This window comes from Mustela lutreola, chromosome 6 (genome assembly GCF_030435805.1).
Source record: "Mustela lutreola isolate mMusLut2 chromosome 6, mMusLut2.pri, whole genome shotgun sequence".
Lineage (NCBI taxonomy): Eukaryota > Metazoa > Chordata > Mammalia > Carnivora > Mustelidae > Mustela > Mustela lutreola.
In genome coordinates this window covers 144,237,780-145,391,212 of record NC_081295.1, presented here as the reverse complement: position 1 = coordinate 145,391,212, position 1,153,433 = coordinate 144,237,780, and the positions used below count along the sequence as shown (strand labels likewise).

Genomic DNA, 1,153,433 nt, shown 5'->3' with positions numbered 1-1,153,433 from the left:
TGATCCCAGGGTCCTGGGATCGAGCCCCACATCAGGCTCTCTGCTCAGCATGGAGCCTGCTTCCCCCTCTCTCTCTCTCTGCCTGCCTCTCTGCCTACTTGTGATCGCTGTCTGTCAAATAAATAAATAAATCTTAAAAAAAAATTTTGAATTTGATCATGTTGTTCTCAGACTTCAAATCCTTCCATGGCGCCATATCAATTTCTTCATTTGGCAAACAAGGCTTTCTTGAGCCTGCCTCTGCCTATCTCTCTAGTACTGCTTCACTTTAGATCCCAACATAGATCCTACGGCCCAGTCCTAACCAGCTCTTCAGGATTCTTTGAATCATCTGTGTGGTCTCCTTACCTCCAGGCCTTTGCACACATGTCCTCTACCTACAATATATTTCCAACGTCGTTCATGTTCTAGAATCTTTGTCATCTTTCAAAATACAGCACCAGAGTCACCTCCTCTGGGCAGCCCTTCTTGATTGCCCAGTCTGACCAAATAACCCCCCCCATAATTCCCCCACAACATCACGTGCCTATCCTTATGGACAGAATATTGTTGGACACGTATGTGTTCCTCTACCACTAAAGATGGTGACCGTGCCAATATTATTCAACTGTGTAGTCCCAGTAGCATTACAGCTGCTTGAGAGATGTCAGTGAAAAGGAACAGAGCCCCTTTCCTTCTTCCAGCAACTTGGCTGAAAGCAAAACCCTTATGCATGTACTATGTCCTGAGACTCTAGTTTCCCTAGGTCCTTGGGGTATAGAAATGACCACCTCTGTTCTCCAAATTATTCCAGATCTTTGTGACAGATGACATAGGTTGTATCAACACCCATTCCCTACTTTTGCCTCATTCTCATGCTCTATTCTTCCTACTGAGGCATAGGAAGTAAATACTTGACTTTTCAGCCTTTAAACCAGGTTTGGCCATGCGGGTCAACCCCAACCAAGGAGAAATGAGCAGTAAGCCCCGAGAAGGGCATCAATTTATGAAATAAAAGAGAAATTGTTACAATGGGAAAGTCTTTGGCCCCTTCTCTTTTCTCTTATTTTCCAGCCTGGGATGTGGTTGTGAGGCCTATTGATGCTGCAGCTATCTTGTGACCATGAATCCAACAAGCCTGAGAATGAAAACCCTACACTGAGCTAGGCAGAGCAGGAGGACAAAAAGAGTCTGGGACTTTCATGACATTGCTGAGCACCGAGTCAGTCCCAAACTGACCATCTCTAGATTGTGTTCTTTAAGTTAGAGAGACCCCTAATTGTTTGAGCTGCTGTAGGCCAAGCTATCTGTTATTTGCAATCAAAAAGATTTCTAGGGACGCCTGGGTGGCTCAGTTGGTTAAGCAGCTGCTTTCGGCTCAGGTCATGATCCCGGCGTCCTGGGATCGAGTCCCACATCGGGCTCCTTGCTCCGCGGGGAGCCTGCTTCTCCCTCTGACTCTGCCTGCCACTCTGTCTGCCTGTGCTCACTCTCGCTCTCTCTCTCTGACTAAATAAATAAAATCTTAAAAAAAAAAAAAATTTTTTTAATAAAAAAAAAAAGATTTCTAAAAGACACACTACACTATGGAAGTATACATTTCTTACCAACTCAGATTCCTTGGATTTATATATATAATGGCCAAAATAGGTACTATTTATTGAGCACATATTACACACCAAGAATGGTAGTAGGTTTTGACCATTTATTACCTCACTTTCATCCACTCCTAGGAGCTAGATGGTATCATTGCAACAGAATCCTCTTTAAGAATGGGATAATTCGGGGCGCCCGGGTGGCTCAGTGGGTTAAAGCCTCTGCCTTCAGCTCAGGTCATGATCCCAGGGTGCTGGGATCGAGCCCCGCATGGGGCTCTCTGCTCGGCCGGGAGCCTGCTTCTTTCTCTCTCTCTCTGCCTGCTTCTGATCTCTCTCTGTCAAATAAATAAATAAAATCTTTAAAAATAAATAAATAAATAAATAAATAAATAAAATCTTTTTAAAAAAAAGGGGGGGGGCCGCCGGGGTGTCTCAGTAGGTTAAGCCGCTGCCTTCGGCTCAGGTCATGATCTCAGGGTCCTGGGATCGAGTCCCACATCGGGCTCTCTGCTCAGCAAGGAGCCTACTTCCCTTCCTCTCTCTCTGCCTGCCTCTCCGTCTACTTGTGATCTCTGTCAAATAAATAAATAAAATCTTAAAAAAAGAAAAATGGGATAATTCAGTATGAGAGAGGGGAAGAAATTCACCTCTAGGCACTCAGTCAGTAACAGTCAGAGCAGGCACCCAGGGTCTTAATCCCCTTGCTATTCTGCAAATAACTCCAGTATCACATTTCACTGGGGTGGGGGGGGGGGTGTAGACAACATTCCAGGCTTACAGCTTTTCTGATACCTGAGAATCATCGATACAACAGAGCTTGGCTCATAATGTGCGTATGCCACCTGGCCACAAACAAAACAAGTGTAACCTAGGGAAACGGTGTCCTTGTAAAAAGCTCAAGGAAATTTGAGCAGTTTATCCTTTCAGAAACCAACAAATGGAACCTCTTTGGCTTTGAAATGCAAGGGAACCTGGGCAGTCTGGATGGAAGATATTTTGACAGATTATTCTGCATGGTAAAGTCTCAAGAAATTTTGGAGTTGTCAGCTGGTGCGGAGGAGGGAATTGGACCCTGGAAAAAAGAAGGCAGAGAGGAAGGGACTATAGTGGGGGCAGAGAGAAGTTCCCTCTAGTGGAAGGGCAGGAAAACTTATAGGGAGAGCAAAGAGGAGCCCACAGTCTGACCTTGCTTTCTACTTACATTGTAATTATCCTCTGAAGCTTCGGGAACATCTGCTACTCCAATAGCCTTACTTTAGCACTGTTTTGGAGAAAGAGGGAAGGGGCATAGTTTCAGAAATCCACACATAGAGACCAAGAACAAAATGAACACTGTTCCCAGCAATACATATCGCTTTCTTATTAATAATCATAGATAGTGTACAAAATACAATGTACAGGTTTCTCCCGCCATCCAAAAGTACAGCGCTCCTATGAAGACTTTCATAAGCCAGAATCGCATATAACAGTGAAGCAAATAGCACTAATTCACATGGAAAAGGTTTTGAGTCGTCCCAGATCCAAAAAATGACTTCTTGGGCTTTTCTGGGACTTTAGACACATCTTGTTAATGGATGCACAAAATAAACCCAGGTAAAGCCCAGATGCTCACAGACGTAGCTGAAAGCTTTGGCAGCTTGATGCTAAGATGCTGGGCGTTATCTGGAGTCAGGAACTTGGTGGGGCCTCTCTGGCTACTTGGAATGCATGCTACCTCTTGAACAGTTCCCTGCAAAACAGACGCTGAATTGATGTAGCTTTTTTTTTTTTTTAAACTTTTCCTGTAAAAGCAAAAATCCTCCTCAGATTTCTTACGGTCAGTGAATACAGGTATTTCTTACGGTCAGTGAACACAGGTACTAACGTAGGTCTTCCGTAAATGCAAAAAGGTGTTAAAGCGTTTTTTAAAAATGGGGGGACAGGGGCACCTGGGTGGTTCAGTGGGTTAAGCCTCTGCCTTCAGCTCAGGTCATGATCTCAGGGTCTTGAGATCAAGCCCCGCATAGGGCTCTCTGTTCAGCAGGGAGCCTGCTTCCCCCTCTCTCTCTGCCTGCCTCTCTTCCTGCTTGTGATCTCTTTCTCTCTGCCAAATAAATAAATAAAATCTTCTAAAAAATAAAAATAAAAATAGGTGATACTTGTAATAATAAATACTATCATATTATTAATATAGTAATTATACATAATACTATAGGTCGTGGTATATAAAGTATTATATATAATATATATTATATTAGTAATAAATGTGGAACAGATTGAGATTGTACAATACATGCAGTGTTATTTGCTTGCTTTTTCACTTTCGAAGGAGTTGGATGCCCGAACTGAGTTCATCTTTTTCTGCACCTTCAAAAAATCAATATGGTTTTCATCACACAGCACACAGCATTATCAATTTTTTGGTGCCCCACAGTTAAATAAATTTTGTCTATTCCCAATCCTGGGTTATCTACAGCTCTTCTGTCACTGAAGATTTGGGGGTTTTCTCCCCCCTCCAAAGGTGTTTTACTCTTTTTCCTTCCCACTCAGTGTTTTCAACCTGATTCATTTCTCACCTTTACCGTTGCCTCTCTGGTCTCCCTGAGTCCAACCTCCTCCATTTCAATCCACCCTGAGTGTTGATGCCAGACTAATCTCCCAAAAATGCCTTTTCCCAGCTATTGGGGGAAGGCAGGTTAAACGGGGGGTGGAACTATGACCCTCTCTCTAATGGAAACACACTGCAGGGAAATCTGTCCTTCCAATGGAAATACAATTACTCCTTCATCACCGCCTCCTCCCCACCCAATCCATCATGGGGAAGCAAAGTCTGTTGATAGATCTGTCAATCAATAAAAAGATACTAGCCCAGTCTTCTAAGAAAGGCTACAGGCAATCTCAGCTGAGCTCTCCCGCGTCAGTGCCAGGACTTTAGCCTACAGAAGAGTAGAGCATGAGAACTAAACCCTCCAGGTATGGTTCAGAGGGTAAGATGAACAGGGTTCACGTAAAAATGAGAAAATAATTTTTGAGGAGAGATCACCTGCATCCGAGTAAATTAAAGTAAATTAAAGCCACCTACATAAAAACATGAAAATATGAAATATGAAAATATTTTTTTAAGGGCAAGAAAGAAACAAGATTAGAAAGAAGGATATAGAGGGCGCCTGGGTGGCTCAGCTGGTTAAGAAGCATCTTCTTCAGCTCAGGTCATGAGCCCAGGGTCCTGGGATTGAGTCCGCGTGGGGCTTCCTGCTCAGCCGGGAGTCTGCTTCTCCCTCTCCCCTGCTCATTCTCTCTCTCTCAAATAAATAAATTAAATCCTTAAAAAAAGGAAAAGAAAAGAAAAAGAAAGAAAGAAAGATATAGAACCTAGTGTCAAAGAAAATATAACTCAAAGAAGTAAGGGTAGTGTTCTGTAATGGTTTCTCAATAAAGCAACTCAATAAAAACAAAGAGTTTTATAAAATAAGAACTCAAAGACAAGATGAGCTAAATGTAATGATATGAAAAAAGACACTTTTCCTTTTCAACTAAATGAATTAAAGACAGAAAGAATACCATAACTAATAAATTCAGTTTCTTATATATACCCTTACACAGAAGCAGAAGAGATGCTGACCCCTGATTTTAGAGGACAGATGATATCTCAAAGATCCAAGAAAACAAAATCAATAAATGCATGCTGCTCAGGAGTGTAAGAAGGGTTTGAGCTGAAGTCTTTAGGAAAAATAAAGGACCAACTAACTTGTCTAGTACTTAGTGTCAGATATGATGCATCCCTGAGACTCTTGCCTAAAGCAATGTTGTTTGCCGGTAAAGTCAAGCATCCTTTCATCTTGCTCTCTGCATCCAATTTTTTGGTTCAGAAACACTAAAAAATTAGAGCATTATTCACAATTATGGCACATGGTATCAGGGAACATTTTGTAGTATTAAACAAACCAGGGGCGCCTGGGTGGCTCAGAGGGTTAAGCCTCTGCCTTTGGCTCAGGTCACGATCTCAGGGTCCTGGGATCGAACCCCACGTCAGGCTCTCTGCTCAGCAGGGACCCTGCTTTCCCCCACCTCTCACTCTGAATGCCTCTCTGCCTCCGGATGATTTCTGTCAAATAAATAAATAAAATCTTAAAAAAATATATTACATCGTATTCTTAAATGTGTTCCTATGAAGATTCAAGACATGGAAACATGGTGTTATTTTTTTTTTTAAAGATCTTATTTATTTGTCAAAGAGAGTGTGCACAAGCACGGAGAGGAAGAAGTATGCCCCCCGCTGAGCAAGGAGCCCAATGTGGGGCTCAATCCCAACACCCTGGGACCATGACCTGAGCCGAAGACAGACGCTTAATGACTGAGCCACACAGATATCCTCATGGTGTTAATTCTTAACATTGGTAATCCTGTGGCTATTAAACACTAAAACTGAGAAAAGTTTATCAATATAAAAATATTTACTTTGATCATGTTAAACATTTTTTTAAAGATTTTATTTATGTATTTGCCAGAGAGTGCACAAGCAGGGAGAGCTGCAGGCTGAGGGAGAAGCAGGCTACCCACTGAGCAAAGAGTCTGTTAGGGTCTGTTATCAAAGGAGTGAAACTGATACAAACCGAAGGTCAAGCAAAGCTTTATTTCCCTCCAGCATCAAGAATCGAACCAACCAGCTGGGGCCACCTCTTACAGAGAGCGACCCCTTCCAGCCTCACAGACTAGCTTTTATAGAGCAAAGGCCGTGTGGTTGGGCCTGGCCACACACAGGTGGCCAATGAGATTGTAACACAGAGAGAAAGTTGCAGAGTCATGCTAGGTCACACACGGGTGGCCAATTGAATTACAATTCACCCTATAGTAGCTATTCGAACTAGCCTATCACCTTGGTCGGAATTGGTACCCAAAAGGTGCCCCAAAAGCACCAAAAAGGCAGGGCCCACTTTCTTTGGTAGTTAGGGAGACAGTATGTGCACTTTACTGATTGGATGTCTCCACCTGGCCTGACTCATCCTTGTATTCTGGGCTCTGTTATCAGGGACTGGTCAACCATATTTTACTGGTTTCCCAGACTTGCTTTTAAGTAAGTTCCCCTGGGGGTGGGGGCGGGGTCAGTTTAAGTTTTACTGCATAAACAACAAAATCACTGTTTAACCGAGATGGAATTGCTCTGGCTAAATACGCCCTTACAAGCCAAATGTGGAACTTGATTGCAGTGGGGAGGGGTTCGTGACCTGAGCTGACCCTGGGGTCATGACCTAAGCTGAAGGCGGCCGCTTAACCAACTGAGCCACCCAGACATCCTGATTGTGTTACATATTAAAATGCCAACTTTAATTTTTATTTCTGTTCATTGTAATTATATCGTCTTTCAGTAGGGAAACTTCAGTTTTGGAGAAAACTATAAAGACCATTGAAACAATTTATTTTGCAACTCCTTTTCCATTTACTTTAGATTTTCTATGTAAACTATTAAGTTTTCTTTAATTTGAGTACACTTGATTTTTTAATCCTTTAGATCTTTCCTGTCCTAATGATGTAATTTAAGGTATAGGTGAGGTTTGGTGGGGTGAGGTCTGGAGGCCTCAAACAAGAAAGAATTCTGGAGACGTCTTTGGTGCAAAATGGTGGCTCTATTAATAGACAGAGACAGGACCCTTAGGCAGAAAGAGTAGCAGAGTGGCTGGGAGAGGGGGGAGGGGTGGCTGATTATATACTTGGGAGTTGGGGGTAGGGAAAAAGGGAGGTTTTCAAAAGAATTTTCTTTTTTTTTTTTTTAAGATTTTATTTATTTATTTGACAGACAGAGATCACAATCAGGCAGAGAAACAGGAAGGGAAGCAGGCTCCCCGCTGAGCAGAGAGCCCCTTGTGGAGGCTCCATCCCAGGACCCTGGAATCATGACCTGAGCTGAAGGCAGAGGCTTTAACCCACTGAGCCACCCAGGTGCCCCTCAAAAGAACTTCCATACGCTGAAGAGGACCTACAAGATACTGGAGGCCTTGCCATTGTCAAGGCTGTGTTTCTCTCTAGTAAGGCATTAACATTAAGTAAGTTGGCACTTCCAGGAGGAATGTTACACATATCCCACCCAGGAGGTGGGGGAGGGGAAGTTGCCAGGTGTTCTCATCACTAAGTAAACAAATCATGTGAAAATCTTCATTATTACAACATACCTAGTGATTTTGCTGAAATGAAGGAAAGAAATCGTTTAGAGTAGATAAAAAGGTATTAACTAGGAAAGTGTTTATTTTAGCATTCGTCTACATGCTGCTGGCCCAGGAACAGAACACCCATATGTGGCCAGTGACAATGACATTCATCATCTTCATTGATTTGGCAAATTACGGTCATGTAGAAACAACATAAAACCATGAAAACCATTGCTTATCCACATATTTTTTAATTTGTCAATAAGAAAGTGTATTTGTCAAGCGTGAGAGAGGAAACTCTGTTTTCCCCTTCTCCAGCTTAAGGTCATTGGTTGGGGTCCGTAAATTAGACTGATAAAAGATTTACAAGAAAAAAACAAGCAAAAGTTTACTAACTGTTATGTCCCAATAGTGGGTCCGGGATTAAAGGAGCGAGACTGATACAAAGCGAAGGTCAAGCAAAGCTTTATTTCCCGCCAAGCATCAAGAATCTAACCGAATTTCCGGGGCCACACCTCTTCCAAGAGAGGGCAACCCTTCTCTTTTTCACAGACTAGCTTTTAAGGGCAAAGGCCATGCGGTCGGGCCTGGCCACGCACAGGTGGCCAATGAGATTGTAACACACACAGGAAACTCCACAGTGATGCTAGGTGACCAATTGAGGTACAATTTACCCTAGTAGACATTTGAACCAGCCTATTACACCTTGATTGGGATTGGCACCCAAAAGGCTCCCAAAGGGCGGGGCCCACACTCCTTGGTAACCAGGGAGACAGTATGCATCCCCCCACTGATTGGATGTCTCCACCTGGCCTGACCCACCTTTGTATCTGGGCTTTGTGACCTGTAAATCCCCTGGGGGAAGGGGAGCAGGGACAGTTTCTAAATAGGTCCTTACATTAACTGTACAGTGGTCAGAGATGAGTAAGTAGGCGTGGGTTAGAATTTGGGCTTACACAGCATTTTAACAAAGAACTCTTATTTTGTAGGGAAGTAGCAAGACAAAGGATGAGGACTTCCGAGCTTCCTGGGTCAGCAAATTGTAGGAAAGCGAAATCTATGGAGAAGTAATGATAGCTAAGGGCTAGTTGTAGAAAAGGTTTATAATGTAGTCCTCTGATTCAATCTCTGGGCTGATCTAGAGTTCCCTCTGATGATTCATTTCTGTCCTTCCTGGTAGTGAAAAGAGAGGGGACACCATTACAGATCTTTGTCCTGCTTTTAGAAAATAGGGGGAAAGCAGAGAACTTTCCTTGTATTGACTTCCTCCTAGTTGCTTTCAGTTCAAAACAATCCTTGTGTCAAAGTGGCATATTTGGGGATGGCATTTTCTGCTCCCCTCCACGATAAAGGAGGTTGGACCATATTGTATTTAATGGTCTCTTGGCTTGATTGATAATGTCTAAATATTTGGGTATATAGGTAATGGCTCCTTCATTTGTTCTCTTGCTCTGATCCTTACAGATGTAGAGAGCACAGAGTAAGGAACAGAATTGGTATAGCAAAAAATAAAATTATTCTCGGAGAAGCAGACTTCAGGTGATCGAAGTAAATGCAGGAGAACAAAAAGCAATCATAGCCCTTCCAAAGAATAGAACAAATGTGGAAAATGAAAGTGATCCTGAAAGACCCCTTCCCTGGAAAGCCCCCTCCCTTAGTAGACAAATAGAATAACTAAAACCGCTTGTTTGCTTTTCTATAAACCGCTGGCCTTTAGATATAAGACTAGGTTATTAATTGTGTGATTAATTGCTTATTAATTGCTCTTTTGCCTTTCTGTAACCGCTTGGCTTATAGAAATAATAGAGACGCCATGATGGCATTCCTCCCTTCCCCCTTCTTGTTCCCCTCTCCCGCCTCTCTCTGCGCGCGCGGGTCCCCAGAGCCAATCATCAGACTCCAGGTATGCCTTTTTCAAAAGTTCAAACTATCCACCAATCAGTTGCGCCCCACCCAAAACTTGTTTGTACCTTCCTATAAAAGACCCTGCTTCACTCCCGGTCGGTGTGCTCGATTAGCTGGAGCTGCCGACCACCCGCCGGTACTTGCGTAACAATAAAGAACCTCTTGCTGATTGCATCCAGTGGCAGTGTTGGATTCTTGGGTAAGGGGATCCGCGGGTCTTTCAATCCAACATATGATAGTCAACCCTGAAATAGAAACTCAGCCAAGAGTGGTTATGTTTTAACCCTTCCTTGAATCCTCTAAGTTGCCATCACAGTCTTCAGTGACAACTGTACTGTCACATACCTTTCTTTCTTCTTTTAGATTTTATTTTATTTTTTAAATTTTTAAAGTCATCTCCACACCCAACGTGGGGCTTGAACTTGCGACCCCGAGATGAAGAGTCCCATGCTCTACCAATTGAGCCAGCCAGGTTCCCCTATTGATGTAGTTGTTGAGTGTTTTTTGGTGATGTTGGTGTGTTGGTGGGGTCGCAAGCCAACAACCAAGAAAGAATTCTTGCTATGTCTTTGGTGCAAAATGGTGGTCTAATTAAAGCACCAGGACAGGACCCATGGACAGAAAGAGCTGCTGCCTCCAAGGGATTGTGAGGAGCAACTGAAGATATACTTTGGGGGAAGGAAAGATTAGGGAAGTTTCAAAAGGATTTTCATGTGCTAAAAGACACTCAGGAAACCTGAGGTTTAGCTATTGTCAACAAAAGGCTGTTCTTCATTCCAGCAAGGCATTAACATTAAGACTGTTGGCAGCTTTCTGGAGGAACTGTATACTCTGCTCACCTCTGGTGTTTGTCAATGGGCTGCAGGTTATAAGGGCATTTAATTTTTATCTACATTTCCTTCTGCCTTTGTTTCCCACATCACTGTCACATACCTTTCTTACTTTACCTTATGCATAAGTTTCTTATTTCTCCTCCCTTTTAACTTACTGTTTCTCACCCAATAAGACTGTGAGATGGGCTAATGTATTTACTATCATACAAAAGAAGGGTAAATGGGCACAGAATGAGTGTCCAAAGGCCTTTGTGTGGCATAAAGAGCTCAGGGTTGATAACTCAGAGCCATTCTTCACTTTCAGTTTCAGGGTTATGTTCTTAAACTCTGAAATTGTCAAAAAGATGGCCTCCCTAAAAGTGAAGAGGAAGGAAATAGCAAGGAGAACTCTCTATGAAGTTCATCTCAGCCCACATTAGAAGGTACATTCATTGGGATTTTTACCTCATAGGGAAGCACTAAGAAGAATCCCCTCTTTCCTTATCCCTCCAACCTATTTACATCCTTCAAACAGAAATGAGTTTCCTATAAACTGTGTAGTTAGTGTAAGGACTAATTTAGAAACTGTCCCTGCTCCCTTTCCCCCAGGGGATTTACAGGTAACAAAGCCCAGATACAAAGGTGGGTCAGGCCAGGTGGAGACATCCAATCAGTGGGGGGATGCATACTGTCTCCCTGGTTACCAAGGAGTATGGGCCCCGCCCTTTGGGAGCCTTTTGGGTGCCAATCCCAATCAAGGTGTAATAGGCTGGTTCAAATGTCTACTAGGGTAAATTGTAACTCAATTGGTTACCTAGCATCACTGTGGAGTTTCCTGTATGTGTTACAATCTCATTGGCCACCTGTGCATGGCCAGACCTGATCGCATGGCCTTTGCCCTTAAAAGCTAGTCTGTGAAACCGAGAAGGGTTGCCCTCTCTTGTAAGAGGTGTGGCCCCGGAAATTCGGTTAGATTCTTGATGCTTGGCGGGAAATAAAGCTTTGCTTGACCTTTTCTTTGTATCAGTTTCTCTCCTTTAATCACGGACCCATTATTCGGGCATAACAGTTAGGTCATTGTTTCTTTTTTCTTTACTTTTTAATTCATCAAATAATCTGTTTTTCTTTCTTTCTTTCTTTCTTTCTTTCTCTTTTTAAGATTTATTTGTTTGACAAAAATGCAGCGAGAGAGAGAACACAAGCAGAGGGTGTAGGAAAGGGAGAAGCAGGCTTCCTGCTGAGCAGGGAGCCCAGTTTGGGGCTCGATCCCAGGACCCTGGGACCATGATCTGAGCCAGAGGCTAAGGCTCAATGACTGAGCCACCCAGGCACTCCAATCTCTGTCTTTCAATTGGTGTGCTTAGACCACAGTTGGCAGACAATGGCCCCTTGGCCAAGTCCAGCCTACCACCGTTTTGGGAGAAGAAGAATATGCCACAGACATTGTGATGAGGGAGCAGGGGAATGATGAGGGAGCAGGAGGCTGGCTGAGGACAAAGCAAAAGCTGGCGCCTTGCACCCCCTCTTCACCCTTTCCCCTCCATAAGTGTAGCATCCCTCAGGCAGCCCTGACTGCCATGAACAATAAGCAAATAGTTAACTTGCAGAGCTCACAATCCTGCTAGACAAGAGTCTCCCTTGGCTTACAAATGTCCTAAATCTCACTAACAAAGACGATTGATAGCAGGATTGTGACACCCCACCAAAAAGTCTCCCAAAGATCTTAATGTTAATGGCTGGTCTAAAGACAACATTGATCCAGCAGCAAGGGCAAGGCCTCCGGCAGGCCTGGAACATCCTGGCACCTTGCAGGCCCTCTTTAGCATATGAAAACTCCACTGACACCTCCCTTCCCCTCACCTTCCCCCAACAGCAGGGTACAGAACCTGCCATCCCTCACAACCCGGGGCAGCAGCTCTTCCTGCCCACGGGTCCTGTCCCGTGCTTTAATAAACCACCATTTTGCACCAAAGATGTCTCAAGAATTCTTTCTTGGTCATCGGCTCCGGACCTCAGCCCACCAAACCTCACCTAGGTTCTAGAACTTCATCAATTGTATATGGCCCATAAAGTCAAGAATATTTACTATCTGGCCTTTATAAAACTTTGTTGACCCCTGGTTTATATCATTTACATTTAATGTAATTATTGCTATGTTTGGATTTAGATCTTACTATTTCATTATTTGCTTTTAGCTGATTCCATTTTTTTTTAATTTTCTACTTCCCTTTTCCTTTCTCTTTTTGAGTTATTTGAACATATTTTATTATTATATTTTATTTATTGTGTATTTTAACTCTATTTATGTGAATAGTGTGTTTATGGGTTGCTCTAGGCATTACAATGTCCATATTAACTTTTCTAAGTCTACTTGGAATCAGTATTTAGCCCTTGCAGCGTAATGCAGAAAACTTACCACCATATAAATCTCTTTATTCTTGCCCCTTTATTTTGTACTTATGTTATACATTATCTCCACGGATACTGAAAACTCCATCAGACATTGGAGGTTTTCTTTCCCTTTTTTTTTTTTTTTTTTTTTTTTTTTTTGCTTTCAACCATTAAGCATGTTTTAAAGAAGAAAAAGAAGAATAGTGCATTACATTTACCTAGGTATTTACTATTTTTATTGCTCTTCCTTCATTCCTAATGTTCCAAGCTTCCTTTTGGTATCATTTCCCTTCCACCTAGTGAATTTCTTTTAGCAATTTTTTTTTAAGATTTTTTTTTTAAAGATTTTATTTATTTGTTTGAGAGAGAGAATGAGAGAGAGAAAGCATGTGAGGAGGGAGGATCCGAGGGAGAGGCAGACTCCTGGCTGAGCAGGGAGCCCTGGAGACTCCAGGATCATGATCTGAGCTGAAGGCAGTTGCTTAAGCACCCGAGCCACCCAGGAACCCCTCCTTTAGCAATTCGTTTAGAACAAGTCTGCTAGCAAAAATATCATCTGAGAACATTTTTTTGACACTTTTATTCTAACTTCATTCCTGATGGAATTTTTGTTGGAGATAAGATTCTGGGTTGACAGTAAAGGCTAGAAGGATGCCACAGGGGAACAAATCCTATGAACTGAACATCAGTTAGATGGTACTTTGAATTTTTGTCTTCAATGATCTGCTTGCTACTATTCAGTTTTCAGAGTCCCCAAATACCTGCTCTATGCTTTCCGTCCAGATTTTATAGCTGTGTTGAGTTGAAGAGACCGGATGGGGTGTGCATTCTCCATCTTACCTGGAATCTGATTCCTCTCCTGCCCTTTACTACTCTTCCATTATGGAGAAGAGTTAATCTGATTAGTATAAGCTGATCTCTCCTGGTCTATGTTTACTTGTAAAAAGGGTCATTCTTTATGTTAAAAGTCATACTCCGCAAGTTCCAGTTCCTTTGTTCTGTCTTTGACTTGCTTGCAACAAGACAATGAGCCCTGGATCTTTCTGTCATCACCGGCTAACTATATAGAGGGCAGGCCCAGGGGCTCTTCCAGAGACAGCTCTGGCCATCATTCCTTTCTTCTCTGCTGGTACGGCAGAGTATGAGAGGCCCACCTAGAGTTCTCACTGTTATGCCCCAATAATGAGTCCGTGATTAAAGGAGCGAGACTGATACAAAGCGAAGGTCAAGCAAAGCTTTATTTCACGCCAAGCATCAAGAATCTAACCGAACTTTCGGGGCCACACCTCTTACAAGAGAGGGCAACCCTTCTCTGTTTCACAGACTAGCTTTTAAGGGCAAAGGCCATGCGGTCGGGTCTGGCCACGCACAGGTGGCCAATGAGATTGTAACACACACAGGAAACTCCAGTGAAGCTAGGTAACCAATTGAGTTACAATTTACCCTAGTAGACATTTGAACCAGCCTATTACACCTTGATTGGGATTGGCGCCAAAAGGGCTCCCAAAGGGCGGGGCCCATACTCCTTGGTAACCAGGGAGACAGTATGCATCCCCCCACTGATCAGATGCCTCCACCTGGCCTGACCCACCTTTGTATCTGGGCTTTGTTACCTGTAAATCCCCTGGGGGAAAGGGAGCAGGGACAGTTTCTAAATAGGTCCTTACACATAGTTGTAGTGTCTCAGAGGGTCTGCTCTGTGAACCCATCTCTGCTCATGGAAGGTCCCCAAGTCTAGATGTGGGGGGGGGAGTAGAAGGGCCCCACTTTGGCTCCAGGTCAAAGTGTATTCTCCAATTCAACTTTGCCAGAACCTCCTGAACCTTGGAGGTTGTTCGGCCCCTGCCTTAAGTCTTAAAATGTTGATACTTCTTTTTTAACTTGGCCATTGGATCTCTGCATTTAGCCTCTCCATTCATTAGATTCCCGTGCTTAGAATAAGAGACACAAAGCCTACTGGTTTAAACAAAAGCCGTTTGTTGGTTTCTAATAAAAAGGTCAATTTCAGGTTAAGCTAGAACCAAGACATTGCTCTTCATCCTTCAGGTCTGTTTTCTTCATAATGCCTTCAGTCTCAGGCCACATGGTAACCCCAAGAGCTCAAGGTTCAAAACATCCTACACCTACCTAGGTATCAGCACAAAATAAGCCCTTCTCCTTCCCAGTAACTCCTAAAAAACTCCTAGTCTCAAAGCTCATTGATTCTCATTGGGTAACATGCCCTTGCCTGTGGCCTGGAGAAAAGTTGGCCAACCCAAAGCACAGGGACTAAGAGCAGGGACAAGGGGCTCCCCATGGAAAACTGGGGTGCTGAGACAAAAAAAAAAAAAAAAAGAGGAGATGCTTTGGAAAGTGAGTAACATGTATTACACATTTTATCCAGCGGAAAGTCTTATTGAACCTATAATTGGTACTGACACTTACTAGTGCCTGCATGGCAGGCATTGTGCTAAGGACTTGCTGCATTTCATTACTGACAATGACAGTTTTTAAAACAACATGAAAAGGTACTCTACATCATTACTCATCAAGGAAATGTATGTTAAAACCACAGTGAGATACAATTCCATTAGGAGAGAATATATCATAATGTGGCTAGGAGATGGAATGATAGAAATTCAGCTATTGCTGGTGAGAGTATAAAGGGGTATGATTACTTTGGAAAACAACTTGACTGTTTCTGTAGCGTTAACCTACACTTGGGGCACTTGGCTATCTCAGCTAGGAAAGCCTGTAACTTTTGATCTCGGGGTCATGAGTTTAAGCCCCATGTAGAGTGTAGAGATTACTTAAATAAATAAAATTTAAAAAAAAATTTAAACTACACTTAACATATGAATCAGCAGTTTGACACTTAGATCCTTTCCCAAGAGGATGACAAAGATTTTGTCATTAACCAAATGTTGTTCAGGTTCTACAGAACTCCTTTCCTTTTTTCTTTCTTCCTTTCTTTCTTTTTAAGATTTTATTTATTTGACAGAGAGAGAGAGAGATCACAAGTAGGCAGAGAGAGGGGGAACTAGGCTTCCCGTTAAGCAGAGAGCCCAATGAGGGGCTCCATCCCAGGACCCTGAGATCATGACCTGAGCTGAAGGCAGAGGCTTAACCCACTGGAGCCACCCAGGCGCCCCTACAGAATTCCTTTCAAACTAAGCCTGACTTTTGGACTTCCCTGTTCCTTTCTGCATGGTCCAATTTTTAGCAAAATTCCCCATAAAAGAATTTAACCAGGATCCCCCATCCTTCATATCTGATCACCCTGATCTGCCTTCAGTAAGAATCCTGGAGGTTGGTCTAGCCAGAATCCAGCCAGAATCTTAGTCCTGATGTTTTCTCATAGTAATTCCCCATCCACTGACCCCCACATCATGCTCTGTGGCTATAAATTCCCACCTGTCTCCCCTGTACTTGAAGTTGAGCCCAATCTCTCCCTCCATCACTACAAAATTCCATGGCACTGCTCCCAAAACCTGTGAAGATCGTCCTCTACCCTTGAACAAAGTCAAGGCACTTTAATTTAATGCACTTACTGTGCGTTAACAAGTGTTATTGAATATTTATTTCTTTAATTAGAGATAAATAACATATGTCCACACAAAGACTTATACAAGAATGTTCATAATAGCCTTATTCATAATACCCAAAAAAACTAGAAACAAACTACATGCCATCGATTTATGAACGTAAAAGGCTGTTGATACATGATGAGGGAGCAGGAGGCTGGCTGAGAACGGAGCAGGGGCTGGCACCTTGCACCCCCTCTCCACCCACTCCCCTTGGTAATATGTGTGACATTTCACAGGCACCCCTGACTGCCCTAAAAGAAGAGCAAATGGTTATCTTGCAGAGATCACAGTCCTGCAAGGCAGGAGTCTCTCTTGGTTTACAAATGTCCTTGAGATTTACAACAAAGAAGTTGCCTTATCAATAGCCCAATTTCCAAAGATACATAACTCAGTTCCTCAAGCCCTAACATCACCCTCCCCTCCATAAAAAAACCGAAGGAGATGGAGGTAGAAGGAAAAGTAAATAAAGTTAAATTTCTTTTAAAGACCTAAATCTCACTAACAAGGACGTTTGATAGCAGGAATGTAACATTCCACCAGGAGACTCCCAATTGTCTTTATGTTAGTGCCTCATTAGAGGGAAAGTGGCCTTGGCTTGATAGTAACCAGGCCTTCCATTCTGGGACTTCATCAATACATATTGCTAAATTGCTTTCCCTAACAGTTCTACAAAAGTGTAACTCCTACTTTTAATGAGAATGTCTGCTTAAACCTTAATATTTCTAGTTGTTTGTATCTTGATAGCAGCTTAAACATCTCTTTCACCTCTCCCATAGCCTTATGTACTCTCCTCTGTCTAAGCAGCAGTTTGTAGCTCTTAAGGCTCAGAACATGTTTTTCTTCCATCACATATGTGGACAAATAGAAGTTTATCAGAAAACTCCCGGAGGACAAGAACAGCCTCACTTTTCTTCTATCTCCAAGCCTGCAGCCCAGTGCATATTTCATTCATTCACTCCGTGAACATTTACTGAGTTCACATAATGGAACAGTACCTGAGACTGTGCATCACACATTCAAAACGCTTCCTGAACTGAACACCACTAGTTTCAGATCTACGCCAGGAGGTCTCAGTTAACATTCATACCCCATGTTTTAAATTCCCCAGATTGAGACTTTATCCTTTCTTGATGTGCTAATCCGGAAACAAAAGCTCTGAAGTTTAGCCTTTTAATGTTTTGACTATGTAAACGACTCTCCTTTGCCCCTGCTAATTCCTTAGCATGCACCCCAGCGCCAAGTTTTGGGGAACTTCAAATGAGGATGGTAAAATCTAAGCAGCCTGGCGGTGCAGGGACTTTCCTGGGGACTCTGAAGGGCGCCCGTGGCAGCAAACCGTGGCAGCCAGGAAGGCATCACAGATCAGGGAGCCCCCGCAGCCTCCACCCCACCGAGTGGGTCCCAAGCTCGCGCAGGACCCGCGCTCGCTTCGCTCTCGGGGCCTAGGATGGAGCCCCGCCCGCCTGGCCCCGCCCCGGCCCCGCCCCTCCTGGCCCCGCCCCGGCGCGCGCCCGGACCCCGCCCGCCCGACAGGAAAGGGCGGGCCCGGCGCCACACTCCACGCAGCTCCGGCTGTGGACTCGAGCCCGCGCGGCGCGCGAGCGGGATGAGCGCGCGCCCGGGCCTGTGACCGCCGTGGGGATGGACTGCGGCTTCGTCGCGGGCGGGAGACCGAAGCGCCCGGCGGGCCGCCGGCGGCTTGTCCTCTTCCTGCCTTCAGGCCGCTGCGGAAGCCCGGGCGGCCGCGGCGTCCCGGTGCGCCACTGCCTGTCCGCGCTGTCCGTGGGTCTGGGGGCGCTGAAGCCTCGCGCCCCGGCGGCCCCCCGCGGCGCGTCACGTGCCTCCCCGCTGCTCCTCCTCCTGCTCGTGCCCTCCCCGCGCCTGGCCACGGTCGCCCCGCGCCGGCCCCTCGCGGACCGGGAGCGCTCGCGCCCAGGGCCCTCTGTCCCCGCGGCTGGCCGCGGCGGCGCGGGAAGGTGCCTGCCGGGCCTCACCCCGGGCGTCGCCTGGGCCGCCGGCGCCCTCCACCTGTGCCGCGGCCGAGTGGCCGCCCTCACTTCGTCCAGGAGAGGTGAGGGCCGCGCGGCCGGGGCAGCAGGGGGAATCTTCTCGCCGGGCCGGGGGCGGGACCAGCTTTGGCTTTGACCTTCCGGGCAGGACGGGACGGGGAGGCTCGGCGACCCAGAGGTCGGATGAGCCGAGGTCGCCGCGCTTCTCCGGGCGTGGGACGAAGGTCTGTCTGCCCCCGCCCCGGTGACCCGGAGTCCGGGGCACAAGGTGTGTTGGCTGCGGTTGGCGGGGATGCCGGGAGGGCCGTGCGCGCTGGGCGGGGAGCTGGTGCTCGCCGGCGGGTGGAGCCGCCGGATGGGCGCCGGTGACGCGTCCCTCGTGTCACCACTCGGGTGCGGGCGACTGCGGGAGATTCTGCGAGATTAAGGAGCGAAGCTGTGGGGACTGCAGTTTCACTTCCGACTGTCGGGGATTTATTAACTCACTGACACTAGTTGCCTGTTCTGCGCTTGGCTGGCGCTTTTCTGGGTACTTGGGAAAAATCAGAAAAGTCTGGGACCTTCACTCTAGTACCGGAGATGATGTAGATAGAAAGCTATAATTTATGTGTACGCATATAATTTACATATGATCGCGTACGGAAGTGGAAAGTACCGTGGGGGGGGGGGATGGAGGTGGTGAGGCTTAGGAAGTGAGGTGGGCCTCCAGCAGTGAGCTTAAATGGGGTTATCAGAATAGTTTATATGGAGAAGGTGGCATTTGGTTAAATACTTGAGAGAGCTGAGAGCAGTCACAGCCTTGCATAGAGATGAGGAAGTCTGAAACAGGCTCATTTTACTAAATAGCAAATTGTTGATGAAAATACCATTTGGGATAATCTTTACTAGCAAAGGGCTAAAAATACCACTTTGGGTGGTCTGTCCTATCAATCCATAGCCATCAGTAACCATACTGATGGCTCCCTCCTTTCTCTTTTTCTTAAGAGAAAAGCCCAGTAAATGTGGACTGTTGTGTTTTTTTGTTTGTTTTTTTAAAGAAATTGTACCCTCGTGGTTTGTTTTTGTGTTTTTTTTTTTGTTTTTTAAGATTTTACTTGTTTATTTGACAGAGAGATCACAAGTAGGGACAGAGGCAGGCAGAGAGAGAGGAGGATGCAGAATCCCTGCTGAGCGGAGAGCCTGATTCAGGGCTCGATCCCAGGACCCTGAGATCATGACCTGAGCCAAAGGCAGAGGCTTAACCCACTGAGCCACCCAGGCACCCTGTTGACAGTTTCTAAAGTATAAAAATATCCACATCTGGGGAAAGACTGGAAGGACAAAAAAGTGAAGGAAGGAAGCTTTACAAACAAAGTGTGGGGAATGAGTGGTGAACTCTGTCAGTGTTACGCAGTAATTAGGAGTTAGAGATGACTTTGATCTTTATTTCAGTACTTCTGTCTTTTGTTGCTCTTCTTTTTTTTTTTATAAGCTCTGACTTTTGATGTATTTTTATCCCCTCATTCAAGACTGTGGGGCAAAAGGGAAGAGTTCTCATGAGTTTTCTGATTTGGTCAGGAAGGTGGTACTTACTGAATTAGGCTCAGAGGATCTCCTTTCTTCAGAGAGTGAGGATAGATAAATAAATACGGGACAAGACACAGTTAAGGAACCACTCAGCCAACTGAGTTTTGTTTCTTTGCGTTCAGCCTAGTGATTTGTTCGGTGCCGCAGTTCTCAGTAGGGCTACTGAGACTTAAGGATGTTGTGAGTAGTAAGTTTGTACTTGGTTTCCTCCTCTGTTCAGGCCTAACTCCGGGCTGCTTTTGTGTGTGTTTTAATAAATCCCTTTGATATTCTGAAGGTCCCTCCAAGGGAGAATTACGCATTGCACTTTAAACTCCATTTACTTGCTTCCTGGTTATTAGTGGGAATTCATAGTTCTTGGGCCTCACTTTGTTGTCACAATAAAGGAGGAAAAATGAGTCTGAGGTATTCTAAATGCCAAGAGTATTGCTCCTCCTCAGGCTTCGCCCTTTGACAGAAGGCAAGATGGCATTCAGCTTCCATCAGTGGGGGTTGGCCTGCCAAGTGAGAAGGGGCCAGACCTTTTCAACACTTTTCAGATGACAGTACATAGTTTGTTGAAGTAAGCTTACAGTTGAAATGAATTCCAGTTGTTGTTTTATTTTATTTTATTTTATTTTATTTTTATTTGACAGAGAGATCGAGCACAAGTAGGCAGAGCAGGAGGGAGGAGAAGCAGGCTCTCCACTGAACAGGGAGCCCCATGGAGGGCTCCATCCCAGGACCCTGGGATCATGACCTGAGCCGAACCAACTGAGCCACCCAGGTGCCCCTAATTCCAGTTTGTTTGGTTTTTTTTTTTTAAAGATTTTATTTATTTATTTGACAGAGAAAGATCACAAGTAGACAGAGAGAGAGAGAGAGAGGGAAGCAGGCTCCCCGCTGAGCAGAGAGCCCGATGCGGGGCTCGATCCCAGGACCCTGAGATCATGACCTGAGCCGAAGGCAGCGGCTTAACCCACTGAGCCACCCAGGTGCCCCTAATTCCAGTTGTTTTGAACAAGAAAAAAATCTGCAGCGTCTAAATTGGAATTAGCTCTTGCTTAGAAAGTAGTCATGATAGTCGGGGCGCCTGGGTGGCTCAGTGGGTTAAGCCTCTGCCTTCGGCTCAGGTCATGATCCCAGGGTCCTGGGATTGAGCCCCGCATTGGGCTCTCTGCTGGGCAGGGAGCCGGCTTCCTGCCTCTCTGCCTACTTGTGATCTCTGTCTGTCAAATAAATAAATTCTTTAAAAAAAAAAAAAAAAAAAGAAAGTAGTCATGATAGTTTATTTTGGGGATGTGTGTGTGTGAGAGAGAGAGAGAGGGAGATGTTTTAAGTCACACAGATGATTAATTTGGTCCTAGAAAAATCCCATCACTCTTCACTAGCCAGTTCTAGACTCAAATTGTTTACAAGCTTCCTGACCCATGGGACAGTTGAGCACAGTTTTAAATATGGGTGGCTTAGCCTCTAGAGGGCCCCTTGAGAGATCAGTTCGTTCATTCATTCATCACTGCTGTTTTTCAAGCTCGGTCTGTTCTGTCATCAGGCAGACATTGGGGGTCTCTTCTCCTGGAGGCCAGTTTTGTCTCAGACTGGGGTTAATGAAAAAAAAAAAAAAAAAAAAAAAGGAGGGACGAATGAAAAAAGAGGGACCAGATTTAACTGAGTTAATTATATGTACAAAGAGAAGGTCATAGGTAAGGAGGTGAAAGGGGTTGATTGCAAATTTTCTTTCTAGACAGTCTCATGATCCAGATTGAGAGGTCTCTTACACAATTATTTCTGGCCTGCACTTGGCCAGGCCTTCTGCTATATGCTACTAATGTGAAAATGACTAAGACTGGCTGCTCTTGGGATATTTGGACCTAGTAGATGATACAGATGTGGAAACAGTGTGGTGAGTGCTGTGATAGAGGTGTGCGGGCTGGGCAGAGAACACAAGGAGCAATCCAGGCTGCCCTCTGACCTGGGTGGAACTAGCAGCTGGAACCACACAGTGTAGCATAATTCCCTCCCCAGAGCATAATGTTTACTTAGCAGATTGTAAAATTAAATGAAGAGGGGTTGAAATGATGCTAAAATTTGCCAGTTGAAAAAGGGGGTCAAGCCAGACATCAGGATAGAGTACCAAGATATACAAGTACAGGACACAGAATAATTTAGGTGTCAAGAAAGAAAGATGAAAGGGTAGGTGTAGGCTAAATTAGGACAGGCTTTGTATTTGTGTGCCTTGCCAAGGACCTGATACTGTAGGCTAGTGTTTCCCTGAATGTAAGGACCTTTTTTTTTTTTAAGATTTTATGTATTTATTTGATGGAGAGAGACACAGCAAGAGAGGGAACACAAGCAGGGGAAATGGGAGTGCTCTAGGCTTCTAGACAAACATCTGATCTGTAGGGTTCTGTCCATGTCATGTTTTTGCTTACATGCAATTTCCTTTAGAGCGTTTAGAGGTGGAGGATTGACAGTAGGAGCTGATTCGTTGAAGTAGCTTTCCAGTCACTTAGGGGATTTACCTCAGACTTCTAAACTTCAAGTTAGTAGTGACTGTTTAGTAGTCACTATTACTTCTTTTACCACTCTTCTACGAACTTGGCATCATAGAAAAGTAAACACAGACATGTAGTAAAATTTTCATTTAGCTATGTTTATTACATTTAAATGAAAGTTTTTAAATTTTATATTGCTCATCTCTCTTTTTTTTTTTCTTCTGCAGTCAAAATGTCTTTTATAGTATGATTGTAAGAATAAGGAGCTATTGTGTTTAATTGTCCTTCCTGGATAGAATTTCTAGTTGGCACTGCAATTGATACATATTTTTTAAACTATTTTTATGGTTCATGAAGTACAAAAGCCAGAGAACCATTACCATGCTACCGTCTTCAGATGAGCACCTTGAAACAAGCTTACAAGAGGAGTTGGATCTGTGGCTAAATGCACAGAAATTCATAAGAAAGGTGAACATACAAATTATTAGAACGCATCCCTCTAAAGATAGGTTTTTAGGTTTTTGTAGAGGCATCACAAAGATAACTATTGACCAATACCTCTTATGAACAAAGATAAAAATCCTCAACAAAATACTCAGCAAATCAAATCCAGCTATATGTTAAAAAGGATTATACATCATGACTGAAGGGGATTCTATCCCAGGAACAACAGGTTCATTTAACATCTGAAAACCAATTCCTGTACGCACCATATTTAAAAAAATAGAAGAAGAAAAAAAAAAACATGTGATAATCTCAGAAGACAAAGAAAAGCAATTTGGCAAAATTAAGCACCCTTTATGATAAAAAATACTTGACAAGTTAGGAATGGAAGGAGCTTCCTCATTAATAAAGGGAATCTGTGAAACACCCATAGCTGACATCATACTTAATAGTGAAGGATGAAAGTTTTCCCTCCAAAGGTCAGGAGCAAGGATGTCTGCCATCACCAGCCATGCAACATTGTATTAGAAGTTCTAACCAGTGCAAGACAATGAAAAGGAGGAAATAAAACTATCATTGTTCACAGATGACATGACCCTGTAAGAAAAATCTAAGGAATTCACTAAAAAACTACTAATTAGCAAGCTGAAGAAGATTGCAGGATATGAGATCAACATAAAAAATATAATTAAAAAAAATCAGTTGCATTACTCTACACTAGAATGAATAATCTAAAAAACAATTACCTTTATAGTAGCATCAAAAAAGAATAAAGTACTTAGGGACAAATTTAACAAAAAACACACAAAACTTATAGGATTGACCCTTGAACAGCACAGGGCTTAGGAGTGCCAACTCCTACACAGTTGGAAATCTGTGTATAACTTCTGACTTCCCCCAAATTTAACTACTAATAGCTTACTGTTGGCCAGAAGCTTTACCATAACAGACAGTCAATTAACACATTTTATATATCACATGTGTTCTTAGAATAGTGAAAGCTAGAGAAAAGAAAATTTTAAGAAAATCATAAAGAAGAGGAAATAGAGTATGGGAAAAAAAAAATCCGTGTATAAGTGGACCCATGTGGTCTAAACCAGTGTTCCAAGGGTCAGCTGTAGTGTGAAATCTGCATAACACCATTAAAGAAATTAAAGAGCTAAAGAAGTGGAAAAACATCCTATGTTCATGAATTAGAAGACTTTGTACTCCACCAAATTGATCTACAGACTTATAAAAAAGGAAATTGATAAGCTGATGCTAAAGTACATATGGAAATGCAAGGGAGTCAGAATAGCCCTTGCAATCTTGAAAAAGAACAAAACTCGATATAAAAACTTACCACAGAGCTATAAGTCATCAAGAAAATGTGTCACTGGCATAGGACAGATATAAATCAGTAGCATAGAGTGGAGACCCCAGAGAAGATTTACTGTCAACTGATTTTTGACAAGTTCCAAGATAATGCTAAACAACTGGATTTCCACATGCAGAAGAAGTCGAAGCCTCATCTCACGCCACGTAAAAGTTAACTCAAATGGATCAGAGACCTATATGTAAGTGCTAAAGCTGTGAAATTCTTAGAAAAAAAAAATGGTGTAAATCTTTGTGTTCTGGAATTAGCCAGTAGTTTCTTAGATATGACACCAAAAGCACAAGAACAAAAATAAGTTGGACTTCATTAAAATTAAAAATTAATTATGTTTTGAAAGGCACCATCGAGAAAGTGAAAGCCAGCCCACAGAATGGGAGAGAATATTTGCAAAGTATATATACAGTTAGGAACTTGTATCTAAAATGTATAAAGAAGGGCACCTGGGTGGCTCAGTCAGTTAGGCATCTGCCTTCTGCTCAGGTCATGATCCTGGAGTGGCTCAGCAGTTTATCTGCTGCTCCCTCAGACCCTGCCCCTTCTCGTGCTTTCTCTCTTATGCTCTCTCTCAAATAAATGAATAAAATCTTCAGAAATAAATATATAAAATGTATATATGTCTTTAGATTTTTATTTATTTGAGAGTGAGCACGCGCGCAAGAGAGAGAGCACCAGAAACCACCAACCAGGGGAGAGGCAGAGAAGCCGAGTTCCCTGCTGAGCAGGGAGCCTGACACGGGACTCCATCCCAGGGCTCCAGGATCGTAACCTGAGCCGAAGTCAGACGCTCAACCAACTGAGCCACCCACATGCCCCTAAAATTGTATAAAGAGTTCTTAATGACCGACTGAATCACAGAAAGATAACCCAATTTTTTAAAATGATTTATTTATTAGAGCATGAGCGGGAAGAGCAGAGAGAGGGAGAGAGAATCTCAAACAGACTCTGCACTGAGCTTGGAACCTGATTTGGGGCTCAGCCTCACAGCCCTGAGGTCACTACCTGAGCTGAAACCAAGAGTTGGTTGCTTAACCAACTGCCACCCAAGCACCCCAAAAAATAACCCAATTTTCTGAATGGCCAAAGGGTCTGAATAGATGTTTCTCCAGAGATAGAAAAATGGCCAATAAGCAATGAAAAGATGCTCAACATCATTAGGCATCAAAGAAGTTAAAGTCAAAACTGCTATCCCCATGTTTATTGCGGCATTATTTACAATAGCCAGATTATGGAAGCAGCCCAAGTGTCCACTTAATGGATGGATAAAGAGGTGATGTATATATATATATGTATATATATATATACATATATATATAAAGATAGATATACAGATATAATAAAACTATATATGTAATAGACTATTAGTCAGTGATAGAAAATAATGAAATCTTAACCATTTGCAATGATGTGATAGAGTTGGAAGGTATTACCCTAAGCAAAATAAGTCAGAGAAAGACAAATACCATAAAATTTCACTCATATGTGGGATTTAAGAAACAAATGAACAAAAAAAGAAATGAGAGACAAGCCAAGAAACACTTTTAATTATAGAGAACAAATAAATAAGTAAATACCATAGTTGAAGAGAAATCTAAAAAATAAAATTAAATTGCAGTGGGATACCACTTTATACCCACTAGGATGGTTATAATAAAAAAGACAGACAATAACAAGTGTTGATAATATAGAGAAATTGCAATCCTCAGACACTGCTGTTGGGAATGAAAAATGGTTTAGCCACTTTGGAAAATAATCTGGCATAACCTCATAAGGCTAAACACAGTCACTGTGTGATGCAACAATTCATTTTCTGGGTATATACCCAAGAGAACTGAAAACTTGCTCACACAGAATCGCATACACAGATGTTCCCAACAGCATTGTTCAAAGCAGCCAAGTGGAAACAACTCCATAGGTAAGAAGAAATTGGTATATTCCTAAAACAATGTGATTCAGCAATAAAAAGATAACAAAGTGCACATTAATTATAAGGTAGATGTACCTTGAAAACCTCACCTAAGTGAAAAAACTACACACAATACCACATCCCTTATTCTATTCATATGTGATGCCCAGAGTAGGCAAGTCTGTAAAGATAGTAGGTAAGGGGTTGCCTGGGTTTGAGGGAGTTGGGAGATTGGGGCATGATAGCTAAAAGGTATAGGGTTTCTTTTTGGGATGAAGAAGATGTTCTAGAGGATTGTGCAGAAGGTGGCAGAACTCTTTAGTAAAGATAAAATTGAACACTTGAAATGGGCAAATTGTATGGTATGTGAATTTCATCTCAGTAAAGCCCCAGCCAGGTAGGCTTTTGAGGTATGCCATATTCTTCCATGGCTTTTGTTTACCATCATCATGTTTTGAGCCTAATTGTTCTTCACATTCTAGAGCTAAGCCTCTCGGCTGGGAGCCTGCAGTTGGAGCACAGGAGAGATCTGGAGCACAAAAGGCGAGATTTCACCTCCTGCGGGAACAAGAAGCTCTACTTTGACACCCACGCCTTAGTGTGTCTACTAGAAGAAAATGGTAATCCTTTTGTGGGTTGCTCAGGGCCGGGAGTGCCGTGGAAAAACATTAAATGATAAGTTCTCCTGATCTTAACTAACTTCTCCTATTTCTCTTTGACATTTAAGTCTACAGATGATCTTTTGATCAATCTCTTTTTTTTTTTAAGTTCCTTTTTTTTTTTAATCTTTTTAAAGATCTTATATATTTATCTGACAGGAGAGAGAGAGAGATCACAAGTGGGCAGAGAGACAGGCAAAGAGGGGGGAGCAGGCTCCCCGCTGAGCAGAGAGCCCTATGCGGGACTTGATCCCGGACCCCGAGATAATGACCCGACCTAAAAGGTTCTTTTTTTTTTTTTTTTTTTTTTTTTTTTTTAATTTATTTATTTGACAGACAGAAATCACAAGTAGGCAGAGAGAGAGGAAGGGAAGCAGGCTCCCCACTGAGCAGAGAGCCCGATGTGACGCTCGATCCCAGGACCCTGAGATCACAACCCGAGCAAAAGGCAGAGGCTTTAACCCACTGAGCCACGCAGGCGCCCCAAGGGTTCTTATTTTTTAAGGACATTTTGCTTCCGCTAGACCAGTTGAGACTTATTGTATACATCTTCTCTTTGTCCCTAAGAAATTCTTGTATATGATTTTTCTTTGTCCCTGAGAAGCATATTTTTACAACATCTCTCTGGAGGTAGAGTGTTACAGATAACAAGTTAGACACAAGTTAGCAAAACTCAGGAATGTTTCCTAGGACACTTGCTTGATGCACAAAAGTGGTAGTTTTGTTACTGGGCGTGTTGTGTGCTTTTAAAATTGTTATGAAATTAAAATGTTGCTGAGCAGCCATTGCTAATTTCAACTTGTAGGGTTTTTTTAATAGTTCAACTAATATTTTCTTAATCACTATTAATGCAAAAGATGCTCCAACATATATGACGTTTATTGAAAGTGGATTCAGTGCATAGATAACATTCTCTTTGAATCTTCTAGACAGACCGACTCTAATTCTCTGTATTATGAGTGTTCACGACGCTCTAGATCTTGCCCCAGCTGTACGTGTTCGTATCTGCAGAACTGCTCTCCGGACCTGGGCTTCACTCGCCAGGGCCAAGCAGGTGGCGGGAGCTCTGTGCTCACCTGGGGAGTTAGAAGCTCTGGGTTCAAGCTCCGCCAGGGCCCAGCTGCAAAGCGGGGCAGTTCTCTCCTCCTTCCTTCCCAGTTTCTTTTTTCTTTTTTTTTTTTAGATTCTATTTATTTGAGACAGAGATAAAATGCACGAGCAGGGGAGAAGCAGAGGGAGAAGCAGACTCCCTGCTGAGTGGGGAACCCAGTGCAGGGTCGATCCCGGGACTCCAAGATCACAGACCTTAACTGAAGGCAGACACTTAACTGACTCAGCCACCCAGGTGTCCCGGTCCTTCCTGGTCTCTGTCTCCTCATCTCATTAGCAGTGTGGGCACAGTAAAAATTCCAAAGGGTCCTTTGAGTATTAAAGGAAATACAGTGTACCTGAGTACACTTCAGAAAAACTGTTAAGTACCATATCATAATCTTCATTGCTTTCCTTCTTAAACTTGAAACATTGGGGGTTTTTTGACCAAAAACCTCTTTCGGTTCAGAATTTAGAAAAGTAGAATGGAAAAGAGAGGCATCAGAAATTATGTGGATAAGCAGAAGTCTTCCTGCTTTTTCCTTTTTTCTGTGGATCTAATGTTCTTGCATTCAAAGTAACCCATTGTAAAAAGCCATATTGGAGAGAACGGGGTGTTTCTCTACACACTGGGTTTGATGAGTAAGGGAGCCTCTTAAGTCTTATTAAATGGCAAGATAGCAGCAGTGGGCTCGAGATGGCCACAGATCTTTCTCCCATTAACAGGTGGGGTTTATTTCTCCTCCCCCACCAAAAAAGTCTGTTTATTTACCTTTTTTTTTTTTTTTTTTTTAAAGATTTATTTATTTATTTATTTGACAGACAGAGATCACAAGTAGGCAGAGAGGCAAGCAGAGAGAGAGAGGAGGAAGCAGGCTCCCTGCTGAGCAGAGAGCCCGATGCGGGGCTCGATCCCAGGACCCTGGGATCATGACCTGGGCCGAAGGCAGCGGCTTAACCCACTGAGCCACCCAGGCGCCCCTGTTTATTTACTTTTGATAAATAAAAATTGTTCACCTTAAAGTGTGATGTTTTGATAGATGTCCTTCCTGCTTTTCTTCATTTCAAACCTTGACACATGAATTTTGGGGTATCTCAAGACTGGTGTTATGGGGACCCTGCCAAGATGTAGGGCGCAAGGCCTCTTAGACGAATGATGGATATTTAAGATGCTATAGGGGAGGGCCAGAAGGACCTGTCCAGGAGCACTCCCACCTACCATCCTTACCTTCTCCAGAGCTGCGTCTCCTGCTTCACAAAACTTTCTGCGTGTGTATAATCTCTCTAACACTGATGGTGTCAACATTCTCTCATTCTTACAGAACATTATTGTTTTTTAAAGATTTTATTTGACAGACAGAATCACAAGTAGGCAGAGAGGCAGGTGGAGAGAGAGGAGGATGCAGGCTCCCTGCTCAATTTCAGGACCCTGGGATCATGACCTGAGCCAAAGGCAGGGGCTTTAACCCACTGAAGCTACCCAGGTGCCCCCTACAGAGCATTATTTTGTATCTGGTAACCTGGTAGGTTTTCAGACCTAACTTTTGCTTTTTCTTACCCCTTTCTCCTCCCATAGGTGGTTATAAATTATAAGGCTGTGGAGTATATTAACAGCGTAAGTACTCCGCTGGTCTCTTTTTCTTTTCTTCATAATTGCCAAACCTAACTATGTTTAGCTATGAGCACTTTTTCCAAAAGTTTTAAAAATTATATTTTCATTTTTAAAAAATGTAGGCAGAAAAGAAACAGGAAAAATATTCTGAATCCCAATACCCCAGAGCAAGCCAATGTAACATTTTGGTGGGTAACCTTTTGGATGATTTTTCTAGATGCACATGACCCACATGTTGAAAATCAAAGGAGTTTGAATAAATGAAGGAAATAGGTCTTTGGAGGTCTTTTTGTCTCTTTCAAATCTCTTTGTTTCTTATAGTTGGGGGCTGCGTGGGTGGCTCAGTCCCCTAGGACCCTTGATTTTGGCTCAGGTTAGGATCTCAGTGCTCAGAGCTGGAAATCTTGGCTTCGAGCTCAGCAGGGAGTCTGCTTGAGATTCTCTCTCCACTCTCCTGCCCACCCCCCTTCCCACTTGTGTATGTGAGCAAGCACGTCTGCACTCACACTCAATAAAATTTAAAAAAAAAATTATAATCAGGGCACCTGGGTGGCTTAGTCGATTAAGCCTCTGCCTTCAGCTCGGGTGATGATCCCAGGGTCCTGAGATCGAGCCCCACATCAGGCTGCCTGCTCAGCGGAGCACCTGCTTCTCCCTCTCCCTCTGCCTGTTGCTCTGCCTGCTGGTACTTGCTCTCTCTCTGTGTGTGTCAGATAAACAAAATCTTTAAAAAGAAAATACATAGTCGGGGCACCTGGGTGGCTCAGTGGGTTAAACCTCTGCCTTCAGCTCAGATCATGATCTCAGGATCTTGGGTTCGAGCCCCACGTCGGGCTCTCTGCTCAGCAGGGAGCCTGCTTCCCCCTTTCTCTGCCTGACTCTCTGCCTACTTGTGATCTCTCTGTTAAGTAAGTAAATAAAATATTTAAAAAAAAAATACATAGTCTCAACTTAATCTCATTCAAATTGTATCACTTACAATTTATGCAAACAAATGTGCCTTTAATTACAGGAATCAGTAGATTCTTCTGTAGTTCTTACAGGTGGAAGTATTTAATGAAAAAATTAACTTTCAGCGTCTTGGTTTAAGCCTTTTATTAGAATTGCCAATGTGAAATATAAATTACTATCTAAAGTTATTTTTTTATTTTCAGCTTTTTAAAAATTTTAATATAAATTCAGTTAATTAGCATACAGTGTTTTATTAGCTTCACAGGTAGTACTATCTAAAATTATTAAACACAGTAACACTGCTGAGTTAGATCTTTCAATTCAGCATCTGAGTTTACTGAGTATCAAAGCTATTTTTTTTTTTTTTTCTATCCTGGTCCTCTCTCCACAAGTGACTGAAGAGACTTGTGGAGGAAAAATAAAAAGAACAAATTTTTCCTTTTAACATCAGATGAATTGATAGCTAAATTACTAGTTGTCGGGACGCCTGGGTGGCTCAGTTGGTTGGACGACTGCCTTCGACTCAGGTCATGATCCCGGAGTCCCGGGATCGAGTCCCGCATCGGGCTCCCAGCTCCATGGGGAGTCTGCTTCTCCCTCTGACCTTCTCCTCACTCATGCTCTCTCTCACTGTCTCTCTCTCTCAAATAAATAAATAAAATCTTTAAAAAAAATTACTAGTTGTCTTTATATGGTCAATGATTTGATGGATTTATGCTGGATGTGAAATAATTGAGCTTTCCTACTTAAGTAAATTATTCTTTACTAACGTGTGCACTTTAAAATAGGGAAATCAAGTCCTAGAAAATTTAAGCCACAGGGAAGGAAATAAAGATTACCTAGAATTTTTGTTAAGTTACAAAAGCAGTAAATTGCGTCTCTAATTTTGATCTTGCTTTCCTTTCCTTGACCTCGCATTGTAGGCTTCCTCTATGTCATGAGACAGTCTCAGGAAATAGGATTGTTTGCAGCTAGGTAGGACGGTAGAGGACACCAGCCCAGCCCTTTACCTTTTCATGTAGAAATAGATGTGTCCTGCTTCTAGAGAGACAGACACAGCACAGCCTGCGATTCCAGTCTTCCTGAATTCAAAACATTTTCTCCCCTTCTGTGAAGGGTTTTTTTTTTCTTTTTCTTTTCCCCCAACAAATAGAGTCGCCAGAGTGTTACTGTCTTTGTGTGTTTGCTTAGGCTTCACCACCCAGCAAGCAGAAATCACGGTCTCTGCCTTGGTCAAGATCACGGACGCCAACATGGATATCGTCTACAAGGATATGGTCACCAAGATGCAGCAGGTTAGCTTTGTCGGGGCATGGTAGCAAATTTAAAGTCTGAAGGTTGTTGTTTGTAATACGTATTTTTGGAGAATACTGTATTGAAAAACATATAGTACTTTTTAAGATTTTGTTTATTTATTTGAGAGAGAGAGAGAGAACAGAAGCAGGAGGAGGGGCAGAGGGAGAAGCAGGGCTCTATCCCGAGACCCTGGGACCACGACCCAAGCTGAAGGCAGACACTTAACGAACTGAGCCACCCAGGCTCCCTAAAAAGCATATAGTACTTTTAACCATAGTTGAGAAGGAAATGATCCTAGTGGTATAAAAAGTAGTTTATTCAAGGGGCAACTGCGTGGTTCAGTCTTTTAACCATCCAACTCAATCTCAGCTCGGGTCTTGATCTCAGAGTCGTGAATTCAAGCCCCACATTGGGCTCCACGCTGGTCACGGAGCCTACCTTAAATATTAAGCCTACCTTAAATAAAATACATATACTTGTATTTCTTTTTTCAAAGCTATCTTCTCAACTGTTGTAGAGTCATATTGGAAAACTCAGCTGTGTTGAAAATGGACTCTTCCAGTCCACCGTACCGAACACAGGGAGATGTGGCTGGGATCACAGCAGAGTGTTCTCAGACCGCCACCCTTTGAACTGGCTCACTTGATGGGATACTGGACTTGAGTCTTTATTCTTCTCCTTTCTTCATTCTGGAATAGAGGACGACCATGCTGAACCTCTCTCCTCGTGTCCATATTCTCCTGGTTTCTCACTAAGATGATTCCAGGTGGGAGGCAGACGTCCTAGGCCAGCCTAGGTTACATGTTTCGTTTCTCTTTTTTCCTAGGAGATCACTGTTCAGCAAATAATGTCTCAGATTGCCAATGTGAAAAAGGATATGATTATTTTGGAGAAGAGCGAATTTTCAGCCCTCAGAGCAGAAAATGAGGTAAAACTAAAGAGCTGCTCGTACTAATAAAATGCTCGCTGTTGAGACGTTGAGACATAAATACACAGACAAAAGTGGACAGGTTAGATGTGTTTTCACCAAGTGTCCACCACCAGATCAAAACATGGTATATTCTGGCACCCCAGAAGCCTGCTAACCCCTGCTAGGAAGACCCCTATATCCTGTGTCACCGTTGACTGGTTTTGCCTTTTCCAGAACTTCATCTGGGGGAATCCTGTGGTGTGTCTTAATGGTGGGTTGATCTTGCTCATTGTCTGTAGTGTTAAATAAATGTGCCTCGTTACTCTACTGTGATGTATGCTTGACCCCTGAACAACACGGGTTTCAACCAACCAGCCAACCACTTCACACAGTTTAGTCAGTGTTTTCTCTTCCATATGATTTTCTTTAATACTTGCTTTTCTCTGGCTTTCTTTATTCTGAGAAGATGGTATGTAATACATATAACATTCAAAATACATCATATTATCAGTAAGGCTTCTGGTCGACAATAGGCTATTGAGTTTTCGGGGAGTCAGAAGTTACATATAGAGGTTGGTTTTTTTTTTTTTTTTTTTTTTTTTTTAAGATTTTATTTATTTATTTGACAGAGATCACAAGTAGGCAGAGAGAGAGGGGAAGCAGGTTCCCTGCTGAGCAGAGAGCCCATTGCAGGGCTTGATCCCCGGACCCGAGATCATGATCTAAGCTGAAGGCACAGGCTTAACCCACTGAGCCACCCAGGCACCCCTATATATGGAGATTTTTAACGGGGAGGGGGTGATTAGTGCCCCTTACCCCCTGTGTTGTTCAGGGGCCAACTGCATATTAGAATTGTTTCCAGCTTCTGGTTATCACAAAGTGTTGCTGTAAAATATCCCTTGGTTTGGCGGGGGTGGGGGGTGGGGTTCTTTTGTTGTTTGTTTGTTTAATTCAGTTTGGTTAACATACAGTATATTACAAGTTTCCGGGGTAGAATTTAATGATTCATCACTTACATTTAACACCCAGTGTTCATTCCCTCACGTGCCCTCCTTAATGCCCGTCACCCAGTCACCCCGTCCTCCCTCCCCCCACCAGCAACCCCCAAGTTTGTTCTCACGATTAGGAGTCTCTCATGGTTTGCTTCCCTCTCTGTTGTTACCTTACTGTATTTTTCCTTCACTTCCCATATGTTCATCTGTTTCTTAAATTCCACGTATGAGTGAAATCATCGTATTTCTCTGATTAACCTATTTCACTTAGCATAATACCCTCTAATTCCATCCACGTCGTTGCATATATATCCCTTGGTTTCTTAAGTGTGGCGTTCAGCACTGAAGTGAGTGCTGTGTTTGCATCCTGCCTTTTGTTTTCGGTCCTAGCTAAAGTCTCATAAATGAAGTCCATTTATTAGTGATTCATCTTAGTCTTATGAACGGCCTTCTAGCAAGAGAATCCTTTTGCTAGAAAACAGTAGTTGGATACTCTCACATTTGCCCTTGAAATCAGCTATTTGAAGGCAGGATTTATTAAAAGAAAAATTGAAGAAGGTATAAAGACAGCAGGGCCTCTGGAGGCAAACGTGTATGTTAAAAACAATGTGTTACTGGGGTGGCTCAGTCAGTAAGCCTCTGACTTGATCTTGGCTCAAGTCTTGATCTCGGGGCCATAAGTCATGATCTCGGGGTCCTAAGAAACATGAGCCCCGCGCTGGGCTCCACACTAGGGAGCCTACTTTAAAAAAAATTAAACTGTGTTACTGATTTTATGTATCCTTCAGGATGAAACTGACTTCAAGATAGGCACATGCGAGTTTTTTGTTGTTGTTGTTGTTTTCGATTTTTAATTATTTGTTTGGACAGAGCAAGAGAGAGAGGGAACGCAAGCAGGGGAGTGGGAGAGGGAGAAGTCAATTTCCTGCTGAGCGGGGAGCCCGATGTGGGGGCTGGATCCCAGGACTCTGGGATCATGACCTGAGCCGGAAACAGATGCTTAACGACTGAGCCACCGAGACCCCCAAATAGGCGCATGCATCGTAATACCATTCTGGTATGATAATCGTGTCTGCTCCCAAGACTTTTCAGCTCATGCTTCATTCTGAATGCAGCCAGAACTGTGCACGAAAATATGTTCTAATGTATGTTTATTACCAAGTTTTAGGTATTTTTTTCTAGCCATATCCTTCTAGCCATATCCTTGACTTGTTTTTTTTTTTTTTTTATGTGTTTTTAGAAGATAAACGTGGAGCTACATCGATTAAAACAACAAATAATGGTGAGACCCTCACTTCTCCTTGCATGTTTGTAGGCAGTTACTTAAACATAGTAATAAATACCATGTCAGAAGTTCTTTAGGTGTTCTTAAAAACTTAATCTCATCTTGAGCATTTGTGTAATATGTCTCAAAAGTACACACTGGAAGGTTTAGCTAAGAACACAGTGAATAAGTTGGTGAGGTCTGTAAACAAATTCATTAAGAAAATTGTGTTCTAGGATGAATGGGGTTATCTTTAAATTAAATGTTGAAGTTGCAACATATGGAGTCTTTAGGTTCTGTTAGAACAGACTGGGTTTAGAGAATTACATGTGATTTCAAAATGCTGACTGTGCCAGCTGTTGGGTTTCTTTTTTTTTTTTTTCTTTTTTAAGTAGAAAGGACATGGATGTTAAGGAAGAAAAGGTTGTGATGAGTGTTAGAAAGAGGCTTTATTTAAACCAGAATTTCATATTTTCCTCCTTTGAGTCCTTCTCTGCTTTCCAGAGTTGGCCAGGGAACAGCTTCAGTCATAAATTCCATAAGGAGATTACACTGGGAGTCTCAAGATTAAAAGCTGCAGGAACCCACTCTGGCCTTACGCCTAAGCAGGCGTTATTTGTATAATGACTGGGAAGTCCCAGGCTTCACATCCCAAGAGGGTTTCCATTTCTCACTTTGGATTTCTTTCTCTCTTTGTTTGCCCTCCTGCCAGGATGAAGTGGTCAAAGTCCGAACAGATACCAAGTTAGACTTCAATCTAGAAAAGAGCAGAGTGAAGGAATTGGTATGTTTCTTTATTCAAAACAGAGTGTGAATTCATCGCTTTGTAGGATGGAATGCTCGGTCTGGTCTGAGTATATAGACAGTTCACCTGTGCATCGTTGATAGACACGGTTTTCTCTTTAATTATATTCTAGCTTAGAGCTTAAGTTTGATACTTTGAAAAATAAAATGAAAATCTTGGGAGGCGCCTGGCTCCCAATCTTGGGTCAGTCGGTAGAACATGTATGACTGTTGATCTTGAGGTAATGAGTTCAAGCCCTGCATTGTGTAGACATTTCTTAAAAGTAAAACCTTATTAAAAAATGAAACTCTTGGTCAAATCAAGTTTGAATCTCATTTTATTTCAGAGAGGGAGAGAGACTAAATTACGTGTGATTTAGATATTACCAAAGAAATCAAACCAAATCTCACCCTATTTCATCTAACTTAAACCTCCACAAGTCCAGATTTTTCTAAAGTTAAGTTGATCACCTGCCTTGAATAAATTAAATTTAATTGTACACTGAAATTCAAGATTAAAAAAATTTCCATATAGTCTTTTTAAAAAATTTTTTTAAAGATTTTATTTATTTGACAGACAGAGATCACAAGTAGGCAGAGAAGCGGCAGGAGGGGACGGGGTGCAGGCTCCCTGCTGAGCAGAGAGCCCAATGTAGGACTTGATCCCAGGACCCTGAAATCATGACCTGAGCGGAAGGCAGAGTTTCAACCCACTGAGCCACCCACGCGCCCCCCATATAGCCTTTTTTAACTTTTAAATAGAGAAATTTTAATGACTTGATTGCATTGTTTCCAAATATAAATTCAAAACAATTTTTTAAGTTATACTAAATTGAAAGTTTTGTTTTGTTTTGTTTTGTTTTTTAAATTATTTAATTTATTTATTTGACAGAGATCACAAGTAGGCAGAGAGAGAGAAGGAGAAGCAGGCTTCCCACGGAGCAGAGAGCCTGATGTGGGGCTCGATCCCAGGACCCTGGGATCACGACCCAAGCCGAAGGCAGAGGCTTTAACCCACTGAGCCACCCAGGTGCCCCTAAATTGAAAGTTTTAATTATGAAAAGTACTTTTGTGCATTTGCTACCAGAAAGATCTCGGAAGAGGTGCCGGAGTGGTTCAGTTGGTTGAGCGTCTCCCTTTGTTTCAGGTCATGTTCCTAGCGTCCTGGGTCCCTCATCAGGCCCTCTGCTCGGTGGGGAGCCTGCTACTCCCTCCCTCTCTGACCTTACCCCTGCTCATGTGTGAACACGTACATGCGTGCTTGCGTGCGCGTGCTCTCTCTCTCTGTCGCTCGCTCTCTCTCTCTCTCTCTCTCTCTCAAATAAATAAATAAATAAATCTATCTTTAAAAAAAGAAAAGGGGGTCTCAGAAATGTAGGCTGTAAGTAAGTAAGTGGAAGGGCACTTGCCCCTGTGTGGTTAACTTGTGGGATTGTGTACAGGACTCAAGAAAGCTGTGCAGATACAGTTCTGCTGCCCTTGGTTTTTCAAAAATAATGCATAAACTACTTTTTTTTTTTCCAAGTTTGCACAGCAACACTTTTCAATTTTTTATTTTACTCAGTTAAAATTGACATAGAAGGCATTATGTTAGTTTCAGGGGAACAACATGATGATCTGCTACTTGCATACACTGCAGGGTGGTCACCACCTTAAGTCTAGTTACCATCTTTCATCACACATAGGTACAAAATTTTTTTCTTGTGATGAGAACTTTTGAGATCTGTTCTCTTAGCAACTTTCAAATAGTGTATTGTTACTCACTGCAGTCTCCATGCATGACATCCTAGGACTTAACTTATTTTACAGCTGTAAGTTTGTATCTTTTTTTTTCTAAAGAGTTTATTTATTTGACAGACAGAGATCAGAAGTAAGCAGAGAGCCAGGCAGAGAGAGAGGGGGAAGCAGGCTCCTTGCTGAGCAGAGAACCCGATGAGGGGCTCGGTCCCAGGACCCTGAGATGGTGACCTGAGCTGAAGGCAGAGGCTTAACTCACTGAGAGCCACACAGGCGCCCCTCTAATAATAATGTTGAGTTGTCTTTTGTGACTTTTAACCCATCTATCTTCTCATTCAGGCTTTATTTGAATTTGATAGCAGTGGTTAGATACCTTCTTTATTCTTAGAATAATGAGAAATGGGCTATGTGAGGCATATTTTCACTAATACAGAACTGGATTCACATGTAGAAACTGGGTATACACAGTTGTTCATTGTCTCCTGGTTTTTCAGTTTGCTTTTAACCAAAATGTACTACAATGATAAGTGAAGCTAATACTGAAATTCAAATAAGTACTTAACTCTGTTTTGGAACCATCTCTGGATTTCAAGAGTTAAGCTGAGCTTTGTTGTACAAAATCATTATTCCCATGTCACCTGTCTTTCTTGTCTCAAAAACCACTTTTCAACAGTAAAGATTAATTCACCTAGCATCACTAAAATATTTAACAGGTGCTAGTGTATGATTAGTCTCTAGAAAAGGAAAAAAATTTTAATTAGGATGAATAATACTTCAGTAGTAAAATACTTAAATTAACATAAAATCTATGACATGAAATATCCAAACTTTCCTTTTGCCTTAGGTGTCAAATGTCTCTGCATAGCACTGTTATTTAGAATTTTAATTTCAAATTCTTCTAAAATACTCTTTTTTTAACCATCTTAACAGATTAGATCTTTTAAATTTAAATTCAGTTAATTAACATATAGTGTATTACTAGTTTTAGTGATTCCTCAGTCTTATTTATATATTACCCAGTGTATATTACATCACGAGCCCTCCTTAATGTCCATCCCCCAGTTACCCCATCCCACACCCCCATCCCCAAGGAGAAACTCATTATTTATTTATTTATTCAGCAGACAGATCACAAGTAGGCAGAGAGGTTGGGGGGGCAGGAATCAGGCTCCCCACTGAGCAGAGAGCCTGATGCTGGGCTCCATGGGGCTCCAGGATCATGACCTGCTGAAAGCAGAGTATTTTTTTTTTTTTTAAGATTTTATTTGTTTGACAGACAGAGATCACAAGTAGGCAGAGGCAGGCGGAGAGAGAGGAGGAAGCAGGCTCCCCACGGAGCAGAGAGCCTGATGCGGGCCTCGATCCCAGGATCCGTGGGATCATTACCTGAGCCGAAGGCAGAGGCTTTAATTCACTGAGCCACCCAGACGCCCGAAGGAGAAACTCTTTTAATTACCTTTGACCTTATGGGTTTTGTACTTAGCAAAAAATCTGAATGCACTTGATTTAGGAAGATGCCCATAGCTAAGAGCTGTGTGCCTGCTGAACATGGGTGAAAGCCCGTGAGTGGATGGGCCTTTCTAACCTAGTTGAGAAGTGGTTCTTGGTCATTCTAAACTGAGAAGACTTGAGTACAGGACAGCAGTGTGTATTCACTGCGCATTGGTAAAGAGGAGTGACAGGACCTTCCCTCTCCTTGTTGAATAAAGTTCTGTTTCAGTTCTATAACTGGTGCTACTTACAGCCAGTTTCAGAGCAGTATGACCTCTAAGCCACTGTGGGGTACAGGGAGATAGAGTCACATAGATGTTAATTTAAAAATCACGGCAGGACCAAGATTGAGGCTTGGCTTTTCTCTAGAGGCGGGTGAATACTGACTGAAAAATCCAGTCCACCCTGCCCTCTTGTGGCATTTCGATGCATAGCTCCTTCCTCTTCTAAAACCCTGAAGTTTAGACTGAGATCAGCATTCTTTGGTCCTGATTGGTACTTGGTTTAGGGTTTAGGGGGTTTTCTCCAACTTCTAAAAAAAATTTTAAAAAAAATTTTTTTTAATTTAAAAATTTCTGAGCAATATTATTTTTTATACCCTAGCACCCTGGTAGTCCAGGGGAACATTTTATAGCTAGAAAGTTTTCTAGATACATGAGCACTGATTTTCTCCCCTATCATAGTGTTTGTTACCTTACTGAAGAATTAAATAACTAATTTTTCATTTGCTCAATTAAATCCTAATACCTACTACTAAGGAGATGTGTCTGATTTTGGTCTCGGTGTCAACAAAATTGCACTAAATTTTTGCATAAATGTCAGTACCCGACCCCCAAAAAGTCAATAGCCAAAGGCAGGATACCACTTTGATTCTGGGGAATGCTGGTGAGTTCCTTCAGTAACACTGGATTGTGACACACCCAAGTGGGTGGTTGTTTGATTTAAATCAACATGTGATGGTTTAATGCTTATCTTGTACCAGTGTATTTATACTGTATCTTTAGGCAATGCCTGTCACATAAAAATATTCCTTGAAACCATTTTTCCCCCAATTTTATAACATTCCTAACTTTGTCTAAGCCTCAGGTAGTGACCAGTTTTGTGATTGTGACAGGTTAGCTCCCAAACTAAATTGTTCCCCACTTTTACAACCCTCTGAAAAGCAGCAGAAAGCACATGACTCAACAGCCATGCAAACTGGTGCCCGGAGAATGCTGTGACAGTAGGGGGAGGGGCCACATGGCATCACAGAGAACAGATGACAGGAGCAGAGAGGTGAAAGGTGACAAAGGGAACCCAGATACTGGAGCAGTGAGTGGCTTAGAAATAAGACACTTCAGGGGCCCAGTCAGTTAAGCATCTGCCTTTCCCTCAGGTCGTGATCCTGGGCTCCTGGGATCGAGCCCCATCATCAGGCTCCCTGCTCCGTGGGGAGTCTGCTTCTCTCTCTGCCTGCCGCTCCCCCTGCTTGTGCGCTGACTCTCTCAAGTAAACAAACAAAATCTTCAAAAAAGAAAAGGAGAAAGGAAAGAAACTTCAAAAAAATATATCTAAAGGAAAGGGGCAAGTAGGCTACTTGATTCCAGATGTGATGTCTAGTGTCCTATATTCTTGGAAGTACTGAGACCAGAATATTTAAGGCAGCAGGAAAGGAGAGAGAGGAATACATCAGAATCTGACCTGTGTTCCGTGTTCATTGGTTTCAGTACTCGTTGAACGAAAGGAAGCTGCTGGAAATGAGGACAGAAATGGTGGCATTGGTAAGAAATGAGACTACTTTTCGTGGTCATTGTTCTCATCTTGGCTTCATCCACGTGTGGTTATTGTCCTTTATAATGATACGTTATGGGGGCAGGTTCTCAAGTTTTGTGTCTTAGGGTGTGTTTGGGGTTTTTTTTTTTCATTGTAGTAAAGTACACATAAAATTACCAACTTAACCATTTTTAGGCGAACAGTTCAGTGGCATTAAGAACATTCACATCCTTATACAACCATCCACAGAGCTCTTTACATCTTATAGCCCTGAAACGACTTGTCACACGCTAACTCGCATTCCCTTTTCCCCAGCCCCTGCCTACCGCCATTCTGCTCTCTGTCCCTATGAACTGACTACTCTAGGAACCTCATATAAGTAGAATCACACAATATTTGTTTTGTGACTGACTGACTTCGCTTAGCATAATGTCCACAAGGTTCATCCATGTCGTAGCCTGTCAGAATTTCCCTCCTTTTTAAAGCTAAATAACATTCCATTTGCGGATAGACCCCAGCTGGATTATCCTGCCAGTGGACACGTTGGCGTCATCTTTTGGCCATTGGGAGTCACGCTGCTGTGGGCGTGGTTGTGCCAGTATCTGTTGGGAGTACCTGTTTTGACTTCTCTGGGGCAGGTACCCAGAAGTGCGGTATCCTAGAATTTTCTTGGCACTTAATAGAATATTTGTTTATGTTCATGAAAGTTTAAATCCCAGTGATTGAAGAATAATAAGGAATGGCGATTTTTTAGATTACTTTTCAAATTTACAACATGCTTTACTTTTTTTCCGCCTTCTGTTACTTGGGACCTCTTAAACGTGCAAGACACTTCCATCAGAGAATAGTAGAGTATTCCTCTGGAATATGTTTCTGCTCATCCAGACTTCTATTTCCTTGTTCATTACCAGACTTGTTAGCCATAAGGAACTACATACAAATGACCCTTGAACAGTAGGGAGGTTAGGGACCCTCCCACGTAGTCAAAAATCTGCATATAACTTTTGACTCCCCAGAAACTTAACTACTAATAGCCCACTGTTGACCGGAAGCCTTCCTGATAACATAAACAGTCAGTTAACACATATTTTTTATGTTATGTGTATTATACACTAAAACAAAGTAAGCTGTTATTAAAATCATAAGAAAGAAAATAAATTTATAGCACCGTACCATATTGAAACAAATCAGGTTTAAGTGGACCCATGCACTTTAAACCATTGTTAAAGGGTCTGGGCACCTGGGTGGCTCAGTGGGCTAAGCCTCTGCCTTCAGCTCAGGTCATGATCTCAGGGTCCTGGGATTGAGCCCCACATTGGGCTCTCTGCTCGGCAGGGAGGCTGCTTCCTCCTCTCTCTCTGCCTGCCTCTCTGCTTACTTGTAATCTCTCTCTGTCAAATAAATAAATAAAATCTTAAAAAAAAAAAAAAAAAAAAAAAAAACATTGTTAAAGGGTCCATTGTACTTACTTGTCCTGGGATATTTAGTGAATTATTTTTGTGCATTAATGAAATGTTACAACCCCTTTATAACATCAGCCAAACTTGCCACCCTTAGAGGATGGTTGTGTATCTAGTTTAACTGTATTGTATTTGGAAAAGAACAGAAATAAGTCTTTGGTATAACCACGCCTCATACTCATAAAATACTTGGTGTTTGAACTTTGAAAGAAGAAAAGTTTAAAATGTGAATAGGAATTGTGTCAAGGCAAATACTTTTAGATTATCTAAGATTGCATTCACTTTTTTTTTTATTTAATTTAATTTTATTTATTTATTTGTCAGAGAGAGAGGAAGCACAAGCAGGGAGAGCAGCAGGTGGAGAGAGGGAGAAGCAGGCTCCCCGCTGAGCAGGGAGCCCAAAGCAGGGCTCGATCCCATGACCCTGAGATCATGACCTGAGCCAAAGGCAGACACTCAACTGACTGACAGGCATCCCTGTGTTCACTTTTGAAAGCATTTTTTGTATACCTCTCACCAAGAGGGAAAAAAATGACGTACCTTTATTGTCTTTGAGTACAGACTGCCTTTTCACTTTAACCTTAATTTGTAGACCAGTGTATCCTTTACAGAAGCTTTTTTTTACATTATCACATTTGGTTGTCCTGTGTGAGGACAGGGCCAGTGGTGTTTGTTTTGGGGTTTTGGTGAGTTTTTTGGCTTTTATTTATTTATTTATTTATTTATTTATTTTTCAAATTAAAGTAAATAGGCCCAGAGACAGTAAAGGCCCTGACCAACGCAACATAACGGAGGATACTGGAACTAAAGCTAAAGCCCAGGTCTCCCTAAGCGTAGGGAGCATAGCCCGTCTTTCCTGTGGGACGGCGGGAGCCGAGTGGACGGCAGGTGTATCCCAGGTGGTTTAATGCTGTGAATCTCTTTGTTTTGAAAGCATGCCCAGCAAGATCGGGCTGTCACCCAGACAGACAGGAAGATAGACACTGAGGTTGCTGGCCTCAAAACCATGCTGGAGTCACACAAGCTCGATAACATTAAATATTTAGCAGGTAAGCTCTTTTTCGTCTGGATAGTTCAAACAAGCGGAAAATACATAAAATTTGGAAAAACTGCGTTTCTTTGATTCTAACACATTTTTTTTTTACCTTTTAATGTCTCTGAAATTAGAAGGCAGGTTTTCTGATAGGTGGAGTATCATACAGTAATTGGTATTTTTTTTTCCTTAGTAGTAAAATAATGTGCTTTACAACCAGTGGAATCTTAAGTTTTATAAGATACTGTCATTGAACTGTCGTTACTTGGGATTTTTTTTAGTGAAATTCAAGACAGTATTTTTTGGATGGAAGGAAAGTCTTTTGAGTTGCGATCTTTCTGCTTCAATCGGGGACACTCCTTGTAAGGAGTTAATTTTGGTTTTGTAATTTTTGAGCCAAAAAAGGGAATGAAAATTCACATGTAAAAACAACCCGGTGATTATTATAATTCACATCTAACATTTTGGATTAATCAATATATTCAAGTTATACTAGCAGTTAGAAGTGGAATTTTGTTGGTGACATTTTAAAGAGTGTGGCCCTCTATAGTACATACACATATCCTTTGTGATCACAGAATTTCTGAGGTTCATTGAAAAGTTTTCGCTGACTCTTGGATACTTTTCTACTTTGAAGACTGTTGCAGAGAGCGGAGTGTTTTAGTGGGCAGGTGTGTCGTCCAATGTGGCACCTCCCATGCGATCTGAGTTTCCTGGGTTGGTTTTTCTGTTTGGTGGATAGGTAGAAAAGCACCTATATGTTTTCTTAATAAAACGTTTTTCTTTTAAGTAACTCTTAACACAACTAATACTATGCTCAATTTTTTTTTTCTTACAGGATCCGTATTTACGTGCCTAACAGTAGCTCTGGGATTTTATCGCCTGTGGATATAATAAACTGTCTATTTAAAGAGATCCCTATTGTTCTGCCTTAAGAACACCAGATTGCTGGGTCTCTTACCCCCCCCATTTCCAGATTTTAACCCTAGTTTTGACTTAATATATATTATTTATTTTATGCAGATTATGGACATACAACCAAGGAATAATGGTTTCTTTTGTCTTTTCTGTTTAGTTGCCTTTGTACCGCTGAGTGGTGGTGGACAAAACACGGAAGACCCCACTCAGCCGGACCAGTGAACTTGGTCTAACCTGTGGGACATGCCAACAGTAAATATTTATATAACCCTACAATTTTTAATCTTCTGTCACATAGAGGATTTGGGGGGCCTCCATTTAAAAGGCACAACGACTTCACTAAGTGCTAAAGGATCACCGAAACTAAACCGAGAGCACCAGACCCTCTGTCCCTCCGACCCAGCCCTTCCCCTCAGCCAGTGCCCACGTTAGGGGGCAGCCCCAGTGGGTTGGTGTGCTAATGATTCACCTGTACTATTCCCCTAAAGCAGTTATTTTTCTCTTAATTTCCATTGTCTTAGTAAGTTGTCATGGTTATTTTTCACATGCCTTTCAGCCAGAAAGTCTTGTTGCCTAATGAAATTTTGTAATCATTACAAATGGGGACTCTGGTTTTGCCTCTCAGAGTGCTAGATTTCTCTCCCACCCTTGCACTGTGTGTGTGTGTGTGTGTGTGCCTGCTGGGGTTCTTACCGAGAAGGACATTCTCCCGTTATTTGAATGACTGGTGTGGGAGAGAATAAGCATTTTAAAAACGAGAATGTGGAGAGCGTGTTTGTGTCTTTCTCTGCATACGCGCACATGCACAGGACCTGGTACAGGGGAGAAACCACATGTGCACTTGTTGATCGATGTTGATCAAATCGGTAGGATAAATCATCCGCTGTCACTGTTGTAACCGCATTAGCAAAAAAGTTACCTTTGTCCTTTGGATGTCTTTCTAAACTTCAGAAAATGTAAGTCGGTGTCTTTTTTTTTTTTTGAAACATATGTTTAGCACAAAGCTGCTGAACTCCAGATGAGCCTGAAAATCGAGTACTTTGGCATCAGTGGTATCAGTTTCAAAATGAATAATTATTTGATTGTTTTAAACTTGATCCAAAATTATCTCAACGGCTTCGTAAAATACTGTAGCCATTGTGCTTCCTCTTTCAGAAAAGGATCCCCAGAAAATACTGCACATTGAGCCAGTTGCCTTAAGTATTACAAATTTAAGTAAATGACATCCCATTAAGACCACATTTGCAACTACTTAATATAACTATTGTTAGTAAGAGCTTGGAGAAAGGGCCTGGAGCACAGACACTCCTCCAAAATCAAAAGAATCCCCAAGAGGAAAAAAGCACTGTATGCAATTATGTTTCAAAGCAAACACTTAACTTGCATAGGTTAGAAACAAGCAAAGTGACCTTACTTCCTGATAAAATATTTGAAAATATCATTCAGTGGGGTGACACTCTTTTATCTAACAAAAGTATTCCAGATGACATTCCTACTGGTTTATACTGGCTGCAGCAGTGACTTAATTTGGGCCTTGGATTTTGGTGTGTAGTTTTCTGCAGTACAGAACAGACTCCCAGTACCTGCAGCGTCGGGAACAATGAACTTGCCTTTTGGTGGCTCAGATTGCATGCATAGATGGAGGTTAGGAAGGTTCGGGACTGTGTTCCCTTTGTTTGGTCAAATGCAATCTGTTTCAAAAGCATATAAACCAGAAATACAAGCATACCCTTCCCACTGCTGGCTGGCCCAGGCTTCTGTGAACACCAGAAGCATGGTGGGACAGCTTTCTGAACTAGCTTGGTTCAGAGGGATTTGGATCCCCTAGGAACTTCGGCCTTAGCCTAATTTCCGAAGGGAGAGGATGCCTGGCACAACTTCCAGGTAACCCAGGCCGTAGCACCTGGGAAACTCACCAGGGCCAGGTAGCACACATGTAACCTGCTACGCCTGTGCTACAAATGCCCAAAGCAGAATGTCAAATGGACAGACTCTGGCTTTCCTTTTCATTCTTGGGGGCGCCTCTGCATTCCTACACTCTGCTCTCCCCTGCCCTTTCCTTGTTTAAAGAGCCTAAACTCCAATTCTCTGTCGTTTCCTGTTCCATTAATAAGCAAAACCTGTCTGTCCATACCATTCTTTACAGGACACAGGATTTTGATTTCTGGGCTGTTCTTATCCCTTAAGCTGCTTTTCTACCTTAATATCTAAGAAAAATAAATCTGAGTGTATTCATTTTTTCCCTTAAGTATGCCAAGTACCTCAGTTGTGAAGTCAAGTTCAAGAAGAAAGGCTTGACTCAAACCAGACATCTTGCTGGAATTTGTCTCGGAACACTCTAAAAATAAAAATCCCGAGCCGGGCTTTTCCCTTTCTAGCTGCACAGAGTGACGTGAGCTTCCCTCCCCGTGTCCCGGCCTCCAGCCGCCTCCTTTGCCGCCTCTGCCTGTTACTTAACCATTCAGCTTGGGTGCACTTCCCCTCCCCCCCCCCCCGCCCCCACCCCCCTCTCCCGCCCTGCTCTGTTGATGGGGTTGGCATCATTTCTGAACAAATAACACATAAATGGTACTACAGAACTCATGTCTAGAAAACTTGGGCTTTACCATATGTTTATCAAATTTGTGGCTTTCCTGACACTAAAGAGAACATGTTAAACAGAAACCACTTATTCTTGATGTACTCTTTGTGTTTGAGAATGTTCAGCCCTTCACTGGAATTTTGTTTTGAAAATATCTGTCCTTCTAGATTTACATTCATGTTCTTCTGATTCTGTTCTTTTGATTATAACCCAAATCAATTTATTAACCATTGTATCACTTAACCAAATAGTCAGTTACATATTGTTATATGAGTGGGTATAATATTTTTATTATGGAAAATATTTAATTGTTTCTATGTAACTACTACACCTTTTATTTGAATTACTCAGTGGATTGGCAAATTGAAAACAACTTCTGCCTGCACTGTATTTTAATGTTACTCCCTCCATTGTATATGACAGCACTGGTGTATTACAAGAAAACCTAATACCCTAAAACAGGGGGGTTGTATAGACGATAACTTTGAAAGTGCTTACTTGATTTGCAAAATAAATTTTTTATTCAAAAGAATTAACATGCTCGTGTAAAATACTTGAGAGGAAGTGCTTTAAGAGAAAAAGATTTTTTTCACTCATCTGTGTACATTGGAATTCACAGAAAACTGTGACTCGAGATAGAACTGGGGGCTTACATAGAGGGGTAAATGAGTTTTAATCACAACTTTTTAGAAGTATCTGCGCGGACTCAGTTTTCGAGTAATCGAAGTCCCGATCAGGCTAGCTGGAGCAAGAAGGAATTTGCCTTTGGCTTATGATTAAAGTTCAAGAAGGGCAAAAGTCAAAATGCAATCAACCTCTCTCTGCACCTCTTACCTCGCCTTTGGGTGGGCAGAATTCTCAGACCAGCTTCCGTTGTGGACAACTGAAACACCTGCACATCCCTGACCACTTAGTGATTGGAGGGTTCGTTCACCTAGACGAAGCCTTGAAGAAAGGATCGGAAGCGAGCAGCCGCAGTGGCAGCCTGCGGACTTGCACAAGGAGGGAGCTCTTCAAGAGTCAACTCCGTGCAGGTGGCCTTCTGTGTAACAACGTCGTCTGCTTCAGAGAAAAGCAAACCCCTTGGGAACGTGGATGAATGAAATAGCCCAGAAATTAATGTTAGGTACCTTTCATTTTCTCCAATCAGAAGTCTACCCAAGTTAGAGAGTCAAATAAACCAGACCTGAGGTGAGCCATAAAGGTCCTGAAAGTCCCCAAATTTTTGCAGACTTTTGCAGACAGATTTGCAGACTCAGCCCTGTATTTATAGAGCAAGTGTGGGATGCAGGGTGTGGGGTGCTGTGCACAGCCTCCCACCTGGTCCTACTTTCACATCTGAGGGTGCGGCAACCTGAAAACCTAATCTTTGCCTGGGGCCTTTGATGGCTTTCAAAATAAGAACACACTTCAAAGAATGACATTTTCTAGAAACAGCTTTCTCTCTGGAACCAAAACCTCCGGCTCTCCACAGCAGAGCTCTGACCACACAGCGTCCTGCTAGTGGCACCTCTACTTTAACTCCGCAGCTTCCGGGCGGGGGTCTGGGATAGCAGGATGCTGGGGAGGGGTCTGGGCACTGGGCATCTGCATCCTTGACGTAAACAGGCAACACCCAGCTTCATTCAGGTCTCTTTTACATGTTGCAAACATGCTCTTGACTGTTACTACTCCTGCACTCTCAGGAACAAGGAGTGGAACATTTTACAAAGTCCCAATTCTTTTTCTCTCAGTTTAAATTAATCCCCACCCTCACCCCCCACTCATCGGTTCATGATTCTGAAGCTTCAGGTCAACTTAATGTTAAAGCCCAGGGAGCTGCGCTCATGGTTTTCCTCAGCACGTCCTTCCCTCACTTACTGTCTCGCACAGGTGCTTGAATTCTTCCTCGGCCACCTCTGACTCCATCCACAACGTGTGTTCTCCCAGGAGGGAAGAAACAGCTGCTGCGTGGCCTCTTGTCCCTTGCATAAAAGTCAGTGTCTTTACCTACTACAGAAGCATTTTTTACTATTTCTCTTGCTTTTGTAGAAGTTTATAGTGCGCATGAGCCTCACATCATCCTGAAAGACGCTGTAACAGGTGGTGTCTCTGGGCTATTCGTGAAAAAGTGTGATGAGATTTTAGGGAGAAAGGATGGAAGCCTGCTCGCTTCCAAAAGATCGAGATACTTGGTGAACCCATGAGAGCACTTGTGAATTCTTTCTTTCTTTCTTTCTTTTTTACATCATAGCTGTTGGATGCTTTCAAATGTAAGTAACAAAACAAATAGCGGCTAATACCAAATGACATTTATTACTTAATTGAGTCTAGAAATAAAGGTGATCCTCAGGGTTGGTTTGGCAGCTCGACATTGCTTTCAAGGACCCAGCTCTTTCCATCTTGCTATTGTTAGCCTCCTCCATGTGTTAGCTTTCAGCTTCAGCCTTGGTATTACCTGGTCACAAAATGGCTGCCACAGCTCCAGGCATCACATCCTCACATGGCAGCGTGCAAAACAAAAAGAAAGTGAGGTGCACAAGGGCTCTTTTCATAGGTCTGTCTCCTTTTAGTCAAGGAGAAAGCTCTATCCCACTCCCACAAAAACCCTGGATGTCTCATAGGCCAGGATGAGGTCACATAGCTACCTACAGCAAGACAGGTTGCAAAAGAGAATGTTTAGGTTTTGCAGCCCTTCTGGTGGGAGCAGGACAAGGAAGAGGGAAGCTGGAAGTCTTTGTTGGGTTGGCATTCAACAGTGTCGGTTACAGTGTTTGTGTGATTAACACAGGCTGTGCACTAGGGAGAAGGATGTAATTAAGTCACCACCCTTTCGTGGCTAGAAATGCTTTAGGATGTCCTTTCCCTTTATTTCCAAGAACCTGTGGCTAATTTTATTTTACTCTATGCCACAGAATATTTTTACTGGTTCTCTGACCAAATTTTAATTCCTATTTTTTTTTTAATTCTAAAACGAATGATTGGGATTTGTTCCAAATAACTTGCATATTTGAGGAAAAATAAATCTGTTAATGAACAAATTCACATACATGCTTATTTCTCAAAACTCCTCCCCAATCTGCAGGGCAATATACCCTCAGTTTTGCTGAATTATTTTGGCCAAAGCACAGCATAACCCAGATAACCACTCCCCTTCCATTCAACAGCGCTGTACCCCCGTATCCTGATGTTTATTTTTGCCTCGGTTTGCCTTTGGCTGCACGGCAGAAGCATGCGTTTCCCCCAACTGTCCTATCTGTTCTTGACCTCTGTTCCCAGCTTCTTGGTTCCTTCTTTTCCAACTATTTCCTATAAGAATAACTCAGAACATACATACTAGATCTGAAATTCACATGGTTGAGGGACAGTAAAAAAGTGAGTCTACAAAAAAAAAAGTGAGTTTACATCTGGTAGAAGTCAGGTTTGGGGAGGAACGGCTGTGGCACAGTTGGTGACCATCAGGCTTGCGAAGGGGGCAGCGGAACTTACTGAACATCATGTTCTTTGTGGGATCCTGCAGATTCCTAGAGAAGCCAATTCCTTCATGCAACCTAGGACAGGTGCACCTGCAAAAAGTCTGCTTAAGATGTGTGAATGCAGTTAAACCAGAAGGCCAGTGCTCAGTGAGAATGAAAAAGCTGTTGAACTGAGCATGGTCAGGTCATTCCGAGTCTTCCCTATTGATACTTATGTGAAAGCCTTTGCTTGGTTATGAACACCGCAAGTGCTGGGAGACAGAACAGCATCCAAGTCCTCCAAGGTTTAGCAAACACTAAGGCAAAAAGTTTAAGGTTTGGAAAAATCTATTAACTTCTGCTTGCCAGTTAATAAAACTGCAATGATTTTGTTTTAGCGGCACAATACCTTGTTTTGGTTGCTAACCACCAGTTTTTATGGGCAGATAATTTCACAACCACTAATGCGATGAGTCAGGAGATCTGGGTTCAGCTCCCAGCCTGGCCACTTGCTGTGCTCTTGGGAAAACCACTGGACCTTGCCAAGCCAATGGTTCCCACATTTCTAAAATAACAGCAACAATAATAATGAGAATGGGAATCATTATGGAGCTTTGGTTTCATGTATTTCAGGCACGGTTCTAAAGTCTTTCCACGCTCACTTACTCTTCATCACATCCCTAGGAAGTAAGCACTGAAATGATCTCTTTACAGAGGGGGAAATCAAGGCAGAGACCAAGTAACGTGCCCCACAGGCACCCAGCTGATACACTCGGTGACTCCAGATTCAAACCCAAGCATTCTGACTCTGAGGAATAGAGACTCTACCCACTGATAGCACTTGGTAAGCATCAAATGAGGTAATTTTTAAAAAAGTGAAATAAATCCATTTGTGCAATTAACTGGAATCACCTGCTCATAATTACCAGTAACGTTGCTTATACCACTACCCAAATAAGTATATTTCCCTTAACTCTACTCCCTCGCAACCTCAGAGTACCAAGACAGATGAAGTTATTGAGAAAGATGCAGTATCCTAGCAAAAAACTAGTCCTGGCGCGCTGGGTGGCTCAGTCGGTTAAGCGTCTGCCTTCAGCTCAAGTCATGATCCCGGGGTCCTGGGATTGAGCCCCATATTGGGCTCCCTGCTCTCCCTCTCCCTCTGCCTCTCTCCCTGCTTGTGCTCTCTCTCTCTCTTTAAATAAATAAGTAAATAAATAAATAACACAATTCTTTAGAAAAGCTGGAGTATAGATTATAGCAGGGATTGGAGGAACACAGATTACCTCAAGGAAATAACCATAAGCTCTCAAGTATTATATTATACCAGCCCTTCATATAAATCCCAGGGCGACTGTGAATGTTCATAATTTTATTTGGGGGTCTTTATATAAAAGAATTAATGTTGACATGAAGGCCACTGTCCAAGCCTTAGATTCATCCAAAGTGTAGACCTTAAATAATTCCTTATTATTTAGTTAGTATCTTTTTTTTTTTTTTTTGGTGATATGATAATTAGGACATTTCATTCTTTTTCTTCTTAAAGATTTTATTTTTTAAAAAAGATTTTATTTATTTATTTGACAGAAAGGGAGATCACAAGTAGGCAGAGAGGCAGGCAGAGAAAGAGGGGGAAGCAGGCTCCCCGCAGAGCAGAGAGCCCGATATGGGGCTCGATCCCAGGACCCTGAGATCATGACCTGAGCTGAAGGCAGAGGCTTAACCCACTGAGCCACCCAGGTGCCCCTAAAGATTTTTTTTTTTTAAGATTTTATTTATTTACTTGACAGAGAGAGCACAAGCAGGCAGAGCAGTAGAGAGAGAAGGAGAAGCAGGCTCCCCACGGAGCAGGGAGCCCAATGTGGGGCTCGATCCCAGGACCCTGGGATCATGACCTGAGCTGATGGCAGTCACTTAACCAACTGAGCCACCCAGGCACCCCCTAAAGATTTTATTTTTAAATAATAATCTTTACACCAAATGCAGGGCTCAAACTCACAACTTGAGATCAAGAGTTGCACACTCCACCAATTAAGCCAGCCGGGGTCCCTCGGATATTTCATTCCTAATAACCAAGTCAACCATCTCTCTGTAGGACTACATGAGAAAAAAAAAAAAAAATCAGCCACTTTTCAAAATTTCCCAGAAAGCTGGGCTACCCAAATCCTGTCTGGGCCCCTGGTAGCATTCACATCTTATCCAAATTCTTTCTTTGCATAAAACCCTTCTTGCCTGCTTTCGGCTTACCATGGAAACCATGTATGTCCTGCTCTTCCCAAGCAAAGTGGGAATTTAGATCTCAGATGGTAGGGAGAAGGGGCACACTTGAAGGGCACCCTCGCTTTTTACCCCAGCTTCTTGTATGTTAAAAAAAAGTATATATGTATAAAATGTGTGTGTACACACACACACACACACACACGCACACACACACAGAGCTTCACCAGAATAAGAAAATCCATAGAGACAGAAAGGGGATTGGTATCTGCCTGGGGCTGAGGGGGTGGAGAGTGAGTGTAGAGGGTATAAGGTTCCTTTTTGGGGTGATGACAATGTTCTAAAAATGGATTATGGTGACGGTTGCCCAACTCTGTGAATATAACACACTTCAAATCAGTAACTTGTACACTGAACTCATTAAAAACTGCTTTTTTAAAAACCTTGTCCATCCTACATCAGTTTTCGGAGGGAGAACCCAAGCCAGGGAATTGTGCAGTTGACTTCCTGGGACACAGAGCGGGTTGCTCACTGGAGGCCCCACCTACTCCGGGAATAAGTGATTCCAGTTTCTTGCACATAGGGTCTTACAGTTTATTAAACATGTTCACATTTTTTACCTCATTTTTGACCTTCGCATCTTTGACCTTGTGACCTTTGACCTTGGCTGCACACCCCAGGACGCCCACCCAGTCTCCCAAGATGATGTTCTGGCTTCCGATAAATCCTAAATTTTTATTTAGTGATTAAGGGTCAGTGATAACTAAATGAAATGACCTAGTGCATCCCTCTGTTTAAAATGTTGAGGAAGGGCGCCTGGGTGGCCCAGTGGGTTTAGCATCTCCCTTTGGATCAGGTCACAGGATCGATTCTCCATCTGGCTCCCAGGTGGGAGGCGGGGGAGGGGGGGGTGCTTCTCGCTCTCTCTTTCAAATACGTAAAATCTTTTAAATAATACAATAAGTAAAATGTTTCATGAGGAGCAGAGCCGGCTCCTGGTCTGCACAAGGAGAGAAACTGAGCTGGTGGGTTTGGAAATGTGTTTCCCCCCACACACAGCCGCCTGGCGGGCGCCCCTCACTCCCGGGGGTGGGGGGTGGGGGGGGCAGGCTCAGCACGGCGCCCAGGGCACTCCCCTTGGGCCCAGGCCACCCATCCTCACCACGGGCCTCTCTTCTGGGGAGTGAGCGGACATGGGGGCCAGAACCGGGCGCTACGACCGGCAGCAGGCGCAGAGGTCAGCCGTCCAGGGGCCCAGACCAGCCGGCCCCACCCGGAAGGGCCTTGCGCCAAGACCTCCGCCTGCCCCCGGGGCCGGGGAAAGGACACTGGGCTGGGTGGCCCTGGGGTCCTGGGCCTGTCCGGGAGTGCAGGGCGAGCAGAGCCGCTGCACGGAAGGCCGGAGCCCGCGGGGAGGCCCACGGGGTCGCTCTCAGCTGGGGCCCCTTGTCTCTGAAAGGGGGCGGCTCAGCCTGGGGACCGGATCGCTCTCCGTCCAGACCCACGGCTCCGGGAACACCCGGCCCCCAGGGCCTGACGCAGGCCTAAGGACTGAAGCTACGAAGAAACTTGCTCCTGCGGTCATTACAGGTAATGGGGGCCCAGGGTCGCCTGGGGGGGGGGGGGGGGCGGAAGCCACCGACTCTCGGTTTCACTCAGGTCATGACCTCAGGGTGGGGAGATCGAGCCCCGCCTCGGGCTCCACACTCATCTGGGAGTCTGCTTAAGATTTTCTCTCTCTGCCCCTCCCCCACTCGTGCTGTCTCTCTGCCCCTCCCCCACTCGTGCTGTCTCTCTGCCCCTCCCCCACTCGTGCTGTGTGTGTCTCTCTCTCAAATAAATAAATATATCTTAAGAAAAAGGCAACATGGCTTAGCAAGAAGGGGAACCTAAGTTTTTTGGTGTTTTTTTTTTTTTTTTTTTTTTTTTTTACCTCTTGCTCATTCTCATTTACCAACAACATGGCCCTGAATCCCCACCAGTCTCCTGAACCCATACCTCCTCCAGGGGGCCGTCTGCATGAACCCCATTCTTCCCTGCGCTCCTCCCTGTTAGCCTCCTGCATCAGGGTCGGGAGCTCGGCCTCCAGAATCAGCCTGCTTCGGTTTGAAATCCCTTGACCTTGGGAAAATGACTTAAGCGCCCAGTGCCTCCGTTTGCTTATCGGTGCAGTGGAGATAATGACAGGACTTAGGCTGGGGCTCCTGACCCGGGTCACAGTAGTTTAGACACAGTGGTACCTAGGAAGGAGGCCATGCCTTGTTGTCTTTGCATCTTATCTTCTCTATCTTCGTTGTTAACTTGTTTTATAGTCGTTTCTAAGCCTGGAGGGACTGTCCCCTCACTGATGTCCTTTCCCAGTGCTCAGTTAAAGCCACGCACTAGCATAGGCTTCAAGAAATGCCTGCTGTTGGGGCGCCTGGGTGGCTCAGTGGGTTAAGCCTCTGCCTTCAGCTCAGGTCATGATCTCCGGGTTCTGAGATCGAGTCCCGCATCGGGCTCTCTGCTTGGCAGGGAGCCTGCTCCCTCCTCTCTCTCTCTCTGCTTGCCTCTCTGCCTACTTGTGATTTCTGTCAAATCAATAAAATCTTTAAAAAAAATAAAAAAAGAAAAAAGAAATGCCTGCTGTTTCCCGGAGCCAGCGGTTTCGAATTAGGAGAACATTTATCAGAACTTTTAACAAAGCTGATCTGCCCATGTTTCAAACTCCGGGTGACAGTTGGAGAAAAGAGTTGTCCCCTTCTTGTTTGTCTTGTTTCTCGTAAGCCTTGTTTGGTGTTTTCCCTGAAAGGGCCCTCTAGCTGCAGCTACCCTGGTACCTTGGGACTGCCCCCAACTGGGCTTCAGATCACAGGTTAAAATTAGGCACCTCACTCTCGTGGTCGGTTCCAGGAGAGGCCGGGGTGTGTCAGAAGTGGATGGAGGAGACCTCCGATGGAGACCACAGTGTAGGGGAATAGAGGCAAGAGCCCCCTGCCCCCCTCAAATGTTAGCATCCCCTGAGTGGGCATAGAGCCTGGGGATCCCCGAGGTTAGAAAAAATCCCCCATCCTTGTCATGGCCTGTGTCTCCTGTGCAAGGTCTGCTGCTGCTACATTTTAGCTGTGTTGACAGCTGGAATCTTCCGGATTGTTCCTTTTGTGATTATAAACTGTCTTTGGAGTAACGGGCTGTGGGTGGATGCCGTTTATAGACCTCCTTGGACCAATCAGCCTGCTCCCCAAAGGAACACTCTCGCCTTACCCTCTGCCGATGTCTTCCCTGCAAAACAACAGAATATGACAATCTGTTTGGGGAGAAAGGAAAGGAAAAAGGACGTCATTCAGTTTAGGGACAGGAAGAAATACCCAAGCAGAGGCCAGACCTGAGTAGAATTCAGCAGGATTCTCTTTTCTGCAACCTCTCTCCTCTCCCTGGACCTGTTCTCCATTCTGTGGTATCCCTTCTTCTGTCAGATGCCCTAACCCATGGAGGTATATATGCACAGAAGCTTCTGATCTCAGGAAGAGGGCAAAGCTCACCCTTTTGGGGCTTCATTATGACAGTGGGCTTTGACAACACAGAGATCCTAGCTTTTCTGCTAGGATCCAACCCTAGCTTTTCTGCTTCCTAGGGGTCTGAGCTATACTGCAAATCAGCTGGCCTCTCCCATGTAAGAGACAGATCATCACGTTCTGTGTGTTTGGAGGTGCCTTTCAGCTGCAAGAAACCAGAAGCCAACTCACAGGGGTCTAAGCAGTAAGGAGATTGACGGACATTCCCTACCCCACCCGCCCTAATTCAAAGTTCAAAGGAATCACAGTCTGCCTGAATCCTGCTGCCAGGGACCCAGGCTCCGTGGGCCTCCCTGCCTTCCATTCTCGAGGGCAGCCGCATCTTAAGGCTGGCTCCTTTCACAGAGTGACTGTCACTGGGATGGACGGACCATGCCCTCGGGCACAGACTCATCACTGACACCAGGGGAATGCCTGGTGCTGCTTGACTGAGGCCTGGGTCCTTAAAGCGGTTACTAGCAAGGTATGGACAGGATTACTGGGGTTGGTATACGGGTGGGAGTTCTTAAACTTGCGCATATGTCGGGATTACCTGAAGGACGCATAAAAACACAAATCACTGGACAGATAACTGGGCCTCGGTGCTTGAATTTCTGATTCTACAGGTCTAGAGAAGAGACTGAGGATTTACCTTTCTTTCTTTCTTTCTTTCTTTCTTTGACAGAGAGAGAGAGAGAGCCAGAGCATAAGCAGGGGGAGTGGCAGCCAGAGGGAGAGGGAGAAGCAGGCTCCCACTTAGCAGGGAGCCTGATTCAGGATTCAATCCCAGAACCCTGAGATCATGACCTGAGCCGAAGGCAGACACTTAACTGACTGAGCCACCCAGACGTCCCAGAATTTGCCTTTTGAATGAGTTCTGAGATAACACTGAAGCCACAGGATCACACTTTGAAAACCACTAGCATAGTCTGATGAGGGGTACGCTAGGAGAACCCAGATTGCACAGTGAAGAAGAGTGAAATGGATGTTGGAGCTTTCACTGTGGTTTTCAGAATCTTGGAGAGTGTCTCAGCAATCTCTGGCTGGATAACAAAGCCTTCCGAAATCTAGTGGTCTAAAGCACCAATTTCTTATGATTTCTAATGTTCTGCGGATTGAGTGGCCTCTTCTGGGCAATTTTCACTGAGGGTCATCAGATTCCGGGTCGGGGCCCAATCGTCTGAAGAGGACGTTGCGACTGCATGGAGCTGGCTTCTTCATTTACGTGTCTGGCACCTGCTGCAGGACGGCGGGACTAGCCGAGGGCCACCGCCAGCATCGCTCTCCACTCAGCCATTCCACATGACTTGCGTGGGCTTTCTCCCAACATGGCAGGTTCAGGGGAATTGGATTTCTCATCTGGCAACTGAGTTTCCCCCTAGAATGCCTTTTCCAAGAAACCAAGGTGGCAGGCTTCTCCCGGGCTAGGCTTGGAGACCTCAGAGTATCCCTTCCGCCCCATGCTGCTGGTTCCGTGTGCGTCCCAGAGCCAGCCCAGGTTCAAGGGAAGGGCGCTGCACCAGGGCGTCTATGTATGTAGAGGCCAGGTCATGGAGGGGTCATCCTGGGGACCAGCCACCACAGGGATTAAAGAAGATCATTCATGTAAAGTCCTGAGTATGAATGTAAGCATCTACCATAAGTAAGCATTCAGGAAATGAGCATTATTGTCATTGCTGATTTTGCTTCTTTCGCCTTCTCCACTGTTGAGGACCTGAAGGCTTTCTCAACTCAGAAAGGATTTTTCAGGCAGGAGCCAGCAGGTGAGGCAGTATTTCCGTGCAACGTGATCATTCTAGTGTCCCGGAAACCAGACATAAAAGTCTCTCTTTCCTTAACCAGGAGTAAGACGTGCTCTCCCAGGTGTATCTGCTATATGATGGAAACGTTCCTTTTCTACTGCTTTCCATATGGTTCCTATTTTAGAGTGTTGGCTTTTGATGAGAAATTTTTACTCAGGTTCCCTGTAGATTGGCTGACTCCGCTAAAAATTAGGACAGCTCTTTTATTATTCTGTATTGGGACTTAGGTAAGAGCCAGTCCTCTGGTGTTCCCCACTCCCGTGTCAATTATGAAAAAGTCTCTAGAACGGCAGCTTCTCATGTTACTCCGTATCGCTCCCATCAGCCACTGCTATCCTGAAGCCAAAGACACCACTTCCCGATTTGAGCGATACTGTGTGTGACCTAGCTTCAGAATGGCCTCCTAGACAGAATGATTTTCCTTGTTTCTGCCAAACATGCACACATGGGTGTGTTTCTTTATACCTGCTGGTGTTTCTTCCTTTCCTTCTGAGTGCGAGCGAGTTGGGTTTTGGTCCAGCTGCATGATGGGGAGAAACTCGAGGAGCTTTCGGCTTCTGCGTGTTGGGGGCAGGGGATGGGCTGGTGTGGTCCAATCCATAAGAATCTGCTGGTTCGGAGGGAAAAGCACAGAGAGCCTGAGGAACTAGAGTGTCTGTCTGTCTGTCGGCCAATGTACCCGAGCAGCCCTGCCAAGCTCTGATGTGTTTAGACTTGAGCTTGAAGGGGAAGGTTGCACAAAGGCAAGTTCCTGGGATTTGTTCTGCCGTCTGAGTAGGCTGGGTGTTCTCACCGGGCTATTTCTGTACAAAAAGCTGTCTGGAACCATCTGAGAATCCACTCACCACTGCGGTTTACTGGAATATACCTACTAGTCATGCTGTTGCATCATTTCCCCTCCATTTTCTGCTGTAGAGGACGACTGTGTATGTGTGTACATGTGTATATCCGTGTAAGTGTGTGTGGTTATGCATGTTCCAAAGTTATGTTGCCATGGAGAGTTATTTGGAAAAGCTATCTTACAAACCACTTCAGCTGAACCTATAAAAACGCATTTCAAAAAATCAAAGCTCCTCTTGTATGCATAGACTCTGTTGGGAAGGACCCACAAAAAAATGGTAACTGGTTTCCTCTGGGGAAGGGACCTGTCAGGGGGACAATCAGTGTGCTGAGGGAGGTTTACTCTTCACTGTGTGCTGTTTACTTTTTTCTTAACATGAGCATATAATAGTTTTTAAAAATGAAAACTGGAGGGGCGCCTGGTGGCTCAGTGGGTTTAGCATCCGACTCTTGATTTTGGCTCCGGTCATGATTCATGTTGTGAGATCGAGCCCCACATCGGGCTCCATGCTGGGCGTGGAACCTGCTGAAGATTCTCTGTCTCCCTACCCTCTTAAAAAAAAAAAAGAAAGAAAAGAAAACTGAGTTTAAGTGCTGCAGCTTCTCTTGGAAAACATTCACTGGACTCCCACATCCCCTTGGCTTCCGCACTCAGCTCCCCAGGAGAAAACTGGGAATCTCTGAGCCATCTTGGGCTGAGTATGAAGAATGAATCTGACCGCCTTCTTGGACGCACACTACGTGTTCTCAAGGACACTCTTCACCTCTAGCCATCGCAGTGGACAAAGTACCGTGTTACTACCGGATTTAGTAGTAACTTTAAACGTATCCCGCCTAGCGATCTCCCAGAGAAAACACAGCAGCTGGACTCGGAAGCTCTGTACCTGGTCACGTAGAAAAATATTAAAACCTTCATGATGTGTCTACACATGTTTCGATTCCCTAACAGATGATGGCTTAGACTTCAGAGAATACGGGGACCTTACTGTGTAGTTTTACATTCTCTTTGCTGAGCTCATGCCCTGCTTCCAAACCAAGAGCACAAATTACAAGTGAACACCCCAACATTTCCTCCTCTGTCTTCACTATACTGGGAGTCCATTAAAATAATGAATGTCTCTCGTTACACAGCCTCTCTTTGACACTGTGTATGCAACGTGAGCTAACTGGATTGTACCAGACAGAGGCTATTCAGTGGAAATCCTTCACCAACTTGAGAGGGAGGAAAATAGAATAAAAAAAAGAAAAACACTGCCCATCACAAAAATAACTCGAGCATTATGCAATCTGCCAACATTGGTCATTCATGTTGAACTTGCTTTCACCGCTCTGTTAAATATACCACACCCTGCCCCCGAAATGATTACTCCCTTCCTTGGGAGTAGCAAAGTAATGGGAACTAGAAAAGCTTCTGTGAAATTGGCAAGGTTTAGTATAAATGTTTCCATTAAATCTGGCAAAAGCGAGGATAGTGTTCATTCTGCGTTAGGGCTACCTGTCTGTTAAAGGCTGCCGTTCAGTGGAGGCAAAGCCAGGCTTCCGTCGGCTTGAGCTAACTGCCCGGACCCGGTGGACCCAGCCGGCCGTGGAACTTTGCCGCTCAGGTTGCTGTTGTATTGTTCCGAGATGTTTGAAATTCTCACAACCCTTCATGTAATGCTAATGTTTTCCCGAGGGAAATACTAGATTTTTGCACACGGAGGCTACCGAGACTCAAAGCTGCCTCTTGAGGACACAGTGCCACTCCGCTGAACACAATAGGCCAGATGTTACCGAGGATCTCAGGATAGTCGGGGAAGTTTGCTGACTGCCCGCAACGTGCCAGACGTCTTCATGTGTCCTCCTGTGCTGATGACAGCCTCTCTGCAAGGCTGACGTCATCAACTGTGCTTTCCAGGGGGTGGGGAGCTAAAGCACAGAGAATTGAGGGGCTAGCACGAGGGCGGCCCCACAGTAAGCGGCAGAGCTGGGATGTGCACCTGGACGCGAACTTTCTTCCCTGCAGCATAGACACTGCCTGTCAGTGGCCTCTCTGATGCTGCTGATGAAAGGGTGGCTCATCATCTGAACAGGGCTTACAGGGAGGTCAACCAGATCGTGGGTGGCACATGGATGAGAGTGGGGTCTTGGATTGCAGGGGGAGGTTCCGATACTCAACAACACAAGGGCACCTGGAGAGTGAGAGGTAGGATTCCTGCTAATCGAATAGCAGATAGAGGGGGACGACACTGGAGGGGCAGGATCCTGCCTCTAGAAAGGCTGGAGAGGAGGTAATAAGGCAGACCCTCCACCAAGTCGTGGAGGATACGATGGGAGCCATGAAAGACATTGAATCATCATCAAAGAGATCAAAGGAGTCAAGGTGGAAAGCCACACGGCAGGACTTTGTCACAGAGGATAGAACAGTGGCCAGTGACCAGCATCAGGTCAGAGCAAGACCAGCAGCATCCTGACTTGGTGCTGAGTCCCGACCCTGTGGCAGGAGCCAGGGAATGAATAACAGTGAACAAAACAGGTGAGGTCCATGCCCTACGAAGCAAGTGTGCAATGGGAGAAATAAACCAGGAAATATTTATCACGTGATCACAAAGACCGTAGAAAACCGTGCAGCCCAATGAGGCTCCACCACACTCATTAAATTGTGTCCAAGCGATGACAGGAGAGGACGTGGTGATGGCGGTGCTGTTTTAGTCAGGAAAGGCCGCTCTCTACGGGATGTTCCGGAGAGATGGGAAGGGAGGGAGAGAGGGAGCTGCGCGAGCATCTGGGAGAAGAGCTCTGGGGGCTCTGGGAGCCTACTGGTGGGTTCCAGAAAGAGCAAAGGGATCAGTTTCCCAGGTCGGGTTCCCCAGGAAGCAGTGTCTGTCTGAGGTGGCGATTGGTGCCTGGGGAGTTCACGGGGGAGTGCGCTTGGGATCAGCTTGTGGAAGGGAAGGGGGAAGGCAGTGAGACCAGGTTCAGGAGGAGCTGTCTCCCGTGTCGGGAGTTCTGGAGATAGAGGACGAACCTCCAGAGCTGTCCCAGAGCTGTGGAGGGCGCTGGCCCCTTGCACCCCGCTTTCATTCATCAATGGCTGCCCTGGGACAGGGGTGGGGTGGGCTGTTGATGGGAGGGGGAGCGGGAGGCCACCCTCCTGCCCTGAGGCCATCCTCAGCGCCCAAGGGCTGTCCATGGGCAGCGCTGCCTCGTGCGTGCCAGCGATGGGTGCAAAGTGAGCGAGTGTTGACCGAAAACCAGCTCAGAGAGGCATCCAGGGACCACGTCATACAGGCCGTGGAACCCACCTAAGGATGGGCTTTCATTTCACACGAGTTGGGGCACCATGGAAGGTCCTAAGAAAGGAATGACCGGCTCTAATTTTTTTTTTTTTAAAGATTTTATTTGTTTATTTGACAGACAGAAATCACAAGTAGACAGAGAGGCAGGCAGAGAGAGAGAGAGGAGGAAGCAGGCTCCCTGCCGAGCAGAGAGCCCGATGCGGGACTCAATCCCAGGACCCTGGGATCAGGACCCGAGCCGAAGGCAGCGGCTTAACCCACTGAGCCACCCAGGCGCCCCATGACAGGCTCTAATTTATGTTTTAACCTGATGGCTCTAGCAACTGAGTGTCACAGACCGTAGCTGAGCAAGAGGGGACATAGGAAGACTGTGTGAACCTGGAGTTCAGAGGAGAGGCCCCAACTGAAACATGACTTTGGCAGCTGTTTTGATGCTTCTAAAGCCACGTGACCACAGATGCCCCTTAGGAAGTGAATGCAGAGAGGAGGAAGAGAAAAAGTCCGAGGACTGAGTTCCGGAATATTTCAGGGGCTGGGGGGTGGGGGAGATGAGGAGGATGCGGCAAAGAGAGACGAGCGAGGCTGCAGGAGACGCATGGGGGAGTGGTGGACCCGAGGCCAAGTGAGGAAAGTGTTCCACAGCGGGGAAGAATCAGCTGGTGAGAGGTCGAGTGAGAGGAGAGGGGGAGGGGTGCCCATCAGGCCTGGCGAGTGACCTGGACAAGAGCGGTGGCAAGGGAGCGGCAGGGTGAGAGCCTGATGGAACTGCATTAAAAGATAATGGGAGAGGAATTGAAGACGATCGGTACAGACAACTTCCTGGAGAGTTCTGCTGGAAAGAGGAGCAGAGCAACGGGGGCATGGCTGGATGCGTTCGGGATCCAGAGCAGACTGGGGGGCCTTCCTTGGGTCTCCCAGGGACAGTCCAGCTCCAGAGTCTGGGCTGGGGGGGGAGTCCGTGGCTGAGCACAGAGGGGCCCGACTGAAGGCTGGAGACGGTAGGATTTCTGGAAGAGGAGGACATGCAAACCCTGATGTGCTGAGTGGAGGGGCGGAGAACAGGACATTCAGACGGGCCTGCCTTTATCCAACGACTGTCCTCCTACCGACGCTGAGAATTTGACTATGGATTGAATTTCTTTTTTTTTTTTTTTTAAAGATTTTATTTATTTATTTGACAGAGAGAGATCACAAGTAGGCAGAGAGGCAGACAGAGAGAGGAGGAAGCAGGCTCCCCACTGAGCAGAGAGCCTGATGCGGGACTCGATCCCAGGACCCTGAGATCATGACCTGAGCCGAAGGCAGCGGCTTAACCCACTGAGCCACCCAGGCGCCCCTGGATTGAATTTCTCTTGAAAACTTGATCTTTTAACTACACGGGGGGAAATTATTTAAAGGAAGACAGTGGTGATTTTTTTTTTTTTAATGTGAAAAATGCTCTCAGAATAGAGCTGTGTTAGGAGAATTTCCATGTATCAGCTTTTCCAAAACATGGGTACCCCCATAACTGCACTTTGGACTCTTGGCTACATCTAGTATGAAACTAAGTATCATTATACAATATTTTCTTCAAAGGCTCTTAAACAAAAACATTGAGGCCATCCCAATCTGACTGTGAGATTTTAGAACAGCCTGTCGTTTTTAAAAGCTTAAAGATGGCGTCGGAAAGTTCTTTTCCAGATGTCCCTGAGGAAGCCTGGCCAAGCCTGGCAATGAGGCAAGAAAACAGGAATATGGGGCCAGAAGGCCAGTTGTCCTCCGGACCCGAGGGAGATAGATACGCATCACGAGCCCCAAGGCTTTAGGGAGGGCTTCGAAAATTAAAGGACCAGCCTCTAACGTGAACAGGACCCTGGATAGCAGCATGGGGGCAGGGGGACAGAAGACATGACCGCCCAAGGATGGTTGCCGAGCACGTGGGCGTAACAGGCTTGGTCCACACGAAGGAGAAGGTGCCCACCCTGTGCTTGGAGCTTCAAGGCTGTTGGGTGTCACTGTGAAACTGACATCTCCAAGATGGAAGTAACATCTCCAAGAAGTGCCGGCCACCCAGGGGCCTTTGACATGTGGTCCCTCTGCTGGGACTACTCAGCCCTCCCCTCTATCCCCAGTGGACTCTTACTCAGCCTTGAGGTCGCATCTCAAACCTGACAGCCTTCCTGACTCCCCTCCCTGAAACCTCGTTTTATTTTTCTGTAGTGCAGATGTGGATTCCCAGCTTCTCGTTCCTTGCTTGGTCTTTGTGCACCTGCCGCCCTCCCTGGTTCCTCTTTCATTCCCTCCGGCTCCGATTTCCTCATTCCCCTTGGCTCAAAGCAAGCCCCTGATGGGCAGTCCACTCACACACTGCCGTCTCCAGTGCTCGTCTCTGGCTCCAGCCGTCACGCGAGGTCAGTCCTCCGTTTCACGGGATAGACTGTTTCAGCTGTGCCGTATCTGTTTGGTCAAAGGTGCCTTCCTGCTTTGCCAGTCACATTCTTTTTCTTTTCTTTTCTTTTCTTTTTTAAAGATTTTATTGACTTATTTGACAGAGAGAGAGAGAGAGATCACAAGTAGGCAGAGAGTCAGGCAGAGAGGGAGGGGGTAGCAGGCTCCCTGCTGAGCAGAGAGCCCGATGTAGGGCTCGATCCCAGGACCCTGAGATCATGACCTGAGCCAAAGGTAGATACTTAATGACTGAGCCACCCAGATGGCATTGCCAGTCACATTTGAAGGAAACCCTTTGGTCTCCTGACAAGAGATATTTCTGCAGATAATATTCCAGATAATCACCAAGAAGCAATTTGATCTGCATCCGAGGTCACTCCTGAGACTTCCCATTGCTGCGTGGACACCTTCCTTCCTTAAGGATTTTGGGAGGACTCCGTGAGGTCCCACATCATTGACGATTTCAAATATTCTACTGAAAGAGAGAAGCGCGAGAACGTGAGGACACCGGTTGTCACCTTCTAGCGCCTTCCATCACCTTCCGAGGCTGTTGCATCGGAGCTGTTTGCTTTCCCTCACTGTAACCAGGACAAGACACAGGCCATGTACCTTAGAGTACCCCATCCAGAAACCAAGCCAAGGCACCCAGCTCCTCTAGGCCTGTGACACTTCTATCACGTTTTCCTTCTTCCAGAGACAGGCGTGGCTTATAAACTTCAGAACCTACATCAAAGACTCACCATGGCTTTGGGTTATGGTTTCCTGAGTCTGCTTCCTGGAATGCCAGGGAGCCATAGAATGTCTTTGCACACCAAGACCCCAAACCACTGCTTATTACCACTTTAGGTACCAAAGTGGCGGCTACCAAGCCAAGCCATCCTTAGCTATGCTTTCAGAGCAGTGCCATCTACAAGTATAAAACCTGGTATTAAGAAGTCCCATCCTTGGGGTGCCTGCGTGGCTCATTAGGTTGAGCGTTTGACTCTTGGTTTCGGCTCACATCATGATCTTGGGGTCGTGAGAGCGAGACCCGCATTGGCCATGCTCAGAAGGGAGTCAACTTGAGATTCTCTCTCTCCCTCTCTCTCTGCACCACCCATCCCTGCATGTGCATAGACACTGTCTCCCTCTCTCTCCCATGTTCTCTCTTTCAAATAAATAAATCTTTTTTAAAAAATATTTTTATTTATTTGACAGAGAGAGACACAACCAGAGAGGGAACACAAGCAGGGGAAGTGGGAGAGGGAGAAGCAGGCCTCCCACTGAGCAAGGAGCCTGATGCGGGGCTTGATCCCAGGACCTTAAGATCATGACCTGAGCCAAAGGCAGACACCTAACCACTGAGCCACCCAGGTGCCCCTAAATAAATAAATCTTGAAGAAGGAGACGAAGAAGGGGTCCTATCCTTGCCTCTGTGGAGGCAAATTAGACAAATTTTAACTTCTGATATTCATATGCATCTGACAAGGGCTTGCTTGTATGCAAATATATTTACAAAAAAAACACACAAACAACTCTTACAAATCAATAATAAGAAGACAAGCATCCCATTTCTTTAATGGGTAAAAAATTTAAACATTTCACAAGAAGAGACCTACAATTGACCAATAAACGCAGGAAAAATGCTCAACATTTTTATTTATCAGAGAAATGCAAACTAAAGCCACAAAAAGATGCCACCACACATCCACTGGAATGGCTAACATGTGAAAAACCGACACCACCAAGTGTTGGTAAGGATGTGGAGTGACAGAACCCTCAGACCCTGAAGGTGAAAACCAAAATGGTACAACCACCATTGTTGGAAAACAGTTTGGCCATTTCTCATAAAGTTACACTAACCATATGACCCAGCAATTCTACTCCTGTTGTTTTTACCCAAGAGCATTGAAAATCTGTGTCTACACAAAGACCTGTACATGAGTGTTCATGGAAGCTTTATTCATAACAGCAAAACAAAATTGAAAATACCCAAAATGACTGTCAGCCAGCGAAGAGATAAACGAATTCTGGTAGATTCATATCTTAGAATGCTTCTCAGCAATAAAAAGGAACAAAGTTCTGGTATACAAGACAGGAGCGAATTTCAGAAACATCACACTCAGTGAGAGAAGCCAAATACCCCAGAGCATATACGATCTGATCCCATTTTTATGAAATTCTAGAAAAGGGGAAAATAACCTATAATGACAGAAACATTCTCAACTTCATACACAATTTAAAAACAAAAAAACAAAAAACAAAGTAAAACCACAATGAGGTGGTTTTTTAATCTCCAGGACTGCAAAAAATATGTGCTTTGAGCAGAACACAAGTCTAGATTAGAGGTCAGAGACAGAGTTTGGGGACTGATTGCAGAGAGCCACAAGGGAACATTTTGTGGTGACAGAAAAGTTCTATATTTTGATGAGAGAGTGACTACCCAAGAGTATGCGTTTGTCAACATCTATCGAAATGAACACTTAAGATGGGGATTTTATTGGGCACAAATTGTACCGCAACCAGGGGAATAGGGAGTTATTGTTGAATGGGTACAGAGTTTCAGTCAGGGATGACAAAAAGTTCAGCCTTTTCATGGTGTGATGGATGTCACTTTTTTTCTTAAAGATTTTATTTATTTATTTGACAGAGAGAGATCACCAGTAGGCAGAGAGGCAGGCAGAGAGAGAGGGAGAAGCAGACTCCCTGCCGAGCAGAGAGCCCGATGTGGGACTCGATCCCAGGACCCTGAGATCATGACCTGAGCCAAAGGCAGAGGCTTAACCCACTGAGCCACCCAAGCGCCCATGGATGTCACTTTTAAATTTTAAATTCCTCATGTAAACTGTTAAGCAACAATGTGAGCGTACATAATGCCAAAGAATGGTACACTTGAAAATGGCTGCAATGTTAATTTTTGTATTGTGTGTATTTTACCACAATGAAAAATTCTACCTCTGGAAGGGAGTCAACTTGAGTCAATTTTTTTTTTTTTTTTTTTTTCCAGAGCAAGTTGGGATCCAATCTCTTTATTGTCAGGGTACCCTCCCTGTGACCCTCCCCTCTCCAACCTATAGAAAAACCCCAAGCCTGGGAGTGTCCTGGGAGGGGAGGTAGAGTGTAGGGAAACCTCTGTGCTCTGCCCTCTGGCCTGGGCAGTGCCAAAAGGGAGGGCACTTGGGAAGGGGAGGCCAATAACTCCACCTGCAGAGGATGTGGCACTGGCTGGGATGTGTGGAGGAGGAGGTGCCTGCTGCCAGCTCTCCTGGGACCCGCTGGGGGTAGTCTCCAGGGGTGGGTGCCCAGCTTTAGGCCTGGTACAGTGCATGCCCTTCTCCTGCCAGTGGCCATCACTCCTGCCAGGCTGCTTACTGCAAGGCCCCATCCTCTGCGTCTGTGTCCTGGCTGTGCTCCAGTTCTTCCTCACTGTGTGTCAGCAGTCCCTCCTCATCGCCGTCGTCTCGAGTCTGTGCTTCTCCCTGGGGCGTGCCTGCCTCAGAAGGGGGGGCTGCCCCTGGGGGGCTTGGGTGGCTCAGTCAGTTGACTCTTGGTTTCAGCTCAGGTTGTGATCTCAGTGTTGTGAGATGGAGCCCTTCGTTAGGTTCTACGCTCAGTGGGGAGTCTGCGTGCCCTCTCCCTCTGCCCTCTGTTCCTCCCCTCCACGATCCCTCACCCCCCCCAAATAAATAAAGAAAACCTTGAACAAAAAATTCTACCTCCCTAACATTAATTTTACAAAAATGGAAGAGGGTATTCCAAATAGAAGTTTGGGAAAGAATGAACTACAATGCCTTGGGAATGAATATATAAATGAAAATGAATGGAAATGAATATACAAAATCTGGAAAAGGTGACGGAGGATGTACGGATGCTAGCTGGCCGTCATGGGCTCCTGGGCCCTCAAAGAGGAGAGACATGGCGGCCATAGGGCAGAGAAAGAGCTGAGATCAAAAGCCAGAGTTGTAGCTCCTGCCCTGTTCACTTGTGTGGCCTGGCCGTGTCACTTTTCCTCTTTGAGGAACACATAAAACGTGTGGGGGCTGGTATGTGGGGGCTGGTCTGGCTTGCATCCAAGGAGGGCCCCGCCGCACGCAGGGTTGACACTGTTTTTATGTCCATCAGGGATTTCCTTCCCTACAGAGTGAGAGAGTCGAGCAAGTGGAGAAGCTAGAGCTTACGTCAGACAGACCTAACGTGTGCTTTAGAGAAGTAAACAGTATTTGCATCCATGATAATAATTATGATTATATAACATTAGATAGTAATTATTATTTCTCTTAAGGAAGTCTTGCCAGTTTTTTCTTTGTTCCAATTAACTTCTGCTAAGCACTCCTGTTTTGTGTCCAGGCCTCTCCCTCCCTATTTCTCTCTCTCTCTCTCTCTCCCTCTGTCTCTCTCCCCATCCCCAACCTCACCCCACCCCCAGGGCCTTCCCTCCCTTTCTGTTTTTTTTTTTCTTTCTTGTGACTCAAAAACCCGCCTATCAACAATCCCCCAAACCTGTTCTACAAAGGTCACAGTGACCTGCTTCCTCATTGCCGATTCCAAAACACTCTTTATTTTTTTTTTTTTTAAGGTTTTGTTTATTCACCTGACAGAGAGAGAGGGAGCACAAGTAGGGGGAGGGGGAGGGGGAGGGGGAGAGGAAGAAGCAGTCTTGCCATTGAGCAAGGAGCCTGATGGGGGGCTCGATCCCCAGACCCTGAGATCACAACCTGAGCCAAAGGTAGATGCTTAACCAACGGAGCCACCCAGATGCCCCAGATTAAGTCTTGATCCTTCCTGAACTCTTGGCCAAACTTGACACCGAGAAGCCCTTGGCTAAGAGAACTGGGGACGCTTCCCTGCGGAGCTGCCACCCGTCTGAGTCCTCTGCTGCCTCCTGGCCTGCGCCAGCCTCCCCCATCCCGCCTCCTCTTTTTTCTTTTTATCCCTTCCAGCACCAGAAACGCAAATGTTTTCTGCAAAGGGCCAGATCGCCAATATTTCAGGTCTAGGGGGCCATGAGGTCCCTGTTGCACATTCTTTTGTTCTTTCTTTCTCTGGCGATGTAATGTATATTACAATGTATGATACATTGTATAAGCCATGCTCACGGTCTCTGTGGTGCCTCCCTCACATTCTTTTGTTCTTTCTTTCTCTGGCGATGTAACGTATATTACAATGTATGATACATTGTATAAGCCATGCTCTCGGTCTCTGTGGTGCCTCCCTCACTCCGTGGGTCGCTCCTGGGCCATTCTGCCCACCACCCCCACTCAACGCCCACCTGTAACCCCACGGCCTAATGGGAAGGTTTCTAAGTTCCACCATCCCAGAAGAGGGGTGTCGAGGATGCCCCGTCTTCCACATTCCAAGGAAACTGGTACATTCACAAGAGCAAACGGGCCAAGTATGGGCCCAGATGATTTACAAAAATAACTGTCGGTGGCTTTTAAGCTTGTTAACATTCTCAACCTCAAACAGGATGAAAGAAAGGCGAAGTAAAACCACAAGGAGATGTGTTTTTTTGATCCTGTACAACAACAATAATGAAAGGGTAATAACGTAAGGTATTGATAATTCAATGGAGAAATAAAGCATCTGTGAAGCTTTTTGTATTGTTAGAATATTTTTATCTTATGCATATAATATTATGACCAAAAAAAAAAAAAAAGCCATAAATGAATGAATGGAGATGGATGACGGATGGATGGATGGATAGGAATAGGAATATCTTATAAACAAAGAGAAAGGAGTACTGGAGATAGAAGGGACCATGGTGATCATCTCCTCCAAAGCCATCATTTGCCGATAAGGAAACTGAGTCCAGAGCAGGTCCGTGACTGCTGAGAGCTCACTGTTGCTGACTGAGCTAGAGCTTGAGCTCGGGCTGCTAATTCTCAGTCCAGCACTGGTCCCTCTAGCTACAACACGGTGCATCACATCTCTTAGATGACCCTTGGATGCAGGACGTTTATTTTTTTTTTTTTTTATTTTTTTTTTTTTTTTAAATTTTTATTTATTTATTTATTTGACAGAGATCACAAGTAGGCAGAGAGGCAGGCAGAGAGAGAGAGGAGGAAGCAGGCTCCCCGCTGAGCAGAGAGCCCGATGCGGGACTCGATCCCAGGACCCTGAGATCATGACCCGAGCCGAAGGCAGCGGCTTAACCCACTGAGCCACCCAGGCGCCCCGGATGCAGGACGTTTAGCTATGTAATTTGAACTTGAGGAAGAAATACAAATATTTGTAAAAATGATCATTTGCTGGGGCGCCTGGGTGACTCAGCCGGTTCTCTTGGTTTTGGCTCAGGTCATGACCCAAGCTCCAAGCTCAGCAGGGGGTCTACTTCAGATGCTCTCTCTCCCTTTCTGTCCCCTCCCCTCCAAGCTGGTGCTCTCTCCCTCTCTTTCCTCCTCTCTCCCCCTCACTCCTTCTGCCTCCCTCTCTGCTTGGGTTCTCTCTCACTCTCTCGCTCTCTCTTAAAGAAATAAATCTTAAAAAAAAAAAAAAAAAAAGATCATTTGCAATGTATTTTCATGAACCAAAGGAAAAAAAAAAAAAAGACCCACTGTTGTATTTTTTAAATTACCAAAGTGTTAAATGCTTTGGTGTCTATTGAATTGATAGAAATTTAAATAATGCAGATGTGTGTTGTAGTGTTGTTTCCACAACAAGCGTTCCACCCCTCCCCCATCACGTCGCAGCCATAAGTGATTTATATGGGATCTACCATACTCCCAGCTCCAGGGGACACTTTGATCAATCTCAGTAGGACTCTTTGCCACAGTGGTTTATTTAGAGTATATAGGCCCAAGCTGATACTTCCCTGCCATTCCTCTGGCCCCCAGAGTTCATTCAGGGTTGGTTCCATCGACACGGAACCTGAAGACTTTTGCTAAGTAACCGAGGACATGAACACATCCCTGCTTCAGGATACAGTGGGGTGCTTATGTGAAGCCTGGAACCGCTGCAACCTTTTTGCCACCCTGAGGGAATCTTGCTTATGAATGCAGCTGACACAGCTGAAAGCAGAGTACAAAGATGGAAAGAATCCAGTTCCTTGAAGACATCGCTCCATTGCCAAATCACACCAAACCCAGCCTGGTCAAACTGTCAAATCACACCAGACCTCTGGGCCTTCCAGTGGTATGAGCAAATGTTCCGCTGTAGTATTTCAGCTGGTTTGGGTTAGGCTTTCCGTCACTTACGAACTCAAGAGACCTAAATGATACCTATTTAAAGAAGTGAACGCCCCCCTATTTCCACATTTAAGGACTTGGTGTGTGTCCTTTTTCTTACATCACTCTGTGGGGGTGGGTTGTTGAAGTGGTATGGGTCCCTTTGTACCTACGCACACACCTAGTTTATTAAAAAAAAAAATCCATTTAACTGCTCATGTCATTTTATAACTTCCTTTTTCCTACTTAACAAAATGACATGAGTAGTTTCCCTGTCGGTATGAATGAAGCTATCTACTGCTGTAGGGCTTCCCAAGGTATGACTGTAACTTATTTATCAAACCATCCTTGTGATTTTATTTTCTTTTATTATTTTTAGATATTTTTTATTTATTCATTTGAGGTAGAGCAAGTGAGAGCACAAATAGGAGGGAGAGGTAGTGGGAGGGAGACAAGCAGACTCCACACTGAGCAGGGAGCCTGACGTGGGGCTGGATCCCAGGACCCTGAGATCATGACCTGAACCGAAGGCAGAGGCTTAACCGACTGAGCCACCCAGGCATCCCCGATCCTTCTGAAGTCCCCCATCCTTCTAATGCTAGAATCTTGGATTTTGTCTATTAAAATAGTACAACCTCGTGCAAGTGTGAGGTATGCTAAAGGGAGTGATGATATACACAGGGTTTGGAATCAGACTTCCGGATTTAAATCCTGGCTCTGCTAATCACTCACCAAGAAAACTCAACTTCTCCAAGCCTTGGTTTCTTGGAAAATGGAGGTGATGATAGGTCATCTTGTGATGCAAATGACGTTGTCCTTGTGATGCACTTGGCGTGGCATCTGGTACACAGGAAGTGCTCTGTGAAGGCTGCCCATTGCTGTGTCACCCGAATGCATCTCCAGAACTGTACTTTCTGGACACAAGCTTATTTACCTTTTATATCATGGTAGATGCTGCCAATTGCCCTCCAGAAATAAACCAAACTATACCCTGGGATCATGCTTTTCACCCCCAGCTTTAGCAAGACTGGATCTTTTCCATTTCTGTCAACCCAGGAGGCAAAAAGTGACTCATTGCTGTTTTAACGTGCATATCTTGGGTCGGTAGCAGACCCTTCCCTTGTTTACCAGCCACTTGTATTACATGAACTGCTTGTGCAATCCCTCTGCCTGCTGCTCTTCCTGCTTGTTCTCTCTCTCTCTCTCTCTCTTCTTCTGACAAATAAATAAATAAAATCTTGTCAGAGAGAGAGCACACAAGTGGGAGAAAGGGACATAGGGAGAAGGAGAAGCAGATTCCCCACTGAGCAGGGAGCCCGATGTGGGGTTTGATCCCAGGACCCTAAAATCATGACCTGAGCTGAAGGCAGCCGCTTAACCGACTGAGCCACCCAGGCGCCCCCTTTCATAAAACATTTAAATACAGGTAGTGATATTGACGAGATTGGTCCATTTAGTATTACGGAATACTTTAAAAAAATGGATCCAATAAATTATGATCTAAGATTCAACAACACCCAAAGAATTACCTTCTAAATGAGACAAATGAGGGACGCCTGGGTGGCTCAGTTGGTTAAGCAGCTGCCTTCGGCTCAGGTCATGATCCCAGCGTCCTGGGATCGAGTCCCACATCGGGCTCTTTGCTCAGCGGGGAGCCTGCTTCTCCCTCTGCCTCTGCCTGCCTCTCTGCCTGTGCTCTCTTTCGCTCGCGTTCTCTCTGACAAATAAATTAAAAAATAAATAAATAAATAAATAAATAAATGAGACAAATGAAAATGGCAGGTGTGGAAGGAGGCCTCCTGAACAAGGATCCGTTCCTTGGATTCTGCCCTGGGATCATGCGGGGGACATGACCTGGGGACTCCCTACACCTTTGAGCTCCACTCTTTCTTCTTTGGCTTTTAGGATCTTGGGGTAAGGGGAGTTTGGGTAAACAGAGGGCAAGGGAAGGCGGAGGTGCATAAGGATTGTTTGAATGTTTCATTTTGATTTTAAAATCTCATACTGGAAAACCCTGGCCTGGAGGTGAAACTTGTATTTGGTTTATAAAGTACTTTGCTTTATATTTAGTTTATAAAGTACTTTGTAATTTGCTCTTGAACACATCCTAGACTCATCTTTTTTTTTTTTTTTTTAAGATTTTATTTGTTTAGAAAGAGTGCACAGAGTATGAGCCGGGGTGGAGGGCAGGGCAGAGGGAGAGAGAGAGAGAGAATCTCAAGCAGCTGAGGCACTGAGGGCAGAGCCTGTCGCGGGGCTCTATCTCATCACTGCGAGACCATGACCTGAGCCGACCCAAGGGCTGGACACTTAACTGACTGAGCCACCCGGGCCCCCCACCTCAGGCTCATCTTGATTCTCTTCTCCACGTGGCCCTGTGCTCTCTGGTCTCTGTAGGGCCTTTGCAGGTGCCTGGCTGGCCTTCCTCCCATGACCACTCTGCCCACTCTTATAGGGTGAATTGTGTCCCTCCGAATTCACGTGCTGAGGTTCTAACTTCAAGTACCACAGAACGGGGCCTTATTTGGAAATAGAGCCTGGCAAATGTAATGAGTTAAATCAGGGGGAGGCCACACTGGGGGGTGGGGGGGCTGGTGGGCCGGGCCCCTACGCCAAGAGGGACTGGTGTCCTTATGGAAAGGGGGACATTTGGACACAGAGCCCCGCAGGGAGGGTGCCGTGGGAAGATAGGAATCAGGTTGCCACAAGCCAAGGAGCCCCAAAGATTGCCTGTTAACCCCAGGGAACTGAAGGAGAAGCCATGGAAAGGGGGGAAAAGCCCAGCTTACAAATCATCTTCAGATGGAATCACTTTTTATAAATAATTTGGATGCAACTGACATATGGCAGGTTTTGAAGACATTCAGTTACATATGTATTTGATCTCATTTCTTTTTCATATTTTGGACATGATGCCTTTTATTTCCCCCCAAGGACTCAAACATTTTCCTAGTTCCTGGGAAACCTGGCCTTAAGCTCCCGCCTGTGGTGACCAGAGAACAGCCTTTGGCATCTGGGGCTTATTTTGCCGCAGAACCTGGCACCTGCTACGTAACGCTCGTCCCGTTGTGTTTTTCTTACGAGGCTATACCTTCCCGGGGGACCAGTCTTGACCTTATCTCTCTTTGTGTCTATGGCTCCCATGTAGCTTGCAGACTCATTTAATAAGCAATGATTTTTTTACAAAGTCCATTTTTTAAAACTTACAAAGTGGGGCAACGCTTAGTGTTTCTATTTTGAAGCTTAGATTGCAAGAAATAGTTAAACATGACACAAGGAAAAACCCAGGACACATTTTCTTTCTTTCTTTTTTTTTTTTTTTTCAGGACACATTTTCTATATTTGAGGATATTTACATACGGAGGCCATGATGACGATGAAACCACATTTCACATCATGAGGACACAACCACGGTCACTTTGTTATTCCTAAGGGATAGGAGCAGAGGCGAACTGTTGGTAAGTAATTTAGGTGGATTTCTATCTCTCTTGACCTCTTTTGGTTTTCCCAGGAGATGCGTCTTGTATTGGGTTCAACTCAAGCGTTTAGAACAGCTGCTAGAGAGAAAATGCCAGGCAGGAGAAGACAATGGACGGTCATCATAATGGCGGGAATGAGTGCCCTCTGGAAGAAAGTAGGCATGCGAGGAAGTAGAAGGCGAAGTGGAAAGAGAGAGTTGTCTCTGGAATAATAGTGATGCTTCTGGTAAGACCGTAAGCAGGCAAGCAAGCAAGGGCTTGCTGGGAGCTCACTGGTGCCCCCAAACAGTGGTGAGTCCTTGCGTGCCTGTCTCCGTCTACCCTCCTGACAGCGATGAAGTTATCATTCTGTTCTGTACTGATGAAAGAGACTGAGGTTTAAATTTTTTTTTAAGATTTTATTTATTTATTTGACAAACAGAGATCACAAGTAGGCAGAGAGGCAGGCAGAGAGAGAGAGGAGGAAGTAGGCTCCCTGCTGAGCAGAAAGCCTGATGCGGGGCTCCATCCCATCACCCTGGGATCACGACCCAAGCTGAAGGCAGAGACTTTCACCCACTGAGCCACCCAGGTGCCCCAGAAACTGAGATTTAAAGGGGGTTCATATGAGGTTAGCATGAAGGTCTTACAGCCGGTGATGGTGGAGCTGGTATTGAGAGATTGCGTGGTCCCAGCACCTAACTCCTCCCAAAGATCCCACCCCTCCAGCAAGTTGTTCCCCTGGGTCTGTCACTTCCTTGTGTGGCCCCGGAAGGCAGACATTCCCTTCCATCTTGTACGATAGGTAGGCTTTCTGACTTTTTTTTTTTTTTAAGATTCTATTTATTTATTTGACAGAGAGAGACACAGCGAGAGAGGGAACACAAGCAGGGGGAGTGGGAGAGGGAGAAGCAGGCTCCCCCCTGAGCAGAGAGCCCAATATGGGGCTTGATCCCTGGACCCTGACCTGAGCCGAAGGAAGAGGCTTTAACTCACTGAGCCACCCAGGCACCCCCCTGTGACTTTTTTCTTAATGGAAGAATATGTTAATTGCGTACCAAATCAGTGATTTTGATTGAGGAAAGCACATCTTAACTCTCCAAGTTGATTTCTCTTGTCATTCATCCCAATATTTATTTGAGAGCAATAATCCCTTGAATCAAGACCTGTTCTGTTAAAAACATCAAACAGTCAAACAATTTCACTTGCTGTGTGGCTTTTACTCATGTTATCCTCTCAGGAACCCTCCAGGTAGAGCAGCAGCCTACAGTCTTGGAGGTGCCCCCTCACTCTGTGCAGCTCTCAGTCTGTACAACCGCATATGGTGACCCTGGCTGTAATCCTTAATATACCCATTTTATGGGTGAAGAAACTGAGGCATGGAGATGTTCAGAGAAACTTTCCTAGTTCAGGGTTTAAGCAAACACACCCTAACTACATAATACTATATTTAAGACTTGATAAGATAAAAACTGTATCAATCAGCCTAGTCGTAAGGGTGGTTATGGAAAGGGGATAGAACTTACATGCCTCGGAAAATGTGTGAGTTTTAGAGTGACTCATAAGACATCAGTTCTAGTGCATTAAATTACATCAGACCAAATAAAGTACTATCAGAATGTCTGTTGGAAGCAGTTCTGGCCCCTTAACGAAGGTTGATGTCTCATTTGCAATCAGAAACCATTAATATACTAAGATCCTCAAAATTAAAAAAAAAAAGCTGGGCTGGCTTTGTTTAGTGGCTTACATATGGCCCTGTCCAAGCTAATGACTAGCTTGACAAATTATTTACTAAACAATTTCTTCAATTTCTCAAAGCCTTCACCAGATTCCAAAGGAATATGTTGCAAGTCAGAATTGAGTTCAATAAGGTTTTACTCTATGGTTGAAGACTGAGTTTGGAAGGTCAGAGGCAGGAGTCTCAAGAGAAAAACATTTATAAACTGACAAAATACAACTTTTTTTAAAAAAAGATTTTATTTGTCAGAGAGAGAGAGAGAGCATAAACGGGGGGAGGGGGTGGCAGGAAGAGGGAGAAGCAGACTCCTGGCTGAGCAGGGAGCCCAACACGGGACTCGATCCTAGGACCCTGGGATCATGACCTGAGCAGAAGGCAGACACTTAACCAACTGAACCACCCAGGCGTTCCTGATGAATAACTCTTAAGCTAATAAGACAGGATGAAACCTAATTTGTGGCCAGGTTTGTTTGTTTGTTGTTTGGTCTAGTTTGTAAAATAAGCTGCTCAGTTAATAAAAACAATAGTCCACGGAATTCCAAGTAAAGTTTACCGATGCATATGTTACCATTTATTATTCTCATGAGACAGACACTAAGTGCTGCCTGATGGTTTGGGCTGCGGTCCCCTCGGCCTCCGAGATGTACAAGACTCCTCCTGGATCTCAGTGCTGTGCAGATCTGATCCAGGAGGTCTGGAGCGGGGCCAGAGAACTCGCATATTTGAGAAGTTCCCAACTGAAGATGATATGGAAGCATCTAGAACTCAGACTCTAGGAGCCAGAGAGTTGGAGCTAGATCAGACTTTTAGCTCTGCGACTTGTTAGATCTGTGTCCTTGGGCAAGGTGCCTCACCTGGCTTGTGGCATAGTTTCCTCATCTGCCAAATGGGGTGAAGACAATTGTATGTACATCATAAGGGGTGTCACAAGAATAAGATGAGCTAGTAAGTGTGAAACAGAGAAAACAAGTAACATTATACTCCACGTATGGTTACAACTTGCCTTTTTTTTTTTTTTACTGGGCATCTTTTTATGTCCACAGAAGAAAATCTACCCCATTTCTTCTAACTGCTGTATGATATTCCACGATTGGATGTATCTGTTCGTATAAGTTTTATTTATCTAGTGATCTTGACAAGCCCCCACATGCGGCTTGAACTCATTACCCCGAGATCAAGAGTCGGATGCTGCACTGGCTGATCCAGCAAGCGGCCCCAGGATATGTATCTTGATTTGTATCATCCCAAGGCATTTTTTTCCCCCCTGTTTTCAAAATCGTGGTAAAATAAACAGAACAAAATTGACCATCTTAACCATTTCTAAATGTGCATTTCCGGGGCATTAGGTATAGTCACGTGATATGCAACCATCACCACCATTCATCTCAAGAACTTTTCCGTTACTTTAAACTGAAATCCTATACCCATGAAGCAACAACTCCCACGTTCTCTGGCCCCTGACAATCTCTCTTGTCCTTTCTGTCTATATGAATTTGCTTACTCTTGGTTCCTCATTTATGTGGAATCATACACTATTTGTCCTTCTGTGTCTCCCATGGGGTTTGAAGGACCAATATCCTGCAGTTTACACCCCTGAAACCTGAAATCTCTGAGCTGGTGGTAGTTGTCCCCCTCCACGGCCTAGGCAGGAATTAGGTCAGAGCTGCTGACCTTCTATGATGTGCAACCTCTGTAGGTTTCTGACTCTGTCATTAACAAAACCCATGGCCACTTTTCTTCTCTGAGCACCTGCCCTGGGCCAGAAATGTGCTGGGGACTGCAGAGTGTTCTATGAAGCGGGAAAAGTGACCCCCATCTTGCAGATACAGAAACTGGATATCAGAGAAGGTCACTGACCTGCCTGCTGGTACTCAGGATTTAGGGACGGAAGTGGATTATAGTTGGGTCTGACTCCATAGTTCAAGCCCTTTCCCACTCCCTACTAGGCTGGCAAATGAGAAAAAGCAATCGGTGGTGGTGCATTTCTACCACAACCTGAATCAGTGCAGCTGGAACTTAAATTAAGCAAACCTGGTAACTGAGGATTCGGAGGTATAGCCGAAACCATTGGGGGTGTTTGCTAATCAAAAGAATTCATCACAAAGCTTCTCATGAGCATAAGCTGCTCGGTTTTCCAGATAGGGAGCTTTTCCAACCCCTGGTGTGTCTGAGAGTTGATTCATACCATCTGCTGTTGCCTGGCCTCCCTTCTGTGGGGTCTCTGCCTGAGCACGAGGGTATGCTGACTTTGAATGTCAAGCGAACCAGGACAAGGAGAATGTCACCAAGCAGATCCTTATGGGGCTAACCCTGTCCTAAACCCCTGCAGTCTTTCCTTTCAGTGTTTCAGAAGGAACGAGAATACTCAGCAGCACCCACTGGGACCCCTGACCCGCAGAACACAGTCAGAATGCTGCCGGATTTCCTCAGATATCCCCTGGCCAGCTAAATGGGCGAGTAGTCTGTGTTGTGTACATGTGGATCCAATTACTTTACAGAACCAGCCTCAAATGTTCTGCTTAAAAACACAAACGTAAAAACCGACATCATTTTCAGTTTGATGGGACAGTCCTCTAAAAATGGCTATCTCTCTCCCATCTAAAAAGAGCATTTCTTGCTCCTCCGAGGTGGCTTTTGTCTCTTGTTTTTGCCAAGAAGAAAGATCACTGTTTACGTTCTGCCTCGCCCTCTCACAGTGCTTTCAGTTCGGGATCCTCTTCACCAGGCTCACATGCTGTTTTGGCAACCCCCGTGCATTCTTCCCTGCTTCCAGCCCTTAAAGGAGCCCCATCCCGTCGCGGGTCCGCGGACCCCAACGGTGGGGGTAGTGCATGTTGGGTTTGCCTGATGTTCTGCTTTGGGACTGTGCTGACCAGCCGGGTCTTAGATCGGGGTGATTAGGGAAGGCTTGAGAATATCACCCCAATAGGAGGCAGGACCCAAAGCCAGTCGGTTGTGTTTAGCATCCGTTGTGAACACCAGCAAGAAAAAAATACCAGTCATCTCCACCAGGACTGGTGGAAGGTGCAGCTGATCAGAAGGTCAAGATTGTCCAGGTCTGATGCTTTTTAGTAACGTGGGTCAAACTAGTTGATATTCTTTGGTGATGACTGATATCTACTTCCTATGCAGTTACTAGGGATTAAAAAAAAAAAAAAAAGATATGTTATTTATTTGAGGAGGGGAGAGAGTAGGAGGAAAGGGAAAGAAAGGGAGAGAATTCTGAGCAGACTCCGTGCTGAGCGTGGAGCCCCATGGGCAGCTTGATCCCACAACCTGGAGATCATGACTTGAACCAAAACCACGAGTCAGATGCTTAACTGACTGAGCCCTCCCAGGCGCCCCGCTAGGGGTTTTATTATAAGACAGACTTCTGGGGCACCTGGGTGGCTCAGTTGGTGGGGCGGCTGCCTTCAGCTCAGGTCATGGTTCTGGAGTCCCAGGGTCGAGTCCCGCATTGGGCTTTCTGCTCAGCAAGGAGTCTGCTTCTCCCTCTGACTGTCCCCCCTCTCATTCTCTCTCTCTCTCAAAAAAATAAATAAAATCCTAAAAAAAAAAAAAAGGACAAACTTCTGATGTTATTACAAATAAGTCTGAAATTCAAATGATATGTAGCCCCATGTGGTGAGTAGCACTGAAGGATGTATGTTAAACAACGTGGCTATGACCTGGTTAGACTCAGTGAGGGTACATGTCACAAGTTGTTCTTACTGCTTCCTCATTGCCACTGAGGATGCCGCCTTTTTTAACCCGGACTCTGTATCAGAAGAACATCTTAATCTTTGCTCTCTCTCTTCACCCCGGTCCGTAAATATAATCGTGCATCACACTCAGCGACGTTCCTCTAAATGAGGGGCTCGTGTTATGTAAAGGTCCAGGAAAACAGGGGCCTAAATAAAGCCATGGCTCCAGCTCTGTATGCACATCACTGGCCACCCATGTGGGGTAGGGGGAATGCAGCACACGTGGCTTCTGGGGCCCGCGTATTCCAGAGAGACTGTGGCTACTGTGTACGCCAAATTATAATTCAGTACATATTTATTGAACCTTCAGTGCTGGGCCTGCTTTCTAGTCAAGAGACTGAACCAAACAAGGGAATAAGAGATGAAATGCATAGTGGTCACTCTTCCGGCGAGGGTCCCATCTGTCTCTTTCCAGCCCCATTTCATATGCCTGTCGAGTGGCTGCTTTCAGTCACCCAGCGAGTGTGTGGTGGACGCAATGAAGTGTTATCTCTAAGGAACTTACTCTCCAGTTCAGGAGAAAAGGTGTGTAAAATAAAATAAATATATTTTAAATTTAAATATATTTTATAATATATAAATATAATATGTATATATAATATGATGAATTTAAATATATTTTATATAATATAATGAATTTAAATATATTTTAAAATATATTTTAGGGGCGCCTGGGTGGCTCAGTGGGTTAGAACCTCTGCCTTCAGCTCTGGTCGTGATCCCAGGGTCCTGGGATCCGGCCCCGCATGGGGCTCTCTGCTCAGCAGGGAGCCTGCTTCCTCCTCTCTCTCTCTGCCTGCCTCTCTGCCTACTTGTGATCTCCGTCTGTCAAATAAATACATAAAATCTTTTAAAAAAATGTATTTTAAATTTAAATATAAAATAAAAGAACTAGCGACCAACACAAGCTCATATAGAATCAAGCACTAGGGTGTGGTGACAAGGGCACGAGTTTGGACTGGAAGGTCATAAGGAGGTAGAAGGTGGCCGGGGTCCAGTTAGAGAGGGTCTTCTGTGGGAGAAGGAACCTTAGGGGCTGGCCCTTGCGTGAAGGCCTGCATGGATGCAGAGGAAAGGAAAGGGAGCAATGCAGACCGGAAAACAGATGCGCTCCCACAAAGCCCAGAGGTAGAAGGAAAGCGCTCTGTGTGTTAGTTTCTCTTCGTCCTTCCTGTATATTTTTTTCCTGCTGCTTCCTCCACTGGAGCTCCTCCCACTCCAGCTCATAGGCTGCAAATTTATAGAAGAACCGCTTGCGTCGGACACCATCTGTTCAGGGAACGTTTTGTACCTCCTCTCCCAACTTTGGAGCGAGGAAAGGATGAACTGTATTGAAGGAGGAAAAGATGGGAGCGTTAAGGAGAAATGTGCGCTTTTCTTTCCCTTCCTCTTCTTCCCAAAGGATGCGGACGTAAGGTGTTAGCTGGGGCCGGACCTCCGTGGTGTGGGGAGGGAGGGTTGGCTGTGTGTGTCAGATCTCAAGGAAGGCGAAGAGGGCCACCACCCAAGGAGAGGCATGACCGACACTGGAGTCAGAGCCCCTGAGGGTGAGGGGGTGTCCCCAAACAGAGCGGCCCCTTGTGTGTGTCAGAGTCTTGAACCTGATGACGGAAGCGTCTACACACGAGGGCAGCGGGATATGGGATATCAGATCCTGAGCAGAGAGGAAAGCATCTGTAATGGAGAAGGAGTGACGGTAGAGACAAGGAATGGATCCCATCAACAAGTATATCAAGTTTTCTCACCCTTGGGTGAGGGAGTCACAAACATGGAAAAGAAGAAAACAAAAATGAACAACGTGGTGTTCTGTTGCGAGCGGATACCATCGTAATGAAGTGTGGTTTGCAAGATCGGAGAGGTAGACAGACTGGATGGATAGATAGCAAAATAAACATAGATGTATTTATGTGTGTATGTGTTATGGCAGACAGACAGACTCGAAGATGGCCTCCTTGCCTCTATTAATCAGTAAGGTGATTGTAGCAGGGAGCTCCTAAGATGGTCTTAGTCATCCATACTTCTGGGCATTCAAGCATTTGTGTAAGTCCCTCCGCTTGAGTGTGGCAGGACCTATGACCGGCTTCTAACCGATACAATACAGCAAAGATAATAGGGTGTGATTTCTGTGATCATGCTCTCTAAGATGGTCATGTCTGTCTTGTTTAGAGACTCTCTCCCTCGCTGGCTTGGATGAAGCACGCTACGACGTTGCCAGTGGTTCTAGGGAGGAGGTCACGGGGCAAAGAACTGAGCGCAGCCTTCCAGCCAACAGCCTGACTGAGAAACGGAGGCTCTTTGCCACCCTATGAGCTTGGAACTGGGTCCTTCCCCAGCTAAGCCTGGAGAGAAGATCAGAAACCCCAAGCACTTTGCGAGACCTTCAAGAAGAGCCAGCTCAGCCATGCCAGGATCTCTGACCTGGGAAACTGTGAGATAGTAAGTGTGTGTTGGGGTAAGTGGTTAAGTTTGTGATATTTGTTACACAGCAGTAGATAACTAGTACACACGTGTAGTATGTACACCTTAGCTGTCACTGAGGAGGACTGAGAGCAACAACACTCCCCCAGATCTGGGCTTCAAATGTCATTTCCAACTAAAAGGAACTGTGGTGGGCTCCTTGATGGCTCCATTGGTTGAGCATCTGCCTTCAGCTTGAGTCATGATCTCAGAGTCCTGGGACTGAGCCCTGTGTTGGGCTCCTTGCCCAGAAGGAAGTCTACTTCTCCCTCTGCCTGCCGCTCTCCTGGCCTGTGCACTCGCTCTCTCTGTCTCACTGTCAAACAAATAAAACCCTTTAAAAAAAAAAATTAAAAATAAATAAATAAAAGGATGTATGGCTTTTTGGAGAAATGACTGATTGCAAACCCGTAGGACAGAAAGTACAAGATGAGTCTGGAACATCTTCTTGGGCAAGAGAGTAAGAAAATGCTCAAGGAAGGATGGGGACGTGTTGGAAGGACATAGGGTTCCCACTAGTCAAATCAAGGGTACTTTGAGCATCAAAATAAATTATAATATTGTGGTTTATGAACCTATTGAATAAAATGGGAAGCCATGTGTTGATAATATATAAATAATGAATTTATGAATGGGAAGTTTGATAAGGGATGAAATATTTAACTCATGTCAAAATACTTCCCCACAAGGGGCATCTGGGTGGCTCAGACGGTTAAGCCTTTGCCTTCAGCTCAGGTCATGATCTCAGGGTCCTGGGATTGAGCCCCTCATCGAGCTCTCTGCTCAGCAGGGAGCCTGCTTCCTCCTCTCTCTCTGCCTGCCTCTCTGCCTACTTGTGATCTCTCTCTGTCAAATAAATAAATAAAATCTTAAAAAAAAAATACTTCCCCACAAAATGTTAATAAATGATAAAGAGGAAAAGAGTAACTAACCGTAGAGCAGAGAAGTCTGGCAGGTACCACCTTGATTAAATGATCAAAGGCAACATCATCGTTAGTGGGAGTCATAGAAATCATGCGATGCCTGACAAAATGCACACGGAGAAGAACACAGAGACATTTGTATGTTATTCTTTTTTTAAATTTTTTTAAAGATTTTACTTATTTATTTGACAGAGAGAGAGATCTCTCTCAGACAGACAGAGGTAGAGAGGCAGGCAGAGAGGTGGGGGAAGCAGGCTCCCCGCTGAGCAGAGAGCCCAATGCAGGGCTCGATCCCAGGACCCTGGGATCATGACCTGAGCCAAAGGCAGAGGCTTTAACCCACTGAGCCACCCAGGCACCCCTGTATGTTATTCTTGCCCAGGGTGCATAACCTGAGTCTTCTCAGGAGGAAGCACCAGACAAATCCGAACTGGGGTTACTATTAAAAAATAACAGGGAATAAATAAAAAGGTGTGAGGGTCAAGAACATCAAAGAGACTGAGGAACTGGCCCATGACTATGGAAACATGACAATTAACTGCGACATGTGGTTCTCATCTGGATCCTTGGGCTGTAAACAATATTATTGGGCCGACGGTCCAAACTTGAATAGGTATGGTGATTAGGTGGTAGTAATGCATTCGTGTTTCTTTCTTTTTTTCCCTTAAAGATTTTATTTACTTATTTATTTGTTTGACAGAGAGAGACTCAGCAAGAGAGGGAACACAAGCAGGGGCAGAAGGAGAGGGAGAAGCAGGTTTCCTGCCAAGCAGGGAGCCCGATGCGGGGCTCGATCCCAGGACCCTGAGATCAGGACCCGAGCTGAAGGCAGATGCTTAACGACTGAGGCACCCAGGCATCCCTGAATTCATGTTTGTTTCCTGATCATGATGGTCCTACTTTGGTTGTGTAGAAGAGTGTATTTGTGGGAGTTTTACACTAAAGTATTAAGATATAATAGGGCATTATGTTGCAGCTTATTATCAAATGGCCCAGTAAAAAAAAAGGAAAAGTTCTTTGTGCTGTATTTCCAACTTTCCTGTAACTCTGTGACTTTTTCTTTTTCTCTTTCTTTTTTATAAAATTTTTTATTTATTTATTTGAGAAAGAGAGAGGGCACAAGCTGGGGGAGAGACGGAGGGAGAAGCAGACGCTCCACTAAGCAGGGAACCCAATGTGGGGACCCCAATATCATGACCTGAGCCAAAGGTAAACGCCTAACCGACTGAGCTACCCAGGCACCCCACTCTGTGCCTTTTTCAAAATAAATAAATAAATAAATAAATAAGAAGAAATTCTAGTCTAGTAATTATCAAGTGTGGTCCTCAGACTAGCAGCAACAAATTTCCACCAGCCAAATCAGGGGTACCTTGTTGGGAATATGACCAGGTTTGTTGGAAATTAACAAATCTATGGATCTATAGATCCATAGATCGATGTCTTGGGTCATTCGGATGCACCCTGTGCCCTGCATCTATGCCTTGGGTCATTCCTGCCGTGTAAGGTTTGAGAACCACTGTGCTAGTCCACTTGTTCCAGACTTCGGAGTCTTGAATGGAATTCCCACCACTGAGCACAGAAACGTTGGGTTTTTTGAATTCCAACCCCCATTTCTATTGGTGATCCATTATAAAATTGACAAAGTGGATGCTAGAAAAAGAAAGTAGAAGAATAGATTTTTAAACCGTTTGATAAAAGATATAAATGACATCGTAAAATACGTGGTCTTTTGCAACTGGCTTCCTTCACTTAGCATACCATTTCCAAGGTCCATCCATTGTAACCTGTGCCCATACCTCATTCCTTTTCGTTCTCCATGGAATGGATATACCATATTTCATTTATCTGTTCATCTGCTGATGGACGGTTGGATGGTTTCTACCTTTGGGCTGTTAGGAATTCTGTTGCTATGAACATCTGTGCACAAGCTTTTATGTGGATGTGTTTTCATTCCTCTTGGGTGTGCATGTAGGAGCAGAATTGCCAGGTCACAGGGTTCCTGTAAGTGTCGCCTTGCGAGGACCCACCCTACTGGTTTTCACAGTGGCTGTCCGGGTTTACGTTCCTACTAGCAGCGTATGAGGGATTCAATTTCTCCACATTCCTGCCAACGCTTGTGATGAGTACGTGTAATCTTTGCAGCATAAGCAAATGCTGAGAAAGATTATTCTGAGAATCAAACCCATGAGGTCCTTCTCCAGACCTGGAATCAAAGATTATCATAACAGCTTGTTTGTGGCATCAAGAAGTATTTAAGGAGTGCCTGCTAAAGGTGGGACCCTCCAAAGGAAGTAGGCTCTTTGAAGGTGTCTCTCCTGGTTGTGGTAAGCATATGGGGCACCTGTGACTCAGATGTCCCTGGCAAGCGGAGCAGTCTATCAGGATCTCTAGATCTGGTTCTACAAGCAGGGCAGCGTGACCGAAATTTCAGGTGCTTCCAACTGGCCATGGTGGACAGAGGCAAATCCTAACAGGCTTTGGCTCCTCGGGGACGCTGGTGGATGGGAGGCAGCAGAGTACATCCAAGACGCCTGTAACTGGACTGAAATTCCAACTAGGAGCTAAGAGCTGCAGTTCAGCCACTCACTGGTGACCCATTAACCTGGTCTGACCCACAGAATGATTTTGTTTTACCCCTATAGAGTTTCAAACATGACAATTTTAATCCCCGTACACACTTTGCCTCTTATAGTTCCCACTTCTCTCTGTTGTTTTATACCTAACCTGGGCCACTGTTTCACAAGATCTGTGTGGCTCCTGGAGGTATCTGAATGTGAGGATGACGCCTTCGTCATATGCTGAAAGTGCGGGCGGTCATTAAGTGAAATGTCATTGCCGCCATCGACAGGCAGATAGTCACCTATCTACACTACATCGTCAACAAGAAGCAGTTATTAGGCAGTAATTGTGCAACGTGCCACATAGAGAACAATAAATAGAGGTGACCTGTGCCTACTAGGACCTTACAGACTAAAATAAACCACACTGACACAGACGGACATTCGTGTGGCCAGCTACAAGGGGACGTACAGACTGGGAAACTAAGCACCATGTGAGGTCAGTGCTGAGCACAGCGGCACAAACTCACAGCTGGGTTGGGCTCCCACTTGTGTCCTGAAAACAGATTTCTTTTCTCTTAAAAAAAAATTATTTTTAAGATCTTAATCATTTACCATTTGAGAGAGAGAAAGGGAGCCCGAGTGGGGTGAGGGGCAGAAGGAGAAGCAGGCTCCTTGCTGAGCAGGGAGTCCCACGCAGCACTCGATCCCAGGACTCCGGGATCATGACCCGAGCAGGGCAGATGCCCAACCGACTGAGCCACCCAGACGTCCCTAAAACCAGATTTCTTTACAAACGGCACGTTTCCCAGATTATTCCTATTAGAACTTGAAAGTGTATGCTGATACTATCTCCCTAATATGATTTGCAAGACTTGTGACTTTCCAACTCTCCAGTAATGCAAACATATTTTTTTCCTCTGCCAGAAAGTTCTCTTATGGCATCGGTATTCATGGAAGTGATCAGCCGTGTGATTAGAAATGCAGTCGGAAGCAGAGCCCACACATCCTGAAAGAGCTATTAGTACCTTGACCAGTTTCTATTACATGCTGGTTCACCCATCTCAGGCTGCTGGGAACATGAGTTGCCGGCAGTTCGCACTGCATCCTTCTCGAGAGGGTTGCCCTTGCCTGTAGGGAGGCTCCCGTCCCAGAGATACTGGGATGTTATGCTTCCCCGGGGAGGGAGGTGGTCCACAGCTGATGAGTGGTTAATACATGTTATAAAAGTCCTGGACTCTTGTCCAAGCTGGGGGACAATGCTGCAGTACCATACACATTTCAGAGCCCCCCACGGGGTCAGGCAGAAGCCAGACTTCAGTGGACACTCGTCTTTTTTTTTAGATTTTATTTATTTTATTTGTCAGAGAGAGAGAGAGAGATTGAGCTCAAGCGGGGGAGTAGCAGGCAGAGAGAGAAGCAGGCTCCCCTCTAAGCAAGGAGCCCGATGGGGGACTTGATCCCAGGATCTGGGATCATGACCTGAGCTGAAGGCGGACGCTTAACCGATTGAGCCACCCAGGTGCTCCTGGACACTTGTCTTTGCCTGGCTTCTTCCCCTGCACTGCCTGCTTCCCTTTTTCGCTTGCAGATGGTGCTTGAGAACACTGTCTCAAAAAAAAAAAAAAAAAAAAAAAAAATCACTTGCATCAGAAACCCCATCTCCACAAACAAAGAAAAAAGAGAGGAACATAAAAACAGACTTTGTATGGGTAAAGAACCAACTGGTGGTTGCCAGAGGGAAGGTGGGTGGGGAAATGGGTGAAATAAAGGGGATGGAGAGTGCACTTATTGCCATGAGCACTGAGTAATGGATGGAAACATTGAGTCACAGTATGCCTGGGTGGCTCAGTGGGTTAAGCCTCTGCCTTCGGCTCAGGTCATGATGTCAGGGTCCTGGGATCGAGGCCCACATCGCCTGCCTGTCTGCCTACTTGTGATCTCTCCTCTCTGTCAAATAAATGAAATCTTTTAAAAAAATGTTGAATCACTATATGGTACACCTAAGCTGGTATCACCCTGTACATTAATTATTTGGGATTAAACATTTTAAAAAATGATAAATAAATAATAATAAAAAGAAACTGCAGGGCAACTGGGTGGCTCAGCTGGTTGGGCGGCTGCCTGCGGCTCAGGCGGTGATCCTGGAGTCCCAGGATTGAGTCCCGCATCAGGCTCCCTGCTCAGTGGGGAGCCTGCTTCTCCCTCTGACCCTCCCCCTCCCATGCTCTCTCTCAAATAAATAAATAAATAAAGGTTCTGCTTCTAGGAAACCTGATAGAAAACAACTGACCTATCCTACAAAGTTATCCTTATGGGGTCAGATTTTTTTTTTTTTTTTAAAGATTTTATTTATTTATTTGACAGAGAGAGATCACAAGTAGGCAGAGAGGCAGGCAGAGAGAGAGAGGGAAGCAGGCTCCCCGCTGAGCAGAGAGCCCGATTCGGGACTTGATCCCAGGACCCCGAGACCATGACCCGAGCCGAAGGCAGCGGCTTAACCCACTGAGCCACCCAGGCGCCCTGTGGTCAGAGGTTTATAGTTGTTAAAGCATGATACGTGTGCCATTAGGCATGTAATGGTTAAGAAGTAACAACTCTGAGCTGTGGTGGTCAAGGGGACCCTCTGATAGTGTCCTTAGGGCCGGTTTATGGCATCTGTACTTCCTGCCCTGTGGAAGAGCCATTTCAACTCATACCCCAATCATAAAATTACTTTTCCATCAAACCGGAGTGCTTATAACCCCTTCCTTTACTGAAATGTAATCAGAACCAAGAGAGAGAGAGAGAGAGAGATAGTGAGACAAAGAGAGAGAGAGAGAGAGATGAGGCTAAGCTATTAAATCACGAAAAGTCGTGAGCCTAGATACGCCTTATTGAGGTAGACCATTAAGATGGTGGCGGACTCTGAATCTTATAGCAAAGTACATTCAAATAAAAAGCAATTCTGGTGAAGGAAATGTGTTAGTCGATCACCCTGGCTCCCACAACACACAGTATACTTATCTTAACAACTTTGTGCAACATTTTGTCCCCAGAACCCAATACATCTGAAGTATATGTATGCATTCCTTACCCAGGCTACGTGACAAAGGACCCCAAATTTGGTGGCTGAAAACAACAAGACAAAACAACAAGACTTTATTCTCTCACATCCCTGGAGGCCAGAAGTCAGAGATCAAGGTGTTGGCAGGGCTGCACCCCTTCTATGTCTGGAAGGGAAGATCCATGCTTTGCCTCTTCCGGCTCCCGGTGGATGTTGGCCGTCCTTGACTTGGCGGCAGGCTCTCCCCCTGCTTCGTCTTCACTTGGCTTCTGGGTGTGTCTCTCCTCATCTGTCTGTCCGAAACGCACCCAACCCCAGCCTGTCTTAGGAGGACATTTGCTCTGGAACTTAGGGCCCACCATGACAATCAGGATCGTCCCATTACAAAATCCTTAATCATAACAGCAAAGACCCTCTTTCCAGTGAGGTCACATCCAGGTTCACAGTTGGCTGTCTTCTGGGATGCTATTTTGGGGTCAGCTACAGCGTGGATGTGTGTGTGTGTACAACGGCGCCAAGATAAAGAGGGAGGTGCTGAAGAATCCAGCCCACTAGCTTCGACATTGAACACCCACGGTCTTGACTTTTTAGAAGCAACCCAGAAGATTCTTGACATAGTTCACGTTTGTAATTTTGCGAAGCACAGACTGCCTCACGTGTGTGATGAGGTTAGTGCACTACAAGGAAATATACACTTGGTCATGCAATAAACACCCAGCAGCCTCATGTTTAGTGCAACATTGTTGTTCTCTAACCATGTAGATGATTTTCATTGTACTTAACTGGATTTTATAGGGCAGCATGCTACGCGATGGTGGGATTTGGAGTTTAAGGATTTAGAAAGGCCTTTGGTCTCTGAAGAATGCTGATGACCTACGGGACAAAGCACATATGAGGGACTGAGATGGTTGGTGATGGCAGGGGACAGGCCAGTAATTCCCAGCAAATGCTCCTCCTTCAAATAATTGATATCTATTTATAAGTTAAATATTTGTAAGATAGATTGCAGCTGAAGCAGAAAACTACTAAAGAAGTCTTTGAAACAGTTTATGTTGATTTTTAAAATATAGATTTTTTAAAAAAGATTTTATTTATTTGAGAGAGAGAGAGCAAGAGAGAATACGGAGAGGGAGGGACAGAGGGAGAGGGAGATGCAGGCTCCCAGCTGAGCAGAGAGCCTGCCACAGGACTCAATCTCAGCACCCTGGGATCATGACCTGACCTGAAGGCAGAGGCTTAACTGACTGCGCCATCCATGCACCCCTATAATACAGATGTTCTGACATCTTTGAAACATCATGATTTTAAAAATCTTCACATAGTGCTTGGATTATTTTTCCTTGCATATTCCTAAAGGCCCTTAAGGAAAACAAACAAAAATGTTTAAAAAATTAATTACTGAGTGGGGCACCTGGGTGGCTCAGTGGGTTAAGCCGCTGCCTTCGGCTCAGGTCATGATCTCAGGGTCCTGGGGTCGAGTCCCGCATCGGGCTCTCTGCTCAGCAGGGAGCCTGCTTCCCCTCTCTCTCTCTGTCTGCCTCTCCGTCTACTTGTGATTTCTCTCTATCAAATAAATAAAATCTTTAAAAAAAAAAAAAAAAAAAAAAAAAAAAAAAAAAAAAAAAAAAAAATTAATTACTGAGCATAAGATGATTTATAGCCATGATGAAGGAAATAGTGAATTGTAAAATAAGTTGCTTCACTAAATTACTTTTTTTCTTATGTTTACTTAGGTTGCAAATTACACTTTGCAACTTCTTTGAGGTCCATCATGATAAAAAAAAATACATGTAATTATGTCCATGTGGTAACCTGGGTGCAAAGAAATTCAGATTGAAGAATTAATTTGTTTTACTTATAACAATGGGTTGGGCTGGAGAATTAAGTTTCCTGGGATATTAGAACAATAGCCATGTTGCTTTTTGTCTTTATTATAGCACTTTTCATCCTCGATCTGAGTAACTGGTTGTGTAAGAGCAATATTCTTTTCCACAAAACTATAAACTCCTTTAAGGCAAGGAGCTTAAGACTCCCCCCACCCCTTTTCTAGAAATGTCCACATGCACTGTGTATTGCATATAATAGATACCCATAAATGATGGCTGATATGCAGCCCACTTCTTATGGAAGTAGGAGGCAAGTAATGTGCCCTCAGTGATGTCTGGCACTTTGGGGAACTATTCATCATTATCTGTTAAGGACCCATTTATTTTTTTCCTCTTCTGTTTTTTTCTATTTTTGTCTTTTATTTTTCTTCGACTTATCTCTTCCCTCCTAACTATTTGCCATAGACTGAATATTTGTATCCCCTCCCCCTCCAAAACCATATGTTGAAATCTAATCCCCACTGTGATGGTATGTGGAGGTGGGGCATTTGGGCAGTAATTAGGTCAGGAGGGTGGAGCCCCCGTGAATGGGATTAGTGCCCTTATAAAAAAGATCCCAGAGAGCTCCTTCACCCCTCCTGCCATGTGAGGACACAGTGAGCAGATGGCCATCTGTGAACCAGGAAGAGGGCCACCCCCAGATGCTGACTGTGCTGGTGCTTTGATCTTGGACTTCCTAGTCTCCAGTACTATGATAAATAGACATTGGTTGTTTATAGGTCACCCAGTGTTTGGTATTTTACTATAGCAGCCCAAATGGACAAAAAACAGCACACCTTTGGCCACTGGGATGGTTCAGAAATCGCTTAACTAATAGATGTTTCCTAGGCTCGTAGGAGGCATTGCCTGGAACTTGGGGAAGTTCTGGGGAAGACTTCCCATTTCATGAATCCATCGAGAACCTGATCACACCTCCCCAGTAGCACTAAGGGAGACAGTGCAGAGGAGGTGAGTTTCAGAGCTTCGGGGGAAGTTAGGCTCCCTGCTGTTACTCCATTTTGTATGTACTTTTCATGGCACTGAGGAAACAAAGAGGGACCTCGAGATCCATACGGAAGAAAAAATACGACTTTTGACAGATGAAAGAGGAGTTACAGTAGACTAGAAAAAGCAGAAGGAAAAAGTAAGAGGAAAATCAGATTGATGGTAGATTAACTTGTTAGCTCGGGTTCTTTAAGCCAGAATTGCAGTTTTTGTTCAAATTCTTCTAGAACTGATTAATAAAACATGGAGTTTCCTCTAAATTTAATAACTTCTGGGTTCACGTTTATTTTATGAATGAACACTGAATTATAGCTCCTTTTATTCACACATGAATATGAAATAATGCATTTGTATTATTTCATGTGATTATGCAGATCCTTTTCACCCTGAACCCAAAGCCCCAAGAATCCTATCTCTGGGTTTGTGGTCATAGTCAGCAAGATAGACCTCCCTGGCCAGGTTAGATAGGATGCAAAATCTCATTAGATTTTGTTAACCTAGCCTTGGACTCTGAAGTCTCTGTGCATGCTCTAGTATCATCCCCTCCCCTTGAATGTGGGCTGGACCTAGTGACCTAGAGTGACTAGCTTAGTAGATTTCCCTTTGAACAAACAGATGAGGGTAAAAATGATGGCACTTCTTTGATGAGGCTACAAAAGACTGACTTTTGTCCTGCTGGTACTGCTGTCTTGGCTGACACACTTTGATGACACAAGCTGTTTTTGTTGGAGGCGCCCATGGGCCAAGGGACTGAGGGCCACGTCTGGCCAATAGCCAGCAAGGAACAGAGGCCCTGAGTCCAATGGCCTCAAGGAACGGAATCCTGTCAATAACCAGAGGAGTGAGCTTGCAAGTAGATCCTTTCCGCATTGAAAAGTCTTGGAATGAGGGCAGCCCAGTTGACAGCTTGGGGGGGTGTCTAATGCAGAGGGCTCTCTTAAGTTGGGCCAGATTCCTGCCCCTCAGAAACTATGTGATATGTTGTTATTTTAAGCTACTAAGTTTGGGGGTAGATAACTAATATAGACCCTAAAGCCATACTCCAGATCTTGGATACTTGCCATTACACTTAACAGCATACTCAGAAAGGCTACTGTCATGGATATTTACTGAACCTGGCTGGCTCGAGTCTGACCCTCTTTCCTAGTACTGGGATATCCTCAACGATGAGCATCAGTGGCCTTTTTCCACTAGGGCAGTGTGTTCTAACCTTTTTCATGTCATGCCATGCATAGAAAATGGATATGATGTGTAAAGTACTCTGTGAATGCAGGAGGCTGCTCACTGCCAGAAAAGATCAGCTCTGCAGGCTCTAGGCCCTCCAGGCCTACCCTGAGCTGAGGGTATCACTCTCAGAACCTCTATAACCCACCCATAGGAGAAGCTGGGAATCTCTGCTCACAGTAGCCCCTGGCACCGTCACGCAACCGAGGCTTCACCAACTTTGAAAATAGAGCAAGTGATGAAAAGATTGGGAGTCACAAGGATGAGAAGCTAGGTGGTAGATGGTGGCTGCTGAGACCAGCGGTGGGGCCCTGGCCAGTACATGTATGCTGCTTGACCCCTTTGGCCTTTGTTTTTAGGCCTGGTTGTCAATTCTGAGAACTACCCAGTATCTTTCCAGTAAGTTTCTTCTGCTTAAGAGAGCCAGGTTTGGCTTCTATTGATTCTTACTGAGAACCTCAGCAGACAGATATCTATCAATATTATAGCAAAGATATATATCAGTATTATAGCGATACATGGGAAAAACTGGAAACAGGTACAAAAAGATTGTGTACAAGTCCAAGGCTAATGGATTTTTACCACAAATGTCTCTATGTACAAGTCTAATATTTTCATAAAAATTTAAAAAAATATTTTCATAATATTTCAAAAAATTTTACTTTTAATGATATATTATGATTACCCATTATAGAAACATATTTGTGGGTTTTTTTTCCCCTTCACATCTTTTTGGTAACAATTTTGGCAGTATGTAATTACTGTAGAGACTTTTCCCATGTAGTGCATCATAATCTCTCTTCTGTGTTTTCAAAACCATATTTTTAAGGAGCCGTATAATACTTATTTCAGACTGGGCCTGTGTAAGAGGCCCAGAGAGAAGAGGTCTGAAATTGGGCCCAATATCCAATGACTAAATCAAGAGAAAGGAGCACTTTTTTCTAATTGGTCAGCCTCCTCCTTTTGGCAGTTCCACTGCGCAGAGGGATGCATTAAAAAAAAAAAAAAAATTCGGGTGCCTGGGTGGCTCAGTGGGTTAAGCCGCTGCCTTTGGCTCAGGTCATGATCTCAGGGTCCTGGGATAGAGCCCCGCATCAGGCTCTCTGCTCAGCAGGGAACCTGCTTCCCTCTCCTCTCTCTGCCTGCCTCTCTGTCTACTTGTGATTTCTGTCAAATAAATAAATAAAATCTTAAAAAAAAAAAAAAAAAGAATGATTTAAAAAAAAAAAATTCAAGCAAATGTGCTAGATATGCTCCTGTATTCCTAATTCTTTTGAGTGGGTTATATGACAATTTCTTCAACCAGGCTCTTCCTGCTGGACATTTTGTTTGCTTGCATATTTCATCTAGTTCTTGTTAGCCTGAGATTCTGCCACATTTTAGATTTATTACTTGGCCTTGGCTTTCCGGTGGGAGTAAGTCAAAAGGCACCAAATACCTTTATGTCTCTTAATAAGTATCACCAAGTACGTGGCTTTCTAAAATGACATTATCTATGTTTCCTGCCAAATTTAGTATGAAAGAGTGGCCATTTCACAGCATCCTCCCCCCAAAGTGAAGGCATTAATTTCTTGAGGTGGCTTATTTGGAGAACAACCAGATACTCCTTTAAAAAGCGTCTAATGGGGGGGGCGCCTGGGTGGCTCAGTGGGTTAGGCCGCTGACTTCGGCTCGGGTCATGATCTCAGGTCCTGGGATCGAGTCCCGCATCGGGCTCTCTGCTCGGCAGGGAGCCTGCTGCTTCCTCCTCTCTCTCTGCCTGCCTCTCTGCCTACTTGTGATCTCTCTCTGTCAAATAAATAAATAAAATCTTTGAAGGAAAAAAAAAAAAAAAGCGTCTAATGGGGGCGCCTGGGTGGCTCAGTTGGTTAAAGCCTTGGCCTTTGGCTCAGGTTATGATCTGGCTCTCTGCTCCGTGCGGAGCCTGCCTTCCCCCACCACCCCCAGCCTCTCTGCCTACTTGTGATCTCTGTCTGTCAAAAAAATAATGAAAAAAATCTTTAAAAAAAAAATAAGCTTCTAACAAAATGTCAGATACTTTCATTCTTTCAACTGCTCCTAGAATATGTAAGGTTTTAAACGGTTTCCAAGCATGTTGACACAGAAAAGTACATCTTCATAAATAAAAACTTGTTGACTGTTTCAAGAAAGTTTGATGAGGCTTGGAGCCCATTAATTCAACCTTGATTAGCTGATATTTAAAAGGAGTTGGCTTACACTTAACTCATTGTTACTGTAATATAAAAGAAAGTTTTAGAACAATTTAAATACAATGACATCATGTAATTTAAAGAGCAGTGGCTTGGAAAAAAAGTCACCAAACAATAGGTTAGCATTATCGGGTATTTTTATTAAAGAACACCAGGGCATCGAGTTGTCTGGGTAATTGAGGGAGAAATTAGACTGAATGACTTTATTAGTTCTGGCCACACATTAGGGGCCTTCAATTAAATCATCATTTACCTAGCCTCTTCAAGACAAAATAAATAATTCTCTATTCAACAAACCATTCATTCCTTGCTTATTTGGCCAATTACCATCACAGTATCTTTGGAAGCAAACAAAATAGCAGAATTTATAGCATGTGGTTTACACGCGTTAAGATCGATTTTGCCAGCTAAGGAAAGGATGACCCAAACAAAGGGAAGTGGTGAAAGCAAAATAGTAATGCTAGGATAGGTCAGAGAGCAACACTTGGCAAATTGTGCCAAATTAGTCGACCAAGCGAAGCACTCTATTGGGAATTGCAAAGTAGGAAGTCCTATTTTTGACTCTGCTGACCTCGGTGAATATTTCCTTGTTTTAAAAATGTGCCTAGGGCGCCTGGGTGGCTCAGTGGGTTAAGCCGCTGCCTTCGGCTCAGGTCGTGATCTCAGGGTCCTGGGATCGAGTCCCACATCGGGCTCTCTGCTCAGCGGGGAGCCTGTTTCCCTCTCTCTCTCTCTCTGCCTGCCTCTCCATCTACTTGTGATTTCTCTCTGTCAAATAAATAAATAAAATCTTTAAAAAAAAAAAAGATTTAAAAATGTGCCTAGTTCTTTGCTACCTAACAAAGAGGTCTGTTATGAAATTAATGAGTCTATAAAATGTTTTGACGTCTCTGGAAGCCCTTTCTTAAATGCACACCACAATCTTGTATTCATACAGTTTATGTTCCTGCTCTTTGAAGATATGCCAGTCTTTATTAGTATTCCTGTGGCACCTTCTACCACACCAAGTTCACTTTAAGTCCTCATAAAATTAATTAATAGAATGACCACTATTTTAAGTGGGAGACTTTGCCTTCAGAAATGGTTTCCTGTCCCCATATGATAAATGTCAGGGTATTAAGTTCGGTGCGAAATAAAGAGAGGGAGGCGGCGAAAGGGAACCTACTCCGGGGCAAGCGCGGCTAAGCGGCGCCCGGGCAGCCCGTGGGCGCTCTCGGGACCGCTCACCTCCGGGTCTGCGTCGGGCCCCCGGAGCCGAGCTGCTCCGTCCGTCCCGGGCGCCCGCGGGCCGGGCTCGCGGCGGCCCCAGCCGGGCTCGATTACTTTCGCCTGGGCGAGAAGCAGCACCGCCGCTCCAGCGGGAACCCTACGGCGGCGGGGAAGGAGGAGGTGGGGCGACGACAACAAAAAGAAGTAAAGTAGGAGGAGATTCTCCCGGGAGGGCCCGGGCGGGCGGCCGGAGGCGGGGGCTGGGGGGGGGCAGCGGCGGGCTCGCCGGAGGAGGCGGGGACAGGCGGAGGGACCCCGCGCCGGCAGCCTCACGCCCCGCCCCGGAGGAGCGCTCCGCCGCTCCGGCCGCGCGCCTCGCCGCCCTCCCCGCCGCCGCGGCCCGCGCGCCGGGACCCCCGCGGACCCGCCCCCCGCCGCCCGCGCTGCCCCCGCCCCTCGCGCCTCCGTCCCGCCCCCTCGCCCAGCGCCGCCCGCGCGCAGCGTCTCGCGCCGGCCCGGCCCGCCCGCCGGGAAACAGCCGCGAGAGCAGCGGCCGCCGCGGCCGCCACCGCGCCTTCTGCGCCCGCGCTCCCGCCTCGCCCCCGCCCTCGGCGCCTCGTCCCGGGCCCGCGCCCGCACCCCGGCCAACGTTCTCTCGGGGCCTCTCCCGGCCCGCCGCCCGCTTCCCCCTGTCTCCGAGCCCCCCAACCGTCGCGCTCTCCCTCGGCGCGCGGCCCGCCGCCTGCTTCCGGGGCGGGCGGACTGGGCGCCTGGTGCCGGCGGCCGCAGCGACAGCGCCCCCGGGAAGCAGAGGAGGAAGGAGAGAAGAGGTGGAGGTGGCCGCAGGCTGAGTCGCGGCCGGGATGTCCGGGCAGCAGCCGCCGCCGCCGCCGCCGCCGCAACAACAACAGCAGCAGCAGCAGCAGCTGCCGCCGCCACCGCCGGCGGCCGTGGCCCCCGTCTCCGGAATCGTCCTGCCGGCGCCCCCGGCCGTCAGCGCCGGCTCCTCTCCGGCCGGCTCGCCCGGCGGCGGCGCGGGCGGCGGCGGCGGCTTGGGGGCCGCGGCGGCCGCCCTGCTCCTCCACCCGCCGCCGCCGCCGCCGCCCCCCGCCACCGCGGCCCCGCCGCCGCCGCCCCCGCCACCCCCGCCGCCCGCCTCGGCGGCCGCCCCCGCCACCGCGCCCCCAGCGCCCCCGGGCCTCGCCGCAGGCCCCGGCCCGGCCGGAGGCGGCCCGGCCGCAACCCTGGCGGCGGGCAGCAGCGCCGCGGCCCCCTTCCCGCACGGGGACTCGGCCCTGAACGAGCAGGAGAAGGAGCTGCAGCGGCGGCTGAAGCGCCTCTACCCGGCCGTGGACGAGCAGGAGACGCCGCTGCCGCGGTCCTGGAGCCCGAAGGACAAGTTCAGCTACATCGGCCTCTCTCAGAACAACCTGCGGGTGCACTACAAAGGTACTGGGCGTGTGTCGTGCGGTGGGAGTGGGGCCACTGACCCGACGTGTCCCGCCGCCGCCGACTCTCGACCCGCCCCCGACCCCCTCCCGCCCGGGGCCCCGTGCCCTCCGAGGTGACTCGCCGCCCGTTCCGCTGCTGCGAGGGTGGGACCGGGGTCGCGGGGACAGGGGCCAGGTTCTTGGGGAAGGCAGGTGAGTAGAATGCCCCTAGGTGTAATGGAGTTGGTAATCCTAGGCCAGGAGGAGGACACCTTGAGGGAATCCAGGATGACAGGACATAACTCGCTTTCTGATTTCCCCTGAAGATAAATCTTTGGGCTCGGATAGAGGAATCTATGGACCTGGAGTTGGGTTACATTGTTCTCCAGGTGGCGGTGGGTCAGGCGTTCTCTTCTTCCGTAGGGGGAACAGAGGCACGATTCTGAGGTATGATTTCTAATTAAGGGAGAGCAGGGATATATAGGGGGAGGGGTAATCAGTGGAGGATTTTGTCCAAAATCAGGCCAGAGATTGTCTGGGGGGACAAAAGGACAAGGGCCCCAAGTTTGGCATCAGTGTTTCTTACTCAGAGCAACTGGGAGGAGAACAGGTGAACCTCAGAAGTACGTGTTTTTTTTAGGGGAGCAGAAACCTACCACTGCTGATTGGAAATGCCCTGTATTTACGTGCTGGTGTTATATGAAGTCTGATTGGAAACGGGTCTCTTAAAATGTTGCAGAGCATTTTAAAGAAAATTGGCTTATGTTTTACACCTGCAGTTAAAAACAAAAACAAAAAGCAGCCTTAGGCTTGTGTTGGTCTCACCTACCTCTCCCCTGTTAAAACAAAGCTTTAAACAGATGAGTTTTATATAAAATTATAAATTTCTTTGAGAATTTTTGAAATGTAGCCCCAAATAATAGCATGTGTCAAGTTTACTTGTCTGGGAGAAAACAAAATCAGTCTGATATATCAGTCTGTCTGGAACCACATCCAGTTTTTAGGCCCCAAACCTGAAGCAGGAGCTTTTACATTCAAAGCAGCCTCCTTTTGATTGGCTACAAAGGAAGGGTCTTAATCAGATCCTAGTGACAGGGACTTAGAGGATGTAAACAGTTCTTGTGGTTAAATTCTTAAAGCATGCAAGACTAAAATATGAGAAGAACCTTGATAAATAAGTGCTATTTAATTAGAAAGGCGAATGGCGACAGAATCTACCAAATGATTTGGCTGGAAAGAATCACGCACAAAAATAGGCCTTGTGGAATATTCCTGCTTTTTAGCCATAGATCCAGAGGAGTACTTTCAGTTTTAAATATTTTGTTTCTTAATCTAAATGGTCTAAAATGACCTTTGTTTTCTCTTAAGTTAGGACATTTTGTTAAGACTCTGTGGAGGCTGTTATTTGATTTTGTGTTCCAATTTGTGTGAACAGTGCTGTGCTATGAAGTGTTTACTTCTTATCTAGCTACCGGAAGGCTTTTTGTTAGACTTGACGAAACTTTATCTTAAAATTTACGGTCGATGGTTAATAATAAGCTTATAAAATCAGAGGCAAAAGGTATGGAAATTTTTTGAACAAAGAATTCTAGCTTTGCTGAGTCCTGCAGTCATCTGTGATTTTAGGCGTGTTACAGGACGGGGCCTCAGTTTCTTCCTCTGAGACAAGAGAGAGTTGAGCTGGATGGTAAGGAAATTTCCAGCTCTGAATTTTCGTGAGATCTCGGTTTTGTGAGGAGTTTTTTTTTTTTTTTTTTCTTAGCACTGTAACATGCCTTGATTAGTTTCATTAACTCCTTTTACATAAAATTATGATTTGGATGAGAGAAAAGTTCATGATTATGAGGAATTGGTTGGAGTTTGGAATATTTATGACGCTGCTGCCTCCCATTATTTTTCCTGTTGGCCTCTTTATTACTTTTTGTTGTGTAATACTAAGATTCACTTTCTGGAAATTTCACTGCTTTATAAACATGAAGCATTACTTCTGGAAGAACAGATTTTGTTATCTTTTTTCTTTTCTCTCCCTTTCTTCTATCTACCCTTTGTCTCTCCCTTCCCCCTTGTCACAAACACTGTTCTCCCCCCCCCCCCCTTCTACTGTCTCTTCCTCCTGTCTTGTTATTTTAATGTGTGTGGGTTTTTTTTTTTTTTTTTTTTTTTTTTTTTCCTGTTGTCGTTCTGTGTGCCTTCTGAGTGGACCACACCAAAGTACTGGGCAACTCTGTCCCAGTAATAGGGGAAGGGAGGAAAGGGGAAGTGTCATAGGTAGTGGAGAATAAAACTTTGAAGTCATAAAATAAGAGTGAATTTTAACATTTCATAGTGCCACTTTGATTTTTGCCTCAGCATTTTCAGACATTTTTAACATTAAAACTACTGTTCATAAAATGTTTTTGCATGTTACAGAGTTTGAAAAGATTAATAATTATTTTCCATAATGGTAAGGATTGTTCTTACCTTTGAAATAGAAGTCTCTTGGTTTCTTTTGCTCTGAACATGCTTGGTTTTTAAAGATGTTATTCTTCTAAGTTGGAATTGCTGTTTTGGGAAGCCATATGGTTCCTTAAATGATTCGAAGGGATTAATGTTAAACAATGCCAGACATGCAGTCAAAGTTGATTGGATTGCAGAGGAAGAGCAGGGTGTGTATACGCTATGTTAAAATTTTTAAGACGACCTTTTGCTTAGCAGTCACACACCAACTGTTGAAATACTCAGGCATAGCCCCCCCCTTTTTTTTTTTTGAAAAATGTCAGCTTCGAATAAGTACAAATGCGACAAGTTTAGACTTAGTTATAATGAGGACTTTATTCCAACTTAAAGCATTTTAATATATATGACCATGGATTCAATTAGTCCTAAATGTTTCAGTTACAGATTGCATTTTTCTATTTGTGAAGTTATCACATTTGGATACTTTACAAAGCTTTTTAATATACACAAACGTGTTAGCGGATTTGGACAAGATGGTGGAATTCTCATTTGAGATGTGAGAAAGTGGGAGCACCTGAGGGTTAGATTTTTCCCAGTCACAAGTAAGCCAGGGTTGGAAACTAATTTTCACCAACTCTAAATTTAGTGCTCTTCCCTACCATAGAGTATTGCCTATCTCATTTTGTATTGAGTTTTAATTTTTGGTAATGGAGAAGTCCAGGTGCCTTGATTCTACTGATTTAGGGCAGCTTACAGGAAACAAACAGAGAAGTGAAAGTTGGAAATGATAGGTAGCCATGAACTAGTGAATTGCACTTTTAATTGAAGCATTATTAATGGCATCTAACCAGATAGCTGGCATTTCTTGTGCTCCCCACTCCCATCCCTTCCAGTATCACCAGTCGTCAGGCCTTTGATACTTCTTGAATCACTTACTGACTTTTTCGCACTTCTTAAGGTTAAACAAATATCTTGATATTTGCTTGCCTACCAACACAAACGTTTTTTAGGAATTATGGGGAACGATATAAAAAGGTTCCTTAAAATCAAGGAATTGAAAAACCAAACCGAACTTTTCCCTGCGATCTCTGCCAGTATTATGGGAAATTTATCTCCAAAAATGGTAGTTGGTAGTTGCAAGAATTACGTAAATCTAATAATCACATTTATGGAAAAGTAGTGATGGTAATTCATGGAGCTGTTGCTGTAGGGCAAGTAGTCTGCTGGACAGTTTGTGTACATGCCTTGCTCTCCATGTATTTATTCCACAAGCTTTTAGTGAATGTTTACTTTGTGCCAGGTTCTGGCCATGCAAAGGTGATAAGATACTATCTTTGAATTCAGAGAGTTCAAAGTAGGTAAAACACACAAGCGTAGTGAGGGAAGAGTTCTCTGGAAGACAGGAGGAGCATCGACCCCTGGCTGATGCTGGAAGTGATGAAGTTGGTGAGTCAGGGCCAGCTTTTGGGAGAGCTGAGGCCAGCGTTGGGCCCGCAAGATGAGGAGGATGTAGGAGAGGAGGGGGGGCTAGGCATTATATGTGAAAATGCATAACTAAAAGCTTAAGAGGCGAGAACTACTGTATATGTTTGGATCTATAAGCAGTTTTGGAGTGTTGGAATTTAAGAGTGTGTGACAAGTAGCAGCTGGGAAAAGATTGAGAGAGGCCTTCGGAATGTTTCATCGAGCTTAGATCTTATTCTGTAGGACAGGAGGAATCATCAAAGCATTTTAAATAGGAAGTGACTGGTTCATATTTTCATTTTTGTCATATTATACAACTAATTGGAAGATGGATTTAAGGAGTACAAGGCTGAAACTAGCAAACTCATTGAGAAGTCTCTGTAGGAAATGAGGACCTGAACCCGGTCAGTGGTGGGGTGGAGCAGAGTAGACGTATTTGTGATGTTTTCAAGTGACACTGATAGGAGTTGATGGAGTGGTGGAGAGAGAAACCAAGGGTGACATTTGGGTTTCCAGCTCTGTGAATTTCTTGCAGTGAACCGTGAATCAAAGAATAATTGCAAGGAAGTATTACAGTGTATTTGGAGATGTGTAGGAATGGGAATCTCAGCCATATGACCTGACTTCACAGAAACCAGAAGAACCTGGAGAAGCCTTCCAGAAGGAACAGGAACAGATCTTTCGGAGTTAGGTGGCCCCAAGTGTTGCAGCGGCTGGAGTTCATGACTTTTCACTTGATTCTAGTGCTGAAGTGACTCCGCTGTAGTTTCTGGTTGTTTAATTCTCTTCTCCCTCCTGACTGGTTTATCCTTTTCCTTCCTATTCCAGATTCCTGAGGGACTTAACAGATGGGATAAGCTAATTGCCATCATTCTTAGTTGGGCAGAGCTTTTCATTACATGCTGTGGTGTTGGACTGGTGGCCTTGGTGTCGGCTGTTAACCTGTGTTGGATCGGCTTTGGGGTTGTTAAGGGTAGTTATGAAATACAGAGTGCCCTCCTGGCACAAGGAGAGTCTGGGCCCTGCTTCTTCCGGTAGGGGTAGCCTGTGAGGCCGTTTCTTGTAGGAAGGGTGGGCACATACCATAATTGCCCTGCGTGTGGGGAGGGGTCTAGGTCACGACTGATTTGGGAGTTACCTCTAGTTGGTGGCTGAAACTCAAGGAGAGGGTATGAGAGAGAGAGAGAAGGTAACGTGAGAAGAGCCGTGGGCCACAGATGGAGCCCTGAGCTGAGCGAGGCCAGCATTAAAAGACTGGGGAGAGTCCAAGAAGCACTCGTTAAGAGGTACCTGGACAGCAGAAGAGTGTGGTGTCACAGAAGCTGAGCAGAGTATCAGAAATGAGGAAGTGACCTTTAGTGTCAAATGCAACAGATCGGTTTAGTGAGCTGAGCAGAGAAATTTTTCCACTGGATTTGGAAATTAGAGCATTGTGACCTTAGAAGAGCAGTCTGAATTTAGTGATGGGGCAAAGATCAGAGTCAGTAGTGGAGATCGGGCAGAGGGGATAGCGAATACAGATTAGTCTTGAGAAATAGAGGCGGAGGGAGACCTCACGAGGATGAAGGTTAAGGCAGGATTGTTGTTGTTGTTGGTTTAAATGGGTGATAGTGGAATTAGGTTGTGCCTGGTGATTACTTTCGAGTGTCAGCAAAGACGATGAAGATCCACAGAATCAAAATTATCCATAAAAACCCCTTTGGAAAGTACTGTGTTAGAAACTGTTGTATCATTTCTAAGTAAGTCTCGTTTTAGCTCAGCGGTGTGGGTGAAACTGAAGTGACATTAAGTTGGATGAGAGTGTCGTGTTAGTCTGATGCGCAGAGTCCCAGTGAATGTGAACAGAATGTAACATAGCTTCTGGCAAATAAAATTAATAGTAATAGTACTTGCTTTTGTTACCTTAACGTTCCAAAAAAAAACAAAGGTTAATTATGCTCACTACGAAGCCCAGTGCATTATTGACTGTGGTTTATAGCACCAAGGCATGTAGGATTTTGTGGAAAGTGGCTATTTTGGGGACACTGCCGGTACAGATTGAGAGATGGAGGGGAAGGAAAGTGAAGAAGGGAAGGGTGAAGAAAAGCTTAGGAGGCCGACAGTGCTGGCTGGAGGGGGGGAGCCGTTCTGGAGCACGGGGCAGTCCTGAAGAAGAGCGGAGGACACGTGACTGCTCTGGAGCTGGGGAAGAGGTGAAGATGCCTGTGGACACTGACCGCTTTGTAATAGGAGAGTGAGGAGTGGACCAGGGCCGTAGACAGCAGCAGAGTCCCGTTATGTGATAAAGTCGGTGTGGCCGTGTGCTCACTTATCCGAGTTCTGGGCTGAAGCTTCGCGTGAGTGATGAGAACGTGTAGCCCTCCCTGGAGGGGAATGGGGCAGTAGCCAACGAGGGGTTTCTCAGTGTGCGGTTGACAGCACTGGCAGAGCCCAGCCGAGAACAGTGCTTCGTAGTGGTGGCTGTTGCAAGACTTGGATTTTGTTTGGGAGAGGGCAGCCGCCCCGGCCAAGAGTAGGGAAGGCGGAGTCTACTATTGCTCTAAGGCTGTGGTTTTGCTGCCTGCCTGTGGTGGGAGGGTAGGCATGTGAGAGAAGTATCAAGGATATTTGAGAGCTTTTAAGTGATCACCGTGGACCCTCTACTGGAAGAGGAAAACGGGAAGAGGGGAAAAAGCGTTCAGGGAATGGGAGTTCTCTTGACGTTCAAGAGGAAGTGTGGAAGCGAAGTGTTTAGAAAGGGGAGGGGATAGGGAGTTGTGTCCTAGAGGAATATACAGGCATTTCAGCCCCAGTGCCAAAAACGTGTTCCCGGGAAAACGAACTCCTACATGTTCCACAGAATTGGGCGCCCAAAGTAATGGGTCTTACGGGAAAAATCGGGTTCAGTTTGCACTGGCATTTGTGGCCAGCATCCCAGGCTGCTGATCCTTTAGAGCCTTAAGCCCTGGCCTTGGGCTTCCTTCTTAGAGATGTAAGTGCTTGACAGCTGTTTAATCAGAAATAAATATCTGATTCAGGGTTTAGCCCTTTTCGGCCCACAACCCCCCCCCCCCCTTTCAGACAAAGAGGAAAGGCGTACAGACTTCAGCTGTTAGAATGGCTAAAGCCTGACGAAAACCTGACAAGGCCCGTTGCTGGCGCATGGCCGGTGGGAGCTCGAGGTGATGCGGCTGCTCTGGAAGGTGGTTCGGCAGTTTTTGACAAAGCTAAACATACTTTTACCAGCAGCTGAGCTCCTACCGGGCTGATGTGAAAACTTAGGCCCACAGGAAAACCCACATGTGGATGTCCATAGCGACTTCTCTCATAATTACCCCAAATAAGCAGCAGCCTCAGGTCCTTGAGTAGGTGAATGGAGGAGCTGTGATATATCCATACAATGGAGTATTATTCAGCAATATAAGGAAATGAGCTGTCTGTCCCTGCAAAGACATCTGTGGATCTCCAGGGCATATATTGCTAAGTGAAAGAAGACAGTCTGAAAAGATTATATACTGTATCATTTCAGTTACCTGATATTCTGGAAAAGGCAAAACGATAGAGATAGTAAAAAAGAGTGGTTGTCAGGGGCTTAGGGGAGGGATAGGCAGTGCACAGGGGATTTTTAGGGCAGTGAAAGTATTTTGTATGATGCTCTGCTAGTGGATACATCACACCATGTATTTATTTAAGATTTTATTTATTTATTTGACATAGAGATCATAAGTAGGCAGAGAGGCAGGCAGAGAGGAAAGGAAGCAGACTCTCCACTGAGCAGAGAGCCCGATGCGGGGCTCGGTCCCAGAACCCTGGGATCATGACCTGAGCTGAAGGCAGAGGCTTTAACCCACTGAGGCACCCAGGTGCCCCATCACACCATATATTTAAAACCCACAGAAGTTTTCAGCCATATAGAGTGAACTTTAATGTATGTAAATTAAAAAAATCATTTGGGGGGCAAATCCCAGGATAAAATGCAGAATGTGATAAAACTGTCTGTATTTCAAATATAAGAAACAGCATCAGAGAAGAGGGGGAAGAGTGCTGACACAGGTAACTTTGGAAATCAGTAGTCTATAAAACTAAAAGTAAGAGAAACCAAACTTACTGATAAAGTTGTATCCCATGGGGATATGAATTAACAATTCAGATGCTGTTACTATACATGTATACTGGAATCAAACAATTAAATGGATGGTGGGTGGTGGGAGCTAAGTTTCTTATCACTGGGGTGGAATTTTATAGGTAAGCAGAGAGAGAATGTTAGAATGATCGGTGTGGTAATAAAGTTGGAGACCTTAGTGGGAACCTCATGTCTGGTCTAATACAAACATGGACGGTTACGTGTAGAAATGTAGACACACACACGCAGGGGTTTAGTATACATACATATATTTCTTGCTCTTATCAATGAGAAAGCCCAGAAGCAGTGACACCCCAGTAACAAGGAGCATGCTTAGTAGCCAGATGCTGGAGAAATGGATGATTGCAGAAATGGCCGATTCTAGGACTGGGGCAGGAAGCATGCACGATGAGCCTCCAGGGTCTTCTGGGGCCTGAAAGTAGCAAACAAAGAAAAACCATAATACAGGTATGTCAGAGGAGCCAAATGAGAAATTTCCCTGTGGCTAATTAGAGCAGCAAAGTAAAGTAGTATTGAGTTCTAACACAAAGTAGAAAGTAAATATGCAAGAGACGGTCCATGCTGATAAAAACAAAGAGGAGATATCTTAGTACTTTTTGATCAGTATTGGGCTTGAATTTTCCCCAGATGGCTTAATACAGTGGCAGGTGTAGCAGTTCCTGAAGGCACTGAACTTTGGACACTAGGAATGCACTTGTGGAAGTGCCCCAGGTTTTTGACTTAGGGTTTTTTGTATGTTGCTAGGTTTTTCCCTTCACTTCGTTGGTGTACCGGGAAAAGCTGTGTTAGGAACTAAATGACTTCTTTATTATGCTGACGTCATTCCTGTATTTATCAAGTACATGTGAGTTAATTTGTATTCAAGAAATGCTTTTTGTAGCAGAACAGATTTCATTAGAATTTACTCTTTCAGAGGTGGAGTAGTTTCAGGTGATGTCAGGGTCCAGAGTGTGGCTTCAGGAAGGAATGATTAGACTAGGAAGTCAGTGGGAGTAAAGAGGCCCAGGAATTGAAATGTGAGCAGTAAGATAATCACAAATAATTGGGAAGTGTGGTAATGTTGTATGGGACAGATACGTGTTGCTGTGAGGTCATATATAAAGGAGGCTGAACAAGTCAGAGAGGTTAGAGCAAGAGTCAGTGAGGAAGAAAGACGTGAGCTAAGAGCAAATGGATGAGCAGGACATAACCAGGTAAGGAGGAAGGGTATAGCACTTTCCAGTTTGGTGTGGGGAAGAGTTGGGGCAAAGAACAGGGTCAGGCCAGTGTGGCAGGTTCAGGAAGGTGGTGGAAAGTACTGACGACCTGATCAGCAGGGTTTTCCTTGGCTGAATGGGAGACTGTTAAGGAATTTTAGTTGTATGGGGGAATAGAGGTACAAGGAAGACTGAGTTAGATTTCCAGAAAGGCAACTGGAACTGCATATTGGAGAGTGGAGGCGGGGGTTGGAGGTGAGCTTCATTCAAACCCGTTCCTTCCATTTACAAGGAATCGACAGGTTGTGAAATGAAAGAGGGGGTCTTGCTGGTCTTCGAGCTTTGAAGCAATAAATGTATTTTCTTTTTGAACTACATAGAAAATACTTAACATTGAAGACTTCGTAGTTTTAACAGTTTATACTTTGGTAGTGTGAGGTTGTTTTCTGGTTGTCACAGAATTCAAGGTGATAAGCTTCCTGCTGATGAACATTATTAGAAATAGGCCCTTCACTCTGACATTACTAGTCTTACCCAAGAGTATGAATGCTTTTAATCTGACATCTCAGGTTTTTCCTAGGTCTTTACATTTAAATTTAATTTAAAAATGAAACAAATCTTTTAACCTTTATGACATTTTTCCAGTGTCTAAGTAGAGCATAGTGAGTATAATAGAACCTTGAAGATTAAGGATTATGTAGTTGTTGATAGTAATTTTTGCATGAGGGGAAAGTGTAGGGCAGTTTAATTCATGTATGGATTTAATGCATGATTTACTAATTCAGGGCAAGTTATATAACATCTGTAAGAGTTTTTTCTCTTTAAAATGAGGTTAATTTAAAAAAATAAAATGACGTTAAAACCCATTTCACAGATGCTGAATGAGAAAAATCTATACAAAAGCACTTAATTCTTCGAGAGAGAGTTTACCCTCAAATACTAATTTTCTTCTTCTCTTTTCCCATACAAGTAGCAAGAATAGGAGATAGGAAAACAAGTGAAGTGATCCCAGAATGCTCATTGTAACTGGGTCCTTCCTGTGGGTTCAGTTGCTCTGGATTGGACTTCTTGCATTAAAATCTCAGCACAAATCCTGGTTTGGAATTCTCACACAACATTATGACCTTGGGCGAGTCTCTTCATCTTCCCTTAATAATAAGTAGTACCTATTTCTGAAGTTGTTTTGAGTGCTAAACAGGTGAACAAATATAGTACTCTTGGAGCGGTGCCTTTCACATAGCATAAATATATGGTAACTGTTATCATCATCATCATCATCATTGTTAAGAATACCTTAGGACTACTTTATCCCTAAAAGTTTTGGTCACTTCCCTTCCAGAAAAACCAAAACCAAAATAAAAGCTAGTTGATTTAGGATTCCAGGGTTAATCAGGGTTTTCTTTATATATTTTTTTAACTGTCTAAAATTTTTAAATGAATTTAGTTTGCCCGACCATTTCCCAAGCAACTCAATTATTTGAACACATATTTTCTAAACTTTGTTTTTTTAAAGATGTTATTTATTTATTTGACAGAGCACAAGCAGGGGGAGCAGTGGGCAGAGGGAGAGGGAAAGGGAGAAGCAGGCTCTTTGCTGAGCAGGGAGCCCGATGCAGGGCTTCATCCCAGGACTCTGGGATTTTGACTTGAGCCATCCAGGAGCCCCACATATTTACAGTTTAGATGTCTGTTTTTAAGAAGGGACCTGTGTCAAATTTTGCAGATATATGCTATTTTTTTTTTCTTCTGCTTAGCTCAGTGTAAATCGGTTACCTCCATATGTTAAAAGCAATTTGGGGGGGGGGGGCATCTGTATATTCCTACTCTTGTTTTTAATCTTCCTAACCAACTTTATCACCTCTCAGTGGTCACCAGGCTGAGAACTTTTGCCCATAACCTATATACTTAAGACATCTGGGGACACAGGTTTTCATGGTAATAAAAGGGAGAGGCTGAGTTCATTCAGTTTCTTTTGGGCCATGTCAAAATGTGCTTATTTGCATTGCAAACGTAAGCAGCTGTTTAATGATGTAATATGGTGAAGTTGTATGGGAAAGGAGGGCATCTCGTTGGCGTGTGATGGTTATTGTAGAGCTAAGATGCAATTTTTGATTTAAAAGAAGGTATTTAGTTTTAAAACAATCGTGGTAAATTTGAGAAGGGGAATTTTTCTGCCCATGAAGGTAATGTTATAGTATGACTAAAGGACTAATGACTTAAGTTTGTATTGGGCGAAGCAGATTTAACTGGAACAATGGATAATAGAGTATTTTTTGTCATGGAATCATTTTGGGGATTGTGCAGACTTGTCTTACTCTGAGTGCTTTCTGACATGCTACTTCAACTTTTTTTCTTCTGCTGTGGTTTTAGGCATGTATTTTCTGTTGCTTACTTGATTTTTGTTCATATGCTAGCTTTCAGGCGAATTTGTGTCTTGGGTGAGGGACAGGGGAGGTGATTGTGAGTGAAGGAAATCCTTCAGGATCAGAATTTGAAGAATAGCTATTTTAAAAAGTTTAAAAGTCATTGTCTGGGCGCCTGGGTGGCTCAGTGGGTTAAGCCGCTGCCTTCGGCTCAGGTCATAATCTCAGGGTCCTGGGATCGAGTTCCGCATCGGGCTCTCTGCTCAGCAGGGAGCCTGCTTCCTACTCTCTCTCTCTCTGCCTGCCTCTCTGCCTACTTGTGATGTCTCTCTGTCAAATAAATAAATTTTTAAAAAATCTTAAAAAAAAAAAAAAAGCCAGGGGCACCTGGGTGGCTCAGTGGGTTAAGCCTCTGCCTTCGGCTCAGGTCATGATCTCAGGGTCCTGGGATGGAGTCCCGCATCGGGCTCTCTGCTCAGCAGGGAGCCTGCTTCCTCCTCTCTCTCTGCCTGCCTCTCTGCCTACTTGTGATATCTCTCTGTCAAATAAATAAATTTTTAAAAAATCTTAAAAAAAAAAAAAAGCCATTGTCTGACAGATTCCCTAAAGATTTCAGCAGCGGTAGGATGATGCATTCCTTTCTTTAAAAGGAGAGAAAGAATATACAGCTAGAGATTAGATATATTTCTTAGTAGGCTGTAACTGACCGAAGAAATTTGTTGAATCAGCCTTTGTGTAGAACTGATAAAAGTATGTCCAAGAACAGACTTAAGTTCTTTTTTTTTTTTTAAGATTTAAAAAAAATTATTTAAGAGAGAGCATGAGTGGGGTCCTGGGGGTGGGACTGAGGGAGAGGGACAAACAGACCAGCCTCCCCGCTGAGCAGGGAGCCTGATGCAGGGGCTCAGTCTCAGGACCCGCGATCATGACCTGAGCTGAAGGCTGTTGCTTAACCAAACTGAGCCACCCAAACTTGAGAATTCTTAAAGTAAGAAAGCTGCTTTGCCAATTTAGTTAATTATATGAAATTTCACTTAAAGATATACCCATGATATAGATGCTTCTGGTTTAAAAAATAGCCCATTTGGGGTGCCTGGGTGGCTCAGTGGGTTAAAGCCCTCTCCCTTCGGCTCAGGTCATGATCCCAGGGTCCTGGGATCAGACCCCGCATTGGGCTCTCTGCTCAGCAGGGACCCTGCTTCCCTTCCTCTCTCTCTCTGCCTGCCTCTCTTCCCACTTGTGATCTCTGTCTGTCAAATAAATAAATAAAATCTTTTTTTAAAAAAGCCATTTGACAAAAGAATGTTGCTTGGAAATAATGTGAATTATAAGCATATTTGGATCTAATAAAATTAAGATCACACTTTCATCATGTTCTTCAAATGCATCCTTTTCCTCTTAAAAATATAGTCTACCCTGAAATACTAGTTTGGTAGGCTCAATGTGTTCTGATTCTGAAAGTGTGTTCATCTAGTAATAGTGTCAAGAGTCCCATGACTAACCCTGGGCTACTTTGCATATTGCATTGTAATGACACATGTTTCATTGAGTCTTTATATGTACTGATAGGAGCAGAAATGTCTAGATACCATTCTAAAAACTGTATTTCTTCCTGAATTGTTTTAGATTTTCATTGAATATCTCATTTGATTTTTTTTTCCTCTTTCCTGTTTCCTATGCAGGTCATGGCAAAACCCCAAAAGACGCAGCGTCTGTTCGCGCCACGCACCCAATTCCAGCAGCCTGTGGGATTTATTATTTTGAAGTAAAAATTGTTAGTAAGGGAAGAGATGGGTAAGTATACATTTTGGTGGGATAAATTGTTTGCTGTTCTTGGATAGTTATTTTTGTCTTGATTTATAATATTTATGCTATAATTGGAAAATGGGAGTCTCGGAGATGTTGGTAAAGTAGGATCTAAATGTCACAATGCAGCAGGTTGGATACAGTCCTGCTTTAATACTAGTTGAAGCTAATACTTGAGTTGGTGAAATAACCAAGTTTTTTGGTCTGCTTGTCATTAAATTGGAGCACTGGAATTAAACAACAGAGGCAGTGACTCATTTTCCATGCCTTGTCTTACACTGCCCTTTTCCGAATTCTGCTGAGAACTTAAATCTTCTCAGAGCTAGTTAACCAAGACCAAAAGGTGATTCATAGGTATTTCACAGAGGGTGGCACTTAGACTCTTGCGTTTAGATCAGGGAAGTATGTTTGTATGCTCTCAGCTGGAGGGGATTCCCAGGGATTAGGATATGGTGTAAATTCCAGGTGAGAACTCCATGTAGATTCTGGAACCAACTTATCTAGCATCGCTTTTCAACTTGGGATCAGTGTATAGTATGTGAGTGTACATCAGAATCGCTTACGGGACTATTAACAAAGATAGTAATGTGGGCCTTACCCTAAAAGTTCCTAAATCACTATTTTCAGAAGCAGAGCTTGGGTAAGATAGGCATTCTTGAGTAAGCTTCACTAGGAATTTTGGTGCATATTTCTGATTAAGAATTGATTACCTGGGGCGCCTGGGTGGCTCAGTGGGTTAAGCCGCTGCCTTCGGCTCAGGTCATGATCCCAGAGTCCTGGGATCGAGTTCTGCATTGGGCTCTCTGCTCAGCAGGGAGCCTGCTTCCCCTCTCTCTCTCTGCCTGCCTCTCTGCCTGCTTGTGATTTCTCTCTCTGTCAAATAAATAAATAAATAAATAATCTTTTAAAAAAAAGAATTGATTACCTAGAATCACTAACTCTATCCTATGGTATTTCCTGGTAACCTCATTGTGGTGTCAGAGGTCCTTTAAAGCATCCATAGAGTCATTAGTTCAGCTCCCAAGATAAACTTACTGGGTGAGTTGGCCCGGTTGAATTAAGAGTTATTAAGTTGACCTGGATTTGAAGTGAATCATTTAACCTGTTAGTGCGTCTTCTGTGTTTAACTGAAAAAATAAGTATGTTTAGTAGATGATTCCTCTACTTTATTTGCTGAATATTTTCATCCTCAACAGTATGGAAAGTAGAAAGTGCAGCCTTGGAATTCATTGATGACTTTTTATTGAACTGCCTCAGTTGTCCCAGGGTGATCAAGCCAAAGCTAAAATCAGAGAAGTCAAGGATAAAGTGGTGGAGAGACCCTAGATTGAAATAGGCACACGATTCTAACCATTTTTAACTCGACTGCTGCCGGTATACTCAGCCAATTCTTCTTATACTTAAAATTATACTGTCAGCCTTATTCTTGCTGATGTTGCTCCTGATTATTCCCAGGGTTCTCTTCACCTTTTCGTTCCACATGTTTGTCTTTGCATGATCTTGACCTTACCTTTTCATGGCTTCAAACAGCCTGATGAGTGTCAAATCTAAAACTCCCATCTCGGGTTTTTCCCTTGAGCTCTAGACGGATCTGTCTAACCCGATGTTAACATTTGCAGTCCCACAGGTATTGCAGTGTCGCTTGTTTTAAGTCTTTTTCTCAGCACCAGCTTGCTTAGTGGTTTCACTGTTGCTAGAAACTTGACAACTTCCTACCTCTTACTTTGTCCATCTCTATGGCCTCCGCCTCAGATTTGCTAATTAATCCCCTAAATTACCTAGGTTCTTTGGTCTCCCAGTTGCTCCCTGTTATGCTCTTACTTCACTCTGCAATTCTTATCATCCTTCTTTCAAACACAACTGACTTGTGTCTGTCCCTATCTTGAGATCATTTGGTACTCCTGTTGCTTTGAGGGTAAAATCCGAAACTTCTTAGCAGGGTCTTGCATGATGTGACTAACTCCTTTGTAACTTTTCAGTCTCATCTCTTCGTTGCCAAAATCTCTCATTCCTCTTTTTTCTCCCCATTTTTTTTTTTTAAATTTTATTTATTTGACAGAGATCACAAGTAGGCAGAGAGGCAGGCAGAGAGAGAGGGGGAAGCAGGCTCCCCGCTGAGCAGAGAGCCCGATGTGGGGCTCAATCCCAGGACCCTGGGATCATGACCTGAGCCGAAGGCAGAGGCTTAACCCACTGAGACACCCAGGTGCCCCTCTCCCCATTTTTAAAATTAACTGATTTTTACATAGAGTAAAATGTATCATTTTTAGTGTGCAGATCTGTGGGTTTTGACAGATGTGCATATTCATGTAACTACCACAGTCAGTATACAGTTGGTCTTTGAAGGATGCAGGTTTGATCTGCACAGATCTACTTTATATGCGGACTTTTTTTTTATAACTACAGCACAGCCCTGGAAATATATTTTCTCTTCCTTGAGATTTTCTTAATAACATTTCCTTTTCTCTGCTTTATTATAAGAATGCAGCATATAATACAACGTACAAAATACGCCTTAACTGTTTACAGTCTGGTAGGGCTTCCAGTCACCATCAGGCTATTAAATAGTTAAGTTTTGGGGACAGCACAAGTTATATAGGATTTTCAGCTTGTGTGGTGGCAGGGGTGGGGGGTGGGTGATCCGTGTCCCAGCACCACCGGTTGTTCGAGGATCAGTGATCAAACAGTTCCATCGCCCTCCGCAATTCCTCTCTACCCCTTTGTAGACGATTCTTCCGCATCTCTCAGTGATGACCATGGATTGGTCTTCTGTCTCTATAGTTTTGCTGTTTCTAGAATGATGTATAAATGGAATGATAGTATGCAGCCTTCTAATTTTGGCATCTTAGTGTAATACATTTGAGATTCATCGCTGTTGTTGCATATATCGGTAGATCAGTCCTTTTTATTGCTGATTGTATTGGCTGAGCCAACCACAGTGTGCTTACCCGCTCTTCCGTTGACGGACATCTGGGTGGTTTCCAGTTTTTGGCAATTAGGAATATAGCCACTATAAACATTTATGTACAGGTTTTTGTGTAAACTTGAGTTTTCATTTCAGTTGGATAAATATCTGGGAGTGGGATTGCTGGATCATGTGTTAAGTGCATTTTTAACTTCACGAGAAACTGCCAACTTGTTTTGCAGAGCGACTGTACTAGTTTGCATTCCCACCAGCCTCGTGTGAAAAAGTTCCTGTTGCTTTGCATCCTCTGTAGCGCTAGGTGTTGTCAGGCTTTTTAAAAAAAAATTTACCTCTCATTATAGGTATCTTAGTGGTTTCTTAACTGTGGTTTTAATTTACATTTCCTTAATGACGAATGATGTTAAAGAATCTTTAATTTTTATCTGCCCCCCCCCCTTTAACAAACACAGTAATACCTTTATTTTGAATTATTTTTAAAGATTTTATTTACTTATTTGAGAGAGGGCATCAGCTGGGGTGGGGTGGGGGTGGTGCACAGAGCGGGATGGGGAAGCAGGCTCCCTGCTCAGCAGAGAGCCTGATGCAGGGTTCGATCCCAGGATCCTGAGATCATGACCTGAGCAGAAGGCAGAGGCCTAACGGACTGAGCCACCCAGGCACTCCTTTACTTTGGTTTTAAATTAATCATTTGTCAACAGCTGCGGAAGTGGCTTAAGAAGTGACCTACAGATATTAAATATACTGAATTGACAGCTGAATTGAACGCAATATTTTGTAGGGCACTTCTCATTTTGTCACTTACTCAGGTTAAATTCAAGGTCCTTATACTTCATCTTCTTCAAGAGCGGTAGAACCTCTAACTGGGGCATCCAGTTAATCTCCATTTCCACTTGGATGCCTGCTTAGACTTGAAGAAATAAGCCCCAGAAAATAGAAAGTAGGATGCTAAACAGAGTTGAATCAACATCAGATCACCCCAAAGACAGAGGCGGAACAAACTTTTTGGGTTAGAGCATACTCCCAAGGACCTGTTTCTAGTCAGAATCGGCTGTCAGTGGGGGGGGGGGGGTGCATTCGGTAGAGTGCGTGCAGCACTGTCAGCTCCTGGTTTACTTCTCTGTACAGGTGGGCTCGGTTTCTAGTTTTCTCCGCGGGCGCTTTCCTTCCTTCTTACATTCACCTTCCCCTGTCCCTTTGCCATTTGCCCCCTTAACGAATTAGCCCTAGTTTAGTTTAAAGATATCTTCTCGGTGGCACTTGTCCTCCCCCAAATAGGATTATGCCTTTCATATGCCTCCTTCACACGTTGGCCAGACTGTAATTATAATATCTGTGTGTTTCAGTTGTTTGCCTCCTGGTGGTCTAAACTGCAAGTGTAAGGGACTATTTTATGTTTCTGCCACTCCAGTACTGAGTTTATAGCTAGCATTCATACAAGTGAATAAATGAATGAGAAACTGTACTTTCCTCCTATGTATTCTTGGAGAAAACTGTTGTATCTTTGGGCAGATCTTATTTATCCTTCTCGTATACTTTTTGACTAAGTTCTAGGTCTAACCCCATGCTTTTGAAAGGGGAGCACGATTCATTTATGGAAGAAAAGCAAGTCATATTGCTAATTTGGGGCGAGTGACCCCTTTTTGGAGATTTATTTAACTGTATCAAGAGAACTAAAACTTCCTGCCTAAAATCCCACCTTCTTTGTAAAGAATGGACCAGAAAGAGGAGCTTTTAGTCGCAGTGAGAAGTGCTCATCTGAGAGTTTAATTATACTTAAGATTTAATTTTCTTCTAACCGGCGTGTTTGGGGCATCTTGGTGGCTCAGTTGTTAAGCATCTGATTTCAGCTTAGGTCATGATCCCAGGACCTTGGGAAGGAGCCTGCTGCTCCCTTTCCCACTCGCCCTGCTTGTGTTCCCTCTTTCACTGGGTCTTTCTCTGTCAAATAAATAAATAAAATCTTTAAAATAAAAAACAGGAACACAAAAAACAGTGTGTTTATCCAGGATTAGAGCAGGCAAGTAAATATTTAGGTCCAAGAACTTGATTTAAGATGAATCGGTCAATGCAGCAAATTTCTTCGTGACATAGTAGGAGTTGATACCTCTTAATTTATCTGTGATGTGTGTTATTTCTGGGTCTGCGTTGGAAAATTAGGACTATGACTATGATAGTTGTTACTTCTATCTTATTGCCTAAGAAATAAGGCTTGAAGGAAGTTTCTTTTAGTGAGTGAAAGAAATAATATATTTTGGGTTTTGCCTTGGATTTTCATTTAAATGAAACACATTTTTATGTGTTCAGGAAAATAAGCTTATTTATTGGGACACAGGAGCCCAAGTTTTATAATCAATTTAAAAATAAATTTCTAATGCATTCCATTACAAAAGGTTAAATCATCAATCACCTTGTCTGCATAACTTTTTTTTAGGAGACATATTTAAAGGCTATATATTTGTGTATTCTTTGTTAATGATTGTTGACCATCAAGATGAATTTCTAAAAGCAGTCTTTGTCTCATGAATCTACTTACAGTGCAGGAATTTTGTTCAAGTTTTGAATTATACATAGTAATATAGGCAGTGAAGATACAGTTAATTTTAAATGTAAGAGGCAATAAATTTTTTATTTGAATATTTTTAGAGTTATAATTTATTATGAGTATGCTACTTTTAGCTTTTCAAGTAAAATGTTGATGCCGCTCTGCCCCTGGTTCAGGAGGGACCAGCAAGAAATCCAGTCTCTGTGTTCGCTCCTAAATTCTTCTGCTGACAATAAAGTACACTCTTCAGAGTGTTCCTTCTGTGCTTGCTGACTTTCTGGATTATTTGGTGGGGGAGTGGAAGAGAAATAAAGGCCTCTCTTCCCGTTTAGTTTTAAAAGGCTATAAAAGGTCTTTCCTTCTGGTTTCAATGGAAGGTAAGCAGCAGATGGAAACAACAGTGAACAGAGGAATGGAAGAAATGAACAAAGGCATCAAGTAAGCGATGTATTTATTAACAGCAAATACATATTGAACACGTATGATGTGTCAGGCATTGTCAGCAGCTGAGATAAATATGAAATTATTTTATCCACCTGTTCCTTATCCATGCTTCTTAGTAGAGGACCTGCCACTTAGTCGAAACTCAGAAACTGCATCAAGTGAACTAAATGTGGGTCATTGCCCGCAAGGAGTGTCAAGAAGCAGACTTAAATCACTCTCAGTTAAGACTTAACACTTTAAGAAGTTTGGGTGTAGTACCAAAAGACAACTTATTTGCGAAGAAGCAGAAGGGATTTTTGGTCTGTTCTGTTCACAAGTGTATTCTCAGTGTACAGAGCAATGCTGGGCAAAAATCGGTGCTGGAGGAATCTGTTGACTGAGTGGAGGTAGGTAGGGATAATGTGTTTTCTTCTCTCTCGCCCCCAGCCCTGCGCCTTGTACGGAGTGCGTGTTAGGGGTTTGGTATCGATGCAGTGATTTGAATACCTCTTTTACCCGCCTTTTGAAACGGGAACCAAAGATGATGGGAACTGTTTGTGGTGGTGAGCAAAGTGTTATTTAACTGAGTACCCAGCGAATATGGGAAAAGGGACCTAGAACTTTATCACCATTGTGTTTCTCAAATTATCCTTGTGTTGGTTATCTTCAGTGCAGTTAATCTCAAATCATCCTTACCCTGGCCCCTACTTCCATCAGTTATCTTGTACCCAGCAAATGCACATGGATTTTAAGAACCTTTTTTGTAGTTAGGAAGTAATGCATTCTTAACGCCAAAGGAGGAGTCAGACAAAACCTGTGAAGCAGAAAAAAGCACAACTATTTGAAAAAGGATCTGCAGTCCTACCACCCATGATGGTTTGTGGTGTGTTCTCCAGGACGTTCTTCTCTCTAGTCAAACAAATTTTAACATTACTTTAAGAAAAAAAATAGTCTTAAGATGTATTTGAATAATAAAATAATATTCTCACATGTGCCACTACCTATACTTTACCTTAGGATGAATTTGATGAAATATTCAGAGAGAAAATCTCATTAATAATGTCATAAAAATACCCATAATCTTTCAATACAACTGTAAGACTGTATAGCTTTGTCATAATAAGTATGTTTCTTGAAGTCCTTCATTTTACTTTTTCAGAACCAGAAACCCAGTTTGTAACCAGTCTGTGTTTATCTCAGATACACGGACTGCTTGCTGTTTGCTCACTGCTGGAATCATTTAGGCCAAATCGAGCATTTCAGAATAAGGAGAGATGGTCTTTAGGTCTTAGACCTTTTGACTCTTTGTCAGTCATCTGGCAATTTGCATAGGTTTTTCAAGAGGAGTAGTTGAAATGTTTACAATGATTATAGAGAAGTAATTGTTCTTGGATAAAAGCACAGGCTGCTAAAAAGTTGAGCTTCTTCCTAGTGTTTCTCTTATTGTGATTTAGACAGTACAGATTCTTTTTTTCTCTCTCTCTCTTTTTTAAGATTTATTAATTTGGGGGTGCCTGGGTGGCTCAGTGGGTTAAAGCCTCTGCCTTCGGCTCAGGTCATGATCCCAGGGTCCAGGGATCAAGCCCCGTATCGGGCTCTCTGCTTGGCAGGAAGCCTGTCTCCCCCCAACCCCCTACTTGTGATCTCTGTCAAATAAGTAAATAAAATCTTTTTTTTTTTTAAACATTTTATTTGTTTATTTGACAGAGATCACAAGTAGACAGAGAGGCAAGCAGAGAGAGAGAGAGGGAAGCAGGCTCCCTGCTGAGCAGAGAGCCCGATGCGGGGCTCCATCCCAGGACCCTGAGATCATGACCTGAGCCAAAGGCAGCGGCTTAGCCCACTGAGCCACCCAGGCGCCCAAAGTAAATAAAATCTTTAAAAAAAAAAAAAGATTTATTTATTTGAGTGAGAGAGTAGGGGGAGGGGCAGAGGGAGACAGAGAGAACCCTCAGGCCGACTCCTGGCTGAGCGTGGAGCCTCACACAGAGCTGGATCCCAGGACACTGAGCTCATGACCTGAGCCTAAGGCAGCAGTTGGCTGCCCAGCCAGCCGAGCCCTCCCCCCGCCCCGCCCCGCCAGGTGCCCCGACCATGCAGATTCTAAGCAGTTTTCCTTCTCAGACATACAGAAGAGTTAACATGGTCAATAGCCATATGCCCCAACATTTAGATTTTAGAGTCAGAATTTTGCTGTGTTGGCTTTATTACAAACAGGTCTGTCTATCAACCCATCTTCTTTTTAAATGCATTTCAAGGGAATTTGCAGAATTTTCAAATCAGTTTTACTTGAATTCTCTGGTTTTACCCTTGTATCTTTTTTTTTTTTTAATCTGAAGATTATTGTTCCTAATGTTACTGACATAATTTTTCATTTGTTTTGTAGTGGAACATAACTATATCTAAGTTTAAATACTGATATTGTTACTAAAAAGAGTGTTGATTATTATATGATTTCTTTATAGGGTTGGTTTTTTTTTTTTTTGGTCTTTAGAATATATCCTGTTAGGGATAGATACTCAAAAACTGAGCTTTCAAGTCCCTTAAAGTAATTCTTTTGTGTTTCTACAACTAACTTGACATGCTAGTTTCATTTATTTAAATTTCTTCGGCTTTTAGGGGTTCCTTTTTTTTTTCCTTCTCTCTTTTTTCTTTCTGTTTTCTGTAATTATGTAAAACATTTAAACGTTTGCATTGGTCCAAAATTAAAGCCATACCAGGAGGTACTTCACAGAAGTTTTATTTTCTCCTGGTTGTCTTCCCCATTCCTGCAGGTAATTAATTTTTTTTTATTAGTTCTTGGTTTATCTTTCCATTATTTCTTTTGAAAATACATTTGACCCTTGAATAGTATGGGAAACTAGGGCTAAAATCCTCTGTGCAGCTCAAAATCTATGTATCATTTGGGGCTTTTTGTTTTATTTTTTGCCTGATGGAAAGTTGTTTATTGCCTGGAATGTGCTGTTATGTTTGTAAGTTTGGAGTTGGCTGATCTTTTTTCCGATACATAGTTGACACACGGTGTGTGACTCTGTAGCTTGAGGCGAGCTCACTGTCAGTTTGGCTCTCGTCTGTCACCATACGACACTGCTGCAGCATTACTGCCTGTATTCCCTGTTCTGTGTCTTTCATCCCTGTGATGACTTCAGTCCATAACTGGAAGCCTGTGCCTCCCACTCCCCTTCATTCATCTTGCCTGTCTCTCTACCCCTCTGCCCTCTGGCACCTATCAGGTATCTGTATTTATGGGTCTATTTCTACTTGGTTGTTTGTTCATTTATTTGTTTTGTTTTGTTCAGATTCTGTGTATAGATGAAATGGTATTTGTCTTTGGCTTATTTAACTTAGTGTTATGCCTTCTAGGTTAATCCATGACACAAGTGGCAAGATCTGAGTTTTTCTTTTCTTCCCCCTCTTTTTTTTAATGGCAGAGTAATATTCATGTGTATATCCATTGTGTATGTGTGTGTATCACATTTTTATCCGCTCATCTGTTGATGGACACTTAGGTTGCTTCCATATCTTGGTCGTTGTAAATAATGCTGCAGTTAACATACGGATGGATGCATCTTTTCAAGTTAGTGGTTTTTGTTTGGTAAATTATCCATTACTGCGATTATTGGATCATATGGTAATTCTCTCTTTGATTTTTTTTTCTTTTTTTTGAGGGACCTCCATACTGTTTTCCACAGTGACTGCACAAGTTTGCATTCCCACCAGCAGTGCACGAGGGTTCCTTTTCCTCTGCATCCTTGCCAGTACCTGTTATTTCTTACCTTTTTCATTTCAGCCATTAGACAGGTATAAGGTGATAATCTCTTTGTGGTTTTGGCTTGCATTTCCCTGAGGATTAGTGATGTTGAGCATCTTTTCATGTTTCTCTTGGCCATCTGTATGTCCTCTTTGGAAAAAATGTCTTTTCAGGTCCTCTGCTCAGTTTGAATTGGATTATTATTTTGCCCCCCTGTGTTGAGTTGTATAAGTTCCTTATATATTTATTTTTCATATTAACCACCTATCAGATATCTCATTTGCAGATAATTTCTAAGACTCAGTAGGTTGCCCTTTTGTTGATGGTTTTTAATTTATTTATATTTTTTACTATGCAAAGGCTTTATTTATTTTAGTATAGTCCCAGTAAATTTGCTTTTGTTTCCCTTGTCTCAGGAGACCTGTCTAGAAAAATGTTGCTAAGGCCAATATCAGAGATTTCTGTGTATGTTTTCTTTTTTAAAGATTTTTTTTTTAAAATTTATTTATCAGAGAGAGAGAGGGGGAGAGAGCGAGCACAGACAGACAGAATGGCAGACAGAGGCAGAGGGAGAAGCAGGCTCCCTGCTGAGCAAGGAGTCCGATGTGGGACTCGATCCCAGAACGCTGGGATGTGGTTTCTGGTTTTGCATTTAGGTCTTTAATCCATTTTGAGTTTATTTTTGTGTATGATACTAGAAAGTGGTCCACTTTCATTCTTTTGTGTGTAGCTGTCCAGTTTCCCAGCATCATTTATTGAAGAGACCGTCTTTCCCATTGTACATTCTTGCCTCCTTTGTCTTAGATTTAATTGTCCATAGAAGTGTAGGTTTATTTCTGAACCTTGTATTGTGTTTCACTGATCTGCATGTTTATTTTTGTGCCACATACTGTTTCAATTACTCTTTTATACTATATTTTGTCATCTGGGATTATGATACCTCCAGCTTTGTTCTTCTTTCTCAAGATTGCTTTGAGAACATTCAGGGTCTTTTGTGGTTCCATACACATTTGAGTACTGTTCTCCTGTGAACAATGCTATTGGTGTTTTGATAGGGATTGCATTGAATCTGTAGATTGCTTTGGGTTGTATGGACATTTTAACAGTATTAATTTTTCCAGTCCAAGAGCATGAGATAGTTTTCTATTTCTGTCATCTTCTGTTTCTTTCATCAGTGTTTTATAGTTTTTCAAGAGTATAGGTCTTTGACTTGGTTAATTTATTCCTAGGTATTTTATTTTATGACGCAGTTATTATTGGAGTTCTTATTGTTCTTTGTTACTTTGTTATTAGTGTATAGGAACAAGCAATTTCTCCATGTTAATTTTGTATCCTTCCAACTTTACTGAGTTTATTCTAATAGTTCTTGGTGGAATTTTTAGGGTTTTCTATGTATAATATAGTATAGTATCTGCTATCTGCGTATAGTGACAGTATAACTTCTTTCTTAACAGTCTGAATGCCTTTTTTTTTTTCCTTGTCTGATTGCTTTGAGTAGGACTTCTGGGACTGTGTTGAATGAAAAAGTGGCTGGGGTGGCCATTCTTTCTTATCCTGATCTTAGAGGAAAAGATCACAGTTTTCACGTTAATTATGATGTTAGTTCTGAGGGTTTTTTGGGTTTTTTTTTTTTTTTAGTTGTTATTATTGTTTAAGATTTTATTTATTTATTTGAGATAGAGTGAGAGAGAGAGCATAAGCAAGGAGGAGGGGCAGAGGGAGAAGTAGCCAGTGTGGGGCTTGATCCCAGGACTGGGAGATCATGACCTGAGCTGAAGGCAGACAGATGCTCAACCTATTTAGCGATCTGGGCACCCCAATTGTAGGCTTTTCATATATGGTCTTTATGTGCTGAGGTATGTTCCCCCTAAACCCACTTCGTTGAGAGTTTTTATCATAAATGAATGTTGAATTAGGTCAGGTGCTTTTTGTGCTTCTATTGAGATGATTATATGATTTGTATCCTTTCCCTTGCTAATATGGTCTGTCATACTGATTGATTTGTGTACAATGAGACATTTTTTTTTTAAGATTTTATTTATTTATTTGACAGAGAGAGATCACAAGTAGGCAGAGAGGCAGGCAGAGAGAGAGGAGGAAGCAGGCTCCCTGCCGAGCAGAGAGCCCGATGTGGGACTCGATCCCAGGACCCTGAGATCATGACCTGAGCCGAAGGCAGCGGCTTAACCCACTGAGCCACCCAGGCCCCCCGAGACATTTTTTTTCTAAAGATTTTATTTATTTATCAGAGAGAGAGAGGGAGAGAGCGAGCACAGGCAGACAGAATGGCAGTCAGAGGCAGAGGCAGAAGCAGGCTCCCTGCTGAGCAAGGAGCCCGATGTGGGACTCGATCCCAGGACCCTGGGATCATGACCTGAGACGAAGGCAGCTGCTTAACCAACTGAGCCACCCAGGGGTCCCCAATGAGACATATTTGTTGCCTACCTAGAAATAAATCCCACTTGATCATGGTGAATGATCCTTTAATGTACTGTTGAATGTGATTTGCTAATATTTTGTTGAGGAAATTTGCATCTATGTTCAGCAGGGATATTGGCCTGTAGTTCTCTTTTTTTGTAGTGTCTTTGTCTGGTTTGGGTATCAGGGTATTGGCCTTATAGAATGTTTGGAAGCTTTCTTTCCTCTTCTATTTTTTGGAATAGTTTGAGGAAAGTAGGCATTAACTCTTCTTTAAATGTTTTGTAAAATTCACCTATGAATCCATCTGGTCTTGGACTTTTGTTTGTTGAAGGTTTTTTGATTACTGATTCAGTAATCAGTTTGTTACCAGTAATCAGTCTGTTCAGAGTTTCTGTTTCTTCCTGATTCAGTTTTTGGAAGATTGTATGTTTCTAGGAATTTACCCATTTTTTTCTAGGTTTTCCAGTTTGTTGGTATATTCTTTTTTGCAGTATGTTTTTTAACCCACTGAGCCACCCAGGCGCCCCAAAGATTTTATTTATTTGACAGAGATCACAAGTAGGCAGAGAGGCAGACAGAGAAAGAGAGGGAAGCAGGCTCCCTGCTAAGCAGAGAGCCCGATGTGTGGGGCTCGATCCCAGGACCCTGACATCATGTCCTGAGCCAAAGGCAGAGGTTCAACCTACTGAGCCACCCAGGCGCCCCTGCAGTATGTTTTTTTAAAAGAATTTATTTATTTAGAAAGAGTGCATGGACAAGTGTGTGGGGAGGGGCAGAGGGCGAGGAAGAGAGAGAATCTTAAGCAGACTCCATGCCAAGTGTTGATCCCAGTGCAGGACTCTATCCCAGGACCTTTAACTAAAATCAGCAGTCAGATGTGTAACCAATTAAGCCCCCGCCTCCCCTGCAGTAGTCTTTTATAATCCTTTATAGTTCTGTGGTGGTGTTACTTCCCTTTCGTTTCTGATTATTTGATTCCTCCCTCTTTTTCTTGATGAAGTTGCCTAGAGGTTTATCAGTTTTTCTTTTCAGAGAATCAGTTCTTGCTTTCTTTAATCTTTTCTTTCTTTCTTTCTTTTTTGTCTCTTTTTTATTTATTTCTGCTCTTCTGATCTTTCTTGTTTACTTTCTTTTACTAACTTTGGGCTTTGTTCTTTTTCTAGTTCCTTTGGGTGTAAGATTAGGTTTATTTGAGAGTCTTTTGGTTTCTTAAGGTAGGCCAATATCACCGTAAATTTCCCGCTTCGAGTTGCTTTTGCGATCTTCCAGAGATCTTTGGTCTTTTATGTTTCCATTTTCATTTCATGTGTCTCCTTGTACTTTTGGTTTCTTCTTTGATTTCTTCATTGACCTATTGATTGTTTAAGCGTCCATGTGTTCGTGTAGTTTTCGTTGCTGTTTCTTCTTCTTTTTTTTTTGTTTAAGATTTTACTTACTCATTTGAGAGAGAGTGAGATTTAGAGTATAAAAGGGGGAGAGGCAGAGGGAGAAGCAGACTCCCTGCTGGATGTGGAGCTTGATCCCAAGACCTGGAGGTCATGACCTGAGCCGAGGGCAGAGACTCAACCATCTGAGCCACAGGTGATTTGATTGCTGGTTTCATACTGCTGAGGTCAGAAAAGTTGCTTGATATGGTTTCAGTATTTTTAAATTTATTGAGACTCTTTTGTGACCTACCATGTGATCCTTCCTGGAGAATATCCCATGTGCACTTGAGAAGAATGTGTATTCTGGTTTTTTTTTTTGGATGGAATATTTTGTATATTTCTAAGCCCATCTGGTCATTGTGTCATTCACACTGATTTTCTGTCTGGATGATCTATCTATTGGTGAAAGTGGGGTGTTAAAGTCCCCTCCTGTTGTTTTACTGTCCATCTTTCCCTTTATATCTGCTAACATTTGCTGTGTATTTAGGTGTTCCAGTGTCGAATGCATAGATATGTACATTTCTTATATCCTCTTGTTGAGTCGATCTTTTTATTATGTAGTAGTACCTCTTTGTCTCTTGTTGCAGTCTTTGTTTTAAAGTCTTTTATGTCTGTTAGTATTGCTACCCATGCTTCTCTGTGTATAACTTTTTTTTTTTTTTAAGATTTTATTTATTTATTTGACACAGTGAGAGAGATCACAAGCAGACAGAGAGCCAGGCAGAGAGAGAGGGGAAGCAGGCTCCTTGCTGACAGAGAGCCTGATATGGGGCTTGATCCCAGAACCCTGGGATCACCACCTGAGCCAAAGGCAGAGGCCGGACCCACTGAGCCACCCAGGCGCCCCTTGATTCCTCAGAAACTTAACTACTAATAGCATACTGTTGATCAGATTTGTTACCGATAACATAAACAGTTGAGTAACAGGTATTTTCTATCTGTGTTATATGTTGCATTCATACAATAAAGTAAGCTAGAGAAAGGGAAATGTTAAGAAATTCATAAGGAAGAGAAAATACTTATAGTACTGTATTATAAAAAAATCCATGTCTATGTGGACCCATGTAGTTCAGACCCATGTTACTCAAGGTCAACTGTATAGCCAAATATGCTTTAGAAAACTGAACAGATAGCACAAATAAATGATGACAGTAGTTGCTTCTAGATAGGGGAAGTGGTTAGCTAGAGATAGGAGTGAAAGGAAACTTGAAACATTTTTGTTACTTTTGAATTTTTTTTTTTTTTTTTTAAATAATGTGGTCTATCTTCATTGCTCTCCTTTGGGGGAAAGGGTAGTGTAGTTTTACATTTAGAAAGTTACTTTTATACTAACACAGTCTGCTCCTTTTAAGGTGATCTCTTGTGAGCAGTAATGAAGTTAGCAAGCAACCGCTTCATTTCCCCTCTCTCTCCCCTAGTATCTTCAGGCCCAGGGGGAGGGGCATTTAAAAATTTCTTACTGATACACCTGCAGTAAAAATCTCCTTTTTGGAAAGGGAATATACAGTTCTGTGAGTTTTGACAAATGCTTAGAGACAAAGCTTAAGTCAAGAACAGAACTATTGCCTCACCTCCCCAATTTCCCTCTTACTGCGTGCGCCCTTTATAATCAGATCCTCCTCTCACCCCTACCTAACTTCTGGCAACCACTGATGTGTTTTCTATTCCTGTAGTTTTTTTCTTTTTTTTTTTTTTTCTCCATTTGAAACCAGAATGCCATCTAAATGTAACCCTTTGAGTAAGGCTTTCTTTTTGGTCAGCGGTCAGCGTGGTGCATTTGAGACTCATGTGGGGGGCCAGTGTATCAATAGTTCATTCTTTTTTTGGTAAACTCTCCCCCATTTTGTTATTCTATTATAGCTACATGTTGTTTAAAAAAAAAAAAAAGCACATAGTATTCTCATACACAACTCTGTTACCTTATCATTGAGTGTCAGTTACAAATGTAGTACGTTTAATAACACTCTGTACCAGGCCTTAGGCCAGAGATACTCTTTAACTAGAGGACTCAGGAAGAGCTCATGGGAACAATATTGAAGTCCTTTCTGGTTCAGAACTGTTTGTGACTAATACATCCATTTTATTTGAAAGTTTGACTGGGTATAAAATCCCTGGTGTATATTTTTTTGAGCTCCATAGACTTCGATGTGAATTATCATTGTCTTATGCGATCTTTTTTTTCCTCATAAGAAAATTGGTTTTGGAGCACTTGGGTGTCTTAGTTTAAGCATCTGACTCTTGCTCTCAGCTCAGGTTGTGAGTTCAAGCCCCATCTTGGGCTCCATGCTGGGTATGGAGCCTACTTGGGTTAAAAAAAAAAATTGGTCTTTCATGTGGGTGGTCAAAAGATTTTTCGTTAAAGAGCTGCTTCTGAATGTATCTTGGTGTTAACTTTTATGTATGTCCTTAAATTATAATTTCAGGTCTTCTTTTATTTCAGAAAGTTTTATCATATAATTTTCCGTATTTTTTCTATTCCATTACATAGGTTTTTGGGGGAGGGGACTCTAATTATAAGCATATGCTGGGTCTTCTTTGCCTAACTTCTATATCATTTGTTCATAAAACCTTTTATTTTCCTTCTTTGTTTACTTAGAAAATTTTCTCTGTTCTGTTCCATCTTTTTCTGTGGGGACTATTCAATGTTCTATTTAGTTTGTCTTCACTTCTGATACAATCTTTTCTTTAAGTTCTTACATAATGCAAATAAAAACACTATTACCTTACTTATTTGTATTATGAAATGAAGACTTCGTATTAAAAAGTCTTAAAGAGGGGTGCCTGAGTGGCTCAGTTGGTTAAGCGTCTGCCTTTGGCTCAGGTCATGATTCCAGGGTCCTGGGATCAAGCCCCTAATTGGGTTCCCTGCTCAGAGGGGAGCCTGCTTCTCCCTTTGCCCCTGCCCCTCCACTTGTGCTCTCTCACTTTCTCTTTCTCAAGTAAATAAAATCTTTAAAAAGTCTTAAAGATCCAATGCAAATTTTAAGTTCTAACACTTGTGGAGAGAAAGGTTATTGCTGAAAAATCAAACAATAAAATATACCACAATCTTGTATGGTTTTGTAGGTTCACCTCACTTGGTATGATGGATAGTACCTGTAAAGTTTATAAAATTGAAAGGTGAAGGAATTTTTTTCTTTTTTTAAAAAATTTTATGTTTATGCAATCTCCACACTCAACATGGGGCTTGAACTCAGAACCCCAAGATCAAAAGTCACATGTTCTGCCATCTGAGCCAGCCAGGCATCCCAGAAGTGTGAAGCAATTTCATGTTGACTTATTTGCATGATTTGGAATTGCCGGTATTTATTGTTCATCAATTTTATGGGGACATGTTGAAAAGTAAGAATTTCGAGTATGGAATTGATTTTGGGTTTTTTGTTGTTGTTTTTTTAAGAATTGATTTTGTTAGCCAGGTATTTCACTTTATTAGTAGAGTCATAGTTTAGTGCCCATGAGGTAAAAGGATTTCTTTCATACATAAAGTGTGATAAATTATTTTCCTTTATGTTTAACACTATAACAGGCTACTTTAAAAAGTCAGGAAATCAAGTTATGTTGATTTGTTGTTGTAGTTAACTACAGATGCAGTTTCTTTGACAAAGGATTGTTGAAGGACTTTCAAGCTAGTATTCTGGTTTCGTGGGTCTTCACGTTGTGTTGTCTTAATTATTACTTAAAAGGCAGGATAACTAGGTACCTAAAGGCTGTCTTCATAACCATAGCCACTCCTTAATTTAAGGTACATATTTTTAAGGTATTTATTTTTATTTTTTAAGATTTTATTTATTTATTTGAGAGCACTCACAAGCGTGGGAGGCCGGGTGGTGGTGGGGGGTAAGCAGACTCCCCGCTGGGCAGGGATCCCAATGTGGGGCTCAAAAACAGGATCCTGGGATCATGAGCTGAGCTGAACAGTCACTTGACCAACTAAGCCACTCAGGCACCCTGGTACTAATATTTTTATAGCTCTTTTAGAGGTAATGGGAGAAATATGCATCTCAAAGGTTGATGTATATTATTGTGGACTTTTCAGAGGCAAGTAGTAGATAGAGCCTGTTTGGTTTTCCAGGATTTTTCTGCTTTAGGAGAAATGGGGGTGGATTGTAGAGAAAGAAAGGTGCAGTGTAGAGAACAAGAGGTAGCTGCTTTGCTGTCAGTGGGGGATTAGAGTTGGAACAAAATTTTGCATCATGGAGAAGAAATCTAAATGCTTTAGGTTTGAATAGTAGTATTGTGGATAATTATTTCCATTTTCCTTTACTTGTCAATTTCTTACCTTAATTCTGTTAGTCATCTAGTGATTATTACTTAATTTGTAATATTTTAGATACACATATTCTCAAATTACTTTTGTGTGGTAATAGTGGCTATTCTGAGAATGTACGTGTTGGATATGGTATGGTAAAGTTGTTACAGCTGCAGGAGGAAGCAAGAACAAGGCTTGGAAGGATGTTTATTATGCTCACAGGTCTCAGAGAGGGAGGTCCCACATGCTGTAAAGGGTCCCAGGGAATTACTAAGTTTGGGTCAGGTGACAGAAGATAGGCATTAAGGGCTTTAGGTCAGAGCCTTTATTGGGGTTCCCAAGGGAAGGGCAAAGCAGGGCGAGACTGAACAGTTTAGGAGAAGCTAGTTTGAAGGAATTGGGCGGGCTTTGGGCTATTGTGGTGGTCTCTGGTTTTCTGGTCCCTGACCCTGGGAGGGTTTAGGTCAGGGGAAGTACTGATGTGATAGTGTGTGTGAAAGTGAGATAAGAAGCCAGCTGGGCCGCAGACTCCGGATTGGCTGGTGTGTGTGAGAGATGAATGGAAGCTTTTTAAGATGTTCAGGACTTATAAAATACAAACAGTAAAAAGCGTGACTAGTTTAATGGTCAAGTGAAATTTCCTATGTTTCTTATTTCATAATAACTAAAGTGTTCATAATGTTTAAGAACCTTAGCTCTCCAGACAGTTGTTTTTGTTTTTAAAGATTTTATTTATTTATTTGACAGAGACCACAAGTAGGCAGGGAGGCAGGCAGAGAGAGAGAGAGGTGGAAGCAGGTTCCCTCTTGAGCAGAGCCCAGTGTGGGACTCGATCCTAGGACCCTGGGACCATGACCTGAGCTGAAAGCAGAGGTTTGAACCCACTGAGTCACCCAGGCGCCCCCTGACAATTGTTTTTTGTTTGCTTTTTTGGTTGACTTCTTAACTGACTTGGTTAATGATTGTTTTTGAACCCTGAAATATGCATCTTTTAAAAACCTGACTGGAAATACTTTGACAGGAACATCTGCAACTTTTGATGAAATGCTTTTGGTTTTATTTTGTAGCACTACTATATGAATCACCAATTGGGTGTATATCTGCAGTTTACTTTTAATGATTGGAAGTAGTTATGTTTTTTCTTTCACATAAAGAAGAAGTGGATATATGTTCATATCTTTTACACAGACTGAAGATTGGTAGCTTGTGGGGCACCTGGGTGGTCAGTCGGTTAAGCATCTGCCTCCGGCTCAAGTCATGATCCCGGGGTCCTGGGCTCTAGCCTTGCATCGGGCTCCCTGCCCAGAGGGGAGTCTGCTTCTCTCTCTCCCTCTGTAGCTCCCCCTGCTTGTGTGATCTCTCTCTCTCTCAAATAAATAAAAGCTTTAAAAAAAGAAAGATTGGTAGCTTGTGGGTTGCAGATAAGTGTTTTAAGTTTCTATATATAGAAATAGACATATGTACACCAGTGTATCTTGAAGCAGTAATTCTCTTTTGGTGCTCTTAATTTAAGAGTCTTATTATATTCATTATGCAATCTGACAGAAATAAGACACATTTCACTTCAGAAGGTATTAACTTAATTTTCTAGTCTTGTAAGTAAAAAAGATCCCTTTGTACCTAGAATAATGAGAAGAAACTACTCAGAATTTGAAATTTTAAAATTAGGCATCAAATAAGGAATTTGATTGGTTACCATTATAACCACTAGGTGAATGCTTACTAACAGCTAACATTTAGTGTAATATAAAATTGTCTATATTTCTGAAATTCTTGAGCACTTTTGTTAAATCACATTGATAAAATTGCTTCTCAGTTTCAAATAAGGCATTGGTTAAATTAATTATTGTAATTAAGTGTAAATCTTAAGATTAAATTAAGAACTAATAACGCTATTCCCCCCCCCCTTTTTTTTTAAGATTTTATTTATTTATTTGACAGAGGTCACAAGTCGGCAGAGAGGCAGGTGAGAGAGAGGGAGATGGGGAAGCAGGCTCCCTGCTGAGCAGAGAGCCTGATGCAGGGCTCTATCCCGGGGATCCCTGAGATCATGACCTGAGCCGAAGGCAGAGGCTTAACCCACTGAGCCACCCAGGCGCCCCTTTTTCAAAAGATTTTATTTTTTTATTTGACAGAGGCTAATAACTCTAATCCTATATGACACAAATGTATAGTTCACCAGTCTTTTTGAAGCTGCCAAAAGTTGAATTGTTTCACTCAAAAGGACCATATTTGCTCTTTTGAAAAACATTGTCACTTTACGTTTCTAAGAAATGAACACAGTTTCCTGACATGCTTTCTCCTCTATTATTTACATATTATTTATTACATTGCTTTATAGCAGCATTGGTAATAAGCACCGAGATGTGTTTTGTTTGAGGCATTGGGGTTTCTAATAGGGCCCTCCTGCGTGTGCTGACTTCTCTGCCCGGGGCCACCCCTTCCTCCTCTAGCTGCAGTGTTTGCAGGGTGCAGGGCCTGGGTGGGGCCTTCTGGGGATGGAGATGCAACAGTGCTCACCATTTTAATGTATGCATATAAGGTGATTTATTACTTTCCTTTATTGTTACACATATAGGTTAGCCTTGGTTTTTAAATAATATAAACAGCCCTGCATTTTAATTAATGTAAACTTACCTTTTTGGTTGGTTGGTTGTTTGTATAGTTCTGTGAGTTTTGGCAAAGGCAGAGTCCTGCAGCCACTACCACGATCATGATATAAAACAATTTCTTCTTTTTTTTTTTTTTTAAGATTTTTTTTATTCGTTTGACAGAGATCACCAGTAGGCAGAGAGGCAGGCAGAGTGAGGAGGAAGCAGGCTCCCTGCCAAGGAGAGAGCCCGATGCGGGGCTCGGTCCCAGGACCCCAAGACCATGACCTGAGTCCAAGGCAGAGGCTTAACCCACTGAGCCACCCAAGCGCCCGATATAAAACAATTTCTTCACTTCCCATACTTCCCTAAAAGGGAATGACCATTAATTAATCTTCTCTTCACTGGTGACTCCTGAGAGCCACCAAACCGTTCTCCTCCCTTTAGTTTGCTTTTTAAGAAATGGCATGTGAATGGAATTGTATCATATGTAATCTTTGAGACTGACTGACTTCTTTCTTTTGGCACAGTACATTTGATGCTAATCCACACTGATGCTTGTACCAATAGTGTGTTGCTTTTTATTACAACCGAGGTAGTATCCCGTGGTCAGGCTGTGCAGTGCTTTATTTATCCCTTCCCCAGTTGAAGGACTTTGTGTTGTTGATATGTCCATTATGAGTGCTGCTGCCGTAAGTATTTGCAAACAGGATTTTGTGTGAACTTTTTTTCCCTCTGCTTTTAAGCAGACTATATATTAAAGATAATTCTTTATTATGTATGTTGAAATATTTCTCTTGATTTATTTGCCTGTTATATTTATTTATGGTGTTTTCTCCCCTAAATAGTAGACTTTGGTTTTTAGGACAATTTTAGATTTACAGAAAAATTTTCGCACTCGCCCAGTTTCTCCTATTATCATCTTGCATTAATGTACATTTGTTAAAATTAATAAACCAGTATTGATGTTATTATTAACCCAGGTTCTCACATCAGGGTTTACTCTCTGTATGGTGCCACTCATGCATAATGTCATGTATCCACCATTGCAGTGTGGATACTGTTCTGCAGTACAGAATAGTTTTGCTGCCCTAAAAATCCCCTCTAGTTCAGTCTGTTCATCCTTTCCCCTTCTGTCCACCCGTCTCCACACTCCTGGCAACTACTGATCTTTTTTCTGTCTCCATAATTTTACCTTTTCTCGAGGGTTATAATTGGAATCATACAGTATGTAGCCTTTTCAAACTGACCTCTTTGCGTTTAGCAATATGCATTTAAGATTCTTCCATGTCTTTTCATGGCTTGATAGATTTCTCTTTGTATCAGTGCATAACAGTTTGTTGTATGGATGCAGTATGGTTTTTATCCATGCACCTATCCAGGGACTTCTTGGGTACTGCCAGTTTTTAACAGTCTGGACAAAGCTGTCATACACATTCATGTGCAAGTTTTGTCTGGACAGAAGGCTTCAGCTCATTTGGGTAAATACCTAGGGGGATGATTGCTGGAGCAGAAGGTGGCCTGGGTGAATGGTTTTGTGAGCTTGAGAAGAATGTGTATTCTGTTACTCAAACAGAATAGAATTGAACTGTTCTATAAATGTCAATGAAACCCAGTTGATTGATGGTGCTCTTGAGTTTGACTGCGTCCTTACTTATTTTCTGCTTGCTGTGCCTGCCAGTTAATAATACAAATTCGTTGATGTCTCCAGTTACAATAGTGGGTTTAGCTGTTTTTCCTTGCAATTCCATCAGTTTCTGCCTCACAGCTTTTCACACTTTGTTGTAAGGTGCACAGACATTTAGGGTTATTATGTCTTCTTAGAGAATTGTATCATTATGAAATGCTTCTCTTTGATTCTGGTAATTTTCCTTGTTAAATTTGCTTTGAAAAAATAGCTAGTTCTGCTTTCTTTTGATTAGTATTAATTAGCATGGCATACCTCTCTCTAACCCTTTACCTTTAATCTGTCGGTGTCTTTATATTTCAAGTGAGCTTCTTGTAGGTGACATATACTTGGGCTTTGTTTTCTTATCCAGTCTGTCAGTTTTCTTTTAATTGGTAAATTAGACCTTTCACATTGAAAGTGACTCTTGTTGTAGTTGGGTTAATGTCAGCATTACTTGCAGTTGCTTTCTGTTCATCACATTTGTTCCTTGTTGCTTTATTATTATGAATTTAAATCTGTTTTCTTCTCTGGTTTTAATTGAACATTTTTTATGATTGTACCTTCTCTCCTGTTTTAAGATACCAATTATGCTTCTTTTTAAAATTTTATTGGAAGTTGCCCTAGAGTTTGCAGTAGACATTTTTAATGAATACAAGTCCATTTTCAAATGACACTTGACCATTTCACAGGTAGTGCAGGTGCTTTGTAACAGATTATAATTGATTCTTCCCTTCCTTCTCATGTACTGTTACTCTCATTTCACTTATCCATAAACTGCAGATACCTAATTCATTGTTATTGTTATTATTTTCAACAGTTAAGATCAGTTCAGAATAAGACGAATGAAAGATCTTATTTTATCTTCATTTATTCCTTGTCTTTTTCATTATGTAGATCTGAGTTTCTTTTCTTTCTTTCTTTTTTTTTTTTAAAGACATTTATTTATTTGACAGAGATCACAAGTGGGCAAAGAGGCAGGCAGAGAGAGAGGGAAGAAGCAGTCTCCCTGCTGAGCAGAGAGCACGACGCAGGGCTTGATCCCGTGGGATCATGACCTGAGCCGAAGGCAGAGGCTTTAACCCTCTGAGCCACCCAGGCACCCCTAGATCTGAGTTTCTTATCTATGCTTTTTCCTTCTCTCTAAAGAGCTTCCAGTATTTCTTGCAAGGCAAGTCTGTTGGCAGTTCTTCAGTTTTTGTTTGCCTGATAAAGTCTTTAATTTTTGAAGGATAATTTCCCTGGTTATTGAATTCTAGATAGTTTTTTCTTTCGACACTCAGTTCACTCCAGTGTCATCTTGTTTGCATGGTTTCTGGGAGGAAGTCTGATGTGATTCTTAATTAACCCTTTTCCTTAAAGGTGAGTTCTTGTTTCATTTTGTCCTTTAGTTTATTTTAAGAATTTCTTTTTGACTTTCTGAAATTTGAATACAAGCCTAGGTGTTGATGTTATGGAATTTATCCATTTAGTGTTCTCTGAGCTTTCTGAAATTTTGGTTTCACGCCTGTTGCTAATGTTGGAAAAATTTCCCAACCAGGATTACTTAAAATACCCAAGTTTCTTTCTTCTTCTTTTGGTATGCCCATCATGTGTATGTTATACCTTTCATAGTTGTCCTGCAGTTCTTACGTGTTCTCTGCTGATTTTTTTCTTTCCTGTTTTTCTCTTGGCAGTTCAGTCTGGGAGGTTTTTATTAACATATCTTCAGGCTCACTGATTGCTTCGTGTTTAGTCTAATGATGAAATCATCAAAAGCATTTTCGTGGTAGTATTTTTAACTTCCAGCGTTAAAATTAACTGTTTTTCATAGCTTAGTATATTAATAACAGTTACCTTAAATTCTTAGTTTGATGATTCCAAAATCTCTATCTTATCTGAGTTTGTGATGCTTGCTTTGTTTCTTCAGAATGTATTTGTCTTGCTTTTTAGCATTCAATGTAATTTTTTTGTTGAAAATTTTATGTGCTTTATTGGGTGATAGGAACTTACATAAATAGATCTTTAGTGTGAAGAATCTGGCTAGGAGTCAAGTTGTGTTTAATGTTTGTTTGGTGTGTGTATTGTGTGATGGTGTCAGAGGCTTCATTTTTCTCAGGTTTCCTTGTTTTTGTTTCCACTATTTGGGGTTTCCCTAGAAACTCCTTAAATAGAGTCTGTGTCTTGCACCTCTCTAAGTTGTAATTTACTATTTTTATACTATTATACTAGAACTTTGCTGATGTGGTGATAAGGTACCAGGGAAAGGAAGTGTTCTGTAATTTTTTAAAAAAGATTTTATTTATTTATTTGACAGACAGCAAGAGAGGGAACACAAGCAGAGGGAGTGGGTGAGGGAGAAGCAGGCTTCCCGCAGAGCAGGGAGACCCATACGGGGCTTGATCCCAGGACCCTGGGACCATCACCCGAGCCGAAGGCAGACGCTTAATGACTGAGCCACCCAGGCGCCCCGGGTTCTGTAATTATATAATTAAATTTCAGTTGTTACAGTGAATTAGAGTCCCTTCCTTTACTATGAATTTAGAAGAATTTTAATCTTCTCTCCCTCTTTAATCATGAAGGCGAAGGGGAACTGGACTTGTCTGGATGCTCTTTTACTAATTCAAAAAAGGTTCTGATAAAAGTAGTTTCCCTTGAAGGTAGGTCTTTGTTAAGGGGGACGCATTGTGGTTTGCCTCGGAGGCTCCATGGGTTGTCTCCAATTCTTGATTCCAGCTCAGGTGAGGAACTTAGAGTTGTGAGATTGAGCCCTGGGTCTGGCTGGGCATGTAGCTGCTTGGGATTGTCTCCCTCAGCTCCTCCCTCTCCGCTCCCATCTCTCTCAAAAAAAATAAAAATAAAAATAAAAATAAAAATAAATAATAAAATAAACCAAACCAATGAAAGGACACATTGCTCTGGCCATATCTCAGAATGGTTACTTTTCCTCTTCTCATGCCCCAAACTGGAAGAAATCTTTTCCTCCTGGATGATAATCTGGCAGAGCCACTGAAGGTGAAAACCCATAAATATGTGGCCGTCTTGGTTAAGACTGGGCCTTTGGGATTTTAAAGCTTCAAGCTAGATTATACTCTGTCTTCAGGAATTCATCGTTACTTTTTATAAAGTATTCGTAACACTTTCTTCAGAGGCTCCTCCTGATCATGGTAAACTCTGTAGCTTTTTTATTTCTTCAGCTTCTTTTTTCTTGTGGGGAAGACAGATTCCAAGCTCTTTATGTACTGGAGCTGAAAACAAAAGACCTCTTGTTTATGCTTTAATGACAGTTTTATCGAGACATAATTTAAAATCATAAACATTTATCCTTAAAAGCATACAATTAGGTAGTTTTTAGTATGTTCACAGACTTATGCAACCCTCACCACTGTTTAATTTTAGAATTGATATTATCACCTGAAAAAGAAATCCCATACCCATTAGCAGTCACTTCTCCCAATCCAAGACAACCACTTACCTGTTTTGTTTCTGTGGATTTGCCTACACTGGGCATTTTATGTAGGTAGAGCCTTAGGGCAGGTATCCTTTGTTTTGTTTTCAGCTTATCCCCCCTTCCCCAAAGATCTGTCCATTTATGTTAGAAAGAGAGAGGGAGGAGGTAGGGAAGACTATAGACAGGGAGAGGGAGAGAAGCAAACTCTCCTGAGAACAACTCCACGACCCTGAGATCAGAGATTAGGACAGGACTGGAGCCAAAACCAAGAGCCAGACGCTCAACTGACTGAGCCACCCAGGCACTCTGTGGCTTATTTATTGTAACAGTGTTTTCAGAGTTCATTCCTGCTGTAGCATATATCAGTATTCCATTCCTTTTTGTTCCCAAATAATACTCCCTTGTAAGGATATACCACATTTCGTTTATCCACTCATCAGTAGGTAGAAATATATTTTTAGCTATTATGAATGATGTTGTTACGAACATTTGTGTAACTTTCTTTCTGTGGATATGTTTTCGTTTCTCCTGGATAGATGGCAGGTGTTGAATTGGTAGGTCATAGAGAAACTGTGATTACCATTTCAAGGAACTGCCAGACAGTTTTCCAAAGTGACTGCACTGTTTTTTATTGTCACCAACTGTGAAAATTCTAAATGCTCATTCTTGTCAGCACATGTATTCTTGATTCTAGGCATCTAAGGGTGTGTGAAGTGAGATCTCTTAGTGGTTTTGATTTGCATTTCCCTAATGACTAATTTCATGTACTTATTGGCTATTTGTATATTTTCTTTGGAGAAATGTCTATTCAGGTCCTTTGCCCGATTTTGGTTGGATTTTCTTTAATTGCGGAAGTTCTAAGAGTTGTTTATGTATTCTGATAGAAATCCCTAACAGCTATATGATTTGCATGTATTTTCTCCTGTTTCACATTCTTCGACCATATTCTTCAACACACAAAAGTTCTATAATTTTATGAAGTTTGGTTTATCTTGTTGTTGTTACTTGTGTTTTTGGTGTAATATCTAGGAAACTATTGCCTAATCCGAGGTTATGAAGATTTGCTCTGGTGTTTCTAAGAGTTTATATTTTTAGCTCTTCCCCTTAGTTTTCTAAACCATTTTGAGTTAATTTTTATATATGGTGTTGAGGCATTGTTTTGCTTTCATTCTTTTGCATAGATATATCTGGTCCCAGCGTCAGTTGAAGAGACTTTTCTTCCATTAAATTGTCTTGTTTCTCGGGGCGCCTGGGTCGCTCAGTGGATTAAAGCCTCTGCCTTCAGCTCAGGTCATGATCCCAGGGTCCTGGGATCGAGCCCCGCATCGGACTCTCTACTCAGCAGGGAGCCTGCTTCCTCCTCTCTCTCTCTCTGCCTGCCTCTCTGCCTACTTGTGATCTCTGTCAAATAAATAAAATCTTAAAAAAAAAAAATGTCTTGTTTCTCTTGTCCAACTCAATTGACCATAAACCTTAGGGTTAATTTCTAAACTCTTAATTCTGTTGCATTAATATATATGTTTGTTCTAAAGCCAGTAATAATATACTCTCTTAATTATTTTCATTTTAGTGAGTTTTAACATTGTGAAGTGTGAGTCCACCAAGTTTTTTCTTTTTCCTGGGCCCCCTGCTTTTCCATATGAATTTCCAAATCAGTTTGTTAATTTCTGCAAGAAAGCAAGCTAGAATTTTGGTAGGAATTGCCTTGTATCTCTAGAGTAATTAAGGTAGCATTACCATTTTAACCACATTAACAGTATTCTTCCCGTCCATGAACATGGTTATCTTTCCATTTATTTAGGTGTTCTTTAATTTCTTTCAACAGTGTTTTGTAGGTTTTAGTGTTCAAGTCTTGCACTTTTTTGTTGTTTATTTCTAGATATTTTATTCTTCTTAATTCTGTTGTAAATGGAATTGTTTTCTTAAATTCATTTTCCCGTTGTTGCTAAAGAGTAGAAATAAAACTGATTTTTTAAAGATTTTAAAAATTTATTTAGACTGCATACATGAGCATGGGGGAGAGGGAAAGGGAGAAGCCCAAGCAGAGTCCTTGCTGAGAGTGGAGGCCAAGTAGGGCTTGATCACACTATCCTGAGGCCATGACCTGAGCTGAAATCAAGAGTCAGACACCCAACCGAGCCACCCAGGTGCCCCAAAACTGATTTTTGCATATTGAACTTGGTATCCTGCAATCTTGCTGAACTTGTATATTAGTTTTTTGGTAGGGCTTCTTTAGGATTTTTTATATACAAAGTTGCGTCATATGTGAATAGAGGATGTTTACTCTTATCTTTACAATATGGATGCGTTTGCTTTTTCTTGCCTTATTGCCCAAGCTAGAACCTCCAGTCCTCTTTTGAATAGAAATGGTAGAAGTCCTCTTTTCTTGTTTAAGGGGGAAGTAATTAATCTTTTACCATTAAGTATGATGATGTTAGCTATGGGTTTTTTTAAATAGATGTATTTTACCAGCTTTTTATAAAGAAGAGATGATGGATTTTGTCTTGATTCTGTTTCTTTGTCAATGATCATGTTGCTTTTATTTTTCATTCTCAGTGTGGTGGTTTACATTGAGTATGTTTCTAAGTCAACTGTATTTCTAGGATAAATTTCCCCTTGGTCATGATGTGTAATCCTTTTTGTGTGTTGCCAGATTTGGTTTGCTAGTTGAAGATTTGAGCACATATATTCATAAAGGATCGTTTCTATTGTTTTCTTGTGGTGTGTTTGTCTGATTTTGACAGCAGGGTAACACTGGCTGTGTGTAGAATTAGTTAGAAAGTGTTCCTAATTTGTGGGAAAGAGTCTAAAGATTGGTGATAATTTCTCTTTGTGTTTGGTAGAATTCAAGAATGAAGCCATCTGATTTTTGCATATATTGAACTTGGTATCCTGCAGTCTTGCTGAACTTGTATATTAGTTTTTTAGTAGGGCTTCCTTAGGATTTTTTATATACAAAATTGTGTTGTATGTGAATAGAGGATATTTTCTCCTATCTTTACAATGTGGATGCATTTGCTTTTTATATAATATAAAAATATTTTATATTTTTATTCTTTTTATGAGTATAGCTTTTCTTCATGGGAAGTTTTAAGATTGCTATTCATTTTTGGTAGTTTATGACTTAAGAATTTGTCTATTTTAAGTAGGTTATATAATATGTTGCTATATAGTTCATGGGATTTTCTTACAATTCTTTTTATTCCCTTAAAATCTTTTTTTTTTTTTTTACTTTGGTAGTAATTACCATTTTTAAGTTTTTTATTTGATTAATTTGAATCTTTTTTTCCTCTTAGTAGAACCGAGTTTTGGATTCATTGATTCTTTTGCTTTTCTGGTCTCTATTTCATTGATTTCTGCTCTGATCTTTATTATTTCCTTCCTATTGCTGCTCTGGGTTTATTAGAGTTTTGTGGTTTTAAAAAAAAAAAAATTCATTGTCTAGTTTCTCAAAGTAGAAAGTTGGATTATTAGAGATCCCTCTGCTTCTTTTTTTTTTTTCTAAGTTGTATTTTTAAGTAATCTCTATACTCCGTATGGGGCTTGAACTCAACAACCCCAAGATCAAGAATCACATACTTTACTGACTGAGCCAGCCGGGTGCCCTGAGATACTTCTTTTTTAAATATAGGCAATTACAGCTATAAATTTCCTTCTAAATACTACTTTAGACTCATCCCATAAGTTTTGATGTGTTATGTTTTCATTCTCATTCATTTCTAAGTATTTTCTAATTTCCCTTGTGATTTCTTTGTATTTGTTTTCTAGGAGAGTGTTGTTTAGCTTCCACATATTTGTACATTGAAATTTTTCTTGTTTGTAGTTTCTGATTTAATTCCCTTGTGGTTGGAGAATATGCTGTGTATAATTTCAATTATTTTAAATTTATTGAGGCTGTTTTATGGCCTAATAGATCTTGGAGATTGTTTTGTGTGCTCTTGAGAAGCGTGTCTCCACAGTGGTTGGCAGAGAGTTCTACAGATGTCTGTTAGTTCTGGTTGGTTTACAGTTGTGTTCAGTTTTGTGTTTCTTTGTTGATCTTTTTGGTTGTTCCATCCATCATTCAAAGTGAGTTATTGAAGTTGTCAGCTATTGTGAATTGTGTATTTTAATTCTTTGAGTTTTTGCTTTAAATAGGACTCTGTTGTTAGATTTGTATTTGTGTGTAATTTTTACTCTGTCTTGGTGTATTGACCCTTTTATCATGATAATATATATTCTTTTGTTTTCAGTAACAACTTTTGTCTTAATGTTTGTTTGGTATTAGTATAGTTATCTAGTCTCTCATTTGATTACTATTTTAGTTTCTTTTTTACTTTCTTCCGCTTGTGTGTCAGACCTAAAGTGTTCCCTGTAGAGTACATATCTCTGGATCTTTTTTCAGGAAGGAAAGGACTCTTCAGTGGATCTCTGCCTTTGGATTGGATAATTTTATCCATTTGCATTTATTATCATTACTGATAACATAGGACTTGAGTCTGCCATTTTGGTATTTATTATTACATGTGTTATATCTTATTGTTTCTCTGCTCTTGTTCCTGTCTTTTGTGTGAATTAGATGTTTTCTAGTGTACCTTTTAGTTTCACTGTAGTTTCTTCTCTATAGTTCTTGAGTTCTCGCTCTCTTTTTTAAATAAAGATTTATTTATTTATTTAAGAGAGAGTGAGCTAACAGGGAGAGGGGCAGAGGAAGAGAAAATATCCTGAGCAGACTCCCTGCTGAGTGTAGAGCCCAATGCAGGGCTCCATCCCAATACCCTGAGATCAGGACCTTGAGCCACAACCAAGAGTCAGATACTTAACTGATGGAGCCACCCAGGTGCCCCTTGAATTATTTTCTTAGTGGTTGCTCTGGAGGATTACTCATAGTATCTTAATAGGAAAATATAATTTGGATTGATACAAACTTAATTCCAATAGTATGTTGATTTTTTAAAAAGATTTTATTTATTTATTTAAGAGACAGAGATCACAAGTAGGCAGAGAGGCAGGCAGAGAGAGAGAGGAAGGGAAGCAGGCTCCCTACTGAGCGGAGGTCCTGATGCAGGGCTCGATCCCAGGACCCTGAGACCATGACCTGAGCCGAAGGCAGAGGCTTAACCCACTGAGCCACCCAGGCACTCCTAGTATGTTAAATTTTGCAATATAGTGTATCTGTTTTCTGCTTTCTTCTTTTTGCTATTATTGTCATGAAATTATATACGTATACAATTTAAACCCAAATGTTATAATTACTACTTTGATTTTTTTTCTACTTTGTTTTTTAGATAGAATTAGAAACAAGTCATTTATATTCTTTTATGTTTATCTATGTGAGTTATCTCTCTTGATGTTCTTGCTTTGTGTGGATTTGATTTACTACCTAGTTTCCTTTCTTTTCCACTTTATTATTTCTTAATATGCTGGTTTGTTAGAAACTTTTAGTTGGGAACATCTTAGCTTCTCCATTTTTGAAGTATAAATTTGCTCCATATAGAATTCTTGCTTTACAGGCTTTTCTTTCAGCGTCACAGTATGTCATCTCACTGCCCGCTGGCTTCCATGGTTTCTGATGAGAAGTCTATTATGTATCTAACTGAGTAAAATAGCGTTAACTATATAAAGTGATAATGGTGACATTCCTCTGGAGTGCGCAACATGTAAAGAAATAAAACGTGAGATGTCTGCGTGGCTCAGTCTAAGCTTAAGTGTCTGCCTTCAGCTCGGGTCGTGGTCCCAGGGTCTTGGGATTGAGTTCTGCGTTGGGCTCCTTGCTCAGCAGTGAGTCTGATTTTCCCTCTGCAAGCAGATCCTCCTCCTTGTGTTCTCTTTCTCTGACAAATAAATCTTAAGAAATAAAACATGACAACAGTAGCAAAATGTGGGAAGAGGTAAACAGGCTTTAAAAAGCTTTGTGTTACATTGTCATCATGTGATAAATATACTAATTCAACCAAAGATATGTCAGAGGTGTACTTTTTAACACTTACATGGTGTTCATTAATACAGTACCAAAATGTATAGCAAAACGTTAATAAGGATTAAATGTAGAAAAATACAAAGAACATAGGAAAGGATGAATGGAGAGAACAGATGGGAAACTAACAAGCTCTAGTGGATTTAAACCTGTGTATAGTAGGAGTTAAACTAGTCTTCTTAGTCTCTTTTATTTGATATTTGGTACAACCATAATTTTAAAAGTGGTAGTAAATGTAAAATTTGAAAATATCTGTATTGATATATTGATCTGAAAATTTTTTATGTCTGTTTCCTTTGCTAAACACAGAGTACCACAGTAATACATTTTTTGTTCATGCGCTTTAAAGTCTTGCCACTCCCTCACTGCTGTTGAATTTGAGCTTGTTTTTATATGCCCTGCAACACCTCAGACATGTACCAACTATGCTGGTTCACTGCGTGTTCCGAGCCACACCCGTCCACATCTGCTGGGACAGATTTACGTGTCGAGTAACTTTCCTTCCACCACTTCACAATAACCCACAAGCTACAGTGCTGTGTCACCTACTTCCCCAAGTAAACTTCAGATCTTTTTCAGTGTAAAGTGCCATATTTACTGTGGTGTTTATGTATCTTAAATAATTTAGTGTGTGTAAAATAGTTTTTTATTGAATTGGGGGTTTTTAAAGTTGGGTTCTTCCCTTTTTTTAAATGTGTTACTGATGGAGTTTAGGAATGCTGTGCTTGTAACCCCATTTTTTTCTGATAAGCCCTGTGGTTTTTACTGCATGATTTCGTATAGTGTAGTCATTTTAAGGACCTTAAATATGATAATAAAGCATGAGTTCCCCTTCCCCCAGCTTTGGTTTAATAGAGATTTCATTTTCACTGTCTTCTGGGCTTTATTATATTCTTATGAGAAATGCACAAGTGTTCAGCTCAGTGTTCCTATGACAGTAAAATGTCTTTTTTTTCTGGCTGTTTTCAGTGTTCTTTTGTTTTGTTTTATTATTTTTTTAAAGTTTTCAGCAGTTTGGCTGTGATTTGTGCCTAGGTGTGCTTTTCTTGGTATTGAATGTGTGAGGTTTGCATGCTTCTTAAATTTAGAGATCTTTTTCTTTTCCGAAATCTGGAAAATTGTTCTCTGAATTTTTGACCCACTCTCTTTTTCTCCTTGTGGGACTGTGGTTACATGTTTGATAGACCCTTTTTTTTTTTTTTTAAGATTTTATTTATTTATTTGACAGAGATCACAAGTAGGCAGAAGAGAGAGGAGGAAGCAGGCTCCCTGCTGAGCAGAGAGCCCGATGCAGGGCTCGATCCCAGGACTCCAGGATCATGACCTGAGCCAAAGGCAGAGGCTTTAACCCACTGAGCCACCCAGGCGCCCCTTGATAGACCTTTTGATGCTGCCTCAGCCGGCTCTCTTTTTTAGCCTTAATATTTTTTCTCTCTGTTCTTCAGAATCTGCTCTGATTTCATCATTACTTACTCATTCTGCCATTTCCAGTGTGCCATTAAGTACATAAGTAAATGCTTATTTCAGATATTTTTCAGCTCTAGAATTTTGGTTTTTTTAAAATTCTTTTTCTTTGTTGAAATTGCTATCATTTCATTCAGTACAAGCACATTTGTCTTTACGTCCTTGAGCATTGTAACAACAGCTGCTTCAAAATTCTTTATATTTTAATTTCAAACACTTCATCATCTCAGAGGCATTCTCTTTTGTTTCTGTTCTCTTGAATGGGGGTGATATTTTCCTGTGTCTTTTTATGTAAAGTACCATTAATTGTATTCTAGCATATTATATATGGGTTACCGATTTTAAAAGCAATAGTATTTTTAGAGAATTTGGCTCTTTTTAAGTATGTATTTCATGCTTTATGTGCTGATTATTGTTTCTTTGACCCATGTATTTCTTCTCATTTTTTTCACTTATCTTTCTACTAAAGCATATCCCCAAATAGTTCTTTTGTGAGGTTCTGCGGAAAGTAAGCCGTTAGCTTTTTAGTGTCTTAAAATACCTTATTTTGCCCTCATTTTCAGTGATACTTTATCTGAGCATTCAGTTCTAAGCTGGCAGTTCTTTATCCTTAGTGCTTTTGTGCCATTGTTTATTGTCATAAATGGTCCTTTTTTGGGGGAGATAATTTGCCTTTTCTCTTCGTAAGCCTTTAGGATTATGTGTTATCGATATTCTACAGTGTGCCCACGTGAGAGTTTATCTTCTAAGCTTTTAGTAGTTTCTGTGGTTTTTTATGTATATAATCATGGCAACTAAAAATAAAGATGATTTTATATCTTTTAATATTAATACTGGTTATTTGTTTTCATTATATTATTAAATTATCAGAAACCTTCAAAATACTATTTAACAGTTGTAGTAGACAATTCCATGTCCTGATTTTAATGGAGATGGCTTCAGTGTTTACTGTTGAATACTTGCTATATTAGATTTGGTAAAAGTGTGTCGTATTTTAGTTTGCTTTTATTTTGGTTGAGTTTTTGTTAAAAATGGTAGCTGAAGGGCGCCTGGGTGGCTCAGTCTGTTTAGCGGCTGCCTTCAGCTTAGGTCATGATCCTGGAGTTCTAGGCTCTATGCCCATGTCAAGGTCCTTGCTCGGGGGGAGTCTGCTTCTCCCTCTCCCTCTGCTCTTCTATCCCTGCTTCTCCCCCTGCTCATGCTCACGCTCTGTGTGTGTCTCAAATAAGTAAAATCTTTAAAAATAAATAAATAAATAACGGTAGCAAAATTTATCAAGTGCCATTTTAAGTCTTGATGCAATCATAGTTAGCCTTTTCACAAACTGGATTCACCTTATTTTATTTAGTCGGTGGCTTTTCTTTTTCTTTTTGCATCAGTACTTACAAGTGTATTGTTTTATATTCTTCCCACTTTTCAGCTATCTTTATCAGGTTTTATTTATATTTTATAAGCTTCTAAAATGAATCACATAGTTCAATAACTTTTCCTTTTATATTTCTTTTTTTGGAGATAATTTTGTTCTTTTAGTTTGATAAATTAAAACAAAGAATCTTATCTTTAATTTGATTTTGTCATTTTGCCAAATTCTAAGAAAACCGGTACGTGGATACTATACAGTACAAACTTTTTTTTTCTTTTTTAAAGATTTTATTTATTTATTTGACAGACAGAGATCACAAGTAGGCAGAGAGGCAGGCAGAGAGAGAGGAGGAAGCAGGCTCCCCGCTGAGCAGAGAGCCCAACGTGGGACTTGATCCCAGAACCCAGGGATCATGACCTGAGCTGAAGGCAGAGACTTTAACCCACTGAGCCACCCAGGCGCCCCTACATTACATACTTTTAAATGTAATTTTATTAAATATCTCACATGTTTTTTATGTGAATTTGACATTTTTTACAAATATGTATCCGTGTCCCTTTTTTTGTGGTCTTGATTATTACTGTGTCTTTTTGGAAATATAATAGTTTCCTAAATATTGTTTCTTTTTTCTTCCACAAGTCCCTCTACGCTTTTTATTAGAAATTTTAATCCTGAATACTTAAGTGTGGATACGTTGAAAGGCTTTTATAGTTGTTAGTAGAGTATATAATTATTACTAGTACTTTGGGTGTATTTAAGAATGAGTATTATAGGAATTTACTGTGAATCTGAGTTTTATTGTTGCTTAATATTGCCTTTTTTGCTGTTTAAGGAATTGTAAAATTTTTTTGTAGCTGCCCTTTGAGTTTCAACTTGGGAAATAACCTGCTTTTGTTCCTCTCTCTGCCCCCCCCCCCCCTTCTTTTTTTTAACAGTTACATGGGAATTGGTCTTTCTGCTCAAGGTGTGAACATGAATAGACTACCAGGTACTTGTAATTGAATTATGATACTGTCTTATGGCTATATCTTTCTGTCTAAATATTTGAAGTAATAATTGAAATAGTTAAGTACATTGATTTTCTGTGTTTTTAATCTCCTCTATGTTATGAGTTTGAAGGGGAAGTCAGGTGGTATTTAAAAATTTAAATTTTATGCTATTTAGCAAAACATGTATCTATCATGCATTTTTTTGTTTTATGTTTTTGCTTGTTTTGGTATTTTAACTTCTATTACATAGTCATATCAATGACTTTAAATATTTTAATGTGATTAATTCTCTTTGTTCTCCAGTACATTCCTGGCTTTTAACTTGTTTTCATTTGTTCAATATTCTGGAAATGGAGGCTCATAGTCCAAGTGAGCTAAGGAAGGTGTCAGCTGAGATGGCAGAACTGTTTCCCAAAGCCATCAATCAGATGAAAGTGATTCTTGGATTATATTTTCTGTTATTTTTACTAATGTTAAAAATTAATTTGGGAGGAAACTTTGAAAATAGAAAAATCTTCTATTTTATATTAAACTCTGTGTGTGTGTAAATGAAAGCAAAATTCCTTTGGTTTATTAGCAAAGGAAATATGCATGGAAAATGTGTCTTGCCTTTTTTTTTAATGGTAAGAGTCTTGTTTAATACCTGTTTTAGTCTTCTGTGTGGCAGATTTATTTTCCTTAGTGTTGCAAACAGTATTTTAATGTAGAAATCATGTGGTGTAATTATTAGGAATTTAAATGTACAATTGAGAGTTTTACTTTTGTGCTATCATCTATTGTACTATTCTTGCTTTTCTTTTCATAATCTTAGTGAATAGCTCTAGTACAGAGGAACCTTACTTTTCATTGTAAATATACTGGAACTTTCTCTTTAGGCTGGGATAAACATTCATATGGTTATCATGGGGATGATGGACATTCATTTTGTTCTTCTGGAACGGGACAACCTTATGGACCAACTTTTACGACTGGTGATGTCATTGGCTGTTGTGTTAACCTTATCAACAATACCTGCTTCTACACCAAGAATGGACATAGTTTAGGTACTAAGATAATGTATTGCATGTAAAGTAATCAAATACTGTGATTATTGTACTTATAGCATAGTAGTCACACTTGTGTAGTCCTCAATTGTAAGTACATGCCTCTGGATGTTATTTCTTTGTTCTTTCCAGGTGGAAGTTGAGGAAATGGTAAAAATTTACATTCTCTGAACGCCACGTTGTATCACATATATGGGAGTAACTATGAAAATATTCCTTAGTTCCCATATTTATTCTGGTAATAGAAATGCTAAGTCTTTTCTGCTTTGAGTAAGACACTAATCACTTCATAGTATGACTGAATTCTCTAAGTAACAGGTACTAAGAAGAAAAGGCTGTCAGTTTTTAGTGTAGTATGGGGTAATCATGAAGGAAAGTCTTGATACTATCAACCAAAGGAAAGGCATTTGACCCACTAAAGGGCAGGCCTGCCCTTTAGTGATGACTAAAGGGTGATGACTACAAGTTCTGCAGAAAGGAGCAGAATTAAAACCATAACAACAAAACTTCCAAGGATAAAAGACAGACGGTAAATAAAAAAATAAATTAATGAAAACATAAAGAGGCATAGCCATCCCAAGACTAGTAGAAAATCAGGCTTTTTGGTTGTGTATGCACCCATAGTGTTTCAAATTGAGAACTGTGTGTGGTGGTTATATTCCCTTAGAAGTTTTTTTGGTTTTGTTTTTATACAGAAACTATGAAGGATAGCAAGACTGATGCTTTAAAAGTAAAATGGTTTCACATTACTAGAGAAGTGCTTGATTCAAAGCAAACTACTTCTGATGAAGTAAAGCAAAAGGAAGCAAAAACTAGCCTCGGAAGGCAGAAATTTCATTGTGCTCATAAATTGTATTTAAAAATACAATACATATAATAGATATTCTTTAATATAACACAAAAACTGTTGTGTCTTTCATTTCAGAGTAGAAAATTCTAAATTTCTGGCTGCATTGGTAATAGCTGTCATATTCCTGATATAAAATTAGTGTCTTCACTTTTATATGCAGCTTAAGTCTTTTCATTCTGAATATTAATACGGATTTTGAAGTCCTGTCTTATCAACAGAAAGGTTGTCCCAAGTCCACACAGGAGTGTTGCTTCGGGACACCAGGAGATGTGTGGATTTGTGATTTGATTGCTATGGCTGGCCCCTTTCCAGATGATGTATCCTCTAGTTGATTCTGTGTTACTGTCCTGGCTCTGACTCTTCACAGCATTTAACCCAAGGTGGTCTTAGTTGCCTTGCTTGCTTAAGGTATTTGATCTTAAATTAAACTGCAGAAATCTGCTTTTAGGTATGACCTTTGATTCCAAAATGCAAAAGAAGGCATATTTTTAAACCAAAAATTAGTCTTTTTACTGTTTTTTAAAACTTTATTCCAGAGAAGGAATTTTGTTTTGGGAAATAGAAAGATCATAGGTGATGTGATTTTATTTGATTCTTGTTAGATTTTTCACAAACATTAATATTGAGATTTTCTCTTGAATAAGAAATCTATTTAAAATGTGAGATACTTCTTAAGAAAAGGGTACTTCATGAGAAAATCACGTTCTAATTTTAAGTAAATTTTTGAGACATTTGTCAGTATTCATTTATAAATTTCATGTTTATTAAGAGCCGTTAATATGAGTTCTTTAGTTGCCTGGGTTTGTCTCCGGGCTTAGGCCATGTGACCTTATGCAGATTAATATTTCTGTGCCTCAGTTTGTAAGTAGGACCACTGTAATACCTGCCTTTCTTTGGTTGGTAAAGTAGACTGAAATGATGCATGCAAAGTTCTTAGGTGACTGCCTGGCACATAGTGAGTATTCATTCCGTGTTGTTAGCCAGTCTGGGCTAGATGCTGGGGATGCAGTGGTAAAAAGTCACTCCTTTAGAACAGAGGTCAGCCCGCCACAGCTCATGATCCAGATTGGTCTCCTGTCTGTGCTTTAAGTCAAGTTTCTTGGGAACAGAGCCGCCCCCCATTCCTTTGTGCGATGTATACAGTGCTTTTCTGTCCAGTGGCAGGACTGAGTGCTTGTGACGGAGACCGTAGAGCCTGGAGAGTGAAAGATTTACTCTCTGGGTCTTCATGGAAGTATGCTTCCCTCTGGTCCAGTTTCTAGCATCTAGAAGATAAAAATATTATTTACATACTGTTGTACTTCCCAGAGTGGGTCATTTCTACCCAAAAGCTGATACATCTTTAGTTTCTTTTTCATGAAGGTGTTAAAAATATATATTTACTGATCATAGAAATAGAACTGGAAAGGTTTTTATTTGAGAAAATAGTTAAAGGAGAGACAGTTCAGTATCTAGGTTAATTTAATTAGAAGTTTTTTTACTTTGTTTTATTGAAAATCATCAATTGAAGATCACTTTTTGAAAAGCCTTTTGACATATCAGAAAATTATAAATATAAAAAATTGTCTTCCAGGTAAAATTTAAATCTGACTTACTAAAGTAGCATCTTTTTGTGGTCTGAATGTGTACAGGTTGTGGTAGCCATTTCAAAAATATTAATCTCTGGAATTGAGTTGGGTTTTTCATTAGAATTTATGGTAAAGACTGAGGATTTCAGTAATTATTCAGTAATTATTAACAAAAAGGAATTTTGGCTAAAACTGTAAAAGTAGACCATCTTTGCTATAGGAGATATCTTTGAGGAAAATAACTTCTTAGGCTGCTAAATTATGATTAAGATACTAAGATACAGTTGGTAATATTTTATTAAAATACTCTATGTTGTTTCCTGTATCCTTTTTAGTTTTCTGAGAATTTTAGAATAAATTTTCATATTTGGCCTATGGTCACTTTGCTTTCTATTTATTAATGAAGCTAAAAGTAATCTGTTTATGGGAAGCTTAGGTGACCACGAGTTTTGCTTTCCTTTTGACAAGCCAACATGAATTTACTAGTTTTTAAAAGTCATAAAGGTGGGACTTGACTACAAACCCCTGTTTTTACACATTTATTAAAAACCATATAATAGAGAGGCTTAGTCAGTTTGTCTTTTAATTTTGTTACTTTATTTTTTTTTAAATATTTTTAAAGGTTTATTTATTTATTTATTTGACAGAGATCACAAGTAGGCAGAGAGGCAGGCAGAGAGAGAGAGGGGGAGGCAGTCTCCCCGCCGAGCAGAGAGTCTGATGCGGGACTCGATCCCAGGACCCCGGGATCATGACCTGAGCTGAAAGCAGAGGCCTTAACCCACTGAGCCACCCAGGCACCCCAGTTTTGTTACTTTAATAGAGTCAAATAGTTGTGTTTTCTGATGGTGTACAGCACAATAACAGAGCCATAGAATTTCACGTCGGAAGAGGCCTTACAAGATGATTCAGTGGAAATGCCCTCAGTGTTTAGATGGTGGTCCACATAGGAAAGGTAGTGGTGTTGATGTGGGGTTTTTTTAGGTTTTTATTTTATTTTATTTTATTTTATTTTATTTATTTGACAGAGATCACAAGTAGGCAGAGAGGCAGGCAGAGAGAGAGAGAGAGAGAGAGAGAGAGAGGGAAGCAGGCTCCCCGCTGAGCAGAGAGCCCGATGCGGGACTCGATCCCAGGACCCTGAGATCATGACCCGAGCCGAAGGCAGCGGCTTAACCCACTGAGCCACCCAGGTGCCCCAAGGTTTTTTTTAGGTTTAATGTGTGTTTAGACTGGAAGAATTGAGAGTAAGTGACTATCTCCTGTTTTTCTAGAGCTCAGTCTTTTTAAGCATATGAATGAGATCCTACAGAAATACTTGGTGTATTTATTATTTTATTTTCAGTGAAGTAATGTATTTAAATATTAGAAGAGAGATTATTAAATCATCAGTTTGGGATGCCAGTAGACTCACTCCTCTGACTTGTATCTGAACATGACTGTGGTGAAATTACTGTCAGAGGACATTCATGAGAAATTCTCAGCTGTATAACCCTTGATCCCTTGAATGAGGAATTGAGTTTTTTCGCAGAATAGTCAAGTTATTTAAGAATGTACTCTCATGCGGAAAAACTTCTTTTTAAGAAACAAAAGTACTGTATTTTGCATCGTTCAGTTTTTTTCCCTTGGTAACAAGAATTCCCTTTCCCCCAGAATTACTTAAAAGCTAAATGTAGGTGAGGAAGATTGAGTGGTAAGGCTCAATAAAGCAGCGTGGGTTTTGGTCAAAAATCAAATGTGACTGTTTTGCAACCGGTTTTCTTATAAGGTTCTTGACATAGCTTAGAAGATCTGTCTGAAACCAAAGTCCTGGAGGCAGGCGCAGTACTCCAGAAATAACACTGCGGTGTGACTAGCAAGGATGTTGATCTTGAAGGGAGATAGAACATTCTCTCTCAGACCTCTGTTGGTGTTACTGAGAAAAACACTGGTCTCACTATTTAATTCTAGGTTTTGAATTTTTTCCTTTCCTTCCTTTGCCATTCCTTCCCTTGTTTTCAGTTTAAATTCAGCTTGTCACTATCGTCTGCCTTTGAAAAACCGTGTCTAATGCCACTTTTTTGGTTTTTGTTTTGTTTATGTTTTAGGTATTGCTTTCACCGACCTACCGGTAAGACATACTTTCTTTTAAAAGCTGTTTTGTATTTTTAATTAAAAGAAGCGTAAAGAAACTGGTATTAAACGTGTTTGGAATTCTGTCTCACTGATATTTATCAAGTTTATATGCGATGCATAGACCAGAGATCCTTTTCCCGGGCGCCAGGTGCCCTGGCACAAGGGAACTGTGTAACTAAACAAATAAATCAGAATTGGTTACTTAAAATACACCTTGTACTGTCACTGTCACTGCGTTCAGTTGAAATGTGTTTCTTTGGTATCGCTGAACAGTTCAGCAAGTGACTGTGCCACGGATGCTGTGACCGTGCTCCAGACCAGGTGAAGGGCTCCGTCCTCTTGACGTATTCAGTCTGGGGACTAGGAGTAAACAGGACGTTAAGGACAAATAAACTATGACATTGTAAAGCGTGGTAGGTACCTTTTAAAGAAAGAGCAAGAGAGTGGGGGAGTACCAAAGACAGAACGTGGACTATACGGTTCACTCGTCTCTGCCAAGGTGTGCAAGGGGGCACTGGAGCAGAGGCCCGGAACAGAGTGAGGGAGTCAGCAGAATAGGTAGATGGAGCAAGAATGGCCCAGGCAGAGAAGCAGGTAGAGGAGCTGACTAAGTCAGGGCTCCACAGAGGGGACGAAGACAAGAGTGCGCTAGGTGAGTCCAGGATCGAGGTGGGGCAGGGTGAGCGAGCTCATGGACACCTGGAGGGCCACTGCAAGTACTTGGGCATTTACTCCGCCCTAAATGCAGACACTGCAGTCTCCATTCCCATGGCGTAGCTTCAGTTTTAAAGGGTCGCTGACAGCTCTTTGAAAAGTAGACTGGGACAGGGATTTAGGGCAGAAGCAGGCAGACCTGGGAAGAGGCTTTTGCAGAAATTCAGGCAGCAGGTGATGGTGACTCACATCGTTAGAGATTTGAGGGCTTTGACTGTGGATACCTTATTTACCCAGGCGAAGACTGCCCATCGTAACACACATCATATGTAACACTGATGGGGAAGGACCTAACAAACTAGGATAGGATGCTTTGTTATCACTTAAAATTGTTATTTTGTATTCACTGAATGATCTCTTAGGGTATTTAAATATAGATTTTTTTAAAAAAATTTATTTATTTATTTGACAGAGAGAGAGAGAGAGAGGTCACAAGTAGGCAGAGAGGCAGGCTCCCCGCCGAGCAGAGAGCCCAGATGCGGAGCTCAATCCCAAGACTCTGAGATCATGACCAGAGCTGAAGGCAGACCCTTAACTCACTGAGCCACCCAGGCACCCTTAAATACAGGTTTTTAATGTATAGATTTTAATCAGTATCACTTGTTAAACACCTGAAAATAATGAATTAAGGAATATAGATTGGCTAAGGTATTCCCCAAACTTCATATTTAGAATCCAGTCTTTTAAACCACTTTTTTAGAGTTGATGTCTGTGGTTTTCTACTTGATGCTGACATCTGTGCCATCAAGAACATTTCCTGAGAGCTCTCCGTTATGTCTCTTGCATTTTCTCCCAAGCTTCCGATTGCATTGTGCAGGCTCTGATGCTGTCCATTTTCAGTATTACCAGAAGGCACTACAACAACCAGGACTCTGGTATTTCTTTCTTAGTTCGTCTGTGCATATCTTGTTGACTAAAATGTCTCTGAGGTAGCAGTTATCCAGCTGTTCCACCAGGAAAAAAAATGAGTGAAGTTCCAGAATTTTCGGAGAGCCACACCTGTGCATGCAGGAACAGCTGCCTGTGTACAGATGTAAGGTGCCACTGTTTATAAACACTTTTCAGTTTCCGAGATGTTTTGAGAAGGGTGACAGAAGAATCAGAGGCAGAGGATAGTCATCCTATCTATAAGTTACTAATGTTCCTGAAGAAAATTCTAGGGGGAGAAAAAACAGAAGAAATAGAAGTTATAATAGAGAACAATTTTGCTAAGCCAAGGAAAATTCGGAGTCTAAAATCAACATGCTCACTAGGAAGTATTATTTGATAAGCAGTATGGGAACCAGTGTTTATCTTTTTGAAAAAGTTTGTAATCTTAGGATTTTGTCTTATATTTATGCCAAAGTAAGTTTCAGGTAAATTAAAGAGTTAAATTTAAAAATAAAAATAAGTATGTTTGGAAAATACCCCAACTGAGAGCCAAGAGGATTTTCTGAATGAATTGGATGTGAAAAATACGAGAGAAAATAGGACCTTGAGATTCTTGGCCTGGAGGATGGAAAGAATGGTGATGCTGCTTACTGATGCAGAGAGGGCTGTATATAGGCAGAGCAGGTTTAAGGTTGGGGGGTGGATCTGGAGATCAGTTTTGGATAAGTTTTTAGGTTTTTTTTTTTTTTTTTTTTAAAGATTTTATGTATTTATTTGACAGAGATCATAAGTAGGCAGAGAGGTAGGCAAAGAGAGGAGTAGGAGGCAGGCTCCCTGCTGAGCAGAGAACCTGATGCGGGGCTCGATCCCAGGACCCTGAGACCATGACCTGAGCCGAAGGCAGAGGCTTTAACCCACTGAGCCACCCAGGTGCCCCTGGTTTTGGATAAGTTAAATGGAGTTCCCAAGTATACAGTTGGCCATGTAAGCCTATAATTCAAGAGAGTGATCTGGGCTGGAGACAGAATTTGGGGAATCCTTGGCATTTCTGTTTAATGTATGAGACCAGGTGACATCCACAGGGAAGTGTGTGTAGGCAGAGAAGAGGGGCATGCATGTTTGGGAAAAGAGAAGGAACCAGCAAAGGGAGATTGAGAAGGAGCCTACGGTGAGGTCGGAGGAAGACTTAGAAGGGGGTGTGTCCTCAAAGTCAAGTGAAGAAAGCCTCTCTAGAAGCAAGGTGAAATCACCTGTGTGAGATGTTCCTGTGATACCACGTGTAGGCTAAGAACTGAGAATTAATTACGGATTTAGCAGAGAGGAGGATGCTGGTGACCTTGACACAGAGTTTCAGCAGACTGAGTGATGGAGGAATCCTCATGGAAAGAGTTTACTAGCGAATAGGAGGAGGGAAATCACCAAGTAGGGACAGGTTTGTGGAGGATTTCGACTGAATAGGGAAGAAGCAAGTGGCATGTGGTGGCTGGTGGCAGATGTGGAGGCAAATGAAGATTTTTTTATTTACCAGGATGTTTATTTGCCGATGAGAATGATTCCAGTAGCAAGCAGATGAGTTAATATAAAGGGAGGAGAAATAACGCAGTCCTCACACCACTTACTGGACGCACGGGGCTGCAGTCACGTGCTTAGGAAGGGGGGACTGCGGGTGTGGCCAGTTGGAGGTGCGGGTGGGGTGTGTGTGGCTCAGATCTCTCCAGGGGCTGCGGGGCGGGCGACATTCGGTTCTCTTTGCAGTTGGCAGAAGGGCTCACCTGGGTGGGTGTTTGGTGTTTTGTTTTTTTACCCCTTTTGTGGCCTTAAGCAAGTAAAACCAACCTGTTGGAGCAAGCAGTTGTTCGATGAGCTTCTGTTCCTCACTTGTGCAAGTGGTGATAATTTGGAAAAGGCTAAGTGGGTTGTAGACATGTTGACTATTTTTGTGTTTTCTTCTGATTATTTTTGTCCCATTTGAGAGTCACTAGTCCTGTTTTTTGCCTTGTCTATAATTAATCAGTGAGGATACTCAGCTTTGTAGCACCAGTGGGTAAAGCTCCCACGTGCAGCACAGCATTCTGCTACTTAAAAAGGAAAAAAAAGCTAGTCTTTCCCTTAAGTGTCCCACCAAAGAAGTGTCTGTATGTTCTGTACCTGTGATGCCTCACTAGCGGGTCGTAGCATTACATCCTGGCAGGGTATTTACAGAACAAAAGTTGATCTAGATGGTTGCACTCATCATGGAACCTACAGTGTTTACACGCCTTTGAAAACCTGGTATCTTTTTCACAATGATCTTTCTTCACCAGTTCGGGAAGTGTCCCTCTGTAAACTCACTCATTTTGGGATTAGGTCAATTCCTTTTGTTACAGAAGCTGCTCTCATCTAAAATGATGCTGCATTCCAGATCTTGCTGCAGATTTGAAATCTACTTTCCATAGATACATTATTTGCTTTCATTTTCACTAGAAAACATCTTCAAAACAGAACAAAACTATACTATTGAGGATATGATTTTGTGTATCTTTAGCTTTTGAATATTTTTAGGATCTGTATTTTTCATAGGTTAATAGAAATTAGGAGATCTTTTTAAATTCTCTTCATAGAGGCTTAAGTTATTCTCATTTTTGTGTAATTCTACACAAGAAGGGGTGATTTTTTTTTTCTTTAATTTATAAAGTTTCCTGGAAAACATTATTTTACATAAATCCACAGCCTGGATTCATGCTATATCATAGAAGAACCTTGAAAGCATTATGCTGAGATGAAAGAAGGCAGTCACAAAAGACCACATATTCTATAATTCCGTTGATATGAAATGTACAGAATAGGCTGATCTGTATTGTCAGAAAGTGGTTGTCGGGGGTTATGGGATGGTGGGCAGGAGCGGACTGCTAGGTGCGTGGTTACTTTTTGGAATGATGGAAATGTTGTAAAATTAAATTGTGATGATTGCACATCTCGGTGATTATTCTGGTTGGTTTTTTTTTTTTTTTTAAAGATTTTATTTATTTATTTACTTGTCAGAGAGAGAGAGAGAGAGTGCAAGCGCACAAGCGGGCAGAGTGGCAGGCAGAGGTGGAGAGAGAAGCAGGCTCCCTGCCAAGCAAGGAGCCTGATGCAGGACTCGATCCCAGTCCTGGGATCATGACCTGAGCCGAAGGCAGCGACTTAACCGACTGAGCCACTCAGGCGTCCCTATTTGTTCTGTTTTTAGAAATCTATAGTCTAGCAAGTGAAAAAGTCTTTTACATTATTTTTTAAATGTGTGGTCCAGCCAGTTAGGAGGTAATTCCTTTCTCTCTAGTTCTTCAGGTTTAAAGTTGAGTAAGTAGTATAAAAATACACTTACTTTTCATTGACCCCAGCTAGCTTTACCACGCCCAGTTTCTTATTGAGTTTTCCTGATTCCAGAAGTTATATATAGTGTTAAGTATTGAAATACTGATAATAAATGTTTATAAATGCAGAAATGTACAAAAGAGAAGTTTCTCATAATCCCAGCCTGTTTAGATGGCTCTGTTGACTTGAGTGTAGATCTTTCCAGGTCTGTTTTTAAACTTGTATTAACCAGTCTGTCTATTATTTAAATGTTTACAGAAAAGGTAGAGTCATAGTTTATGTAGTCTCTAGCTTGCTTTCTTCATTTAGTAATATATAGGACATCTTTCTCTGTCAGTATACAGATTTTTTACTCTTATTTTTTATAGTATCTTATTGTATGATGCACTACCGCAACTTCTGAGATGCACATCGTTCCTATTTTGACATGAAATGGGGGTGCATCTTAGGCCCTCTGGCCTGTCAGATTTAGTAGGCAGTGTGTTTTCTTCAACGTAAAATGATGGTATATCTTATTAGAGTCTGAGTTTCAGTGAGTTTGGTGGGTAATACCACCTGTGAGTGGACATTCTTTTTAATATTTTGCTATAAAAATAATGCTGCAGTTGGTATATCTTTGCACATTGTTTTTCTGTTGGATTTCATTCTTACACATGAAATTGTTTTGTCAGTTTTAATAGACTTGGCCAAATTTCTTTCTTGAAATATTATCAGTTTACATTTCTGTGTATAGTGGCTGAGAGGGCTTATTGTCTCAACCTTCAGTCAACATTGGGTATTTTCAGTCTTTTAAATCTTAATCTAATGTGCAAAAAACCACTCTTCTTGTTTTGATTTGTATTTTAGGAAATTGAATGAGGTTAAGTGTCTCTTCATATTTTCATTGTCATTTTATATTTCTTCTGCAAATTGCCTGTATACCCATCACCACTTAAAAAAAATTTTGAGTTGGCTTGTTAATCTTTGTCCAATTGTGAAAATATTGTTTGCACTGAGAATGTTGATCTTTTCTCATATGTGCAACAGGGTTTTTGCTATAAAGTCCGTTTGTCTTGACATTTATGGCATGTTTTGTCACAGGAACGTTTTACACTTTTTTAATGGCACAATTTTATCACTGTTCCTGAATGTCGATTATCTTTTATAGTGTTATGATTATGTTCTTGAATTTGTTGGGAAAATTTAGATTAGCAAACAAAACATCTTTTTTAAAGATTTTATTTATTAGGGAGAGAGAGAGCACAGAGAGGGAGGAAGAGGCTTGCTGCTGAGCAGAGTACGAACAGAGGGCTCCATCCCAGGATCCTGAGAGATCAGAGCCGAAGGCAGACACTTAGCTGACGGAGCCACCCAGGCGCCCCAGGCAAACAAAATATTTCTAAAGCATCTTTGGGCAATGCTGAATATCAGAATTATAAATTCTGCTTAACAAACAGGATTGCCTTGCATTTGGTGTTCTCTTTATTAAGAAGCTTTGACCTTCTATACTTTTGTTTTAAAGTATGTCTTAATTTTGTAATGGAGTTTAATGGAAAGAATACTGTGCTAGAAATGGTGAGGCTTACATTAATTGCTTTATGTCTGTCATGAAGAAGTTGTGTGGTTTTTGGCGCCTGGGTGGCTCAGTTGGTTAGGCTCGGGTTTTGATCCTAGCGTCCGGGAATCGAGCCCCACATCTGGCTCCTTGCTCCAGGGGAGGCCTGCTTCTCTCTCTCCCACTTCCCCTGCCTGTATTCCCTCTCTCACTGTCTCTCCTTGCCAAACAGATGGATAAAATCTTTTAAAAAAAAAAAAAAAAGAAGAAGAAGAAGAAGAAGGTAAAAAAAGGTTGTGTGCTTTTGGATAAATCCCTCCCACTCTTTAGGTCTGTTTTCTCGGTGGTGGAATGAGAAAGTCTCACGCTTGTTTCCAGCTCAAATTGTAAGAACTTGCTAGTTTTGTTGATTAAGAATCAGTACATCTGCATACACTGCATTACCATTTCTTTCCCAAATCCACTGTGGATTCTGTGGTTCTGTTTCTCAGTATTTTGACACAGTATTCCTTTTGTTTCTGATTCTGGTGGCTTGAGTGATCAGTTGTTTCTAAATACATCTCAGCTTTTTGCTGTGAATTCTGAGCATCTTACAGTTATATCCAAATTATCCCCTCTCAGTCTCTACCTGATTTTGTACTGAAAATATTTGTAAGAACCATTATAGCAAAGAAATAAGGTGTAAATACAGTGAGTGGTGTTTGAAGTAGGATTTGGAGTTTGTAGGAAGGAAAACTAAACTTAGATCTGGTGTCCGATAAATCTGTGTTCCAGTCTAGACCCAGGGCAAGTTCATGACCCCCAGTCCTCAATTTCTTTATCTCTATAATGCAAACAGTGATTATTTCCCAGGATTATGTTGATGCTTAAGCCCTGCTGTTCAGTAGACATTCAGTAGCTCATGCCCACTTTATGTATAACAAATAGTAATAGAGCCAAAAGACTTTGTGTATTTTTTGTGTACTTGAAGCTGTTAAACTTGATTGTCTAGCCTCAAAATCTTGGAGTATATCTGGATGCATTCCTCTGTGAAACTGAATATTTAAATTCTTTTCAACTCCAAAAATATGTGCATTTGAGTCATTTGTTTTTATAAGGAGAACCCCCACTCTCAGTGGCACTGTGTTTTGCTTAGAATTACATTCTACCACTGCCTCTTCCTAATGGTGTGCCAGATGTACAGAGGAATGGAGTTAGGAAACTTAAAAGTAGTGTGTGCCCAGTTAGGATTGTACTTCTGGGGTATCTGGTCCTCACATGCCATTTCTAGACATGCATCATACATATATATAGAAAGATAGGTCTGAGTTATGTGTTTAGATTTTAATCTTTGTAACTATTATATGACCTGTTCTGAAGAGCAAGGTTTGTGTTTTTGTTCATTATAGGTAGGTGTAATACCACACAGCCTCTGAATAAACAAAATAAGTGGCTTAGGTTGTTTCATATTTTTTCTTGATAATCACAGCATAGGAAGTGCTGTTTTTCATCCAGCCTGTAATCTATTTTTAGATTACAGAATATTTTAGATTCTGTAAAAATTGGAATTTTTAGATTACAGAATTACCAAATACAAATGACCACTTGTATTTGGATGATTTCCTTTTAATTGTATTTAGATCATTTTTCTTTCTCTATTGGTTTTGACTGCAGTTTTAAATTACTCTAGAAGTAAATTGTATTCTGTTATTTTAAAAATAGCATTCGTGAAAGAATGAATATGTCTTTAATATAAAAAGGATAGATAGATGCCAGTGGAATGTGTTGTCTTACAGCCAAATTTATATCCTACCGTGGGGCTCCAAACACCAGGAGAAGTCGTCGATGCCAATTTTGGGCAGCATCCTTTCGTGTTTGACATAGAAGACTACATGCGAGAGTGGAGAACCAAAATACAGGCACAGATAGACCGGTTTCCTATTGGAGATCGGGAAGGCGAATGGCAAACCATGATACAAAAGTAAGTGAAGAAATTTGAATGGATGTTATTATTCTAAAATATATTTCTTATAAAACATTCTTTCAGCATAAAAGAATATGTACTGAAGCTTTTTAATCTAATTTATATCCTAATAATCTTAGTGTATCATTGATTATACGTAGATCTCTGGAAAAAGTAATTTACTCTTCTTAAAAATTATTTTTTGTATATCCTAATAATTTAAATATATTGATTATCTTTTAATCGCTATGAAAAGCAGTTCACGCTACTTAAACAATTAAAAAATCATTTTATATTTGGTGGCACACATACAAAATTATATTTTAGTCTGACATACGAATTTAGTGGAGGAAATAAAGTGACACTAGATCGCTTAGGTTGATTGATTTGCTATCCTTAGTAATTGGAGTTAATGCTTTCCATAGGTCAGTTGATTCTCTTGAAATAGTGCCGATGCAAAAGATAAATTCAGGAAGATAATTTTAGATTGTGTAATTCAGGAGCTGTGGGCTTTTGGGTATGAACTTGGCTGTGTTCAGCTGTAGTTCTGATATGGATGAGGATAAAGAAATACACAGTAAGAATAAGCATCAAAATAATGGTGTAGTTAATGTATTGGAATACAGACTTGGTATGAACATTTTGTATTTCAAGATTTGACTCATTTTTTTTTTCCAGTGAATCGTTTACTCTTTTAGAAGTAATATCAACTATTTTTGCTTATTAGGATCCCTGTCCCGTTTTTGCTGAATCCGTTTATTATTTTTCATGTAGATTCAGGGAGGTTATAGTTGGGCCCTATTCTAAATCGGAAAATCTGACCAGAAGCCTCCAATTGAAGGAGTTTTAAAAAATCTTACTAATTATTTTTAATGTAATTTACTTTTACGTGTTATTATTAGACATTTAAGAGGCAGCAAAAGAAATAAGATCAAAGAGTTAGGAATATGGAGTGAGGATTCCTAAAAGTAGGATAAATACTTCACAGATTCCATAATAACAGTGGTACAGAATCAGTTGGGTAGCAGCAGAGCAAACAGTGGGTGTCCATAAAGGTATACCATAAAATGAACAACCTTTATCTCAACCCATTCCTTATGAAAAAGTAGAATTTCATTGGATTGGAAGTCAGGAAAATATAAGTCCTGTGATAGTCAACTTTATAAACTATACCTTTGCCAGAAGGCTGGAGATGACTCCTGGCTGTCCGTAGCACTAATTGGTAACTCTTAATAAAGCTTGAAATAGTACAGACTTAAAAAGTAAGTAAGTACCAGTAACTGTAAGTAGTCATTTCCACTGCTGTTGTCTCACCCAAGAAAAGAGCAGAGACTTCCAGAGAGCGGTAGTCTGACTGTTCGTCTTAAATATCTGTGTAATTGCTTTGAACAGTTGTACATTTAAAGACATAACAAAAGTTTTTGTCTGTGTCTTTTGGAGGCGATAATGATTGGAAGATACGATGATGATTCTGAAAACATGCTTCTTCCCAGGAGCGATTATCTGGTAGTGCACAACCTGTGCACTGGTATTTTTTGCCTGCACAGTTGACAGGAGAGCAAAGTCCGGCTGACAGTCATTTTAAAAGTTATTACCATGAGTTAGAGCTCGGATAAGTTGCTCTCCCAGGGTCACATCCCTTTCGTGCTTTAAAAATGGTCACTGCTGAGCATCACAGCAGGGCAGTAGTAGAAGAAACATCATTTCTCTTCATTCTGTAGCCAGAGTCCAGTGCCTTCTCCCATCCCCACCCCATTCTTTATAAAATTGACTCTCACCATGTCCTCCTAGGAAGTCCATTTTTAAAAAGCTCTTCCCTACCCTTTTAAACCTAATTTGACCAGTTAGATGAAATAAAATGAAAAATCTGTTTCTTGGAGATTTCCCCCTCTGCCCTCTCTCCTGAATCACTGCTTCCTGCCACTTTCTGATAGGTCCTCAGTCATGCCAGAGGGAGGCAGGTTTAGGAGTTGAATATTTGGGTTAATATTGTTGAGTCATACTGTTTCTCACCTTTTGTAGTTAGATATCAAGGTGTTTTGACCACTTGATGACATTTTATAAAACTGTTCTCTGGAAGCGTGGCGCTTCCATGGGAGTCATACTTTCATGTCCAGTGACGTACAGTAATCTCTCACGGACCGTGATACTGATTGAGATGAGAAGGGTAGTTTCTCGTTGATTAGTATTATCACCCGCATAGGCCTCGTTCTGAAAGATCGTCTCTCGTGTTCACGTTACTATTTCTTGTGTTCACGGCTGGTAGATCCCATCTCATGTGACCGATGAGTAAAGAAAGTAGTTGAACTCCATGACACGCAGAGTTCATCTGCTACTTAAAAATCGTCGTATTTTATAAAATGCCAGCACTTCACTGGGATAGGTCGTACAATAAAGATGAAATAGAAATTATGGTTAGTAGGATTGAATATGAGGCTGGGAAGTCACAGGAAGGCAGCCAGGGATCAGGGGCCGCCAAGAATCAAGAGTCTGCCCGTGACTCTCCTCCAGTGATAGTCATTCTTCCGGAGAGTGCTGGTAGCCTGGCGTTGGCAGTTCTCTTTGTGGACATACTACATGACCAGAACAATATGATTTTTTTTTTTTTAATTTTATAGTTGAGGTTCCTAAAGCCTTATTTTAAAGGGAATAGGTTTGTTTTGTAACAGCAGAGTAGATCTTGTTTTATATAAATTGTAGTATGAAGCCTGTATTGTCTTGACTAAAAGATGTGTGTTTCTTCTTTTTATTTTAAGAATGGTTTCATCTTATTTAGTCCACCATGGGTACTGTGCCACAGCAGAGGCCTTTGCCAGATCTACAGACCAGACCGTTCTAGAAGAATTAGCTTCCATTAAGAATAGACAAAGTAAGGACCCTGTGGTGCATGGATAATACTTGTTTTCAGATTATAGGTTTGGTTATATTGACTTTTAGAAATTTTATTTTTTAAGTTAAAAAATTTCAAATATACTAACTTAAAATTGATGCCTCTGAAATTTATTTTCATTGACATTTTTGAAGATCACCTTACAAAAAACTCACATAAGACTGTGTTAGCATTCTGGATATGGAAAGATACAATTTTGGAGAAAGTTGTATAAGAAATGTTTACCAATCTAGGAGATAAATAGTTGACACTTTTTTTTTTTTTAGTTGGTAAAGTAGTGCCATGACTAGATATTAGTGCAGATAATATTTGAAAGAAATGTAAATCTTTGCATTATTCCAGTTGTTGTCTAAGGATAGCATTGATCTTAAGTTTTTTCCTGCTTCAGTCCCCGGGCCTGTGGCCAGAGCCAGGGCCCGTGCTGGCGGGGGCGAGTCCAGTCCGCATGTGGCTCTGCCGCAGTTTTTTGCCCTCTCGCTGTGGGTGTTAGTCCATCGGGCCGAGTGTGGCCTGGTGAGAGGACAGGCATCAAAACACAGCGGGATGGGTGAAGTCAGGATGCTTGCGACTTGCTTTAGCACTGATTCCATTGTGTGGTCACTAATCGTATGCTTGCCTGCGGTCTCACTATGTAACCGAGCTCTGACAAACGGGAGATGATCGTGTACTCTTTCTGTGTACTCATCATCTGATTTGGCAAATCATCCAACACCCAGGGAGCCCTCAGTGAATGTCGAATTCAGATTTTACTCAAAGGCTAGCATTCTCATAGTACTGGGGGCAGAATGTTACATATTTGATAAGACATTTTGAATATTTTCTCTAATGTTTGCTATGGTCTTTAAAAAAAAACACTTTCTTGAGGTATGATTGACATATTAAAAGCTGTACATATTTTTAGTGTGTGTAACTTGATGAGATTGGGAAAAGTATTCTAAGGCTGGCACCACCTTGTAGGCTGTAAACACAGTATCTAGTACCTCAGTACGTCTTAACAGGTATTTTTCCTGTATTACTTGTATATTAGTTTGTGATTTTTAAAAATAGTTTATGAAATACCTAATATTTCTAGTTTTTTAATATGTCCAAAATCTCTCGTTGATTGCCCAATAGAAACTATGATTTTAGAAAAAGAAATGGAAGTTAATTGCAATAATTTATTTAAAGTATTTTTTTACCTTTCTTTTTTGACGGCCCTCTTAAGTTTATGTTACTACTCCTAAAAAATTGATCTCTTGCTTTCTTTCTCTAACTAGGAATTCAGAAATTGGTGTTAGCAGGAAGAATGGGAGAAGCCATTGAAACAACACAACAGTTATACCCAAGTTTACTTGAAAGAAATCCTAATCTCCTTTTCACATTAAAGTGAGTTTTTAATAAAAAGCTACTACATTATGTGTGTGTGTGTGTTATATATAATCAGAATTATTTTCATGTTTTAACAGTTTTAATCTTTGTTTCACCTTGTTTCAGGTATTAATATAATTTTGTAATATAGCGCATTTAAGTAATAGATGATTTTTAAAAAACCCTGTGTTGGGTTTATAAGCAGATGACATCTTTTACTCTGGTTGCTCTTCTGTTACGCTGGCTATATGTTCAAAAGTGTTAAAGTCTTCTTTAGAAGATGGATTATCTGTTTCTCTTCCCACAAAGTTATTGTAAGTCTGTGTAATTTTGGAAAATTGTGGTAAAATATACATAACATAAATTTGCCAGTTTTACACGGCAGTTCTGTAGCATTAAGTACAGTCACACTGTTCCGCAGTCCTCACCAGCCATCCGTCTCCAGAACTTTTGTCGTCATCCCAAACGGAGACACGGACTTCCTATTTCACCCTGCCCACAGCTCCTAGCAACCACCATTTTACTTTCTCTCTCTATGAAATTGAATTTGACTACCCTGATACCTCATCTAAGTGAAATCACAACATATTTATTCTTTGTTACTGGCTTGTTCCTCTTAGCAAAATGTCCTCAGAATTCATCCATATGTAGCATATGTCAGAATTGCGTACATTCCGAAGGCTGACTGATAGACGTTTGGGTTGCTTCCACTCTGGTGGTCGTGAATCGTGCTGCCATGTACCGGGTGTACAGATACCTGTTGGAGTGCCTGTTTCCAGTTCTTCGGGGTGTATACCCAGAAATGGAATTGTTGAACTGTATGATAAATCTGTATTTAATTTTTTGAGGACATTAATCCTTAGAATTCAATAGCCCCGCACCATTTTACAGCCTCACCAACAGCCTAAAAGAGTTCCAGTTTTTCCACATCCTTGTCAACACCTTATATTCTGCCTTTTTTATTTTTTTTAAATAACAGCCATCGTAATGTGGCTTTTTTTGTTGTTCTTTCTGAATCTTTATTATTTTGAAATTTAGGTGTCATTAAGCTTAATATTTCCTGTCTTCTAAGTATCAGAAACCCTTTGTAAGCCAAATGTTAGAATTATTTTGCTTTAGAGTAAAATTTTAAGTGTGGTCCATTTTGGTGAAGAAGTTGCAAAAGGACCTAGGAATGAGGAACAGTGGGGAGCAGTGCTCTGTGTCATATGTCCAGGAAAGCACATCCTGTTCTTAAGTACTATTTGACTTGCTATCGGGTGCAAATATTATTTGATCAAGTTTTTTTTAACTTCAGAAATGAAGCCCATATTGATTTTATTATACTACAGAGAGATTGTCATTTTCTCGGTAACTCTTGAATAAAGGAGATACAATGTCTTTTGCTTTACACTCTGATTTTTCTGGAAAATTTCAGATTTAAGCAGTACAGTATATGAAACCACAGGTAATATTTTTAGTATACAATGGAAAGGCTGTACTTAGTGATAAATACAGTTTTTTAAAATATTTCGTCTCAGAAATCTGTTGTACTAAATAAACTGTTTGAAAATAAAGTCAGTTTATCTTTTGTTTTTTTTTTTAGAGTGCGTCAGTTTATAGAAATGGTGAATGGTACAGATAGCGAAGTACGGTGTCTGGGGGGCCGAAGTCCGAAATCTCAAGACAGTTACCCCGTTAGTCCTCGACCTTTCAGTAGTCCAAGCATGAGCCCCAGCCACGGGATGAACATCCACAACTTAGCATCAGGCAAAGGAAGTACTGCGCATTTTTCTGGTGAGACTCAGTGTTACGACAGAACTTAACAAGTTTTTACCCTTCTTTGTGCTTTTGAACCAAAATTTAAAATGTTTAAAAATCTGGGTGTTTGCACCTAGCCGTTTTGCACGCAGGCATACTTGATCTCACCATGTTCTGGAAGACAAATGGTGAGTGGATCAGATGGATGTTTTTAGCACCAGGAAGGTAACGTGAAGAAGGGGTGGCTCTCAGGCTGGGTTTCGAGCAGATCTTCATAACATAGGCCAGCATCTGAGTTGTCTTTGGAGATGAAGTCATAGACGTTCAGTGAAGCTAAAAGGTCACCATGCGTTCCTGATGAAGTAGAAACGTGGGAAGGGGGTGCCGCGGTGGTGGTAGCTGTAGTCCGCCCGTCACCCCGCCTCGCTCGGCTGCCTGCTTTCTCATCCGCTCCCTGCCAGCAGGGCGAGGGTCTGCTCTGCCCCGTTCTTTTCCTCCTGGCCCTTTACGGGCTCCCTGGTCTTCTGTCTTCAGGCTTTGGTGTTTTCTTAATGACAGTTCTCTCCTTTTTTGTCATATATGACATCACTTCTCTAGGTTTGTTTCGGTTTTTCTTAGTCGTCTTTCTTTGCTTGTGTCTCTCATTCCCGTTCTTCCCAAGGGATTCTCCTGTCTCTGTGTGTTCCGCTTTCTGAAAAGAATCATTTCTTTTCCTTTCATAGAGTAATAACCCCTTTGCTTTTCCTCCATTGGCACATAGCTTTCTCCGTTAGTGCCTCTCATTTTATTGACCTCACTGTATCCTTCGTCTCCGTCTGTCTCAAAGCCCATACATTGTCTCAGATGTGGAGAACGTCTTAGCTTCGGGGTATTTATATATTAGATGGGCGTGATGAGAACCCTGCCCTCCTGGGGGGTTGTGGGGATTAAATAAGATCCATAGATAAGCCTTCAGTGAATGTTAAGGAAGATAGTAATTACAGCCCACAGTTAATATCCTCGGGTCCTTTCAGAGAAGTTGTTTGTTTACTGTTTAAGTAATGCATCGACTCTCCTACATTGTGAAAGTTTTAAGTGCAAGACCAGAATATGGGTACATTGTTTACAACTTAATTTAGTGTGTGTTTCTGTGTTCATGCATCTTTTTCTTTGTTTCCAGGTTTTGAAAGTTGTAGTAATGGTGTAATATCAAATAAAGCACATCAGTCATATTGCCATAGTAAACACCAGTCATCCAATTTGAATGTACCAGAACTAAACAGTATAAACATGTCCCGATCACAGCAAGTTAATAACTTCACCAGGTACGTGATCTCCCTAGCTTTTGCATTACTATAAGCAACCTGCTTGTAAGTGTCATCATTTTTAATAATTTAGAAAAATTGAATTATATGGTCCATAATAGGGCCTGGGAGTTCCCAAGCCCCAGAGAATACAAGGGCGGGCAGTAAGTTCCCCAGAGCTCTTCACCCCCCGTGTGTGCGCGCGGCCTCCTTCCTTTGGTCCTTGCTCTGACTCTGTGTTCCCTCCTCCGCCTGCTGGGACTGTAAGAATCCCCTCTGGGCTCTGCCTTCTTCTGGTTTTCCTGATGGCACTGGCCTCTACAGATGGTCACATAGATGCTGTTCTTATATTTCCCAGTGAAGTCACAGTGGTCTGTTTACTCTCCAGAAGTAACATTGACAACTATTTTTTTCTCTGTGTGGGGTGTTTTTTTTTTTTTTTTTTTGGTGTAAATGTATAGAATGTTTCCTGGGTTCCAAATAACTTTGTGAAGAATCTTTTCTGAAAGCCTGTGTTTAGAGAGCTTGCTTATAGCAGCAGATGGACCTTAAGTCATTTAGTAATAAACATCCAGCATGAGTGTGGTATTGAGGAGCTGTTGGGTGTCAAACGTTCTGCTAGGCGTGGTCTCTGACTTCCCAGAGCTTTGAGAGAAGGGATGTCTGTTTGACTCTGCTAAAATCCTGCATCCGCTCAGTTGCATCCGTCCAGATACCTGGACCTGAAGGTTCATGGAATGTTACCGTTTGGATACGAGTATATGAGAGCAAGCTCTTACGAGGTCAGCCTGCCCGGATCATCCAGCATCTGAATTCACTTTGGTTCAGGACTAGCAGAATGATAAAAATAATACAGATTAAAAAAAATCACGGGTAGATTTTATCATTCTGTTGTTGGTTTGGTCTCATTACCTGAATTGATTGGTCGCAGTGCTTGCGGGGGGGAAATATTCATCAGTGCAAAACTTTCTCACATGGAATCTTAATGGAAAGATGATTCTGGAGAGAGGCGTAGGTATAAAAACCTGTATTTGTGATTTGGGAGAGTAATCAGAATACCCACATTCTCTCTCGACTTACCGAAGGGATCGTGTTGGGTGGTGGGGCTGCAGGGGGGTGTCCGCAGAAGTGGTGTGGGTAGAGTGGTGGAAAAAACGGCCATCTCGGGCAGAGGAGATTAGGGTAGCCTTTCACAGGAGCAATGACGTACTAGAAAACAGAAGATTAGAAGACTGGGTTGTAATCAAAATTATGCATGGAAATGGAGGAAGTTAAGACTTTTCCTTTAGGTCTTACCGTCCTATATAGCACGTCTGTCCTGTATTGTTGGTAGAAGGGTCTGTCCTTGTCTGGGGGCAGGACTGCGGGCAGTTCATGGGTTAGTCTCTTAAATACTCTTCATGGCAGGAAGTTGCTAAAGACACCTGTTACCACCTGAGTTCAGGGCAGCATGCTCACTGGAAGGGTTTGGTGACACAGAGGAAAGGAAGCTTTTAATCTACTTTGAACTACTGGGGCACCTGGGTGGCTCAGTGGGTTAAAGCCTCTGCCTTAGGCGCAGGTCGTGATCTCAGGGTCCTGGGATCGAGCCCCGCATTGGTCTCTCTGCTCAGCGGGAGCCTGCTTCCTCCTCTCTCTCTGCCTGCCTCTCTGCCTACTTGTGATCTCTGTCTGTCAAATAAATAAAATCTTTAAAAAAAAAAATTTTAACTGCTTTAAACTACTAAACAGTTACATTTATAGGTGGTAAAGTCGTCCTTACAGTGGGATTGCAAAGTAGGCGAAGATGGTATTAACTGTTAAAACCATTTTACAGATGTAGAGCTGAACACCAGAAGTGCAAATGACTTCTGTGGGGGTCAGTTTCAATAATCAGGGGCTAGTAAGTTGCAGAACTGTGACTACTTCCCAGGATTTCTGACTCCCAGACTTGTGCTTTTTGCATTATACTGCACTCTACCCTCTGCCCATCTGAAACGCTGCTCCCTACCCCCCCTCCCCTACGTCTGATCCAGCAGGCTATAAAACTTAGTCCCTTTATTACTCTTGAAGGATGATTTCCTCGATTATGTCCCCACTCAGTGTTGCGTCACTCCTTGTAATTAACTTTCACCATCTGAGTGCTGATCCTCTGTTCACCCCGGGAGGGCAGAGACTGCTTCTCCCGAACACAAAGCACGCTCTAAAGCTCTTCTTAAATGGGTTTCAAATGAAGGAATCCCTCCCAAATACTACATTGTTTTGTCAAAAGAGGAAAAAAAAGTTTAGTATATTTATTAAGATGGCTAAAAACTATGATCTTAAGAATTTCCATTAAATTAAACATTATTCTCTCTAAAATTTGATTTGTCCTACCCATTCTCAAAGTTCATCAGGATAGAGTAAACCAGGGCGCCTGGCTGGCTCAGTCAGTTGAGCATCCGACTCCTGATCTCGGCTCGGTCTGAGCCCGCTTTGAGCTTCGTGTTGGGCAAGGAGCCTACTTTAAAAAAAAAAAAAAAAAAAGTAAACAAGTGTTTCTGACTGATGGAGGAATCCTGGGCCCATTGCCCCGTTCTCCCTAGATCGGTGTCTTTTCCCCTGACATGTGTTGCTGATAGAAGCCGCACTCTCACGCGCACATACTTCACCTCGCATGCTGTCCCCGAGGTGTTGCCTGTGGTTGTGTCTGGTGGCCTCATGCGCCGAGCGCTTTTTGCTCATCTGCATTCGGTGTTGCTTTTTTCTCCCACAAACGAATATACGTTGCTTTTTAAATGAGAAAAGTACAGTTTAATGTATTTGCTGTATTTTCAACAAGTGTGTCCTTCTGGAGTGTGGAATCCTTATGTAGATTTTCATTGGAGAAATCTTTGAGAATAGGTGTTTGTCGTGCTTAGAGTGCAGGGGTGGGTCGAGGTGGGTGGGGGGACGCGGCGGCGGCGTCAGCGTGTCCACATGCGGGGACTGGCACCGCGCTGTTGTCAGGAAAGGAGACGCAAGTGAAAGGAGCAACCTGCGTATCCAAAGTGGCATTTTTAAAATTAAGGTTTGGCAGATTCTTAAGAAAGAAAGAAAGCCCATGGGAGGAAAATCATGTTGGGTGCCGACAAGGTCTGAGAGGACCAGACAGAGCGCTTTTCCAAGTCATCGTTTACTTCTGTGGGAGGCTGTTTCTGAGCCGCGAGGACACATGCTAGAAAGTGACTATTAAGGAAGAAATCGTCTTAGGAGAGAGGATTATGAGGGCAGCAAAGAGGTGAAGCAGCACCCGGGAATAGTTTGAGAATGAAGTCGCCTCCCCCCTGCCCCCCCATTTTCCCTGAGTGCTGGAAACGCACGCAGCAGGGTCAGGGTGGGGGATCTTGGGGCAAGGGCTCATCAGCGAGCAAAAAATGAAGTGCAGAACTGAGTCGGTAAGATTGCGGGAAGTATGTGAAAAAGTTTGTCCATACTGCTAGAAAGTCAGAAAACCCCTACATTTTAGAACATACCCTTTTCCCCTTCCCCATCCAGAAGTACAAATTTGTTAAGGGCAAGCTACATACTGGCTTTGAAGACGTTCAAGATTGAACTAAACACCTTTTTTTACAGATTGCTATCGCCTTGTATTATGAAGTCAGTATATAAGCAGGCTGTATGTAGTGAGTAGTAATTTATTTTAAACTAAGCTACAAGTATGCGATTTCTAAAATTAGGTTTGTTTTTTTCATTTCCAGTAATGATGTAGACATGGAAACAGAGCACTACTCCAATGGGGTTGGAGAGACTTCATCCAATGGTTTCCTAAACGGTAGCTCTAAACATGACCACGAAATGGAAGATTGTGACACCGAAATGGGTCTGCAGTGATATTTCTTACATTTTTAATAAAAAATGATGACTACAAGGTTATGTTTTTACTTGTATTGATTCCCAGCTGATGAGCATAAATCAGATTTTAAGATGTATGTGCCATTGGATTTGACAATCGTACATATAGTACATATTACCCAAAGCGTCCCTTGGACGTGGGCTGCTCGAGGAGCAGAGGCGCTTCTCAGTTTTCCAAGCGGGATGGTTTCCCTGACTTCAGTGCTGCTGTTAATGCAGCCGCACTCTTGATAGTGTTTACTGTTCTGTAGCATGTTTGGGGCTGGAGGTGTGAACAGGTTTTATACTTACTTCAGTGTAACCAGTAAAGGCCAGATCGGTAGAAATGATTTTATAAATTCTAATCAGACAATTTCTTATGTGGATTTAATGTGAATGTACGTGCCTTATGCATAGTTCGGTGCCGGGCACATGGTAGGTTCTTACGTGTGACCGACCCTTCTCCTCCCTACTGCCCAAAAATGATGTGACTGAAAGCACATTAGCATATATAGTTCTGTTTTGTTAATACCTTGTGTAAGTAAATCGTGCCACAAAGTTAAACCATTGGCAAACTCTCCTATCAGTTGGAGAATGAAATTTTGTTGGGAGCCTCAACATTATTATTTGTCTGAATTGCATGGCAACATTAGATTTCTGACTGTTTTGATGTCAAAAGGTCTGTATTGAGGATTGTTGTTGAGGATTATGTGTTCAACAAAGAATTCATTTTCTCAGGCAAGGGGTTTAATTTAAAAGGCAGCCTCGTTTTCCTGTGTCAGATACCAACGGCTTCAACATCCAGAGAGTAATTTAAGCACAGTGATTTAAGAACAGGGGCTCTAGAGCTAGAGGACCTGGATTCAAATTCTGCAACTGCCACTTACTAGCTGTGTAACCTTGGACAGGTTACTTAAGAGTTCAGTGCCTCAGTTTCTTCATCTGTAAAATGGGTACAGTAATAACAACAACGCCTGCAGGTCATTGTGAAGATGAAATAAGACAATCTGTGAAAAGCTAATAAGCACAAAGTAAGTGCTCAGTAAATGTTAATCATAGTCATCGTTAGTCATCCATACAGTTACATTATTGATCAGTGGTTGGTGTCCACCAAGATAAATATATATACCATACAATTATTTTGTAAAAGTATGTGATTAACCCTTTCGATAACATGGTGTCTTCTGTGTTTCTTTGGAGTCATTCAGCTTTTAGCCAAGAGGCACCCTATCATTCCATCTCTGTTTGGTCAGAGTAGCCTGAGAGGCAGTTTCTGACTTTGTTCCTTTCTTCTTAATGCTGCTTAATGTCGTGTTAGAGATTTGTGCTTAACTTCTCATAAACCTTTCCCTGATACCCTAGGTGCCCACCACACAGGAAGGTTGTCACCTGACTTTCAGCTGCGTGCTGGGTTTTGGAGCCTAGATTCTTGAGACTTAGAGGAAGTAGACCTTTTAAAAAGCTGCAGCGTTTCACACTGAATTAAAATAAAGCCACATGTTTAGATAAACTATTAGGTAGTAGTTCCTAAATGAAATGTACAGACTGTTATAAGCAATTTATGTTCATTTCTTCATTGTATTCCATTTATTAAGGTAGTAAAATACTCGTTTGTTTCGCTTACAGAAGTTGATTCGAGTCAGTTAAGACGCCAGTTGTGTGGAGGAAGTCAGGCCGCCATAGAGAGGATGATTCACTTCGGAAGAGAGCTGCAGGCCATGAGCGAACAGCTGAGGAGAGAGTGTGGCAAGAACACAGCGAATAAAAAAATGTTGAAGGTAGATTTGTTTTTCCTTGAAAAATTAGAAACGTGTCAAAGGAATTCAGTTGTCATTTTGTGAAACACTGAGTCATGGTAGGAATTCCATTCGGACTTCCAGTAACTAATGCGGATTACATCCCCGCTTGCCACCCGTGCGCACTGTTTACCCTCTCTGGACTTACTTGTCTGGTTCTGTTTTCTTGGCTATAAAATTGGCAGAGTTGGTAGAGGTGTGGGTTTGCTGGGAAAGATATAAACTTGAGATTATTTTTATTTCTGCAAACACCACGCAGGGCTGCAGCGCCTTGAATGTCTCCTGCAGGGTGTCCGTTCTGATGGCGATTGCTGCGGCCTTGGGTCATCTTTCAAAACAGGGGGCGGCGGGGGGGCGGTGTTGAGATACACTTTCAGAACTCTTCTGGATTGATGTGTGTGATGGGTGGATGGCAAGATGGATAAAATGTCAGCACTTTAGGATGTCAGCCAGTTTTACAGATCGGTTGCAGATGGATGAGTTTTCCCCTGCCTTAAGTCAGCATTGCAGTCCGTTGTAGGGATGTTAAGATTCTTTAGAAGACTTCTTTTTTTTTTTTTTTAACTCTTAAAGTCCCAATAGCCCTTTGAATCTGTGGAACATTAACCTAACCATTGTGATTTTTTTCTTTTTCTTTCTTTCTTTGGTAATCCTGCATTAGCAATAGGTTGGGCTCAGAGTTGATTCCTTGTAAATAGTTTCTCTGGAATGTTCTGTAAGAACTCCAAAGGACAAAGGGGAGATGCGAGCGGTGGCCCTGATCCCATGCCTGGGTTTGGTGGGAAAGAGCAAGGCCAGAGCCACCCTTGCCTGCCCCAGACTGAGACTTAGCGCGCCAGCCAGCACTGCCTGGTAGCACCACGCCTGGCATGAGGGCAGCAGACAGGCAACGGCCTCTTGTGCTGTGGCCTCGGTGTGGCACCTGCTGTATAGACGGAGCATACCTGCTTAGCCTCAGAGCGAATAAGGAGCCCCTTACCTACAGCACCAGTGGCCCAGGCGGGAGGGGCGGTGGCTTCCCTGCACATGCGCCCGACAGCCCACCTGTTGTTTCCAGTGGGGGGGCGGGGTGGCCTTAGCCAGAAACGGGGGTTAAATTGTGGTTTTTATGCTAAGTAAAAGAAAATCAGTGGAATATGTAATTTAAACAATTTTTTATTTAAAATGTTCAAAACAGGGCACCTGGGTGGCTCAGTTGGTTGAGCAACCCCCTTTGGCTCAGGTCATGGTCCCGGAGTCCGGGGATCGAGTCCCGCATCAGGCTCCCAGCTCCACGGGGAGTCTGCTTCTCCCTCTGACCTTCTCGCCTCTCATGCTCCCTCTCACTGTCTCTCAAATAAATAAATAAAAATATTAAAAAAATAAAAAAATAAAAATAAAATGTTCAAATCATTTTTTGATTTGGGACTGCAAACTGGTGCAGCTACTGTGGGAGACAGTTTGGAGGGGTCCCCAAAAAGGAAAATACAACTACCATATAATTCAGTTATTCCACTGCTGAGTATTTACCCAAAAACTGTGAAAACAGTAATTCAGGAAGATACATGCACCCCTGTGTTTACTGTAGTGGCATTTACAATCGCCACCTTATGGAAGCAGCCCAGGTGTCCCTTGGTAGACCAGTGAATAAAGATGTGCTCTGTGTGTGTATATATATTTGTGTTATTTATATATATACACACAGTGGAATGTTACTCAGTCTTAAAAAAGAATGAAATTCTGCCATTTGTGACAACATGGATGGACTTAGAGGGTATAATGCTGAGTGAAGTCAGTCACAGAACTCCTATGTGGAATTCAAGAACTGAAACAAACGAACAAAGAAAAGATAAAAGGGCTGTTCACTACAGAGAACAGAGGGGAGGTGGGGAGAGGGGAGGTGGGGCGGGAAACAGGGATGGGGGCGGAGAGCGCACTTAACGTGATGAGGACTGAGAACACATAGGGTTGTTCAAGCTTGTGTTAACGTACACCTGAAACTAATGTGACTCTAATTATACTGGAGTTTAAAGAACACAAAATAAATAAAAATCAGACATCCATGTATTAGGGAAATGGCTGTCCACATTTGCCCTCTGAGATGAAGAATTCCTTGAGGCCAGAGTAGGTCTTCGTTCCTCGCCCTTTAACTGTATCTAATGCAGGTGGCACCTAGCTATTTAATGATGATTATTCAAAAGAGTTTTGTTCCTGTGAGTGATATTTATTTTTATCATACTAGTAATTTTAACTGTAATCTGTCTATTGACAATCATAAATCCATTGGATATTTTTATGAAAAATAACTTTCAAAAACTAAGGCCAGTGGCAGTGCTTTATATTTGTACGCGTCTCTTGAAACGCTGGGTATGTTGGAGGGTAAGCTGCGTTCTCCCCCTCCCGGTATGTCCGCGCCGGGAGCCTCTGGAAACCCTCCACCGTGTGGGTGCGGGAGTGTGAGAGCAAGACGAGACCAGGTATCTTCGTTTCCTTATGAAAGCAGTTCGGAACTTACAAGACATCCTGAAAGGGTCCCCAACGGGACCCCGGTGTCTCTGGAGGGTCCTGGGAGCGCTCTTGTTGGAGGGGAGACTTGGGGATACGAAATGTTTTTAGGATTTCATACACTTTTTTTAACACTAGGTCATCTGACGGTTTTTTTGTTCAAACTTCATGCTAAAGGCATACGACGAGGGACTGGGATTTCTGTGGTGTCTTTGGAAAATGCAGGCTTTCACTTTATCAGCTGACTGACTTGGGTTCCAGTGTGCCCAGAGCTCCCAAAATGGCATCAGTGGCCTCTTCTCAAAGAGAGTCCTTGATTATATGTTGGATTATGTGAAGATGTAATTCATCTTCTTCATCTAAAGAATGTGGATGGCTTTGATTTTGCACTTCTGACTTCGAGGCAGATGCCAGCTGCTTCAAGAGACTTCCTCAATATCCTGCGCGCTATCCTTCCCCTCCCGCAGCTCCCCTTGATGCACAGGGGTTTAAGCTCACTGATCCAGCTTGGAAGCCCCAGGAGAGCAGCTAGAGGATTCGAGGACAACACGCAAAGTTTCTTTACCGCGGTTCAGAAGGTTTAGAAATTTCTCTTTTTCCTTTTCCTTTCATTTTTCACTTCAGGGCACGCTTGATCGTAGTGGGTGTTTTTAATCTTTCATTGTGTGTGGATCTGCGTAGATATCTGAATCACGTGCATAGAGCAAGATTTGTTTAAATGCAGAGGTAAGAGTCCCCGAATGCTTTCCCGGGAGGCCCCTCGCGTTCCACTGGGCCTGAGCCCTGGCGGAGCGGGCCTGGTGCGCACTGAACCCGGGGCAGGAGCGCCCCTGCCCAGGCTCCCCCGCTTTCTCACCTGCCGACGCCTGCCCGCCCGAGGCTTCCCAGACCGCCCCCTGCATGGGTTCCGCCACCCTTGAGGGAACCGCGGCAGGGCCGCCAGGCATGGCAGCGGGGCCGAGGCCAGCAGGATCCAGCAGCCCCGGCTGGCAACCGAAGCAAAAATAGAACAATTTGGACTCACCCTGTTTAGAAACTGCTACAGATTTTAAGCCAACTGTAAGTACAGTTTGAGAATCCTACCTAACTGGTGTCACACTGGCCTCCAAAATTCTTCCCACAGAGACCTGTTCTTCTGAAATAAAAAGTAACCCCTCATCTCATGATAGTTCAAAGATACTTTCAGTTTGTGCCTTAAATCCCGTGTGCGTGTATTTTACCTAGTGATTGTAGTTGTGCTGTTTGGTATTGTTTCTGTTTACAGCCCTAAACGCTTATTTCCAGTTTCTGTGCCTTCAGTTATTTTAAGTGGCCGGGTACTGCTCTTCAGTGCTGCCAGGTTGGTTCCTGTAAGCTCTGCTCTGTTAGACTTTTTGCTTTTATTCCAGCGCTGTAGTGAATGCCTTTATACATGTGTCTTTGTTTCTTCCCTAAAATTGTAACGCTGGAAGAAAGTCCTAGAAATAGAATGATTGGGTCAAAGGATAGGATTATTGTGGCTTTGCTGTGTATTGCTGTATTGCTTTCCAGAAACCTCTCCCGGCTTACCAGCGGTAGAAAAGGAAAGTGCCAGAGGCACTACTGGATTCTTCTACTTTAGTGGGTTCCACATCAGACCTTAACATCACTCATTTGCATTTCTTTGGTCACCAAAACTTCACCCTCAGTTGTTTTACTGCAGGATTTAAAACATTAATGTTGCTACCCTGACTTCATTCCCTTTGTAAAGAAAGATAAAATAGATATTCAGGGAACCTGGTGGTGTAAACCTTTTTTTTTTTTCTCCTTTTAAGGTTTTTTTTTTCTTTCTTACAGCTTCGCCTGACTTCCAAGCTTTGTTCTTTAGTGTTGCTGCGTGATATTTCTCAAGTTCAGTTTTATCCATGTCAATCCTTGATTTAAAACTCCCATTGCCATGGGGCGCCTGGGTGGCTCAGTGGGTTAAGCCTCTGTCTTCAGCTCAGATTATGATCTCAGGATCTTGGGATCGAGCCGTGCATCGGGCTCTCTGCTCAGTGGGAGCTTGCTTCCCCCTCTCTCTGCCTGTCTCATGCCTACCTGTGATCTCTGTCAAATAAATAAATAGAATCCTTAAAAAAAAACAGAAAACTCCACTGCCATATTGGAAAAAGATTCAAGCTTTTTAAGTGTGACTTAGAGGCATTTTGGGCTCGAACCCCTTACCTGTGTGGTTCCATCCAGGCCTGCCTTTCTCTCAGCCTGTTTCCATGGAGCTCGGGGCTCTTTCTGGGATTAGGTCACGTGACACAACATACTCTGTTAATAAATTAAGCAGCGCACCGCACGTTGTTTATTTACGTGCCTGACTTTCCTCTAAGACCGTGGGGGTTCTCGAAGCAGTGGCGGCCCTCCCTGGTGATTGCCCGCTAGGGCCCAAGTGTCTGGCAGCTTTGTGCAATACTGTTTTCCACTGTACTGAAAATATTAGAGCAAAATTTTGGACTTTTTTTGTCCTAGTATTTAGAGCGGCAATTTAAAGAAACCACATCTTCCTAAGTGACTTCTGCACCAGCTGTGTGCTCTCAAACTCTCTGGGCCTCGGTTTGCTTCTAAGTTGGGCACAACAGTATTCCCGTCCTGAGGTTATTGTGAAGATAAAATGAGTCCGTCCATGTTCGGGCTTACAGACTGACTGCACCCAGTGTTAGTGCCTGACACAGGATCGCCATCTTCTTCCACGAGGTTTTGTTTTAAATACTAAGGAAGGTGTGAACACAAGCATGGTCTGGGTTTGAGATTAGGGAGTGCACCATTTCTTTCTGGTAGCATGTCTGGGTCTGTAGCCCCAACGGGGTAGTCTCGTGCTTAAAGGTTTTCATATACTAGTGGTTCCTAGGCAACTCCTCAGTGTACTTGAAAAATGGATCCGTAGTATGGGGATGGTCCCCCATTGGGTGGTTGTGGGGTAAATTAAGTCTTGAGCGAAGATCAGTCCTTTAGGAATAATGGGATTGATCAGAGTTGGCTTTCCAGGTAGGACATGGTAGGACATGAATCTCCTGGTCAGTAAGCCCAGAGGGAGGGAGCTGGGACCCGGAACCGAGCAGCTCCGTGGGGCGCACCGGAAGCAGCAGCTCATGTGATTGGCGGGTGGGAAGCTGCTTCCCTGGACCCCGCGTGCACCCGTGGCTGCAGGGACCGCAGAATAGGGTAATACATTTTTGTCTTCAGCGACCTTTCAAGCTGTCTGGCACGAGGGAGAGATGCGTCAGTGTCAGACCGTGGGCGAGCCGCACATGTGCCCTGCCTGGTGGCCTCAGGGGGACAGCTAGAGCCATGCGGGCGGTTCTCTAGCTCCGCAGCGTGGAGGCCAGCCCCAGCCTTTCCCCGCCTGAGCGCCAGGGAGCTCCGTAGAGGAACGTCAGTGCGGCGGTACCTGGGAACACTTTGCTTGAGCAATTTCAGCCTTCCGTGTCCGAAACCAGCATTTTGGAAGTGTTGTTACCGAATTCACTGATGGATGGTTTCCACAGCACTTTTCCACGTACGCCTTCTGAAGGAGGGTGTCCTGTTACGTGTCTCTCTAGGTCTGTCCTGGTGCTCCAGATGAGGGCACTGACTGGTGGCAAAATAACACGATGTCTGGGTGGCTCAGTCTGTTAAGTGCCTGCCTTTGGCTCTGGTCGCGACTTCAGGGTCCTGCGATGGAGCCCCAAGTCCGGTTCCCTGCTCAGCGGGGAGTCTGCTTGTCCTTCTGACTCACCCACTCCCCTTGCTCGCTCAAGTAAAATCTTAAAAGAAAAAACATCACATGTTGAAAGGTTAGAATGAACTGACATTGCTAACTTCATTGAGCTGTTCATCCTCACGACCTTCTCAGGCAGGACCTCCTCTGTAGAGATGAGGAAATGGACACTTAGGCCTTTGCCCGCCAGAGGCCACACAGCAGCTGATAATGCAGCTTGAACTTGAAAGCAGTGTTTGAAACCACAGTCCTATGCATCTCCCATAGAAAGAAGACAAAGAGGGATTGAAAAGACTGTGTCACTTCTTCTTTGGGAACGGTGGCCTGAGGATAGTTGGAACTACTGAATGTTCGGGAAGGGGAGCCAGTTTAATTTTTTTGATTCCTGAGTGAGAAAATGATATCCAGTGAGTTGTGGCGAGTGCCCACATCTGTTTAAAAAAATACACAGGGAGGCCCTATCCTTTTAACGTCAAATTTGTATCAGTGGTAATAAATTATAGAGCATCTGCATGTTTTTGTCTTCCTCTTTAATTAGCACATTCCAGAAGAATTCGTTTTAATTCTACTGTTCCGCATGTGTTGTAGGGATGGGGGAAGATTAATGAGAATGGCTGTTTACAGTAAAGAAAAATGAAAACAGCTTAGGCTTTGTTGCATAATCTAGTTGTTAAAAAACATACAGCCTAAGCATAGGAGTAGGTGGGTTGTGACAGTAGTCTAGGGCCATGAAGCTGTGTGTTTTACTTGTCTCTCAACTTCGTAGTTGTGGGAGACCATGGTAGTTTCAGTGAATTAAAAACCAAACTCTGTTTTCAACAGGATGCATTCAGTTTACTCGCTTACTCAGACCCTTGGAACAGCCCAGTTGGAAATCAGCTTGACCCAATTCAGAGAGAACCCGTGTGCTCAGCTCTTAACAGTGCAATATTAGGTGAGTAAAACCACAGCTTCAACGAGACTCTCTGAATATTGGAGGTGGTATTTGTGCTGGGATTTCTGTTTCGGTAGTCTTGAGGGGAAGTGCTTTCTACATTTTTAAGAGAATTATTTTGGAATACAGAAACCTTCCCCTCCGCTGTCTGAATTCCAGATGAAGTGCATTCAGATGGACTAAACAGTACTTTGGGGTACACCTGGGGAAGTCGGGAAGTTTTTGTGCGCAGGTTGCAAAAGCATTTTGGACTGAGGCTGCCGGGGGCACATTGGGCAGCAGAAGCCCCTGGCGTAGCACGATGTTTGTACTAAAGTTGAGCGTATTCGGTGGGTGCCCTTACCGAGCACAAAGGGTGGGCAGGGAAGAGCAGCAGCGTCAGGAGCGAGGCTTGGCTGAGGTGAGCCCGAGTGACAGGCCACGAGTTGCCGTTGCTGTGAGCCGCTTGCTGCCGAGGATCGTGACGGCGTTGGTGTACTGAATAGTTGCACTAGGTGTGCGAACTCGGCGACATACTGTGCGTTTACATACAAATTCTACAGGGTTGTTTAGGTGAAACTATCTTCTAATTTCTGGATACTTGTTTTTTTGTTTTTTTTATTTTTATTTTTTATAAACACATTTTTATCCCCAGGGGTACAGGTCTGTGAATCGCCAGATTTACACACTTCACAGCACTCACCAAAGCACATACCCTCCCTAATTTCTGGATACTTCTTTTCAAATGTAATTTGTAAGAGTGATTTTTCACTTGACTTTAGAATCTAGTTCCTCTGCTAAATGAGACTCCATCTACAAGTGTTTTTTTACAGCTTGGCCCTGTCAAATGTGGAGGCTTAAACATGTTTCAGACTGTTTTTTAGGTGCAGGAAAGCAGTGCCGCAAAGAGTAGCTTCGAGAACATTTTAGACAGGGAGACAGGTAGAGGGACAGGGCTCTTGGCCACAATGTAAAGGAAGCAAGTAGTCATAGTTGAGCCTTAATCCATTATTTGCTCTTACAGAAGTTAATTACAGTTGACCCTTGAAGAATGGGGGGGTTGGGGTACCAACCCTGCTGCACAGTCAAAAATTTGCATGTAACTTTTGACTCCCCCAAAACCTAACTACCGAGAGGCTGCTGCTGGCTGGAAGCCTTACCAGGAACAGGAGCGCTTGGTTAACACGTATCTTGTATGTTACGTGCCTCCTGTACTGGGTTCTTGCAGTTAAACTAGAGAAGAGACGGGGAAACCGTAAGGGGAGAAACACTGCTGGACCCAGAGAAATGCTACATGGCCGTGCACCTGTGCAGTACACACCCCTGCTTCTCAGGGTCAACTGTTAATTTGTTGCGTGTTAAGGTATCATAGTGGGGTGTTTGGAGTAAGAACAGTTACTAAAAAAAAGTAAGTCATCTTTTGTGCTGTTTCCTTACATTTAGAACTTGTATATAATAAATACTGTGAATTTTCTTTGATTAATGTGTTGTGCTTTTGGTTACATGAAATTCATTTAGCTCTGTTGGTAGAAATAGAATTTAATAGCAATCGTGGGATTATAGGGCAGATTATGGTTTACTGTAATTGTCTTTTTGAAATTACTACATGGTAAGTAATCATGAAGGCTTAATTTCAGCTACATGTATAGGTAAACTCAGACTTGGAAAGAATTTCCTTTTGTTTTTATTTTTATTTTTTCCTCCAGATTTTTATTTCCGTTCAAGTTAGTTAACATACAGTGTGTCGCTGGTTTCAGGAGTAGAAGTCAGTGATACATCGCTTACATACAACATCCAGTGCTCGTCACAAGTGCTCCCTTTAATGCCCATCCCCCCGCTAGCCCACCGTCCACCCACCTCCGCCTCCATCAACCCTGTTTGTTCCGTCTTTACGGGTCTTAGGGTTCGCTTCTCTTTTTTCCCCCCTTCCCCTGTGTTCATGCTATGTTTCTTAAACTCCACATGTGAGTGAAATCGTATGGTACTTGTCCTTGACTGACTTCCCGAAGCATAGTACGCTCTAGCTCCAGACCACAGCGTTGCAAATGGCAAGATTTCATTGTTTTTTTTTTTCTTTTTTTTTTGCAGCCAAGTAATAGTCCATTGTATATATATGCCACATCTTCTAGAAAGAATTATTGGAGTAACCAGTTTTTCGCAAGAGGTTTTTTTTGTATCTTGGGTTCTTTAAGGGAATTCAGTTATTCAATATTAAATTTAGGACCACTGTGCAAGATAATACGTATTTTTATATACTGTGCTACACATTATGTAGTATGGGTTTAGCTATAAATTGTACTTAAATTTATATTGATAGAATTCCTACAGAATGACAAGATTAGCAGATTGCTATAGGTCAGTGTACAGATTTATAAATACGCTCATTTATGTAGTTTCATCTCTAGTGCTTAAAGTTGTTAGATTAATTGCATGTAATTCCAGTAAGTTCTATATCCCAAAAAAAAGCCCCTTAAAAATGCTTATTAACCAGGGCACCTGGGTGGCTCAGTGGGTTAAAGCCTCTGCCTTTGGCCCAGGTTATGATCCCAGGGTCCTGGGATCGAGCCCCGCATCGGGCTCTCTGCTCAGCAGGGAGCCTGCTTCCTCCTCTCTCTCTGCCTGCCTCTCTGTCTACCTGTGATCTCTGTCAACTAAATAAATAAAAATCTTTAAAAAAAAATGCTTATTAACCACATGCCCCTGCCCCTCACCAAAGTAGAACTAGAGTACCTCTGGATGCTTACCTTTGAGCAACGTTACTTCCCTATACAAGAGAAAGTTTGGAGAAAATGTTTCCTTTTCAGTTTTTATTCTGTTACACTGATTTTATATAAAAAACTGTTCTCAATTCACAGAACAGTAAAAGTCGGTCCTGCTTGGATTAGACTTGGCAAAAAATGTTTATCATCATCCAAGTTTAGCTAAATAGTGTTGCCAAATAATAGCCAGGACCTTACTAATCCTAACCTACAGACCACTTTTCAAACCATACTTTCTCCCCAGTTTGTGTGCTTTTTCTGCCATATTTTGATTCTTACATTCTTGATCCTGTTTTCTCTTTTATTTTATTATTATTTTTTTAATATTTTATTTATTTATTTGACAGTGAGAGATCACAAGTAGGCAGAGAGGCTGGCAGAGAGAGAGGAAGGGAAGCAGGCTACCTGCTGAGCAGAGAGCCCGATGTGGGGCTTGATCCCAGGACCCTGAGATCATGACCTGAACCGAAGGCAGCGGCTCAACCCACTGAGCCACCCAGGCGCCCCAATCCTGTTTTCTCTTTTAAATCCTGAATTTCCCCCCCCCCCTTTTCAGCTCCATTCCTTCTGAATCTTTTCTTTCTCCCACCACACTGCAGACTTGGAATTCAGAGCTGAATTCAGTCATAGGGAGCCTTACCAGCCAGTATCATGGTTTTTGCCCTTGGTTATCAACTATGCCTACAAACGATTGATTAATAATTTTATTAATTGGGAATCTGTATAAACTTAAATTGTGGACATTTCCACCAAGATCACCAGCTTCTAGCAGGTCTGCCACTTTCCCCAGTATTTTTTTTTTTTTAATCTCTGGTAAAGGACAGATTTTGGTACTTAACTACATCTGTACTGTAGGTGACCATTTTGGGGTATGCATGACCCTGAAAACTAATTTATTGGCAGTTATCTGTCAATTTAACTCCAGGATCAGAGGGTGATTTTGCTTTTGTCATCACTTATGGCCACCGTCACCATCAGGCCCCCTACAAACCCAAGTTAACACTCCCCTGTTAACACTGTGACTTGGAGACAATTAGCCTCAGTTGGGTCCTCTCCCCAGAAGGGGAAGAATCCAGCACTGAAACTTCTACTGAAAACCTGGTGTCTTTTTTTGGTAAGTCGGCTGACTTTAGTGAAGCTGAAGAGAAATACTAAATCTTCCCTACTCCTCACTGTAAGTATCAGGAAAGAAACTACATCTTTCCAATCGTAATTAATATGAAAGTTTTTAAGTACCTAAAGGTTTAAAAGTCTAATTCTGCAAGCATTTCTCTTAACAGATGAATACCTACTACCCGTACTGCCTAGTCAGAGCAGCGTATCCAAGATAGTCCACATTGGCTTAGAAGTTACCCTCGCTAGTCAGGTCACTAAGAGCCGTGTAGACGTTGCTAATTTTTAGAGTAATGCAGTATCTTCCCAACAGAGTTTTTAGAAAAGGTCTTGCTAATTGCTATTTCCATTTTTAATCATTTTTTCCTCAGAAACCCACAATCTGCCAAAGCAACCTCCACTTGCCCTAGCCATGGGACAGGCCACACAGTGTCTAGGACTGATGGCTCGATCAGGAATCGGATCCTGTGCGTTTGCCGCAGTGGAAGACTGCCTGCATTAGCCGTGCATTTCAGGAGCGCACGCGTACTGTGGCATATAGTCAACATGGAAGTAGACCAGCTCTGCTGATTTGAAATTTAGATTTTTTTAATTATGTACTGGGGACAGGTTTTTGTCGCTTTACATTGCTTCCTAGTTTACAGCATGATGCAAATGATTTTCTAACTTGGTGTTAGGAGAAATTATTTTCCATCTTTAACCTCTTAGTTGTCTAAGAGTTAAATATTACTGAATTTCAGACATTCAAATTGATCATCACAAATCCTTTAAAACAATTATCTAAAAGAAACCAAAAAATCCTGCCGCCTTTGTTTGGGGGAGAGGGGGGAAGGAAAACGGAACAAGTTGTGTTTGTGTTAGCATGTGGGTGATGTAAACTTCAAATCGGGAGATGCTCTGACCCCCGCTCCCATATAAGCATTCAATCAGTGTAACTTGCAAAACGCATAAACATCTGACAGTTTGAATTTATAGTGTTGATGGAAGAAATCATTTTTAATGTGTACTGTAAAACTTGAAATACTCAGGAGCTGAGTGAATATGTTTGTTGCTACTTACAATCCCGACCTGTTAGTCCCAGTAGTTTTGTTTTAACATGGTCTTTTTCAACTTTGTTTCCTGTTTAACTACAGACGACTTCTGTTGTAGACTCACAGTTTAACTGTTGTATTATAACAGTATTACATGTCAACAGTGTGGTTATGACCTTTATTTATATAAAAACCAAATATTTAGTCAATTTACCGTGTCTTAATTTAATCTTTGTACACCTTCCATTTTTAAGTGCTTAAATGAGTACTATATTGCAATAAAAATGTAGTGATATAATTAACCAGCCATTAAAAATTTACTATTACAGATACTAGAGTGTCAGTTGAGTCTATATATCAGGTACCTGCATATTCTGATTAATAGGAAATTAGAGCAATTAAAATGAATGGTTTATACTATAAATCTGAGTTCTGCAACCTAAGACTGCCTTCAGAGCATCAGCCTCTGGATTAGTCAAACCTGATACTGGGATGCTGCAGACAACAGGAAATCTGTTTCTGTAAAAACTACAGTGTGGCGCACGTGGCTTGTCCGTAAAGGAACCAAGATAACCGTATCCCTTGGCTGACTATTAATTTTGTATGAACAGACGTTTGAATAATTGTACTTAGATACTGCACTCTCTTAGTGACTTCTTTCCTTTTCTGTATTCTGTGAAACAAATTCTCACCAAAACCCCTGCAAGGCGAAGACATCTGAGAGCTGCAGCTGGGAACCCCCAGCTGTCCCATGTCTCCTCTACCCCCGCCACTCCTGCTGCGCACCCAGCACTGCGGGGAAGACCCACTTTTTCAGTTAAATGCATAAACACTCATAAAAAGGAAAACCATTCCTTTGAAGTTGCTTTTCCTTCCAGTGTAATCCTCAAAAACAAGGCTCCAGAAGGATGAAATGTGCTGGAGGGGCCTCCCCCAAAGATCTAGGATTTTTGCAATGACCTTTCAAAACGATTTATAAATGATTTATTAGATTGTCAGAAAAACTAATTCTCTAAACCACATAACCAAATACTATACATACAAGTACATACAAGTTCTAGTTCTTCAGTTAGCTTTACTTCTTAGAAGTTTTCATCTTCCTGACCATCCACCGTCTTTTAAACCTCTTTGCATTTTGTTTTTTCTGGGTTCCTAAAACAAAATTTTGTGCAGTAAGGATATTAGATATAAAATTCCCAAGAAATAATTCCAAAGTTTAAGATTCTATGAATACTAAAATTATGCTTACTAAATCAGATTGTCTAGATGTATGTACATGCTGATCTATTTTTCCAAAGAAAGCAACTTTAACATACTAATACAGAAGCCATTGTAAGGAAAACACTGATGTTTTGTGCTTGTTTACTGTCTCCTTAAAAAAGAACATTTTTCAATATATAAAAAACCAAGAAGAAAACTGGATCTTACCCCAAGCATTATTCAGAAACTGAGCTGCAGCCTTTTTCACTGGTAACCTCTTATTTTCAAGAGACAGGAACTTATTTACTAGAAAAGATAATTATTTCTCATTTCTTTGTTTAATTTGCAATAAAAAGTGAGAGAAACAGTCTGTGAAGAACTTACTAGTAGTTCTGTTGGTTCCCGGACCATACAAAGAATTCTGTATGAAGGCCTTCGCCGCTTGCTGCCGCGCGTCTCTTAGATCTTGATCTTTGAGCCTTAGAGCCACGTAGCTTTTATTCTGGCTGGTGACCAACAACAAAAGGTCAAAATGAGCAAGTCTGAAAACTACGTGTTTACTTTGAAAATTGAACATTTTTAAGTTATTTCAAAAAGTGAAAAAACCAAAATCCTACTCTTGTATATGCACAGATGATGAAGAAGACGAAATCACAGAACTATTTTATTTTACTAGAAGTGGACTAACAATTATGTCTTAGTAGGCTGATATTCTTATGTCAATAACAGAATTGGTTTTCCCAAAGAGGATCTCATCTGAAACCACTAATTAAAATATTTCTCCACATAAGCCAATACTTTAACTCTCTCTGGTCACCTTTACATTCGAGGTGAAAAGAAAGACGACTCTTACCCAACAGACTGTACTTTTTGTACTTTCTCTTTAGCGTTCTTAGAATCACTGCCTTTTTCATATTCTTCCTTTTTCTTCTGCAAATTAGCTAAAAAAACAAATTGAGTTTTATTTCAAGTTAGTAATTAGGTAAAAGCAAAGCAGAAACCTTTACTGGAGTTCACTGTAAACATCCACTCCTACCAATTTCAGCACAATTCTTTTTAGTAAGACACAGAACAGGTCCAAGCTACACACTCTTAGGGCCACGAACATTTGGCTGCAGATATCTACAGATGCACTTGACACTTATATGAGAAGTTATTTAAGTCAGAACAGTTCATACCTTCTTTCAGCTTTCCTGATGGTTTCTTTATGCTAAGGAAGAATAATGAAAACACGGATTGGTAAGGCTTCACTTCACTTACTTCACTTCACTTACGACTTCACTTACTACACAGTTCTGTCTGGCTTTACAAATAAGAGATCCCCCTTTCATTACCACCCACCTCAGTTTTTACTCAGGATCATTTTTGGAAAGCGGAAGTCCCTCCTGCTGCACTGCTACCAATTCCCAAACCAGCATATACTCGGAGGGACTATCTTCTTAGAATCCAAGTTGTGAAAGCGTATTAGCAAACTTCGACAGAAGCAGACTGCTGTAGTTAGCAGTTAAGGACTTAAGAAAAAAGTGAGTTATGTAACAGTACTCAAACTACGGAGTGAAAGGTGGCAGGACGGCATCCTTTTATTTGGAGAAATCACAAAGGATTAAATCAGCAGTTCAGGCACAAACACAGGGATGGAGACAAGGACTAGCCTCAAGGAGTACTGGTTGGAGAGACTTCAATGTAAGCTGACAAAATACAACAGGGAGATTCCCATGTAGAAGCACTTGCACAGTAGAAGGGCTACACAGAGGAGGAAGTGATGGGGTCAGGGGAGTAGGAGAAGGAAGAGGGGACACTTGAGCCTGGTTTCTAAAGAGGGAAGGGGAACATGCCACCAAATGCATCTGAATATATTACATATTCAGGATCTGAATAACTCTGGAAAAGTTCTTCTAAAAATTTAAGAACCAGTGGCCTAGATAAAAAATACGGGACCGGGGCACCTGGGTGGCTCAGTGGGTTAAGCCTCTGCCTTTGGCTCAGGTCGTGATCTCAGGATCCCGGGATCGAGCCCCACATCAGGCTCTCTGCTCAGCAGGGAGCCTGCTTTGCCCTCTCTCTCTGCCTGCCTCTCTGCCTACTTGTGATCTCTCTCTCTGTCCAATAAATAAATATAATCTTCAAAAATAAATGATCTTAAAAAAAAAAAATACGGGACCAAACTTCTGAAATTAAGGCAGTTAGGAGGGACCCTGGGTGACTGAGTTAAGTGTCTGCCTTTGGTTCAGGTCATGATCCCAGGTTCTAGGATTGAACCCCACATCAGGCACCTAGCTCAGTGGGGAGCCTGCTTCTCCTCTGCATGCCGCTCCCTGCTTATGCTCTTTCTCTGACAAAAATCTTTATTAAAAGGGCACTTGGGTGGCTCAGTTGTTAAGCATCTGCCTTCAGCTCAGGTCATGATCTCAGGATCCTGGGACTGATAAGCCCATCAGGCTCCCTGCTCGGCAGGAAGCCTGTTTCTCCCTCTTCCACTCCCCGCTTGTGTTCCCCCTCTTGCCGTGTCTGTCAAATAAAGTCTTTTAAAAAAAAAAAAAAAGAGGGGCGCCTGGGAGGCGCAGTGGGTTAAAGCCTCTGCCTTCGGCTCAGGTCATGATCCCAGGGTCCTGGGATCAAGCCCCGCATCGGGCTCTCTGCTCAGTAGGGAACCTGCTTGTCCTCTCTCTCTGGCTGCTTCTCTGCCTACTTGTGATCTCTGTCAAATAAATAAAATCTTTAAAAAAAAAAAAAAAAGACATTAAAAAACCTTTATTAGGGACGCCTGGGTGGCTCAGTTGGTTAAGCAGCTGCCTTCGGCTCAGGTCATGATCCCAGCGTCCTGGGATCGAGTCCCACATCGGGCTCCTTGCTCCGCAGGGAGCCTGCTTCTCCCTCTGACTCTGCCTTCCACTCTGTCTGCCTGTGCTTGCTCTCACTCTCTCTCTCTCTCTTACAAATAAATAAAATCTTTAAAAAAAAAAAAAAAAAAACCTTTATTAAATAAAAGCATTTAGGAGAAACAAAGGGGGGCATAAAAAATTACCCAATACTCAGAAGTCTAAGTTTATTAACATGATTTCATGGGACAGATGAGAAAGAGGAAGATAGCATTTGCCTTTAACCACTCAAAAGAGGGCAGAGCTGCTAAATGAAATGAATGAAGCCATAGCAGCCAAGGCAAGTACCGGACAGCATGTTCGGGAGCCTGTGGACAGTGTCTCCTACTCCACTAAATGCTAAGTCCCGAGACATTACTTTATTCACCACCATCTCTCCTGCCCCTAGTATGAGGACAGGAGCACAAGCATTTACTGACTCAACACCCTGGAATCAGTAACTCAGAAGCCAAAGTTAGCTACAGGAATGAACAAAGAAATGAAAATTGACAAAGAATGAACAAAGACTGAAAATTGGGAGTTGATTTCCTCCACCTTTCCCACCAGACTCAAGTATCTGCTATGTAGCCTTTTGTTACTTCTATTACTTGGATTCAAATAAACGTACCGATCCGTAACTCAAAGGTGTCTGTAACAAGATCCATCACTTACTTGGTCGGTCCAGCTGTGGTTAACTTCTCTAGAATGTTATCTGGAAGGAGTTTTCTTTTCTTAGATAAAAACATTAAAAAACTGATCAGCAGGGAGGTGCATGACAGTACGGCCCCACTTGCTTCCGAAGTTTCTGATTTTAAGGACAGTTTACACCGCGACAGAATGAACGAACCGGGCCGGCCCTGCCCCACGATCTCGGAGCGGTGGGACGGCTGCGCGCACGGAGCTCGCCACCCATTCCACATTCTCTGGAAGACCGGGTGAAGCCTGGCTAGGCGGCCCACCGTATGCCACCCCGTAGCTCTACACGGAGCGCAGTTAAGTCCCGTCCACCTCGAGTCCGTTCGGTGCGGCCCGTCTGCCAGACGTCAGAGAGCAAAGCAACCATACCCCTCGGTTTACAAAGCACCTCCTAATTCTCACAGCGACCCAATTTCGGAGAGAGAAACTACCTCCGCGACACTAAATGACGAGGCTGTACTGGCCCAGGAGGTAGGAACCCTCCGACCCTCGAATTCACGACCTCCCCATTCCCGTTCTCAGTCGGACAGCAAAGAGCTCCCGCGCCTTCGTTTCCGCCGTTCTAAGGAGGCGCGTCAGCGACCTTCCCCACCCGCAGGCCCCCCAGCTGGGCGCCGCACACGGGCACTCAACCCCGGCCGCGTGCCTCCCTACCCGCTCACCTTCTGTTCAATGAACAGCTCCTCGCGGCGCTTCCTCTTCTCCTTCAGGAGCGTTTTATCCCTGAAAGAGTGACAAGTTAGTGCGGGGCAGCATGCGCGGGACGGGAAGGGGCGGGTCCCCCGGCCGGCGGCGGGCTCCGAACCTGCGCACCGACTCCCGAACCCGCCGCTCCTCTTCTCGTGCTTCCGCCTGGGCGCTGGCGAAGGTCAGCTCCTCCGGGGCCTCGTCGTCCAACTCGTCGTCCCCTTCCTCGTCTTCTTCCTCCAACGGCTCCGCGGCCGCGCCGCTGCTGGGCTGCCCGAGCAACAGGCCGTGCTCCGCCTCCTCCTCCTCTTCGGAGGGGGGCTGGCCCTCGTCTACCATCGCCGAGGCCGGGATGCGGGACGCGCGCGGCCGGAGCTGTACCATAGCCCGCGCAGCGTCCGACCGTCCGGCTTCTGACCCGGAAGCAAGGCGCAAGCGCAGTGTGACGCAAAGTGCAAGCGACGCGACTTGCGTCGCCCCCTGCAGGTGCGGTTGGGGAGGCGGCCGCGGACGGCGGATGCGCGTGCGCAGAGCCGGGAAGGGCGTGGCCTACGGGACGGACAGTCCAGCAGTTGGGATGTTGTCTTCATTCCTCCGGGAAATTTCTCCTCCCGGGACGCCCCCTGGATTTCTCTCCACTTCATATAAGCGACTAGAACTTTCGCAGTGAGAGCAGGATAGAATGAGGCTTGTTTCTAGGAGGGGAGAGCCATCGTGAGACCTCTGCGGGGAAGCTGACAGCAGGGTTGCCTGGGCCCCCCTCCCCCAGTGCGGCTGCCACGGGCTTTGGCGTCCAGGAGCCCAGGAACGTGTGACCACAAGCCCCGGTGACTCCGCCTAACACCGGGATCCACGTGGTCCTGTTAACTTTAAAAAACAAAACTGCCAGTTGCTTTACCAGCAGCAAAAAAAATGGATGTATTCCGGAACAGCAGAGTTGCCGGGCAAGCAAGCTGTCGGCAAAACCATGAGCAAGTCCCCCAAACTAAGGGCTGCGTGCTCTTTTATAGAGGAGAGGGGGGAGTCGGGAGAGGCTGCCGTAAACAAAAAGTCCATTGGAGTCCGCTGGGGATTCGAAATACAGTGGCTTCTCATTGGTTGGCTGTTGCTGGGGCGAGTGGAAAGTCTTTCGCGGAGGTAATGAAGCCTATTCACCTACCCAGGTCCACCGTCTCTTCCTGTTGGATTTGCAATTAAGGACAAGTGGTAGAGCGTGAGACCTGCCCCTGCCGAACCTCCCAACTCCATTTTAGTAAGATTTCCCTTTATTAACTTTCACATTGGATCCAAGTGATCAGTATTTGTGGATTTGGTTCCGTTCACTCCCTGACCCCCAAAGAAGTGGCATCTCCTTCCAAGGGCAGAATTGTGCTATAGCAACAGGACGTGATGCCTTTCAGTCCCGGCAATGACAGGAACAAGTTGACAGATGCAGGCTTAAGTCAATGGTCAGCACCAAACCTGTGCTTGGCGACCTCAGCCACCATTTCCCAGGCTTCCCCGACCACCTGCCCCTGGAGTGTCCACGCCTCTGTCCATCACCGACACCACTCCCCTAACAGCTTATCGTCTGACTCTGGCATTAGGATGTACACTCTGCGAGAACAGGGTCCCGGCCTGGTGCCCTGCTCTAACCCCAGGACTTTGAACAGTGGCTGGTCCAGCGCAAACCCTAAATCTGGTGAAAAAATGACTTCACCACTGCTTTGTGAAAGCAGCCCTAGCACAGTTTCTATCCCTCCACTCCCCAGATCTCTGATCTCTGGGTTTATCTTCTCCCACTCATTATACAACACGAAATGACTCATCACTGGCTGAACAAACCAAGCTGTTGCACACTTGCTAGGCATTGGTAGATGCTGTTTCCTCTACCGATACTTCTCCATGTTGAACTATTTATACTTCCAAAACTGCCACCCGGGCTGACTTCCTCTTAAAGGCTTTCAAACACCTTAACATTGACTCCATCTCTACTCCACTCATCTCTAATTGCATTCTCCTCTGAATCTTGCACAAATTTCTTTACTGTGGTTACTACTCTGTAAAATAGTTCACGAGACAATTGTCCCAACCATTCTGTGACCTCCTTGAGGGTAAGGTCCATATCTTACTGATCACTTTATTTCTAATGTCTATCATAAGGTAGACATTGACTTAAATGTCACATACATTTTTGTATTTTCAAATTTTTCATCTTCCCTAACAAAATCAAAACATGAACAAAAATGGCAAAACATAAAACCAAACCAAAACAAAAACTGCTGCTGGTACCAAAGGCCCAGGATGAGTGGACAGGAGTTGCAAAAAACAGTTATGAAATATCAGGACCATGGTGAGATGGAAATTACAGAGTAAAAATAAAATCAGACTCACTGAGATAATGTGCCAAATTTCATCTTCCTAACACTAGGAAAATGTATGAATTTAACTTTGAGAAGTCCAACAACAAACCTATTAACAATGAATGATGGTATTTCAGGTAGAAAAACTGCATTATATGAGACCCCCTCTGTGTACATCCTTTGACCCACTCATGTGAAGTGTAAATTGGGCCCTCAGGAGCCCTACGCCTTTTAAGTTTTAAACATCCCTCCTTCCCATGGAAAGAACCTCTGGGATTTATTAAAAGTTATGACTTGTACAGGAAAAACTTTTATATGGGGGCACCTGGGTGGCTCAGTGGGTTAAGCCTCTGCGGCATAACGGGTCATGATCTCAGGGTCCTGGGATCGAGCCCCACATCAGACTCTCTGCTTGACGGGGAGCCTGCTTCCCCCTTTCTCTCTGCCTGCCTCCCTGCCTACTTGTGATCTCTGTCAAATAAATTTTTAAAAATATATTTTTAAAAAAGACGTTTTATGTGACCCTGTCTTGCCCGTTTCTACAAAAGCCAAGGGTGTAGCATTAAATGTAATTTTGTTGTAAGGGGCTGAGGCAATGTGGCCCAAGGGTGTAACCACCCGGGGAGCCGACCTGATCCAAGGGACCTATGCATGTAGGACCTCCCTACATGCATAAGGGCCACTCGTTAGTCAGAGCACACAGCAGGCATTCCAAGGGCCCTAGGTGGTAAGGCTTGAGCAGAGAGCTGTAATCTTATTACCTGACTCCAGGTAATAAGATTGTAATATGAGCACAATTTTTTAAAGTCCATGGGGGAAAAAAAAAACCCCAAAACCTTCAGGATTCACTGTCTGGGAAAGCTTGGTGGGCCTCCACAGGGACTGCTTCTGTGTTTATGATATTAAGAAACAGTCAACCGTCAACTCTCCCTTTCCTCCTCGGCTGCTAAGGAGGCCAGTACTGAATTTTAGGCAGCTGTGTTTGTCCTGGGAGTCCATATATTTGCATCGTTTATTTTTCTCATCCCGATTTTCTATCTTGATGCTACTTTTCTCTTCCTTCCTTGCATGAGTTCATGCGGTGAGCTATCCCACACACTGTGAGGTAAGGCAGCTAAACACAGTAAACGCTGAAAAGGAAAAGCTCCCAACAAAGACATCTCTTGGGGTAAGATCTTTATACAATAAATGACCTACTATAGAGAATAATTTTATTTTCTGCCAAAACTTGGCAAAAATCAGAAATACCAAGGTTTTAGCCCTCTTCTTCTCTCTAGATGGCAACAATTCAAGCAGGATAATTATTATTATTTTTTTAAGATAATCTAATTACAAAAAATTTTCCCTTTCCAGGAGATATCTTATGTTTAAGCCCACGCAAAACAAGACGTATTAACTTGACGGTTTGCTGACTTCTAAGAGTGTTCGCTATTGTTGCTTCTAGGCCCCCATCACTTATCATCAGGTGGGATTCCAGCCGGGGAATTGGAGGGTATTCTGAGATCTTCCAGTATTTAGCTCACCGTCCCACGATTGGTTCTCCTCTTGTCTGTGGCCAGGTACTTAGTACTAGGTACTACAATTTCTTCTTTCCGCAGGGCAACTAAGAAGCATTTTCAGTTTCATGAGGAGCAAGGGCTTCGGGAAGAGTAGTACCACCTGGCCCCTGGAAATGGAACCTGCAACAGGACAGATAAGCAGAGTTAGAAAAATCAATGGACCACTTCAGCAAGTCACATGTTTCTGAGTTACATCCAAAGCAAAATCCCAGTTCTCACAAATACGGTATTATGACCTTCGTTCTCCCTTTTTTCATCTAGTTTCGGATAACTCTAGATGTAGACATTTCCTTCCTGGTTGGTCCCAGTGATCAAGGGAATTTGGGAAAGCAACTGCCTGGAATTTAGGCGCTAAAACAAGAATTTTATTTAAGGGATAGAGGAGACATTCACTGCAAAGTACATTTTGGAATGGTATGGCCAACCTCGTAACTGAAGCGCTAAGTTTTACAAAGTCTATATACTAAGAAAAACAGGATTCTGATGCACTAAGGACACAAGGAAAATACCCACAGGCACCACACAGACCATGAACATCGTAGCTGAGCAAACAGCACACTCAAGCCATCCGTTGGACCTTACGACAACTGCCTTTTAGTCAGAAAGTAGAAACAAGCAAAAAGAGCAAAGAGGATAGAGAAATAAGAAAATTCCATTTCTGCTTCCTTCAAGGGAAAACACAACAGGAAGGAGAAAAAAAAAAAAAAACTCTGAATGCAGGATTTAGAGAATCCTGGAAAAGCAGGATTTTCTAATGTATTCAGAGGAAAACCAGTTGAGCACAGTTAAAAATGAAAAAGCTTATGCTCAAGGTAATTCAATATTCATATTGTTTATTCTTTTTTAAAAGATCTTATTTATGCATTTGAGAGAGAGTGAGAGAGAGCATGAGAGGGGAGAAGGTCAGAGGGAGAAGCAGACTCCCCATGGAGCTGGGAGCCTGATGCGGGACTCGATCCCAGGACTCCGGGATCATGGCCTCAGCCGAAGGCAGACACTGAACAAACCAAACCACCCAGGTGCCCCATATTGTTTATTCTTGACACAACCCAGATCATGAATGCCTGAGCCTCCTCCTGCCACCAGAAAGCTCCCCAGGTGCAGTTACAGCCCCTTGAGGACTTCCCCAAAATTACAGCCAGTCACAGAGAACTTCCCGGGAATTTCCATAGCCTCAACTTGCACATGTTCTCCTTCCTGAGAAAGTGACTTTTGAGTGTTCCCTCCTACATCCATCCTTCTCCTACTTTGCAAGAGCAAGCTGGTTCCCCTCCAACCCCGGAATCTTACCCTGTTGCCTTATCACAGAGTGTGAAAACATGGGCGGGGCCAGATAGAGGGATGTTTGAAATGCTGGTGTAGATCTCGGGCAGCAAATGCTTTCCCGAGATTGGGTGACAAGGCAAGGAAGGGCCAGTCCATTCTTGCTGTTGATAAAACCTTTTGAAAGAGGGTCTGTTGTGATGGGACTGTCAATGAAAAGTTGGCTAAATGTGATACAAAATTCCAGCATGTATTTTCGCATATAACTCTGGAAGAGGTCCAAAATCTGAGTGGCAATGCCATAACAAAATTCCTTTCATTCCCGGGGAGTTATGTGGCTCACATTCTCAGGACCTACATCTATAAAAAGTAAAAGCTAAGAATTACAATTGACATTGGAAAGGTGAAACTTAGCTTGGCCAGGAAAAATCTGACCTGTCCTCCCCCATATTAGGTAGAATAAGAGACACAGATGAAGCCAACTTTAAATAGGAACAAGATTTTTTTTTCGCCCAGGACGATTGCACAAAGTATGAAAACAACTCCCTTCTTTGAGGGACTACCGCTTTTTCACTCACCGACGAATTCTGTACTCTAAAATCCTAAGCTATCCAGAACTGCTGTTAGAAATTACAGAGGTAGGGAATCTGGGTGGCTCAGTTGGTTAAGCAATTGCCTTAGGCTCAAGTCATGATCCTGGAGTCCCCGGATGGAGTGCCGCATCCGGCTCCCTGCCCCGCAGGGAGTCTGCATCTCCCTCTGACCCTCCCCTCTCTCATGCTCTCTCTTGCTCTCGCTCTCTCTCTCTCTCTCTCAAATAAATAAAATATTTTTTAAAAATTACAACAGTAAAGGATAAATGTGCTTGAGGACCCAAGTCACTGCCACCGAGCAACAACCTTGCTTTCTAACCCCGGAACCAAGCTTCGCATAGCGGCGTCTGCGCAGTGTTATCCGTCTACCTTCAATTTGCGGTCTTCAGGGAAACAGGACTCTGTGTCCACACTTCCAGCCAGACTGCACTTGACTCCGGCACAGCGCTGCCGGCTGCTCAGTCTACCCAAAACAGCTTCACTTAAATTTCACTTAAACGCCACCCTCCCCCTCCAAATCCTATAACAACTGCACCTTTTCCTTCATGTGCGGACATGAGCCCCATTCCTCTCTCATTTGCAGAAAGCCAGTAAACCCGATCTGACTACAGGTTAGTTGCTGGTACTTGCAGGTACACTGGGGTAGAACACTGTGAACTCGGTCTCCTTCCAACACTCAGGCAGGGGCATGGGGGCTAACCCGAAAAATTCATGTCCTATGCATTTATGAAGAGATGTATTTCCATTAAGATTTCATTTTTATGGAATTATTAACCAAAATGTATTATTTATTTGTTTGCTGTTTTCAACAGCTATACCACAAATTACTGTTAGCGATCATTCAATCCGGAGGAATTTTTTAATAAAACATTTCTTCAGCTTTCAGGAAACTCAAAACAAATGATTCATACCATATTTTGCTGCAGAAACATAATAGGGAAGTCAAAATTTTGATTTTAAGCATAAAAATGTATTACATGAATATGAATTTCTGGGGTGAAAGCAGAATGGAAATGCAAGTTCAAGGAGGAAAACAGAGAAGGCTGTTAAAAAGGATTTGTATACAGAGTGCCTGGGTGGCTCAGTCGATGCAGCATCTGCCTTCGGCTCAGGTCGGGATCTCACTCAGGGTCCTGGGATCAAGCCCCGCACTGGGCTCCCTGCTCAGCGAGGTCTGCTTCTCCCTCTTCCCCTACCCCTACTTGTGTTCACTCTCTCTCTCTGACAAATAAATAAATAAGATCTTTAAAAAATACTAAAAAATAAACTAACGTAGCTGGGAAAGACTACCGGAAAGGCTGCTTCACAAACTTCTTTTCATAAGCTCCTGTTGCACTTTAAAGAAGAAACAAAAAGTAGAAAAGTATCCAAACCAGAGGTCATAATCCAGTGTCCTCCCAGAATCCCAGATGATGAGAGTCACCTGGGCCACTTGTAGAATATACAAACAGTCCTCACCCCCTGGACATTCTGATTCAGGAAGTCTAGACTACTGCCTTGGGACTGGATTTTTTTTTTGGGGGGGGGGGGGCTGCCTGCTTTGTTTTACAAAATAAGGGCTGGGGTGATCTTTCTCTTCAGGGGCATCTGGGGAACACCGGGAGGATTAGAAGCATCATCGATGCACGACAGGTTACCTGCGGAATCACAGAAAAGGCCTTCAGCTCGATCAAAGCAAAACAAAATAAATGAATGGAATTTTGCTACAAATGAACTTTTTAAAAAATAAATAAATATTTTGAAGTATCTTTAAGTATATTTTGTTGAGGCATCTATGTGTCCTTTTAAAATTATTCTGACTTTACATGACTTTCTGATACACAGACCAACCAGGAGCCTGGCTGTACGAGCCAAGAGTAGGGCCCTCGCTACCCACCCTTGACACTTGACAGTGCAGCCAAGCAGGCGGCCCAGCCGGGCATCGGACTTCCTATCAACTGTGTTCAACTATAAATTAAAAGTAAACTCTTGGGCACATCGGTGGCTCAGTTGTTAAGCGTCTGCCTTTGGCTCAGGTCATGATCCCAGGGTCTTGGGATCGAGCCCCACATTGGGCTCCCTGCTTTGCAGGAAGCCTGCCTCTCCCTCTCCCACTCCCTCTGCTTGTGTTCCCTCTCTTGCTGTGTCTGTCTCTGTCAAATAAATAAATAAAATTAAAAAAAAAAAAAAAAAAAAAAACCTCTTGTGGCGCCTGGGTGTCTCAGACGGTTAAGTGTCTGCCTTCAGCTCAGGTCATGATCACAGGGTCCTGCGATGGAGCCCCATGTCGGGCTCCCTGCTCAGCAGCGAGTCTGCTTCTCTCCCCTCCCCCTCCCTATTCATGCTCTGTCTCTCTATAATAAATAAATAAAACTTAAAAAAAAAAAAGTAAACCGTTTAGATTCTTGACGAGCAGATACATGGTCAAAGCAATCTATAAAACCATGTCTAGGAACTTTTTAGGCGTACAAACTCTGCTGATAGTTTGCTTTCTTTGGGGGCGCTTCTCCTGCAGAAACGTGTTACTTCCTGACCTTACTGACCGCCTCTTCTGGGACATGCCCCCTCCCTCCCTCAACTCTGGCCACACTGACCTCCAATGCTCTTTCCCACCTCCCAGGCCTGCTTCGGCTTGGGGGCCTCTGTTCCAGGTGGTCCTGTGTCTGGAACGCTCTTGGGCAGACTATCTCCTTAGCTAACTCCTTCCCCTCCTGCAAGCCTCCTCAGACGTCTCCTCAGTGAGGCCTACCCTGACTTCCCAGCTGAATCCTGCAGCCCGTCCACTCTCCTCCGGCTCCGCCTTTGCTTTTTGCCATAGCCGGCTGCCCCCAGTCTCGGCTGCTCTAGTCTTTGCATGTTTATTATGCTTCCTGCACACTGTTTGCCTCCAGCACCAGAATGTCTTCTTTTTTTTTTTTTTTTTTTAAGATTTTATATATTTATTTGACAGAGAGAGATCACAAGTAGGCAGAGAGGCAGGCAGAGAGAGAGGAAAGGAAGCAGACTCCCTGCTGAGCAGAAAGCCCGATGCGGGACTTGATCCCAGGACCCTGAGATCATGACCTGAGCCGAAGGCAGCGGCTTAACCCACTGAGCGACCCAGGCGCCCCCAGAATGTCTTCTTCACGTGGCAGATTTTTTGGTTTGCTGGTACCTCCTATCCTGAGCACCTAAAACAGTGTACCTAGTACCTAGTACTGAGTACTAAGTACCTAAACCGAGTACCTAGTACCTAGTAGGTACTTAGTAGATATCTGTGGATTTCAACTGAATTCCAAAGTTTAGAGAAATTCAAAGATAAACAACAAGGTGAACACAGGGCACAGGAGGGCCGGGGTGCTTGGAAGGCCCTGTGCACCTTCTCTTGGGTGAGCCCAAATCCCATTTCTGCCTCAGCAAATGCACAGACCCTCATGTGCCAAGGACCCCAGGGTTGAACAACAGTCAAAACCCCTTGACACCCAATCTGAAAATACCTAGTATCTACTCTAACTGTAATGGCTGGTTGAAACTCCCCCGAGACAACGAAGGGGGATGTGGAAAATGACAAAAGCCAAACCAGAACTAATTAACACCTTAAAAATATCAATACATTTCAGTGAGAGGCAAACTCTGTGACTCTGTCTCTAAATTAGAACTGGGGCAAGGAATCTAAACATTTTGAGCAAGGGTCTCGGATGTCCAGTAAGATCCAAGCTTAAAGCATAGGCAGCATCCCTGTTCCCTGTTCAGGTAAAAGGAAATTAGGCTAAAAAGACATATTATCCCAGTTTTTCATTGCTCTCATTAACCTAGTGCAGTTGTTGGCAAACGGCTTTCTATAAAGAGCCACAGAACACATGTGAGGCTTTGCGGGCCCAGCAGAGTATGTTGCAATGACTCAGTTGTGTTGTCACAGGTGCAAAAGCGGCTGTGGACAATACAGGTACACGTGGCTGTAGCTGCGTACTAATAAAACTTTATTTACAAACACAGATGCGGGGTGAATTTGACCTACAGGAAGCAGTTTGCTGACTTAGCATAAAATTCAACCCAAATCTAGCACACAAGATGGAAGAGAAAAATTCTGCCCTTGTTAGGCTGTGTGTTCAAACACTCAATTGCTCTGGGCCTGGTTCCCCATCTGAAAAGTTGAGACGGGTAAGAGGATCACCTCCATCTCTTCTAAATGTCAGCTTTGATGACTCCTAGATAAAAGGACGACTGTCCTCGCTGGTCAGTTACACTCATCGGGGAAAATTCGCAGACTTGGTGGTAAGGACAGCCGCAGCTCCCCCAAGAAGCCAACAAACAGAATGTGGTTCATGTGGTTGGGGCCGGGTCAATGGGTAGCTTGTCAAATTTGATCAAAGTTTCTAACGAGCAAGTAGCTGGTCTGTCTGAAAGGAGACACAGCAGCTTTTCAGGACGTGAAGCTGAACAGTTTTGGCTGAGAAAGAGAAGCGGCTGGGTCAGGTCTGAGGTTTCAGGAGGCCCACCTTACGAAATGATGTCCTTAACTTCCAGGATTCTCTTCTTAACTTGCAGGAAAACTACCAAGTTCAAATTCCTCTGAAGACACACACAATGGACGCCCAGGAGCTGCTGGTCACTCAAGGGCATGAAAGGCGGAGGCCAGCTCTGGACTTGTAGAAGGATTCTGCTCTTATTTTCTTCTTTTTCTCCTACCTGCGTTTTGTTACTTTTCTACCATGATGATTTGTTTTCATTACTTAGTATAGGAGAGTTGGAGAACACAAGAGTAAAAATAAACCACAGGAGAAGGGACTAGGGATGTAGCTCATTCCCTCCTTTAGGAAGATGATGCCATCCCACTCTTGGAGGCTTCTGATGCTCTTTCAAACAGACGAGGGGCTTAAGTTGTCTGGCAATGACATTACTTTTACTTTATTTTTAACATATGCACACTAGTCTAGGTGCCACAGTGCATGTTAGAGGCCTCTAACATGTCTATTTTTCAGGGGATAAGTTAGAAGGGAATTTAATTTTTAATAGGACACCTTTATTGAGATGTCATCCACATATAATCTGTTTAGAACGTATAATTTATTGTTTTTTTTAGTATACTCACAAAATTGTACAACCATCACCACAATCGACTTCAGAACACTTTCATCATCCCAAAAGGAAACCTGTCTCCATGAACGGTTCCTTTCCATTCCTCCGAACCCAACCCTAGACAACCTCTCACCAACTCTGAGTCCCTGTTGATATCTGGATATCTCATATAAATGGAATCATGGGATTTGTGGTCTTGTGTGTCTGGCTTCTTTCACTTAGTATAATGTTTTCAAGGGTCATTCATGTTGTCGCATGGATGAGTACGTCAATCATTTCTGGCTAATACTCCGTGGTATAAATACCACATTTCCTTTATCCACTAATCAGATGAAGGACATTTGTATTGTTCCCACTCTTGGATTATGATGAACAATGCTGCGATGAGAATCACGGGTTCTTATGTTAGCTCTGCATATAACCTTTGGAGGAACTGCCAGACGGTCTTCCAAAGCAGTGGTATCATTGTACCTTTCCACCAGCAACGGATGAGGAGGCCAGTTTCTTCACCAACACTTGCTGGTTTTTTTTTGTTTTTTTTTAATTACAGCCATGCCAGTGGCTGTTAAAGGGTATCTCAGGTGGTTTCAATTTCCATTTCCCTAATTTTAATAATGTTCCGCATATTTTCAATATGCTTATTGACCATGAATATATATTTAGAGAAATGTCTATTCAAATATTTGGCCCATTTCTAAATTGGACGACTTCTCTTTTTGTTATTGAATTGTGAGAGTTCTTTATCTTTTCCGGATGTAAGTCCCATATCAAATATTAGGCTTGCAAATATTTCCTCCCACTGAAGCACAGAGGTTTCTAATGCTGATGGAAAGCCAGGTTGCCCATTTTTCTTATGTTACTTGCACTTTTGATGTCATGTCATGGAGGCTCTGACTAACTCGAAGTCATAAGGACTTACTCCTGTATTTTCTTGGAAGTATTTTATACTTTCAGCTCTTAGATCTAGAGCCATGATCCACTTAGGTTAATTTCTGCATGTGGTATGAAGAAGGAGTCCAGTTTCATTCTTTTGCAGGTGGCAATTCAGCCATTCCAGAACCATTTGTTAAAAGGACTACTCTTTCCCTGAATTGCCTTCAGACCCTATCCAAAAATTGATTGGCCATACACTGAGGGTTTCTTTATTTTTTTAAAGATTTTATTTATTTATTTGACAGACAGAGATCATAAGTAGGCAGAGAGGCAGGCTGAGAGAGAGGAGGAAGCAGGCTCCCTGCTGAGCAGACAGCCCGACATGGGGCTCGATCCCAGGACGCTGGGATCAGGACCTGAGCAGAAGGCAGAGGCTTTAACCCACTGAGCCACCCAGGTGCCCCACACCAAGGGTTTATTTCTGGACTCTAAATCCCGTCTATATGTCTATTCTCACCCCAGCACTATGCTGTCCTGATGACTGTAACTTTGTAGTCACTTTTGTAACTGCGAAGTGTGAGTTCTTCAACTTCATCCTTCTTTTTTTGTTTTGGCTCTTCTGGGCCCCTTGCATTTCCATATGAAGTTTAGGATGACCTTGCCAGTTTTAGCCAAGAAGCCAACTGCACTGTGGGTGGAGACCAGCCGTATCTGTAAATCAATTCGGGGAGTACCGCTCCCTTGATGTTGTCTGGTCCACGGTCCACAGGAGTGTCCTTCCTCGTGTTCAGATCTTCTCATTTATCTCACTGTATCGTTTGCAAAGAATCTGTTTTCCACAGAAGGCAGTCATCTCAAGGGATGTGCTTCTCATTCCTACCACTTACACACAAATGAAGAAGCGGGCCGAGGACACAAACGGTACTGATTAAAAAGACACGGAGGAGATTAGACTCAGCCAGCTCACCCAAAGGGGGTCATCAAGGGCATTTCCAGAGTCTGTGGCATGTTTTTTATCCCCGTGAAGACTCAGAATGCTGGTCCTCATCCTGGCTGCACGGTAGACTCATTTAGGAAGTTCCTGGAAACTGTGATGTCCAGGCTCCACCCGAGGCGAGTTACATCAGAATGTCATACATGGTACCCAGCCATATTTTTAAGTATGCTGAGGTAACAACCACTGCTTTACGTAATGATAACAAGTTTCAGTGAAGACTTACATTTTATTGATAATAATTTTAAACTATAAATTTTATTATAAAAGTATTAAAAAATTATCCATTTAAATTTATAATATTTAAAATAATATTTATACTATTTATCATATTGACATTTCTTTATGAGTTATTTATATTCTACCTTAGAAAGGAAGTAAGCAGACTGATAAAAATATATAAATGAAATTAAACGGGAAGATAAAACAACCAGGGTCCAAAAAGTAAGCAAAATGAAGGGGAGGATAAAATCGAACTCAGAATGAGACGAAAAACGCATAGTCTGAGGGTCTCCACTTTCCACACTAATGGGAGAGACGGGATCAGCACCATGGCACAGCCCCAAATAGCGATCCTGAGGCTATCTGGTAATTTGGCGGGTATTTGGTAATGAGATAAAAGAGGCGCTCACCAGGCCACTGCTTGGCGGCACAGAGGGTGAGGAAGGAGAAAGGTCCACACGGACATCACCCCAGCTGTGCACTGGGTATTCAACTCACCCACACCTAATGCCGCTACCAACTCTTGCTGAAAAATACAAGTGAAATGTTCATTCCAGAAGAACTTTCCAAGTGTGAACAAGAGCCCTAACTAAGGCAAATCCCCTGGAAAAAGACATGGCTGCCTTCGTCTATAGTTACTGATATTTTGTTCTTCCATCAAAGCACCTATAGACCAAATTAGAAAACATAAACTCTGTGTCTTTTTTTTTTTTGAACGAGAACAGTAAGATCTGTTCAGACAACATATCCAAACCAGCTCAGTGCCTTCTGTCTCCCACAGAAGACAGAAGGTATTCCCCGTACCTGAATCTGTTGGTGGCCGGGGTGGTTTCCATGTTGAATTCGGCCACTGGCACTCCCCGGGCAGACACCTGGGGCGCGAACATGGCGGCAGGATAAACCACGGAGGAAGTTCCCACCTACAAAGCAAATGAATGGAAAAGGACGAATGACCACACTCCAGGGGGAAGGAACATTCTTTCAGAAAACCTGACAGAAACTCAGGCCAGTTTGTGGTTACAGATGTGAGGGAAGCTAAGCTGGGTAGGCTCAATGGGGAGCTTCCAAGGGACAGATGGGGAAGTTGGGAGGCATCCTTTCGGCGGATCACTAGAAGAATGTGCTAGAAGAAAAGCAGCACAAATGGAGAGAATGGCAGATGAATGACTCGGTTTTGTTTCTGCTCTAGGAGGTGATGGCAATAATCCATGTTCTTTTTTTTTAACATTAGAAAATGCAAAGAAAAAATACATACATGTCATCCTCCTGCTACCCCAAGATAACCACGGTTCACATTTTAATATAGATTTTTTTCAGGTTTTTCCCTACGAATGCATATTTACAAATGTGCTTTCCAAGAAAGGAAAGATGAGAACATGCTGGACAAACCAGCTTATCTCACGTGACCATCAGTCATGAACGTGGCTGCGACACTGGCATGAGCTCAATGGTACTGGCCAGGTGAATATGCATCCATGAGAAAATCTTTCTGCTTCTAAAGACACGTTCTAGAAATTCTGAAATACGCATACCCTTTGTCCAATTAATTCCACTTCTAGGGAAATGTGTCCTAAGGAAAGGATCTGAAGAACACGCTAAGAAGTTATGTCTACGACAACCCACCCTAGCATTATTCAAAAAATAAAAATGGAAATGGCCTAAATGTCCAAAAACAGAGAACTCGTTAAATATTTATATCAAGCAACAGGACACCATGCAGCGAGTTAAAAGATGATGCAGATTTGTGAACGGACTGACAAGGAATATACGTGTATAAAGTTGTTTCAAAACAGAGCATATAAAAATATTGGTAGATAACTCCTCCCATCTACAAAGGATCCTGGTTCATTTAAATGCAGAAATTATAGGACTAAGTTCTTATTTTAATTCTCTAAGTTACTTTTGAGATGGGAACATATTTTCAGGAAAAAAAAATAAAGTATGATAGAATTTTTTAAAAAACAGAGCATATAATCTGAAGCCATTTTTGAATTTTAAACTATATGTATACATCTGCATACGAAAATATCTAGTCCAGGGGCGGGCAAGGAAAGGGCCGGATAGTAATGTTTTTAGGCTTTGTAAGTCAGAGAGTCTCCATCCCAAAGAGTCGACTCTGCCGTTAGAGTGTGAAGGCAGCAGGAGATGACCCAGAAGAATGGATATGGCTGTGTTCCAATAAAACTTTATTTACAAAAACAAGTGGCGGCCCAGATCTGGCCCACAGGCTGCAGTTTCTCACTTCTGATCTAGAGAAGCAATATACTAAAATGCTAACCGTGGCTATTCCTGGATGGTAGAGTTATTGGGGATTTCGAATTTCCTCTTCACAATTTTGTACTTGTTTGTATTTTCTCAAATTTAATAATGAGCATGTAGTACTTTCAAAATCAGAAGTAATAGCATGCTTTTTATTTGGTGGAAAGAGGCTTCATGAAGCCTAAGACACGGTCTTGCACAGTTGCGCATTTAAGATCTGTAGGGTACCACAAGTTGTGCATTTAAGATCTCTAGGGTACCACAAGACCTCTCAACCCACAAATTCAGAGGGGGAAGGAGGGGAAGGGAACAGAGAAGGAGGGAGGAGGGGGAAGGAGGGAGGGGGGGGGAAGAAATAGCAAACTCCACCCCAGTCCTGGTGTTCCAGAAAATCTCAAAGATCGGGGAAGGGAATGACCTACCACTAGACACAAGTCGCAGAGGGTCAGCTCTCTGTCGACCTCTTCCAGAATGGCAGGATCCAGGTTTTCTCCAAACCACACCACGTGGGGTCGCAGCAGACCCCCGCACCCGGCCTCTTCACACCTGTGAGAACATCAACCTTCACCCAACCCCAACACCTGCCCCTACAGGTCTGCCTAGGTGGGTCACGGGAAGGCTAGGGGCTACTCCAAAACCAGACTGTCCACTCGGGTGGCTCTGACGCTTCTTAGTCTCTGTTCCTCCCCTACCAGACCATGTGAGCTTATCCTGGATAGAAATTACTCATTTTAATGGTCCTCATCAATTTTTATTTTGTCTAGATGCACAGGGCTCATGTGTTGACATATGTGTTTCGACCAACCTTCACATTCCCCTTCTAAACAGTGTTTCAAAAGATTAACAGGCCCAAAATGGAGTCCCTTGTGCTAAGCCCCACGTCAGCAAACCAGAACTTACTACCTAACCTGTAGCTTCAGACTCGCCAGGGAATGTAACCTCTCACCAGTCAGTGTGGAACCACCCGGTCAGCACTAGCGGGGTAAGCCACTGAAACACCCCCGGGTCCCCTGAAGGAGGGTGACCTCATCTGAAACGGTTCCCTCCTTGCTAGAAAAACTTCCTCACCCTGCCTCCTTCGGCCTATAAGAGTCTTCCATTGTGGGGCACCTGGGTGGCTCAGTGGGTTAAGCCTCTGCTTTCAGCTCAGGTCATGATCCCAGGGTCCTGGGATCGAGCCCCGCATCGGGCTCTCTGCTCAGCGGGGAGCCTGCTTCCCCCTCTCTCTCTGCCTGCCTCTCCGCCTACCTGTGATCTTTCTCTCTATCAAATAAATAAAAATAAAATCTTAAAAAAAAAAAAAAGAGTCTTCCATTATGTGTGGCTCCTTTCTGTCTGCGAGATGGGATGCTGCCTGATCCATGAAGCTCGGAGGAAGCGAACTGGTCTCCAACATTGATGCCGTTGGATTTTTTTTTTTTTAAGATGATTTATTTGTCAGAGAGAGAGAGAGGTAGAGAGAGCATACAAGCAGGGAGAGAAGCAGAGGGAAAGGGAGAAGCAGACTCCCTGATGAGCAAGCAGCCCAACACAGGACTCAATCCTAGGACCCTGGGATCATGACCTGAGCCATGACTGAGCCACCCAGATGCCTCCGGATATGGGGTTTGCACAGCAGCTTTCCCTTTCCCAGCTACTTCACCACACACACTGGTGTGGCTGCCTGGGAGGAACCAGGCTCGGACCTGCCTCTAACACCCCAACCACCAGCTGGTCTCATCAATGACCTCCTTTCCTGTTTCCCCAGATTCACCTTTTTCTTGCCCTGACCACAGCCAAGTTCACCAGGGTCCATTGCCAAAACCTTCTCATTTTTCACTGCCTCCTACCTCATCTTATATAAACCTTCTAAAATAATCCCCCCAAACATCCTTTTCATCTTAATAATCTCCCCAGGAACTGCTCAGGGTCCCCCATTGTTTTATATCAAATTTTAGAATTCGGTAATAAAAATCCTGACTAAGAATCATAAAAAGGGTTCTGTAGTTAAATAAGCTGGTAAAATATTAATATATTGTAACCATTTTTTAAGGAGGAACAGTGTACTTCACATATTAAATGCTCTGAGAAGTCCCACAGGAAAGCAAAATTACTCTAACTTTGTTTAATCTGTGGTTTCCATATTTATTAGAGCACATAACATTTTTTTTCAAGTAATGCCTATCAACGTCGCATGAATCTAGTGCTCTATGAAACACTTTAGGAACCACTGTGGTAACATCTGGTTTGGGAAACCTGAGAGAAAAAAGTCTCTCCAGGGTTTATCATAATGTGAAAATCCTGTCTGGTCCTGTCATTTCACCTTCTCAAGACCTTTTTTATTACCTCCTTTCCTCCTGGATTGATAATACTGATGACGACAAGAAGGATGAAGAGAATACGCTTTACACACACCACATATGTATCGGCAGCCTAACAGCTCCAGAAACCTTCCAGACCTCAAATTCTCCCACCACAACACAAAGCAAAAAGAGACCAGAAAGGAGGTCTCCTCACCCTGCTTTGGTTCACCTTTGCCCTTTCACTGTTGGCCTCATAGGTCAGAGCTGGTTTCTGCACTGGCACCTTTAAGATGCACCTCCCAGAGCACCTGGGTGGCTCAGTAGGTTAAGTGTCTGTCTTCAGCTCAGGTCATGATCTCAGGGTCCTGGGATCGAGTCCCACATCAGGCTCTGGGCTCAGCTGGGAGCCTGCCTCTCCCTCTGCCTCTCCCTCTGCCTCTCCCCCTCCCCCTGCGCTCATGTATGCTGACTCTCTCTCAAATAAACAATCTTTAAGAAAAAAATTAAGAGGCACCTCACAAAATGAACTTAGATTTTGATTTCTTTCTTTCTTTCTTTCTTTCTTTCTTTCTTTTTTTTTGCACTCTGGGAAACCAAACATGGATCCATGTTGTTTTACCCACCGGGGAAGTTTCTCCACTGGGATTCTGGCATCTTGAGCTTCCGGGTCTGGAGCACTGAAGCAAACAGTATTAGAAAGGAAACAATGTCATTGGTATAATCAAAGAACAAAGAGATAACATAACCCAATAAATCTGCATATTTTCCCGGCAGCATACAGTTCAAAGCCCATAATTAGTACATGCTGACTTAGAGGTGCCCAATAAGGACAGGCAACAAACAATTAGCTACTGGAGGTTTTACTCAAGAGAAGGAATCTGCATGTGGGGAGGGGGTGAGCCGCGGGGAAGCCAACGGGAGTTTCATGACATACGCTATATATGTCATCGTGATTTGACTCTTCTGCACAGATATGTATTAATAGATTGCTTGTATGATTTATACTGACTTAAAATGGCCAGGTAAAATTTTTCTCAATATTTCAAGTATATTCTTATTTTTTCCCCCTAATTATAATAACAGTACATGTTCATCACAGAATTGTTAGAGAAGTCTAGAGAGTGGTAAAGAAGAAATGAAAATTTCCCATAATCCCACCATTCTTGATAATCACTGTTAATATTTCATTGTATTTTTTACCTGTATACAGATATATCAACATAAACGGTGTGTGTGTGTGTGTATGTGTGTGTGTTGGGATCATATGAGGTAACAGTTAGGCCCTGTGGTTTTTACTTGGCATTGTAAACTTTGAGCAAGGTATTTCTTTTTTTTTTTTTTTTTAAGATTTTTATTTATTTATTTGACAGACAGAGATCACAAGTAGGCAGAGAGAGAAGGGGAAGCAGGCCCCCCGCTGAGCAGAGAGCCCAATGTGGGGCTCGATCCCAGGACCCTGAGATCATGACCTGAGCCGAAGGCAGAGGCTTAACCCACTGAGCCACCCAGGCACCCCAAGCAAGATATTTCTTTTATCAGATGGCTGTACTATGTCTAGTCTTATTTTTCACAAATATCCATGGGAATCCTAGGCTACCGTTGAATTTCCTTACATTTATGTTCAACTGAAAAGAGAAAACAACACACACTCGTCCCCGAGAGCAGTATAATTACCCTTTCCCTGATAAAGCCGCACAAATGGGACTCTTGTAATTCTCAGCCACAACACCACAAGAGGTACAGCGAGTTTTAAATAAGCTACCTGAAAAACACGAATTAAATGAGACCAGAGTTTAGTAAAATCAACAGCAATTGTCTCTGTTGAGGGGATACAAAATAACTGAGTTTTTACGGGTCCACATTAGCAAATGGGTCTGCCCTAGGTTTCGAGGGAAACACAAAGGCAGGTAGCAGTCCTAAGCCAGCTGAGGGTACCTGCCTCCTGGACCATGCAATCCAGAAGGGAGAGACATAAAATCCCTTACTCCATGATGAAGTGGCTCCTGAATGACCTCAATGCGCAGGTGCATTTGAAGTTGTCTTTAGGGCCCTTGAAGCCACAGTGAACCGAAGGGCGTGGTTTACCAAGTACATGGTTGATAAAGGTTCCCTACCTTGGATGTACTTGCGAACTTTTCATTTCGACCTAACAAATTTTGACTTTTCTACAAAAGCAGCTCCGTGAATACATAAATCTACTAGTATATAAGCCAATAATTGTTAAAACCAGTGACCATTTCTTGAGGAGCCGGTAACGTGACCGTAATTCATCAGATGTTCGCCTTGCGTCCAGCGCTGCGCTGAGCCCACCACACACCAGGGTGGACATGTGTCGCTCCATTCCGTCCAGCATTCCCTCCTTGGGGAGCCATCTCTCTTCTTCCCCATGCTGAGCGGAAGGAGCTGTCCATCCCATCCCAAAATACAAGCTTGGGCCCCAGCTCCAGGCTGGCCCCATCATGGTACCTAATCTGGTAATCTCAGGGGCCTGATAGAACAAAGGCAGCCCCGGCTGTTTCAGCTAAAGAACCACTGAAGGACCATGTGAGGAGGACAAAGAGTTCTGGCTGTTGTCCAGAACCCTTCCACCTTCCACGGACACATTTGGGCAAGAGCCAGAGAGGCCCGGGATTGGACTCTGCAGGATGAGTGTCAGCAGCTTTGAAGGGAAGCTGGAGACAAGAGAGGAGCAGCCTTTTTGGGAATGCTGCATCACAGATACCCTGGATGGCACAGAGCAAGGAACACACGGTGTCACCGATGCCTTGGAGTTGTTTGCAAGAGATGCCAACGAGCTGGCTCGTGAGGCACACTTACCCACTTTATTTCACTCGTATTTTGTGGGTTTTTAAATTTTCACTCATATTTTGTGATTTTTTAAAAAGATTTTAGGTATGTATTTTTGCTAAAGAGAGAGGGAGAGAGTGAGCACAAGTATGGGCAGCAGCAGAGGCAAAGGGAGAAGCAGGCTCCCCGCTGAGCAGGGAGCCTGATGTGGGGCTTGGTAATAGAACCCTGGGACCACTGCCAAGCCGAAGACAGAAGCTCAACAGACTGAGCCACCCAGGCGCCCTTTTGTATTTTATATGCACAAGTGTGATATAGTTCCTAAAATAGTGTCTAAGGAGACGTGTCTTGAAAGAAGTTGCTGAGGCCAATGTCAATGAGGTTATTGCCTATGTTCTTATCTGGGATTTTGATGGATTCCTGTCTTACATCGAGGTCTTTCATCCATTTAGAGTTTATCTTTGTGTATGGTGGAAGAGAACAGTCCAGTTTCATTCTTCTGTATATAGCTGTCCAATTTTCCCAGAAAGATAAAGAGCTTCTGCACAGCAAAGAAAATGGTCAACAAAACAAAGAGGCAACCCACTGAATGGGAGAAGATATTTGTAATGACAGTACAGACAAAGGGCGGATATCCAAGATCTATAAAGAACTTCTTAAACTCAACACACAAAAAAACAGATAATCAAGTTAAAAAATGGGCAGAAGACATGAACAGACACTTCTCCAAAGAAGACACACAAAAGGCTAACAGACACATGAAAAAATGTTCATTATCATTAGCCCATCAGGGAGATTCAAATCAAAACCACATTGAGATACCACCTTACACCAGTTAGAATGGGCAAATTAACAAGACAGTAACAACATGTGTTGGAGAGGATGTAGGGAAAGGGATCTCTCTCACACTGTTGGGAATGCAAGTTGGTGCAGCTGCTCTGGAAAACAGTATGGAGGTTCCTCAAAAAATTAAAAATAGAGCTACGTTATGACCCAGCAATTGCACTACTGGGTATTTATCCCAAAGATACAGATGTAGTGAAAAGTGCACATGGGGCCATGTGCACCCCAATGTTCATAGCAGCAATGTCCACAATCGCCAAACTGTGGAAAGAGCCAAGATGCCCTTTGACAGATAAATGGATAAAGAAGATGTGGTCCATATATACAATGGAATATTACTCAGCCATCAGAAAGGATGAATACCCAACTTTTGTATCAACATGGACAGGACTGGAGGAGATTATGCTAAGGGAGATAAGTCAAGCAAAGGGAGAGCCAATTATCATATGGTTTCACTTATTTGTGAAGCATAAGGAATGGCATGGAGGACATTAGGAGAAGGGGAAAATGAAAGAGGAGAAATCAGAATGATAGTCGAACCATGAGAAACTATGGACTCCGGGAAACAAACGGAGAGTTTTAGAGGGGCGGGGAAGGGGGGATGGGCTGGCCAGGTAGTGGGTATTGAGGGTACAGACTGCATGGAGCACTGGGTGCTAGATGCAAACAATGAATCATGGAATACGACATCAAAAACTAATTTGTATGGTAACTAACAGAACAAAATAAAAATAAATAAAATAAAACTGTGTCTAAGTAAGTTTGAACAAACTTCTTCTGTAACTACAAAGTAACAATTCTAAGGGATAATAAAACATCATGGTTTGGGTAGACTATTCTCTTTGTAAGGGTCACATTAAAAATGTGATGTATCTTGGGGCTCCTGGGGGATAGGTCAGGTGGTAGAGCGTCCAATCTCAGTTTAGGTCCTGGTCTCGGGGTTGTGAGTTCGAGTCCCGTCTTGGGCATGATGCATCTTAAAAATGGTGGCATCTTTAGTTTGATGGAAGGCAGGGCTTTCTCTTGTTTCGACCTAAATTAGAAGAGTTCTAACAATCTGAAACCCCCAATGTTCCAACTAATGCACATATTACCTTATTTAATCCTTGAAACAAGTCTAAAACAGGTGTTAACATCCCCACTTGATACATTTGTACCTCGCAAGGGACACCACCTGCCTTCTGCACCTGCACGGAAACAAGCCGCATGGACAGACCCTGTAGAAGAACGTGCCAACAAGGCACCCAGTCAGTGGGTGACCAGCTACTGCTGGGACACAAAAGCGAGACGGGACCCAAGTGAAGGCTGCTTCACCACCATTATCCCAGGCAAAAATGGGTAACTTCACTGCATTGCCACAGAAACCAGCAACATTCCCCATGGGGTCACTGCTTCTGGAAATTCCACAGTTAGAAATGCATTCCTTGGGATGGAAGTTTTGTAGGCTCTTAAATACAAATGCCCTTGGGAAGAAATCTTACATACCCATTTACGCCCTTGTATGAATCAATTTATTAGATTTTTTGGTGAGCCCCAAGCAGGGAGAGAGGATGAAAGAGGACGTGAGGGGAAAGAGGATGTCATCAAGGGCAGAGGAGGGAAGCCAGACAGGGTTAAGACAAACTTGGTGGGCTGGCTGCAGTGAAGGTCTCTGATCTGGCAGCTTCCCTAAGCGCTTACCCGCTGAATGGAAGCCCAGCCTCGGGGAGAGAGCCAACTGGGGACGAAGGGAAGGTAAATGGCTACCCCCCAGGGGATGCCAGCATCGTCCCCAGGCCTCTAGGGCTCCCCAGCCTCCCATTTCCCATAAAGGAGGTTCCCCAGCCTCCCATTTCCCCTCAGCCTTGCTAGGCACCACCGCTGTGTAATACGCACAACAGACGCCTGGGCATCTCATCAAAATGCAGATTCCGGGGGAGCCTGGATGGCTCAGTGGGCTGGCCCTCTGCTTTCGGCTCCAGTCAGGATCTCAGGGTCCTGGGATCGAGTCCGCGTCAAGTTTGCTGCTCATCAGGGAGCCTGCTCCCTACCCCCTACCATTGCCTGCCTCTCTGCCTACTTGTGATCTATCTCTGTCAAATAAATAAATTAAATCTTTTTAAAAAAATGCACATTCTGATTCAGTAGGTCCCTGGAGGGAAATGGCAGGACTTGTAGTTTGAAATCTGGTTCCCCTCCCCGCATGAGGGCTCCTCACCATGGATTTCCAGAAGGTTCTTGGTGCCAGCCCTGCGGTGCAGCTCATCGATGTTCTGAGTGATGACCATGACCCGTCGGCCCTGCTCGCGCAGCCGGGCCTCACATTCAGCAATGGCAAGGTGCCCCGGGTTCGGCTCCTTGCTCAGCATGACCTCCCGCCGGTAGTGGTAGAACTCCCACACCAGGGAAGGGTTTCGTGCAAAGGCCTGCGGGGTGGCCAGGTCCTAGGAGTTGGGGGGAGAGAAGAGGCGGGAGTCAGAGAGAGAAGGCCATGGTGCACTAATGCTCTGGGACACGGAAACAGGCGGCTTCTGGAGGGAACAAGCTGGAACGCGGCTGCCAGAGGCCCACGTGGTGCGACAGATGTGGGACAGGGGCCCAGGGCCAGCCTGAGTCCCAGACCTGGGACTAACGAGGGACCGTGGGGAAACCAGCTTTAACTTCTCCACTTCCAAGGCGGGGATATTGCCACCTGTCCCATTCGCCAGGCAAGGAAGTTATGAGCAGGAAGTCAAGCAATCTGCAGGTAAGTGATTCAGGTTGAAGCTGCTTTTTCATGGAGCCCCACAATATAGGAAGTCGATGCGTTTATCCAGGAAAAAAAGCAAAATGAGAAGTGCCCACTTGAGGTATAATGGTCGTAGTTGACAAACTCAGTTCTTTCTTTTTTTTTTTTTTTAAGATTTTATTTATTTATTTGACAGACAGAGATTACAAGTAGGCAGAGAGGCAGGCAGAGAGAGAGAGAGAGAGAGAGAGGGAAGCAGGCTTCCTGCGGAGCAGGGAGCCCAATGCGGGGCTCGATCCCAGGACCCTGAGATCATGACCCGAGCCGAAGGCAGCAGCCCAAACCACTGAGCCACCCAGGCGCCCCCGAACTCAGTTCTTTCTAATAGTAAGTAGAGCTACACGCATACACACAACAACGCATATAAAAAACAAGATATATATTAACAGAATATATTAAATATATTTTTAAGGATGATTTCTCTTCTAGGAGGGACAAATCTTACCCACAGCAAAAGAGAGGAGTGTCGTTGTTGTCTGGGGCTGCCAGCTGATGATCGGGAAAGGCCACAGGGGAACCTCTGGCAAGATACAGTCTATATCTTGGGGTGCCTGGGTGGCTCAGTCAGTTAAGCATCTGCCAGTGGCTCAGGTTATGATCCTGGTGTCCTGAGATCAATCCCCACATTGGGCTCCCTGCTCAATGGAGATTCTGCTTCTGCCTCTCCCCCTACTTGGGCTGTCTCTCTCTCTCTCTCTCTCTCTCTCTTTCTCTCAAATAAATAAATAAAATCTTTTAAAAAAGAAAAAAAAAAAAAGAAATAGTCTATATCTCGATGGTGGCGGTGGTGGTATTATGCATTTTGTTTGACTATAAAGGTCACCCTTCTATCCGGCAGTAGAGTCAGTCTTCACTTGGGGAGTCAATGGGGAGCAAACGTGTATGTTGTGGATTATCCGCATCTACGTCCTGCCCTCCATGCAGAACGCGAGTGGCCTGAAGCAGTTTTTGGGTGCCACGGGAACGTGTCCACGTGTGTCCTTGGAACACGGTGGTGTCAGACACAGTCTATGGACTTCTTTGCTTCCCCACAAACTCTGAGCTGCTTTGACACCACTGACTGCCTCTCTCTTCTGGAAGCACCCACTGAGCTTCTCTAATTCGGGGCCTGCTCTGTTTGGCCCCGCTCTCGTGGGACCCTGATGGCCTCTGAGCTCCCTCCTCCCCTCCTTCACCTTTAAGGCGGCGATGCCCACCCCTACCTCCATAGGCTGGAGGGCAGCAGAGGCGAGAAAACATCCCACACGTTGCCAGCCTAATGCACTTAATAGGGCAGGAAAGGTTCACTAACCCTTCATTAACAAGAAGCTACCACCTAAATCTGGAATTTATGTACTGAAGTAACTATTTACAGTGGCCTTCGTTCAGCCAACAAAAGTCTAGTGAACACTTCCATGTGCCAGAGTTCTGGGAGCTGGGGACAGAGCAATGGTTAAAACAGACAGAACCTTCCACATTCCAATACTAGGGTTTCTTAGGCCGGGGGTTGGGGGGAAGTAGAGTGCCTAAGGCCAAAAGTACATTCTGGGCCCAGGATGGTGGGTGTTGGCTCCATCTGTTAAAATGGATTGAATGGTACGCTTCAAAGTGGTGAGTTTTGTTGTACGTACAGTTAGCCATTGAACGATGTGGGGCTTAAGGGCACTGATCTCTGTACGGTCAAACATCTTATGTGTACCTTTTGATTCTCCAACTTTACTATGAATAGCCTCCTGTTGACAGAAAGCCTTCCCGAGAACAGAAACAGTCAAAGAGCACGTATTTCGTATGTCATATGTAAAAGATACTATATTCTTACGATAGAGCACACTAGAAAAAATGTCATGAAAATCCTAAGAGAACATACATGGACAGTGCTGTCCAGTAGGGATCGATCCCAAAAGCACAGTGTCCCTTTACAGCAGGAACCATCTGTCAGTGCCTACATCAATATTCTTATACAGGATACAAAACACTGTAGGTGTTATATGTATTACTAACAGAAGACATCAAAAAAAATAAAAGATAAGGTGAAAAAAATTCCTATTTATCTATGTGTGAAAATTCACATGCTGCTAATGAAGAGGTTGGCTTTCTGCTACCTGGCACAGGGGGTAACCTCACTTCAAGGCAGCTCGTCTGTATGCCTGTGAATGGTTACGGTATCTTTACGGCATATTCGGTATTACAGTCATATTTGTCGTGTGGTATTAGAAACCCTGTTACATTTTTTTAAAAACCACCTACCTGTGATGATGGGTTGATACAGTTTCTCCATTTGGGAGAAAGAGAGGTTGACTGCACCATAGTGTAATTCTTTGAACGCAAGGTCATAGAAGAGTAAGAAAAGAGACACATTATTAATTTTATATTAAATATTACTCGCTTTACGCCTATGTGAGGGTAAGCTGGCTGCTTCCGTCCAAGTCTTGCTTGTGACATACACAACGCGTTCTTAGGTGATGCCCATGATGGGGATGACATGCCTTTCTTGCCAGACGGTTGTTAGAGTCTCACGTTTACACACACGCACGCACGACGGACCAGCGTGTCAAGTATATGGCACGATCCGTATTTATGACTCATGAAGTGGACCAGCACGGAGTCTTCAGCCCTGCTGCCTTCATGCTGAGAGGGCTGAGGAGGACGAAGGGCTGGTCTTGCTGTCCCAGGGATAGCAGATGCAGAGGAGGTCGGAGGGGAGGCAGGCACACTGAGCGTAACTTTACAGAAATACACTGAAACTTCGGTCCAGCTTCTTCACCGTCTCCTTTCTCTGAAAATGGTTCTTATGGTACCAAGCCTTCTTCCACCATTTGCCTTAGTGTCGGTGCCTGAGCCCATGTCAGAAAAGAAGTCAGAAATCATCCTAGATTGTTGGGACCCTTCTGCCAGGCCATCTACTGTCCCTTTGACTTCTGCGCAGCTTCCAAGTCCTCCCCGCTCCATCTGGCACTGGTTCAGAAGCTCTCGTCTTCATCAAGTTGTCTTCTGTTCATTCCTCTGCCGTGGTGTCTGCTAGCGCTTGAATTTCTCCAAGACCTAAATCTTTTTTCTTTTTTTAAAGATTTATTTATTCTAGAGAGACAGAGAGGGAGCCTGTGCATGTGCGGGGGAGGAGCAGAGGGACGGAATCTCAAGCGGACCCCCCACTGAGCGTGGAGCCCAATGCGGGGCTCGATCTCATCACCCTGAGATCACCACCTGAGCTGAAACCACGAGTCGGATGCTTCACTGACTCAGCCACCCAGGTGCTCCCAAGACCCCAATCTTAAAGCCCTTAGTCTGTCACCTTTTCTGCCATACCCATGGTCTTTTTCATGGCTTACTTAATTGCCTGTGTTGTAAATTCTGAGAAGTCACGCACAACATCGGGAAGCAGTTTTCTCCTGCAGGAATTTGTTGTTCTGGGCTTTACGGTTTTAGCGGCTTTGTCTCTAACAACAATCGCATCTTTACTGGTGTAATCCTTGCAGACTTTCACGATGTTCTCTCGTCCGGGGTTCCTTCCCCTAGCACTGGCAATCCTTTCCCTAGACCACCCTGTGTCAGGAGCCTTAGCAGTCCTTATGGCCTCCTGACCTACAGGCTGAATTAGAGACGATGTGTTTGAGGGGCAAGTAGACCAGTTTGACGACTCCAATGTTGAACTCCTGGGCTTCTGGGTGGCCAGGGGCGTCGTCCAATTTCTAAGGAATGTTAAAAGGCAGTCTCCTTACTGGCAAGGTACTTCATTGATGGGACCCTCCAGAAACAGGATTCTTGCAGTCCAGGCCTTCTTGTACAACCAAAGGACTAGCAGCTGGTATTTCTCTTTTCCCTTCAAAACTCGGGGGTTATCAGCTTTATAGAGAAGGGCTGCCCTGATCAGAAACCAGAGTGCATTTCTATCAAACCGCAGAATTGGCCTTTCCCTTCCTGCCTTAAATCCCAGCCATCACTTCTGTTTCTTACTAATCAACATCCTTTGTAGCATTTTCTCCCCCAGAATGGGGCACTTGTGTCTGTATTAAAAACCTGTTCAGGCAGACACACTCTCTCTAAAGCGATCTTCTTAATGGTACCTGGGAACTTATCTGCTGCCTCTTGGCTGGTAGAAGCTACTTCTATTAGCTTGGCTTTTTTTTTTTTTTAATCCAAACCTCTTTCTAAGATTATCCAACCATCTTTTGTTGAATTCTCCAGCTTTAGATCCTTTACCTTCTTTCTGCTGTAAGTTTGCTCTTTCTCAAATCACCTTCGAGTCTGTGGGTGTACCTTTCTTATAGCAATCCCCAACCAGCATCAAAGCTGCATTTTCAGGATGAGATAAAAATGCATTTCACAGGGCGCCTGGGTGGCTCAGTGTGTTAGCCTCTGCCTTTGGCTCAGGTCATGATCTCAGGGTCCTGGGACCGAGCCCCGCTCAAATAAATAAAATCTTTAAAAAATATATATGAAAAGTACACAGGAACTTTAAAAAAATGTGTAATCCTGGGTGCCTGTAATCTTGGGTGCCTCAGTTGGTTAAGTGACTGACTTCAGCTCAGGTCATGATCCCAGAGTCCCGGATTGAGTCCTGAGTTGGGCTCCCAGCTCCATGGAGAGTCTGCTTCTCCCTCAGACCTTCTCCTCTCTCATGCTCTCTCTTTCTCTCTATCTCAAATAAATAAATAAAACCTTTAAAAAAAAAGTATAATCCTGATTTACAATATCTATAGAAACGTGATTAACTATGATAACCAAGATTTCTCCGACTCCACTTTAATTACTAGAAGAAATTTCAATTGTTATGTGAATAAATACAAACTATACAGATCTAGAAAGTGAGGAAAGTGGCTGCTTTGCTTACATCTGAGACTTTTTTTTTTTAAGATTTTATTTATTTATTTGACAGAGAGAGATCACAAGTAGGCAGAGAGGCAGGCAGAGAGAAAGGAAGGGAAACAGGCCCCCTGCCGAGCAGAGAGCCCGATGCGGGACTTGATCCCAGGACCCCAAGATCACGACCCGAGTCGAAGGCAGCGGCTCAACCCACTGAGCCACCCAGGCGCCCATGAGACCTTAATCATACACAATTTGTACTGGTGCCAAAGTAACCAAGATGGGAGAGTTGTGGTTAATTTCAGAACTTCGCCCTCCACGACACGCATAGGGCCCCAAGTCAGGCTCTGCCGTGGATTCATTCAGAAGAACCCTGCGGCGTTCCAGGGAAGAACCCTGGAAACATGGCTCACCTGAGCTTGCCATCTTCTCCAGTAGCCCCCGGCTCCTCGGAAAGTCGGGACTCCGCTCTCAGCACTAACGCCAGCCCCTGAAAGGATGACTATGTGCTTTGCTTTTGCAAAAAGCTTCCGAAAATCAGCCATATCTAAAGAGAGAATAAAAGCTTCCGAAAATCAGCCATATCTAAAGAGAGAATAAAATCTTCCTAACTCCCGTGGACATTTATATCCTGTATCAGTTGTTCATATTTTGACATGACCTTCCATGAAATGATACTTTAGGATCTTCAAATAAAAATCACTCCTGTACCAGGGGCACCTGGGTGGTTCAGTTAGTTGAGTGTCCGACTCTTTTCGGCTCAGGTCATGATCTCAGGTTTGAGAGATCAAGACCTGCGTCAGGCTCCACACTGAGTGTGGCGTCGGCTTGAGATTCTCTCTCCCTCCCTCTTCTTGCTCATGTGCTCTCTCTCTCTACAATAAATACATCTATAAAAAAAATAATAAAATAAAATAGATACAAATCTTTAAAAAGATCATTCCTATACCATGAAGATGCCGTCCCTGGGCCTGATGGACGACTGTGTAGCATCTTAAAGAAGCACACGCCATTGGCTTTGACACTCAGCTCCACCTCCTGTCCATCCACCTGTGAGAAGTGATGGACTAGCCCTCTGCTTTTCTGGCTGTTTGATGTGCTCAATAGAGTTTTCCCAAGAACAGGCTGCTACAAAGATTTTTAAAAGCTAATGGATGGGAAAACATCCTCTTCATAACAGTAAAAACAAGGTACTGTGGGGAGGGGCGGGGGGGTTAACCTCATGCCCACTGGACTCCTAAACCTTCCCTTCCTTCCCAAATCCTGTTCCCTTTGGGGATCTTTCTAATTTATGCTTCCTTTGGCATCATTACAATGTCAGAGTGAGAACCCCTCCCCCACGCACAGATGCTCTGCTCCAAACCTAGACATGTAACCTTCCCCTTACAACTCAAGTAAGAGCTGGACCCTTCGATGTGACGTCACCAGAGACTTGGGGTAACAGAAGAGAGTTGAACACAGCGAATACTGTGATGGCAGGTAACAATGGTCGCAGACTGTGGCTTGCTCCCTAGTTCTGCATCTTCAGGCATTGTCCCACTCGCTCTCTGGCCATCAGGGGCAGCAACCACCATTTAGTGAGGGCTCCCTGTGCCGCAGGCTCCGCGCCAAGCACTGTACATGGAGTATAATGTAGAATCTGTCCCTGCAACCAATGTGCTCATCCCAGGTTCAGAATGAGGAGCTAGACTTGGAAATGCCATTGTTCCTCCCGGCGACAAAGAGGGTAGGCCAAGGCATGTGGCTGAGCGACACCCTTCTTTCCCAGGCACTGTGGCTCTGCAGGCCCTCATTCGGGGGCTACGTAAGTGCTATGGCCCCAGCAGGCCAGGCCTAAGAGTACAGAGCTGAGTATAGCTGCCAGGAGAAGAGACTCCCTCTTCTGCCCTCCCCTGGGAGCAGCAAATGCCAAAGTGGTGTTGCCCGTGGCCCTGACACAGACATCCTCTAACCTATGCTAACGCACTGCAGATTTTGGCAAAAATATGAGTGATTCTTCAGCTGATGCAGCAGGTTTTCTGGTCCCCCCACCCCTGGAGACAATGGCGACCAAAGCGAATCCCGAGAATGAATGAGCATCCCGAGAGATGGAGCCCAGGACAGGCAGGATGGAAAACAGGAAAGAGAGCGGGATGGGGGCGGAGGGATGATATGAGCGGGAACGTGACTTCACCTTGTATCCTGAGCTGGTAAGACAGATCCTGTCGCTCTCCCAGGAGAACTCCTCCCTTCTGAGGCCTCATCCTCGTAAGCTCAGAGTCACTTCCATGACTGGCCCATGACTGTGAATCTTAATAAAGGCCCCACCCCTTCTCCCCCTGTCTGGCTGCTGGTGAGAAGCCACAGGAGTAAAAGCAGACTCTGAGAGACAAAGAAGCAGAGGCTCCAGCTCCCTCTCCCACCACATTCTTGAAGCTTCCTGAGATCACGATACCAGCAGCGTAAGTCCTAAAGGACTGAAGGTGGGTGCAGGCACACTACACCCTTGTCCTTGGGCCATAACTGGCCCAACCATGTGGCAGCCATGGCAAAGCTCTGCCCAGGCTTACATCCCCTTTGGAGATAGACCAGTGTGACAAGGGAGGCACACTAAAGCTGTCCCACCAGGAAGAATTCAAAAAAAGAAACCCAATCTGGGTGGATTGGAGTGTGCAGTCTGATCGAATCTCCTGGAAGGACAAGATGCTTAATAAGAAAAGGTACAAGTACTTGACCAGGGACTATGTGTGTGACTCCTGGCTTTAAACCCTACAAATGTCCTCAAGGACTTTGAAATTCACCTATAAAGCTTTCCCTAGCCCTAACCATCTTTTTTTTTTTTTTTTTTTAATCTGAAATTTAAACTCCATCATCCTACTGAGGAATAGGTCCTAGGTCAAAGTGACTTGTATTAGGATCTCACTCTATACAACTTCTAGAAATAAAAAGGTCAGCTCAGGTTTGGTTCTTAGAAAATGGGTTGTAAATATAATAATGTTAAGGTGGTAGAAAATCTTTAAGAAGGGGGTGGGGAGGGGCGCCTGGGTGGCTCAGTGGGTTAAGCCGCTGCCTTCAGCTCAGGTCATGATCTCAGGGTCCTGGGATCGAGTCCCACATCGGGCTCTCTGCTCAGCAGGGAGCCTGCTTCCTTCTCTCTCTCTCTCTCTCTGCCTGCCTCTCAGTGTACTTGTAATTTCTCTCTGTCAAATAAATAAATAAAATCTTTAAAAAAAAAAAAAAAAGAAGGGGGTGGGGAAAAGAAGAAAAGAAAAAAAGGCATTTCCCAACTACTAAGCGAAAACACCCATATGTATTGTAGTTTTAAAGCGAGACGGCCCACTCTGGGTGGAAGTCAGGCACACACTTAGCCTCGAAAAGCCTGCCATGTTCTCCACAGCCAGGAACACCAAGGGATTCGGTTGTTTGCCATCCCTGAGCTTGGGCAAAATGGAAGGAGGAGCTGCTACGTCTTGAGCACAATTGCGGTATTAGAAAAAGTTTTCCAGGGGCGCCTGGGTGGCTCAGTGGGTTAAAGGCTCTGCCTTCGGCTCAAGTCATGATCTCAGGGTCCTAGGATCAAGCCCTGCATCAGGCTCTCTGCTTAGCAGGGAGCCTGCTTCCTCCTCTCTCTCTCTCTCTCTGCCTCTCTGACTACTTGTGATCTCTGTCAAATAAATAAAAAAATTTTTTTTTATTTTTTTAAAAAGAAAAGAAAAAGAAAAAGTTATCCAGAAGTTGAAAAAGAAATTAGCTTGGCCTTTCAATGTCATCCTAAAGCACGTCTCATAGGTCCACAGAAGATCCTTTATTATACAAATCTGTTAGGCTCTGTATTCACTACAGACTAAGGGCCCAGGTAGAGATAGGAATAGTATCCGCACAGTAGAACATGAACTCCATATTATCCTGTAGGACAAACTCCAGCTCTCCCCTCTTGCTGAGAGGGGAGACAAATCCAGGGGCACCTGGGTGGCTCACAGGGTTAAGCGTCTGCCTTCAGCTCAGGTCATGATCTCCAGGTCCTGGGATAGAGCCCTGCTCAGCCAGAAGCCTGCTTTTCCCTCTCCCTCTGCTCTCTCTGTCTCCGTCTCTCAAATGAATAAATAAAATCTTTAAGAAAATAATAATAATAAAAAGACAAATCCCATGTGAGAATCTTGAATGCAAATATTCTGGAAGAAGCAATAAAATGTTTCCAAAGGACTTCAGCTTGACCACAGAGAGATGATCTTAGACCTATCCTGCAAGGGGTTTGCCTGAGGGGAGAACACCGATGTGGCTTTCTCTAAAATCTTGCCCAGGACCCACTCCATTATCCACATTCCCCCTCAAAGTGCAGGAACTCTCAGGTTCTTCACATTCTACCAGAGACTAGGGGTGGCATGCTGAGGAAGACCTACTTGAACTTGGTCGAGCCATTGTTGGGCAAATCCGGGTTCCAGAGGAGGCTTGAGATTTCAGTCCAGAGTACAGCCCATAAAGTAATCGGCGGGGAAGGATCTGAAGAGGTTGCATCAGGTTTCCTTTGTGACACAAATTCCTGAGTTGGGCTCTAGAAAAAAACCACAGAAACAAACAGAATCAGCTTATAGTTGTACATATATATGTAAGGATGCCCTTTACAAAAATCATGAGTAACAGATAGGGATGGTATTCCTCTTTTAAACCAATGGTTTCCCAGGCGCCCTGGGGCAGTGGTTCTCAAACTCTGGTCCCCACACCACCAGCAGCCTTGGTTGGCAGCACCTGAGATGTCTTGTTAGAAATGCAAGGTCAGGGGCTCTACCCCAAACCCACCGAATCAGAAACTTTGCAGCTGGGGCCCACGTCTGTCCCCATTGATTCTGATGAATGCTCAAGTTTGGGAAACACTACCTTACAGGCTGGAGAAGGTGTGAGAGGCGAAAAATCGCTTGAAAAACAAGTTCTTCTACTTCTTAAAAGGTATGAAAAAAGTAAGAAAAAGGTATGTCTTCTCAATTTTTCGCCAAAATACAGTTTCTATGAGAATGTAAATTCTGAAAATGGAGCCAGGCAGAGAAGACATGTCTGTCCTATGACAACAAATAAGATCTAGAAGACATCAAGCCAAAGGAACCTGTGACTTCAAGCACATTTAGTAAATTTGATCCATCCCTGAGGAATTTTGTGAAAGAAAAACAGTCAATATTTGGATCAATGACACCAACAGGGTAATTGGCAGGGCTGACTTCTATCTGGTGGGTAAATTGTTTTGTTTTTTTTTTTTAAATATTTTATTTATTTATTTGACAGAGATCACAAGTAGGCAGAGAGGGAGGCAGAGAGAGAGGAGGAAGCAGGCTCCCCGCTGAGCAGAGAGCCCGATGCGGGGCTCGATCCCAGGACCCTGAGATCATGACCGGAGCCGAAGGCAGAGGCTTAACCCACTGAGACACCCAGGCGCCCCTGGTGGGTAAATTGTTGTAAGAACTCAGAATTAAAGGTCTGTAGATCTAGAAAACAGAAAAATAACACATTTACCAAAAATTTACACAATCATGTCTGTCAAAATCCACAGAACACCACACTTAAAAAAAAGGTTAATTTTCCTGCAGTGAAGTATAAGATTGTTTAAAAATAAAATGGGCAAAAAAAGAAAAAAAAATTTTTTAATGGGCATACGGTTTCAGTTCTGTGAGATGAGAGTTCTGGAGATTGGTTATGCAACAATGTGAATGTACTTAACACTACAGAACTGTCCCCCTAAAAATCACAAATTTTTTGGTTATGTATATTTTACTACAATAAAAAAAAAATGCACAAAGTGATTAAATGTGATTTGCTGGCTAATTCAGTATTTATAAGCAGACAGTTCACTGACTTCAGAAGCCACGGCAGGTATCCGCAGGGTAGAGGATATTGAGAGAAGTTAAAATAAATGTCTGGAAGACGAGGCTGAAAAACCTGTTATGAAAAAAAAAAAATTTTAATGAAAAATAAATAAAGCAAATAAAAATTTTTTTAAAAGCCTGTTAGTGACAAGTCAGGTTCACTCCACAAATCATTCCAATGTGCAGATGTCACATGTTTAAAATTTTAAAATTAAAGACCTTCTCTCTAACCTTGAATTTTTTCACCTTTTTTTTTTTTTTTTAAATGTAAGCTCTACACCAAGCATAAGGCTTGAAAACACAATCCCAAGATCAAGAATTGCATGCTCTACTGAGTGACCCAGCCAGGCATCCCAAGACATTTTCTAGAACCTTGAGTCATTTCCAGAATAAATGTTGAGGGGGGAAAAGCCAGTTGCAAACAGTGTTTTGTAAGAGAAAGGTTAGGAGATAGAAATATATACCATAGTACTTATCTGCATTTGCATTAAAAAGGGGGGGAATTCCCAATTAATTAGTAAAAAGAGTTGAAGGTGGCGTGGGAAATAGGAGGTTAGAGACTTGAGAAGCAGCAGAGATTTTCAGTACATGTGTTTGTACGTTGTTTACAGTGTCCACGTTCTCCAGCTAAGGACCACAAACACACCCGTGGTCGAGCAAGTTGCAAGGACAGAGAACCGCAGTATGAAGATGTGCAGGGTGTCAGAACAGTGACAGAAAGGGTTTATTACAGGATCAGGGCTTGGGTTAGCGAGGTGAGGGAGATTTCCTGGAGGGCAGGCTTCGTTATGGACTGCAAGCCATCAGGAGACAGGATACATTGGTTATCCTAGTGTGTCTTACCTAAAAAGTACAATGAGTGAGGGGCGCCTGGGTGGCTCAGTGGTTTAAGCCTCTGCCTTCAGCTCAGGTCATGATCTCGGGGTCCTGGGATGGAGCCCCACATCGGGCTCTCTGCTCGGCAGGGAGCCTGCTTCCCCCTCTCTCTCTTCCTGCCTCTCTGCCTACTTGTGATCTCTGTCTATCAAATAAATTAAAAAAAAAAAAGTACAATGAGTGAAACAGGGTTTGAGTTGGGTTCGAGAGCAGCAGTTGCTTCTAGCCAGGATAGGAGGATGTTTTGTCATTTTTTGTGGTTTAGAAAATGTTCTTGTTTTTGTCTGGGTTCAGACCTAATTACGGAGTTGTTTTATTTTTACACTGATTCACTGTGGTCATGGGGAAGCCTTGTCTGATGTCGGTGTCCTGTGAACACTATGTTCAACAGAACACCAGGGTCCACAGCATAGTGCCAGGACAGAAAATACGGAAGCAAACCACATGTTCATCGACTTATAAAGGGGTTAAAGAAAACACACACACACACACACACACACACACACACACACACAAAAGAACTGTGATCCATCCATTCGACAAAATACTATTCCACAAACTGCGAATACACACAAAAACATGGGTGAATTTTAAAAGTATTATGCAATAGTAACTTGAAAGAAGAAAAACCTAGCAGACCCTACCTTAACTGAGTGATCAAAATGACCATCACCAGTCATAAGACACACTGACGTCATCTACTTCCTTAGAGGATACAGTGAGAAGGGCAAAATCTCACTTCTCCCCCAAAATGCATTAGTTCTACTAAGAATACGTCAGAGAAACTCCAATTGAGGAAGCATTCTCCAGCAAAATTGGCCAGTACTCTTCAAAAAAAAGTTACCAAGTTTATGAAAAATAAAGACTGGGCACTTGTCCCAGGTTGCAGACTAAAGAGATAAGACAAGGAAATGCACTGTGGTATCTGGATTGGATACAAGACATGAAAAGGGACACTAGTGGGAGAAGTGGCAAAATTTGAATGAAACCTGCAAAATTAGCAAACAGTACCGAGTAGCGAATAGTCAGTAGCGAATAGTCAATGTCAATAGTCGGTGTCAATGTCCTGGTTTAGATCCTTGTTTTCTAGATTGGTAAAATGATAATCTTAGGGGAAACTGGATGAATAGTATATGGGAACTCTGTGTACTCTCTTTGCAACATTTCTGTAAACCAAAAATTATTTCAAAGCAGTAAGAAATAAAGAAAAGCATTATGCTAAGCAAAAGAAGCCAGAATCCAAAACCCACACATATTTAAGAAATATTTATGAAATATTATATAGCAAATATTATATAGCAAAACTATAGGTACAGGAATCACATCCAGAAATCACATCCCTGGCTTTCTGGGCCTAGGAGAGGGGGGAGGCAGGGGGGGCCAGGGAACTTTTTCAGGCAGTGGAAAATTCTGTGTTGTTATTTTGTGGTGTTTTCATGGAACTGTATAAAAAGAAGGGTGAAATTTCATAACACCTAAGCTGTATTTCAGTAAACCTCACTTAAAAACAAGAAGCAAGCATATTGACAAATTTTCATCAATATTTGTCTCTGCTGTAATCAAAAAGACTAGATAAGAAGTTTGGAATTGGGAAAAAGAGAGTAGGTTAGAAAAAAAAAACGTTATAGTTCTGGTTTCCAGAACAACCTTGTGGGACAAGACCCTCTGGCTGCCAGGAGGCTCTCTACAGAGAAGGAACACAGGTCAGAGCCAAAGGGAAGACCAAAAAAGGCCTCTAGCTGACTGGCTGCTGAGGGAGCAGGTGAGCTGACTTGGGGGGCAGCCTGCAGACCATAAAGGCATTGTTGGACCATCACAAAGATCACCTCCATGCCCTTTTGAAAGGATACATGGGGAAAATGGCTTGGTATGATTTTCAACCAGCATGGGCATCACAGGCTTTTGACAAACTTCAATTTATCTGGAAAAACTAATTATTTGAAACACCTTGGTAAGGAACAAGAGAGGTATTATGACAGTTTATTTTTAATTATGGGAAATTTTTAATATATACAAAAGTAGACCGGCATAGTGAACTCTTAGGCTCCCATCACCCAGTTTCAGTAATTATCAAGAAAAGATGCATTTGAGGATCTCAGATCAATCTGAGGCTTTAAGATACTGTCATAGAGGATCATTGTTAAACTTGCACATCTTGATAAAAACTGGGAAAACTCAAGTTCCCAATACTCTCTAACTAGACCAAAACCTTCTTACATACTGCTTGAAATTATTTATGCAATCATTTTTAGCTTAATATATATCTTTAGCTATTTCTCTCAAAGATGAAGATATCTGATTCCATTGCTGCTTTCTAGTACTTAAATTTGGAGACATCAGTTTGTTCCAGAAAATTCTTTTCTTCTTCTGTAGGTTTTCAAATGTTTGCAAACATTCCTACTTCCTGTCAAAGGCTTCTAGATAACTCCTGAATAAACTGCAGTATTTTTTTCAGACAGGAAGGCAGGATTTTAAAAGTCATTAAGAACTTTAAAGAATTTAAGGAATTAAAATCCCATCAACAGAGGCATCAACAAAAAAGCAGCTAGAGATACTGCTCTTTGTCTAAATTTTTCTGCAAAAGGGTCTCAATGATGGGTCTTTTACTGAATTGCTATGAAATGAAGACAAATCTTCATTCTGTGTTGAGCATGAGTATTGAATTAGTTGCTAATTATGAACAGTTGTCAAAAAATTGAGAATACTGGAGTGCCAAGCTGGCTCAGTCAGTAGAGTAGGCAACTCTGGATCTTGGGGTTGAGAGCTTGAGCCCCATGTTGGGTATAGAAATTACTTAATAAAATCGTTAGAAAATTAAAAAAAAAAACTTGAGAACATTAGGGAATTTTTAATTGTATGATTGACCAGATTCGGATATATTATCTGGATAAAATGTTACTGATTTTTCACCTAAGTTTTTCTATTCAAATGTTTTCATTATTGAGTAATAAAATTACTTCCACCCTGACACTGAACTCAAAATAATAAAGCAGGAAAACGTTTTACTTGCTCATGTTTCAATATTTCCAAAAATCACTACTTTCTAGATTCTCTGCCTAGGAAATGCAATTGCCAAGTACTTCTTGGGAAAACAGCTTTAGTTCTCATCTTATGTGAATTATGTCTAATGACACACATGTATTATATAGATGCATGTATCCATATATCCATGGACTATATAACAATTAAAATCCTTTCTAAACATTCATTATTTGTATTTCAAATCTTTTATCATACTAACTTATTATTTGTAGAATCTAAGTTTTTTGCATCTATCAGAATCAGAAAATTTCTGGTCTTACAAAACCATTCTATTTCCTGTTTTATTAGTGAACATTTCACATGATTTTTTTTTTTTTAAAGGATGTGGGAAATGTTTTGCTAAATGTCCCATTAATTTAAAAGATGTTCTGCAAGTCCTTCAGTGAATGTGCAAAGTAGAGATTAAATACTTTCAAAAATGTTTGGGGCACCTGGGTGGCTCAGTTGGTTAAGGGTCTGCCTTTGCCTCAGGTCATGATCTCAGGATCTCAGGGTCTCAGGGAGCCCCACGCAGGGCTCCCTGCTCAGCGGGGAGTCTGGTTCTCCCTCTCCCTCTGTGCTACTAAACAAATGAAACATTTTAAAAATAATAAAATAAATACACAACGTTTACATGTTTTTGAACAGTGCCACCTAAAATGCACTCTCAAGATCAGAAATGCTCAGAACATAAGACTGTTTTCAAGATGTTCCCACAAAGTATTTACTGGAAGCATCTTCTGTGCCAACATTTATTTGCTTTTCTAAGGGGGTCAGGGTGACCAGTGGTTCTACCTTCCACAAGCTTACAACCCTGTTCAAGTGGAAAAGCAAATTCGTCTGGCAGTACATCCACCGCTCTGGGTGAATGACAGTCCCCTGTTAGCCAGACTTTTGAAATCACCTACTGAATTAGGGGGAAAAAAAGGAAAAGATCTGTATGTTCCCTGTGGCACCCTAACAATTTTGAAAAACACAGTAAATGAAATGAAAGGTTGTATCAGGAATTTGAGATTTAAAAAAAAATTTTTTCAGGAAAAACAGTGATTTAAAACAGGAAGTGCAAAAACTTACACAAATAAATACCTTTTGACCTCCCTCTGAGCTAAGTTAGTGCTCTGTGCCCGTCCCCGGCTGCGAACACGGCACAGTCCTCTCTGCCCTCCACCAACTGCTCTCGTCAAGGCTCCCAGAGCCCAAGATCCGCCCTGCCAAACCCAGGGGTCGTCTGGCTCCTCCTCCTCGGCCACGTCCAGCCTCTGACCCCTTTGATAATCTCTCCTGCGAAGGTTTCCTTCTTCTGGTTTCCCAAAACCACGCTTTCCAGGTGTGCCTCCTCCCTCCCTGGGTCTCCCATCCTCGGACTGCATCCGCCCTCCGATGCCCACCAAACGGCCCCCACCTCCCTCGGCCACGCCCGGGCTCCGGAGCTCTGCCCGCACCTTCTCCCCGCAAAGCCTCAGGCACCTTCTCCTTGACCCTGACCTCTCCCTCTGCCAGCTCCCACTCCGGCCAGACTCGTCGGCAAGTCCTGAGGGCTCCCCCCTGTCAACTCCGTCCCTACTCCGACCCCTCCTCCCAAGCCCGCCGCCACCAGCCCGGCCGCCGTCCTCGGCCCCCCGGGCCGCTGCCAGCGCCCACACCGGCTCCCCTCAGACGGGACTCGGCTCCGAGCCCTCCCGCGGCTCCCCCTTCACAGCGGCCTACCAGGCCCACCTGCTCCGGCCGCGTGACTTTGAACCTGGCTTCCTGCCCCCTCCCTCGTCTCTCGGGCGGCAGCAGCCCGCAGGCTATGCTCGGAGAACACCCGGGCTCGGGGCTCCGCACGTGCCGTTGCCCAGCCCGGGGAGACTCGACTAGGGGCGCGGGTAATTCCCGCAGAAGCGGGGTCCGCTCCCCTCCCCCTCGCTCTCCCACCCGTCAAGGACCTCGGAAGGGGGAGCGCGCATGCGCCGGCCGGCCCCGCCTCCGCCCCGCCCCGCCCCGCCCCCTCCCGCAGAGGTCTGGGGGCTTACGGCCCCAGCACACCGGCTGGAGCGGAGGAAGGACGCCGAGTCTCGGGTCCTCGCGGAGACGCACCTGCAAGAGGCGGGACGGCGGCGGCACTGGCGCCGGGGCGGGCCGTGAGGGCGGAGGGGAGGAGCGGGGACGGGACGGGCCGGCACACCTGCCCTGCTGCAGCGGCCCCTGCCGGAGACCCAGCCCCGCGGCGCTCCCTTTCTGTGCCCCAGCGACAGGTCTCTCTTTGCGGGACAGCGGAGGGACAGCGGAGCCGGGCTGGGGACGGTGTCTTGCTGCGTCTTTGTGAGCATCCCCTATATGTCGTGAATGATTACCTGCCCCGCGGCTGGATTGCACACCCTCAGGACACAGCGTTTCAAATGTTGGGGCAGCTCTCCCTAAAACGCTGTTTCTAGGGATGGTTCGTTGGGTTCCCAGGCACCACCACTGCGATCATTACCTGCGTGTCCGAAGGGAACAGTTTGAGGGTCTCTAGGATTCGGTGACCCAGGTGGCTCTACGTGTCTGAATCCCCTTAAAATCTCTCATCTTTCTCAGTTTTGATTCAGGCTTGCCACCTGCGCTTCTTTTCCTGCAGTGGAATTGCTCATGGGTGTGCCCATGATGTGAACGGGAGAAACTGAGAACTTGGGAGCAAAAAAATGTTTCCTTGACATTTGTTTTCCCCGTCTCAAACCTTCCTAGTCTGGCCGGCAATTCATCCCACTTTGGGAACCCCTCTTGTTCCTGTAGGCTGTACCAGCCCCTCAGGGGGTTAGGGAGTCCAAGGATATTGGGGGAGGCCCTCACATCTGGCTGTCTTTCCCTTCACGTGTAGATAGCACGGACATTGTGGCAGACACTTGTAAGAACTTAATGCGCATCAGCCAATTTAAATCTTCCCCACCATTGGATAAAAGAGATACAGTAATCCCCACTTTACAGGTGGGGAATCAGAAGCCCAGGGAGGTCAAGTAACTGTCCAGGGCAGAAAAGCTGTTGACAGAGCTAGGATTTGCACCTAGTGCTTGGGCTCCAGACGCAAAGACCCAGGCTCCCACATCTCCTGCCTGTCATTAAGGTGTTGGTGCATTGCTTTTTGTGCGTGTGAGATTAGTCATTAGGTGTTCATCTTTCCCTTGATGCAGACACTGGGAGTGCGGAGAGTTGGGGAGGCCCAGTGCTCCTCACTACAACCTTCCCAAGTCTGAAGGCCTCGCATGTAGCCCTTTGCCACCACCCACAAGTTCAGCCACCTCTGACACATGGCATTCCATCAGGCGCCCAGAGCCTACATGACCTACAACTCGCCACCACACCACACCACCCTTCCACCCCATCCCTTCTTCCAAGCTTGGAAGAGCTGACTTCCTCTCAAAGCATCAGGCACCCTCTCCATCTTTTAAGCAACTCCAGCTTAATTTCTTGCTGACCTTGTTCTTCCAAAACAAAGACTGTGCCCTCTTGCTGGAATGTTCTTTCCCCATTCCCTCGAGAGCAACTCGTCTCGTCCTTCTGGTCCCAGGTCATTTGTCCGTTTCCTCAAGAAAGCCTTCTCTGACCCCAGCTCTCTTTAGCCCCCCCATCATGTGAGACCCCTTGTTCTTGGTACATGTTCTGACAGCACCACGGCCGCTATCCCAGGGAAGATTCCAAATATATTTCTGCTTATTTGATTACATTTTTGCTCTCCCGCCAGGTTGTAAGCTTCCCTGAAGATGACCTTTTCGTCTCTGTTTGCTCACCAGGGAATTTCCAGTCCCTCACAGTGCCTGACAGTGGATGCCCAGTTTAGTAGTTCATTCAACATATATTACAAGAATAAATGAGCCATCTCTCAGGAAAGCAGCCTAGAATTCAGAGAATAATGGCTTGGCTATCTTTACCAAAATGAAGAAGCAAATTACTTTTTTTTTTCATGTTGCTTCTGAGTCCCTGGCAGCACAGAGCAAACCAAAAATAAACAAGCAAGAACAGTTTATCCGTAACTCACCCTATGATGAGAAAGTCTCCCCCAACCCTGACTTTTCTATCCTCTCAGAGGATATCTCAGAGGATATTCTATCCTCACTTCGCTGGTTATCACACTGCCCGTCGAGGCTGAACTGTCCTCTGTCAGCCTCTGCTACAAATGCAGATGGGGATGGAAACATCCAACCTGGTGTCCTTTATCGACTGACTGATGTTGACATACTTGGGAGAAGGCCAAAGCTTTCCAAAGGCTTTACCCAATACTAAGGGAGAACAGCAAGAAAATAGACAGCAAGGCTACAAAACTAGAAGAGAGACACGCACACACAGTCAAGAAATCCCAGACCCCCTAAATTTTCCATCTCCCAGCTTCCACCTGTTTCCACAATAACCTGCCAAGGTGATATTCAGCCCCACGCCCCCACTCCACCAGCCCCATGCATCCTGGGCCCTTCATGGAGAAAGACAAGAGACAAGGCCCTTTCTGCCCAGGTTCTTCGGGATTCAGTGTGAGGCCGGAGGACTGGTTAGCCCCAAGAATGACCCGCCCCTAAGAGGGACCCAGCACACACAGCATCCAAGGGCTGTGGCTCTCACCGCTGTCAGCTGGTCAGCCCATCTGCACAGAATATGCCGCTTATGATACCGCAACAATGCATGCAACTCCTGCTTAAGAAATAAAATTAAGGGGCGCCTGGGTGGCTCAGTGGGTTAAAGCCTCTGCCTTCACTGAGGTCATGATCCCAGGGTCCTGGGATCAAGCCTCGACGGGGCTCTCTGCTCAGCAGGGAGCCTGCTTCCTCCTCTCTCTCTGTCTGCTTCTCTGCCTACTTGTGATCTCTGTCTGTCAAATAAATGAATAAAATCTTAAAAAAAAAAAAGAAATAAAATTAACACAAATAATGGAGCTGTGAGCTGTGGAAGACAGGAAATGGGGGGTCACGGAGGAGTTTCACTAAAGCAGAGTCCAGAGGATAGAAGGGAGAGACTTAGAACTCAACGTCAACTCCAGGGTCAATTTTAGACCCCCGCAGAAGGATGGCCAATAGGAAAGAATCATCTATTACCCGCCCAACAGGGAAAAGATGTACATTGCATCTTCTACAAGAAATCCACCACCCCTGCAAACCAGCCAATGAGAAACCTTCATTGCCCTGAACTCTCTTGCCTTTGTCCTATGGACTTTCATTCAGAATAATCTTTCCCAGCTTCCTCTTTCTTCTCCATGACACAACATTTTTTCCCCTCTCTTTTGTTGGACTTCCCTGTGGTTCGGCGGCAGCTGACGTGTCCTGAATTGCAATTCTCTGCTTCTATTCCTGAATAAACCCATTTTTGCTGGTAAAATAACTGTTTTGTTTTTAAGGTTAACACATCCAAGAGCCCTGCTCTTTCTTTTCATGTTCAAAGCCTCCATTTAAAAAAATTATTTTTATTCACATATAGTGTATTATTTGCCCCAGGAGTTCATATCTGTGAATCAGGAGGCTTACACACTTCACAGCACTCACCATAGCCCATGCCCTCCCCAAAGTCCATCACCCAGCCACCCTATCCTTACCCCCCCACTCCCCAGCAACCCTCAGTTTGTTTTGTGAAATTAAGAGTCTCTTACGGTTTGTCTCCCTCCTGATCCTATCTTGTTTCATTTTTTCCTTCCCTACTCCCCCACAACCACCCCCCCCCGCCCTGCCTCTCAAATTCCTCATATCAGAGAGATCATATGATAATTGTCTTTCTCTGATTGACTTATTTCGCTAAGCATAATACCCTCTAGTTCCATCCACATCGTTGCAAATCAAAGCCTGCGTTTTTTTGTTTGTGTTTTGTTTTGTGGAGGCAACACCTTTTACCTTTTTAAAGCCATTGGAAGAATGGCAATGTGTCTCAATGGCCCCTCTGAGATCAGGTATCCCAACCCTCCACACTTACTAGTGCTTACTATTGAACAGAGGACTGCTCCCACTTGTTGAGAAGGGGGAGGAGTGGGGAAGGTTGGGAAGGTCCAGGTTCAAGGGCTTCTCTCCCCTTCACCCTGCTCCTTGGTCTCCAGATACTTCAAGGATAAGGATCTAAGTCCCAGCAGTGTCCAGATGCCCATTCATCCTTTGGTGGGAGACCCATAGAGTTTGGGGGGGTTCTTTCAGCCATAGTTCCCCTAATGTAATCAAGTCCCCCTCAATTTCTGCTTGAACCTCTGCTGGCTGAGGCCATCTCTCCCTTGGCAGAAAGTCCACGAAACAGGAGCCTTTCGAAAAAAACCACCAGCCAACTCCCCTTCCCTGGGGCCATATCCAACCCATGAAAAACATGTAAGTCCTTTGCCTACCAAATCCTAGAAATGAAGGCATTCTTACACAACCCTCTTTGTTGTGTCACCTCAAGCCTGTCTAGCCTCACCTTCTCACCTTCGGGCTTTCTCAGGTATGTACCGAATATCGGTCCCAGAGTCTGTCCAGCAACAGGGAACAAAGGTTAATCTCTGGGTGTGTACTGAAGCCCCCTCCTCGGTTGGCTGGAGGTGAGGACCGACCGCACTGTGCTGCCCCCATGATGGTTCCGGAAAGACACCTATATTTTAACAACTATACCCAAAACATGTCTTTCCTTCAGTCCACCTGTGGGCAGGTAAGCGGCTAATGATGGGTAACGGTAACAATAGCTGACATTCCCTGAGCTTTCCCAAGTGCTGGCCTCCGTTTGGAACACTTTGCGTGGATCTTTGAATCTTCACGAAGACACTCTGAGAGGCTGCTTTGATAATCTACCTTTTATAGAGAAGGAACCCAAAGCGGGAAAGGTCAGCTGATCCGCCCGTGGTCACGAGCTAGTAAGGGCAGAGTCAAGATTTGGACCTGGGCATTCTAGCACCTTACCCAGGCTGTTGACCCCGGTGCCCCTGCACACATGCGTGATCTAATACTTCTCTTTAAAAGGTGGGGATGTTTATTAGCTACTTTGTCCCTGACCTTCTGAATCTCAGCCAAAAGCTTGAGACTACCAGAAACCTTGCAATTAGTACCTTGATCCCATGATTAGTGTGTGTGCGTGTGTCTGTGTGCACATGCACATGTGTTTTCTTCTGCTCCCTGCACTGTCTCTGTTTTCCCTGACTTGCTTTTCTTTTCTTTTTTTTTTTAAAGATTTTTTATTTATTTATTTGACAGAGAGAAATCACAAGTAGTCAGAGAGGCAGGCAGAGAGAGAGAGGGAAGCAGGCTCCCCGCTGAGCAGAGAGCCCGATGCGGGACTCGATCCCAGGACCCTGAGATCATGACCTGAGCCGAAAGCAGCGGCTTAACCCACTGAGCCACCCAGGTGCCCCCTGACTTGCTTTTCTGTTTTGGTCCATCTTTCCTGTTGAAGACTTTCCGCAAATATCTGGCGATCCTTGACTACGTGTTCATAAGGAAGACTCCAAAAGTGTGATAGGATACTTGGGGTGTGGGAGGAGGAAGTGTCCACAGTTGGGCCTCATTGTAAGGCCACCGGATGAGGACAGAGCTAGTTCACTTGGGGGCAGAGGGGACAAAAATGTCCATCTCTGAGGCCTTCCCAGTCCTTTAAAGAAGAATTATACAACATCCTGCCAGTGGAGGATACTTCCCTTCCTGCCAGGGTTTTTGTGCTGGGTTGTGTAAGAATGCTTGGGGGGCAGTGGGAGGGGGAGAATTTAATATTTAGAATGTTAAAATTTCTGAATCTTTTCTCTGAATCCTCTCTTGTTTTCTTTCTCTCTCTTTTTTTTCAGGACCTCCATCCTACCCCTTCCCATTCTGCTCATAATCCTCAAGTTCTCCCCCAATCTGGTGCAATTTTTCCAAAGAATAAACCTCTTGCCATGTGCAGGGGATGGTGGGGGTGCGGGGGGAAGGATGGGAAAGAGACCTAAGGGGAGGAGAGAGGAAAGATGTTTAGGGGGACGCTTGGGTGGCTCAGTTGGTTAAGTGGCTGCCTTCGGCTCAGGTCATGATCCCAGCGTCCTGGGATTGAGTCCCACATCGGGCTCCTTGCTCAGCAGGGAGCCTGCTTCTCCCTCTGCCTCTGCCTGCCATTCTGTCTGCCTGTGCTCGCTCTCCCCCGCCTCTGATAAATAAATAAAATCTTTAAAAAAAAAAAAAAAGATGTTTAGGGTAGTTCCTTTTGTAGACTTTCAATCAGTCTCCATGGTTTCAGTCCCAAGACTTAGCCCCACCTTTCTAGCTACCTGGTAACTCAAATTCCTGAGCCTTCCAGGGCCTGTGGCATGAATCAGTAAATCGGCTTCCTTCTGGCTGCAGGCCCTAGGCAGATGTCTGCAGGCAGCTTTCTTGGCTCTGGTCATCCATGGCTCCATCATCTTCCCATTGTCCCCCAAATTTGTTATTATTTCTTATAGTCTTATGTCCTCCCTGTGGATTTTAGAAAAACCTGCCCATTTGTCTTGCAAATATTTTCTCTGTTACTTGTCTCTTCATTTTCTTACAAGCCTCCTTCAAGGAACAGAGGTTTTAAGTTCTGATGAAGTCTGATTTATAAAAAAAAAAAAATACATATATATACTTATATATGACTCATGATCTGATTTTTGTGCCTAAGTCATCTTTGCCTAAACCGAAATCACAAAGATTTTCTCCAGTGTTTTCTTCTATTTTTTTTTAAGATTTTATTTATTTATTTGACAGAGAGAGATCCCAAGTAGGTAGAGAGGCAGCAGAGAGAGAGGAGGAAGCAGGTTCCCCGCTGAGTAGACAGCCCGATGTGGGATTCATGACCTGAGCCAAAGGCAGAGGCTTAACTGACTGAGCCACCCAGGTGTCCCTCCAGTGTTTTCTTCTAGAAGTGGCTTGTTGTATATGGTAACCTCGAGTCAAATGTGGCTGCTAAAATTTTAATTACTAAAATCTAATTAAATAAAATGACCAGTTTCTTAGTCACATTAGTCACATTTCAAGTGCTTATTAGTCACATGTGGCTACTAGCTATTATACTGAATGTTACAGGATAATACAACATTTTCCTCATTATAGAAAGTTCTACTGGAAAATGTTTCTGTAGAAGTTTAGTAGGTTCCCGCTTTGCGTTAAAACTGTGATCCATTTTGATCTCACTCCTGGGAATTTCAAGAGAAATGGAAACATAAATCCACCGAAACACCTCAAGGCTAATGTTTCTAGCAGCTGTACTCTTTATTGCCAAAACCTGGAAACCACCCAAATACCCATCAGCTGTGAATGGATAAACCAATTGCACAGCCTTACAAGGAGGTACTCCACAGCAATGAAAAGGAACAAATGAATGACTTAGGCAACAACAGGGAGGCATTTTGAAAGCATTATGTTAAAAAGGGAGGGCAGGGGCAGCTGGGTGGCTCAGTGGGCTGAGCCGCTGCCTTCGGCTCAGGTCATGATCTCGGGGTCCTGGGGTCGAGTCCCGCATCGGGCTTTACTGCTCAGCGGGGAGCCTGCTTCTCTCTCTCTCTCTCTCTCTCTCTCTGCCTGCCTGCCTCTCGCCTGCTTGTGATCTCTCTCACATTTATTTATAAATAAATAAAATCTTAAAAAAAATTTAGAAGTGGAGAAAAATAAAATTTAAAAAAAAAAAGGGGAGGGCAAACTCAAAAAGGCTATTTACTCTATGGTTCTATTCATATCATACTCTGGAAAAAGAAAACTGCAGGCCTAAACCACTAGATCAGTTGCCAGGGGCTTGGGGTGGAGTAAGAGATTGATTACAAAGACACACAATTCTACAACAAGCACTTACTATCTCCCACTTTCTGTAGGTCAGGGACTTGGCACAAACTTAGTTTTGTGGTTGGGGCTCCACTCTCGCAGCTAAGATGTCAGCTAGGGCTGCTGTCATGTCAAGACTTGCTGGAGATTGTGGCTCTTCATGCTAAGCCTGTAAGCTCCTATATTCTTGACCTACAGAAACTGTGAGACAATAAATGCATTAAGCCACTCACTGAGTTTTGGGTTCATATGTCACACAGAGATAGACAAGTAATACACGTATCAATGGCAGAGAGAAAATGGGAATGCCTGGAGGGATTTGGTAGCAGAGACAGCCTCTCACCTCTGAGCTCAGCGGGGGAATCTCCAAGCGGGGGTGGAGGGGGTGGAGGAGAGATGGGGAGGGTGTGTGGGGGGTGGACAAGGTGTTCAAGTAGACTGGGTTGAAGACAGGTTCCTCTGATGTTTTTGGAAACAGAGAAGGAAAATTAAGCAGAGGATAAGAAGCAAGTAATTGTCACTCTTGGCACTTTCTGTGAGCCCAGTCTTCACCCAGGCCCAGAGTGCTTTGTATTTGCCTCATCTGCTCCATAATGGGTGTGTATGGTAGAAGAGCGCACCAAGAGAGTCATATCTGGCGAACTGGCGGGGAAATGGGAGCTCAAAAGAAGAAAGAGAATAAATATAGAGCCTCCAAGAGTGAATTCATTCTAAGGGAAGAAAAACTCAGGGATGCTGAGCAGAACTTGGCAACAAGACTAAGGTTTGGAAGAGAGCAATGGTTTCAGATAGTGCACAGTGGCCATTTTACAGGAACCTTCCTCAGCCCCTTCCCCTTGACAACACAGGAGCTCTAAAGAGGGATGAGCTTGTGTAAAATTTAAACATTCAGCTCATTAAACTCTGTGATACTTGGGATTAAGGGTCTCTGCTGGAGGCCTCCTTAAGCCCTGTATCTGTCTCTCTGCTCAGAGGGCAGCCTGCTTCTCCCTTTCCCACTCCTTCTGCTTGTGTTCCCTCTCTTGCTGTATGTCTCTCTTTGTCAAATAAAACCTTAAAAAAAAAAAAACTGGCTAGTTTGTTAAAAAAATAACTGGCTAGTATATATATTTTCAAGCTAGTATATTTCTAGTTTATTTTTTATAACTGGCACTTCTAGAAGAAAATAGAGAGAGGGAGAGAGAGAGAACACAAGTAGGCAGAGTGGCAGGCAAAGGGAGAGGGAGAAGCAGGCTCTCCACTGAGCAGGGATCCCAATGCGGGTCTCCATACCAGGATGCTGGGGTTGTGACCTGAGCTGAAGGCAGCTGTTTAATGGACTGAGCCACCCAGGTGCTCCCAATCCTGGCTAGTTTAATTAGAAAAATGATATTATGGGAGCACCTGGGTGGCTCAGTCAGTTATGTGTCCAACTCTTGATGTCAGCTCGAGTCATGATCTCAAGGTTGTGGATTGAGCCCCACATCAGGCTCCACCGGGCTCTGCACTGGGTGTGGAACCTGTTTGGAGTTCTTTCTGTCCCTCTCCCTCTGCTTGTCCTGCTTCCCAGAAACATGCATTCTCTCCCTCTCTAAGAAAGAAAGAGAGAAAGAAAGATAGATAGATAGATTTTATTTAAAAAGATACTAGATAAGAAACTATAACTATAATAATTTGTTAATGAATAACAAGATAAAGAGATGTAAATTGTGATATCAGAAACAAAATATGGGGAGAAAGAAAATGAAAATGTAGAGCTCTAGAACGCATTTGAACAAGTTGTTATTCACTTAAAATGGACTGTTATAAATGTAAGTTGCTTTATGTAAGCCTCTGGCAACCACAAAGCAAAAACCCACAGCAGATACCCAAAAGAAAAATAGAAAGAAATCTAAACATACCACTATAGAAAAGCATCAAGTCACAAAGGAAGAGAGGCAGAGAAGAAAGGAAAAAACCAGCCAGAAAACACTTAACAAAACAGTAATAAGTCCATACAAATCAATAATTACTTTAAATATAAATGGACTAAATTCCCCAATCAAAAGACATTGAGTGTCTGAATGGATTAAAACGAACAAACAAGCAAGACACAACGAACCATATGCTGTGTGTAAGAGATTCATTGCAGCTTTAAGGACATAGAGATATGGAAGGGGAGGGGATAGAAGTAGTGTTCCATGTGAATGGAGGCCAAAAGAAAGCCAGAGCAGCTATATTTATATCAGATAAAATAAACTTTAAGCCAAAGACTGTAATATGAGACAAAGAAGGACATTATATAATGACAGAGGTGTCAATCCAACAAGAGGAGATAACATTTGTAAATATTAAAGCCCCCAATATAGGAGCATCTAACCATATAAAGCAAAGACTAACTCACCTTAAGGGAGAAATAGACAGAAAAACCATAAAAACAGTGGCCTTAATACCCCACTTTCTTCGACCAGATATAAAATCAATAAGGAAGTGCTGGACTTAAATTACAAGTTAGTCCAGAGGGACTTAACAGTCTTATACAGAACATGCCACTCAAAAGCAGCAGAATATACATTCTTCTCAAGTGCACATAGAACGTTCTCCACAAAAGATCTTACAGCAGGCCACAGAAGAACTCTCAATAAATTTAAGAAGACTGAAAACTAACAAGCGTTTATCTTTTGACCACAGTGATATGAAACTAGAAATCAATTATAAGAGGAAAACTGGAAAATTCACAAATATGTGGTGACTAAGCAACATGTTAGTAAACAACCAATGGATCAGAGAAAAATCAAAAAAGAAATTTTAAAAAAATCTTGAGACAAAGGAAAATGGAAACACAACATACCAAAATTTATCAGATGCAGTAAAAGCTGTTCTAAAGGGGGAAGCTCATAGCAATAAAGGCCTATATTGAGAAACAAGAAAGATCTCAAATAAACAACCTAACTTTATACCTAAAGGAACTAGAACAAACTAAGCCCAAAGGTAGTGGAAAGTAGGAAATACCATAGATCAGAGTAAAAATAAATGAAAAAAAAAAAAAAAACACAAACGTTTAGGACCAGATGAATATATTCCCTGGCGAATTCTACCAAGCATTTAAAGAATTAATACCAATCCATGGGGTATCTGAGTGGCTTAATTGGTTACGTGTCTGACTTCAGCTCAGGTCATGATCTCAGGGTCCTGGGATTGGGCCCAACCCTGGGCTCCCTGCTCAACAGAGTCTGCTTGTCCCTCTCTTTCTCCCTCTGCTCCTCCCCATGCTCACGTTCCCTCTGTCTCTCTCTCAAATGAGTAAATAAAATCTTTATTTTAAAGAATTAATACCTATCCTCAAATGCTTCCAATAAATAGAAGAGGATGAAATACCCTCAAATTCATTTTATTTTAATTAAATTTTAAAAAATTTTTTAAAAAATTTTATTTATTTGACAGAGAGAGAGAGATCACAAGTAGTCAGAGAGGCAGGCAGAGAGAAAAAGGAGGAAGAAGGCTCCCCGCTGAGCAGAGAGCCATATGCAGGGCTCCATCCCAGGACCCTGAGACCATGACCTGAGCTGAAGGCAGAAACTTAACCTACTGAGCCACCCAGGTGCCCCTCAAATTCATTTTATGAGGCTGGCATTATGTGGATAGCAAAACCAGACAGGGACATTATAGGAAAAGAAATTACTGGCCAAAATCCTTAATGAACATAAATGCAAAAATCTCAAAAAAAAAAAAAAATTAACACGCTGAATTCAATGACACATTCAAAGGATCACCTACCATGATCAAGTGAGATTTATTCCGAGGATGCAAGGATAATTCAACATGCACAAGTCAACCAATGTGATATATCACATCAACAAAATGAAGTATAAAAATCAGAGGATCATCTCAGTAAATGCAGAAAAAGCATTTGACAAAATTCAGTGTCCATTCATGATAAAACTTTCAATAAAGTGGTATAGAGGGAACATAACATAATATAATAAAGACCATATATGACAAGCCCACTGCTAACCTCATACTCACCATTGAAAAGTCGAAAGCTTTTCTTCTAAGATCAGAAACAAGACAAGAATGCCCACTCATGCCACTTTTATTCAACATAGTACTGGAAATTTTAGCCAGAACAATTAGACAGAAAAATAAAAAGCATCCAAATCAGAACAAATGAAGTAAATCTGTCTCTATCTATAGATAAAATGATATTGTATGCAGAAAATCCTAAAGACACTATTAAAAAAAAAACAGATAAACAAATTCAGTAAAGTTGTAGGATACAAAATCAATACGCAAAAGTCAGCTGCATTTCTATACATTAATAATGAACTAACAGGAAGAGGAATTAAGAAAATGATCCCATTTATAGTTGTCTCAAAAAGGATAAAATACCTAGGAATAAATTTAACCAAGGAGATGAAAAATCTGCACACTGATGAAAGAAATTAAAGAAGACACAAATAAATGGAAAGATAGTTTATGCTCATGAATTGGAAGAACTGATATTATTGAAGCTGTCCATCTACTCAAAGACAAAGCAATCAACAGAAACAATGCAAGTCCTATCAAAATACTAATATTTTTCTCTCAGAAATAGAAAAATTCTAAAATTTGCATGGAACCACAAAAGATCCTAGCTAGCCAAAGGAACCTTGAGAAAGAATAAAGCTGGAGACATTACACTTCCTGGTTTCAAACCATATGACAAAGCTGTAGTAATTGATACAGTATGGTATTGACATAAAGAACAACACAGATCAATGGAAGAGAGTAAACTACTCTGTTAACATTAACTCACACATATGTGATCAATTACATATGACAAAGGAGTCACAAATATAAACGGAGAAAGGACAGTCTTTTCAGTCAACGGTCCTGGGAAAACTGGACAACCACAGACAAAAGAAGGAAACTCAACCCTAATCTTTCACCATGCACACAAGTCAACTCAGAATGGGTTAAAGATTTTGAATGTAAGGCTTGAAATCATAAGACTAAAAGAAAAATCAGGTGGTAAGCTTCTTGACCTTGGTTTTGGCAATGATTTTTTTGGATTTGAAACCAAAAACTAAGGCAACAAAAGCAAAAATAAACAAATGGGACTACATAAAATAAAGAAGCTTTGGTACAGCAAAAGAATCCATTAACAAAATGGAATGAAAACCTATGGAATGAGAAAAAAATTTTCAAATAGTATATGTGATAAGGAATTAACATCTAAAATATATAAAAACTATGATAAATGATTATGACAGATGACAGATGAAAGAAAGCTGTAACATAAAAATATATATGTGTGGTGCCTGGGTGGCTCAGTCAGTTGATCGTCTGACTCTTGGTTTCCGCTCAGGTTGTGAATTCAGGGTCATACGATCGAGCTCCTGGTTGAGCTCTGTGCTCAGCACAGAGTCTGCTTGAGGTTCTCTCTCCCTCTGCCCCTCTTGCTCTCTCTCTCTCTCTCTGTCAAATAAATAAATAAATCTTTTAAAAATGTGTACATGTATATGCACATATATGTATAATATATATACATATATATATATATATATACATATATACATATGTATAAAATATACATATTTTCCCTAGTTCTGTCTACTGAAAGACTGGGAGCAGAAATACCCAGTATCAATTAACATTCTTGTCACAAGAAAAGAACAAGATGATCCTGGGACATCTTGTAGTTTCAGAAAGCAAGAACATGCCTCAGGAATGATGGGGCCATCAGAAGGATGCAGGATTGATAATTATAACTTATTAAATATAACAGGATATCATAAGAATATACATACATGATATGTATATTTAAATATATGCATTTGTTTTATATGTAGTGTGTGCATGTTTTTTTTTTTTTAATTTATTTTATTTGACAGAGAGAGAGATCACAAGTAGGCAGAGAGGCAGGCAGAGACAGAGGGGGAAGCAGGCTCCCTGCTGAGCAGAAAGCCCGATGCGGGGCTCGATCCCAGGACCCCGAGATCATGACCTGAGCCGAAGGCAGCAGCCCAATCCACTGAGCCACCCAGGCGCCCCAGTGTGTGCATGTTTGATACAAAACAGGATATCTAGATAGTTTCCAAATACCATCCCACAAAGTATATTTCTGGCCTGGCATCTACCACCTAATCTTAGGTGGCATCTACCACCCAATCAAGGGATCAAAGAATATCAGAATATCAAATATCAGAATATCAAGGAACAATTAACAGAAATTAAAGGATGCAATCACTTTCAAAATCGATAACCTTAATCTAATCTTGAGGAAACATCAGACACACTAAATTGGAGGATAGTCTACAAAAGAACTGGACTGTTAATTTTGAAAGTGTCAAGGTCATGAAAACTACTGAAAGACTGAGGAACTCTTCCAGACAGAGACTCAAGAAACATGACAGCCAAATACTCCATGTGATTGTGATCTAGGTATGTTTGCTCTACAGTTCACTGTGGGGTCAACTAAATAAACTTGAATGACTCTGAGGATGAGATGGTAGTGATGTATCAAGGTGGATGTCCTGATTTTGACCACTGTGACCTGTGGTTTTGTAGGAGAATGTTCTCGTGTGTAGAAATTGCATACTTAAGTTTAGGGGGTAATATCAACTGCTCTCAAATCATTTAGAAAAAGATTTATTTGTATGGTATTCCCAAATTTTTTTTTTTACAAGTTCGTTATTATTGCAAACTGAAAAATATTTTTTAAAACATAAAAAAAGATATTGGGTAGCAACTCTATTCATAATTCCTCCCTCCAAAACTCAGAAACAACACAAATGCCCATCAAAAGGTAAATGGATAAATTGTGGCCTAGCTATACAATGTATTGCCACTTGGCACAAAGAAGTATACTATTATCTCATGCAAAAACTTGGAGAACTCTCTAAAGCATTATGCAAAGATACAAAAGACTACCTACTGTATGACATCCTAGGAAAAACAGAATTCTAGAGGTGGAGAATAGATCAGCGGTTGCCAGGAGCTAGGTGTGGTGAAGGAATAACTATAGAGGGCATGAGGAAGTCCCCTGAGGTGAAGAAGGCTGTTTGTATCCTGATTTGGGGGGGTGATTAAACAAATCTATATATGTATCAAATTTCCTAGAACTATATATGAAAATAAAGTAAAAATGTGACTAGATTGTGGTCGTGTTTATGTAGCTCTATAAATGTACTAAATCGCATTGAGTTGTTCAACTATAGCATGTGAATTTTATGGTAAGTAAATTGTATCAGGAGAACTAGAGGGTGGGAAGATAAAGGGTTTGTGTATGTTTGGACAGATATAAATACATATGCAAAAGATAAACACTTTTCATATTAAGAAGTTATGAACCACGAAAGGGTATAGCGTATCTCATAGTATCACTGAGACCAGGTCTGGGACCTTCAGGCAGGAGCAGTACTCAAAATCCCACTGTAGAACTTTTGTGGGAAGAACACTTCTGAAGCTGGGACCACATCTGAACTTGAACCACAGATCTAGATGCTGCCAATGCTCCACTCCCTGTTGCCTGAGAAGGTAGGCTCCATTGCCACGGTCACATAGAGTTCTTCTGGTCCTTTCTTCATGTTACCAGTTCTGTTTTCAAAGTCCAGAGTGGCTGCCTCTGTCTGGAGACCTCTTTCCTGAGGTTAGGTCCTGGGGAAAGCAAATATCTTGCATTTTCACCTTCTGGAGTGGAAGGCAAACTCTGCCTCCCAGCAAAACTCCTAAAGTGGGAGAATTCTCCAAATATTGGAAGGGTTCCCAAGAGAATGACAATGTCTCACCCAACAGTAAGCACTGTCTCTTTAAAGTGTTGTCTTAAATTGGCCTCTTTTGGTGTAGAAACACCTCACAGGACAGTAGAGTCCCGACACATTTTTCAAAACACAAAGATGGCTTCCATGGTTGACATCCACTTACCGGTCTATCTCTTCTTCCATATACCCCACCACAGTTTCTAGACAGAGCTTTCCATGCTCCAAACCTGTTAGCATTTTCTGCTAACATGTTTAGTAACACAAGCTTTGCTTTCTACTTTTCATGTCAAAAAAAGTCCAAAGGTTGGGACGCCTGGGTGGCTCAGTTGGTTGGACGACTGCCTTCGGCTCAGGTCATGATCCTGGAGTCCCGGGATCGAGTCCCGCATCGGACTCCCAGCTCCATGGGGAGTCTGCTTCTCTCTCTGACCTTCTCCTCGTTCATGCTCTCTCTCACTGTCTCTCTCTCAAGTAAATAAATAAAATCTTTAAAAAAAAAAAAAAAAGTCCAAAGGCGATGAGGACACCCCAAGTTTTTGAATATAAACACAGCTTTAAATTATGTCAAATTGTTAGACTACAGCCACAGGAAAATAACTAGAGGAAACTAGTTAGGAAACTAGGAAACCAGAGGGTGGGTTCGCAGGTATTCATGAACTTGAGCAAAAACCTTGAGGTGGAAAAGGAATATATATCCTCCTTTGTTTACTTTCACAGAAAACCAAAATGGCGCCTAAGTGGTTCATTTCCACTCTGGTGAACGGCTATCGTGCTTCCCTTATGTTACTCATATATTATTGCAGGAGGGATTTTTATGGATCTTTATAGGTCCTAAGTGGTTTCAAATCATTAATAACTTATTTGTCTTTGAATCTTCAGGTCAATGTTAACATCTTCTGTTTGAAGAGCAGCCACCTGGATGTAGAGGTAAGTGGCTAGCCCAAAGTCAGGGGTGAGGCATTGTCAACCCAGGGATTATATAATTTGATAGAAAAAGAATATTCTAACACCATATCATTCTTTGGAAGAAGGCTGCCCTTGATCAAGGCCACTTTAAAAATCAAAGCAAAGAGAAGAGATTAATTAAGCACTGAGCTGTTCTGTTTCAGAGCCTGGCTTAGGGGAGTACGGGCCAGGAAGGGTCAATAACCTTCCCGCGATGGGACTTCTAAATCAATCCAGCTCATCGCTGTAACCGCAGACACTAAAACTGTCACTTGAGATATTTCTCCCTGTGTTTTTTTCTATTCACACTCGTGTTCTAAAAATGACCTTCTGGGGATTAATGGAAGAGGTGATTTAGAGGTCACTAAAATTGATACTAAACATAAAGAAATTTAGCTTAATGTAGTAGCCATTTCTTAAATGCAATTGGTAGCAAATGTTCTAGTATTCTTTTCTTATTCATAGGGTTGGGTTAAAATATAAAATATAGGTGGCAAAAATATTGTAATATTTTTGCCACCTATATTTTATATTTTTGTAGGACACTCAAGGCAGGAGAGGTTAAAAGCACTAGAAGGAGCCCCAGTGCATTGCCATGCACAATCGATAATGGCCTACCTCTGGGCTTTTTTGTCGGGATAGTCCCTTCTTAGGCTCCTCAGAAAGGCTGGGGGGAAGAAAGAGCTCTGAAAGGGAATTCAATGTCAGTTTCCTTTGCCTTCCAGACAGTGCTATAATTAAGCAATAGTGACTTCATAAGAGGATCTAAGAAAATGAATCATTCTTTAATATGAATAGAAAAGCTTCTGCCTTAATCAACTTCTTTGTTCACTCTTGCATTCTGCTGGTCCTCATGGCACTGGCCAGTTTTCTAAGACCTTCACTGTCAGCTGTTTAGCTCCGAGGCCACACAAAGCATTCTTCTGGAGAAGGCAAGCATACGATTATCTGAGCAAGTGCAGGTAGGAACAGAGACCTGTTATGTGCAGAGAAGCAAAATCCATCAGCTAAACTGCTGAAGGGTCATTTCCCCCAATCGACCATCTTGCTGCTAGCTCAAAAAGAAAAGGAAAGGTTTTGGGGGGGGGGGGGGTTCTGCTACATTCAGTGTCCTGGCCACAAAAAGTAGGCGTGTGCAGGCTTTGGAAAGGACCCTTACTTGCAAGTCTACAGGAGCAAAACCAACCACCCCACCCCTCACTCCCTGGCCCCAGAGGGATTTCCTGGCTGGTTCAATCCGAGGATGGGAGAGATTATGGTCAACTTTAGGAATTTTAGGATGTAGAAGGAAACTTTCACGCAAATCTGATATGCAGGGTGTTATGTACAAAGACGTATATAAACAGAGATGATTACAAAATAGAAACCACAGAACATTAGCAGTAGAAGACAGAGAGTCTCTCTTCTGGGGATTCTATTTAGCATCCAAGGAAGGTGAGGGGGGGCATTAACTCTTTTGCCTCTGACAAAAAGTTAAACTGGAGGTGAAGAGGGAGATGGGATATGGGTTTCTCTCTAGGCCAAATAAGTCAAACAAAACAGATGACAGTTCCTTTTTGATGTAATGGCTTTCGCCTGTGAATGAGGCTTTTGCATTCCATCTGGGCCCTCACATCGTGCGGTTGTCAATTCAATTTTAGTAACAACTAAGGTTGTAAAACCTTGGAAAGAGAACCTTCTAATGACTTAAAATCCGGACTGATGTGGGACACAAAGGCAGAAGGAAACAGATAAAATTAAATGTCCTATAACCTGCACCCCAGTGACGGAGCCTAACAGTCCTCCAGGACGTCCCCACTATCAAATATTAATACCTTGTTAGAAGGAAAAACAACCTCAGCCTGACAATAGCAAGGCCTCCAGGATCCTGTGGGTCTTTTTAGCATATGAACATCCTTTGGGAACTTCCCTAATCTTTCCTTTCTCCAACCCCAAAGTATATAATCAGTTGCCCCTCACTATCCCAGGGCAGCAGCCCCTCCTACCCATAGGTCCTGTGCCCGTTCTTTAATAAGCCCGCATTTTTGCACCAATGATGTTTCAAGGATTCTTTCCTGGCCATCAGCTCCAAGCCCCACCAACACTACTTCAAAAACTGCATCAAAAGCACAGACAATCAAAATAAAAACAAGGGTCACTCGAGGCCCACCCCCCTTCTGGACAGCAGAGCCTTCATTCCAAAGTAATAGCAATTACTCAGCTGTAAGGTGACACAGAAATAGATCTTCTAGCATTATTACTTTTCTTAGTCTGGTGTTTCCTGGGAGTGTTTTAAGGACTGGGGAACATAAGCTGCTCTCAGGAAAAAAAAAATTAAAAAAACAACAACTTAATCATCTTGGGAGTTATATATAATACATATAAAACTATCTGTTGACTTTGATATATCCTCTTGTGTTGATGATAAATCTTTTCACTACCCATGACAGTTTGTTATGGTCGAAACTGGTTAAAATTCAGTTCAAGGTCAGCTTGTAAGCCACGCAGTGATAGTTTGTGCCTAGCACCCCTGGACCTCTGAGCTGAGTTCTCCACCAGCCACTCCTCTCTCCACCACCCTGATGGTTTTATCCCAACTTATATCCATTCCAGGGAGAACACCCTAGTGGAGGCTGTCCACACCCCATCTTGGGGGACAGGGGGCAAACTGGATGCTGATGTGGGAAACAAAAGCAAAAGAAAAGTTATTAAATTTCCTTACTACCTACAGCCCACTGACAAGTCCTTGAAATGAAAGTAAAGGAAAAGAATGGGCAGTACTCACCAAGTTTGCACTGTGGCTCTAAGCCCAGCTGAGACTCTGGGCTCAGAGCCCCATGTTGGGCGCCATATGACACAGGAAAGATGTTAGGGTTCAAAGCCCAGATCCAAGAAAGAATTCTTGAAACATCTTTGGTGCAAAATGGTGGTTTTGTTGCAGAATCTGGACTGGATTCTGGTGGAAGAACCAAGCGATACTCAGAGACCTTGGAGGATTGGAGGTTTATTTAATACTGGTGGGCTCAGAGGAGAGTGGTCTCCAAAGGTCTGAGCCCTGAGCACAGGCAGGGAGGGGCATTTATACCCTTCTACTTCCACATACTTGGTACTTTTAGCACCTGCGGGAAATGCGGTAGGGAAGAATAACTTGGAAGGGCTTTGAGACAGGGACTGGAATTCCCTTGCTGGTTTAGTCAGCCATCTTGGAGCACAGTTTTTTCCTCATCAGTTTTATTAAAGCACAGGGACAGAACCCAGGGGCAGAAATCCCTGCATGGGGTCATGAGGAGTGGCCCATTTTATACTTTCAGGTTGAGGGGGGTTTGGGAGAGCATAAGTCTCTAAGGAATTTTGGAAGCAAGGTTTCCAGGGCCTTGAGGGGCTAGATATTGTTGGGAAAAGGTCGTTTATTATCATCTAATAAAACTTAAGTCATGACAGTCTTCCCATATAGATCAGTGGGCTATATGCTTGGGGAATGATTGCCAAAACTTATGGGGGGGGCGTGGTTTAGAGATCAAGGAAGTTTCCAGAAGAATTTTTCAATTAGCAATAATCGCGCCTCGGATAAACCTCATTGGCTACGATACTGCCACTGCGCAAAGCTCCAGGAGAATTTTTATATGTTAAAGTAGACCTACAGGATCCTGGTGTGTGTGTGTGTGGGGGGGGTGTTTGGGGCGGGGGGCAGGCTAGGATTGCTACTTGCCCTTACCAAAGTGTCAACCCCGAGGCAGCTGAGTCCCTAGAGGAATGTTGCTCTGCCTGTTTCAAGGACTTGTCAGTGGGCTGTAGGTAGTAAGGAAATTTAATAATTTTTCTTCTACCTCTGTTTCTCACATCAGATGCTCCTGCCCTGGGAGAGGGCTGGGGCAGGGGTGACCTGAGGACTTGTCATCTCAACTCGGAGACTACACTTCAAGAGGACCGGGAGTTCCCGGAAGTAACTTAGAACAGAAATGATCTGAGGGCGGAAAAATAGTAAAGAATTGTTAGTTCATTCAACTTTGAGAAAGAAAGCCTGAGAATAGATCTAGTGAGAGATTTTCAATATCAACTTTAATCCAGAACCATTTATCAAGAGCCCACTATGCGCTGGGCGAGTGTTACCCATAAGAAATAATTACCTAGAAAATAATGCCTAGCTGCTCTGTCCCTACCAGAGATCAGAACAAGGGCAGACGGATCTGCGTGGCAGAAGAAGAGTTTCAAATTAGCTGTAATGGAGAATTTTAAACATCCCATAATGAGAGCTGTTAAATACTGGGATTTCTTGCCAGGGGAACGGAGGGCCCCAAAGTGCTCGGAGGGCTGGTTTGCAGCAATCAGTTCTGGCTGGTTTGTAGAGCTGGGGTGGAGTTAGGGCATGTTGTTTTCCTGTGTGTTATTTTGAAACTTACTTTTTATAAATACAACTGAGAAATTTCTCAGAAGCGTCAAACACAGTTTCCTCGGAGAAAAGAGAAGTGAGCATCTGAACTCTGAATGAAAGACGTCAAAATGAAAAACACCAAGACGTTTAAATAAACATTTTCAAATGTTAGAAAGAAGTCATCAAACATTAAAGGAAATAGCAACCTGAGGACAATACTGAGACTCTAACAAATGGCAGAACATTTGCTATCGCATTATTCCTTGAAAGTGGTTAGGATAACATGAAAGCCCCGAAAGATAACTGGATTAAAAGAAATTCGTAAAAGGAGATTTCTATCTGGCTAAGAAATGAATGAGAAAAAAAAAATTGACCTGATTACTTACAAAGCAAAATTAAATTCAAACCACTTACTATAAATTTCTTTTTTTAAAAAAAATCAACAAATTACATTTTCAGTAATACATTTTATTGCTGATGGAGATGAAGCAGCAGAACAAGATTCTTGTCCCACAAAGTCCAAGAATGAATCTTGCAGACAAAGGAGAGTGAGTAAAGCAATAGAGGTTTGTTAAGCAACGATATAGAAAAAGTTTTCAGGGGCACCTGGGTGGCTCAGTGGGTTAAAGCCTCTGCCTTCAGCTCAGGTCATGATCTCGGGGTCCTGGGATCGAGCCCCACATCCTGCTCCCTGCTCAGCAGGGAGCCTGCTCCCTGCTCAGCGGGGAGCCTGCTCCCCGCTCAGCAGGGAGCCTGCTCCCCTCTCCTCCCCATCTGTCTCTCTGTCTACTTGCGATCTCTGTCACATAAATAAATAAAATCTTAAAAAAGAAAAAAAAGTTTTCAGGAGTGAGAGTGATGTAGATTTCAGTGTCGGTGAGGTTTTGTGGGGTGAGGTCTAGAGCCAATGGCCAAGAAAGAATTCTGGAGATGTCTTTGGTGCAAAATGCTGATTTTATTAAAGGACAAGGGAAGGACCCATAGGCAGGAAGTGAGACTGGTAGGGAAAAAGGGAGGTTTTCAGAAGAACTTTCATATGCTAAGGAAGACCTACAAGGTATTGGAGGCCTTGCCATTGACAAGTTAAGGCTGTGTGTTTCCTTCTAGTAAGGCATTAACAGTAAGACAGTTGGGAGATTCCTGAAGAAATGTCATAAGTATCCCACCCAGAAGGGTGTGGGGGTAGAGGGCCTGGGGGGGTTATGGAGGTAGCAAGGTGTCAACTCATGCTTTGTCCCCAGCTAGCCTTCTGCAGCCTCTTTAGAGATACAGAGAAACAGGCCTCTTTGGACATCAGTGATTCTCTACAGGTAAAACTCCTTATAAACATTCCACTTTTTTTTTTTTAAACATTCTACTTTCTTAAAAGAGGGAAAACTCTTAGTTTTCTACCACTGAATATGATGTTACTGTAAGGACCTATTTAGAAACTGTCGCTGCTCCCCTTCCCCCAGGGGATTTACTTGGAGACAAGTCCCAGAAACCAGCTTCTGGTAACAAAGCCCAGATACAAAGGTGGGTCAGGACCAGTGGACATATCAGTGTGTGTGGGGAGGGGATGCATACTGTCTCCCTGGTTACCAAGGAGTGTGGGCCCTGCCCTTAGGGAGCCGTTTTGGCGCCAATCCCAATCAAGGTGTAATAGGCTGGTTTAAATGTCTACTAGGGTAAATTGTAACTCAATAGGTCACCTAGCATCACTGTGGAGTTTCCTGTGTTTGTTACAATCTCATTGCCACCTGTGCGTGGCCAGGCCTGACCGCATGGCCTTTGCCCTTAAAAGCTAGTCTGTAGGGGCGCCTGGGTGGCTTAGTGGGCTAAAGCCTCTGCCTTCGGCTCAGGTCATGGTCCCAGGGTCGTGGGATCGAGCCCCACATCGGGCTCTCTGCTCAGCAGGGAGCCTGCTTCCTCCTCTCTCTCTGCCTGCCTCTCTGCCTAGATTCTTGATGCTTGGCGTGAAATAAAGCTTATGCTTCGCTTTGTATCAGTCTCGCTCCTTTAATCACGGACCCATTATTGGGGCATAACCTATGGGGGGTCTGTCCGGGATTAAACGACGAGAACTGAGCCAGCATCCGAATTTCTGGGAAAAGCCTCGAGGTAAGATCTCACAGATTTTACTCTGTGGGATCCGCCGATCTCCAGGTGCTCTGTGAGATCGATTGGTCTGTCTGGGTGGAGCTCCAAGTATAGCCCACCGGGGTGAAGCCGGACGCGGCCATGCTCCCCAGGGCTGGAGAGGATGCGCGGACGCCCCTTCCCCCCACTGGTAGATCGCCAGGGGGTTCGAGTCCCCCTAGACAGTCACCTAAGCGGTCAGGGGGTTCGAGTCCCCCAGGTGGTCACCCGGGGTTCGAGTCCCCCTGGATGGCCAGAAGATCAAAAAGTCCCCACCGGTGGCAGGATCTGGGTAAGATCTGCTGGGCCTGCGGTTGTCTTTGTCTTGTCTTTTTGTTGTCTGCGGTGCTGTTTGTTGTGTTTGAAGGAATGGGGCAAACAGTAAGGGAACTCTGACTTTCAAATGGCTATAACTGGAGCCAACGGGGGTTGGTCTAACTCGAGACAGACTTTAAGGAATATTCCCAAGCAGCTGCCCAAACAACTTTGTTTCGGGGACATTCCTTGCCCTCTCTGGCCCGACGGAGACTGCCTAGCCCCTCCCCCTTGCTGGCGGGAAAGCATGGTGTGTGCTCCTCTCTTGGAGCTGATGAGCCCTAGAACTGGGAACCCTTTCTCTGCCTTCTGGTGGCACTTTGTTCTGTTCTTCACTGTCAGGAAACAGGAAGAGCGCCCCTGGACCTAACACCCCCACTCTGGATCTTCCCACCTGGGTCTCAGGTAAACATTCGAAGTGGATTGGGCCCAGGTGGAACATAAATCAGTATTTGAACTAAGTTAAGCTTGTTGGGTTAATTAGGAGAAACATGTCTTTTGAGTTAACAGTAGTAAATGTGAAGCTTCAGAGTTTTTACTTAGGGTCAAAAAATCTGTGTTGAAATCTGTTAGCAAAGAGATGACCAAACTGATGGTTGTCTGTCTCAGAGTTTCAATGGGTAATTGTTAAAGTAGCTTTCAAAGTCTTTGCTAACCTGAAACTTCAATCAAATGGGATAAAATGCTAGAGTGCTGGTTGCTGGAACTAGGTTTGTGCTTTTGAAATCTGTTGGTAAACAGGTTTTGTTCTTAACTAATTGATAAATTTGCCATCTAAAGAATTCTGTTGTAACAGTTCACAATTGGTTTATAGTTAATCTTCAGTAGAGGTTAAGGTATTTCTAAGAGTACAAAATTCTGCTAAGTGTAATTAAGACTGATGGAAATAAGGGAAACAACTCTGTAGAAAAGTAGGAAACAGGTAAAAAGGAGAGAAAAAAATATCAGATGCCTGATCCTGTTTGAATAAGAAAGAAAAACAGGCCTGGGGCCACTGTTTGAGCTAGATCCATTCCTACAGAATGGAAGGGGAGACCTGCTGGGGGGAGATGTCCAACCTGTTTGAATCTGGAGTGCCGGACTGTGTGAATGTGTCTGTGTGGCTCCACCGCTTCGGCTACAGAGTCTGAGTGGGCTGCACCCTGAGTCTCACGGGGCATATGGCATATGTCATATGGCATAATGGTCATCGACTCCATGGAGTAGCCTGGTCCGGGGTTTATACGGACAGACCTTAGCTAAGATGCTCCTAAGTTCCCGCGAGGGATGCGAGCAGGACAGCATCCGAAAGATCCCCCTCCCTTTGTCTGCGACTTCATTCATAGTGGGAGGGAAACCCAGAAAACTCCTATCTTAAGGATGCACGCGTAAAAATAAAAAAAGGAAAGACACTGGTATCGAAAAGCTGGTTTTCTCTCTGTTCAAGAGGGCAAAGTTTTCTTTGGTTAATTGAAACGTAAATGGTTTTCTCTTTGCCTGCCCAGAGTGGTAAATGAGATCTCTTTGGCTCATAAGGCTTCCTTGATATGCTAAGTTACTGATAAACTTTGGGTTGCGTTTGGGTAAATGCTGTAATTATTCTAGAGGTTCTATACATTTCCTAAAATTTTAATGTCTTGATAAGGGTCATCACTTGATATTTAACTATATCTGTTCTGAGTTTTTTTTTTCATTTGTAATTGTTTTAGTTCTCTTACAAGATGAACTCCGCCTTAAAGAAAATTCATATGGGAAGACTTTGATATGTTAAAATCTGGGAACTGAAATGAGTAAAGATTTACAGAAGTAAGGGCTTCGTTCAGACTAAACCAGAATTAGTAACATGGGACTAGATAAACTGAAAGGTTGTAATGTTGTGTCTCTTCATGTTTTAGAAACATTACTAGTTCTGTAATGTTTGCTCCTCTAGACTAGGGAAACTTTTTCTTAAGTTACCTGTAACTTATAGAGATGTAAAGGTGTTCATTTGTAAACGAATCAAGGCATTCAACTTTTCTCTCTGTCCAAACCCTCTGAAACCAAAAGGGCTCAATACGTTTTTCCTTGGCAATCAGTCATTTGCATAGGTTCAATAAGAATCTGTTCTTCTTGTAACAGGACAGCATCGGACACTGGTTATTTTACCAAGGCGTTGACTGGAACGTCATATTTGAAAAGACTCAGATATGGCCAGCTTAAAGGAACTAAGGTTGACTTTGTAAAACCTGGAGCTGTAAAGCCCTTTGGAACTGTTGGCCTGATACCTTGCTTACAGAATTCCCAGCAGCCTCACCAGGTGAGTAAAGAATGTCACTCCCTGGTAGGAGCAGCGGCCTCAAGATACCTTGGGCACCTCAGGAGTTCGCCCAAATCTGACAGGTATTGCAGGCCTGTCTGATGGCAAGTACGTGGCTTGGCTTCTGGCCCGGAGAGGCTACTAAAAGTTCAACCTAGAGATTCCTTATAAAAAGTTACAGCAAAGCAGATTCTGAAAGATCTATATGATTACTTACTGTTCTTGCTGAGCTTATGCAAACAATTAGGCCAAGTTTGTTAAAACTGGATTTGTTTTTCAAACGAGTTAGTCCTGATTTGGCTATCTCTGGAAATGGTTATTTTAGAGAGAAAAATTATGTTTTAATAACATGACTTTATGGGTGTTAAATTCTAGATTAGATTGTTATTAAATGTTCGTCTACCTAAGCTAGACAACTTAAGGTAAACTTCAGAGAAGTTGGATGATAACTCGTGTGGGCGATCTTGCCTTTGCCAGTCAGTCAGCCCCAGATATAGGGGAGAAGCTTCAGAAAATTGAGGAATTTGTAAAGAAGAATCTGACTTGAGTTAGTGGGAATAGTAGAAATAGCTGCTGAGGACTATGGGTCTTGCTTGCAGGGGATGAGAGCTCTCTAACAGACTCTGCAGGAAAAAGGTATTGGATGTCAGCAATGAAAACACAGCTTTGTAAGAGTCACACCACTTACTTAGGCTTTGGTCTCCATGAGGGAGTTTCTTGGGCCGTTGGGCTACTGCAGGCTGTGGATACTGCAGTTGGTGGAGATGGCATGACCTCTATGAACTGACTAAGGGAAAACTCACTATGGTAGAGTGGACTAAATTAGATTATAAAGGAGACTGGACTAAGACTAGAAGAAAATTAGTAAGCTAAATACATCAGGGCACTTATTTGGGGACACGCAAGTTTAAAGAGCTTATGGGCAAGCAGTTCTAGGTTTCTAAATTAGGGCATATGGCTCAAGATATGGTGGATAGATGTGTTCAATGCCAGGCGGTAAATGCGGAAAGAACTAGAATGGGAAGAGGGAAAAGAGAAAGCGGTTGCTATAGCAGAAATGACTGCTCAGTCCGTACTCCAGTCACTGCAAGCATTACAGTCTGTCTCAAAAGAGCCCATACAGGGATCTGGACTGCCCACACTGGGACAGAATCAGAGGTGGAGCCACATCCTCGCCAACCCAGGGACTTAGTTTGGATGCGCTGCTGCCAAGCAGGAGGCTTGGAGCCTCGCTGGAAGGGACTGTTTACTGTCATCCTGACCACCCCCATGGCAGGACCTGAATTCATGTGGGTCACGTCAAACGAGCCGAGGATGAGGACGCCCCCCAGAGGTGGATGCCGCAGCCAATCGACCCTGCCAATCATGGACTAAACGTTTACTAAGACTCAAAAAAAAAAAAATGAGTTCATTTCATTCATTGTTGGCCTTGTTGTTAAGATATAGGCAGGAGGTAGGGTGCCTGCATGGCTCAGTTGGTTAAGATATAGGCAGGAGGTATAAGCAATTATGAATAAAAAAGGGGGGGGGCTTAACCTACTGTTTCTGATAAAAGGAGGAGGGGGGCTCTGTATAACCTTAGTAGAGAAATACTGTTTTGGGGTAAATTACACTGGAGTCATTAAAACAGTCTAGCAGCCATTAAAAGGAGGGTATAGAACTAGCTAAAAAGTCAAAGATTTGACTAGTCTCCAAAGAAAAGAGGGGAATGTAAGGACTTATTTAGAAACTGTCCCTGCTCCCCATCCCCCAGGGGATTTACTTGGAGACAAGTCCCAGAAACCAGCTTCTGGTAACAAAGCCCAGATACAAAGGTGGGTCAGGACCAGTGGAGATATCAGTGTGTGTGTGGGGGGGGTGATGCATACTGTCTCCCTGGTTACCAAGGAGTGTGGGCCCCGCCCTTAGGGAGCCTTTTTGGTGCCAATCCCAATCAAGGTGTAATAGGCTGGTTTAAATGTCTACTAGGGTAAATTGTACCTCAATTGGTCACCTAGCATCACTGTGGAGTTTCCTGTGTGTGTTACAATCTCATTGGCCACCTGTGCGTGGCCAGGCCCGACCGCATGGCCTTTGCCCTTAAAAGCTAGCCTGTGAAACAGAGAAGGGTTGCCCTCTTGGAAGAGGTGCGGCCCCGAACATTCGGTTAGATTCTTGATGCTTGGCGCGAAATAAAGCTTATGCTTGACCTTCGCTTTGTATCAGTCTCGCTCCTTTAATCACAGACGCATTCTTGGGACATAACAGTTATCTCTGGGTTTTCATACATGCCCTTTATTAAGTTGAAGTATGTTCCCTCTAAATCTACTTTGTTGGGACATTTTAACATGAATGCATGCTGTATTTTGTCAAATGTTTTTTCTGCCTCTATTGAGCTGATCATATGATATTAAACTTTTCTCATTAATGTGCTGTAGCATGTGGATTGATTCGTAAATATTGAGTGATCTTTGCATCCCTGCAAAGGGATGATCATAATCCCACCTGATCACAGCAAATGATTTTTTAATGTATTGTTGAATTCAGTTTGCTAATATTTTGTTGAGGATTTTTGCACTCATTAGAGATGTTGCCTATAGTTTTTTTTTTTTTAAGATTTTATTTATTTATTTGAGAGAGCAAGAGAAAGCCCAAGTAGGGGGAGTGGTCAAGGAAGAGGGAAGAGCAGACTCCCCCAGAGCACGGAGCCCAACACAGGGCTCAATCCCAGGACCCTGGGATCACGACCTGAGCTGAAGGCAAACCCTTAACTGACTGAGCTACCCAGCTGTCTGTCTAGTTTTCTCTTCTTTTTCATTTATTTATTTATTTATTTATTTATTCATTTATTTATTTGACAGAGAGAGAGAGATCACAAGTAGGCAGAGAGGCAGGCAGAGAGAGAGGAAGGGAAGCAGGCTCCCTGCTGAGCAGAGAGCCCGATGTGGGGCTCCATCCCAGGACCCTGAGATCACGACCTGAGCTGAAGGCAGAGGCTTAATCCACTGAGCCACCCAGGTGCCCCTCTTTTCTTAATGTCTTTAACTGATTTAGCCTTTACTTATTTGAGTCCTCTTTTTTTTTTTTTTTTTTTTGGATGAGTCTAGCTAATTCAATTTTGTTTATCTTTTCAAAGAATGAGTTCCTGGTTTCATTCATCCGTTCTATTGGGTTTGGTTTGTTTTTTGTTTTTGCTTTTTTCAGTCTCTATTCCATTAATTTTTGCTCTAATCTTTATTAAAGATTAAAGATGTCCACTCTCACTTCTTTTATACAACATAACACTAAAAGTTCGAGCTTCAGCAGTCAGACAAGAAAAAGAAATAAAAGGCACCCAAATTAATAAGGAGAAGTTAAACTTTCACTATTTGCAGATGACAGGATCTCATATCTAGAAAACTCTATAGACTCACCAAAATACTACTAGAACTGATAAATAAATTCAGTAAAGTTACAGGATATAAAATTAGTATACAGAAATCTGTTGCATTTCTATATACAAACAATGAAGTAGCAGAAAGAGAGATGAAGAACATAATCCCATTTACAACTGCACCAAAGAAATTTAAATACCTAGGAAGAAACTTAACTAAGGAGATAAAAGATCTATACTCCAAAAACTACAAAATATGGATGAAAGAAATTGAACCTGATACAAATGAATGGAAAGGTATTCTGTAATAATGGATTGAAAGAAACAGTATTGTTAAAATGTCCATGGTACCCAAAGAAATCTACAGATTTAATGCAATCCCTATCAAAATACCAATGTTTTTCACAAAAATAAAACAGATAATCCAAAAATTTTCATGGAACCACAAAAGACCTCAAATAACGAATGCAATCTTGAAAAGGAAGAAAACAACTGGAAATATTACAATCCCAGATTTCAAGATATATTGCAAAACTACAGTAATCCACACAGTGTGGTACTAGAACAAAAACAGACATGTGAATCAACAGAACAGAATGGAGGGTTCAGAAATAAACTCAGGCTTGTATGGTCAATTAGTCTTTGACAAAGGAGAAAAGAATATACAATGGAAAAAAGACAGTGTCTTCCCAACAGGTGTTGGGAAAACTGGACAGATACATGCAAAAGAATGAAACTGGACCACTCTCTAACACCAAACCTAAAAATAAAATCAAATGGATTGAAGATCTAATTGTGAGTCCTAAAACCATAAAATCCCAGAAGAAAACATATGCAGTAATTTCTTTGACATCAGCCATAGAAACATGTTTCTAGATATGTGTCCTCAGACGAGGGAAATAAAAGCAAAATTAAACTGTTGAACTATACCAAAACAAAAAGCTTTGAATAGTGAAGGACACAATCTATGAGGCAACAAGGCAAGGTACCTGGGTGGCTCAGTCAGTTAAGTATCTGCCTTCAGCTCAGGTCATGATCCCAGGTCCTGGGATCAAGTCCTGCATCTGGCTCCCTGCTTAGAGGGGAGTCTGCTTCTCCTCTGCCCCTCCTCTCCACTACTCAGGGTCACGCTCTCCCTCTTTCTCAAAAATAGATAAATAAAATCTTAAAAAACAAACAAAAACCTAAAAGACAGCTTATGGAATAGGAGAAGATATTTGCAAATGATATATCCAATTAGGGGTTAATATCCAAGATATATAAAGAACTTGTACAACTTAGCACCAAAACCCCACAAATAATCCAATTAAAAATTGAAGAGAAGACCTCAATAGACATTTTTCCGAAGAAGACATACAGATGACCAACAGACACATGAAAATATGCTCTATGTCACTAATCACTTGGGAAATCCAAATGAAAACCACAATGCAATATCACTTTACACCTGTCAGACTGGTAATATCAAAAAGAACAGATAAGAGCTGGCGAGAATGTGGAGAAAAAGAAAGGCTTGTGTACTGTTGGTGGGAATGCAAATTGTTGCAGCCACTGTGGAAAACAGTATAGAGGTTCCTCATGAAATTAAAAATAGAAATACCACACGACCCAATAATTTCAATACTAGGTATTTACCCAGAGAAAAGGAGAATATTAATTCAAAAAGATATATATTCACCCCTATGTTTATTGCAGCATTATTTACAATAGCCAAGATATGGAAACAATTCAAGTATCCATCAGTAGAGGGAAAAAGAAGAGACAGGGTGTGTGTGTGTGTGTGTATACATATACACACAATGGAATATTACTCAGCCAGAAAAAATGAAATCTTGCCATTTTGTGACAACATGGATAGGGTATAATGCTAGGTGAAATATGTCATTCAGAGAAAGATGAATACCACATGATTTCACACATATGTGAATTGTAAGAAACAAAACAAATGAGCAAACAAAGGAACAAAAAATCAGATTGTTAAATATGGAGAACAAACTAATGGCCATTGAAGGGGAGGTGGAGGGAATGGGCGAGACAGGTGATGCGGATTAAGGAGGGCACTTGTGATGAGCACTGGTTGTTGTATGGAAGTGTTGAACCACTATGTTGTATACCTGAAACTAATATAACACCATAAATAATTATACTTCAATAATAAACAAAAACAATAAAGGATAACAACATTCCGTTTTCACTTTTGGAAATCTAGTCTTACAAACACCTAAATCCAAAAATAATTTTGCTCAATGATGTTCATTACACTATTCGTAATCATAAAGGAAGGAAGTTGCATATGGCCCACAACCATAAGAAATTGGAAGTCACCCAAATGTTTAATGATAGGTGAGAAATTGTGAGAGAGCAACCCAAAACATCGGACAATTAAAATGTTAGGGTTTTAACATGGAAGAGGTCATGGTCAATATTAAGTGAAAAACGTGGAATACGCCTAGTTCTACCACTTGCTAACTCTGTGGCTAGTAAGAAACTCCATTTCTCATCTTTAAAATGGGAAGTACCATAGGATCTCCCTCATCAGGGTGTTGGATCATTAGGTGGAATTATGCATGCACATTGCAATGTGTCTGGCCAACAGCAATTGTTCAACGAATGACAGCTTTTTGGGACACCTGGGTGGCTTGTTTGGTTGATCTCAGCTCAGGTCTTGATTTCAGGGTCATGAGTTTGAGCCCTGCATGGGGTTCCTACTTGAATAGACAAACAAACAAACAAACAAATAATTAAATTAAAGGTCCCTCCTCTCACTGCCCCGGATGTCTCTACTACCTTTAGGATGCATGATGGGATCAGAGTGTTTTTTTCTTTTTTATAATTCGGTTTGGTTTATAATACTTTCCAAAGATGAGAAAACTAGATTCGGTTACTAAAGTTGAGATGGAAATGGGAAACATTAATCGGCACTAAATTCAGTGACTTCACTGTACCCACAAGTGATGAACGGTCATGGCCAAGGGAGAGGTTGCCAGCCCCCCACCACCCCCACCCCTCACCCACTCAGGTTTATAATCTAGGCCAGGTGAGGCCATCGCTGACCCTCACAGGGACTTTTCCGGGGCTCATGAAGCTGTCCGCATGGCCTCTCTTAGGCTCCACGCACTCCTTCCTCCAGCAAGCCCCAAACTGCAAAGACAGATTTCCCAGAAAAAGCATGTTTTTATATAACCAACAGCCTGATTCATCTTGCTTGACTTAATGAATGCCTGAACGGATTTTTATTTTTAAATTCTCCAAAACACCCCTTAATCTCTACCCCTGAGTCAGCAGTGAATGGTTAAAAAAAAAAAAAAAAAAAGTTTTTAGATTCCATCTTCTAAAAATGAATAAAATAAAGAGAAAACAAAAACAAAAACCCACCAGTAATTGTTTTCCTCAGGGACATCAAGGTGTACAGACTGAGTAGGTAACAGCCCATGTTCGCTCTGTTGGCACACACACCAACGTGTGTGAGACACGGGGTCCGCCAGGAGGAAAGGAAACGGGAGGGGGGCCAGTGGTTGCCGAAGAGGAACGATGACCCCTGAATTCTAATATTCTGGTATTCATTTCAAGGACAACTGTGAATAGGGCTTGGGATAAGTATCCTCAAGTGACCTCCCACAGATTCATACACATCTCGTAACCAGCAAACACTCAGAACCTTCTCCAACCCTTTTGCTTCCTTCCTCCCCTGTTCTCTTGAACACTGATTAACAGCCACGTCATACTATCCCCACCTTCTGCTGCCTGCTCCCCTCCCGTCCCTGGGTCTGCAAAGAAAGAGGCTCTTCATGAAAGCCCAGCTGTCTGCAGCTCACATCCCTCCCCACGCAGCCAGGAAGGTGGAAACCCCAGCCTGAGAGAGCCGGCCAAGTGCCCCCCTCCAGCCCGCACCCCAGCTATCAGGGCTGCCTCTGGAGGCTGGAGCTGAACGTGGACTTAACCAAGAAAGGGCTCGAGGGGCATATGCAGGCGGGTCCTCATGTCCCTGAACCTAACAGAAATGCTGTCTTCTCTTGGCCAGCACTTTCTTGGGTTGCTTATTACGAATAAAAGAAAACAAAGAAGATAGAACATTGGAGTCTTTCACATGACTGCAGAAAATAGATCCTGCTGAGATTTGAAAAATAAATGAATGTGCCCCACACTGGGTACACAATGTCAGGCAAGAGTCTGGAGCTTTCTTCTCTGGACAAGCTGGAAAGAAAATGCTTTGCTCTAGAGCAAGTTTTCTCAACCTTGGCGCTACTGACGTTTTGGACCAGATAATTCTTTGTGGTGGGAAGACTGTCCTTGGGCATTACAGGATGTCTAATAGCATCCCTGGCCTCCACCCACCCCTGGAGTTGTAACAACCATAAATGTCTCTAGGCATTGCCAAATATCCCCCTGGGTACCTCCAAATTACCAGATAAAATATAGGATGCCCAGTTAAATGTGAAGTTCAGATAAATAATGTAACATTTGGAACACACTCATGCTGACAGATTATTCATTGCTTATCAGAAAGTCACATTTAAAAAATATTTTATTTCCTTATTTGAGAGAGACAGAGATAGTGAGAGAGAGCATGAATGGGAAAGAGAGGGAGAAGCAGACTCCCCACGGAGCAGAGAGCCTGATATGGGGCTCCATCCCAGGACCCTGGGATCATGACCTCAGCTGAAGGTAGATGCTCAAATGACTGAGCCACCCAAGCACCCCAGAAAGTCACATTAACTGGGCATCCTGTATATTTATCTGCTAAATGTTGGCAAGCTTATCTGGGGAACAAACTCACTCCCAGCTGAGAACCACTGCCTTAAAGATGTCAGGACCCCGAGGATGGTCTTGAGGCTTGGGGTTGTTGTCAAGGGGATTGATTGCCTGAATGGTCCCAGAGCCTGGGAATGGACTAATCTGACTGCCGACCCCTCCCTCTGACACCCACCCCTAGACACCCTGGCTCTAAGGCAGAGCTCTTATAGAAGGTTTCCTTCCTAGAGGAATAGAATGAGGCTACAGACTGCACCACCCCATACTGGTAATAGGTGTTCTGCAAAGGAAGGGCCAGCTGTATGACCAATGATCCTTGCATGAGGCCTGCCCCACCATCAGCCTCCCCCAGTGGGTTCCTGTTTCCCACCAGCTTTTTTTTTTTTTTTTTTTTTAAACACCTTACCCTTAGATAAAAATGGATCATTAATGATTTTGGAGGAAAACTTCCCATATGATGGAAAGAAACTATAACCTACCCTGATGGTCTCCTTTTCTTTCTTTGACTAGAAACCTGAATTTATTCAAGATAGTAAGTAGCATGCCTGGTTCTAGATGATGAATTATCAGTGGTCCAAGCCAATGATGAGAATCCTGTTCTCTTTGGGGAACCAAATGACCCGGTATAGGGAAGTCTCCTAGGGGTTTCTGGAAAAGTTTTGCTTTGTTGACATGGAATTACCTATTTTATCCTCTTCTTCTTGCTGTGAATGCAGATGTGATGCTTGGAGTTGCAGCAACAATCTTATGGTCATGAGGGAAAGGCCAAAAGAATTGGAGAAATACCCATCCTAACTAATGCCCAGCAACCACTTATCACCATATTTCTTGTTATCTGAGAAAAATAAACCGCTTTTTACTTATTTTCTTGTTGTTGTTTATAGCTGAAGGCATTCCTGATACAGAGACCAAAATCAATAATTCAGGAAAGAGAAAGACAAACAAAAAATTCACGAACCACTCAAATCTATTTCACATTCTTAGAGAAATTGAGTACTAAATAATTATTAATTATTCCTCCCAAAGAAAATATGTTTATTAGTTTCTTATTTATCTTTGCAGTGTTGAAGACAAATATAATAGATACTTGAATGAAGACAAATATAATAGATATTTTTATTCTACTAAGCATAGCATACTGTAGACATCCAATCAAATAATATTCTATATACACTGTTCTTTTCATGTCTTAACAGTATAGCCTAGAGATAGATGCCTTCCCATCAGTAGGGTTCCTCCACATTCCTTTTTATAGATGCATACTATCCCATCAAATAAATGTATCTTCATTTATTGAATTAGTACTTAACTGCTAAATACATGGGTAGTTTATAATCTGTAAATTTTAAAAATTAAGCTACAATCAATAAACTTGTACATGTGTTCTTGCATACTTACATAGTAGGTTGTCTGGGAGCTATTCCCAGGAGAGTGACCACTGTGTCCAAGGGAAAATAGGTCTGTAATTTTGGTAACTATTGCCAGATTTTCCTTAGTAAGGGGTTGTATTGTCGGAGGCAGGCCCCTGGCCAGGGCGGCCTCCGCCATTAAAAGATGGCGCCTGGCTAGTTGCCAGGTTAGGATTGCCTCGTGAGACTAAGCTGAACGCCCAAAGAGGAAGTAAACAGCATTGGTTGCTAGCGAAGTTGTTCGTTTAGGTGCACAGCCTGATTCGCTCCCTCCTGTACCCTGCTCGCTGATTGGTCATGTAAGCATATATAAGTGTGTAGACTTGCGGAAATAAAGAGAGAGAAGATGCATCCGAACCGGGGCTTCTTGTTGTCCTTGCGGGTCGAGGGCGATATTGTATGAATTTGCACCAATAAGATATGGGAGTCCCTGTTTCTTCTGAGCCTTCCCAACAAAGTATGATAATAGCAAATTTTTAGGTTTTTTTTTTTTTTTTTTTTTAATGGGGGGGGATAATCTGTTAGATGAAGAATGGCATCCTGGTACAGTTCCCATTGATATCTTTCTTATTAGACTGAAGTTGTTTCTATTTCCATATGTTTAAGGGTTATTTACAGTTTTTTCTTCCATAAACTCCCTGTCTCCTTTGCCCTTTGTTTTGACTTCTAGAAGCAATATATATATATATATATATATATATATATATATTTATAGATAGATAAGTATCTAGATATCTATCTCTATATATCTGTATATCGATAAATTATCTATGTTTTAGGGAGATTAGCCCTTTGTGGTATAATTTACAAATATTTTCCTACTCTGTCTTTCAATTTTGCATTTGATGTTTTTGCCACTTGGACATTTTTGGTATTGATGTAGTTGACGTTATCAATCTTTTCTGTGATGACTTGTGAATTTTGAATCATAATTAGAAAGGCCTTGTCTGTATCTTGGTTATAAGGGAATTCACCCCTGTTTCCTCTATTAGATATTCATATATTAAACAGGTTAATTCCTTACATGGAGATTTTTTTTTTTTAAGATTTATTTATTTATTTGACACAGAGAGAGAGAGAGATCACAAGCAGGCAGAGAGGCAGGCAGAGAGAGAGAGGGAAGCAGGCTCCCCACTGAGCAGAGAGCCTGACGTGGGGCTCAATCCCAGGACCCTGAGATCATGACCTGAGCTGAAGGCAGAGGCCTAACCCACTGAACCACCCAGGCGCCCCTACATGGAGATCTTTGATTCATTTTGAGTTTATCCTGATGTACGGTATGAAGTATGGATCCAAATCTAGTTTATTCCAAATGGATACCCGGTCACTGCAATATCTTTTACTAAAAAGTTCATCTTTACTCCACTGATTGGAGATGGTACTTCTGTATTTCTGGACTTTCTATTCTGCTCCAAGGATCCCTGTGACTTTTCATGCATAATACCACACCGTTTTCATTACTAAGCCTTTGTTACTGTGTTAATATACGATAGGCCTTTGGTCTCTCTCAATGTACTTCCTCTTAGAATTTTTATGGCCTTTCTTGTTTATTTTCCCATATAAACATCAAAACCAGCTTGCGTACTTTCAGAGAAAATTTTTTGCTATGTTTACTAAAAGAGCATTTGAAAGACCTTAAATATGTTGACTGAAATAAATTTGGTCATGATGTTGGAAAACAGTCAAAGACATCCTCAGGGGAAAAGAAAATAGAAAATGGAAGAGTAAGGAAAAAAATTATCTGAAGGCTCAATTCAGGAGGTCAGATAAAGTAGTAGAAGTCCCACAAAATGAACACAGGGAAAATGGAGGGAAGTAATTAATAAGAAAATCATTTTTAAATGTTTGAGGTGACTCTCCTGACTCAAACGGCCCAGGATATTCCAATGCACTCAGAGGAGAAAGAAGGTTCCAATTAAATAAATGACACTGAGAATGGCAGGGGGCTTCTTGACATCTCCGTAGGATTCTCAAAGAGTCAGAACCACCCAGGATTCCTGAGCAGTGCCCAGAGTTCTGAGGGGTCATTATTTTCCCATTAACTTCTATGCACAGGCAAACCATGAGCTCAGTTCGTGTAGTGAACGATTGGTTCACCCTATTAGTGACATTTTGTGTATTTAAGGACTCAGAAAATTTACATCCTATGCACCTCCAGAGGCTACTGGAGGGTGTGCCTCATCAAAATAAGGAAGTACACACCAAAAAAAGGTGACGGTTGGGGTGATTGGTGGTGACAGCAGGCCACACTGTTCTTGACCTTGGCAGACACTCAAATTGCCTTGGAAAACCAATCAATCAGATGCTTATATCCTTCAACCTCTTCACCGCTCCACCCCCCCCCAATTCTGATTTAATTTTTCTGAGGTAGATCCCAGCAAGTAGTATTTTCTTTAAGATTTTGTTTTTTAGAGAGAGAGCACAAGCAGTGGAAGGGAAGGGGCAGAGAGAGAGGGAGAAGCAGACTCCCCACGGAACAGAGAGCCCGGTGTGGGGCTCGATCCCAGGACCCTGGGATCATGACCTGACCCGCAAAGGCAGATGCTTAACTGACCAAGCCATCCAGGTGCCCCACAAGTAGTATTTTTTTAAGGTTTCCCAGGTGATTCTATTTTGCCACAAAGGGGAGAGACACCAAATTATGAAGAAAAACTTAACGTCATTATGGTTCTAACAAGCATTTGCTGCCTTTCATTGTGGGTTGTTTTGTTTTGTTTTTCCTAGCCAGATTGGCAGGTCAGAACTTTCAACCATAGGCAAGTTCCAGGTGTAGTAGAAAGCATTTGTTTATCAGTTTCTAGCTTTAAATGATTAAGACTCAAAGGGGAAATTGAGTTTTGGAGTTCTTCCATATGCCAGGGGTGGGAGGAAACCAAAAGAAGAAGATGTCATGATCCAGTGGTTGCAAATTCGTAAATTTTGCAAGAAAGTGGGGATGACTTAATGCTCCTCTTTGGAAGGAGGCTTGGACCTAGCGGGGAACACCCCCACCGCCATGCCCATGGTGGTGAAGAGGGCCGTAACTCATGTCTTGCTAGAAGTTGTCTCCCAAAGAAACATAAGTACATTGCTCATGGGTTGTAGGTAATTGGGATTAACTGGTTTTTTCCTGGGGAGGCTGACCCAGAGATTTCCTCTGCCCTCTCCCCCTCCATTCAGCTATGGATCAAGGCATTGGTTTCTGGAACCTAATTCACAGAGAGCCTGGATAACCTCTCTAAAGGCCAGAGTTGGCTTTTTGTTGGTTTGTTTTTATTTTGCCAGTGAATGGGTGTGGGGCCCTGCCCGCTCCAAGCCATGTCTCTGGTGAACACTTTTCCACTCTCTGAAAAGTGGCATAACGGGTGACATTTTGGTTATCCTGGAGGACCACAGTCATTCCAGGCTGGGTCTCCTAGAGGAGCCCTCCAGCCACTCAGGCACGCAGCACCCCTGTGGTTAGAACTGACTAGAATAAATTGGGGGAGACTGTTACTTTCTTTTAAAATTATCCTAAGGAATTTGGACTTTAGACTTTCATTTATAAGGGAAGAAATATTAGATTAATTCCTTTGAACTTGAACTTAAAAATTCTGGAGTTCAACCTCTCTAGATTTTCCTCTTTGAGTTTTAAATCCACAGTGAACACCATGACGGAGGGATGTGTTGTTGGTGTTTTTTATTATCATTATGATGTTAGTTAAGCTCATTCCAGGACCCCTGGTAGGCTACACTGGACAACACAACTGGTGGGATGGGAAATTGCACGGGGGTGGGTTTTTAGCATTTTAGTACTTCAGTTCATTGGGACAGGGATGGATCTGGATTTTGTGAGGCCTGATGCTAATACAGTGTGGGGGACCCTCTTTTTTTTTTTTTTGTAATTTCTTTTGAGAGAGAGAGAGAACAAGCAGGGGGAGGGGTAGAGAGAGAGAGAGAATCTCAAGCAGACTCCATGCTGAGCACAGAGCCTGATGTGGGGGTTTGGTCCCACAATTCTGAGATCACGAACTGAGCCAAAAACCAAGAGTTGGGTGCTCAACTGACTGAGCCACCCAGGCGCCCCGTGGGGGACTCTCTTAAGAAAAAGAACAAAACTATGAATACAAAATTAAATATGAAAGCAAATATTTAGACCAAGTAAAGAAATCACAACAAATTATAATTCTATAAAGCTGATGGGGTGGGGCGGGTGGCTCCTGGGTGGCTCAGTTCGTTAAGCATCTGCCTTCGGCTCATCTGCCCAGGGTGCTGGGATCAAGCTCCAGGTTGGGCTCCCTGCTCAGTGAGGAGTCTGCTTGTTCTTCTTCCTGTGCCCCTCACGCCTGCTTGTGCTCTCTCACTCACACTCTTTTTCTCTCAAATAAACAAATAAAATTAAAAAAAAAATAAAGCTGAGGGGTGCCTGGGTTGGGGCCTCTGCCTTTGGCTCAGGTCATGATCCCAGGGTCCTGGGATTGAGCCCCGCATCGGGCTCTCTGCTCAGCAGGGAGCCTGCTTCCCCCCCTCTCTCTGCCTGCCTCTCTGCCTACTTGTGATCTGTCTGTCAAATAAATAAATAAAATCTTTTTTAAAAAATAAAGCTGATAGGTACTATAAATTTAGAAAGTAACATGACTATTTTTTAAAATAAATTTCTTAACACTCCTCTACTTTTTTTTTTTTTTTTTTTTTTTTTTGCCGCCACCTATTTTTTGGTTACCTCTTCACACACACAAAAAAATGGTTTTATAATATCATTTTATATAAAAAGAACAAGAAGATAAGCCAGTCTTTCTTCTAACATGGTTAATTGGAATTTTCTTCAGTTGCATGTTTTTCCTCAGCAATGAAACCTTACTTGGAGATGTAGAGCTTGATCTTAAATTGTATCCTAAAAGCACTTTCTGATGACTCAGTTTCCCAAAGAGAAAGTCATGAGAGGCTTACTTGTCCCAAAGTCACCAACCTGACGAGTGGCTGTTCCTCCCCTACAGATGAAGGAGCAGGGGTGTGGTGAGACTCCTCAGGAGATAATTCCTCCTCACAGAATAGAAAGGCCGGTGATGACCCCTGTGGGAAAGAAGACCACAGTTGATCAAGAAATCCTACTCTCACCTTCCTTCAAAATCAACCCCTGCTCCTCTATAGCTCTGCCTGGCAATGAGGGCCCACAGTATTGATTTTGTCCTCAGGAAACTTCCCAGGTGGCTCAGAAGCCCAGAGAATAGTTTACCTTGAAGCTAATGACATTTAAGCTCCAGGGCCCGTCAGCTGGGCAGCCCTCCTCAGAGGCTAGCTGTACTCTGTGGAGAAAGCTGCTGGATCTTTATTTGCTTTTTCAGGAACCAACAAAGATCTGGGCCTCCTTTTACTTCAGGCATCTTTCTCGCCCGGGGGTAAGTGGAATTGGCTAGAGAAATAATGCCAAAACAAAAATAATATTCTGCTTCTGATATACAAAACAGGACTATGCAGCAAGATTTCAGTCCTGAGACACAGGCTGGGGTCTTCAGGGGGGTTTTCTCAATTCCCTCATCTACCACCTCCCCCTCACCCCAGGACCAAGCATGTATTTTCCCTGATAAATTTCTGCTGCCCCCATAGCTCCTGAGGCACCGGACCTCGATACTATCGAGAGAGAAAAGAACTTAGACACTGGGAGAAAATATTCACAGATCCTATACCTGATAAGAGATTAATATCCAGAATATGTAAAGATCTCCTACAATACAATAACAAAAAATAAAGGAAAAAAACCAAAATCAAAAACAAATAAAGAAACAAAAAAACTCAAACAGACAAAAAACCTAACCCTTCCACCATAAGGCAACTGAAAAATGGGCAAAGGACTTGAACAGATATTTCTCCAAAGAAAATCGACAAATGGCCAATAAGCACATGAAATGATATCATTAGCCATTAGGGAAACTCAAATAAAAGCTACAGTGAGATACCAATGGACACTCATGAGGATGACTGTCATAAAAAAAAAAATTAAAAAATAGGGGCACCAGCGTGGCCCAGTCAGTTGAGCATTTGACCCTTGTTCTTGACTCAGGCCATGATCTCAGGGTTGTGAGATTGAACCCTGAATCAGGCTCTGAGCTGGTCATGGAGTCTGCTTGAGATTCTCTCTCTTCCTCTTCCTTTGTGCCTCTCCACATTCACACATTTGCTCATGCTCGCTTTCTCTTTAATAAATAAATATTTAAAAAAATAAAAAAAATTGAAAACCATAAGTAACTAATGTTGGGATGGATGAGGAGAAATCGAAATCTTCATACAGTGCTAGTAGGAAGGTCAGATGGTGCCGCTGCTCTGGCAAACAGTTCGGCAGGTCCTCAAAGAGCTACCCACAGAATTACCACATGATCCAGCAATTTCTGCTTCCGGGTATGTACCCCCAAAGAATTGAAAGCAGGGACTCAAACACCAGCATTCATTATAGCATTATTCACAGTAGCAAAAGATGGAAAGAACCCAAGTGTCCCTAAGCAGATGAAGGGAGAAACAATACAGGGGAATATTATTCAGTCATGAAAGGAATGGAATTTTGATACAGGCTGCGACAGTATGGAAACTTGAAAACGTGCTAAGCGAAAGAAGCCAGGCACAAAGGCTAAGTACTATACAGGTCCACCTACAATAGGCAAATTCTTAGAGACCAGTAAGGGCAAGGAATGGGATGTTCTTGTTTAATGGGTATACAGTCTCAAGGAAGATGAAGAAGTTCCAGAGAACAATGATGGTGATGGTTTCACAATACAAATGTACTTAATGCCACAAAACTGAACACTTAAAAGTGGTTAAAATGGGGGGTTCTTGGGTGGCTCAGTCAGTTAAGCGTCTGACTCTCGATTTTGGCTCAGGTCATGATCTCAGGGTGGTGGGATTGAGCCCCATGTGGGGCTGTGGTCAGCACAGAGTTTGCTTGTTTCTCTGTCCCCATAATCTCACTCTCTCTCTCAAATAAATAAAATGTTTTTTTTTTTTTTTAGAAACGTTAAAATGGTAAGTCTTAGGTTTTGTATACTTTACCACAGAAAAGAAAAAAGAGATTCAGGAAGCCACCTAGAAAGAAAATGTCCAATCCTGTTGAATTTTCTTCCATGCCTCTCAGATAGATGTGCTCTCCCTACCCCTCTATGCTCCCCGTCTCGTTCAGCTCCCCATCACATGGACCTGGATTATCGCAATCGCCTCCTCATCTGTCTGCAAGGGTCCTTTACTCATTCCTGTCTCATCTCTGCAAATTAGCCAGAGGGGACCTTCGGAAGTATGAATCGGGTCAGCCTGATTTATATCGTCTACTAAGTACGTGCGCTGGGGACTGTTAGAGAATTTCAAGCAAAGGAGCCCCACAGCCAGATTCACCCTATCAAAAAAAACACTGGCTTCTGCAGAGAGGTCAGATTGGGAAGAAGACAAGAGCAGGGGGTCAGTGCTGTCAGCTGGGGAGCATGTCAGACGCCTCTTGCCTGCCTTCCCCACCACCCCCTCTGGAGTTTCTGATTTGGTGCATGTCCCAGGTGGATTGTACTGGGATGGGGTAGAGAATTTGCATATCTAACATGCTTTCGGGGATGCTTTCGCCCAGGTTGCTTCTGGGTGCCTGGGGTCCCAGGACCACACTCTGGGATCTGCTGGCCTAGAGTGTAGGTCGGGAGAGCAAAGATCTTTTAAATATCTTTTTTTTTTTTTTTAAAGATTTTATTTATTTATTTGTCAGAGAGAGTGAGCACAGGCAGACAGAGTGGCAGGCAGAGGCAGAGGGAGACGCAGGCTCCCTGCCAAGCAAGGAGCCCGATGTGGGACTCGATCCCAGGATGCCAGGACCATGACCTGAGCCGAGGGCAGCTGCTCAACCAACTGAGCCACCCAGGCGTCTCCCGGAGAGCAAAGATCGTTGCGGCAGACTCCACTACTGCCATCGCTGCCCTCTCTCCCTCAAAGAGAACATCTGCCAACCATATCCAACCAAATGCTTTTGTTTTCTTGAATGCTTCATGTTTTCCAGGACTTTGGGCAAATATAGGTCCCTCAACCGGGGACTTCTTTCCTCTTCTCTCCTTCCTCCTAATCACCTTCCTACCTCCACTTTCTGCCTGGTTACCTGTCCTCTGTCCTTCAGGGATCTGGTTGTATGGAGTATGTGTGTGTGTGTCTTTTTTATTTCATTTATTTGAGAGAGAGAGAGGGTGCACGCACAAGCAGGGGGAAGGGCAGAGGGAGAGGGAGAAAGAGAAACTCAAGCAGACTCCATAGTCAGTGCAGAGCCCCACATGGGGCTCGATCTCACGACCCTGAGATCATGACCTGAGCCGAAACCAAGAGTCTGACACTCAACCACCAGGCCAGCATCTGCATCACCTGCATCTGGAAACTTGTTAGAAATGCAAATACCGGGGCGCCTGGGTGGCTCAGTGGGTTAAGCCTCTACCTTTGGCTCAGGTCATGATCTCAGGGTCCTGGGATCAAGCCCCGCATCAGGCTCTCTGCTCAGCAGGGAGCCTGCTTCTTCCTCTCTCTCTCTGCCTGCCTCTCTGCCTACTTGTGATCTCTCTCTGTCAAATAAATAAAATCTTTATAAAAAAAAAAAAAGAAAAAAAAAAGAAATGCAAATACCGGACCCAAACTTAGATGTACTGCATCAGAAACTCTGGGGGTGGGGCTCAGCCCCCGTTTTTTAAGTCCTATTGGTGATGCTGATGTGCACAGAGTTTGAGATTCTCTCAATTTATAAGATCCAGGAAGCATATCTGTCTTGTGACTCTTGTGCCCCTAATACCCAGGAGGGAGGTGGGAGCTGGGGGATTGGTGCTTGTCATGGATTAACAAGAAAGAAATTTTGCTAAATAAATAAATAAATGAAATAATGTGATTTGCTCAAGGTCCCACAGCCAGTAGGGGAGTGTTTGGAGCTAAGTTACATCTTTCTGCCTTGGTTGTCCGGTTTCTGTTGTGAAGTTGGTAGGAATATCCTTCTTAATCCGTCCAACAAACATTTGTTAGGAATTACTATGTACCTAGTATTTTTTCAGTATTTGGCCAAATGTTCTAGCTTTGGTAATAATTGACGGGTTATCAATGGATAGCTCAGGATAATTAAAAGCACCTAAAAGGGGGTACCTGGGGGCACCTGGTGGCTCAGTGGGTTAAAGCCTCTGTCTTCAGCTCAGGTCATGATCCCAGGGTCCTGGGATCGAGTCCCACATCGGGCTCTCTGCTCAGCAGTGAGCCTGCTTCCTCCTCTCTCTCTCTGCCTGCCTCTCTGCCTACTTGTGATCTCTGTCAAATAAATAAAATCTTAAAAAAAAAAAAGGCACTTAAAAGAATTGGGTAAAGTTGGACTTTATGAAACACCAGGGGGAGCCTTATGAAGAAGAAAGTGGCAGACTTGTAGGGCAAACCAACCCAGCATAGGGCATTTAATCTATCTATTTTATTTAAGAATAAATTTGTTCAAAGTTGCCCATTGAATGAATTTCTATAGATAAACCTTTCTTTCCACTGGATGTCATTATCTTGATATTTTCATTACCCCAGCATAATGAAATTACTTTTAAGATGGCATCATACTTTAAAAAACCACAGATTTATGGATAAACAACAGTCCATTTGGGGCCATTGTCATAACCTCAAGAAAAAGTCCTGAAAATTAAATTAGAACAAAATGTTCTAACTTTCTGAAATAATAAAATTCAGTTAATCACCAAACAGATGCATGACAGCTAGGGGTACTTGTATGTTTTGCACCATAGTGTTACGTTCTAAAGGGGCAAAAGTGGAAGGTTAATTAACCACCAAACACAAAAGCACATTGTTCTTCCAGCACTCTGAACGATCGTGAGTTTAAGACTTGCTACTTCAGGGATGCCTGGGTGGCTCAGTTGGTTGGACGACTGCCTTCGGCTCAGGTCATGATCCTGGAGTCCCGAGATCGAGTCCCGCATCGGACTCCCAGCTCCATGGGGAGTCTGCTTCTCTCTCTGACCTTCTCCTCGTTCATGCTCTCTCTCACTATCTCTCTCTCTCTCTCAAGTAAATAAATAAAATCTTTAAAAAAAAAAAAAAAAGACTTGCTACTTCAATGACTATTGGAATATCGGTGCTTTTCTAATCAATCACTGAGAGTATTTAAAGTGTATTCTAAAATATATGGGGCAGAGGAGTGCCTGGGTGGCTCAGTTTGGCTCAGGCCATGATCCAAGGGTCCTGGGATCGAGGCTTGCATCAGGCTCCCTGCTCAGCAGGAAGCCTGCCTCCCCCTCTGCTGCTCCTCCTGCTTGTGTTCCCTCTCTCACTGTGTCTCTCTCTGTCAAATCAATAAATAAAATCTTTAAAAAAAAAACAACAAAATATATTAGGCTCGGTAGCAGGAAGTTCACTCCTGTGAACTTCGTTAGATTATTTTAGGAAGGCAAAGGTTTCCAGGGGAAACTGAGTCATGCAGGAGGCAGAACACAGGGCTCCTGGCCAAGCTCTGCATCTACACGTGGAGTCTCATTATTAAGGAAAAGCCTTCTTCAGTCATCTGACTTTGACTTTACAATACTGCTTTAGTAGAAGTTCACACACTGCTTTGCTTTATCAGGAGTGGATCTAATTCTGGGAAAGTGCCAGTACTTTTTGGGTGTTTAACAAGCAGCAAATGAATGAATTGAGTCAACCATGAGTTTTCCCTTGAATTTCCCAAGACTTCTAACGGAGCTCAGAGGGGAGAACCTGCAGCTGTTTTGTGTGGATTGACTGTCTCAAAAACAAGATAACACCAAAGAAAAGGCGTATTTAAAGCTGTAGAGAGCCAGGGCGCCTGGGTGGCTCACTGGGTTAAAGCCTCTGCCTTCGGCTCAGGTCATGATCTCAGGGTCCTGGGATTGAGCCCAGTGTTGGGCTCTCTGCTCGGCAGGGAGCCTGCTTCCTGCCCCACCCCCGACCCCCCTCTGCCTATTTGTGATCTCTGTCTGTCAGATAAATAAATAAAATCTTTAAAAAAAAAAAAAAAAAGCTGCAGAGAGCCAAAACTTTCAGATTAAAGCCCAGTGCCTCCAGTCACTCTGGAAATACTCCACCATTCAGTAAGAAAAAAGCAAGTATTCTCTAAAAATTTTCAGCTGTAAGATTTTAATTGAAACTGAGACTGAACAGGGGTGCCTGGGTGTCTCCGTCAGTTAAACGTCTGCCTTAATTCAGGTCGTGATCCTGGGGTCCTGGGATCCAGTCCCCCATTACGCTACCTGCTCTGCGCGCAGTCTGCTTCTCCCTCTTCCTCTGCCCCTCCCCCTGCTTGCGTGCACTCTCTCCTTCTCTCTCTCTCAAACAAATGAATAAAATCTTAAAAAAAAAGAAAAACAACTGAGACTGAACAAATGAATGGATGGGTGATTTTAGGCAAGTTACTTAACCCACCCGTGCCTCAGTTTCCCTATTTGGAGAATGGAAGTAGTAATAGTACTTATCTTGCAAGGTTATTTTTAGGCTTACGAGTGTCCAGAGCTTTGCAGAATGTCTCAGTTCCCTCAATACACACCGCCCAACACATGTTTACTACATACATACATTACTTTCCCTTGATGTTCATTTCTACAACTTTTTTGTTTTTTAAAAACTTTATTTATTTGAGGGGCGCCTGGGTGGCTCAGTGGGTTAAAGCCTCTGCCTTTGGCTCAGGTCATGATCCCGGGGTCCTGGGATCGAGCCCCACATCGGGCTCTTGGCTCCACAGAGAGCCTGCTTCCTCCTCTCTCTCCCTGCCTGCCTCTCTTGCCTACTTGTAATCTCTCTGTCAAATAAATAAATAAAATCTTTAAAAAAATTTTTTATTTATTTGAGAACGAGAGATAGCAAGAGATGGAGTACAAGCAGGGGAGAGGGGGAGAAGCGGCCTCCTCACTGAGCAAGGAGCCTGATGCGGGACTTGACCCAGGACCCTGAGATCCCGACCAGCCCCAAGGCAGCTTAACCGACTGAGCCTCCCGGGCGCCCCTCATTTCCATGATTTCTTATCTGCAACTCCCCAAACCCCAGAAGTTCAGAAAACCCTAACTTCGGTGCTACAGCCTGACCTGAGGCGTCTTGACCCCTTCAGTGAAAATATTAACACGTTTGCTGCAGAAATATTAGTTATATACCTTCCCAAAGCTCCCGAAATTCTGAATTCCAAGGCACAGTGGTCCCAGAGTTTTCGAATAAGCCAACGGTGGACCTGTTTCAACACGACGCCCACAACTCAGAGAAGAATGAACCGTTTTTGGATTCACAGACACCTGGCCATCCACCCAACTGCTTAACTTCTCTAAGACCTAGGGGGCGGCGGGCGTGGTGGTTGATAAATCGTTCTTTTACTTCACATGGTGGGAACGTCCTAGAATTCTGCCCCCACCCCCTCTCAGTGTAGCTTTCTCTTCATTTATCCTCACCCACAACCTCCCACTGAGAGATCGCTACATGCCTGCCTTGTTCCGGCCACCGTTTCACTGCAGGCTTAGCTAAGTGTCCCACAGGTGAATGGTAGGGGAGCCCAGTGGGAAGTTCTATGGAATTCCGACGATGGAGAGGCCTGGAATATCACTGGGCTGTGACAAGGCATCAGGATTTTTTTTTTAAAGATTTTATTTATTTATTTGACAGAGAGATCACAAGTAGGCAGAGAGGCAGGCAGAGAGAGAGGAGGAAGCAGGCTCCCTGCCGAGCAGAGAGCCGGATGTGGGGCTCGATCCCAGGACCCTGAGATCATGACCCGAGCTGAAGGCAGAGGCTTAACCCACTGAGCCACCCAGGCGCCCCAAGGCATCAGGATTTTTAAAAGCTTCCCGAGTTCAGATGAAGGAATCGGGTTGATTTGTTAGTGTGTTCCTCTCTGCCTTCCCCTGTACATTCCTCCTCGGAATGCCCAAAGGTAAACACGGCTGACAGTGAGATGGTGCTGGTTTTTTTTTTAATTTAAAAAATTTTGGGGGCGCCTGGGTGGCTCAGTGGGTTAAGCCGCTGCCTTCGGCTCAGGTCATGATCTCAGGGTCCTGGGATCGAGTCCCGCATCGGGCTCTCTGCTCAGCAGGGAGCCTGCTTCCCCCTCTCTCTCTCTGCCTACTTCTCTATCTACTTGTGATTTCTCTCTGTCAAATAAATAAATAAAATCTTTAAAAAAAAAAAAAAAAAAAAAAAAAAAATTTTGGTGGGGGGGGCGCCTAGGTGGCTCAGTGGGTTAAGCCGCTGCCTTCGGCTCAGGTCATGATCTCAGGGTCCTGGGATCGAGTCCCACATCGGGCTCTCTGCTCAGCAGAGAGCCTGCTTCCTCCTCTCTCTCTCTGCCTGCCTCTCTGCCTACTTGTGATCTCTCTCTGTCAAATAAATAAATTTAAAAAAAAAATCTTAAAAAAAATTTTTTTTTTAAAATTTATTTGACAGAGATCACAAGCAGGCAAAGAGGCAGGTAGAGAGAGAGAGGAGGAGGAAGCAGGCTCCCTGCTGAGTAGAGAACCCCACTCAGGGCTCGATCCCAAGCCAAAAGCAGAGGCTTTAACCCACTGAGCCACCCAGGCACCCCAGATGGTACTGGTTTTAATCAACATATAAATTCAGAGGGAAAAAGTGGTTTCACCCTACCCTGTCATGGGTGACTGCAGAACGCAGCAGTGGAAAACGGGGGCATGTGGGGGACTATTCAAGATTGGTTCACTGGTCTGATTTAACATTTTTTTAGTAAAAGATTTTATTTATTTATTTGACGGGGGGGGGGCAGTACACAAGCAGGAGGAGTGGGAAAGCGAGAAGCAGGCTTCAATGAGAAGGGAGCCCAACTCCGGGCTCGATCCCAGGACCCTGAGGTCATGACCTGAGCCGAAGGCAGATGCTTGGACTGAGCCACCCAGGTGCCCCGGTCTGGACTGATTTCATTAAGGAGGCAGTTTTCGGCTAGAGTCTCCATCCAGACCATACAGCAGACTCACCTGTGTACGGCTCCTCTACAGATCAGTTAGGTCAGAATCTCCAGAGAGGGGGCGCAGCATCGGTATTCTTTAAAACCTCTCCAGGGGGTGCCTGGGTGGCTCAGCTGGTTAAGCCTCTGCCTTCAGCTCAAGTCCTGATCCCAGGGTCCTGGGATGGAGCCCCCCATCTGGCTCCCTCTTTGTGATCTCTCTCTCGCTCTCATTTGCTCACTTTCTCTCAAATAAATAAAACCTTAAAAAAAGAAATCTCTCCAGGTGATCCTATATTTGCCATTACCCCAGGCCCACAAACCACCTGGGGGACCCCTGGGAGCTTTAAAAACTATGGATGCCCAGCCCCCCCACCCCCAGCCCTGAAATTTGAATTCATTTGGCCTGGAATATAACTGGCCCTCCGTGTGATGAAGTTTCAGGACTTTTAAGTTTTCCAAATGGTTATCATATGGGATCCAGCCTTTCTCCAAATGTACAGTATCTCTCTCTCCCTAAAAACAGGTTTTCTGGCATTTTTTTGTTACTGGACAGAGAACCAGTTCTGAACTCCGTTTTGGCTGCTCACCAATGGAAAATCAATACTCAGGAGATCGGCAATGGTGGGAAAGGAAAGTTGCCTCCCAGAGAGAGGGAAACTGGCAACCTGGGGAGAAGGTGGACTGGTGTCTCAAAGATCATCTTCCCTCTGGAGGGGGGCCCTGGTGGGGAAAGGGTTAACCGGGAAGGCACGGGAAGAGGGAGTGGGGGAGGCCTGGGAGACCATGCAGTCAGGTGTATGTGGATGTGACTATCAACAGATGTGCTGGCATCACTGGCAGCTGTTTTTTTTTGTTTGTTTTGTTTTGTTTTTTTGGTTTTTTTGTTGTTGTTGTTGTTTTAAAGATTTTTTATTTATTTATCAGAGAGAGAGGGGGGGAGAGAGCGAGCACAGGCAGACAGAATGGCAGGCAGAGGCAGAGGGAGAAGCAGGCTCCCTGCTGAGCAAGGAGTCCGATGTGGGACTCGATCCCAGGACGCTGGGATCATGACCTGAGCCGAAGGCAGCTGCCCAACCAACTGAGCCACCCAGGCGTCCCTGTTTTTTTGTTTTTTTAAGATTTTATTTATTTATGGCAGAGAAATAGCAAGAGAGGGAACACAAGCACAGGAGAGCTGGAGAGGGAGAAGCAGGCTCCCCCTGAGCAGAGAGCCCAATATGGGGCTCGATGCCAGGACGCTGGGATCATGACCTCAGCCGAAGGCAGACACGTAAGGACTGAACCACCCAGGTGCCTCAGGCAGCTGGTTTTGAATGCAGACACACTGTATCTCCTGGGAAGGTCTGGTCTTTCAGTCCTCAAGGCCAGTGGTCTGCATGCAAATCTCTAAGTTCTGCTGCAGATCAAAGCGACTTAAGTCAGCAAAACTTGAAGCAAGTTAACCCTTGAAGGGAGTTGGGGGAAATTGGAAGTGGAGGTGAACCATGAGAGACTATGGACTCTGAAAAACAATCTGAGGGTTTTGAAGGGGGGGGGGGTTGGGGGAGCCAGGTGGTGGGTATTAGAGAGAGAGAGGGCACGGATTGCATGGAGCACTGGGTGTGGTGCAAAAACAATGAATACACTGAAAAGAAAAAAAAAAAAGGTTGAATTACTGTCACATTTTTATTGAGAATTTCAGATACTGTACAAATAATTTTCACTAATGTAATTTAAATGCTTATTTGGCTCTGAGCACCTGGATGCTTCAGTCTGTTAAGCCTCTGACTCTTGGTTTGTGCTCAGGTCATGATTTTAGGGTTGTGGGATTGAGCCCCGTGTCAGGCTCTGTGGGAAGTCTGCTTGAGATTCTCTCTCTCCCTCTGCCCCTCCCCTCGGTTGCGAGCTCTCTCTCTCTCTCTCTAAAAGAAATAAATAAATGCTTAAAAATAAATAAATGCTTATTTGGCTCTTTACAAAACATCCACATTTTTAGGAACAGATTCCAATTTTGAAGAGCCCAAAATAGGTTGGGCATATTTCGGTGAAAATGGGAAGCATAACACATAGCCATTGAATTGATCGCCTGGCTGAAATGTTTCCTGTTGCTAAGAATCACTACAGTCAGATACATTATTACCTCAACACTGAAAAAGAGTGGAAAGAATATGTAGTACTAATGATTGTTACTAAAAATGACCATTAATCATTTTTTTTTAATCTGTGACCAGGGCCCCTGGGTGGCTCAGTCGTTAAGCGTCTGCCTTCATTCAGCTCAGGTCATGATCCCAAGGTCCTGGGATTGAGCCCCGCATCAGGCTCCTTCCTGCTCAGTGGCAAGCCAGCTTCTTCCTCTCCCACTCCCCCTGCTTGCGTTCCCTCTCTCTCTGTGTGTCTCTCTCTCAAATAAATTAAAAAAAAAAAAAATCTGTGACACTGGCATAGTTCACAGGCATAATCTATTTGCACCTCCTGCTATAGGCTTGATAGTTAAGAAATGTGTTCTCTTTTAGCAGCAGCCAAATCGTTTATTAGCGTCCCTGGTTTCCTAGCACTTCGCCCAGTCCCTGGGAGTCTGGAACAGGAGTGACCTCAGCGATGACCAGTGGCTGAGCTCAGGGCTAACAATCCTGCTTCGTCATACATGTCATTATTCGCCGACCTTGCTTTATACCCACGACTGGAAGCCAGAAACACTGAGGATGCTTGCATTCATTGCCTTGGCCTTTGAGGGCTCCCTGTTTCCTATGAGATGCATCCAGACTCCTCATCTGGGCATTCATGGCCTTTCCATGACGGATCGCTACCTCCCGACCAGTCCCTTCTCCCGCCCAGCCCTTACGTGCCAGCAAGGACGAAGAATATCTCATGGGACCTGGGCCGTTGGCATTCTCCAGCTGCCATATTGTGGTACCTTCCACCGGCAAGCTTTAGGAAGCAAAACCCCTCTCCCACCCTGCGCGCACCGTGGTTTAGCTTGTAAGTCCTGAACCACCATATCATCAGTGAAAGACAGTGTCCCTGGACCTGAGCACAGGCGAGCAGCCCAAATACAGGGGAGCGCCATTTACAGTCTCATCCATCCATCCGTCTGTCCGTCTATCCATCCAGCAAACACATCGAGTACCTGTCAGGTACAAGGTACTATTTTAGGTGTGGGCAAATACAGCAAATCTTTTTTGGGGGGTGGGGTGGGGAATGAGTGTGAAAAATGGATAATACCCCAAATAAACAAACAAAAAGGTAATTTTTAGAAAGAGAGAGGAAGACAATAGAACAGAGTGACGGGAAGGGGTTACTTTACGGACAGACGTTTGAGCCGCGGGATCTGAATGATGAGTCAGTCATGCGACGGGCTGGGCCGAGAGAGTTCTGGGGTTGATTCTACAACTTTTATAGAGGGCTTGGCCGAAACACCTACACACGCCTTCCCCCTCCCAGCCAGATCCCTGAGTACGCAGCCGGGGGAACTCTAGGCTAGCAGACCCTCCTCTGCCCACCCGGGGCTCTCGGGAACTAGCTGGCCAGCTCACCACCATCTACTACCCTTCCTCAGGTGAGATGAGGAAATGACGCTGTGGTAACCAGAGACAAGACGCTCCCTTCACTGACCAGCCTTGCCTTGGGTCCTGATGGGTGCAGCACCCTTGGTCAGTAGCCTGAAACCGTGGGCCTCCCCAAGACCCCCTGACCGCATAGATGCTGCTGCTAAGGTTGGACAGTAGGTCCTCACTGCAGGTGCCCAGAGAAGACCAGGAAGCTCACAATCTTGGTTCAGGAACTTACTAGCGTGTGACACCTGATAAATGCCTTCACCTCTTTGAAGGCTGCTTTCCTTGTCAGTTAAATAGAGACAGTGTGTCCGTCTCCTAGGTTGCTGGGAGGGGACATGTGTCAGATGTTTAGGAAAGCACCTGGCATACACTTGGCGTCTGATAAATGTGTTTCTTGTCACTGGCTGAGGGACGGGGAGTCCCTAAGTGTCCAACCCCTAACTTCACAGCCAGCCTGTGTGGGCTGGGCTTCTTCTCAGACCTCTCTCAGTTACTCCTGAGTAGACAAACACCACGGTAGCCTTCATTTAGTGTCCCTTGTCCTCCCCTAAATGCCCCAGATTTGATTGGCTTCTGGACCAATGGAGAACACCCCGCTGTGGTAGGTTTTGGGTAACAGGCAAGGCGTGTTCACCACACAACAGCAATCATTGAAAAAATGGTTGTGAGTGTTTACAGCCAGCTTCTGGAGATAATAAATTATTCCCCCAATAGATGGGAGATTGTGTCAAAATGCCAAATTAGGAACCAGGAGGGATGTCCGTGTGGTCATTTGTTAGGATCAGAAAGTACTCTTTGATAGTCTTGGTTTAGAAGCAATTCCCTTCAGGGGTGCTTGGGTGGCTCAGTCAGTTAAACATTCAACTCTCGATTTCGGCTCAGGTCATGATCTCAGGGTTGGGAGGTCGACCCCTACATCAGGCTCTGCACTCAGCAGAGAGTCTTTCCCTTCTGCTCCTCTCCTGCCTCTGCTTCCCTGTGTTCTCTCTCAAGAAAATAAATTTTACAAAAAGAAGAACATTTGTAGTGTTCTCCTGCCACAGGGAAAGGAAAAGTAGGGGCAGTAGGGTACCTCGGCCAGGGACCATGGTTTAGGGAGACCTGGAACCTCCCTAGAGTCTTTCAAATCACAGACTAGGGGATCACCACATACAGTGTTTAATGTCTCTTGCCCCTGGACGTTCCCATCTTCCCTCCTCACTGCCTTTCCCGGAAGGTCAGGAGTGCGGACAGGTGCTGCCCTTCTAGCCAGAGTGTTCTCTCTCATCTTCTCACAGCCAAGCTTCTCAGAAGCAGCCCCCCTCGATTGTGTGTCTGCCTGCTCACCCCCACTTACTCACGGAGCCCTGACGGTCTGCTTCAGTCCCCACAAAGGGGCTCAAAGATGACCGACATCCTGGCCGCCCCATCCTACGGGGTGGTCTCAGTCCTCTTGAAAAACTGCCAATACCCTGCCACAATGGGGGTCTTGGTGGATCTTAGCCCCGTGCCCAGGGTCTGGTGAGCAAGGCTGAAGTGTGATGTGCTCACCCAGCCCTGTGGATACCTATCGACACCTCTTCTGGGGAAATCAGAGCTAAAGTCCTAGTTCGGGGCGCCTGGGTGGCTCAGTGGGTTAAGCTGCTGCCTTCGGCTCAGGTCATGATCTCAGGGTCCTGGGATCGAGTCCCGCATCGGGCTCTCTGCTCAGATTCTCTCTCTCTCTCTGCCTGCCTCTCTGCCTACTTGTGATCTCTGTCTGTCAAGTAAATAAATAAAATCTTTTAAAAATAAATAAATAAATAAATAAAGTCCTAGTTCCTTTATCATCCAACAAAGTAGACGCATGTTTGCTTCGGGGAGACCTGGTTTGTGTTAACTGAGGTAAACTCTTTAGCTTTCCTAGTACTGGAGAGTTTTGTAGTTATTTATTGGATAGAAACATAATTCAGACTATTAGACAGGCCCATCTAGGAACCCCTAATGGATTGAACTCATTGGTAAAATTGTGTAGTAGAAATATATATGCCCTCTTGGGTGAGAAGTCGTTCTGCCTCTTGTTGATAAGACCTAATTAGCTAGAATTATAGCATAAAACTCCTTTACATCGAAGTTTCCTTTCTCTCTGGTAAACATGATACTGCTCAATGAAGAACCATTGCAAATTTTGAAAAGGAAAGTCATTTAGGAAACAAAGAGTTGGCCTGACACGGGGGTGTGGGCATGGTGCCGAGCTTGGCTTTGGGAGACCTGGTTTTGAAATTAGTTCTCCCCCCAACTTCCTCCCTCTTTTCTCCCAGGCTTTATTTCTATCTGGGACCTGTCTGCCCACGAACTCCAGGCTCCAAAGTCCCCAGATACTACTTTATTTAAAAAAATAAAACACAACTGGGGATGCCTGGATATCTCAGTTGGCTAAACATCTGCCTTCAGCTCAGGTCACGACCCCAAGGTCACGGGATCAAATCCTGCATTGGGTTCCTTGCTTACTGGGGAGCCTGCTTCTCCTTCTGCTTGTGCTCTCTGTCTCTCTCGGTCTCTCTCTCTCTGACAAACAAATACATCTTTAAAAAAACAAACACACACACAGTTGGTATTTGAAAGGTGGTGCAGTGGTAAGCACACAAACCTGAACCCAGAGAGTATGAATTTAGGACTTACTAGTTGGGCCGCGTTGGGGGGAGAGAGGGAGGGGCATATTAATCACAGGTTTCAACCTCTAAGCTCTGAGGAACTGGATGGTCACAGCTTAGGGAGTAGTTCAAGGTTTGTCACTGGATTGCACAATCTTTCCATCTTCCCTTCTGTGCCTCGCCCATCACAGCCCTGTCCGGACAGGGGGTGGGGGGGCGGGCGGGGAACAGCATGACCTTGAGCTCACTCCCCGCTACAGCCCAGCTCCTGCCCTGAAACTCACTTCCTTCCCTACCTAAAGATTTAGCTTTGGTGTGTGGGCTCACAGAGCCGGGACGTCCAGTCTAGCTGAAGGGTGCGTACAGGGATAGAAGCGTAGGGGAAGAAAGCTGTCATAGAAGACTTGGCAAGAGGTCCCTGGGAGGTAGGTCCTAAGGTTAAGTGGCAATTAGCCCTGGGAGGGTTTCCAGGTGGAAGACAAAACAACTAGATTGGGAAGGGTGGTATGACTCGTTCTGCAAACTTCAGAGCCTGAGTCGAAACCTTGATTCTACTGCTTCTTGGTCATATGACCTTGGGAGAGGTAGCAGTCATGGCTCCCTTGACATGGCCCTGTCCTAATATCCATATCCCATGACTGTATTATCTTACATGATGCAAGGGCTTTTGCAGGTGTGATTAAGCTAAGGATCTTGAGACGAAGAAGATTATCCTGAGTTATCCAAGTGAGCCTGACGTCATCACAACGGTCCTTAGGAGAGAAGGCAGGAAATCAAAAAGCAGGAGGAGGAAAGCATGGGTTGAGTGATACGGACAGGTGGCAAGGAACACAGGAGCTTCAAGTAGGTGGGAAAAAGTGGGAGAAATTGGGCGTGTCCCTAGAGTCTCCAGAAGGAAGGTAGCTCTTGCAGATATCTTGATTTTGAAATCTGATTTCGGACTTCTGGCCTCCAGAACTGTAAGAGATGTTTGTGTTGTTGTCAACCACGAAGTTTGCAGTGATGTGGTACAGCAGTGACAGGAAACTAATAATGCAGGGACAAGTTCTCTAATATCTCAGGGCCTGATTGCCTCAGCAGTGGGGCTCTGATAGCATTTCCATCCTAGGGCGACAGTGCCTTGCATCTGCTAAGTACACAAAGTACTCAATTATCACATTGCGCTAAAAAGTTTGTCTTTTTTATTCCATACTAAATAAGGAGCTATAGGAATATTTTAAGAAAAAAGAAGATATGAGTAAGTGTGCATTTTCGGCAGATCCAACGAGGCAAAGTGAAGAATGGGTTCATGGAGTGGGGGAGGGGAGGATGGCAGCCAGAAGATCTAGGAAGACTTAGGAAGCTTCCAGTCAGTGGCAGTGGAATGAGATCGAAGGCAGCCTTTCCTGACCCCTCTGTCTTATTATCACATCTTATTTTTAATGCTTTTTATATATTTTGTCAACACTGTTGACTGCCAACCCCCAGAATTTGTTCCCCTCTTTTTCCTTTTCACAAAACCCTAATTTTGGATCAGATGTCACCCTCCCACATACCCCCTTGGGGCAGAGACTCCATCTTGTTTGGTCCAATGGTAATCCTACGCCCTCCGCGAGTTTGGGGTTCTAGAATGGGCAAGTGACCCAATTCCAGCTTCCAGACATGAGGGGGAGTCTGTGAGGGCTATCCTTTCTCTCCTGGGAGAGCCACAGGAAGAGAAGACACCTTCTTCTCCCTCTGGTCTTGGTCAGCCTGGAATTGCTGCAGCCATCTTGCTTCCAGCGTTGCGATAAGGTAAAACAAGAATGAAGAGCAGAGAGACGGACGGAACTGGCCCTTGATGACCTTCTTGAACAACCGGTCACAAACCCCTGAAGTCTTTCCCACAACTGGAATGAAGTCACTTTCTTTTGCCCAGCAGACCAAAGCAGCCTATCACACAACCAGAGGTGATTTGTTTATATGCTTATTCCTGTCTCACCTGATCAAATGGTAAGCTCCTGGATCACGAGGTCCTTACGCTCTTAATCATTTAGGACCTGAACTTGGCTGGGCACATCATTGGTGCAAAACCCGTGTATTTTATTTAACTTTTCAGCCAGACCTGAAGACAGCTGGGGTACGGAGGGTGAGGGGGAGGAGAGAGCCCCAGCATCCAGGTTGATGGGCAGGCAGTGAAGAGAAAAATGCTGGAGATAGAAGAGCCCAGATATATGACACCATGGGGTATTTTTATGGTGACCTTTTGAGCTCTGTCTCCACTGTGTCCCCAGTTGCTATGAAGGACCCTTTGTAAAAGCAGTGAGTAAGGGAAAGTATTCTAGACACCAAAGATCAAGACTAACCACTTATCATCCTTCCTCGACCTCCTCCCGTACCCCGGTGGACGGTGACCCGCTTCTCCGTGAAGGCGAACCTCATCCTAGCTTACCATTCTAGATCATCGCTCTTCTGAGCTGTTCTCGTCAAACAATGTCAGGATTCTGATCTTCCAGGTGCCATGGGAGATGAAGCTGAGTGATGACCCCACTAGGTGGGAAGGAAGCCTCCTCTCTTCACTATGTACATACAATGCATTTCCATCACTAGCAAGAGATGAATATGAAAACCCCTCTCTCAGTCTCCCCTGTGCTCCTTGCCCACCCGAAGGTTACAGAGCAGTTGTCGCTGGAGCTTTGAGATTCTGGGTCTTCCCAAGGACCCAGCCAAGTGCAGGGAGGGGCCGTGCCCCCTGACCCTCAATCCCCCACCCCCAGTCCCTCCACTGTGGGCATTTTGTTTTCAGGCTTTGGAGGCTGCTTTTTTTTTTTTTTTTTTTAAGATTTTATTTTTTAAGATTTTATTTATTTACTTGACAGACAAAGATCACAAGTAGGCAGAGAGAGAGAGAATGAGAGAGAGAAAAGGAAGCAGGCTCCCCGCTGAGCAGAGAGCCCAATGCGGGGCTTGATCCCAGGACTCTAGGACTATGACCAGAGCCAAAGGCAAAGGCCCTAACCCACTGAGCCACCCAGGCACCACAGGAGGTTGCTTTTTGTTTGGAGGTTCACTTCTACTCCCCACGTTCTCCTGCCCATCAGGAGAAAGCCCTTCCCCCTCTTTGCAGGCCACCGGATGGAGCCCTGAGGGCCACGCCCACCCTTTCCTTCCCACCGGGAGAGATCGTCAGCAGGTACACCTCTGCCTGCAGAGACAACCACCCGCTCTCGCCCTGGGGACTGGGTGAGCACAGCTGCTCTGGAAATTGGTTTGCTCTCTTGCCGCTGCCTTCTTCTCGAATTAGATACTACTACTGATCACTTAAAAAGTGAAAGAAGCCAAGGGTTGGAAGGCAGGCGCCGAGAAGAAAACCCGCTCTGGGGTGTTGCCTCCACAAGTCCCTGATAAAGCTGGGGTAGTCGGGAGAGGTCGTTAGCCGTGTCACCCGGCTGTGCTGGAGGGATCTGCGCGCTGATGGAGACTCGCCCCCGCGCAACCCCTGGGACAAGAAGGGCTTGACCGAGAGGCTCCGGTTGACGTGTGGTCTGCTTAGCACGGTTGCATTTCGGGAGAAAGCACACGTCAGACCACACTGGCTCCGGTAGAGGCAATAGGAGCTCATACTGCAGCCCTCGCTCCATCTGTTGCGTGGGCAGGTCAGGATGACGCGTGTCCCTTACCTGCTGGGTGTTCCCCACTCGCTTCCCTCACCGTTCCATCTACTGCTCTTTCTCCACCTTGACCTTGGCCCGGGAGCTGTCTCTGGACAGCCTCGCCAAAGCCCCTGCCCCAAGGAGGGGTACGTACAGAAGACGGAAGGGTGACCGGGCAGTGCCACCAGGAGCTGCGTCCCCCAGCTCCCCGCGTGCTGTCCCTCTCCTGGCTGCAGCCATCCCTGCGTACCACTTCCCTCCCTTTGTCCTCGATGTCCTAGCAGTTGTCACAACTCTTGGCATTCGTTGTTCCTGGGGGCCTCACCACCCCCTGTTGCTTCCTCTCATTCTGCCCACACTTCTGCGAACACTGTCTTTGTTAAGTTCTTTTCAGTGAAACACTTGGGAGTAGGCACCGTCTGTTCTGTTTTTTTTTTGTTGTTGTTGTTGTTGTTTGTTTTGTTTTAAAGATTTTATTTATTTATTTGACAGAGATCACAAGTAGGCAGAGAGAGAGAGGAGGAAGCAGGCTTCCCGCTGAGCAGAGAGCCCGCTGTGGGGCTCGATCCCAGGACCCTGGGATCATGACCTGAGCTGATGGAAGAGGCTTAACCCACTGAGCCACGCAGGCGCCCTGTGCCTCTGTTTTTCTCATACTGCAAATGGGTACAATGTTAGCATTACCTTCTCTGAGAGGGTGTTCCTGAGGTTTAATGACCTTTAAATGCGTCAGGCACCGAGGAGAGGACATGACACTCAGTATATCTGAACAAATCGTAGCTAGTGTTAGGTTTTACTGGTGAAAGGATTTTACTTGGAAAAGACAAGATTGGAATTCTAGTTCTGCCCCCAAGAAACTGGGTGTCCCTGCAATTATCACTTCGCTTTTCGTGTCTGAAGTTCTACTTAGATTAATAATTATTCATTGTTAATTAATAAGACTTGCTTTGCTTGACAGTTGACAGACTAAAACGTGACCATGGGTGGGAAAGGTCTTCGTGAATTCCACAGCACTGTGTGTGTGTTATGTAGTCTGGACCACTCCGCGGTGGAAGATTCCTTCCCGCCACGTGTGGGTCTTTGCTCTGGTCTACTGTTTACCACGTCCCCAGGCGGGTCCCAAGGACAAATGAGTGTGTCAGTTCCCCATCGGATACTTGTGCAGAACACAGTTTTATCCAGGGAAGGAGAGAGGAAGGTAGAATAGTGGTGATGGAGGAGGCTGTGATGGGTAGGAGGGCTAGAGGCCAATATTTTCTTCAGCTTTCCAGAAGCATGATGCTTCAGAACCCCCAGGCCTGCACTGCTCTGCTGACGGAGGGTGTGCTTGGAAACCTGAGTGACCAGGCAGGGCAAGGTCCAGAGTGGTCATAGAATATTCCGCCATTAGGAGAGAGAGAGAGAGAGAGAGAGAGGCTGGCTGGAATGGAGAGTGCTGAAGAGGGCTACAGAGACCCCGCCTGTTCCCCGAAAAGCGCCCCCCACCGTGGGGCCCTGAGCCCCGGTGCAACCGGATACTTGTGTTTGCCTTTCTTCTAGAGTGGGGCCCCTCTACACCAGCCAACTTTTGGGATGCCCAACAACTAGAACCCCCACCCCCTCCCCAAAGGGGCCCTTCCTCCAGGGGCCTTTCTGTTAAAAAGGCGCAGAGCGATACTTGTTACTTTGTCTCCTGTATCCCCAGAACTCTGGGTGTCCATCATCCTTATACAACATACCCAGTTCTCCTTGCTCTAGGTGATTTTGGAAAATCTCGTGGGGTCAGTGTTGACAGGGCCCAGGAGGCTCCTCCTTGAACTTGCTGACTTCTTAGTGTGGCCTGAGGCCCACGAGGACTCTGCGTGCTTGAAGCTGGCCTCCTTGGCCGGCCGCAGAGGCTACCCCTGGCCAGCAGCCAGAGGCTGTGAGGCTCTCCCAGCGTCTGTCTCCTAAGGGCCGTCGGGCCAGCCTTCGAGTGACCCAAATACATATTTTCTGCGTCTCCAGGCTCTCCTCTCCTCCCCGAGGGCCCTCTTCTTTTTCTGGCAAACATACTCTTCTGTGCCTTTCATTGGCTTGCCTGCCCTGGGGTGATGGGTTGTTTCTGTGCTCCTTCTTGGGTATTTTTAGACGCTGACGGACTGACCTGCTCCCCCTTCCCAGGATGTTTTGTTTTTGTTTTTGTTTTACCCAGTTGGCAGAGACACCTGCAGGCACAGTGGTGTGGTGTCCCGTCCGGCATTGCCTGTGGTCAAGCCCCAGTTAAAAAACACCGTTTTGGATCTGCTGCTCGGGGGCTCCTGGCAGCACAGACATGTTGATGTCGTGCCCCATGGGGTGTCCCGGGTCTCTAGTGAAGCTTGGCTCTCTCCTTGCCCAGCCCATACCTTTCCGAACAGAAAAGGACAGTCAGAGGTCTGGAATGTCAAATCAGGGTACCAGGAGAGCAAGGCTCTCATTATACTGGACAAGATTTCCCAGCAAACAACTCCCCTAAAAACCCGATTTCCATTTTCACTTAGAAACAATTACACCGAGTCCCCATTTTCAAGCCTGTTTGGGCCCCGCCGATGAATTATTCAGGAGACATTGCAGATGGGAGACTCTTCTTTTCTGTCCACTTCAACAGGTTCTCTGACCCAGTTCTGCTTGTGCTGAAAAATGTTAATGTTTTCTTTTTATTTTGCAAATTTCAATATAGAGTATGAGGTTTCTGAAAATACCTATGCTTTACATAATAAAAAGGCTTCAACCTTCAAGAGTGCATTTATTATTAGGTGAGAAAACTTCTGTTCTTTTTTTTTTTTTTTTAAGGTTTTATTTATTTATTTGTTTATTTATTTATTTGACAGACAGATCACAAGTAGGCAGAGAGGCAGGCAGAGAGAGAGGAGGAAGCAGGCTCCCCACTGAGCAGAGAGCCCGATGCGGGGCTCGATCCCAGGACACTGGGATCACAACCTGAGCTGTAGGCAGAGGCTTTAACCCACTGAGCCACCCAGGCACCCCGAAAGCTTCTGTTCTTAAAGAAAAATCAAAGGTCCTAAGTAACAACTTTGGTTCTGGTGGGGCTTTTTCACTGATGACACCACTTAGCTAAAACAGAAATAGGAAGCTGGATGCGAATATTTGCATTTATATACAATTTTAGAAGAAAATATTCTAAGCTTTCCCCAGGCCAAGTATGAGAATTGTAGGAGCAGAGCACTTTGCATTTTAAATCTCAATACGGGGATTTATATGATAATGTGACGGGTTATCTAGACCTTTGAAAAGCAAATCTCAAAGGCTCTTATCAGCTCCTGTTTGAGTTGTAGAAAGCCCTAAAAGACAAGCTCCACCCATTTAAAAAAAAATTTTTTTTTAAGATTTTATTTATTTATTTGACAGAGAGAGATCACAAGTAGACAGAGAGGCAGGCAGAGAGAGAGAGGGAAGCAGGCTCTCTAAGCAGAGAGCCCGATGTGGGACTCAATCCCAGGACCCTGAGATCATGACCTGAGCCGAAGGTAGCGGCTTAACCCACTGAGCCACCCAGGTGCCCTAAAAAAAAAAGATTTTGAAAAATATTTATTTTAAAGAGAAAGTTTATGGGTGGGGGAGGGGCAGAGGGAGAGGCAGACACACACACACACATTCCCCCCCCACCCCGCCCCGCCACTGAGCAGGAAGCCTGATGCAGGGGCCCGATCCCAGGACCCGGGGATCATGACCTGAGCCAAAGTCAGATGTTTAGTCTACTGAGCCACCCAGGCACCCCTCTGCCCAAATTTTTGACAATGTTCTTCCCTCTATGCGATACGATGATCATTTTAATGGCCTCTGTGTTCTTCAGTTATACCTTAATGAGGACTTGCTGGTTGACTAGGAAGAAGGAAGCTACGGATCAGAGCTGGACAGAAGTACTTAAATAATTTCATTATTAAAACATTCGTCTTCCAAGTGTAAAGAGGGTGTGTGAATTCTTCCTGTCGTTATTGGGTTGGAACATGGCAGTCTCATGAATATTTCTTACAAATGATTTAAGATAGAAAATTTCAGGTGATAATGTAATGAAACCCCACTTACCCATTGTTAGGGCCCCCCCCAAAATGGGTATGTGATTAAAGGAGCGAGACTGATATAAAGCGAAGGTCAAGCAAAGTTTTATTCCACGCCAAGCATCAAGAATCAGACCGAACATTCGGGGACGCACCTCTTACAAGAGAAGGCGACCCTTCTCTATTTCACAGGGCAAAGGCCATGCGGTCGGGCCTGGCCACGCACAGGTGGCCAAGGAAATTGTAACACACAGAGAAAGCTGCACAGTGATGCTAGGTGACCAATTGAGTTACAATTTACCCTATAGTAGACATTTGACCTAGCCTATCACACCTTGGTTAGAATTGGTGCCCAAAAGGCTCCCAAAGGGCGGGGCCCATACTCCTTGGTAGCTAGCGAGACAGTATGCAACCCCTGCATTGATCGGATGTCTCCACCTGGCCTGACCCACCCTTGTATCTGGGCTTTGTTACCTGGGGCTGGTTTCCGGGACTTGTTTTTAAGTCAGTCCCCTGGGGGAAGGGAACAGTGACAGTTTAAGAGTTAAACAACAACAAGGTTGTTGTTGTTTAACTCTAATGGAAGCCTCTGGTTAAATAGGTCCTTACACCCATCATTATCAATAATTATCAACACTTGGCCAATCACCTTTCATCACTCTCCCTGTTTACTTTTTGAGTATTTTAAAGCAAATTCCAAATCAGAGAGATGCTCCCGTGCTGGTTAATTTTATGTGTCAATCATCTTGGGCTGCCATAGTAAAACACCACAGGTGGGCTTGAACAACACAAGTCCATTTTTCACAGTTCTGGAGTTTGGACGTCAGAGATCAAGGTGCAAGGTAGGTTTCATTCGGAGCCCTCATCTGTTGGCTTATAGATGGCCACCATTTTGGTATGTGCTCACATGACCTCTTCTTCCTGTCTACCTTATAAGCCACTGATCCTATTAGATCAGGGCCCCACTCTTACAATCTTACTTAACTTTAATTACCTCCTATCTTCAAATGTAGTCGCAGTAGGGGATTTGAGTTTCAACATGTGGATTTGGCAGGGGAACACAATTTAGTCCATAGCATCCATTATGTCTGATATTTGATCAAATATTATTCTGGAATTTTTTGTGAAGGTGGTTTTTGTTGTTGTTGTCTTGTTTTATTTTATTTTGGGGGGGGGGTGATGAGGATAACATTTAAATCTGCAGACTCAGTAAAACAGATTGTGCTCCATAACGTGGGTGGGCCTCATCCAATGAGTTGAAGGCTTTCATAAAACAAAGACTAAGAAAAAGGGAATTCTGCCAGTAGAGAGACTCTGTTGAGATTCAAACTGCAGTTCTTCTTTGGATCTCTAGACTGCCAGCCTACTGTGCAGGTTTTGCAGTCGCCAGCCTTAAAATTCCTAAATTCCTTAAAAGAAATATCTATCCACATCTGTATCTATATTTGGCTCTGTTTCTCTGGAGTATCCTGACTCATACAGCCTGTTAATGCTTCAGTAGGTATCTCTAACAGTAAGGGCCTTAAAAAAAAAACCCCAAAACTCACAATTACACATAACAAAATTAACAATAATTTAGAATATCACCTAACATACAGTTCATGGTCAATTTGCTCCAACTGTCTCAAGATGTCTTTTTAATCACTTATGTGTTTGACTAAGGGTTTAATAAGATCTATACATTGTGCGTGGTGGATGCACAATGGTGGGTGTTTCTTGAGTCTCTCTCCCTCTCTCTTTTGCATTGAAAATGTTTTTTATTGTTATGAAAAATCTTTACATCAGTATAGAGAGAATAGTATAGTAAAGTCCTAAATGCCCATCACCCAGCCCCAACAGTTATGCATACATCCAAGAAATATTATTTATCTATATTCCCTTCCTCATTCCATCCCTGACCCCTACACGTTAGTTTAAAACAATCCCAGGGGCGCCTGGGTGGCTCAGTGGGTTAAAGCCGCTGCCTTCGGCTTAGGTCATGGTCTCAGGGTCCTGGGATTGAGTCCCACATCGGGCTCTCTGCTCAGCAGGGAGCCTGCTTCTTTCTCCCTCTCTCTCTGCCTGCCTCTCCATCTACTTGTGATCTCTCTCTGTCAAATAAATAAATAAAATCTTTTTAAAAAAAAAAAAATAAGGGCGCCTGGGTGGCTCAGTGGGTTAAGCCGCTGCCTTCGGCTCGGGTCATGATCTCAGGGTCCTGGGATCGAGTCCCGCATCGGGCTCTCTGCTCAGCGGGGAGCCTGCTTCCCTCTCTCTCTCTGCCTGCCTCTCCATCTACTTGTGATTTCTCTCTGTCAAATAAATAAATAAATAAAATCTTTTAAAAAAAAAAAAATAAAAAAAATAAAACAATCCCAGACTCTACATAACTTTAAAATTACATACTTCTGTATATAATCTCTAAGAGATAAAGAATCTATTTTAAAAACACCCACAACATCCTTGTCACGTCTACAAAAAAATAACAATAATTCCTTAACTTCATCTAGTATCCAGTAGGCGTTGTTAAAATTTTTCTGTCCCATCAGTGTGTTTTACAGTTGGTCTGCTGCAATCAGGATTCAAGGAAGGAAGTTCTATGCGTGGCTTCTGGTTGGTAGGCGCTGTAGAATGAATTGTGCACCCCCTACCCAGATTCATATGTTGAAGCCCTAGTCCATAGGGTGACTATATTCGGAGATTGGGGAATTAAGTTTAAATGAAGTCATAAAGGTGGGATTCCCCATCCAACTGGGGGATTAAGGATTTATAGGCAGAGTATCTATGTGCATGCACTGAGGAAAGGTATATGAACACACAGCAAAACGGTAGTTACCTGCACACCAGGTGGAGGGGTCTCATCTGAATCCAACCATGTTGGCACCCTGGTCTTGGGCCTCCAGACTCTGGAACTTGGAGAAAAATAGGTTTTCATTGTTTATGCCACTCAGTCTATGGCGTTTTATTATGGCAGCTTGATGACGGACTCAATATATATGTTAAATTTCTTACATTTCCCCTCCTGTGTATGCCATTCATTTGTCAAAGAAATTGGGTCATTTGTCCTACAGCAATCCTTACATTCCAGATTTGACTGATTGTTTTCTCCTGGTGTCGCTTAACATAGTCCTTTTTTTTTTTTTTTTTTTTTAAAGATTTTATTTATTTAGTTGAGAGAGAGAGAGAGTACAAGCAAGGGGAGCAGGAGAGGGAGAAGCAGACTCCCGGCTGAGCAGGGAGCCCCATGTGGGGCTGGATCCCAGGACCCCGAGATCATGACCTGAGCTGAAGGCAGACACCTAACCAACTGAGCCTCCAGGCACCCCAACACATTCCTCTTACCCCCATATTTTATGTGAACAGAGACTAAGAAAAAGACTTAGAGTTAAATCCAGAATCTTGATTAGATTCATGTTCATTTAGCAACAGTTCTTTAATGGTAGTGCAGTGTGTATTCCTGCTGCATCACATCAGGAAAAAATATGATGTCTGGTGTTCAGTGATTTTAAGTTGACTGATGGTTCTAGATATTGTCAGCCTGATATATCCGTAATACAAATCCCCATGAGCCTTTTACCTAATGGCTTTCATACCCATTGATGTCCATGGCCTAGATCCATTAACTCAATAGGGATTTGAGAATGAGGATTGTCTAATTATGTCCTTCCTGCTGCTTTTATTAGCTGTGATCTTCCTACAAAGAAGGTATTTCCCATACCGACAATGACAACGCAGTTACCCTGAAATACAGGTTATTCAGAATAGGCAGGAAAAGATCTGTTCCTTTTATTTAACAGCCTGTCTGGAGCTGGTCTCCTAGCAACCTCCAAAGGAAATCACTAATTTGTTTTAAAATTGTCATTATATGAGCTATGGGGTTTTTCTATATTGGATGTGTTTCAGTCTATTATGAGTATTCTTTGGTGTTCAGATTGACCCAGCTATGGCCAGAGAGAGAGACCCTTCAAGTTAATTTCTGTACCCTTCCACCATGACTGCAAGAGCCTTTGATGGTGACTTTGATTTCGGGCTTAACAACATATTGTAGCCTTATCTCAAACAATTCCTGTGCCAGATCTTGAGTCACTTGTTTCACCAAGAGCCCTGGTTTCTTTTAGTAAAAAGTGGTATTTAGAAACTATATCTGGGGACGCCTGGGTGGCTCAGTTGGTTAAGCAGCTGCCTTAGGCTCAGGTCATGATCCCAGTGTCCTGGGATCGAGTCCCACATCGGGCTCCTTGCTCAGCAGGGAGCCTGCTTCTCCCTCTGCCTCTGTCTACCATTCTGTCTGCCTGTGCTCGCTCTCTCCCCCTCTCTCCCTCTGATAAATAAATAAAATCTTTAAAAAAAAAAATAGAAACTATATCTGGTGCTAAGCTTGTTTATTGCCACTGAACTGTCTGTCTTTGCTTCCTGGTCTGATGAATAATATTGAAGAACTAAAAATGTCTTACATAATGAATGGAACCCTAAACATCCCTTTAATTACTGAGACTTTTAAAGGATTTTTTTTTAATTGAGAGAAAAATGTAATAATTAAGAAAACTGAGTATTAGCAGAAAATAAGTGCCAGCAAAAAAATCAAACTGCCAACGTGGATAGATAAATATTTTATAAAAATGATGACACAGGGGTGCCTGGGTGACTCAGTGAATTAAACCTCTGCCTTGACTCAAGTCATGATATCAGGGTTCTGGGATCGAGCCCCACATCGGGCTCTCTGCTCTGCAGGGAGCCTGCATCCCCCTCTCTCCGCCTGCCTCTCTGCCTACTTGTGATCTCTTTCTCTCTGTCAAATAAATAAATAAAATCTTTTAAAAGAAATGATGACACAAATATATAATTAAATATTATATATTTTGCTAAGTGTTATATTTACTTTTATGTTATTTTATTCTCTCTAATAATGGTGTTTTTATTTTCAATTTAAAACAAAATGTTATTTATATATTATGTAATATAGAACAATATAACATTAATAATACAATTACTCGATTATGTTATTATATAATTATTTAACATTATTATTAAATATTAAAGAGCCATTAAAGACAGCTACATGAGTGAATGACAACCACAAATCAGGTTAGAGTTCTTTGTTAAGCCCTGTGTTCTGATTTGAGGCTCAGAAACTATACAGAAAATGGAGCATCAAACGGTCACAGATGGATTATTTGATCAGTGGGCTTCATTCCAATTCCTGCTAACCCATTAACCTTCTGATCAGGGTCTGCTTTCCTTTGTAGACTACTTTACAGGGAAGAAAGCGCCCTGACCAACAGACATGAATATTTCAATTTCTTAGGCAATGCATTTTTTTATGTCAAAATTATACAGAGGCACTCAGATTTATACATCTGTTTTCCATGACATTGGTCAATGTGAGTCAATCCCCTGACTCGGATTGACCAGATGAACTGGAAAAACTGAATTGCTGGATGTTCTCAGATCAAACTCCGGACTGACACCCCTATAAGATTCCACCTTTAGGAGGGAGGCTTTGCAGTCAAGGGGTTGGGGGGTACGGGATGGTGGGGGCTGGGCGGGGAACCCTTCACCATTGAGAACATTGAACAGAGCATTAGCTTTATTTTCTTTGTTTCTAATCATTTTACCTTTTTAAAAAATGGGGCTCAACTGTATATTTTGTGGCTCTCCGTTCTCACAGAGTCTTTGTCCTGCTGTCTCTTCAGCCCAGCAGCACCCACCTAACCTCAGTGCACACACACAGAGGAACATGATTACTTCTGATTCACTTCTCAGATCTTAGCTCAGTTATCCTCTTCTCAGAGAAACCTTCCGCAGCCCTCACACGAGATGTCCTTCTGTTAGATGCTCTCATGGCACACTGTGTCCCTTTCCTTCTCAGCTCCCCTCACAGCTTGTAATTAAACACTTACTCGTGTGATGACCAGGTCAGGGTTGAGAGACAGGGGCCGCCTCTGCTGTGCTCCCCTTTGCACCCTCCGTGCTGATCACAGGATCTGGCACAGCAGCAGGGCTAATGACCAACATCAGGAATGAAGTGCATGACAGACCCGCCAAGGGACGGTGAACACAGCAGCTGGAAACCCACTCAGCTGAGCCCACGCGATGGGTAAACTCCGCCTTCCTCTCCCAGCAGCTCAGCCCCATCCCCCAAACCTGCACGGAGCTAGAAGTATATTAGCATCCTCTGATCCAGCAGCTGGTCCAGGATAGGCACGTGCTGTCAGTTGGCATCCGGCGGGTTCTGGGGGCGCCCACCCTCACGCATTCCTCCCTTCCCACCATGCTGGCCCCTGGCTTCTGACTGACTCTCCTCCACTTTGCTCCTGAGACAGGGACTCTGCCCTGATGCCTATCCTCCTGCCTATGCCCTGCTCAGCATCCACTCTTCTGCTCCCCCCACCACTCCCGGGGGACCTGCTCCACCAGCCTGGGACTGGGCTTTTAGCTTGTCCCTTCTTTGCTGTGTGACCTTAAACATGCCATATTGGCGTGTGCTGATGAAAATTGAGAGTTTCTAGCATGCTCTGTGGCCACGCTGCCGGGTGCCTAGGAGCAGCTGAGAGGACTCGGAGGGCAGCAGTGTGTTGCAAGGAAACAAGGAGAGCCCGGCAAGTCTAGATCTGGAGAAAGTGTCCCTGAAAAGGTGACATTAGAGGTGAGATTGGAAGGATAAAGGGGAGAGCTGCTTGAAAAGCTATAAAGGAGCCATGAGGACAACAGATTTCTATGGAGCAAATCACCAGATTTCCAGATTTGGCTCATTCCTTTGTGCCATGCAAAAACATGCATTAAGCATCCCTGGCTTTCCATTGGAAGACAACTGAGTTACAGAGATCACATAGATACGTACACCAGTTGTTCTCTCTCTCTTTTTAAAGATTTTATTTATTTATTTGAGAGAGAGCACAAACAGGGGAATGGCAGAAGGAGAGGGAGAAGCAGGCTTCCCGCTGAGCAGGGAGCCCAATGCAGGACTCCATCCCAGGACCCTGAGATCCTGACCTGAGCTGAAGGCAGATGCTTAACAGATGAGCCACCCAGGTGCCCCAGGATCAGTGGCTCTCAACCACAGGTGATTTTTCTCCCCAAGGGAGGAATATCCAGAGACATTGATTGTCACGACTGGGAGAGAGCTGTGTGTTATTGGTGTCTAGTGGGTACCGGTCAAGGATGTTGCTAAGCATCCACTCCTTCCCAGGACAGCCACACAGCTCTCCGTGGTGTTGGGGTTGAGAAGCACGGCCACAGCCAAAGCAGTTAGCCCAAAACACACTACTGAGCCTTAAATACCAAAATGAGGACCACAGAAATTCCTACCCCTTAATACTGGACTTAGTTTTCAAGATTCTTCTTACATCTCTCATCCTGAAGCCATCTCCAGGTGCCCCTTCTCAGTCTTACTGCTAAAGACCATGGACCGCAGAGGCAGACTCCCCAGGGCTCACACCACAGCTGCACAACTGGGGTGCAGCTGGTGTGGTTGGCTGGGTGGCTTTGCGTGAGTGTTCCCGTCCCTCTAGGTTTCTGCTTGCTCATACATGACACATGGGAGACTCTCCCTCCACACAGTGCTGGGGTGGTGAATGTAGATCCCACATAGATCATAGTGCCTGGCACCTAGGTTTATATTCGGGAACTGGTAACAGTTCTTTCTATTCCCACAGTGGTTTTGTTGCTAATTTGGCTAATTTCCCCTGTCCTAGGTGTGTCCCTGTGTCCTATGTACCAGGAATGCCTTGAGGGGCTTGACATATTCCAATTAATTGAATGTTTATAATAACGATTATGGACTGAATGCCTGTATCTTCCCCTAATTCATATGTTGAAGTCCTACCTCCCAATGGAATGGTATCCAGAGGTGGGAGGGGGCCTACTGGAAGGTTATTAGGTTTAGATTAGATCATGAAGGAGGGTGGAGCCCCCTGAAGGGATGAGTGCCCCTCTAAGGGAAGGAAGAGCTCACTGGCCTCTGTGGTTGGACAGAACATACTTTGACGCCTCCTCGGTCAGGCTGCTGTAAATCACTGTTGGGTCTATAGGCGATAGCCAAAAGGAATGCAAGATTAATATGCACTGATTCATCTTTTTATTTTAATTATTTTTTATTTTTTTAATTATTTTTTTAAATATAGTCTTTTTTTTTTTTTAAGATTTTATTTATTTATTTGTCAGAGAGATAGAGAGTACAGGCAGGCGGAGTGGCAGGCAGAGGCAGAGGGAGAAACAGGCTCCCAAGGAGCAAGGAACCCGATGCGGGACCCGATCCCAGGACCCCGAGATCATGACCTGAGCCAAAGGCAGCTGCTTAACGGACTGAGCCACCCAGGCATCCCCTATTTTTTATTTTTTATATATTTATTATTATTTTTTTAAAGTAGTCTCCACACCCAGAATGGAGCCCAACTGGACACTCTCCCAACCGTGAGATCAAGACTGAGCCCCCCAGGGGCTCCTCTTTCAGTAATCTTTTTGAGTGCTTTCTGTTTATCGGGCAATTGCTAAGGACTGGGGATATACAGCCGTGTTTAAACAAGTCTTCAAGTGTTCCTCACATCAAGACAGAGAGCTATGCAAATAGATCCATGATGACGGGGACAGGTGATAAATTCAAAGATGCAGCAGGCTGACAGAGGAGAGAGCTTTAGGACACAGTGGGAGAGGGTGGGTAGGAGACAAAACGTGACTTTGAATCTCAGCTGTGCCATGTAGCAGGATTTTGACTTCAAGCAAACCACTGGACCTCTTGAAGCCTTGGTTTCCTGGTCCGAGAAAAGGGGATAGCACTGACTGGCAACTTTTGCAAAGATTAAATGAAACCCTGTATTTGGAAGAGATTCCCTAAAATGAGAAAGAACCCGGTGAGCAGGTAGCTGGGAGGGCTTCCTGGAGGAGGAAACATGTGTGCTTGTTTGGTTTGGGGTGAGGAGGGAGCATTCCAAGATGTGATAACAGCCCTTGGACACACATGGGGCTCATCAAGGTTTAACTGCTGAAGAGTAAGCCTGGGTTGAATTTCCCTCTTGTCAATGTCTCATGTGGGAACAGCTTATGATCTTTTTAATGTTCTTGGAAACACTTCCCCCTATTTCCAACTACAGTAGTTGGTTTCTATTGAAAATGTTTGTGGGGTGACTGAGTGGCTCAGTCAGTTAAGCATCTGCCTTCAGCTCAGGTCATGATCCAGGGTCCTGAGATCAAGTCCCGCATCAGGTTCCCTGCTCAGTGGGGAGTCTGCTTCTCCCTCTCCCTCCGTGGACCCCCATGCTTGTGCTCTCTCTCTCTCTCTCTCAAATAAATATTTTTTTTTTTAAAGAAAGACAATGTTTGTTAATTTGCTTAAGTTCACGGGAATGACACTGATTTAACAGTGGGGATCCCAGCTTCTCTTTGTATTTTGTTTGTTTATTTTACTAAAAACCCGAGGATGATACCAACTCAGGCTGGCTGACCCCGCTGTGGATTATCTAAACTGAGTGACTGAAATTACTTTTTAGATATTTTGGCAACAAGGAAATCCCAAAATGTATTTTTCCCCAAGTACTTTTTACACTTGTTACCAAGAAAAATATCTGTAGTTTAGCAAGAAATTAATTCTCTGAACCCTTAATTACCTTAAAGTTTAATCATTCAAATAGTGTTTGTAAAAAAGATATTTTGTTCCAAGAAGCCTGGAAGACATTAAAAATCCTACTCACTCAACTTTCCCTTGCCAGAAATAGAAAAAAAGTGTCTGCCAAAATAAATGAAACTTCACAACCACTTTGTAAAACTCTTTGGCATTATTTCTCCAAATTGAGTGTTCCTATAACCTATGACCCAACAATTCATTCCTGGGTATACATTAAGACAGAAATCCACGCAGAAATATGTACTAAAAGACATATACCAGAATGTTTATACCAGCACAATTGCTAGCAATCTCAAATTGTAAGCAAACCCAAATATCCACGAACAGTAGGGTGAATGAAGAAGTCATTGTATAGTCATCACATTGAATATTACGTAGCAATCAAATGAATGAAACATATCAGCCACACGCAAAAGAATGAAACTAGATGACATTCTTATACCATACAGAAAAATAAATTCAAAATGGATTAAAGAACTAAATATGAGAACTAAAACCATAAAATTCCTAGAAGAGAGCAGAGGAAGTAAGATCTCTGTTTGACATTGGCTGTAACAACATTTTTCTAGATAGGTCTCCCGAGGCAAGGGAAACAGAAGCAAAAATAAACTACTGGGACTTCATCAAAATAAAAACTTCTGCACAGCGAAGGAAACAGTCAACAAAACTAAAAGGCAGGGGCGCCTGGGTGGCTCAGTGGGTTAAGCCGCTGCCTTCGGTTCAGGTCATGATCTCAGGGTCCTGGGATCAAGCCCCACATTGGGCTTTCTGCTCGGCAGGTAGCCTGCTTCCCTTCCTCTCTCTCTGCCCGCCTCTCTGCCTACTTGTGATCTCTCACTGTCAAATAAATAAATAAAATATTAAAAAAAAAAACCCCAAACTAAAAGGCAACCTACTGGATGGGAGAAGATATTTGCAAACGACATACCTGATAAAGGATTAGTATCCAAAGTATGTTAAGAACTTATACAAAATCAACACCCAAAAAACAAATAATCCAATTTAAAAATGGGGCAGAAGAAATAGACATTTCTCCAAAGAAGAGATCCAGATGGCCAACAGACAGTTGAAAAGATGCTCCACATCACTCATTATCAGGGAAATGCAAATCAGAACTTGATGAGATATCACCTCACACCTGTCAGGATGGCTAAAATCAACAACACAAGAAATAACAGGTGTCGGTGAGGATGTGGAGAAAAAAGAATGCTCGTGCACTGTTGTTGGGAACGTAAACTGGTGCAGCCACTGTGGAAAGTAGTATGGAGATGCCTCAAGAAATTAAAAATAGAATTAACCTACAATCCAGTAAAATACTACTGAGTATTTACCCCCAAAATACAAAGACATTAATTCAAAGGGATTCACGCACCCCTATGTTTATAGCAGCATTATCTACGATCGCCAAATTATGGGAAGAGCCCAAGTGTCCAATGATAGATGAATGGATAAGGAAGATTTTTACACACATACATACACACACACGCGGGAATATTATTCAGCCATAAAAAAGAATAAAATCTTACAATTTCCAGCAACACGGATGGAACTAGAGTGTATTATGCTAAGAGAAATAAGTCAGAGAAAGACAACTACCATATGATCTCACTCATATGTGGAATTTAAGAAACAAAATAAATGAGCAAAGGGCGGGGGGAAGCAAACCAGCAAACAGATTCTTCACTCTAGAGAACAAACTGATGGCCGCTGGAGGAGAGGGGGTGGGGGATGGGTGACATAGGTGATGGGGATTAAGGAGGGCACGTGTGATGAGACCAAGTGTTGTATAGAATTCTTGAACCACTATATTGTACACCCGAAACTAATACAACCCTATGTTGGCTGTACGGGAAAAAAAAAAAGAAAAGAATGAACTACAACTACACAGAATACCCTGGGTGATTTCCCAAAACATGTCAAATTAAGGAAGTCATACAAAAGAAGAATACATATTATATCATTCCAGTTGTATAAAAATGTTTAAACTAGCAAAACGAGTCTTGTTTAGATGTGGGAGTAGTACACAGTGGGGAGCCGCGAGGGGATAGTGTTGGTGGGGGTTGGAGGGGGCTTCTAGGGTGCCAGAAATGTTCTACTTACTGACTCGGGAAGTGGTCACACAGGTAGAAGTACTCGGTGATAATTCACGAGCCACCTTTGATGCGTGAACATGTTTTTAAAAATCAAGAAATTGCTAATAAGTGCATTCTAAACCTCATGAGTTTTAATACATTTGGGGAGAGCAGACTAAATCTGAAAAAAGCTATTCCTTTCTTCCAAATCTCATCCCCATGACTTCATCTAATGGGAAGGTAGCCTCCGTTATAAAGTACGTAAGTGAGTATTTGAATCATCTGAAGTACCCGGAATGCAATCAGTTTAACAGTTAAGTTTGGAACAAAAGTAGTCAGTTAGTTGGTCTCTTGATTGTAGATTCTTATAGTTGTCTTTACAGATGAAGTGAAGTTTTCTCATAGTGCATTTAAAAATTCACTTCTCTGTTAGTTAAAAAGAAAAAAAGAGGAAGAGTTCACATTTGAATAGCTCAACTCTTCTAGTGCAACATGGATTTTTAAATCTTTTTTTTTTTTTTTTTTAAGATTTTATTTATTTATTTGACAGAGAGAAACCACAGGTAGGTGGAGAGGCAGGCAGAGAGAGAGGAGGAAGCAGGCTCCCCGCTGAGCAGAGAGCCCGATGTGGGACTCGATCCCAGGACGCTGAGATCATGACCTGAGCCGAAGGCAGAGGCTTCACCCACTGAGCCACCCAGGCGCCCCATGGCTTTTTAAATCTTGACACAATCTTGACATGGGATTGGAACACAAACTTCTCCGTAGAAAAAATTTTTTTAAAGATTTTACTTATTTATTTGTCAGAGAGAGAGAGAGAGGGAAAGCACAAGTAGGGGGAGGGAGAAGGAGAAGCAGACACTCCGTTGAACAGGGAGCCCGACACGGGGCTCAATCCTAAGACCCTGGGATCATGACCTGAGCTGAAGGCAGACACTTAACAGACTGAGACACTCAAGGGTTCCTTAGGCAGAGAAAATTTTCAAGTGTACAGATGATAAAAGATTTTGTGTATATTTCAATTTCCTTACTGATGAATGACATGCTCCTACAAGGAGTAACAACTCGTGGAGTTCTTGAAGGATGAAAGCCAATCACCCCCAGCCGCCAACATCAACCCACCAGTCGGAGAGAGGCTCAGGGTTCCCCTTGGTCTTGTCTCATTCTCTCTCTGCCCCTCTGGCTGGCGGAACAGGGCAGCTGTTTGCTGCTCTACTTGGCAGAACATTGGCTAGAGAAGCTGATCCAAGAATCAGAGGTCACAGCAGAGTTTTTCAATTCCTGTCACCCTGCTGCCCACGTGTATATGGTCTCGCTGACTTTGGAAACCTGTTATCCTTATCCTGCCATCCCTGGGGCTACCTACAGCTTCTATTTCCAAACTGTGGCTTTCAAATCGCCATCTCAGATGTTGCTAATAAAAGTCCTACACTCTTGACTGAGAGTTCCACATAAATGCCGTGATTTTCAGCTGGCTGCTTGTTTCCCCCCTAGGGGCTGGACAGATCTTAAGATGCTTCTCTGGTTACTCTAAACTATTCTACAGACACTTTTTATGACATACAATGAAAATATGGCTTCATTGATGTTTCTGTAATGTATTGCAGGAGTAAACCGGTCACCCGCTGGGCCCTCAGCCAAGTGCAATCTTTGGCAAGTTGAAAATGACTCAAAACCAAAGTCATCCACAGAAGGAAGAAATCCTGAGCAGCTAATAAAAAAATGTAACTGGGGCTTCTGCCTTTGGAAATCCTTAAGTAACATGGCTATGCCACCTCTGGGATCTGGGACAAGTTCCTGCCTTTAATCTAGGTGCTCGGCGGTCACTGGTCCACAGATGCAAGCCCTGGTAACTGGTACAGATGCCACCATTGTCCCCTTGCACATCCTGAGACTTCCAGAAATGCAGATCTCATTTCCGAAAAGAACCAGGATTTGGTTGGCATTTCTGGGTGCCTTCAAAGAGTGTTTGAAATTAAAATACATGATTCCCCAAACAAGAGGAGATTCCATTAGTCTGAAGAGAAATGGGAATTTAAGACCACCATACATCTATGTGTATATGTATATATGTGTATGTTTAATCAGCTCAGTATACATCCATCCATTTTTTGAATATATATATACATATTTAAGATTTTTCAGTTTGGTATTGGCACAAACAAAAACTCTATGTTATTAAACAAAGATTTGGGGATTTTATTAGAAATTCCAGGAAGCTAAAGCCTTCTTGGAGATAATGGATAAACCACAGAGAAGATATTGGTCAAGGCAGTCCTAGAGGGCCCATATTTCAGTGCTGACAAGGGCTTGGGGAAGTACAAATTGGTTTTTTATAACTCTGGAAAGGTTAGGGAAGTTAGCTTGGCAGTGTATTTCAGATGCTTTTAAAGTGTAGGGTGAGTTGATATGCTGGATACTCAGGAAGAACTCATGTCTCTGTTCAAGTCCAAAGGCAATAAAATACAGAAGTCCCACTTTGAAGACAGGCAGGAAAGTATTTTCTCTTATTTGAGAGAGAGCCAGCCTTTTTGTTCTACTCAGGCCTTCAACTGATTGGATGAGGCCCACCAGATTAAGGAGAGCAATCTGCTTTACTCAGTCTGCCAGTTCAAATGTTCATCTCAACCAAAAATATCCTCACAGAAACACTCAGAATAATGTTTGACCAAATATCTGGGCACCCTGTGGCCCATTCAAGTTGACCCACAAATTAACTGTCTTCCCAATCTATTTTTTTTAAATCTCTGACTGAGGTTTAAAATCTTTTTTTTTTTTAATTATTTTATTTGACAGAGATCACAAGTAGGCAGAGAGAGAGGAGGAAGCAGACTCCCTGCTGAGCAGAGAGCCCCATGCGGGGCTCAATCCCAGGACCCTGAGATCATGACCTGAGCCGAAGGCAGAGGCTTTAACCCACTGAGTCACTCAGGTGCCCCATCTGACTGAGGTTTAATTTACTTCTGGTTCTAGTATATTATACTATGAGTTCTTCCAATTTCTTCTAAACACACTGAAATCACACATAAAAAGATATCCATAAAAAGATAATTATTTACGTGTGATATAAAATTAGAATAATATTATACTTTTATTTTAATCAACAATATGTTTCTGTAGCATATTCTTTTATTCTGGTGTAGTATTTGGTTTATTTTTTTTTTCAAGTTTTTTATCTTTTTTAAGATTTTATTTATTTATTTAAAAAGATTTTATTTGTTTATTTGTCAGAGAGAGAGGGAGAGAGAGCGAGCACAGGCAGACAGAGAGGCAGGCAGAGGCAGAGGGAGAAGCAGGCTCCCTGCCGAGCAAGGAGCCAGATGTGGGACTCGATCCCAGGACGCTGGGATCATGACCTGAGCCGAAGGCAGCTGCTTAACCAACTGAGCCACCCAGGCATCCCAAGATTTTATTTATTTATTTGACAGAGAGAGATCACAAGTAGGCAGAGAGGCAGGCAGAAGGAAAGGGGGAATCAGGCTCCCCGCTAAGCAGAGAGCCTTATGCAGGTGTCCATCCCCCCGAGATCATGACCTGAGCCGAAGGCAGAAGCTTAACCCACTGAGCCACCCAGGTGCCCCTAAAATATATATTTGGTTTAAATATACCGTTTTTAATATTTCTCCATGCTATTAATGGACACTTGGGCTTTTCAAATAATCTCTACCATAACTGATCCAGCAATAACTATCTAATAACTAACGGTGGGCCTTTTTGTGGAATGGGGCCAGAGATTCTCTCTGGAAACTCTTCAATGGCTAGGAGTGGAATTGTCAGATCATAGTGTATGTACACATTCAGTTCCACTTCCTACTGCCAACCCTCTTTCCACTCTGGCTGTAACAATTTATATCCCAGCAATGTATGAGAATTTCCACTCACCCACATCCTTGATATTTTTAGATTTGTTAATTTCTATCAATGGGAGGGATTAGAAATAGACTCTCACCCTGGTTTAATTTGCATTTCTCTGGTTACTAGTGAGATGGTTAAGGGGTATCTGGGTTACTTATTTTTCTATTGGGCTGCTTGTCTTTGCTCAGTTATTTGATGGGGTTCTTTGAATGTTGCAAATTACCTTCTTCCTTCTTTTTCCTCTCATCTTGGTGGTAGTGTCTTTACCTTTATGGCATGTGTTTGTGTGTATGTGTCTGCTTTAAGAAATCTTTCCTATAGCCATAGACATTGTCCCACATTATCTTCTAGAAAGTTCTAAAATTTTGTGTGTGAAGTGTGAGGATCCAATTTTGTGTCATTTGGGGTATTGTATGTTGGTTACCTATTGCTGCATCACAAATTACTCCAAACTTAGCAGCTTGGAACCACAAACATTTATTATCTCAACAATTTCTGAGTGTCGGCAATCTGGGAGCCTCTCCGCTGGGCGGTTCTGGCTCAGGGTCTCTCCTGAGGCTGTGTCAGATGTTGGTCAGGGGTACAGTCATGTGAAGGCCGTGCTTCCAAGATGACTCACTCACATGGCTGTTGGCAGCATCCGTCTCTCCCCACAGAGGCCTCTCCACAAGGTTGCCCAAGAGTCCTCCTGACGTGGTGGCTTGTTTCCCCCAGAGCCGGTGATCCATTCAAGACAAAGCGTGAGCGAGCAGAGAGCTGTAGTGCCTTTTAGGATGTATTTTCTAAGGTCTCACACACTGTTACTTCCATTTCATTCTATTCATTGGAAGTGAGCCCACTTCTATACATGAAGTCTAGCTCAAACTCAGTGGACGGGAATTACATTCCATATCTTGAGGGGAGAAATGTCAACGAACTTGTGGAAATCCCCCGTCAACATGATGAGTCATTCATTCCCTCCCTACTTACTTTGAAAAGCCCACCCTTTCCTTACTTCTCTATAATGACACTTCTGTCATTTGTCAGGTTCCTCAGAAGCTAATACCTGTTTCTAGCCTCTCTGTTCTGATCTGCTGGTTTACTTATCTGGTCGCGCACAACACTATACTTTACAAATCTTGACATACGGCAGGTCCCTGTAGGACCAGTGAACCACACCTACAATATGGAGACCGTGGAGTCACCACCTCTTAGATCTAGGTTGGCTTAGTGACATGCTTTAAACTTAGGGTCAGGAAGAAGTCACGCTAGGCCAGTTCCTGGTGCAAACCTTGGGCTGTCAGCCTTTATTTTGTGCTCTGGAGAGCTGAGCCATTCTGTAAGCTGTCTAGCAGCCCTCTTGGAGAGACCTACAGGGGGAGACCCAGTGGACAGAGATAAGCTCTGACACTCTCTAGACAAAGAGAGGAGCCTCGCCATCTTTGCAAGCCACCTGAGCTGAGCTGCTGGCTGCAGGTAGGGTCACTTGCGTGACCCTCCGAGGACAACAGACCTGCCCGGCTGAGCCCATCTGAGGCTGCAAAGTCAGAATGATGGTAGCAAGCCACTGAGTTTGGGAGAGGTGTTTTATACATCAGTAGATAACACAGACAGCTCTTTCCCCATTGCTGCTTGTCTTTCTCAAAATTACCTTTTTCGAACTTATAAACTCAATAAGGGAAGAATACTGAGACTTTCTGTTTGTTCCTGTGTTCAGCTTTTCTTTCTCTCTCAACACGGCTTCTTGTATCTTTCCCACCAAGCCCTGACTTTCCTTCGGTTAACTCATTCTTAGAGTCAATAAAATTTCTTTTGTTTTTTTTTTTAAGATTTTATTTATTTATTTGACGAGAGAGATCACAAGTAGGCAGAGAGGCGGGGTGGGGGGTGGGAAGCAGGCTCCCTACTGAGCAGAAAGCCCGATGCTGGGCTCGAACCCAGGACCCTGAGATCATGACCTGAGCTGAAGGCGAAGGCTTAACCCACTGAGCCACCCAGATTCTCCATAGCGTCAATATAATTTCTATTGCTATTGCAAATGAGAATTTTTTCCTACCAAATTTTCTTTTCTTTTTTTTTTTTTTTTTAAGATTTTATTTATTTATTTGACAGAGAGAAATCACAAGTAGATGGAGAGGCAGGCAGAGAGAGAGAGGGAAGCAGGCTCTCTGCTGAGCAGGGAGCCTAATGCGGGACTCGATCCCAGGACCCTGAGATCATGACCTGAGCCGAAGGCAGCGGATTAACCCACTGAGCCACCCAGGCGCCCCCTACCAAATTTTCTAATTGGTCATTGATGGGATAAGGGAATGCTATTTTTTTTTAAGTTGATCTTTTATGAAGCAAACTCTTATTCTTCCTAATAGGTTGCCTGCAGATTCTCTTGGACTTCCAATGAAGACAATTTGCAAAAGATGAGCATTTTCTCTCTTTCTCACTGAGTCTTTTGCCTCTTCTTTTCTTGTCTCTTTTCACTGGCAAGGAGTTCCAGTTCGATATCAAACAGTAGGGCTGAAAATGGGCACTTTGACTTGTACCTTGACTTCAAAGGAATGTGTTTAAAGTTTCATCACTGGGACGCCTGGGTGGCTCATTGGTTGGGCAGCTGCCTTCGGCTCAGGTCATGATCCCAGCACCCTGGGATCGAGTCCCACATCGGGCTCCTTGCTCAGCAGGGAGCCTGCTTCTCCCTCTGCCTCTGCCTGCCTCTCTGTCTGCCTGTGCTCACTCGCTCTCTCTCCCTCTATCTCTGACAAGTAAATAAATAAAATCTTAAAAAAAAATAAAATAAAATAAAATAAAAAAAAATAAAGTTTCATCACTAACTATGATATTACTATAGGGTTTTTTTTTTGGGGGGGGGACATTTCCTCAGGTTAAAGAAGTTGCTATCTTTTGCTAAAAGTTTTATTATTTTTTAAGATGAATGAATGTTGAATTCTATTGCCGACACTTTTCTGTATTTCTTGAGATAATCATGTAGTTTTCTTGCTCTTAACATCTTAATATTTAATAGTGATTTGATACATTTTTCTGATGTCGAGTCATATATTTTTACAGAATAACCTTAATTATGACAATTTTAATATACTGCAAAATTAGATTTGCTTCTTTTTTATTTAGAATTCTATTAAAGTTTTTTTGTCTTTTTAATTTGAGAGAAAGAACTGAAGGAGGGGGAGGAGGGAGCAGACAGACTCTGTGCTGAGTGCAGAGCCCCGATGTGGGGCTTGATCTCATGACCCTGAGATTATGACCTGAGCAGAAATCGAGAGTTGGATGCTTAATCCACTGAGCCACCCAGGCACCCCTAGAATTCTTGCATTCATATTTATAAATTATATTGCTCTATGCTTTTCTTTTTTGCTTTAAAAAATACTTTTCTACCTATAGTAACCTCATAAAATGAACTACATATCTTTTCCCTTTCTTCCACTATGTGGAACTGTTTGACTAAAATAAGAATTACTCGTCCCAGGGCACCTGGGTTGCTCAGTGGGTTAAAGCCTCTGCCTTCAGCTCGGGTCATGATCCCAGGGTCCTGGGACCGAGCCCCACATTGGGCTCTCTGCTCAGCAGGGAGCCTGCTTCTTCCTCTCTCTCTGCCTGCCTCTCTGCCTACTTGTGATCTCTCTCTGTCAAATAAACAAATAAAAATTTAAAAAAAAAAAAAAAAGAATTACTCATCCCTAGAAGGTTTAATTAAACTTGCCTGTCAAGATGCTTGAACTTGTAGCCTTTCTTGGGAAAAGATATTTACTAGCCATTCAATTATTTTCATAGCAGTTGTTATATTCAGTTTTTCTATTTCTTCTTGGATCACTCTGTAATTTATATTTTTCTATAAAGTTGTCCATTTCATGAACATTTTAAAGATTACAGGCAAAAGTTTGTGGTATTTTTGTCCCTCATATTGTTTATTTTGCCTTTTTTTCTCTAATTAGTCTTTCCAGAAATTTGTCTGTTTTATCATTCTTTTAATTAATGATCTTTGGGCCTTATTGATAATTCTGATATTCTTGGTTTTAGATACTATTATTCATGTTTCCTAATAATTTCTCCTTTCTTCTAGATTCTTTTATTTCTCAATCATTCAGTTGAATTGTTAGTTCATTAACTTTCAAATCTTTGTTGTTATCCCAAAATATGCATTTGAGCTTTGTTTTAAAAATTAATTTATAAAGATTTTATTTATTCATTTTGAAAGAGAGAGAGAGAAACAGAGAGCATGGGCAGGGGGAGAGGCAGAGGGAGAGGCACAGGCAGAGGGAGAGGGAGAAGCAGACTCCGCATTGAGCCAGGAGTCCACCATGGGGCTCCATCCCAGGACCTGGAGATCATGACCTGAGTGGAAGGCAGACGTGTAACCACCTGAGCTACCCAGGTGCCCCTGCATTTGAGCTTTAAATTTCCCCCTGAGCACAATTTTAGCTGTGCCTCATACTTTAAAAAATATATATATATATTTATTTTTTTATTTGAGAGAGTGAGACAGAGAGCATGAGCTGGGGCGGGGGGGCAGAGGGAGAGGGAGACACAAAGTTCCCATTGAGCCAGGAGCCCAACATGGGGCTCCATCTCAGGACCCTGAGATCATGACCTGAGCTGAGGACAGCTATTTAACTGACTAAGCCACGCAGGCACCTCTGTCACGTGTTTTTATATGTGTGCTTTTTTCGTGTATCATTTCTAAATATTTTTCATTTTCATGATGGTTTCTTTTTTAATTCTGAGATTATTTGGAATGATATTTTTCACTGTCAGGTGTATATATATGTCAGATGGGAGAATACCCGTCTACTGTTGGTTTCTATTTTCAGTGCATTGTGGTGAAAGATCATGATCTGTATGACATCAGTCCTTTGGAATGTGTAGTGATTTCCTGTGAGGCTGAACAAATGGTCAAGTGTAGAAACCTTCTGGGTGGGCTTATAAAGAATATGTATTCTGTATTCGTTGGGTGAAGGTTCTCTCTAAATGTCTGTTATTATTTCTATGTATGATTATTGTTTTACTAATAAATACATAACTTACTGTTTGGAAAAGAAGAGTAAAAAAGAAACCTCATCTTGTCAGGAAGGGAAGAAGGGTTCCAGAAGCAGAACCTGAGTAGGATCCTGGGAAACCAAACACAACAGCAATTATGTACTCCTGGAAAAACAAACTCCCTTTCTGACCCCCAGACGGGGGAGGGTCTAATGGAATAGTCCTGCCCTCGGAAATGCCAGAACAGGTCAGGACAGTGTAAATGCCAGCTGTGTCACTGCTCTGCACTTGCAGTCATCCTGCAGGTGACACGGGAGTAGCCTCCGCTCAGACAGCAGAGTTATGGCCCCCTGGTTAACTGAGCCCTTCTTGTTTTGAGTATTTCTCCTTTGCTGATGCCTGACAAGGTTCTTTCATCAGGGATATTATCTGATTAGATCAGATTGGATTGAACTAAAGTGAATTGGATATTCATTTAGCTTAGCCCTAGGTTGGTGTTCTACCTAAGGGTGGCTAGACAAGGTCTTGGTTCTGTAACCAGCCTTTCTTTTAGTTCCATGTGAACCCTTGTGAAGCTGGATTTTTCTTTTAGCTAGGTACATTGTCACCAGTATTCAGTGGGGCAGGAATTTGGGGGGGGGGACTTCTCTCTAATTTTCTTAGTTTGGACTCTTGTAGATAAGGCTTTCCTCCTTGGTAGATGGGGAACCCATCTTACCTTCCTCTTCTCTCTCTGATTGTGATTTTGCCCATTTACGAGTGCCACTCCACGGCTTGATGACATCCTTCCAGTCGGGGCACAGCAAGCACTTCCCAATCCCTGTGGAGAGGGGTGGGCCAGAGGGATCTCTCAATCTACTGCCCACAGACAGGTCACCCCAGCTGCACGAGACGTTCCTTATTTTCCCCCGGTGTGCTGTGAAATACTATTCTTCTGTGTACCAAGATATGAGAAAGGTAGGGAAGGTCTTTGAGGGGCTCTAAGCTGAAGATAAATAGGTTTAATTTGTTAGCCATGTTCTCAAGTTTGAGGCTGTACCTGATATTATTTCCCAGCCATTAGCTCCTAGACCTCTGCCCCTGCTCCTAGCCCTTTGTTTAAAACTTGGAGTCATGTCTTGGCTGTGTGTGGAGCGAAAAAGCAAAAGGTGAGTGTGTGTGGCATGGGCGTGGAGGAAGGGGTGACGGGGGAGGACAGCTGAGTCATTGTGGTGGTAGCAATAGCTGGTGAGAGATTCCAAGGGTGAAAAGAATTCCAGGAAAATTGGGGCTATGGCTCCCACGAGGACTGTCTATCCACTGCTTACTACAGAGGATCAAAAATTAATTTTACTGAGGCAAGAAGCATTTCCAGTTCCTTTCTCATACCTTGCGCACCACCTCTCCTCTGCTTCCTCTCCACCCCTCACCAGGTTCGTGTGTGTCACTCCCACAAAACTGTGGTTTTCCTCCATGATTTTGCTTGGCCCACACTCTATCACAAGTACCTGTTTTCTTATCTGATGCACAAAGCTACGAGCACCCTACGGGACACGATGCAGTCTTCTAGCTCTATATTCCCAAGGAGCGATTCAGACCCAGGCAGAGCGGGCACCTGCTGTGCACAAACCCAGTACAGGCTGTACTTCATGTGGCAATGTTCAGACACTGCTCTGAGCTGTGGGGGCTGCTCTACCACCCCACTGCCTTGACCTCTCCCCCAGCTCTCCCAGGCCTGACCATGACCCAGGAATACTGTGTTGATGCTTGATCTAGCAGGGGACTGTCAAGCCCGTGCTTCAGGGATATCTGTGTTTGTTTGGACAGGCTGATGCCTATGCTACACCAGATGTTCAAGAAGTTTACTATCACCCTTGGATGAATGAATGAGTGAATGGCTTTGGTTCCCTTCTATTCTCATTATGATTGACATGTTCTCTCCAGCATCATTCTCCCAGGCCACATTTTGCCCCTGATCACCTCTACCTAAGAACAAGCCCTAGGTCTCTCAGCCCTTTGTGTAGTCCTCCACTGGAACACAGAATTACAGGGCCAAAGCCTATGTCGTGGACTCACTGTCCAGATATGAATAGTTGAAATGATTGATTTGGGGTTCTGTATATTGCCTTAATTAATAAATAGGAGAGACATGTTTAAAACAGAGGATGTATTGTTTTATGTGCCTACTCTTTCAACCAGAAATTGAGGGAGCGGAATAATGTTCTTAATTTGAATTGCAAAGGCCGTGTTATTCTCTCTCCAATAATATTTACTTTATGCCAGACTGTTACGAGGGTTATTCTTCTGGTGTGCTCCTCTGTGTGTGTAAGCAGCGTGTTAATGATCTGAGATGCTAAGTAGTTTTCCTACATCCTTATTGATCTGTCCAGAAAAAGCACCATAGTTTTTTTCTGTTTATTTATAGAGTAATTATATCATCTGCCCCTATGTCTTCACATCTAACTAAGGCAGCAGAACATTTTGTAGCAAGTGTTCTCCCAGAGAGACTGGGGGCAGGAAGAGGACAGGTGCCCTGAGGATTTTCAAATGTCAGGAAGGCAAGTTCTGTATTTGCCACTGGAGCTAGTGATGTCCAAGCCCCTGTGTATTTACTTTAAAACCATTTCCACAGTCTAAGAGCCATGGATTTGGTGATAGTGTCTTAAACAGTGTCTCCAATTCTCTTGGCCTGGTGAGTGACACAGAAACAAACAAACAAACAAACAAACAAACTGTTGCTGTACAATCTAGTTGGGTGACTATTACTTTTGGTATTTCAGAGGACTAGTAAAACAGCTAGATGCATTTGGGTTCCCTCCTTCACTGGGTTCATTGACTCAGAGTGTGAGTTGGGCATGAAAGAAACTTCTGAGCATGTGACCAGAACTAATTGTTCATTTAAACATTTAAATGCCTTTTTTCTTTATTCTAAATGCAAGGGAAGTACAGAAATGTAGGGCAAAATGGTTTTCTTTTCATTTCATAGGGTATTTCTTCCTAAAAATAGAGAGTTGTATGCACAACGAAGGGAACTGTATACTTAAAAATAGTTAAAACAGTACATTTTATGTTAGTATATTTTACACCAATAAAAAAGACAAAAAGACATAGTTGTAATATTATATATGCAACATGGTTTTGGCTTTTATTTTTTATTTATTTTTTTTGAAAGATTTTATTTATTTATCTAACAGAGAGTGAGAGAGCACTAACAGGGGGGACATTGGGGAGAGAGAGGGAGAAGCAGACTCCCCGCCCCAGCAGGGAGCCAGATGCGGGGCTTGATTCCAGGACCCTGGGATCATGACCTGAGCCGAAGGCAGACACGCTTAACCAACTGAGCCACCCAGGTGGCCCTTGGCTTTTTAAACATGACACTATGTCCTGAGCATTTTCCCATGCCTTTATGTGATATTAGAAATTGTTTTACCGCCTACATGATTAACTTATCCTTTCAACAAGGACTTAACTGTGTCTCAGGGAGGTACCAAGTACTGTTTCAGGCTAAAGTAGCCATAAAGGAGACCAATGAGACCCCTGGACCCACCGAGCTTCTACTCCAGCCAGGGGAGACAGGCAGTGGTGGAGAAAGCAAACTCAGGCAGACTGTGGAAGTGCTGCGGCCGCAATGAACCCAGTGGTGTTGGGAAGCAGCCAAGGGGCTTGCAAAGAAGAGCTACCAGCCTACGGTGGGGAAGACGAGACATGCCCCATGAGCCCAAAAACCTGAGGAACAAGCCAGCAGGTGAATGAAAGGCTGAAGGACAGCATTCCCGGCAGAGGGAACAGAAAGTGAGGTGTCTGGAGGCCGGAGAGAACCAGGCAAGACGGAGGAGGAATCAACAGGAGGGGCGGGTGCGACTGACACAGAAGCCGGACCGTCAGCTCGAGGAAGAGCGGTGTCGGTCAAGGGAGGTGCAAGTGAGACAGGGACGAAGGGCAGCAAGCGCCAGGTGACGGACATTACACACCTGGGGCACTTAACTGCTGACTGAGATTGTTCAACCGCTTCTCTTACAGAAAAGAACCAGGATGGGGCCAGGATGCGGCCCCATATGCAAGCCAGACTCAGAACAGAGGGCCTGGGGTTCCAAAAAGCACCACTAAACTGCCTGAGCCTTCTGCTAGTATCGACCAATCAGGACGAGGCCCTCCCAACCAATCAGCACGAGGCTCTCCCAACCAATCAGCACGAGGTCCTCCCAACCAATCAGCACGAGGCCCTCCCAACCAATCAGCATGAGGTATTTTTCCTCCTTTCTCTCATTAACCTATTGGACCTGTGGGATCCTGAACGAGAACTTTCTCTACCGAAGCAGGACTTCCTCTTGGTTGGGCGGGGGCAGTTATCCTAAGAGCTCTGTGTTGGTTCTTTGTCTTCCTTCGGCTCCATCTGTGGCCCCAACAAAGCCTTGCCTCTGCCGATGGTTCCTCCCGGCCTCTTTTCTATCCGTGTTGGGCCCAAGAATCCGATTTCTGTAAACGAGGGACAGAGCTGAGAGTCCCCCAGGCCATTTTGAGGGGTTTGGATTGTATTGAAGGTGCAAGAGGAAAGCAGTGGAGGCGTTTCATCAAATGGCCAATGCTTTTATTTTTATTCATTTCTTTCTTTTTTTTTTACATAATATTTTAATTGAAGTATAGTTGTGTAATTTTTAAAGTTTTGGAAATATATATCTATTATATATAATAGATATAATCTGTAATATATATTATGTAATATCTATTATATATAATAGATATGTTTCCTAAACTTAAAAATTATATATATAATATATAGATATAGATATAGATATAGATATGTAATTGACCTATAATGGCCAGTGCTCTTTAAAGCTCTGAGGGGCGCCTGGGTGGTTGGTTCAGTAGTTTACCCTCCCTCTGCCTTCAGCTCAGGTCATGATCCCAGGGTTCCTGGGATGGAGAGGCATGTAGGGCTCCCTGCCAGCGGGAGGCCTGCTTCCCCCCCCCCCTCTGCCCCTGCTCATGCTCTGTCTCTCAAATAAATAAAATTTTTTAAAAAAATTAAAAAAAAAATAAAGCTCTCTCTGCTTACTTAGGGGTGGGAGGCAGCAAGAGTGTGAGGGTCTACCATGTTAAGAATCTAGGGCAGGAGTCCAGGGGAGAGATGACAGTCACAGAACTGTCCCATGCCCCTGTCCCGAGGAGCACAGTACAGGCTCAGTACTGCTTTTTCTGACCTGGACACAGCTCAAGGGAACCCCTGCTCAGGGAGCCTGTTGACCTTTGCTAGGGGAAGGGGAGAAAGAGGAGAAATGCCAGCATGTGTCTTATCTCCAGAAGGCCAAGGGCTATGCTGTCCCAGGAAAGCAGAGGCTATGTTATCTACCCTAAGTTCAGGGGCTTAGTGGTAACAGACTATGATTTTGGAGCCTGGTGATTTCAGTCAAATGCCTGTCTTTATGACCTACCTCAGGCATGTTAACTTTGTGTGTGTGTGTGTGTGTGTGTGTGTGTAGCAGTTTCCTTCTTTGTCATAAGGGGGATAATTGTACTTAACAGCAAAAGCTGTGAGGAGTGAATACATGCAAAGTTTAGAGCCTCATGTGTAGCAAGCACTCAATAAATGGTAGTGATTATTAAAAACACCCCCTCCCAAAGAGTTGAAGGTAGAACCATTAATGGGTAATTTTTAAAACTCTACTAAGGATAAGTTCAGGAATAAATTTCAGCATTATGCATATTGGAGCTGCTTAGTAGGACTGCTCCAAGATCTTTGACAGTCATTTGGCAAAGTTATATTTCTACCAAAAGTAGAATTTCATTCTACAATGGATTAAGATTTATAGGGATGTTGGGTATTTATGGATACTCTACTAAAAATAATCAAAACTTGTTTCTATATTGTGTGAAAAAGAATAAACAAATTTAACTAGATAGCAGGATTTTCTTATTTTTCATGAAAACAATATAATAGTTTTAAAATTGTGGAAGCAAACCAAATTATTTACAGTGGCTACATAAGGTTGGAGAGATTAAATCTTATTTCTGAAATTTCCATAATATGTATAAGTAACTTGTACAATGAAAATACATAAAATTATCATTAAGCTGAGTTAATATGAGAAGAAAATCCATTTTATCATCATCCTAGGACTGTGAATAAAAATATGAATCCCCACTATTTTTATTTCTAAAAAAAGGTTGAGAATGTTCTTCTTGGAGTCACATGACGATCATCTTAAATGACATTAAAATAGGCCTCAAATCTTCACCCAAATGCAAATGGTAGAGATCGGCAGATAAATTACGGAATGAGGGGAAAGAAATTTTTAGGCTTATTTTTAGAACCGTTTAAAAGGCTAAAATGTCAGATTGTGTCAGGATTCAGTTTCCAGGTTTCAGAGGGTCTCTCACAAAGAACATGAAGAATAAATGCCCCAAAAAGAAAGAAATAAATAAACTTTGTGCAGGTACAAAAAAAAAAAAAAAAAAAAGAAAGAAAGAAAGAAATAATAAACACCAGATATTTGTGAGAGTATCATGTGCAAAAGCACTGGGGTTCAAAGGTCCATGTTATCAGAAGCTCAGGATCCATGCATGCTAAGAGCCATCCTCCTGTGCCCTGGACTGTGAACCAGTAAGACACAAATGTATAGCCAGCCTCTCCACCAACCACAACCTGGTACGTCAACTTTTTCTCACTTCCCACGTCCGATTAGCTACTCGGCCAGGGAGCCATCATCTTGTCATAGCAGAGTGCCTGCATCTTTACTCCCATGCCTGTGCCTTCCTTCACTCTCTGGGTATTGCAGTGGTCCCCTTGCAGGGCTGTGTGGGGTACATCCCCTTGCAATTCCCCTCCATGATGGAGCCTGAGTGCTGATTCTAAAATGCCAATCTGGGGGTGTCTGCCTGGCTTAGTAGGTAGGGCATGCAACTCTTGTGTGTGTGTGTGTGTGAGTTGGGGTTGTGAGTTCAAGCCCCACCTTGGGTGTAGAGACTACTTGAAACAATTTTTTAAAAATCTTTAAAACTGTTCACTGTCTGCTTTACATCTTTTAGTGATTGTCCATCATGTTCTGGCCCCTTCCACACAAATCCTTCTACCTTGAGTTAGCCTATTTTTAGCCTCCCCAATCTAGAAACTTCTCCCCTCTCTAGTCTAGCTAACAACTGCAGCAAGTCTTTCAAAACCTGGGTCTAGTGCTTTCCTCTCTCTGCAAGTCTTTGGAGGCTTCCCATTCTGATTGCAAAGCCTTCCTCTGCTCCCAAATCACCCCCTGGAGGTTCCTACCATGGCATGAACCACACTATATTGCCATTGTCCGTTCATGCCTCCAATCAGCAGGCTACCGGGCATAAGCAAACTGAAAGCAGGTGCCCTGCCTTACTCAGCCTTGGTTCTCCAGGGTCTAAACCATTCTTGCACATAGCACTTGGCACAGTTCTAAGCAGTTTATAAATATTAACTCATACGCTCTTCATAATATCACATGGTTATTAGAAGAACATATAAACATTTGTTCAACAAATGCATATTGAGTGTCTAGCAGGTGCCAGATCCAATTTTAGGCACTGGGGATTCAGAAGTGAACAAGACACACAGACTTCTGATCTCCATGAGTTTATAATCTGTTGAGGCACATGGATGATAAACAGATAAACAGGTATATATTATGTTGTGGGGCAGTGAGAGGAGATATAAAGAAAAATAAATCTAGACAAAGGAATGAAACGTGACAATGATGTCACTGTAGCCAGGATGGTTGGGCAAGGCAATCTGAGGAGGGGATATGGGAGCAGAGATCTGAGTAAAGGGGGGAGAATGAGCCATGTAGATATGTCGGGGTAGAAGGAGTGCATGCAGAGGAAACAGCAAGTGCAAAGGTCCTGAGACACAAACAGGTTTTGAGGCCACTGTGCTGGAATGCAGGCAGTGGGGTGGAGAGCTTTAAGTGAAGAGGTGTCCAAGGCAAGGGGTTAGCTCAGGCAGAGCTTTTCAGGCCATCCTGAGGCTGCTGGGGTTTATTCACTGGTAGGTGTCAAGCCTGGGGGTACACGTTAGGATTTATCTTTTAAAGGTTCTCTCTGTCTGGGACACCTGGGCTGTATTGTTGGTTCAGCATCTAACTCTTGGTTTTGGCTCAGGTCCTAATCTCATGGTTGTGAGATCAAGCCCCATGTTGGGCTCTGCACTCGGTGTGGTGTCTATGTGAGATTCTCTCTGCCTTTCCTGCTAGTGCTTGCTCTCTGTCAAAGAAATATTTTAATATTTTAAAGACTAGAAATTAGATTGTTAGATTTTAACATCTAACATTGTAAAAAAAAAAAAAAAAAAAAAGTTCACCCTGGCTGCTGTGTGGACTGCAGGGGAAGCAGTAAGTGTGACCAGCAAGGAGTGTGACCAGCGCAGAGGTGAATGTTGTGGTCTAGGCGGTGAGGATGGTGACCCCGAGTTCCCACCACGCAGGGAAGCTGTCAGACTCTCGATGCATTTTGCAAGCTGAGCAGACAGGGCCTGCTGATGCCTCCATTATGGAGAGTATGTGAGAGAGGAGCCCTGGATGCCTCCACGGTTTTTGGCCAAATAGTGGGCCGGCAGTGCCATTTGTTGAGATGGGAATGACTGGGGGAAAAATGGTTTAGGGGGTTTGGGGGGAAAGGGGGAAATTAAGCCTTTTCTTTTAGATCTATACATATGAGTTGCTGCCAGGATTTAGTTTTGTCTTCTATGAAATAGGGATGATGTTTGTTTTATGCATTCAATGAGAATCAAATGTCATCATTTTCTTTTGCTATTATACAGATTTATTTTATTTTGTTTTATACACAGTTTACTTAAAAATAAACACAGGTTTATTTTTACTTACATAGAAGCCAAGAGTAGAGTTCCCTTTAAAAGAACACAAACCAGCTACTTCTTCCTGCCTAGATATTACTGCCCTCGTATAATTGGCTCTCCTATCAAGAACCGATGTTGGTAATACACCTTCTCCATATTTATTTAACATTTATCTGGAGCTTACTATGTGCCAGACTCTATGCTAAGGACCTTAGAGAAATAGTCAATACAGTCTTCCAAAAGCCTTTTTTTTTTTTTTTTAAGATTTTATTTATTTATTTGACAGAGAGAAATCACAAGTAGATGGAGAGGCAGTCAGAGAGAGAGAAAGGGAAGCAGGCTCTCCAATGAGCAGAGAGCCCGATGTGGGACTCGATCCCAGGACTCTGAGATCATGACCTGAGCCGAAGGCAGCGGCTTAACCCACTGAGCCACCCAGGCGCCCCCCAAAAGCCTTTGTATATGCCATTATTACCCTGACCTAGCAGATAGAACGGTGGCCCCAAAAGGGGAAGTAATTTGCTTAAGGTCCCATCGCTAGCAAACGACAGAGGACAATGAACTCCAGGTACTCTGGCTCTGGTTCCAATCCCAATGCCAAGTGCCACATCCCCAGCTCCAAATGAGCGGCTGCCATCGCTGACAAGTGGCCTGGCCTCTTGTGCAGGGGGATGGTGCCTCGCATCTGACACCACTGCCTGGACCCTTTGCCCCTGTAGGCGTTCCTGCCTCTGTTCTTAACAAAAACATCTGCTCAAAAGAAGCCTGTCAGTACAGATGGCAATACTCCTTTTGTCTCAGACCTTCCCAGGCCGCTGGCAGCCACTCAGAGCACTCAGTGTCCTCTGTGCTTTTCTTCTAACGCCCGGAGGTCAGCCACCTTCCCCCATTGCAACACACGAGCCTCTTTGGTATACTGCTCTCTCCACGCGCCCGCCCCACTGCCAGTTGTTACAAGCGGTTTTAAATGCTTGCAGATATCACGTTTTCCACTCCCGTGTTGAAGCAGACCGTGTGCCACGGTAAGCTGAGTGAAGACAAGAGAGGAACATGCCCGGACCCCTGACCTCTCAAGAGACTTTGAGCTGGAAGCCAAGTCCCGTACCTTTCAGCTTTGGGTCCCGCATCCCGGCACCAAGCCGGCACAAAGTGGACATTCGGTGAATATTCATTTATTTAGCAAGTGCTTATTGAGGGTTTACTACCTACCCGCCGGTCATGTGCCCAGGCAGGAGCAGAGGGTGGGGGTGGGGATGGAGGCTAGGGAATGGGTGGGGGTTGGTGTAGGGCGGCAAGCGGCGAAAGAAGCCAAAGCCAGAGGTCGAGTGACCTGGCGCAGTTTCTTCTGGCCAGGGCGTCCTCTCCGTCTCAAAACCCAGACATGCACACACGTGCCGCAGCCGCTTGGGGACCCCACACCTAGCGTCTGCTCAGGCGCTGGCCTCGCGGGGAAGGCAGAGCCTATTAAGAAGCCTGGGAGGAAGGCGACCGGCCGGTGCTCCCACTGCGGGAGGGGTGGCACAGGACTGGAGCAAGCTCGCTTGGGAGAGAGAACTCTCCAGCTCACCGCCCAAACTCTGGAGCCATGCCTGGATTCCAAAGTCAGGCCTGCGGCTTACCTATCGTGTGACCTTGTGTAAGTCACTTACCTTTCCCGGGACTCAACTGCATCATCAGGTAAAGGGGTTGCACCAATAACCTTAAGGTTAGTGCAAGGATTAAGAGGGAGGGCCTGGAAAGCGTTCCTACAGTGGTTCTCTGCACGAAGGAAAAGCTCCCTCTCCGCCGCGCACCCCTCGATGCCCGCCCCCCGCCCCCAGACTCCCAGGGGACGAGCCGCCCACTGGCCGCTTCCCAGGGACTGACGACACGCCCAGAAGGGCGCGCCGGGCCCTGATGGATTTATTGGCCTGCTTGGGGCGGGGTTTGGGAAGAGGCGAGGCAGGGAAGGAGGAGGTGAGGGCGAAGAAAGGGAAGCCACGGAGGGACCGCGGGCGCTCGGGGCGGGGCGGAGGGAGGAGCCGGGCTGGGTTCCTGGGCCCCGCGCGGCGCGCACCGGGAGCCCGCGGCGGCGGGGCGGGGGCGGCGCGCGGCGGCCAATGGCGCGCGGCGCTGCGGCGGGGGCGGTGCGGCACCACCCCGGCTGCTGACAGCCAAACTCCCCAACTCCGCCCTCGTCCCCGCGGGATCCCGGAGCCGGAGCCGGCCTGGGGCCGAGGCCGCCCGAGCCGCGCCGTGAGCGAACATGGCAGCAGAATGAGGAGGCTGGCGCCGGGTCGTGGCCGCCCGCGCCGCGCTGCAGCTCGAGATCCGCGCCCGGCGCCCTCCGAGCCGCGTGCTTAGCCGGCCTCCTGGCGGCCGCTGGATTATTTCATTCCGAGCCGAGGGCGGGCGAGAAAGGAGACCCCGCAGCCGCGCGGGTCAGTGCTCGGGCAGGCTGTAGAGGCTCGTGCGTGCGAGTCGCCGGCTGCGGAAACCACGCGGGAGAGAGCGGGTCGCCGGAGCTGCGGAGGCGCCGACGCGGGGATGAGCCGGCCATGGGGCGGCCGCGGCGGGGCTCGCCGAGCCGGCCGGCGCTGCGGCGGGGGTGCCGCCTGAGCCGGGGCTCCGCGGGGCTTCGGGGCCTCGGGCGCCCCGCGGGGGTCCCTGCCGCCGCCCCCGGGAGGGACGAGAGCCCCGCGTGGCGGACACTGCAGCAGACGCCGTACTGAGGCGCCCCGAGCCTGCTCCGCCCGCAGCTCGGTGCGCTCCCGGCACCCGGGCGCCTTGCCCGGGGCACGGGCGGCTGGCGCACCGCGGCGAGCCGGGCGCAGGACTGGCTAGAGGGGTGTGTGTGAGCGCGTTGGATTGGAGATCTGAGCTAAAGTAGGACCCGGCGGACCAGAGCAGCCATGCTTCCCGGGGTGGGCGTGTTCGGCACCAGCCTCACGGCCCGTGTCATCATCCCGCTGCTGAAAGATGAGGGCTTCGCGGTGAAGGCGCTGTGGGGCCGCACGCAAGAGGAAGCGGAGGAGCTGGCCAAGGAGATGAGCGTCCCCTTCTACACCAGCCGCATTGACGAGGTGCTGCTGCATCAGGACGTGGACTTGGTGTGCATCAACCTGCCGCCGCCCCTCACCAGGCAGATCGCTGTCAAAACCCTGGGTGAGCGACCCCCTTCCCTCTCCCCTCCAGCTCCTTCCCTCCCCTGCTGCTTTTCTGCCCTCGCCCCCTCTGCATCCCAGAGGCTTACGAGGCATCTACGCCGGCCCGGGGACCTGAGATGCCACATGCCACTCGGAGCTCCCTCCTTCCTCATCCCCGGCCTTCCCTGCCTCTGCGCTTCTCTCCTCCCTTCTGGCACCACCTGGACGCGCCTTCCCACGTGCGTGGCGCGGAGGCTGGAGGAGGCGTGTGTTCCGGGGCTGGCGACGAGCCGGATCCGCTGCGGAGGACTGGGCAGGAGCCGCGCTCAGGAAGAGAAAACTAAGTCCGCAGCTGTGCCTGTTAGTGCCCCGAGTGTGTGCGTGGGTGCGCGCCTGCGAGAGGCGAGTGCGCGGCCCAGGAACGCCCGAATGAGGGGCCCCACACGTGTGGCGGATATTCCTGGGGGCGGTGGACTACCTGACGGGTAGCAGCTGTGGCGCCCTGCTAGGCCGGTTTGCTTCTTACTGCTCTTAGTTCGGTGTGAGATTAGAATGGGGTGTTCAACCGGGATGATTCCGCCTTCGCCGTAAGCGAGGATGGCGGGAGTGGTTGGATGGGGGTGGGGGACGACTGCCAGGGGGGTCCTGGGTCCGTAACCAACCGGTTTGACAGAACCACCAAGGGGATTGAACTGTCGAGTGTGGCAGCTGGGGAATTGGGGATTGTCTTCCGCGTGGGTTTGAAATGATCGATCTTAAATTTGGGGGGGATGGGCGCACTAGTTGCGGAGGCAGGGATGTTTTGTGTGGGAAAAGGCCCAACGCAGCCAGTTTCACGTGGGAGCATGCTGTAGTCCCTCCTTAATAACCATCAGGAAAGTTCCCAGGCCTGAGGTTGACAAGCAGGTTGGGAATGATTTCACCGCCCCCTCGCCATCCGGTCCCCCCACCAAACCCAAGCGGTCTGAACACTCAGAACTCAGGAGCATCAGCGTCCCTGCCCTGCCCGGAGGAAACAGGAGCGCATAGTTTGTCCACCAGCAGTTTTTGTCCGTTCGTACCTAAGACAGTCTCAGGAATACTGCTCACTTCTTACTCTCCCAGGAAATGGAACACCCACCTTAAAAGCTGGAATTTTTATTGATGAGGAAAGAGACAGAGCTTATGGCACAGGACACGACATTAAAGAAGAGTAATAGGGCACGAGCAGGGACAGTACTCAAGCCAATCAATGGTAATTTATGTCATCTTGGAAGGCATGTCTTATTTTTTTTTTTAAACTGGCATGAATTTAGGGTGGGTGAAATGTACCTATATGTCAATTCTATCTTCAGAGATCTAGGACTGGAAGATAGAACTCTTTCTTCCTAGAAAACCACTTTTTTATCAGGCCATTCTGCTCTTGACTCTGAGCAGGGACTTCTGATAGAATTCCTAAGAGGCTGCCCAAGGCTGTCCGTTTGTTTTCATGTTAATTTCATTAAGTTTCTGACCTTTGTGCCTTATTTTCTTTGGTCTTGAATTGAATGGCATTGGGTTCCGACTTTCTTGTTTGATGTAATCTTATGTATTAGGTTGCTCACCTTTGTGTTTACAGGGGATCTGTGCATTATCAGATAGCTTATAACCATCCAAATAGCATAAATCTGTTAGAACACTTTGTATCCAACAGGTGGGTCCTGAGCTCTGTTTTATAGAGAGCCAATGACTGGTTATATCAGAAAGACCTTGTAACACTGCTTTTCCCCACTGTGGCAGCACAGTCTTGCAGGTCAGCACTGGTAAGGCCTATCTATCTCCAGGAGAGTGACCATTTGGAGAACAAGGATGTTCCTGTTTTCTGACCATCTCTTGGGGGCTCTGGGTTGGAGAGAAGTGGCACAAATAATACATTTCTGGATACTTCTGTTCTTATTTTCAAAAATTCCTATGACTTTTTTTTTTCTTTCCTTGACAAGATTAACATGAGTTACCTCTTGAAAACCAAGCAAGGGTCTTCAGAAATAGACCTAGTTTAATAATCATGACTGAAGATTAGGGTTTTGTTTATATTTTTGTAGTAAGTCTTGGGGCTTTTTTTTTAAAAAATCTGATTCTGCAGGTAATTTGAGATACTTCGTGATTATAGAGAATGCTGGGGGTGGGGGCATTGAATTTAGGTGAGGCTGGGCTTTGTCTCATTCCCCAGTTGTCTTCACTGGAAAATGCCCAGAGGTCCCTCTCTTTCACATTGTATCTGCAAGTTTGCAGCTGGGGCTTCGTCTTGGTGTGCTTGGCTGTCATGGTTAGAGGTCCAACACACACACACACACACACACACACACACACACCAGAGGAAGTGAAACACCCGAACAGTTACAGAGCTGGTTTGGCCGTTGGGGGTTTATAGATGGTGGTGTTTGCCTGGTGTTGAAACAAGCCAGTGTTGACTGGCCCCAGTGAAGTGTCCTAATTTTGGCCAAAGCCTGGCCTTTGAGTTGCTTGCCCAGCGATGGCAAGTGGTCTGCGGCCCTCCATCCACACTCAGGACAGGTCTCTGGTGTGTCAAGGTGAGGGATGGTCTGGGGACCGTGGAGCAATAACACTTGGAGTCAGTAGAAACATAGACATCCTCCTTGAATTTCTAAAAATTCCCTTGAGATCCGTCCTTTGGTGAACTAGGCATTTCTCTGTGGTAGAGACTTTCTGCGTCCTTTCATACAATTTTAACGCATGCCAGGCAATGTGGCAAGTGCCTTGTATAAAACACTCCCCTTCACTGTGAGAATGGGCCCCTAGCATAGACGTTAGCCCCGTTGTACAAATGAGGCAAACTAAAATTCAGAGAGCTGAGCAGCCTTGCTCAGGCACAGACAGCTAGGGATTTGAACCCGCCCTTCTGCCTCTTTTCTTGCTCTTCTATCCCCTAAACTTGCTTCTTGGCCTTAGTTCCTTCTGTCAGATCCAAGTAGCTCGGATGAGATCGTTGGCATTCTCCTCTGTTCCCGTTTACCCCACGCGTGGAATCTGTTCTCTCTTGACTCTGTTCCTTTTTCTCCATCATCGCTTCCTCCGTAGAAGGAACGAGGCCCCTACCCAGGTCTCTGAAGCGAGGTTCCCGCCTGCCCCTCCACACCGCCGCCTGCCTTTGTCTTCCACACCACTGCCAGCCTTTCCTTGAAGAACCGCAGGCTCGATCGTGTCACTGTGCCCCCACTTTCGTCGCTTCTAGGAAGAGTCTCAACTTCTTGGCTTGACTGGCAAGGGCTGGCCTGTGATGAACTTTGCCCAGGCTTCTGTCCTGCTGGCGGTTCTGGAACCCTAACGGGTTTTGGCTAAACCCAGAACTCCTGGTGTGTCCTCAGACGGACCGTATTTGATTATAGGTCCATGCCTCTGTCTGGAACCTTCTGCCTTGTGTTTGTGATGGATGCCTGTCCGTCCTGCAAGACTTGGCCCCAGGGTTGCCTCCTTCCTGAAGTCTCCCCCTTTCCCAGTCTCGCCCCTCACATACCCTGCTGGGCTCGCAGCACCAATAGCTGCCTTTTCTTGAACCTATTTTAGTGCATTTGGGTAAAATTTAAATTTCACTTAGTTATTTGGAATAGGTTCTATATCCACGTGTTACAAATGGTAAATACTATAAAAGTATACAGTGAGGGATAAGTGTCCCCCAGTCCCTGTTCTTCAACTAGAGGCAGTGCCAGGTTGTTCTGTTGTTGTTTTGTTTGCTTTTTTAATGTCAACCTTGGAAGGTTTTGCTAGGTATGTGTTAGCAAATAGGTGTCTGGGCATTTTTTAAAGCGTTTTGACACAGTTGGTAACAGCTCATACACACTGTTATATAGCTTGCTTTTGTCATGCAACAGTATTATCTTGAGAAGAATTTATGTATACGCTCACATACACACCCATATTCATGTAAAAAAAACAGCATAAGGAAGTATCCATGTTATTTTTTTGCTGTAGTATTTCATTATGTGGATAAATCAAAATTGACTTAACCAGTTCCTTATTACTCAGCATTTAGGTTGTTCCCAGTGTTTTGCTTCTACAAATGTGTAATGAATAACCTAGAACCTATTTCCCTTTGCACACATACCAGTGTGCTTGTAGGGTAAATATGTGAGCTGCTGGTCAAAAAGTATGTGCTCATTTCCTTTAACAAAGATGTTGCCCAATGAACTGGCCCCTGAAGTGAGGCTGCTGTTTGTAGGTTTCCTCGTGTGCCTCACTCTGCAAGCCCCTTGATTGCCCCGTGCCTGAAGGCAGCCAGGATGGGCTCACTCACCTTTGTTTCCAGTGCAGCACAGTTCCCAGCCAGCCTTGGGGGTGAGGGGTCAGTCAAATCCCATGTCTGATTTGTTCTCCAGCCCCTAGACTGGGCAGTGAGCCACCTGCTCGCTGCCTCCCTAGGTCCACTCTTGTTCCTTATCCGGTCTAGTCTCTATACAGCAGGTGAGTGGCATACAGACACGTATGTGGTTCTATGTCCTTCCCTGCTCAGAAGCTGTCTGTGGCTTCATGTTCTTGGTAGCGCTGTCGCTGTTAGTGATGACCTCTTTCCGTTTGTTTGCTTGTTCCCTTACTTGCTATTTCTCTCCCCAACTGGAAAGAAATTTCTTTGAAGTAGGGCCTGTGCCTGCTTTGCTCACCAGGGTGGCCTTATCTCCCCTAGACAGTGCCAGGCGCTGAGTCACCCAGTAGGCACACTATAAATATTTGCTAAATGACGAATGAATGCCTTTCCAATGAATGAATGAATGCTTGGGGAAGGCAAAAGATTATCAACAGGATGGGTCCATCAATCAGTAACATTTTGTGATGCCTGCCTAGCCCAGTGCCTCCCAGACATTCACACAGGAGCTCACCCCGTCTGCCCCCTGGGGAGTGAAGGGGGGGAAGGGCTGGGGGGCCTGGGTTGAGGAGATGTTGTCAAAATGCTGATTCCAGGGTGGGACTCAGGGTTTAGAATTTCTCTCTAGCTCCCAGGTGATGTGCCTGCGGTGGCGGCCAGACACAGAGATGTGGTAGCTCTCCGCCTTTGAGAAAACAAGACCAACCCTGCTGTGAATAATTAACCTGGCTGGGGAACTGTGTTAAAATAATTCGTTGACTTTAGTGTGTAATGTGACGATATCTGTCTTCATGTTCCCTGCCCCAGTATTTGGAGACCTTAGCGCAGACTCTGGGGGAAGCCTCTTCATGGGAGGGCAGGCTCCTTTGGGATGCCGTCTTGCCCGGTCACGTTCGGCATCCTCAGCTGAGGACCTGGAGCACCGTGCCCTTTCCTGCCCTCCTGCAGAGTTTCCGTGGTTGCCCCCAGGTGGAGAGAGGCTGCAGGAAAGGGTGGGAACCAGGAGGAAGCAGGGCTGGGCAGGCATGGTGACCACACAGGCAGCAGTAGGGCTGGAGATGATCAGACGTCCTCTTTGGACGTGGTAGTAACCGTTCTGGAATCCCAATTCCCCCTCGACCTCTCTTCTGGATGTATTTCTCTCCTAAGACTTTGTGGAAGAGGGAATTGTGTTTTTCTCTCGGGCTTTCTGCCCCTGAGCACTGAGTGAAATGGTTTTGGTCTGTCAGCTTGGAATAGGGTTGAGGAAGCCCTGGGGCATTATGTAAATGGCAGAGATGACTGTGTACTGTTAGGAAAAGTCAAGCATCACCAATCTCATTTCATCTAATTGAAATTAGGTGCAGTTGAGTGATTATTTTGCTGATGATATCTGGCTTTGAAAATGTATGAGTGAGAAGAAGCTATAGGAAGAGATTGGGCATTTTGATCCTAAAACTGGGGAAGAACAAAAAAAAAAAAGTGGAAGTAGGGGCACCTGGGTGGCCCAGTTGGTTAAGCATCGGCCTTAGGCCCAGGTCTTGATCTCAGGGCTGTGGGATCCAGCCCCACATCGGGCCCGAGCCTGCTTCTCCCTCTGCCTTTGCCTCTCATGCTCATGCTTGCTCTCTTAAAAAAAAAAAAAAAATGGTGGAAGTAAATAGCCTGTTTTAAGGGTTTCACCAAGAAAGAAATACACTGGCAATTAGTTACATATATTGATTGAGGGCGGTCATGGCCCATCACTGTAGACAGCGTCGTGATTGACCGACCTGCTGATGATAGAAAAGGTTGACAGGTCACAACTGTATAATCATCTGCTGAGCCTCAGTCTTCTGATCAATAAAATGGAGCTAAAGATACTATGATACAAGATTGGTATGACAGTTAAAATCAGAGGAGGTGTGTAAAGACTTAGCCACCCTGCCCCCCGCTATCTGTATAAGTTCCATAAATGTCATTCTATTTCCCCTCAGGGTGGTCAATTCTTCAGCCTATTCCAAATGTTACTTTTGAAGATTTGGTTTTTGTATGTATTAGACATGATTCCCTTCTGCCAGATTCAGAAAATACAGTTAAAAGGTTTTAAAAATTTTTTATGTATTTATTAAAAGATTTCTTTCTTTCTTTTTTTCTTTATTTTTTAAAAGATTTTATTTATTTACTTGACAGAGACAGACAGATCACAAGTAGGCAGAGAGGCAGGCAGAGAGAGAGGAGGAAGCAGGCTCCCTGCTGAGCAGAGAGCCCGATATGATACGGGGCTTGATCCCAGGACCCTGAGATCATGACCTGAGCCGAAACCCAGAGTTGGATGCTTAACCCACTGAGCCACCCACATGCCCCTTTTCCAAAAATTTTTATTTTTTAAAGGGAATGCGCCTAAGCCAATCTTCAGATGTGGGGTTTACTTGCTTCCTGGGTCTAGGGTCTGGAAGGCACTGATGGTGTTCCCAGGAGTGCACCGTGTTGCTGTGAGGATGTACCATTACCTGTGGGAATAATGCAGGCCTTCCTCAGAGCTTAGGGGCAGGGACATAGCCGAGGCCTGAGCAGGTGCCTGCAAACGCTGAACTCTGTGTGTGGGCCCCATCCCCCATCCTTCTTTAGACCAGGCCCTGGGTGTGGGACAGAATTCCTAAATACAAATATTAAGGGTTTAGAGACCCCCCGCCCAGCCCCCGCTCCCGGTGGTCCCTGCTCGTGTCTGATGTCTGATGCTTTCTCTCGGCTCAGTCTTCTTGGAGGTTATTTGGTCACGTGGGGGGTTCATCACAAAACACCATGGGGACCCTCTACTGGAGGGAAACGGGGCCGTAGGGCTTAGGAGTGCCCCACTCCTAGAAGGCACTGATGCCAAGGCCACAGACTGGCTTGAAGATTCTGCAAACGCATACCGTTCTTGACTTTGTAGGTTCTCTATATCCTTTCTTCAAATACACGCTTGGCATTTCGCCGCTTGGCATAATGGCCGTGGTAAAACAGTGGAAAGAGCACACGTATGGGACGATAAACTGATGCCTGCCTTGTCGTCATTATTATTACATTGAGGGTGTCCGTGTTGGTAAAATACGGGATGGGAAAGCAGATACACATAACTGGCTTTGTGAGGTGGTTCTATGGTCCAGCCCCTCCTGCCCAGCCTTCGCCCGCCGCCGAGGACCGCGGTGAGGCAGAGACCGGTCGTGTGCGCGTTAGGGTAGCCTCCAAGGTGTCAGGAGTCCAGAGAAAGACGGAGGTCCTGGGAAGAGGAATTTCTACCTTCAGATCGCTTCACACTGGAAACTGCAACATCAACCCTTCCTAGGTCTCCAAGCCTGCTGGCCTTGCCCATCTTGGACTTGCCGGGGCCCCATAATTGTGTGAGCCAATTGCTGAAAAAGAAACCTACCTTGCTCTCACTTGCCCACGCATGGTCTCTCTCCCCCTCCCCTCCCCTCCCCTCCCCCTCCCCCACCCCTCCCCCTCCCCCTCCCCCTCCTTCCCTCTCCTCTTCTGCTCCCCCCTCCCCACCTCCCTCCCTGCCCCTTCTCTCTGTCTCCCCCCCCCAGCCCCCTCTTCCTCCCACCTTCCTCCTTACCTCCTCTTTCTCCCCCTCTTTCTCTCTCTCTCTCCCTCTCCCCACACATCCCCCCACCCCACCCCATTACTGGTTCATTTTCTCTGGAGAACCTTGATGAATCCATGTTTTTTCTGGATCAAGTCCGCCCAGCCAGGCAAGCTGGGAAGTGATGGACCTGACGCGTGGGTCTGGCGTGGAAGCTGCTCCCTTGAGCCCCGCTGGTGCATGTGGGTCCCTCGGAGAGTACTTTTTGAGCATCTTCCTCTAAAGCAGGAAGACCTTGAAGGCAAAACAAATCTTCTGGGTTCAGACTCAACCAAGGGGGGCTGTTGGGGGAAAAAGGCTTTCAAATCTTCATTGCCAAGACCCACATGGACCCTTTAACCTGACCAGTTCTGCATCTGTCAACAGGGCTTTGGGGAAGCCGGCTTCTCAGGTTTAAGCAAGCCGGGACACCTTGGAGTTTAGATTTACCTTGAGAATTCTTAATACCCTGTGGATTATTTAAAAAATTCAGAAAAAATAACTTTCCATTAAAATGATACGATGTGTTTGTAAAATTTCTAATTTCCAACTATAATAGGTTTTATGGTACAGAAAAGCTCTTTTAGCTAGCATAATATCTATAAACTGAAGCCATAGAGTTTTGAAGCCCCAGTTAAGTTGGTGTGTAGCTTTTGCATTGCTTTTTTGCTTTATTAAGATAAATTTGATAGAGCATAAGGTTTCCCCTTTGAGGTTCACTAACTTCTAGTAAATGTATATAGTCTTGTAGAAAGTTTTAGGATACTCCCAACATCCCCAAGAATTTCTTCCTGTCAGTTTGCAACTAGCCCCGATTCCTGTACCAAGCCCCAGGCAACCATGTGTGTGATCTATACCTATCATTTTGCTTTTTCTAGAAATCTCTTATAAATGAAATCCCATAACGTGTAGTCTTTTGTGTCTGGCTTCTTTCACTTAGCATTTTTTTTTAAAGATTTTATTTATTTGACAGTGAGAACACAAGCAGAGGCAACAGTAGGTAGAGAGAGAGTGAGAGGCAGGCTTCCCACTGAGCGAGGAGCCCAAGGCAGGGCTCAATCCCAAGACCCCAAGATCATGACTTGAGCCCAAGGCAGACACTTACCCAACTGAGCCATCCAGATGCCCTTCACTTCACATGTTTTTGATCTTCACCCACATTGCTGCATCTGTCAGAAAGCCACTCCTTTTTTATTGCCAAGTAATATTCTGTTGTATGGACATACCACAGTTTTGTTTATCCGTTCGCCATTTCGCTTGGTGTTTGTATTGTTTCCAGCTTTTAATGTAATGAATAATGCTGCTGTGAACATTTACACCCAAGTCTTTTGTAGACCCAGGCTTTCACTTCTCGAGGAAAGATCTCTAAGAACTGGCCTTTTAACTAACTGCCAAACTGCTTTCTGAAGCAGCTGTACCTGTCCAACTCTTGGTTTCAGCTCAGGTTGTGATCTCAGGGTCAAGATCAGTGCCAAATCTGCTGGAGACTCTTCCTCTCTCTCTGCCCCTCCCCCCGCTCATGCATTCCCTCTCTTTCTGTCTCAAGTAAATGAAAAAAATTGAAGTAGCTGTGCCATTATATATCCCTACCACCTATGTAGGAATATTCTATTATTTTTATTTATTTTTTATTTTTAAAGATTTTCTTTATTTATTTGACAGAGAGAGACACAGTGAGAGATGGAACACAAGCAGGGGGAGTGGGAGAGGGAGAAGCAGGCCTCCCACTGAGCAGGGAGCCCAATATGGGGCTTGATCCCAGAACCCTGGCGAAGGCAGACCCTTAATGACTGAGCCACCCAGGCGTCCCAATGTAGGAATATGACTGAGCCACCCAGGCGCCCCAATGTAGGAATATTCTAATTTCTCTACAGTATCACCAACACTTGGTATCGTCAACCTTTTTAAATTTTTTTTAAAAGATTTTATTTATTTGAGACACACAGAACATGAGTGGGAGGTGGGGGATGGGCAGAGGGAGAGGGAGACTCCCTGCTGAGCAGGGATTCCCAACATGGGACACAGTCCCAGGCCCCTGAGATCATGACCTGAGCTGAAGGCAGATGCTCAACCGACTGAGCCACCCACGTGCCCCATTGTCAGCCTTTTTTGAGTGCAGTCAGTATTATAGTTAGTATGTTGTGCGATCTCATGATTTTGATTTGTGTTTCCCTAATAACTAACGATGTAGAGCACCTTACTGTATGCTTCTTAGCCGGTCATAGGTCTTCCAATTTCTTGAGCAATTTTATATTAGGTTGTCTTCCTATTACTGAGTTGTAAGCATTGGTTTTGTGATTTTTGTTGTGGTGTTAAGTTAGGGGTAGACTGTTGGGTTTTCAAATACTTCCCTTTGTTTTTGATTTTGGAACTAGATGCAGCTGAACAAATTCTCCAGCCCAAGTAAAATCAGCTTTGCCAAATATTCACTGAAATGGTTCATTATGTAGAAAAGCGAGACGGCCATGTGAGCGGATACTGACGCCCGGGACCCCGGCGTTGCTGTGAGCCCCGATGATGCGCTGAATGGTCTTTTGGGGACATTTCCAGTTTGAAGATTATCCGAGGTGGTCCAGGATCCTTTGGTCGCTTATTCTGCCCAGTGTCCAGAGAATGTTTCTCTTCTTCATTTATTTTTATTTAATTAATGTTTTTGAATGCCTGTAGCACTGTTGTTAGCTGTGGTAGCAATACCCCAGATAGTAAGATACGGTCTTTGTTCTTGACACAAAATAAATATATGCAAACACAAAACAACGCAGTGAAGTCCATGATTAAGTACAGAGTGAATTGTGATACTGTGAGGCCAAGAAGGATTTGCTTATGGCAATTGATTAGCCCCAAAATATCAGTATTGGAATCAGGGTCTGTCAAGACCTGGGTAGCTTCCCCACGCCAAGCCACACGGGTACTAAAATGAAGGAGAAAAAAACAGAAAACAATAAAACCCCAGAACAAACCAACCAACAAACCCAACAATAAGACAGAGAATTCCCCTCCCAAAAAGTGTTATATGTGTGAATGGGGGACTTGCACAGAAGTGAGATCTGGCAGGGTCGTCCTGTAATAGGTGGTGAATTATCGCTGTGTTGTCTTCTAGAAGGGCTGGATCTAGAGGCTGGTTAAAAAGTTCACTGCTGAGCCTGTGTTTCACTGAGTGGGGAACTTGAGTTTGAGGTTAGAGATAAAATGCGCGGGGCCTGTGAGGAAAGGCCACACGGGTCCCCAGGGGCCCTGCTCCTCAGGCAGCAGGCCTCCCTGAGGAGGTGGCCTTGCAGATAATGGATCCTGCCTGACAGCAGAGGAAAGAGGAATTTCTGAGGGCCAGATGGTCCAGGAAGACCTTCTGGAGGAGGTGGGGCTTATACTAAATCCAGAAGGGGGGGTTGCGGGGGTCATAGTTACATAATTGTAAAGGAAGATAATAGAAAGTTCTATGATATAAAGTCCTTTCCAAGGCATCACTTGGTTCTGGAGCAACACTTTGAGGAAAATTGTGTATCCTATGACTGACCACTTAGGACAAAGAGTACTTTAAGAATGTCCAAAATTTAGGGGCACCTGGGTAGCTCAGTGGGTTAAAGCCTCTGCCTTCGGCTCAGGTCGTGATCCCAGGGTCCTGGGATTGAGCCCTGCATCAGGCTCTCTGCTCAGCAGGGAGCCTGCATCCTCCTCTCTCTCTGCCTACTTGTGATCTCTGTTTGTCAAATAAATAAATAAAATCTTTAAAAAAAACCTCCAAAATTAAAAAAAAAATTTGTTCTTATCTAGAATTATTATTATTATTATTTTGCCAGCAGATCACCCCCCATGCCATCAGCAGTAAGTTCCACTTAAATCTTTCTCTCCCCTCAGTTCCAAATGGTGACAGTCACAGATGACACAGCTCTGGGGTAGGTGAGGGAAACAGCTTGGAGGATCATTGGAAAGAACCCCCTTGAGAGGAGCACAAATGGCCGCCTTATAGGGTGTGAAAAGAGCTACAAAAATCCATTCAGCGAGAGCACTGTAAAGACAAAAGCTCCCTGTGTGACGGACTCGGGGGACCATGCTGTGGTGGAGAGTGGGGTCAGCTGAGGAGGGGGGAGCCTGCTCCGTTCCTGGTTTTGTGTTTGTGTCCGATGGCAGTGGAAACTTGGAAACTTGCGTCCCCCTGTGATACAGTGGAACCCCTTACGGTACAAGGGTCAGTTCCGGAATGGGGCTGTGATTCATGGCATGAGAAAGGATAAGAGGATCTCCTTGGAGAAGGACACTCAGTGCTTGATGTGTGGAGGCGCTTGTTGTCATCAGGAGGCCAGAGCTGCCGTGCTTGTGAGGCTCCCGCAGGGTAGCTGGCTGTCCGGGGAGATGGTTTTAGGGAAAGGCTGCAGTGGTGGGACGGATGGTTAGCTCTTGTCCTGGCATCCAGGAGTTGGTCACCAGAGCCTTGTGGGGTGATGGCATGAGCTAGACATCTAAAACATCTCCACAGGGGCTCCTGGGTAGCTCAGTCAGTTAAGCATCTGACTCCTGGTTTCAGCTCAGGTCACGATCTCAGGGTCGTCAGATCGAGCCCTGCATGGAGCTCCACGGTCAGCATGGAGTCTGCTTGAGATTCTGTCTCTCTTCCGCTGCCCCTGCACTTGCTCTCTGTCTCTCTCAAATAAATGAAAAAAAAAAAATAAAATCTTAGGAAAGAATAAAACATCGCCATAGGTGACACACCGTATCTTCATTGCTTTATTTCAAAAGGAAAAGGCCCCTGTTGAATTTGGTGTTGCCCTGTAGTAAAGGGACGCTTCCGAATGCTTTTTTTCATCAGTGGCAAAGTTGACCACTTTGAAGAGGCCACCGGGTCACTCTACTTGGGGCTGGGTCCCGGTCTTGCCACATCCTGTGTGGCCATGGACTCTCCACTTAACTCTTCTGAACCTCAGTTTCTTCCTCTGTAAAGCAGAGTTAATCAAAGTACCGGACTCTGATGTTTGTTTAAAGTGAGTGCCCACTAAAATCGAGAATCCTGCTTCTCGCTGTCATTCCTGTGGTGAACTACTCACTGCATTCACTCTTCCCACGACCAGACACTTACTGAGCACCATCTGTATACCAGGCACTGTCTAGTTCTGTACTTTGCGATCGAGTAGCCGCTAGCTATACTCTTGCGTGTGGCTCTTCACATTTACACACACTACAAAGAACTAATATAAGCAATTCATGAAGTTCCTCAGATGCCCTGGCCACATTTCAAGTGCTCAAAGTTCACACATGGCTGGCTGGTGGCTTCCAGGTTGGACAGTGCCTCACAGAACATATCCCTCATGGCAGAAAGTTCTAGGCTGCTAGAATTTTGCAGAAAGTTCTAGCACACGGTGCTGATCTCCAGACTGGGGATTCAGCCATGAACATAGCACTCATTTATGCTTGATCTACACATGGATTCTTCTTCTTCTATTTTTTAAAGATTTTATTTATTTATTTAGAGAGAGAGCACGTGAGCAGGGGATGTGGGCTTGATCCCAGGACCCTGAGATCATGACCCAAGCTAAAACCAAGAGTTGGATGCTTAACCGGCTGATCCACACAAGCGCCCCAGATGTGGATTCTTTTATTTTTTTTTTTTAAGATTTTATTTATTTATTTGACAGACAGAGATCACAAGTAGGCAGAGAGGCAGGCAGAGAGAGAGGAAGGGAAGCAGGCTCCCTGCTGAGCAGAGAGCCCGATGCGGGACTTGATCCCAGGACCCTGAGATCATGACCTGAGCCGAAGGCAGAGGCTTAACCCACTGAGCCAACCAGGCGCCCCCAGATGTGGATTCTTAAGACATCCAAACCTTTGGGTGCATTTCGTTTTCTCCCAGGAACGGGACGATAGTCTACAGTGGATAATGACTCTCATGAGTAATTGGTAGCAGCTTAATATGGTATGGGCATGACCTTCTCGATTTATTAATAAGGACTCTAACAAGGAAGACACATGCTGTCTGTGGAAAGTTTCCTGAGATCCCCATTAGAGGTTGGCAGTGAGGAAGCAGGTAAATGATACCCCTGCCCACCTGGGGGTCATCACAGGTGCTTTGGGCAGCAGATGGCACCGATGAGGCTGGAGTGAGGCCAGAGCAGGAATGCAGCTTTTGGCTTCTGCACACCCTTCCTTAGCCCTCCCAGCGACCTTGGGAGGTTTTCTCTCCTCTAGGCCGGTGAAGAGCTCCAAGCAGAGAGAAGCACAGGAGGGCAGGAGAAAAGGGACTCGCAGCAGGCATTGGAATCCTACAAGAACGTAGAACATTCTTGCAGCGACTTTCTGAGGGCTGGCTTTGGGGAGGAAGCCCGACTTCATGGGAAGGTTGCTTTCCCTTCTACTGTCAAGATACTGGGGGAGATGGGGTTTCTGCCTGGTTGCCTCCTGTCCTTCTCTGCATCCGTGGGGGAAGGTTGAAGGAGTCCTAACCCATGAAGCCTCAACAAATACTTCTGATTTTCTAGTTATTTGGGGGAGGGGGTCCCCCTCCCCCTTCAGGTCCCATTCACTTTGTGAAAGCAATACCCCTTTGTGTGAGCAGTGCTTGGGGGCCCTGGGACGGGGGACTGCGGCGCTCCCAGCTAATCCGAGCTGGTGGGGGGGGCTAGTGTGCCTTGGTGAGGGTGCGGCCCGGTGCATACCCAGTGCGCCTCGGCCGAATGGCGCCTGCCTGAGGTCAAGGGCGAGGTGGGGGTTCGAGGGGATTGTTCCTGAATCTGTCATCGGCAGCCCGTCTCATCTCCCACATGAACATGAATAATCAAAAGTGGGCGGTGGAAAATGAGATTCTTTGCCCTGCTCCGTCTCTTCCCCTTTCCCAACCAAGCTGGGGCCCTCCCGAGGAGGAAAAAGCAGCAGGTACACACATTTAGGGGGAAGAAAAATAATGCCACATGGTTCTGTTTGTCTCAACGTCTGCTCCTTTCAGCACCGCCCACGTGGGACATTTGTTTACTCCAAGCGGTGCTGCTCTCAGAGTCCTGGGGGACAGGGGTAGAGCCCCTGGGGACTTCGCCTGACTTAATATGCACAGCCATTCACATCAGGGCACGGAGGCTGCCTGGCTTTCCCTGAGAGGCCCAGGGCTGCCTCCGAGGTGTTGTGTCTGTGGGACTGAGACGTGGCGGCTTGTGCTTCCCTGACCTGGGGGCCGGGGTAGGGGGGAGGCGCCCTGAGCAACTGACACTGGCTTTGCTCCCTTCCGGACCCTGCAGCCCATTCAGGACGAGGACACTAGCAGGTGTGCTTATTGCTTCCAGGTGCTGGGCAGCCCGTGGGGTCGCATCCGCTTCGTCTTCCGACAGCAGTCCCCTGCTCGGGCGTGGGTTTTCAAACTGGCTCAGCCGTTGTAGTCAGCGTCCATTAATTGGGTGCCTGCAATGTGTAGGGTGGTATTCTGGATGGTGGGCGGGGGGGGGGGGAGAGGTCAGGGATGTGTAAGATAGGGTACCTTCTGTGAAAGAGCGTATAGTCTATCCGGAACTTAACCCACCACTTTTTTCCCCCCTCTGAATTCCAGGAGAGGGACCTATTACCTTTGTTTTTGTTTTTGTTTTTTTAAGCGGGCTCCATGCCCACGGAGCCCAGCGTGGGGTTCGAACTCATGACTCTGAGATCAGGAGTGAGACGCTTGACCCACGGAGCCATCCAGGCGCCCCAGTACCCATCACTTTTGAAATAGGAAGAGGATCCGTCATTGTGTCAAGCCCTCACCGCATACCAGGCCCGGAGTTAGGCACAGTACAGTGTCTTCTCATTCCCGCCTCACAGCCAAACTTCAAGGTGGACATTTAGCACCTTGTCTTACAAGTGAGAGGTGTAACTGCAGAGAGGTTAAATATCACATAGCATTGATTTTTTTTGGTCTTTTTAAAATTATTAACATACAGGGGCGCCTGGGTGGCTCAGGGGGTTAAAGCCTCTGCTTTCGGCTCGGATCATGATCCCAGGGTCCTGGGATCGAGCCCCGCATCGGGCTCTCTGCTCAGCAGGGAGCCTGCTTCCTCCTCTCTCTCTGCCTCTCTGCCTACTTGTGATCTCTGTCTGTCAAGTAAATAAATAAAATCTTAAAAAAAAAATTGTTAACATACAATGTATTATTTGCTTCAGGGGGACAGGTCTGTGAATCGTCAGTCTTACACAATTACAGCACCCACCATAGCACATACCCTCCCCAGTGTCCATCCCCCAGCCAGCCTCTCCTACCCCGCTCACCCCCCCAGCAACCCGCAGAGCACTGATTCTTTTTTTAAAGATTTTTTTGCTTATTCATTTGAGAGAGAGAAAGAGAGCTTGCATGAGGAGGAGAGGGGGAGAGGGAGAAGCAGACTCCCCACTAAGTAGGGAGCCCAACTTGGGGCTCCATCCCAGGAGCCTGGGATCAATCCAGGAGCTGAGTCGAGGACAGACGCTTAGCCAGTGGAGCCACCCAGGTGCCCCCTGCTTATTGTTGATTTTTTTTTAAGATTTTATTTATTTATTTGAGAGGGAGGGAGAGAGAGAGAATGAGAAGAGAGAGCTCAGCAGGGAGTCTGATGTGGGACTCGATCCCGGGACTCCAGGATCATGACCTGAGCCAAAGGCAGTGGCTTAACCCACTGAGCCACCCAGGCGCCCTTATCATTGATTCTAAGGCACCTTTTCTCACACTTTAACAGCCCCGATAGAGATATGTCTTACAGTCGCTGGCCCGTCCTAGTTTAAATTGGCAGAGGCTTTCTCTCGTGGTAGTAAGTACAATCACCGTAGGTCTTTGCAGTGGTGTCCTCGCTCCTGTGACGCGCTGACTTCGTCAGGTCCGCCGGGCTGAGCGGCGGAATCAGAACTGGGTGAAGGTTTGCGAGCACAACAAGCTACAAAGTTTGTGGTGCTTATGCACAAAGGCTGCATGATTGTCACAGACCAGATACGAAATGGGGGACAACATGAGTACATTGGAGTTCCCGTCTGATTTCACAGACCGAGGGCACAACAGCAGGAGGAGCTGTGTGCCGAAAGACGGAGGAAATACTCTGGAACCGTCTCCCCTTCTCTACCGATCATAACTCATTGTTAAAAGAGGCCAATGATAAATGGCTCACTGTTGTCTAGGATAAGATTAAAACCAGACTGCTGTATTTTTCCATTTGTTCCGGTTGCTCTGGGTCAAGGGCAGGGTGTTTACCTGCAGACGTCCACTAGGGATGTGACCAGTGGTCACAGACACAGTGGCCTCTTTACGGTCCTGGAGAATCCCAGTAGGAGACACAGGCTGCCTCCCTCCCCCATGCACTGGCTTCTGGGACGTCCCCAAGCACCGGCCTGGACGTGTTTATTATTGTCACAGTACCCTCCGATCACCACCCCCAAGTATGCAGCAAGGTCTGTGTAATTCCACGGCTGACCTGGATTCAGAGAGCAGCGCCAGGGACCACAGCGGGAGGAACAGCCAATACCACGGCCCGTTCTGCACACCTTGGACTTGATCTGCCCAGCCTCCATGTACTCCCAACAAATCTGGTCCTCTGACGGGCTCTGACAAAGTCCTTTTCCTGAGCAGCTGCAGTGAAAAGCAGAGAGGCAGGAGGGACACTGGCTTGGTGACATTTGGGCACGGTAGGCTCTGTGGAGCAGCAGACTGGGAACACGCCTGGCGGGCAGAGCACCGCGACAGGCCTTGTGGGGACCCAGCTCCTGAGGCCCAAGGGAAGCTGAGACTCAGGGGAATTGAGTGTCTTCTCGATGTTCACACGGCTAATCAAACCTCGGTCTCCAGAGAGGGTTCCTTTTAGCCTATCAGATATTGAGTCATTTGGGGCCCAAGTTTCTCCAACAGTGAGTAGTATGGGAGGTTGACTTCTGGGAAACTTCCCTAAGGAAATAACGCCCAGTAATAACTACGCAGAGACCTGCACGCATAGTAGTGTTCAGTGAAGCCCTATTTGTGTTACTGAAACACTGGAAACAAACCTAGATCCACAGCAGGGAGACAGGGAAGTATAGCAAATACAGCTGATGAAATACTAAACAGACATTGAAATTACGTATGGAAAGACAGCATTATGGGGATTTTTTTATGATATGGATAAAGAAGAAAGATACAGAAATATTTCTATATCGTGATGGTAGCCTGTTGAAAGCACGCACGCACACACACACACACACACACACACACAGAAAATCGAAGTCTGGTAGATAATAAGCCAAAATCCTAATGATGGTTCTCATGGGCTTGTGGGATTATTTTTAAAAATTTTATCTTAATGGAAAAAAAATTAATTTATTTTTTTAAGAAAGAAACAATAGCATGGAGGAAAATCATTTGGTTGAGGTGACTCTCCGGTTCTTACATCCTGCGATCTGGATGAATCTGGGACAGCTGTCCCCAGGCACGTGTAGACATTTGTGGCAGAGAAAAATTAGTGCAGCCTTGGCCAAAGGGGAAAAGCAGTCTTCCAGGAAGGGAAGCGGATACATAAAGGTCGAGCAGCTCTGCTGTTTTGCAGAGGGAGTAACTGGATATGAATTTGGGGAGAAGCCATAGCCTCCTGGTTATAGGGTAATTGATTTGTACTCTGACCGTATACAGCTGAAACCCGAACACGGCTGAACAGGGCTGGTGCGGTCCTATCCTTTCCTTCTGCCTTTTGAACTTGACCCCGGGGTGGGAGGTGACGCTCGTGTTAGCTTCAGGCTTCCTAAAGGACATAGGAGCCATGCCATTGCTACGTTTGTCGTCCCCCATTGCTTTGCGGGAAGTTTTCTTTTTGGCCAAAGCTGTGCTGGGAAGCTGTTTCACAACCCTTAACACTGAGCCTGAGAACAGTCCTCACCTTCTGCGGGAACTTCTTTCTGGACAGTGGTAGGGTGTACCTGAATGACTGTTGGCCTGGGAGTCTGGACAAGTGGTTCTTGTCCCCACAGCATAACTAATTAGCTGTGTGACCTTGGGTGAGTGACCTCACCTCTTAGACTTTTGTTTTCTTTCTTTCTTTTTTTTTTTTTAAAGATTTTTTTATTTACTTACTTGACAGAGATCACAAGTAGGCAGAGAGGCAGGCAGAGAGAGCGGAGGAAGCAGGCTCTCCACGGACCAGAGAGCCCGATGTGGGGCTCGATCCCAGGACCCTGGGATCATGACCCAAGCCGAATGCAGAGGCTTTAACCTACTGAGCCACCCAGGCACCCTGAGACTTTTGTCTTCTTAATTGTAAAATGTAGGCGCTATGCTCGGTTTAGAAGAGTCCCTGCTGGTTCCCAGCTTGTCTGGCTGCTCCGGGAACTCACTGTAGAAGCTTGGCACTCGTGGGCCCAAATTATTTGGTTTGCTTAAATATTTTTAAGCATTTGTTTTATTACTATTGCTGCCAGATTGTTGATTAGCTTGACTTTTTTTAAAAATTTAAATGTTTTTATTTTATTTAACACAGAGATAGAAAAGGCAAGTAGGCAGAGAGGCAGGCAGAGGGAGAGAGAGAGGCTGGCTCTCCACTGAGCAGGGAGCCTGACGCCGGGCTAGATCCCAGGAATCTGGGATCATGACTCAAGCCGAAGGCAGTGGCTCAACCAACTGAGCCATCCAGGTGCCCCGACCATTTTTAATTTTTTTATTTTTTTAAAAGATTTTATTTATTTATTTGACAGACAGAGATCACAAGTAAGCAGAGAGGCAGACAGAGAGAGAGGAGGAAGCAGGCTCCCCACTAAGCAGAGAGCCGGATGCAGGGCTCAACCCCAGGACCCCGAGACCATGACCTGAGCCGAAGGCAGAGGCTTAACCCGCTGAGCCACCCAGGTGCTCCCCCCCCCTTTTTAATCTATTACACAAACATAGCTCTCCTTTGTACCAGGAAGCAGCTTTCCCTTTATCTGCAAGGGAAGAGATGCATTTTGGGGGCCAAGTGGCGTTGACTGGTAGGGTTTAAGGGGAAGGCTGCTTGCCAGCTGCGTGTGTGTGTGTGTGTGTGTGTGTGTGTGTGTCTCCTGCTAATGTCACTGCTGAGAACACATCTGTATGTGTAGCGGCTACCAGCTGCCAAGTTGGTAGTTCTGTGGGGTTCAGTATAATTTCTGGGCACAAATTTATCGCACAGTGTGCGTTGGGGGTTAGCTTTCTCTCTGGTGCCTCATTAAGCAGATTGTGCTCCGTCGCGCTAAGGAAAGATACAGTTTTGCCCAAAAAGAACTACTGCATTGTCAGCAGCTGTAGGGACATTCCTGTCAAAGGGATATTTATTCCTGCCAACTCCACGCCAGAAATTGTCCTGGGGACAGTTTACAGGAGGCCAAAGGGGGACGGGGTGTGTGGGGGGGTGGCTGACAGTAGAGAATGCCACCTTGTCACACTTGAGTAGCTGGTGTCCACGCCGGGATCCCCCCAAGTCGGGCCCCTCTGTGGGTCGTTACCCAGAGAGCATGTGATGGGACTGAACGTGGGGCGACCCTGTTGTCACTGATGAGAAAGCCTCAGAGGACTGAGAGGACCAGGTCAGCATAAAGATACGCAGGGGGAGCCTTGCAGGGAAATGCGTGTTTATTTCCTAACTCAGATTAGGGAATCCACGCCATATGGCAACAAAGCTAAGAAGGCTCGGTAATAGCATCGTCTTGTACCTGTCAAAAGGGTTACGTAAGCAGAGATCAGGGACCGGCGCAACACGAAGGAGCCAGTGGAGGTAGGATGTGTGTCGGCGTGGACATTTTTGGGTCACCCTAGATCGGGGAGTGCGGGTGGCTCCTGTTTCCCAGCACTAATTTTACCCTTGGCTTCATTTTTGACAGTCATAAATGGGAAGAGTTTCGGAGAGCTAACCTAAGCTGAGTGGTTCTTTGAATTCATAGAGAATCCCTTCAGTTCTTCTTTCCAAAGGAGACACTTGGTGTAATGACTGTGTCCTTCGTCAGCTGGCTGTTGGATGATCCAGGTTTCATTTTAAATTTGCCCACAGGGTACATGGATCTTTCTTCTCTTTCGTTAACATTTTCAGGGACACAGGAAACCCTGGTGGGGTCCTGTTCCTGATACTAACTCACTGTGTGGCCTGACCCAGACTCCTGGCTTTGTTGTCTCACTTCCTCTTATACAATGAGGGGTGCGTTTAGGGTGGTTCTCCAGCTTGGCTGCCCATCAGAAACCCCTACCGCTGGGAAGGTTTTAACATCCTGATGCTGCCCGAGGCTGTACCCCAGACCAACTCCATGAGTCTCTGTGGATGGTAACTTTTAATGCTCCTCGCAGTTAAGGAGCTTTGCTTAAAACAATGCTTCTCAAACTTTGACATGATAGGACTCACCCAAGCACCTTGTTCAAATGTAGATTCTGAATTGGTGGGGTGGGGTGGGGGTCTGAGATTCTGCATTTCTAACAGGTTTCTGGGCGATGCAGATGCCACCTTTCATGGACCAAGCTTTGCATAACAAGGTTTGGAATCTAAACATCAACCACAGTCCAAGGCACAATAATCTGCAAAAATGTAGCACGAGCATACTCCTGAGATGAGCATAGCAGAAGCAACAATTACTGTAACAGAGGAAATCAGGGGTGTTACACAGATGAGGCAGTATTTGAGAGAGCCTTGAACAACGACCAGGCTTTCTCTGGATGGAATAGGAGTGTGTGTTAGTCAGAAAAGTTTCTGTTTCTTAGAGAAACAGAACCAGGGAGGGGTGTGTATGTATAAAGAGAGACATTTATTTTAAGAAATTGTTTTATGCAGTGGTGGTTGCTGACAAGTCTGAAGTCTGCAGGGCAGCACAGCAGGCTGGAGATTCAGGGAAGAGTTGACGCTGAGTTCAAGTTCAAAGGCCAGTCTGCTGGCTGAATTCCCTCTTTAAGGGAGAATATTAGTCTTTTTCTATTGAGACCTTCAACTGATTAGACAAGGCTCACCCATATCCTGGAGCATAATCTGCTTTAGTCAGCATCTGCTGATTTAAGTGTTAATCTCACCTAAAAAAAAAAAAAATACTTTAACAGAAATATCCAGAATAATGTTTGACCAAGTAGCTGGGTAGCATGGCCTAGCCAAATTGACACATAAAATTAACAGGAAAAATTGGGTCTGGAGGAAAACCCGTGTGTGATGCTATGGAACAGACACCCTGCCTCACTGCCTTGTGATTTGAGTCATCTGGGAAAGGGGAAGATGCATGGGAGCAAAAGCATTCAAATATCTGTAGACCAGGATCACACTATAGTGAGAGGGTCTGACTTTCTCTGACTTGGACCCGCAGGGGGGAACGCATTTTACATTATGGTCCAGCGGATATATAACTAAATGCATAGATGTAGATAATGCGTGCACGTGTACCAATGAAATTGCATAAAACCAAAAAAGTTTTCTGACGTGGCATAGCCTGTATTTCATTGGCAAATGAAATTTGCCAATTTCACTATGAGATTTTCAACTGTCTTCTATTTTATCGCAAAGAAGGAAAGCTGGCTCTGTCCCACGGAACCGATTTCACGATGCTCGGTGGGTGGATACCTGCAGGGAAGGTGAGAGCCAGGCCCTGGTGGGGTGGAAAGGGCTCGGAGAGCCTCGGGACCTGGAACCTCACTGTCCCGTAGAACTTCCTGAGGGGATGGGAATGTGCCGTACTGCACCGTCCAGCACTGGCCCTGTGTGTCTCTTGAGCACGTGAAACGTGGCTAGGCAAATGAGGAAGTGGATTTTATATTTTATAACGTTTTAATGAAATGAAATGTAAAGCAGCTGCATCTGGCTGGTGGCTCCCTTGGTAGGCAGGACAGACCTGGGGTACCGCTGTGCCTCCACTTCTAACTGGATGGCAGTGAGCCCCTGCCCCACACCCCCAGGCCTCTGATGCCACATCTCTTCCCAAGGAGGAGGCTGGACTCTGGGATTACCACCACCGCTCCACCTTTCTGCAAAGCCAGGCTGACGGCTGACCTGGGGCCTGCAGTTAATTGAGTCCCCTGGGCTGTGTGAGAGATAATGGTGCTCTGCATTTTTAAATGCCCCTTAAGAAACCCTTCCCTTCTTGCCTTACAGTTGCTTAACTGCTCACTCGTGTGACTTGACGGTTTGAAAAGGGAGATGCTCTCTGCTTAATGAAATCTTGTCGCCCATCTTCACAGATGTGCTGAGCTCCTCGGATGGTCTCTGTGACCCGAACACGAGGCGCTTTGCTTTGCCCCCCCCTCTGTCCAGACAGCCGTACCGGCCCGGAGGAATTGGGATGGGAATTGGGGTGCAGAGGTTTCACCATCAGGGGTGGGGTTGTGGGTTATTTTTGTTGTATGTGGATCACAGAGCTAGTGATTATGTTCGAGGAGGACAGTTTGTTTAAATTCTAGGAGTTGGAATTTTCAAAGATCCATAATTTCGCGGACCTCAGGTCCCAGCTGGGAAAATCATGGGACCCGGCAAAGGTTGGGAGAAGAGGTGATTTCTTCCTCCCTTTCTCTCTCTCTCTCTCTCTGACTCTCCAATAACTCCAGTAATAAGCGTCAACCTTGACTGGGGGGTTTGGCAGGGCCTGCCACAGCCCATTTTACTTTTCTCCCAGGGCCTTGGTCCCGACAGGACTGGGGCTGAGCTGGGTGAGAAGCTCGCAGCCCATCGGTTTGTGAGGAGGGCAGAAGTGACTGGGATGTTCTTCCAATTCATTTTGAATCTGATGGGAGGGGTTAAAAGAAGGATAGAAAATTCTAGGAAGGGCCCTAATTTTAGGATATTCAGAAGCCGGGAACAAATTATCAAGCCCCATTGGAATTAGGGGGCCCCAGGCTGCTGGGAGCATTTATCTTGTTTCTTTCTTTCTTTTTAAAAAATTTTTAATAAACATATAATGTATTATTAGCCCCAGGGGTGCAGGTTTGTGAATCGCCAAGTTTACACACTTCATAGCACTCCCCATAGCACATACCCTGCCCAATGTCCGTAACCCCACCCCCCTCTCCCTACCCCCGGCCCCCCTCAGTTTGTTTTGTGTCTTGTTTCTTTCTTGTTTTGTGTGTGTGTGGTTGAGAGCCACAGGGGAAGGAGAAGGATGCCCCGGTTCAGAGGAGATGGGAGACATCTGCCCCCACCCTCCCTGCCAGGTCCAGCCCTGCGCAGACCCTCGCCACTGTGCCCTCTGAACTGCCCTGGGTCTCCTGAGTCAGCTCCCACTGCTGTGTAGACGGGTTGGCTAATGAGCCAGAGCAGCTCCCCCCTCCCCCCGCCCCCGTTGTCTTTCCACTCCTGTCAGCTCAGACCTGCCGCCCTCTGCCTCCACATCGCCCATTTCTCCTTCAGCTGCGTTTCCTTCCAGCTGCATCTGTGAGTGGCGCGCTGTTACTTTCCCCTTCATCAGGACGCCCGGGGCGCTCTCTCTCCCGCACCCCGAATTCCTTCCCTCTGACTTCCAAGAGAAAGAAGGCTCCTTCTCCAGCCCTTCACCTCGCCCCAGAGTCCAATCTGCCCCCACAACACAGGAGCCAGGCTCAGCCTCCACCAAGAAAGCCAGAGGGCAGAGGATTAGCCTTCCCACCCCGTAGAGCGATGCCACCGTGTGCCCCTTACACCATCTGCGCGTGCCAGGGATGATGGCATGACGAGTCACCAACACACCCCTGGGGACACAGCAGGCCACCCTCAGTGTGTCAGCTGAGAGGCAGCACAGCCATTTAATAGCCTTAACGGTTGGCTTGGGGTCTGACTCTGCCGTTCCTCGCTGTGTACCACAGGGCAAGTTACTCAACCTCTCTGTTTTTCTATCTGTAAGTGAAGATAATTCAGTTCCTCCGAGTGTGGTGGTAAGAATTATGTGAGATGTCTGACATACAGCAGGAATTTGTACTTTTAACAAAAGAGGTTGCCTGTGTGGGGGCGGAATCTGACGTAACTTGCCTACCTTGCTGAGTAAATCAAAAGGAGAATGTTGTTGGGAAATCAAAAGGAGATGTTCTGCAAAAACAGAACAAAATTGGGGCACTTGGCTGGCTCAGTTGGTGAAGCGTGTGACTCTTGATATCAGGGTTGTGAGTTCAAGGCACACACTGGGTGTAGAGAGGACTTAAAAAAAAAAAAAAAACAAAAAACCCACCCAAAACCCAGAACCAAACAAAAATGGTCAGAGTCAGAATTTGAACCTGCCGTGTGGCCTCTCGCACTACTACAGGCTGCCTCTCAACTTCAAGCCTGACGACTCAAAATGATATGCAGTGTCCCGGGGTACATGCGACTCATTGCCACTGACGACCTTGTCACCCACAGATATGGGCATCCTTGGGGCCCATCCCCTCGGAAGGTGGAGAATGAAACCTAAGGCAGTTTCTGGTGCTGGCCTGAGGGGTGATCGCTTCCTCTCTCCTTGGAAAACTCTCCTTCGGGTGCCAGGGTCACTGGGATTCCCAAAGTTGGCCTTGGCTATGGAGTCTGTTAGAAGGAGAGCTAGTGGGGGTCCTGTCCTCAGTGAGACCCCAGTCCCTTGGGGACAGGCTGTGGTACTGAGTGAGAAGCTGGACTTGCCTGGGAGGGGAGGGGCCAGGGTGTCGGGCCCGGAGGGGATCCTTATGGAAGCCCTGACATTGGAGCAAAGCCTTAGTGTGGGGGAGGGGGCAGCATGAGCTGACGGGCATGGTGTGTCCAGGGAAGGGGACCTGGGGGAACCTGAGTTAGGCTGGCGTGCGGAGCGACGGTCGGCGACGAAGCTGGGACACAGAACAGCGCTGACCCGCGGAGCAGAGGGCCTCCCAGGCGGCGGGGAGGGACCCCGTGAGCCCTGCGTTTGGAAGACCCATCCATGACAGGGCAGGAGAGCCTAGGGGGTGGTGGGCACCGGAGGCAGGGAGGCCAGCTGAGTGGGAGGGACTCGCCGTGGTCCTGAGCAGGATGGCACTGGAAAAAGCACAGGCAGTGGGACCGTGGACACCACAGATGGGGGGAATGGGAGGTAGAGGGAGGGGGAGGGGTGAGGCTGAAGCAGGGGTAATAATCATTTCTTTGCTCATCAACTTAGAGGTCAGTGGGGCTCGCATAGATGGTTCTCACTCAGGGTCCTTCAGGCGGATGCAGTCTAGTGGTGGATGGGCCTGGGTCTCCTCGAAGGTCCCTCCCACAGCAGTCAGGTAACTGAGCAGAGAAGACAAAGTCCTCCTGCGGGGGGAACAGGTTGGCTCCTCGGCTCCCACCACCTTCTCTCATCTCTCCCCATGAGATTTGAGGGGTAGCTGGACTTTTTCCAGAGTGGCTGGAAGCTCCTAGAGTGACTGTCCTAGAAAGTAGGGGGAACAGCAGACAGAGGGAGAGGGAGAAGCAGGCTTCCCACCGAGCAGGGAGCCTGATGTTAGACTCCATCCCAGGACCCCGGGATCATGATCCGGGCAGACAGCAGATGCCTAACTGACTGAGCCACCCAGGTGTCCCACAAAAGTGGTTTAAAAAGTCTGGTTGGGGAGAACAGGGCCAAGACACTAGGAAACAATCAATTAGACTTGTATCTTAATGATTCTTAATTTCTTTGGGGGTGAGCCAAGATAGGCTTGTGGGATGGGGTAGGCTGGGGGAAAGAGGGAAAATCCCTTTGAACCACTGACCCCCGTCTGAGCCCCGGGAATTGGATCTGGAGCCTCTGCCGTTGCGTGGGTGGAAAACACTTTCTGGTTTCAACCAAGGGCTGTCGTCGAAACAGCCCAAGTGAATGATTTAAGAGCACGGAGAACAGAGCCAGTGAAAGCTCCACATTCATTTTTCTTGCAAGAGGAGGCTGGCAGCTCCTTCCAAGGAACGTAAGTTAGAGTCCAGCTTCAAACTCTGTGACGGGCGTCTTGCGGACTCTGACTCACCTCCGGATGCAGGAATGTGGCACAGATGGTGGCTGACGCTTGGTGGGCTCCCCACCAATAGTTAATAATCAAGAACCTGGCATAGAAGCTTCAAGTACGTGGTCATCCAGCCCCAGCCCTATCATTCCCCGGGTGTAGGATTTGTTCTCTGTACCGGTCCTTCAGAGAGTTTCTGAAGACTCCGAGTAGGGGACGGCTAAGAAATACATTTCTCCTCGGGTTCTCGGCTGGAGGCCGACTTAGGTGTCGTCATGCCCCACACTGAGCACCTGCTGTCCGCAGGGCAGGGTTCTACAGGCTGTCGAACTCTAGAGAGCATTCCTCCATTTTAGGCTCTAGAAAATCACAGCGAGTCCAGGTCACCCCTGCAGTCCCTGGCAGGTGCCCCTTTGCGTTTGGAGGCAGGAGGGAGCGTGTCTGGGAAGGGGAAGCTCCCCCCATGTGGTCCTTTCTACTTTCCATGTTGGGTACTTGGGTCTCTGCCTCTTTGCCTCGAATTTATGATAGAAAGCCCTGTCTTTGATTTTCCCACGTGGGCCACCAAGTCACCTGTGAGTCATGGGAGCAGCGAGGTGTGGGAAGGCTCCCCTGCCCAGGTTCCCCAGAGTGGGGGAGGGGCCTAGCTCAGCACCTCCTGGGTACCATGCGGGGTCTTTGAGGTCCCTTGTGTCTTTTTTTTTTTTTTTTTTTTAAGATTTATTTATTTATTTATTTGACAGAGACAGAGCGACAGAGAGAGAGATCACAAGTAGGCAGAGAGAGGGGGAAGCAGGCTCCCTGCTGAGCAGACAGCCTGATGTGGGGCTCGATCCCAAGGACCCCAGGATCATGACCTGAGCTGAAGGCAGAGGCTTTAACCCACGGAGCCACCCAGGCGCCCCAATTTTTTTTTCTTTTAAAAAGCTAAACCAATCTGTAAGAAGCCTTCGTTCCTCTCGACCCTCTGGAGCTTAGTGACTCCCTTTGCCTGCAGTTCCAGACCTCTCCCGGTCAGGCTGCCATCCTCTGGGGAGAGAAAAGGAGGATTTCCTCTTTAAGGTGACACCTGTCCACCTCTCCGGTATTTCTACCACCAAATTCAGACCCAGAGACAAGAGGGCCGTTCCCTCCCTGTCTGAAACCAGTCTGTGCATTGAGCCAGGGCTTGGCTTCCTTCTCGGGAAACAAAACCCCTGCTGGGCGTCTGGAATTACCAAGGTGATTGAGTGATAGGGACTTCTGAAAGCAGTAACCCTGAGTGTAAAACTCAGTCCAGATAGGGTCAGAAACCTGACCCAGCGTGCACCTCTCGGGGTGTACCTGCTGGCTGCCCAGCGCGTGCTTTCTGCTTAGGCGCCCATGGGTACAGGAGCCTGGGGGTGGCGGGGTGTGTGCACAGAGCCTCCATGTGACAGGCACACGAGCAGAGAGATTTAGATCAGACGGCTTCAGATGACTAAACCCTAAACTCCAGCGGGAGCCACATCATCAGATGGTATAAAATCTCCTCTTGAGGCATTTATAATCTCTTTGAGGTTTTTCATGTTGGGGCGGCCAGAGGTTCTCTGTGAGTGACAGCCAAAGGGTGAAGCCAAGGTCCTGGGGTCTGAAGTCCACCCCCTCAACCCCCGCCACGCACCCGTACCTCCCCGACTCCTACTCTGGCGTCCCAATGGGGCTGCTCCTGTCTCCCACATGCAGCCCACGGAAGGGGTAGGAAGCGCTGGCTTCGGTCCCCGGCCATCAGCACTTGTTTCTGAGTCATGAGCGGCTCCTGGTCCGTAGAGAATGCCAGCAGTGCGTGCCGGCCGCGGAGAGGAGGGAGGTTTCTGCTTTCTGGGTGATGTGTGAGAGCACACGTGCTCTAGGGACTTGTGCGTTGCTCATTCTAAGGACCTCGGGGGCGGCATGGAAATGTGTCTTCTCTTGGTTTCTTTTTGATTGGCTTTAAAAGCCGTAGTCCCCGAAAGGCCAGGAAGCAGGGTTTGGCAATGCGCCAGTGAACAGTACACTCCTTGGGGCCCTGGGTCACTTGCCTGTCGCTCCAGGAAGCGTATGTTACTACTGTGCTCTGTCTGCTCCTTTGCAAAATCATCTGCCAGGACACCTTGGCTTTGCCGGTTCCAGCAGATGTCTTGTATTGGCCGGATGCTTGCCCTCACAAAATACCTCCAGTGGCCTGGCTTCAACAACAGAAATTAATTCCTTAGAGTTCTGGAGTCCAGAAGGCTGAAATCCAGGGGTTGGGACAGTCCCTTCCAGGCCTCTCCCAGAGCTGCTGGGGGCTTTGTCATTCCTTGGCTTGTAGAAGCATCTCTCTGTCTCTGCCTTCACGTGTGTGTGTGTCCCCTCGTGTCTCAATCTCCCCCCTTTATAAGGACACCAGTTCCCCCATTTTAACTTGATCCTCTGCAAATGTCATTGCTAAATAAAGTCACATTCACCAGGACTGCGGGCCAGGACTTCATCTTTTGTGGAGGGCTGGTGGTGAGGGGGAAACGCAATTCAACCCAGAAGATTTGGGCAAAAGGGTTTTTGTATTCACCTTATGTGGGGGGCCCTGGGAGCACAGGTTGTGGGGTTCGCCTGTTTGGAAGCTGCCGCTTACTAGCTGTGTATCTTTTAGGCAAGTTACCAGCCTCGTTCCCATATCAGTAAAATGGGCAAATTAAAAAAAAATGTTGGAGGGATCAAAAGAGTTAATGCATATGAAGTTCTTTAAACACTTGGCATATCGTAGCTCTCAGTAAACAGAAGCTGCTCACTGCTCCACCATTTGACTTGTGTTTTAAGATCTGAGGAAATAGGGCACCTGGGTGGCTCAGTGGGTTAAGCCTCTGCCTTCGGCTCAGGTCATGTTCTCGGCGTCCTGGGATCCCGCATCGGGCTCTCTGCTTGGTGGGGAGCCTGCTTTCTCCTCTCTCTCTCTGCCTGCCTGTCTGCCTACTTGTGATCTCTGCCTGTCAAATAAATAAATAAAATCTTTAAACAAAAAAAGATCTGAGGGGGGCGCCTGGGTGGCTCAGCGGGTTAAAGCCTCTGCCTTCGGCTCAGGTCATGATCTCAGGGTTCTGGAATCGAGTCTCACATTGGGCTCTCTACTCAGCAGGGAGCCTGCTTCCTCCTCTCCCTCTCTGCCTGCCTCTCTGCCTACTTGTGATCTCTCTCTGTCAAATAAATAAATAAAATCTTAAAAAAAAAAACAAAGATCTGAGGACATACTATGTTAAGGATCCTTCGCAGTGACGTACTGAAAGGAATCAGGGTGTTGTCACCTGGATTTCTACATGGGTGCATCCTCCAATGATCCCATAATTGTCCTCTCCAGGGAGTCTGCAAGGATCCATTGAGTTTGGAATGGCAAGAAAAATTTACCTTTGAAACTAGATGTATGCATTTAGCAAACATTTATTCAAGCCTCTCAGTGTGCAGGACACTTGCCTAGGTGCTAAGGTGAATTTATAAACAACTAAGATCATATCTGCAGGTTTTGAAGGAGCTTGCAGCCCGAGTGAGAGACACGTACATCGATGTACATCGATGTAATCATAAGTGGTAGCAGGCATTGTGCCAAGTGCTGCCCCTGGGTTAACCTGTGTCGTCCTCAGAATAATCAGGCAACGTAGACACAGGACCACGATCCGTAAGCCTTAATTGTGAATGCACCAAAACCAAAAGCAAAACAGAACACAAATAAAACCAAAAAGCCCAAACACACAAACCCAAGTGTGAAAATTGAATTTTTTTCCTTGGGTCTTGTGTAAACTCATTTGATCACAGAAGCTAAGCTGGGCTGATGGGAGACAGTTTGTGGTTTGTTTTTCTCCCGCACATCATGTGAATGCTCAACACATTTCTCAGCAGAGAAAAATGCTGGGGGTGATGTGTAGCACCTAGTAAATGCACTGTATTATCTTTCTGAAACCTGGGAGTCCTGACTTGCATCCGGCCCCAGAGAGTTTGGAAAAGGGGTGGTGGGCCTGTGACAAGGAACACTGAGGTCCAGAGGAGCTGAGCAGTTTCAAAGCTTTGAAGCTTGTGATCTCTGCCTGTCAAATAAATAAATAAAATCTTTAAACAAAAAAAGATCTGAGGGGGGCGCCTGGGTGGCTCAGTGGGTTAAAGCCTCTGCCTTCGGCTCAGGTCATGATCTCAGGGTCCTGGAATCGAGCCCCGCATCGGGCTCTCTGCTTAGCAGGGACCCTGCTTCCTCCTCTCTCTCTCTCTGCCTGCCTCTCTGCCTACTTGTGATTTCTGTCTGTCAAATAAATTAAAAAAAAAAAAAAAAAAAAAAAAGCTTCGAAGGGATTTGCATTGGTTTTCAGAATCAGCTTTCTTGGTCCAGGGCCCCCAGCTGAGTCACTGTGTGATTCTGAGCTGGAGGGTCAGCGCGGGAACAGTGCTGAGTGCGGGTAGACCTCTTGCCTGGTCTCTTCCCACTTGGCTCCCACCATCCTCAGCCCTTGTCTCTCTCTCTTTTTATTTTTTTTAAGATTTTATTTATTCGACAAAGAGATCACAAGTAGGCAGAGAGGCAGGCAGAGAGAGAGAGGGGGAAGCAGGCTGCCCACTGAGCAGAGAGCCCGATGCGGGGCTTGATCCCAGGACCCTGAGATCATGACCTGAGCCGAAGGCAGAGGCTTTAACCCACTGAGCCACCCAGGCGCCCCAGCCCTTGTCTCTTTAGGGTCCTTTAATCGGGAACATTCCCACAGGCTTTCTTTGTCCTAAAGGGCGGACCAGCTAACTCTGCAAGCTTGGGGCAGCCAGTCCCACTGGTATGTTTTGGGTCCATTTTGCTCAGAGGTCCTAGAAACTAGCCCCAGGAATAGACAGAAAGGGGGCTGGGGTGGGTGGGTGAGGGATGGTTTGGGTCCAGGTATCTCCTGGAGCTGCAGACAGAGCTGGGGCTCAGCCTCAGGAGGGGTTAGGAGCAGGGGTGCAGGAAATCTGGGCCTCTTTGTTGGACCACTGACCTTGACCTTTTGTCTCCCAGTCCCCATGTTAGAAAACAGCCACAACTGCCCAAACCTGGCTCGGTAACTCCTCAATTGAGGAGAGTAGCTAGACTCATCTAGAATCTCTTCAACTTAATCCACATGCTGGGTCTGCCTCTCTTCTGCCTGTGGGAATGAAGAATTGGTGTGGACTGGAGGTCTGGTTCCAGAAAACACAGCATGCAGGAGCCCTTTCTCCAGTGGTGGATTGGATCCGCATCCCTGGTCTTGCTGACCTCAGCCTAGTATCTGGTACCTCTTTGGAGTGAACATTACCTCGACCTTGGTTCTTACTGCTTGGGTCTGTTGCCTTTTGTTCCCTTTGCAGACTGGCATTCCTGCTGTCCTGGGGTGATGGTGCAACCCATTCGCTTGGGGCCGTGGCAAGCTGCTTGGCCTTTGGCTGCCCCTGTCCCCCAAGCTCCTGGCTTCACATTGGTGGGCCCCTGGGTTCACAATCCCAGTACCATTTTAACAGCTACTTGGAGGGCTTTCCTGGTGACCCGTTATTTATAAAGTTACACTGGACTTGACCCTGCATACTCCATGACCTCTCCATGACCGAGCTGCTGGCCGCTCTTCCCTGACCTCCTCCTGGTCCAGTTGCAGAGCCAGCCTGCTCCCTAGGCTCAGAACTCCATGTTTCTCATCTCTTCCCTCCTCTCCGGTCCGGAGGCCATGGCTGAGGGCCATGGATTAGGGCCAGGTTGGTGTCAGGGACCAGGAGAATCTGGCAGAAGAAAAGGGGCTTTCAAGTCCAGATTTATTCCAGAGAAATCACTTAAACTCCCTCTGGGTCTCTTTCCTCCTCTGTATCCTGGAGGGAATGGACCAGATGTTCTTTCAGGGGTCTTTTGGTTCTGAGAAATTTCTGTGATGTCCGTTAGGGTCTCTAGCAGGAGTTGTCAAGGGTGTATAAAGAGTGAGCGTTCACAGCTGATGAAAAGGATGGCCTCTCTATCAAACCAGCCAGCCGTAAGTGGGAGCCTCTCTTAAGACCAAGGCGTGTCAGGTCACCTTACCGAGCAGCATCCCAGGCAAGGCAGCTACGGTCTGGGATTCACATACCTTGGCCCGAGTCTTGGTTTACTTGTTGCGCAGACCCAAGACTGTTAGCCTGAGAAAGACTGGCTCACGAGGTTGACCCTTGGCTGACGTCTGGGAGCTTGACTGTAAATAGTTCCCTACACTGATATAAAACTTTCCCTAAGTGATAAGCATGGTTCCCTGTGCCCGAACTGTTAGTCCAAACAGTATGGTTGATAGCAAACACTTGCTTTCCTTCTGGAAGCCTGGAATTTGGGTAGAAATTCCGGGCAAAAGGTGGCTGACCAGCCCTCCGGTATGGACCCTAAGCATAAAGTCTCTCCTGGGCTTCCCTGGGGAACGGCATTTCACACCTGCGGTCACTGGTGGCTGCTGGAGGAATTCAGCATATCCCTGTGCGACTCCACCGGGAAAGGAGTCTTGACAACTTGTGCCTGGTTCCCCTAGACTTTGCCCTGGGAGCCTTTTCCCTTTGCTCTTCTGGCTTCCTGTTCTTTGGCTATGATCGATTGTAGCCGTGGGTATGGCTGGCTGTACCCCGAGTCCTGGGAGTCTTCCTCCCAAGCCTGGGCGTGGGCTTGGGGACTCTGGGCACTCATGGACTTTGAAGTGCCCCAGAGCAAGTAAAGATAAACCCCAGAGCCCTGTGCGGTCTCCCGCTGCTGATTCACAGCAGAGACGTTCAGGATTCTGCTGCCTGTTCAAAGAGAAGCTTCGGTGGACTGAGGATGGCGTCCCGAGCGCTAAGGTTCTCACCAGCCCCATGTAGAATCCAGATGTGGTACCCTCTGCAGAGAGACCAGATCCCTTGTGTAAAAAATCAGCAAGGAACTCTGGGCTCAGCCTGATGTTCCAGAAAATGGAGGGAATTTTCTGAAACGGTTTGGCCGGTGTGGCTTCTCTTCTGGGCAAGTCTGGAGACAGGCTCCAGGATTCTTCATCAGAGGAGGTTATAGATTCCCCAGAATCAAGTAGGAAAGCCAGGTCGTCTTATGCAAGTTAGGAGGAGAAAAATGACTGATGGAAGAAAGTCATTTGGGAAGAAATGCAAGGAAGGTCCTAACCTTAACATTTTTAGTCTGTTTCCATGAACTTTCATAAGAAACCACGTACGTTTTCCTGGATGCTTTAGGAAAGCCTTGTGTTTGGAAACAAGTTCTGTCCTGGTGTTTGGAAACAAGTTCTTTCCTGGGGAGGTAGAGTCCTGCACCCTTAGTAGCAAGAACGGTGCGTCTCTAAGTAGTGAAGAGTTTGAGCTCTTGCGTTTGGCTGTCAGATCTTTGACGGACCACGAGAACCCAAATCCTAGGATTTGAAGCTGTGTGCAGCTGTCTTTTCTGCTCGCAACCAGCCTGCGTCACTTGAGTGCCTGCTCTCCAAGAGCAGAAGATCACTCTTCCTGCTCCAGCGTTGAAAATTAGCCCCTGCTTTAGAGAGGCTTGGGCTGTCTCTGGAGTGAGAACATTAAGAAGAGAGCGTCTTAGGAAGGGCTGCTGGAGCTCCACCAAGTTGCCAGGAGCGTGGTGACCCTTGGAGGCCCTTCTGAGCGTCTGCACATTTCATGGCGATTTCGTGGCCTGAGACACGGACTCTAGTTGAACACGGCTGAAGCATGGTTTTCTGTATCCTTGGGTGTGTGGAGACAAAGCATTGAGCTGCTGCCGGTGACGTGCGTGGAGCGTCCAGCTCCCAGGGCTGTGACCCACACCTCTCCGCTGTTTGAGTTCCCGAGTCTGGGGTCCACCTTCCAGCTTAAATCTTTGCTCTTTTGTGATGATGGTCAAATAGTGATCTGTTTAACATCTAGGAGGGCACCTAGGCTCCCCCCGAACATCTCTTAAACATTCCCCTTCAGATTAGGAAATTTTTGCCAATAAACTTTGACACCTGTAACGGATGGGTCTAGAATTCAGGAAGTCACTTCAGCTGTAGGTCCAGGTGGGCCGAGAAGGGTCTGGTGAGGCCAAGGGACACGTGGCTGCGGGCTGGTGGAAAGAGAGGAAGGGGACCCACAGGCATGCTTCCAGCTTCATAAAAGCTGTCTTCACTGTCAGTAGGATGGACTTGTGGGACCGTGGTGACCTCCTTTCTTAGGATGCCTTTCTCCTTGCAGCCCGCCCCCACGCCGTAACTGGCTGCCATCTGCCTATGTGTGTTTGGAAGAGGAGATGAGGCCCATACGTGTGATTCACCGCCCATCTCGGGGACGTGTCTGTGGACACTGCTTGAGAATGTCACTCTGGGATTAGCAGGTGGCCGCAGCAGGCCTGTTGGGACCTGGCAGGCCCCCAACCTCTCTGGGCTCAGCCTTCCCCTCCTGGGGCTGCACACGCAAGCTCTTCCCTGGCTGAGTGGCCTTTCCGGAAGGACGGACCTCCCTTCGGCTGGAACCTCTAGCTGAGAGGTCAGGGCCATCCTGCGATCAAACTAATCACCTTGCTCTTGGCCCCTTGTGGTTCTAACAAATACGGGTCTCTATTTTGATGCTTGGGCGTCATTCTCTGGGTCAGCCCAGGAGCGCTGGTTCTTAGGATTGGATTTTGGAAGTCACAGGTGAATAGCCTCGTGCTGGGGAGTTTCAAGGCAATTTCAAATAAATTGCATTTAATGGTGTAACTGTTTCAAAGCCTGTCCGCTCTTCTGTTACAGTCCCCGGAGCTGCGACTTTGTTAACCTTTAGTTTCTAGCCTCGTTAGGATGGTGGTGCTCTTTTTGTTAGCAACGAGGGCAAGGTGGAAGGTCCAAACTCCCTCTCCCTTTGCTAGTCCTTTCTGGTCCCTGCCAGCATCACCGTCCCCCTTTTGCACTTGAACAGACGGACACTCGCCCTCCTTCCGTCTACTACCGTGTACATTTCTTCTCATCAAGGCTGCCGTGCCTGGCTGGTTCCTTGACACGATGCTCTGTTAAGAGATCAGACCCACACTATGGTGTCCAGCCACAGAGGCTTAGGACGGTGAGGGGTTGGAAGTACATACCGTGCAGCCCAGCGGGACAAGCTACTGGCTTCTTAAAAATGAAACTTGAATTTGAGTACACCTGTGCATGCTCTAAGCTACGTCATTAGGATGTCCCCTTATGGAGTGTGTCTCTAGATGCTGCAGGAGTAAGGAGAATCTAGTACCTTGGAATGCAAGCTTGTCAGCAGGAACGGTGACGGGAGACTCAGCTGACTTTCACTCCCTCTGGTTGGTGGCAGGAATCTTCTCTCCGTGTCAGAACTGTGGCTTGGAGAGGGAAGAAGCCAGGCATGGCCAAAGGACAAGATCTGTTTGCCTCTGGCCCTGGAAAATGTTAAACGGAGAGTTTGTTTTCCTAAAGGGAATCATCTGGCCATCTCCATACAGGAAAAGGTGGGGTTGGATGTTGGTTTCCTTAGATTAAGGGCTGAGAACAAGTGCAAACATTATTACTGTCATTAAATAGATTATGGCCATGGCAGCGTCTAGATTTCGTTGAGATGCACGTTAGGCCCTGAATACTCACATACAAATATGAGACAGGGTGCTTAGCGAGCATCAGGAAACCTGGCCCTTTACCGGAGACAGGAGTAGGAAGCATGTGCGGGCTTCAGGCTTCAAAGCCTGCCAGCCCTCACCTTTACCTGAAAACTAAGGACTTCCCTCCTGCCTCTTCTTCCACATCCCCTTCTGCCAGAGGCTGAACTCTGTTTCTTTGCCAAAACCCTCTACCGTGGGCCTGAGCTGGTCTGTTACCCCATTCCTGACCACAAATGTGCAGTTAAGGGAGTGCTGGTGTTTGTTAAGAATCAAGTTACACTGAGGGGGCCTCACTTACAAATTAGAGGAGCTTGATTTTAACGGTGAAGCTGAGAAGATTAAGAAATTCTTTGCCCAGAGTATGAAATTGAAGAGAAGCCTCCGTTCAAATATTTTCTCCTTTCAGAAAGAAACTTGGACCCCGAGTGGTTTTAGGACGCTTGCCTGAGGTCACAGCTAGTTAGAAACAGAAATGGTGGATGAGATAAGTAAGTCTGGTGGTTTCCATGACACCGTGGACTTGTCCGCTTCTCCATGAACAAGGTGAAGGCATTTGAACACAGATGGGGAGTGTCAGCTCTGGGGTACAGAGGCACCCCTTTCCAGCCCCTGCCCAATGAGCCTACATGGAACACATTTGCCCTCCATCTTACTCTTTGGTGTCAAGGCTGCGTCTCAGCACAGCTCTGTCCTTGCTAGTAGAGAGGGCCAGGGAAGGCGAACTTATGTTAAATGCTTAAGATATCAAGAAATTATATTAGCCTCAGCAGATGTGAGTGGTGGAATTTCTTTGCAGTTCTCTGATTACTCTTGGATTAGTGGACGAAATAATTGTGCCAAACCCTATCCTTTTTATCCCCATGGGTCTGAATACCCAGATGATTGTAGTGGCTCCGTCTCCCCCCCTCAGGGAGGAACAGTAGGGAAGAGGAGAGAGTGGAGGAGGGATGGAGAGCAGGACAGGTGTGCTCCAGGGATGTTGTGGCAAAGCCGAAGTCTGGAAAGACAGCGACAAAAGCACTTCTTTTCTAGTATTAAAGGGTTCTGCACTTTTCAAAATGGGCTGCGGATGTTTGGATCACGCCCCGAGTACTGTTTACGTTGAAAACTGTTCTCTGATTTAATAGGAAACATATCTGGTTTTGATTTCTGAAAACGTTTGTTAGCAAAATTGCTGCCAGGAGACCAAGCCAGTCCTGGAATGGGAAGGACGGCTGCGCTCTTGCTTTTCTAGAAATGAGAGGTGCTGCCCAGGGGCAGGGCCCGAGAGCAGTCGTCTGAAAACGGATTGATGATAGTCCGTCTGGGCACGGTTCACAGAGAACTCACATTAACCCTTAGGTCGAAAGACCTGGAACCTCAGGGGGACCCGGGCACCCTGGGGACTGAAGAACTATTCTAGCTAGGCGTTCCTGTAACAATTTCTAGTGATTGGCAGCTCCTAATGTTCCCAATTCCAGCACGGAGGGCAGTTGAGATGAGCAGTTTCTATCACAGGCTCTGGAATCAGTCAGACCTGGGTCCAAATCCTACCTTCACCATTGACTCGCCTTAGTGCGGTGATGTCCTGCCTTGACTGAACCTTAGAATCATCCAGGCTCTGGACGCCCAGGCTACACCCTAGAGCCAGAATGATGAGAATCTCTGGGGGAGGAGGGCAGGCCCTGGTATTTTGTAAAGGATCCTTCCTCTCCCTCTGTAGCGCGGATAACCATGTTGAGAACAACAGCTCAAGACAGACCGCGGAGACGTTTATTAGTTCAGCACCTGGGTTCCCTTTTCTGTCACGTGGGGATGATACTCTCTAATGTAGATGGTCCCGTGAATATAAAAAGAGGTGATACGTGCCAGGTGCTTGGTCCAGGGCCTGGTGCATAGCAAGGGCTCAATGAAGAACACCCTCCCTCACGAGTTTAGCTTCTGTGCCTGCAGAGAAAATGCCTGAAATGCAGAACTGTGATGTTGTTCATGTCCGTGAAAGAAAGCTCTGGGTAATAGCTTATGCCGTTGAGACAGACAGACAGACTGAGAGCCTCCAACCCAGCAGCTGTCAAGGAGGGCTGGGCCTCAGAGCCCCTTCTGGGTCGGGCCTGTTCGGGGCTGGGTGCCACCATCGTCTGACTTTTTCAGATCTGTGGGCGCACCCAATCCCCCTCACATCCCAGCGACCCACCGTCTTTTATTTCCAACTGTTTCTTCTCTGACCCGCCCGCCCTCTCGCCCCGACATTACGGGAGCTGCTCACAACTCCAGCCTGTTTCAGTGTGTGACCAGAAACCCAAACTCGAGTCAGGTTTGGGCAGTAGATCTCAAATCACATTGGCCTCCTCGTCTGTGATTTCTATGTTCGTCCCCTGATCTAAAATCATACCCACTTGCGGCGTATTAATGGGTGTCTGTGTCGCCACCTTAAATATCTGATAAAAAACGAATACCTTGTGTCTGGGCTAACGATTTTGCTCTCAGGACGTGGCCAGCTGGGACTCCCACCTTAGCACCTGCTCAGACACTGATTTGCTGGTTCGGGGGTGTCTAACGGACACCTGCTTGGGGCCGATGTCCACCGCTGTGCTGGGCTGCGTGTGGCTGAGGGCTCCTTCCTGGAGTGAAATAGAAGTCAGAGCGCAGCACCGAGGCCAGGGACAGCCCGAGTGCATGAACTTCAGACCTTAGGAGGTCGGGTTAGGGGCCCAGGTCAGTACCTGGCCCCTGAGCCTCAGTTTCTTCATTTGTCAAATGGGAGCAGTGGTGTCCATGTGGCTGGGCGGCGGGTGGTAAAGATGGGAAATAACATAAATCATATATATGTTCCGTAACGTAGATTAATAGACGAATGCTATATATAATCTCTGTAAAATGTTATAAAAAATGTTAGAGAATTAATATTAATGTATTACTAGTTGAGACAAGTCATTTGCATTTCCTTAAGATTTATTTATCTGAGAGAGAGAGAGTGTGTGTGTGTGTGCACGTGAGGAAGTGTGTGCTAGTTGGGGGAGGCCCAGAAAGAAGAGAACCCCAAGCAGACTCCCCACTGAGTGCAGAGCTGGCCCCGGGGCTCGATCTCACGACCCTGAGATCATGACCTGAGCCGAAACCAAGAGTTTAAAAATCATGACTTTAAAAATCATGACAGCAGCTCTGCTCGAGACAGCGGCCACCAGCCACATGGCACGATTTCCATTTAAGTTAATTAAAAGAAAATGACAATTCAGTTCTTTGCAGGTGCTCAGTGGGCGCATGTGGCCAGCGGCTCCCATGGGGACAGTGCAGAGAGCACGACGTCATCGCCGCAGAAGGTCGACACTGCGTTCGAGGGCGGGTGGGAAAAGAGCTACAAGTGGCTATAGAGGGGCGCCTGGGTGACTCATTTAGTTGAACATCCGACTCTTGATTTCAGCTCAGGTCATGATCTCAGGGTCCTGGGATTGAACCCTGTGTTGGGCTCTATGCTCCACAGGGAGCCTGCTTGAGATTCTCCCTCCCCCTCTCCCTGTGCCTGTGCTCCCACTCTCTCTGAATGAATGAATGGATGGGTGGATGGATGAATGAATGAATGAATGAATGAATGAATGAATACGGCTTGTAGAGGCGAGAGAGGCCCTTTCCATCTTCCCACATTTGCCATGGTTAGAGGAAGGACATTTTCAAAGATAAATCTTCGGTGAGGCTTGGCATATCACTGTGGGAACTCAGAAATGGAGCAGGGACAAGGGAAAAAGCAGCAGAAATCCAACCTCCTTGCATCTTCTTGGGGTTTTTCCCTCCAGCCATAGAGGCTGGAACTCTTCTTACTTTTTATCACTGCCCTTATTAACACCCAGTGCCTTTGGGTTGGGCTTCCCTTTCCTCTCCTACCTCACTCAGGAGAGCACCTTTTTTTTCTTTGAAACTGATTTTAGGAAGAAAGCAAAAGGCCATCCTGGACATGGACGGACCTGTTCCTTGGCCTCCAGGCATCCAGGGCCACTGAGGTGGGTGCTTGTTGGACCCGCCCGCAGCCCAGCCTCGTGTCTGGCCCCAGACAACAGTTCTGTTGGGATTTTGCACAAACACGCTGCCTTTGACCAAACGTAACCTTAAATGACCCCACTTTGTATTTCTCAGGCTTGCCAAACCTTTTACGGGAGTGAACGGAGAGCCCATCAATAGTTTCCAGATGTATAGATGGAGAAAAGAAAGCCACACAGTGACCGTGGGCCAAGGAGTGCAGCAAGAGTGAAGTTAAAGTCACGCCTACCCTTCACCCCTGCAGTTCTACCTCTGGGGATTCATTTAGCTGTTTTAGCACAAACACTTATTGCAGCATTAGTTATAATATTGAGTAACTGGAAGCATCCTAAGTGTATACGTGGAGGGAAATGGATTGTGTGTATTGTACTCTAGGAACACAGTGTAATTTGCAACCTATAGTGCCATGATTTAGGTAAGTATCTGTGGATATGGAAAGATCTCCAGGATATTAGGTGAAAAATTAAGGGTGTGAAATAGACCTTACAGCATGATCCCATTTAGATTATTTTTATTTTTTATTTATTTTTTTAAAAAACATTTTATTTATTTATTTGAGAGAGAGAGAGAGAGAGAATGAAAGGGGGAGGTTCAGAGGGATAAGCAGACTCCCTGCTGATCAGGGAGCAGAGGATAGAGGGCACTCCTTCCGTAATCCTCATTTTATAACTCCAGAACGCCTTCTTCTAGAGTTCTCTGTCCCTGTGTTTGAGTTTAGTTGCTCAATTTTTCCTTCTTAGCACCCCTTTCCCAGGTAGGTAAATAGAGATCACCATTATGCCTGAGATTTTAGGTCCCCAACCTCTTAGAAGAAGTAGCGGGGGTGGGGGGGGGTCGCGAGTGCAGGTCAGCCTCTGCTTGGATGTGCCCCAGGGAGAAAGCTCTAGAAAGGAGCAGCTCTGAGGTAGCCCCAGGGGTGCAGAGCTGGGGACGTGCCTCTTAGGATGTGTGAGTTTGCATGGTGACCTTCGTGGACACAGGTGGCCTGTTGAAGTGCGTCAGATGCTGGCTGAGCACTTGGCAGATTCTGGAAGCTTCTGGGTCTCCAACCACATTTGTCTTGCTGCTTCTTTCCAATGCTTCTGCCATACATTGGCCTTCAGCCTGCTCTTCTGAGAACCTACTGTGCTTCCCTCTATCCTGTCTTCAGGGAATGCCTTCCTCACTCCATCTGCCTAGCTGATTCCTCCTGGGCTTTTAAGATGTGGCTCAGACATTGCTTCTGGGGGGGGGGGGGGGGGATGTTACCTCCTTCCGTGTCTCCCTCATGCCTGAGCCCAGGGTTGGGCACTGGACTTCTGTGTTTCTGTGATACCCTGCGCCATGTCCATGACTTCCGGGCTCTGCCGGGACCTGGTCCCTCCCAGGTGTCTCCTCGCTTTCTCTTGTATTTAAGAACTTGGAGAGGCTGTTCCAGAAGGTTCTGAAAATGTTTTTCTGAACAAATGGCCTACAGATGACATCGTTAGGCTCTGGAACAGGCGATGCTGTGCAGACGAAAGAACCCATAGAGCCCTGATGGAGGGGCTTGCCGACCCTTGTGGCAGCAGCGTGGGAGGAAAAGCCACGGGCAGCATGGGTACGGGCAGTGGAAACTCACCGAAGAGAGAAAATGTGACGTGAGGTGGGTGGAAGGGGACAGAAAGAGTGGATAACCTGTGGAAAACCCCTATGGGCTTCCCCTACCCCCACCACTGGAAGCCCCCCTGTGGGTCAAGCCAGTGGTCTTCAGCTGGAGGAGACTTCGCCCCCCAGGAACATTTGGCCATGTGTGGAGATAGATGTGGTTGCCCCAGCTGGTGACGTGTTACTTACTTCTAGTGAGTAGAAGCCAGAGATGCTGCTGTGATACCCTATAGGGCATGGGACAGTCAGGCCACCCACAGACAATGATCCCACACAAAGTGTCCCTCATGCTGCTGCTGTTGAAAACCCCCATTAGAAGCAGGCTAGCACGTTGTCCCACACTGATGACATAGACCAGGGCTAGGCGAGCAAAGGGTAAACATTTCTAATTCACTTGCTCATAGGACCAGGGACACTTGACAGGAAGTGTTTTATGACCAGAGATGCTGAGAGGAAGTGGGTTGGGGGCAGATGGCTGCTTAGTTCATCAAGGTCTTCTGCCTTCTGTCAGGACCAGGCTGAGAGGCTGCACCATCAGGGTGTGAGATGGAGAGCTACGCAGGAGGTAGAGGTCGCACGGTCCTATGTGCTGCCCACTCCCGGAACAGCCCCTATGGCTGGGGATGCACACATGGGTTGTTGACGGGTGTGGAACCACAGGAACAGACGACCACGTGGACGGGTGTCCTGACATGGACTGAATGTCATGTCCCCCCCATTCTTACCTTGATGCCCTAACCACCCCCTCCCCCCATTGTGATGGTATCTGGCATTGGGGCTTGAGGGAAATGATTCGGTTTAGGTGCAGGCCTGAGGGTGGTGAAGCCGCCATGATGGGATTAGTGCCTTTCTGGAGAGGAGACCCTAGAGAGATGATCTCTCTCCTCCGTGTGAGGATAGGGGAGCAGGTGGCCGTCTGCAAATCAGGAGGAGGCTCCCCCTCAGGGACTCCCTTCGCTGTTCTCAGACCCCAGCCTCCAGAACTGTGAGCAATGTCCGTTGTTTGCGCCCCCTGGACCATGATATCTCACTGCAGTGCCCTGTGCTGGCCCAGACCAAGGTGGAGGGACCAGGATGGGGACGCTTCCCTGAAGCTTCCCTGTGGCAGAAGTGTCAGAGTTGACCAGAGACAGGAGTCGCACCGTGTCTCCCTCCTCTGTTGTCTTCCTAAGAGTCTTCTCTCCTTGGAACATCCCTTAGCGAGGACGAGGTCCGCTCAGTCGCTGGTTGTGTGGCCCTGGCTGTCTCCTGTCCCTTCACTGATACACGCGGTTGAACCTGTAGTGTCTTGTTTGACATCTGGCCGCTCGGGATGGGTTCAGAAGCCCCCTGGTGTGCAGAGGGACAGGCTGGGGCTGAGTCGCTGACGAGTGAGAAGCCCCTCGAGAGAGTAGAGCGAAGATCTTGCTAAGGAAACATGACTTTCATGTCCGCGTTCACGAAGGTCAAGGGCGGAGAGGGTTTCTTTTTCCATGAAACGGGCCGTTGGAAGCCCGGGCGGCAGCCGTCAATCGTTACCCCAAGCTTTGAGTTTCGAGGTAGGCTCCCTCGGGGGTGCTGTGGAAACTGAACTCATAGTTCATAATATGCCCAGCGTAGTACCAGGTGCAGCGAACATTTACAGAGTGAGTAGTAAGTGATTTAAGAAAAATAAGTGTATGCATTTGAGTTTTGCCCGCACAGATGGTCTAGTTCAGTGTTTCCCAGACTTCTTGAACATGACCCACAGTGAAGAGAGAGCTTCCATGTTGCATTGCAGCCCACTGGTTTCTACTTCTCTGCTGCTGCATGATGGGCTGTCCCAACACTTAGTGGCCTGGAACAATACCAGTCATATTTTGAGCTCTTAAGTCTGTCATCTGGGCAGGGTTGGTCGGAAGAGCTCACTGCTGCTCATCACGCATCATCTGGACGGCTCTAATGAGGGCAGGAGGCTGAAGTCACCAGAAGGCTCCCTCACTCATCTGTCCGGTAGTTGATACTGGCTCTTTGCTGGGACCTCAGCTGGGACTCCTGGCAGAAACAGTGGAGCGCGGCTCAGTCTTCCCGCAGCAGGGTGGCTGGGTTCTGTAAGAGAGCATCCCTGGGGGAGAGCGTGAGTCCTCCAGAAGCCAAGTCACCTTCTAGCACTGATCCTTGGAGGTCCCATGGTGTCTTTCTGCAGTTTTGCTTTCATTGCCGCACTTGCAAAGACCCACCTAAATTCAAGGGCAGGGCCATGGACTAACTGTTCATCAGGAAGTGGCAAGGTTCTGAGAGACTATGTGAGACCAGAAGTCCTGTGATCACATTTGAAAAATACAGTTGGCCAAACAGTATACCCATGGGTCTGTATATATAATGTAGACATGATACATATATATATATATATCATATAATGTATAAATATCTGAACATACAAGACAAGTGTTGTAAGATGGTACCCCCTTATTACATGCAATATGCTCTATTTTCTATTGTATTCTTTAAGAAAGGTGATCTTCACTAATCCAGCCAGCTGATTTCATGACACACTGTGATGTTGTCTGGTTTGGTGCTTCCAGAAAGTCCCAAGCAAAGAGTGTTTCTAGAAATCCTAGTGTCTGAGCTGGGCCCAGAGGCCTGGGGTACCCCCTGACTACGTTTCTAGTGAAGCTTTTTACATCAGTGGTGCTTGAGTGACCACTCAAATTCTTGGCCAGCCAGACCCTTAGCCCTTCCTGCCTGAGGGCACCAAGGAACTCACAGTTTCCAAAAGCGGCTTCCTTTGTGTTAAATAAGCCATTGGCAGTTCTTGAAGGAGCAACAAGTTGGCAGAATGTCTTGGTTGATGACAAGGAACCAAGTCCTGAGGGTGGCCACCCTACCACATTGGGGCCACACAGCCCTTCGACAGCGCCAACACCTGCCACACAGGGGACACGGTCTTCCCTGTGACCCACTGTATCCCTTCCGGGCAGGGAGCTGAGGCCAGCGAGATGCCCCTAGTTTTCTCTCTGTGGTGGAACTAGCCGATTCCCACCTGCCTTGATTTCTCCCGGGAGTGCGTCTTTATAGATGTCTGCCCGAGCTCATGTTGTTAGAGTCCTTGTGTGGCTTTCTAGCGGCCTGGCATCGCACGTTCAGGGACTTTGGTGCTAATTAAGATATTAATTCCCACTATCTTGGGTGGTCAAGAAAATAGATGCCCAACACGGTACTTTTTAACAAGGCTGGAGAGAAAGGCAGGAATTAACACCTCATACAGTCCTTAGCAGACCTTATTATTAGAGCAACTGAAAAAGCAGAGTCCCCTGCTCCTGATGGAAGGTCACGGACAGGAAGCGTGGAGGTGCAGAGAATTCCCATCGCCCTGGGGAGGGGCGTGGGCTGGGGGACTCCCTCGGAGAAAGTTCTTTGTGCGTTAGTTGGGGAAACGCCTGAAACACCTCGTTCTCATGACGTGAATGCTTGAAGCTTTGTTGTTTTTCTTGAGGCCGTCTTTCCTGTGCTGGGTGTATGAGCTGGTGGAAAGAGAAGCTGGCGCAGTCACCCAGGGTACCCGATGCGACGAGGTGACAGGAAAATGAAAACGTCAAGTTTGCGTTTCCATGGCTGGCGGTCGGGCTTTGAGGGGCACCTCCCCCGTCTCTGCTCACACACCCTTCCCCACTTCCTCCCCGGCCCCCAGTTTTCACTCTGCTGGGTGACGGGTTGTCACCCCGGACCGAGCCAGAGCCAGGCTCTCCTTTCGTCAAAAGAGGCGCAGGGACCAGAGCAAGGGCAGTTGAACGTGAGGTGGGAAGCCCAGAAGGGACGCGGACACCGCACGTGGGCTGGCTTTCCTCCTTGTATTTTCTAATGCCAAGAAGAAGAGGGAGGTGGCCTTCAAAGACGGTTGATAGAAAAAAGTAACTAGTGGACTTTTCCACCCATGAGATGCTCGGGGCTCCTGGGCCTGCCTGTCCTTGAACGTTGACTGGGTCGGTGAAGCTCTGCCCAGCTACGAGCCCTTAGAAAAGGGAGCAGTCGGCAGCTTGCTGTCAGGGACTGGTCATTTTTCTCTTTTGGCAGTTTCTTCCCAGGCTCGGGGGCCTCAGGGTTAGGAGGCTCAGTCTGGTGTCCTGGGTCCTGCTCACCATGGAGAGGTGCCCAATGGGGGTCCCCCCCCCCGCCCGCCGGCATCCCGGATATGCACAGACCAAGGAGAGCTCCAGCAATAGCAGACGGTGGCATAAACTCTCCTTTATGGCCAGATGCAACAGTGGCATTTATGAAATGTGGGTGTGACAGCCTTACACGAACTGGGTGTCCCAAAAGCATCAGAGAAGTTTGCTACCGGCCGTACTTTTTAAAAAAAAATCGTGCTTTTAAACTCTTCAGTTTGCTCACGTCTGTGATCTCCCCTGAGCCTCTCACTTTGTCACTTTGGGTTTTTGCACACTTCCTGGACTTTGCTGAAAGGTAAACCCTCCTGCACACACATTCTCCCTACAGAGGCTTGGTCTGTGTACCGGACACGTGGTGTCCTGGGTTCTGGACAGACTCTGCATGATGTTGAAAATGTAACTTCAAGATGATTGAGTCAGACTGGAAGAACTCGGTGTGTTGTGAGCCTCTGTGACCTTGAGTTTGTTCTGTGGGTTCCCACCACACCACATCAGGGCTGTTTCCAACTTCCTGTGTTTTCTGAAAATGCTTTCCCATAGTCTTGCTCATCACAACAACCGCATAAGAAATACTGTCATATTCCTGCCTCGCGGGGGAGAAAACTGAGGCCCAGAGGCATTAAATAACCTGCCCTAAGACACAGGAAATAAGAGAAAGAGCTGAGACTCGAACCCCAACCTTCTGGAACGAGGGCCGAGTTCTCGCCCCAGCGAGCCATTCATTCTCAAAGCTCTCTGTGCTCTGGTCCTTATCTCCCAGTCCCCACGCTGCTCGCCACGAACTGAGTCATCCCTTGCCAGAGGCCTGCCTTGCCAGTCCACCCTGACCTCTGCTTCTGGGCCCCAGGGAAGTCGCTCCTCTGCTCGCCCGTCTTGGCGCCTGCAGAATGCCAGCAGCGAATTCATTCAGCCTCCCAGGGAGCAGAAATCCCACATCTGTGTGTTGTGAGTTCTTGTTGCATGCGAAGAAGCTGAGCTAGTGGTGTGGGGGCTTGTTTATTGCGCTGCTTACTGGGTGACCTTGACCTCCTAACCTGAGCACCCCAGCATCGTCCTCAATGTGGTAAAGTGGGCTTCACTCTATTCGCAGCGGGGGGACACAGGACAGGTGCAGAGGGCAGCCAGCCTAGTGAACAGAGCAGGTGCTCAGGAGATGGACCCGGCCTGTTTCTCAGGAGTGTCCGTCAGCGGTCAAGAGGAATCTGGTCTCAGCGGAGCCCCCTCGAGCGAGGGGGTCTGGTATTTCGGTTGCTTTTTATCTGCCTGGTATACAATGCTGGGCACTTGACATTTATTCTCAAATGTGATGTTCTCCGGGGTTTCATTCTATTATTTTCTTTTGGAAGTGAAACAGACTTTCAGAGGGATCCACCTGGCTGGTTTTCAAGAAAGCTTTGAGCAAGCCAGCTAGCTGTAAAGGGGTGTCAGGGCGCCCTGTGACATGCCACACTTCGTGGGGGCCACGATCATCCCCACATATGTGCCCCATCCCTGGAAAATCTGTATTTTGAACAGCATTAGATGTAGAAGGAATAACCAACTAAAGTAAAGGTGGATTTAAAACATTTCCTTGGAAAGAGAAATTAAAACAAAATAAACAAAAAATTTTAATTTAATTTAATTTAATTTAAACACTTCATTGGGCAAAATCATTGGGCACACACATTCCCAGTCTACTCTGCTAGCTGGCTTTCCAGAATTGTCAAACTAGAGGAAGGCATTCCCCCCAGAGAACCTCCTGCTTTTCATGAAGAGAAAATTCCTGTGCAGAATCCCTGCCCTCTGGTTCCCTGCGGCTTTCAGGAAAGCCTTTTGTTTAAACAAAGGAACCAGCCCACTGGTATCTGGGTGAACACATGCTTCCTACTAAAATGGAAATGATCTGAGTCAAAAGGAACGTGGCTTTCCTCTCTCTTTCTTTCTTCCCCTTCTTCTCATGTACCCGAGACTGCGAGTGACTTGCTCGCAGAGGGTCAAAGTGTAGACACGTAAGCCTCTCTCCTTTTCGAGAAGAAGCGTCTGCACCTGTCCTGCAGAGGCGTTATTGTGAAGGAAGAAATCGTCTTGAAGGGGAAGTGGGCGGAGGAAGGTCGGGGTTTGCCGGGGAGAAAAGGCTCTGGGCAGCAGCATCTCGGGGACACCAGCACCCCGCGGCAGACCTCAGAGTCCTTGCCTGCAGGGTGGGCTGTCTCTCCAGTCTCTTCTGGCCACACCCTTCTGAGACCTGCAGACTTACTCTCTCCTAAGAATCTAGCCTTGCAGGATGCATTCCACTGGGCCTGTTGTACCACCAGGGGTTTTCCCAGCATCACAAACACAAAGCTTCTGGTTCTTTGTGTTGTCACTAGAATGCAAGGATTGAATTGCAGCCTGAATTGGAGGGGGGCGTCATTAGCAGAGAGGGAGGAAGATCATGTGTGTGTGTGTGTGTGTGTGTGTGTATTTGTGCATGGTATGTTTGCATGCTTGTGTGTGTGTGGTTGGCATGTCTGTGGGGGCAAGGAAGTGTGTGTGTGTGTGTGTGTGTGTGCACGCGTGCATGCGCGCGCCTGGACCTGTGCCTAGCGGTGAGAAAGGGGAAGGACCCCAGCGAATCCCTAGTATCCATCCCTTGGATGCATTTCCCCTTTAAGGAACTATAGCTCATAAGTCAAGATTTTGCCCCTTGGTCTTTCCTAGAGGAAGAAACCAGCGGTCTTCTGTCCCCTGCTGTTGCTGTGTCTGTTTGATTGACAGCCCTGGAGGAGGGCTACCCTTGCCCAGCAAATGGTTCTGCGAGCTTCTAGAGACCCTCTTTAGATGGGAGGGTCTTCCAGGCTGATCTGTGAGGCGCCCCTGCCTCCGTGCATCCCAGCCAAGGCCCAAAACAAGAGAGATGCTGGAAATGCTGATCGGGTTATAGGATGATGTTTTTCCCTCTGCCTCTCAAGTTAAAGCGGCAGTTGGGGTAGAGAAGACAGGTCTTGAGGGTGGCACGTGCCTTTTGTGCCCCTGTCAAATACAGGAGTTGGGGTGGTAGAGAAAGATGGGTGGCGCTTTTCCGGACAATAAGGCAGACATACAGTCTGCTGTGGAAAGGTGATTATTCAAGTATTTCTTTCACTCAGATTTTGATATGCATGTGGCCATTCCAATAGGGGAGAAAAACTTAAGAAATCACCCATCATATAGCATACCACACTTTCTTTCGTTACTCACAATAAAAATGTCATCTCTACCCCTTGTTGGACACTCACTGTGTTCCAAGCACTGGGCTAAGAATTTTGCACACGTAACCATTCTTATTTTGAGATATTTAGGCTGTTTCCAGCTTTTTTTCTATTATAAATGTGCTTAGATGACTATCTTAGCATATAACTTTTTGCCTGATTTATGACATCCTGTTTCTAGTGGATTTCTCTAAGCTCAGTGACTGGGTGTGGAATTTTTAAAAAATCACTTGGGAGGCATCTGGGTGGCTCAGTGAGTTAAGCCTCTGCTTTCAGCTCAGGTCATGATCTCAGGGTCCTGGGATGGAGCCCTGCATCGGGCTCTCTGCTCAGTGGGGAGCCTGCTTCCCCTCTCTCTGCCTGCCTCTCTGACTACTTGTGATCCCTGTCTGTCAAATAAGTAATAAATAAAATCTTAAAAAAAGAAAAATCACTTGGAACATGGGCAGTGTCGTCTCAGTGCCGTATTCGACTCCCGCCCGAGGGAGGATCGCGCCTGTGCTTAACTGCCTCCTGAAGGCTCTGGAAAAATGGTCCTCTGATGAAGAAGAGGCATCAGACTTGTACACGCATAGAAGTTTAGAGGGATAAGATGACTACCTAACCGAGTTTATTCTAAAGAATTAGAAAGGGGCGCCTGCGTGGCTCAGTTAAGTGTCTGCCTTCAACTCTGATCATGATCTCAGGGTCGTGGGATCGAGCCCCAAGTCTCTCAGCAGGAAGCCTGCTCTTCCCTCTCCTACTCCCCCTGCTTGTGTTCCCTCTCTTGCTGTGTTTTTCTGTCAAATAAGTAAATAAAATCTTTAAAAAAAAAAAAAAAGAAGAAGAAGAAGAAGCAGCAGAAGGAGAAGAATTAGGAGTACAGGGACACCTGGGTGGCTCAGTTGGTTAAGCCTCTGCCTTCTGCTCAAGTTATGATCTCAGGATCTGGGGATCAAACCCCGAGTCAGGCTCTATGCTCATTTGGGAGCCTGCTTCTCCCTATCCTTCTGCCTCTCCCCACACTTGTGCATGCGCTTGCTTTCAAATAGATAAAATCTTTAAAAAGAGAGAGAGACAGAGACTTAGAAGAAAAGATAGCAGCTCCTTTCCTAGGTCTCCATGAGATGTGACGTTAGCAGGGTAAACTCTGCCTTTATTCCCGTGGAGTTGGGATATTTTCAGGAGCGCCCTGGGGCCAGCTTGGTGCATGAGTTTTTAGCCTTGCTCTTCGTTTCTCTTCCACTGAACTTGCATAGCATTCCACTTTTGAGTTAACTGTCTCTTCGGAAGGAGATGGGAGGGGTTCTTCCTGGGAGAGTCAGGGGTCAGGGCCACCCTTGGGCTCTGAGCTGGAGGAGGTCCTCTCCCTTTGGGGAGGCTGCTGCTGAGCCCTCTTCTTGTTCTTCCTGCCTGGCTCTGTGTGGCATGCCCCGAGGCTTGGCTGTCGCCCTTCACACACAGGGCTATGTGGGGACGCCTGGTTGGCTCAGTTGGTAGAACGTGTGACTGGTGATCACAGATAGTGCGTTTGAACCCCACAATGGGCATAGACCTCACAAACAAAAACAAAAAGAAAAAAAAAAACAGGGCTATGTGGACAAATAGGAGAATATATATTTGGAAATAAGCCTTTGTGTACTGAGAAATCAGGGGGCCCATTGGCCTTGGGTTTTCCAGTGGAAGTCAAGTTTTCTTCTTCTAGACCGGGTTTAAAGGCATGGATGGGTTCAGGTCCGCGCAAGCCAACAAGTATGTGTGGAATGCCTCGTCTGTCTTAGCCGTTGTCACTGGGAACAGGATAGCAAACCGACCGAGTGCTGCCTGCGTGGAGGTTACCCACCTTTCAGTGGGGGAAAGAGAAACACAGAAGGGATGATGGCAGCCCTGTGGAAGGCAGAGGAGGGAGAGGACAGAGATCGATGGGGGCGCTGGCTTCCTGGGGTGGTCAGAGAAGGGCTGTCTGAAGATCTGGCATGTGACCAGAGAATTGAAGGCAGCCAGACAGTAAGAATGTCTGGGGACGTGCCCAGGTGGAAAGTTCCAGGCAGAAGCCACAGTGAACCCAGAAAGGGTGGACATGCATTGCCTTGTTCCCCAATAAGGGGGAGGCCGGTGGGCCAGGAGGGACTGCGTGACGGGGGAGAAGGCAGAGGAGCCGTGGTGTGGGGCTGCGCAGGAGGAGAGGCTGATGGAGGATGGCTCCGTAAGCCACAGTGAGGATTCGGGGTTCTCTGTTCAGCAAGCGCAAAGCCATCGGCGGGTGGCTAGCAGGAGGGTGATGTGATCTGAGGTCCCATTTTAAGAGCCGGGCTCCAGCTCTGGTTTAGCCCATTGGCAGGGGAGAGGCGAGACGATCAGCCGCTACTGACAGATTTCGGGTGAGAGAGGGTGGTGGTAGCTGCGGACATCCAGGCGAGGCCCGACGCCTGTCGGGAGGTCAGGTGTCTTTGCTTTCACTCCATCCCTTGGGAGTAGAGTTCTGGCCAGTAGAGGCAGGGGCAGCTCTCTGGCACCCTTCCCTCCGACGGGGAAAAGGAAGAGCCCTTAAAACAGTCTGTTTCCTTTTTTGGAATCTTGATCTCTAGGTTCCAATCCCAACCATCTCCTTTGGAAAGACACTCACTCACCCCTCGAACTGGCACAACTCTTTCTTTCTACAGGAAATACCCGAGAAGTCCAACATGACAGCCTGGCCTTGAGCAAGCGCCATCTGCTCCTTTTCCTCTGTGCCAAGCCTTCTGCTGGGTGGGGAACTTGAGGGGAAAAAGCCACAAAACCAGGAACCACCTGCTGTCGCTCCCAAGCCACACAGGGTGAGCAGGAAGCACAGAACAGACGATTGTTAGGCTACATTCTGCAGGTCTGTGCCTTCTATGCGCGTTTGACTTCCTTCTGGGGCTTTGTGTTACTGACAATGTTAGCAAAAGGGCCTGAGAAACGTTTCCCAGTGTAACAGGAAGGCTCTTGCTCGGCCAGGGCTTGGGAGACCTTGGTTTTCATTCCGTCTGTGCCAGATGTGTGCGTGCGAGCGTCCATCTGCCCTGGAACGGCTTCTCAAGCTTCACCGTGAGTTCTAGATGGCTCGACTTCTAAGCTGCCTTTCAGCTGTCACATCTCACGCTTCAAAGTAGGAATGGAGTAAGAAATAAAGAGCAGAGACGACCGAGGAAGCCCATCTTTTGGGCTTCGGGAGAGAGATTCCTGCATGTGGCGGCCCCGGCCTGAATTCAGGGCAAGCTTCTCTGCGCCCTCTGCATTCAGTATTTTGAAGATATCCGAGGCTTCCTGACTTGCGTCAAAGACGAGCGAGCTAGAAGAGTGGGATGGGAAAGTAAACTTCTTCCTTGCTCAGAGAATCTCCTGCGACAACTTCGTACCCCGCTGAAGGACCTAGTTGCATCAGCCCTGCGTGAACCAGACTGTGTGTCTTGGTTGAATTTTGCATTTCAGGATGGTCATGGACCATGGATGACACAGTTACCCACCCAAGATCAGGCTCTTCCTCCAGTTCTAGCCTCATTGGGGGGCGGGGAGCGTCCATTCTCCGTTTTGTTACCCTGCAGAGGCTTTGGGGTAAGGTTTTACTGAGTAGGTGAATGGCTGGCTGAAGCCAGGTCTGGGGCTGATGGCCAGGTCCGGTAAGCCTGATGCCTTTCTTCTTACCTACAAGTCAGCACGTTCTTCCAGGTTGGGGGGCAGGATGGGAGACCCAAGGCACCCACCTTCAGAAAGTTCCCTGTTCCCTCTTACTTTGTGTCCGTTTCCTCAAGTGTCTGCTGCCCACTGCGAACTTCATCCTTGTGTTGCTGAAAAAGGTCCACGTTTTCTGGAGCATTCTGGAATGCATTCTTTCTTACTTTCGAGGGTGTGCTCTGCACCAAAGGGTGGAGCAAGCTCTTTCATCAGAAAGGTTTCCCAGCAGGTTCCCAGGACAGGCCTTTGTTACTGTTTCAACAACGATGATGTGGCTGCTGATAGCGTTATGCACAGTGTGGCTAAAAGAACCCATATTCTAGCAATTCTTTCCCCGCTGCATTTTAAAAAAATATTTTATTTATTTATTTGACAGAGAGATCACAAGTAGGCAGAGAGGCAGGCAGAGAGGGTGGGGGGAAGCAGGCTCCCCGCTGAGCAGAGAGCCCGATTCGGGGCTGGATCTCAGGACCCTGAGATCATGACCTGAGCCGAAGGCAGAGGTTTAACCCACTGAGCCACCCAGGTGCCCCTCCCCGCTGCTTTTATGAGACGCTGTCCTCAGGCTCAGGACTTGCTTGCTCTTTGAGCCTGACATCGTTCTGGGCTTCTGTGCGACACACCAAGGGACGCCCCCTCCATGCTAGTATGCCGGCCATCCCCGCGGCACCCCTGCGTCGGTCAACAGCACTGGTACTTGGCATCTTTAGGCTACCTCCCTGCTTTTGCTCTGAGTGGCGCTGACTTGAATCCATGGGACCGTTCAGCAATTGTTAGGTTCTTCTGGATGCTGTTTCTAGACTCAGCCCTTGGAAGTCAGTAAAGGCAGAGTACCCAAGCATGGATTACCAGAGAACTCTGGGGCCCAGAATGACCTCATATATGCGCTCGTTATGGAACTCAGTGTCTCTCCAAGTACAGGAGCATGTAGTAGGTGCTTTATAAGGAAATCGACTTGTTGATTTAATCTTGTTCTTTGGGTGACTGATGATCGTGGCTGGGGGTGACGACGAGGGTGGTGGCACAGTTGGAGAAGCTGGCGGCATTGATGGTGCTGATGTCTTCCTTGGGCCCCATTCATTCTGTCAGCGTGGACTTCTCAAATCTGTCCACTTCTCTTTGTCTCCGCGGCCATCACCCTAGCGCCCGTCGCTGGTAGCCACGCCTGGATAATGCTGGTGAAATTCATGGCGCACAGCCCACCATGTGCAGAAGTGCTTGTGAAAGCATAGATACATCTATATGAGGTACCATTTCTTGATTAACACCATTCTGAGGCTTCCCTTAGGATAAAAATCAAGCTCCCTTCCATGGCCTACCCCCCAGCCCCACTCTCCCACCTTACATGTGACATGGTCCCTTTCATGATGGCGCCCCAAGCCCTACCGACTTCCTTCATTTCTCAGACCCATCAAGCTTCGTTCTACCCCAGGCTCTTTCTGTGTGCTGCTCCTTCTGCCTCTTCTCTCCATGTGGCTAGTTTATTTCTCGTCCTTAAAGTCTAGGCTTAAATGTCACTACAGAGAGGACCTCCCTGCCCACTGTAACCAAAGTGAGCTCCCTCTGTCACAAATTCCCTTTAATTCCTTCATAGAACTCCTACACCCTGACATGATATTTCTTGGTTTGCTTGTTTGTTGGCTGTCTCTCCCGGTAGACCCTAAATTCCACGAGGGCTGAGGACCATGTCTGTCTTCTACCACTGTGTGCCTGGTGCATGGTTGGTGCTAGAAAAACATGGTCAATGTTTGTTGAGTGAATGAATAGGAAACTGGGCACTAATCATTATAGCCGCACAGATAATGGTGCTAATGAGTAGGTAGGCAAATGGCCTTCATGTGCCAAGCTCGAAACTATGTGCTTTGTGTTCTTAATCTCAAGAATTTGGCCATTTCCAGGGCTCCAAGCAGAGAGCCATCTGATGAGGAAGTGAGCCATCCAATAGGTCAGCTTGCCCAGCCGTTGAATCCAGAGCCAGAGGGTCTGTGGAAGTTAAGCCTGGGTTCCCCTTGAATCCAGGACCTGGACAGCCTCACCTGGAGGGAAGAGGAGGGGTGGGACAGCATCCGAGGTTGGCAGCTGCCTGCCCAGGAGCCTCTACGTCCTGGGAACTTGTTATGTCCTGGGAGCTTGAGCAGCCAAGGCCGGGGGGTGGTGGGGGACGTGGGTGACTCGGCGATACCATGTCCATTTTCCCAAGGACGGGGCCCTTCCTCTTGCCCCCATCAGACGGGATGTCGGTGTTGAAGGCACTCAGTGTGTGGAAGGGCAGGGCAAACTGGCTGGCAGAGAGAGGCCGTCCGTGTTGTTCACGGTCAAGCATCTTCTCGAGCTGTCTCCTGAGGAGACCAGTGTTGTTCAAGTTCTGGAACTGGTGAAAGAAGGGGAGGGAACCAGCATTACTGGGACCGGAGAAGAGTTGGTTGTTTGGGTCTAGCTTCTGAGGAATATCTTAAGTGTTCTCACCAGAAAGGCCATCAGTGCTGGGGAATGATCTGAATGTAAGCAGCCCGGGATGAGAGGGAGTCCTGCCAGCAGAGCGCCGCCCCGTTCCTTGCCGCAGGGTGTTCTGGGACATCATCCCTGACGGGCTTTCTCTCCAGTGCAGGCTTCTTGCTCCCTGCTTGGGCTCATCACCCAGCAGGCCATTACTGTGACTGGCCACCCCATGAGCTGGGGTTACACGGCCTTGACTTTGAGTTACAGGCTCTTCTGACAGATGCCATGCTCCCGGGAACCTAGGACCTCTGCTACCCTCACCCAGGAAGATCATGTTTGCATTTCCATTCTGGGGGTGCCTGGGTGGCTCTGTCGGTTCAAGGTCCAGCTCTTGACTTTGGGCTCGGGTCATGATCTCGGGGTCGGGAGATCTGTGTCAGGCTCCATGGTGGGTGTGGAGCCTGCTTGAGATTCTCTGTCTCGCTCTGCCCCTCCCACCCCCCTAAAAATAATGAATTAAAAATGTTAAGAATTTACCTTCTGCTACATAGTGTGTCCTTTGACTCGGACTGAACAGCTTGCTGCGTGCTGCTCATCCCCTTAGAAGTTCAGGCCTGTCATAATAACAGCTGATGTTTGCCAAGCGAATTCCCACGCGCTGTGCTGAAGCGCTTCCCACGACAACTCGATGACGTCAGCACTCTTTGTTGGTGTCCACTGTACAGACAGGGCCATGGAGGCCCAGAGACATCACGTGAGGGTCCTGGGGCTACACACTCAGCAGGTGAGGTGCCCAGAATGGAAGCCTAGCCAAGTGACACTCAGACTTGCTCTCTTAAGCTCTGCACTAAGGCAGCGGGCCCCACCAGTGTCCGCCATGATCATCCCAAGCTACCCAACACATCGCCCTTTCTGTTGAAGACCAACAGCTCAGCTCTTGGACTCTTAAGTCCAGTTTCCTGCAGTTGGTTGGGCGTGTGGTGGGGCTGGCTGCCTCTGGCCCTCTCTGGACCCTTCTAGTGCTCACAGCCCCCATGTCACACCATCTGGTGTTCCATCCAGTGGGACTGTACTGCTATCTCGAGTCATTTCCAAATATACACATCTTTTCTTCCCTGTGGATGGCAGGGTGGTAAGGAAGAAGGCCCATGCTTGGTTTTTCTCCAGTTTCCCCAGAGCAGTTGGCGTGTTCATAGGAGCTTAGAAGTGATGTAATGCCCCTTACTTAGCCTGGCGAGGGGACCGGGCAGCCGCCTCGTAAGTGGCCATCTTCGATGGGTAAAATTTGCTTTAGATCGCAATTAAAGCCCTTACCTGTAGACTCGAGAAACCCAACTTTTGGGAGACTTGTCAGGGACTTGGCCATCTTGTGCATTTTATATTGGCCTCTTTATATGGGGTATTTTTGTGCTGTGTCATTCTTGAGGTGACTGCTGTTCTCAGCAATCTGTTCAAAAGACGGAACCCAGTTGAGCTCAGAGATCGAGCCCTTTGGGGTTTGAACTGCCAGGGTGTTTCTGCTTTGCCGGGGGCTGATTGGCACGCATGCTCATTTGAGAGGGAGCACAGGCTGGCCGACGAGCCAGAGGGTGGTAGCTGGTGTGGCCGTGGAGGGAAGAAGCAATAACAGGGTTCAGAGTGGTGGTGGGCGGGGGGAGGGTGTTTGTTTGGGTTTTTTCCCCTTTTGGCCAAAGAATGCTCAGACATTCTTTTCAGCTTGCCTCACCCTTGGCTTACCTCAAGTGAGGAGAGTAAGGAGCAAAATTACAGCCATCTGGGAGCTCCCTGCCCTTCCGGAGTTCAGTGCCACATGGGTCACCTTGCATTAGAAAGGATTTTATTGGTTATTCTTGGATCAGACCTCTTCTTTTGATTATTCTGTACGAGGAGCGCATACTTACTGCTTATTGCACCTGCTGACTGTGGCTATGTTCACGTCCCTTGGCGACAGGGGAGAGCATGGGGGCCAGTGACAGGCTAAACAACCCCTGAGCAAGTGGGGGACCTAAGCCTCTGGTGCCCGACCCCAGGCAGATTTTTTTTTAAAGACTTTATTTATTTATTTGAGAGAGAGAATGAGAGAGAGCGAGCATGATGGGGGGAAGGTCGGCGGGAGAAGCAGACCCTTGCTGAGCAGGGAGCCCAATGCGGGACTCCATCGTGGGACTCCAGGATCATGACCGGAGATGATGGCAGTGGCTCAACCAACTGAGCCACCCAAGTGCCCTTTCAAGGCAGACTTTGAAAAACCAGTAGGTCACTTCTGTTCCTTCCTCCTGGTACCCGAGTGGGCGTGAAAGGGTCAGGGCACCACAGGCAAAGACTCCACCAAGTTGTGTGACCAGCAACCTTCCCAAAGAGAATGTCACATTAGCGTGGGATGCAGACCCTCCAGGGGGACAGGGAGGCAGAGGCTAACTGCGTGACAGAGCCAAGGGGGTGGGTCTACTTGAGGTTCTGGTACAGCTTCTTTCGCACGTCAGATTTCTCTGGGTTTCTTGCGATGCCACTTGAAGGGCTGAGCGGTGCCAAGCACGCAGTGAGCGTCGCAGTGGTCACAGCAGCCCTGTCCTGGCCCCAGGTGCACACACCATCTGAAGCAGACAGGATCCCACAGAATGTCTCTGCTGAGGGTCTCGTGATGGCCCTGCTCAGAGGAGCCCCTTTTACCCCTTCACTTTACTTGGTGGGCACAACTTCCATCCTTCGAAGGAAGGAGGGGATGGTGCCAGAGCCCACGGAGCACTGAGCTCTGCGTAAGCCCAGAAGGGAAGGCAAGACGAGGCAGCCAGAGAGCAGACATGCCCTCGCTGATTTCTGTAGCCAGAGGCTGATTCTCTTACTGTCCAAGGTTTGGCTCCACTAGTCTAGGACTAACACATGTGAAGAGGGATGGGTGATAAAAATACCTGAAATATTTTATAACCAAAATCACCCATCAGATGTGATCGTGGTTCTGCTTGGATTTGGGTTCATCCTGGGTGGACATCTGCTCTGCTAAGCTAACAGGCAAACTTTGTGTGTGTCCGTCTGTTCCGGCGGTTCTAAGTCCCACACCCTGTAGGGCTTCAAGAATTCACCGTTCTGGAGGCTAGACGTCCAAGATCAAGGTGTCAGCAGGGCTGGTTTTTTCGGAGGCCTCTCTCATTGGCCTGCAGATGGTGATTTTCTCCCTGTGTCCTCACGTGGTCTTCCCTCCGTATCTGCCTGTGTCCTAATCTCTTCTTTTTTTTTTTTTTTAGATTTTTTTATTTATTTGACAGAGAGAGAGAGATAACCAGTAGGCAGAGAGTCAGGCAGGGGTGGGGGGTGGGGTGGGAGGGAAGCAGGCTCCCTGCTGAGCAGAGAGCCCGATGCGGAGCTTGATCCCAGGACCCTGAGATCATGACCTGAGCCGAAGGCAGCAACTTAATCCACTGAGCCACCCAGGTGCCCCTGTCCTAATCTCTTCTTATAAGGATGGCGGTCACCTCCAAGAATTCTTTTACCTTAATTGCCTCTTTAAGGACCTTATCTCTAAATATAGTCACATTCTGAGGTCCTGGGGGTTAGGACCTCAACGTAGGGATTTTCAGGGATACAGTGTAACCCATAACACGGGTTAATGTGGTAAGAGGTCATGCTGGGCCGCATGGGCCTTACTATTTGTTGGAATTTTTCGGGCACTCGGTGTGCACCATCTCCTCAGCAGAGGCTCTAAGGTAGCTTCTAGTATGTTCCTCATCTCCCAGGTGGGGAAAGAGAGGCACAGGGAACTTGGGTACTTTGACTCCAATAGCTAGGAAGGGCCAGAACCAAAACTGAGCTGGGCAGCCTGATTCTGAAGCTCATGCCCTGAGCCTCTCCATGTGGCCTTTAGGGGAAAGTCCTTGTTCACATGTCTCCCTGGAAGTCATGTCACCAGGCAGGTTGGGAAGAAGCCTGATCCCAGCTCACCAAGAGAAGGAAGTCTGGAGGTACCCTTTCATCCCCGTGCCCGGATCCCCTCACAGACTGGGACAGCAGGCCTCCATCTGCGGGCCAGCTGCCTACGTCTCTAGGCGGGAAGGAGAGCCTCTGGGTGACCCTCAGTTGTGTGGCCGAAAGGGAAAGGCCACACGTTACAGCTTCGGGCAGGCGGGCAGCTGGTGTCTGTGGGAGTCCTCCCTGGGTCCTAGTGGGGGCAGGCCCCACAGCCTTCGGCTGGATTCCATCAAGGCTGGAGCCCGCTGTTTTCACAGCTGCCTTCTCTGATCCAAGGTGTGACTTCGTTCGCCTGGAGCCTTCCTTCTGCTGCTCCTTCCCTCCACGGGCTGTGACACCGAGACAGCAGGCTGCAGGATAGGAGGACAGACTTGCTGGCCTGTTTGTAGGGCCCTGGGCTCTTCCTGCCCAGATCTTAAGGCTTTACCGGGCGGTTCGGTTACGTAGGCAGTAGGTCCTGGTTACTTTGAAAGCATTTCCCCACTGTCTCCTGGAAAGTTCAACTGCTTGGCGGTGTCGATAATTATGTGGCCTCAGTTGCCCAAGGCAGAGGGGGAGGGTTGGGGTTTGGGGTGAGGCTTTGGTTCTCAGTGTCAAGGCTGCAGGACACCTTTTCCTCCTACCCTCTTCTTCCTTCTTAGTTTTCGTGGATCCAAACTGCTCAGGCCTCTCTCGGCCTATCCTGGGAGTGGCCCTGACACGAATTCTGAGCCTTCAAACGGGCTTCCCACTTGTCTCCTGTCAGCACATTCGGTGATTAACACCCTTCCTTCCACCTTCCTTGTTGTCTTCTGGAATTACCCAGTGCTAGGTGGATGTCGCATAATCTGTCGAGATCTGGGGGAGCCAGACGCCTTGTGGGAGCCTGGGCCCTGGGCCAGAGTAGCTTGCCCCCTCTTATCTCAACTGAAGGCATCTCTCCAGAATGCAAAGGAAAACATTTTCAAATCACTCAGGGACTGGGGCTTTACTTCCCTCTGTTATCTGCTTTTCTGAAGTCATTTACCTTAGCTGGCCTAGGACACTCACTCTGCCTTCAGAAGAGGGCCCTGCCACAAACCTGAATGATTTCAGAAAGCGAGCAGATTCTGTTCCATTCCCGTTTCTTTTTCTTCTGTGACGTTTAAAGACTGGAATCCTCTTTATGAAAGATGGTGTGTGGTGGTGTGTGGAGGTGTGTGGTGGACTCCAGGTACTGTCCTCTCCACCGCCAGATCTATCCACCGTCCTCGACGCGTGTGTGCACGAAGAAGTAACTAGGTGACTGTCACCGAACTTACCGATCGATGTTTGACAGGGGGTGGGATTTCAAGTTTCATTTTCCATTTGAGATTTTTCTGAGTTTCTTAATAAAGAAAAGAAAGTGAGCATGTATCTTTTCCTGCAAAGAGCAAGAAAGCCATTCCAAAATAAATGAGTATATAAGTAAGCAAATAGATCAGCCCACTTGTTTCCCTTTACAGAGCTGGGGTTTTGTTTGTTTGTTTGTTTGTTTTTAAAGGTTGTATTTATTTATTTGACAGAGAGAGACACAGCAGAGAGACAGAGAGGAAACACAAGCAGGGGGAGTGGGAGAGGGAGAAGCAGGCTTCCTGCTGAGCAGGGAGCCGAATGTGGGGCTCGATCCCAGGACCCTGGGATCATGACCTGAGCCACCCAGGTGCCCCCTACAGAGCTGTTTTAACCAGGTGAGCATGGAGTATCATTGGCCATGAAAACGCAGAGGGGGAGAGGACCCAGAGACTGTGCCAGCATCAGATTATCTCCTGTTTATTAAATCTTTTGTTCACCTGTGGCTGGATTTTATTTCGACCCACTGGCCTACTTTCTTTTAGGTCCTAAGTTGGTTGCCTGAGCTCCTTTCACACGGCCGCTCTATCTTTCATCCCCTCCTGGGTCACCTGGGGAGGTCTTCCCAGGTGAATATAATTTTTATGGGACTAGCAGCCATCGGTAGAAAAAGTACTTTCTCCTCATAATTAAGGCTGTGTTTTTTTTTTGTTTTGTTTTGTTTTTTTTTAAAGCAAAACGTGCCTTTTATCAAACTTCTACTTCAAACCACAAGGAGGAACAAGAGGAAGCTTTTGCCTCACTACCCAAGATAAGGCACTTGCTACATTGTGCAGAAAATTTAATTAGGCAAAGCGAGACAATTGGAAAGGGGTCCTGCCCTAAGCAGGAAAAGAAATTAACCTCCGCCTGCCACAGCCGGGCCCAAGGTCATGTTCAATTGTGTTCTGATCAGGCGGTTATTTCCTGAGCTGGAGAGAGAATGTGTCAGTTCCTAAACACTCTCCACAGGGTGGGAAGAGCGCTACTTTGAAGGGCTCTTGGCCGCTCTCCGTCTGCAGTGGTCTGTAGGGAAGGGCACATTTCTCACATATCTCTGCCAAATCACAGTTTTTCTGGGAGCAAAGCCAAGTGCTCCCATCCTTTGGGAGCTGACCCAAGAAGAGATATTCTGCGAACTTAATGCTCTTTGGTTGGGCAATTGCAGATAGTCGGTTGGATGCATATGAGGAAGGAGGTTACGTTGGGTTAGAGCCACCATCTACGTTAAACAGAGGGTTTGTGTTTGCAGCTCTCTCCTGATGAAATTGAGTGACTCAGGAAAAGCCATCAGACTAAACCCGGTGATGATAGCTTGCTCCTTTGAGCCCCGTTTGCTCTTAATTTTCCCCGAAGTTTGCTACATAAAACTTCATAGCTATGCAGGAGGTATTTATTCAAAACCCAGTCTCTGCTTTGAAGAGGTTTCTATTCTAAGATCAGCCCTTTGAACCTGGCCTTTGGGACAATTTTCTCAGCCATTGTAGCAGAGTGTTTCAAAAGCATTCCAAGGAGACATGACAAAGGGCTTTGTTTTGAGTATGATCTTTATTCCAAGTATCTAAGTCAGTGTGGTCAAGAGGTACTGCTCTGCATCCAGGCATGGGGTAGACAACATATAGAGGGAGGTGAGGACCAAAGAACGTGATGAGAAAGATAAAACTTTGCAAGCCCAAGAAGTTATATAGCATAGTGAGGGGTGTAAGATTCTTTATCAGTAAGAGCCAGAGGCTGACTCTCCAGAAGGAAGGCCAAATAGTGGGTGTATTAGTCAAGGTTATCCAGAAAAACAGATCCAATGAGAGAGAGAGACAGACAGACAGAGACCGGGAGAGATAGATCATATAGTATGGTAGGATTGCACAATCCCTTGTCTGTCTCCCCACTGACCATTGACAAGCTTGCAGCTTACACACAACCATCTCCAGCACCTAGCACAGGTCCTGGAAATCACAGGTACAGCACAGACCCCTGGCTATCCCTCCCCTCCCCGTAATCAGTTCCCACCTTCTTCTCTAGTAACAAAACCCTTAACTTTTAGCTGGACCCATGGTTGCCAGGGATAAAAGAATTGGGTTACACAGTTACAGAGGCTGAGAAGTCCCAAGATCTGCAGGCAGCGCCTTGCAAACCCAGAGGAGCACATGGCATAGTTCAGTCCAAGTTGGAAGGCCTGAGGACCGGGAAAGCCTGGAGTGTAAGTTCTAGTCCAAAGCCAACAGGTTTGAGACCCAAGAAGATCCATTATTTCAGTTCAAGTCCGAAGGCAGTTAAAGTGGAGCTCCCTCTTACTCAGCCTTTTGTGTTTTTTCCCCGCCAGGCCATCAGCTGATTATATAAGGCCCACATTCATCAGGGAGGACAATCTGCTCCACTCAGTCTATCAATTCTGACGTCAGTCTCATCAGAAACACCCTCCCAGATCCACCCAGAATAATGTTTGAGTAAATGTCTGGGTTCTCCCTGGTGCATTCAAGCTGACCCATAAAATAACAATCACCGTGGGATCATTATTTATTTTAGGGGTGTTCTCCTTTGCCCTCCTCAACAAATAAATCCTCAGCATATAATTTCAGATCTGAAATAATGATTTCTTTCTCAAGTGCCAGTCCCTCTGAAAGCGGTCTGGCAGCTCCACGTTATCTAAGAGCCAGGGTCCTCCATCTTGTTTTTCCACGCTCCCTAGGGTGTGGTCCTTGCCCACTTGCCCAGGTGGCCTCCCTCCCTGTGAGGATCCACCCAGGAAGAGGGGAAATGTCGAATGGCACCATGGGAAGTTTTCACATCACACTTCTACTGATACCCTATTGGCCAGAACTTAGTCACAGGGCCACACTTAACTGTAAAGCATACTGGGAAATGTAGTTTTTATTCTTACCAACTGTGTGCCCAGCTAACAACTCATGGTTTTGTTTACTACAACCATTGGGGGGTGGGGAGAGACAGCTAAGGGTCTCTGCTATACTTATGATTTGCCACTAGACCCTGGAAAATAGAGTGATGTTTAAGACGCAGTCCTACCAGTAGTCCGTGGGGAGACAAAGCACTCGTTTCTGCATTGTGTGTTAAATGCTAACATGGGGGTAAACACAGGCAGCCAACCTGAACAGGGCTTTCCAGAAGGCTACCCAGTAACTGAACAGTAAATCATTTTAAAGGATGGCTCTGTAGGCCCAGTGGATGGAGAGCCATGCCCCGAAACCCCAGTTTTTGCTGGACCTATACTTTCCCTTCTTTGGCAGGCAAACTGAATTCGGAAGTTGAGGTTCAGATCGGTGTCCTTAAGGTCAAGTAAGGAGATCCGAAATCTGCCTGGAAGCATGAATTAAAAACAAACAGGATTCCTTCCCTTTCCTGGCATCCCTTCTCAGCCGGTTAGGCTAGGATGAAAGGCTTCCACAGGCCCAGCAGGAACACCAGTGTCCTTTCTGACCTTGTTCATCCTGTATGTGTGGAGCCTTGTGGCCTTCGTGCAACAGCCAATGGGCGTTTCATTTTCCATTAGCTGGAGAGGCATTTTATTTCCACTAGAGATGGGAGCAGACGTGAAAGCAATTAGTGTTAGTGGGTTTACGGTGACATCCCTGGAGCCAACAAAATCCCGGAGCCAGATGTCTGTACTTCACTGGTTCCTTGTTCAAAGAACATTCGTGAGTTATTTCCACCCCTGCCCATCCCACCTCCTGCCAAAAAGGCCCAAAATATCACAGTTGGGAGAACATAATATTCCTTGAATAGCAGAAGCAGAAGGCCTGTTCTTGGGAGATCGGGAAGGCTGCCTCAGAAGTTGGGGAGGGGAACTCAGGAGTGGCAGGAAAAATTCCCACCGGCAACCGCCTGGGGTGGGGACTCTGTGAACTATTGAGGACTGGGGGGGGGGGGAGGGGCAGGACTGGAAGCAGAGGTAAGTATCAGGAATGGTGGTCTGTCAACCCCACTCTCTATTCTTTTTTGTTTGCTGCTTTTCCCCCTGCCCAATCTCACCACCCCCCCATACACATGGAGTACAAAGGATAGAAGGAGAAAAAACAGCACAAGTTGAAGCCCCGAGTATCTTCCCCTCCCCCTCTGCACTGGAATAACGCGGTCTCAGTGTCCCTTGTCTGAAGCTTCCATGTGACCATTGTTACCACCAAGACCACCAAAGCCCCAGAAGCCGCCACTTCAGTACTTTCCAACGTAGCTGTTGTTTTCCTGTAGAAGCCATTGTCCCTTGAAGGTCTCCCGGTGCATGGTTTATCATAGGTTGTCTCTCTCTCCCTGTCCAGTTTGGGAGGCCCTGGCCACACGTAGTTATTGAGCACGCGAAATGTGGCCATTCCAAACTGAGATAAAAGTCTAAAACATGCACCAGACTTCAAAGACTTAGTTGGAAAAAATATAAAATACCTCATGGGGCACCTGCATGGCTCAGTCTGTTAAGGGTCTGCCTTCAGCTTGGGTCTTGGGATCGAGTCCCACGTTGGGCTCCTTGCTCAGCGGGAAGCCTGTTCTCCCTCTCCCTCTGCCTGCTGCTTGCCCTGCTTGTGTTCTCTCTCTAGCAAATAAATAAACTCTTAAAAAAAATAAAATATGTCAAATTTTTATACCAATTATATGTTGATACTATTTTAGATATATTAGGCTAAAAAATCTATTGAAATGTATTATGAAAATGAATTCCGTTTCTTTTTACATTTTTCATATGGCTACTAGAAAATTCAAAATTACACACATGGCTTGCATTTCTTGTTACATTTCTATTGGTGCAAGGATGGTGCAAGGTGTTATCTTTTCAGATATTTCGGAACTTTGTATTTTACATTATTGAAGTTATTAAAAAAGAACTTAAAAAACCTTCCTAAACCTGAAAAGCCTCTAAAAGAAAAAGGGCTCTTTACACCTTTGTAGGAAGAAAGTTGGTTCACCAATAAAGATATTTCCCAGCATTTGAGATAAAGTCAAGAAAGACAGTCACCTTCAGGAACCAGATAAGGAAATGACCAAATGGAATAGGCTCGAGGTTACACAATAGGGAATGGTGGGGCTTGTGGTTCACTGGAGCAAGGTAACCTACGTAAAAACATCTCAGTTCCCAATTTTAAAACACTAGGTGCTCCATAAGCAGTGTCTTCAGGTGGAATTTGGCCCAGAGGACTCCTGCATGCTATTCTTGGGGCCTTAAATACTTGAAAACAAACTGTTTTACACTTCAGAGCCCATGAAAACTACCCCTTGCAAACAATTCAAACCAAGCTTTGTAAATTGGAATTTCTTTAAATCTTGACATGACATTATTTTAAATTTAGTACCCAAGTCCACTTACAGCAGCTTACATGTTCTTTTACTGAGGACATGCCCGCATGAGTTAACTTACATTGAGTTCACATTCTGGGAGCTGTCAGGGGAGCGTCCCCTCCTATAGTCCCTTCTGACAATCCTGTGAGGATGATTGTTTCTTCATTCTCATTGAGGCTCTGGGAAATCTAAACTGTCCACTTGGGCTTAGCAAGAAACTGGCAGAAATGAGGCTTCCAGCCCGTCTATTTCAGATCCTACTGCCAAAATCTTCTAATGCAAGGTCTCGAGATTTTACTCCTGTGTTTTCTTCTAAAAGTTTTCTATTTTTAGTTCTTACATTTAGATCTTTGATCCATTTTTGAGTTAATTTTTGCATATGGTGTAAACCAAAGGTCCAGTTTCTTTCATGGAGATCTCTAATTGTCTTAGTATCACTTGTTGGAAAAACTACTGTTTCCCCGTTGAATGATCTTGGCACCCCAGTGGAAAATCAATTGACCATGCATATGAATATTTATTTCTGGATTTTCAGTTCTTTTTTTTTTTTTTTTAGATTTTATTCATTTATTTGACAGAGAGATCACAAGTCGGCAGAGAGGGAGGAAGAACCAGGCCCCCCACTGAGTAGAGAGCCTGATGTGGGACTTGATCCCAGGACCCTGAGAACCCTGAGATCATAACCTGAGCCAAAGGCAGAGGCTTAACCCACTGAACCACCCAGGTGCCCCTGGATTTCCAGTTCTAAGCTGTTGATCAGTTTGCCCGTCCTCATGCCACCACCGCACTGTCTTGATGGCTGTAACTCTGTAGTAAGTTTGAAATTGAGAATGACAAGCCTTCCAGCTTTGCTCTTTAAGATTGTTTTTACTATTCTGGGTGCCTCACGGTACCATATGAATTTTAGGATCAGCTGGCCAATTTCTATAAAAAAAAAAAAATTAAAAGGCAGCTGGAATTTGGGTGGAAATTATATTGAATCTGTAGATCAACTTGGGCACCAGTGCATCTCAAGAATACGACGGCTTTGGATCCAAGCTAGCATCCAGTGGTCTCTTTCTTTCCTTCTTTCTTTCTCCTTCCTTTTTTCCTCCTTCCTTTCCTTCCTCCCCCTGCTTCCTTTTTTTCCTTTCTCAGTAGCCACCATGCCACTATTGGACCCATCACAATTAACAAAATTCCCTGCTGTCATCTGCTACACAGTTCAGATTCAGATTTCTTTGATCATCTGTAGAAGGCTAGGACAGTGGTCAGCCTTCTCAAGTCCGGGTCCAAACAAGCCTTCCTCTTGTACCTGAAGTTCTGTGGGTCATATCTCCTTTACGTCCTGACAGCCCTCTTTTCCTTTTTTTATGCCTGATGATTCGAATTTATTATTAAGGCACAGTGAGTCTATGACCTCTTATAAAACTGACCTCTGCAGGGCGCCTGGGTGGCTCAGTGGGTTAAGCCGCTGCCTTCGGCTCAGGTCATGATCTCAGGGTCCTGGGATCGAGTCCTGCATGGGGCTCTCTGCTCAGCAGGGAGCCTGCTTCCTCCTCTCTCTCTCTCTCTCTCTCTGCCTGCCTCTCTGCCTACTTGTGATCTCTCTCTCTCTCTGTCAAATAAATAAATAAATAATCTTATAATCTTAAAAAAAAAAAAAAAAAAAAACTGACCTCTGCAGTCAGGCAATCCTCATTCAATGGATTCCTAGTCCATATAAAGAAATTTGAAACCTGAAATTATTTTCTTCAGCGGGAAGGCCCCTGGTCTGCCCAAGTGTGTGTTGGCTCTCCAGGGACCTACTAAGGAGAATCAATCCTTGCTAAAGATAATGGACAGAAGGCCATTGTTGTCTCTCTGCACCCCCAATACTTGAGCATCAATGACTAGTTATTGTGAGGACTGACAGAGAGAGGCTGTCGCTCGTCTCACTCTATTTAATAGGGTGGAGAGCTGGATTCCCCTGGCCCCACAGAAGAGGGGGGCTCCGTTTCCTCAGGGCCTTGGTCTTCTGTCCATTCTTCCAAGATTCCTCCTCTTCCCTTCATTTAAAATATTGATCTGGAAGCGAGATACAAGTCTGCAATTAGGGTCAAAGCAGAGCTTACAAGTAGGGGGGGGGGAACCTTAAGAGTTTTACATGGCATGGGACTAAAAAAATCCCACTTTTGTGGTTTTTTTCCATTGACATCACTGCATTCTGTGTTCTGAAAAAATGCATACTCTTTTTAATCACCATATGCTTGTAGATTATTCCTCATTTATATTGTTCCGGAGGCGGAAGGTGTTTGAAATATTTCCCCACCTAGTATGGCCAAGGCACCACGCTGTCATTACGGAAGCCATCTTGGAGCTGGAGTAAGGTCTTGGCCGTCTAGCGGTGAAGCCTTCAGGCTGCTGGACGGTGGGGAGGCAGAGAGGGGTCCTGGGCAAGGAGGAAGGCTCAGGAATCTCGGGGCAACACCACTTGCCGAGTGATAAACGCAAGGTTAACTTTTTTCTGCCTCCCAAGTGCGGGTTGTGTGCCAGCTTCATATCGACCCAGGCGTGGCTGGGCCTGGCTCCCCGGGAAGGTTTGTGCGGTGTCCTCTCTGCGGCGTGCATCTGTCTGCCAGAAAGTCGCTACTCTCTTCCCTTAGTGGGTCAGAAGGCTGGAGGTCTCTCCTTGAAAAACAAAAATCTGTATTCCCATGGTTTCATAGATTATAATCCCTCCGGGATGAAACTCAGTGTCTTAGGGAGCGTGTGAACAATTGTGTGGGGGATTTCAGGAGAAAGAGAAATGGCACGTGGTCCAACGTGTCCTCGAAGACATTAGACACCTTTCCCTTCCCCCCCGCCCGCCCCCCACCTTCTCCATTCCCCCCCTCGCCTCCCTGTCTCGCCCTCCTCCTTCTGTGTCTCAGTTTTTTTTCTATTTACTTTATTAAGGTATAATTTACATATAATAAAGTACACTCATTTTTAGTGTGTAGTTGGATTTTAACAAATGTATGTGTGTGTCTATATAGATGAAAAAATACATATATGTGTATACGTGTGTGTGTGTGTGTGTGTGTGTGTGTGTAACACCACTCCAATCTCAAAATACAGAATGTTCCTGTTTTTCCAAGAAGTTTCCTGTGTGACCTTCCGGCCCACACTCCCCGCTCTGAGCCCCAGGCCCAGCCCCAGCGCAGGTGTCCACGCATGCGCTTTCTGTCCTGGCGGCTTACTTTCTTCTGTTCTCCTGATTAGTGTAAATAGTGTAAATGGAGTCCTAGAGCATGTGCTCCTTTGCGTATGGTTTCTTTCCCTCAGCACACTATTTTCGAGATTTCTCTGTATTGTTGCGTGTCTGGCAAATTTATTGCTTTTTATGGTTGGCTATAGTCTATTTTCTGGGTCTGTCATAATGTCTTTGTCCACTCAGCTACTAAGGGACACGGAGTGGTCTCCAGTTTGGGGCTACTGAAAAGAAAACTACGGTGTGCCTTCATATTCCGGTCTTCTGTATAGACCCATGTTTTCATTTCTCTCCAGGTACATTTCTAGGAGTGGAATTTCTGGGCTTCGGGGTAGATATATGTTTTACATTACAAAGAATAATGCCTGTTTCCCAAAGTGCTTGTCCGGCTGTCTCTTCTCACTGCCCAGCATCACTGTTCACTGGCTCGTGCTTTATGCTAAGAGAGACAGAGGATGAGTGGAGTAGACTGGTGTTCGTGGCATCTGTGTCAATTGCAAGGCTTCCAAAAACAACCCTGCTTCCCCAAATGCCCCTCTCTGTTTCCTGTCCTGGGGCACAATATGCTTGGTGGCAGCAGCGGGCTGGCCTGAGCCATGACTGGAGGGAAAGGCCCCTCACCGAGGCTCCTGGTCAGCTGAGCCGGTGGCTGAGAGGGGACCCTTCTCCGCAGAGCTTCCTTCTGCCTCTAGGCTTTGGGATCCTGAATTACTTCCTTTCTGGGGGCAGGGAAGCGCCTTTATCAAAACTGGTATGAGCTCTTGTTTCTATTGTACAGGCAAGGAACTGGGCCTGGAGACGTGACTAATGTAATATATATGTTAAAAACATATATGTGTGTAGATCCTGTGTTATATAACATAGAACGTTATATAATGCATAGTATATATTTTAAATACACTATATGCGTTATGTATGAGATACATAATATATGTTACGTAACTAGCATGATACAGCTAGCCGCTGGCCACGCCAGCAGTCAGACACAGTTGGGAAGATTCCAGTGTTGGCACTTTTCCCTAAACATCACTTGTCAGACTTTCTTCTGACATATTTGTTAAGAACAAAGAAAAGGGAACACGCATACTTGAGGAGTCAGAGGAAGTATCTAAGGACGTGGCCTGTCGTCAGAAATTGCTTCTTCTAAAAGTTACTGCAAAATTTGTGCTCACCTCCAACTATGCTTGTGTTCATTTTAATATAAAATATGTTTTATAGGGGCGCCTGGGTGGCTCAGTGGGTTAAAGCCTCTGCCTTCAGCTCAGGTCGTGATCCCAGGGTCCTGGGATGGAGCCCCGCATCGGGCTCTCTGCTCAGCAGGGAGCCTGCTTCCCTTCCTCTCTCTCTGCCTGCCTCTCAACCTACTTGTAATCTCTGCCTATCAAATAAATAAATAAAATCTTTAAGAAAAAATATGTTTTATAGGAACATGTTTGTCCCCTCCCCAAATCATCAAGTCAAGGGACACTGCAGGGAGATGCCCTGTGGGCCATGTGTCATTCTGGACACCACTGTCTTCTCCTAACTCCTATGACTGAGTTGGTATTTGGCCAAATAGATCGCCTGTTCCCCCCACTCTCCCGTTTTGTGCTGGCTTCTGACATGGAAGTAGCTGGAGGCGAATGTTTACCCCACTAGGTGGTCCCAGAGTCCCCAGGTCTCCCTTTAAGTCTGCCTCTGGGTCTCATGATCCCACACTGGCTCCCACCTTTTGGGGATAGGGTGGTGCTTGCCCCCGGGATAATAGAGCGACAGGGGAAGTGAGAAGCTATGCAGTGAACGGGTACATAGGTTCTCACAGCACATGACCGTCCTGAGGCAGAGAGGGAGGAGCCAGAACCCTCACCTCCCTTTCCTTGTAGTCCCACCTCTGTGGGGTCCCAGGAGCCCCAGTCACTGCTGTGAGCTCCCCCAAGTGACCATTGGGTCTGTCCTTGTCCTTCTCTGCACCCTGGTCTCCAACTGGGCCTTCTCTGTGGCTCAGAAGGGGGTGGTCCTCCAGTGAATCTCTGCACCCTGATCGCTGCTTCCAGGAGCCTTTGCATCTCCCTGGGCAGTGAGTATCCCTCCCTTGGACAGGAAGCATGTGTGTGAGATTCCTGAAGCTGCTCTAACAAATTCTCACAGACTTAGTGGCTTCAAGCAACACAGATTTATCCTCTGAGCAGTTCTGGAGGCAGGAAGTCCAAATTCAAGGTGCTGGCAAGGTTGTGTTCCTTCTGGAAGCTTCAGGATAGAATCCACTTACCTTTCTAGCTTCTAGAAGCTTCTAGAAGCCGCTGTGGCTGTACTCCTTGGTGCACACTTTCTCACATCACTCCAGCCTCTTGCTCCCGTGACATATCCTCTTTTACCCATTCTGATTCATTCCTCCTCCTTCTAAGGAAGAAGGCGTCACTTGCGTGATGACATTGATCCTGTCTGGCTAATCCAGGATAATCTCCCCATTTCAAGATCTTTAACTTAATCCCATCTGCAGAGTCCCTTTTGTGATCCTATAAGGGAACATTCATGGATCCTGGGGATTAGGATGTTGACATTCAGCCTGCCACACTAGGGGACACAGAATCTTCGGCACCCGCTCCTAGGAAAGGCCACTTGTCCTGTAGGTCATGGTGCTGCTGGTCCAGCTCTCAGACACTCAGTGTGGCACTTGCTTTGAGAGGTGCATGGGAAAGCAGGTGGGTGCTTGGACCTGAGTTCAAATCCTGATCTAGCGGTTGGCTCTGTGACCCCTCACAGGTTAAGTGTTAAATATATGGGCTTCGCCTTCCTTTTCTGTAAGTTGGATGCAGTAATCTCATTTCGCAGGGAAGATCAAAGGTCAAGCACATAGCACAGTGCCCGGCAAACAGTCGGTACTCAATAAGTGATGCCTATACTCATTTGGAGGATTTCTGGTGCGCTCCATAGAAGTAGGACGATACTGTGTCTCTGTGGAGTTTTCATGTTGGGTGACCTCAAGGGTACTTATACGTACTATGTATGTGTATACTAATGACACATAGATGTGCTTATATGTACTAAGTGATCATATAAATGCTGTTCCCCAGGCTCCCAAACTCTGGAACCTACATCTGCAAGTTTAGAAAAGGTCCTGGGGAAGGGCGTGCTAGGTAGGATTCTTGTACTACCTTCCCTGGGCCTCTCTGAAGCCCAGGCTCCGTGTCTGGCATGTTTCAACCCAAGATCAAGACTTTCCCAGAATAAACGAACCCCAAGCTGAGACTGGACTTGCCCTGGGCCCCCGAGGACCAGGGATAACTATGCAAGCCTAAGTGGGACCTCCCTGGGAAAGGTCCCCAGATCTCCTTGCTCGTGGCTGGGAACTCCCTTGAGTGGGATTGGCGGGTAGCAGTATTATGCCAAGAAGGTTTCTTTTGCAGGGAAGCAAAGGCCGGGGAGCTCGTCAAGCCTCCCCCCATGGTGGCTTCTGGGCGAGTGAGTGCTGGCAGCTGGTCATGTCACAGCAGTCTTGCTTGGGCACTCCTTGGGATCGTCCTGTCCACATGGGAGGGGAGGAAGCCACGGCCCTGAGCGGCCACGTCTCTTGTCCGAGTTTGCAGAGCTGCCAGGGGATGGGTCTGGCGTCTGTCCAGCTTCTAAGCCAAGCATCCCATGACCAGGCAACATCTGCATTTCTGGATAATTCCTGAATCTACTGTATTATAAGGAAAAACTAGATTTCCCTATCAGAGGCAGGGCCGTGATATGGGAGTTTTATCAGGTGATTCATAGGCTCGTTATCGTGTATCCACTGCCACTTGGCAGAGGGCCATGCCCAAGGCCACGCCATCACAGGGCTGGAGATGCCCATTCCTTGTTGAATTTGTCCTGACCTTCCCTTCTGAAACTCAGTGCCCCACTTCCATTCAAAGGGCATTGTGGGGTTATTTTTTCCCTTTTTTTTTCCCCCCCAAAGATTTTATTTATTTATTCATTTGAGAAGGAGGCAGGGGGCATGCACTGGAGCGGGGGAGGGGGAGGGATAAGCAGACTCTGTGCTGAGCACAGAGGCTGACTCAGGGCTCGCTCCCATGACCCTAAAGCATGACCTGAGCTGAAACAGCTGGACACTTAACCGACTGAGCCACCCAGGCGCCCCTGGTTTTTTGTTTTTTTTTTTCCTTTTTGGATAAAAGCTATAATTTTATCTATTTATTTTAGAATTAAGAGTGTAGTCACCTGGCTCAAAGTCCTGAGTCCAAAAGCAGATACACCGAAAAGCGCCCCTTCCATCCTGGGCTGTGAGGCCTCCATCTCCTGTGTGGGGAGAGAAGAACCAATGTTCCTGGTTATCCGTGTTTTCTTTCGGAGATACTTGACAGAAATACAAGCAAATATACTTGTTTTCTTTTTAATATACAAGTGGTAAGTGTACTGTGCACTTGGTTCTGCATCTTTTTCTTTCTAACTTCTCTGTCATGTAGAAGGACTTTATTTTTTATGTGAAACGCAAAACTTAAAGTCACCAGAAAGGTAATATTAAATGACAAAGTAAATCTTTTCAATACAGTCTACATGTTTATTTATTAACAAGCTAGCAAACTCCTGTTAAGTTATTTCTTTAAGAAATTGGAGAAGGGAGGCGCCTGAGTGGCTGAGTCATTAAGTGTCTGCCTTTGGCTCAGGTCATGATCCCAGGGTCCTCAGAGTGAGCCCCACCTCGGGCTCCCTGCTCCGCGGAGAGTCTGCTTCTCCCTCTCCCTCCCTCTCTCTCTCTTCTCTCCCTTTCTGTCTCAAATAAATAAATAGAGTCTTAAAAAAAAAAGAAGGAGAAGGAGAAATTGGGGAAGGAAAATAATGTACTGTTTGCAGAGTCTGAATAAATAAGTAATAGTTCCCCACCAAAAAAAAAAAAAAAAAAAAAGTTGCTTTGAGCAATGTTTATTTTTTATTTTCTATATTTTTTAGGTTTATTTATTTTTAAGATTTTATTTATTTATTTGACAGACAGAGATCACAAGTAGGCAGAGAAGCAGGCAGAGAGAGAGGGGGAAGCAGGCTCCCCGTTGAGCAGAGAGCCCGTGCGGGACTCAATCCCAGGACTCTGGGACCATGACCTGAGCCGAAGGCAGAGGCTTTAACCCACTGAGCCACCCAGGTGCCCCATCCCTTTTATATCCTTAAAAACTACAGTCCTTATGCTTTCAACATTCCCTCCTCTGGATGTTGTTCCTCCCTTGTTGGGTTAATTTCAAGCAACAGTTTGTGGAAGATGGCCATCAGGGTAGGCCATCAGAGGATGCCAAGAAATAGATAGGATATGGTCCTGATTATTCTAAAGGGGCTCACCTCTGGTTAATAAAGCCTGCCGCTCAGCAAGCACTGACTGTGCTGGGTGCCGTGCTAAGTGGCTTTCATGCATTACCTCATTTCGTCATCATAACCACCTTTTTTTTTTTTTAAAAGATTTTACTTATTTTGAAAAAGGATTTTATTATTTGTCAGAGAGAGAACGCGAGCGAGTATGCACAAGCAGGGGAAGCGGCAGGCAGAGGGAGAAGCAGGGAGCCTGAGGCGGGACTCGATCCCAGGACCTTGAGATCATGACCTGAGCCAAAGGCAGACACTTAACTGACAGAACCACACCCAGGCGCCCCCATAACAATCTTTGTAAATACTATCGTTCTCCCTTTCTATATACACCAAAAATAAATGGAAGTTCCGAAAGTCTGGGAGAGCTTGCTCACAGTTACGGAATTCGCAGGTGGTTTGAAGCTCTAATAGCGTATGTGGAAATAGGACCAAATTCCAGATGTTTATATAAAAAGGCTCAGAAAGTATAACTAACTCAGGTAGCAAGTATTCGAGAAGGGGAGCTACCCGAGGCTCAGCATCCTCAGGGACGATATCCCAGGGGAAGTGGGACTGCAGCTGGACCTTGGCTGGGGGGTGTGCACAGTAAAGACTGCAGAGGAAGGAGCCAAGGTCCGAGGTGGGAAGGTGCACGGTGGGGCTGAACCTGCTGGAACTTGAGCACTTCGCAGCGGGGAAGTCGAGAAACCCTTCGAAGAGATCAATCATGACCGTGTGCAACGTCTCAAAGGACGTGCAATGGGCAGTGGCAGATTAAGTCTCTAAACGGGAGAGGGGTGTGTGTGTGCGCGCACACTGTATCAACGTTTGGAAAAGATGAATGGTGCCATAGATGGGAAAGGGTGCTGGACATTTTTAAAGACACACTGTTGACACTGCGGACCTCGAGAAAATGGGTTGCGTAGCCACAGTTGTCAAAAGCTCCTCTATTTGGATTTTACAGTGTGCTGAGGTTGTTTTTTCTGAGCAGTTTTCCATATATATTTCTTCCTTGTCTACTCCTTCAGCCTAAAGGTGTGTGTGCGCTAGAGGGTGGATAGCATGGGCTTCCCCACGTGTTTTGAAATGCTTTCATATCCTCACCTTCCCTGAATTGTGCCTTCTGGAATGGTGGTCCCTCTTCTCTCGAACATGCTTTATCGTAAAAGGGAATGGTCAGATAATTTGGGGACTGTGCCACTCTGTTGATTCCTTGGAGATTCATGTAAGCATTAAAGATTCAAAGAAGTAGTATATTGGAGAAACTTTTTTTTAATGGAGAGGGTGCCGGCGACCTCAGTGTGTGTGTGCGCCTTTGGGACTGTTGCTTCAAATTGCTTTAAGAAAACCATCAAAACACACAGAATCCTATGAGGTGAAGGGGATTATTGGCGCTTCTACTCTCTCCTAGGACTTTGAGGAATGTGTTTGAGGCTGGCAATGGGGGGTGGAACACAGAACAGAAACATTTTAACATTTTTAACAAGCACTTCCCAAACTTTTTGGGGTTGGAGTCCTTCTCAGGTGTATGGCCCAGCACTGAACACCCAGTAGGACTGGAGTTCCTTAGAAACACTTTCAGAAATGCTGCTTTAGCCCCGTCCCCTCCCTTTGGAGATGAGAAAATAGACAGTGGCAGAGTGGGGGCTGGGATGTGGGAACAGAGGTCCACAGAAAGCCTTGACCCCTGTCATCCGATTCATGCCTGTAGATACTGATGACTCAGCCTCTGCTCACTAGAGGTGAATGCTGCCTCTTGGCCTCTTGAAAACCACCAGGGAGAGCAGCAGAACAAGAGGTGTGTGGGGAGAAGAGCTCCATGGCAGGCAAGTGGATGGCAGAGAGGGGATTCTGCTGGGTGAGTGGTGCTTCCGCTGACTCTGGCTGGCGGGGGACCATTTTAAGGACAGTCCCATGAACTCTTTCGAAGCTTCTTTTTTTTTTTTTTAAGATTTTATTTATTAATTTGACAGACAGAGATCACAAGTAGGCCGAGAGGCAGGCAGAGAGAGAGGGAGAAGCAGGCTCCCTGCTGAGCAGAGAGCCCGATGTGGGGCTTGATCCCAGGACCCTGGGATCATGACCTGAGCCGAAGGCAGAGGCTTTAACCCACTGAGCCACCCAGGTGCCCCTCTTTCGAAGTTTCTAGTCATGCTTTTCGGTGCTGGTCTCCCCTGCGGATGATTGTTAGGATTAGAGCCCCGTGGGACCAGGTGCCTGGGTGGGTCCACCTCTGCCTGCCCCGTCTCAAGATACCCACACACAGAAGATTGGCACATGCCAGAGATTAGAATGTCAGCCTCTCCCTGGACCCACAGCTCTGCTCTGGCAGCGGGATGCAGCTGTTGCTAAGAGACCAGTTTATCTCCTGGTCAGCAGACAGAGAAGCAGGCGTGCAACTCCTGCTCTGGAGAGTTCCAGCCCTGAGAAACCAGGTTGGGGGAGGATGGGGCGTGGAAGAGCCACGGGGGCCTGCACTTGAACTCTGCTGCTGCCCTTCGGCTCTGACCCTCTCCTGTGTGTGGAGGGCCCCTTCTTTCTGGGGTGGGGGTCTGTCTTTTGAGACTGGAGGGAATGATGTAGATCCATGACACCATAATAGATTCAGCTTAATAAAATAAATAAAATAATCACCTAATTAATAATTATTAAGTAATTATTAGTAAAATAATAAAGTAAAATAAAACAGAATCCCAACCTCACAGGCAAAGAAGTCTCCTTTTCAGAGGAGTTTGAAGTGGTTTATATGGAAAGTCTATATTTGCATTCAAACCCTTAAATGGCCATTCATGATTTAACTTTGCACCTGAGAGCGCAGAAAATGGTATTTATTTGCCAGGACCCAGCAGGAGCTTTATGCATCTCTGACCCCCAGCAGGTGGGACCTCTGAGCTGGAGTGTAATCACCCCATAATCATTCATACCTCACTGGACCTTTCTGGATATTTAAGGGCTTCTAATGGTCAGGTTCAGTCTTTTATTACTGGTTATGAACTAGTATGTTGAGAGCAAGTCAGGTATGTTGCTGAGGGAAAAATCGAAGTATTGACCAGTACAATGTGGCTCCTACCTTTAAAGATCTTACAGTTATGGGTGAGAGGAGGGAGTTCCTAGAATGTTCTAGAACAAAAGTTCCCCAACATTCTCCATGCACAATATCTTTAGTGCCTCAGCACTTTTTCATGGTGTTCCAAGGACAACAGAAAGACCTAACAATTGAGTAAATCCAATTAATAAGTACTTGTGTTCTAACATGCAGGATACTTGGGAAAAAATTAACACAAACGGGAAAAATGAGAACATTTGTATTTCATTCTTAAATACTCAGAACAAATTGTAATGGTGTATGTGTGCCTGTTGGATACTACACAACTTCTCAAACCTTGGAGTCAAAATACGACCAGTCTCATTTTCTGTCCGACCTGGATTTTTGCCTGGTACTCGTGTTTTCATCACGGCTATTGCCCCAAACCAAGCTGCGTTATTGAAAGGAATGTCGTGCAGTCCAATATTGTAACTGAATTTCCTTGAGCTAGTGGTTCCTGTCATGTCCCGTAGATGCCTACTTTGTGTTCCCTTGAACGGTTAAAGCACACCGCAGTGCCCCTGAGAGTTCCCTGTGGGACCCCCTGCGTGCCTTGGGTGCCGAGGCATTCGGACTGGGAACCGTGGTCCTAAAGCACAGAAACTAGTTGTGAAAAATAACAAGATCACGTAGAGGGAGGAGCACTCCCTCCCATCTCTTTCCCAGGAGGCCTTTAAGAAGTTTTTGTGGTTGAACAAAAGGTTCCATGAAAATCTGTGATTACAACTTGATTCCTTCGGAGTCATGTTTTACTGCCTGTCACATTGCTTTTAGAATTGCAACGTGTTATTCAAAACTGAGCCCCAGATACACAGAGCCAGAATGTGTGGATTCGAATCCCAGCTCTGTCATTCACTAGCCTGTGAATCTGGGTACTGACTCTGCATGGTTTGTGGAAATGGCAGTGAGCTCCCAGGGTCATTGGGAGGAGTGTAACCCCGTTTGGTACGTAGTAACACTTCTGCAAGTAAGAGTTAGTTCTCTTCTTGCTCCTGGGGTGCCGTTAGACTTCAGTGTGAGCATCAGACGCTTTTCTCAGGAGGAGGTGCTGGTGCTGGGAGGGTGGGCGAGGACACAGGTAGAGGTCGGCATCCTACCAAGAGGGAAGGGGCCAAGCCACAGGGAGGCCCTTGGCAAGAGGCTGGCTCTCTGCTCTCAGAGGGGTTGAAAGGCCCAAGAACGGCTTCCCTGGGCACGGACACCCCGTCCCCAGTGTGGCACATAGCACACCAAGCCTGGTCTCTGTCCTCATTCTCTGTATCTGTGGGCATATACCGTTCGGGCATCCACGGGGTCTAAGACATCCGGGCATCTCCCCCCCCCCCCCCCCAATACTTGCCCCAAGTCCTGTGCTCAAGCCAGACTTGTCCCAGCACTGTGCGTCTGCAGACCCCTCTCTGGGGAGCAAAGAGTCCCTTCCATGCTGGGGTGTCCTCGGGATGTATCTAAACCATTACAGCCTTGCTGGGTCTCTTTCCCTTGGGGCTGGAAACTTTAGAGCCTTTCTCACTTATGTGTCTGTATCCCAGCCTTCTCCAAGGCCTCACAGTATTAAGGACAAGAGAAAGGATGACGATTTAGTGCATTTCTTCATCTGTAAAATGGGGCTGCTGCCACCCAACTTCACAAAGCAAGCCAAGGGCTTTCTAGTTTCTCAGGCTTTCCGCTAGTATCACTGGGGCAAACACAGACCTAGGTGTGCCCAGTTTTCTGGGAGTTCCTGCCAACTAGGATTCTTTGCTTAAAAAGAGTCCACATTGTTTGCAAATTGTTGTAAAAAAAAAAAAAAAAAAACAAAAAACTCTAGACTCGCCCCTAGCCAGCGCCTGGGGCCACATGACTGGTCTCCCCTCCCAGTGAGCAGTTTCCAGTTTTCAGCCTCATCAGACCGGGCTTGCTGAAACTGTCCTCAGGTGTGCACAGAGGGTTGGCTTCTGCTCTCGGAATGAAAAACTAAGCGCTGTCCCTTTAAGAGAACAGGCTGTCGGAGGGAAGAAGTTGGTGGTTTCTGGGCTTCTCAGGAAAGCCCTATTCTCTGTGTTCTGTGAGGTGCTGGGTAAACTGCCCTTCCCCCACTCCCCCACCCCCACCCCCCAGCCACATTGTTAGCCCAGATCTGTCAAAGTATCAGCGGCTGCCAAGGGGGGAGGTTTGGCTCTCAGGAGGAAGGGCTTCTCATTCGAAGCCTTCCATCACTACCTGAACTAGTGGGAGCCGCTAATAAGGTGTACAGCTAAATGTCTCAGCCTGCCTTTGCCTTGCATTTTCCCTGCCTTGACTCCCTGTCACCAGCCCATGCAGCCAGCAGTGCCAACAGAAGCCCCTGCCTAGGGTGAGGGAATAAATCAGGATCCCCACCGGTGCCTGTGGGTTCTGCATTTTGTTCTCAATCACATGAGCACCTAGTACCAGCCCAGACAGACCCCAGGTTCCAGACAGAGAGCGATGCTGTAGGTTTGGTTTTCAGGCTTTCTGTTTTGCTACCGCAGGTCAAGCAGTAACTTTCTTCTTGTAATAGGCTCTTCCTTGCGGCAGACTTCCCTATGTCCAACTCTGCCGTGCTGTCAGCGGTCTTTTAAAGCTGCCATTTCTAAGAAGGCTTTCGCACCTTGAATTGGTGGCAGAGCCAGACTGAGAACCCATTTCGATTTCAAGTCTTGGTCCCTGGCCAGCCCCACGCTACCATGCACTGATGTCCCTCCTTCCCAACGCGTTAATTCTTGTAGCTCTAGGGGCTGACAGGAGCAGGTTTTAGTGGGATCCATTGTTGATTTCAGTAGACATTCGAGCACTCTTTATGTGGCCAGACAGTTGCCCATATGTCATTTCATCCTCAAAGCAGTCTTTTGAAAATGTTACTGTTCCAGTTTTATAGATACAGGAACCCAGTTTTCTCGACGTCCAACGGCGTGGGTCACACAACTCCACATGCTGGAGTCAGAACTTTAAAACACATCACCGGACCCTCATTCCACTTCCCTTTCCAATAAATCAGGCTGGATCTCAGGATGCTTTATTAACAGGCACTCAGTGTTTCCTCTGTGCTCAAATCAATCTTTTCAAAGAGGGATCCAGAAAGCTTATTAACCTTGTCCTGGAGAAGCATTTTGATGGCCAACCAGAGAAACTACCTGACTGATTTTAGCAGTATAGAATTTCTTGAAAGGAGATTAGTTCATCACAGAAATGTGAGTCAAGCTGGGGGAAGTGGGCTTGGAAAACAAGAGGACCAAAGGAAGACTTGGCATCTAGAGTTCCCATCTGAGTCACACCGGAGAACCCAGTCAATATCGAGGGACCCTGTTGCTTTCTCGATGGTGCTTGCATCATTGGAATCACGGCCACAGCAGCCCTTGGAAACTGGATATTACCATCCCCACCGCCAGGATGAATTCTCCATTCTCCTTCTTCCTTATGATCCGAACCCAGGCAGCGTCCCTGGTTGGCCAAACCCAGGCGTGTGCCCATGCATTTGCTGCCAAGGCTGCCAGGAAAGCATGCCCCTGGCTTAGCTTCCACGGGAGGGGAGAAGTTCTACCATCCACCAAGACTTGCCATGGTGAAGCATTTCCCAGATAGAGCAAGGAGATTCAGAGGCTAGGTGGCCCCTGAAAGCAACAAGTCCCCACTACCCACCCCGCCCCCAAACACTCCCCTAATTAGAAGTCACCTCTCTGTTTCTAACCATCACCACCTTCCCACCGCTTCCCACATCTTGTCACAGACCTGCTCTAAGAAGCAGAGCTGATGGAGGTGAAAGTGTCCAGGGAAGTGGTTTGTTCGCGATAACCCCAACACATTGTCTAGGAGCCCTAGACCTGGGTGTTGATGCAGGGGGCGGGGGGTTGATCGCTGTTGTCTGTCTACATCAGCAGGAGCCATGACTTAGAACTGAAGACGGTCTCCTGGCTGGTTGTCCCTGTCCGCCCTGGCAGTGGGGTGAGCCCATGGGGAGCTGTAGTGTGGCCCCCACTGTCCTTCTGCTGCCCCTTTGCTTGTTGGAAGTAGATTGTGTGGCAAGTGCCTTTCTGCCCCATTCCTTCTGCCAAGCTGGCGGCTGCCTGTGTGCAGAGGGCGGTGGCCGGTGCAGGGCTTCCTGTGTTCAGCTGTGGGCACCCTGTCCCCACCATGACCTGTTTCCCCAACCTCCCTCCTTCCTGATCGTCGTCTTTGCAGCTGCCCCCAGGCCACTCGCTGCACAGATGTGGAGCAGTTGGACGCTTGGCTCGCCGGGCCAGCCACCCTGGTGGTTCAGCGTGGAGCCTCCAGCTCTTTGCTTCTAGCTCTTACCCTTCAGGCACGGGCCTTGGCCCGCCCCCCCCTCTAGTACCTCCCCACAACCCGTGTGGACTCTGTGCCCGGGTCCAGTGAGGCCCCCTGGTGTGGGACTACTTCTCTCCTTCCACCCATCATGGTTCCTTAGGTGATAAGTGGAAAACTGAGGGCGTTGGGAACACAGAGCTGAATTTGCAGTGGGGACCTGCCATCTGTCTGCGGTCCTGGGCCATCCTAATCTCTCTGAGCCTCCACGACCTATTCTGGACAAACGGAGATAAGGGGCCAGCATGAGGCTTCGAGGGGCCCGCGGGCACCTGGTGGGTCCGTGACAATTTCAGCTCCCCTTCCCTGCCGTGCACTCATTTTGGCCCCCCGGAGACCCCAGCCGCCACCCTGCTGGCCCTGTTCCTATTACGTCTGCCTAGAGGGAGCCCTGAATTGGGGACACAATCTCCGTGGTAACAAGGAGACTAATAATAGGATTTTCAAGCCCAGAGTACCTCACTGAGGCTTTCTTTTTGATGCGGTAAAAGTTACCGGGAAAGAACACAGAAACAAAGGCTGATTTGAAAGGAACGTCAACACATGTCTGAGGAGCTTTAGGTGGTCGCCAGAGGACTTGAGAATTCTCCTGCTGGCAGGACTTTCTTTCCTAGAGCTCACCGATGGAGTGCAGTGGTGGCATTTGTGATGACCTTTGCTCCCCGGTGTCCCTCCTGTAATTAGTTATACGGCCAAAGGGAAATGACCTGGGTAGGCCCTCACGTAATAATAGGAACCCTTTAAAGACACAGCATTCTCGCTAGCTGCTGGCAAAGGAGGAAGTCAGAGACATTCCAGCTGAAGGACCCACTTGTAGATACTACCACTGGCCTGAATGTAGCACTGCACCTCAGGAACACAGGCCCTTCTAGAAGCTGAGCAGCCACAAGGAAACCATCAGAGACTCTTAGGTCCTTAGCTCCAAAGCTCTGAGCTCAGCCAGCAACCCTGTGAACGTGAGGAACACCTTCTTCCCCAGAGTGGCTTTGCGAACCCCTGAGCAGAGACCCAGGGGAGCCCATCGGAATTCTGACCCAGGGCACTGAAGGACAGTGCATGGGTATTGGGTTCGGCTGCTCTGTTCATGGTAGTTTGTTACGGCAGGAATAGAAAACGGACACAGCCTTTCACTGGGGACGGGCGGGGACTGTGGTCGACTGGAGATAGACGTACCATCCAACTTTGGAAGGCACTATTTCTCTCCAGCTGGTTGTTGTCATGCAGTAGGCTCTGGGGGAAAGAAACCCAGTGTTTCTGGATCTTTCTGTTGTTTAAGAGAGGCCAAAAACTTGAGCTGTGTGAAATACCCTAATTCAAAACACAAACACACACACACGTCACTGGCTGAGGGTCTCTGACTATGATGCCTTCACTGGAGATTTTGTCTTGAATGGAGAGTTTCCTCCTTTTTGGTTTGTTTGAGTAGTTGCCCTACAAGGTTTTTTTTTTTTTTTTTTTTTAATATTGTATTTATTTGACACACAGAAAGAGAGAGCATAAGCAAGAGGAGCTGTAGAGAGAGAGGAAAGGTCAGGCTCCCTCCCGACTAGGGAGCCAGACCATCATGGGGCTTGATCCCAGGACCGTGGGTTCTTGACCAGAGCTGAAGACAGACACTTAGCTGACTGAGCCACCCAGGTGCCCCTCGTCTCTTGTCTTGCATTCTGTATGCACAGTGAGGATAGTCTATATTCCTCTGGAAAGCATTGACTCAGAAATCAATAATTTGGTACTGAGGTCTTGGAGAGGACTGTAGAGGGGCTTTGGGAGATCATGTGGGCCTTCCCCCTGCTTTGGGATATGTGATGAAAATTCACACTTACTTTGATATCCTTCTAGGTCCCCCACCATCCTGCTGGATGCGTGGGCAAGGAATGGAATTATAGTGCAATCCAGTCGACTCACCAAGCCCAATCACTTACGGTTTGAGTAGCTCAGTCTCTTCGTGAGGACTCTGGTGACCCAGCTCAGCGTTCTGCCCCGTGCCCTCATCCCCTGCAGGACGTGGCTGTGCCCCTGCATCAGGTGGTATCCTAGGAATTCTGGCTTGTTCGGGTGTGGAAGAGTGGTGCAGGCTTCAGAGGGGCAGTTCCGGGCAGCTCCCCAGAACCATGCGCACTGAGAGGTCATGGGTGTCCTTAGGCTTCTTGGGACCAGCACGGTAGGCCTCCACTGGTGACCCCACAGCCTGGCTCTTTTCCTCTGTCTTCAGGTCCCTGACCACTGCAGCCACTACCACAGCCCCAGGCCTCTGAACTCCCATGGGGGAGGGGGGTCTGTGTGTGTCACCCACAGGCAGGTAAGGGCCACCTCAGGCCCACCTCCCAGGAGGCCTGCCACCAGCCTAGAGGGTGTCTGACTTCTGCCCCCCTCCCTGCTGTCTCCTCTGGGTTAAGAATGGCAGCTTTTCTCTCCTGGGGAATGCCCAGGCTGGAAGGGGCTGGCGAGTGACTTCCCAACACCATGTTCACTCTCAACACGTACAGGCTGAGAGGGACGCAGATGTGTAGGATTGACCAATAAATGAAACGTGTTTCGGGAGCACAGTCCCTGCTCTGAATGTCCCCGCTGTTATGGGCTCAGTGACTAGATGACGGAGTCCACATGGAACAGTCTGAGAGAATCCAACTCCTGGTTGAGATTTCATTGCAAAAGGAGGCTTTAGACAATAGTCCTGAGTGGCGGTGGTTGGGCGGGAGGGACCCATAGAAAGCACTGGTATGATAGAAGCTGGCCTTGAGGGGCCAGTTGGATATAGAAAAGCACTTGGACAGTTAGATCTCAAGTCTCATCCGTATTAGCTGTGCTGATTTCCTTTCTCTGGTCCATTCATCTCTTTCAGAGCCCACCAGTGGTATTAGGGGCCTTGACAGCGGTGGAGGGGTGGGGATGGGAACCGAAGGAGAGTCTCCCTTGACGCATTTCCATGTCAGGTTTGGAATTAGAATGGAAACTTAATTGTGGTGCTCTGGGGCTTTTGGCTGTCATCCAGGAGGCCAGTGGGCACCCTCCCCCCAGCGCCCTGGTGTTTGCACGGTTCTCCCTGGAGCCCTCCTTCAGGTACTGTGTGTTACAGGCGCTGCACACGTGGGCACGGGCGCTTGTTGCCTGGCGGCATTGGGAGAATGCGTTGGGGAGGTGGATGTCACCTCTGGGTATGGCATACAGTTCAGAGAGGAGAACCACCGAGTCAGACTTAGGACAGGAGTGTTCAGAAGGCAGTAGGAGTGTAAAAGGAAAGGCCAGGTTTTCTCTGAGGCCCAGCAGTCGGGGTTCAAATCCCAGCTCTCCCGGTCACTGACTTGCAGAAATGTGGGCAAGCTGTTACCCCTCTTCAAGGCTCAGTTTCCACATCTGCAAGATGGGGACGATATTAGTACCTGCCTCCTGAGGTTGGGTACCCTACAAAAATGGAAGGATGTGGAAAATGCTTAGCCTCTTCTGACATAACTACTCAGTAGCTTGTTGTGGTTAGTATTTGAAAGTATGTCTTTGAGGCACCTGGTGGCTCAGTCAGTTAAGCGACCCTTGGTTTCGGCTCAGGTCATGATCTCAGGGTTGTGAGATCGAGCCCTGGGTCCAGCTCTGCACTCAGTGGGGAGTCTGCCTGAGATTCTCTCCCTCAACCCCTCCCTCCACTCATGCTTTCTCTCTTTCTCTTTCTCTCTCTCAAACCAAAAAAAAAAAAAAAGAGAGAGAGAGAGAGAGAGAGATTTAAAGTATGTCATTGTTATTATAAACAGATCAGATCAGTAGTTTGAGTTGGGAAATTGCTTCCCAATCCTCATGAGGATTGACGATGAGAGGTTTCTCCAAAGGGGCTCTCCTCCCAATTTATATGGAAGAAGGGCCAGAGGGCACAGAGTGGGGTTTAGACAGGTCATCCCTGCTGGTGCTGAAAGAAACATTCTCAGCTTTAAAAAAGCACATGTGTATGGGGGATGGGCGGGAGGTTGGAGAGGGAGACCGTGCCAACCCCTAGGGAATAAAGGGAAGGATGAGCAGGAGCTGAGACAGGGCTGGACTAAATTAGGCAGGTTGCAGGGAGTGAGTGAAACCCACGGGAGAGGGGAAGGAATGGTTACGAGTGGCCCAGTGTGCTCGGGTACTTAGTTCCGCTAAAACCCGACATTTGTCTGTACTCTGCCTTCCTTTTTGCTTTCCCTCTGCTGCATTTCTGCTGGATCTCCCGTTGATCATAAATTCTTTTTTTTTTAAGATTTTATTTATTTATTTTACAGACAGAGATCACAAGTAGGCAGAGAGGCAGGCAGAGGGAGAGGAAGGGAAGCAGGCTCCCTGCGGAGCAGAGAGCCCCATGCAGGGCTCGATCCCAGGACCCTGAGATCATGACTGAGCCTAATGAATCTCTCAGAAAATTAAACATCAGGGTACATACGCACAATTTCCAAATTTAATGGTTTCTCAGATCCTAGGTTCAACACTCTTGTTTTCAACCACTTTCTAAATGGGACCCGAAGCTTCTGAATATTCATTCGGTAAACTCTTTTTTTAAAAAATTTATTTGAGAAAGTGTATGTGTGCAAGTTGGGGGAGGGGGGCTCTGAAGGACAGAGAGAGAAGCAAATTCAGTCCTGAGCAGGGAGCCTGACACGGGGCTTGATTTTACGACCCCATGATCATAGCTTGAGCTGAAATCTAATGTCAGGGGCTTAACTGATCGAATCACCCAGGTGTCCCTCAGGTAAACTCTTACACATACCTCAGAACCTTGCTCAAATGTCACCTCTCCAGCAGTGCTTTCTACCACTCCCAGATCAGTCGGGCAGCCCTTCTTCCTGCTCTCACTGCTTATCCCTCTGTTAGATCCTGTAATCTATAATATACTGTAATCCCTCATTTCTGGTTGGTCTTTTGTACTAGACTGAGAGCTCTATTGGTGTATCTTACTCATTTTTCAGTCCCAGTGCCTAGCACAGAAATGTTGACACAGTGGAGTATATATGAAAATAATGAGTTCCCTGCCTGAATGGCAGAGAAATCTTCTCTACCTTCTGTGAATGACAGGAAAAACTAGGAAGCTATATCTGATGGGACTTCTTGTGGGAATTCTGCCAATCTGCCAGAACAGCTGGGAGCCCGCCGGTAGGACCAGCAGCCATGTGGGCTTTCAGAAGATAAGGAGCTGTCAACACAAGTGGAATAATTGGGAGGAACTGATGGGAAAGTAACATTGGCCTCATAGATTTCCACCATCGATTAGATAAAGGAGTGTGTAATTGGCAATGTGCTGGCAGGGAGGCGGGCTTTGAAGTTTCAGCTGATTATGCTGGGGGATGGCTCTGGTCTCTGGGTGGCCAGGTGGCAGCTGTACCCCAGGTGTCCAGGGGATAACCTACTTGATCAAGGGCAGGAAAGGGCAGCTGTTCTTTGGGACAGCAGACAGCACAGCTCTTTCCCTCAAGGTGTCAGCGGGAAGTCCTTTGTCCCTGTTCCTTCGGGGATCATCTGGAGGGAGTATCAGCCCCTTGCAAAAGCTCTGGTCTCTGGAAAGAGATTCGGGCGCGTACCCAGCCCTAGCTAGGAGACCTTGAGCTTAGGGGATGGGAGGCGCAGGGACCTGAAGGTGACTTAGGGTCTGCCAGTGGGAAACTATGGGCAGCACTGACCCCTCATTACAGAGAACAGAGTCTGTAGGCTGTGGAGGGAGCCAATTTCCCATTTCCCCATGAGAGCTCTCGGGAGGGCAGTAAAGCTCCTTCTGGAATTCTTTCATTTTAAAAGCTTCTGACAAAGAGCAGCCTTGCACGGGGCGCTTTCACCCTCCCGAATTTTCCCATTGATCTCATTTTCTCCCCTGCATCAGCTCCGTGATAGGGGTGAGAAGGTCTTAGTCCCACCATTTTAGAGACAAGGCAGCTCTCACTTGATTTGCTGACTAGGGGTTCTCACTTGAAAAATGAAGTTTGTTCCAGCCCAAAGGTGCTGTAAGGGGCAGGCAACATTCTCCCCTCTTCCCTTCTAAGTTTCTTCGTTGGCGCTAAAAATTAAATGGACGTAAGACAGAGTAACAGGAGAAAAGCAGATTTCTTGCATACGGGAGCCCCTATAGAAACATGAGACCCCCTGGCACACAGGTCGTTGAGGGTTATAGATCATAACCGAGCTAAGGAGAGGGCACAGGGTCTGGGGCTTCGAGGGGGAGGACGAAGCTATTTCACGGGAAGATGAAAGAGGACAAATGTTTGATAAAGCAGTGTTTGCCAGGGCCACGCAGATAAGTCTTTCTGCTATAAAAAGTTATCTCTGGCAATAGCTCTCTCTTCCTGGTACAGCCCCTCTAGCTAAATTCTTTCAGGCAGTTAAGGGGGAGGTAAAATCTCTTCTTGAGTCTGATTGTCTTCAGTCTTGAAATAATCCACATGCCAAAGTGGTACATTCTGGGGGCGGGGGGGGGGGGGCGTATTAGGCTCCTCTCAATCCCCAAAAGACCAGCTTCGACCTTTTGTCTTCATGCAAAAAGAGAGGTGGTCTGTCGTGGAGGCGGGCTGTGAAGACTTTCTCACATGCCAGGCCAGCCCCGATGTGTTCTCTGCCACCCACCCAGAGTCACAGTGCTCTCTGCCTTGATGGATGTGGCAGGATTCCAAGGCATCCATTTCTGGGTGCAGGGGCAGATCCCTCGGGGGAGAGAGCTAAGCACGGGGTGATGCTGTAATGGCTCAGATCACTTCCCGGGGCAGGGGGGGTGGGGAGCAGCGCCAGGGTGACCGCTTCCACTGCAGCCCCAAATGCCCGGCAAGATCCCGCTTTTCCCCTGCACCATCGTGAACACCGTTGGGTCGAACCGAAACCCTCTGGAGCTTGGGAAGCATTTTGGGGCTTGGCAAAACATACAACACTCTTTCTTCCCCAGCCACGTAGCATTCTTTTCTGCTTTTCATTCTCCACGGTCCGTGTATTAAGAGTGAAATTGAAGCTGTCTGTTTCAAGTCCTCAATTATCTTGATCCCCCCAAGGCAGGGTTTTCTTAAGAGGGTTGGGGGCGCCAGAGCTGTGGATCTTTTGCCTTAGAAGGAGGACACCACCGCTTGCCGCAAGAGAGTATCAACTCCTAAGGGAGCATGTTTGGTCTTTGGGTAAAGTCCTCCCAGGAGTGAGAACACACACTGTCTCCTCTCAGGGTCTGCAGAGCGGAGATCAGGGTCCTGCTCTCCCCTCGTGGTTTCCCATTAGCAATCGGTCATGGCTGTTTGGGGGCAGGCAGGGCTCTCCTAGGGTTCTCTCCCTGAGAAACAGAGGCTTTCAGCTCTTGTCGCCCCGAGGTATCTATTTACCTTCCGTAGGGGAGGAGTGCAGGATTTGGTCCCCACTTGTTAATTTCTTTTCAGCACAAGACAGAGAAAGGCTGTTCTCTAAAGAGCCTATTCTAGCCCTTTCCCAGGGGTAGCAAGAAAAGCACTGTGCTAAGACACCTGAAAATCACAAAGACACTGAAGAGCCTGGTATTTTCTGGACAGCCCGACTGAAGCCCAGGCTGGCAGAGGCAATTTGGAAAGCAGGTACTGAACTGCTTTCTTTGGAAGAAATCCCAGCCTATGTTCCGTGGCACCTAACGCACCCGGGATTGTTGGGTGTGTGAACCCTATACCCAGACGATCTAAGTTCCCTTTACACTGCTTGTGGTGTTAGGTGAGGGGATGCTCTGTGCCACACTCATGTACACACACACACACACACACACACACACACACTCTTTCTCTCTCTCTCTCATACTGTGATGACTAGAAGTCTACAACCTGAACTGAATTCCTTTAAGCACAGACTTTCCACTATAAGATGAATAAGGTCTGTGGATCATATATAAACACGGTGTTTACAGCTGATAACATTGTATCATGTAATTGAAATCTGCTAAAAGGGTAGAACCTAAACATTCTCTGACACACAAAAAAAGTAAGAGAGGTTAATTAAACAGAGGGTGGAAATAACTTCACAATGCATAACTACATCAGATAGCCACAGTGTACACCTTAAGTATCTTTCAACTTCAGTGGCACCTGCGTGGCTCAGTGGGTTAAGTGCCCAACTTTTGGTTTCAGCTCAGGTCATGATCTCAGGGTTGTGGGATCGAGCCCCAGGTCAGGCTCTGTGCTCAGTAGGGAGTCTGCTTGAGATTCTCTCTCTCCCGCGGGCCCCTGCCTTCCTAAAATAAATAAGTAAAATCCTTTTTAAAAATAAAGATCTTACAATATGCCAATTATACCTCAGTAAAACTGAAATAAAACAAAAATCAGAAAAAACAAATAAGCAAACAATAAAAAAAAAAAAATAAAAGAATTCTATTTCTTTAGCCTAAGCCCTTTGTTCTTGTCTTGTTAAGGACTTTGGAGCTTCAGGTTCTGGGCATTTTGGTGGGGAGAAGCTGGGAAAGAGGACCTGAGGATGTTGGGGAGCTCCAGAGGGTGCTTAGTAGAAGCCCCACCAAGGGGAAGGGTTAAGGTAAGAGTGTCCAGAACAGAGAGAAAAGTAATTTGCTCCACAAATCAGTGAAGGGTCTGTTAGCTCTGCATTTTGGGTTTCTTTTAAGACTGGAAGTGTTATCTCATTTTTAACAGTTTGTCATAAAGCCTTCAAGAAATTACTGTATGGGGCGCCTGACTCACTTGGTAGAACATGGGACTCTTGATCTGGAGGTTGTGGGTTCGAGCCCCATGTTGGGCACAGAGCCTACTTAAAAAATAAAAATACATACATACATACTTTAAAAAGAAGTTACTGTACAGTTTATGATGGAGAGGCCTGCTCCTTGGAACCTGAGGGAACTGAACCCGGGCTTGGGGTATGGGTATAGTTTTGTGTGTATGTTTGAATTGCATCTTCTGAAGAGAGTCCATAGCTTTGAAGTCCTGAGGAATTGGAACCAGAAGACATAGCAATGTAGCCTGAGCCTCCGAAGCATTCACAACTGAGGGTCAGCGGAGCTCTCACCAGTCTACTGGGGCAGGGGGTGCTGGGACAGGTCCGCTGGCTCTCGCACCTGCCTGCCACTCTAGACCTTGGAGGGCCCTCAGCCATCACGTCGGCACCATCCTTCAAAGGTCTTCATGTCTCCTTCAGGTTTAAGACAGGAAAGCTACGGTGCACCTGGGGTGGCTCTGTCAGTTGAGCATCTGACTTCAACTGGAATCATGAACTTGGGGTCCTGGGATCGAGCCCCCCTTCAGGCTCCCCGCTTGGTGCAGTGTCTGCTTGTCCCTGGCCCTCGGCCCCTCCCTCCAGCTCATGCATGCTCTCTCTCCCTCTCGAATAAATAAATACAGTCTCTAAAAGAAAAAAGAAAAGCGAACATTTTTTCTGACCGTAAAAGGAGAAACTTAGAAAATACAGAAAAGCCTAGTGAAGAAAACACAAATCAGTCATAATCCTACGAATGAATTAACAATTGTAAACATTTTGAGGTGTTCCCTTCCAGATTTTCTCTTCTTTTGTATGTTTAAGAGACAGTACAGATCATAGTATGTCTATGAATAGAGCCCCTTTTCACGGAACATGACATCATAATCCTCTCGCCTACCATCAGAAAGTCTCCATTAGCATCACGTTCAGCGGCTCCACAATTATCCCATTATGCGGCTTCCTTACCATTCTTCTGTCATTGGGCATTTGCATTGTTCCAAGCTTTTTGCTTTAATAAATAATTCAGTGAGAAGCCTCTTCGGGCAGCAAGCTGTGCTTACATTTTAGCTTCTTTCTTTCTGGTAGATTCCTAGAGGTCTCCTTTGTGCTTTGTAGGTATGGCAAGTCGAGACGTTGCTGACACCCCTCTGGGAAGTGTGGCTATTGCTAAAGACTGTGGGCTGTGAGGTGGGGCGAAGCCACGACGTCCACTGGGTACCATGGGCACAGCGGAGGCTTAAGAAATGAGAGCCAGGCTTTGTCTTTGAGGACTTCATCGTGTAGCGTGAAGCCACAACATATTTAAATAGCCTAACGGAAGATAGACTTTATCTCAGGACGTCGGCGGAGCCATGCGTGAGTTTCAGAAGGGGAGAGGCGTTTTTGTGTCTGTTCGTAGTGTATTTTCTGGAGAAGGAGTTTTCCACAGAATTGTTTCATCTATGCTGCTGCAAGAAATTACCCATTTAGTGATTGATGGCTTTGGGTGTGTGGATGGGAAGTCAATTAATTTCCCCTATTTTTTCTTTGGCTATTTTATGGGGTTTTTTTAATGATAGAAAAAAGGCACATGGGTGGCTCAGTCAGCTAAGTCTCAGACTTCAGGCTCAGGTCTGATCTCAGGGTCCTGGGATCGAGCCCTGTGTCAGGCTCCCTGCTCAGCGGGGAATGTGCTTGTCCTTCCCCCGACCCCTGCCACCCACGCTTTTGCTCTCTCTCTCTCTCTCAAATAAAAAAATAAAATAAAAAATTGGGAGTATAATAGAAAAATAAGAAACTTTTACTCATGTGCCACTAAGATGACAGAGTGTACTAAGAAGATGACAGGCAGGGTCCTGGTTTGGGGGTACCTTGAGGTAGGGTATAGGAGAGGCCACAGGCCATACCCAGCAGGTGCGAGGCATACTTTGGCAGCATTAGTCACCTGTCCCTGCAATGACCTACCAATCCGTTTACATGTAAATTTGCTCCTGCCAGCCTAATGCCTTCGGGATCGTGTTATCAGAACACTGTGTTTCGCAAGCTCGTGGCACATTTGGTAACATAAACCAAAGCTTCCTCGTCCCTCTCCCAGAGCCTTAGTCCTCAGCTTGTTGCTAAGAGTTAAAGGAGCTTCTTACTGATCATTCATGGTCACCAGAAAAACCAGCCAGCTCTGCCAACGTGGAAAAGGCAAGGAGATGTGGTCATCGTGTGGCTTCCGGGCCTTTCATTCAGGGCCGGAATTAAATGTGTGTGTGGAAATTGACAACCATCAATCGTATTTATTTTCTACAATCTGTTCTGGCCACGTCTATTGTTTGGCTAGTTCTTCCACCACGGGGGCAGACCGTGGCCTTGTCCACGCACTTCCCCTGGACAGACACCCACAGTTGCAGGACCCCCACAGAACCTGATGTCAGTTTAGCTTGTTGTGAGATTTCCTGGGTTGTCTCAAGTTGAATGCCCACAGTCAGGACAACTGGGATAGGAGTGCGTGTCTCATTGCTCTATCTCCCTGGGTATCTCCCCCATCAGTGGCCGGAGTGGACAGGTCCCCAGTAGAGGGTCCAAGTGCTAAACGTGACTCGACAAGAGAGACCAGCCACAGGCAGGGACACGTGGCCTGACTCAGAAGCTCTCCAAGTATTTCCACCTAGCAACCATTAATCTGACTTACTAACAAAATCTGTGTAATCTGACTTACTAACAAAGTCGGTGTAATTCTATTATTATTAATATTATCATTATTATTAAGTTCCACTTGGCTGTCTCTACAGGTTTGGCTGAGTTGTTTTTCTTCCCTCACTCTTGGCTTCTACAGAATAAATCCCTCTCTCATTGCCTGTCACTCTTCTTTCCTTTGATCCTTTGTTTTCTTCAGGCCCAGAATCACTTAGTCTCCCAAAGGGCTTGAATCTACCTGTAATTTATGCACCCAGTACAGTCATCACATAAGCCTAATTGTTATTTGGCTTCAGCTGCATTGGGCAAAAGCACCAAACCCCACCATGAGCCAGATGGAGGTCTTGGAGGAACCAGCCGCTGCCCACCCCTCAGAAACAGGGGATACCCACTCTTCCCTAAGAGTGTGAAAACAGTAAACAGAAGTATCTCCGACCACAGCCAGTCCTAATCCATAATGCAAAATAAACAAGCAGGATAATACTTAAAATATAATCCTTTGTTTGTGGTTGTAGGGGAGAGAGCTAAAAGCTTAGACCTCGGAGGATATCATTAAGAAATTCTTCCTCGTATTTAACCAGACTGGCCTTGGCTATGACTTACACTTGCCTATTCTGGTTCTATCCAGACAGAGACACTCTTCTCTTCCCTATATATGACATTTCTAATAGTACATTTTTAATACGTTATGTTTCACATATAAAATGAAGCTATAAAACATCTCATATGGAAGATAATTTTTAACAAAACATTTTATATGTAAAAGGATGATTTGTGGGGGTGCCCAGGTGGCTGAGTGGGTTAAAGTCTCTGCCTTCAGCTCGGGTCATGGTCCCAGGGTCTTGAGATCGAGCCCCACATCGGGCTTTCTGCACAGCGGGGAGTCTGCTTCCTCCTCTGCCTGCCTCTCTGACTACTTGTGATCTCTGTCAAATAAATAAATAAAATCTTAAAAAAAAAAAAAGATGATATTGTATACCTCAATAGAACTTACATTTTATATTTAAAATATAAGTAAATATACTCGTGTATGAAATGTTATAGACTTATAGACATGAAACATGAAACGAAGCGTTTTCTGTTATATACTGGCAAACATTTAAAAACCTCTCCAAAATACAGGCCCTTTAAATATATTACAGTGAGTCAGTATTTAGATCCGTGGTTTCATGCTAAAGTCATTCCACTGAAATATGAAGATAATTATGTATAGGTTGTATTATAAATGTAATATAGATGGTGTAACTTTTGCCTAAGTAACCGGTGCCACAAAATAGTCTGGGTCGTAAGGGGGACCCTCGCATCGGGCCTGGTCTAACCCGAGGATTAGCGCCCGTGGGCCGCCGCGCCCCCTCCCGCTGTGCATGCTATGCCCCATCCTGCTGCGCACCCCGCGCCCCCTCCCGCTGCGCACCCCGCGCGCTCACGGCCTGTCTTCTCCCCCCGCCCGCAGGCATCGGCAAGAACGTCATCTGCGACCGCACGGCCACGCCGCTGGACGCCTTCCGCATGATGTCGGCCGCGCACTACTACCCCAAGCTCATGAGCATCATGGGCAACGTGCTGCGCTTCCTGCCGGCCTTCGTGCGCATGAAGCAGCTCATCGAGGAGGGCTACGTGGGCGAGCTGCTGGTGTGCGAGGTGCAGGTGCACAGCGGCAGCCTGCTGGGCAAGAAGTACAACTGGAGCTGCGACGACCTGATGGGCGGCGGCGGCCTGCACTCGGTGGGCACCTACATCATCGACCTGCTCACCTTCCTCACCGGCCAGAAGGCCGTCAAGGTCCACGGGCTGCTCAAGACCTTCGTGAAGCAGACCGACCACATCAAGGGCATCCGCCAGATCACCAGCGACGACTTCTGCACCTTCCAGATGGTGCTGGAGGGTGGCGTGTGCTGCACCGTCACCCTCAACTTCAACGTGCCCGGCGAGTTCAAGCAGGACGTGACCGTGGTGGGCTCAGCCGGGCGCCTGCTGGCGGCGGGCACGGACCTGTACGGGCAGCGCAACAGCGCAGCGGAGCAGGAGCTGCTGCTGCAGGACGCCACGCCCGTCAGCAACTCCCTGCTGCCCGAGAAGGCCTTCAGCGACATCCCGGCGCCCTACCTGCGCGGCACCATCAAGATGATGCAGGCCGTGCGCCAGGCCTTCCAGGACCAGGACGACCGGCGCACGTGGGACGGGCGGCCGCTCACCATGGCCGCCACCTTCGATGACTGCCTGTACGCCCTGTGCGTGGTGGACACCATCAAGCGGTCCAGCCAGACGGGCGAGTGGCAGAACATTGCCATCATGACCGAGGAGCCCGAGCTGAGCCCCGCCTACCTGATCAGCGAGGCCATGCGCCGCAGCCGGATGTCCCTGTACTGTTAGCCCAGGACTGGGGACTTAGGCGGACGCAGGTCTTGGGCGTGGAGCCCGGAGTGGGGGAAGGCAGGCGAGGGGCGCGGGCAGAGGTGGCCTCGAGGAGTGCAGGGCGGGAAGGTGGCGGGGGTCAGTGTGAGTAAGTGGCATTGAGGGGGGTGAGCCCCCAGCCCGGGTGAGGGGTACCGAAGAAGACTGCTGGCGGGCTGAGCCAATAGCGGCCAGGAGTATTCGGGGCGTGGGGTGTGGGGGCTGCTATTCCTGACATCATGCCTGCCGGGCCTTTCATAAAGGGGGAGGAGGCTTAGCAGCTTCCGTTGCCCTTGACTATGAGAAGCAGAGAGGGGGGTGCTTTCCTCCTCAGCTCATCCACTCTTTCACCTTGGCTTCCTTGGCCAGCCACATGCTCCTGCCATCCAGTGGCAAGGTCAGCCCCAGCGCGCTTCCAACCCCACCCCACCCCCCAAGTCCCCATCTGTCTGCAGAAGCCTGTTAGTCTGGGGAGAAGTAGGGGTGCAGCGGGCTAATGAGAACCTTCAAATTCCAGGAAGCCACTTAAAATGTCTGGAGGAAAGAGCACTTGGTAGCAAAGCCAACAGTGATCTTGATTGATTGGTGTTGCTCATAGGAAGCAGAAGGGAGTGTCTTCCTTATTGGTTCATTGCCCTTGGCCTGGCCTGAGATGGGGTAAGGGAGGGCCAGGAACAGCAAGTGAGCCCGAAGGAGAGCACCAGAGCACTCAGGGCCTGGAGACAGAGGAGGCAGAGAATACAATAGCTCTGTGGGTTTGTCAACAATTAGAAAATTGCAAGGAGCCACTTATACCGCCACTTTGGCTGCGGTGGAACTGAGTGTAGGGGGATATGCTACTGAAATGTCCTTCCACCGGGCTCTCTGGCAGGGTCAAAGGCACGGCAGGAGTGGGTTTGACCACAGATTCCCATCCTGGGGCCTCCGGGGTTGCAGTGGGTTCACCCAGCTTTGTGGATTCAAAAGGGAAGACTTCAGTTCCATGCAGATAATAATCTTCTTCCCTGGGTTGGGGGAGTGGGGAAAGTCAAGGCTGTTTGCCTTAGCTTTGACCTTGGCTTTCAAGATGCTGACACATGCAAGTTTTTGAATTGGTATTAAAAAAAGACCAACCAGGCACATAATGCTCAGTGTTTCTAAAACGGGGTTTTAGAGCCCTCAGGGGTGTATCTTCAGGTAGGACTGTGAAGGTTCATGTTGGAAAAAAAAATGTATTCTTCCTTTCCTTGGTCTCTGTTTCTCTCTCATCTTGCTACTCTCTGCTTCCAGAGCTTTTACTGGAAATGGTAGACGGCTTGGAGTGTTCCAAAGGGAACAACTGAAGTTACACAGACATGCACATGCGCACACACACACGTGCACACATGCACCACCACCACCACCACATGTCCCTCAAACCATGCTTAAAAATGTAGACCTTTCTCGAAAGAAACACCGCATTTGGAAATGGGGGATTCATCTTATCTTAATTTTTCATCCCCCGTTGGACACTTGTCAGGCTTGGATGCCAAGACCATTACTTGCAAATCTACGTGGCTTTTGTTTGCAGGTCACAGAAATCCAACAGTTGTCTCTGGCACAGAGCTGAGGTGTAGACATCTCTTCAGCGGGCTGGTGGTAGAACTGGAAAGGAATTTAAGGGGCCGTGAGGGCCCTCCACTCCCACCCCAGGCTCCAAGGAGGCAGAATCTGAAAATGAACAGAGTAGTTCTTTGCCCTCCTCCCAGGGTCTATACACTGTATCACCCAGCTGCCCCTGAGGGCATGTGTTGGTCATTTTCCAGCAGGAGGAGGAAGGCTTGCCTTCCTGGAAAGAGTCACCCTGCTTCCGGGGCGGACTGCAACCTGGCTGGGTTAGTCAGCTGACACTGTCTGGGGTACATGGCGGTCCCTGACATCACGACTTTGTAGCTTTTGCAGCTGTCAGTTCAAAGCTAGAGATTTAGGAGAACAGAGGAGTCCCAGTCAGAGTTTGAGCAGAAGGCCATGTGGTGGACTGTTGGAGTTCAAGTTCTCCTAAATCGCCCTCTGGATAAATTACGTTTATAGACACTGAGTGGAAAGGATTTTTTTTTTTTTTTTTCTATCTAGCTGGAAAGGCTGTGATTAAGGACGAAGGGAGAAGAAACTAGACGACTCTATGGGTCTCATTTTCCTAAGTCGTTTCTAATGTAAGTAGAGCTATTCCAAGGTTTTCCATTTTATGTTTCTGTACTTAACCAAAAGACTCGGGAAGTTTTTTTGTGTGTTGTTTTGTTTTGTTTTCCCAAAGGCTTCTGAGTTCTGTGATAAATATTCAGTGTCTAAAACAAAAAATTCTCATTTGGGGCCAGGGTATATAGAAAGAAAATATATATTCTTTAAAAGAAGCATGAAAAATATTTTAGTAAGTACTCACATTTTATCTACTGAAATGCATGTCGTAGGTAGATGAAGGAAGGAGAGGAAGAAAAGACCGAAGTAGTTCATTTTTAAATAAGAAAATTCTCGGAAATGAATTTATGATCCTTCTTTCGTGCTCCTTTTCGCCCCTGTATTACCACTTGCAAAAGCCTTGATTGGAAGCCACAATGGGAAGCTGAGAAGTCAGGCATTCGCCTAAGCCTCCCTCCTAGCACTCTCGGGACTGGGTACCATCAGGCGGCTGTGACACAACATGGGGCCCCAGCAGCAATCCAGCCCCTTTCTGCTCTGATGATGGTGTTTCAAAGATCCCTTGTAAGGCAGGCACCATTTTAGGGTCTTCACGTTTAGTCCCTGTTGCTTGATTTGTTCCCTTCATCCCACCAGAGATGCCTCTGGTCTTGGAAATATGGGCTGACTCCACTGGCTGCCTGTGCTACTGGTTGAGAGAGGATGGGGGTCAGTGGTCCTTACCTGGTATTCACAAGTGTTTCGAATGCTCTGGGCTTGCTTGGAAAATTTGGATTCTCTTGAGTGTCCTTGAGTCCATGACCACTGTCTGCTTTTGTGTGACTTCTTCTCTCAATGGAGGGGACGGTGCCAGGTGCCACCTATGCTCCCTCCCTGCCTGGCGGCAAACACCTGTGTGTCCGCTGTATCTGAACTCTAGGGACAGTCTTGGCTGACTCTGCTCCAAGACAAGCTTCTCCCAGACTCCTTCTGCATCAGCAGAGAGCCATCCCAAGCTCGTTCTGTGCACCGTTTCTCCATCATCCCCTGTGTGCAGGGTATTTTAGCTAAATCATCTCATCGAATCCCCCCCCCCCCAAACCCCTGTGGTATTGGGTGTTCTCCCCACGATATGCATGAGAAAATCGAGGCTCTTATGGGAAGGGTAGTTTGCCCACAATCACACAAGCATTAAGCAGAAGTGAAGTCCCCTGGATCCAAAACTTTTCTTCTCCAAACCATGCTGCCTCCCTAGAAGAAAGGTTGGTACTTCTCCTGTTCTCGCCAGGCAGCGAGCGCTCCTCTGAACAGGAGGAGGGGCTCCTCCCAGGAGACTCCGTGACTCAGGCTGAAGGTGACCTGCACAGGGCTCCCCCCCACTGACAATGGTCCACATCCCCCCTGGGGAGCAGGATGCCACCTTTGACGTTGTGCCAGAAGGATCCTTAGAGAGCTGCAAATAGAAGCAGTCGATTTTTCTTCCCCTTCGAAAATGGAACTGGCACTTTGCTTCTTTTAAAATCGACTTCCTAAGTTGATTCTGATTGGAGGTGAAGCGGCAAACCGCAGAGTTGGGACCTTTCAGGAGGTCATTGGCCCGCTATTATAGGTGGCCTTGGATTTTGCTCTGGGTGGTCTAATAATAGGAAAATGTCTTCTCAGGGAGTGGGGCTTCTAGAGTTCATTTGTGACTCTGATTTATCTGCCCATTGTATTCATACCTCTACACTCTCCACTCTCTTCCTCTTGTCTCCTAGCCCAGCTGTGGAGTTTGAGCTGGGGCATAGAGTTGATCTCCGATGGCATTGCTTTTCTTCAGAGTGGGGGGTAGATTTAAGCATGCTGGGCAGGAAGGGGACATCCTGGGAAGGAAGCAGGCCTGGTGACATCCAAAGGGACCGCAGAGCCCCGGGTCTTCACATCCTTTATTTTATTAGAGGTTAAGTGATGGCAGAGGTCACACTGCTTCCTAGAGGTAGAACCAGGACTCGAAGCCCCACTTGGAAGTCCCACCCCACCACACACGGCACCCTCAGAGCTCTCCGATGGGGACAGGGAGGCGGAGAGGTACAGGAACCCGTCTGAGGTCCTGTGAGTCGAGATTAGGACTCAGACCTGCAAACAACCATATTCCCTGAGCTACTGTGGCTGAATCCTTTTTTTTTTTTTTTTTTTAAGCAACTCAGTTATGTCTTGAATATACTCAGAAACTAGCTGTTTTAAATTCCCCGTTGTGACTGTCACGTGAACAGTTATCTGTAGTTTGTATTCTATTTGGCAAGGATGTCTTGATGTCCCCTCTTCGGGATTTCCTGAGGCCAGCAATGCTAAGGTAGCCCCCCTGCCCTGCCCACTCCTCTCCGAGATACAGATCCAGCCCTTGGTGGTCGAGGACACGTGCTTCACCTGCTGCCTCCTTCCTTTGGCCACCAAAGCCCCGAAGTTTCCAGAGCATGACAGTGAGGAGCTCATTAAAAAGAATCTATCAGAGCCCCACATTTCAGGTTTCTTTTGGGGACAGGGAGGAGGGCAATGACAGGACAGCTGTGTGTGTCTGCAGTGTGGCATCTGTCCTGACCAGTAGACGGCACACCCACCGGGCCTACCCCAACCTAGGCAGAGAAGCGGGCCAACGGCAGTCCTCTGAGTCTCAGGGAACAACCCTGACCGAGTCAGCCTCCCAGAACCTCCCACAAGAGGAGCGTATGCCTCCTGTGCTGCTGTTTCACTGTCGTATCTGAGTGACCATATCCATTAGCTGTGGAAGGCGGTGGCCGACTGGCCTTTCTCTTCCCCGTGTCCCAGTCCCTATCTGCTGGAGCCCTTGAGAGGGCCACCGAAGTGACTAGCTCTGTTGCACCACTGAAGGGCTGCATTACTGAATAGCCTCAAATCTGTTGTATTCTTTTTTCTTTTGTTTAAACCAGCAGTGAGTAATGACAAGACCGCATCCTTTGCAACAGCTCTACGCAAAGTGCAGCATCCAAAGCTCACCTGGGCTGGTGGGGGCCGGGCCTGCAGAGTTACCCTGGCGTCCGGCTGTCTCTCTCATCCTCTGTCCCCATCTCTGCCGTCCGCTGCAGCTGCCACAAGGGCTAAGTGGTTGAATGAGCCCTATGACTTCTCCTTACAAGCGTCATGACTTACTTGTGATTCTAGTCTAATCCCAGGTTAAGCAACAAAACAAAAGCGAGTGACCTGACCAGCTCCTTTGCTCCGCCCCCTCCTTCAGGCATCCAAACATATCTATACATAGGTAGTATTGTGCCCTGTGCCTTGCCCAGGGGAGGGAGAAGTTTCTAGCGATTGTGGCTTTCTGTTGGCTGCCTGGTGCTTTTACAGTACTTCTACTTCTTTTTTTCTTCTTCTTTTTTTAACCAAAATTACATTTGTTTGGTTGTCATTGTTGAGTATGTATTTATTGTGTTTTACAAACATGAGTATATATATGTATGTATATGTATAAAACCAAACTTATATATAAAAAGTCAAGGCATGTATACTAGATATTTTAAAGAGTTATTTATCAAAGGAAAAAGATGTGTGTTATAAAGTAAAGAGTCTATATTTTATATATAATGTAGATAGCAAAAAAATAGCTTATAAATTATAGAAGGTTTTGGTTTTCTTTTTTTATTATTATTCAAGCAAAAAAAAAGAAAGAAAGAAAAAAAAGGACAATGAATGCAACTGTTTTTAGTGTTTCTAAGGCCAAACCTACTGTGGGACATGACCTTCCCTACTGGGCCCTTGGGCCACACAGTCTGATCTCCAGACCCAGGAGCAGATGCCTGCTGTTACCTCTGCGGTGCTCAGGGGACTGTGCTTAGTTGGCTTCATTCAGCCGGCTGACCCGTGCCACCTTGCACGTGGCCTTTTGCTGCCCTCTCCAATTTGTCTTGGTGGGATAAATAAAGATGTGAAAGTAGCAAATAAAGATGGAAGAGAAGAGACAATTCCAGCTGTTCTCCTGTTTCTTAGACCCAGGGGCTGTAGCTCATGGGTTTGGTACCTGGCTAATCTGTGGGATCCAAAGCAAGAATGTGTCTGGGAATGATGAGACATCTGGTGTGTGTGTGTATGTGTGTGTGTGTGTTGGGGGAGGCATTTCACGTGTCAGCATCCACGAAGCTGAACAGTGGGAATCCACAGTCCTGCAGCTTCACCGAACTTTAGAAGAACCGGACTTCTTTAGAACAATCTGGTTCAAAACCTCACTTTGGAAAAGTGGAAATGGAGGGGAGAGGCCAGCAGATGGGGAGGGGCTGTGTGTGTTCATGTGTATGTGAAATGTTCGTCCAGACAAGATGACAGTACAAACTTGAGAATGGGGGAGCAAATCTTAGAATTCTTTGCTATTTTTATACCTTAACCTAATACCTCCCACCAAGCTCCGAAAGACACTCTAACAAGCTCATCTCATTGTTGACAAGTGCATCTTTGCTAACTTCCTTGTCAGCAGCCTTAAAGGGCCATTGTCTTGGACCGAGCTCAGCCGGATTTCAAATTTGCATGAAGTGAGATTCCTCATGGATGAGCTGGTATTTCCATCCTCTGCTGTCTTTCCATCTCTCTCCACCTAGGTAGTTCTTCTGGTCCATGCTTTCCCATCACTTAGAAACGGTTAAGAATTAGACATTATGGCACAAAGCTACACCCTCGTTATTCACTCCTTCATGACCAGGTCCTGACATTAGTGACTTCAGAATGCAGTCTGTCTATTCAGATGATAAAACAAAGCCCTGAATCTACATGGATTATTACAAGCACACATGCAACACTCACATTTTATGACACTCTAGTCCAGCTAGGAGCTGTTCCAAAGAAGGCAGTAAGGGTGAGTGCTTTGTCAAAGCTACAAGTGCCATCTGCCCAGATAGAAGGGATCCATAGTTGCCATGGGATCTGGTCCTCTGAGCGCTGGAGTGCTCTGACAATGGACCCTGATGGGAGACTGCACTTGGCTTAGCACTTGTGTACGTTTGCAACTCAGGAGCCATTTGTGCCTTCCCAGATTTGAAATCTCGTGGTTTTGTATCTTTCCATTCAAGCCCATTTCTTTTTTTTTTTTTTTTTAAAGATTTTATTTATGTACTTGACAGAGAGAGAAATCACAAGTAGGCAGAGAGGCAGGCAGAGAGAGAGGGGGAAGCAGGCTCCCTGCTGAGCAGAGAGCCCAATGCGGGACTCGATCCCAGGACTCTGGGACCATGACCCGAGCCAAAGGCAGCGGCCCAACCCACTGAGCCACCCAGGCGCCCCTCAAGCCCATTTCTTGTTTTGTAAACCAGGGATTACACTACTTCCTAGGAAATCACAGGATGTGATTAGCCCGGCTTTCAGCATCTCTCCATTGTGCTTTAAAAGAACAGATGCAGGGGCGCCTGGGTGGCTCAGTGGGTTAAAACCTCTGCCTTTGGCTCAGGTCATGATCCCAGGGTCCCGGGATCGAGCCCCGCATCGGGCTCTCTGCTCAGCAGGGAGCCTGCTTCCTCCTCTCTCTCTGCCTGCTTATCTGCCTGCTTGTGATCTCTGTCTGTCAAATAAATAAATAAAATCTTTAAAAAAAAAATAAAAGAACAGATGCAGTCATAATGCAAATCCTTCTGATTGGTTGCTGGTCAGAGGAAGAGAAACCTGTGTGTCCACCTGTGCCCACCCACCTCTACCCGCACCTGCCACCGCCACCACACCGCACATAGATGCATACAACCATCTTCCTGTTTCTCTTCTCTCCTGCTGCTTTTATCTTGTGCATTTTTAGCACACATTGTGACAAGTCTGGGTGGTTCAGTCTGAAAAAATAAAATGATTGCCACAACTGTTACGACAATGAATAACACCTATAGCCAAAGGATGCAGAATTCTGTATTGAAATTGGGAAAAAAATCATTTTGCCTCACTTGCACATAGTAAGCTCCTCCTTTATTAACCCACACCTACCTTAATCTTGCCTAAGCAGAAAAGATCCCTTTGGGGCACCTGGGTGGCTCAGTGGGTTAAGCCTCTGCCTTCAGCTCAGGTCATGATCCCGGGGTCCTGGGCTCAAGCCCCACTTCGGGCTCTCTGTTTGGTGGGGAGCCTGCTTCCCCCTTTCTCTCTGCCAAATAAATAAATAAAATCTTAAAAAAAAAAAAAAAAGAAAAAGAAAAAAAGAAAGAAAAGATTCCTTTGCTTGGATATTCCTAGGCAGTAGGCATGTGCACTTGGCAGCAGTACCTCTACCCCCACCCGGCACTAGAAGGCTGCCTAAGACAACGATGAAAAAGATTCCACTTCAGAGAGTTTGGGCCAACTCACATTCAGATAGACAGCGTTACAGCCGCCTTAGGCCAAAAACTCTACAAAAAAGCTGATACACAATATTCAAAATCCTTTGCCTTGCTCATTCAAGTCCAAGTCCAGGCTTCCTCCGATTCCAATTTTAGCATCTCCCTCTGCTGGCTATATTTCTGAGCGAGTACTTGAACTCTGACAACTTTGTGGCATAGCTTAAGGGGGCCAACCACAGGTCTACAAGGGGCTCACTCCATCCAAGTTGGTTGTTGGGTCTCCTCTAAAACATCATTCAAATTATGGGAACAGCTTCCTCTCCTGCTCGTACACAGGCTCTGATCACCTTGTATCAAGACAAACCCTCTCTCTTTAGCCACACGTAAAAATGAAAGCCTAAATAATTCTTAGGACCCCTTCCTGGGCAGCTCTAGATTGATTCCTTTCTTGGTCAATGGTTAGTACACTGATGGGGCTCGATCCCAGAATTGCAATCTGGTCATAGACGTAGGCATGTCCCCCAAAATGGTCTTTGACCCTTTCATCCTGGCCATCAGGAGGGAGGAACCCTAAAAGGGCCTTGTGTGGCTGCAGCTGGTGCAGAAACCATGTCCACAGCCCACAAGGCACTAGGCAGTCCTCAGTCTTGAACTCCAAGTCGCCAACGCCTTTCTAGAGAGCATGAAGTGGTCTACATTGGAAGCCAGACCAGGGCTGTTGGAGGCTGCCTTCAGGATGAGAAATCACTCCGGACTCCTCAAAGTCCAGGACCAGGAACGCATTACAGCCAATGAGACGACGAGGCTGGGGGAGAGCAAGACCAGAGCCCCCACTGTCCCTTTAAGCCTTCTGAGGCTGCTTGTTTGGGACATGGGAGCGAACAGGGGAGCCTGGAGAGCCTGGAGAGGTCAGTCAGGCACCCTTCAATAGGCAGGCTGAGTCTGGACTGGACATTCAGGTTGCTGCCATGAAATGGAAGAGAGAGCTGTCCTGGAGAGAAGAGCTCTGAATCAGTCTGGCTGATTCACTACATGAATCACTTTGGAAGCAAGTGGGAGGGAAGTGATGGGGAGAGAGAAAAGAGGAGGAGCTGGAAGTGATGTGGGGGGGCAGCCCGGGGAATGGAGGGCCAGAGCAAAGTGGGTTGTTCATGCCCAGGGTAGAAGCAGACAATGAGGGAAAAGAGATGAAAGACCAGAGCTATGCACTTAAGATATAGAAGATCCTGGAGACAAGGAACTGTTACGTGAGGTATCTGAAACATGGTTCCTCTGTGGCTGGCAGGCCTGATCTGTGCTCTGAGAACAGCTTGGATGAGGAGGAGGATAGCAGACGAGAAGCAATGAAGGGGGAGTTCTTACAGGAACCTTAAAAAGTCTGGCTGATTCACTTCTAGGGCTGTTCGGAGCTATCCCACTGTTGGCATTCGCTGGAGAATTTTCAGGACCAACCGCTGTGTAAAAAGAGCACCAGACCCCAAGTGTATCTTGGACCCCACCCTCCTTTCTTGTTGCTCTTCCTATTTGCAACTCCCCCAGACCTGAAGTCTTTAAGGATTCGGACGTCGGCCATTTTACCCTGTCTCCCATTTCCTTCCGGGGCCCCTGGGCCACACCCACCACTTAGGAATCCGCCATTTAACCTCCCCCCCAACCCAAACACAAGTCTCTCACCTCTCCTCAGCTTCCAAGCCCAAGCCCACCAGGCCATCACTATGATCTGAGGTAACCCCCACCCACAATCTCCCTGAAGTTATCTGAGCGTACCCACCGGCCTTATACATACCATACCCGCTGCTCCGCGTCTGGCTCTTTCTCTTAAAAGTATTTTTCACATCTTTCCACCTCAGCATAGAAGACTGATCTCATTCTCTTGAATGGCTTTGTAAACAGTTCTAATTAAAAAAATTTAAAACCAGAGACAGACGGTGGTGATGGTTGTACAGTGGCATGAACGCGCCAAGTGCCACTGAACTATATACTTCATTCAACATGCGTATATTGGTAAATTTTATGTTTTGGCTATTTTGCTAAAATTAAAAAAAAAAAAATTTAAGTTCCCCAGGTAATAGAGCTACAATACCAGCTCCCTCCTTTCTATCCATGATCAGGTCAGCCAGCCTGATATTTTGGGGACACCGGCTCTCACTTACCTCTTGGCCACCATTCAGAGCCCTTGCGTTCTGGAGAAACTAAAAGCAGAATGAGGATCTGAATTTCTTTATGGAAAAAGATGAGATCCTCTCTGGAGGTGCTTGTTAACACAGAATGTTAAGTGTCATGAAAGGGTTTCTCCTAAGCCTGTCAGAAGTCAGCACAGAGCTGGCCTTACCACGGGCAGTCCTCGCACTCCAGAGGACAGAATCCTTTTCAGCTCTGGAATGCCTTTCATCCTCAGTGTTGAAAGCTTTGCAGGAATTAGGCCAGAGCTTGTGAAACAATTCAAGCCCCATCGTTGTCACAAACAACCCCAAAAGTCTGTGCTAAAGGCTCCTTGTACTTTCTTTAACTGGCCTGTGGGTGTCCTTGACCCAGCTAAAGGGCTTGGAAAAAGCCTTTTCACAAGCAATGTGCTCAGATAAGTTAAATCCCCTGAAATTCCACACCAGGTGGTTTAACGCACTTCCACTGATCCACGGACTCTGGAGCAGCTCAGAGCATAGGGCCCAAAAGCTGGTCCACAGTACAGCATCGTGAGACCTTCAACCCTTGCCAGACAGATTCCCCCAGAGCCTCAGCTGGTCTGTGCCACAGGGAGAAGTCAAGGGCAAGTATTGCCTTGGCCACAGACTGATTCAGGGCGCCAACTTAGACCCTTGCCAGAAAGGCCTTAGTGACCTGGCACTGACTCGTACCCCCAATTCTTTTTTTTTTTTTAAAGATTATATTTATTTATTTGACAGACAGAGATCACAAGTAGGCAGAGAGGCAGGCAGAAAGAGGGGGAAGCAGGCTCCTCGCTGAGCAGAGAGCCCGGTGCAGGGCTCGATCCCAGGACCCTGGGATCATGACCTGAGCCGAAGGCAGAGGCTTTAACCCACTGAGCCACCCAGCGCCCCATGGTACCCCAATTCTTATCTCTCTCTGCTAAGGAATCACTTGAAATCTCAGGTTTATTTATTATTTAAAAAAATTTATTTATTTATTTATTTGACAGAGAGAGAGAGCAGGAGCAGGGGTAGGGGCAGACGGAGAAGCAGACTCCCTGCTGAGCTGGGAGCCCAATGTGGGACTCGATCCCAGGACCTTGGGATCATGACCTGAGCTGAAGGCAGATGCTTAACAGACTGACCCACCCAGGTGCCCCCAAATCTCAGGTTTAGAAGTCTCAATATCTCCCACATTTGAGTAGCTTGGCTCTGTGGGTTTGTCCAAATCCAATCAGTAAGGCCCCACACAAGGCGGTGACTGTGTTGGTGATTAGAACTTCCTCACTGACTTGTCACTCCCTAGAGTGTTAAGTTACACCCTGTCACTGGATACCTCAACATTTCGCAGAAGGGATCTCTGGTTTGGTGAGGCATGGCTGTGAAGGTATACATTCATTGGAGATGCTTTCCAATTTTCTCCTTCCTGCCTGGTAATTAATAGCCACTTCTCTGGAATGGCTCATCACATGATGTGGGAAACAAAGACAAAAGAAAATTTGAATTTCCTTACTACCTACAGCCCACTGACAAGTCCTTGAAACAGGCAGAGTGACCTTCTCTAGTGACTCAGCTGCCTCAATGTTAATACTTTGCTAAGGGCAAAAGGCAATCTTAGTCTGACCCTCCCACCCCAGGATCCTGTAAGTCTGCTATAATATATAAAATTCCTTTGGGAACTTCCTCTATCTCTAACCGCCCAAGATACATGTTGGCGATCATCCCTCAAGCAGATGACCCACCAATATATATTGGAAGGGTCTCATGGTTTATTAGATGGTAATAAAGGACCTTTTCCCAACAACAGATAGCCCCCTCAAGATCCTGGAAACCGGGGCGCCTGGGTGGCTCAGTGGTTTAAAGCTTCTGCCTTCGGCTCAGGTCATGATCCCAGAGTCCTGGGATCGAGTCCCACATTGGGCTCCCAGCTCAGCAGGGAGCCTGCTTCCCCCTCTCTCTCTGCCTGCCTCTTTGTCTGTCAAATAAATAAATAAAATCTTTAAAAAAAAAAAAAAAAAGATCCTGGAAACCTTGTTCCCAAAATTCCTTAGAGACACACGGTCTCCGGAACCCCCTCCCAACTTGAAAGTATATAATGGGCCACTCCTCATGACCCTAATGCTGCTCTTTTTGCCCATGGGTCCTGTCCCTGTGCTTTCATAAAATCACCTTTTTGCACCAAAGACATCTCAAGAATTCTTTCTCGGAGGTGGGTTCCGAGCGCCTAAGGTCTTTCTGACATCATGAGGTAGCCCTCTCCCCCTGCATCACCTACGTGGACCATGCATTGGAGAATGCTACCCCATTGCCCCCTCTACTGGAGTATGACGGACTCACCACCATTCCTTCCAAGGTGGACTAGCCTAGCCCAGGCACAGCTCATCTGGAAGACGCAGAATCTGGGCAGCAGCAGAGACTGGTGGTCACTTTCAGAGACCGATGGAGCTGCCACAGCTTTTGTGTTTTCATTTCACCGCTGCCTTTCCTCTGACAGCAGCGTGTTCTCAGCCCTCATTCTGTGACTTAAGTCCTGGCCATTACCCTATAAGGTGAAGTCAAGGAGTCTGGACAAGCCCCACGGAGGTCAAAGGGAGCCCAGATCTCCTGGCATGCTGCTTTGCTTGCTCTGGGTTGCTGGCTTGCCACCAGGCCTGGTAATAGACCATTAGTAATGTAGCCTTTTTAGAGCTGTTTGCTGAAAATCAACAATAAGTTTCAAGAGACTTTACTTGCAGCTAAGAAAAGAAATACGATCAACTTTCAATTCCCTTTTTATATTCTGGGTGGCTAGCTGGCAACTTTTTCGGGCTCGGAGGACACCTAAGAAACAGCATGAGGACAATAGGAGCTATGGGCTCTGTAATCCTTTTTACCCCGATTCTGAATCAGAACTACCCTGTTGCCCAGCTGTGCACCCCAGGTCCTCTCCAGGGGGTACGACAGACGGCCAGGCGTGGGATAGGCAAGCTGAGTTAGAAAAATCCTCTCTAGATCAGTGTTGCCTGAGTGGCGATCTTCGCTCCGCAGAAATGCAAATTCTCATTCCCACCCCACACGCATGGGGAACACTGGAGGCTGTGCCCGGCGAGCCCTCCAGGTGAGTGTGAGTGCGGGCTTGGCTCCCGGCGAGGCTCCGTCTTCCATCTGTCTCCCATGAAGAGTCAGGGTTCTAGAACAGCCTCACCTGGGAGTTTTCAGAAACTAAGTAGGTCCTGGCTCCACCCCTGAGACTCCGATGGGTCTCATCTGCCAAGGGGCGCAATCACAGCTCTTCTTGTGAAGAGCTAACAGACCCCCAAGGTTGAAGAACCACTTGGCAGACTTTGCAGCCTGGTGAGTAACTCTGTTTCTTCCCCACCGCCTCTTCCCGGCACAGAAGGGAAACATTGTTTGTAATGCATCAGCCTGCGAGACAACAGGATATAAGACAGAACCCTGCCAAAGGGGGGAGCTTGGACTCCTAACTCAGCCCCCGACCCCGCCCCCCGCCTTATTGGCTACGAGGCTTCGGGAAAATGAATTCCTCTGATGTCCTTTGCTTCAACTGCCTCACTCCAAATCAGAAGCGCGATAATAATTCCTTCCTTTTCTCAAGTCAGAGAGCCAGCTGATAGTCTCCTAAAGTCTTTTCTAGCAGAAAAATAAATCTCAGATTCTAAGGGCCTTTTAAATGTCAGAACTGGTCTTGGGCTTAGAATTGCCAAGATTGACTTGACTCTAGGATGCAACTCTCTCTCTTTCTCCATGCAACACTGTGTTTTTCCAGTGTTGACAAATATGAGTGGAGCCCAAAAGAGATGTGAGGAAAGGCCCCTCCCACAGCCAGTGAGCGGCGCAGCTGCCAAAACCCCAGCCCTCTGTCGGCTTGAATTGCGGAGACTCAGTGCAGCTGGCTGTAAAGGAGAGCCTTGGTTGTTTATTGGGTGTTCTGATCTAGACAGGTGTCTTTTATTTCCTTTTGCGTTTTCTCTCCTTGCTGCTGCTGAGACTACTGCTCTGGGGGCCAGGTCTGCAGTCTCATCATGCCACCTAGAAATTCTCAGGGACACAGGCAGACATTCAACCTGTGCAGATCCGCGCATGAATGCTTGGACTGCCCACTGCCATTACCTCTGAAGGGGTTTTTGCGCGCTGTTCAAGTGTTGGGCTGGTTCTTTGAGTCATCTTGTTTTCAACTGAGAGGGTGTTTTAATTTCTATTCTTTTTTTTTTTTTTTAATAGATTTTATTTATTTATTTATTTGACAGAGATCACAAGTAGGCAGAGAAGCAGGCTCCCCGCTGAGCAAAGAGCCGGATGCGGGGCTCGATCCCAGGACTCTGGGATCATGACCTGAGCCAAAGGCAGAGGCTTAACCCACTGAGCCACCCACGTGCCCGTTAACTTCTATTCTTAAACCCTGATGAGACAGAGTAGTCTCCAAGACCGCTTCCTCGACCTTTTGGTTTTATAATATGTGCGTCATGAGACAGCTTTTCAGGGTTACTTAGGCAACAAGCTCATTGTACAATTCCACTGTGAATAGAACCTGCCTTCCGGTGAAATAAACTGGTCCAGCTGGTATGATTGGAGGGTCCTGGGACGGCTTGAGGCTCGGATTTCTCTCTTCTGTCCTATTGTTTATACCTGAAACATCGCCCTACTGGTTCCTGACATACCCGCACGAAAGTACAAATACCGCACAAGAAAGCAGTTTATTGATTTTGCCGGAACGATACTTGAGGGATCAGATCCTTTTCAATATGGCACCCATTTAAAAAGGAGCGGGTTTAGGGAGGGCATGGTTGGGCATAGGGCATAGGTGGGCATGGTCGCTTTGTCCACCCGCACTCCTTTTTTTACAAGGTTTTGAGGGCTCTTGCCTCGCACTGATTAGCCCATGTGGGATGGACTGAGGGAAGGGGCAGGTGGGTCCTGCCTGGCGGCTTGATGGGTGGCTGGGGGACTCCAGACGGGGCCAAAACACCAGCTGGCGGCGCACTCGGGGCTGCTAGGGCAGAAGCAGGACGTGGATGGAAGTGGGTGTGGCACATGGAGGCGTGGCACCGCTGGGAGGCGTGGCACAGCAGGAAGGTGTGGCACCGCAGGCTGTGCATAGGTGCGGAGGGTAACTCTCTTTATAGTGATTAGCTAGAAAAGATGAATCTAGAAGGAAGCAGAGGTAGGAGGGCAAGAGCTTTGTCCATGGAGTTGGCAGAAAAGGTAGAGCTCTGTTCAGCCAGGGAAGCATGACAAGTGTGACAGTGCTTTCATTTACTCCTACAACCATCCTCGCCATTGTTAGTTAACCCTCTTACATATCCCACATTCATAAGCCACCTTGCCAAGGGTGATGCAGATAGCAAGTGATAGACATAGTAGCCAAATCAACATCGGTATAGACAGCAGATTACGCTGTGAAATTCCAGTGATGTGGATGCTTTCCTACCTCTAACTTAAACCTTCACTCATCCAATCAGTATTAAGAATCTTCTATTGATCTGGCACTGAGGAGAAGGGCCCCACACAGAGCTCCATGCAACATTTGAGAGCCCACACCCAAGAGAAAGGGTCCCGGTGATCTAAAGCAAAGAGGGCTCTTTGCAATCTACAGCTGGCAAAATGTGGCTCTGTATTGTTTTATAAAAATAATCAGATCCCCAGGCGTCTGGATCAGCATCTGCCTTTGGCTCAGGTAATGCTCTCAGGGTCTTGGGATCCAGTCCCATGTGTGGGGCTAGCTGCTCACTGGGGACCCTGCTTCTCCCTCTCTCTCTGCAGCTCCCCCTACTTGTGCTTTTTCTCTCTGTCAAATAAATAAAATCTTAAAAAAATAAATAAATCAGATCCTTCTGGCTTCCCATTGGACTGTCTTGATAAACCAATAGAACATTAATTTGACCCCAGGTCTGCAATGCAATTTATTTTATAAAAAATATAGCATTAAAGTGTACCAGCATGTCGATTTCTAGAAATGTCCTAAATCCTAAGTTAGCTTTCCTTTCTGGCTACCTATCACCCACCTGTTTAAAATTAGACCGTTAATTCTTCATATTGTGTTGAAATCCTACGCCAACCCCATGAAATCCTATTCCAATCCCAATCACGTACTCCCTTCTCCTTATGTCACACATACTGTCTTGGATCCTGCAGACAGAAATGAACCTCCAAACACCTGTGCTGCATGCCGGCCAGATTTCACTCTTGTTCCAGCTGATGCCAGTTACAGAGGCCCACCCACAGTATGATCCCCCTCCACCCCCCGCAAAGAAACAGAACTTAGTAAACGTCTGTGGGATGAGGGAGAAAGGGTAAACTTCCCTTGAGTAAGCTGTCTCTGGGCTCCGGAAATGGTTTTAGGGTCCTCCTGGGAACCACACATCTGGAGAATCCAATCCCGGAGAGTGTGAGGTTATAGAGGAGGGGTGTGTTGAGAAAAATCCTTCGAAGAGACCAGAGTCGAGTTGCCTCTGGTTTGAAATTTAGGGAAACTGTGTCAAGGTTAAGAGCTGAGAGATCAGATGGCATTTCAGGCATTTTGGGGGTGGGGTGATGGCAAAATGGCTGGGATTAGCGTGGAATATGAGAGTAAAGGCTTCACGGAGATGGAGAGGAGTAGGTTCACAATAACCTAACAGGATTCCGAGGCTGTGGGGGTGGGGGGTGGATCTGGCTAAGCCTATTTCTCGCATCTGACAAAGCTCCAATCCCCTCTCTGCAGCTGTACTTTCTTACAGATGTGAAGCTGGCACCTTTATGTATGTTCACATCTCTGTCCAAATTTTTTTAAATTTATTTTAATTTGTTTTTTTTCAAAGGTTTTATTTATTTACTTGACAGAGATCACAAGTAGGCAGAGAGGCAGTCAGAGAGAGGAGGAAGCAGAGAGCCCGATGCGCGGCTGGATCCTTGGACCCTGGGATCATGACCCGAGCCCAAGGCAGAGGCTTTAACCCACCGAGCCACCCAGGTGCCCCTAAATAGTTTTTTTTTTGTTGTTTTTTAAGATGTATTTATTTTAGCGATTTATTTATCTTTCCGAAGAACAGAGATAGAGTGAGAGAATCTCAAGTATACTCCATGCTGAGCAAGAAGTCTGACTCAGAGCTTGATCTCAAGACCCCGAGATCATGACTTGAGCTGAGATCAAGAATCTACAGCTTGACTGACTGAGTCACCCAGCAACCCCCCCCCCCCACCATTGGTTTTATGGCATTCAAAGCAGCGGTCTTGAGGGTGTATTTTTCTGGAAGACTGTATTCTTTTGAATATAAGTTTTGCTGCACCCAACAGAGTCTAAAAAACAGAGGCTTAGGCAAGATAAGGGTCTTTTTCTCTCTAGTAACAGCAAAAGCTGGAGTGGCGGGTGTTCTCTGCTAAGTTGTTAGCGTCCTGGCTTCTTTATCTGGTGGTTCCCTCTTTCCTAGGAAGTTGCTTTTGTCTGGATGGTTCTAGATGGGTCATTCCAGCCAGCGGGGAAAAAGGAAATAAGGGAACATGTCCCTTCTCTTTGAGGACATGACCCAAAATTTCGCACTTAGCATCCCTGTCACCTCCTTCGGCCGGGGACTTAGTCTCATGGCCACACCCACCTGCAGGCAAGGTTGAGAAATCCAGTCTTGTTTCTGACGGCCTGTGACGTTCCTGCCGGAGGCTTCTCCATGCTGACCCACATAGAACTACCTTCCAGTTCTCAGCCGCCGCCACACTTTTGATTTCGGTCACTTCCTAAAGACCCAGCTTCAACTGTCCTACATAGAAACAGACATATCCTCTTTTCCTTAATCCAATTAAGAGAATTTTAAGAAGGAGAGTAGGGGAAAAGGAATATTAAAAATATCGACTAATATTATATAGTGCTCACAATTCATTTATATGCGGCAGCTACTGTTCCAAATCCTCTATTTAGTTTAACTCATTTGATCCTCACAATGGCCTTATAGGTTTAAGTACAATTATTATCAAGATCGCTCTTTATAGGTAAAACAGAAATTAAGTTGCTTGTCTGGGGTCGTCGTGCGGGTTGTCCAGAATGAGGTGTCTCTGGCATATACATGTAGGGAAGATGTTAAAACATCAAATTTAAGGAAGCTAAACCCAGGGTTAGTATAATCCCTTGCTTGAATTTCTGCAACAGCTCTTAACAGATACCCTGTTTCTACCCATATGCCCCTTTGAAGTCTATTCTCAGAGTAGCAGCAGATGTGTGTGTGGTTTTCTTTTCTTTTTGAGATTTCATTTATTTATTTGAGAAAGAGAGGGAGAGTGCCCGCGTGCGTGCGCGCGCATGTGCGTGCGTGTGAGTACATGTGGGGGAGGGGCAGAGGGAGACGTAGACTCCCCGCTGAGCAGGGAGCCGGATCCTGGGGCTTGATCCTGGGACTCCGGGATCATAACCTGAGCCAAAGGCTGACACTTAACAGACTCAGCCACCCAGGTGTCCCTGTTTGTTGTCGTTTTTAATAAAATATGAGTCAGATCTTATCACTCCTCGGCTGACACCCACTTCACTCAAAGACCCGACTTCTCAATCCCCAGCATGATCAAAACACCTCCCCATTCACCTTTCTGACTATTGCTGGTCCTGCTCTGCCCCGCTCTCCCAGGGCAGATGCAGTCTCCTCTGACCCTTCCTACCACCTCGTGTATGCATTAAAGCATCCCTTATCTCTATGATTTTCTGGATTCTTCTGTGTCCCTTTCAGCAGACGGTAAGCTCCTTGAGGGTAGGGACATGTGTTCCCATTGCCTGGTGGGTAGTGGTGAATCAAAGTGTTTGCTAAAGAGAATGAACGCTTGCAACACCCCCGGGCCCATCTAGCTCTTGTTTCAAATCCCACTCTCTGGATAGGTCTGATAAACTCATACATACCAGATACAAATGATCAATATGGTTGCATGTATTGATCCTTCCAGGGCTCCTGGCTTTCTAATAGGCAGAATCTTAAGTTAAAAAATGACATTTAAACACAGAGCAGGAAGCACCTGGCTAGCTCAGTCCAAGGAACGAGTGACTCTTGATCTGGAGGTCGTGAGTTTGTGACCCATGTTGGGTGTAGCCGTCATTTAAAAGTTAAAAGAGCAAAAAATCTGAAAAAAGTGCAGAGCAGCAGCAGGGGACGAAAGATTGCGGGCAGGGAATGAGGGGACTGGGAAACACTTTCCAGCAAATCACATTACATGGATGTATGTCTGCTCTGTGTGTGCTGCTAAGCCGGTACTCCTGAATCAGGGCACTGCTAAGCATTTCCTCTTTATTTGCTCAGAGAAGGAAAACAATTGCACCAAACCTAGAATGGCTCTTTATGATTTTTTTTCCTCCTTTACCCTCACAAACTCCACTCCTATTTTTAAATTTTACTTATGGTTTGGCAAGTTCTTTTTTGTTTGTTTGATTTTTGTTTTTCTTTGAGAAATGTCACTTGTAAACCTTTCTCTTCTGCATTCTTAAATTGCAATTTTTTGATGCCAAAGCTGCAGGGAGGCCAAGGGCTCATCTCTCAACTGAAAATCAGGTTTTTTTTTTAAGGTAAGTGACTGGGAATGAATCGAGGCGGAAGCCTGGCTGGTTACATGGCTCTCAGAATCCTTTGCTAGATCAAACGTACGTGCACTACCTAGGAACATGTTTTTAAGCAATTATTCCATATTCCATCTCTTTGTTCATAATGTGCTTTTCCTGTGCTCATTGCAGTGATTTGGCTGAGACGGGAAAAGGATCCTGCTCCTGAAGCTTTATCAAGACGTTTCCTTCCTCTTTCTCTCTGTCTTCATTTTTCTCTTCCCCTACAACTTTCTCCCCTTCTCTCTATTTTAATCCTGGCCATCAGTGGAGTAATGGGGGTTTTAGAGGAGTAGCACCTACATGTTGTAATAACTGTGCTGGCTGCTCATTTCCCCTGTAAAAGGAATCCATCTAAAACCCTCTAGACTCTTCTGTCTGTGTTATAAACTCGACTGCAGTGCTTTCAAGCAATCTTGTGGTGAAGAACCAGCTTTTTAAAATTTTTATATTTTGAGAGGGTGGGGAGGAACCAAGGGAGCAGAAGAGAGAGAATCTCAAGCAGATTCCACGCCTCGTGTGGAGCTTAATGCAGGGCTCAGTCTCACAACCCTGAGATCATGACCTGAGCCGAAATCACGAGTCAGATGTTTCACCAATGACTGAGCCCCCCAGGAGCCCCAGAACCAGCTTCCCAAAAATGAAAATTCCAATCTGTTGTGGACTTAACTTTTCTCAAATATAATAAATATGAATTACTAGAAAAATGAAATAAAAGACATATAAAATACGAGCCTCCGATTTTTATTATTAGATTCAATAGGCATAAAGTTATTGTCAGGTACCTACAAGAGTGTCTAAATGGTTGCTCTGAATTTCTGTGCTTTCCTTGCTGCAGATCCATAATAGTTCACCGACGACCAATAGTCAGGAGACCACATTTTAAGGGGCTGTTCCCACAAACCAAAATATCTTGTTTCTGCTTTAGAGTGTCTTGATTTAAAAGAAAATTTAAAAAACCTACAAGTTACCCATCTTACACCAAATGTAAACTAACCAAATCTCTCTATGCACGCACACACACACACACACACACACACACACACACACACACACACCCTAATAACAATAACTCTTCCTGGAGAGGTAAGACATGTAAAGTTTAAATATGTAGACTCTGGAACCGGGTCTCAATCATCTACAAGTTGTATCCACTTGAACTCATTTCCTGTAAAACGTAGATGATAATAATAATACCAACTTCTTCAGGTTGTTAAGATAATTAAATGGCATCATATACACATAGCTCTTAAAATAGTAGGCATTCAATAAATTTAGCTGTTACTCTTTTCTCTGCCTTGCTCAGCATTTCCATCTGCAAGACGACGGATCTGCGGTTTACCCGGCAAGCGGCAAGCAGGGGTCAGTCCTCTCTTCCCCAGCCTCTGGAAACATCTGCTATTGAGGAAGGCTGAATCCCAAGTCCTCCCAGCGCCTTGTGAGAAATATCCCAACCACCTACACTTGCTGCCCTCTGCTGCTGCTGTTGAGAATTACACCAAACAGTGTCTGGGGCGGGAAGCCGGGACAAAAATCTAACCCCACGTGGAGGGAATTACCATAGGTACTTTGATTGACTATCCATGAATTCATTTTTTAGAAAATGTATTTATTTAACAGACCGAGATCACAAGTAGGCAGAGAGGCAGGCAGAGAGAGAGGAAGGGAAGCAGGCTCCCTACTGAGCAGAGAGCCCTATGCTGGGCTCGATCCCGGACCCTCCGATCAAGACCTGAGCTGAAGGCAGAGGCTTCAACCCACTGAGCCACCCAGGCACCCCCATGAATTCATTTTAAAGTGCCTGTAACATCCTAGTTTGGTATTGTTTCGTGGGTGTACCGTCTATAACAGCATCTGGACATTGTCATTGAATGCTGATCTTGGTCACCTCCCGGTTAGCTAGTTTGTGATGGAACATGGCCAGTTTTCAAACCTGCTCCTTGCTAACTTTGTCATGTTGGGCGTTCAGGCCACCATATCCCAGATTCCTATTTGAGTTCCAAGTTAGCTATGACTTCTCATACCCTCTCAGCTGTCCAAACTCCTCTCTCCCTCCCTCTGCGATGGCCTTTAGTGCCTACTGAGGGACCCTCCTGCCTCCAGGTGTCTCCCCATCACAGGTCTTTGAGATCCACTGTTCTAAGGCTTCCTTCCCTCTGATCTGAGTTACCGCTCCCCAGAGGGTTCTTGGTCCAGGTTCCTTCAGCTCTCCACATCTGACCTTCCTTCTCTACAGCCTTAACACTCATGACACCCCCACAGCGGCCACAGGCTGATTCCCATTCTCCAAATAGACCTCATCATTTCCTTTGTGGTTCAGTGAGTGCAGTATCTCCTGTCAAATATGTTCTTCTACAAAGTCTTTACTCCTCATCTCAAATGCTGTTCCTTCCACAGTGTCTTCTCTTTCCATTCTAGGAAACCCCACTACAACTTCTATGGCATTTCTCATGTACTGCTCAGGTTTCTTTCTTTCTTTCTTTTTTTTTAAAGATTTTATTTATTTATTTATTTGACAGACAGAGATCACAAGTAGGCAGAAAGGCAGGCTGAGAGAGAGGAGGAAGCAGGCTCCCTGCTGAGCAGAGAGCCCGATGCGGGGCTCAATCCCAGGACCCTGGGATCATGACCTGAGCCGAAGGCAGAGGCTTTAACCCACTGAGCCACCCAGGCGCCCCATCAGGTTTCTTTTTTTAAGTGGGTTGTTACTTGCGTAAATTTCTTCTTATTTTTTTCCCCTGACAAAATGTTTTGTTGAAATGTGTGGAATTAATAAAGAAAACTAATTTTAATTAGTTTTAATTTTATCATTGGGTTAGGCCACTGCCTTCAGCTCCGGTCATGGTCTCGGAGTCCTGGGATGGAGTCCTGCGTTGGGCTCTCTGCTCGGCAGGGGGCCTGCTTCCTTTCCTCTCTCTCTGCCTGCCTCTCTGCCTACTTGTGATCTCTCTCTGCCAAATAAATAAATAAAATCTTTACAAAAAAGAACCAAAAACAAATAAAAAATGATAATGGAACCCTGCTTTTTTTAGCTTATTCTTTTTTTTTTTTTAGTATAAGCTCCACCCCCAGTGTGGAGTCCAGTGTGGGGCTTGAACTCACGACCCTGTGATCAAGACCTGAGCTGAGAGCAAGAGTCAGATGCTTAAGACTGAGCCACCCAGGTGCCCCTGACCCTCTTTTTAATCAGGATGCGGCATAACAAGGACAGATGCTTCTCTCACTTGAAACAATAACAAAAAACTGGACAAAGTATATGAAGCAGTAGTTTTCAAGATCTTGGATATCAGGCAACGATGGACAGTGATTCCACAAAAGGGGGTAAGCAAATGAGGAATGATCTATGATATTATGCCAGCTTACTGCCTCCAGAGAGTGTCTAAGCTGTGCTACAGTGAGGGGGAGGCCAGTTAGAGCCCGGTGGACTCCTTGATTTGAGGATACAGGGTTGGGAGACTGGGGAAAGCAGGGTGGCCAGAGGTTACAGGACAGAGTACTGGAGAGGAAAGAACTGCAGACGCAAGCTCCAGAGATCTACTCAGGGTCCCCTTTAAGTTTCCAGGAGAGTGCTGATCGTTGCAGGTATGAAACGGGACAACCTGAGGTCAGGGAAAGAATCATCCAAAAGGATCAGAGAGAACAGTATATGCTGGGTTGGGGAAATTAGTGCCTTTTCCTACCAAACAGATTGGGAAACTGCATAACCCATGGAGCATTAGGTAGGGTACTCAGAAGTAGGAAATAATTAGTCCCAGAATAACCGTGCCTCCGGATCCACCTAGCAAATCCTGAAAGCAAAACCCAAAAGCGTCAAACTGTTTCAAAATAACGGAAATGCATTCTAGAACAAAGCTCAGGAATAATTAGGGGATACAATTATATTCAGCACCCCAAAAATTGAAAGTCTGGCATCCGTAGACAGGTTCCCAGGCATACAAAGAAGGAAGAAAACCTGACCCATTATGAGAATAAGAAATTGACCAACTGAAACTGACCCGGAACTCACAGAGTCTTTCTCCTACATGTGCCCCACTTAATCTCCACTGTCTGGGAAATTTCTTCACTTATTTTACATTTTTTTTCCTAGTTTCACTGAAAATGATGTTTTCGTTTTAACCTTGCTGACTTTCCATGCCGTCTTGACATGAGAAGGGTCAAAGATTTATGCAAAATATCAGACAGGGCCAAAGCCAAATAATTATAAAGTGGTTAATGGATTCATTATTTGTTAAATGACTCCTTAAGCACGAGGTAACCCAGAGATGTAACCATAGGGATAGTATTGAAGCCTGTAATCACATCTACATAATACATATACTCCTAGTTTTGACAGGTTAACTAATGTGGCATCCAGTAGGACACATCTGTGTATCGTTACTCTTCATAAAAATGGGTCATGAAGACACCAGTAGGGTTAAATGATGCAGGTATAAAATAAGGTTTTATGAGGAAAAACTTACTAGTAGAAAGTAGGCAAGTGCATGGGATCCCTCAAATCTAATTACCCCAGAGCTCAGGCCAGGCATAGAGGGTCTCTATATTGTGGTCAACTTTCCAATCAAGAGGGGCCCCTCTCCCCTTAACTTTTTATGCATCTATTACAATTGTGGGCCAGAGTGGGGAGAAGTCTAGAGCTGCTATGATTGGTCAGAAAAGGGGAGTCTCCAGATTCCCACAGCTGGTATCTGCCTACTTGATTGAGCCAACTCAGGTCCGAGGGAGACACTTCTTTGCCAAATGATGGATACGAAGGAGAAAATGAACTTCCGGAAACATCTAGATTCGTTTCTCTTCAGATGTTTTAAAGTTGTGATCTGACACCTCCATTACCTGAATGTATATAGTTACCAATCATGCTGTAATGGATTTTTATTATATTAATTTTAATTGCTACTCCAAATGAAGACAGTTGTCTCAGAGCTGTAACCTCACTGGGTCTGCATCTCTTTATTACTTGAAAAAAGAGGGGAAGGGGCTGAGGTCAGTGATATTTGGTAACTACTCTCCCGCCAAAAGTGAATTCTTAAAATATGAAAGCTGTGACGGCATTCCTATACATATTCTTCTGTCTTCATACCCTGAAATCCAGCTCTGGCCACCCCATTTAATGGGACTGGCTGACTTTGAATCCCTTTCAACCTTGAGAACCATGGACTCCTATACTATTATTGCCATAATTTAGTAAGAACAGTTAACCACCAGAGGGCAGTCAGGTTACAAGACAGTAAGGAGTGAAACCTGCCGCAAAGGGGCAGCAAGGTGTATGTGTTCAAAATGAAGAGCACCGGGGACTTTTAAAATTCATATTTCAGAGGCATCTGGATGGCTCATTTGGTTAAGCATCTGCTTTTGGCTCAGGTCATGATCCCGGGGTCCTGGGATTGAGCCCCATGTCGGTCGGGCTCCCTGCTCAGTGGGAGCCAGCTTCTCCCTTGCCTCACGACTTGTGTTCTCTCTCACTATCTGTCTTTCTCTGTCTCTCCCAAATAAATAAATCTTAAAAAAATAAAATTTGTATTTCAATTAAATTCCATGAAAATTTTATTGCCTGCTAACCCCTTCCTCTTAGGGGTTCCGATGGACGCTTCATTATACAGGCATGATTGATTAAATCGTTGGCCATTGAGGACTGATTACACCTCCAGCCTCTCTAACCTTCCTGGAGGTCAGAGGTCAGGGCAGACCAAAGCTCCAACCCTTTAATGACCTGGTTGATTCTCCAGGCAACCAGCCCCCACCCTCAGGTGTGGTCCAACAGTCACCTCATTAACATAATACAGGATATCTTTATCACTCTCAACACCTGGGACATTTCAAGGGTTTTCAGGGCTGTGAGCCAGCCATAGGGATGAAGACCAAATACGTATTTCTTATTATGAATCACAACATCACACTTGCCTGTTCCACTCTGTGTTCTGTGTTGTGGCTAATAATGTCTTCTGACACCTCACAGCCCAAACGTACAACGCTAAGAAAGAAAGAAGGGCTGTCCATTCAGTGTGTGGGTTCTCTTTTCATTCCCTTAGCCAAGTATGCATTGGGCACGTACTATGTTAAGTAGTGCTTCATCAACTGGGGATGCATCAGTTAACAAAGCAAAGGTTCCGGACCTTTTGGAACTGACATTCTGGTGGGAGGATGAACTCCATTAACAACTAGAAGATGTGGATTACCTAGCGCGTGAGGTCATCAGTGCTGCGGAAGAAAGGAAACGTAGAGTGTGGGAGGAGGTTGGGACTCGGGGGCAATGAATTTGCAACTTTCGGTAGGGTGGTTAGGGGAGGAAACATATGACCAAACTTAAGGTGAGGAAACAGATCATGCGGCTGTCTGAGGAAATAGCATTTCAGGCAGAGAACAAACACGAGAAGGTACTAAGACAAGAGGGTCCCTAAGAGTAGACGAGGTTGAGGGAAGAAGGCACATAATGAAAAGATTTTGGTTTCTACTCTGAGGAAGCTGTCAAAAGGACATTTTGAAAGGGTCACTCTGGCTGCAGTGTTAAGTACGGTCTCCAGGAGACTTACTTCCTAGAGAAGTTTCCAAATACTGCTTCTCAGCTCACCAAAAAGCACAGGGAAAGGCAGTTAAAGAACCATATGGTCACCCTTAAGCTATTTGCAGCTGATTCACATATATCCTCGCTGTGCCGAAGCGCTGTGCCAAGCAGCTTACGCTTTCTCATTTAAGAGTTCCAATACCTGTGATGCCGTCACCGTGATTAGCTCTATTTCAAAGATTTAAAAAAAGGACATTGTAAACATCAGTGACTGGTCAAGGTTCAGATGAAGCAAATGAGGCAAAGGGAATCCTTGAAAGCTAGAACTTGAAGAATTCTTCCCAATGTGAAGAAACACTGCCGAAGCAAGGCTTAGTACCCCAGAACTGACGAACTAAATAAAGATGGTGATGATGGGGGGGTGGGGGCTTGGGAAGACCATAAGTGTCTGAGTTTAACCACCACTACTAGCTTCTCTTAAAGTTCTACAGAGCTATGCCACCACAAACTTCCTGACACTATAACTGGACTGACTTCTGTACTACTGAGTCCAAGTTTTCCCTCTAGAGCTTGGTCTCTGTGTGGTCTCTTCCATACACATTTGGGTTTTTAAGGAGGCAGCATCCATCGCTGAGCTGACTTTTTCTAGGAGGTTCCTCTCAAGCTGTGTTGGTTTAAAAACCCACCCAGGCAGTGCTGCTCAGAGGGGGTGTCCCCAGGACCAGTGCTGGTCTTTGACAAGGTAAGCAGAGAAACTGAAAATGTTTATAAGCTTTAACAGCCATTTTACAGAGTAGTTTTTATGTCTGCTGAATCTAATAGGATGGGGCTTGTGTTTAGTATATCTTTTTTTCAGACTTCACATTTCAAAATTTACTTTTATAGTTTTTAATCTGAATATACAGTGGCCCAACTATATATAAAAATAGAACTCTGACCCACAACCTGCCGCAACCCAGAGAGAGAACCAATGCCTTATCTATAATAATCACTCTAGGAAGGTTGCCTGCTGTTAAGTCAGACTTGCAGGAAGCCCGACTGCTAGCTTTAGAAACAACCCAGTAAGTTAAACAATAAATGACCCTAACAATTGGACCCAAATGGCCAGGACTTGATTAATAACTGACAGGTTCCCTAATTTTTGTCCCAACTTAGGATCAACCAGAGAAAGCCTCACATGGCTAACTGACAATCGCTGGGATCACACAGGATGCCCCATTTCTAATTAGTCTCCCTACAGCTTTCCCGTGCCCGTAGCCTTCGGTGAGGGCATGCCTGAAGCACTGCCTTTCCCCCTGGATCAGCCGATCAGCCGTTCCCACTCCTCCATCTGCCTTTGATCTTCTGCCAGAACTCAACGGAGGGTGGCTCTCCTGCATAGCAAGTTCGGAATAAACTGCCTTTGCATTTGTGATGTGCTTGGTCTTCACTTGTTTCCGCACACTGAAAGAATAAAAAGGGAATAAAGAATCAAAACAGGAGTCTTCCACTGCAGACAGATAGCTTGGGTGGGTGGGGTGGCATCGTCCTGGGCTCCAAGGTCTCCCACAGGCGGGGACCTTACAACCCTGGAGGAGTGAGCGTCCCAAACAATAACCGCCAGGACAGAGGGAATAAGAGGGTAGAGAGATCCTCCGGACCAGGGGTGGACCGGAGGAGTTAGAGAACCGACGCCGGAGGCGTGCGTCGCGGTACGAGGACCTGAGCCTCCCACCACAGACGCTTCGGCTCTTTAAACAGTCCCGGTCTCCCAGCGGGAGAGGAGCTTCCGCGCATGCTCTGTACGCACGCGCACTCTCGGCACCGCCCCTCGGGCGGGTACTCAACGTCACGTCCGGCGACGGCGGCGACGTCGGCGGCAGCAGTGGCTGTGGGTCGCGGGCTTCCCGGGCGCTGGCGGGGCCAGCGTGGGGGCGCGTCCGTGTTCTTGGCGGCCCTCACGTCGCCCTCCTGCCCGCCAGCGGGTCAGCGCGCTGGGCCTGGTTTCCGCTTAGTGTCAACCCGGGTGTGGTTTCCACTACTTAGAGGTGAAGCGTGATAGGGAGAATGGGACCTGGGGTCGTTTGCATTTCCTGAGGTGGACGCTCCGGGGCCGGAGTGTCGCTGACCGAGTTTCCTCCAGGACCCGTGTGCCGCTGTCGTGGAACCCGAGAATGGCCCGTTCTGAGGCAGCGGGCGTCGCATCCCCCTGCAGCTGTTTGGCGGCCGCTTTTAAATGAGTCCCCGAATTCGTTTAGCGTTTTAGTGCTATGATTTGGGGTTTAAAAAAAAAAAGTTTGGTCCTCAAAGCTCAGAATTCTTGAGAATTTCTCATTTTAAACCATTCCTCCTCTTTCCTGTGACGGAAGGGGCTCAGAGCGTATCTTTTCAATAAGACCGTGGCTGTCCGGAACTGCTCAGGATTTCTAAAACCTGGGGTTTGTGTATATATATGTTACATATTTTTTTTCTTTTGCTTCGAGGTTTTAAGCATTTGAGTCAAGCTGTGCAGTACTTCCTGAAAAATGTGTCACATTTTGTTCTTAAAATGCCAACCCGATTTGACCTTTTCCTGATGACGAACTGAATTTTATGAACTCTGTTTTATGAAGTTCATTGGGGAAAGAACCAGAAACCACTGAACTTTTTGAATTCTGATGACACATTTTAAGTCCTGATTCCTTCTCCAGCTTTATGGCATCACTGGAGGACAGGCTAATTAATGTTCCTGCCCCTCTTCTCCTTTACAATTTACTGCTGTTAATCTGTGGTGGGTTCTGAATTTTGGTAATTATATTCGATAATATTGTGTTTAAAGTGAGGAACTTACTTACCGCCTTTTACTTGATAGCTTGGTTTTTCACTTACAAAATGCCCGTTCAAAAATAATGGCGAAGCAAAAGATTTAAGTCCCCTGGAATCCTATTCCCTAAAGATAAGCCATTGCCAACATTTTAGCATATGGTATAATTTTTTAATGCAGAATAATTGTAAAGCAAAGAATCCCAGTGGATACTGTTTGGTAACCCCTTTTGCGTGACATCTTGTCTGTCTTCATATTTCACTAATTGTTTTTTCTTTGAGTGTGTGCAATGGCTGGGAACTCCCATAAATAGTGATTCTAGTCCCTGCACCGTAGGAAATCTAACAGCTCAGAGGACTTTAGTTTTATGGGTTGGTTTTTGGCCAAGGAGCATAGGTGAGGTGGTGGTAGTTGTTTAAAAGGAGATATTTAATGTTGATTCCTATGCAAGGGCAGCCCGTTTGTTTTAGTATATTGAATTCATGGAGAAGTTGCAGAAAATCATTGGGGAAAGTCCCAATTCTTCATTCTCTGTTTTTAAGCTCACTCTTTCCCCCTCTCTGATCTCTCTCTCTCTCCCAAGAATGAAACATGACTGAGGACTCTCAGAGAAATTTCCGTTCAGTATATTATGAGAAAGTGGGGTTTCGTGGAGTTGAAGAAAAGAAATCCTTGGAAATTCTCCTAAAAGATGACCGGCTGGGTGAGTTTTACAAGCTGAATTAAGGTGGTTGGGTTTTAGTCATCCCAGCTGTCCAGAAAGAAATGCTGTCTTAAAAGACATTCAGAAGTATTTGTTACCTGATGTATTTTTTTTTAGTTCCAGGTGAATAGTGTATTTTGGGAGAAGTTATGGATTTTTCAAGCTTATATTTTGCCAAGGCCAAGTCAGATGTCTTTGAAAGGTCTCAGGAAGTCAATGGTGTTTTTTTTTCTCATATTTCCCATGTATTTCTTTTCCTCAGTTTTCAGAGGTGTTACTAGCTTCTGGGTAAATTCACAACAACTCTTGGCCATGATTTTTCCTCTATGGAAATACTGGGACTGTGTTATTTATTGACATTTTAGTTTCTTTGTAGTAATAATAAGGTCTGTTCTGTTGACTTGAGTAAAATAAACTGAACAATAGATAAAAATTTTGTATGTGTAGAATGCTTTTAAGATTTCCAAACCATTTCCTACCTGATCTTTGATCCTCACTAGACAGTCTGTGTTTAAAGTATGTCTGGAATTATTCACAAGTAGGGGGATCCGAGGTCCAAGACAGTTGAGGATGGTTTGCTGGAAAATGTAGAGATTTGAGGGCTGACCATGCCACTCACTAGGTATACTAACTGAAGTCACTTAATTGCTTGGAGCTTCAGTTTTTGCATTTTTTTTTTTTAAGAGAAATCTTCATTTATTTGAGAGCGAGAGAGAAAACATGGGCGAAGAGGAGGGGTGGAAGAGAAGCAAACTCCCCGGTGAGCAGGGAGCCTGACTCCGGGTTTGATCCCACATCCCTGAGATCACAGCCTGAGCTGAAATCAAGAATTGGATGCTTAACCGACTGAACCACCTAAGTGCCCCAATTGCTGCGCCCAACAAGCTTTTAGTATGGATTAAATGAAATAAATTCTATAAATAGTACCTACTGCTTGTGTTGTAGGAAACGTAGTAATATATGCAGAAAGCATCACCTACGCCTTGAGGCACTGATTGTTTTTAAATAGCTAGTTGGAGGAACACCTGGGCTAGAAATCAGACCAGCATTGCATTTCCCAGATTCACTGACTAGAGTAGAATTTTTCTGAAGAAATGTTACTCTACTTCAATTTTTAAAAATCAAAATGCACTTTCTTGTGATCAGCATAAAAAGCTTCTAACTAATTTTTTTTTCTTTGTCTAGATATTGAGAAACTTTGTACTTTCAGTCAGAGGTTCCCTCTCCCGTCCATGTACCGTGCGCTGGTATGGAAGGTGCTTCTAGGTATGAGATCAACGGTTGGAAGGCTTCTCTTCAAAAGTGTTGAATGAGGGGATATTCGCCATCTTATCAGTCAGAAAAAAGAGGATTTTTAGGCCCGTTACTGAATATCAGGTCTACTCTCAGGAGACTGAATTACTGCTCACCGTGAACGTGTATGTTTATGAAGGTGACTTCAATAGCCGTACATTCAGTAGGACTCTAAGAATGTCAGTTTAGTCATGACAGAAGGGAAGGTAACGTGTGTTGCTGAAACTAACTGTGGGAAGAGCATCGTATTGGAGAAGAAACTGATCTGGCCTTTACCATCACCTCAGTAACCCCGAGGAAGACCCCTCTAAGTCTCGGCTTTTGCACCTGTAAAATGAGGTTATTGAGCTAAATTAGACTGAGGTCGAAGCTCTCAATACGTTATCGCTGTGATCCCCAGCTGCAGAGGTCTAGCTTCCTAATGAGTGCTCTCAGAAAGAAACAGAAGAGTTTTTACTTCCTAGAAAGCACAGATGGATACATTTCAGTGATGAGTGGCTGAGGAAGAAGAAGAAAGGAACCTGCTCAGTTTCTGTAGAAGAAAAAGTGTATCAGGTGCCACAAGGGACTGACAGCATCCTTTTGAGCCAAGGATTTTTTTCCTATGATGGCTGAGCCTGCTGATGCATAAAACGTCCAGCTATTACCATGCTTCTTTTCTTCCTTTCTTTGAAAAAAATGAGAGTACTCCTAGAATTCTGCTGTGAGATAGGTATTAATATCCCAGATGAGGACAAAGACCGCAGGCTAGATAATTTTCCTGAGGCCCGGCAGTCTGCAAGTGGCAGAGCTAGGATTTGAGCTTAGGCTGGTAGAGTCCATTTGAAGTAGGAGAGACGGTAGACCTCATTTTCTTTCCAAAATGTATTTTCAGGACTTGAGAAATCTGTAGTCCTGAGTCTGATGATGTAATGTGGAGGCAGCGGGGGGGAGTACAGTCCATATTAGGAAGCACTGTATGATCCCCTTTTTTTGTGCGTTCCGGCAGTCTTTGTGCATTTGTGCTTCTGGTGGGCCACCGTCCAGTTCGTGTCTAGAGAGCAAGTATGAACTATTTTAGTTTTTCCCTGAACATTTTTTTCTTTAATCTTGGTGTTTCTGGTGGCCATAAAAAAAAAAAAAAAAAAAGCCTTCCAGGGATGTCTTTTAGGTAAAGTGTCAATTCTTTCTATTTCTGTTGGGGAAATACTAGGTCTTTTTTTTTTTTTTTTTTTTTTTTTTTATAAGATTTTATTTATTAGACAGAGATCACAAGTAGGCAGAGAGGCAGGTAGAAAGAGAGGAAAGCAGGTTCCCTGCTGAGCAGAGAGCCCGATGCGGGGCTCGATCCCAGGACCCTGAGATCATGACCTGAGCTGCACTTGATCTTAGCCAAAAGGCCGAGAAGCGATCATGACCTGAGCTGAAGAAGGCAGAGGCTTAACCCACTGAGCCACGGAGGTGCCCTGGAAATACTATGTCTTAAGAGTTAATAATAGCAGTGGATTCATGGGAGATGTACAGTTGTACTTTGTGACACTTTGTAAGTGCCTAGACTTCATTTATCATGTCTGTTTTTCCCACTTGTCTTTATCAGGTAAGTCTTTGTTATTTTGTAGTAAAGACACTAGGGATTTGGAGCTGCCATGCTGTGTAGGAGACAAGCTAACTCTTCCCAGCACAGGTGTTGATTACTCAGGGACCTTGTCAGGCCTGCTTCCTGATATATTTTAGGTAAATATTGGAAAGAAGTGTTTTAGAACTAGCTCTTACTTTGAGGCTTAACATGGGAAACACTGTGCTGCCTCTAATAGTACGAGGAGGGTTGAATTACAACTGTTTAATCTTTACTAGCCCAGATTTGGAGGACGTTTTAGTGTATTCCCTTGGGTTTTCCAGAAGCCTGGCACAGAACCGCAAAGCTAAAGTAGATAAAACTTTGTCAGGACAGAGAACATTTAGGTGAGTTAGGTTCTAATGGTAACATGGCATCATGTTAGCTTAAGTCTTTTGAGCTCATCCAACTTCTGTTTTCCAGAATATTCTTTAGAATACTGGATCTGTGGTGCTCTATACCAAGGAGTGATCCTTAGTCATATGTATAGCTTACACTTACACTAGCTTAGTATGTGTTGTGTACTTCCTAGGTACTTTATGTATATTAATTTTTTAGTCATTACAGCAACTGAGATAGGGATTATTAGCCTCATTTTTCAGATGGAGAAGCTAAGGCATAGGGAGACTAAACTGCTGACCATCATCCAGCCAGTTAATTGTAGAGCTAGAGTTCCACCTCAGGAGCTTTGACTCGAGTCCGTGTTCCTATACAGTCTTGCTAAATTTAATGAGGCTGGAATAAGTAAGAGGGTTTTTAAAGAAGATTTTATTTATTCATTTTAGAGAGCGAGAACACGCATGTGCACGTGTGTGCAGGCAGAGGTGGGGAAAGGGAGAGAGAGAATCCCAAGTAGACTCTGCTGAGTGTGGAGCCTGACATCATGACCTGAGCTGAAATCAAGAGTTGGGCACTCAACCAGCTGAGCCACCTAGGTGCCCCTAAGATGTTTTCCTTTATAGCAGAACTTAGAGCCTTGAATATTCATTGTCACATTTTGCAAATCTGTTTGGTCCTTCGTACCCTTTTTCTCATGCAGACTTTTGGGGCTAGTGTTGTACAAAGAACATTATCCATTCCATTTACCACCTATGACAGCTGAGGAAACAAGTTTCCAGAGAGAAATTCGTGAGAGTCCTGGTATCATCAGACCTGGGACTAGACAAAAGCCTGTCCTGTTCTCTTTACACTGGGCTTTTTCCATGCCATTTGTTTGTTTAAAAAAAAAAAAAAAATAGATTTTTGCCCCAAAGCCTCCTGGGTAAATAGGTTTAGATGGGTTAATGAGCATAAAATGGCATCAAAATGTAATGTAAGGTGGCTTCATCAGCGAAAATGAGAGATTTCTGTGGTCCTGAAGCTAGGCTAGTTTGCTTGTTGTGGAAGAGAAGGATTTGATGAGTTGTTGTCACTAAATACCCCGGACTGGATGGCTTCAACAGTAGTTTATATCCTCATGGTTCTGGAGGCTGAGCAGTCCAGGATCCAGGTGCTGGCTGGTTTGGTTGTTGGTGCTGTAGGCTTCCCTTCTTGGTTTGAGGATGGTCACCTGCCCACTCTGTCCCCACATTGCAGAGCGAGTGAGACTGCAGACTCCAGGAGGTCTTCCTTTTCGCAAAAGGGCTCCAGCTCTGTTGGATCACAACCTCATTTACCCTTAATCACTCCTTATTGGCCTTATCTCCAATTGGAACACTGGGTTTGGGGCTTTAGTATATGAGTTTTTGGGGAAAACAATTTGGTCTATAGCAGGGGCCAAGTGCAAAACCTGGAGATGTGTCTGTAGGAGCCAAGGGAGGCCCCGGGCCAGCAATCATAAATTGAGCGAGTTCATTATGGTAATTGATGTGGTTATTGTTTGGATGGTACACTTATTCAGGGGCTTTATGATGCCCTTTCATTTCTCTTAAATATCAGTGATGCAGATGACATTCAAATATTGGTAGTACTTAAAATTCAAGATTGTTTTATAGAGCGAACTTGTAAAAGAGAATCTGTATGATAACTAACTCTCCATGTGATTCCAGTCTCACTGTGCTGGGCAGTCTTTCACTTGGTTCTCTGTAATCAAGGGATTTGGGTCTGTGTCTCAGTACTTTGCCCATTTTTCTTCCCCCCTCGGTCTCCGTGTAGGGATCCTGCCTCCGCACCACGAGTCCCATGCCCAGGTGATGATGTATCGCAAGGAGCAGTACTGTGATGTCCTTCATGCCCTGGAAGTTGTTCGCTTTGTCAGTGATGCCACACCTCAGGTTGAAGTCTATCTCCGCATGTATCAGCTGGAGTCTGGGAAGTTGCCTCGAAGTCCCTCCTTTCCACTGGTTAGTGGTACTTTAGTTTGACACTTGGTTCAACTCTAGACTGTTCTGTCCTGCTGGCCTTAGCATCATATTTTGCCTGAGAAACCAACTTTTCTTCTTTTCTTCTCCTTTTCCTTCTTTTTTGCTTTCCTTCTTTCAGATTTTGATTCATTTGAGAGTGTACAAGCAGGGAAAGCAGCAGGCAGAGGGAGAAGCAGGCTCCTCTATGGAGCTGGGAGCCTGACGCAGGGCTTGATCCCAGGACCCCAGGATCATGATCTGAGCTGAAGCCAGATGCTTAATGACTGAGCCACCCAGGTGCCCCACTTTAGAAACATTCAGTGGCTCTCCTCTGTGTCTTTATATAACAATTTCCCATCCTTGAACATTTCCATAGCCATCTTGTACCTTTTCTGCCTCGATCCTAAAATCAGCCATTTCTGTTTTTAATAAAGTTTGGTCTTTAGAAACCAAGAACAAGGAACTAGATGTGCATGTTGGTTCTGGTGTGGTGTTGCTTGTAGGGCCTGTCAGCAGAGCTAGGAAATACATATACATTCTGTAAATACATAGAATCGTGTACATTCACAGACATACCTATGTCTGTTTATCTGTCTCTTTATCTCTGAGTGTGAAAAAGCCTCCATTCACGCTGATCCCTCTGATCGCAGTCCAGCACCACAGGTTCTTCTTGCCCTCACCCTTCTGTGTTTGCCCCTTCCTGTCTGACAGTGGCAAATACAAGAAGGCTCCCCTCAGTACAGTCACTTCTTTGCCCATTCCTCTGGTTGTAAGTAGTAGTGCCAGCTACCTCTTGGCCCTTGCCTACAGACCCAGTGGGCCACCTCCTTTGCCTTGACCGTCCTTGGCCTCAGCCCGACAGGGCCCAACCTGTTTTTAAACTTTTCCTGTTCTACAAACCCTTAACTGTTTACTTGGACTACTTGTTGCTCATAAAGGGGAGAACGGAAGTTCAGGCAAATGAGTGATTATAGCTCTTGAGCTTTGGCTATTTTTCTGCAGTTTAATGTTCATTATAGGAATTTTAACTTTTTGTGTATGTGGCTGAAACAGTGATTGCTCAGTATCAGGATTTATCTGCAAGCTGTGCTATTCTATAAAAATTGTTTTTTTTAAAGACTACATTTATTAGAGCATGAGCTGGGGGTAGGGGCAGAGGGAGAGGAAGAAGCAGACTCCCCCCTGAGCAGGGAGCCCAATGGGGGGCTCGATCCCAGGATCCCAGGGTCATGACCCAAGCCAAAGGCAGGTTACTTAACTGACTGAGCTACCCAGGCGCCCTGAAACTTTTATTGCAGTTGGCAACCTACCCATATAGCACTTAGAGTTTTGACTTGTTCTTGCTTTTGAAGTGAATGGTGTGGCTCCCATGGACAGATCTGAGGTGGTCCACTCATATTAAGTTTATCAAGAGAGACTGACCCTGAAAATAAATAAATTCTGCTTATCTCCGGCAGAGTGCAGTTGGTGATACTCTGCAAGTTTTTAAATGACGTATTAAATTGGTTTAGATTACCTGTTAGTTGAAGAAATGTAAATGATAGGTTATGGTTTCACCTCATCCCTACTTGGCTTACCACACTCCCGCCCAGACACCTTCTCCTCGTCTTGGGCACATGTGCCATCAAAGTGTTGGCTTTGGCTCTGCCACTTCATAACCCCCCAGTCATTAAGCCCCACTCAGCCTCATTAGTATTAGTACATAGCAGAGTGTGTGACAGCTCTCCACACGGCTGGGAGCGTAGTCAAGGATGTTGGTTGTCTTCCCTGCTTCTCAGACTGTCGTGGAGCCAGTGAGAGGCCACGTTCAGGAGTACCCAGCACAGTGCCCAGTATAGGCTGGGCATCCAAGAAGGGAGATGGTCTTTCCCTTTTCTTCCTTCTCTCTCTTCCTCTGATACAGTAACTAATGTTTAGAAAAATGTATTTTCTGTGATTCTGTTACTTTTTTAAAAAAATTCATATTGGAATTGAATTTAACATACAGTGTATTACTGGTTTCAGGGGTAGAATTTAGTGATTCATCAGTTGCGTACAACACCTGGTGCTCAGTACATCACGTGCCCTCCTTAATGTCCTTCACTCAGTTACCATCCTTCTACCCCTCCCCTCCAGCAACCCTCAGTTTGTTTCCTGTTGTGGTTCTGTTACTCTTGGACATTTTATAGAATATTAAGTTGAATGGAGGCCTAAAATGAAATGCTTTTTAAAAATAGGAATCTTGATTTAATTTGAGCTTTTAAGGGAGACAGATACTTTTCAGTTTCCTTTTTTTACCCCAAAGTCCTTCAGCTTTTAAATCCTAGATGAAAAGTAATGGTTTTTTTCTTTTTTTTTCTTAAAAGAGAGACCGCTTCTGCATGTGTGCATGTGCGTGAGCTGGCGGAGGGGCACAGGGAGAGGGAGAGAATCCCAAGCAGGCTCCATGCCCAATGTGGAACTTGATCCCGTGACCCTGAGATCATGACCTGAGTTGAAATCAAGAGTTGGGCACTTAATTGGCTGAGTCACCTGTGTGCCCCTGAAAATGTAATTTTGTGTGAGATATTGTGTTTGAAAACAAAATGGATTCCCACGTAGATTCTAGTTTTTGTAAGATTACTTTGTTGAAATTTACTTGAGGGTTTATGTTCATATTCTGAGTGTTGACACGAGGTTTGAGAAATGCCATTCTTCTGGTTCCTAAAATTCTGATTCTAGGGATATTTTAACTTATCAGGTGCTTAAGACAAAATTCTAAAGGTATGTATGAATGCTTTGAAATAAAATGCTTTTTTTTTTTTTTTTAAGAAGATGCTTTATTAGTCCTTTTGGAATCATTGAACTTTTGTAAATTACCGTATGTTGTAAATGTCTCCATTTCTTTGTGATGTTTATCACACACTTTTGAAAGAAATTCTCTTTTAGCCTCGGGAATACTTTTGGGTGGAGAGAGTTTGCACCTCGCTTATGATTTATGTTTTCTTTGATGACCTTAAGTGGTGGAAAAATCTGACGAGTCTAAAACCTGGACATTCGTAAGCACTACTGATCCAAATAGATTTCTTTGGTTACCCACCCCTTTCTCTGCCCTGGTCTTCTCTTTAGCGGCAGACTGAGTGCTTTTTGGTTCCACTTTGATTTATTAATGCGGTGTCTTCAAAAGTTAGGGGGTAAGCTCTCATTTTTATGCGAGAAATATGTATTCCTCTCTTCTGCTGGCTCCCTCCCTTTACCAGAGATTTACTGTCTTTTTTAGGAGCCAGAAGATGAGGTGTTTCTCGCCATTGCCAAAGCCGTGGAAGAGATGGTAGAGGATAGTGTCGACTGTTATTGGATTATCCGATCCTTCGTGAACCAGTTAAAAAACAAGTACCGAGAGTCTTTACCCCAGCTGGTAAGCGATGCTCTTTTTGGCTCTTGGGGGGTAGGGTGAGTAGTGGTGATGGGGAAATATCCTTGCTTCCTGGTGCTGCTACAGTTACGAGTGGACCCTCTATGGTAAGAGCCAACAAGTATTTTCCGTAAAAGATCAAGTAGTAAATATGTCCATGTTGGTGGGCCAGATGGTCTCTGTGTCTCTCTTGCAAACACTCAGCTCTGCTACTATTGCACAGAAGCGGCTGCTGACAGTGCATGAAAGAATGGTGGTGGCTGGGTTTGGCCTGCTGCATTGCCACAGTTGGCAGCCCCTGCTCCTTTCCTTATCCTGGTCTAGAATCTACTGGCTTTATCTAGAATTGCCTCTGAATTAGTTAAGGTTTGAATTTGGCTGTATGTAATGGAAAGCCCAAATGTCTGAAGCTTTATTTTTTTCTCTCATGTAACCAAAAATCTAGAGGTAAGGCAGTCCAGAGCTGGTGCCACAGTGCCACGATGTCAGTGGGGACCCAGGCTCCTGTCCTTTCGGGCCAGCATTTTTAGGTGTGATCCTTCCTCTTTTGCTCATAGCTGGATGCTGGAGTGACAGCCGTGACCTCCGTGTTCTAGGCAGGTAGGAAGGGAAGGGCAAAGACAAAAGTGAAGGAGTGGAAGGAACAGCCAGGCAAAAGTGTCTCCCTTGGACAGACTTTCCTTGTGCCTATCTGTTAGTGGCAGGACTGTGGCCCCTGGCCACCTCTGTCTGCAGCAGAGGCTGGGAAATGGGGGTGTGGCTTTGTTTTAGCCAGACATGTTGTGATCTTTAAACTCGGATTCTGTTAGTGAAGGAGAGGTGAACGGCTGCGAGGGAGGCAGCCTGCTGGGGGGCTGCCATGCTCTGACTCGGGAGTACAGAGAGCGGCGTGGCACCTGCTTCCTCAGCAGAAGCCTGTGGTTCCTTGCCGTTCTGTTTTTCTCGTTTTTTTCCCTTTATTTCTCTCCTTTAAAAATGAATGTCTTTTTTCTTAAATTGTTGAGTTGTTTCATTTGGAAATTCTCTTGAGAGCAGTAACTGAGATCGTGGCTTCGGGGCCAGGTGAGGGGCGCCGATGAAGTTCGATGGAGCCCTGAGGATCCCTGTGCTAATAACTGCAGTCACCAGGGCGGTTGGCAGGAGGACTCTAGCTTTGTAGGTAGAGCACTGATACAGGAGTGTTTTATAGATTTCAATTATGTAAAATTTGATTTTCAGAATTTTAAAATTTAATCCACTTAGTTGATTTCAATAAAGACAAGCTTGGCGATGGAAGCATAATGTTATTTGCTTAATTAATTAGATCAAGAGGTCCAGATTATACCATGATTTAATTAGCTTTTCTTATTTAGTATTGAAGGAAATTCTGTAGCATTTTGCTAGTTTATGTTTAAAGAACTCCTTTTTTAAAAATTTTTAAAATTTTTTATTAACATGCAATGTATTATTAGCCCCAGGGGTACAGGTCTGTGTATCGCAAGGTTTACATACTTCACAGCACTCACCATAGCACATACCCTCCCCAATGTCCATAACCCCACCACCCTCTCCCTGTCCCCGGCAACCATCAGTTTGTTTTGTGAGATTAAGAGTCTCTTACAGTTTGTCTCTCTCCCGATCCTATCTTGTTTCATTTATTCCTTTCCTACCCCTCAACACCCCATGTTGCCTCTCAACTTCCTCGTATCTGGGATTTCATATGATAATTGTTATCTAATTGACTTATTTCGCTAAGCATAATACCCTCTAGTTCCATCCAAGTCATCACAAATGGCAAGATTTCATTTCTTTTGATGGCTGCTTAGTATTCCATTGTGTATATATACCCCATCTTCTTTATCCATTCATCTGTTGATGGACATCTAGGTTCTTCCCATAGTTTGGCTGTTGTGGACATTGCTGCTATAAACATTCGGGTGCACGTGCCCCTTCGGATCACTACATTTGTATCTTTAGGGTAAATACCTAGTAGCATAATTGCTGGGTCGTAGGGTGGCTCTATTTTCAACTTTCTGAGGAATCTCCGTGCTGTTTTCCAGAGTGGCTGCACCAGCTTGCACTCCTACCAACAGTGTAGCAGGGTTCCCTTTTCTCCGCATCCTCGCCAGCATCTGTCATTTCCTGACTTGGTAATTTTAGCCATTCTGACTGGTGTGAGGTGATATCTCATTGTGGTTTTGATTTATATTTCCCTGATGCCGAGTGATGTGGAGCACTTTTTCATGTGTCTGTAGAAATGTCTCTTCATGTCCTCTGCCTGTTTCTTGATTGGATTATTTGAAGAACTCTTTATTTTTTAAAGAATCCTTTATTTTTGATAACACAAGTAATAAGTATATTCTTGGAGTATTAGTCTGAATGAATCCAGTGTTCCTATAGATCTGTACATCCTCACCCCCCACTTTCTTAGAAATCAACACTGTCCTTAGCTGGGTGTATATCCTAGCCTGTCTTATGTACATTAGGTTGGGTGGAATCCAGCCACATCTACACATATATACATATATATACATGCACATGTGTACACAATACACATACATGCATTTGATGACTTATATTTTTTGTATATATAACTTAAAAACCCCCATAAATATGAGATCATTGATACAGCTTGACAGTTTTTTTTTAAAAATCTCGATGTCTTGGAGCACGTTCCAAGTCTGTGCAGATCAGTAGTATTCCACCCTGACTTCTGTTAGAACCACCTGGGAACTTTTAACAAGTTATCAGTGCCTTTCCTCCACCCAAACCCATTAAGTCAGAATCTCTGGGGGTAGGTGGGGCCCAGAATTCTATTTTTTTTAAAAAGTTTCAGGTTGGGGCGCCTGGGTGGCTCAGTGGGTTAAGTCTCTACCTTCAGCTTGGGTCATGATCTCAGGGTCCTGGGATCGAGCCCCGCATGGGGCTCTCTGCTCGGCGGGGAGCCTACTTCCCCCACTCTCTCTGCCTGACTCTGCCTACTTGTGATCTCTGTCTCTCTCAAATAAATAGACAAAATCTTAAAAAAAAAAAAAAAAAAAAAGCTTCAGGTGATTCTGAAATGTGGCTAGGGTTGAGAGCTACTCCTTTAGAACTACGTTTTTTCCCCTCTTAAAAGTGTGTTCATATTATTTCCTGTTAAGAATTCTGCCATGTTTTAATATGCCAGCTCCACGTTGACAGTCTGCTTGCCTTTCTGCCTGAGCCTTTCTATATACTTGAGTGTTTCTGCAGGGCAGGTCCCTTTTAGGGGATTGCTCCATTGAAAGGAGATGTATTTAAAGTTTTTAATTGCCAGGCTGCTCACCCGGAAGGCATACTGATTTTGCTTCCCCCAACAGATAAGATTTTCTATTTTCCACTCCATTGCCAATACTTGATAGTATCAGTTTCTTAAATTTTTGTTAATCTGATAGTGAAAGTGGTATCTTAGTTTAGTTTACATATCCTTATTTTCTAGTGAAGCTGAGCAGCTTTGCATATATTTGTTGGTGATTTCTATTTGTCCACCTCTCTATCTTGTTTGCATCTTTATTTGTAAGAACTTTTGATATACTTGGAATATTAATCCTGTGTTGCATATGTTGGCAGTCTTTTCTCCCTGTATGTTGTATAGAGATTTTTAAAGCTCTGATTTAATCAGATCTGTCAATATTTTGTTTTTTGGAGTTAGGAAAACCTTTTCTAACTCCAAAATAAAACACAGGTTTAAAAAAAAAAACTTTCCTCTAACTTTTAATGTTTAAACATTTTATTTATTTTAATATGTTTAAAAAAAATGTTTTTTAGAGAGGGGAGAGTGCGCTCAAGCAAGAAGGAGTGGGGGTTGGGTGGGAGGGCAAAGGGAGAGAGCATCTTAAGCAGACTCTACACCCAGCATGGAGCCTAAAGTGGAGTTCGATCCCACAACCTTGATCATGACCTGAGCCAAAATCGAGAGTCAAAGGCTTAACTGAGCCACCCACATGCGTCTATATTGAAACATTTTAAAATTGAGTTCTTTAATTTGTGAGGGATTTGTGTATGTTTGGTATTGACACAAGTTTGACCTTGTTTCTTTGTTAACTGTAATAAACCTTCAGTCAGCCTCCTCGTCTTCCCCTTTTGGTTTGATGTTATTAAGCTCATGCTTCATGCCAGGCAGTTTACTTTTTAATGAAAACTTAATTTTAGCACACCTCTTTGTTTTTATAGATGAGGAAACTGAAGCACAGAACAGTTAAGCAACTTGCCCAAGGTCACACGGTAGTAAGCAGTAGAACTACCTACCACGTAACACTATCTTTCGGTTTATTCTTTTTTTCACAGATTTGAAATCTAATCATATACTAGATTTCTGTATATATTTGTATCTCTTTCTGGGCTTTTCCCCCATCAAGCTATTTGTATATTCCTGGGCCAGTACCATATAATTTATTTAATATAGCTTCCTCATATGTTTTGGTAGGTGGTAAGGAAAATTCCTTCATATTATTGCTGTTTCAAAAGTGCCTTGGCTTTGCTTCAACTCCAGTTTCTTTTTAGAAATGAATTTTCAATCAGCAAAATACTAAATGCCCCCAAACCTTAATTTCTTCATCTTTAAAAAAGGTTTAATTAATTAATTTATTTTTATTTATTTTTTAAAAGATTTTATTTGACAGAGAGAAATCACAAGTAGGCAGAGAGGCAGGCAGAGAGAGGAGAAAGCAGGCTCCCTGCCAAGCAGAGAGCCCGATGCGGGGCTCCATCCCAGGACCCTGAGACCATGACCTGAGCCGAACGCAGAGGCCCAACCCACTGAGCCGCCCAGGCGCCCCAAGAGGTTTATTTTAATATGGACATTATAGTACTTAGCACATAGTTTTAAATAGTTATGAAGTTATTTTTTTATTTTTATTTTTATTATTTTTTAAAGATTTTATTTATTTGACAGACAGATCACAAGTAAGCAGAGAGGCAGGTAGAGAGAGAAGGGGAAACAGGCTCCCCGCTGAGCAGAGAGCCCAATGTGGGGCTCAATCCCAGGACCCTGGGATCATGACCTGAGCCGGAGGCAGAGGCTTTACCCACTGAGCCACCCAGGCGCCCCTGAGGTTATTTTTTTAAAGTTCTTTAGAATATGTAAGAAAAGTTAAGTTTCCTTTTTTTTTTTTTTTTAAAGATTTTATTTATTTATTTGACAGAGAGAGATCACGAGTAGGCAGAGAGGCAGGCAGAGAGAGAGAGAGGAGGAAGCAGGCTCCTGCTGAGCAGAGAGCCCGATGCGGGACTCGATCCCAGGACCCTGAGATCATGATCTGAGCCGAAGGCAGCAGCTTAACCCACTGAGCCACCCAGGCACCCTAAGTTTCCTTTTTGTTGCTATTTGATTTACTGATTTACGTGAACATTTCTCTTTAAGCTGTTCTTAGTTTCCCATAACATTTTTATTACTGTGGTTAGTGGATCTCTTCTTCCTAGCTTCTTGTTAGAGTTTTTATAATCTTGTCTATCATTTTCAAGTTTTTGTGGTTTTACCAACGAAATTGGTTATCACAAAGCATAGCTTGTTTTATCATCCTAGGGAAATATACATGTAATGGGCAGTAATGGGTTTTTGGCAGGACAAGAAGATGAGACTCTGGTGGTGACACATTTATTATGTCATTATATTCTGATTGATAGGGTTACATCACAGCTTCTCCTCTCCTTATAAGCTTTAGGAAATGTTGCTCTCTGATGAGTCCTGTCTTTGGCAAGAATAGAATCCAACTTCATACTGTCTCCTGGACGGCCTCTCTGGTTAATCTCTTTCCAGAGGAGACCATCTTTAAGCCATCTTGGGCTTAATTGTGTTTAATCATTAAAGTGAGTGAACTTTCTTTCATTGCCATTCATCTGCTTTTTAAAAGCTATCCTAAAAAGGTTTTTTTTTTTGTTTATGTTTTTAAATAAACATTATTAACAGCCTCTTCCTAAGTTCAATATTAATTCCTCTCAGAGTGCTTAAGTCTCTTTTTGTCAAGTTTTGCCTTCTGTTATGTTTTCTTCATAAAGTAAGAATTTGAGAGTCATGGAAATATTGGAAATAACCTAACTAGCTGTAAAATATAATCTCGTCTACCATTTGCTGTATACTAAAACTTAAAAGCAATGTAAATATTGTCTCTTTCCACTAGAAAAGTATATATACATTATATATTTATATTCACTATCTTTCTTAGATTTAGTAATAGCATATGATAACACATTTTTCTCTACCCTGGTGTTTTCACCTGATACATGCTAGAAATCATGCCATAAGTAATACAGTTGTCTCTTGAACAGTGCTGAAGTTAGGGATGCTAAGTGCAATTGGAAATCACGTATAACTTTTGACTCCCTAGAAACTTTAACTACTGTACCCTACTGTTGACTAGAAGCCTTACCAAGAACATAAACAATCTATTAACACATATTATATATTTTGTGTGCTTTAGGTATTACCATATTCCTATAATAAAGGAACCTAGAAAAAAAATGTTATTAAGAAAATGATAAGGAAGAAAATATACATTTATCATTAAAACATTTACATACCAATGGGCCCATGTAGTTTGAACTCCTTTTCAAGGGTCAGCTGTATAGATAGCTTCATACTACTCCACTCTGTGTATACGCTTTTGTTTAATCTACCTGTTCTCTATTGGCCACTTAGGATGTTTCCAGTCTTTTGTTATTAGACACGGTGTTACGGATTAATAGCTTTGTGCATATACCTTTTCATTGACTTACCAGTATATTTGGGGGATATATTTTCTAGAAATAGGTTGACTGGATCAAAGGGTAAAGGCATATGTTATTTTGCTAGATATTTCCAAATTCCCCTTCATAGATCTCATCCTCTCAACCAGAGAATGAGATAAGTTTCCGTACAGTTTCTCTTGCCAACATGGTGTATTATTTTTGCCAGTCTGATAGGTGAGAGAGAGATGATAACTTCAGTTTGGCTTTTTCTTTTTTTTTTTAAGGGTGAAATTTTTTTCATTGATTTTTAAAATTTTAATTCTGATATAGCTCACATACAGTGTTGTATTAGTTTCAGGTGTGCAGTATAGTGATTCAGCAGTTCCATATGTTACTCAGGGCCCCTCATGGATTACTCTTAATCCATATTGCCTGTTTCCGCCATCCCCTCAGTTCTTTTCTGGGAACCGCCAGTTCTCTGGAGTTAAGATTCTGTTTCTTGGTTTGCCTCCCTCTTTCACCGCATGTTCATCTGTTTTGGTTCTTTTTTGTTTGTTTTAAGATTTTAGTTGTTTGACACAGAGAGCACAAGCAGGGGAGCTGCAGTGGGAGAAACAGGCTCCCCACTGAACAGGGAGACTGATGTGAGGTGTAATGTAATGTATACTGGAAAACAGGTGCTATGCAGCCTGTATATTGTCAGTAGTTATCTTTGGGTAGTATGAGTTTAAGGGCTTTTTATATCTTTCTTTATTCCTTACTGCATTTTTGAGATTTCTTAAAATGAACATGTTATAAATCAGGAAAAAAGATTTAGAAAAATTTAAGAATGGAAGGAAGATGTACATTGAGTGATTATCAAGATGTTGATTAGCATACTTAAACATTTCATTTAATTCATGATATTCACTTGGTTATTCAGCAATTTTATATATATACATATATATGTATATATATAAAGATTATTTATTTATTTGACAGAGTTCACAAGTAGGCAGAGAGGCAGGCAGAGAGAGATGGGGAAGCAGGCTCCCCGCTGAGCAGAGAACCCGATGCAGGACTCGATTCCAGGACTCTGGGATCACAACTTGAGCCGAAGGCAGAGGCTGAGCCATCCAGGTGTCCCACACTCATCTGTATCTTACTTGTTATTTGTATTGAGTTTTGGGTGAGATTTTCTTTGCTATGAAACATAATATATATATATGGTGTGTGTGTTTACCCATTTCAGTTTGTGAAAAAACATTCCACTGGCAGAACCAACCAGAATTCTACATAGGGTTTTAGAGGTGAAAGGTGAGATCAAGAGCCCTTTGACAACTTGGACTTTGGAGAAAATTTCCTGTTTTTGAGAGCTATGTGGAGTATTCTTGAGAAGCTCTAGGAATTATTTAATAGTGTAGGAAAGTCGGTTTAACAGAAAAAATTAGAGCTCCTTGAAAGAGGGGAAAACTGGGCCCAATATTAATATGTGGGCCTCCCTGCCTGGCTGGCTCCCGTCATTCTGTGTAAGCCGGCTCAGATGTCACCTCTCCAAGAAATCGTGGCCTTATAAGGCCTGGGTTCGGATTCCCACCTCGATGTGTCCAACATCAGGTGCTTACCCCACGAGAGCTTTATTACAAGTTTGTATGCTCCCTGAAGGTGGGGACATTATGTCAGTATGTTTTCATTTACTCTTCTGTATGTAGCATAGGGTTTGGCTATAGCGAACATTCTAAGAGTTAGGAATTACCTCTTTGGGAGAGATGCAGAAATTTAGTAAAAGAAACATTTGCATTTGCTTAGGTGATATGGGATGTCATTGTGTTTTTCTGAATAGGGAATACAGACTTCAGGGTTTGACTCCCAGGCACCGTTCTTGGCCAGTGGACCCTAGATATAGCAGCTTGTGCCAGGCGGGTTTGGCTGGTCTGGTGCTGTCTTGGTTAGCTCTCCCAGGCTTCTGGAGTTGGCTGCTGCTTAACCTTTCATGGGAGAGGCTACCAGATGGAACCCAGGTGCTTTGTGCCCCCCATGTGATTTCTCTGCCTCCTGAGACTTCTCCTGCACTTGTGGTACCGAGTGCCTTCTCTGGATGTCTCCGTCGTAGGGGTGTCTTTGGCGTGGTGCCCAGTAGTGCTTGGCATAGGTGTGCTCTGGACTGGTGGGCCCTTTTCATATCCAGCTCTTTTTGTTGCATTCTTCTGGACTCCCTCTCCCCACTTGAATCCCACTCTGTTTCTTTGGTCTCTTTCCCCTTCTCCCAGTGTATCATGTACTGTTCTGGAGCAGCCAGGAGTGTCACAGGCCTTTCTTAGTTCCCCAGAACAATTGAATTTTGCTTTGGACTTTTGCTTTGGCTGTGGAACCTTGTTAGTGCTGTTAGGGGGAACAAGAGTTCGGTTTTGCTGGCTCCTGGCCTGGAAAACCCCTCAGTCCCACCTCGCTGGTTGCTCTGGTCGGTGCTGACTTAGGAACTTTGCGTCACTCATGACTTGGAGGAGTCTGAAATTTTGTTTTCTAGCACTTGCTGCATTCAGCATGTACATTCAATTCGTCTTATTCATCACAGGCTGTGAGATTGGGTAATGTTATGTCAGAGGAAACGAGTAATCTCTCTTCCTGTTTAATCATTAGCCAAAGGCTTTTGAACAATACTTGAATCTGGAAGATAGCCGTTTGCTGAGTCATCTGAAGACGTGTTCTGCGCTGTCCAAACTTCCTTACGATCTCTGGTTCAAGAGGTGCTTCGCGGGGTCCTTGCCTGAATCCAGTTTACAGAGGCAAGTATCACTTCCAGAGATGGCCAGAGGCCTGAAGGCACAGAAGGATCCTAGTTTCTCATGTGCTTGTCCTTCAGTGTATGAATCTACTTTAGGATAATACCAGTAATTTGAAGCTAACTTCCCTGGCAGGCGACAGAGCAACTTGATTCGACTTATTTATGCACTTAGAAATGCCAGAATATTAGTAATGTTAATGTAACATGAATACAAATTAATGTTGATGCTAGAAAGATTAGAATATGCAATTAGAAAACTTGAAGGCCCTCAGTCTGATAGATGATGTACACTATTCACGTCTGAAGCCGTCTCTAGGAGCTTCTATTGGTCTAGGCTTTTCCAGAAATGTGGCAGATCCTGATCTGGAGGAAGTCTTCCTATTTCTTAGTTCTGTCGTGACATCTTTAAAGTAGCTAAAGGCAGGCAGAGAGATCAGAGACTCACACTCTGCTTTCATTCATTTCAGACGTATTGCTGGCATCTCAGAGTCCTGCTCCTCCCTCTACCCCAAGACTGTATGAGGTAGTTGGGAAGAAAGGTGACATGCAGAAAACAGCACAAGACAGTCCATGACTAAGCACATAGAGTGCAACACCAACTTTAAGGGAATAGGAATGATCAGAATAGGTTTTTTTAGAGTGGTTGCAGATTCCTAACTAGCCTCTTAAGCTCTTTTTAAAAAAAATTTTATTTTTAGAGTGAGAGTGGGCATGAGGAGGCTTTCCTGCTGTGTAGGGAGCCTGATGCGGGACTTGATCCCGGGGCCCTGAGATCATGACCTGAGCCGAAGTCTGGTGCTTAACCCACTGAGCCACCCAGGCACCTCCTAGTTCCTTTAGTTCTAGAGAAGTTTTAGGAATTTGAGCCACTGGAAAATGAAATTGCATTGATCTCATTTCATATGCTGCTTTTGTTATTCCTTAGTACTTAATGATTAGATTAGCATTACACAATATTAATAAAATGACACTTTGGTCTAAGACTTTCCTTCCCTTAAATGTCAGGTTTAAAACATTAGGGAATGGGTGTCTGGTAGATCCCTTAAAGAGCAAGTACTCTTTAGTGATCATTCGTTTTTCCCTTGCAGTGCTGATTGTGAAATATGTTTCAAATAGCTGATTTGTTGTGTTTTTGCTTTTCTGATGATTATTTCATTATAGCTTTTCTCTGAAGTTTATACTTAAAAGGAGTAATTTGATTTAATTTTATAATTTGAGATGTTTAGCTAAACAAAATTCAAACTCAATTTTATTATATCTTTTTTTTTTTTTTTTTTTTTTGTAGGGTTTGGGATAAAGTTGTAAGTGGATCCTGTAAGATCCTAGTTTTTGTAGCTGTGGAAATTTTATTGACCTTTAAAATAAAAGTAATGGCTCTGAACAGTGCAGAGAAGATAACAAAGTTTCTGGAAAATGTAAGTGTTCTTTTTTAAAATTTGATTTTGAATCTAGAAAGGAAGTCCGTTTAGCAAGCCAGATTTTCCTACTGCATTCTTTCTCTGATATTTTTACCTTAAAAGAAACCCTTTTTCCCCTTGGAAAAATTTAGCTTAAAGTTGGTCTGTGGGTTATTATTTGCATCCTCTCTGTGTGGGATGACGGGCTGAGTAGTGAGACTGTTATCGGGAGTGTGTGTGGTTAGGCCACAGTCTTATCGCCTGACCACCAGGAGGCTTGCTGAGAAAAGGAAGAGGTGAGATCTGTCATGTGAGGTCGAATAATCCTTCTTCGTGGAAAAAGGAAGCTTGGTGTTTTGGGGATTTTGTAAGCCCTTTCATTGGTGTTACTATCTCTGGCAGAATCCCAGTTGGGTTTGTTAATGTGCGTAAGTGTATACTTAGTGCGTGCAGGGAAAGGTCTAAATGAATCTCTGAGTATCTTAGAGTACCCTTAACCAGGAGAGAGGTAGAGGAGATTTATGCCGGGATGAATTTCACTGGACCCAGAATCTCTTCTTTTTAATTGGTCACTATTAACATTTGAATAGTGGCTCAGTAAATAGTAAGTACCAGTGAATGTGAGGTGAATACAAGAGTCCTCTTCACGGGGGGGTCTCCCATGGAATCCCAAACAGCCCTAGGAAGAGCGGCTTCATCTGCCTCATTTTAGAGCTGGGATCTGAACTCCGGTAGCCTGGGTAGCCTGCCCAGGAGCACACGGGAAAGCGCAGGCTTGAAACCCAGGCAGTCTGACCAGAGCTCCTTGGCGTGTCCTCCGTGGCCAGCAAAACAGAGATCTGGGCCGCGGCCTTTCGCACGATTGCTTTCTGCCCTGCCAAGTCGTGAGAACTCTGATGGGGTGGGGGCCACATAAGTGCTATGGCACAGCGAACCAGGGAGACAAGGAAGTTATACATACTTGCGGTTTCATGACGACTGCTTTGCTTGTCTGCAGATTCCCCAGGACAGCTCGGACGCGATAGTGAGCAAGGCCATCGACTTGTGGCACAAACACTGTGGGACCCCTGTGCACTCAGCCTGATGACTTCCGGCGCACGTGGCCTGCGGGGCCACCCTCAGCAGGGACACCGCCTGCTACACTCACGGAAAAGGCTGTTCTTGCTTTGGTGCTCAAAGCATCATTTTTTCCCCCAGTAAGGTTATTTAAGATACTTGGTGACGTTGTGTTTGGAGCGGCAACTTGTAGTTACACAGAAGTACAGAACTCAGCTCCGAACAGCCGTTAAAAGGGTTATTCCAACAGTACCTCCCCATTCTCCACACATCGACCAGGGAGGGTGGGTGCTTTGATAGGCAAGCCTGCCCCACTCCTCTCTAATTAGCACCATGCTCGTTCCTTTCTAAGACTATTTCTGGAATAAAGAACAACTTCCTTTTGTTGACAACTCCAAGTCGGCTCTCTCCTTGATGCAGTGCTTGTTTAAGCTGTCTGCTTTCTGAGGCTTCATCTTGCCAAATAGGTTTCAATAAAAGCCTTACATTTTTTTTTCCTCTGTGTCAGTCAGAATGAAAATTATTGAACAAAATATGTCTGCATTTACCTGCTTTTACCTACCTGCATTTATCTACCTATCTCTCACCAGAGAGAATACTTGCGGATGTCTTGCCAGACTCATGCTTTTTCCTGATGAGTCATTAAATGTTGGGTGGGCTCTAGGAGCACCCTGCCACCCAGCATTGGAATGGGAGAACTGGCAGGCTAAGGCTAATAGCTAATGCCCCTGGGCCCTGTTGTGCCACATAATGGTTACTGTTGATTGGACAGTTGTAGGCTTTGAGACCGGTGATTGAGAGGAGGCCCTTTGTTCAAGACTGATTCAGCTGTCGGACCTGCAGAAGCCTGAGTGGTGAGTTGGTTCTCTACCCAAGCCACCCCTAGAAGAGGAGGGAGACCTTGAAATTATGCAGTTAGAGTTTGGAGAATCCTTTCCCTCCCTAATATGTAAAATAACTGTTGACAAAGAAGTCAGAGTGAATGGAATTGTTGAAGCCAGCTGGTACTTCTGTATAAGTAACATATCCAAGAGTATTTCATTTTTAAAGCAAAAGAATACACCCAGAAGAAAACTTTTTTTAAAAGATTTTATTTATTTACTTGACAGAGATGACAAGTAGGCAGAGAGGCAGGCAGAGAGCAGGGGAAGCAGGCTCACCGCTGAGCAGAGAGCCCGATGCAGGGCTCCGTCTCAGGACCCTGAGATCATGACCTGAGCTGAAGGCAAGAGGCTTAACCCACTGAGCCACCCAGGTGCCCCCAGAAGAAAACTTTTAAAGCAAAATGCTGTCTGCATTTACTGCTCTACATTTATTTATTCAGCGATTGGCTCTGCCCCTGAAGAATTTTCCAGCCAGTTGGAGACAGAAGAGAAAACCTGTAAGAAGGAATTCCTGCTCCAATTGTCTGCTCTTTGGTGATCTGGGCGATATGTGAAATTCAGAGAAGTTCTAAAAAATAATTTTACTTCTATTTAATTTATGAGCCATGTATTGTTCGTACAGCTTTTTAGTAAACTACAGATTATAAAGTCAAGTGATAGTAAATCTCAACTCCAGAGAAAGAGGAAATGAAGAATTAGCAACCTCTCAACAAGAGTGTAGTTTCAAGGTATGTTCTCATGCTTACTCCTGAATTCTGGGAGAGGACTGGCACACCACAGAGCGAGTGCGGGAGGCAGAGGCGAAGAGGGGGTTCCTGGGATGCTTGGGCAGGAAGAACCCTAGTGGGCTGACATACCTCTTCACAACTTTGGGGAGAGTCCAGAGGAGCTGAAGGGATGACTTTTACCATTCTGTGAAGGGATGGGAACAGAAATAGTCTGCCAAATCCAGGTTGGTCAGACTTGTATGGCAAAGGACTGGGGTGGGGAGGTTTGGGGATTTTCTTTTAAAGTGAGTCAGTCTGACACCATCGAGAGTTCTCTTTCTTAGACAACCAAACAGCTCCATTTCAGCAGAGGGTTTTTGGAGGCCCCCTGGGAGGACAGTGGCAGGATAGGTGAGGATCTGATTTCATTTTGATTTGGTGAGAAGCACAACACCTGATAAAAATACCCCCATAGTCCCATGATTCAAACATTTTGCTAGGCTGCTGCAGAATTTCTCTTCCATGTTACAGCCCAGGGATTTTGTTACAACGGAAACTGTTAGGGCTAATCTATGGGCTTTCCCTCTCCCTCGGAAGATTGGGATTTAACATTATTAAATTCAGTTTTAGTCCTTCCCATCCACAGTGTTGTCTTTTTTTTTTTTTTTTTTTTTTTTTTAAGCTCATTCATTCATTCATTCATTTCTTACAGTGTGTTAATAAACACGTTGGAAAAGCTCCAGATCTGCTCTGCCACAAGCTACTGGGAGCCCAGGAAGGTTGAGGCATGTGTGGCTTCTGTCTCATAACAGATGGAATGGATGGATTGCGTGCACACAGGCTTGTGGGCGTGTGTCTGAGGTTACTTCAGCAAATGGGTCAGGGTTCATTAGAATCAGGTGCTTTTTTTTTTTTTTTTTTTGATAATGGAAAGTTAGCCTGAAAATCATGAGGCCAGCCTCAAATCACATGATGTGGAGGAAGAGCCCTGAGGGCCTCCATCCTCTCTCACTGTGAGTGTGAGGTGTAGGCCCGCCCTGTATGGAATTAAGAGTCCTCCCTTGGTTCTGACCTGTTCCCTGTTGTGTAGTCATCACTTCCTCACTGTGGGGATTTATTTTTTTTTTCTCCCTATCGCTTCTCGGCCTTTTGGCTAAGATCAAGTGTATTTTTTTTTCTCCCTAAGAGGGAAGACTCAGGAGGGAAGTCCGTGAGGGTGAGGAGGGTAAAAATAGAGCATATATGACTGGACGAGTCTCTTGCTCAGAGTGACAGCCTCTGCCAGTGCTGTGAGATTTCAGGCAGGACATGGGTCCTGACTTCCGCAGCCGGGGGCAGCCTTTGGGAGGGGTGGGCTGCGCGGCTGGCTCTGCGGTTTGCATCTGCCTGTGGTCACACAGGATCCGCAGCTCTTGTCTTTAACTAGATGTTCTGGGTTTGGGAGGGCCAGAGGACACTTCTCCCTGCCTTGACAAGAGAGGGGACTGTGGGAGTTTTTGTAGCAGGAGCTGGTGGCATTCTCTCTGGTGGATGAAACAAAGAGCTGTTTCTCCTTTAGACTCTGTGCCAAATGAAACTGCTTGTGGTTCTTGGCACGGGCCACACCTCTCTAGGTCAGCTGTTGCTTACCTAGCGTTGGCGCCAGTTTGGGAGGGCGGAGAGTGTGAAGGAAGAGGGGTGAGAACAGGAGGAAGTTAGGAATTTTCCTGGAGGACTACAGGGTGGGGTGGGGGCACCATCCTTTTTACTGCTTTCCTCAGTGGTTCCTCCCTGTCTTCTTCGGTTTCTTTCAGCCTTGCGTCATGGGGTTAAAAAGTAAGCGGACAGTTAGTGGCCAGGTGAGGTGACAGTTCTCACCTCACTCCTGGGAGCTGGTTTTCCTGTAGGGCAATCACAGGGGGAAGCTGGAGAAAGTCATCCAAGAAGAGTATTGGAAAAATCCTTCCAGAAACTTGTCCTGACTGAGCAGAACTCCAAACAGAATATCACAGTGGGGCTTAGTGTTCAGACCTCAAGATCACACCTGCAACGTAGGCACGACTGTGTTGCTTACCAAGAGCTTGAGCACACACTCACCGGGGACCACACACACACACCAGCCTCTGCCCGCCCCGTCCCTGCAGTTAGCAAGAGCCGCCTACCCTGTGTAGTTCTGGCTCTCTCTCCTCCACCTGCCCTCTGCACTAATGCCCTGGAGGTTTGTGAGGGAGGCGGTGAGGAGGAGGAGAGCTTTGGACAGTTCACTTCCGCCTAGGAGAAGGCTGTGCTCACTGCCATGGCCAGCCTCTGTCCCCCGCCTCCCATTTCTCCCCTTTCGGTTTGGTTCCTTCGCTCTGTTAGTCATTCTCATTGAGTCGTGAAATCAGTCTGAACACTCCTAATTACAGACCAGCTACTGAGCTTAGTTGCTGAGCAAGTCCTATGGCGGCTGCCCTCTTCGAGCTTACTGTGATCATGTGGGGGAGTTCTGGGCGCCTGGGTGGCTCAGTGGGTTAAGCCACTGCCTTCGGCTCAGGTCATGATCTCAGGGTCCTGGGATCGAGTCCCGCATCGGGCTCTCAGCTCAGCAGGGGCCTGCTTCCTTCCCTTCCCCTCTCTCTGCCTGCCTCTCTTCCTACTGTGATCTCTCTCTGTCAAATAAATAAATAAAATCTTAAAAAAAAAAAAAAAGAAATCTGGAGTTCTGTACTGAGTATTTTTGATAGCATCGTTCCCAAGGACGCAGCCAGGCACTGCCTGTTCAAATCAACACAGCACTGCAGGGCCGATCTCTGCTCTGCCTGGACTGGGAAGCTGAAACGAACTGAACGGGACTGCCCCTCAGCCCCTGTCCGTTGCAGGCACCAGTCATTTTGTGTTAGTTGGGAAGGCTCTTGTTAGAGCTAGTCTTGGACTTGTACTAGACTTCCCATGTGGTTTCCTTCTAAACTGCAAGCCTCTTGAGGCCCGTGTCTTGTTCCCTTTCCCTGACCCCCAGCATATCTAGTACAGCTCGCTCCTCGTGCGTGTTTTCTCCCCAAACCATGCCAGCCTGCCCTTCTGTGGACTTGCACTCATCTTTGCCAGGAATGTCCTCTCCCGGCTGCAGCGCTCTGTCTCTGAAGTTCAGCTCAAGCAGCCCCTCCTCCAGGAAGCTCTCCCGGCTCTCTGCCTCTTTCCTGTTGCCTCAGGCTTGTTTCCTTCCTGGTACTCTGTGTTCTTTCCACCACATATAATACGTTGGTTGAGGCCCGTGATCTCCTTGAGGGTAGAGATCGGGTCTCTACTCTCTTTTCCTTTCCCTCAGAAGCCAAAGCACATCCCAGCCGGCTCGGTCTCGCCATGGATCTGCGCTGGAGTACATGAATGCCCACCTCAGTGTTAAGACTTCTGTGGTGACATGTAATGGAATCATCTGGAGCTAGCTTGCTTAGAGACTTTTTTTCTAGGGTACAGGGTGAGGCTCAGGACCCAGCAGGCTCAGGGCTGGCTAGATCTGGGACGAGACTAAAGAGCCTGGCTCTTAGACACCTCACTTTCCTATGCCGTGCGTCTGCTGTGTTCTCTCCCTCTGCTGTCCAGATTGCTCTGGCAGAAGATGCCTTACTGTAAGACCCTGGGCTGCTTTGTCGTGGGTGCAGCCTCTGGAGACAGTTTCTTGGTTCCTGTTTGTCAGACTCTGAGAAAGAGGCTGTGGTCCCGCTGGGCTCTGGCACGGTCCGGTCATCGTTAGCCGTGGGAATGGAGGGCTCACGTGGCCATGTCGGGCTGGTGAGGAGGGACGTTATTACGGGGTCCGCTCTGAACGGAGAGGCCACTCTGAAAAGCTTTCCACTCCATTTAGCAAATCTGTTAGCTGGATATGTACCCTGCAAAGGTGCCAGGAGGTGGCACCAGGCGCCTCCTGCCTTGAACGAAGTCTGAGTGGCTTTCTCGTCACCCCTCATTTCTGGCTTCTGTCAACCAGCTGAAGGGTGGAACAGCCAGTCCTTTCAGATGGGGCGGGCAGAGTGGGAATAACCCACTGGAGCTTTGGCAAACCCTGTCTTCTTTGGCTAGGTGTCTGTGAACATTATCAAGTCTAATTTATTCTGGAACTCTGCAGAAAATCAGCTTCACCCAGCTCCTTCCCATGACCTGAGGCAAGTGGGAGGGCTGGGTGAGGAGTGGCTGGCAGCAGGGTTTTATTTGCCTCTGACTGCTTGGGAGGGTGTCTGGTCCCCGCGGGGTATCCTGCAATCTGGGTCTGTAGACAGAGCTGGGCCGCGGCCAGACGTGGCGGCAGTTGGGTGAAGCTACATAACGTTAGTGGGGGCATGTGGCCACTAGGGCCGACTGATTTCAAGATCACAGGGCAGGCACATGTAGCCCTGAGGAATGTGGGAGCTAGATGAGAGCTAGCGAGCCGTCTGGTTCCACACTCCCCTCCCCAGCACACCGGTCAGGGAGGTGAGGGGTCCAGCGCTCCAGGGGCTATACGAGGTCACCGCAGAGAACCGAGCAGCCTCCTGGCTGAAGTGTACTTCCCCAAGCTACTGCCTCGTCCTCCAACCCTGCCCCGACTGTTTTCCCATGCTTCAGGTCCCTTCATTTAGATAAAACGTTGTCCACCTGTCCCCCTGTTGATGCTTTGTGGTTGGGTAGGGTGGCACTCTGTCCTTATCTGTAACATGGGAAGGATGCGGGCGGCAGTAACCACCTTACAGAACTGGTAGGATTAGGTGCAGGAAGATCCGTGCCGGGCGCAGAGTGAGGTCTCAGTAAACATTACATGTTATTGTGTCACCGGTGATAACTGTTTAACTGTATGTTCTTCTCAGAGAGGTGGCATTGTTATTCTCAGTCTCCTTAAAGAATGAAATATCTTAGAGAAGGCTGCTTCCCGAGATGAGGATTTTAGGAGATTACAGACCCATTACATGTTCTTGAAATCATGCCTTTTGAACGAGGCTTCTTAAAGTTTAACGTGCAAAGGAATCCACTGGTGCCTTTGTTAAAATGCAGATTCTGGTTTAGTTCTGTGGTAAGGGGCTGAGGTTCTTGAATTTCTCATGTGCCCCCCGGTGCTGAGGTCCTTGGGGACCTCAGTTTGAGTAGCAAGGATTTAGGGAACATAGATGTCACCTAGTACAGGGCTTAACCCTGACTGCCAATGAAATGCAAAGGCATTAGGTAGGCCTTCCAGGAAAGGTGTTTATTTAAAGAGAATTTGCTCAGTGGGTAGGTAAACTTTCCTCTGAACTTCATGTCTGGAACACATACATAATGCCGGGAACTCCAGCGGCCATGTTGGAACATGAGGCAACCACAAGGATGGAAACCATGAGGAGGATGGTGGGGCGGAAAAACGGAGTTGCGGCACATTTGATGATGTCACAAGCTTTTCCTTGCTTAGCTCCAGACTTCCTTTATAGAAACAAGCAGTTGTTTTGGCCACTATTTGGGTTTCCTGTTATGTGAAGGCTGCTGAATGCAGTGCTGATGCTACTAGAGTAGATGCAGTTCAGCAGCTTAGCCACAGGTTTAAATCAGTGTCCTAAGCATCTTTCTGAGAACCTTTGTGGCATTTGCTGGTCAATGTAGGGGCGAGGGAACTGGGTTGAGAGCTAGAAGCCTGGGGTTCTCAGCTAGGCTCTGCCACTCCCTAGCTGCATGATCCTGTTCTTTTAAGCCTCTGTCTCCTTGTCTGTAAAATGGGAATGGGAGCTGAAAGTGTCCAGTATGGTGCCGGATGCAGAACTAATGGCAGCTGGTGTTGCGGGGGATGGGTCTCAGGGTGATGGTGTGAGGACACAAAGGTCAGCCTGGCAGCAGTGACCAGTACTGATGTGCGCAGTGAGGGGCTGCAGGCTGGAGCTTAGCAGGAGGCAGGGGTGCACCATCTGGGCCTTCCTTCAGGGTTGCCCACCTGGGTGTGTCGAGGGCAGTAGAGTGCGGCTGCTTCTGCTGTAACTGGAAGGGGTTGGACTGAGTGCCTTTGTCCCCATCAATGTTCTGCCCCTGTGACTTTGTTCAGAGGAAGGGGTGGAACCCAAACCGCTCTCTAATGGGAGTTGAGAAACGTGCCTTCTTTCCTGCACCGGCTCAGGAGCTCAGAGCTGGGGCCTGGGAGGTGGCTCCAGGCTCCAGCAACATCTCGACTCCCCTCATTGGTTTAATGCTGAAACCCAAATGCTGCTCTCCGGCTCCTTGCTCCCAGCCGTTCGAATGGACCAGTGGCCAGCCCTCAGCGTCTGCTCTCTCCTGTTGACAGTGGCCTACAGCGAAAGATTTGCAACCACAGCAGAACGGTCCACACCTTTTCTGTCCAAATCAAAGACCTTTTCTGTTTTGCTTCAGATTTCTCTCTACAGCCGTCCAAACCCAAAGTCCTCTCTCTCTGTCCTTCCCCGTCTTTCCCACTTGAATGACTTACGTTCTGCACCTGTACTGTTTTCACTCATGCAGAGCTAGTTGGTTCCTGGAGGGCAAAACCATGTCTTTACAATGAACTGAAACTATCAAGAGTCACGGTTACCTCCTAGCCTGAGGACTGGGGGCTGGGGGTAGGTGATGGGCAGAGGTCTGAAATAGGAACCTCTCTCTGCTTGGCCCCACGGGGCTCCGTTTTTCTGACCCGCTGCTAGATGGCCTGAAAAATGCCCACATTTCCTTATTGTGGTCTGTCCCTAGATTTTCAATTTTGATATAATTGAAATAGGTTTGTCTGAGTAAACACATTACACACAGGTACGTTTCCTGGTTCAGGAAGACTAAAGGTAACCAGTACCGTATGTACTTTCAAATGCTCCCCCCTTCCCTTTTTTTTTTTTTTTTAAAGTTTTATTTAAGTCATTTCTACACCCAACGTGGAGCTTGAACTCAGACCCTGAGATCACGGGTCACATGCTCTACCCACTGTGCTGCCAGGAGCCTCCATAACTGGGGTTTTGAACAGAAGAGGTCTGTGTGCGTGTCAGTGGGGCAGGAGGGTATGTGGCGCACAGCGACAGCCCCAAGTTCCCGTCCTCGGAAGCAGCTGTCACCTCCACATCAGTGTGGGGCTGTACGTGCTTTTCTAGGAAGAAGGGAGGCCAACATAGGGGTTTATCTTGCCTACTTTGGGGCCGACAGAACCAAGTCAGTGAGACTGAATGGAAAACCCTGAAGTGTTAACTGGCAGCAATAGTCTCTTGGGCGCCAGGTGGGTGGGCTGCTGGGGATGACCATAAGCATTTTAATGGTAACTTGGAAAACTGTCCCCCTACCCCGCAATAAGGCAGCACAGAATGTAAACAAAGCCAGCCTCCAGGCTGGTGATGGTTTTGCTGTTTTAACCGTAGGACCGGCGTCCTATGTATGTAGAGCCAGCGTCCTGGCTGGGGCTTATCCTTCTGTGAGGCTCAGGGCCGAACGAAGGCAAAAAGCCCCAGCTTCTGCACACGCACTGCCCACTGGGATGCTGGGATAAAGGCTCCTTACCCAGCTTCTATTCATGGGGGGCACTTTCCGAGATAATAGGCTTTGCCAACGTGTGATAGGCTTTTTATCTGCTTAGCTGAAGAAATTCACCCTCTTCTGGGAGGGGGTGCTGTGAAATCACAGGCTTCATAAAGACACAGCCTCCCGGGGACCTCGAAACCCCCCATGAATGAGGTGTCAGTGACAGCCATCCCACTCCGGGTTGGTAATTAAGGAACAGACTGAATCTTCTCCCTCCCTTCCAGTCTGTCTGTTGTTTTCGTTTTTCTTTTTTTAGTAAAAGAACAATGGCAGTGATGTCACCACGCAGGAGACCGAGCCTTGGAGATGGCAAGGCTCAGTCCTAACCTGCTGCAGAGGCGGGGAGAGGCCGGCCTGTGGGATTCCAGCTCCTATACCCTGCATTGTAACTGGTTTGTCCAAGCTAGAAGAGAATCCGTTAAACTGTGCTTTCGTGGTTTATTCTTCCTGTCTTTTCTGCAAACAAATGCATTAATTCACGTCTAAAAAGGCTCTTTGCCTTCATCTGGGGTGTTGCCGCATGGAAATATGATCATGGCCTTTTATGCTGAAATAAGGAACATTTAAAAAAAATTAATGGCACAGGGGGCGCCTGGGTGGCTCAGTGGGTTAAAGCCTCTGCCTTCGGCTCAGGTCATGATCCCAGGGTTCCGGGATCGACCCCCGCATCGGGCTCTCTGCTCGGCGGGGAGCCTGCTTCCCTTCCTTTCTCTCTCTGCCTACCTCTCTGCCTACTTGTCTATCAAATAAAGAAAAAATTAATGGCACACAGTGAGCAGACCCCCCCCCCCCTTTTACCAAATAATAGGGACAGATTGCACGCCCACGACTGATTCAGTGTCAGGTGTGCTCTTCTCTTCCTGCCCTCGCCACAGCCCCAGGTGGGACCCGTGCCGTGCCAGCGCCTGGCTCAATGTGAGTTCCTGTGCAGGAAGTCATAAAAACAGCCCGACTGCCACATGGTTGGTGGGTGAGGGTGCCCCTGGTGGGAGCCGCACACGGGCTTGGAGAGACCTGGATGTCTTTCCTGACCCGTGGTCTTCCCATGTTAGGAGATGACATGATCACTTAAGACAGGTGACTGGCAGAGGTGGACGGCAGCTGAGAGTCCGAGAGAGCGGCGGGAGGCAGCACGCGTGTTGACCTAGCAGCGAGGTTAAGAGCGAGGCTTTAGAGCCAGACCCGGTTTGGAAACCACCAGGAATGTCGTAAGGAATGAATAAAATCCTCCATGAAAATGGTGTAGCGCAGCACCGGTATGTAGTCAGCATGTCCGGGAGCTGCGTGTGGTGGCATCAGTGGGAACGAAGTGCCCACACGGTCTCTGTGAGACGCTGGCCACATGTCAGGTACAACTCTCTGTTTAGACTGTTTTGTTTTTGTGGGACTGCTCTGTCCTCGCTAGCATCCAGGGTCCCCTAAGTGAGGCCTCCAGGGACTCCTCCAGTCAAGGAAGCTTGGGCGCACAGTCCCCGAAGCCCCTTTGTTGTCCCTGAGGTGATCACCGCAGCATGGCCCCATCACCAGCCAGCCTGCTGGGCTCCAGGGCCACATAGGCCACAGGGGTCCGCTCTGGACTCTGCTCTGGGGCTTCCCAGCAGGAGGGTGAGGTGGGGGATGGGCCACACCAGCAGCAAGACCTGTGTGTGGGAGATTGAGGTCTCACCAGTAAGGCAGGGGGGCCGGCAGACATCAGGCAGGAGAGGGGTGCAAGCAGGTCTGTATCTGGATAGAGGACTGCGGACCGGGAGAGGTCAAGGCAAGGGGAGCGTGGCTCTGATCATCCCGGCGAGAGGTGAGGGCCTTAATTAAAGAGCAGTGGAAGAGTGTCTAGAATTGGCAGGTGTTTATGATCAGCGGGGAGTGGAAAAGAGAAAGTGACTTCTGGATGATGACACTTCACTGAAAAGGAAGGAAGGGGAGGAGCAGGTTTGGAGCAGAGGGGCAGGGCTTGAACATATGAAAGCAAAAGTCTGGGACATACTGAATTTGTGGAGCTTGGGAGACACGCGTCAAGCATGCCCGCTAAAACATTTGGTGAGAGCTGACTGTATGTCAGGCAGTGTTCTAAGCACCTTATCCATGTTTTACTTCATCCTCCTAAGAGCCCAATAAAATAGGCGCCTTATACTCTGGTTTCTCTTCAGATCGCATAAATCTTTTCCCTTTTACTAAAAATAGGTGCCTTTATTCCCATTTTACAGATGTGAAAACCGAGGCACAGTGTAACTTGCCCAGCACAGTGTAAGTCACTTGCCTGACACAGCCAGGAACAGGTAGTGCCAGAATTCAACCCCCCGAGCTCCTGGGCTCCGTACCATGTTGTTTTCTTCTTTCTTTCTTTTTTATTGAGGTATAGTCAACACGCAATGTTGCATTAGTTTCAGGTATGCAGCACAGTGACTGGAGAGGTCTGTGTGTTTTGCTGTGCTCACCACAAGTGTAGCTCCCCAACTGTCCCCACACAGCACCATTACAGCCACTGAGAACATTCCCTGTGGAACCCTCACGTAGTGTTGGTGGGAATGTAAAGTGGTGCAGGCACTGTGGAAAACAGTATGGAGGCTTCTCAAAAAAAAAAAAAAAAAAAAAAAGGAACCACTGCATGATCTGGTAATTCCACTGCTGGGTATCTACCCGAAGAAAATGGAAACACTAGTTCCTCACTATGTTAGGGTTCCATTTTCTCCACATTTTCCACCAAGGCTTATTTCTTGTGTTTTTGATACTAGCCATTCTGACCAGTGTGAGGTGATACCTCATTGTGGTTTGATTTTTGTTTCCTCATGATTAATGCTGTTGAGCATTTTCTCATGTGTCTCTTGGACATTGGCTGTCTTCTTCAGAAAAATGTCTATTCAGATCGTCTGCTTAATTTTTTAAAAAAATTATTTATTAGAGACCAAGCAGGGCCAGGGGGAGAGGGATAGAGAGAATCTCAAGCAGACTCCATACTGAGTGCGGAGCCTGACACGGGGCTCTATTTCAGGGCCCTAAGATCATGACCTGAGCCGAAATTAAGAGTTGGAGGCTTAACTGATAAGCCACCCAGGCACCTCTCTCTGATTATTTTTTCCTAAGATTTTTTTTTGGGGGGGGGTGTTATGTAAGTTCTTTATATATTTTGGATATTAACCCCTTATTCGATTTATCATTTGCTCATATCTTCTCCCATTCAGTAGGTTGCTTTCTTTTGTTAATGTTTCTTTGCACACCAAACTTTATATTTTGGTGCAGTCCCTTGCCTGAGAAGATTTATCTATGAAAATGTTGCTAGGCTGATGTCAGAGGTAACTGCCTGTGTTTTCTTCTAGGAGTTTTATGGTTTCAGGCCTTGCATTTCGGTCTTTTATCCATTATTGAGTTTATTATTGTGTAGGATATATAAGAAAGTGATCCAGTTTCATTCTTTTGCATGTAGCTGTCAACTTTCCCACCACCATTTAACCATTTACTGAAGAGACTATCTGTATATTCTTATGGGTTAATTGACCATTATAAGCATGAGATTATTTCTGGCTTCTCTATTCTCTTCCATCGATCTAGATGTGTTTTTGTGGCATTACCATACTGTCTTGAATTAATTACAGCTTTGGAGTATATATTAAAATCTGGGATTGTGATACCTCCTGTTGTTCTTTCTCAAGATAGCTTTGGCTCTTCGGGATATTTTGCAGTTAAGTTTTAGGATTATTTTTTCTAGTTCTGGAAAAATAGTACTGGCACTTTGGTAGGGATTGTTTTGGTATATATTGTTTTGGGTAGTATGGACATTTGAACTATCGTTTTAATTCACGAGCATGGTATGTCTTCCCATTTATTTGTGTCATTTTTAATTTCTTTCATCAGTGTTTCATAGTTTTCAGAGTACATCTCTTTGGTTAACTTTATTTATAGGTACTTTATTCTTTTTTGTAAAATTGTAAATGGAATTTCTTTTTACTTATTTTAGAGAGAGGACATGAGTGAGCAGGAGCAGAGGGGCAGAGGGAGAGAGAGTGTTTCTGGAGCGGACTTCACACTGAGCATGGAGGCTAATGCAGGGCTCAATCTCATGACCCTGAAGTCATGACCTGAGCAGAAATCAAAAGTTGGACACTTAACTGAGCCATCCAGGTGCCCCAGTGGAATAGCTTTTTAAAATTTCTGCCGCTTTATTATTAGTGCATAGAAAGGCAACAGATTTCTGTATATTAACTTTGTATCCTATAATTTCACTGAATTCATTTATTATTTCTAATAATTTTTAGTAGAGTCTTTAGGATTTTCTGTGTATAGTATATAATCTGCAAATGGTGATGGTTTTATTTCTTCCTTACTAATTTAGATACCTTTTATTTCTTATCTGATTGCTGTGGCTTGGACTTCTAGTACTGTGTTGAATAAAAGTGGTGAAAGTGGGCATCCTTGTTCCTGATCTTAGAGGAAAAGCTCTCTGTTTCTCACCATTGCGTATGATGTTAGCTGTGGGTTTTCATATATGGCCTTTATTGTATTGAAGTATATTCTCTCTAAATGCACTTTGTTGAGAAAAATTTTTATCATGAATGGATGTTGAATTTTGTCAGATGCTTTTTGTGCATCAATTGAGATGATCGTATCATTTTTACCCTTTCTGGTGTTAATGTGGTGTATTGTGTTGATTGACTTAGAAATATCGAACCATGCTCGTATCCCCAGAATAAATCTCGCTTGATCATGGTGAATGATTTTTCCATGTATTGTGGAGTGTGGTTTGTTAATATTTTGTTTAGGATTTTTACATCTATGTTCATCAGGGAAATTGGCCTATAGTTTTGTTTTTTAAACAGTGTCTTTTGTTTTGATACCAGGGTGATGCTGGCCTTGTAGAATGTATATGGAAGCATTCCTTCCTCTTCTGCTTCCCCGCCCCCCTCCATTTTTAAGTAGGCTCCATGTCCAACATGGAGCCCAATAAGGGGCTGAACTCACGACCCTGAGATCAAGAGTCAGATACTCAACTGACTGAGTCACCCATGTGCCGCTCCTTCCTTTTCTGTTTTTTGGAATAGAGAATAAATTTTCTTTAAATGTTTTGTAGAATTCACTTGTGAATCCATCTGGTCCCGGACTTTTGTTTGATTGGAGGTTTTTGATTACAGTTTAATTTTGTTACTACTAATTGTTCTATTAAGATTTCCTATTTCTTCCTAATTTGGTTTTGGAAGGTTGTATAATTCTAGGAATTTACCCATTTCTTCTAGTTTGCCTAGTTTGTTGGAATACCATGTTTTGTAGTAGTTTCTTATAATCCTTTGTATTTGTGTAGTTCTCTTTTCATTTTTGATTTATATGGGTCCTCTCTCTTCTTGATGAGTCTGGCTGAAGATTAATCAATCTTGGGACGCCTGGGTGGCTCAGTTGGTTAAGCAGCTGCCTTCGGCTCAGGTCATGATCCCAGCGTCCTGGGATCGAGTCCCACATCGGGCTCCTTGCTCGGCAGGGAGCCTGCTTCTCCCTCTGCCTCTGCCTGCCTCTCTGTCTGCCTGTGCTTGCTCTCTCCCCTTCTCTCTCTGATAAATAAATAAAAATCTTTAAAAAAAAAGATTAATCAATCTTGTTTATCTTTCCAAAGAACCAGCTCTTGATCTCCTTGATCTTTCCTATTTATTTTAGTCTTTATTTCTGCTCTGATCTTATTTCATATCTTCCTTCCTTCTTAGTTTTGTTCTTTTTCTCATTTCTTTTAGGTGTATAGTTAAATTTTTTTTTTAAAAGATTTTATTTGTTTATTTGACAGAGAGAGATCACAAGTAGGCAGAGAGAGAGAGGAGGAAGCAGGCTCCCCACTGAGCAGAGAGCCCGATGCAGAGCTGGATCCCAGGACCCTGAGATCATGACCTGAGCCGAAGGCAGCAGCTTAACCCACTGAGCCACCCAGGCACCCCTAGTTAAATATTTTTGTTTCTTGATGTAAGCCTATATTGCTATGAATTTCCCTCTTAGACCTGCTTTCACTGTATCCCAAAGGTCTAGAACTGTTGTTTTCATTTTCATTTGTCTCCATGTATTTTATTTCCTCTTTCATTTCTTCATTGACCCATTGGTTATTTAGTACTATGTTGTTTAGCCTCAATGTTTGTGTTTTTTCCCAGATTTTTGTTTTGGTAATAGATTTCTAGTTTCATACTGTTGTGGTCAGAAAAGAGGCATGATATGATTTCAATCTTCTTAAATTTATTGGGACTTGTTTTGTGGTCTATATGTGATCCATCCTGGAGAATGTTCCACGTGCACTTGAAAAAAAAAAGTGTATTCTATTGTTTTTCGATGGAATGATCTCCATAGGAAGTCCATCTGGTCTCATGTGTTGTTCAAAGACACCTTTCCCTTATTGAATCCTATCTGGATAGATCTATTGATGTCAGTGAGGTGTTAAAGTCTTCCACTATTATCGCATTACTGTCCATTTCTTCCTTTATGTTCGTTAATACTTGTTTTATGTATTTAGGTGTTCCTGTGTTGGGTGCATAGATGTTCACAATTATTATATCACCACTTTCTGGATTGATCCTTTTATTTTTATATAATGCCCTTGTCTCATTACAGCCTTTATTTTAAAGTCTATTTTGTCTGATGGAAGTATTGCCTGACTTCCTCCTCACCGCCCTCTTCCATGTGTGTGGAATGTCTTTTTCCATCCCTTTGCTTTTAGTCTGTGTGTGTCTTTAGATCTGTTGTCTCTTGTAGGCAGCACACAGATTGGCGATTTCTCCATCTGTTCAGCCAGTCTGTGTCTTGATTGGAGTATGTAGACCATTTACATTTAAAGTAATTCTTGGGGCGCCTGGGTGGCTCAGTGGGTTGGGCCGCTGCCTTCGGCTCGGGTCGTGATCTCAGGGTCCTGGGATCGGGTCCCACATTGGGCTCTCTGCTCAGTGGGGAGCCTGCTTCCCCCCGCCCCCGCCTGCCTCTCCATCTACTTGTGATCTCTCTCTGTCAAATAAATAAATAAAATCTTTAAAAAAAAAAGTAATTCTTGATAGGTATGTATTTATTGCCATTTTGTTGTCTATTAGATGTTTTCATAGTTCTCTCTGCTTCTTCTCTTGCTCTCTTGTGATTGATGGCCTTCTTATTATTTTGCTTAGCTTTCTTTGGATTTATTTTTTGTGTATCTATTATAGGTGTTTGGTGTTTGATTCCATGAGGTTCATATAAACCTCACATATAGTTAACATATAGTCCTACTTCATCCTGAATATATGTCAGCTGGTGGTCACTTAAGTTTGAATATATTCTAAAAGAGCTGTATTTTTAATTCCTCTTCATTTTGTTTGTATATTTTACATTCTTAAAAATTTTGTGATTACCCTAAAATTTTTTAGTTAATTCCTGTTAATATTTTTGTTTTTTAGCCTTTATACTAGTTTTTTTTTCCCTTCATACTAGTTTTGTAAGTGATTGCTTTACTACCTTTACTGAATGTTTGCTTTTACCCATGAAATTTTTTCCTTTCATATTTTTCTTTTAATTATGGCCTTTTCTTTTCCGCTTGAGAGGTTCCTTTAAGATTTCTCATAAGGCTGGTTTAGTGATGATGAACTCTTCCAACTTTTTTTGCGTGTGTGTGTGGGGTGGGGAAAGGCTCTCTCCTTCAATTCTAAATCATAATCTTGCTGTGTAGAGTATTCTTGATTGTAATTTTTTTTCTTTTAGCAGTTTGAATATGTCATGCCACTCACTGCTGGCCTGCAAAGTTTCTTTCTGCTGAAAAAATCAGCAAATAGTCTTACAGAGTTTCTTTTGTGTGTAACTTGTTACATCTCTCTTAAATTTCTCTATCTTTAATCTTTGACCTTTTAATTATCATGTGTGGTGTTGACCTGTTTGTGTTTTGGAATCCTCTCTGGTTCCTGAATCTGGTTCCTTCTCCAGTTAGGGAAGTTTTCAGCTATCACTCCTTCAAGTTTTCTGTCCCTCTCTCTTCTCTCCTTCTGCGGCCCTATAAGGCCAATGTTTGTTTGCTGGACATATTGTTCAAGAGATCCTTTAACCTATCTTCATTTTTAAAATTCTATTTTATTTTTGCTGTTGAGTTTGTGTGCTCTTTATTACCCTGTTTTCCAGATTGCGGATCTGTTGTGCATCCTTTAATCTACTGTTGATTGCCTCTAGTGTGTTTTTCATTTCAGTTATTGTATTCTTCAACTCTGGTTCTTTTTCATGTTTTCTTTCTCCTGTTTAAAGTCTCAATTTATTCACTCTTCTTCCTAGGCCTGTGAGCATCTTAATGACCATTACTTCAAACTTTTTATCAGGTACATTGATTATCTTCATTTCCTTTTCTTTTTCTGAGGTTTTATCTTGTTCTTTTGTTTGGAGCATATGCCTCTGTCTTCTCATTTTGCTTGACTTTGTGTTTGTTTATATGAATTAGGGGGAGCAGCTACTTCTAAATTTGAAGGAATAGTTTTGTGTATGGTCATCCCCTGTGTAGACTGTGTGCGCCTCGTGACTTTGGCTAGAGCTGTGGTTAGCATGGACTGGGGATGGCAGGGGGTGAGGGGGGTGGGGAGGGGGGTGTCCCAGGACAGTGCTTGAGTTGCTGTGGTGGAATGGCCTAAGCTGAAGTGGGCATGGGCTGGGGTGTCCCTTGGTGTTCCATGCAGAGGGTACCCTGATGGGGCAGCTGGAGCCAAGGTGGGCACAGACCAGGGGGTGCTGGACTGCTCCCTGTAGAGGGTACCCTGGTGAGTAGCTGCGGCTGCAGTGCGATGTGGGCTGGAGGGTCCCAGAATGCTTTGTATGGGAAGAGGGTGGCCTAGTCAAGGCAGGTGAAGCCCTCGGGTCCTCAGGGGCTCCCTACAGGGTGTGACCTCGTGGGGCAGGAGGTCCCAGGGTGTCCTGCTATGGGGCAGCACCTTATGTTCCTAACATCTGTGCTACACTGCTGCTTTGTGACATTTGGAAACCCAGGCCAGGAGCTCAGGGTAGATCTGAGCTGTATAGATTTGTGGTTCGTCTGAGGCCAGCGGAGTGCTAAGGACCTGTAGGGAGCCAGTTAGAGAGTGTTTCTGGTGCCAAACCTGTCCTTTCAATCAGTGATCAGGTGTGAGCACATCACTGATGCAGCCCCAAAGTTGGTGTAGTAGAGGAAAGAGAGCAGGCCCCCCGCCGTCTCCCAGGTGGTTTGCAGGGACGAAGGGGAGGCAGGACAGCACAGGGCAGTCTGATTGATACCAGCTTCGGGATGAGCCCCCCAAGGGCAGATGGGGGAGGGGGCAGGTCGCACCACCAGCAGGACCTCCAGGAGGCCAACCTAAGGCAAGGAGTGGAGGCAGGCATGTGTGTCAGACTTGCAGGTGGTCTGAAGGAGAGGAATCCAAACTGTTCTCCAAGAGACTGCCCTGGCAGGACTTGTTTAAAGCTTACTCTTTCCTAAGGGCTTATTGTCTTAAAATTCAGATAAGCCCAAGTTGTAGAAAGCTGCTGTGCTAGTTGATAGCATAGGACATCTGTGTTCCCATTTGCCAGATGAGAAAGTTGAGGCCTAGAGTGAGTGAGTGAGAGACTTGGCCACATTGCTCAGTTATGTGTTGTGAGACAGCCACCACTTGTCTGAGGATGAACCAGATCTAATGGATGGACAGACACAGTGGCAGCCTCTACCTATGGGGAATGTGTAGCCATAACCTTTGTTTACTTCAGAGAGGGCTCCCTCAGGATGGTCAGTTTCCTTCGCTCTTGCAGGGCAGAGCCTATTAGGGTGATACCAAAGCTTTTTTTTAGAGGTCTCTCACTCCCTTGGGTAACTGTAGTGTGTAGTGTGGTTTTGCCAATGAGATGTATTCAAGTCAGAGAGCTCTGGGGTGAGCAGAATGGGGGGCAAAGCTCTCGGCCTGAACCCTGAAAACCTGTCACTGCTGGCTGTCTCTGATATTGCGACTCTTGCTACGGGGCCCATCTGCCAGCACAGGGGAGAGCGTGCACCCCCTGGCACCATACTGCTGAAGGCCAACAACCCCCATGGGGGCTTTGTGGCCTCTGCTTATAGAGAAATAAGCAGTGCATGCGGCCCCTAGGCTCTTCTGAGCCTGGAAACTCCCAGGCGAGGGAAAAGCAGTTCCCTTCATTCTTTCACGCCCTCGCTACTCAGCAGCAGGATTCCTGGGCCAGCAGCATCAGATATCCTGAGAGCTAGCTAGACATGCAGAAATCTCAGGCCCACGCAGACTTCCCGGGTTGACATCTGTGCTTTGAGACCTCCAGCGCGATTCCTAGGAGTGGTGCGTGGCGGCAGGACTGCGGTAGGCTCCTCTTCTGCTGCTGGGCCCAACACACGATGTCCAGTAACCCCCCCCCCCCCACACACACACCTAAAATGCAGCCAGCAAGCACTGAAGGCCCTCTCGCTCTCCCCAGAACCTTTGAAAAGACAAAATGACGACCGGAAAGTTAAGTGATAAAGCTCTGAGCTTTACAAATACATAAGACTTCTCCTGGAGATAGAGGTAAGTTCGTACTCAAAAACCAGGTAGTTTTGGGCTTTCGCTTTGGGGGCAGTGACCCCCCCCTTGCTGCTTCACAGAGCTGATATCGGACATTGCAGAGATGACTCTGAGGGATTTAACAGTTAATTTATATTCCTTATTCACGATTATTCAAGAACAGACAGTTGAGCGCTGTATCTTTCAAAGTCGAAGAACTCAAATTTCTGTGCAGTCAGCCTCCCCCCCCCCCCGCCCCCGCCACCGGGTACCAGCCCATGCAGGAGGTGGTTTTCTGTCTCCATAACTCTTACTGTTTGCTGATGGACTGACCTGCCTTCCTCCCAAACCCTGTCCTCAGCCAAACTATCTTCAATGGTGGACAAAACACACAGGAGTCAAGAAATGGTTGTTTTTTTAGACTTTTTTTTTTTTTTTTTTGGATTTGTTTTTAAAGAAACTGCATACATCATCAGAGACAAACAATAATTTAAATACCATGCAGTTTCTGTATGTACAAAACCTAGGCCATAGAGATCCAGTTTAGTTTGTATTCTGTTTACATGGTCTTCCTCATACAGCCATCATCTGTTAAATTCGAACACAGGAGAGCGCTCCTATACAAAGACAAACTATGTACAGACACCCGGGAAGCAACTGGAAAAAGCAACTAGTTTGGGGATTGACAGACAGATGGGAAGAAAAAGTCATTTAAGGTGACCTCCACCCACCGCCGTGCACAGGGAGAGCCTGACATCCCATTCATTGAAGCACACACCACGATATTCATTCGGCAAATATAAATACACGTTCATAAGCGGGAGAAAAATAAACTCAGGTTTTTATCACATCTACCATCACATTGTTTGGTTTCTCTAATTTGACATAAAGGCTAAAGTTTTAAAAGTTTTACAGGGCTTTAAGGGCCTTTGGAGAGGAAAAGATCAGCAATTTTGAAAGAGCAAGTAGGCCGATGGCAGTCCCTTCCGTCACAGATGGTGGGGGTGCGTAGGGGCAATGTCTGATTTCGAGAGGGAAACCTTTAGATTTGAGAGATTTCACGTTTCCTCTCATGCTAATCCAAATGACAAAAGGCTCCATTGGGGACGTATATGCACAAGACCTTTGAGAACTGCAGCTTTTTAAGAAAAGGGATGCATTTAAAACCATCCAGCCTATCTCACCTTTTTTTTTTTTTTTTTTTTGTAATATCTTCCAGTTGTCCTAACGCTACGGCAGAAGAGAAATTTGGATAGATTTCTGTAAAGACCTCAAGATTTCACGGCAGGAAAGAGACAGCAGATGCCCCATCCTGTGGCCCACTGAGGTGGCCGAGCCCCCTAAACTGGGCTTGAAGTAGCCCACTTTGATGGTGGCGGGCGAGATCTCAGGGGTGTGGAAGGTTCACCCCTAATTCCCGCAACTAACTTCTCAAAGAGGGTGCTCTGCAGGAATGGAAGTGGAAATTGTGTTCCCTGTCTTCCGTGCTCAACGTGGACTGCAACAGGAGGGCACTTTGGGCAGGATACCTGGGCTGCTGGCTGGCCACAGGGGAATCGATTTGGGCGTCACGTTCCTTGGGCCTCAGAGGCCCAAGAACGGAAGCCAGCAGAGAAGCCGCTGGCCTTCGAAGGAGGAGTCCAGGCAAGGAGTTCCCTTAGGACTCGCTCCTGGGCCCGGCAAAGGCCTGACCAGCACACCAGGGCCCTGGGAGCCGCACAAGGCCAGCTGGGAGTTACAGGAAGCTCGGACTCGAATCCTGGCAAGGCAGGCACTTCTGCCTGGAACAATGCCTGCTATCAAGAAGTCAAACGAAAGAGCCCAAAAGACATCTTTCGTCATACCATTTGCACATTCAATCGTCAGTAAGCCTTTCGGGAAGGCTGTGTTTACAGCCACACTAAAATCCCGACCGTGTTTTCCCTGAACGATACCTTCCCACGGCAGTTAACTACTCAGACTCAACATTCAAAGAGAAAAGCATCTAGTGATGGTGCCCCTCGTGGGGCAGGGCAGTGGCGTGCTCACTCCAAGTGCTACGAGGAAAGTGGACAGTGGGCACCGCCTCAAGAACTGCCCTGAGCTCCCCCCCCAAAATAGGCCCAGCTCCTGGCTTCAATGCCAGCTGTTGGAGCCATGAATGCCTGCCGGAAGCGAAATGAATGGCCTCCCGGAGGGGTGTGGGTCCCCAGAGTAATGCTTCCCACACGTTTTGGGGGTGGGAACTGGGTAACTCCTTTTTTGTGAAGGCCAATCTGGCAACTAACTCTTGGGCACATGTGGAGGGGAGCGAGCCATTACCTGGAGAGATGGCGGTAACTGGGAGACCACTCCAGAAGGCCAGGCAGAGCTGTGGGGCCGAGGGCCCTACGAGGTCTGTCAGGAAGGAAAACAGAAGAAGCTGCAACGGGCCTCGTTAAGATAGTTGTTGGTGCTTGGGGGCTGTCCTTCCTCACTGCACATCCTATCTTCGGTGTCCCTCTGTCAAAAGAGCACTGTCTTCTGTGGTCCCAAGCGCATGGGACAGTGAGAGCTACACCTCCAATCAGCCTTACCAGCACCATGAGGGAGAGGAAGGGGTCTCTCCAGAGCGGAGTGGGAAGGTACAGCGTGGGCAGGCGTGGCTGGTGTTGGCGCGGTTCTGCCATGTGCCAAACCCTGAAGCTCTTCTGCAGAAACTCGTCAGTGCAAAGAAAGGAGACTAGAAGGCCATCGAATGGTTCTGGAGGACCCATCCATCTGTGGCCGGACGCCAGTCCTGCAAGCCGGGGCTCTGGCTGGCATGCACGGGTCCTAGACTCGGAGGCTCTTCACTATGTCCAGGCCACACAGTCCCCGGCCCCAGGGTGCACAGAGAAAATGAGGAACACCAGCCAAGCAGTCTCGTACCCCAGCCTTTCTGTCCTCAACAGGGTCCTTACCCTCGGACGCACGAGTACCATAGGAGCACCACAGCGGTGGCCATGTGCGTCAGATCACCCGCGACATTGGGCTTTTTTGACACTGATGGGTCAGTTCACTTGAACTGAGCAGATGACCGCTTTCCCCTTCTAAACCAGAGCTCCCTAGAAGGCAGCTAAGCTTAGTCTGCGGGGACAGGCTAGGCGCTCCGTGGTGGCCTTCCACACCTGGGGCACACACACTCTGGGGACCGACCACAGACTCCCCCAGAAAAGCATCTTCCCTTTTGTTCTCTGTCTGGATGATGGCTGAAGAGAGAGAAGGGACGGGGGCCACCGAGGCTAGTGCTCCCCCGCAGCGGCCCCCGAGCCGGACGCCACGCCTAAAGCCAGTGTATCTGGCCAAGTCCGTTCCAGGCCAAACCCACTGCCTTGGCTTTCTTTGGACCCAGGTGACACACACTCCAGGGGACGAGGTTCGCTGGGGCCTAAACGAGCCTCAAGGAGGCTGGCCCGCCGGGCCTGGTTGGAGAGGCCGTCTTCCGTCTGGCCCGCTGGGGACCTCAGTATCCGCGGTCGCGCCAGTGGCTCTGACCGCCAAGCGGTGACCATCGCATTTTCGCAAAGAGAATCCTGATCACGTTTCCTTTTATTTTTCTTCTTCTTTTTTAAAAAAAGGCAGTTCAGAAGATTTACATCATAATGGGGAAGTGAATAAATACCAGCACTTATGGTTCTTATAAATTTATGTTTTGAAGACAGCATAGCACTCAGGAGGAATTTGACTGTTAAGGTCGGTGAAACCTGGGAAAACAAATAATTAGATCAAGACTGAGAGGCTATTAAAGGAGCCAGATTCCCTGGTCTGAGCTTCCCATCCTCAGATGCCCCATTGCTCGCAAGTGCTGGGTTGAATCTGGTTAAACCTCCACCCGAGGGCACACGCCTGCAGCACTCCTCCAGCCCTTGGGGCCCAGGGAGTTCACCTTTGATTCTGAGTGGTTTACTCCAGAGCTCCTGGGGGTCCCACTGGACGGCCCTGCTGGCCCACAGCTGGGTGGAGTGGCCAACCTGTGTCCCCGAGTCCACGCACTACAGAGCTGGTACATTCTGTTTCTCTAAAATGGTCACCTAGGCACTGTTCGGTATGAGTCATAAGAACGGAGTTGATGACTCTGTCACTGTCACTAGCCACGTGGTCTTTTATCAGCCCCTCGAATCTCTCTGTGCTTGTTTCCCCAAAGGAGGACAGGGGGACATGGAATCACGGGAGCGAACCCACCTTGGAAGTGCCATAGGGATTTGGCATTGTTGCCCAGGTTTGGCTATAAACTGTCAGTGGTCTTTTCTTCTCAGCTCCAGTTTCCATAAAGACCTGTCTGGCATTACTGGTGGCTCTAGCACTTAAGATCTTGAATCAGGTCTTTCGTTTGGATAATTTAAAATCTAGACTTTTCCGAAGGTTCCACTTAACCTGGGCTGTCGTGCTCCATCCCCGAGCTTCAGAACCGCAGGGGAACTTCACGCTGACCTTTCACCCCCCCCGCCCCCCACACCTGCGCCCCCTCCTGCGACCCAGCGGCAGATGGGGGAGTTTCAGTCTGGAAGCAAGTATTACAGCGTGAGCTGGAAAAGCGGATCAAGGACCCCTCGATAACACTAACCTTGTTAAATGTCTACTCAATTCATGAACTTCCATTTCAGTGCTTTTAAATTCATTGAGCTCCTTTCGAATGGCAGCCTGGAATGGAGAGAGGCCCGTGAGTATGCAGCAGAGGCAGACGGAAAGGAGTTCATCTTTACTTTCTCTTTTCTTGGACAAAGCCATAAGACACAAAGTACGGAAAATGAACTCTTCACTGGGACGGGAAAAAAAATCCCCCAGAACCTACTAAGTATCCCCCTCTCGCTAAATGTAAATGACAAATGGTGAGATCTGGCATATTGCCCAGTCTTCCTCTCTCCACGAGCACCGCCATGTAGGCCGCACAGATCTGCCCCACACGTCTGGGGTCTTAAGGGCACATTTAAATGTCAACCTCTCGTCTTCCTTAGGTAAACACTTTGAGCTCACCACAAGCACGGGACACCTCAAGATGGATCTTTCTAGAAGGTGTGGGTCACATTCCTCAAATCAAGGGAATAGGTGATCGCCCCACTTTGATTCCAAAGCACTCACTCGTTTACAGCTCTGTTGACTGAGGACATCTGTGCCATGACCAAGGTCATGGGCTATGTGTGAACGGCCACCTCCTTCCAGCACTGCCCACAGAGAGGAGCTGTGGCCGAGGGGAGGGCATCAGACGGCCAGGAGTGGTGAGGACTGAGTGGGACAGAAGGTCCCTGGCATCACTTCCTCCCCGGGGGCTGAAATTCTTTAGGTGGGGTCAGCTGGGCTCCCCCCAGAGAAGGCAGGTGCCCCATGTGCCTGTTTATCAGCCTCGGGGCACCACTTCCTATTCCTCTGCCGAAGCAGCCTGTGCGGAAGTAGAGGGTTCCCTCTCTGCCTGCTCTGCACAGTTTCGGCACGTGCGTGGGGTCACGCTGTCCTGTCCCCTGAATTCTGCTGATCCCCCTCATCCTTGGTCAGCAAGCACACTGCGGTCCGAGGGTGAACCAAAGGGCAAGGTCCCTTCCTCCATTCCTGTTTATATGACACAACTACCTGGGGACTGGGTCTTTGGGTCTGTGTGTGTCTAGTGGGTGGTGGGTCCAGTCCCTGGGGTCCCCCGCCACAGCTGCCTGCACAGGGAAGAGAGGGGTGCTACGTTTAAAAGGAGGGCAGAGGCTGCCATTCACCAGGACCTGTGCAGGAGACCTGCCACGTGGAAAACCCTTCTGGAAAGTCTGCCTCGGGCCCCACCATTCCCACCCAAGTGTAGCAGCTTGCCTGCATTCACGCTCCCTGCGATCAGTCCGAGGCCAGAGTGTTGCTGCGGAGGACCTCGCCACTTATAAAAGTGGGCCTCGCTTTCTTATAAAAGCCACTGGCCCTGGGACTTCATGGGATGAAGGCAGGACTCTTCAAGAGAGGCCCCCGGTGTCTCTTGCACATTGGATGTAGTCATTAATTTAGACTTTTTTTTTTTTTTTTTAAATGCCCTTAGCTCTCCAGTCCCTCAGGATGACTGGACTAGAGTCACAAAGGGTTACGAAGCAGAGGTTCATTGTGATACGTGGTCCAGCGGACAGGTAAGAATGAGGTGTCCCTCCCGAGGGGCCTGCACCCACCATCCCAAGATCAAGACCTGAAGGTGCCTAACCGACTGAGTCACCCAGGCACCCCAAGAATGATGCCGCTATTTCCTATAAAACAAACTCAACGTCAGGTTACTCTTTGTTTTCCAAATGGACGAGGGGGCAGCGCAGCGAGGCCGGTTTTGCCGTCTGTGATCTGTCCCGTTTCTATTGTGCGGTTGTAATAACGGCAGACACAGTGAGCTGGTCTCTTTTTGGCTGTGTGAGCCTTGGCGGGTGCCGAGGACAGGGTCCCCTTCCCAGAAGGTCTGTGCTGAGTGTGGGGCCCCGCGCTCGTGGACCGTTGTGTGCCCGCATGGGCGCTACTCTGCTCCTCTGGGCCCAGCCTCCCAGGCTGCCTTGCCTCTGGCCGCCCTGTCACGTGCTGTTACGGGACTGTCTTGTGCCCTCCCCGTGGCAGGGCGAGGCAGCTCAGTGAGCACTCTGCTCCGCAGAGAGCCTGGAGCCCCGGGGGAAAGGAGCTGGGGAAGCAGCGCCTTCCGCAGGCCCCACGGCCACTCCGCACTCCCCTAGGGACCCCGGGACCTCGGCTCCGCTGCTGCTCTCGCTGCGGGCTCTTGGCAGCAGGCGGGAAAGCCCACGCAGGGCAAACTGAGGCACGAGGACCCAGCACCCCACCCCTCGCTCTCTGCTTACTTTGTCGGCGGCGGTGAGGCGGGTCCACGGCTTGTCGGCCCTGCGGTCGTAGTCCTGAGCGTCTGCCACCTCCACGTAGTCGCTGAAACGGATGAGGATCTTTCTTTCTCGAAGTTCTTCCACTGTGGGTCTTTGGCTGAGCTGCAGGGAAGGAGAGATGGGCCCCGTCAGCCAGAGCAGCTTAGACGACCTGGCCTGTGACTTTCCAGGGGACGGTGAGAGGCCACCAGCACCTCCCCTGGCAAGTGAGGGACGGGCCGCTGCTAGGGACCTAGGGCTTCAGACGCCTGGGCCTTTCCCAGGACCCTGAGAGAGACGAGCCTGGTTTTCCCTGGTGGCACCTGCCTACCGGCTGATCCGGACGGACAGCCAGACAGTCCCTTAGCGACACCGCAGCGCCTCTTACAAGCCACTTGGCTGCCTGCGTGGGTGCGCGTCTTCCCACACCTGTGTCCCTTATCCCAGCAGGTGACATCTTACCCCACACTCTTGTCCCATTTTGGTTTTGTAAGTGCACGACCACGTGTCAGATTGAGTGCACTCTGCATGCTGAGTCTGTAAATCAGTTTGCATGTGTGTGCATGTGTGTGTGAGACACAGAGGGTGTACATGCAAACACCACGCAGATTCAGGGGTGTTTAGGCACCACTGAGGAGGTCCGAGGGGACCCTGCTCCCCGAGAAGTTCACGTTGAAAAGCCGGTCCCCACATGCAGAGCGAGGCTGGGTTTGTGCTAGGGAAGCCGGGGGCCAGGCCCACAGGATGGGTCTGCAGGGCTGGGCTGCACCACGCAGAAGACCTTCTCCCTGGCCCCGTGGCTGGCACCCTCCCTCTGTACTTGCACAGCACCAGGCTGACCTTTCTATTCTCATTTCCTGCCACTAAGTTGACTTCTTCTGGAGGGACACCATCGCTCTTTCTTTAGCAGCTTCTGCACTATCGTGAAAGTACAAACGTTCACCGATTTCGTATTTTCCCCGCTACAGGACACCCACTCGAAATCCCTTGCTTTTCTTGGGCAAGATGTACCACGGGGTGCTAGACAAACAGCGTTAATTTCTAAGTGCACCGTGACCAGGACAAGGCTAAGCATGAAATTTCTAGTTGTGTTTTCTGGAAATCACGATCTGGATATTTAACTAATAGACTGGACAGCGAAGTCCAGAGTGAACAGAAAGACGGAATGTTAGATCTAAAGGTCAGGGACTATTTGTCATGCCTGAGTCCCACGGAGACTCTAGACAGCATCTCTCCAAATCAATAGGGCGCTGTACCCATGTGCTCCGAGGGAGCGTCTTTCCCTGGGAGCGTCTCAGGCAGCTTGGAGGCCAGCTACCCAGTGACCACACCCCCTGCCCACTCCCCTGAGCACCAGCTTGTGCCCCCACTCCTCGGTGCCCAGAGGGGCGTCGGGCTGCTGGCTGATGGACCTCCTTCCTCAGACGATGAGGAAATGATCTTTGCGGCTCAAGTCAGGTTTCTGGGGATGGTGGGCTGGCAGAAGGGGTTGGTCAACTTGTGTTCTAATCTATGGCAAAAATATCACTTGAAACCAGGTACTTTAGAGTAAACTACTTGAGACCCAAATCCCACTATTAGTACAACTGGACGCGCGTGCACGCCCCTCCTCCCCTCTGTCTTTCCCTCCCTCCTTCCTTCTGCCCATCCATTCGTGCAGCTAGCGAGCATCCTTTCTGAAAGCGGTAGGCTGGCATCCCTTAAAAGACAGAGCCTGTCATTTTTAGGTTAGTCTCAATTTGGCTGAAGAAAAAGAATGGTGTGTTGCGGTCAGCATCCGCTTCTGGGGTCCATTTTTCTCAGCAGTACATTAAAAGTAAATGGGACCGTACTGAGGAAATCCTCGGGTGGCGGGTAACTGAATAGTGGCCGCCACCACTGGCATGTGGTCTCGCTATGCTCGAGGATCCGGAGGGGAAGCACCAGGCCGGGGCCGGGAGGCCTTACAGAATCCGCTACCTGCGGGCAGGTATAGCAAGAACAGAGGTAGAAGCTCCTTCCAGCCTCTCCCATAAAAAACTGTTCTCCCTTCCCTTAAACTCACTATTTTCCATTCCCGGAGCTAGTCCCAGGGAAGGCAGGTGCTGACATTCTCAGGCAGTTTTCCTCATGGGGAGGAAAACGAGCCAGTTCTCTCTTGGAGCCCTGCAAAAGCGAGGGGCTCTCTGGGGGTGCCTATCCCTCGCAGCCCCCACCCCTTCCCTTGCTCTGCTGCCAAGTGATGCCGTTCGCTGAGTTTCTGTAAGAACGAAGCGTATGCTTCAGTATTTTCCTATTACGAGTTTTTAGCAAGAAACCCCTCAAGTTCAGGGCAATTTCTGGGCCCAGCAATCAACCCCAGTGAACCTGTTGACAATTTGATTTGAAGTTTTTTTTCTGAATGTCTAGGCTTTTCTGTATGAGAAAGGAGAGGTCATTACCAGCCTGCTCTGGATACCCTGGTCATTTCAAGGGCACCCTTAAGCTTGGGCCCCTTGCCCAGACCCTCTCACTGCCCAGGCTCAGGAAGGGGGGGTTGCCCTGCGCCCAAGGACCGGGGCTCTGAGGGACTCGGAAAATCAGCCTGTGCCTTGGGTGAGGGCACCCAAATGAAGGTCACCTAGCTCTCTTTCGAGGTCCCCACCGAGGGGGTGCAGCCCATCACCTGGCCCTTCAGGTATGTTTCTCCTACTCCTGATAACTGGGGAGCCATCTGGCTTGTCACCAGATGTTTGGGTTGCCCTAAGGGAGAGAAAGTCCGAGAGACACAAATCATCACCCTAGTAAGTGGTATGGTGTTTTAGAATCTCTGAATTTCTTCCTTTATGTAATATTTCTAGGGAGACAAAATCCATGAATAAACCTTTAAAAATTAATTTTAATGGATCTCTTAACTGTCTCTAAGATTTGAGTATCTTTCTCTCATGATGGTCACTGTAGGAGGCTGATTAAAAACACTTTAGTCAGACAGAATATAGTATTATGTCTTACGTGCTATCAATTAATTAAACTCCTCATCGCCATCCAAGAACAGGTTCAAATAAGAGTCTGTTATTAGGGCCACTCGTACAGAATTAGATCCATTTCTGGGTCTACTTTGAGCTGCCAGGCCATCTATTTTTGGGGTTAAAGTACATAAAAATTCTAGCCTTATGGCCTGAAGTGCTTTTCAAACATCTTCGGTAAATTTATCAGTACTTTTGGCATTTTCCTAATCAGTAATTCAGACTGGACTTGGCATAATGCAGTCATTCGGTTCTCAGCCAATAGGTAAGCAATAGTCTCAGAGGCAAGGGAAACTCTCAGGCACGTGACTGCATTATATTTGAACTACTAATTTTGACAATGAATTTCCAAAGCTTGGGGTGGTGAATTTTTAGGGAATTTGGTGAATTTTTAAAAAACAAAATATTCTCTGTGATTGAAAGTATAAGGCACTGGCCGTCAAGCTGTCTGAGGGGGATGGGTGCCACAAAGTCCGGCAACAGAATGTCACCAGCCGGAAGGACGGCAGGTCCTGACCCTGAGCTGACCACCGTCCCCGGGACAGGAGCTGCTGCGTGCAGAGCCGCTCGCTCTCACGCCCGGGGAGCAGGACCATGGAGAGGGCTTCCAGCTGCACCGCCACCGGGGCCCACCCTGACCTGTCCCAGCGCCCACCTGGAAAAGCCGCTCACCTTTCGAGTTAACCTCCTCTTGATCTCTCTCTTCTCCTCTTGTTCCTCCTGTTCATTCCGAGCTGCAGGAAACAGGGGAGAAGCTTTTGGTTCTGGGGAACAGTGTCGCACACAGGTGTATCCTCTGAAAGTCTGCGGGCTCTAGGCCGAGCCCCGAGCCCCTTGGGAAAGGGGGTCGTGAGCTCCTGTCATCTTTCCTGGCCACCCTCCTGCCTGTGGGATGCTTCCCCAACGGCCTGCACTTTCACATGGGTGGTGAGCTGGCTGGCCTTCTCACTTCGCTTTCTTTATGCCACGTGGGGAGGTTTCAAGTCCTCAGGAGAAATGCTGGTCTGGGACGTGTGGTTTCGGCACAAGGACATAGGTCCTACAAGCGCGGGGGGGGGGGGGTGCTGTTGGGGGGGGGGCGGGCATCTGGGGAGATTCCCTGCTTTAGACAAGACCTGGGCCCGTTCAACTCTGCCCTGGGCCTCCCAGCGACGGCCGGACGGGGACTCATTGTGATGTGGCCTCGTGTCTCGTGCTCTGTGGGGACAGGGGAAGAGGCTGGCTCGTGGGGGCGCCTCCCACTTGCTGCAGAAACAAAATAAGGCACGGCTAACGCCAAACGCAGCCCCGACTGCGTGGAGGAATCCCAAAATACGCTCACCTTTCGCAAGCCCTGATTCCATTAATTCTTTGAATCTTCCAAGAAGTCCACAGAGCAGGTGGGAGGCCAGAGTGTGGGACACAATTGCCTGCATTTAGACTTTTTAAAGAGTGTCTCGGGATAGAAGACCTCGGAGTCTAAACGTTCTCAGCTTAATGTGTGGGCGGATTACTCATCAGATGTTTAAAGAGCCGTAGGTAAGAGGGTCTGGGGAATGGAGCAGAGAGATGGAGGCCAGGACGTGTGGGCTTATTTCTCCTTGTGAACGAAGCGGGCGGCTGTGGGTACGTCACTTTCCTCCTGTGCTCTGGGATGGAGGCATGGGTCTAAGCCTAATACTGTCCATCCAACCGTGTCAAGGAGGGTCTCTGCTTCTCACCCCGGACTTTAGAAGGACGTTAATGAAAGCAATCTCCCTCGAGGTGGCCTTCAGACCACCCTGGGCACTTAGACTCTCATTTTGAAATTACTATTGTTAAATTATGTTTCGTAACTCATCAAATCAGCACACCCTTAAGATTCGGTCATCTCTGGATAGGACAGGTCTTTAAAAGAGGGAAGCCCCTGTGCACAGCAGTGGGTCCCACCCGGCTTCTCCTTGCCAGCCCTGGCAACAACCACCACAGCCAGAGGCCACACACCCTGAAGGTGGCCACACTTCCCACTGGGAGGGACAATGGCAGGTTAGAGCTGAACTCAGGCCCTCAGTGACAGCCCCAGGTGAACAATTTGACTGCTATGACTCCCTGGGCGGGGATGGCGGGGGGAGGTTCAGGATCTTATACGGGGACATCAGAAATGTCCACATCCTACAGTGGGCTGTCATCACCAGAGGACCCTAGTGCAGCAAGCCCTATAGGGGTCCCTCCCCCATACAAGAGAGAGGTCCTTCCTCTGGACTTAAAGATCTTATCTCTCGCCCAGCGTTCCCTTTAAAAACGCAAGTTTCTCTTGGATAAAAACTCACGAAAACGAGCCAGCCGTTAACATCTTAGTATGAACGACTCCAGCAGAAAGAAGGGAGACCGCAGACGGGCGCCATCTACAGGTGGCCAGGGGTACGGAAGCCTGGAGGGTGAGGACCCAGGGGGCCGCTGGGGCGGGGGCTCTCCCTTACCATGTGTGGGCTCAATAGACAGTAGGGTCTTGAGGGGCCCAAGAGGCCGCCACATCTAAATGTAAACGAGGATGTAAAAGCCAAGGGAGTTAAGTGGCTCGTCACACGCCGTGACGCTACCTGCTAACTTGTTAGACAGCCAAGCTCCTTTTTGGCTTGCTGGAATAAGCGGCCTCTTACCCCAGCATGTGTCGCGTGGGGCCGGCCCCTCCTCCTCACTCCCGGGTCCTGGCCTCAGACTCCCGTCGGGGCATCCTCACCCCACAAGCCCCCCCAGAGCCCCGAGCCAGCGCGGAGCTGCCCTCGCCCATGTGTGTTTCTAGGGTCCCCCTGTGGGGCGGGGCGGGGCCACATGTGACCACCGCTGGAATCTATACCTTTAGTTCAAAGCCATTTACAAACTCAGGGTCATGAATTCTCGGGCAGAGGGCACCGAGACAACCCCATTAGACAAGTGGGAAGAGAGGCCAGGAAAGGGCCGTGATGTCGTCTCCTGCCGCCACCATCAGAGTGCGCTCATTATGTGCTCGAATGTGCACAGTGTCTCATTGGCCGCTGGACAAAGCCAGCACTGCCCCTGGGGGCCGGCAGGGGGGCTGGGAGGCGGCCTCAGACCCTCCAGGCTCTGCTGCAGAGACGCGACCTCCCTCTCCCCAGCACCCCTCACACAGACGGCTCCTCGAGTGACTTACAGCTCAGAAAGTCAGGCTCAGGATAATTTGTGTGAGGGGGTTTTCTCATGCCATGAAGTTTCTGGTTCCATAGAAGGGAGATTTAAAAAAAAAAAAAAATCTTAGGAAAAAACAATGTTCTAGAACCCAAGGGAGAAAGAGTTAATGGGAAATAGATGTTCATTTCTGAAAAGTTTCAAAACTGAAACGATCAACCTGCTTGAACTTGGTCAGGCAGTTCTTTAATTTGGCTATTTGCATGGGTAAGAAGGAAGAGGGACTAGAACAAAAGGGGACCCTGGGAACAATGTCCTCAAGTCCCCGCTTGGGTTGCCTGACTCTAAGCCCCGCAGGCTTACTAGACGCCGCAAGTGGCCGCCTCTGACATCTGAGTCTCTTTCCAGATGAGGCACCCGCCTGTGGGCTCCCAGGGAGCTGGGCACGGAACAGGCTTGACCTGCTGCTTCCCCAACCCGAGCCCTTGCCGAGAGAAGCACTGGTTTCTGAGACTTGAACGGTCCCCCAGAGCTGCAGCCTCTCTGGCTGGGGGCAGGTTGGGGGCCCCCACACAGCACAGCCCCTGTACCAAGATTCCTCCAGAAAACTACAGACGCCTATTGGGTAGGTGCGGGCGTGAAGAGGTAGAGGGGAAGGAAGAACGTCTGCGCAATCCCCTGCTTCCGGGACACATGGACACCTGGGCCACCTGCTTTTCTTTCTCTCCAACAACAGAAAGGTTACAGTGGATCAGGGCTCCGATTGGGGCAGAAAGGGAGATCTCACGCAGGCCATACGCTTCCCCGGCCGTGGAAATCATCTGAAAAACTTCTCATCCCTTTTACAGCATAGGAAGCTTTGAAACTGCTAAGGACTCCTCTCGGTTAGAAAGAAATATACAAGGCGCCTGGGTGGCTCAGTGGGTTAAAGCCCCTGCCTTTGGCTCAGGTCATCATCCCAGGGTTCTGGGATCGAGCCCCACATCAGGCTCTCTGCTCAGCGGGGAGCCTGCTTTCCTTTCTCTCTCTGCCTACTTGTGATCTCAGTCTGTCAAATAAATAAAATCTTAAAAAAAAAAAAAAAAGAAATATACACACACATTCCTAGAGACCTAGGAGTTATGTGAGATGCAGGCAGCACTGAGGAGGCCAGTCCCGAAAACCGCGCCCACTGAGAGCTGAGGAGGAGGCAGCCCGTCTGGGGCCGGGAGGCGGGAGGCACACCGAGGCCCGCCTCGCTGGGCCACCCTGCTCCGCCCAGCCCTCCCCAGGGGAAATGCGGCAGCTCACCCTCAGCAAAACCATTCAAAACTGACCAAGTCCCCAGACCACAGTCGGGACGAGTAGAAAAGGAAGATCCAGAACATTTTAGTTTGGTCTCAGTGGAAATATCCAGCCCCTCAGACTGATGTTTCATGTGATTGTGTGTGTGCGTGTGTGCACGTGTGGACGTGTCTCTGCGCACCTGCGAGCCCAGGGTATGGCGTTCCCGGGAAACTCTGCATAGCGTGAGTTTCTCTTCTCTAGAGAGAAATTAGAAGTGGATGTGTGTGGGGAGAAAGGGTCACGAGTTGAACTAGAAATACTGTTTGTTGACCCATCTTGAGAGCTTTGATGAGTGGTAATGAAGGGACAGACGTGGGCAGACAGTTCTGTTTTGTCAATCATTGAACATCTCCCCCTCTGTCCCCCCATGGAGCAGCCCTGGTGACCCTCAGATGCACCAAGTGGATTCCCGCTTTCTATTCGAGTATCTCTGCTCCTTCATTGTCCCTCCCCCTGGCCAGAGTGACGGCGAGGCACTCTTGGGGGACAGCACTCGGCCGGCTGGCTATGGCCCAGCTGCCGGAGTCCTGAGGGGGGGACGTGAAGCATTCTCACTTGGAAATGCTTTCCTAGACTCTACTTTTAATGTTCAAAGGAAGAGGGGGGTTATCAGCAGCAGCCGGCTGCCGCGGAAAGTCAGGTTTCCAGCCCCCGCTTTCAAACGGCCGTCTGCCTTAGTTTAGCCCTCGATACAGTATTTGTGGTTTTTAAGTCAATTCTGGCTTGAAGGTGACCCGGATTCTGCCCACCGTCATTTAGTGAGTTCACTGGCTCTAATATTGCAGCTTCTCTGACTTCACAGCCCACAGAGGAGAAGGTGGTCCTTGTGGGCCAGGAAACTTCCAATGGGCCCAGTGGGCTCGGGTTTGTCTCCTCCACGGGGAGGCCGCCCAGGATGCTCTCACACACCAGGGTCCCTCATCAGCCATCAGAGCCGTTCTCAGGCGTTTCCACACAGGCCCAAGGGAAAGACCTTGTGGCCCGCACCCTGCACAGGACCCAAAGCCACCACACAGCATCAGCGACCACCACGGGCTGAGTCACTTACGTTTTAGAATGTTCCTCTGCTCCAATTCCTCTGCTGTTGGCCTCTGGCTCAGCCGCCTGCGGAAAAAATCCAGGAAAAGTTTTTGGACCATATCATATCCTCCTTGGGTCATTAATCTCCCCGGCCCTGGTAGACGCATGAGACGGAGTGAGTGGCGGGAGCTCTTGCCCCATCCTGTGCGCTGCGAGACCGACTCTGACCACCGCCGCCTCCTCGGTTCCTCAATTTCAACCCCAGGAAAGGCACCCGGCGTCACGTCACGCCAGGCTGACCCTCCTCCTTCCTCTCATCCTCGGCCCCTCCCCAGCCCCTGCTCCTCTGGGGCCTCTGGGGCCTCCCGGCCCGTGGATGCTTCTGGTCACAGAGGTCCCTTTCTTTCAGGTGGCCTCCTCGCTTCTGGGAGTGTGGCCTCTGCCTCCCCCGCCCCCAAGCCCCAGGGCAAGAGCTCGCTTCTTGCCATGTTTGTGCAGAACCAGGGAGGACATAAAGAGGCTCATGGCCCCGGGGAGACGCGAGACAGCGAGGCTTGTCCGCGAACAATAGATGCTCTTCTTCTTGTCCCCACCCATCCCCACCAGAGCCGCCTTAGACGGGGCAGGACAAAGGAGCAGGAACATAAGGGCTACTCCCAAGGCCGGCAAGTCGTGGGGCCGCAGCAAGTGCGACATCATAGCAGGGGCGTCCCTGGGCCGTGATGCAACAGTGGGGGGCGGGGACCGATGCTGGTGGCCCCAAGGCCTGGCAGAAGTCACCAGAGAGCGGGCAGGGCCCGCGGAGTAGTACAAGCCGGTCTGGGCAGATAGAACTCCAGGGATGAGCCACACACACCGTGGGAGAAGGTTGTGGAAGGGGTCTGGGGCTCCTACGGGGCCTGCACTGGGACGTGAGGGGCGCTGCCCCAGGAGCACACGCCGCGCTTCCTCCCTGAGTTTCGGCACCGGTGCGTCTGGTCGGCAAGGCGTTTACACCACGGAACCTCAGGAGATCCGGAGTGAAAACAGAAAGTCCATGGCCACCGAGTGCAAACGGTTGACACTGAACACTTCCTGTCGCCCGCAGTTCTCCTTCCTGCCCTGGATCCTTGAGAGCCCAACCGCATCACCACAGATGCTCTGGGGAGGACACAGGCTTCGAGGCCCCAGGATTTCCGGTCAGACACCGGCTGGTGACGTCGACAGCACCCTGGAAATGGCTGGCAACTGTATTCCAAAGCGTAGTTCAGTTTATAAGAACAAGGTCATGTTCGCTAGTCATTTTCTCTTCGGAATGTCCCATGAAGATGCTGTTTCTTCCCATTGACAAGGGGCCTGCTGTATATCTGGCGATTTGCAATATTGGAGGCTCTAAATTGGGACTCTGGAGTCTCAAAGTCTTTCCTAAAATAGCACCGTCAGACCCCGGGAGGAAACTGTGTCATCGCTCTGGAATGCAGACTCCGCTCAGAACGAGCTGCTTGGGGGCTCTACCTCACCTTTCCATCTGCCCCCAGAATCCTCGCTTGGTTTGTAGGGACATGCGCTCAGCTTTATGGGACCCCTTGTTGGGGCTTGGGCTCTGGATGCCACCAAAGCTGTGGGTCAGTAGGTTTTGAAAAAGCTCCTGATTTAAGGTAGAGCTTGTATCCCAGAAGTCCTGTGCCCAGAAGGATCTGCAGAACGTTCCCCACCGGCTGTGCTGAGAAGCCCCCTGATCCCGTCACCAGACCCGTTGCTGGTTCTGCCCTGGCTTTTTTGTTTTTGTTTTTTCTGATGGGTCACGTTTGGAGGGGGACAAAAGGACAAGAGACTGAACTACAGGCAGAGCAAATTCTGTTAGCTGGGCGGCCCGAGAGTCAAACACACATGCTTTCAAGGGAGGCTCCTGTTTATGTATATTGTCTCCTAAAAGGGTCTGAGAACATTGAGGCCGATCCCAGCGACCAAATGGAGCTAAGCCCTCCCTCCCAGAGGACACGTGCGGTGAGGAGGTGCTTCGGCTTTGAAAGTGAGATCGGGCAGGAAAATCATACTCCGGCATCGTTAGGGCAAAGCACAAACAGCTCAGGAGTTAGGGGATCTGGGGTCTAGTGCCGGCTCTGCTCTGAACCTACTTTCCACGGACAGGCTATTGGGGACTTCGCTGCATATAACAGAGAGTAATGTAATCGGCGGAGATGACGTCACCCTTGTCGCCTGCGGGCATGGTTCTTAGAAACAGCGGCAAGATCCTCGGTCCCATCCAAGTGTGAATTCATTTATGGAACACGCGTGGGGAGGGAGGGAGAGAAAAATCAATAAAATAGAAAAAAATACATAATAAAATATTTAAATAAATGTGTTTGTTCATTTTACAAATTATTGGTGGAAGGCCAGCTCCATGCCAGGTTCTGTGCTGGGCTCTGGGGGAGCCGTTGTTCGGGTCGTCACGAAGCAAGTGTGAATTGTAAGTTCAGTGAATGGCTGCCATCGGGGGCATCTGGGCGGGGATTCTCGCGTCCGATCAAATTAGGCCAGAAGAGGGGTTCCGGGGGAAGCGATGCGGTGGCCCTGATGGGAAGGATGGACGGAGAGAGCCACGTGTTGGAGCAGAGACAGCGAGCGGAGGAAGGACGTTGGGGGACAGGCTGCGGCCAGGCCGCGTGGCCCGTGAGGACCATGGCCAGGATTCTGACCTTTTCTCAAGGAGCAATGTGGAGCCACGAGAGCACTAACATTTTCAAACCGGTGAGGGCAAGGGTGAGTGAATGTTTCAGATTTACAACGGACCTCCTTGGCCAGTGAACTGCGGGTGTAGGGGGACACAAGGGGCAGTTTGGGAAGAAGCCACAGGAGGCTCCAGCTCAGGGAGGAGGGAGCCCCGGGCTGGGCTGCAGCGGCTGACGGGCACGTTCTTAGGAAGCCCAGTTGACCGACCACGGAGACGTCGCGTAGGTGGACAGAGCGGGGAGAAGCAGGTGTACGGAAGTTCTGTCTGTCTGTCTGAGGTTTCACAGCTTCAACAGTCGGATGCATGGCAAGGCCATTCACGGAGACGGGCACGCAGGAAGGGAGGCGAGGGTTTTGGAGGAGGATGGGAAGGGTGGAAGGGAACCGAGAGTCTGACTTTGGATCTGCGGAGTCGGAATGGCGCCGGAACGTTCAAGTGGGGAGATGAAGCAGGGCGGCCGCAGGCACGTGCTCCGCGGAGAGGAGAGGTCGAGGCCCGGGAGAGAAGTCTGCAGCGGGTCTGTAATACGGAGATGTGAAGCCAAGAATCCAACAGAGCGCAGCCTGAGGAGGCAGGGGGCTGGGGCTGGAAACTCCCGGAATCCCTCTATTCACCGCTCAGACGCGCACCACGAGCCTGCCGGGAGTCGGCGGAGGGCAGGGTTCAAGGGCAGGAGGACACCGGCAGGATGCAGCCGGCAGTGAGGTGGGAAGACAGACATGGCCCACATTGGGTGCTGAGTGCTACCGAGAGGTCAGGCCAGCCTGGCAAATGGCCCAGGAGATCAGGCCCAGAGCTCTGCTGGGGGCGTGGGGGAGGAGAGCCAGGCTGGAGAGAGTTGAGAACAGAGGGTAGAAAATGCAACAAGGATGGACGATCCTTCCCGAAGCCTGGCTGGATGAGAGAAACGCAGGGGTAGGGGGCTCTGGGGAGGTTCACACTTTTTACTTTTTACCTCCGCTAACTGACCTGCACCAGCTGCCCAGTGGAAAACCACGGAGCTCCTTTTTAAATGCCATGTGCCATCGGTGGCCACCTAGGAGCCTGCCAGGTTCTTGCCCAGTCCAGAAGTGGATTTTGTGTAGTATCAGTCTGAACGAGTCTGTGCTGGTGACCGCAAGAAGCAGCCACATAAACTAAGGCTTTTCTCCTTGCTTGCAAGGAGCGTGACAGACAGGGTTGGCTTAAACCTGAAGCAAACGGCACTTCAGTCTTGGCCTCGAAGAAAAGGAGCCTGTGAGAAAGTGCGGTTGCAGGATGATTTAGATGAGAAGCAGAGCAGGAGAGGCATGACAGAAGCCCTGTGGGTCTGGCTGGTCTGATTCCTGACGCTGCCAAGCATTCCTTCTGCCCCAAGTTGCTAACGAGCCTTCTGCTGGCATCAGAAAGGCAAGGTCACGGCTTTCGTCAGCGTTCGCAACCGTGTATTGTTTGGAGGGCCCTCATTTTAAGGTTGGGATCTCTGAAAGGTGTATCTGCATTTCAGGGAAAAGCAAAGCAGAATTGACTGTGGTCTTCTGGATCTCAGCCCCAGGGGGAGGGAACGGCCCTTCCAGACAGATGGGAAGAGAAATAGGAAGGACTCGTCCTAAGGCAGCAGGAGACGGGCTTCCCAGCTGCTGCCCCGGCTGGGAAAGGGAACGAGTGGAGACAGGCCTGGTAGGACTAAGGGAAAGGGAGACACACTGAGTTACGGCCCTTCCTTCGGAATCTTTCCAGAGAACATGTCACTTCTATATAGGTGGGCTGTTTCTGTGTGGCCTTGGTCATCGCTACAAACCCAGGTGTTAGGAGACCACAGAGAACAAAACAGGTGCTTTCAGTAGTTTTTTCACCCAGATCCTGCCTGTCCTGATGCCACACATGCTCCTGGGAAGATCTCACCAAGAGTCATGACATCAGTTCATATCTACCTCGACGACTCCAAAAATCTACACCTCCAGTCGTAGTTTTGAGTTTTAGACCGCCTAACTTATACTCCTACAGGCTGTCAAACTCACGAGGTCCTAAATGAATTCATGTCTTCTCCTCCTGTCCTGAGAGCTTTGCCTCCCCATGATCTGCACTTGACCCTCAGCAGCCAATACCACCAGGTCCAAACACCCGCATTCCAGCCCACCTCAGCTGGAGCGTCTCTCCGGGCTGCGGCAGCCCATCCCGCTCGGGCCCTCCTCCAGCCCAGACGGGATGGTCTTTCTAAAGGGAAACCTCATCACGCGACTCCCCACTTGTGATTCTACACGTGCCCTCCTAGGGCTGCGGGAAGGAGTCAAACACCCAGGGCCCTAGGGGAGAGTTTGTGATCGCTACACTTGCCAAGAATCCCCCTACACTCTGTCCTTCAGACATAACTACGTCTTCCTGGTTTCTTCTAGATTCACGTGTCTTTCCTTATAGCGACGCACACTAGCTCTTCCTCTTCGTCCGGCAAACTGGGGGCAATCCTCAAACTCACAGCTTCAACCTTAGACATGACTCCCTGTGGTCGCTAACCTTTCGGTGAAGGTGCCCCCACCGTGGGTGACAACAGTCCCTTACTTCCCATAATGCTTGTCCTTCTTGTCATGGCCTGGCCTGCCCACTGGACCCCGGGGCTTGAGTTCTGCGACATGGGGCCACCCGGCCCCCTTACCTCGTGAGGGTCATCTCACGAGCACAGTCCTGGGCGGCTGCACAGGGGCCCCACTGCAAAGGGCCCGCGCTTGGGTTCCAAGGCTCTGCTGCCATTTTGAAATTTTTAGTTTTGAACAAGGGAGCCCTCCTTGGCTCAGCGTGGCATCCACAGCACCTGGCACAGAGTCTGGTAACTGGAGACGCCTCATATTCGTGAACTCATTAAAGGCATATTGCCCCCTGACTGTCCCTTGTCTTTAATCCTTCCCTCTCTTCTAGTTCTTTCCCTAGGGCAAGCACATGTGTTCTCTGTTAGAAGCAAAGCAAAACAAACTACCCTCCTCTTCCGCCGTCCCCTCCCCCAGTGGACCTCCTCCTCCAGCCTGCTCTCGGCTGCCCGACCTCTCCAGAGAGTGGTTCCGGTGTGAGGTCGCAGTAACCCAGCATGACAGAAGCTAGGGCTTCTGTCCACACCGTTCTACTGCCCTGGTCCTCCACTGGACAGCTCTGGCCCCAGGGGACCTGTGGCAACGTCTGCAGACATTCATGGCTGTCACGACTGGAGAGGCCGCTGCCAGCATCTCGCTCAACGTCTCACCCTGCACACGCCTGTCCCTCAGGACACAGGACAAGCCGGGCCGTGGGACAACAGTGACGAATCAGGAATCAGCTCCTGCCAAGGTCACTGAGGATTCGCTGCCAAATCTGGTGGTTTTATAGAGCCCTTGTTTTACCTGACCTTTCTCTGTCAAGTGGTGCCTTTGCCTACAGTGACTTCTCGAAGCTTCTTCTCCCCTGGTTTTCAGCGCCCTTATGCCTTCTTCCACACCCTTAGCTCCTGCTCTCCAGTGGGTGGCACGCCTGGGGAGAGCCCGAGGGGTGCCCTGTCCTGCTTCAGAAGCAGCCCTGTGTGTACCCAGCATGGGTCTGCCCTCTGTCAGGTGGGGGCCTTGGAGGAGCCGGCCTTCTCCCGGCCTTCTCCCAGCCTCTCGTGCCCGTGTGGCAGAGCCAAGGGGCCGTCCGGATGCCCGTCTCTGCAGGCAGATCGCCTAGACTTCTGGTGCTCAGAATGGGCAAAGGAAGAGGGAGGTCAGGGAGGCCCCAGCGAGACTGCCTCCTCCGCTAACAGCCTTCAGGGGTGACGCTGCACTAAGAATAAAACTCCCATTCACCCCTCCCCGCGCCCTGCGGCGTGAGTGTGAAAGGCCCCCAGAGCTTCTGGCTTTCACTCTTCCTTGTTCCTCCTGAGAACCCAGCACACATCCCCAGTCTGGAGAAGAGGCAGGGCCTCCTCTGATGCAACCAGCAGAGCTAGGAGCGCCCCCTGCTGGGCTCCCCCATCATGATCATGGCCTCACCCCGACAGCCATGCTACCCACTATGACCACCTTTGCAACCAGACCAGGAATACTTCACAGGCAAATCATGCCTTATTCATCTGTTTCTAGATTTAGGACAGCGCCCGACACGCAGGAGGGGCTCCACAGATTTTTGATGCTCAATCAATGAATAGTGCTTCAAGAATTGTGCCATGAGATGGCCAGAACTCTGGGCCCTACACAGCAGTGGCCCAGCCACCGAAGAGGTTCCTCTGGGAAGAGTGGACAGCAGGTTTGCTTTTATGCCTCAGGGCTCTGCCTGGCTATCCTTTCTCTCCACCAAGAAGGCAGAACAACTCTTAACATTACTAATCCATGAACCCAACTCTTTCCAGGAATTTCAGTCAAGAGTTCAATTTTCTTCCTCCTCCTCATTCCCTGCAAGCTATTAACACATAGCCTCGTTCTAGCATGGAAAGAGCCAAGAGAGAAGAAAATGGACTGGGGTCCAGAGCCTGCCTCCTGGCCCGGCTCCACCATTAACTGCAAGGTCGCTTGGGCATGTTATGGCACTGTACCTGTGCTCCGAGTCCCACCATCGGACAGGTGGTCGTAACCACAAGCTAGCCTGCCTGCTGCCCAGAAATGCAGAGAGGACTGAATGAGAGGTTTAAAAAAAAAATCCCTTTTAAAAGTAAGTAGAAGGCATGAAATTTTATTGTGGTAACTTGACAAGAGTCTCTGACCTCAAATAGATAAGTAGGATCCTCTTAAGAAAGAAGTGTTTTTGGCTTTGCCCACTTGGCTGTGGCTCCATTGTGAGGTCCCATGGTCAAGCTCAGGTAGTGTGAGGTAAAAACCAGAGAAAACACTGAAATAATGTTGGAGTTGAGATCTGTTTGGAACGAACAAGGGGACTGTGTGTTTTGTTATGCATTAGATCCATTTAAAAAGAACCCCAAATGGTACCAAAACTGAGAGTCTAGGGTCATGTGGCTGACTCGGTAGAGTGCATGACTCTTGACCTTGGGGTTGTAAGTTCAAGCCCCCACACTGGGTCTAGAGGTTAAAGACAAATCTTTAAAGACAAATCTAACAACAACAACAAAAAAAACCCCAAATCAGCAGCCTACATAGTGAATACTCCAGTGTAACTGGTATTATTAGGCATAAACCGCACCTTAGCAATCAGGAAGATTTCACGTTGAAAGAGTATCTGAGTTGTTACAATAGGAGTTAAGATAGCTAAAGAGTCAACCAAAGAATAGACTCATTTCAACATGGCCATCTTGACATGAGGAATCAATCAAAACAAAGGCTACAACAATGTGATAGCAAAAGATAAGGAATGAGGGAATTTAAAAAAAGTCTACTGTTCTACTACATTAAGTAGCTGAGGAGATCTGGTCACCTTTAGCTTAATTTTATCTGTCCAGCCATCTGTCCATCCATGCATGAGTGAATCCTTCTGTCTGTCCAGTCATTACATACCAGATATTGGTCTAGGCCTTCCATTGGCCATCTTAATAGATACACAGTCTATCGGTTCTTAGAGAAGATGCAACAGCCATCTACATGAATCCCAGTGAAAAAGACAGTCATCTCATCTGTCACCTCTGGCTGGCTGACAGAAGCTGCCAGGAGCTGTGTTGAGAAGGATTCTGAAGCTTGCCCACATCTTTATGACGAGTCCTGCTGTCCATAACTCCTCAAGTTATCATACTTTGTGAGCCCTATGTTTCCTGGTGGACTATGGATGGAAAAATCATGCTATGGAAAGTCTTCCTTTTTGATGAAGTTGTTCAGGTTGTGGAAAACCAGAGGGGAAGGAGACACCTGCTTTGGTTGTCACACATAACAAATCTGGGGATGGAGAGAGTGACAGATAATGGTCACTTGATAAGACTGTCATTGTGCCATTTCTCTTTAATGGTAGAAGCTCGAACGACACACAGTGGTCTAACCAAGAGGACTAAGCCAAGGAGAATTTTCAGATGACTTCCACACAATATTCCCCATGTCACAAAAACCCATCTTCTCCAATATTTTCTGGGAGTCTCCAGTTAGTTTTTAACATGTCCTGTCATTATCACTATCAAACAGCATTGGCCATGCTCTTCTTTTTATGCCTCATCCCCTTCACTGAGGGCTCTTGCCTTCACTGCTAGGAAAGCCGCTCGACAACACTTGTTGCTTGACCGCGAATGGATGCCCGCCCAGTGTGAGGGCACGGGTGTTCGTGTCCTTGGAGCTGATCCCGTGCAAGAAAGTTGACCTCTGGGGGGCTCAGGACATGTTTGCCAAACATACCCACAACTATCCGAGTCTCAGCAAAACACCTGACTTACTCCCATTACTCTCTGAAGAATATTATTTTTGAGGGACACAGATCATCAAGGCAAGGACAAAGAGTGATTCTAATGAAGAGAGGAGGCTCTGGGTGTCACTGTTGAGTGATTGTCATGGACAGTATCACGGGTAGGTCCACGCATACAGCCCAGACAACACGAAAAGGGCGTAAGAGTATATACTTGATTTATTCACACACTCATTCACCCACTCATTTAAAAAGGCAAATGCCTCTGCTTTGCTGGGCCTCAATAAACAACATCCACAACCCATGGTAACTTTCTGAAGCAAGGCAAGGATAAAGGGGGATGTAGGTCCCGCGTTGCTCCCTCCCACCCAGATTGCTCCTAGGAGCCACAGAATATGTGTGGTTCATGCTTTTTTCATATTCACCATGAATGGTCCAATATCTCAGGGCCATCAGCACTCCTCGAGGGGGGTTCTGAAGGCACAAGGTGGGCAGAAGCTGGGAGGCAGGAAGCAGGAATCCCCTTTTCCCTCAGTGGGGGTCCAGCCAATGTCCTCCCGCTGCCTCCCACGAGCTCCTATTTCTAGAAACAACAACAACTCGGGTTCAGATGAGATCCCATGGTGTTTAGAAACCTGGAGAAGGACATGCAAAACCCCTCATGAGTCTCAGACGCCGGTGTGGAGGGGGTTTTGATCACCTTATTTGGCCAAGTTTCCTACAGTCCTCTTTCATTAAAAGTCCCTCAACGCCCTACTCCTTCCTGAACCATCACTCCCCAACTGAAATGAAAAACTTCATTTTAAATAAAGATTTATATAAGAGAGAGAGAGAGATGTGTAATGGAGCAAGGACAGAGGGAGAGAGAACCAAGCAAACTCCCCGCTGAGCAGGGAGCCTGATGTGGGGTTCGACCCCACAACCCTGAGACCATGACCTGAGCTGAAATCAAGAGTTAGATGCTCAATTGACTGAGCCACTCAGGTGTCCTATAAATCTTCACTTTTAAACCAATAGCCCTGTAGCCCGAAGGAGGAGTATTGAATGCAATCACTCTCATTAAACTGTGCGCGCTTTCCTGTGGCAGGACAATCTTTCACAGAGTCTATCTTTCTACACATGTGATGCACCAAAAAAGACCAAAGCCGCCCCCCTCCGCACCCCACAACCCTCTCCCCACACATACGTTTTCTGTCCGGCAGCATGGCGGACTTTAGGAATGCCTAACTAGTCTGGATTTGCAGTTTTGCCTTCTTTGGAGATCTTTTTAGTTGGAAAAGGACCAGGAAAGGTGAATGGGGTGGCTTTATCTGTCTGGGAAAGGATCGATTTATATGGGAAAGGGAAAGAGGAATAACATGGATGGAGAGACAGGGATGCTTCGAATAGATTCTGCCTTGATTATAGGGAAAACAAACAGACGTGATTTCTCTCCACTTTCTTGGCCTTATCTACCCAATGTTTTGGGAGATTCCTTGACAGAAGAGACTATCCTCCCTTAAATATATTCCCCCAAATTGACTGAACTCATAGCATGGACGTAGCAAGGGACTTTTAGCTCCCAGCCTGGTGAATGAGCGTCTAAGCTCTCTTCCCTCCCTTTGGCCCTTTTGCTTTATGTCCCGACATCTGGTCACACGAGGTCCACAGCACCTACGTCACACACACCCTCACTCTCCCGCATGTACGCGCGATGTGGGAGACAGGAGGGGAATCACGGGTGACCATGGCCCCACTGCCCGGGACTGGGACAGGCAGCGTCTTAGGGCTGTCATGTTCTAGGAGGAGCCCAGGGAAACCGGGCAGACTCCATTAGCAGCCCTGGGCCATGAGTGCACTGTCCCTCACAGGACCACAAGCAACACCAACTCCTGAGGTGTCAGAGAAACACCCACCTCCATCCTGAGGGAAATGGCTGCTGGTAGAACATTCCCTCCGGATTGGTGTCTTCCCCCATAAGAGTATCCTGACTGCTGTGTCTTATTTTTTTTTTAATGTGGGAGGGGCAGAGGGAGGGACAGAGAGAGAGAGAGAGAATTGCAAGCAGACTCCACACTCAGCGTGGAGGTGACACAGGGCTCGATCTCATGACTCTGAGATCATGACCTGAGCTAAAACCCAGAGTCTGACGCTTAACTGACTGAGCCACCCAGGTGCCCCATGACCATTAGGTCTTTAACCAGAGGCAACTGAGAGTCAGGCCGTCTGAAGGCACAGTCCCACCCACGGGGGAGCGCTTGGCCTCTCAGAGCCCTGGAAGGCCTCCCTCTGGCATTCACGGCGGGAAAGGGATGGGAAACCACCGGCCACAGCAAAGCACCAGACCCTTCTCAGCACGTGCATCTCTAGTCAGGAGCCGGGCTCTCCCGGGTGTGGGGTGTGTGTGTGTGTGTGTGTGTGTGTGTGAGAGAGAGAGAGAGAGAGAAGTACACGTTCTCATGCATTGTTGTACGGAGGATCTGTCAGGCTCTGGTCACCTCCATTTTCCACACACGCCTGCAGTTCTGTGATTTGCTGGAACGGCCACCACGACCTCTCCCCGCATCTGCGTGATGCTCGGTTTAGGTTAGAGGTTCGGGCTCAGGCCTGCCCTGCGCTCCAGGAATCACGCGTCAGTGTCGGGCTTTGCCTCCTTGTGACCCTCTTCCTCACATGGTCACACCTGGTCCTGGGGCTCGGATCCAGCTCCAACAGCAAGAACAAGACGACACTCGTCACTCCTGCTGGTCCTCCTTTCCCAGCTGGCCCTGCCTGGCATGGCCCATGGCCTTCCTCCTTGAGGACATCACACACCTTGTGCTAAGCAGACTCCCTCTTAGGGCGCCTGGTGGCTCAGTGGTTAAGCGTCTGCCTTTGGCTCAGGTCAGGGTCCCAGGGTCCTGGGATCGAGTCCCGCATCGGGCTCTCTGCTGATCGAGGAGTCCGCTCCCTCTCCCTCTGCAGCTCCCCCTGCTTGAGCGCACTCTCTCTCTCTCAAATAAATAAATACAATCTTTAAAAAAAAAAAAAAAAAAAAAAGGATTCCCTTCTCATCTGCCTGTAGAGCTAGTGCCTCCTCCGCCGGCCAACAGCCCAGCTGTGCCGCTTATGCGGGTGCCTGGCTGTCCTTGAAGCAGCTTTCCTAATTGCTCAGGTAATAAGTCCAATTTTGAAGAATGGACTGTGTGCCCAGTATAATTTGTAAAAACAATACGGTGCTTCACGCTGGGACTGATCAGTAAAAGCAAAGGCGGCCATTCTGCTTAGAGAAATTAGCACAGAGAGAAACCTCTTCCTGGGAAGAGAATCACAATTTCTCCCTGTGCTGGGGAGAGCCTGCGTTTCTGCACTTCCTACAGATGCAGTGGACCATGCGGTCCCCGTCACCATCACGCTCCCCAGGGCTGATGTACCAACAGGCGGGCATTGGCACCTAGGCTGCAGGTTGTGGCCCTTGCCGCGGGGTCACCGGTGCCTGGAAACTGTCCCGGAAGGTCAACCAGCGGAACCGCAGCACCTGCGCTGCTTAGTGGACCCACGCTGACGATCCTGGTTCCTCGATGCAGAGCAAGAGGGGGCGCTTCTTGAGTCACGTGCTGTGTGGTTCTTGACTCCGTAAGACAGAGGCCATACGCTGGGTCCCCCAGCACGTCAGAATGGAAGCCGAGCCCCATCCTGGTGTCCTCCTCACCACCCTAACCTCTGCACCACACAGTGTCTGGGGGCGCCTGGGTGCCTCAATCCGTTGAGCCTCCGACTCTTGGTTTTGGCTTGGGTCGTGACCTCATGGTTGTGAGATCAAACCCTGTGTCAGGGACTCTGCAATAAATAAATAAATCTTCAAAAATAAAATATCTGAAAGACGTCCATCACATCACCTGAAAGATGCATCACCTTTCCTTACGTGGCACGTTACGTGGACAACTGCACCGTGTTTTTCACTGTCTCCATCCCGAACTCTCAGCCTCCGCTGTGGCTTCCAGACTCCTGGCCCCTTTTCAAGCTCCGGCCCACATGGGGGTCAGTCTCGGTGGCTCCAGTGCGATCAGAGCGGTGGCGGCGTGGCTGGGAGTTCTCCCACTTGTGGCAGTGAAAAGACTCGCTTTCCGTAATAGGACTGTTTGCCCCACCCCTTCACCGACTTCCTTCCAGGAAGGTTCCTTTCTTCGCACAGCGTCTGTGGCCTTCAGGCCCTGTTACCAACTCTACAGGACGACGACTGTGACATACATGAGGGAGATCAGAATGTCCTTCGGAATCAAGCTTGTTGTCAAATGGGCAGTTTGAAAACTTTTATGGAAATGATTAGTGTTTAAAGGAAAATGTTCTGTATATGTATCTTGGTATTCTTTTTTGTCCTCAAAGATTTTATTTATTTGAGACAGAGAAAGAGAGCGAGCGAGCATGAGTCGGGGGAAGGGGCAGAGGGAGACAGAATCTCAGGCAGACTCCCCACTGGGCACAGAGCCCAACCTGGGGCTCAGTTCCACGACCCTGAGATCATGATCTGAGCCAAAACCAAGAGTCAGATGCTTAACCGACTGAGCCACCCAGGTGCCCCATGTACCTTGACATTCTCTTATTAATTATTAAGCAGCTATCATGCAACCTATGATATAAATTTCTGACAATTTTTCACTAATTTCTTAAGTACTCTGAATCTGAGATTACATATAGCCTTAAAAAAAAAAAAAAAAGAAAAAAAAAGAGGCAGCTTATTTTGTTTTTGCCTGGACTAAGCCATATAGGTTTACAGCCCCTTCGTGGAAACCGCCTGAGTGTATCCTGGTCACACTGCTTGGGGGGCGTGGAGTGAGAATCGGATTTCACAGGTCATGGTCCCAAATGACTCTACTCGTCAAGGACTGTTAAGAAAGAGGACCCCCGTGAGCCAGGGGTGGGCGGGGCTGCTGCTCCACAGAGGTGCTGGGTTCAGAACACAGGCTCTGAGCCGCAGCTGCCCGCCCAGCTTCCAGGAGAACCAAGGCAGCACCAGGTCACTAAGCGGGGTGTGCAGAGGGCTCCCCTTTTGTGGGACACAGGCCGCTTCTGGGGATGGTGGCAGAAACATCGGGTCAGGAAATTCAGGAGGGCATCTCCCGCGAGGTCCGTTAATACACAAGAAGATGCAACCGTCTAGCTTAGCACCTTTTAGGAGGGAGCCTGGTGAGTTACAATAGGACCCTGAACAAAAGGAAGAAAGTCATAAGTCAAAAAGAGGGGAGGATTTCAGATAGTTAAAAACTCTTTGCGACACAGTGATCATCTGTCAGCAGGCACTATTTATTTGTCTGTCTGCCTACATTCTTTTTTTCCAAAGGAACCAACAAGGCTTCCTGTTTTGAAGAACTATTGTTTTAATGATTCGATCGGCAAAGGACATAAAATTTTCATGATCCCACTTCCTAAAATAGAAGCATATTCACTGATATTTCAAAGGAATTGCCTTTAGAATTAGAGGGAAAAGCGATTTTCCTGGGTTTGTAGCTTAGGATCATTTTTTTCTGTTCAGAGTCTGTCTATTTAGTGAGCATATATGCAATTTCCAAGGGTATTATAAAAATCTTTGCATTGTAAAATGAACATAATGAAGATAAATAAAATGAATCACTCTTATTAGCATTTTGCACGCGCTCAGAGAGGTATTTTTGCCAGTAAGTGAAGATGTGTGGGGATGCAGGAAAAGCAACTGCACCACACACTTCTCGGCTGTAATCCAGTTCTGCTTCTTAGGTTTTCGGGGCCGAGTGTGGGCCAGCTCTCCATGGGAGCTGCAGAAAAATCGCATTTAATCAAACCCGAAGCCCATTTTGGCGGGCGAGGGAGAAAGAGCACGACATACGTTCTGGAGACCGGAAATGCCAACTTCGCCACTGAAACAAGGGACAAGTTAACCTTAAGGATAAACAATGAAGAGCATCATTCCTTTGAGTGATACAGCTACGAGAATGGGCGAACTCCAAGCCCAGGCAGCAGCCGACGAATCTTTCAAAGTCCCTGCTCAGGTTTCAAAATGACGGAGGAGATCTGACCACATGTGAACTCGTATGACAGGGGCACAGCTCTTCCTTGGGCATTTGATTTAAAATGTTTTGCTCTCTGAGCAGAGGAGGGAACCGTGCCCATGAAAAGAACCCACCAATGCCCCTTTTCCACAGGCCTTCTGATTACTGAAAATGATCCTCAAAGATTTAATTCAAAATTTGAATTTAACTCAAATTCAAGACCTTTTTCTTTCAGGCACAAATTGAGGGAAATAATGAACCGTATGACTTGTCAGGCTTCAAATCAAATCACTGGCCTGTGTCTTCTGGCGAGAAGTGAATATGTTTCTTCCTTTTTTGAGGGAGGTGAATTTTTTTTTTTACAGTTTTTATTTAACTTCCAGTTAGTTTACATGCAGTGTAATGTTAGCTGCAAGTATATTAATTTTTAGCACCGACTGGGGGCAGGGAAATTGGCTTAAAATCCTAGTGTGGGCAGGTAACGCTGTGAACTTGGTTAGCCGCTTAATTTCTTTCCAGCTCAGATTTCTTATCTATAAAACTACAGGTGTTCTAGGCAGTGACAGTGTCCACGGGGCACTAAAGTACTCTACATCTATTACTTTTTCAGATCGGGAAGACGCCACCGCGAAGTAAGTGAAGAAACCAGAGTCTCAAGATACAGCCACAGAGCCCATAGTGAAAGGGAAAAAAAAAAATGAATAAGCCAATTTGGAAGCACTAGGCTAGCTTTCGAGGCAGAATTCCATGCAACACAATTCTCTTCCACCTGGAGATTGAAAGATGCTTTGAGCGTTTCTCACGATGATTTAACTCCGTTTATTTATTGCCTCCTGGTAAGCTTACAAATGGCCTGGAGAGATCTTTTCCTGGATAACAGTATGATAGAAATGACACATCCTTTGGTTTTAAGGGGATCAAAAGATTGAAGGTGAAAAAAAGAACACATCGCAGGAAAAGTGCTTTGACAACTCAAGTTTGAGTTGTTCCAGTTAACATGCTGGTTTCGGACAAAAAGACTGAGTCAAATATTTGGATGATTCAATGTTTACGTTATCCCTGCTCAGCCCCTATCTTTTGGGACTATTTTAAAGGGAAAAAATGGGCAGATCAATAGTCTAAAAGAGATTCAAACCAATTTAAAAAAAAAAGTGCTTGGGGCGCCTGGGTGGCTCAGTGGGTTAAGCCGCTGCCTTCGGCTCAGGTCATGATCTCAGGGTCCAGGGATCGAGTCCCGCATTGGGCTCTCTGCTCAGCAGGGAGCCTGCTTCCTTCTCTCTCTCTCTCTGCCTGCCTCTCAGTGTACTTGTAATTTCTCTCTGTCAAATAAATAAATAAAATCTTTAAAAAAAAAAAAAAAGTGCTCCAGAAGGACCCACCCTTTTCCCCACAGAACTCGCTCTTAGCATCTCTTTCCCAGAGTAAACCTGACGACAATGAGTATGCTTTGATGAGCTTGTCTTAGTTCTTGTAGAGGGATGATTATCCAGCTGCATTTTAAAAAATATTTTATTTATTTATTTGACAGAGAGAGACAGAATCACAAGTAGCAGAGAGGCAGAGAGAAGCAGGCTCCCCGCTGAGCAGAGAGCCCAATGTGGGGCTCGGTCCCAGGGACCCTGAGAGCATGACCAGAACCGAAGGCAGACGCTTAACGGACTGAGCCACCCAGGTGCCCCTCTCCAGCTACATTTTAAGTGGCCCTTAGTACAGGACCATGTACATAGCAGGTGCTTAGTCAGTACTTAAGACAGACTCAATCTGTTGGGAGCTGAGATTCCACGATCTCCATTAGTGACGTGTGACTCTAGGAAGCTGACCTTGTACCCACAGAAAACAAGCTTGTTCAGCTCAAGGCCCACTGCTCCCTTCCACGATCTCCTGCTTCTGCTTAAGTCATTTTTTTCTTTACATGGAGGGGGTGTTTATCTGGGGTCTCTTTTTTCCTCTAACTGCGATTCTTCTGATTTTGGTGAGTTGCTTTACTGAGCCGGACCTCTGCAGCAATTCATTCACTGAGGCACACAGGGACACTCGCCCCAGCACAGAGGGGGTAAGACCCTTCGTATGTCCCCTCCCCTCATGGAGACCATGCTCTCTTCCTTCTAACTGCCAACTGGCTGCCTCCTTCCTTCTGTTTTGTTTTGCACACTTGAAAACTGTATATACTTAAAAGGTACAGCCTGAGGTTTTGATAGACACATACCTTGTGAAAGGATTATCTCAAACTAATTAACACGTCCAGCACCTCCCCTCACAAGGCACCATTTTTTCGGTGCGTGCTGAGATCACGCGAGATCTGCTCTCTGGGGTCAGGACGGTATCTAACGTGTTACTATCAACTCGAGTCACCACCCCGTTCCTCGTGTCCCAGAACTTAGTCATCTTTTGACTGAAAGTTTGTGCCTTTTGAGTGATTCCTCAACTTTGCCCCCTACTCCCCAGCTTCTGGTAATTGCCATTCTACTCTCTGCCACTCGGAGTTGGATTGTTTTTGATTTTTAAGATTTGGGCCCCTGGATGGCTTGGCTGGTTGAGCATCCTACTCTTGATTTTGGCTCAGGTCGTGATCTTGGGGTCATGGGATCGAGCCCCACATCTGCACTGGGTGGGAGCCTGTCTAAGGTTTTCTCTCTTCCTCTCTCTCTGTCCCCCAAACCCTGCTCAGGCTCTCTCTCTTTAAAAAAAAGAGAGAGAGAGAGATTCCACTTACGAGTGAGTTCATGCAGTATTTGTCTTCCCATGTCTGGCTTATTTCACTTGGCAAAACGTCTTCCAGGTTCAACTATGGTGTTGTAAATGGAAGGATTTCCTTTTTTTTTTTTTTCTTTTTTAAAGGCCAAACAATATTGCACTGAATGTATATTCCACAATTTCTGAGAAGTCTTTTAATCACATCCGTTTCAGATATGATGGTCCCCTTTTTAAAAAATACATTTTTTAAAGATTTTATTTTATTTTGTTCATTTGACAGAGATCACAAGTAGGCAGAGAGGCAGGCAGAGAGAGAGGAGGAAGCAGGCTCCCTGCTGAGCAGAGAGCCCGATGTGGGGCTGGATCCCAGGACCCTGAGATCATGACATGAGCTGTAGGCAGAGGCTTTAACCCACTGAGTCACCCAGGCGCCCCTGTGATGGTCCCTTTTATATGACTGGGACCATGACCAGAACAACCATCCAATACAGAAGGCCCGTGACAGATGCTGGCTCCGTGTAGCTGTGGCTAAGCCACTGTGCTCATCAAATAGTCCAGCTGCTCCTTCTCCTTTTCTAGCCTCTCCTGAAGCTGGATTGGGGTCAGGAGCTGAGTTCTGATTAGTGGCTCATGAGCGGAAGCAACGTGTGTATCTCTTCTCTCCCCTCTTCCCTTGCTGTGGAGATGCCGGAGCCGTGTGTTCCAGAAGCGTGTGATGGCTACATGATGGAGAGGCCGTCTGATCTGCATTAGGCTTTCCTCCGTGAAAAATAAACCATTACTGCCTCAAGCCATTAAGATTTAGGATTCACCTGTTAGTGAATAGCCTTACTTATTCTGAGTAGTAAGAGTGTCGTATAATCTAACACTCAAATTCACAGCGAGAGGGAAGCAACCAGTGTTTACTATCTACTATAAGTGGGAGAATTACTCATCTAGAGCGCTTGATGACCTTGAGTGGGAGCCCATCTTACTGTGGAAACTGAGGCTGGACAGGAACACACTCAGTCAATGGAGGACAGAGCTTTCAATCTAAGGTTCACAGGCTTCAAAGGCTGGAGTGCTCTGTCTACAAGACCCCTGCTTCCCAAACAGCAGTGTGTATCAGAATCACACTTGTTAAAATGAAGGTTCCTGGGTCCCATCCTCAGAAGTTCTGATTCAGAGTCTCGGCGGGGCTTGGAAATATGCATTTCAGCAGGTTCTCAAGTGATGCTCATGCTGCTGACCTACGGACCACACAGTAGGAACCCCCGCGCCCTCCCCACTGGATGCCCTTGCTTCTCACATTTCATCAGGCAGGAGCGTCTCCAGACGCAACCCTCTGTGTCAAATGTTGTAGCTCTTCCTATTGCTTGGGCAGTGCTACTGAAATGCAAGAAAAAGCCCAGTTAAGCCCAAGATGGAAGAAAATCTCCTATCCCTTCTTCCCTCCATGGTTTACCTCTCCCTCTGCAGGACATGCGCACACACAAGGCGGAGCCCCTGGTCTAGCACTCTGCCGCTGCCCCACACAATCCTTGTCCAACCACAGGCCCTTGGGATGGATAATCTGTTCACCATAAAAACAAAACCAAATGAAACTTTTTTCTCGGCTTGTTTGCTTCAGATAGGGAAGTCTGTCTGGGATTTGGGATGTCTTTTTCTCTTTGCTCCCTATCGTTTCTAGGGTTATTTGTTTCTTCCTCTACAAGAAGGGACCCCAAAAGCAGCCCCCTTGCTGGGTGGAGGTGAAGATGGCCAGCTGAGGTCCTGAGGGGGAAAGTGTGTTATCCCCAGAAAGGCCTCTGGAGTCTTAGATGATCTTATGTCAGGGACCATTGCCCTGACTGGTCGTCTCTCCATGGAGACAGGCTGAGTCTTCTCTTACTTAGCCAAATAGCCCAAGAAACAGGGCCTTTCTTTCTGCTATCTGCTAAAACGAACAACAAACAAGAATAATCCTTGCAGATTACCCCCCTAACAATCAGGACAAGAACCACTGAAGAACTAAAAGGGCGTTTAACAACTTAAAATGTAGCCTGAGACGGAGCAGCTTAGAAGATCGACTCATTCTCTGCTTCTTCTGTAGGGGAAAGCAGTGGCCCCCTTCTCCAGCCCAGCGCCCCAGATTTTGAAACATGGCTGGAATAAGCAGCTGTTCAAAAAAAGCTTCGGAACAAAAAACAAAGTAAGACTCCTCAACCTCCACGATGGTCCCTTTTTCCTTTTTGAATCCTTCGCAAGTTTTAAACACAGATTCTGTTTTTGCAGAGGAGAAAACAGCTCTTTTGTCCCCCACGCTTACTCTATCACCGAGAAACACACAGGCAGCCGGGACGGCTGCAGGTCACACACCCGCAGCACTGGGGCAGCTGGCGAGATGTGGCTTTGTTCCCCAACAGCCCACGCAAGGCTTGCAAACCATGATGCCTTGCTTCCTGAACGTGCATACGTGCACGCACACTCCCCCGCGCACCACGCGCACCTCGTGCACCTCGTGCGCATGGTCAGGGCTCCAAAACTCCGTCTGGGCGACTCTGCCTTCACCACATTTCTTAAAGCTGGAGGCGGGGGGGGGGGGGGAGAGCAGGGGCCCCTGCATCCTTGCAATGCGTGGCGACAGGTCAGGGGCCTCGGGTCCCATGATGGGTGTGGCTCAAGCCCCAAGGCCACAACCTCCATCCCTGAGCTCTTGAAGTTGCATGCCCCCGCCTCTGCCCAAGAAGCCTCCGTCAAACCTCCCCAGGACAGCCTTCACAGCTTTCACTAACAACAAAATGTGAAATGGGGTTGCCCCTTTTCCATCAGACCGTCCTGTAGCCCCGACTCAGCACCTTTCACGAGATGTCAGCCTTTCTTTTAAAAAGGCTTTTAAAAAGGATTTTCTATTTTGTGCTGCGAGTTAATGGGAGATGTCAAGCATCTGAGCGACTGGACGGGTCTATGCGTTTGCTATGCAAATGCCGCACAAAGAACCACATCCACTTAGTGTCAGTGTGGCGACTCGTACCCCATTGCAGTTTGCTTTAGGGGTGGTCTTGGAATGCACAGAGAAAGCCCACTAGCCCAGCCACAAAGCCCGGCTGGGAAGCTGCAGTCTCATGCGCTCCCTCCCGGGTTCCCTCCGGGCTGGGCTCTGTGCCAGCACCACCACTGCCGCTGCCAAGGCCAAGATGCAAGGGATGACCATGCTGGAGCTGGCTGCAAGGGCCAGATCCACAAGGAAGCTCCTACACTGCTCTCAGGTCTGTTTCCCTCCCTCTCTTGTTGGCGTGGTGACTCTCAGTGGCTCGTGTCCAGAGCTACGAAGGCAAAGTTGAACCGAATTTATAGACCTCTGAGTGTTATCCTTATTTTGGGGGGTGTGCTTTTCCAGCAGCAGCAGCAGCAGCAATTACCTGGCCTGGGGAGATGCTGGCTCCCACTTAGCATGGGTCCTTAGATTTTGGTGGGGGGAGGGGAGGCGATGCCGTGGGCCACCTTGGAAGGAGGTGCTAGTGCATCAGACTTAGGGTAGCGATTTTCCCGAATCATAAGCAGCACCCAAGCTACAGTTAGAAGCCGGAATTATTGTCTTTTATCGCTTGTGCCGTGATCATAAAAAATGGATTTCAATTTTCTGCCTTGAACCGGACCTAATCCTCGGTACATATGACTTTATATTCTGCTTATGGTGACTTCAGTTGTGAAGCACTTGGCAGCATAAAATACGGATCTAGCCTACTCTTTCTCTCCACCACGTTATGACATTCTGCATAAGCGCGAATCATATCCCAGGTTCCAGGGGGATCGGCAGGACTGACGTTTTCCCAGTGGCCCCATCTGGTTCGCTGCCTCCTGCCCCCACAAAGACAACGGCTTGCTAAGTGATGGGAAGAAACCGTCCCTGATGAGGGGGAGAGGCAGAATTTTCGTACTTGTCCAAGGAGGGTCCTACTTCTGATCTGGACATGCCACTTAACGCTGGTTTTCATGTCTGAAATGTATGTTCAAACTATCAAGGACCGGCAGGTGCTTTAATCTGAGATCCTCCTGATTCCTAGACTCACGGACACTGAGGAAAAGCAGCAGCCGCGGGCAGCCCAGTCCAAAGTCAAGTGGCCGTCTGCAGTCCTCTGCCTGAATTCCTGAGACCATGCGCTCCTTTATAGGAACGTGGTAGATTGCTTTAATGATTAATCCACATAAATAGCTACATTCAAATGAATTTGGATTCTGTAAGAGGTTAATCCAAATTGCTACAGGTAGACACATGCAGCACTCTCACGTTTATTTATTTACTTATTTTTAAAGATTTTACTTATTCATTTGCAAGAGAGCGAGCACGAGCGAACACACGCACAAGCAGAGGGGAGGGGTAGAGGGAGAAGCAGGCTGCCTGCTGAGTGCAGAGCCGGACATTGGGGTTCCATCCCAGGACTCTGAGATCGTGGCACACGATCTTAACTGAAGGCAGACACTTAACTGAGTCACCCAGGCGCCCCCCCAATATTTATGTTTACAATATCCAGTAATACTCCTTTCTCAGCTCTCTCCCCAAGATCTCCATGCACACCCCCCCCCCCCCCCCCGAGAATGTAGGGCTACAGTCCACAGAAGCGAAATGATAGCTTCCAGGTCTTAGATCAAAACCAGGCACCCAGGCTGCGATGTGGTCCTTGGGCTGAATTTAGTCCATAAATATATTCTGCTTGCTCTGTGCCATGTTTTACAAATTTGGAACTTTTGCTTAAAAAAAAAAAAAAAGTCCAGATTTTTTTTCAGAGGATCTGAAAAACTAGTCCTTCATGTCTGCAAAACAACAGGCACCTACGTGGAACAGCACCAGTGCCTTTAGATAAGTAGATAAGGGTGGACTTCCCACACTGCTCCGGTTCCCAGCACTCTCTGTTCACAATCTTAGAAACGCCTGCCTCACTTCTGTTCACTATCTGGCTGGCCCCGACATACCTTTGAGGTTCTGGCCCTTTTCCTAGTTCGACCCACTTTGCATCTCCCCAGATGCTATGGGCTGAGTCATGTCTCCCCAAAACTCGTATGTCCAAGCCCTAACCCCAGGAGCTCAGACTGTGACCTGATCTAGAGACAGGGTCTTTGTAGAGATAAGCAAGTTCACACAAGACTGATATGGGGGCCCTCATGGATATGACCACTCTCCTTATGGAAAGGGGGATCTTTGACGCTCCCAGGGAGAAGCACAGATGAAGGGCAGATTGGGGCAAAGTGTCCACAAGCCAAGGAATGCCAGCAGACGCCCAGCAGCTAGAGCAAAGGCATGGCACAGATGCCCGTTCACGGCCCTCAGAAGGAACCAAGCCCGCAGACACCTTGGTCTTGTCATCTAGCCGCCAGAACCGGGAGGCAGTCAGCTTCTGTGGTCTAAGCCAGTCAGTCTCTGGTGTGTGGTTACGGTTGCCCCAGGAAAGCAAAATTCCAAGTAGCTTAAATTAAGTATCCTCCTTTGATTGGTTGGGGTCGAATCATGGGCGCGTAGACTGAACCCCGGGATGTGTCTGGTGCAGAGAGAGGACATCACAAGGAAAGACATCCTTCCCCAAGCCGAGCAAGGCTTCCAAGAGCTTCCCCACAGAGATTCTCCAATTACAGGTCAGGGCATGCTCTCTCTAGCTCGGAGGGTGTGGAGGAAGACTGGTCAATCCCGACTGCAAAGAAGATGGGGGCGGGGTGGGGGGGAGGCTGATAGTGAAAGTGAGAACAGGTGTGTTCAGGGAACGAGTGTGTCAGGGAAGCACACGGCCTCAGTTCTCACGCCTGTGTGTGTCTAGATTACATGCTCCCTCATGCGCTACGAGGCGCCTGCCGTTTGATTTTCCTTCCCAGGCTTCTGCTCCCCTGTCTGATCTGAACGTTCTGGAGGGCACTGGAGGGCCCGGAGGAGAGGGTCTTGGTGGGAGAGGGCAGAGCTGGCTAGGTCTGGAAAGCTGGCTGCTCCCCAGGGAAAGGCCTAAGTGCATAGGCCATGTTCTGGCATCTTAGCTCCTCCCTTTAAAACAAGCAGTCCTGGGCGCCTGGGTGGCTCAGTGGGTTGAGTCGCTGCCTTCAGCTCAGGTCGTGATCCCTGGGTCCTGGGATGGAGCCCCGCATCGGGCTCTCTGCTCAGCAGGGAGCCTGCTTCCCCCCCCCTCCCCCCCGCCCTGCCTGCTTCTCTGCCTACTTGTGACCTCTCTTCAAACAAACAAAGAAGCAGTCCTAGTGACTCACAGGACAATTGACCTAGAGGGTGTCTGGGAGATGATAGCTCTCTATTTTGGGGCATCACGCTTCTCGTCAGTCCCTGAGAGTCCCATTCCCAGGCGCCCTGTGCTCTAGCCTTTGGAGACAATTTCACTTTCTGGGACGGTCCGAGCCCCAGGCTGCAAAGTAGAGAAGGGGCAGAGGGCAGATCAGGCTGACCACTCCTAGGGTTCAGGTTGAAGGGCCCGGAGAGGAGACCCAGAGGGGAAGCAGTGGGGTCTTGCACTCGGGGGGACTCCCGAGATGGGGGGGTGAGAGACTGCCCTGAGCTTGTACACTTCCACGGCCCCGAGGTCACCAGAGATGAAAAGTCCTCCTCATCTAGCTTGAGAGGGGCCCTTAGATCTGTGGGCTGCACGCTTTTTGAGAAGTCCATCAAGAAAATCTAGGCAGTCACCCCCCACCTCCCCCATTCCCCTACCCTTTTTCTTTTAGCTACCTCCTAGGGCCCTTGCTTTCCTACACCATATGGGCGGTAATACACATGGGCAATCAGCTTAAGAAGAATGATACAGAATAAATTTAAAAATAGACATTCTGTTACCTTTCTCCCCCAACCCCCGCCGTCCAGTGGATGGGCTCGCTCACCCTTGGTTCTCTGCACCCACCCTGAGTCTGTATACATAAGGCGCAAAGCAATGTGTACCCATGTGTGACCATGTTCATGTCTCAAGGGCAGCCGGCATTTCTCATCTGGCAACTGACGGAAACAGTTATTTACTGTCAAAACATCCAGATGACTCACTGATTGAGGTTTTGGACAGTGTGCCTGATGGCATCAATGAGAACATATTTCTGGAAGCACCATGTGTGTGCATTCTTATGGAGAAACTCTGCCTTAATGCTTGACATTGTTTTACTGGGCACTTCTGCTTCTCACCCCCCGAGCTGGGATTATTCTTGGAATGCTGCATTGTTTGTTTGGCTTTTTTTAATACTATTAAAACTGCCAGGCTAAAATTATGTTTTGTGTCTTACTTGTCATTCCTGGAACACAGCAGACTTCGCTGCATGCTTTTTCAAAGCATGTAAGATTTCCAGCACGATTATCCGACCTCCGAGAGCCAAAGAATGCCACAGCCCCGTAGCCTCAAACTCTAACGCAGATTCCTACATTCTATTAGCTACTATTTTTTGGTAATAAAGCTCACCGATAGCACAAGGTCATCAGATGACCTAATCTAATCCCCTCAGGTTGGGAAGTGAAGGCCCAGGGCTGGTGCATGCTCGGGAACACGCAGAACCAGAGCGAGAACCCAAGTTTCCTACCCTATGACCAGCCCTGCACCATCATCTTCTGCTTCTCACATGTCCCCTCCGTGTGGCCCTGACTTCAGGATAATGAGTGGCTGCGAGCATAGAGCTAGGCTCTCATTCCAAAGAGAATCGTCCTGAAAACTCCTTGGGTGTGATCAATGGCTGCATTATCTCAAAGAAGACCTTGAAGACTTGAAGACGGGGACTTGGCCCGCCCATCTGACTCACTGAGATCTGTACTATCTGGACAACCCGCTAAACACTTCGACATCCTCTCTTTCAGACCCACTTTCTACAGCCCGGCTGGAGACGTCTGGGGTCTGGCCCTGAGGGAGTAAACTCTCTAGCTGGAAGACTGAACAAAGACAAGGGGAATTCGGACCAAGGATGTAAGCCAGCTCAAACGCCTTGAATGTGCCCAACACGGCCCTCCCGACACCCCTCCTTCTCCCCCAGGCCATGACCGGGGTGCAAGAGATTTGGGAACAGTAACCAGTAGATTTTTGGAATTTTCCAAGCAGAGTTGAAGGTTGTTAGAAGAGGAAGGGTTGAGATGAGGCTTCAAACGTGGAGAGTTTCTTCCGGCGCGTGCATGGTCTATCTCTTCCCACCTGCGGTCTTGTCCCCGCCACTGCCAGCCAGTCGTGGCGGCACTATGGGAATGGGGGTTCAGGCGTGAGAAGCTGGGTACCATCTCCCTTTCAGGAGTCAGTCCTGGGACATCAGTGGCCTGTTTTGTCAGTCACCTCCAGGTGGAACAGCTCTACAACGGTAAGCCAAGAGGCCAGTCCGAGCCTGCTTTCTGCATGCCCCGTCTTTCCGTCTCTCCCCATGGACCCCACTCCCTCAGCTCACTTCCCACAGAGAATTCTTCCATTTCGCCCTCACATACTTGGGGCTCTGCTTGTTCTATAGCAAAGCTGGGAAAGCAGGAATGAAGGGGAGAGAAGCCTGACCACGGGTGCGGGGAGCTGCACTTGGAGAAGATGGCTGGGGTCAAGGAGCGGCTCCTTCTCTTTTCCCTCACTCCCTGTCAGGTTTAAAACTGAGCAGGCAGGTTCTAGAAGCAGCCCAAAGCTATACCCGCCCAGCCCGTGCCCAGAAAGGAGATCGGGTCTGATCCTGGGAGAGGAGGGTCACTGTCTCCGAGAGGCACTTGGCAATAGCGATGCGGCTCTGAGTCCTGGTTGGAGGAAGAGGACGGGGCCGCGGGGAAGGGCCGCGGGGAAGGGCCGCGGGGAAGGGCCGCGGGGAAGGACCGCGGGGAAGGGCGGGCCGCGGGGAAGGGCCGCGGGGAAGGACCGCGGGGAAGGACCGCGGGGAAGGGCGGGCCGCGGGGAAGGGCGGGCCGCGGGGAAGGGCCGCGGGGAAGGGCCGCGGGGAAGGACCGCGGGGAAGGGCCGCGGGGAAGGGCCGCGGGGAAGGGCCGCGGGGAAGGGCCGCGGGGAAGGACCGCGGGGAAGGGCCGCGGGACAGACCTGGCCCATAGAAGGAAGAGTGCTTACCCGCCCAACAATGGGACAGGCTCTCCAGGACGCTGCTTGAGTAGCCGTCACCATAGTAATAGGAGAGATATGGATCACTGAAGTGTGGACATGTCACCATGTCCCATGAGTGTGTGTGTGCGCGTGTGCAACAGGAGGGTAGAGATCGTTGTTCTAGGGCTCTAAAGTCTGCATAATACGAGATCTGAGCATCCGTCTGTGCGGAACGTTTACACTGGCTGGTACCATCAAAACAGCGTCCTCCAGGACAAAACCAAGTTAACTGAGGGACAGAAGGGGCCCCTTGGTGAGGGTCTAAGTCGGGGGGAGGGGAGGACACCAGGACGCTGCTGGACGCCATCTACACCTCTGGGAGCTCTCTAGGCACGACGTTCGTCACCTGTACTTGGGAAGATAATGAAAGCCCCTGCCTGGGGTTGCTGGGAGGGTAACGGAGTGGTTACTATGGACTGGGGATGGCTTGAAATGCTTTTCCTGATGTTTCTGAATCCTTACAACTCCCATTTTACAAATGCGGAAGCAGAGGCAGAGAGAACAAGTGACTTACTCGAGGCTGTCCCACTAAAAAGAGGCAGAGAGCAGCTCCAAACCTTGTCACAGTGCCTGGCACCAAGGACGGGCTCCTTGTGACCGCGGTTAGACCAGAGGGGAGGGGGCGTAACACAGTTGGTCAGGAGGGGGCGCTCCAGAGTCATTTGGCGCAGCAGGAAGGCGGTCACTACAGGGCTCTACACCCGGGGTCCTCCTCTGTGAAATGGGCACACGAATGCCCATTTCACAGGGAGGCTCCAAGAGGAAATGATCTAATACATGTAAAATTTTGGAAGAATGGCAGGCAAAGGGTAAGTGCTCCGCGAATGTTGGCTAATACCACCCACACGTGCCCGAGGTTCGAAACACATGCATCCGGTGTTCAATGCGTTCATAGGACACCATGCCCGAAGCCGGTCTGTCCTAACTGCACATAAAGCCAACCACTCAGGAAGGCTCACAGGGTGCTGACAAGGCACGATCCCCATAGGCCTCATCCGGTCACACAGCACAGCGGACATCATGCTTCTCTGACGGCAATGAACTTCACCAAACCACAACGCCCGTGTATATGTGGGTCATCCTGGCCACTGCTTTTTTCCAGGTGGTTATTCTCCCCGGAAACCTGCCCTTTGGCTTCTCCCAGAGCTTTTATTCAAGGAAAACTTCCAAGATGTGGCTGCGTGAAGGGGAAGGGACTGTAAGAGCAACGGTGGGAAGAGACCCGCAACGTTTTACAGCGACATTCCCTGCAGGAAGCTCTTTGGGAGACACCGGGACCAACCCGGGGATGGAGAGCGAGTTCTACTCGGGTCCACGGGACGGCCCGTCGCGCTGTCCTACCTGGTGAGCTTGGTGCCGATCTGCTGTCTCAGCTCCAGCCTCTCCTCGTCCGTCTGCCTGGGAAGGATGTTCTTTTCTTCGAGCTCCCGCTTGGAGGGCCTGTTGCTGAGTTTGATGGCTAAGGAGTCCTTCCTGCACACCTTCATGGCCAGGGAGGCTGCAGGAGGGAGAAACAAGCCCTTAATGCTGACCCCCAGCTGCCCGGGCTCCACGTGGCCAGCAGTGGGCCCCGAGGTGAAAAGCAGGCAGGCAGACACCAGGGGCTTTACTCCTGGGGGTGGTGAAGGCCTTACTCAGAGCATTCACTGATAGAGCTCCCGCGACCAGCATGTTCTTTATCCCTAGCGCTGTCCTGGGCATGTGAGGGGCACACGGGGAGGCTCTGATGGGCTCTCTGCTCCCCAGGAACCCCAGCAGGCAGGCAACATCACAAAGGAGGGCTGGCCGGGCTGTGGAGTGCAACTGAACACAAGGCAGAGGGTCGCCACAGGCCTTGGGGGGGGGGGCGGCTATAGGGAGCTTCAAAGAGGAGGGGTTGGCACCCGTGGGACTGGGGTCACCCGAAACAGGCAGCAGCTGGAGGCCATCTGCAGGGGGAAGGCTCAGAGAGGATAGGCGAGCCCAGCCATCTCGGGAGACAAGAGGCCAGCTGGAGCGGAGCTGGGGGCGTGCGAAGGGAGGGACGGCTGGGCGAAGCGGGGTGCGTTTGGGGCTGCAGCGGAAGCGAGGTCACGGAAACAGCAACACTCTGGGATTGAACAGAGAGTGGGGCTTCCTGATGTCTGGGAGAAATCCGCAGTTCTCAAGCAGGGATGATTCTGCACCCCCTGCCCGCTGCCCAGAAACCCTTGGGAGAGTCTAGGGATACTTTGTGCTTGTCAAAACTGGGGTGTGGTGGGGGGGAGGGGGTGTTCCTGGCATCTAGTGGGCAGAGGCCAGGGGGGCTGTTGAACACCCTGCAATGCACAGGGCAGCCCCCACAAGGAAGAATTTTCTGCTTGAATGTCAGTGAGGCCGAGGCCGGGAAACGTTCAATTCTCCGGGTGGGAAACGGGGAGCGGAGGCTGAGTGTGGGTCCCTGTCATGGGTCCCTTGGGCTTTGGTGGCCCCTCTATGGTTCTCTCTCCTGGACGTTATTTTGATCATCTCATTCATTGCTTGTTGACCAGGCCTCTCCCGAGCTCTCCAGTTTAGCCAGCGATCTGAAGCCTGGCACCGGCAAAGCAAGAGGGAGAGACTGGGAAGTAGCATGTGGCGGGGGAGGGATTCCTTTGGATTTTATTCTAGTGCCAGGCTTCTCTCTGCCTCCACTGGTTTTAGAACAAGGGCCTTGGAAGGACACCTAGTTGGCGTCCAATCCCAGCGCTGCCCCTTAGATGTGAGGCTCTGGGCCCGTCTCTTTCCTCTCCACGTTCTTCCCTGGTCTGTGAAACGGGACGACAGCATCCACATCTCTGGGTGTTGTGAGATGCACGGAACAGAATAAAATCACAGCGCATTCTCAGGCACACAGTATATACTCAGCATAAGGTGGTTATTATGTAAATTCATGAAAAAGTTAACCAAATAGGGGCATGTCGGTGGCTCAGACAGTTAAGTGTCTGACTCTTGGTTTCTGCTCTGGTCCACATCTCAGGGTCGTGGGATTGAGTCCCACTTTGGGCTCCGAACTCTGCATGGAGTCTGCTTAAGACGCTCTCTCCCTCTGCCCCTCCCCTGCTTGCACATACTCTCCAAATAAATAAAAAAATTTTTTTTAGAAGATTTTATTTATTTATTTGCCAGAGAGACAGAGAGAACACAAGCAGGAGGAATGGCAGGCCGGGGAAGAAACAGGTTCCTGACGCAGGACTCAATCCCAGGACCCCTGAGATCATGACATGAACTGGAGGCAAATGCCCAACCAAGCCACTCAGGCATCCCTAAATAAATAAAATCTTAAAAAAAAATAATTGTTGGGGCACCTGGGTGGCTCAGTGGGTTAAGCCGCTGCCTTCGGCTCGGGTCATGATCTCAGGGTCCTGGGATCGAGTCCCGCATCGGGCTCTCTGCTCAGCAGGGAGCCTGCTTCCCCCCTCTCTCTCTGTCTGCCTCTCCATCTACTTGTGATTTCTCTCTATCAAATAAATAAATAAAATCTTTAAAAAAAAATTGTTGACCAAATAATCAGTCTGTAATCACTGAACTAAAGATTATTATTTTTACACCAGATTTTGAACTTTACTTTTTCATGATTTCCCTCACGCCTGCACACATGTAAAGTCCTTAAATAAGAAAGTTAAAGTCAAGCCTTCTAGAGTCGTGGATGTGGGTCTAAAAATGATTTGCTGCAAACACAACGGTCAGTACTTTGAGAATTCTGCGGACTGGAACTGAGTTTTAGGGTCCCTCCTTCCCTTTTTTTTTTTTTTTTTTGAGGAAGGGGGTTGGATTCCCCAGGAAGGGAATCAAAGACAGAAAAAGCCAACCAAGAGATGAGACGTGGCCCCACGGCGTTGCAATTTTTGGAGCTGTGATGTCTGGAGGACCTTGGCCCCTTTCATCTTCCTAGCTGAGCTGCCCTGTGACCCCAGGCCAGTGGATACCTGTGCCCAGACTGGAAGCCAGAGCATGCGGCAGCAGGGGCAGGTCTCCCCGCCGAGCACCCCCCCTCGCTTGGCGCCGCGCCGCGGTGTACGCACTGGTGTACAGCGAGCTGTCGTCGTCCTCGTCGTCCTCCTCTTCCTCTTCTCTCGTGTACAGGCAAGAAGAGTCTTCGTAGTCTGATTCATGAGGCACATTTTCTTTATTGTCATCACATTCAATCACAACAGTTGGCACTTGTCTTATCTCCGGAAGGCCCAGAGGTCCCGCCTTGGAGACACCGTCACCCGAATGCAAACCGGAGCTGTGGTAAGAAGTGGAACAGGGGACCCGCTGCTCGGAGCTGTCGGGAGAGGAGCGGGAGAGAGGATGTTAATGTCGCCCAATGCCTCATAAACGCAGCAGGATCTTTCTAAAAGTCACCTGCCCCATCCTAGGAGACAAAGGGTCCACTGGGCGATCGATACCTCCTTTCCCATCTCACGGCGAAACCTTTCAGGGCAGCAGAGCTTCCCGAGGGATCGTTGGGGGGTAAAGTTCACACATCCGTGTGGACGTACTCAATCCTCTCAAATGCAACTTGAAAATGGTTATGATGCTAAATTTTTTTTTGGGGGGGGGAGGGGTTCTGGTGCATTTGTCACAATTAAAAAAACCAGATTTTTTAAAAAAAGAATTTGAATTCCAGGAACATTTGTGGTTAAGACCAACATCTCCAAATGTCAAAGGAGTGTTTGTTGGCCACCCACGTTTCATGCGAGGAGTAAAAGCACTCACTGGAGAGCAGAGTTCAAGATCCAAAAAAGAAAGATAATGCCCGAGGTTCTGGCTTTCAAAGCTACACAGCAGAGCTGGTGGGGCTGGGGTGGGATAAACTGTTCGACATGTCATGGATGGAGAGGCAGAAAAAGAGCAGAGAGGGGACCCTAAGGCTGGAGACACGTGCGTGACCATCGTGGTGGATGGGGTCATGGAGAAGTTGGAGGGATTTCTCTCCCAAGGACTGTATCAGACTCTCAGCTGCCACAGGTCATGTCAGTCTAGATTTTTTTGTAGGTTAATTTTCCAGAAGGCAATGATGATGATGTTCCTGGTTTTACCTCTTAAGGTGAAACAAATCAGATGTAAAAAAATACATTTTAATTAAAAATGGTTTGCCTCATTTTAAAAGCCATATAAATGCACTATAGGGAAACTAGGAAACATGTCTCAAAAATAAAGGAAACATTATTATTACTATTATTATCATCATTATTATTTTTTTTTAAACAGAGTCTCTCCTAGGTCCCCTCTAGCAATTTAGAATTCTTTTTATGACAGGCTCGAAATGAAGTCGAGCAAGGAAAATGGAGCCAGAAACACACTGAAATTTTATAATTCTTCTGTAGGCTAACTGCAAATGGCACTTATATCTTCCACTTAAGGAATTTCTAAGCATAGGTGACTCGCTGCATTTTCCCATCCCAGAGTGTCTGACATTCACAAGGGAGGGGCGGGGGAGGTTAGGCGACACTATGTATCAATACGTTTTACATTAGCGTATCTTATCCAAAAGAAAACTTTTCCTCGTGACATATGAGTGTATGATAGTCTCCTCTGAAACGTTCATTACACTTCAAATTATCGCCGTGTCTAATTTAAATTCAATTAACTTTCTTCCTCCCATTGTTTCCAAAGAGCTGTTTTTGTCTGTGTGTTTGGCACATAACTCTGCGGTGACACAAATGGAAAATCTAGTTAACACATTACGAGCTCTGAGCTTCTGGGCAATGAGCTCAATCAACTTAAAAACCCTTCGACGGCTGAGCAAGAGTACGACCCAGAGTTACAAAAACAGAGCATCTTATGAGCCATGACCCGTGGGACGGGTCCAGATTCCCGCCGGATTCCGTATCAAGGGCAGTGAGGGCAGGTGGGGGGGAGCGTGCGAGGGGTGCCAGAAAGGACAGCTGGCTGATGGGGACTTACCGTCCCCCCGATCAGGTGGCCCTCTCTTCCGCAAGGCAGAAGCTGCCTTCCAGGTGCACTCAGATTCCTACACCGAGAACGAAGGGAAGTAGACACGGGAGAGGGACAAATCTCGCTGCACGGCCAGCCCACGCTTGCGTCACCTCCCCGTCTTCTCCTCTCCCGGATAGTTTAACTAACAAAACCAAGCCACAGAGCTGGGGATGGGACAGGTAGGAGTGAGGCGTGGAACGTAGCCCTAGATGTTCCTGGGTGGCCGGAAGACTCTTTGGAGCCCCAAAACAAAGAAACAAACAAACAAAATTAGACACGAGAGAGCATAGGAATTCCTTAAGCTAGAAGGTTCCACACGGTCTCAAGAGGACAGAGAAAGGAGGAACAGTATGCAAAGAAAGAAGAAAAATCAGCCTCACAGCGAGGCTGGGGTAAACAGGAGGCCGTGGTTTGTCCTCCTTCCCAGACACAGGGCCAGAGTGAGGCCTTGAGGAGGACGCATGGTAAGTTGGGCCCATTGGATGCGGTGCCAGGCGCGAGCCATCCATCAGGCCACCACAGCCTTGTGGAACAGGGGCCGGTCATGGTGATCGGCGAATGCCTGCTGGGGGCTCCACAGACACACCTGAAGGCCTCGCCGGGCCAAGCATATCATCCGCCTCAAGTACGACTCCAGCAGGGGAGAGAAGGTCTGATTTACCACATTTCCCGGGAAGCCAGGTGGATCCGCCAAGAGGGTCTGATGCGTAAATATTTGCCGGCTGCCAACTGTACATCAGGGAAGGCGCGGGGTGAAGGACAAACACCCAGATAATCCCACCCATCGGGTAACTGGTGAGCCAAGACTTGTCTCCAACGGCGAGAGAAGGAGACGAGTCAGCTGAGCGCAGGCTGGAAAGGTTATTATGGGACCTCGGTCTGAGGGGTCAAGACACAGATTGGAGTGCACGTTTTGCCACGTACTATCAAATCTTCACATTGGGCCAATGATGTAATTAACCTCTCTGAGCCCCGTCTCCTTGGGCAAAATCGGGTAATCCTACTTTTACAGCAGGGCTGGTGCCCAGGAGGGGCCCGTGGGTGTGCCCATGAATGAGGCCCTGTCCTGTTACTGATAGCAGCGACCTTCCAAGGGGATTCGAGACACTCTCAGCCTTGGACGATTCACACCATTGTCAGGGCAACTTGCTAAAACCCAGACCTCGTTCCTTCGCCCATGAGAACTCAGAAGACCCACCCAGTCCACAGAACCAGTGCTCCGAGAGTGACACAAATAGGAAATTCCGTTAACGCCTTATGAGCTGTACTAGTCAAGGCCAAGAACTAAATCGACGTGAACGTGAACGTAGTGCCTGATTACATTTGGCCTCCACCCGCATGGCTGCAGGCAGGAAGGGGGACACCTCGCCAAGTATCAGTCTTAGGAAAGACTGGTTTTCTCTAATGGAGTTGTCACTTAGCAGATCTGCTCTCCAGGAAAGGTCTCACTGCTGAAGGGAAGTAAAAGCCATCGGCCTACGAGGAACAGTTCCCACACAGCAGGACGCGCAACCCCCTGCACAAGCTGACCCCTATTATTAAACCCACGCTCAATGCCCCCTTCCCAGCGATGGAATGTCCCCATGCCACGTACCCCTTGGTCCCAGGCAACAAGGCGTTACAGGCATCAGCTGGGAATGTGCTCCCTCCCTCCCTCGCTGTGCTGATTTCAATTTATCTGTCAATCCTCTGTCCCAGGCGAAGCTTCTGCCCGTGTTCTCCAGAGACTCCACCATTGCGAACGTTGTGAACATCTGTTCGCTTGCTGCCTCCTGTCCTCAACCAAGCCGGAGCCTCCCGGAGGGTCGGGGACCGGGTCTTACTGTTGTTTGTAGCATTAGAGCAGATGCCCACCACTGTTCCTGACACAGAGCAGACGCTCAATCATCTTTGATTATTTTTCTGAGTGAATATGGACTGGAATCCCTGAGATTTAGGTGCTTTTCTAAAGGGCTGGCAAATCATTTTCACAGAGTATTAAGAATTTTTTTTTTTTTTTTTTTTAATTTTCAGGGAGGTGCTTGTGATGTGTGTCCTGCAGTCCTGTGGGTGCCCCTGACTTGGCGGGCACTTTCGTCAATGGCTTAATGACAAAAAGGGCCTCTTTATCAAATAGGCAGAAGAACTGGGACAGAGCAGGCATGGAGGGAATGAAAAAAGGGAACGTTTATTGGTTGTGTTGTCTGCTGTTCTAGAAACTTCTTCTTCTTTTTTTTTTTTTTTTGCTCTAGAAACTTCTATATCCAACATCTCATTTCATCTTTATGACAACTCTGCAGGAGGAATGTCGTTATCCTCATTTTATTAAGCAGGAAATTGAGGCTCTTGGAGGACAATGAATAGGCTCGTGAGGACACAGGTAGTAAAGAAGGGAGCTGGAACTTGAGCCCATCCTGTTTCAATATGCTAAACCTAAAAATTGAATTGGGATACTGGTAAGACTGTGTACTTTGATTAGTCACAAACCGCACTCACTGTACACATGCAAGGTGGAGTCAATGTGTCATGGAGAGTATTATTACTTTATATAAGTATTTTAAATCTTACTAACCAGGGTAGGTAACAGTGTTTGACCTTGCCACCATGAGGCTGCCCTTGGGCACTGAGTTTAGAGGATTCGGCTCAGACATTGCATTGTAATCATCGGGATGGTGAACGGACTCATTGGACGATTCCTCTGTTGACTCATCTGATGACCTCGTCGCGTTGACTGTCTTAGTCTCTTTTGCTCCAACGTGGCAGAGTTGAGGCATTGCAACGGAGCCTCAAATCCTAACTATCTCAACTCTCAGAAAATGTTTTCTGAAATATATATGGAACCATGGAAGATTCCGAAAAGCCAAGGTAATCTTGAGGAAGCAGAACAAAGCTAGAGGGATCATAATCCCAGATTTCAAGATATACTATAAGGCTGTAGGGTATTGGCACAAAAACAGACACATAGATCCACAGAACAGGACAGAGAGCCCAGAAATAAACCCATGCTTATGCAGTCAGTTCATCTACAACAAAGGAGGCAAGAATATACAATGGAGAAAAGGCCATCTCTTTGATAAATGCTGCTGGGAAAACTGGACAGCGACATGCAAAAGAATGGAACTGGACCAGTTTCTTACACCATACACAAACATAAGCTCAAAATGGGTTAGAGACCTAATTGTGAGACCTGATACCATAAAAATCCCAGAAGAGGGCACAGGCAGGACTCCCTTTGTCCTTTGCAACATTTTTCTAGCTATGCCTCTTAAGGCAGCAGAAACAAGAGCAAAATTAAACTACTGGGACTACACCAGAATAAAAAGATTTTGGCACAGCAAAGGAAACCATCCGTCAAACAAAAAGGTAACCAATTGAATGGGAGAAGATACATGCAGAGGACGATCCAATAAGGTGTTAATATCCAAAACATTTGAAGAACTTATACAACTCAGTACCAAAACCCCAAATAATCCAATTAAAATATGGGCAGAGGACCCAAATAGACATTTTTCCAAAGGCGACATCCAGATGGTCAACAGACAGATGAAAAGATGCTCGACATCACTCATCATCAGAGAAATGCAGGTCAAAACCACAATATTACCTCACGTGTTGGCATGGCTAGCATCAAAAAAGACAAGAAATGGCCAAAAATAGTAATAATAAGTGCTGGTGAGGATGTGGAGAAAATGGAACCCTTGTCCACAGTTGGTGGGAATGCAAGCTGGTGCAGGAGGGAGGTTCCTCAAAAAATAAAAAACAGAATTACTTACGATCTAGGAATTCCACTACTGGGTATTTACAGGAAGAAAATGGAAACACTATTTTAAAAAGATACATGCACTCCTATGTTGATTGCATTATTATTACACTAACCAAGACAGGGAAGCAACCAGGTGCCCCTCGATGGACAAGACAGGGAAGCAACCAGGTGCCCCCCGACGGATGAGTGGATAAAGAGAAGGTAGTAGATACAACGGAATATTGTGCGACCATAAAAAAGAATGAGACACAGGCCTCCACTTAGGAAATGAAGTAGTCACGGGCATGAAGGTACAGCACAGGGAATATAATCAACAGAAAAACAACCGAGTTTTCTGACCTCTGGCTTAAACTGATCTTTCCTAACTGCCCTCACACCCACACTCACCTTTGTGTGTGCGTGCGATGGCTGAGCTCATTTATGCTATTTTCGGCTTTGTATCTTTAAGTCAGTGTTTAAAGGAACAAACGCCATTGTGGCTTCATCTTAAGCATGATCTCTGTCATCCTGGGTCTTCTGCATTAATTATTCTATGTGTTTATAACTGCTGTTAAAAATAAGTACGATAATTAACACTTTTTTTTTTTAAAGGTTATTTATTTATTCGACAGACAGAGGTCACAAGTAGGCAGAGAGGCAGGCAGAGAGAGAGGAGGAGAAGCAGGCTCTCTGCTGAGCAGAGAGCCCGATGCGGGGCTCGATCCCAGGACCCTGAGATCATGACCTGAGCTGAAGGCAGAGGCTTAACGCACTGAGCCACCCAGGCGCCCCGATGATGAACACTTTTATAGAAAGTTCTCCTGCACGGAACTCGTGGACTACCGACAACTGCATGTATCACATTTTGGTTAAATAATGGCCTAGACCAGGTTTTGCCAACCTCAGCGTGATGAACGTCTGGGCTAGATGGTTCTTCCTGGTGTAGGTCTGTCCTGTGCTTTGCAGGGTGTTCAGCAAGCATCCCTGGGCTCTCCCCACCAGAGACCAGCAGTACCTCCTCCAACTGCCATGACCGGAAATATCACCAGACATTGCCAAATGTCCTGCGGGGGCCAAACTGCCCCTTTGGGAGACACTGGCCTAGAATATCCGTGACAGTTTCACTCCGTGCTTCTTCCCCAGTGTTGTACCATGTGAGTGTCTCCCGAAGCAACCTTGGCATTGACTGTCGGGAATCTGCAGCTTTCCCTGGATTAGGAACCTTCCAGATCTTTTCTCCTGAGTGCCTGATTTGTTATGTTTCAGGCGGATTCTCAGGGGATCTGAGGATCCACTGATGTCTGGCTTCTGCGGAGTCAATTCTCGGCTCCCCTGCTCCCGTCCCCGAGCGGCTTCCCCACTGAAGCGAGAGCTCCCAGCGCACTCTTGAGCACACTGGCTGTCCTCCCCATGCTGCCCGGGTCAGTGATCTCCAAAATGACACTCTGGTGGCCTGAGTCACCATGCCTTCCGGAGTACTTGTCACACTCCCCGAGGAAAAGCTGACTCATGTAATATGATCCATTCTGGATCATTCGCATCAAAACTCCTGGGGATGAAGCGCTGAGTTTGCTTGGAATTCAAACGGAGCTCGCTGCCTGCGGCTTGAGCTCACTGTTCCTCTCCCCAGTAGCTGACTGGGAATGAAAACTGCAGGTAAACCCCAAGCCTCTCACCCAGCCTTCCTTGACTCTTACTGCACTGCCGCACGCAAAGAGGACAAACGTTACATTGTAATTGCTCATCCCATGCCATGCATCGGTTCAGGAAAGCCCGACAACAGCCCTTTTGGAGAGGTACTACTCTTATTCCCTTGTCTCGGAGAGGAGAAGCGAGGCACATGGCTAAGGTCACAGCTGGAACGGTGCAGACATGACTGGACTCAGGCAGGAGGGACTGCAGAACCTCATCTCTTACTGATGTCACAATACCTGCGCCCACGCAGAAAGAGAATCCCTGGTATGGCTCTGAACTCTCTCTTCTTCCAGAACCTTCCCTTCTCTGCCCTCTCTACGGCTGTCAAACAGATCTGATCGTGTCATTCTCCCCGTTAAGACCTTTTTTTTTTTTTTTTAATCTTTTTATTTATTTATTTATTTATTTGACAGAGAGAGAGATCACAAGTAGGCAGAGAGGCAGGCAGAGAGAGAGAGAGAGAGAGAGAGAGAGGAGGAAGCAGGCTCCCTGCTGAGCAGAGACCCCCGATGCGGGACTCGATCCCAGGACCCTGAGATCATGACCTGAGCCGAAGGCAGCGGCTTAACCCACTGAGCCATCCAGGCGCCCACCCGTTAAGACCTTTGAAGGGTCTCACTGTCAGCCTGATGATCTCCAGCCCCTCCCGCATGGACACGGGGGCAAATCACACGATGGCTCCACATTTCTGTCAATCTGGTCTGTCTCCATTCTTCACCGTATGCCCAGCGTTCCAGCTGCACGGGGCCACTTGCTGCTTCCCAGACACCCTGGGAGACTTCTTGTCTCCTCTCTCTGCTCCTGCCCTCGCTCAGGCTCGGAACTATCCTCTCAGAGTTTGGCCTGGGACATCCCCCAGTCTTCAGGGATGGCTCAGATCCCAGTTCTTCCGAGCAGCCTTTTCTGATTTTTCCAACGGACACCAGGCCCTTCCCTGTGCTTCCAGCTTGGCTCCCAGCTCTGTCACGGCATCTGTCGCATTATGTGATGATTACAAGTCTGAGCACCTCCTCCCCGCCCCACTGACCATGAGCGTCACAGACAGAGGCTGATTATCAATGCTCCTCATCTCCCAGCCCCATTTGTGCGCATGTTTTTGGAACGGATGGAAAAGTCAGTCAAATATTTGAACTGACGTCCCCTGGAATCAGGCTAGGCCACCCTGTGTTTTCCCACCGTTGAATTCACGAAAATAACCACCCTGTGACCTTTGCAGTCTTGCTGTTGTATAGAAAATAGCCTAATGAAGGGGAAAATTAAGGTTTTGGAAATCGCAACCGGGAGTTTTCCCCTAAGAAAATAACCCAAATAGATAAGGCAGAGAGGTTTCTGCTAGGAAGGATGCCATGGTACCCACGGTACCCTCCATCTCAGGACTGCGGGAGCATGGAACAGGTGCAAGAGCTTAATTAAGGTCATTGGAGTCTAGAAGATTTCTTCTTATAGGACGTACTACAATGGATTTAAACGCCAAAGGCGTTATTCTCCAGGGGAGGGAGAAAGAGGAGATTCTGTTCTCCATCTCCCTAGCTCCGGATGATGTAATTTTCCCAGCAAATATCACAGGGATGAGCATTCCATGATATTCACGAGACGTGGGATCGCTGTGCCATTTTGGAGTATTTCCATTCTACTAATTACATAGACCAGGAGCTCCAGGGCACAGGGTGAAGGAGGTGGGCATCTTTCAAAGCTACTACAGTAGCTAACACACGGGGTCCTTTAAGGGTTCTATAAGAGTGTTTTGAAAATGTTTATCTTCTCATGGACTCTCCACCAGAATGTGCGGTGTGAGGAAGGGTACTGCTATTATCTTGATTTTACAGAGGAGGGCGCTATGCTTCTGAGAACATGAGGGAAGGGTGGTTGTGATGACAGCAGGCAAGTAGCTTTGGGTCTTCTCACTGCAGAGCCGGTGTCCTTTCCACCAACCATGCTGCCTTCTCCCAGAGAAGCCTCGATGACTAGGATTTTCTGGTACACGGACGTGCTAAGAAATCAATTGGCACAAAGCAAGGACAATAGATGCTCACAGAACCCAACTGCTTTTTTGCTATGAACTTGGCTTTGAAGAGCCCCAAGGCTAGAGGCCATTATGGAACAGAGAGGCAGGTTTGAATTCTAGATTCAGGTAGTATAACGGTCTTAGCGTGCATAGCACAGGGCTGGTGGTGAGTGGATGCACAGACAGAACAGGGTACGAGAGAGGGGAGACCCTATTTAGTAGGCTGAAAAATCCAACTGTGAATCATGGAGGGTTGGCACTGAAAAGGGGGAACCGCGTGCATTTACTGTGGCCACATTAATAACCTATTTTAAGGAGGACAGAAAAGTCTCCCCATCAACTCCTCATTTCCCTGCCTTATTTTTCCTCCGTACCCCCTCCGCATTTCACCACACTTTACACATTCATGGGTCTCCTCTCCCTAAAATGTAAGCCCACGAGGATGTGTAGTCTGTTTTGTCCTCACTGACCAAAAAGGATAATTTCCTTTGTGGAAAATAAAGGGAAGAATAAAGAAAATATACCTGAAACAGGATGGCTACCACTTAGCATAGACGCAGTAAAAACAGAAAAATTCTGAAAAGCTTGAGAGTAAAAGGGCAGTCGTAAATCTGTAAAAGCATACATTCTAAACTCTCTTCTTTACCATGACATATCATCGATGTGAAAAGCTTTATACGCTCCCTCAGTCCTGTCTCCATCAAGAAAAACATTTAGCAAGTGTTCTCTTTGGAAAATTCAACTCTCCTTTTAGACATGACTAAGCCAAGTAGGAGACACACAGATTGAGAGCACAAAGGTGCCCCTCAGATTTCCAACTCCCTCCCCTCCGCCATATTCCTACCATTGAAATAGTTGCATGTTTCTAAGGAAGCCCTCGACTTTGAAAATTAAGCAACTATCTTATAACCTATCATGGTTATTACTAGTGAGGGTGAGGCAGTTTACTTTTAATAATTCATAGAGAAATGGGCGCCTGGGTGGCTCAGTGGGTTAAGCCACTGCCTTCGGCTCAGGTCATGATCTCAGGGTCCTGGGATCGCGTCCCGCATCGGGCTCTCTGCTCAGCAGGGAGCCTGCTTCCTCCTCCTCTCTCTCTCTCTCTCTGCCTGCTTGTGATTTCTCTCTGTCAAATAAATAAATAAAATCTTTAAAAAAAATAATTCATAGAGAAATGAATGCCAAAACATCTACCACAATCCAGGTTCAGGACAGTAGTTGGTCTCTTTCCAAGAGAGCTTTGTAGCATCACACTCTGTCACGTGGTAACAGAGGCAAGGCAGGGCCCTGGGCCTCAACCACGGGTGGGGGATTACAGGTTATCAAACCCCTCTGATACTCTTTTAGGAAATTGGGGGCAATTTTTAAAATTAAAAAATCACTATTTTAAATCCTAATCTTTCTTGAAAAAAACCTGAGCACCATTTCATCATCCTTTCTAAAGAAAGACGTGTAATAAAGAGATACTGCTTTCTGGCTGCGGATTTCAGAGGCACTGCTGTTAAAGTTTTTAAAAAGACATTAATTTCCTCAGAGGACAGAGGAACTTTATTATCTACAAATATAACACTGAAAATGAAATGAAACTTCCAGGGGAACAGCTTTTGTGATGGGATGCGCACGAGTTATAAAGAGAGTTTTCAGAGGGGAGAGAGAACAATTTTCTTCTTGGAGACCAAAAATGTGTGAGAAATTATGCTACGAACTACAGTGCCTGAGGCTGAAGAATGACAGAAATAAGCACTGAAATCCAAGAAAACAGTTAATCAGCCTCATTTGAGGCCAGCAGGCACGCACTGTGTATTTTATTATGGCCTTCTAAGATAAGAAACTCAACATTAGAGCTTTTGTTTTTCTCTTGGACTCTAGTCAGCAGGAAACTATGCTCTTCTATATATAGAGCAGAGCACCGAGCCTTCCTGAGTCGAGAATGCATTTTGGGATTTTCTTTTTCCCAGTAGTGGTGATGAATTTAAATTAATTCATTCATAACCCTTCCTCTGCCCTTTCCAAGGCCAGGGACCCACGTTACTGAAGTCCTGTCTGAGAATGGGATGAGACATAAAACCGTAAGACACACACAGTGTGACCCACGGCCCTCTCCAGCTCTGATAGAGGAGCCCAGCAGTGGTGGCTTCCTCCCAGAACTTCAGCCCTCCGCACCAGCACGGCCATGCTTAGATCATGCTTGGCTGGGTGGTGGTGCCAGGAGGCAGGATGCACGGCAAGGAGACCTGTGTTTGAGACCAGCAGGGCCCCTCACTCGCTGGACATCTAGGTTGGGCTTCTCCAGTTAAATGGAGGAACCAAGCTGCCCACCTCACAGGCTTTCTCAGTGCTGGTGCAGTGTGCTCCGTAAATGTCAATGTTGGTGGTTGTTGTTTTGTTTTAGTTTTATATATAAGATTTTATTTATCTGAGAGAGAGAGAGAATAAGATATAGGGCACAAGAGCATGGAGAGTCAGAGGGAGAAGCAGACTCCCCGCTGAGGCAGGAGCCCGATGCGGGACTTGATCCCGGGACTCCAGGGTCATGAACAGAGCCCAAGGCAGTCGCTAAACCAGCTGAGCCACCCAGGTGTCCCAAGATGGTTGTTGTTTTAACTAGGGGTGCGCTTAAGCAGGAACCATTCATCATAAATCAGTCGTTACGGATATTATCCATGAATTTATTAAAAACGCTTCCTTTAGTGTTTTGGTTATTTTTGGCCTGAAAAATCTTTCTGGACAACGGTTCTGAGACGATCAAAAATCAACAGTCACGCATTGGGCAAGAGCAGGTTTTCTACCGATGATATAGGAATTCAGGAGCAGATTCTCCTTCTTTTGAAAATATGCTGCCTTTTTTCATCCTCTTAAGACTTCAAAAGATGTTAGTGGTGTGTACAGTCTCATTTTAACCCACCCCTGAGCAGTTTGCTCATCACCTTAGTGGGGAAGATCTGTCCTGCTCATGGTGACATCACCTTGCACTGAAGTTGCATCACAGCACTGGAAATAACAGTCACATTATAAAACAATTATCAACCTGCAGCCACTTAGAGCTAAATACATGCATCACCATCAAAGAAGTGACCTAAAGTAAGAAATTGACGTTCTGGCCTCAAGAGGTCAGGGACAAATGGTCACTGATAAAAGAAAGAGGATCCTTCTGTGGAAATGCGTTTCATTTAAGTACGTATGTGGGTTCACAGACATGAACAAAACCCTGAGCTGCTTTGAACAGATGCTACTACACAAGCCAATGACATTTGGGTCTTTGGTTTCATTCTTGCCAGGCCACCAAGGCACCAAGGCTTATCACCACCAAACACTGATTTGCAGACAGAAGCGTTCTTAGCACAAGCCAACCCAATAATTAGATTGTTATGGCGACGAGAAACCTTGGAAATCATCTAATTCATGACCAGGAATTATTCTTTAGAATTTCCTATGGCCCTAGAGGCCACGTGAAAAAAAGCAGTTGTTACCATGGAATGTATTTATACTAGGATTATAAATGAACTGTGCTCTTTGGAAGGTCTAAACGTAATTATGGAATAATATGATTAAGAAAGACCAGTGGTGTTATTAATTGTGGGTCTACCACAACACTTGGCATGCAGTATTCAGTAAATATTACAAAGAGTTCAAGTTGGTTTTGGAAACTTTCCTGCATCTGGTTGACCATCACTGGTCTGGATTTGTTAACACAGATGTACGACTAATATCCCGGAAGAGGAAAAGCTATTCTATTTCCAGAAACAGACACAGTCGAGTAAACAACCTACTTCAACCTATCTCGCACAAGGTTACTGAGTTGGACAGGTCTCGAGCAGACGATCTCCCCTGTTGGTTTTCCTTTATGAAACACACAAGTGAAACATCTGAGCCAGCTGTTAGTCTAGCCGCCTCAAAAACCTCCAGGACCCTCTCCAGTGGTTCCTGGGTTCTTCTGTATGTCGGATTACAATCTTGTGTTATTTCTCTCATTCTCAATGGTTGGTCTTCTACAGACTTGGGGAGTGACTACCAGCTTCCTGCCTTTTCATAAAAATCTCACCAACCACTTGGAGACAGTCTATCACTCCTTCCTCGAATCTGCCTAGAATGTTTGCTCATTTCTCTTCTCCCTCTTCATCTGATCATCCTCATCTTTTGGATTTCAGCTGAGATGCAGCTCTCCAGAGAAGCCCACCCTGAATCCCACCTACCTAGCTGACCCCCTACTGTATGCCATCCTCCCGCCCTGACTCCCCCGGTGTATGCTGCCGGCAGAGTCTGCATCCCTGGGGCAGGAGCCCTCCAAACCTGGTTCACTGCTGTATCCCCAGGGTCCAGCACACAGCCTGGTCCAGGAAAGGCACTCACTAAAAAACTGCTGAATGATCTTACAGATGCTAAGGAAACACAGGTACCTTCCTTTTTAAGTGTCAGAACTTTCCTGTTCTAGCTGTTGAGGGACTCAGGGGTAGGAAAAGGTAGAGGAAAAGTGAATTTATCAGGACATTTATCTGTCCACTTTGAGACCCATGTGTAGTAAGCAAATGTATCCTCTGTAGAGCTCAATGTCTGCTTAAAATTTCCTAAACCAAAACTCAGTGGGTGAAAAATAAAATGGTATTAAGAACATCAATTATTGGGGGCGCCTGGGTGGCTCAGTGGGTTAAGTCGCTGCCTTTGGCTCAGGTCATGATCTCAGGGTCCTGGGGTCGAGTCCCACATCAGGCTCTCTGCTCAGCAGGGAGCCTGCTTCCCTCTCTCTCTCTGCCTGCCTCTCTGCCTACTTGTGATCTCTCTCTGTCAAATAAATAAATAAAATCTTAAAAAAAAAAGAACATTAATTATTGGGTGGTCAGACTATGGGCATTGGGGAGGGTATGTGCTATGGTGAGTGCTGTGAAGTGTGTAAACCTGGCGATTCACAGACCTGTACCTCTGGGGCTAATAATATGTTACATATATCAATTAAAATATCAATTATATATCAATATATTGATATATCAATTATATATATCAATTATTGATATACATGAGGAATAATGGGAACAAAATGTGGATTTTTTTGCTTTTTTAGTTCCAATGCAGAGATTTCAATTACTCCTTCCATGCTAATACGCTAGTCAGGATGCCCCCCTCCCCAACCTTTCACCTACTTGTGCTTATTTTTCAGATCTCTGTAAATTCCTAAAATTCTGGAAGTTAACTTTTAGTCTTAGCTGGAGGATACTGGAGACAGCTGCATGATCCACTATGAAACCCTACACCTCCCTAGTTTGCTAGGAGAGCCAAGGATGGTCACTTCCCCCATTTCATCGTCTACAACGAATATGGTGTCAGAGAATTAAATAAGGTACAATGAACTTCAGGGGGTAGAGTTCATCATCAACATTACAGGATCTTAAACTCAAGTCTGCTATTACTCAGTGTGATAAGCAAAGATCGATGTGCAACTTTAAAGGAAGACATTTTTCCTTTTTTCTAGTATCTATAAAAACAGAATTCACACAGCTCAACAACCGGCTGGGGAGTGTACCCACGACTAAAGCTTGATTCTACAGTTAAGGGAATTTCTAAGGAAATATTAAATGTTAGATTGAAATACCTTTCTAGGGGCGCCTGGGTGGCTCAGTGGGGTAAAGCCTCTGCCTTCGGCTCAGGTCATGATCCTGGAGTCCCGGGATCGAGTCCCACGTCGGGCTCTCTGCTCAGCAGGGAGTCTGCTTCTCCCCTGACCCTCCCACTTCTCATGCTTTCTCTCTCTCTCATTCATTCTCTCTCAAATAAATAAGATCTTTAAAAAAAAAAATACCTTTCTATTTGATGCTCAGAAGAACTTAATAGCATTCGTTTAATAAATGTTTACTGAGTATTTGCTACATGGCAGGTCCCACCCAGGATGGAATTAGGATGTTGCAGGGGAAGACAAGGCTGGTCCCCGCCCCCATCTGAGAGAAAATATACATACACGCAACATGGGGCCAGACAGACACAGCCCAGAAGGAGGCAGACCTTCCCCTGGGGATCTGAGAAGCGGTCACAGAGGACATGGTGTTTCTTGAAAAACAAGTCGAATTTTACTCTGCAAACGAAGACGGAGTGTGTGGCAGAGGAGAGGAGAGTGCATTCCAGACAGGGAGCGTTTGACATGTCGGGATCATGAGAAAAACACAAAGGGTTAAAGACCCGGTTTTGCCGCCATCATTAAAATTTATACAACGCGTGTGTTGCGAGAACACAAAGTTCAACAGGGACAAAGGCCATCAGTCAGGTTCACTCTAAACATTTTCGGCAGGGAGTAGACTAAGAACCCAAGCACAGCGGCTACCCAGGACTCTACATTCATTCATTTGTTCGTTCGTTCACTCATTCACACGGTGGTTTATTCACTCCGACATTTATCAAGCATCTATCGTGACTGTAAGCCAAGCCCCATTCTAGGTGCTCAGCATACAAGCCTGAACCAAACAGTTCTCACCTCTGTGGACGGTATATTCTATTAGGTGAGAAGAGCAATAAGCCAAATGAAAAGCCAACAATATGGGCTGTTAGATGGGGAAAAAGCTCCAAAAAAGAATAAAGGGGTGGGGGCTGGAGAACACGCTGTGTTGGGAGAAGGGTTCTAATGTTGAGTAGGGAGATCAGGGAGGGTCTCCCTGAGGAGGTGACAGCCGAGGACAGACCCCAGGGAGGTGAGGGAGGGAGGCCTGAGTGTGTGTGAGGGAAGAACAGTCTAGAGCGAGGGAACAGTCAGCACAAAGGCCCTTTGTCCGAGGGCACCCGGCATGTCCCAGGCGGCGAGAACAGTGAGAGGCCTTTGTGGTGCGCGAGGGTGGGCAGCGCGGAGGACCAGTCAGGGAGATGACAGGGGTCCGTGCCATGCTGGCCTTCTTTGCTTTTCACTCATAAGCGGGCTGGAAGGCCAAAGAAGCATTCTGGGCACAGACATGATTATGGGTTATCGCGTCCCCCTCAAAACTCATGTGTTTGATTCCTAATCCCAGTACCTCGCAATGGGACAGCCTCTGGAGACAGGGTCTTTATTTTTTTATTTTTGTTTTTAAAAAAGAATTTATTTATTTGACACAGAGAGAGAGACAGCGAGAGAGGGAACACAAGAGTGGGAGAGGGAGAAGCAGGTTCCTCACTGGGCAGGGAGTCTGATGCGGGACTCGATCCCAGGACCCTGGGATCATGACCTGAACCGAAGGCAACCGCTTAACAGGCTGAGCCACCCACGCGGCCCTGACAGTGTCTTTAAAGGAGCGACTGAGCAAGAGGAGGTCGTTGGGGTGGGGTTCTAACTAAATGGTGATTTTTTAAGAGCAGGAGATTAGGACACAGACACACACAGAGGGAAGACCACGAGAGGATCCAGGGAGAAGTGTCTACAAGCCAAGGAGAGAGGCCTCAGAGGAAACCATTCCTGCTGACAGTCAGATCTTGGACTTCGAGCGTCCAGAGCTCTGTGAGAACATAAATTCCTGCTGTTTAGGCTGCCCAGTCTGTGGTACTGTGCTGTGGCGGTCCTAGCAGACTAAGGCTGTCAAGACCTGATTTTTGGGGTGCCTGGGTGGCTCAGTGGGTTAAGCCGCTGCCTTCGGCTCAGGTCATGATCTCAGGGTCCTGGGATTGAGTCCCGCATCGGGCTCTCTGCTCAGCGGGGAGCCTGCTTTCCTCTCTCTCTCTCTCTGCCTGTCTGTCTGTGTACTTGTGATGTCTCTCTGTCAAATAAATAAAATCTAAAAAAAAAAAAAATAAAATAAACTTTAAAAAAAAAAAAAAAAGACCTGATTTTTGTTACATGTTGTCTGTCTGATTAAAGGGCAGGAGTGGAGGCAGGAGACCAGGCAGCAGGGACGATGGGGTCAGGCCACTGGGTGGGAAGTGGCTCATCACTGAGACACATTCTCCGTGTAGACCTAACAGGATTTGCCAACCCCTCAGACATGAGGTGCCAGAAAAAGAAGGGTACCAAGGGCGACCGCAAGATTTCCAGCCTGAGGGACCAGAGGGATGAATTTCCCTTTTCCTTAACTAAGAGGGACTCCTTTAAAGTGTATTCCCTCAAAAATCTTCCCCAAATTCCTTCAGGGTCAACAGGGACACAGATCGCATCTACCTTTTACCAACAGGGAAGCCGCAGCACAGGGAATGGATGAACTAAGATGAGAAAGAAAATTAGTGGCTGATTAGGATTTTAAGTTTGAATCCCAAGATTTATGTCAATTAGATCACAGAGCTTACTGCAGATATTAGAAATGGCATGATACCTGAAATGAGAAAATGTCACTTTCAAAAAAGACATGAAATGAGAGATCACCTCACACCAGTCAGAATGGCTAAAATCAACAAGTCAGGAAATGACAGATGCTGGCGAGGATGCGGAGAAAGGGGAACCCTGCTACACTGTTGGTGGGAATGCAAGCTGGTGCAACCACTCTGGAAAACAGCATGGAGGTTCCTCAAAATGTTGAAAATAGAACTGCCCTATGACCCAGCAATTGCACTACTGGGTATTTACCCTAAAGATACAAACGTAGTGATCCAAAGGAGCACGTGCACCCGAATGTTTATAGCAGCAATGCCCACAATAGCCAAACTATGGGAAGAACCTAGATGTCCATCAACAGATGAATGGATCAAGAAGATGTGGTATATATACACAATGGAATACTATGCAGCCATCAAAAGAAATAAAATCTTGCCATTTGCGACAACATGGATGGAACTAGAGCGTATCATGCTTAGCGAAATAAGTCAAGCAGAGAAAGACAACTATCATATGATCTCCCTGATATGAGGAAGTGGTGATGAAACACGGAGGGTTAAGGGGGTAGGAGAAAAATAAATGAAACAAGATGGGATTGGGAAGGAGACAAACCATAAGTGACTCTTAATCTCACAAAACAAACTGAGGGTTGCTGGGGGGAGGGGGTTTGGGAGAAGGGGGTGGGATTATGGACATTGGGGAGGGTATGTGCTTTGGTGAGTGCTGTGGGGTGTGTGGACCTGGCGATTCACGGACCTGTACCCCTGGGGATAAAAATACATGTTTATAAAAAAAAAAAGACATGAATCATCAGGGAAGGAAACAAATGAAGACCATATCATTTCAGGAAACGGATACAAACAAAATCTTCGCTAAGACGAATCGAACCTATTTATAACGTACTTTCAGGGGCACGGGGGTGGATTTTTATGTAATCTGGTGGAACATTCACCATGGTTTCTTGGACATTTTCACTGCGTGCCATGCGATAAGATGATGGATTTGGACAAAAGAAGACACTTGTTCTTCGCAAACAACCCTAATGAGGCTGGTGGCGGGGTCATTCCCCCTGGTTTACAGACGAGGAATCGAAGGCAAAAAGAAGTGGTGCCTTTGGCTGACATCACCCCCGTGATGCGGGGGTCCCCTCCAGGTGGCTGTCCTGCCGGGGGCTGTCCTGCGACTTTGGATCCATATGGCACTCTTCAAGTTTGCTTCAGCTTCATCTCTAGCTCCCTCCTCCTGCACCCCTCTCCCACAAGTGGTGAGCCAACGCTGTACGTGACCATGTCAGTAACATGTAACGTGTTATGATGGAACATGTCGCATTGTTGCGTCATGGAGGAAGCCCAGGTTAGAGCAGTGATTAAGAAATTACTCCTGTCTATAGTATCATTATCAGCAACAGCTGAACTGTGGCGAGGACCCAAATGTCTACCGACTAATGAGGGGATAAAGAAGAGGTGGAGTGTAATATTACTCGGCCATCAAAGAGGCCACCTTGCTATTTGCAACAACATGGATGGAGCTAGAGGGTATTACGGTGGCTGAGTGAAGTCAGAGAAAGACAAATACCTTATGATCTCATTTATGCGTGAAGTTTATTTAAGAAAACAGTTTAAGAAAACAGAGGAACATATGGGAAAGGGGAGGGGAAGAAGAGAGGAAAACAAACCATAGGAGACTCTGAATGATGGAGAACAAACAGGGGTTGATGGAGGGAAGGGGTGGGGGATGGGCAGTAAGGAGGGCACTCATTGTGATGAGCACTGGGTGTTGTACCTAGTCATGAATCACTGAATTCTACTCCCGAAACCAACATTGCCTGGTATGTTAACTAAGTAAAACTTAAATTAAAAAAAAAAAGAACTTGTTCACACAGATCAGAACAGATGGAGTGTCCTTGGGAGAACGTGAGCAAGATAGTAATGGGTCTACAGACCATCTCGATAAATGGTTATTATGAAGAACTTGGGATTATTTAGTGTAGGAGAGAGAGAGAAGCCCTTAATAAAGCCACCAGTAGAGACCTTTGACGATATGGAAACTTTTCACAGGAAAGGAAGACTAGAAATAGAACGGAAGGGCTCTGAGTTAGGAGAAGTAAAACTTGTAACTTACTAGAAGAAACCCGGTGATGATCAGACCTTCCTGACAAGGGGGTGGTCTCTCTGGGGGCCTTGGGAGGCTCCTGCTGGTGCAAGGAGAGGAAGGCTAATGGTGAGGAAGGATGCAACAGGCAGCGGGCTGCTTGCCTGGATACTGTCTATGGCCCCTTCCATAACACGTCTATTTGTTCAGATTTATGGCCCAAAGCCCGGCATTAATGCTCCTTAATTCTTCTGGTTTTCACGGGACTTAACAGTGTTTCATCAGGAGCCGACCGCAGGAATGCACCAAGGCCGGCAGGTGACATTCCATTAGACCTCAGGGGCTTCGTGGCTGGCTCACCTAAGCACTCGGGAATGTTTCTTCCCACTTGCCGTGTTTTCTGGGGGACACTGGAAATTGCCAGAAGAGAGAAAGGATTCTTTTTTCTGTGTTAAGCTTGGTGAGACCAAGAATGAAATCATGTTGACAGGCAACAGGGAGCATTTGGAGGCAGCTGAAAGAAGGTAGCGTCACCAAAGACAGAAAGACAGGGGCAGAGCCCGCGCTGGTGAGAGGTGGCCTGTGACACCCCCATTGCTTCAGATCTGTCCAGGACTCCTGGAAGTCCTGGGGACGCTCAGAAAAAATCTCTCCATCTTTATTTGTTTGGGAAGAAGAGACCTCTCTCTCTCTCTCTGGAGGGTGATCTTGTTCGAGTGATGTCCATGTTAACTCCCTACGTTCTGGCTGGTCTATCAGAACAACCCTGTCCTTGACCTAAGGTGGGAGGGAGGGAGACAGGAGGGAGTGAGAGCCCAAGGGTGACAAGAAGCACAGGGGATGGCCTTGGCCCAGCTGCCAACAGCAGGCTCTTCCCCTTCCTGGACCCTCTTCCCATAATCTCATCTGTTCTCTCTGATTCATTTCAGTAAAGAACCCGACCTGGTTTAGGTCCAGCAAACTTACCCTCTGGTCGACACGCGGCTGAAATATTCTACAAATATACACAGAAATTCCTGAACTGAAGAATGGTGTGTCCCCTGTTGGTTAGGGCTTCCCACTGAACCTTTTAAAATGGCTTATTTTAGTAGAAACACATTTAGCAACGACCACGCTCCCTCGAGGATCTTTTTCAATTGATTAAAGCTCCTGGGAGATACAAAGACTTACTAGGCAGACTGCGGGCATGGAGAATGGGAATCAGGCGGACTGTGAGCTGTCTTCAGGAGGAAGCCCCAGGCCTGAGGACATGATCCCTTGACTTACTACCTAGGACGGTGCTTTTCAAAGCGTCTCTGAGGAAGGACCCATTTTGTTGGCTGGCTGGTCAGTGTATTTATCTATTTTAATTTTCAATCTATCACAAACTGATGCTTTTGTAAAATGTAAAAAACCTAAAAAATGAAGCCCTTTTTATTATCAGATTCAACAGACATAAAATCATACTGTCAAATCGCTATAAAAGCATCTAAACACTTGGCCTCAGTTTCTGTACCGATAGGGTTACAGGTGGGCAACCAGCCGTCTGCAGAGCCCTCTCGCGAAGCTGGCATTGGGGAACTGACTTTGCCTTCCTTAGTTTTTCTACTTACTCAGTCTCCCTAGGTCACGTGAGGATTAAGATGATAATGAAGATATATCAAAGACTATAAAGTACCATCCACATTTAAAATGACTACTTTCTTTATCAACGGTAACAGTAGTTAAGAAGGATGCCAAGGGGCCAAAGAAAGCTTTTTCCAGCAAGGGTGGATATTAACGCATGATCAAGTCAGAATCCTAGCAACAGCTACTTCCCTTGGAATCACTTAAAGCCCAAACACAGAGTCGTTGGAGGAGAGTCGGGAAACGATCACAGAAAGCTCCTGACCGTGTCCATCCTGCCTCTGGCTCTCTGCCTGGTGCCCAGCAGGCTCCCCGCCGGACTGCAACTTTCCCACTGGCAGGACCCAGCTAGCAGCTGTCATTACTCCGGGACAGGCACTCGGGGTCCCAAGCTCAGACACATCTTGCACGGTGGGCGGATTGCACCACTTCTTGTTATGCTAGGCAATTAGGGCAAGCAACATGCCTTGGAATCACACTGGGAAATCCGGGTGGAGTGGGGTGGTATTTGCATACACGCAGAGGCACGAACATTTCAGACCGGGTCCTTCGGGTTCTCTTTCCAGATCTCCCGGCAGGGCTACTGGAGGGGATTCTGGCTGAAGAAGGGGCTGTGTCAGGTGTGGCTACACACTGATGGCCAGTAATCAGGCTTCAGCCCTCCGAGTCCTTATCAGCAAGAACAGGAGCATGCCTTCCACTTCTCCTGTCACACTGCTTTTCCACCACCCTCCTGCTGACTCTCCTCTTTTCTTATTTACATTCAAATTGCCTTTTTCCTTTCTTTGAGAGAGAGAGCACAGGCCTGAGCAGGGGAAGGGGGAGCCCGAGGGGGAGGGAGAGAATCTCAAGCTGACTCCCGCTGAGCGCAGAGCCCTATCTGGGGCTCCAACTCACGGCCCTGAGAGTGTGACTTGAGACAAGATTAAGAGTTGGACACTTGACCCACTGAACCTCCCAGGAGCCCCTGTCTTTTTGTGTCATAAAAACAATACACACGAAGTAAAATAGCAGTACAGAAAGGTATGAAATATAAAAGAATTTCTCTTCCATCTCCTCACCTGGGGGGTAACCACTATTAATAATTACATGTATAAGCTTTCAAAAAACATTAAGACTTATAGAAGCCTATATGTTATATATATAACACACGTTATTCTTTACATAAATTTATGTATTTAGATATACTTACGTGTAAATATATATATTAATATATTTATATCAAGTACTTAATTTATATCAAATATTTATAATTAAAATCTATATTAAATATATTAATATATTCACACATATTAGTACATTTATACATATTATGCTATTTATATAGTACATGCATGTATACTATATGTTACTTTTTCTTTTTGATACATGTGATTGTTCTATAGTTTGGCAATAGGCAACACGACTTTTTTCTTCTTCCACACTTTCCTTGACATTCAGTGTTTGGTCTGATTTTACTTTTGAACTTTTCCCCTAGCGAGGACGAGCCCTTACCCTGCCTGGTCTTTGCATCCCTGAGTCACCGTCAGATCCCCTAACCACGCCCCCCAGACAAGGCCCGTCCCCTCCCCCACCAAGTACCTTTCCAGCCTCTGCATGGTCATGGCCAGCGTTTTGTTCAGCTCCTCAATCATCCTGCAGCCGGAGGGGTGCATGGGGAGGGAGCCGGTGGTGGAGGGGAGGTGCGGGCCGAGACTGCCGTACTGCAGCTGGTGTTGGATCTGGGATGGCAGAACCGTGTGGTGGTGCTGGGCCCCACTCTGCTGGCCACTCTTCTGGGCGGCATAGGACGCCAGGGAGAGATCTGGCCCCCCGACAGGCATGCAGATCATGACTTTCTTTGGAGGTAGCGGCGGTGACAGTTTCACTGGCAGACAAGGCAATTTCACAGGGGCGCCAGGATCTGCAGCAAAAGGAGGGCGAGAGGCAGCCATGAGTTTGGGGGCACGGGCAGAAGCCTGGACCATTGCATGGGCGCCCACCCTGGGACTGTGGGCACGGGCATGGGCCCAGAGATGAAATGCACCAGCTGAAGACACCAGTGGGGTAGGTGCTACACAATGAGCACACAGGGACTCTTATCTCCTGCTGAAAGCGGGCCTTAGGGACCCAGGCAGGCATTAGCGATATCTGTCACATAGCTGTCAGGCTAAGTAAGGCTCACCGGGGAACGAACACAGCACATCCTTCTGTTCATGGAAGCCCATCGAACTTCAAAGAGACCTGTTCTAGGGTACACTATGATGTCTACAGCTTTGTCACTGTCCTGTGAAAATATCGTCTCCGCTGGCACACTCTAACAGGCACGGGACTAGAAGCCAGTTCTACTTCAGATCCATAAACAGAGTGAACCTCCACAAGTGACGTCCCTGGTGCTAGCCTTAATGCCCTCCCCAGTCACCTGAGCGTGATGCATTATGAGGACTCGCAGTCACACAGCGGACTTGGATGCCCCACGTGGAGGCAAGGCTTCTGTGTCTGTGTGCTGTGTCGCTCATCTCCCCCTGTCCACACAGGACCTCCATGAGATCTGAGCTCGGTGGCGGGACTGGTTGGCCCACTCACGTGGCAGCCACAGTTGGGTTGTTCAAACTGTAGAAAGGCTCCAACAAGTACTCCTAGGCCCTGGTGTGACCTCCACGCACCCAGCACCCCTAGGTCTCAGGACACTGGCTCTGAAGCTTCCCAGAGATGCTCAAACTCAGGGGAGCTGCAGGACAGAGCAGTCCTCGGGCCATCTTTGGGACAACCTTGCAAATTCCTGGAAAATGATCTAGCACCGGTGGGGGGCAGGGTTCAGTCCTGTGGGCTGCAGGCTGGCCTGGGAGAAGCTCGGCCAGGAGGGGTCACGGCAGGGCTGGGGAAGGCTGGACGGCCGCGTCCGAGTGCTCTCCCCTTCACACCTGGTGTCCACATGGGGAGGACCACAGGTTCTGTGTCCTGCTCCTTGAGGACTTAGACTTCTCTCCATCCATCTGGCTGCTTCAAGTGTGGCCTTCTCCAGTTTCATTTCTCCTCAGTTCTACCAAAGTGACGTCCCAAGGGCACCAATCTGCTGTCCCACCTTCGTTTAAACCCCACTGATGGCCTAGAAATAAACCCCATCTTCCTGACACACCATCCAAGGTCCGCGTGCTGGTTAGCTCTCTATGGCCACACTTTACCTCCTGACCTCCTGCTAGCCTACCTGAAAAGCCTTAGATCAGAGTCTCCTCTGACACTCACTGCTTTTCTCCTGTGCATTTTCCTTATTTTCTACCCCCCCCCCCCAATTCAGTCTCCGCCCTCCCCTAAGTCCCACGGGGTGGCCGTTGTCCCTCACACTCTCCGCATGGGCTGCCGTGGTCTTCCCTGGTCTCCTCAAGGCTCCCCTCCCTCAGCAGAACGCTGTTCCTGCCTCAGAGAGAAACCTGAGAGGTGCGCGGGCGAGGCCTCTCCTTCCCACAGAACTTCCGTGTTCCCCAAACTACCTGCCGTTCCCACAGCCCTGGGCCTCTGCCGCCTTCCCTCCTCCGTTTGGAGTATTCCTCTCTGTTTTGTCTTCCGGGCCCATTCCTCCTCTCCCCTCAAGATGCAACTCAAAAATGACCTCCTCCGAGAAGCCCTCCTGGATTCTCACATTGCTCCTTCCATTCCGCACCCAGTGGGCCTCCTGTGGGTGTGAGGTGGGTCGGTGCCCACAGCAGTGGGGGCAACAGTGATGGCGGACAGCACTCTAGCCGCCCCTAACCCCGTGCCAGATGCTCAATGCTTTTCACTTCGATCCTCACAGCGACCCTGGCATGTAGACATAGTATCATCTCACTTTTGCGGATGATGCGATGCCCCTGGGCTCTGAGGACCGAATGGCACCTCCTGGTTGCACAGCTGTCTGCCCTCTGCTGGAGAACCAGGACCTCAAATTGCGTGTCACTCTCTTCTTAGCGTCCTGTATGGTGTCCCGCTCCCACAGCGAGGGGCTCACATGTTTAGAGAACGAGCTGATGTTCCAACACTCTGTGGTAGGATGAATTCGCACCTTCCCCCAGAAATAGATGCTCTCCTACCTCTCTAAGGGACATGAGCATAAAATGAAAAACAACTTTAGGACTACGCAGCTGGGGGTGTGTGGACACTGAATTATGGCTCCTACAGCAGACAAACATGGAAGCCCAATCATTCCAGGGGGCCTGATCGGCTTGCCCACCAATGCCAGAACGCCAACCAGTGTCAACCACAGGGCTCCCTAACGTCCCTCTACAATCATCCCATGTGTCACCATCCCCCATGCACAGGACCCAAGGTAATCTAACCATGTTCAAGTGCATGACCAATGGTGCTCTCTTGAAAGTGACCAAGGGGCAGAAACCCACCTCCTATGTCCACTTCCTGCTACTGAAGGGTCCACTCCCTTGGCCCTTGGAAGGCTTTGCACAACCCTAGCAAATGCAATGTGTCTGGACATGTTAAGGGTTTCTATCCAGGAACGTTTACCCATTATTCCTTCCTTTGTGTTCTATCTAAGGCAGGTAGGTGCTCAGTTGCTTGGACAGAAGGAAACAGAGCCAAGAGGGCAGCATGGAACCCTCGGAAGGAACAGTGAGGACCTTGGGTTCTACCATCTTGCTAAGCTACACCTTCCTGCACACACTCAGCCACCATGCTTCCTGCCACCACTTCTGCAGCAAAGTGTACTTGGTTTCTTTGCTAGGAAAATGGCCAAGAGGACACTAGAAATTCTACTGAAACAGGCAAGGAGGTAATGACCACATTAATGGACATGGTTACTTTCATTGCTTGAGAAAAAAGATATTGGGGTCCTAGAGGACCCCTTTCTCTTTTTCTGCCCGTGTTTCTTTTCTGGTTGTTTCACTGTATATGGTCATCAATTAAATAGGAGTAGGAATTGAAGAATTACTTAAAATAGCCTTTAAGCTCAGTAGATTTGGTAAAAAGGAAGGAAACTGGGGAAAAGGTTAAAAGGTGGAATTATTGGCTTTCCGCGAATTAGCTCTGTAATCCCTGCCTTTCTCCAACATGGTAGACAAAGGAGGGGAGTCTAGGCAGCCCAGATCTTTAGTAACGCTCAGTGTCTATTTTTATATCTTTATGATATCTTAATACCAAGTGATTGATCATAACAGATGTGGAGCCCGCTCTACCCCGTCTGCCATTCCGAGTTTGTCACTTTATCTTTGTCCTTTGCAAACTTCTGTGTTCTCTGCCCCCTTGAGTACCAGTCTGGGACCTCATTTCCTCTTGTAGGGTGGGTAACACGGTCCACCCTTCTAATCCATCTGCGCCCTGTACCAGACATCTTCCCCCAGCACACGTCACGCTGGAGGTCCCCCAAGCACTCCCTGCCCGGCAGGGCTGCGGGCCATCTAGCCCCTCCCAGCACCGGCAGGTGCCTCCACCCTGCATCTCCCTGGCCACTCTGGGCAGACGGCTTCCTCACTGGGTTTCCCAGTAACCATGCTCCTTTCTCATGGCCTTTGTCACACTGGCCCCCTTCAACACCCTCCCTTCCCGATAATCAGAATTGCATTCACCCTTCAAAGCACAACTAAAGACCGACTCCCCCTTGCAGCCTTTCCTGCTCCTGGTCAAGGCCAGCTGCATTTGGGTGGCCCCTCCTACGCCCGCTTCTGCCCTCCCTACAGGGTGCACAGAGTGGAGCACAGCAAAGCCCAGAGGTGTGTTAGCCTCAGGCTGATGCAGAGAGCCCCTTCTCCAGGGATTCTATGCAGGATGGTGGGCGTATGCCAGCTTTATGTCTTTTTTCTCTTTTTTAAAGATTTTATTTATTTATTTGACAGAGAGAGAGAGAGAGAGAGAGAGAGAGAGAGAGACAGCAAGAAAGGGAACACAAGCTGGGGGAAGAAAGAAGCAGGCTTCCCGGCTAAGTAGGGAGCCTGACTCGGGGCTCGATCCCAGGATCCTGGGACCATGACCTGAGCTGAAGGCAGAAGCTTAACGACTGAACCACTCAGGGGTCCCACATTTGTGTCTTTTAAAAGTGATGTCTGAAAACCACTCAACCTCTTACTCTTGTCCTGTTCTCTGAAAACAAAACAAAAAAGAGCGCTAATTCCTTTTTCTTTAAGTAGATGCCTCATCTAGCACAGAGCCCAATGATGCAGGACTGAACTCACGACCCTGAGATTAAGACCTGTGCTGAAATCAGAGTCAGATGCTCACCTGACTGAATCACCCAGGTGTCCCAAGAGCGCTAATTTTTTTTTAAAGATTTATTTATTTGATATAAAAAAGATCACAAGTAGGCAGAGAGGCAGGCAGAGAGAGAGGGGGAAGCAGGCTCCTCGCCAAGCAAAGAGCCTGATCTGGGGCTCGATCCCAGGACCCTGGCGTCATGACCTGAGCCGAAGGCAGAAGCTTTAACCCACTGAGCCATCCAGGCACCCTCCCAAAAGCACTAATTCTTTTTTTTTTTTTTTAAGATTTTATTTATTTATTTGACAGACAGAGATCACAAGCAGGCAGAGAGGCAGGCAGAGAGAGGAGGAAGCAGGCCCCCCGCCGAGCAGAGAGCCCGATGCGGGGCTCGATCCCAGGACTCTGAGATCATGACCCGAGCCGAAGGCAGCGGCAAAAGCACTAATTCTTAAGAGAGTTCTTGAACAACCCGCGACAGCCCCCCGATGCTTGCTAGAAGTTTGTATTCCTGGCCTTCACCTCTGACCTACTGAAGGAGAGTCTTGGGGCCAGGCATTTGGATTTTATATGCTTTCCAGGTGCTCACCATACTCAGGGGTAAGAGGAAAGAATCGGGGGCAACCTGGGGGTGCCAACCTGCTTGGAGTATAGTGCCCAAGGAGAAGATACGATGCCTTGGTTCCACCCAGCCCCTGAGCCCACATCCGCCCTGAGTGGTCAGCGGCACGGTCTCCAAGTTCTATTTCTATGTCCCCCGCATATAAAAACTAAAACACTAATTTGCAGGAAACCAATTTACAAAGCTACACCATCTAAGATCTATTCACCTAATGACTACCTTTGCCTAAATCTAACATCTGCAATTAAGGGACTTGTCTTAAAAGCAATTTGTCTAATGGCATTTCCAATTTAATTTTATATTTATAAAAATCACTTATGGATGCACACTTTGTGCATGAAAAGATTTCTTCTATCCTTGTGGGTGAATTTCTTTTTTCTGTTTTATTTGCCTTAGAATACTTTAAGGACATTTCAGACAAGTTTGCCTAAAGAGCCTTTTTTCACAATTTTGTCTCAAGTAATAAGTACTTAATCAGATGTTTAGCTTTTCCTGATGACTTGATTCCGTGCATTAGAGCCCTCTTGTTTCCTTCTTGCTGATTTTCCCATGTCCTATGCGTGCTGTATGCATGTATTAAGCAAACAAGGAAACATACACCTAATAGTCATTTCCACTTAACGAGGCACGGACATTTTTGTAACAAGGACGACAGATGGAGGTGAATGGATTGGGAATGGACGGCAGGTCCCGACCATTTCTCTCCAAGGTGCCAAGTTCTCACCAACCAGCGTCATCGAGGAGGTCTGGGAGAGGCAAAGTCCTGATCCTCCACCTGAGAAATTTAGATTCAGGAGGCTTACGACAGGGTCCGGGATCTTGTTTCATAGAGAAGCTCCCAGATCACTGTGCCCTTGGTGGAGACCACGCTGAGAAAGTGCCTCACGTCATTACCGGGTTAAGTGGCACAAGATCATTACCAGAGTCTGTCCTGCTAGACACAGAACAGGAACCCTGAAATCACACACTCATGCACCTCCGTTAGCAACAGCAACTGCCTGATCTCTTTGATTCTGTTTTCCAATCTGTGAAATGGGGATGAATGAACACGTACAGACCTAGCACACAGACCACGTAAGATAAAGTACACACACTGTGTGGCATTGTGCCTGGCACTCCGTTATAAATGGACGGCAGCTGTATTTCTGGTTACGGTCATTGTCATCACCATGGGAATGACTTCCTTAGGAAGCCCGTCCATCCTCCCCAAGGTGAAGGGGCCACCACTGGGCTCTCACCGGCCCTGTACTTCCCTTTGTCAACAGCATCACATATACAGTTGATCTAATCCATTTCATTTCTCTTGACTTGTTCCCGGTTTTTATCCACAGTAGGTGTAAGTGATCCTTTAACTTTACGGCACTGGGTGCAGCTGTTCTCCTCCTGTTCGCTAACAAGGAGCTGGGCCCTGCACACAGTATATGCTTCGTAAGCAGCTGCTGATTTCTTTCTCATCACGTCTTCAGAGCCATGGGAAGAGGCAGGACTTAATGACCACTTTCTCCTCCCCTAAGGCTCTAATAATCCAAGTGTGGTCCAGGACCAGCTGCCCCAGAGCCTCTTGGGAGTGTGTCAGAAATGCAGAATCCCAGGGGCCAGGCAAGGCTTTTTTTTTTTTTTTTTTTTTTTTTTTAAAGATTTTATTTATTTATTTGACAGACAGGGATCACAAATAGGCAGAGAGGCAGGCAGAGAGAGAGGGAAGCAGGCTCCCCGCTAAGCAGAGAGCCCAATGCGGGGCTCGATCCAAGGACCCTGGCAGAGGCTTTAACCCACTGAGCCACCCAGGCACCCCAGCCCAGGCCTTCTGAAAGAGAATGTGCCTCTTGACCAAGACCCCAGGGAGCCCTGCACCATCGACTCTGAGAAGCTATCCTCCCAGGGCCACTCCTTGGTGAAGAGGCCGCTCCCTCGTGCAAAATGACCAGTGCCCAGGGCCTTCTGGAGGAGATTCAGCTCCGGTGCTTGCTCTCTGAGGACTGAACAGGGCCTGTGGGGGGCCTCTGTTGCAGGATGACGCCTGTGAAATCACCACTAGGTTAGATCTCACAAAAGCTGGGGTTTAATCCCAGTTCTGAGACCAAGAAGCTCTATTACTTGGCCTACGACATTAACCTTCCTGAGCCTCAGTTTGCTCATCTGTAGAAAGAGAGGATAACCCACTTTACAGGTCTGTTATGAGAATTAAATGGATTAATATCTACACAGCTTCTCCATGGGGACCAGTGGGCTGAAATCCAGTGTCTGGTCTGTCCTGGCAGGGTCCTGAGTCATCCCAGAGGAAGGGGCAGACTTCTGTGACTCATTCTCCCAAAGGGCACCTTTTTATAAATTTATGAAGTCCCCAAACAGGTCAGTGGAGGGCCCGAGTACAAAATCCCGCCAGTTTAGCTCTTGATTCCTTGATGTGCAAAAGAACTTCAACAAATGGAGTCTTCACGCATCTGAAAAATTAATAAATTCTCAGCCTCTGCCACAGGCTGTCGTGAGGGTCAGATAAGAGGACGTGGACACGTTTTGCAATTGGCTCAGCACGACATCCCTCTGGCCGGTTACTCCCGGGACTCTTGTGGCCCCTGTGCGCGTCGCTAGCCTGATGCTTCCTGTCTGGGGAGGGACGCGAGAAGCCAAGACAGCGGATGGGAGTGCCGGTGGTTTAGTCTGTGGTGGTTCTAGGTAAGGAGGTGAAAAACCGGCTGAAAGCGAATGCAATAACGGGAAAGACAACTTCCCAAGGACGGTCTCAGCAGCCTTCCTTGCTTGCAGCAAAGTGCTGCTGGAAGAGAAAAAGATGAAGCCACCCATATTTTGGGGCATTCTTCTAAAGTGTGGCACCCTGCATCAGCATGGAGGGCTAGTGGAAAAGAACCCAGGACTGGGAATGACAGAACCTAGATTCTCTGCTGTTTCATGGCTTGGGAAAGCCAGTGAATCTGTTCTGGGGATTCAGACTCTTTAACCCCTAAAAATCCAGGGATTCAAAAACATCTCCTTTGACTCGACAGCACCCCACTGAATAAAATAGCCTTGTGTCTATGGGATGCGAGGTATTTATGGATTGTTGGAGGACACGCTCTACCTCTTGCATCTATAATGATGACCATGGCTAGTCCTGGGAGTGGGGGAGCCACAAAGCTCTCTGCTTGTGAAATGCATGAGTCCCTCCGCAGCCAGACGGATCGAGATGCAGTATATTCATAAAACTGTCTCATATTGATGGAGTGGCAAAAGCAGAAACAGCCCGTTCCAGAGAACAAGGAAAATAAACTCAAACTGTGAGTGTCACAGAGCCATAAAACCCAAACATGACACAGCTCTGGCTTATGACTTCAGACAAGGGATGGAAAACTCCAGATTACTTCTCTAGTCCATTCCTGTGCTGTAAGCCTGCAGTCCCTAACAGAAGAAGTCTGGGCTGAGGCGCACACCCCTTAGCCTCTCTCCTCCCTCTACCTTTCTGCATTAGCACCCGCTGTCGAAGCCCATTTGTAATCTGAGCACTTGTCAGTGAAAACAGCACTTAGTGTCTTAATGAGCAGAGGTGCTGCAACAGCTTCTCAGCCATTTGCCACCTCGTTTCGGTGGGTTAGCATCTCTGATCTCCTTTTACAGACGCTGGCACGCCACCCGAGAACGTAAGGAACCTCTAGGAGGCGTACTTAGAACTTAAACAATAGTCCAGAGCCGCCAAAGCCCGGAACCAGATTCCCCCTGGCTGCAAACACAGGCGCTCGCATGAGTTCTGTCAATTCCTTCAGACCATCCCGGGGATTCTCAGTTTGCTGGTCTGATGCCTGGAAAAGGCCAAATGGGTCGATCGACCCCTTGTGGTAAGAGGGACAGTTCAGATGGAAACGAGTAACAAAGAAGTGACTTGCGTTCCATGCCCTAAGCTGGCTTTCTTCCCCTCAAGCCAGGCCGGCACGTGGAAATCGATGACCACCTGATGTCTGGGACAAACACGTCCTGAGACCTTCCAGAATCCTACAAACTGAGAGCACACATGTCAGCAGCACCTAACTTTGTTTCTGAGTCACTTTCCACAACGAAAAGTTTTGTTTTAAAATTACCCCCTTCCAAAGACTATCTGGGCAGATGACGACAACAAGGAGAGAGGGATATGCCTCACGGGGACAGGGATGCTGGACAGCGGGTGGGGACACCACTGGGTCACCTGTCATCTTTGTGGGGCATGCAGTTAAATTTTTTTTTTTTTTTGGAAGTAAAATTACACATTATTCATAGTAGGAAAGTGCTCTTCAGGAGTCACAACTCTAGGTGTCCCCATATCCTGACAACAAACGCCCGTTGAGATCAGCGTTTTGTTGGAGATGATAAATCATCGGCACAGAAGCACATTATGTGGTTTAACTTCGAAATGAGGAGGATGAGCGTGACTGCCCCCAGGGAGACCGGGGGAGGGGAGCAGCGTTCAACAGACGGATAACTGAACTGCGGATCCTAGGGCTTCTGCAAGACAAACACAAAGGATGGGGAGAAGATTCTAGAGATGGAAAGCCGCAAGAAGCTTGGACCCAACGGTGACCAGCGGGAGGATGGCTGCGACTATCCGTGGGAAGGCTGGGAGAGTCCGGGCAGTGTCACGGAGTCAGGGAGGGAAGAATGAACATACTCGTCTGCTCTCAGACCACTGGACCAAGGGACAGATCGAGGCTGTCTGAAAGTAGTTAATTTAGGTGATATAAAATGAAATACTACATTGGGGCACCAAGGTGGCTCAGGTGGTTAAGCATCTACCTTCGGCTCAGGTCATGACCCCAGGGGGTCCCAGGATCGATTCCTGCATCATCGGGCTCCCTGCTCAGCGGGAGTTTGCTTCTCCCTCTGCCTCTGCCCCTCCCCCAGCTCATGCTCCATCTCTGTCTCTGTCAAATAAATAATATCTTTAAAGAAGTGAAATGTGACATAGACCTTATGGAGCTATGAAGAGGTAGAACATTGAGGGTGAAATGAGTAAATTCAAGCCGGATCCTTAGATATCACAAAGGGGGAAAAAGGATGGCTATAATTCATCTCCAGTCTTGCATCTACCTGATGCACGACCCTTCTTCGGTGTTGGAGGACGCGCTCCTAGCTCTTACATTTACGGGGATGGCGGCGGGTGGTCCAACTGCCGGCACCTGGCGGACTCCAAGGGCATCGCCATTTTCTCTTGACCTTCCCAGCACGCTCTCCAACACCCCGGTCTGCACCACAAGTATGACTGACGCATGACGGTCATGTTCTGTTACTCTAATAAGGGAGGGGGGTTTCCCTCTGGGTATCGGCTCCTTCAAGCTCTCCAGAGCATGAGGATCTGATTTCATTTCCAGCACAACTCCGAACCCGAGCGCAAGTATCCTGCTGCAAACACCTGGGCAGTGATTACCGAGCTCCTCCTTCAATGCCTCTGCTGGGGGGGTGGGGGTGGTGGTCTCGCGCTCACAAGCCCTCCTGTTCTGGGGCTGCTCGGTGCTAGCTGAGGACACAGCAGGGACCAGGGATGACACCATCCCCACTCTCAGGAAACTGCCCCCAGGACTCTGACACAACGTCCAAGAGAAGAACCAAGGGCCAGCAGCTTGGTGTCCTTTGCAATTTCTGGTTGACAATGGCCACGCCCCCATTTCCTTTATATTTCTAGCGTGCATCCAGCCCCCAACATCGCTGTCCCTCAAATCCGCAAGAGCATCAAGGAGACAAGCTGGGTGGAAATTAAGCCACTGTTGCTAAAGGTCCACAAAACGTACCCACTCCTCCTCTAAAGTTAAATCCTTCACTGTGGCATTCGAGGCTCTCGACAGTTCCCCTTCAACCCACGGCTGGCCTGACCTTTGATGACCTCTCCCCACGAATCCTGCCCCTCTGCCAAGCTGGGCTGTTGGCTAGTTCCTGAACATACTGTGACTCATGTCAGGTACCTCCATGAACTCTGCCTCCCGTATCACAGCCTTCTTTCCCCTCTGTGACTTTCAAAATGGGATTCCTCTTTAAGTTTGACATCCCTCCTCCTTTAGGATGCTTCTTCTGAATTTGCAAAAGGATTTGGGGGGTACCTGGGTGGCTCAGTGGGTTAGGCCTCTGCCTTTGGCTCAGGTCATGATCTCAGGGTCCTGGGATCAAGCCCCGCATTGGGCTCTCTGCTCAGCCCCGCCTGCCTCTCTGCCTACTTGTGATCTCTGCCAAATAAATAAATAAAATCTTAAAAAAAAAATCTCCTGCTGTTTGTATTTCTTGAGAACCATTTTATACGTCTTCATATAAACCATTTTCTGTAGCTTCTAATTGCCTACCAGCCCTATAGCTGATGGGGGAACACTGCTTATAAATTATATCAAGGCTGGTGGTGGGCCTTGCACGGGGTGGGCCCTCAAAACAGGAGTGCCACCCAGCCTTATGAAGGAAGGAAGTCCAATCACAGCTATGGCACCGATGGACCTTGAGGGCATGATGCAAAGTGAAGTAAGCCTCTGATAAAAAGACAAACACTGTACCATCCCACTTATCTGAGAGGCCTCAAATCCTAGAAACAAGAAGTGTAAAGTGGTGGTTTTCAAGGGCAAAGGGGGTGGAGAAGGAAAAGGGGAGTCATTTAATAGGTACAGAGCTTCATTTTTGCAAGATGAAAAGGTTCTGGAACTCTCTTGCACAACAAACAACGTGAATCTAGTCAACGTTCCTGAATTGCTCACTCATCATCTGTTAAGAAGGTAAATTTAATGTTTTTACCATGCAAAAAAAAAAAAAATGCCAAGTGAATTCCATTTCCAACCTAACAAGTGCCATAAAAATGTGTTTTGTTGTCATCTTTATGCTGGTCACAGAGGTGAGAGCAGAGAGCGCCCTCTAAAAATGATCTTAAAAGGGGTCCTCCCATGCACTAAGAAAGAATTTCTGCATTTTAAGAAAGGGAAATCAAGACTGGAACAATACAGAAAATTAGGGATAAAGAGTATTCTGGTATATTTCCCATTCCTTCAAGGTATCAGCTACCTGGAGGGCTATGAACCCTGAACCTCTTTCTGAAACTTCTGGGTTATAGTTCATGTTTTCCATTTGAAGGCAGAGATGAGGTCCAAGGTCACTGTGGTTCAGTTACCAGTTTTCTTGCATTTTCACAGTAGAAAGTAAGGATGGGGGGGAAGTAGATGATTTTGTGGGATTGGAGAGGAGGCTGCAGGTGGAGAAATGCGGACACACAGTGAGAGAGTCAGAGAGGAACAACAAAATCACAGATCAGAATGTGATGACCATGAACAGTGTCCACCAAACTCGAGAGACAGTATAAGCAGAAATGTTGGTTTGGGTGTGATGAACTCTGGATAGAAGATTCTCATTAGACATGTAGGAGGCTGAGAAGTACCACAGAGCATGGATGCTGTGTGCCTGGGTAAGTCTGCAGGTGTAAAACCTTTGGAATGTTGAAACTAGCCGCCGACCAACAGAAATTCCTTGTAGTTCAAGTCTAAAGACAAAGAAACCCTGGGCAGATTCAGATTCACATTTGCAGAAGGACTTCTTTTTAAAGGATCAGCAACACTTCTTTTCTTTCTTTCTTTTAAAGATTCATTTATTTATTTTGGAGAGAGATAGAGAAAGAGAAAGAGGGAGAGCAAAGTAAGGAGAAAAGAGGCAAAGTAAGAGAGAGAGAGAGAATCTCAAGCAGGCTCCATACTGACTCTGGACTCGATCTCATAACCCTGAGATGGTGAACTGAGCCCAAGCCAAGAGCAGGATGCTTAACTGAGCCCCTCAGGCGCCCCAACATTTCCTTTTCTTTTCAAATTGCTGGACTCTAATTGTAGCCAAATCCTTCCCATGGGATTCGCCCTGTTCTTGATTCTCACAGATTATTTCTAGCATGTTCTTCCAAACCCAACCCGACTGCTTTCAGGTCCTCCTCTTCGTAATCAAGTGTCTTGAGAATATTACTTATTTTTGAAAGACTGAATACATTTTTGTCTTTGAGTTACACAAATAAAGAAGCCAATTTTTGTTTTACAAATTTAATTAATTTATTTATTTTTGAGAGAGAGACAGGGAGAGAGAAAGAGTGTGCAAGCCGTTGTGGAGAGGTATGCTGGAGGACCAGAGGGAAAGTGACAAAGAATCTTAAGCAGCTTCCATGCTCAGCATGGAGCCCAACACGGGGCTTGATCTCACGACTCTGAAGTCATGCCCTGAGCTGAATTCAAGAGTTGAGTCCTTAACCAACTGAGCCACCTGGGTGCCACCCGAAGCCAATTTTCTAAAAACAGATTGAAACACACAAGGCCAAAAAAATCCAAAGAAAGCTCATGATTCCATTGTTTTGAATTTTAAGAATAGATTATCTTCATGAGGGTGATAGAAACTAATGGTTATGAGTAAGAACTCTGGAGTAAAACAAAGTGGGTCCATCTCTGGCACTTATTAGCTCTGTAACCACGACTGAGTTATTTAACTTATCTGAATTTCCTTTTCCTCCTCTAGGAAAAAGAGAGAATAATGATAATAGCATCGTCTCCATAGGACTAAACGATACGCCGTCAAATTCTCAAAAAATGGCAGCTGCCATTATTATCACCCAAGTGTGAACGGCAGACTGAGAAATCCCGCTCTCGCGGGAGTTGATTATTCATTCAATCAGCCCCTGCAGGGTGCCTAATCACAGGTACCATATCCAGAGGCATGGATTAGTCATGCAGTGTGTCACACCGGACTCCTGGAGCCAGCATGGCTGGAGAGGTGACTGATGAAGACTTAGAAAGACAGGAGACTGTGGTTCCCCCGCTCCTCCGCTTCAATCAACCCTTTTCCTCTGGGGTCCCCCATCATCCCAAGAGAGACGCATTTTGAGAATCATTCACCTCAGATCATTAGCATTACGGAATCAACTTCCAGAATGTAAGGAAGGGAATGTGATGCTCCTCTATGACCTGCGATTGTGTAGGCCGCTGTTGGAGAACAGGTCGATGACAAGAGAAGACGAAAGACTGTTTGGGAGAGCAAGTAGGCTTCTCTGTACTTGCTGGCGAACAGAGAAAATTCATGAGATGGTCTCCAAGTTCATAATGGTTTTCCTGATAAAGTACACGCACATGCCAAAGCAGAGATGTTTCTGCTTGTCTCTGCCTGTGTACTTGGACGTGGCCCCAGCTCAGGCTCATGCTTCCTCTACTGGACCTACTGGACCATTAACTGCTGTCACTCTCCGTTAATCATGCTTGGTGTCTTTCCAACTGTCCTGCATTTCCTTCCAAAAATGTCAACGGGACAACCAAGTGAGAGAGGACATGCTAAAACTTATGTGTCTCAATTCAGAGTTCTAGAATTCTTCGTTTATTAATTTCTTCTGACAGAGTCCTGCTGTCTCTGGAGTAATTAGTAACACGACAGGGTTAACGTAGCTGCCTCACGGAGATGCGAGTTCATTGTGACTGATGGTTCACTTCCAGAAATTAAGCATGTCTAATTGGGTTTAAACCCAAAAGGACAGCACCAGGCCTGTAGCCCGTGGATGCCTCCAATGTCTTCTCTTCCTCCTGTTTTAGGAGCCACCAGATACAGCAAGTAAGGACTATTAGCTCTCAGCTATTTTGTTTCGTTTGATCCAATCTGTATAGAGGTGAGGTTCAGAGAGCGTTGGTAAGTCCACTCTCCTTGGAAAAGGACAGGGAAAGCCAGAGACTGGGCTAATTCACATACCCCAAGAGTCCTGAGGACACAGGGCTGCCCAAGCTCACGGCTCACAGCTGACACTGGGAATGAATGAAGTGTGCCTTCATTCATTAGATAACTAGATCAATTAGAGGACATTGTCGGCTGAGAAATTCTGTCAATTATTCTTTTCAAATGTCTTTTCTATTGTTCTGTTCGGTCTCCCCAGCGTGATCAGCCGGAGAGGCTTGTTAGCTCATATTTTAGACACAAGAGGAGCTTTCCCCAGAGTCTCCCTGGTACAGATAATCCAAGTTCAACTAGTGATTCTGGAGAATGAGGCATAGGGCTGGCCTTTGTAGGCTTCCGCCTTCTCTTTCTGCTCACTCTACACAGGGACCCAGGAACATCTTTGAAAGGCTAGTTGTCATCACATCACTCCACTGCTCAAAAACCTCCAAAGGTTCTCTACTGCCCCAGGAACATAATCTAGATCCTCATACACCTTACCTAGTGAACGCTTTCTCAATCCATCCTGAGACGGACCCCCTGCCCCAGCGCGGCCACCCTGCCATGGACCTAACACAAGGCCATCTCTGGGCCTCTGACCAGGGCCTTCCCTTCTGGAACGTTCTCCCCTCATTCTCTATTATACACACCCCTTATGCCTGAAGGGTCAGCTCAAGCTTCAGCCCTTCCATGCTCTTTTATCAGATTGCATGGAATGGGGCACGTGGGTGGCTCAGTGGGTTAAAGTGGGTTAAAGCCTCTGCCTTCGGCTCAGGTCATGATCCCAGGGTCCTGGGATCGAGCCTCATGTCAGGCTCTCTGCTCAGTGGGGAGCCTGCTTCCCCCTCTCTTTCTGCTTGCCTCTCTGCCTACTTGTGATCTCTCTGTCAAATAAATAAACTTAAAAAAAAAAAAAAGATTGCACGGAACTCCAAGTGACGCTACTAACACTATTTTGGTACTCTATTCTGTGTGTATACATAATATAGATAACATACAAAAATATATATGTAAAATTTATATATTAAACTGTGATTTATTTGCATCTGTTTTGATACTTAGCACATGTGTGACAAATGAATAGGAACTCCATATGGGAGTTTATTTTGCAATATTTAATCTTCAGAGAAATTTGGCCTCACAGCCTTCAAAAGCCAAAGCTCTTCCAAGGTACGTAATTGATTTCTAGAATTAGAACAAGCAACTCTAATTCTAGAATAAAATTAGGGATAATACCGATGCTTCTTAAGCAAGGTGTGCTGTTGGGGACGTTGCCTGCGGTGACAGAAGATGGGAGAGCCCACAGGGGGCCACACAGGTCAGTCCTACTTCACACTGGGCAGCTAACCAAAGTGTGTCGGGGAGTATTTGCGGACATGAGAATCTGTTCACCAGATACCACCGCGTGCAAAAAAGCCGCTGAGAAGAGACTACGAGTAGCAGGTATTTGACCTTCGTTAGACAGACAAACGGACAGTGGTTATCTCTCAGAGGCCGGTTTGTGAGGCCACTTTCTCCTCCGTGGTTTTCTATGCATTTACATTTTGGGGCACTGGACTGAAGTGTTATTAATGTATTGAATGGTTCCTTGACTGATTGACTGGTTGATTTTATTTATTTATTTGAGAAAGAGAGACACGGAGTATGAGCAGGATGAGGGGCAGAGGGAGAAGCAGGCTCTCTGCTGAGTGGGGCGCCCCAACACTGGGGCTCCAGGATCATGATCTGAGCTGAAGGCAGATGCCCAACCGACTGAGCCACCCAGGCGCCCCAGAACAGTTTCTTTAGGTGGAAATGTTTTCTTTCAAACCACAAATATCGGACTTGGATGGACACACATGTGGATAAGTAGCTCGACTCAATCTTGTGTTTAAGTTGGACTCAAGTAAAACTCAGCGCCACGTGGGAAACATCCTTCTGTCACGGCGACAGCAGTCCCTAGACAAGGCACTAGGAAGCGTCGGGTGTGAGCGTGTCTCCACTGCACGGCTCCTGCCAGCCCAGCTAAAGGTGTTGATTTTTCTCAAACTTCAGCTTTTCTGCTCTAACAGAGGGGACTACTCTGCCCCACCCCATCCTCGTCACATCTCACAAAAATAAATTAGAAACTGTTAATGAAAATACCAAGCCCACTATAAAAAGGCGGCTGATTGAGGTTGGAGAAACACCCCCTGAAATCTTTACTCTTTTATTTTTTCTTTTTTAAGATTTAATTTATTTATTTGACAGAGATCACAAGTAGACAGAGAGAGAGGAAGGGAAGAAGGCTCCCCACTGAGCAGAGAGCCTGATGCGGGGCTCGATCCCAGGACCCTGCGATCATGACCTGAGCCGAAGGCAGAGGCTTTAACCCACTGAGCCACCCAGGCGCCCCTCTTTACTCTTTAATGAAACTACAACGTTAAATCAGAAAGCAGTGCCCGGTTCATGGGCGGTGAAGTACCATTTCACCAGATGCCCCGTCTAAGGGCGGTGGGTGCGTGCCCGAGCATTCAACGTGAGAACGTAAAAATCACTTTAGGACAAAACTTACTCTTCTTTTAAAAGTATTTCCCACGATACTCTGCAGATTGTCTCTCTCTCTCTCTCTCTCTCTCTCTTTTTTTTTTAAACAGAATAAATAGCACAGACACGAATTTTAATAGAGGAAATACTCTGGGCTTCAGATCAATAATTTAAAGACAAAAACTCTAAAGCTTTGGCAAACTTATGACAAAGGGAACAAGGTACGACTCTTCATCTTTGCAAAGACTTTGACACTGAATCTAATTCCCCCTGATGGGCCAATAATCCTGAGTCGGTCACACAAATATCAAGGTACATATTTACAGATGCACACGACAAAGGTTCTCGGCATGTGGCTGGCAGCTGCGTATCGAACGCTTCTTGACAAAAACACACAAACCCAGGTCACGACTGCGTGTACCAAGACGCACATGGAAACGACCAAACGTCCCACAGAGCAGCCTCAGGGAGAGGTGCAACAGGGCTGATAGAGAGAGAAAGAGCGTGAGAGGTTATCCCTTGAAGGGAAGGCAGGGCGGCATGCCCCCAGAAGACGTCTCGACTCACCTGTTAAGTGGTTGGCAATCCTGGCAGTGGGTTTGGGAGGCAGGGCGGGGGGTTGCTTGAGAAGGGACAGCTGCTTCACTGGGGTCTCCTCATGGTCTCCAGAGAAAGCAGCAGGTTTTTTGGGGGGCAGTAGCAGGACTGGTTTGGCTGAAGGATCTTGGGACAGGAGGACTCCAGACTCACTGGCAGAGGGACTCTCTTCAGACACTGAGGGGACAACCACACGACACACAGGAGACATTACACAAAGGCAGCGCAGGTGGGGCCAGCGGGAGCACACAGGACGGGGGTGTGGGTCGGCGACACAGCACAGCGCCCACTGCTTCCGGTCGCCGTGCACGTGGGGCGAGTTAGAGAGAGGCCTCTAGAAATCCAGGAAAGAAGGGGGTGTGGGTGGAGGACACATCAGGGAGGCTGAGGCAGTAAGGGAGAGGTCGGAGGGGGAGGGGAAAGGGGAGAGGACATTTTCTCCAAACTATCCCAAGCTTAACCACTTCCGTCTTGGCATTCCTACTACACCTGTGAGGGCTCTAAAACGTGACTCATGGGACCACAGCAACAATCGACCGATGGCAGGTGCAGAGGGCCAGGGACAAAGGGCCCCCATCCAAACCAAACCAGCACCCAAGGCTGGCAGCTTCCCTTGGGCCCAATGGCCCTTTGTCCAGAGCGAGACAGAGAAGATGCTGGGGTCTTGCTTTTTGCCCACTGGGTCTCCCCGGGTCTGGGACATGAAGTCACGAAGGAGCCCCCGGAGGCTGATACCAGGCCGGGTGTCCCCACACGCGTGGGGTGGCTGCTCACCAGCGGAGCTGGGCAGAGGCTGTCAACAGGCACCTTACCGTTTTAGGGGTCCCTATAAACCTTGACCAGACAGAGGATGCACCAAGACAATGCCTTTTTGTCTCCCTGCTTCCTCTCTCCTCTCACTGGCCAGAATGATGGTTTTTCTGCTTGCTTTCCCCCACTTCTCTTTGCTCCGCACTGGGTCTGGCTCTTCCTTCCCACCACGGGAGACCCCGACTGGCTCTAGTTAAGAGCTGTCCCGGGGTGCGGGCGAGGGACGGCCTGGCCAGCGAGCCTGCAACTCTGGGTTCGCTGGGATGACAGATCTCCCTCTAACGGTCAAATCTGCGCGATCCAACATCCCAAGAAAGGCCGGAATGAGAAACACAATTCACTGCTTTCGCTAGAATCGTCTTCTCAGCCTCGGGGAGAATGCAACTCCAACGCACCGCCTCCTTCCTCTCATCCCTGCTGCGACAGGAATGACTCCAGTGACTCTCCCCTAACCTCTTCCTCCTCCCTGATCTGGGTTGCAGTGTTCCCTGTAGCATCAAGGCCTTCGTGAGCACTGTTCTCTCCCCTCTCCCAAGGGACCCCACTATCATCAGCATCGGAGAAATGACACACTAGGTCCCAAGGAGGAGTATGGCACGGGCTGTGTGACCCGGCTCTCCCGTCCTCCCACCGGAGCTCTGCTGCTGCAGACTTGGCATATGGTGTGGAAAAGGGACGTGGCCTTTCTCCCCACACTCTGGAGATCCCAGAAGGTCCCTCCCCCAAGCTGGCTTGCTTCTTGAGAACAAGGATCGCTCCTTACTAGCTATTGGGAAGACACCCCCGACCCCACTTCTGCAAACCTTCTGAGGGAGTGAGTACTGACCATTCGGAGGGCTTTGGACCAAAGAAGTCGTGACAGTCCAATGGCACCCCACATCACCTATCAGCAGCATTCACATTAACCGGGAGAGTGTAGACAATTTAATAGCCAATCAACACATCGATTGTGTGCAGTAAACGGATACAATTTGCTAAATCGATCCAACCTTTAGCTGGTATACGGAGGCTGGGCTTAAGGGCCATGCTAGGGTTTTACGAACACGTGAGTTAGGTATGGTGTAGAAGAAGTACAGGATCCCTTAGCTTAACAGAAATGGGTTCTAGGGGGAAACAAAACAAAACAAAACAAAACACCAATAACATTTTAAATCCCCCACAGTACAAAAACAGGGCATGTCTTCTTTAAAGACATTAAGATTACAAAATATCTTTTTGAAACACTATGGCACACTAGGTGTAAATATGTCCTGATTGGACAATTTCATTCCCATTTCCAGGAGATTCAGAGGCTCGGAGTGGTGCCAAACAGAAGTTCAAGTCCAGCCAGGCTACAGGTCCCGAATGCCACAGGCAACTCGACCAGGGGCTTTACCTGTCCCATCCATGATGTCTGAAGGCTGGAGCACCTCGTATGAGCAGGGATCCCTGGGCATGGGGACCGGCTCCATTTCGGATAGGGCTGGCAGAGACAGTTGGCTGGAGCTCAGGGACTGTCCGTTTTCCAGCGAATCATCTTCGTTCGATATGGAGAGCTCCCCGTCTGTGGGCGCGAGAAGGAGACGGCACAGTTAGACAGCGCCCACCTTCCAGGGAAGGATGACATTTATCGTCGGCTAACTGAATCTAGATGTTTTTGAACAATCTTTATCAAGGTCAGTCTGTAAAATCTGCCCTTGTTCTTTCGCTTTTCAGACACTTGTTTTATTTTTAGACATAAGGCATCTGACCCCGAGGGTGGCAATTTCCAGTGGCCTCTAGCAAATTGCCTGCTTTACTCTCCATCTTTCTAACCAAAACCGCCTATTTTGTACATTTTTTTTTAAAACAAAAGTGAATTAAAATGAACCTTTCTTTCTAATTTTGGAAAACTGGAAAAACTGAGCAGGCCTCAGGGATTGGAAAACCAGGAGTAGAAATGTCTACCTTGGGGAGCCAAGGGCTTCATTAACACTCAACAAACACCAGAGCATGATTCTCTAAGGCTCTAGGAAAAATTCATCCTCTTTTTGTCTTTTTTCTTCCCGCCAGGATCCAGTTTCTCCAGGCAGATAAATGTTTAGGAGTTGGAACCCCCCGGCCCGCCCCCCTCCTAACAACAGGGGCCACGCCTCACTGGCACTGGAGGGTCCCGCCTTCTGCAAACCTTATGAGCACTGACCACTCACAGGGGGCTTCAGACCACAGCCGAGGGCTGCGGCATCCTAAGGATGCTGGGAAGTAAGTGCCAGGATTCTCCCAGCGTCCACCAGTGATCACGCCTGGAGGGGAGCAGACTTTGATCTTGCTTAAAGCTCCTCAAAGCCAGGGGCAGGCAGCTAGTTAGCACCCCAGGAGAGGATCAAAGGCTCCCACACAATGGCCATTTGTCAAATCAAAACTCCCCCAGGGTGATCTCATTCTAGCCCAGGGGAGTCCTAAATAATGAGACATTAAAGTCAAATTAATTTTTAAAGAGGATGGAAAGCTGTTCCGGGAAGATGAATAAATATCCAGAGGAAAGACTCCTATGTTATGCTTAGTCAGAAACACAGAACCCAGCAAAGCAATCACGTGCCTTACAACCGGAAGAAAGAGGATTTACTTGTAGAAAAATGAAACAGGGAAATGACTCCCAAAGTAGACCTTGTATAAATAATCCTTTTCTTGTGCGATGCGCCTCCCAAGGCTTTAATTTAATCACAACAGTATGTGGTGGTAAAAGGGGGCTCTGCCAGCTCCCTCCCTCCCCAGTTGGAACTGGCCTGATGAAACGTTCAACAGAGTCACCTACACACCAACAGGCTTTCGACGGCATATGGTTCAAGGACATAGGCTATTTGACCTGAATCTTGTATAAACCCAGAAAAAACCAGAAGAGATACCAAAGAATCATCTGAGGCAGATGACAGAAAGCACTGTCACACTGTTAGATTGTGGTTTTCTCCCCATTTTTTTTTCTTTTCTTTTTAATTATTTTTTATTTTTTATTTTTTTAAAAGATTTTATTTATTTGACACAGAGAGAGAGATCACAAGTAGGCAGAGAGGCAGGCAGAGAGAGAGAGGGGGAAGCAGGCTCCCTGCTGAGCAGAGAGCCCCATGTGGGGCTCAATCCCAGGACGCGGAGACCACGACCTGAGCCGAAGGTAGAGCCTTTAACCCACCGAGCCACCCAGGTGCCCCCTCCCCTTTCTTTCTTTTAAAAAATTTTTATTTATTTATTTATTTGACAGACACAGATCACAAGTAGGCATAGAGGCAGGCAGAGAGGGAGGGAGAAGCAGGCTTCCTGCTAAGGAGAGAGCCCGACTTGGGGCTTGATCCTAGGACCCTGAGATCATGGCCCGAGCTGAAGGCAGAGGCTTTAACCCACCGAGCCACCCAGGCATCCATCTCCGCATTTTTTTTCATTTGGTCCTTCTGTGTGCCTGAAATGGCATGATAGTTAGTACAATTGCAATTAACAAAATGATTACTACTCCTTGTTGATAAGAAAAGAAGAGCAGTATGAACTCTAGGTACACAGCCAAACCAAAAGTCTTCAGGAGGAAAGGGCTGCAGTGGTGTGTTATTGCATTGCAGTCCCCTTGGGGACAGTCCCTAGTCCCCTCAACATGCTTGAATTTAGCATGTTCTTGTGGGTGATGCCATGGGAAGCACCAACACTTCATGTTCCCAGTTGGTGGAACAATGATGCCGCTGCCACTCCGTTTAACACATCCCTAGGAAACCACTTTGGTTTTTGATGTTCCTGGTGTAATAAATGTCCCAGTTAAGACAACCCGAAGAGGAGGGGGTTTTCAAGGCCCCCTGCCAAGTTCTGGTTCTTCGGGGTACCAGCAGAATCAAATGACTGTTGTACTTTTGGACAGGTAAAATGCATCCGAGAAGTGGGTGCCTGGGTGGCTCAATGGGTTAAAGCCACTGCCTTCGGCTCAGGTCATGATCCCAGGGTCCTGGGTTCGAGCCCCACATCGGGCTCTCTGCTCGGCGGGGAGCCTGCTTCTTCCTCTCTCTCTGCCTGCCTCTCTGCCTACCTGTGATCTTTGCCTGTCAAATAAATAAATAAATAAATAAATCTTAAAAAAAAAAAAAAAGTATCTGAGAAGCAGGACTGGGGGAAAGATACAAGTGTAGTTGGATACTTAATTTATGAATCTTGGTTTCGTCAAGGTGGCTAGCTTAGTGCTGGTGGCTTTGCTAATGATGGAGAAGCCGTCCCAGAGACAGAGGAACTCTCAAAAAATTTAGCTCCCCGTAGATTAAACGTGACTTTGCTAAGTCCAAAGATTGTTTGGAGAGGAAACAATCTTGGGAATTCCACTGTCATAATTTCTAAAAATACATTCCCACCAGAAAAATAAAAATGAAGAAAAAAGGGTAAGACAACATAACAGTTTATTTGTGGGTACATATTGTTGTGATCTTACTAGGCATCAGATTTTATGTATTGTTTTACTATTATAAACATTATAATTTGCATAATTATAATCTTAATTATATTGGATGAATAACTGAATTTTAGTTAGCTATCTTCCTGTGGCTGCTCATAAAAGGGTTTCTTGTGTTTTATGATATAATGAACAAAGGAGGTTCTGCCCATCACCTCCCTGCATAATGCCTTTTCTGCAATTAGAATCCTCCCCTTTTAGGAGAAATTCCAATAGACAAAACTTACGTGTATTAGTATTTCAAAATCTAAGTGACATATACTTGAATCTTGGAAAATTGTTCTGTGAAGGGTTTCTCTATTTACACAGCAGCAATGCACAGACCACATGAATTTCTTAGCTTTTGACCATTTCTTCAATATTGACCTTGATAACCATATTTTACCTACTTATCTACCTACATATATATGTGTGTACACACACACACACACACACACACACACACACCCTAATCTAGTGGAAATAAACTGAAACCAATCAACAAAGATGACAAATCCTTTATTACATCATTTATGACCAAAAACAATAGTGACAAAAGTGAAGACCATCAGGGCGCCTGAGTGACTCAGTGGATTAAGCCTCTGCCTTCAGCTCAAGTCATGATCTCGGAGTCCTGGGATCGAGCCCCACATCGGGCTCTCTGTTCAGTGGAGGCCTGCTTCCCCTGCTCTCTCTGCCTGCCTCTCTGCCTACTTGTGATTTCTGTGTCAAATAAATAAAATCTTAAAAAAAAAAATGGAAGACCGCCTGTTTTGAATTCATTTAACATGGGGCTACAGTGGTGTTGCCACTGTTAAGTAGCTGCTGTTTTAAATTCTTGTGACATTTTCAGACATACACAAAAGTGGAAATAGTAATGTAACTGACCCCATTTATGCATCATCAAGCCAAGAAATCAGCTGAGGATTCCCAATGTCTGGTCATTCCAAATCTGATTAATTTGAAGTGTATGTAAAAAGCATAGTTTATCAGCCTCTTTATTGTCATTTTAATTCAAATTATTAAAAAACCTGTTTTACTTTTTTTTTTTAGAAAGAACTTAACCTTCCCGATGAAGGGGAGTCTCATGGACTAACTATACGTTCATCTATCAAGATCATCACTGTCTCATTATTGCAGATGAGAAAGAGTTTGTTTTTTATACTAATATCAGAAATTATATTAGAAATAATATTAGAAATAATATTGCCCTATATAATATTGGAAATTATTTGGATGTTTTACATGATCTTCTAAAATGATTTGTAATAGTTTTCAAAACTACCAGTAGTAGGAAGGAGTAGCGGGAACAGGAAGAAGGGGGAAGACTCTGGAGATCCGAGGAACTGAGACAATGTTTCTCTGGCTTCAGTGGGAATCACAATTCCCTGCAGTGGGGCTTGGTTCCACCCCCAGAGTTTCTGTGCTGGTAGTTTTGGGTTGGGACAGAGAATATGCATGGCTAGCAAGTTCTTCTTCTTCTTCTTCTTCTTCTTTTTTTTTTTTTTTTAAAGATTTTATTTATTTATTTGACAAACAGAGATCACAAGTAGGTAGAGAGTCAGGCAGAGAGAGGGGGAAGCAGGCTCCCTGCTGAGCAAAGATCCCGATGCGGGGCTCAATCCCAGGACCCTGGGATCATGACCTGAGCCAAAGGCAGAGGCTTTAACTCACTGAGCCACCAAGGCGCCCTGGCTAGCAAGTTCTTGGGGGATGCTCGAGCTGCTTTGGCTGGTCAGAGTTCCACAATTTAAGACCACTGGATTGGACATTAGGAATCAGAGATGCAAGAGAATATGGAATGGCAACTGTGCCTAGTCCTGATGAGGTCTGGGATAGGAAATGCTGTTTATGGAGCTAACGGGGAACACAGTAGTAGGTTTAAACCTCAAAGAGGACAAGAAAGCAGGAGGTTGCATTGTCTAACCAGGGATCGTGAATATGAACTTGTCACAAAGGCATATGGGATTGGGGAGAGCCGTAGGGGAGAGCAGAAAATTAAAATGTGAGCCAGATGCAGACATATTTAACAAGATAAAATCAGGTCGCAGACATGATTGAGAACATGATGCGGAAGTGAGCACAAGTCAGGGTCATAAATTTTAAATGATGAGACGTAGAAAGCAATGGATCTAAGCTATAGAACTGGTCCTGGAAACTGTGCCAGCCTTATTCCCTCTTCTCGTGAGACGTAAGAAATGAAGATGTTGGTAGAGTCATGTTAACAACCAAATCAAGGGGAGTGAAGGGAAAGGTGACGGCGAATTCATTCATTCAGCGGGCAAACATCTGTCGAGAGCCTGTAATTAACAAGAGGCATCACGACCCAGAAACCGCATGCTCTCACCACGGTCTCGTGGGTAGGGCCGCGTTTGCTTTCAGCACCTTCTGAAACTTGTAGAAACTCCCACCCAGTCTCCTGTCCTCCACGCCCTGGAGCTTTACCACAGCCCACCCTGCCGCCCCTCCCACAAGCCAGGCATGACGCCAAGTGCTAAGGGAAGACACAGGCAACACAGAGGAAGAAACGCAGAAACACAGACATGGGGAGGAATTAGTGTGAGAGGTGGGAAAAGCAGCAAAAGTGGGAAGTAACATCCTGAGAGCTCAAGTCAGACGGAAGACTTGCACTCTGCACACAGGAGACCACGCACTTGAGGAAGATTTTGTTATCGCATGGAATTTTCTGTAATGTTCTGAAAGTATGATTTACATAACAGTTGCGGTCCAGAGGACTGGCTCAAAAGATACATTAATGGTTTATTTGGGAGTGGCAGCTATCTCCCTAGAATCGGGTGTCACCTTTGTGCCTATATTTGAGGGCTTTTTTGTTTTAATTTTCCTCGATTATTGTTTTGCTTTAGGAATATTCTCTGGTTTAGGGCAACGGACACCTTCTGATCAATGAGATTTTCTCAAAGCTTAAGCTTTAACTGAAATTGCTTTTTTAATACATGAAGATCACATGGCGAATGGACAACAGGAATTCTTTTAGGTCGTCACGGAAAGCCATGGAACAACATCTACATTACATAACATGAAAAATCGCACAAAAGATACTGTGTTCTGAGAGGGCTCACGGTTCATGGTGCTTTGAAGTTGAAGACAAGAAAGTATCAATTTTAATTCTGAAAAAAATATATGTATATTTTTAAAGATTTTATTTAATTATTTGAGAGAGAGAGAAAGCACAAGCAGGGGGAAAAGCAGAGGGAGAGAGAGAAGCAGCCTCCCCGCTGAGCAGGGACTCTCTCCCCCACCCATGTGGGGCTGGATCCCAGAACCCTGAGATCATGACCTTAGCTGGAGGCAGGTGTTTAACTGATTGAGCCACCCAGGCACCCCTGAAAAAATACTTTAATATAAACTTAAGCTTGCCCCCCAATCTGATTTTTCAAGGGTATGCATGTGGATTATATTAACACCTATGTTTAACAATGGATTTCTAGGGGTGCCTGGGTGGCTCCATTGTTAAGCATCTGTTGGCTCAGGCCATTATCCCAGGGTCCTGGGTTTGAGCCCCACATTGGACTCCCTGCTCAGCAGGAGCCTGCTTCTCCCTCTCCCATCCCCCAGCTTGTGTTCCCTCTCTCGCTGTGTCTCTGTCAAATAAAAAAATAAAATCTTAAAAAAAATTAAAATGCATTTCTAGTTGGATAAGACATCTTCAGCTAAATAAATAATAGTTGACGACGAGTATAAAGTATTGCTTCACAACTAAACATGCACCATTATGGCAATATTTCACGTGAACCAAAAGAAACAGTAAAGTGTGCACACATATATTTATTTATTCAGATTGCATCAGAGGGAAGCCAGATGGTGAGTTTTGGCTTACTCACGAAACTTTTTGGTTTTTAATTTGCAAAATAAAATGCTATATGCCAAATGTAAGAAAAAGAGCAGCGTCGTGGGGAGACAGGAGCAAACGTAGCTAAGACGAACTATTGCGAGTCCGAAGAGTATGTGTACAAACAAATGAAAGCCAAGCGTCCCGGGTGCCCCTTGGCAAATGCAGAGCCTTGCCGGGAATGAAAGAAATGCAAACAAAGTGACCATGTGGGCAGTGCCCAGACATTAAAAAAATGTGTCTGGAAAAAAAAAAAATGTGTCTGAATTGATGTCAAGTACAAGGGCAGAAACGGAGAGCCGTGTGTACCTGTGGATCCGGATCACATCAAAATGAAATCCGCCCGCAGGCTGGCAAAGTCCCGAAGTACATTTGGCGAGATGTAAGTGAATTTAATAATCATTAACTTTTTTTCTGGAAAGATGCTTCCATTTGTAAAACAAGACAACAACATAAGCATTTGTGTGCTGCTGTTATATTAAATAAAATATATATATATATTATATATTATATTAAATGAATAGTAGTTCTTTTTTGGAGGAAAACCTCTTCCTCACCTCTCTGATTACTTGGAGAGGCACTGATTTTCCCTAAGTCCTCAATTTTTTTATTTTTTATTTTTTGGCCTGGCTTCCTACCCCTCTCTGTAGTGACCAACCGCATCACTAGGTCCCTGTTGCTCTACAGGGTAGAGCAAATCTATCCACTGGGGGTGTACTCTGCATTTTTGCTCCTCACCTTGGACCAGTGTTGATCCAGCACTCAGACCTTCTTCTTGGGGAGCTAATGTGAGGTCCGGGCTTGGGGGGAGGGCACGAATAGAAAGTTGTTGTCAATGACTTCCTCCAGACTAGCCTTTACCAAGAGCGCTAATATTAGACGCTTCCAATCCTTAGGAGTCTGGAGTCTCGGGAGAAGAGAATGCCTTTTCGATCTCAGGTAAAAAAGAAACAGAAGGTGACAGATAGGATGGTGTTTAAACCATGCTCTGTGTGTGTCCTCGGACAGGAGAGCACTGGTGAGCCCCCCAACTCATTCTCGGGAGGGCTGGGTGGGAAGAAAGAAACAGCAGGTGTGGTGGAAAGAGCCCAGACTCTCAGCGTAGGGAGAGCGGTGTTCTTGTTTTTGCCATCATTGGTTGGCAACAAGTCACTGAACTTTGGGGACTTCAGTTTTTGTCCCTTGAAAACAAAAAAGGGCTGTGTTGGATAATACCCAACTTCTGAAAGAAAGATCGAAGTACTATGTGCAGGACAGTGGGAAGAAATAACGATAATTACCCTCCCCCCCCAGAAACAAACAAACAAACAAACAAACAACAAAAACAATCTTGCAAACAAGCATGAAATAACAGAGAAGCTGAAACAGCAAATCATGTTTCATTTAGGCTTTTTCTTGTCTGACTTGCTCTATTTGAGCCTATGGTGAGAACCGGGAAATACATTGATGGGTTTCAGGTTTATTGTTTGCCAATAAAGTGCTATATATTTTGTAAAGATTTTATTATTTGACAGACAGAGATCACAAGTAGGCAGAGAGGCAGAGAGAGAGAGAGGAGGAAGCAGGCTCCCCGCTGAGCAGAGAGCCCGATGCGGGGCTCAATCCCAGGACCCTGAGATCATGACCTGAGCCAAAGGCAGAGGCTTTAGCCCACTGAGTCACCCAGGCGCCCCTACAGTGCTATATTTTTATTAAGAAAAAACGGTTAAGTAAAGTTTTAGCATAGAACTAGAAGCCTGTGCTCTACCTACAAAGCCTCTATATTCAGTAGAAAGACAAGGAGAAAAAAAATTGGGACAGTGAAAGGGACAGTCAGAGAAATATTTTTAAGCATTTTGGAGTGCCAGGCACAATGCTGGACATTTTCTATATAATAGTAACAACCCCTTAAACAACATGATGGGAATTTATCTGAGCCAGGTTCTTGTTCATTGAAATTCTTTTATATACATAAAAGAATTCTGTGGAGTTGGTACAAAAATCCCCCTCCCTGTAAAAAGGAAAGCGAACACCAGATGGTTTCAATAACTTGTGTAAAGTTACACAATTGGCAGGTAATGAGCTCGGAAGTGCTGAGAGCATGTGATCCCATCTAAAATGACTTATTTTGAGATTTTGCTTCCTCAAGGATGGTGAAAGAGCCGTATAGAAATCCTTTATAAGTAAGACCTGTAGACGATAGAGTTAAAACCCAAATTACATCCCTGCTAAGTCCTTGCAGCAGAGAAGGGTGAATGACGTCATGAAATCTTGGCTATACTGAGGCTTCCACCGTAAAGAACAAAGAGTATATAAGCAGGCTTCATTTGTCAATCTTAGACTCATTGGTGATCCCCAATGGCTACAATTAAAGCAAAACAAAAAGCAAAGCCACCTGCGTTAAAGCAAACCGTTCTCATTGTGAGAACGAGCCTGCTGCCAACACTGGCTCACTCCTGTTTCCTTTGAGACAAGAGCTACTTACTATTCAGCCCGTTCTACGTTCTCAGTTTAGCTCCCCAGACAGGCTCTTTGACCAAAGAAGGGCGCCTCCACTGGGGGGCGGATGAGTTACAGCGGAAGGTAATTTCCCAAGAAAGTATTCCTCTGGTAGTGGTTGTCCTAAGATTAGTAAGGCACGAAGCAAAGGCTTCATTGACTTTTTTTTCTTGCCACTTTTTCCACTAGAGCAGGAAAAGAAATCCACTCCTGCAGGTGACGGAGTCATTGTTTTGAAACCTACAAAGCTGTCACTTGAGCTGCAATATACCGTTTGGCAAAGCGTCCATTAATCCCGATAACCTTTTCAATCACTAGTCAAGGCCACTAGCTGCTCTCATAGTCAAATGATCAGCCGAGCAACAGTGAACTAAGAAAGAACTTATCTAAGGGCGTCACTGAAAAGGTTAAAAGCTTTAAACCTGAGTTGGAAATGGCTCTCTGGCATGGGTCAGCTTTTGTGGGAGATATTTTCTTCCATTTGCCTGAGTTCAGGCAATGGATGTAATTAAACTAAATGGTGCTACAGATAACATTTTGTAGAATTTTAAACATACACAGAAAGCAATACAATTCCTCTCAAATATTGCCTGGTTGGCGAACGAATGCATTTGATTCCCGAGTGTTTAAAAAGACCTGAAGTGAGCATCTTCTTTGCAAAAGCAAAACAAAAAAACCCCAACAGTCTCTCTCTTTCTCCGTTTTTCTGGTGGGCTTTGTTTTCCACTGCGAAAAAGTCACCGCGGGTGTGTCTGTGTGTCTCTGCACCATCAGGATTTGAGGCAGACACAGACAATTTTGGGAATCTACAAGTTAGAGATCTCCCACTTGATTTGCAGCTATAAGTCTTTGGATTTTTCTGACCAGCAGATACAGAGGAACAACTGTGCAAGAGCCCTGGGGTTCCTTTCTGTCTGATACAAGCATCTGTGTAGCTCAGAGTCCTTTTGAGCCTAATACCTTAAAAATCTGTACAAGTTGTAGTTCAGTATCAGAATTTAGCCGATACTCCAATACTTGGGATGATTTCTTACATGGAATGGAGCGGCCCATGTTTTTGTGTTTGGAGAATCACCTCACCTTTTTTAGCATTGCTACTGTTCTGGATTTCACATCCTATTTTGACATTACTAAGAAGCCTTTGCCAAAGCTATTAAATATGTGAGGTGCAATGACTTCCTGTCACAAAAATGCCGTTGACCTTGGGGAGCCTGTTTCGGCTACACTTCCCTGCAGCTGTTTTCTGCTGGATTTATCAGCATTTCCTGCCTCTACTGGACCCGAGGGTCAACAAATCATCGCTCATGTGGACTCTTGGCTGCTCGCAGGGCCCGCAAACGCCCCAGTGCACCCAACAGTGGTGTCTCCTTCCCAGAGCTATTTCTTTCATCCGTCCTGGGAACAGCTCTGCCTGTCCCCCCATCATCACACCGAAGGCCAATCATTCTTACATCATCTATCCTAAGTATGAAGGCTCTGACCATGATTTCCAAAGATGACTCCGCTCCAAGGTTTGTCGTTCGAAGAGGATTTGCCATCTTGCTATTCCTGCGCATTTTAATATAAAAAATGCAACTGGGGCAGGGACCAAATATGAAATGAATGGGATGTCACAGCTTCTCCCTGTGCGATTATGAGATCATGTGACTCTCACGGAATCACCCTGCATCATTGTGCTAGGGCCCTTGAACAGTTATTAGGGTCGCCCAGCTGAAGCTGGTATCCAAGATTAAAAAAAAAAAAATCCTCAATGGCTAGAGTCAGGGGATAGAGAGCAGTGACAGGGACAGAGGTAAGCAACTCTGTTTCTCTAGCTGGGTTCTCCAATAGCCTCAGGTGGTGATTTATTAGTTAAAACTAAATAAAATTTTAAATGCAGACCCCCTCAGTCACACTAGCCACACTTGAGGTGCTCAACAAGCACGTGAGGCTAGCTACAGGCTGCCGGGATGGCAAACATAGATGATGACAGAACATTTCTGTCACGGCCAAAAATTCTACTGGACGGCACTGCTCACAACGGACTTGAAAATCACCATCGTGGCCCCGATGAACGTGAAAACGGGGACACATTTCTGGAACTGGGAGGCTGAGAGGGTGTGGCTAACCTGGGTGACATCACGGTAAGCGGGCAATTAGTGGATAATATTTCCTTCCGAGAAATTAAGAGAGACCTGGGGAGCGAAGACGTGCTCCAGGGCACAGGCAGAGGACAGCAGCAGAGCGACGCGGCGGGCACACCTGCGGAGTCCTGAGGTCTCACACTGGAATCTCCGCTCTCCCGGGGGGTACCAGGGACAGCCCAGGCTCGGGGGAAAGGGAATAGGGAAGGGGAGGCAGGCAAGGGAAGGCAGGCATCTAAGAAGAGCAGAAAAGCAGTACAGGACAGAAGTCTGGTGGAGAGCACCGCCAATTTTATTGAGCAGGCAAGGGCTTAAAAGGTCAACCTGGACCCCGTCCTGGGATCTTCCCAACCACCCTATAAGAGGCCAAGCAAGGGCAGAATGGAGCTGAAGAACAAGCCACCCTGTGGGTATTCCCTGAGACACTAGGAGGACCCCGATGGTTGGTTAACAGATGCCTTCAATCAAGCAAGATAAGGACTGGGCACCGCAAGCGAGGAAGGAAGGAAAGCAAGGCTTTGCTGGTGTGGGCAGTCAAGGTCCTGGGGTTGCTTTTATTCTGAAAGCAGAGTCCCGGGAGATGGAAAGCTGCCCTGTGCCTTGTATACACGGAAGACGAGAGGGATGGAACCAGAATCCTAGGTGTGGAGCTCCTAGCAGAGTGCTGTTTTACAAGATATTTACATGGGGGTTCACGTCAAAAGCCCCGCTTACCTATCTAAATCTAGCCAAGTCCTCAGCAAGTCAGGAGGGGTTTTCTAAGCATGATGAGCTTTCCTGACTTAAAGAAGGCTAGCTACTAGCCCTCCAAAGTTTGGTTGGCCTTGGCATTGCAAACGTCAGTGGAGACCAAGGACTGCGAGTGAGCGAGCATGCTAGGCTGCGGCCATGGGGGGTGGGCGGCCGTGATGCCCCCACGCCCATGGTAGCCTTCCCTGCCTGGACTGGCAGCTGGAAAGGGTGGTATGGTGAGCTGGGTCTCCCAAGGATAACTCCTACGAGGCAGCAGCCCATGGGAGTTGACTGCCTGTAAAACTTTGGCTATGGAAACCTCCATCAAAATTAGGGCAACAAGACGTCTTGTGGTTATCTCCTAAAATTCTGCTCAATGAAAAATGGGAGTGATTGTGGAGAAGCTTTGGGGAGAAGGTTTGCTTGCTTTTGGAAACAGATACCAACAAGAGATAGCCCTCTCTCTTTCCTCTGGATATGGTGTGTGCATGTGATGCCGGGATTCCTGCAGCCGTCTTGTTACCATGAAGGGCTGGAGCCTGACAATGGCATCCCTTAGCCATGTTCGTGAACCAAAGAACTAACCAACCCTGGAGCTGTCCTGCCAGTAGCCTTTACTATATGAGAGTCATTCATTCACTCAGTGACTCAGGAGATAAATATTAAATAAGCATTGAGAAACTCTAACCGTATTTACCCCAAAGATACAGATGTAGTGAAAAGAAGGGCCATCTGTACCCCAATGTTTATAGCAGCAATGGCCACGGTCACCAAACTGTGGAAAGAACCAAGATGCCCTTCAACAGACGAATGGATAAGGAAGATGTGGTCCATATACACTATGGAGTATTATGCCTCCATCAGAAAGGACGAATATCCAACTTTTGTAGCAACATGGACGAGACTGGAAGAGATTATACTGAGTGAAATAAGTCAAGCAGAGAGAGTCAATGATCATATGGTTTCACTTACTTGTGGAGCATAACAAATATCATGGAGGACAAGGGGTTTTAGAGAGGAGAAGGGAGTTGGGGTAAATTGGAAGGGGAGGTGAATCATGAGAGACTATGGACTCTGAAAAACAATCTGAGGGGTTTGAAGTGGTGGGGGGGGTGGGAGGTTGGGGTACCGGGTGGTGGGTATTATAGAGGGCACAGATTGCATGGAGCACTGGGTGTGGTGAAAAAATAATGAATACTGTTATGCCGAAAATAAATAAAAAATAAATTTAAAAAAAAAAGTGACGTCAAATAGAAGAAGAAGAAAAAAAAAGAAACTCCAACCGTTGCTCGAGGCATTTGGAAATGAGGCATTTGGAATACTATAGAGGAGAGAACACAAGAGATAACTGGTCTAAATTTGCTTATTGCTTCCCCCTTCTTGAGTTAAGTCTTTGTGACCTGAAACCCGAGCCTTTTAACTTATATCCTGCTGATCACACATTGGCTTCACAGGTAATTTAAAAGCCTACAACGAAGCATCATACAGATAATCCAAAGGACACCTCTTGGTCCGTATCTCACACAATGTGCCTATATTTGACACTCTACTTTTTCCCCAAACCACTGCTCCTGGTCTTGGCTTCCATTCTGATACACATTTCCAGTTTACTTCCTAGTTTTCTGTCCACTTCTCAGTCTCTGAGGGCTTCTTCCTCTTCCCAGACCATTTTTGCTTTACTCCTAGAACATTTAGTGTGAAGTTCCATGGGGTTTTCTATCAGGACCATTTAGGTTCCCATTCTACACCCTCTCTGAGAACTACCATCAGCTCGTGTTGGCTTAATGACCATTTACACAAAGGCTCTTCCAGACCTGCACTTCCAACCTAGTTCTCTCTCCTGAGCTCCAGATCTGTATACTTAGTGGTCTGTGTAGACAACTGGGTATCTCACATTCAGTGTGGTCAAACCATGGCAATGTTTTGTGCCATGGGCTCACCTGTTTTGAGTCATCGGCTCAGTGAACGGCCTCGCTATCTGTCCACCCTGTCACCTAAGCCAGAATCCTGAGTATCTGCCATGTCTGTACTCTCCCCTCTTTTTCCCCAAATGTTAGCAGTCCCAGGGCTCTCTTGACTCTAATTCTCTAGTCTGTCCTTTCTCCAGCCTCCCGCCATTCCTACTACCCCCCATCATGTCACTGAATCCCATCAATGGTCTACTATCCTAACTCCCAGACTCAGGTCCTGGCCTCTCCTTCCATGTTCTTCTCTGTAGGCAGAGCAATGAGGCTGCAAATCTGATCATTCAGAAAACCCTTCCACAGCCTGTCACTGCTCTCACGATAAAGAATAAACAACGAGAATAGTTTTCCTGCCTCTATGATCCGCCCCAGTACCCCCTCACCGTAGAGACACACTGAACACACACACTCTCTTCCTTTTCCCCAACTCGGTGCCTCCACGTGGGCTAGTTCTTCCCCTTCTGACATTCCTCCAACCTGTCTAGCTTCTCTGGGATAATTCTCATCACACATCAGATTTTCTGAGACACGACTCCTTGCAGGATGCCTTCCCTAAGTCCTCCCTCAGGCCTGGGTGGGCGCTGCTTCCATGTGCCCCCGACATCCCATACTTTCCCGGTCATAACTGCAGAGTGCCTGAACCCTAATTCCTAGGACTGTGGGTTCCATCAGCTAGGGAGGCCTGGCTTGTCCCAGCTTAGTATTCCCAGAGCCCAGGATGATGCCTGCAACAGAACAGGTGTCCAACAAGTACGCAAGAGAGGAGGAAATTGACTGGGGATGCTCACTCATGGCTATAACAATAATTTCAGTTATTGTTTGGCTTGGAATGGTGATTTTTTTTTTTTAAAGAACCATGTAGGGGTGCCTGGGTGGCTCAGTGGGTTGGGCTACTGCCTTCAGCTTGGGTCGTGGTCTTGGGGGGGTCCTGGGATAGAGTCCCGCATTGGGCTCTCTGCTTGGTGGGGAGCCTGCTTCCCTCTCTGTCTGACTCTCTGCCTACTTGTGGTCTCTGTCAAATGAATAAATAAAATCTTTAAAAAAACAAACAAACCATGTAGCTTAAAAGACTTTTTTTTTTAAAAAGATTTTTTATTTATTTGACATAGAGATCACAAGTAGGCAGAGAGGCAGGCAGAGAGAGAGAAGGGGAAGCAGGCTGAGCAAGGAACCTGACGTGGAGCTTGATCCCAGGACCCTGAGATTATGACATGAGCCGCAGGCAGACGCTTAACCCATGGAGCCACTCAGGTGCTCCGCTTAAGAGACTTTTGATCACAACTTCATTTATTCTCTTTATTGTTTAAAGCACTTTCCAACTACCCCACCAGGGCAATCCCTTGTATTAGACTCCGAGATGCTTCACGAAGTTGCTAGACGTCGCTGATGCTCAAGATACACACTCTATTTCCACGCAGCTACTCTATCCCACAGCTTTCGGAAGAGTGCATTTCTAGGTAATGCATCAGAAACAGCAGAAAACATATGACAAAGCAATCGTGCCTGGTAAAGACTGTGAAAAGCATTTCCCACAAACTCCGACTAGACAAGTCTACACATCTACACACTGGGGGTACCAGCTAAACAACGGGGCTTAAGAAGGTCTGCGCCTACTACGTTCGTCTCCTCTGATACCCTGGGGAATATTTATTTTAATTTTTAAAATAGAATGACCTTTTAATTTAAATATCAAGCTTTTTAAATTTTTTTTCCTACTTCTTCTTCTTCTCTTGAATGCCAGAGAAAGGAAACTGCAGCCTCATCCATAAGAGAATTGTCCATTTCAGGGAGCTTCTGTTCGTGCTTCTAATTAAAAAGAACACCTTTCAAAATGTTGCTCTCACTCAATTAAGGCAAAAAGCACACCTCAGTGCACTTTACTGTTTGCCATGAAATGTGGTCTCTAACTCCCAGCACGCGGTGGAAAGGGAGGTTGCTCACCGGCGCCCAGGCTGTTCCACGCTGACCCACTCCCAGCTCTTCTTCCCTCTTCTGTGGACTCTCTCCTTCCCGGGGTCTCAGTGGGACTGCTCAGGAGGCTCCTGCGAGAGCTGCCAGGCCCCAGCTACAATTCTCGAATGTGCCAGCTCCCCTTCAGGGTGTGGAACGGAGTCCCAGGCAGGGGCGATATTGTGTCATCCCACAGCAAAGAGACGGTCTCCCTTCCCACTCCTGCCCTCCTGATCCCTGATATCGACATCCATGTGAATTACACACACCCACCCTCTATGGACGATGCAGCATGATCGCCACCGTTAACCCTGATATTCTTCAAATCTAGCATTATGTTTATTTGTGGAGTGGATTTGCTAGAATGCCAATAGCCACACTGAAAACATGTTACAAAGGTTTCCTGTGTTCCCATAAATCCCAAATGCAGGACACACAGGCTTAGCAGGGGTTTTAAGCATCCACGCTCGCTGGTGGCCACGTATCTAACGATAAGGCAATAACCTCATGGGGCTTCTGCTCCTTAATCTCTATGGTGGAAAAATGACAATAGCTTTGCCAGCTGACCTCTTGAGATTCTTGCTAACTTGGAGAAATATGGCGATTTTACTAATGGCCAAACCACGCACTGTTTTCAGGGTACTTTTCTCCTTAACACTTCAAAACCGCTATTTGAAAGGAGAGTATTTAGCATCCATCTAATTAAACATACACATAATAATGATATCGCCTACTTAAATAACTGGCAATGAAGTTCCATGGCCCATGACGGCTGAATAAACGGGGGGGGGGGGGGGCAGAGAACAAGGAAGTTCACCAACACAGGCGCATAAACAGCGAGCCTCTGGTTTGCACATGTGCTTCTCTCAGTAAACGTTTGCTGAATATCGACTCTGTCTCAGGCACTGTTGGAGGCTCTTGGGCTGCATCCCTGAACAAACCAGGCCAAGATCCCACTCTGTGTGATGGAGCGTCAGTTTCAGCGGGGGAGGGAGACGGGAGAGAGACAGGGTAACACAATAAATAGGGAATTTATAGAGCCTGTTTGAAGGTGAGAAGAGACAGAAACTAAAGAAAGAAAGAAAACAGCTGGGGAAGGGGACGGAGGACTCGGAAGGAAGCAGCAATGTCAAGTCTGGCCGTTTCAGGGTAAGGCGCATCGAGAAGGTGACCTTGGAGCAAAGACTAGAAAAGAGAGTGAGTTGTGTGGATGGACATCTGGGGGAAGAGGATTCCAGGAGAGGGAGTGGCCAAGGCCAATCTCAACGGCTGGAAAGCAGAGCTGGAGATATGTCACCGAGAGGAAGTTACGAGAGGCATCTGGGTGGCCCTCGTAAGTGTCTGCCTTCAGCTCAGGTCATGATCCCAGGGTCCTGGGATGGAGCCCCACATGAGGCTTCCTGCTTAGCGGGGGGCCTACTTCTCCCTCTCCCTTCTGCTGCTCCCCATGCTTGTACACTCTTTCTCTCTCTCGCGCTGTCCAATAAATAAGTAAAATTCTTAAAAAAAAAAAAAAAAAAAAAAAGAGGAAGTTATGAGGAGGTATGGCCAGGGAGGTCAGAGAAAACTGAAGGGCTGGAGTGAAAATCACAGAGGGCTTCACACGCTGTCACAGGAACTTGGAGTATCTCCTAGTGAGATAGGGAGCCATTGCAGGCTCTGAGCAGGGGTGGAGGGTGATGTGCTGATTTGCAGAGAACTGAGAGAGAGAGGCAAATGCAGTACAGAGGCTTGAATTTAAAAGGTACACACTGAGTTAAAGTTCTTTTGGAAGTCAGTGAAAGGACCCATGCCCCCGTTTCAGCCACGGATCACTTAATTTCTGTGTAAGTATCACCTCCTCCAGAAGTTCTCCAGGATTGCATTTCTCTAAAATCATGGCTCCACTTATGGCTTTGTCTTTTTTTACCCCACTGCTTTGTTTTTCTTCATAGGGTTTATCGCTCCTTGACAACATGTCACAGGCTTAATTATTTCCCATTTCCTTTAGTAGAATAGAAACTCTGAGAAGGTGAAGGTTTTGCTCTTTTGGTTATTGTTGTAACTCAACACCTAGGGTACCACCAGGCACAGAGAGGGCACTGAGTACCGATTTGTTGAATGAAGAAATGAATGTGAATCTACGAGAACCCTTACGTTCTGATTGAAGCACACAGACCACAAGATTGGGAAATAAATAGTTAAAAAAATAAAATTATCAAATTACAGAGTATTTTCCACCACTAGTTGGTTTTTACATTTTTACAATTTAGGATGATGAAGGAATGTTTACGTTGTGTTCTTCCTAAACATGTTGTACCCACATTCTGGCAACTTTTGAAAATGGGATTAAAATAATTTATGATTTCATGTCCCGACTACATCATGACTAACAGTGAAAAGTTTTCTTTTTACGGAGTCTTCAACAGGTCCTGCATTCTCCCATGGTCTCCATATACCCAGAGAATAAACTGTTTTCTTGGATTTGAAAACTTTTATCTAAAGGCTCTTCTGGACTCTAAGATTATGGGTTCTACACGGAAATCAATAAAAAACAAAACAAAACAAAAAAAACCCCAAAAGCTAGTCAGTGCCTTGTGCTCCCTACTTCTAATGCATTCATTAAATGAAGGTTTTCCAACCTTGTTCCTATAGATATTTGAGACACTTTTCTCACTTTTCTCTTCCACCCAATCCCTCATTTTGCTTGATTTGAATGTATGTCCCAGTTTGGGCTTTGTAAACTGCTAAGAAAAATACAAAGAATTTTGAGGAGAACTGTCAGAATAATAAAAATCTCATCAATTCTGAGTTCACCCAGCCCAAATATTGATAAAGCTCGCCTCCCTACAGTTTACCTTTATACTTTCTATGAACAAGTGGGGTATTATGATGCAAAATCGATCGTGTAAAGAAGTTGGAGGAGGAAAGCTACCTACTACAGATAAGCAGCTTTCCAGCACGCTGGCGGGCTGATGCCATCACAGTTGTGTGTGCTAAGGCTGGGGAAGGCACAGAATGAGGAATTACCAGCCAGGCAACAGGGCACGATTGTTCCCGATCTCTGAAACGCCTTTTGGAAACACGCAACTTGGAAAACAATGAAAAAGTCCCTTTGCCAGGTGCTTTATGTGTTTTATGTGTTTTACCCACCAGAATCCCAGCTACAGTGAGAGGGGAGATGGCCTAGAAAGGGGAGCAGGAGGAGGACGGGAAAACCGAAGTGAGGGTACAGGAGGGAATCTGAATCGGGGTGGTGGTGGGGTTCAGGTCGGGCCATGGGGGCCATGGCTAAGACAGGGTCGCAGATCCTCGCACCTCAGATAAAAGTAGGCAGTGATGTTCCTCCTGAACTCTGGGCCCACTGAGTGAGGGTGAGGCATGAAAAGGGTCTTGACACCTGTAAAGGCGGAGGATGACTACTAATAAGGGTGTGCTGTCACGTCTTGAGAATTTATGGGGTGACAGCCACTATTCTCTGTGACATGTCGTTAAGGACTCAGCTGTATCCTCCCCACTTCCCAAATTCCTCTGCTGAATCCCACCCCCCAGCCATTGTGACTATATTTGGAGGAAGGGCCTTGAAGGAGATATTTAAGGTTCAATGAGCTCGTAAGGGTGGCACCCCAATCCAATAGGGCCGATGTCCTTCTAGGAAGAGGAAGGGACACCAGGAGTGTGTGCGCCTGGAGGAAAGACCATGGGTGGACACAGCGAGAAGGCAGCCATCTGCAAGCCAAGCAGAGAGACTTCTCCAGAAATCAATCCTGCTGACATCATGATCTCGGACTCCTGGCCTCCAGACCAGGAAGGACATTTCTGTTCTGTTACTCAGGCCCAGCAAACACCCGTCCATATGTTATCCCGTGTAAACCTCATTATGACATTAAACACACTTTACGATAAAGAAACAGAAGCACAGAGAAGGTAAGCAACCTGAATGAAGTTGCACAGCTAGTTGTAGTGGAACTGGTATTGAACCCAAGTAATCGGATGCCAGGGCCCATGTTCCTCACAGCTGATATAAGGTAACATGATTAATATCCAAAGTGGTACAAATGGGTGCTTTCTTAAAAATTTATTTTAGAGAGAGAGGGAGAGTGAGCAAGAATGCATGAGCCAGGGGGGAGGAAGGAGAGAGAGAATCTCAAGCAGACTCCCTGTTGAGCATCTTGGTCCCAAGACCCTGAGACTGTGACCTGGGCTGAAATCAAGAGTCGGACGCTTAACTGACAGAGCCACCCAGGCGCCCCTCAAATGTATGCTTTCTATCAGGAAAGCCTGTAGCCAATACAAAGCTCTGCGAGCGCTCTGTGTAATGGATTTCTGATTTTGGTCCCTCGCTTCTTCTCCTCTTCCCATCATCCAAACAACAAACATTTTTGCGAGGCTTCTCTATCTGAAGCATTACGTGAGGCTGGGGAGACCCGGCAGGAGCCTCTGAGGACCGTGTTCTGGAGGAGAGTTACTAGCAAGGAAAGGCGGCCGACAACTGAGCAGAAAAGCACAGAGAGTGACAGCAAAAAGACAAGGAAGTCAGGGAATGTGGTGACAAGTGGGAGCTCAACTTGTCCCTTCGTCCCCAGCCAGTCACTGAGCGCACGAAATAAAGCAGCTGGGAATTGCTTGCAGCCCCCTCCTCCCAATTTCTGTCTCTAGAAAATGAGGCTTTTGCTCTAGGAACCTATGACTTCTCTGGGTAAGTCAGGAGTTACTTGGACAATCCTGACCTCAACCCAGTTATGAGCTGGAATGGGAATAATAAATGCTATGGTCAAATGGGCTTTCTAGAATGTTCCAGAAGGTTTAGAGTAAGAGCTAGAAAGGTTGCAAGAAGACAGGAGGGAGGGGGAAGAGATCGTTTCACTGGATCAGAGCAGGCTTTAAACGTGATGGGAGCAAGTAGATGCTTACTACGCAGTCTGATATCCGCAGTGGGACACCGACCACCTCTGCCGTGCTAAGGAGGAGGCGGGAAGACTTCAGGTCCATGCAGGGGAGGTCTGGGGCTTGGATAGAAAGCAAGACATGGGAGAAATGGGATGATGTTGTGGACACCTCTTCCCGGAGGAGGTTGATCAACCAAAGAATGCTAATCTGGAAAGGCCTTACCCAGGTGGAAGGAGGAAGAGGCTCACGGAAGGGATTTCTCGGCCTCAGGGGGCCCTGCGAGTTCTAGCCGGTAGTCCCAAATAGCACGACTTCACGCCATCCCTCCAGCATCCCTGCCACGCAGGGCAGGGCAGGGCCTCTTCCGCCTTGGGGTGGACATCAGAGCTAAGAAAAAGTCCTTGAGGAGTGCCCGCCGGAAGGCCCGTGACAGGAACGGATACACGTGCCCCAGGCTTAAGGACCAAGTCGCTGATGGCGGCGGAACCTGGGGGGTGGGGGGTACCCAAGTAAGAAACACAGCCTGCCTTCCTCATTTCTTTTTCCTTTCCTTTCCTTCTTTCTTTCTTTTTAGATTTTATGTATTTATTTGACAGAGATCACAAGTAGGCAGAGAGACAGGCAGAGAGAAAGGAAGGGAAGCAGGCTCCCCGCTGAGCAGAGAGCCCGATGTGGGGCTCGATCCCAGGACGCTGAGATCATGACCTGAGCCGAAGGCGGAGGCTTTAACCCGCTGAGCCACCCAGGCGCCCCCAGCCTGCCTTTTTCTATCAGACTACAAGTCAGGCCTGCAGAAGATTCCCAGAAACGTGGTCAACGCAGAATTACAGGGTTGCCTGAACTGGCACGATGAATCTTTACAGTAGAATACGTGCTTTCATCACCTGGGCCAGCGAATAACACCCGCTTCCCAGAACGGTAAGACTTGAAACAGACAATTACTGGTGGCAACTGCATCAAGATGGACGAGAACAGTGTGTCAGTTCATAGAGGGCCTTAACCTGCACACTGGAAGGGAAAGAGGGAAGGGGGGAGAGGAGGGGGGAGGAGAGAGGGAGGGGGAAAGGAAGTGGAGCAAAGAGGAGGGGGAGAGCAGAAAGAGAAGGAGAGAAGAGTGCAGGGGGGAGGGAAGGGGGAGAGGGGGAGGGGAGGAGAGAGGGGGGAGAGGGTAGCTGGGGAGATCAGGAAGGAGAGAAAGCCTAATTCAAAACAGCAAAACTCTCAGGCACCTGAGTGGCTCCGTTGGTTAAGTGACTGCCTTCAGTTCAGGTCATGATCCTCGAGTCGTGGGATCGAGTCCCACATCAAGATCCCTGCTCGGCGGGGAGTCTGCTTCTCCCACTGACCTCTCTCCTCTCGTGCTCTCTCTCTCTCTCTCCCAAATAAATAGTTTTTAAAAATAAAAAACTAAAACATCGAAACTCTTAAAAAACAAAAATGAAGAATACTTAATCTACTATTGAAACCTCTGTGCACGTTTGTACTTAAAGAGTAGTTCAATAAGCAAAAGACAGAGCATTCAAACAGAGCATCCATTCACTGGTGGACATTTTCACAAACCATCTGCAGCTTCCCAGTCAATGCTACCATTTGAAATATCTTATGTGCACAGTTCTATTTTATAACTTCCTCCATGTTGACTTCTTTTATTGTGGGGAGACAGAAGGCCAGGAAAAAAAATCTGTTAAGGAAATTCCAGATGCCTGTAGATTTTTAACCTTTGTTTTGGGAGCCCCCAGTGCCAGAAAGAGACTGGGCCATTAACTTGGCCCCAGCTGTGTGTACTTGAACACGAACAGGCTCCCGACCAGGACCCGCACACTGTTCCTGCAGCCCCCCAACTCCACACTGCCCCCTGTGGTCTGATTCCAAGACTGGGAAGAAAGGAGCTTGATTTCTCTCTTCTAAAAGGACACCCACAGCTCTGGCGTGGTCTGCAAAATTCTCCTCTCTCCAAAACTGTCTGGAGTTTTAAAGGTTCAAATCCTGAGAAGGTGATGCGGAAAACAGAATCCAATTCCAAGAAACGTGCACACACACTCCACACACAGCTTTCCGGGCCCCGCGGAGGGGCCAGTCCCCCTTACCTTTATCATAGATTTCCTTCAGAACCCCTCGTTTTATCAGCTCCTCTCTGCTTTGCCTCATTGATATTTTCCTTTCCAGGGCTACAAGCAAAACACAGAGAAGCAGGTGTGAGTCGGTAACCAAGAGCTTTGCAAAGGAATCACATGTTAACATGTATTACAAAGTAACACACAGAAAAGTCTTTGGTAAATTACATGTTATTAATGTTAATGAAATCCCATACCCATTTTCATCAGATTATTTCTTTTAATCTTCAAAATGATCTTCAAACTACCTATAAGGCAGACGCTTCTGTCTCATTTCACCTCACCCCGCCTGATGGCGGAGTAAACCACAGCCCCGAGAAATTCAACAACTTGTCAGTGTAACAGAACTACCGACAAGAGCCGCCGGGATTCAACCGAGCAAGTGCTAACTCCAATCTCCGCAAAGCATCCTGAGTCTGCCATTCCCTTGTAAGTGGCATTTAATTATGTCGTTCGCATAGATCGGGTCTCACGGAGGATTATGTTGCTTCCCAGCTATTAAAAAAAAATGGTATGCAAATATCTCCCACAAAGCTCTCTGGATTGAGAGATGAGGGGTTGGGGCAGGGAGTTGGGGACCCCCGTGGGACAGGCGTCCACTGCTTTCCTCTCTTGGGGTCCAAAGCCGAGCAGACAAGTCAGGGGTGAGCTCCCAGTTATGAAATGCACCTCCACGGGGACCCAGCTGTGCCTCTGAGCCCAATGCTCAGGCAGGTGGTGCTGGAGAAGGGGAGAGGGGGGGCTTCTCTCAGCCCAGGGGCCATGACAGAGGGTGACTTGAGTGAAAACAGAGCCCAGGAGTGGAAAAGTGAGTGGCAGCACCAAGGGCAGGCCTGTGGCTCGAGGTAAGGTGGAGGAAGTCAGCAGAGCCCACGGAAGTGAGTGTGAGCGAGCGACCCCAACGGCTGACATTTGTTTCCACGTGAACAGGAGGGGACAGATTATTTTGGTTGCTTTTGTCAGCCTGAAAATCTCCACATGCTTTGCATGCACGGCTATTCTGGGGAGGGGGGAGCCATTTATAAAATAAAGAAACTTTTATGCAGACAAATTCAAACACAGATTACACACACACACACACACCCCTCAGGAGAATTTAGTCCGAAAAATACAAGTGAGCACTAGAAAGCAAGCGAGGAAACAGGGACTAGCTGAGTGACCTTGGTCAAGTCACTTTGTCGGTCTGAGAAAACACTGATGCCTCAGCCCCAGCTTCTCTGATTTAGTCAAGTCCAGGCTGGGACCTGGACATCTATATTGTCGTGAAAAACTCTGGGTTCTTCTCAGTCATATCAAGGTTGAAAATCGCATTTTATATATTTTGGGGACTTACTATTTTAAAAAATATTCTAACTCTCTCTTAACTTATAATGAATTCAGTGGTGTGAGGCAGCCAAATAAATCTGAGGTTGGGCTGCTCTCCCACAGAGCTTCCTGAGAACACATTAATAGTAAAACGGATACATATACATACACCCACAGAAGTGCGGTCAGAAGGGTTATACGGAGGTCGAACCGTGAAGGTGGGTGTGGGAATCACTGGAATGGTGCTTGGGCGGGGGGCTGTAGGAGTTTTAGGATTCATACTAAATGTACCAAATGACATGACATGGTGGGGGGCAGGAGGGCAGAAGGCTGTCCTCTGTGCAGAAGAGGAACGCCCAGAGAAGGGAGAGAGAACTGCTTGCAGTCTGTTACAAAGTTCTGTCTGCTTTCAGAGGGGTGGGCAGTTAGGGACTCACGGTCAGGGTCCCCAACAAGAAAATATGGAGTCAGAAGCTTTTGATTTTGAACCTCCTCCCTGGTAGCTTTAAGCTCCGCCCTAACATTGTGAACATCCTGTCTGGTCGCTTTCAGTTCGGCCCTAATCAATTCCGTTTGGTCATCGATGGCTTTCTCCAACCTTGCTATTGCCTGGATAATTGTTAGCCTGAATTCTCTTTCCGACATATTGTCTATGTCGATAGCCGTTAGCTCTGTTGCAGAAGGCCCATCCTCTGTATTTTTCTTCTGTTGGGCATTCCTCCTCCTAGTCATTTTGGTGGGAGATGACTGAACAGATGTAGCTGGATGTATCAACTGTGGTGCAGTCAAGGTGCACCCTGGAACACTTTTGAGCAATCAGGATTCCCCACCCAAACTAGAGACAAAAGAAAAGAAAAAGAAAAAAAAAAAGAGAGAGAGAAGATGCCCTTCAACGGATGAATGGATAAGGAAGATGTGGTCCATATACACTATGGAGTATTATGCCTCGATCAGAAAGGATGAATACCCAACTTTTGTAGCAACATGGACGGGACTGGAAGAGATTATGCTGAGTGAAATCAGTCAAGCAGAGAGAGTCAATTATCATATGGTTTCACTTATTTGTGGAGCATAACAAATAGCATGGAGGACAAGGGGTGTTAGAGAGGAGAAGGGAGTTGGGGGAAATTGGAAGGGGAGGTGAATCATGAGAGACTATGGACTCTGAAAAACAATCTGAGGGGTTTGAAGGGGCGGGGGGGGGTGGGAGTTTGGGGTACCAGGTGGTGGGTATTAGAGAGGGCACAGACTGCATGGAGCACTGGGTGTGGTGAAAAAATAATGGATACTGTTTTTCTGAAAATAAATAAATTAATTAAAAAAAAAAAAGAAAAAAGAAGAAAATATGGAGTCAGGACAGCTAAGATCAAACAGCACTAACATCCTGATGTGCAGCTTGGACAGGAACTCAGCGACTTTCTGCTCTGCTGCCTTTGCAGAAATGACGGCTGCAAAACGTCCTCCAAGAAGGCAATGAACCACAAAGCATTTGTCAATATCACAGGCAAGGGGCAGCTAAGACCTAAGCCCCCAGATGTCAGCAAAGAAAGAGCATCAGCACAGAGCATTAACCTAATAGGTACACAGATATGTGACCAAAGCCCTTGTTGGCACGACTCAGCACACCGATTGCTGAAGACGGTTCCATGAAAGAGCTCACAAAACCCGCTAAACTTGGAAACTCTGAGGGCAGCCCGCTCTGGCCCCCTCCCTCTCCAGGAACTTTAGATGCCTGCTCAGTAAGTTTGCTTTGCTGCCTGCCACCCTTCATCCTGTCTACCTCTTCATTCTTGGAAGCGGCGGGACCAGCAACTGTAGGCACCAAGGGGGACACAAATCCTGTAACACGTTTAAGCAAAGATGGGTTTGGTGGCACAGTAGGAAGAGACTGGACAGGCAAAGTGAAGCAGGGATTTTTAAGCAAGGACTTTGCTAACAGATCTTGTGGGTGGCATTAAGCCACCCAGAAAGCACACAGAGGAGGTGCTTTGCCAATCCTGCATTGAATCACAGATTGGATGGATTTCCCTTAATCAAAATGAGGTTTCTCAGGGGCTTGTCAAGAGCCACAGACAGAAGTGGGAGGACCTAAGGCCCAGCACTGGAGGAAGAATCCACAGCAAGTTGGGCAAAGCCACGGGCTTGGCAGCAGGAAATGGCAAGTTTCAGCAGAACGTGGGCGCTCCCGGGCCAGCCACTCAGCCATGCGGACCCCCGTGGGCTCCCCACACTTGTCCAACAAGGACAGACCCCCTGCCCATGGCGAAAGGCACTCTGACAGCCCCTACTCTCGCAGAGCTGACAGACTGATATGTGGTTCAGACAGCCGTCAAACAGTGTTAGCTAACGTGTGATTACAAATCCAGGTAAATCCTGCTAAAAGAAAGGGACATGTTCAGGGGCACCTGGGTGGCTCAGTGGGTTAAGCCTCTGCCTTGGGCTCTGCTCAGTGGGGAACCTGCTTCTCTCTTTCTCTCTCTGCTTGCCTCTATGCCTACTTGTGATCTCTGTCAAATAAATAAATAAAATCTTAAAAAAAAAAAAAAAGGAAAGGACATGTTCTACCAGACATGTGATCAGTAATCTCCCCTACAGCGTCATGAGAAAAAGCTTTTCTGAGGAGGGGACCCACAAGTTTGAGTTTGAGAGATGAATATGTATTACCTCAAGGACAGTCAGGTAGGGGCTGAGGGAGACACTCCAGACGTAGCAAACAGGGCAGTGACTCCGGATGGAGTTGTCATGGTGTCCTTGGTGAGAGAGAGCCCCCAGTGTCACTACAGCCACCAACACCAGATGGAGAAGGACTCGAGATGTGGCCAGAGGGATGGGGGCTGGGCCCGGCAGGGCTTCACGGACCACATTGTTCTAAGGACAATGGGAATAAACCATTTCCACTTCACCGTGAAGGATGCATTGGAGGAGGGCGGGTTCTAGGGGCTTCCCAGTCTAGGCAAGAGATGATGGTCGCTTGGACCCAGATGAACAGCTGAATGGACAGTGGTGTTGAGAACTCAGTGGGGGATGTGGGTTGAGAATCAGGTTTGTAGGGAAGATGTGGAGCCCAGCGTTAGCTGTGCTTAAGAGGAGATGTCAAGTATATGCTGGGGAATGTGGCTGCATACTTTCTAAAACAAGGATTAACTAAGACAGTGCTATACCGGCATGGACTGTGGTAAACTATTACAGGTATCAGTGTTTCTCGAACTTTTCCATGGCAACATTCCTAATGGCAAAGCCGTAATACCAGAGGCTCCAAGGACAGGACTGAGCTGGCTGACCCAAGCATGCCATTTCTTTACTGTACTGAGTTTTTCCTTAAGAATTAAGGTGGCAAGGCGCCTGGATGGCTCAGTCAGTTAAGCGTCTGCCTTTGGCTCAGGTGATGATCCCGGGGTCCTTGATCGAGTCCACCATCAGGCTTCCCGCTCAGTGGGGAGTCTGCTTTCTCTCTCTCTGCCCTTCCTCCCCTCCGCCCCTGCTCATGCTCTCTCTCTCTCTCTCTCTTAAATGAAATCTTTTTCAACAAAAGAACTGAGGTGGAGCTCCCATAATAGATCTGCTCTTCTTCAAACAAGATGATACCCACCCCCAACCAATTTCCAAGTTGAATTGACATTCTGGGAAGAGATGGCTCCTTTATCCTATGGCTTTGTCCATCTCCTAGCACAGAACCCTGTGTCGACGGGGGATACACAATCATTTTGAGAAGGGGGGCATAGCATGTTATTTAATTCAATCCTCACCACATTCTGTTAAGTAGTATCATTCCCATTTCTCAGAGGTACCTGAGACCCTGCAAAACTGACTTGCTCGGCGTCAAACAGCAGTAAGTGGCAGAGGAGAAAGAGATATTAATGCCTGGTGGGTTTTTTTTTTCCATTCCACATTGTCGTGACGACTGTTATGATATGCACAGGCTCTAAATATAATCTAACGTACAAGGCTCTAAAAATGGAAGGTGATCTTATTAGTAGTTTACTTGGGTCTGTAGGTCATGGTGCAATGGCATAATTACACTATTCTTAGGAGAGTCTTTCTTCTGGGGCACTCTTTACTTACTCTTTTAACAAGATATATGTGATGTCTGCTTTCCAGTCTTATTTTTAGCAGCCCTTCCAAAGTTAGAGCAAAGTTTAACCTCGGACAAAGACAAGCTCACCACTGCTCTGGGAAGTAAAGTTAAGTGGGCTGTTTGGAACAGAAGGACCACTGAGATCCTCTGACCTGGTCTACTACTGAACTACCAAACACTGGGCAGGGGAGAGGGCTTGATGTAGGGGAAAGAAAACATAATGGTTTCCTGTCCACTGACCAAGACGAGGTCCGATCCGCCCTCTCCAACAAGTTTGGCTTTGGGTAAGATAAAAAAAAGAAAAACAGAGAAGAAATAACAAAAAGTTAAAGTCAAAGGAAGAGGAGCAACACATCAGGGGAAGACAGAAGGTGTAACAGGTACCCCAGCTTCCCAAAGGATAGCAGGAATAGGTCAGACCGTGAGCTGATTCACTGGGCAATGCTTGCCTTTGGGACGCAGGAAATGGAAGTTAACAGCACCAAGTCAACCACCTTTTAAAAAAAGAAAACTGAAAAACAGTCTTGTTAGATGTGTGGTAAAAAGTAGTATTTTTAGGGGCACCTGGGTGGCTCAGTCAGTTGAGCGTCTGACTGCTGATTTCTGTTCAGGTCATGATCTCAGAGTCGTGAGATCAAGCCCTGCCTCGGGCTCTGAGCTGGGCGTGGAGGCTGCTTAAGATTCTCTCTCTCGGGGCGCCTGGGTGGCTCAGTGGGTTAAGCCGCTGCCTTTGGCTCAGGTCATGATCTCAGGGTCCTGGGATTGAGTCCCACATCGGGCTCTTTGCTCATCAGGGAGCCTGCTTCCCCCTCTCTCTCTGCCTGCCTCTCTGTCTACTTGTGATCTCTCTCTGTCAAATAAATAAATAAAATCTTTAAAAAAAAAAAAAAAAAGATTCTCTCTCTCCCTCTCCCTCTGCCCCTCCCCCGGCTCTCACTCATTCTCTTTAAAAAAAAAAAGTAATATTTTTATATGAAAGAAAAAGTTAGGGCTTCTTTTAAAACAAGAAAATATAAAACACAGGGATCACTCAAACGTTACTGAGTTATTAAAGCACAAGACAGTAAGAAATCTGAGACACCACACATGGGAATGTTCTGGAGTAAACATTTTGGTTATAAAACTGGACAGCGGTGATGGCTATAAAACTCTTTAAATTTACCGGAATCATCAAGTTATATGCCTTCAATGAGTTACTTGTATGGTATGTAAGCGACAACTCCATAAGTTGTTAGGACATGAAAAAAAGTGACCATGAGAGAAAAATTCCCCTAATGGAAAAAACATCGGTTAAAACAAAAACAGTACCTCTAAACAGACAATTAAATAAAAGTTAGGCCACTGTAAACAAGAGCACAATGTTAAAATCAAAGGGTTAGGAATTTAACATATAGAGGTAAATTCCTAAAAAACATTTTTCTAAATCTCTAAACAGAACCAAAATAGGAAAAGAACAGAACCTAATTCCCCTCCAAAATGAAAGTACAGCTCAGACAGTGGATCTTTAGAAAAGAACCCATTTTCTAGGCTGCAGTAAATGCAGAACACTGTGATAAGAGTTCGAGGTGGTCTTGTAGCAAGGGAAACATCAAAAACAAAATCGCATAAGCCAGCAAATGTGCAAAAGTCTACTGCAGGGACATCTGATCTAAAATTCTATGCCCAGAGACAGCCTGAAGAGGAAAGGGGCAAACATTACTGATTTGCTTTTATAGACTGACAAAGAATTAGTTGAGTAGATCCAAATGTACAAAAGGAAGTTTCCCATACCCCTCTTGCCTGAAATGAATAGGAGATTTCTCAATTACTAGACCAAAAATAGCCCCCAAATGCACCCCCCCTCCTGAAACCATAATCAAAGGTTAGGATGTCCAAGGAAGACCTCCAAAGCTTGCCTTCAAACTCAGCCTGAATATAAAAGCCACACAGAAAACCTTGAGATGCATAATTATTCTCGCATCTCTATCACTGTTTATTAATCTTATCTTTTTACTTTCTGTATTTTTCCTTTTTAAAAATTTAAATATAGTCTACATACCATGTTATGTTAGTTTCAGGTGACTCTTGGGGGTCTTGCTAATCCCAGAGAGGCTGCCTCTCCCAGGGTTAGCCAAATACCGCGGGCAGCACCCGGCTAGCCCGTGAACCTACCTTTCACGATCAAACCACCTGACCCAGAGCCCTTACCCCCAACCACCTCCTTCATGGGGCTCTTACTCTACAGGCCACTATCCACCTGCCCTCATCAGCCCAGGCCTGGGGGCCAGACAACTGGAAATAGTCTCATGCCCTGGAGCCTGCTGAGATGATTCAAACCAGCCAGGCCATCTTGCTTCCACTGTCCATTCTTGCCTGTGGGAAACGCGCTGCAGGCTCTCACCCACATTTTTCTCATTTTCCTCCCACTCTCTGCCTCCTGACCAACCCCGATGCTTCCCCACATGGCCCTCCGTGGCATGGCATGACCCTTTCTCTTGGACTCTGTGAGTGTAACAAACCATCTTTTTAAAAAAAATTTTCAAAGATTTTATTTATTTATTTGAGAGAGAGAGAGAGAGACAGAGCCCGAGTGGAGACAGAAACAGACTGAGAGGGAGGGGGATGAGCGGACTCTGTGCTGAGTGGGGAGCTCGACATGGGGCTCGATCCCAAGACCCTGAGATCATAACTTTAGCTGAAACCAGGAGTCGGACACTTAACCCACCGAGTCACCGAGGCATCCCCAAACCATCTTTTTAATGGCAGGCATCTCCTGATCTGTTGGCCTCACCGTGCTTAAATATTAGCAAGACCTACATCTTAAAACACACCTGTCCTCGGCAGGGGTTTGTCACAAAGGAAAAACTAGGAGTATTTCCTACAGCTTTACGTTCCAACCTCTTGTTTTGAAGTCTGTTCCATTATGAGCAAATGCTTTAGAAAGGCAGAGTCTGGTGAAGAACGGATCCCTGGCAGGGACTTCCACTGAAGCCCAGAGACCAACGCTAACGACGGAGTGGTTCCCGTCCAAGTGTTTCTGGGAGCCCTTCCGAGCCAGCACTGCAAGCTATGCCACCGTTACCAGCAACCAGGTCCTCAGCATCTCCCCTCCACAAAGGTGTGTTCCAAGCCAAGGAATCCCATGTTCTCCGACACTGACGAACTTAGAACTGACATCTTGGGCAGACTGCTTTTCCTAGTGAATGCCTCGATTGGATGAATTTGTCAAAAATAACTGGCACATTCTCAGGGCACCCGGGGGGCTCCATTGGTTAAGCAATTAAGGTCACGTGATCCTCAAAATCAGAGAGGTTGACCAGTACGGAATTTTTTCCCTTTAAAAGTCCAAACCATGAGGAAATTCCATCTGTAAGATAGAATTTAAGTAACTGTCCTTGTTACACGCACAGATCCTGATTTCCCCAAGGTTCCAGGATGAGCAGAAAGAAGTCCAAGAGGAACAAAGTTCCTCGTCTCCAACATGGTAACCCGGATGCTGTTCTTGTGTAACGCCACGCAGCTAGCTTGGATAAAGACTTTATGACCCAGGAGGTAGGTGAGACTGTTTATTTGTTATTGCTCATGATTCTATCCGAGTCCCCCAAATCAGCATTTTCTGAAGTCTGTTCTGCAGAACAGTAACTTCCAGAGATGCTCTGAGGAAAAAGCTGTGAGAACAATAATTTGGTGATTTGTTCATTAGCACAAAAGGACACACAGTAAGGAAACCAGCTTAACTCTGTTGAACCCGGTGTTTTTCCCAAATTCACTGGACAATACAGTCCTTTTATGGAGACTATGGGACTTGCATTCTGAGGAAAATCTTCTGGGAAATGCTGATCTAAGTAAATACCAGATCACATGGGACAAATGTGGTGTTCTTCCGTTAAAAAAGGAATCAGGGAGGTCAGCCTGTTTTACCTTAGCAGGGTCACAGAGGGCCGAGCTCCTTCCTAAAGAGGTTTCTGGCAAAGGAATCAAACATAACCAAAAACCCAAAGCCTTGAAATACCAAGTGGCTGACCAAGAAGATCCCAATCGAACCAAGGGACCAGCCATCCATCTGCCTGTCCTCCTGGGGTCCTGGAAGCGAGCTTCCCAGATAGGCTACCCCCGCATGAATGCATTCCCCCAGATAAGTAGAACTAGACTTGTTTAACCTTGAGCAGACCAGTACTGCAGAGTATCTGCCCCAAATAACATTTTTGACTTTGACATAATTGGTATCAGACGCTTCTTCCTGAAAGCAATTCAGACAGTGCAATTTCCTCCGGAGTTATAGAGCAAAAGAGGAGGACCATGTCATTATCAGAGATGAGGTGATTCGTTTTCCTCATTCCCATGGGTGACAGGCCTGCAGCCAGGTCCCACGAGAGCTCTACCCACTGATTAAGTGTATGGGGAAAAAGGCAGGATCACCCACTCATTCTCAGCTGCAAGTTGCACGGTTAAAACCTCTTCAAAAATTCTTTATGCATCTTGACTGGATCCTGGTTTGAACAGACCAGCTAGAAAAGTGTCTTGGGGTCAGCTGTTAAGGCCTGAATGTGGACGGGGTATTAGATGATATTAGGGAATTATTATTAGTTCTGCTAGATAGGATAAGGGTCTTGTGGTTACACAGGACATTTCCCTTATTTTTCAGAGATGCGTTATTAGAAATGTAATCGGGATGCCTCGGTGGCTCAGTCGGTTAAGCGTCCGACTTTGATGCAGCTCAGGCCATGATTTCAGGGTCCTGAGATCGAGCTCCTCATAGGGGTCCATGCTTGAGATTCTCTCTCTCCCTCTGCCCCTCCCCATGCCCCTCTTAAAAAAAAAGTCTGTAATTAACTTTAAAACACTTCAAGAGGGGGAAAAAAAGCAACAAATATGGCCAAATCTCTGTAACTATTAGGTGGCAATCCAATAATTATATTAAAATACTGCTATATAATCCTCCCAATTTCTCTTATAAATTTTTCAAAATAAAAAGTCAACACACAAAAGGGATGAATCTTACCAGTAAGAGATAAAGAGCAAGACAAAACACGCATCCTGTGATTCCATTTACATAAAGTTCAAAAACAGGCAAGAGTCAACGATGTTGCAGAGAAGCCTCGCCCACCTTGAACACTACAAATACAAAGCAAGGATACAATCACAGCATCAACTGAGTCAGGGTCTACCTTTGGCGGGGGGGAGGACTGCGATCAGAAAGGCATATGTCAAGGGGGCGCCCGGGTGGCTCAGTCGGTTTAGTGTCCGACTGTTGATTTCGGCTCAGATCATGATCTCAGGGTCCTGAACCGAGCCCCACGCTGTGCTCCCGGCTGGCTGTGCCAAGGACACCAAGGACACTTGGGGTGTCCCAAATCGGCTTGGGATTCTCTCTCTCTCTCCTTCCCCTCCCCCCCAATACATAAATAAAATCTTAAAAATGAAAGAAGGAAGGAAGGAAGAAGGAAAGAAAAGAAAAGAAAAAAGAAAAGAAAGAAAGAAGCACACCGAGGGGCTTCGGCGGGCTGTCAGTACCTTTCCTGTCGTGGCCAGGGGTTATACAGAACTGGCTTGATAACCACCTGTTACACTGTACGTCAACGCTCCACTTAATGCATTTTGTGAGCGTATTTTATTTTCCAAAATAAAACAGTAAAAGGGCCTTCTCAGTAACGCTGCTTCCTTTTGCACTGCTCCAATGGTCTCTGAAGGAGAATAAAAAAACTCAGCCACCAGAAAATGAAATCGTGCCGTCGGCCTGCAGACTCTCTCTGGTTAATGAAAGGAAGGGTGATTATTAGGCAAGAGAGGCTGCACATCTTTTCCTGGTCATTTCTTCAAATAGGTCAGACCAGAGTCTGGAAGGGCTGTTCTCAATGCTTGGAGGTCTCCAGGGAACCGGGCAGGGACTGGGAGTTGTGGGGGCAGGACGCTGTGGGTGATTTTACAGCAGCAAGGATTCTGGATGCAGTGGATGACAAGGAAGGAGCAACTGAGGGGAAGTCACCTTGCAGGGATCAGGCCTCAGCACTCCTGGGGGCGTGCGGAGGAAAGTTTCCATGTTCTGGCTCCGTGAGCCCCAATCTGCCCAGGAAAACTTCAGATCGAATTCTAATGGAATAAGTATCAGTTTTCTCTTCTGAGACCGACGGGGCACAAAAGAAGTAATTCCTTGTTCTTTGATTGGCCCCCTGGGACAGGAACATGCTAGAACATGATTTAATAAGCTGTGAGATCTGAAAAACAATTTACGTTGAGCTCCACTGACAACCTTCGCCTGTCCCCTCCCCTATAGATCACCTATGGTGACAGCCATTTTTATTAAATGTGAAACAGGTGGCCCTCCCGTGATAGAGAATGCAACGTGATGAAAGCGTTTATGTCAGAAATCAAGACTCGGTGTTTCAAGGCTTGCTTCTGTTACTTGCAGCAACATGTGTCATAACAGCTAATTTTTTTGTGCGATGGGGCACCAAGCCACAGTTCACATCTCCACCGTGTCTCTGCTGCCTCGAACGCTGCCCCCCAGGAATAAAGAGAGAATGCACTGATTTAGGGCTGGTTAAGTGAGTTTCTCCTTCCAGATGTAGGAAGCATAATACCGTATTGCATTTCATTCCAGACACCTAATTATTATTGATCACTCTGTGATAGAAGGGGACTGCCCAAGGCACTGAAGAACGGAAATCTGAAATCATGCCCAGAAAGAGCTTAATACCCCAGCTACCACCTGTTACCTACGAGATAATAGGGCCCTTGTTCCAAGTGTTCTGTGGTGCCAACTTAATGCAAATCAGCTTGCCTGCTCCACTGCTTGTTTTTCTACCCAGGGTCAGATCAACGCTGCTGAATGAAGTCTTTAAAAAAAACCAGGCAGGGCGCCTGGGTGGCTCAGTGGGTTAAGCTGCTGCCTTCGGCTCAGGTCGTGGTCTCAGGGTCCTGGGATCGAGTCCCGCATGGGGCTTTCTGCTCAGCGGGGAGCCTGTTTCCTCCTCTCTCTCTCTCTCTGCCTGCCTCTCTGCCTACTTGTGATCTCTCTCTGTCAAATAAATAAATAATAATCTTTAAAAAACAAACAAACAAACAAAAAAAACCAGGCAGTATTAAGACATTTAAGCTTTACAATCTCACTTCTCTGGCGCTTCATAAATCAGAGAAAGACAGCAGCATTAGATAGTGAGTTTTTATTTGTGCTTTTTACCTACAGTCTGAACACAAGTCAGCTAATAATTTGGAGCAAAGTTTTTAAAAATTTTACCCAGGCAGCGGCACCCAGGTGGCTCAGTGGGTTAAGCATCTGACTCTCGATTTCGGCTCAGGTCATGATCTCAGGGACGGTGAGAAGAAGTCACATGTTGGGTTCCCCACTCAGTGGGGAGTCTGCTTAGGATTCTCTCTCTCTCCATCTCCCTCTGCCCCTCCCCCCACTCACACTCTCTAAAATAAAAAAAATTTTAAAAAGATTTTATTTATTTGACAGAGAGAGAAGAGAGAGACAGTGAGAGAGGGAACACAAGCAGGGGGAGTGGGAGAGGGACAAGCAGGCTTCCTGCTGAGCAGGGAGCCTGACGCGGGGCTCAATCCCAGGACCCCCGGATCATGACCTAAGCCGAAGGCAGATGCTTAATGACTGAGCCACCCACATGCCCCAATAAATCAATCTTTAAAAACAATTACAGTTATGCATAGTTATGTCAGACATCTAACTCAGACAGATACATTGCCCAAAAGGGACATTTTGAGTTGAAGACCCGATTTCTCCCTTCTGTTGCCATGGTAACACTTAACTATGCATTAGGAGCTGCTCTACTTGCTTTCCATGCAGTAGTTCATGGAAATCTCAGCTCAGCTCTACAAGGTCGGTACTACTGTCTCCATCACCTAGAAAAGGAAGATGTTCAGAAACTTGCCCAAAGCGCCAAGATGGACTCCAACCCAAGCCGTATGAACACGTACTTACATGTACATTACATTACATTACTTATATGTTGCCATTACACCGCCCATCTGTGCCTTCAAGAACGAGGAATACTTCTCACAACTCGTCCAGCCTATGAATGCACAAACCTGTAGAGATGGGCTACCGTGCATAAACAGAAGAACAAAATTTTTGCTATATCCCAGACAGAATTCTGCAGCTTGTAAAAACTATGATTATGTCTTAAATCGTTTTATTAAATTCAGCCATTATTTACTTATCATTGAATCAGGTTTCAGGTACTCAGCACACTGCCTCTGGGCATAAAACTGATAAACCATGTGACTGTCACTATTGCCACACTTTCCTTACTGGAAAAACTTCACCCGACCAGAGGAAATACAGAGTCACACATCCATGTATAATTTCACACTCTGATGTGTATACGAAGGTTCAGAAGGTGTGAATCACCAGTTCAGGTTGAGAGGATTATGTAGGAAAGCATGCAAAGATATGGCATGGATTTTGATGTGCATATTGAAATAGTTAATTGGAGACTTTTACACCAAAAGGGAACAGAAATGCTCATGAAGAAAAAATGCATAATAATTTCTTGTAATTAAACAAAATCTTCCAAATCTAAGAAAAAGTCCGAAACAATTTAGGAACGTCCCTTCCTAGTCTGCAGACAAAACATTTTTTTCATTTCTGTCTCAATCTTTTCTTGCATGATAAGTAAGATGCTTCACCCAGAAAAGAGGGACTGGGTTCGACTGTACTTCAGGCTTTTGCCAAATGATAAAAACAATATGGTGAGGGGTGCCTGAGTGGCTCAGTCTACTAAGTGTCTGCCTTTGGCTCAGGTCATGATCCCAGGGTCCTGGGATCAAATCCTACATTGGACTCCTTGCTCATTGTGGAACCTGCTTCTCCCTCTGCCTGTGCTCTCTTTCTGTCTGGCAAATAAATAAAATCTTAACACCGCCACCACCACCACCACTATGGTGAAATAGCCATTATTTTCAAAGAATTGAAGTGAATTGTTTTTTTGTATGGGGGCGGGGGCTGGAATTAACTGTTGGGACCTCGATGTTATCCTTGAAAAAAGAAATCCCAGAATAGTTAAATAGCAGGCTGGTAAGTCAACACTTGTCATAACAGCAATTGGAAAAACGGAAAAACACAACCACCGCAAAAAGAAGAGATCTCATAACATATGCAATAGAAAAGAAAGGCTGGAAGCAGAATGCTCCTTGAAGCTTTCCTCGAGGCGCTGCTCGTTCCTACGGAATGCCATCAGTCCTCACAGCTAGGACAAGGCAGGGAGACGTGGCAGGCAGCACGTCTCTCCCTTAAACGAATGCTCAGCCTCTCAGCTTGTCTTTTGTGACGGCCACGTGTGCGTTTTGTCTCTGATGGGTACTTCTGCACTTCCTTTCAAATAACCGTAGCATGTGTAGTAGAAGCCTACAAAGGTACAATCCTGCCTTCATGAATAAAAACGGAAGAATCCAGTTTCTTTCATTTGCTTGAGATGGATTATTTAGGACATCCTGAATGGAACTTTGTTCCAGAATCCTGTCTGGCAGTTGCCCAATGGTAGGGATCGAGTCCCAGGGATGGGCTGATGTGAGCAAAGGTCTGGGCTGGGGTGCAGAGGGGAACGTAGTTGATCTCAGCGGCATTCCAAAGGCAAATGTCCATCATCGGCCCATCTTCTTCCTTCCTGGCAACCCCATAAGAGGTGCCGTGCTGGCCTCGTCATCGGGTTAATAGAAAATCTCGCCCAAGGATGTACTCACGCAATATTACAAGAACAAGTGATGAGAACAGATCAACCAACTCCTTTGCTTCCCTTATTAAAATAGCCTGTCACCCGGCAGAACGAGGTAAATAAACAAACTGCTGCAGAACCACGAAGACAGACTCTAAACAGAAGCTGTCCAGACTCTGTCATGTGTTGTGTCAAAGCTCTGAGCTCGGTGATGCCATCAGCTTAGTGTTATTAACACCAGGAGTATAATAACACACAACAGAAAATCTGGCATCTTTCTTACTCCTAAGCAGAAGTTCAGTAGCCTTAAATCCACATTGTTGGGCAATAGATCTCCAGAACTTTTTCATCCTGTGCAACTGAAAGTCTATACCCATGAAACAACTCCCCATTCCTCTCTGTCCCCAGCCCCTGGCAGTCACTATTCTACTTTCTCTATGAATCTGACTGCTCTGGGTAGCTCATTAATTTTTTTTAAAGATTATTTATTTGAGAGAGAGAGAGAAAGAGAGAGATAAGAGAGAGAGAGAGACCATGAGCAGCAGGGGGAGGATAGAGGGAGAAGCAGATTCTCCACTGAGCAGGGAGCCCAATGATTGACTTGATCCCAGGACCTGAGCTGAAGGCAGATGCTTAACTGACTGAGCCACCCAGGTGCCCTGAGTATCTCATTCTAAGTGGAATCATATAGTATTTATCTTTTGGGGGGACTGACTTCTTTTACTTAGCATGATGTCAACAAGGTTCACCTATCCTGTAGGATGTGACAACGTCTCCTCCCTTTTTAAGGATGAATAATATTCCAATGTATGTCTATACCACATTTCCTTTATCCATTCATCTGTTGATGGACACTTGGGTTACTTAGCCTCTTGGCCATTACGAATAGTGTTTCATACGAACATGAGAGTACACATTTCTCTTTGAGATCCTGCTTCAGTTCTTTTGGATATATACCAGAAGTGGCATTGCTGGATCATATGGTAATTTTACTTTTAATTTTCTGAGCAAGCACTGCACTGTCTTCCATGGTGGAAACATGATTTCATATTCCCATCCACAATTCACAAGAGTTTCAATGTCTCCAGATTCTTTCAACACTTGTTAGTTTCTAGGTTCTCTTTCTCCTTTTTTTTCTTTTTTGATAATAGCCATCCTAATGGGTGTGCAGTGATGAGCTTTGTTTTAAGATGTCAAAACTCACAGAGGGAAATTGTGGAAATCTAGAGACAGGATATTTGGTGATGAGCTTAAATGTCTCTACAAGTTGCTGATTCTTCAGCTAAAGTCACAGAAATCCTATCAGAAACTCAAGACCTCCTTTGACCCTTTGGGATTACAAGACTTGATTTCTCTATAGAGGAACACTGGGGATGAATTTTATGGAAAGGTTAAATAAGTTAAGAGGAAGGGTTCTACTGTTTTTCAGAGAAACAAGGTTTTGTTATTATTGCGGTTTTTATTTTATTTCCAAAGTAGACACTTACCCTTGCATTTCCACAATTAGGGAAGGACTGAAACATCAGAGGATAAGTACATCTCCCTCCAGTGTGTGTGAAGGTCTTTAAATAGGTGAGCCAAAGGTCCTAGTTTTTGAGGAAACCTGGCTGCTTGGTATGCACTTGGCCTCTTTCTTGACGCTGTGCTGGGACTTAAAACAAGGATGTGCATTCAAGTTGAATCTCTCAAATGAAAATTTGGGAAGTTGAAGGGACATACAATGGAGTCCAAAAGTATCAGTCTGGATTCTGTAAGCCTTCCTGCTCCATGTTTCGAATAGATAGAAAACATATTTACAATGGAAGAAAGAATTTGTGAGTACATAGAGTGGGTGTTGGCAGACTTTTTCTGCAAGGCGATAGAGAGCCGTGGTCTCTGAGGAAACTGCTCAGCTCTACACACAGTAGCTACAGATAGTGCGCAAATGGAGGAGTAGGGCTGTGTTCCAATAAAACTTTATTTACAAAACAGGCTGGCAGATGGATTTGGCCTCTGTATCAAAATTTGCTGAAGCCTGCTTTAAAAATTAGGTTTTTCGGGGCACGTGGGTGGCTCAGTGGGTTAAGCCACTGCCTTCGGCTCAGGTCATGATCTCAGGGTCCTGGGATCAAGTCTTGCATAGGGCTCTCTGCTCAGCAGGGAGCCTGCTTCCTCCTCTCTCTCTCTCTCTGCCTGCCTCTCTGCCTCCTTGTGATCTATCTCTGTCAAATAAATAAATAAAATCTTTAAAAAAAATTAGGGTTTTTGGGGCATCTGGGTGGCTCAGTGGGTTAAGCCTCTGCCTTCAGCTCAGGTCATGATCTCAGAGTCCTGAGATCGAGCCCCGCGTTGGGCTCTCTGCTCCGTAGGGAGCCTGCTTCCCCAACTCTCTGCCTGCCTCTCTGCCTACTTGTGATCTATAATAAATAAATAAAATATTTTTTAAAAATTAGAGTTTTCAGGGTGCTTGGGTGGCTCAGTCAGTTGGGCGGCTGACTCTTGATTTTGGCTCAGGTCATGATCTCATGGTCCTGGAACTAAGCCTGTGTCCGACACCATGTTTAGCATGGGGTTTGCTTGAGATTCCCTCTCCTGCTCTTTCCCTGCTCACTCACTCCCTCCTTCACTCTTTCTGAAATAAATAAAATCTTTATAAAAAAATAGAGTTTTCTCACAAGTTGGAGGAGGAGGAAAAACCTTCAACTCCTGTGACTAAAAAAAAAAAAAAAAAAAAAAAAAGAAAGAAAGAAGAAGAAAGACAAGTAACAAAGCAAATCCTCTTGACATGATTTCCTTTAAAACTAAGTATAAAACTGTGGCCTTCATGGAAAAATGCATTTAATGGCCCATGTCACATTCGTGCTTTTGATCCTTGATCTAACAAAGCTTATGATAGGTGAAAATCACCGTAACTTTAAAATTTTAACTGCCTTAAAAGCTAATGTTTGATTTTATGAAGAAGAAAATCTCTGGTAGAAATTGTACCCTTAGTCACAAGTCACTTAACAAATTCTGTTATCTAAGAAAATAACATTTTCCTTATTAACATAACTAGAGGCCTCAAGGTAAACACAAAAGGAAGTGCTCCTTCTTAGGGGGTGGCCTCGTGAATGTTCCTCTGACATACATCCTGTTTTCCCTTTGGAGTTTCTCCCAAAGTGGAGACAATGACTCTCCTTGACTAAACTCTACTGAGGTGCTTCTGAGCCTTCTTCTTGACTAACCTTCAATCATGGTCTATAAGAACTCAATTTTTAATACAAATGATCCATAAGAGATTGAGAAAACACTAACATACTCTCTGGGAGCTCAAGGTCATGTTCCTAGGATGGTGAGGATTCTAGCCCCATTTTCAGGGGTCTGAGAAAGCTCAAGGCTGCCAAGAGAACTGTTTGTTCTGGCCAACATCTGACAGAAGGCCCTGAGCTCTCTTTTCTTAGAGCATTTACTTCATAAAACTTAAATAGAAAATCCTTTCTCTGTTCCTTGGAGATGTTTATGTAACTTCCATAGCCCAAGTCTCTTTCTTAAGGAGGTTATTCCTTAGAAATGTAAACATCAACAAAGACAGAGCCTCTGGGGTGCCTGGGTGGCTCAGTTGGTTAAGTCTCAAACTCTTGGTTTCAGCTCAGGTCATGATCTCAGGCTCATGAGATTGAATCCTTGCATCAGGCTCTGCACTGGGCATGGGTCCTGCTTAAGATTCCTTCTCTCCCTCTTCCTCTGCCCCCGCCCTCCCCAGCCCCGATCCCACTCAGTCACACTCTCTCTCACAAACAAACAAACAAATAAAGCCTCTGTCTCCCAATCTCTGTGGAGGGAAGGAGCCTAACTTCATTAAGACCCAGTCAGCAGACACAGATGGCCTACTCACAGTCCATAAGGTCCTTTATTATCTTTCCCTCAGCACATCCCAGGGTTTATAAGGCCTCCTGCCTTCTGTTTCCATGGAGATGAGCTCGGGGTACACTGGGGTCTCTCCTCCAAGGCACTAGTAAGTAATAAAATCTGTCTTACTGCCATAGTGTCCAGCTTTGTTTCTTTTTGACAGTGATTACTACTTATTATTACTTTCAAGGGACACTGTTCCACCTTTAATGCTCAGACGCTGTGAAAGATGAAACTCTCTTATTTTCCTTAGCAGATCACCCCTTTCAGTCCCAGGAGGCCCAGCAGACTCTCTGACTAATGCTTCAGAAGTGAGACCAAGAGACAAATTTTTTCTCCTACCACCTGGTAGTCTGCCTTCTGTGTTTCAATTTCTGGAGAGAGAGGCCTCTTTGCTTAGGTGAAAGACAACGGAAACAGACTCACCCACTCCTATTTCCGGTCCACGAGGACAGGGGGCCCCTGTGTTGTATCACCACATTTTAGTACAATATAAGTAGTAAAGACACATACCATAGGAATTAAATGACTATAGAAACCCAAGAGTTATTTTAATTTTATTTTGTACCAAAGAGGAAGAGAGAAGATATACAGATGACTTAATCCAATCAGTTTAAATCTACCAGTGAGGCAACTCTTGAATGTACCATTTTATGTGAAAATTTCTGATCTACGATGGCTGTGTCCAAAGCTAGTTCACTCCTTTGGTCATTCACTAACTTGATCACCAAATACTAAATATTTTCATAGGTAAGATGCTGACTAGCTTTAGGTCACAGGCCCATTCCATTCACCTGATTTCTAGGTACACTTTGAAAATTTGCTTCTTATCTTCCGTATTTACTAAAACAAACAAAAAGCCCAGAACTGAACAAAAATCAAACCAAAATTGAATCCTTCCGGTTTCCAGGCTTAAACTTGGACATCCTGGACACAAAAGATTTTCCACTGATTATCTCAGCACTCTTAACTGCTCATTTTCCTCTAGTGCTTCCCAAGGATACTTAGTACCCCATAATAAAATAAATACAGTTGTCACTGTCTTGCAGATCACAACTTCATGAATAGACATGTGCTAAGTATATACCATGTAAAGGATGCAGAGGTGGTCGAGACCTTGGTCTACATGAGGCCATGGGTCCCTGAGATGGCTGATTCGCTGAGAACCAAGTGATGGGAGAGAGAGAGCTGGGAGGAGTCCCTGGCAGGTGCAGGCAGGTACTACTTGGGCCGGAAAGGCAGAGCTCAGCTCCATGATCACAGAGGCCAGGAAGTTCCTCTAGTTAATCAGAACTATAACTAAGGTCTCAACAAGCACCCCCACCAACTTACCACAACCCTTTCTGAGTTACAGGGTTAGTACATGAGCATCTGATATAAGAACCAGATTCCTGGGATGTGAGTCAGTTTTCAAAGTTTCATGTCTATTTCAGTCATGTGGCAAGAAGCTATTTGGATTTCTTTTCCTGAGGTGGGTTGTTGTCTAATGCACTATTTTCCTTAAAATGGTTCTTGAAAAGGATTTGGAAAAAAAAAGATTAGAAAATATGACAAGGCTCAAATTTTGAATGACATCTGTGTTCAAGCTTCTCTTCCTAAACTGGCTTTGTGAAAGCTCTTTTCTGTATCATTAAAGGAACAGGAGGTTTTATGTCTTGCATTCACTCATATCACTGATGAGATAAATCCTTTAAACTATTTAACAGGTTGACCCAACAGGTGTAACAAGCTGAGAAGACTTTTAAGATACTGAAATTATTATTTTAAAAGCAGAATGCCACACGTTATCAAATTAAGGGAAGGCAAAATTTCTCAAAAATTTGAACGGGCCGTGAAATGGGGAAACACTAACTGAAGATTTGTTTTGCTTTTTTAGTGGTGCGAGGCAATCAAATTTCATGAAGTGATAGTAAAGTGATAGTACAAAGCTCCCGAAGCAGGAGGGGATCCAGGAAGTTTGCCTAACTGAAGAAATTTTTTAAAAGTAAGCCTTGTTCTGGACTGAGAGTTCTAGAAATTAAACATAGCATCTATATCGCATGACTAAAGTTAGTTTCAAAGAAATACCAGGAACAGATCTCAGTAGATGGGCTCTACCTCAACGTCAAGACTCATTCCTACTGTAGACAGATTCTGCCAGGGCTCTCATGCCCTCCGTCTTGAGGACAGGATTTCCTACGATCCCCGAAGGACAACTAGATCTTAACTGCCTGTTGCTTCAACGAGTAAATTCTGAGTACTTCCTCTGTGGATTTCATCCATACTTTCTTCTGACAAGTTGTTTTGGTTTTAGCACATCCTGTGTTCTAGGCATGCAGTGAGGCTTTGGGATAGAGTGGAGAATACGTTCCTAATCTGGTATTAAAAATCAGGGCAAACGTTTGAATATTCTGATATGCAACCTCAGTTATAGTAACTTGGTCCCTTTCTCAATTTTATTCTTGAACCTTCTATTTATAGCGACTAAGATTCTCCTGTTTCTTTCACTTTTGCCACAGATATCCATCCCTACCCCCCACCCAGGGATTTTTGCTAGGGATTGCAATCATGCACTTAAATCTTCAGCCCTGTATCTGAGCTTACGCTCTGTACCAACCTGACTCTGATTACGTACCCACTGGTATGTATTCAGATAACTTTGTTACGTTTTCATTCTTCTAGTGATAAAAGCACCTAATTTCCTAAATTAAATTCCTTTCTGCGTTGAACTTGAGTCATGCCCCCATCATGATGGTAAGTTTGGGGAAAGTGTCTGCTTTGGGCTGGGGTGGGATAGAAGAGCTGGCATGATCTTTTGAATGAGGTGGGGGTATCCAAGTGAAAACGTTGACAGTCAACTGAATATACATAATTGGAGAACTGACAAGAAATCAGAAGCAACGAGACAACCAGAGTTCAGTACACAATGAACAGAGAGGGGAGGGGCTTCCTAGGGAGTTGAAATTAAATGGGAAGCAACAGAAGGGAAATCACTCAGGCTCAGAGACAACCGCGGTGAGGAGGCTGGAGGCAAAATCTTTACCATAAGTTAGAGGGGAGAAAACAAAGCTGCTTGAAGCTGGGCTTTGTCAAATTCTTGGTATTCTGAACACCATATGTAAGTGGTACTACTATCCTGTCTCCTACAGGTACTCTATGTCACCCAAAGTTGTGTAGCCAGTGTTTGAATGACACAATTAGTGGGATTTACTATGTCATTCGTAATTTTTACCGTATTCCATGTTCATTTCAGTTACTGTCATTTCCTAATTTGCACAGCTGAGGAAAGGCAGCTTAATTTTCCAAAAAAGGCAATGACACCCTCCAAACTTACACGGGTACCCCATTTACGAACATTGTCTTTATAAACATGGACTTATTCAGAGATAGAGAATTTTTTTTTTTTTTATTCCACTACCAGGACCCCGAAGAAAGAGATCTGTAAAGGAAAGAAGGATTTTAAAAATCCAAGTCTCAGCTTACAAATTTGAGATGGGAATTTTACAGGACTATCTTCATTTAAAGCATATAAGTATCCCTTGCTTTTTGAAATTTCGCATTAGGTCACTTCGTTTTTAGGAAAGATCTGCGTTAGTACCTGTTTTTGTTAACGGAGAGAAATCCAAAGATAATTTTCACTTAAAAAAAAATTAAATTAAATTAAAAAGCCAAAAGTGAAAACAGCGTTTAACATGCTTTGCGGCAAGGTATTAAACAGCGGCCACGTACACCCTGGGCAGCAAGAGTGGCGCCACCAAGCGCCTTCCCCCAGGAACTACACCCAGCTTCTTAGCATTAAGCTGCCCTAGTTTTGAACTGTGTTTGTATGCGTTCATTTTGTGTGTCGGTTAGCAAGGTGGGTCCCAAGGTTTCATAAAAGCCTAAAGAGGTTACTTTGGGGTTCCAGGAATGCTCAAAAATGTTAATATATAAATTAATGGTATATTAATGGTACAGGTGACCCTTGAATAACCTGAGTTTGAACTTCATAGGTCTACTCATAGTAGAGCCCTATAAATGTATTTTCTCTTCCTTAGGATTTTCTCAATCACATTCTTTTTTTCTAGCTTACTGTGTTGTAAGAATACAGTTTATAATATATATGACATACAAAATGTGTGTTAATCGACTGTTCGTTTTACAGGTAAGGCTCCCAGTCAGTAGTAGGTTATTTGTGGTGAAGTGTTTGGGGAGTTGAAAGTCATAAGTGGATTTCTGACTGCCTGTGTGGGGGGTGATCAGTGCCCCTCAATCCCTGTTGTTCAAGGGTCAACTGTAACTAGTTCTTTGCTTTATGCCATTCCAGCTTATAAAAGATCTCATGAGAATGTCATAATTTCAGTTGGGGGAGGGGCGTGCGGACAGACCTATACCAGGCTCTGTTAATTTAGAATGCACCTAAAAAGTTATTTTAAAATGCACCTAAAAGTACAGGTTGGATGAATTTTCAGATGAGGTGATTAAACCCCTTTCAAGCCTCATGTTACGGGTTAATGAGAAGGTTCAGTTAAAATTTTAATTTGCCCCAATGGAGTTGAGCTCATGGCTGCTCAACAAAATTATGCAAGAAAAATAAAAGTCCTGCCAACAGTGAGCTGAAGCTAAAGAATGAAGTCTTCCATATCGGTGTCATTTAAAGAAACCACTGGAAGACAGATGATCCGATGGGAGTAGGATTCTGAAACTCAGCTAATAATTGTTCTTTATGTTGATGTACTTAAAATTAGAGGGATTTCACTTTTACTAATGACTTAAAATACAGTCAACCATTGCTGCCCTCCATTTGACTCCAGGAATTAGTTTGAAATACTTTCCAGAGCTTGAAGTCACTACAGCATTCCCTTATCTAAACTGCAGTTCAAGTTGCTAGCTAGCTAGCTAGCCAGAAGCCAGAAAAGCAACGCAGACAGTAGAAAGGATGGCACAAATCCACACATTAAAACTCATGCCGTTAATCATTTTGAGAGCTCCCAAACTCCCACACCTAGCTAGTTTACTTTAATTGTAGTTAACAATTTAAATGGGCTTTGGTACTCTGGTTTCCTAGCCCTTTCCAGATTGGAAACATAAATCACAAAGCAAGAGGCAGGCTGGTAGAAGTAGTACGCTTTCAGAAATGGAGACGGGGGAGGGGTTTTAAAGAAACAGGCTAAGTTGTTCTACACCCTTTATTAGCCCCTATGAGCATCGTCATTCAGTGTATGGCAATAGTAAAAAAAACTGTTTTAATAAGAGCCCTGAAGCATCAAGAAAACATAAAATTAGGTTTGCATTACTCTAAGGAGAAATGGGAAAGCATAGATTTTCAAGAGACTACTATTGAGATGGATTTAAAAATTCTCTAAGACATTCAGAAGAGATAATCTTTTGGTGAAATCACTCATACAGAACACCTAATTTCCTAATGCTTAATGAAGCATTATGATATTTCCATAATGATGTGAGCTGACATCAATCACACGGAGACCTGATTACCTATAGAGCTATAACACTGTGTGCTAGTGCCTGATTAAAAGTATCAATCAAGGAAATTAACAATTTAATAAAGGTGTATTGATGTTCCTGTTTTCTTAGCTCTTCAATGACTGACATGTATTTTCCAAGTTCAGAATAACTTTGGAAGTGAGGAAGCCAGACAGTTCTAATTTCCCAACATAATGCCCATCAAGCCAGGGTTCATCTAAATGGAGGTTCCTGAAGGCCAGTGGCAGTTAAAATTTCTAGTAGCTGTCAGCTAAAGTCATCTACCATTTAGAGAGTGAGGGAGAAAGAGTCTCTACGTCTGAGTAATGTCATCTTCGGTCAAACATAAAAGAATGCACATATGGCCCCAAATCACCAAGCCCTAATTTACGTAGATCACTCAATGCAAAGACGAGGCCAAGACTAGTGTAGAGAAACAATGTCACACCATTCAAACATAATGAATCATCTGGTCACAAAAGATCAGAGATTCATCTGTCTATATTTTCATACATATAAGCCACTTTAAATTCTCTCTACAAGTTATGTGGGTAATGTACATTCTATATGGTAAACACCAAGGAGATATGTCTTTCTCTCCGCCATGGGAGGACACACCGAGAAGGCGGCCATCTACAAGTTAGAAAGGGAGTCCTCACCAGAACATGACCGTGCTAGGACCCCGATCTTGGGCTTCCGGCCTCTAGAACTGTGAGAAAATCAATTTCTGTTGTTGAAGACCCCAGTCTGTGGTCTTCTGTTATGACCACCCAAGTTGACGATAGAAATTCTATCTAGACACAAATCTATCTATATACAAATTATATCTCTAAAGGCCTTAATCCAAAGGCCTTTAGAGATATAAAGGAAACAATAGAGAACTCAGAATAAAATCAGTTTTGAACTGTCTTCATAGCCACAATGCCCACAGGTATGCAGGGTAAACTATAAGCTTATCCAGTGACTGAGCATAACGAGCCCGCACATGCATGCTTGAAGGCTTTCAGATGGTTTCATTTGATAGGGAACTCACTGATACAACTATTTCACGGATTCATTTAAGAAAATAAATGGAAACAGACATTAAAACTGCTTTTAATGACCAGAACCCCAGGAAACACCACTGCTCAGGGAACACTATGGTATGCAAAGTCATGCTCTGTGGTTCTCCCAAGTTGGTTGGAGAGGCGGCCCAGTCCCAGCATCCACCAGCCTGAGGTCCCAGGGGTATGCTTCTGGTTAAGACACTGCAGAGAGGCAGACTTGCACAGGGGGTGAGTCACTGCTCATGAGTCAGCTCTCGATGGTTCAAGACCCCAAGACCCCTTGGATCTTTCCGATGAGGGTCTTACTCAGCCTTTTGGATACTGGGGGCGGGGGGGGGGGCGCATTCTGTCTCCTTGGGTCATTTGCATACAGCAGGACCTGTCCCTCTCCTGAACTCCGGATGGCAACCTCCCTTGCCCCTTTGAGACCTGCGCTATCTGACCTCAGGTCAGAATTCACTTTCTTCAATCTAAAAACCAGCAATTTGCACCAGAATTTCTCAGGGGTGTCTTAGCTCCCTCGCCCCTGCCTTCAGACCATCCACTACTTTGATGGCCCTTGTGCGAGTGCCCTCCACCTGGCTGGGGCCACAGGTAACGAAACAGGTGTGATGGGGCCAGCATCTGCAGCGTACAATTTAAAACCATTTTTTACTTCAACGTGGTGTTATTTTATCTGTTTTAGAGGAATGGTTATGGACACTGAGGCCCTGGTCTAAATTTCGGAGGTTAACAACAACAACACGCTCCGTGCATCCCCATCCCCCCCAAATCAGCAAGACGGACAGATGTCTGACAATTTGATGGAGGATATTAATGACTTTCATTTTCCCCAGCAGAGCTGACTATACGATCTAAATTTAAGTGCCCTTCTGGTTCTCATTTTAAGAGAAACATAACCATGATCTGCCTGTCCACGTTCAACACTTTGCACATGGTTGAGAGAAAAGGACAATCCATTAAGCTTCTCTCTTCCTTCTGCTTCTTGACCTTCATTTATATTCCTGTGATAACCCCACTCAGTACTCACTATTCTTCCAATTGTAAAAATAAGCAGATTTGGATTCCCTCAATGTCTTTAAAACATTCTTATTTTGAAAGGATGCAATGTTCCCATAGGAGCCCAGTGGTATCCTGGCCAGTCCGAGAAGAAAAAAACAATAAAATTCTCTTGTAAACCATTATCCACCCCCGGGAGCTGGATCCAGGCTGACCTGGCTTTAGGTAAAATTAAAGAAGAAACGTTTGTCTTCAGCATCTAAATGATTCTTTCACATTTTAAGGACCCTTTCCTCCTTCCAAGTTCTGCGAGCCACACTCCGTGGGAAGTTTGCAAAGTTCTTGATCCTTCCTTTGTGTTACTTCTTCAAAATTCATCCCATGAGCCATTTCCTCAGAGGCCCAAACTTTGCCTCTGGCTTTTAAGATGACTCCTAATTAAGCAAAATGACACCAACCAGAGACACCAGAAATGCACTACTGTCCAGTGGCTATTTGTAAACTCACCGGCCACCCTTCTTCATTAAACAGACTAAAGGCAATGACCTTAACTGATGGAGTCAATCTAGTGGTGGGTCAGTGGTCCGGTGGCCCTAAAATCACACCACGTATTCTCTAGGCAACGGTTCTCAACAGTATTTTCCCATTTCCAAAAGTTCAATTCTCCTTAAAAAACGAAAGAATAGGGAAGGTTTTAAGTATTTAAAAGTCAGTACAACAAAGCCCCACCTGCTCAACCCCCACTTTCAATAACCATCCCTCTAATTTTTTAAAAAAGATTTTTAAAAAGATTTTTCTTATTTATTTGACAGACAGAGATCACAAGTAGGCAGAGGGGCAGGCAGAGAGACAGGAGGAAGCAGGCTCCCTGCTGAGCAGAGAGCCCGATGCGGGGCTCGATCCCAGGACCCTGAGATCACGACCTGAGCTAAAGGCAGAGGCTTTAACCCACTGAACCACCCAGGTGCCCCCATCACTCTAACTCATACACAACTCTGATAAACAAGTTTAGCACATCTCTCAAAGTCTGTATTTGGGTAGTACAATGTATAGGTCATTTGACATCGTCAGGATGTCCTACCATGCGAGCCAGTGCTGAGAGCATGGGTATTTTAACAGCTTTGTTTCTATGACAATTACTAAGCTCATCTCGATCAGGTGTGGAGGGAGCCCCCCCACATCCACCCCTATTTCGGGGGAGTTATTATACTTCATCTAATTACATATATGAGCTGAAGATGTATTGGGGGGTTTAATCAGTACCCCTAATTAAAAACTTGTGAACACACAAAACACCTGGATGGAAACAATAGAATCCTTCTCTACTGAAACCCTGAAAAGTGACTTTTTTCAAAGGGATTTTGTTATCCAACTGTTCGCTGTTTAGAGAGTGCTGGCAAATACCCCAACACAGCGATGAATCCTCCGTGAGGGCTGGTGGCCGCGGGGCTGAGGAACAGATTGTTTCTGTATCACACGGGGACAAATGGGCAAGCACACCGTGAACGCATGGCCGGCTACCATTCTGCCTGCAATGTTTCATACAAGACTCTGCATGTGGACACACACACACACACACAAACACACACGTGTGTAAATCCATGCATTTAAAAAGCCCATAGGAGCTCTGGGCTTGACGCTGTATGACAGACATCTGAATGCACACTCTCCTGTTTCCTCGTCAATTCGCTGTAAAATCTGGTTTATATGATCTCCGTCACTTCTTATACGGCCCGGCTGCCCATGCAGGCCTCCGTGGCCCTGGTGGTGGCCCTTCCAGCAATCCGTCCTGATGGGAGGAGGCGTCTGCTGGGCCTTCCTGCGGCCAGCCTCACCTCTACCCTCCCCACCTTCACCCTGTTGCCAGAGTTATCTTCTAGAAAACACGTCAGATCATGTAAAATATACTCTGAGCCTCTGTTGAGCCTCCCCAGCATTTACCAAATAAATTGACCGACAGTCACTAAGTTGACATAGTAGACCCTATGCCACTGAGCCTCAAATTATAACACATATATTATGACAGCTGTCATAATAGCTAACAGCTATGTTATAATATAAATTATAACATACATTATACAGTTATAATACTATACATAGTATTATAAATTTTACCTAATGATTACATATCACAGGATCAATAATACAGGATTTACCGTCTATAGTAGAGCTTACTACACAAGAATCTCGTGAAGGAGGTACAATGATTTCCGTTTCACTGAGAACACAGAAGCACAGAGTGATTAAATCACCTTCCCCAGATCACCCAGCTCTTCAGCGGCAGAACTGGGAGTCTGGCTCTGGAGCAGTGCCCTTGACCGCTAGGTGTTACACCATCACCCCTGCCAGGCTCCCCCAGCACCCTGGGCTTCTCTGCTGCATTGCTCCCCCATTGGGAAAACATCCACCTTGAACTAGGTAGAAATTCTTTCCTGGGGCTGCCCAAAGCCTCAGGCAACACCACCCCGCTCTGAGCACCCCCGCCTGCCTTATACACATATCTGGTCCTGCCTTGTGCAGCCGCAGTCCGCATACCCATCTATCACAGACCCACACCCTTTAGATTAGAAAGCACTTGGTCTTTCTCACGCTGTTCAACTGTCGGCCACTCAGCTGAATTATAAAAATGTGGAGGGGCACGGTGTCACCAATGCCACAATGCCGGGAAAGTTTTCTCCAAAAAGGGCTAACAGACACTTGGAAATGCCATCAGCAACAAGGGCTGCTTATTCCTTAGGGGTAATGCCTTGTCTCTCTTCCAACCCTGGGCTTCCCAGTTCCACAGAACTGGGTGGTGATGGGAAGGCGGAGGAAGGTGGCGTGTCCTCGGCAGGATTGTCCTCCTGGTGCCGCAATATTAAATGCGGAGATGAACACAGCTGTCGACAGAAGAAACAAGGTGCTGTGCTCGGAGGCTTGCTGTAAGAAAGAAAACCAGGGCTACCTACGTAGTGCCTTCTTCTAACTGCGACCCTCCCCGTGCTCTGGCTCTGGCTCCTGGCCCCCCTTCTCCCCCCATGAGGATGGAAGCAGGCCAGCACCATGCTTCGGTGGCCAGACCTTCCTGAGTGTGCACCGAGTTCCTTCAAGGTCATCATTTTCCCATTAACTACCTCAGCAGCGTGGGTTTGCAACGCCCCGCGGGGCGCCTCGTGGTTCAAGTTTGCCGCGTCTTCGCTATTCCTAGTTTGTTCCAACGGATTGTTCTCCTTTTAGGAAGGGAGCAAAGGAGTGAGGCGAGAAGAGGAGGTTTGTTTAGGAAACTGGATTGCAGGGCTGGAGGAAGTCCTCTGTCACATTTCTGCATTTACTCTTTCTATATGGTAACAATTCCTAAAAGATTTGTACGACCGAGGGGCGGGCGCCTGGGTGGCTCGGTCGGTGAAGCATCTGCCTTCCACTCAGGTCACCATCCCAAGGTCCTGGAATTGAGTCCCCCGAGGGGCTCCCTGCTCGTGTTCATTTCCTCCCTCTTGCTCTCTGTCACTGTCTTTGTCTTTCTCCCTCTCAAATAAATAGAACCTTAAGGAAAAAAAAAAAAAAAAAAGATTTGTACTTGTACGCTTGAGACACGGCCCAGGGGAAGTGTTCTCCCCAGGGGGAAAGGGGCAAAGGCACTTCCAAAATCAAGAGGAACCAGAAGTTGAGATGAGAGATGGGCCACGCGACCTCGGGCCCCTCTATCAGGTATTTCGCAGCACAAGTGGACATGACCTTCCTGCGAGGGTGCGTCTTCAGCGTGCAAGTCCGCAAGCAGGGCCAAGGTTTGGCTCAGCTGCCTCCACGCAGTGGAAACTCTCTGGCACACTTCCTTGCCACTCGAGTTTCTCTCTCCAAGTTTGGATCCCTCCGAGGTGACTCAAGCAATAGTGAGCAGGAGAGAAGGAAAGTGCCAGGTTTTCACGGAAACCTCCATCTGCTGGAAGTGTTCCTGTAGCTTAAGGAGTGGTGTTCGAGATCAAGAGGGCGGATCCTTCAGCATCTGCGGGGTGGGAACCTTCTCCTTGGAAGGAAAAGGGACAGAAATGCACGCGGCTCTGTGAGGCAAGCTAAAGGCAGGGGATGGGGGGAGGGGGGAATGGACAGACTCTTTCTCCTGTGCCTGTCCTGCACCAGGACATGTCCTGCATGTGGGGGGGCGGGGAGCAGCAGGGAGAGTCCCTGTGCCTCTCATAGCATCAATTTCTTCTAACTTGGGGAACCTTCACTTTAGCACTGAAAAAAAGCTCCACATGAGGACTGTGGTGTTCTAAGTGACTGGTTATCATGAAATTGGTCATCTTCCCCCCCCCCCCCCAAATAAGAGAGAGAGAGTCTGTACATGAGCGGGGGGTGGGGGGTTGGGAGTTGGGAGGTTGAAGGTAGAGGCAGAGTGAGCAGCAAACTCCTGGCTGAGCAGAGAGCCCAATGTGGGGCTCGATCCCAGAACCCTGGGATCATGACCTGAGTGGAAGGCAGATGCTTAACTGAATGAGCCACCCAGGTGCCCCCCCCCCCCCCCCCCACCGACAAGTGTTGCAAGCTTAAACGAATCTCATGGGTTTTCACAAACACACTGTCTAACACTGGAATTTCTCTGGAAGAGATGCTTTCCTCCTCATGAGCAAGTCTTATTTTCTACCTTCTACCATCTGAAAAATACACTTGGGGGAAAAAAAGAAGTGATGTAAAACAAACAAACAAAAAACCCACAAAAACTATACTGTTCCTTAGGAATTAGGAAAAAACAGAGAAAGCCTGAAAATGGAACCCTTAATAAGGGGAGAAGAAATGCTTGTTCAGGGCCTATCGTGGAGGCTAGGTACCCTCACTAGGACTTAGCACTGTAAGTACTCTGCTTACCATTTTACAGATGAAGCAACCAAGTTTCAGTGCTGCAGGAATGGTTTCAAAGAACGAGTCTAGGGGCTCCCGGGTGGCTCAGTTGGTTAAGGGTCTGACCCTTAATTTCGGCTCCGGTCATGGTCTCAGGGTCCTGGGATGGAGTCCCACATTGGGCTCTATGCTGGGCATGGATCATGCTTAAAATTCTCTCTTTCCTTCTTCCTCTGTCCCTCCCCGTGCTTGCACATGCTCTTATGCTCTCTCAAATAAATAAGTAAGTTTTAAAAACAATGAGTCTAAAATGTGGTTGGGCAGAGGTGCAAAACCCCAGAGGTTCTAGCTCCAAAGGTGGTAGGCTCTTTCCCGTGTGTGGTACTGCCCCTCTTAGAAGGGTTCTTGGGGCACACATCAGAGCAGTGAGCTCATGGAGGCATAGGAAAAAGATGCTATTTAATAGACCATCCAGACTTGGGTAAAAATCTCAGGCAAGTGGCTTTTTGATTACCTTGCTTCCCCAAAACCAAAGCCTCCATTCTGGCCTCTCCAAAACAGGAGGGGAGCCCCAGCACCTGAGCATAACTTGGGGGGGCATGTATAATTCTTCACGCACATCCATGTAGCCTAGAGGCTTCTGGGCAGTAAAAATGGATAAGACAGAAAATCTGTCAACACATTCAGTTCACCTCCCTTCTTCATTTTAGAAAAGTCTGAAATTCTTCCTGTAAAGTTTTAATGCACGGGTAGGAAAGGACTGAATATTGAATTGTTTGTTTGAGGCCACATAGCTTCTGGCACCAGCCCAGAGGACCACACGTTGGTTTAAGGAAGAAAGTGATAGCAAATTTTACATTCAACATGAATATTTAAAATTATCCTCATGCTCGTAAAAGTGATGAGTTGAACAGAGAGGCTACGGTGTGCATTCATTTATCTGAGACATCTGTTGATGCTTACCAGGTGCAGAATTCTGTGCTAGGTGCCGTGAGAATGAATAAAAAAGAAGAGAAGGTGGTTAAAAAAAGATGACAATACCCAGAGGGTAACAGAAGGATACAGCACTACAATCGCTACTGAACATAAAGGAAAAAGAAGGTGTTAGGAGATACGTGGGCTAAGCTTATGGGGCAAATTACGGAACATTATGTTACACACCGATTCAAAAACCTAGCTCGGTAGGAGCTCAAATACACACACGTTCAAGTATATCCCATCCTTCTGACCAAAGAGCGTTTTTTTTGTGAAACTTGCAATATGTGCTAACAGAGCACAAAACAGATGCCGAATCAATACTTGTTTGGTTGAATAGAGCAAGTGAGATATCGACTGGGATTCAAACTGTGGCTTTTAAAGAGTTAAGGATGTATTTGGATATCTCCTACCCTCTATTAACAGTTTTCCAAGATTGGGGTGCCTGGGTGGCTCAGTGGGTTAAGCTTCTGTCTTTGGCCCAGGTCATGATCTCAGGGTCCTGGGATCGAGCCCTGCATCAGGCTATCTGCTGGACGGGGAGCCTGCTTCCCCCAACCCCCACCTGCCTGGCTGCCTACTTGTGATCTCTCTCTCTCTGTCTCTGTCAAATAAATAAAATCTTTAAAAAATATATTAAAAACAAACAACAGTCTTCCAAGATTATTCATAGACATCCATTGCACAAACACATCCAACATGACATCAGTACTGAGGAAGAGGCCAAATTTAAAAAAATAAAACAAAACAAAACAAAAAAACCCAGACCACACATAAGATGAAAAAAGGTCAACTGGAATCAAACCCCAAATCCATTAAACATGGCACCTTGCTGGGGTCGAGTATGCAGACACTAGAGTAAGGGGGAACCAGACTAAGGCTATCTTGGACCAGCCTACCGCAACGACTCCTCTATGACCTGAAGCCTTCTAGAACACAGCCGCCCTCCCCCACCCCCCACCCCAGTCTTTCCCTTGGTTTAACCACAGCCTTAAGCACACCCTCTAGGCTTAAGCTCCTTGATCTGCCCTGGAGAAATGATTGACAACACCTGTTCTCAAACATTCTCCTCCCAGAAGTCCCTCAGCCTGTACTCTCAGCCTCTAGGGCCACAAAAACAGGTTTTAGGGGAAGAGAGGTTAGGGAGATCTATCAGTCTTGAGGCCCCCAAGACATGCTTCAAAATGGCCTTTATAAACCCTTTCTCAAGGAGCTGGACTTGTGGCCCTATCCCTTCAGCCTTCTAGCACCTTCAACTTTTGGAGGTCCCTTTGCAAATACCTCCCTTCATGAAACACTTGTCTTCACCACTCTGATTGACTGGTGGCTTTTTTTTTTTTTTTTTTTTAAGATTTTATTTATTTATTTGACAGAGCGAGATCACAAGTAGGCAGAGAGACAGGCAGAGGGAGGGGGGAAGCAGGCTCCCTGCCGAGCAGAGAGTCCGACGTGGGGCTCGACCCCAGGACCCTGGGATCATGACCTGAGCTGAAGGCAGAGGCTTAATGACTGAGCCACCCAGGAGCCCCTGATTGGTGCCTTTTAATTTAATTTAAAGGAAAAATCCAAGAGACTGAGGAAAGTGGCAGGTTTCTGGGGAAAAATATCAGCTGCTCTGAAACAACATGGTGGCCAACTTCCTCCTATGGGGCACTGTGACCTTGTCACATTGGGTTTCAAGGTTCTGAGGGCCCAAGGCCCGGTCAGCAAATAACTGGGCCAGTGTAGTCTAGCCCCAGTTTTGAGTAAACTAAGAGGCTGTTGAGCACTTGATGTCCACGGGCCAGCTCTGACACTCTAAAAGGCGAAAGCAGCAGGTCTAAATAAAAAAACTTGCCACCTGCCAGAAGTGTGACCTGGGACAGGTCATTTAACCTCTGTGTGCCTCAGTTTCCTCCTCTGACAATGGGGATAATACACCTGTCATTACTTGACTGGTGGTCACGGGATACAAGGAGATAATGCCAAGAGCAGGCTGAAAGTTCTCTCATGATTCCCTCCTCTTCAGAAGTTACAGTTCAACAAAGTATCGATATTTTCACCTCCTAAGCTGCAAAAATATACTTACAAAAAGGTATTCTCAGTTGAATGCATCGCTCATTATAAAGAGCCCTTCTCTGTAGCCACCCAAAGAAATCTTTCTGATTTCTCAAATCAGTGCTCTATGAATGTTGGCTACTGTTTTTTCTTTTTTAAGGACAAAAAAAAGGTGCACTTGAGAAGTCTTGTGCTTATGTCATGTGACTCTCGTTTCATAATTGCACTTGGATGTGATGCCTCTCCCTTCTTGGCCTGTCTTGGGGTATGAGCAGCTTGTACTTGTCATTCTGAATGCAGCCACCAGACTCCACAGCGCGCTGGGTTTGTAAAAATGGGCTAATTTAGAGCCCATCTCTCCAATTTGAATCTACTTAAACGTTATCCTCAAGAGTAGCTTCCTCGAGAATAGCAATGAGGAACGGGAGCCTTAAGGATGATCTCTTGTTGATTTTATTTGTCCAGAACTTTTATGAAAGCAGGTAATTTGAGCACCGTTTTGAAAGGAAAAAGTGGAGAGCTCATGTGTCAAGGAGGAGGTCTGGCCATAGCACATCCACCATGGGGGGCCATCAAATCACATACCCTGACAGCTCCATGTTACCCCAGCAAATCTCCTATTTCTGTGAAGCAGAAGGATAGTCAAACTTAGTTGAGAAATCGCTTTGCACCTGCTGTTTTGCCACTGTGCTTGGTGAACACTTCACTGGTAGGGGGTTCATATCCCTTAGGCCTAACTCTGAATTCACTCCTACCTGCAGAGCTAAAACCCACTACCATTGAAATCACCCCTTCTCAGGCATGCAGCATGCGTCTGCATTTTCCAATTATCTGCTCCAAGCCCTTTTACGCCCAGCCCAAGTGCAAGTACAGCTCGGAAAGGCATGGATTTAAGCAGCAGGGACGGGAGCTCCCATCACTTATAGTGGCAACCTGAACTGGCTTCTCTTTCTCCCTGATTTACTCTGCTTCATTCCTGTTTCCTGAGATCACCTCCCAAATAAACCACCTGCATCCAAACCCTTGCCTCAGGCTCTGCTTTCAGGCTAACCCAAACTAAGGCACCAATAGAAGGGAGAAGAAGGTATAGCTTCAGAAGGGAGTCCTTTTGTGTTTATGTGTGTGGGGGGGGGGGGGATTCACTGCCATAAAGCCTGATACCTGTGTGTGTGTGATGGGGTGAGGGGCAGTTCTCAGTTCTACCTTCCACCAGCTGGCTTTAGGGAGGTCATTTTATGTTAGATCAAGTAGTGGTAAGACAATTAAAGAGAAACCTAGGTCTTCAACCAAACAGTTCTCTAGCAGTAAAAAATAATTCTGAGCTAAACCTGTCCCACATCATTAGCACACTTAGCTATAAGGACTGAAAGAGGAACAAACCTCCATCAAGATCCTATAGTCTCTCCTCTGTAAGATGAGGGCACTGGTCTTACTCCAGAGGCAATCTAGCTTAGTTGCCAGGTCTGGCCCTGGAGTCAGAGAGACCAGTTTGAATTCTAGCCTTATTCCTTAGTCCCTGAATTATCTTATGTGTGTGTGTGCGTGCGTGCGCATGCGTATGTGTATACGTGTGTGTGTGTGTGTGTGTGTGTGTGTGTGTGTGTGTGTTTCAGTCTCCCTAAGCTCAGTTTTTTTTTTTTCAGATGTAAAGTAGGTACCAAAATAGTACCTTCCTCACAGGAGAAGCTATGAGGGTTCCGTAAGATTTTTATTTATTTATTTGACAGACAGAGATCACAAGTAGGCAGAGAAGCAGGCAGAGAGAGAGGAAGGGAAGCAGGCTGCCCGCTGAGCAGAGAGCCCAATGCAGGGCTCGATCCCAGGACCCTGGGATCAGGACCTGAGCCGAAAGAAGAAGTTTAACCCACTGAGCCACCCAGGCACCCCTTCCTGCTACTTCTTAATACTTTTGGTATCCGGATACTCTCATCCTCTAACAGAATAACATTTCCTGGGGGACTAGGGGGAACATTTAACTAGATGCCCCAGATCAGGTCAGGAGGGAGCACCTGTACCTGAAAAGACCAAGCACTTAGTCCTGCGAATGTACCCATAACAGCTCTAGGGACGAACTCAGACCTGATGGCTTCTCCACTCTAGAGACTTGAGGAACTCAGGTCTCAAGGGAACAGAGTTTTTGGAAAGAAAATAACTGTAGTCCTTCTGTGCTTGAGCCAACACGTGGGAGCAATTAAAATAGCTCCTGGCAGAGGGAAGAGGGAGAAAGTGAAGCCATCAGGGCATCCCAGCTTCTGGGAACTGGGGGACACAGAAGCCAAGCCTGAAGGGTACTGGCAACCTGGGCCTAGCACTCAGCTACTTGTTGGATCAGAAATCTGTGCCCTGCATGGCTGAGAGCAAAATGTTTGTGCAGATCTATTACTTCCCTTTTCGGATTTTCTTAGTATTTCTGTCTTTCCAAAAATCCAAATCCATATAGTTTTATTGCTTTTTATCCAGTTGGAATGTGGTTACTTAGAGCTTATCCTGGTCATTTTTTTTTAGTAACTAGTCTGTAGGATGTATATTTATCTAAGTTCATATAATCTGCAAACTTCCCTTCCAATCTTGGTTTTTTTTTTTGAAGATTTATTTATTTGAGAGGGAAAACAGGAGTAGGAAGGGCAGAGGGAGAAGGAGAGAGAATCTCAAATGGACTTCATGCTGAGCACAGAGCCTGACGTGGGGCTCGATCTCACGACACCAAGATCAGGACCTGAGCCAAAACCGAGCCAGAAGCTTAACGAACTGTGCCACTAAGGCGCTCCACCAATCTTATAGTTTTAATAGAATTTTCATGACTTACTGCATTGCCTAGGGCCCCTGGTAAGATGACAAAATAAAAACCTGGGTAGTGGACATTTTTGTTCCTGATTTTAAATGCTTTTTAACATTTCAGCATTAAAAATGATGCTTACCAAAAAAAAAAAAAAATGATGCTTACTTTAATAAATAAAAATGATGCTTACTCCTGTTTATTTGGTCCTGTTTTTGTTGCTGTTGTTATGGTTTATTAATGTAAGGAAGCTCCCTTTCTAGTGTTTTTCTTGTTGTTAATCATGAGTAGATGTTAAATTTCATGCCACAATTTTTTCTGTGTCAAGTGGACTGATCACATGTATTTTATCCTGTAATTTGTTAGTGTGAATTATGAACTGGACCCAGCAGAATCAGGTAGCATGTATCCGTCCTTTTTCCCTGCTCGTGAAGAGAAAGGAAAGTTTATAATAATCTGTTAAATTTATAATAATCTGTTTCTTGAAAGTCTGGTAAAACTTGCTTTAAAAATCTTTGATGTATTCATTGTGGAAAGATTTTTATCTATTGAGTCATCTTATTTAATGGTTATAGATTTATTCATGCTTTTATTCTTGGATCAGTTTTTTTTTTTTTTTTCCTGAATTCATTTCATCTACATTTTAGGGCTTATCTTCATAAAGATGTATACTGTATTCTCATTATCCTTTTAAACATTGCCCCTCATTCATTTCATTTATATACATTTTCTTCTCATCTGGTGGTTCTATTTGTTGATCCCCTACATTACTAACTTTTCTATTTTATTAATTTCTGTCTCTGTATCTTTGGAATCTCTTTCCTGCCACTTTCTTTGATTTATTTTGCTATTCTTTCGCTCAGTTTCTTAAACTGGATATTTTAATTCCTATTCTCTTCTATATGAACACTTAAAGCTATGAACTTCCCTGCATTCCAAATGTTTTAATATGTAGTGTTTAATTTATTTTTCGTTCTAGGTATTTTAATTATAATTTAATTCATAACTAGTTAAATTATAATTTAATCAACTATATTATAATTTATTCTTTTGCCCATGAGCTATTTAAATACATGTTTGCAAGTTTCACATTTAACAGATATTTTTATTTTCAAATCATTTATTTATTTATTTTAGAGAGAGGGGAAGTGAGCACGAGCAGGGGGAGAACCTCAAGCAGACTCTGTACTGAGCAGAGAGCCAGGCATGGGGTTGATCTCACAACCCTGAGATTATGACTTGAGCTGAAAGCAAGAGTAGGACACTTAACCAATGAGCCACCTGCAGGCACCCCTTAACAGAAATTTTTAAATGTATCTTTTAGTTGCTGCCTTTGACCAGTATTTTTTTTTTTTTTTTTTCATTTTTTACATTGCACTCAACAGATTCTGCCCAGGTATCAGCATAAGGCTGACTGCAGTGGTTGCTTTATGGAGGGAGGGGAAACTCAAGATTTTTGTCACTTCCTGAAAACTTAGCATGTGTTATATAGGATTCATCTAAGATCTAATTGGTTTTGTGTTCTTTTTGCAGGAGAGCCCTTCAGAGAATTTAGTTCAAAATGCAGCTGGAGGGCACCTGGTTGGCTCAGTTGGTTAAGCCACTGCCTTTTGGCTCAGGTCATGATCCTGGAGTCCCGGGATCAAGTCCCACATCAGGCTCCCAGCTCTGCAGGAAGTCTGCTTCTCTCTCTGACCTTCTCCCCTCTCATGCTCTCTCTCACTCTCTCCCTCTCAAATAAATAAATAAAGTCCTTAAAAAAATATAGTTGGAAATCGAAGTCTCAAAGTCTCACTCTTAAATATAAATTCATAGCCTGTGGCCACTTGGAATGTGAGGGAAAACTTCTATATGAAAGAGAGATACCATGACAAATAAATCAGAAATTAATAATTGGTCTTAGGAGAAACAGATAATACAAAGACCAACAGGAAAGAATACCATAAAATATCTTTGAGTAAAGACAAACTGTATGCTATGAAAAAGAAACAGAAAGCAGGAAAGAGCTCTTGAAAATAAAAAATGATTAGCAAAACAAATGAAGCTGTATGTGTATGAGTTAGAATACAAAGTCAAAGAACTATCTAAGACATTAGAAACAAAGGACAAAAGATGGAAAATAAGAGAGTAAAGAGATAGAATTCCTCAGTGAACTCTAACATTTAACTGACAAAATTTCCAGAATGAGAGAGCAAAGAAAGTCAAAGGGAGTAAAGTTTTAAAAGAAATAATGTAAGAGAAGTTCCCAGAGCTGAAAGCCAAGGGTCTTTAGATTGAAACTGTCAGCTGGATGCCATGCACAATGAATATCAAGGTGCACAATCAGGAGATTCTCGAACATCAATAATAAAGTCACTATCTCGGGGCTCTTGGTTGGCTCAGTGGGTTAAAAGCCTCTGCTTTTGGCTCAAGTCATGATCCCAGGGTCCTGGGATCAAGCCCCACATCGGGCCCTCTGCTCATCAGGGAGCCTGCTTCCTCCTCTCTCTGCCTGCTTCTCTGCCTACTTGTGAACTCTATCTGTCAAATAAATAAATAAAATCTTAAAAAAAAATAATAAAGTCACTATCTCCAGATATTCCAAAGAATGAAAGGCCATACCCCAAAGCATAAAAATCAGAATGCATTCAACTTCTCAAAATTATTCAGTGCTACAAAATAATAATATCCTCAGATTTTCATAAAAACTAACTTGAACCTGGAATTCCATGTTTAATAAAACAAATTGTGTGGGCTCCCTGCTTGGCAGGAAGCCTGCTTCTCTCTCCCCCACTCCCCCTGCTTGTGTTCCCTCTCTTGCTGTATCTCTCTGTTAAATAAATAAAATCTTAAAAAAAAAATTTTTTTTTTAAATGTGTGTGAGGTTCTTTACAGTTCCTTTAGAAAGTGCTGCAGCAAAGCGATCAAAAAGCAGAGTAAAGATATGGAATCTGGAAAACAGTGAGAGGAAGGCAGAGAACAGGTAAAGAAGTCTCCTGATGAAAAAGATGATGATCTAGACAGTAAACATCCTATACTTAAAACAGGAAGGTGAAAATAAGGCAGTCTTATAGCAAATGAGGGCACTCAACAAATATAAAATGCCAGAGCTAAAAAATAAAATTGTTTTAAGCAAGATACTACAGAAAGAAAAAAAAAAAAAGAAACGCTTAACACTTTAGGAAGAGAAAAAATGCTCTGCAAGAATGAGAATTGTAATAACACACTAGCATCTCTGCAGAGAAGGTCATTACAGAGTCCCACAGATGTAAGTACTGTTTACCGATTTAACCATATAAGGATACTAGAAGGATGGGGAAAGGGGTGTAGAGGATTAAGAGTCTAACCTAAAGCAGTAGGAAGTAAAGAATAAATATTGAATTTGGTAACTGAGATGATAACACTATAAGATCTAAGTTAGAAATCTAGAGTTAAAACTTGCTTTCTGTGAGCAGTGAAACTGGCACGATGGAGTATGGGACAGGGAATGACTGTTCTTATTGTAAGAACTACTCCATTATTGATATTTTAAAACATATACATATTTTAAGTTAATAGGTTTTCAATAAACAAATGTGAACAGCCAATAGATGTTATACAAACTCAAGTGCTGAAAAAATAAAAATGAACCTCTAGAAAAATGATATTCCAACAATAAGATATCAATTTTTACTTAAATTGGATATTTAAAAATATTTTAATATCCAGTACTAGCAAGGTCATGGAGATATGCATACTTTCATATAGTGTTGCTGGGTTTAAACTAAAATAATCTTTCTGGATGGCAACTTGGTAATTTGTGCAAAGAACCATGCAAATGTCTATTTCCTTTGACACGGTAATTTCATTTTATCCTATAGAAATAATAAAAAAAAGTACATTAATATTAATGCACAACTGGGGTCTATGTGCTTATGTAAATTATGGGGAATTCTTATGCAAATGATGGTATATCTATTCAAAGGACTGTTCTCCAGTCATTTAAAGGAGAATTTCTGAAGAGCATGGAAAACACTTAAAAGACTGAGAGAGCAAAAGAAAAAAGTATGGTGCAGAACTTTGCAGGAAGGGCAGAATTTCAGTTTCCAGCTATGACAGAGTAACCAGATTTGCCTTTGACTGTAAAAAACTAAGAGTGAAGATAAAACTTAGAAGACAACTGTTTTTGGACAGTACAGACAAGCAGGACATGACTGTGATCTATGAGAAAAGGAAAACAAATGAGGGGAGCCCTATGATCTCCCCAGCTTTCTGTCTGAAGACACTTTACAGAGTGTGAAACAGAAATATGGGTTTCAAGTAAAGCTTAATAGTCCTGTTGAACTGAAGAGACAGACTGGTGGCAACAGGGAGGCTGAGGCAGCTGGGATATGAGAACAGAAATCCTTTAGAGTTTTTAACTAAGATTTGAAGCTTTCAAGCAAACACAACTTCCAGGGGAAGAAAGACTACAGAAAGCCAGACTCATTCAAACTCTGACTGTTAAGAATAGAGAAAATTCGCTGAACATCTGCATTCTGTAGAGACTCCAGAGGGACTTAGTAGGTGGGCTACACTCATCCTAAAAGTGGACCCACTCAAAATAAACTTACAAAGCAACCTTTGGAAGGATCATGCAAATAGCAATTGTTAGCTAGAACAAAACTCAGTACTCTATAATGGAATAAAACAAAATCCAGACAGTCACCAACATCACACCATAGTGGTCTGTATTTAATGAAAAACTACTAGGTAGGGGTGCCTGGGTGATTCAATGGGTTAAGCCTCTGCCTTTGGCTCAGGTCATGGTCTGAGGGTCCTGGGATCGAGTCCTGCATCGGGCTCTCTGTTTGGCAGGGAGCCTGCTTCCCCCTCCCCCCACCCCACCCATTTTTGATCTCTGTCAAATAAATAAATAAAATCTTAAAAAAAAAAACTACTAGGTAAATGAAAAAGGATATTGTAAACTATAATTAGAAGAAAAACCAATCAATAGAAACAGATCCAGAAATAACAGGTATTATGGAATTTGCAAGCAAGGACTTAAAAAATATTTTATTTATGGCTAAGGATTGAAAAGTAAAAAACATAAGAAAAATTGAGAAAATTTTAAGATATAAGAAAAAACTAACAAAGACCCATAGAGCTGAAAAATACTATACCTGAATTAAAAGTTTCACTGGATGGGATTAAAAGGAGATCAGACAATTTAGAAGAAAAGAATTGTGAACTTGAAGACATAGTTCAAGGTTCAAGTTCATATTTTCTATGTCTTTTTATGAAGACATAGAAACTATCCAAACTGAAAAACTAGATGAGAAAATGCTGAAAAAAATGAGCAGAGCCTAGGAATACTATGGAACAATATGAAATGTCCTAATACACATGTAAGTTGAGTTCAAAAGACAAGTGTGAGGGGAAGGAGCAGAACATTTTTGTAAAAATAACTTAAAATTTTCCAAATTTAGTAAAGAAAAAAGAAAGCTATAAAAATAGAACCACAGATCCAAAAAGCTTAATAAACTTCAAGAAAGAGAAATACTTAAAAAGTGACACCAAGACACACCATAACCAATTATTCTAATTAAGAAGAAGAAAGTCTTTAAAAAATAACCAGTAAAAAAGACATATTAATTACATAAAAGTGAACAAAAATGTGATCTGACTTCTTATCAGAAATAAGGCAGTCTAGAAGACAGTGGAATAATAGCTTTAAATTGCAAAAGGAAAAATAAACCCATCACCTACTACTCTATGCCCAGAGAAAATATCCCAGAAAATTGAAGATTAAAAAAAATTTTTTTTCAGATAAATAAAGATGTGCAAATTCATCTCCTGCAAGCCTGAACCCTATAAGACATAGTAAGGGAGTTTTTCTAGGCCAAAGAAAATTTTATCAGCTAAAACTCAGATTTACACAAAAGAATAAAGAGTAACAAAGTGGAACAACTTCTTAATCTCAGTTTTTAATTTATTTAAAATGTAACTATAAAAAAGTAATAAAAATGCCTTGTGAGTTTTATACTGTATATAGAAATACAGCATATTTTAAGACTAGCACAAGGACTGAGAAGGGAAATGAAAGTTTTTGTGTAAAGGTTCTTACATTACATATAAAGTGGCACCATATTAAGTAAAGATAGACTGTGAAAAAATAAAAGTGAATATAGTAAATCCCAGGGAAATAAATGAAATCAATAAGTAAAACAAGAGAATATAGCTAATAAACAAATGATTAAACAATTAGTCCAAAAGAAGGCAGGGAATGTAGAAAAATGGAACAAAGAACAGATGGGACAAGTAGAAAGAATGTCGATTAAATACAACCACATTGATAATTACATGAAAAAATACCCTAAAATGCAGGGACCCAACTATATGCTGTCTACTATAAACAAAGCACATTTTAATATAAAGACATAGAGAGAATTTCTCTACTTGCTAGATGGGGCACTGCCCAATTCACGAATTGCTTAATAAAACCCAATACATGTTCAAAAAGTATAACAAATAAATAAATACATACATATAGACTGGCTACAAGTAAAAGGGCAGAAGAAAGATAACCTATTCAGACACTAATGCTTGGAAGCTGGAATAGCTATATTAGCTTCAGGCAAAATAACCTTCATGTCAAGGAATAGTGCCAGATATAAAGAAGGCCATTACATTATAAAATAAGTCAATTTTTGCAGAAGAGCTGTGTAACAATCCTGAACAACAGAGTTCCAAAATACATTCATTAAAAACTGACAGTATGGAAAGGAGAAATATACAAATTCATAATTTTACTTGGAAATTTTAATGTTCCTTTTGCAGTATTTGCTAGAAAGGTAAACTAAACATATTTACAGTATACAAAATTTGAACCTTATCAATCAGCTTGACCTAAATGCCATTTATAGGATACTTGACCCCCAAACTGCAAAATATACTTCTTTTTAGGGCACATAAAACATTGACCCAGAGGGGCTTCTGGCGGCTCAGGTGGCTAAGCATCTGCTTTCAGCTCTGGTTATCTCTGTGGCCTGGGACTGAGCCCCAAGTCAGACTCCCGGCTCAGCGGGGAGCCTACTTTTTCCCTCTGTCTGTCCCTCCTGCTCCTGTTGTCTCTCTCCCAAATGAATAAATTAAATCTTAAAACAAACAAAAACAAACACTGATCCAGATATTCTATATGCTGTACTATAAATCTTGATAAATGTAAAATAGTTAAAACCATTCTGAATATGCTCTGTGACTACAGTGATATTAAATCAGAAGTCAAAAACTAATTTTTTTTACTTTTATTTATTATTTTTAAAGAAGATTTTATTTATTTGACAGAGAGAGAGAGGGAATACAAGCAGGGGGAGTAGAAGAAGGAGAAGCAGTTCTCCTGCTGAGTAGGGAGTCCAGTGTGGGCTCAATCCAAGGACCCTGGGATCATGACTTGAGCTGAAGGCAGATACTTAATGACTGAGCCACCCAGAAGCCCTTATTTTTTATATAGTAACTTATTACAAAAGTAGACAATACCAGTGTATGTAAGAGATGGGTTCAAAAAGAAATCATAAGACATATTAGATAATACTTGGAACCAGATTATATTGAAAATATAGTTTATGAAGTCTGTGGGATGTGGCTGAAAAAGTTTTTACAGCAAAACTCTTAAAACTTTAAATGCTTATATTCTGGGGGGAAAAAAATCAATGATAGAAGCTTCCCACTTTAAAGGAACTGGAGAAGCAAAACTGAATTGAACAAAAGTACAGGAAAGAAAATAATAAAGACTGGGTATCAGTGAGAAAGAAAATGAGCAAAAATGAAGCAAAAACCAATAAAATTAAACGTTGATTTTTGAAAAGATCAGTATAATCGATAACCCCCTAACCAAACCAATCAAGAATTTTTTAAATTGTCAATTTCAGGAATGAAAGTAAAACTGAGGGACATCACTACAGATACAATAGACACTAAAAAGGATTATAAGCAAATATTGTGAAAAACTTTTGGTCAATAATTCAACTACTTCTATGAAATAATAGCTTGCCTGGAAGACAAATCATTATAAATTAGATACCAGAAGAAAGAGAAATTGAAAATAGTCCTGTATCTATTAAAGACACTGAATTTGAAATTAAAACCTGTTCTACAAAGAAAACTCCAGGTTCAAATGCCTTTACTGCTGAGTTCCATAAAATATTTATAGAAGAAAGAATAACAATTTTACACAGACTCATTCACAACATAGGAGGGAAAGATAATTTTCCTAAGCTCCTAAGTTCGGTTTGACCCTGATGGGAAAAACAAACAAAGACATTACAGAAATATTACAGACCAGTATCTCCCATGATTATAGACATGAAAATCCTTAAGAAATCCAGCAATATATATATATATATATATGTATATATATATATATATACATATATATATATATATACACACACACATATATATATATATATACACACACACATATATATATATATACACACACATATATATATATATATATATATATACACACATATATATATATATATGGTATAATACAACATGACCAAATGATATTTATCCCAGAAAATGCAAGGCTGGTATTACATTCAAAAGTAATCCAACTGTTTTCCAACACACTAACAGTAAAAAGGAAAAAATAATCATAAAAGGTGAAAAAATGTTGAAAATATGCAAATCCATTTATGATTTAAAAAAAAATCTTGTAGGAAAGTAGGAATTGAAGAAAATTTCCTTAATAAGAGGGCATCTGTGAATAACCTACAGTTAACATCATACTTAATAGTGAAAGCCAGGACACATTTACGCTAAGATCAGGAATGCGGGGCAAAGTCATATACCTCCCACTATTTCTATTTAATACTATATTGTATTATAAAATGCTTTTAAAAATATCTAAATGGCCGGGGCGCCTGGGTGGCTCAGTGGGTTAAGCCGCTGCCTTCGCCTCAGGTCATGATCTCAGATTTCTGGGATGGAGTCCCACATCGGGCTCTCTGCTCAGCAGAGAGCCTGCTTCCCTCTCTCTCTCTCTCTGGCTGCCTCTCCGTCTACTTGTGATTTCTCTCTGTCAAATTAATAAATAAAATCTTTAAAAAAAAATATCTAAATGGCCAACAGACACATGAAAAAGTCCTCAACCTCTCTCAATATCAGGGAAATACAAATCAAAACCTCAATGAGATGCCACCTCACGCCAGTCAGAATGGCTAAAATTAACAAGTTAGGAAATGACAGATGTTGGTGAGGATACAGAGAAAGGGGAACCCTCCTACCCTGTTGATGGGAATGCAAGGTGGTGCAGCCACTCTGGAAAACAGTATGGAGGTTCCTCAGAAAGTTGGAGGATAGCTCTATTTTCAACTTCTGTACAAGGGTATTACCAATTGTACAAGGGTATTACCCCAAAGATACAACAGTAGTGATTCGAAGGGAAACATGCACCCCAATATTTATAGCAGCAATGTCCATAACAGCCAAACTATGGAAAGAGCCTAGATGTCCTTCAACAGACAAATGGATAAAGAAAATGTGAGCTAGATAGACAGACAGACAGATAGATACACATATATGAATGATGGAATGTTATACAGCCATAAAAAAATGAAATCTTGCCATTTGCAATGACGTGGATGGAACTAGAGGGTATGATGCTGAGCGAAATAAGTCAATCAGAGAAAGACAATTGTCATATGATCTCCCTGATATGAGGAATTGGAGAAACAAGACAGAAGATCATAGGGGAAGGGAGAGAATAATGAAACAAGATGAACCCAGAAAGGGAGACAAACCATAAGAGATTCTTTTTTTTTTTTTTTTAAAGATTTTATTTATTTATTTGAGAGAGAGAGCATGAGCGAGGAGAAGGTCAGAGGGAGAAGCAGACTCCCCGTGGAGCTGGGAGCCTGATGCGGGACTCGATCCCGGGACTCCGGGATCATGACCTGAGCCGAAAGCAGTTGTCCAACCAACTGAGCCACCCAGGCGTCCCCCATAAGAGATTCTTAATCTCAGGAAACAAACTGAGGGTTGCTGGAGTGTAGGGGGTAGGAAGGATGGGGTGACTGGATGATGGACACTGGGCAGGTATGTGCTATGGTGAGTGCTGTGAATTGTGTAAGACTGATGATTCACACACCTGCACCCCTGAAACAAATAATACATTATATGTTAATAAAAAAAAGTGGAATCATCCCCCCGCCCCCCCAAAAAAATCTTCAGTGACCAGCACAATGAAGCCGGGCAGGACAGGACAAGACAAGGGAAAAAAGAAAAGGGAAAATGGAAAATGGAAGGAAAGGAAAGGAAAAGAAAGGAAAAATGCAGGTTGGAAAGGAAGAAGTAAAACTTTATATGCAGGCAACATGACCACATAATTGGCAAATTCTAAGGACAATGTCAATATACAGAATGTAACTACATTTCTACAAAAAAAAAAAAAGTAGTTGGGGAATGAAGTTTCTTAAAATACTATGTACAACAGCATCCAAACACCAAATATTTAGGGATAAATTTCACAAATTATGAAAACAAAATCTATAAACTATGCTTCAGCATTGTTTAAAATGCAGAGCAAAACTACTGCTAAAATCACATGCCAGAGTATTCTTTGTAGTGTTATCACTGTGTAGGATTATGTATACTTTTTATTTCCCTCCTGATACTTTTCCTATTTTCCAAACAGTATGCAATATCCTGTTTTTTACTCTAAGAAAGAAAAAAAATTAAAGAGGAAAAACACCCAAAGAATTTGGCCTTTGTCCTGAGGGAAAGACTGTATCCCTGCAATTTCCTGAGTCACAGGCATGTCTTTGTTATTCCTGGCTGGCCCAGAAAGTTTATGCTAATGAGGTAACTCATTGTGGGTCTCCAGATAATTTCAGGATGGTCAGGCTGGAAAGACCCAGTGATGAGGGGATTGGGGCTTTGAGCCACCAGATCCGAGCATAAACTTCCTAGTTCTGGGGAGGGAGGAGAGGGCTAGAAACTGAGTTCAGTCCAGGGGCCAATGTTCAGCATAATGAAACTCTCATACAAATGCCCTTCAGCGGAGCTTTCTGGTTGGTTGAATACACTGACGGGGTGTGGAAGGGTGACATGCCCTGATTCCAAGAGGAGAGCATGTATGAGCTCCTCATTCAGGACCCTGCCCAGACCCCACACTATGCTTCTTTTATTCCTGTGGTTGCTTCTCATCTGTGTCCTTTATAATAAAACAGTAGCTGTAAGTCTGAGTGCTTTCCAGAGTTCTGGAGGGGTCTTTGCAAAAATTACCGAGCCGAGATGGGAAACCCGGGATTTGTACGGTCTCAATGAAATGTGCAGGAGACCCTTGTTGCAGACGTCTGAAGCTGGGGTGGTCTTGCGGTCTGTGACCTTTCACTTGTAGGGTCTGAGCTCACTCTAGGGGCTTAGTGTCACAAGTGAACTACACAACAAATAAAGCAGAGCTCAAACAGAGGAGAAAAAGAAACACTGTTTGTGGAGCTGGGGTGTGTGTGTGTGTGTGTGTGTGTGTGTGTGTCTTCAATAGTCATTTGTAAAGAGAGGTGAAGCATAGAAAATTCCTTCCTTTTTTTTTTTTTTTTAAAGATTTTATTTATTTATTTGACAGACAGATCACAAGTAGGCAGAGAGAGGGGGAAGCAGGCTCCCTGCTGAGCAGAGAGCCTGATGCACGGATGGATCCCAGGACCCTGGGATCATGACCTGAACTGAAGGCAGAGGCTTTAACCCTCTGAGCCACCCCATTCCTGCTCTTTTTTACCCAGAAGGACCACGGTACTGAGAATAGATTAGTTAATATATCATTCAACTGCTCTCCAAAATCATATTTTGGTAACAACGTTAAGTTTCTCGTACAACTTATTAATTTGAGTCACACTCCATTGAAATCTATAGAATCTAGGCAGGATTCCAGCTGCGATTTATCTTTGCTTAGCCAATTTTTTTTTTTTTTAAATAGTGAAGGAAAAAAGAAAAAAAAATAAGATCCTTCCTGGGGAGGATATTTAAGGAATAGAATTATTTATGAAGTTGAAAGAATCTACAAAGTACAAATAATACTTACATTAATTATAAATTTGCCTTTCATACTCAATAAGATCTCCTAGACAACAATTAGAATGAAAAATCTACATCAATGGAGAGTTTTATAAAAACGAATGGACTAAAACCCCATCGATTTTTAAAATGTCAGATTTTAAAATGAATATTCAGCCTTTGTTTTTAACCAAATCTGTGCGGTTTTTTCTGTGAATCTGAATTAGTAAAGTGTATTGAATAAGACTAGATTGTCATGGATTATTAATGTATTGGGAAGGACTCCTTAAAATTTTTCAAGCAAACAAGCATTCCGAGTCTCCTGTTCAACTGCCATTCCACCTCCCAAAACACACATGACCTTACCACATTTCACAAATACCCCCCAAATTTTGTTTTAAGAAACAGTTTATGTGATGCATTGTTACAGACTATAGGGTACTAAGAAGAAATGTTTATAAAACTTAACTTGAGGGGCGCCTGGGTAGCTCAGCGGGTTAAAGCCTCTGCCTTCGGCTCAGGTCATGGTCTCAGGGTCCTGGGATCGAGGCCCGCATCGGGCTCTCTGCTCAGAGGGGAACCTGCCTTCTCCTCTCTCTCTGCCTCCTCTCTGACTGCTTGTATTCTCTATCAAATAAATGAATAAAATCTTTAAAAAACCAAAAAGCTTAACTTGAGGTCCTAGATGGGATCCAGAAAAGAAAAGAAAAATAAAAAAAGGAAAAATAGGTGAAATGTGAATAAAGTCTGTGGTTTAGTTGATAATGTGGTACCAACATTAACAGCCCGCCCTTGATCATGTCCTATGGTTGTGTAAGATGTCAACATTAGCGGAAGCAAGGTGTAGGGTCTGGAGAGACTCTATGCTACATGTGCAAATTTTCTATAGGTCTGCAATCAGTTGCAATTTAAAAGTTCAAAGCAAAGAAACATTTCTACCCCATATTAACGTTGTTTACATTTTTAAAAACACACAGTTTCGGAAAGAGGAAAGGTTCATTTCAAGACGTTACTGCAGGTACTGGGATGATGGCAAAGTAATGACAATGGTGCAAATTTGTCACATCTGGTACTGCTACTATGATTTCTTATTCCCAAGGAATACAGTCACCATTTCAGCACTGTGGAGAATATCTGCCAACTCTCACAATTAACAAACCACTGTTAGGGCTTAGTGCGACTCTCCTGTTTTTCCTTGGAAGACAACTCAGATCTGTCTTCCTAGATCTAAAGCTGGTATAGATTTTGTGTTCAGCAGCAGTCATGTCTAGCTTATAATATACCTCCATTTATATCTACTGCTTAACAGTAATGTGCTTGCCAGAAAAACAATAAAATTAACAGCATGGCACTTTTTCCAACAGGGCAAAGTAATTTATTTAGAATGTGTCCAAGTTGTATTTGTGATAAACCTTAATAGGTGGAAGTAAGTCGAAAAGTATCTCTTTTTGCTTTGATGGCGTCATAAGACAAATTCCAATCCCATTTGAGCCTGGCCAAGCGGAGCCTCTCAGTGAAGTAATAAACCAGTTTGGACTGCCTTACACTGCGAAGAATGAAGTAAAGGTCAGAAGCTCCTTTAAGAAGCGACCTGTTTGGTTAGAGGTTGATTGGTCAGAATGGAGGCAGAAGACTTCTGTCCATCTGTCACTTTGGAGATTATTTTAAAAGGCATGACTTGCATATGCAAAATGCATAATGCAACATCAATACTCAATTGGCATTTCAATTCCATTTTCATCACAGTCTACACTGCGATTACGCCAGGATGTTTTGTGACCTTTTCAAAATAAGAACAGATTTTGCTGCTAAAAGCAGATATACATAGAAACGGGTTTTTTCTCCCAACACAATCTTACACATCTTTGAGGTTGTACCCAGTGGAGCTAGGTACCTGCAACAGATGTAGCAACAGCCTTAATTGCTCTGCAATGTTCCCAAGCACACCACACACACACACACACTGACAAAAGAAACACATAATTTATAGTGTAATGGTTGTAAATGAACAGGCTATGCTGTTAAATATGAAAATTCTCCCTGACTTTCATTTCTTTTTCTTTCTTTCTTTCTTTCTTTTCTTTTCTTTTTTTTTTTTAGATTTTATTTATTTATTTGAGAGACAGACAGCTAGAGCAGGAACACAAGCAGGGGGAATGGAAGAGGAAAAGCAGGCATCCCGCCAAGCAGGGAGCCCGATGTGGGGCTCGGTCCCAAGACCCTGAGATCATGACCTCAGCAGAAGGCAGAAGCCCAATGACTGAGCCACCCAGGCGCCCTGTCTTTCATTTCTAATTGCAGAACCTTCTGTGGAGATTTACAATGTTTGCTCATTTTTGTTTTGATCCCGTGAGAGTAAGAAAATATTCCAAATTGCTAAACCATGGTTTTTTGTTTTTGTTTTTGTTTTTCACATTGGCAATGACCCTCTCCCAACGCCCCCGGAAACTCCCTTACTCTAAGCCAAATGGAGGGGTTTTAATGAATCCCTGGAACAATTGGGTCAAAGTTGAACTCTGATGATTAGTCGGAAACTTAATTGTATTGTTTCTCCTCCAGCCCAATCGATTGCTCCTTCCACAGGGCTTGTTAGAAGCTGATTGTTAAAGACTTGGCAACTGCTTCCCCCTCAGGGAAAACAAAGCAAAGTGCGATTCTAATTGCAGGGGTGCAACTCTGGGTCAACGAGCAATACAAATGTTTTCCCAGTTAGCCAAATTCTGACAAGCATGCCCTCGCTGGTGGAAAAAGATTTCAGAGGCTCTCCGGGATATCGAGAGAGTGAGTGTCCACCAGGAGGGGACCTCCTGGAAACCTGGTGGGATGTTTGCCTAAGGGCAGCAAGAAGCACCCAGTGAAATCCAGCACTCCAAGCATCAGACTTTACCCAAGGAAGGAGTGGCGGGGGGGGGGGGGGTGCTCTTTGTTGATTTTAAGCAGCATTCCAGGGCTGTACCCCTGAGAGGGTGAAGAGCATTCTTACTGAAAAAGTTAAGTTTTTTTCTCTTCCGTGAGGTCTTGTCCTTTCCTACCTCTTCCGATTGTGGAGACACAATGTAGCTTCTGTAAGTTTCTACCCCCATCAGCCTAAGTGCCGCCTGCACCCATGGTGGAAGACAGTCACCACCCAATACGGTGTCTTGAGTTTCGTGCCCATCACATTTGATGCTGTGAGTTCCATGACTAAAGGTTCCACTGTCATTTCTTAGTTCTTAGTTCTTAACACAGGTTTATTGTAAAAGTGGCCAAGGAGGGAGGTGAGGGAAATTATGGGTCAGCTCTTCCCACCGTTGGCTGGGCTAACCCAGTTCCCGCTGTTGGCTGGCTGGGCTACGCCAGCTCCACCATTTCCACTCCGAGGGTGGTCAGGCTGCTAGCAGCGGCATCGCTAGGAAGCTTCTAAAAATGAAAATGGTTGGGACTTATCTAGGATTTACTGATTCAGAATCTCTGGAGGACTGTGTGTGTGTATGGGGGGGTGCAGTGGGCAGGAACACGAGTTTTAACAAGAACTTCAAAAGATTCGGATATACAAGAGAAGAACCGGGAGAAATAAACTCAGGTCATTACATTTGCAATCTGGGACATCTCTTCACCTCTTGTCTCTGCCCTTTCCTTTATCCCAATTACCTGAGCCTCACCAAGTACCTGGGGAGGAATGAACAGGGCTCGAGCATCAATCTTTTCATCTCCTAGAGAACCCTTCCTCACAGCTCAGGGTTGTGCGGTAAGTGCTTGTCGACTGATTAGTTCATTTCCGTGGAGGGTTTCCTGAAGCTGATTATCACACACCTTGGTGAAGGCAATTATATTAAAATACCAACCAACCAGCTCGTTCACAATTTGGAATTTAAGACTGTGGGAAATAGGAATATCAAGAATGTCATTAAAGGGTAGAGGAGGGATAAATGAATAAACATAATAGGCATAATCGTGAATAGGGACACGGAATTCTGGAGGTCTTTTGGGGAAAGCTCAAAGGAGCATTTTCTTCTTCATTCATTGACAGAATGGTATATGTCTGTGGTTTTGTGACACATCTACCACAGGCAAACCACTGATCACAATCCAGGGCTGGAAATTAAACAGTTGGCCGGGTCTTCATTGGAGTCTGGTAATTCTCTTCTGCAAATCCGGGAAAAAAAAATGTTATTCTGAGAGCCTGTGATGTTGAATGTGATTGTTCAGAGGTTTCAAGACGTACCTTGACTCAAATCGTTGCGTAACGTGAGACAGGTGGAAAGAAGATTCGAATGGAAATGATTTGAAATTTTCATGACATTCCTTAGTTATTCAAAAGAGAATGAGACTTTCTGCTGGTGATCAGCCTTGTACAATAGTATGGCTTCCAGCTTCTTCAGTCTTTGGTGATAGCGTATAACTTCCTTTCCTCCATTTTGTTATTCCTTCCTTCACCAAGAGGGTTTCACAGCACCATCCATGTTTGTGTATTTGAGTATTACTGACTGTCACGCAATCGAGCAGGGGAACACTTACCCTGGCTGTGACACCAAATCAGACAGCCACCCTTCCTGACTGACCATAATCCACAGCAATTGAGGACTTTTGGGGTGCCTGGGTGGCTCAGTGGGTTAAAGCCTCTGCCTTTGGCTCAGGTCATGATCCCAGGGTCCTGGGATCGAGCCCCGATCGGACTCTCTGCTTAGTGGGGAGTCTGCTTCCCCCTCTCTCTCTGCCTACCTCTCTGCTTATTTGTGACCTCTGTCAAATAAATAAATAAAATCTTTAAAAAAATTAAAAAAAAAAAAGAAATTATAGAGGATTTTCAATAGGGTAGGGACTAACTTTCAAATGTGTATTCTGTTTCCTTTCCAGTTTAAAAAAAAAAGGCAACTATAAACTATCACAGTAAAGTATAAACTGAAAAGTTGTGTTCAAGCATGAATTGCTCTGTTGAAACATTCCAAGCTAATGTCATGTTACTAGTTCAATACAATTGGATTTTAGCAGATGAGTTACCTGTCTACTTCAAAATTCTTAAACAGTCTTCAGAGGCAGAAGGTAAAAGGGTTCATATATATACACAGAACATTACCATTAGGAGTGATTTTTTGATGGGCAGCAGGAACACTCATTGTTCTACCCCAGAAGCTGCTGCACACGAGGGAATAGGGCCTGTCCTATCACCAGCAGCACTGAAGAAGCCAGCCTGAGCCACCAGAGCTCTAGGTCAGTTTCAGGAGACGTTTCTGTTTATCTGTCACTCACTGATTCATTCAGCAACGACCCCTGGGCACCTCTCATGCGCCAGCAGCATCGAGGGCATCTAGGACTGCACAGAGGAAGGCTCCCCCACAGTGGCTGTCTGCTGTGGGTGAAAGATGTCTGATGATCAGAAGAGGAGATGCAGGGTGGTGAATTGAGAGTTGTTCTACGGAAACACAAAGGCATGGTGAAGGACTATGGCAGGGGTGTCTGATTTAAACTGGGGGATATCTGAGCAAGGGATATTTGGACAAGTCTGAAGACTTACGAGTTGAAGACTTGGAGGACATGCGCCAGAGCCATGGAGTGGGAAGTACAAGCACAGGAAAGGCCGTGTGGCTGGAGCAACTACGTCGGGGAGGGTGGCTGGGATGGCAGGTGGGTTTCAGGCAGTGCTAGCTCAAGCAGGGCCTTGTAGAATGTGTCAAGGATTCTGGACTGTATAAGCTGGAAGCTTTGCAAATATTTTAAAGGGGGAATATGACTGTTCCCTAACGTTCCCCAATGTTGGCTGTTGCATCAGGGCAGAGAACGGACAGCAAGATGCCAAAGTGAATGTAAGGAGGCCAGAGGAGGCTATTGCCATAGTCCTGACAAGAGACCATGGAGGTTGGCTTAGGAAAGAGTCATGGTAACTAGAGAAAAGTGAAAACGTCCAACAAATAAATAGGATTTCAAGACCCAATGTGATAGACAGGGAGGTACTCAGAATCACACTGTTTTCACCTCGAGTAAGAGTGAGGATGGCAGAAGGAAGCACAGGAGAGGGTATGGTTTGCGGAGGTAGATGATAATGAGCCTGATTTTGGCCATGATGGATATGAGGTCCTTATAAGACAGACTGGAGATACCAAGTGTGAGTCTGGACCTTAGGAGAAAATCTGGATGAAAGTGGATAGAAATCTAAACTTGGGGTGTTTCAGCACGTAGGGGATACATAGAGCCATGTTTATGATGAAGATGTTTTAGAGATGGGGTACAGAGGAGCTCAGGATCCAAGCTGCACAGACTATTATGATTAGGCACTGGGGAAAAAAAACAAAGAAAAGCAGGAGATGCATGAAACCAAAGCCAAGAGAAGAGGGGCTGGTCCTTATGATGTGGGAAACAAAGGCAGATGGAGAATTCAATCTCCTTACGACTTACAGCCCACTGACAAGTCCTTGGGACAGCAGATGGACAGTCCTCCAGGAACATGCAACTGCCTTAACATTAATGTTTTGTTAGAGGAAAACCAAGTGGTTAATGGCTAGAGATCACAGTCATGCAAGACATGAGGCTCTATCAGGTTATAACTGTCTTAATGATTTACGAGGGAAAAAGCAATCTTATCAATAGCCAAACTTTCAGAAACCTACAGATTAAATTTCCTGGAGCCCTGACATCACCCTCCCACCACAGGAGAGAAAATCTTACATAATCAGCCACTCCTCATGGCCCCGGGGCAGCAATTTCTGCCCATGCCAGTTCCTGTCCCCATCATAAAACCACCTTTTTGCACCAAAGGCATCTTGAGAATTCTTTCTTGGCCATCGGCTCTCAACCCCAACACTCCAGACCAAATGCCTTATGCAAGAAGAGGAACTGGTCTGCTGGGGGAAAGTCCTCGGGATGTTAAGGAAAAGTAAAACTGGAAGTCATGAGAAGGGATGGGACCTCCAGGGAGCAGGTACAGGACAGAAAAGGACAACATCCCAAGCAGCAGGGTCCGGGCAGAGTTTCTGAACATGGAAGGCACGGCAGCATCTTTGCATAGGGGCAAGAGTTAGTAGCAAGTGAAAATGGAACCTATGAGAGAAAGAGGTTCTATCTAGGTGGGAAAGTTGGGTCCAGACAGATCATTAGAAGGCAGAGGGACCTTCTTCCAGGGGAGCAGGAGGAGACAGAGAATGGGTAGAGGGCCGGAAGCTGGGAGCATTTTCGCCATAGGGCTGCTGCTGTCTGCACCAGGCTCCTACGGTAAAATTGTGTGTGGAGATGGTAGGAGTCAGGGGGGAAGCACTGAGGTGCTGGAGAAAAGTAGAGTCACTGAGGACAGTGAGGACGTGAACGTTCTGGAAAAGAGATTACGGTGACTAGAGCGGAACTGAGGACCCAGGTGAGGCTGCCGGGTTTACGTTTTCAGTAGGGCAATCCCCCGCGGTTGGAGGGGAGTCTGGTTCTGAACTCCTCAGGGCCCAGGGACATTCTTCAGTCTTAAACCAGTTTCCTGGTAGAAAGGTGTGTGGGTTCTTAAAGCTCAAAAGTAAAAGAGCTTTCCTCTGCTCTAATACCCAAGAAAATCAAATTGTGGAATAGTACTACAAATAACTCATGATAGAGTGTAAAATTAACAATAAGTTACACCAAGTTATTTTATTTTGATTTTTTATTTTTAAAGATTTTATTTATTTAGCACCGAGAGATCACAAGCAGGCAGAGAGAGAGGGGGAAGCAGGCTCCCCGCCGAGCAGAGAGCCCGACCCGGGGCTCCATCCAGGATCCCGGGATCACGACCCGAGCTGAAGGCAGAGGCTTTAACCCACTGAGCCACCCAGGCGCCCCACACCCAATTACTTTAGAGTACAATCTCTCCTTTCTAGCATTGCTGGGGACAGCGGGGGCAGGAGGATGAGAGAAGAGAAGAAGAATTAGGGAGGACAAGGCAGAGATGAATTTGCATCAACACAGCTAATACTTTCTTGGACATAAACCCATCTTTAATTGGTTTAAGGCTTTCCAGTCTCCCTGGAAAACATATAAAGTTATCATCCAGTAGACCACTTGGAGATTTATAAACATTATTCCTTACCTAGAATACAAGCAGAGCTCAAGAGAGCTCAAACAGACCATATTTGGAACCATCTAGGTTGAAAGGGATTAGCTTAGTTCTGGAAAATGGTGTATACCTGGCATCTAAGTTTGCATTTATGGGAAATTCAGTTTCTAATTATTTTCTCTCTACATTATAAATGCTTACCAGTGAAAAGCCCGAGCCTTTTTTCTTTCTTTTTTTTTTCTTTTTAAATATCAGATGAGCTTTCCTCCAGCCATCTAAAATCTTGTGCTCCCCTGCCTTTCTACACTAACTTTGTTTTTCTTTTGGAGCCCAGATACAATACAATACCTTCTCAGCACGCCGGTGGTCACGAGTGACCAGTAGGAGAAGCCATGTGCTTCTAGAAACTATTCATAGAAGAAATCCAATCTTTACTTGTTATTTTTCCTGGCACCTCTTCATAGAGAGACCTTCCCTAAAAGCAATACTCACAAAAGCTTTGCTTAAAAAACAAAACTGCTTCAATCCTCACTTATACCTCAAATCAAAATATTTCAGAAACAACTAAAAAACCAAGAATTTTCCCACCAGCGTCAATTCCCTGGGTTTTATCCCAGCTCCAGACTTTGCACACACTCTCTTTCCTACAACATACATCCTTCTTTTTTTTTTTTTTTTTTAAGATTTTATTTTTTCATTTGACAGAGAGAGCCTGGGTGGCTCAGTGGGTTAAGCCTCTGCCTTCGGCTCAGGTCATGATCTCAGGGTCCTGGGATGGAGTCCTGCATCTCTCTACTCAGCAGGGAGCCTGCTTCCCCCTCTCTCTCTGCCTGCCTCTCTGCCTACTTGTGATCTCTCTCTCTCTGTCAAATAAATAAATAAGTAAAATCTTAAAAAAAAAAAAAAGTAGGGAACACAAAGGAAAAGCATGCCATTCCCAGTTGTGATTATTTCAGATGCTAGCAACTGGAAAGCATGCAGTTAAAAGAAATGACACACAGATCAAGAGAGACCTCCCTTCTACCTTCTGGGTTTCGAAAACAGCAACTGTTCCTATCTGCTTGACTTCTTATACCTACAGGACATAACACAGAGACATGACATGTGACATGCCAAGGGATCAAAGCCCAATTCTTCTTCTTGATAACTTAGCCTGTTTTAGGAATCTTCGATAAAACCGAGAACGTCAAAACAATCCACTTTAGTTGTTAAAGATGAGTACAAATTGTATCTCTGAATTAAGTTCAAGGTCATATTCCTTCTCCCACTCTTTGCTTTCATCTTCCCCTTGTGGGTAGGTTTATTTTTTCAGTCTCCCTAGGACCTCATGGGAATGCCACAGTGAAGTTAGGATATTGTGGGGAATCCACAACCTTTTGGTTAGATGACTGAAGTCAACAAAAAATTCCTCAAAAGCAGAGACTATGTCTGTTTTACTACTTGTACCCTGCAGACCAACAGAGCATCACTGAAAGTGAGCCAGTGTCAACGATGGTGAAGAAGACCACCACTGACACGTAATTTAAATCCCTCATACTAAAAGATAGTATATTCTGTGGGCGCCTGGATGGCTCAGTGGGTTAAAGCCTCTGCCTTCAGCTCGGGTCATGATCCCAGGGTCCTGGGATCGAGTCCCGCGTCGGGCTCTCTGCTCGGAGGGGAGCCTGCTTCCCTTCCCCTCTCTCTGCCTACTTGTGGTCTCTGTCTGTCAAATAAATAAATAAAATCTTTAAAAAAAATAAAAGATAGTATGTTCTGTTTTTAGTTTATTGGTCTGTCTTATGAATTAAGAGGTCACTAATGGTGCCATATCCTTAACTCTGCTTCCTCTCTTATAAGTGATGTTGGAATTGGGAAGGGTCTCAGGGCTGCGATAATGAAATACCAGAGATGGGTTGTTTTAACCAACAGAATGTGTTTCTCCCGGTTCTGGACGCTGGGAAGTCCAAGATCAAGGTGCTGGCAAGACAGGTTTCATCCTGAGATTTCTCTGGGTTGACCGGTGGCGGCCTTCTCACTATGTGCTCACATGACCTGTTCTTTTTGTGTAGGGGGACAAGGCATTCAAGCTCTCTGGTGTCTCTTCTTGCAAGGACACCCGTCCCCTTAGATTAGGACCTCTCCCTTAGGACCTCGTTTATCTTTAACTGGAGGTCTCACCTCCAAATCCAGTGACACTGAGGGGTTAGGATTTCAACATACGAATGAAACTGGACCACTTCCTAAAGCCATATACAAAAAAGAACTCAAAACTGATTAAAGACCTGAATGTGATAAAAATCCCAGAAGAGAACACAGGCAGTAATCCCTCTGATATTGGCCTTAACAACATTTTTCTAGATCTGTCTCCTAAAGCAAGAGAAACAAAAGCAAAACTAAACCACTGGGACGACACCAAAATAAAAATCTTCTGCACAGTGAAGGAAGCCATGAACAAAACGAAAAAGCTAATAAAGGGAAGAAGATATTTGCAAATGACAGATTCAGTAAGGGGTACATATCCAAAATATATAAAGGACTTATACAACCTAACAACCCCAAAACAATCTGATTACAAAACGGACACATGAAAATACGCTCATCATCACTCATCATCACGGAAATGCAAATCAAAACCACAATGAGATATCACTGCACACCGGTCAGAATGGCTAAAATAAAAAAAAAGAAACAAGAAATAACAAGTGTTGGCAATGATGTGGAGAAAAAAGAACCCTCATGTGCTGTTGGTGGAAATGGAAATTGGTGCAGCCACCGTGGAAAACAGTATGGAGGTCCCCCAAGAAACTGAAAAACAGAAATACCATATGAGCCAATAATTCCACTACTGGGCATTTACCCTAAGAAAATGAAAATACTAATTTCAAAAGATATATGCACCCCTGTGTTTACCGCAATATTTTTACAATAGCCAAGATATGGAAACAACCTATGTGTCCATCAATAGATAAATGCATAAGTAAGATGTGGTGTGTCTCCCCCCCCCGCCCCAAACACACTTGAATATTACACAACCATAAAGGAGGAGGAGATCGTGCCATGTGCAACAACACGGATGGACCTAGAAGGTATTATGCTAAGTGAAATAAATCAGACTCAGAAAGATCAAAGCTTTATGATTTTACTCATGTGGAATCTAAAAAAAAAAAAAAAAAACCAAAAACAAATGAATCAAGAACAAAATCTGGGGCTCCTGGGTGGCTCGGTGGGTTAGAGCCTCTGCCTTCAGCTCAGGTCATGATCTCAGGGTCTTGGGATCAAGCCCTGCATCAGGCTCTCTGCTCAGTGGGAAGCCTGCTTCCCCCTCTCTCCTCTGCCTGCCTCTCTGCCTACTTGTGATCTCTGTCAATTAAATAAATAAATCTTAAAAAAAAAAAAAAGAACAAAATCAGATCTATAAGTAAGGACAACAAACTGATGGCTGCCAGAGGGTAGGGGTTGGGGGCTGGATAAAATGGGTGAAGGGGAGTGGGAGATACAGACTTACAAAGTCTACAGTGAATAAATTCGGAATTAAAAGTACAGCATAGGAAATACAGTGGATGGTATTATAATAATGTATGATAACAGATGGTAGCTACAATCGGGCAGTGAGTATAGCAAAACACATAGAGTTGTTAACTCACTATGTCATATACATAAATCTAATGTAACATTATATATCAGCTATGCATGTGTAAAAATATTATTTTTTTAATTTCATTTTAAAAAATCTTATTTATTTTTTAAAAAGATTTTGTTTATCTATTTGACAGAGATCATAAGTTGGCAAAGAGGCAGGCAGAGAGGGAGGAGGAAACAGGCTCCCTGCTGAGCAGAGAGCCCAGATGTGGGGCTTGAGATTCCAAACCCTGGGATCATGACCTGAGCTGAAGACAGAGGCTTAACCCACTGAGCCACCCAGGCACCCCCGAACTTTATTATTTTTTTATTATCTTTTAGATTATTATTTATTTGACACACAGAGAGAGATAGAGTGAAAAAGCACAAGCAGGGGGAGCAGCAGGCAGAGGAAGAAGCAGGCTCCCTGCTAAGCAAGAAGCCTCCTGTGGGGCTGGATCCCAGAACCCCAAGGTCATGACCTGGGCCGAAGGCAGCTGCTCAACTGACTGAGCTACCCAGGCACCCCTAAAAATGTTTTTAAATAAAATACTGATGACTAGGTAAAAATAAAAAATAAAAAAGTTGTTGCAAAAACAATACAAATAAAATGACACGGCTGGCTGAGAAGATGCCTCTTCCTTGTAATTCAGCATTAATCCACTAAAACGTACAATAAAAACTAGGTGCCTTGGACTTATATCTTACCCATAGTTCACAAAACCTAACACTGTAGGGCCAGTTCCTAAATAACAAATTAGATACATATTAGATACAAATTAGGCTACATTTTGCTAAGCACTCTGCCAACCATATAAAGGCAAATGGAGCTTGCAGTGACCCCGAGGGGTTCCGGAATTCATCACTCCCAGACACCAACAAGATCATGGTTAAACCACCCCATGGGGTGGGAGGTGGGGGTCTGCTTTGAAGATGATCAGATAAGAATATTTCACTATCTCCTCTAGGTGTCTATTTCCTATTCTAGAAGATTCTTAGAATATGTAAATGTCACTCCTTCACCTGAATCCTGTCAGGCTATAGTTCACTTTGTTCTCCCCAAGATGAAAAACATTATTCCTCAGCCCCCCAGCAGCAAAGCACCGAGCATCTCCACCAAGGCTTGCTAAAAGCTAGCGCTCCTTTCTGCTTCCTGCTGTGTTAGGGCTGCCCACATTCTTGGCTTAGCTCTTTGACCCACTGCTCCGCCCTCCCAAGGATTTCCCATGATTCTCCCCCACTAGACAGGAAAATATGCAAGAACAGGGACCACAGGTGCCTTGTTCACCTCCTGCCCTAGTACCTGGCGCAGGACCCAGTACATAGCAACCATCCGATAAATATTTACTGAAAGAATAACATAAATGAATGAAAGAAGAGCTATTTTTCAGAGCTATTTTCCACCTCTTCTCAGAGCACTGGGAGCTACCGTGGCAGGCACTGAATACAGACAGAGCTGGAAGAATTATAATGGGAAGTATTATCTGGGCTCTGGAGACTTGGTTTTTCATTAGTTGTCTAATGAGGACCTTGTCACCGGATCACTGGCAAGTCAGTCCATTTCTAGGGCCTTGGTTTCCTCAGTTAATAAAAAGTTTGGATAAGACGGTTTCAAGGGTCTCTTGAAATTCTTACATGTTATCATTTTGCCTAAAAGATGATAGTATATTAAGTCAGAATTCTTCAGGAAAATGAGCTGAGATATTCCTGGCTTCCCACACAGCAGACAAAGACTGCCCTGTGCCTGGTACCTAAGAGGACACTTACCCTCTACTCTGACCCTCCACATTTAGAGTAAGATGTCTAGGTCAAGGGTACACCCTGAATTCTGCACCCAGTTTAATTTTTTTTTTAAATTTTTTTAAATTTTTTATTTATTTTATTTTATTTTATTTTTTTTAAGATTTTATTTATTTATTTGACAGAGAGAGATCACAGGTAGGCAGAGAGACAGGCAGAGAGAGAGGGGGAAGCAGGCTCCCGGCTGAGCAGAGAGCCCGATGTGGGACTCGATCCCAGGACCCTGAGATCATGACCTGAGCCGAAGGCAGAGGCTTTAACCCACTGAGCCACCCAGGCGCCCTGCACCCAGTTTTCAACTACATTCTGGGCATTGAGTACTTGGGACCGCTGAATTTCTTGCCCAGATGGCCAAGAGCTTCCAGAAGAGAGAGTCTGAGTAGTGGGTGTCCACACTCATGCCCCAGAGGCCCTTTGTGGTGGGGAATGGGCCTCGGGTGGGAAGAGGAAGCCAAGGGGAGAATGCATGTATTCGTGCTTTTGTCCAGGTCCAACAAATGTTAGTGGAAGGCCTATCGGAGTTTGCTTTAGGATTGATTGCAAAATGACAGAGAAGGTAAAGGAGCTGGAGGGAATGAAGGCACACCTTCCCATTGCTCATGGAATATCTAAAATGAATCACTCTTTTTTCTGGACCTTTGAGGTTTTGTATGATCCATTAAAAAATATGATCAGCATCTCTCTCGGTAAGACTCTTTGTTACAGGATCCAAAGTTGAATGCTGTCCCTGCTCTTGAGAGCACACGAGAAAATATTGTATTGTGTACTGCACTATACCCTCTGTTTTCCCGCAGGAAAAGTCATTTAAATGTTGAAGCTGACCTGAGAAGGCTTTTTCCAAGATTACCATGGGGACAATTCTCTGATATCCAAGAAGTTTAGAATCAAAGGTGCGCAAGATTAGGGGGAAAAAAAATGGTTATATCCTGAAATGGGAACTGAAACAAAGACGACTTGATCTGCATTTGGAGAGGGCCATGGAGAGCACGAGCAGAGGCAAACTTTCCAGATCTAAAAAAGGAAACAGGATAAATGGGTGCTTGATAAAGGTAAGTGCCAGAAACATAGAGGCTCCTTTATAAATGTTTGGGGAAAAAATTAAGTGGATCAATATATACACACAGAGGAGACAGACCACTGGGAACAGGTATTTGTACAGAACTTGGAAGGTATAGGGAGAATCAGATTTCGTCCAGTGGCTATGAAAGCAGTTAAGTCCTTTAGGAGTAAAACAGAAAATCAACTTTGGTTACTACAGTCATTGCTCTGAGTTTTTGTTTTGGCCTGTCAAGAATAAAATCTTACCAATAACCGTTACCCGTTTTCTTATTACTTTTCTCTATTACATATGGCTACTGATTTTTTAATACCCATTAATCTTGTATTCAACCATCTTGCCAGACCTTATATATTAGTTGTTGTTGTTTTAAAGTAGGCTCCACACCCAATGTGGGGCTCAAACTCATGACCTTGAGATCAAGAGTTGCATGGTCTACTGACTGAGCCAACCAGGCAACCCGCTTCCGTAGTACTTCTAAGTTCTCTGTGGATTCTCCGGTACTCTCTCTATAGAAATCACTAGATCTAATTCTTCTGGGTAGGACCTCCAGATGGTGGTAAACAGAAATAGTAAGAGTGAACACTTCTCTTTTAGCTTTCCTCCAGAAAGGATGTGTCTAGCGCTTCCCCATTCAACATGGTGCATTTTGCAGCTACACCCCACCAGGTAATTAAGATGTCTGCCCTCACTTGTAATTTGCTGCATTTTTCTTCCTTAATATCATGAATGGATGTTAAATTTCATCAAATGCTTTTTCTTCTTTTGAGATAAATACAGGAATTTCTCCTTAATATGGTCATAGGGTAAATTACACTAATACATTTTCTAATGTTAACCTGTTCTTGGAAGGATAAACCCCACTTAGATATGATTTCCCCTCCCCCAATTACTGGGTTTAGTTTGATAATATTTAATCTATGTTTACAAGTAAAGTTGATCTGCATATTTTCCTTTCTCATGCTGTCTTTTTGGTATTATGGTTATACAACAGAATGGGGGAGCTTTCTCTCATTTTCTGTGTTCTGGAATAATTTGTTCTTTGACAGTATGGTAGAATTTGGCAAAATAACCACCTAGGCTTATCATTTTCATTTTTTAGAAGAGTGATTTTGAAACTCCTACATGTAATATTTATCCAGGATATATGACAGTCTGAAACTCAGTAACAGAAAAACCCAATTTTTGAAAAAATTGTCAAAAGATTTGAAACAAATAAAAATAGCACATTAGCATATGAGCAGATGCTCAACATCCTTAATCATTGGGGAAATACAAATTTAAGCCACAAGGAGACACCAACTCATACTTATTAGAACGGCTAAGATTAAAAAAATGGACAACACCAAGTGCTGATGAGAGCACAAAGAAAGCAGAAGTTCGATCACACTGAAAACAACATGGCAGGGGCGCCTGGGTGGCTCAGTGGGTTAAAGCCTCCGCCTTCAGCTCAGGTCATGATCTCGGGGTCATGGGATCAAGCCCCGCATAGGGCTCTCTGCTCAGCAGGGAGCCTGCTTCCTCCTCTCTCTCTCTGCCTGCCTCTATGCCTACTTATGATCTCACTGTTTTGACCTTCATATAGTTAACTCCCCAATTGCGTATGACATTATTTTTAAATAATCAGCACTTACTAATATTAATAAAATCTTGCCCATTTCTTTTCTCATTATTGCTTTCTGCATTGTATTCCTTTATTACGGGTTCTAGATCCTTCCTCCTGAATCATATTTTTTTCCATTTCTTTTTGGGACCATCTTTTCATGGTAAACACTTCAAGGTTTTTATTGCTAAAAACATCCCTCCCCCCCCACACTGGAATAGTGTCTTACCAGAGCACAAAATTGTTGGTTAGTAGTATTTCCCCTCAGTGCACTGAAGATATAATTTTCATGGTCAGTCATCTCCAGTGTTAATGACTTTGAGCAAAGTGATGCCTTTGAGAGCCATTAGTGACTCAGACTCATAAGGAAAGAAGAAAAAGGGACGCAAACCTTAGGATAAACAGAGGTAGGAGGAAGAACAGGGTTGAATGCATGACACAGGGAAGTTTAAAGCTATTCCCAAAAGTCTGTGCCTAGACCTGACTGTCCCTTCCTGGCACATAAGTCTTCTTTCTCTTTAAGCCTTAACATGTGCTCTGGCTCACGGGAAAAGTGCTGTAAGACTGACTTGAGCTTACTGGCAATTCTCTGAATTATTAATCAAACTAGGAGATGAACTAGCAATGACAAGAAGCAAGACAAGAATGTTCTTCTATTCCTAAATTCCTTGGAAGGGAAGCCCTACCGCCACAGCATTTAAAAGGGCAAACCATATTTCTTCTCGGCTTATTTAAACTAGTTTCCAGATAACATCAGACAGCCTTTTCAAACAGTTATAACCTGGAGCCGAGCTTGGCTGAGGGTGTTCTGCAAAGAGAGATTTTGCTAACAGAAAGGGTAAATATTGTGTCTATCATTTCTGCTGTTACTATATCTGAATGCAGCTGAAAACTTACTTAATAAAATTTGACATGTTTTTCCCATATGTGTTGATTTAAAACCAAAGAATATTAGAACTGGCAGAGACCTCAGAGACGATCTATTCTGAACCCTTCCCGTTATGCATAAGAAACAGAGCTCTCGGGGACTTAGTCTAGGGGCAGAATCCAATTTGAGAAAGAAAATGGGGTTATGCCAAGGACTTGAGTCCTTTCAGAGCTTCACTCAAAATAATTATTGCTCTAATCCCCTGTTTTATTTTCCAGTACTCTTCTGGGTATATCAAAAAGAGAAATATTTTCAGGAATTTCTTACCTGGTGTTTTAAATATTGCATTCTGTACCACTCTCTGCTCAGATGAAGAAATAATCTATTGTCTGGTCAACATATTTCTCAGTTCACGCTGATGCAACAAACTATGTACTCCAGGGGCTTGCTGTATTTTTCTAAAAATATTCCATTTTTAAGCTCAAAACAAATTTTGAAAAATGAATGAATTCATTTTTAAGCTCAGCCTGAAAATTCTTCTCATTTTCTATTAGTCAGGGAAGCGAGCCATTAAAAACTTTTTTTCTTTTACAAAAATTTCGAACCTAGGATGACATAAAATCTAGGTGGGGACATTTCTCACCTTATTGCACTACTTAATCTCTAATACTTCCTCCTCTTCTTTCGCACCAGGTTTGCTTCTTACAGTGTCCTTTTAGTGACATTGTTTATCGTCCTCAAGGACAATGGAAGGGAATTCAGCTTTCACAGACAGCAGCCCTGGTGCCTGGTCAAGAGTTTGTTCCCAGGATAATTGCTTCTGGACATCAGATATACGTCGTGCAGGATGATGGACATCAGCTTTTATCCTATTTTATTCACTGAGCATTTGAACGATCAGTTCTTGGAAGAACACCTACATATTCAGAAGGTGAATTCATTTTAGAGGATTCTGCAGAAGGAAATCATGTGAACCACGGATTTAATTCGGCATCCTGAAATCCTGATCCGTGTGAGACCCTGTAGACACCCCACTTCCAATAAAGACATTTGGGTAAAAATTTCAGCAGGGTTAATTGTGCCAGCTGAGCAAGTTCAAGCACACGGAGACTCTAGGCTCGTTGCAGAGGTCTCCGGCCCACGCTTGTCCTACCGAACCCCAAACTCCAGCACTTGAAATAACTTTTCAGAAGACTGGATGCATTTCTTAAGGGAAGTTTTAATCAGGAATGATGGCTGTATGTGGGAAGGAAGGCAGCAAAGGCCAGGAGATGGTCTCCCATGTCATGACTGAGACCAGACAATGGAGCTGTTCCCCTGGGAATATTTCTTCGGGCCATGTGTCTTACATGAAGCTGGGTGGGAGTGAATTTTTCAGCCTTCCAACATATAGATCCTGCTCTTGGCCACAGAAACAGGGACACAGAGGGAACCCCATTCAATGGCTTTTCTTTACACTTGTTGAAAAGAATGCCTGTCCGCTGTCAAAATGAGAGGGGTGTTCGATATAACAGACTCTTGGAGTTGGTATCGTCTAAGCCTCCTGTTTTAAAGATGAAAAGATAAGGTTCAGAGAGGTGAACTCACTTGTCTATGGTCACACAGCTAGTGGTAGCTAGACCAGTGATCTTGCTAGTGTAGCGCACTGCTACCCCTAATGTGAAACCCAGTTAAAAACAGAAGGAGCAAAGCACGGCACACCCTGATACTGGGACGCAGTACGACTTTCTCAAGGTCTAATGGGAACCCTGTAATTACAGTGCGAGCAGGCCCTGGGCACTTCGCTTGTCAAAATCCCTGGAGGCATGTTTCTGAAATCTACTGCTGGGGGCGGCGGGCGCTTGCCAAGCGTTCTTTGGCCTGCAATCTAGTGCTGGGCATCTGTGCGTTCTCCCGCAGGGAGAGGAGTGAAAAATTAATGAGGAGCTCAGAAAAGCTCGTTTTCAGGGCTACAGAGATTGGGAGGGCAATGAAAATTGGAAGTGAAGGGAAAAGTTTAAGCTATCAGCCTCAAGCTCTGGCAAACCATATAAATGGGGTGTAAATGTAAATTTATCCACACAGAAATGGAAAACCACCGAAAAGCGATTTCGGGAAGCACTGGATCTGAATTATAAACACCCAGGACAGGGCTCTCTGTGATTCATTCATGGGCATCTGCCCATCTCTGGGCTGCCCATACCTACAGCCATCTGACATAGGCGGCTCAGGTCTCTCGGAGCTGACATTTCCTCTTCCTAGAGAAGGACTCTGCGTTTTGACCCAGATGTGTTTTTCCCTGATCTGACTTGGGTGTAAGAGCCCATAAGCCTATGAGGAGGAGGGTGAATCTGAAAAAAAAAAAAAAAAATCAGATACCTTTCCAACAAAGATTTTCAGAGGCTTGTCTCTCTCTCCCACAATCTCGTAGAATTCATTTTCCAAGAAGAAAAAAAATTCAGTTCAAATTGTGAACTATTTTTATTGACAAAGCTTGATGTCCAAAGCAGGACAAAACGGGCACCAGTCCCTCCCTTTGGGGGAACTGAATGTGGGACTCTATTTATACCTGAATATCCTGGGGATTCCCAGCTCTGGCTCTGGTCTGCACCTGTTCTTTCTCTCAAACAGCTATTTCAAAGGGAGAGCTCTCTAGCAATACATCCCCCCCACCCCCGCCATCCCCCAATAGCTCCTGGTTAGGCAGCGACTTTCTCTGGAGTAGTATTTGGGAGAAGTTACTGGCATTCTTTTGCTAATTAAGGTTTGCAAATTAATGAGTTGTAACAGACCTCAACCCTTACAGATGTGGTAAAATCCTTTAGGCCAATCATGGCTTGCTCACAAACCTCTGGAAGATGCCCAAGAAGAAAAATCTGGCTATCTTTGGAGAGCAAGAAGGCCTTCATCTCATTCCCTGTTATGGATTGAATTATATTCCCCACCTCCACAAATTCACACGTTGAAGTCCTAACTCCCACCATCTCTAAAGGTGACTTAATTTGGAATGAGGCCATTAAAGATGTAATTACTTTGATTAGGATGAGGTCACGTTAGAGGCAGGATGGACCTCTAGATCAATATGACCAGAGTCCTTATCAAGACAGGAAGTTTGGACACAGGTACTCATACAGGGAAAATGCCGTGTGTGAAGTTGAGGCAGAGATGGGGGTAACGGATCTACCAGCCAAGGAGGGGCAAAGGTTATCAGCGAATGACCGGAAGCTGGGCGAGAGGCATGAAACAGACTCTCCCTGAGCTCTCAGAAGGAACCCACCCCGCCGATAGCTGGATCTCTGGCTCCCAGCCTCCAGAACTGTGAAGGGTTACATCTTGTATTCAAGCTTCTCAGTTTGTGATACTTGATTATGGCAGCCGGAGAAAACAACTACAACTGACTCACAGGGTTAAGACGGTTCCCTGTCCCCCTTCTTCTCAAGACAAGACAGAACCCAGCCTGGGTGGCCTCCCCTCCCAGCAGAGGGCCTCCCCTCCATCGCATGACAAGAACTTTCTGGATACGCTCTGGTCATGAAGGCTCTGTCAAAAACAAATGCCTTCTCTCTTCTCATCTCCTACATTCAACTCTTACCCACTCCTGTTACAAAAGCACCATCCATCGTGGGTCACCCGGGGTCAACATCTCGGAGTTATCTTTGCTTTCTCCTTCGCCCCAAATCTCATCTCCTGGGTCCTGTCACCTCTACCTTTTCCATGTCTCTCATCTCTCTCTCTCTCCTCCTTTTTGTTCCCAATGCTACCACCCCCTGCAGCTCCAATTATCTCTTGCTAGATGGTTACAAGAGCCTTCAAACTAGCTTCCCCCTGCCAGGCTCTCCACTGCTCCCATCAGTTCTATCTGGAACTGCCCATGAGTCACCCAAAGGCCAGCTGTGATGATGTCCCCTCCTTTGTCAGAAGGCTCCAAGGGAAGAAAAGTCCAACTCTGCAGTCTTCACTGCTTTCCACGATCTCATCCTCATATCCCGTCACTTGCCTACTATTAACCCATGCTCCAAACTTCTAGAACACACTTCTGATTTCCCGCCTTGGTGCTCTGTTTGTCCCATTTGCTCTATGGGGGGAATAGCCTCTCCCCTAACCATATGTGTCAACCTTTTATGGTTGAAGGACCGTAGATGTGATGCTGTGGTTGAGTCTGGGAGCTCTGCTGCGCAATGCACCAGATCCAACCCAGCGGCTCCCTTACTTGCGACGAGGGGACATCGGCAAGATCTCGAACTTCTCTGCACTTGCAGTTTCCACACAAGCAAAATCCCATGTGTCTATGGTGAAAATTAAACAAGGTAGTGCACCAACCGTATTTAGAAAGGTACGTGGCAGGTGAGGCTTGCAACGGTTCTCATCTGCTACTGTTTTTACAGTCACTTTTGTGGAAGCTGAGGGACATTGCAGTGTTCTGCGACCTCTCAGAACATCTACGTGAATCCACCCTTAAGCTACTGAGGTTTCTTTCATAGTTTCTTATGGACATGCTTCTCCTTCAATCCGTACCTTTGCCACATTCCTTCCTGTCTCTCCTCCCTTGCTGACCTTGAACGTGAGTTCCAAAGGCCCCTCAGAACCTCACAGTGTTTTCTTTGCTCTTCTGCTCTGCTCCTGCCCCCAATGGTCCAGACTCAAGTCTCCAAGGGGAGGGGGTACTGAATCAATCAATCTTTCTTTCTTTTTTTTTTTTTTTTTAAGAGAGTAGGAAAGAGAGGTGGGGTAGGACAGAGGAAGAGGAGACAGAATCTCAAACAGCCTCCATGTGCACCGCGGAGCCCCATACAGGGCTCGATCTCACCACCCTGAGATCACGACCTGTGCCAAAATCAAGAGCAGGAGGCCTCACCAACTGAGCCACCCAGGCGCCATGACTCTATTTCTCATCTTTGTGTCCAAGGGCCTGCTTCGGGGCTTAACATTGAGGAAATACAATGTGATGCTCACAGAGCTAGCGGAAGACTGAATGTGGAACCGCTGGAAGGCGTGAACACCCCAGCGGGCTGCATCCGACCCCGTGTCTTCATACAACCATGGGTGCTGGTCTTCCTGGGAGCCCCGCGGGTCTCCGAGCCATGCATGCGCAGGGGAGGGGCCTGTATTTCCCAGCAGAGACTTGCGGTCATTTTCTCTGCGCGGTAATTCACAGTCAGGACCAAATTCAGACAATCAAGGCCTCACTCCTTATGTGCTTCCAAAGCACCCTGTGTCTACCTCCCTATCTCTTATCTCACAGCCTTGTAATTACCGCCTGCCAGGTTGATTTCTTCCATTAGTCTGTTTCAGTGTGGGCAGACTCTGTCTTATTTAGCTCTCATTGTTCTTTCGCAGATCTGGGTAAGCATGTGTTGAACAAAAGAATTTGCCAGAGAAACCTGAGCTAAACAATGGGGCACTGTGAGCCACTAAAGTAGCATCAGACAGAAAGAGATGCTCCTTTATGGTGTTTTGTTTTTTTTTTTTGTCTTCTCTCCAAATACTCCATTGCTAAGACGGTTTATCTGATCAAACACTATTATTTCTCTGACATGAATCTGAAAACAGTGAAATTCTTAGCTGCATTCAGATAGCCACCCCGGCCTTGGATCTAGCTTGACTTAGCGGTATTTTGTTTTCTAAGCTTGATGTAGGGAGTCAGCGAGCAGAAAGCTCCCTTGGCATATGACCTTGAGCTATAAAGTGCTCTGCTATGGGGCAGGCAGGCAGCCCAGGCTGGGAGCCCGCAGCTTTGGAGGACAGAAGACAGATACGAATGTGTGCTGGCCAGACACTACTGGGCTCACAGCACGCCTGGAAAGGATAACTCTCGATTTTCTGTTCAGAAAGCAGAACTGGGGTTAGTAAAGAAAAAAGAGGAGCTTATTTAAGAGCCAGTTCCCACCTTTTATAAATGGTCTCATTGTGGACAGATGAAGGCTAGACAATTTCTGCATCTGAAAAAGAGGTGCCTGTTGGAGCAGAGGCCAGAAACCATGTCAGCCTGTTACGAAAACCATTTGGTGACTAACAAAAAGAAATTCAAATCAGTAACAAGTAACGGTATATGGATTTTTCCCAAGACCTTACTCTAGGACACAGCTTTCTGTTTTGGTGCTGGCAAACATCAGGCTTCTAGAGTTCAAATCTTGGTGTTGCCTTTTTATAGCAGTGTGATCTCAGGGCAAATTGCTAACCCTCTCTTGTGTCTCCGTTCCCTCATCTGCAAAATGGGAATAAAATATCTCCTGCATTACATGGATTTGTGATGATTAACAAGAGTTAATAAATGAGAAAAGCCTGGGTGAGTGAATGACACATAAATAATACATGTGTTGGTACACTAACATTAAATTAGGCAAAGATCACTTGTGGCTATAATCCACACATGGCATGTCTGTATGGGAGAAAGTATGTATGTATGGGAGAACGTTTCTTCTGATTATTTTGTATAAAAGCAACAAATACCTATAGCAATCCTTCAGCCACAAAAAAAGGAATATGATGAAATGCCAAGCCTTCCTCCTTTGTCTACTATCCAGTTCTACTCCCTATACTCTTAAATATAGGAGTATATTTAATAAATATAAACCACTATACTCTTAAATATTTCTTCTACATTTTTGCGAAATTTTTTTTTTTTTACTCAGAAACCAAGAGGTGTATATACAATCTGTCCTTTGGTTAATAACACTGTTTGGAGTATTGGAAATTTGCTAAGAGATTTCAGGTGTTCTCATCACACACATAAAATGGTATGTGGGCAGATACATTAACTGGTTTGACTAGAATAATTATTTTACTACATATATATATATATATATATATATATATATATATATATCAAGCCATCATGTTGCATACCTTAATTATATACAATTTTTGTTTAAAAAAATAAGGGGTGGGGAGTGCCTGGGTGGCTCAGTTGGTTAAGTGCCTGCGTTCAGCTTGGGTCATGATCTCAGGGTCCCTAGGATCAAGCCTCCCATTGGGCTTCCTGCTCCGCTGAGAGGCTGCTTGTCCCTCTCCTTCTGATCCTACCCCCTGCTTGTGTTTTCTCTCAAATAAATAAATAAAATATTTAATAAAAAAATAAAAATAAAATAAGGGGGAATGTCGAAGTCAAGAAATAAACAGACATGCATAAAGCCGTACATCTTAAAGTTCTCTCAATATCTGGAGATATAAATCTACCTTGTGTTTTTGTGGCTCTGTTGGTACTCCATTGTGTAGAAAGACCATGATTTATGTAACCAGTCCCAACTGATGTCATTTGTCTTGTTTCCAGTTTTCTAATATTATAAACAATCTGTAAAAAGCAACCTCGCACATCTATCTTACTATAATTCTGCACACATACATGTAGGTTAAATTACTGGAAATTTATGACTTCCGGGCATGCCCTTCTTCGGTCTCTAACTCTGCAGCATCTTTTCCTGTTCTAGAATCTTTCCTTGCCTTCCTGTCCATTGCTACGTTGATGAATTGCAAAGTCAAAGGTAAGGGCTTTTAAAATTTTGGTGGATGGCTCAGTCAACTAAGCCTCTGAGTCTTGATTTCAGCTCAGGTCCTGTCTCAGGGTCGTGGGATCGGGGCCCTGTGCTGGGCTCCTTGCTCAGTGCAGAGTCGGCTGGAGATTCTCTCTCTCCCTCTGCCCCTCCCCCGCTGCCCATATATGTGCACGCTCTAAAATAAATAAAATCATAAAAAAAAAACTTTTTTGGTTACTCGTGGGGTGCCTGGCTTGTTCAGTCAGTGGAACGTGTGATTCTTGATTTCAGGGTTGTGAGTTGAAGCCCCATGTTGGGTTTACAGATTACTTAAAAATCTTTGGGGCGCCTGGGTGGCTGAGTGGGTTAAAGCCTCTGCCTTCAGTTCAGGTCATGATCCCAGGGTCCTGGGATCGAGCCCCGCATTGGGCTCTCTGCTCAGCAAGGAGCCTGCTTCCCCGTACCCCTGCCGGCCTCTCTGCCTACTTGTGATCTCTGTCAAATAAATAAAAATCTTTAAAAATAAAAATAAATAAATAAATAAGTAAATAAATAAATATCTTTTTAAAAAAATGGCCAGCTTTTAAAAAAAAATTAAATCTTAAGATTTTTTTTGGTTACTCTTGCCAAAATTGTCCTCTAAAACAGCTTGCATTCATTCACCCTTCCACCAACATCGTATGAAAGCAGCTGTTTCCTCCTCTACTTACTAGCTGACACAGTATAGTGATCAATTTCTTTTACTTTTGCCAAAGTAGAACATGAAAAACAGTATCTCACTAGTTTCAATTTGTGTTTAAGTATGAGTGAGGGTGAGATCTTTTTTTATATTTATGGGACATGTGTGTTCTTCAGTTTGCTAGTTCATGTCCTTTGCCCAATTTATTTTTGAATTCAAAATAGGATCTCTGCTACTTTCCTGCTTAAAACTTTTATGGGTGACCCTCTGTCTGTAGGATACTGTCTGGCAGCCCGGATACGGACAAAAAGGGGCTGTGACCTAGTCCCTTCTAAACCTCCCCTCATATGGTTGCTACCTTTGCCTCAACATTGATGGTCCATGCCCTGACTGTGGCTGTTCCTTATGGCTTCCAGCCCTCACTCTGTCTTCTTCAATAAAGATTCGATGACTAATTGAAGAAATTCCAATTTTCATGTAATATTCACCGACGAGGGGCACCTGGTGGCTCTGTCCATTGAGCGCCTGCCTTCAGCTCAGATCATGATTCCAGAGTCCTAGGATCAAGTCCCGCATTAGGCTCCTTGCTCAGTGGGGAGCCTGCTTCTCCCTCCCTCTCTCTCTCTCTCTTTTTTTTTAAACAAAACAAAACCACACACACCTCCTTTACTGACGTGGAAAACGGATATACACGGACAGTTTTTTTTTGCTGGGGTCCCCGAGCTCAGGGAGGCTCGGGCTGGGGGCGGCGGAGCAGGCGGGCGGCGGCGAGGCTGGTGCCCTGGCACTGGGGCCGCGCGTACTTGAGAAAGATGTCGGCACGGCCAGGAGCAGGCCTCGGAACGCAGCGCGGGCCATGCACGGCTCGAGCGGGCGCAGCTCTGCGGGGCTGTAAAGCGAGGGCTGGAGGCTGGAGCCGGGCTCCCATCCTGCAGCCTCCGCCTCCAGCAGAGACAGTTCCAGAAAGTAGGTGGCAAGTAGCATCACCTGGGGGCTGCTCCCGGCCAGGCCAGCGCAGCCAGTAGCCCAAGGCAAAGTAGCGGCCCGGGTGGTGCAACCGGAAATCCTCCCTGCTCATGTTCTCTCTTGCTCTCTCTCTCTCAAATAAAAATCTTTTAAAAAATTTTACTTATTGAAGAAATTCCAATTTTCATATAATTCTCCTTAACTAAAGAGCTATCATGAAACATTCAACTGTTTCTTCAAGTATTTAATTTTGTTCTTGTCAATCCTATGATCAGGGACCATCTGTAAATAATGTCTTTTGTGCTTTCTGCTGGTTTATACTGGAATGACATCCAGTTCTCTTCTCGCTGGCTCTTACTAAAGTTCTCCCTACAGTACAGGTATTTTGATGGGGAAAAACAGACTACATGTGGGCTGCAACATTCACACTGGGAGTTTAAAATAAGCCACAACAGGAGAAATCTGTCCAAATAGAGGCCAACGGTCATGATTTCGCTGAGGCCAATCTAGACAGACTGTCCAATGTTGGCATATCCTAGAAAGAGTCCCCCTCTTCCCTGCTTGATTTCTCGCTGACCACATTTATAACTTAACTCCACGTTTCACTGTGCAATCCCAGGAGCGTGAAGTCCTTACTACCCATCACATCACAGCCTTTCTGGAAAGCAGGGGCTAAACGAAGATATTCACCCCCGGTGTGCTTCTGAATCAGTCTCTAGCCTAAAGAAAAAAGTACGTAGAAGGAAACGCTAGTACACAGATGTTAGCGGCAGGCTATTTATAACCGCACGCACCCCCTGGAATGTGTTACAGGCAGGGGACTCGGCTGACTAGGAGCCAAGCATTCTACTACAACGTACCGCTGCACTAAAAAATTAAGAGGGAGATAAATGATATGCATGTTTTGCTTTCCTCTACGTAAAATGATTACGAAAGGATGCAAGGGAATAGGCATAAAGGATTGTCATTCGTGAGGGTGTCAGGATGAAGGGTGAATTTTCTATTTAGAGAGACTTCATGATATATTATGATTAGGATTTGTTTATTTTTATTAAGATTTTATTTATTTATCTGACAGAGAGAGAGCACAAGCATGGGGAGCTGCTGGCAGAGGAAGAGGGAGAAGCAGACGCCCCGCTGAGCAGGGAGCCCAATGTGGGGCTCCATCCCAGGATCCTGAGATCATGACCTGAGCTGAAGGCAGCTGCCTAACCTACTGAGCCACCCAGGTGTGCCTCCCAGGATTGGAATTTAACAGACAAGAGTCCACTAGCCTTTCCACTACAAACCAGTGTGACTCTGGCTGTGTGGGAAGGCACATGATCACCAGACTCTCGGTAAACATCTACATGATCCAGACCTATCGAATGCTGTTTCAGTCAATCACGAGGCAGGTGAGAATTACTCCTCATGGTAATGACAGATCTTCCAGTAGTGAATCTTTCCAGTTGTCCATGCGTGACACAGAGTTTTGTGCTATGGTGGATAAATGGTATAACTTTTTTTTTCTTCTCTACAGGGACAGAGTATTGTAAAATGAGGTTGTAGAATATTACAGTTCCCAGCTGCTTCATACAATCTTCACAGAAATGCCTGGAAATGTAATTAGCTCGGTGCTCTAACCACGCCTTAAACGACCCTTTCCTGTGTGCCGAGAAGCGTTTATCAGCCCTTTCCAGGGGCTTCTCTGACAACGCTTTGCAGCAGTAGCAAGCAGCTTCCCACAATCTCCGAGCATCTCACAGCTCCCCAGAAGCTAGGGAAGTTTAAGCCGAGCGAGGTGGAATGGAGCAGCTTTTCCGCGGACACAGAAATGTTGCTATGCCACAGAGGAGACATTTATCCTCTTCAGAAACTCACACTCGCTTGAGGACAAAAATAGACGAAACATTACAACAGTCTTCTATGCCAAAATTGCATCTGAGTCTGACCATCAGGAGCCCTGCTCCCTGACGTCCCCACAAAGACCCCTCACAATGCCGCTTCATTAGAACTCACTGTGTTTAGAGCGAAGGTCCCCCCAGGCATTTTGGGGTCAGCACCCCCGTCCTCCTTCTCTAGGTCAAACTGCCCCTCTGGGCAGGTGCGTGGTACACAACACTTTCTTTCATCCGTGTGATTTCATTAATATCTCACACATTTCATATTCACACACTGCCCCTGATCCCACTCTCCCTTGGGCTTACAAAAAGGAGGAGGCAGACCTTTAAAACTGACCTTCAAAAAACCATTTGATTCATGTGTTGGCTCACGGTCTACTTCTCCTATTAAGGTTACTTGATGATTTCTTTTGTCAAGTCCCAAATTTTAATTGCCTCACATCTTCCCTGTAACTTCCACAACTTAACAAGGAAGCCAACAAGGAAATCAACCGAGCATAAGAACTCATTTTTTAAAGAGACAAGTTATCATACATTATGTAGGTATTTTCATTGGCTTCGGGAATGCCGGCGTTACTTGCTGAAATCATCAAGTCTTATTTCCAGAATTAATTTGTTTCTTACGGAGAATCACACTGGATTCAAGTGTGTTTAACAGCTGCCTAACCTAGATATACATACGTCTTAACCTTTTCACTCTTTAGGCTTTCAAGTCACGTGGAACAGTGACATTTCCAAGCAAAGCCCAGGAGACTTTGAAGTAAGACAGAGGCTTGCATTCGAGTCCTCTAGGGTTTTACCATTAAGCAGCCAAGTGATCCTCGGCTAGTTATTCACCCTTCCTAAGTCTCATTAGCCTCCTCTATGAAACAGATGTTAGCAGTGATGGACTCATAAGACTGGAGAGGCAGGGGCGCCTGGGTGGCTCAACGGGTTAAAGCCTCTGCCTTTGGCTCAGGTCATGATCTCAGGATCCTGGGATGGAGTCCCACATCAGGCTCTCTACTCAGCGGGGAGCCTGCTTCCCCACCTCCCAGTCTGCCTCTCTGCCTACTTGAGATCTCTGTCTGTCCAAGAAATAAATAAATCTTTAAAAAAAAAAAAAAAAAAAAAGACCGGAGAGGCAGTAAGAGCTACATTGTATCTACTTCGGTATTTATCACTCAGTGCCCACCAATGGGCCATTCATGACTGGCAGTGATTAGCACTGTTATTAGTCATGCCAGCGTGTTAGGATGATGCTTACAGTGAAGCAAAGGGAGAAGGCCCAAAATTTTTGGGGAAACCCAGGTGACTCAGGTGAACTTCTGTATTAAAATGGTCGTGGAGAACGGAAAGGGCATGTCTATAATCAGAACTGGTTAAGGACCTAAAACGGAGGTATGATTCTGAGGTGTTCCCAGAGTGAATGAGGATTCATTTCATAGCGTCAGGGAGCTTTGGGAAGGGAAGCCTATGAGGGCGGAAAGGAGGCATTTGGTGTGCGCGTACTTATTTGGGTGCTGGTGGGAAGGTCCTACAGAGCACTGGCCTCGGGGTAGAGATCTTTACAGAACCGAATTTCTGAATTCAATGGAATTCTGCTTATGGTCCGTGGAGTTCCGCCAGCAGACATCTGGGAACTTAATGAACTCAGGAGACTTCGGAGCTCCAGAGAGGATAAACAAGGGGCTCTCAGAAGAAAAGCGGAGGAAAGAATGAGAGGAGGAGTAGAGTTAGGGAAGAGGAGGAAAGAAAGAAGAGGGTGTTGCATAGGAGGGCTGTCCAAGGCCAGAGGGAACAACACACATGCTGGCCTGCAGGCAGGTGACAGGCGTGGGCCAGAACCTCAGAGTGAGAGACGTGTTGAAGACGATAGAATGAATTCCTACCGGAAGGAAGTGAATTTCTAATCAATTTCTGATCAGCGGGAGGGAAGACACACACAGAGACTGAGGGCTGGGAACCAAGACACTCAGTTCGTCAAGGCTGCTACGGGAACCAACCACCATGAGTTCATTTGGCTGAAATGACAGGCAGTTGAGCGCCTTTTTGTGTTCTTAGGAGTCTCGGTTCCAAACGATCCCTTCTACTTTCTCTTGCGAGTTAACCGGCACCCTTTTTCAGTTTGTAGAATGGAACTGGCCTCACAGTGTGTGGCTTCTGGCCTGGTGGTCTTCTACGGAGTGGCACAGGGTGACCCTGCCCCCTCTTTGCCGGGCACAGGCCTGTTGCAGGCTTCCTGTCCCGCTCCAGGAAGTGATGGTCTCCCACGGTGTGGTCAGAAACGGCCAGGTTTGGAAAATAAAGTATATGGTCATCTTGTTTACCGCTTTCTCTATGTTTTGACCATTCCGACCGGCCACAGAGCTCTGATTTTCTAAAGGAGACTACACCCACATTGTTCCACCCTGCCCAAGATCACCTTTCTATAAATCACTCATTTTTTTTTTTTTTGCCGATGAGGTTGCCAAAGGAGAAACAGGATGGCGCATTTCCGCAGAAGCCATTGTGTTCGTTCACGTCTTTGTAAATTCATAAAGAGGAGGAAATATTCATTGGTACCTAGGAAAACGTGGGATAAGCTCCAGCTCTGTGCAATTATGCAATGTGTCTGAAAGCAGGCTCCTACACCCAGGACCTAAATCGAAGAGAAGCTCATCAGAATTGTCACTTTATACATACATCATGCCCAAAGACTATGAAATAAGTCTTTCCTTACTCTATGATGGCTTTTTTTTTTTTTTTTTTAAAGAGTTTATTTGACACAGAGAGAGAGCACAAGCAGGGGTAGAGGCAGGCAGGGGGAAAGGGAGAAGCAGGCTCTCCACTGAGCAAGAAGCCTGATGTGGGGCTCGATCCCAGAACCCTGGGATCATGACCAGAGCCAAAGGCAGTTGCTTAACCAACTGAGCCACCCAGCACTCCTCGATGCTTATTTTTTAATGCATTTCTATAAAAAAGAGTCACGATAGATGAAGCTTATATATGATGTATTATGCATGAGGTACTGTTCTAAGAGCTTTCTAAAATTCCTTTTTTTTTTTTTTTTAAGATTTTATTTGTCAGAGAGAGAGAGAGAGAGAGAGAGAAAGCGTAAGCAGAGGGAGCAGCAGGCTCCCTGCTGAGCATGGAGCCCAATTCGGGGCTTGATCCCAGGACCCTGAGACCATGACCTGAGCCCAAGGCAGACGCTTAATCAACTGAGCCACCCAAGCATCCCTAAATTCTTCTTCAATCCTCACAACTTTATGAGGTGCCAGTTTCATTCCTGTTTTAGGCAAGGGGACTGAGCACACACAGTACAAACAACTTGACCAAGGTCACGTGGCATGTGGGCTGCTCGGTCTGTGTTCCAACCACGGTCCTCTACCTCCTGCCACACCGAACTTCTGCCTGTAGTCGAAGTCAGTGGGCCAACGACACATCTCATGATCAACGCCGTAAGGCTGATGTCCTTTCAGAATTGTGCTGCAAACGTCTAGCTGTAAATCCAGCAACCACTCCTGAGGCCTGTGTGATCACTGTCCGCTCGCCTAACTTACACACATAAGACGCCACACAGCACACAGAACACGTCATGTTCTGCTGAATAGACAAATGCAGCAACACATGGAAAGCATCTGCCATGGACATGGCATTGAACTAGACAGCGTGCGACACACAAAGAGATGAGCAAGCTATTAGCCGCTGCCTTGAAGGGCATTCGAGAAGGACTCACACTGTGACCTCCAGGGTCAGTGTTCATCGATGACCTTCTCTTCCTTCACAAGCTGGCTTTACAGGGACGTGTCATCAAAGGAAACTGTTCTAGGACATCACTGTGAAGTGCAGACGGACTATGGGTGTGAAAACATCTGAATCACGAGGCTCCATACTCATGGACCAGAAACACAATACAAGTGATAGGACTACAGGCGATGTTCGAATTTCAGGTCTGCCATTTCTAACTAGAAATTATCTAGCCCCTCCAGACCTTGGGTTCTTCACCTGCCAAATTAAGTTAACAATAGTGTGGAGGTCTGCTGTGCAGTGAGGGTTCCTAAGGCACGGAAAGGGTCAAGTGTATTTCACATGCACAGAAGGCATAAGAATGACTGTTATCGTTGTTCTCGACATAGAATTGGTGAAGCACATTCAACCTGGAAAGCAGAGAACGAGCCACACCTGTAGCCTTGTTACACCCTGAACAATGGTATAGTCGGCTTCTATAGATGGTACCCAATGAACTATGCTCCTAGCGCACACACCCTTGTTTAGTCTGCCCCCAAAACAAGTCTGGGCTGGTCCCGTGGCTTCTTTTAACCAAGAGAAAATCATGAATGACATACTGGGCCAATTCTGGACTGAGTCTTAAAAGACCTGGCATCTTGTCCCATTGCGCTCTTAGAGGTCCCGAGCTATCCCGCTGGAGAGACCACATGGAATGGTACTGAGAATACATGGAAGAAAGGAGGGGTCCAGCTTGCCCTGCACCACACGGAGCCTCCTGGTGACCCCAACCCCAGCTGTCTGCAGACATAGGAGATCCCGAGAGAGACTGGCTGAAGAACCACCCAGCTGAGCTCAGGCAATCATCAGGTCACAGAAGACCATCAAATTGTTGTCTTCCTCTACTACAACCTTGGGCAGTGTTTTGTTACGGAGCAAGAGGTAACCCCAAAAGACAGTGCTGCCCCAATAACCTGAAGTTGAACACACAATGTCACAGAACCAGACAAATTGACAAACAATTGACAAATTGAAAAACAATCATGAAAGATGGCAAGTCTCTTGAAGGTGGGGACCTTGTGTTCTGTGCTTCAGTAAATGCCCTCACTTCTCCGCTTTCAGATCTTGGGAAACAGAGGAGCTCATACAGTTGGCTGGCCTCTCTGACTTTCAGTTCCATATGAACTTACTAGGCACCCACTATGTCAGGTGTTTGCTCAATCTCAGGAGACAAGGGGGAAAAGGCAGTGTCTTTGTTGTTAAGGACATTATAGCCTTGGCACAGAAGAGTGATGGAGGAAGGTCACCCTGAGAGGAAACAATGACATATTCACCATCCCAGCTCCCTGGAGGTACCGATTTCCAGAGTCTTTAGGCTGTACCAGACATTTTTTTTTTTTTTAAACTGGGCAATTAAGTCTACTTTGCCTTCCAATCCCTAGATGTTCCCTTCCAGGGTCATGATGGGGATGCAAATAAGAATATGCTTTGCATGTCCGTGCTTGGCTTCTTTCTTAAAAGAAACGGAAGGATCCAGTTATCCAAAGAGAATGTGTGATCTAGCCAGATGCTGAAGGCTAGACAGCTTGATTTGATGACTCCTTATTAAAATCAGATGCATGCTAAATAGTGCTCAATTATTTGCATGTTTGTTTTTCCTAGTCGCAAGAAATGTCATTACGGAAAAATGTGTGGAAATATATTCATTTGGCTTCACAGTCACTCTGCTGTTGTTTCTATTTCCCTTGGAATGCCAAAGCCACCTTAAGGCAAACTTTGTATCTTGACACAATCAAGTCAATTTTAAAAAACACCTCCCCTCAAGCTCAGTTCCCATTTCGGGCACCACCATCTCTCTTTCTCACTCCTGGCCAAGCTTCTTAAAAGAAGTCTACTTCTTCTTCTCTCCTTCATACCTCAATCATATGCTTCCTAATTCCCAGCCAGAAGGCTTCCCCAAAACTGTTCTCCTAAGGACACAAATGATGAGTGGCCACTAAACACATGGGCTATGTCTCAAGTCCTTACCATCATATCAGGACCCACTAGAGTGGACCCATATCCTTTCCTGAACTTTCTCCTGTTCTGCACAGGTGATACCACCCATCCCTTTCCTAGCTCTCTAGTAAGTCTAATTGGTCTCCCCAACGGCCCCACTGCCTGGGCACATAGCTTAGAGATCTGTGGTCCTCAAGGTGCTGCTCCTGAAGCCATAGCTTGCTTCCTACTTCATATTTTCTCCTTGGAGTTTCCATCCTATGGCTTCAAATGAACCCACAGGCACTCACGACTTTCAGATCCGCATTTTCAGCCAGATCTTTCCTGATCCCAGTTCTCTACAACCAATATCTGGGGCATCTCAGAAACAGGAAAGCCAGCATACCCCCAAATGAATCATTTCCTCCACCAACCCACTTGTCTTCAGTGTCCCTGATGGGGTGAGTGGTACCTCCACCCACTACCTGTTCAGTGGTTCTCTACCTCTCTCTCACCCTCCACAACCTATCTGTATTCAAATTATGCTCATTCTGTCTCCTAAAGATTTCTCAGTCTTCATGGCCTGATGTCACTATTTTAGTCTGCGCTATCATCATCTGTCCCCGCATCGTCGTCAACCACCCACTACCTTCCACCAACAGTTTCCTTGGGAATGAAATCAACAGGAATACTCAATATCCCACTGGATTCCATGATCACAAGAAGATGTCCCCGAAACTGTATCCCAGTTTTATCTCATTCCACAAATACACAGACGTGGTTAGATTATAAACTTGAAAATGAAGTTTGGTCACACTCCAAACTTTTCCTGTGCTGGAAGAATGATCTTTTAAAAGGAGTATCTTCTGACAGCTTCCATAGGATGCTGCACTGGGATAAAGTCCAGGCTCCCTAACAGACCTCGTAAGGCCCTTCATAATGAGTAGATCTCTGCCTACTTTTTCTTCTTCAACTCTTACTACTCTGTTTCTTCCCCAACAATCCTCCTCAGACCACAGCCTTCCTTTTAAGCTGCGGATTGGCAAGCTCTCCTTCTCTCTTCTCCAGACTCTCCTAGGCTCTGTTCTTCCCACCAGGAGAGAGGACTCCCTCATGTTCGTTGCCTAACACCTTGGTTAAACATCCACTTCTCTAGGGAGTCTTTCCTGCTAACCTGTAAACTCAGTTGGGTTTGTCTAATTTGAGTTCTTGGAGCCCCTGGGAGTCTCCTCTAATATCACGGATACTTCACTGTAATTGCTGGCTTTTTTATCTATCTTGCCCTCAAGACCATAACCTCTGGGAGGCAGGAGCCATGGATGTTCTCATTATAGTTTTGGAGATAATGGCGGTGCCTGGTGCATGAACGAACACGACATGCCAAGCTGATGTCCTTACTGAACATTCTGTGGCTTATAGAGGTTTGAAAACCTAAGTTCTGCCCAAGGAGCAAATATTACTTTGTTAGTTTGAAAAGGGGAATCCAATCCAAGCAACACTAGAGTTAGGGCACAGAGGCGCATACCAGCCCTCTCAGGTACACGCGTGCCTGTTCACGAGCACCAGTGTTTGCAATGAATCAATTTCACCGCTCTGCCTGAGTGGGAAAAACACAAACTTTGGGTCCAGAGCTGTGCCAGTGATGATCCTCAGGGCCTTTACCCTGGGCAGAGCTGGTCTTGTGCTGGATAGAGAGGCAATGATTCCATTTATCAACAGTGATCTTCAATCCTTCAATCCAAAAGGATGCCAACATGAGCCTCCCTGAAAATCTCAGGGTGTCTCTTTCTCTCTCTAAGAAGTGCATAACACCCTCCCCTCATCACAGGACATGCTAGGAATTCCTAGTAGCGAGGAACTGGCAATGTGGGGTTCGCACGCTAGCCACCCACCCTGGATATCAGCCACAGGCTCTTTCTGAAGGGCTCCGAAGCCCATCACACCACATCCAAAGGCAGAATCCAATACAGACAGTTTCCCTTAACCAAGATGCAACAATTATTTGGAAAGCCACAATTCCAGAGACATGGGCTTCCCAGGAAGGCATTCCTAGAAAGTAGTGGTTGCTCAAGTCATTAGTGAGTCTGGGTGCATCAATGTAGGAAGTGAAGGAAGCAGAGTCTGGGCCTGAGGGAGAGGGGCAGCCGGCAACTAGATACAGTGGTTAGCTCACAGGGTTGGCTCTCGTCCCATTGGGAGATCTCCATTGGGAGATCTGGGGTGAGCAGAAGGGCAGCAGGGCTCCATTCCCTGCTCTTAGGCTCATGAGAGCTTCTGTACGTGTCCTGCCTACACATGCCATGACACTGGTATCACGCTGTACAGAATGCTGGGCAAAAGCACGCAGGCTATTTCCTGGACCCCATCATGAACACGAGGGGAGCCCCCCAGGGTATTCAGGCCTAGCCTTTCTTGATTGCTGGCCGTTAGGTGGAGCTGACACCGATCTACCGACACTAACCAATGCCATGGTTCAGGAGTCCCCTGGTGTGTCCCAGGGGAACAGGTCATCAGTGAGTCCTATTTCAAAGCTGTCCCCTTATCCCACCAGGATATTAGGGGGGGTGTTTTAACAGCTGGAGTGAATGTTCAAAAGGTGACCTGTGACTTTCTATGAATCACACGGGGAGTGGTACTTTAAAGACATGATGGATGGAAACCTCTCCATTTGGAAAAGAGAAATAGAGAAGCTTTCCAAGAAAATGTTAATTCAGGAATGAGTTAAATGATAAAACCAAAGAGTTCTTTTTGTTTCTTGACGGAAGAAAGTAAATAAGGCACGTGTGTCTCTGTTCGTGGATAGGATCGCTTACCACTTTTTTTTTTTTTTTCCGCTTACCACGTTTTTAGTGATTTCCTAACTTCTCTCTCTACCTCAGCCACCCACTGCCATGGTTGTAGTCTGTGTTTTGTCTCTGCTTTGAAAATCACTAATGTGACACGTGGCTGTGTTCCTAGGTGCCCCCTGCACCCCTAGCTTGCTTCTGGCTACCAGACCCGCCGACGGTTCTAAAAGTCTTGGACTCCTTTGGAACCTCAAGTCTATCGACTTTTCTAATTGTGCTCAATTCACTGGACCTTTCCTTTTTAAAATCCAATTTAAAGTCAGTATTGTAGTGGATTAAACTGTATCCCCACAAAGGGATAAGTTCAAGCCCTAAGAGCGTACCTGTGTGACCTTACTTGGAAATCAGGTGTTTGCAGATGTACTCAGTGAAAGATCTCTGAACAAGATGATCCTGGATATAGGGCAGACCCTGCATCCAATGAGCACTGTCCTTACCGGAGAAAGGAGAGGGAGTCTGGCAACATAGAGAGACACAAGGGAAAGGCCACGTGCAGACAGAGGCCGAGATTAGAGCATTGTAACCACAAGCCAAAGAATGCTAAGGATAGCCCAGCAGCCACCAGGAATCAGGAGAGACTTCCGAAACACTTCCCCTCAGGGTCCGGGAGGAGCCAACACTGCCAACACCTTGATTCTGGGCTTTGGGCCTTCAGAACCATGAGAGAATAAATTCGCATGGTTCTAAGCCACTAAATTTGTGGGGATTGGTTACACCAGCCCCAAGAAATGGATACAAATGTGCTAACCTTCTCTGCTCCCCTGCCCCCCGCCCCCACTTTTTAATCCATCTGGCCAAATCCTTCCCCCCCACTGCCAATAGGACCCAACTGTCTGCTTTATCCAGAGTTATACTGGGATGACCGAGGCCACTGGAAAAAGTAGCAGGTGCCCTGTGGTGTCGTAATCATCAATCTGAAACTGGGTTCGCTCTGCAGGTCCCACTCCTGGCCTCCCCCCACCAAGCGATGAGCTGACTTACGACATGGAAAAGCACAGCTAGCTGTCAGATAAAGTCATACCCAATTCTCCCTCTCCCTGCAGCCAGGCTCTCCGCTGTCCAACTCTTTCATTCCCTCTCTGACATGAGCCCTACTATCTGCGTCTTACCTCGCACCCACCCCTGGCCTCTCAGCACCTTACCCCCTCTCCCCTCTCATAGATCTTCCCACTCTCCCTCGCTACTGGATCCCTCACCCTGGCCCGTCACAACTTCTGTCGCTTCCATCGTACGATGACAATGACAAGTCAGAAGGCACACAGACAGCCCCCTGTGATCAAAGCACACGCATGCGTCCTTGGAGACGTGCCTACGTCCTCCAGCGTCCATCCCATTTTGCATCTTTCCGCCACTTCCCGGCCAGACTCCTCCAAAACCTTATTCCCATTTCCCCCCATTTCCTACTAATTCCTCACTCCACGCTAATCTGGCATCGATCCCTAATAATCCACCAGACAGCTTCTGCTAAGTCATCAGTGAGCTCCAAGATCGTTTTTCTGTATTGCACTTGGCTTCTCCATACTGAACGTGGTTCGCCGCACCCTCCCTGAAACATTTTCCCTTCTTGGCTCCTATCACACAACATTCTTCCCGTGTTCCTCCTACCTCTCTGGCTACTGCTTTTTTCTCTCTCTCTTTTTTTTAAAATAAAATATAATTAATAATATAGTGTTCTACTACTTGTAGGTGTAGCATGTAAGGACTCAACAATTCTACACATTTCTCAGCGATCATCGTGGTGAGTGTTCTCTTAATCCCCTTCGCCTGTTTCACCCATCGGCCCCCCCACCTATCCCCTTGGCGACCATCAATTTAAAAAACGGGTGGAGGGGATGCCTGGGTGGCTCAGTTGGTTAAGCGGCTGCCTTCAGCTCAGGTCATGATCCCAGCGTTCCTGGGATCGAGTCCCACATCGGGCTCCTTACTCAGCAGGGAGCCTGCTTCTCTGTCTCTTCCTGCCATTCTGTCTGCATGTGCTCGCTCTCTCTCTCTCTGACAAATAAAACAACAACAACAACAACAAAACAAAAAACGGGTGGAGGACCTGAGTAGACATCTTTCCGAAGAAGACATACAGATGACGAACAGACACAGGAAGCTCAACATTAATCCCCAGGGAAATGCAAGTCAAAACCACGAGACATCACTTTACACCTGCCAGAGGGGATAAAATAAAGCAACCAACCAACCCAAGAAGTTAACACATATTAGTGAGGATGTAGGAAAAAAAAAATACCCCTCACGCACTGCTGGGGGGAAGGCAAGTGGGAGCAGCCACCGTGGAAAACAGCATGGAGCTTCCTCGAAAAATGAAAAATAGAACTGCCCTGGGATCCTGCAATTCCACTACTGGGCAGTTACCCAAAGAAAATAAAAACACTAAGTTGAAAAGATATATGTACCTCTAAGTTTATTGCAGCAGGATCCACAAGAGCCAAATGATGAGAACAGCCCAGGTGTCCACCCACAGGTGAATGGAAAAAGAAAACGTGGAATATTACTCAGCCACAAAAAGAATGAGATCCTGCCATGTTGCAGCAACACGGAAGGAACCAGAGTGTATAACGCTAAATGAAATAAATCATGCAGGAAAAGTCACTGCCTTTCGATCTCCTTTATGAGTTTATCCTCCTCTGTCTAGTCTCTAGTGATGAGAGTCTTCCTCTTTTCTTTCCATTCTTTCCATTCTATACTTGTTCCTTAGCCCAATTCCTACATGGTCATCACTCTAATGTGGGTAAACAAAGACCCAAGATCGATGCACCCAGTCTAGACCCCTTTTTTGCACCCATATATTCAACTCCCAGCTTTGGATACCACAAAATCAACTCCAATCCACACCTGAAATGGAAATTATTTCTCCCCTCCCCTCCTCTCTCCCCCACTACCCCATCCTTCCCTGACTCCTCCAAGCCTGCCACTCTTCCAAAATGCTTATCTCAGGAAAGGCCACACCATATACTGTAAACCAGACCTAGAGTGTCAAATGTGACACTTATCTCTCTCCCTCTTAAACCCAACTGGACATTAAGTCCTCTCACTTACTCCTTATAACATCTCTCAAATGCATCCATTCCTACCAGCAAATATTAGTCCAAGTCATCATAACCTGCATATGGCCTAACCAGTCTTCCTGGAATCACTCATACCCTTGTCTAATCTGCTGTGCAGAATGAAGGCCCAGTGAGGGTCCAGCCTTTGGTGACCTCTCCAGCCTCGGCTGATACCATAGTCCAACTCTCCACTCTATAGCTGCTAGCTTCCTTGCCTTCCCAGCCTGTTCATCCCTAATTTTTTCCTACCACAGGGCCTTTGCACAAGCTGTTTTACTGCCTGGAGGGCTCATTTTCTATATGCTTACTCCTCCGCCAGAATTCAGTTCAAACTTTTCTTCCTCGGGACCGTTACTCTGATCTCTCAGACTGCATCTAGTGTCCTCATTTTTCCAAGTACCTTTCCGTCACTGCCCTTGTCACGATTGTGATCCTGCCTGTATTCTTGTGTTTTAATTGCCCGCCTCCCCACTACTCTGTGCACACCACAAGGTCACCAGCAAGGTCTGGTTTTGGTCACAGTTATACATCCTCAGAACGGGTCCAGTTTCAGCATGGGTAGGCTTTTTTTTTTTTTTTTTTAATTTTTAAAAATATCGCGTTGCTCATGGCCTTAGGTATGCGGAAATGTTTAGAAGCACAAAGGGAATGTTGGCACGTTGCAGATCTCCAGGGCCAACCCCCTACCGCTTCTGATTTTCTGTCAAAGAGGAAATAAAAGCATAACTCAGTGGCATCTTCATGGTTTATTCCTGCCAGTTCTATTTTTCTATAAATACAGTCCTCATTTTCAAGGAATTTGGAGAAGAGGGTTGCAGGGGACTATTTTGGGGAAGCGCTGCCTGTTCTAATTTGGAGGGGATGTTATCATTTGTCTTTGTTCCCCGAGCAGCTGTGGGGGTGTGCTGCCGATGCCACGCAGGAAGCTGGGCGTGTCAGGCTGGCTGTTTCGCAGGCCCTGGGCCCGGCCCCGGAGGGCAGGCCAGAGAGCTTGTAAAGATCACGTCCTGGCGAACCTGCTATTTTACCTTCTAGACATCACTGTTGTTTCCCTAGGGCTACGATGAGATGCGGGGCTGTTTTCTCTTCCAGGGTTATTGCCACCATCTGGAGCTCAGTCTCGGGGGCTTATTGCTGCAGGCCTTGTCAGGACACTGGCCTTCGGCCTGGCATAGGAAGGTTGTGTGAGCAGCCCGAGATACGGATAGGGAGAGAGTTGAAAAACGCATACAGTTGTTGATGCCAAAACTGAGGGACGCGTGGAGATTATAAATTTCCCACATAGTTTGCTTATTGTTATGCAATTTACGAAGCAGTATTTCTGGGCGTATCTCTGAAGACGTGGTATATACCCAGACAGCCCTGACCCGTAACTTGAGTTACAGGAACACTGCAGGACTAGCTAATGATGGCGCACTGTAGTGGAACTCACTGTGGAAACACAAACAGGCAAGCATGCGTTTGTCCTTTCATGTGTTTAAAAAGAAGTTACAACCGCATACTAGAAATGGATACGTGGACTCAGTCTTTGTATTTAAAACTGTGGACCTTATTTTACATATGAAAGGGCATTACACCCACAGAGAAGATGGATATATGCACACCAGCTAAAACTGGCCAACCATGAACAACCCCATAATCAAACAATCCTCTTGTGTATGTAATATTTGCCTCTTATCAATGCATAGGAAAGTTTCAAAGTTTTACTTGAATATATATACAATTTATCATGTCAAACACCCTTGCATTGTCCATTTTTTTTCTCCTTTGGGCTAAGAACTGGCACCATACGTTTCTCTAAAAATAAGGAATAATATTCTGAATCCAGTTAAATACAAAGGACACTCTAGTACAAACCATTGACTTCTTAAAAAAAAACAATTGTTTCAATAAGTTCAAGCATCCCTCCATCTATCTGTATATAAAGATATTCCATAGTATATCCTCAACCTTTTCTGCTTCAGGAGCTGAATGTCCCTTAAAAATGCAAAAAACAAACAAACAAAAAAACCAACAAAAAAATCCCAAATCTATATTCAAATATCACATTCAACTGCCGAATTAATCTGTTAGGCCTAAGAGGTCACAAGAGGTTGCTAAGAATAGTTAACGATAAGAATGATTCAAAATGCAACTTTGCCTGTCACATGTTTTAATTTTTTTCCCCAAAGACTTTGAAAGAAAATCAGTGTTTAAACTCTTAACAATCCACTTGTCGTCTGATGACCCTGCATTTGCATCTGTCCAAGGACTAGTTTTCCAACATCTAGAAGAAGTCAGCACACTCATCTTCCCAGGCAAGAAGGATGTGAGCTTTATCTCAAGGTCTTCCCAAACAGACAGAAAAAGGTCCTGATTAGCCGGGAGCAAGGCATCAGCCACACCATGGTTCACGGATTCATGCTGATGAACAGCCATTAGTTAAATAAGTATTTGGGTCATTATAAGCCATTTTCCACAGCAGAGTCAGGAAGACCATTGTTAGGGACCTCATGGAAAATTTTTTTTTTTTTTTAAAGACTTATGAGAGGGTGGGAGGGAGGGAGACAGAGCGTGTACGGTGAGGGGCAGAGGGAGAGAATCTCAGACTCCCTGCTGAACTTGGAGCCTGACGTGGGCTCAATCCCATCACCCTGAGATCGTGACCTGAGCTGAAATCAAGGCTCAAACGACTGAGCCAGCCAGGCGCCCTGAAACTTTGTTCTTTCTTCCAGGGTTCACAGAACACCCCCTTTTTTCATTCTTCAAGTGTCTTACACCTCACTTTGTCGAAAGGACATATTTAACATTTCTCCAGAGACAATGATGTAGTTTCACTCTGGGTGGGGGTATACAGAGCCGTCATCCCTCTAAGGTTTGGTTCCCATGTCAATATCTCCGCAGCTTCTAGAAACACATGGAAGGCCTGCAGGTTGCATTACACCTGGACAATGACCCCGAGGCTGCAGAATGCAGTCAGGTGCAGGGATGCAGTCCCCCGGATGACAATTTTGAGATTTCTCGAATTTGGAGGTGTGTTCGCATCTCAAGAATTAACAGGTTATAGCAACAGGACCCTGGGACTTCCAGCAAAGGAAGAGTCGGGAAACATCAGCTGGCGGTGTCCATGAGAACTATTTAAGATATCAAGACTTTCTGCAGCTTTCCCATGTTTGCTATTCACTTTCATTCCCCACAGCAATTAGCACTAAAATTCCCAGATCTTGGGGTACCTGGGGGGCTCAGTCGGTTACGTATCTGCCTTTGGCTCAGGTCATGATCCCAGGGTCCTGGGATTGAGCTCCACATGGGGCTCCCTGCTCGTCGGGGAGTCTCCTTGTCTCTCTCCTTCTGCTCCTCCCCCTTCTCTCTCTCTCAAATAAGCTGATCTTTTGAAAAATAAAATAAAATTCCCAGATTTGTGGACTCAAGTTCAGGTACAACCAGCGGCCCCATCTCCTACTTCATGGTTAATTGGGGGTGAAGAAGGGGGAGGGACCAAGAAACAGAAGAGGTGATGATTCTCAGGGGGAGAGAGGGCGGCTGGAGTTTTCGAGGATAAAGAGGACGGAGCAGGGGCGCCTGGGTGGCTCAGTGGGTTAAGCCTCTGCCTTCAGCTTAGGTCATGATCTCAGGGTCCTGGGATCAAGCCCCACATCCGGAATCTCTGCTCAGCAGGGAGCCTGCTTCCCCCTCTCTCTGCCTGACTCTCTGCCTACTTGTGATCTCTCTCTCTCTCTCTCTCTCTCAAATAGATGAACAAAATCTTAAAAAAAAAAAAAAAAAGAGGACGGAGCAGAGGAAAGCCCTGGCGTGTAGGCCTGGAATGACCTGAGCATTTAATGAGCCAAATCAGAACAAAACAAACCAAAAGCATCTGCATCGCTATTCCATCATCTTCTCTCAAACCCCACAGAGGGAAATCAGACCTCTTTCCTTATACACTTCCCTCTGCCCACTCCTACTCATTTAAAATAGATCCACACAGCCTGCCACATAAACTCACAATTTTAAATCCTGTACTGTTCTTAGCTCTATTTTACAGATGGGAAAACTGAGGTACAGAGATTTAAAAAAAAACTGAGCAAGGTCATATAACTACGAAGTATCAGAGCTGGGACTTGAACCTACACAGTCTGACCCCACAATCTAAGCTCTTCACCCGTCAGCTAGGCTGACTTTCTTCCAATTCTTCTGCTGCCCACGTAAGCCATGAGCTGTAGCATTGTCCCTGCCCTTACAGGGATGCTCAGATTTCATTCTGCAGCGTCTTCCTGCCATGTCCAACAATCGTTCATTCAGGATTTCTCCTCCATAGAATAACCTCGTCTCCTCTGCCAAAGACCATATCTAACTTACTCTCTGCTCTGTGTTGATCTTCACCAAGAAGTGGGGGGGGGGGGGGGAGGCTGGCTGAATAATAAGAAATGAGTTGTCAGTGGTGGAATAAAAGCATTCAATCACAGAAAAGGTGGAATTCTAAGCTCAGATATTTATAGATCGAACACAAGCGGCAGATCAAAACACAACAAAAAGCCAGAGATACAAGGAAACACACGGGATCTGAAAGCCATTTTCAAGTGCACCCAAGATTTATTTGACACAAGAGCAATCCTCGGGCTCGATTCCCCCCACTTCAGTTCAGATCTTTTACAGTAATTAAATTCTAATTAACATACAGAGTTCAAGTCCACCAGCTCCCAAAGAGGAACGAGGGAAGCAATCATCTTACCTGCGGATGTGTGCTTGAACTTCTCGCTTTTCTTCTTTCTCCACTTCCAAGGCTTGAAGATCCTTCCCAGGTTGGCGAACTTACTTCTCCTCCGGATGGGAGGGGTGTGTGTGCCTGGGACAAGGGAGTCGGAACGCATGGCCGCCAGCCTCTCCACTTCCTCAGCTGTTTTTCCCCCGAGAAAGAGGTGGAAAGAGAGAGGGAGGAAAAAAGTGTTAAAATGGGATCCTCGCAGATGGCCGACGTTTTCCATGGTTACAGATCACAGAAACCACAGGATCGAAGTTCCATTTCTCTTTTTTGCCTTTTGGAATGGAAGTCACACCAATGTGTTCTACAGCCTGGAGACAGTCAGCCAAACCCTACGGACCCGGAGCACCCCACATGTACCCAGCCCTCAACTTAGACCTGAGGGGGAGAGCAAAAAGGAGGAACAGAACCCTCCTGACACATCAAGATTCCCCAGGGAGGCAGGAAGAGGGCATCAGAGGAGTCAAGTGACCGTCTGGGTAACTAGTAGTCCAGCGAGATCTCAGATAAGACTTGGCAGATGCAATCACTACCCCACCATCTGCTGAGAAAAGAGGGAGAAAACATTTATCAACTGTCTGTTCCAAAGCCAATGCCTCCACCACCCACGACTTTCCTTCCTGTTTTGCCCAGCCCCAAAGCAGCACCCGAATCAGTCGAGGGAGTGTCCCCACCCGAGGCTGATTTTAGAATCGCTCACCCTTCATGAGACTTTACAACTCTAAGTTTTCTTGTTCCTGTCATTTTGCTATAATAATAGTATTATTCTTAGAAGTTGGAAGCTGGAAGGGACTTGAGGGCACATCTGGACTAATCCCAGTAACCCCATGTGTGAGGGCATGAAGACCTTCAAACTCAGCACGTCTGGTGGAGCCTTCCTTAGAGGTCACAATCGCCCTGACCTCTTTCATCACTTGTAAGCAAACAAACGCTTATCTCACTTATGTGAGAATTTACATATCCCAGTGAGGGACATATACCTGGATTTGAATTTTTAGGACAGAGGTAATTAGAAAAAAGTAACCCCCTCAGCAAAATCAGGAGGGGGAGAGAGATTCACTGTTCTAGAAAGTCCGGTTACATCACGAGCTGTGGTACTGACCCCAAACCACTCTGTTGGGCCTCTAACGCCATCTCCAGAAGAATTGCCCAGACTTTTGCAACATTAGGGCTTTCTCAGGAGCTCGATCTCACAGCCTGGTCATCTGCCTGTTGTTGCCTGAAGTGGTCTGAACTCAGAGACTCACCGATTCAAGAAATAGATCTATGGCACCTCCCCCCATGTGCCAGGCAGTGTGCTTGGTGACAGAGATGACGGGCTGGCAAAGGCTCCCAACAGCGAGATGAAGGGAAGATTCGGGAGATGTCTGGGAACAAAGTCAACGAGCCCTAGTTGGGTGACCTGAGGGAGAGGAGGGGTATCACTCCCAGTGTCCAGATTCAGGTCAGCGGAGTGACAGCCCTCACAGATGGAAACAGGGAACATGGGGCAGGCACAGGTGTGGGGGTGAGGGCGGCGACAATCTGGACATATTGCATGGTGACGGTCCTCAAACCTTTGACTATGTGGTCCAATGCGCAGCAGCTCCTCCCTTCAACCCCCGCAGTAAGTGACTACGTGACATCCTACAGACACTGCGATCGTTTCTGGGGCAGATACCCAGCAGCCCCAGATGTGACAGGGCAGAGTCAGGGGAGGAGACCCAGGGGTCTCCACTGCACACCAGGAGTAACCATACAGAATTCAAAGGAAGCCTAAGGGAGAGGGAGACTAATTCTTCTCAACCCTGGAGGAGACCCAGAGAAGACATTTTTGGCCAGACTTTGAAAAAGGAGGAACTGTTCCTCCCATGTAGGAAAGACAGAGAAGTGGATCTCTGGAAAGAAACGGACCCCAAAGAAACAGAGAAGGCTGAAAGAACACAGCACATCCAGAAACCCGATCAGATCGTGAGCATCACTTAAGCTACGTGAGATGGAGAGCCACAGTGAGGGACGGGAGCTGGAGGAGTCTGGAGGCCCAGCAGGCAAGCTTCGGGAAGTTTCTATTAGGCGTTTGGGTTTTATTCTACAACCAGAGAGGAAAGGACGAGAATGTGAAGACAGGCATGGACATTATGACAGGCAACAGATATGTACTGAGTGCTCACCATGTACCAGATGCTTGAATTAGGTCAGCAAACAGAACAGCTAAGAACACCAACTCATGGAGCTTTCTTTGGCTAATCCCAAAGAACACCAACTCATGGAGCTTTCTTTGGCTGGGAGGGCAGGGGGCAGAGCCGGTAACACACAGGACAACTAAGTCAACTGTGCACTGTGTTTGAAGAAGCGTGTTTGGGGAGGGGGAATTAAAGAGAAAGTAGAACACAGTGGAGGAGATCGAGAGTGTCTGGGTGGGGGACGAGCTTCGTGTTAATGAGCGTGATGGAGAAAACACAGATTTATTTCTAGGACTAGCACTGAAACAGCAATGGAAGCTTGAACTGGAAGACACAGGTGGCAGAGAGTAATGAGAGGCCACTGCAATCCTCTTAAGGGGAAGTGACTAGAACGCAGGTAGGGCATGAAGGGACCTGGCAGACGACGAGATCCAGCCAGGTGGCAGAATCACGGGCTCTCGGCAACTTTCCAGATCAACGTGAGGAAGGACAAGGAAGCAGCACTGGCTGAAGTTTTAGTGTTTCATGACTGGAGAGAAAGTGAAGACCTCCCTCCCCTACCGCCCCTTTTATTTTCAGCAGAGCTTGAACTCACCACCCCGAGATCAAGATCTGAGCTGAGTTCAAGAGTCGGACACTTAACCCACTGAGCCACCCAGATGCCCCCAAGACTTTCCATTTTTTAAAAAAGATTTTGATTAGGGGCGCCTGGGTGGCTCAGTGGGTTAAAGCCTCTGCCTTCCGCTCAGGTCATGATCTCAGGGTCTTAGGATCGAGCCCTGCATCGGGATCTCTACTCAGCAGGGAGCCTGTGTCCCACCACCACCCGTCCCCCCGCCACCTCCTGCCTGCCTCTCTGCCTACTTGTGATCTCTGTCAAATACATAAATAAAATCTTTAAAAAAAAAGAAAAAAAAACTTTGATTAGAAAAGAAAGCAGCACAGAGGATGGGAGGTAGTTCCACGACAAGGGCTTTGGAGCCAAAGAATGCAGTTTTTCTGAGAAGTATCTTTGGAAGCTGGGATTTCACATTTTAGGGCAACGGAGAGAACAAATGAAGGGAAATCTGCCCAGATGTGGGAGGAGAGGCTGGATGTGGACGGTGGGCCGGGCTGCCAGCAGAGGGGATGGGGGGCTGAGCTTCCGGGGAGAAGAGGAGGTGGTGGGATCAAAACCGCATAGGCAGGCGTTAGTCACCGGGAGACTCTATTCCGAACTGAACTATGGTTAGTCACCGGGAGACTCTATTCTGAAAGTGTGGACAGAGGTCCCTGAGCCCAAGTGTCACACATGCGATGGGGCCTCGGGGAGATTAGTCCAGTGGGTGACTGGGGGCCTCGGGGAGGACGGGACCCAATGAGGAGACTCTGAGTTGAGTATCGACTGCGGAGGGGCGGAGGAGAGAAGGGAAGAAAACCAGCTACAGTGAGGAAGGAGAAGCAACCAAAGGCAACAAGCGAACAGCCTCAACCACGCTGAACCTGGAAGTTCCTCTCTTTACATGAAAGTGCTTTAAACAATAAAAAGAATAAACAGAAGTTGTGACCAAAATTCTCTTAAGTAGAGCCCCTGAGTGGCTCAGTGGTTAAGCCTCTGCCTTTGGCTCAGGGTCCTGGGATCGAGCCCCGCATCGGGCTCCTGGCTCAGTGGGGGGCCTGCTTCTCCTTCTCCCTCACCTCGTGCTCTTTCTCTCTCTTTCTCTCTCATGTGCATGCTCACTCTCTTTCAAATAAATAAAATCTTTTTAAAAAAATAAATACATGGCATTTATTACATGGTATTTATTAAAAAGATTTAATGGTATTTATTTAAAAGAAATAGTTTTTATTAAAAAGATTTTTTTTAAAAAAAGCTTTTAAAATCTTCTAAAAAAATTAGTGAATAAATGGTATCCATTGCTTGGATTAGGGGCTTCTTCAAAGGTGCTCAGTAGCTGAGTCTCCATGGGGGAGAGACAGATGTGAGAACTGTGGCAAAACCACGGGGGTTTTGAGTCCAGGAAGGAAGTCAGGACCATCTAGTGACCCAATTTTCACACGATCGCTTTCTCTTTCAAACTTACTGCCTTATTCCCATTTCTCACCTTCGTTTATAACCCAAGTGAGGCTTATCCAGATTTAAGTCCCCAAACCTCCATTCCAAACCTCAGCCTCTGTCTGGCCTTCAAACCTATATTTTATACTACTGTACGATTATACTTCCAGAATCCTGCTTTTCCCAACGGCTTTCCGTGGCTTCCCACAACTTACAGGAGAAGCTTCACATTTCCTGCCTGGGTCTCAAGAACCTCTGAGTGGCTGACTCAGAATCATCTGCTAGTACCTCTCTAAACAGCAGTCCCTACAGATCCCAACAGCCTTCATGGGGCCATCACACCACTGAAAGTCCACGCACAAGTTCATGCATATCTCGGTATCTGCGTGGGGTTGGGAGAGTTTCCATGTTTCTTTCTTTTGCGTCTCTGGTCTAAGACACGAAAGGTAAAATTTTTAAAGTATCCAGTTTGAGACTTCTCTAACTTTGGCCAACCTGAAACATTTTCTATTAAAAGTTTGATAAAGGAAGAGGGGCGCCTGGGTGGCTCAGTTGGTTGAGCGACTGCCTTTGGCTCAGGTCATGATCCGGGACTTGCAGGATCGAGTCCCGCATCGGGCTCCCAGCTCCTTGGGGAGTCTGCTTCTCCCTCTGACCTTCTCCTCTCTCATGCTCTCTCTCACTCATTCTCTCTCAGATAAATACATTAAAAAAATCTTAAAAAATTTCTAAAAGTTTGATAAAGGAAGAAATTATATGCTGAATCCTTCAAAAAAAAAAAAAAATCAGGACAGGAGTTAGGATTGATACTGAGTTTTGCGCTCACAGTTGACATCCAGTAACAGTTTGCTAAAAAGTGAACGAATGAGGACACCGGGTTCTGTTCATTCAGATACTTCTTGAAAAGTATAAAATCAGGGGGCGCCTGGGTGGCTCAGTGGGTTAAGCCGCTGCTTTTGGCTCAGGTCATGATCTCAGGGTCCTGGGATCGAGTCCCGCATCGGGTTCTCTGCTCAGCAGGGAGCCTGCTTCCCTCTCTCTCTCTGCCTGCCTTTCTGTCTACTTGTGATCTCTGTCAAATAAATAAATAAAATCTTAAAAAAAAAAAAGAAAAGAAAAGTATAAAATCAGTATCACTAGTTGTCTTAAGAAAAATGCACCACCAGGACCAAAAAGCTGTTTCATGATCCAACTTAAAAAAAAAAAAGAATAAAAATTATTCCAAAATTACATTAAAATAATTATAAGAAATTAGGAGTGCCTTTTAAAAAAAACCTAGAGTGGCAAGAAGCTGACAGAGCATTATAAAGGCATAATTATAGCCCCAGAGTTAAATGGATCTTTAATAAGTACATTATTAAATTCAAGATGTTTAGCTCTTAAGTACAGATTATTGAGCAGACTGGATTACTCTAATTGATTTATATTTTAATCATCCACATTACGTTTTTCCCCAATTCATTTGACGAGAGGGGCTGTCTCCCAACCTGGCTGCTTCGCCACCAGATAATGAAATTGGAGGGTTTACGAGTGAGGATTGGCACTCCACACTAAGGATAGGAAGAAGAGCAACAGAAAGTAAAACCAGGCTCAGCCTCAAGTGTGCCCCACCTCGCAGGAGTGTGGGGGAGAATGGGGCGAAGACAAATGGAAGAGAAGGGCACCCAGGCCAGGGGCATTTGAAAGAACAACCTTCTTTTTTTTTTTTTTAAGATTTTATTTATTTGACGGAGAGAGATCACAAGCAGGCAGAGAGGCAGAGAGAGAGGGGGGGGGGGAGTAGGCTCCCTGCTGAGCAGAGAGCCCGATGCGGGGCTTGATCCCAGGACCCTGAGATCACGACCTGAGCCAAAGGCAGCGGCCCAACCCACTGAGCCACCCAGGCTCCCCCAAGAACAGCCTTCTTTTGAAACAGTCCATGAAAAGGCTACTAGGCCCAAGCCCACGGCTCTCAAAGGCGGCTTCCTCGTGCCGCAGAGAGAGGAGACAGGTGTCTGGAGAAACTGTTCATTTAGACATGAATCTGCTCAAATGTCGACTGCCAGGACAGAAGACTGAACCAAAAGGCAGGAGGCCAGACAGCTGAGCTTCTGAGCTCTGCTGGCCAGTGGAGCTCTGGGGAGGGGTGGGGGTGGGTCTTCCCAGCACTTCCAACCAGGTAAATGCTGTTCAAGTGACTAGGCAGTCTGGAATTCACTCTGCTTGGGGGGTGGTGGGGGAGATGGGGGAAATGGTTGGGACGTGATTTTCCTGTCCCTTGAGAAAAGCAAGCGGAAAGAGACTTCAGTGAGGTGGGATTCGAAAGACTAGAATCCAGACCCCTCTGTCTGTGTGTGCCCTGAAGCCCACCCCTTCTGGCAGCCTGGGGTGGCTTCTGGTGGGTTCTTAGAGCATGCCGTGGGAGTGTGGGCTGGGGCGGGGGAGGACCTAAGTCGGCACCCTTACCATTCTCACTCTCATGGTGCCCTGGCCTTCAAGGCTTATCTAGAGGAAGGACCAACTTTGGTGTCCTAGAAAGGGTCCTACAATGGTCCCCTGAGAAGTCCAGGAGGGAGAGAGGATGGCACAGTGCTTCGGCTATGTGGTGCCCAGTCATCAACAGAGCCAGAGGCCAAGGCATCCCCCCGCACCCCCACTCCCATAAATCTCTCCAGATGCCAAGTGCTCCTTAGGCTTTTGGAGGACCTAAGACTCTCACCAACTGGATACCTGCCTCTCAGCCCAGAGTTGAGACTAGACTAGTCCACCTAGGAATCTGAAATAGAAAGTTTATGGAGCAGATCTGTTAACATTCACTTCTCCTTCCAGCTTCCTGAAGGGGTTAAGTTTTCACCCCATCTCACTATCCTGGGAGTGGTGGCGAAGCTCGGGATGAGGGTGAGGTCGGCTGGTTGGTTAGCGACGCAGGGGAACCCGGTGTGGCCTTTCTGCCGCTGGTGGCATTACCTTCCCTCACAAAAGCAGACTGACAGCACACAGGTACCCAGGCGCGCAGGAAATGCTCCACGCCTGTGGCTTCCCCGCTTTGAGAGAGACACTTTCCATTTTACAGAGATACGTTGGGGCAGGAAAATGAAGGATGAGTGGGCTTCCGCGGGAGAAAGAGGCCTGTATGTTCCCCTTTTCACTCCTGAAGTTATACCACATGGTCTTAGGGAGGCCAGAACTCTCTGGAGAGCGTTGGTCCCACCTTAGGACTGATCTGTATTAACTGTGAAGTATGTTTAAAACAAAACAAGGGACAGACATGTTTTTATTCTAAAAATCAGGAGCTCCTGTCCTGTGCATGAGTTGAGGAGTGGGAAGAAGATGGAGAGGAGGGGGTCGAGGGGACAAGGGGTGGGCTGCTGAGGAGGGGGCCGTGGGGGCCCACGGAGGCTCTTTTGGCCCAGGACAGGTTACCTGGTTTGAAGAACGCCTATCAGTCTATAAGGAGGTGGCAGATAAGACAGCACTGCCCACTGACCACGGGGCCACTAACGGGTTCAGTGCAAATGCAAACATGATGCCCGAAACCCCAATGGTATTAGTATGGCTGAGTACAAGGGTCTCAGGTATTCTCACCCATCCACTCGCTCCGCCCTTTCTTTGACCTTCACTGCCCTTACCCAGTCTTCCAACCCTTTGAGCACCCCCTTCTTCCCCGTCCCTTACCATCCGTCAAAGATGGATGGAACTGAGGTATATGAACCCGATACAGGCCCAGCCTCGTGTTCATGGAGGTACAGCTGCCTTTAACAAAGGATTCGTCCATCTCAATCCAAAGTTGCTGTGAGTGTCGCAGGCCCCAGTGAGGAGGGACAAAGAGCTGCCTTCTCTGCCTGGGTGCCACCAAGTACACCATATGGGAAGCCACACTTACAGTTTGGACACAACCCTCAGACACCATCATGACATCTGAGTCTTGGCCATGGTGCCTCTGCAGGGACATGTAGATGTCCGTGCTGAGAGCTGCTTCTCAGTCTTGTTGCTACAAAAAGAGGATTCTTCACCATGGAAGAACCAATAAAGGATGTAACAGTGTGATGCTCTCCTGAGGGTCGGGACATGGTGGGAGAAGCATACACTTGGGCCCATCCTTCTCAGCCTATCTGCTCAGGCACTTGGCCAATTCTCTCCTTTTCTTCTGGCTCCGGAGATTTCTGCCTGGGAGGAGGGAGGTCCCCCCACTGCCGGGAGCAGAGCCCAAAGGATGCACGTATGGGCTCCTCACTTCCTTGAACACTGAACAGACTGAGACCATCCTTTACAGCCACCTTGGCTAAAGGACACAAGGACACCGTGCCGGTATGCAGAGGGCCGGGAGAGAGGGAATGCATGGATCCTATGGGATCAAAGATGGCCGGAGTCTTTCTGCTTGTCTTCTCTTAAAGCAGTAAGTGAAATCCTAGAGGAATATCGGCATGGCCCTAAATCCAGGGCCCTAAGATGCACTGACTTGTAAGGAGAGCAAAGGGAGCAACTGAACTGGCTCAGGATGTACAGGCCATCATAGCAGAAGGAGGCTCGGCGGCCAGACTAATGTAGTGTATGGAACTCGGCTCACCGGTAAGAGGGTGGCCAGTTTCCCAACACCAGGAAGGGAGATCCCACACAGGATGGTGCTTCCTTCGTCATTGACAAGGATGACAAGGACAGCGACGAAACACCCACCCCTTTTTACTCACTGAGTCTGTGCCAGGCACCGACCAAGCCACTGGTGGTAGTGTCTTCTGGACCCCACACTAATCTCACGAGGCAGTGCAATTATCATCATCCCCGTCTTACCCTCGGGGAAATGGAGGAGGAACTAATGGCCACAAAGACAGGATGCTTAGAAGAAACACCTGCTATTAATTAAGCCTTGTCTGTTTTCAGGAACGCCTGCCCACTCTAGGAAAGCGCGGCTCTTCAAGCCTCTATTGTCCTGCTGGAGTTACAGGAGGGCTCCTGGGAGAAGCATGGACATGAGGCTCTTTTTGAAAAGGCCACTTATGAAACAGATGCCAATAGAAATGGATCCTACTCCAGCAAGAGAAAACGCCAGTTGTCCGCCCTAGCTTGAGAGGTCATAAAATACATGCATCCCTGTGTGCAGGAGACCCATCCCAGGTCAGTAGGACCTGTAGAACCATAAGGACCTTGTCTACTCTGCACCCACACCATGGGCTGCGATTAGAAACTCAGTAGGGACCAGAGTCTGGCCTGGGATAGGGTCAAATCTGCTTCATTCAGCAAAAGCTGTATGTTGTATACAGTGGAAAGAATGTTAGTTTTTTTATTTTTTATTTTATTTTGTTTATTTATTTGACAGAGAGAGATCACAAGTAGTCAGAGAGGCAGGCAGAGAGAGAGGGAGGGAAGCAGGTACTCCGCTGAGCAGAGAGCCCGATGTGGGGCTCGATCCCAGGACTCTGGGATCATGACCTGAGCTGAAGGCAGAGGCTTAACGCACTGACCCGCCCAGGCGCCCCAAGAATGTTAGTTTTAAAACCAGGAGGATGTGGGTCCAGATCCTGAACCCACCACTTAAGGGGCTATGGGTGGGTCTGAGTTCTTTTTTGGCCTCCCAGCAGGTGGCAAAAAGGTCCTGCTTTTCCTCTGGAGTCATCTTTCTCCACTTCCAGTCCTGGTGGTTCAGGAAAGGATGACCTCACTCCTGACACGGGGGAGGTGGGCACGTGACCAAGCGTGGGCCAATCAGAATGCTGCACTCTCCGCGGCCCCACCCCTGCCCCTAGCCATTCAGTCAGGGACTGAATGACCAGGCACTGGGCCTCGATGAGACCAGGCAATGAGCCTCAATTCTGGGCTCAGCTGGGGCTACTAATAGACACGCTGTTTCAACTGGGATTGCCCATTAGACAGGCTCTCTCTAAGCCTGGTCAAAGCAGGGGACGTAAACTTAAAAACCTTCACTCAGACTTCTTTAATATGAAAAGAATCTCTAAGCCACAATGGTAATTTCCAATGCTTTGAGAGGGAACAATCCTATTATGTCAAATACTTCCTATTTTCTAAGCACTGTGTAGAGAGGATATTTGCGTTCCATGACCACAGGCAGTCAACGAACAAAGAGCACTGCTAACAGACCGGACAGGTGGGGGCATGTTTTTTAAAATTTAAATTTATGCATGTCTGTGTTGTTTTATTTATCGAGATAATAGATGTTATAAACCAAGTTCTTCCTGAGACATTCAATACAAAATTCCTGTTTCATCTAATGGGAATCTAACCTTCACCCACCAAAGCCCGCAAGGACTACAAAAACTTACAGAATGTTCTATTGTTTTTTTAATCAATAGAATATATTTGTGTTGGGAATGGAACTTATTTAAACTGTAAATGAACTCCCAAGTTTTGTGTTAATCCAAAGCAACAATCTTTAAGTAATGTAGGTTCATTGTTCATTTTTTTTTTTTTTTTTTTTTTATTTTTTATTTTTTTTTTTTTTTTATTTTTTATTTTTTATTTTTTATAAACATATCTTTTTTATATACATATATTTTTATCCCCAGGTCTGTGAATCACCAGGTTTACACACTTCACAGCACTCACCAAATTCATTGTTCATTTTTTAAAAATATTTTATTTATTTATTTGAGGGAGAGAGAGAGAGGAAACCCATGGGGGAAGGAGCAGAGGGAGAAGGAGAAGCAGGGTCCTACTGAGCAGCTAGCCCCATGCAGGACTCAGTTCCAGAACATGAGATCATGACCTGAGCCAAAGGCAGACACTTAACTGACTGAGCTACCTGGGTGCCCTGATTCTTTGTTTATCTTAAAACATCAGACTCTAGGGTCTGATAATCTAGAAATAAATAAGTAGTGCCTCCCACAGATTCAAAATCAAACCTCAACAAAACCTGGCTTCTCCTGCAGGGGTCAGCAAACCCTTTCCGTAAAGGCAAATCCTAAATATTTTAGGCTTTATGGGCCGTACAACTCTGTTGCAAATACTTAACTTCCTGGGGCATGAAAACAGCCACAAATATACACAAATGGGCATGGCTATGTTCAATACTGTTTTATTGATAAAACCAGGTGGCCAGCCGTTTGAACTATAGTTTGCCAACCCTTGCTCTACAGCATGAAGCTGCTGGGAATATTCTTGCCACCTTGAAGTGAGAGCCTGTCTGAGAATTGAAACAACAGAGAAGAAGAAAAGAACTGAAGGATGGATGGCTCAGGTGAAACTGAGACTTCATGGCATCATTTGGGCTCCTGGATCCAGCCCTTCCTGAAAGCATTCTAACAGTGGACATTATCTTCAACAATACATTCTCTTTTTAACTTAAGCCTAAGTGGGTTGGGTTCTCTAAAGGTTCACTAAAGGGCTCTAACAAATTCACTGTGTAACCTTCAGGAAGTCCTCTCCGCTTGCTTTCCCACAACCTAGGAATACTACTGACTTTTAAGGATGAGCAGGTGTATACTAAACACACCCTTTGGGGGCATAGACTGGAGACTCGATAAAAGTTATCTAAAAATAAAAAGTTTCCTCTAGTTTCAGGCAGACCACCTGGCCAGAAGTTCCTTACCACTTTACCACTAAGGAATTATGTGAAGTTTGCAGGCTTTGAACTCTATGCCAAGACCCTCCAGGCTATGCATCTCAAACTTCAGTGCAGGTAAGAATCAACTCAAGTATCTGCTAAAACTTTTGATCCCTGGTCACTGATCTGAACCAGTAACACGAAGGCACTAATAAGCAGCCCAGGTAATTTTGGTGTGAGCAGTCTAAGAATCACACTGCAGAAAACATACTATGGCATTCCTACCAAAGCCTAGAATCTAACACCCTTCCCAATTAAATCCACAGCCTTCAGGTTGGTAAGGAGGAAGATCACTTCAGTGATGTTAGTGCCAAAACCCTCAAAGAATCTGAAGTCTTTAAACATGTCTAATGTTCATATAGTGCTTTATTCTTAATAGGTGCTTTTTAAAAAATTAAGTAATCTCTACACTCAACCTAGGGCTCAAACTCCCAATCCAGAGATAAAGAGTCACACACTCCACCGACTGAGCCTGCCAGTCCCCTCTTTCCAAATGCTTTTCCATTTATTACCTCATTAGATCTTCGTAACATTTCTATTATGTAGGAAGGGTATCAAATTTCCCAATGTTGTTGCTCTGCAATTATGGCTAACATACTATATTCTCAAAGAATCACATTTTAACCTTTTTAAGGCTCTGAGAAGGTCTGCAATAAACCTTATAAACTTTGGGGCACCTGGGTGGCTCAGTAGGTTAAGCCTCTGCCTTTGGCTGAGGTCATGATCCCAGGGTCCTGGGATAGAGCCCCACATCAGGCTCTCTGCTTGATGGGGAGCCTGCTTTCCCCCTCCCTCTCTGCCTGCCTCTCTGCCTACTTGTGATCTCTGTTAAATAAATAAATAAAATCTTAAAAAAACAAAAAACCTTATAAACACTAGCGCTTTGGTTCCCAAACTTAATTTAACCACAAATATGGCTGCTTGGTGTTCCCAAGTAGGACACACTGAGATTTCAAAACAGACCAGCATTCCATGGGGCATAATTTCCAAAATGCCAAGGCAGTGTCTTTTTTTGACCCCTTCTACAGGTGCAGGGAGTTAGATGCAGAGGCCTCAGGGGACTTGCCCAGAATCCACGAACTCAGGCAGTTAAAGGGGCTCAGAGCTCCTCAGTCTAGAGAGGGGTCAGTCATTTCTCACACCCAAACCTCGTGGATGGCTTGAGGATGTACAAGACCAAGCAGTGTGTACATTTTTAAATTCAACTTTTTCAAAGAGTCTCTTCTCCCATGAATGATACTGTCAAGGTTAACACACTCCTCAGCCTTCCCTCCCCACCCCCAACCCGCGCTCATTCCAAGATCTCATAATAAGGGCCCCTGGGTTACCTATTGAACAAGAAATGACAGAGCACCTTGTGAAGACCTCAGATCCCACGGAGGCATCATTGCCTGAGTCTACCTGCTTTTAAGCTCAGATTTCTCATTTTCTTTCTCAGATGACATAACAGTTTCCTCGTTTATCTCCCATTAGTTCACAGACCAGTTTTTCAGCGCCATTTGTCATTTGCATAGTGACTGTGTGAAATCTAAACTATGCTCCTGGAGAAAATATTTTTGCAGGAATGCGGGTCCTTGCTAAAACAGCCTCGCTCTCTTTCCCCTGTGTGTATAATTTGTGTGTTTTTGCCATCCATCGTTCCAACTTGGGTCTGCCTGAACTATTATTCAGAAAAGAAAGAAACCACTGATGTATTTTTTGAGGTCTTCGTGAGGAACTTTTAATTTTCCTTGTTTCAGAACACAGAAATTGAGCTCCATTAGTCTTTTTTCAGAGGTAAATGTCCTATTCTTTTTGTCCTGTCAATAATTCCTTTGGGGCCCTTTCATTATTCTTCTGTATGAAAGATGTTCAATTTCTTTTTTTTTAAAAATAATTTAAAAATTTATTTATTTATTTAAGAGAGAGAGATCATAAGTAGGCAGAGAGGCAGGTAGAGGGAGCGGGGGAAGCAGGCTCCCACCAAGCAGAGAGCCCAACGCAGGGCTCGATCCCAGGACCCTGAGATCATGACCCAGGACCCTGAGATCATGACCGAAGACAGAGGCCCAACCCACTGAGCCCCCCAGGTGCCCTAAGAAAGATGTTCAATTTCTAAAGAGGTCTCAGCAGGGGAAGTCATCAATTAATTTTTCCCCTTAAGAAGTTCTGAATTCACATCAAATTAGGAGCGTATTTTAAAATTCTTATTTAATGATGAAATACTGACCTCAGAGCCTAGAATTTGAACTGTGAACACTGAGGTCTACGTGCCAATCATCGATTACCTCTGTGGGTACGGGCACGTTCATTTATTGATCTCAGAATGGCACTTCCTTAAGAGCAAAGGAACGATCATATCTACTTCTCTGATTGTAGAATCCTTATATGAACACATGAAAACTCTAGACTAATAACTGGCACTTAGTGTGTTCTCATTAAACATCTCCTGACTCCAAATCTAGGGTGTTGATAGGTTCTGTGGTTATGCTCTGTCTGAATGTACTCTTGGTTCATCTCGTCTGACAGTGTGCGAGGGAGGCCGGCTGCTGGGTCTTCGCTGGAGGGCTCCAGAAAGCACAGCTAATAACCATCAAATGCTACAGAGCAGCAATGAAACTAACTGAACAGCCCTGGTTCCAACTGGGAAACATCCCCACGTTGCAGAAATTAAACGGTGAGTTAGAACATTTTACTTACAATTCGGTCTTTTAATTGATAAAGCATATTTCCAGTTTTTCTTTGAGGGGACATAATAAAACTTGTCACAACTAAATTAGCCCTGATTATGCTAGTCCCTGTCCCCTTTCCAAAGTTTCCAGGTGTCAGATGAGAAGGCCTCAGGTCAAGGAAGGTAAAAACAGAGATTCCCAAGAAATGGGCCAAGTTCGGGCCTCTGACCTCCTCTCTGTCCCCATGGGCACTTTTGGGAGATTTGCTCACAGCCCATGAGCCCATGAGGTTATGGTGCATTAACCCCGCAAGTATTTGTTACACATTCATTGTACCACTTGAGTGATGGGACAGGGGAGTGAAGGAAGTAGAAGATGAAGCTCCTACCCTTTGAAATCCTAAAATGGAAAGTACCATCCCAAAGCAAGTACCATTCCACTCGGAGAGCAAAGGGAAATGGATATGGAACATACAAAGCACCTGTATAATGAGAGGTAACAGAAATACTTTGCTCGGTGGGACAGAACAATCTTTAAAGGTCGTTATTAAAGGCAAAAGCATCATCTTTCTGGAGACAAACTCAAAACTTAAAAAGAATATTAACATTCCCAGATAAAATAAATCTAGGGCAGTCAGGAATTCACAGGGAAATGAATTTCTTCTGCTTTGAGAATCTCCAGGCACAGTCACGGGCTACACTTTGCATCGAGGGCAACTAGTTTCCTAACCACAGAGCCATTCCCCTCAGTGCAGACCTAGAATCCTCATCATGTTACCAGGAAGTCAGAAGGGGAAGGACCAGGTGGGTTAATGAGACAACTGCTGTAGATAATTCTCCTGCCTTTCTCAGACAGTGCCTGAGTTGGCAAAACTGATGAGACATTTTACTGCAGAGCTAATCAAATATCAGTCTTGGTTGCTCTGAAATTGCCTTGTCATTGAAAGGCAAAAATTGAAGAAAAATATCCTGTCTTTCCAATTCACATTTCTTGCCTTTTTGCAGCTACACATTAGTGGAAAATCTTAACTTTTTCCGATTTTCTCATTCAAAATATAAACGCCTACTGTGTGCAAGAGGAGTCAACGGCCATTCTCAGGCAACTATCTGAAAAGCTTATCAAACACTTGCCCATTGTATTATTCGATCCCTACAACAAACCAACAGAAGAGGTAAAGCCAATATGGTAATCCTTATTTTACAAAAGAGCAAATTGACAGTGGCAGGGATGGCTGGTTGCCTGCCAATATCCATTCTTTCTTCTCTTTAGTGAAAGCTTCTTGATTTTCTGCCCAGCTGAATGACTGTTTCGTAGCCTCCTCTGAGGGTAGGTGTGGAAATATTACCAACCTTTGACCACTGAGCTGTAAGCTGAAGTGTTAGGACTTCTGCCAAGTTTGTTAAAGTGAAGGGATGTGCCATTTCTTTGATCTGCTTTTCCCTTCACCCAGTTTTCTAGAGCAAAGCGTGATGGTGGGAACTTGGCAGCCACTATGAGGACAAGGGTCACGTCCTAGTAATGAAGGAGCAGTAAGCCAGGTGGCACCTAGGTCCTTAAGACTTTCGTGGAGCCATTACACGTGACAGGTTTGAACCGTCTGCCTCTGCATTTTTCCATGAGAGAGAAATAAACTCCTATCTTAAGTTATTATGATTTTGTTTCATGCAGTTGAACCTAATCCTAATGCAAAGGAGTGACTTGCAGAAGTTTATAGAAACTATAGTTTGTAAGGGGCAGAACTTCAAGTGCTGATGTAACAGGTCCATGTTCCACACACTCTCTGGCAGAAGTTAGGAACCTTTTATAACCCATTTGTTAGGAGTCAGATATTTTGGTTTTTTAACAATTTAACATTTGTTGTGGGTTTTTTTTTTTTTTAAGGCAACCTATAGGAAGACCTTCTCCTTTTCCTTCTTCCCATTCTCCTCTATAGTTTTTGTGTGTCTGTCAGACTTTGATTTAATCATGGAAATTCCCATAGCTCAACTCTCCCTAGACAACTTCATTCACTCCTGTGGCTTGAACATGGATAAGCTGAATATTTCTAAATGTAAGCTTCTGGCCTAGAAGGCTGTTCTGATTTAAAACAACTTACAAGCTGTATTGACTCTGGCCCAATTACTTAACTTCTTTGGGTCTCAGTTACCACATTTGTAAAATGGGGAGGACAACAGCATCCGCTTCGTTGGGTTACTGCGAAAATGTGATGGTTTCATACAAAGAGAAGGTTTTGGATGGTGTCTGAACCGTCCTGCTATTAAGGCTACTCTAATTTCTGAATAATACTTTACGGGAACTTCAAATTCACTTTATTGAAAGTGACTGATTTTGCCCTTACTCTGATCACTTTTTTTTTTTTTTTTGGTAAGATTTATTCGAGAGAGAACGCATGCTTGAGCATGAGCAGGGAGGACAGGGGGAGATAAGCAGGCTCTCCACTGAGCAGGGAGCCCAGCGTGGGGCTCAGTCCTAGGACCCTGAGATCATGACCTGAGCCCAAGTCAGATGCTCAACCGACTAAACCACCCAGGTGCCCCAGTCTGATCATTTCTTTAGGAATGGCAAGGTCAGTTTTCTAAACGCTCAGACAGAAACCCACAAGTCGTTTTTGACACTGTCTGTTCCATCCCCTCCTCCAGATCCAATTCATCACCAAGAGTGGTCAAAACTAATTCTTCCATATTTCCCAATTCTCCCTACTTCTCTACTCAGGGTAGACCAGTTTTCTGCATCACCAACTTCCATTCTTTTTTTTTTTTTTTTTTTTTTTAAGATACATTGATTGATAGATTGATTTCTAATTTATGACAGAGAGAGAGAGAGAGAGCAAGCGCGCGAGCGCCAGCAAGTGCAGGCGCACAGGCCCATGCACACGGAAGGGAGCCAGAGGGAAAGAATCTTCTAACAGACTCTCCACTGAACATGGAGCTCAACGTGGGTTCAGTCTCATGGTCCTGAGATCACGACCTGGGCCAAAACCAAGAGCTGGCTGTTCAACCAGCTGAGCCACCCAGGTGCCCCTCCAACTTCCATTCTTACTCCTACTACTCATCTCCAAGTCCTTCACACAACCACTCACAAACATGCCATTGCTCTGCTCTAAAGCCGCCGGTGAATCATCCTGCTTTCAGGCTAAGGTCCTGGGGATGTCACATCAACTCAGAGGGCCATGACCTGCCCCACTCACTGGCTCCAGCCCTGCTCATCTTCCTGTTCTTTAAATGCAACAAGAAACACATCATTTCTGCCTCAAGGCCTTTGCACCTGCCATTCCCTCTGCTGGGACGATGATTTGCATCACTTCATGATGCCAGCTTCCTCTTTAACAGAGAGTGTCAAGCCCCTTTCTGTGCATCCTCCTTCCTCCACCCAAATTGTGCTCAGTTATTTCCATTTTCTCTATAGGACCATGAACTACCCAGAATCTGACCCTACCCTCACCACCAGTGGGCAGATCTCTGGTCAGTAATTAAGAGTGGGTAGGTGTCCACATCTGACCAGTGAGATCTGTAAGGGAAGCCTGTAGGTGGCGGGGCTTCCAAGAACAGTCTTCTTGCTCTTAGAAACAGCCAACAAGAGACAGTCCTGTTTCTGCCCAGGTCACTGTGTCTGAGGTTGGAGTCCAGAAGCAAAGGAAGACAACACACAGAATCATGGTGCCATGGAATCAGGCCTAGAACCAGCCCTGCTCACAAGTTCATGTTTAAGGTCCTTTAATGACCTTTAAGGTCAAAATGCACACGGTCCTCTCTCACGGCAGGCAAAGCATCCTCATTGACAAGTCCTAGATTGATGGGTCAGGACCATTCATGACACACAGGAAATGATCATGAAATATTTTCGAATGAATAAATGAATGCAGGTTTCTTAAGCTCTGACTTGGGTAGGTACAATATTTCCAATCTCCCGGAATGTGCAAGGTTTGGACGATCAAGTACAGGTAAGATTCATCCTTTATTTATGTACTTCTAGGGAGAAGCCTTGCTGGAGGTGAGGTTACGGGACAGGAGATGGTATCTACCTCCAAGCCACAGGTAAGAACAGACACAGGGAAAATTTTCTAACATGCAAAGGAAAGATGAGAGGCTGTCGTATTTCTTGAAAGAGGTGTCCTAATTATAAGGGTTATGCCCAATCCAATGATTGAACCGTTTTTTGTTGCGACATAATTGTTCACAGAAGCCTGTCCCCATGCCATAGACCCTCATGCCATAGCCAGTGACTTGCTGTCAAGTTTGAACGGTCAAATTCAACATCACAAATTCAACTTCATTTGTATTTTAATAGCACAAAAAGTAACTCAACTATCCAACCTGGAGGGATTAACTAAACTAAGGGACAGCAATCGAATGTAGACTATGTGCCATTATAAATGATGTTGGACAGCTCTACTTACAGACATGAAAACTGTCATGGTTGCTGTTAAGTAGACAGTAAGCGGCCACACATTATGTATAGAATAGTTAGGCTGTTGTAAAAGAAGTTTGCTTACATATCAACGTACCCATCTACACACAGGCACAGGATCGGGAAGTTTCTTCCCGATAGAGGTCCTCCTTGTACCCTACAGTTAGATGATCTTCTCTCTATAATTTTATTTTCTGATATGGGGTGAAGGGATAGGGTTGAATTCAGTCCCATCTCTGCCGTCTCTAAGCCATATGCAAAGCCTCAGTGTCTACCTTTGCACCATAAGGCAAATAAAACTTACCACTTACACAGTTATGAAGAATGAATGAAGAATATTATTGAAGAATGAATGTATGTGAAAGCATTTAGCACAGTATGGAGCAGAGTAGCTATTACGATTTTATGAAAAGCATGTTGCCATCATTGTAATGTGAATATCGCACTTGTGTTTAAATCTAACAGATCTACAAATGGTACTTAGTGTAGCTGTGGTTGAATGTACAGGGCTTAAAGAAATTACTGACAACTTCGAATGTTACCTCTCCTACCAGAGGCTATCCCTGGGGTCCATGTGCAGTACCGTATAAGAGCTCAGTTTTCGAACGGATAGACATGAGCCTCATGACCTAAGGCAAATTTCACTTTAAAATGGGAATAATAAAAAAATAAACAAGCAAATAACTTAAAATGAGAATAATATGTTCTTTATACAGTTGTTGTATTACAATAAGATAATGCACTTAAATGCTCAATACGGCTCCTGGCCTTAGTTAAGAACTAAATATTATTATTATAAATTCATACATTTTTTTTAAAGATTTTATTTATTTATTTGACAGACAGAGATCACAAGTAGGCAGAGAGGCAGGCAGAGAGAGAGGAGGAAGCAGGCTCCCCGCTGAGCAGAGAGCCCGATGCGGGGCTCGATCCCAGGATACCAGGATCATGACCTGAGCCGAAGGCAGAAGCTTCAACCCACTGAGCCACCCAGGCGCCCCTAAATTCATACATTTTTTTAAAAGATTCATTCATTTGAATGTGAGTGAATGAGCACAAACAGGGGGAGGGACAGAGAGACAAGCAGACTTTCTGCTGAGCGGGGAGCCCGACACGGGGCCCAATCCCAGCACCCTGAGACCATGATCTGAACCAAAGTCAGAGACTTAGCCAACTGAGCCACCCAGGCACCCCTATAAATTCATAAAATCTTTTAAAAACATCACCTTGTTATTCCACTAGTTATAATTTTTAGCTAGCAATTTTCTTGCATTTTAAAGTGGAATTTTAAGAATTATTTAAACAGAAACAACAATGCACTAAAATGGTTTGCTGAGTTAAAACAAAACAAAACAAAACAAAAACCACTTAAAACTTTTCTGGAATATTTGTATTCTGAAAGGAGACAAACCCCCATCTAAAAAGTGGAGGGGACATCAGGGGGCTCTTTATGAGAAGAGGGTAGATACCAAATAAGTTCAAATTTAGTTGGATGCCAAAACCATCTTTATTCTGTAGGATTTAAATAGGCACTCATGAAAAATGGATGCCTAGTACTTTATAGACTAATAAAAAACAACAGAGCCCACAGGCTGGTCTAATAAGACATAGCTACAGTTAATTTTTTGTCTTGGGGAAAATAATTTGGATTTTAATCTTATAGCTAAGTTGACTAAAAAGGCAAAGAGCAATTCAAATATATTCACGATGTCCTCATGCAGCCCACAAAGCAAACACTCTGAACACTCCAAAGGCTTTAGGGGCACGTATTTAAATGGAAATTGCCTGAGATCTGGTATAGATCCATTAAGCAGAAAGGAATCAGGCCCCATGAAGTCAATATTTTCATAGATTTTCTCACAACATTTGATATTTGTTGAACTATCCTTCAAGAAACACTGATGGTAATTTCTTGATTTCCTGGCTTTCTGCTACCCAGAAAAGTACATTTTTGCCATTTATACTGGCTCACATGCAAATATAACTCTTCTCTTTGATGCTTACTTAAAAATTACGTGCAGTTGTGGAATTGAGCAGATTTGAGAAAGATTCAACTGAGGAGGGCAAGCCAGGTTAAGGGAATCCTTCTTTGTAAGGGGAGAAGACACCGTCAAAAAATTTAAGTCTGGCAAGGAAGACTTCTGTGTCACACCCAGAGGCAACCACAACCCCAAAGCGAACAAAAGGAATTTTTTTTTTTTAATTATCTGGAGACATCAGCCCCATAGCCGCTGTGGGGAGAAACGGTAGCTGTTCATTTGGGCTCTCAGCTCACCAAGAGAGAAGTAAGTGAACTTCTAAGATAAAATATGAGGGGAAGTGGTTTGGAGGGGGGGGGATATTCTATATTAAGGACCTTTACTAAAAATTAGTTTCCCCAACAAACCGCCTTTCATGAACTGAGTTCAACAAACATTGATTAAACATCTGCTTTGTGTGCAGCTTTGGGAATTGGACCAAGATGAGTTTCTGCTCTTCAAAAAGTACAATATCGTGATATACACACACAAAATTATCTACTGGTTCAGAGAAGCTCTAGAGAAAACAATTCTTCAGATTTTTTTAAAGACAAGTTTGTGCTGTTTTGCTCGATTATATTCAGTAGACGGTATGTAGACAATTTTACTAAAAACGACAATCTAGCACTTTGTTTAGGGCACTGTGCAGGATAGGAAGAAGGCGAGTCAGCTCTGTACAGCACTAGGAAAGTTCTCATCCAGAACAATCATACTGTAAAAGTTGCAGCAACTTTTAGGTTGCAGTCCAAATGGCACCAATGAAGCTTCTGAATTCTGAGAAATCAAGTCAGTACCATACAATGCGTTTGCGTCTCTGGTTCTGAGGCCCACCGACTAGAATAAACAGCTGAAAACAAACAGCGTTATATGATGATCTTCAAAGAATGTTTTTGTCTCGTTGCCGGTAACTGCTAGGGATGGCTATTTGCAGAAAGAACCAACCATGGGATGGTACATTCTAACAGAATGGGCCCACGCAGGACCATTTGTCTATAAAACTGGCATTAATGGGTTTTGTGTGGTACTGTTCTAACAGTAGCTGTCCTGACTACTGTCCTAACCTAGAACAGGTCCAGTGGTTGCAGTGATTGCATAACTTCAAAGTCACGTGTCTGCAATTTAGCTGGAGTTAGAAAGAAGGAAGGACAGCCTCACCTCATTCCTCCTAATTTGTTCCCTGCCAAGAAGCAATGGTAAAGATTGTGCGGACGTGAAAAAGTCTCATGTTAGATAGTTGGAAGATTTTGTGTTATTCCTAATTTGGATTTCTTTTTTTTTCTTTTTAAAGATTTTATTTATTTGACAGAGAGAGATCACAAGTAGACAGAGAAGCAGGCAGAGAGAGAGGGAGAAGCAGGCTCCCTGCCGAGCAGAGAGCCTGATGCGGGGCTCCATCCCGGGACTCTGAGATCACGACCTGAGCCACCCAGGCGCCCCTCTAATTTGGATTTTCAAATGGACTTCGGTTGCGGGGTGAGGGAGCATTTAGTAATGGATCTACAGGCTGTGTCTCTAACAAGAATATGCACCAATGCAGTCTCCATGCTCCTGCGCAGAAACTTTTAGCTAATCAGTGGCTGTCCTCCAGATTTTTCTCCTTACAAATGTAGTGGCGAGTCAAGATGAAAACCATAGCATTCTCAAGAAAAATTGAAGTACAGGAAAAGAGAAGGAAAGGAAGAAGTTGGCTTCCTTTTCATGACATTCAGGAAAGAAAGTTACATAAAATTGGGGCGCCTGGGTGGCTCAGTGGGTTAAAGCCTCTGCCTTCGGCTCAGGTCAGGATCTCAGGGTCCTGGGATCAAGCCCCAACATTGGGCTCTCTGCTCAGCGGGGAGCCTGCTTCCCCTCCCTCTCTCTCTGCCTGCCTCTCTGCCTATTTGTGATCTCTGTCAAATGGATGAATAAAATCTTAAAAAAGAAAAAAAAGGTTGCATAAAATTGAGACTTGCTCCTGCTGGAAGTTTTGACCAAGATTCCAATACAATAACAAAAGTATTGGATTCATCTCATCTCCTATATTCTCAAACAGTATAAAAACTCATAACAGGGGTGCCTGGGTGGCTCAGTGGGTTAAGCCACTGCCTTCGGCTCATGTCATGATCCCAGGGTCCTGGGATCGAGTCCCGCATCAGGCTCTCTGCTCAGTGGGGAGCCTGCTTCCTCCTCTCTCTCTGCCTGCCTCTCTGCCTACTTGTGATCTCTGTCAAATAAATAAACAAATTCTTAAAAAAAAAAAACTCATAACAGAGTTAGTAAATATCACAAATATCCAAGGCACAAGGGATTTTCTGTACACACTAATAGGAAGAGCCTAGAAAATACTGTTTTAACAACACACAACAAGATCTCTTCTACTGTGTGGCCATGACCTGCCCAGGACTGAGAGCTTAAAATTAAGAGCTATTTGGTCATTTCGTCGGTGCTATAAAATACGGGGAAACAAAGGCAGATTGTTATCTATACGCAGATTCAGTACAAAATAGGTTGAGCTTAAAGTAATTATGTCTCAGGAAAACCAACGTTCTAAAAATATCCAATACTATGGGCCACAATTACTTTTCAAGGTATTACTGTTCAGTGTAAAACGAAACTCCTTAATAAATGGTAAATACAGAATAGCCCAGGAATAATTTGGTGAAGTTATTCCCAGGCTATATAATATCAGAAAAAAAATCTCTCCATGGGTAATTATTCTATGGCATTAGGTGAAATAGTATATTAACATATTCTCCCCAGTGTGGAAAATGTGGTATTTCATTAAGTTGGTAAATTCTGTGAGTCTCAGAATAGTGATACAGAAAGCTATATATATGTCCTAGCATAAACATTTTCAAGATGCAATTTAAATAGCGACACTTTTCTCAATATCCCCTATAACTTATCTTATTATGGATTTAATATACAGCCACGTTCCCATGGAGTGCCTCCTGTAAGATCTACTAAAAAGTAAACTTCAATTTCATTTTTTCTTGCTACCAATATATCCTTTGTGTGAAGGTTGGTTAAAAAGAAAACTGGTAATTTCTGGTACTTGTTCTAAAGACACGAGTAATATCAACCTTATTTTATAAACAATGGTATAGATCCGTTTAACAGAAAGCTCTAAAGATAAATCAATCTGCTTCCGGTAATATAGCTGATGTACCAGCATTTACCTGGAAAGTGTTCCAGTAAACAGGTAAACAGACTCCTCTCGTGCACTTCAAGACGCCAGCCCTTCCCAGTCCCATATAATGTAACACCTTACTAAACCCTTCAACAGTCATGCAACACAGGAAAGCCACCAAAAATCTTTCTCTTAGCAGCAGAATGGGAAACAGAGGAGACCAAAAAATTGTATTGCTCTGCCTTTTATTACAGTTTTAAGTGAAATTTTCTTCAGTTAAACTAATAGTGGACTTAGCATCACTCTTCGATAATTAAGGACACTCAACTTTGTTAACCAGCATAAAGCGCATCCACTATTTGTCAAAGCAAAATTCATCAAGACGGAAAGTGAGAGGGGACACAATAAACATATTCAGACATTCGGGCCCAAACAAGACAAACACTGCATAGAGAATACCACACCCTGTTTTCAAATTTAAGAAAATCAACCCCGGTTGGGGGTGGGGGGAGTTTGAGGAGGGATTTCCAAGTTGGGTCAGCAGGGGAGGCTGTCTGAAATCAGGACATCCTACCAAATGCCACTCGCATGTTTCCATAGGATAAATTATCTTTGCTTAGAAATGTTGGAATAGGGGATCTCGAGGCATTACTGAATCTGCAGTCTACACCAGTGGTTCTCAACCAGGGGAAGACATTCCGCAGAATCTGGAGATACTTTTGGTTGTGACATGGTGGGGGTTGTTCCTGGTATGCGGTGGGGACAGGTCAGGATGCTACACGTATACCAACACAGAACAACTTCTCATAATGAAGAACTAGCTGGCCCAGAACGTCAGTAGTGCCAAGGTTGAGAAACCCTGTTCTCTAAACCTTGACACACAGGTCTTGAAAGAAGTCAGACCCGGTTGGGTAAGTTCTGCTTCCACCTCTTGTATATATTCCCGTACAAGCATCGGCCCAGCACAATGACTGCTCTTAACGAGTGTTCCCCAGAAGTAGAACACAGTCTGTTCTTCATGACCGACAGACAGCTGTTTTGCATGTGTGACTTATCCTGTTTCAGCTAGAATATAAACAGATCATTTTGAAAAGCAAATGCCATGACTGGTTTTAAAGTTCCTGGTTTATGAGCAATGGATTCCACTTTAGGAAATCATGGATAAACACAGCCAAGCCATTAATTGACTGCAAATCTTAAAGTAAAACAAAACAAAACAAAACAAAAAACCCCACTAACTCATGTAGTTTTAGCTCTAAATGCTAAAAAAAAAAAAAACTCTCCATCAGAATTCCTATTCAATGGAAATTTCACGAGATTTCTAAGTCGTTAGTGACTTTCTTATAGTCTTCATTTTACCACCCTATGTTTTTCAACTTCTTCCTCATGCTCTTGGCTATCACATACTCGGTACTACATCCCAAGCACTGTGTGAATTACTGCAGGTGAATTTTATACTAATTGTAGGAATTCAGGTATTTTCCTTATCCTTCTTCGAACTCAAGAAGTATAAAGGCAAAAAAGGAGTCTGATAATAAAACATTTGACGGGTGATTTCATTTAATGAAAAGCAAGAAGGAAAAAGGCATGAGGGGTCATGTACTACTTATAACAACACCAATAGCCACCACTTCTGTGTGCTTGCTGGATGCTAGGGTGAAGTCAGTGCCAAATGCTTTAGGTCCTCTCATTTAATCCCAATGCAGCCCTGGGTGCTGTGAGAGTCACCATTTTATAGATGGAGAAATTGAGGCTCACTCTGATGAAGGCCACACAGTTGTCAAGGGGCTGGCCTACGTGGCCTGTTCTGTCGCACTTGAGAAGTCGACATCAAGGTTTGGCAAAACATGACCCCTTAGTTCAAATCCGGCTGGCTGCCTGTCTTTGTAAATACAATCTTATTGGAACGCTGCCATGGTTTTTCATTTATATATTGCCTATGGCTGCTTTGAAGCTACAACAGAATTGATTAGCTGCAACAGAGACCATATGGTGAGAGCCTAAAATGTTTACTATCCGGCCCTTTACAGAGAAGGTCTGCCAACGCCTGTCCAAACTCTTCGATAGGAAGTAACATCAACTTGACCTTGTGCTCCATACATTTGGGCCTTGGAAGTCCTTTGCCCTCATGAAACCTGGCTAGGAAGCTTCATTTCCTTCCAACATAACTCCCTGCCTCTGTGTTTGTAGCCATGCTAAGGCCTAATGACTCCCCTCTTCTTCCATAAAGAGTTTCCCTGAATGACGGTAATGTTTCGCAAGGGAAACTTACTAAATATGATTCCCTCACAGTCTGCAATCATTAAAAAAGCAAAAACAAAACAAGTATTGATTTTCTGCTGGGAACAAGCTATGTGCCAGGAATACAAAAACGAATAAAACCTCATCTTGCCCTCAAGGAGCTCACAAGCGAGCAGGGGACACTGAGGTACATACATAGCAGAATGGCTTTCTGTGAACCATGCTCAGGGGCTAGGATCCCAGAGGAGAATCTTTCCCCAAGTCACCCAAGGGCTCAAAGAGAAGACCCCTGAAAAGGTCTCTACCCTGTTGAGTAATAGAATTATGGGTCATCTGCTCAGTTAGTGGAATTATTATTCATAGACACAGAAGGCAGAGCCAAAAAGATTTACAAGCTCAGCTCCTTCATTCCATAGATGAGAAAGGCAAGAGGTGTGTAAGTGTGCCCAGCAACGATTGGAAAGAAAGTGGTCAGAAGTGCCCAGCAGCTGAGCATTAATAATGTGTTTAGGAGGTTGCACAGCTTGGTACTTAAGGGCATGACGCTGAAGGCAGATTTGGGGCAAGTTACTGTACCTCCCTGAGCCTTGATCTTCAGAGGCCACTAGAATAAGCAAGTTCATGTACGTCAAGTCCAGAGGAGCCGTACTTGGCTCCTAAGAGTGTGAAATGAAGGTGCAAGTCTGAAAATCAAAAACGAGGCATGGAAATGAACTAAAATTCAACTTCTTTGGGTGAGCCCAGATTCTAGCACACTCTGCTACTTCCCTGTTACACCGAGGCCCTTCCCCGGTGGGGAGGAGGGGGAGATCCCCATTCTGCTAGGCTTTTGTCTTAGACCCAGTGAAGTATAATCTTTTAGTCATTTCTTCAGCCTTTATTTCCTGCTGTATAGAAACCTCTCTGATGCCCCTCTGGCCCCAATCCTACCGTCACCTCCCTTGGCCAAGCAAGGATCATCCCTGGTCTCACCCAGCCCCGCAGCACCCTGGCCCACCGGCGACCAGCTCCCCTGTGCCTACTGGGGGCCATGACTATAAGAGGAGCCAGGATGCCCTCTCCATCATACTGGTCTCCTGCTGAGCAATCTGCCCCTGTTGTAGGTACCACAAAACTTTAAGTCTAGACACTTCGGGCTGTAATGGAATATCCTTCAGCCTTACCTGATGTTACTTCTAACCACAGAGACCTGATTTCAGATCCTAACACTGGCACATATCTTCGGTGTGACCCAGCGTGCTGCTTAATCCCTGGGTCTCAGTCTCCTTTTCTGTCAAGATGAGATAAATACCACTCCTCTTTTGGGAAGACGAAGTAGACAATTCCCATCGCTGGCACAGGGCTTGGCGTGCAGCAAGTGAACAAGATGTCATTGTTAACATCCGAACATCAGTATAGTCTCCCCCCCACCCTTTGTTCGAGGCCATGTGACTCCCCCTACCCAGGACATCTTCCTTCCTGAGTCCTACCAGTCCAAATCACCCCTTCACACAAAGCCTTCTCCTGGACTGGAGTCCACATTGCTCTCTTGCTTTGGTGAGATCACTCAGGGTTGGCACTACCCACCTTGCTTCTTAATCCATGGTTCCTAACCCGAGGGGTGATCCCCACTGCCCACCCTTTGGGGGGGGGGCATTTGACAATGTCTGGAGACATTTTCGTTTGTTGTAACTGGGAGGTAGCTGTAACAATCGTGGTTTTTATATATATATATATTTTTTTGTATTTTATGATGCTCTGACATCTATCTAGGCTCTAAGAGAGAGCGCCCCTCCAAGGGCTGGAGATTTCCTGGAGATTGTAATTAACTTGCCTGCTGCCATGTTGCTCATATGCAAACCAACCAATCCAAAACGTATACGACAAACACCTCCTTTATCTAATTCTCATGCACCAAGTTAATATTTGCTCTGGCCTAAATCATGCCAGGGCTGGGTACCTGATCACCAGAGACCAACTCTGAGCCAATCAATGCGATTCAGACTGTCCAACCCTACACTTGCTCAACCTTGCCCATCTTTTTTTTTTTTTTTTTTTTAATAAGATTTTATTTGAGAGAGAACAAGTGAGAGGAAGAGAGGGAGAGCAAGAAAGCATGCACGGAAGGGCAGAGGGAGAGGGAGAACAGGCTCCCTGTTGAGAAGGGAGCTCAATGCAGGGCTCCATCCTAGGATCGAGATCATGACCCGAGCTGAAGAGAGAAGCTTAACCCACTAGGCTACCCAGGCACCCCTCAACCTTGCCCATCCTGACTTGCACATTCCCTCCCTGTAAAACACACACACACACACACACACACACACACACACACACAATAAAGTCTCTGAGCTAGGCTCTCCTCTTGGTCTTTCTGCCTCAGGACCAATCCCAGTATAGGAATGCATGTGTGCCAACCTCTTACATGTTGGAAGAAATAAACTTTTCATTCAAAGGCAGTTATCTCTGGGTCTGTCCCCTTACAATACCCGACTAAATAAAATCTCAGGTATATTTTTAAGGCTGCTGACATTTCATGGGTAGGGACCAGGGATATTCCTGAGTATGCTATAAGGCACAGAATCGTCCATCCCCAACAAAGAATCGTGCAGTCCAGAATGTCAACAGTCCTGTAGCTGAGTAACACGGACCTAAAATATTCTTCAGGTGGAGACCACAAGTTTCTGGAAGTCTCAGCCCTGCCGTAGGGCTCTAGAGCCTGACTTGGGAACCTGATTCCTGGTAGAAGATGCACAGGTACAATCAGTAGAATAGTTAAAGTTGCCTTCAGAGCTCTTTCAGCCAGAAAAAAAAATCACTGAATCAGTATGTTCGGCAAACATATTTCTTTTCGGTCACTATGTCAAAGTTTAGTGCTAACAGCTTCTGGTGGAAGGAAATATTCATGAACGAACCTCACAGTTCCGTTGGATTCCAAATGTCTCAAAGTAGGAAACATATTCAGCCAATCTGGTCTTTTATACGGGAGGATTCTAAAATAGCACATTAATTTTCCTCTGGGACTTTCATCCCTTGTGATGCTCTCCCCACCCCCAGAAACAAAAAACACTGCTCATTTGGATAAATCTGGGTCAATGAGTATATACACATCATTCGTGAACCTTCCCCACGCGCATGGGCATACCACGGGCTCAGAGATTAAAACAAGCTACTTAACTTTGCTTTAGCCCCATTTTTCAAATTAGTTTGATCTTGAAATTTTTCACATACCATCTATTACCATCCTAAAGAGCAAGTGTTACGCGGAACACATTCCGGAAAACATCTCAGTAACGTTGACAAACATCTCAGCCTTGAACTGTAGAACTTGAATTATAAAGTTTCTCACACTGTAATCAGAGCCGCTTTGGGACACGAAATAGCAGAGAAGCATGCCACAGCCTCCCTTAACTTTAAGTCTTTGGCAGGAAGGGGAGTACTTTCTGCTGGTCTCTGCTGGAATGGCACAGACCCCAGAATCAGGGCCGAACGTATTTTCAAATGGCACGGAAGAATTCGTCTTTTCTGCCTTATTACCTTGGACTGATTATAACAGTCCAGACCTCAACCTATTTAGACGCCAGGCAAAAAATTGCTTTCCCAATTGCAGTAAGGCAAGTGAATTTAAACTTGAGTTTGGAGAAGAACCCAACAGATTAGGGCCCTGAACACCCATAAGGAAACAAAGAAAGGGAGCAAATCAAGACCAAAGGTGGAGGTTCAGAGTCCCCCAAATTTACCACCTACTTAGAGACTGCTCCCTCCTCTACCCCAACACCTTGTATTTCCAAGTCACAGACCTAGTCATTCATTTTTAAAACTCTGTGTTTTCTATGGCTAAAGCAGAGCACTATGCATTCTGAAGAGAATCTGTACTTCCCAGAGGACCTCAGCCCACCCACCCTTGCAGGAGAATGTGCAGCTTTTGTCTTTTGAGTAGGAGGACCGGCCACGGGCATGGTACTCGGTCTCTCGGTCACCCTTCAGGAAACTGCTCTTCCGAGTGACCTGCACAGGCTGAGAAGGGCTCAGCTGAGGCTCTGAGTGACCCCCTCCCCCAGCCTCCCTACCCCCCGCCTCAGAGGAGGCCACTCGCAGCCAGAAGCAGTGTAGCAGCAACAATGCCGCCATCTGTCCACCTCGCTCAGGGGACCCCTCCGCTCGTTCACCTTGCAATAAAACAGCGGTCATTCAGTCACACAGCCTGTCGGGTCCTCTGGTCTTCTGCCCACTGTCACCAATGAACAGAGGGGAGAGGACTAAGAGAAAAGAGAAACGCCATCTCCTTCCTCCCTTCCGAATGTGCAAGGCAAGCCTGCACTGTGGGTATAAAACACAACACAGCCCTGTGTTTATTTTTGAGAATGGTCCAGATGCCTCCTGGATGTCCTCAAGACCCTCTGCCATCCTCCCATTCGTCACCCCCTTTTGCAAGAAGGAAAAGAGAGGTCGGGCCCGAGTGACTTGTCAGAGGCCAGTTCCTGCTGAGGCTTTTGGAACAGGGATGCAAGAGCTGATTCCCAGAGGGTGCTCTGCTTTCCTAACCCTCCCCTGGAGGCTGCTAATTCCTTCTCTCTGGTAAACACTGCCAGGAATCGCACTCTTAGGATTTTGCAATAAAAATAAGCCGTGTCTGCTTTCCAAAATCATGGTGGAAATCCTCCCAGTGAAATCCTACTGTAATTTAGGCTAGGAGGTTTTTCCAACGTAAATTTGTGCCATTTCACTCGCGGTGAATTATGGACTTTGAGCTAGGAACACACACTCCCCCATCTGTCACACTTACGGCTAAAATGCTAAATGCCATTCCGGTTTGGTCTTCAACACTTGTTCCCAAATCCAGTGGTCAGTTTCAGGACCATCGACAACATAAGGACAGGAGCAAAAGGGACTGTCCACCAGAACCTAGCTCATTTGAAGCAGCTTTTTTTTTTGTAAGAGGTGATTATTAATGTTGGTGTGAGATTAAACTTTCCTACCAAAATGATCTGAATCTAAAAATGTTATATTCCTACTCATTTATATAGGATGTAATTCTTCAGCCAATTTGTACATTTTCCCAAAGCTAACTTGACCTTAAGGTATACATCTATAGCACGCTCACACTCTCTCTCACACACGCGTGTGCATGTGTATACACACACACACACACACACACACACACATTCCCCTCATAACCTATTTGGTTATACCTTATTTATATCACAGCTGCTGTAGTGGAGGTTTCATCATCTCCACCTAATTAAAAGTTAGGGTGTAATCCCTTGTTAGGCCAGATGTTTATATTCTAGAAACGCAGCCATCACTCTGCAATCCATTGTATCTCATCTAAGTATAATGCAGTGACAACACTTTAACTGTGGTTCTAAAAATCTCTCGGATTCTAGGGCACTAAGGGAGGGCAGAGAGAGGAGCCTTCCTTTCATCTGTCTTATATATGGGGTCTTCCAAGATACTTGTAAGTTTTCTTCCAAAGGATCTCTCTTTTCATTGTTTTTTTTTTTTTTTTTCATTTATTTATTTATTTATTTATTTTTAAGATTATTTATTTATTTATCAGAGAGAGAGAGGAGCGAGAGCGAGCACAGGCAGACAGAGTGGCAGGTAGAGGCAGAGGGAGAAGCAGGCTCCCTGCCAAGCAAGGAGCCCGATGTGGGACTCGATCCCAGGACGCTGGGATCATGACCTGGGCTGAAGGCAGCTGCTTAACCAACTGAGCCACCCAGGCGTCCCTCATTTCTTGAATAGAGATATTCCTTTTTGTATATGTTTGCCTCTTCTGCCTTCCAGAAAAACTTGAAAAGTTGGGGCACCTGGGTGGCTCAGTGGGTTAAAGCCTCTGCCTTCAGCTCAGGTCATGATCGCAGGGTCCTGGGATCGAGCCCCACATCAGGCTCTCTGCTCAGCAGAGAGTCGGCTTCCTCCTCTCTCTCTGCCTGCCTCTCTGCCTACTTGTGATCTCTGTCAAAGAAATAAATAAAATCTTAAAAAAAAAAAACAAAACACCTTGAAAAGTTAACACAGGTGTGCAGTCCAAAAATTACTAATTTCACCAGGTATTCCAAGCTATTTCTACGGTCCTAGCACAAGAAATCTACATACACATCATGATTCAATCTCAAAGATCCCGGACAAGGATGGGAGGGGTCTAATAGCTCTTTCTTTCTTTCTAGCTTGTTAAAGATTTACTTATTTGAGGAGCTCCGGGGTGGCTCAGTGGGTTAAGACCTCTGCCTTCAGCTCAGGTCATGGTCCTGCAGTGGAACCCCGAATTGGGCTCTCTGCTCAGCGGGGAGCCTTCTTCCTCCTCTCTCTATGCCTACTTGTGATCTCTGTCAAATAAACAAAATCTTAAAATAAAAATATTTTTAGAAAAGATTTACTTATTCGAGAGAGAGCGTGCACTAGTAAATCTGTGAGAGCAGGAAGAACCTTTAAGCAGACTCCCTACTGCGTGTAGGGCTGTGATCTTGGGGGAACCTGACACCAAGACCTGAGCTGCAACCAAGAGTCAGACACTTAATTTCTATTTTCACTGCAAAAGGCTCTTCCAGCTGCAAATATTAAGATCTCTTCTTTTGTATTCAGTTTTACTTTGGGTTGTGGTGTTCTGACCACAGGCTGCTTAATAGTGCATGAATAATTCATACCACGGCTGGTAGGAAACGGCACCATGCTATTAATTCTGGATGTGACAACATGAGGGCTCTGGGCGAGCCAAAAGGTTCACTGTGTGTTCTTTTGGGGGATGAGTTCCCGGCTGTGGCATGTTTGACTTTTTTAGTGGGTTGGCAAAGAAAGTTACAAATTAGTGAGTTACTGAAATTTGCAGAGGGCTATTCTTGAATGGGTAGCCGATCTGTGATGGTTCCCGGTCACTGAGATTGGTTTCTTTATACGCAAGTAGCTCAGTGTATCAGACAGGTGCCGATTTCCAAACGTATAGATAAATGTTCTGTATGGTGTCTGCCACTCATGTCAGACAAACACTCATAAACAGACTCTAAGTCTCTCAAGAAATAACCAAATTTGGTATGTGTCCAGCCTGTTGGAGACGGATGGTCGCTAACTGTGTGGCAGATTTCATCCCTCCCTTCGTGCCAGCCCTTACTGAGAACACCTTCAGAATCTGGGGGCCTCACTACAGCGCAGCTGTCAATAATTCAAACCAACCAGTAACGTAGTCTGGTGGGCTGATCTTTCCTTCTGCAATTTTATTTCCTGTTGCCCAAAGAATGAAATCAGACTTTGCTTTTCCCTTTTCTTGATTGCTTCTCTGTCCCTCTGCTCATAAACTTGGAGCAGGGCTATGGTTTTGAAGAGGCTGCGTCAAAAGGAGCTGTCGCACTTAAAATAACACAAGAACAGAGGTAAGGTGGGGGGAGGGGGAACAAGGGGAGAACAGAATGTGACACCCCTAAAAATGAAAATGAAAGAATGGGAACTCCCCTCCCCCTCCAAGAACCACGGCTGAGGCTACAGCTTGTTTGGAAGATAATTACTTGATTTTATAATTACTTTTGTGGGTTGCAAAATAATTACTGTGGAGGCAAATCTCCATGTGCCAAAATAGCAGAGGCGATTATTCTAAAGTTCACACTGAAACAATAACAGAGAGTCAAGATGGTGAGCTCTTAGGTGGGGATTTGAAATCCATTCCCTTTGTAAAATGTGGCAGCCTGAAGCCCGCATAAAGGTCAGGGTGGGTGTAAGGAGCAGAGATAATCCACAAGCCCAATTTCCAACCAGCTGTTCCTTTTTAGGTGGATTTCCACTTTAAATCTGTCCCTCTGGACACCCTAGGATATCAAGTAGCCCTTGATAAAGACCAGAACTGCAGCTCAGGAGAGCCCTGTGGACAGGAGAGGGTCCCCCGGATCCTAACTAAGATACGGTGCCGATATGGTTAGGATGTGCAACTTCTCATCACAGGAACTCTGATGCAGTCAGGGGTTGGCAAACTTCCTGATAAGGGTCAGAGAGTAAGTATTTGAGGTTTTATGAGTCTCTGTTTCAAGTACTCAGCTCTGCAGCTGCCGCCTTGGTCTGTACACAAATGACTGTGCATGGCTGTGTGCCAATAAAACTTTATTTATACACACCGACACTTGAGTTTCACTGGAGTGTCTATGTCGCTAAATATCAGTCATCCTTTGATTCTAGTCAGCCTCTTGAAGTCGTAAAAACAAACAAAAAACACCTTCTCAACACACACAAACAGGCAGAGAGCTCATGAGCCGAATCTTACCAACATTTGATGGAGCCCAGTTTCGGGCACCTCAGCAACATCTTCAGGGAAGACAAGTAAATTCATTTTACAAGTGGAAGAAAGGCAGGATGAAGGCGACCCAAGTCCCCAATACTTCCTAATGCTCGCCAAACACTCTCTGGGACATAATCTCCTCTTGCCCTTTTTAATGAATTAACACTTTGCTATGGGTGTTGGTTTTAGCCCAGATTTTCCTGAAGAGTCCTTTTCACATTAAATCAATCACTTTACAAAGCTGAATTTCTCTGGAAGCTGAATTTCGCTGACCAGACTACCCAGTCTCCTCTCAGAGGTTCACATCTCAGAAGCAGCCGACATGGCTGCCAAGATGGCTCCAGAGGAAGAGGCAGGGGACAGTGGCCTTGGCTTGCGACATGCCGGAAGCCACGAGCGGTTTGGTTCTCAGCTCCCTCTTCTCTAACTCGGTCACAATAGTCATTCCAACCCCGAAAAGCTATTGTGATGATCACAAGGAAATAGCGTGCTAATTACAAAGTGTAATAGAAATATATTTACGTACGGTGTCTAGGTTTTCTGAAAAAAACCTTATCCGCTTCCTTCAATGGGCTGCAATCACTCTCTTCTTGACCACCAACCCAGAACCTTCTCACTTTTTAAAAGTCCTCTCGGGAGGTTATACTCAAAAACACAGGTAACAAGTTTTAGAAAGGATGCAGAGAAATGGGACCTTCATGTGGTCATTGCTGGTGGAAAGGTCCAAGGGTGCAGACATTTTGAAAAAATGTCTGACGGTTCCTCAGATGGTGAAACAATATTACTCCGTGATCCAGGAATTCTAGGAATTCTACTCCCGATACACACTCAGGAGAAATGAGAATTACGTCTACACTAAAACTTGTACGTGAATGCTCACAGCAGTATTATTCATAATAGCCACAAAGTAGAGACCTAACTGTCCATCAGCTACGTAATGGATAAGCAAAATGTGTTGCATCCACACCGTGATTTAGCAAGGAAGTACTGACACAGACTCTGCAGCGGAGAAGGACCTTGAACCTATGAAGCTAAGTGAATGACAACAGGCACCCGGTCCCATGTTATGATTCTGCTGACAAGAAATGCACAGACTAGGGAAGTCTGCGGAAACAAAAAGTCTATCGGTTGTCTAGGGTTAGTAGAGGATAGGAGGATTACAGGGCTAGGCTTGAAGATGGGGGGGCAGGGTTTCTTTTTTGGGTAATGAGAATGTTCTGACACTCCTTCTGGTGATGGATGTAGAACTCAGTGAATATACTAACACCCACTGAATTATATACTTTAAATGGATGAACTATATGGTGTGTGGATTACATCTCAGCAAAGCCACTGAGACTTTTCCATTAAAATAGAAATGACATTTTCCATAGAAATAGAAAAAAAAATCCTCAGATTTGTATGGAACCACAAAAGATATCAAATAGCCAAAGCATTCTTTTTTTTTTTTTTTAAACGAGGTATGTTTATTTATTTGACCGACAGAGATCTCAAGTAGGTGGAGAGGCAGGCAGAGAAAGAGAGAGAGGAGGAAGCAGAGAGGAGGAAGCAGATTCCAGGTCAAACAGAATGCCCGATGCAGGGCTCAATCCCAGGACCCTGAGATCATGACCCAAGCCAAAGGCAGAGGCTTTAACCCACTGAGCCACCCAGGCACCCCTAGCCAAAGCATTCTTAAGAAAAGGCATGAGGCGGGGCACCTAGGTGGCTCAGTCAGTTAAGCGACTGACTCTTGATTTCAGCTCAGGTCGTGATCTCAGGGTCTTGGGATCAAGCCCTGTGTTGGGCTCTGTGCTCTGTGGGGAGTCTGTTTGAGGATTCTCTCTCTCCCTTTGCTCCTTTCCACACTCCCACTCTCTCTAAAACAAATAGATCTTAAAAAAAAAAAAAAAAAAAAAAAAAAAAGGACGCCTGGGTGGCTCAGTTGGTTAAGCAGCTGCCTTCGGCTCAGGTCATGATCCCGGCGTCCTGGGATCGAGTCCCACATCTGGCTCCTTGCTCCACGGGGAGCCTGCTTCTCCCTCTGACTCTGCCTGCCACTCTGTCTGCCTGTGCTCGCTCTCGCTCTCTCTCTCTGACTAAATAAATTAAAAAAAAAAAAAAATCTTAAAAAAAAAAAAAAAAGGGCAGGAGGCATCACACCTCTTGATTTCAAACTATGTTACCAAGCTGTAGTAATCAAAACAGTATGGTACTGGCACAAAAGCAGCTATACAGATTAATGGAACAGAATAGTGAGCACACCAAAAAAAAAAAAAAAAAAGCATGCATATATGGTTAATTAGGACGAGGGAGCCAAGAATATTCAACAGAAGAAATGATCATCTTTTCAAGAAATAGTGTTGGGAAACCTCGACAGCCACCTACAAAAGGATGAAACTCCCATAGTCTTATCTCACACAAAAAATCAACTCAAAATGCATTAAAGACTTGAGTGGAAGTCCTAAATCCAGAAAACTCCCAGAAGAAAAGATAGGAAATAAGTTCCTTGATATGGATCTTGGTGGTGATTTTGTTGGATTTGTCACCAAAAACAAAACAAAACAAAAAAACAGGAAAAAAAAAAAACTACTAGGACTATATCAAACTTAAAAAAAAAAAAAAAAAAAAAAAAAAGCTTTTGCACAGCAATGGAAGCCACCAGCAAAATGAAAAAGGCAATCTTTAAAAATATTATCATTATTCCAATGAGGGGTTAATATCCAAAATACGTAACAATTCATACAACTCAATGGCAAAAAAGCAAACAATCCAATTCAAAAATGAGCAGAGCATCTGAATGGACAGTCTTTCTAAGAAAGACTCCAAATTGCCAACATCTTTTCACATGAAAAGGTGTGAAAAGATCATCACTCAACAGGACTATGCAAACCAAAACCACAACGAATGATCGCCTCACACCTGTTAAAATGGCTATTATCTTAACCAAACAAGTAAGTAACAAGTGTCGGTGAGGGTCTAGAGAAAGGCAACCCTTGTGTACTATTGGTGGGAATTTACAGTGACACAGTTATTACAGAAAAAACAGTACGAAGTTTCCTCAATAAATTAAAAATAGAATTACCATGTGATCCATCTTCTGGGTGTATTTTCACAGGAAATACAGAGTATTGAAGAGATATTTGCACACCCACGTTCAATGCAGCATTATCCGTGACACCCATGAGTTGGAAACAACCTAATCAATGGATGAATGGATCAAGATATGGTATATACACACTGGAACACTATTCCACCAAAAGAAAGGATACCCTGCCATTTGCAGCAACACAGATGCTATCTTGAGAGCAGTCTGCTAAGTGAACTACAGCAGGCAAAGAGACAAATACTGCATGGTATCGCTTCTAGGTAGCAATGTGTTTTTAAAAAAGGACAACTGTAGGGCGCCTGGGTGGCTCTGTAGGTTAAGTGTCTGCCTTCAGTTCAGGTCATGACCCCAGGATCCTGGGATCGAGCCCCCCTTGCAGATCCCTGCTCAGCGGGAAGCCTGCTGCTCCCTCTCCCTTCTGCCCCTCCCCTTGCTTGCCCACTCTCTCCCTCTAATGAATAAATAAGATCCTTAGTTTTTAAAAAACATTTAAAAAGTGAAATTGATAGGCACAGACTAGAAAAGTGGTACGCAGGGACAGGGCGGGGGGTGGGGGGTGGTGGACGGAGGAGCACAGGGAGAGGTTAGTAAAAGGGTGTGAACTCTTCATCCAGAAGATAACTAAGGTCTGAGGAGCTAATGTGTAAAACATGATGACCACAGGCGACAACACCATGTTGTATCACTGCAATGTACTAAGGAGAGTGGAAGTTAATGTTCTCACACACAAAAAAAGGAAAATACAGAGGGTGACGATGTGTTAACAGGATGGAGGGACTCTTTTCATCAATGTATATCAAATCATCACAACATGCACTTTAAGGCGCTTACAATTGTTTTGTCAATTATGGCTTGAAATTTAAAAAAGAAAAAAAGTAAATATAAAAAAAATTTTAAGGGGCGCCAGGGTGGCTCAGTAGGTTAAGTGCTGTCTCTAGATTTTGGCTCAGGTCATGATCTCGGGGTCGTGCGATCGAGCCCTGAGTCAGGCTCTGTGTTGGGCATGGAGCTTTCTTAGGATTCTCTCTCCCTCTCCTTCTTCCCCACTCCTCCCCTTTCTTCCTCTGTCAAAAAGTAAATAAATAAAAGGAAAAATAAAAATTTCTAAGTTGTTAAAATCTTCCAAGGCCTCGTGCCTCCTATGATAGCACATGTCCCAGCTCCTGGGCATGATAGGCAAGACCCTTCCTGATGGACCTCTCCTCATTTCTCCAGGCTCCAGTCTACCCTCCTATGCATGTTCCACTCCCGTCGTATCAAACAACTATCCCTACAGTCACTTTAACATATATTCATCAAATAGACAAAAAAATTAATAAAATAACATGTATATTCTTAGATTGAACACTTTAACTGCCTAGTAACTGTGCACTGTTCTAGGTACTAGAACTAGAGCAGTGAAGAGCAGAGAGAAGACAGACCCTTGTCCTGAGCAGCTTACAACTGAGGCCCTCTCCTTGGGCCCCTGGACTGGCTTCTGACTCTGCTCTTGGTCCTGCCAGAGACACAGCTTCCATCAGGCATCGCCACCCGACCAGCACTGTTCACCCACCGCCGCCGAGCTCCTGTGCTCTCTCCTCCCATCGGACCTCGCTGGCCTTCACTCTCAAGAAATGGGGGCCCCGGGACGCCTGGGTGGCTCAGTTGGTTGGGCAGCTGCCTTCGGCTCAGGTCATGATCCCAGCGTCCTGGGATCGAGTCCCACATCGGGCTCCTTGCTCAGCGGGGAGCCTGCTTCTCCCTCTGCCTCTGCTTGCCATTCTGTCTGCCTGTGCTCGCTCTCTCCCTCTCTCTCTGATAAATAAATAAAATCTTTAAAAATAAAACAAAACAAAATAAAACAGAAGAGCAGTGTCGTTGTTTTAAAAAAAAAAAAAAAAAAAAAAAAAGAAATGGGGGCCCCACCTGTGTGCCTGTAGCACCCTTAGCCTCTACCTCCCCACAGCAACATCCCTTGCTAGACCACAGGTTCTTCCCAGAGCAGAAACGCATTCTTAATTTTGCAGGTCAAGTTCACTGCCGCCGTCCACGACTTGTTATGTGAATACATGAATTACCGTGTTCTAGCTTCCCTCTGGCCTCAGATGGAGAAACGGGAGGACTATAAACCCTGCCATGTGGTCTGCCGCTAGCACTCTGGCTGAGTGGGCTCGACTGCTCATGTCCTTGTTTCCAATCCAACCACCGGATTCTGGTTTAGCTCCATGTTCCCTTACCCAGAACTTTGTGGTTTCTGCCTCTCTGGCCTTTTCTCCCCTATTGACCTTCTGGTCGACGGGAAGCTCATCCCTTCTCCTTCCCCAGGTCCTTGGACTGCAACAATGATTTCATCACAAAGCCTCGTTGGCACAGAGCTTGGAGCCACCACAGGCAACTAACCAGCTCACTTAGCTCATCACTCCCCTCCTTTCATTCAAACAGGGCTTAAAACTCTAAACACCTGGGGACCCTGGGCGGCTCAGGCAGTCAAGTGACTGACTCATCGTTTTGACTTGAGTCATGATTTCAGGGTCATGAGATCCAGCCCTATGCTGGGCTCCACGCTGAGTGAGGAGCCTGCTGAAGATTCTCTCCCTCTCTCTCTCTCTCTCTGCCCATTCCCTGCTGGTGCAAACTCCCTCGCTCTCTCTTAACAAAACCAAAACCTCTATACAGCTCCGGAAACCCTAGACATTTTTGCCATTCATACGGATTAGCAAACTGAAGAAATGAATGTTTGGGGCATAATAATAAGCAAGTCTCGAGCCCTCCCCTCACCAATACGGTTTTATGTACATATCTTCTCCATTAATCCTTTTTATCTCCTTAGACACATGGGTATATTTCAAGCTATAGATTTTACAAGTATTTTTAGCCTCTCCTCTCCCAAACGAAGTATTTGTAGATGTCATCTGTAAAGCATAAGATATTAAAATGGAAGGGGAAATTATTAGTGAAATCACATAGAAGCTCAAAGCTTTGCTAAAAATAAGACCAGCAGACTTGGAATTGCTGGTGTTCCTGGGGCTTTATAGGAGTCGGTAAGAGAATCACAGAATCTTGGTCTTTTGACCCTCAGGCTGCTTAAGGTTTTGAAATACGCCTAGACACTGCCGGCAGCATGGTCACAAAGCCCTCCCACATGTGCTTCAGTCGATACAGGAGCGGGGCAATGAGGCTGATAAATTTAGAGGGGCTTAGGGCCCTTTTCTTGCTACTTTTGTGTAGGTTTACAATTTTCCATAAAGACAGTTTTACAAAGGAAACTCATTCACACCACCTCTGCTTAAAATCCCGTGGGCAGGGGCGCCCAGGTGGCTCAGTGGGTTAAAGCCTCTGCTTTTGGCTCAGGTCATGATCCCAGGGTCCTGGGATCGAGCCCCACATTGGGTGCTCTGCTCAGCAGGGAGCCTGCTTTCCTTCCTCTCTGCCTACTTGTGATCTCTGTCTGTCAAATAAATTAAAAAAAAAAAAAAATCCCGTGGGCCAGGTGTGCCCGGGTGGCTCAGCTGACAGAATGTCCCACTCTTGCCCAACTCTTGGTTTTGGCTCAGGTCATGACCTCAGGGTCCTGGGATCAAGCCCTGTGTAAGGCTCCATGCTCAGCGGGGAGTCTGCTTTCGATTCCCTTGCCTCAACCCTCTGCCCCTCCCCCTGCTTGCATGCACTCTAAATCAACGAATGAATGAATGAATGAAGTCTTTAAAACAAACAAGCAAACAGGAAAGCCCTGTGCAGCCTCTGGGATCCCATGGTGGGATCCGAACTCCACCAGCTGTACGAGGGTTTTCCTAACCTCTCTCATGCCCAAGGGGGGACTGACCATGCTCTCCTTTCTGCCTCTAAAACAATACCTTTCTCTCTCAAATACTTTTAAAACTTCTGCATTCGCACTTATCTACCCAAATCCTGGTACTCCTTTATATGGTATTTGAGGGCAAAGACCATAAAGTCTTTCTGATTTTTATATTCCTCATACTTAACTTGGCACATATAAAATGCTTCAAAAATATACTGCTGGAAGAAAAATGAATTGCCTTGACAGGTTTCCCAGAGAAGTCATGTCATTTTCTGCCCCTCTGACATTTCACAAATTCTACCTGCTGAACTTCTCCCCTTTCCCAAACAAGCCGTGCTCTCTTAATGGCTTCAGTTGTTTGTGTACGGTTTTTCCCTGACCGAAAGGACTCCTCTGTGCTGTCCTATTTCAAATACATCACCTCCTCTAGGAAGCCCTCCTGCTTTACTCACACAGTTCACAGCTTCCTCAGATAATCCGACAGTTTACTTGTTGCTGCTTTCACTAAAGTCCTGGCTCTTCAAAGGTAACAGCTGGTTGTGGTACCTGTTGATATCCACCCCTCAGCCGAGGGGGCCCTCACCTCTGTTCCCTTGAGCAAGTGCTCTTCCTCTGGGGGTGACACACAACTCCTACACTCTGGTCGGGTCAGAGCATTTCCTAGCCTCTCCTGACCTTAAAGAAGCACTTTTCAGCCTCTATCCCTTGCTTCAGGCCAAGTCCTCCAGAGCTGTCCCTTTGTCTGAGTGTCCACCGGGCTCTGCCCATAGAACTCTCCAGCTTCTACTTCTCTGAGCTCTTGGCCTTCCTCCCGGAGAACCAAATGGATTTCCTCTTGCCCATTTTTTTTTGACAACTCAATGGACCAAAAAATGCTTAGTCATTATAAATTTAGATCCACACACAAGTCCTTTACCTAGACCTGCTGGTTGTGATCATTGAAGCTTTAAAACAACAAAATACTTTTGACCTGTGCAATGCTGAAGGGGCTCTTCCCTGGTCTCACTTTTACTTGCCTTATTAGAAATATGGGTTTTAGGGGTGCCCGGGTGGCTCAGTCGGTGAAGCATCTGCCTTTGGTTCAGGTCATGATTGCGGGGTCATGGGATCGAGTCCAACATAGGGCTCCTAGCTCAGCGGGGAGCCTATTTCTCCCTCTCCCTCTCTCTCAAATAAATAAAATCTTTTTAAAAATGTATGGGTTTTGGGTACCTGGGTGGCTCAGTGGGTTAAGCCTCTGTGTTCAGCTCAGGTCATGATCCCGGGGTCCTGGGATCGAGTTCCACATCGGGCTCTGCTCGGCAGGGAGCCTGTTTCCTCCTCTCTCTCTCTGCCTGCCTCTCTGCCTACTTGTGATCTCTCTCTCTGCTAAATAAATAAAATCTTTTTTAAAAAATGTATGGGTTTTAACTGTTAAATATAGAGTAGAAATGAGTGCTTTTATTTTGGACCCAACCCAAGGAGAAGTCCAAGCAGCACAGGAGAGCAGGAGGAAAAACCCAAGACAAAATTGGACTCGGTGGTTAATGATACAAATGATAGTAATCACAGCTAGTATTTCTTGAGCACCTTCTCTCACCCAGCACTATACTAAATGTTTGTGCCAATTATTTCATTTAATCCACACAGTTCCCCACAGAAGTAAATATTGTGGTCTTCTAGAGTCACCCAGCAAGTAGAGCAGCCAGAATCCTGTCCCAGACTGGAAACTGCTTCCTTCTCAAAGAGACAGGGTCTTGTTAAGAGCCCTGACACCAAGTGGTGCTTAGGTCATAGAGAACGGCTCGCCTAACCATGACACATTTCCCTTTTCTCCTCTGCAAGATGAGGGGTTTGATCCACAGGAACCCAAAAGGCATGCTCTTCCAAAAGGCTGGCTTGCTGAATGAACCCTATAGTCATTAACAGGAAGTACAAGGACAAATTGTTGTCACTCCGAGAGTTTGCACTGAAATTCATGAGAAACCATGGTATTTGTGATCCTAAAATGAAACTTGGAAATGTATCTAGTGAATCCATGGATTTGTGAATTTCTGTATGAATATTTGAATAGAAATCATATTTAGTAAAATGAAGGCGACCTTGACATATTGATTAATCACACGTGAAAGGCGTTGAGTAGCAGCTATAATCAATAGGTCTTATTTCTAAGTCTATTTATCATTTGATTACTTGTAAAATAGGCCACAAGACAGGCTTCAAAATATTTCTAAACTGTTTTAAAATGTTAAAAGTTCTTATTTTTATTACAGTTACTTGAAATTACATCTTACTAATGATTAATGTTATAATTCCTATGATAATCCCTCACTATTAATAGACTTAAAAGGAACTCAAATGATAATAGAAAATGTGTAAAAGTATACCCAGAAATACTCTGCCTTCTAGACTAGATTCCTCCCTGAAGTTGATTTTTTAACTATTTGTAAATTAAACCCGATTCTTGTATTGACTTTCAACGGAAGTCCTATGATGATTTCGCCATGTTTCTTGTAGCTTTACAATGTACATTACTTCTTATCCACCTGGCTAAAAGTTCTTCTCTCTGGTCCTACCAATTCCAGTCTCTCTGTCAAGTAGATAAGGCAGATGAAAAAAATTTAAGTGCACTCAGGAATTCTTCAATTTCTTCTAATTCTATATCCTAATAAACCTGGCCTATTAAGAAGACTGCACCTGTATATAACACATGCAGATCACTGTTCCTAATTTTCTATATTCAGTGTAGGTGACACTTTAACAATTTGATGACATAGTGGAAAGCACTGTGATTTTAAAGACAGCCAAGGGTCTGAGTTTTTATTCTACCCTGACCTTGCTCTGTGTACTTGGCCTTTAGCACCTAATTGCTATAGAAACTTTGTTTCCCGATTTGAACATGGTTTCAGGAAAGTAACCAAAACAGCAAAAATGAAAGCAACAAACCTATCTTTGACCATTAATGGTGAACTGCATTTTATAACCTTTTTAAAAAGAGAGGATTGCTTAAAATAAGGTCAGCAAGGGGCACCTGGGTGGCTCAGTGGGTTAAGCCTCTGCCTTCGGCTCAGGGTCCTGGGATCGAGCCCCACATCGGGCTCTCTGCTCTGCAGGGAGCCTGCTTCCTCCTCTCTCTCTGCCTGCCTCTCTGCCTACTTGTGATCTCTGTCAGATAAATAAAGAAAAAATCTTAAAAAAAAAATAAGGTCAGCAAAACATCTTTAATATTAGCTAATGGATACCAGGAACTTTTTTTTTTTTTTAAACTCTTAAGTAAAATGCAAATTGCTAAAATGTAATTTCACCTTTAATATATGTTCAACTAGCCAGGAATATTTTTTTCTTTTAAGATGTATTCTATGTTAGCCCAATTTTTTTTATAGGTTGCCTCTACCACTGCATGCTATTAAAATTTGCTTTTAAATCTGTTTAAATCTGTTCTTTATATATAAAGAAATGGAGAATGTCCGTGAGCAAGGCCTCTATAAAATTCTGCCTGTGTCAACTTTCAAGAGAAGGCTTTCCGGCTGGACCAGAATTTTCCTTGGTTGCCACTAAATGTCCTCAGTGCCAAAAGACCAGACACACTGATGGTGCCAAACCCGATGGAAGAAACCTCCTCCTCCGTGGAGCCCTACCAGATCTGCTTGCGTGACTACAGTCTTTACTGCACATTTCCTTCCTAAGAGTCTCCTGGCAAACAGAAAAGAATTAGAATTGGAATTGGAAATAGCGACTAGAGAACGCATCTAACAGAACACTCACTCCTAACAAACCATCAGGCAAGGTTAATCTTTGCAGAAGTGAAATTTGAACTTCCTTGCCTTTGACGGTCGGCGGTACAGCTCTGGGCTCTGGCCTTGCAAGGAGAAGGGTTCAACTGCTGACCTCATTCTAGTTCACGGACTCAAGGGAGTGCACCACACACAAGGAAGGCAGGATGAGCGGAGTCTGAGGTCTCCCCTATACCAGAATCCTCTGAATTAAATACTTTAGTCGCATCAGAGGATATGTGAACATCCATGCGTGGCTCTTTAAGACGTCCCAGAGTGTGGGGGACTGGAGAGACGATGCAGGTTACCAGCAGAGATCTACGCTGGTGGAGAAAATCCATGCCTGCATGGCCCCCACAACTGTGTATGCCAACACATTTACTAGTGACCGTGTGCATAACCACATCCTTGAGAGCAGACACAGACCTTTCCCTATGGTAGCAGCGTTTAGAGCTCCTAATTTAAATAAACTCCCCACGCTGTGCAAGCAGCCCACGTGGGCAGCACTACAGTCAACAGAGTGATTCATTTAATAAGTATTTTAGCCCGCATCTCATGCTCCATTACATTCCGTGGTATAAGTCTGGCTCTGCCTCACCCCGTTCATCTATGTATATTGCAGGAGTGTCATGGGTTTATTTAGTAACCAAAGGACCAAACACATGTCCATAAGTGTGTGCTTCCCATCAAAGGGTGTCCTCCCCATCTGGGAACCAAAGCAGCACTAGGGTGCCCTACTATAGCTCTGATGTTTCTCCTGGATGCCTGGTATCATCCCCCATAAGTTCTCTTACAGTTTAATCAAAGAAAAGTATAATCACACTGGCAGGACTCTAATTTCAATAAGACATGCGTCAAGGCACCCTCACTTCACTATTGTGCCCTTCAGAGGCCCACAGAAAACAGACCAACCCTAGTTAATATCAGTTTTTTCCAAAGGGAAGCCGCCAAACCCTCCTGGTTGCTGGGAAAATATTCTTGCCCAAGCAGGTGGGAGGGTCGGCCAGGCCATGAGCTTCTGGCTGGTTAGGAGCTAATGCTTGCTCTGCCAAATCTGCCGCCTAAAACTTTTCTGCTACCTTCACTGGCCCTCGGGAGCCGGCTCCGAGAGCTGCTTCGGAGCCGGGCCGGAGGCTCCAGCGAAATACACAGGCGTGCCCACATCTGCAGAGGCTTAAGCCTGGTCCACGCCGAGCTATCCCTTGTTCTTGGCTCCTTCAGACCAGAGTCGCTGGCAGCCTGGCACCCTTTCACCACCCCGCTTCAGATCCGATGTGTGTTGTGGGGGGCGGGGGGGGGGGCGTAGCTCCTGGGCTCACACACGCACCCGCTCACCTGGAAGAAGCCTCCGCAAGCCCCTCCCCCACCTCCCACATTTTGGCCATTAGGCAGCGTTCCAAGAGGGGCCGGCAGCTGCGCTCCAAAAATCACAGCCATGTTTTACTCTAACCAGAAATCATTCAACAACTACACAAGTCTCCAGGGCGCTGGGCGCTGTGACCATGGCCAAACCGCCTCTCCAAAGTGAACCCATCGGAACCCCACATCTGTCACACAGCCCAGCAAAGCCTATCGTAACGCGGGGACCGGAGGGAGAAGAGCCAAGAAGCCCAGAAAGCTAAGAAAGCAGGTGTAACCACCTTTTTCAAGCTAATACCGCGACCCCTGACAACCGCCCCTTCCCCAAACCCCACCTTCCCTGGAGAAAATCCCAGAGCTGGCCATTTAACTGTTTCAAACCCTTCATTTGAGGGAGCAAATACATCAATGGTATATCCTCGGATGCGGTCCGGGTTTGGTTCTGGGCAGCACTCCGCAAAGTGCCGGCCGGGCGGATGTCCCCGCAGTTCTCCAGGCGGAGACGCTGGCGGCGCCCCCAAACTGGGGACCAGCCGCGCCACCTCCCCGCCTCCCGCGCTCGCCGCCGCCCCGACGCGCCCCGGCACTCACCGTCCCGGGCGTCCTCCCCCCGACTGCAGTTGCTGCAAATGTGTTTGATCTCCTTGCCTAGTTGACAATGGATCACAAAGGACACGTTGTTGTTGTTGGGGGCGGGCTCCTTCAGGGGCTTCATCTTCAGCAAATAAAAAGCTTTCTTTTTGGGTCTCTGGGCGCTCGCTGCTGGCACCGCGCCCTCCCTGCAGCGCGGCGAGCGAAGCGCAAACCTCCCCAGCTCCGCGGCGCGCGTGGGCTCTGCCATCCGGCCCCCGAGCGCCCCGGGCCGGGCGCCGCTGGGGCCCCCGCGCGCTGCCACCCGCGCCCCGCCGCCGGGGCCAGCATGCCCCCGCTCGGCCCCGCACCCGCGTCTCTACGGCATCGCGACCGCCGCGGGGCGGGTCAGGGGAAGGCGCGGAAGGGGTCTTGACCTCGCCGCCCTCGCGGCCCTCGCGAATCCGATCCCCGCGGCCGGAGGAGGGCTTCTGGGAGGCACTCCTCGGTCGCACCTGAGCCGCGGCGCGCCCACCCCTCCCGCGGCCTCACGTGCACCGTCTCCCCCGGCAGCCCCACCCTCCGTAAATCTCAGCACGGGCGATTTGCGCCTGCTGGGTTTTGCAGCTACCTTCACTCCCTCTGGAGCTTCGGGGCAGCACGCCAGCCTCCCCCTCCCCCTTTTCTTCAAGCCTCGCGGTGCCAAATGAAAGCAAGATGGACCACACCGAAGGCAGCTGCGCTCGAACCCTCGGGCGTGCAAGCGCCTCTCTCGCGGGCCAGAACAAATTACCGTTCTCCGGTGCGTCCAGCCCACAGCCCTTGACTTTTCACTGGAACCGGCAACCTGTTAGGGCATAACTGATTTTTTCACCCGCCACAAAAATTCCCCAACCTGAAGGGGGCCTTCCACCAGTGTTGTTAAAACTTAAGAGTGACAAGGAGGGACCCCCTGGGTGGCTCAGTTGGTTAGATGCCAGCCTTCGGCTCAGGTGGTGGTCCCCGGGGTCCTCGGATCGAGTCCCACATCGGGCTCCCTGCTCAGCCTACTTCTCCCTCTGCCTCCTGCTCACCCTGCTTGTGCTCTCTCTCTGACAAGTAAATAAATAAAATCTTAAAAAAAAAAAAAAGTTAGAATAACAAAGAACAGAAAAGACTGCTTTTAGCAATCTTCAGAAAAAACAACTTGCAACTCCCAGACCCTGTCTAATTTGGCTGAAGGTTCCTCAGCTGTCTTAGCACGGTGAATAAGGTTCAGCCAGGCGAATGACATCTATCGAGCTTTCCAAAGACAGAACAGTGCCTTAAAATAAGGCAGACCCATGGCAATAACAGCTACAAGTTCAGCCTTTTTTTGTTGTGCACTTAAAAAAATAAATTACACTCTATTACAGTAATCTGGACTCAGATATTGCGAATCCTACATCACCTTTCAGAGAACTAAGGCTTGGAGAAGCCTCAAATCACAACCACCCTGGGTGCTTATTTTAAAAATAGAGATGGGGGGGGGGGCTAACACTGGGATTCTGGTTTTGTAGGAAGTGTAGGGCCAGGAATCTGTAGCTTTAACAAGCTCCCCCCAGGTGATTTTGATGCACAGCATAAATGGTCAAACAGGTGCTCACAGCCTGGTGTGTCTAACACCAAGTCTCTTTCTCCTCACCACACCTCATTCCTTATAAGCCACAACTTTGCCTTTTTTTTTTTTTTTTTTTTTTTTTTTTGCAGCCCACTGAAATAGAGTCAGTTAACTGATGCACTATCACTGCTAGTTGTTTCTAGAAAATTCCCCCAAATTAATTTCATAACACCCCATGACTGATACTTCTATGAAGGGCAAGTCACTGCTCGTCTCTTTTCCAACTGGGCCAACTCTACATGTACGGTTCCCCTCATAGGTGAAATGGTCAACAGTCCACTGGGGATATTAAATTAATGTATAATAATAAGCTTCTGGTCACTGCCATTCTGCCACTGTGTACTGGATACCACTTCTCATTGGCAAAATGTTCTGCCCAAATCACATTGTTTGTTCTCTGTGGTGTAGTTAGGGACGTTGAGTGTCCAGTGTCATACCCTCCTCTGGGGTAGATGACAGAGACTGAAATTCACGTGGAATTCACTTGTTGGAGTTGTGCTTTCTTTAATTACACTCTCCCAGTGCCCACTGGGGCGTTCAGGAACCCCTCCCTATTCAACCAGATTACCAGCCAAACCAGCCACAGGTAAATCTCACTGTATCTTCCCATGGCAGATTTATGTCACTCGGTCCCTGGCTAATTATAAGCCTTATCTGAGAGATGGCAGAGTCCCCATTTGTAATGCTGGTGGAGTCTATGATGGAAAATACTGCCTTGTGTTATAGGCAAACATTTGTTGTTCTCTTTTTCAAATCCTAAGATCCCTCCCCCAACTGTATCACTTCTTAAGTATCTCCTGAAAAACAAAACAAAACACACATCTCAGGGCTCCTGGGAGGGGGGGTGCTCAGTTGGTTAAGCGTCTGCCTTTGGCTCAGGTTGTGATCTCAGAGCCCCACATTGGGCTCCCTGCTTAGTGGGAAGTTTGCTTTTCCCTCTTCCTCTGACCCCAACTCATGCGCACGCACTCTCTCAAATAAATAAGATCTTCAAAAAAAAATCTGCACACATCTCTTCTTAAATGACTTTTAAAAATTGCATGCCTTCCCCCCCACCCCGTACTGTGTGCCTCACAGGTCAGAACAAGAGACCCCCATAAACTCCAAATGGTCCTATTAAAACAACTAAGCCCACTGCAATCTTTTATGCACTCACTGAATGCTAAACCAGACCTACAGGCTCTGGGGGTCTCTATTTTAATTGGCCAAGTGGCGTAGCACAGAGAACACGGACATAACCACCAGCTTGGCTCAAATATTAAAGGCGATGCCCACTGTTATGGGGGCTCTTTATTCAAATTAAAAAGACGAAGGTAGACCTCTGAGTGCTATTCCCTTGGTTGGTGATCCATCTTCTTAAACTGCTTTTCTGAGTCTGCAGCTTCTAATGGGCCACCTGTGGCTATTTATACTTAAATTGATAAAAATTAAATAAAATTCCATTTCAGTCCCTCCCTTGAACCCGCCACAGGTCACATGCCCGACAGTCACACGGACCTGGTGGCGACTGTGTTAGGGCAGATGGTGGAGTATTTTCATCATCACCGAAAGTTCTATTAGACCAGGCTGGTCTTAGAAGCTGTAGGAATCTTAGTGTCTCAGGAGGAACTGGGAAGCCAAGGAGACTACCTCTGATTGCCACAACAGAAGGCTGGGGGAGAAAAGATAAGGATGGCATAAACCTCCGTGCCGGCAGCAGTTTGGAAGAAGGATGTGTCCAGTGGCTCCCAGCACTGCCTTTCCTTTCCTTGCCCCTCTTCCCTACCTTGAATGCTACCTCAGTGAAACCTTCCTCTGATACCCATGACTAGAACGTCCCTATAGCTCCCAATGCCAACAGATACCTTATACGGGGGCTGGGTGTGTGGCCTTCCAGAAGACACACCTGTTAATTGTGATCCTTGCCATGACGGCTCAGCTCTAGTGCTGCTATGGAGAACCCTCTCCCTGGATGGATAATGAAAGAAACTGGCTATCTGACAGCACTTTTTTTTTTTTTTTTTCATGCCCATATAATCCGACAGCATTCTTGAAGAAAGCTTTTTTTTTTTTTTTTTTTTTTTTGATGGGATTTCACAATTTGGAAAGGAAGGAGGGAAACACTGCGGGAAGGAAAGCACGCCGAACATCATAGTCCCCCAAACAGAGGTTCTCAACGCTGGGCCTCATGGAGCTTGCGTGGAATTTTTACCCACGTGATCCAAGTGGGAAAGACTCCCCTGGGGTCACTCTCAGTGTCACTTAGCTGCATGGCAGTCTCGTTCCCATCCCTTCTTTAGGATACATGTAACTGGTAGATCCGCTTCTTAAAACTTGTTTGCGGCCCTAAGACCTGCTACTCAAAGTACAATTCCACAGACCAGCTGATCCTGGTCACCTGGGAGCTTGGGAGAATGAAGCATCTCAAGCTGTCCTCCAGATCCTGCCTTTTAGCAAGACTTCCAGGTGATTCGGAAGGATTTTAAGTTTTGAGAAGCATCCCCAAGGCATCAGCCCTGTAATAGTATTAATCGCCTACCAGTGGAACACACATTCTGCTTCCAAAGTAAATAGCAGATAGGACCCCAGATCCCACAGAGCTTAAAATTCAGTAGGAGAGAGCATGCACTCAATGAAAGGACATATAAGGATAACAGAATCGGAGCGCCTGGGTGGGTCAGCTGGTGAAGCGTCCGACTCTTGATTTCAGCTCAGGTCATGATCTCAAGGTCATGAGATGGAGCCCCGTGTCCTTGGCTCTGCACTCAGAAGGGAGTCTGTTGGAGATTCTCTTTCTCCTTCTGCCCCTCCCCCCATGCTTTCTCTACATAAATAAATAAATAAAATCTTAAAAAATAAAATAAATAACAGAACCCACCCAGCTGAAATATGTGCAAATTTATAGCTAGGAGCAGCCAGGGAGAAATAGGCATTTACTATCTGAGTGGGAGCCATGCATCAAGGCTGATTAAAGTAGAAGAGATAGAGCTGGTGAAGTAAGAGGCCCTTGGCAAGTCAGCCTTAGGCAGTTGGGGGTAGAAGAGTGGGGGTCAAGGTCATAGCCATGTGGAGAACATGCAAGGTCATAGGCTAAAAGGAGTTCATGGTGATGTGATAGGTGGGTGGAGGTCTACGATGATCTTTAGCCTGGCAGGAGTGTTACACCCAGCAAGGCAGTATGGGAAAATTGGGCTTTCCAGAAGATACCACCATGATGATGATGTGAAGACAGCTACAGACCTTAAAATTCCCCAAGGTCAAATGGTAGAAACCGTGTGTGATCAACTTGGAACTCAGATTTTGTTCTGCTTCCTGCTTGTCTCTGACTACCGTACTTTTAATGCTCAACAGTTATTAGGCTTAAGGGAAGTCAAAGTCAAAGGGTAGACATTTGGAAATACTCATAAAGTGCTTTAACTCTTATGAAAAAGATAGACTAAAAATACAAAATATTAATGCCAGCATAAGGCAAAGCAGTGGAAAGACTCAAAAGAGAGGTGTGCTTAAGTAAAACTACTACACATATTACACATGTTGGATGTATAAAAAGATTGACATTTTTTCTTCCTTGCCATTTTTCTCTTCATTATACTCAAGCTATCCAATACATTGTTTTTTCTGCTTCTGTTTCCTTTCTTTTCTTTTTTTTTTTTTTTGTTAAAGGATTTTATTTTTAAGTAATCTCAATACCCAACATGGGGCACAAACTTACAACTCCCAGATAAGTCATATGCTCTATAAACTAAGCCAGGTAGGCACCCATGTCTATCTCCTTTCTTGTTCCTATCATCCGTGTACTGGGCTAAATGGTGGCCTGCCAAAAGGTATATCCATCTCAAATCCCTGGAACATGTGAAAATATCTTTATTTGGAAAAGTTTCTTTGCAGACATAATGAAGTTAAGGATCTTGTTTCTCTTTCTTTTTTTTTTTTTTTAAGAGAGGGAGAGCATGTATGTTGAATGGTGGGGGCACGTGTGCAGAGACAGGGAGAGAAAGAATCTTAAGTAGGCTCCATGCTCACTGTGGAGCCCGACACGGGGCTCAATCTCACAACCTTGAGATCATAACCTGAGCTGAAACCAAGAGTCAGACACTTAACCCATTGAGCCACCCAGGTGCCCTGAAGATAAGGATCTAGTAACGAGGAGATCATCCTGGATTATCTGGGTGGGTCCTGAATCCAGTCCCCAGAAGCTGGAAGAAGGTGAGGAGTATAATCTCCCAGGGGGCATGGCCCCAGCCCACCCCTTAAAATCAGACTTGTGGTCTCCAGATCTGCAGGAGGATAAGAATCTGCTGCTTTAAGCCTCCAACTTTGTGCTAATTTTTGACAGCAGCCCTAGAAAATTAATCTACTCCTTAAATATTAGCAGTATGTTATATTTCTAATTTAAGAAAAACATCTATTTTTTTCTAAGTTTGATCTAAATGTGTGCTGTGTTAAAACCAGAGCTGTAAGCTAATCTACCAAATACATATTTAAGAACAGGGTTAAAAATGACTTCCAAATGGTTTACGACACAGCACTGTGCTCCACTCCTGCTACTGTGTGTGTGTGTGTGTGTGTGTGTGTGTGTGTGTGTGGTTTCTGCTCCTGTTTTTACAGATGCTGGAATGGAAGGAGACTTTCATCAAGAAGGGGATAGAGCTTTCTGGCTTTTTTTTTAATATTTAGTAGAATGCATTTGTTTGCTGAACAAGGAGACATGAGCAGAGCTGGCTGCGGGAGGCCAGTGAGAATTCTTCAGGCAACACGTGACGTGTGCAGAGAGCTCAGACCAAGCCCTCTGCCCGGGTAAGGCTATAGGCATTGTTGATGGCTGGCTGTTCTAACAGGGGCAGTATCCTTTCCAACTCTTGCAAGTCCACTTATTAAATATTTTGAATGTCACTCCTGCAGAGAAACGTTAGAAAGCAGCTGCACAATTGGCAAACTTTTATTCTCCTTTTACAAGAAGGGTTTCTCCCACGATGTTCTTCTTAAGAATGTGTATTGGAGGGGCGCCTGGGTGGCTCAGTGGGTTAAGCCGCTGCCTTCAGCTCAGGTCATGATCTCAGGGTCCTGGGATCGAGTCCCACATGGGGCTCTCTGCTCAGCAGGGAGCCTGCTTCCTTCTCTCTCTCTCTGCCTGTCTCTCCATCTACTTGTGATTTCTCTCTGTCAAATAAATAAATAAATAAATAGATAGATAGATAGATAGATAGATAGAAAGAATGTGTATTGGAGCCCATAGCAAACATTCTCCTGGATTTAGCTTCTCCCTTATTATTTCTTAATCCAACCTGGCAGGTTTTTTGGTACAAGAGCCAGAGGGCAGTCCATGGACAGGTGCTTTGAAAAATCAATTTCAGATGTCTGTTTCTAGAACTTGAGTTCTTCAAAATATAGTTAAGACATCTCAATGGCGTAAGCAGTTTGTATGCATATGTGTGAGTGTGTGTGTGTTTGTGGGATTTTTGTTTTGTTTTAGCTAGGGTTTGCTCCTCCCACTCCCCAAAAAAGAATTGAATAAAGAGCAATTTTCCTTCTAGGCTTGTGGTAATTATGCTTACTAAGGGGTTGTTCTGTGCAAAGTGTTCTACAAACACTTAGGAGATAGCAACCCGACGAGAAGGGAAGATTGGAAGCATTGAGACCAAACAGGTGGCGACAGAGGGGATTTGAAGGACAACAGTTACAGCTTGATTTACAGTGTTACCTGGCAATGTTTCTTTCTCTTTCTGCATTGCCATGGGTGGTCTAGTTCTCAAGTCCAAAGAAGAGGACCTTCGACTGAGGTCAGAGTGCATCTAATCTTTGTGGCTGGGATGGAGAGATCACTCTGGTGGGAGTGTTTGGCAAGGTATTATGTCAAGCATCTTTACAGTCTATATTGCTGATACCCAAGGAAGGCTTTCAGTCTATATTTTAAAATTTGGGGTCAGGTATTTCTATTAATATCCAGGGGAAGACAGGATGTAATAGGTAGAGGTTGAGAATTGTCAAACATTAGGTTTTTGTTTTTTTAAGATTTTATTTAATTGAGACACAGAGAGAGAGAGAAAATTCATAAGCAGTGGTGGGATGGGGGGTAGCATGCAGAGAGAGAGGGGGAAGCAGGCTCCTCGTTGAGCAGGGAGCCGGTGCAGGGCTCCATCCCAGGACTCTGAGATCATAACCTGAGCTAAAGTCAGACACTTAACCTACTGAGCTACCAAGGCACTCCAAGAATTGTTAAAGATGAGTAAGTGAGAAGTCTATTGTTCCAAAGTAGTCTGTTTCTTTACATTTTGCTCCAGATCATAAGTCCCATATTAAATGACCTTTATAGGGGCGCCTGTGTGGCTCAGTGGGTTAAGCCACTTCCTTTGGCTCAGGTCCTGGGATCGAGTCCCGCATCAGGCTCTCTGCTCAGTGGGGAGCCTGCTTCCCTCTCTCTCTCTCTGCCTGCCTCTCTGCCTGCTTGTGATCTCTGTCTGTCAAATAAATAAATAAAATCTTTTAAAAAATGACATTTATAACCATGTAAACACAGCCTTGTGTTTCTTTTTAGAAACAGGTTGATTTGGGCAATTGAGACACTTTTGGATATTTATCTTACAGAGTAAAAGCACCTGAACCCAGAGATCCCATTAAGTGTATTTATATCGCAATAAAGTAAAGAAGTCCGCTGGTAAAAAATGGCAGCATAAATTATGGTATGTTTAAAGCATGATGCCACTAAATGAGTTCCATCTTAACAAATCGGCCTGGAAGAATTCTTCAGGCAACACATTTCCACAATGTATTGTTAATGAGAAAATTCATATACAAAGATCTGACTCATTTTTGTAAGACATACATGGTGACATTAGTATTATTCTCCAAATATTTCTGATTCGCTCTCTTCAAGTCCACGGTAGGATTGCAATTTACACATACAACTCCCTTGAGGGTAACAGATGGAACCGGGTGGCCTATTCGAACCTTGGAGTGATGAACTGAAGTTCGAGAGAGCAGCTGCTGCTTTCTTTTGTGTTCTGAAGTCAGCCGACCCCACCTGCCGACCCACAAGGGCCATGCAGTATGAGAAATGAACTTGCGCTGTTCTAAGCTGCTGAGATTTCAGTGTGGATTTAACTGAAGGGTAATCTAGCCTATCAAGATTAGTACAACAAAGACAAATGTGGGTGAGAGACGTATTTGTGTGTGTGTTTGTATATTATCTATCCCTTTATTTAGCTATCACACCAACATCATAAAATGGAACTATTATTTCTATTTTATGCTTCAGGGAGCAGAAGCTGGATAAGATTAAGTAAATTTCGCAGGTTACACAGTTAGCATTTTGCCAGTTAGAAATCTGAGCCAAACTATGTTAAACTGCAAAGCATACTTTTCCTTCTCCATCCATCCCACTGACACACAGAGGTGCTAGGTGCTAGGTGTTTTCCTTCAGAGGACCCTCAGCACTATTTGGGGACAGAAACATACAGGTTCGTGAAATACAACCAAGAAGGGTTATCAGGATACCCGCTTGGGACCCAGAAGCCTTGCTTGCCGGGTAGAGCAGAGCTTCCTGGGGGTAAAGAGGACAGGGTAAAAATAGGATGTACAGGTTCTCACCCAACATCCATATGGGCAGATTCCTGCCATTTACATCTTGAAACAGACTGCGGCTGATCCTCACTGATGGTATCCTTTTAGGGCTGGGATTATATCCACAGTGTGCTGAGCCCCTCAGGACTGTCTGACAATAGCTCAGGATCTGCTAATGATAATTGGTCACTAGGACCGAATCACAATTGTGTTTGTACAGAGCAGGTGCAGGAACAAGGTAATAGGATAATGTGACATTGGGGAGAAATGCAAATTGACCCTCTGCGCCCCCCTCTCTTTTATTTCCAAGTGTGAGAACTTTAGTTATACAAGAAACATAATTGCGGTGTGAGTAGCTGTGAGTTGCCAGCAATGGGGAGTTTTTAAGTAGATACTGCAGGTGTATAAATGTATGACATGCAAATTATTCCTTCCACGGAAAGTAAGTAAGATGGTCTAATTCACTGAGGGAAATGTTACAATACGCTCTAAGACTTGCAAAAGGAATGATCAAAGGCCTATATCTGCTTCCAACAAGACAATTTGTTCTCTTTCCAAAACGCCAAGATCCTGTGATCTAGTGAGTTTCCAAAACTGTTTCTATGTGTGTGTGTGTTTACAGTAGAGAAGACTTGCTGAAGAGGAACTGTATTTATTTTTACACATTATATGTCAGTAGAGCTTCTCCTCCGTGATACCTATTATTTCCGCACAAATTATTCTAACAAGAGTTTGTAGCCATGTTATGGGGGAAAGCAATGTTATTTACAGGATGGGAAGGCTACATGAAAAAGCTAAGAAGAGTCTGAAGAGAGATCACACAGAATGTGCTATTGGAATTTAAGAATAGAAGAGCAGATACTCTTGTATATAGAGATGAAGATATCCTCTAAAACCCACTCGGGGTCACCGCGATGAGTCTGCAGGGAAAAAGTCCATTGTACGGGGAGGTAGGGACAATACATCCCTTGGTGAGTTTCCATAGTGTTTGTGAAACTCTGCTGGGCTTTTTCCTAATAAATACACTAATGGTTTTCTTTACGTACTTATTTATAAAATATATGCAATAAAAAATACATAAGCTATTATATATTAAAATTAAATCTTTTTTTTTTTTTTTTTTTTTTTTTTTATCAGAGAGAGAGAAGGGGAGAGAGCGAGCACAGGCAGACAGAATGGCAGGCAGAGGCAGAGGGAGAAGCAGGCTCCCCGCCGAGCAAGGAGCCCGATGTGGGACTCGATCCCAGGACGCTGGGATCATGACCTGAGCCGAAGGCAGCTGCTTAACCAACTGAGCCACCCAGGCGTCCCTTAAAATTAAATCTTAAATAATACTGTATATATTATACATGTCTTCTATTTTTAATTTAAAAACTCTCAGGTAATCCTTACCATGATTCCAAGATGTGAGGTGTTCCAAACACCATCTGACAAAGGATCCAGGGAAATGAAAGAATTTGCACAAAGCTGTAGCTTGTGAACAAGGCAGAGCCCAGATCTGCAAGGAATGCAAGCCATTCACCATTTAGACACAGTCGCTCTCCCCTGTATCATGCTGCTGTCCAGAAATGTGCCCCCAGGAAAGAAGCTGTAGTGAAGGTAAAAATATCCTTCTAAGCCAACCCAGGAAGATATTCCTGGAGGACTTCTTAAAGATGAAGGACAGGCTTGCTATATTCATTAAGATCTGCCCATTTACACTGGAAGTCAATCTACTTTTTCCATTTTCTGGATTAAAAAAAAAAAATACCCAAATGAATACTCTTTCATTCACAAATTTTGTAATTTATGTTTAAAAACATTGTAACACAAGCCCTTTTTTCCTTGCAATACAGGAGGTAAAAAAAAAAAAAAAAAGACTTATTAAGCTCTTGATGAAAATTATCAACTCCTAGAGGACATGTGGGTTATGATAGAAGACAAAGGAAACATCCAGAATCTACAAACATCAAATCAACATATTTTTCTATAATACCAAACATAATGAATAGAAACTATTTAAAGTAAATCTGGCCAAAAACTTTAGCTTAGTGAAGTCTCTTTTCCAGATTCTCTTCCTTTTACAAAATTGGCAGTATGTCAGGGGACACCTAGAGCCCAGGTTAAGATCCCCTGATTTCTTCTTCTTCTTTTAAAAAGATTTGATTGATTGAGAGTGTGTAAGCCCTCGTGAGGTTGGGGGCGGGGAAGCAGAGGGAGAGAGAGAAACTCAAGCAGACTCTGTGTTGAGCACAGAGCCCTGCATGACTTTGATCTCACAATCCTGAGATCATGACCTGAGTCAAAATCAGGAGTGTGATGCTTAACTGACTGAGCCACCCAGGTACCCCAAGTTCCTGCTTTCAAGAAAACAACCATGCCTTCCCAGATATGTCAATTCCTTGAAGGCAAAGAAATGCCTTCCAGGCTTCTAAATCATGATCACAACTTAACCTTAAAAATAAAACATTGCTGTTTTGCTTGCAAGAGAAAAATGCGGACTCTGCTCCACAGCCGAAACCTGCTATTCCAAAAGTCAAAAGTTCTCAGACATGCTGAAGGCATTAGTGTGTACGAATTACGAGCATGACTCATAAAGCTTTCTGGCTAATATGTCTATGAGCCCACACAGGGCATGTCTGTATATTAGGATCTGCTTATTTTTCTTAAGTGGCGCATATTAAGTCAACTGTGAGCTGTTCAGAACCCTTAATACATGGTTTGGGAACTATAACCCATCGTTATATTCATGTAGAGTGAACTCCCAAGGCGGGCATTGGCAAAACTAAGCTTAGATTTTGACAGTTGCACATGATCAACCCACAACTGACATTATGTCAGTCCTCGGTAGCCTTTGAAACAGAGACAGGCTTTGTTTCTGTTCCTGGGCTTGGAAATACAAGGGCAATAGAGAGCCATGATCAATCACAGTACTGTAATGTAAGTTTCTGCTTACATTTTTCTTTGGGTTTTGTTAAACATGTAAATAATGAGAGACACAGATACGTCCACGTGTAGTAATGGTGGACTAGAAACAGAACTGAGCTATTCTGCTATGAATAAATATTTACAAGTGAGGATGAGCATGAGCAGAAGTGTATAAAATGTTTTCTAGTGCATGCTGGCATTTTGCCAAGTCAAGAAAGAAACTGGACGGCTGGGCTAACATAGCAGGCATTTTTGCCTTAACCTGGGACACTGTGTTTGCTAACAGAGATGAGCACTGTACTACTGGGTTCTCTAACATGACCTTAGCTCAAAACCATATAAGAGGGACAAGAGGGGTGCCTGGGTGGCTCAGTTGGTTAAGTGTCTGTGTTTGGCTCAGGTCATGATCCTGGGAGTCCCAGAATCAAACCCCGCCTCCTGCTCCCTGCTCAGCGGCCAGGGTGGAGGATCGAGCTCTCTTTCTCTTTCAGATAAGTAAAAATAAAAGAGGGACAGGATCGGTAATGCAGGAAGAAAAGTGTCCATTCCAAGACACTAAATAGTTCGGGTTGTTCATTATAAATACAAGGATAAGTTTGATAACATGAAGAGACTGCCTAGAACTCTTTAGATTGCTAATTGTTGGAGGAAGGAATGAAGGAATCAATGGAATCCTGATCTGCAAATCAAGACTGAAGCCACCATGCCCCCAATCACCTGCCGGCCACGCCCCCAATCATCTGCCACTGTCATGGGGACCCAGACCTCCAGTGACGGCCCTCTTATAAACGAGAGGACTTCTTCCTGGACATTTTCATTTACTTACGGCTCAAGCATGACCGGAGGATCAGGAAACACAAAGCTTTCCAACCAAAATGAGAAGGAAAAGAGCAGACCACAGGCAAGAGAGCACCTCCCCAAAGGGAGGGGGCACTATGTATTCGAGTTATCGCGTCCAGCTGCTGCATTTTTCTGAAGAGGTGGAGTTGAGTTAAAAACTAAATTTCAGAACATAACAGAGAGTCCTTGAAAAAGACTTGACTGTGTTTACCTGAGCTAGTGCAGGTGGTGGTGCTGGGGGAAAGGCAGGAGTCAAATCGATATGCAATGTGTAGGGTCATATTTTGAAACCTGACAGTCTGGCTCCAAACCTTTCTCTTCATTTCCTTGTGCAAACTGTTTCTCCTTCCCAGGTCAGTCATTCCTCCCTGCCACTTGGACTTGACTCCTTTCCCCTCATCGATGGAGAGACCTCATAACTCCATCTTGTGCACACGGTGACCAAGCCTTATGCCTAACCAAGTAAGCCACCAGGGGCCCTAAGAATTCCTTTAAAAGTCTAAAAGCAGAGCACAACTTTAACAACTGGTAACAATGGACAGAAATAGGAGCAAGCGGTTTGCAGAAGAAATCTGAATATCTAATAGATAATCAGGATAGGGTAATTAAATCACACCCAGAATAAAGAGAAACAAAATATTGGTAATCCCAAGTGGTGGTGATATGCGTTCTTCATCTTAATTCTTTTCTCATTTGTGATAAAAGTCCCCAGAGCCAGAGATGGGGTCAGATGACACCCCCATCTCACTCTTCAAAACATGAATTCATTTTTACAATTAAGAACACAGTAAGGGACGCTGGGGTGGCTCAGTCAGTTAAGCGTCTGCCTTCAGTTCAGGTCCTGATCCCAGGGTCTTAGGATCGAGTCCCGCATCAGGCTCCCTACTCCTCAGGGCGCCTACTTCTCCCTCAGCCTCTGCCTGCCCCTCCTCCTGCTTGTGCTCGAGCTCTCTCTGTCAAATAAATAAATAAATAAAATCTTTAAAAAAAAGAACCCATTAAAATAATGTATAATACATTAAACAGCCATACGCATATTTCACAGTGTTACTTTCATGATATTTTCTACCAACGAACCATGAACTGTCTGTGGACACAGCCTTTCCCCCTAACTCCTTCACAAATCTTTTCTAGGAATCGATTCTCCCAGAAAGCCAACTGAATTGACTTGGATTGCAAAGATAAAACCTTCAGAGTGGCCTGCCGTCAAAGTGATCCATAGATTCTCTGGGGGATAAAATGAGGGGATTGGACTGGTAGATGATTGCTAAGATGATCTTTCCAAAAATGCAATCTTTGACTCTAATAGTTGATACATTACCTCTAGAAGAAGGTCTCGGGAGGAAAGAAACATAAAAAAGTGTTGGAAGAGGGAAATGACATTCTAGATAGAAATATAAGCTTTCCGGGAATATTTAAGTCTCCTGAGATATCAAATCTTGACCTCCAGCCAAGACAGGCCAAATCTTCCTCTGCAGCCACATCCACTGCTTGCGTCTCCCCCACCACTTCATGGTGACTTGAAGTGACTCCCTGTCCCCAAGCACGATGCCTTCTCATGGCTTCCCATGTGCTGCTTCCTCATCTGGAAGATCTTCCCCTTCTCCTCTCCTCTCCCAGGAGCCTCTTTCTCATCCGTATCACAGCATCAAGAGTGCCATTTTGGAAGGTTCCCTTAGCACGCTTGGGGTGCACAGGGCTACCTGCTCTCAGTCCCCAGAACCACCCAGGAACCAGCTACTAACTGGCCATGGAGTGTCACATTCTGTAAATATTATTTTAATATATTTCAAAGACACAGAAAAAGACAGTGAATACAACTAGTCATGTGCCATTCAGATTTAAAAATGTCAACATTGGTTCTAGTTGCATTAGTGCTTTAAAAAGAATACAAAGGACTACAACTTAAAGATTTAGTGAAATCTAATTCTCACTTCTTTTCTCCAGTGGGTGAGTGGTGAGGATTCACCAACCCTCACTTCTTTTCTCACCCCCTTTCCCAGAAAACAACAACTCCCCTGATGTTGATGTGTGTAATCCCATCTATATTCTTGTTCTCTTAGTATATGTGTATGTGTTTGCAAGCATTGCATATTCCCGCTTTGTGGTTTCAAACATACATAAGCGGTATCACGTTTTAAGAATCATTTTCACATTGGGGAGGGTATGTGCTGTGGTGAGTGCTGTGAAGTGTGTAAACCTGGCGATTCACAGACCTGTATCCCTAGGGATAAAAATACATTATATGTTTATAAAAAAATAAAAAAAAAAAAGAAGAATCATTTTCTAAGGGCACCTGTGTGGCTCAGGTCAACTACGAGCTGTTCAGAACCCTTAATACATGGTTTGAGAACTATTACCCGTCGTTATACTCATGTAGAGTGAACTCCCAAGGTGGGCATTGGCAAAACTAAGATTAGTTTTTGACAGTTGCACATGATCGACTCACAACTGACATCATGTCTTTGGCTCAGATCATCATCTCAGGGTCCTGGGATCGAGCCCTGCATCGGACTCTCTGCTCAGCAGGGAGCCTGCTTCTCTTTCTCTCTCTCTTTCCCTCTCTCTGCCCACTGGTGATCTCTTTGTCAAATAAATAAATAAAATCTTTTAAAACTGAATCATTTCCTAACATTCCATATTGAAGGCAATGTTGTATTTTAAGATTATTGCATGCTGAGTTGTGTGAATTGGGTCCACTCATGTTTTCTGTTGTCTTGGTATTCTGATAAAGAATCATATCACAATTTATTTCCAGATTCCCTCATGGAGGGCTAGTTAGTTGGGATCTAACTTTAGGGTAATTCCAAGGAATTCTTCAGTGAGAATCCTGGTAAAGTTCTCTTGTATAAATAATAATCTCTCTAAGGAAGGTAAAATTTGAGTAGCCCTGCCATAGTATATGCCCATCTTTAGTTTAACTGGATATTGGCAGCTCTCAAGGTGACTGTAACAGTTACATCATTCCATCAATAGTGTCTGAAAGTTTCCCTTTCCACCTCACCACCACTTGGTATTATGCGAAGTCAGTTTGTTTCTCAGTATTCTGGGTGTGATTTAATTGCATTATCCTGATTACCTATTAGGTATTTAATTTCTTCGGCAAACTGCTTGCTCCTATTTCTCTCCATTGTTATCGGTTGTTAAAGTTGTGCTCTGCTTTTAGACTTTTAAAGAAATTCTTAGGGCCCCTGGATGGCTTACTTGGTTAGGCATATGACTCTTGAGCTCAACTAAAGTCTGGATCTCTGGGCATGGAGCCTTAAAAAAGCCGGGGGGGGGGTGCCTGGGTGGCTCAGTGGGTTAAGCCTCTGCCTTCAGCTCAGGTCATGATCTCAGGGTTCTGGGATTGAGCCCTGAATCGGGCTCTCTGCTCAGCAGGGAGCCTGCTTCCCCCCTCTCTCTGCCTGCCTCTCTGCCTCCTTGTGATCTCTGTCAAATAAATAAATAAATCAAATCTTTATTAAAAAAATTCTTTCCCATGATGAGGTTATACAACTGTCACTTATGTTTTCTTTTAATAGTTTTAAGGCTTTGGGGCGCCTGGGTGGCTCAGTTGGTTGGACGACTGCCTTCGGCTCAGGTCATGATCCTGGAGTTCCGGGATCGAGTCCCGCATCGGGCTCCCAGCTCCATGGGGAGTCTGCTTCACTCTCTGACCTTCTCCTCGCTCATGCTCTCTCTCGTGGTCTCTCTCTCAAATAAATAAATAAAATCTTTTTTAAAAAATAGTTTTAAGGCTTTGCTTTACATATTTAGGTAATTAATCTATCTGGAGTTTGTTTTTATACATGTGAGCTAGAAACCCCACTTTGTTTCTTTTTCTATATGGAGAGGCACTTTTTTCCTGATTACTGTTTATTGTACAGCACATTCTTTCCTCATTGATTTATAAAGCTACTTTTGTTTTACTCCAATGTATTGAGTTATATAGAATGGTTTTTATGTATCTCTTGAGATAATCATTGTTTTCTTTTTCTTTGATAAATTATTTGGTGAAATTCTAAATAGAATTCCTAGGTTAAACCAACCTCACATTCTTGAAATAATTCTAACTGGCTTTAGTATCTTACTAGCTTGCTGGGTTTGTTTTCAAATATTTAGTATTTTTGTGCTTACATTGATAAATTTCTGCCTTATATGGTCCTTGCTCAGGGTTGTATTCCTTCCTTTTGAAATTGTGTAAGATGGAGGTGACATCTTTATTCTGTAGAACAGGTTTTATAACTTAAAGATAATCCCTCTTTTTTCATTGTTTTGGTTTTTTAGTGAGAGAGAGATCAGAGAGTGTGAGCAGGGGTGGGGAGAAATGAGAGAGAATCTTAAGCAGTCTCCATGCTCAGTGTGGAGTCTGATGTGGGGCTTAACTGCACAACCCTGGCATCATGACCTGAGCTGATATCAAGAGTCAGATGCTCAACCAACTGAGCCACCTGGGTTCCCCTAAAGATAACCTCTTGAATGCTCATTAAAACTCACCAGCAAAAACTTCTAATACTATTGATTTCTAGTTTGCAGACTTTTAAAAAAAATTATTATTATTATGGATTCAATTTCTTTAGAAACTGTAGAGATTTCAGTTGTCTATTGGTTGATAACTGGTAATTTACAGTTTATCTAGAAAATTCCTCTTTTTACCTAAGGTTTCAAATTTACTGACATAAACTTGATCATAATACTCCCTTAAGACATTTTAAAATTTTCTGTTAAAAATCCTCCACTAATATTCTTTGTATGTTCCTACTTTAGCTTTGTTCTCGATGAATCTTGCCAGAAATTTGACTATTTTATTACTGTTTTCCAAACACTAGCTTTGTTTTGTTTTTGAGTCTTTTATGGTATCTTGGTTTTCCTGCCCATTAAGTTCTTTCATTTACCTTCTTCCTTGGGTTAACTCTGTAGTAACCTTTCTTACAAGTCCTACATCACCTTATTGTTATTATTTTCCATATCTCTTAATACAGCATATTTTAATTATTATTTCTCTAGGCTTCATTATAAGTGACTTCCTTAGATTGTCCAGTTCACCGAGTCTCTCTTCAGCTGTGTCTATTCTGCTATTGAATCCAACTTCTTATAGTTTCTAAAACTAAATTTTTCATTTCTAGATGTTGTATTTCCTTTTCTAGTCTTTTTCTTATTTTTCATAGTTGTCTGTTCTTTCATGATGGCTTCTATTTTTAAAATTCTATTATTGTAAGCATCCATATTTTATAATCTCTAGATTTGTCTCCTATTTCTAGTTCTTCCTTTGTTGTATCTACAGACTCTCCTTCTTATGGTTTATCTATTCACATGACTCTGGGTTTTTCACTGTGAATTTATGCTCAATGGATGGTTTTCATTCTGTATAGATTTTTCATTTGCTTCTATCAGTATCCCTGTGATTCCAATGGCCCAGGAGGAAAAAATGTTCACTTTCAGCACTGGGATTCCCAAATCTTATTAGCAGTATAAATTCTTGAAACCCTAATGTAAAGAGTGGGACAGGTTTGCAGTTTTGATTTATCCTAGGGGCATTCCTGCTTATACCCAGATCCCTAGAACTTAAGGCTCCTCGCTACTTCCCTGACTTTACAGGCCAAAAAAAAAAAAAATTTCCTTTTTGTTTTTAATTGTCCCAATTCAGGTTTAACTGTGGGAAGACCCTTAAGGAAACTTCCTGTAAGGAGGGTCTTTGCTCATTGCTTTAAGCAAGGTCAAGGCCACATTTCTTATCCCTGAATTGGGCATTGGAACTCTAGCCCTCAGTGTCTAGGGTGTATACCCAGGCCAGGCACCCTTGGGAATGTCACTTTAGTTGTCAGTATTGCTGAAAATCCCTCTAATTGTGTCTCTGAATGTTTGTCTCCCTCACTGTCAGTAAACATCGCTAAAGCAAGAACCACAGTTTATTACCTATCATTCCACTCAACTCTGCTTCCTTAGCTTCTAGCACAGTCCTGGCACTTGGTACACAGGAGCTTGGTAAATACTGGATGGATGGATGGATGGATAGATGGATGATAACTTTAACATAGATGAGTTTGATAGCTACTAAAAAGTTCCCTACAACTTGTCATTTGCAGAATGATGTAGAATATTTCCAAGACATAGACAGGAGATGTGTCAAAGAAGGAGGATTGGAGAGAGACCCTTGAAGATTTCTGTGGTACCTGATCTGACCCAGTCTGCAACTAGTTTTCTCCCTTACTGAAACATTGTGTAAATTAAATAATTAAAACTATATTAAGAGCCAAGAATAGCACTCTGATGCTATATATAGTTTCTGGCTACCTAGTTATGCAGAGCACTGAAATGAGGCAAGAAGCTTTTTGACAATTTAATTAACATCTTTCTAGATCTTCAATTTCTTAAAAACACCGGGATGCTTCATTTTCAAGGTGCTTGCAGTGCAAGAGGAAGGTGCTCTGATTTGTCCTTCAACATCTATCACTGAGGGATTCGGGTAGGGAACTAGGAGGAGGGAGAGAGAGGGAAGGAGAGTCTTGTCTTTTATTAACCTAGGACTTGTCCTTTTGCTCACCTTCCTTTAAGTCAGCGGTTTACCTTCTGGACACAGTAAATAACAACGTGAGTGTTGTCAGCAGATTTTGGATGTAAAAAAAATAGCTCATATGTGGAATTTAAGAAGCAAAACAAACAGACCAAAAAAAAAAAAAAAAAAAAAAAAAAAGACAAAAGACCAGACTCTCAAATACAGAAAACAAGAGAACAAACTGGCAGTTGTCAGAGAGGAGGTGGGTGGGGGATGGGTGAAGTAAGTGGAGGGGATTAAAAGTACATTTATTGCTATGAGCACTGGAAGTGTGTAGAATCGTGGAGTCATTATACTGTACATCTGAAACATAATAGCATATGCTAATTATACTTGCACCAAAAAAATAGCAGATACTAATTAGGATCAAAAGACCTTTCATAATAGCAAAACACACAGGCGTGCTCGCACACACACAGTTGTGTCATTGCCACAACTGAGCAAGGCTTTGCATGGGGTGTGAAATTTACAAGGTTTACAACTGATTACTTGATATTTTCATTACCTGAGATCCTGAGCAAGCCCTTATTGAGGTCTGCTCAGAAAGTCATGTCCATGTGATTCCCTGCCCCCAGCCCCAACAGGATAGTTTAATCTAAGTCAATGAAGTCCGTCTCCTTCTCAGTTTTCACCATCCTGGGCCGGCCGCTCCAGAGAACGGGCCTGGTCACCCATCCGACTCTCAGGCTTATTGCTCAGAGGCCAGCCACCTCCAGATAGCAATAAAATGCTGAGGACGGAGTTTGAGTTCTTCACTTACCGTTTTTTGTGTGATTTTTTTTTTTTTTTAAGAGGAAGAAAAAGATATAGGAACAGAACTGTGTCAGAGAATAAACCAAGGAGCAGAAGGGAATATTTTAATGAAATCAGAAAAAACCGGCAGACGACTACTTTTCTGTATTGCTGGCTTCTCAGAAAAACATTCTGTTGGCAGATTTTTTTTTTTTTTAAGGTGGAAATCAAGCAGGAACATGTGTCTTTTCTGCTCAGAAGGTTGATCTGGGGTCTCTAGATACTACTGGAGCTCAGATGTGGTCATACCAACCAGCCTGCCTGGCTGAAACTGCTAGAGCTTTCTTTGTCTCCTCCAGTTCTTGGGCTAGGTATATGTTTATCTATTTTTTTTTTTTAAGATTTTATTTTTAAGTAATCTCTATACCCAACGTAGGACTTGAACTTACAACCCCCAAGATCAAGAGCGTGCACGCTCTACCAACTGAGCCAGCCAGGCGCCCCAAGGTGCATGTTGAGATCCATCAGAAGGAGCCCCAGTGTCTCCTGCAGGACACCTGAGCCATTGAATTTGAAGGCTTGGGATTAAGTTAAACTTAAAAAGTAATTATAAGAGAAAAAAAAAAAAACCCTTAAAATAAAGTTTGTACTCAGCAATGTGGGACATTGGTTTAGTTCATTCTTCTTTGACATATTCTTTTTTTTTTTTTTCCAACTTATTTAAAATAAAACCAAAGCTAAATACTGTTTACCCATGTCTCCTACTCCTCAGCTCGGGCAACCACTCATCTGTTCTCTGTGTCTATGAACTTAGTTTTTATTTGATTATTTTTCAGAGCTACACATATGGGAGATCGTGCTGTATTTGTCTTTCTCTGTCTGACTTATTTCACTTAGCAGAATGCCCTGAAGGTCCATCCATGTTGTCACATAGCAAGATTCCATTCTTTCTTTATGGCTGAGTAATATTCCCTCACATGTGTATAATACATACAGACACACACCACATCTTCTTTGTCCATCTATCCATCAGTGGACACTTAAGTTGTTTCCATGTCTTGGCTATTGCAGATATACTGCTACAAACATGGAGTGCATAGATCTTTTGAATAAGTGTTTTCATTTTCTTTGGAAAAATACCCAGAAGTGGAATTTACAAGGTTTACAACTGATTACTTGATATTTTCATTACCTGAGATCCTGAGCAAGCCCTTATTGAGGTCTGCTCAGAAAGTCATGTCCATGTGATTCCCTGCCCCCAGCCCCAACAGGAGGAACCTCCTTGAGGAACCTCCGTATTGATTCCGACAGTGGCTGCACCAGTTTACATTCTCACCAGCAGTACACGAGGGTTCCTTTTTCTCCACATCCTCGCCAACATTTGTTGTTGCGTGTGTTGTTGATTTTAGCCATTTTGGCGGGTGTGAGAGGATATTTCATTACAGTCCTGATGTGCATTTCCCTGATGTAGAGCATCTTTTCACGAACCTGTTGACCAACTGTATGTCTTCTTTAGCAAAAGGCCTATTCAGGTGTTCTCCCCCATTTTTTTTTTTTTTAAACTTGTCTAGAGCACAGATTTTTTTTTTTAATTTAATTTTTTTAGAGTTCCATGATTCATTGTTTGCATATAACACCCAGTGATCCAGGCAATCCATGCCCTCCTTAATACCCATCACTGGGCTAACCCATCTCCCCACACCCCCACAAAACCCTTAGTTTGTTTCCCAGAGTCCATAGTCTATCACGGTTCCTCTCCCCCTCTAAATCTCCCCCTTCATTTTTCCCTTCCTTCTCCTAATGTCTTCCATGCTATTCCCTATGTTCCACAAATAAGTGAAACCATATAATTGTCTTTCCCTGCTTGACTTATTTCACTTAGCATAAACTCCTCCGGTTCCATCCATGTTGATGCAAATGTAGGGTAATCTGCCCATTGTTTTTTAAATTGAATTGTTTTCTTGCTACTGAGTTGTATGAATTCTTTATATGTTTTGGATTATTTGTATTTTATTAGGTACAAATTGATTTGCAAATATTTTTTCCCATTCAGTAGGTTGTCCTTCCATTTGGTTGATGGTTGCCTTTGCTATGCAGAAGCTTTTTAGTTTGATAGAGTCCCACTTGTTTATTTCTGTGTTACTTGTCCTTGCTATCAGTGTCATTTAAAAAATCATCACCAAGACCTATGCCAAGGAGCTTATGCCTAGGTTTTCTTCCAGGAGTTTTATGGTTTCAGGTCTTACGTTCAAGTTTTTAATCTACTTTGAGTTAATTTTTGCATCTGGTGTAAGGTAATGGTCCAGTTTCACTCTTTCTGTCATAATGGAATGAGTTGTTACAATTACTGAGGACTGACTGCCCAGTTAGCTCTGTAAGTGGAGAGTTTTCCAGTGTGGGTTAGTCCTGGGAAGACACATACTACTGCTCTACAAACCAGTTATCCCTGTGCAGAGTCCTTGTCAACAAAACTATTTGAGTCCACCCAAATCAGCATGTCACCTGATTTACACACACACACACACACACACACACACACACACTAGCATGCTGGCCAGATTGGGAACAATCAGCTGAATCTGCTAGGCAGTCTACCCTCCTGGACTCCATGGCCCACAACCAACCCATGGAGGGAACGCTGAGCTCCCTGGGACATCTGATCAACCTTGCATGCCAGGCACTGGGTGGGATGGAATTGGAGGGTTGGAGACGATCCCTAAGAGGAGAAACAGTGGTCCAGGGCCCACAGGGGTTCTGGTCTGGGTCCAGGGCTCCCCCCACTCAGATGGCTGCCTTCCCTCCGGTCCTAGGCACCTAACAAGGCCTTAGAAAACTTCCAGAAAAATGCTTCCAGGGGCACCTGGGTGGCTCAGTGGGTTAAAGTGTCTGCCTTCCGCTCAGGTCATGTTCCCAGTGTCCTGGGATCGAGCCCCACATCGGGCTCTCTGCTCCATGGGGAGCCTGCTAACCCCTCTCTCTGCCTGCCTCTCTGCCTATTTGTGATCTCTGTCTGTCAAATAAATAAATAAAATCATTAAAAATTAAAAAAAAATGTTGGATGGGTGAGGGGCTGAGAAGTGCAGGGCCTCAGCCAGGAGCCCTGAGGTTACATTGCTGTAGACAGCCCACGACTCCAATATCCTACCTAGTTGGTTTGCCAGACCTGCTGCTCAGATGAGACTTCCTTGCCTACAGAGGCAGAGTTGTTCACTCTTCACCCTGTGCTCCTACAACATTTTCTTCAGGCCTCAGCTCCCACGTGACTATGTGAATATGGGGCGCTCTCTCTCCCTCCCCCTGTAGACTTCGAGACCGTGGAGAGCAATTATATCTTATGTTTCCTTCTGTCTGCAGGGCCTGTACACACGGAATAGCAATGATGTTTGGAAAATGAATGAAAGAACAGCTTGTCCACCTGGAAGTCACCTCATGTAGTATATCCCAGACACGGATTGCTAATTACCATGTAGAGGACGGCAAAGCTCTATGCCACGCAGTGTGATGCCGTGTTAAATATTCATACGCGTGGTTAAAAACAGTGGTCTCCTTTTTAGACCTCTGTGGCAGCAGCAGGCTGAACAAGAAGCACATTGTTCTAGGGGATCGATATTCCCGAGCGGGCTCTGCAAAGTTCAAAAATGAATGGGAACTTCGCATGCTAGTCACACTGACGGGATCTCATATTTGAACCCTGCTTTCACATCCATTATCCCTTTGATCCTCTCAGAAACCCTGGGAGATGGGGAGGTTCTTTCACTTTGTAGGAAAAGAAAGCAAGACAGACTGGTTAACAACGGATGCATCCCTGTCCTCCAAGTTCAAACATGACTTTCTTGACCAACTCGGAGTTTTTCCTGCTAACCATTTGTTACCACGATGGCAGCCAAATTGTTTAAACTCTCAGCAGTCTTTTAGGATTTCTGATCCAAAAAGAAGAAAAATGTATTCTATGCAGTGAAGAAGTAAGATCAAGGAATTAAAAGGTTGCTTAAGTACTTTGCAAATATTATCGTTTCGCATCTTGGTGGTGGCTTTCCAGGATAGTTTGATGGACATGTTGTTCACATGCGTTCATAATGCACCACCCCTACTAGCCTTGTGGATGATTTTGTAACCAAGGATCAAAGGGGAACCTACTGCTTCGATACTTCATTATGAATATTTAACATGGCATCCAAGCACTTTTCACACCCTTTTGCTATCTTCCCGTGGTAATTGGTGATCTGTGTGATGGGACTTTGTGGCACATAATACGTTGAGATGATTTCTAGGTCATCTACAGCAATCAGGCTAGATGAAGACTATTTAATTTGTAATTGTTTATGACAGTTTCTCCATGTTTTAAGAAGCTCTGAAGGAAATGGTGTCTTTATTCCCCCTGTCTTTTGCCTACCAAGGTATACTGCAATGGAGCCCAAACCCTTTTACTTCCAGTGTCCTGTCCCATTGATTACCTTAGTGGGCTGTTACATGGTAGGCACAAGATTAGTGTTAGAGGCAATGCTCCTGTTATCAGACTGCCTTGCTCTTTTTCACGACTATAGGCTAACCAACCCTTTCATAAATGCCCCGTGAGGGTCACAGAGGAGCCTCAGCAGGAGAATGAGTGGCTAGTCCAACCCAGCCCCGTTGCTGGAAAAATGTATGCCTTCATAATGGGGACCAGTGTTGACACTTCCACTTCAACGGGGTTCTACGGCCATTTATAGCTATCCTCAGGACTCTGGAATTCTGTTCTACAGTGGGAGAACCATTAACTCTTTCCTCTCCTTCAGTCCCTGGCCAGTCTTCACCCACTCACTCAGCTGACTTTTTAATTTTGTAATGTGCTACCTCTGCTGCTCCGTTCCTATTCCTTCTACTGGCTCACCCCACATGGAGATGTTAATGCTTCTATCACCGCATCTCCCTGAGCACTGCTGCTGAATGAGCTTTATTTGCTCAAGAACTATTTTTATCCCATCATTCTTCTGCTTGAAAATCTCCCCTGGCTTCTACGGGAAAGTCCAAAACCTCCCTTCTGGAAATGGAAGCTGTCTTAACCTCTCCCGATTTCACCTATGCATCTTAATATCTCATTATTTCCAAATAGAAACATCTGTCCTTTTGCTCACACTTTGCTTCAGCCTAAAATGTCCTCTCCCCTGCTTTTTCCTTGATTTAAATAGTACAGATCTTTCCAGGAGGAGCTCCAATCTCATGTCTTTCCATGAAGCCTATCATTCACATTCTGGTCCACACCGCTGTTGCCTTCTCTGACCTAGTGCATATGTTAACACATTTTGGAGCTGAATCAAATACTGTTCGGAGTTATTCTCTAGTTGTTGCAATTGATGTCACTCTTCTATAAACAGGCCTTTGTTATCTCCCATTTACCTACAGAATAAAATCCAAATCTTTAAGATTCTGGATCATTCTTAACCTATTCATAATGGATTACTGGCAGTGATGGTTAACATTCCAAACTACATTCCTTTAAAAAGCATATATCCATATGTATTTTTTTCTGATTGTGAGTATAGTACATTCTTATTGTAGGAAATGTGTAGTCAGGGTCTTATATAAAGAAGGAAAAATCTACTGTCCCAAGGCAACCCCCTTAGCATCTTGGGAATGTTCTTCAGCTGTGCTTTCCACTAAACCATGCATTTTCACTTGTCTTGGCCTTTACTTACACTATTCCTCCTAAGCTCTATTATCCTACTAGGTCTTCTCAAATGAGCATGACTCAAGAACTATCCAAATATCACCTCATCTGTGAAGCCGTCCTTAAATTCCATCCTCATAGGTAGGATTAATCCTCCTCTCCCAACTCAGTCTTCCAAGGGTTTCTAATTTACTAGTGTCATACACCTGGCATCTTGTACACAGGCTATGGGGGCATTATGCTTGCCCGTCCATTACCCCAACAAGACTGGGAGCTCTCTGAGGGCAAGGGGAATTTTTATCCATCCCTATAGGTACCACATCTGCCCGCACAGAGCCCGTATTTAAAAGAATGCTAAGTGAATAATGAATGTATCCATATTACTTAGGCTTCTCATCTGGTGAGAAGATGAAACGATACTTACATGTTATTTTTAAGGCCACAGTAATAAGCACATAGTACTCCACAAAACTGGTCAATTTTTACCTATGTTTCCAGAATATCCCATCTTTTATGATAAAAATATTGCCCCACTAGAAATAATAGGTCTGGAATAGTTCTAGACAATCCAATATCCAACTCCACAATGTACCAACATATACGTCATTGTGAACGAGGTTCCAGGAACATACGCGCAGACATTACCCAGATCAAGGTAAGTCCCCACCAGGCTCCCTCCCGATCACGAAGCACATCTTCCTCCCCATTTCGGAGTAACTAAGTTGTTCCTAACAGTACAATTCAATTGTGTATGTTTTTGAACTTTGTGTAAATTGAACCATACAACATCTATTCTAGTTTCTTTCACTCAATACAATGTTTGTGGGATTTATTTATACGATTGTAGTTTGCTACTTTTACTGGTATGCTATCATGATCATAATTTAGCCATTCTATTCTTGATGGACATTGGGCTGTCTCTGAGTTTTAGCTTTTATGAAAAATGCTATTAACCTCATATACATAAATACATACATAAATACATATTGATATGTACAAAAATACTTAGAAATTTGTCTTAGCTAATAGTCTATAAATGAAAGCTATAACCTGGCTAGTGTTTAGGAAATAACAAAATAAAATCGAAAGGTACTATTTTTCAGAACTCCAGAGGGATAGTTTAAAAGTAAGCAATGAAGGGCGCCTGGGTGGCTCAGTGGGTTAAGCCTCTGACTTCAGCTCAGGTCATGATCTCAGGGTCTTGGGATCAAGCCCCGCATTGGGCTCTCTGCTCACAGGAAGCCTGCTTTCCTCTTTCTCTCTGCCTGCCTCTCTGCCTGCTTGTGATCTCTCTGTCAAATAAATAAATAAAATCTTTTTTAAAAAGTAAGCAATGATATAAGTTTTTAAGGTCAGAATTTTATGTATGTACACACATACACAATAACATTTTTCATAACCTGAAAATTTTCATTCAGTTTTCATAAATATATAGACATTTATAATTTAATTTGCAGTGCTTTACAGACTTCTGATGAAGCAGCATTCCCATGTAAACAGCAGCCACATTTAAATACAAATGAACTTGGTTTTTCGTTGGAATGAAAATTAAGCGAACCACTTACTAGAATATAGGAGGTCCTACTGTAGCCACTCTCAATCAATTTTAAATCTATATCTGCTGCATTGAGCCCATGAAGTCAGATATTCAGTCTCTGCAGGTTAATGTCTCATTTGGAGATAAGATCTCAGGCTTAAAATTTTGACTGTAGGGGAAATCTGAGCCGAAGGTAAATTTGGATTATTGAAACAATTTATAGCCCATCAGGTATGAATTAGAGAAATTATATAGAGTATTATTCAAAATGCTTCTTAAAATTTCAACTTAGAACAATGATAATACTGACAAACCTCGTGTTGAATTAATGAAAATTTAACATAGGTGGTCTCAGTTGGACGAATTTTCAGTCGCATACACCAGTGGAATACCGTGGTTTAGATGATGTTAACTTAAGGGACAATCTGGCTTTTGCTAAGCACAAAACTCACTCCAAAACTTGTTCATCAGAAGTTTCAATCCAAAGCAGTTATACACTCGTGGTCAAATTCTGTTCTTACATTTCCATGAGTGTGCTATAAAAATCTACACAGCCTTCCTATTTATGAAGCACACGTTCTGAAACCATTGTCAGTGGGCACTCCAGTATTATTGATCCAGAACTGGAAGTTTTGCTGCTTCCTTATGAAACATTAGCTATGTAAGAAACATTAGCTATGTAAGCAACATTACCCTATTTTTCCCCCAGCAATCATATGAAAAAATACCTAGAAATCAATGTTAGCTAATATTCTGTAAGTAAAAGATATAACCTGGTTAGTATCTATGAGATGACAAAATCACGTTGTAAGACACCCTCTTGGGGAACACCAGAGGGGGGAGCTTAGAAGCGAACGATGATGTAAGTTCTTGAGGTTAGAACTGTCCATATTCGTTCAGTCCTGACGTGACATGTTTCCAGAATCTTCCTTCTTCTCCCCATTACCATCATGCCTGTCCTTTTGGCCCTCCCAACTCAACCTACACTAAATTTTTAAGTGTGGCTTTTTAAAAAAAAAGATTTATTTATTTATTTGAGGGTGGGGACCAAGGGAAAGGGAGAGAGAGAACCTCAAGCAGACTCCACGCCCAGCGAAGAGCCCAATGCAGAGCTCAATCTCACAACCCTGAGATCACGATCTGAGCCAAAATCAAGAGTTGGATGCCCAACGAACTGCGCCACCCAGATGCTAAGGGGTCTTAGCTTTAGAAGCTAATGTCTTTAGAAGAAGACATTAAAAGACCCTTTCATTTACATTGAACGTCACATCACCAATTACATAGTTATTGCGAACATACACTCATTAACTGGAGTTAGGAAGAACATCTTTTGAAGGTCAGGAACTGAGCCACTGGACAGATGAGAAAAGAGAGGCTCTAACAGTGATGAAAACTAGATTTTGGACTCAGGTTGGTTGATTTCAAGTCCAGCGTTTTCTATAAAGGTAAATTGTCTCTTGAGAGCAAACCTACACAGGGAGCTTAAGGTAGATTAATCTTTTTTTTTTTTTAAAGGTTTTATTTATTTATTTATTTGACAGAGAGCTCACAAGTAGGCAGAGAGGCAGGCAGAGAGAAAGGGGGAAGCAGGCTCCCCGTTGAGCAGAAAGCCCGAAGCAGGGCTCGATCCCAGGACCCTGAGATCATGACCTGAGCCAAAGGCAGAGGCTTAACCCTCTGAGACACCCAGATGTCCCTAGATTAATCTTTATAATGAGTAAATAACTGACAAATAGTAGAGGGGTCATCATTCATACCTCAGGGGAATGAACGAAAAAAAAAAAGGATTTTTTTTTTTTTTTCCATTTTGCCATAGCTGGCAAAAGTTGGCTTGGGGAATTGGAACTTGGGCAGTTCCAGGTAGAAGAATATCAGGTGTGTGGTGTTGCAAAAGCTGCAGGTGTGTAGCAAGCAGAGGCCCGTTTATTCAGGGGAAGTCACACCAGCAAAGCCATATCCCTGTTAAGTCCCTTAATAGGACTGTGGGGGGCGCCTGGGTGGCTCAGTGGGTTAAAGCCTCTGCCTTCGGCTCAGGTCATGATCCCAGGATCCTGGGATCGAGCCCCGCATCGGGCTTTCTGCTCAGCGGGGAGCCTGCTTCCTTCTCTCTATGCCTGACTCTCTGCCTACTTGTGATCTCTTTCTGTCAAATAAATAAATAAAAATCTATTTTAAAAAAATGGTACTGTGGGGACCTGCCTGTTAGGGGAAATGCAAAACTCACAGTTTACCTCAGTTTCAGTTCTGGGATTTCCAGTCAATAGGCAAACATTGACTCTCTTCCCAAAGACAATTAGGAGAAGAGGCTTCCTGGGATTTGGAAAGAAAAATAATGCAGGAAAGTGGGTTCTGGGAATGGGAACAATGTGACAGGATTCAAGTAGCTGGCTTCTTAGTTTGGCCTGAAGAAGACTCTGGGAGTAAAATACAAAAAATAAGAAATATATATAAAATATGTAAGTCAAGATAAGCTGAGGCCCATAATTCAGCTGCCTGGTACAACATCCCACTTACATATGGTTTGTACCTTGAAGAGTCCCTGCCCTGGAACTTCCTAGTTCAATCAGCTCACTGGTCACAAGGTGCCCTTCTGATGGCTGGGAATGAGCATAGCTCAAGACAGTGGTCCCGTCGTCAGATTCTGAACTGAAAAACTCATCCTTAAACCAGGGCGAAAATGTCTAGAAGTTAAATACAATGAAAAGTGCAGTGCTTGGGCACCTGGGTGGCTCAGTGGGTTAAGCCGCTGCCTTCGGCTCAGGTCATGATCTCAGGGTCCTGGGATCGAGTCCCACATCAGGCTCTCCGCTCAGCAGGGAGCCTGCTTCCTCCTCTCTCTCTCTGCCTGCCTCTCTGCCTACTTGTAATCTCTCTCTGTCAAATAAATAAATAAAATCTTTAAAAAAAAAAAAAAGAAAAGTGCAGTGCTTATTTTTGGGGATGCTCTGTGGAATTTCTCCTACATATCTAGAAATCTTCCCGACATGAGTTTTTCTCAGATGGCTCACATTCCAGCAGAAGAAAGAAGGGACATATTTGCTATTTCTTTAGCCTAAAGGTTTTCTTCCTATTCGAGGTAGGACCTAACAAGTCCCACGGCAAGCATCACAGTAAGACATTTGGCTGAGGGCCCCTGGGTGGCGCAATCTGTTAAGCGTCTGACCCTTGACTTCACCTCACATCCTGGTTAGGGGTCGTGGGATCGAGTCCCACGCTGGGCTCTGCTCTGAGCACAGAGTCTGCTTGAGTTTCCCTGACCCCCGCCCTCTACTTCTCCCACTTACGCATGCTCTCTCTCGCTCTCTAAAAATAAATAAATCTTTAAGGAAAAAGAAGACATTTGGCTAATGAGAGTTAACGTCAGTTTGCTTCACAAGAGAGGCAGAGATGCAGAAGAGTTTTTATGGGATGGTCTTCAGCCTCCCTTGGATTACTTTTCTGCAGTAGTACCTCACACTATTACATTCACAGAACCTGCTCTGAAAAATTGCAAGCTGGCAATTCCAAAATTAGCCACAGGAGCCCATGGAAAAGGCCGGCATTCACACCGCCTTCCAAAATGTAGCTGCTGCGGCAAGAGAAATCAAAGGCACTGTTTCCTGGACGGCCCTGTGGTCGGCTGCACGCCCTAACACTTCGGATGTGTAACCCTCTTTGCTGAACATTCCCACCGGTAAACCTGGGGGGAGGCTGGCCAGGTTTATGTCACAGCGAATGGAAGCACATCCCCAGACATCCCTATCATCTGCACCCAGCCCCCAAAAGAGGAGGAAGAGTAGGCGGGGCTATGAATATTGATGCCCAAGTTCAATTATACAGAAACTGTGTAGGCAGACTCAGTTCTCCAAGGGAATTTCTGAAACGTTAAAATAAGACGAAGGAACGATTTTCTAAGGGCATATAAATAACAGCCAGGCTATCTCTCTCCCGGCTGTCTTTATCTTTGGTCTGCACCCTGTGTCTCTAGGAAACGGTAAAAAGAATTTGTCTAAGGATTAGGGGATAGAAACTAAAGCCACAGTGTTCATAAACATGCAGTGAGCAGCTTTTAAAAACCCGCCCACTGCAACCTCCTCTCCTCGCCACACCCGCACAGAGAAGGCATTCTGTCTGTGACTCCGAAACGGGACTCCAAACGTACCACAATGACACCCCATAACTCTTCCGCGCATGCAACACAATGCTTATTGGGTTCCTGCTAAGGAAAGGCAAGGCACCTTGTCCCGCAGCCCCAGGAAAGCTCATTCCCTTGAAGAGTCTGCGGCGTAAAATGGTCCGATAATTGGAATAGCAACAGTACGAAGAATGCCCGAGAGCAGCATCATACGAAAGACCAAACCAAGTGTTCCTAGGGAACGAAGCTTCTGGTTCAGAGGGTCAGCTCGTGATCCTGGGGCAGGTCACACCCACACCTGGACAGGCAGCCATGGGGAAGAGAGCAAAAGTATAGTCCAAACAAAGTGTGAGAACAAGAAGAGAGGTCACCAGGCGCAAAGCACTGCCCGCCCTGCGGGGCCCACAGGACATGCTTCTATGGAACTTGCCTGCTGCACTTGGCCCTGGGTTGGTGCAGGATGAAGGGCGGGGGATTGTGAATCCTCCTCCCGATGGCTTGGTCCCTTAAAGGCACAGGGGGATGGGTGCACAGGGGCAAAGAGAGTGGCAGAAGCAAAATAATAAACCCTTCCGGTATTTGCCATCTGTTTTGTACGTACACACTCACACACAATTTGTGATTTTTTTCTGCAGGCTTTTTGGATCACCAGTGTTTCCACCCTGTTCGATGAGCAACTTTGTCGAGGGCTTGGACTTTTCCCACCTTCCTTTCGCTACGACACAAAACCACCCTCTGTAATTGGATCATGATGTCATGATGATGTTATCATTTTACCAGCAGTGAGGCTGAACATTTCTGTATATCGTGAAGAGAACTGTCTCTTTACTGTGGCTGATAAATCTGGCTGACTGCAAAGGTGATTTCATTCCTATGCAGATATCAAGGAACCATTCGGAGAGCAGAGTCATCCTTGGAATGAGAAGCAAGTTTTGCTTGTGTGTGTGTGTGTGTGTGTGTGTGTGTGTGTGTGTGTGTTTTCTTTAAGATTTATTTATTTGAGAGAGAGAGCGTGTGTGTGCATGCACAAACAGGGGAAGGGGTAAAAAGAGAGAGGGAGAGAAACTCAAGCAGACTCCCACTGAGCAGGGAGCCCCGCACGGGGCTCTATCCCACCACCCTGAAATCACGACCTGAGCTGAAATCAAGAGTTGGATGCTTCTGAGGTGCAGAAGTGTTAAATGACAACTACACTGGAGTGAGTCAGGCAAAGAGAAGCTGACAGAAGCAGGACAGAGGACACAGAAATGTTTCTTGAAAAAAAAACCAAAACAAGGGGCGCCTGGGTTGCTCAGTGGGTTAAGCCTCTGCCTTCGGCTCAGGTCATAATCCCAGGGTCCTGGGATCGAGCCCCACATCGGGCTCTCTGCTCAGCAGGGAGCCTGCTTCCCCTCTCTCTCTGCCTGCCTCTCTGCCTACTTGTGATCTCTATCTGTCAAATAAATAAATAAAAATCTTTAAAAAAAAACAAAACAAAAAAAAAACAAAGAACACTAAGTGGTCTATGGTATGCTGGTTAAAGTGGAGACCAACTAGAGACTATCGGGAAAATGACAGTTTCTGGGTAAACACCCTCTTTCTCTATTAGTGACAGGCTCATTCAATATCCATCCTTACAGAACGGTAAACGATTCTGTTCTCCGTGTTAAACAAACAACCCCAACGCAAACCCTCGCAAACCTTATTTGACTGAGGGATTTCAGTGTTTTGCTTGTCTCATTGTAAAGCCAAAAGCAACTTCACAACTTTTGCGGGAGGCTGTGTGGGAAGCTATTATATGTAGGCATGAGGTAAAAGAAATGAATCCTTGAGAGTGGTCCTTTCAAATCAGATGTTTTCTTGTTTAAATGAACTTCTTGTTTTGAGAAAGAGAGAGAGGGGGCGGGGAAAGAAGGAGGAAGGGACAGAGCAGGGAGGGGGAGGGAAGGCGAGGAAAGGGGGAGGGGCTATATAGCCATGTGATGGGGTAGAAAGAGCACCAGACTCTTGAATCCTTAAGCTCTCTGGCCCTGGTGGACAAATGTCCGAAACTTTCAAGGTCTTATTTTCTCTCTAAAGTCCGATAACAGGGTCAACTTAGATGCTCTGGAAAGTCTTGTTCTTATTCTAAGATTCTAAGTTGCATGTAAGTCAAATCCTATTTCCTATTCACCCAAGGAGCTCCCTTTTTACGCCAGTTTGATGGTTTCCTAAAGGAGTTACACCTAGACTTGGCTTTATTAAATTCTTCAACATGCTGTTAGCATGCCACCTCTCAGAGGAAATGGAAAAGTCCACGATCCTGCTCTCCTGTCTTGAAGTACAAAATGGCTGAAGTGTAGAGCTCCTTGGCCAGCGTCTCCTTCCCCTTCTGTCTCCTCCTTCCCTAGTGACTGACTGCTAAAGCCTCTTGTATATTTCATAGATCTTGGCAAGTTGAGTCCTCAGGAGTGAAGTTCAGGAGGGGGAAATGAACTTAATTATCCCATTCCTCCCACCCCACTTATTTCTAAGACCATCCCTGAATACCGAAGCCTTTCAAGGAGCAGCCGATGATCATGGAAACAACTGGCCCATTTTACACATCGCACTGGCTATGCGTGAAAAAAAAAAAGACCCAAGCACGAAAGGGAAGGCTCCTAGCCAAAGCGAACCTTCCATACCAAGCAACTAAACGTGAACTCTCCGTTAGTTAAAATGTCATAGCATTATGACATTTTAATGTCATTTTCCTGAGGAACAGGTCATGAGAGAATATTGCATTATGGATTTTTGCAGAATGGTGTTTTTAGAGCATTTCTGTGTAAGTCACATAGACCATCCATAATTTACTAACATACAGGTCAGGATTTCACTCTGGTCATTTTTGTGAACTCTTCTTCGACACTGAGCTAAGAATTTATTTTCTTGTCTACACCGACTGTGAAGGTAGCATGTACACGCTGTTAAACACCTTAGACCAATGCCTTGTCATCTCTGGAACCTTTGTGGCAAGTTGAAAAGAAATCAAAATATCAGACCACCGCTCTCTCATTTCCTAATTGGCCATTCATTTCCCGTCCTTCCCTGCTCCTCTCACACACATGTTAACAGATGCAGTCAGCACCCCGCCCGTATCCCATTGACACTCACTTTCATAATTAGAAGGCTTACAGGGAACACCTGCAACTCTATACAGAGGGCTTTATTTTTTTTTTTCCTGATTGTAGGAGTAAAGGAGTGATAAGTACTGGAGAGGCGACACCCGCCCCGCCCCTCCCACCAAAGCAGCAATCAACCCATGACGGAGGAGCGTGTGAATAAATAAACACCTATAACGTGGAGGCTCGCTGCACACAGTGGTGACTGGATTGATAATGCTCTCTTGATGGCCTTCCTGCTCTTTTCCTGTCTTATCTCCCCAAACCTCTGCCAGTATTTCCTGAGTGTGCCTTCCAAATAAGCTACTTACACACAAAATTGTATCTATTCCTAGGTCAGCTTCTCGGAAGCCCCAAACTAAGATCCAACACACAGTTCCCATAGCCCCTAAATGTTCTGAGCTTATAAGATATTGGAGCTGAAAGGCACCTCGCAGTCTTATGACACAATCCTGGCCGGCTTGAACTTCACGTGGAAACACAGGAGATCCAGACAGACTGACTCCCAGGTCACATCAGCAGTTCATGGCAGAAAGCAGGGTCCCTGAGTCCCCAGCATTCTACACTGTGAGACTGAATCTGGTTAGCCACCTAGGGCATTTTTTTTTTTTTTTAAATGAAAACACTACTTTTAGCAGAAGTCAGACATGGGGCTCAAACTAAAGATTAAAGAAAGTCCATACTGGTAGGCTGAGTGTAAGACAACAAAAAATGAAGAGGGTGATCTATTCTGTGAAGGTGACAGGAGTTACTGGGGAAAGGTACTATTGTCATTGGTCAAAGAGACAAGAATATACAGTAGAATTCTACATAAGAGCTAAGGGAACATTCTATCCTCTCCAACTCCCAAACTCTTACCATTTAATATTTTGAATGTGTATTTTAAAATGCATATATCTATATAGATACCCTGTATGTAGGATAAGGTCTCCACCTTCAGGAGAAGAACCCCTCTGAGCTCTGAATCCTTAAATAACAAAGTCTCTTTCTCCATATTATGCTTTCAGTCAGCAGATTCAAGGGGCCTCATGGCCTTTGGGTTGTTTTTCATCTTCTGTTGTAGTTTAGGGCCGGACTTTGGCAATTTACAGCTGTTGCTCTAGGAGGTAAACCTAGAGCAAAACAGACACCACAGAACCTTTAAAAAAGATGACACACGCCTATTTAAACAGTGTTTTATGTAGCGCGTAGTCGCCTTAAGTGATGCTGTAGAAGAGAAAGGATGCCTCAAAACAGCTTTTGAGCAATATAAATATTATTTTACATGTGTGTTGGTTCTCATTTGTCCTAACTTCTGCATTCTTCCGGTGTGAGATCTGAGGACTTGGCATATGAAAGCCAGCCCGCGATTTATCAACTAATAATAATACCATCAAAGGAAAATGATATTTTTCATGGCACATCAAGTTTTTAACTTATTTTATTCCTCTCACATTTCAAGAGGAGGACATTTTAAAATGGGAGACAAATAATATTTGATTCTAGTCTTGATTTGGGTTATAAAGAAAGAGAAACTTCTGAGTTTATGTTCAAGGTCAAAACACAGAGGACTACATTTATGCTGAGACTCCTTTCAAAAGTGGGTTTCTCCTTTCCAGTCAGGGGTTGGTAGGCTGAACAATGGCCCCCCACCTGTGAAGATGTCATGGTACAGAGCCCAAGGAACTCTGTAGACGTGCGGAAATTAAGGCTCTTGAGATAAAGAGATTATCCTGGATTATCCCCATGGGCCCCATGTAAAGGACAAGGGTCCTTGTAAGAAAGAGAAAAGAGGGTCAGGTCCAAGGAGAAGGAGACGTGATGGCTAAAGCAGAGATTGGAGTAATCCCATTGCAAAGAAAGAACTGCAAGCCAAGGGGTGTAGGTGGTTTTGAGAGGCAAGAAAATAGATTCTCCCTCAGAGCCTCTAGAAGGAGCCTTCTGAGCCCCAGAAAGAAAATACTAGCATTGCTTTAAGCCACTCAGTGTGTGGTGACTTGTTCCAGCAGCCACGGGAAATTAAGGGGTATGTGTGAGTACTTCCGTGGGAAATTAACACAGGGGGTGTGCGTGAGTACTTCTGCCGGGCAATCTACCCAGCCGTTCAGCTCCAGGCCGTGCACGCTCATTCGCCCAAGCTAAGAAAGGCAGGCTGAGCAGAAAGAGGAAGGCTTAGATCAACCAGACATCTCCTGAGCTCCAATCCCACCTCTGCCACTTGCTGTCTGGGTGCTTCTGGGCAGGTGACTTCTCCCTGAGCCGTACATGTCTCATAGGTCAAGCAGGGCTTGTCCATATTTCAGATCCAATAGAACTGCAGCTCTATCGCGACAGCAATAAGCCATCCAGATAGTATCAGTAGGCTGTGGTGGGATTTAAATGAATGACACACATAATGTGTCTACGCAGTGTTTTTGTCATACCGTAGACGCTCAGTCGAGGTCGGTTCTCTTCCCCCTCACCTGAGCCTTACACAGCAGGGGTTGTGGGGTGGGTATGTTCCCTGCTTTCTAAAATGCATGTGCAGGAATCTGGATCACACATACATTCTTGCCCCAATGGGGAGAGCATCAAAACCTCCCTCCTCAGCAGGGGTTAGAAGATGCCTTTTTTATTCCGACGGCTCTATTGAGGCATAACTTATACGCTGTCACATTCATCCATCTTCAGTGGACAGGTCAATGAACTTCAGCATATTTGCCGAGTTGGACAACCCTCGCTGCAGTCGAACTTTTGAACATTTCCAACATCTGAAAAAGGAGACCGGTGCCGTGACTCCTAATTCTCACCCTAGCCCCTATGCAACCATGAATCAATGTTCTGCCTCTACAGATCTCCCTTTTCTGGCCACTTGCTATAACCATACGATATAACCAAGCTGTTTTGCTGGCTCATTTTTACTCCTCCAGGCTCACACCTTACCTGTCTCCCTGCTATGACAGCAGCACAGAATTATTTTCAGTTCTCTGAGTTTTCACAGTTTATACCTCCCTGCCTCCAACACTACCAATACACATGCCCCTCTGCCTGAATGAACAACATCCATACATCCTTCAGGGTTCAAAGGAGACACTGCACTTTTCCGGAAGTCTCAGGTGCCTCCATGCCGTAATTTTTTGAAAAAATTTATTTATTTATTTGACAGAGAGATCACAAGTAGGCAGAGAGGCAGGCGGGTGTGTGTGTGTGTGTGTGTGTGTGTGGCGCGGAGCAGAGAAGCAGGCTCCCCACTGAGTGAAGAGCCCAGTGTGGGGCTCGATCCCAGGACCCTGGGATCACGACCTGGCAAAGGCAGAGGCTTAATGCACTGAGCCCCCCAGGTGCCCTCACGCCACAATTTCTCAGCTCCTGATTCCAGAGCTCATCATGCTACGTAACAGCTACCTGCTTCTCTGCCTTCCCCGCAAACCTGGAGAAAGGAGAATCTGTAACCTATCTGACCCATCGCTGTATCCTTAGGATCACGCATGGTACTTGGTGCTATAGATATTTATCAATGGGATGGATTAAAAAACGTCTCCAATTTGAACAAGTTCACACTTCTTGTTTGCTACATTCAGGGAAGCTAAACTAAGGCTGATATATCAGACATTATCTGAAGTCATCTGTCACCTGCGTATTACTAGTGGATATCTGGCGGGAGGGGTGTATGCAAATGTGTTATAGATCAAGAAATGCATAGCATTATATAGCATTTACTTTTCCTCCACTAATTTCTGGACAAAAGAGGGCTGAATGACTTGCATAGCAGGGTCCTACTTCATCTGGGGAATATTTCCACCTGGGGTAGGTCAGGGGGGCTCTTTCATTCCTAAATCTCTACTGAGTAAGGTTTGAACCTTTGTGCAGAAAGTATCTACTGAACTACAAACAACAACAAACATAAAAAGTACAATTAATTTTAAACCAACAGTATCTAACACAACCAAATAAGTAAACCCTAATTTTTAAAAAAGTCCTTCATTTCTATGATCTTCTCACTGCTTCTTGGACTACATAGAGTATAACTTTGCTTTTTTAGTCACAGGTCCAAGGATAGCACAGAAATATAATGTGACCCACAAGTGTAATTTAAAGTATTCTAGTAGTTGTATTTAAAAAGTACAAAGAAACAGGTGAAATTAATTTTCAAAAAATATATTCTCTAACCCAAGGTGTATGTGTGTGTGTGTGTGTGTGTGTGTGTGTGTGTATTACCCATATAATATCAAAGGTATTAGTACATGTAAACAATATAAAAATTATAAATGAGATGTTCTCTGTTCTTTCTCTGTTCTTTCTCTTTCTGCTAAGTCTTCAAAATTCAGTATATATTTAACACATTGCAATTTGGAATAGGCACATTTCAAGTCTCGCTTAGCCACATGTGGCTGCTGGGCACCATGCTGCACAGTGCAGCCATAGAATGTCCATCCCTGGTACTAAGTCTCATCCCAACAGAAAGCACCAGAGAAGGCTACTGGTTGATTCTCAGCTCTCAGTGTGCATGTAAATCACCTCGTGGATATTTAAGTGATGTTCCCATTCCTACATCCCACTTCTGGAGATTTTAATAGATCTGTGACAAATCCTGAAATCAATATTTTGAAACTGGTTTTCTCCCAGTTTGTTCAAATAAGAACTATCAGAAGAACTGGGTCCTTACATTTGTCTTATTGCTGGCATTCTGTACCAGTTTTGGCATCCATTTCTGTCTGGATAATCTATTGGGCTTTTCGAATTCCCATCTACTTGGGCTACCTTTTGGTGCTTGCCTGACTTCCTCAATGGATCTAACCTTTAGGCTCTGAGGATGACCTTCTAATTCTTACTTAATGCAGTTCTTACCACTCTTCTTGCCCTGATTCTTGGTATTGTTTCCGCCTGGTTCTGTGACTGCCCATCCTCCATTATTATTTGTGTTGTTTTTAATTTTTATAGCAATTTTCTTTTCTTTTGCTGTGGCCCTTTCCTTATTGAATAATCATTTATCTTAAGGCATCTGATCAATCACCAAAAGCTGAAAACAACCATTAACTATTAGAATTATAGAGCCTATCCCAGTGATTGCCAAGGACAGGATGTTAGACAGTGTTCCCGCAGATGAATTCCAAATGTGGTCCTCCCTTGCTTCAACAAGAAAATTTCACTATATAAGCAAACAGACACCCACGAGCTTACTGGCCATCGCTTCAAAATTCCACATCAGCTTCTTTTCTTTCTTCAAAAATGACAAACTGGGTTTACCTGGAAGGGCCTCTGCAGGAAAGTGGGTTTTGTTGGTCAGAACTTTCAGTATTAAAGGGAACTGAAATTCAAATGGTACATTTTCAAATCACGACTTTTCAAGAATGTCCAAGTTTAAAATCTCCCCTCTGCACTCCTCCCCCTCCACCCCCACCTCCAAAACTCTAGCCTGAGGGGTGAGAGGCCCAGTGACTCCAGAGATGAATATAGATGGACCTGAAGTCCAAGGGGGGCCATCAGCCTTCCCCCAGGGCATGCAGCGTGTTTCGTACCCCCTTTCTGGCCCCTTCACGCCACACAGGTGTCTTCAGTAATCTGAGTGCCAAAGCCATGACCTTTTGCTTGCCCCAGGCTCCTAGGTGGTCTGCTGTAATTGTAGCTGAATGGGCCTGACTGAGGTTGTCAGAGTGGGACTGGCTTCTCAGGGGATCAGGCTGGGCAATAAGTTTCTCCCTGGAGTAGTGGGGGATGTTATAAGCCATAGGGTGGCCATGCCCAAGACAGTAGGAAAGCCTGAAGGCTAAGTATTGACAAGACTGCAGGTAAACGTAGATGGGTAAAAAGGCCAAGAGAAGCATTTCAGGTGTTCCAGGGCTGGGTGAAGACGAAATCAGAGATAAAACCAGCAAAAGAGTTCCTAACGCATTTCCTCCAGCACTGGCTGCTTGGGTTGCTCACCCTCGTATGCCCCAAGGATTAAATTAACTCCAAGTGTACTGGGGGTGCCCAATAGTGTACTGCCCTGAAGAACAAGAAGTCACTCTTCGTGACTGTTCCGCCATGTCTGTTGTGATCATTCTACTGATCACGCTCTACAGTTGCGATTCCCCGAGATATAGTTGAGAAGACCATTGCCACAGTGAGGCTGGTTTTGGTCAGTTTAGATTCATGCCTATGAACGACCCATGGCATAAAATGGGAAACATTCACATGGCATCCAAAACTCCCAATTCTTTACAGCCTGTTGTAATACTACTAGCAAAAAGAAGCAGGGTGCGTGGATAAGAATGGCTTTTTGGTGGATTAAATTTAACTTCCAAAATATGCTGTGCATTTAAGTCTCTTTCTTTGGGATTTAATATTTAAATACTGGATACCATTATTAGACAAATGGGGTCTGCATTCCTCTGCCAGAATAAATAGAAATATGTTCTTTTCTATCTTGCCATAGTTTTATTATCAGGAATTAGGAGCAAACTGAAGAAGTAACCGCCACTGTTGGCTAATTATTGTGAGAAAGAGAGTTCCTCTTCAGGTGGTCTAAAACTGAGATAATTACATCAGGCTGCTATTTAGAATTATATATTCCAATATTTAGGTGTACGATACTTAATTATGCCAATTGCAGACAGCATAAGCAGCTACTTTGGGGTGCTTCTGCGAGTAAGTCATCTAACAAGGTCCACTAGGGCGCAGTTATAAGCAGAATCAGATGTTCCACAGAAGTAATATTGTATTTATTTTACACCAGAGACAAGTGGATTGTCACATCTACTCTTAACATTTTTCAGGCAATTTTTTTCTCTCGATTTGTGTATGTGTATGCGCACAGGATTCTGAGTTCTCAACTATGTGTCTAAGTTCTTGAGCATATCAAGCATTTTTTATCTGAGTGTCAATGTTGGTTGTACCCACAGTTATATCTGCAACTCACATGAAGGAGTAAACAGGGAGAAGTTCGGTGACAAGGCGGAGAATATGTGGTGTGTCGCTAAGTTTTCATAGGTGAATGTCGACTTAGTAGCCAACAATTCTGGAATCCAAAGCATTTGGCTCCTTCCTTTATCAGCAACCTAGAAATAGGCACTTAAGCCACTTACTGGAGAAGTCAAGTGTGAGTTCATTGCAATGGAATACTCACTGGGAACTTAAGCAACACATCTGATTTGGAGAGAGGCAGCCTAAGGCTTGCAACCACTACGCTCCCAGGCCAGAGCTCCCCCATATTGGATGAACATTAGAAATGCCTGGGGTGCTTTAAAAATACCGATGTCCACGCTCCACCCAGAATATTTGATTTAATCTATTCAAGGTTTCCCAGGGCCATGAGCCACCATTCTAGAACCTCACTTCTCCGAGTGTGGTTCATGGTCCAGCAGCAGGAGCATCCCTGGGCAGACCACGAGAAATGAAGTACCAGGGGCCCAGCTCCATCCATACCCACTGAACCAAAATATGCCTACTGGCAAGATTCCCAGGTGATTCTAATACATCGGAAAGTTTACAAACCACTTTTTTTTTTTTTTTAAATAGAAGGTTCTATAAGTTCTTTGTTTGTATTGTCAGATCATCAAAAAGCAGCGCACCCACAGAACTCTCTGATGAAATGCTCTCGATGAGCTCTAGTTTCATGGTTTGCCTGAGGATCAGTACAGCCCATTAGTGGTTATTACATAATTCTCATCAAGGACGGCTTCTTATTACATACCCAATACTCCTCATGTAGGATCCATGCAATAAAAGTCCTTTATCATTTCAATGACACCTGTCATTTTCTGTCACCAGATGAATTTAGTTACTTTTATGTAATTTTAAAGCCTAAAGTCTAATTCATGAAGGTCTCTAAAGATGATAAGGGATTTATATACGTTGGGTTGGCAGTACTATTTCATCAACTAAATCTCTGTGGAGGCCAGATTTACACAATGCTTCCAAGAATTATGTAAACTACTTCATTTCTTTGGTCATGAATAATGGTCCACAGGAATTTCGAGACTGCATCCTTGCAAAATCATCAAAACATATCCCCAGGTGACCATTAGTAGATGTATTTGGAATGGTGCTTCACTTCTATCTGTGCTTTTGCACCCACCTCCCTGCCACTCAACTGCAGGCCAGGGGTAAGAACTGGGAAGGGTCTAGAACAGTGGTTTTCCACGTGTGGTCCTGGGACCAGCAGACCACGTGGAGGACTTGTTAGAAATACAGGCTCTCAGGTCACCGCCAGGCCTACAGAATCAGAAAATCTAGGGATGGGGGCTTCATGATTCTGATGCACATGGACACAGATGTAAAGTGGGTGCAGAGAATTTTCTTTTCTAACAATTTCCCAGGTGAAGCGGATGGGGGAACTTACTTTAAAACCCCCCAATAAAGAGCAATGAGAAAGAAAATGACATAAACATTACTTTATGTAAAAGCAAGTTTAAGAGGCTTCACTTTTGACAATTTTAGTTCATTTAGTTAAAAAAAAAAAAAAGAAAAAGAAAAAGAATGTATTTTTCCTATTCCTGAAGTCATTGGCTCCTTTGAGGCTACTGTTTTCTAAGCTCAATGATGAAATTCTACCTTAGGTTTTTAAGGGTTACAATACTAGCAAGATTTCAGCAGAGAAGTCATCTCTTGACTTATCACTTAGCAAACCGAACGTAAGGAAAGGATGCGAAAGTGCGAGAATGGGAACGAGTTTGAGCGGAAATCATGGAAGCCAGTGGTCACCTGCCCCTTGGGTTACTTTCCCTGAAGGCTTTCTGTAATTCCAGTGAGTGGAGACAGACACACAGCCCAGATTCCCCCAAAGGCATCTTAAGGTTGGCTCTGCCAGATTTGGAGATCTGTTTCCAGGGCTCTGTCTCCACAACCAAATCTAGAACCTCTGCCCATACATCTGTTAGCTTTTGGCAAAACAGTGCTTCCTGTTTTCAAGACAATGTTTTAAAACAGCTCATAAAAGGTTTCTTGGACATAACTAGTACTTGCAAAGCAGTATTTTGCTGATTAAACTATAAATGAATCAGAAACACATGAAGTGAATTTCGCTTGGGCTTGTCAAAACACACATTAGACTTGATTCCATCCAGAATATTTGAAAGATGCTTTCAGGTGTTTGTTGAATCAAACCAACATGGCTTCACTTTTCCCAGTTCCCTTTCATGCTGCAGCAGTTTAAGAAGAGGACAAAGATTCGTCAGGGTTTGCCTTAGCCTTTGTCCCTGCTTTACCAGACCTCTCTACAAATGCAGACTCGATTCACCTAACAGTTACTTAGAGCTGAATGAGGACCCAGGAGTGTTAGCAGACGCATTGCCAACTCTCTCTTTTGACTTCAGGATAGTTCAAGAGGTTTCTTTTTAATTTATAAGGGAACGGTTTCATACTTGGGTTATTTCAAAGAATAGACAGTCCCTTGTAGGTGAACTCTTTTCTGCTTGCCTGCAGAGATGCAAGCTAACTGCTCTCACAACCACCGGCATTTCAACTCCGTGGGCAGAGGTGTTTTGATGAAATGCCACTGCTCTGGAGAGCCCCTTTTGTGTGGCCAGAAAGAACGCTCACCTTCTGGACATCTTGGAAGGGTTTTGCAGAAAGAAGCAGGGAGCCCAAGATTCTGATGGGAATTTTTTTTCCCCTACTATATATCGCTGGTATGTTTCTGAATATAATAAACAGCTCTGGCACTTTTTAGCTGAGATTCCCTCTGTATTTGAAAACTATTCCTTCCCCAGGCACAGTACTACTGGGAGTCCTGTGGAAATAACGCTTAATACCTAAGTGTTGGGGGAATATTTAATTTCTCAGTATCTCCAGGACATAGACAAATAAATCTCAGGGATATGGATTTGGGAAACCTAGAGACTTCATAGCTTTAAAAAAGCTCAAAGATAATTGATATCTGAGATGAAATGCAAAACAGGGACTGCGTCTTTTATGTCAGGTTATACACATTTAACACACAAATAGCATAATCATGTTTTCCTCTCTTAATGAACACATTTGCCAATAAACCATACACCTATTAAAGTGAAATGCAGAAGTGATTCGGGGAATAATTGTTGCTACGTAACATGTATTACATTCTTGGAAACCTTGAAATCTTCAAATGTTTTTATGAAACATGACAAACAAACACAATGTAAGATGTTCAAATCCTGCAACTCTTAAATAATTTTTTTTTGAGAGAGAGCTAGCGAGTGAGCACACACTTGAGGGTGGGGAGGGGGAGGAGAAAGAATCATTTTTTTTTTTTTTAAAGATTTTATGTATTTATTTGTCAGAAAGAAAGAGAGAGAGAGAGCACAAGCAGGGGGAGAAGCAGGCTTCCTGCTGAGCAAGGATTCCCAACTTGGGGGGCTCGATCCCAGGACCCCAGGATCATGACCCAAGCCGAAGGCAGGCACGTAACCGACTGAGCCACCCAAGTGTCCCACAGAGAGAGAATTAAGAGCAGGTTCCATGTCCCGCATAGACCCCGGTGTGGGACTCCTATCTCACAACCCTGAGATCATGACCTGAGCCCAAATCAAGAGTCAGACGCTTAACCAACTGAGCCACCCAGGCATCCCAGCTATTAAATAATTTTAGTTATCCTTTTGTACCATCAAGAAAGAAAAAAAGGAAGAAAAGAGAAGAAACCTAAATGCTAGGAGAGAAAACAACATTCCTGTGGGACAGAAGAATTTGAACAAAAACACGAAAACATGTGGTGAAAAGAGAAAACACTGGAAAAAATACAATTAAAAACAAGAAACTCGAGAACAGGACAGGGTATCACTTACATTAATGCCCCTCTTCTTCCAAGATCTCAAACCCCCAAATTCCCTCTGTTATTACAACCTGCGGGGTCACTCTGCCGGGGTTTGAGTTTCTTGTTTTGTGTATAAGCAAGGTGCCCATAATCCAGTTACTTTAATCTCTTTGAGCCTCACTCTCCTCATCTGTAAAATGGGCATCAGAGTCACTGTCTCGGGGCTGTTGTAAGGATGCAATGAGATCGCTCGGGTAGAGCCTCTCAGTAGCACCTGCGATATATGAGAACTCAGAAGATAACGACTGGCATTTCTGTCTTCAAAGCCCAGTCCTTAAGCACTGCTGAACCTGCCGCTTACCCTTCCTGCAACCCTCCGGCCAACAGTCCGCCACTTCCTTCTGACTTCAGAGTCCTTCTAGACCCCTACTCCTCTTTGCCTTCCATGTGCTATCAGTGGCTGTTGATGATACTGCCTAAGCCACTTGCAATTTACCTCCTCTTCTCCTTTCTTTATTTTTATCGCTATTCCTTGATCCAGACCCTTGTTATGTCATTACAAATATATGTCATTGCCTGTTAACATGCCATTCTGGTACCCTGCGTTTATGCCCGCTGTTTGGCTTCGGGCAAGGTCCTCATCTCTTCTAGCCTTAGCTTACTCCTCTGTGCAAAGGAGAGTGCTATAGGATTCTCAGCATCCAAGTAGCCCTCTTCAATGAAGTCATTGTGAATACTGAAGCAGTGAACACGGAACCGTTGCTCCTCAGGGAAATAGAGGCTAAGGTTTCACAATGTTTCCACCAACCGATCAATTTGTACTTCATCTTAAGTGTGTGTCTGTTTAAAGACATCTTATTTAGTATATATTATTGATTCATTAACCTTGAAGTTGGCCAACAGCACTCTAACTCATTCCCGAACAAAACTTACCTAACGTATTTTCTCCATAAGCACGCCACAGCCTTCTTGTGCTTAAGAGCGCAAGAGAACATTTCAGCACTACACTTGGGGACCATTTTAAATAGCAAAGTCACCAACAAAAAGAAAAAAAAAGTGGAAAAATGTTAGACTAAATTGACCGTGAAAACAACACATGTTGACAGTCTGAGAGCCAAAACAAGATGGCAGAGCACGGCCCTCTTTGATTTCAGTTGGAAATCTTTTGCTGTTCTGAACATGCCCATGAATGACTGTGAAAGTATCATGAGTATTGATCTTGGGGCTACAAATAAATTTCTGTGAATAAGCAAAACTGCAAATGCAGAACCCATGAATAAGGAAGATTGAGTCTATTTGTAACTACTTCCCAGGTCTGCTGGGTGGGTGGAAGCTATCATCTAAGGGAAATGTTCTATAATTACTAGGCACTCAGCAAGTGAGAGCTAGTTGTTGTTAGTTTTATTATCATTATTATTGAGTTATTGACCATTGCTTGGTTCTGCCTCTTGCAATAACATTGTAACTGATTTTCACACTCATCTTCTCTCTCCATTCACCCCATCCTATGCATACTTTTAAGCTCCCACCATATCCTTCTCTGCTTGATATTCAAATTCTTTCCAATATATGTACATCTGGTTTCTTTTCACCTGCTCCTCCCACAAACTGGCCTGCTCACCTGCCTCATGGATGGTTTTGCTTCCTGCTTACTCCTGCTCCTCCCACTCCGTGCTAAAATAGACCTAGTCATCCCTCAAGACCTTTGTTAAAAACATTCCTAAAGCCCTCTCTGGCTGGAATTAATATCTCCTGTTTTTCAACTTCAATTTCTTTTTGTTCTCATGAAGCTGTCATTTTCTGTATCTTCACAAAACTTTTATGTACATGATGTTTTCTCTAGATAAGGCAGATCTGATTCATCTTTTCTTCCCCTGAAAAACTGTTTGCACAACACTTTGTTCTTAGTTCAGTAGACAGTAAGTGCTTACTGATTAAATACAACAACAATAACAACAACAACAACAAAAGACCAAGGTAGTAATTTTTTTTTCTTGCTTTATATTAAAAAAACCCCACATTTTTATTTAGGAAGTTGTACATGTTTTTTCATGTTTATGGAAGTTGTACATGTTAAGTTTGTTCTAACCAGCTTAAGTTAGAGTTCCTAATTTATATTCCTAATTTATCTGAAAGCCAAAGGGAACTGGTATTCGTTTTTCTTGAAGTCTAATGGCGTGTTCCTGACTGGGCCTTCTTAAACCTTTTCAGGCTCCAGGTCCTTTTTCAGGCAAGTCACAAACCTTCAAGTCAGTGCTAAGTAATTCAGGCTCGGACATATTCTAAATTGCATCATAGTTTCAACAGCCTCTTTCTAATAACCCAGACAAGAGCACCTGACACTTGGAGAGAACATTGCATTCGAACAGCTTGAAGGTTGGGCAAACTAATTTGGTGCATAACACATTCCTTCCCCTGCCTTTGAAATGGATCCTGGTAGAGGGGAGAATTGTGCACCAAGAATGGAGTGTGTTTTTTGTGCTCAGACAGCATGGGGAGCTGGCTCAGAAAGTATGATCATGATGCTCGGGGAACCAATTCTTTCCCCTTGGGCATGGAGGCATACCTTATTTTTAAAAAAGATTTTATTTATTTATGTGACACAAAGGGAGAGCACAAGCAGGCAGAGCAGCAGGCAGAGGGAGAGGGAGAAGGAGGCTCCCCACTGAGCAGAGAGCCAGACATGGGGGGCTCGATCCCAGAACACTGGGATCATGACCTGAACTGAAGGCAGACACCTAATTGGCTCAGCCACCCACGTCCCACTGAGGTATACCTTGTTTTTAATGCAAAAGGACATGACAGAGTGTTTTACAAGTTACTAAATATGTGCTTCTTTGTTCCTTCTAATAGAATTTTTTGCCACCACCAGTTTTTTTTTTTTTTAAGATTATTTATTTATTTATTTATTTGACAGAGAGAGATCACAAGTAGGCAGAGAGGCAGGCGGGGGGGGGGGGGAGAAGGCTCCCCCCAGAGCAGAGAGCCCGATGCGGGACTCGATCCCAGGATGCTGGGATCATGTCCCCAGCCGAATGGCAGAGACTTTAACCCACTGAGCCACCCAGGAGCCCCTCCGCCAGTTGTTTTAAAAAGAAAATCAAGGTAAGCCTTGCTTGCACGATCTCCTCATGTCTCCTGTTTGGATCTGACTGGGATGTGCCCTACCTTAGTGTGCAGACGGTCTCCTAACGGTGTGGCTGTGCGCAGTAAGAGGCCACAGGAAGGCAGGGAGCATGTTCACTCATGTACAAACACCTGCGAATCACCCGCTTCCCCTTTCGAGCCTTTTCATGCCTGTGAAGGGAGAAGAGGCATCCGTTCCCCGGTGCCTCTCAAATTTGTGAGGACACCTCAGCCATGCGCTGGACCCCATATCAATTTCTCTAAAATCAAAGGCCTGATATTCAGAAAGAAAATGATGTACAAATATCACTCACATCACACCTTCCTCTCTACTCACGAATTCTGTTTCGGGAATGAATAAATGTGCGTGTGTGCATGCATATACGCGTGCAAGTGTGTGTATTTCTGGCAACCATGTCCCTGAACATCACTGTTCACACTGCTGTGAACCGACTGAAGAAATGGGGAAAAGTGTGGGTGATCGCACTGAACATGGCAGGACCCTGGATGGAAGGATCAATCCTCGACTTCCTTGAAGAGACAGAATATTCAAAGGAAGTGAGAAATGAGCCAGTGAAATACCACAATCCTTTGGACCTCAGAGGAGCATCTGATTCCAAACCATGTGAAAGCCATCCTCCAAGAACAGCTGTCACCACAGAGACACAACTGTGACAGGGACCAGTCTGCTAGTTCTTTGACAGAACACATGGAAGGAAGTCAGAAATGGGTCTACCAGACCACTTTCCGTGATGTCTCTCCATGGCAATCTGGAGACTTCGTTGTTCCTTTATGGAGATAGCATTTTCCTTTAGGGACCTGATAAATTTCTAAAACAAGAGCATACCTTTTAATGAGCTTTCTTAATTGGCAGATGTTATGGGCTGAATTGTGTCCCCCCCACCAATCCATATGGTGAAGCTCTAACCCCCTCAGTACCTCAGAATGGGACTATATTTGGAGATAGAGCCTATGGGGAGGTGAACAAGGTAAATGAGGTCATATATGTGGACCCCAAATCTCACTGGACTGGTGTCCTTATCAGACGAGGAAGAGACCCCAGGGATGTGTGTACACAGAGGTTGAACACACTCACATGTGAGGACACAGAGAGAAGGCGGCCATCGTCAAGCCAAGGAGAAACCAACTCTGCCAACACCATGACCTTGGACTTCTAGCCTCCCGAGCAATCAGAAAATAAGTTTCTGCTGTTTAGGCCACTTAGTCTGAGGTATTGTGTTATGACTGCTCTAGCAAACTAATATATAGTAGTTATTGGATATTCATTAGCTATAGATTATCCAAAGTGATTTTCTTCTGTATTACTAAGAAGAAAATCCTGTGTTTTTTTTTTTTTAAAGATTTATTTATTATTTTAGGGAGACTCTGAGAGAGCACATGCATGCAGGAAAGGGGCAGAGGGGGAGAGAGAATCTTAAGCAGACTGCACACCTAATTCACAGCCCACCCGACGTGGGGCTCGATCTCACAACAACCATGACCTGAGCTGAAATCAGGAGTCGGATGCTTAACTGATTGAGCTACCCAGGTACCCTGAAAATCCTGTTTTTTAGTAATACATATAATCTTCCCTTTTTTGGTCAATTTTCTTTAATCTTAAATAGTTATTAAAACCTACTGACAGGGGCACTGGGTGGCTCAGTCATTAAGTGTCTGCCTTCGGCTCAGGTCATGATCCCAAGGTCCTGGGATCGAGGCCCACATCAGGTTCCCTGCTCTGCGGGAAGCCTGCTTCTCTCTCTCTCACTCCCCCTGCTTGTGTTCCTTCTCTCACTGTGTCTCTCTCTATTAAATAATAAATAAAATCTTAAAAAAAAAAAAAAAAAAAACACCTACTGACAGGCCCAACTAAAGTTCAAGGTTTCAACAGTGTTGAAGGAATATTCTAAGGTTCCGGTCAATCTCCCCAATTCTGACACAGTCTCTCATTTGTGTCTCTCAGTAACCCTTGGAGGAGGGTAGGGACTACTGTTCCCATTTTATCAGTGAGGAGTGACTGACTCCTGCTACAGGGCTGACTCAGAGAGCTACAGGGCTCTCCGTGGTTTCTCCCACATTCTGCTCCTTTATCTTTTTCCTTCGCATTATCATATTTCCAACTTTGGAGCGTTTTTACATTTCAAAATTAGCTTCTTTATTTTTGAATCTTGTGACGTATATGTAATTCTACTGGATTTTTGCTTCTGTTTCTCTTCATTTTAGGCTTTTGTTGTGGAGCATTTCTTTTCTTTTTAAGATTTTATTTATTTATTTGACAGAGAGAGAGAGAGAGAGCACAAGCAGGCAGAGCAGCAGAGGGAGAGGGAGAAGCAGGCTGCCCACTGAGCAGGGAGCCCGATGTGGGGCTCCATCCCAGGACTCTGGGATCATGACCTGAGCCCAAGCAAACAATCGCTCAACCAACTGAGCCACCCAGGCACCCCTGTTGTGGTGCATTTCTTAAAAGAAGACACTCTATACCATTCTTCACTGTGCCCTTGTGTGTGTGTGTTGGGAGGGGGCAATTTTTATTCAGTTCATTTTCTTGAAAAGTCCAGGCTCTTCCTAGATCACCTTTTATGAAATCCCTCTCTTAGCACGCTCCTATAGCTATGGGTGCTGAATTCTACAGGATGCAGAATACCCATGGATTGCAAAACTCAAGGCCTTTTGACATCTTTCTTCTTTAGATTAATTATATGGCTGGTTTTGGACTTTATAGCGTATGCTCAGAAGTTTGTGTGATGGGAGGCATTAAATCCCTATGTTAGGAGACTGCGAGAGTAATACAGAGGTGAGCCTGGAAGGGGCTACACGAGGGTAGTAGATTTCCTGCTGTCCCCACTGGGACAGTCACCCATCTGCATGAGCTGATCCCATGGGCAGACCACCTGTAGGGTGTCTGAGCCCAGCAATTTAGGAAAAAACCAAGCAGCGCCACAACTACAAGCATGCTGAAGCGGGGAAAACCAAGTCTGCTGCACGAAACGCCAAGGACCGGAAGGTATTTGAGACTCTCTAGAGACAAGGTTTTCTTTGCCCTTTTTGCCTCCACACCGGCGTGGTCCCCCGTGAGATCAAGAGCCCTGTGACTAGCCAGAAGGGCACAGCGAGTCTGGAGACTGGTATTCCTGCCCCCCATGCAGCCACTGATGTCCCACGTGGCTTACACCAGTGCAATATTCTTCTGTGGGAAGCATGCGGCAATGATGCGTCGTCACCCAGAGGAATATACATGCTAATAACTTCATTCCAGAACATTCTGAGGATCCCGGATGCTGTTCTAAAGTCGCAAAACATTACTCCTTACTCTCTGGGATAGTAAAAGGAAAAAAAAATGGACCCATTTTCAACTATTTTGTGGTCATTAAATAGCACAAATCATCATAATAATAGCAGCTACTGTTTATTAGATGCTATTTATGCCAGAATTGTATTAGGAGCTGTTCTACTAATACATAATTTTATTTACTTCCCAGACAACCGACGAGGTAAGTACCTTTACGATTCAATTTTACAGATGAAAAACCAGGCTGAGAAAGGTCAAGAAGCTTACCCAACGTCACTGATTAAATAGGTGGGAAAACAGGAACGCAAACCCAAGTCAGCCTGAACGCAAAAGAGTTAAGCTTTGGAACAAAGTATCCACATTTCCCCAAGGACTGGATTTTCACAAAAGCCTTCCTATCTCCCATCTTCTGACCGGCTGTCCCGTGAACTATTGAACCGTCCCAGAAATGGACCTCCAAACGTGGTACCTTGTATCCCAACTGCATTTCCCAGACTGTGCCTCATCCTGAAAGTAACATAAAAATCCTTTGTGAAGCCACGAGTCCCGTTTCTTGGGGGTAGAAAATGTAGGCACCACAATTTCCGCAGGTTGCGAAACTTTAGTGAGTTGGAGTGTAAGGCAATGCACTCGAAGGTAAAACGAGACGGAGCATCCCATTGTTTTCGGTGGTCTGAAAGGCCCTGACAGATCTTACGGTGACTGGAGGTCGTCCTTATCAATCTCAGTCCTCATTATCTTATTGAAGTGCAGAAATGCAGGTTTTCCATCCACCTCAACGGCTGGATATCTGGATAAAAGGAACTCACTGGGCTGACATTCATTATGGAAGCTGTGCTTTCTCGGGGGACTGGCGTGACCTGCGGAGGGGGGATCCGTGAGCTGCCTCTTCTATTAGGAATATTTATAATACTGTGCTCTCTATATTCCAAGCGTGGGCTTTAATTAGAAACCTCATGATGTTATGCCTTTTGGCTCTGTTGTCATCGTTCGGTTGTGTCTGTTGAACACCAGAAGAGATGGCAGTGAGAGGGCCACAGGAGAGAGAGGTCTCTAGAAAGTTCATGATCAACAATATCTTTTCTGTTTCTAAAGGGGGTCTGTGGTCTCCAGGATTTAAGAACCCCTGAGTCAGGTTCATATTTACTGTGAAATCCACACATCCTTTCACAGTGATCCCTGTACCACTCAAAGGAATTGTTTCTATTCGGGCACATTGGCTCGCACAATTTGCCAAAAACTGGGAGTAAGGTGGGGAAGGGGTGAGAGGCAGCGGGAAACCTGAATATCCCTTCTTAGACCTCTTTCACAGCACGTTTTCCCTTTGGTTCTAACATCACCATATTTTGTTTAGAGCACCTCAGTGTGGCCAAAAAAGAATAGCAATTAGAAAGGGACTCGGAAACTAACGCTTTGCCTATTTTCCGAGGTTTCTAGGAGTCAGGGAGAAAAAGAATCCGTTGTAGTTTTCTTATTCGTGCCCAGTGAGCTGTTATCAGTTGCCATATTGATTTTTATCGTCACACCTCAAACCTCAAAATGCCACAGCCCGCCATGGGATCTCACAAAATCTGTATTTATCCTTCTGTTTCCCCGATCGGCTTTCTCTTTCAACAGCCACAACTTTTCCCTGCGCCCACCTCCCCTGCAAATAACAACTGCTGACCCGATTTTCCCTTCCCTGTCTCTTTAAGTCCGAAACTTCCTGAGGTTCCAAAGTGCTGCCTGCCTCAGCCCGAGTCCAGGGCAAGCCTCCACTGCAGTGAGATTTGCAAGTGAAAAACATCGCTTGCTCGCCAGTTTCCCACCGTGTCCTCTGACTTCCAGGCATCCACCTCCTATACACCAGTGGGCTCCAAGACATCCCAAGAACCGGGTCCAGAGACTGAAAAACCGGATCAATTCAGACTGGCAGCTCCAAAAGGCAAAAATTCCTTAAACCCAATCAAACATAAAACCGATACAAAATCCAAATAACAAATGCACGGAAAGCAATAAACTTATTTAAAACGCAAATGCCTACCTTACAGATTTCCCAAGGCTCTGTGCTCCCACAAGTATCTTCCCCTCTGGGTCTGTTTTCTGGCTTTCTAATAGCAGTGCGGTCTTAGACTGAACCCACTCTCAAGGGTCAGGCTCTGAAATACACATGCTGCACACACCCAATCAGCCCTTCGGTGCCAGGCAGCCCCTTCGCCTTTCTTCCCGGCCCCGGGCCAGCCAGTGCCAAGTCCCTGACTGCTGACCAACTCCTCCGTAGGACAGAACGGGGGAGGGAAGGGAGCCCTCAGGAGCTGGGGACCGCTTCCACTCACCGTGGACGGGCTGGCCTCCCATCTGGGCGGGAAGGATCCACCTTCCCCCTTTGCTAACCTTAAAAACCCCTCCACAGATGGTTTCTCTGGCCTCATTCAGATCCTAGAACAAGTTGGCAGATTCCTCCTGGTGCTCGCAGACCACCGAGGCGCAGCAGCCCTGGGTAGGCAGGACAAGGATGCCTCTTACCTTCACAGAGCCCCAGTTCTTAAAAGCCTGGCTGGAGTCTCCTAGGAGTCATGCATTTTCCTTGACATTGGAGGCAACCAATTCCAGAAGCAGGGAACATTTTGAAATGAAACAGAAAGTAACCTGGTGATTCAGCCGGACCCCTGACCTGCACTGTTGGCTTGTGAGCGAGTCTCCAGACCCAGCCAACCTCCCCCACCCCCACCCCAGCTGTTTCAGCTTGGAGGAAATTCAGAGAAAACTGCAGCTTGGAAGTCTGGAACTCACAGCCTGGGCTTTTTGTTTTTTATTTTTTAAAGTATTTGTTGAGCTTTTTAACATGCAGTGTGTCTCCTTCTGCAGGGAGTTACTCAGTGAGCCTGTCACCTGACTCACAGCCGCTCCATTATATAATTCAAACTGTGCCTTTTGAGTTCTGATCAGGAAACCACACTCCCCTCCCGACCCCCCCGCACCCGCCTCCCCCTCCCCCTGCACTGAAGGGGGAAGGCAGAGAGGGAGAAGCTGCAAACACCACTGACAAGTAACCTTTTCTGAAACTTCAGTCGGGGGAGAGGCGTGCTACGGCTTCACAGTGCATTTTGATTTTCCTTTGGTTTGATTCTTGGGTAGAGGACCTGCTAAATGCCAATGCTGAGTTAGCAGAGATTTCTGAACATGCAACATCTCAAGATGTAACTGTAGCACTTTCCTTGATCTTCTTCTAGGGTGGCACAGATGTGATGTATGACTGAATGAGTTTTCAAATGACAGAGTGCATAGATTTCGAACACCTGTGCAAACGAGCTCTAAAATCTGGAGTGTTTACTACTTTAGCCACACATCTAAGTTCCCTGAAATGCCAAAGGGGTAAATTGGGTTGAGGGGGTCTTTAGCCAACCCCCTTCCTACACCTGACCGTGATCCTCATAAACATTCCCCCAGCCGCCTGGAAGAAGCATAACATCCACCTGAAAGCCACAAGCTTGCTAGGCAAACACTTCTGAAAAGCCAATTCACCAGCCTCTACTTTCTACCAGATTGAAATCCTTAAGGCAAATCTCTGGATATCTTGAAGCCAGCACTGTCCTGGGTGAAGGTGATAAGAATCATCTCAGTCTATCCCAATTTCCCTTTCTCAGCATCTGTGTCATCTCTGAGATATTTATGGAGGGGCAAATATGTTAAAACAGAATTGGCCCACGAACGAGAGGCTCTTTGAGAAACTCAGACGGCATAAACGAGCCTAACACCTAAAGCATCATGAGACAGAATGATCAACATAAAAAACTCCAACCTGTTTGCTCTGTCCATGTCAAAGACAGGATGACCTGTTTCCGGGGGGCGGGGGTGGTGGTGTCCCTTGACTCCCAGTCTTTTCCCAGCCAGGGAGCCTTGTACCTAGAAAGGACTGCTAAAGTCTATGGGAACAAATATTAACACTGATCACCCTTTTTTGGTTTATCCTAGTCTGACCTCTCTTCTCCCTGCCCACCCCAGCTCTGGAGGTAATATTAGATACCATTACTATATTAAACTGTGTGGACGTTATACAGATACTAGGCCCTAAGAATAACTTTCAATGTCCGTTGTTAAGTGTCTATCCACATAGCCCTCTGAAGTGGGCACGGCATCATTAATGTCCTTATACAGACCCAAAGAGGCCAGTGCCACAGGCAGGAATTACAAGTCAGATTTCCTTCTCTTAGCGCTCAGTTCTGCAAAGACCCAGACACGTGAAAAAAATGTATAAATGTGTAAACCTGAATGACAGATTGATGTCTGTTTATTTCACCCCTTCTAGGTGTAGTAAATACAGTATGTTGCCACAGTTGCTATGGTAACTGCTTCTGTCTTAATGAAAATAAGGATACATAGTAAGATAATAGAAACTATCAGGTGGTGAGACCCTCTCCACGAATGGGAAGAAAAGCAATAATATAAAATAAACCGTTGGTCCATACACAATCATTAAATATTGATGCCACAAAAATTGAATTTCCTAGACGAGCACCGTTCAGTAGAAATATGTGAGCCCCATACGTAATTTAAAATTTCCTAGTTGTTGGATTTTAAAAAAAGTGGAATTAATTTTGGCAATATATTTTATTTAATCCAATATATCCAAAATATTATTTCAATAGGTAATGACCATGAAATTATTTGCAAATTATTTTGTATTCTTTTCTTCATACTAAGTCTCTGAAACCTGATATAATTATATGCATTATATACCTACAACCCACCTCACTTAGGAGCAGCCCTGTTTCAGGTGCTCAGTGGCCACATATGGCCACACCTGGCCACATTGGATGTTCCCACCTCGGACTATATTTGGTCATATGGGGCTTGGAATTTGAAACTTTTAGAAAAATAAATTGCATTCATATGGTTCTGGCCTTATGGCATAAATCAAGTGGTATTCTCTTTGGCAGAGTAAGAAAATAGCAAATAAGCTTAGAATTGAAATGGTATTGGAATGCCTGGGTGGCTCAGTTGGTTAAGCATCTGCCTTCACCTCAGGTCATGATCTTGTGGTCCTGGACTCCAATCCCAAGGCTGGCACCCTGCTCTTTAAGATCAAAGATTTTTTTAAATAAATAAATAAATTTATTTATTTATTTATTTTTAAAGATTTTATTTATTTATTTGACAGAGAGAAATCACAAGTAGATGGAGAGGCAGGCAGAGAGAGAGAGAGAGGGAAGCAGGCTCCCTGCTGAGCAGAGAGCCCGATGCGGGACTTGATCCCAGGACCCTGAGATCATGACCCAAGCCGAAGGCAGCGGCTTAACCCACTGAGCCACCCAGGCGCCCCAAGATTAAAGATTTTATTTATTTATTTGAGATAGAAAGAGAGCACATGGGAGAGGGAAAGAGAGAAGCAAACTCTTCACTGAACAGGGAGCCCAATGCAGGGCTTAATCCCAGGACCCTGAGATCCCAACCTGAGCCAAAGGCAGACGCTTAACTGACTGAGCCACCCAGATGCCCCATAAAATTTTTTTTTTTTAAATGTAAAAAAAAAAAAGAAAGAAAGAAAAAAAAAAGAAATGGCATTAAAGACTCAGCTCCTTTCATGTCACGGGAAAATAGAGAAGATTAAAAACTAAATCACAGGTTTATAAAAATTTCCTTCATTGAGTTGTCCCAAACACCCAAGTTAGGGACCTCAGAATCATGTTTGACTGAACTTCCTACACCTTCCTCTGCTCCTTTGAGCCCATCCAGTAGACCACTAAGTCCGTAGAGTCTACCTGTCACCTCTTCTCCAATTTTAGGACTTGTGCTATCTCCCAGCAGATCCCGAGAGCCTCTGCCTGGGCTCCCTGCCTCCACTCTCTCCCCATTCAGGTTATTTCCATCCTGCCTTCAGTGTGAGTACACGGTGAAAGCAAACATTTAATCATGTAGCTTGTCGGCTTAAACCCTTTAAAAAAAAAAAAAGATTTCATTTATTTATTTGTCGGAGAGAGAGGGAGAGCAAGAGAACACAAGCAGGGGGAGCAGCAGGCAGAGGGAGAAGTAGGCTCCTGGCTGAGCAGGGATACAGGCCTCAATCCCAGGACCTTGGGATCATGACCCCAGACAAAGGTAGGGGCTTAACCGATTGATCCACCCAGCTTAAAACTTTTAATTTTTTTTTTTTTTTTTTTGTCAGAGAGAGTGAGCACAGGCAGATAGAGAGGCAGGCAGAGGCAGAGGGAGAAGCAGGCTTCCCGCCGAGCAAGGAGCCCGATGTGGGACTCGATCCCAGGACGCTGGGATCATGACCGGAGCTGAAGGCAGCCCCTTAACCAACTGAGCCACCCAGGCATCCTGCTTAAAACTTTTAATAGCAACCTGTTGCCTTCCAGATAAAGCCCATACTCTCTGCCGTGATACCTTATGTAATCATAAACTGACCTTTAGGGAACTTTCTGGCCCATCTCCTGGCTATGTTTTCTTTGATTGTAGCCTGATCTATACTCTCGACTGTGCCATGATTTCCAGGACAACTTGCCTTTGTTTAGTCTTTTCCTCTGCCAGGAATGTCCTATCTTAAAAGGCCTATCCCTTACCAAACAACCAAATCCTTTGAGCCTAGCTCTAGCATTTACTGTAGGTTTTCTTAATCTTGTAGTCCAAATTAACCACCCTCTCCGCTGTGTTATCACTCTACTTTTATACGTAGATGTGTACAACATTTATCACATTCTGTTGTAATTATGTGACATGCTAGAGGAGTATTTCCTCAAGGAGAGGAACGACATACTGTTTACCTTTGAATTTGCTTTGGGACATAGTAGGATCTCAATAAATGCTGGGTGAATTCCAAAACCCTTCCCTTTTCAAGTCCTTCCTTCTTATTGTTGAGCCACTTGGTACATCATCATCATTATCATCACTACATAGTAGCCAATAGTATTAGCTCTACTATGTGCCAGGCACGGTGTTAAGTAAGTTTTGCATACATTTCATGTAATTTCAACCGCAAATCTGCAAGCACAAATCTGGGACTTCTCAATTTTTAACAGCTGTGGCATCTTGAATACCATTTACTTCTTCCAACAAGTGTTTTAAAGTATTCTTCTTTTTCAAGATTTTATTAAAATTCTAGTTAACATACATTGTAATATTAGTTTCAGGTATAAAATTTAGTCACTTCCACATTTACATACAATACCTGGTACTCATCACTAGTGCCCATCCTTAATCCCCATCACCTATGGAGCCCATTTCCCTCCACCTACTTCCCCTCCAGCAACCCTCAGTTTGTTCTCTACAGTTAAGAGTCTGCTTCATGGTTTGCCCCTCTTTTCTCCCCTCTCTTATGTTCATTTGTTTTGTTTCTTAAATTCCATATATGAATGAAGTTATATGGCTTTTGTCTTTCTCTGACTGACTTATTTCACTTAGCACAATATCCTCTAGTTTCATCCTTATTGTTGTAGGTGGCAAGATCTCATTCTTTTTGAGGGCTGAGTAATATTCCATTGCATATATTATATATACACCTCACATCTTCCTTATTCATTCATCAGTGGATGGACATTTGGGCTTTTCCCCTAAGTTGACTATTGTTGATCATGCTGCTGTAAACATCGGGAGGGCCTGCATCATTTTAAGGTCATTCTTATAAACACCATTTATGAGAAGTTGATGTGCAGTTATGACCCCAAAGAATGAGGGATGACAAACCTGTTTGTTAACTTATTTATTAACCAGGATAATGCATGTGTCTTGTTTTATAGTTTATTGTCTCTCTCTATGAAAGCTTCTAATTCTTAATGGGTTGGGAAAGCAAGAAACCTAACTCAATAATATTTTGTACAGAGTAAGAATACAGTGGCTTTGAGGAAGGGCTGAGAAACCTACCATATAGACATCACGGGATGTGACCCTCAGTTTTGTTGCCCAGAATCCTTTCTGGCCTCATTTCTGGATCTCCAGTCATTTCCACACAATTCATTTTAGGGGGGGGGCTTTAAAAAGTAGAAAGACCAACACCGAAAGTTGGTGAGGATGGGGAACCACAATCCTCGCTGGTGGATGATGGAATCCGCCATCATCGCTGGTGGGAGTGCGGAACAGTCCAGCCACTCTGGAAGACAGTTTGGTGGTTTCTTAAAGAATAAACTTCTGCCATGGAATCTACCAATTGCACCCACTGGTATTTATCCAAAAGGCTTGAAAGCTTTTGTCCACACTAAAACCTGCACATGGTTGTTTGTGACAGGTTTATGCAGAATTGCCAGAACTTGAGAGCAACCACGATGTCCTTCAGGAAGTACATGGATAAATAAACTTGGTACATCCAGACAAGAGAAAATTATTCAACTCGAAAACGAAATGAGCTATAAATGGAGCACCCAGGTGGCTCCACTGATGAGGTGTCCGACTCTTCAACTGTGGCTCAGGTTATGATCTCAGGGTTCTGGGATTGAGCCCCACCTCGGGCTCTGCTCAGCATGGAGTCTGCTTCTGCTCTTACCCCTGCTCGTGCTCTCTCTCAAATAAATACACAAATAAATAAATAAATAAATAAAATCTTCAAAAGCAAACGAATAAAGAAGTGAGCTATGAAGTCATGGAGGAAACTCAAGTGTCTATCACTAAGTAAAAGAAACCAATCTGAAAAGGCTCCATATTATATGATTTCAACTGTACAGTGTTTTAGAAAAGGCAAAACCGTGTTGACAGTAAAAAGACTGAGGGCTAGGGAGGGGTGTGTGTGTGTGTGTGTGTGTGTGTGTTTGTGTGTTTGTGTTGTGTGTGGCAGGAATGAGCACATGGAACACAGAGAGATTCTGGGGGCAGTGGAACTTCTCTGTGTGGCCCTGTACTGTGGACATGTATCATCATACATTCATCCAAAGCCACAGAATGTGTAACACCAAGAGTGAACCCTCTTGGAAACGACAGACTTTGGGTGACAATGATGTGTCAAGGTAGTTACTGTAGTAACACGTCAGTGTTGATGCATCAGAAACAAATGCAACACTCTGGGCTCAGATGCTGATAATGGGGGAGGCTATGCGTGTGCGTGGGCGGGGTTGGGGGTTCTATGGGAACGTTCTGTCCTTTCTGCTCAGTTTTGCTGTGAATCCAAAACTGTTCTAAATAAATAAGGTCTATGGGAGCACCTGGGTGGTTCAGCCATTTAAGGGGCTGCCTTCGGGCTCTGGTCATGGTCTTGGGGCTCCTGGGATGGAGCCTTGCTCAGTAGGGAGTCTGCTTCTCCCTATCCCTCTGCCTTCCCCCCTGCTCGTACTCTCTCTCACAAATAAATAAATAAAATCTTTAAAATTAATTAATTAAAAGATAAAGTCTAACTAAGAAAGAAAAATGGAAGGGCTGCGGAATGGGTTTACCACGGGTGCCCATGGATCGTGCTCACTCGGTTCTGGGGTAATGTCTTGTTTTCCCACTATGTGGTCAGTTGCTCGAGTTTATTAATATTGTTTTATTACTTTTGTTTCCACAACATCACTAAATAAATGGCAGTACGTGTACTAAGGGATTAATAAATTCTCATTTAAATGAAATGAAGAGAAAATACACTTGGGCTTCGAATAATAAATACGTATTTCCCTCCACATAAACAGGGTAATAGACTTACTGTCAACAGAAAAGCTATTACTTATGCCGTTTCTGGAGGCTCTGTAGCCTGGACACCCTCAGAGTCGGAGGAGGGTCGTGCTAGGAGGCCTGGCTCAGGGCTGGAAGAGTGACTGAGCCTTGGGAAAATTTAACACACTCTTGGACTCAATCTATATGCCACTCCAGGTCAGCCCTTGCCACCACCTGCTGGATTTACAACACCGTGCACGGAGCAGGGCTGCCTCTGCAGGGGGAGGTGCGGTGAGCCTCCATTTCCTTATCTATAAAAAGCAGATTAAGTATATTGTGGGTTATTATGCGTGCTACAGGAGATCCTGTCTAGGATTGCCCGAGGTCTGTGTCCATTAATGCAATAGTTTATTGTTAATATATTTTTAAGATTTATTTATTTGAGAGAGCATGAGCCAGTGGAGGGAAGAGCAGAGGGAGAGAGAATGTCAAGCAGATTCCCCGCGGAGTATGACCCTCAGATCATGACCTGAGCTGACGTCAAGAAGTCGGACGTTCAACCAACAGCCCCACACAAGCACCCCTTGTGCTTAATACTAAGTATAATCAGCTATCACATGATAGTAGCCAAGCCCTGAAGATGGCATGGGGGAGTTCGTGAGATGGCAGGGCCCACATGAACGCTTCTTTTTCTCCCTCACTTCTTTCTACCCAAGTTGGGGTTGGCACGCAGTCCGATGGTGAGCGGGTTGGCTTCCCCAACCTGTCTCCTTCCTTCCTCCCTTCTTCCCTCTTCATTTTCTTTCTTCCTCCGTCTCCCTTTCCATTGATTCTTTCTAAAACGTGTTTAATTTTTAGTTGGATTATCTGGGTGCCTTCAGGTGTGGTTGTGACTTGTCGCGATGGGACCAGAAGTGCTGTATCACTACAGTCTACACTTGAAACCAATATTACACCATACGTTAACTACCAGAATTAAAATAAAACAAAACAAAATAAAAAAGAGACAAGATGAGTACAAATATAAAAAAAAATAAAATGAGTTTATTTTGTCCCTTGATATTCTTGGCCACCTAACTAAGACTCTGTGTCGAGATCTTCTTGCCAAAGCCATATTAAGCTCACCAAGGTTGCTAAACTTAGACCAGCCTGTTTCTGCTCTCTCTCGGAAGGCCCGGGATACCATAAACAAGAAAGGCATGAGGTCGAAAGATTCTTGTTAGAGCAAAGGCAGCTGCTTCTCACGGAGCTTCCCAGAAGGAAGGAAGGCAGAGTCTGACAGGAAAATGATCCGAGGCCTCGGGCATCATCTATATGACAGTGGTTAATGCCTCGCTCTCTGCCAAGGCAGTGCGACTGCCAGTCTCCGAAGCCATCTTTCAGACTGCCTTTCGGCCAGCTCAGTACAATGTCTCTATGACAGCCTTGAGAGAACAATAGAGATAGGCAGTTCCCCAGAGGGCAGGTGGTTTCGAAGGTTCCTTTCATTCTCTCCAAAGCACCATGTGGAAGTTACATGACAACATGAATCCAAAAAGGGCTGAGACCCAAGAAAGACATGAGCAGGGAGAGGAGAGACACAGTGGACTGAATAGGGCAAAGGAATGAGGTTTTTAAAAAGTGGAGAATAGATTAGGGAGAAACCTGGGGTTGAATTCTGGTTCTGCAGCCTGCTCCGGGGTCGGGGGGTGGGGGGGGGGTGGGTAGCAAGTTCGCCTCTGCTTCCTCCTGCGAGCAATGGTGTTAGTAATAACCTGAGGGTAAGTGGGAAGTGGTGTTGGTAAAAAAGCATCTGTCAGGTGGCCTGGTGTATAGCAGGTGTGAATGACATTGGCCAGGTACCTTTCTGGGCTTCTGTTTCCTGAGGTCTAAAATGGGAAGAGATTACAATGCCCCTTTATGAAGTTCCTTGGCGTAGGTTATAAGAGGCCTCTGGCGAGTGGTAAGTACTGCACGTGTGGGGCTTCGTTCTTACCCATCCCCTACCCCCAGATCTCCACGCTGTAGATTCCAGTTTCCAAAGCGGGACACAACTGTATCTCCCATCCCACTCACTCCTAAGAACCTTGCCACTTCCTGGTCAGGGGGCAGAATCTAGTTCCTCTTCCTGTGGCTCTGGGTGGAGGGGAGGGCTTGGCGCATGCTTGTAGCCAGGGTGGTAGAAATAATTCCGTGGGCCTACAGAAGCTAGGTCATAAAGGGCAATGTAGCTTCCATCTCACTAGTTGGAAGAGTTACTCTTGAAGCTTTCAGCTGGCAAGTGAGCACGTGACTTCTCCGCGGCTGCCATCCCACAAGGAAGCCCAGCCTAGCTGGAGTGGAGGCACCATGGAAAGAGTTCCCAGATGCTCCGACCCCAGCCCCCACAGTCACTGCCTGGCCTTGACCTCATCAGAGACCAGAACCAGAATCACCCAGCTGAGCCCTTCCTGAATTCCTGACCGACATCAGTGAGAAATGCAGATGTTGAACACACAACAAAGCCTAATGGGAAGAGAAATATGGCTTCCATGACATTCTCCAAGGCACAGTAGCATCGGGTCCAAAGCTCAGGCCTCAGATTTGGGGAGGACCAGGGTTTAAATTGGCCCTGTTATTTAGCTGTGTGATCTTTACTATATCCATATGTCTAAAAAAGAGGTGACAAAAATAATGACTAAGCTGTAGGATTTTTGTCAGGAGAAATGAGGTGATTCTGGTTAAGTACCTAACATCACATTGACATAGGGTAGACCCATCTGAGATAGTCTTTGTCCCAACCTCCACCACCAATGCCGACACCATTACCAGAAACCCTCTCCCATTCATTAAGATGGGGTTTGCTCCCAAGGCTTAGAGTTGGTTGGAATTAACCCCTTTCTTTTTATAATTACACTTCCTTCCATTTAGACACTTTCCCTTTGACCCATACTTTGTACAACTACACTTCTCAGCCTTCATGCAAATTATCACAATCATAAGGAATTATTTCAAACCATCCAGTCAATCTTAGCTGCAAGGGAAAGCTCCCCCACAATCAGCTATCACCTTAGCCTCAATGTTCTCAACGATCACAGTCATCATTGCTACTAATGGCTAAATATCCTGGAGGCAAAGATCTGTTTTGATCAAGAATTATCTATCCCTGGGACACCTGGGTGGCTCAATGGGTTAAGCCTCTGCCTTCGGCTCAGGTCAGGATCTCGGGGTCCTGGTATCCAGCCCCGAATCAGGCTCTCTGCTCGGCAGGGTGCCTGCTTCCTCCTCTCTCTCTGCCTACCTTTCTGCCTACTTGTGTTCTCTGTCTGTCAAATAAATAAATAAAATCTTAAACAAAACAAAAAACTATCTATCCCTAAGATGGCTGACCCATTCAGTTCAGGCTTCAAGTATGTACAATGAGCCAACAGAAGAAAAAAAAAAGGATCAAAAAGAGAAAGTATATTGAAAACAGCATTATAATTTGCTTAGTCACTCATACATTCATATATTCATTTGGTCATTCAACAGACAGTTATTAACAGCTTACTCTGTGTGAGACTCGGGTACAAACCTGAGCAAAGTAGATGTCCTGTCTGTCCTCGTGAAGTTTTTGGGCTGGTGGAAAGGAACTGGCCTTGTCGTTAAATAACCTGAGATTTGAATCTGACTCTCTCACTTGCAACTTACTTCATTTGCTTAAACTTTTCTCAGATTCATCCTTTCCTTAGGGTCATCATGAGGGTGAAATGAATTAATGTACAGAGAGGGCTCGCCATGGCATACAGCAATCTATACATCTGTTTTCCGAAAGGTCATGTAACTGGTAGGCTCTGGAGTCAGGATGTAAGCCCAGACGTGTCTGGCTTCCATAATTGTGCTTTTAAATTTTCTAATTATGTCTATTTTGATACTCCCCACCAAGCCATTAATTCATCACTCATTCAAAATTTGAAAGAAAAAAGTTTTTCCGCTTCCCTTTTTTTTTTTTTTTTTTAGATTTTATTTTATTTATTTGACAGAGAGAGAGAGTGAGCACAAGTAGGGGGAGCAGCAGAGGGAGAGGAAGAAGCAGGCTCCCTGCTGAGCAAGAAGCCATGTGGAACTCGATCCCAGGACCATGACCTGATGCAAAGGCAGACCCTTAACTGACTGAGCTCCCCCAGGCGCCTCTTTACCATGCCTTTTTATCCTTCCTCTGCAGAACCCAATGTAGTAAGCATTAACTGATATGAAAGTCACAAGGCAACTAGTGTCATTACAGAAAAAAGTAACAGGAATGAATGTTTCTTTGGGTTATACTTGGGAAGCTGGAGTAAAATGTTGGGTTAGGCAGGATGTCTTTAAATTTTTATATGATTGGAGTAAAGCTAACATACGATGTTATATTGGCTTCAGATGTACAACAGCGATTTAACAATTCTATGCATTCTTTAGTGCTCACCACAGTACGTGTGGTTACCATCTGCCGCCGCACAATGTTATTACAGTATTATGGACTCTATTCCTTATGCTGTACTTTTCATCCCACTGACTTATTTATTTTATAACTGGAAGCTTGTACCTCTTAATCCCCTTCACCTGTTTCACCCATCCCCCTACCCATCTCCCCTCTGGCGACCACCAGTTTGTCCTCCGTGTTTGCAATTCTGTTTCTGTTTTCGTTTGTTTGTTTTTTGCTTAAATTCCACATGAGTGAAATCACACTGTATTTGTCTTTCTCTGTCTGACTTACTTCACTTAGTATGATACCCTCTGGGTCCATCCTGATCCAAACAGCACAGCAGAAAGAGCCACAGTCAGCATCCAGCGAGAAAGAGCTTCTCTGGCCATGTGGTAATTTATGGGCCTGATTACTTTTATTTAAAAGTTGGAAGTGTTACAAAATTTATTAGTAATCTAGGGGACTGCCATTTAAAATCCACTGGCTTATCTCATTGTCTATAAAGTCTTTCTAGATCTCTGAGTCCTCTATCGTGTTGGACACCATGTTGCAATTCTTCTCTTCCTTTTCACGACCCTACTTACTCTCGGGCTACTTTTGAAAAAAACAAGCATCTCATCAGACAACGCACTTCCTTTAGTCTCCATGTTTTGCACCATTTATCACATTCTCTTCAGAATACTGGTCTTAGGAAATGCTCTATTGAAAAAAAAAAGAGCTGTGGTCAATATAGTACTGGGTGATGCTGTATATACTCTATTTCCCTTCCCCTTGGAGGCTGTATGCACACTGGCATTTCAGATGCTCTGAGAAATCCTGCAGCAAATAAACTGGCTAGCTTTGTTTAACCCGATTTTTTATGAATGTTGGATTCCTCTTTTTCTGGAAGCCCTTAGGAACTAGAGTTTATTAACTATAGTTTGGGAAACACTGATATGTTCAAATCCTCTGCCTTCATTCATTCCTGCCTTGTCTGTTATTCATTCTCTTGACAAATATGTTTTTGGTTTTTTTTTTAACAGACCGAGATCACAAGTAGGCAGAGAGGCAGGCAGAGAGAGAGAGGGGGAAGCAGGTTCCCCGCTGAGCAGAGAGCCTGATGCGGGGCTCAATCCCAGGACCCCAGGATCACGACCTGAGCCGAAGGCAGAGACTTTAACCCACTGAGCCACGCAGGCACCCCGGCAAATATGTATTTAACACCCTGCCAGACACTGGAGAATGTATGGGGAGAACAATAGAAAGCAAGATGAATTTGGCACCTGCTGTCATGAAGCTTATCGTTCTGCCTGAAGGGTAGACAGGTAAACAGACCACAACCACAAAATATGGTAAGAGCTATCTTGGGGGAAATAGAATTGAAGCAGTGCATAGGGTTAGGACTTGATCAGTCTGGGGGATGGTTTGGGAGGGTTTCCTGGAAGAAGTGGCTTTATATGGGAAGCTGAAGGAAACATGGGAATTAGCCAGATAGAAACGAGGGGCAGAAATGGAAAATGTGATGTGGGCAGGATCAACGCGTATATAAAGGTCCCCAAATCAGAGAGGACACGGGCTGACTGAGGGACCAGAAAATATCTCAACTTAAAGCCCACACGAAGTCTTTGAAATCCCTTTCATCCCCACCCCCAGAATCTTCCTCTGTCCTCTTACCATATCTAGCTTCCGAAGTGCATGTTCAATAAATGTTTGTTGAATTGCTATTTCCCTTGTGGTAATCTGATCACAGATATGATCAGTTGAAGCTCAGATACACATATACACACTCACTCCATCCCCAACATTCTTTAATTCAAAATAAAGGAGTATTTTTTTTTAAAAAGCTTTCTAGCTGGGATGCCTGGGTGGCTAGTCAGTTAAGCTGCTGCCTTCCGCCCAGGTCATGATCCCAGGGTCCTGGGATCGAGTCCCGCATTGGGGTCCTTGCTTGGCAGGGAGCCTGCTTCTCTCTCCACCTCTGCCTGCCACTCTGCTTGCTTGTGCTCTCTCTCTCTCTCTCTGACAAATAAGTAAATAAAATCTTTAAAAAAATTAAAAAAATAAAAAGGTTTATTGCTAAAAGTGTATATAGGTATTTTATTAATTTTATTTCCTATTAATTTTTTAATTAAAAATTAAATATAGATATGCCATTGTGAATGGTGAGGTGACTTTCTTCCTTAAACATGTTTTTCCGCTATTAGTCAGCTTGTTTTTGTGACCTAGCAAACAGAGAGGTAAAAGTTTAATTGGGCAGATTGAATCAGATGCTTAGCATTGGGTGAACCTAAGAGCCCAGATGTTGGACTCTGCAGCTCTTCCTGAAGCCGCCATATTGGAATTCCTGCCCTCTATCACCTCCTTGGTTCTCAGACACATAGCAATTACTGCCTTTCTTTCTTTGGCTGCCGCCTGGTCATCAAAGAAGAGCCATCCCTTTTGTCATCTGTAGAACAGAGGGTAATGTCTCTTAATTAACGAAAGGAAGTGGTGCAATGTAGTGAGAATATTCCAATTGTTTCCAATTAATCCCACATGCAGTTTGGCAAAGTTAATAATCCATAAAATGACCTAGGATCTAAATATGGAGAACAATCATCTTTTTATCAGTTGTTTTCTCACTGTTCCAGCAAAAGCAAGACAATTCAAAAGCTGGATGCATCAAAGGTCTACAGAGTTATAGTATCGTAAATTCTTAAATATAATAAAAAATAGAAATGTACACATGTCTTTCAGACCTGCTGAGCCCCCAAATGTTTTATAACCTCTGCAAGTCATCACACATTGACTGGCATCAATTCAACCACCAGTGGAGAAGTTATTGGATTAGATACACCAAAGCAGAGACACCATCGTGGTCATGGAAAAACAGGAATTAATTAACTAATTTCATCAGAAAGTAGCAGATCTTGATTCTTCGAGGTTAGAGAATATGTAACCCCTACAAATGCATCAAGTAATCTCTTACCCCAAATCCATTCTTCTTCTCCTTCTTCTTCTTCTTCTTCTTTTTTTTTTTTTTTTAAGAGACAGTGCAAGCAGGGCTTAGGGCATAGGGGGAGCCCAATGAAGGGCTCGATTCCATGACCTTGAGTTCTTGACCTGAGCTCAAATCAAGTCAGACAACCGAATGAGCCACCGAGATACCCCACTGCTTTTTTTTAAAAAGTTGGGTTGAAATGCATATAAAATAAGATTCAGCATTTTATCCATTTCAAACTGTGTAATTCAGTGTCATTTGGTACATTCATGATGTTTTGTAACCATACCGTCACCTAGTGCCATATTTTCATCAACCAAAATGGAAGTCCTATACCCAAGAAGCAGTCATTCCCTATATCTCCTTCCCCACCAGCCCTTGACAACCACTATGGATTTCCATATTTTGGATGTTTAATATAAACAGGATTGTATAATATGTGGCCTTTTGTGTCTGGCTTCTTTCCTTTTGCATGTTTTCAAGACTCAGCCATGTTGTAGCTGTAATAGTATTTCACTCTTTTTTATGGGTGAATAATATTCCACTATATGCTACATTTGGTTTACCCATTCATCATTTGACGGACATCTGGAGTGTTTCTACCTTTTGGCCACCGTAAATAATGCTGCTATGAACATTTCTGTACAAGGTTTTGTTTGAACGCTCATTTTCAATTTTTCTGGGTATCCACCCAGCAGTAGACTTGCTGAGTCACATGGAAATTCATATTTAACTTATTTAGGTGCACGTATACTTTTTATTGACTATTACCAGGATTACACAAAGGTTGAATATGGTTGGTAGGGGAAAATCTATACTTGCTGAAATGCCTTAATGAAAAAGCTATCAAGCACTGGAGTGTGCTTGCTTATCTCACGATGGGTCAGGAAAATTTATGTGAGGTTACTCTTCCCTCTACTAGCTCCGAGGCTGTTTTCTTCAGCAGATCTCTGTGGCTAAGCACCTGGGCACTGAAGTAGGATTATGCGACTTTCAGTACCAGGCCTGGCATTTATCAACGTGTGATCTTAAACTAGTTACTTAACGTCTAAAAGTTTCATCATTGGTAAATGGGGGAACTAGCTACAATGATAACATAGGGTTGTAGTTACTTTCAAGAGGCCCATGTTTTGAAAAGACTTACTGTTATCAGTAGGCTAATAAATGCTGAAGAAATGTAAGCTTGGATTGTATTCATACCTCTTGATGTCCCCGGGGTCTTTAAGGAGTACAGGGCCGGGCACATAAAAGTCACCTAATTATAACTAAATGTGTAACATGTTTAATGGGAATTACCTTGGGTCCTTTCTTCCCTCTTTTCTTCCTTCCTTCCTTTCCTTCTCTCCTTATTTTGTGTTGGAATATCTCATTTCCTAAAGGATGGAATCTGGCATTGGAGATCCAGTGTCCATGAATATGGGAAGATATTCCCTCACGGATGATTCTCGTTTAATCACTTTGTGGGTGAGGGTAGCTGTGGGCAGCCCAGGTGAGTTCACGAATCTGGTGTTGCCTGCTTAAATATATGCACACATTGGTGAGGCACTTCTCCAAAAGGAAATACCCCAAAACTCTGAGTGTATTAGAAAATTTATGTTTATTAATTCAGGTCCATCCGCGGCACCCTGAGTGCAAGCCCTACACCACTTACAATGCCCTGTAACAGTTCAGTCTACTTGGCGTGCTTTTCTATATCAATGAATACCTTCAGCCCTACAAACATCAGATTGCATATGCCTTTGCTTGTGCACTTGTTTCTGGCTTCTAATCCGCTCTCGGTTCATGTGATGCTGCATCCCTGAATCACACCTGCTGTGACACACACCCGTAACTCACAACACTGCAGCTTCCTGGAGTCCCGGTGTTAAACTTTGAAGGACTTTCCGCCCCCTCCCCCCCTCAGGTGAGAGAGCCAGGTCCAAGTGGAAAGACAGGAAGCAGTGAGAGAGGGAAGGGTGTCTAGTGGTAAGGGCTTCATGCCGAGGAAAGATTTTGGAGCCGTGTGTTTGTTGGGGGACTAGCCCCCCATCTCTTTTCTTTCTGTCAGCCTTCATGTGCCATGGTTTTCTGCTTGCTACTGTTCGCCACTGTAATATTCAGGGAAGACCCTTCATCTACTTTACAGAGTTGATTTAGGTCATAACAAAAGGTCCCAAAGAATACCCCATGCGACAGGCCAAGGGACAGACATGATATAGGAGGTTGGTTAATTATCATGCACTCATCACTAATTCGTCACTACTCTGGGGGTCGTTCTTAAAGGGGTATTTACTGCTGGTCTGGTGTAGCCTTTCACCAGCCAAAGGCTTATCTAAAAGTACCGGGGCCTGAGGACTTTCTGTAGGTGAAGTGACATGGATAAGTTGCCTTGGCCATGAACCTGACCAGTTGCAAATGATTGTTCACATGGAATTGGTGCTACAGGGAGTCCAATAAACATAACCTCCAACAAAGACTATATGTTTGCTATGCAAATGCCTCTCAAAGGCCAAGCTGCTAGCTTCCTCTTTCAGCCATATTGAAATCCCTAAGGCCAATCTACACAGACATTTTGAAGCTACCCTTGTCTTGGGTGAAGGTCGTCAGAATCATTTCGGTCTGTCCCAGTGTTTCTGTCTTAGCACCTGAGATGAGCAGACAGCAGGTGTCTCTGTCCAGATGATACACACGAGGGACAGGCAGGTGAAGACATTGGAATTGATCTACCCATGACAGGCTGAGAAACTGAGATGGTGTAAACCAGCATAACACTTAGGGTTTCATTAAACACGACCATCAACATCAAAATCTCTAACCTGTTTGCTTTTTCCAGGGCAAAGCCAGCATGAGCTGCACGTAGGATAAGACACAGGGAGGCTATTAAGGCACATTTCGTCACTGGTTGGCAGTACATAGCTTCCGAGCTATAAAGCCCTCAGAAAAATTATGCTTCTTTCCACTCAAGGTTTGACATGTATTATGAATTCTAAACTGAGCTCTGGTAAAGCAGTTTTATCTCCACTGAATATTTCAGCATCCCAAAGAGAAACGTCCAGCCTGCTACCCGATAATTTAAGTTGCTCTAAAGAAGTCCCTCTAAACCAATATATTGAGGTTTTCATGAGTTAAAACACAAGCCTCTTACAACCTGGGTCTCTAGGAGAAATTCATCTTTTTTAACAGCAAGAGAGCAAAAGCAGCTTTAAGAAGCCTGAACGGTTCCATCCTACGCCGTGGGTTATTTAATTGTGGTGGGAATGCATGTACTAAGAATCGTTCCTTAATTAGTAGAGACCTAAAACAGCAGTTGTTAAATGTGTGATTTCAGTTGATGCAATGGGGTGTGTTTTGCTGTCGTGGGGCAGAGACAGCGATGCTCTTCAGGTTTTATTTTTAAAGTTTAGGTAATTATAACTTAAATTAACAGCAGGGGGAGAGGGAGGATGAATCATTTATGTGTCTCTCACATTACAGCTTCTCTCCTCTTAAAGCATTTCCTGTCATGTAGGATCTACCTAGCTAGCAAGGTGTTACTCTGTGTCCCGAGGATTTAGGCATCTGAGATTTGATCACAAACTGTATCAGCGTCCCAAGACAGGTGACGGCCACTCTAATCATTCTAAAATAGGAGAGACAATGCACGCCTGTAATTCAGGACATTTGCTGGAGATAAAACTTGAATCAACAAGCAGCAGTTTGGTGTAAGAGGGAGGGGTCTGTCCTCGACATTGGGAAGCCTGGATTTGGACTGCCTTCTGCCTGTGAGTGGCAGGGGCACCTTGGGCACCCCCACTCCCTGGGCCTCGGTGTTCTGATGTGCTTCTTGTGGTAGCACGTGGCTCTGAGCTGCCAGGATCCAGGATCCCGGGAGGGTATAGCAGTATTGAGGAGCGGGGCGGGCCCAGAATATGCATACAGTTGGCCCAACACGCACAGGTAGCTGGGCAAAAAATGCCATTGTAAAGCCTTTCATTCAGCTGTCACTTGGTTTCTCCATAATCTAAGGAGAGATGGCCTTAGATAACCTGGCCCACAAGTCCCCCACTGGCACTCTCTCTCCTACATTTACCAACAAACGTATAACCGTCGACAAGTCCCTCAACATCCCCGGGATTCCTTCCTCATCAGTCAAAATGGCAGCCAAATTCTAGGTCAACTCATTGGCTCGTTCCAATGAGAGGAAAGCAGGAGATTATCTGCATGGTTGCATATTCTGTTGGGCCAACTGTATGGATTCACATGACTGAGAGAGGATTCTGTTTTTACCTTTTGCATCTCATTCCCATAAGACTTGAGTTCACGAGTCTATTTAAGGAATATTGAAGTGAGGCACGTTCATGCTGATTTTGCCGTTTCTGCTCAGTGCCCAGTCTGGGAGCTTTCTTCTGGTCACGCTCTGAAATAGCATCCCTACCCTAATCACTCTCGAGACCCTTTCCTGATTTATTTACTTTCCTGACTCTTATCATCGTTTGACATGATATGACACATTCCCTTGTTAGTTTGTTTGTTCTCTGTCTCCCTCCACTGGAACATAAGCTCTGTGAGATCAGGGACTTTGGCTCACTGATATAAGTCACTCAATAAATGCATTGAGTGTTGAATCAACGAATGAGTGCATTAACTCCAAGAACCTTCCTTGGTGGTGGGAGCAGGGTGGTGGTGATGACATATGATGTTGACATTGGTAGTGGGTACAGGTTTACGATCCTCTGTGAATCCATACAGTTGGCCCAACACACACAGGTAGCTGGGCAGAAAAAGATCTGAAATTTTTGGGCAGCCTGGGGGGCTCAGTCACTTAAGCATCAGCTTTTGGCTCAGGTCATGATCCCGGGGTCCTGGGATGGAGACCCACGTCGGGATCCCTGCTCAGTGGGGAGCCTGCTTCTCCCTCTGCCCCCTATCTTTTACTTGTACTCTCTCTCTCTCATAAATAAATAAAGTCTTAAGAAAAAAAGATCTGAAATTGTTGAGATCAGTGAAGTCCCCATCTCATTTCATTCCTGGCTCTGCAGGAGCTAAGAGACCGCATGGGCTGAGCAAGATATTTAAAAATAAATAAATAAATAAAACAATATCAGGGCCAGAGATTGTTACTTAAATGATGAAGAACAGAAATCTTAAGTTTTAGAAAGTAGTGCACATAATGGCTTTGAAATGATGAGTTCTTAGACTCTTTTACAGTCGAAGCTGGACAAAAATTGGGTCTGAGATACAATGTCACCCCTGACCCGCAGTGGCCCTTGAAAGTGAAAGCAATTTGTTCTGCCGTGGCTAAGCCCAGTCCTACCCCTCTGTCCCTTTTCCTCCTTTTCCATGTGACGAATGCAATTTACATGCCTAAACTTCAAAGGAGTTCATTCTTGCCTTTCTTCCATTTCCCTGCCTTGTCCTCCTCTGGCCATGTTCCCTGTAGAGGCTATTGTCCTCCAAGTTTGTAGCTCTAGGAGAAATGTGAAAGTGGCATTGATGCCAGTTCAATGTTAGGTCTTCTATAAAGACACACGTGAAAATTGCCCTGTGGAATATGTGCTTGGATGTACAACTGTACCGCAATCAGTCCTCGTGCAACGACTTTTATTTGAGATCTGTGTGTAAACCGATCATCGAATTTATTCTGCCTTGACCCCCTTCCTTAAGAATCTGCAAACAATGCCTTATAAACAAGTGGCACACTTTTCAGTGCATACAAAGGACTTTCTGACTTAGCATTTGTCACTTTTTATGTTTTAATTAACCTCGTTTGATCTCTTTATTGTTGCAATTACATTCCAATTCTGTGTGCAGACACTTGAGTGCCTTGGGCTAGATTAATCAATTAATATTACAATTAGTATTATAGCAATGTAAATATAAGTGGGGAAGTGGCTAGAGTAGCTCCAGACACATTACTTTCATTCTGAATAAAGAGAGCCTGGCTATGGAAAATGCTTTCAAGCTATTTTGAAGTACAAAAATCCTCAAGGCACAGAAGGGTTTCAGATGGGTTTTTGTCTTGTTTTGGTGCTAACTCAGTAGTCATTCCTTGCTGCAAATATGCATAATTCTTTAAAGGGAACCATAATTGTCAATTGATCTCATTTTCTCTGGTGCTCAGTCTGAAAGCACCAGGCAGTGGCCTTGATCGAAGGCCTCAGTGAACAGGGAGTTTGAGCAGGTTGTAAAAAGATTATGGTCCAAGGATAATCTGTTCTCAGGCAGACTAAGAATACATTGCTCAGCCATGGGGTGACCTCCCAGCTCCATGCATAGGTCTAAGAGATTTTTTAGGAGTCTGTCTCATTTCACACAAGCCACCATGAATGCAGGGCTGAACACGGAACAGAGTTTGTCCTTGAGGCTTTGCAGAAACCACGTGGTTAGATGGAAATCAAATGAGGAACATCAGGTCCTAAATTCTTTTTTCAGTCCCAGGAAAGATACCCATTCTCCAGATTACTGTTCCCTTATCAAACTAGATCCAAACATGCACATGCGTGGAGTTACCACATCTACCCAACCACGCACAAAAACATGCAGACCATAAGGAAGACATTAATCCTTCCTTTGACTGAACTTGCAACACCAGTGGCTGTAAGTTACATTGGGCCTTTGGTTCTGATGTATTCTCTAAAGCATGGGTATATTTTGCGTACACATCAGATTGCAGCAACCAGTAGCATTTATTGAACCTTTGCTATGGCTCACATAGTATCTATTTTCTCCTGTAATCCTCCTAACAATGCTCCGAGCAAGGTGCTGTTGTTACCCCTGTTTTATGGACCGAGGAACTGAGGCACAGAAGGGGTCCGTATCTGGTGAAGGGTAGAGCAGGGATTGAAAGTAGGGATGGGGTTTTGTACATCTTGAGTTCCCTCAGAAAGCACTACAAACACATACAAGGTGACCAGCAGCCAGCTATTAATTAGAGTTTCAACCCCATGGGATGAGTAAATTCGTGCTATGTCAGGGTCTCAGGGGGAACTGATACAGATCTGAAATCTTCCTCAAAGAGCCATGGAGTAAATCTTATGCAACGCCATGGGTTGAACTGTGGATTCCCAAAAGATAGTTCTAAGCCCTGGTACCTGTGAATGTGACCTTATTTAGAAATAGGATCTCGGGGTGCCTGGGTGGCTCAGTGGGTTAAAGCCTCTGCCTTTGGCTCGGGTCATGATCCCAGGGTCCTGGGATCGAGCCCCGCATCGGGCTCTCTGCTCAGCGGGGAGCCTGCTTCCCTTCCTCTCTCTCTGCCTACTTGTGATCTCTGCCTGACAAATAAATAAATTAAAAAAAAAAAAAAAAGAAAGAAAGAAATAGGATCTCTGCAGATAGAATTAATCCTGTTTGGTTGGTGACCTCTGGAAAGAGAAGAGAGCAAGAGCCAAGCACGTAGGGAGGAAAGATGATGGGACGATTCCCAGGGGAGAAGGCTGAGGAGGAGGGTGCCTGGACTGGAGGGATGCATCTGCAAGTCAGGAAATGCAAGGCTTGCAGACTCCCCCAGAAGCTAGAGGAAGCAAAGAAGGACTCTGCCCCGAAGACTTCAGAGGAAGCACCATCCTGCTGATACCCCGCTTTTGGACCTTGAGCTTCCAGAACTGTAAGAGAATAAATTTCTGCTGTTTCAAGGCACCTACTTTGTGGTACTTTGTTACTGTGGTACTTGTAGCTCTAAGAACCGATAAACAATGCACACCAATTCAGAGTTTTCTTTTTTATATAGATCAGACTGTAAATGCCCCGTAAAGTCTCCTTGAGCAGCACTTATGCCAGGTAGAGACCTGTGCAGCTACAGCTGGGGCCCCAGCAGGGGTGGGCTAATGTAGTTTATGTAGGAGCTCTCTCAAGAAGTGTGTGATTCCTATGTCCAGCAATACATGAAGTCTAGTTGAGGAGGTCACCACCGGTGGCACCACGGGTCCCACTCTTGCTTCATCCATACCCTCCCCAGAATGAAAAATGTCTGGACCTGGTGAGAATATATGAGACATGAAGCTGTGAGCCCAGGTCAGAAGGTGGAAAGCTATCTCTATCCACAGTCAGGTATTTAATATCCCAGCACCGAACCTCATTTGTTGGTTCTTACTGACCTGGTCTAAGAGTTCCAGATGTTGGTCTGTGCTGCTCCATTAAGAATCTTTATAAGCCCATAAGAGAAACAGTCCTTTTTGGGGTGGGGAATATTGTCTTTATTCCAAGATTATGCCCTTCCTAGTAAAACGTCAACATGCCCTTTGTTTTATGAAATGAAGGTGATTCTAAATAGTAAGGTTTTTAATCTTTTAATTTCCTTCTTTGGCAAAATAAACAAAGTTGACGTTGGGATGTCAAGCCCTCATTGTGTACTGAGATTTTATAATGTGTTCCATGGAAATTCAAAGTCTGACCTTGGGTAGGCTGTTTGTCGTAGAACTATATCAGTTACTTTTTCCCTGATTCATCCTATAGCAGGGAACTATAAAGGAAGAGAAATGACAGGAAAAAAAAAAGGAGTTGGAAACACAAGGTTTTAAAAATACATAACTTACACATAGTGAAATGCACAAATCTAAAGTGTCAGTTTGAAGAGTTTGACATATGTATAACCCATGTAGGGAAACTGACTTTTAGTTTCAGTCCTACCAATATCCCTCTGTAGGACCTTGGAGAAGCTACATAACTTAGGGTCTCCAGTCGTTCATCTGGAAACAAAGAGCATGGACTAGCATGTCTCCAGGGACAGACAGCTGTGGAACTCCATCTGACTCTGATTTCTCTACTCTTGAGAGTAGAGAAGAACAGTTGAAGAACCAACTGTTTATTTATTCCACAAGTACATGGTGAACATAGACCATGGGCAAAGTCTTCCTCTAGTGCTGGGGATATAGTGGAGATTGTCCATGTAGTAATTTGAGAAAGAAGGCACTTGGATGCTTTGGGGGCTCATCCCCTTGAAGATAAAGAGAATTATGTTGGAGAAGGTCCATTACAGTCATCAATTGTAATAGGTTTCTTTGCTACTTTTGTCTTCTCTTTTCTCTTAGTTTTTATGGCATTGAGAGTCTCAAATTATGACAACTTGATCACTGCCTTTTGAAATATCCCTTTAGAACACCTACTTTCCTTAAATAAAATGTCATTTCCCATGAACATTTTAATTCCTATGTTATTTGTAGGACATCTCTTTATTTATTATTTTTTTAAGATTTATTTATTTAATTCAGAGAGAGAGTAAGAGTACAGGTGAGGCAGAGGCAGAAGAGAGAATCTCAAGCAGACTCTGGGGTGAGTGTGGGGCCTGACTCGGGGCTGGATCTTACAACCCTGAGATCATGTCCTGAGCTGAAAACAAGTCAGATGCTTAACTGAGTGAGCCACCCAGGGGCCCTTTAGTTGTAGGACACTTCCAGCTTATAACTTACAATCGAATTTCCAACCTTAAGAAAAATATGAAACCATTACTTAACCAAAATCTGGAATACATTAAATGCCAGCCATATTGTTAGATAAATAAGAGCCAGTGTAATGTGTCTCTCTTTGCAGATATGGGTCCAGGCATTTCTACACTCTGAAACCCTAGGCAGGTAGTTCAACCTTACTGAATCCAGTTTCTTCATATGTAAAAATGGGATAAAATGTCTTAGGGTTTCCTCCATTTCTTAGGGTTATAATGAGATAATATTGATAAAGTGTTTGGGAACCATGTAAGTCCTTTTGGGTTACTATAACAAAATGCCATAGACTGGGTGGCTTATGCAGAACAGAAATTTATTTCTCACAGTTCTGGAGATGAAAAGTCTGAGATCGGGGAACCAGCAAGGTCACGTGAGGGCCCTCTTCCAGGTCGTAGACTTCTTTTTGTATCTTTAGGCAGTGAAAGGGGCTACGGAGTTCTATGGGGTCTTTTCTAAGCACCAATCCCATCATGAGGATTTCACTTAGTGATTTAAAAAGATGTCATCATCTTTGGGAGTTAGGATTTCAACATATGAATTTCAGGAGACACAAACATTCAGACCATAGCAGGAACCATCAAGATCATTTGGAATTATATTTTAAAAAGGCATTTATTGTTGAAAAAATTGAAATTGTTTAGCTTAGAAGGGAGAAGAATAAGCAATGATGTAAAGTAGTCTTTGAGTGTACAGAAGGTAAGTAGATTGACCAAAGTTTGGAGGACTCTTGGAAAGATTATTTAAGAATAAATGAGCTTAGAGGGCTGGGGTGGCTCAGTTGTTAAGCATCTGCCTTTGACTCAGGTCATGATTCCAGGGTCCTGCAATCAAGCCTTGTGTCAGGCTCCCTGCTTGGCTGGAGGCCTGCTTCTCCCTCTCCCATAGCCCCTGCTTGTGTTCCCTCTTCCACTGTCTCTCTCTCTGTGTCAAATAATAAATAAATAAAAATCTTAAGAAAAAAAAAAGAAAATCAGAAAAAAAGAATAAATGGGCTTGCATTATAATGAGGAGTTTGGTTATTAAAAAACAAAAAAGGAAAAATGCCTTGTTTTATATGCTTATTACACAGTGGAACGAACTAATAAGGAGCACTTAGAATTCACATCCTCAGAGATGTCTGGGCATAGTGCTGGTTACAATTGTTGTCTTGGATAATTTGCATATTTACTACCATAAAGATAAACAGATGAGTAAGAGTTTTTTTGAACATCCTTCCTAGACTAGGATTCCAGAACAGGATCTAGAACTCCAGGTGAGATCCAGGCCAAACCTTGGGGGGCTACCTTGTCTTTCTTGGAAGACATTTAATCAGTAAGAGGCAACAGGTAATTGAAGGAAAGAAGTGTTTAGAGTTGTGATTCTCAGACTTGAACAGGCATCAGAATCATCTGGAAGCGCCTACTCTAAGAATTTCTGATTCAGTGCGACTGGGGTGGTACTCCAGGATTTACTTTTCTACAAGTTTCCAGATAATGCTGATATAGCCGCTCTGGGAACCATACTCTGAGAAGCACTGATTTACAGAGAAAGAGATTCCATAGAGAGCAGAAGACTGCTATTGTCTGAGTGATGTTGGAATGCCAGCATTGTGGCCCCGGTCCCAGCTGGCTGAGTCTCCCAGCTGTGAGATGCTGAGAACATCTGTGGTGGTGAAATGACTGCTAGGTCTTTCCCTCTGTTTCTCAGCCTACACCTGCCAACCTTGGCTTGCCTGCATTTAGCAGGACGTATACAAGGGCAGGTCAGCGGGCACATCCCTAGGTCTTGCGTGCTTATGGGAATCTGTTTATGGGAATTCTGCTTTGTGAATAACCCACTTATTTAACTGGAGTCTCTGGGTGCTGACACAAATAATTTCTTTTCATTCATCCATTTACTCATTCACTTATCAATCCAACCTTTAAATATATACTCAGTGTTTACAATGTGCATGGCCCTGAGGTATATATTTACTCTGACTCCACCCCCAATCTTCTGCTGGATTTTTTGGGGGTCCCTGGACATTTATATTAACTTGCTGCAGTTGAGACTGCTGACTCCTTTCTTCCAGTAAGAGAACCTCCTGAGTTTAGCCAGGCACAGAGCCACGGTGCTCAAAACCGTATTTGCCAACCTTCCGTGCAGTTAGGTTTGACCGTGACACTAAGTTGAGGCCAAAATGAGATGAGCCAAAGTGACGCATGTGTTGTGACTCTGGGGTTGTCTTCTTCTTCTTTTTTATTTTTTTAATTGTTTATTTGACAGAGAGAGAGAGGGAGAGATCACAAGTAGGCAGAGAGGCAGGCAGAGAGAAGGGGGGAAGCAGGCTCCCTGCTGAGCAGAGAGCCTGATGTGGGGCTTGATCCCAGTACCCTGAGATCATGACCTGAGCTGAAGGCAGAGGCTTAACCCACTGAGCCACCCAGGTGCCCTGGGGTTGTCTTCTTTAAAGAGGAAAGTGCTTCCCCCAACTTCCTTTCTACCCTTCCCGCTCTCTGAGAAGTGACAATGGCTAGAACAATTCGGGAAGCCAACTTGCCAGCCATGGGCTCCTCCTTTCTAGGCTGTTATGTTCAAGAAAATCAAATTTCTATCTTGTTAAAGTGACTGTATTTGGGGACTTCTTTGTTATAGCAGCTGAGCTTTTATCTTAACGAATACAATGGGCTGTATGGTTGTCCTTTGCATGTGTTCTTTCTGGACTCAAGACTCAGCTCAAATTTCTAGAATCTTGGTACCAATAAAACCTTTCTCAGACCTAGAATGGGCTTTGAAGTGGCATCTACTTCCACCCCTTCCAACCAGATCTGGTTGTGCTCTCTTTTACAGCGACTCACCACTTAGGGCAATTGTCTAAGACAATGCTGGAGGACGAATGTGACTGGCCATGCTGATATACAGATGCTGTTAGACAATCCAGGCAAAAACACCAATCATCAGATACCTGAATAATTGTTGGAAGACCAATTGTCAGCAATTGGGCACTCCTCTTTCTTTTCCTACAGTCCGCAAAGAGGTTCTCCAGACACACACACAAAGCTCTGTTCAAAGGGTGTGTTTGCAGGTTTAACCAACAGATTAAAAAGTCTTTTACTTGCAGGAATTTAGGGATAAAATGTTTTGTTAAAAGGCAGTGCAAAAAATTGGGATGTCTGATTGGCTCAGTTGGTAGAGTGTGCAATTCTTGATCTTGGGGTGTGAGTTTGAGCTCTCTGTTGGGTGTAGAGCTTACTTAAAAATTTTATATATATATATATATATATATATATATATATATATATATATTTTAAAGAAAGTGCTGGGGTTCCTGGGTGCCTCAGTCGGTTGAGCATCTGCTCAGGTCAAGATCCAAGGGTCCTAGGACCGAGTCCCACATCAGGCTCCCTGCTCAGTGGTGAGTCTTCTTATCCCTCTGCTCCCCTTGGCTCATGGTCTCTCTCTCTCTCTCTCCTTCTCTCTCTCTTGAGCACGTGCTCTCTCTCTCAAATAAATAGTCTTTTTAAAAAAGTGCCCCCCCCAAATTAAAGGGAGACAGTACTGTGTTGGTGTCTCAAAAGACCTTGTCATTTGCATCAATATTTAAAACAATGATTACTTAGTCGAGAAGTGCCATGAAAGCATTTATATGAAATCAAAACGATCACTTCTGACAAGCCAGAGTGAAGGAGCAGTCTCAGTGGCAGCCAGTGCGTGAGATGTCATTCAAGAGTATCATCTGGGGATCCTCCATGTGTTTTTCTAAACTAAGAAGACACAGTGAAGAAGTGGTGCGCTTTGGCTGTGAATAAATAGTCCTCAAAGAGGTAAGATCGGCAGCAGTTCATGTGGTGTGGCTATGGGACTGTGAGTCATTTGTTCTTTGGATTTGTGTTTTTCAAGTCTGAGAGCCACGGTGGGTCTTCAGCCTCCTCGGGGTGAGCCACTGTCCCCACGCTCTTCCAATCAAGGGACGATGCATGGTTGCAGGTAATATTCTAGAGTCCGTGTGTCCTCTGGCTGGGACATTCTACTACCATTACTACCATTCGATCCACATTGAGTGTCCAAAAGGAATAGTTGGGAAGACTGGGGAATCTGCAGTCAGGGCCCCGGATTAGAGCCGGGCCAATGACTCAGGTGCGTGTCACTTGCTCGGTGATGCTGTCAGGAGGAAGGGTGAGCAGGGGACGTTAGGGCAGGGGCTCAAAGCAAGGATGGGGTCTCCACTGGAGTCTAACTTCAATCTGATCCCACGGGGAAGCTTAAAGCATGAACTGGTCCACGGAGATGGTCCCACCTGTCGGCAAGGGGGCCAGCTTTTTGTCCCCAAGGGCTAGTCATCCACTCTTAGGCTGCCAGCTGCCTCAGGGGCAGAATGAGCTGGGATGGGGGATGCGGGGGGGTGGCACATGACTAACGGGCCTCATTTCCCGATGCAGCAGCTCTGCTTGGCTTAGGGCATTTCTCCAGAGTGGTGCTTCTCAGACTTTGCTACATACAGGAGTCTCCTTGGGGATCTTTTAAAAAGTACCACAGTGTTGCAGCCACACTTAGACATTGTGATTTAAGGAGCTTTTGCCTGAAACTCCCTGACTTCTCCCTCTTTTTCTTCAAGATTCGTGTGCGCTTCCTCTGCTCAGTCCTCCTTTGGTCCTGCCTTCGGATGGGTCTACACGTCAGTGCCGCTCTCTTCTGGTGCCTCTACCTCTCTTCGTTAGAGAAACCGTCAGCCTCTAGTGAGAGGGTTTTCCTCCCTGTGTGTCCTGCCCATTTCACTGGGCTCTCCCTTAAGGATGTGGGCAGGGCTTTGTCTCTCCGGGTCCCTGCCCCAGTGCCTGGCATAGAGGACCACCTCAGGCCTCGTGACTGGAAAAATGAACAAATGGACGGAACCCAACTTTCCCAATGAGTGGGACAGTCATAACCGCTCTACTGCTTGGAGGAGGAAGCCGTCCTTGAGGGCTGCAGCAGGCTTTGAGGGAAAGGTGGAAATTTAACCAGGATTCTGAAGAAATAAAGGAAAAACAAATCCCTGCCATGCCCCGGTTTGTTGGTCTACCTAGAATCCTGGGGGTTGATTTCAAGCAGTTTTGGTGGGAGGTATCAGGATGGAAGCTAGATGAACCAGGCTTTGTGGGGGCTCTGCTCGGCAGCCTTCCAGGAGGGACCAATCATGATTTTTAACACACATAGTAAAAACTCTCTGGAAAGAGATCTCGCCCTTTTCCTGCGGCCGTTTAAAGAGGATCATTCATCCAACAGCAGGTGTCTGTCCTTCTCCCGTTCAATGTGTTCATGAATCCCGGCTGACACAGTGGGGCATGGGGACGGGCCATGATGGCTGACTCTACTGTCCCCCCTGGACTTAGCCTGCCACAGGGCTCCACAGCTTCCACCACCCCTGGATGTGACACCCCTGGAAAGCCAGCTGAGGTTTATTGCAGATAAAAGGGAGATCGGTGCTGGAGGTGGGAGACAGAGCAGGAGACACTGGCAGGCAGTAGTGGGAGGAGAGACAGCCTAATTCTGGGGTGCTCACCTGCCAGGGAGGATGGTTCCTTTCAGACCTCCAAGAGAGAGTGGGAATTGAACTTGCCCCTTCCCTGTGCAGAAAGGTTACATCTCTCCTCTGCAGGTGGACTCACAGGATACCTCTGGGTTTATTCTCTCATCAGACTATTTTCTGCAAACTTGACATTCTCAGATGGTCCTGAATCCCAGGTTTAATCATCATGGGCATGCGAGGGCCTTTCTGGTGTGCACCTGCCTGTGCCTATTCTACTGGCCACCGTGTTTAGGGACCCAGGCTCTGGATTTAGGAGGACTGGATTCAAATCCTGGCTGTGTGACTTGAAGGAAATAACTGAGCTTCTTTGAGCCCCAGTTCTATGATCTGTACCACAGAAGTAATAATAGTACCTTCTTCATAGGCTTATGGTGATATTATCGGTGCAAAAACACTCAGCATCATTCCTATAGCATAATAGGGATTAAACATGTTGATCAGCTTAATGTTGTTGTTATCATTGATCTCTCAAATTTCATGATTTTTGCGAGTCAGTGCAGGAACATGCACTTGGCCCTGAGGCTAAAAAGACCAAGGAGAACGGCCCTCAAAAGCCGTTAGTCTAGTTTAGACCATCAGATGCACTGAAGAGCTTGAAACTGAAGTTCTGTTTGACAATGGGTCACCACTTGCCTACACTGCACCTTTATGTGAGTTAGAAAAACAGATGCTCCCTCTCCCAGTGGACTGGATTTCAGACCCTCTTCTCTTGGCCAGGTGTCCCCGCTCACCGAACAATCTGAACAACTGTGCATAATGACCGTATGTGACGCGAGCTATGCCAGCTGCACTGGCAAAATTGTGATTATTGTCCTTGGGGTGGACAAAGTAAAATAAATCCATACAGGGAAGGTGGCATCTAAGCTCTATCTTAAGCAATGGCTAGATTTAACAAGGCTTGCACAATTTTCCAGAAAGAGCAGCAAAACTAAGTCACAGAGCCATGAAAGGGTTGGCTGGAAAGCTCTGGGACCCGAGTGTGAAGAGCTGTGAATGCCACACAAAGGAGTTTGGTGTTTTGTCTATAAGTAGTGAGACCAGCTCTGTTTGAGCTCAGTGCCTGCTGGACATTTGTGATATGGGTTTGTAAACAGAGAGTGGAGAGGGAAGGCCATTCTACAAATCCTGATAAGAGGAACGAGGGCCCAAAGCAGGTTGTGATGGAGAAGCAGCCAATGCCAGAAGTGCTACAAAGGAAGACTCCTCGAGACTTGCTGGACATCTCTCTATGGAGATAAGAAATGTGGGCGCCTGGGTGGTTCAGTGGGTTAAAGCCTCTGCCTTCGGCTCAGGTCATGATCCCAGAGTCCTGGGATTGAGCCCCACATTGGGCTCTCTGCTCTGTGGGGAGCCTGCTTTCTCCTCTCTCTGCCTGTGTCTCTGGCTACTTATGATCTCTCTCTCTCTCTCTCTCTGTCAAATAAATAAATAAAATCTTAAAAAAAAAATAAAGAAACGTGAGTCAAGGGTGAGTCCTGATGTTGCCTATCAGGATAGGGAATAGGTGTGATAGGCAAGGGCTTGCGTTTGAGGGAACACAGATTTTAAGGTATATCAAAATGCAGATATTTTGTGGTATATCCAAATATAGATATGGATGTGGAATTCAGGTGAGGATCAGGGCACAGATCTGGGAGTTATCAGTGTACAGGACAGAACGGAAGCAATGGGAATGGATGAAAACTGTTGGGGAGTGTATATAAAAAGAAAAGAAGATCCAAGACTGTATTTGGGAAAAGCCAATAATGGACTAGACAGGAAGACAACAGGCAAAGAAAGAGAACCCAGTTTAGTAGAGAAGATCCAGGAGAGATGGGGGTAGGAGTGAAGGACATCGAGGGCAATCATAATTCTAGAAGAAGAAGTTAGGCCAATGGGGCTAATAGCTGCAGAAAATTCTTTTTTTTTTTTTTTTTAAGATTTTATTTATTTGATAGGCAGAGATCACAAGTAGGCAGAGAGGCGGGGGGTGGGCGGTGGTGGTGGTGGGGAGGCTGGCTCCCTGCTGGTCAGAGAGCCTGATGTGGGGCTTGATCCCAGGACACTGGGATCATGACCTGAGCCGAAGGCAGGGGTTTTAACCCACTGAGCCACCCAGGCACCCCTTGCTGCAGAAAGTTGTAACAGTATGTCTGAGAGGTAGCATTGAGGAGTTTGTGGGGATCTAACCAAAGAAGTTCCAACAGTGATGTAAAATCAGAAGCAACGCTATAGAGTGGATGCCATGTTGAGTTTAAGGGAAAAAAGTGGAGGAAGGAACATAGACTATTTTTTCAAAGAGATTAGTGAAGAAATGAAAAAGATATATGGTTCATTAGGATGGGTTCAAAGATGTATGAGGGAGAGGCTCCTAGAACTGCATTAGATATTTCTGCTTTGGATAGCAGAGAAAGGGAGACCCCTTTTTGGGTAAGAGAGAAAGAGGTGTCCTCAAGACATTTTTGTTTACCTTTGATGTTCAATTCTGGGCTTTCTATAATATCAATGCAATTTCAAGGTAAGCTGTTATTTTTATGCAATGTTCTAGTGGGAACAGTCATCTGCCAAATCTACTACTTTCAAAATAAAATATGAATTCCAAAAATTAAGGGGAGTGGGAGAAATGTACTAATATCTATTGCACACCTGCCAAATTCCACTTGATGTGCTAGTTTTATGTACATCATCTGATGCAATGTTCAAAATGACTCTAGGGTGTGGGAATTTTTCCTCTCAGAACAGAGGTTCCTAACCTAGAGGTACGTGAATTTTTTGACATTTTATTCCACTTTTTCTGTGTGTATGCATGGCCTTTGACAGAGTTCATAGCTTTAATAAGGCGAGCTACAGGGTCTGAAACACTGACAACGGTTGACTTGGAGGACTGTTCATCCCACCTAGCATGCAACAGAGTAACGGGCATTAGATTCATTTTGTTTGCATTTATATTCTTCTAGGGGAGTTACTACCTTGTATAGGCCTTCTGCACTGGCCTTCCCAGAGTCTTGAGCAACTGGCTCTGGGTACTGGTTGATTGGTCAATTGGCTGTTGTCATGTTTATGCAAATCTATTTATAATTTAGAAGTTTTCACTTTCAACCTGCGGCTGGTGTCACAATGTAACTGTGTTGTATCAACAGGTCACTGAGGCCCTCAGTAAAAGGTGACACAATTATTGGGAGCTACTTGTGCTTGAAATTTGCATCACAAATGCCCTACGAGATATTTGACTGTATATAAAATACAAAAGGCATCTGCTGTGCGTCTCTATCAGCAGCTACCGCTAGGAAAGCATCTGCCAAGATAAACAGGCAATTTAGGGGATGGATCTGAAAGAGGACCAATACCAGAGAAATGGTCCCTGCTGGCATAATGAGCTGCTCGCCCATGATTTCTATCAGAAATGGTAGGTACGGAGGGGTAATGCAAAAAGAAATGACTTGAAAATGTCTATTTCTATTATGTTCATCAACTTGTGATACAAATCATAGGGAAAAGCACTTATGCATTTTTAAGATGGGCCTAAATGAGTGTAAGCAACTGTGAAATACAATTACTTACTGTAATTTAAGACTTTTCATCTCATTTTATATATCATTAAAAATTCATGGAAATTAGTGCATTGTTAGAAGCTTGGCAAATCCGTGCTAATAGGAGATTGAGCAGTTTGGTGTGGTTGTTTATTGAAACACAAAGTAAAACCAATAGTAAAATTTGTATTTTTATTTGTATGTGGTTTAAATAACCTAAATATAGTTATGAATCTACATACTGGTTATGTGCATATACATTCACACATACATTTATCTCTATTTTTATCCTCATACTGACACAACACCTCATACCTCATATTTATACAACACCTATACTCATATCTGTGTCTCTGTCTATCCATCCATCCATCATCCATCCATCATCTATCCATCCATCCATCCATCATCCACCCATCATCCATCCATCCATCATCCATCCATCATCTATCCATCCATCCATCCATCATCCACCCATCATCCATCCATCCATCATCCATCCATCATCCATCCATCCATCATCCATCCATCCATCCATCCATCATCCATCCATTCATCATCCATCATCCATCCATCCATCCGTCATCCATCCATCATCCATCCATCATCCATTCATCATCTATCCATCATCCATCTGTTCATCATCCATCTATCCATCATCCATCCATCATCCATCCACCCATCCATCATCCACCCATCATCCATCCATCCATCCATCCACCCATCATCCATCCATCATCCACCCATCCATCATCCACCCATCATCCATCCATCCATCCATCATCCATCATCCATCATCCACCCATCATCCATCCATCCATCCATCATCCATCATCCATCATCCACCCATCATCCATCCATCCATCCATCCATCCATCCTTCCATCCAGATATACCTGGCTATATCTATATCCAGATAAAATATGTGTGTATATATATATCCAGATAAAATATGTAGCTTATCTACATACACATATATTATCTAGAACACATAGTCTCAACAATTTATAATATAGGTCAATTTAGTTTGAAGGGCAAATTATTTATATAAATCTAAAAGGCTGCCAAAAAATGAAGAAACACAATTTATATTTGGTGATCGTATCATTCAGGATTGAATGAATAAATTAGAGTGTTTGATGTGGAGAGTTTATTTTAGAATCTTATTATCACCAAGAGAGACTGCTTGTCATCCAAACTTCCACATTTATAGAGTTGTTTAGAGAAGCAAAGTCTCATTATAAGGTAAGTACATCATGTACAAATGGTCCACTTATAAAAAATAAGTCATCACCATATCACCTCTTCCCACTACCCATCTTCAGTTCCAGCCTGTCCTGGAAGACCTGTTTCTTGCTGATCATTCCTGTTCTCCGACAACACAGTGTAAATCGACTGTAAAGAAAAACAGCAGATCTTGGGAGGAATGTATGGTTCCAGGAAATGAGTGACTATGAGTACGGAGAACTGTAAAGCCAGTGAAACATGACCTTCTAAGAGATCAGTTAGGGATTGAAAAGAGAAAAAAAAAAATTGGCCGGGATAATGACATGATAGATGCTTCCACTGGAATACTTTCAGCGTCACGAGAATGATGTGGGGAAAATGCAGGAGGTCTTCCTCTGATTTTGTAAATGCGATTCTATCCTGCGCCATCCTGCAGAAGCCAGGCACGATGTCCGTGATGTTGCACTGTGCTATTGTAATACTTGTTGCAAAGTTATTTTAAGTAACACGTTCTTTTTTGCATTTGTTTTATGAGTTACTGCATAAGGGTATTCCATCCTAAATGTTGCTAGATATAGGATGAAACAGCTATATGTATTAATTTTTCAAGGCAAAACATTAGTCATGCTTCTTTTCTACTATCGATTATTGAAAGAGAGCCAATTTTGGAGTAGATTCACGTCCATGACCTTTGATAAGGACCTGTCCATCATACCTTAGATCCACCGAATCTTTTATAATTTTAGAATATTCTTAGTCCCCTTTGCATTAAATTTTGAGCTGCTGGAATTCTCTTTAAACATTCTTAGCTGCAGGGGAAATAGATCTATGAAAGAAGACTCAGTTTCTGACTTTATCTTTGTAATCTCCCACCGTGTGCTGCTTGTAGGGAATATTCAGTAAATATTTTATTTATTTTTTTTTATTTATTTTTTTTTAAGATTTTATTTATTTATCAGAGAGAGAGAAGGGGAGAGAGCGAGCACAGGCAGACAGAATGGCAGGCAGAGGCAGAGAGAGAAGCAGGCTCCCCGCTGAGCAAGGAGCCCGATGTGGGACTCGATCCCAGGACGCTGGGATCATGACCTGAGCCGAAGGCAGCTGCTTAACCAACTGAGCCACCCAGGCGTCCCAATATTTTAAAGATGAATGATGTTCTATCAGTTTACTCCAACATTCAATGCAGAGTCTTGGGACCAGGGTAGGGCTGTAGGAGGAGGAACCATTCCTTTTAAGTACCATGGACCTGACTTCTAAGGCAGTGTTGTCTTTATTTTTGGTCTCAAAGTGTAGAGTAAATTTCAGTGGAGCTGCAGATAATTTCCAGGTTACTGATGTTAGAGTGTGAACTCTGCTTTATTCTTCTAGGAGTGATGCTAGCTCTGCAGAGGCTAACTCACATGCTCTTGATTTCCTGTTCCCTGGGTGCCAGCCCTGTATCCTGCAATGGATCTTTACCTTTGTACAACACCATAGTCTTCTGTTTTAAGAGCATCTTATTCAGTTAACCAAAACTTTGCAAAGGGCAGCATGTGCAATTGTTCCCATTTTACCAATGAAGAAACAAAAGCCCAAAGAGATGAGATCATTCAGATGCTGGGCTCTGGATTCCAAGTATAAAATTCTTCCTAACGTGTTGTTCTCACCACCTGTAAGTCCAGGAGGCAGAGTACACATTTGCTGGGTTGGGGAGGGGGAGGGACTGACATGCCAGAAGATACATCCAGCTGTGCATTTAGGAATTCATATATGAGAAGGATGTATAGACACTCACTCCTTTTACAGTAAAGCCCCTGCACAAGGTCATTTAGATCTGAGGGTCATGCTGCCTGGGAGAAGCTTCAAGAATCTGTGGCTGAGACAGAGAAGAGCAGAACCTGTAAATCCCCGTGCCTGCAGTGTTCTCCAGGATGCAGTTGCTGGCTCTGATCACTCACCAGAGTTCTGGTTTGTAGCTAGTTTACCGAGCATCTGCTATGTGTAAGGATCTCCATAATCTCCACGAACACTCATGGGACCCTCTGAAGAAGCATCAGCTCTATTTATACCCTGGGGTACTGGGGCCCAGAGAGGTTGACAGATACCTATCAGTTGCCACAGAGCTAGTTAGTGGCACAGTCAGAATCTGAACCTCGGTCAGCCATCTCCACAGCCTCCTGATTTTTCTGTGAATCCGCTGTGTCCCATGGTAGCTTGGGAGAGATTGTAACAAAGCAGATAGCACTGGGGGCTTTGATTCTGGGGCTAAAGATTCAAGTCTGCATATCATGGTGCTCCACAAATATTTCTTGAATAAATGGATTGTTATGATGTTGTTCCTTATGGTTACCTAAAATTTACTTCTTATTATTTTTATTTATTGCCCTATGTGGCATCATTAATATGTTTGCACAGTAGTCTCTTGGAGCCAGCAGCAGCGAATGTGTACAAATCTATGTACAAGAAGACGAGACGACAAATGATGTTACAATCTTTTACTCAACATTTCTTTCAATACTCCGATCCCATAATTATGAAATGCTTTGAGGATTCTGAATCAGATTTCCTCATTTAATGAATGAGGAAGCAAGATCTCACAAGAAGACTCCTCTGTGAGGTCCTACTGAGCATGAAAAGGCAAAGCCAGAATTCAAATTTTGGGATTCCAACTCCAAATTCATTGTTGTGTACATCATTCCTTCTAAAAGGAACTCATATTTGTTCTCTGCTCAATAGTCCCACAAAACCCTTGCTTTTTGATACTCATCGTCTTTGTGACTTTGTGCGATAGATAGCTCAGGTGCTAGCATTCCCAACCTGCAGATGTGGAGATAAGACTCGGAGAGTGTAAGATTCAGTGCCCTTCCCATGATGGCTGCTGGCCCCAGAGCCAGACCTTACTGCCATGAAGGGCAGTGCCTGGTTCTTCCTCCCTTTCTTCTTCTCTCCTAGCTTGGCTGGGATGTCAACAACTCTTAGCATGCCAGCCTTGTAGTCTTGAAGACACGGACTGCCTTTTTAATCTGTGTGCCCTGCATACCTAACCCTGGGCCTTTACTTGTTGAATTTATTTTCCAGAAAGCTGAACATGATTACCTAACAGAGTGGTCAAAAATGAACTTTGGATTGGATCTAAAGTCTTCTTTGACCATTTTCTTTCTTTCTTTTTTAAAGCTTTGTTTTATTCATTTTAGGTGGGGGGGGGAGGGGCAAAGAGAGAGGAGGAAGCAGACTCCCCCCTGAATAGGGAGCCTGATGCAGGGGTCAATCCCAAGACCCTGGGATCATGACCTGAGCTGAAATCAAGAGTCTGACGCTTAACTGACGTGTTACCTCCTCGAAGATTCTTTTTTCTTTCTTTCTTTTTTTTTTTTTTTTTTTTAGTTGTGGGATCCTGGCAGGGTGGGGAGTAGGGTAGAGCAAGGAGGTTCCTGGGGTACAACATTTGAGAAGGCACTCACTGTCCAGGGTCAGCTCTGTACTTGCATCTGAGAACAAATGCTTCCTCAAATTTTGCAGCCTGGGTACCTCATCTGCCTCTCTCATCCTGGCTCTGGACCTTGAACAAGGTCCTTCACTTCCTTAAGCCTTGTCTCTAAAACACTGCTACTTAGTAGCACCAAATTCAGAATGACAAACCCAATGTCAAACACAAAAGGCTTTAAGGATCAGTAAAATATTTTGCACAGCTTCTGAAACACAGCAGATTACTAAAAAAGGGTAGCCATTAGTATTAGGGATACTATTTTCAGGTTCCTTGGACTTCAAGGTATAAGTCCTCCTTCTCCCCTCCCAAACGGTTAACTTGACACAGGAATGTCCATCACCTTGTAGCTACTTTCTTCCTTCCGTTTATTTTGCTCCTACTTCCCCTTGGCCTGCTCCTGTTTCTGGGAATGCGACAAGTGTTTCCCAGAAACACTTGTATAAAAACAGGCCTTTTACTTTCACTGTAATTCTGCAACTTGTTTATTATTATAATTATTATTTTTTAAATAGGCTCCACTCTGGGCACATGCCCAACGAGAAGCTTAAACTTAAAACCCTGAGATCAAGACCTGAGCTGAGGATCAAGAGCCAGACACTTAACCAACTGCGTACCCCGCTCCCCGGGCACCCCTGCCACTTGTTAATTATAATGCAGATACAAACTTACTTCGTCATTACATTCAGCCCCTCCTTATAGTGCCAGGCAGGGAAAATAGAAACACGAAGAGTAAAAGCTTGATAATGCATGGATTACCATTAATGAAGAGATAACGAGAAATATGCATTATCATCTTGGCAAATGCAGACTCACTGGCAGTTTCTTTCAGGTGACAGCCTTGGAAAAGCTCTTCATCTCCTCTGTTAGCCTAGAGTGACTCAAATTGGGGAAGAAGGGACCAGCTGAAGTTTCATAGGTGCAAATGGCCTGAAATACTCAATGTCACCCTCAATAATGTGGATTTTGAATTTAATACAACATACTGGCATATTTTTTTTACACTGGTTTATGAGTATAAAAAGCTTTATGCTGCATTACATTCATTGTCATGTAATTTGGAAACGAGACAGAAACAAGTTTTGTTTTCTTTAATTCTCTCTTCGTTTATCATGCATTTAAGTTCATTTGGAAAATTTCAGCCAACATCTGAGCTGATATTTATCTGTTAATAGTAATAGTAACAATCATAATATTAACAGTGAGTACTGTGTTTCAGGAAAATTATCCCCATGTTAATTTCTCTGTCTCTCCTTTTGAAACAATTCTCCTTCAAGGTAACTATTACCTATTACGATATTTTGAAGATGGAAAGCCAACAGAGGCTGAGGTCCAGAAGTGATTTTGTCAATGTGATAAGTGAACTGTGGTATCCAGGTCCATGGGACAATATACCCCAGTGTTTCTATAACGTCAGGCACAGAATAGGAATGAAACTAAAATATGCAAAAGACTTGGGGGGGTCTCTCCTTAAAGAGATCAGAGTCCAGCAGAGATAAAACTGACTTCAAAGGGGGTGCCTGGGTGGCTCAGTGGGTTAAAGCCTCTGTCTTCGGCTCAGGTCATGATCCCAGGGTCCTGGGATCAAGACCCACATCAGGTTCTCTGCTCAGCCGGGAGCCTGCTTCCCTCCCACGCCCCACCCTCTCTGCCTGCCTCTCTGCCTGCTTGTGATCTCCCTCTGTCAAAAAAACAAACAAAAAAACTGACTTCAAGTACAGTACAGATTCAAGGGCATTATTGCTGCACACATAAAATGACGGTTTATTGGACTTCCAAACGTCTCAGTGACTGCAGTGAGGGATGCCAGACGGATCAGCTAGAAGCCACGGGGAGTGTCGCAGCGGAAAAATGAGCCACCACTTTGTGTGTGAAGAAAGTTAACTCTAAGTTTTGTAAGGCACCCTGGTGAAACATTTATCTTATTTCCTCGAGTCTAAAACACAACTTCTAGATCGTAAAGATTATCTTAGTGATGCGCACACCCAATGTGGCTGTTTCTTTTTTGCATTAGAAGTCTTGAGTGTTGAGCCCCTACAAAACAATGGCATTTTAGAATCAAAGACTTTTTGAAATTCTTTTTTTTTAAGCTTCTGGCTGATGACTAAAAGGTAAAAGTTGAATTTCAAGTGACCTGGAAGAATGGTCATTTCTACCCTAGAAGCAAATTAAATTCTAACAGTCTTTGGAAACTGACACCTGGCCCACTTAGATGGCCCTGGTTAAGGTCTTTTTGCTTCTATCTTTAGATTTAATGACATGTCGACATGTCCTAACGGCTTTTGGCACTGGTGAGTGATTTTTATACTAGAAGTCCAGACTTAGGGGGCATGCTCACTTCTGACATAGAACACGTTTTATGCTCAGAACGACATCACATCAAATGAATGACTATTGAAAAATACAACCAGACAACCTCTGTATGCAAATGTAGCACTGATAGCTGTGACAGCTCTCACAAAGCAAGGCTAATTTTATGTACAGTGGCAGCAGCAATGTCAACAAACATCATTCTAGATGCATTGTCAATATTTGGGCTCACCTTCCACTAAGTGGAGACGAAATCATGTATAAAACAAACCGTGTTTGCAATCTGAGGTATGGATACATGTGCGTGATTACAGAGGCTATAGCCTGAATAGGAATTCTGGACTGCGTGGGAGTAATGGGAATTCTAAAATGCCAGCCCAGTGTTTTCCTTGATTTTCCGTGACAGCTCCCTGATGAGCAGGAAAGTATGGCAGCTAATTTGCATGCAGCCCAAACGGCCAGCCCTCTTTCTAAGACTGCAGATGGGTCCTATATGGGGGGAAACCACTTTATGACTTCTTGTGGGGACCGATTTATAAAGGTGATCTACTTTGCCCAGGGGGAGACCGATTCTTGTCATTGGACTTGTTTCCTATCATTATGGGTGGTGCTGAAGCTTCATGTTCTAGAAGGCAGGATGGTGTTTTATAGTTAGTTTTGCTTGCCACGAGGAATAAATTCGATTCTATTTTTAGTGGTACCTTCAGAAGAGAGGAATAATTCCTGAGTCCTGAGTTCCCGAGCCCAGCTCAGTGAGTGAGGACCACTGTGGAAACCAAGGGGCAACACCCACATCTTGGTTTTCATTTGTGGCTCTCTCTTTGGAGCTGACCAAACGTTGCAAACTCGAAATAAACCCGGATGATTCTGATATGGTCTAAGCCCCTCGGTAGGGTCAAGCTGAAAAGCTTTAGGTCTGGAGCTAGGATCCAACCTGTCCCATTCAATGGCACCTGGGTATAATGGCTGGCTAATGGAAACCCCAGTCTACACTGCCAGTCCCCTTGAGACAAAGTCATTCCACAGCGCTCCCACTAACGAAGAGGCTGTTCTGAAAAGAGTAATCTGGTGTACTTCTCAAAGAACTGTCCCCAGTCACGGAAGAAGGAATTGATTAAGTCAATGTGAGTTGTAAGTCAAAGAGGACCAGGATGCAGCACAGAGCTAGAAGTCTGGCACACTAACTCCTTATTAAACGGAAGCCTAGTTAGAATCACCTCGGCATCCTTTGCTGCTCCTTGCTATGGAAGCTAGTAGTGCCCTTAGACTAGCCAGAATCCATCCGAATTCCGAGTTACCGCAGGTGACATGCTACAATGTGCCTCCAATGCTGATATGTTGAAAGCAAAAGAATGGGCACCCGGGTGGCTCAGTCATTTAAGCATCTGCCTTTGGCTCAAGTCCTGATCCCAGAGTCCTGGGTTCGAGTCCTATGTCAGTCTCCCTGTTCAGTGGGGAGCCTGCTTCTCCCCCTACCACTGCTGCTCCCCCTGCTTCTATGCTCGCTCCCTCTCTCTGTCAAATAAATAAACAAAATCCTAAAAAAAAGGCAAAAAACCCCCAGTAATTGTTTACCACTTTGACAATCTATTCTTCTCAGGAGCTCAGGCCCCGAAGTAACCAGTTCTCCTGAGGATTATTAGTTATTAATTACTTTGAGTTAGCACTCGTAAATGTACTGATTGTCAGCCTTATACTTTCATTAAGGGTGTGTCTCTAGGAATGCCTAGCATGTTTATTTTGATCTCTTCCCCGCCCCCCCCCCCAACAAGAGAAGGATCCCGACTCCCTAAATGCCATTGCTTTCTCAAGTGTAGAGACGTGGCAACACATTCGTTACACAGCTTTATAAATTGATGACAAAGCTTGACATGTACACGGGTAATTTAAAATATTGCACGTCAAGAAATAAAATGAGAGCAGAGAGAAAGAAGCAGCTGGCTTGTTTGGTTATCAGGAAACGTTTGGTGGAAAGTTGGGCCTTGCAGGGTGGCGGGGATTTTCCCGTGGACAAAAGCAGCCAAGGGTACTCCACACAAAGGAAATGCCTTGTTTGGGAGGACAGCGGTGGAAAGTTTGGGGCTCGGTGTAAGAAACTCAGTGTAGTGAGAAGTGGAAAGAAGCCACGTGGACATGAAGGTTGAGAATAACATGATCCCAAGAGAAGGAGGTTGGCAAAGGGGAGCCACAGCGGAGGTTTTCTCTTTAAAAGTTATAAAGATTTTATTTTACTTTTTAGAGCAGTTTTAGGCTCATAGAAAAATGAGCAGATAGTACAGAGACTCCCACGTGGTTTCATGCCCCCACCCCCACACACTTTTTTTTTTTTTTTATTTTCTGTTATTAAATAACAGAAAAGGTGATCTACTTTGCATCAGCCAATTAGCCAGCCACTAGAGGTTTTCAAGCAAGGGCATATGTAATAAAGATAATTTTGTTATTTTAGGAAGATACTTGGTAGTGTGCAGTGATGGGACTGGAGGCAGGAAGATCAGTCACAAGGCTGAGGCCACCACCTACCTGATAGCTGAGAAGAGGATAAATCCAAGGTAGAGGTGGCAGGGGCAAAGGAGGATGGATCTGTGTCGCAGGAGACGTGCTAAGGGCTTAGCAAGATCTGGTCCCTCAGTGTGAGGAGCTTAGTGGAGGCAACGGTGCCAGCCATCGATTCACTACTTGCCCAGCCCTGGATTCCCTGTTCTGGACAGTCTTGCCAGAATGACTCGGAGTCTTCAAGCAGTCCTCCTTCCGTGTCAGCAGGGGGCGCTGGCGGGGCAGACAGGAAGAAGGAGCTTCCCTGTTTGGTGTGCTGCTTTGTGCTTTATGTTGCTCTTGCTGCATGTCTAGCAGCTCTGGCGGGGCCTGGTGCCATATTACCGTAGCCCTGCCCTCCCTTTGCAGATGCAACACACTCCAGACCTCATACGCACAGTGGGGTCCCGACGCCCTCTGTGCCCACCCACCAGCCTGGGCTCCTCTGAACTCCAGAGGGTCGGGGCTTGCCGCTCTGTCTGTCAACGAGCTCATGCCTGGATACCCGGCCAACACCTCCATCATCCAGGGGACCACGAGCATGCCTTCCCAGTGAGATCTGAATGCCAACCCTGGGGGGCAAGACCCATTTCCAAATTTGTCCTTCCTTGGGTGCTGTCCCACAGCCCGAGACTGCCCTTGAGATCCCTCTTTATAGCTAGCCTCCAGCATAGTTTAACACTTCTTATATTAAGCTTCCTAATTTCAGTCACGGTGAGGTTTCTGTATCCGGGTTGGAACCAGCTAGCTGAGCAACGGAGAGTATGGAAGTCCTAACCGAGATGGAGGAGTACGAACATCTTTGGGCGGTAAAGACGATGAATTCGCATTGGCCAACTGTTGCGTTGAAGGTGCTTGCGGGACCTTCGGGTGGAGAAATCAAACAGGTGATTGGGACAGGAATCTGGAACTTGGAGTGGGGACACAGGTGTCTCCAGCATGAATATGGGATCGGACGTAGTCACCAGGGAAGACACGAAAAGTCTTCTGGGGTCAAGAAAGACCAAGAATGGAGTCCTCAAATTTTCCTGAGTTTAAGGACCGAGCAGAGTGAAGGTGTCAGAGAAAGAGGGAAGAGGGGCAGCCCCGGAGGTAGGAGAACTAGCAGAAGTCGAGGAAGGACATAACAAGAGGTCTCAGACCATTCAGCAGAATCAGGTTGCCTTCAGAACTTACTAGAAATTCCAGATATTCTCAGGAATTACCCTAAGAGTGTCAAATGGGTAGGATACAAGGATGTCACCTCTGGGAACACTTCCCGTTGGCCAAGAGTGAAATATTATCAAGGGATACCTGGGGTATTACGACCTTTTCTTCCTGGAGGGAAAAAAGAAAAGAATTCTAGTTCTTAGGTGTTCCCTTGCACCCGAGGGCATGCGGAGTGGATGGGGAGTCACCTGGGAGCCCTGACCTGATCTGAGAACCATCTTAAGCATTCAGGCAATTCCTGGGCCAATATGATCTCTGGGCGGAAGATGATAGTGTTTGATCAATCTTATCATGTTCGAAGCTGCCCGGTGTCTGACTGGCATACGGCTCTCGGACTTTTTTCAAGAGGGTGTCGGGATTTTGAGCACTAAAATTTGCATGTGGTTTTGATATTGTAAGTGCCTCAGGGACACAGTGAGAGCTCACAGTCAGTTTGCCTGGCACCCAGCTTCATAGACAAGTCCCCTGATAAACCAACCCGTGGGTCCTGGGCTGTTCTGTATTCTGTGCAATCTCTTTCCACTGAGACCTGGGAAATCACCTTCGGTGCCCCGATCAGATGGAGCCATCTGATTTTTATGTTTTGGTCATAAGTCTATATTGGGTTTTTCTGTAGGAAACTCAGTATCTAATCTGATAAGTTAAACTATGCTTCCTGGGGATGGAGGGGACAGATAGAAAGCCTTTTAAGTAGGACGGATACATCCTTGGAACGTATTTTTGACGGATCTAAATGCCAGCTAAAAGATTGTCATTTCTTAATGCATAAGGGCAAGACATAAGCTATTTATTAGATAAGGCAGGGGAGTGGAGTGGAGGGAGTGGGAGATGGGTTTGTACCTCGCACATGTTTTTTCTTATAGGGGCATATCCTGACTTTATATATGTGTGCAAACATTGGCAGCTGACAAAACCTTTTCAGAACCAAACCACTGACTCTCTCTTTGGATAACACAAGCTGTGCACTATAAATACTGAAATAATGGATCCTCTGCTTAGTTTTGACACGAGGTCCCCTCAATGCCTGCCCCTGTCATCTCCGGAGGTTAAAAGCTGTGGGAGAGAGACAACAATCACAAAATGTCTCCTTGTCTTCGATCCTGCATTTTCCTGCGACCTTCCCCTCTCCTCTGTTGGTCTTCAGGTAGTCAAGTTAATAGAGCTTTCAAGAGAGGGTTTTACAGTGGGTGGCGGAGAAGGTTAGCTGCCCTGAATCATGGCAGGTCGTTTTGTGAATCTGGAAAGGGGACAAAAGCAGTAATAAAGTGTCCATATAAATCCCTTGAAAAATAGCAAGAACTCAGAGGCTATTGTTTTTCAGCTATGATGACTTTGGACACCGTGGAATTTTTTTTTTTTTTTAAACAAAGAAAATGGACCTTGGTTTTGAACTATAAAACCCTGTGTCATCCCACAGAAAAACAGCCACATTATTATTTAACGTATGTTGCCCTCTAGCAGATGGCTTAGTATTGCAAGCATTTTGCTCAGCATGTTTTTTTCCCCTGACCATCTCTATTAGCATTACAGAGCGGGTCTAGGAGGACAGGCAAGGGGGAGTCTGCCCGCCCCTGGCCCCCATGCCGCACTTGACCTGCCAGGGCCCCTCCGTGTTTGGTACAAAGGCTGGCGGGCGCTGGAACTGATACAGAGTTGAAGAGCAGATGGTGCATAATCAGAAGCTGGGCCAAGAGAGATGAAGCAGCCCTTGTCTGCGGCACTCCCTGCCATGACCAGGAGAAGGGCTGGACAGCTTGCCAGAGGCAGGCGGGCTGGATACGGAGTGCAACCCGGATCTAGGGTGAGGCACTCTAGCGTGATTGTGAGTGCTTGTGTGTTTTACTAAAAGTTGGGGAATTGTGGGAGGCCTGGCCACGACCAGGTAGGAGTGGTGAGTGTAGATGCTACCGAGCACGTCTCCTAGGGAAATTGTGAATCTGCTTTGGTGATGTCTGTGGGAATGTTGCAGGTTCCAAGTCGCAGCGGGACCACTGGGATGCCCTCCTCTTGCTTTGGGGATCAGTCCATTTTCGGAGCGAATCTCATGAAGACACACAGCAAATGCACTGAACGGTCATTGAACTTGGGGCGGATGGATGGGTCACTGGATCTGCAGTGCAGCTGTTGCACAGGAGCAAGGTTTGTTTTCAGCTACTGGTAATAATGGTCTCTTTAATCTGCCTATTATGAAGACATCGCGTCAGGTTCAATGCCATGCTCTTCGTATTTTTAAATTCGCTTCCACGTTCACTTAACATGATTGCAAAAATAAATTTAAAACTAATTACTCTTGCACAGAATTCTACATCTCACAACTCAGCATCTGCAAATAAAGGAATCCATAGCTATTATGATAATAGTTCCTGATAGCGTGGGACGTGACCTCATTGCAATTTAAGCTGACAGCGCGATGGAGACAGGGACATTGCTATTACTTCAGGACCATTACCCTGTGGGGAAGAATAGGTTGCAATTAAATTATGGTAGAAGGGACACCAGATTCCATCCATATCAAGAAAGAAGACAGAATGGTGTGGATATGGAAAACCACGTGGTATATAATGGTTGAAAAAGATGGAGTTTTTAAGATAGAAATAATTAAAAAATAAAATTCTCCCTGACCATGTGTTTCACTGACATTCAGGCAGTTACCAGGGGCTGGTGAGAATGTTACCTGCACGACAGTCCGCCCCCACGTTGCCTCTTGGTTTCTATTGCCTAAGGACAGCAACATCCGCTGCTTCTTGCTGCTTCCCTTGTGTCACGGTCCCTTCTCTTCTCTGCATCCCCATCTGACCCATTTGACTAAAATGCAAATCTGACAGTGTCATTTCTCTGCTTGAGATCTTTCAGTGGCTCTTTGCCACCTGTCGAATAAATGGTTCTCATGTTGCCAAGCAAACCTATGAGGCCCTTGGAGATGCTGCTTCCCATGATCACGTACCATTTTCACCCCACAGCCGGTGCCTGGCTGCCTTGCAGTCGCCTGGGCATACTCTTCCTGACTCAGTGCCTCCGCTACCCACAGTTGCATTTGCTCGCGTTCCCTCTCGGTAGAGAGGCAGTCAGGTCTCTTCTGGGCCAAGCCCCATCCCATAATAGTCTGCCCATTCTTACCTGCCTGTTAAGACTCAGCTTGAACATCACCTCCTCTGCCATGTCTTCCTTGATTCTCCCAGGAAGCTCCTCCCCTCCACCTTACGTGCCACACAGCATCTTTTTCCCCAATGCATCTGTGTTTATCTCATTTTTATCCATTCTGATCGTCTGTTGTCTCCTTCATTAAACCCTGAGCTGTTCAAGAGAGCCGCCGACCCCTATGTCCCATTTCTCACTAGGACCCTGATCTGTAATAGTCAGTCTCTATAGGATGGTTAAATTCTGTTTTTGAAAAAGAAAAATTTTGGTCTGAAGAAGAGAAGATAGAGGGGAGCTGGCAAGTGTCCTGAAATATATGAAATGTGGTCCTATGGAAAAGAGTCTGGACTTGTTCTGCCTCGCTGTGGGCGGGAAGTGTGATCAATGCATGGAGGGTATAGAGAGACAGAAATCATATAAGGAAGAATGTCCTAATTGTCAGCTGTGCAAAGGGAGAATCAGCTGTCTCTTGAAACAGGTAGTATCTGATCGCTGGGTTATGCAGGCTAAGCTGGAGATTTTGTAGGAATTACTCGAGTATCACGTGGATGACCGCACTGGTTGTCGTTCTGTGTTACGATAGAATAATTAAAACATGGCATCAATGTTCTATCATCCTAGCTTTCTGTATCTCAAAACAAAACAAACAAACAAACAAACAAACAAAAAAACCTACCCAAAAAACCTAAATAAACTTGTCAGGGCCAGGGCACCAGGGTGGCTCAGTCAGTTAAGTCCTCTGCCTTCAGCTCAGGTCATGATCTCGGGGTGCTGGGATTGAGCCCCATGTCAAGTCCATGTCTGTGGAGAGTCTGCTTCTCCCTCTCCCTCTGCTCTCCCCACCACCATGCATGCTCTTGCTCTCTCTCTCTCTCAAAGAAATAAATAAAATCTTAAAAAAAAAAAATGTCAGGACCTAGATTTCCTTGTATCACTATCCTCAGATGCTTGATACTAATTACTGAATGTTAAAGATTATCGACACTTGTTTTTACAAAGACAGTTACTGAATGTATGACATCGTTCCAGGAAGGTTTGTAACATACTTCAGCATTTAAGAATCTGATCCTGGCAAATGGTATTATTATTGCATGTTACTGGATATGTCCTCGTGATTCTTAAGAGTGGAATCGAAAAAGAAGTTTCCACTTTCTTCCTTACACCTTAAGGTGGCAGTGAGATTGTTGTTATGGTTTTTATTTTCACTTATAGTCTGGATTCATCCCCAAGTTTGATTGGGCCTTTTTTGTTTTTGCTAAGAGTTAGCTGCACATTTTGAGAAAAATAGGAATTTTTACAGTGACATTTTTTAAAAAAGATTTTATTTACTTGAGAGAGAGGGAGCATGTGCGCAAGAGTGGGAGGGAGGGGCAGAGGGAGAGGGAGAAGCAGGCTGCCTGCAGAGCAGGGAGCCCGATGCTGGAGTCCATCTCAGGACCCTGAGATCCTGACCCGAGCTGAAGGCAGACACACTTAACCCACTGAGCCACCCAGGCACCCCTGCTGTGACATTTCTAAAGGCCCATCACCACTCAAGATTTCATAAATTACATGACTTTATGTATGGATTATCCGTATTTTTGTTTCGTTGTTATTTTTCCTGCATCACTGTGGGAGAGATAAAATGGTAAGAGGACCTGAGATGCTGGGTCATTATGCCGGCACAAAGCTAACTGATCATTTCCCCTCTCTTTATAAACTCCAGGTTTTACTGCAGCTGCCAATCCTTGCATGGCCCCAGATTAGGTGTATGTTACGCAGTCTCCTCATGAGTGTGATTTCTTATTATCTAAATAAACCCCAGAGGAAACCAGACTCACGTCCGTGTGGAAGGATCCTCTTAAAGATGATGATGAAACGTCGTGTGCGTAACCACTCATTTAGGCTGCAGATCAGGCAAGGCCCGTCAGACTGGGCTCAGGACAGAGAAACTGGCTTTCTGAGCCAAGTTCACGGTGGCGTGACTGAACAGAACACTAACAGTGTTTTCCCATCTTTCTAGTCCGTCTAGAAAGAGGCTGCTGCTGTACGGGAGAAACACATCTCAGAACACTGCCTCTGCCGGGTCCCCAGGCAAGGTACTCCGTCAGGAGGTGGCATTTCATATTCTGTTCATACTTGTTGTCCCCTAGGAACATGCGGCCCCTTTGTGTCACCCCCTATCAGTGTGACCTTAGTCTGACCAGCTGGAGATGCCCACTTAGTGTTCAGAGAAATCACTCAACAGAAACTGCTATGGAAGCGTCAGCATGGAAAGGCTTATGCGTGGCAGCTGCTGGCAAGATAGGTTAGGACGGCTCTGATTTTAGGAGGTACCTGGAGTGTTCCCCCTGGTGCCAAATTTCTGAATGGTTCTATGCGGTACTAGTTAACATACTCCTTCATGTGGTGATTTGGGGTGCTTAGTACTTCTTTCCTCATGATGCCACCATTAATGAATACTTATTAAATATAAATAAACATAGCAGAGTTCAGAGACTATTTTGGGCAGTATAACATAAATGTGTCAGGGGGTCTACTAGCTAAACTAGTTGAAATCCAGATATGAAGACGAGAAGCAGAGTATGTATATATATATATTTAAAGATTTTATTTATTTATTTATTTGACAGAGAGAGAGAGAGAGATGACAAGTAGGCAGAGAGGCAGGCAGAGAGGGAGGGGGAAGCAGGCTCCCCGCTGAGCAGAGAGCCCGATGCGGGGCTTGATCCCAGGACCCTGAGATCATAACCAGAGCTGAGGGCAGAGGCTTAACCCACTGAGCCACCCAGCACCCCAAAGTATGTATATTTTAAATATTATTGTCTCTCTCTCTCTCTCTAATCTAATCTATTATTTTATCTCCTCAAAATAATCTCTTAGGCCTAAATCTGGAAGAAGAGTGTCCAACTGGAGCCTACTGGTTTCATTGCCATTTTACTTACTTTCGTACTTACTTATTTATTTAGAGAGCACATGTGCAGGAGCAGGGAGAGAGAAAGGAGAGAGAGAGGCAGAATCCCAAGAAGGTTCCACACCTAGCACGGAGCCAGACGTGGGGCTCAAACTCATGAACCCGAGGTCATGACTAGAGCCAAAATCAAGAGTCAGATGCCCACATGACTGAACCACCCAGGCGTCCCTCATTACCATTTCTAAAAAATGACTATATCAGCAAAAGGGAGAGAGTAAGCAGGAAGCTTTAAAAAAAAAAAAAAAACAAAAACGAATTGAGAATAGAGAAATCGAGAATTTCCTTTGTTCAGCCCTGAGAAGATTCTCGAACCAGCTGGCTTACAGATGCAATTTACCCATGAAGTGGACAGGGATGCATCAAACTGGCCTAGCTTGATACCACCGGCCATGAAGGGGTTTCTAGTAACAGATCTTCATAATCTGTCATGTTCGCCAAGCAACTTGGAGGTTACAATTTGGCTTCTTCTAGAAATATCCTCCGAAAGAGAGAAAAATCACTGGCTCTCCCCTCCCTTCGAACTACCATTTCAAATATTAATTGCAGACCTACTTACTCTGTCCCAGGGTTCCAGGATTGGGAGTTCAGGTCAAGATTTACATTCTGAATGTGGATATTGACCTCAATATAAAGAATTGATTAAGGCTGGGGGAGGATTGAGTCAGGATATCAGAGAGTAGAACCACAGTCTAGATGAGAGACGGTAAGAGTCTGTGTGTGCAGAGGCAGAGGGGAAAACGGGTTGAGAATGGGGAGCATATTAAGAAGATGGAATTAGGAGGGTCTGGTCACTATGGAAATATACACGCAGGGAGGTTTCAAGTAGATTCTCAGATTCTTCTGTAAGTTTGGTATTAGCCTGACTTGGAGATATTGATAATGCTAGGCCAGTTTGATAATGCTTGAGTGAATTAGGGAAAAACAGTTCCTGGACTTTCAGAACTGAGGACCATCGTTAGTGACCTTTCTAAGGTCATTCTATCCTGTTAGAGTGTATCTGAGTGCCAGGAAACCCAACGCCTTTCAGCCCAAATCACGATATAGGAATATAAATACGCTATCAACTCCTCACAGAAGTCTTATATGGTGAAGAGCACAAAAATGAAATTGCTTGTAATTTTCCGCCTATCTCCTTCTTCCCTGGAGAAATAACAAACTCAGGCTAAACAGGTTTGGCTAATGTTATTTGTATTTTATTAAACTGTAATTCTTTTTCTGAGACACTAGTTGTAGGAGCTACTAAGAATTTTCTCAGGCAGCTGAATCACCAAAGAGAATTTTGTGATGTTGCAGAAACAGTCCATGGCTCACAGAAGGGAAATGTGTCAGTAGTTGAATGAATTTTCAAAAGGGAAGAGCAGCCAACTATCTAATAGTTAATTTTTCTATTGGATCTTCATTTTTTGCTTAGTGGAAATATTGCAATTTTGAGGGAGGGACAAGAGAAACGCTATAATCCTCCTGGTAATGCTCATCTCTTAATTCGTCTGCCCCCGATTTCTATGTCATGGGGACTGATCTTCCCCTCTCCTTGTGGTTCTGGTGGGCCTGTCCATCAGTGGTGGAGCCAAGGGTCAATCAGAAAAGCTCATGTCTCCAGACAGAGTGATTGTTCCAGAGTGGCCCAATTGGTCCAGAGTGGCCAGCGAGGGCCAATTAGAGTTCTTTTTGGGACTTGAAAGGTTGGTTCCCTGACAGTTTCCTTTTCAGAGACCATGAGCTATATTCTCTTGGGGCTTTGGGTCTGTCAGAGCCCAGCTTCCCCTGTGCGGAGACAGAACCTACCAGAGAATGAAGGCAACATAACTGAGAGACGAGGAGACCCAGCTAGAGGCTTAATCACATCAGTTGAGGGTCTGCATTTGTTCTCCCCTATTACTACTCCTTGAGCCAATAAAATCTTCTTTTTATAAAGTTTAGATTTGAAAGGAAAGAATACTGACGAATTAGATATCCTGAGTTGAACTCAAAGCTATGATATACAGATTATCTGACAGAAGGAAATATTTTAGTTGATCATCAATAGCACTTTCCATTTAAAGATCAGAAAGCATCTTTAAACATGAAGTTTTTGGAAGGGGAAAAAGTCAACCCCTGTGTAGTTTAACTAGATGATAATGGGAGGTGAGAACACTGGAACACCGCGTTTATGTAGAATTTAAGTCAAATGTCAATTCTGCAATGCTTTGATGTCCCTCTTAAAATTCAATAGTCTATGGTTGAAAACCACTGAACATAAGGAGTAATATATTTTTAAATCAATCTGACTACGTGGTTAAAACCAGAGCTGTCAACAGGCCAACTCTCTGGGAATTATTTTACTTGGAACACGACTGACATTTCCACTCTTCTGTCTATCTTATATACAGACAATGACAGGCAAAAAAAGCCTACCTTAACTAGTCTATTAAATAAGGAAAAGGGAGAGAAAAGGGAAGCTTGCAAATTAATTTTAACTGTGTTGTAGAACTTAAAAAGACAGAAATGATATTAGCCGTTAATTAACCAACTTCTTTAACATACTATGTCAGGGTATTATCACACATATTTCCTGGGGAAATTTCCTGCCAGGTAGGAACAGTCTAAACCCCTATTATCCGAATAAAATCTTCAATGTAAGTTAGGTAACTACAGGCTTACCCTAATACTTTGAAGATGAAACAATATTAAGTCATATGTTTATCATATGAAATTGGCAAACTCCTTCCCACTCACCCAACATTCTGTCTCTGGGCAGGTAATTCCTATCTACCCTTATCATCACCTGCTTTGGATGTGCTCTAAGGCTCTCTTTCTCCAGAGCCTGGGTTAGCGACTTTTCTCCAGTACGTACCCATATGGGGTCACATGTCACATTAAACTGTCACTGTTCCTCCGTTAGACTGGGAGCAACTTGATGCAACCATTGTGTCATGCTCATTTCTGGATCCCAGAAGAATACACAGTTCCTGGCACATAGATGATGTTCAATAAATGATGTAATAATTTATTATGTAAATTACTATGTGATAAATTCTTCATTTTATGAGTGCGGATTAGACGCCACGCTTTGGGAGGGAGACTTGAGAATCAGCATCGAAGATCTTACTTAAAAGATATCCAACACACCCAATTAAATAGAGTTTAAGGACAAGAACGTGCACTCAAATAAAAATGTACTTCAGTGGTTCTTTATCACCAAACTTATGACCTACCTGAGTACAGGGACACGATTGTACACACCTGTCAGGTCAGTAGCTCTCAGCCCTGGATGGTCCCCTAGAATCCTCTGGGGCAACTGTAGGACCATATAGATACCTCATTCCCATTTAGATCGGGCTCTCTGAGGATGGGTATGAAACATCAGAGTTTTTCAAAGGTTCAGTAGGTGATGTCAACATTTAGCCAAGGATTGAGAACTATGGAATTAGCTAACAGGTAGGACCACTTTCTACTATCCAGTTGGCTTTCCTATGGGTTTCCCATTTTTTCTACAGAAGTGATTGGGATCAGGACCTAACACATAGCCTATGTACAGGGACTCATTGTATGCCAGACATGGACATCTATCATCTCAACAAAACCTCAGTTGTTCTGGTTCATAGGCTCCAGGGGCTTAGGAAATAGCAGATCCTGGTTGGGAGCCAGCTGTCTCTCAGTAGCCAGACCGTGTCCTTTCTAGGATCCTTATACTGGGCTGGTTGGATGGGAGGCTGATTACTCTGGACTTAGACCTGGTCAGTGACCTCTGGGTATATAATTGGCTTGCTCTACAGATAATGAACTATTTATCCTTCCCCAGGTCAAAGAGATGTCAGGAGATAAAGACGGAAAGGCGTAATGTCAGATGTGATTCTCATGCCAGGGAAACTATTGTTGGGAGTAGCTTTCATAAAAGAAGCCAGTTAAACAGACAAACTAACAAACAACCCAAAGCAAAAATTAAAATTCAAATAGCTTCTATAGTTCATTTATGAATTCATATGCATGTTTTACTCATTCGACAAACATAAAAGAAATGTCTTCTCTGTTCCAGATTCTCCAGTATGTACTGGGATATGAGAAAGAATGGCTTGATTATGCCTCAATCTTAAGATGGATGTAAGTATTCTGCTAAAGTGATAAACAAACTTACCATTAAAAAAATATTTTTGAAGGTTAAAGACAGGATTTTAAGTTTTCAGAAAGTTACCCCCTTAAAAAGATGTTACATTATAAAACATGTGGTACTATCAGGAAATAAGAAGGAACCAAAAATCCATGGATATTACAGCTGGATTCTTGATCTATTTAGAACTGTTTAGGAATGTTAATAGGCCAAAATCTTTCTTAATTTACCCTGGGCGTTTCCCATATTTTAAAACTCAGTTGGTGGAAAAATACAACTATGGCCAGTGATTTAAAAACCATTTTATTTTCTATGACTTCAAGGGTAGAGCCGTATTTCTTATCTTTAATAAAATAATTAAAACCCCATTTCACTTGTATTTCCTAGTAATTATGTACAGAGTTCTACCGGGGAAGGCCGAGAACTCCCCTGGGACAAAGAAGAAGGAGCTGAGAACCAGCCAACAGGGAAGCTTGGAGAACGGACTCGCTGTACGCATTCTGAAATAGCAAGGAAGAAACAGAATTAACGTGAAGTAGGACAGAGTCGAGTCCCCTTGCCCTTGTAAGGAAGTGAAATCTGTTTAAGTTTTCACTTAACCTCCGAGAGAAAGGTCACTTCTGGTCATGCTGACCCTCTGGTTGATTCAATCGTAGCAATGCTATCTAAGGGCCGTTCTGGCGGCCAGAACGTTTGCTTCTTGGCTGTGGGTTCGGGGCCTGGCTCTTCTTTAACCACAGCCTCCTTTACCAGGCAGTTGTGTCTGGCACTGCGCCAACGGCTTTCCTTATCCTGATTCATTTGATCCTCACAGCAGCTCTTGAAGATAGCCCCATTTTCCATAAGGAACCAAGGCACAGAGTGATGAAGGCAATGACCAGTGATTAAGGCTGAGGGTTGAGCGCAGGTGCTCTTGTTCCAGAACCCATGTTCTTCAGGGTGGATGCCTGCTTCCTCTCATCCATAGCTCCTCGCCTCTCTTTGCCTCAAACCTGTAAGCTGAAAGAGCCACGGGGACTCTGTTCAGGGCATGCAGAGCTTGCAGAGACAAGCAGTCACAGGGAACCTGCTGGGTCTGGAAACATGGAGCTATGGTCCTCAAGAAGCCCAGAGTTCTCTCTGCCTGGGCTGCTGGTAGTGACCTGCTGGGATGGGTGACACGGGCTTCTGTGGCTCTGGCCAAAAGTGTGGATTGTCCATCCTGTCTAGTGAGAAGCTGCATGTTCCTCAGGCCAGATCTGCCTTCTCAGGGAGAGCTGACTGACTGAATTAGGGCCCAAAAGGAAGAAGCAGTACTCTGGGCAGAGAAAACCGAGGTCTGAGTGCCTCAACCCATGGAAGATGTGTGGAGAAGTAATTTGTAGAGAAATAAGAGACAGATAAGGACATCTTGGACTTTGGTTGATGGAGCTGAAACTGTGCTCGCCAGAGGGGATCTTTGGGAAGAGGTTACTGAATGGGAGTGAATGGGAGCCCTGTCAGGTGACAGGAAGATTATTAAGAAACCTGCCATTACAGCAGCGTTTCTAACCTCAGCTTTGTTCACATTTTGGGCTGGGTAACGTCTGTTGTGCCTGGGGACTGTCCTGTGCATTATAGGGCCCTGGGCGCATTCTTGGCTTTTATCCCCTAAACGCCAGTGGCACGCCCCCCCCCACCCCCCAGTTGGGATAACCAACACTGTCTCCAGGCATTGCCAAACGCCCCCTGTGAAGGACAAAAATGCCCCCACCCATCCCTGCCGCTTTGTTGAAAACCACTGTGTGCCAACAGGCACCTTGGAGGTGAATTTCTGGAGACTTTAGTCTTTCTAAGGTCTAGATTATCTTTCCTGTCTTAGGTTGTGCAAAAAGGAGATTGATACAAAAACTCTGGAAATTTCCTTTTCATTTTTTCCCCTCCTTCCGTTCCTCCTTTTCCCCCATTTGGATTCGTTTTTCTTTTCCTTCCTTTCTTCCTTCTTTCCTGCCTTCTTAACATAATTACCATCTTCTAGAGAGGCTATAAGAGGAATCTCTTGTCCACAGGCCTCCTGAACTTCACTTTCCATCAAGGCCAAGAGCAGCTGTCCCTTTGAAGTTATCTATAAGAATGTTTTCGGTGCGGATATATACACACTCTTGCAAAATGACTATTATAGGCAGAAAGCAGTATCCAAGATCCCATTCCTTAACTCACTTCTTGACTCAATGTTTTTTATATCTTTGCTCATGAGGAAACTAAGGGAAGGAGAGCAACCAGCAGGGGCCCCTGCTGCTCTGATCTTCTCTCCAGGAAGGGGAGTCTCGTGCTCGCCTTCAAAGTGCACGCCATCCTGCCCATTGTGTTTCTCAGTGTATCTCTTGAATTGCCCTTTGTAAAATAAGAGGAAAAAAAAATAACAACTTAAAAATAAAATCAAAAGATAGTATTTGTCTGAATAATAAAAGAAACAGCCAAAAAGGCTTAAATGTCAAGTAAAATGTCAAATTAAAATAAAACACACACACACACACACACACACACACACACGAGTCAGGAATAATGAATGAGGGGAGGGTAGATAAAGTAAAAATAAAACAAAGACTAATTCACAGCCAAGAGCCAAACTCCAGAAAGTGGACTTTAATAGAAAAGAATTGGCAAAATATTAAAAAATAAGAGATGAGGATACAAAAGTGCAAATAATTTAATTGACCAAGAAACCGAAAGCTTTCAGTGAAAACATGAGTGGGAGTAAAAGTAAGGCTAAAATAAAAATAAATCACTGGATGATATTATCAGCTTAGAAAAAAAAATTATGAGGGAAAAGGAAGTAGTCAAAAATAATTAGTAGAAAGTAAAACAACGAAGTAAAAACAAAGAATGGGGAAGGGCTTAATACAAATAAAAAATGATCAAAAATATTTCTTAAAAAAATAATTCAAGCAATTGAAGAGACTAATTAACTTGAAGAAGAAAAACCTGTGAATTGACACAGTGAGGCAAGGCAGCGTCAAGACCAGCGCGGGGGTGGCTGGTACGTCAGAGATAGGGTTTCCAGAGAAAAGAAAATATTTGCCAAATATCTGCTAAATCTGGCACCCAGGTCTTAAAGAGAAGCAGTGGGCAGAGGTGGTCCCCTGGTCTGGTCTAGAAGGGGGCTGGACTGCATGTTCTGGGGGGATAGGCAATGCCACCAGGAAGCCCGTTCAAGTTCTCAGCTGGAGGGACACAAGAGCCCATCACAGGGCCTGGACCTCCCATCCCATCAATGGGCAGGTGTGGCACTGCAGTTTCTTGACCAGTGGCGACATCACACACTTGCCTCCTGGGTTTTCAACTACTCTTTCTCCTCTGGAAAATCTGAATTGATCTGAACCCAGAACACCCTGCAGGTTGGTCCCAAAACATTTCTTAGAGAATTTTTTTTTCACATTTAAGCTATTTCTTCATTCATCCAGAAGAGGGCGCAGGCAAACGCGTGTTGATCGGAGGAGAACAAGGAAATGTTAGCGGCTCCTTCTACCAGCACAGGGAAGGGAAGGGAGGGAAATCCGAAGGGGGAGAATTCAGAAAGGGAGATGAACCATGAGACTATGGACCCCGGGAAACGAACTGAGGGTCTCAGAAAGAAGGGGGTGAGGGGAGGGGTTAGCAGGGCGATGGCTGTTAAGGAGGGCATGTGTTGTGAAGAGCATTGGGTGTTATACCTAACTAATGGATCATTGAATGCCACATCAAAAACTAATGATGGGGGCGCCTGGGTGGCTCAGTGGGTTAAAGCCTCTGCCTTCGGCTCGGGTCATGATCTCAGGGTCCTGGGATCAAGCTCCGCATTGGGCTCTCTGCTCAGCAGGGAGACTGCTTTCCTTCCTCTCTCTCTGCCTGCCTCTCTGCCTACTTGTGATCTCTGTCTGTCAAATAAATAAATAAATAAAATCTTAAAAAACAAAAAGAATGATGTACTACACAGTGGCTAATGGAACATAATTTTAAAAACTGCAAAATAAAAAAAACGTAAATATCAGAATTTTAGGAACACTTGCAGGTATCTGCATACATATAACACCTTTCCATTTTAGTTTCATTCCCTTGGACAAATTACACTTGATCTTAGCCAAAAGGCCGAGAAGCGATTCCCTTGGACAAATTAAAAGAACCATACTAGTTGGACTACTTAAACAGTTTATGGCATGCAGATATGACTAAAGATCCCATTAACTAGGCTGATAGGTAAAGGGCTTGTTATCTTCCTTCTGGGGGTGATTTTATGACTTCAGTGCCTTAAAGTGATTGCTTCCATTCCTATTCCCCCATACTATCCCTGTACTAGAAAAGTAAAATCATGCTGCATTTATTCATTTGATGTCTATTCATCACTTACTGTTTGCCAGGTAATTGACAGATGCTGTGAGCATGTGATGAATAAGATTCAGACTCTGCCATTATGGAATTTACAATCTTCTTTAGAGCAAGAAGGTAACAGACATATACATGGGCTGTTTCAGTGTGCTGTAATGGGTGATGGGTTAGAAGTACACACAGGTGCTCTGGGAGAAGATAAGAAGCCACCCTTGCAGCCTCGAGGGGCTCCAGAAGGTTTTTCTGGGGAGGCTGTATGAGGATATGTAGATGATGATGAGGCAAAACAGTGGGGTAGCTGGATGGGAGGTGTGATTCAAGCCCAAGGAGCAGCATATGCAAAGGGCTCGGGGTCAGACACAGCAAGGCAGGTACCCCAGTCCTGTGCTGTGCAGGGGAGCTGGCGGACATGGAAGGGTGGAAAGATGAGGGGGGGAGGGCAGAGGGAACCTTACGGAGCCCATGCTGAGGCAGCGTATGCTGAAAGTGACGGGAGGTCCTGACAGCAGGGAAGGATTGCAGTATAGACAGAGTTCTGGCTGGAACCGGGAGAGCGGGTCAGTGTGCCTTGTCAGGGTGGGGGGGTGTTGAGGGGATCCCTGTGAAGGACCATGCAGGCTGCCTGAGTAAACCCATAGAAGCCACTCTCGGCTGAATGTTCGTGTCTCTTCTCTGATTGATCCCCGTCCCAGACTCAGATGTTGAAAGCTAATCTTCAATTCAATGACGTTTAGAGATGGAAGTCTTTGGGAGGGGGATGGGATCCGTGCCCTTATAAAACAGATCCCAGAGAGCTTCCTCATCTCCTTTTGTCTTGTACGGCTGTAGTGTGGACCAGGAAGCAGGTTCTCACCAGACAGAAATCTGCCGGCACCGTGACCTTGGACTCGCCAGCCTCCAGAATTCTGAGAGATACATTTCCGTTGTTGATAAGCCACACATATGGGTCATCTGTCCTAGCAGCCAGAAGGGACGGAGACCGTAGCCAAGATTGAAAGTGGTGACGTGTCTGAGACATTTAGGAAGTAGATTTGATGGATGTAGTGGCTCGGTCCTCCAGAGTGATGGCCAGGTTTCTGGTTTGGCACAGGGGCTCTGGGTATTGCCTCCTGGAGACACACAGAATATATGTTGCCTTTGTCATAGACGTGAGAACATGGAAGTTGCTGAGGGTGAGTGTTAGGGCTGAGCTCCGGACGTGCTGCGATTGTGGGGTCCGTTGGGCACGTGGTTTCAGGGTTCAGGAGAACGATTAGGGGATCGGGGTGGGAGTAGTTTCGAGAGTTCACAGCTGGTATTTGGAAGCGTGGAATTGGGTGGGTCCCACGGCGGAGACGCTACAGAGAGCAGAGGGAAGGGTTGAGAGCAGGGCAGGGCCTAACCACAAGGTGTAGGGGAACCAAGGAGGCAAAAAAGGACCCAGGAATGGCCAGAGAAGTAGGAGAAAGATCCCGAGAGAATGAGGTGTCCTGAAGTCAAGGAAAATGGCGTGTCGAGGAGAGAGATACCCACAGAGCTAAACACTACCCGAAAAGTCAAGTGAGGTAAAGACGGCAAAGTGCCCATTACATTTTGGAACAAACACATTTTTGTCCTTTTGGCTGGAGAGATTTCAGTGGAGTGATAGAGGCCGAAGCCAGAGAGAGGATAAGGACACTAACAGTGAGCTGACCTGTGCGTGTGTGTACGCACACACGTGATATGTGTGTATGCATGCACATGTGTGCGTGTACACACGCACGTGTATGTGTGTGTGTGTGGGTGACAGCCCCTGGCAATCATAACAGGGAGTGGGATTGAAGGAGGCTTTATTTTCCTGCCTGGGAGGAACCGGGCACGTTTAATGCCAATGGAAATATTCTGGCAAGAGAGGTCGTGAACTATTTTCCATGTCGCTTATGTAACAAAGGGACACTGAAACCAAGGGTTTGATGATGATCCTTTTAATATCCATTTAAATCAGGTGTGCTTTCAGAAAGGTCTCCTAAAAGAACGTATGTGATCATCTCGATTTGTGAACGTTGGAAGCCAACGTTTCTACACCTGCGGCTGACCCAGGGAGCAGATGGAGACGGAATTCATCGTCACCGCAAACTGCTCTCAGGCAGGCACGCTGGGAACTTAAACCTCTACATCAAGAAGACTTCATAGAACTTTTGGTTCCTTCACTTTGAATTCTGCCCTTAACACATCGGAGAAAGACGCAAACCTGACCTTTCTCGTTCTCCAGGGATCCCCCCGCCAAGCCAAGCCCTCCCAAAATTGCAGCCGCGATACTCAAAAGACGAGAAAGAACCGCCCAGATCAAAACCAATTGCGTGGGAAGAGAAACACATAAGGAACTGTCACTTCACTGCAGTTTTAAAAATGAGACGTTTTATTCCCCAAAGAAATATGGCTAGAGCTGTTTTTGGCACTCGAGAACGTTTTTCTGTTGTTTACTTTTATTTTTAACTAGAATCTCCCGGGGAGCAGGGACTACATCCAATGCCTGAGCTCCTTTTGGGCCCATGGGACTGTCTGGCATTTTGGTCCCATGTGAAGCATTTAATTGCACCTTGGGGGGTGGCGGGTTGCGGGGTAAGGGATCTGGGCATGCTCCGTTCAGACGGCATTGCTCAGACGTCTGGAACATGCGAAAGGAGAGCAAACAGTAATCAGGCTAAGGAATTCTCGAAGGAATATGATTCTCCCAGTCTGAAGAATCCGGGAGAAGCTCCTTCATCAATCTCCCAAATGGTGCTCAACCAATGACAAAGCATATAGGTAGTTCCAAAGTCAATTTCCTCCACCGGGCAACTGGAGCCCGTTTTAATACCTGCGCCTGGTTATAAGGATAATGGCTGCTAATGGGTTTGCTGTATTAGAACAGAGAGACGTCGTCCTGGCTTTGTGTGCACAAGGATCAGGGGTGCTCTATGTACAGTCCTTACGGTATTGGCAAGTTGTCTACATAGATGGTCCCTTTGCTCGCATTACTTATGTTGTTAATTCCCAGAAATAGCCCTGAGGGGTTCCAGTTAGCCTGAGGATGCAGAGTGTCTAAGCAGCTAGGATAGTATGTTCATCCTGACCACGCACACTCAAGAAGGGCTTCTTTACCAGGGCTGTTTCCCCTCTTGGGAGGATCTCCCTGACATGAAATCTGGGGGTAACTCCATAGAAAGTAGAGTTTCTCTACCCTGGCTGCACTTCGACTTACCCTGGAATTCTGGAAAATAATGTGAGTGAGACTCCCCCCCACTGCCCCGGAGACCAGTTAAGTCAGAATCTCTGGGGGGCGGGGACCCAGGGCATCCCTAGTTCTAAAATTTCCCCACGTGATTCTAACTTGCAGACAGACCTGAGGATCACAGATTACAGTTCTGAGGGAGAGGATGTCACATTGGTCTTGTTCTGATGCGTAAAATTTGCACAAACATGGCAATCTCCTATATCAGAGCTTGTGTTTTATCTGGCAAGAGGTCACTAACATTGCTGTGGCTGGCTTCTAATCACCAGGTTGACAGAGGGACCCCTCTACTGTGACGCTAAACGGTAAAACTCACACAACTCCACTGTCTTCGCTTTTTATAGTTTTGTTAATCATAAAGTAGAAAGAATCCTGATATCGGATGAGAGTAGGTGAGTTGAATAGAGGATATCCCCAAAGTGAAATTTTGGGCAGGTATTTAAAGCAATTATGCACATTGCTTATTCATATTCATTTAACAACTATTTCCATTTTTTAGGTTTCTTTTTTCTTTTCCAAGTTTTTATTTAAATTCTAGTTAGTTAACGTACAGTGTTTCAAGCGTAGAATGTAGTGATTCATCACTGGGATAGGACACCCAGTGCTCAAGACAGCAAATGCCCTCTTTAATGCCTGTCACCCATCCAACCCACCCCTTCCATCAACCCTCAGTTTGTTCTCTACCATTAAGAGTCTCTATGGGGGGCTCCTGGGGGGCTCAGTGGGTTAAAGCCTCTGCTTTTGGCTCAGGTCATGATCCCAGGGTCCTGGGATCGAGTCCCCCACACCCCGCCTGCCTCTCTGCCTACTTGTGATCTCTGTCTTTCAAATAAATAAATAAAACCTGAAAAAAAAGTCTCTTATGGTTTTCTCCCCCCTCTTTTTTCCTTTCCATATGTTCATCTGTTTTGTTACTTAAATTCCACATGACTGAAATCATAGGGCATTTGTCTTTCTCTGTTTCACTTAGCACAATACCCTCTAGCTCCATCCATATGGTTGCCAATGACAAGACTGCATTCTTTTTGATGGCCGAGTAATATTCCATTGACACATATACCACATCATGATCTGTTCATTTATCAGTGGATGCTTGGGTTGCTTCCATACCTTGGCTACTACAAATAATGCTGCAAGAAATCTAGGGGGCTAGTATCTTTTTGAATCAGCATTCTTTCGGTAAATGTCTAGTAGTGCAATAGCTGGGTCATGGGGTAGTTCTATCTTTAACTTTTTGAGGAACCTCCGTACTGCTCTCCAGAGTGGCTGCACCAGTTTGTGTTCCCCCCAACAGTGTAAGAGGTATTTAACAGCTACTTTCAGAGGACTCTTCAGGGTCTAGGCTCTAGGTTCTAGACTCCAGGACTCTAGCAGCAAACGAGGACGAGGTTTTCACATCTTTCTGAAAGGAAGTTTAAAAAGAACACGCATGTAATGATACCACTTTTGTGACACAGATGCATAAAAACACGGATGATATACATCAAAATAACATCAAAATAACTATCTCAACAGTTACCTCGGTGTGATGCAAGGAAAGACAATTTTAACTTTCACTTTTTGGATTCTTTTCCTACTCTGGGCACTGGTCATCCATGTAATTTTGTGAATGCAAGATAGATATTCCATTCCGTTTCTCGGATGCCCCACAGCTCTCTGACTTGTCAGAGAGCAGGACTTGTCTCCCTGTCATGGGGTGGGGGACAGCGCCGCTGGCTGCAACATCAGCTAGAAGCTGCACAAGGTCAACAGCAACCTGGCAAAGCAAACCTGACTGGTGAGGTTTAAAGCATATTCAGTCGTAATTACAATAATACTCTTGGGCTTTCTTCCTCTTTATCAGCTTGATTTTCTATGCGAGGACCCGAGACAGGGGCTCAAAAAGTACGTTGGTAAGCGACAGCGTGATCACAAGGCGGGTTAACCTGTGGGGAATCACTCACATGCAATATTAAAAGTAGCCGCGAGATGGCGATAGAGTTTAAAAAGTGAAGTAGGGACTTTCAAGAAAAAACCCCACAGGTCAGGAATGGAAGATGTGCTCCTGTGCAAATCGCCATTAAAAGGGGCTGAGGGCGCAGGCTATCTCCCACCTGCGGAGCCTCCGTCCCTTGACCCTGCTCCGTAGCCAGGGGGTCGAAATGTTGGTTCCAAGTGACTGATGTTTCCACTGATGCAGCTGAAGAGGCCCAGGGGCACAGCGGGCCACCAGGGGGAGAGACGGTGGTCCCCAAATGCAAGTTCTTAAAGTCATACATCTAACAATGAAAGGGTCACAGAGCTAGCACGCATGGACCTAGAACCATCCACGGATTAGCTAGCTCGTTTACGATGTGTCTTGCTGCTTCACAAATTTTCCAGCTATTCTGTTGTTATTATTGCGGTAGCAATTTCTGTAGAGAATCTGGAGCGGTAGGGTGGGCAGGAGAATCTTAGGCAGCAATTGTCTCCTGCTGACGAATGAGTGTTTATTGAAAATTTGCTGCTCTCCTTGACTCTGATTTTGGATCTTAATTCATAGCATTGGATGCAAAGATTACAGGCGCTGGAGTCAGACAGCCCTGAGTTTGGCTCCAACTTTGCACAGGACTCTGTTCCCTTTTGAGCTCCTGGCTTTCTCACCTGTCCAGCGGCGCCTACGGGAGGAGTTGGGGTGATCGTGTTTATAAAGTGGTCAGCGTATAGGAGAGGCTGGAATAATGGGATTTCCCTTCCTTTCCAGTCCCATTTTTAGCCACATTACTGGCCTCTGAGTGTTGTTGCCTGGACACTCTATACTGTCAAGACTCAGTACGTTTTCCTCTCCCTCTTAACCCTCTGGAAGCCTCTATCCTCCTTCTTTGGCTTAAGAAATCCTAGCATTACCTCAAAGCCGGGTTCCAAAGCCTGTTTCTTCCTCATAGCCCATCACCCGTCCCTAAACAGCCTTCTAATGAAACCTACTCGCCTTTGCTATTGTCATTCACTTGACTCGTAAAACTTGTCCTACTCAGTGCTGGTGGTTCCCCCAACTCCACCCCCATTGTGGATTCCTTGAGGACACAGGTCATGATGATGTCTCAGCACCTCATATCTGACCAAGCAGAAGGAAGAACTTTGATTAATCACACTACCCTGAAAAGGAAAAATATGTCTGAGACAGTGACGGCCATCGCTTCTGCTCTGCTTTGCCATTAACTCAAGATACAGTCAAAGAAAACGAAACATTGTAAGAGACCGTATTATTTTCATCACCAAAGTGGGCCCTGCATATGAGGATTTTGCAACCAAGTCCCCAAACCTCCCACGTAACTATAAATCCATATGGGTGTGTATGTCTCACTGCTTCCTTCTGACAGACCCAGAGCATTTCTCTCCTAATTCCATCCAGATTTGAAGAGCCACTATCCAGGCAAGAGAAGTTATGCATGCATTTGCATAAGGTGAAGCTCACATTAAATGTATTAAATCATAAATGAGCTGGACACTGTCCCAGGCTTTCAGTTTTTACCATGAGGACCATTTTCTCTAATGTGCTCCTTTGGCAAAGACCATTCACTTTGACAAGATGGTGCAAAGTAAGCAAAACTTCGTGCCCGCTCCCATCCTTTGGGTGACAATGGAAGAGGAGTTCCATTTTTCAGGACTTTGTTGGGACAGGTTGAGGGTTCCTGGGGAGCACTACAACATTCATATATTCAATATGAATTTTTTAGCATACTCATTTAATAAGCTAGTAGTTTTATAGGAAAAACGTGTTTCTCATGCAGACACTGAATTCTACTTGGGCGTGATGGTGGAAGAGCTAACAGAAGCCTGTGGGTATTATCTCATCTGATCCTCCCAACACCCTAAAAAGCAGGTCTATTGTTATGCCCTTTTTACAGATGACACTTAGGGAGTAAGTGGCCTGCTGAGGGTTACACAGCCAGCAGGTGGATGGAATTCACGCCCAGTTTGATTTGGGGGTTAACTATTATTTATGTGCCAAATCCTGAAAGGCGTTTGGTAAAACCAGATTCTTTTTGTCTCAGTTTTATAATACAATCAAGGATGGGTTGCATGTTTATACAGACTCTGAAAAATGTGGTCAGGGGGCACAAATTCTGTAACAGGAGCATCAGGCCTTTCAGGAACTTTGTAGGAGGAACAGGGGAACCAGGAAGGCTTTTTGAGAGCAGTGTAATTACAGGATGAAAGGCAGGAGTTATCTGGAGTAGCCAGTGGTTAGGTTTGTCCATCAGAAGGCTCTGACTTAGGTAGCACCCTGAAATTTCAGTTCTTTCTTTCTTCATGAAAATGCATCCGTTTCTCAAGCCATGTAAGGACACCATCATTTTTGTAATAAAATCAAATTGTTAGGGTAGTCTCCATTGACTTTGGCATTCCGCTCACATTTGAGGAACCCAGGGGAAGAAGGGCACTTAAAAAGATTAGGGTTAAGGTATGGATTAAATGACAAGGAACATCATTGCCATCCTCTTGAGCTCAATAACACGATCCGTAAATGGAAGGGGCAGTGCCTAGTTCTCCATACTGATCACCCAAGTGTCACATGATGATATTGGAAATGCTGATTTTTGCTTTCTCCAGGGGGAAATTGGTACCACTTTGGGAAGTGTTCTTTACTCAAACCTGAGGAAGGAAGGCTTATACTTGCATATGTAGAGTGCAAAATGATTTTTTAAAATAAGTTTTTGTTTAAAAAGTAAAACGATGAAGGAAGTGAGCCAGTCATCTACAAAAGGCTTTCAATGTTCTATGGCAAAGGAAGGAAGATAGGTATGCACTTTGTCATTTAAGGACTTGCTGAACGTCCACATCATTGTTGGTGGCTGCGGTAGAACAGCGAACAGAAGAGACAAAGGCAGTTGGACTCATAAGCTTAGGAAAGAGAGGGGAAGACAGCTATTGAACAGTAAAGAGAGTAGGCAAATTCTTATGAAAGTTCATTGGTGACAAAGTGCTATTTGTAAAAAGAACGAGCAGAGAGCAGGGTCAGAAGGACCCCAGGTGTTGGGGCCATTTTCCTGGTCAAACATGGGACGGCGATACTTGAGTAAGTGAGGGACCCGACCAAGCAGATGTCCAGGGGAAGAACATTCCAGGCAAAAGGAAAAGGATGCCGGAGCGAAGGCCCTTAGATGGCAGCGTACTTGGTTCCACGGAAAAGGAGGGCAAAGAAGCCGGAGTAGAGTGAGTGGAGGAGGGAGAAGGACATGGGGGTATCGGGGCCCAGACCGGGCAGGACCTTGTAGGCGATCGCGGGGGAGCCCTTGCAGCTTTGGGGAAGAGGAGGTTACACCGCCTGCTGTCTGAGTTCAAGGGCTCACGCAGGCTGCCTACTGAGAAAAGCAGGCGAGCAGGGCCTAAGTGGGAGGGCGGTCCGGGGACTGGGGCAGGGTCCCAGGTGATCTGAGGGGACTTGGACGCGGTGGTAGCAATGAAGCCAGAGAAACTGGCAAGAGGGACCTTCATAGGTGGGACCACGTGTTTGTAAGATTCCCTCCAACAAAGCTCACCTCTAATTAAGCTCTGCTAGTCTGGGAATAGTTAAAATTAAAAAAAAAAAAAAAAAAAAAGAGAGAGAGAGAGAGAAATTGTGAGGCATCTGGGTGGCTCGGTTGGTTGAGCATCTGTCTTCGGCTCCGGTCATGATCTGAGGGTTCTGGGATCGAGCCCCGAGTCGGGCTCCCTGCTCAGCGGGGAGCCTGTTTCTCCCTCTGCCTCTCACCCCTTCTAGTGATCTCTCTCTCTCTCTCTCATGCTCTATATCAAATAAATAAAATCTTAAAAAAAAAAAAAGAAATGGAACTACAAAAAAAAGAAAGAAAGAAAGAAAGAAAGAAAGAAAGAAAGAAAGAAAGAAATTGAGCCACAAAAAAAAAAAAAGAGAGAGAGAGAAAGAGAAACTGAATTACAAGAGTTTTGCTGTAATCATATTTCAAGTCTATCTTTCAGTTATCTGATTTATTAAAAGAATGCATTGGTGAAAAAAAGAACTTTAGATGCATCAAAATGGCACTGGGTAACGCTAAAACACTGGCTAAAGGAAGCCTGTTTGGCTCATCAGTAAATCTTATCCGCTGCCATCTGCTCCCAGATGTCCCAGAAATTTGAGAGAAGGCTGACAAAACCACTTCTTTCCAGGCCTCCAACGTACAAAGTGGAAGAGTTCTGGAACCCTGGTGTCAGATTAACATTTATTCCAAGCATCACAATTTCTTGACATTTGTAATTCTCCAAGCATGCCCTGGCTGGTATGCATTTGATCATTAAAAGTCGTTGTGATAGATAGAGATAGAAATATAGATACAGCGAGTCACAGAGATTTTCTGAAGGTACTGGAATCCAGTAACTATCTGCTTTCCACACCCTTTGTCTGTGCGAAAGACACGTGATGTCTTTGACCTTGATGTGACCTGCTGTGGACAATGAAATATGATTGAGTACAACATACATCTCATGAGGCCAAAGCTAGAAGAGGCATTGTATGTTCCCCCACCTGCTGTTTTCCTCTCATTAGACTGGTTTGCACCAGAGAGATCCCTCCAGCATGAGTTCTGAAATAGAGACACATGGGACAGAACCATAGCTGGCGAGAGAGCCCACACATCACACGAGTGAGAAGCAAATGTTGCAAAGTATTGAAATGTTGGAGTTGTTACCACAGCAGAGCTAATACAAAGTCATTCTGCATGGGTGCATTTTCTAACTAGCAGAAGGGTTTATTTCTTAGAGGGAAAATCTAATTAAAAACATACTTTTTTGGCTCCTGGGTGGCTCAGTCATTAAGCATCTGCCTTCAGGCTCAGGTCATGATCCCAGGGTCCTGGGATGGAGCCCTTCTCCCTCTCCCTCTGCCGCTCATCCCTGCTCTTGCCCTTGCTCTCACTCTCTCTCGCTCCCAATGAATAAATAAAGTGATCTTAAAATAAAAATAAAAACATACTTTACTTATCAAAACTGTATTACTCAACGCATGGCCTTTAGAAAGAGTTAAATAAGATTCCTTTGTAATGATCTTAGGTTTTTTGACATTTATGATTAATTATAAAATGCTAGTCTAGATATAGTTATATCAAAATTTGGATTTCTGGGGGCACCTGGGTGGCTCAGTTGGTTGGACGACTGCCTTCTGCTCAGGTTATGATCCTGGAGTCTCCGGATCAAGTCCCGCATCCGGCTCCCTGCTCGGCGGAGTCTGCTTCTCCTACTGACCTTTCTCCACTCATTCTCATTCTCTGTCTCTCTCTCAAATAAATAAATAAATAAATATCTTTAAAAAAATTAAAAAAAATTTGGATTTCTGTTTAAAACTTTTCTACTAAATGCCATGTTTCTTAAGATTGGGAATAGCGCTGTACCCGTCTTTGTGTCCCCGGCTCCTAGAATGATGTCTGGCACTCAATGGACTCTACTAGTTCTTGTTGGTACATGTGGCTATGTGAAGCCCCTGGAGGATTACTGCTTCTGTGACTGAAAGGTGATATTCTATGGGTGGGCGCTGGTGGATGGCAGGGGTCAGTGATGGATTGGAGGAGGAAGACTATGGGCATTTAGCTTGGCTGACAGTCTGGTGCTGGCCAGGAAGATTCGGGGGGGAAGGAAGAACAGAAGAGCTTGTGAGCTGCATGTCACAGTTCAGAGGACTCAGCAGAAAGTAGTGACCTATTATTATTATTTTTTTTTAAAGAGGTATTTATTTGAGAGAGAGAGCGAGCGAGCGAGCAAGGGGAGGGCCAAGAGGAGAGAGAGAGAGAGAAGCAGACTCCCTGCTGAGCACAGTTTGATGTGGGGCTCGATCTCATGATCTCGATCTCGAGATCATGCCCTGAGCTGAAATCAAGAGTCTGATGCTTAACCGACTGAGCCCCCTAGGCGCCCCGAAAGCAGGGATTTATAAAGCTTCTAATACTGTTAGCCATCCTCCCTACGGTTCTCAGGCACCCGTGTCCTGGCACGCAAGTCCCATCTATTCCCCTGTTGGTGCGTGGTCAAAGGAGCCGAGAACTCTAAGAGGAGGGGGACAGGTGGTGTTGAGTTCGGCGGGCTCAGGAGAGGCCCTGACTCCCCAAACTCAGGAGGGCTGGCAAGCTAGAGGAAAAGGGGGCATCCTGGTGCTGGCCGACTGAGTGGGACTGCATGTGGCTGGCAGAAAAGTCTCCTGCTCATAAATAGAGAAGGAGAACCTAAAGGCGAAGGTGAAAGAGAAGAAGCCATCTTATCCCATGGCTCCGCACACTGCTCTGAAACCAACAGACTCCCTTCGGGACGCCATGCTTGGAACCAGACTCTTTGGCCTCATGATCTACATTCCCTTATTCCTCCCTCTACTGGTTTTTTCGTTTGTTTTTAAGTGACAGCTAAAGCATTATTTGGCTCTGCCTTCCTTAAGTTCCCCCCTGCCTCAGAATGGTGACTCACCCCAGCAGGGCAAGCACCAGATATGAATAATGACTGAGCAAGTGTCCGCTCACCCCTCCGCCCCGCCACCTCCGTCTACACCAAGCACTGTCGGAAGCTGTTCCCCAGCTCTCTCTTTGGGTTCTCTGCTTGGGTCCGTGTTGTTTGCAATCCATCCTGGTAACTGGAGCCCTATCCTGTTATGACTTTTGGCCTCAATGGCTCACTTAACTTTAAAGCTAGGATTTCAGTTCCCTGAGGAAGGCTGGCTAGCCATCTTTCCTCTTTCTCCTTTGCTTCCCCAGCAAAGCACTGCTGCGGGAATCGTAGGTGTAGCCTTCGAGAGCCGAAATTCTGCATGGCCTTGCGCAAGTTCCTTCCTCGGCCTACTTCTCTCAGTTATTCATCTGTGAAATGGGCAGAAAAATACCACCTCCCAAGAGTTTTGGACATTTAACATAAAAAATAAAGTATTTAAAGTGGTTAGTGCCAACAAGCATTCAGTAAGGATGTTTATAATATTAGAAACTATTATTGAGATACTTGTCTTTAATATGGGAATTGCTAAGTACCGAGTGCCCTTTTTTTAAAATAAAGATTTTATTTATTTATTTGACACACACAGAGAGAGAGACCACAGGTAGGCAGAGTAGCAGGCAAAGAGAGAGGGGGAAGCAGGCTCCCTGCTGAGCAGAGAGCACAAACAGGGCTCGATCCCAGGACCCTGGGATCATGACCTGAGCCAAAGGCAGAGGCTTAACCCACTGAGCCACCCAGGCGCCCCTAAGAGTGCCTTTTTAACTTGCAAGCATTTTTCTTCATTTTCAGGAATGTGTAAGTTTTTGCCATTTGAATGTGTTTTTTAGCAATAGGACAAAAAATTTTAATGTGAGGACTATACATTCCTGTGATTTGTTTCATCACAATGCAACAACGATCCAATATTGTACAGTCACAGTAGAATCGGAGAACTCGTTTTCATTTCATTAAGCTTCCTTGGACAGGGTTTTAAATGGTCAGTTGTGTTCTTATACCCTACTTCCTGTATTCCTGTCACCAGATGAGAGCCTCACTCGTTCTCCATGTCGTCGGAGTGTAGATAACGAGCACTATCTTCCCTCAGAATAAAGCCACAGAAGTGGCTGTGTCACAGTGAGGGACATGCTCAAACATCTTTCTGGTGAAATGATTCATAAAATGAACCCTTTGAAGGGAGTGGCACAGAGACAGAAAGAAAATGGAGCTCTGCCATTTCTAAAGCCAGACTACAATTTAAAACTTCAAAGTGAAATAAACAGGCCAAGTCTCCAACATCCCCTGTCCTAGCTTACTAGAAAAGCAATTTTCCAGACAATGGGAATTCTCTGATCAAAGACATGCAGGCACTTCCCTTTAAAGGGGTCAAGTGATAAATGTCTACATAAAAATGACCGAATTATGGTTTGTCTCCCTCCCAATCAAAAAAAAAAAATGACCGAATTAATAAATCCCTCAGCATTTCGAGAGCCTGCAAGGGATTTGGACAGATGCTTGTGGGTAGCCCTCCTAACACAACCCTCTCAAAAGGCACCTGAGGAACATGGAGTCAGATATGAGTGTCTCTTCACCGTATTTCTGTCTGGTCCGGACTCAGGGAGAGTCCAGGAACCCTTCCTGCATGCCACAGAAAGGTGTGGTAACCTTACTTGAATCTGTAGATTTGAGCAAACCTTGGCCATGCCCTTGGATGTGCACTGTCTCCAGGTGAGTCCCAAGGGGATGATGTTAGAATCACTAGACCTCACGAGGGCTTTCCACAGTACAGAAGCTCCTATTCATCCTTCAGAACCCTACTCCGCCATGCCTGGGTGGGTCATCCCATTAAGTGACTGACTCTTGGTTTCAGCTCAGGTCGTTGATTTCTGGGTCATAAGAGCGAGTCCCAAGTTGGGCTCTGCACTTAACACCAAGTCTGCTTGAGATTCTCTCTCTCTCTCTCTCCTTCTGGCCCTCCCCACTGCTCTCTCTTGAAAATAAACAAATCTTAAAAAAAAAAAAAAAAAGGTAATCTGATCACTGCTTGATTATCCAGGACAGCCCAGTGGTCCCTTTATCTGGCACTCTTCTTAGAATATGTTAAGCCATCCAGTAATTACTTATGATTAGTATTTCTTTTATAAAACTGAGTCACTAGAGAGAAGGGATCTGTGTGTATGTGTGTGTACAGTGTGCACAGTACCCGGGAATGATATGGCTTCAGTGGGGAATGAATGAATGAATGAATGGCATACTGGTGCCATGTTAAGGTGTAAGAAATCCTAAGAACTCAACAGTCTAATGCTGTGATTTTTCTGGAATAAGTCACAGTGCTTATCTCTGGGTATATATGATTTCTTTAATGAAAGTTTGTGCTAATTTACAAATGTACAAAAAGAAATGAAAATGGAAATAAAATCCATAAAGATTTACTGCGCAGAGCACTGTGCCAGGTATTGGAAGATAAAAAGGGTTTGGAGTAGGTCCTGCCCTTATGATCTGCTGTGGGAATGTGTGCCTGTGGGCGTGTGTGTGCGTGTGTGTGTGTGTGTGTGTGTGCAGAGATGAAAGCGTGTGTGTCCTATATTCTTAACCGGACAGTACTTGATGAAACCAAAGGAAAGTGCAAGCGAAAAGAGCATGGTGATCTGCAGGAAGACAGAAAAAGGAAGAGAAATAGGAGTCCATCAGCTCCAGGCCTCAGCTTCACCAACCTGCCCCAGCTGTCACTTGGCATGGAAGGAGAGCCCAAGAGGACCAGCCCATCTCCAGAGAGCATGAAACTTGGGGAACGCAACTCCCTCGGGGCCTGGGGTTTGGGGCATGTCTTCATTTCTTCTTCTCTGCTGTGTGATTTTTTTTTTAATCTTATAACTTTTTTTTTTTTTTTTAAAGCTTGATGTTCTTGTTTTGATATATTTAGGCTGCGTGCCATGGACCAGGCTCCCCCTTAGGCAGGGGCTGGGGCGGGGGTCCCCCTGCCAAGCGCCATCTCCGTAAATCTGATTTATCACTTGGGGAACCTGTGCGGACCCTGCTGTTGGCAGCGATATCCCGCTAGAGTCATTAAGCCTCCTGCTGGTCCAATGCCTCCTCCAAACAGGTGCTTTCAAAGGCCTTTGCGTGAGGTTCCAGGAGACCCATTAATCACCTCTCAATGGGTGTGCACAAAGCTGTCTTGTTACATCTGGGATAATAAAATCACTTTCAAGCGTTACTATACCAGCTCAGATTCATTTATAACATACTTCTAAGTGCCCTCAGCACCTTCTTATTCTACTGAAAACCTCACCAGGAAGGCAAGAGACCGGGAGCACCCCATTTTCCGGGGTTGGCTGCTGGGGTAAGGGTCTTGCTTCAACCAGGAGGTTGGCCGATACGGCCACAAGAGCCCAAATACTTCTCTCTCCTTCTTCTATTTTCACTATTGTCATCTTTCTCTAATGTTCTCCATTTGCGTTAGATGCTCTATTTTGCACCTAAGTTGATTTTAAGCAGATGTAAAGATCTTTCCCTGTGGCAAAGGCATTAGTATCTGTTTTCATGTACTCTTGAATTTCTCTTCTTAGGTTTGAGGTTACGACCCTACGGTAATGGTGGTCACAAGTCATCACAAAGTCATTCTGTGGATTCTGGTCGCTGATGTCATGGACCTGCTCATCCGTTGGCCTCCCCTTGAGGACAGACATCCATCCTCTCCTTATTATGTCCCTTTTCTGGAGCACTTTGGGTCTCTTCCTCGTCATGCCGAATTCTCTCCTACAGAGGACCTACTCTCTCTTACATTCTTCTCCCCTTGAACTACCGTCTTACTTCTCAAGCACAGTTCCCATTTCAAGATTGCCTGGGGTTGCAGGGAGCGGTACCTCTCTCTCTCCATCCTCTCCATCACGGGCCCAGAGGAGCCCCCCCCCCCCAGCAAATGCTTCCTTCTTAGATTTTAGTCTCCCTCCTGTCTCTGAGGCACTTGGCCATGTTGGATTTTTTTCTCTGTCTTCCTCTCTTCCTTCCTCCCTTCATCTTTCTCCCCCACCTTCTTTCTGATACACCGCCTGCCCTTGGACTTCAGGACACTTCTGCATCTTGCCTCTTTTCCCACGTCTCTGATCTCATTTTTGCTCCTCATCTCCGTCCTGTTCCCCGCACCTTGGATGTTTCCAAGGGGCTGGATTGTAGCTTCTGCTCTTCTCCCTCATTCTCTGCCTAAATTCAACATTATAGTTTCACTTATTCAAATGCATTTATGTTTATTGCCTTTAACACTGCTCGAGACCATTTGCTAAAGCTACTGGTCCTGCTATGTCCCAGACCCTCTTCTGGGCTCTGGACCCAGCGGGGAAAAGGACCCTTTCCCTGTTGCCCTGGGGAGGCAGACTGTGAACAAGTGAACAGACATTTCTGTTGAAAACAGACATTTCTTGAAAACAAGACGATGGGCTGGAGAGCATGGGGGGCCACTGTCTTATCTTAGGGAGGTCAGGGATGGCTCCTCTTAGGGGGTGACATTTGAGCTGAGCGCTGAGTGGTAAAGAAGCCATGGGCATCGCTGGGGAAGTAGTGTCTGGTGAGTGCAAAAGGGACGTACATGACATTTACACAGAGGACTCCGAACTCAGGGGGGCAGTTCAGGACTTGAAAGAGCTCCCATTCCCTCTCTTCCACTGCTTCCTGGCTGTTATTACTGTCACTGCGGGAACAGCTTGTCGACAACCAAACTTTGCGACCGTGCTCCCCACAAGAGCTGGCTCGCTCTCATTTCTGCCTTCCCTACTTTCTAGGCTAGAAACTGACGCGTTACCTGGCACATATCATCGTCGTCTTTGCCGATGTTCAGTCCATCGGTGACAGTCCTAGTGTCCTTTCGGTCCCTAAAGGGTCTCCCATCTCATGCAGCTCCTTGTTGTGACTCGCAGAGGGGACGAATAACTACCCTTCGGTGCAAATGCGCACTCTTGCAGGCTCAGTGCTTGGCTCATGCTGCCTGCAAGGTGGCAGTAACAGTCCTGTTACACAGATGGTGAAACTGAGGCTCAGTGTTCCCCCGAGATCAAAGCCTTCACTCCGCCTTTTTCTTTCTTTTCTTCCTTTTCAAAAAAATATCTACAGGAAAAAGACCTTATTTCCTAGCCTGATAAAGGAGACTGTAAATTTCCTTCTGAATCACAACTCACTCACCTCCCCCCTTCCCTAACATGAAATCTCTGACATCAACCAATCGACGTTGCTTTTGCCCTTAGCATTTTCTCACCGTGACCTTCATCTTGACCTCCACGTCTGCAATGCCTGGACCTTTTCTTTTTGCTTACTCAAATCTTGCTTAATCTCTGTTCCTCTTCTCAGGGATGTGCTCCCCATTCACTTAGGCCATGAAAACACACATCATCTGTTACTAGGGGATCCATTCGTTTTCTGAGTCTTGATCATGCATACATTTCCTCAACTTAAACATGAGCCCACCTGTCTTCCTGCAGAGCATAGTAGCTAAAAGTGTAACCTGTAGATGACAGTCTCAGAGTTTGAACCCCATTTCTGTCCCTGAGTGGTCGTGTGAACTCGAGTTCTGTTTCCTCATCAATAAACTGGAGTTGATGATGACTACACCTACTCAAAGTTGTTGTTGTCAAGTTTAAATAACTGATTGCACATAAGTGTGTAGCAAGCCTAGTAGACGGTACACAATCAGTAAATGTTAGCTGTTTGCACCCTAGCTTAGTGAGGTATTTGGGAAATAATGTGGCCTCAATGAATATCCTTCCATTACTGACCCATTCACATCAATAAATACATACATGACAGTCTTCTGGCTCCGGTAAGGTTGGGGAAAAATACCCACGTAAGAACAGAAGAACTGCCACGGTGGGCTAGGTTCACCGCCTGTTTGTGAGAGAGGTGTGATACTGGGGTGAGGTCCAGGAGTCAGAATGGTTACCTTCAAATCCTGACATGTTGCCTCTGCACTGTCTGGTTTTAGCATCTGAAAAATGGGGATGATAATATTACGGGCTTCAGAGAGTTCTTGTGAGGACCCAATAAAGATGATAAATGTAAAATATGTGGCACTGAGTAAATGTTGGCTCTTGATATTATTGTGTGATGTTGATTTAGCCCTGAGTTAGTCTGACTGGGGCACAAAGGTCCTGAGGGAAGGGTCACAGATTAGGTTTGAAGGAAACTAAGAGGAAAGGAATAATTAAAACATGAGCCTTTGGGGCGCCTGGTTGGCTCAGTGGGTTAAGCCCCTCTGACTTCAGCTTGGGTCATGGTCTCAGGGTCCTGGGATTGACCCCCACATGGGGCTCTCTGCTCAGCGGGGAGCCTGCTTCCCCCTCTATCTGACTGCCTCTCTTCCTACTTGTGATCTCTCTCTCTCTGTCAGATAAATAAATAAAATCTTTAAAAAAAAAATTGAACCTTGAAGCTTCTGGAGGATTCTGGAAGATTCCAGAGGATTCTAGGCACTTGGGAAAAGTGGGAGGAGAATGCAAACAGGAGCCCAGGAGTCTCTGAGAGCCTCCTGGTTGGCTGATTCTCAAGATTTTGCTGCAGGGTGCTACACCTGAACTGGCCGAGTGGCCTTGGACAATGACATTGTTCTTTACTTAATCTTATTTCTCAATTTCCACATTCAGCTGAGCAAGACAGACCCTGGCTCTCTCCTCAGAGACCTTAACCCCTCCCAGGTCTCTCCTCTCTCCATCTGCCAGCCCCCCCCCCCCCCCCCCCCCCCGCCCATCTCTGCTTTGTTTCAAACTCATAGTCCAAGTTTCTTGCTCGGACGATTGCCACAGCTTCCTAGAATTGTCACTGCTTTCGGCCATGTCTCTGTAATCTGCTCTACGTTTGAGCAATGTTAACCTGCTTGAAAAACATGACTGCAAGCAGGAACGTATTAAAATATTGAAACTGTGAGCCACCGCATTGCATCTCCAGACTATTAACAACCCCCTGCTGCTACACGTGTCATCTCAACACTGTTGATACAAGAAGAGGCAGAGGTGAATTTTTAAGTGGATGAAAGATTGATTGCATGGAGCCATAAATTCCAAATAAGTCCACTGAAAACAGTGCATCTGAATCTGTCTCATCCCCTTTTATTCACCTCCTCCCGTTTCAGACATTTCCAAAGTATAATATATAACACTTTAAGGGCCCAGGGAAGTTAAGAGGGGGATGGGACAACTTAATGAGGCTGAACAGCACACAGGTGCTCTAAATATTTCAGAAGTGATTCAATTCTCCGAGGCCAACTCAATAATCCCCCGGGCAACCCCATTAGCAGGCTGAACTCCAGCTGCACTTGGAGATGCTGGCTCACCACTCAGCCCTTGGGCATACACAGTGTGGTATTTCTTTCCCACTTTTCCACGTGTGAGCTAGGCTTCCCTGCACGATGGCAAACCCCTCATGGCAGACACCAGGGACTCAAGGGATTTACTTTCTTCTTCTGGCTCTACTGCCCATTGGTTCCGTGACCTTGGAAATACTTAATTTCCATTTCAATTTCCCTCTCTCTCTCCAATAGAGGGGTTGAATCATTTCGGCGAGCCCCTGATGAGCCGCAGAGTTCTTCCCGAAGTTCATCCATAAGAAAGTTCATCCATCCATGTGTTGGGATCAATAAATCTATAGGAGCTTATTATTGTCTTAATTCACTGATATTTCAAGCATCTATGATTTTGTGGGGATCATCAAATTTCGATTTATGGAGGAGGTCCTAATGCACACGGTAAAACATTAGACAAGGTCCTGAGGTCCTCTGCGGCCTGCGTATTTACTCATTCTTTCATTTGATACATATTCATTGAAGGCTCCTCCCTGGCCGCTCTCCCAAGTGCTCGGGAACCACAGGTGCAAAGGTATGACAGGCTTCAAAAAGCAACAGTCACTAAAGAGACCACTACAGTCCAACAGGATGTGAGTCGGAAACACATAATAGGAATTTCTAAAGGTTTCCATGAGTATATATCATGTGATCTCTCCCCACTCTGAGATAGGTACTCTGACCGTCCCCACCTGAAGAAGAATCAGCGAATGCTGGAGAATGAATGGATCTGGGTGGGAGAAACCTCTGTCTGACTCCAAAGTCTGAATTCTTGGCATTATACCCAAACTGCTCTGCTGGGCGGGTGGGCAGTGCAGCGGGATGGCTGACCGAGGACGCGAAGTTTGGAGGGAAACAGTGAAAGTGGCACAGCGTGGTGATGTAAGGCATCCCACGAACGAGGAATAGTTTGCCAGGTAACCAGCAAGAAGGTCATTCCAAGAAGAACTGAGAGCCAGTGCAAAGCCACACAAGTGTGAAGCCCCAGGGGACACCCAGGAACCAGCCAGAGTTCTGTGCCCTGAAACAGAGTGTGGGCCAAAGCTGAGGAGGAAAGGGTCAGACATCAGGACTCTGTGCACTCCAGTTCTGCTGCATGTGGGATGGTCTGGTACACGGGAGGTGTGGTCTCTTCCCGGCTGATTAGGACTGGATAGTGTGGATTATTCCATTGCACATGGTTTACTGGTATTTTCTTCCAGACGATGCCTGAGTTTGAAAACTAGTCTACCTTCACCTAAATTGACATCCAAGCCTTTGATTTCCTCTGCTGAGCTTCAGAAGGAAACAGCCTCATAAACCCCAAAACATGACACGTGATAGGCATGATAATCATACAACATGAATATGTGCGAGTCATTACACATTCACGTTTCACATTTCAAGAGCCTGTGGTAGGCTCTTGATCTTGACACTGAAGGTTTGCTTGTGAGCCTTGCCTAAGGATGCTTCAGGCTTGGGGTATTTTTCTTGAGACAAATTTTGAGATCACTATTTCTGGGTCCCAGGCGGGCCTCTTTAGTCGGACTGCACCGATTATGTATATGCACGCCCGGTCTCACGGGTGCTCCCCGAGAAGACGGTGATGTGTGTTCGTTCCCAAAGGCAGTTAGAATCTGAAGCTTAGAGGACTGTTTTCTTATTAGGGCAGAATTCTAACTCTGAAGTCTACTAGCTGTGTTATCAGCTTGGATGAGTCTCTTACCCTGCTTCTCACCTCAGTCTCCTGATCTGGAAAATGGGTATCATAATAACCACACACATAATAACCACACAGGTGCAAGTATAGCTACTACTGTAAATAAGACACCGTTGGACGATTAAGAAGATTACAAAATTCATATGTATCTTTAGTTTAGAACAGTGCCAGGCACTTTGTAAGCCGCATGGGAAGATGCCTTCCTTGTATAGGGGGCCCCGCTGAAAGTGTGGGGGAAATCAGCCTTTGTCCTGCTTAATAAGCTCCAGGCCATGCAGAGGGCACCTTCTGCCACAAGCCTATTGAACCAATCCTGCTTGCAGAGGTGATGAGCTCGCCTGCACTTGCTCATACCCCTTTGCCCTTTTCATTTGGTGACCATTGAGAAATGGTGGAGAAAACATTCTCAAAGCCTTCATCAGATGGGGTATAAATTGTTTCAGGCTTCCCATTCACGTTCTTAATATCCCTAGCTTTATTACAACGTTTGGCTGAAACATACACGCGGAGGGGGCTACTCCTGATCATTCCCCACAGGGTCCCTGGTCTTCCTCGTTCCACACTTATAAACAGAGCACAGGTAATTCACAAGCAACCTCTAAGGTGCGTGTCATTGTGAGGGCACATTTGGCCTCCATAGTCCCTCTCAGAAAAGCCTGAAACATGGGACAATGAAAGCTATGCTTACCTACAAAATTCTCCATTGATCTGAACTAAAAAATCCCCATTGCTGCCTGGGGGCCTATACCCATCTCCACAAAAGTGATCGATTTCCAATGTTGGCCCCCAAAACAGGATAGCAACTGAATAGCACTGGGGGTCATACTCCTTCAGATGGGACTGGAAGCTTCCATTTCCAATCTCTCCAGAACAAGGCAAGAAATGGATGAGTTTTATTCTTAGGAGCAGCATAGAACAGAATGTTGAAGAAAGCCCTTGCTGTGCGGTCAGAAGGCTGACTTGACTCTTGGTTCTGGGAGATCTTGGGCAAATCCACCCAGTTCTGCTCTTAGGGCTGAATGGGCCTCAGCAGGCACGAAACTGGATGAAGGCAGTAAGTTTCAGTGACTTGCCAAACACAACTGAGTTAGTAGTTGAGTGGGGACGCTCACCCTTGGCTCTTGGGTCAGGGCTCCAGAAGAACCAAGAACCCTATGGAGCCATGATGAGGAAGAGATTTTTTTTTTTTTTCAGATAAATTGTAACACGCACTCTAATAAACAAATTAAATATATAGTCCCTGTATAAAGTTTTGGTGGGAATTCAATCCATATGTTTTCTGAGTCACTTGGAGTTAGCTCATCTAAATGTTATTTTTTTTTAGAGCTATTGATTTCCAAAGTGTCCTTCAAGTTTGGTCCTTCACATAAGTGTTTTTTGGGGGTGGGGGTGGGGAGGTACAGAAATAGAAAGTTCTTTGCCAGGAAAAAATACATTTGAATACCAGAGGATTTTAAATATTCTTTCAGATTCAATATTTGCCAAATCTTAGTTCTAATCCTCTACTTAAAAATAAAGGGGAGGAGGGGTGCCTGGGTGGCTCGGTTGGTTAAGAGTCCCTCTCTTGATTTTGGCTTGTGAGGGTTGTGAGATTGAGCCCCTCAGTGGGGTCCATGCTTGAGATTCCCTCTCTTCCTCTGCCTTTCCCCTGCCCCCCATACATGTGCATACACACACACACACACACACACACACTCTCTCTCTCTCAAAACAAAAATAAAATTTAAAAAATAGAGGAGAGGGAAGGAATTATTCACAGATCCAACCCTCATATCAGCAAGCTGAAATAAGCAGAACATATTTGAAGTCACTCAAGTGACTGTTCTTACTTTTGGCAATATTTCACATTTGTTATGGTTCAAAGAGAGTCCCAGCTGGATTTGCTCTTTTGTTTTGCAAGGGGTCCTTTTGGTTGGGTACTTAACATTGGATACTTTGGAAATGTGTTTCATCATCAAATTATTGCAGCTAAGGGAGAGAGGTACATGGTGGTGGCTTGGGAGCGATACAGTGATGGGGTGGGGGGCTTAGGGAACCTACCGGTTAGGAGGTCCTTAACTTAATGGAAGAGAAATGGAGACATTTTGAGAATGAATGAAGAGCATATAGTGACTCTGGTATAAGCCTTCTTTTGAGGAAAGAGAGAGACCTGATTCGTGGCCATTTGGCATTTATAAAACTCTTCTTTTAAAAGCTTTAAATGTGGTTACTAAAACAAGGCTTTGCATCTCGGTGAACTTTAGAAAAACAAGCAAACAAACAAAACTCTTTCTTCCATGTCGTTCTGGAAGAACAGACCCCGAGAATCCAGAGTTCCTCTATCTGTCTGCTACTCCGAGCAAGCTGAGCTGTCTAGCAACACTAGCATCAGCTTGGAGCTTCTTAGGAATTCAGAACTTTAGGTTTATTCAGACCTATTAAATCAGAATCTGCATTTCGATGAGGTTGTGAGATGACTTCTGTGCACACTAAAGTTTGAGAAGCATTGTTCTAGAGCAGAGACAGGCGAAATCCTTCTGCAAAGGATCAGAGAGTAAGCATTTCAAGCTTTGCCCACAGCCACTCCACTCAGCCATGACGGTCCAGGAACAGCCACAGACAATCTGAAAACACGGAGGACATGTTCTTTCAGACACCCGGTGCAGGCTGGACTTGGCCTGTGGGGCTGAGAGTCACAGGTTTACAATGTTCCTGTTAACAAAGGTTCTTCCCCTTATGACCCTTCTCTGCCCCTTCACTCCTCCACCTCTGGACATCCACTGGACATCCACTTCTCTCTGCCTAAATGCCTCCTTCTCTTCGCTCGATTCCAGCCTCTTTGTGTCCATGGAATCCCCACTCATATTTCAAGGCCCATTTCACCTATGACCTCTTCTCTGGGCTTCCTGTCTGCACTCCTTCAGAATTAACCGGTCCTTCTTTGCATTTCAAAAGCCCTTTCCTTGATTGTCTAATGCAGCACTTGTGCTTAACATTGAAACTCTTTTCCTACTTACAGATTCTGTATGCTCTTACTTGTGTACATGTCTTTCCCGTAAGATGTTATTTCCTTGACAGCAGGGGCTGTGTTTTATTAATGTTTGCCTATCTGTTGCCTAGGTGCCCAGAACCGTGGCAGAGTTGTAGTGAATACGTATTTATAATTGTTTTCATCTCTGATCTAAACTGGTCTTACTTTAAGAAATATATTTAGACTTAAACAGAAAAATGGATTGAGATGAGCTGCACAATTGGGATAAAGCCAGGCACTGAACGCAAAGATTTGGTCCCTGTCTGCCCTTGGGAGGAAATACCTGGGTCCAGCATGGCTGGGGACCACAGTGAAGAACAAAAATGATGAAGAGCTTCAGGGGTATCTTGGTGACATGGCAGGAAAGCACTGAAATACAAAAGCCAGAGTATTGAAACAAACCAGGCTCACAATTCATTAATGTATATTCAGGGATTTCCCCTTTATAGGGACTAAAATGCTCACATCCTGTTTCCCCTACTTTCTTCTGACTTGTATGAAAATACCAGGGGAATTGAATAATGAAAAGGTTGCTTTACGTACACGGAATCAGAAAGAAGGTGTGAAATGGTAGGGGTGAGTGTGTGTGTGTGTGTGTGTGTGTGTGTGAGAGAGAGAGAGAGAGAGAGAGAGAGAAAGAGATCACCCTTTTCTTAAACTTTTCATTATGGAGATTTTCAAACATCCAGTTAAAGTGGAATTCATAATATAAAAAACTTCCACATACCCATCATCCACTTTTAACATTTTCTAAGCTTCTTTTTTCATCCCTCTACTTTTTAAAAAAAAAACTTAGGATATTTTAAAACAAATCCAAGCTACCCTTGTCATATTTTGCGAACAAATACTATAGTATGCACCTTGAGCGGATAAGTTTTGTTTGGATGTACCCACAATATCCTTGTGAATTTCCTAGCTTTGTATAATGATGATGCTGAGAGACAAGGAAAGGATGATACCAATAAGCAGCTCTAGCATCCAGGTTTTTAAATATGAAAACTTCTTTCCCATGAGAAAGGAATGAGGGCTCCTCGGAGAGATGGCTGATTCCAGGTATAGGATAAGACGTGCACAAGATGAACTAGAAACATCTGATTATGTCAGAAAGGAAGGATGCCATCAGGAGGTACTGAAGCCATTTCCAAAGGTTTAGGAACAAACCTGATGGGGCTCCGACTTGTTAAAAATGTAATAACTAGAGCATCAAAAGGAATAATGACTATAAAGGATTGAGCACATTTATTGTTTTAAAACCCATGTGCTCCTAATGGAGCAAAAACTCACTGGTCATCAACTCATTATTCTGAAAATGTGTAAATAAAGGGAAAAATAATCAATCATCTATCCTGCCTTTCACATACAAACTGTACTTCAGAGTAACCAAATGTTTGATGTTTTATTTCTTCTCTCTCTCTCTCTCTCTCTTTCTTTTTTTTTAGAGAGCGGGGCGGGGGATGGATAGGCAGAGGGAGAGGGAGAGAAAGAATCTTAAGCAGACTCCATGCCCAGCATGGAGCCCAACCTGGGGCTTGATTTCACAACCCTGAGATCATGACCTGAGCTGAAACTAAGAGTTGGATGCTTAACTGACTGAGCCACCCAGGCAGAAGCAATGAAATTATAAAGAATTATAAAAGAACCATTGCAACCTCTTATAAAATAGAAATCTAAGCAACAATCATCAATGGCTGTTAAAATATTTAGGTATAAGATTGATGAAGAACTTCAGAATGGATGGATCAGGCTGACAATACCCAAGCCCATTAATCAACCTTCACCTCACTAAAAGCAGAACAACCAATGTTATGACATCCATGATGTATCTTTGGCAAATAATGGAACTTAGATCTAAGCAAGGCAGTTTACAGGAAATATAAGGAATAAAGAAACATGTTAAATGACACCATGGGGATGAAATGACCTACATCTACATTGTGGGGAATTCTACAGATCAAATGACCTGATCACTTCCACAGTGAGTGGCAAGATGAAAGAGGGGATGAATGATGTGAATTAAAAGAGACTCAAAAAACTTATAAACCAAGTGCAACGTGAGGATCTCTTTTGGGGTCTTGATGAGAATAAACCAACTTTAAAAAGCTATTTGTTCAGTAATTAGAACATTTGAACCCAGTGAAGATCACTGAGGCATTTGGGGAAAGGGTCTGAGACATGCAAATACCCAATGAGTCAGGTGTCTGATCTCCAGATCCACACACCGACATCTAATAGCTCATAGTTTTGGATAAATATTGGCAAATTGTTTTTATCTGTCCCCCTCCTTTGGATCCAGCAGGCCATTCTGTTGGAAAGCCTTTCCTCCTTCTTAGGTTTCAACTTTTATAGTTACCATTCACATGCCTTTGATTCCTCCCTGGGTTGACTAGCTTTGGGTCTTTCTATGTTTCAACCACACATTTACTGATGGTCTCCTGAGACTTTGTGACTTCTCCTAAATCACAAAGCCTAAGTTCGTTCATTATAGATGATAGCTAAAGTGTTATTCCCAAGATAATAATCTTCATTCCTGGGTCTGAGAACTAACTAATTTTCCTCATGCACTGATGTTAGCACTTGTTTTTTAGAGAGAGTTGATTTTTAAAAAATTATCACTTGGATGAAGACTTTTAGAACCTGAAAGAAGTCACCTTTCTAGATCATGCCAGTCTAAGGACTCCTGTCATGGAATGAGTGTGTGTGGTTCTTTACTGCTAGATGGAAATGAAGTGTGTGGTAGGGGGCTGTATGTGTTATGAGGATTACATATCTTATATTTTATGAGTTATGGAATTTTGCTGTACTCAGAAGGGGAGACTTGATGTTCTTCCATATGCAAAGGAAGAGACAGAGAAGAATGTACGTGGGTGTGTGTATGTGTGCCACTGTGCAGGTACCTGCTGTAGACCCTTCAAATAAAACTCCAAAGGAATCAGGCTCCGGTGTTTTCTGGATAATTATAATTTGGGACTTTCCAGAGGCTGACATTTTCTAATAAAAATCATTCTACCCAATTCCTCTCCATAAAGGGGCTTGATAAAATCCCCTTTGATGAAACATGTAATCATACATTAATGAATCTTCCATTTAGATGAACTGAATATCAGGTTGTATAGCAACCATCTGAAAGAAAGGGATAAAAAATAAATAAAAGCATTCCAACCAAGAGACACATTTCCCTGAAATAAGCGCATCAAAGAATCTCTGAATTGACAGAGCAATGTGTTATTACACCTACATGGGCTGCCAACATCTCTGACATATTGAGGAAAATGTGCATGTTTTCTTTGAGCCAATTAGAGATGTTGTTGGTGCCTGGGAAGCATTGGAGTGGTTTGTTTTTGTGGTGGTGGTGGTGGTGGTGGTTTTTTTGTTACTGTGTCCCTATTCAGCTATAGTGATCATTCAGCCAACTAATTTGCTTTCCTCTTTCATTCTATTTGACAGAATGTAATGAGGACCTATTACTGGCACTTAGCCAGGCACTGTAGGAGCATATAAATTATCAGGCTACAAAATAAGGTCTTATAAAGCCATGTCTTGGTCACCTTCTAACCCTAGCTCCTTGGACCATGCCTGACACAGAAGACGAACTCAGGGACTATTTGTTAAAAGGATCTGAGGCATTGTATCCCAATTCCTTGCCTTTACAATATCTGGTTGAGGCAATATATTTATGAGTGCATATTACGAAAACTAGAATGTGCTAAGCACTCTAAGGAGCACAAATGAAAAAAGTTGTGGACAGAGAAGATGAAAGAAGAAATTCTGATCCAAAAAGATCTCACACAGGTGGTAAAATTTCAAGAATACAGAGTATGAAGGTCATTGAGGCAGAGTAAACATTCACGAGGACACCACGGTTGGCAGAAAGGAGGATGTGTTTCCTCCACAGTTAAGAGCTCAGTTCTGTTGGAATGTAGGGCGTAGGGCTGAAACTCAGGTAGAGTTTAAGCGGTGGAAGTTAGGGCTGGACCATCATGTAGAACTGCAGTAGGACCATCACTGCAGTACAAGAGTGGGCAGAAGGGCTAAACAAAAAGGTAGAGGTTCAGTGTGTTGGGGATAAGGCTGAACCATCAGGGAGAGGTACAAAGGGTTAAGATAGGGCTGGACTATTCAGTAGAGGTCCAGTGAATATGAGGCAGAACTAGATTGTTAGGTACATGATGCAGGGTTGGGAAATGGGGCTGGGCTATTAGGTGGAGATTGTTGCTAGAGCGACTTGAATGTCATATAAAATTTGTTCTTCATTCGGCATGCCTTGGGGAAGCACTGTCAGCTCTAGGCTGGGAACCCTGCGAGTCTCTTTCATGGCTCTGAGTTACACCTGAAGCACAATCATGGCCCGGAGGTGGATACAGATTAGGAGGATGGCAGTGAGAAGAGAATTGGATAAGAGGGGAGTATGCTGGACCCTCCCTGATAATCACAAAGAGAATTAATGAGGGCAAGTTACCCAAGACCTGGCACTTACCAGTGGGCAAGTAGTAGACTACTCTTACCTATAAAAGGTTCTATGGAGTGGATCTATGGATAGAGTTAAGGTTCCTGGCTTTTAGTGAAGGGACTGCCAGCAGATAACATTTCTCTTTGCTCTAAATGAGTAGAATGCCTGCCCAGGGTCTGGATCCTAGGCATTTCTTCAACGGTCCATAAGTTCTTGTAAACTGTTTCTGGCTCCCTGAATGGTCCTCTGGGAAAAGACAAAGACATGCCTTTTTCTTATTCAGGGTGTTAAGAAGGCATGTGAGAACTTTCTTCTCTGTTTCCTTCCCTCACTCTTTTCTTCCTTCCTCTTCCATTCTGTGTTTCTATTCAGCATATCCACTATCCATGCTTGATGCTATTTTGGTGAAAATGATGGAAGCTCTTGATTTATACATCATGATATTGATCTACACAAACTGATAGACTGCAGCACGTCTCCTACCCTCTCCTTGCTCTCATGTTCTCTCCTCCACTTCTCTACTGAATTTGACATCTTCAGAGGTGTCTTTTCATAGAGAATCCATCTTTAGAGTATAAGTTCAGATAGGATAATGAAAGACAAGCCAAAAAACAAACAAACAAACAAACAAACAAACCAAACCAAACCAAGCCAAACCAAAACAAAAAAACAAAAACCCAAAACCAGAGAGAGAGAGACAGTTATCATTCCTGAAGGAAACATAGAGCTATGGCGTTAGAGGGGCCCTCCCACGCACTGGTCAGTATCTGAACTTCTAATTCTCACCAAATATATGAGTTGAGATGAGACCGTTAATTAGTGTGGTTGTGTGTGACAATGCTCCTCTGGAAACAAAGTGGCCACGTCCCATACTTGTCTCCGACTATCCCATAGCTTTACACATATGAATAGTGCCCTTTCCTTCCCCATTCCTTCCTTTCGCCCTCCAAAAATTGACTTAAATTTAACAGGAGACAAAAGGAAGGAAAACAACAACACCCCCCCAACCTGTAGATCTCTCTCTCCCTATCTTGCAATCCAGGTCACTATGGCTCCGAAATTCTTATCATTGATAATGGAAAAGAATTTGTATTTCATAAAAAGCTGCTATATGCCATGTGTTGGAATAGGGCTGTGATAATGGGCTGGGTTTCTCAGGTCAGGTTGCTGGAGTTAGAAGAATTCTAAATCTTCCATTTAAAGTAATTTGTTGAATACTGAATTAATTAATATGCGGGGCCAGTCAGTTGCCCTATCTGGACCTCAGTCTCCTCACCCTGTGAAGTGGGTCAGTAAATGAATTGAAATCATTATTGTAACTATGAGGGGAAATGAATTAGTACACATTAAGCCCTTGCGAGAGTGTGGCAAATAGGAAGGGCTCACCAAGTATCTGATAAATGACTTTACATTTAATCCTTGAAAAGAATCTGACCATGGGTGCCTGGATGGGGGTTAATCTGTTCTAAGGGTCTGCCTTCAGCTCAGGTCATGATCCCAGGGTCCTGGGATCAAGCCAGTTTGTTCCTCTCCTCCTGGCTCCTGCTCTCTCTCTCTCCCTCTCAAATAAATAAATTAAATCTTAAAAAAAAAAAAAGAATCTGACCAGCTAGGTGCTGTGATTTCCAGTCTGCAATGAACCCAGTGAGGTGTGGTATTCCTCTGGCCCCTTGAAGCAGCAGGCACTGAAGACTCTAGCAGACAGAAGAGGTATAAACTGCCGTTCGGGTCAGAGAGTATGGAGTCACATGACCTGGATTTGGATCCTGACCTTGGAACAGAATAGACCAGAGCACCAGCCGTACAAATGACCAGGCTAGTGGTCAAAAAAGACTCTTGTCCGAATACGCTGCAACACCCACTTTGCTGGGGGCATAGCTATTTGTTTTCACCAGTGCCTGAAGCAGCTTAGCAGTCTTAAAATTACATTCTTGATAATTAACTATGCGAGCTCAGAGAAGCTGTGCATTCTTTTCTGGATTCTCCTCTTGTTTCATCTGTAAAGGCTGGTGGTTTAACGAGACTACTTACCACCCCCTTAAATTCTGTGATTCTCCAGCCTGTTACTTACTTACAGGTTCTGAGCTGCTTTCAGATTTACAGCATGATTAGTCTGCCTGGGAAGGCTGTCCCCACAGAGGCTACGCGTTGTCCCCAGAAGAGAGGACATTCGTATCTACTTCTTTGTCTCTCCCTTCTCCTCTCTCTCTCTTTCTCTGTGTTTATCTTCTTCTCTCTGTGTCTATACCTTTCTTTTTTTTTTCACTCTTCTCTGTCTCCTTCTCTCTCTCCACCACCAGTTCCTAACCATTAGCTAAGCTCAAGGCTTAGTGAACACAACAGGAGGAGAAATGAAAGCATTTTGCAAAGTGGGACTCTAGCCCACTAGCCCATAAGGGACCATGTGTTTCATTTGAAAGCTTTATTTTAGTTCAACAGCAGTAAAACACAGAAAGACTAGTTTGGCACCTACGGACCTCTTAGCCCCCTAGCATACGACTCTGCAGAAAACACCTCCCATTTATTGTTGGTGTTTCTTTTCTGCCACAGAAACACCGAGTTTCTTTTCAGCAAGACAACTTGCATAATGTTTTATTTGCACAGGAAAGTCAGGCGACCTGCGGAGGCTCCTTAACCTTTGGGAACATAAATGGAACATTCTGAATACGCCTTCTCAATTACCCCATCTCAACCTGCAAAAACTGGCATGTGTGTGGGAGGAAAGAGGATTGTGCAGGCTGAGCTTTTTAGGCACCAGTTCTTTCTGACATAAAGAATAGCAGTGCTGGGCTGTAGGGGGGAGAATTCTTGAAACTTTTCCATTCTCTTTTAGGGAGAGAGGAAGCAATGAGAGAATTTCAGGGATATAAGGTACCAGTCCTTTTTTTTTTTTTTTTAAGATTTATTTATTTATTTGAGACAGAGTGCGTTTGTGTGTGTGCACATGCAATGGAAGAGAGAGGCAGAGGGAGACACTCCCTATTGAGCACAGAGCCCAACATGAGGTTCAATCTCACAATCCTGAGGTCATGACCTGAGTTGAAATTAAGTCAGAGGGTTAACCAAGTGAGCCACCCAGGCACCCCATGTAAGGAACCAATCCTTCACTCAGGTTGTAGATGGAGGGGTGGACAGAGAGAAGAGGTTAAGACAGCCTGAGAGTGAAGAAGTTTAAAATACAACCAAAATATTTGTCTAACTTCTTTCCTTTACCAGGAAAAACTTGGGTTCTATAGCACAGGAAATCTGCTCACTTGATGTACCATTTGTTCTGGATGAGAGGAAGTGAGAAGCTTTAAGTCTGCAATCACAAACACTACCATCAGCTTGAATTACTTAAGGAAAGTGAAAGTATAAACTCTTTGATATTGTTTATCATAATGGTTCATCCCCAAAACTGTTGCTTAGGCTGAGAATTGCTGGGTACCATGCTTATTCACAGATGGTGTAAGACATAATTGAAAGAGTTGTGTTTCTCCTTCCTGTATCCTTCTTTGAGTCAGAAAGAGAGGAACTCAGAGTCCTCTTCAGCTGTTCCTGTTGGAGGGGAGTGCCTTTCTTAGAGAAAAGAAAGGACCAAAAGTTCAGGTTCTCCCACTGAACTTGATTTTGGATCATTTGCATTTTGCGGGGGACAGAATTATAAGGCTTTACAGCTGGAAGAATATATAACATCAAACTTCGCAAGCCAAAAATTCATCCACAAAACCCAATGAGGCCAAGGATACTTGCTGGGACAATGTAACAAACCCTCTGGAAGTGGGAGTGCCCTGAAAAATCAAGAAGTTAAAACCTTTAGTTTTACAGCTTTGCTAACTATAATATTTGAATTGCACTGATAAGCAGATAATGAGGAAGCTTCCACAATGACCTTTAGGACAGCTTCTGACTACTGAGCAATTAGCACAGTGCCTATGGGAAAAGTGTACATAAGGTGCCCAGCAGAGAGAGTGAAAAGAATGGGCAACTGAACATGAAAAGGGCTTGGTGAGGAGAGTTTATCTCATATATGTGGACCCATGATGCAGTTATATGGTATTTCAACACTAGCCTCCCACCGGACAGGTATGAACAGCAGGTATGAACTTGTTGTATTTGTCAAATCAACTCCTAAGTATTGAAAGATATTTTCCTGCTCTCATGATGCCATCACTGTCCAAGGATTTCGCCATCCTGAAGCCGCAGTGTATGAATGGCATGATCAGTAGTCATTATCCTTCTCTTTCTCCACCCTTCCCCCAAAGTCATTGGCAAGCCGTCCTTCTGCTAGAGTGAGTGACAAACACTCCTGGTTTGCCCAGGCTGAGGATTTTGCGAGAATGAGGGAACTTTCAGTTTTAAACGCTTGGACCAGCACATGGGCAAACTGGGCTGCACTGTTCACTTGACCTTCTACCAATTCTCCCCCTACTTCGTACCCCTAGGTAGCACTAACACGATGACACTAATACGCCAAATTCAGTTGTGTAGATAGAGAGGAAGAATATTCAATTGATGACACAAAGCAGAAAATCAAGAACAAAGAAGGCAGTTGATTATAACATGCTGAGCTATAGAAATCAAATCTGAAATCCTTTAAGCTACTGAGGAAACCCTTAATCGAAACCAAGTCCTACATGCTAGTCTGTGGAGCTCTCCATGTTTATTGCTTGAGTTTTTATCTGATCTTTCCAAAAGACAAATTAGCTGAAGGAACTATTTCTTAGAAGGGAAGACTCAGTGTGGAGGTGTAATTCCATTCTTAATTTGAATTAGAAATTTGAAAGAACACCACCCTTTTGAACCAGCAGCACTGAAATCACCGGGAACTTGTGAGATAAATTCTCAGGTTCCACCCCAGACCAACTGAATCACATAATGCAGAGATGAGACTCTATCAGACAGGCAGCAAACATTTGAGAAATTGTAAATTAATGTACCCAAACTCTATATTCCTTACTTGAGATAAACACTCAGGTTTAAGACACCCAAAGAGTTCAGGCATTGAGCCTACCTTTTACATTACTGCTCTATGTCAAGGGCAGACAAGTAAGAATCTTGGATATCACCACCAACAGAAAATATTTCACATGGTACTAAATTCATGACCCCTTAGCATCATGCATGAAACTCAGGACTGTCTTCTCTGCTCCCCACTTACCTTGCCTAGGCTTGCTACAATGAGTCTTATACATCATGAATTGCTACTGAAGCCACCTTCCTTGAACTGAATGAACAGATGAACTGAATGAACACATGACTATCCCTGCAATTCTGCAGAGTCAGCTGAGCTTTGTGTTGATTTTAATGTCACATCGAAGATATTCTATTATTTTAAAAGCTGGGGAAACATAAATACATTTTGTGAAGAGGGTAAACATAAATCAATTATCATTTTATATTATAAGATGAAACAGTGATTATTCAAACCTGACTTTCTAAACATCATATAAAAGACACCCTTATTTCCTAAGGATGCCCTACCTGGCTGTCTTTCTGTGGTCAGATCCTCCTTGGGGCTCTGGGCTTTCAAATGGGAAGAACTCATTCCAGACATTTCATAATCTCCAATCATTACCTTTTATCTTTTGGGTTAATAAAACAATGGTTATCTCATTATTTCAGTGTTATGGACTGAATGTTTGCATACCTCCAAAATTCACAGAAGCCTTAACCCCAGTGTGATGATGTTTGAGGGGACTATTATGGGAGGTAACCAGGTTTAGATGAGATCATGAGGATAGGACTCTTTTGATGGGCTTCATGACTTATAAGGAGAGGAAAGGCCAGAGATCTTTCTATCCATCATGTGAAGACACACCAAGAAGGTGGCCATCTGCACACCAAGAAGAGAGCTCTCACCAGGAACCAACCCCGTAGGCACCTTGATCTTGGACTTCCCAGCCTCTAGAACTGTGAGAAATGCATGTCTGCTGTTTAAGCCACCCAGTTTATGGTATTTTATAGCAGTCCAAGATGACTAATACATACAATAAACATTCTAACTTCATAACTTCTCTATCAACACTATTGGTTAATAAATGATGCTGTAATTTTCAAACTTTAGAGTTCACGAAACCCTTTCATGGCTTATTAAGAGTGCCCATTTAATGGAGAAAAATTGGGTTTCTGGAATTTGATATGCCTTGCTCAGGGACACAGCTGGTAAGGATGGAATCCATGTCTTCCAAAGCAGAGACCATTGTTCTGTCCACTACAACACAGTCATTCCAAGTACACCAGGCTCTCCTGGCCACTGCTAGGTATGAGTTCATTTCTATCCCAGCTTGCTCTGATTAGCTGGTAATGGAAAGCACACAGAGATATTCTTGATCCCTAGAAGGCCCTCAATTGTTCAGGCATATCAAACAGAGTGAAACCTTTTCAATTTCCTTTATTCCTTTTTCTCAACCCTGCTGAGTGCATCATGACCTTGTGGTGTGTGGTAATTCAGCAAATGTGTTGGCTTGGACTTCTCAACAGCTGAAGGAGTGATAAGAGGACACCGACCACTCTGCTTCCATCTTGGAATGAGTGAGCTATGGCTCTGCAACAGTAAGCACAACTGCCCTAAGTGTCGTTACTCCGTCTGTGCTAGTGACCCTGATAAGGACAGCAGACATGCATTTCCTCTTTCCTTATATTCTCCCTGTTCTAGTGCTTTCCAGCGGACCTGGCTATGATGCCACTATATCTGATTGACCTGTCAATTCCTCTCACCTTCACCTCCACCAACATATAAATAATTCTTGATATAACATTTTACCAAGATTTATGTATGTATATTTTATATATATAAATATCTAATGTGTATAACAATTTATAGATAATATAACTATATAATAATTCATAATATAAATATATATTATCTATAAATCATAAAATAAATATATTTATTTTCATTTATTTATATACTATATTATATACTATATTATATATTAGTATATAAATCATAAAATAAATATATTTATTTACATTTATTTATATATTTATCTATACAATATATTATATACTATATTATATATTAGTATATATTACATAACAGTATATATATTTGTATGTGTCAAGAACTATGTATATATGTATGTGTAAAGTTTATGTAAAATATATATATACATACATGTTTATGTATATTTACAAATATGTGTTTATATGTTCATACTATTTATTTCAAATGTTAATTAAGTCTGATATAATCAAAATTAGCTTTTGTGGTGTAGGGCCAGTGTTGGGCTCTGCTCAAAATGTGCAACTGATTTCTAGCTTGCCAGAAATGATGAGGTTAGATCTCCCACTTATGATTTGTAGACTGGAGAGTATGACTAATTATGGGTTTAAAGAAACGCTAAAGAAAACGACCAAGAAGAAGAACTGGTCTAAACTGGATTTTCATAGCTGACGTGAGTAAAACAAAGAGCCCATCCTTTGCATAGAACACAAAGCTCCTATGCTCTTCCAATATGCTTACTCCTCTTACAGCAGATAACCCCTTTGTCTATAACAGTGCAATGATGAGAAGTCCCTGCGGAAAGTGTTTGCTCAGCTTCTCTTTCTTCTTTTCAACTCAATATATATTTCATTAGAACACACGGTTAACATGCGTGTTTCAAATTGATTGTCGTGTATTAACTGTCCTAGCCGAGGGAAGACTGGGAGTTGCTGTTATTATCTGCATGTGTTTGTTTAGGACCTGCGTGTAGTCTAAGTGAGATGCAGATTTGCAGATCCTAACACATGCTGCCTTTCATCTTCTGAACAGGAGAGCTGGGTGACCATTTTTCAGCCTCTTCAGGGGAACTTTCTCTTTAAGAAATCAGAGTCACAACATTTGCCTATCAGGCAAGTCCTTTAAAGCTCAAGAGGTTCAACGTGAGAAGGGGTTGTGTCCTCTGACTTTATTTTTAAATGCCCACACAAACAAAAATGCTTACATTTTGAAAATTCGTTTCTAATTTATTGAGGAAATAGCTTTCAGTCACCAGCATATCAAGAGTGTGTGCGATGTCTGGGGAGGAAAGGCGCAGCCCTGCAATGGCATTCTGTCTGTGGACCACATGCTCAGGGTAACGACAGTCTGAAAGTGGTCTAAAACTGTAAATCCACTTTATAATGCTGCCTGCCTTGCCCAACAAAAGTGGTACAGTTTATGTCACACACTAGCAATTAATCTTATAATTGTCAAGCAATCCTTACATCATAACCTTGGAACAATGGTGCACTTCAGATGCCATTTTGAACCCACAGTTGAGAATTCTTACAGAAAACCCAGTGGTGCCTTATGGATGTTGGAGCCTCCTAGCCCTAAAATCCCTGTGTCTAGTAATACCAGCAACGTTTAAAAGGTTCTCCCTGGAGAATTTTTTGTGCATTGAGAATTAACATCTGTTGTCCTTATGTATTAGAGTCCCTGTTGGTTAATGATGGTGAACATATTGGTACTGGGCAAGGGTACAAAGATATGGTTAATGAGGCACCATCCATAATCAAGGGGAGAGCTCAGTTAGCATTCATGGGAAAAGCAGGCTCCTTGGCTGACGGTCTAACTCATAGCCTTTTTCCCTAAGACTGAACTTTGCACACAGGGGTCTTGAAGTATATATTTGCTGCTGCTGTAAACAAACTGTTAAACAAACAAACAGAAAACACCAAAAAACCCTAGATTGCGATCTTTTCTCAATGCCTCTGGACTTCTGTCTACATAAAATCCACCATCGTATCAAATTTAAGTATCATTTAGTACACACCCCTAGTACAATATGGAATTCCTGAAATACACTTGAAATATACAAGCCATGGCAAAGACTTACTGATAAGTATAGAACAGGAAGGAAAAGCTATAAATTCCTATATTTGTAATGCATATGTCATACGCACACTGCTTATAAGTATCATTCACTGATACAGAGTAGCTTGGGAACAGTTCCTTCATGGTTATATACCAAGTGCTATATATTTCAATAGGCAACAAGTATGTGTAGGTGGCAAAAAAAATAATAATAAAAAAAAATCCAGTAACTTGTGATGGTAGAGTCTAAAACCAGCAATTATTTTCATTAGCTACCTCTTGTTTCTTGTCACATCTTATTAAATCATTCTTGTAAAGGTGTTTCCATTTGCTAAAGTTCTTACAGATTTTTTTTTTTTATTATTTCATAGGAATTTGTCAACTTGGAGCCTAATATCACAGGATTTAGAATAAGCCAGCTTCAAATGTTGGCTGGGAGGCTTATTAGTTGTGTGATCTTGAATGAGTTATGTAGGTTCTCTGAATCTCAGTTTCCTCCTTGATTAAATTGTCATAGTAATATTTACATCCTAATGCAGATGAAGGGCTCCCTAAAAGAATGCATGTAAAGCACTTAGAACTCAGTGGTTTCAACACTCGATGGGTACTGTGATACCTGAACTTGGATCTCCAAACTTAGCCACATACTTAGTTACCTAAGGAACATATTGATATTATCATTATTGCCCTGCTGACAGATGAGGAAGTAAGGCTTCAGTTGTGATTATCCAATCCCCTGGGAATTTATATATGTATCTGTAGATTAACAGGTTTTGTGATGTTTATACTTCAGCCTTCTCAGGATATGATCAGCCATGTGTTGGCCTCCCCAAGCCTCATAGGCACTGGGACCCTGACCAAAGAGAATTTCTGTAATGAGAAGGGTTACATGCAGACTTAGAAAATTCATCAGTTAAAAAAAAGAAAGAAAGAAAAGAAGAAAATTCATCAGTATTACTGTAAGGTCCCTTTTAAAAGTCTTTCCAGTCCTTTCTAAACTCATTATATGCCTTCCATACCAACTTCCATAACCTCCATTATTTCAACTCTCATACTGCATGTCTCTTTCGCCACTCTACAGTAAAATTTGTTGAGATCAGGCTGTATCTCTTAATCCTGGCTTCCCAAGTGCCCAGAAGAGGAGTTGGCATAGAAGAAGCATTCAGTGCTAGTCTGTTGAATGACTGCAGTGACCTGACCAAGATGGCAGTAAATCAATGGTGAATTCAGGACTTAACCCTAGATCTTGTGACGAGAAAGCCCTTATTTTGTGTCCACAGAGTTTGGCTGAAGCAGGGTGATTGAATCTCATGTCTTTTTTTTTTTTTTTGTTGTTGTTGTTGTTTTAAAGATTTATTTATTTATTTTACATACAGAGATCACAAGTAGGCAGAGAGGCAGACAGAGAGAGAGGAGGAAGCAGTCTCCCTGCTGAGCAGAGAGTCCGATGCGGGGCTCGATCCCAGGACCCTGAGACCATGACCCGAGCCGAAGGCAGAGGCTTAACCCACTGAGCCACCCAGGTGCCCCATGAATCTCATGTCTTAAGAGTGATAGAATCATAGCTAGTCTTGAGAGGCATTAACCCTGGTAAAAGGCTAAAAGATATGGCCACAGGCTTTGGTGATACTAAAAAAAACCACCCAAACCATAAACTCATACTATTAGTTGATTCGGCATGATTATTTTTATCACCAGTTGAAGACTATTTCTGCCTAGGAAATTGTTACTATTGTTTTTTTAATGAGCATGCAACTATGTTAATTTGGTTTTAAGTGCTGCAACTATAATTTATAGATATTTTTCTTCAGATAACACTTGACCTAATTTTTATCTAAGCCATGAATTACCATCTAATTGTGGCCCGCAGGCAGGAAATAGCTAATAGGAGAAATAAATACAAATATTCTGTGAATAAAGTCAGCATTTGTTCAACTTCATACACAGAGCTACTTACTGAGAACAAGAGATTGCTTTCTAGGTTCTGTTTGGGAATTATATTTTTCTTAGTTGGCTCCTTGAGTCTGTTTGAAACACAATATTCCGCGAAGAGAGTAATCTCTAGTTTCAACAGAGAATGAACAACAGGAGGCCTCCATTTTCATAAGTGGAGAAGGATTCTGAGATTTCATTAATACCACAGAGTTCTTTTCTTGGTCCCATTGCGCAGGAGAGCACATTCTTGGTCTGTAGTCCTGACAAAGAAGTGAACGCTCATTGTGCTCCTGGCTTGTTTCTCAAGCAAACACCAGAGTTTTGTTGAGATACAATCTAAGGGCAGATTACTTGCCCTTTCTCTGGGGCTTCCAAAAATTAGTTGAGACAAAGTAGCCGAAGTGGGAGGAATTTAGGATTTCGACAGTCAGTCCTGGTCATCATTAGAGTAAGATGCAGCAGGAAGTGGGATTCTCAGTAACCACAGGGCTCTTGTATATGCAGCTGATTCCAAAGAGAGATTTGTTTTGGTTCCTGCAGTTATCCTTTAGATAATTCGAGAAAGAGTGAATTTCTGGAATTAAATAGACAGTGACCTAATGCGCTGAAGAGATTCTTCCCTGGGGACCCAAGAAGATTGGGCAGTAGTTGAATTCAGATTAGCTGAGCTTTTCCTCTAGAAGTCCCCCTTAAAACCATCATCATTAAAAATATATACTGCCTTTAGTCCCACTCTTATCTAGTTTAGCAGCTTTTGATTGTAACTATTAATTTCAAGGCTTACTACGCTCTGGGCTGTACAGCTCCAGAATTAAGAGAGATCAGGAATTGACTGTAAGCCTCTCTGCCAGGAAGTAACCAAAATGATAAATTCCTAGCTTGTATTCCCATTCATTCTCATGTCAGATTGGTCTTGTGTCATTTTCAGATTCAGAGCCAAATTTCAAAAAATAAGGTATTCGGGAAGTCCCTGGACAAAAGCCATTCATCACATACCAACACTTCGCTGGGTAGACAACAAAGCGTTCTATCAGGATTTGCTAGAAACAAGGAAAATGCTAACAAGGTACAGATACCCCCCTCTAAGACAAGCAGGTCAACCAAAAATACATCCTATTAGCCTGGCCTACTACCCTACATCTGAGGAAATGAAACGAAACATATACATTTTCCGTGACAAAACTTTCAGTGGATTTTGGGGGCTCCCCATGCTTGGCAGCTCTTTGGAGAAATGGCTAATTCTGATATTTACGGTTCTACTTTAAAGGAATTGACTACTTTGTTTGTTATTTTCTCCCCGCCTCCCCCCCCCCCCACATACTTCCATTACCACAGAAGAAAAATTAAATTTCCTACGACACTGAAGGTCTTTAATAACGCGACTCTAAGTCACTTCTGTTCCCAATTTATATTGACTCCTGAACCTGGTCATGTGGAATTGTCAATACATAGAGTTCCATATATGTACACGATGTGCCTTTATTCCTGGGTTGTCCCAGTCAGGAACGTTCATGCTCTAAACTTGCTCCCACCGACATCACAGTCATTCTGTAAAGTCTTATTTCAATACTCTCCTCCATGAAGCCTTCTCTGCTTCAACCATTCAGCATAAATTGTTCTTTCTTTTCATTCTCTTAGCACATTATTGGAATCTCTACTTAGCCTGTAAAAATATACTTCTATACATATCTAGAGTTGTTCTTGGTGATATGCCAACCAAATCAATCTCCTTTGTGCACCTCGGTAGCTCAGTTGGTTAAGCATCTGCCTTCACCTCAGGTCATGATCCCAGGGTCCTGGGATCAAGCCATGCATCAGGCTCCCTGCTCAGCGGGATCCTGCTTCTCTCTCTCCCACTCGCCCTGCTTGTGTTCCCTCTCTTGCTGAGTCTCTCTCTGTCAAATAAATAAATTTTTTTAAAAATCTTAAAAACAACAACAAATCAATCTCCTCTCTTCTGCCAAATTTGATCAATGTCTTTTGCCTACCTAGATGTTATATTGAGGATTCTGAAACTCTGTCCACTAGTGGGGGTAAAATGTGGTAAATTAATAATGTCTGTAAGGAACAAGGATAGTGGTGATACCCTCGCCATAGATGTGCCATTTTTGCAACTGACCAAACACTTCAAGTGCTAGGATTGTTTCTTATTTGATTTGATTTTTAAAATATTCTAAAATGCACTGGGTTTTTCTTTTCTCTTTCTTTCTTTCTTCCCCCCTTTTTTTTTTTACATCTAGTAGGTGCTTAATATATGTCCTTAATATGTGTCCTGTGCAATGTGCATTGCTGAAAACTTGGTTAGAAGTAAGGATGAATTATTGATGATTCAGGCTGTGATATGATAAAAAAGGTTTCTAACAGAGACCAAGACCATTTCCTGCCTAGAGGTTCTAGGGCAGAGGTTACAACCCCTCTGTGTAGAATGCTTTATGTCCAGTGCTGTCAAAGCAAGGCGATGCATTTAATTACTGCTTGGTCCTCATCAGATCCAAGAGTAAATGATTTCTAGAGATTGTTGCTATTTTAATGCAGATGGATAAGGAGTTTGTATTCCAAAAGTAAGTTCTAGAAGTTTTGTATATCATATCTTTCTTAGGTCACCAGGGATACAGGTCTGTGATTCATCAGTCTTAGACAATACATAGCATTCACGACAACACATCCCCCAGCCACCCCATCCCTCTCACCCTTCTCCACTCCAGCAACCCTCCGTTTGTTTCCGGAGATTAAGAGTCTCTCATGCTTTGTCTCCCTCTCTGGTTTCATCTTGTTTCATTTTTTTTCCTCTCTTCTCCTATGATCTTCTGCCTTGTTTCTCAAATTCCAGATAGCAGTGAGATCATATAATTGTCTTTCTCAGGTTGACTCATTTCGCTTAGCATAATACCCTCTAGTTCAGATTTTTCTGAGTTTCTGATTTCCTTTTGTGAGATTTTTATTATTTTCTTTTGTTAGTTATGTTTATTTTTACAGGGTAGGGTGGGAGGAAGTGAGAAGAATATAAATCACCCCAGCTATGGGTCATAGCTTGGACATAGTTGGGTCATTGATACTTTAAATTCGCTTCATGAGAATTTCCCTTTAGGACCTCAGTACTTATTACCATATAATGAAACTCATAAATGATGCTCTTAAGCAGTAGGACTGAAGCTTCCGATATGCAGGACAAGGGATGGAAACCTTCAGCACAGCACTCAATAATTGTTTATGATTCTCCTTTTTGAAGAAAATTTAGGGTTCAAATTCAAAAAGCTTTAGAATAAGTAGGTGGGCTCTGTCAGATTATTGAAGTGATTTGGAAAAGCAAAGTAGAGCTATGTGAAGAATATAGTTCTACTCAGTTGCTGTGTTCAACCCATCTTTACCACCACTCTGCATTATGAGTTATTGGGTATGTGTTAATTAATGATAAAATGGAATTTTTATTGCATTAGACTGTTATTACTTATATCTGCCTTCTTTAGGAAACTTGCAGGGTGTTGACTAATTGTAAGATTTAGGTATTCTTGTATTTCCTTGCAATAATGTCTTCTAAGGCCATTACAATTCACCGCTATTCCCAACAATACTCTTGTTTCCTTGTGTTATCTTATTAATGTCCTAGATTGGTATTTAAATCTCCATCTATGCATCATCTCTCAAGCATTTCTTGAAATAGGCTGTTTGAAGTCCAAAGCTCATCTTACACCCTTTTCATCTCCTGCTCAGCACCCACCTCCCTGGTACATGGTAAGTATTCTCATTGATCGGTCCATTCAGGAGCATGTTTCCATGACTCAATTGCCTAAGCATGAGTGTGGGATGATCATATCCCAGTTTGTGGAAGCTGGGTAAGGTAGAATGTTTTAGATGTGTGAACACACAAACTTTCATGAAATTGGGAAGAATTATTCTATATGGATGTATGAAAACAGGGCACTAGAATACTGTTGTGGGTTTAATGATGCTCACCCCCCCCCCCCAAGAAAAAAGATATGTTGAAGTCCTAAATTCCAGCTCTTCAGAACGTGACTTTATTTGGAAATAGGATCTTTGCAGATTTAAGGAATTTAACGTTAAGTTTTTAGGATGGGTCCTAAGCTGATATGACTGGTATCCTTATTTTTTTTTTTAAGATTATTTATTTATTTATTTGACAAACAGAGATCACAAGTAGGCAGAGAGGTAGGCAGAGAGAGAGAGACTCTGTTCCCCGCTGAGCAGAGTCCCATGTGGAGCTCGATCCCAGGACCCTGCGATCATGACCTGAGCTAAAGGCAGAGGCTTTAACCCACTGAGCCACCCAGGTGCCCCAGCTGGTATCCTTATAAGAAGGTAAAATTATGACCCCGACAGACACAAAGGAAGGTCACAATGTGGCTTCAGTGATGTATCTACAGGCCAAGGAATGTCAAGGATTGGTGGCAAATAGTTTACTAGCTGGAAGAGGCAAAGAGGGACCTTCCCGTCACACCCCAACCCCTCACAGGTGTCAGAGAGATCACGGTCCTGCTGACAGCTTCACTTCAGACTACCAGCCTCCTGAACTATGAAACAATAAATTTCTATTGTTTTAAGTCACTCAGGTTTTGGTATTTTTTTTTTTTTTAAAGATTTTATTTATTTATTTGACTGAGAGAAATCACAAGTAGACGGAGAGGCAGGCAGAGAGAGAGAGAGGGAAGCAGGCTCCCTGCCGAGCAGAGAGCCCGATGTGGGACTCGATCCCAGGACCCTGAGATCATGACCTGAGCCGAAGGCAGTGGCTTAACCCACTGAGCCACCCAGGCGCCCCAGGTTTTGGTATTTTATTATAGCAGCTCATGGAAACTAATGCAGATGCTGAATAAAGCTCGAGGTCCCTGGGCAATTCAAATACGGTAGAAAGAGATTTTCTGCTAAAGGAAGGACAAGTGATGAAGTTTCTCTTCTCCGGGCAATGTCATATAGGAGAAATGGCAAATCTAGTTCATTGCATATGCAAAGTTGATTTACCAGTGGTGGCTGCCAGGAGCACAGGTTGGGAAGAATTTTGCATCTGTATATGAATTTGGTGGGGAAAAGTGCAAGCATCTGTCAGCAGTAGCTGCAGTGAATGCAGAGGAAGAAGCACATTATTCTAGTAGCTTCCCAAAGTTGAGAAGGAGGAAGGAGATCCAGTGTGGGGCAGGCATGGGGATAAGAAGGGGCAGTAGAGATGAAGAAGTAAAATTTGAGTGAAGCAAAAGGCAAAATGAATCCTCAACACTCCCACTTCCAGCCCTGGCAGTTAAATCCCGTGACATCCTGGGACAAGGGACACAGAAGACATGATGTTCCCTAGATCTCAAAGCCAGTCCAGGAAAAAGAAGCAGGCACTGATTTTTAAAGAAAGAAGTCACCAGGGACATCTCAGGGATGAAACACTTGATACCATTAATTTCAAGAAATATACATGTATTTATTTTCTGGAAACTTCAACCTCTTAACGTAATTTTGTGGCCAAGAACTGAGTATTTTTGTTTCGGATTTCAAATGTTCATAGAAGTCCTAGGGACAGAAGAGGGAAGAGTTTTCTGCCACTATTGTCTGATAATCTGAGGACAGGGAAGCTGTTAAGTACCATGACTATATTTATAAACATAACTGTTGGTGGCATAGCTGATGCCGTCTGAACTCTCCCAGGCCTCACTGGCTCTGGCAGAGCACTGGGGTCTCAGCAACAGCAAAATCTCAAATCCCATGGGCTTCTGCCTTCCTGCTCGCATGGAGTCTTGGCCTTCGAGTAAGCAACCCCCTGTTCTTTCTAGAAGTCCAAAGACTACCTCTCCCTCATGCTCACAATCTATAATCTGCCAGCTGCGATGATGGGTGGCTGTTGATTACATACTTTCTCTTCGGATCTGACTCAAAATCCCTATCTTCACTGGGCTTTGCCTGTGGGCTGTCTCCATGAGGGGTCACAGACCACCCATCATCTTCTTTACCCCACTGCTCCTCCAGCTCAGGGCCCCTCCTCTTCCCAGCAGGTGCAAATGCTCTTACAGGGAGGTGCCTATAGAACTGGGTGACTTGAACACCTACATAGGCCCCCACCACACCGAAACCTAAGTACATAGTGGCTCTTTTGCCAAGTCCTCTGAAATCCCAAGGAGGGGTGAGGTTTTCCTAATTCCTCCATTCTCTCACACACCCCCAGGGAGTGTCTTTATCGCTCATAAACCTAGAAACTAGCATCTAACACCCTGGGGGACTCCTGCTGGGGAGGAGTGGGATCCACCTCAACCATTGTAGATTGTTGCATTGTGCAGAGTGCACAAGGCACCGTTTGCAAAGTCATTTGAATTGTAGTAAGGAAGAATATTGCCTGTCTTTGAAATTCTAGATAGAATAATCATTGATAATTAGAGGCGGTCAGATTAAGTGTGCTTTGAGAAATGTAAAAAAAGAAAAAAAGTCTCCATTTCCTGGGCATTTTAGTGGCGCTCATGAATGCCTTTTGATTTTTCAGCTGTTAATCCAGCTTTCTTTAAAAAAGGGGAAAAAATGAAAAAGATTTGCTTCCTTTAAATTGAGGTGCATTTCTCAGGGGAGTTTATTTAGTGTTCTCTGACTGCAGAAAGCCATTTGAAAATAAGTTCAGAACCAGAAACCTAGCCATTTTCCTCATGTCTGCTCAAGTTCCCAAGTCTTGTTTTCAAAGGGATCAGTTACACTGAAATGTTTATCAGGATGTGCAATAGGAGCTATTAAATGTCATTTAAAGTAAGTTAGTCCTCAGGCATGTTGCAAATCTATTGTCTTGAGAAACCTTTTATCAAACTCCACTACCACCCTCCTTTCTAAGTGAACTGCTATAAAATTTCCAAATAAATGTCTCCACCAGTTGCACTGGATTTTTAATAGAAATGAATTGGTGCCTTGATCCAGTCCAGTGGAGCCTAAAGGAGCTTGAGAAAAGACAATAGTGGGAAGAAAGAAACATGAGACAACTGACCTTATGTCTATTTTTGTCTGTGTAAAATCTTGTATATTTAAAATATATGTACATACATAGAGGTATATTGGTAAGACTATAAACAGAAAAAATGGGCATGGCTTGATCTTCTATCTGTAGGTTATTATTTCTGAGAATTAAAGGTTGAGATGTGAACACACAGTCCTAATCTCCATGTGGTTGGTTAACTCTATTCTGTTTATTACCCGGATGTGCTACTGATCCAGCCTAAAGTTGTGGGTGGGTTCACGAAAATCCAGGTGGTACACTATTGCAAGGGTAATACTGTACTATTATGGATTATTTATTATACTGCTATTCCTTATGTGTATCACGCATCTATATTAACATCACCCAATGATCAGCTGTCGTCTTTCCCAGGAAATACCCTCTTCACCATGTAGGGTAAGAAGGTACCTTAGTACCTTCTCAGTAAAGGTAAGGGTAAGAAGGTACCTTAGTACCCTCTCAGTAAAAATAGTATGTAGGAAATTGCGAATACTTTTAAAACCTCCATCAAATGGTATCATTGAGGAATAAATGGCTTTACAGGGGTAAATTTTGAGGAATGTTGTTTTGCTCCTGTAAGCCCTCTCTTCGGTTTTTTAAAAATCAATTTTAGATGGAAATATCACCAAACATATTGGCTATTTGCCTGCATTTGGAAATAGAGTCTCCTTCACATAAAGCAACACTTTCAAAATAGTTTATTACTGGAATATTGTACCACTGAAATATCTTGAGATGCACTTTATAATTTTTTCTTTCTTACTAGATGGTCTTAGATGGCTGCTCTCATTGTTCTCAACAGTTTTATGGCTGTTTTCATATTTTTTCTGCTTCTCTCTGGGCTAAGAGGTCCTTTCCATTATCAATATCAGTATTAATACCAACATCAATATCAATAACCGAGTGTGTTAGAATTGCATGGGAAATAAGAGTAATGGGTTCTCAATGAGAATGGTAAAGTGCTAAATATGATGAAAATTGAAGACCTTTGTGTCATCTGGCTTGGCTACTGAAAAATCTTTCTGCTTTGTTCTCGTCTTGGTTTTTTAATCATCTACTTTGTCATAAGATGAGGCTGCTGAGTGTTTGATTTACAAATAGTTGAGGGGCTATAATTTACTCATATCTCTCTGTACCTGTTAATATATTTGTATATATGATCAATTCAGAGTGCTCCATTGATCTATACCTGCTAACACACAAACACAGAGCACTGATGGTTGTTGCTGTTGTTTTGTTTGTTTTCTAAATTTTTTAAAAAAGATTTTAGTTATTTATGTGAAAGAATGAGAGAGAGAGAGAGAGAGAACATGAGTGGGGGAGGGGGAGGTGAGGAGAGGCAGAGGGAGAAGTGGACTCCCTGTTAAGCAGGGAGCCCTACACGGGGCTCAATCCTGCAGGGCTCTATCTGGGGACTCCGTGATTATGACTTGAGCCAAAGGCAGACACTAAGCCTAACCAGCTGAGCCATCCAGGGGCCCCCCAGAATACTGACATTAAAAGGGAAGTTATCGAATGTCATTATACAGGTTGTAGAATTACCAACAAGTGTAAAGACTATGCAGCAACTTAAAATGTTTATGATAAACCATAAGAGACTCTTAATCTCACAAAACAAACAGGGTTGCCGTGGGGAGGAGGGCAGGGAGAGGGTGATGCTACTATGGACATTGGGGAGGGCATGTGCTATGATGAGTGCTGTGAAGTGTGTAAACCTGGCGATTCACAGACCTGTACCTCTGGGGCTAATAAAACATTATATGTTAATTAAAAAAAATATATTAAATTAAAAAAATGTTTATGATAGAACATTATCTTTAAAAAAAAAAAAAAGGCAGGCTGCTGAGTGGTTCTTAAACTATAACTGGAATTATCCCAAATTCTCCAAGGCTATGGAAAGAAGGCCAAAGAGAAATAGGCAAAAAGAGCATTCATAATTGGATTAAGGTGATAATATTTATTTTAATTTTTTAAAAAAATTTTAAGCAGGCTCCAGGTCCAGCATGGAGCCCACTGTGAAGTTTGAACCCATGACCCTGAGATCAAGACCTGAGTTGAGATGAGGAGTTAGACAATTAACCAACTGAGCCAGGCAAGTGCTCCAGGTGATAGCATTTTTTAAAAAGATTTTATATATTTATTTGAAAGAGAGAGAGAAAGAGAGAGAAAGGGAGATCGAGCATTAGCAGGGGGAGAGGCAGAGGGAGAGAGAGAAGCAGTGTCTCCGCTGAGCAGGGAGCCTAATACAGGACTCAGTCCCAGGACCCTGGGATCATGACTGAACTGAAAGCAAATGCTTAACCGACTGAGCCACCCAGGTGCCCCAAGGGATAACATTTTAAATTTCTATAGTTATAAAGTTTCTTCAGGGTTAATACTGTTGAATTAATTAAAGGAGGCCTTTAGAAAAAGGTGGCTTTATTGCCTTAAGCAGCCTATGTAAGCAAACTCAAACTCAAGCCTAAAACGCCTCAAGGTTAAGAAATTGAAATCTAAGAACAACCAATCATAAACCACCAATGGGGCTTTCTCAAATGACGCAACCCTTGAAAGTTTCACCAATCAAATGACGTCCTCGCTCTGCTGCCCACTCTCCTCTATAGAAGTCTTGTCCCTGGTTCTCTGTTACAGAGTGTTCCTAACCACTTCTGGTATGGTGCTGTCCCATTTGAAATCGGTTTTTGTTCACGCAGACTCTTAAAAATTTTAACATGCCTCCGTTTATCTTTTGACAACATTTCAAAGGTTAACAAGCAAACATATAACTGAAAAGCCTAATAAGGCATCCAAAACTCCTGCTCCATCTATGTGTAAGAAATTTGATTTTGATGATTAAGTGACACCAGTGCATGCCTTCTGCTTCAAATCTTAGACTCAGGGTCTACCCAAAGCTTTGTTGCAAAAGAGCAACCTCCCATAAGTTGCACTTACCTAGCAGTAGGGATCCTTAAATATGAAAGGGAATGTGACTCGTGAAAGTGGAGTCTTTAGGGCTGTCACTGTGTTGAAGGACATCTGTAGTGTAATCCTAAGAAGAGTATCTGGCATGATGCATCAAAGTAAAGTAAAGTTTCCCAACCAAAGTTTCCCATTTCCATAGCATTTAAGATCTTAACATTGAAGGGGTACCCGGATGGCTCAGCCAGTTGGGTGTCAGAATCCGGATTTCCACTGGGGTCATGGCCTCAGGGTTGTGAGTTCGAGTCCCATGTCAGCTCCTCACTGGACGTGGAGCCTGCTGAAGATTCTCCCTCCCCGTCTCTCTATCTCTTCCTGCACACCCATCCCCAACTCACATGCAATTTCTCTCTCTCTAAAAAAAAATCTTAACATTCAAGATCTCTCTCTCAGACATGAACATTTATCAATCCATTCCCTTGCCAGATATATATTAAGTTCTTCCTACTGCCAGACAGTCCACCAGGCATGCTGATCAACAGTCACGTATCAACACGAGGGCTAAAATCATCCTCCCAAATCAGGCTGTTTATTCCACAGTGTTTAGAACTGAGGGTTTTTGTTTTTTAAGAAATGGTTTCAAAATGGGGGTCAGTTCTCTCCTTTCCACAGTTCTCACTTTTGCTATCTGCAAACAAAGTACATTTTCAGCTGTTCACCTCCTGGCCTTGACTGCAGTTTATGGTGGGGAAGAGAGGCATAGATGTTTAGCAGGTGCATGAGGTCGGCTCCTAGCGAGTTGCTTACTTTGTCAGAGGAAATTTTAAAGGCGACACAAGAGCTCTTTTAAATAAAGAAGTCAAAGTTAATTTCGGCGAATCTAAGAGAACACTGCCGTTTGGTAAGACAAATGGCCTTTTGAAAGGAATAAGAGAACGTGCGCTGCAGGGATGTGTGTGAACAATTCTCTCTCTGAGCCCACAGAAGGAACTTCATAAAGCACAGAGACTGGGTACTCCGACCTGCAGGGAGCATACTAAATAGAAGCATTAACCTCAGGAGTTATCTTCTTTCAGGAGTATTTTTTTGGTAAACAGCACACAAAAGCCATATATATGATAATAATCTCAGCGCATGAGAGTGTCTCCGTGCCGAACAGAAATAGTAATCCTAGAGGGGAGATGCCTGCTGTACCACGGATGACAACACTGCCATCTGATGCACAAGGAACACTCAGCATTAAGGGGTTTTTTGCGGTGCCATCTTTGCACTCCATTCCTTTCTCCCTGCAGAAGAATGAGCAAGCACCTGGCAGCCGGGACTGAAATGCACACGAGAGAGTGGGGGAAGGATTCACAAAAGACCTGGTAGCATATGTGATGGGTAACAGCTACCTGTCATGGAATCTGGTGAAGAAGAAAAGAGGCCAAAATAACTTAGGGCATTTCCTCACTTTCCCTCATACAGATCATGCAGGGATTTATAACTGCACCAGGCACATAAGCACATTGTAAATTAAAAAAAAAAAAAAAAACAGTTTTGGAAAATACAGACTGTAACACCCAGATGCTGTTGTACGTAGCTATGTGCACAAACACAGAGGTCCTCATACATACACCATTATGGTTTATTTCACTTGTGTCTTCAAAATCTTCTACCTGGGAGACCTGCAACAAAGTAACTCTTTGCACAACCAGATCACTTGTGGTAGCCTGTTACCACTCAAGCTTTCACAGCACTTACTTATTTCCACCATTAGAAAGCTGACATGGGAGGAGAGGTTTCTCTTCCAGTCCTGCAGATCCTTTAACTGAGGTCCTGATCTCTCCTCCAAGGCACCTCTTCCCTGGTTTCTCCAGTGGTATCTTCTGCTGTGGCTTTTTTCTCCCCGTCTCTCATATTTATTTCTTTCCTTAAATATTTCTTGAATCATCGTAGCATTTAAGACAGCATTTAAGATCTTCACATTGAAGGGGCACCTGGATGGCTCAGCCAGGTGGGTGCCAGACTCTGGATTTCCATTGGGGTAATGTGGACCCCAGGGTTGTGAGATCGAGTCCCATGTCAGCTCCTGACTGGACGTGGAGCCTGCTGAAGATTCTCCCTCCCCGTCTTTCTTTCCCTTCCTGTGCACCCATCCCCCAATTTCTCGTGCAATTCTCGCTTTCTAAAAAAAAAAATCTTAACATTCAAGATCTCTCTCTTAGACATGAACATTTATCAACCCGTAGACTCTACAAGACCGATATCCCATCTAGTATTTCCCTTCACCCTGTGATCCAGTGTTTCACCTCTATTAATACATTCTACCGTTTATTGAACCCGAAGACCGATTCAGAAACTCTGAAGTGCAAGGACCTGGTCTGTACGCTCCCCGACTGGCCCCAGTGCTGAGGACGATGCCTGTAGCATCACCTAGAGCACCAAGACCTGTGCACTTACACATGAGCACAGATCCTCATAGCTGGGTGGTTGATTCTTAGAGTTGAATTTTTAACTTCATTTAATGTAAGAGGGATCTGGGATTCAGAGACATCAACCACTTTGCACAAGGTCACACAGCTGGCAAGGACAGAACTGAAGTTCAGACCCATAGCTACTTGACTTTAAAACATACTTTGTTTCTACTACAGTGTATTTATTCAAAGAAATAAAGGGCATTTATGGCCATATAAAACATTTTATACAAATACAAATATTGAACTGACCTGTTGTGAATGAAAGGCAAAAGGAACTTTATTGATTGGTTGCCAAGGTATCCTCATATTCAGTATGAGGCCTGTTACCTGGATTATCTCCTTCACTCAATGTCACGTGTTTACAAACCATGCTTTGAATATCTGCTCATGTAGGACAATAATCCTTGACCTTACTCTCATTGGCAGTGGGAACAGTTGTCAATTTATGATGCATGTTTTAACACATCGCTTATAAGGAATCAATGGTTTCCAAGCAACCGGTTTACCCCTCAGCTTCAAAAGAAATAGGAATTTCTATGTAAATGTGTGTGTGTGTGTGTGTGTGTAACTGCTAGCCTCCAGTCCCCTTGCTCTGCTTTCCCCACCTGCTACCTTCCCAACCTTTTAACATCATCACCAACGCTAAGGCTACCTGCTTGTGTTTCCTCTTTTCTTCTAGGCTCCCCTGCAGTTATCACTAAAACGGGAACAATGACAAGGAGATCAATCAAAGGCTAGATGGGTGAGGTTTCTGCTGTCCAAACTCCCAGAGCTAAAGTCCTTAGCAGAGTTACATAAGTGACATTTATTTTAATTTCTTCAAAAATCGACTCAAATTGATTACCGCTCTTAGCTAGGAAGGGGAAGTTTTGCATATTCTCCTTGCTCTAGGGTTTTTAACAAGAGAGAAGGGTGCCACTGGTTCCAATTTCAAGATACTTTGACCATCAAAATATCACCTTAAAGTCTTTCTACATAAATGACAAAAAAGCAACTTGAATATTCCTTTTTTTTTTTAATAAAAGATTTTATTTATTTATTTGACAGGGAGAGAGATCACAAGTAGGCAGAGAGGCAGGCAGGGAGGTGGGGGGAAGCAGGCTTCCTTCTGAGCAGAGAGTCCGATATGGGGCTCGATCCCAGGACCCTGCGATCATGACCTGAGCCAAAGGCAGACGACTTAACCCACTGAGCCTCACAGGCACCCCAACAACTTGAATATTCTTATGCTTATTTCAGATAGCACAAGAAGGGGTGGTAAGTCAGATTGTTACCCAGAAGATAAGTATAATTATGTGCTAGATGTACGTGCCTTAGGGTACATTGAAATTCCTTAAATAATCAGTAATTAACAGTGTATTCATGTTGATTTTTTGCAAAATTTAGAAAAAATACCTTTACTATTTAAATACACTTGCTAAAAATTGTTTTATTATTTAAAATAATTTTTAAGACTTGAAATTGTACACTTTCCTTTAAATGGATCATCAGGAATTTATGACATTGGGCTGTTGGTCAAGTTCATACAGGCTCTCACTTGCAATCTTGTTATTACAAGAAAATATGACACACTTCTTATAATCTATTTTTCTTAGTAACATGGACAAAATGTCAAGGTTTTCTATGTAGTATATAATACTGAGAGAAGACATGAAATTATGCTTTAAATAATTAAGTTAACTATACCTGAATAATGCAAATTAACCATCTGGTTGCTTTCTGAAATTTTTCAATTACAATTTTAAGGACAGAACACTGGATAAGCAGCACTTTTCATAGTCAATACAGTTTCTCCCTCACTGTTATCTTGCACACATATTTTTATCTATTTCATTTATCTATGCCTCTTATTAAGTAGCAAAAATAGTGTTGTGTGGTTATCATAAAATAAAACTCTTTATTTCCAATGGCATAAAAATAACCACTCGTGATTGCTTTATATAAGGCCATAAAACTAAAGTAGATTGTCAAGATAATAACAAGCAGTTCTAAAGAGTACTTTTTTATTTTTAAAATAAAGGTGTAAGAAAGCCTCAGGCAACTGAAGTAAGCTGCTTAATTAAGTGATAAAATCAGTAGAAAAGAACATTGTCGGTGCCTAACGATTCCCACAAGAGATACACAAACAAAGCAGGATACTTATCAAAATGAATTTCAGTGTAAAATTGAAATGCTTGCAGCACTTTTTTCTGGCCAACTCTATGTAATTCTTTAAACAGAGTACTTATTTAAAAAATATATTTTTTTAAATTATTGTATTTATATGACAGAGAGAGAGAGAGAGAGAGCGCACAAGCAGAGGGAGAGGGAGAAGCACGCTCTCTGCTGAGCAAGGGTTCCCCACCCAGGGCTGGATCCCAGGACCCAAGTATCATGACCTAGCTAAAGACAGTTGCTTAGCCAACTGAGCCACCCAACTGCCTCCAGAGTACTTATTTTACTTCTTTTTAAAACTATCAGTTCTAGTCTCTCTTTTTTAAATGATATTTATTTATTTATTTGATTTACAGAGAGAGAGAGAGAGAGGAGGGGGGAGGGGCAGAGGGAGAAGGAGACTCGGCACAGAGCCGGGAGTCTGACGCCAGGCTCAGTCCCAGGACCCTGGGATTATGACCTGAGCCAAAGGCAAATGCTTAACCAATTGAGCCAGCCAGGTACCCCTCTAGTCTCCTTTTTTGATAGCTGAATGGCTCCAGTAAACACTGAAATACAAAACTATTCTGTTTGATGAACATTTCTACTCAAACATGACAGAAATTTTATTTTTTTTTAAGATTTTATTTATTTATTTGACAGACAGAGATCGCAAGTAGGCAGAGAGGCAGGCAGAGAGAGAGCTGGGGAAACAGGCTCCCTGCTGAGCAGCGAGCCTGATGTGGGGCTTGATCCCAGGACCCTGGGGTCATGACCTGAGCTGAAGGCAGAGGCTTTAACCCACTGAGCCACCCAGGCGCCCCCAGAAATTTTATTTTAATCTAGTCATCAGCATCTTAAGAATTACTGTTATTTTCCTAGTGATATAACAAAAGGGAGAATCTTGCTATCTGATGCTCAATTTAAATATATTGTGTTCTTCTCCTTAGTAACTGGAAGTGTACAGAGTGGAGAAACTCTGAAGACCCACTTGCTTTGATCTTAGCAGCGTCCCAGAATTTAGCAAGTTCAAGGTTGTGGCCTCTCCTACCACCCTAGTGCAAATATTATAGGGGCATGCTCTTTAGTTTTAGTAGGATGATGTCACTGTACAGCAAGTGAGAAAAAGAAGCAAGCACCACATTGGTCTGATGGAAAGAAAATGGCCTTGGAGTCAGAGCTCCATCTGACAACATATTAAATGTCTGACCTTGACTGTGTCAATTTCTCCAAATCTCAGTTTCCTTGCCTCATGCCTTAAAAAGTTGTGCAAATTTAAAGAAGTATATATATATATGTTTTAAAGATTTTATTTACTTGAGACAGAATGCACAAGCTGGGGGAGGGGCAGGGGGAGAAGGAGAAGCAGACTCCCCGCTAAGCAGGGAGCTTGACGTTGGGCTCCAGGACCTAGAGATCACGACCTGAGCCAAAGTCAGAAGCTTAACTGACTGAGCCACCCAGGAGCCCTGAAAGAAGTAAGTATATAAAGAGTTTATTGCAGTGCCTACTACGCAATAGACAGGAAAGCAATGAAGTTAATTCATATCATATTTCTCACTGCAACTCATTCTCATTTAGCCAGGGTAGCCTAGTGTCCCCAAAGTCCTCTTTGAACATGGCCGAGAGACAGACCATGTCACCCACTCAGTCAGTGCAGCACTGAATCTGCAGAGTTACTTCCTTACCAGCTCAATGCAACAAGATTTTAGTAAATGCTTCCTTCATGCCTAGCACTATTCTGTAAAGCATTGGTAACACCTCTGGACATTAAATAGAAAAGCAAGAAGAAATGGTCACTACTTGAGGAGACACATAAGTTTAGGGTAGAGGATATAAACTTTTGCACTTTATTTATTTATTTATTTATTTGCAGAGATGGTGAAAAATGTGCTGATACAGAAAACATGGGTGTGCGGGGAGCCTAGGTGGCTCAGTGGGTTAAGCTCCTGACTCTTGATTTCAGCTCAGGTCTCAAGGTCTTGAGATGGGAGCCCCACATAGGACTATATCCACTGTGGGGGGTCCATTTGAGATTCTCTTGCTCTCCCTCTGGCCCTCCCCACGCTTGTGCCCTCTCTCTCAAATAAATAAATAAGTGCATCTTAAAGAAAAAGAATAGAAAATATCAGGGTGGGTATAGAAAATCCATGTCTAAGTTACTCATTAATACACAGAACTCCTCTTGGAGCTTCATTATATAATGGCCCCAGAAATCTCCCCTGCTATGAAGCACTGGTGCTCCTCTGTGTGCATGAGGAAGCAGGTCCAATGAGAGCTGTGGAGAAGGTCTCTTTCCATGTTCAAGTGTCTGGAAGTCTGTTTCTACAAGGGATTCCCTGGACATGGGCTCCACCAGCTTCCTTCTCGTGGATGGAAGCTTTTTCTCTGTTATGTTTAGCTTGTGAGTATGATAGAGCAAGCTAATGGAATGAACGCCCAGTGTTTAAAGAAAACAGATAAGACATGCCAAAATATTGGCTTGACTGAAATCAGACGTTCTGCATTTTTTTGAGAAATTTCTATAAAGATCTATACAATGCATTCTTGAAGGAATTAACATCAAAAGAGAACAGAATATAAATGTCTGAAAATAATTTTTAGTTAGTGAGATATGATAACTGGATCTCTATGAAGTCTCTTATGGGATACCCACATAAAAATTATGCTCATGATTTCTCATCGATATGTAACTCTTTTGCTGGGGGGTTGCGAGCGATCTCTGCTGACAGAGCTACATACATATGGTCAGGATCCTCTGTTCTTGCTTTGTAGCACGATTACACCTACATTTTTGCCTTCTTGCCACAGACTTTCATTTTTCCTCTTGCACAGCCCAACCTCACCACATCTGGCCCAGGTGGGCACTTGGAATATATCCAGCTATTCTTTGTTCATTTTAATTTAATGAGGTATGTACCTGGGGATATGGATGGACTCTCTGTCCATTTTGTACACATTTTGATGTGTTCGTGACCAGTATTCTGCATTTTCATAAACTGCATCAGACATTGGGATCAAGTTGGGAGGCTGAAGATTGCCTGCGATGTGACTCAAATCTCTCTAAGGCTCTGTTTCCACATTTGTGAAATAGGAAACGTAACAGTTCTTTTCTCATGGGGTTGTATTAGATTGCATATACGAAGCATGTCAGAATAACTGGCGTGTAATAACACATGTAATAAAAGTGAATGTTAGCTAGCTGTCACCATCATTGTTATCATCACCAGCAGCAGCCTTAGAATCATTCAAATCCCTACCATCTTTGAAAGACCTTGTCCTCAGAGAACCCAGACACTGGAGACACAGGTAGGACATACAAAACATGGCCAAACTGCCTACGATGACCAAAACTGCCACTGGTGCCCTTCTGTCCCATGTTGGGGCTTGTGGCTATTTTTAATCATACTGAGGGGAACAAAATCCGCAACCACTTACAATCTAGTTAGCAAAATTATTTTGTAGTGTCTGTGTTTCATGAGGGCTTCTATACTCAAGGATTTTGTTTTGCAATTATTTTTTGGACACAATCCAACAAAAATGCATCAAAAGCATGACACAACAAGAGAAAACAAAAGGCCTTCTATTTTAATGAAATTTTACCTAACTAGTAAATTTACAAAACACGATTTAACTTGTTATAAAACACCAGTTTCAATATTTTCCACTGCAAGTTGTCTTTTTCTATTTTATATTTAGGGAACTCTAAAGTACAACTACCTAGACAGAGAAGATTTTGATGGACAGCAGGGGTCATGCTCTTCTTACATAGAGACCAACAAAAGAAAGGATTGATAAGGTAGAAAAAGAAGGAATTGGGTATCACACACTATGGTGGGCAGACTCGAGGGTGAACCCATGATTCTTTTCTTCTTGTTTTTACACCCTTGTGGGATCCCTTCCTCTTGAATGTGGGCAGAAAATGTGACTTGCTTTTATTCAACAAAAGATAACCACGATGATGGGATGTTACTTCTATGATTATGTAACATAAGGAGAATCTCCTCCTTTCTGGTTTGATAAGCAGGTGGCCTTATTTGGGTGGCCCATGTGGCCTCTAGGAACTGAGCATCCTCCAACCTATGGTCAGTAAAAATCCAAGTTCTTCACAGCTACAGGTATAAGGAATTGAATTTTGCCAACAGTCACATGAGCTTGGAAATGGATTCTTCCTCAGTTGGGCCTACAGGGAGACTGTGGCCCTGGCCAACACATTGATTACAGCTGTGTGAGCCCCAGCAAAGCTGTGCCTGAACTCCTGACTGCAGAAACTGTGAGATAATAAATGGGTGTTGCTTTAAGCCACAAGTGAAATAGTATTGTTAAGCAGCTCCAAACAGATTGTTACTTTCACATATATAACTCTACAGTACTCACATAATTCTGTGAAAAAGGCCTTTATCCCCATTTTTATAGGAAAAAAGCTGATGCTTGAAGTTGTTAAGTTACTTGCCTCAGCTACTTTGAAGTACGGTTGTAATTCATAGAAAGAGATTTTTATGGTTTGTCTTATCGCTTAATTTGGGCCAACTGTACTAAGTTGAATAAATGGTGTTCCTTGCTTGTCTTTGATTTTTCATAAGTAGAATGAAAAAGATTTTCAATATCTACTCCCTTTATTCATCACATTAGGAACCAATCGGGCTGATGAGATAATGCCATTTAGAAACTCCTGGCTCCCTGGAGAAGCTTGTGAGCGCAGCTAGTGTTTGAAGTAATTTTATATATTTCCAATTATAAGTGAATTACTGAGGAGGTACTTGCTTTCTTGGAACAATTCTTTCTTCTCTGAAACTAAAAGACAATGATTTTCAGAGTATGTAAATTAGGCTCTAGCTATATTACACAGGAAGTATTTCAACTATCATTTCTAGTGCTGGACGTGAAAGCCAAATGAATGCCTCATTGGGACATGGTATATTTTTTGATCATTCTTGATTGCATTTGTTCTGGAAATTTTGCAAAGACGATAGCTTCATTAATATTTGAGGATGCCTCTTCACCTTTCAGTTTGCTAAGTATTGCTGGAGATGTTTCACTTTTTTATTCAGTCTAAAATCCTTCCTGCTGGACCGATGTTACTGGCTTCCAGAAAAGGGATAGATGAAAGAGAAAAAAACCTGACAATTCAAGTTCGAGAGAAATCAGGATTTTGGCTTTGCTTTTATAAATTCACTAAACTGTGCTACCAAAAAAATTCAGATATAGTGCGTGGTCAGTAAAAAAAGAGCATCTTTACAGGGCACCTGCATGGCTCAATCAGTTGAGTGACTAAGTCTTGATTTGGACTCAGGTCATGATCTCAGGATCATGAGATTGAGCCCTACATCAGGCTCCACGCTGGACATACAGTCTGCCTTCAAAGTCTCTAGCTCTCTTCCTGTGCATTTCCCACCCAAACCGCTGGTGTGCTCCCAAACCGCTGGTGTGCTCTCTCTCTTTAAAAAAAAAAAAAAAAAAAAAAGAGTGCCTTTTATCATGATGTATGCTGAAATTGAAACTGAAAAAAAAATTTGGCAGGCGAGAGAAAGAGAAAGGAACTAAAAATCAGAGTCAGGGAATTAATATTACCTTAATATTTTAAGTTGTTGTGGGCGTATTTTCAGATGCCTTTAGAAGTCAGGTGAGTTTGATGGCTTCCTGGTAAGTTCCAGAAACTAATTCAAACTGAACAAAGGCCCTGGTACTTAATTCACCAGCACCAAGACCATGATTATTGTCGCTTTTGTGGTATTAAATAGAAGGCCATTATTTTTAATAGAATTTTATAAAGAAACAATGTAGACATACTAATGATTTAAAATTTTCTTGCCTCAAAGGAATTGAAAACTTTCTTCTTTGTAGTTATTCAAAAAAAAGCATGAAACTAGTATATGGGAAATTTCATTTATAGTTATCTTTAACTCTTTTGTTTCCTTTGTGTTTCCCCACACCCAGTTGGATGTTAATCCGGATATTTCCACCAAAAAGTTACTTAACTTCTCCCTGTTGTCCTGTCAGCAGAATAGAAACAGTAATGTCTGTCTTACTTTACTGAAACTATGGTAAAAAAAAAAAAAAATACACCACTACATAAGACATAGTACATTACTATTCAATCAAATACTTTCTTTTTTGAAGTATCTTTCACAAGGGATATCTAAAAATATATATAACATTAGTTGCTGGGAAAGATTGCTTCATATGTGTAGGCTTTTGAAGCTTTTGAATTTTGAATGATAAAAATGTACTAAGAAACAAGTACATAAAATTAAAGCCAATAAACAAATGTTTAAAAACAATGTTCCTGGGGCACCTGGGTGGGCTCAGTGGGTTAAAGCTTCTGCCTTTGGCTCAGGTCTCCTGATCTCAGGGTCCTGGGATGGAGCCCCGCATCGGGCTCTCTGCTCAGCAGGGAGCCTGCTTCCACCTCTCTCTCTCTCTGCCTCTCTGCCTATTCGTGATCTCTGTCTGTCAAATAAATAAATAAAATATTTAAAAAAATAAAAATAAAAATAAAAACAATGTTCCTTCCCTTTGTCCTGCCACGCTGCACGGGTGGCCTGGATACAGGACTAGGGAGCACTCCGTACCTCCCCTGTGCTACACTCCATCTCACATTCTGACACAGGCATCTCCAGAAATGTCTCGTCTTCCTCTGCCCAGATGCCTGGGATGGGCTGGGAAGGAAGAAACACCTTCATAACTCCATGTACCCCATCGGACTCCTCACTCGTCCCACAGATGAGTACTTACTTCAGGCTCGCCATTACTCTCAGAACACATTCCTTCAGAGGTCTAGTGTGCTCCCTCCCTCTGGGTTTGCCTCGCTACCCCCCCTCCCATCACCCCTTCACATTTCTTCCAGGCCCCAGTTTCCTATCACCCTCAAAGGTTTTTTGACTACTCTCCTCCTTTTCTGAATCCCCCTCATTGCTAACCAGTTGTGAGGCAAAAGCAGAGCAGTTCACTCTTTTGGGGATCAAACATTCATCTTTGGGAAGGAAATATTTGCAAGTTTGCAGATGCTTCCTCGTGAGGATGACCCATCACTCTGTTCCGGGACATTCTAAGTTGTCCCAGCAACTGCTCAGAGACAAGTCACCATCAGGAGCTTGATTTGATCTATTTGCCTACAAAGGAGGAAAGCTTTATCATTCTGAAGACAATATGAACAGAACTATTTACATTCAGAGTTTCATTATTCTAATCTCATTCCTTTATGGCTTAACCATCACATCCCCAAAACAAGGATAAACTATCTTACTATTATATTTTGTTTGAATTGCTAATATTTTTCCCACCCCCACCCCCCCACTGCTAGTTATCTGGACTTATGTGTGCTCTGGCCATATTTGAATCTGTGTGAATTTTGTCAGAAACAGATATGTTTTACATTTGGTTTATTCTTGATTGCTTATTTTATGGATAGCTGTGTGTAATTTAAAGGTGTAAGCTATATGAAGATGTCCCACATCCTCTATTTTAATGTCTTTGGGGTTCATACCATCATTTATCTCCACTAATTTATTTATTTATTTATTTTCTCTTCATTAATTTAAACCCACTTAACTCTGCCCAATAATCTGTAGAAATTTCGGTTTCTAGAACCAGACTTCACTGGCTCAGGTCTCTCCAGGGCACAAGGTGGAGACATTTCTACTAATATTTATGGACCTATTATGTCACTCAGATTCTAGAGTTGATGAAACCAGTTTATTTCATTGAATGGAACATATTTTTATTCTTTTCTAAAGTCTTTAAAAAATAGCTATTGAAAAAAAATTTTATTGAGCACTTACTATGTACTGGGCACTGTTCTAGTGCTACATCAATGGAAAAAAATAGGCAAAATCTCTTCAAACATTTTTGGGTGGGAATAAAATCAGTACACAGGTGAATATGCATTCCAGTGAATGTGTGTTCATTTGTGCTGCGGTGAGGCTAAAGCAGGATGACTGGGTGCAAAGTGATCAGAGGACATGTCGGGATAGGGGTTCAGGGAAGCTCTCCAAGGAAGGCAACTACCAAACCGCAAGTCACAAGAAGGTCTCCACCTTGGGCATCCATCGTGATGATCAATTAAGGAAGACTATTGCAGGTAAAGGCAGCTATTAGGTCAAAAGCCCTAAGGTGGGAGTGAGCTCAGCGTGTGTGAGGGGCAGAAAAAAAGCCAGAGCAACAGAGTATAGTGAGTAAGGGCAAGCGAAGGATGACATGGAAGCAGAGGCCAGACCATGCAGGGTTTTCTAAGGCAGGCTAAGGGGTTGAGATTTTATTTCAAGTTCCTAACAGGCCATTAAAGGATTTACACTTAGAAGTGCTCACTCTGCCTGTTCCGTGGAGAACAGATTGTGTGTGTGAAGTGGTGTGTGTGTGTGTGTGCAAGAGTGACAAGCAGGAGACCAGTAAATAATTCAGATAAGAGAGATGGTATTTCCAAACATGATGGAGGATGGAGAGAATGACGGATTCAGATTATGGTACAGAGGTTTCTAGAGCAGTGGTTATCTAATATATCAAAAAGATAACTCAGATGGGCCCAGCTTTCATGGAGAAAAAGAAGCAAAGAAACAAACAGCATGTGGGTCATAGTGTTTTTGAGGTAGAAGGGACCTCAGAAGCCACTTAATAGATGAGGAGTCAGGGAGCTGTCATGGGTAAATAACTTCATCAAGAACAAATAAGTAACGGGCTCCAGAACTACATCTCTTCATATCTTGTCTTTCTCACCATATTCAGGCTCACTGCTAATCCAGAATTTGCCCTTGGGATCACACTATAGTTGATCATCTAAAACTACAGGTTACTTTAGGAGAATCTCAGAAAGACTCTTTATACATCAAGTACCTCATATTTTCTAAGACTTTAATGGATCTTGATGGAAAAGAGGTCAAGTGTCCTGGCTCAAGAAGGTACTTTGGCATGTAGCATACACAGGAATTTGCCAATCTTCTATATGCCCCTGTATTTCTATGTTCCTGATAACACAAAGAGAACAAATGATGAGGGACATGGAAGGTAGGGTTCTCTTCCCAGTAGTAGTCTAAAGATCTGAAACTAAGTTATCTCATGAGGCAGAGAACTTTGAAACAAGCAACACAGTAAATGAAATCTTAAGCATTACACTAAATACAAGCATTTCAATTTTGCTTGCTTTGAGAGTTCAACTTTCATATGATAAATTCTTATCTCCTTAAAGTATTTATTTGCTGCCAGTTACCAGAGCCAGATTGAAAAACCCCAGAAGTGCTTCCTGTTTACAAGAGATAAATTATCTAACTGTTCAAGGAATGCTATAGCCATGAATTATTTTTCAGTGTTTACTGTTCTACATCCATAACTGGACTATGATGAACTTTCCTTACATTCACACCAGAATGTGAAAAATGTGTTGAACTGGCAACAAGCCCATTACTCTAAAACTAAACATCTGTGAGCATACAATTCAATTATAGGTTATACAGTGTGGATTTTGTCTCAGACCCCTAGTTATTTCTAACTGTTCTTCCCTTAACAAATGTTATATCCCATAATTTCAAAGTGCTTTCTTCAAGGCATGTAAGGAGAAAAGCCCATGTTTCACCACGTTTCTGACAGAAATGAGCATTGCCCTAGACTGCTGACTCATTCACTTTTTCAGGTATGTTGTTTCCTTGAAAAAACAAGGAAGGTGTCTAGATTACATGGTGTAAGATCCCTTTCTTCTCCTAAATCAAAACACAGCAGCTATTTTAAGAAATCATTAAAATTGTGTGTGCCACAAATGACCAAGACCATATCCAAGAGAAGCAAGTTTTCCAACTCTTGGACTTGACCTTGACTTTCTTTAATTACCTAAAGAGATTTGCATATATTAAACCATCCTTGCGTCCCAGGGATGAATCCCACTTGATTATGGTGAATGATGCTTTAAATGTGCTATTGAATTTGGTTTGCTAGTAGTTTCTTGAGAATTTTTACACCTATATTCATCAGGGATATTGGCCTATAGTTTTCTTTTCTTGTAGTGTCTTTAACAGGCTTTGGTATCAGGGTAATGCTGGCTTCATAAAATGAGTTTGAGAGTAGTCTCTCCTCTTCAATTTTTTTGGAAGAGTTTGAGAAGGATTGGTGTTAATTCTTTAAATGTTTGGTAGAATTTTCCAGTGAAACTGTCTGGTCCTAGGCTTTACTTGGTTGGGAGATTTGTGATTACTGACACAATTTCCTTACTAATTATTAGTCTGTTCAGATTTTCTATGTTTTTTTTTTCATGATTCAATCTTTGTATGTTGTACATTTCTTGGAATTTACCTGTTTCTTCTAGGTTGTTCAATTTGCCCAGAGGATTAAATATAATTACTGTATGAGCTAAACACTGATGGTTTTAAATCACATCATAGTTGTCATTCTTGTTATCTCTACCAAGGAATGTAACAGAACATAGAATAATTCCAGACTGGCCAAAGTCTCCTCTTAAAGAGGAAAGAAACACTTCAAAGTAAACCACACCTTATATGTCCAATGTGAATTTACACAAGGGGACTGACATCTATCTGATCCATGCTTTAGGTCTTTGAATCCAAGGATGACTTAAATTGCAGTTACTTAGTTATGAAATAATAGATAAAATTTCCTCCTACTATAAGGATGTCATCCTTTGCTCTAGGTCACCAAAGTACAGGGCACAATATATACCTGAGGTCCTGAGTGAGGGTACCTTTCTGGATAATTTTCCTCATTTTGGTACCATGACACTCCCTATTTCCAGACAAACCTAATGTCTATAAACTATAAATATAATATCCCCATGCATTTATATGGCTTTAAAAACTGCACCATGATTTAATATGTATTTATTTATTTGTTCATTTACCCAGTCTTTTAGTGGGTATTTATTAAGTGCTTACTACCTGTTAGGTAATGGATTTTAAACCAGAAAATATGAAGGCATTTCAACTTTATTTTCTTTTTCTCAAATCAGAATTCTTCCATAATTTCATATGCTCAGGTTTGCATAACTCAACATTTTAAAATGTTAATGTCTTAGTTGAAGTGAATCTTCATTTATCATATGCTATTGCTAGCTGATAATAGATTGGTGGTCTAAACTCCATGTTCTTTGGTTCTTTCTCTTTCTTTCTCTCTCTATCAAGTCATCATTTTTATTTACAAGTTCAGTATAGACATTATCAATGTGAGCTTTAACTATGCTGATTCCATAAAGCAGAGACTTAAAGAAATAAATATTTTATTATCAATGTCTTCTCTCACAGATTTTTTTCCCCCTATACTTGAATCCTATTTTGAGGGCAACAGTGAGGAGAATAGAGTAAGATTCTGGGAGTTGAGTCAGCTGGGTCTTCAACCTGAGTAGAGTTTTTAGCTCATTTTTGGTTTTTAGACTCAGCTGTGAACTGAATAAATGGTGTGTCTTGGATGAAGGGAATTAAAGACACCTCTAATTTTCTCTTACAATCTTCTATTATCTCACTCATCCATTCCACTCATGAAACTGGAACCCAATTCAATGTCACATCTGGGCCATTTTAAAGGGTCTACCTTATACCCATTCTACTGTTACTCTTTTCCTCAAGCCATTTACCTGGTTTGCAGATTAATTTTTCTCAACTACAGCACTAATCTCATCACTCACCTACTCAACTGCTTTCAGGTGAACTCCCATCTCCTAAATCAAGCACAAAACTCCCTGGTCTTGCATTTAAGGCTACAATGTGTCCCCAAACTCTTCTATTAAACCTTCTAAGAGTCCCCTATGGATCTATTAGGCTAAGACACAACTTCATGTAAATAGTTCTTTTCACTACTAGAAAGAATTTTTTCTTTAGCCTCAAGATTTTGATTTTTACTTCTTCTTTTTGAGACACCCCACTCACAGTCCTTCAAAACAGGCACTGCCTTTCCTCATCTCTGCAATGACTCCTCTTGGCCAAAGGGTTCAAAATATGTCTTGCTTCTCTTCCTCACTGCTTTTTAAAAAGGCCCACATTTCTTTTTTTACAATGAAAGCATTATTTTCCCCGCAAAAAAGAGCACTGTATTTTATTACAGAAAAATTAGAAAACAAAGATAAAGAAACAGTGGGGAATATAAATCATCCATAATCCTCCTCACCCAGAGAAAGTTATAATTACAAAAAATTACAATTAAATTCTCACATATTTCCTTCTCTGTTTTTACAAAAATATTACACTTTCAAAAGTGCTCAAATGTGAATTTAAATTAATACTAAAATACCAATCGTTACTGATTAAAAAAAAAACAACAACAACAAAAGAAACTCCACCATAGAACACTTTTGATAATCTACTTCTTATAGTTTCATATAATAAGAATACATCCTCATAATTTTATTCCCTTTCATGCAGTGTAATTTGCTTCATTTTCTGGGTTTGCATGTGTCACGTTTTCATGCCGAATACATATATACACCCTGTAGAAAATGTACAGTATCAATTCTAGTAGTATTTAAGTAGGGAACTGCAAAAATCAGTGGCAATTCCTAACTAGTGAGAGAACAGAGAAGCATAATGTTCCACATTAAGCTGAGAATTTCTTGACCTATAAATAACCTTTTGGTTAATTGACGTCATATGAGGAAAATGATAGAATGACAATTTTATTGCCTACCCACTAAGCCAACTGTGATTGGTTAAGGTTAGCAAAGTAATCAAAGCCCACAGCTACTTCTTTGTATAGATAATTCTAGCTCTGGATTAACCTGACAATCACATCCCCAAATTACATTTTCTTTTGGAAAAGAGAGACATTAAACAATTGCTAAAAACCAAAGTGACTAATGAGCATTGAAAAGGCCCAAATATCAAATCATAATAGCTCCTAAATATTCTATTTATTTCAAGACTCCCTCCCTCTCTTAAGTCAGAAAAGAAAGCTCTTTTCATTTTTATGTTGTCATATAATGTGGTTGGTAGGTTATATTAGAATTCACTTCAGCCTTTTTAAATATCATTGGTACACCTGCCAATGTCCAGTCTTCTCATGAGAAGGGACTCTTTTCTTTTAAGCTGGCTTTTATTTCAATAGATATATTAATATTTGGCAGCTCCAGGAATATCTCAGTCATAAACAGCAGGTTCTGTTAATTTTAGTAAATTAGATCTGCATCTGTTTGGGGACTTATGTTGCCTTTTATGTGAATGAAAACACTTCCCAGTCTGTCTCTCAACATTGACACCATGGTCATGTCTAGTAAAGTCCCAGAACAAAATGTACTATTTATATAGGCTTTCATTTATGTGTATATGCCTTAAAATAACCAAAGTCAAGTTATTTAAGTTAGGATAAATGGCATCTTTGGGGTAGAGGGCTTCTGTATAGGTTCTAGAAGGTCTATAAATCTCTGAAATGATATGTCACATTCAATATTATAAAACTTTGTGCATCATTATGGGGAAGGAGTCTATAACTTTCATCGTCTTCTCAAGGGTATGCGACTCAAAAGTGTTTATGAAACCCGGTCCTACGTTAAATACAATCGAGTGAACTTGCTTCCACGTTTATGCAGTGAAGTTCTAGCATGTATCTGGATAGCCCTTGTATCTAAAGATTAAGCAAAAGACAAGAAAAGTTCTTTCAAGAAAACTTGAGGAGATGGGGCACCTTGGGTGGCTTCTTGGGTTAAGCCTCTGCCTTCAGCCCTCATCATGATCTCAGGGTCCTGGGATAGAGCCCCATATCGAGCTCTCTGCTTGGTGGGGAGCCTGCTTCCCCCCACCCCCGCCCCATCTCTCTGCCTACTTGCGATCTCTCTCTCTCTCTCTGTCAAATAAATTTTAAAAATCTTTAAAAAAAAGAAAAAGAAAACTTGAGGAGGAATTTTCAAGGCTGTTAAGATGATTAATCCAGTGGAATTTCCTAATACTTCTTTCAGGATGTCATGGAGAAAGGCATCTAAGCAATCAAAGTGTGCTTGTTCATCTTCATGAGGAGTTGCAGGAGAGAGAAATCCCTGCTTAACCTTTGTTTCAAGATTAATTGTCCTTAACCTGAGCTATTGTTTCCTTTACATTGATTTATGGACCTTGAGCACTGTGCAAACCTGGAAGTTCTTTAGCACAGTATGTTTGAGATGGATTGCAAGTGACTTCTGTTGTTAATATTAAAGTAATAAAGATTATAAATTATGTATTTAAGAAATAAATTAGAGAAGATTCAAGGATAGACTATAGATATGTCACAGTCATTTGAAGACCGTCTATTTGAATGGCAAAGAGAATGAATAGTAAGCAGCAAATAGGCTACACTTGGGTCCCCACAGAAGAGACTCTCTCTCAGTTAAAAGTTATCTGCAAGTTGAGGAACTATTACTAAATTTGATTGTTTCCATTTTTCTAGTCAACCAGGTGAACTCCTCCAAAGAAGAGGCTTAGGTCATGAAGATATACATGTTTAGCCTCTTGAGCTCTATACTGCCTCTAACTTTACTTTTTATTTTTATTTTTCTTAAGTAGGCTCCATGCCCAGGGCAGAGCCCAACATGGGGCTTAAACTCATGACCCTGAGATAAACTATATTTTTAATTTTTTTCTTCTTCTTTTATTGGGGGAAAGGGGTTGTCACAACTTTAAATTCAAGCTATCTTATTGGAGGGTATGTATCTTTATGAATGTTCAATTTATTTGGGGAAAAAATGGCAAATACATCAATTAAAAAAAAAAAAAAGATGAAGGGTTCCTGGATGGCTCAGTCAGAGCAACAGTGAGACTCTTGACCTTGGGGTCGTGAGTTTGAGCCCCATTTTAGGGTGTAGAGATCACATAAAAATAAACTCTCTAAAAACAAAAGATGAAATAAATGTACAGTTTGTTGGCTCTCCTGTTTCTAACTCAATCAGTGAAGTGTTTGAATTTTTGGAGTTAGTCATGAGAAGAAATTATTTTCAGCATTATAGAGCCTTGTAGTATAAATGAATGTATAGAGCCATACTGAGAAACACTCCCAATCATTAAAATTATTAATTAAAGTTCAAAGAAAACTAATCTAGAAAAAAATCCCATTATTAATGTAAACTTAATATTGTGGAATAAAGTCTCCTCTTAAAAATTTTCCTTTCTCTTTCTGCTCTTTATTTTGAATGCTTACCCTCCTAATAAATGGAGAGGTTATCAGAGTAATCATGAGTTTAGAAACCTTCATTTCATAACAAGGTAAAGATGAACAAGGCAATGACACAGCAGATGACAGTGACACAGCCAAACATGCAAAGGATCCCATGATGAAGAAAGGAGCAAAAATGGAGACAGCAAGAAATTCTGGGAAGTATATCTGGAAAGGCAGAAAGCACGAGCAAGCAAGAAGTAGCTAGGAGGAAGCAAAATGACCAGGAGGCTCTCAAGAGATGATCAGGGCTGAAATGCCCAGTTCGCCTAAAGGTTACACCTTTGCAATTTAGCTTCCTGACTACTTGGGGTCAATGATCCCAAAAGACCCAGAACTGAAAGACAACAGATCCTTGGGTCCTGACTAACTAGTTAAGAAGGATTTTTGTTTATATGCTCAATAGGCGAGTATTCTCAGCAAAGAGGAACTTCCTAGCTGCTCCATGTGATGCTGGCTCTACAGATCGCAGAGCACAGGGATCTTTCACTATTTACTCCTAATGTGTCCCTCCTGTGTTAAATCCAATCTTTTTCCTAAACTAAAAAGTCTAGGGGCACCTGATTAGCTCAGTCAGTTGCACATCCAACTCTTGGTTTTGGCTCAGGTCATGATCTCAAAGTTGTAAGATCAAGCCCCGCACTGGGCTCCGCGCTCAGCGAGAAGTCCGCTTGAGAGTCTCTCTTTCCCTTTGCTCCTCCTCCGTCCCCCCCACCCCATCCCACCCCCCATGCTCTTGTTCTCTCTCTAAAATAAATAATATTTTAAAAATATAAAATAAATAATCTAACTTGGACATTCATTTTGATAGAGAGGTTAGGTTATTCTTTTGCTATTAATAGACAGGTGATCCTGAGGCTGATTCTGGGTAGTTTCTTTCAAAAAAGGTCCTGATGTAAGATGGGGCACATGCATATCTTTGCTTTAAAAGCGGCAGCATAGGGTGCCCGCTTGGCTCAGCTGGTTGCGCTACTGCCTTTGGCTTAGGTCATGATCCTGAGTCTCAGGATTGAGTCCCACATCAGGTTCCCTGCTCAGCATGGAGTCTGCTTCTCCCTCTGACCACTCCCTCTCATGCTCACGCGCACGTGCTCTCTCTACCTCTCTGTCAAATAAATAAATAAATAAAATCTTTTAAAAAGAGCACAAAGAATAAAATCAGAGGGAAGTCACTGGGGAAGGAAAAAGGCAGCACATAGGCTGAGGTTCATTGCTTTTTTTTGGATGCAAAAAGTGTATGTGCCATGTAAAAAACAAGAATGATAGGACTTATTACTTCTAGCACATGATTTTTCAAAACTTCTTAAAGAGATGGCAGTACTAACATAAACTGGTGCTTTTCTGTCATTTTTCTATTCCATTTGTAAAATGCTCATCTGTTTCTAAATAAAATGGAGAAACAATACTAAACAGCTATCACTTCATTCAGAAGTAAGAGGAATAACTAGTAGTAGCTAATAATGTCATCAATTCTTCCGAATCCCTTCAATATATTAACTTCAATCCTTTTGCGCTCATTCCATAGATGTGGAAACCTGAGCATGGGGAGCAGAAGTTACCTGCCCAAAGTCACGGGGAGATGGAAGTAAGAATGGAGCCCAGAATCAAGCCCAGGTACTCTGGTTCCAGAATTCATGCTCTCTTGACCACTATGCTAGGTGTTAGATCCAAACACACAGTTAGACCATGTATATTAATGTTAATCTTCAGAAACTTCAAGACCCAAGTGTATTAATAGATCCCACTATTACAGGACAGAGAAGGGATTAAGGGTGCCATGCAAATAGAGCTAGGAACGAGCATTATCTGTTTTCCTGCTAGTCTCCATCTCTGCCTTCACTGCTCCTTTCCAAACCTTCTGAAATCCATCCTTAAGCCTTATTCTTCTAGAGCAGTAGATTGAGAATGAAAAGTATTTAAGTGGCTTCTCTCTTCCTTAATGGTGTGCAGATGTATAATCCCATTTGGCACATCAGGCAGATGACAGAATTTCCCTTCTCTTGGAAGGAAAATCATGAAAAAAAAAATTCAGGAATGCGTAAAATCAATATAGTCATACCCCAATGAAGCAGCAAATGACCCCTAACAGCTAACGAATTTTAGCTTCTATTTGTCTGCAAAATAAGGAAAGAAAATGGATGAAATGAATGAACCCCAAGTACCAGCTTCTGAAGTGGTAGGAAACTACTTCTGCTCTATTACAATAACAGATGAAACCACAGACAGAGGCAAAATAGAGAATGAATCTGAAGCTCCAACCGAGAGAGGGATTTTCTAAAAATCAATTCATGTAATTCAATACAACACTGTGTTCCAAACATGGAAGTAGGTCAGCTCACTTCCAGGGCTTTCATATTTTATACAGATCTCTGATCCATATGAAAACCAACAGGACAGATCTACCCAGATCCAAAGGCAGGCTTGGTGTGTGTATAATAACCAGCAGAGTATAGTTAACAAAATTTTCTTTATCGTTTCACTCAAAAAATTCCATGCATCTTTTATTGGGAATGGAACTGCTGGAATGTTTCTTATATTTTATTTTTCTTAAACTCATCATGCACTTAATGAATGGATGTTTTCAAATTAACTTTTTTGGATTCACTGTATGGATTTTAATAAAGGTCACTGGAAATACCAAATTTAGGGTTCCCCATGTGTCTGTCCTTCATTCACTCTTCGAGTTTCTTGAAATAAATGAACCTATTTACTGTCTTCTAAAATCTCATGAAAAGATGAAGTATTCCTCCCATTTTGTGAAATTAGAAATCTAAATATAGAGAATATAAGTAGCTTGCCCAAGTTTATGTGGGTGATGGTAGATGGCAAAGCTTCAGAATTAGGTGATATCCACAGATGGTCAGGCTTTTTGATGTGGCCTTGCTGGATAAGCAACCCTTGCTGCTGGGACACTAAGACCATGACCACGGTGTTTTCAGTAAATCTATTACCAAGGCACCGTAAGGTTTATCTGTTGCCACTGCTAAGCCACTCATGTTCCTGACCCAATGTCATTGTATAAGGAGTACTTAAAAGGTAAATCAAAAGACATTTTCCTTACCATAAACTTTCTGGCAAACCCCCTCTGTGGTCTAATGCCAGCTACCTCTTGAGAGAGAAAAACAAAACAAAACAATCCTTTTCTCACTTTAGACCTTGAAACAGTGTCAACCAGGTAATTCACATGCCCAGTTTGGCTTATTATCCCCATACTGAGCATTAGTGGAAGTCGGAGCTGTGGGTCAGGACTGCCATAGGCTAGATACCTACCCTGGGAAAGAGGCAGTCTCCTTCATTTCTCTCCTTACTTGAGCTTCTGCCCTCCTTATTGCTTTAGCCCATACTCCCTAGATGCCCCTGCTCCTCCAGGACTCTGGAAAGGCCAGGAAAGAAGAGACAGATACTCGGGGAATGTCTTCGTTGCTCAGCTCTGTTGTGGACTGGCATTGGTTTCTTCTGGTTGAAGCAGAGTTTCCAAATCAACTGTCTCTCATGGCAAGCTCTGTGGAGTGTTAAAAGGCCTCTCACCTGGCTGTCCCCCAGCCCTCATTCACTTGATATCTCTCCCTGGTGGCTCCCCAACCAGGGTGACTGGCTGGCTCCTTGTGGCTTACCAGTAGGTCTCTGGTTCTTGGAAACCCACAGTTATTCAGGTCTTCCCTGCTGGGATCTCACTGCAAATCCAGGGGCCAAAATCCAGTTAAGATCTCCAGATTAGTTTTCAGTTTCTGCTCACATCTTGTTCCCTGGAAACACACACCTCTGACATTTAGTTGATAGGAGTCCAATGACTTGCAAAACCACAGACTTCTGCTCTGCAGCCACAGTGAGGTCCCTGTCCTTCATGTTACTCAAGCCAGAGCCCTACAATAGTCCTCCGAGCTCTCACAGCATAGCATGACCTGAAATAGATTGTCCTTGTTCGCTTCTTAAGTCTCATCTTACTTGACTTGAAGCCAGAGGGATCTACATCAACTATGATCCCCTCACATGGCTTACAAGTAAAATTAATTTCTCCAGAAGTTTCTCTCAAGGCATTTTCACTTTCCTAAACATCACTTACCAAGACACAGTGAAATCAGATCTGGGTTCAACTGTGGATCAACTTGGATGAACTTTAGCCCTTTAATTAACCTCCCTTCCAAATTTTTTTTAAGTTTTTATTTTTAAGTAATCTTTATACCCAGCATGGGGCTTGAACCCACAACCTTGGGATCAAGAGTCACACACTCTACTGACTGCGACAACCAGGTGCCCCTCCTTTCCTTGTTTGTAAAATGTGTGACATACATGATTGAATACTCACTCTGTCATAACATTATCCACACTTTTTTTTTTTTTTAAGATTATTTATTTATTTATTTATTTGGCAGACAAAGATCACAAGTTGGCAGAGAGAGAGAAGGAAGCAGGCTTCCTGCTGAGCAGAGAGCCTGATGCGGGGCTCGATCCCAGGACCCTGGGATCATGACCTGAGCTGAAGGCAGAGGCTTTAACCCACTGAGCCACCCAGGCACCCCACAAACACTTTTTAAAAAGATTTTATTTATTTAAAGATTTTATTTTTTTTAAATTTATTTTAACGATTTTATTTATTTATTTATTGAGAGGGAGTGAGAGAGAGAGCATGAGAGGGGGGAGGGTGAGAGGGAGAAGCAGACTCTCTGTTGAGGAAGGATCCTGATACGGAGCTCAATCCTAGGACCCTGGGATCATGACCAGAGCTGAAGGCAGAGGCTTAACCCACTGAGCCATCCAGGCGCCCCACAAACACGTATTTTCAACATTTCTAAGGATGTAGGAACTTGTTTTAGAGCAAAGAGATGCTTTCTGCTATTTCCCTCTATTCCTCCCTTGCATGTCTTTCTTCTCCATTCCTTCTCTCTTGTTCTCATCTGATCTTTATCTTCAAGTTCCATGTCCTTATAGTAGGGTTACTCTACACGGAGATTTACAAAAGCATAGCTTCTATTTTGGCAAGAGAAAATGGAAATTAATGTGAAATCAAAGAGCCAAGCATTTCATTTAAAATCTGAATTCTTTATTATTTCAAACTTAAAAAATACATATCAAGGATTCGAACAGAAGCTGAATTGTTAAAATATGAGAACTGTCTGTATGAGCAGTCTCTGGAACAACAACAAAAAAACCCCGAAACCAAGCACCACCCCCCCCCAAAAAGAGGGACAAATATAGTTTAAGAAAAGCCACTCTATCTAGTCTTGAAAGATGGTAACAATGGCTTACTTTTCCTTGTCCCTTTCACATTTTCAAGTCACTTCCAAATATTTTCTTACTGGGAAACCTAGTAGTGATTGAAAGACCAAGAATTAGATGTAGGTGATAATTCTGTGCTCTAAAAAGTATTGCACTTTTCCAAAAGACCTCCATTTCTTTATGGGAACAAAGCTGTAGACTCACCACAGAATACTCGAAGAACTCTCTTTAGGGCTGTGTGTGGAGGTTAGAAGGACTGGCTAGCCTAAAACCCCTGTATTATGGAGTTTGTAGTAACTCCCATCAGTGGTGGGTGCTCTAATTCTTCGATCTTCATCAGCCATGGGATATGCTTTGACTAATTAGCAAACAGAGGTTGAAAGTGCTTGCTTTTGAGGATCCGCCCTTTCTAGCTGCGGGGAACTCCTTTGCCATAGTGCCAAAAGCTCAGGTTAGCCTCCTGGAGGATAACACAAGCTCCAGCCAGGCCAACCTCACCTGACTCAGCTGAGGCCCCAGACATGTGAGTGAGACCATCCTTGACCTCTAGACCAGCAGCACCAGCTCAGATTAAAAGAAACAATCAGATTAAAAGAAAACTCAGAATCACGAGAAATAATAAATGTCATTTTAGGCTAAGTTTTGGGATGGTGTGTTGCATAGTAAATACTAAATGACATATTCTTACACTCCCCAAAAACAAAATAACTTAAAAATAAACATTTACTTAAAGTATCCATCCTATCCAAAGCAATCTACAGATTTGATACAATTCCTGTAAAAATTCCAATGACATTTTCACAGAAAGAGAAAAAGCAATTCTAAGATTGTATCAAAGCACAAAAGATCCTGAATAACTACAGCAATCCCGAGAAAGAAGGACAAACCTAGCGGTATCACACTTCCTGATTTCAAACTATATTACAGATCCATAGTAAACTAGAGAGTGTGGTACTTGCACAAAATACACACATAGATCAACACAACAGAATACATAACCCAGAAATAAACCTAGGCATGCATGATTGATTAATACAGGACAAAGGAGCCAAAAATATATGATGAGGAAAAGATAATCTTTTCAAGGAATGGTGTTGGGAAAACTGGACAGCCACATCTGAAAGTGACACTGGAACCCTATCTCACACCACACACAAAAATCAATTCAAAATGGGTTAAAGACTTGAATATAAGACCTGAAGCCATAGAACTCCTAGAACAAAATATAGAGGGTAAGCTTCTTGACATTGGTCTTGGCAACGATTTTTTGGATTTGAAAACAAAAGCAAAATTAAACAAGTATATAAATATTTATAAATATATATAAATATTTATATACTTGTTTAATACTATATAAAACTAAAATACCTCTGCATAACAAAAGAAACAAAATGAAAAGGCAGCCTAGGGAAGGGAGAAAATGTTTTCAAATCACATGTCTGATACGGAGTTAATATCTAGGATATATAAAGAACGCATATATTTCAAAAGCAAAACAAAACAAAACAAAACAAAAAACCCAAACAACAGAATTAAAAAATGAGTACAGGAACTGAGTAGACATTTTTCTAAAGAAGACATGCAAATCACTAACAAGTACATGAAAAGGTGCTCTACATTACTAACTGTCAGGGAGATCCAAGTCAAAAACCACAATGATATATTACCTCAGATCTGTTAGAAAGGCTCTCATTCACAATCAAGAGATAAGAAACGTTGGCAAGGATGTGAAGAAAGGAAAGCCTTGTATCCTGACAGTGGGAATGTAAACTGGTTCAGCCATTAGGGAAAAAAGAATGCAGGTTCTGCTAAAAATTAAATTAAGAAATATTGTATGATCAGCCATCCCACTTTTGGGTGTATATCTAAAGGAAATTGAAGAGGTATCTGTACGCCCATCTTCATCACAACACTATTCACAAAAACGAAGACACTGAAACAACCTACGTGTCCATCAACAGATGAATGGGTAGAGAAGATGTGGTGGTATACATATATAATGGATTATTATTCAGCCAAGAGAAAGCAGGGAATCCTGCCATTTGAGACGATACGGATGGACCTTGGGGGCATTACAGTAAGTGAAATAGGTCAGACAGAGAAAGACAAATACTGCATGGTATCACTTATATGTAGAATCTAATTTTTTTTAAAAAAGGTTAACTCATTAAAACAGGATAGAAGAAGAGTGCTCATCTGGTGCTAGGGGTGTTGTGAACAACACAGAGAAGTTGGTAAAAAGGTACAAAACGAGTCAGAGATGAATAAAGTCTGAAGAGTGAATGTGAAACATGGTGACTACAGTTGCTAATGCTGTATTATATAATTGAAATTTTCTGACAAAGTAGAACTTAAAGGGTCTCGTACATAAAAAAGATGAATATGTAAGGTGATGGGCATATTAACTACTTAGATTGGGGAAATTCTTGCCCAATGTATGCATGTATTAAATTCCTATGATGCACACTTTAACTATTATACAATTTTATGTGTCAACTATACCTGAATAAAGATAAAAAAATAAATTAAACATTTGCTTATTTTGAATTAGTGGTGATACTGTGTGATACATAGAGTCCCCCTTCCTAATAGGAAGTGGTTTGATTTCAGTATTTATCTTTCCTGAAAAATATAATGAAAGTCTTCCTACTTAAGAGTTAGAAAAATGCCCCAAGATTTGAAATCTCTTTTCTCCCTTTGGGGTGATGTAATACAACAATAACAAAAGCTATCATTTGTAGGCATTTACCATGTCCCAGCTCCTACGCTCAGTGCCTTAAAGCACTACCTTACTCAATCATAGCAATTCACTGGGAAGGTTTGATTCTTCCTTTTTTTTGAGTATAAGAAACTGAGTCTCAGAGATGAACTTGTCCGAGATTCTACAGTAAGTGGCAGAGCCAGGATTCAACCCCAGATCTTTCCAACCTTTAACCATTTCACTTTATGAACTATCAAGCCATTTAGTATTGCTATGAATAAGTTTAAAACTATTTTCCCAGGATTTAATGGATGGAAAATTCTGAAGGAGGTATGGAGAGCAGTAAAAAGGTTGCAGAAAAGGGAGACAGAGGCAGAAACTTCACCTGCTTTATAATTTCGTTTTCACCATTTCCTTGGTCAAAGTCCCCTTTGTCGATCTTTTCTCCCACCACTCACTAAAAATACCAGAAGGCAGTAAAGGTTTATAAAAAGTATCATCTTTAGATCACTACACAAGTATGACTAAACTCACACTTCCCTGCCAATCAGGGAAGCCATACTACCACTGTAAAAATTCTGCCACTATACGCATGTACCACACACACACGTGTGCATGCACACACACACACACACACACTCACACTCACACACTGCCTTATTTGTCCTCTCTATCCTCTTCCTCAGCATAAATTATGAGCGTCCTTCTGAGTCACCAAAGTGGTTTTCTCCTTTCTCACAGCTAACCCCAGTGGGTCTCTCACAGCTAAGCCATAAAAACTCCATTACACAGCCTACCCCAATGTAAATACTGTTCTGATAACACGATCTTCGTTCTTGAAATAGGTAATTCACGATGTCTTTTGACACTTGTTACCACATCCTTCTGACTATCCTGGTCTGTTAATAAAATTGGAAAGATTCTTCAAAGCAGAAGGAAAAAAAATATCAAAGCCTCTCTTCTAAGCCTGGGCTATTGCAATTTACGCAGATGGAAACAGGATTTCCCGCTGCTGAAACACTGTAAGATACTTTAAAGTTGTGAAGACAGACAAAAAGTGTCAGATATAATTTGCGGGATAACAGCACAAGTGATAGAGGTCTCTAAATCAGGATGTCGAACAATACGAGGCCCTCAAAAATAAGAAGAAACCTGTCTCAGACTAGTGACTTGTCCCTGGGGAGTGAGACTAATCAGGCTTTGTCGCTCCCTGATATGAAACCCAAGATACACACCCACAGGGTTTAATTACATAAATCTAAAAGGCTAAAGGGAATGACTGAATTTTCCTTAGAGAGAACCTCAGATTAAGAGAGGAATAAAAATGTTTAAGAGATGACATCCATTCTTTGAGCCTCAAAAAGAATGGGTCTGGTAAAACAGCTCTCATAAAAGGGTGAGTGGTTTGTACCTCTTTTGAATAGATCAGGTATCATCAGGATATTAATAAGAGAGGTTGACAGCCTCTTCAAGTTAATGCCAATGTTCATTTAAATTAAGAACCATTTGCTGAGTTCCAATTCTGAGTTGAAAGGAAGCTATTCAAAGTAGCATTGTTGGAAGGTTCTAGAATTTAATAATATTCATGTACTGCTGTTATTTACATATCCAGAAGGGTCCACCCTCAGGGGTGAAGAGCTGTGCTGGGTTAACTTGCTCTTGTCCCCATTGGAAATATTCTTCCCCTTGCAAACTGAGCTTTGCTCCCCTGGGAGACGGGCATGCATGAGGAAAAGGGAATCAAACTTCGTAAACACCATTAATTTCTTGTGGAAAGGCTCTGCATCCTCTTATGTGTCCAGTTAGGTCATGGAAGCTGTCTAGGGCAGAAAAGAGACAAAGGGACAAAACGTAGAAGTAAAAAGTAACTGAAGGACAATGAATCAGCTCTCTCTTTTAACTTCCCCCTAAGCCTGTACTTGGTCCCCCTTTTTTGGGTGTGAGCTGGGATTTCTCCAGTTTGACTTAATCTGGGAGAAGGTGGAGTTAAGGGGCTGTTCTCTCATCACTCCTTCCCCTCCTACACAACTGTCAGTAATGCTCAGTGAAAAGAGGAGAATGATTATTGTCTTCCTTTTCCATTGGTAAAGCACAAAAAGCAACTGCACTAGCGCCCACTATTCAATCCTGGGGAACAGATTAATTTGCTTGTCAGCAGCAGTGATCCGGCTTCTGAGGGAATGATTAAAACAGGTGGAGTTTGATGTAAGAAGATGCGAGTAGAGGAAATACCAAAACGTGAAGCTGCCAGTGGAGAAGGAGAAGGGAATTGTGGGTAGACGGTGGGGGACACGGGAGCAGCCCTGGGGTCTAGAATAAAGGGAAAAGGAATTCTGGCCACCACCGAAGCCATTCCTTATACTTCCTTGGCTTTGCGGGGGTGCTCCTTGAGATGGTTTGGTGAGAAAGAGCCATATCTACAGGAAGCCAAAGAATGGCTGAAACTTCAAACAAAGCGTGGTGCCCTAATTACATACGCGATGCCTCTTCATTGAATTATAACTCAAAGCAAAACAATTAGAACGGATTCCTTCAGCGTGATTTTATAATTGTCTGCATGGGAGACTGTGTCATGACAATGGCAGTTGGCACCAAGATAGATAAACACCAAGTACTGAAATTCAAAAATTAATCTTTTCGTTTTGTCACGAAGGCATTTGCAACTCTGCTCAATGCGTGTGAAGTGCGTTGTGTTTTGAGGCGAACCCAATGAAGCCTATCTCACAAAGGACCAAGATTTGGGCTCTGGGTTGCATAAAGTGGTCACAGTAACTCTGAATCACTAAGCGGGGGGGGTGGGATTAATGTTTGTGGAAGTGGAACAGTGAACATGTATTTGTCCCGAGGGATACCCTTCAAGCATTTGACTCTACAGTGTAGCCTTTTTCATCATTTGTAGAACATCTGGTGGGTGATGGCTTCCTCCTCGAGGTAATACACAAAATGACAGGGTCAGGAAAGATATGACAGCATGGAGGTCAAAGTCTCATTTTATAAGCCAGGAGATGAAGAGGAGGAGACTTACCTAAATTCACACAAAACTAGTCAGAGCCTGATCAGCTACAAGAAAAGCAGACTCATTGGGATGCTTGGGTGGCTCAATTGGTTGGGCATCTGCCTTCAGCTCAGGTCATCCCAGGTCACCCTTAGGTCATCCCAGGGCTCAAGGATCGAGTACCACATCAGGCTCCCTGCTCAGTGGGGAGCCTACTTCCTGCTCTGTCTGCCACTCCCCCTATTTGCCTGCTCTTTCCGTCTCTGACAAATACATAAATAAAATCTTAAAAAAAAAAAAAAAAAAGAGAAGAAGAAGGAAAGAAAAGCATACTCCCTAGCTCCCAATTCATTGCCTTTCCATAGAGCTGAGTAAGTTCTGGAGATGTATCACACAGAGCAGTGCCAACAGCCAACGATGCTGTAGTGTACACTTTAAATTTGCCAGGAAAGTAGACCCTACATTACATGTTCTTACCATGATAAAATAATAATAATAATAATAATAATAACACAAGAATAACAGTGATGATAATAAAAAGGACATAGGAGAAGACTTTTGAAGGTGATGGATATATCTATATATGGCCTGGTTGGTGGTGATGGCTTCATGGGTGCCTGTCCCCAAACTTATAAGTTGGACACATTGAACAGGAATATATTTTTGCATGTCACACATACCTCAATAAAGTGACTTTAAAAAAATAAAAGAAACAGTTTGGGAACCAGGCACAATATGCTTTTCAGCATCTTTGATCCTTACCACAACCCTGTGAAGGTTGAAGATGAAGAAACAAGGCCCAGGAGGCCATGACCTGCTCATGGTTGTATGGCCCATGGAGAAGTGATTGGAGAACTGAATCTCCCAATTCATTTCTCTCTTCTTCTTCTATTTATTTATTTATTTATTTGAGAGACAGAGAGAGCACACACGTGTGCAAGAGTGAGCAGAGGGAAGGGCAGAGGGATGGAGAGAGAGCATCTTAAACAGGCTTCACAGCCAGCGTGTAGCCCAATGTGGGGCTCAATCTCATGACCGTAAGATCATGACCTGAGCTGAAATCAAGAGCAGGACACTTCACCAACTGAGCCCCCCAGACTCCCCCCTTCTCTCCTCATATCACAGCACCACCAAGGAAAGGCAGTCACAGGAGTTTGTGCACCAGACAGGGGCTGGAGGGGACATCACAGGCAGTAGAAACTGCAGCTTCCTTAACTGACCTCAGGGACCAGCAGGAGCTAGAGTCAGGGCGATGAGGGAGGATGTGGCTTCCTACGGGAGATGGAGGACAAGGAGCCATGCTGAGAATGGAGAGTGGTGTCCAGATGAGCACATCAGCCTGACCAGTGTTTCTTAAACTCTACTGGGTCTAGGAATCCCAGGGCAGCCAGCTAAATTCTGATCCAGCTGATCTGGGTGGGGCCTGAGATTTTACATTTCTAACAAACTCAGGGCGGGCGGTGGGGGGTTTGGGGGACACGGTGGGGATGCTGCTGCTGCTGCTGCTAGTCCATGGGCTACACTTTGAGTTACAAGGCTCTGCTCACTCTTGATTTCTGCAGAAAACTATCTCCGGTAGCTGCCCGGTTCCAGTGTTAACCTTCACCTAGCGGGCCCCTCTGTTTGCTGCAGTCTCTGGTTTGGTTTGGTTTGGTTTGGTTTACTAGTAAAATAGGGACAGGTGGAAGGTGTAGAGGGACAGCCTCTCCGAGGCTGGGCTCCATGTCCCAGCTAAAGGGCTGGCCATCAGGGTCTTTGGGATGATAGAAGCCCCTCTTCCCATCACAGAGAAAGTTAGGGTCCCAGAGGGGTCTCAGGGAGAAAGCTGTGAAGTAGTGGTTCCTAGACTGAGAATCTGACAAAAAGCTCTGCATTCCCATCTCAGAAAAATGCCCACATGGAACATTTTCCAATTAATTTCAGGGTGTTCCCTGACCCCCTGGAGCAGTTCATGAACGCAAGGTTAAGAATGCTACCCTCCAACTGTGAAGGGGCCCTCAGGACTTGTTTTTTTGGAACCAATATCCCAGCCCAAATGGAGATAAGCACACGCCTATAAAAATAAAAATGAGTTTCATTGAAATGCAATTTGTAAATATTTAAACACTTATTTGAGAAATAATTAGGGCCTCCTGTCTGCTTTCATCTCTCTGTGCATCATTAATACTCAAACTCCACTAAGTTTTAAGTTTTTTTTTTAAATTTTAATTGTTTTTACTATCTCCTAGTTGACAAAGCTTCACCACCAATTAGAGAAATAAATTGGCCTAATGAATTAATTATTAAAATTCACCTCTGCTGTTGCTGCCTCGGTGATGTTCATGCATATTCAAAGCACCCCCTCTTCTCAGCAGTTTAAACAAAGCTGGAGGAGACCTCCTTTTCTGGTGATCCCCAGGCACTGATGGAAAATTGCTTTCAGGTTTCAATGGGCTGAAACTTTACCCGCCACTAGAGAGCCATGGACATTTCTGTGAAGTTTCATTTCAGTATCTGTATTGAGAAATAACAGGTGATTTCAAACAAGACAAGGGTCTTGTTTGTCCATAGACAAGGGTCTGGGTGGCCCACTCCGAAATGTCAGGCTGTGTCACTAATATGTCAGCAGGGAATGCACAGACAGACCCAGATGTGAGGTAAGGATTCTAGCAAGAGGGACACTTGGGTCAGGAATGTGGATCCCAGACCAGATGGGCTGGTTGGCTCGCTTTCTTTCCAGAGTCGGGCTAGAGACGTCACTTCTTTGAACCTTAGTATTCAGATCTGTAAAATCAAGATAATACTATTTGTTTCTCAGGGCTGCTACGGGGGACTACATGGGGTTACATATGGAAAGTAGCTGGCATGGTATCTGCTACTTTGTTCATGCTCAAAAACGCTAGTATTTGAGCCATGCAAAGCAATGAAACCCTGATACACGATGCCTGGCAGATGAGCCTCGAAACCATTATGCTAAATGAAAGAAGCCAGACACAAAAGGCCACATATTGTATAATTCCGTTTATATGAAATGTCCAGAATAGGCGAATCCATGGAGACAGAAAGCAGATTAGCCATTGCCAGGAGCCGGGGATGGGGAAGAAGCAGAGGAGCCTGCTTAATGGGTACAGGGTTTTCTTTTAGGCTGATGAAAATGTGCGGGAACCAGATAGAGGTGGTAGGTGCACAATACAGTGAAGGAATTTTTAGACTTTAAAAATGGTTGATTTTGGCGGCATCAGTGGGTTAAAGCCTCTGCCTTTGGCTCAGATCATGATCCCAGGGTCCTAGAATCGAGCCCCATGTGAGACTCTCTGCTCAGCAGGGAGCCTACTTCCTTCCTCCTCTCTCTGCCTGCTTCTCTGCCTACTTGTCACCTCTGTCTGTCAAATAAATAAATAAAATATTTTTTAAAAAAGAGGCCTATCATTCACTCTCTTTAAAAATGGTTGATTTCATCTTATGTCTACGCATTTAACATAAGTAAAAAAAAAATTGTAAAATTTTTTATTAATAACAAAAAAATTCGTGCTGGTTCGTCTTTCCCTACACACACACACCCTGTGTATCAGCTATCTCCTTCAGAAAAAAATAAAGGGCCATGGGTCTCTATGGTTCCTGGCATTTCTGACATTCCTGGAGTCATGTCCTTCTTCTTCTTTTTTTTTTTTTAAAGATTTTATTTTATTTATTTGAGAGAGGGAGAGAGAAAGAACAGGAGCTAGGGGAAGAGATAGAAGGAGAGGGAGAAGCAGACCTCCTACTGAGCAGGGAGCCTGACAAGGGATTCGATCCCAGGACCCTGGGATCATGACCTGAGCCAAAGGCAGATGCTTACTGACTGAGCCACACAGGTGCCCCGTGGAGTCATGTCCTTAGTGAAATCCTACTATGAGTTAAGTCCTGTGCTGGCTGCCATGGAGACATAGAGGCAAAATGAAGGATGATGCCTGCCTTCAGGAAGTGTACTGCTAAGTAGGCAGTAACAGAAAGACATGAGTTTCTGAAGTAAGTGTACCCGACGAAGACAGAAGCAGATCAGAAGTACTTCAGAAAAGGTGACGGATGTGGGGCAGAATGACAGGAAGAGAAGATGGAGCAGTGCAGGGTCTGTTTAAGCTTCAAGCTGGGGAAGATTTGGCCAAGATAAGGATGGCAAAGAAGAAGGAAATCATGCAATGTCCTTCAAATGGAAGGAGAGCAAATGCCAAGTAAAATCAGATAGAATGCATCAGGTACACTAAGCTTAAGTGTCCAGCATAAGGATTTTTTTCCCGTTTGTACATACCCTTGTAACCACCACCCATGTCAAGACAGGGAATGTTTCTTGTCAAAAAAACTCGTATAAACTTTGAACAAGTCAAATTATTGAAACCTACCAGTTCTTTTCAGTAATGAGACAATATTCTCTGGCATAACCATCTATAAATCAGGATGCATTTTATGTAATGATTTTATTTGATTTTTTTAAAGATTTTATTTATTTATTTGACAGGTAGAGATCACAAGTAGGCAGAGAGGCAGGCAGAGAGAGAGAGGAGGAAGCAGGCTCCCTGCTGAGCCGAGAGCCCGATGCGGGGCTCCATTCCAGGACCCTGGGATCATGACCCGAGCTGAAGGCAGAGGCTTTAACCCAATGAGCCACCCAGGCGTCCCTATGTAATGATTTTAAATAAACCCAGGGCCGGATCTTGTGTTTATTTATTTCAAAGGTTCATGTGACTAGGCAAATTGTGAGCGCCCTACATTTTTCAACATTATCTCAAACTATGACACTTCCTTCCTCCCATGATTTCTAAACCCCCCCATCTCTGAACAACAGGAAACAAGCAATGAAGTCTCTTCGTATTACGTTCAGTGCCACACCACCTTACAGCTCGCAGGATAATCTAGGACACTGAGCTACCAGACACGTGGTGGAAGAAACACGTGCTGAATCCATGGCCATTTCTGAGGTGTTTCTGGAGCACAGACACAGCTGATAGGCAGGAAGATGGACACCTGACACAAAGGCAGCCATTTACAGTCCGGGCAGCAGCCCAAGAAGCCTGCTGCTTCCTGAGGGTTCTCCATGTGGTATGAGGGGGTGACTGATGGACAAAGAGGCTCTTTGTTGAGGAGTCTGAATGAGACACACAGAGGGGTGACATACAATAGAGCAGAGCAGAACAAAGAAGCACAGAGAGAAAAGCAAGCAGAAGCCATGACAGGGGAAGGGGGAAGCAAGATGTCACCAGCGGCAGAGGAGGAAGACCATACTTAGTGAGAGAAGTGGGGCCAAGAACACTGAGGGGTGAGCAGAGCACGCCAGGGTAGTTGCTCTTGGGTCACCTCAGAGAAGATGTTGGAATGCAAGCCACTGTCACTTCCTGACAGAGGGAACAGCCTTCCAGTTCTGCAGCTGCTAAGACCTTTTAGGGATTTTTTTTTACGAGAAACGCAATGCACAGAGAGAACCCAAGTGTGTCTCCGGTTTTTGAAAGCCAAAGGAGCATCACACAGATCTTAAGTGAAATTCAGTGAGAGCGTGTTTATAAATGCCTGGGAGTAAGAAAGAGGTATCGTCCTCAGGAAGAGGAATAGGAATTATTCTGGGGAGAAAAGGAGATGAAAGATCAAATGCTAAATTGTCATAAAATAGAGAGCAACTTTGTTCCCCCCTTTTAATTAATTACCAGTGGAAAAAATGAGTTTAAAAACACGTAGATTTTGAGATGAGTGTACGTTATGAAAAGAGAAATAATCGGAGGAACGATTTTGTTTTTAACCTAGATAGATTTCACTTGACTAGCTCTACCCCATACCCACCCAAACTGAATACACTACATTTTTTTTTTAAAGATTTTATTTTTATTTACTTGAGAGCGAGACAGTGAGAGAGAGCATGAGCGAGAAGGTCAGAGGGAGAAGCAGACTCCCCATGGAGCTGGGAGCCCGATGCGGGACTCGATCCCAGGACTCCGGGATCATGACCTGAGCCGAAGGCAGTCGTCCAACCAACTGAGCCACCCAGGCATCCCTATAAGGGACTTCTTGACAAGTGAAGATGACTAGCCAGGCAATGGAAGTGGGCTGCCTTGATAAAGGTTTTAAGTAAATTCCGTTCATTTATTCTATATTTCCATCCACTAGTTTTAGGGTCCTAGACCACTTTCCTCACAAGGGTGAGGCATTGGACTTTAATACCAAGAAGAATTATGTTAAAACATATTTATTGTTCTAACCATCAGTTGGAAGAATAGTCAAATCACATGATGTGCTATGCACAAAAGATAAAGTTTGAAATATTTTTGGGGGAAGATAAAAGGAAAAGTTCTAATCCAGAAGCCTTTCCATCCGTATCTGATCTTGTATGAACAATTGAACTATGAAGCTTATTTAAAGCATTAATTTTTTTTCTCCAAGAAAGACATCTGGCCTCCCATCTACCATTTTATTAGTCTACATTACTTCCTTGGAAGGAAAGATAAGTTTTTTTGAGTGGAGAAATTAAAACACTATTACATAAAACACTGGAATTCAACAAGAGAATCTCAATCCCAGGGATAAGAGTTTTGTTCTGTTTTGTTTTATTTGATAGAATAGAATTGGTGAACAGGTTTCACTTCTCATGCTAGCTTGGGTTAATGGATAATTAAGAGCCCAGGATGGAGAAAAAATGAGGTTCCAGCAAGGTTACTTAGGGCAAAGTGCTGAAATTTGTGAGTGGAGTCTCTTGAGTATGGAGTATCGGCTATTCCTACACTAGGGTCATTGTTATTATTAATGCCATGTGAAAGAATCTCTGCAAATATCAGTGATAGCTTTTATTTGCCTTACTGCTAAAGCAATCTGTGTTTATTACAGAGAGTCAGAAAGTACATATAGCTACAAATAAGACAGTAGAAACCATGACCATTTTTTTACCTAAAGACGTGGCAGCAATACTGAGAGATGTTCTCTCCCTTTTTCTCATCTAGTTATTATATTTCAAAAAGGGGTTGAGCCTGCATAGTTTTGCAACCTGATGTTTTAACCTTTATCATAACTCATGAAAATATTTCTATGTCATTTAAAATACCTTCCTTTTATTCTACTGTACCAGTTTAATGTAGTTTAACCATTATTCTTGTATATCATGGTGGTTTCTAATTGTTAGTGGTTTTGGTAACCCTAATATCATGAATTTTATAGCCATATCTTTTGGCACCTATAAAATTGCCCTGTCAGGATAAATTTTTATGAGCAGAATTGCTGAAACAAATTAAATGCAAGTACTTTTGATGGGTATTGATGAATAATTCTACTAAAATGCGATGAAAATTTATTTTCCACAAATTTTTAAAATTTGAAAATATAAAAGATTTATTTATTTATTTGAGAGAGAGAGGGAGAGAGAGCGAGGAGGGGCAGCGGGAGAGAATCTCAAGCAGAATTCGGCTGAGTACAGAGCCCGACACAGGGCTGGATCTCACAAGCCATGAGATCAAGACTGAGCCAAAACCAAGAGCTGGACCCCCAGCCAACCAAGACACCCAGGCACCCTTGAAAGTGTATTTTTAAATGTGCCCATGGACTGAATAACGGTACTAAGATTTCAGAGACCGATTAAGAATTCTGTTGTATAGGTTAGTAATTGCTCTCAAGAAACTAGTTTCTGCACATGAGATTACAATGAATCACATTAATGTCATATTTGGAACTATGTGGGCGGCAAAATACTTTTTTTTTTGCACACAAAGTTATATTGGAAAAGTTACCTGCTTGTCACGAATATGTTGACTCATTATATGGGTCAGAACTTGCTACAGAGCTCTACTTTGAGACGTCACGGAGAAACTAAGAAAAAGTTCCTACAAACAGGAATGGCCAAGTTCTACACTGTGAGCTCTGTTTCCAGGATGACCTGGTGTATACATTAAAACCAAACCTATTAAAATTACAGAAACAGTCCTGAAGCCCAAGTGGAAAATTTGAGTTCTTCAGATTATACTTTTAAACTGTAAATCTTCTCAAAGTAACAGCAGCTGAGGTATGAGTATGTTATATAATTACCCTCCCTCAATCAAACTCAACAGCTTCCATTGGGTAAAAACATGCCAGACACAGCAGGTGCCAGGATTATTAAAACTTGGTCTTACCCATTAAAGCTACAGTAAGGCTATTGGGAGAACAGCCAAAAAATATTTTGGGGGGAGGTCAGCATAACAAGTTATAATAGAAAGGATGCAAGTAAGTGTAAGACACAGAGACGGGGAAACAACAAGCAATGCCTGTGATGAATAGTGAAGGTGTTATAAAGGAAGCATCTTTTTAGATGGATTCACTAAGACTGGGTCGGGGTGAGATTTTTTATCAGAGTTTCTGCCTGCTCTTTGATAAGATTCTACATGTCTCGGTTCTAACCAAAACAGTCTGCTGGGAAAACAAAATATCTGAAATCAGCATTGATCATGGTATTTATCTATTTATTTATCCATCATCCTCTCTTTCTCATTCTCTTGTATTTTGTTGAGTTGACATTGTAATTAACACAGAGACTCAAACTCTCTAATGCACACTTGTGTCTCTTGTTTGAAATTCTCCAGAGAACATTATCTACCTCTTTAATGTCATCAGCCAGTCAAGGAAGAAAAGAAAATAGCATCAATAAATATTTTGGGTTTTCTTTACCAGTTGCTAACACATAGACACACACACAATCACTTTTAGAAAGATACAGTTAAATAATCCAAATATTACTCATTCACTCACCCATTCATGAACTACTCATTGGATAGCCATTCTGCACTAAGCATTCTGTGAGGTTAAAAAAAATAAAAGCCCACATCTACAAGATCATTAAGCACTGGAAACTCTATGAAAGTACACATGTGTTACATCATCTTCAGAATCAGACTCTTTATGTTTTGGAAAACAGAGATTTGTTTGCTAAAATACAGTAGCATGGGAAGAAAAAATAAGAATCTTTGCGTTTTTAACTACAACAGCTGCTTTGGGAAAAAAGTCATCATAAAAATAGTTAAGCATGGAATGGTAATTGCTCATCTTGTCATCTGATTGCTAGATTAAAAACTCCAGATTTGTAATTGCAGTTATCATGCAAACAAATTCAAGATTCTGAAAATACATGTCCTCCTGGCTATGTTTTTTAAGGACAGTCATTTTTTTTTTCAGGGATTTTGAAGTATTTTAATCATTTTAAAGATTGAATTTATAGAACTTACTAATGAAAATGTATCATGGAGACCTTATTTATTAAAAAATGCATTGTTTGATGAAATTATACTCTATAAAAGATAATTTCTAGTATTAAAGCATGCTATGAATGGCAGAAGTCATAATTTTTAAGAGGCTTTTAAGAATCCAATTAGCATCATTTAAAATTTTCTGTTCACGTTTCTGTTATACGATAGACCAAGCCTTTATATTCCACCATATAATCATACAAAAGATGCGAGATGATATCTTCCAGGGGGCCTCTGAGTATTGCAATCCTGTCACATGTGCTGCCAAATTTTTAGCCACATGTAAAGCTTATTTTTGTTATAACGGAATATTCCACAATGACTGTCAGGTTGAGTTGAGAGGATATGTCACAAAGTGTAGAGGTGAAATGTGTGGTTAACTTCAAGCTCCAACAAAGCGAAGTCCCCTCACTGGAGGGCGGAGATGGGCCTCCTGGATCCAGATGTGCAGAGAGAGCCACACACAGCTCTGCTCACGGTCCACAGGGCATAGAGAGGAGCAAGTCACCAATAAAAGCCGGAGAGCTGAGGATGCTCGCATGTACACGCAGCCACTGCTTCCTGGGGAAGGGTTTACCCTACAGCTAGCACTGATGTGAGTTGTTCCCAGTCTCTTCATTTCTTTAAATGCCTGCCAAAATGTCTAGAATTCAAAAGGACGGCAAGCACCTGAAGGTTGAGCACTACCGACCTTCATCTTTCGAGGGCCCCCAATAGTGTTCAGGCTCAAGTCTGAGTGAGTTTCCTCAATGCAGCCTGTAGATCTTGGACAAGGGTCTTAGCCTCCCCTGCAGAGGCAACTTCATTTGTCAAACGAGGCTGTTGTATCTTCCTTCTGGGAGATTTTAAGAGAGAAGGTGCCATTTTCTAGGTGCTGAGTATAGAGTAGATTCTCTGTGAGTTTCCTAATTTAGAACTCATTACCTTAAATTCTTTATGGCCAATCACGAGAAACGTGAATTGGTCGCAACTTTAATTGCCTACCCAATCTCAAGCAAAGAAATCAATTAAAGCAAGGTTTTTGCACTTTATGGCTACATTTGAAATTATAGATTGGTTACTCTCACCAGTGTGACACACCCACACCCTATTCTTTCTGCCTTTCATTTCTCTGCCCTTTACCCCTCCTCCCAGTCTGCTCCCTAAGAAAACTGGACTTGTAAGATTATTTTATATCAAACATATGTGCATATCATCATGACTTGGTTTTATATTATAACCAAATAATACTCAAATGAATCAATAAATATCAGCAGTTCAAAATGGAATGATAAGAGTTCAAATCACAGCTGGAGGACAATGGGTAAATGTAGGAGCACTGGTTTTAAAACTTACATTTCATACCTGTCTGGGAAAAGGCTTTCTTTGTTTCTAGATACACCTTTGGATAAAACAACCATGCCAACTGCGATAGTACTATGGACTTTGCATTCTGAAAACATCACTTCCTGTCTCTGTGATGTTATTGGGTGTTTGAATTTTTTTTTCCAGAGATCAGACCATCAAAATGTTCTGAAGTCAATACCACAATATCAGACAGGCCCCTCCTAATAGAAGAGGCATGTGAGAATAAAAACTGGATTTATTTTATTAAAAGGTTAAAGCTATTCTCCCAAATTTTAAGTGCTATTTCATTGCTTCTGATAACCTTCCAGATTCTGATGAATGACATCACTCACAAATTAGGAAAGTTTTATTTATTGCTTTCAATTCTATTTCTTAACAATGTAGAGCAAATGACAAAATACCAAGAGAGGGGATAAAACAAAGTCAAACACACACACACACACACACACACACACACACCCTCCTTATCCTTGAGCATAACATCTACCAGGGGTGACCCAACAGGTGCATATAAGTGGGAAATAAGGAAGAACCTTGCAAATGGCATGATAAAGACAGAGGCCGATGTAGGAGCAGAGCAGGGAATCAGAGACAACCTCATAGACACACCTCATATCAATTCAATCAATAAGCAATTTTTCAAAAAAATGTGAGCAAATTTTAGCAGAAAGGACAGGAAAAAGCATTTCGAGTTTGCAAATGCTAGCACACATCAGAATCACCTGAAGGGCTTATTAAAACACAGATTGCTGGGACTTCTCTTCAGAGTTTCTCAGTCAACAGATCTGAGGTTGGCCCGAATCTGCTTTTCTAGCAAATTCTCAGGCGCCACTGATGTGTGGGTTCTGAGACGACACCTGGGGATCAGGATGAGAGCACAGAGACAAGCAAGTGGACCATATTCAGGGGACAGGGAGTTGTCTGGGTTAACTGGCATGTGGGACATCGCAGCTATAAGTAGGTTGAGGTCAGAAAGTAGAAGGCATTGCATCATCAGAGGGACCACTACAAGTTTCTGAACTTGGGAAACTGTTCCATTCTTTGGAAGGAATCATTCTTAATAAAGAGAGAAGCTCTAGCAGCAGTGTGTAGAACAGATCAGAAGGAGAAAACAGGACAGGTGCTGCAAGAGAGGGCACAAGGACCTGAACCAGGATGTGAGACTGAAAAACGAGGGAGGGGACAGCAGAGACACCATAACAATCCCTCTTACCTGGTTTGCCACTGATACAATGTGTGGCATGAGGGAAAAAAAAGGGGGACATGAAAGCTTTTTTCTAGATTCAAGTGTGGTGATGGCAAAGGCAACGGTGATGCCATGAGTCTAGAATGGGACCCTACACACATGACAGTGTGGTGGACCTACTGGTACAGCTATTGGAAACTGAGGCCCAGTTAGATTTTAAACCCAGAGTGCGAACTCCAAATCTATATATTTGGGAGGTATACACTAGCCCTGAGGCTGGGTAGGATTTCTAAGACACAGTAGAGAAGGAGAACTGGATCAAGTCTACAATGCAGAGATAGATATGATTAGGGAGGAGGAAGAGGAAACTACCACATTGGCATCTGGGGAGTAGGAAGAGGAGAAGAAAGCCTTATAAAGCCAATTGACAGAAGTTCCATGACAGAACTGTGGTTAACAGCAGCAAACACTACTACAATGTAAGGAAGCAAACAGGAGGCCATTCAAGTTGACGATCTGCCATTAGTGTCTTTCTGAGCATGTCATGGCGGACCAGATCAGGGAATGAGGCATGAAGGGAGGTGACCATGTAGAGGCTGTTGAGGCTAAAGAGGACTATTTGAGGCTGAGAGAATGTGAGCCAGAATTGGATACACACATACATACATACCTCATGCTTCTAGAAAAGTGAAGTCCTTGTGGCCCTTTGACCTCACGTAAACCAGATCACTTAAGAAGAGATTTATTTTACAAAGGAGTTGAAGAGTTTGACACCTCAAAAAGCATTGTTAAGTAAATTCCATACTGTGTTAATTGATGGTTTCCAAGTGTGATATTTTCAAGAGTACAGATGAGTCATTTCTTCTGAAGTTTTCTGACTTAACTAATAAGAGAGTTTGATAAATTTTTGCCCCAGACGTTACCAAAAAATGTTAAAAGCCCAATCCCAAACAACCCACATGTAACCAAAAAAGAAAATTCTTTTGCAACACATATGCTGAGGATAAGAGAGGTGAGATTCCAAACAGCACAGGAGGTAGTCATTGCTGTTACTGAGCAAGTCTGTAGCAAAAACCATGTAAATTACAATAAAGTTTCTGAATAAATTTCTATGGGTTAATGATTATTCATTTTTTTAGAATGTGTATTTTCATACTATGTGGTCAATTGATGTCTACTCCTAAGTGATAAAAAATAATACTTAATAAAATAATATTTATTAAAATTTCTATAAGAAATGATTTCATACAGCAAAGATCATTGTATAATGGAACCAATCATCATCTTTCAAATAAATCTGATTTCAGTGAATTCTCTCCTTTCAGGTACTATGCACTATGTTTTCTCATTTCCTAGGCTGTCAGCGCCTCAGTCATTCCAAGCAAGACAGAACATACAGGAAGAACTTGGGAAAATTGATGAGACAAAAGAATTTTGAAAGATATATAAACGTAAGTCAGACTTCAAAGCGCTTCTTAGAGGTCACTGAATAAAATGCAGAGTTGTTTTCTCTGAGCTAAATATGAGAATCATCACATAATTCAACTGGCATATAATTCAATGGACATTATTCCAAAAGAAGGAGAAGAGACAACAAGGCAGTTCCAAGCAATATTCTGCAAGTGATGGTAATCATTTTTTCCCCCTCTCTGCTTGACTTTGGCCAATTCTAGAATAAGGAATTCTTTTTAGCACTCTGTGGAGGAGCAATTGCTCATTTGTTATTATTTGGATTTTTACTCCATTCCCTGCAGTTATTCTTTCTGGAGACGTTAGAGCAGAGGTTCTCATGTGGAGAGAGGTGGGGAGGTAATTTTGCCTTCTGGAGCACATTGGCGATGGAGAGATTTTTGGTTGTTGCAATTGGAGGGGGGGGGGCAGTGCTACCTGCATCTGAAACCCAGTGATGCAGGTAAACATCCTACACTACCCAGCGCGGCTCCCACCCCTTCCAACAAATCATTATCTGTCCCCAAAGGTCAGTAGTGTCTAAACTGGGAAACTCTGAATTAGAGCACAGCTTAGAGAAATTTAGAAAAGAGTATGGTGGCACTCCCAATGCTCCTAGCATGTTTTAGTATGGATAGACAGTAATGTGTTTCTTTTTCCTATTTATTGAAACTCATTTTAGACTTGAAGCTCAAGTGTAAACTCCCCATGCACTCTAGTCAGCCTCCCCCTTCCCCAGTTCCCCCTGAAGGGTGGTGGGCTGGTCAGGTGCGAGTGTGGAAGCGGAGACCTAGAACAGACCAATCTCAGGTCTAAATTGTTCCCAGCTGCTTCCGGTCCTTAGGTCTTGATTAGTTTCCTTGTTTGGCTCAAAGGTACCAGACTTCTGTGGGTCACTAAGCGCAGCAGAACTGATACAAAGACTTTCCCGAAAGAGGACACACAGAGAAGTGATAAGATAATGAGACCATTCTCCAAATCCCGCAGATCCCTGCGCTCTTGCCATTTGCCACGACATGGATGGAACTAGAGGGTATTGTGCTTAGCGAAATAAGTCAATAGGACAAAGACAACTATCATATGATCTCCCTGATATGAAGAAGTGGAGAGGCAACGTGGGGGGTTTGGGGGTAGGAAAAGAATAAATGAAACAAGATGGGATCGGGAGGGAGACAAACCATAAGAGACTCTTAATCTCACAAAACAAACTGAGGGTTGCGGGGGGAGGGGAGTAGGGAGAGGGGGGTGGGGTTATGGACATTGGGGAGGGTATGTGCTATGGTGAGTGCTGTGAAGTGTGTAAACCTGGTGATTCACAGACCTGTACCCCTGGGGCTAATAATACATTATATGTTCATAAAAAAATTAAAAAATTTAAAAAAAAGATAATGAGACCGAAGAGCAGCACACTTCGCAGAGCACAGATAAGACAGTGCAGCTCGGTAGCAGTTCACAAGTGAATGCACAAGCTTTGAAAGGGCAGCCTGATATTTTAACATGCACGCTCATCTTCACTGTCTAATGGAATGTGTCTCCTCCTCCGTGAAAAGCCACACAGATAAGTGATCTTCACATAAGGTTTTTATTTTACCACTCTCTCACCTAAGAACAGAGAATGAATTAAAAACCAATTTTCTCTTAAAAAGGGAGAATAAACCCCCAAACTCACAGTCACTTTAAAATTTCTCCTCTCAGAATAAAATGATAGCGATGAGGATCTTGGGTGTCAAGGGCTTTCCCGGGGAAGACAGTCAATGTTGAGTTTAGAGACCTAATCAATTGCTATGGGTTTAAGCTTAAGATAAGAGTATTTCATTGATTCTACTATGTGCATTTTAAGAAACAAACATTTCAGAAAGCAAGATGCATCTTATAATTGATGACATAAGACAGCAGTGTGTCACAGTTTAATTGGTTTTCTCTTTTTTCATGGCAGATAAAATAATGGTATATCCTATGATTGATAGCATTTTAGATTTAATGAAGTCAGTAGTCAGTGTTTTCCAGATTTCTTAGGATCACTTGGATCAGGCCAGTCATCTCTAAAACTGCTCTTCTTTTGATACTTGTAGATACATCTTTTCTTTTTAAAATTAGCTTCTTGTTCAACTTCTCTTTTGCCTAGTTATATAGTCCATTTGCCAGAACATAAAAATGATTAATTTTGCATGTAGCTTTTTGTTCCTAAGGCTTCTTTTCTTTTTTATTTTACACTATCATAAATTGCTAATGAGGACTACAAACTAATAAAGAGTAAATAATACTTATTTTTTCTTCAATAAATAAGTTAGGCTAGAAATAGAAGAGCATAGGTAGAAGTTAGTATTACTCATCATCTTTGGCATTAACTGGCTATGTAAGTTTAATTATATAAGATATAGCTCCATTTCCTATGATTCAAAGGGTATATAAATTTAAAGGGTTGTGTGAGGATAAATGATAATACCAGCACCTAGAAATTACAGCTCTCTATGAAACTCCATAAATCTGAATCAGATGTGGCTATCAGTGTGGTATAAGTAATGCTAACTGGATATCAAAAGACTGGATCTGACAACAACTTATTAAGTAACTTCTTGGTGGTTTAATCCTCCATTCATATTAGTAAAGGTATTGGCTTAAATGTTCCAAGGGAATATCCTATTCTGGGGCCCTGTGATATGAAGGAAGAACTGAGCAAGAGTTAAAGCATTAATAAGTAGTTCTCGTTTGCAGAAGGTTTTTCTTACTTTTTATCTCATCTCCCCAGCTTAATTTAGCCTCATTAATTCCAACCAAATCTCTAGATGATCTCTGTGATCCTTACAGCTTTAAAGTTCCAGGGTTCTGCTAAATGCTTCCTTCCCAAACTTCTACAGACTTCTTAGCTCCTACTTTGCAATTAATTCCTCCCCCTTCTGCCATCCAGGCCCTAGTAGAGCTGTCAGCCAAGCAGTGAGGATATTCTGTTCTTTTTAATTTTTATTCTTACAACTGAACCCTGAGAATTATTTTTGTGGCCCCTTTCTGAACTTGTTCTCCTTTGCCTACCTTCTTTACGAAAATGAGATGCTCAAGTCATACCTGGTTGAGCAGTGGAAGTCTGCCAACGTCAGGTTCAAGGGGGGCATGTGGTGTTCACAGCACTGACCGGACGGATCCTCAGTCCTGTGACCCCCTTGTCCCTCTCATTGACTTGACTTGCGCAATTGAATTTTACTGCCACATTAGATTGTTTGCCCATGATTCATTTGTACCCATCCTTCCAGTCTTTTTAGTGCCTCCCCTCTTGACTATTGTCAAAATATATCAACAAGGTCAAAATCTTTCTCCAAATCACTTTACCAATACAATATTAACTTAAGGCACACATCACATTTGCCTTAAGCTTGAATACGCTGAATACAAAAATCTGAGTATGCTGAATACAAAAAAAAAAAAAATACAAAAAATGTGCCCTAACAAACCCCAGTCCATGATTACTGTGTATTATCTTCCTGATAACTTCACCTTATTTTAAAAAATACAGCATTCAAAGATTACACAGCTCACCATTTAGAAATTGAAAAGGGGTCCTGAAAAAAATGAGCTAATTCAAATTGACTTTTAAACTTCTTTAACTCAAAATTTTCTAGATCACACACCTCTCTTTCATTGTTATGACTTTCTATGTTATGAACTGCACATATTAAAATTAGGGAATCACTCTGACTTTAAGAGAAAGGACAATGGCATACAAGGAGACATAAAATCAATTTATTGAACTGGAGGTTAGAAAAAGTATGTAAAAGGCACAAAATGCCAAAGGATCAAGTGTGTCTCTTGCATGTGTGGCTTGCTTACCATTGTTCTTGGGCTGTAGTTTTTTGGTGAGGTGCCCAGTCTTTGAGATGTTTTCTTCTGCACATATGGAATGCCAATCTCTGGATTTAAAAAAAAAATGAACTCTAGGGATTTATATCCCAACACTCATTCTAACCAAGAAGAAGGGTAAACATCTAGCATAGAGATGGTAAGGTTAAGGAGTTTACAATTTTTCTTTGTCACTGCTTCTTGCTTATATGACTATTTGTTCCTTCTCAGTGGAATAATCCTATGGGATTGGAGGTCAGAGGCCTGGGGTCTACTGTTGTGTCTGTTTTTTATTTTGGCATCAGTATCTTCATCAATCAAATGGGAATAAGATTTAAAAACTCGCAAATAGTGTCGATGGAAAGACTAAAGTAAATAAGGTATGTGAAAATATTTTAGTGAACTGTAACATAGAATAACATACACTAGCCCTAGAACATAATGAGTTCCGAGTTATTACTGTTGTTATTAACAGCATCATCTTTACCTAAAGCTCTTCTGTGTCTTTCAGTATAAATGACCACTTGAATAAAAGTTTTTCCATGAAAAATTCTATTAAAAGCCCCTTTCCTTTATTTTCAAGGTCATATAAAACTTAAGTTATCTCATGATGAAAACATTATCAACACCAGATGATCAAAATGTCTAACCACATGGACATACAGCTTGGCCAGAACCACCGAGATTACCGACACATCAGAAATTTGTGACATGTCCGTTTCTAGCAATGAATCTGAGTTGCAAGATGTAGGTGTCTTCTATTACTTTTTTTAAGACTTTTTTTTACCCCCCCCCCTTTTTTTTTTCAGACTTTATTTATTTGACAGAGAGAGACACAGGGAGAAGTGGAACACAAGCAGTGGGGGAGGGAGAGGGAGAAGCCGACTTCCCACCAAGCAGGGAGGCTGATGTGCGGCTCAATCCCAGGACCCTGAGATCTTGACCAGAGCTGAAATCAAGAGTTGAACGCTTAATCGACTGAGCCACCCACGTGCCTCTGAAGGCACCTTCTTAATGGCCTTTGTATTCACTCCTCCAAACAATATAGTTAGTTTTTTTATTTCTTGGGAAATCTGTCCAAATGTTGTTATTAGAGATATGTAGAGTGTATGAAGAGATGCTTTTCTTATTATAGCAAGAAGACAACATAGCTTTTTTTTCATCCAGAAAAGAAATTGTGGGAAAAATATCTAATATTTTGAAGACCTAATAACTTGTTCTAACTTCAAAAGGTAAGAATGTCTCATTTACATATGCATTTTGATTTGGGTGGTGTTCTATTAAATAAAAAGCCACGAAGATGAACTCTTTCCATGAGCTATCTCTAGGGTGACCCAGCTTGATGCCTGGCTTCACCTTTCTTCACACTGTGGCATTTGTAAAGCATTCTTTCCACACCTCATGATGAACTTTCACACTGGTGGAGATCCTTTTGTAAAACTTTTATGCAGATGCCTGGAGCAAAACTGAAGTGAATCACATGTACCAAACATGTTCCCAAGAAAGATCAGATTTTAAAAATGGATTTTGCTTTTCCCCAAAGTGGCTATGGCAGAGTATGGCATTTAGAAGGTGTCACTCAGTCCTTTTGCAATTTGACATAATCTTAAATCAATGAAATGCTCTAAGTTGCCACCTGGAGATCGTCACAAAGGAAAGAAAGGAGAACGGTTTTGAAGTGGAAAGAATCTGAATATTCTTTTAAGCAGAACTGGCAGAATTCTCTTTGGAATGATCAACCAACCAGACTGAAAAAACAGGGAGCCCATACACTACCATACTGATTTAGGAAAGAGCTGTACACTGTTGACCTTTTGAAATTATGAGAATTTGTTCTAACACTGGGCTAGGGTACAGATGCAACTTGTCCATCAAAATTTACGAGACAATAGAAGGTGTGCTTTGGAAATTAGCCAGCAATGAGGACAGCTTCTTTTGCAAAACGTTGACCTCTTAGGTGACTATCCAAAGTATGCAGGACAAGTCACCATTCCCCTACTTAGAAAGCAGGAGGTCTACTCTTTCTGAAAACCCTCAAGAAGTTAGGCTCTTCCACTGAAACTTTTGTGTCCTTGAGTAACTTAATTAGTATTTCTGAGGCTCATTATTCTCTTCTATAAAGTAGAAATGACAATAACTGCCCTTTGGTGCTGGTGTGCAGAGTACCTGAGAATTTTGCAGAGGTGTCAGCCCAGGGTCTGGAACACATAGGGCAAAGATAGATATTAGGTGTCTCTTGTTTCTGCTTCAAACTTGCCCATGGACTCTAGCCTTCGAAGTGTCCCACTGTTCCTTTGCCATAAGCTACTAGCGTTCTCTTTTTTATAATCATGACTTATGATTATGATTTATGATTTATGATTATGATTTTTTATGAGTCTACCTTCATTTACCCTAGACTATTCCTCTCACTGTACTTCTCCACTTTAGTGGAGACTCTGGACACCAATGTTTGTGGAAACTCTGGACACCAATGCCTAGGGGTATGTTGGGAATCTAGAAATCAAAGTTTGGAAGAAAATTAGTTATTGACTGAGTCCCATGTGCCTGGAAATCAAGGCATCCAGATGCCATGGTTCATTCTGCAGAGGCATCTTAAGGACCCATTTTGCTGTATCCAGCACAGCTATGAGGTCACTGTGCCAGCCCTCAGGCAAGGGCAGGGGAGAGGCACAGCCACTAGATCTCAAGAGATAGCAATGTAACAGTCCTGGGCATCAAGCTATCTTCCGAGTAGAACACACTGGCAGAAGGAAAATGCTTTCTTGCCCTAATTGTTTGGACGTGAATTGGGTTTTACATCTAACAACTCTAAACCAAAAAGCACACACATTCTTACTTAAGTCAGAGGGCACTCAAAATATTACATAAGAAAATGCATATATTTAGAAATAACAGCAATTAAGTCTTCCTAATATGAATATCTACCAAATACTGGTTTCCCCCCACTTCCTTCTGACTTCTTTCAATTTCTTGATTAAGAAAACAAATCAGTTTTGTTGGTCTTGGAAAAGTTTAAGTAAGTTATGCAGCTTAACTCTTTGCATTCCCAAGGAACGTAGATGTATATGTTAGAATTCTAATTTAACACATTAATTCTTTATTTACTTAACTTCACCAAATGGCCAAGAATCATTTGGGAACCTTTAAGGAATTCCAAAAATAATAATTTGTGTTTCTCCATGAACTCGAAGATTCATTGTCCTAAAATAAAAATTCCGATTAAGGGAAGACAAAATTTCTATCAGGAATTTTCCCTGAAGAAAATTCTCTATTACCAAAAAAAGAAAAGAAGAAAAGAATGAAATGAAAAGAAAAGGAAAGAAAGAGAAAAAAGTCAGCACAATGGGCTAATTTACTTTCACCCTCTAAAAAGTGGAGGTATAAAGTATCTAAAATAAAATAAACTTGAAAAACCATGACGTTACTCTCCATATTGGTCAACTTATCTCTCCCAAATTACTTAATGTATACGGACACAATGAAAAATTTGCCGGTTTTGTCGTCATTTCCTTTCCCTGACTTCTGCTGCCTCATCACTGATAACACATTATCTGTGTCAAACACTAGGACCTATTTATCATACATACAACCTTTATGTGGGCACTTTTGTTACAGTCCTGTGGTTTCCAACTTATTTGCTGGAATCGAAATGTTCTTCCCTGGGACCATTAAATCACAGGCAGTTTGTGCTCCAAATGTCTTTATCCTTTTAACATGAATTAATGAGCTTCCTGGAAAGGTTAACAAAATTGAAATGCAAGATAATGGTTGTCATTCACATCCTTAATTGACAACAGTGAGTTCCCAGAGAAGGGATCACTTCAAAAGGGGCTCAGCACTAAGTAGTTAGTTCTGGACAGTAAAGAATTGTGTCATTTGTTTGCATTTTCATTATTAACTAAAGGTCCTTCCTTCTTGATAGGCAAAATAATCCTTTACATTATTTTGTAGTTTTTTATTCTAGATCCTTGCTACGCAAAGAGCAATTCGTGAACCAGCAGCATGAGAATCACCTGCGGGATCCTGTTAGAAATGCAGACTCTCGGGCCCCAACGGAGACCTAGAATTAGAATCTATTTTAATAAGATCCTCAGATTAGACATGTGCACATTGAAGTCTGAGAAGGAATAGTCTACTTAGATTATTCGTGACAACCTCCTAAGGGCTGGTCCTTCCTTCAAGCTCCCTCTCTCCCAGAGTGATCTTTGTAAGTTACAGATGTGATTATATAACTCACCTACTTAAAAATGTCAAGTTCATTTCCATAAGGCCCGCAAGGCCCCCTGACACCCAGTCCCTGCCTTCCTCTCTAACCCCCAGCTCCTTCCTACCCACACACTGCTGCTCTGTATCTATGTTGTCCACTAGGGGAGTCACCAGCCACATGAGGCTATTGTGTACTTCAGGTGTGTCTGGTATGAATTCAGATGTGCTGTGAGTGAAAATAAACTCCGCATTTCAAATGCTCAGTATGAGGAAAAGTATGTAGAATAACGTATTAATTTTTTATATGGAGGACAAGGTGATACATACCACTTCAGATGTATATCTAAGTAAAATAGAGTCTCAAAATTCATTTCCATTTTTCTCCTTTAAAAAACGTAACTGCTACAGCATCGGTTAAGCGGCTGACTCTTGATTTCGGCTCAGGACATGATCTTGGGGTCATGAAATTGAGCCCTGTGTTGGGCTCCATGCTCATGGCAGAGTCTGCTTCTCTCTCTCTCTCTCTGCCCTTCTCCCACACGTGCTCTCTCTCTCTCTCTCTCAAATAAGTAAATAATAAATCCTTTTTTAAGAAGTGTGGCTACTAGAAAATTTAGCTTCTTAATACCCAGGTATTAAGGAGGGCATGTATTGCATGGAGCACTGGGTGTGGTACATAAACATGGAATTTTGGAACAATGAAAAAATAAAATTAAATTTAAAGAAAAGAAAAGAAAACTTAGCTTCATTTATTTCTATCGAACAGTGTCATTCTATGCCCTACACATTCAGGCTTGTGATCTGTTTGGGCAGTTCCCTTGGTTTGGAATTTTCTTCCTTATCCCTGTCTGCTGGGCAAATGGTTTCCCTATTCAAATACCTCTCCTGCTCCCCTGAGACACCTTATAGGGTCACCCAGGGAAGTCCTCTACGCTTCCGCAATCACTCCTGGCAGGTTTACCAAATTCTATCACTGTCATCTGTTCACAGTTTGGTCTCTTCCTATGTTGATTGATCTGTGAGTTAAAGAGGGGGATATCTCACGTTCGAGGGTCTACTGTGGGTGAAGCAGACTAGGCATTTTACAAAGTGGCATGTTTCATTTTGTCCTCAGAAGTAGGCCAAGTGAGGTGAAGCTCAGAGAGGTTAACTTATTTCTCCAAGGCCACATAGCTGCTGAGTGGTTGAACCAGGATTTAAGCCAAGGCTCTCTGACTTCTAACTCTGCCTTTTCCATCTTATTTCTCTTTGTATCTCCAGGATTTAGCATGGGGCCCAGCATTCTCTTGATGTACAGTAAATGTTTCTTGGATTACATTTATTCAGAGTTCATACGAATTCACACTGAATTCTCACTCAAATTGCTAACTGCCATAGGGTAGTTGCAGAGGAAGCTTTGGGAAAATGATATTGATTGCATGGGAAATTCGGTGCCCCATTAAAGAAAACAGAAATGGGAGTATGTCTTGGAAAAGCTGATTTACACCATACATTTTCCTCTGGACTTTAGATAATAGAATGTTATGGCTGAAACACCACTGGGTTGATAACGACAAATCTTGGATTCTGATGCAGCTTCTACCACTAAATTAGCTTTAAAAAGCCATTCCACCTATCTGGGTTTGGGTTCTTAATCAATATAATCAGAATTTGAGGCAGTAAGTGTCTTCCAGCCCAAAGGTTCATAAAAATTTGCTTCTCTGTGTGACTTTGCATTTCTTTTCAAATAATGAATAGCCCATTACATTTTCCTTATGCTCGCCTGCTATACAAGAGGGACGGAGAAAAAGAGGAGCTGCCGTCCTGCCTGTCCCTTTCAGTTAACCCTTGTCCCCTGCCAAATGGCTTTCTTTAAAAAGTGCCAATCACAGGAAAAAATAACAAACCTGAATACAGGAAAAAATATATATATACAGAGCTTTGGAGTCACAAGATTTTATAACCCAATAAAACCCTAGAACAGTACTGGTGGGAATGGTTGCCAACTGTCACACAAGGAAACACTTGACATATGTTCAATTTGAATTCTAAAACACTCCTGAAATACCGCCTTAATAATCTCCTATCAGAGCACTTGGGAAATAGAGCAGTGCAGGCTGAAGCACCGGCTGTGAATGATCCTTAATAATCATCTTCTCCTTTCTCTTTCTTTCTCCCTCTCTCTTTCTCGCTCTCTTTTTACCATGAGGCAAGAGTTGATAATGACCTGAGGGAGAAAAAAACAACTTTGAAGATAAAATGACAAATCTCATGAACTTCACTAGAAGCAAGAAAAATCTAAAATCTAAGCATGTTTTTGACGGAGGAGGGAGCTTGCCAAAAATAGCAAACACGTAGGTGTAGTCAAGATAGAAAAGCTTCAGAATTCCTTTGATGATTGCTCCCTGAAAAAAGCTTTTATTTAAGGAACAAATATAGTGGGGAAATCAAGCTCAAGAACGTTACAGTAGCTCTATGTAATGTCCTTAAATCCTAAATTCCATTTTAATGGTGCTTAAAAAGCCTCCCAGTTCAAAAGAATCCTAGCCTCATGCTATATTTCCAGGATTTTGAACAAAAAAATAGACGAACATGATCATAATAGACTAATTTCTAAGACACAAACACTGAAATTTGCACAATTACAGGTAGCTTTAAATTAGTGGGCATGAATGTGGTGTCTGCAGCATCTGAATTTTTGAGTATTTGAATTTTCTCAGTAATAAAAATCACCCTGAAGATTTAGTTTCTTCAGGATGATGTCAGAACTCATTATTCCCTGATTTCTAACTGTAATCTATAATGCAAATACTTGAATGTGTAAGCATATACATGAAAATACGAGCATTTAAATAAATGCCTGCACCTACTCACCTACTTTCATATACTTACTTACATATACACCTGTATATTAACATCCCTTTGGGGTCTCTGTTCAAATGTCATTATCAGGGAAGCCTTCCTTGCTCACCCTTTATAGTAACATAGTGTCCATCTCCGCTCTGCCTCTTTACCTTCCATCTGCCTTGCCTTTATTTTTCTTCACGACACTATCACCATCTGCAGGTTATAAAACCCATGATGCATTTACTATCTACTTTTCTCACCATGGGGTAACTCCCAGGAAAGAAGCACTATTTTCTGTGTTGGCCATTGCTGCTCCTAGAGCAGAGGCTGGACACATAGGTGTTCAGCAAATGTTCAATGAAAATGCAAACATGGCAGCTGCTTATTTGGGATGGGGCGCTGTGCTGGTTGTACTACGCACGGGAGCTCATGCCCTCATTTGATCTTCTGAATGAAGCCTTATGGCTCTGGTACATTTTCTCCTCTTCCAAAGACGAATCTTAGGAAGTCTTAGGGAGGTGAAGAAATTCTCCCAAGCAGGCGGCTTCCAGTCCTGCCTGCCAATGCATTCAGCCATTCTGCTCTGCTGGCCTCCTGCCTCTTTCCTAAGGTTGCTGAGCGAGCACCTGCTTTGCCAAAGGTCTGGTCCCTCACTTCTCCCCAAGGACACCCTGTTCATACTTCACTGTAAAGCTTTGCTCGGGTCACTTCATTTGCGGAGGAAGTGAGATGAGTCACAAGTTCCTGGGGTCTTGTTCATTTCTGGCTATTGGAGTTGATCTGATTCCTTAAATCTATTCCTCCATCCCAAGCAGAGAACATGAGAAGTACCTCAAACTGCCAGGAAAGAGGCTCAAAGCTGGCATGGCTTTAGCAACCATAGGTGACGGGACTGAAGGATGAAATGCTCAGTTTCTCTCGAATGACACATCTCACGCAGCCTCTAAAAAGGTCCACGTGCCTCTCTTCTCCCTCACTGCAGAGAGAAGCAGTGGGTCACTTTTCTCTTTCGCTGCAGAGGATAGCCTATTTTACTGCATATATTTGCTTATGTGTCTGTCCCTCCCATGCGTCCCACTGTGAGTAGCCCCCAGTCAGTGCTGGCTGAATGACTACTGAACAGGCTGTCTATTGTGTTTGCTGATTATCCACGCTCCCTTTAAGAAATAACAGCTCACTGATTTTAAAGAGAGGAATTGTTCTTTCTCGGGGGGAGCCAGTTTGGATAGAATGGTCCCTCAAGTTGCCCAGCTTTCCCTGGCCAAGGGTCAGGCAGATGACCAATGTGAGCCAATCAGGACTCTCTTTGGCAATTTGGACCTTGATCCAAATGGAGATCATGATTTAGCCTGATGTGGGGACCTGAGGAGATGGATTCCAGTCTTTATCAAAGCAAAGTTCATCATTTTTCTTGAGCTTTTTTGAACCATCCCAGACACATCCAATAATACCCTCCTTCTTTTAAGTTGGCCGTGGCCAGTCTCTGCTCCTTCCTTCGGTGTACACATGCTGGGCATATGCTTTGTGGTCTTTCTCATTAAATAAAACAGACGAGGATCACTGGTCTTATGGAGCTTACATTTTCTCAGGGGCACAGATGAGGAACGATATAAACTGGGACTGGACAAGTAGTTTGCGATATAAAATGGAGGAGTTGGGGGGCTTTGCTGAGATGAAGGACCCTTGAGCAGGTACTTGAAGGAGGTGAGGTATCTGGGGGGCAGCTTCCAGGTGCAGGAAACAGCAAAAAGGCAGTGAGGTACAAGCCTACCTGATGTGTTCCAAAAAAGAGGGGAGATCACTGTGGCTGGATGAGAGCGAGTGAGCAGGACAATTCTAGGGAACAAGGGGAGAGGTGACAGGATCCCTGACCATGAAGGCCCTGGCGGTTGTTGTAGGGATTTTGGCTTTTACTTCAAGTGAGACTGGGAACCCATAGAGCTTTTTAGCAGATGAGTGATATGGCCTTTCATTTTAGAAGACCACTTCGGCTTCTGTTTTGGGAATAGATTTCTTTAAAAAAATTTTTTTTAAAATTTTTTTCCCTCAGCTGTCAGTGAGAATAGATTTCTAATGGAAAAAAGTAGGAATGTGGATTTATTTGAAGGTCATTGGAATGAACCAAGAGAGATACATGGCATGAACCAGAGCGGTACAAGTGGAAGTGCCAAGATGCGGTCAGGTGCTAGAATTTTTAAAAATATTTCCAGATGTACGTGGTCATAGAAAGAAAGAGTCAAAAAACACTTGGGTGGCTGAGCCTCTTTAACGTCTGACTCTTGACTTCGGCTAAGGTCATGATCTCAGGAGTCATGAGACTGAGCCCCTCATTGGGCACTAGCTGAGCATGGAGACCGCTTAAGATTCTCTCTTTCTCCCTTCCTACCTCCTCCCCTGCCTCCCCAACCCCAACACCCCACACCCATGTGCTTGTGCACATTTTCTTTCTCTTTCTCTCAAAAAAAAAAAAAAAAAAAAAAAGAAGAGAAAAGAAAAAAAGGAATGACTTCAGGGTTTTAGACTAAGCAAACAGGAAGACAGTGGTAGCCATCGACCTCAACTAAAAGGGTGAGCATAGGGCACATTTTTTTTTTAAGATTTTATTTATTTATTTGACAGAAAGAAAGAGGTCACAAGTAGGCAGAGAGGCAGGCAGAGAGAGAGGGAGAAGCAGGCTGCCCGCTGAACAGAGAGCCTGATGCGGGGCTCGATCCCAGGACCCTGAGATCATGACCGGAGCTGAAGGCAGAGGCTTAACCCACTGAGCCACCCAGGAGCCCCTGTAGGGCACATTTTAATGGCCACAGATGAGGAGTTCAGTTTTGGACATATGTTGGACATTCACGTACAAATGTCAAAGAGTAGTTAGATACATGACTACAGAGTTCGAAAGAGGTGTCTGTGCTCAGAACACACATTTGGAAGTTATCTCTGTTTATGTGGTATTGAGAATCAGGAGGCCAGAGGAGACAACCAAGGGAGCTGGTGCAGATGGAGGAGAGGACCAAGGGCCTAGCCCTGAGGCAGTCCAATGTTGAACGATCCGGGGCTTTGAAGGGAGACCAGGAGTAAATTATCAGTGACTCCAGAGGGAAAGTAGGAGAAAGGGCAGCCCAGAAGCCAGGTATGTCAGGCATGTGAGGGAAGTTTGCCAGTGGAAGTGGAGTGGGAGCTACCATCACTGAAGATGCTGATCTGTCTAGAAAGACAAGACTTGACCTTCAGATTTAACAGGATGGAAGGCATTAGTGGTCTCAGCAAAAGCAATAAGGGAAATAAGTTAGGAAGACATGCAAACCCAGGTAATTTAAGAGCAAAAGAGAACAGAGAAATTGGGGAGAGTGAATATTAGCAAAGAAGAACAAAGAAATGGTGGTTTTTCTCTTCCAAAGAACCTCAACATGTAAGAAGGAGATACAGCCCTTCAGCTGAGTGACTTCCTTGTTTCTTCTCCAAATACTCTTGCTTCTTCCCTTCCTGTTTTCCTTTCAAAGTTCAACTCGTACCCTCCCTCTTGTCCTCGAAGACGTACTTAAGCCTTTATGTTCTGTGGCGTCAGATCAGCACTTACTCAAATTCTGCCTCACCTGTACTCTACTTTCACATGTCTCATCTGTTTCTAAATTTATTAGCTGCTGGAAGGCGGAGACAATGTTTTAAATTTGTTTGGCCCTGTTATAAATGAACACTAGAATATGGTGCCCACGATGGGCACCCAACAAGGCCTTGGCCACTGTTCTCTATCAGATTAGTTGATGTTGTCTGGTAAGTAACTCCTCACTTTATTAATATTTTGATAGGTAAGAATAATAACAAATGTGAATGAATATTGGTAACTTACTCCACCTCAAAATCATCACAGTGTCTCAACATGAAATGCAACTTCATAGAAAATTAGAGCCTAATGTAACCTCAGAGTCCTGATGAAATTCTCTCATTTGTTGTAGTTACTTCCTCTCCATCACTCTATGAGGTCCTCATTAAAAATATGTGACTTTGGGGGCAAGTGGGTACTGCAGTTGGTTAAGCACCTGACTCTTGGTTTCACCTTGCATTATGATCACAGGGTCCTGACATGGAGCCCTGAATGGGGCTCTGTGCTTAACAGGGAATGTGTTTGATATTCTCTCCCTTTCCCCTGTTCCTCTCACTTGCTCTCTCACTCCAAGATAAATAATATAAGTCACGGGGTGTCTGGGTGGCTCAGTTGCTTCAGTATCTGCTGCCGTTGGCTTGGGTCATGATCTTGGGGTCCTAGAACTGAGTTCCGCATCAGGCTCCCTACTCACTGGAGAGTCTCCTTCTCTCTCTCCCTCTGTTTCTCCCTCCTGCTCATGGTCTCCCTCTCTCTCTGTTGCTCTCAAATAAATAATCTTTTTTTAAAAAATCTTTTAAAAATACATGACTTTGTACATCATTGCTAGGTCATTCAAAATCCTTAAAAATAACTCTCACAAGATAACATGCCTCTCTTGCCTATGGTCTCTAGATTTTCTCTGCTGGAAAGAATAGATGAGGTTTCATTTCTGCAAAGCCCACATCTTGCTAACTGGTGCAATCTGAAAATATGGCGACTAGTTACACCAGCTGATAAAACAGGGAACTTGGAGAGGGAGGCTGTGGCTTTGGCAGTGCTCATTTTCTCTCATTTAGTTTTCCTGAGTCTGCTGTTAATGGACCCAAGGGCCCTCTTGAATCCCCAGGCTCAGGCCAGGGCAGAAGTGGAAGCCACAGTTTCTACTGTTTGCTCCCTTACTTGTTCTGAGATGCTGAGATGCTGAATGCTGGCTTCTGTCTAGAAAGGTCGCTCTGGGTAGAGCAATGCACCTGGTAAAAAACCCAGTACTCTATAGGGTCAATGCCCGGGCCCTGTTCCTGCCAGAATCCTTTGCAGAGGAGATCTGTGACTTAGCATTTGATCTCAGCCTCGCAGGACATTGATTCTGAGCTGTATCTGCCAGCTTGTTGGAGGAGCCGGACTATAAATCAGAAACAAACGGAGCTCTTCCTTACAGCCCTCTTGGCCATTGTGTGAAGGCAGGGTGCAATAAACTCCCCCTATACATCTTCGACTGTTCCTTTCATCAGTGTTCTGGGAAACCACTGCACAGGACCAGAACTTTTCCAGTCTTGGCTGTGAATATGTGAGATTTGCCCCACGAAAGACCCTTCTGCCTTTCACATTCATGGGAAGATACTGGTCTCTTTTTTAAAGGAAGTGTTTTTCTACAGAGAAAAGTAACTGTGTCGACTTGAAGTCAACATTCGAAATTCTTATGCTTTATACCTGCTTTTAAATACTACTGAGGGGGCGCCTGGGTGGTTCAGTGGGTTAAAGCCTCTAACTTCGGCTCAGGTTATGATCCTGGGGTCCTGGGATGGAGCCCCGCATCGGGCTCTCTACTCAGCGGGGAGCCTGCTTCCCTTCCTCTCTCTGCCTGCCTCTCTGCCTGCTTGTGATCTCTGTCTGTCAAATAAATAAATAAAATCTTTTAAAAAATATATAAATAAATAAATACCTACTGAGTTCTAAACTACAGTAACAACAACAACAATAATAATAATAAAGTTCGAATTTAAAAAGACAACATTATTAGTAGAAAGAAACTGAGGAGTGGTTCTGGCTTTGCCTCCAAGTTTACCATCAACCCTTAACTAAGCCTCAAGCTTTCTCCCTCACAGTTGTCTCAACTGTAAGATGAAAGGGTGATCGCCAAGCTCCGTCCTATTCAAATATTCTATGAGAGCTGTCCATTCAAATCATCTTTTTTTCAGTCAGTTGGAAAACAATTCCACTTTTCAACTGTTTCACTAAGTGAAATATTTTCCTTGGCAGAGTACATCACCCGTGGCTTGACAGCTCATTCCCAACCTTTCTGAATTTAGATAAAACTTATAGTTTTCCCTTAGTTATAGAAGTCAGAGCTGATGTCTGCCCCACGCCCCCTCTGTTTCCCAAAATTCACTACCAGAGGTGATTTAACTTGGTAGTTATAAAACATGTAATTTTATAGATGGAATATTTTTGTATATGGCCATAATTTTAAGTATCCATTTTTTTCTGACACTGAGGCTTGGCTAAGTGTTTTTAAAGGAGAGGAAACAAACAAAATGACTACTTTTATCAAGATTGTTGACTGTGGGCATTGAAGGGCTTTGCTCTTGTCCTCTGGAAACAGCTGTCACTTTGAACTCAACTTCAAAATCGCAATTTCCAGACGGCTAGCTTCCTTGACACTTAACTACTTCCAATAGTGTGCAAGGGAAACTGTCAGTTAATACCGATCCTGAGCAACCCCAAAGCCCATATGTACAACCACTAAAAACTGATACTTTCCAGAAACAGGTAATTTAATTTTTTCTCTTCTATTCTTACTTGAATACTGGTTTCTGAACCTTAGGTCCAATTATATAGCAAACATCACACTTTGGACTGTACTGATGCTTGTATCTGATGCTTTGAAATTGATTATCAACAAACTATCAGAATTTGTGGCAGGAATTATTTTTCTATTCTAAAGAATCTCTTGAAGAAGCTGTTCATTTATATCACTGGCATTGGTCTAACACACACACACACACTCATGCACACGCTCACGTGCGTACAAAAAAAATTAGAAGCTCCTGGTTTTGGATTACCATCGACTTGTAAGTAGCGTAAGAAAACCAGTCACAGGGGTGCCTGGGTGGCTCAGTTGGTTAAGCTGCTGCCTTTTGCTCAGGTCATGATCCCTGGGTCGTGGGATCGAGTCCTGCATCAGGCTCCTTGCTCAGTGGGGAGCCTGCTTCTTTCTTTGCCTCTACCTGCTTGTGCTTTCTTTCTTTCTCTCTAATAAATAAATAAATAAAATCTTAAAAAAAAAAAAAAAAACCGGTCATATTCCTTTATAATTGAACCTTGTGTTATATTCAAAACAATAAAGGGTGTGTAGACAGACTATTATGACAAAGGTCTCATTTACTGGGGAAAAACAGACAGTATCTCTTATCACCATGTTGGTATTTTTTGAATACCCAAAGGCAGGGGAAAACTGCACTCAGAAGAAAAGTTTTTAAGTTTTCTTAAAATGACTGAGTAGTCATTTTAAAATTGCAAATCTACTACGCTGCTATTTGCATGATGCCCTTTGAAGGATTATCTTGTCCAGAAGGAATTCTCTTCAGGGATGTCAGAGCAGACGTCAGCAATTGGGTGAGTGTAGTCAGTGAACTGTGCCTCATCAACTCGCACAAAGCGGGCAACCCAGTAAATATTTATTAAATGAATGAATAAATAAGTAAAGCCATGGTGGATGATTAATGAATGAGTAATATAAATGAATATGATATAAATGATGTAATATGTATAATATAATAGAAATAAATGAATAAAACTATATGCGCAAAGGAAAAAGACTCAACGAAGCGTGTTAGAGGGCCTCTGGTACCTGGGACCTCAGGCCGGCTTTCAGCACCCAGACCCTAAGAAACTTCTAAATTAGTTTTATGATACCAGAGAGTTTTGACTCAAGGCATTGTAAAAATACTGTTGCTTCCACCCAAGAGAAGAATCCTGAGCCTCCCTTCTGTTTTCCCACTGATCCCAGTGCCAAAGACCAGTCTGGCAGGTCTGCGGTGATTAGTCACCCCTGTGTCACTCCTGTGCATGGCTTTGAGACAGCCAGGAATAAGACGTAACAGCCACCTGAGGCTTCCTTCCTGAGCAAAACAAGAAAGAACTATTCCTACCCTTACACGTTAACCTAACGGATATGCTTTTATTAGCCTATGGAGACAGAGGAGGAGGGCGGACACAGGAGCCTCTTCTATCTGACAGCAACATGTGCAATTACAGTGGGTAAAACTCAGTGCTGGTCTACGTGTCAGCGCTAATGAAATGCATTGTTCTCATGGCGATGTCCTATATTTCTTCCTAGACTATCAACTCCTAGAAGGAGTTTAATGTTTGCTTTCTCGTTCTCTCTATAATATGTGTGCATGCCTTTACATCATTGTGTGTGTGTGTGAGTGTGTATCTAGGTATGTACCACCATGCATATGTATGTGTGAGTGTGTAGACATCATCGTGTGTGTGTATGCATTCTAACACTATCTCCTATAAAGGCTATCAAGCAAATATGGGACTAACTGATCTCTTGTGTTGATCTTCTCCTTCTCTGAATTTCTAGAGCAATTACTGGTATAGCTGTTCTTTATTATTTCACTTATTATTTATTTTATTCATTTAACATGATATAATAGAAATATGCAGACTTAAATTCAGAAAACCTAAATTTGAATCTTGTATCTGGTTAAGAGGAAAGCCTAAGTAACCAGCTATAAGATTCAAAACCAGATACAAGATTCCATTGGCTCAATATTTTCCTTCGTGAAAATGAGACAATAATTTATAATATTTTTGTATGTGGCTGGAAAGGCATTTAAAGCCTCTTAACATGCAATAAATGCTCATTGCTATGACCATCGTGGCTTTTATGATTGCCTTTCTCCGTAATTTGATCAAAAGCTCCTTGAGGCTGAAAAATGCTATTTCGGAATCTGCTTGCAGATTTGCTTATCAAAGCAACAAGCACATGATGACACTCTATAAATATACTTTTATTACACTGAAAATTCCATGTGGTTTGGACTATAACCAAAGAAATTTCAAAGTAAATTTGAAGTAAAAGGTTCTCTCACCCGTACCAAGGCCATAGGCAAAGCCCATTCACATTCCCTATTGTTTTGTTATCTAAACGGGCCCTCAGTTGTGTCCCATGAATTTGGAAGCACAAAGAAAACAAAGAATCTGTCTTTAAATAAGCACATTTAAGAAATTAATATTACTCAATTTAACTCTTATACTTTGAACCAACACTAACTTGGGGTAGGTCTGATTTTTGTGAGTATGAGGCACCTGACCTCCACACGGAGTATTCCGAGCTGCCTGCCTGGATGCCCAACACAAGCGAATCTGTGCATTTGCTGCAGACCACCTGGGCAAGGGATGCAGGAAGAAGACAAGACAACACCCCTGAGACCAGGGCTCCTGACATGACACAGACAACACACAGGTAAAGCCCCAGACTGCTGACAGCCTTGGCTTTCCAATCAATGGCACAGCTGGCGATGCCCGTGAACTGAATGTATTTCATCTGTCCTGCCTAACACACAGCTACACTCAGCACAGTGGGCCACAGCTCATGAGGAACACCCAGAGCCGAGCATCATAAATATCTGAATCCAAAGATGATGCAGGCTAAACACAAATATTTCTTTTTCTCCCCCACCCTATCTCCCAGTTGAGTTTCCAGCTGGCTATGTATTTCAGGAAAGGAAAGGCACTCAGAGAATGCCTGTGTCTACTGGATAATTCTTCTTTTGGATAGCTACACAGCCCTTCACTTCTTATCATCCAGATGCTCTCCAGAATCCTGTTCTTCTGTTACTCTGCCTGCCTAATTAATTGAAGGTCCTCTCTCTAAATTTGACTGCTGGCCACCATCCAGCCTCTTCTAACCTTCCTTAAAGGCCAAACACATCTTTCAGTTCTTGTAAGTTGTTACTGTTACCTTCCCTATAACTATGCCTTATGCTGTCACAATCCAAGTTCATGAAAAGCAAAACACTAAAGACTGAGGTGGAAAAGATTCATGCTTTTCAGTCAGTATTTTTATGAAAACCTTAGCCATATCCTTAATATTACAAATCTATAGGCAGGGGCATCTGGGTGGCTCAATCGGTTAAGCATCTGACTCTAGAATTAGGCTCAGGTTGTGATCTCAGGGTTGTGAGACGGAGCCCTGTGGGCATGGAGCCCGCTTGAGATTTTCTCTCTCTCTCTTCTTCTGCCCCTCTCCCTACGCTCCCTCTCTAAAAACAAAACAAAAAAGCCCACCAAATCTATAGGCAAATATGAAATAGTCTTAGAAACTGGATTGGAAACACAAGCTGATTATATTTGTCCTTGGGAATACAGTCATGTTATTGATGTGGGAAACAAAAGCAGAAGAAAAATTATTAAATTTCCTTACTAGTTAGAGCCCACTGACAAGTCCTTGAAACCAACAGAGTGACATTCCTCTAGGAACTCAGCTGCCTTGTTCTTAATACTTTGCTAAGGGCAAAAGGCAATGTTAGCCCAACCCCCAGGATCCTGTAAGTCTACATTAACATATAAAAATTCCTTTGGAAACTTCCTTTGTCTCTAACCGCCCAAGATACATGTTGGCAATCATTTCCCAAGCATAGGCCCCAGCAATATATAACTGAAGAGTCTCATGGCTAAGGTTCTAATAGACAGTAATAAATAGCCTTTTCCTAACAATAGCTAGAATCCTCAAGGTCCTGGAAACCTTGCTTCCATAATTCCTTAAAGACTTATACCCTCCCAAACCCCCTCAACTTCAAAAGTATATAATGGGCCACTCCTCATGATCCCAGTGCAGTTCTTTCTGCCCATGGGTTTTGTCCCTATACTTTAATAAAATCACCTTTTTGCACCAAAGACATCTCAAGAATTATTTCTTGGCCATTGGCTTCAAACCCTAACATCTTTTCTACATCATTATGCCCTGATGTTATACTGGAAGGCTCAGTCATGCTGCAGGCCATCTCTAACATGCTCTCTGAAGAGAATAGAGCAGGCACATGCCTTGCAGGAGAAAACTGTCCTCAGAAATGCCTTGTGCAGGGCTCATGTTTGTGCCATTTTTAATATCCAGATCTGGGGTACATGGGTGGCTCAGTGGTTAAGTGTATGACTTCAGCTCAGGTCATGATCCCAGGGTCCTGGGATCAAGTTCTGCATCGGGTTCCCTGCTTCGTGGGAAGCCTGCTTCTCCCTCTCCCATTCCCCCTCCTTGTGTTCCCTCTCTCTGTTATAAATAAAAAAAAATAAAATCTTTAAAATAAAAATCCAGATCTCATGAACTGGACCAAGAAGGGGACTACCAACACTTAACTTGACCAGAATCCTATGAGAGGTCAACCCCAACAGAGTAAATATTCATTTGTTAGGACAAATGCATTCTTTCACTTGGGATTTTGGTAATGGGAGAAAAATACTGAGAATTTACTGCTCAACCTGCTCCAGGAAGAAGTAGAGTTGCCCAGAAGTCATGCACACTTGTTGCTGAAATGGCAATGAGATGGGAAGAACTGCGCGGGTCCTGGAGGGCCCACCATGAAGAGGTGTAGACAGTGATTGATTTTGGATTGCCATGAAGCGTCTATTTCCCAATAGCTATGCTTTTCATTAAAACAATCTCCCATCAACTGAGATTACCAAATTGAACTTTTCTGTTCCTTCCAAATGAAAAGCCTAGCTAACAGTGAACATGCCTGATAGTCAAGTGTTCTTTTGAATAGGGCAATCCTAGAGCCCTTTTGGGCCTGTTTGGAAAATATACAGCTTGCCAAACATTTGAAGACAGTAAACACTTGTTTATTAGAGTGATTGCTGCTTTGAAAATGGTTTTGTCACTAGAGGCTCATCTACTGGGTGGAATGAATGTTACTCGTGAAGGAACAATCATCAACTTTCTCATCAACAGCAGGTGCACAAGGGGACTGGACTCTCTACCCTGAAGATATCATGGAACAAAGCACTCCAGTGAAGACAGGATCATCCTAGAGGCAGAATGTGGGAGACAAGGAGGGAAGACCCAGCACTACTAGTCGCCAAGGCCATGTAAAAAGCATAGGAGGGACTCCAACATATTTGAGGAATTCATTAATTTGCACCCTTCAAGCTCTGCTGTCTCCTCCAGGGAAGTGACAAGGAATGGGAGCCTCTACATCGATGACTCTAATGAAGAACTTCAGTTGTTCATGAGTGGCTCCCAAAGTTTGCCTGAGAGTCACGTGAGTGACAAACTGTGCTAAGTGCCCTTCTGTAGAGGAGGGGGAAGGAGATAAAGCCAAAATATGTTTTTTCCCATCCTCTGCCCAGTTCCTCTATCCTCCAAAACCATTTATCCCATAGGGGATGACGGGGATGAAGCAGGGTCAGTTTGCTCTGTAGTATTTTAGAAAACACCCCTTTAAGATTTGCAGATGTTTTGGTGATCATGTTCCATAACTTTTTTTTTTTAAAGATTTTTATTTATTTATTTGACAGACAGAGATCACAAGTAGGCAGAGAGGCAGGCAGAGAGAGAGAGAGGAGGAAGCAGGCTCCCTGCTGAGCAGAGAGCCCGATGCGGGACTCGATCCCAGGACCCTGAGATCATGACCTGAGCCGAAGGCAGCGGCTTAACCCACTGAGCCACCCGGGTACCCCATGTTCCATAACTTTTGCTTCAAGGTGCTTAGATGACCTTAAGGCAGCTTGAATGAATATATGCAAACACCGGGAAGGCAGCCTAGAAAAGGACTTGCCTTGGGCATGCAGTTGTTGACTGGCTGGTCCAAAGGAGGTCATTGGGCAGGCAAACAGAGGGGTGAGGGACGCACTCAAGTCTTTGATTCTTTGGGTCGCAGGCAGTTTCTAGTGCTCTGTTCCTTTTGCAGGGATCTGGCAAAGATTTACTCTGTGATAAATGGTCATAATCCACTAAGTAAAACTGCCTCTGCATAATTCTGCTGTGTATGAAATGTAGAGAAGAAAGGATTTACTATATAAACTCACGATGGTGGGACAGCAATTATCTCTTTCTATATATCAGACCCTGATGCCCATGTATAAAGTTGATTCTGGAATATGCTTGGATCTGTGCACACACCCACACAGAATGGAACGGCCTCTCTCTCTCTTCTCCTCCCCTCTCTCTCCCTCTCTCCCCACCTCACCCCCACTGGAATGTTTCCATTGCTCTCCTAGATACTAGACTCTTACTATGCATATAACTGCCAAAGATTGTAAACAACAACAATACAAAACTACTAAAATACACTCAGATTCCTGAGACTCTAAATCCTTCTAAATGTCTTGGTTTTCGACCCCCAGGTGTCATCTCAGTTCCCTGCCACAGGTTCTTGGTAAGTTTTACTCCCCCTCCCTTCTCTCTGGGTTAGAGCAGGAAGGGAATGCAAGCTGATGTTCTCAATGATGCTCACATTGGGAAATGACCTGTACACAGCATTTGAAAGCTCAGTGAGCAACATTCGGGATAGCAGTATTACATAATTCTCCATGATATATTTCTATTCAAAATGCTCTATCTATATGAAAGGAACACTATATTTTTAAACTAAGCTATATATATGTATATATATACATATATATATACACACACACATTATATATAGTAAACAAGTATATATAGTGTGTGTGTATATATATAGTGTGTATATATATAGTGTGTGTATATATAGCATATATATATACATATGTGCGTGTATATATATATATATATATATATATATATATACACACACTACTGCTGAGAAATGCTCTCACAGTGAAAATGCTACTTTCTAGTCCCCATCATACAGTAAATTTGTGGCTCCCATCACCAATTCCAATGTGGATTGGGGATGGCCCCCAGCAACAAGCAATGCTTGTATACCAAATGCTTGTCCCGCAATTCAAGGCAGTTTTGACACTATCTACCTGGAGATGGCATCAAATCTTGCAGGCTAAGGGCTCAATCCCTATAAGACTGCTCCCGGCTGCAACATTTCAGACCAGTTGAAAGCCAGGTTATAAACCAGAGGTTCCCATGACCCCTTCTTTGGGTTAGATTAATTTGTTAGAGTGGCTCACAGAACTCAGAGAAACATTTTTCCTTCCAGAATACCAGCTTATTATAAAAGCATAGGACAAAGATACAGCTGAACATTTGGACAGAAGATATGCATAAGGCAAGATATATGGGGAAGGGGCTGGAGCTTTCCATGCCCTTCCCAGGTTCACTACTCTCCCCAAATTCCCACCTGTTCTACAAACTGGAAGCTCTTTGAACAAAGTCCTTTTAAGATTTTTAAAATTTGTTTATTTTTAAGATTTACTTACTTGAGAGCATGTGTGAGGAAGGGAAGGAGCAGAGGAAGAGGGAGAGAAATACTTTAGGGGTTCAGCATGGAACCCCTCTTGGGGCTTGATCTCATCACCCTGAGATCACAATCTGAGCCAAAACCAAGGGTTGGCTGCTTAGGTGACTGCACCACCCAGGCACCCAGTTCTTTTGAGTTTTTATGGGGGCTTCATCATATAGGCATGACTGATTAAATCATTGGCCATTGATTGACTCAATCTCCAGCCTAGCTCCTCTCCCAGGAGTGGGAGGTGGGACTGAAGTCCAGCTCTGCATCACATGATTGGTTCTCCAGGCAATCAATCTCCATCCTTGTGTTACCCAAGGGCTTTCCAAAGGTCACCTCATCAAAATAAGAAAAGACACCTTTACCACTCTCATTGCAGGAAATTCTAAGTGTTTTAGGAGCCATGAGCCAGGAACCATGGACTAAGATCAAATTATATATGAGGAATATATTTTGGTCATCTGAATTTATGATCATCATAAATTTTGGTCATTTACATTTCTTGTAAATCACAATATTACATATAGCAAGGAAATCACCTTTACAAAAAAAAAAAAAAAGAGAGAGAGAGATCAAAAAGGTGTTGGGAGACTTAAAATTAGGGTTTGATTACTTGGACAATTATAGTAAATGGGGAAAATGCAATGAAATTAATGAAGTAAGTGGAAATGGAACTCATGGGTAAAAAGTGTCTTTTATTTAAGATGAGGTCACCAGGAATAATTTCCTGAGGGAAACTACATGGAGCATCTCCCAGTGCATTTGCTTTAATTAACTGAAGTAAATATGACATTACAAAGAGGTTTAACTTAACTAGTGAGTCAGTTTGAGAGTCAGGATTTCTTTCTTTGGAAAACAAAATTACGGAGAAGAATCTTGCTTGCTTAACTTCTTAATAACCCGGGTGTGCCATGTACAGATGCACAGGTTGTCAGCATGAGGGCAAGAACCAGGGGACAAGTCTAGCTGAGATGCTGCCTGTCCTCTGTGGGCTAAGCCAAGAACGCCAGTTTAGGGTTGGGTCTGCTGGGTGGGGCATCTTTTTTTAATTTGCACAGAGGAACAATATAGGTTAGTAGTGAACCTGCAATATTCTCCGTGGGACTATTGAGCTGGGTATTTACATGTTTTGTAATATAACATTAAATTTCAAGCCTTGGTGTTATTATAGAGACTACCCTTTGACAAAGCATAGGTTCAGAACAAAGTTTACTGTCTTCTAGGGGTTTCAAGCTGGTATCCATGGTCATTGGGAAGGGGGTAGGGGAGTGCTTGAACACATTTTTAAGATTCTGCAAATTCTCTGCAGGAATTGATTTGATTTGGTGTTTTTATACAGATGACAATCTAAAAAATTAATATCTCTTTTGCAATAGTGACAAGTAATACCATTGCAGACTCTAAGATAGACTTACAAGTAAATAATTTATTTGCACCATGTAAATCCACAAAAGAAATGAAGGCTTTACTGTGTTCAACCAGAAAATTATCTCCTGGTACTTGAAATATATAGACAAGCTGAAATCAGAAGAAGCCCCACTGCTGTAAGGGTCGATACCATATTCACATTTTGAGTGGTAATTTAATTTCAGCCAAACAACATGTTTGGCCACATTAAATTAGTTTCGTTAATTTGATTTTAATTGATTTTGTAGCTTGTATTTGATTGTTAATTTGTTTTGATTTTATGGTTAGACAAGGGCTCTGAGTATTAAGGAGTTTATAACCAGGTTTGCAATTCCAGGGGCCCAGTAATATTTTTTTTCTTTTAAAAGGGATCTGTATATTATTCAACCTAGAGAAACCACTTCTCCCTTCCATGCCACACCCATGCCTTTTGAGCTGCTGTGGGACCCCAGAGTTATTACAAGGAGTCATCCCCTCCGTGGGCATGGACCAGTTATTAACTATAGTCTGAATAAATCTCAGACAGATCCATGCTCTTATCCATCCGACATATGCAAATTGTGTTGAATAAAGTACCAAAAAATGTTTGAGTATTACTCAATTCTTCATCACTTCTGCCAGTCAATGGATATTAAACACGAATGCTGTGTGCATATCAACAATTTCTAAACTTAAACGTGAGTGTTTTTACTAAATCATGAATGAAAATGACCACTCTGGCAGCTAACTGGCTATTTTGTGGGAGATGGATGGATCATAACGTCTATGTATCAAAGATGATATTCTGTAACAAGCTGTGTCTTGCAAAGGACCCTATCTAGTTTTCTTCCTTTAGAAGAAAGAATCTAAGAATCTTCCCTATTACTCTACAGTCCAACGTCTTTTTTCCTCAACATGTGAGTGGGGCAGGAAGAAGAAGGTAAAGACCAATTTGGTTATAGAACTAATATTTGAGGTTTCTTGGGTTCTTAAGTCAGGGAAGATGGTATGAATGACTCTTGAAAATAAAAATAAACCTTAAAAATATGTCTGTTTTTGTTTAAATAACTATTATAGAGTCAAGCAAGATTTTACTCAGGAAATGTGAAACTCCAAATGTGAAAACGGAGTAATAGAATCAAGATAATATGCACAAGGTGCTTCTGATTTTCCCTAGAATCTAAGCCCCCATCTACCTGGCAACAACTGCTGTCTGATGCTTATCGAAGCACCATGGAGACCTCTGCAGGACAGGCGTGCGCAGAGGGCCAAGACTGCAACACGTTAGCACCTGGTTACCATGGTCAGGCACCTGCTTTCCCAGAGGCTGCTGCCAGTACTGAGTCAAGCTTCCCACAGTCAGCTTTTTCTGCAGAAGTAGAAAGATTGTTTTCTTATTCTGAACTAACTTAAATTTATAAATGGTAATGAGGAGTGTGTTAAGACAACAGAAAAAAGTCTCCCTTTTTTCCTTCAATCTATAATAAACAGAAAAAGGAAAATAAAGACAGTGTTGGCTATATAACCAATACTTTCTTCTGTTGACGTGGATATGTATAGTTAAAAGAAAAAAAGTAAACATTTATAGCCAAAAGATGTAGGAAAATAACCTCATGTTTGGTTAAAAGGGTGTATATGCATTTTAAAGAAAAAATGTCCTTAGACAATGGTCTTTCTTAATTGAAAAACTTTTATTTCTTAAGATTTTATTTATTTGAGAGAGAGAGAGAACACAAGCAGGGGGAGTGGCATAGGGAGAGGGAAAAGCAAGTTCCCCACCAAGCAGGGAGCCTGACATGGGGCTCGACCCTAGGACCTTGGGATCATGACCTGAGCCAAAAGCAAATGCTTAACAGACTGGACCACCCAGCCACTCCAATTTAAAAAAAAATTTAGACATCATGGGGCTTCTGGGTGGCTCAGCCCATTGAGTGTCAGTCTCTTGAATTTGGCTCAGGTCCTAATCTCCACATTGGGTTTCCTGTTCATCTTGGGGAGTCTGCTTCTCCCACCCCCTGCCCCCTACCCCACCTTGTGCACTCTCTCTCTCAACTAAATAAAGTCTTTTAAAAAATTCTCAAACATCACTTGAATGTTCAGACCCAGGTGACATTTATGACTATTAAGAGCCATGAGAATAGGGACTAATACTACAACGTTCATCATCGTCTTTCCATTTCTAAGCACAATGCCTGGCATAGAGGGAGTGCTCAATAAATTACTGTTGAATGAAGTAATTATTTTTAATTATTTAGTTTTCATTTTAGATTTTAACATAAATAATGACGGTTTCCTGCCCCAAGAATCTATGAGAATGGTTGAGAATCTCTTGTCTTCTATCAGATTTGGAGGTAGGCAAAGCCTGATGGTACAGTATACTCCAGTCAAAACTATTGGCAGGAGAGAATCTTGGACCCTCAGATCTTAAAATACCAAGCTTCTAAAAAATTTACTAGGGGAAGAGCAAAAGAAAACCACCTGCTCCTGGATTCCCATATGTACAAATTGCATTTCAAACCATTTTGCATCTCACACGAATTTGCATATTTTCTCCACCACAATGGATTTTTAAAAACCCACCATGTTAAATTTCATTTTAATTTGACATTTGATACTCGGAAATAAATGCAGTAACCCAGGATTAACCTTGATCACTATAATACAAATTAAAGAGGTGAGTGGTGCTCTGCAGTCACATTAGGCCCCATGATTAATGAGTTCAGTGAATAGAAATAGATTTATGTCCTCATATTGTATTTACTACATTACTGGTTAACTATGTGGCAACAGATGGCCAGACCCAACTTCCTCTAAATAAATGTCAAAAAAAAATTAAGATACTTATTTTAACATTTAAAAAAAAAATAGGAGATGTCATTTCATTAAGGGTATTCTAGGGGAGCAGAACATTGATTTATCATAGGGCTACAAGTATTAGGAAGCAGGTTATCTGAAAAACTGAGTAAGATGTGATACAGTGTGGGAGTCCCTGGGGAATTAATGTGTCATAAGGATGAACAGAGATGAGGTGAGTCCTGGAGAGAGAAAACTGTGAGTCCCTGAACCTTTCCCTTGCTCATCCTTTTAATAGGCTACTCTGGCTAGTAGGGCCTGGGGCGGGCCTCATAGGGTGCCCCTATCTCTTCAGCACCTCGCAAGTGGGGAGTCTCCTTGGAGAGATAATAGAAAGTCATGGGTCCTTCAGCTGCATACTCACTCTCAAAGCAGCTCAGGAACTTCTTCGCAACATCTTCACTGACATTATTGGGAAATAGTTTTACTTTTTGGGAGCTAAGCCAGCTCAGATGCCAAAGCCTGGACCTCTTTCTTCCTGCTTCTACTGAAAACGGACTATTGCCCGTAATAGATGAGTGTCTGTAGCTGTGGTACTGCATTTAAATATCCCACAGATACCTAGACGTGTAAAGATGCATTGGTTTGCATATACTCAAATCTGCGAAGAGTTGGGAAACCACAAACATGCCCCTAGGTCTGAAGGGGCTTACCTTCCTGTTGAGAAGATAAGAGCTGAGAGCACTTTGTAAATTCTAGGGGGTTATGCAAACATTAATCATGAATGTCATGGGCAAAGAGAGCTAATAATACCAAATACATATGTCAGTATGAAATACAGAGTTCCCATGCAAAAAAACACGTATCTGTTTCATCCAGAAGAGACATGATTGCTATATATTTTATTTATTTTGGAGAGAGAGAACGAGAGAGCGAGTATGAGCGAGCACAGGGAGGGGTGGAGGGAGAGGAGGAGGCAGATTATCCCAAGTAGACTCCCGGGGCTGAGCGTGAGCCCAATCTGACACTCAATCTCACCACCCTGAGATCATAACCTGAGCCAAAATCAAGAGTCGGATGATTAACTGACTGAGCCACCCAGGCCCACTGCCACATATTTTACATTTTTATGAACTCTCTCATCTTTCAGTTGAGAACATTTCTTTTTCCCCACCACTGCCTTCTCTTCTTTACATCTGTATCTACACTCTTTAACTACCCAGAGTGAAAACTGTAAACAAAAATTCTAAGAGAAAAAAATGGTTTTTGTGTTTAGAATGCATTTCCTGGGCAGTCAAACTGATTACTTAATCAATGAACCAATCAATCAATCAATCCATCAACCAACCAACCAACACAAAATGGGAGACAACTAGGCAGGAGCCTAGAAACGTAAAGAAGAAAAGAGGACCGCATCAGATAAAAAAGAGATATCTGACTCTTGGAATGCGACAAAATTGGATGTTTTAGTTAAAGTTCGATATTTTTAAGCATTATGCGAGAAGTAAATATTCTGGCAAAGCGAAATGTCCATGTGGTTGAAAAAAAATTTTTTTTAAATATCACGTTGATGCCTGAAGCAAATAGTCACAGCTCAGATATTATGAGATCTGTGAAATCTGAGGTTTAATATTAGAATCGAGACATGACTTGAACTGACAGCCTTCATTCTCGTTCTGCTGTATGTGCTTCTTAAGACTAGTTTGAAATGTGGTGGGCTTTTTTTAGTATCTAATTTTAAACAAGGTAATAGAATTAATAATATTGCATGTCCTATCCCTCTAAGGAGGTGACAAATTGTGTAAGTCTGTAAAATACACTAGTGAATCAGGTGAGGCTAGATGGTACAAATTCTAGTACTGGACAAAATCTAGTAATTGGACATTTCCCAACTGGACAGTTGGGAAGAATAGAACCACTTGTCATGGTGCTCGGAAAAGACTGAGCTGGTATAAAACACAGGCATGCACAACCCCTGCATACGTTAAAGGTCAACTCCTGAACATGTAACTTGATTTCTTGCACACTATTGAGAAATCTCGGCATGAATTGGAATTTGGCTGAGATAACCCGTCTTTGTATTTGGAGATCTAAACATCTTCTTGTATCTGGCCCCAATTTCACTTCAGGAAAATGCACACAGAAACCACAGAAATCACGGTCCACTAATGACTCCTTTCAAACCTCTATTAAAGGGAGGCATCTGCCGTGTGTTCCGTCAGTTCGTCAGACTGCTTTATTCGTTTCATTATTCTGAGGGGCATATTTTCTGATTTAAAGGTCTCCTTCTTATCACATACATATTGCATCTTTATATTAAGTGTCTGGAAATCCTACTGGATTTGGTACAAGCTTAAAGATGGGAGTTGAAATTAAGGGTCCGTTTGCTACAATTTGTAATCATTTCTAACACTTTCCTGAGCTCAAATGACACATCCTAGTACAAACAGAAACTTTAAATGTGGACTCTCATGTTTTGGGGGGCAAGCTCTCCCCAGTCTAAGCCAACATATACCTTTCAACTTAGGAGCGAGGGTAGGGGGATACGTTTGATCAATGAGTTCTTCCCGGAAAGAGCTGATTTCATTTTTAAGCCTCATTAGTGTATTTGCTTGGTATTTGAGAATGATGAGACTCACTCCAAGTACCATTTACCCCACCAAAAAAAAGTCAAAACACTACAGAAGGGGAACATATGGTCTGAGCACTGTGGTAGAGAAAATGTTACTTAACATATGAATGTAGGAGAAAGGCCGGTGTGCAGAGAAAGGCAGGCACAAAATATCTTGTTGCACTTTAAAATAAGTCTAAATAAAAGAAAACCTCCAGAGCAAGAGGATGTCTACTGAATCACAATATTTTTAAAGGATTCATTATTATTAGTTAACATCACAAACTCTGCTTTCTCCCCTTATGAAATGTGTATATTCACATATTTCTAAAAGCATTAAGAAGTGACATTTTAAATTTCTGTGCACACCGCTAATGCTGTTTGAATAATTCTGTGACCAAAATCAGTATGTGGATCTTCATGCCCTGAATTAGCATCAAGACTGTGCCCAGAGCTATAGGAAACACGGTTGCTTCTTCGGGGAGCTTGTAACCTAACTAGGGAAATCAGATTAGCCACACCTCTGTGCTTAACTGAAAAACCAAACAAAACCTTTTCTGACGCCTGTCCCATGCTAGCTAGCTAGGGTACTGTTCTCACCTTTCTTTCACAGGGAAATGTCCTTGAATGAAGGCCACCGGCCACTGTACTTCCCTAGAAAACCCTTTTTCCTCTGGCTTGCTGTTGTTTCCCTCACCGTCCTTCTGTTCCTCCTCACCTGCTAGTGCTGACTCCTATTCTCCACACCCTTTAAAATGGAGGTCCAGGGGCACCTGGGTGGCTCAGTGGGTTAAAGCCTCTGCCTTCAGCTCAGGTCGTGATCCCAGGGTTCTGGGATCGAGTCCCACATTAGGTTCTCTGCTCAGCAGGGAGCCTGACTCCCCCTCTTTCTCTGCCTGCCTCTCTGCCTGCTTGTGATTTCTCTCTCGCTATGTCAAATAAATAAATAAAATCTTTAAGAAATATATAAAATAAATAAAAAAATGAAATGAATGTCTGCTGGGAGTCTGCTCCCAATCCTCTTCTCTCACTGTGGTTTCCCTGGCTTAGGACTTCCTAATGTATGTTATGACAACTCATGGAAAATAGAAAAAAGAATGCTGATGGCTGTTCGGGGTCTTTTATGGGAATGTGAGTTGGTGCAACCACTGTGAAAAACTGTATGGGGTTTCTTTAAGAAATTAAAAATAGAAATAGCGTATAATCCAGTAATTCCACATTTGGGTATTTACCCAAAGAAAATGAAAATGCTCATTTAAAAAGATATCTGCACCCCGATGTGAACTGCAGTATTATTTACAAGAGCCAAGATAAGGAAGCAGCCTGCTTCCAATAAAGAAGAGGCGGTATGTATCTCCACAATGGAATATAACCCGGCTATAAAAAAGGATGAAGTCTCGCCATTTGTGACAGTATGGATAGATAATACCTAGAAGGTATTATGCGAAGTGAAATAGGATTTCACTCAGATGTGGACTCTAAAGAACAAAAGGAGCGAATAAACAAACAAACAAACAAACAGAAAACAGAGTCAGACCTATAAATACAGAGAACAGACTGATGGGTGCCAGAGGGGAGGGGGGATGGGCAAAATGGGTGAAGGGGAGAGGGAGATACAGACTTCCAGTTATGGAATGACTGAGTCATGGGAATAAAAGGCACAGAATAGGGAAGAGTCAGTGATATGCAACAGAGGTGTACGGTGACAGAAGGGAGCTACACTTGTCACGAGCATAGCATGACCTACAGAGAAGCTGAATCGCTACATTGTATACCTGAAACTAAAGTCACATCATGTGTCAACTATACTCAAAAAAAAAAAGAAAGAAAGAAAAGGCTGGCGATGGGATGTTAGCTAAAGGTATTATGATGATCATTTTGTATTAAGTACATACATCAGATCTCTACATTGTACACCTAAAGCAATGTTGAGGGTACCTATAGTTGAACACAACATAATCCCTGATGATACCCTGCACGAGAATCTCTGACCTAAGAGGTCTTAGCTACCTATGATTTTAGTAACTAGGAGTCTTTCTCCCTAGCTCCTGACCCATGTATTTTCTTCTGGATGGATCTTCCCCTGGGAGGCTGCGCAGGCACCCCCCTACACCCATCAATCTATGGATAAGCTCATTAACCTGTCCTGAGAATCTGTGCCCCATTCTCTGTTCCTTGAACTGGCCAGTAGAACTTAATTAGCCAAGGAAGAAATTGGGCCCTCATCCCCCTCCCCCTAACCCTTTAGAGTCCATGGTTACTAGGTCCTGTTTTACTTTTTTAAAGGATTTTGATTCTAAATCAGTTTTCCATCCTTGCTATTACTGCCCCAGCTCAGGCCTCTCTCAGGTCTTGCCAAATGCTTCAGAGAAACTAAGCACCTCCCTGTCCCCAGGATGGGCCTTCTCCAGTCCATCGGCCTCACTGTCCCTGAGTAGCATACAAGGTCTGTGCTGTCTGGCCCCCTCCCCTGTCTCCTCTGGAGGTCCCTACTAACACATGTTCTCTGGTTTTCCTGCTCTTGAGAGTTTGCATGCCCTTTGACCTTCATACCTTCACATACCCCTTCCCCTGCCTTCCTGGGGGATGCCTCTCATTCCCAAAGCCCTGTTCCAGCACCACCTCCACTGTGAGCCTCCACCATGAACTCCCACTGGATCCCAAGGCTCTGCTGGGGGGGACCCCTATTTTCTGCTGGTAGAGAACTTACACTATATCACAGTCACCTTCCATGACTTTCTTCTCTGTCTTCCCTCCCCAATGGCAGAGACGTTCATAGTCAGTTCGGTGCATTACAGACCATACATGCGTATTTCTTAAGGAATATAAGTGATGTGAGCCAGAGCAACCTAAATGCCAGATGCCTTTTGTGCAGTTTCCTCTGATTAGAATGCCCTTCAATTCCTGAAACCCTATCCCTATGGTTTCCTCCATTGGAAAAATCAGACTCATCCTCTGAGGATCTGCCCTAGTGCCCTCCTCAGTCAAGATTCCCTGGCTCTCACAGGCAGAGCGGGTCACTGTCTTTGTCCAGTGATCTTTGATTATGCCATGACTATGATCTGCCACCACTTTGCCTCGAATCACCTGTGTGTGTACCGCCATTCTGTCCAAACCGAATCAGGCTTTCAGGACTAGGGGCTTGCTTAACCAGGGTCCGGCGGCAGAGGACACCAAGCAGAGGTATGATGTAAAACAGCTGTTAGTATCTGGAACTCTGGTTCCACTCTCGCCATTTGGGTTAATTGTGAGACCAAGCTTAAGAATTCCCACAGTGGGAGGACACACCAAGGAAGCTTTCCAAATGAAAGGGCGAGAGGATCTAAGTCTTCACTGACTCATACCCTGCTTCCCACGTCTTGTGGCATTTCGGATTGCATAATCATCTCAAGCAGTTAGCGCTGTAAGTGACTAAACAGTGGTATATCACATCTTTTACCTGCCTGCTGAGTTTAATGCTTAACCCCATAAATCGAGTTATCCAAAAGAGGCTTGAATCCTGAATCTGCTTAGTCACAGCCTGAATGATGGCTTCGGGACTTAAGCCAGGGGGGGTGAAAGAGGTTTTCTTCTGCAGATCTGTGCAGAAGGGGAGCAAAAGCAAAACAGGGACTGGCAGAGGGGACCACATAGCTAAGCCAGCTGGCTCCGCTCACCCTGTCTCTGTGGCTCCCAACAGGTGCTGAGTCTCTAAAGCTTATTAGCATCCTGGGCTTACCTAGCCAGCAGTGTCCACTAGGAATACCAGCGAACATTTGCTGAGCACTTAGTATGTATCAGAAACTCTTCTAAGAACTTTGTATGGATTGCTCTATCTAATCCCCATGACAGCAAAATAGGTGCTATTATTATCCCTAATTTACTGAGAAAGAAGAAAGACATAGAGGGGTTCAGCAACTAATGAAGATCTCAGACTTAACGAGGCCCGGAGGTGAGATGTTACCCCACAGACAAGACTCCATAGCTCGGAGTCTAACCCACATACCCCGACCCAAGCTAAGACTGGAACTCATTCTTTTCTCAAAAAGAGAAAGTAAATGAAAAGAAAATTTCTGGCCTTCTAGTCTAGTTTATCAACTACCAAGACCTTAAGGAAGTAAAATCCATTCTTTTCTCAGGATCTTTTGCTTGATGGGGGTTTGATGGAGTTATTGTTCTTCCCAGGATCTGTTCCCTAAAAAGGGTTTGATAGCATGCTAAGTAATTGTCCCTACAGAAAGAGACACTGTTGTATCAAGTCACATCAAAGTTGTCAAAATCAGGTAACTTCACTTCCCTATTGACAAATCTATTGTCCCAATGCACCAGGTGTCACTCTCTACATCAAAGGAAAATGCCAAGCCCAATTATGTGATAATATTTGGGGCACATACAATAACATTTTCAGCTTATTCATGTTATTCAGCTAGAATATGTTAAAGTAATTGAAACAGAATTTATTAATGCCTTTTAAGTTTGTCTTACCATTCTTCCTAGAATTCTCCATCCTTAGGCTATTTTCTAGTTAATGACCTCTCATTCTGAATCCCTTTATATGTGTCTCTATATGTCAGAATGCCCAGAAATGACCTTTAAAACACACCAAGAGAGGAAATATTCTCATTTATTACCCTGTACTGCCCTCATGCATACATGCAAAGTTCTAATTTGGTTTCTTAGTGTAGGCACATGCACTCCTTTATGATTGTCATTGAGCCACAGTTTAAAAGGAAAGAAGAGTGCAGACAAGGCTGTTCAAATTCCCTCTAGCAAGTCAGGTGCTCCCCTGGGACCCTGATTTCATCTACCCCTGCATTTACTCTAAGTTAACAACTACTCAGAAAACAAAAAACCTTTCTCTCCACTGCTTGAAAAACACATGTGACTTGCCAAAACTGAAATATAATTTTAAAAGGCTGTCTTTGGGGGCGCCTGGGTAGCTCAGTGGTTTGGGCTGCTGCCTTCGGCTCGGGTCATGATCTCAGGGTCCTGGGATCGAGCCCCGCATCGGGCTCCCTGCTCCGCAGGAAGCCTGCTTCCCTCTCTCTCTCTCTGCCTGCCTCTCGGCCTACTTGTGATCTCTGTCTGTCAAATAAATAAATAAAATCTTTAAAAAAAAAAAAAAAAGGCTGTCTTTGGAAAGCCGACATGTAATGACTTTTTTCACTCTGATGGAGATTAGCAATTGTTCTAAGGACGGATAGGCCAGGAGAATTCTAAAGAGCTGTTGACTTCTTGCTTCAAGATGCACCTTTCCAGTAGGCAAGGCTGGGGTGGAGATATCGCAACTGACTCACCATCTATCTATTAGATTGAAGCTGTATTCCAAATAGAGGAATGTATGATAACATGTATGATAGAATGCAGGATAGTAGTATTAGCTGGGAAATGTGGAAATGCTGCATAATATGTTGGAACACTGACCAACCTCATCTTATTATTATTGAATGGACTGCAGAAAGAAATCTACTTTCATCTTCCTAAGTATCCAAAATAAAATGTAAGATGATAAAACATTTGCTATGAGAAACTGTTTAGTTGTATCACACATTTTTATGTTTTATGTCTATTCTGAAGATGAAAGCGTATTTTCCAAAGACATGCTTATATCCTGCACCTTAGCTGTATTGATTTTGCCATATTAAAATACCAGTAAAGCAATAATAAAGTAATTTTATCTATCAACACGTTTCTAGATCCTTTGAAGTAAATAAACATTAGAATGTTAAGTTGTCAAATTAAGTTGGTCAAGTGAAACCATTCTGATGCTTTCCCTTTGATATTTTTAGCATCTAATAAAACATGCCTAAACCACTTACGTATATGCTTAGATGGTGCTCAGAATATGTCTGTTAACTATCGGGCTCGACTCTGTGAATTGAGCCATGATGTGCCCGCTCTCAAAAAAATGTTCTGATTTAGAGTAGTGTTTGCTGATTTTCATGGGTAAATTCTCACTCTATAGCTGATGTCAAGCCATTGACGTGGTACCACTGACCGCGAAGGTGGGAAGAGATGTGCTTCACTGGCTCAAAAGAATCTCTATGTACTGGTGGCCAGGACACCCCTGGGCTGCTTTTGAACGTCTAGATTCTGAAGACTTTCTTTTTCCCTTTCTTTTCTTCTCTTCTTGGGGGCCAGCAGGTTCTCTAGGACACAATTTCCTCGTTTGTAAAATGGGTTAATGGGAACAGGTAATCTCTAAGCTTTCTCTAAGCTCAGTTATTTAAATATTTCAGTAATTTCCCACTCTGAGTTTTAAGGCAGACTGAGTATTTTAGCAGAATTTTTAAAAGTTCTGGGGGCGCGTGGGTGGCTCAGTGGGTTGAAGCCTCTGCCTTCGGCTCAGGTCATGATCGCAGGATCCTAAGATCCCAGGATCGAGCCTGCATCAGGCTCTCTGCTCCTGGGGAGAGCTCTCTGGGGAGCCTGCTTCCCTTCCTCTCTCTCTGCCCACCTCTCTGCCTACTTGTGATCTCTGTCTGTAAAATAAATAATAAATAAAATCTTTAAAAAAAAAAAAAGTTCCGCTGCGTCCAAGCTTATACTCTAAGGACTTAAGAGATGTAGGGTAGTATCCAACACAGAGGCATGTTATTTCTAGTTCAGTGAGGTTTATTTTATTAAATTTAACTCTAGTTTTCAGAGATATATTAAATGGTAGACTCCCATGATCTTGTCACAATGATGTCAGTTCCTACAGTTCAGCTCAAAAAGAAAAAAACAATAACCAAAAAACCTGCCAAGTCAATGACGAGAAACACATCATGGTTGGTTGTACCTGCTTTATTTCTTCTTCGGCATTTTCAAAATGGGCAAAATTAAGGATATCCCTAGTTGTGATGCATGGGAGAAGTAACAGCTAGTCTCTTTTGCTAGAACTGCACTTTCTTTTGTCTTTTTTTAAAAGATTTTATTTATTTATTTGACAGAGAGAGAGATCACAAGTAGGCAGAGAGGCAGGCAGAAAGAATGGGAAAGCAGGCTTCCTGCTGAGCAGAGAGCCTGATGTGGGGCTCGATCCTGGGATCCTGGGACTCTGAGATCATGTTCTGAGCCAAAGGCAGAGGCTTAACCTACTGAGATATCCAGGTGCCCCTAGAACTGCACTTTCAAACTTCCTTCATGTCTAGGGAATCGCTTGGGATGAGACCATCAACTGAATATTGTTGAAGAAAAGTTAATTGTTTCACTGCTAGTGCTTCTGCAACTATAATGTACTAAGAATGAAAATCATGTTTCTTAGGCCTTAGACACCAACTCTAGAGAATATCCTATCTCCGACCCTCCCAGAGAGCAGGGCTGAAGAGGTGAACACAGCAATCCTGAGAGGCCTGCCTCGCTTGTAGACCTCTCTGAAGGTTAAGTGTGTCCTTGCTCTAAAACTTCTGCTTAAGGCAATTGTCAGAAGGAAAGAAGGATCAGATGTCTGAAGATGGTCTGTAGATATTACTAAAAAGTGAAGAGAAAGAACTCTCATTCATTGCTGGTGGGAATGTAAAATGGTACGGCCACTTTTGAAAACAGTTTGGTGATTTTGTGCAAAACACAACATACTCTTACCATATGATCCAACAATCATGCTCCTTGGTATTTATCCAAAAGAGTTGAAAACTTATGTCCACACAAAACCTGCACATGGATGTTTATAGCAGCTTTATTCATAATTGCCAAAACTTGGAAGTAATCAAGATGTCCTTCAGTAGGAGGTGAATGGATAAATAAACTGTGATCCATCCAGACAATGGAATGCTATTCAGTGATAAAAAGAAATGAACTAGCAGGCCATGAAGATACATGAAAAAATGTTATACCCATACCACCTTAAATATATGTGAAAGAAGCCAATCTGAAAAGGTTACAAACTGTACAATTCCAATCTTTTGACATTCTAGGAAAGGCAAAACAATAAGGACAGTAAAAAGGTTAGTGGTTGCTAGGGATGGGGGATAGGGAGAGAAATGAATAAGAAGCAGATCACAGAGGATTTTTAAGACAGTGAAAATATGCTGTATGATAGTAAATGATGGGTCCATGCCAGTATACATTTGACTAACCCACAGAAAGTTGAACACCAAGAGTGAAACCTAAGGTCAACTATGGACTTTAGGTGATAGTGACATGTCAGTGTAGGTTCATCAATTACGATAAATGTCCCACTCTTGTGGAGGGTGTGGTTGTGGGGGAGGCTCTCCATGTGCGGGAGCAGGGGGTGGAGGGAAACTCTCTGTACCTTCCTTTCCATTTTGCTATTAATATAAAATTGCTCTTAAAAAAATTTCATCAACATGTGTAAACCATAAACTTCCTCAATGTGGTATGTCAATTACTTCTCAATAAAAACATAAAAATGAAAAAAAATTTTAAATGAAGTCCTTTGAAAAAAAATGAAGAAATCCAACAAGTCTGGTATAAAGATGGACTGAGAGCAACATGACCATTGCCATGATAACGTTTCTTTTCATTCCAAGTTCTTTCTGAGCATCTATTATGGTCTGTGCTCTGTGTCAGACACTGAGGATTCAGGAGTGAATAAGGCAGACGTGGTCCCTTCCCTCAAAAAACTAGGAGTCTGGTGGATGTTGATATTCCTACTAATGGATTTACTTGTCGAAGAAACTGTTAAATCTACATCAAGCATGTAGCAGGCCTTTGGTGAATATTTGTTATATGGATATTTAATGAAATAAGTCACAATAAACAAGTCATTCATTCTTTTCTTAAAATTTTGTCCGGGCTTTATAAGGGGACTTTGGCTAATCTATTAATTGTCACTGTGATAGAATATCGAGATTTTTTATGTTAATAAACTGAACATGCTTCTTGGTGGAATGGTTCGAGAGGTGTTTATTGAGCACCAACTATGCCAGGTACTTTATATCCTCCCTTCAAGTCATTCTTACAACCCTGGGAAATGAATATGCCCATTTTATAGGTAAGTAATCAGAAATTCATAAAGATAATAAACTCGCCCAAGAGAGTCAGAATTCATACTCCAGTCTGTCTGACATACTTGTGTTTCTCCCTTTATATGCAATAGTTCAAGAGTAATCAAAGAGTCATACCTAACCAAAGCTCCCACATGAGTCAATAATCTCCAAACATTTTTCTCCTTCCATGTATGATCGTATATTACAAGCCAGTGGGCCCTCTTGGCAATTAATCCCTAGGAAGACTACAGCTCTGTCTTTTAGTCGCCCTCCCGCCTCTTTGGTCTGCTTCCAACTGTACAGTCTCTAGACCTTCACCACAGTAAGGTCCTCACACTAGGCATAGCTGGGAATGTATTGGGAGAGATTAGGTGGCCTTAAGACTTGGAACCGTTCTCCCCCTCAGGGGAGGAAAATCCGTGAACCTCAGCAACAGATTTATAAAAACTGAGGACTTGTGGAGAAAAATTATATTTTTATGAACCCACATAAATAACACAATTCTTTTTCTTGAGCGTCACTGAAGAGCAAGCACAAGAGAGAGGAAACCAGTGATAATTTAGAAGAGACACTAAAATGCTCTCAAGATTCATTGTGGTTATTGGACCGTATTTGAGGTTTGTAGAGATTGACAGAGAATAAAGTCCTCTGAGAACCAGCGACTGGGAAGAAAATTACATCCACTTTAATATATACACCATTGTTGCTGAGTCTACGTGTCCAGTGGCAGTAAATACACCAAATATTTGAATCAATGTACAGATAACCATAAGATGCTTCTCATTTTTCTCCAGTTCTGAATGATGAATCTTGTCTGTAGAAAAGCTTTAATTTGACTAACATCCGCTTCTCTCCTTGGTCCCTTTCTATGCCTTTTTATTATAACCGATATGATTTCCTTTCAAAACTGGTACCACCATTTCAGTTTGGTGTAGAATAACAAATCCAGTACGAATACCTCCTGGTCTGAGCCATGTTAAATGATGAAAAGGAATCACATCTTTCACAACTGGACTTCTTTTGCCTCAATAATATATTTTATCAATTAATTATGATGTCTCATTGATCACTATTCTTCTATTTTTCTCTGCCACTTGCCACCAAAGATCTTAGTTATCCAAGTACTATGGTGATGAGATTTAAATTAAATAGTGTTAACCCTTTTGAATAAAACCTATACAATTTTGCGTAAATAGGACAGTGAGAGAGGCACCTGGGTAGCTCAGTCAGTTGAGCGACAGACTCTTGGTTTTGGCACGTGTCACGGTCACCGTACAGGCTCTGTGCTCAGTGGGGGAGTCTGCTTAAAGATTCTACCCCTCTGCCCTTCCTCTCACTTGCGCATGTGCTCTCTTTCTTTCTCAAACAAATAATCTTAAAAAAAAATAAGTCAATGAGACATTGAACATATATTTTTAAAAAGAAAATATATTCATATTTGTGGACAAGAGACCTACTGATAGCTTTTCTCTGGAGAAATCACCTATAATAAATGAAACTTGCAACATGGCAATCTAAGAACTGAAGTAATACCTGACTGAGTGATTACACCGGTCTTTTTTTGTGTTGGCTAAATTCAGTCATTGTTTCCTTTCCACCTCAATATTTCTACTTCAATGTCCTTAATAAGTGGAACCAGGGAGGAGATAGAACGCAGATCCTAGTAGCTGTAACTCTCTTGAATTGCTCCTATAATTGGGTTTATGAAAGGACTGTAGATGATATATTTCTTTATGAGGTAACTTTACAGCAGAAATTGTTCCTACAGATCATATTATATGAGCTGTAACAGAGAGGCCAATGAAGTGAGTTTAAGGCTGATTTGAGCTTATTTGGGGTTGACCTGGTGTGATTTTTATGGATGGGTCTAGTTGGTCTTCGACTTAACACACACGTCTATGTATGCGGTAGCTATTTCACAAGACAAGATGACATATTTTGACTCAGATCTCAATAGACATGAAAAATAAAGGCAAATATTTTTATTTCTAAAAATACCAATGTTCTTAAGATACCAGAAAAAATATTGCCTGTACTCTAGGGGCAAACATATGAATAGACTTTGAATGACAATGAAGAACTTTCAAATCAACTAAACAGCAAATGAAGGGTGCACTAACTGTGCTGCCTGGTTGCTTCAGAAAGTGGGGAGGACTTTTGTGGTGAGGAGTCAGTGGTACACAGACTGTAAGAAACACCTTTGGCTAAAACATCAGAAACCACACTAACGATTTATGTCTGCACATTTAAAATGAACTCTTAATATGAGAGGACAAAGGAAAAATATTTCAGTTCTTTTACAATTTGAAAAAAGACTTTGTCATTTTGAATTTTGCAAAATTATAACAGTGTATCAAGCCTCTAATTTGCTTAAAGCCTATTCAGCAAATATCTTTTAATGTCAAAATGCAATAAAATACACTCATGAAGATTATGTGGTATCATAAATTATATATAATGGGGAATCTGTGATAAGCCACAATTTGGTGTGGTCTGCTTTGCCCATCATAGCTCCAGACCCAGACATCCGCTGAAAGTTTTTGCTTTTATATGAATGAAATTCCTCCAAATGGTGAAACAAAGACAAGAAGGACAAATAAAAATAAGAACCCATCCACTCCTAATTTTGTTTTTGCCTGTCCTATTCAGTGGAATGCACTGAACATGGAGAAACTGTTCCTAGAACTGTGAATCTGCCTTACATGTGAGGTGTCTCTGAGTCCTTTACCAAAACTGGTGGTGGAAGTCACTTTTCTTACTGAAATAGTTGCTTCCTCGCTGATTGCAGCCAGCATCATGTCCAGAAACAGCAAAGATGTTGCTGGAAGGCAGCACGGAGGGTGATCTGGAGGGAACACAGGGCAGCTGGCTTCACAGCTGTGCAAACTGTATAATTCTATGGTTTGAGTGGGAGGTAGTGAACAGCCCTAGACTTCCGCAGATACACTGGGGACGTTTGAGCCTCTTCCTCTCAGAAATGAAGAACTGGCCTTGAAAGCTTTGGGTGTGTTGTTTAAGGTCAAAACAAATAATCAGGGCAGTCAGTTGGGGGAAGGAGTAGAACATGAAGAAAATGGGAGGGGAGATTGGGAAAGAGGAGTGTACTTAGTTATTGGGCTGAGTGTCTGCCTATGGCCAAGTTGGACTGGTGCCCCACATGGCCAGTGGTTCTAGAGTGCAGCAGAGTAAAAATTCAAGCACTTTTTCTCTTATGGGTTGATAATAATATCCTAAGGCAGCCACATGTCATTCCCTGATGAGAGCTGACAGTGGAGGCATGAAGGTCACCTACATTTATAAGTCAGTAGATGCTATAGTCAGTCTTTTGGGGCTATTAGGCTGGGTTGAATTTTTGGCTATGGCAAAGGCAACATTTTAAGTAGAATTAGTCTGGTTTTCACATTTTCATTCCCATGCCTTATTTGTGGCACAGCCAGACATTTAAAGCTATCTCATTCACCCAGACCACATCTGTTTCTTGCCTTTGCATAGTACTTGGCTCTTGGCAAAACATTTTCATGTTTGGTCCTTAAAGTATCAACAAAAATGAGGCAGACTGTTATCCCCATGTTATAGGTTTCAAAGATTCAGAGATGATTCAGCCCTTCAGTAGCAGACTCAGATTTTGAGATCAACAAATCTCCAAACCTGTCACAGAACACTTGTGCCCATGACTCTGGAGAGAGAAGATGCTTCTCCTGGCTCTCAAAAGTTAAGATTCTGTGATTTTTTTGATGTTCACCTGGCCAACACTGAAGACTTCTCAAACTAAAATGTTGTATTCTCTTTCTTTTCTCCTTCCCTCTTTGCCTTCCTCCTTCCTTCTCCCTATATCCCTTTCTCTGCTCCCCCCCCCCTTTCCACAAAACACCTCTTCCATGTTCAGGGGATCACTGGAAATTCCAGTAGTTATTCGACTGGAATAGTCATTTCCAAGTGGCCATTTGTAAAAGATATTTCAAGGTTGATCCACTCAACTTCAGTCAGAGGATAGACATTAAATGTACATTTCCTTAACTTTTAGAGTCGGACGGTGACTTCCTTTCTCATTCTGGGCCTGTCATATTCATTCAATACTCCAGACAAGAAGCACTGAATAGATGTAAAATTTAGCTAAAAAAATTTGTTCCTTATGTGGAAGTTCCTGAATTTGTAGCTCATTTGGTCCTAAAAGATATGGTAACTAGATGGGCATCTTCCTTTTTTCTTTTTCTTTTCATTCTTCTCATTCTTTTCTGTTTTGTAGTATCTTGGAAGAATTGAACAAGGATGAGTGCCCTCCACTTGTGTATTGGATACTCACTATATGCCAAGTATTATTCTAAGCCTTTCCCATGTAATAAAATTATCTGCTCTTCAAAACCAACAACAAAAACCCTCCAAGATTGTCACCATTATTAATTCCATATTATAGGTGAGAAAACTGAGATCAGAAGAGGTTGAATGTCTTGCCCAAGGTCAGAAAGCTAGTAAGTGACAGAGTGTGGGTTTGAAACAAAGAAGCATAGTTTCAAAAGTATATCCACACAACCACTAGACTACCTTGGAAAAGAAAGGACTGCTCCTCTTTGTATTCTGTAGGGCTGCATTGTGACTTCCGTGGCTCGTAGGCATTTTTGTCCCTTTCACCACAAATAAATAAATAAATACTGTATTTTATTACTATGTTGGTATAAAGACAAATATAAACCAGGCTGGATTCTATTCATTTTTTTTCTCTTGACTTTACAAGAAATTAAAACATTTTTGTGGGCCTTGAAAGGTATTGTGAGCCTGAACTCTGTGCCTACTGTACCCAATAGCTAAGTTGGCCCTGACTCTGGGGTTTTTCTCTTTCACCTTGATTCATTTCCAGTTAAGAAAATGAATGTACCACATTCTTTGAGGATTTCCTTGCAAATACTGTTTCTGAGTGCAGAAATAGCATCTGGTAAACGACCAATAAAGAAATGATTTTTAGACTGTTGGTAAAATCATTTAGATGGGTTGTAACTAGCATTTTTGTAACTAGACTATGTTGGAATGAAATGAAGTGGGAAGGGATAGGATAGGATAATATAGAAAACAGCATAGTATATTTGCATCTATTAGGAATATTTTCAGGAATATGTTATTCTAATTTTAAATATGCATGTGTGTATGTGAGGTGATATAAAGCACATTTTTCCCTTTCTGTTTTTTTTTTTTTTTTTTTTTTTTTTTTAAAGAGAGAGAGTGCAAGCAGGGAGGGGCGCATGGGGAAGGAGAGAGAGAATCTCAAGCAGGCTCCATACTTACCAAAGAGCCCAACATGGGGCTCGACATCATGACCCCAAGATCACGACCAGAGCTGAAACCAAGAGCCAGATGCTTAACCTACTGTGCCACCCAGGCGCCCCTAAATGCATTTCTTAGTGAGTTCTAGCCAAATATTTTTAAAATACTGAGCTAGGATGCATTTTTACTTCTGTCTCTTTTTTTCCCTTAGCCATGTTCAACTTAAAGTGTGACCGTATGGCAAAGCTGACATAAGCTTGCTCTCTTATAAGAAATCCCGGCCACTAAGAATATGGGTTTGGAGTCATATTAAAAAGATGACCCAAATTCCAATTCTTCACCTTATTCCCCTAATTATCTACATCTTCATTGCTGAGTTATTTGACCTCTTTGTGACTTAGTTTCTAAGTGGATAAAATAAGGATTGTAATAACCATGCCAATCTCATAGGGTCATTATGGGATATAAATGAGCAAATGCTAATAAATCCCTTGGCACAGTAGTTGTTAATAAACACTTTGTATATGCAGACAACTTAAATATGTATTTCTGAGCCAGACCTCATGTTTAGCCTTAGGCTTGTCTAACTGCCCATTTGATAGCTCCACTGGGATGTCTAGAAGGCATCTCACATCTGACCTCTCTGCAATTGAACTTCTGACCATTCCGCCATGCTCCAAAATGGCTCTTTTATCCTGTAGTTGCTCAGGCCAAACCTTTGAGGGACTTCTTGGTCCTTTCCTTCTCTTACAACCCTCACTGAATCCATCATGAAAGCTTGTTGGCTATCCCTTGAAATACATACAAATCTGACCAATTCTCACTGTTCCTGCTGTATGTCGCTGCTGAGCCACCACTATTTCTCTGGGTCACTGTAAAAGCTTCCAAATTAGCTTCCCTGCTTCTTCACTGCCCCACAAGAGTCTGCTCACACCACAGCAGTCCCAGTGTCCCCCCCCCCCTTTTTTTAAGATTTTATTTATTTATTTGACAGACAGAGATCACAAGTAGGCAGAGTGGCAGGCAGAGAGAGAGAGAGGAGGAAGCAGGCTCCCCGCTGAGCAGAGAGCCTGATATGGGGCTCAATCCCAGGACCCTGGGATCATGACCTGAGCCGAAGGCAGAGGCTTTAACCCACTGAGTCACCCAGGTGCCCCCCCAGTGATCCTTTTTAAGATCTTTCTCAGATCATGTTACTCTTATGCTTAAATCCCTGCACCATCCCACATGTCACTAAGAGGAGAGTCAAAGCCCGGCAGTGGCCCGCCAGATCCTGTGTAATCTGGCCCCTGTTCCCTCACAAATTTCCTCTCCAGAGAGCCTGGGCTCCTTGCCAGGTCTTGAACATATCAGGAACAGTCCAGATAAAGAGGCTTTCCATTTGCTCTCCCTGAGCTCTCTCTTGCCCTGTCCTCCACCCATACTGGCTTTTTGCTCATTTTTTCACCTATTTCTGAGAACTTGGTTCTCGTTCCTTCTTCTCAGTGTTGCCTATCCTGCAATCTATCCCTTTCTTTGCCTCCATGTGCCTTACACTCTTAACTTGCTTTATTTGCTTCTGCCCTAACACTTAACTTATAGAATACTATGCAATGTATGTAATTATTATATTGTTTATTGTCCATAACCCACTTTTAGAAGTTAAAAATTATGAGGGTTAGATGTTGTTTGTTTTGATCACTAATGTTTCCCAAGTGTCTAAAACATGGACTAATACATATTCAACTCCTCAATATCTGTTGAATGAATAAGTATTATTATATTATTATTTCTTCTTACCTTCTTCCACCTCCCCCACAAAGCACGGGTCTCAAATGGAATAGGGATAAATTCAAGCACAATGAAGCTCTTTCTATACTTTGTTTAGACCATGGTTGAGTATTAAACCAACTTGCTATCATATGTTTGGTAGAGATCCAGAAATAATGGGATCTCTATGTCTATAAATGGCAAATAATCATATTGATAATGTTCAGTATAGTTTCAAAACCAAGATGTACTTTGAATTCTCGTAACTACAATTACAGCCCAAATGTTAACTATTCAAAGACACTGTTCCTAAATTGTTAGTTTAGGGTATAGAGATGTGGTAGAAAAGATCAATAAGAAAGCTACAGGCTTTTACAGAACACTTGTCTTTATAAATGTTAAATAACTAGTAGTGTGACTATTCCTGTTGTCCTTCAACAACCTGTAGAAAGTCACACCAATCCATCATCATTCAATAAGGCCATTAAATTGATTTTGTCTTTTATTTAACTATCTTACATTATATAAAAGACTTGTAAATTAAAGCAATTAAGATGTCAACATGGCTCACTTTTTTTCCTCCTGAAATCACATCCACTTTATCACCGACCAAAGTGGATGGGGACAGTGATGAAACAAAGGGGGAAAATGCTAGAATTCTTGTATCACACAATGAGGAAATATTATCTCTATTAATAGTTCTTTCAGGGCCTCTTCCGTTTACATGACATAATACATTGGCTATAATACATGTCCCTTTTTTCACCTTATCAAGCCAAAAAGAAAAAATAGCTCTACAAACTATCTTCTGCTTCCACTTGGGTCTTAATGCCTGCTTGTATAATAAATAACCACGAACTGAAGTTGCATATATCAAGGAGTAACTCCATGTGTTGTATTAAAACATTTTTGGTTGGCAATGAAACATATGCATGAAATACATTTTTTTGCACTTATTCTAACCAACAATTTATTTGCTCCTGTCACCATATATGCTGGGAAAGAAAAAGGAAAAAAAAATTCTTTGTAATCCATGACCTAGTTTTACACTTAGTATCTAGAAGTTAGGGTTATTCTATCTGAATTCCAAAGGGATATATTTACCTTCCCTAGTAATTTAAAAGGATAAATGGAAAATATAGATCTTATATACTCTATTCATTTTAATTATAAAAGAGGACAGGCTAATGCCAATTGGGAGACTGGGTTAATATTTCGTTTTCTCACTTTTCATTTACTGCCATGATTTCTCCAATACCTATTCAATCATTCAATAGATATTATTTATAAAGCATCAACAATGTTAAAGACTCGAATCCCTAAATATTCAAATTTAAAACATTTTAATTAAGATGATTAATGTAAATGTGCCTCCCAAGAATATTGATTATTAATATTTATCAATTCTTCTTTAAATTAAGCTTATTTTCATAACTTAAATATTTTTAATTATTGATATAATTATGCTATTCCACTGTATGTTTTATACCATAAATAAGACAGCATATAAAAATCAGTGGTATAGTGTATATCTAGTAGTACAGCTAGAGCTAGAAGTACCAGGTATTCATAGGAAATCTTTAGGTTGGATGAGACTTTAGCAGTCTTAAAACCTAGGGTGCCTGGGTGGCTCAGTGGGCTAAGCTTCTGCCTTTAGCTGGGGTCATGATCTCAGGGTCCTGGGATGGAGGCTGGCCTCTGGCTCTCTGCTCAGCAGGGAGCCTGCTTCCTCCTGTCTCTGCCTGCCTCTCTGCCTGCTTGTGATCTCTTTCTGTCAAATAAATAAATAAAATCTTAAAAAAAAATCTAGATCCCTCATCTTAGGGCTGAATGAATCAAGCCTAGAAAAATTAAATGACTTGCCCATGCTATCAGATGCAGATATATTAAAATCAAGCTTTTCTGTCTCTTGATTCATACTTTCCATATAAAATACATCTCCATGGTCTTGCATAAAAATAAAAATATATATCTTTTATAGACAAACTAAACAAGTAACTTATCATTTAGTGGTTAGATAATAGTAAATATAATACTTAGATGTTTAAAAAAAAATTGAATAATGCCCAGGCCAGAGATCCCAAGAAAATTTAACCATGTGACACAGATTTTGTACTTGAATTGTCTCATAAACATATGGATTGCTGTTGAAATGATGACATGATAAGCAGCCACGTTAAATATTAACAGCCAAGGGCTTCCCATATTCTCATATTGTTAATTATTTACTTTCCTTAACTTTGTTTATATTATTTATACTGCCTGAAGCAGTTTCATCAGTACCATCTGAATGTATTACATAATGAGATTACCAAGTTGGTTAGCTTTAATGACAGTAAAGAAGGAGGGCAGAACCTCAGAAAGATTCATAAAAGAGGTTTCTGGTCAACTACATGGTCATCCATTTGGAATGTGGCTACTGAACGTGAGAAGCAGTATTTCCTTCCTGCTTTCCGACCTTCCTCCTTCTCTCCCTCCCTCCCTCCCTTCCTACTTTTTAGAAGCAATACTCCCAAGGAGATTTTGGGACCACCAAATTAAAGCCAGACCCATATGATCAGCCTTCAATTTGAAATCGGTAAAATAAATATAAATAAATAAATAAATAAATAAATAAATAATTTTTTTAAAAAATGAAAGAGACACTGGCACTCTTCACTGAAAGAGTAAAGAAAGATGATTGCCAAGACCTTCAGATTGGTAAAACAATCTTGGTTGAGTATGACAATATTCACAGTTTTGCCTAGGGACAGTTCTCATTGCTATGTGATGATGGCACATTCTGGGCTGTCACTTTTCAGTATCACAGGTTTTCATAATTTAAGAGATAAAGACTTCCTCCTCAAGAAAGGCAGAAAAGAGAACCCCCTGAATCCAGTTTATAACTTAATCTAGTTGACCCACCCATTCTTTTTTTTTTTTTAAGATTTTATTTATTTATTTGACAGACAGAGATCACAAGTAGGCAGAGAAGCAGGCAGAGAGAGAGGAGGAAGCAGGCTTCCTGCTGAGCAGAGAGCCCTATGTGGGGCTCTGATCCCAGAACTCTGGGATCATGACCTGAGCAGAAGTCAGAAGCTTTAACCCACTGAGCCACCCAGGGACCCCTGACCCACCCATTCTTAGAAGTAGCCAGAACAAGCCAATTTGGACTGCCTTTATCCTCTGTGCCTAAAAGAGTGGAAAAGCAGTAGAAGTCAGAAACAGCTATTCTTGGGTGACATCGAAACTAAAACAGATCTTGACCTCCTAAGGAGGATAGGTATTCTGAGGCTGACCATGCTATTAACTTAAAATCTACTCCACACAGAAGCAATTCTGAAATGTCAACATAGGTTAAACTTCCTTATGATTAGAGAAGTTCTTACTGTTCTCAGTCGTGGCTCAATATTGGTTTTGGGTTTTAAACAATCCTAAATCATCATCAGGGTGACTAGCCTTCCTTCTTTTGACATCCTCAAAGAAATTTTTGGTCTGCTTAAATCTTCTATTTACCATAACACATCCATTCACCTTAGTATGTAATTGCAGAGAACTTTCCAGTTTCAGCACCTTCTATGTGTCAAATACTCTTCTATGTGCTCTCAATATAAAGATTAAAGAAACACACTAGCTTATAGGAAAATATTCACCAGATGAGATGCAACTTCACTGCATTCACTTCAATGCAGTGAATGAATGACCTCATAAGGCAGGGTAAGTTCTCACAAGCTAGATGTCAGTGATGTTCATTACTAAGTGAGAACACAATTAGAAACACTTGCTACTAATAGTGTGAACATATTCTTCTGTTACACGATGTCCTTATAACACATTTTAATTTCTCAGGGAAAAAAAAACCCTCTTTCAATGTTTTAAATGAGGTCTGATGTGTCTGGGTAAGTTTTAGCAGATACATTGGCTTAATTTTCTCTGGCATTTATACTATTTTCAGTAAACAATCATTATCAATATTAGCATAATATACTACGTGCTGAGTAGAAGCTAAAAACCTACAAAAGAGGCTCCTTTAGAAAAAAATGGAAGTCACGGTTCTGAAAATTTCTGTTCTATACTCCGGCAATTTAGGCTGAAACTTGAAATTTGCATCTTCATAAAATGATTTAAGACCCACATTTTGGTGCTATTCTTTGACTGACATGGGACTGTAGGTGAATGAGTATATCCTTCACTCAAGCTGTGGAGTTATTTCTGAAATGATATTATTAAGTGCCCTCAGGGACAAGATATAGTTGAAAGGATGCTTGAGTATTTAGTTAGTATTCAAAATGCCCAGTCTACTTTATTTGGCAACTATATAGATTAGTTTAAGGGTGTTGGTATCCAAAATGATTTTGTGATAGCCAAATAAAATGAATATATGTATATTTATTCCATGAAGCATTACTAAACCTCTAAAATATTAAACATGGGTTTACATATAATGAATAGGTGTGAGAAAGCAAATATTAAACATAAATAGTTTAAAGCAATAAGGAATTTTTCTGGAAAGAATAAACAATGAGTGACTACTTGAGGGGTAGAAGAGGAGTGGGAATAAAGAGCAGAGTAAAGCTTCCTTGCTTAATTGTTTGTAAATTGTTGTTAAAAGACAAACAAAATTCTCTCTATGCCCAAATTATGTAATTTATCCAAAGTGTGCAGGCTCCTCTGTTCAGTAACGCTGATAACGACACTAATAGTTTAATTACAACTTGCTGCTCAAGGAAATAAACAAGGCTGTTTGCTTTTTAAACCAGGGGTTACAATTACTTTTAAACGCGGGGGAAAGGCACATCTGCGAGTAGATCTTACTATGTCAGAAAAGCAACCAGAAACCAGCTGGAAAATAAACAAAGCACCGGGAGTGAGCAGCCTGCACAAAATTAGAGCAGAACTGCTTGATTTGAGCAGAGGAGCAGTAGACGCCAGGCGTAGTAAATAGGCGGTAAATGTAGGTGGGCAGGGATAGAAAAGTTTTTGGTGGCTAGATCTTCTGTGTTTTCCCTGGGATTCCATCACTTGGAGGGACGGGCACCCCTCCCCCGCATATCTTGCTTACAGTCATGTCACACAGTCCCTCGTTTCAGCACCACAGACAGAGGACAGCTCCCCTAAACGCAGAACACAGCCCAAAGCTGCTTCTTTCCAACATCCCCTGCATGGCATTTCTCTTTCTTGCTGGTGTCTTTCTTAATTTTGCTTTTGGGGGGTAATTCTAAGGGACATATAGGAGGGACTGTTGGACTTGTTTATTTCCAGATTATAGGGAGACAAGTCTTGTCTGAAAAGTCCAGACATTTAATTGGCCTCCAGAGTAATTCAACCAGAATAAAAGATTGCAAGTCACTGGGTTTAATCTGGTGGCAAAATGGCTCAACCCAAGTCAGGAGTGGCTGAAACTTGAAGCTCTCTTTTAGTATTTTATGTTATTGCTTTGTTGTAAGTAAAACAAGGTAAACAACTTTTACTAACTGCCACTCCATCCATTTTTTCTCCGGTCCTAATAAGCATTAGACCCTAAGGAATATACCAGTGTTTGGTAGCAAAGGGGTCAATGGTAAAATTTCTAATATTTCTCAGTGAGAAAACAATCTCAATCTTAAAAGAAACTCTTCTCAGTCCTTCTGAAGACCCCTCACAACCACATCCTGAATGTGGAACATACAAGTGAAGGATTAACAGTTCCATAATGAGACCACAGGCTACTACAGCAAAGCACAAAAATGGCCAAAAGTGCCCCCACTAAAGACCTCATTTCCCCAGCCCTAAAGCCAGAGGAAAACATTTTAGGAGTGACAAGGAACATACGATCAAAACCCCAAATCACCGAGACAGGAAAATAATACTCCAAGAGCCATAGCCACTTTGGTACTTTCTGTTGCCATTCTTCCATTCGTGAAGATATGGTCACTTGGACACCACATCCTGTTTCTCTAATCAGAATTTTAATCTTTTGTCCAAACTTCTCAATAGTGTATACAGTATTTATCATTTGAAGGTCCCCTTTGCTCCAACACACGCGCACAATCACATACTTTGATTCAGTTCCATTTCCAAGATTTAGTTTGCTAAGGAAAATGGTATTATCTGGTTTTCAAACCTATCTTGAGGGAGGGTCTCCGAGAAAATGCCCTCACACTTTTTGCACTGGAATTACTGGAACACTAAGGGATTTCAGAAAGGAAGAAACACAAGCTCGGGGTGGGGGTGGAGTAGGGGGTGGAGCTCAGGAGGCATTCAGAAAAGGCAGCAGTATGAAGTTAGTGGTGAACAACTTCCTCCCAGTGATAATGACCATCTACTAGTCACAGAGAGTGAGGTCTGCCTGCAAATCTGGAGCAGCTGCAGCAGAGCGGACAGCAGACACTGGGTGCTGCTTATCAGGTACCCAGAGAGGTCTCAACTGAAGCAATTTGATCTTCTGAATCCCTCAGTCCTTTCTACTGCCCCTTCTTCTTCTTCTTCTTCTTCTTCTTCCCTCTTTCCGTTCCTTCCTCCCACCCTCTCTACCCTCCTCCCTCCCATCTCCCTTCCTCCTTTACCTCAGTTGTCCTTTGTGTCATTTCATTCCATCTGGGTCACTTTGGGCACAAGTACCAGGGACAGAATCAAATCACCTATCCTGTAGCCTATGGACCGTGTTATTATTATTATCACCCCCAAGGTTGTTCTCAAACTGCTTGGGGGAAAGGATAAGGTCCTGCTCCTAGCTGTCAACCCTCTCCATAGCCCCCACCGCAGCAGTGGTAGCAAACCAGCAAAATCACCAGTCTGAATGTCACCAACAAGTTCCACCCCGTAGTAGCCCTGCCAGCAGACCTCACCAGCAGAGCCTTGCCAGACCCTCCGCCCACAGCCAGTGCACTCGCATCCCCAGACAGCCTCGGCGATTCCTAAGATCATTGTTATCACTGACAACACTTTCTTCTCCTCATGAAAGGGGAAAGCCCGCGTGTGACTCCTGGGCGGCTGTAGGGCTCCACGCGCTACCCTCCCCCACCTCCGCAACACACACACACATACACACCCCTCGGAATACCGGCGACACAAAGAGCGACTGAGCGAGCCCGGAGCCCGGCTGGGTAGGAAGGGGGGCTGGAGGGAGGGCACTGCCGGGAGGGGGACACCCAAGGAGGGGCAGGGGGCTGAGCCAGCCGCTGAGGAGGAGAGGGAGGCGAGGAAGCGAGGTGCAGGAGAGTGTACGGCGGGAGGGTCGACCTTACCTGCCCCTAGGTTGAAGGAGATCCTGGCTTCGGCGAGGTACGGCGTGTCGCTCTTGGAGCGGACTCTTCTGATGGGCCGCCGGTCTATATCATCCTCCGAAGATGCCGCCATTAATGTGGGAGGCAGGAGCAGGGTCGCCCGGCGAGCTGAGAGGGAGAAGGAGACGGAGAGAGAGAAGGAGAGAGGCGGAAAAGGGGAGGAGGGGAAAGGAAGAGGCTCACACACGGGGAGGGGGAGGGGAGAGGGGGAGGGGAGAGGAGGGGAAGGGGACGGGGAGGGAGGGGGAAAAGAGGGGGAAAAGGAAAAAAAAAAAGAGGGAGCGAGAAAGAAAGAGCAAAGGAGAGAAAAGGGTGAAGGGAGAGAAAGAAAATCCGTTACGGATTTGTGGACTGGAGCAGAGATCAGGCTATCACTGGCTTGCTCCCAGGGCTCCCCTAACTCCTCTTGCAGCCACGGGGCCAACGGGTCAGTGTTCCCGACTGACACCCCGCCTCCTGCCCGCAGCCCCAGTTTTCAGCTGTTGGCACAGATAGGCTGATGCGAAAGGGAAGACTCCAAAGCCAAGATGCCCAGTCAGCACTGTGCCCTCTCCCGCCAAACGCACTTACTCTGCTCTTCAAGTGCACACTAGGGTCTCCTTAACCCACAGGATCCTCGAGACTGAGGACGCCTGGCCAGTTGTACCAACTTAAGCTTTCCTTGCGTGGAATTATTATTGCTGGAGTACCAGCCCCTGGTGGTCACAGAGGAGGGCACTGCATTCGGGGTACCCCTCCAGTCCCTCTTTCCCAACCGGGAGCTCAAATTAAGATGCAACTAGATCTGCAATCCTCAGAAGCCCCCTTGAACCCTGGAGGTGGAAAGTAGAGGAAAAGAAGTATAGACAAGTCTGGGAGCAGTTTGGCAATAAAGTTTTCAGAGTTGATGCTTTGAATGTACACTAGGCATATTCCCACAGAGCTGAGTGACCCTCTTTTACAATCGCTAACTTCTAGGATGTGTTTATGTCTACAAAAATATCCATTCGTTTTACCCTTTAACTTTCTCTTTATTTGGGGACTTAGGGGACAAATAGTGGTCTTTGCATTGGACTTGTAGTCTCTATAGCCCTGTGCCATTGAGGTGAAGATCAAGGGCACTTTACATTTCTTTGAATGTTTGCACTGCAAACTTCCCACATTACAGCACAGAAGGAAGTAGAAAGGTGAATCAGAATGGTTTGATGCTCCTACTGAATCTATTGATGGGCTAAACTCTTTGATGTTTGTCTTTCCACAGCCTCAGTCACTTGGTCTTTTTATGGCCTGATGTTGCCACTCTCCTTTCTAGTAAGAGCTCACCTGGAGTACACAGATAAACGTTGCCTTGATTCCCTCCCTGCTACAAAGGAGATGTCAGGGTCGAGTCATACCCTCTGAATCTCAGAGGAAGAAGGGAAGCTGGCCCAGCTCTGCCAGACTTCCCTCCGCACTTTGGCTGTCAGTTCAAACTCTTGCTCCCTAGAATCTTCAGTCTCTCTGCACTACACACATAGCTAGTAACTCTTCATCTTAGGAAAAATACAACTGCCCTTGGCCTCACTGCTTCCTCAATCTCTACAAGACTATTTCCTTCCCATTCCGCTTAAGCTTCCTGTGGATCTCTTGTCCCACAGTCTCCATGTCTTAACCCCCAATCCCCTCTTTCATCCCCACTACTGGTTTCCATCCCCACCGGCCAAACAAAGTTATTTTAAAGGTCATCATATCCATTTAACAGTTAAATCCATTTCTTTCTTGTCTGTTTTTTAGTACATAGTAAACTGTTCTTGAAGAAGTCTCCTCCTTTGGCTTTCTGCACTAGACTTCCCCCTGAACCATTCAGTGTCTAATTGTTTGCCAATTATCTGCATAGTTAATTTGAAATTGCTTATCCTGGCATGCAGAGCCCTTCACAACCTGATTTTAACATGTTTTTCCAAACGCATCGCCCATTATTTGCTTCCAGTCTGCTCGGATTTGTCCCAGTCTGGCTCACTTCTGCATCTACACATTTGCTTGTGTCACACACCACAAATTTCTTCCCTATAAACTTCCCATGTTCTCCCTCAACAATGTCAGATAACTGGTCCACTAGTCTATGGCATGAACCCAGTACATAGTAAATGCTCAGTAGATTTTTTTTTTTTTAAATAGAAGAAGGGAGGGGACGTAGGAGAAAAGAGAAGGAAGTAGTTGTTACATAAGTAATGAGTAGCAAGGAGTGAACTGGGGACCAAACCCGTATCTGCCTGATTTTAAATCCTGTGTCCTGAATCAGTATATTGACTTGCTAAGTATATGTATTTGGTTGACTAGCCACACTTAAAATTCACTTTTCTATGACATTTGGCTCATGATTATGTCCCGTTTATCTCTGTGAAACATGAATTAAAAATGGATGCCTCCTCTCCCAGGAGGCACAATAGGAACCTTTGGCTCATCAAATGAACCATGAAGGTTAATGTTTTTACATGGCTAGTCAGGGTGTAAACCAATATTATGATTGTAACATTTAGGTTCAGGCTTTTAAGGAAGTACGGAAGTAAGGATATTAAGTCCAACAATTCTGAATACTGTAAAAACTCTGTCTTTGAATTAAGGCAGTGCCACTTGATTGTTCAATATAGGAGCCATTCTCCATCCCCTTGTATTTTCATTCTTCAACCATGTCTTAAAAACAAAGCCCAATAGAGTCATTTGAAGAAACACCTAGCTTTAGCTTTCCCTGTGTTTCTTTGATTTTACATTTCATGGGTTTTGGGTTGTTTTTTTTTTAAGATTTTATTTATTTGACAGAAAGATCACAAGTAGGCAGAGAGGCAGGCGGGGAGGTGGGGGAAGCTGAGCAGACAACCCAATGCGATGCAGGGCTCAATCCCAGAATCCCGGGATCATGACCCAAGCCAAAGGCAGAGGCTTTAACCCACTGGGCTACCAAGGCACCCCAACATTTCACGATTCTTGATATAGAGAAGTATATTTTTAGATTTCTAGATCTTATTTCGGCATTTTAGAAGTTTAAGAACTTAACGTTGCCATTACTTTAGGTGTACCTTTCTTTAAAGGAATCTCAATGTATCTTCATACAATTTTATTATGGACATTTTATTACTGAAGTAATTCTAGATAGATACACTTTTGGCAAAAACGACATAAAGATACTATGTCTATCTACATGTTCTTGAATTATTTTATTGTGTTTTTATTTCTGACTGTTCTCTTCCATTTTTTTTACTTCCTTAATTTACTCTTTTCTTTATCTTACCTAGTTTTTCCCATTCCCTTTTCACCTTGCCTACCTTCTCACATCTTTCTTACAATTTGTTCACAAAATTGATCCCATTCATGTAGCTCCCTCTTATCCCGCATGAAGGACTCACTTCAGTAGGTTTGTTCCGATGTATCCACATTCTTTATTCTCTAGGATTCCTTCCATATGTATGATCTCTTATCATAAACTATCTGAGGGACATCAGGCAGGAAGCTCTTGTATGGAATCTGGGAAGCTGGGTGCTGCGCCCAGTACTACCACTACCTCACCAAGTAACACTGGCAAGTCACTCACTTTACCAGGTTGGATCTGTCACCTCAGCTGTAGGAACGGTGGGGTCAGCTAATGGGATCTTAAGGCCCTGTCCAGCTCTAATACTCTAGGATATTTGCAGCTATTTTTCTATCTCTTCTTCCTTCCATGAACATCCATGGCATATTTTGTCTCTTAATCTAAGAAAATACATTGTTCCTTTGATTTGGAATGAGCCATATTTAGGAAACCACATGGTACCCATATTTCTCTCAAATGATTTTGTATTATTCAAGTTTTATTTTATACAATTGTGCATCTTTTGGAATCTGTTTTTTTTTTCCTCATACTGTTTCTATCATGTGACAACACCCATATGATTGTTTGTGTGTATGCATGTGTGGGTGTGTATATAGAAAGAACTGAATTCGGGCGCCTGGGTGGCTCAGTGGGTTAAGCCACTGCCTTCGGCTCAGGTCATGATCTCAGGGTCCTGGGATCGAGTCCCGCATCGGGCTCTCTGCTCAGCAGGGAGCCTGCTTCCCTTCCTCTCTATCTGCCTGCCTCTCTGCTTACTTGCGATCTCTCTGTGTCAAATGAATAAATAAAATCTTAAAAAAAAAATTAAAAAAAACTTAAAAAAATAATAAAAAAAAAGAAAGAACTGAATTCAACTGTGATCTCAACAACTTTTGAATATATTTTTTAAAAAAGATTGTTTCTTTTTTAGTAGAACTGCTGATGCAGGATGAGGATTTTTTTTTTTTTCTTTTCTAAAGCCAGTCAACACTTTAACACTGAAGACCCATACATGTATGTTATATCGAGACCTAGAGACAGGAAAGAGAAGCAGCAAAATAGGGTGCTTGGAAGAGTAACATTTTATACATCTATCACTAGCATGGAAGAAGATGAAAGTGGGAAGAGAAGGAAGAAAGAAGAGAGCAATATTCCATCCTAATCAAGAAAACTCTTCAGGTGATTGAAGCTTTAAAAATATTATAAATAAAGTGTATTTCTAGGACACCCATACATTGATAACACTTAGAATATTTGTTAAAATGTAGATTTTCAAGGCCCCCAACCTGGACCTACTAAATTTTGAGGGGATGAGACCTGGGTACCTAGATTTTCAAAAGGCTCCTAACTTTGTCCATTCTCACCACTTGTTGTCAACATTACACTGGAGGTCTTGGTCAATGCAGTGACTTAAGTAAAAGAAAAGAAGTTAGAAAGATATAATGATTTGAAACAAGAATAAAATTCTGATTAGTTATATATGTTATGATAGTATACACACAGAATCTATAAGAATCCAGACTATTAGAAATAATAAGTGAATTTGACAACATCACTGATGTAATAGCAGTATAAAACATCAATTTTGTTTCAACACATTGACAAAATTAGAAATTTACTTTAAAAAGAACCATTTACAATAGTATCATTACCATCAAATACCTATGAATAAATCTCACAAAAGGTGAGCAGGACCTCTACATGAAAAACTACAAAATATTCAAAAAAAGAAATTAAGAAGAGTAAATAAATGAGGAGGGATGACTAAACCATTCTCATGCTCATGGATTAAAAGACACACTTTGTAAAGGCATCAGTGTTTTCAAATTGGTCTATAGAGTCAATGGAATTCCAGTTAAAATTCAAGCTTTTTTATTTTAAAGTGGCAAACTGATTCTAAAATTTAAATGAAAATACAAAGGGATAAGATTAGCTTTATCATGACAAATAAGGAAATAGCTGGGGGGTTTATAGTAGAAGATATCAAGACATAAAGGTATATCAAGATATAAAGGTATAGAATTCAAAAACAAAGTAGGATAACTAGACAAATGGAAGAGAACAGAGAATTTAATAGACCCATATATAAACAGTCACCTGATTATGACAAGAGTCTCACTGCAGTTTTGTGAGGGAAAGATGGACTCTTCAATGAATATTGCTTGATCGCTTAGATATTCATATGATGGAAAACAAACCTTGATCCCTATCTCACACCATACACAAATTCAATTCCAAATGGATCATGAACCTAAGTGTGAAAGGGAAACAATAAGGTTTCTAGAAGAAAATCTTTTCACAGAAGTATATTTTATGACCAAAGTAAAAAAAAAAATTTTAAGAAGATTTTATTCATTTATTTGACAGAGACAGCAAGAGAGGGAACACAAGCAGTGGGAGTGGGAGAGGGAGAAGCAGGCTCCCCATTGAGCAGGGAGCCTGATGCAGGGCTCAATTCCAGGACCCTGGGATCATGACCTGAGCTGAGGGCAGACGCTTAAAACTAAATCACCCAGGTGCCCCAGAAGCAAAGATTTTTAAACAGGACATGAAAAGCACTAACAATAAAAGAATGAGCAGGCATGTTGATGCTACTAATGTTAAGAACTTTCATTCATCACAAGACAGAATTAAAAATGTAACATACCAAAATATGTTGATGCAGTTAAAACAATGTTGATAGGGGAATTTATAGCACTAAATGTCCATATAAGAGAAAAGGAAATTCTCATATCAATAACCCTACCTCAAGAACTTAGGAAAATAAATCTAAAATAAGTAGAAGGAAGGAACTAATAAAGATAAGATCAGAAGTCAGTGCAATTGAAAATATGGAAACAATTAAAAAGTAAATGAAACAAAAAGCTCATTCTTCAAAAAAAAGAAATAAAATTGATTAACTTTTAACAAGCATAACAAAGATAAAAATAAAGAGCATACAAATTACCAATATCAGAAATCAAATAGACATAATAACTATAGATCCTATATTTATTAAAAGGATAATAAAAGAATACTACAAACATCTTTATGCTCACATATTCAACAACTTAATAAAAATAAACTACATGCAATTTTTTTAATCTTTATTATTTTTTTAAGTTAACATATAATGTATTATTCGCCTACAGGTGGTGTTCTTAAATAAAGAAAAGACATGGGTTCCTGGCTAGCTCAGTGGGTGAAGCATGTTATAAATCTTAGGATTGTGAGGTCCAGCCCTATACTGAGTGTGGAAATTACTTTAAAAATAAAATCTTAGGGGTACCTGGGTGGCTCAGTCAGTTAAGCATCCTTGGGTCATGATCCAAGGGTCCTAGGATGGAGCCCACCCCATCAGACTCTTTAGTCTGTAGGGAGTCTACTTCTCCCTCTGCTCCTCCCCTGCTTGTGCTCTCTTTCTCTCTCAAATATATACATAAAATCTTTTAAAAATTAAATAAAATCTTTAAAAAATAAAGAGAGGCATCATTAGGGGAGTTGAAAGGCAAGCCACAGAATGGGAGAAGATATTTTTAGATTTGTGGATGAAACAGGACTTGTAACTAGATTTTGTTTGTTTTTAAAGATTTTATTTATTTAACAGACAGAGATCACAAGTAGGCGGAGAGGCAGACAGAGAGAGAGGAGGAAGCAGGCTCCCTGCTGAGCAGAGAGCCCGATGTGGGGCTCGATCCCAGGACCCTGGGATCATGACCTGAACCGAAGGCAGAGGCTTTAACCCACTGAGCCACCCAGGTGCCCAGGACTTGTAACTAGAATATATTTATAAACAATAAAGAAAAGACAGACAACACAATTTGACATATATATTTTTTTAATGGGCAAAAGACTTGAATAGGCACTTCTCACAAAGGAAAATCCAAATGTCCAATAAGCATAAGAAAAGATGCTCAACATCATTACTTAAAAGTAAATTCAAATAAAGAGCTCAATGACATGTCATTATACATCTGTCAATCTGGCTAAGACTTTAAAGTCATTCAATGCCAAGTTTTGGTGAGGATGTGGGAGAACTGGAGCTCTCATGAAAGCTGGTAGGAATGCAACCTTGTAAAACCACTCTGGAAAGCACATTATACACACATTATACATAAATATAGGTAAACACACAAATGCCTTATGACATGGACATGTACGTCCATAGTAAATGTATCCATAATAGCCCCAAACTGGAAATAACCCAAATGGCCATCAAAAGCAAAATATACAAAAATGATTTTAATATCTTCATTACAGAGTCATACTTCATGGAAATGAAAAAGAACAAATTATCTCTATAAGCAACTCTTAAGATGAATCTCTTAAGTATAATGTTAGACAAAAGAAGCCAGATCTATACATTGTATGAATATTTGCAGATTTATTTCTAAATTTTAGAAAGCTCTCAGCTCACAGAATTGTGCTCAATTTAATAAAAATTTGCTAGTCACCATTTACTACACTTCTAGAAATAAAACATTTATATTATTATATAAAAAATATATCTTGGAGAATATTATGGTATGTGGAGTATTGTAGTTATTTGATACCAACTATTATCAATTTAAAAATAAAAGCACAAGCTCTTTTTTAAATTAAAAAAAATTGTCTAGCTTATTAATATGCACAAATAAATATAATCATCACATTTAAGCACCAAATATTTACAAAACCACACTATTAATAACAAATTAATTTGATCTGATTAAATAGTTTCCTAATAACTTGGGCCATCTTTGTGATTATCATTTCACTACCCCAAAATTCTGTAGGGTTGTTTTATTTTTCCTGTCTCAGCTTTAGTTTTAGTCTATATCATATCTGTCTTTTATAACCATGCTCTTTAAAGTATTCTATTCCCAGCGTCCTGTGCTGCATGAAAAACAACAACAAATAACCAGATTGGAAATGCATGTAAGGAATAACGAAGGAACAATGAGAGTAGGCTTCCTGTTATGCCAGAAACAAGGCAGCATTCCTTCAAATTAAGGGGTATGTTACAACACAGGAACCAGCTTGAAGGGGGTTGCACTGGCCAAATCTGGAACAGTGTGAGCACAAAAAACAATTAAATCCACTAATGAATAATAAATTACTAATCATGGGTATTCATGAGCCCTAATAATAAATAGATAAGTGGATAAAACTGATACTAATTGGATAAATAACTAGATAAGTAAATGTAGGAAAGGGGAGGACTTTGGCTTCCAGTAGAATGTGGAGAGCTGACACATCAGTTCAGAAGGAATGCAGGAGTTACAAAATCATTGTTTTGCAGCCATTGTAATAAAGATCAAGCAAGAAAAAAAAAATCAAGAACAAGCAAGGATCCATAATAGATGCTAAGTGTAGGGGGAAAATTTGATAATGTTATTTTCATGATCTTAAAATTTCTCCCACAGTTTTATTAGTTTTAAGAGAGAAATTGGAAAACACCTTGGCTGAGCAATCAAAATTACCATCACCACAGAGGGACAAATGGACATTGAGTGCCTCCAGATGTGACACCTAGTGAACATGACATTACTCTTGGAGTGTTCCAGCCTAGAATGCATAACCTGAGTAGAATGATGGGGAAATATCAGACAACCTCAAAAGTAGGAAGTGTTTATTAAAAAAGAAGAAGGGGAACTGTACTGCTAAAAAAAAATTGCCAATGTTCTAAAAGGCAAATTAAGGCTTTGAAAATTTCCAGGTAAAAGATATCTGACTCTAGACTGAGCTCTGCACTGGAGCCAGATCTTAGACTGAACTGATTCCAGATCCTGTCTTGCAGGGAAAAAGTGCTATAAAGGACTTTCTGGTGTCAGTTGAGAAAATTGAAATTCAAAGAGCAGATTAAATTATCAGTGTTAAAGAGGTGAAAGACCTGTACCATGAAAACTATAAAACACTGATGAAAAAAATTAATGATGACATAAAGAACTGAAAAGCACTCCATGCTCATAGACTGGAAGAAAAAAATATTATTATAATGTGTATATGACCCAAAGGAAACTACAGATTCAATGAAATCCCTATCAAAATGCCAAAAGCATTTTTCACAGAGCCAGAACAAACAATCCTACAATTTGTATGGAACCACTAAAGATCCCATATAGCCAAAGCAATTGTGAAAAAGCAAAGCAAAGCTGGAGCCATCACAGTTCCAGACTTCAAGTTATATTACAAAGCTGTAGTGATGAAAACAGCATGGCACCAGCACAAAATAGACACACAGACCAATGAAAGAGAACAGGAAACTCAAAAAAGAACCCACAACTATATGGTCAATTAATCTTCAACAAAGCAGGAAAGACTGGCCAATGGGAAAGACAGTCTCTTCAACAACTGGTGTTGGGGAAAGTGGGTAACAACATGCAGAAGAATGAAACTGGACCACTTACTTACAACATACACAAAAATAAATTTAAAATGGATTAAAGACCTAAATTTGAGCCATTAAGCCATAAAAGTCTTAGAGGAGAATACAGGCAGTAACCTCTCTGACATGGCTATAGCAAATTCTTTCTTGTTATGTCTCCTGAGGCAAGGGAGACAAAAGCAAAAGTAAATGACTGGAACTTTCTCAAAATAAAAAGCTTCTGCACAGTGAAGGAAGCAATCAACAAAACTAAAAGGCATCCTATGGAACAGGAGAAGATATTTGCAATGACATACCTGATAAAGGGTTGGTATTGAAAATCTATAAAGAATTCACCAAACAACACCCAAAAATCAAATAATATGGTTAAGAAATGGGCAGAAGATGTGAATAGACACTTTTCCAAGGAAGGTTTCCAGATGGCTAAGAGACACATAAAATGATGCTCAACATCACTGCTCATCAGAGAATTACAAATCAAAACGGTGATAAGATATCAACTCATACCTGTCAGAATGGCTAAAACCAACACAAGAAACAACGGGTGCTGACAAGGATGCAGAGTAAGGGAATCCTCTTATACTGTTGGTGGGAGTGAAAGTTGGTGTGGCCACTCTGGAAAACAGTATGGAGTTTCCTCAAAAAGTTAAAAATAGAGCTACTCTATAATCCAGTAATTGCACTGTTAGATGTTTACCCAAGGAATATAAGAATACAGATTCAAAGGGATACATGCACCCTGATATTCATAGAAGCATAATGTGCAGTATCCAAATTATAGAAATAGCCCAAGTGTCTAGAGACTGATGAATGGATAAAGAAAGTGTGTATATTTATACAAGGGACCATTATTCAACCATAAAAAGAATGAAATCTTGCCATTTGCAATGATGTGGATGAAACTAGAGGGTATTATGTTAAGTAAAATAAATTAGTCAGAGAGAGACAAATACCATATGATCTCACTCATATGTGGAATTTAAGAAACAAAAGAAAATGAACAAAGGAGGGGAAAAAATAGAGTCAAACCAAGAAAGAGATTATTAACTCTAGAGAACAAATTGACAGCTACCAGAAGGGAGGTGGTGGGGGGGGATGTGTGAAGTAGGTGATGGAAATTGAGGCCACTTGTGATGAGAACCAGGTGATGTGAAGTGTTCAGTCACTATATTGTGCACCTGAGACCAATATCACACTGCATGTTAACTAACTGGAATTTGAACAAAAATTTTAAAAATATATAAATTATCAACCTTAAATGTACTGCAGTTGACAGCTATGCTGTGGTCATGAAAGAGGCTATCCCATTCTTATTCTTAGGAAATACACAGTAACATATTAGGGATAAAGAACCATGATGGCTTCAGAAAAAAATATGTATGTACATATATACACAGACAAACACACACACAACTGCATGTAAATATTCTCTCTCCCTCTCCTTTTTGCCCCCCTCCCTCTCTCAATATTAATATACCCTTTGGCATTCCTCTCTGGAAAGATCAAGCAACTGGTTGATAGAAAGAGACAAGAGAACAAAGGATAAGCAAATGGGGTAAAATATTATCAATAGGTGAATCTGAGTAAAGGTAAGTAAGTATGCTTTTTACTATTTTGTTTTTGCAACTTTTCTGTAAGTTTTTTCTAATAAGATTTAGAAGTTACTAGCAAACACGTTTCTTTCTACTTAGGAGAGTGTCCAAGGGCTAGTGATGATGTGACATCCTTACTTTCAATCTTTCTGAAAAATTATCATTTTTAGTTATTCACACAGGGTGTAGATAAATACAGTATCGACCATAAAGGATAATCTGTCCTGCAGTTATGCTAGAGTTCTTTGAATTTTTGTTTAAAACTTTAAATTTTTAAAAGTTAAATGACTGATTGATAGAGGACTCCAGCAGAAGAAGAACCTGGGCTGTATAGAGGAAGTATGTATGTCAGTATTTTGCATATCTAACACGAGTCAAAAATCCAAGCACCTCCTCACCCAAAATGAGTATAATACCAGGGCACCTGGATGGCTCAGTTGGTTAAGCATTCAACTCTTGATTTTGGCATGGATCATGATCTCTGTGTTGTGAGATCGAGCCCCTCCTCGGGCTCCATGCTGGGCATGAAGTCTACTTAAGACCCTCTCACTGTCCCTCTGCCTCTCTTCCAGCCCCTCTCTCTCCCCCTCCTTCTCTAAAAACAAACAAATAAATAAATAAATAAGATTTCACTAAATGCAGTGATGTCATTCAAAATCATTCATGTAGAAAATACAAAATGTAAATAAGGATCAGTGTTATTAACTGCAATGTCAACCTTAGAAGTTTGCATTAGTAACATATATTTTAAATAGATTTTACAAAAATATCCCAAAAGGAGACTTTGGGGATTTTTCTTGTAACTAAATTTAGTAAGTAGCTGCTGAGACATTTGTTCTTTTCTATAAATATGCATACTTTGCTAGAAAACCCAGAATCTGTGGAATTATTATTAGTACATCTTAGCTCTGTCTAAAGTTACCATTAAATGAGCTATCCACTCCACAAAGTTCTGGTATGAATCCTCTTTTCTTTCTGGCTAGTTTTGTGGGGCCCATGAAGGAGAGGGGTGAGTGCCTTGCTTTTATAACTGCTACCTAGAATTCCAGCTCCACAGTGTTTACCGGTCCTAATTCAGATTTTTAGCCAATGTGAATAGAACTATGGAATTCTGAAGTTCACAGCGATCTCCAAAGGTGGTGGCCTCTTAAAGAGATGGTTCCATGCCTTGCATTCAGGCCAGCACTGTTTCCTCTAATAATATGGGTCTAATATCGACTTTGTCTGACTCTTCTTTTAAAGCTTTAATATCTAGCTTTCCTTGAATTAATAACGGGATAAAGATGGATGCAAGACAATTTAATAGCTACCTGAACACTGGCACAAGTGGCTTTTTATCCAGAGGGACTACACTTGTGTGTGTGTGTGTGTGTGTGTGTGTGTGTGTGTGTGTGTGAAATTATACCTAATTTTAAAATCACTTGAGATATATTAGCAACATCTGCCATGTTTTTCACTACTTTTGAGATTTTTCTGCTCTTGTAAAACTTCCTGTGTGTTGTGATAACCAGCTTCCAAGATAGCCCTCAATGTTCCCCAACTCCTAGTATTCATACCCTTGTGTAAGTCCCCTCCCATAACAAGGTTGGTCTCTGTGACTACTAGAATATGCTAGAAGTGATGGTGTATCATTTCCAAATGATATGGCTTCTACCTTGCTTTATCTTTGGGTCTCTTGCTCTGAAAGAAGCCAGCTGGAATGTTATGGGGGAAACCATGTAAGAAGCCTATGGAGAGGCTCATGTCGCAAGGACTGAGACTTCTGAGTGAGCCACCTTGGAAGCCCTAGTCAAACCTTTTGATGATTGCAGCCTTTTTTGGGGGGGGTAATTTTGTTTTGTTTTAAATTTTAGGTGGTTAACATATAGAGCGATATTGGTTTCTGTTACGTAACTTGGTGACTCATCACTATATACAACACCCAGTGCTCTTCCCAACAAGTGCCCTTTTTTATCTCTATCACTCATCTAGTCCACCTGCCACACACCTCCCTCCAACAACACAATTTTTTCTCTACTGTTAAAAGTCCCTTATGGCTTGTTTCCCTCTCCCCTTTTTTCTTTGCCCCCTTCCCATGTATTCCTGATTTCTTTCTCAAATTCCACATATAAATGAAATCATATAGTATTTGCCATTCTCTGACTCACTTCACTTAGTGTAGTAGACTCTACCTCCATTCATATCATGGCAAATGGCAAGAGCTCAGTCTTTTTGATGGCTGAGTAATATTCGCACATGTGCGTGTGTGTGTGTGTGTGTGTGTGTGTGTGTGTTCTTATCTATTCATTAGTCGATGGACATTTGGGCTCTCTCCATAGTTTGGCTATTATTGATAATGTTGCTAGAAACATTGGGGTGCATGTATCCCTTTGAATCTGTATTTTTGTATCCTTTGAGTAAATACTAGTGCAATTGCTGGGTCATAGGGTAGCTCTATTTTTACATTTTGAGGAAATTCCATACTGTTTTCTAGAGTGGCAGCACCAGTTTGCATTCCAATGAACAATGCAAGAGGATTCCCCTTTCTCTGCATCCTCACCAACATCTGTTATTTCCTGTGTTGTTAATTTTAGCCAGTCTAAAATGTGTGAGGTGGTATCTCATCATGGTTTTGATTTGTGTTTCCCTGATGATTAGTGATGTTGAGCATCTTTTCATTGTCTATTAGCCATCTGTATTTTTTTTAAGTGTCTCTTCATATCTCTGTCCATTTCTTAGCTGGGTTATTTGTTTTTTGGATAATGAATTTGGTGAAATCCTTGTAAATTTTGGATACTAATCCTTCATCAGGTTCATCATCCGCAAATATCTTCTCCCATTCTGTAGGAACCCCATTCTGTAGTTATGTTGATTTCCTTTGCTGTGAAGAAGCTTTTTATCTTGATGAAATCCCAATAGTTCATTTTTGCTTTTGTTTCCCTTGTCTGTTGTGACATGTCTAGAAGTTACTACATCTGAGGTCAAAGAGGTTTCTGCCTGTGGTCTCCCCTAGGATTTTGATGGTTTCCTGTCTCACATTAAGATCTTTCATCTATTTTGAATTTATTTTTGTCTATGGTGTAAAAAAGCGGTCCAGTTTCATTCTTGTGCATGTTGCTATCCAGTTTTCCCAACACCATTTGTTGAAGAGACTGTCTTTTTTCCATAGGATATTTCCTACTTTGTCGAAGATCTGTTGACATAGTTGGGTGTCCATTTCTGGATTCTCTATTCTGTTCCATTGATCTATGTGTTTGTTTTTGTGCCAATACCATACTGTCTTGATGATTACAGTTTTGCAATATAGCTTAAAATCCAAAATCATGATACCTCCAGTTTTTTTTTTTTTTTCTTTTTCAGAATTGCTTTGGCTATTTGGGTTTTGGTTCCACAAAAATTTTAGGATTGTTTTTCTGGTTGGGAAAAATGCTGGTGATATTTTTATGGGGATTGCTCTAAATGTGTAGTTTGCTTTGGGTAGTATAGACAATTTAACAGTGTTTGTTCTTCCAATCAATGAGCATGGGATGCTTTTCCATTTCTGAGCCCTCTTCAATTTCTTTCATAAGTGTTCTATAATTTTATTTTTTTTTTAGATTTTATTTATTTATTTGACACAGACAGAAATCACAAGTAGGCAGAGAGGCAGGCAGAGAGAGAGAGAGAGGGAGAAGCAGGTTCCCTGCTGAGCAGAGAGCCTGATGTGGGGCTTGAGTCCAGGACCCTGACATCATGACCTGAGCCAAAGGAGAGGCTTAACCCACTGAGCCACCCAGGCACCTCAGTGTTCTATAATTTTAGACTATATATCTTTTGCTTCTTTAGATTTATTCCTAGGTACCTTATTGGTTTTGGTATAGTTGCAAATGGGATCAATTTCTTGATTTCTTTTTTTTTTTTGCTGCTTTGTTATTGGTGTACAGAAATGCAACAGATTTCTGCACATTGATTTTGTATCTTGAGACTTTGCTGAATTCATGTATGAGTTCTGGCAATTTTTTGGTCTGGTCTTTCGGGTTTTCTACATAGAATATCATGTCATCTGTAAATAGTGAAAGTTTGCCAATTTGGATGCCTTCTATTTCTTTTTGTTGTTTGATTGTTGAGACTAAGACTTCTGGTATTATGTTAAATAGTAATGGTCAGAGTGGACATCCTTGTCTTGTTCCTGACTATAGGGGAAAGGCTCTCAGTTTTTCCCCATTGAGGGTAATATTGCTGTTGGTCTTTTGTATATGGCTCCTACAATGTTGTGGTATGTTCCACTTATCCCTACTTTATTGAGGATTTTATCAGGTAAGGATGCTGTATTTTGTCAAATTCTTTTTCCGCAGCTTTTTACAGGATCATATAGTTCTTACTTTTCTTTTTTTTAAAAAAATATGATATATCACATTGATTAATTTGCAAATATTAAATCATGCCTGCTGCCCAGGAATAAATCCCACTTGATCATGGTGAATAATTCTTTTAATGTACTGTTGAGTGCACTTTGCTAATATTTTGTTGAGAATTTTTGCATCCAAGTTCATCAGGGATATTGGCCTGTAATTCTCCTTTTCAGTGCAGTCTTTGTCTAGTTTTGGAACCAAGGTAATGTTGGCATAGTAGAATGAGTTTGGAAGTTTTCCTTCCATTTCCATTTTTTTGAAACAGTTAGAGAAGAATAGGTATTAACTCTTTGTCTGATAGAATTCCCTTGGGAAGTCATCCAGCCCAGGACTTTTGTTTGTTGGGAGATTTTTGATTACTGATTCAATATCTTTGCTGGTTATGGGTGTGCTTAATCTTCCTATTTCTTCCTGTTCCAATTTTGGTAGTTTATAGCTATCTAAGAATTTGTTCATTTCTTCCAGGTTGCCCAGTTTGTTGGCATATAATTTCTCATTTTCTTATAATTATTTGTATTTCTGTGTTGTTGATTGTGATGTCTCCTCTATCATTTGTGATTTTATCTATTTGGGTCCTTTCTCTTTTTTTTTTTTTTTTGGTAAGTCTGGCTAGCTGTTTATTATTTTTATTAATTCTTCTGAAGAACAAGCTTTTAGTTTCATTAATCTGTTCTACTGTTTTTTTGTTTTGTTTTGTTTCTATATCACTTATTTCTGCTCTAATCTTTATTATTTCCCCTCCTCTCCTGGCTTTAGGCTTTATTTTCTCCTTTTCTAACTCATCTAGGTGTAAAGTTAGGTCGTGTATTTGAGATTTTTCTTGCTTCTTCAGGTAGTCCTGCACTGCAAAATTCTTTCCTCTTAGGGCTGCTTTTGCTGCATCCCAAAGGTTTGGGGCTATTCTGCTTTCATTTTCATTTGCTTCCATGTATTTTTAAATTACTCTTTAATTTCCTGGTTGACCCATTCATTCCTTAGTAGGATGTTCTTTTATCTCCATGTACTTGAGGTTTTTCCAATTTTTTTCTTATGGCCAATATCAAGTTTCATAGAAGTGTGGACTGAAAATATGCACGGTATGATCCCAATCTTTTTGTATTTGTTGAGACCTGATTTGTGACCCTGTGTGATCTGTTCTGGAGAATGTACCATGTGCATCTGAAAAGAGCATGTATTCTGCTGTTTTCGAATTCATTCTGGATCTATCTGTTAAGTCCATCAGGTCCAGTATGTCATTCAAAGCCACTGTTTCCTTGTTGATTTTCCACCTAGATGATCTGTCCATTGCTGTAGGTGGTGTGTTAAGGTCCCCTGCTACTATTTGTATTATCATCAATGTGCTTATTTATGTTTGTTATCAATTGATTTATATATTTGGATGCTCCCAAGTTCGGGGGGATAAATATTTTCAATTGTTATAACCTCTTGATGTATAGACACCTTAATTATGATATAATGCCCTTCTTTATCTCTTGTTACAGTCTTGTTTTAAAATCTAGTTTGTCTGGTATAGGTATGGTATGGCTACTCTGGTTTTCTTTTGATGTCCATTAGCATGATAGATGGTTCTCCATCCCCTCACTTTCAATCTGCAGATGTCTTTAGGTCTCAAATGAGTCTCCTGTAGGCAGTATATAGATGGGTCTTCTTTTTTATCCATTCTAATACCCAATGTCTTTTTATTAGAGCATTTAGTCCATTTACATTTGGAGTGATTATTGAAAGATATGAATTTAGTGCCTTTGTGTTACCTGGAAAGTTGGTGTTTCTGGTGATGTTCTCTGTTCCTTTCTAGCTTTTGTTGTTTTTGGTCTTTTTATCTCCACTCTAAGAGTCTCCCTTAAAATTTCTTGCAAAGCTGGTTTAATAATCATGAACTCCTTTAGTTTTTGTTTGTCAGGAAACCTGTTAGTTAGCCCTCCTTCTATTCTGAATGACAGTCTTGGTGGATAAAGAATTCTTGGCTCATATTTTTCTCATTCAGCAGGCTGAATATTTCCTTCCACTCCTTTCTGGCCAGCCAAGTCTCTGTAAACAGATTCCCTGCAAACCTGATCTGTCTTCCCTTGTAGGTTAAGGTCCTTTTTTCCCTTGCTGCTTTCAGGATCCTTTCCTTATTTGTGTCTTTTGTGAATTTGACTATGATATGCCTTGATGATGGCTGGCTTTTGCTGAATGCAATGGGAGTTCTCTGTGCTTCCTGGATTTTATGTCTGTGTCCTACCCCAGATTAGGGAAGTTTCCAGCTATAATTTGTTCAAATAAAATTTCTGCCCCCTTATCTCTTATCTTCTGGGACTCCTATGTTACAAATGTTATTATGTGTTACTAAGTCACTGAATTGTCTAAGTCTACCTTTGTGGTCCATTACCTTTATTTCCCTCATCATTTCAGCTTCATTATTTTCCATAATTTATCTTCTATACCACTGATGTGCTCTTCTGCTCGGTCCATCCTATTTCTATGGCCTCCAGTTAGTTAGCCCTCCTTCTGTTTGCATCTCTGTTACAGCGTTTTTAATTTTGACCTGACTAAATTAAGGGCTTCTCTAGTGTCTTCAATGCTTTTCTGAAGCCCAGCTAGTATTCTTATACTTATTGTTTTAAATTCTAGTTCAGACATCTTACTGCAGTCTGTATTGGATTTAATCAATGAGTTCTACTCATGTTCCTTCTTTTAGGGTGAATTCCTCCATCTCATCATTTTGTCCAGAAAAGAAAAGAAGAAAAAGAAAAAAGAACAACAAAAACAACAATCCCCCAAGCCCCCCAAAACAAAAACAAACCACAAAGGAGAAAAAAAAAAACAAAAAACAAAAACAAACCAAAACCCCAAAACAAGAAAAACAAAAACACAAAACAGAAAAACTCCCACTCATTCCTGGGTGTGTTTTGGTTTTCTTGTTAAAAGAATTTGGATTCTACGGGCGCCTGGGTGGCTTAAGCGTTTACCTTTGGCCCAGGTCATGAGCTCAGAGTCCTGGGATCCAGTCCTGCATCCCTCCCTCATCAGGCTCCCTGCTCATGAGGAAGCTTGCTTCTCCCTCTCCCACTCATCCTGCTTGTATTACCTCTCTCTCTGTGTCTCTCCTTGTCAAATAAATAAATAAAATCTAAAAAGAGAGAAAAAAAGATTTCAATCTGACAGTCAAAAAATAAGATGAAAGTAGACAAAAATTTTAAGAATATGTATGAAAAGTATATATGTATAAAAATTTTAAAAATTAAGAAGAAAAAAGTAAAAAGGAATTGGAAAATATAAGAAAATGAAAAAATAATAAAAATAAAGTAATAAAGAGCAAAAGTACAAAGGATGCTCAACCTATTTTCCCTAGGGCTGAAGCTTTGCAGTGCTCTATAATCAGTGAAGTTGGCGCTAGTGAGTTGTTAGTGCTGATTCTGTAGGAGGGGCCTGGTCAGCGGAATCGCAGGTGGACTTGCCCCTGTGGAAGTGTGCCTTCAGGGTGCAGGGAGGCAGGGCTTGCTGTAAGCTGCTTCGGCTTCCACTAGGTGGCGCTGTTTTGCTCCCTGAAGGCTTTCAGCACTGATGGGGAAAGAGAATAGGGCAGGAAGAATATGGCGGCGCCCTGCTCTCCGGGCCCCTACTCTTCAGCACTCCAAGAAAAGCAATCAATCACCCTATTTGTTTCCCCAGTTCCTATCTGTAGTCACCTGCCTGTGTGTAAGAATTTTTATTTTTTTTTTTAAATCTTAGGTGCCTGACCGAGTTTCTAAACTCCAAATGCCAGGGAACCCCGGAGCCTTCGGGAGAGGGTCTCGCCGCACTTGCCTGCTGACCCAGGAAATCGGCCCCACCACCCCAGTTTGCACCAGCAAGCCCGCACCAAGACCCGGCTCTCCACTGGCTTCCCAGCTCCTATGCTTCGGAGCAGTGCAGCATCTTAGTCCCCCCCAGCCTCCCTCCCCGTTCTTCCTGCCGCCCGGGGCATCCTCAGACCACCCTGCCGCTCCTGGGATTCTGCCCTTCTTCGCCACCTGAGCACCTTTAATCCAGCCTGTCCTACACAGTAGGGAACTTTTTTTAAAAAGTTCAGCTTTTGCGCTCCATGGCTTGTGATACTTTGCGCCCTAGCCTCGCAAGCAGGCTCCCTCCCTGCGGCCGCTTCCACAGCTCTGTCTCCCGCCTCTGCACTTCCAGACCTCCTACCTTCCAAAAGGTGGTCCCTTTTCTACTTGTCGACTTGCAGGTTTTGCTTGCAGACTGACTTCTTGGGGGTTCAGAATAGTTTGATAACTATCTAGCTGTGTCCTACCATGGGAGGAGACTAGCTCAGGGTTCTCCCGCTCCTCCACCATCTTAGCCCCTCCCCCACCATCTTAGCCCCTCCTCCTCCACCTTAGCTCCTCCTCCGCCATCTTAGCTCCTCCTCCTCCACCTTAGCCCCTCCTCCGTCATCTTAGCCCCTCCTCTGCCATCTTAACTCCTCCCCCATCCAGGTGACTGCAGCCTTAGCCTGCCTGGCCAACATCCCTCCAGACTACACCCCAGGTCCTGAGCCAGAACTTCTGGACTAAGACGCTGTTGAATTTATGACCTATGCAAACGGTGAGATGATAAACGTTAGTTGTTCTAAGCCTTGAAGGTTTGGGGTAATTTGATACCCAGCACTAAGCAAGTAATACAATACACAGGGCTTCTCAGTGGACTTAGAGCATCAATCACGCACACTAGATGCCATCCGTGTCTACCAGAAAACCCTAATCTCAACGGCTTTCATGGATCAGGGAGCAGGTTTTAAGACACAAGAGCAAACACAAATTAAGAAAACGTTATCAAGTGACAGTACACATCTTTCCACGGGAAAATCTTTTTTCTTCTTCTTCTCCTCCCCATCTTTGCCGGTCTAAACTCTGCCCATCCTCTATGGCTGGAAAGTTTCTATTCCCATCCCCAATCCAGCACCACTGTGAGAATGTAGTATCTTCCTCTTTCTTTATCTTTGTCTACCGATGATACGCTTAATTTTCACTTTGTATGACTATATAAACACAATGATGTGGATATTATTTTCCTTTCAGACAAATGAAATAAAGGTTAGCAAGCACAGGCTTTGCGGTTGGCTCTCTTGACTTGGCGCTAAAGTTCCCTACCTAAAAGTTGTAGACTCTTAACTATATAGGGAACAAACTGAGGATAGCTGGAGGGAAGGTTCGTGGGGGGATGGGTTAACTAGGTGATGGGCATTAAAAAGGGCAATTGAAGCAATGAGCACTGGGTGTTGTATGCAATTGGTGAATCACTGAATTCTGCCTCTGAAACTAATAATGCAGAATATGTTAACTAAAGTGAACTTAAATAAGCTTTTTTAAAAATAAAAGTAGTACAATTTCATGCAAATCACTTACCCTTTGTGCAACTATGAGGTAGGACTTACATTTAGCTTTGGCTTAGGGTTGCTATGAGGATTCAAGCATGCAATACCTATCATCTTTGGCAAAGAAAACTCCCAATAAACATATATTATTTTAAAACTATTATTACCGGACAGCTCCAAGTAAGCCTGTCACTGTGCAATTAAACCTTGGCATAATTCCCAAGCTTAATGCTTATTAGATCTTGGGAAAAAGTTAGTGAGCTCTCCAAGCTTTAGTTTCTTTATATGTAAACTAGAGATAAAATAAACTCTCACTGGGCCTTGGGAGGATAAAACATTATGTAATAAATGTAAAACACCTAACACACAGCCTGACAAATGGTAGGCGGGCAACAAATGTTCATTGCTTCCTTTCCTCTCAGCTTCTTAAAGTAGATACTGTGCAGAGCGGCTGGGGGCTGGGTGCTAACTCATGCTAGATGCAGAAAAGGAAAATGTGTTTCAGGCTTTGTATGTTGAACTGAGTTGGGCATAAACCGAAATAGCTTTCTATTACTTAAATGTTGAACATTCCTGGTTCAGATATACAAGTCACTTTTCCAATCTTGTTTAATAGTACAGGTGATGCTAAGCCTTCTTTATTTTAATTTTATATTTTCTACATGGTCAATTTTCAATAGAGTTGCTATAATTAATGACATAATTTGAAACCTAAAGGTTCTAATATTTCTAATTCTTGTTCATTGTATACAAGGGTGATGTATCCTGGGCTCTATGTCTGCGTGGCAAACAGCTAGGCTTGGTCACTTGCGAAGTGATCTTAGAGGCAAATACCACGGGCTTTAATCCCAGTTAAGCCCCATGTACAATACCGAGAGGTAGAGACAAGGGAATTGGTCTAGCTAGTAGAGGACTAGGTTCTAGTTTCTGCTCTCGTACTGTCTAGGTGTCTGATTCTCTTTCCAGAAAGTTAGGTTATCATGGGGGAAAGCAGAGTCAGAAACACTCACGTTGGAATCATGGCCCTACATCTTTAGAGTTGTGTGATCTTGCTGAGTTTTAATTTCCTATAGGAAAGAAACTCTTACTGGGCCTTGGGAGGATAAAACGTTATATAATAAATGTAAAACAGCTAGCACACAGCCTGACAAATGGTAGGCGGGTAACAATGTTCCAACAATGGGATTTTGAATGAAATAAACACTCATAAGTTCTGGTGAACACATTTTGCTTTGCTTTTCTCCCCTGAGCCTCAGTTTTATCACCTGTAAAATGAGCCAGTTGAATTAAGTCCCTTTTAGTTCTAATGTTCAATAATTGTAGGTGTTATACTGTTAAATGAGATATTAGGTCTGGGCACTTGATCGTGGTATGTAATGAAGTACTACATCTAGTTGTAATAGAAATAAAAACATATTGTGGTGGCGGAAGGTGAAAAACACAATATTTCCTAAATGCGTGTGTCGAAGAGGAAGGCTTGCCCAATATAGATTCAGTAGATATTTTATTTGCATTCTGTTGTGTCTACAGATGGCCTGATGACAGTGATCAGATCACAGGGTATTAGTCAGAGACTCTGTCTAGTAAATAATGGCAGAACAGAGCCAGGAATGTTAACCCAGCTGGCAAAGTCACCCTTTCTGCAAAAACAAAGCATGGTTAACCTCTGTCTCTTAGTCCAAAGTGTGTCTTATTGTTTCCTACATTTGTTAGAATCAACCACACCAAGAGGTGAAGAATTTATTTGTGTTTTAAATTCAGACAGAGAAAATTAAAGGTAATAAAGCCGAGGAGCTTGCTTAAGGTTAAAAGAATAAGTATGTGTTTAAGTGTGCGCGCTCATGTGTGTAAAAAGAATGTAAGAATATTCACAGGTTGTAAAGAGCCCTTATTTTTAGATGATGCAGAGAGTTTTGTTGTGTTTTGTTGTTTGTTTTTATTTTCTAAAATTTCTATAATTATTATGTGCTATGTTGGTGGTGAGAGAGAGAAATGAATTTTGAGAATAAGAAGTTCCCATGAGGGCTTAGGATAACTCAACCTAAAGGACTGAGATGATTCATCATACCATAGTGATAGTTTTTCAAAGAAATAAAGATGAAAATCACTTGAAAAAGTTGAATCTAAGAGTATAATTACATAAGATGCTTTCAATGCCACATTTGCATCTTATGCTTTGAATATGTGGAAATACATGAATCATATATGCTCACACATATTTCTTAGTATTGCCATGGTCACCGGTGTAATACAGGACCACGAGATGTAATAGGAAGAATCAAAAGATTCAAGATCCTAATTCTAGCTCCATTGTTAATAGCTGTATAGGGGCTTAGGAACTTACTTTATTATTGGAAACATGGATTACTTCATCTGTAAAATGAGAATAATAAACAAGTACTTCTACAAACTTCCCTTTCTGGGCCTAAACGAGGAAATAAATACTAAGCCCCTGGCACATGAAATGTGAGTCGTCTTCCCCTTCTCATTTCCTTTTGCAATTTCTGTGTGCACGCCCAGATTATTGAGCACAGGCTAGGGGACTAATGTCAGAATCAGTCTTGGCAGATAATGTTTGGAGTGTTGGTCTTGCTTTTCAGAGACAAGAACTGAATTGGGCTAAGTCATCTCGTTTTTTTCTCTGCCTGTCACCGATCAAATAGTACATAATTAACTAAATGTAACAAAAGATGTTACTGTGTAGATTCAAAAGAGAGTGAGGTCTATTTTTACCAGCTGTAGCTGAATCTCTTTTTCCCCTTCTTTTGCAGCATTCGGTTAGAGCCTACAATTCTGTAAAGAGATTGAACTGTGCTGAGATTTAAAAAACAAAAAACAAAAAACAAAAAAAGAAACCTGTTTTCTTTAGATGATCTTGCATTAACTCAAAATTTGCTTCTTATGAAAACACAAGCCAGAATTTGAGATAATAATTGGTAACTTCAAACATTCGGTTTATGTAAATATTTCAAATGGCCTATTAATTTTAAGTACTAGTGCTAGTGCTAGAGAGAAAATACTGTGCTTAGAGTGAAAACTTTTAATTTACAAAATAAATGTTTGCTTTATGCCATTTCCCAGTCCTCCAAGAAAACACGAAAGGAAAATTAAAGGCCCAGTAGAACTCCATATTTAGAGACAGATGTAAAACAGTTAGTGACATGATTTTAGGAATTACATAGGCATGTAGAATATTTTGGATTGTTTTCTAAGATCTATCAAGTCTTAAGCCTGTAGAACTTACTCTCTACTGGTAATCTATGCTTGGGTATTCTACAGGGTTTCCAAATTCAGTATATTCTAAATTGGATTTATCGTTTTCTCCCCTCCCTCTTGATTTTCCTCCTATATTCTCTCTCTCAGTGAACAGCTTTCTCATCTACCCAGTGGGTCCACATAAAACATCTGGGGATCATTGGAAGTGCCCCTCTCTGACTTTCTGTTCACACTACCATCACAAAATCTGGAAAGAACTTTGTTAATACTTCAAGATCCCTCTCCCTTGCTATGTCAGTTCTGTTTTCACAGTCTTTACTTTTTGTTGGGATCAGTGCAAGTGCTTCTCTTTCTGTGCTTCTGATCTTACTCTTTCCAGTCCGTCTTCCATATCTGTAGTCTTGATACAAACAGATCTCACAACAGCCCTCCTCTGTGTTAGATTCTTAGTGCGTTCCTTATCAGGCTTGGGATTTCTTAGTTAAGCATAATTAACTAAGTACGCTTCATGCCTTGGTTACTGCCTACTCGTCCAGGCTCTTCTCTTGCCCTGCCCTACATTTCCAATATACCTTTCACTCTGTAACATGTTCCCCTAATGTATCATATTCCTAATGTGTCCATGCTTTATCACAAGCCATTTTGCATTGCTTTGAGTGTTCTTTTTTTCTCCGACGTAAATCCAGGTCAAAAGCTGATTAACCACCATCTCACCTTGGATGCTAATGTGGGAACACATCTACCCTTTCTCCCCCCCACACATGTGTACACTACCATATCTCTGTTTGATGTGGGAACCCTCCTCTGTGCTTAAAAACCTCACAGTGTATATATTCTCCCAGCATTTACCTTTTGGGTCTGAAATCATTTATTTATTTATCTGTCCCTATATTAGATGATTAACTCCTTGAAGCCAATGGATTTGTCTGTTTTGAGTTTGAATTCCCAATACGTGGCTAGTGGTCAACAGAGTGAATCTAAATGAATATAACATTGGATTTTTAGTCCGTTCAATTCATTTACCTCTCTTGGCTCCCTTCTTCTCATCTAGAAAAGTAAAGAATTAGGGGCATCTGAGTGGCTCAGTCAGTTAAGCGTCTGCCTTCAGCTCAAGTCAAGATCTCACAGTCCTAGGATGGAGCCTTGTGTGGGTCTCCCTGCTCAGTGGGGAGTCTCCTTCTCCCTCTGCCCCTCCCCTCAACCCCCCCCCAATAAATAAATAAAATTTTAGGAAAAGAACTTTAAAAGAATTAGACTAGTCAGTGGTTCTCAAATTCTTGACTCCATACTATTTACATCAAAGCATCTGGGAGCTGCAAAAAGAAGGCAAAACAACCTTGTAAAGACAGAAAAAAATCCAGATTGCCACACCTGACTCCCTAAAATTCTGATCAATGCATCTGAGCCAGGGCTGTATAGTATATGTTTCTGATATCTAACAAGATTTGGAATGAACTGGCCTAGAAACTGTCCCAGCTTTAGAAGTCCTTCCAATGTTCTGTGTTTCCTACAGATTCCAGTTTTCTTAATCTCCTATGCAAGGTCCTTATCCTTGAACTCTGTTTTTTCTCTGATCTCACATGTCACCTTCACCTTCTTGTTTTTTTTTGGGTTGTTTTTTTTTTTTTTTTTTTTTTTTTGATCCAGCCATACTGAACTGTTTCTGGAAAGACCTATACAGTTTTTTTCTGGAGGGAATATCCCACTATTGTGGTAATTCTTGGATGGAACTCAGGCATCAAGTCCTTCACAAAGAATTCTCTGAATTCTTTCTTTCCCCTTTCAAATCCTGTGTTTGCTTCTGTTATAGTCCTTTGTACTCTATTATATATATGGTCGCTGAGCTTCTTGAAGACACGGAACTTACTCCATGAATGTTCTTTCTTTTCCTTATTGTGTGCAGTTTATCATTCCTTAAACAAATACTTACTGAGAATCTACTATCTCAACTGAGAATCTACTACCCTAAAGTCATTACTTTGTGTCATTTTATCCTTGGAACAAGAATATTGCAGGCATTATTATAATTTTGCAACCTGGGAAACAAAGGCTCATAGAGATCAGCCACGTGTAAAGCTGGTCCCATGGCTGTTTAATGGCAGGGTCAGAATTAACTTCTGTGTCTCCGATGTCACTTTCTTCACATCACTGTGTTTTGTTTCAAAACAAAGCAAAGAGAGGAAGAGAACTATGATTTAAAGTGGATTTTCCCAAAGCAATTTTCTCATTCCTCGGTAAATCCTGACTTATGTCAGTCACCACATGGAAGCCACCAGCTGAGCAACTAGAGTTTGCTGTAAATCCAGAGGAAATCAGTACAGTGGAGCTAATGCTTTGAGAGAATTTGAAGGACAAAAACTCCCAGCAGTCCGACCATAAAGAAAATTCTTTGGGGACTTTTAGCAACTCGATTTTTTTTAAAAGTCAAAATTTTGTTGCTTTTACTTGTTCTTGTGTTTTCGGACTGTCTTAGATTTTCAAAGGGCTTAGAAATCTGAATTAGGAATAAATGGTGGCAGAGAAGACCAGACATGGGGCAGGGTGGGAGGTCTCCTGGGGAATGGGAGGCCCTGCCAATTTCTAGAGGCTTGACCAAAGTGAAGTGTAATTAACACAGGAGCTAAAGCTTACTAAGTGTATATTAGGTACTTGGCATTTTGCTTAGTGTTTTGTGTTTATTTGTTCAGTGTTTCTAAACGTTAGTCACTCTAACACTTTGATGGATTTTATTCCATCAAAGTGTTGATTATTTACTTCACGTTTTTCCTTAAATGGACTTGAGTTAGCCTACTTCTTTCCCTTTGCTCTAAGCAATAGTTCCTAAGTGTGAATTCTAATTATACAGCTTTATATTTTCACTAAATTTCTTTAATTTACATTTTTTAAAAAACATCATGAAAGAAAATACATTATTACCGTACAAGAGTTCATAAGTACTATCTGCAAATCTATTGGACCATAGTTTGTGAAATGCACTTTTTTTTCACTTAATCCTCAAAATAACTCTTTGGGTGAAGAACTCTTATTCTCATTTACATTCGAAAGGGAAAAGCCAGGTAAAAAAGAGATTAAATAACTTGTCTCATGTCACAAGCTATGATGTGGAAATCATAGTGTTGAAATCAAATCTGTTTCCCTTAACCCCAAGCCCTAAAACATGATATTCTTCAGCCAGTCCTGGAAAAAAATTCATTCACAACCCTGGTTTTGTATGTGCCACAATGTAACTTTGCAAAAATTTGAACAGTTATGAGAATGACCAAAAATTAGTATAAAAAATTAAAACACAGCTGACCTTTGCACAATACAGGTCCACCTGCAGTGGATTTTTTTTGAATAACTATAGTAAAATACTGTAAATGTATTTTCCTTATGTCTTTCTTAAGAGTATTTTATTTTCTCTAGCCTACTTTATTGTAAGAATACAGTATATAATCCATGTATAATATATGATGTGTTATAACTGTTTATGTTATCAGTAAGGGTTCTGGTCAACATAGACTATTAGTAGTTTTGTTTGGGGGGAGTCAAAGTTACCTGCAGATTTTCAGCTGTGCACAGGATTCACACCCGTAACCCCTGCTTCATTCAAGGGTCAATTGTATTTCACTAACCCCTTTATCTAGAAGATTATTTTCTCTACGTGGCCTTATTCTTATTCATCTTTCAAACTGGTACCCATGCACCTTAAATATGCTTTCATAGCTCTGCATTTTGCTGTGGCACCTAAGTCATATTATATTTCTTTGTTTTTATTTTTTCAATTAGCAATAATCGCGCCTCGGATAAACCTCATTGGCTACGATACTGCCACTGCGCAAAGCTTGTTTTTATTTTTTTAAGTACACTTTCTGCTAGGCTGAGATCAAGAGTTGGACATTTAATAGGCAGAGCTACCTAAGTGGCCTGATCGTATTTTATTTTTTTAAAAACTGAAGTGTTCTGTCAAATATTCTCCCTTTTGGAGTGAGAAATGTAAGGAAAGCACACACAATTTAAGTTGGCACTGTGCTTTTATTGTAATTCTAATGCACATCAACTGATACCAGGGTTTCATTTTAAGGTAGCCTAGAACGGGTCTTGCATCTTTTCTCCACAGAAGGAAAATAAAAATACAAGCCTTTTGTTGCAAAGTGGCAATAATATGCACCAAGATCACAAATGTATCAACATAATACCACGGAACATGGCATTTTTGGAATAAAATGTTTTGAGGCAAAATTATAGTCAGATTATATTAAATATTAATGTGATTACCATGAGTTCCACACATTGTTCTGGAAACAACTTGTGGAAAATAGGAGTCTAGGAATTCATCTTTTTTTTTTTTTTCATCTTCCTACCTTATATTTGTATTAGTGGTCAGATGTGAAATTCAGAAGTGCCTTAGAATATACAGGGGCTAAGAGCAGTTAATGACACAAGGAGGCTTTTCAACAACTGAAACATTTAAAGACCAGTTTGGGAAGTATATTAAACTTGGCCTTAGGATAAGCTGGTGGGAAACGAATATGGCAGCCAATGTTGTTGCCTTTCTGGGCTTTTTGTAGAGTTCAAAGGTAATTAAACAATAGAACTATCCAACATTCAAAAAAGGAAGAGCGTTGAAACTTTTCAGTTCTCTTTATTATGTAACAGCAGAGTGCTCAGGATTCCATGGAATGCCAATATTGTAAACTGAATTAAGTATTGGTCATACAGCAGACCCATCTGTGATGAATACGTCAAAGTAGCCATTGCTCAGTTTCCTTTTCTGGGATTAACCACTGCTTTTTTTTTTTTTTTCTCCCACATAATGTCTCTATTTGCAATACAAATTTACATGCCCTCCAGTGTATTTTCATGAAATTAGATTAGATATCTTCAAATTTTGGTAAGCCTAAAAATTATGAGGAGCTTGATCAAAATGAGTATTTTTACACTCCTACACCAGAATATTTGATTTAATAGGTCTGGAGAAGACCTTTTAAACAATGGGTTCAGTGATGCTGTTGTAAACGGACCCCACTTGGAGACTTGCTTTAGTGGCCTGAACAAGCCTTGTCAGTTCCCTCTGTGTCTTCTTGCTTTATAAAATATCCTTTCTCCTCATCCTAACTCCCATTTAAATGCTATCAGCCTTCAATTCTCAGCTCAAACCATGCTTCTGAAACAGGCTTGATCTGACCACTCCCATCAGAGAGGCTCTCCTGAGCTTCTGTGGCAGATTCAGATGTCTCCAGACTCAGACTCAGCAACCCGCCAGCAGGAGCTTACTGAGCCTGCATTCCCAAGAAGGTACTTCTTAATCTATGAATCAGTATAGTACTATATGAATATTTTATATATGCTATAAAATATACACAAATGAGATAGTTAACAGATGAATTAAAGATAAATCAGAATATTTGTTTATTTGATTAAAAGTTTGGAATATCATATATATATCATAATATATATCATATATTATGATGCAACATAAACTTCTCGATGAAGCAAAAAAACTGAATGTGCTTCAACATGTGAAAGCATCTTGACTGATCCCTTTACGATATCGTGCCTCAGAGGGTTACTTCTAAGTTCAGTTTATTTCAACTGATTTTAATAGCTGTTATAGGTGAAAACCCAGGAAACTTCATAAGTTTTAGGGGAAGGATATCATTGAGGGTACTTGCTAAATTATAGTGTCAAGTCTTGCATTTCCATCCACCAATTTTCGTAATGGATTTTGTTGAAATCCAGTAAAACTGTATCTTCCCTGATACTAATGAATTCTCATAAGCTACATTGCATTTTTTTAAAAAATGTATTTTTAAATAGGTAATTATTCCTCAGGTAGTGAAAGAATAAAAAAAAATCTCCCTCCCACTTCTGTTTCTAGTCATTGGTTCAACTCCCACAGAGGCAACAAATTCTGTTCCTATAGGAGCATATAAAGCATACATATATTATCTTTTGACCCAGTTTATACTCATTACCATAGAGAATGAGGAAGGACATGGTTTTCTTGTACCATATCCCCCCGCATTCCTCAGCCTTCTTTTATCAGAATTCTAATAGTACCCACTTGATATTGTAACTATGCAAATTTGGTTCATGAGCCACACAGTCCTCAAACTTACTCCCACTTTCTTTTACAACTTTTTTCTTTAGGTCACTAAGTGCTAAGGGATGCATTTAATTTTGTGTTGGCCTCAGTATTAAAAAAAAAAAAAATTCCTCTTAAGTGTTGGCCTTGCTCTTTGGGAGGCTTCCTAGCTGACAGCCCCCTTCAGGATCACTTTTTTGGGGCAACTCTGAAATTGTACTAGATAAAGGATAATGGTTCTATTCTCAGAACCAAAAATAATAATGTTTATTATTATTTTTTTAAATTTTATTTATCCGTTTGACAGAGGGAGAGCTCACAAGTAGGGGGAGTGGCAGACAGAGGGAGAAGGAAAAGCAGGTTTCCTGCTGAGCAAGGAGCCCGATGTGGGGCTCAATTCCAGGACCCTGGGATCATGATCTGAGCTGGAGGCAGACTCTTAATGACTGAGCCACCCAGCCTCCCCTATTCTCAGATAAACATTATACCTACTCAGAGTAACAGTCTTCCATATGACTTCCATATGAACAAAGCAAGGATATTTGTTATGGCCATGCTTATTTATCAAATAAACCTTACACTCCAGTGGCTTAACACAGTAAATGTATTGAAGTCTGAGTTACTGATCCTGAGATACCCCCCGTTTCTGTCTAAAGTGAAGCTATGATTAGCACTTTCCCTCTGTGCTCTGCCATCCTCTAGGGCCTTGAGTCATCTGCATCCAGCCAGCAAAAGGAAAAAAAAAAAAAAAAAAAAAAAACCAAAACCAAAACCAACATGGAGACCAAACCATAAGAGACTCTTAACTCTAGGAAACAAACTGAGTAGGTTACTGGAGGGGAGGTGGGTGGGGGATGGGGTAAGTGGGGGATGGGCATTCAGGAGGGCACCTGATGGAATGAGCACTGGGTGTTGTATGCAACTGATGAACCACTGAATTCTACCCCTGAAACCAATAATACTCTATAAGTTAACTAAATTGATTTTAAATTAAAACCAAAAAAGAGCATGGAGAAGGTGCATCCACTTCTAAAATACCTTGGCTTGGAAATGACATACTAATTCTGTTGTCATTCCATTGGCAAAAACTGATTGTAGGTGCTTCGAAAGGTATGAGGGGGTCTAGGAAGTATAATTCGGGCTGGGCAGCGATTTCTCAAAAGAACTCTTTACTATGAGAAGGAGGGCACACAATTTAATGGACATATAATTAGCTACTGCAAATAATTCGGATGTATTATTAATATCTGAATATTCAATTTTAAAGAAAGGTAAATATTTGGGATATAAATCAAAGTAAAAAATCTACTTAAAATGTAAGCTCCATAAAGATGGGTTTTTGTCCATTTTGTTGACTGCTGAAGTCACATGTAGATAGCATTTGGCACTCTGTAAGTGCTCAATAAATATTTGTGAAAATGGCCAACTGAATGAATGTGCTTTGTATGTTGAAATTACATATAATTTCAAAATAAGCAATATTATATATATACATATATATATAAAATGAAAGTAAAGTGCTGCAAATTATTTGATTGTGAACATAATTTCTTGTATAGAAATAGGCTTGAGAACTTTCTGGTAGTTGAATAATAGGGAAATAGATGGGTAGTAGAAATATTAGAATAGGTAATATCTAGAATACCTTAAATATGCAAAAACATTTTAAATAATAGTACATGTCAGAATAATAAATTTAATTATTTCTAATTTCAGTAGTTATAGAATTGGTATACCGACATTAACAATTATAAACAAAGAACTGTATTCGACTTTTGGTTATTTTATGCCATTTAGATAATCAGTTTTCAAGAAAAAGTCCTGTTTGGGAATTCTTCAGTCTTTTGAGAGTAATGTAAAAGTGGAACATCAATTTTCCTAACTCAAATTTCATGTAAAGGACAAACTCCCAGATTTATAAACCACATCTATGAGAAGTCACTTTTGATCTGGCTAACATAAAGCCTATAAATAATATGGGGGAAAAGAGAGGTGAATAAAATATTCTATTGTCAATGATCACATTTCAGAATGTCAGTTGCAATAAGAATACTTGAATAAAGACAATCCCTCCTCTACCCCATATTATTTGGAAATTCATTTAAGACAGACCACGGCATAATTCAATGTGAAAACTAAGAACATAAGGCTTTAAAAAAACGACACCAGAGAAAAATATCTTTATACCATTCGGGATGGCAAAGATTTGTTAAAGGACTAACCATAATAGGAAGAAAAACAGATTTTGTCAAAATTAAAGACTTCTACTTATTAAAATATACCACTAAGAAAGTAAAAAAAAAAAAAAAAAGCCAGGCATAGACTGGCAGAAGATATTCGTAACACATATGCACAGTTGCCCCTTGAATGTGAGTTTCAAATGCACTTGTCCAGTCACCAGCAGATTTTTTTTGATAAATAGAGTACAATACTATATTAATGTATTTTCTTTTCCTTATGATTATTTTAACAATCTTTTCTTCTGTGTGGTAAGAATGCAATATATAATACATATATCATATAAAATATGTGTTAATTAATAGTTTATCAATGGTAAGTCTTTTAGTCAACAGTAGGCTATTAGCAGTTAAGTTTTGGGGAAATCAAAGTTGTAGAATGATTTTTGACCACATGGGTGGTAGGTGCCCCAACCCCTCTATTGTTCTGAGGGTCAATGGTAGTTGTGTAGGGTTGATTTTCCTTCCCATTTTTTTGGCCAAATACTTTAATGTTACTCTTTCTTTGCTTTTATAACTGAAAAAAGATATGCAGATCTCCAACATAATCTCTCTGTTCAGTCCTAAGCTTTCAGAAGTACTATTTAATACCAATATTCATTCTGTGGTTTGCATGACCATATGGGTCTAATTGTTTACCGAAATATTCTTTAAAATATTAAAAATGGTATTAGCCATGAACTGATTTTAATGTGCTAGTCTCCCCATCCTGGCTTCTGCCAGCTTAGTCCCAGAGGGTGGTACTGAAAGTTTTTAGGGAAACAGATTTCTTTGGGAAAATGAGAATTCCTTCCCAAGCACCTGTGATTTGTTTATGCTAATTGAGTCATGGCTGATGCTGGCTGTGTGTGAGCTGAATCTATAATCCACTCTTTCATGTGCTTTATGTGCCAGTAGGAGTTATTAATCGATTGCAATTATCTCATTGTATTTTCATATCATTTTTTCCCCCTTTCTGTTTCTCATCCTCTCGTCTTTCCTCTCTCTTCCTCTTGTCCCCATATCCTACTTTATTATGAGCCTTGAATCATGGCCAAGCAGATGCTTGCTGGGAGCAAAGGCACAAAGAACTTGGGAAAACTGAGTGCAGGTAAATTGTTGGCCCTCGGTGTACTGAGAATTGCCCAGTTCCAGTGGTGTACTCCAGAAGTGGAGTTCAGTTTTTATGGTTATCTACCTATGGATGGAATTGGCAGGCTGGCTATCTCCACAATATTTTTTTCTCTTAATCTGCCTTCACCCTCTCCTTCACACCGAGTGTGCCTTGTATTAAACACAGGTTTGGAGAGCCTGCGTGTGAGCAATTAGAGGTCTAAAATGGAGTGTGTGGGAAGTTAGGAGGGAAGGCTTGGTAGTTAGCTTGTCATCCATGAGTGAAGCACAGCACGCTGCTTCCTGGATAGAATTTTAGAGGAAAGGGAAAAACAAAAAGATAAAAAGCAAGTATTTGTTGAGGGTGAGGACTTGAGTGCCATGAAAGTAAGGCTAGAAACGATATGTGAAGTGGTTCTGAAGCACTTGTCAGAGACCAGGGTCTGGAAGTTCCATGTATCCTACTTGGTCAGGACATACCCGTGAGGACATGGGTGGATGTGGCTGATGAGCTCTGTTGGTCCTAGCAGGACTCTGAGGAGCCAATAGGGAGGCATCAGCCTGGTGAGAGGAAAAGGTCATAACCAGTTGGCAATCATGCCACACTTGAGGATGAGGCTGCTTTGCAATTACTGTTTCTACCTCAGTCCTTAAGGAGCAAATTTGACCTGTAGGTCCCATTATAAGCCACATCTAAAACCATGACATGAAGGTCTCAGGGGACAAACCAGAAGAAGGAAGACAACCGGCATTTACTCAGCATGATTCCTAGAAGCACCATGGACAGGCTTCCAGGGAGTGGTTCTCAAAGTGGGTGTCTCCAGCCTGGGATTAGGTGGGTATCTCCAGCCACCTTCCATTGGGTCTGTCCAGAAGCAGGGGTGTGAAGGAGGCTGGTTTGGGGTTAGTCAACCACAGAATGTAAGTACTGGATTAGGCAGTAAGGATCTCAGGAAGGAAGGGAAAATGTATCTCAGCTGAGAGATAGCTCAGAGATAGTTTCTTGAACCTGTTCTGAACAGCTTTTGAACTAATGTCACTTAAGTTCAGCGGAGCAAACGTAGACTGGTCACCTATTCCATAATTCTACTTTTAGGTAGAATAAAAACTCAGTCATCACAGACTCATATATTAAAGAGCTCTTTTAAGAACAAGTCCAGGGGCGCCTGGGTGGCTCAGTGGGTTAAGCCGCTGCCTTCGGCTCAGGTCGTGATCTCAGGGTCCTGGGATCGAGCCCCACATCGGGCTCTTTGCTCAGCAGGGAGCCTGCTTCCTCCTCTCTCTCTCTCTCTGCCTGCCTCTCTGTCTACTTGTGATCTCTCTCTGTCAAATAAATGGATAAAATCTTTAAAAAAAAAAAAGATTCTCTAAAAGAACAAGTCCAGGGGACCTGTAAATCTATTTAAAAGGTTAATGCTCCTCAACGGTACACAAAATCTCTCCTGCTGTATTTTCTTTTTGCTTTTGCTTTTTAAATTACTTCTGTTTTATGGGAGATCTAGCAAAGTTGATAACGTTCTTCATTTCTTACACCTGTATGTATTTGAAAATTGTTTTTTACCTGTCTCTCCCTTTGGCCTTCAGCAGCCTCTTATTTTCAACTAAAGATTTGAATTCTTTAAAGGTCCTAGAAGTTTCTATTTTCCAGATATTCAATTGTCAAGAGTTCTTTAGTTCTTTCCCTGAATCCTGAGTATCTCTTTGTAATGGAGATTTAAGCATTCCCATTCCTTGAGTTCAACAGAGACATTTACTACATCTTAATTCTCCTACTCTATACCAAGGATGATACTAGGCACCCAGAAAATGGTATTTAGGGAGATCACCACTCTCTAGGTAGGTAACAGACACCAGTAATAATTAAACAAAAGCACCAATGATTAATCAATAATAATAAATAATGTACTGAACACTTTATAAGCACACTCCCATTAATTCTCAAAAATCCCTATGAATTTGAAGCTAGGGTTATGTCCATTTTGATGACGCTCAGAGATATGAAGCCATTTATGTAAGTTCATGCAGCTAGTAAGTGGTGAAAGTTGAATAACACCATATGACAAAGGCTATAATGTAGGCATGAATAGAACGCAGTGGAAAGAAAGGCCTAGAAAAGTCAGGCAAGGCTTCACAGAGAGTTGACACTGGGTTGGGTCTTGTATGAAGCACAGGAAAAGAAATAGCATGAGTACATTTTGTGCTGATGACTATTGTCAATGATTTGCAACGAATTGAGTTGTAACCAAATGTTCTTGTCTCTTGGGGCCATGTCAGAAGTCCCAGAGATTTAGAGTTTAGGTTTAGAGTACATTTAATTCAAAGCTGAAGATTGAAGAGATAGCAGTTCTGACAGATTTCACAGGATGGGCAAAAGGTGGAGGAAATATTTGAGACAGAGGGTTTAAATGAATTCCTCTCCATTTCCAAATGCAAATTGAAGAGACTTTAGCTGCTAACTGTGGCATCCATCAGTTGTCAAAAGTAGCATTTCCCTTTGTTGGACAAGACAGAGAAGATGCTCTATGATGTAATGAGTATAGTACCTAGTTCCAATGCCAAGAATTATGTTAAAGGATAAAAGAGGGGAAATTGTGAACAGGATTCATAAATTTGATTGCCTAGTGACTTTAGTCATTTGGCTGCCTTTTAATGTATTTTCCTCTTGGAAGGAAATTTAATTGTCTAAATTTTTTGATGGTCTTGGAGAAAAGAAACTTAGTGTAGCAAGGAGGTCGTAGGTATGTGTGGCCACCATCTCTCTGGAAACTGTGTGATCTGGGCACGTGGCGGAACCACCTTGAGCTTCATCATAGCCAGGAGTGTGATTTGGTCATGAATGTTTCCTTCACTGCCTATGGGATCATTGGAGTCAGAAATACTGGAATTCAAATCCTGGCCATGCTGCTTTCCTAATCCGTGAAATAAGCATCATAATTCCTCTTTCCTAAAGTTTCTTTGAGGATTAATGGATACAGTGAATATGAACATGGTAGCACCCATACATAGCCCAGTCCTTTTTTTAAAAAAAGTCCATTTGCACCTTTCCAATGCTGAAGATTTATTTAAGGGAAGGACCTAGATAGAGAAAGATCCTCAGGCAAGAATAGCTGCACGATGTGCTAAAACCTCCTTCACTAAAACAAGAGGTCAGTAGATCTGAGTCCTGGTTGCACATTTGAATCACCAGGAACAATTAAAACGATTCCCAAGTACAAGGCTCACTACCAAAGATTCTGATTTAATTGTTCTGTTGTGGGACTCCAGTCCTGAGTTCATAAAATCTCGCCAGGTGTTTCTAAGATGCTCTGGATTCAGTCATTGTTTCTTGAACTAACATAAATTGCCTGGAAATCTTGTTCAAATGCAGGTTCTGCTTCTCTAGGTTTAGGGTGCCTGAGATTCTGCATCTCTAATTAGCCCCGAGATGAAGCCCATGGTGCTAGTTCAGGACCACCCTCTCAATAGCATGTGATTAACGATCCATAACAGTGGTTCTCAACCTTCGGCGTTCATCCTAGTAGCCCAGTGGCTCTTTGGTAATGCAGTCCTGGGATCTGGGTCTGTCCCTCACAAATTCCATTTCACTTGGTTCCAGGAGCAGCCAGGAGAATCACCCATGTATACAATGTCCCTTTCAACCTGAAAATCCTATGACGCTAGTTTTGTGATCCTTCCCTTCCAATGCAATTGTTCAGTAAAAAAATGACAGGGACAAAAGTAGTGTGTGTGAGTCATCATAGAAACCTGGAAGATGGGAGAACTCAAGTTCCATGTTGTCAGGACATGGCTGATCTCTATGCCGTATGTATCTGCAACCTCAAGAATTCTTTTGAGTTAATGGAGACCTTCACGGACTTCCCTCTAGGTAAGCAGCTTTTCCTGTTGACGAAGCACTCACAGATTAATTGGGAGAGCTTCCTTCACTGATGGATAATGAACAGGGTGACCTTGGATTTTTTTCTCCTCTCTGCAACACATCATGCTTTCCAAAACAGAGTCCCCAGAGGGGTGCTTCCCTACCTCAGGACCAAACTGAAGAAAAATGAAGGTCCACAGAGCCAATGACTGACTTGAAATCCTCTGGGACTTTCAGAAGAATCTGTCCCGCAATAGACCGGATGGCTTTTGTCCTTCTTTTTCACCTTCTGGGACTTCTCTGGCTTTGACTAGCTAAAAATATCTTCCACTTAGAGGCAGGCCTTTGCCACTTTCCAAAAAGAATAGAAAAATAACTGTGATGGGATTAAAAGCATTATAATTCCAGTATCGTGGAATTAATGACATTTTGGATGTCATTAATAGAAAAGGGTTTGGTTTCTAAGAAGTTTATGAACTTGTAAACAAAACTGATATAAGGATGGTACTATGGAAAAATAAAACTGAGATGTTCTTGCTTCCCCCTGCAAGAGTATTTACACCTGCAAGAACCCTTGATCAGTCTACAATGGTATCACCATGACTTTGAGAATGGTCAACTCAAAAAGGCAATCATCACCCTCCAGTTGAGTGGATCAAATCCCTGGTCACCCAAATTCTGGGTGCTCAGCTCCACTCTGTGCTCCCAGTTAGACCTTTTAGAAGCGGGTGTCGGATCGGGGTTACTTAATCTACCATGCACCTGTCCCTGGGCTGGGTTGGCCAGGAAGAGAGCTGCTGTGTGCGGTGTTTCATCCGGAGCACGAAGCCCTAATTGCCTCAAATGCCTTTCCCAAGAGCTGGCTCCCAAGCTGCCCCCTTTTCACTGGTGCTCAGAATCTCTACTCAAACACATACACCTGTTTCTGCAAGGGAGGGGAGCAGGCCGTGGTCCTCAGGCCTCTGTCCACTCACCTGAGCCCTTTATCAGGCCCAGGAACTGGTTGTCAGGGAAATTCTAGGGAGTCTATACCAAGTGAGTCACTAGTAGTGACTACGTGTCACTACACCTGGGGTGGGGTAGTGAAAAGCCCCGTATTGCCGTGGCAGCAGAGTTCCTGGAGAGGAGACGGGGGTTCACCGGTCCTACGTGGTCCAGCTCTGGGGAAGGCATATGGAGAAGTGGGGGGATCCTCACTTGTCATGTGAAAAGAAGGACCAGGTGGATAGGGAATACCAAGACAAACTCACTACTTTTCAATTTTGCCTGGAGTTGGGTTTTGATGTGACAAGAAAATCATCACCGTGTTTTATAATTCATGGAAAATTTAATTTTCTTTCTTTTTTTTTTCTTTTTTGCTAAAAATAGGAGATTACACTCCTTTCAGGCTGTGTTCTTGTTTGGCAGTGGCTTCCTTATGAAATTTCAAACAGAGGAGGGGATAGCATTTTGCCAGGGATGTTTATTTTATTGATTTGCTGATGTGTAGCATCTATGTGGCAGACAGTTTCAGCACTTTAAATCTTACTTCATTAAGGCTCTTAGCAGCTGAGGAACTGGGCACTGTTATGGTTTCTTCTGTCTTTTTCAGGGGGAGCTGAGCTTGTCCAGGTTCACCGTGGCAGACCCGCGATTTGAACCCCGGCAGTCAGGGTCCAGGGTCTGCAACCACTGGGTGATCCTGTCTCTAATGCAGAGGAAGGGGTTCCTGTGCCAGGAAGGCAGGAGAGAAACTGGATTGGGTGGACTGGTCCTTCAGTGTGGGCCCCTAGACTGATGTGCTGCTAGGTAATCATCACCGGGGCTCTTGCTTAAAATGCAAACTCCTTGGCTGTACACCTGGGTAGCTGATTCAGGAAGGCTGAGGTTTTAAAAAATCAAAATAGATGATGTTTAGGGACCCCTCCACCTTACTACGAATTCAAGATCCTTTGACTGGAACGCCGTTCGATTACCTTAAAATGAACGTGCTCTCAGGAGCTCCAATGGCTTATGCTGCCACCTCCCCTGCATTTTCTAGTCATTCCAGATCTGCTGTCTAAACCACAGTCACGGATGGTGACAATTCTGACCACTCCACCCCCAAACTCCATCTGCTGACAACCACCAGGCTGCTTTGAGTCCTCAGAGCCTCCCACACCCTGCCTGCTTTCCTTCCGTGGAAGCCCAGAGCCCACAGGCTTCTGAAAAGCTTCAACTGCCAGGCAAAGTGGGCATCTTTAATACTGTGAATGAACTCGACTCCCTTTCTCTGCTGATGATTACGCAGCTCAGGTAGGTGACCCCACCACTGAACATTATTGTCCCGCTCAGACTGAACACATCAGACGCGGTGATGTTGAAACACGGGTCTGGAGATGGGGACTGAGCCTCAGCCACTTTTCTCCATCTACTTCTAGCATCTTCTTACTTGCAGACTCAGAGGAGGCTGGAGGTTCTGGCCAGTCTCTCCCTTGTCTCCTTAAGTAACATATTCATGTCTCTGTAGGTGGCTGAGAGGAGCATTTGCTGACTACGTACAACCAGAGACACAGGGAGAATTAGCTGTTCTATCACTTTTGCTAATTTAAGTTCTGCTGATGAGCACACTGACCCGAGCAAATCAACCAGATCATTGTCCAGCCCCTCCTGGCTTTAAGAAGCCTGGATCATACCCAGGAAAATGGAACCAGAGAAGGAGGCTTGAAAACCCTCGAGGTTGCCATGGGAAATCGGCTTACCAGTGAGGTAAAACCAATGCAGAGGAGACCTCTGGGAAAGCCAAAGCAGATTTCATCAGTGCCCCGTGTGAAGTACCTGTCACCACCTAACAGTGAGAGTCCCCAAACAGCACTCCTTCTCAGTTCTGCCTTACGACTTCCAAGAATTTGACTACTTTTCTCTTTAAGAATACGGTCATTGGCTTTCTCTTCAGTGTATCCCTTATACTGTGCAGGAGATGCCCATTATCAGAGAGCCTTGACTGAAAACCCTAAACATTCCGTGGAAAAGAGAAAATATGTTTTTTAAAAATCTCCTGCCTATCAGGAGATCCCATAAGACACTCCAGCTTCTTTCCAATGCACTCGCAAAACATCCTCAATGCACCGCGGAACAGGAAAAGCCAGCCAACCAGAGCCTCGCTGACCATCTTGTAATATGCACATATCAATAAAATTAAAATATCAATAAAAATGCACATATCAAACATACATACTTCACAACAGGCATGCTTCTTACTGCTCTCTGGGTGCTCTGCTAATTCTCAGAGCAGTAACAGAATTTATCTAAAACAGATAAGGCAGCTCTAGAAGCACAAAGCTGATCTTGGGAGCCCCTAACCCACCTGGAGTTTAGTCAGACAGGTCAGGGTGCCCTAGATCTCCTCAAGTGTAGTGGCTGCAAACTTAACCTTTCCTGGGGTGGGGCAGAGATGGGGAAGCATTCCAAATACCTTTCTGGATACCTATGCCTTGGGTGCAAGGAAGTGGGAAATCATTTTCTAACCTAGTTGTCCTAGGGGCATTTATGTCAAAAGTTGGGTAGGATGCTTTTTTCTTTTCTTTTTTTTTTAAACCACATCCAAGAAGTTTGCGTTTATCCATTCTATTACGTGCCTGCCTCAATTTCAGCAACAGTTTGGTAGAGATTCGTTTTCGATTTAGTAATCCCAATTACCGACCCTCTGCAGTAGAGCTACAGCTGCTGCAGTAGACAGCCAGCTGTCAGTATAAAACCAACATGCATCCGAGAGGACTTTCCTCTCTTGCTCCCATTGTATTACCTTGAGCTCCTTGACTGTAGAAGAATCTTTGAGCTGACTCAACATCCAAGAGTCTATGAGCAGACTCGACATCCAGAAAATAATCCATTTTGGGATAATCCATCCTTGATGTTCTCAAAGCAGAGTTTCAAGACAAAATAGTCACTTGTGTGCCTATGGAAAAGGAAAAAAAAATTCACAATATTTTAGACTGTCAAATAGATGTTTAAAACCATGTCTGTGTGTGTGTGTGTGTATAAAGATATATATATATATATATATACAATGTATTATATTTGTTATATATTATAATAATATATACATATTAACAATTTTGGAATAAGAAATATCCCATTATGATCCTCCCTCATTTGAGAGTTCCAGTTCTAAACCCACCCTCAACATAGCTCTTCTACTGTAAGAGAACATGCAACATTTAATCAACATTCATTAAAGGAAATATATTCTACTCAGAAAAAAAAAAATCCAGATGATTCAAGCTAAAGAGAAATAACATACCAGTTTTTCCTTGTTATTTATTAACTGGAAAAATAGGCTGTTAAATTCATATGCTATCCGTTTTCAAAAGATCTGTCTGAGGAATGGCTCTGTTAAGTGTCAGCGTTCTGAACTGATACTCAGTCCAGGGAGTTCCAATTCCCTTAGAACGGGGAGAATCGCCTGGGAATCCGAGCCTCCACTTAGAGGTGCCGTGCATTTATGACACATGCTGACATGTTTGCTATAAAAATGCCTTGGATTCCTTCCCTTTTGGCGCTTCCCTTCAGCACATTTTATAAAGTGCTCCAGGATCATCACCTGCTTGCCCGTGACCCAGGCTGCTTTTGAGAAAGAATCCTGGTTTGGGGGACAAGGATCCCCAGGATGTCATCATGCACTGGCCTGTCAGGAAGCTGATGCACTTATTAAAAAGCATTCAGCCAGCTGGGTTCTTTTTAGCATATGTAACCTCTCCCTGATACTTGCACAAATGAAGTATCTCTCTTTCTGCAGGATGTTTTTGGAAAGAATTCATAAGACCAAGTCATTCAAATTGAGCTCAGAAGGCTAATCCAATTCGTTCCTCTTTCTAACAGTGAATATTTTAATTTAAGAACCCAAATCTGGTAAGAGGAAACTTTAAAAAATTCCCAAAGGTAATCCCAAGAGCAAATCATACTTACTGCAAGAGGAAAAAAAAAAATCAAGGACTAACTGCCGGCAGTAAAACCAAGAAGAATTTCAGCTGGAGTGTCTTTGATCTCACTAAATTCCCGATGAAAGTAAACAATTTTGATTGTTTGATTAGAACAGCGATGAATAATGTATACAGTCCAGTAGACCTCCTTTATCACATAAAATAGCCAGAGCATGTTACCTTAGCAACAGAAGGTGACGCCAGTCTCAGCCTCTTTGTATCCTCCACTCTGAAGGAAGAAAATGACCAGTTGCCCGTATAAAACTTGGGCACAAAATCATCACCATCAAAATCTACATGTAACCATCATGTGGTCCATTCCCCATCACCCCTTCCGTCTCTTACGCAGAGAAGTGTCATCGTCATTGAAAAACGGGTTTTGGCTTTACTAATTTATGTTTATAGCCCCAAGTCACACTTCGATTTGCAATTGCAACCGAATTACATGATTAAACCATTAATAGGATCGAAAAGTTGTCTAGAAATTGTTGGGGGGGGGCATCCACTTCCTACCCTGATGCTGGCTACGGGTTGCAGGGAATGGCCGTTTGAGCTTAGCATATGTTAAATGTTCCCCTGCTATAATTAATACATAGATCAGTCACCAGCGTCTCGGCTGAAAATAACTCTCTTTCCTTCTGCGACTCAGTCACTGGAAGAAGCTGAAAAAGCTGCCTGAAATTTCCCAGCTTTTAAAAAATGCATTATAACATGCTCTTTTGGGAGCTGTCCCCCCAGCCCCCAGAAAAGAAAGGTGGCCAGAAATGAGACAGGAAAGGAAGAGTCTTGAAGTTAGCAGATACTCACGCACTTGTTGGCCTCTTGCAGCAGGACACCCAGAGCTCCTGATGACGCTGTGCGATGCTGCTGAGCACGGGAGCCCAAATGAACAGCTTCTAATTTTCCCTTCAATCTCAATTCGAGAGCACTGAGCAGAGGCAAGTGATGGATTGGCCCATTTTATATTATGATGAAATGCAACCCCTAAGAGGAGATCTGAGTGGAGCTGCTCTTTAGAACACATTAGACTGCTAATTTAAGAAAATTGAAAGGTTTTGTTTTACTGTCTTTTATGTGTTCTCTCTGCTACCCCCTCAGTTTAATTTGCATTTAAAATTATGCTCATGTCTCCTCAGTTCTCCAAGGTGTGGAGTACTTTCTAATCACGATGGCTGCTTGGGTAGGGGTTGGTGCAACGCCACTTTTATTCTGAGCTGCAAAACAAGGTGGGTAATTATAATCCTGAGCTGTTTTCTGGAGTGAAATATAAAATGAACATCTGATTTCAACCCCTACCTCTCCTCTGGCCTTTCTTCCCCTTCCTGCCTCTGATTGCTTGGTCAAAGCTCCAGCCCAAATCATGCCAATCTGTCTAAATGCATTTTTTTTCTGTCTGAATGTAACAAAATAAACCCAACAGCAAAAGGAAACTTTGGTTAGATACCTGAGCTTATTCTGGTGGGATATCCTTCCTAGCAAACCTCTGAAAGGACTTTTAGACACAATACTTGGAGATGTGCTCCTGAAAGGCATAATGAGAGCCAAATGCAAGCCTGATGGGTTTTTGACCCTTTGTTGACCAAGAAGAATTAGTTAATAAGTGTGGCACGGTGTGTCGTGTGTTGGATTGTTAAGAAAAAAGAAGATACATTTGAGAAGTCTTGGATGGAAGACCACCACACTCCCGGCTTTCCATAGACACAGTTCTTCCAGCTGCTTTTGAGACGAACCGGAAAATCTCCTGCTGTCTGTCTTGTGGGCTCTCCCACCCAATCAGGACAAATCAGATACCAAGCTCGGGCTGCTGAGTTAAGCCTGATGAAAGGAAACTAAAACTATCAATTCTATGTTCTTGTAGGGAAAGTCCACTTTGGAATAGAATACACAAAGCTTTGCCCCAGACCCAAGGACTTACTTTTCTAAGGTTACATTTCTATTCAGCCTCCAATGGAGACATGCGAGAACACTTGACATTTGCAAGAGGAGAAAGCTGTCTTCTGGTTTCTTTTACAGTGAGGTGTGGGCGACAGGTTCTGAACTCTCTATTGTGAATCTGCTGAAATTGTAATGACTCATAAGTGAGAGAGAGAGATGGGGAGAGAGAATGCCCAATCTACTGCTGCTTGACAAACACCAAACATTTAGGTGAGCACAGATAAATGTGTGATTGAAGACAGAGATGCTAAATGGGAAATCTGAAAAATAGAGTTTATTCTCAGAGTTTGGGGGGTGGTTCTGGAAGTAAATCATTTCTGGAAGCTTAACCAAGAAAGGTAAATTTGAAGTGTCTTACAAAATGTACATGCAGTATGAAAGGGCTATGATTTAAGAAAACTCAGAGAGGAAATTTCAATTTAGAGAAAGAAATATATTTGGGAAGGGGATATTTCTTAACTTGCAAAATGAGAACTTCATTTTACTAAATAATTAACAACTGTTTTTTTTTTAAACATAATATGACCAGCTTCTGAAATAGATTTTCAAAAAATGCTTTTACTCTCTGAAAGCATAGATATAGATTACATGTAGGAATATCTGGGTGAGGAATTATTTTTAAAGGTGGGAAGCACTGTAATGTTTAAAAGCCAATGCCACAAACTGATCAGCTCAGCTCTGTTTTGTAACTTTAATCTTCTCAAAAGCAACATTTATAATGGTCCATTGTTCTGAGGTACAATAGAACCAGAAGGCAAGGTTAGAGCAAGGATTCAGACTAGCACTTATGTAGCACTGAACAATTCTGCCCAAATCATCTTTAAGACATCAGCTCAAAAAGTTAACTCAGATAATGTTAACATATCTGAGTAAGCAAGAAATAAAAAATTATTTTAAAAGAAGCTAAAGTAGAGTTATATCTTTTACACCAATGCGTCATAATATGGAAGTTTGGAACCGTAAGACTGAAAGAAATAATCTAGGATTATTACAACTACATGACATGGCACAGATATGTATACTTTTTTTTCACTTTGGTGACAAGAGCATGTGTGTATGAATGTTCTATATACAAAGAAAAGCGGTATTTGATTTATTCAAAATGGAGGTATATTTCAAGATGGAATCTGGAGGGGCACCTGGGTGGCTCAGTGGGTTAAGCCTCTGCCTTCGGCTCAGGTCATGATCTTAGGGTTCTGGGATCGAGCCCTGCATCGGGCTCTCTGCTCAGTGGGGAGCCTGCTTCTCCCTCTCTCTCTGTCTACCTCTCTGCCAACTTGCGATCTTTCTCTCTGTTAAATAAACAAATAAAATCTTTAAAAAATAATAAAGATGGAATCTGGAGACCAAGAAAGATATCAGCTTGTATTAGTTTATTTTTGGGGTATAGTTATTTATTCTATTGGATGGCGTACGACCCAGACATTTTGGTAAAGGAGGTTATATGATTTGTAAGTAGACAACTATTTTTTTTGTTCTTTCGGTATCATTGCATTGACTTCCATCAGTCTGGGTTTACTCTTTACTAAGAGATGAAGAGTTTTGTGTTATTGACAATTTTATAATTTTACTTGTTTAGTTGCTTCACTGTATTCTAGAGCTCTCTAGTCGACAATATTTTGTATTTGTGTTGAACTATATGAAGTTCTGCCTTTTCTCGGCATGAAATCTTGGATACGTTTCTCTTTCCCCAACAAACCCAACTATAATTTTAAAATATTAGACGATCTCTTAAAGTGTCAGAGCATTTTGGATTCCTTGGTCGGGTCCCTAGGTTGAAAATCTTTGGTTAAGTGCTAACTCACTAAACAAGTGTAGAAAATAGTATATTCATCTATTTCTGCAAATAGTTGATCTCAGAATATGTTGCCGTAGCTGTGGTTTCTCTCTGCTTGGCAAGACACTCTCTCAACCATCCCTCAAAAGCAGTCTCACCTTCCCTGCTCACTAAGGATTGTCATTCAGTGGTAGGAGACTGCAAAGATTTTATGTGAGGTTTTATCCATATTGAACTCTTCCTGAGACGAAACACTTCAAGCCATCATTGGTTACTTTTACTTTAAAGTAAATGAATTTCCAGACTTTTCTTGTGAGAAGGTTTTGATGATAGTTGGAAAGCTAAAGAGGGCCACGAGGGCCAGAAAGGTAGACTGGGGAAGACAAAGTTTCACAGGGAGAGGAGCCTAACTGTATTCTATGTAAGCATGTAGTCATGTTTTGAGGCCTCCCTCATGTATAAGGTGCCAGGTATAGGCATACCTTGGAGATAGTGCAGGGTCAGTTTCAGATTACTGCAATGAAGAAAATATCACAATATAGCAAGGCAAGTGAATTTTTGGTTTCCCAGTGTTGTTTACACTATATTATAGTGTATTCAGTATATAATAACATTATGTCTAAAAGAAACCCAATATACATATCTTAATTTAAAGATACGTCAGTGCTAAACAATGTTAACCATCATCTGAGCTTTCACAGAGTTTGCAATCTTTTTGCCGATGGAAGGTCTTGCCTCCATGTTGATGGTTGCTAAAGGTGAGCTGATTGGGGCTAGTTCTGAAAATAAGACAACAATGAAGTTTGCCACATCGATTGAGTCTTCCTCCCATGAACGATTTCTCTGTAGCTTGTGATGCTGTTGGATAAGCATTTTACCCACAGTAGAACATCTTTCCAAATTGGAGCCAATCCTCTCCAACCCTGCTGCTGCTTGATCAACTAAATTTATGTAAGATTCTTAATCCATTGCTGTCATTCGACAGTCTTCACAGCATCCTCACCAGGAGTAAATTCCATCTCAAGAGACTACTTTCTTAGCTCACTTGTAAGAAACACCTCCTCATCTGTTCAGGCACTGATGAGGTGAGAGCAATTCAATCTTATCCTCGGGCTCACCTCTCACTCTAGCTCTTTTGCTGTTTCCACCACATCTGCAATGACTTCCTCCACTGACATCCTGAACCCCTCAAAGTCATGCATGAGAGTGGGAATCAACTCCTTCCAAATTCCTGTTCATCCTAATATTTTGACCTCTTCTCATGAATCACAAATGTTCTTAATGGAATCCAGAGGGCTTTCGATTGACTTTGCCCATATCCATCAGAAGACTCACTATCTATGCCAACTGTAGCCTTACAAAGTGTATATATATATATTTTTTAAATAAAAAGACGTGAAAGTTTAAATGACTCCTTGATCTATGGACTGCATAATGCATGTTGTGTTAACAGGTGTGAAAACATTAGCCTGGCTGTACATCTCACTCAGAGCTCTAGGATGACCAGGTACATTGTCACTGAGCAATCATATTTTGAAAGGAATCTTTTTTTTTTTTTTCCTGAGCAGTAGATCTCAGCAGTGAGCTTAAAATATTCAGCCAACCATGTTGTAAACAGATGTGCTGTCATCCAAGCTTTGTTGTTCCACTTGTAAAGCACGGGCAGAGTTGATTCAGCATCATTTTTAAGGGCCCTGGGATTTTTGCTACGGTACATGAACATTGGCTTCAGTGTGAAGTCAGCAGTTGCATTAGCCTCTAACCAGAGAGTCAGCCTGTCCTTTGAAGCTTTGAAGCCAGGCATTGACTTGTCCTCTTGAGCTGTGGAAGTCCTGGATGGCAACTTCCTCCAACAGAAGGCTGCTTCATCTACATTCAAATTCAGTTGCTTAGTGCAGCCGCCTTCATTGACTCTCTCAGCTCCATCTTCTGGAAAACTTGCTGCAGCTTCTCTCTCAGAACCTGCGGCTTCAGTTTACACTTTTCTGTTATGGAAATAGTTTATTTTCTTAAACCTCATGAACCAACCCCTTCTAGCTTCAACTTCTCTTCTGCAGTCTCAGCCTTCATAGAATTGAAGAGAGTGAGGCTTTGGCTTAAGGGAATGTGTGGTTTGATCTTTTATCCAGGCCTTTGGAACTTTCTCTATGTAGCATTGGACCCGTTTTGCTTTCTTATCATTCGTGTGTTCGCTGGAGTAACACTTTTTTTTTTTTTAAAGTAGGCTCTACACTCAACATGAAGCCCAATGCAGGGCCTGAATCCATGACCCTGGGATCAAGACCTGAGCTTGAGACCAAAAGTGGGGTGCTCAACTGGATTGCAAGAGACCTAGCTTTCAGCCTATCCTAGCTTTTGTCAAGGCTTTTGTCCTCTCCAAGTGTAATAATTTCTAGCCTTTGGTTTAAAGTGAGAGATGTGCGACTCTCTTCCACTTGGACACTCAGAGACGACTGTAAAATTATTAATTGGCCTCATTTTAATATTGTTGTCTCAGAGAATAGGGAGATCCAAAGAGAGGGAGAGAAATGGGGTAACGGCCAGTTGGTAGAACAGTCAGAGCACCCACTACATTTATTTGATTTGACTCGTTATCTTATATGGGTGTGGTTTGTGATGTCCCATAACAATTACAATCTCAGCATCAAAGATCACTGATCATCAATCACCATAACAAATATAATAACAGTAGTAATAATAAAGTTTGAAATACTGTAAGGATTACCAAAATGTAACCCAGAGACAGGAAATGAGTGAACAAATACTGTGGGGAAAATGGAGCCAATACACCTGCTCGATGTATTGTTGCCAGAAACCTTCACTTTGTAAAAAACACGGTGTCTGTAACATGCAATAAAGCAAGTGCAATATAACGAGGTAAGCCTGCATTAGGCTGGCAGAGATGGGCATTAAATCTGTAAACATCTTAATTTGCACAGTAGACAGACTTCTAAATCCTATTTAAGAACACCATGTCAAAATGGTCCCTTCTTGGCCCATTTTCAGCAGGAAAATTCTTCAAAACAAAATCCACAGTCTCCTTTTCTGGGCTGCATTGGAGAAAGCCACAATAGAAGAGAGGTGGTTTTGGCCAATGTGATGGAGACCAGAGCCAAGAAAAATGAAGCCTTTAGCTCCACTTGCTGCCCACTTCTGAAAATATTCTTCCCCCTCTTTAAATACTTATAGAAGGGCTCATTCACAGAGTTGAAAAGAGCAATAATTGAAAATGACATTGTACTCTTCTGCCAACTGGATTCTAGTAAGTTGATTTATAATACAGAAATATCTTTGCTTGACAGAAAGAATACTCATGCATTATGTTTCTATCTTAATGTTTATCTAATTGATCTGGAAATAGGTAAATGAAGAGATATTGAGTAGGGAAAGGAATCATCAAGCAACTCTCTATTTACTGTGACTCTCAAACCCTTAACTATGAAGCCTTGAAAATGGACAGCTACTGGGGAGAAATGCACTGACAATAGTAGCTTTATTTAAACATGAATTTGAAGATGTATTATAATGATATTTGACTTCATTCATCCTGGCAAGAAAATCACATTGCCCTCAATTCTTTTTTTTTTTATTTTTTTTTAAAGATTTTATTTATTTATTTGAGAGAGAGAGATCACAAGTAGGCAGAGAGGCAGGCAGAGAGAGAGAGGAGGAAGCAGGCTCCCTGCTGAGCAGAGAGCCCAATGCGGGACTCGATCCCAGGACCCTGAGATCATGACCTGAGCCGAAGGCAGCGGCTTAACCCACTGAGCCACCCAGGCGCCCACATTGCCCTTAATTCTTTATGGGTAAAGTGTGTGTGTAATTTGTTTTCCACTTTTCTGGAGGGGGAAAAATTAATCACAAGTTCAACTGCATTTTTCCTAGTCTTCCTGAAAATCCAGACAAGCAATTTGAAAATATCCCACGATGTGTTTAAGGAAGAAAGAGTAGTGATCTCTGAGGGCATCAGTCTTACAGACGGGACAGAAGATGTGGCTCCTGAATGTCCAAAGCACATTAGAAGAATAAGATTGAATATAGCAGTGAGAACCCACAAAGAGTGAGCTTGAATTATAACAAAACAGGATAAGTCATTTTTAGGTTATTTCAATGTCATTTTGAAAATGCCACACTACTATGCAGACTGAGGATTAGCAATAGATAGATGGGTTAGATAGGTAGATAGACAAATGTACAAGTAGAAGTAGAGATTAGAAAAAGAAGGGCAGGCAGACAGACAGAGGTAGAGATATACAGACACAGAAGAAGAAAATGATCAAAACGACTTTAGACACGTGATAATTTTGAACTTCCTTTTTTTTTCTTCTGAAATGCCAAGGTCAAAAACCAAACAAAAACTGTATAAATCAAAGGAACTTTGGTTAACTATTTCATCCCTTTTAGGTTTTTCATATACTGACACATTCTACAACAAGGTCTATGTACTTAAATATTAATACTAAGTGTTTTCCTTATGCATATGTGCAAGGGTGTTTGCATAACAAATATTATTATTCATGACACAACTCATGGTTTGTCTTCAGAGATAAATGTCTTTGGGAATCTGTCACCCAAAGACACTGAAGAACATCATCTCACAGGTATTAGGTTTCCAAATGAGCATTCCTTGTTCCTAGTGGATTGGAGATAACAGAAGACCCACCTCCGCCATGATGCTTAGAAAGGGGAGTGATGGTAGGTGGGTGCTTGCTTCTGAAATGAAGAGAAACTTATAGCTATTTACTCTTTCATTTTTCACAAACATTATTAGACCTGGAAAAAAATGGTCATAATTAGCCTCAACTACTCATTGCTATATAATAAACACCAAAGAAATGTTTTCCAATCATTCAGGAGACAATGCAGTAATGTAGTTAAAAATATTGGCTTAGGAATCCAGGTTTCGCTACTTGTTAACTAAGCAAGCTAACTTCTCCAGGCCTCATCTTCCAGCTCTGTAGAATAAAAATAAAAATAAGAATCAAATGAGATAACCTATGTAGACAATAGAGAATCTGGCACACAGGAAATATTTAGGTTAGGTATTACTTTAAAATACTTCTTCAATAGCTTAGAAATGTAAGGAGTTGTGAAAGTAAGGCTTCCCATTCCATGCACCCCAACCATATCTATCTCATGTATTAGTTGAAATATTACCTCTAGATGCATCTAGAATGGTACCTGGCCCATAGCAAGTGCCCCAGAGTGTTAGTTATTATAATTATCTTCCCCAGCAGAGATCTGGTGGACTTGATGAGCTCATCCATGTGTATTCTTTTTCTGGAGAGCCATGCAAAGGAGGAAACATCTAGAACTCCTGCCAACTTATCCTCACCAAAAGGCAGCTGTTTTCTTTCTACCACTCTGCTTTTCTTTTCCTACAACAGGGAATTACAATCTATAGCAGAATTTTGGCCACTCTTTTTTTATAAACTCATCTCTTTCCTCAGCCAAATTAAATGACATATATAGATACTTGGAGCAGAATACGCCTTTTATCCATTGCATAATAAATAGCTCAACACCAAAATTTTCTCTTTTTCCAGGTGCAGGTCCAGACATGTAGTCTGGTTTAAATGTATCACTATTCATTTATTTATAATTATTTAATTGAGGATAATTGTTTATTATCACTATGTGCCAGGCAATACATGAATTCTTGGGAATACAGTAATAAACTAGATCAATTTCTTTTCTCAAGGAGAGTACAAGTTAGCAAAACTTAGATTCTCTCAACTTTTTTCATATTAAGGCATACCTTGAAAATGATCATATGTGTAAATGAGTAGATGTGTTTAGGGCAGTCAACTTTGGGGGCTCAGTCATCCCGGTTTTTGGGAGCAACAACTTGGCATGCCAGTTGGGAAGCTTTACATAAAATGCACATTTTTTTTTAAAGATTTATTTGACAGAGATCACAAGTAGGCAGAGAGGCAGGCAGAGAGAGAGAGAGAGAAGGAAGCAGGCTCCCTGCTGAGCAGAGAGCCCGATGTGGGGTTCAATCCCAGGACCCTGAGATCATGACCTGAGCCAAAGGCAGAGGCTTTAACCCACTGAGCCACCCCGGTGCCCCCCAAATACACAACTTTTAACGTATTTAATTTGTCCATGGCTTTTCAAGTTAGATGAAAAAAAAATCCGGCATCTAGTTGATGGCGGGAGAAGTGAGGAGTGGACACTAATCAAACTTAGCACAGTGTTTAACCCTAAAATTACAGATTGGTCATCCATGTCAGAGCTTTGAATTAGTGATTATGATGATGAGGGGGTCAACTGATGGAGGAGCCAGACACATAAGGGGTACCACTGTTTTATCAAACCATTTTAGAAAATGATTTCAAGGCCCCCTGGGTGGCTCAATCAGTTAAGTGTCTACCTTTGGCTCAAGTAAAGATCCCAGGGTCCTGGGATTGAGCCCCAAGTCCAGGGAGCCTGCTTCTCCCTCTCCCTCGGCCCCTCCTCCACCACTTGGGCTCACTCTCTTTCAGATAAATAAAATCTTTAAAAAATGATTTCAAGGACTATTGGTTTTAGATCAATTGCTCGTTTTTTTAAAAAAAATATTCCCCTGCAGCCCCTCCCCACCCCACCCCCACCCATCCCATGACAATCTAATGACAACTGCCTTGGATGCATTACCACCAGTTTTTATGTATTTCACAAATCCCTTCTGGAAGAAAAATACCAGGATCACATTGTTTTTCACTAGTTTGGAAGTTGTGATGCCCAAGGTAGTTGGAAGAAGTCCATGTTCTTTAGCTGACAGGGCCTTGGGAGTGACATTTTTTTTCCAGGTTAATGTAACCTCCTTTGGCAGGGTAAACATTTGGGCTGCATTTTTTTTTTTTAAATAAGAATCCTTGATTTAAAAAGCTCCTAGCTGTAAACAGCAAGAATCCACAGTCACATTTTTAACATAGCTCCAGAGGAACTATAATTTAAAATCAAAAGTCTTCTCATTCCTATGGCAACCAACAGAAGTATTCAACTAATGCTACATGCTGTGTATATTAAGCTGTGCATCGTGTACCCCTGCCCCGCTCCACTGCTATCCCCTCCCTATGGATCCAACCTGAATTTCACTGAATTATACACCTTGACAAGGTTTTGTGTCTTTTTCAGACATAGAGTTTGTTTCCAACGTGCAAGCGTCAAACCCATGAGTGTAAAAGGGAAGAGTCCTCCCGAAGGAAACCTTTACACACCCAGAGGGAAAATGTACCCCAAAATAGAGATACCGTCTGCTTCCCTGATTTGACAGGTTTGAGAGCTCCTTGTTTTAAAGCCAGACATGAATCTGTGAAGAGATTCCCTTGAGTTACAACCCTTTTTGGGAGCAGCTACCATGAAGATAACATATGTGGTGAGACAGAGCCAAGAAAGCACCCACTGGGCTGCAGCACAGCTCTGGGAACATTTATAACACATTCTCAGGAAGCTGGAGTGGTTAGTCATGGGTGTAGAGAAAGTCCCCCTCTGCATCAACTGTCTCATAGGCCCTAGGTGTTGGCTGTCATTATGGTCTGTTCTTCAAGGAGGACCTGAGTGGTTCTGTTTTAAAGAGTAAGACCCTGAAGCCTGAAATTCAAAGATCCAAAAGTGAAACACAGCATGAATTCTGGCTGAGTGTTTTTTAAATTTCCAAGGAAAAATTTATTTTCAGGGTGGAAATGGTCTGGGATGTTTTACATAAAATTTCTTTAGATTTTTAATATACTCACAAAATGTGGATTAGTCATTCATTTCTGTTCCTTTGGGAGGGTTCAGAGGAACATTTTGGAACAGAATGAAGTAGGATATGCCACTGGCTTCTTTCTAGAGGCCAACCATTGTCCCTCTGTCTCCTAAACTTCCTCGATGAGGATGTATGTCTACGGGAGTGTGTTGGGTTAAGACTCTGTCATCAGTCATTGTATTCCTGGAAAGTGTAAGGACTGGGAACTAAGAACCCTGGATGTTGATCCAAAATCTATTGCTCTGTGATGAAAGGCACAGAACTCATAATCTCTGGGCTTTTCTTTCCCTCTCATGTAAGATGGAGATGTTAAATGGTTTGAGTCTGTAGATCTAAAGTATCTATTGCTCAAGAGTCTGGAATTTTCAGAACTGAAGTGAATAGAACTGAGGCCTGATTAAACTTTCTGATTCACTGATTGATTGATGATAACCTAAGACCAGAATATTGAGAAGCGAATGACATTGTGAGACCCATAGTCTAGCATCTTCCGATCAAAATGTGTCCCTGGATAAGCAGCATCAGCATTACCTGGGTGTGTGGGAACCTTATAATCTTGGGCCCCATCCCAGACCTACTGTCTCAGAATCTGCATTCTAACAAGTTTTTCAAGAAATTCATGTGCACATTAAAATTTGAAAACCAATGCCATAGGGTATGTAGAGAGGTAATGGTCTGTTGCTAAATTTGTTGACAACCAGGTGAACTGTTTTAAGCACTGTGATCTACCTGAAGGTAGATCTCAACCCCCAAGGTAATTATTGATTGTTATTCTCATTAAACAGATGAGAAAACCAAAGTGCAAAAAGATCATGTAACTTGCCTGTGGTTACACAAGCAATAGGTTCTTAAGTAATAAAACCAAGGTAGGTTTAAGGTGGAATTCTCCATATGGCCATTCAGCCAAGGGGAAAGGAGTGTCCACTAGGCCTTCTTCAGATTGTCCACCATTTTAAACCTCTCCATTTATTAACAGATAGAGACTCCTGGCATAAAAACCCTTTGTTGGACGCTATCCACCTTCCAACTCGACATGGATTTTTCAGTTGAAAAGTCATCATTAGGGACGCCTGGGTGGCTCGGTTGTTTGGATAACTGCCTTCGGCTCAGGTCATGATCCCGGAGTCCCGAAATCGAGTTCCACATCGGGCTCCCAGCTCCACGGGGAGTCTGCTTCTCTCTCTGACTTTCTTCTCACTCATGCTCTCTCTCACTGCCTCTCTCTCAAATAAATAAATAAAATCTTAAAAAAAAAAAGTTAATTTGATTCTCATGACAACATTGTATGGAAATCAGGAATGGGATTATGACTTCATTTTACAGAAGGAGTCAATGCAGAACCGAAGAACTGAATGGACTTGTCTGCACTGGTAAGTCACAGAGCCCAAGCAAAAGCACAGATGTTTGGGTGCCCTGCCCAGTATCATTAACTATTCTGTCATTATTCAGAATATCCATTGTGCTACCCACGTGTGGTTGTGTGTGTCTATTCTGATCAAGAGAATGGGTAATGCCTTTTGGTGATGCTTTTTTTTTTAAATAAAAAAAAATTTAAATGGTTATATAGTATGCATAACATGATATTTACTATCTCACAATTTTAAAGTGTAGTGTTTAGTGGCATTAAGTACACCTATATTTTTGTGAACCATCACCATCACCTATCTTTAAAACTATTTCACAAAACTGAAGCCCTGTGCCCACTAAATAATAACTCCTCATTTCTTGCTCTCCCCAGTCTTTGGCCACCACCCTTCTACTTTCTGTCTATACAAATTCAACTTTTCTAAGTACCATATATAGTTGGTATCATACTGTATTTGTATTTTTGTGACTGGCTTATTTCATTCAACATAACATCTTCAAAGTTCATCCATGTTATGGCATGTGCCAGTATTTTCTTCCTTTCTAAGGCTGAATAATATTCCATTTATGGATATACCACATTTCGTTTATCTAGTCATCTACTAATGGTCACATGGGTTGCTTCTACCTTCTGGCAATTGTGAATAATGCTGCTGAGAAATACCTCTTCAGGTTCTGCTTTAAATTCTTTAGGGCTTATGCCCAGAAGTAGAAATACTGGTCATATGGGAGTTCTATTTTTAATTTTTCTGAGGAACTGCCATAGTGGCTGTACCATTTTATATTCCCACCAACAGTGCAAAAAAGAAAGTTTTTCTTTAACTTAAAGAAAAGTTATTTTTTTAAAACTTAAAAAAAGAGATTTATTTATTTTAGAGAGAGAAAAAGAGGGGGAGAGCAGGGAGAATGGCAGAGGGAAAGAATCTCAGCAGACTCCCTGTTGAGCATGGAGCCTAACACCAGCTTGATCCCAGACTCTGAGATCATGACCTGAGCTGAAGTCAAGAGTTCAATGCTGAACTGACTGAGCCACGCAGGTGCCCCAAGAGTTCATTGATTTTAATGTCCATTTTCCCACCTCATACATTTCAGTTAAGGTTCTGGGAGATTGAAAGGCTGACTTTTAAGTACTTAACCCAATCCAGTGGTATTTTCATTCCTTGGGAAGGGGATATATATTAAAAATACAGTATCTTTGTTACTCTCTCTCTTTTTAAAAAGATTTTATTTATTTATTTGAGGATAGAGAGGGAGAAAGAGAGCGTAAGTGGGCGAAGGGGCAGGGAGAGAGGGAGAAACCAATTCCCTGCTGAGCAAGAAGCCCAACACAGGGCTCAATCCCAAGACCCTGGAATCATGACCTGAGCCAAAGGCAGTGGCTTAATCAACTAAGCCAGCCAGGTGCCCCATATCTTTCTTACTCTTAAATATGGACAGCCTATTGTAGACTTCTACATTAGAGGAGCAGCAGTTCTTGCTCTAATTATTTTTCATAGTGGCAAGTCATTTTGAATATTAATACTGGAAGTAAACTGGCTTTAAAAAAAGGAAATAGATAGATAGATATAGATATAGGTATAAATACAGATATAGATAGGAAAGTCTATTTGAGATATTAAGCTAAATTAGAACGGCTTCAAAGCCAACATATCATTTAAATGGGATAGAAACATCCATCAAAAAGTAAAAATGATCCTTTGGAATGTTTATGTGGTTATCTTGTTTCACAGAAGGAGCAATTGTTGACATATATTGTTAAGTGGTGTAAAGAATTTCTCATATCATCACTTGGGCAATGCAATTAAGAAAAATATGGCTCTATCCAATTTAATTTGACCTTGGTATCCTTTAGCTTGTTGACTGGTTTGAATTTCTCTAAAGTTGTCTTCAGAAGGAGGTATGTTCTTTAAGCTCACTTAAACTTTCCAGAGCTAATTTTTTCCAGTTTAGTTTTTTGTCTGCTCTTAAAAAATGTTGAGAAAAATCTATATAGAGAGAGTGATATATATATATAGCATATAAACATGCACACACTCAATGAAAAACTGTTTCTAGAAACAAACATTATCCTATTCAAAAGATCTACAAAATTTTAATTCATTTATCAGAGTAAAATGAGGTACAGAGGTCTTATTTGGTTTCTATTAGGGCCGAATTAATTGCAATAATAACTGGGCAACCCCACAGTATCAAGCCAGCAGTTGACTAACTGGTACTTCCTATCATTTTATAAACACTGTAAAACATGAAAGTTATGGAAAAGATGCTGACTTTCCTTTTGAGAAATCTAATCCTGCTAAATGGAATATTAATGTGAAGTAATTGATTGAGTATTCATTCATCAAATATTGAGCAATTATCAGGTTAAACAATATGAAATTGCTGGTACTGAACCACTTTTGGTCTGCAAAAGCATCTGACACTGGTAGGGTGCTAACCATCCAGAAAAAATAAAATCCCTGCATTCAAAGAATTCCCAGTCTACTGAAGTAAATAGATTCCAAATACAATAAACATGAATGTCCTATAATAAAGACATGTACATGGCACTTAGGGTACAAAGAGAATGGAGGGATTAACTTTGCTTCCTCAAGAGTTTTACTGATTGCCTTTCACCAGTAGAGGTAAAATATTTTGATAGAACAGCCTAAATATTCTTTTCTGGGCTCACAAATTCATTTTAAAGGTAATAACATCAACAAACTTATTCCAAATGATAGAAGAGATTGCCTGGAAAGATTTTCATCTTTTGGTGCTTGAAACTTTAAATTTATCTGCTCTTCTAGCCTCTTAAAAATTTCATTAAGGAACTCTTTGGTTGTCAGCAAGGAAACTCATCAAATGGTCCACGAACAGCCAAGTGGTGATAATACTCCACGGCAGGCAGCTCTGTAGATACTTGTGATCAGATCCAAGGTGCAGAGGCCTTTTCTGATTATTTGGCATCATGATAATAATCCCCAAATTATATTTCTTAGGAGATTGGTCTGTAGTCTTTTTGGATGTCCTTGTTTTTAGCCAGATACATAATTTTACATTTGTTGGTGCTAACATATCTTCTAATCCTTGCAAAGAACTTCTTTCTTGTTAAAAAAAAATTACATAAAGAAAAATAAGCTGAAGAGAACACTTTCTAAACATTTAAAAGTTTTAAACACCTACTCACCTTAGGGGGAAAAAAAAAAAAAAGCAATAGCACACCAAACCTGCTGATGTCACTTCTCATGGATGTTGACGCATTTAGGTTGTCAATTCTATTTCTGTTCACTTAACCATAGTCTTCGATTTCCACTTATAGAATTTAGCTTGGAAATTTGGCTTTCTTCAAACTGCAGTGCCTGAAAAGCTATGTAAAGCATGCTACAATAAGAATACCCTTGAAACTACCTCACCTTTTTTGGGGAAGGATCTTGAGTTGCTTTTATGATGATGAGCTTTTATCTGAGACTAACTGTGAAATGAAGGTATAGAGGCAAGCAACCACATTAACCTCATAAGAACCTCCATTTATGCATTTGAATTCATCCTAATACATGAGTATTTATTTTTTCTGTTTGCTAAATCGCTATCTCTTAACTCCGTTGCTCTCTAGTACAGCTAAGCAATCAATCTGAGCTTAAAGAAATAAAAAAATGCTTTTTGAACAAAAGGGTAAGGCAAACAAAACCTGAGCTCTTTTAAGAGAGTCAAAGGGGGCAACATTGGTGACAATTTAGTGTTTCCCATTCACTCTGCCATTTCTTTAGTTGATTCAAAAGGACTTGTGGTTAAAAAGAACAACAAAGAAACTTAGAGTTCTCACGGCAGAAGTGGTATGGTGGCTCTAGTTTGGTAAAGGAAACGTTACAAACAGTAATTATAATTCAGAGGTTGGAGTGCTTTAATGGCGACATGGAAGAGGGAATGTGACCAACCTGTCTTGGCCTATAGAGTGCTTAAGAGCAGATTTGTTTGACCTAAGTTCACAGCTGATTAGCAGTTAAGCGAGATGATACAATGGGGCAGTGGGGTCTTAGGCAGAAGGGGGAGCCCAGAAAGGCATGTAAGTGAGGGAAAAAAGCCTCGCTTATTTCAGGAGGAATGAGAAAATGAAGGGGCTCCCCTAGAGGACAGGTTTGGATGTTGGCAGAAGAGGATGAAGAGGTAAGCAGGAGCCACATTGTGATGGATTTATTTGTTCTGGTTTTATTCTCTAGACAAGAGTCAGGGAATCTTGTTAAGAGGCTTTTGACAAAGTCCAGGCAAGGCAGGCAAGGTATGATGACGACTTGTCCTAAGACAGTGAATTTCAGTTAGGGTCTCTTTGAATTTCAAGTATCTCACGAATATTCAAGGGTGGATGTTTAAAAGGAAGTAAGAGATTTGGGTCCAACGGGAGAAGTCCCACTTCTGGATATGAATTCTCAACCAGTATATATGGAAGGCGAAGCAGTGCAAACAAAGGTGGTCACTTAAGAGATAAGGTGTTCCCCTGAGCCGGATTTGTACCTGGCCGCTGGTCAGGAATGCAGAATCTCAAGTTTCACCCCCGACCCACTGAATCAGAATCTGTATTTTGCTTAGATTCACAGGTGACCTCTAAGCACGTAAAAGTTCAAATGCCTGGGGGCACCTGGGTGGCTCAGCTGGTTAAGCATCTGACCCCTGATTTTGCCTCAGGTCATGATCTCAGGGTCCTGGAATGGAGCCCCACTTTGGGCTCCCTGCTCAGCGCTGAGTCTGCTTGTTCCTCTCCCTCTGCTCCTCCTCCACTTGTGCTCACTCACTCCCTTTCTTTAAAAATAAATAAGAAAACCTTTTAAAAAATAAAGTTTAAATGCTGGCTTCCTATAATAGAGGTGATCAGGGTCTTGCCTTGGGTTATCCTTAGAAGGTAACTGGGCAGCCCTGGCTAGACCCAACTTAAGTCTCCCCTGAATTACTGAAATAGTAGTTTAAACCCTGACTGCACATTGAAAAAAAAAATCATCACTTTAAAAATATACCCAAGCTCAGACTTTAGCCCTAGAGTTTCTGATTTATTTGTTCTGGGGTAAGGCCCAGGCATCGGTATTTTAAAAGCTCCCCAGGTGATTCTAATGTATGGCTAGGGAAAAGAATCATTGTGCTAAGAAGTCTTAAGGGGAAGCAGAAATCTAAATTCAATCAAATATAATAGGATTTTTTATAATGAGAACATAATGCTGGGAATGTATTAATAATAGAAGCCTTAGTTGCTGTGCAGCAGAATGGTGTGAAGGTAATTTCTGGACGGTATCATCAATGACAAAAACATAGCATATTCTTTAGGAAACCTTTGAATTTTTTTTTTTTTTACGATTTTATTTATTTGAGAAAAAGAGCAAGTGAAAGAGAGAGAAAGAGAGCACGAGTTGCAGAGGGGGTAGGGAGAGAAACGGACTCCCACTGGGCAGGGAGCCTAACTCAACATGGGGCTCCATCCCAGGACCCTGGGATCCTGACCTGAGCTGAAGGCAGAAACTTAACCAACTGAGCCAGCCAGATGCCCCAACCTTTGAGTTCTTATTAAGCTCTTAACTTTCAAGAGTTTCAATGAACTTAGAGAACTTATACAACAGTTTTTTGAAGTTAGCAGAGATAGGATAAAAACATATCTTGTGCTAAAGTAGTTTGGGGGAGAGGGAGGGGGCAAAAAGTCAGGAGAAGGAGAGAGAGTTTTCTTTTAGCGGTAAAGAGCTGTTTGCCTCAATTTGCTAAACCTTGAAACAGTGGCATTTTGTGAGACTGAAAGACTTTGTGTAGGTGTAAGTAGAATGTCAAGGATGAGTCAAAGATTAATACCTAAATTATAGAGTATGATGGGAATTTTATGCCTCTGCCTTGGAAATCAGGTTGAGAAGAAGGAAGTATTGACTGATTCTTAAGTACTACTTATGTTGGGTTATAATTTAATCAAATGGATTATGCCCGACTCCAAGAAGGGAGAAAGACTTAAACCATGTGTTTTTAAATAGTTCTGCAAATTTTCTCAAGTGTCTAGCTAATTCATTGGCAGGGTAGCTCCAGTGATGTAAAACAGGATCTCAAAAAGCCTAGGAGTTCTTGATTATCCCAGAATGTGTTATGCACTGATCCTAATAAGATTTTTCCAAATGCCCAGATAGGCTATAATTAAAAGTGTCGCTGTAATCTCAAAAGTGACCTACCAGTGGAATGACTCTTATGAAATGCTTTATAGAATGTCTGTATTTTGGTATTCAATAGCTGCTTGTTAAGTTCTCCAAACTATCTTAGGTACCTACAGATGGTGTGAAAGAATTGCAAGACACTCTCCCTGTCCTTGAGAAGCTTAAACATTTGCTCAATAAAAACAATTAGAGTTGTGCATCTACAGAAAATATTTTATTTTCAAGATACAAGAAAACTGCACTTATAGTCAAGAAAATGTGTAAAGTCATAAAGCTCAAGGTTTTTAAAACTTGAACGACAGCGGTAATACTCCCAGCGATGATATGAGGACACAAAATAGCTACAGATAGTTTAATAGCTGGTAAATTATTATGTCAGTTTAAGGACAAAAAATACTGGTCTGAGAAGTTTAATATCCCAAAATACTCTTTAACTTAGAACACAGGCATAGTTAGAACACATGCTCACTCCAGTTCTTCCAATAGGGTAGATAAAAAGCATTGCTGATTTTCTCACTTGAATATAACTTCACTGAGAAGATGTAAAGGAAGTCTATTCTATAGTATGCCTCTTCTACCTCTAGCTTTGTCTGTTCACTGGAATTTTGTGATGGCGATGGTGGCTTCTTTCAGAAGGGAATGGACTATTGCAGATTGAAGAGAGTTGAATGTCTGGTAGACTCTTAGTGCCTATTCACTCTATGATCCACTTTCAAATAAGTTCTTTTCTTTTCATTCTCAGAAAAATTCTTTTGGGTGGTATTATACAACTTTGACAGATTGAAAAAAAAATTGAAGCTCACAGATATAAAGTTACTTGCCTAAAATCACACAAAGAAGAATTTTCAAATCCAGTTTTTTAACCTTAACTCCCTCGAGAAATACCTATTTGTTCCCTGGACTGTGGAATGGAACTACGGAGGTGATAACGTAGCAGAGTGAATCCACCATCCAAGGAACCCAAGAGTGGTTCAGGGCTCTTACTTTTGCAACTTTCTTTGGGTCTTCAACCTTAAGGGTTAGGAATTAAGGATCTCGTTTCTGATTCAGATCGTGGCTCAGCCATTTACCGTCTTTGTGACCTTGGGCAAGTCAACTAATGTTTCTTGTTAGACCTCTTTTATGAAAAGTATTCATTATAGTTCCTATCTCATATGAACATTGTGAGAATTGCATGGGTTATGTACATGTGGTACTTGGAACAGTACTTGGTATGTGGCAAACACTCAATAAATGTTAGCTGTTATTACCACTATCATGCCTTTTGAATTGGGATCTCCAAAGGAACTAGCCCTTTTGAGCTGCAGATTCATATCCTCCTGGTGCTGCCAGTGAGGATATTCTCCGGAACAGCACAGACCTCTCAAACTCATCACGCCCTTTGACATAATGTGATGCGAGAAGTTTGGCACAAAATAAAGAGCGAAAAAGCACTGAATAAATTTTAGCTGTTACCATTATGCATGTCCTACCAGTTCTTTCTCCTGTAGTCTTTTTTTGTAAATAGCATACCGTCATTCAGGAAATCTTATCCAGAAAGCTGCGAGTCATCCTAAATCCTTGTATTTTCTTTATCCAGCAACATCCAGCCAGTCACTAAGTCCTGTCAATTCTCCCTCTTCATGAGTGTCTTTTATACCCTCCGTTCTTGCTATTTCATCATTTTTGGCTTCAGTTATTTGAAAAGGTTTCAAATGGCCTCTGGGATCCAAGGTATTCCTCTCTCAACCTATTCCCCTCAATGATGCTAGAATGAATCTTTAAAATTCGAATTGAGCATGTCATTCACTTGCCTGAGATCCTTCTCTAACGCCCATCCAGACTTTAGGATGTGTTTCTGGCCCCTTTCTTACTGCAGTAAACAAAACCACCTCCTGCTTCAGCCTCATCTCTCAGATATACCAGAAGTAGCCACATGGGCCTCTGAAATTTTCTGCAAACTGATTCCTGAGAGCAATTGCAAATGTTGTTTTTTGAGCGTAGAATGAGCTTTCCCCATCTCTATAAACAATTTTTTTTTAATCTCGGAAATTTGCAAAACACAATGATTATTTGCATATGTTTAAAAAATTTCAAATATATGAAATAAAATTCACTACAAGACTCTTTTGGGGAGCCAAAAGAGGATGCACAGAAATCACATCAGAAAAATGCATAGTTGTTAGGGTAGAAATTATTACTAACAGCTTTTTGAGTAGAAACTAGTGTCATCTTTTGGACGGGGAGAAAACTATAGTCAGACAGAGTCTCTTTTTCAAGGCATCATGAGGCTAAGACAAAACCAAACTTCAAACATTACGGGGCCATCACCATGGAGAGGGCAAGAGATTCATGTGCAATTGAAATGTGTCAGTTTCTCCTGACACAGGTGTGTTGCAGGGCTTTTCAGTTTTTACACTGCTCACTGGCATTGATTCAAACAATGTAATTCTCTTTACATCACCCTGCTGGGAAATTATCTTCTGGTACCTGGAGAGAGACGACTTGAGTGGTCCCAGAAGAGACTGTTAGGAAACAGGACAGTTAACACATCAATAGAAAAACAGAAAAATTGTTAAAAAATCCAGAGGGGGATGATCATAGCAACAATTTTAAGAAAGAGAAGAAGTCAAGCTAGAGCACTCCAGTAAGTGGTTGTAATGGATATTTGCATGCTAAAACTCAATAACAGATCATCCTTGCTGGGTCAATCTGTCTCTTAAATGTAGTTTGTGACTGTAAACTTAGGTCATTTAAAATCCATTTCCTGTTATAATCGTCTACCTTAAACACTCTTAAATTGAGAAGTCAATGTAAAACCTTCAAAACAGGAACATTTTTGCTCTCCCCAGCAACAGTGGTGTTTGGAAAGTCTTTCTTCAGGATGCAGTTCAAACTTCCCAGTGTGAGATAGAGGTCCCCAGATTTTTTCTTTCAGCAATTGTCATACACCATTGTATTTCCACATGTGTTGTCCCCTCCAGGCAGACCAAAATCCTGGTTTCTAAAGGCCTTTTGCTTTCTGGTGTCTCCATGCCCTTAGATGTACTACTCTTCCTTTTGACCACCCTTCTCTCTCTGTGTAAGTCTGATTTATCTCATCTTTCAATACTCCTACAGCAGTTCCTAAAGATTATGTTAACAGATTGCTTACGTTTCCCTCTCTCATATTCCCATAATGCTAGGGCCATGTTTTTATTGTGTGTATTTTCTGTGATGAAGATGATGATGATGATGATATAATCTCATTCTAGACTATGAGATTTTTGAAATAAGGACTCTCTCATTCTTTTCTGATCCTCAGTTTCTAACACAGGACCTCGAACATAATACTGTCTACAGAATGAACGAGTAAAGCATTATAGTATTTGCTAGGTATTTGCCTTTTATTTCATTTTATTTTTTAAAAGATTTTATTTATTTATTTGACAGACAGAGATCACAAGTAAGCAGAGCGGTAGGCAGAGAGAGAGGAGGAAGCAGGCTCCCCACTGAGCAGAGAGCCCCATGTGGGGCTCGAGCCCAGAACCCGGGGATCACGACCCAAGCCGAAGGCAGAGGCTTTAACCCACTGAGCCACTCAGGCGCCCCGGTATTTGCCTTTTAGATGGCTTATGGAAAGGACTGTCTATAAAATGTATGTTTGTTCTTAGATATGGTCCGGTTTTAATGGTTGTAAATCAATGTGCTCTTATAGCATCCCTGACACATTATCTTGTCTCTGTTGTATGTAGTTTATGCTTGATTTCAGTGTTTGAGTAAATATGTCCTCCTTTTCCTTTAAGTTCACTCTGAGCTATATGAGATCCATCTCTCCACTTGCATTGAACACAATAGAGCAGGAATGCCTCACCCTCCCAGCTGGGTATCGCACCATCTCTGGGGAGCCTAAGTTCAGCTGTGTGGTGTCAACTTCTCGTTTCTGGCAGCTGGTGTCATTTGTCAAACTTTCTGAGCAATCTTATCAGAGGACTGAAAATAAGAGAGACGCACAGAATGAGAGATTCAGTCATCCAATCAATTTTTCAACATCCAAAATAATACAAATAGGCTTTTTCTTCATTTGAATGGGTAAATGGTCATTTATTTAAAAAAAAAAAAATTCTGGGGCACCTGGGTGGCTCAGTGAGTTAAAGCCTCTGCCTTCGGCTCAGGTCATGATCTCAGGGTCCTGGACTTGAGCCCCGCATCGGGCTCTCTGCTCAGCAGGGAGCCTGCTTCTTCCTCTCTCTCTGCCTGCCTCTCTGCCTACTTGTGATCTCTGTCTATCAAATAAATAAATAAAATCTTAAAAAAAAATCTAATGGCCTTATATTCTCCCATGTGTAAAGAATAGTATATTTAAACTTTGTACTTGAATAGTATTACCATTATAAGAGTAGAAATATCTCTGGAGGTCAAATTCTTATTTATTTTTAAGTCTTTATGGTGTATCTTTTAGTTGACCAAATCCTTACTCTAACAAGCTGAAGAGAGGTAATGGTGAAAACTGTGAGCCATTGAAGAAGGAAAACCCCACTTTTCAATAAAAGTGCATTGCATCTATCTTGACTATTGGTCTCTTTGGTGTATTTTAACAGAAAACCATGAAAGTAATGCTGTTCTGTACTTACAGAGATGGGTTTATAACTTGAATATTTCATTATTTGCTGTAGGATATCATCTTTCCACAAATAGCTTTTAAATTTGAGCAATGACTAAGGCAAACAGTTATGTGAACAATTTACAGGTAGAACACATTTTATGCCTTAGTTTAAAAATAGCCCAAGGGCTCATCCTGTGAAAACTGACTTAGGGGAAAAGCATAAGCAGGACTAGAAACAGGAAGCCTAGCTTGGGCAGTGGAGAAGTGCCTCACTCTCACCAGAACTACTCTGTCCCCATAATGGTGAGGCTGAGATCCTCCCACATTATTTGATTTCTTCCTCTACTTCTCCCAGTCTCTCTCCTTGGCTACCCGGGAGTGGGCTTGTGTGCCTACCTTTCTTTGTATACCCAATGTTTGATGGACACACTCTGCTAAGTAAATGATCCTTCTGCTCTAAGCTCACACTCACTCCATCAATTTTCAAAACTGGATGAGAGTAATATGAAGACTTTTTCCCTTGCTAGTTAGATGATCATTTTATTCTCCCTCCCCTCGACCAACACAGAAAATGACTCTAGACGCCATCTTTCCGCTTTTCCTCCTTTTGCCACGGAGACAGTCAGTGTCCCTTCTCCAATCTAGAGCTCTTCCCTCCGCATGTGCTTTAAATCCTGTCCCCTTTCATCTCCTTAGTGACCTTCATCCATCAATCAATCCTCCTCTCCCCTCTTTTTTTTTTTTTTAAAGTTGGGTTTTTATTATCATGAAAGTCACTAAGTTTTGTTTTGGTTTTTTTTTTAAGATTTTATTTATTTATTTGACAGAGATCACAAGTAGACAGAGAGGCAGGCAGAGAGAGGGAGGGGGAAGCAGGCTCTCTGCTGAGCAGAGAGCCTGATGCGGGGCTTGGTCCCAGGACCCTGAGGTCATGACCTGAGATGAAGGCAGATGCTTAACCCACTGAGCCACCCAGGCACCCCGACCTCTCCCCTCTTCTATTTTGATGTAATTTCAAACTTACAGCGTTGTTGCAGGAATGGCACAAGAAAATCCACATACTCTGTATCCAGATTCACACTTGTTTATATTTTGCCCTATCTGCTCCTCTGTCGGTCTCAATTCATAAAGAATAATTTCGGTTATGTTGGAGAGAAAGCCAATTTCTTACCTCCTAAATACCACTCGGTGTATTTCCTAGGAACAGTGACACGGTCTGACGTAACCATAGTGCAGTGATCAAAATCCTGAAGTTTAACATTGACAATGATACTATTATTGAATCCCTGGCCCATGTTCATATTCTATCACTTTCCCTAATTATGTTCTTTATAACTATTTTCTTTTCCTGTTATAGAATCTAATCCCAGATGACTCTTGCATTGAGTTGTCCTATCTCTTTAGTCTCCTTAATCTTGAACAGTTATTCATGCATTTTTTGGTCTTCCGTGACCTCGACCATTTTATAAAGACCCACGTGTTTTTAGAATGTCCTTTAATTTGGATTTTTTTTTTTTCTCATGATTCGAGTTCAGGCCATTCATTTCTGGAAGGAATATAACCAACATAATGTTGTATCTTCTTTGGAGCATTGTATCAGGAGGTACATGAGGTCATGTTATTCCAGTATTGGTAATATTGACTTGCGTAAGGTATCTGTCGTATTTCTCTACTGAAAAGTTATTATTTTTCTCTTTTTGATGAGTAAGTGATTTGTGGGGAGATAATTTGAGGCTATGTCAATATCCTGTTCTTTCTCAACATTTCACTTATGAAGTCCAGCCTCCTATTATTCCCCTCCTGTTGAAAACTGCCCATTTTCCTGCTCTATCATTCCTTCATGTTTATTAACTGATGTATTACTGAAAGAGCTTTCCTTCCCCTCCTTAATCAATCAATTAAATCACTATAGACTTCTAGATTTTATTCCATTTTTAAAACGGTTTCTCTCTGTTATGATTTATTTGATACCAGATCTTCAAGATTTTGTTCCTGGCTGTCTCTCAGCTGTCTCTTCAATTTCCCCTTCTCTGCTTACTGCTGTCCACCAGCATTTAAGTACATCTCTCTCTCCTTTCTAGGCTCACCACTCTCTCCATTGCTAAATCTCTTGTTTCTCTTCCTTTCTTTTTTTTTTTTTTTTTTTTTTTTTTTTAGAAAATTTATTTGTTTATTTTAGTGAGAGAGAGGGAGAGAAAGAGAGAGCAAGTGTGGGAGGGGCAGAGGAGAGAGAGAGAAAGAGAATCTCAAGCAGGCTCTGAACTTACTGTGGAGCCTGATGCAGGGTTCGATTTCATGACCCTGAGATCAGGACCTGAGCCGAAGCCAAGAGTTGGACACTTGACTGACTACACCACCCAGGCATCCCAAAGCCACATTTCTTATAGGGTTGCCTGTGCTTACGTTTCCCTTATCCCTCCTTACCCGCTTCCTTGCTCTACTCCAGTCTGTTCTGCGTCTCTCTCACTTCACAGAAACAGCCTCAATAAGGCAAAAATTGACTTTCTTGTCACAAAATTGAGAAGATTTAGACATACTCCTTTTTGAGACCTATTCCTTCCCTCTTTCTCTCTTCTAATCTCTTCATCATAAAACAAAATAGATGCACAAGATCATGGAGAAGAAATGCTTAAACTAGTGAATTATTATATATTAACCACTCTGGTGAGCATCACTCAAACCAAGAAATAGAAACTGTGCTGCCACCTCAGAAGTTCATCTTCTTATAAGTAAACTCCAACCTGACTTTTGTATTAATAACTTCCTTATACTTTCCTATGGTTTTATCTCTCATGTGTGTGTCCTTATGGTAGTATAGACACTACAGCTTATTTCCCATTTGAAAATATTTGATGTAGCACTTAGGTCTCTTTTCATTTACTTTCCTTTTGCATTCTTTTCTTTCCCTTACAATTTAAAAAAAATGCTGGCCATTTTGTTGCATATTTTTCCACAGTCTGAATTTTGCTGTTGGCCATTCTCCTATGAACATGTTCCTCCATCCCCTCTATTTCTTGTAAATTGGCATCTGGGCCCAGACACTTAATCAAAGTCAAGTTTGATTTCTTTGGCAAGACTATAAGTGGTAGTGTATCCTCTTTTCAGGAGACACATTACGTCTGGTTGTTTATCTTTTTGTGCTGTTAACAGCCATTGATTCTCAATGTCTAGATCTATTAAATTGTAGGAGCTCGCAAAATGATGATATTCTAATCTATCATTTCTTTTGAATTGATTTTTGAAAACCTATTACAGAGAACTTTCTCTCATCCACTATTTGGTTAATTATGAAAAGTCTGGGTAAAGTCTTGATTCATATTTTTTATTTATAAGTTTTCAAAATAATTACTTGGTTCCCTATCATCTTCTGACGATAACCAATGATTGTTTTAAGATATTATTATGAACTCACACATTTAAACATAATTAGTGATTTCTAATCAATTATAATCCTTATCTTTGTTGAAGTCTAATTGCTTGAACTTTGGTCAGTGATCTAACTTTTCAAGTTAGATCCTGAGTGTTTTTAACATGACCTTGGTTGTCTTTAATTTCTTCACTGATATCTGGTATGTCAAGGTACTCCAGAATCATTTCCTGCCCCAGATCTAGATCCAGCCATTTCTCCAAACTCTGATTTCTCTTAATGGGAAGTAATATTTCAAGACTAAAATATGAATGCTGTATATTATCTCTCTCTGTGTCCTCACTGTATGTTATGCAACCTGTATTTCTTTCCCTCTATGCCAAGAATCTTGGTTTACAAGGACTCGGGGGATGAATTCAAATTAGCATATCCCATGATTTCTCATTTGCTTTCTCCAAGTGGTTCTCAACTAGGTGTGATTTTTTTTTCCTCCTTCAGGGGACATTGAGCAATGTCTGGAGACATTTTGGGTTATCACAATTAGAGTGAAGGGATTTTGGTGCTACTGGTATCTAGGAGTCAGGGATGCTGCTAAACACCCTCAGTGCACAGGACTGGCCCTCACAACAAAAACTTATTTGATCCAAAGTGTCAATAGTGCCAAGATTCAGAAGCCTTACTATCCTCATATTATATACACATACAACATTCTCAGAATGGTAATACTAATGTTACTAGCATCAATTACAATAACTAAAGTAAATTAAAAATATTGTTTGCATATGCCAATACCCTTATACATACCAGATAGTGACAGTACCATATCTACATTGTCAGATCATGCAGCTGTGACATACTAAACTGTCTCCCTTTGAACCCTCTTTAGTCTTGGTCTTACACCATGCTGTAAATTTATTGCTCATCACCTGTCTTCATGTCATGTCTTTCTAGTTATTTGATTATTCAAAGCTTGCTCTCTAGTAGATTCTTTTGGAAGGGATTGTAGGAATACTGTTGTTCTTTCTTAGTGATAACAACTGTTCTATACCTTTATATTTGATGGTCTGTTTTGCTGGATATAAAATCCTTAGTTCATAATCACCATCTTTAAATATCTAAAGTATTTCACATTATATTCATCTGGTACAAAGTTGTGGGGTCAAAAAGTCTGATGATTATCTAATTTTCTTTCTCTATAAATCTCTCTGCAGTTCAGACTTTTCCTAGAATATGTTTTGGATAGATAGGGTCTTGTCCTCTTTCAATATGTAGCTTCAAATATACATATTTTTTAATTTTAGAAACATTCTCTTGAATTTAAGCTTTGGGTATTCTATTCCTTTGATTTGGTTTTCTTGTTCTTTTTTGGAGTTATTTGTTTATTAGGTCATCTCTATCTGTCTTCAAAACTTGTCATTTTCTCTTGAATCCTTTAAAAATGTCTTCATTTCTTTTGAGTTAAAGCATTTGTACCTTTTCATTTTTTATTTCTCAAGGCATTATCTGTGGTGTTTATTTACTGTTGTGCCTTTTAACTTCTCTTTTCTAAAATAAATTTTTCATTTCTTTTTAAACAATTTTTTATTTCAGTATAGTTGACGTACAATGTTACATTAGTTTCAAGTGTACAGTATAGGGATTCCACATACTCTTTCATTCCTAATTCTTTTTGAGTTCTGTTACTGATTCTAATACATGTTGAACTTCGTGTCTTGTGTAGTTTTCTTCATATCCTTTAGCTCATTTTATGTATGCAGTCATTTTAATCTATTTTGAACATATTGTTTGGCATGTCTTTTATTTTGTACAGGATATTATTCTGCTCTTTTTTTGTCTTCTAGAAACTTTGTGAAAAATTTGGACTTGATAACTTTTTATGGCAATTTAATTTTTCTGGACGTTTAGAAGGAGGTTGGTTCTGATAGCTTTTCTAACTTCACAGAACTCTCCGGTCATTCTCTCATGGTGTGACAAAATGTAGGTGGCTTGTCTAAGATTTCTTGTCTCTGTTCCCCTCCCCCACTTTGAGCTAGACTTCTCTTTCATGTGCTCAATTTTGATTTCACTCCTCCTGTGTGGAGCCTGTCCCACGAGGAGCCCTGAAATTCAGTTTCAAGAGTTCAGAGTACAGAGGCTACCCAACTGCTTGAGGCCTTCTTATTGTTAGTGTCTTCACTTTAGAAATAAAGAGATTCAGAGTAAGGAAACCCTTGCCTGGCTCAGCTCCTGTTCCCAAACTGGCCCACTTGACTTTCCAGTGAATTCCTGGTGGTGCTATTGGGGTTCTCCTATTTTCAGGTCTGGCGGGTGCCCTGTTGCTTCCATCTGCGTTCTCTCACACAGATGCTGGAATCACATGGGTTTTGTCACTGTTGATGGTTTGTTGTCACTCTCTTGTATTTGGAGTTTGTAAAGATGTCTTGTCACTGAGAGTTCTTCTACGGGCTCCCATATGTTTTGGTTTTGTTACTTAGTTTCTCTAGCTCCTTTTATACGGAGAATCTAGGAAGATCCCGAAGCTAGTCTTCTGTGTGCCTTGATACCATCTTTCAGACACTCTTGAAATGCACTGTTACTTCAGCATTTTCCTCTAGGTTTTTTTTTTCTTTTTTCCCTACTTCTCTTACCCCACTTTTACAGTTTTCTAGGCTTCTCTATCAGTCTCTCAATTGGGGTTTCCCATAACCCTTTGCTCTTGTAACTCTATGGATTCCCTGTGGTCCCTCTTGGAGTTTGCACATAATCTGACAGCTGCCATTGCCACCTAAATCCTCTTAACTCCCAAACCTGTATTTCCAGCGATGACCTGCCTCTGAGCCTCAGAGGCATATATTCAGTCGCCAGTTAGGTCACCCCATTTGGATGTCTTTCAGGTCCCCCCATATTCAGTATTCATAATGGAATTAATCTTCTTATTCCAGATAGCCTCCTTCTCTTCCTTGTTTCCTGGTCAGTAGCAAGCACCATATTCTTCAGTTTGCTCAAACCATCAATCTCTCATTTCCTCTTTCTTGTCCCAAACCAGTTATTCCTTAAAGTTATCTCCTAAGTATTTCTCAATGTGTCAGCTTCTCTCTGCTGTCTCTGCCACCGTCACGTAGATCATCATCACCCATTTCCTGGAATCCTGCAGTATTTTCCCAAGTGCTCTCCTGGCCTCCAGAATTGCCCTCTAGCAACAGGCATTGGAGTTAGAAGTGTTTCTTCCTATTTCTTTCTTGTCTCTCTCTTATTCTTGCCTTCTGGGACCTTGACTAGAATAAAGTTTGGGAGGATGGGTAAGAAAACAGGTAGAACTAGGGTTCTGTAGAATGATGTCACCAGAGGGACACAACTAGGTAAATTGACTTCACTTAAAAAAAAAAATCAATTTCTGTGTTCAGAAGCTATGGAGGAGAAAAAATACAAATGGGCTATATTATATAATGGCTTCATTGCCTCTTATGACATATAATTAGAACTGTTCAAGTCACTTAATGGATCACAAACAGAAATGAAGCGACAGCAGTAGACTTGGGGAGCTGTGTGACATTCAGGTTCACAAGAGCTGGAAGCAAGATAAGATCTCCTAGTCCCCATTATTACTTTTTTTCTGATTTCTTTAAAAAATTAGAATGTACATTTTTTTCTGCCATTTACTATTGCATTTTAAAATTCTTCAAAAGGCAGTGTTACGATTCGTTAACTATTACCCATCACTAACTCATTAACCAGGTACCCAAGACTGGACTATTGTAAATTGGGGACTTTCTCTCCAAAGCTGTCCTCATGTGTATTTCCTTCCAATTCCTGCTCATCTTCCATGCAGACCCCTACCTTTTTGTACTCCCTCCCTATTCCTGTCCTCATTTTCATCCATGCTGCTCCTTTGTTCCCTCACATCAGCTCTCTCCTGCCTCACACTCTTCCCTGTGTGTGTATGTGTCTTTAAAGATTTAGTTATTTATTTGAGAGAGAGAGAGAGAGGGAACAAGAGGGGGGAGATGGAGAGGTAGAGAGAGAATCTTCAAGTAGATTCCAGGCTGAGTATGGAGCCCAACATAGGGCTCTATCTCAGGACCCTGAGATCAGGACCTGAGCTGAAACCAAGAGTTGGAGGCTTAACACCCAGGTCCCCCTTCCTGTATGTTTCTGGTCTTTGATAATATCTCTGGCTTTCCAACATGTCTTCACACAGAGTTGAGTGTCCTATACTGGACACTGGTTCCTGGAATCCTGTTACTGCTAGCATTGTACGTTAAAACAGATTTTTTTTTTTTTTTTTTGCATCTAGTAACCCAATCTGGGTTACTACAGTTGGAAGACAGCTGGGATTTGGGGTGCAAGTGGAGAGTGTGTGTCTGGGGGTGGGGAATGGCCACGATTTCATCTTTGCTTGAACACCTTTATTTGTGGCAGGGCTGGCTCTGGTGGTGTTTGTCTGGTAATGAGTCTCTACACAGCCCGACCTGATGTGCCAGGAGACCCTGCTGGGAGCCCTGCTGTTCTTTGTTGCTCCAGGAATGAAAACCAGAGGGACTGACATTTCTTCTCCTTCTTAACACCTGTGGACTTGAGCCAACCAAAGGGGAAAAAAAATCAGCAAATTTCAAAGTGTCCTCTCTCCCTTGAGACACAAATTGCATGTATTTTACATAGAAAATTTTCTGTATTTCTTCATCAGTTAGCACATGAAGGCCATTCAGAGTTGTCACTTTCTCTGCCTGCAGTCCCTCTGGTGATGAGAAGTAGGTTACTGAGAAGTCAAGTAACGCCTCCAGCTGATTAGAAAGGTTAAGTCTACAAACTAAATGGAGAAACTGGAGAATGCATTCTTGAAACAAGAGGGTGTGCTGATCATTAAGAAAGCAAACATAGGAGGAAAGGACTCTGAGAAACTGCCTCTGCTTCCAGTGTAGACAAAACCTTCCCACCCACTTCCTGCTTCAGGCTAGCTTCTGTCGCTATCCACAGAAAGCAACCGAGAAGGATCCCTGCTGGACAGCTTTCACCCCAGGCAGCCCATTTGTCAGAGTAAGAAAGAGAGAGGATAGTCTTGCCCAGCTAGTTTCTCCCAAAGGGTCTTGGCCTTTGTTTCAGAGTTTTAAAACCCTGGATTTCGAAGTTGATAGAACATAGTCCCAGTGACCTCCTACTGTGTTTGCAAACCTGGCAATTAAAAAATGAAACAAAACCCAGTCTGCTGTGATGGGTGTCTTCAGGCTATCACCTGGCACGTCTCCCTGCATTCTTTGATACTGAAGGAGATCCAAATGTTCTTTATGAATGCTGGTCAGAACAAGCTAGACTGAAGCAGAGAAAATGACTTTTACCACGGAACCTTCATTGGTGTGACAGCATCTGTGAATCGGTCTCAAAATAGGGTGGTGAAGGGAATGAACAGTAGCGTTAGGAGTCCATGGAGGGAGCGGTAGGCAGATACTGGGAGACAGACCCTAAAGCCTTTTTCTAGAGCCCATGTTTTCTCTAATTGCCTCTCTGCCTGGTTTTCATGGAAAACTTCCTGTGGGAAATGTCTTAGCGGAGAGCCGAGGCCATCAGCCTCATAATTCATCCTATCAGTAACATTGACTGAAGAAAACTTAAAATGTACACATGCTTAGGCTGTCCATTTCAATCAGTTTCGCTAGACCCCTGCTTAACCATGCACATTGGTTTGCCAGCTTGATCCATCTTGAGAACACCTGCCCATGACCTTGTCCCTTGACCTGAGGGTAGGCTGAAGGTCAGGGATCAAAGGATGGCGATGACAATTGTGCTCAGGGGAGGCTGCATGCTAATGTGGACCCGCCATCTTAAACTATATATAAACTGCCAAGACTTCTGGTCCTCTCTATCATCCATTCATTTTCCAGCCCTCACCAGCTGAGCTTCTTGAAAGAATTGCCTTTGCTGATCTTCCCACTTTCACGCCTCGCAGGCACTACTGCTCAGCCTTCTGAGATCTGGCTCCTAGCCCGCATCCCTGCACACTGACATGTTGTCAGATTTAGGGCATGTGTTCTCTCCTTATCTGGTTGTGCATGGTAGCCCACTCCCTTCACTTCGAATCTCTGCTTTTCTGCTTCCCCCATGCAGCTCTGACCACTTTGTCTCCATGTCCTGTGGAAGGCGTTGTTTCTTGCAGGTCGTTACAGCTGGTGATACCTTATTCTAGCACCAACCTGGTATTTTTTTTCTCCTCTCATTATCTCTCTATAGTAATGCCCATTCTCATGTCTACAGCAACCTGCTAGATCTGTCTAGCACAGAATTTTCTTCTGACATTCAGCCATTTATTAAGTGAGGGTACAGCTAATGCTCTAACTTCCAGCTGGGCATCAACTCCACTACAGCTAAACTCCACTGGTCCCATACCGACATCCTCATCTTCATGGGCTCCTTGTGTTTCCTCTAGGTCGGCAGTCTCTCCTAGGCAACAAAATGTGGGAGCAGCCTTGACTCCTCCCTCCTTCTTCTTCTCCCACAGAAAATAAATCTCCTTAATACGCTCTGTGTGTCCCTCTGCCATCTGGTCCCTGCACCCCCTCAAGTCTCCCCTCTGTCTTTCACACTTGAAGGTCACTGAAATCCTTGTGTTCTGCACACACCGATTACTTTGCACTTTTCTGCTTTTGCTCACACTGTTCCTCTACCTGGAAAGTCTTTTTTCTGTTCCTCCCCACCATTTTGATATTCTCGTGCTTTAGGAACGACTTCAAGTCCTACCTCCTTACAAAGTGTTTTTGCAGTTCTATCCTTCCTGCTCCCCAAACCGATCTGGTATGGGATCCTAGGAGATCCCATAACTTGCATGTTTCTTTTTTGCCTAAACGGACGATAATGGCTTGTGATGTTTCCATCTCTCTCTCTCACTAGATTTTGAATTCCTTGAGGTCAGAATCTGTTGCTTTCATCTTTGGATGATCAAAGCAAAGTGCAATGCCCGAACTAATGGAACACTCTGTTAGTGATTGCTGAATGACCAAATCTATGACCATGTTTGGTTGTTAGTTTCTTTAGGGAACTTAAAGGATCAGAAAGAGGAAAGACTAGGAAAGATATGAAAGAATACATTGCATTTGCCATTGCATCTGATTGTAAGTGTGATTGCTTTAAGAGAAGCACCAACTGAGGAGGCAACGCAAAGGAAGGAATTGAAGGTAATCAGGATGTGAGATGGGCAGGCAAGGGTTTAGGCAATGCACTAAGGAAGGCCTGGCATTTAAGCGGGAACTCGAGTACAGCAAGAGTTCCATCTAGCTAGTAGAAATGGACTCTGGAGCCCCATCTAATGCAGGTCCTCTTCTGTGTGTAATAAGACAGATAAACAGCAATGAAAAATGTAGTTATTTGAGGGACGCCTGGGTGTCTCAGTGGGTTAAAGCCTCTGCCTTTGGCTCAGGTCATGATCCCAGGGTCCTGGGATTGAGCCCCACATTGGGCTCTCTGCTCAGCAGGGAGCCTTCTTCCCCCGCCCCCTCCGCCTGCCTCTCTGCCTACTTGTGATCTCTGTCAAATAAGTAAATAAAATCTTTAAAAAAATGTAGTTATTTGAAAAAAAGGTGACTTAATCTCTTGCTCATTCCAGTATCATCAGCTAGTGAAATACAAGTTGTTATTTAGGGGTGGCACTTTGGAGAGGGAATCACCATGAGAAAAGAGGGGAAAAGTTGTAGGAAACACCCTAGGGAGAGACTCACACAATTAAATGGAAAGATGTCTTCTCCCCTTCAACTCTAGGCAGGGGGCAAGTATACTCAGTTCAAGTCATAAGCCGGCTCACCTTGCTCTCTGAGAGACGGCCAGTGCTCTCAGCACCAAGGAACCAGCAGGAAGCTACCACCCATCAGAGGTACAAAATGGGCTTCTCTCCTGACTCACCCGTGTGGCCACGGACACTGAAGCAGTTGGCTCCCTTGGTTTTATTTTCTAAGGGGGAATACGTCTTTAATAAGCTGAAGTCATGGGAGAGAAAGAAAATGTCATCCCAGGCAAGGAGTAACAGGAACCTGAAAGGGGACAAGTTTAGGCGATAAGTCATCCAGCCTGCAGAGCTGGTAAAAACAGGAAGTGCAACTGGAAAGTTGTGTTAATTGAAATGGTATGGTATTTTAATTCTAGAATTTTCCGCCTATGCTCTACGTAAAAGCATGTATTCCACAGACCTGTCTGTGAATATCCAGGGTCCCTAGGGCAGGTAAAAGGGTCACTGGGCAGGAGGTCAGAATTAGGGCCATGGCCACCGTGTCACTGCAAATGAGGCCTGCAACGAGTCAGGTGGGGACATCGCTACTATCTGCACTAAACAGTCTGTTGGGTTGGGACCCTCCTGCCCCAGCCCCGGAGGGGTGGATGGCTCCTGGAAAGGCAATGCAGCTCTTGCCTCTGATGCTTGCTCACCACAATAACTCCCCACAGGTCCATCTTTTCATCTTTAGCTCCTCATTCAGTCTCTAGTGGCTACATTTGATGGCTCCAGCCTTGGTTAGGGGCTCAAGCTATCCCCAGTCGACCCCTATGTTTCCTGCCCTCCCCGGGGGGTGACTTGGCCTCTCAGGAAAACACATAAGGTAAGAGATTTCCTGAAACATGGACTAGGAGGCTTAAAATTTTTTTTAAGGACAAATTTCAACATAGTCTTATTTAAGTCAAACTTCTATCTTGTTATAATAGTTCATCCCCTTGCTAAGACTAAGGTTGGAAATTGGAGTAATATATTGCATCAATTATATATTAACTCAATAATCTTACAATCTATTTTTGGTGTTACAGCCAGGGAGTCTCCAATCTCGGAATGAGTTTCACAAATTTTACTTAAAAATTAGTCTGGAACTCATCTTTTCCAAAGAAGTAAATTTTTTTGCATGTAGTTTTCTGGGCCAGAAAACAAAGTTGGATTTAACTCTAAATGTACCTTAGGTATAGTATAAAAATTTTCATTTACGTGTCAGTGGCTTTTCAAACACACTTTTTATTCGCTTCTCTTACTCCATCATTTAATTCATTTTATGTAGTATGTCTGGGACTATATAGCCCCTGAGTTCTTTGCATGTTCCAAAGTATTTATGTCATTAGATATGAAAGAGAGCTTGAGTGGGTATATAATTCTTGAGTCATGTTCCCTTGCATCAAGGATTTTGGGGGAGAATTTTTGTGGCAAAGTCTGAGACCCAGTCTGATTCTTTTCCCCTTGATATTTTTACTTGCATATTAAAGATTCCTTATTTTTTAAGTCCAGCAGCATTATTAATTGGCTATCCAATGTCTGCTACTTCAACTTTCTTCCTTCACCCTCAAATTATTTTCCACAGTTTCCCTTCCTCTTCAAAAAAAAAAAAAAAAAAAAAGACTGAAGTTCAGCATTGGGCTGACTCTCCAGCCCCATCTTCTTGTGCCTACTTCTGACCCCACACTTCCAGTTATCCTCTCTGTCATATGAATTTCCAGCTCCCTTTCTCCTGGGCCCCTTTCTTTGGGTAATCATTAAAAACATTGTTTTCACATCATTATAAACATTATTTTTTCTTTTATCCCGCTCAACCTACAAGCTACTATTTGTCTTCCCACCCCTTTTGCATCACCACCAAACTCATTAAAAGAAAAATGTCAAATCATTATCTAAATAATGAGATCTGGCTACCCATTCATTCATCAACCCCCTTCAGTTCTGCTTTAGCATTTCTCCCCTACATGATTGAAAGCTTCCTCATTAAACTAGAGGTTTCTCAAAGCTCAGGGTCCCTCATACATCCCAGCTCCTAACACAATGCTTGCTATACTTGTGTTTGTGTGTGTGCCTGAATCCTTAAAGGTATTTATTCAAAATTCAGATCTACTGCAGAATTCTCTGTGGCTACCCATTTTAATTAGCTTGACATTAGCTGGCTTAATAGGCAAAGAATTAAAAAGTGAGCATATGAGAAGGGGAAAACCAGTATATTGCAGAAGAGAGGGTTGTTTTGCTATAAACTCATCCATCAGCAATTGCATTTATAAAATCTGTTGGAGGATATGGAAGAAAACTCAAAAAATAAGCAATTAAATCAAGACCTCCAACTCCATCCCACCCCATCTCTGCTTTCTTGTCTACATCTTCCTGGAGAACAAATAGACTTGTAGAGCTTTAGTTGTCCTCCTGATTTAGGCAGAAGATTCCCCAAATTATACCCCTAACCTGAATGTCATAGGGACATTCAAAACCTTCTCTGCTTTTCTATCTGACATCCTTGTTTGGCAGTACTAAATCTAACTACATTAGGTTTTCAACCTCAGACTCTCTCTCCATCTCTCTCTCTCTTTTTTAAGATTTACTTATTTGAAAGAGAAAGACAGTATAAATGGGGGGAGGGGGTAGGAGGAGAGGGAGAGAGAGAATCCCAAGCAGACTCCATGCTCAGAGTGGAGGCTGATGCAGTGCTCGATCCCATGACCCTGAGATCATGACCTGAGCTGAAATAAAGAGTTGGACACTTAACCAACTAAGCCATCCAGGTGCCCCAACCTCAAACTCTTACAAAACAATTTCTATCTTCCTTTGATTCCTTTATTTTCATGGCCATTTTTATTGGCCTCCTGTTTCTCAAGCCCCTTAACTTCTTCCAACTTGTCTATCAGGACAATCACTTGCCAGGTTATTTCTTCTACATTGGTAACAGTCCTCAAATCAGTTCTTCCCTTCCTATTCTCATAGCTATTAAGCTTTAGGTATTAAGGCTTTAGGTATTTATTAAGGCTTTAGGTATTTATTTCTCTTTGGCCTAGATATTTAAACAGCATTTCCCTGTATCTCCTGTCTATCCGTCTTCCCAACCATCGTATACACTCTGCCACCAGAATAGGATTCTCAAAAATATTCAGTGGCTCCCTTTTGCCACCAATAAAGAAAATAAACAAACAAACCCAGAAAACAATAGCAACAACAAAATAAAATCTTCCTTCCGGTTCCCAAAGAATTCTGCAATATGATCTCATCTTATTTTTCTATCCATAACTCTAAACCACACTAGATTCAATGTTCCTGACCTTCTCTGGGCTCTGTATCTGTGCCACGTTCCAGGATTTCTCTGACGTTGCGTAATCCTCAACTCGACGTTAGACCAGAACTAAAGTTTTTCATTCTACAAGGGCAGCCAATAAATTAATGGGGGAGAGCAAAGAACACAATGAAACACACTCTCCACCTAGTTCCCTATCCTCTGCCCCAGAGCCTCACTGCCATTTCTGCCCCATACATGGCAACAAGGCCTCTGCTCCTCTCTCCCCAGGGATTTCCCTCCATTTCTGTGTTAGGTTTCAAGCTTTCTTACTTCTCTGGCATCCCTCTCTTTGGGGTCATGGGAAAAAGCCAGCAGCCCCTGCTACTTCTTTTTCACATATTTTTGTGCCAATAACCTGAATATCTCTCCCAGGAAAAACTAATCCTATCATAATAAATGTGCTTCTTATCACTGTTATTCAATAATTTAGTAAGGAACTTTTGCAGATATGCTCAGGTTTCTAGAAGTTGTTAAAAATTCAGTAGAACTATTATGAAGAGTATTAATATATAAATGGTCATTAAGACAGGGTTTAGCTCCCACCACTAAGTGACACAAAGGCAGTAAACCTGGTGAAGCATTTAAAAATGAGAAAGAGCCTTGAGCAGTGTATAAATATCAACAAAGAATTGCTCACACGTTTTAATATCGTCAACAAGCAAGCAGGCAGAACTCACCCACATCTTCTATAGTAGGAGAAACATAACAAAGGTGGGTTTTCTGACAGCCCAGAGTTTTCAGAAAGAATAAAGGGCAGTGACTGCCTTTACTAAGGATGAACACATATGTGCCTGGTAGAGCCAACGAGAGAAAACACACATCTTCCATCCATCCATCATTTTTAGAAAAGCAAAGCTGCTACATTATTAAGGTCATTTAAAAAGATTGCTACAGATCCTTTTTTTATTAAGTTCCATTAGCCAACATATAGTACATCCCTAGTTTTTGATGTAGTGTTCAGTGATTCATTAGTTGTGTATAACACGTAGTGCTCATCAGATCACCTGCCCTCCTTAGCGCCCATCCCCTAGTCACCCCATCCCTCCAGCCCCCTTCTGTAACCCTCAATTTGTTTCCCAGAGTCCAGAGTCTCTCATGGTTTGTCTTCCTCTCTGATTTCTTCCCGTTCAGTTTTCCCTCCCTTCTCTGATGATCCTCCGCACTATTCCTTATGGTCCACATATGAGTGAAACCATATGATAGTTGTCTTTCTCTGATTGACTTATTTCAAGTATATTTTCTTTTAAGACAATTGTCCCCAATTGTTTTCCTTGAGAACGACACTTGGGCTTTTTAGGGGTCTTTTGTTGTCTATTTTTGCCTTCTCTCGTTGAGCTGTGAAATCAGAAAACACACAGAGTGGAGGAAAACAATGGAGGTGAAGCCGGCTGAAGCAGGCAGCTGCCGCGGGAGCATGTGGCCTTCGAACAGGAAGTTGTCTTTTCCCCACTGCACCGGAAAAAGAGCAATGCAAGTGAGCTCAATGGCAAGGCTATTCCAGACATGCCAGATTGCTAAAAATTTGCCTTGCTTGCTTTCCAGGTTGTCCTAATAGTGGAAACATTTGAAAAGACACTAAAAGAGCAATTAAATCTCTATAGTTATCTGAAAAAAGAAACACTTAGAAATGTCTATTCAGCTGCTACAACATGAATGATAAAGAAATCTATTAATAACAAAGTATTCTGAACACAAAATATACTTCTCAAATACCCAGAAAAGAATCCATAATCTGAGTTTTCATTATACTGAAGTTAGAATGCAATTTGGACAAGTCAGTATTTTCTTAAGAGATGTCATCAGGTTCCAAATACCTCTCTCAGATAGAATTTGTGTGCATCCTTTCAAACTGAGTTTCTCAAGTAAATATAAGTGATTTGTCTGCCTAGACATGGGTTTCTAACATATTTTGGGTTAAAACTCCATGCCTTTTCTCCTTCACATTTTATTGTATTTTTATAACATGCAGGAAATATTCAACCATGCAGAGAGGTTGAAAGATTTTTATAACAAACACTGAAAATGCACCAAGATTCTACCGTTAAATTTTACCGAACTCACTTTATCACCTATCTGTCCAGTCCTGTAACCTCTCTAGAATATCATCATCCACCCAGAAAGCTCGCTCATGCCATTCCCAATAAATCTCACCTCTTCTCCATAAAAGCAGACTAGACTTTCATCTACCTTAGATGTAAAATTCACATTTAAATGCCATTTAATGACTTCTTGAACGCTTATATCATTTTGAACTGGTTGGAAATTTACATAATCGTTTTGATTTTTGAAAGCAATCTGTTTAATGAGGATTTGGTTTTCCAGACAGATCAGTCAGAACCTGCATTCCATGGAGAATCCCCAACTTCAAATAGAACGTATCTGGGTGGCATCACTTTGGGTGAGAGACTTCCATTCTTTGGGGGTCACTTCCTCATTAGTAAAGTGAAGTTATAAAGACCAACTCTAAACTCACCTCACGAATGTTGTACAGGTGAGAAAGAGAAGCAGTTACAACTTCCCAAGCAATATGCTCCTTATCTGTAGCAATTGGACAAATCGAATTATTAATGGCAGGTTGAGAGTGCAGCCTTAGAGATCATGTACCTTCTGAAATAAACATTGTGAACTTTATTTCCTGGAAAATCTGGTAGAATTGCATAGTTGGTTCAACGTGCTGTAGTCTCATTTTTCTCCTTTAAAGGCATTTAAATTCTCACACTGGCAAAGCATGGGGAATGACTGACTGTTTTCACCAGCGGTATTTAATAATAGTGTACTTTACTAACTCAAGTAAATGTTTTCTTTACTTAATTTTTATTGTCAATTAAGTGGTGGTTTACAAATAAAATAAAAGAACATTGTGGACTTTCCCTTATGAGCTAGTATAAGTCATTTTTGGATCCTTGCCTCAAAACATCCACAGAAAGAACTGACAGCTGACCTTTGTGTCCAAGGCAATTTCCATCCTGCTAAGTTACTTTGAGTATCAAGTACATAAAGCATTCCAGACAAAAGGCAATCAGAAAGCGAATAAAATAACTCTTTTGTGTCCATGAAATATCCAAATAAGCAGCTTTGAATTTTTAAATTCTCAAGTGGTGATCCTACTGATGGTATATGGCTATAAATAAAATTATGATGGGCATAGCAGTGATCTCAACTTGAGACATTCAATATAAAAGTCATGTTAATTGAAATTAAAATTTAATAAGTGTTACTATTTGCTTGAAGGTCCATATCATACTGTTCTTTAGGATGGAGAAAACTGAAGCAACTTAATTTTCGAAATATAAGGGAAAGACTAAGTACTTTATGGGACATCATACAATAGGATATTATTGGGCAGCACGTTCACAGTTAGTAAACTCTGTGTAATATGCTTACAAGTCAGAGTGGGAAAATGTCACAACATATGCATTTTAATATTAATACTATTTGGGGCAAGATCTTGGGATCATGATGTTTTTAATGTTTTGATTTTCACATCTCTTTCTTAAACTGCTTTGATTTATTTCTCTCGAGTTAACCACAATGCTTGTAATAAACTGCATGGTATTAAAGATGTCCCATTTTAAATTCTTCTAATTACAAAATAATATGAGCTTTTATTGAAAATACAAACACTGTAGGCATGTGTAATTTAGAAAATAAGATGGTATATTTAACACGCTGTTTTAAAACTCCCTTTTCCTTAATGCTATATCTTGGACAGTGGCCCATGACAACTCATTATATAACCATGTCATTTAAAAAATGACTCCGCAGTATGCCATTGTATGGATAGAACAGAATTTGCTTGTCAGACCCCATTTTCAGTATTTGAAGGCATGCTGCAGTGAGACATCACTTTATATCTTTAATTTCTGAGTACTTCTAGACAGTCAATTCCTAATCACAGGAATTGCCTTTTTATAAAGAATGGAAAATAAATTATTGGAAAAGATCAATTCATAATAACAGCAACACAGTGAGGGCAACAAAGCAACAACTATAATTCACATAAAATACTTAGAAATAAATTTAACAAGATATAAATAGACAAAAAAATATAAGCTGCTACAAAGGGGCATGTATCAAGAAAGGGAGACACATTCTTTTTCTTAGCCAGAAAGACTCAATGTTATAAAAATATCTTTAATATGTGATTTAAACTAGAAATTAAATTCACCAGGAAGATACTGATTCATTCACAATATCTTTATGGTAAATGCTGAAATCTCTTGGAGGCAAGTCTCATTTACTCTTCTCTTTCAGAATTTTACTGGTTGTTTTCCTTTCTTTCCAATTCCAAGTGAAATTTAGACTTGTCCTATGAACTCCGAAAAACATGTTGCTAGAGTTTTAACTACAATTACATGGAATTTATTAAGTTTATTCCCAGGTAACCCATGATTTTTAGTTTTTTTGTTGCTCTTTGCAAATTTTTTTCTTGTCTTTTTCCTAAATTTGGTGTTTCAACACGAAGCTTATTCAACATACTTTCATCATTTTCACAAAGAATCGATTACTCTGATCATTTTAACAAAGAGAAAGGGTGATGACTCTTTTCCAGTTACCATTTAGTAGTTCTTGAGATGATCATCATTTCCCATAGGGTCACTACTTGGATGTAGCGGATCAGCTAAAAGGTAAACAAGTAGAAAAGCAAGATGGGGAAGGAGGCAGAAAGAACACCGAGGAGCAACCAAAAGACCTGAATGCAAATCCTGGATTCACCTTGAACTGGCATTGACCTTTGTCAAGCTCTGTGTCATAATGTTCTTTTCTTTTCTTTTTAAAGATTTTATTTATTTATTTGACAGAGAGAGAGAGTGAGAGAGATCACAAGTAGGCAGAGTAGCAGGCAGAGAGAGAGAGAAGGGAAAGTAGGCTCCCCGCTGAGCAGAGAGCCCGATGCGGGGGCTCGATCCCAGGACCCTGAGATCATGACCTGAGCTGAAGGCAGACTTTAACCCACTGAGCACCCAGGCTTAATTTTATTTTAGCTTTGTGGTCATCTATTTTCTTCCTCCTCCCTTTTAAAAAAAAATTTTTTTTTTAAATTTTTAAGGAATCTCTACACCCAGCATGAGGCTCGAACTTACAGCCCTGAATGGTAAGTTCAAGAGTCATTTGCTTCACCAACCAGCCAGGGGCCCCTAATTTATTTTTTACTAGGTTAAAAACACAGCGTTTTATTATATGCCCTCCAGGATACCAAGAGCTTGGAAACCAGCTCCCTGAAGAGACAACAGAGTATTCAAGTAATGCAGTCCTTAATTCACGTGAGCGTTACTTGTCTTCGGGTATCTTAACTAGGTGCCAGTTTCGATCTCTGGGTGGTGGTTTTGTAAGTCCGGGAGCAGGTTTGTGTGTTCAGGGTGCCGTTGCAGGAGGAGCCTGGCTTTCTTCTTCCTCCGAAAGGGCTTACTCTTTGCCCCAGTTTTCTCCTCTGTGGAATGCGGGTATTTTCATTTCATCTTCTGTGAGTGTCTGACCTGGTTGCAGGTGCACATTTGACCAAGCATCAGAGAGAATCAGAAACATGATGTTTTTGGAATCTGCAATTTTTTTTTAAGATTTTATTTATTTATTTGACAGAGAGAGATCGCAAGTAGGTAGAGAGGCAGGCAGAGAGAGAGAGAGGGAAGCAGGCTCCCTGCTGAGCAGAGAGCCCGATATGGGACTCAATCCCAGGACCCTGAGATCATGACCCAAGCTGAAGGCAGCGGCTTAACCCACTGAGCCACCCAGGCACCCCGGAATCTGCAATTTTAAGGCTTTAATGTGCCTGGGAATCCCCTGGGATCTTGAAGAAGTAGGCCTGAGGTGAGACCCAAGGCTCTGTGCTTCTCGTAAGCTCCTGGGTTGAGGACTGCCTTGTTGTGCCAGAAACCACATTTTAAGTAGTAGAGGGCTAAATCAGCCTAGCAGAGGATGGAGAACAACCTGTTCCCTAAGCAGAATCGCCGGCTCGGGCAATCTTGCCACAGCTGGTCAGAGTCACCTAATCAAGCAGCAACAGGTCAGAAATATAATCAATTTCTTTCATGTCATTCAGATGGCCCTGGAGCATTTTCTTCCCCTCCCCAGCAAAATGACTCAATACAGAACAGCTCCTGCTGTCGTGTATCTTAAAGAGGATAATCAAGAACAAGGTTTTAGGCAATCATGAGCAGAGGAAAAAAATTGTGGAAAAAAACCGAACACCCACATGTTTGCCAGTCAGAGTAGAGAAATCAGGGAACCGCTCTGAGGGACAAGTACAAATGTCCTTTACCTTTGTCTTTACCATTCCCCAAATTTTAATTTTTTAATTTCCCCCAATTTTATTTTATTTTGTTTTAATTTATTTCATTTAATTTCATTTTTGTTTTGTTTTATTTTAATAGAAATTGGGGTGTTTATGATTAATGATTTGGTCAGCTCTGACAACAATATAGAGTAAAAATGATCTCAAATTCTAACATTCAGATACAACCCCTGCTAATATCTTGAAGAACTTCAGTGTGTCTGACTCACCACATGTACACACACACACACACACACCATATTTGATTTTACATCACTAACTGCATTCTTCACGTTGTATTGCAAATTGACAGTTTTTACAAAAATAAGCTTACCTATCCAATATCCATAAGTCTTAATCAACACTGGCACCTAAAAAAAAAAAGATTTTATTCATTTATTTTTTTATGGTAGAAGGGGAGTGGGGGAGAAGGAGAGGAAGAGAATCTCAAGTAGACTCTTGTGCTACGCAGAGCCCGATGCTGGGCTTGATCTCATGACCCTGAGAGCAGGGCTGGAGCTCAAACCAAGAGTTCAATGCTTGGCCAGCCCATCCATGCTCCCATATGCCAACACTTCCAACAGCTGCTCAAAATTTCATGGTATTGGTGCAATAGAAGCATGTTGTTTTTTCCCCCCAAATTAGAAGATATATTTTAAAAGAGTGTTTTATTAATTTTATAGACCTTATTAATTAAATAAATTCAAACAGTATAGATAATTAGAGAGCAGAGAGCAAAATATTACCCCAAATTAAACTCTCTGAAATACATACCTTCTCTAATATTAGATGAGCAACGTTCCTCCACATTTTTTTCCTTTTCCTGTTGTGCAGTCACCATCTGTCACCATACGATGTTATTGAAATATTATTGACTATATCCTGAACATTTTTCTATGCACTTATGTAGAGCTTGTTTTTGTCAACTAAAAGTAGTCAGAACAGAAAAAAATGTAGGTAGAAAAATAGCTAGATAAAAGTAATACATTTTTGTAAAATACGAGATTATGCTATGCATTTTATATTAAGTATGACTTCAAATTTAATTACAACTGAACATAAGGAAGAAAAAAAAAAGCTGAAGTCAAACTGTACAGAACTGTTTCCATACATGAAAAATACTACTTCCAGCATCCACCCCTTAACTTTCTGTGGGAACTTGGGCAAGTTACTTAACATTCTCTGTGCCTCAGATTTCTCATCTGTAAAATAGGATTTATGGTACCTAAATCATAGGATGCTGTGAGGCTAAGAAGAGATAATATAAAGAAAACATTTAGAACAGTGCCTAGAATCTAGTGATTCATAAATGTCAGTTATTTTTATATTAGCTCAATTATATAGGTTTATTTTAAGGAAAGTTGGTTATGAAAACTATCAGAGATGGAGTCATGTTTTTGGGTTATGTCCATTTTTGAAAAAATTCTGTAGCTTTCTGCTAGGAAAGGCAGAGGAGTTTATCATGTCTTCTCCCCCTCCCTCCCACCTTCTTCCCAATCACATCCTGACTTCTATTTTATTATTTTTATTTAGCTAAGAGTTTTAACATCTACATTCTGTTCTACACTCATGATTCCAACAGTTGTTTTTTGTTGTGTTTTGTTTTGTTTTAAGAAGGCTCCAAGCCCAGCATGGAGCCCAGCACGGGGCTTGAATTCAGGACCCCAAGATCAAGGTCTAAGATCAAGGGTTGGCTGGTTGAACGGACTGAACCATCCAGGCGCCCCTGCAACAGTTGTTTAACCAGGTTCCCCCAAAAATGAATTCAGTGTTCAGTGCTCACCAGTATAGTCCTATGTCTCCATTTTGGAGATTTTTATTCATTTTGATTCATATTTGATTGCACAATTTTGCTTTGGAGTAACTGTTTTCAGCAAGGGCCTATGGGCACTCTACCTCACGATCGTTTCCTGAGTAAGAATGTTGGTCTGTTAGTTAAAGCTTGAGCATACATGTAAGGTATTATATTCTTCAGTACTGCATTTTCAGATTTTTATAAATGCTTTTATATTTTCCCCTGGAATTCAGCAGCAGTTATTTCTTGTCTCTGTAAGTAAACTGCATTTCGTCTGGATGACTAAAGATTTCTTTTCTCTCATTATACTTAATGTCCAGGAACTTCTTTGTGACATGTCTTGATGTAGATCTATTAAAATGCATCTTTTACAGAAGACAAAATGTCTCTGTGTTCTGCAGATTTAATTCTTTCTATATTTAGAGAAATTTTCCTCTATTATATTTAAAAAACTAATTGTGAAGACTCTCTTACATCGAGGTATAGTTCCAGGGTCTCCAAGACCATCTTCATCAGAAGAATTCACAGAATGTAGCAAAACAGGGGCACCTGGGTGGCTCAGTGGGTTAAAGCCTCCACCTTCAGCTCGGGTCATGATCCCAGGGTTCTGGGATCAAGCCCCGTGTCAGGATCTCTGCTCAGCAGGAGCCTGCTTCCCTTCCTCTCTCTGCCTGACTCTCTGCCTACTTGTGATCTCTCTCTCTATGTCAAATAAATAAATAAAATCTTAAAAAAAAAAAAAAAAAGAATGTAGCAAAACAGTTACTTACTAGTTTCAGCAAAAGGATTCAGATTAAAATCAGCAAAGGACAACATCCTAGATCAGGCAAGAGCTTCCTTGTCCTCTTCTGGGGGAGTCATGCAATCAGTGTCCACCAATCCCACCGACACTGTGTGCCAACGTGCATGGAATATGGCTAAACAGGAAAGCTCCACCATGCCCTGGAATCCTGGATTTCACTATGGCCAGGCACACAGGCTTGGCTCACTGCCCACATGGCTGACCTTTATCTCCAGCCTCTCCAGAAGTCAAGCTGATATCGCACGTCTAAGGCCTCTAGATAATAAACACACACTCTTTCCAGAAAAGGCATTGGAAGGGCTAGGGGTTATTTCTCAGGAGCTAGTCAAGGGTCAAATCTTTCTTTAGTCAATGCTAATCCTTATTGCACAACAGGAAACTGGACACACATACAGGTAGCCTGGAGAGGTAGTAGATGGATAGATAGATTGAGATTTAATTTAAGAACATTAATAAAACAAAGGCCTATGTACCCAGCACTTACTACCCAGATTATGAAATAGAATCTGTTAGTTTTTCATTTTCTCAGCCATATTGCTCTTCTCTCCACCAGAGATAACCACTATTCTGACTTTTTTGTGTTAACAATTCTCTTTCTCTTTATCTGCCTGCTCTTATTTTTGAAAATCTGAGAGCAAATACAAACCTAGTGATGTTAGGAAAGAGCTCATTGATGAAGAAAATATTAACTGAACATTCTGTTTCATATTCTAGCTTCAGCTTCCCTAGAATTAACAACTGCCTCCTCTGGGGAAACAAGTGGACAAGGTCACAACTGAATTCTGGAAAACTCAGGGCTTACCAAGGTGGGCATCTGGCAGGCATGGACTGTGAACCAGGTTCTGGATATCTGACAAAAATATGGTCAGAGAGATTAGGCTACTTTGTAATTTTTACATCCCAGTTTATACATAGAGATATTTATGGCTCGCCATATATTCGTGTGGTCTGCCACATTTCCTAAAACCATTGTGGTTAGAGTAGGGTCATTTTTCTCGCTCTTGCCAATGTACTGGAAGTATGGGAGATGTATCTTGTTTCTGGGAGTGGTTGAGGAGTGTTTCCTAAACTTTTGACCCTCCACAGCAACTGTGAGAACAAGATGTTAAGAATCAGAGTGGGGGAGCCTGGATGGCTCAGTGTGTTAGGCCTCTGCCTTCAGCTCAGATCATGATCTCAGGGTCCTGGGATGGAGCCTGCTTCCTCTCCTCTCTCTCTGCCTGCCTCTCTGCCTGCTTTTGAACTGTTTATCAAATAAATAAACAAAATCTTTAAAAAAATAGAATTAAGAGTTTATTAATATAAGCCTGGGTGCTCAGTAACTATGGGAGCAGGAAATCCATCCCAAGGCACATTGGACATGTAGTATGAGATTGAGAGGTCCCCAAAGCCTGACAGTTAATTTGTTACCCAGAATAATCATGGATACTCTGATGAACACATCTCATCATGGCTTACTTTTAGCTCCCAAGTAAAGGGAATGAAGGGCACTTCTGTGATTTGAAATGAGTGTCTTTAGATGATCTAATGTTGGAACACTGATGGAAGAGCAGAAATTGCTACAACACGTGGCTACACAATCCAAAAACATGTAAACATCTGGAGCAGACACATCCACGCATTTTGGGTTAGATGGCAGTAGGGCTCTGGGTGAAGACTGCTTTTTGTATATTTGGTGCTCGTCTTGCTTCTTCAGACTGGATTGTTGCCTTTTGACCTAGAGCATAACTATCATTTGAGATTTCCCTTTTCCTTGGGAATTCCTTTTTCCTCTCTGTGACATTGGATGGCCCATTTCCCTATCCCTTGTCATCTTCTTAGTTGATATGCTCATTTCAAGGAGCATATCCTCTAGAAGCTTCTCACTGTATGTATGGTGTACAAGGTTACCTTTTTGAGCTATTTTATGCCAGAAATATCTTTATCTTACCTGCATGCTTGATCACAGTTTGGTGAACTAGAATTCTAGAATGGAGATATTTACCATCAGAATATTGAGAGCATTGCTGCACTTTTTCATGGTTCTGGTTGCTGTTGAGAAGTGTGATGCCATTCAGACTTCTGATTCTTATTATTTAATTTTTCCTCCATTGGAAGTCTGTAGAATCTTCTTTCTGTCCTTGGTATTCTGAAATGTGGCAACAAAATACCTTGGTTGCATCTATTCTCATCCATTATACTGGAAACCCAGCCAATCATTTTTTGAATGTTTTAAATTAAATACAGTTTGCATATAAACAACATACTGAGATGCAGTTTACCTATCGTGCAATTCACCTATTTAAAGTATACAACTAAATGTTATTTAGTATATTCAAAGAATTGTGCCATTATTACCATAATCAAATTTGAAATATTTGTATTACCTCCCAAATGAAACCCTATAGCTATCAGCACTAACTCCAACCTGAACTCCCAGTTCTAGGCATTGCTAATCTACCTTTATGGCTCTGTGGATTTGCCTTTTCTGGACATTTCAGATAAATGAATTCATACGGTTATATAACTTTTCCTAAATGACTTCTTTTACTTAACATAATGTTTTCAAGATACATTCATTTTGTAGCATGTATCATTATTTCCCTTCTTTTCTTTTCTTTTTTTTTTTAAGATTTTATTTATTTATTTGACATATGGAGATCACAAGTAGGCAGAGAAGCAGGCAGAGAGAGAGGAGGAAGCAGTCTCCTGCTGAGCAGAGAGCCCAACACAGGACTCAGTCCCAGGACTCTGAGATCATAACCTGAACCCTCGGCAAAGGCTTTAACCTACTGAGCCACCCAGGCACCCCTCCCTTATTTTCATTGCAGAATAATATTCCATTGTACATTTATATCACAATTTGTTTAGCTATTCATCAACTGATGGGTATTTGAGTTTTCCCATAGTTTAGCTAGTGTGAAGGATTTATAGTTTATGTACAAGAGTTTGTGTAGACATATGTTTTCTATTCTCTTGTGTATATACCAGGAGCAGAATTTCTGGGTCATGCAGTAACTCTATATTTATTCTTTTGAGGAACTGTTAGATTATTTTCCAAAGGAGTTACATTATTTTGCATTCCCACCAGCAATGTATGAGGGTTCCAATTTCTCCATATCCCTGCCTATACATGTATCACCTGTTTTGTTTTTTTTTTAATTTTTCCCAGACTTCTGAGTGGTATCTCACTGTGGTTTTGATTTGCATCTGCCTGATAGCCAATAATGTTGAGACTTTTTCATGTATGTGTTTATCATTTGTATATCTTCTTTGGAAGACCATTTTTATATGAGGTTATTTGTCTTTTCATAACATACAATTTTTATTTGGTGATGTATGTCCTTCTCTTCGGAATATTTTCTGTTCTTTTTTTTTTTTTTAAGAATTTATGTATTTGTGAAGACAGAGAGGATGGGGAGGGGTAGAGGGAGAGAATATTTCAAGCAGACTCCCTGCTGAATGTGGAACCCAATGCGGAGCTCGATCCCAGAACCCATGAGATCATGGCCTGTGCCAAAATTGAGAGTTGGACACTTAAACAATGGAGCCACCCAGGGACCTTTGTTCTGGGATATTTTCTTAAGTCATTTTATTGATGACTTCCTCTGCTCACTTGTCTTTATGTCTCTGAAGTGACTTTTATTATAGTGTTAGAATCGGGGATTAGTTTTCTGATTTTCTTACCTTCTTTCTTAATCTCTTGTCTTTTTGCACTATTTTCTGGAGAAATTTTTCACTTATATTTTCCAAATTGTCTATTGAATTTTGTCTTTGCATTTGAATTTTATGCATTTTATGTTTCTAAAAGCTTTTGCTTCTTTGAAATCTCCTTTTTAAAGAGTATTCTAATCTTGTTTCAAGGATGCATTAATTTTCCTTATCTCCGATAAGGTATTAGTAATGCCATCTTTAAAGGTTTTTTTTTTTTTTTTTTGTACATAGTTTTTCCAGTTTTTTCTAACTTGGGTTGCTCTTTTTTCTTTTCCTGTTGTTGTTGGTTTGTTTGTTTTGCTTTTCCCATGTTAGAGGTTTTCCTTTAGTTCCTATAGTTCTGGGTTGTTTGTTTATGATTAAGATGAGTTACTAAAGCTAACTAGAAGCACTGAGTTCATGGGTTGGGTTTGTTGTGCTTGAGCTTCATTGCAGGGTAACCTTAATAGCCTTTTTGTTGAGAATCCCCAAATATCGGTGTCTTTAAATACATCCTCTTGAACTGCTTAGTGTCCCAAATCTCTCCTTCTACTTGGAGCATAAATATCCAAATACCATTATTCCGGGGGAATGTTCCAGTTGGGGGAACTTGGTTAGTGGTGGTCTCTGCAGTTAGAAATCAGTGTGCATATAGCCACTGAATCTAAATATCCAGATAATAAATCCCAAGGCTTAGAATGAGATGAGTAAGGATACTAAGAAGCTAACTTCTTTGAGAAAAACTCTCTCACTCAGTTTGGCATCTCTCTCTTTTTTTTCTTTTTAAGATTTTATTTTATTTATTTATTTTTATTTGACAGACAGAGATCACAAGTAGGCAGAGAGGCAGGCAGAGAGGGGGGAGGAAGCAGACTCCCGGCTGAGCAGAGAGCCCAATGCAGGGCTTGATCCCAGGATCCTGGAATCATGACCTGAGCCAAAGGCAGAAGCTTTAACCCACTGAGCCACCCAGGTGCCCCTGGCATCTCTTTCTTTTATCCACAATCCTAAAGGGATCTGAGGCTGCCAGCTCCTACACCTTGTGAGATTTCTATAAACCAAACTGTGTTGAGCCTCAGCTCTCTTGATGGCTTAAGATTTGGCTTTCTTGTATTTGCCAAATTTGTTACCATTGGTCCATTTGCTTTTCAGATTCCCAAATTGTGTTACCCTTTTTCTTCTTTGTTCTCTCTAAAGTTATTATTATTCTAAGTGTTATTATTATTCTCTGTGGTTATGGTTGGACATTAGGATAACAGAAAATTACCTGGACCTATTACATCCTTAAACTTTTTTTTTTTTTTTTTTTTTTTGTTATTTTGTTTGTTGTTTTCTACCTCAGGAATAGGAACTATCTTGATGATAGATGATGTTTATCTATCTTTTGTATCTATTATCTTCTTTCTAATTATCTTATCTGTTTGCCCATTTCCTCAGCATTTATTATAATTATCTCAAAGGCTTTTGTCCTTGTCAGTAATTTAATTTTCAGCCATGGTTAATCTGCTCCTTAAGGTTTCTAATTTATTTATTATTAGCTAGGTAATGGAGAGCTTTTTGTTGTCCATTTGTTTCCTTGGCTGGAAAGAATTTTCCCATTCCCTCTTATTATGTGGTTGTATTATTTTAACTGCATCCTTGCTTTATGCCTTTATATTCTTTTAAAGCCTTTCTGTGACATGAGGCCCTGACGGTAAATTTTTGTCTGTCCCTCAGTTCATGACTTCTTTTATTGTTGTTCTTTTTCTTCTATTTATGGTTAAGGTAAACCCCTCTGTCCACACAGTATGAATTAACAATCAGACTGTTCATAATGCTTATATGAACAATTTTTTCCCTTGAATTTTTCTTGATTTATCTGTTTACTGGGAGTCTGGGCATACCTAAATGGGAAACGGGTATTATTTGGAATTTCCAGGATTTTATAACATTTTATTCTTTGACATGACTTGGACAGGTGGGTATGGAGTCAGGAGATGTGGAGTCACAAAAACGTTTTCAGTTTCTTGGTTGTCTTTTTTGTTTTGTTTTGTTTTGAAGTTTATTAGCACTTTCCTTGCTTGGTTGTTGCTGATAATTGTTTTACATTAATTTTTTTTTTGCTTGCTTATATTAGCTAACATTGATAGACTGCCAGATATACAGTTAAGAAAAAAGTAATGCATTCAATAGCTATCTTAATAGTATTAATGGTCTGGCTTCATGTTAACATTTTAACCTGGATGTTTCATTCTTTCCTACTGTTTGGTCACTTTGGCACTTTTTTTTTTAAATATAATTTTTTATTTTTTATAAACATATATTTTTATCCCCAGGGGTACAGGTCTGTGAATCACCAAGTTTACACACTTCACAGCACTCACCAAAGCACATACCCTCCCCAATGTCCATAATCCCACCCCCTTCTCCCAAACCCCCTCCCCCCAGCAACCCTCAGTTTTTAATAGATCTCAGTTTCCAATAGGATTAATCTTAAGGAGCAGCCCGAAGACAATCAGTTTCCCATTTTTTATACCTTACACACTTAGCAGTTCCCCTCACATTTTCTAGGGTTCAAATTCCTAGAATATAAACTCTAAATGTAGAGTTCTTGTTTAAAACTTCTCAGTCTCATTTTATATAAATATCAGATATTAACTCAAAGAGTGATTTGTTGTAATGGAGTTTTCTCTTTTTTTCTTCCTTTTAGTTAAAAAAAATTGCTTGTGATTTATAATTTGCCAACGGTGTATTAACTTGTTTCTAACAAACCTTCTTTGAGAATAGGTAGAAAAACTGGAGAGCAAAGATTTGTGTACTCCAGGAACCATCCTCCCCACAGAAAAAACAAACAAACAAACTAAGCACAGAATCAGAGAGTTGGTCTTTCAGAGCTTTGCCAATTCTTAAAACAATAAGCTATGTCAAAAGGCTGGGAAGCTGAACAGAGCTGTCAACAGGCATGAGGTTATAAAAATTGGAATTCAAGGTTCACCAATATGAGAGAGCTGGTTCACAAAAGCCCCAGACTTTTGGTTGGGATTCTCCAAGGTGAAGGTAAAGGGAGGGAGGCTGGGATACTGGAAATAGAACATTTCTTATAGAGAATTAAGTCCAACTTTAGATAATCTCAATTCCTAATCAAAAAAGTGAATCTTGGATGGCTATATGTCTAGCAAAGCTGCCTGCCAGAACCTAAATTACATTTTCTCTGGAGAAAGGTAATATTATCTAGAGTTTCAAAACACCTCTACAGTATTTCATAGGGAATATTTGGCTCTAGTCAGTGAAAGGATAATACTTGATGAAAAATCAAGAGAAAAATGGGAAAATAAATACCCAGATTCAAATAATGGAGTTATCAGGGACTTCAAAATACATAATATATGTTTAATGCATTAAAATAAAAAAATAAGAATTCTGGGTAAACTATAAAAAGAGACAAACCATAAGTGACTCTTAATCTCACAAAACAAACTGAGGGTTTCTGGGGGGAGGGGGTTTGGGAGAAGGGGGTGGGATTATGGACATTGGGGAGGGTATGTGATTTGGTGAGTGCTGTGAAGTGTGTAAACCTGGTGATTCACAGACCTGTACCCCTGGGGATAAAAATATATGTTTATAAAAAATAAAAAAATTAAAAAAAAACTATAAAAAGAATTAAATGGAGATTACAGAACTGAAAAATGTAATCTGCAAACTTATTAGTTGGTTTTACAGGAGATTGCAAATGGCTAAAGACAGAATAAGTAACCCTGAAGGTAAGATAGAAGAGAATATTCAAACTGGAGTCCAAAGAAGTAAAAGGATAGAAAATACAGAAAATAGTAAAAGAGACATAGAAAATATGAAAATAAGGTCTAACTTGTGTGACTGGTGTGCCAGGGGAGGAAAGAAAGAGAATGGGATGTTCATATTATTTGAAGAGAAGTGGCTGAGAATTCTTAACTGATGAAAGGTATCAAACTATATATTCAAGAGGTGTTGAGAACTCTAAGCAGGTTAAATATAAAACACATCTTATCTACACCCATCATATTAAGCAACTGAAAACAAAGAGGACATCAAAAATCACGCAGAAGAATAAAAAACTAATATTTATGTGTTGTTTGAAAAAATGACAATATTGAAGCTGAAACTCATTCCCGGTTATATTCTCAGCTTTATTTTCCTTGTCTTTTTGAAGAAAAATAAGATGATGCTACAAATACTATTAAGAAACTTGAAGTATTCTTTTCTGAACAATAAATATATCTTGTACATCTTTCAATGTCAGCAAATATAAACCTAGTTGTTCTTTTTGATTGCATCAAGGTATTCCAATATGTGGATGTCTGCAATTGTTTTAATCTTACATTGATGGAGATTTATTTTATTTTTTTTAAAGATTTTATTTATTTATTTGACAGAAATCACAAGTAGACGGAGAGGCAGGCAGAGAGAGAGAGAGGGAAGCAGGCTCCCCGCTGAGCAGAGAGCCCAATGCGGGACTCGATCCCAGGACCCTGAGATCATGACCTGAGCCGAAGGCAGCGGCTTAACCCACTGAGCCACCCAGGCGCCCCTTCATTGATGGAGATTTAAAAAAACAAACAAACCACAGAACAAAAGATTTACACCCAAACCCAAAACAACATTAAATATTCCCTTAGCACATATTTGTACCTGGTACTATACTAAGTTTTTAACATGAATTAACTGACATTTAAGTTATATATTATTTCCAATTTTTTATTACTGATGCTGGTATGATTACATGTATTTCCAGAAGTACTGTGTAAAGATATACAGATGCACATACATGTACACACATGGAAATACTCCCAAAAGTACCTACAAGGGGGCCTGTATCTTTCCACAGTATTTCTGGAAGTATGTCTAGCCTAAATTCCTGGAAGAAATATTACACTGTTCTAGACTTACACTTTTAAATTTTGGCAAATACTACTAAAATATCACACATAAAAGTATAGCTGCCATAAGTTCATGCCCCATTCAACAGTTATTTTCTGTCAGGAAAGGTGGACATTATGTATCTTTTTTTTTTTTTTTAAGAGTTATTTATTTTGAGAGAGAGAGCAGGGGGAGGGGCAGAGGGTGAAGATAAGCGGACTCCCTGCTCAGGAGGGAGTCGCATGTGGGGCTTGATCCCAAGACCCCGAGATCATGACCTAATCCAAAGGTAGCTGCTTAGTTGACTCAGCCACCCAGGCACCCCGCCCTTCTTCTTTTTTTTAGACTTATTTATTTGTTTGATATAGATAGAGAGAGAGAGAGAGAGCAGGGGTGGGACAGAGGGAGAGGGAGAGAATGTCTCAAGCAGACTCTGAATGGAGCCGGATGTGGGGCTAGATCTCAGGACCCTGAAATCACCACCCAAGCCAAAACCAGGAGTTCAACGCTCAACTGGCTGAGCCATCCACATGCCCCTCGTTGGGTTTTTCTATGACATACAGACAAAACTATCCTGTACAAGGTTGTACCAATTTATTTGCCCACCAGCATTGGATGAAAATGTCATATCCCAACTGTATTGCTGGCTCTGAATATTATCGGTCTTTTACAGTTCTTCCAATCTACTTGACAAAAATTATAGCTCATCTTAATTTTCACTTCTCATTGTTAGTGAGATTGATCAGCTTTTCAGTATTATTTTTTGTTTGTGACATAATAATTGATATCTGTTACTTTGTATTGGATTGTCTTTAGAGCCTAGAAGACACTTAGATTTTCAAGAACAGGCTATATTGATTCTGATTCTCTTTTTGCTTTTCTGGTTGTATTAAGGATATGGTCATTTTGGTGTTCATTAGCACCTCTCTTAGACAGTAGGCTGAAGGAGGAACAGAAGATGAACTTCAATCCATCTACCTGTGGTCTTGTTGCAACAATCTGACCACCTTCACCTACATTACTCAAGCATTTTTGGAAGTCAGATTGCAAAGTTGAATTACTTCTCACTTAGAAATGATTTTTATGCCACCCAAGCATAAAACTCATGTGAAAAGAATGGGGACCAGAAGAAAAATAACATTTCCCTCACACAGAGTAAACAGAGAGTGTATGTGTGTGCTTACAATAGCTATAGGCAGGTTTAAAAATAAGTGTGGTGCTTTCTAGTACTTTCTGGTATTACTGACTACTTGAAATAATTATACAAGTGTGGGTTTTTACAACCACAGTACAAATGACTTTGCAGTATAAACTGAAAGGTTGATAACAATTTATAGCACTTACTTAGTTGATGATATGCATGATATAGTATGCATAAGAATAAATTACAATAAAATGTAACCACTTTTCATTTCATTTCATTTCTGTGCCCTGCCTAAATTCTACTAGTCTTCATCAGATTAATCAACAGTAAAAATAGGCACAAATAATATGATAATTCTAAAGTTATATAAGGATTCATATCTATATATGCTGGCATATATATGCATATCTATCTTTCTATCTACCTATCATCTCTCTATCATCTCCAAATCTGAGGTTGTATTCCTCTAAGTTATTCTTCAGTTAAAAAAGTGATTTTAATCAGTGCCCAGTGATAGGAATTGAAATGTTCTGCTGGGTTATCTGATGTCAACTTATTTTTGTCTGTGCTTTAACCAGCTACCTTACTTAACTTTTTATGACTTCAGATTTTTTTTATCTGTATCCTTGAATGGGTCCCATTGAAAATAGTGTTACTTTCAAGTAATGACTAATGTGTTTTTTCTAATACTGATATCTTCTTTTGTTTATTTGAATGTGTGGTGTCTTACTTCTAGAATCCAGATAAATAATGGTGGTGCCCTTGTACATTTTGTTTGCTTCTGATATTACGGTGATAAATCAAGTATTCCTCATCGAGGAGGATGAGCTGTCTGATGTTAGACGAAAACTATTATGTTTAGGAAGTATAGATTCCTCATTAGCTAATAATGTGTGAGAATTATCTCCAGCTTGGCATAAAAATATTTTAGGAGAATTTTAAAAGTAATTCAATGCTTTGGTTGAACCTTTTTATAATAAATTTCTGGTGTTAATGTAATGAGATGGGGAAAAGTAATCTGTGTAATTGTACTTCTTAGAATTTACTAAAGTTTTCTTTGCAGATGGGTGTGTGATTTAAAAAAATGTTTTGAGACACTTAATAAGGACGTGTATGGGTGATATAAGCACACAGATGTATTTACACATACCTGCACATATTTAAGTTGAATCCAGATTTATTGGCTCTGTGGATTTCATTTAGAAATTGACTTTTGAGACTACAAGCCAGCATGTCAGCATTTGAAGGCAGCTATTCCTGCTTTGTGTTAAATGTGTAATATAGGGTTTGTACAATGTCTGTGATCACACATCTAGAAGAAGGTCTGTCTGTTAGCTGGAGCACCCAGGCTTCCCGAGGTATTCGAGGAAACAAAAACAATTGGGGGTTTTGTTTTCAATGTATTTAAAAGCATAATAGATATGATCTGTTATGTGCAAGAAAGCTCACGATAATTGTTTCAGTTGCCTATATAACAACCACACAGCTTTGTTGTGGCACAGTGATAACTGTATATCATGCGGGGTCAGCTTTGGGTTAACCAAGAGTCTCTGCTGATCTTGACTGAGCTCACTCACCTGCTGGAGGTTGGCTGATCCAGCCTGGCAGTGGCTGAGATGATGAGCTACTCAGCTCTGTCAATATGTGTCTCATTTTCTGGCAGACTAGCCAAGGCAGGTTGTCATGGGGATGATGGGAAAACAAGAGATGAGACAGCAAGCTGCCACGTGCAAAGCTCCTTGAGGTGTAGGCTCAGAACTAGCTGACTGTCACTTCCACTTATCCTAAAGGTCAAAGGGAGGCACACGGGATGGAGAAATACTCATGCTTTAGAGGAAGAATTCTGAAGTCACTTGACTTAGGTATGGGCATAAGAAAGGGTCGAGAATGCAGTTAATTTACCATAATATACAACTAAGCTTCCTCAGTAGGAAGAATTCCATCAAATTAACCTGGCTTTCTCTGTCTCCTATCAATCAGATACCCTACCATCACTTATAAAGGTTTTGATGAATCAAGCATGCTACCATCATTTAATATTTGAAGTCATATTAATAAAATATTTCAAAATATAGAAGTGATGAATCTGAAATTTAAAAAAATATGAGAAAACATGATAAAAATATACCTTCATAGTGAAAAGTTTGTGTGCAGTCGGTACATTTGATGCTAATGTTTGTGTATGAGGCTACAAAGTAATAAATATAGTGACCCTGTGGTTCTTTGGATGTAAAATTCCAAAATTCCTATTTGTAGCCAGATTTCCTAGAATGATCACTGAATTTCCCTTCACTTTCGAAACTTGGGTCTTAGTTAAACCAGTTCACAGGACAAAAAGATGTGCCTCTTTTCTTTAAGATGTTTTACCTTTTAATTTTTATTATTCTGGACCAGGAGAAAGTGATAGAAGGCACTCATTACTTCAGTAGCTGCAAGACTGTCTTTTCACTTTCAGATATCCCAAAAAAGAAAAAATATTATATTCTTCTTTTATCTTGCTACTTAAATTCCTGATGAAAAGATGGTTATTCACAGGCTCTTGATGGAAGTGACTGTAAAGAATGATTAGTGACCTCATGTTTCAGAAGAAGACACTGCAGCCCAGAGAAGTTTGATGATTCATCAAACAGTCATCAAATCATTAAGTGACAGGATTAAAATGAAAATCAGATGGCTAGAAATGCAAAACTACAGTTAGAAATCCCAAGGGTAAATGCATTCTAATATACCCCTAGCTGACTGTTGTTTAAAGGCCATCACAGGCCAAAGTCATTAAAGACACACCGACCTGTCTTGTTTTCCTCACCTGTGTCAGCTGCTGCTCTCGACATTTTAAGCTCTTGTCACATTAAATGATCAAACCCATCCTTGAAACAGTACAAAAATACCTATTCTGTAGGTGAAGAAATGACGGCTTAGAGAAGTTAAGGAACTTGTTCATGTTCTTTGCTTGTTAGAGGAGTGACTGAAATTCAAGAGAAATTTCCTCAATTAGGTATTAGGTGGCTTCTGTGTCCATATATCTATGTCTTACACATGACTCCAAAAACAGAATCCATAAAAGAAAGAACACTGAAAAACTGTATGTCACTAAAATCCAAAAGTGCTTTTCAAAAGATATTGTTAAGAAGGCAGGTCACAAACGGAACAATATTTACAATACACACATTTGACAAAAGAGTTTTACTTAGAACATACTAAGAATTCTTGCAACTCAATAATCCGTTTTCAAACATCCCATTTAAAATTAGGAAAAAATTTGAACGGACTATTCACAAAAGAAGGTCTACAGATGGCCAATGAGCATATGAACAGAGACTAAGAATCATTAATAATCAGGGAAATAAAAGATCCCCCTTACCACTAGAATGGCTGAAATTTAAAAGACTGATAATAACAAATGTTGGTGAGGGTATAGGACATTTGAAGCTCTCAGGCAGGGCTGTTGGGAGGATAAACTGGTATAAATACTTAGAAACATCGCTTTGCACTTTTTAAATTTTTTGTTTAAAGATTTTATTTATTAATTTGAGAGATATAAAGAGATGGTTAGAGGAGAAGGACAGGCAGGCTCCCCACGAGCAGAGAGCCTGATGCAGGACTCGATCCCAGGACCCTGAGATCATGACCGGAGCAAAAGGCAGACACTTAACTGACTGAGCCACCTAGGCGCCCCCGCAGTTTTTGTAAAAAATAAATACTTACAATGTTATCCAGAAAATCTGCTCCAAGGTATTTACTCAAGAAAAACTAAAGCATATGTTCACAGACTTTTATGCCAATGTAATTAGAAGATTTATTTATAATAACTCCACACTGGAAACAACCCAAATATCCTTCATTAGTTGATTTGATAAACAAATTGTTGTATATCTTTGAAATCAATACTCCTCAATAGTAAAAAGAAACAAGGTAAGGGTATACATATCATCATGTTTAAATCTCAAAAAATTATGCTGAGGGGAAGAAGAAAAACAAAGAAGACAGCATACTGATTCTATTTACATGAGATTTTTGAGGGGTTAAACTGAGTTATGGTGACAGAATACCAGCCAGAGGTTGTTGGGGATGAAAGTGGGAAGATTTGACCGCAAATACTCTCTGTCTTGGGGCACCAGTTTCATTCAGTCAGTAGAGTAGGTGATCCCTGATCTCAGGATTGTGAGTTCAAGCCCCAGGCTGGGCATAGAACTTATTTTTAAAAATGCAAATGTTCTGTATCTTGATTATGATTGAGTGTCACATTAGAATGCCATTTTTCAAAACTCAGCTAATTCTATCCTTAAATTATATATTCTGTATTGTACAGAAATTATACCTCAATGATGTTGATCTATGAGGAAAGCTATATTTTTTTCTGGTTATAAAAGTAATGCAATTTCCTCTATGAAGTGTCAGAAACAAAAAAGTACAAATTAAAAATAAAAACTATCACTTTCATCCAGAGAAAATATCAAAGATAAGATATATTTTATTCCTATATTTGTCCTGCATATGTATGTTAAAAACACATATATAAAAATTATGCTGCATTTTTGGATATTTAGTGGTGTATAGTATTTTGTTGGAATATATAATGGCAGAAAGAACTTTACATATATCATGTTTGACTTGGTTTACAATAATTTCCATAGACATATTACTGGTCAAAGGATATAAATATTTTTAATGTTTTTGCTATAAGTTATAAAATTTCTTTCTAGAATGGCTATATACTTTTATTAACCATGTGTGAGGTATAACTTTGACCTTTGCCATGTCCTAACCATCATTACTAACACTGAATTACTCTTTGCTAATTTGGACAAGATCATTTTAATTTGTACTTTTGTCATAACTAGATTAAATATTTTCTTGAAATACATCCATAGTTACTTGTAGTTCTGTAAATTCTGTTCAAGTTCACTATTTTTTTTTTTTTTGTTAGGGCTTTAATATTTTTAATAGACATTTACAAACTTTTCATCTCTTAAGGACATCACCATCTGTGGATCATATTTGTTGTAAATAATTTCCTCAAATTGTTTTCTGATATATTTTTTAAAATTTTTTAATTTAAATTCTAGTTACTTGGGGCACCTGGGTGACTCAGTGGGTTATGGTCATGGTCTCAGGGTCCTGGGATCAAACCCCACATTGGGCTCTCTGCTCAGCAGGGAGCCTGCATTCCCTTCCTCTCTCTCTCTGCCTACCTCTCTGCCTACTTATCATCTCTGTCTGTCAAATAAATAAATAAAATCTTAAAAAAAAATTCTAGTTACTTAACATACAGTGCAGTATTGATTTCGGGAGTAGAATTCAGTGATTCATCACTCACACACAACACCCAGTGCTCATCATAACAAGTGCCCTCCTTAATCCCCATCACCCAGCTAGCCCCTCCCCCACCCACCTCCCTCCATTGACCTTCAATTTGTTCTCTATTGTTAAGAGTCTCTTATGGCTTGTTTCTCTCTCTCTCTCTCTTTTTCTTTTATTCCCCCTTCCCATATGTTTATCTGTTTTATTTCTGAAATTTTGAATATTCAGACATATTTTTGTGTATGAGGTCACATTTTTCAATCTTTCCATTTAAATTCTGCTTTTCAAGGTATAAGCCACCAAATCATAGAGGAGTCAGTAATGTGCTTATATTAAGTATAAGGCAGCATGATAGTTTGAAATACAATGACATTAAAAAAAGAAAGAAACTGAACTCTAGTCGGAAGGAAAATATAGAGAAATTTATCCACTTCAGGCTTGCAATGATAAATATTTGGCCCTATTTTTAATAAGAAATATGTGAAAGTTGAATACAAGTGAAATAAGGAAAAGACAGAACATTAGGTAGTGTTTTGGTGTATACCTCTCCTTATAGACAAGAAGTATAGATAAAGAAGTGAGAGGTGACACCTGGTTGATGCATTTTTAAGAATCAGATGCTTGAAAGCTCACAGGAATGGGTCCTAGTGAGCTATTATTGCTTGTGGATACAGACCTCTTAATGGGAAGGATATCAGGACATTGCTAACATCATTCCTGTCAAGGCATTGGTGTAAGAAGAATAACAACAAAAAGAAAAATCTGAATTTTAGAGATGACTGTACAAACTCTTACGTAAGTTTCGAGTAAGCAGGCCATGATGTCTTGTGCAAGAGTCTGAGCTGGTGTGAACGATGCCCTGTGCATCAGAGTGAATGTGACCCCAGAGAGCTTTCTAGTCTGTGTGTGAGCACCGCCTACTGGCCGTGACCGGGTGATTGGATGCTGGAACTGTTTTCTGCGGACACATTGGTCCAATAGACGAAGTACATTGTCTTTAAAGTAGTTGGACTTAATGGAAAGACTCACTAAGGAAAGAGATTTTGTTTTCAAAGCGTCTTGGATTGTGAGGTTTTAAGGATTTTTCTCTGTGGAGGTAGTGTGGAGAAAAGTTACTCTTGTGCACAGTTGGCAAGAATGGAGGTGGGCTTAAACTTTAGAAAATGCATTTTGTCAATGTGTATACAAAATTGAATCAAACTCTCAACTTTAGGAATTTATCCTAAATAAGTGGTCATGAAGATTAGCCAGGGTCCTCTTCAGAGTATTACTATAGACGTGGAAAAAAAAAAAAAAGAACCAAACTAAACTCCACCATGAAGAGATAATTTATGTAAACCGAGGCACAACGATCTAAAGGCATACTCTGCCTTCACAAAAGGATGTATGTGCTTGGATATGTATTAATGTGAAAAGGTTATCAGTGATATACTGTTAGGTGAAAAATGCATTAGCTTGTCTTTGGCTCTGGAGTAAATCTGCTACATTTTGGATTCTGGCTTCAACACTTGCTACCATGTGGCTTTGGACTAGCTGACTAATTTGTCCTCAGAATTTCTTCATCTCTAAATTGGGAATGCTAACAGTACCTACTTTATAGGATGGCTTTTATAATTAAAAAGGAATTCAAACAAAGTGCTGAAGCACGTATTACCTAAAATAAAGTCAACATTCTGATTGTGGTTTTGTACTCATCTATATGTTCACATTGATATTTCTAACTATAAACAACTAGAAGTCCAGAAAGATACACCAACATAATGGTCAAGTTTATCTTACAGTGTGGGAATTAAGGGTATTTTTTCATATATTCTTTATATCATTTTATACTTTTTGATTTTTACTTTGAATATGCATTATGTATGAAACTTAAAATAAAGCATCAAAGCTATTTCTATACCAAAAAAGAAAAGTAACCTTCTAAAAAAAAGCAGAAACATACTCTTAAATACAGAGAACAAACTGGTGGTTGCCAGAGAGATGGGCAAAATGGGTGAAGGGGAGTGGGAGGAACAGGTTTCCAGTTATGGAATGCATAAATCATGGGAATAAAAGATACAGCATGGGGACTATGGTCCGTGGTATTGTGATAGTGTTGCATGGTGGCAGATGGTATCTACACTTGTGGTGAACATAATACACTGTATAGATTTGTTGAGTCACTGTGTTTTATGTTGTACCCTTGAAACTAATGTAACTAGCTAATGTAACATTGTGGGTCAACTACACCTCAATTAAATAAAAAAAAAATCTTCTTACTGCAGGAATAGTTGGGCATTATCAACAACATAATTTTTGAATTGAAAATGAATCAAACTTGTTTCCTATTGTATTTAGAGCATTGTAATAGATTTGGCCAGCGGCCTTAGTATTTACAAAAAATTCCAAATGAAGGCATCAATCCTGACTATCAAGACCAAGATCTTCTTTTTCTAGAAGGGAATATCCATAAAAGTTGAGTCACAAGTAAATTCTCCAGAGGAATGCTTTCCTTATAATCTCCATGAGTTAAGCAAGAATATGACATGAATTATGGATGTGCATATGATTATAATAGTGAGGCTGAAATCTGGCTTAATGCTACAGAATGTTGTTCTTCTATTATGTGTCACCCACAGAAAGGAAGAGATAATGGCAGAGAAGGAGCAAGGCCACCTATGATCATTTTGGACGTGCTGTCTAAATGCTTTGATTTTCATTCTCAGTGGATTCTCATTTAAAGTTTGGTCAGTGTGCATTGAAATAAGAAATTATCTTAATGTGATATTTCCAAGGTTTCATTCATCATGCTAAAGAGTTATATTTCACACTATTCAATTAGCAAGTCTTACTGTCTGCACATTGCTCCACACTCAAACTAGGGAGCAAGAGGCAATTTCTTTCAAGATTACCTTTTCTAAAAAGTCTCTATTTTATAGTGAGAACAATCAGTTCATGAAAACATTGGCCATTCTATGGATAAGTTTCACAATCAGGTGTACATGATTATTAAAGTTCATGGTGGAATATGCCCATTGACATGTACAAAAACTTGTTTTGCTTCAGTTAAAGAAATTTATTCTGACTTTCTAGGTTAGGTGGTAAGATGACTATATCACAGTCTTCTAATATTCTCTCCCCAAATCCCTTTGAAATAATTAGTAGAAATTTGCATTTCCATTGGAAACCAGAGAAGGACACTACTGACATTCTATAACATCTGAGGAATTTGTGGGAGAGGTGGTAAGGTGGACCCACGTTGATGAGAGCTATAGAGAGTGACCCATGCCATTCCTCCATTACAGCAGTGTTCCTGGTCACGTGTGGAGGAGATCCCAAAAGACCCCAGCAAGCATCCAAACACTCAGAAATGCAAGTATTAGAGACAAGTATGGTCTCTTTGGCAAAATTCGTACCCCTCCAGTGAAGCTCCATTATAAGATGTCAAATGGACATCAACACACATGTCAACTCCAGTTGATTTACCGACTGCCTGGTTGTGTCGAAAAGAATTTAATGCTGTGACTAGGCTGAGCAGTAAGTGGCCAGATAAAATACAGAATGAACAATTAAATTTGAACTTCAGATAAACAATGAATAAATGAATATTTTTTAAATTGAAGTATACTGTCTGTCATGATAAAGCACTATTGTAATACCATTGACTATATTTCCCATGTTGTACCTTACCCTGTGATTCATTCATTCTAACCTGTATCTTCCATTCCCCTTTACCAATTTTGCTCACCTCTCCACCCCACCCTCAACTGGCCACCCTCAAGATTTTTTTCTGTATTTATGGGTCTGTTTCTACCTTTTTGTTTATTCATTTGTTTTGTTTTTTAGATTTCACATATAAGTGAAGTAATATGGTTTTTGTCTTTCTCTGTCTGACATTTCTCTTAGCATAATACCCTCTATGTCCATCCATGTTGGCAAGAGTTCATCCTTTTCAAGGCTGAGTAATAGACACACACACACACACACACACACACACACACACACACATTCACATACCACTTCTTTATCCATTCATCTATTGATGGACACTTGGGTTGCTTCCATATCTTATCTATTGTAAATAAGTTTGCAATACATGTTAGGGTACATACATCTTTTGGAATTAGTGTTTTCATTTTCCTTGGGTAAATTTACCCAGTAGCAAATTTACTGGATTTCAGGGGAGCTCTATTTTTAACTATTTGAGAAACCTCCATACTGTTTTCCATAGTGGATGCACCAATTTACATTCCCACCAACAGAGTACAAAGATTCCTTTTTCTCTGCATCCTGGACAGTAATTGTTATTTCCTGTCTTTTTGATTCTAGCCATTCTGACAGATAGAAGGTGATACTTCACTGTGGCATTGATTTGCAGTAACAACAAATAATTTTAGTATAACAGGTCCCAAATATTACATAGGGCATACTAATACTACTAATTATTTGTTGTTTATTCAAACTTAACTGGGACCTTTTATTTTTGGTTGCCAAATCTGGCAATGTATATAGCAGGAAAGAGTCATTGTTTTGGTCTACCATGATTGCTAAAAAGAGAAAGGACAACTAAGCAGCCCTAAGGAGATGTGGGGTTTTCTGCTCTGCAGTATCCACCCTTGCATATGGAAATTACATGGACAAAGTTGACAGCTGGAACTATTTGTGATGCTAACTGCCCTCCCTCCTTACCCAGCCCTCTGGACAGCTCAAACAGCAATCCAGGTTCATCTCAAGAATGATACTTAATCTTCCCACTTAAATGGACTTGAAGAATAGTAACAAAACCACAAATCTTTCACAAACCCATCTTAACTTTGACTTGACTCTAAGTCAATCTGGGCAGCTACAGCTTGCTTGTGGAAGATTAAATCTTAAATCCTAAAAAAAGAAAATATTTCTTGTAGGTGAAGCTATATAAAGTTGCCATTTTATAAATAAAGAAAGCCTGGAATACTAGCTATTTTCTATGCTTTAACCTGATATAAAGAACTGCTCTGGAGAATCAAAGCAAATGCTTCCCTCTGAAATAAATTTGCCTCAAGAAACAGTAGGAAAAGAAAATTCAATGATTCTGACTGTCTTATTAAAGTGCCTTAAATGAATTTGCATATATGAATCCAAAATAGGTAGTCATGAAGTTCTAAAATCAGAGTGGTAGAGAGAGATGAAAAACACAAGTGTCTAATAAAAGCCATGATGTATACAATGAAGAGTAGATTGGATACTGAAAATATAAAATTTCTGAAGTAGAAGAGAAACTCAAGAATTTTTCCTGAAATTAAGGCAGAAATTCTAGAGATAAAAATGAGAGAGGAGAAGTGAGGAATGCAGAATGTAATTAGGTTCACATTTATGTAGACTTCCAGAGCAATAGGGTTGATGAGCCCAGAGCAATAATTAAGAAAGAAGAAAATTTCCTGAACACTGCAGCCTGAAGATGACAAGGGCTCATTGTGTACTGACGAGTGAAGACTCTCTGCAGATATTTTATGTGCAAAGGTGATGGGAGATGTCAGCTAGTCCAGTGAGCCAAATGAGAAACCAAAATGGAGAACTGGAAAATGTATAGGTTATGTGAAACAAGAAATGAGCATGACCATGGAAACTAATTAATAGAGATAATTCTAGCATAAATATGCACATACAGCCTGATACAATGATTAGAATTTTTTTTAAAGATTTTATTTATTTGAGAGAGAGAGAGAGCACAAGCTGGGGTTGGGGGAGGAGCAGAGGCAGAAGAACAAGAAGACTCCCTGCTGAGCTTGGAGCCCAATGTAGGACACGATCCAGGACCCTGAGGTCATGACCTGAGCTGAAGGCAGAGGCTTAAACCACTGAGCCACCCAGGTCCTCCCAGAAGTTCTTAGCAGGAAAACCGTATAATATTAAAACATTCATCATTAAGTAAATTATTGAGTAGTATTGACATAACAAAATTGATCCCTAATAAAACATAAACTGGGGGCGCCTGAGTGGCTCAGTGGGCTAAAGCCTCTGCCTTCGGCTCAGGTCATGATCCCAGGGTCCTGGGATCAAGGCCCGAATTGGGCTCTCTGCTCAGCAGGGAGCCTGCTTCCCTTCCTCTCTCTCTGCCTACATTTCTGCCTACTTGTGATCTCTGTCTATCAAATAAATAAATAAAATCTTTAAAAAAACCATAAACAGGCTATATATAAAAATAAAGTAAAAAAAAAAAAAACCTACAAAAAAGAAAGAATAGAACAAAAGAGAGACAGAATGACAACAGACCATTTGGTAATAAACCAAACAGAACATGTGATAAAGTAAATGGTTTTCTTTTTTTTTTTTTTAATATTTTATTTCTTTGATTGACAGACAGAGATCACAAGTAGGCAGAGAGGCAAGCAGAGGGAGAGAGGAAGAAGCCGACTCCCCAAGGAGCAGAGAGCCCAACGTGGGTCTCAATCCCAGGATCCTGAGATTATGACCAGAGCTGAAGGCAGAGGCATTAACCCACTGAGCCACCCAGGCACCCCAAAGTAAATGGTTTTAACGGCCACAATACATCTCTCAAATTAGAAGAGAAAAAATTTAGAATACAATTAGGTGGAGCTCTTAAGCCACAGGTCTTAAGTAAAGGGACATAGCCAAGTCAAAAATAAAAGTAACAGACGACAACTTTGAGGTAAACACAATAGAAAGAAATATTATGTACGTATAGATACACATATTGAGAAAGATTCATACCAAATACTAATAGTGGTTATCTCAAGGTGTAGATTAATGTGAGCTTTCCCCCTCAATGTGTTCTTTTTTTTACTTACTGATATTTGCTATTTTTTTCCCCACAGTGATCTGTTTTACTTTTGCCACTCAGAAAATTATGGTTACTTTTACCTAAAACAATGAATGAGTTCTAACCATAAGAATAAACCAGGCACAAAATTGCTACATTTATAAGATGTTACTCTTTTTAACATATAAATAGAGTTTTGAAATCAATCAGAAAAAAGGCAACCAGGGCTCCTTAAAAATGTGGGCAAAGAACATGTGTAGTTTAAAGAAGAAATGCAAATGATCAGTGACTCTATATGTTATGATTCTGGTTTTCAAACCCATGCATATGCATAGCTAAAAGCCTTGAAAGGACTATTCCAACAAGCTCACAATACTTCTTTATGTTGTCTTCTTTGTATCTGTCTGGGTTCTCTGGAAATGAGCACATGTTGTGTCAAATAAAATAAATAAAAAGTAGAAGAATGAGGAAGAAAATGATCTCTCTTAATGGAAAAGAAAAACAATAAATAGGGGTCACGTGTCCTAAAATTAAGTTTGCGGAATTTGAATGAACACGTTCCAAGCTGAAGGAAAGATTAGATATGGGGTCGTTCCCATCCCCTTGGAATGTTCGTTTGCCTCTCCTGTCTCAGCCAAAGCCTCGCATGCCAGCTGGGCCGGAACCTGGCCCCGTCTACCAGTTGTACAATCATGGTGGGAGGACTGGAATTTAGAAGCCAGATGTGCTCACTCTCAAACTTGAGCAGAATATATCAGCTTATGTTATCTGGAAAAATCTCTAGGGAAGCACACTTTAAATTTCTGGTTGCCAGCCGACCTTTTCCCAAGAGGTACTTTTCTTGGAGCTTTAAAGGGCTCACGGGTTTTGTGTTTATCTTTGTAGATAAAGCCCGAGGGTAGATTCAGGTTCCCAGTGGTCCACACACCAAGGAGAACAGGGTAGCCATTGAAAGAGATCTTGTCCCTACCAAACAGTTGCATTTGGGGGCTACCTTCGAAGACTGAAAGACCCTGCGTACTTCTCTGTGTGTACGTCTGGCTTGCCTTCCTTGAGGGAAGTGGCATTCTCTGTCTCCAACCCCACTACCAGGAATTCCAAGGTCAGATTAAGACATTTTTCTATTTTTATAAATACCTAATTGACGGCCTCAAATCTTGAGCTATATATCTGTCTCTCCCCAAAAGATTTACCAGCACAGATGGGAAATAAACCAAAGATAGATGTAATCTTGATTCCAAAGAAAGGAGTGTGATTTCTCAAGCTCCTTCCACCTCGGATGTAGGCATCACCAGAACCAATTCTGCATTCCTCACAAGCTCCTACAGATCCTTCAGGTGGAGGAGGGATGTGAGCAAAAAACATGCACAGATTCTTTGAAACATAGACATGTTTTTCTACTTCTGCATAAAATCAGAATATACAAGGATAATTATTTATGACCACATGCGGACACTCTACCCTAGGCAGTTCTCAACTTGAGTTCAGAAGTCCAGAAGGATACCACACCGGAAGAGGAGACCAGCAGGCAGCTAGTGGGCAGGGTAGGTCTCGGCTGCAGGAATGGGATCCAGGCTTCAGAGAGGGCCTATGAGTATTTCTACAAAGCAAGTAATAGAGCAAAAATAGAAACAAGAGTCACTTACCTTTATGTGGAATATTATAACTTATAAAGTGTTTCACATTTGTCTTCCTTGAGCTTCACCAGTTCTTGTAGGGGAAAAAAAAAAGGAACTGGGAGCCATCATTTTCAATTTACAGCTGGGGAGATTTACTCAGAGAGGTTTAGTGATTTGCCCAAGGTCACACAGGTAGTACATGTTGGAAATTCAATTTACTTCTACTATTTAAGAGTTGTCATCCTCTTGCTGATTTCTGGGATCTCTCTAGATGGATGCTACTGGAATAATTATACATTAGGACTTCATTCCTTTGGCCAGAGCCTGTGCTACTTAAATTTTTCTACAGATGCCTGCCCGATGGCGGAAGAACAGCAGACCAAATAACAGGGAAATGAATGGCTTTGGGGGCTTTTGGTCAGATAGCCTATCACAATAGTAAGATTTCCTCAGTCTCCTGTTTTGTCTTTGCAATTCTTGGTACTTTGCAATCTGAATTTATATAGCCATGTTTGTTTTCATATAAAATGTTTCAAATGAGGTACTATTAATAGTTACATTCGAGAAGTAGGACCAGCAGATGTTTCTTGAGATTTCACATATGCGGACAGACCCAATGCACTCAGAGGATTAAGGCTACCTTGATGGGAGAAGCCTAAGCATAGTTTCTTGTTATTATGGACATTGGGGAGGGTATGTGCTTTGTTGAGTGCTGTGAAGTGTGTAAACTTGGTGATTCACAGACCTGTACCCCTGGGGATAAAAATATATGTTTATAAAAAATAAAAAAATTATATTAAAAAAACCCCAGAAATCTGTAAGCATCTATAATTAAAAAATACATTTATGTAAAAAAAAAATTCAGTTGCTATTTTTGATACCTTTTGATAAAAGGAGGAGATGGTACGTAATTGCAGTCGTGTTTCTAAGACAGATTTTGAGGGGTTAAATCAAGTAAATGAAATTGACACAGTTTGCTCTGGACAATAGGAGGGAAAGTGGGCGATAGGGTTGAGGAAGGTTAAGAGAACAGATTGGGTAAACTAGAGGCATGCCAAGAAATGTTGCCTTTTTACAATTTTATCTAAAGCCAACCCTGTTTATCTTTCTGTTAAGCATGACTCAAGAGAAAGGCATTTAAATACCGTGATTAATGTAAAAACAAGTTTACTGACAAGTTTAAGAAAAATGAAAAAAATGAAATCATGTCTTCAGGCACTTAAATTCTAATTCAGGGTAGGTAGAAACAGTGTCTGTATTATCTGTATTATCAGGTATGAAAGACAAGCCATAGATATATTTCATTATTTATAATGTAAATATTCTCTTAACGTAGACTGGCTCTGGTAACATATTTGAAATAATCATGGCAGCAAAAACAAATGAAAAACCAGACTATTTAGACTTCTCCCATATAAAGGCTAGTTTAAAAATTACAGTCTCAGTATCACTCAGGAACCTACAGGAAAGTTTACTGCAGTTAATTTCTGGTTTTTATTTTTCTTGTTGGCACTATACTACAGGATTAGAATAACATGACATTATTTTATAATTACATATGGCTTTTCATAATTGGCTTTTAAAAGTACTAAAAATGTTAGCCTTTTGGAAGGTGAACAGAACTCTTCTGTACCCCCCCCCCCGCCCCCGGCGACAGTGATCTGGTCAAAAAATAATGCCACAGTTGTAACAAAACACTCTTCCTTTGCTCTGCAGAAATCACCTCTCCTCTTTAATTGCGCCCTTTGACCTGGGGTCCCCATGACAGCGACAACCCCTTAAACACAGACCTTCCCAAGCCGGCACCCTCTGGTTCCCTCATTGCCTGCTAGCTTCTTACCAGTGATAACAATGACACCTGCGCCATAGATGCCAGTCAAGGTCCTATTGGGCTATTGCTGCCTTCCTGGTGCCCCCGAACCCTGAAGTGGCCATTTCTCAAGGGTATTGATGCCCGACACCGGAGGCCACTCATGGCCATAGCCGGTCTTGCTGTCTTATTTGTACACTATCTCTGGTTCCAATCCAGCTGATAGCTAGCAAGGAAAGTTTTAGATTTTTTTCTTTTAAAAATTTTTTTTCTTTTCTTCTTCTACTTCTTATTTTTAGAGAGAGAGTGCATGAGTGTGTGAGCGATGGGGGAGGGGCTCAGAGAGACGGAGAGGGAGGTAGAGAATCCCAAGCAGACCCCTCAGTCAGCCTGCAGCTCACTGGGGGGGCTCGATCCCATGGCCCTGACATCACGACCTGAGCTGAAATCAAGAGTCCGACTGAGCCGCCCAGGTGCCCCATAATCAATTAATTTAAAAGTAGCTTTAATTAAAATCCCAGTTGTAACTTTTCGTTCATTATTGATTGATCAAGTTAAACATATATTATTAATTTATGTGTGTGTGTTTGTATGCACCCACACTTTTAAAAAAGTTTCCGGGGCGCCTGGGTAGCTCAGTGGGTTAAGCCTCTGTCTTTGGCTCAGGTCATGATCTCAGGGTCCTGGGATGAAGTCCCACATCATGCTCTCTGCTCAGCAGGGAGTCTGCTTCCTCCTCTCTCTCTGCCTGCTTCTCTGCCTGCTTGTGATCTCTCTCTGTCAAATAAATGAATAAAATCTTTAAAAAAAAATAAAAAAAAAAAAGTTTCCAAATCCATTCATAGGTTGATTCGCTCCAATCCATCTCCAGTGAACTCATGCAGCTAACAAATCCCTATTATGGCCACAGTGATGATTAATCCAGACACTGTCTTATGTAGCGTGCTTAATAGTGATCATTCTGTGTTTATGCCACAGATTCAGGAGGCATTTTTTTTTCCTTTTCTTTTTTTTAAAAGATTTATTTATTTGGGGCGCATGGATGGCTCAGTGGGTTAAAGCTTCTGCCTTCGGCTCAGGTCATGATCCTAGGTCCTGGGATCAAGCCCTGCATCAGGTTCTCTGCTCAGCGGGGAGCCTGCTTCCCTTCCTCTCTCTCTGCCTGCTTGTGATCTCTGTCTGTCAAATAAATGGATGAAATCTTTAAAAAAAAAAAAAAAAGAAGAAGAAGAAGAAGAAAGAGATGTGGTACACACACACACACACACACACACACACACACAGTGGAATATTATGCAGCCATAAAAACAAATGAAATCTTGCCATTGCAAGAGATGGATGCTAACCCGAAAAAGTCAGTCAGAGAAAGAAAATTCCACACAATTTCACTCATATGTGGAATTTAAGAAACAAAACAAGTGATCACAGAGGGGAAAAAAGGGGAGAGGCAAACCAAGAAACAGACTCTTAACTATAGAGAAGAAACTGTTGGTTGCCAGAAGGAAAGGGGGAAGGAGGATTGGGGAAACAGGAGAAAGGGATGAAGAGGACACTTGTCGTGATGGGCACTGGGTAATGTCTGAAAGTGATGAATCACTGCATTGTACACCTGAAATTAATATTACCCTGTATGTTAGCTACCTGTAACTTAAATGAAAACTTAAGTGCAAAAAAACCTGAAGAGTTAGCATTTATTGAACATATTCTGCGTGTCAAACACCATTTGAGTCATTGTGCATCAGTTTAAAGTTATACTAAGTCGAAAAATATCACACAGCTAATATTGGTTGGCTATTAAGGTCACTGAAGTCATTCAATTATTCAGTTGACATCTATTTCATAAATAAAGTCATTCACTGTCTTATTTCTCTCTCAGTCTCAGAAACCTATTTAACAAATGATAATCAAAGTATAGTTTATAATACCAAATTTGTTCAAATCTCAAAAGCAATTAATGATTTAGCAAGATGATGACCTTGTGATTGCAGTTCATTAAGGTCCAAAGAGCAGTCAGTTATCTTCTTGATTCATTTTATGTCCAGTTCAAGAGCGCAGAAAAAGGAAAAACATTGACAAAGGCAGTGTATGGACAGCCATGAGCATAATCTGTAAGCCTGCGTAAGGCCAACGTCAGTTTGTGGATTCTCACGAATTTTGTGGTCTGATGACTTTTCGAAGGATTTGCAAGACTAACCACTGCTTTCTACTTTATTTCACACACCTTCCAAGAAGCCCTCAGGCACAAGAGTTCCTTTATTCGTTTGTATTTGAGCTTGAAAAGTGAGTTTCTCTTTATTATGTGCTCTGTGGGTACGAGGGCAGGTGAAGGCAGGGGCTTGGCGAGTGACATTTGTCCCTGGGGCAGTGATGTGGGTTATACTTACCTTTCAAAGTGTGATCTTTCTCCTGAGAACAAAGTGCTTTACAAATATCTGCCTGAGCTCAGAACCTCAGACAAGAAGATAGGGACTAGTAGTAAACTGTGTCACACCCCAGGAAATCAAAGGAAAAGAGGTTTTCCAACTGCCATATAAGGAAATGTTAACCTTTTAACCACTCGAGGCAAATGATCTGAGAAATAATCTGAGGCTGAGCTGGCCTCCTGCCTTCTGACAATGGCAACATAATCTGGAGAGTTTGGGGGATTTCTGCCTGAACTGCAGGCAGCCACGCTGCACGGAGCCTGGCTTTGCAAAAGGTAGCTCGCTCAAGAAGGTGTCCGACAACTGTGCCTGGAGCCTAGCAGGCTCTTGCCAAGTGTTCCTTGAACGGACTTTGAAAAACGTGGCATGAGGGGCATCTGGGTGGCTCAGTCAGTGAAGCATCCGCCTCCATTTCAGGTCTTGATCCCAGGGTCCTGGAATAGAGCCCCAACTCCAGCTCCCTGCTCCGCAGGAGGCTGCTTCTCCCTCTCGCTTTGCCCCTTCCCCTGTTCATGCCCCCTGTTCATGCTTTGGACCTTAATGAACTGCAATCACAAGGTCATCATCTTGCTAAATCATTAATTGCTTTTGAGATCTGAACAAATTTGGTATTATAAACTATACTTTGATTATCATTTGTTAAATAGGTTTCTGAGACTGAGAGAGAAATAAGACAGTGAATGACTTTATTTATGAAATAGATGTCAACTGAATAATTGAATGACTTCAGTGACCTTAATAGCCAACCAATATTAGCTGTGTGATATTTTTCGACTTAGTATAACTTTAAACTGATGCACAATGACTCAAATGGTGTTTGACACGCAGAATATGTTCAATAAATGCTAACTCTTCAGGTTTTTTTGCACTTAAGTTTTCATTTAAGTTACAGGTAGCTAACATACAGGGTAATATTAATTTCAGGTGTACAATGCAGTGATTCATCACTTTCAGACATTACCCAGTGCCCATCACGACAAGTGTCCTCTTCATCCCTTTCTCCTGTTTCCCCAATCCTCCTTCCCCCTTTCCTTCTGGCAACCAACAGTTTCTTCTCTATAGTTAAGAGTCTGTTTCTTGGTTTGCCTCTCCCCTTTTTTCCCCTCTGTGATCACTTGTTTTGTTTCTTAAATTCCACATATGAGTGAAATTGTGTGGAATTTTCTTTCTCTGACTGACTTATTCGGGTTAGCATCCATCTCTTGCAATGGCAAGATTTCATTTGTTTTTATGGCTGCATAATATTCCACTGTGTGTGTGTGTGTGTGTGTGTGTGTGTACCACATCTCCTTCTTCTTCTTCTTCTTTTTTTTTTTTTTTTTTTTAAGATTTCATCCATTTATTTGACAGACAGAGATCACAAGCAGGCAGAGAGAGAGGAAGAGAAGCAGGCTCCCCACCGAGAAGAGAGCCCGATGCAGGACTCAGTCCCAGGACCTTGAGATCATGACCTGAGCTGAAGGCAGAGGCTTTAACCCACTGAACCACCCAGGCTCCCATGTACCACATCTTCTTTATCCATTCATCAGTTGATGGACATTTGGTCTCTTTCCATAATTTGGCTACTGTTGATAGTGCTGCTGTAAACATCAGGGTGCATGTACCCTTTTGAATTACTATTTTTTTTCTTTTCTTTTCTAAAAAAAATCAGAAACTTCACCAGGAACTCCCTGAGTGAGATTTAGTTTTTTGTTTATCATTTTACCCCCAGTGTGCTGCACCAGTTTTTGACAGCAGGTAGGTGGTGCCTATCTGCAGACTGAGTGAGCTATCACAGACAGCTAAATAGGTATTCAAATTTTTTCTTAGTGCAGCTTACCGTGAAGATCTAATGCATAAGGTAAAGCACAAGAAACCAAAATATATTGTTTTTTTTTTTAGTTCTGAGCCATCTGGGTTTTTTTTTTTTTTTTTGGCCCCTAATTTATATCTATGGATGCTGTTGATATTTCTTCTCATCTTAATGTTAATGATATAAATCTAAATTCTCTTTAAAGTGAGCATCAACAAAGGCATATTTTTAACAAATGTACTGAGGTATAATTTATATTCCATGCTTCACCCATTTATAGTGTGTAATTCAGTGACTTCCAGTGTATTTAGGGCATTATGTAATGCCATCGTCACAATCAATTATAAAACACTGTCATTCCTTCAGAAAGAAATCCCACACCTCTTACCTGTCACCCTCAAGCCTTCCTGCCCATCTCCCTAAACTCTATGCATCCGTGAATTTATTTTATGTCTCTATAGATTTTCCCATTCTGGACATTTCATGTACATGAAATCATATGAACTCCTGTGGCTGACTTCTTTTACTTAGCATAATGGTTTCAGGGTTTATCCAAGTGGTAGCAGGTGTCAGTATTTTATTCTTTTTTATTGCTGAGTATGAATATGCATATATTGTTCATCTATTCATCAGTTGATGGACATTTGGATTGTTTTCGCTTTTTGGCTACTATGGATAGTGCTGCTGTGAAGGTTAGTAGGTAAGTGTGTGGGCATATGTTTAATTTCTCAGGTAGCGGCAGAAGGGAATATTTATAACCCCCCTAAAACAAAACAAAGCCCAATTCTATTTATTTACTGAGGAAATAGTGAAAGAATTGTAAGCACAGTGGAATGAACATAGACTAGGAGTCTGTAATGAGAGCAGAGCTTCCTCCGGATGCTGGCACTAGCTAGCCATGTGACCTTGAGCAAAGGACTTTACCTCGGTGTTCTTACACAGAAGGTAGTTGGGTCCCTATCTCAAAGGATGGCTTGCAATGCAGACATTCAAAAAATCTAATGTAACAGTGGCCACAGATAAGTCTGAATTAAAATTTCAGCCTAAATCCAAAAGTCCTTCAAGGTCAAGAACATTTTTTAAAAATCTAGTAAATACGAAGATCCACATACAAATAAAAATTCTCCCTCAGATGCTATTAGGAATAATTAAAAGTCCTGTCAGAAATAAAGAAAAAAATATATTCTTGTCATTTTTATAAAGAACTGATGAATGATTACAAGAAAAGGAACCATGTAAATGTCTTTGTGTACAAAGCAAATAGGGTGGCTCTTAGTGTAGTCAAGAGTCTTCAAGACTCTTAGTGTTGCTACAAAAGATAGCAATTAGATTTGCAAACCTCTCTTTTTTTAATCTAAGGAAAGTCTTTTTTTAATTACAAAGAAAGGAAAGACCACTTCATGAATGCCATTGAAGATGTGGCAACTGTCTCTAAAGAGGGACCTATTCGAGAAGAGTCTTGTGTTTTCATGAGGAAATGTCAAAAATTTTAAAATATTCATGTGCAATATTCCTTCATTCATAGTACCTAGTGACCACGTCCCTGGCCATAGCAAAGAGTGGCAGGATGTGTGGGCTATCCACGTGTTTCTCAATTTTTTTTCTTTTTAAAATATTTTATTTATTTATTTCACATGCACAGAGAGAGAGAGAGAGAGAGAGAGAGAGGGCACAAGCAGGAGGAGCATCAGGTAGAGTGAGAGGGAGAAGCAGGCTCTCTGATGAGCAGGGAGCCCAACGTGAGGCTCAATTCCAGGACCCTGGAATCACTACCTGAGCCAAGGGCAAATGCTTAGTCACCCAAGCACCTCACATGTTTCTTATTTTTCCCCCTGTCATTGAAAGCTATCTTTGTCCAGGAGATTCCCTCACCCTTACTGTTCTTCAATTTCACTAAAATATTTTTCAATTTCTTACTAAAATGTGGATAAATAAAGATGTCATAGAACATACCGGTACTAGAAAGAGAAGGTGGAAAAGAATGGGTAGATTCTGGTTTTAAAAGAAAAGTGCTTAGTTAGTGGCATAAATTAATGTTCTCACACCTGAAACACCTTATATACATACACCTCTTCCTTCCCTGCACTCAGAAATCCTTCCATCTTCTTTTTTGGTGGGGGGGGGGGTGGGCAGTCGTATAGGTCCCGTATAGGTCCCAGGCTTACCTACAACTCTCGTAAGACCCTGAAATGTTCTCACTGTTACGTTGATCAAGGACTCAATGCTCTTCCCTCTTTTCTCTTTCTCTCTCTCACACACAAATAAAACTTTCCCTTTCTTTCTTTCTTTCTTTCTCTCTTTCTTTCTTCCTTTTACAAATATAGACTTTAAATAAAGCCTGTTGTACTTCCCAAAGGAAAAACTAGAAATAACAATGAATATCTGGCAATATATTTTATGTGTTAGGAGATAAAAGTTAATGCAACTGACAAGAAAAAAAATCGTGAAGTGAAGGAAGTCATAAAAAAGTTTGTTTTTAAATTCTGAAATCCAATTAATGTGGTCGACATGAAAGTTCTCCTTTAGTGGTCAAAATTTCATCCATTTAGATTTACTTGAGAAACATCAAGTATTTGCTTAATGTTTTGGAAAAAAAACAAAACCAATACCAGCTGTCTCCAGCCGCATCCTCTCCCTAGAGACAATGAATGTTAACGTTTTGGAAATTATCTTGATATTTACTTTTGTGTTCTTAAGTGCTATGTTTGTGTTACTATTCTCTGGTTGATGTCTATTAGATATTGTTTATGGATTGTCTGCATGGTAGATGGTGAATTTTAATTCTCTTATGTTTCCTTTCCTCTCCCTCCATATTCTCAAAAGATTTCTATCACATTTTTAGTTAAATCTCTAAAATTGAATTCGATCTGTAAAAATTGAAAAATTATCTTGCTATGTTGTGGGCAGCTTCTAAGATGATCTCCAATTATCTCCACATCTTGGTATGACTGGAATTGTGTAATCCCCTCTCTTTGAGTAATAGGCTCCTACTCAATAGAATATGACAACATTGAATGGGTGTTATTCAGTGACTAGGTTACAGAAGACTCTACTTTCTGTCTTACTGGCAGACTTTATTGCTTTCTTGAGTTTGATGAAGCAAGCTACCATAATGAAGAGACCCCTGTGGCAAGAAAATGTTGGTGGCCTCTGACAAACCACCAATGAGGAACCAAGTTCCTTTGTACTAGCCTGTGGGAAACCAAATGCTGAAAACAACTATTGAGTGAATATGGAAGCATATCCTTCCCCAGTCAAACCTTCAGAGGACACCATAGACCCTGGATTGATACCTTGATTTCAGCCTTGTGAGCAACTGCAGAATGTAAGACCTAGCTATGTCATGCTCAAATTTCTGAACCACAGATTGTGAGATAATAAACATGGGCTTTAAAAAAAGATTTTATTGATTTATTTGAGAAGGAAAGAGAGAGAGAGTGAGAGCACAAGCAGGTGAGGGACAAAGGGAGAGGGAGAAGCAGACTCCCCACTGAGCCCCCAATATAGGGCTTAATCCTGGGACTCCAGGATCATGACCTGTGCTGAAGGCAGAGACCCAACTGACTGAGCCACCTAGGTGGCCCTCATTATTTTTTTTTTAACTAAGGCAAAGTAAAGACATTTTTAGATAAACCCAAATTGGAATAATTTGTTGCCGGCAGACCTACATTATAAAAAATGCTAAGGGAAACTTCTGACATGATAGCAAATTGAACATCCAATCTCTAAGAAAGACTAAAGAATATTGTATAAATATGTAAATATAAAAGTGTTTTTTATTTCTTTTCTTAAATTAATTTAATGATGTTAATAGCAAAAGTGGTAAATGTACTGTGAGGTTTAAATATTTAAAAATAAAATATGTAACAATAAGGTAAAGCAAAGGAGCATATAAATAGAATGATATTGTTTTAATGTTCTCGAATTGTATGTAAAGTGGTATAGTATTAATTCAAAGTAACCTGAATTGTAGTGATGCTTTTATTTCAGAGGCAAGTTAAAGATGTGTATTAAAATCCTTAGAAGAATCACTAGAAAATTATTACAAATAGATATAACAGAAAAGCCAACAGAAGAGACAGAAACAACTACTAAAAGATACATAATTAACCCAAAGAAGACAGGGAGGGAGGAAGAAAACAGTAAAAGGAAGACTATATAGAAAACAAATGAGATGATATAAGATGCAAACCTAGCACATCAGTAATTACATTAAATGTAAATGGACTCACCCCACCAATTAAAGTGCAAAAATTGTTTGATCTGACATCAATGACAACTGGCTGATTCTAATTTGGAAGAGTAAGTGAATTTAATTTTATGATAGAAAAAATTAATGTGTACACTAATCCATGGGAAAATTTCATCTTTAAACTTTAAAGTGTAGTTCTGGAATAAAGAAAATTCTTCTTTTTTAAAAAAAAGATTTTATCTATTTATTTGACAGATATATCACAAGTAGGTAGAGAAGCAGGCAGAGAGAGAGGGGGAAGCAGGCTCCCTGCTGAGCAGAGAGCATGATGTGGGACTTGATCCCAGGACCCTGAGGTCATGACCTGAGCCAAAGACCAACTTAACCCACTGAGCCACCCAGGCACCCCCTCTCCTTTTTTACTTCCTGTCATTTCTTAAGAGCAGAAAATCTTCTGCTCTAGCCAGTATCTGTGGTAACAACTCTTCACCTGGTCAGGAGAGAAAATGCATTTGATTTTATAGTATGGACCATACTTTGGCTCCTACCAACTGTATCTTCTTTGAGCACTGGAAAGGTCAAAATAATATGACTTTTGCCTACTTTTCTCCAGGCAGCTTCCAAACAATGACAATAGAAGCTTCTAAAACTGAGATTACAGACAGAGGGAAACACTCACATTTCAATTAGTACAGATTTTCAAGAATAGTTGCACATTTTCAGATGTTGGCTTTAAGGGAAATTGTCTATTAATGAATTAAGGTCGAATGAAGGCTGATAGATGAGAGAATGCAGGTGCATATGGTTATCAATCACCACCCTTCTAGACAAGATAAGACCATCTGAACCCAAACTGTAAAATATAAATACATAAAATTTCAGCATGATAAAATATTGGGTATAGCACCTTTATACATGTACCAGCTATTTACTGGGAAAGAAGCCTGGTGGGCTTTTCCTACAGCCAGGAACTTCCATGACTTAACATGAGTGTACCAGTCAGTACAGACTAAGCTATTCTGTGGTAACAAATGACCCCTCTACTTAGCGACTCACAGTCACAAAAATTTACTGTTCAAATTCATATGTATTACATGTTTGTTATGGTTCTTCTCCCCAATCTCTTCATTTTGGAGGGGTGGTACCAACATGAAACTCTTTGATCTCAGAAGAGGGACAGGAGAGCGGGCAGAACCACACACTGACTCTTGAAAGTTCTGCTTGAAGTATCATTTCTGCTCATATTGCACTAGCTAAAGCCAGCCACACAGTCAAGCCTCTTGTCAATGAGATGGGTAGGTTAATTCAACCAAAGTAGGTACAGTGACTATTTGAGAACAAAAATACATTCCACCACATCAACCCAAACTGCAAAATGCCAGACATGTCAATCTATGCTCTTTTTGGGGAGCTTGGGTTTCTGAGTGAGACCAGACCACTGAGTTGGGTTTTATTTCAAGGATTGTTAAGTGTGACGAGCTGGAAAGAGTTCTAGATTTTCTTTTTTAACTCAAAGCATCAAATGAGAAATGCAAAAGACACTTAGTAGATACAGATGCATGTGTCTTTTCTTCCTTCTGTCTCACAGTGCATCCCAAATTTGGAGGTCTCAGTAATGTGGAATGTGATGCCTTCTGGGCCAGAGAAATGGGGGTTGATGATTTTGCTGACTTTTCTACCTTCAGCTTTCTCACTGCCCAGATACCACTTACACCACTGAAAAAGTTAACAATTTGGCTACTTGGGAAATCACATCGCCTGGATCTGATGACCAGATTCTCTTTGAAATTCTTGTTCGGTCAGCCTCAGGACAACCTTCCCTCTACAGTGGGGGGTGGCTTAGGAACTTTCCATTCATATTCATTTAGGGTCTTTTTGGCCTTAGCATACTACAACCTCAAAGTAAAAATTGTCTCACTATTAATGGACATACAACCACCTGATAATCAGAATTTTCTGGGTAATCATACTTTTCTCCCTTCTATGTTACCTCTTTGTTTTTCAGCCTATGGTCTGGGGAAAAAAGTGGGTTGCATTTTGGTTACATTATGAGAGAGTCCTGGGAGACTTCATGCCCACCCTAACTTGCTCTTTCCATCCAAAGATTTGAAAGACTAGCTTCTCTCTTATGTCATTTCAGAAGGTAGAATTCTTCCCCCAGAAGCTGATTGGAAAGAATCCCACTGGAATACTTCCTTCTTGAGGCATAATCTGAGAAAGAGAACATATCTACCACTCGGTCAGTTTCAGTGTGGTCCATATGCTATGTATTTGACCACATCATTATCCTCAGAAAAGGTCATTGAAAAATTTGAGAACATCCTGCAGCCACCATCCTTGATACAGACTGTTGAGCTCTTCCAGCCTTTCTGCGTTGTTGATTTTCCAGATTGTTTCCTAGTTCCTTTTTCTTTGTCTGGTATTACCCCAGTCCACATGTATTTGACCTTGTCACTGTGGATGGATTCTGCTGTAAGAAAGTGTCAGGCTTGAAGTGCTCCAAAAAAACGAAAACCCCACCATCCCTTTTATGACCTAAAGACTTTTCAATGAGACAGCAACGTTTGAAGTTGTGTTCTTTCACTATTTTTAAGGTTTTAATGTTTTTTGAAAGAAAACTCTGGAGTCATGTCTTCACTGAATTATTGAATCTTACAGTGAGGTGAAAGAAAACATGTACTCCTCCCAATTAAACTCAACAGGCATTTATTAAACATCTTATATGAACATAAGATAAAATATGGGGGGTGAAGTGGAACAATCTTTTAGAAAGACTGGCCTAATGGCCGCAGCACAAGGCTGAGTGAGTGTAGTAATAAGAACAACTGAAAAAAAAAGAGATGCTCTGGGGTACTGGGGTGGCTCAGTCAGTTAAACATATGCCTTCAGCTCAGGTCATGATCCCAGAGTCCTAGAGTCGAGCCCCATCAGGCTCCCTGCTCAGTGGGGAGTCTGCTTCTCCCTCTTCCTCTGCTGCTCCCCCAGCTTGTGCTCTCTCTCTCTCTCTTAAATAAATACTAAATAAAAACTTTTATAAAAAAGAAAAAAATAATAAAACAAAATGGATGAAAATCATGGATTTTATCCAACTCCCTCTATTTAAGGTTGAGCAAACTGATGCTCAAAGACATGAAGTGGCCTTTTATAAGGTAGCTCAGCTAGGGGATTTGGGCAAGTGACAGTGATGAGACCAATAAATACGAGAAAGAGAGAGCAAGAGAAAGAAGAGGAGCTGGGACACTGTCCCATGGTGGTACGCCATTTTTCTTGGTTACTTTGGGTAAAGGTCACCTCCATGTCATACCTCATGTCTCTTGTGTTCATGTGTGTTGCCACCACCTTAGTTCAGGCCTTACTTGTTCACACTGGGACTAGACTGTGTCTCTCTCCCTTTAGCCTCATCTGGAATCTTCTTCCTCCAATCCATTTTACCCCCTTGCTACCAGGTTTCCTCCTGACTGTTGCCCTGATGAGAGATGCCCAGTGGCTTCCCATTGTCTTCTGCTGTGCTTCCCAGCCTGCAATCCTGGACCAGCAGCATCAGTGCTACCTGAGAACTATTAAATATGCAGTTCCTTGGGCCCAACCACAGGCTTGCTGAATCCAATACACCAGGGTTGGGGCCCCATAATCTGTATTTCATCAGCCCTCCAGGTGATTCTTTTTTCTCTTTCAGATGCTGTGGCACAATGAAAGTTACATAGTAAAATCCAATTTTATAAATGAGAAATTGAAGTTCCAAATCAGTTCAGGAGTTTGACTAATATAAAAAGCTAGTCATTTACAGGGCCAGATTTGGTACTCGAAATTTACTTCTAGTGCCTAACAGAATGGTTATCACAGAAGGACTGTTAGTGTCCAGTGATCAAATGCTCTTTACATTACACTATGCTGTTTTGTTAAAATTATATATTTTAAACAGAAGAGCTTTAAAAAACGTATTGTCTAAAAATTTCATTTTAAAAAAGGAGGAAATTTAAACCCAGAAAAGATAGCTGGTTTATATAAAGTTATATACTAGCAAGTAGCTTGTCTAGAATTCAGATCTTTTGAATTCCCAGCTGCTTGTACTTTGGCCATACTGTATTTTTTAAATAATGTATTGTTATAAAGAAGATGTGCAAAAAATGTTTCTGTAAGTCAGACACCAGACCTTTGAAGCAAACTGCTATTCTTCAGTTTCTCATTCAAGTAATAAACATACTAAGTACCTGTTACATGTAGCACCTTGTGCTCGATGCCCAGGAGGATATGGTTCCTGGTCTCAAGAAGTCTTTATTCTTATATTTACCAAATATTTACTAAATGTGTACAATATGATAGGCATGGTAAGATACAAACCACTAATGAACACAGCCTTGGGCCTCCAGGGTTTAAATCATCTAGGAACCCTGACAAGATATATGCACAAATAATTATATTTCAGTGAGGATATAGGAAACCAAAGAAGGGGGAAAGTGTTGCAGACATTCAGAATAAGGAGAAGCTATACCACCATGTGGATGTTGCAAGGTTCTCTCGAAGGAGTGGTTGAGGTTGGCTTTGAAAAATTAGTTGGCCTTCAACAGATACAGATGAGCATGAAAGAGACTTCTGGCTCATGCAACAGAGTGAGAAAAGGCGGGGAAGTAGGAAAAGTTCAGTCATCTGTTGGGTCAAAGGAATGGTACAGTGGATTCCATATTGGGTTCCATATTGGGAAGCAATAGAAGATAAAGATGGGAAGTTGGTTGGAAACAGATGATACACAATCTTGAACACTAGCACAGGGTTTGGAGTTTATTCTCTAGACTAGGATCCTTGGATCCGAGTGTGCATCAGAATCACCTGGAGGGCTTGAAGAGATGCAGATTATGGGGCCTCAACCTTGGAGTATTGGATCCAGCAAGCCTGGGTTTGGGCCCAGGAACTGCATTTCTAATAGTTCTCAGGTAGCACTGATGCTGCTGGTCCGGGTCTGCAGGCTGGGAAGCACAGCAGAAGACAATGGGAAGCCACTGGGCATCTCTCATCAGGGCAAAAACACAGTCAGGAGGAAACCTGGTAGCAAGGGGGTAAAATGGATTGGAGGAAGAAGATTCCGGATGAGGCTAAAGGGAGAGAGACACAGTCTAGTCCCAGTGTGAACAAGTAAGGCCTGAACTAAGGTGGTGGCAACACACATGAACACAAGAGACATGAGGTATGACATGGAGGTGACCTTTACCCAAAGTAACCAAGAAAAATGGCGTACCACCATGGGACAGTGTCCCAGCTCTTCTTCTTTCTCTTGCTCTCTCTTTCTCGTATTTATTGGTCTCATCACTGTCACTTGCCCAAATCCCCTAGCTGAGCTACCTTATAAAAGGCCGCTGCATGTTTTTGAGCTTCAGTTTGCTCAATTTTAAAAAGAGGGAGTTGGATAAAATCCATGATTTTCATCCATTTTGTTTTATTCTTTTTTCTTTTTTATAAAAGTTTTTTTTTCAGTATTCCAAAATTCATTGTTTATACACCACACCCAGTGATTATGCTGAGTGAAAAAAGTCAAGCAGAGAGAGTCAATTTTTTTTTTTTTTTTTTTTTAAAAGAAACAGGTTAAGCTGCTCTGTTTAACTTGACGAGGACAAAATTCTAGATGCATCTCTATAGATCTCAAGCAGTTTCTGGGAGCAGAGTTTGGATAACACTGCAATCTCTTGTGTTTTTTGGCCTGAACATAAATGATTTCTGAATTATAATTTTGAACTGATAGAATTCTTGCCTTTAAAAAAAAAATGGTCATAAACTTAGCGGCAGCCAGCAATTCCGGCCGCCCAGACAAGTTTCAGAAAAAGCCTGCCCCATTTGTTAATTATAAAACAACAGATTTCAGTATTTCCTGAAATAGATATTGCTTCGGTGTTAACTCTACCTATGGAGAGCCAGAAGGAGAGGGAGAATGGTGCAAATCAGCCTCACTGATAGTTCTTAGGTTACGTAATTGATCATCAGCTCATCTCTATGTATTCAGAAAGTTAGGCTAAAGTCGATTTTGTATGTTCACATGGAGATTTTGGTATAGTTTGTATTGACTCTGAAAACAACTTCTTTGTCTTTAAAGAAACTTGAATTAGGAGGTGAGCTTTTTACAATTACTTGTATGCTTTATCAGATTAGAGTAGATGCACTTTTTTTTTTTTGCCAGTCGCTAAATCTTTGCTTTTATTTCTGCCATCGTGCCTTGATACCATCCAGTTCTTTCTTTTCAAAAAAGAAATATTTAAAAATTAGTGGAACATTTGATCTCTGTCTATAATTAATAGAAAGTGCCCTTCTCCTGGGCACCCTGACCACAGTAATGTTATTAAATGTCCAGGAAAGAAATGACCAAACACAATTTAATTTCCTCAGACACTGGAGCTGATTTTGGGGGCCAACAGTCCCTTTTAGAACTGTAGCTCTTTTTGTGTTACAAAAGTACTTTAGCAATTACAAGTTTCAACAGAAGCAGTAGACGTGTGGGAGGAACTTGAAAACAGGGACAGGCATAACATTTTATTGTAGGTGGTTTTCCCTTTCCCCTAGGTGATGTCAGTTCTGTACGAACTTAATCATAGCACATTAACTTTCTTTGGGGATTTTCATCTCTTTTAAAACCCCACCTAGTTGCTCGTGTCAGTTCCCTTTTTAAAACAAGAACACTTGTTCAGAGTTTGTGATGCTTATCTGCATATGTTCAAAATCTGCCGGGTTCACGTGGGGCTGACTGAAAGTAGATCCTAGACTTTGGTCAGAGAGAAAAATACCGGACAAGTTTGGTTGACCCGGTATCCTGGTTGAGTCCCTGGAAATACAGAATTATTGTCCCTTTCAAAAGATGTCAGTGAGGACAACAACTGTTAAGCACAAAAGGGGCTTGAGGGAGAAAATTCTTTTCTTAACTTCTTCATATGGTAGAGAAGAAATTGAGTTTTGAGTAAATTTAGGGACTCGCTTACAGTCATGCAATGAGTTAGTGACAGAGGTAGGACAACTAAATTTATGAACGGTATTTCTTATCATCCTATGCTCAAATATAGTGCTGAAAGTTTAGGCTTTCTTGTAAGCCACACTCCTGCCGATGAAGACCAGATCCAGCATGACGAGAGTGGGGAGCATGTTGCTGTGCATGGCGTCCTGCCTCCCATCATTCATTCTTGTTTTCATCAGACATGTATCTATTTATATATGAGATACGATGAAGAACTTTCACTGAGTGACAGAAGGACTGATAAATTAACAGATTATTGGGGAGTAGACCGTATATCAGATAATGCAAATCATCAGCTGCCTTTTCCCTGGACCACACTTTCTCTCCACAAGCCGGAATCATAAAGATGTTGAATACCTTTCAGTGAATGCCCGAAGCTTGAATATCCACTTTGTATTGTCCCAGATTAGACTATTTATTAACAATTGATCTGTTAAGGGACAATATCATTTACAGAGGTCAGCGTTTGTTTTGATGAGTTTTTAGATTACTTTCTATGAAAAAATAGAAAACAATTGAAATATGTGTACACTAAGCCCCCTTATTCTATCTCTTAGACTCAGGGTTGGCTGAGATTCTTGAATATAGATTTTTCTGTAAATTTTCACCAAATATGGGAAAATTTCAACTATTAATTCTTCAAATAATTCATCCAGGGGGACTCATTCTCTCTTTATTCTTCATGGACTCTAAGAAATCTTTTATGTCTCTTGATATTGCCCCAAGTGCTTCTGAGGCCTTATGTATATATTATTTTCAATCTATTTTTCTCTTATTCAGATTGGAGAATTTCTGTTTCTTTGTCTTCAAGGTCAACAATTCTTCCATAATTTCCCATCTGCTGTTTAGCTCATCTGTTGAATTTTTTTATTCCAGATATTTCATTTTTTTCAAGTCTGGGATTGTCATTTGGTTCTTTTTTTTTTTTTTCTAGTTTCCATTTCTTTTCGGTATTTCCTAAGTTTTCCTTCCCTATGAACATTCTCATAGACTTTAGCATGACTGTCATAGCTGCTTTAAATTCTTGTCTGCTTATTTCAGTATTGGACCATCTCGAAGTCAGTGTCTACAGATTGTCTTTTCCTGAGTATAGATAACATTCCCTCTTTCTTGATGGAATGATTTTGGATTATATTCTGGACAACTGATATGTTGTAAGCACCTTGGATTCTAATGTTTCTGTAAAAATATTAATTTTTACTGTTGGACAGACAACTTGATTGAACTTACACTGGAAGCTGTGGGTGGGAGCTGAAATTCTAGTTCAGTTCTTTTAGCCTTAGCTGAGCTGCTAGAAATCTGTCACATGGACCCATGGTTTGGGACCCAGGGAAAGGTTTGGATAAAGTGTATTTGTAGTACGTGAGACTCTCTTGGTCTCTCTTTTTTGGGGGGATTATCTTCTCTCTTCCCAGCCTCACTGGCTAACCCAACCTCTGCATCTTGTTCTTCAAGCTGGCAATGTGGTGTGCGCATATTTGAGTTTTAGCTCTTCTGCACGACAAAGATGTGGCTCACTGCCCTCAGGCTAAAAGCCACACAAGCATAAAACTTACCCAGTTTTTTTTGTCTTTGTGCCAGTGCCACCCACCTCCCAGTATGTGACTGATTTAGTTGCTGTCTAATGCCTTTGGGTGGTTGAATTTTCTGTATTCTGTTCCGTCCAAGTTTTCATCTCTGCGACTACTTGATTTCGATGACCATAGATTAGTGTTGTCTGAATTTGGACTTTGTATACATGGAGTCCTACTGTATGTGGCATTTGTGTTTGGCTTCTGTCATTCAGTATGACACACTTTTAAAAAAGATTTATTTGTGTATTTTTGAGAGAAAGGGGGGCAGAGGGAGAGGAAGAGAGAGAATCTCAAGCAAACTCCCCACGGATCACAAAGCCCCACTCGGGGCTTGATCTCATGACCCTGAGATCATGACCCGAACTGAGCCACCCAGGTCCTTCCCAGTATGACGCTTTTGAAACTTAACCAGATTGTTGTGCTTATCAGTAGCTCTGTCCTTTTCATTATGGGAGATTGTTCTATCATATAAATATGCCACAATTTGCACATCCATGTTCCTGTGAAGGGACTCGGGGTGGGGGGTGTTTCAGCTTTGGGCTATTATGAATAAAGCTGCTATGAATATTTTTGTACCCAGTCAGGCTATTTGTGGGCATATGTTATCATTCCTCTGTGTCAATACATATGAGGGGAATTGCTGGAAGTTAAACAGTTCTCTGGAATAGTTTATCATCTTACACTTCCGCCAGCAGTCTGAGCATTCCAGATGCTTCACACTCCTGCCAACACCTGGTGTTGTCAAAGGTTTTCATTTCAGCTATTCTGGTGAGCAAAAAGTGGTATTTTATTGGTTTTAAATTCCATGTTACTGATGACTAATGATGGTGAAAGCTTTTTCATGTGCTTTTTGCCTACTTGTATATCTTCTTGTAGAATGTATATTTAAATATTTAAGACTTTTGCTAATATTTGTTGCATTTCAAAAATTTAGTGATTGTGGTAATTTTTTTATATATTCTGGATATGTGTCCTTCTTCATCTGACCAATGTACGGAAATGATTTTCTCTCAGTCTGTAGTATATCCGTTCATTTTTTTTTTTAGTGGAGTCTTTTGATAATAAGATGTTTTTAGTTTTGATAAAGTCCAATTTGTCAATTTTTTTTCTTTCTTGGTAGGACTTTTTTTTTTTTTTTTGGTCTTATCCAAGAGATCTTTGCCTATCCAAGATTTATTTCTAATCATACTGCTGTGAATATTGGCAGGGTTCTGAAATAATCTTCCCTTCTTTGGAGTTTTGAAACTTGGTGTGTTCCCTTTTTATCCAATGGAAAATATGTTTTTTGAGATATACACAAAATAATTTTTGCATATTTTTAGAGTTCTGGGCAAGACAACTGAAAATCTAAATAATGTGTATACAGTGGCTGTCATGAAAAGATACTTGAGAGGTGTTTGCAGAAGTAAATTAACAAACACTTCCAGGAGCAAACCTAGTCGGATGGGTTTTAAATTTCTGACTCCTGCTGCAAATCTGTGTTGTGACGTATTTGGAACAAGTCCAGCCGCACTGTTCTGCGGGGCTGTTACGCCGCGGCGCACAGGCTTAGCGCTGACGCTCCCAGATCTTCCGCGATTGCCGAGATCTATGCAGAAGCACCCTCCTCCACCTCTTGCTGAAAAGGCAGCACCACCTTTGCATCTGTAACAATAATGCCAAATTAAGATGAAAGGCCTTAGCTGCGAATTTCTTCTGAATGATACATTTCACTTCCTAAGTCTACAGTGTAGCAAAACCACCTCCAAATAACAGCGCTTGATGTAGACTGAATAATAGATGAAATTTTGAATACGCCAACTTAGCATGTGCCCCATGGGTGAGGAAAATTAGCATTTGCCCAGGCTGCTCGGCCATTGACGAGGTTGATGTTAGCCTCCTGATTGCAGAATGACGCTTCCCACGAGCAGTACTCTTCCCAGTGCCTTTTTCTGCGAGGGCCTTTTGGGAGCGTGGTGAATCTGAGTTGGGATCGAGTGGAGTAGTTCCGGTTTGGGACAGGTATCCGGTAGATACCTCCACAAAGTCTCTGTCACCTGGTTTCCCTGGCTCACTTTGCTGGTTCGATCTTAAGTCAACTTTTTATTAAAGAGGTATTTGTTTTCTCCTGATTTGCAGCCTTTTTCTACCTGTGTCCTGGACAAGATTCTCCCTGTTCTCTCTTCTATAGCTTGACGCCCATAATCCTCTCAATAATGGTTAAAGCCTGAGTGGCTTAGTGCGTGGTTCAGTCCGTTAAGCTTCTGCCCTTGGCTCAGGTCATGATCTCAGGGTCCTCGGATGGAACCCTGCTCCCTGCTCAGCGGGGAGTCTGCTTCTCCCCCTCCTTTTGCCCCTCCCTGCTAGTGCTCTCTCTCTCTTCGAAAGAAAGAAAGAAAGAAAGAAAGAAAGAAAGAAAGAAAGAAAGAAAGAAAATCTTCTAAAAAATAAAAAAATTAAAAAAAAAAAGTTTTCCAGGGACTTTTTGTATTTTGTCTTCTAGATCTTCACACAGTAATGTGTGGTATACATTCTTATACTCATTTTACCGTTAAGAATTTCGGATTCAATAAGACATTGTCAAAGCCAAATGGCTGTTTGGGGATTCGCACTTCAGTCTGTCTATCAGCAAAGCTTGTGTCTTCCCCTCACCGCACACCATGCTGCTTCCCTGGTTCAAGGGCACCATAAAATTGACTACAGTGGAAGGAAATTCCAGAGTTGAAACTATTGTCACGGTAAGTCACATTATGCAGCCTTATATTAAGTTAGCTTGACAAGCTGTAAACAACCTCATAGATATTTCCTGTTGTTTCTCTATGATAAACCTTGACTTACAGGCTTATGATTTGTCTTTCTGGCCTATCCTATTTCTCTTCCCCAGGGGGAAGTTTAGATATGTCACAACTCCCTTTTGGTGAAACAAGAAATAAGGTCACTTCTAGTCTGATTTATGCAGGCTTAAATCGAAAGGCTTGGGCAAAGAGCTGGATTGTGTTTGTTTGGGCTATCTTTGCTTGAGCAAGAAGGAGAAGAAGGTTGGGGGGAAAAGTCCAGAAATGGTTACATGAATAAGAAAGGCTTTTAGTTTCGTTTATTTTCTCAAGTTGATTATTTGTGGCTAGCTGTGGACACATGAAGCATTTTAATGATCACAACCTAGAAGTATGCATTGTGCTATTTTGAGTCTGTGTCATTAAAATGTAAGATAGCTGGAGGTAAAAAGAGAAAGTTTTTATTGTTTAAAATAGCAGACAATATTGATGATCGTTTCGAAGTTGCTCAAAATTACCATTTAGTCAGTGACTTTTAGATCTGGATGCCAAAAGATATGGTGATGCCTTTTCTCCTTTTTTTTTTTTTTTCCAGATTAAGCACAGCAACACACTGTCCACAGGTTCTTTCACTATGCTCCACTGAAGGAAATTAGCTAACCTTCTTGGAATGTGCAATCTTTCACTGCTCAAGGTTTTTGTTTTCCATCCTTTTGCAGAAGAAATTTTTCTTAATATCCTACCAAGGGCACACCAATAGACAATTGATGGATATTTTCTGTTATGTTAGTAGAACAGTGTGCAAAAAGGGCTGTTAGCCTTCTTTATGTAACAAGGTGGGTGTCCATCGGTGTTTTTTTAAAACGAAGAACAGACATTTTATGACCATCAGGTTTATGAATATTAGCAATTGATAACTTAAGTTCCGCACTGGAAAAGTATATTTCAGGATGACTTTTGCGCACCAAAAAAAGAGCCTTTCTTTGCCTAGTATTTAAATCAAGAGTATTGTTTCTGGCAGAGCATCTCTACTGCATATAATCTATAAGCAACGTCTCCTGTGTATGTGGGTCTGTATCTATCACATATACATGCAATTTGCATTATTGCTTATCATCTCAGAACTTTTCTCATCTGTAACATACATTTCAATGTTCATTAAGAATATCTTTATCCTTGACATACAGGGACACAACAGAGCCACTGTGGCCAGAACAAATTCTTCATCCAAAATCCAGTCTTCCTTCAGGTGACCAATAACTTAATGGCCGAAACAGAAAAGGGGTCTCACCTTTGCTAATATGGAACTGTTTAGAGTTAGGAAAGTAAAGATTTTATGTTTGCTCTATTCACAGACCCTGTGTTATGCTCCAGCCTTTTAAGCTTATATCCATATGGGAGATGGTTGAGAAAGATTGGCAATCAATCAGGAAATTTAATGAGTGGCAAAAAAATGTATAGCTGAGGGTTTTAAATATTGCGATGGTTGCTCCACTACCGGGAAAGTGATTCCGTGGCATATATTTCTTGCAGAAAAGGAGGAGGAGAGATAAATGTGTGAGGACCTGTGGGTGTGTATGAGGAGAACAGGAGTGGGCAAGTATGAGCATTGTGACATAGTAGGGAGGAAGAGGACAGATGAGAAAGGAGAGAGAGTTGGAATCAATTTCACAGTGAGGCTGAATTTTTCTCCCTCTTCCTGATGGCCTCATTTTTGGCTCTGAGGTGCTGAGGTCATTCTTTTGTAAGTTTTAGTATTTTAGTCTAGTGGGACATATAGAGAGGTGTCCAAACAAGTCTCTGCTTGTGACCAGATTGAGGACTTTTCCCGACAAACGTCTTTAATGAAGCGTGAGAAGGTCAGCCCAGCAGAGCGAGTCCTCGCAGATGCCGGGCTCAGGCGTGAGGATCTCCGACAAAGGCTGGTGCTTCCAAACCATCATTCAGCCAGAGCTGGCAATCCTGTTCTCCCACCTCTTTAATGATAATACATTCCTTCCCCTTCAAACGCCTCATTTTCAGATTTTGATAACTCCTGCCCACCTTAACTCCCATCAATCAGACTTTATGTAACGGCACTGTGTGTTCACTTCCCAAAATGAAGTCTATTCTTCAGAACAGCTATAAGCGGAACAGGCTTGGAAAGGAAAGTGGATGTGGAACGCTGTTTGTCATACCCTAGTGATAAGCAGACTTGCAGAAATAATATGCCTTCCATTTGTACCTGGATATAAATGAAAGATTAAAGCGTGTAGGCAAAATAAAGAGAAATTTCCCTTGTGCTGGGACCTAGTCTCCAGAAGCATCCTGGAAAGCGGCTGTCCTCACTCCGTGGAAATCCCTCTGAAATCTACCGGTTCTTTTGTGAATGTGTTCGTGAAACTGATGTGGTAAGGCTGGCGCAGGAAGAGGTCTCATAAGGAACTTAATGAGCTTGGAAACTCAGTTGCTTGAAAATGTGAAGGTGGTTTTCCAATATAAATTGAGACTGGAACTGTTTCCAGGGGCCCCCCTCCCCCTTTCATTCTTATTGTGAGGCACGTATTAATGGGAGTCGAATCTTATCTGACCGCGTTATTGGATTATCCTGAGAGTCATTATCAAAACAATCAGAGAAGCCGGCTTTTGCAAAGTGTGCTCTCTCCGGAGGGTCCAGCGGCTCTGTCCCTCACCAAATCGGATTTAATGCGTGCCTCTCTATCCTGGACGCTAGGTGGCAGCAGACAACTGAGATAAACAAGTAGCCAAAGGGTGGGTGGTGGGGGTGTAGCTCAAACCTGTCACTGATACTCCAAGGGACAAGCAGCAAAAGCTAAGTGGATAAAACGGAATGGTATGAAAGAACACACTAGCTTGCAAAGTTTCAAAGGCATAATTATAATTATCTCCTAATAATTTTGAGGCTTCTGCAAGCTACAACTACATACTTTTAAACCTCCCAGAGCAGTAAGCCCCTAGCACTTTTCTAATGAAGACCTTATCTCATTTTATTATTTCTCTGGAGTCAAAACTAGATATCCAGAAGTCGTAGCTTTTCCCAGTTAGCATGAAAAGTTATTTTTCAATCTGTGCTGCCAACTCACCTCTTTTATTTGTTTTAGACATGTGCTGATCTTTGTTTCAAGTGGCAATATTTAAGTTCAAATAACTAAAAGCGATATAGCAAACAAACTTAAGGTCAGCCCAATGCTTAGTACAAACGCTTAGAGAAGGAGAGGCTGTTTAACTGTGTGCAGATCACCACTCAGTGTTGGCTAAGGATATCCATTGCCTACGAAGGACTATTAGTTTGTAAATATCACTGTAAATGTAAAGCAAATAAAGAAATGAGTCAATGAAATTTGACAGTGAGAAATCAAAGACTCTCCAAGGGCAGGTCATGTTATAATTTTCAACTTGGGTTTTTTCCTATAAATCTCTCTCGTAATATTCCTATAGCAACTGCAGGTTCCAACCCATTCCAGCTCCTAATCAGGCACAGTACATGTTGTTGAATGTCTTAAAGCTTATTTAGGGGCACCTGGGTGGCTTAGTGGGTTAAGCCTCTGCCTTGGGCTCAGGTCATGGTCTCAGGGTCTTGGGATTGGGCCCCGCATCAGGCTCCCTGCTCAGCTGGGAGCCTGCTCTCCCCCCAACGCCCCCACCTTTCTCTCTGCTTGTGATCCCCCTCTCTCTCTCTGTTAAATAAATAAATAAAATATTTTTAAAAAATGAATATTTAAACTGAGGACCAGGGTCGCCTGGGTGGTTCAGTTGGTTAAACGTCTGTCTTTGGCTTAGGTCATGATCTCAGGGTCCCAGGACTGAGCCCTACGTTGGGTTCCCTGCTCAGTGGGGAGTCTGCTTCTCCCTCTCCCTCTAACTCTTAACCCCCTCTCATACTCTTTTTCTCTCTCTCTTGCTCTGCTCTCTCTCTCTCAAATAAATAAATGAACTCTTAAAAAAAATAAACTGAGGCCCAACTAAGCATGAATAAGACAAACCATCAATAGAATAAATAGTAAATAACAGAGAAGAATGGAAATAAAGAATAAAGAAAACATAAATAAAAACAAATCAACAAATAAAACTTTTTATGTGCTCCTGATTGGCTAGGTCTGTCTTCTCAGGACTTAAGAATGAACATAAGTGAGACTAAATAGAAACCCTGAAACAAAAGTGGAATGGAATTCTCAATGCTCAAACTTAATATTTCAGGGAAATTCCTGTGACATTGTATCTGGAGTGAGTTCTCACCCTACTATTGTCAAATGAAGTTGTTACAAGGGGAAATTTGAAGTTTTGCGAATTCTTTCTGTGGCTTTTAGGTTGAATCTGGTTTGAATAATTTCTCAATTTCTGCCAAGTCTGAATAGTTTTTTATAGGGCTATTAGCTTGTCAATGAGATATCACGAACGTCTTCATGGAGAGGGAGTAGAGAAAGAAGAGAAAATTACACTTCTCGTGTGTACCTAAAAATATTCCTTAGCTTCAGACAGCAAATAAAAATGACTGAAGGATGGAAGTTCTATCAGACCACTAACATTCTCTTTGGGATCCTACTTCTTTAAGATTAGATGTACATTACCCATCTTCTATGGGATAAAATAGGATCTGACAAAATATTTTCCTGACTTGTGAACTGAGTTACATGAAAATTGATATAAAGGCATAGGAAGTTATCATCTTTACTTGCCTACTTAATGCATTGCTTTTATACAAGGGAGTAAGTTTATTTGAAAGAAGAATTATCCAGAAAATAAGTGGGATATGATTGCTAGTAACAAAACAGCTTTAGAATGATTTCTTGGAATGATTTTTGAAGTTTGACTTTGCTTTATTTAATATGGATTTGCAACAACAACAACAACAACAACATAGCAGTGTACTTTTCTCTTTTGCTACCTGACTCTACTGTCAGCCAATACTTCTCAGCCTGTGGGAGGAAATGCTCTTGTATCCCAATAAATACACATGTTTTATTCTGCTTTTTTTGTTCAAAGGGGGTCTGTTTTCTTCCCCTATCAGAAAAAGAAAGGTTGTCTACAATCCCAGAAAGCACCAAATAGTGGCAGTTCTTTGTGCTGACACCTCCTTTAGTACATTCTGAGAAGCAGACACTGTTTTAGTACTTCCCCCTCAAATTATCCCCCAATTCCTTCACTCACTAAGGAGCTCCTAGAGAGCCAAAGCCTGGCCATTTTTCATCTTTATATGTTCCTTTTTGTCTAGCACGGTGTGAGGCACAGGGGAAGCAACCGACCCATTCTAACTGAATGTCAATGAATGGCTGACTCCTTTGGCTTAGCAGTAATGGAAACAGACCAGAATGGCAGCGAGGGTGTGGTGATATTTAGAACGGACTGTTGAAAGGACTCTGTGGACATTAACATTTTCATTATGAAATCAGCCAACCCAATTAAATGCTACATTAGTTTCCACTTAAGCAATTTGTGAATTTTGGGCTTACAAGCAGAATAGGAAAAGCTGATGGTAGCTAAGTAGTGGCCTTTTTTGTTTTTCCTTTAGTATGATAAAGGTACCACTAGAGGTCACTCCAGTCATTAGCAACAGAGTGATTGGACGGGTCTTTGTCTACCAGATAAGGCAGCTCTTGCTGGCCCTCAAAATTTACCATCAACAGGAGTAAAATAAAAATTAAGCTGAACATGCATAAGTGGTTGGTGCGAATATAGGGTTTGCTCTGTCTGTTCACCAATACTGTTTACTTTCCTCTACTGGCTGGAGATGGGCGAACCGGTAATAATAAAAGCTGTGTTTATGGTGTGTTTATTATATATCAGGCACACTTGTAAGCCCTTGGCATCATTATCACCCATACTTCCTACAACAAACCCTGTGAGTCCCAGGGTGTCACTGTCTCCATTTCAGAGGATGAAACTGAACCCCGGAGACCTCACACAGCTAGTGAGGGACAGCGCTGGGATTCAAACCCCGCACCCACACTTTTGACGCCAGTCTGATGCTATTTGCACAATGGAATAGGTTTGACTCTTCTGCTTTCCGTCCCATTTTCATAAAAGGTTTCAGTGTCATGACAGGAGAAGGGTTTAGGGGTGCATAAATGTGCAGCAGAAAGCTTTTTGACATCCCTCAAATCATAGGGGTGGGTCAGGCAAATGACCAATGTAAGGAGGCATGGGCCGCGGGAGCGTGCGTGGTGTTTCGAGAGCAGAGGTGGGATCGGTGAGATTGTGGGAAATAAGCCTAGCAAGTTAAAGTGGAATTTGCTGTTCAGCATGGCAGAAGCGGTCAGCAGCCCAGCAGCTCTATAAGTTTATCACTTCAGAGCAATGTATCCGAAAGAACAGGAAAACAGATCTTCCCGAAGTTCCGCACAGTTCTGACAAAGTGCCTTGTCGGTAGCATCTTACGAGAATGTCTTTGGCGCTTTGGAGTGAGACCCAGGAGCCCTGAGTCACACCCTGCTCTGCAGAAAAGAGAGCCCTGTTGGCTCAACAGAGCACTTATCTTCCAAGAAATGATGATATCTCTGTGTATTTACAGAACACCGGCCCGGTAGCATGCCCTACCCTGTAGATGAAGACATGGAGGCAGAGAGAATTTAGACAATTTGCCCAGCTTACAAGGCAAATGAACCCAGCCTGAGTTTAGAATCCATAGCCTTCAGTTTCTACTTAATTCTGGAGGCTACTAGTACCCTGCTTTATGCTTGTTTGTATCTAACCTGGAGATCTCCCTTGCTGAATTTCCTTACAGAACACCTTTCACCCAATGGTGACAAAGGATTACAGCTTACCCTTACAGACCAACACCTTTATTTATTTATTTGAGAGAGGGAGAGAGTGCCTGTGAGTGGGGGCAGGGGCAGAGGGAAAGAATCTCAAGCAGACTCCCCACTGATCATAGATCCCTCCCCCCCCCCCCCCCCCGGTTGGGCTGATCTCAGGACCCTAAGAGTGTGACCTGAGCCAAAGTTATGAGTCGGATGCTTAGCCGGCTGAGCTACCCAGGCAGACCCTGATAGGCAAACTTCTTCATCTCATAGTAAAACTTCATGAAACCCCATCTGCTTTCACTCTGAGCCCCATGAAAGCCAGCAACCATGTATGCCCCTCATCAAGCAGTCCTGGCAATTGGCACCTGTGCCGGCCTGTGGCTCTGGAATGGAAAGTCAGGATGGTTTCAAAGTTTCATATACAATAACAGGAAAAAAATGAAACAAAGGAACATTTTAAGCAGCAGCCCCCACCTCTGAGCTGTTCCTTTCCTATCTCAGCCAAAGCTCTGCATACCTAAATTCCCTTGAGAGTACAGAAGACTATAAAACCGACATTTAAGGTTTTCTTTGCCCCACAGCAGAGGAAATACAAATTGTTAAAAACTTTCTCTTCTAGCCTGACTTGCTGCCTTGAGAACATTCTAGGATAGTGAGTAGAGACAGTTGGAAAGGAGAAAAAACTGAGCTCCACAATCTACTGATCTCACTTTCTCTAGCATTAGTACAAGACGTAGTATTTGCTGGAAAGGTGTTAAAACAGCATTTGCATTTCAAGTCAATATTCACAGTTTAGCTTTAATACATATGGAACGACAAAGCAGCAGATTAATGACTCTCTAACTTGAAGGATGGGGAAATAGAATTTAAGGGGAAAAATAAAAACCCTGCCTGGTCATATATTGTATCTTCTAATAGCAGTCTATATTCTGTATATGAGGGATTCATTCATTGTTAAAACCCAAGAGCCATTTCACATAGAAATCATTGCTCTTGTTATAAAAGTAACATGTGTAGGTTTCATGTGATCTGAGAGTTGTGTTCATGGTAGAAGTTCTCTGGAGAAGGAATCAGAACTGGATCCTAGCTGCATGATAGTTTCCCAGGGTCTTGGTTTCATCATTTGTAAAACCTGGGTAATAACACCAGATTGCCCCTTTCTTGTGGATCTTGTTTTTATACCATATACCATATATATTTTGTTAGGATCAAGTGAACATTTAAAAGTATATATCTGTGTCTATATCTATATCTATATACATGTATATATATACAATACACATACATATATATACACATATATATGATAAAATCTATATAAAATAATTGTATAATAAAAAGTTATTATATAGCTTCTTCCAGTCAAAGTCTTTGAAACTTCTCAATTGGGTATTCACATTTTTATCATTTGGAAAGATATATATATGAAGGTGGAAGAAGAGATCTTGCCTTAAGTTCCCTGAGGTTGAACTAGTGTCACACCAGTGGAATGACAATAGCCTGTTACCTATTCTGTCACTTGCCAGGACAACTGTCATGCTGTCAACTTGACTCCTTTCTATCTGTCACTCCCAAGTTCATTCCAGTAGGAAATCCTGTGGTCTCTGCCTATAACATACTCAGTCTGACCACCTCTCATGGCCTCCATGGTGACCTTCCTGCGCTCACCACTGACTGCATTACTGTCACAGCTGATGACACGGGGACCTTCCCACACATTTATTCTCAAAACAGCAGCCAGAGGAATAACTTTACGATGCGAATCAGACTATGTTTCTCTTCTGATTAAAGTCTCCCAGTGGCTCCCCTTCTGCCTCAGAGAAGCAAAGCATCTGGCCTCCTGCTAACTCTCTGGTCTTTCTCCCACCGACTGGCTACCTTGGCCTTTCCAGCGTTCCTTGAACACAGAGTCATGTTCTCATCCCAGATCCTTCACACCTGTGTGTCCTCTGTCCCAGATGTTCTTCTTCCAGATATCTCCATGTTGGCAACTCATCTCTTTTCCCTCCTCAAGTTCTTTTCAACTGTCGCTCTCCGCAGGGTCTTCCCAGAGCATCACCATTCAATCAAAACTGGAATCCAGCACCATCCCTAGACTTCCCTGCTCCTTCTCCCTGTTTCATTTTTCTCCATACAACCTACCGTCTTCCAGTATGTGATTTATTTCTTTTGTTTGTTTGCTCTTCTCTCCCTCCCCTAAATGTTGGCTCTTACAATGAAGGGATTTTTTTTTTTTTTGGTCTTTTCTGTTCTTTCATCAGCCCCACACTTGGAATAGTGCTTGACATATAGTTATTGCTCAGTGGCTATTGCTGAATGAATGAATCATATACAATACAGATGATCGAATACATATGAATGAATCATATACAATACATATGAAAATACCTTGGCCTTATAGTGTGTGGCTTCTCCTGAGAACCAAGGTGACTACCATTCTGCATATCATACTTAAACCATGTCTTTTTGTGAAGCAGGTGTTTTATGCATACTGTATTGGTGAATGTGAGGCACCAAAGGGCTGTCTTCTCTGAGTCATGGAAGCAGATCCAGAGGTGCTATAATAGGAGACTAAAGCTCCTTTCAACTTTCAGACCAAATCTTTTCACAACCTTCACTCCAGGGCAAATTTTCAAAGTTGAACTCCTACCATTTTGTATGGATCACATATTGTTCAGGGAGTCCACAACTTCCACTTGATATTCTAAAACAATTGCTTAAAAGAATTTTATCTAAGAATTTATTCATGGAACTTAAATTCTTGACAGATTGTGCGATTTGCACAGTCACCTGTTTATATTTCACATAACTGCTGCATGGTAGGTGCTCAGTGGGTTTTTCAATACCTACAATTAGACTAAAATTATCTCATGAGGTTTGTAACTACATCTCCATCTCAATTCCCATTTTATAAAAGCAAAAGTTCTTCAGACTTTAGAAGCACCCTCATATTTGGGTTGGTATTAAAGAAGTTCTGTTGAGCTAAGAGGTCAATGACACACAATACATTCATTTCTACTACTCTGTTCACCAGAGCAAACCACCTACCACTGTGACTCTCCTCAAAATGATCTGGTCTATGGGACAGCCCTAAAAATGTCATTCTGCTTCTCCAGGCATTTGGGAAGGAGAAGAAGCCTGAACGCTATCAAGATGTCACCTTCAATAATGGTGCCAATGACGTGGTTAAGGGAGATGCTGTTTTTCTTGCCATTGTTCACACAGCAGCTTTTAGAAAACAAAGGCATCAGCTATGTGGATTGCAGTGGTGAAAGAAGCTATTCAAAAAATCATGATAGGCCAGACAGAGACTCTCATAAGTTATCAGATCTACTTTTCCCTCCAGCAGGATGATACTAACCAGACACCATAGCATAGGAGATGGCTCACTTAGCTTAAGTGTTCTAGATCATTGTTCCAGTTGTGACATTAGCTGTCCTTGCCCTGATGGGTTAGGTCCTTGATTTCCCAGGAGAAACAGAGTTACATGACCATGAAATCATCTGGTTGGTAAGGGCCATAAACAGTGGAATGGATTAAATAGTATAGGAGAAAAGAAGATACAGTAACTAAGTTTGCCTAGGAGATGTGTTTTTGTACAGTGAAGGGAGTAAGGAGGAACAACAAGAAATGCTTTGCAGAGGATGTAATTATTATTTTTTTTTTGTATTTTGTAGAATAAGTATAACTGTTCAATGTGAAGAAATTTAGGAAAGATATTCCAGGCTCAAATTTAAGCAGAAGCAAAGGCAGAAGGTGTGAAAAATCATGGCATGGTTGAAGGGTGATCAAAAATTTTCCCAAGTGGGGTACCTGGATGACTCAGTCGGTTACATGTCTGCCTTCAGTTCAGATCATGGTCCCGCAGTCTTGGGATTGAGCCCCAGGTCACGGGGGTGGGGGGCCCCTGCTCAGCTCAGAGGGAGGTCCCTCTCCCTCTGCTGTTCCCCCCACTTGTGCTCTCACACTTGCTCTCTCTCTCTAAAATAAGTAAATTAAAAAAAAAATCCCCAAGTGTGTGTTTGGTATAAAGAGGGGGAAGAGAGATTAGAAAAGTAGATTGGGACTGATCTTAAACGAGTCTCTGCGTCATTATGAGAGTATTCATAAGGATTTGAACTTTATCCTGAAGACAATGAGGAGCCACTCCAGTGTTTAAGCAGGGGGAGCAAACTAAGATTCATCATTTAGGAAGATCACTCTGGCAAACCATGGAAGAAGAATTGTAGGGTCACCAGAATTGAGGCAGAGACGCATTAAGAGGCTTTAATTGTAAACAAGGTGAGAGGTGAGGACGGTCAGCATTGAATGATGGCAGTAGGTTGGATGCAGAGAACAGGTTGGGATTGATAAATACAAGGAAGGAAGTTCTAATAGAAATTACTGTAGGTTGGGCTTGGGAAGTCAGAGAGGATAAGCCCTAAAAACGAACAAAATTACTTGGGAGAGCGAATGGAACAAGAAGCAGATCAAGATCCGGACTCCGGGGACTACACTATTTAAAGGATCAAGAATGATAAGGTATCTAGAAGGAATAATTAGATGGGTAAGAGAAGTGGAAAGAAGTTAATATTTTAGAAAGGAGAGCCTTCCAAGAAGGAAGAGACAGTAACGTCTAGTAGCGCAGAAATGTTAATTAGGCTGAGAATCACCAAGGATTCGTTGGTTTGTAAATGAGAAGATGAAGAAAGTGATAGAAGTACAGGGAGGGGAAATCCAGGTGGGAATTTTTTTAACGAACATTTGTGAGTATGTGTGTGTGCATGTCTGTGCGTGTATGTGTGTTTGGTTTTAAGAGGTGGAAAAGCTGAGCATTCTTCATGTTGAGCTAGGGCTAAGAAATAAGACAAAGGCACGAGAGAGGAGGGAGACAGTGGCATTGTAGGTTGCAGAAGAGCTATAAAAGGTGCAGGTCTCAGTGATTGAAGAAAGACTTGGTTGCTTCAAGGAAGGCGGGATGAATACATTTTTCTGTAGACAAGGTGAGGAGGTGGATATGGGGGTATATATTTGAGTCATGATGGAGAGAAACTGAAGAATTTCATGAACGGTGGTTCCTTTTTCTCTGAGAAATAGGCGCGTACATTGTCTCCTGACAGTAAGTAGATAGGGGGCTACCGAAAGCTCCAGGAGATAAAGTGTAGAGACTCTTGGGAAAAGTGAAAGAATTGCAAGCCATGTTTGATGGTCCTTTTGAACCGGAAGTCACAAATGACCATGTATGGCTACCTGCCTCTCTTGTGAGTTCTCATTCATTCCTCAAAGCTCAATTTAGATGTAAGGCCCTCTGGGATATAGTCTGCAGTAGAAGTCCTCTCTCTGTCTTGGTCAGTCTTGAATCCCTCGACTTGAATTGAGTGTCTGGAACATACCAGGTGTTCCATAAAGGTTTGCCAGATGACTGGATATTGCATGGTATTGTGTGAGCCAATTCCCACAATGACCAGAGCCGGTTCAGATAAAAGTTTTAAATCAAAGAAATTAATCTTTCTTCTTGTCTCCTCCCCTCTTCTCCTTTATCATTTTCTGTCTCCTGAGTCTTCACCATTTCTCTTCCACCTTCACTTCCACACACACCATTTTTCCTCCCTTCTGAGTCATCCTTGTTCTCAGCTGACTATGCACTGATTTCTACCAAGACATCACTTCAAAATCAGTCCAGACATCAACAACACTTAAAATGAAGACTTTTCCCAGGTGTATTTGCTTTAAAAAGAAGAGACACTGAAAATTGTCTAGAGAGGCAAATGAACTTGAATGTTCAAGAGAAAAGTCCCCTCCCGATACTTGGAAGCTTTCTTTCTGGGTGGCTTCTCCTTGGCATCTCAGCTAAGAGGCTAAGTGGCTCAGTGAGTTGTTTGAGAGGAAGTTGCCATCACCACCTTTTCCATTCTGGGAAAGAGCGGACCTCACCCATTATTTGAAAAAGGAGTGGGGGAAAAAAATAAATACTTGGTACAGTGACTTAATGAGGATCAAATAAGTATGTACATGGCGGACATCTACACTCTAAAACACAAGTTACATGCCTCTCCTCCCTGTTCCAAGTGAAACTCTGTTGATACCTTTTCCTTTACTGAAAAGCTCCACTTCCCCAATCTTCATTACTATGACATTTATTGGAGTCAGTGTCAATAGGGAGGAATTTTGGCAGATTGCTTTGTCATTTATATTCGTAATTCTCAATACTGGGTAAATACTCCTTTTGCTATGAAGAGTCCAGGGATAGTCTAACATATGAATCTTGATTCCTCTCTCTTTTTAAGTAGAAACTAAAAGAGAACTTAGTTGTCCATGTAGAAAAAGAGACAGCCTTTAAACGAAGAGAAATGAAGATATTACTGATAATGTTTACTGGCCCATTAGAATTGGCATTAATTTGCTCAAGCTTTTGTAGTATGAGTCCTTTCTCTGGCAAGGATCTTTCTTAAATACATTGCGAGCATTTTAGACTAATTCTGAGTGATCCTCTTATACTCAAGAAATGCTAAACTCAGAGTTTAGCCTACCTGAAAGCAACAAAGTTTCCCCCTTGTAGCTGGCCATGATTTTATTGCTGTTATTCATTTTGAATAATTAAATAAATGAATGAGTAAGAAAACACCATTTTTTTTTTCCTCCTAGGAGAGTCTGATTCCAAAGCTGAGACCTAGGCCTTTCTTTCTACTCATTTTTCTGAGTCAAATTAAATCGCTGATATTCTAGTAACTCTACCATTTATTTTTCCTGGGGTTTCTGGAGGCAGAGATATACTCCAGGCTGGGTTTGTCTGAGGGATACTGAAACCCACTCCTTTGAATTTCTTTCCCCCTGAAGACTTTCCTACCTGGTCCTGTTCCTCATCTCCTCGTCCACAAATCCACAGAAGTGTTGCACGTGGGACCCCTGTCAGAGCTCATCTGTCCCAATGAGGCCACTGTTTAGAAAGACAAGATGAAGGAAGAAAAACGAAAGTACTAATAATAATGTGTAGTTTTCCAGTTTCTAGGTGATCTTTTATCATTTCTGCCCACTCCTCCTTCCCCTGCTTTATCTCTTCATGCCCCCCCACCCCCCGCCCGGCTGCTATGTGCTATTATTCACTGTATGGTTGTAAGCAAACTGAGATTTTTAAAAGAAAAAACAAAACAGAAACTTTGTGACTTGGTCCTCTCTGGACAAGGTTTCCAGAACAATGACTTACGAGCCGAGACCACGTGAGGGAGAAAGAGCCTCCTAGGACCCCTTTGCAGGGTTGCCACATGCTTGGGAGGGTCTGGTTTCAGCCTTCTGTGGTCATCCCACCTAAAAATTTCTTTTGTTAATAACATTAGAGAATGCTGATAAATTCAGCCAAAAGGGTCAAAAGAGGAAAGCTCATAGATTCCAGCGTTCTTTGTTAGAACTAACAAAGCCACAAGAATGTGTGTGGGGGGAATAGAAGAACACAGGTCACCAACTCCAAAATGGGAACGGGTAGGAAGCTTCCAGCTTTCTTCCACAGGCACGATGGACGGCTTGAAAGGAGCCCCTTCCTAATCTCTAAGTCCATGCAGATTCCTCCGGTTCCCGCGTGTCTTTCACTCCTCTCAGAAGGAGAGGGGACTGAGGGGAAAAGAAGCCCAGGCGTGCTCTGTAGACGCTCAAAGCAGAAGAAACGTTGGTCAAGGAAATCACAGCAACTTCCCCGGCATTTCTTTTTTCTCCTATTCATTTGTTTGCTTATTTGTATTTATTGAAGTACAGTTGACACACGACGTTATATTAGTTTCAGGTGAATGACATAGTGATTGAGCAAGTCTGGACATTACGAAATGCCCACCACAGGTCCAGTGACCCTCTGTCGCCACACAGAATCATCATCGTCTTATCGACTATATTCCTTATGCTGTACCCTCCTCTCTGTGACTTGCTTATTTTAGGGCTGGAACTTGGTAGCTCTTAGTTCCCCTTCACCTATTTTGTTCATCCCCCTACCTCTCCGCCAGCAGCCGCCACCTTGTTCTCAGTATTTAGGATTCTGTTTCTCAGTTTGTTTCCCCAAGTCCAGAGTCTCTCATGGTTTGTCTCTGGGAAACAAACTGAGGGTTTCAGAAGGGAGGGAGGTGGGGGATGGGGTAACTGGGTGATGGGTATTAGGGAGGGCACGCGTTGTGATGAGCACTGGGTGTTATATGCACCTAATGAATCATTGAACACTACATCAAAAACTCATGATGTACAATATGCTGACTACCTGAACATAATAAAAAAAATTAAAAAATATAGAGCCTGTTCCTGTTCTTCATGTGTGGATTTCTTTTTCATACAGATTTAAGCAAATTCACAACTAATTCCCCTCTTTCTTCCCCTTTTCCTTCTCTCTCTCTCTCTCTCTCAATTTCTTTTTTTAATTAACATATAATGTATTATTTGCCCCAGGGGTACAGGTCTGTGATTCATCAGTCTTACACACTTCACAGCACTCACCATAGCCCATGCCCTCCCCAATGTCCATCACCCAGCCACCCTCTCCCTCCACCCCCACCCCCCAGCAACCCTCAGTTTGTTTCTTGAGATTAAGAGTCTCTTATGGTTTGTCTCCCTCCAGATCCCATCTTGTTTCCTTTTTCTCTCCCTAACCCCCCACGGACCCCCAGCCTGTCTCTCAAATTCCTCGTGTCAGTTTCTCAATTTCTTTTAAAAGTTTTCTCCATTCTGTTTTGCCAGTTAGAGCCTAGCTTCTAAGCTCCAGAGTCTCCCTTTTTACTAGGTCTTCCTTCATGAGCCCGTCTCCTCCCCCTGCACCAGTAACATCTTTTCCTTTATATATGGGATGGACACATAATCCAGTGGGATGGTTTTGACCGCGAAAGGCCATGCTGGTAATGATTATTCTGGGACAGAAGACGTACCTGGGGCCCCAGGAAGCAAACTGGTACATACACTCACGCTACTTTCCGGCAGCTGACTAGCTGACTCAGCGGTACTCTCTAGCTATTGACATGCTGCTTTCCAAATCCTTCTCGACTCGCTTCTGGCAGGCCAACTGGCTTGCAAACTCCGAGGCTTCTCCCCTTCCGGTATTCCTTTCCCTTTTCACTCGACCCATAGCATCCCAACAAATGCTTGTGATTTG

At 43.9% G+C, this 1,153,433-nt stretch overlaps 7 protein-coding genes and 3 pseudogenes across 33 annotated transcripts; 4 read left to right on the top strand and 6 right to left on the bottom strand.

Annotated features, from left to right (window-relative positions):
- The first annotated feature begins 17,910 nt into the window (after positions 1-17,910).
- MCUR1 (mitochondrial calcium uniporter regulator 1) lies at positions 17,911-47,204 on the top strand. Of its 2 annotated transcripts, XM_059179352.1 has the most exons (9): positions 17,915-18,444; positions 26,627-26,764; positions 31,647-31,750; positions 32,578-32,679; positions 34,894-34,935; positions 35,630-35,701; positions 40,635-40,688; positions 43,075-43,189; positions 44,012-47,204. In XM_059179352.1, the coding sequence occupies exons 1-9, from the start codon at positions 18,015-18,017 to the stop codon at positions 44,065-44,067; spliced, it is 1,113 nt and encodes a 370-aa protein (XP_059035335.1). In that variant the 5' UTR covers positions 17,915-18,014; the 3' UTR covers positions 44,068-47,204. The 2 variants fall into 2 exon arrangements, with proteins under 2 accessions (XP_059035336.1, XP_059035335.1); XM_059179353.1 differs by lacking the exon at positions 40,635-40,688 and having other exon boundaries at positions 17,911-18,444.
- A 50,297-nt stretch (positions 47,205-97,501) lies between these two features.
- On the top strand, positions 97,502-185,994 carry RANBP9 (RAN binding protein 9). 3 transcript variants are annotated; one of them, XM_059179315.1, is made up of 14 exons: positions 97,502-98,230; positions 111,476-111,587; positions 146,744-146,796; positions 147,673-147,840; positions 152,346-152,368; positions 160,603-160,787; positions 163,526-163,638; positions 164,916-165,024; positions 166,592-166,782; positions 167,906-168,050; positions 171,728-171,849; positions 173,487-173,638; positions 180,669-180,780; positions 185,003-185,994. In XM_059179315.1, exons 1-14 carry the CDS (start codon positions 97,645-97,647, stop codon positions 185,131-185,133), a joined length of 2,202 nt encoding a protein of 733 aa, XP_059035298.1. In that variant the 5' UTR covers positions 97,502-97,644; the 3' UTR covers positions 185,134-185,994. The 3 variants fall into 3 exon arrangements, with proteins under 3 accessions (XP_059035298.1, XP_059035300.1, XP_059035299.1); XM_059179317.1 differs by lacking the exons at positions 171,728-171,849; positions 173,487-173,638 and having other exon boundaries at positions 185,003-185,143; XM_059179316.1 differs by lacking the exons at positions 180,669-180,780; positions 185,003-185,994 and having other exon boundaries at positions 171,728-171,898; positions 173,487-173,624.
- A 624-nt stretch (positions 185,995-186,618) lies between these two features.
- NOL7 (nucleolar protein 7) lies at positions 186,619-191,548 on the bottom strand. The gene is made up of 8 exons (XM_059179334.1): positions 191,222-191,548; positions 191,079-191,139; positions 190,393-190,451; positions 188,041-188,072; positions 187,716-187,803; positions 187,247-187,368; positions 187,091-187,168; positions 186,619-186,814 (listed from the first exon to the last, which is right to left on the bottom strand). Exons 1-8 carry the CDS (start codon positions 191,485-191,487, stop codon positions 186,738-186,740), a joined length of 783 nt encoding a protein of 260 aa, XP_059035317.1. The 5' UTR covers positions 191,488-191,548; the 3' UTR covers positions 186,619-186,737.
- A 3,301-nt stretch (positions 191,549-194,849) lies between these two features.
- On the bottom strand, positions 194,850-231,614 carry SIRT5 (sirtuin 5). Of its 15 annotated transcripts, XM_059179320.1 has the most exons (12): positions 231,151-231,237; positions 225,528-225,610; positions 225,067-225,159; positions 224,086-224,235; positions 220,120-220,253; positions 217,151-217,219; positions 214,355-214,580; positions 210,202-210,289; positions 209,151-209,204; positions 206,668-206,791; positions 204,791-204,906; positions 194,850-195,124 (listed from the first exon to the last, which is right to left on the bottom strand). In XM_059179320.1, exons 4-12 carry the CDS (start codon positions 224,198-224,200, stop codon positions 195,049-195,051), a joined length of 1,002 nt encoding a protein of 333 aa, XP_059035303.1. In that variant the 5' UTR covers positions 224,201-224,235; positions 225,067-225,159; positions 225,528-225,610; positions 231,151-231,237; the 3' UTR covers positions 194,850-195,048. The 15 variants fall into 15 exon arrangements, with proteins under 15 accessions (XP_059035303.1, XP_059035306.1, XP_059035301.1 ...); XM_059179323.1 differs by lacking the exons at positions 225,528-225,610; positions 231,151-231,237 and adding an exon at positions 231,514-231,534; XM_059179318.1 differs by lacking the exon at positions 225,528-225,610 and having other exon boundaries at positions 231,151-231,240.
- Positions 231,615-251,190: 19,576 nt separating this feature from the next.
- Positions 251,191-251,351, bottom strand: LOC131834865 (U4 spliceosomal RNA; annotated as a pseudogene).
- A 74,031-nt stretch (positions 251,352-325,382) lies between these two features.
- GFOD1 (Gfo/Idh/MocA-like oxidoreductase domain containing 1) lies at positions 325,383-427,950 on the top strand. Of its 2 annotated transcripts, none has more exons than XM_059179299.1 (2): positions 325,383-326,413; positions 420,921-427,950. In XM_059179299.1, the coding sequence occupies exons 1-2, from the start codon at positions 326,161-326,163 to the stop codon at positions 421,838-421,840; spliced, it is 1,173 nt and encodes a 390-aa protein (XP_059035282.1). In that variant the 5' UTR covers positions 325,383-326,160; the 3' UTR covers positions 421,841-427,950. The 2 variants fall into 2 exon arrangements, with proteins under 2 accessions (XP_059035282.1, XP_059035284.1); XM_059179301.1 differs by lacking the exon at positions 325,383-326,413 and adding an exon at positions 326,425-326,754.
- A 22,407-nt stretch (positions 427,951-450,357) lies between these two features.
- On the top strand, positions 450,358-472,899 carry TBC1D7 (TBC1 domain family member 7). Of its 3 annotated transcripts, none has more exons than XM_059179294.1 (8): positions 450,358-450,480; positions 451,819-451,938; positions 453,124-453,204; positions 456,959-457,146; positions 460,385-460,522; positions 469,805-469,950; positions 471,235-471,364; positions 472,344-472,899. In XM_059179294.1, the coding sequence occupies exons 2-8, from the start codon at positions 451,827-451,829 to the stop codon at positions 472,428-472,430; spliced, it is 882 nt and encodes a 293-aa protein (XP_059035277.1). In that variant the 5' UTR covers positions 450,358-450,480; positions 451,819-451,826; the 3' UTR covers positions 472,431-472,899. The 3 variants fall into 3 exon arrangements, with proteins under 3 accessions (XP_059035277.1, XP_059035279.1, XP_059035278.1); XM_059179295.1 differs by lacking the exon at positions 450,358-450,480 and adding an exon at positions 450,852-450,870; XM_059179296.1 differs by lacking the exon at positions 453,124-453,204.
- Positions 472,900-495,229: 22,330 nt separating this feature from the next.
- On the bottom strand, positions 495,230-1,046,151 carry PHACTR1 (phosphatase and actin regulator 1). Of its 7 annotated transcripts, XM_059179283.1 has the most exons (15): positions 1,046,117-1,046,151; positions 1,044,760-1,044,912; positions 1,003,543-1,003,689; positions 697,096-697,260; positions 603,917-603,997; positions 580,828-580,995; positions 578,613-578,819; positions 560,699-561,020; positions 537,847-538,091; positions 535,166-535,322; positions 507,181-507,236; positions 502,374-502,435; positions 498,700-498,840; positions 496,470-496,546; positions 495,230-495,609 (listed from the first exon to the last, which is right to left on the bottom strand). In XM_059179283.1, the coding sequence occupies exons 2-15, from the start codon at positions 1,044,860-1,044,862 to the stop codon at positions 495,594-495,596; spliced, it is 1,947 nt and encodes a 648-aa protein (XP_059035266.1). In that variant the 5' UTR covers positions 1,044,863-1,044,912; positions 1,046,117-1,046,151; the 3' UTR covers positions 495,230-495,593. The 7 variants fall into 7 exon arrangements, with proteins under 7 accessions (XP_059035266.1, XP_059035267.1, XP_059035270.1 ...); XM_059179284.1 differs by lacking the exon at positions 578,613-578,819 and having other exon boundaries at positions 1,046,117-1,046,148; XM_059179287.1 differs by lacking the exons at positions 1,003,543-1,003,689; positions 1,044,760-1,044,912; positions 1,046,117-1,046,151 and adding an exon at positions 798,270-798,423.
- On the bottom strand, positions 855,950-856,109 carry LOC131835024 (U2 spliceosomal RNA; annotated as a pseudogene).
- On the bottom strand, positions 1,031,488-1,031,569 carry LOC131834871 (U4 spliceosomal RNA; annotated as a pseudogene).
- Positions 1,046,152-1,153,433: the final 107,282 nt, after the last annotated feature.

What these genes read in the sequence shown, in the direction of transcription:
- MCUR1 (XM_059179352.1), top strand. Translation starts at nt 18,015, where the DNA reads ATGGACTGCGGCTTCGTCGCGGGCGGGAGACCGAAGCGCCCGGCGGGC. An exon ending in CCTCACTTCGTCCAGGAGAG is followed by an intron (nt 18,445 to 26,626) that starts GTGAGGGCCGCG and finishes TTCACATTCTAG; the next exon opens with AGCTAAGCCTCTCGGCTGGG. An exon ending in AGAGCAGAGTGAAGGAATTG is followed by an intron (nt 35,702 to 40,634) that starts GTATGTTTCTTT and finishes CATTGGTTTCAG; the next exon opens with TACTCGTTGAACGAAAGGAA.
- RANBP9 (XM_059179315.1), top strand. Translation starts at nt 97,645, where the DNA reads ATGTCCGGGCAGCAGCCGCCGCCGCCGCCGCCGCCGCAACAACAACAG. An exon ending in GAACATGAATAGACTACCAG is followed by an intron (nt 146,797 to 147,672) that starts GTACTTGTAATT and finishes CTTTCTCTTTAG; the next exon opens with GCTGGGATAAACATTCATAT. An exon ending in CGAATAAAAAAATGTTGAAG is followed by an intron (nt 173,639 to 180,668) that starts GTAGATTTGTTT and finishes TGTTTTCAACAG; the next exon opens with GATGCATTCAGTTTACTCGC.
- NOL7 (XM_059179334.1), bottom strand. Translation starts at nt 191,487, where the DNA reads ATGGTACAGCTCCGGCCGCGCGCGTCCCGCATCCCGGCCTCGGCGATG. An exon ending in AGCTGTTCATTGAACAGAAG is followed by an intron (nt 190,452 to 191,078) that starts GTGAGCGGGTAG and finishes TTTTTATCTAAG; the next exon opens with AAAAGAAAACTCCTTCCAGA. An exon ending in CAAAAAGTACAGTCTGTTGG is followed by an intron (nt 187,369 to 187,715) that starts GTAAGAGTCGTC and finishes GTTGGTCACCAG; the next exon opens with CCAGAATAAAAGCTACGTGG.
- SIRT5 (XM_059179324.1), bottom strand. Translation starts at nt 224,200, where the DNA reads ATGCAACCTCTTCAGATCCTTCCCCGCCGATTACTTTATGGGCTGTAC. An exon ending in AATGGCTCGACCAAGTTCAA is followed by an intron (nt 220,254 to 224,085) that starts GTAGGTCTTCCT and finishes TTCTCTCTTTAG; the next exon opens with ATATGGCTGATTTTCGGAAG. An exon ending in CCGGCCACCAACAGATTCAG is followed by an intron (nt 195,125 to 204,790) that starts GTACGGGGAATA and finishes GTCCTGTTGCAG; the next exon opens with GTTCCATTTCCAGGGGCCAG.
- GFOD1 (XM_059179299.1), top strand. Translation starts at nt 326,161, where the DNA reads ATGCTTCCCGGGGTGGGCGTGTTCGGCACCAGCCTCACGGCCCGTGTC. An exon ending in GATCGCTGTCAAAACCCTGG is followed by an intron (nt 326,414 to 420,920) that starts GTGAGCGACCCC and finishes CCCCGCCCGCAG; the next exon opens with GCATCGGCAAGAACGTCATC.
- TBC1D7 (XM_059179294.1), top strand. Translation starts at nt 451,827, where the DNA reads ATGACTGAGGACTCTCAGAGAAATTTCCGTTCAGTATATTATGAGAAA. An exon ending in CCTAAAAGATGACCGGCTGG is followed by an intron (nt 451,939 to 453,123) that starts GTGAGTTTTACA and finishes TTCTTTGTCTAG; the next exon opens with ATATTGAGAAACTTTGTACT. An exon ending in GGTATGGAAGGTGCTTCTAG is followed by an intron (nt 453,205 to 456,958) that starts GTATGAGATCAA and finishes GTCTCCGTGTAG; the next exon opens with GGATCCTGCCTCCGCACCAC.
- PHACTR1 (XM_059179283.1), bottom strand. Translation starts at nt 1,044,862, where the DNA reads ATGGATTATCCCAAAATGGATTATTTTCTGGATGTCGAGTCTGCTCAT. An exon ending in GTTCAAGCACACATCCGCAG is followed by an intron (nt 603,998 to 697,095) that starts GTAAGATGATTG and finishes TTTTGCTTGTAG; the next exon opens with CCCTGGAAAGGAAAATATCA. An exon ending in GATTGCCAACCACTTAACAG is followed by an intron (nt 561,021 to 578,612) that starts GTGAGTCGAGAC and finishes CTTTTGCTGCAG; the next exon opens with ATCCTGGCGCCCCTGTGAAA.